Source organism: Choloepus didactylus, chromosome 1 (genome assembly GCF_015220235.1).
Source record: "Choloepus didactylus isolate mChoDid1 chromosome 1, mChoDid1.pri, whole genome shotgun sequence".
In the NCBI taxonomy this organism is placed as follows: domain Eukaryota; kingdom Metazoa; phylum Chordata; class Mammalia; order Pilosa; family Megalonychidae; genus Choloepus; species Choloepus didactylus.
Window position 1 is genome coordinate 219048678 of NC_051307.1, and position 1075839 is coordinate 220124516.

The 1075839-nt window shown below is 39.4% G+C and overlaps 2 protein-coding genes, 1 non-coding gene and 3 pseudogenes across 13 annotated transcripts; 1 reads left to right on the forward strand and 5 right to left on the reverse strand.

The window, feature by feature from the left end:
* Nucleotides 1-136560: 136560 nt before the first annotated feature.
* MAGI1 (membrane associated guanylate kinase, WW and PDZ domain containing 1) lies at nucleotides 136561-849422 on the reverse strand. Of its 11 annotated transcripts, none has more exons than XM_037799914.1 (25): nucleotides 848552-849422; nucleotides 399311-399428; nucleotides 279368-279486; nucleotides 262994-263200; nucleotides 240981-241182; nucleotides 232374-232456; nucleotides 225216-225251; nucleotides 219209-219266; nucleotides 216676-216782; nucleotides 214485-214577; nucleotides 208710-208892; nucleotides 207553-208173; nucleotides 180779-180810; nucleotides 169431-169647; nucleotides 165717-165800; nucleotides 162800-162891; nucleotides 161191-161383; nucleotides 158840-159133; nucleotides 155677-155880; nucleotides 147864-147957; nucleotides 147668-147728; nucleotides 145974-146117; nucleotides 142802-142940; nucleotides 140703-140791; nucleotides 138610-138802 (listed from the first exon to the last, which is right to left on the reverse strand). In XM_037799914.1, the coding sequence occupies exons 1-25, from the start codon at nucleotides 848862-848864 to the stop codon at nucleotides 138746-138748; spliced, it is 3840 nt and encodes a 1279-aa protein (XP_037655842.1). In that variant the 5' UTR covers nucleotides 848865-849422; the 3' UTR covers nucleotides 138610-138745. The 11 variants fall into 11 exon arrangements, with proteins under 11 accessions (XP_037655834.1, XP_037655830.1, XP_037655832.1 ...); XM_037799913.1 differs by having other exon boundaries at nucleotides 225216-225254; XM_037799906.1 differs by lacking the exon at nucleotides 140703-140791 and having other exon boundaries at nucleotides 136561-138802; nucleotides 155677-155844.
* Nucleotides 226744-230670, forward strand: LOC119510267 (serine/threonine-protein kinase Nek5-like). Its single transcript, XM_037804504.1, has 2 exons — nucleotides 226744-226765; nucleotides 228015-230670. Exons 1-2 carry the CDS (start codon nucleotides 226744-226746, stop codon nucleotides 229613-229615), a joined length of 1623 nt encoding a protein of 540 aa, XP_037660432.1. The 3' UTR covers nucleotides 229616-230670.
* Nucleotides 238335-238441, reverse strand: LOC119510844. The gene has a single exon (XR_005212045.1). It is a non-coding gene; the product is annotated as a U6 spliceosomal RNA (small nuclear RNA).
* LOC119506885 lies at nucleotides 590835-591939 on the reverse strand (annotated as a pseudogene).
* LOC119506874 lies at nucleotides 732097-734275 on the reverse strand (annotated as a pseudogene).
* Nucleotides 849423-911383: 61961 nt separating the features above from the next.
* LOC119529049 lies at nucleotides 911384-912155 on the reverse strand (annotated as a pseudogene).
* Nucleotides 912156-1075839: the final 163684 nt, after the last annotated feature.

A 1075839-nucleotide genomic window follows, 5' to 3' on the forward strand; every position in this document is an offset into this window, starting at 1 on the left:
TTACTGCGGATGCAGTCATCCCAGTTTTAAAGGATACCACCTCATGAACCCACTATACACTCCACTACCAACAAGGATGTCCAGTTTATGCCTGAATGAGTTTTTCCCGACCATTTCCACAAATCTTTTGCCAACAAAATGTAGATTTCTATGGAAAATAAGATGCCACAATTTCTATCATCATTTTTTACAAATGGAGATATTTTCTAGATATAAATTCAAAAGGGACCACATCAAAATATGTTAATTCACATAATTATTAGTCAGAACTCTATATTACAAGTGACAGAAACCCAACTCAAACTCGTATTAGCAAAAGGGACTTGTAGGATCATATCAGTGAAGAATCAAAAGGTTAACAGACATCAGGCATAATTTGATTCAGAGTTCAAGCAAAATCAAAGGAACTCATCCCCCCCCCCCCATTTTTTCTAGCTTCCTAAATCTGCTTGATTTAATTTTCAGATAGGTTCTCTCTTCCTCTTCAGAGTGGCAACCAACCAGCAGCAGCCCCACATTCATATCCTACACGTTTAGGTTTCTCAGTAGTAAAAACAAGTGTTTTCTCTTAACATTGGTACAGAAGTCTTGGAAAAGACTCACAGAACTAAAATGGATCAAGTGCATATCTGTAAAGCAATCGCAGTGTCTACAGAGACAAGATAGTCTAACTGGAGTATCTATCACTGCCTAAAATGTTCTCTCATAGAGGGGAAAAAAAGTTTTGTTTCCAGAAGAAACAGGAGGATGTGGTGGCAGGCAAACAAAAGCAGATGTGGTAGATATTGCAGACTGGCTCATGTCTCTCCCTATCCTCCACCCCCTACCTTGTAGCATGCCCCACTGGATACTAGAGATTGGAAAGCTTAAAAAGTATACATCCAAGACTCTCTAATGGCTCAGGCTCTATATATGACACTGTTTCTGTCAGCAGACATATTCTACAAAATTTAGCAGTTTATGTTGTTTATTCTGGCAAGTGCATTTGTGGAAGCAATTGGTGAGATACTTATAGATGGCCCCCAGCTTAAAGGGTAGCAAGAAATAGAATGCAGGGCATCTACTTTGCTGGTGAGGGTTATGGCTGAGACCATGGGATCTTGAAGCCAACACCTGTCTTGGTGGCTTCCTAACCACTGGAGAGGTTGCAGCAACTTTGGCTAACTAGTTCTGCAACATAGGTTTGGAGACACTCCAGGAAAGGCTCCCCTAGGTCCTGTTTCTCAATCCTTTCAATGATTGTCAAAGCCTCTAAGTCCCTTTATATCATCTAATCCCTTTCTGTTTAAATCGAGTAGAGTATTTTCTATTATCTGCAACTGAATCCTAACCAATACAGTTATCCATTATAATTTCTGAGCAATGCTCTACAGATAAAAACTTTGTTCTCTACTTAAATGCTAATAACATGGAAGCGAGCTTAGTGGAATCATTCTGTACCCTCCATGAACTCATCCCATCACCAATGAACCCCAGCAGTTTGAGAGCCATTTTTTATTCTGACATCTTACAGTTCACTAATTCTCTTGTCATCTGTATATAATTTGCTGTTAAACTTACCCATTAAGATCTTAATTTTGATTATTATTGTAGTTTCCAATTCTCAAGTATCTATTTGGTTCTTTAAAAATACATTGCCAGGAGTGACGTCATCAACATGGTGACGTAAACAGCTACTAAAAACTTCTCTCCAGGGATTCAACAAAAAAAGGACAATTCTGAATTGTTTGAAACTCTGGAGGAGGATATAGACTGAAGAAGGACCCTGCAGATGCCAAATTGAAGAAAGGGAAGAAGGTAGGAATCTTCCATCCTGGACCAGCTGGTACTCTCCCCTACCCCTCACTCTTAGTGTGGGAAAGACAAATGGGACCCCTCTCCACCAGGGACACAGTCTATAAAATCCCTCACAGCACTGAGACATACCCCCACCATTTGACCTGGGAGATAGGGGAGGACATTTCAAGGCCCATGTCAGTGAGGGACAAAGAGACTGAGAAAACGTGGACAGAGACTGTGCTTCCAGCCCTGGGTCTGAAAGCCTTTCCCCACCCTTGAGGGAAACAGCAGCCAGTGGCTGTTTCCTTGCCTTGGGGATGGCTCAAATACTGGGTCAGCTGAGGAAGTACTTTGCCACAAGTGGAGCCCCACATCAAGCCAGACTTTGGCTGCCAAAGTGAGGGCACAGGAATCTCACAGCTTCAGCTCACCTGTGTAGACAAAGCCTGTGCTCAGAGGCAAAGCAGGCTCTGAGGATGATTATGTTACTAATCAGTGCCATCTGCTGGACAATTTGGAAGGTGCAAGGGAATTGAAACACTTTTAAAAAGCTGCCCCAGACCCTTTCTTAGGACCACAGAGCTGGTCTGTATGCCCTGTAAGGAAACCCAGCCCCATTTTGACTGAGAAATATGGAAGGCCCAACTGTTAAAGGAGTGCTCTAAAAAAAACCTAGGTCTTTCTGGCTGGTGGAAAACAGAGCACCATTGGAACCCAGCAGATATGTATTACCACACATACAGTGAACTTGCTGGGGTGCCCAGTGCCTACCTCCCTTCTGTGATTTTGGGGGGAAGACTGGGGGGACAAACCCAATCTGACAACTGGCCAGTGAGTGAAACAAAGAAAAGACAGAGATAAAGACAACCAACAAGAAAACCCTGGGCAAAAGAGAGAAAACAAACTCCAGAATAAACTAATCAAGACAATAAGATGCCCAGGCAGCAAAAAATCATGTGCCACACCAGGAAGCATGAAGATACAGCCCAGTCAAAGAACAAACTAACAACTTAATGGAGAGTCAGGAGTTGAAACAACTAATTAAAGATGTTCAAACAAATCTTCTAAATCAAATTGAGTTGAAAGAAAATGTGACAAAAGAGATGAAAGATATAAAGAAGACACTGGGTGCCCATAAGGAAGCATCCTTAAGCTTGAAAAAACAAATGGAAGAAATTATGGGAATGAAAGGCACAACACAAGAGATGAAAAATGCAATGGAGACATGTAACAGCAGACTTGGAGAGGAAGAAAAATGGATTAATGAACTAAAGGACAGAAGAACTGAAATCCTACACACAAAAGAACAGATAGGGAAAACAACAAAAAAATGTGAGCAAAGTCTCAAGGAATTGTATGACAACATGAAGTAAACAAATGTGTGTTAAAGGTGTCCCAGAAGGAGAAGAGAGGGGAAAGGGGGAAGAAAGAATAATAGAGGAAATAATCAAGGAAATTTTTCCAACTCTTATGAAAGACATAAAATTAGAGGTCTGAGAGGTGCAGTGCAGCATATCCCAAACAAAATTGACAAGACACTTACTAATCAGATTGTCAAATGTCAAAGACAAAGAGAGAATTCTGAAAGCAGCAAGAGAAAAGCAATCCATCACATACAAGGGAAGCTCGATAAGGCTAAGTGCAGATCACTCAACAGAAACCATGGAAGCGAGAAGACAGTGGTATGATATATTCAAGAAATTGAAAGAGAAAAACTGCCAATCAAGAATCCTATATTCAGCAAAACTATCCTTCAAAAACGAGGGAAAGATCTAAGATGGCAGCATAGAAAGGAGTGGAAGCTAGTTACTCCCCCTGGAACAACTAATAAACAACCAGGAACAACCAGTAAATAATCTGGAATGACTGCAGGGGGGACAAACGTGACTGTCCACTCATCATACACCAACCTGAATTGGGAGGAATGCCCGACATGACAGCATAAAATCTGTAAGTAAAAACTGTGCATCCAAGCCGGGAGCCCCCTCCCCCAATGCCCGAGCTGCAAAGCCTCATGGTGGCAGAGAGCAGCTCTCTTCAAGCAAGTGAACACAGCTCAACTAAGCTCCAACTGGGGTTTTAATTAACAAACATGGACTGCTCGATACAAGCTACAAATCCCCAACAAGCAGACAGAGGCTTTGGATGATGACTGACCTTGGGGAGCTGGAGGGTGGTTGCGGACTGGCCATGAAGGGGGCTTTCTGTCCCTGTTTCAGTTCAGTGGAGAAGGCCTCAGCCATCTTCAGTTCCCAGTGCTCTGGCCCAGACAAGGGTGGAGATAGCACAGGCAGAGAGAGACCATTGAAATGTCAATGACCTCTCCCTAGGGGGTCTATTTTCCCTAAGAGGAAAGAGGTGGGGCCCAGCTCTACTACCCACCTTCCATTCAGAAACAGATCACAGAGCCTGGGGGAAAACAGCCATGAGCCACATCTCCTTACACCAGTCTGGAGTTACATGCTGACAGGCGCTACCTGCTGGGCAAAAAAGCACAGTGACCTGAGGCCTCACAGGGTGTACCAATTTTCTAAGACACACCCTCAGGGAAACCGGATACTGAATAGTTCTTCCTTCTGGGACCGGAGTCCATCTAGGTCTGGGAAAACCTGATTGGGGTAACCAAGGAAACATGCCTAGACAACAGAAAACTACAACCTACACTAAGAAAAACAAAGTTATGGCCCAGTCAAAGAAACAAACTTACACTTCAACTGAGATACAGGAATTTAAACAACTAATACTAAGTCAATTCAAAAAGTTTAGGGAAGATATGGCAAAATAGATGAACCATATAATAAAAACACTGGGCATACACAAGTTAGAAACTGAAAGTTCAAAAAACCAACTGGCAGAATCTATGGAAATGAAAGGCACAACACAAGAGACGAAAGACACAACGGAAATATACAACAGCAGATCTCAAGGAGCAGAAGAAAACACTCAGGAAGTGGAGAACAAGGCACCTAAAAGCCTACACACAAAAGAACAGATAGACAAAAGAATGGAAAAATATTAGCAATGTCTCTGGGAACTTAAGGACAAAATGAAAATCAGAAATGTACATGTCATGGGTGTCCCAGAAGGAGAAGAGAAGGGAAAAGGGGCAGAAGCAATAACAGAGGAAATGATCAATGAAAATTTCCCATCTCTTATGAAAGACATGATATTACAGATCCAAGAAGTGCAGAGTACCCAAAACAGAATAGATCTGAATAGGCCTATGCCAAGACACTTAATAATCAGATTATCAAATGTCAAAGATAAAGAGAGAATCCTGAAAGCAGCAAGAGAAAAGCAATCCATCACATACAAAGGAAGCTTGATAAGACTATGTGCAGATTTCTGAGTAGAAACCATGGAGGCAAGAAGGAAGTGGGGTGATATACTTAAGATATTGAAAGAAAAAAACCACCAACCAAGAATCCTTTATCCGGCAAAACTATCCTTCAGATAAGAGGGAAAGCTTAAAATATTCTCTGACAGACAGACAATGACAGAGTTTGTGAACAAGATACCTGCTCTACAGGAAACACTAAAGGAAGAACAGCAGACGGAAAGGAAAAGACAGGAGTGAGAGGTTTGGAAAACAATTTTGGGAGACAGTAGCAGAGCAATGTAAGTACACTGAACAAAGATGACTGTGAGTATGACTGAAAGAGGAAGATTGGGACCATGTGGGACACCAGAAGATGAAGGATGAAGACTGGGACTGTGTAACTCAGGGAAACCTAGGGTGATCAATGATTATAATAAAAGGTACAAATCTGTTTTTACATAAGGTAAAACAAATGAATGTCAACATTGCAAGGTATTAAAAATAGGGTGGGATTGGGGGAAAAATAGAATCAATGCAAACTAGAGACTATAATTAATGGAAACATTGTATTACGCTTCCTTTCATATAACAAAGGCAATATACCAAAGCTAAATGCATATGGGGGGTGGGGATAGGGGAAGGGTATGGGACTCCTGGCATTGGTGATGTTGTCTGACTCTTTATTCTTAATTTAGGTTAATGCTATCTTTCCTTTTGTTTCTTTCTACCTGTCATGTTTTTCTTGTTGTTTTTCTCTCTCTCTCTTTTCTTTTTCTTTTGTCTCCCTGCTTTCTTTGACTCTTCCTCTTTCTTTGTGGAAGAAATGGAGATGTCCTTATAGAGATAGTGGCAATGGTGCTGAATACATAAATATGTGCCTATATAGGGAACCAAGGATTATTCACTTAGGACAGAATGTATGGTGTGTGAACAAAATCATAAAAAATGGGTTGATGAAGAAATACTGAGGGCACTATTTTGAGTGAAATAAGACAGACACATAAAGGCAAATATTGCAGGGTCTCACTGATACGAACTAATTATAATATGTAAACTCATAGACATGAAATATAAGTTACCAGGATATACAATGAGGATAAAGAATGGGGAGCGGTTGCTTATTATGAGCAGAATCTTCAACTAGGGTGAACTTAAATGTTTGGAAATGGACAGGGGTGATGCTGGCAGGTTGTTAGAATAACTAACAGTGCTGAAAGGTGTGTGAAGGTGGTGGAAAGGGTAAATTCAGAGTCACATATGTCACCAGAAGGAAAGCTGAAAGTTAAAAGAAGGGAATGTATAAAACAGTGAACTTTGTGGTGGACAATGTCTGTGATTAACTACACAAATATTAGAAATCTCTCTCATGAACTAGAACAAATGTATGACACTAAAACCAGAAGTTAATAATAGAGAGGCATATAGGGAAAAAATATATACCTATTGCAAACTATATACTACAGTTAGTAGTATTTTAACATTCTTTCATCAACAGTAACAAATGTACTATACCAATACTATGAATCAATAATGGAGGGGGGTGTGGTTAGGGGTATGGGAGGATTTGAGTTTCCTTTTTTTGTCTCTATTTCTTCTCTGGAATAATGAAAATGTTCTAAAAATTGAAAAACAAAATTAATTGTGGTGATGGATGCACAGCTGTATGATGGTATCACGGGCAATTGCTTATACACTTTGGATCTTTGGATAGTCATATGGTATGTGAACAATCTCAATACATATATATATATATATATATATATATATATATATATATAAAAAAAAACAAACACACACAAAAAACAACAATGAATGCTAAAAAATAGTAAATAAGTAAATGAACAATGGGGGAGAGGGGAATGGAATGTTTTGGATGTTTTTTTTATTTTAATTTTTATTTTATTTTTGGAGTAATGAAAATGTTCAAAGATTGATTGTGATGAGGAATGCACAACTATATAATGATACTATGAACAACTGACTGTACACTTTGGAGGATTGTATGTTAGGTGAATATTATCTCAATAAAATTGCATTTAAAAAATTAAAAAAAAAATACTTTTTAAAAAAACATTATGATGAGTGAAAGTAACCAGACTACTACAAAGTACTACAAATTCCAAGATTCCATTTATAACAAATGTAAATGTAAATAAATCTATAGAGACAGAAAAAAAAATGAGGGAGAGTTTAAAATATTTACAGATAAACAGACACTGAGAGAGTTCGTCAACAGGAGACCTCCTCTACAAGAAATACTAAAGGGAGTGCTACAGACAGACAGGAAAAGACAAGAGAGAGAGGTTTGGAGAAGAGTATATAAATGAAGATATCAGGGGACAGCAAGAGGGTAGAGATCGGACATTTGATGCTGAAGGAGTACAGAATCTTCAAGAGGACTGATTGTATAGATTCAGAATGGATAGCACAATACTGTGTGATGGTAGCACAATATTGTAAGTACACTGAACAAAGATGACCATAACTACAGTTGAAAGAGGAAGGGTAGGGGTATATATGATGCCAGAAGGAAAGATAGAAGATAAATAAAAGATAGAAGATGGCAAATCAATGTCAACTTTGCAAGGTGTTGAAAATAGGATGGTATTGGGGACAAAATACAATCAATGCAAACAAGAGTCTACAGTTAACAGTAATATTGTAATATGTTTCCATTAATTGTAACAAAGGCAATATAGTAAAACAAAAATGTCTATAAGAAGGGGATATAAAGGGGGGTATGGGATTCTTGGCATTGGTGTTGTCCGACCTTTTTATTGTATTTGATTCCATTTTTTTTCTTTCTTTTTTTTTTTTTTCAGTCATCATTTTTTCTTTTTTCTCCTCTTCCTCTTTCTTTGTGGAAATGTCCTCACATAGATTGTGGTGGTGAATGCATAACTACATGATTATACTGAGAACCACTGATTATTTACTTAGGAGGGGATGTATGGTGTATGAATAATACTGTATAAAAAAATCTAATTGAGGGGTAGGGAAATTGCTTTGTGAAATAATGTTTGAAATATTGCAGAATTTTTAATATAAAGCATAGAAAAGCATAAAGAAAAAAAACAACTAATATGACAAAACCCAGGATAGCTCTGGTTAATATGCTAGTATTTTTCCTCCAGTGTTACTCTACTCAAAAAAAAAAAAAAAAAGAAAGAAAGAAAGAAAGAATACATTGTCATTTTTCCAGTTTCCTGACAAAATTTTTAATTTTCCAAGCACTGTTATTTAAAAGTGTCTTTGATCTTGTCAACACCTGGGTAGGGCCTCGCCCTATCATCTGTGTTCTGTCTGTACTCAAACATGTAGTCTAGTCTTCTTGCCTGCCTGGTTAGCTGTGAATTATGTGGCTACAAATATTTTGTGTTTGTGAAAATAATTTGAGAACTCAAATCATGTTATCATAATTTGAGAACTCAAATCATGTTATCTTCCTCCAAAGAGGGTTTTTCATTTAGTTTCATCAGTGACTAGAGCATAAGGAATCCAGAATCTCTTTATCCAATTTCAGGAACCACCCAGATAACTGAAACATGGGTTGCAGACTCTTAAGAAGGCAGTTTTACTTGTGGCTTACTTGCTTCTCTCATTTTAGGAAGTAACTCCTTGTGGTCCCAATCCAAAGCATAGGGTTTTTACCGGAGTCTCCACCCTTAGAGGGTCCTGAACTCCAATTTTTGTCTCCCTCACCCCATGAGCTTGTCAAAAGCTCTGCTCAGCACTCCAGCTGCCTCTTCCAGAACCAGCAAGTGCAGCCAGAGGAAGATCGGCCAACAATGCTGGGTTCACTTCTCTGGATTCTTTTCTGTCTCCTGCGTCTTGGCTGAAAGATTCCTCATTACCTCGTTAGCTCTCTACTGTACAGATAAAATATTTTGTCCAACTTTTCTAGTTGTCATCAGTGGGAGGACGGTTCCAAACTACAAAGTTGCCATAACCCAGGGGCATTTCACATTCCTAAAATCCATAGACAGCTCAGAAGTAAAGTTTTCAAACCCATTCTAACCCAGATGATTCAAAGACTTAACAGAAAGTTAGGAACTTGTATAGAATGTTCCCACTATTGTACACAAAGTGGTAGAAAACCAGCCTGGATACACTTCAGAGATGAATCAACCATTTTGAGGAACTTAATGACCAAGCACCTTTGTCTTCTCTCCGGTAGCGACTGAAATCTCATGTCAAGAAGCACTCCTTTCATGGTGAAAGAGGCAGTTCTCACACGTAAGGCAGCTGCTAGGAATGACTTCATTACTGACAACTGCTGTGCTTTCTCCTCACTCCTAACAAGCCAAATTCTCCCAGGAAGTTTTTTGTGTCTTATTTCATTTTCATTGGCAGGGGAGAAAAAGACTTGTTTTTGTCAAAAACAATTTCCCCCTCAGTGAATAACAATAAAAGTAAAAGTAAGGAAGTGCCTTGACTCAAATGTGTTTTGCAAAGAATTTAGAATTTTAAAATATCAGAAACTTCATCATCTTTTGTATTTTTTTTGCTTTGGCATTTTGAAAGAAATGTTACTCTAGAGGCACTTACACCTACTTTTAATATTCATTGAAAGTCAGACCTGGTCTAAGCCTGGATCTTTTAATAGTCACTTGAGAGGTTGTTTGCTTCTGTCATGATGCTGAGGGACAACAATCACAGAGCTTAAAGCCATTTGGATGGTGCAAAATCATGAAACAGCACAGAGGGAAGCCCTAGATTTTCTGGGTTTGCTTTATGGGCAAAATTTTTCATTCCATTCTACAAGAAATAGAGTCCCTCAAGGCTGTTACTCTGATAGATTCATTATCGCTGAGAAATCAGAGAGCGTGGTTCCTATGAAATGCTAAGGGCTGCAATGTTGATTGTATTTATTAAGCAACCAAGGATAAAATATTGCTTGTAATATTTCAGAATTCATATAAAATTATCCACGGAAGACAATAACTTTTCACAAGGGCGCAGGATGGGCTAGGGAGAGTGGTGACCAGAACTGCCTAGAAAAAAAAAGGGTTATTATTTGTTGTTAATGAGAGACCTTGCAAATTATTGACAGGGAGGTGTTAAATAGAACAATGAGACATAATCGAAGGACTGGCAAATTAAAAGTCTTATAAAATGAATGTCAAAGAACATTAAAATCTAGGACCTTGTAGTTAATTTTTCCAAATGGTTGTCTGTTACAGAAAAAATTTAATTTTTTTCCCACAAAAGTGGAATAAAGGTGAGTTTTAGACCCAGCTTTCTCCCTCACTAGTCATATGAATTTGGGCACATTTTGCAGTCTTTTAAAACCTGTTTGCTATTCTCTAAAATGGGGTTAATCATGGTCACCATCCTCACAGGACAGCTGCTTATAAAGAGCTCAGCACAGTCCTTGGCAACAATATGGTTATTGTTGCTATTATCAGATTATTATGAAGTTAGTTTGCCAAGAAATCTAAAGTACAAACTTCAAAATGAAGTGGTCCCTGCACAAACTTGTATTAGCGAAGGAGGAAGGGGGTACAATGTTTTAAGATAGGTTTGAAGGCATTATGATAAAACATCTTTACATCAAAATCCACTACTTCAGAACCAGTGATGTTAAGAAAAATGCCTTGCTGACATTTCCCTTTGAACCACTTTTTATAAAAAGTTTCTTTAAGCAAATAAAGGCGTCAAAGCCAGATTACAGAGGCTGAATTTCATCAGCTTCAACAGAATCCAGGATCTATGTACCTGGATTCAGTAGGCCAAGGTGATTCTGCTCTCATACTTGCTTGAGAGTTTAAACTAAATTAAACTACTTGACAGAGAGCTCTTTCTAGAACTCTAGGTTCTCCTCCTGTTTCTCTAACATTTCCACCTTCACATCCTTGGTGAAGTCCTCTGCATTGAATCACCTCTTCACTTTTTTACATAGTGGGACTTCACCTTGATTAGCTTAAGAAGAAAAGCATATTATTGCTTATGTAACTGAAAAAACAAAGGGGTATATGGGCTTCAGCACAGTGGAATCCAGCTGCTCAGATGACATCCATCAGGGATCTTTTTTGCCATGTCCCAACTCTGTTTTCTTAGATGACGGTTAGCTCTCCTCATGGTAGCAAGTTGGCCACCAGACGCCAATCTGCTTAGCAACCTCCACAGAGAGAGAGAGATTTCCTTTTCCCAATACTTCCATCATATCTCCTAGAGCCTAGTTTTATTGAATTGACTTGAGTCTTGTGCCCACCACTGAACCAATCACCATGCACATGGGACAGAGCACACATCTTAGTCATACTTGAAGTACATGCCCATCCCTGATAACAGGAAGTGGAAGCCAGTCACATTCAAACTATCAGTCAGAGAGAAGGGATATGGTACCTCAAAAGAAATGCATTCTGTGGAAAGAAGGGATAGTGTGAAGACAAAATAACAATTATTACATATACCAGGTCTTCCCTAGTTTAACCTCACCTTCTTTTTCCATCCTTCTGGATAATTCCTGCCTGTGAAACCAAATGGATACCCTTCCTCACTTCCACTCCTTCACAAGGGTAATCCCCACTCATCCTTTAAGAATCAGCACAGTTATTACTTTTGCCAAGAAGTCTTCCCTGATTACTCACATCTCGACCAACACAGGGTAGATCAAGAGCCACCAATGATCCTGTGATTTTCTTTGCATCTGTCTGTCACTGCTTTTACAAATTTATGTGACATTTCTGCTCCTGGACTAAACCCCTAGAGCAAAGAGACTACCTAACTAACTTTATATCCCCTGAAACTAGCAGTATCTTGCATATAGTAGGCACTTAGTTAACCATCATTGAGTAAATGAACTGATAAAAGTAATTTCAACATAAGGAGACCCCAAGCCACACAAATATGCACACACACTTGTGATATTCAAAACAGTTAACAACCTGTAAATTCATGGACCTATCAGAACTGATGCTGGCTGCATCATACTAGGGCAGAGACCTGGAGACACCCACCAAGGGCCAAGTGTTGCCACTTCAGCTGGTGGATCATGGGCTGGTGTGCAAGGGGTCCAGGTAACAGCAAGAGGAGCACTCAAGAGCAGCAGCTATTTACCAAAAGCTATAGGAATATTTCAGTAATTCATCAGCTGGTACAGTTGTACTGTTGCTTACTTGGTGATTACCAGCTATATGAATTTGTGTACATTTAAGTTTAACAATGTATTTAATATGCACATAAAAGTATGAAATATAGATTTCCATCAGTTTGTCTTTTACACATTCTCCTATCCAAAACATTCTACCAATATCCAGGCAGACTTCAGAGAAATGTATCTTTGCCTGGAAAGATACAGTAACTCCCTTTCCCATTATTATCTCCAGCAAAGAAGCATCTGCTCTGATTTCAGCTCCCAAAGAAACAGCCTCAATAGATCCCTTGGAGATGACTCAAAGATGATGACAGTCTCAGCGGCGCTTGCTCCTCTTATAAGCAGTCTAGTCATACTCAAAGCTTTCTCCCAAACCAGCATTCATCTCCCAGGAGGGTTCAAAACCCTCCTCTAAAAAGATGGAACAAACATTAGGAGTCTTAAGTTATCTAATGGCAACCAGGGCTGGGGAAACATTCAGAGAAGCTAATTTTGCATTCACGAAGGAGGCAGCAGTGGTCAGGTCCTGCCAGTGGGTGAATTTACAACATTAAATTCTTTCAGAATGAGATATGCAAATTAAATCAATTAAATCCTGGCTGTGCTTGGCCATTCTAATGTGCACACTCACCACCACATTAATTGAAATGGCACTGAAGGAGTCTTAAATTCAGGGTAATAACTTGTGTCTGAGATAATCAACAGGCAATGCATTCATATTAGGGCTGAGTAGGAAGGGCTGATTCTAAATCATTCAAGAATCCAGCTTTGCTGGGAGAGAGGCCAGTCATGTGGTGCTGATAACCAAAAAGGAACTCCGTTCTTCAATTCTATTGACAAGAGGCACAGCTCACTCTAGAGAGGAGCTGTGTCTGTTTTCTTCTTCCTTTTTTTTTTTTTTCTGGACTCCACGCAGGCATGAGGAAGAGCAGTGGCTGAGACTCTGACTTAAGAAGAGCTGAAGGAAATGAAATTGAAGAGCAAAATTGGGCCAATATCTAGAAGACACCCAGAAAATGGCTCTACCACAAACCAGACTAGTATCTGTCATTCTGGATGCCTCTAGCTCTAACAATCCCTCTCCACCAGCTAATCCATAACTAAATCCTTTCTCTGTTTCTTAAATGTGACCTTAATCCATCAGGGTCTCACAGCCTCCACTGGCATCAATACCCTAGTCCAAGCTATTACTGTGTCTACCCTGGACTTGTGCAATTGCCTCCTGACTGGTTTACCTGATTCCAGGTTTGTTGCCCCCCAGTCCATTCTCTTTGTAGAAGCCACAGTGGTAAATTTAAATAGAAATCTGATCATGTCACTCCTTGTCATAAAGCTCCTCTGACTTCCTGTTGCATTTTTAACAAAATTGAAACTTTGTATCACAATCTAGTTGACCAAGCTTAAAGGTCTCCTTCCTGCCTCTCTAACCATGTCTAGGTGCCCACTCTCCCATTCAGCCTACACTCTCCTCCACCACTCACTAATTCTGGCCACACTGGCTCCCTTCAGTTACTCAAAGATACCAAGCTCTCCCTCAGAGTATTTGCAATGTCGTTCCTTCTGCCTGAATCATTCTTCCCTGCTCTCTTCAGCCTCACCCCCATCCCTCTGCTTTATTAGAGAAGTTGTGGGTTTACAGAGCAAGCATGCATAAAACACAGGATTCCCATAGAGCACACAGCTGGCTCCTTCTCATCTTACTGATCTCACCCTAATCATTACCTCTTCAATAAGCCCTTCAATGACCACTCTACCTAAAGAATATTCCTTTCCTACTCAAGTCCAAATTGTCTATACCGCAACACCACCTCCTAACAAAGGAAGCTTGATACCTTCTTCTAGTTTTCCTCAATATCTTCTTTAGCTTTTTTCATGAGATTACAAAACAGAAACCCCAATTTTTACCCTGGCCATCTCAAGCCTACCAATGCTACTGCAGTAGCATGGAGACAGTAAATACTTGGAGATCTGCTCCTGCTGGGATCCATTTCCTCTATTAGCAGGCATACTCCAAAAGGGAAAGCACTTGGATGGCAGGGGACCCACTTGAGCTGATTTGCCTTCAATCCAGTCAACAAGGCGAAGCAATTTAGCCTAATATTTAACACCACTTGCTTTGCTAAGTACATTCTAACGGAGTTTTAATGACCCAACCCAGGGAGCAGTCTACATATAAATTGATTGGTTGAGAACTTTGATTTCTGCACTGGATATCCTACTATTAATGCATGATTTACTGAGCCACTGATCAAAGTTTTCGACACCCCAAATATGCAGTCATTAATATATAAGCTATCCTATCTCTCATCCTTCTGTTACACTTTTTAGAGCTTTTTTTGTGGGCTACTGCCTCTTGGTATCTTTTCCAAGAGTCACCTGCATACCCATCTCATTTCATGTTCTGCACACACTCTTCAGCTTTGACCTCTGGATTATCCAAGGAGGCCTTTATGGAACTTTCACTTTAGTCTTAAATCAACTCTATATTTTTTAATCTGACTTCACTCATGTTAGCTCTGTGAATGTTAATATGCCCAATGGCAGCTTCCCATTTTTCTCAGCTGATTTAGCCTAAACCACTCAATCAGATCCATCTTTTGCAAACACACTCACTTTTGCAAAAATGTTTGAGAATATCCTGCAAAAGAATATGTATAACAAATACTACTACTCTACCAAATATAGTCCATCAATTTACTCATTTTGTGCAGTTGCTTTTAAACGTATTTTAAAAAACAGAATACTAACTTGTTTTTACTCTTAACCTTCTCTGGGGTTAAAAAGTAAAGTCTGGAAGGAAACAATAATCCATTACTACCATTGTCATACCCTATTAAAAAGATACCTTCTTTGTACTAATGCTATTATTAACAAAAAACACTATTCTGGAATTATCTTCCTCTCTTTCCTCTTTCTTTTTTCCCATTTATTCCCTTTATCAGTCAGGGTTCCTGGCTTCAAGAAACTAAAACTAACTCTCAGAATCTAGTGATAGAAGGGAACTTCCCTACTGGAAAGAAAATAGGGAATCAAAATCAACTGGAGATTCAAAAATCAGGACCGGAAAATGTTAAGGGACGACAGGACACTGAGAAGCTGGGTTTCAGGAATATTTTGGCCAGTTACTGCCACAAACCTTAACAGGCAACCACACCTACTGCTGCTGCCACCACCATAAGCGAACACTAATGGCCCCCTCATCATTGTGCCATTTGCTAGTTCGAGGGAAATCAACGAGCTGAGCCTAACTCACGAGCACACATCCTGCCTGCCAGGCAACAGGACCCAGGTATGCTCATTCCCCCAGCCATGGGGGATATTGCCTGTTGCTGTATAGATAGAGACACAGATAGAGAGCCCTCCTCAGGAATTGCCTTCCACTCAGGGGAGGCACCTCTACTGGGGCAGCCTGCGTTCCAGTGCCAGCCCGACACAGAGATGCAAAGTGGCCCCTGGACCTCAATTCAAAACATCTCTGAAGGGCCATCTCAGCCTCAGAGCTCCTTGTGGAATTGGCTAGCATGTCTGTGCAAACATCATCACAGTTCAACGTCTCTCGCTGCCCAATTCTGCTTTCCTCACTCCCTTACAGCTGCTGTTCCCAAGGATACTCCCCCAGTGAACCACCAACAGACAAATGTCTGCCTCAGTCTGTTTCCAAACTACAACAGCCCCTCTCAGTTTCCCAAAAAGAAGGACACATACTAGGAGATTCTGTTGTAATTAAGACAGGGCTTGCCCACTGGACAACCAAATAAAATGGCAAATTCCCATTACATATGCAAACACTTTTCCATATCCAATCAGACATTGCCCTTAACAGGCAAAGAATGTTCAATTTATACTTCTATTAACAAAAAAAAAATCTCCTTCCTATCAAGTCAGATCAATTTCCTTACCTGCAGTCATTCTCTCTCTTATAATGATTGAGAGTAAGAAAGAGATGCCAGAATTGAGTTTACTTCTGTCTTTCATGCTTTTCTCCCTTCTTGTAATTCCTTCTCCTTTACTTTCTCTGCCTGTAATAAATCCTCCCTATTCTTATTTATTAAACCAATCCCACACTTATGAAGAACACTTGAATAGTTCAGAATGCTTTAATATATTTTAACCAATTTGATCTCACAAAATTGCCATGAAGAAAGCAGAGCAGATATTGGCATTCCCATTTTACCGATGGGGAGCTGTCTTGGAAGGTCAGATAAGTCATTCAGATATATTCACATCTCCTCCATTATGTCCTTTGAGAATACTGCAACTTACTTTGACCTTTCTCTAATCTACTGTAGTGGTTACAGTTGGAACACTAAACTTAGTTCCTGGTGTCAGGTATGGTTCTCCTGGTATTTCTTGCATGGATGTGTTTTGTTTCTGTCTAGCAATCCCATCTTCCAAACCACCTCCACCCTGCCCCAAGCTAGCTAAAAGCTTCCTGAGGGTCAGGGCTCCATCTCTACTCCTACCAGGGGGTCTGCAGTAAAAGGTTACAGTGGTTCCAATAGTAACAGTGTAGAGATTCAGGGCCCAGTCCTGGCTTTGACACTTCTTGCTGGTTGACCCTGAACAAGTTATTTAACCTTTCAGAGCCTCAGACCCCTCACACCCTTCATATGCAAAAGGAGGAATACCAACTTTACAAAATCAATGTAAGAATGAAATAGAATGAGGCATTTGGAAAAACACATTATCTGGCACACAGTGGCCACTTAGTAAGGGATCATTTTTCCTTCATTTTTACTTATACAGTGCTAGGCACACCAAGGTCATTTTAATGAATATTTGCTAACTTACTGCTATGAGAAATGATGGAAATGGTCATACTAGGAAGAAGGGATGAAGGGATGGGCGATGGACTTGAAAATAGCTGGTAAAAACGTGTTTAGAATTCACTACACGCAAGCCCAAATATAAATGTCAGTCACATCCTTTCACAAAGCACCAGTTAATCCCTTTGCCTTTCCCCTAACCATGCATACAAAAAATGGCCACTTTGTAGGTCTGTTATTGTTACAGACTGTCACAGTCCATTAATACATATTGCATTGTTCATGGTACTTAAGCACAGTATTTTAAAAACCAAGAGCAACTCTCATTTTAAGGATGTGGTAACTTCAGCCCAGAGAATAACTGATTGTCTAAAGTCACACAGTCAAAAAGTAGCAGCATGAGAGCTAAAATTCAGATTTTCTGAGTTTGGAACACATATCTATTCCTCTAGTCCACAAATGGACCATGTCACACTTCATAACTAGATTACCCCTCACTCAGACCCATGGTGAAAACTCTGGGTTGTGCACTGAAAAAGATGAGATTAATACTAGCTCCATTTTCACAAAGGTTCAAAGTTATTTGGTCGCCAGAAATGGAAACCCCACTCAGCCTGTCTTAAATAAGAGGAAATTTATTTAAATGAATCAGGAATATCTTATGGAATCTCAAGGCTCTTAAGAAACTGAGAAACAGAAAGCTAACTGAAACCAAGGAAGTTATTTTCGGTCTTCTTTTCCATTCTTTGGTATCACACTGTTCCTGGTCTCTCACTTCTGCTTCTCTCCCCGTGTACACATTCTTACGCCTGTCTCAAATCCAGCTTTCTTTGCTTTCTCATTACCATGATCAACACATGGCCATCTGAAAGCCCTTACACTGCTTACAAGTTCCAATAACACCAACTAACTTTCATCTTTGTGTCCCAATTCCAAACACCCAGGTGAGGACATCTGATTGGCTAAATCCAGCCAATGGGATTGGCTCACCTTAGTTAGGGGTCTATCCTAAACCAATCAGCTACAATCATACAGTTATGTAATATTAACATAGCCACAAGATTTCACTTCTTTATGCATGGAGAGGAACAATTTCTCAGAAAAAAGGAAGGTGAAAAGGAGCTAATAGAATGACTTTGGATGTTATAATGACTTCCTTGTCTCAATCATCTTACTTCTCCAAACATCTGAATGACAGTCATCTGCTTTTATGCATTATGACAATCCATCCAGAAAGAAATGTGGATTCATGTGCTGCAGCCTTGGGGCTGTGCAATTCACATCTCCCTTCAAGAGAGACACTGGCACAGGGAATGCAATTAGCTGACAGTCTCCAGCTGCAGATGCCTTCAGGGTCTGCTTAAATTTTTGAGCCAAAGCCACCCAGTTCCCCACAGAGCTCAGCCAATGACAGAGCACAGCAGTGGTACAGGTCTCACTAGCACTGGATGGCTCTACAGGCAGTCTTTGCACAGGAGCTCCCTTTGGCTAGAAGAGACTTTCTCAGAGCTGTACAGGCATACCTCAGGACCACCACAATAAAGTAAATATCACAAAGTGAGTCACACAAGTTTTTTGGTTTCCCAAAAACTTATACTATATTGTAGCTTACTTAGTGTACAACAGCATTATGTCAAAAAAAAAAAAAAGTACATATCTTATTTAGAAAATACTTTATTGCTAAAAAATGCTAATAATCATCTGAGCCTTCAGCAAGTCATAATCTTTTTGCTGGTGGAGGGTCTTGCCTCCATGCTGATGGCTGCTGACTGATCAGGGTGGTGGTTGCTGAAGGTTAGGCTAGCTGTGGCAGTTGTTAAAAACAAGACAAGAATGAAGTTGGCCATATGGATTGCCTCTTCCTTTCATGGAAGATTTCTCATTAGCATGTGATGCTATTAGATAGCATTTTATACACAGTATTACATCTTCCAAAATTGGAGTCAATCCTCTCAAACCCCACCACAGCTTTATTAACTAAGTTTATGTAATATTCTAAGTCTTTTGTTGTCATTTCAACAATGTTCACAGTATCTTCCCAAGGAGTAGATTTCATTTCAAGAAACTACTTTCTTTGTTCATCCGTAAGAATCAACTCCTCATCCACTGAAGTTTTATCTTGAGATTGCAGCAATTCAGTCACATCTTCAGGCTCCACTTCTAATTCTAGGCCCTTGTATTTCCACCACATTGGCAGTTACTTCCTCCACTGAGTCTTGAGCCCCTCAACGTCATCCAAGAGGGCTGGAATAAAATTCCTCCAAACTCCTATAAATGCTGATATTTTGACAATCATGAATATTCTTAATAGCATCTAGAATGGTGAATCCTTTCTAAAAGGTTTTCAATTTGCTTCGCCCAGATCCACTAGAAGGAATTGCTATCTATGGCAGCTATAGCCTTATAAAAAGTATTTCTTAAATAATAAGACTTGAAAGCCAAAATGACTCCTTGAACCATGGGCTGGAGAACGGATGTGTTAGCAGGCATAAAACTACGTTAGTCTCATTGTACATTTCCATCAAAGCTAGTAGGTGACCAGGTGCACTGTCAATAAGCAGTAATATTTTGAAGGAAATCTTTCCTTTTTTTTTTTTCTGAGCAGCAGGTCTCAACAGTGGGCTTCAAATATTCAGTAAACCATTTGTAAGCAGATGTGCTTTCATCCAGCCTTTGCTAATGCTTTATAGAGCACAGGAAGAATCAATTTAGCATAATTCCTAAGGGCCCTAGGATTTTCACAATGGTAAATGAGCACTGCCTTCAACTTAAATTCACCAGCTGCATTATACCCTAACAACAGGGTCAGCCTGTCCTTTGAAGTGTTGAAGCCAGGCATTGACTTCTCCTCTCTAGCTGTGAAAGTCCTAGCTGACATCTTCTTCCAACAGAAGGCTGTGTAGTCTACAATGAAAATCTGTTGTTCAGTGTATCTACTTTCGATTGTCTTAGCTAGATCTTCTGGATAACTTGCTACAGCTTCACCTTGCTGTAGCACTTGCTGCTTCACCTTGCACCATTAAGTTATGGAGATGGTTTCTTCCCTTAAACCTCATGAACCAACCACTGCTAGCTTCACACTTTTCTTCTGCGCCTTCCTCACCTCTCGTAGCCTTCACAGAATTGAAGAAAGTTAGAGCCTTGCTCTGGATTGGTATTTGGCTTTAGGAAATGTTGTGGCTGGCTTGATCTTCTATCCAGACCACTCAAACTTTCTCTGTATCAGCAAAAAGACTGTTTTGCTCTCTTATCATTCACGTGTTCACTGGAAGAGCGCTTTTAATTTCCTTCAAGAACTTTTCCTTTGCAGTCACAACTTGGCTAACTGTTTTGCTCGAGAGCCCTAGCTTTCTGCCTATATTGCCTTTTGACATGCCTTCCTCACCAAGCTTAATCATTTCTAGCTTTTGATTTAAAGTGAGAGATGGGTGGCTTGAGTTCACTTGAATGCTTAAAGGCCACTGTAAGGCCACTGTAAGGTTACCAACTGTCCTAATTTCAATATTGTTGTGTCTCAGGGAATAGAGAGGCCTGAGGAGAAGGAGAGAGACGGGGGAACTGCTGGTCAGCAGAACAGTCAGAACACACACACTTATCAGCTGAGTCCACTGCCTAATATGGGCACAGTTTGTGGCACCTCAAAACAATTACAACAGTAACATCAAGGATCACAGATCACCATAACAGACATAACAATAATGAAAAAGTCTAAAATACTGTGTGAACTACCAAAATGTGATACAGAGCCATGAACTGAGCACATGCTGTTGGAAAAGTGGCGCCAATAGACTTGCTTGACACAGGGTTGTCACAAACGTTCAATTTGTAGAAAACACAGTATCTGCAAAGTACAATAAAATGAGGGATGCCTATAGTGTAATCTGAGGTTCGTCCTCCTTCCTTCCCCCTCTCCTTTCATAATGTCAAACCTACTTTGTGGTCTGAAGGCTTTCCCTGTCTACTCCTGCTCCTTTTCTTCTTTATCATTCATAGGTAATACCCCCAACAAATCTCTTGCACTTCTAACTCCATCTTGGAAGCTGCTTCCCAAGGAACCTAACATAAATAGCCATAATTGTACACAAATGTGTTCCCCCGTAATCCTTGAGAGAAGAGTATACATATGCCAGTATATTCATAGTTAAGTATACTACCTAAATAAGCCCCTCTGAAAGCCCGTCACCCCTAGACAATTTTAGCTTTTCTCTATTTCCACTGCAGCTTTTATGCCTCCATTACAACACTTAGCACATTGTGTCATAGCTGTTTGCAAATCCATGATGCCACTATGAATACGCTCTTTGAAGGCTAAGGGCATTCCCTTATTTATTTCTGTATCCCCAGCACCTCTCAAGATGTCTGGCAGATAGGATATGCTCAGTAAATACTTAAGGAAGAGAAGGAGAAAGGACAGGAGGGAGGGCTAAAGGATAGAAACCATTTTTGGTAAACCTCAGCATCCAGCTGACATTCAAAAAAGCTCATTCACTGACTGCCTGTATACAGTAGTCTGCTCCTTCCTGTAATCCACTGAACACTTAATATATATGGGGGGAGGGAGTGATTACTGTGTGCCAGATGGAGATGTAATATGTGACTTATGCATTTGGTCTCCACCCTGAGCACTGATTCACAAAGGCATTTGATACCATTGTCCTCAGTTGGTCTGCATGTCTTCCTGAGCACTAGCCAGTCAACAAAGCATCCTGTGCACACTGCAGAATTTGACAGATGTGAAGAGGGATGAGGATCATCACTCTGGAAAATGGACATTTATGTCACTGACTGTTCTCCCAAGATGGTACAGGGAAACATCCCACTTAATGACTCATTAGTCATTTTCACATATAGCCTGAGCTTTCTCTTCACTAATTATGTTGACCTTTCTGGAGGCAAAGATTTACACTGTGAATATATTATCTCTTTCAAAAATCATGAAATGGTGCCATGGTGCCTGGGGAGGTTTGCAGAAGTGATGGCACAAGCATTCCTTCCATTTGGAGAATTTTATCACATTTAAGTCATTTGAGTCTTTAAAAACATTTGTCCCAACCATTTCAAAACCTTGGGACCTTTTTCAACAACAAATACTACTATATATAGCCCAATTTTGCCTCAACCTTTCAAATTTGTTTTGCTTACTCATACTTGCTTTGGGCAGATTTTTGAGTTCCAGAGTGAAGTGACCAGTAAGTGATGGAGATTGCTTCAGTTCAGTGTCCCTTAGCAACCGTAATTTCACTTTGCTGTTGCCATAACAACTATAGCATGAACATCAAGGTCATCAAACCCACTGAGCCTCTTGCAGGAAGCTGAGTCTCTCACACATTTTCCAAGCTTCTCTTCTCTGTCTGCTCTCACAGGAGACATTGTATAGGAAATGACATTTGCGTCTCTCTCCTTGCACTCCATCTTACTTTAGAAAGCCATCTATTTAAATAAACAAGATAATCAATAATGAAGTGGATACAGAGACCTTACCGCCTAGATTGATGAAGTCACTGTAATATGGCATTTGAACCATGCTACACCTTTAAATGATTTTGTTCTAAAAGCATGCAGAGAAAGTACAGGAAGGATGTCAAAATTCTGAAAGTGTTGCATTCCAGGAGGACGTCTGTCACAATTCTGATTACTTACCTGGGTCCTCTAGGTTGTAGTTTCTGGAAAAAGAGGGGGAAGCTGAATTTTATACTGTCTAAGGTCCTTTTCAGTTCTCAAATCATGTGAATCTACATTTCAACACAACACATTTTGCAAGGGTTAGCTTTTAAGTGGTAAGCTGAAGCCAGACCCAGAAGAGGGGGGCTTGTCCACCTCTCATAAAACATTCAGCCTTGTAGAACAAAAGCAAAAGGCCCCTCTCAATATGAGGTTTTGTGTTTATTCCTATGTGTACACGGTAGAGTTGGTGCTCCAGAAATGTTGAATCACCATGAATAATTATGCAGCATGGAAACTTTCCCTTCTTTGCGTTCCCTTAAGAATTATAAATAGTCGGCATTAAAAATGGCTCTTTGCAATACTACACTGTCTTAGTCAACCTACCTTTATTGTAAGTCTTAAAATTGCGTCGAGAGCAATACTAGGAGTCAATAGTAGGGGGTGGGGGGGGTTAAAGGGTTTGAGATGTTTGGGGTTTTCTTTTTTCTTTCTATTTTTTTTTGCTGGAATAATGCAAATGTTCTAAAACATTGTGATGAATGTACAACAATGTGATGATACTGTGAACCACTGAATGTATACTTTGGATGGATTATATGGTGTGTGAATATATCTCTTAATAAAGTTATGTTTTAAAAAATGGCTCTTCACCTCAGCTATCATTTCAAGTTCAGGGGAATCAGCTAGACAATATACTTGGAGATAGTATAATTTCATAGTTCTTTTAAGACAGACAAATAAATCTCCTAGTAAAAATGGCTACACTTTTGACTGAGAAAGAAGGGTCTACTTAGGCTACCTACCAGAAAAAGTGATCTTTAGAACATTCCAGATAAACCCCACTTGCCAAGTCTTCCAAGCCATCATTGTTAACTACAACCATCTTCTGAAATTCTGGGTTGCTGATCACATAATGTAGGTTTCAGTATGTATCAAAGAAGACAAATTGATTCTAGGGCATGTGTACTGAGTTCATTTATTGAACATTTACTGAACTAAAGATCTTGCCCCTTTTATTCACTTTTTGATGGCTGTCAAATATGCAATAAAGTTTTAACAAAATATTCCACTAATTAAGAATAGTTGTCTTACAGTACTGTGCTTAAGTGCTATTTTTTTCTATTTGCCTAAGTGCTTATGACATTGTTATATGGTTTAATTTTTTCCTAAAAAGCAGTGGCAGCTGAAGTCAATGTTTGAAATGATCATCTGCCCCCTCACTGGTTCTGCCTGCTCTTATTGATATTAAAATTCTTAATGCTAACTGATCATGGCCTTCTCCCTCAACAACATATACACCTTGAAAGGCTGCCAGGGGGAAATGTGGCACCAAAAAGGCCCCTCACATAGTTGAACATTGCACGAGAGGGAAGGCTGCTTCCTGGTTGCCCCTGTTTCACTCAGTGCCTTCTCAGGAAGACAAATGAGGCAGGACACCTGGAAACTAGTCAACTGTTCCCTCCTGTAGGCAAAGAGATCTGAGTGTTGTATACTGTAGCATTGGAAGAATATGACAGACAGACAGCAGATGATAAATTCCTTATAAAAATGTTAATTAAAAACCAGTGCCTGGCACAAAGTGGGCACTCAATAAATAGAATGAATACATGAATCCCAATGTAAGTAATTAGCATGTGCTGAGTGGAGGTAGAATAAAATTGCAACACTGAAGAATTAAATCAAATTCATCCACTCAGTGATGACCCATATCATTAAATCTCACATTTACAACTTATGGACCATTTTACGCTTCTTAGTGCTCTGCCTCCCTCTCCCACTGGCCTTCTGAGCACAAAATTTTTCTACTCCCATTTTACAAGTGAAGAAACTGAGACAGACATTAACTAACTTATTGAAAATCATATAGCTAAATAGCTGCAGAGCTGGGATTAAAATTCAGGGCTCCTGACTCCCAGACCGGTGGCTTTACCCTACAGTGAAAGTTTTTCTCCAAATGGGGACGAACTTGAAATTAGAATCCCTTACCGACAAAGTACAGTTAAGCAAAATATTTTTTTTAACTGAGTGCATAAGAGAAACCAGCTGTAAACAGCTTATTCGGAAGGACGTATTGGAGGGACATAGAAGGATTATTATCAATGGGCGGTCTGGAAAGGGTAAGACTGCAGGGGTCAATTTGCTGGAAGCAGGAAGCACAGCAACTCTCATTTCAGTCTGGTCAGAGCACTGCCAGTGCCCCACTGTTGTTGCTGCCACTGCCACCAACAATGAAAACTCCCCCATTTTCTCTATGCTTATAGCACTCATTCAAGAATTAAAGACCCAGAAGAGAATGTCTGATTGACTGAGCTCGGGTCACAAGTCCAGCTCCTGGCTCTTCCAGAAGGTGGGTAGGAATATGCCCATCCCATAGCTTCTGGAGCAGGATGCTGTTACATGGAAGCCCATGCTCAGAGGATGAGAAGTAATTCTCCAGAAAAAAAGCTGTTAGCATCAGGAAGATGGATGATTACTGAGCTAATGAAAACCAACAGGTACCTGCTATTCCAAGTTACAGATATAATCTACTGTCCAAGAAAATTTTGCTGGGAGATTAAAGCTTAAAAGTAGAAACTGGGCCACCTACCATCACTGGGATCCTTCTTGGGATCCCTTGGGTAACATGGTGAAAACAGAGGACAGGAGGACACACAGAATCCTAAAATCTGGCTGATCTTATGAGATGCACCCACATTGTGGGAGAAGACTTTTCTTAAGTCCTGCTTAAAGAAATAAGCTTCTACTAAAGTTGATGTGGGTTAAGTCCCACTCCACACTGCATTTTTCATAATGCCCTCCCAGTTCAACCTCCTTCTCTTCACCATAATAAGCCCCAGCTCACAAGTACAGAGGGGTTCTTACTAGGAAAGAAGAGAAGAATACGCCGGCAGTTAATTTTTATCTCAATTTTGGTGTTTGTCATTGTGGGTCTCACCTAGTGAGCCCTTGGATTGCACCAGTAAATTAGCTCTTTTTGCTAAGGGTGTGTCTTCTGCTTGGCTTCAAGGATACTTACCAGACCTAGAGATATTTTGACACCACAGTGGAAAACTTAGCTATGTCTATCCAGCACCCTTTCTTCTTCCTTCTAGAAATGACATCTTGGTTCTAGCAGGGGGGAACACCTCCTCAACTCTGAGACTGTTCTGGTAGGGTCTCCACACCAGCCCTTGATCCTGGGATGGGCATGACCAAAACCTGGACAACTCACAGACTCCTTCCTCCTGGCAACAGGAAAGGGGAATGATGGCCAAGTCAGGTCAAGGACATAAAAGTTTGGACTTCTGATGGAAGAATTAAGAAAAAATAGCTTCTTTTCACCTAGATAACTAAACTATGAGGATGCAAGCCTGCAGCTAGTAGCAGTCTATTCACCACAAGGAAACAGACTGCCTAACAATGAACAGAACAGAGAGAATCAGAGCTGAGAAATACAAAGGCAGATTTTGATCCTCACTGTTTGAGCATTTAGATGCAGTTATTACTGCTTTCATTCCTGAAGTTACACCTGCATTTCCAGGTATCTGAGTTGATAATTCCCTTTTAATGACTGAGCCAATGTGACCTGGATTTCTGTCCATGCTTTTTGCCCCAAATATAAGAAAGATAAATCCATCTGTTCATACAGCAAATATTTACTGAGTACCTATCATGTTCCAGGCAGTCTGATAGATACTGGGGATGCTGAATGGACAAAAACAAACATGGGGATGAAAAGAGACATTAGTTAAGACTAAACAAACACACAAATAAATATGCACTGAAAAACTGGAAAGAGCGCTAAGAAGGAGAAAGAGTGCTATGAAACCATAAAGAAGGTCTGTAAGACTACCCCCTATTCACAAAAGGAGACTATGAACCATCTAAAAATAAAAGAGAGTGTTGATGTTGGAGAACAATATAGGGTCATTTCCAGGAGAGATTAAGGGAGTAAGAGGCAGATCCAACCTGCAAGGTAAAGCAGTTTTACCCCAATTTCATTTGAGTATCCCTTTTTTTTAAGGATACCCCCAATTAGACTGTAGATATGGCTGAGAATAAGATAAAAAAAAAAAATCATTCCTTTAGAGCAGGGGACATGTTCTAAACCTTGCATAAAGAAATTTCAGAGAGAAAATCCCTAATGAGCCCAAACCTGGTCAGTTAGTTTTCAGGGAAGGTGTCTATGAGCTTGTGCACCTGTTGTGTGACCATGGACCGGCACTCGGAGAGGCCCTGAAGGAGGCCAGAGGAGAACCATAACATACTGTAGGCTTTATGATGCTCACAGCACAGAATAAACAATGAGAGATTCAGCTTATCCAAGAGCACAGTGATGTGAAACAGATAAATCATGTTCAAGGACAGTGATTCTCAGCAGAGGGGTAAAGAGATGCAAAATATTTGAAAAAGCATTAAATAGCACAAACAAAAAATAAAGCTTTTTTTGTTAAATAAAATTCTGGCTAGTGCAGATACACATAAGAACAGTGAAAAGTTTTGAGGGAATGGGGGTTTTTAAAAGTTTAGAAATTCTTCATAAAGGGGAGAGGCATAGGAAGATACAGCAGTAATGGAACTTTGCATTTGTTGGCTACTAGGGCTTTGAGGTCAGATAGACCAGTTTTCAAATCCCATCACTGCCACTCACTAGCTGTAAGTGCTGGGACTCTAGGAATGTTGCTTCACTTCTAGGAGCATCAGTAGACAACAGAGATAATAATAATGCCTAATTTAGAGAGTAGCTGTGAGGACAAAATGATATAATAATTGGAAAGAATTTTGTGTGGCCTGGTGCACAGTAAATGCTCAAAACATTTTACCTATTATCAGTATTACAGCTGTCCTGGGCTTTGATGAATGGGGAAGGTAGGGATAGATTTGACTCTCACGTACTAACATTGCTAATAACAATAGTTAATTTGTATAGGGGTAATGATTTGTGGAGCAGGCATTATGCCAACCTCACTCATAACAAAATGCAAAGGTATTATTTTTTACCCCATCTTACAGATAGTGCTGACTTTCAGAGAGGTTGAGTTACTAATCGAAGCTCACAAAGCTGGTAAGTGGTAAAGCAGGGATTAATCCTAGATGTTAGCACTCAAAGTCTCCACACTTTACCACTATGCAAAACTGCTTGAGGTGGGTGCTTCTCAAAGTGGTCATACTCAATCACCTGCAGAGATTTTTTTTTTTTAATATTTTATCTAAGGCCCACTCCCAGAATTTCCCATTCAGTAAGCCTGGGTGGTAGAGTAGGGGGATGGAAATCAATATCTTAAAAGCTCTCCAGGTGATTCTGAAGAGCTAATGGATTTAGAAACCTCAGCCTTAGAGGACTATCTCCCTAGCAGGGAGCTAACTACAGGCCCCATGGCCTTTAGAGTAGACAGTCCCATGTCTTTCACCAATATCAAAGATTGTTTTCCTACAGTCTTAACTCAGTGGGCACAGTAAGTGAGGACTCATTCCAGGAGCCAATTCCCTGTATCAAACTCAAAAAAATCATTATTTGCTCAGACTTAAGGGGCATTAAAATATCAATTTTAGTTCCATTGTAAATCACAAGTTGTAGCTTGTGCCAATGGTCCTTTAAAATCTTTGAGCTTCCTAGACTGATGAAGTCTGTGACCCAGCTCTCTGTTAATTTATCCCACTCCTTCCCAGAATGTTAGGCTAGCCATTAATAACTATCCCTGGTTCCTTGGATCATGGTCGGGTACTGGCTGGTGTTCACCCAGCCTCTCAATCACTGCCAAGTTGATAATGAACATTCTCCAAGTGATTCAGAGGTAAAAGTTCCCTCCTTCATAATGGCTCAGAGCAGTGGATCTAACTGCTTAAGTGGTCTTGTTGAATGCTTGGCACAGACTTACTGCAACAAGTAAAAGCTCTGTTTGATTTTCTGGGAACATTTAGAATGAACTTGGCTCTCAGGAAGCAGTCTACTCAAGACTGGAAGTTGTTACCTATAGTTTGTAAAACCCAGCAGGGCTGAGGGAAGTATACATGTGCTGGCAGTTCACTCCGAATGAAGCTATCACTTTCACCCTAGGATCCCAGCAAGTCATTAAAGATGTGTGGTACTCAAACGCAGAGATTAATAACTCAGGCAAATATATCCAACAGAATCCAGATCTAAATCTGAAGTCAGGAATTTATCTGCATGAACCATTCAGCAGCCAAACTCCTTCTCCTCCTTTTCTACAATGATATCCCAGCAATCACTGCTGCAGCCTATAGCAGCAATAAACCTTGTTTAGAAAAGTATTTGAAACACATTGTTCACACAACGGAAAGAGGGACACTAAGCAAAACTCTGTGCTTTGACTGATGTGTGACACAGCCTAAGATGACATATTGTGGAAAGCCGCCTCCCGAATCGGGCCTAGCGTATGCGCTGCAGCCTGCTCTAGAGTTACCCCCGCCCATCGAGTGAGCCAAGATGGCGCCTGCATCCTGTTTCCGCATAGTGACGCATGTATCCGCCACCCGCTCCTACCAATCGAAATCCTGTATACGCGATACTAGCCTAGAAGCTTATTGGTTGTTAATTGTGTATAAAAGGTCTTACCCGGACGGGGTAGGGTGAGACAGCCCACAAGGAGCCGTGCCTGACGGCCACATCGAGGCTGCTCTCCCACGAGGCGCCGTGCCCCGTGTGGGAACCAGTAACACAGAATGTTCATCTAGCTGTAGTAAAGGGCTTGCTTTCACAACTGCCGTGTGGTTCGAGTCGTGATTCATGACCAGGTTAGTTCGCGCAGTCTGCATCTCTCTCTCTCCTTCCCTGTTTCCCCTCGCCGGCCGGGAACCGGGGACCGAGCGGGGCAGCGCCGGACAAGTGGTGGCCCGTACGGGGAAGCTCCTCCTCCTGCCTCGCTCTCGACGGTCCCTCTGTGAGGAGAGCAGCGCTGCGCGTCGAGCTTACGGCGGACTTCCCGCGCCTGATCAACGCGAGAAGGTGAGTGCGTCTTATTACATGATAGTTAGGGCCCGTGGGTTTTCAGGTGACCCCGGGGGACTCGGAAGAGCTCTCCGAGTGACTGAAGTATAGTGCCGACTGCAATCATGGGGCAGTCCGGAAGTTCACCTCTCTTAGCTCCCTTAAAGAACCTTTTGAAACAACGGGGTATCTCGGTCAGGAAAAGCTCCCTTCAGCGTTTTCTTGATGATGTTGATACTTTTGCCCCTTGGTTTGCCTGCACCGGCAGCCTTAGCCTACCCTCTTGGATGAAGCTCGGTCGCGACATAGACCGAGCGCGCCAGACGGGCGTGTGTATGGACCCGATTCTAGTACCCATATGGGAGACCGTCCGTGCGGTCCTTGAACTAGAATCGGCTACCGGCCTAAGCCCGTCCTTTGTCTTGCAAGAAGCACGGTGCGCGCTCCAAGAAACCCAGTCAGTTTCGTCAGCGGACGGCTCCTGTAAGGGCAAACCGCCGGAGTCCAGTGACTCTGACTCAGAGTCAGATAGCGATACTGACGAGAAGGCGGAAGCATCCCCGCTAATTGAGTGGGAGGAGCCTCCCGCCACACCCGTGCGGCCTTCCGCCCCGCCAATGTCTACCGCTGCACCCCCAGGGACACCCCAGCTCCCAACTGACGCCTTGGGCGGTCCCACCAAAGGACCTCGCCGAGAGCTCCCTCTAGTGGCCATGCCCAGTAAATGTAATTATCCTTTGCTGCCAGACCCGGAAACCCCGATGGGTCGGTCAGGGGAGGGGCAACCTTTGCCGTACCCCCCGCCCGAGTATACAGGCCCTCAGGACCCTTTGCCATTAGGTAGTGGTGGGAGACATTTCTGGAGATGGAACCCTTTCACAACATTTAGACCTTTTGGCATGCTGGGTGGCTACCAGCCACTTGAGCCGCAGCCAGTCTCAGAAATGTACCCGGTTATTATCAATCCCCAAGGTGGCAATCGGCACGAATCATATGATTACAAACTATTGAGGGAATTGAGGCAGGCCGTCCATCAGTATGGCCCCAATGCCCCTTATACCTTGAACATGATCGAGAACCTCTCTGCTCTAAATCATACACCCGCAGATATTTTTCAGCTAGCCCGTGCTTGCTTGCCGTCAGGCCGATTCATAGATTGGAAAGCATGGTTTGAGGAGTTAGCTGAAGAGCAGGCCGCAAGGAATGCGGCGGGGAGACGTGGCGGGTGGAATGCTGACATGCTGTTGGGGAGAGGCGCCCATGCCCAGAACCAAACGGGTTTCCCACAAGAGGTCTATGCCCAGATCTTCCGCTGTTTTGTGGGTGCCTGGAAAAAGCTAACAGGTGAGGGAGAGGCTCAGGCCTCACTCAGCAATATACACCAAGGCCCCACAGAACCATTTGCGGATTTTGTAGCCAGGATGCAAACCGCAGCTGAGAGAATCTTCTCAGATCCAGGAGTAGCAGAGACTGTGGTTAAGCAAATGATTTTTGAGCAGTGCAACAAGGAGTGCAAAGTTATCCTGGCACAAAACAGAGCAAAAAATTTGACAGAGTGGGTCAGGCTCTGTAGAGATGCTGGCAGCCCTTTAACTAATGCAGGTCTAGCTGCCATGCTAGCCAGCTCCCTACAGGTGGCTACAAAAAGCCCGAGAACCTTAGGGGCAAAGTCTAACGGGTGCTATGGCTGTGGCCAATCAGGGCACTTTAAGAGAGATTGTCCCAATAGACGTCAACCCCCTGCCACTCAACGGTTTGGCGAACCAGGTGCAGCAACCAGGCCGTGTGGCCGTTGCCACAAAGGCCCCCACCGCGCAGAAGACTGTAAATCGGTTTTCGATGCGCAGGGTAGACGCCTCTCTGGCCGCCCCGAGCAGATTCCAAAAAACGGGAAGAGGGGGTCCGCCCTTTCGACGGACCCCCTTGCATGCCATTCGACAACACAGGATCCGATCAAATTCGTGCGTCCCCCGGCTCAGCAGGACTGGACCTCTGTGCCACCTCCAGACTCGTACTAACCCCCTCCATGGGTGTCCAGTTAGTAGGGACCTCCTTCAAGGGGCCCTTACCGGCTGGTACTGTAGGGCTCATATTGGGAAGAGCATCCACAGCCCTGAAAGGACTAAGTGTCATACCAGGTGTTGTGGATTCAGATTTCACAGGTTACGTCCAGATTATGGTACAATCTCAGCAAGGTACGCTGGTCATTGCAAAAGGTGACAAGCTGGCACAGCTCTTGCTCCTACCCAGCTTGCATACACTCTTTCAGAGTAGACCCAGACAGAGAGGAGATAAGGGATTTGGGTCTTCAGGGGAAGTTTTTGAGGGCCTCCATATGTCTCTGGAGTCTCGACCCATGCTGACTATCAAGGTACAAGGCAGATCTTTCCTAGGCTTGCTAGATACCGGGGCCGATCGATCAATTATAAGACAACAGGACTGGCCCTCCACCTGGCCGACGTGCAAGGCGGAAGATACCATCAGAGGAATAGGCCAGGTTTCGGCACCCATGCTGAGTGCCGCTGCCCTTCATTGGGCAGACGAAGAAGGACACCAAGGTAGTTTTCAGCCATATGTATTAGCCCTGCCTGTGTCTTTGTGGGGAAGAGACATTCTGACCCAAATGGACGTTACTTTAATTAGCGGCTACTCCCCAACCTCTAAGCGACTGCTAAAAGAAATGGGGTATACCCCCGGCAAGGGTTTAGGAGCTTCACTGCACGGACGTGCGGAGCCTATACAAGCTGCCCCCAAGTCTGACAGACGAGGCTTGGGTTTTTCATAGGGGCCACTGAGGAGAGATTCCCACCCACACCTATAAAACTAAAATGGAAAACCGAGGCTCCGGTGTGGGTGCCTCAGTGGCCCTTGCCACAGGAAAAACTTGCAGCGTTGCACGCCCTAGTATCAGAACAACTAGAAAAGGGCCATATCGCCCCTTCCACGTCACCGTGGAACACCCCTATATTCGTAATAAAAAAGAAATCTGGTAAATGGAGACTGCTACATGATCTAAGAGCTATTAACGATTGCATGGAGCCTTTAGGGCCCGTTCAGATGGGACTGCCCCTCCTCTCGGCATTACCGGAGCACTGGTCGATTTTCATCATAGATCTGAAAGATTGCTTCTTTTCTATTCCGCTCCACCCTGAAGACACCCCTAAGTTTGCCTTTACTGTGCCCTCTAGTAATCAAGAGGAGCCCTGTCAACGCTTTGAATGGACAGTCCTGCCCCAAGGCATGGCTAATAGTCCTACCATGTGCCAGCTGTATGTCGCTGCGAAGCTAGCTAGCACTCGGCAGCAGTTCCCTCAAGTGAAAATCATCCATTATATGGATGACATTCTCTTAGCCCATAGAGACACAGATCTTCTTAAAACAGTTTTGTCACATTTAGTCCTTAGTCTTAGAGAAGCTAACCTAGAGATTGCCCCTGAAAAAATCCAAATGACTGACATTACCACTTTCCTGGGGGCGAAAGTCGCACCCACTCATGTTTCCCCCCAAAAGGTGTCTCTCAGGCTAGACAATATACACACTCTCAATGATCTACAAAAACTCATGGGGGATATCAATTGGATCCGTCCATACCTAAAAATACCCAATGTCAAACTAACACCTTTGTTCGACCTGTTGAAGGGGGATTCTAATATAAACTCACCTCGAAGCTTCACTCCAGAGGCAAGGCGAGCACTATGCCAGGTGGAACAGGCGCTCAGTGGCGCTGCATTGAAGAGAATAGACCCTGATGAGCCTTTTGAAGCCTGCGTGCTGCCGACAGAATTACAGCCCACTGCGGTACTGTGGCAGCGGGGGCCGCTGCTCTGGGTCCACCCTGGAGTTTCCCCCAAAAAAGTCCTAGAGCACTATCCTACAGCGGTTGCAGACTTGGCCCTAGAATGCATTAAAAGGGCTGTGCAGCATTTCGGTCAGCAGCCCAAAAATCTCAGGGTGCCTTATTCTTCCCAGCAGCTTGAGATACCCACCGGATGCATAGATCAATGGGCCATTCTCCGGTGTACATTTCTTGGTCCCATTAACAATCAGTTCCCTAAGGCTCCTCTCTTGCAGTTTGTCACCCGGCACCCAGTGATTTTTCCCAAAGTAACCTCTCCTAGGCCACTAGCAGGCGCCCCCACCGTATACACGGACGGCTCCAGCTCTGGAACAGGGGCGTATTGTGTGGAGGGGGACACTCCTAAAACAGTGCTCTTCCAACCACAAAAGCCTCAATGGGTAGAACTGCAGGTTATCATTGCAGTCCTGGAAAGCCTCTCCGAGCCCTTAAATGTCGTCTCGGATTCTGCTTATGTTGTGAACTCTGTACAAATTTTAGAAACGGTGGGCATTGTTAAACATTCCTCTACAGTAAGGACGTTCTTTGCCAAACTACAGGATGTTATATGGACCAGGCAACACCCTTTTTACATAACCCATATTAGAGCCCACACAGGTTTGCCTGGCCCTATGGCCCAGGGGAACCATAGCGCAGATGTAGCCACTCGACAGCTGCACATCTTTCCGACGCTGGTACCGTATCAACAAGCCCGAGAATTCCATGCCAAGTTTCACATCAATGCAGGTACCCTAGCTAAGCGGTTCAGCATACCACGTGCAGCTGCTCGAGATATTGTCCGAGCCTGCAACAATTGTGCAGAGCAGAGAGCAGTCCCCTCGGTTGGGGTCAACCCTAGGGGTCTCACCCCAGGGGATACTTGGCAGATGGATGTCACTCATCATTCAGAGTATGGTAAGATCAAGTACTTACATGTGTCGGTGGACACATGCTCCCAAGTTTTATTTGCCTCTGCTGAACCAGGAGAAAGAGTCTCCCACGTCATTGCACACTGCCTTGCTGCATGGGCAGCTTGGGGTAAGCCAAAGACGTTAAAGACGGATAATGGGCCTGCCTACACTAGTAAATCCTTCCAAAAATTTTGTGACAACATGGATGTCCAATTAAAACATGGCATCCCCTATAACCCTCAGGGGCAAGGAATCATTGAAAGAGCGCACAGATCTCTCAAAGACTTGCTTAAAAAACAGAAAGAGGGTATAGGCCACGGCCTGTCCCCAAAAGCTCGACTGTCTGTAGCCTTGCTCACATATAATTTTTTAAACGAAAATTCACAAGGAATGACACCTGCCCTGCAACACACCACCCCGAGTCCTCCGCATAGAGGTCTAGTCCGTTGGAAGGATGTCCTGTCGGGGCAGTGGAAAGGCCCTGACCCGGTGCTCAGCTGGGCCAGAGGCTCTGTTTGTGTTTTTCCCCAGGAACCAGGACGTCAACCAGTGTGGGTTCCGGAAAGACTGGTGAGAACCGTGACATCACCTGAAGAAGCCAAGGAACAGCTGTCAGAAACGCCAACGAATATACAACCTGAACCATTAGACCAAGCCTCCGACCCTGCTGATGATGGCGACGACCGACAAGACGATAATAGTAGGACTGACCACCCCGCGGTTGCCCAAAAAGAGGATCGGTAACTCTGTTCTTTGCTCTCCTATAGCAATCCTTCTAATCTGCCTTTTTCTTTTTAGTGGAACTGTGGTAGCGCAGGAGAGTGGTCTTTGGGGCCTGTGGCATCATCCCCCGACCCTGGCCCCATTCTCTGCTGGGTCTCCCGCCTCTCCTGTGTTTTTCACTCGTACCCTGTCTCTAGGTCTCCACCACCTGCCTTCTGACCCTCCACAAGCTTCAACGAGTCCTTCCCCCTCACCAATGACACACTGATCCTCTCTTTTGCTAACCTCTCTGTCAAGGTTGTCAACACCACAGTTGCGGCGAATGCTACTTGTGAAACTGGTAATGGCGAGTTAAGTAAGGGAGTCTTGCTTGAATTTCTTAACGTTACAGGGAAGAGCCGCCAGTCTTGTGAAGGGATCTTGAGTAAAAAGGAGACTCAAAGGTGCCTTTTCCTTCCAGGGCTTGCTCCTACAGTCTGCAACCGTTCCAAAGACCCGGATGCCTCGCTGCCCCGCTATCCTAGTGTATCGCCCAAGTTATGTCTGGCTCCCCGTCAAGGCAACCGACTGGGTTGGCCCTGTTTCTCAAGTTGTTTCACTTAACAATATCCCCTTCTCTAAGTCTAGGCGTCCAAGAGGCATAAAAGAATGGCTATCGAATGCTGCCAGTGTAGCTTCCTCTTTGTTTGTCCCAACGATCGGGCAGGCTGTGCTACAAGCATGGACAGATCGGCAGCTCGCCATAACGATGGAAACGGTAAATGGCTTGGTCAACCTTACCCGAGACGTGCTACGCCGCCACAATCAGATGCTGAACTTAAATTTCCAGGCCATTCAGAAACTCCAAGCGGAGATAGATGAACTTGGACTGGAAACAGATGGACTCTGGAGAGTGCTTCAGCAAACATGTGACACCCGGTGGCTTACGGTTAAACTCTGTGTCACTCCTGTCAGGGCCAACGTGACCGGAAGCATTTCCAGAGTCTCTGATTGGCTGAAAAGGTCATATTTTCCTGAATTTGTTAATCTCTCCCAACAGGTGGAATCTAGTTTAGACACAATTGGGGGGATCAAGTTAAAACCCGTTAAAGTCGATCTCTCCGGGTTAGGCGAGGTTCTACAGAAACTATTGCACAGTGTTTCTTCCTGGTTCTCTTGGCCCAATTTAACTAATTGGATCCTCATTGCAGTGGGATTATTGGTGGGATTAGTCGTTGTTAAATGTTTGCTAGAACGCCTGTTTCAAGCGCAGCAGCAATTGCGTGTTACCACTATGATGGCTATGACTCCCACCTCTGTTACCCCCGATAGTGACCGATTTATTAACCATACCCCTTCCTGGTCGCCTCAGGTGGGGCGCTTTGGAGCAAAATTTGTAGCGAATCGCATGGCTGTTTCTCGGGTGTAAAAGGCGACACCAGTAGTCATAATTTTGTCTCAGGTGGGTCTCTAGGGCAGAGTCCTAGTTGTGGCCAGACTGGACCCTAGCCATTGCACAGAGACACCTAGTGACACCCCCGACTCTGGTTACTGCTGTTCCTGCCCCCGTCGTTGTTCCCCAGTTGCCAGGCAAAGCACTGCAGGGAGAGTCACGTTGCTTCCAGCTTACGGACTCTCCGGTCTCCATATGACGTGAGCATTCTGGTTGGTGCTAGAGGCTCCGCCGCTGGATGGCTGAGGCCTAGTCCAGACTCCCCAAAGCACCAAAGAGGTTGTGAACCATTTGGGTTCACGGGAGCACGCTCATCACTGGAGACACTGGGTCAAAAATAAATAAGAAAGGGGGAGATGTGGAAAGCCGCCTCCCGAATCGGGCCTAGCGTATGCGCTGCAGCCTGCTCTAGAGTTACCCCCGCCCATCGAGTGAGCCAAGATGGCGCCTGCATCCTGTTTCCGCATAGTGACGCATGTATCCGCCACCCGCTCCTACCAATCGAAATCCTGTATACGCGATACTAGCCTAGAAGCTTATTGGTTGTTAATTGTGTATAAAAGGTCTTACCCGGACGGGGTAGGGTGAGACAGCCCACAAGGAGCCGTGCCTGACGGCCACATCGAGGCTGCTCTCCCACGAGGCGCCGTGCCCCGTGTGGGAACCAGTAACACAGAATGTTCATCTAGCTGTAGTAAAGGGCTTGCTTTCACAACTGCCGTGTGGTTCGAGTCGTGATTCATGACCAGGTTAGTTCGCGCAGTCTGCATCTCTCTCTCTCCTTCCCTGTTTCCCCTCGCCGGCCGGGAACCGGGGACCGAGCGGGGCAGCGCCGGACAACATATTATAAAATACTTAGTTTGAAACAATGAACATAGCTGGTATGGTTATGCAAATATAAGCGCTAGCATCATTATAGCCATTTTCTCATTATCTGCTGTTGTCTTTGTTCTGTATTATTGCTTTTGCTCCATCTTTCTTGATAGGGGACTTTTGGGGACTGCTTCCACTGGTTTCCATGTGATTTTAATAAAGATTTTTAACTCTATTCAAGAAGTCTGGGGTAATGCCCTTAGAAATAAAATAAAATTTAAAAAAAAAAATTAGAAAAAGCTCATTTTCTGCCCAAGGGAAGGTCTGAAGAATGAGGTTGATGAAGTAATGCTATTTCAGTGGCAATTCAGTCCAATCTGTGAGACGGTCTCTTTACAGGATGTTTGTGGGCAGCCAGGAATGTAAACTACCTTCCAGCTCCAACAACCACCCCACTGCCCTGGAACAAGTACTTAAGACAAATTCTCAACTTGTCAAATACCATATCTCTGAATCTCAGATGAACAAAAAAACCGTAAAATTAAATGTAAGCAGGTGAACTTGGGGGGATACCTACTCCGAGATTTTGCTATCCATAGTTCTGGTTTCACTCCACGAATGTGGTGAATATAAATATGTGCTATTATTCATGTGTCCAAAAACTTTTATTTTTTTGTGCCACTGGGGAAAGGTATTTTCTTTTAATAAGAGTTATTTCCATTTTTTTTTTTTTTTTTACAATCTATTGCCTATATTTTTCTCGACTAATGGCACACTCAGGATTCTCTTTGCAAGGCCTGTTTAATTCTCAGTGCTGCAGCAGTTAAACATATTCAAGTGACAAACATGTACTGGGCACACCCTTTGTGAAGAAGACATTGCCCTACTTGCAACTTAAAAAAAAAAAAAGAAAAGAAAAAGAGAAAAAGAAAGCCATTTATCTGAGGCATGCATCTGAGTCTTCCCTCAACCTTCCAAAGGATCAGCTCTCCCTTCTTAGAAGTCACCAAGTCACTTCAGTATTTCCGTTTTCCTAGGTGGTGTGCAAACTGTTGGTTTTTGTTGTCACCAGTTAGTTTGGGCTATTTAAAGCCAACAACACTCTCCAAGCTGCAGGCCAAGTTGGCCATAGGCGTTAACCAGAATAACACAGATACAGAAAGGAAAAGAGAATTAGGCAACAATTGTTGCTTGGTGCTTACCTGTGCTTCCTCCCTCTCCTCTCTCAACCGCGGCCATTTGCGTGTGGAAATCCACGTGGGTCTACCACGCCGACTCCAAGCCAAGCGCCAGCAGATGATCATGTGACCTCGGCTGAGCCAATCAGCACATATTCTCCTCCTGCTCACAGTGATTGCTTCAGCAGTAGGTATGTGTATTAGAAATGATACAGGTTTGGCTATGAATGGAACAGAGACCCGAAATTTACAGTGGCTTAAACCAGATCACAGTTTTATTTCACTATCACATAAAGCTCAAGCTAACCATGGCTCTGTTCTGTGGAGTCATCAGGGGGCCCAAGCTCCTTCAATCTTGCTGCACTTCCATTCCTAGAGTGCTGCTATTGTCTGTGTGATCCCAAGACAGCTTGCACCCCAGAGAGCTTCTGTGTCCCCTCTTCACTTTACCAGCAAAAAGCCAAAATTGTACACAATACTTTCACTTACCTCTCAATAGCTAAAACATAGTCAAATGGCAAAATCTAGCAGCAAGAGAAAATGGGACATGTAGCCTTTATTCAGGCATATATGCACCAAACTAAAATTCTACTACTAAGGAAGAAAGGGAGAATAGAGATTAAGGATCAACCAGCACTCTTCCTGTCACATGACCTAAACTATTCCAGAACCTTGTGATTTGGTTTGAAATGCAGGAAAACAGGCACATGTCCTCCCTCTCAATGTCTGGTTTGCCAAAGTGAGAACTTGAGTGACACCAGCCATCTTTGCAACCATAAAGAAACCAAGCTTGGGATAAAACTGAGACATGGAAGGAGGAAAAGCCTAGCAAATTCCAGAGAAAAGATGTCTGATGACATTGTAAACTTCTGGATCAAATCACATCCGATGCTCTATCTATCTCAGAACTTTTCATTTATGGGAGCCAGTAAATTCTCCTTATTTTTGGAGGCAGTTTTAATTGGAATTTTCTTATTTTCAATCAAAACATTCTAACATATGGAGTGAAAAGGGACAGAGAAGGAGACTGTGAGACAAATAGATAAGATGCCAGAGAGCCATTAATCCAAAATCTTAACAAAAATCCCTTAGACACATGAAGGTTGTAAACTAATTTAAAAGAGCAGCTGAATATTAACAAAAGCAAGGACTGACCAAAATATTATCAAAACTTCTTAGAACAAAGAATAGGTAACAAAGAATAGCTGATATTGAGCAGCCAAGAAATATAATGTTTTAAATAATTCTTTCCAACGCTGTTAGTGTGGATTGAATTCTACTGTCACCTCAATCTGTGCCACACTCCTTTCCATAGAAAAGAATTTGTTGAGGCAGATGATGCCCTGAATATAAAAGCATCATTAGATTAGCAATTATTCAAGATCAAAGCCTGGGGTAGATGCCCTTGGCCTTGATTCTTCAGCAAACTCTATTGCATTAGTCAAAGTGAGACCTTCAAAACTAGCTTTGTAATCTTCCCAGTATGTAGTTTAAGGCTCCCTCAACTCTTGGCCCTGAGGAAAAGACCAAGCACTTACGATCCTTTGACCTTTATTTTTCCCTAAGATCTCCATCATGAAGTTATAAGCAAAACTGACAGTATAAATTCAGAAAAAATAAGCACAAATTTCAGCAAACTAGAAAAGGAGTTTTGTTTTCTGTAAAGTAACAAAGTTAAATAAGACAACATGTCTGAGCAAAAAGTAAATGTAAGAGATAAGAAAAAAAATGAGATGGAAAGTATTGTGTTCGTCACAGTCATAAATTAGAGGTAGAGATAGAATTAGAATTCACATATACTTGCCCTAATGGACATCCTACCTAAAATTCCTTCCACTTTATTAATTTCTATAATGAGAAAACATACAGTAGGAGTAGATATTGATAGAAGTATGGCTTAAAATTGGTATTCTCCTACCGCAAAGGATCATTATTGGGTAGTTTTATGTTTCAGACTCTCCAGTATATATTTTGATGCTTGCTGTCTCATGGTTCCAAGATGACTGCTGCAGCTTCTGGCATTATATCCACAATGAAGGAAGGGATTAGGGATAGCACTGCTTTCCAAGATGTCTCAGCAGACTTCTCTTTACATCCCAATGGCTGGAAGTGTGTCAGTGGCTATCCTCATGCAAGGGTAGGTGGCAAAGGCATAGCTTAAACCAACCATGACTCACCCCAGGCCTTGACACATTACTGCCTCAGTAAAATCTGGATTCTATTTTTGGAAGAAAAGGATGTCTGTGTCTTTCATAAGAAATTGATAGATTCTGCATAGGTGGGGGTGGGGTAGGGGGGGTTCTATAGAAAAGCACCCATAAAGCATGTTCCACAACCCTCAGGATAAATCCCTCCCACCTGAAACACTTTCGTGATAACTGATAACCAAGAAGAGTTACCATAATTGACTAGCTTCTGTCTCAAAGATGAAAAAAATTATGAACAATTGTATTAGGGTTCTCTAGGGAAACAGAACCAACAGGAGACATCTGTGAATATTATTAGATTTTATAAAAGTGCCTCACACAACTTGTGGGGGGAGGGGGGTCATGGTGCATAAGTCCAAATTCCGTAAGGCAGGCTGCAAGCTGGCAACTCCAGTGAAGGTTTTCGATGAATTCCCTGGAGAAGATGGCTGGCTGAAGTAGAAATGAAAGTTCTCTCTTTCGACTGCTGTATTCATCACTTCTCCTTTTAAAACCTTCAACTGATTGAATGAATCATTTCTCATTGTTGAAGACACTCTCCTTAATTGATTATAGATGAAATCAGCCATAGAGCAATCAACTTACTGATGATTTAAGTCCATGAAATGTCCTCACAGTACCAGTTAGGTCAGTGCTTGCTTAACCAGACAACTGGGCACCAATACCTTGCCAAATTGACACATGAGCCTAACCGTCACAAGGATCCACTGGGCAAATGCCAAAAGTCTGCCCCTCGAAAGACTCTAACCGTATTTATATCATTTCTCAGAGGCAGATGAGGGAAATCTGGCTTCATCTTGTTGAAGGCTCTTAAGAGACACCAACCAATAAAACAAGTTGGCAATCCAAACAGAGAATACTATCACTGCCCCACACACTTCTAACCTGACTTCATCCACCATAAGATTGCGTGCCCAGTGTTTTCCTCTGCAGTAATTCAGTACCACATGTTCTTATAATTCCGGACTACAGATATCAAGTACATCAAAACAGTATAGAATAACTTTTCTCATTATTTTTTCAAATTTGATGGGGTTTTTTTTTGTTTGTTTTGTTTTGTTTTTTTGGTAACGATTTCCCATTCTTTGTGGGGCCAGAGGGACTTTGGAGATGCATTCTACAGTGACAATTTCAACAGCTAATGAAAGCACAAGAGAGACTTTGAAAATAGTGAAACTTCTTCTCAGGTGATCCAACTGAAAGCACAATGCAGAGGACTTTATAAGTTAATTCAGAGAAAGCAGATGCTTGTTAAAAATCCCCTTACTGCTGAAGTCATGAGGTGATGTGGCATATTAGAAAGAGCAGACAGCATCAGAATTTTTAATTTCTAAGCCTTGTTTGTCCAGCTATAAGCTTTGAGACATGAAGCAATTCATATATTCTGAGGCTGAGATATTTCCTCCCAACACAACAGGTTTAGGTGGTAGGCATGAGGTTGACCAAAAAAACATGATATTTTATGTGGAAAACCTTTCTAAATAGCCATATTTTATTGTGACTAGTATGTTAGTGGTGCTACAATGCACACTTTCACTCATCTCATTTGAGCTCAACCTACTACTGTTGTCACCATTTTACAACTGAGGAAACTGGGGTCAGAGGAGCTAAATTGATTTAGTCTTGCTTATATAAACAGAAAATCATAGAACCAGTATTCAAATTTGGGTCTATATGGCTCTTTCCTCTAACGAGTTACTATTGTGGTTTCATAATGACAACAAAATAGAGAAAGAACAAAAAAGAAAGAATGAAAAGAATACACTCCCTGCATTTATATTCTCCAGTCTTATCCCCTCCCAAAACACCTCACAGTCTTTCAGATGCAACCAAGGTAATATTTTACCCAGCAACTTACCCCGGCACTTCTGTCCCCACCCCCAAATCAGATATTTTAGAAACACACACGTACCCCCCCACATACATACACACATAGACATACAGACACATCTACAAACATACTCCATTTTAGATCTTACAGTGTGTGGTAAAATATCAGAACGCAAATAAAGTGATTGAAACAGACAGAAATTGAAAATAATAAAAGGATTGAAACTGCTGGTGCTACAAAACTTTTAGAAGCCCACAATCATGAGACAAAGAAACTTATTTATATTTTTGGATAGATAGGGGAAATCAAAGAGATGGGAATTGTGAGGAGAAAATTCTGTTGCCTTTTAAAAAAATGAGGAGGTGGGGGGAAGAGCAGCACAAACTAGGGAAATAATTACAGTAGGAAACACTGAGCCTCAGAAAATGTTCTTTGATAGCCAGAAAATACCGCATTTAAAGTTAGAGACTTAATACTCACAAACCTATTACAGAGGATCTTTACCATGCTGGAAATAATTGAAAAACAGAGGCACACAATTGACCACTTTATGGCTGCTTTGATTTCTCCAGGCTGTTTGAAGAGTTGAATCCTGGATAGGATTTGAAAACAGGACACACCAACTATGATCAACTAATTGCCAACAAAGACGCATGAATTACTCTGCAATTATATGCCAGGTAAAAGAGGTCCCAAAGAACAATTCTTAAAAAGCTTGAATGGTGACAGCCCTGACTATTATGATTTTGACCCTGAGTTCAAAAGGAGGACAAGAATAATTTTGTTTGACAATCTTTAGACAAGGTTACCACCCTCTACAAAGTATATGTCAGCTTATTCGGATATGATATTCCACTGCATATATGCTTTCTTCACCCACCCAAAACATTGATATCAGATTTGTCTCACACACTTTTTACCTGGATGTTCCCTTAAGTTCTGCATCCAATTCATTATCTTGGACATTGTAATAGTTAGGTTCAATGTGTCAACTTATCCAGGCAATGGTACCCAGTTGTGTGATCAAGTAAGCACTGGCATAACTGTTACTGCAAGGATATTTTGTGGACTTAAATCATCAGTAAATTGATTGCATTTATGGCTGATTACATCTACAGTCAACTAAGGAGAGTTTCTTCAGCAATGAGAGATATTTCATCCAATCAGTTGAAGGTTTTAAAAGGAGAAGGTTTTAAAAGGAGGATATACAATGAGCTAAAAAATGGGGAGCAGTTGCTTAATATGTGCAGAATTTTTAACTAGATTGAACTTAAAAGTTTCAAAATGGATAGAGGTGACAGTAGCACATTATTGTGAGAATAATTAACATTACTGAATGCTATGTGAATGTGGTAGAAAGGCAAAGTTCAGAGTCATGTATATCTTGGAAGGAAAGCTGGAGATTAAAATATGGGAATGTATAACATGTTGAATCTTGTGCTGGACAATGTCTGATTTACTGTACAAATATACAAAAGTTCTTTCATGAACTAGAACAAATGAATGACACTGTTACAAGGAGTTAATTATAGAGGGGTATATGGGAAAATATTGCAAACTATTTACCATAGTTAACATTAATATTTTAATATTCTTTCATCAACAGTAACACGTGTACCACACCAATACTATGGGTCAATAATGGGGTGGGGGGAATGTATGCATAACTATGTGAGGAAACTGTGAGCCAGTCAGTCACTGTATACTTTGGATGTTTTGTATGGTGTATGAATACATCTCAATAAAACTGTATTTTAAAAAAAGGAGAAGTGATGACTTCAGCAGTCAGAAGAAAGAATTTTCATTTCTACTTCAGCCAGCCAGCTTCTCCTGGGAAATTCATCAAAAACCTTGACTGACATTGCAGGCTTGCAGCCTGTCCTACAGAATTTGGACTTGTGCATCACCACAGTTGCATGAGACACTTTGTAAAATCTCATAAACTTGACAGGTATGTCCTGTTGGTTCCGTTTCCCTAGAGAACCCTGACTAATGTAGCCATTGTCCAGTGACAGATAAATTTATGACAGAGCAGCAGAGGTAGACTCATTTTTCTGGAGTTGTAGGTGACTGGTCACCCCATAGAACTTGTTAATCCCAAAAGCTGATAAAGCTGAAAATTGAGATATACTACAAACAGATTTTGATAGTTCTTGGATGACAGATCATAATGTGTTATTAAGGACAAAAACATCCAAAAAATATCTATTGAGTCTATTAAGGTTGCCAGATGAAATAAAGGAAACTGAATTCAATTTGAATTTCAGATAAATAATAAATAATATTTTTGTATAAGTATGTCCCATACAATATTTGAGACATACTTACACTAAAAAAGGCTTTGCTATTTATATGAAATTAAAATTTAACTGGACATACTGTTTGGTTTGCTTTTGCTAAATCTGGCAACTCTAGTCGCTATTGGTAGAGTCCCATCAGACCTGGGAATTAATTGTTGAGGGGTAAGTTAGGCAAAAACAGCCTGTCTTAAAAATCACCATGGAAAATCTTATATCACTCGAAGTCAAGTCTACTTGATTTAATATCATTGCACCATCTCTCCAAGATTCTAAAATAGACCATTTCCTTTCAGCGTTGAAAGAAGTTCTAAGTTGAACACCAAATGAACTCTTTTGATTGTGTTTAGGAGCCATGTTGTATAAAAATATATTGTATGTCTTTTTAAGATAATTTTTATCAAAATAATGTAGGACATACTTTTAAATGCCAAATAGTACATTTAATATAATGAAACAATTTAAAAATAGCATTCCTCTGCCCAACCTCTGTGCATATTTCAGAACAATTCCCCATAAGCAACAATCCTTAACTCTTCTAATTGTTTTCTCAATATTTACTTCTACATTTATAAATAATATTTCTATACTATACATACTTTACCAATTTTACACATTATCTACAGATTTCATGTTATTTCCTAGTCAATCTGCATGCTATGACCATGCCTTTTTCCTTGGACAATCCTTTATTATTTCTGGAGTCAATCATCTTCACCTTTTTCTTTTAAATTGCCAGGATTTTCTAAGAACAAATTACTAATATTTTCCGAATGCTTCAGTATCTCTGTGTACTGCTTTGAAGCTGTTTTGTGCACCCCAGAAAAGGCCATGTTCTTGTAACTCATTCCTGTGGGTGCAGACCTATTGTGGGTGGGACCCTTAGGTTACTTCAACTGAGATGTGACCCACACGATTCAGGGTGGGTCTTAATCCTTTACTGGAGTCCTTCATGGGAGGATAAAGGACAGAAAAGGCCAAGAGAGGTTACAGAGAGAAAAGCCCTGGAGGTGCTAAGAGAGGACCCACAGAAGCTCAGAGAGGAGGCCACTGGAACCAGGAGCTGAAAGCAATGATATCAGGGAGCAAAGAAGCAACAGATGCTGGCCATGTACCTTGCTATCTGACAGAGGAACCCTGGATGCCAGCATCCTTTCTTCAGAGAAGGTATTGTCCTGTTGCCTTGAGTTGGACTAAGAACTGTAATTTGCAAGTTAACAAATCCCCATTGTAAAAGCCAATCAATTTCTGTTATATTGCATTCCAGCAGCTCTAGCAAACGGAAACACTCAGCCACACACCTATGTATAGTATTTTTCCATTTGCTCAAACACATCAATTTCATTTTTTTCCTTCCCCAAAGACCTCCCTCCCAGAGCTTTCATCCACTTTGCTCCATTCTGGATCTTCCTTTGTAGGCCTGCTGTTCAAGTGACGTTCTGGGTCTTTCCCTTTACAATACTCCTGTGTCAGGGTGCCTGTTCCTGAATTATTTGTTGTTGTCATTATTGTTGTTGTGTACTCCTTGTTTGTTAGAGCATACCCTCCAGAACCTTCCTAGGAAGGGCTGCCCAGAAAGCAAATACTCTGCATCCTTGTAACTATGATAATGCCATTTGTATATTACTGATTGACAGACTGAGTAGAATTCTGAGAATTTTATTGTTCGATTGGTTCTAGCCTCCAGGGTTGCTGATGATGAGAAATCCGATGCCATCCTGACTCTGAGACTCTGCATGTTTTCGCAGTCATTTGCGGACATGCACAGAATGGCAAAAAATTTGAGTCACCCAATACACACATTCCCAGCTGAGGCCGAACAAGGCAACCCTCTGCCTTCTTGTTTCAGTTGCCACACTGTAAACAAATGCCTTTTCATGGTACAGTTAGTGCCACATTTTCACACTTTTGTGCCTTTTGTTGCTGATTTTGCCATTTTAAATGTCTCCCTAGTATAGTGCTGAAGTACTGTCTAGTGTTCCTAAGCACAAAAAGACTGTGCTATGCCTTATGGAGAAAATACTTGTGTCAGATAAACTGCATTCATTCATGAGATCCAGTGCTGTTGGCCATGAGTTCAGTGTTAATGAATCAACAATATATACATTAAAAAATGTCTTTAAACAGAACCATATATAAAGCAAGGTTTTGTAATGTTTGCTTAACGAAACCGTGACCAGAGGCTTGCAAGTACCTAATGCCGTATTTCCCCTAGGAGGGATGGTTTAGTATTCACTCATTCAGTGTTAGTGGTGGCTCTATAGACTGTAACTATAGTGAATAATGAGAAACAACTGTATGTATTTATATATCTTTTTTCCAACCCTTTTCCGTTTCTTCAACCCCTATTCTTCATTTCTATTCTTGGTGGTAATTTAGTAGATGAGTACAGAGTAAGGAAAGACAGCTAATATTTAGTAAAGGCCTAGTGTGTACCAGCTACTTGTAGCTGATTTAGGAAGCTACCATTTCTGACATTCAAGGCTGCTGTTACCCAAGTTCTCCTCAAATGTTGCTTTGTGAATGGATGATAAGAGGGACTCAAAATGCCCTACCTTATATAATGTGAAAAGAAAGAGATAGCTTTCGCTAAAAGTCCATCAAAGCGGTAACAGAGAATTCTAAAACTGGTATGGGGTGAGGATGTAGTAATAAATGGAGTTTAGAAACTCCTAAATGGCTAGGGATGCAACACGAGTTAGGAAATAATATTTATACTGGACTACAGCTCAGGGCAATGGCTGGAGGCCTGGGAGAGGGGAAGGATGGAGACTACTGATGGTTAGGAACATGGGATCGGTGTGTCAGCAATCTGAGTTTGAGTCCCAGCTTACACGTCTTCTCACCATCTCTGGCTTCAACTTCTATGTAATGCTGAGTTCTCCATTGCTGCTCTGAATCTCCCTTTTGCTTGCGTTCTTCCATTCAGGCCACATTGGACACCATCCCAATATCTTCACTTCACAAAGTATCCCAGACAAAAGATAGTATATGGGGGAGTTAAGATGGTGGCATAGAGAGGTGTGGAATCTCGTTAGTCCCCCGGAACATCTAATGAACAACCAGGAACAACTAGTAAATAATCTGGAACAACTGCTGGGGGACAACCGTGACTGTTCACACATCATACACCAACCTGGATTGGGTGGAATGGCTGAGATCGCAGCATAAAATCTTTGAGTAAAAACTGCAGACCTGCGCTGGGAGCCCCTCCCACCACAGGAGGCTGAGCTGCAGGACCTCACTGTGGGAAAAAGCAGCATTCCTGGAGACAGAGATATAGCTCAGCCCAGCTCCAACTGGTGTTTTAATTAACAAATGTGGACTGCTGAACACAAGCTACAAATACAAACATAGACAAGCAGCGAAGTACCCTGAGGTCATGCCCAGTGGAGAGGAAGTGGGGCTGATGAAGAGGAAAGAAATTAATTACAAAGAGAAAAAAAATACAGAGGACTTGCGAATTAGGAGTAGGAGATTTAAACATCGCCATTCTCTTCCTCTGGGGCGCCAGCCTTCCGCGTGTTTGGCTGGACGCCCCATCTTGCAAGATCGTAAATAAATTCTTTTCTCCTCCAGAACCGAGAGAGCGTTTCTTCCCTTACAGGTACCACTTTATTTCCGACAACTTGGGGGCTCGTCCGGGATCCAAAGCTTCGGAGGGGGACCCCCAAGGTGGACAAAGGGAAGGCGCGCCCCGCTGATTGAGCGGTCTCGGACTCCGCCATTGGGGGCCCATCTCCGGCAGCTAAAGGGCCCGAGACCAGACGCTTGGATCTGCCGGTTGTGGATGAGAAAAGGGGGAAAAGAAAAGGCCTGCCTCTGGTTAACCAGGCAACTCCGTGCACGGACCAAGAGCAGCTGGCAGTTACCCAAGAACTATATGAAACAGCGTTTTCGGGGTCTCCAGTAACCAGTCACACATTGGACTCAAGTTTGGAATTGGAGGAAAAGCTGAGATCGCAGCGAACATTTAATATATGTGGTTATTTTCTATCGGAAAGCCCAGGTTGAGGGACTAGGCTGGGCTTGAGAGGAGACAGAGTACCCACAGTGTCTTTGAATTCCATATTCACTACTGAAGGCCTCCAGCTCCATCTTTAATTGGTAACTCAGGCTGACCAAGGAATCTACCTTGAGAGGCCCCAAAGAGGAGAGAGGAGAAGGGAATAGTGTCCCTGAGAGACAACTGGAGGTCTGAGGATTGGGAGAGTGGAGGGAGGCCCAGCTCAACTGGCAGTCCTCCTTCTGGGAATTCAGACCCCAGGGGCTGGAATTCAGATTCCAGCTTCAGTCAGCCAGGCCCCTGACAGGCTCAGAGTCACCAGGAGAACTAAAGGCTCCATACCTCCTTACACTGGTGGGGGAGCTGCGGGCTGGCCAGCGCCACCTGCTGGACAGGAGAGGAAAAGCACCAATTCTAAAGGCCTCATAGGAGGGTCTCATTCTCAGGAAAACTCCATACCCTCCCAATGAGACCTGGGCCTCACTAGACTGGGAAAATCTGACTAGGGTCGACCATATCCAAGGAGACCCACTCACAAAAAGGTTACATAGAGGCAGAGCAAGAAACAGAAAAAAACAAGAGGGGAAAAATTGTGATCAACTAAATAGAACCTAAGTTAGAGGTCTAGAATAAGTTGAACTGAATAACAGAGGCCAGAGAACAAAGCCAACCAACAAGAAAACCACTAGGTAAAAGACAGAAAACAAGCTCCAAAATAAACTAATCAAGAGAATCAGATGCCTAGACAACTTAAGATAACAAGCCATACCAGGAAACACGAAAACATGGACCAGCCAAAGGAACAAACTAATAGCTCAGCTGAGACACAGGAGTGGAGGCAACTAATGCTAAATAAATTTGATGAAATGAAGGAAGATATAGCAAAAGAGCTGAAGGATATAAAGAAGACACTGGCTGACCATAAAGAAGAATTCATAAACTTAAAAAAACAAATGGCAGAACTCATGGGAATGAAGGCCACAATGGAGGAGATGAAAAACACAATGGAGGGACACAACAGTAGATTTGAACAGGCAGAAGAAAGGATCAGTGAACTGGAAGACAGGTCATTCGAATTCATACACACAAAAGAACAGCTGGTGAAAAAAATGGAAAAATATGAGCAGGGTCTTAGGGAGCTGAGTGACAACATGAAACGCACAAATATACGTGTTATGGGTATCCCAGAAGGAGAAGAGAAGGGAAAAGGGGCAGAAAGAGTAATAGAAGATATATTCACTGAAAATTTCCCAACTCTTATAAAAGACAGAAAATTAGAGATTCAAGAAGTACAACGTACCCCAAATAGAATAGATCCCAATAGACCTACTCCAAGACACTTACTGGTCAGATTGTCCAATGTCAAAGACAAAGAGAGGATTCTGAAAGCAGCAAGAGAAAAGCAATCCATCACATACAAGGGAAAGTCAATAAGACTATGTACAGATTTCTCTGCAGAAACCATGGAGGCAAGAAGACAGTGGCATGATATATTTAAGATACTGAAAGAGAAAAACTGCCAACCAAGAATTCTATATCCAGCAAAACTTTCCTTCAAAAATGAGGGAGAGATTAAAACATTTTCAGACAAACAGACACTGACAGAGTTTGTGAATAAGAGACCAGCACTACAAGAAATACTAAAGGGAGTGCTACAGGCTGATAGGAAAAGACAGGAGAGAGAGAGTTGGAGAAGAGTGCAGAAATGAAGATTATCAGGAAAGGTAAAAAGAGAGGAAAAAATAAGATATGACATATAAATTCCAAAAAACAAAATGGTAGTAGAAAGTACTGCCCTTACAGTAATAACACTAAATGTAAATGGATTAAACTCCCCAATAAAAAGACACAGACTGGCAGAATGGATTAAAAAACAGGACCCATCTATATGCTGTCTACAAGAAACTCACTTTAGACACAAGGACAAACATAGACTGAAAGTGAAAGGTTGGAAAAAGATATTTCATGCAAACAACAACCAGAAAAAAGCAGGAGTAGCTATATTAATATCAGACAAATTAGACTTCAAAAGTGAAACAATTAAAAGAGACAAAGAAGGACACTATATATTAATAAAAGGGTCAATTCATCAAGAAAACATAACAGTCATAAATATTTATGCACCAAACCAGAATGCCCCAAAATTCATGAGGCAAACACTGCGATCACTGAAAGGAGAAATAGATACCTCTACAATAATAGTTGGAGACTTCAATACACCACTCTCATCAATGGATAGAACATCTAGACAGAGGATCACTAAAGAAACAGAGATGTTGAATTGTATGATAAATGAACTAGACTTGACAGACATTTATAGAACACTACACCCAACAACAGCAGGATACACTTTTTTCTCAAGTGCTCATGGAACATTCTCTAGGATAGACCACATGTTGGGTCACAAAGCAAGTCTCAACAAATTTAAAAATATTGATATTATACAAAACACTTTCTCAGACCACAATGGAATGAAGTTGGAAATAAATAAAAGGCAGAAGGTCATAAAATTCACAAACATATGGAGGCTAAACAACACCCTCTTAGAAAACCAGTGGGTAAAGGAAGAAATTACAAGAGAAATTAGTAAATACCTCGAGGCAAATGACAATGAAAACACAACTTATCAAAACTTATGGGATGCAGCAAAGGCAGTGCTGAGAGGGAAATTTATTGCCCTAAATGCCTATATTAAAAGAGAAGAGAGAGCAAAAATTGAAGAGTTAACTGCTCACCTGGAGGAATTAGAGAAAGAACAGCAAAGTAACCCCAAAGCAAGCAGAAGGGAAGAAATAACAAAGATTAGAGCAGAAATAAATGCAATTGAGAACAGGAAAACAATAGAGAGAATCAACAAAACCAGAAGTTGGTTCTTTGAGAAAATCAATAAAATCGATGGACCACTGGCTAGGCTAACAAAAAAAAAGAGAGAGCAGATGCAAATAAATGCAATCAGAAATGGTAAAGGAAATATAACTACCGACCCTGCAGAAATTAAGGAGATAATGAGAAGATACTATGAGCAACTATATGCTAATAAACTAGACAACTTAGATGAAATGGACAACTTCCTAGAAAAGCATAAACAACCAACATTAACTCAAGAAGAAATAGATGACCTCAACAAACCAATCACAAGTAAAGAGATTGAGTCAGTCATCAAAAAGCTCCCAAAAAGGAAAAGCCCAGGACCAGATGGTTTCACATGTGAATTCTACCAAGCATTCAAGAACGAATTAGTACCAATCCTGCTCAATCTCTTCAAAAAAACTGAAGAAGAGGGAAAGCTACCTAACTCTTTCTATGAAGCCAACATCACCCTAATACCAAAACCAGGCAAAGACACTACAAAAAAAGAAAATTATAGACCAATTTCTTTAATGAATATAGATGCAAAAATCCTCAACAAAATACTCGCAAATCGAATCCAGCAGCACATTAAAAGAATTATACACCACGACCAGGTGGGATTTATTCCAGGTATGCAAGGCTGGTTCAACACAAGAAAATCAATTAATGTAATACACCACATCAATAAATCAAAGCAGAAGAACCACATGATCATCTTGATTGATGCAGAAAAGGCATTTGACAAAATTCAACATCCTTTCCTGATGAAAACACTTCAAAGGATAGGAATAGAAGGGAACTTTTTCAACATGATAAAGGCAATATATGAAAAACCCACAGCTAACATCACACTCAATGGGGAGAGACTGAAAGCTTTTCCTCTAAGAACAGGAACAAGACAGGGATGCCCACTATCACCATTGCTATTCAACATTGTGCTGGAAGTTCTAGCTAGAGCAATTAGGCAAGAAAAAGAAATAAAAGGCATCCAAATTGGAGAGGAAGAAGTAAAACTTTCACTATTTGCAGATGACATGATTCTATATGTAGGAAATCCGGAAAAATCTACAGCAAAGCTACTACAACTAGTCAATGAATACAGCAAAGTAGCAGGCTACAAGATCAACACACAAAAATCTGTAGTGTTCCTATACACAAGTAATGTGCAACAAGAGGAGGAAATCAAGAAAAAAATCCCATTTACAATAGCAACCAAAAGAATCAAGTATTTAGGAATAAACTTAACCAAGGACACAAAAGACCTTTACATCGAAAACTATAAGAAACTGCTAAAAGAAATTGAACAAGACCTGAAAAAATGGAAGAACATACCATGTTCATGGATTGGAAGACTAAATATAGTTAAGATGGCAATTTTACCTAAACTGATTTACAGATTCAATGCAATACCAATTCAAATCCCAACAACTTACTTTAAAGAAATAGAAAAAACCAATAACTAAATTTATTTGGAAGGGTAAGGTGCCCCGAATAGCCAAAAATGTCTTGAGAAAGAGGAATGAAGTGGGAGGTCTCACACTACCTGACTTTGAAGCATATTACAAAGCTACAGTGCTCAAAACAGCATGGTACTGGCATAAGGACAGATATACTGATCAATGGAATCGAATTGAGTGTTCAGAAGTAGACCCTCACATCTATGGACAACTGATCTTTGATAAGGCAGTGAAGCCAAAGCAACTGGGAAAGAGCAGCCTGTTCAATAAATGGTGTTTGGAGAACTGGATATCCATTTCCAAAAGAATGAAAGAGGATGTCCATCTCACACCTTATTCCAAAATTAACTCAAAGTGGATCAAAGACCTAAACATTAGCACCAAGACCATAAAACTCTTAGAAGAAAATGTAGGACAGTATCTTAGAGATCTTGTGAAAGGAGGTGGTTTCTTAGACCTCACACCCAAGGCACGAGCAACCAAAGAACAAATAGACAAATGGGATCTCCTCAAAATTAAACACTTTTGTACATCAAAGGACTTTGTCAGAAAAGTCAAAAGGCAACCTACACAATGGGAGATGATATTTGGAAACCACATATCAGATAAGGGTTTAATATCCCGAATATATAAAGGAATCCTGCATCTCAATACCAGAAAGACAAACAATCCAATTAAAAAATGGGCAAAAGACATGAACAGACATTTTTCTGAAGAGGAAATACAAATGGCTCAAAAGCATATGAAAAAATGCTCAACTTCACTGGCTATTAAGGAAATGCAAATCAAAACCACAATGAGATATCATCTCACACCTACCAGAATGGCCATTATCCAAAAACAGAAAATGACAAGTGCTGGAGAGGATGTGGAGAAAGAGGCACACTTATTCATTGTTGGTGGGAATGTAGAATGGTGCAACCACTCTGGAAGACAGTATGGAGGTTCCTCAGGAAGCTAAATATAGATTTGCCATATGACCCAGCTATTCCATTGCTGGGTATGTACTCAGAGGAACTGAAACTTAAGACACAAACAGACATTTGTAGACCAATGTTTATTGCAGCATTATTCACAATTGCCAAGAGATGGAAACAGCCCAAATGTCCATCAAAGGACGAGTGGATAAACAAACTGTGGTATATACACATGATGGAATATTATGCAGCTGTAAGACAGAACAAAGACATGGATCATGTAATAATGTGGCTGAACCTTGAGGACATTATGTTGAGTGAAGTTAGCCAGAAACAAAAGGACAGATTCTGTATGGTCTCACTAATATGAACAGATATTAATGAACAAACTTTGGGAGTTAAAAGCTGACAAACAGGCGACCAGGAGATAGAAAGAGGGCAGAGATCAGCCATTTGATGCTGAAGGACTACAGAATGTTTAGGATTGATCGCATAGATCCAGAAATAGATAGCATAATGCTGTGTGATGGTAGCACGGTATTGTAAGTACACTGAACAAAGATGTCTGTGAGTAAAGCTGAAAGAGGTGGGATAGGAGAATGTATGACACCAGAGGTAACGATAGATGATAAAGACTGGGACTGTATAACGTGGCAAAAACTGGAGTGGCCAATGACTGTTACTAAATATACAAATATAAAAATGTTTTTGCATGTGGGAAAGCAAATGAATGTCAACCATGTAGAAATTTGAAAAAGGGATGGTATTCAGGAAAAAACATAATCAAAGCAAACTGGAGTCTATGGTCAACAGTAACATTGTAATATACCTCCATTAAATGTAACAAAGGCAATATGCCATTGCTAAATGTATATGAGAAAGGGATATAGGGGAGTAATATGGGATTCTTGGTAGTGGTGTTATTTGCTGTCCTTAGTAGTATATTGTATTGTATGACATGTTATTTTCTTTTTAACATTTTTTCTTATTGCTAAAAAAAAAAAAAAAAAAAAAAAAAAATTTTTCCTGTAGTAATCAATATGTTCAAATGCTGATTGTAGTGATAAATGTACAACTTTATGATGATACCATGAACAACTGATTGTACACTGTGGATAAATGTATGGTATGTGAATATAAGTCTATAAAATTGTAGGAAAATATATATATAGGAGTAAAAGTGTTGGAGAAAACATGGTGAGAGCAATGATGCCTCACCAATATGGACTAACTACAATGTGTAAACTCAGAATTGAATCTTAGAACATAGCCTAACGTGGACACAATAATTGTAATAGTACCTAGATTGTAAGCTCTTACAGCAGTTAACTCTATCCCTGAATTGTAAGGCCTATCTCTAAACTTTGAGATGCTGATCCCCTAGCGTATGTTGTCACAAACATTGAGACTGGTGGTTTGATGTGCTGAGCCCTTGAGCATGGGACCTTGCCCTTATGAAGCTCATTACCACAAAGGAGAGTCTAAAGTTGTATGTAATGGTGCCTAAGAGTCTCCCCCTGAGTACCTCTTTGTTGCTCAGATGTGGCCCTCTCTCTCTCTAACTGAGCCATCTCGACAGGTGAACTCGCTGCCCTCCCCCCTACATGGGACCCAACTCCCAGGGGTGTAAATCTCCCTGGCAACGCAGAGTATGACTCCCGGGGATGAATGTAGACCCGGCATCGTGGGACTGAGAGTATCTTCTTGACCAAAAGGGGGATGCAAAATGAGACAAAATGGTTTCAGTGGCTGAGAGATTCCAAATGGAGTCGAGAGGTCACTCTGGTGGACATTCTTATGCACTATATAGATAACACCTCTTAGGATTTGATGTATTGGAATAGCTAGAAGTGGATACCTGACACTACCAAACTCCAACCCAGCAGCCTGGACTCCTGAAGACAATTATATAATAATGTAGATTACAAGGGGTGACAGTGTGATTTTGAAGACCTTGTGGATCACACCCCCTTTATCTAGTGTATGGATGAGTGGAGGAATGGGGATAAAAACTAAAGGACAAATGGGGTGGGATGGGGGGATGATTTGGGTGTTTTTTTTTCACTTTTATTTTTTATTCTTGTTCTGGTTCTTTCTGATGTAAGGAAAATGTTCAGAGATAGATTGTGGTGATGAACGCATAACTATGTTATCATACTGTGGACAGTGGATTGCATATCATGGATGATTGTATGATGTGTGAATGTATTTCAATAAAACTGAATTTAAAAAAAAAAAAAAAAAAAAAAAATACAGAGGCTTTTAGAGACTGACCTTAGAGAGACAAAAAAAAACCTGTGCCCTGGGAGGGGGAGCCCAGAAGACCAGGTGCTCTATCTGACCAACAGGCAAAACTGGGGGCCACGGACTGGCTCTGAAATGGGACTTTCTTTCCCTTTTTTTCTCTCTCAACCTGAATGGCTCAGTGGAGGCTCAGCCATTTTCAGTTCACAGTGCTCTGACCTAGACAGGGGTGGACTTGAGAGAGTCAGAGAGACAAAGAAACTATTGAAATGTAGAAGATAGCTCCCTAGGGGGTGTATCTTCCCTAAGAAGAAGGAGGTGGGGCCCATCTCAAGAGCCTGCCCTCCATTCGGTACTCAGACCCTAGGGCCTGGGGGAAAAGTCAAAACAGAAACAAACTAAGTTAAGAACTAAAGGGGTAACACCTCTTTAAACCAGTGGGGATCTACAGGCTGACAGGCACCACCTGCTGGGCCCCTTAGGAAAATCACAGCAGCTGGAGACCTCACAGGAAAGTCTGTCAATTTCTAAGACACACTCTCAGGGAAACTTGAAACTGAATATAACCCCATTCTGAGACCTGAACCCATTCTGGTCTGGGAAAATCTGATTGGGGTAACTGGGGAAGCCAGATGCCTACACAACAGAGGACTAAAACCTACACTGGGAAGGGCAAAGATATGGCCCAGTTAAAGGAACAAACTTACACCTCAATCAAGATACAGTTGAGATATTGTTTCACTTTAATGAAACAGTCAAAGATTTTCAAAGAAATATGCTAAATCAAATCAAAAACCAAATTAATGAGTTCAGGGAAGATATGGCAAAAGAGATGATAACTATAAGGAAAACACTGGGCAAACTTAAAGTATAAATTGAAAGTTTGAAAAAACTACTGGCAAAATCTGTATAAATGAAAGGCACAACACAAGAGATGAAAACACAATGGAGACAGACAACAGCAGAGTCCAAGAGGCAGAAGAAAACACTCAGGAACTGGATAACAAGACAACTGAAATCCTAGACACAAAAGAACAAATAGGGAAAAGAATGGAAAAATATGAGCACAACATCTCAGGGAATTGAATAACAACATGAAGCACATGAATTTATGTGTCATGGGAGTCCCAGAAGGAGAAGAGAAGGGAAAAGGGGCAGAAGCAATAATAGAGGAAATAATCAATGAAAATTTCCCATCTCTTATGAAAGACATAAACTTATGGATCCAAGAAGCACAGTGTACCCCAAACAGAATAAATCTGAATAGGCCTATGCCAAGACACTTAATAATCAGATTATCAAATGTCAAAGACAAAGAGAGAATCCTGAAAGCAGCAAGAGAAAAGCAAGGCCTCACATCCAAGTGAAGCTTGATAAGACTATGTGGATTTCTCAGTAGAAACCATGGAGGCAAGAAGGAAGTGGTATGGTATATTTAAGATACTGAAAGAGAAAAACCGCCAACCAAGGATCCTATATCCAGCAAAACTTTCCTAAATATGTTTAAAATATTCTCTGACAAATAGACAATGACAGAGTTTGTGAACAAGATACCTTGCTCTACAGGAAATACTGAAGGGAGCACTACAGACAGATAGGAAAAGACAGGAGTGAGAGGTTTGGAACAGAATTTTTGGTGATGGTAGCACAGCAATGTAAGTACACTGAACAAAGATGACTGTGAGTATGGTTGAAAGAAGTAGGTTAGGAGAATGTGGGACACCAGAACAAAAGAGGAATGATAAAGACTTGCACTGTATAACTCAGTGAAAGATATAGACTGGGAATGTATAACCCAGTGAAACCTGGAGTGCTCAACAATTGTGATAAAATGTACAAATATGTTTTACATGAGGGAGAACAAATGAATATCAACCTTGCAAGGTGTTAAAAATGGGGTGGTATTGGGGGAAAAATACAATCAATGCAAACTAGAGACTATAGTTAAAAGAGACATTGTACTATGCTTCCTTTAATGTAACAAAGCAATATACCAAAGCTAAATGCCTATAAGAGGGGGATATAAGGGAGGGGTATGGGACTCTTGGCATTGGTGATGTTGTCTAACTCTTTTATTTTACTTTAGCTTAATTCTGTCTTTGCTTTTGTTGCTTTTTAGCTGTCATGTTTTTTTCTTTTTCTTTTTCTTTTTCTTTTTTCTTTTGTCTCTCCACCTTCTTTGACTCTTACCCCTTCTTTGTGGAAGAAATGGAGATGTCCTTATATAAATAGTGGTGATGGTGGTGAATGCATAAATATGTGATTATACAGGGAACCATCGATTGTTTACTTAGAATGGAATCTATGGTGAGTGAAAAAAACCATCTTAAAAAAAAAAACAAAAACAAAAAACAGGATGATGAAGAAAACTTGAGGGTACTATATTGAGTGAAATTTCAGATACAAAACGGCAAATATTGTATGGTCTCACTGATATGAACTAATTATCATATGTAAACAATTAGACATAAAATATAAGTCACCAGGATATAGAATGAGGCCAAAGAATGGGGAGCAGTTGCATATTATGAACAGAATGTTTAACTAGGTTGAACTTAAGTGTTTAGAAATGGACAGAGGTGATGGTAGCATGTTACCATGAGAATAACTAACCGTGCTGAATAGTGTGTGAAGGTGGTGGAAAGGGTGAGTCCAGAGTCACGTATGTCACCAGAAGGAAAGTTGGAGGTTAAAAGATGGGAATGTATAAAACAGTGAATCTTGTGGTGGACAATGTCTGTGACTAACTGTACAAATATTAGAAATCTCTCTCATGAATTAGAACAAATGTACGTCACTATAACTAGAAGTTAATAATACAGGGGTGACCCAAACCTTCATTCCTGAAATTTCTTGGCCATTAGTAGTCCTGCCTGGATTGGGTTGTTGCAGTTTTCCATTGGCTTTAATCACAGGGCATGGTAGTACTAAGAGACACCCTAGGGGATCTCCCGTATTCCAGGAAAACTCTTCTTTACTTTCATTGTGTAAGCCACTGGAAAGCCACTTTGGGCTTCTTATGCCTCTGAATCAACAGGCAAGGAAGGTGATTACTATACTGGCTGGAGTGATTGATCCTGACTATCAAAGTGGCCAGGTGGCGGTCTTAACTTCCAGTTCAATGGATTATTGTTGTGTTTCCTGGTGGAAGCACTCCTCCTTTTGGAACAGAGCTTAAGTTTGCAGGGACAGGAAGCAAAAATTTACCTAGTGGATCACTAAGAGTGATAGTGAGTGGTGCCACTCCTGTTTCCACCCCTTGATTCCTGGACCCATGAATCCTGGCTATGGGAGAAACAGCACCATAGAATGGATGCTGATTCAGAGCATACACAGCCTCCTGGAGAACACTGCCCCAACCCTGCAAGGTATTGCCACCTAGCTGGCACCGTAATTGAGTCTTCAATAGGCCATTCCACCGTTCTATCAACCCAGCTGCCTCTGGATGATGGGGAACATGGTAAGACCAGAGAATTCCAAGAGCATTGGCCCATTCCCTCACTTAATTTGCTATGAAGTGGGTTCCTTGGTCAGAAGCAATGCTGTGTGGAACACCAAGGCAGTGGATAAGGCATTCTGTAAGTCCACAGATGGTAGTCTTGACAGAAGCATTTCGTGCAGGGAAGGCAAACCCATATCCGGAGTATGTGTCTATTCCAGTAAGAACAAATCGCTGCCCCTTCCATGATGGAAGTAGTCCGGGGAATGGCGCCATATCGGGGACTGAGTGTGGGTCTCTGCTGCTGGCAGATTGGACACTCAGCAGTGGCTGTGGCCAGGTCAGCCTTGGTGAGTGGAAGTCCATGTTGCTGAGCCCATGCGTAACCTCCATCCCTACCACCATGACCACTTTGTTCATGAGCCCATTGGGCAATGACAGGAGTTGCTGGGGAAAGGGGCTGATTGGTATCCACCAAATGGGTCATTTTATCCACTTGGTTATTAAAATCTTCTGCTGAAGTCACCCTCTGGTGAGCATTCACATGGGACACAAATATCTTCACGTTTTTTGCCCACTCAGAAAGGTCTATCCACATACCCCTTCCCCAGACTTCTTTGTCACCAGTCTTCCAATCGTGTTCCTTCCAAGTCCCAAACCATTAGCAACAGCCCATGAATCAGTACACAAATGCACCTTTGGCCAGTTCTCCTTCCAAGCAGAGTGAACAACTAGGTGTACTGCTCGAAGTTCTGACCACTGGGAGGATTTCCCCTCACCAGTGTCCTTCAGAGACATCCCAGAAAAGGGCTACAGTGCTGCAGCTATCCACTTTCAGGTGGTGCCTGCATATTGTGCAGAACCATCTGTAAACCAGGCCTGAGTTTTCTCTTCCTCAGTCAACTGGTTGTAAGGAACTCCCCAACATACATAGCTATGGGCTGAGAAAGAGAAGGTAAGGTGGAAGGAGTGGGGGCCATGGGCATTTGGGCCACCTCCTCATGTAACTTACTTGTCTCTTCAGGACCTGCTTGGGCTCTATCTCGTATATACCATTTCCATTTTATGATGGAGTGCTGCTGTGCACGCCCAACTTCATGGCTTGGTGGGTCAGATAACACCCAGCTCATGATAGGTAACTCAGGTCTCATGGTAACTTGGTGGCCAACAGTCAAGCGTTCTGTCTCTACTGAGGCCCAGTAGCAGGCCAACAGCTGTTTCTCAAATGGAGAGTAGTTATCTGCAGAGGATGGTAAAGCTTTATTCCAAAATCCTAAGGGCCTGCATTGTGATTCTCCTATAGAAGCCTGCCAAAGGCTCCAAACAGCATCTCTCTTTGCCACTGACACTTCCAGCACCATTGGGTGAGCTGGATCATATGGTCCAAGCGGCAGAGCAGCTTGTACAGCAGCCTGGACCTGTCACAGAGCCTCATCTTGTTCCAGTCCCCACTAAAAACTAGACGTTTTTCTGGTCACTCGGTAAATGGGCCGGAGTAACACACCCAAATGAGGAATATTTTGTCTCCAAAATCCAAAGAGGCCAACTAAGCGTTGTGCCTCTTTTTTGGTCATAGGAGGGGCCAGATGCAACAGCTTATCCTTCACCTTAGAAGGAATATCTCGACAGGCCCCACACCATTGGACACCTAGAAATTTAACCAAGGTGGAAAGCCCCTGTATTTTTGCTGGATTTATCTCCCATCCTCTGCCACGCAAATACCTTACCAATAAATCTAGACTAGTTGCTACTTCTTGCTCACTAGGTCCAATCAACATGATATCAATATAATGGACCAGTGTGATGTTTTGTGGGAGGGAGAAATGATCAAGATCCCTACGGACAATATTATGACATAGGGTTGGAGAGTTGATATAACCCTGAGGTAGCACAGTGAATGTAAACTGCTGGCCTTGCCAGCTGAATGCAAACTGTTTCTAATAGTCCTTACTAACAGCAATTGAGAAAAAAGCATTTGCCAGATCAATACCTGCATACTGGGAAACAGGCGATGTGTTGATTTGCTCAAGCAATGATACCACATCTGGAACAGTAGTTGCAATTGGAGTCACCACCTGGTTCAGCTTATGATAATCCACTATCATTCTCCAAGACCCATCTGTTTTCTGCACAGGCCAAATAGGAGAGTTGAATGGGGATGTGGTGGGACTCACTACCCCTGCATCCTTCAAGTCCTTAAGAGTGGCATTAATCTCTGCAGTCCTTCCAAGAACACAGTATTGCTTCTGGTTTACTATTTTGCTAGGCAAGGGCAGTTCTAGTGGGTTCCACTTGGCCTTTCACACCATAATAGCCCTCACTCCACGAGTCAGGGAACCAATGTGAGTATTCTGCCAGTTGCTGAGTATGTCTATTCCACATATGCATTCTGGCACTGGGAAAATAACCACAGAATGGATCCGGGGACCCACTGGACCCACTGTGAGATGGACCTGAGTTAAGACTCCATTGATCACTGGACCTCCATAAGCCCCAACTCTGGTGGACCAGAGTGACACTTTGGGTCTCTGGGAATTAATGTCGCTTCTGAACCAGTGTCTAATAATCCACGAAATATCTGATCATTTCCTTTTCCCCAATGCATAGCCACCCTGGTAAAAGGCCGTAGGTCCCCCTGGGGAAGGCTGGGAGGAAGATTAACAGCATAAGTTTTTGGCAGTGTAAGGTCCTTCCCCAAGGGTACCTGGCCTTCCCTTCATTCAAAGGGCTCTGGATCTGTAAACTGTCTCAAGTCTGGGAATTGATTAAGGGGCCGTGACTCTCTGTTTTTGTAATTCAAGGGAGACTTCTGTTCACTTGACCTAGAATACTTCTGCTTATATAGTTGAAACAAGAATTTAGTTGATTGCCCATCTGTTTTACTACTTGGTACTCCATGATCTACTAGCCAACGCCATAAGTCTCTGTGAGTCAGATTATTTTGATTGCTGCTTTGAGCCTGTTTTCCATTATGGTAGCCATGCCCACCTTGTCTGTGGCGATTAACTGCAGCCACTTGGCTTCTGCCAACTCAGGATCCGATTATCCCCATTGTGTTTAAGGATTCCAGCTCAGCGACAGCAGTTCCTACAGTAAGATTTGACCTACAGAGAAGGGCGACTACAGAGCTCTTCAGGGATGACGGAGCTAGTCTCACAAATTTATTCCTCACAGTGCTGGTAAAAGGTGTGTCCTCTGGACATTCCAGGGGAGTGTGAGCAGGTCTTCCATGATAAATCCACTCTAATATTCCAATCTCTCTAAGCCTTTGAATCCCCTCCTCCACATTGTACCAGGGCAGCTCTGGCATTTCAACCTCCGGTAATGCCAGCCACCTTTTGATCCATGTTTCAGCCAACCACCCAAACAAACTGTTAATGCCCTTTCTAACCCCTCGAGCTACAACATTAAATGAAGAATCTCTGCTTAGTGGGCCCAAATCAGTAAATTCAGCCTGATCCAACCTTATATTACTTCCACCATTATCCCACACCCTTAATATCCATTCCCACACATATTTCCCTGGTTTCTGTCTGTATAAGTTGGAAAACTCATACAGTTCTTTTGGAGTATAGAGTACTTCCTCATGGGTCACACTTTGTACCACACCCTTTGGGGCCTGTTGGGACTTTGTCTAGTTATAGGTCTTGAAGCAAAGACTAGTGGTGGGGGTGGGTCATGAAAAGAATTAGAAGTATCCCTCAAGCCATTTACCTCAGGACATTCTGTTGCATTTTCATCTCCTAAAATGGGATTAATCTCTCCAGACAGAAGAGTAAGGGCTGCTTCCTCAGGGGAGGTGATTACAGAATTAACAGGCACTGAAGGGTTAATCTCTTCAGGTGGAGGTTGGATGGTAGGCTCCTTAGGGCAGACTGGAAGTAGGGAAGCTGTTTCCTCAGGACAGCCCTCTACAGGTAAATCTAACAATGACTCAGCAGAATCCAGGGTTCCAATGTCCTCACTGTCATTATTATCAATCCATATGTCCCCATCCCAAGTTTCGGGATCCCATTCTTTTCCAATCAATGCCTTTACTTTAACAGCAGACACCCCGAGAGGTTGAGATTTTAGTTTATGTTGTAAATCTGCACTTGCACAATGAGAGCCTACATATGGTTTTCAGAAATCTCAAGTCTGCAGCCACAGGAAGTAAGATTTTCTTTCAGGGTACACATAGAAACCTTTAAATCTGTCATACAGCATTTAAGTTTTAAATTTGAAGCCTTTAGCTCGTCCCTTTCTCTTATAACTTTATCCAACATATCTAAGAGCAGCCAGCCAACATCATTATACTTCTTAATTCTGCAAAACTCTGTGAAGGTGTCAAAAACACTGTCACCCAGAGCCTTGCTTCATACAAGAGTATGATTAGGGGAATCAAACGGTGCTATTTTGCATATCTCCTTTGCCAACTCATGCCATGGACTGTCAGTGCCCTATTGATTACTGGAAATGGATTCATTTGTGCCTTTGAATCTAATCAAAGTAGAAAACAAATTGTAAAAGCCCATTTTAAGATTCTGTTTCTCAAGAACCACTCCCGGTACCAAGTTGTATTAGTTAAGGTTCTCTAGGGAAACAGAATCAATGAGAGATATCTATGAATACAAGATTTATAAAAGTGTCTCACACAACTGTGGGTATGCATGAGTCCAAATTCCGTAGGGCAGGCAGCAAACTCGCAACTCCAATGAAGATGTTCGATGAACTCTTCAGGAAATGAACTGGCAATTTCGACGAACTCCTCAGGAAACGAACTGGGATCTTCGACGAACGTGTTTGATGAACTCCTCAGGAAATGAACTGGCAACTTTGACGAACTCTCTGGTCAGCCAAAGAAGTAGTGAAGGTCCTCTATCTGTCTCACTTAAAAATCTTCAACTGATTAATCCAGCCAACTGCATTCTCTCATTCTGGAAGATATGCCCTTCACTGAAGTCATCGGTCATAGCTGCAGCCAATTGACTGATGATTTAATAAACCAGCCTGTTGGTTTATTAACCAGCCACAAACATCCTCACAGCAACGGTTAGGCCAGTGCTTGCTTGACCAGACAGCTGGGTACCATCACCTGGCCAAGTTGGCACATGAACCTATCACAGGTATATAGGGAAAAAATATACCTATTGCAAACTGTGTACTACAGATAGTAATATTTTAACATTATTTCATCAACAGTAACAAATGAACTATACCAATACCATGAGTCAATAATAGAGGAGGTGGGGTTAGAGGTAAGGGAGGAATTGAGTTTCCTTTATTGTTTTTATTTCTTTTTTGGAATAATGGATGCACAACTGTATGATGGTACCATAGGCAATTGATTGTGCACATTGGATGATTGTATCGTATGTGAACAATCTCAATAAAATTGAATTTAAAAAAAAAAGACAGTATGTGGACAGTATATTCTCCACTGATGTTAGAAGGGAGTGATGGGGCAACAGAGGGAAAAGGAGCACTTACTGCACTTCATAGACTTAAGGTTGGATTTTGGCCATCCATGTTTTCTTTTAAAATACCTCTGCAACTGCCACTGGCCCTTAGTTTCTTTCTAGCCAATTTGTGGTTAGTTTTCTTTCCTCCAGGGCACCATTTGCCTTCTTTCTACAGCTGCTGATCGCTCTATAATTTTTACTTTATTAACAGCAGAATTTAGCACTGTATTTCAATTTTCTATCTTAAGGACCTGTCAGAGACCTTCATTTTAATGCCCTATTAATGTGTTTTGTTAAACAAAAGTTATCCAATCCAGAAAAAATGCTGCCATCCCTTTAATAAAGAACTTTTTGTTTTTCTCACACCTTCATATAGTGTGTTTGCATTTCCATAAACATTATAGACACACATACATACATACTTACAAGTTAAGAGAAAAAGAGAAGTTTGGAATTTTATTTACCAAAACACTTAATAAAGATTAATATAAGTTATTTCAGTTAAATGGTATTACAGAGAAACTTTAATTTGCCACCTATTTTTAAGGATGTAGCATTCAAATAAGGAGAAAAAAACTATTTTGATTTGGGAAAATAATAAGTAAATTAAGTATGTGTCAGGTGAGTAATAAACATAAAAAGTCTAAATAGAACCACAGGGGATTTTAAAAGAAAGAAAGAAAAAGACATCTATAATAAGAAGTGGGGAATAAGTCATAATCTTTAAAAAAAAAAAAAACCATATTAAAATGGATAATGTATCGCATGCAACATTTCCATAATAACAAAACTGGGATCCTAAGTGCATTCCATGGAGAATGGATTAAAACTAACAAAACAAAGCAAAACCAGCTAATAGTTAATGAAAAGACTGAAGGAAGGAAGTTAACTCTAAAAACCTGCAAAATCTATGCAGTCTGGAATTGCATTCATATTAAGGAAATGGGCAGCTCATACTTTCTTTCCCCATTTCCCTCTCCATGGATATCTCTAGTTTTTCTCCCAGATTAATTCAGCTCAGAGCACTTTTTTTTCTGGAAAAATGTTAAATATATTAAGCAAATTTGCAAACTTGGTGAATTTTGTAGAAAAATGGTGATTATGTATGCAATCCCATATCTGGTATAGACTAGAATAAAGGCCAAAATTTCACTGCAGGAGTTATCATATGCTCACTTCATTTCTCCCAGAACATGCTGAAATTGATGGTGCCATTGGAAAAGCATATAGATCTCAAAAAGTTGGAAATAATCTCAAAAGTTAAACAAACAAACAAAAAAAGACAAACAATAGGATATAAGTCAAATAAAAGCAAAAAACATTCCTGAATTTCTTGGCTTTTTTTCTAACCATGAAAGACAAAAGTTATTAAAGATGGTCCTTTAAAAAAGTTGATGAGGTGACAGTAACAGACCATGTTATTTGAACTAACTCTCCCACTGAAAATAACTAAAACTGCTGCATTAAACATTTTAAATCCTTTTAACAGCATCAAAGAAATCACAGAACACAAAGGAATTACTGAAATAAGTCAGGAAGTGGAAAACTTCAGAATCACATTAGCTCGGAAGACATTTGCCAATCTGGAAGAAACTAAACTTTTTCTGATGGCCTTGTGGAACGGCAGAAACAAAAGTTAAAGTACAGTGCCTATACAATGTCGTATGACTAATAGATCACCCCTCATCTACAAAAAGCTGAGATCTCAAAGGGCTACATACAACATCAGGAAAAGGATAAAGAGTGGTGTATCTAAGACCCCCTCCTTCCCCTCCAGTGGTTGGCTGGGAGAGTTGCCTCGGCACTAAGCAGAGTAGGAGAAATGAAAGAAAGAAAAAGGAAGGATGGAGAAACAAAGAAAAATTGTTCTTTAGAGGATGTAAACCATTGGTGGGCTCTCTAAGATTTAAAGCCCCAAATTTATAGTACCTAAGTAGTCCAAAAAATATAAACTGAGATTTTAATTTTAAATGGTCCTTTAGCTAAATGAGCAATGCACAGAAACAGATAACCAAGTACATAGGAAAATAATATACCATGAGTGACAATGAGCAGAAACAACAGACATCTAAATATTTCAGATATTGCAATGATCAGGAATGGATTATTAAAAATATGGTCCCACATTTAAAGAAATAAAATATATTTGGAAATAAGTGCAGAACTCAGGAAAGTATTTAAAAAGCATAGTAGCAGATTTGAAAAAGAATGCAATTGAACTTCTATAAACAAAATAGACAATAACAAAAATTTCAAACTTAAATTTTGTTGGGCAACAGATCAAGTGAAAATAGAATAAGTTAACTGGAAGAGAGAGAAGAAAAAAATTATCCAAAATTCAGCACAACAAATAACTGGAAAAGACATAGAGGCTCAGAAAAAAGGAGTATAGAATGAGAAAATCTAATACACACTTAATAAAATTTCAAGATGGAGATGTAAAAAAGAATAGGACAGTGGCAACACTTGAAGAATTAATGAAGAGAGAATTTTCCAGATCTGGTTAAAAATATATATATATATTATACCACAGATTCAAGAAGCCAAATAAATTTCAAACAGGACATTATAAAAAAAAATCCTCATGAACACATATTAGAGTGAAACTGCAAGAAACTAAAGTTAATGAGAAAAGCTTAAAAGCAACAGATTTTTTTTTTAAAAAAAGAAAGAAAAGCAGATAGACTGACACCTGACTTCTCAACATATCCTCAATGTATTAAGTGTAAATAACTGTCTACCTAGAATTCTATAGCCCTGCCCCCCAAAAACTTTCAAGAGCAAGGATGAAATAAAGACATTTTTAAACAAACAAAAATCAAAACCCCTCATGGAACAAAATTCTAAAAGACTTCAGGCAAAAGAAAAATGACCCAGATGGAAGACATAAAAGCAAGAAGTAATGGAAAGCCATAGATGTTATAAACAAACAAACAAACAGAAGTGTGATTTCTTAAAAAAAATCACATTTAAGATTCTTGAGATAGATTAAGAACAACAGCAAAACTTTAACTTCAAGTAATAGAGACTTGGGTAACTGATTTGGGGCTTTCGAGCCTGTGTGAAAGATAATTTTTAAGATTGTTTTTTAAAGCTTTATAAAGAAAGAAGGGCAGGATTAAAATATACTTTTTTGAGACTTAGCAAGAAAGACATTGACATTTTCTTTGTGAGTTCTATTTTCTTAAATTTTTTTATCAGGTCTATTTTCCTTTATTTATAATATTAGTCTTCCATTAGACGAGGTTGAATTAATGTTTTAATAAGGATTTCGGTAGGAAAGTAATAAGTAAATAGAGATGCACAAACTGTTTTCTGCAAATTGGTCATGTTTCTTTGAAGTTTGTTTAAATTCCAAGGCTGAACTTTTAAAAACATAAATCAGATCATGTTACTTCCTAGCTCCAAATCCTCTAAAATAAATTGTGTGCTCATAACATGTCCAATAAGGACATGACCTGGCTCTGGCCTGTGTGTACATCTTCATCTCCCAGCCACTCTCCCCAGGCCTCACTCTGCAGATGCACAGCCCTGGTTTCCATTACTTACTCTAAGTGTGGTCCTGCTTGAGACCTTTGCACATGCTTTTGATTCCACCAGGAATGTTCTTCTCTAGGTTCTTGATACGGCTGGCTTTTCCTCACCTTTCAAGTCTCATTTTAATATCTTCTCCTTAAGAGGCCTTCCCTGACAACCTGTCTGAAGCAGCCTCCCTCTGCCCCTCCCATTTTACATTCAGAAAGTACACAAGGAGGGTAATGGGATGTGAACATAATTAAGGGACTTAAGACTACTGATAGAAATCAGGCTACTATGGTCTAAAATGTTAACTAGCCCTCAAAGAACAGCTATAGGAAAAGTCTTGGGAATAGGCAGAGAGACCACCACCAGCTAGCTCCTTCCCCAAGGAATCCTCCCTAATTGCTCCCCAAGGAACTTTGAAATCTCCTGTGCTCAACCCAGCAAATGAGACTGAGCCACAGGTCCTACCACTGGCCCCAAGAGAGAGAATCAGAAACATGTACCTCATCAGCATTACAAAAGCTTGTATGGTGTGAAATTCAAGTCTTTTTGATCATTTTCCGTATAACCTTTTAAATTTGTGTATAATGAGCATGTAAAGCGCAAACTTATTTATACATTAAAAGTGGTTTCATGAGCCCAAAGGAAAGGTCCTCATTTACATATGATGCTTACTCACTCATTCGTTTACTTGTTGGATGAATTACTGAGTGTGTTCAAGTGTCAGGCTCTGGGGACACGGAGCCAGGCACTTTGTAAAGAGGTTTAAGGAGTCAGTGCTGTCCTCTAATAGTTAATAACGTAATAGTAGCACTAATATACATGTAAATACCTTACAGTGCAAAATAGAAGATTTAATTCAAGACAGTCTCTGAAAGTGCAGTATTTATTTCACAGGCAAATTACTTTACCATTGAAATTAATGTTTGCAAGTAAGAGTAATTGGAAATTTGATGAAATCTGTTTCTGAGATCTTGGACAAGTTGCAGAGCCTCTGTGAATCTCATTTTCCTCATTAAAAAATGGGGATAATAATATCTAACATTGCAAGATTCTTTGATGATTAAATAAGACAATACTTGTAAAGCACATTGCACAGTGCCCAAAACGAGTAAATGGAAAATGCTACTAACTGCTTATACAATGTTAACAGTTGCCCAAACAATATTAATCCCACTGGTAAAGTAAAGGGTTTGCATACTACAGGTTTGTTTGAATTTTGCAGGTTTATCTTTCTCCTACCAAAGAATTTGGGTCCCTAAATTGTCCCTGGTGACTCAGTTCCCATCAAGGCAAAATGCTTTATCTAAGTAAATACTAAAGGGACCCAAAGCATAAACAGAAACAAAAATAAGTCATTCTTTAAATATTTTTGCCAGTCATAAAATTAGCTGCATGTGTTTTGTGTTATCAATCATTGGTCTTCTGAAATCCCACAGTCACTGCACCACCTTAAAATGAGCAATTCTCTAATGCTAAAGATAATTTTCTAGGTGCTTCTTTTAATGTGGTCATATTTCTGTTTAATATATTTGTATGCGTGTGTTCATTCATTCATTAATAATATTTATTGAGCACCTATTAAGAGACAGACTGAGTTCAGCCTTACTAAGTACCACCAACATAGACATGGTTCCCAATCCCAGGCAATTTAGTCATGGCTGCTGTTCCATCCAGGTCCAAAATTACTCCCCAGATCTTTTCATATTGTGCATCTTCATAGCCATTGAAAATTTCATTCCTTAAAGATGGACCATAACTTAAGAACCTACTAAACTCCCACCTATATTTATAGACTACAATTCCTCAAGAACCCCTTCTATTCTGTAATCCACCATATCCCAAATTAGTGGGCCCCAAGATGGACAGAAGTACTGATGTTTAATTTTGGTGGTTGGGAAACTGCTTATTGATTGAACAATAAGTCATTCCTCTGACACAAATAAAGTCTTAGTGAAATGTGATGATGACACATGAAAAAGAAGCTTCTCTGTAAATTCTTTAGAGTTTTCATCAACTCAGCAGGTAGGAGAGATTGAATATCTACACAAAGCACATGTTTATCCAGAACTTATGCACTAACAAGTGAGCTATCATTTTTCCAAGCAAGATTTTAAATTCCAAGTACTTTCATGTTACAAGACATTAAAGGCACTGAACAGTCACTACATGAATTATAGCTGTTTACTGCATGGGAAACCAGTGGATAATTCTCTGCACATCAAAAGATGTTGCCACCAAATTTTCGAGCTCTCTCTCAGTGTTAACACTGGCCTTGGCTGATTCCACTTGAAAGACTAGTATAAAGTCTTTTGTATGTAATGTTTTTTTTTCCTTATGTAACATTCAAAGAACCGTTATTCAGAAAAACCTTCACAAATTTCTGGTAAGAGCTCAAAATATGTTTTGTTTTAGATGTTTGCCCTCTCATTCATGAAGAGATGAGATGAACGCACTTTCAAAACTCCTGGAAAGGTGAGGATTCTGGGAGAGAGATCAATTCCTTCCAGCCTAGCACCAAGGAACTGCCTAATATATATCCAGGAAGTAATTTACCCTTTAATTACCCACCAGTCCATTCACAGCCCTACCATAATGATAAAGCTCATCACTGTCACCCCCATTACTCGTCAGCCAGTAAGGGTGTCCCTGGGTGCTCGCTGTTTGGAAATTCTATTCCTCTCACTCCGGCTATCTCTTATATTTGTCTGTGTCCTCAATAATCTGCCAGATTGAATATTTGTCCATCATCTCCATCTCCATCTCCATCTCCATCATCCCCATCTCCATCTCCATCTATCTCCATCTCTATCTCTATTTCCTCCTCCTTCTCTGACTCTCTGTCACTTTGTGGGTCCCTCTGTCTCTGCCTCTCTGTGTCTCTATGTCTGTCTCCTTTTTCTCCCTCTCCCTTCCTCTCTCATGCATACACATGCATGCACAAACAGTCCATGGCATTGCTTTACCTTTGCTGTTAATTCTAACAGAATGTTGCATGTCTCCCTCACTATTTTTTTTTTTTTTCCCTCAAACTTGCGTGAGCCTCGGAGGGCTTTTTATTTTTTTTTTTTATTTTTTTTTTTAATCATCATTTTATTGAGATATATTCACATACCACGCAGTCATACAAAACAAATTGTACTTTCGATTGTTTACAGTACCATTACATAGTTGTACATTCATCACCTAAATCAATCCCTGACACCTTCATTAGCACACACACAAAAATAACAAGAATAATAATTAGAGTGAAAAAGAGCAATTGAAGTAAAAAAGAACACTGGGTACCTTTGTCTGTTTGTTTCCTTCCCCTACTTTTCTACACATCCATCCATAAACTAGACAAAGTGGAGTTTGGTCCTTATGGCTTTCCCAATCCCATTGTCACCCATCATAAGCTACATTTTTATACAACTGTCTTCGAGATTCATGGGTTCTGGGTTGTAGTTTGATAGTTTCAGGTATCCACCACCAGCTACCCCAATTCTTTAGAACCTAAAAAGGGTTGTCTAAAGTGTGCGTAAGAGTGCCCACCAGAATGATCTCTCGGCTCGTTTTGGAATCTCTCTGCCACTGAAGCTTATTTCATTTCCTTTCACATCCCCCTTTTGGTCAAGAAGATGTTCTCCGTCCCACGATGCCGGGTCTACATTCCTCCCCAGGAGTCATATTCCACGTTGCCAGGGAGATTCACTCCCCTGGGTGTCTGATCCCACGTAGTGGGGAGGGCAGTGATTTCACCTTTCAAGTTGGCTTAGCCAGAGAGAGAGGGCCACATCTGAGCAACAAAGAGGCATTCAGGAGGAGACTCTTAGGCACAAATATAGGGAGGCCTAGCCTCTCCTTTGCAGCAACCGTCTTCCCAAGGGTAAAACTTATGGTAGAGGGCTCAACCCATCAAACCACCAGTCCCCTATGTCTGTGGTCATGTTAGCAACCATGGAGGTGGGTTAGGCGAATATCCCTGCATTCTCCACAGGCTCCTCAAGGGGGCACTACATCTTTTTTTTTTTTCCTTGTTTTTCTTTTTCTTTTTTTTTTTTTTTTAACTTTCCCTTCTTTTTTAAATCAACTGTATGAAAAAAAAAGTTAAAAAGAAAACAAACATACAATAAAAGAACATTTCAAAGAGACCATAACAAGGGAATAAGAAAAAGACAACTAACCTAAGATAACTGCTTAACTTCCAACATATTCCTACTTTACCCCAGGAAAGTTACATAATATAGCAACATTTCTGTGAACTTGTTCCTACTATATCCATCAGAAATTAACAGACCATAGTCATTTCTGGGCATCCCCAGAACGTTAAAAAGCTTATCTGTTCTTCTTGGATTATTGTTCCCCCTTCCTTAGTTGCTCTCTACTGCTAGTTCCCCTACATTCTACATTATAAACCATTTGTTTTACATTTTTCAAAGTTCACATTAGTGGTAGCATATAATATTTCTCTTTTTGTGCCTGGCTTATTTCGCTCAGCATTATGTCTTCAAGGTTCATCCATGTTGTCATATGTTTCAATAGATCGTTCCTTCTTACTGCCGCGTAGTATTCCATCGTGTGTATATACCACATTTTATTTATCCACTCATCTGTTGAAGGACATTTGGGTTGTTTCCATCTCTTGGCAATTGTGAATAATGCTGCTATGAACATTGGCGTGCAGATATCTGTTCGTGTCACTGCTTTCCGATCTTCCGGGTATATACCGAGAAGTGCAATCGCTGGATCGAATGGTAGCTCTATATCTAGTTTTCTAAGGAACTGCCAGACTGACTTCCAGAGTGGCTGAACCATTATACAGTCCCACCAACAATGAATAAGAGTTCCAATTTCTCCACATCCCCTCCAGCATTTGTAGTCTCCTGTTTGTTTAATGGCAGCCATTCTAACCGGTGTTAGATGGTATCTCATTGTGGTCTTAATTTGCATCTCTCTAATAGCTAGTGAAGGTGAACATTTTTTCATGTGTTTCTTGGCCATTTGTATTTCCTCTTCAGAGAACTGTCTTTTCATATCTTTTGCCCATTTTATAATTGGGCTGTCTGTACTATTGTCATTGAGTTGTAGGATTTCTTTGTATATGCAAGATATCAGTCTTTTGTCAGATACATGGTTTCCAAAAATTTTTTCCCATTGATTTGGCTGCCTCTTTACCTTTTTGAGAAATTCCTTTGAGGTGCAGAAGCTTCTAAGCTTGAGGAGTTCCCATTTATCTATTTTCTCTTTTGTTGCTTGTGCTTTGGGTGTAAAGTCTAGGAAGTGGCCGCCTAATACAAGGTCTTGAAGATGTTTTCCTACATTATCTTCTAGGAGTTTTATGGTACTTTCTTTTATATTGAGATCTTTGGTCCATTTTGAGTTAATTTTTGTGTAGGGGGTGAGGTAGGGGTCCTCTTTCATTCTTTTGGATATGGATATCCAACTCTCCCAGCCCCATTTGTTGAAAAGACCATTCTGACTCAGTTCAGTGACTTTGGGGGCCTTATCAAAGATCAGTCGGCCATAGATCTGAGGGTCTATCTCCGAATTCTCAATTCGATTCCACTGATCTATATGTCTATCTTTGTGCCAGTACCATGCTGTTTTGGCAACTGTGGCTTTATAATAAGCTTCAAAGTCAGGGAGTGTAAGTCCTCCCACTTCGTTTTTCTTTTTTAGAGTGTCTTTAGCAATTCGAGGCATCTTCCCTTTCCAAATAAATTTGATAACTAGCTTTTCCAAGTCTGCAAAGTAGGTTGTTGGAATTTTGATTGGGATTGCATTGAATCTATAGATGAGTTTGGGTAGGATTGACATCTTAATGACATTTAGCCTTCCTATCCATGAACATGGAATATTTTTCCATCTTTTAAGGTCCCCTTCTATTTCTTTTAGTAGAGTTATGTAGTTTTCTTTGTATAGGTCTTTTACATCTTTGGTTAAGTTTATTTCTAGGTACTTGAATTTTTTAGTTGCTATTGAAAATGGTATCTTTTTCTTGAGTGTCTCTTCAGTTTGTTCATTTCTAGCATATAGAAACATTACTGACTTATGTGCATTAATCTTGTATCCCGCTACTTTGCTAAATTTGTTTATTAGCTCTAGTAGGTGTATCGTTGATTTCCCAGGGTTTTCTAGATATAAGATCATATCATCTGCAAACAATGACAGTTTTACTTCTTCTTTTCCAATTTGGATGCCTTTTATTTCTTTGTCTTGCCGGATTGCCCTGGCTAGCACTTCCAGCACAATGTTGAATAACAGTGGTGACAGCGGGCATCCTTGTCTTGTTCCTGATCTTAGAGGGAAGGCTTTCAGTCTCTCACCATTGAGTACTATGCTGGCTGTGGGTTTTTCATATATGCTCTTTATCATGTTGAGGAAGTTTCCTTCAATTCCTACCTTTTGAAGTGTTTTTATCAAAAACGGATGTTGGATTTTGTCAAATGCTTTTTCAGCATCTATTGAGATGATCAATTGATATTTCCCTTTTGACTTGTTAATGTGTTGTAATACATTGATTGATTTTCTTATGTTGAACCATCCTTGCATGCCTGGAATAAACCCCACTTGGTCATGGTGTATGATTTTTTTAATGTGTCTTTGGATTCGATTTGCAAGTATTTTGTTGAGGATTTTTGCATCTATATTCATTAGGGAGATTGGCCGGTAGTTTTCCTTTTTTGTAGCATCTTTGCCTGGTTTTGGTATTAGATTGATGTTAGCTTCATAAAATGAGTTAGGTAGTGTTCCATTTTCTTCAATGTTTTGAAAGAGTTTGAGTAAGATTGGTGTCAGTTCTTTCTGGAAAGTTTGGTAGAATTCCCCTGTGAAGCCATCTGGCCCTGGGCATTTATTTGTGGGAAGATTTTTGATGACTGATTGGATCTCTTTGCTTGTGATGGGTTGGTTGAGGTCTTCTATTTCTTCTCTGGTCAGTCTAGGTTGTTCATATGTTTCCAGGAAATTGTCCATTTCCTCTACATTATCCAGTTTGTTGCCATACAGTTGTTCATAGTATCCTCTTATAATTTTTTTAATTTCTTCAGGATCTGCAGTTATGTCACCTTTTTCATTCATTATTTTGTTTATATGGGTCTTCTCTCTTTTTGATTTTGTCAGTCTAGCTAGGGGCTTGTCAATCTTGTTGATCTTCTCAAAGAACCAACTTTTGGTGATATTTATCCTCTCTATTGGTTTTTTGTTCTCTATGTCATTTATTTCTGCTTTAATCCTTGTTATTTCTTTTCTTCTACTTGGTTTAGGATTGGTTTGCTGTTCATTTTCTAGCTTCTTCAGTTGATCCATTAGTTCTTTGATTTTGGCTCTTTCTTCCTTTTTAATATATGCGTTTAGTGCTATAAATTTCCCCCTTAGCACTGCTTTTGCTGCATCCCATAGGTTTTGGTATGTTGTGTTCTCATTTTCATTCGTCTCTGTATATTTAGCAATTTCTCTTGCTATTTCTTCTTTAACCCACTGATTGTTTAGGAGTGTGTTGTTTAACCTCCAGGTATTTGTGAATTTTCTAAGTCTCTTATGGTTATTGACTTCTAATTGTATTCCATTGTGGTCAGAGAATGTGCTTTGAATAATTTCAATCTTTTTAAATTTATTGAGGCTTGTTTTATGTCCCAGCATATGATCTATTCTGGAGAAAGTTCCATGAGCACTAGAAAAGTATGTGTATCCTGGTGATTTGGGATGTAATGTCCTGTATATGTCTGTTAAATCTAATTCATTTATCAGATTGTTTAGGTTTTCAATTTCCTTATTGGTCTTCTGTCTGGTTGATCTATCTATAGGAGAGAGTGATGTGTTGAAGTCTCCCACAATTATTGTGGAAACATCAATTGCTTCCTTTAGTTTTGCCAGTGTTTCTCTCATGTATTTTGTGGCACCTTGATTGGGTGCATAGACATTTACGATTGTTATTTCTTCTTGCTGAATTGCCCCTTTTATTAGTATGTAGTGGCCTTCTTTGTCTCTCAAAACATCCCTGCATTTGAAGTCTATTTTATCTGAGATTAATATTGCTACACCTGCTTTCTTTTGGCTGTAGCTTGCATGAAATATTTTTTTCCATCCTTTCACTTTCAGTTTCTTTGTGTCCCTGTGTCTAAGATGAGTCTCTTGTATGCAACATATTGATGGTTCATTTTTTTTGATCCATTCTGCGAATCTATATCTTTTAATTGGGGAGTTTAATCCATTTACATTCAATGTTAAAACCGTGAAGGCATTTCTTGAATCGGCCATCTTATCCTTTGGATTATGTTTGCCATATTTTTCCCTCTCTCTATTAATATACTTTATTGGACCCATACCGAATCTCTTTAGTACTGAACCTTTCTCCAAGTCTCTCTGTCCTGTCTTTGTTTCTCTGTCTGTAGGGCTCCCTTTAGTATCTCCAGTAGGGCAGGTCTCTTGTTAGCAAATTCTCTCAGCATTTCTTTGTCTGTGAAAAATTTAAGCTCTCCCTCAAATTTGAAGGAGAGCTTTGCTGGATAAAGTATTCTTGGCTGGAAATTTTTCTCACTCAGAATTTTAAATATATCGTGCCACTGCCTTCTCGCCTCCATGGTGGCTGCTGAGTAGTCACTACTTAGTCTTATGCTGTTTCCTTTGTATGTGGTAAATTGCTTTTCTCTTGCTGCTTTCAGAACTTTCTCCTTCTCTTCTGTGTTTGACAGTGTGATCAGTATATGTCTCGGAGTGGGTTTATTTGGATTTATTCTATTTGGAGTTCGCTGAGCATTTATGATTTGTGTATTTATGTTGTTTAGAAGATTTGGGAAGTTTTCCCCAACAATTTCTTTGAATACTCTTCCTAGACCTTTACCCTTTTCTTCCCCTTCTGGGACACCAATGAGTCTTATATTTGGACGTTTCATATTATCTAGCATATCCCTGAGGTCCATTTCGATTTTTTCAATTTTTTTCCCCATTCTTTCTTTTATGCTTTCATTTTCCATTCTGTCATCTTCCAGGTCACTGATTCGTTGTTCAACTTCCTCTAGTCTTGTACTATGAGTGTCCAGAATCTTTTTAATTTGGTCAACAGTTTCTTTAATTTCCATAAGATCATCCATTTTTTTATTTAGTCTTGCAATGTCTTCTTTATGCTCTTCTAGAGTCTTCTTGATTTCCTTCATATCCCGTACTATGGTCTCATTGTTCATCTTTAGTTCTTTGAGTAGCTGCTCTAGGTGCTGTGTCTCTTCTGATCTTTTGATTTGGGTGCTTGGGCTTGGGTTATCCATATCGTCTGTTTTTTTCATATGCTTTATAATTTTCTGTTGTTTTTGGCCTCGTGGCATTTGCTGAACTTGATAGGGTTCTTTTAGGGTTTGTAGACCTATTGAAGTCCTTATCTCTAATTTATCAGATCTACAGCTTCGTGTAGTACACTTTCTCTAACTAACCAGCAGGTGGCTGGTTAACCACGAGCCACCTGTTCTCCACAAGCCAGTTCTCCCCTGCTTAGCCTTTTTGGTGAGTGGGGGAGTGGGTCTTGTGGGGCCCAATTGGTGTACCAAGCTTGCGTGTGTAGTTGGTGTTGCCTGCCCTGTATGTGGGGCGTGTGTCTGGGCAGTCGGGGAGGGGGGGTGGCCCTAACAATCAAATCTCCCTGATGATCCTAGAGTTTTAAAGCTGCTGCAATAGTCTAATCCTTCAGTTCAGTCCTGCCACAGTTTGTCTCTGCCACTGACCCACAAGTCCTTGGTATTGGCGTATGGCTCCTGAGACTTGCAAGTGGGCCCCTCTTCCAGGCTGTGCACCCCGGGTCCTCTGTTGAGGGATGACTGTGGTATGTCACAGGTGAGTGCCGTCCCCCCAGGGCAGTTCTGGGCTGCTGGGCTGTGTAGGGAGGCTCCCAGTCTGCTGAAATGATGGCTGAATGGGGCTTTGTTAATTCACACTGCTCTACCTTCCCAACTCTGGGACAATCAGCTGAGGTTGCAGGGAAGGCTATTGTCCATGCCCAGTTTTGTGGTGTGTGCCTGTTAGTTGAAGCCCTTCAGTCACACTAGGTTGTCTGGGGAAGCTCTGGGCTATGGGGCTGGCAATGGGCAGGAGTGTTTCCTGTCCACCAGGATGGTGGCTGTGAGTGGACACCCCCCTTTTCTTGGGAAGTTGTGGTGTTTAGTGAATTTTCTCAGCCACTGGATTATTGCCTTTTGTCTCAGAGCTCTCTTAGTTCTGCTCTTGACTTGACGTGCCCAAATTGCAATTCTTTGAAGCTTTCTGTATTGAGCTTCTTAGAGTACTTGTTTTAGAAAAAGAAAAAAGGATAAAAAAAAAAAAAAAAAAAAAAGGGCCCTCCTCAGAGATCTGATAAGTTATTGAAATGCTAATAGACAAAGCAACCAGGGCCATTAAGGAAAGGTCCACAGGGCAGAGAGATCAGCTTTTCTTCAGGATTTGCATATGCGCCTCAAGGCCTGAGCTCCGCCCTTCCCCTTTCTGTGTTCACCAGAACTCCAAAAATCCTCTGCTTTTATTTTGGAGTTTTTCGTGTTATTTTTTTTTTTTTCTATGCCTGTCTCCTCTCTGCTGGGCTGGCAGCTCTCAGATTCTCTGGTGTCTGGTCTCAGTCTATCTATGGTTGGCGTCTGGATCAGTAGAATGAGTTTCCGATAAGAGCAGCCACTGCAGTTCTCCCTTCTCCTTCCCGGAGCTGGCAGCCCCTCCTCCCACGGGACTGAGCCTGGCAGGGAGGGGCGCGGGTCCCCTGGCCGCAAAAACTTACAGATTTCGCTGATCTCAGCAGTTCGACATTTTCATGAGTGTTGTATGAAGTATGCCCGAAGACAGATTGCTCTGTGGTGTCCAGTCCATGCAGTTCCTGGCTTTTTACCTACTTTCCTGGAGGAGTAACTAAAACTTACAGCTCACCAGTCTGCCATCTTGCCCCGCTCCCTCACTATTACAATGAAACTTCTGTATAACAAAAAAATTTCCATACAGAGAAATTTCAAACATTATCAGACAACAAATTTCAAATACAAGCACAAGGCAGTTTTCAGAATCCTCTGCACTGAGGATTTAACATGTGATGAATGCTGCTTCTCATCACTTAGACCAGTGGTCCAGAGTCCCTAGAGGGATCCTCAAATCCACAGACACATCTATCATTGGGTAGAGACTAAATAAGTTATATATTTGAGATATGAATTACTATTACTTCCAAATATATGTTGGCCAAGGTTTTTTAAGGTAGACTCCATGGATATTGATGGCTTCAGATGCTTCATGAACTCCATGAAATTATCTGTAAAATATTATCTGTGTATGGGTATAAGCATTTTTTTCAGAAGTAAAGTCTCTGGCTTTCATCAAGATTCCCAAAGTAGTCCTTGTCACAAATTTGTTTAAAAATCATTGATGCAGTTGTTATCTTCAAAAAATTATAAATTAATTGCAAAGCATTTACTTTTGGTAATATACACTTTATCAATCAAGAGATGTTAATAGTGGGTAACATCTTCAACATGGCAATGTAAAACATCCCCTGAAAAAACCTCCCCAGAGATTCAACAAATAAAAGTGAATAAAAATCCAACTTGTTTAAAACTCTGGGGGATGGTACAGACAGGAGAAGGATTCCACAAATGCTGAAGTGAAGAAAACGGAAAAGAACAGGAGCTGAGGAGAAAGCTCTGCACAAAAACAAACAGAACAGATCAAGATTCCTAGAAAAGCAGCAAGGAAGGGAATCATTCTCCTGGAGGTGAAACAATTGCACTAAAAGTGCAATCTCAAAAATTGTACTGCATCTCCAGGGCAAGAATCAGATGAAGAAGAGCTAAAAAAAAATTTGATCAGTGAAACAGAATAAGGTGGAATAAGGATCAAAGAAGAGCCTTAATAAAAAGCCAATCAACAATAAAACCCTATGCAAGAGAGAAGCTAACCATCAGAGCAAACTCATCAAGATAATCAGATGCCTAGACATCAGCAAAAAATTACGAGCCATACTACGAAACAGGAAGATATGGCTCCAGTCAAGGGAACAAATTTAAACTTCAGAGGAGACACAAAAACTCCTAGATCAATTCAAGGAGATGAAGGAAAATATGGCTAAAGTTATAAGGATATTACAAAGACAATGTGTGAACATAAGGAAGAATATCTTTAAATAGAAAAATAACAGAAAATATGGGAATGAAAGGCAAAATAGAAGAGATTAAAAAGACACAAGAGGCATTAAAAAGTAGATTTGAACAGGCAGAAGAAAGAATCAAAAAGTGAGAAGACAGGACAATCAATTCATACAGGTAGAAAACAAGATAAAGAAAATAATAGAAAACATTGTGCAGTGTCCCAGAGATTTGAGTGACAGCATGAAGTGCACAAACATATGTATCATGAGTGTCCCAGAAGGAGAAAAGAATGGAAAAGGAGCAGAGACTCTATTTTAGGACATAATGGCCAAAAACTTCCCAACTCTTTTGAAAGATACAAATACACACTTCTAAGAAGTACAGCTTACTCCAAACAGAATAAATCCTAACGGGCCTATCACAAGGCATACTAACCAGAATGTCAAATGCCAAACATAACAAGAGAATTCTGAAAGTAGCAAGAAAAAAATGATTTGTCATATATAAGGGATCCACAGTAAGATTAAGTGTTGATTTGTCATCAGCAACCATGGAGGCAAGAAAACAGTTGTATATGTTTAAGGTGCTGAAAGAGAAAATCTGCCAGCTAAAAATTCTTTATCTGGCAAAAGTATTCTTCAAAAATAAGAGAGAGTTTAAAATATTCACAAACAGAAACTTTAGAGAGTTTGTTAACATGAGATACCTGCCCTACAAGAAATACTAAAGGGATCTGGTAGGTTTGTACAGGTTAGAGTGAAATTCCAATACATTCCAAAGTAATTTGGGCAGAGAATAAAAATATATTTGCAGGGCCCCCCGAGGAACTGGGGAAAAATGTGGAAATGTTGGACTTCCCCACCTGGGTTATTACTGATATTCTCACAAACATTGAGGACAATTTAGTAGGCCAAGCCCTCGATCTTGGGGCTTGCCCTTATGAAGATTGTTACTGCAGAGAGGCTAAGCCTACTTATAATTGTGCCTAAGACTCTGCATCCCCGACAGCACCTGCTCAGATGTGGCCCTCTCTTTCTCCCTAAGCCCACTCAGCAGGTGAACTCACTGCCTTCCCCTACATGGGAAATGACTCCCAGGGGTGTAAATCTCCCTGGCAATGTGGGACATAACTCCTGGGGATAAGCCTGGACCTGGCATCTTCTTGACCAAAAGGAGGATGCAAAATGAAACAAAAATAAAGTTTCAGTGGCTAAGAGATTTCAAACGGAGTCAACAGGTCACTCTGGAGGTTATTCTTATGTGCTATATAGATAATCCCTTTTAGTTTTTAGTGTATTGGAATAGCTAGAAGTAAATACCTGAAACTACCTAACTCCAACCCAGTAGCCTTGACTCTTGAAGACAGTTGTATAGCAATGTAGCTTACAAGCGGTGACAGTGTGAATGTGAAAACCTCGTGGATCACACTCCCTTTATCCAGTGTATAGACAGATGAGTAGAAAAATGGGGACAAAAACTAAATTAAAAATAGGGTGGGATGGGGGACGGAATGCTTTGGGTATTCTTTTTTACTTTTATTTTTATTCTTATTTTTATTCTTTTTGGAGTAAGGAAATTTTTCAAAAATTGATCGGGGTGATGATTGCACAACTATATGATGGTATTATGAACAGTTGATTGTACACTGTGGATGATGTATGGTATGTAAATATATCTAAATGAAACTGAATTTTAAAAAAATACTAAAGACAGTTCTGCAGACATAAAGGAAAAGACAGGAAAGACTGGCTTGCAGTAGGGTGAAGAAAAGAATATTGTCCGTAAGGTTAACTAAAAGGGTAAAAAAGAGACAAAAAATATATATATGACATATAAAAACTGAAGAATAAAATGGCTGAAGTAAGAACTGTCTTCACAGTAATAAAACCAAATGTTAATGAATTAAATTCCCCAATAAAAAGACATAGATAGGCAGAATGGATAAAAAAGCATGATCCAACTATATGTTATTTACAAGAGACTCACCTTAGACACAAAGACACAAATAGGTTTAAAGTGAGAGGCTGGAAAAAGATATACCATAAAAAAGTAACAACAACAAAAAGAGCTGAGATAGCTATACTAATATCAGACAAAACAGACTTTAAAAGCAAGCCTGTTTAAAAAGACACTATCTATATTCACAAAAGGTACAATCTGCCAAGAAGAAATAACAATCTTAAATATCTATGCACCTAGCCACGGCACCCCAAAACACGTGACGCAAACGACAAAACTGAAGGAAGAGATAGATGTCTCCAAAATAATACTTGGAGACTTCAATACACCATTGCCATTGATAGATAGAACATCTAGACACAGGATCAGTAAGGAAACAGAATCTGAATAATATGATAAATGAACTACACTTAACAGACATATACAGTACATTGCACCCCAAAACAGTAAAATAGACATTCTTCTCAAGTGTGCATGAATCATTCTCCAGTTTAAACCAAATGTTGGGTAACAAAACAAGTCCCAATAAATTTTAAAAGACTGAAATTATACAAAGCATTTTCTGTGACCATAATAGAATGAAGGTGGAAATCAATAATAGGAGGACAACTGGAAAATTCACAAATATATGCTAGTTAAATAACACACTCTTAAACAATCAGTGGGTCAAAGAAGAAAATGCAAGGGAAATAAAATACCTCAAGATGAATGAAAACAAGAACATGACATATCAAAACTTATGGGATGCAGTGAAGGCAGTGTTGGGAGGGAAATTTATAGCCCTAAATGCTTACATTAAAAAAAAGAAGAAAGAGCTAAAATCAAAGCCCTAACTGCACACCTGGAGGAACTAGAAAAAGAACAACAAAATAATCCCAAAGCAAGCAGAAGGAAAAAAATTAAAAACATTAAAGCAGAAATAAGTGAAATTGAGAATTAAAAAAAAAAAACAGAATTAACAAAACCAAAAGTTGGTTCTTTGAGAACAATAAAATTGACAAACCAGTAGCTAGACTGACAGGAAAAAAAGAGAGATGATGCAAATAAATAAAATCAGAAATGGGGGGGGGCATTAAATACTGACTCCACAGAAATAAAAAGAATCATAAGAGGATACTATGAACAATTTAATGTCAACCTAGATTAAATGGATAAATTCCTAGAAACACATGAACATGAACAACCTACACTGACTCTAGAAGAAACAGAAGCTCTTAACAGACAAATTACAAGTAAAGAGATTGAATCAGTCATTAAAACCTCCCAACAAAGAGAAGCCCAAGACCTGATGGCTTCACAGTTGAATTCTACCAATCATTCAAAGAAGAATTAATACCAATCCTTCTCAAACTCTTCCAAAAAATTCAAGAGGAGGTAACACTACCTAACTTGTTCTATGGGGCCAGCATCATCCTCATACCGAAGCCAGATAAAGAAACTACAAGAAAAAAAATTTTCAGACCAATTTCTCTAATGAATATAGACGCAAAAATCCTCAACAAAATTCTTGCAAATTGAATCTAACAGCACCTTATAACAATTATATACCATAATCAAGTGGGTGTTATCGCAGGTATGCAAGAGTGGTTCAACATAAGAAAACCAATGTAGTATATCATGTTAACAAAATGAAAGGGGAAAGCCACTTAATCATTTTGACTGATGCAGAAAAGGCATTTGACAAAATTCAGCATCCTTTCTCGACGAAAACACTTCAAAAAATAAGAATAAAGAGAAACTTCCTCAATGTCATAAAGGGCATACATGAAAAACCCACAGCTACACTGTACTCAGTGGTGAAAGATTGAAACTTTTCCTTCTAAGATCTCGATGTAGACAAGGATGCCCACTGTCACCACTGCCATTAAACATTGTGCTGGAAGTTCTACACAAAGCAGTCAGGAAAAAAAATAAATAAAAGGCATCCAAATTGGAAAGGAAGAAGTAATACTTTCACTATTTACAGACGACATGATCCTATATACAGAAAGTGCTGAAAAATCTACCACAGAGCTACCGGAGCTAATAAACAAGTTCGGCAAAGTGGCAGGATACAAGACCAGCGTGCAAAAATCAGTAGTGTTTCTATACACAAGTAACAAGCAATCTGAGGAGGAAATCAAGAAAATAATCCATTTATAACAGCAACTAAAAGAATCAAATATCTAGGAATAAATTTAACCCAGGTTGTAAAGGACTTGAACACAGGGAGAACTACAAAGCATTGCTAAAGGAAACCAAAGAAGACCTCAGTAAATGGAAGGACATTCCATGTTCATAGATTGGAAGACTTAATATCATTAAGTTATCAATTGTACCCTAACTGATTTAGAGATTCAACACAATCCCAATCAAAATCCCAACAGCCTATCTTACAGAAATGGAAAAACTAACTTTCCATTTAAATTATTGAATTTACTTGGAAAGGTAAGGGATCCTGAATAGCCAAAAACATCTTGAAAAAGAATAATGAAGTGGGAGGACTCACACTTCCTGACTGAAAAGCATATTGCAAAGCTACCATGGTCAAAACAGCATGGTTTGTGAAGGACGAAACTAGGCAAATGGACCTTGAGGACAGTATGTTGAGTAAAATAAGCCAGAAGTGAAAAGACAAACATTATAAAGCCTCACTAATATGGACTAACTATAATATGCAAATTTTGAGACCTGAATCTGAGAGCATAAGTTATCTTATTTTAAATTGCATTAAAAAAAAACAGTATGGTACTTGCATAAAAATTGTTGATCAATGGACTCAAATTCAGAGCTCAGAAATAGACCCTCACATCTGTGGCCAATTGATCTTTTATGCAATTTTACTGAGATATATTCACACACGATAAAATCATCCAAAGTGTGCAATCAGTTGTTCACAGCATCATCATATAATTGTGCACTCACCACAATCATTTTTTTGAACATTTTCATTACTCCAAGAAATAAAAATAAAAATAAGAATAAAAATAAAAATTAAAGTGAAAAAGAACACCCCAAACATCTCATACTACTCCCTCTCTCCCATTATTCATTTATTATTTGTCCACCTTTTTCTACTCATCTGTCCATACACCAGATAAAAGGAGTGTGGGCCACAAGATTTTCACAATCAAACAATCATCCCTTATAAGCTATATAGTTATATGATCATCTTTAAGAATCAAGGATACTGGATAGCAGTTCAGGTATTTCCTTCTAGCTATCCTTATACACTAAAAACTAAAAAGGGATATCTACATTATGCATAAGAATAACCTCCAGAATGACCTCTCAACTCCATTTGAAATATCTCAGCCACTGAAACTTTATTTTGTTTCATTCCTCTTCCCCCTTTTGGTCAAGAATGCTTTCTCAATCCCATGATGCCGGGTCCAGGCTTATCCCTGGAAGTCATGTCCCACATTGCCAGGGAGATTTACATCCCTGGGAATCATATCCCAAGTAGTGGGGAGGGCAGTCAGTTTACCTGCAAAGTTGGCTTAGAGAGAGAGGCCACATCTGAGCAATGAAAGAGGTTCTCTGGGGGTGACTCTTAGGCACAATTATAGGTAGGCTTAGCCTCTCCTTTGCAGTAACAAACTTCATAAGGGCAATCCCCAAGATCTTAACTCCACCCTTGCCTGGGTCTGCACTGACAACTGAAAATGCCTAAGGCATTTTCTAATGAGCTACTTAGAATGAGAGAAAAAAAAGGAAAAAAGAAAGAAATCCCCTTTCCAGAGCCAGTCCCCAGCCCCCCACCCCACCCCGTTACCAGTCAAGAACTGAAGTTGGTGCCCAGTTCCATGTGCCCCTTTTCTTGGGACACAGCCCTTTCCCAGTATTCTGGGAGAAATCTTTGAATTCCTTTCCTGCTTGCTCTGGGTTTATCTGTGCTTCTAGCTTGTATTCAGTAGTACAAATTCATTAACTAAAATGCAATTGGAGCTTGGTTGGGCTACCTTCCCTTCCTCTTAGTAGACTTTCTTTTTCCCCCAAGGAGGGCTTCCAACTCTGCCTGCTGTGCCAGTAGGGGAAGGGTGCCAGCCCCACGGTTTGGGGAGCTTTACATACACTTCTTATGCTGCACTCTCAGCCGTTCCACCCATTCCAGATTGGTGTCCAATGTGTGCCCATTCACAGATGTCCCCCAACAGTTGTTCCAGACTATATAGTAGCTGTTGCTGGCTGTATGCTAGTCATTCCAGAGGACTAACTAAACTCCACATATCCCTATGCCACCATCTTGTCAAGTCCTGCCAGTTGGTTTTTGACATGGCTGCCAAGTCAAGTCAAGTGGGAAAGAACAGTGTCTTCAACAAATGGTGTTGGGAGAACTGGATATACATAGGCAAAAGGATGATAGAGGACCCCTATCTCACAACATATACAAAAATTAACTCAAAATGGGTCAAAGACCTAAATATGGGAACTATGACTATGAAAGTTCTAGAAGAAAACATAGGGAAACATCTTCAAGATTTTGTGTTAGGCAATGGTATCCTAGACTTTACACCAAAGCACAAGCAATGAAACAAGAAATAAATAAATGGGACCTCCTCAAAAGTAAAAACTTTGGGTCATCAAAGGACTTTGCCACAAAAGTTAAAACCTACTCAATGGGAGAAAATATTTGGAAACCACGTCTGATGAGGGTTTAATATCCAGAATATATAAAGAAATCTTGCAACTCAACAATAAAAAGACAAACAACCCAATTAAAAAATGGGCAAAAGATTTGAATAGACATTTCTCCAAAGAGGAAATACAACTGGCTAAAAAGCACACGAAAAGATTGTCAACATCACTAGCTATTAGTGAAATGGAAATAGAAACTACAATGAGGTGTCATTTCACATCTACTAGAATGGCCACTATTAAAAACACAGAAAACTACAATTGTTGGAGAAGTTGTGGAGACTAGGAACATTCATTAATTGCTAATAGGAATGGAAAATGGTGCAGCCATTGCAGAAGACAGTTTGACAGTTCCACAGGAAGCTAAGTATAGAATGGCCTTATGATCCAGCAATCATGTTGCCAGGTATATACCCAGAAGAACTGAAAGCAGAGACTCAGACAGACATTTGCACACCGATGTTTATAGCAGCATTATGCACAACTGCCAAAAGAAAGAAGCAATCCAAGTGTCCATCAACTGATGAATAGATAAACAGAATGTGGTAAATACATATGTTGGAATATTATTAAGCCATAAAAAGGAATGAAGTCCTGATGCAGGTGACAACATGGATGAACCATGAGGACATTATGTTGAGTGACATAAGCCAGACAGAAAAGGACAAATATTGTATTATCTCACTGTCATGAACTAATTATAATAAGCAAACTCAGAGAGTTAGAATCTAGAATATAGGTTACCAACAGATAGACTGGGGTTACAGAATGGGGAGTTGATGCTTAATTTGCACAAAATTTCTATTTACGTTGATGGTAAAGGTGTGTAAATGGATGGTCTTGAAGAAAGCACATTATTGCGAGTGTAATCAACAGCATTGAACTACAGAGGTCAATGTGGTTAAGAGGGGAAACTATAGGATGTATATATTACTAGAATAAAAAATTAAAGATAAAACATAGGACTGTACAACACAGTGAACCCTATTTTAGATGATGAACTATAGTTCATAGTACAAGAATGTTCTTTCATGGATTATAACAAATATATGATACTAATACAAGGTATTAATAATAGGGTGGTATATGGGGAAAATACACCTAATGTTATGGATGATAGATAATACTACAATTTTAAAAATCTTTCATCAATTGTAACAAAGGTAACTATTGTTAGAAAAAATAGTACAATTATAAAAAAAGTGCTGTCATCAGTTGCAAATGTTCCACACCAATGCAAGGTGTTGGTGGTGGTGTAGTATATGGGGATCCTGTATTTTATGCATGATTGTTTTATAAATCCATAACTTCTCTAATAAAAAATGTAAAAATTAAAATGAGATGCTAACAGTCACACATTCACCAATTAGAAGTTCACAAAACATTATGACAATTAAAAGTTTTAAAGGCTTACAAATTCTGCCTAAAGGCAACTTTTTTTTTTTGCACTGCTATTATTTTTCCAACTTTTCTATAATAGGACTATTGCTGACATAATCCAAATGAGCTCCATCTCCACGCATTTTCAGCTTCCTGAATATTTCCACAAGAATCTTTTATTGTTCTAATATAGCTTCTTAAACAAATACTCATAGGAAAGAGTAAGGACATGATGCATTTAGCAAGTAGCTCGTTTTACTCTTCACAATTAGTCCCACAGAGGAGTTGTGTTAGAGAAAAGGTTGAAGAGGTTATCTATTGTCTTGCTTCTCAATGCAGGATGAGTTTGTGTGTTTGGATTCAACAACCCCCAAAATAGCTAAACTATAGAAAATGGTCAAGGTTAATTCAAAGTAAATACTTCACTTTAAATGCAATTGCCATTTCATTTCTACTACATTTTGAAAAACAAATGATTGCCTGGAAAATGCATGTCTCAGCAGAGAGTTGAATGCAAGAATGGGTTTGTTAGCAAAAAATGGGTTTTGTTAGCAAAAATGGGTTTGTTGGCTTCAGAAACCAACACAAGGCCATGGATGGAATTGTTCTTAAATTTCCCCAAAGCCAAAAGGGTAAATCTCTCAAAGTACCCTTCAAGGCTCCCCAGAATGTGGCCCCAAACTTTATATCCATCCTTATCTCCAATATTCCTCAACAGCCAGTTTATCTTTTCCCTCTCCCCTAGAACCAAATATTCTAACAACCTTCTAGGCCTTTGCTACTACTATGGCAGACAGACTTAAAAGTGGTTTGCATGACGTGGAATATGACTCCTGGGGAGGAATGTAGACCCAGCATCATGGGATGGAGAACATCTTCTTGACCAAAAGGGGGATGTGAAAGGAAATGAAATAAGCTTCAGTGGCAGAGAGATTCCAAAAGAAGCTGAGAGGTCACTATGGTGGGCACTCTTACGCACAATATAGACAACGCTTTTTAGGTTCTAATGAATTGGAATAGCTAGCACTAAATACTTGAAACTGTCAAACTACAACCCAGAACCCTTGAATCTTGAAGATGATAACGACTGTATAATAATGTAGCTTGTGAGGAGTGACAATGTGATTGGGAAAGCCATATGGACCACACTCCCCTTTGTCCAGTGTATGGATGAATGAGTAGAAAAATGGGGGCAAAAAAAAAAAGGCACCCAGTGTTCAAAAAAAAAAAAGTGGGTTGCATAGTCCCTATCTCCTGATGTTCACATCTTTGTGTAATCTCCTCCCTTTAAGTGTGGGGGGAAACTGTGACTTGCTTCTAACCAATAGAATCCTGTACTCACTCCTGTGATTGTATACTTTATAAGCCTCCATAATGCTAACAGATTCACTCTGGAGTCTCTCTCGCTCTCTTCATAGCTGGCTATGAAGAAGCAGGTTGCCATGAACCCCACAGCTTCAAGGAAATGAATTCTGTTAACCTAAGAGAACTTGGGAGCAGATCATTCCTTGGTCAAACTTTGTGAGTTCTGAGCAGAGAACCCAGTTAAGCCATGCCTGGACTCCTGACCCACAAAACAAGAAGATAAAAAAAAAATATGATGATTTAAGCAGCTAAGTTTATGGTAATTTGTTACACAACAAAGAAAACTAATACAGCCAGGAATGAGTTGTCTTTCTAGAATATACACACTCCTCCTATTGAAAGCCTGTCCTTTTGTCAAGAACCAGATCCCATATCTCCCCTTTGCCTTTTTCTCACCTAACAGCAGATAAATAACCAAGGGTCTCCACAGCAGTTTGTTTTGCAGCACTTCCCAAGGCCCCTTTTCCACATGGGTCGCTCTGGGCCTTGATTTCTCACAGGGATTTTGCTGCATGTTTCCACAGGAATTGCCACAGTGGAAATAAAATAAATGTGCCTCTCCCTCTGGCTCATAAATCCTTCATGACCTTTTTGGTCCTATTTCTCTGGGCCTATCATTCAACTTCCCTCCTCTGTCCATAACAAAGGCAATCTCTAGCATCTCCCTGAACTTTAGTAGGACTCCCACTTTAGACTTGTAGTCTGGTTTCTTCTTGGCTCAGAACCCAGGCTAATTTCCCCAGCTGACCAAACACTCTCTCACAAGCTTGAAAGAAGGTGTGATACCTGATTATGAATCTTCCCATCAGTTAGCAAAGCTCTCTAATCAATTCAAGAAGGCCCTCGTCAGTGGTACCCTGGAACAAACAGCTGTGAAACCAGCCCCTCATAGATACTGGGCCACCTTTTAAACAACTCAGTGCTCAGATGCACAAAAAAATGAGACTTAGTTTGAGTCCATATTCTGACCATAATAGAAAAATGATCACACCTAAAAAGAAGGCTTTCTTGTAAATTCTTTAAAATTTTCATTAACTTGGCAGGCAGAAGGAATATTCAAAGAAACAATGGCAGAAAATTTCCCAAGTTTAACAAAAGTCATGAATATATACATTGAAGAATCCCAACTGTGCTGGTTTGGATATATTATGTACCCCAAAAAGCCATGTTCTTTGGTACAATCTTGTGGGGGCAGATTTATTAGTCTGTTGATTAGGGTGGAAATATTTGATTAAATTATTTCCATGGAGATGTGGACCCTGCCCATTCAGGATGGGTGTTAATTAAATCACTGGAGTCCTGTAAGAAAGCCCACAGACAGAAGGAGCTCAGAGCAGCTGAGGGGGACATTTTGGAGAAAAGCTAAGAGCTGACACTGACGCTGACACTTGGAGATGCTTGGAGACATTTGGACATGCTAGCCCAGAGTTTGCTCTGGAAAAGCCAAGAGAGACAAGCCCGGAGACATTTTGGAGAAAGCCATTTTGAAACATAACCCAGGAGAAAAGGACCAACAGACACCAGGCACGTGCCTTCCCAGCTGACAGAGGTGTTCAGATGCCATCAGCCATTCTTCAGTGAAGGTATCCTCTTGTTGATGCCTTAGTTTGAATACTTTTAGGGCCACAGAACTGTAAATTTCTGACCTAATAAAACCCCTTTATAAAAGCCAATCTGTTTCTGGTATTTTGCATAATGGCAGCTGTAGCAAACTGGAACACCAAAGAAATCCAAACAGGATCAAGTTGAAGAGAACCACTGCCAGACACATGGTAGTTAAACTGTTGAATGCCGAGGACAAGGAAAGATCTCTGAAAGTTTCAAAAGAAAAGCAATGTGTTCTATCAAAGGGAATCTCAACAATGAAGTGCCTATTTCTCATCAGAAATCATGGAGGAAAGAAGGCAGTGGGATGAAATATTTAAAGTGCTAAAAGAAAACAATTGCCAACCAAGAATTTTATATCCAGTGAGACTGTGTTTCAAAAACAAGGGAGAGATTAAAATATTCCCAGATTTAAAAAAAAATAAAAAGCTGAGGGAGTTCATCACCACTAGATCTGCTCCACAAGCAATGCTAAAAGAAGTTCCCCAGACTGAAAGGACATTGGATTGAAGTGGCAAAAAGAAATAGAGATCATTGGTAAAGGCAACCATGTGGTAGTTACAAATGCCAGTACTATTATAATGCAATTTTTGTATATAACTCAACTTTTTTACTTCTTACAAGTTCTAAAATGCAAATGCATAAAAAATAGTAAGTCTATGGTTTGGTACATACAATGTATAAAGATATGGTTTGTAACAAATACAACACAATTTGAAGGGATAAGAGAGATACAGGAACAGTGTTTGTACATGCTTTTGATGTTAAGCTGGGATCGAATCAAATGTGACTGTTATAGATTTAGGGTGTTAAATGAAAGCCCCATGGTAACCACAGATAATATCTGAAAGGTTTTGGATGGAAACCAAAGGTTTTAGATGGAAAGGTTTTGGTAGTAGATGGTGATGTGATGATGGTAGCACAACATTTTGAAAGCATTTAACACCACTAATTGTATTTTTGGATGTGTTTACAAGGGGAAATTTTAGGCTGTATGTATGTTATTAGAATAAAATTTTTTAAAAAGCATAGAACTGTACAAAAGTGAACCCTAATATGAACTATGTACCACAGTTACTAGTATAGTTATAATAATATTCTTTCATCAATTTTAACTAAGTTACCACATTAATGCAAAGTGCTTATATTAGGAAAAACTGCATATGTGAGTGGGGTGTATGGGAACTCTATATTTTCTGCATGCTTTTTCTGTAAACCTACAACTTCTCTAATAAGAACAAGTTAATTAAAAAAAGAACTTTTCTGAGGTGAATTAGTTATCTGTTGCTGTATAACAAATTACCTCAAAACTTAGCAGCTTAAAACAACAACACTTATTACGTCGCGGTTTCTTAGAGCTGGGAGCCTCTGGTTCAGGGCCTCTCACACAGCACAGTCCATGTGTTGGCCAGGGCTAGCGTCATCTCAAGGCTCGATTGGGGAAGGGTCCCCCTCCTAGGTCACTCATGTGGCTGCTGGCAAGACTAACAGCTGTTGGACTGAGGGCCTCGGTTCTTCACTGACTATTAACTGGGGACTGCAGTCAGTTCCTTGCCACATGGTCCTCTCCTTAGGAAAACCCAAAACTTGGCAGCTTGCTCCATCAGAATGAGCAATCAAAAGAGCCAGGTAGAGAGTGAGCAAGACAGAATTCACTGTCTTTTAAAACCTGATTACAGAAATGCCATCCCATCACTTTTGCCATATTTCACTCATTAAAAATGCCACTAGGACCAATTTTCACTCAAGGGTAGGAAATTACACAACTGTGAATATCAGGAAGCAGGGATCTTTAGGAGCCATTTTAGAAGTTGCCCACCGCACGAGGTTTGCACTGCTGCTAAGGGACAGAACAGAGATGCACAACATTTCTAGTATTTCTCCCCTTATACAGAACACCTTTCATCTGCCTGTGTCCATGGCTAATGCTCTCTCCTTTGCCATAGACACTCATTTCACAAACACGTTTTGGTTGCCCACTGTGTGCCAGGCACTGCCCTACAATGAAGGACAGCAGCAAACAAAGTAGACTGGTTGAGGGAAACTGGCAGCAAACAAACCAACAAAGAGAAATTCTGTCAGGTGATAAAAACAGGGTAAGAAAAAAGACGTGGAAGAAGGTCTCTCTGGAAAGAAACATGAAGGATATGAAGGAGCAAGCCACATGCAGATGTATGGGAAGGGAGCTCCAGGCAGAGGGAGCAGCAAATGCCCAAGCAACAAGCAGGCCAGTGAGGCGGGAGGGGAGTGAGCAAGAGCAATACAAGTTCAAGTTGGTTTGCAAGGCCTTGCAGGCCTTCGTAAGGGTTTGCGTTTTTTATTTAAGTGTGATGAGAAACTGTGGGAGGGTTCTTTTCAAACCCCAGACATGTAGTAAAAGTCAAGTATTATGTAAGCCTCTTTCTGACCTTCACGGTTGTCCTGACTCTAACAGCTTTTCTTTTATCTGTTTAAAGGGAAGGAGAACTTGAAAGCACTTGACACACAGCAGGGTTCACCATCATGAACCTAGTCCCCTTGCAACAAAGCTATTGCTCCTTTTCTCTTCTTAGCCAGGATTCATTTATGAAATCAACAGCAAGTTGCTGTTGAATTTTTTTCTTTCTTTTTCTAAGCAAACCCTTGTTTATTTTTCTGAACAAATCCCATCCAGTTTGACTAAGAACACACAAACATTAGCCAAAACGAAGTCCAAAGCCCAGTAAGACAAAAACAAAGATGAAGCCAGTCAAAGCACCTGTGTAAGCAAAACATTTCCACACTGTCGAGGATGCACACACAGGAAGCTCCTTATATTTTAGAGGCAAAGAGTCACTATGTATATGTGGTGGTTTAAAGCTGGATGTACCCCAGAAAAACGTTTTTAGATTTATTCTGTTCCTGAGGATGTAACCCCATTTTAAGTGGGATCTTTTAATGAGGCTACCTCAGTTAAGGTGTGGCCCACCTTACTGAGGATGAGACTTAATCCTACTACTGGAGTACTTTATAAAGAGAATGAATACAGAGAGGGGAAAGGAAGACACAGAAGCAAGAAGCTGAAAGCAATGAAACCCAGGAGATACCACCATGTGCCTTGCCATGTGGCAGAGGAGCCAAGGATCATCAGCAGCCTGTCTTAGGGAAGAAAGCATTGCCTTGATGATGCCTTGATTTGGACATTTTCCAGCCTCAACTTTGAGCAAATAAATTCCCATTTTTAAAAAACCAGGTCCATTTCCTGGTATTTGCCTTAAGCAGCCTAGGAAACAAAAACAGTATGTTTCTAGAACTATACTTTCTACCTCATCCTCTCGTTCAGATTCAAAATAATTACATCCAGAAGTCTGATGCTCTACAGGGTAAGCATAAAGCTGGATTTCTCAGCCACAGGACTATTGACATTTGGGGCTGGATAATTCTTTGTAGTAGTGGCTAGTCCTGTGCATTGTAGGATGCTGAGCAGAACCCTGGCCTCTACTCGCTAGATACCAGTAGACTTCCTGGTTATGATGGTCAAAAATATTTCTAGACATTGTCAAATGTCCCTTGGAGATCAAAACTGTCCCAGTTGAGAACTGCCATAAAGGCTCAGGTATGTGCCTTCGGGGGAGTTAATCCTCTTTGGCTCACAGTTACTTACCTGGAAAGTAGGTATGACATTGCCCTACATGCTGAAGGACAGGAAGCTGAATGATATGATTCTCCAAGATCCCTGTCCAAGATCGATGCTGATGTGAATATGTGATACTAACTGAAACAATTACATTAGATTGAGAGCATCGCTATTAAATTCTGAGCTACCTAAAGGCAAGAAATGAATCTTATTCAGCTCTATGTACCAGTGTCTAGCCCAGTGTGTGAAACATAGCAGGTTCTCAATAAATATTGACTTCATTATAATTAAATACCTATACTATTCTTCTCATGACTGGCCCTACTGGATCTCATGTGCCCAGCACATAGTTGGAACTTAATACTCAGATGTAGTATTCAATATGGTAAGTCACCTTAAAATAAGTTCCTCTGTTAATTCAAAAATGGTCAAATTAACCAACATTTATTGACCATCTACACTGAAGAGATGCATATGAAAGGAACATGGCCCCTGTCCTTCAGAGAATTACACAACAGTGGTACAAGTCAGCCTCACATCATTCCCTGATTCTACCACACAATGAAAAATGTTACAAATAAGCAGGTGGCAGAAGTTTCCAGGGATAACTCTGTATAACTTTGTCAGTCTTCTCTTGGTGTTGATTTCCAGGGTAAAGTACTTCCAAAGAATTGAATCATGTTATTATTGATATAGCAACTTTGTTGTATAGAGAGACACTATGTTGTATAGAGATATAGTTATTCTGGCCACCTTATTTCAAGGTGGGGAAATATGTATGCCATATTTTCCCACCTTTCTAACTGGATTGCATGCATAATTGAATGCACTAATAGCTTCATCTTGAGTGCAAACTTTGATACATATTTATTGTCAAGGGTACTATGGTAAGAAGGATTCTGAGGCCACATTCAAGTCCATGCTCAATTAGTGACATCTGCCATGGACCAGCATGAGGATATTATAGCTTACTTTTAGGTACTGACCATCTTGTACTTAACTTCTTGATACATCAAGATTACATTATAAATATGGTTCACTATCTCAGTAAAAGACAACTCTATCACTCTACTTGCTTGGGCCAGAATCCTGGAATCACCCCCAGACTTCTCTTTTATGCAGCACATCTAAATTCTCAGAAAATGCTAATGTCTCTACTGTCAAAATATATCTCCCTCCAGTGATTCTGCCTCGGTGCAAGTTAGTATCATTTGTTTTCATCTACTACTACTCTCCTTTCCAACTGTACTTACCCATTTACTGTTCCCTGATTCTGCCAGGAACCTTCCCACATTTAAGACTTTTTAACTTATAGTTTCCTCTACTAGCATACTCTTTCAACTTGATCCCTCACCTCCTTCTTTTCAATGAACTAATCATACTTAAAGTGTAAATTCCATACCCCATTTCCTATTCTTTTTCTCTGGCTTGTGTCAATTGACTTGTCATCAACTGACATCTTATATATTTTTATTATCTATTTTGTTTATTGAGACATTCCTCTACTAAAATATAAGCTGCATGAGGGTAAGGGTTTCTATCCATTTTGTTCACTGCTCTATCCCCAACATCTAGAACAGTGCAGATACCAGAGAGTTGCTTAATAAATATTTATCAAATGAAAGAATGGATAAATAAATGAATTATCAGGGCTATACTTCAGTGATACTCAGGGACTGCTGGAGACTTAGCAACCTGTTTATCCCTATATGACCTCTACAGTAAAGTGCTTCAGTCACATCACCATAGCCAATGAGTCTGTCTAGAACTGCACTGTTTAATATAGCAGCCACTAACCACATGTGGCTATTTAGATTTAAATTTAAACTAATTCAAATGAAGTAAAATCAGAAATTCAGTTCCTTAGCCACACTAGCCCATTTCTGGTGCTCAATAGCCACATGCTGCTAGTGGCTACTGTACCGATAGCATGAGTATAGGACATTTCCACCACTGCAGAGAGTTCTGTAGGCCAGCACAGGTCTAGAGTGACTACCCCAAAATAATTACTTTATCTAACATGCTGATTTGACAGATTAACTAAACAAGTGTGTTAAAATTATACACAACAAGAACAAACAGAATAACAATCAAGGCCCAAAGAATTCTCCCATGAGATTTTGTGCCTGGGCTTTCTGGCTTGCTCGGACTTTTCGTTCCTTAGCTTTGGCTTTTCACTGATGTTCTAAGTGTTGAGTTTGTTGGGTGGATGACCTGTAGTTATGTGAAGTGCTACAGCATTGCCTCTACCACATGAAAGTCTCCCCCTCAATTCAGAAACTCTGTTTTGCCATTCTTCAAAAACAAAGGACTTGTGGCGCAATGCTCAAAAGTAGAGATTAGAATAAGATAAGGTTCTCTTTGTGACTGGGGATCAGAAGAAGGGTAAAAAGACAGGAAGTGGGCCAATTATGAAGACAGATGGAAGAACAGAAATACAACTTCAAAGGTAGTTGACATTGATACTGTGGGATTAACAAGTAAGAGGAATATGGTGTACACTTGATACTTTACAGCTTGAGGACTCTTAGCAGCTCAGGAAGAAAAAACACATCAATTTAAATGTCAGTAACCAGTTTTTATTTTAGTATGTTATGGGGCCCATATATATTGTCCCCACTGCCCTTTAAATAATCCAGCAAAGTCACCTGCAGGAATCAGGGTGGCAACCCGCATCCCCCCTCCCCTGGAAAGCAAGTATTTTTCCCCGACTGCCTTCAAATCTGTCCTTTTTAGAACAAACTGATCTGTCACTGCTGAGGGAGTTCACACTCAGCATTTGTAACTGTCACCTTCAGGAACAACCTCAGTCTCTTTCCTTCTCACTCAATTTCAAATGGCTTTCAGATCCATCTAAGAAACTGTAAATATTTCCTGATTGACAACAAGCCTTAAGATGGCTCAAGGCTAACATCAGAGGTTGAGTTTGAATGAGCTACCAGTACAATCTGATCTACTTTTAACCCTGCTAAATAACCGAAGGAAAAAATTAAGCAACTGTCTCAACAAACAAACTCAAGGTGTCTTTTAATTTACAATTACGTTACTATTTATTTTGGAAACATACCATACTTTTCCTGCCCCTTGTTTTTCCAGTCTGAGGAATACTTGTGTTATTTCACAGTCAAAATGTTTCTATTGTTTTCAGATGGCCAAATTTAATATGTTGACTTTTCACTATTTAATGTTTGTTTCTCTAGGAACTTTTATCTCCTAAATTTCATCCCATGATTAATTGGTTCTTCCATTATCTATGCTCCAATTCTATATTTTAGAAGGCTGATCAGTGGATCTTTTAGAGTTGCCAATAAGTCTGGTTCATCTATTTGTTATCCCCCTGGTGCTTCATACAGAATGTGACAGTGAATTGTTGTGCAATTCTTGAGTGCGTAAATGAATGAATAAATGAATATCAGTAACTTGGTGAAGAAAAGCAGTCTTGGCCTGCAAGTCTTAACTTCAAGAACACTCTCAGATCCTGCATTCAGAAGCACATTTATCAACGGGACTTGTTATTGTGCAGAGTAAGCTAACTTGCCTCCGCTTAGGAGTAATTGGCGGCAGATGAAAGATTGGGACTGTGAGAACACTGGGATACAACACAGCTTTCCTATAATAATGGCCCAGATAAATGGCATGTCCCTGAAAAGGTAAAAAAAAGAAAAAAAAAAAGAAGTCTCCTTGGACTTTACCCATTTCTTTCAGGCAAAGACCATTTGCAGTAAATAGAATGTACCAGAGCACAAAGAAACCTGGGGTGCTTCCTTTTGAGCCGCATATTGGCACCTGGATAATTTGACCAAAAATGGCTTTCAGTCACTCCTCTTTGTTGGTTTTTAGATAGCAGAGGGGAATGCAGTCAGAGCTCTATTAGCAGGCCACTGTGCAAACGTAAACGCCAAAGTGGCCAAGTATTGGAGACTCTGGCAAAGCAGACTGGTGACAGGGGTACGAGGATGGTCTCTGAGGCCAGCCTCTGGCTCTGCCATGTACTAGCCACGTGGCTCGGCTAAGTGACCTAACTCCTCCATGCTTCAGTTTTCTCATTTGCAGAATGGTGATAATGTTACCTACCTTGTGGTGTTGAAGGAGTGCACAAGTTGATAATGTAAAGCGCTGAGAATAGTGCCTGGTGCTAAATAAGCCACCAAAAAGTAACTGATATTATGATGATAATGATAATGAAAATGATGATGATGTGGATAAACCATCCCTTTGTTACAGATTCCCATTCTAGAATATGGATGTTTATTGCTCACATTGGATTTTCATAATCCATGTGTCCTATTATGCAATAAAGATCAAGGGGTTCCACTGCATTTCCACATATGTCCCCATGGGTGAGAAGATTCTATATCACAGTTGTTCTGGGTCACTAGCCCAAAAGTGAGAGGCAGAAGAATATAATGCTTATGAATCAGAGTGGTGTGAGCCTTTATCACTCATTATCTATACAGTGTGGACAAATTAGTCAACTTCACTGAATCTGTTTTGTCTTCTACAAAACAGACAGAAAAACAGTGCCTGTTTTCTTAGTGCGGCTATGAAGATGAAATAAAATGCTTTATGTAAACATTTTAGTCTTTGTTGCAGAGGAAGCGTTCAATAGAAGATAAATATCACAATTTATTCTCCTGGTTAAAATGCTGATGGGAACATCAGTCTGTTTCTGTATCCATCAAATGACTTTGATTCAAATAATTATAGACTTTAAGAGCTGGAATGGGCCTCTAGGATCATTTAACCCATGCTTCTTTCTTTACAGATGAGAAAACTGGTAAGTGATTGCCCAATATCACACAGCTGGGTAGAGGGAGAACTGGGATTAGAAATCCATTTTCCTGCTCTGGGGCTCTTTGATCAACACTGGATGGATGCCCTTCTAGAATACAGCCCTCCTCTTTCTCAGACACTTTTCTGCACCATATCCCACTGTAGCAGACAGTATCAGTGCCCTAGCCACTGCCTCTCAGAATTTGCTGCTCAGCTAATGGCTTCTTGCTACAAACTCTTCCGGTGGAGCACCACTGACATATGTTCTACATTGTCTTCCAGGAGTCCCCCCTGCGATTGAGCCCTAGTTGCCCACAGAGGTAGCCTGCTCACTAACATACTTTGTATTGGCATCCTTCTTTTCCCTGTCTCACTTCCTTATTACTTTCCCAGTGTTTCCTGGAACCACCTTCCAAATAAACTCTCTGCACTAGATTGCTTGCTTCATGGTCTGCTTCTGGGGCAATACAACCTGAGACACTCATAAATAGGATGACTGTTCTGGACAGGGAAAAAAATGGGGGAATAAAATAACAGGGAAAAAGTTCATTACAAAATAAAACACTCTGCTAAGAGTATATAGATACAATTTGTGCATCAAAGATAGTTGAATCAGGAAGTGCTAACTGGTTGTTGGGCTAGGTAACTTCATGTTCAAATACTCTCACATGTCTCTGAGTGAGACCTTCAGCCGATGGCAAAGCCACTGTAATCCTCCCATGGAAGTCCGGGAGCATAACACAGCTCCTCTCTTATCAAAAAGTACCCACACATCTGTCATCTCATAAAATATCCTCCCCATTTCCCTTCTCCTCTAAAAATTTCCCTTCCTGCCCTGTTTTCTCCAAATAGAAATTCCTAATCTCAGGAAACTCAGTCTCCATTTGCCTTCCCCAACACACACCAGTGATGAGAGAAATCTGTTAGAGCGACTCAGAGCTCAAGCTTTCAAGTCAGACAGGCAGGTTTCAACTCCAGGAATCAGGGCCACTACTAACGGGAATAAACTATGTTGCCTCTCTTGGCTTCAGTTTTCTCACCTGAAAAATGGGGTAATAATACCTGCCTCAAGTCATGTGATGATTACACAATACAATGTCTTTAATACACATAGTGGCATATGGGAAGAGCTCAACAAGCAGCAGCAATAACAGTTTAACTGTGGACGTGCTGCTGCTGTTGTTACATGACGGCCTCCCTCGATCCATGGCCTCCTACTGCTCCTTGGTTGCAAGCTCTCTCAGGTAAGGACTACAGAAGCAAGCCTTCCTCTCCTTTCATCATGAAAGACTCATTTGGAGTCTTTCTTCCAGCCACTGAAAGAGGAGGGAAATAGAGTCCTCTAAAAATAGAGGCAGCACGCTAACGAACTTTATCGGAAGGGGCCAGAACAGAACCAAGGGTCTCAAGAAAAAAGCCATTGTGACAAAGTTTAAAGCTTCCTTCAAAAAGGATGTATGCTTTTCTGCTTCTCATTTAAGTTTGTCTGAGGTTTGCTGAAGACCTTGAAGAAATGATGTCATTTCTGCTCAGTTATCTTGGTAATCAAGATAAGGCAAACTCAGAAAATACAATAGGGTGATAAACAGCATGATTTCTCTTTCAAAATATGACTGCCATGGAGTCTGAATTCCTCTCTTTTGCATTGGGAGAACAAAGTATTATTTGTAATCTAACAAAAGCCCACCTAAAAGAATGGGCATGGTATAATGGGGGTAGGGAGAGCAGGTGCAAAACCTCTGTCTATGAGGGTAAATTAACTGCCATAACAAATAGACCTTCACATGTATGATCGCGCAAACACATTAGAGGTTTATTTCTTGCTTGTTTAACAGTTCTGGGTGGGTAAACAGGGTGGCAGGGGTTCCTTCCCATGCAGTCATTTGGAAACCCAGGTCGATGGAGGCTCCACCATTTCTTTTTTTTTTTAATCATTTTATTGAGATATATTCACATACCACGCAGTCATACAAAACAAATCGTACTTTCGATTGTTTACAGTACCATTACATAGTTGTACATTCATCACCCAAATCAATCCCTGACACCTTCATTAGCACACACACAAAAATAACAAGAACAATAATTAGAATGAAAAAGAGGAATTGAAGTAAAAAAGAACACTGGGTACCTTTGTCTGTTTGTTTCCTTCCCCTATTTTTCTACTCATCCATCCATAAACTAGACAAAGTGGAGTGTGGTCCTTATGGCTTTCCCAATCCCATTGTCACCCCTCATAAGCTACATTTTTATACATCTGTCTTCGAGATTCATGGGTTCTGGGTTGTAGTTTGATAGTTTCAGGTATCCACCACCAGCTACCCCAATTCTTTAGAACCTAAAAAGGGTTGTCTAAAGTGTGCGTAAGAGTGCCCACCAGAGTGATCTCTCGGCTCGTTTTGGAATCTCTCTGCCACTGAAGCTTATTTCATTTCCTTTCACATCCCCCTTTTGGTCAAGAAGATGTTCTCCGTCCCACGATGCCGGGTCTACATTCCTCCCCGGGAGTCATATTCCACGTTGCCAGGGAGATTCACTCCCCTGGGTGTCTGATCCCACGTAGGGGGGAGGGCAGTGATTTCACCTTTCAAGTTGGCTTAGCCAGAGAGAGAGGGCCACATCTGAGCAACAAAGAGGCATTCAGGAGGAGACTCTTAGGCACAAATATAGGGAGGCCTAGCCTCTCCTTTGCAGCAACCGTCTTCCCAAGGGTAAAACTTATGGTAGAGGGCTCAACTCATCAAACCACCAGTCCCCTATGTCTGTGGTCTTGTTAGCAACCATGGAGGTGGGGTAGGCGAATACCCCTGCATTCTCCACAGGCTCCTCAAGGGGGCACTACATCATTTTTTTTTCCTTGTTTTTCTTTCTTTTTTTTTTTTTTTTTTAACTTTTCCTTCTTTTTTAAATCAACTGTATGAAAAAAAAAGTTAAAAAGAAAACAAACATACAATAAAAGAACATTTCAAAGAGACCATAACAAGGGAGTAAGAAAAAGACAACTAACCTAAGATAACTGCTTAACTTCCAACATATTCCTACTTTACCCCAAGAAAGTTACATAATATAGCAACCTTTCTGTGAACTTGTTCCTACTATATCCATCAGAAATTAACAGACCATAGTCATTTCTGGGCATCCCCAGAACGTTAAAAAGCTTATCTGTTCTTCTTGGATTATTGTTCCCCCTTCCTTAGTTGCTCTCTACTGCTAGTTCCCCTACATTCTACATTATAAACCATTTGTTTTACATTTTTGAAAGTTCACATTAGTGGTAGCATATAATATTTCTCTTTTTGTGCCTGGCTTATTTCACTCAGCATTATGTTTTCAAGGTTCATCCATGTTGTCATATGTTTCACAAGATCATTCCTTCTTACTGACGCGTAGTATTCCATCGTGTGTATATACCACATTTTATTTATCCACTCATCTGTTGAAGGACATTTGGGTTGTTTCCATCTCTTGGCAATTGTGAATAATGCTGCTATGAACATTGGCGTGCAGATATCTGCTCGTGTCACTGCTTTCCGATCTTCCGGATATATACTGAGAAGTGCAATCGCCGGATCGGATGGTAGCTCTATATCTAGTTTTCTAAGGAACTGCCAGACTGACTTCCAGAGTGGCTGAACCATTATACAGTCCCACCAACAGTGAATAAGAGTTCCAATTTCTCCACATCCCCTCCAGCATTTGTAGTCTCCTGTTTGTTTAATGGCAGCCATTCTAACCGGTGTTAGATGGTATCTCATTGTGGTCTTAATTTGCATCTCTCTAATAGCTAGTGAAGCTGAACATTTTTTCATGTGTTTCTTGGCCATTTGTATTTCCTCTTCAGAGAACTGTCTTTTCATATCTTTTGCCCATTTTATAATTGGGCTGTCTGTACTATTGTCGTTGAGTTGTAGGATTTCTTTGTATATGCAAGATATCAGTCTTTTGTCAGATACATGGTTTCCAAAATTTTTTTCCCATTGATTTGGCTGCCTCTTTACCTTTTTGAGAAATTCCTTTGAGGTGCAGAAGCTTCTAAGCTTGAGGAGTTCCCATTTATCTATTTTCTCTTTTGTTGCTTGTGCTTTGGGTGTAAAGTCTAGGAAGTGGCCGCCTAATACAAGGTCTTGAAGATGTTTTCCTACATTATCTTCTAGGAGTTTTATGGTACTTTCTTTTATATTGAGATCTTTGGTCCATTTTGAGTTAATTTTTGTGTAGGGGGTGAGGTAGGGGTCCTCTTTCATTCTTTTGGATATGGATATCCAACTCTCCCAGCCCCATTTGTTGAAAAGACCATTATGGCTCAGTTCAGTGACTTTGGGGGCCTTATCAAAGATCAGTCAGCCATAGATCTGAGGGTCTATCTCTGAATTCTCAGTTTGATTCCATTGATCTATATGTCTATCTTTGTGCCAGTACCATGCTGTTTTGGCAACTGTGGCTTCATAATAAGCTTCAAAGTCAGGGAGTGTAAGTCCTCCCACTTTGTTTTTCTTTTTTAGAGTGTCTTTAGCAATTCGAGGCATCTTCCCTTTCCAAATAAATTTGATAACTAGCTTTTCCAAGTCTGCAAAGTAGGTTGTTGGAATTTTGATTGGGATTGCATTGAATCTGTAGATGAGTTTGGGTAGAATTGACATCTTAATGACATTTAGCCTTCCTATCCATGAACATGGAATATTTTTCCATCTTTTAAGGTCCCCTTCTATTTCTTTTAGTAGAGTTATGTAGCTTTCTTTGTATAGGTCTTTTACATCTTTGGTTAAGTTGATTCCTAGGTACTTGATTTTTTTAGTTGCTATTGAAAATGGTATCTTTTTCTTGAGTGTCTCTTCAGTTTGTTCATTTCTAGCATATAGAAACATTACTGACTTATGTGCATTAATCTTGTATCCCGCTACTTTGCTAAATTTGTTTATTAGCTCTAGTAGCTGTATCGTCGATTTCTCAGGGTTTTCTAGATATAAGATAATATCGTCTGCAAACAATGACAGTTTTACTTCTTCTTTTCCAATTTGGATGCCTTTTATTTCTTTGTCTTGCCGGATTGCCCTGGCTAGCACTTCCAGCACAATGTTGAATAACAGTGGTGACAGCGGGCATCCTTGTCTTGTTCCTGATCTTAGAGGGAAGGCTTTCAGTCTCTCACCATTGAGTACTATGCTGGCTGTGGGTTTTTCATATATGCTCTTTATCATGTTGAGGAAGTTTCCTTCAATTCCTACCTTTTGAAGTGTTTTTATCAAAAACGGATGTTGGATTTTGTCAAATGCTTTTTCAGCATCTACTGAGATGATCAATTGATTTTTCCCTTTCGAGTTTTTAATGTGTTGTAATACATTGATTGTTTTTCTTATCTTGAACCATCCTTGCATGCCTGGAATGAACCCCACTTGGTCATGGTGTATGATTTTTTTAATGTGTCTTTGGATTCGAATTGCAAGTATTTTGTTGAGGATTTTTGCATCTATATTCATTAGGGAGATTGGCCGGTAGTTTTCCTTTTTTGTAGCATCTTTGCCTGGTTTTGGTATTAGATTGATGTTAGCTTCATAAAATGAGTTAGGTAGTGTTCCATTTTCTTCAATGTTTTGAAAGAGTTTGAGTAAGATTGGTGTCAGTTCTTTCTGGAAAGTTTGGTAGAATTCCCCTGTGAAGCCATCTGGCCCTGGGCATTTATTTGTGGGAAGATTTTTGATGACTGATTGGATCTCTTTGCTTGTGATGGGTTGGTTGAGGTCTTCTATTTCTTCTCTGGTTAGTCTAGGTTGTTCATATGTTTCCAGGAAATTGTCCATTTCTTCTACATTGTCCAGTTTATTGCCATACAGTTGTTCATAATATCCTCTTATAATTTTTTTAATTTCTTCAGGATCTGCAGTTATGTCACCTTTTTCATTCATTATTTTGTTTATATGGGTCTTCTCTCTTTTTGATTTTGTCATTCTAGCTAGGGGCTTGTCAATCTTGTTGATCTTCTCAAAGAACCAACTTTTGGTGATATTTATCCTCTCTATTGTTTTTTTGTTCTCTATGTCATTTATTTCTGCTTTAATCCTTGTTATTTCTTTTCTTGTACTTGGTTTAGGATTGGTTTGCTGTTCATTTTCTAGCTTCTTCAGTTGATCCATTAGTTCTTTGATTTTGGCTCTTTCTTCTTTTTTAATATATGCGTTTAGTGCTATAAATTTCCCCCTTAGCACTGCTTTTGCTGCATCCCATAGGTTTTGGTATGTTGTGTTCTTCTCATTTTCGTTTGTCTGTATATATTTAGCAATTTCTCTTGCTATTTCTTCTTTAACCCACTGATTGTTTAGGAGTGTGTTGTTTAACCTCCAGGTATTTGTGAATTTTCTAAGTCTCTGATGGTTATTGACTTCTAATTGTATTCCATTGTGGTCAGAGAATGTGCTTTGAATAATTTCAATCTTTTTAAATTTATTGAGGCTTGTTTTATGTCCCAGCATATGATCTATTCTGGAGAAAGTTCCGTGAGCACTAGAAAAGTATGTGTATCCTGGTGATTTGGGATGTAATGTTCTGTATATGTCTGTTAAATCTAATTCATTTATCAGATTGTTTAGGTTTTCAATTTCCTTATTGGTCTTCTGTCTGGTTGATCTATCTATAGGAGAGAGTGATGTGTTGAAGTCTCCCACAATTATTGTGGAAACATCAATTGCTTCCTTTAGTTTTGCCAGTGTTTCTCTCATGTATTTTGTGGCACCTTGATTGGGTGCATAGACATTTACGATTGTTATTTCTTCTTGCTGAATTGCCCCTTTTATTAGTATGTAGTGGCCTTCTTTGTCTCTCAAAACATCCCTGCATTTGAAGTCTATTTTATCTGAGATTAATATTGCTACACCTGCTTTCTTTTGGCTGTAGCTTGCATGAAATATTTTTTTCCATCCTTTCACTTTCAGTTTCTTTGTGTCCCTATGTCTAAGATGAGTCTCTTGTATGCAACATATTGATGGTTCATTTTTTTTGATCCATTCTGCGAATCTATATCTTTTAATTGGGGAGTTTAATCCATTTACATTCAACGTTATAACCGTGAAGGCATTTCTTGAATCAGCCATCTTATCCTTTGGTTTATGTTTGCCATATTTTTCCCCTCTCTCTATTAATATCCTTTATTGTACCCATACCGAATCTCTTTAGTACTGAACCTTTCTCCAAGTCTCTCTGTCCTGTCTTTGTTTCTCTGTCTGTAGGGCTCCCTTTAGTATCTCTAGTAGGGCAGGTCTCTTGTTAGCAAATTCTCTCAGCATTTGTTTGTCTGTGAAAAATTTAAGCTCTCCCTCAAATTTGAAGGAGAGCTTTGCTGGATAAAGTATTCTTGGCTGGAAATTTTTCTCACTCAGAATTTTAAATATATCGTGCCACTGCCTTCTCGCCTCCATGGTGGCTGCTGAGTAGTCACTACTTAGTCTTATGCTGTTTCCTTTGTATGTGGTGAATTGCTTTTCTCTTGCTGCTTTCAGAACTTTCTCCTTCTCTTCTGTGTTTGACAGTGTGATCAGTATATGTCTTGGAGTGGGTTTATTTGGATTTATTCTATTTGGAGTTCGCTGAGCATTTATGATTTGTGTATTTATGTTGTTTAGAAGATTTGGGAAGTTTTCCCCAACAATTTCTTTGAATACTCTTCCTAGACCTTTACCCTTTTCTTCCCCTTCTGGGACACCAATGAGTCTTATATTTGGACGTTTCTTATTATCTATCATATCCCTGAGGTCCATTTCGATTTTTTCAATTTTTTTCCCCATTCTTTCTTTTATGCTTTCATTTTCCATTCTGTCATCTTCCAGGTCACTGATTCGTTGTTCAACTTCCTCTAGTCTTGTACTATGAGTGTCCAGAATCTTTTTAATTTGGTCAACAGTTTCTTTAATTTCCATAAGATCATCCATTTTTTTATTTAGTCTTGCAATGTCTTCTTTATGCTCTTCTAGAGTCTTCTTGATTTCCTTCATATCCCGTACTATGGTCTCATTGTTCATCTTTAGTTCTTTGAGTAGCTGCTCTAGGTGCTGTGTCTCTTCTGGTCTTTTGATTTGGGTGCTAGGGCTTGGGTTATCCATATCGTCTGGTTTTTTCATATGCTTTATAATTTTCTGTTGTTTTTGGCCTCGTGGCATTTGCTGAACTTGATAGGGTTCTTTTAAGGTTTGTAGACCTATTGAAGTCCTTATCTCTAATTTATCAGATCTACAGCTTCGTGGAGTACACTTTCTCTAACTAACCAGCAGGTGGCGTCCATGAGCCACCTGTTCTCCACAAGCCAGTTCTCCCCTGCTTAGCCTTTTTGGTGAGTGGGGGAGTGAGTCTTGTGGGGTCCAATTGGTGTACCAAGCTTGCGTGTGTAGTTGGTGTTGCCTGCCCTGTATGTGGGGCGTGTTTCTGGGCAGTCGGGGAGGGGGGGTGGCCCTAACAATCAAATCTCCCTGGTGATCCTAGAGTTTTAAAGCTGCTGCAATAGTCTAATCCTTCAGTTCAGTCCTGCCACAGTTTGTCTCTGCCACTGACCCACAAGTCCTTGGTATTGGCGTATGGCTCCTGAGACTTGCAAGTGGGCCCCTCTTCCAGGCTGTGCACCCCGGGTCCTCTGTTGAGGGATGACTGTGCTATGTCACAGGTGAGTGCCGTCCCCTCAGGGCAGTTCTGGGCTGCTGGGCTGTGTAGGGAGGCTCCCAGTCTGCTCAAATGATGGCTGAATGGGGCTTTGTTAATTCACACTGCTCCACCTTCCCAACTCTGGGACAATCAGCTGAGGTTGCAGGGAAGGCTAATGTCCACGCCCAGTTTTGTGGTGTGTGCCTGTTAGTTGAAGCCCTTCAGTCACACTGGGTTGTCTGGGGCAGCTCTGGGCTATGGGGCTGGCGATGGGCAGGAGTGTTTCCTGTCCACCAGGATGGTGGCTGTGAGAGGACACCCCCGTTTTCTTGGGAAGTTGTGGTGTTTAGTGAATTTTCTCAGCCATTGAATTATTGCCTTTTGTCTCAGAGCTCTCTTAGTTCTGCTCTTGACTTGATGTGCCCAAATTGAAAGTCTTTGAAGCTTTCTGTATTGGGCTTCTTAGAGTAATTGTTTTAGAAAAAGAAAAAAGGATTAAAAAAAAAAAAAAAAAAAAAAGGGTCCTCCTCAGAGATCTAATGGGTTATTGAAATGCTAAGAGACAAAGCAACCAGGGCCATTAAGGAAAGGTCCACAGGGCAGAGAGATCAGCTTTTCTTCAGGATTTGCATATGCGCCTTAGGGCCTGACCTCAGGCCTGAGCTCCGCCCTTCCCCTTTCTGTGTTCACCAGAACTCTAAAAATCCTCTGCTTTTATTTTGGAGTTTTTCGTGTTGTTTTTTTTTTCTATGCCTGTCTCCTCTCTGCTGGGCTGGCTGCTCACAGATTCTCTGGTGTCTGGTCTCTGTCTATCTATGGTTGGAGTCTGGATCAGTAGAATGAGTTTCTGATAAGAGCAGCCACTGCAGTTCTCCCTTCTCCTTCCCGGAGCTGACAGCCCCTCCTCCCACGGGACTGAGCCTGGCAGGGAGGGGCGCGGGTCCCCTGGCCGCAAAAACTTACAGATTTCGCTGATCTCAGCAGTTCGACATTTTCATGAGTGTTGTATGAAGTATGCCCAAAGACAGATTGCTCTGTGGTGTCCAGTCCACGCAGTTCCTGGCTTTCTACCTACTTTCCTGGAGGAGTAACTAAAACATACAGCTCACCAGTCTTCCATCTTGCCCCGCCTCCCCGGCTCCACCATTTTTAACACATGGCCCCCAAGGTTGCTTGGGAGTTGTTTCCATGTGAGCCACCAGGAAGGGAAGAGAGCCTGGAAGAATATGTGTGGAAGATTTGGGGCCAATACTAAAGTGGTGCACATGGCTTCTGCCCACATTCATTGACCAGAACTTTGCCTCATGGTTTCACATCACTGGAAGGGAAGAAGATGTAAATAGTGTGCAACAGACAGTCTCTTCCACAGAAACCCAGCTTTTGATTTACAAGGCATGACTTCTAGACCTAGCTACCAACTAGCTCTGAAAAACCAACACAACATCTCTGAGTCAAAAAGAGAGGCTTGGACTATTTTTACAATGTTTTTCAACGTGGAGAGGGAACGTATGAAAAGTCTCCTGAGGCAATTTCTCAAACTGCATTGGCCCCTCTGGCCTGACTCACCAAAGGAGCTTCCAGTATGGCTACACAGGCTTGCGATGCTGGCTGAGAATCCCTGGAGTTGGGCTTCTGACCCTGATAGGAGTCTGTGGTGTCAGAGGTGTGCTGAGGTGGAAAGAAGCCAAAAATAGTTGATCTCTGAGGTTGCCTCCATCTCTGACATTCAACTATTAATAGTCATGTATATAAAAACAATGCAGCAGTTGTTTCCCCTAATGAGCTTTTATTTCTGCAGAGGAGAGTGGAAGCTGGAGACTTTGGTTGACCAGCATGCTCTCCCCTCTGTCTTCTGGTCACAGAACACAAAGATCTGAGACGAACACTGAATGCATGTGCAAGAGAGACCCCGATGATGTTATTCAAGATACTGGATTCAATTGTGCCCAAAGGCAGCAAATATCTAGACTCTCAGTATTATAAACCAAAAGATTTTTTTTTACTTGTACTGTCTTAAATTGGATGTCTGTCATTGGCAAACAAGAGCACTAACACAAATTCTTTGGTTACAAGCAAACTTTGACTAATAAAAGCATAACTTGAACATAAAATAAATTTAATGGAAGGGTCTTAGGATAATGTGAAGAAGCAAAGGAAGAATGAAGCAATCAGAGAAACCTGGGAGCAGAAATGTGAGGCACTCACTCTCCTTTCCTCCAGGATATTGTTAAATGATGACTTGGCTCTATCTGCCTTCCCGCTAGGAGTAGCTCTGTTTGAGGCTCCAAATCCCTTGAAGAAAAAAAATGCTGTTGAGTAAGATGTCTTTCTCTTACAGCAGGGTTGCTCAAGCTTGAGACTATTGACATTTCAGGCCAGATACTTCTTTGTTGCAGGGGTCCGCCTTACCCGTCGTAGAATGATTAGCAACATCCCTGGCCTCTATCCACTACATGCCAGTAGTGCCTCCCACCCAGCTGTAACAATCAAAAATGTCACCACACATTGTCAAATGTTCCCTGGTAGGCAAAGTAATTCCTGGTTGAGAGCCATTGTCTTAGACTCATCAGCTTTGCCTGAGGTCAGATAGCGCTACCATGGCAACTGGGAGATGTGGGGTGAAATGGGCAGCCTTAGTAGTTTGTGTCTACTAAAAATAGTTCTCCCTTGAATGTCAAACTCTCACACTCAGATGTCTTCTGAACATCACCATCAGGATATCTTAAAACCACAACAAATGCAATATTTCATCTTAAACCTGCTCCTTCTCTTGTCTGTGCTGTCTTGATGAATAGTATCATCCATGTGCACGTTCTCCCCCAAGCTAAAAGCAGGAGTATTACCTCAGCTTCTTCATCTCCCTCACCCAACTTCCATGTCAATGAATTCTGTCTAGTATGCTCAAAATTATCTTTTCATCCTAATTTTCACAGTCTTAGATCTTGCCCACATCATTTTATGCTAGACTTTGACAACGCTCTCCTAATGGGTTGCTCTACCACCACTCCCCTTTGCTGTTCATCTTCCAGTCAATGGAGTGATCTCCCTAAATCTGAATCTCATCCTAGCCCTTCCCTGCTTAAAACTTTGTTTGTTTCCTATTTCTTTTAGTGGCCAGTCCAAATTCTTAGACTGCTGTATAATGTCATTCCCTGTCTTGTCTCACATTTTTTTCCATTTTATTTTCCTTTCCTTTCCCTTCCCTATTTCTTATGCATCAGCCAACCAACAACAACAACAAAAATTTCCTCCTTGAAATATTCTTGCTTCTCCTCCTAATAAACTCATTCTCATTCTCATGTCCCTTTATGACATTGTCCCTGACAAATCAGGGAGAGTTGTCGTTCCCTTTTCTCTAGGCTCCCACAGTCCTCCTTTGGAACACTTGGTTTATAGAGGTGGAAGGAGCTGCTTTTCTGTCTGCCTTCTCCACCACAGCTTCCTTAGGCACCAGTGACGTCTGGGCACAGTCCAGAGCATCTGGCAGGCAAACAAAAGTTTTGCTGAATGAGTTTGTCCATTGAACATTTAGGCTGTTCACACCTAGGAGCACAAAATCTTTAAGAGCATGATCTATAGAGTCAGAAAGAGCCAAGTTCCAATCCTGGCTTTTAGACATACTTGCTATGTGATATCAGACAAGTCACCCTGCTTCTCTAGGTTTCTTTTCCCATTTATCACACGGGGATAGATATGCCAACTCCCACATCAGATTGCTGTGAAGCTTGTGAAATGAGAGCGAAATAGTCACCTCTTCTAAGCACTACCCCAGTGCCTTTGTAAGCCTTGAATAAATATTAGCTGCTATTATTCTCATCAACATCATCATCATTATACATTCATATTCTGTCAACAGGTATTCAGGTCCTCTGTTGAAAAAACATTACTGACTATAAGTTGTAAGACACACAGATAAAATTACCCAGACTTCAAGGGATGTGGCCTGTGGCGTTGTCCGATAAGGGCTGTGCAGGGGGTGGGGGGCTTTAACAGAGGCTGATTATCAGCAAAATGCTGGACTGTTTTGAGGCTCAAGGATGAGAGGATCCCTCAATCTGCAAAGGAAGACAACCACCCAAACACTGTGGTGGGAAGGGTGGTGGGGTTGGGAAGTCTAGCTTTCATCCCCTAACTGCCCAATCTTGGGCAAATTCTTTCTAGGCCTCAAAGTTTTCTCATCTATAAAGTGGGGACAACATTACCTTATATACCTCCCTGGGCTATGCGGAATTATAAATGATGTATTTTATTGTCATATCACTTTGCAAAGCTTTATAACTCAATTCAACTTTTGCATATCAAAGGACTTTGTCAGGAAATAAAAAGGCAGCCTATACAATGGGAGACAACATTTGGAAACCACGTATCAGATAAGAGTTTAATATTCAGGATATATAAAGAGATCCTACAACTTGACCACAAAAAGACAAACAAGCCAATTAAAACAAATGGGCAAATGACATGGACAGACACTTTCCCAAAGAGGAATAGCTCAAAAACATATGAGATGATGCTCAACTTAACTAGCCTAGGGAAATGCAAATCAATACCACAATGAGATATCATCTCACGCCTACTAGAATGGTCATAATAACAACAACAGAAACAGCAACAAAAAACACACACACACACACAAAAACAGAAACTACAAGTGCTGGAGAGGATGTGGAGAAAGAGGTACAATTATTCACTGTTGGGTGGGAATGTAGAATGTTGTAACCACTCTGGAAGGCAGTTTGGTGGCTCCTCAGTAAGCTAAGTATAGAATTGCCATATGATCCAGCAATCCCATTATCAGGTATATACTCAGAGGAACTGAAGGCTAGGACAGAAATGGACATTTGTACACTGATTTTATAGCTGCATTATTCACGATTGCTAAGAGATGGAAATAGCCTAAATGTCCATCAACAGATAAGTACATAAACAAACTGATATATACATATGACAGAATATTATGCAGCTGTAAGACAGAATAAAGTAATGATGCATGCAACAACTGGATGAACCTTGAGGACATTATGTTGAGTGAAATCAGCCAGAAACAAAAGGACAGATACTGTATGGTCTCACTAATATGAACTAATTATGAGCAAACTGTGAGAGTTAAAAGTTAAGAACACAGGTTATCAAGAGGTAGAAAGAGGGTAGAGATTGAGCATTTGATGCTGAAGGAGTACAAGTCCAGAATGTTCAACAAGGTTGACTGTAAAGATCCAGAAAGGGATAGCATGATACTACGTGATGGTAGCACAATATTGTAAGTATAATGAACAAAGCTGAGTGTAAGTATAGTTGAAAGAGGAAGGCTCGGGGCACGTATGACACCAGAAGGAAAGGTGGAGGATAAATACTGGGACTAAATAACTTAGCTAAACATAGAGCAGTCAATGATGGTAATTAAATGTAGAAATATAAGAGAGTGTTTACAGGAGGGAGAACAAGTGAATGTCAACATTACAAAGTGTTGAAAATGGAATGGTATATGGGAAAAAATACAATCAATGCAAACTAGGGTATATAGTTAACAGTAACATTATTATATTCTTCCATTAATTATAACAAAGGCAATATACCAAAGCTAAATGCCAGTAGAGGAGGATATAAGGGAGGGGTATGATATTCTTGTTGTTGTTTCTCCTTTTTTATTTATTCTTTTTTTTTTTTCTCTTCTTGGGTTTTGTCCTTAGGGAACTTATTCCTGCAAAGGAGAAGCTAAGCCTACTTACATTTATGCATATGAGTCACCTCCAGAGAACCTCTTTTGTTGCTCAGATGTGGCCTCTCTCTTTCACCCAACTCTGCAAATAAACTCACTACCCTCCCCACTGTGTGGGACATGACTCCCAGGGGTGTAAATCTCCCTGGCAGTGTGGGGCATGATGCCCAGGGATGAGCCTGGCCCTGGCATCATGGGATTGACAATGCCTTCTTGACCAAAAGGGGGAAAAGAAATGAAACAAAATAAGGTTTCAGTGACTGAGAGATTTCAAATAGTTGAGGGGTCATTCTGGAGGCTATTCTTATGCATTATATACATATTCCTTTTTAGTTGCTAGTGTATTAAAATAGCTAGAAAGTAATACCTAAATATATTGAACTGTAATCCAGTAGACTTGATTCTTGATGATGACTGTGTAACTACATAGCTTTTATTGTGGGACTTTGTGATTGTGAAAACCTTTTGACTGGTACTTCTTTTACTCAGTGTATAGGCAGATGATATAAAGACAAAAAATATATATAAATGATAGTGGGGTAAGCGGTATGGGATATTTTGGGTGTATTTATTTATTTATTTATTTATGAGTAATGAATAAAAAAACTCAGTTCAAATGTAGGTGCTGTTGGTTTTCAAAGTCTGTTGTAATTGCTCTTCAGCAAGTGCCTGGGAGATTGGGCTGGGCTGATGCAACTCAACCACATGCAGGACCAGAGTACTCACAGAATTAAGCTACAAACTCAATCTATCACCCAAATAATTAACCATCAACAAGGCCAAAATGCTGATGGGATCCATTATCAGTGCACACACTAACAAGACATCTTAGATCTCTCAGAGAGTGGCATTTCAGAGGTCCGGGGAGAGGAAGTGAGGGACCTGAAGTCACACAGGTTAAGTAGTGTCAGAAGCCTAATTAGAACTCACTTGTGAACTGTCTGTATATGGGAACACAGGGCTGGGGTTTTCACAGATAACAAATATTCCATAGCTAGGGTTTTCAGTAAAAATACAAACAGCCCTACTATGTGTCAGTCACTTCATTAGCCACTTTACATTATTTTGTTTAATTAGAGAAATTATAGGTTTATAGAGAAGTCATTCATAAAAAACGTAGGGTTCCCATATATCACCCTAATATTAACACCCTACAGTAGAGTAGTGCATTTGTTCCAATTCATGAAAGAATGTTTTCATAATGGTACTATTAATTATAGTCCATTGTTTACAATAGAGCTCACTGTGTTGGACAAGATACTCTATTCTTATGCCCTCCCCAAACTCTAAAATGGTAGGTAGTATAAATCCCATTTTGTGGGGAAATTGAGGCCCAGAGAGACTCAGTGATTTATCATGGGTCACACAGCTTATGAGCAGCAGAACAGAATTTGAAAGGAAGTCTTACTCTAAAGCTCAGATTCTTTCCACTGTGTGACCTCCTACCTCATGTTCAATATCTACTACCTCCTTGAAACCTTCACTGCCTTAGTTAACTTTCTCCTGGGTTTGGATAATTTAAATTTTGTTCAAATGTGATTCAATGAGCTTCAGGGCTTCTCTCAAGTAGAAGACCTCAGAGGGACTGTGGAGGTGGAACAAATGTAGCTTGTTTCCTAAAAAAAAAGGTAATTTAGACTAGGCGAGGCTGGAGTCAGGCTAGTCTGAAGGCAACTATCTCAGCCAGGGCCCAGGTTAACAGGAAATCCCGAAGGAAAAACTGAAGTGCTCACCTGCATGCCAAGAGGGCTGCCAAAAAAATTAGTTCATTAAGAACCAGGCTTCCACACAGTGAAAACTAAGTGACTTTTGATCAGGGCAGAAAGCCAAGCCATAGCCACCTGTCTGGGAACCTTCTTCCAAGGAGAGGGCAGTCCCCTTTATTTTACAATCTTGGGGGTGTCCACCTGGGGGCTCTCTTTGTTAACCAGCCCTCCTCAGGGAAGGTCATTTTCTTCATAAAAATGACTATTTACTCAGCATGAAAAATGAATAGTCAATGTGTGTGTGTGTGTGTGTGTGTGTGTGTAGCAGGCCTTGGGGAGCAGGGGTGGAACAGAGGGAAATCTATGAAAATGGGCAAAGCTAAATGATGCCCAATGTTAAAATATAAAAATGCCAAGTCTGAAACATAAAATTTGAAGTCATTTTAAGGTTCTGAAAAGTCTAGAAGGGAAAATAAATGACTTTTTTTTGTTTTTTTTTAAGCTCATTGCTTTTGCAAGAACAAAGGACACTCACTATTTTCTGTTCATAAACAAGAGCCAGGAATTCATGCTGTCTTTAAATTAGGATAATCATTTCAAGGCTTCCTCTGTTATTGCCAAGTTGGTGCTGAAGGAGACTGGTAATTTTGTCTGGAAGGGAAAAGCTACAGAGAATAGGAGGTTAAGCAAGCAATTAATCCAATATTGACAGTAGGGTTTGCTGATAGACTGACAGCTCAGGCTGCCTCGCATTTCCATCTCCCTTAAGTTAGCCATTTTGGGCTTAGGAAGAGAAGTCAGAGAGGTATAAGGAATAAGCATTTGTCCAGGGGTCAAAGGATCTGGGTTTTAATGGATCTAGAATTTCTACATAGGAAGGAATCTCAGTGTGTGGGGGCTAGTAGGAGGGGAGTGGAAAATTGGAAGGGGAAAGCCAGGAAAAATGTCTTAGAGCCACGTTTGCATAATCAGCACATAGCTTTTTACTTCCATTATAAGCATTGCTACATGCAGAGGCTGATAGACAAATGGGCAGCTTTGCTTCTTACTAGTCATGTGTGACCTTGGGCAAGTCACTTAACCTCTCCAAACCTCAGGGATCTATCAACTCTTACTGAAGTCCTACTATGTGCCAGGCATTGCTCTAGACACTGAAGAACGAGCTCTTGTCCTCAGGAAGCTTACATTCAAATGGAGAAAACAGACAAAAACATAAATGTATACTCTAATTGCAGGTAGTAGTAAGTTGGATAAGGGAATAAAGAGTGATGGGAGAAGAAAAATGAAAAGGTGGTTTTGGAAAGAGGTGCTCACTGAGAAGAAATTATCTGAGCAGAAAGCTGAGTAGATCCGGGTTTCTCAACCTCGACACTATTAACATTTTGGGCTGGACAGTTCTTCCCTGTGGGGGCTGACCTGGGCACTGCAGGGTGTTTACTAGCATCCCTGGCCTCCACCCACTAGATGCTACCAGGCATGGCCAAATGTCCCCAGGGTCAAAGTCACTGTTGGTTGAGAACCAGTGGAGTAGAGGGAGTAACGTCGTTACTTAAGGAAGGGGTCACCCACGTAGAGGGCAAGCGCAAAGGCACTTAGATTGAAGTAAGTTGGGTCATTCGGAGGAACAGGAAGAAGTCTGGAGTGATGAGGCATCTGAAGGAAGAGAAGAAGAGTGGGGTTGCAGATGTCAAGAAGTAGTAAGGGGCCAGACTGAGTAAGGTCTTCTAGTTGGCGGTAAGAGGCTTGGAATTTATTCTAAGTGGCAAGAGGAGCTATTGGCAGATTTGGGCAGGAAAGGGATTTGACCCAATTTATACCTTCAAAGGTTCACTCTGGCTGCTGTGGGGAGAACTGACCCTGGGAGGTTGCACAGAAGCAGTGAGACCAGTTACAAAGGCATGCACAGGAAGCTAAGCTGGAGATGAATTATACTTCAGATTTGAATAGAAGAATGGACAGAATGTGCTGAGGCATTGTTGGGAGAAATAAGTGGAAGAGAAGCCAAGGAAGTGGCCGGTGTAGAGCGTAAACAACTGAGTGGGGCTGCTGGAATTCCACAGGGCAGGGGAAGATGGGGCAGGCAGGTCTGGGTGGAGGAACCAGTTGTGTTGTCCTGGAGATGCTGACTTTTTGACAGGCTTTTCCAACATTTCGGGGTGGGGGCGGATTTGCACAATGCTCAGCACATGGCAAGGCCTCAGTCAATGGGGGAAGGAAGAAGAGGAGGAAAACCAGATACCCCTGGACAAACAAAGCATAAAAATTATTCACTTTAAAAAGGTCTGCGAAGTGTTCATTTGAATTATGCATTTCACTCATATGTTCCAATTAAGACCAATTTGGGAAGTAAATTTTGTCTATGCCATTCACTCATACCTCTTCTTCCCCAATATTTTCAGGCTAAAATAGGATAGGAGAAAAGAGGAAATGCTCTGAGTATCTGGGATCTACGAGAAATGTGGCTAATCTTCACGGCTCTTTCTCTCTTTATTTATTAGACAGTAATTCAGTGGCAGAGTTAATTGAAACCGATCTCTTTACAATATTTTTGTCTATGATTTCTTACATTCCAAGGATTACAGACTCTGAGCTGTTGACTACAGAGAAAAGTGATTTTCAAGGACTTTAAGGGTGACATTTATATTTAGAAAAAGCTGGGCTCCCTGTTGTTGAGAAGAGGAATTGCTGTTGGTCGTTAATTAAATACATCCCTGCTGGTTCTCTCCCTGCAGCACGCATGTGAAAACCACCTCCATCCCAATCCGTGCCTGCCATTTGGAGCATCTGCCCTTCCAACTTCACTTCTTACTTGAACTCATTTTCTTTGCCCTTGCAGTCTCAATACATATGACAAATCTCTTGCAAGTATTGGAACATGGACTTCTCAGTGAACTTTAGTTTTAGATTCTCTGGAGCAGTGGTTGGCATTCTTTTTTCTGTAACGGGCCATATGGCTTCTCAGGCCATATGATCTCTGTCACAAACAATTACACAACTCTGCCTTTGCAGTGCAAAAGCAGCCATAGATAATACATAAACAAATGAGTATGGCTGAGTTCCAATAAAACTTACTTTTCAAAAACTAGGCGTGAGTGAGATTTGGCCCATAGGCCATAGTTTGCCAACCCCTGCTTTGGAGAGTTAATCTCTTTCAGATGCCACCCATGTCTCTGTAGAGTGACTTTCACATACACAGCACTGCCCATTTTAAGTCAGTCATTAAGGGACTAGTACATAGTCCCCTAACCTGGAAAAAATCTATAATCACATAAGGACAGAACGGTAACACCTTTTCCTTTCATGTTTCATATTAGGAACTTAAGCATTTATAATTCCAATGGAAGAAAGATTTGGTACTGGTATCAACTATATCCACTTATTAGTACAGTGAAATGCCACAGCACATCGCCTCAAGACTGAGGAGCTTAAAACAACAGTCATTTATCATTTCTCCCAAGTCTATGGATTACCCGGATGGTTCTGCTGATCTGGGCCTGGTTTGCCGATCTTGGCTGGACCTGCTCATCTGTCTGGCAATCAGCAGGCAGAGTGGCTGGGAGCTTGCTTGTCTCAGATGGCCTTGACTCTGCTAGCTTGGTCCTGCCCTACATGCTCTCTCATCCCCCAGCACAGCAACCAGGGCTGGTTCTCAAGGCATGCCTGGGGTACAATTGGGTAAGCAAGGCCAGTTGTGCAAGAGAGCAAGAGTGTGTTCAAGACCACTTGAGGTTTGGCTTGCAACTGTCAGGACATCACTTCTGCTGCTTTCTATTGACTAAAGCAAGTCACAAGGCTGGCCCAGAGTCAAAGTGATATGGAACTACAAAATTACAGGATAAAAGGAATGAATACAGGGAGGTTATTAATTGGGATCACCAATGTAGTCAAACACTGTAGCTGCTCCAGTATGAACTCATTACTGGCTCATTTTCTCAGGATTGGAGAAACCTCAAGGTATCATCCAGCTAGAAGGAAAGCGGGGGGGAGAGGGTAGAGAGGTATGGAAGTAAGGGAAGAACTGACTGACTCAGATTCTTTGAAAGTATGTGTTCCAATGTATCAAAGTTTGTAAAGCAGCTGAAAAGCTGGAATTACTTATTTTGTTCTATTTAACTATGTATAAGAGAAGTGCTTTATAATTTCATGGGTGATAGCCATAGGATATATTTTTCCCCAGAAGTCAGGACTTAACATAGACAAGAATTCTTAAGAAGAAAGATGGCCCAAAATACTACAGTTGGATGGACAAAGAGTTTTTGACAATAATTTAGCCTAGAGGAAACAAACAGAGAGAACTGTGCTCCCCACATTCATCCAGACAGCCCCCCATGGGCACATGATGCTTATAGTTTGGCCATCTGAGTGGTGTGGACAAAAGTCTTCCGCCAAAAAAGCACATCAAAGATGTTTCAGTTCCTTTTTAGCAGGCTCCATGGAAACTGTATTCATTAAAGCCCTTTGGTTGCAAGTAACAGAGACGAACTTGAACTAACATTAAACAAAAAAATTATAAGGATATAGGTTGTCTCTTAGAACCTGTGGGCATGGATGCAGCTAAGCTTTAGAAAGGGCAGGAAATCTGCCAGAAATCAAGCCGGTACTCTCTTTCTCTCATCTCTGCCTTCCTTAATTTCACTGTTTGCAGATTAGCTTTTTCTATTACTTTGACCATGTGGTGGGAAATGGCTGCCTCATTGTTTATATGTTTTATTTTTCTCAGCTCAAACCAAACTAGAATATTTACCTCCTAATTCTGTATTCCTGAGAGAGTCTATTTCATTGGTGCAGTCTGGATCAGATGGCCACTCCTGGTCCAATCATCCATAGCCAATGGTACAGAATATCAGTAAGGCTCCCAGGGACCCTTCTCTGTGGGTGAAGAGGGGCTCTTAAGGGGCTGTTCAGAGTTATACAGGCATCCCTCCAAAATGTGTATGATTGAAGTCTCCCCAGTTTTAGGATTGGGTTTAAATAAGAAGAAAAAGAGAAGGTCAATCTTGTGATATGATAAGGTATTCCAAATTCTCTTGATTCTGCACATCCTTCAATTCTGGCTGGTTTCCTATCCATCATGCACAAATGGCTGTTACTGATCTAGCACACTGAGAAAAGTTTGGGGCCCCCAGCAGCAGATTCTGAGCCAAGGATTTGAGGGCAAAAAGCTTATTTGAATTTAACTGCAGTGTAGGATTGAGTAAGTTAAAAGACAGAAGGAGCCCATGAATGATGAGTTAACAAAGCACAACTGTGGGCAACTGAGGCTTAATCCTGTTGGGGAACTCTGAGAAACACTGTAGATCATATCCCCAGAAGGTGCCAAGACTTATCAATCATTGGTTGAGGGCTGCTGGGGTTGGGAGTGTTTAATTCCTGGGCACTGACAGCCTGCTGCTTAGGTGAGAAGGGCAGGCTCTGCCAACCAGAGGAAGTTCATGGGCATTGAAACTCAGGTTCTGGCAGTTGGAAGTCCAGCTAGTGTGCACTGAAACCTGTCTGCAATAATCATCAAAGGGAGTGGGTGTGATGAAGTAGGGAGGGGGCTCATAGGCAGATGACCTGATCTACATTCCAAAAGACTCCCTCCTGGAGGGGGTCAAGCTTAGAAGCAGTGAGACCAATTAGAAAGCAACTGTAGTAGTAGTCCTGGCACAAGATGCTGATGTCTTGAAAGACCATTAGTTGTGGAGATAGGGAAAAGTGGCTGGCTGCTGGAAAGAAACATAAAGAAGAGTCTACAGGAATTACTGAAGGATTAAGCTTGAAAGAAAGAAGGGACAAGGATAGCTCCAGGTGAGTCTGCTCTTGCTTGTTGCTTTGTTTTATTTTGTTTTGTTTTGTCTTGAGGGGGTAAAAATTTGTTAGGAAGGGTAAGATACTCCAGGCCAATGAAACAACAAAAGCCATGGTTTAGTGGAGGGCCATAATAAGCTGTATTGTGAGACAGGATGCCTGGGGTTTGTGGCGATGGGACCTGCCGGAAGGTTAGGTTGGGATCTGATTGGGAGGGGCACACAATGCCTTCTTCTAGCAATGTGTGGCCATCAGAGGCTGTTACATGAAAGAGGACCATGATCAGATCTGTATTTTATAAGGTTATTTTGGCAACTCATGGAAACTGGATTGTCTGAGGCAAGACTATAGAGACCAGGGTGTCCAGTTACAAAGCTAATATAATCCTTCAAGAGTGAGATGATAAGTACTTATCAGGCTTAGGGAAAAGGCATCAGCCAAGGAGTGAGGAGGAGAGTTTTGAGAAGCATTTCAGGATTGCAAACATGGAGTCAATGTAGCCCGTGAATGACTGAATGTGGGATAGAAGGGAAAGAAATGGATCAAAGAAGGCTCTGAGATTTACCACTGGATTGATACAAAGGAAGCTCTTTCCTGAACCAAGAGGCATGGGCAGAGAGGCAATTTGAAGAGTGATCGTCTTCTCTCCAATACGGATGCCAGATAAGATGCAGGAGTCACAGTTACTTTTGGGTTTCAGATAAAGAACGAAAAATTTTTAGTATAAGTATGTCCTATGCAATATTTGGGACATGCTTATACTAAAAAACGATTCATAGTTTATTTGAAATTCAAATGTAACTGGACCTTCTGCATTTTGATTTGCTAAATCCAACAACCCCTCCCTTCTCTTTGGACATGCTGAATGTGAAATCTCTGTGGGACACAGCGAGCAGATAGAGATACAGGCCAGCTATTTGAGGGAAGAGAATCACATGTAGAAGATGATCCACACCACTAGTTCTCATACTTGTTGTCCTTTGGAATCACTTAAGGAGCTTTAAAAAATGCTTATGTCCAGACATTCTGATCTAATTGATCTATGGTGTTGTCTGGGCACTGGGAATTTTAAAAACTCCTCCAGGTGATTCTAAGATACACCAAAATTTAGGAACCACTGATCTAAGCTGTGAAATAGATGAAATCATCAAAGTGGAAAAGAACGCTGAGGTGGCTTCCTGGGGAACTGCTAGGGTTCAAAAGGCAGATGGGGCATGGGAACAACCAAGGGAAGGTGGAAAGGACCTGTCAGAGGGGTCAGAAGGCAATAATAAAGCCAAAAGGAGTCAAGGAGGGAATGGTCACCCGTGCCCAGTGCTGCAGAAAGGAAAAAAAGCAACACTGTATCTGTTAAGTAGGACAGGTAGCGTTTGCAGGATCAGAGGGGGTTCAGTGTAGATGTTCAATTGCAGGGGCTGATGAGCAGAGTGTGAGAGGTGGACAACGGTGAATTCACTAAACTGTCTGTTGGTATCTAGGCAAATCCTTTATATTCTGTCTCCTTTCATATGACAAATGGAGAAAATGTTGCTCTTCCTTCTAGCCTCTTCAGGTGACTAAACACAGGTGGGGGAAAAAAAAATGATGTGAACTTTCTTTTTAGCTTGCGATTCTGGAAAGAATTGACTTTGAAATAGTCCCAGCACCATCACTCCCCAGCTCTGTGACTGTGGTCATGGTAAGTAGCTTTTGTGAGCCTCAGTTACCTCATCTGTCAACTGGAGCTATTTGTACCTATGTCAATAGATGTTGTGAGGATTAGATGTGAATGGAGACCCTGAGGAGACTGCCTGGCACTTAGCAGGTGTCCTTCCTTCCTTCCTCCCTTTCTTCCTTCTTCCTTCCTTTCCTTCTTTCTTTCCTCCTTCCTTCCTTCCCCTCTTTCCTTCCTTTATTTTTTGTGTTAATTCTTTTTCATTTTTTTCCCAAATTACAAAGGGCTGTGCATACAAGTTGGTTAATCACAGTAACAAGGGTGATGGTTAAGAAGGGAGAAGGAAGCAAAACTCCAAAGGCACTAAAAGATACAGTCTACACAGAAAATAAAGATTTCCCTGGTGTTGGCTATGCTTTACTTGAGAGATATTAGTACAGTTCCATAACCATGCTTTCCTCTTTGCAGAAGGGCAAGAGCGAGAGAGAGCATGAATGAAAGAATATACCATTTCTCTAATTTACTATTTTGGGTGTTTCGGAGGTAGTACCTTGAAGCCTTCCATCACTACTGAGGGATTTTTAATTTCCCTTGGGGATGTTTTTCTTCTATCTCACCATTAAAGAGAATCTGAAAATAGCCATTACAAATGAGGCTTGCATTTTTTCCACTGGCCACTATTGTTACATTATGCTTCCTCCTGGTGTACTGCAGACAAGTGAGAAGACAGGAAGGATCAAAGCCACTAGTAATAGCTAAAAAGGACCTAATTTGCCTAATTATAATAGTTAGAACTCAAAGTGGACTTTTTATCTTGAAAGATCCTTACGAAAGTTAAGTAATTAATCCTCATAACACCTTGTGAACCATGCATTACTATTTAACTCATGGTGAAATTTCAGTTGTTGGTTGAAATTTAAATCAAGGCCACTTAATAGTGAGGAGTAACTCAACTGAATATGTAACCAAACTTAGGATGGCTGTAGATGTCACAAGTTGTCCTCCAAGAACCCTGTGTGTTATGACTAAGTAATTTAACAGATTGTTTCAGTAGCCATCAGAAAAAAAAAAAAAAAAAAAAGAAAGGAAATCATCCACTGAGATACCCACTGTTTCAAAGAAACATTCAAATCAGCATTTTTGGAAGGGAATGAAGGCTTATCTAAAAGTACAGCTTCTGCAAAATTAAGGCATCCATATTCTTTGCAATAATTTGCTTAACTGCAAGACCCCAGCAATCTCTGCCATTTGGCTTAGAACAGGGTTTCTCAACCTCTCTACAACTGACATTTTGGGTCAGATAATTCTTTTCTGTAGGAAGCTGTCCTGTGAATTGCAGGATGTTTAGCTACCCCCACTTGATGCCAGTAGCCAACCCACCCTGCCACCCCCAATTGTGATAATCAAAACGTCTCCAGACATTGCTAAATGTTCCCTGGGGAGCAAAATTGCCCGGAGTGAGAACCATTGGCTTAAACAAGAGGTCAAAGTATTTTGCTACAGAATTGCACATATCCAGATGGCGCTTGTAGATTTATCAGGAAAAATCATTTGTTTTGTTGTCTTCCCTGGGTCATTTACTCTTTCATCCAAATGAAAAAAAGTATTCCAGATTTTCCCATGGCATAAAGGGTCTTAGGTGTGTAGGCATACAGAGGGTTCTTTAAAAACGTACAGAATGGTGAACTTTGCATTTTGGTAACTGCATGCAAATCCCCCTGGACAACTCTGTCTGGGTAGTGGCTGCAAACTGAGCTTGTGGCGGTGGGGTGGCGGGGGGTGGGTGGGGGTGGGGGGGGTGGCGCCTGCGGTTGTCTGCCTGTGGCCTGGAACGTTTTTAAATCTCCCCAGATTTCCCACTGGCAATGCTAATTTTCTCTGAAGGCTTGCAGCCCACAGCGGACATTTCTGGCCTTGCCTGCCTCCTCCAACTTTATATCCTCAAATGCCAGATTCTCCCACTTTCTAGCTCAGCAGGGAGAGAAGAAGCTGAAAACTGTGGGCTAGTGAGAATGTGGAATTGGATACCAGCCTTTAAAAAATCAATTTCTCACTCCCCCATCCCTCTCCATTTCCATTCCCTCTAACTTGATATCTTCTCTCCCTACTCCCCTTTCACCTCTGGGGGCCCCAAGAAAAATCATGTTATGGTCTAGAGAAGCTAAAAAAAACAAACAAAAGGAAACGCCTAAAAAACATAATGACAAAGGAAACCAAGAAATGTAAGGAATTTATCCCATGGCAGACAAAGTTAAAGTGTTAAGTGTAGTACATGCATACTGTAGAATACAATTGGGCAGTAAAAAAAAAAAAAATACAGGAGTACTTGTTCCAGTTTGCTATTTCTGCTGTTATGTAAAATACCAGAAATGGATTGGCTTTATAAAGGGGGTTTATTTGGTTACCAAGTGAGAATTCTACAGCCATAAACGTGTCCAAACCAAGGCATAAACATGAGTATACCTTCACTGAAGAAAGGCCATTGGCGTCCAGAAAACTTCTGTCAGCTGGAAAGGAACGTGGATGGCGTCTGCTTGCTCCTAAGTTGCATTCCAAAATGGCGTTCTCCCAGGATGTTTCTCTCTAGGCGTCTGGGGGAATTCTCTTAGTTTCTCCCAGGAAAACTCTGGACTAGCAAAAGTCTACTTTCAACAGCCATCTCCAAAATGTCTCTCTCAGCTACAGCCAACGTCGTGGGTCCGCAACTCCAAGCATCAACGTCAGCAAGCGTCTGGGTCTGTGTGGCTCTTTTTAAAGTAGCCAGGAACCAATCAAAACCCACGCTGAATGGGCGGGGCCACACCTCCATAGAAATAATCCAATATATGTATTACCCACAGTTGGGTGGGTCACATCTCCTTGGAAACAACCTAATCCAAAGATTCCAACCTAAGCAACACTAATACATCTGCCTCCAGACTAAGACGTCCTTGCATTAAGGAACATGGAGCTTTGGGGGACGTAATACATCCAAGCCAGCACACCTGGTTAGAATCTCCAAAGGTGTATTAAGTAACAGAATATAAATAACATTGCCAAACAATAAATACCTTTTTATGCACTTGTCATTTTAGAAGCCCACAGACAAGATGTATGTATTTATGCTTTTATGTATTAGCACATGTAAATGCACATGTGTCTGGGAGAATGAGCCACTGTTGTTCTGGGAGAAGACTTGGTGGGGAAGGGGGAATCAAGAGAAGATTTTGCCTTATACCATTTGAATTTGGTAACAGACCTAATGTAGCATGTATTAATTGCATAAGAAAAACAAATTAATAAAATAAAATAAAAAATAAAAAATAAATTAAAAAAAATAAAATAAAGGTTTTTGTCTCACCTGCTTTTCCCAATCTTCTCAAAGCCTGAATCCTTTTCTCCGGGATATCTATATTGGGCCTCTCCCAAAAAGACATCAAATCATAGAGAATATGCAATTCTTTTTGGTCTAAATTCTATAAAGGACCAGGCCATTTCCTGACATTGAAGGATAACCATCCATGATATAGTGGGAAAAGGGCACAAAAGAGCCACACCTTCCTTAAAATCCAAATCAAAGTTTCATTAATAGGAAGGAAAAATAAAGATGTTTTCATTCTCTGGGCAAGTGCCTTTGGGATTTCTTATTTGATTCTTTTCAGTGGAACCCCTGAAAAGAGAAGAAATCAATTATTAATAAAAAAACGAAGAGTGAAACAAAAAACAGTCCAAACAAAACACACCAAAGTAATAAAAATAAAGCCTCATAAAATAGATTTTAAAAATAAACCCAAAATAGGTTGAGGGAACAGAACACCATAAGCCAGACTGGGTGATTTCATGGGGTTCGAGACATTGCTCAATATTCCTGCCCATCCATCCACAGGAAGTGTTTTCCTGTGTTACAAGTTTTCAGTAAGACTGGTTAAAGGAAAATGACTGACAGCAAATCTACCCCCAGCCTAAGTGTGCTTTCTATAACCCAAGAGTTCTAGAACTTTAGCTCCTTTGTGAAACCAGGCCAATTTTGATATTCCCTTCACTTATTTGTGGTGATTCTAATGGATCTTAGGATTTTGAGGTGTTGAATGCAGGACATTGTCACTGCTTTTTATTGTGGGAGTTACTTTAGCAATGTGGGTCACCCACCCCATGTAAATTCCTTATATCCCCCTTTTCTCCTCTGTACTGGGTTGAATATGCCCCCACCCACCTCCCAGGTTATGTCCCCTGGAACCTGAGAATGTGAATTTATTTGGAAAAAGGGTCTTTACAGATGTGAATAGTTAAGTTCAGATAAGTTCATACTGGAGTAGGTTGGGTCATCATCCAATTTAACTGGTGTCCTTATAAGACAAAGGAAAACTGGAGACGGAGGAGAGCACCCTGTGAAGTCAGACACACCGGGGGAGGCGGCTGTGTAAAGAAGGAGGCGGAGACGGAGGTGTTGCAGCCACAGCTGGGAAACGTGAACGGTTGCCGGCCACCCTGGAAGCCGGGGAGAGAGCTCGTCTGAGGGAGCATGACCCTGCTGACACCTTGATTTCAGATTTCTGGCTTCCAGAAGTGAGGGAATAACTTTCTGTTGTTTGGAGCCACCAAGTGTGTGGTTGTTTTTTATGGCAACCGCAGGAAACGAATACGTCCCCCTGTGGGAATAAGCAGTGGGGTTCTCTCCCTAAGGCTCACAGACCCATTCCAGGTCACGCTTTTCTCTCTCCTTTTTACCTGTGAACACATATACAATGTAAAATTTCCCATCCCGACTACCCCAAGCATACAATTCAGTGGGATTGATCATTGATGTTGTACTACCCTCACCACCATCCAGTACTAGAACCTTCCCTTCACCCCAAACAGAAACCCTGTACCATTATGCATTACTTCCTCCTCCCCCTCCAGCCTGCTCCTAGTAACCTGTACTGCACTTTCTGATTGTGAGTTTACATATTATTATTTCATGTTAAGTATAATCATGAAGTAACTGTCTCTCTGTGTCTGGTTTATTTGAGTCAACATGATGTCTTCAAGGTTCATCCAAGTTGTCATCTGTCAGAACTTTATTCCTTTTTTTGAGGCTGAATAATAGTCCATTGTATGTGTATATCACATTTTGTTTATTCATTCATTGGTTGATAGACATTTGGGTTGTTCCTACCTTTCAGCTTTGGTGAATAATACTGCTATGAACATTGGGGGACAAATATCTGAGTATTTCAAATCTTTTTGGTATATATCTAGAAGTGGGATTGCTGGGTTATAAAATTCCATACTTAACTTTCTGAGGAAATACCAAACTTTTTCACAGCAGCTGCATGATTTTACATTATCACCAACAATGTACTAAGACTCCTATTTCTCTGTATTCTTGTCAGCACTTGTTATTTCATTATTATTTTAAAATAATAGCCATTCTAGTGGGTGTGAAGCAGTATCTCATTGTGATTTTGATTTGCATTTCTCTAATGGCTAATGATGTTGCTCATCTGTTCTACTGCTTATTGGTCATTTGTAGATCTTTGGAAGAATGTCTATTCAAGTCCTTTGTCCATTTTTAAATCGGGTTGTCTCTTTGTTGTTCAGTTGTAGGAATTCTTTATATATTCTGGATACTAAACAGATATTAAGCAGGCATATGGTTTCAAAATACTTTCTCCCATTCTATTGTTGTCTTTTCACTTGAACATGTCTTTTGATGCATGAAATTCTTAAATTTTGATGAAATCCTATTTCTCTATTTTTTCCTGTCATTGCTCATGCTTTTGTTATAAAGTCTAAAAATCCATTTTCTAATGCAATGTTCTGAAGCTATTTCCCTGAAAGTTTTGTAGCTTTAACTCCTGTATTTAGATTGTTGGTCCATTTTGAGTTAATTTTTTTATATGGTATGAGTTAGGGGTCCACTTTCATTCTTTTACATGGATATCCAGTTTTCTCAGCTCCATTTATAGAAGAGACTATTATTTCCCCACTGAGTGGACTTGGTACCCTTTTTAAAAAATCAGTTGGCCATGGATGTATTTGCTTCTCTCTTTTCCTTCCAGGCTATGCGAGATCTTTTGTCCCATGAGCCTTCCCTCCATTCCTGGAATAAGCCACACTCCCTTTGTCATGAGGTCTTTGTCAAGGTTTTTGCTTTCTCCTTGTAAACCCCTTCTTTTTTCTTGCCTTTTTTCTTTGTACCATCCAGGCCAGACCATGTCCCCCTCTTTGAGACACTCATGAGTATCAGTTACATCTCTATAGCTCTTTCCACAAATTAACTCAACTATTTAATGTTTTATCTTTCCTGCCAAACTCTAAACTTCAGGTAGTTGCTTTTATTTGACATTGAGTATCTAGCATGGTACCTGGAAAATAGTAGATTCTCAATACATATTTGCTAATAAACTGCTTGGTACTGAGCTCATTTTCAGGAATAATGGAAAGACTTAAAGTCAATTAATGTATAATTTCTGAGGAATAAATGAAGAACCTGTCTAATAAAATTCCACAATGAAGGGATTGCTATAGGGAAGGCTGTGAAATCAATGGGTTGGAACGACGGATGGAATTTTCACCAGCCTTGCCAAATTCAGCAACCAAAGAAAGAAGGACACCCCTGAGTTTTGGATTTCATGACTATTTCAATAGCATCCTTGAGTTCCCTCTCTGGTCCTGAGTCAGGCGTAGTCATATCAACGGTGGACTCTGCACCACTGGCTGGGATGAATGTCAGCCTCTCATTTTAATACCAGAGCTTCTATGTAAACATTTTAAGGCTTATATGTCATTTTGGTCACAGTAATGTCACACTCCATTTATTTTGCCAGGACCCGCTTACCTTTCTCAGCCCCCAAAGTTGGCTGCTAAAGCAGTTGTGCAAAAAAAAAGTCATAAATACTTTGGAAACTGAGAACATGCTAGAAAACAATCCTTCTTCCTCATTACTGCTAATTGTTAAATATTCAATACTCTTAATATTTCTCTGGTTAAGTTTTAACATACCATATGCTCCATTTAAAAAGTGCATTAACAGATTTTTCCAAACAATTTTAAGTGAAAGTACTCTGGCTAAATCTTGGTTTAAGTAATAGTGCTCTAATCTCTTATTGAGAATGCAGGGGTCTCTCAATTTTCCTTATTAATGAATAGTTCACTGGTGACAGCAATATAAAATAGAATTCACAATTGATACATATAAGCTTGTGTTTATATTTGGCTAATAACTTCCTGGAAGTAGGAAAACTTTTTAGGTGACTTTGGAAAAATAATGTCAAACTATCTTTCCTTTGAGCTGTTGCTAAATTGCAAACTAAAAAAAAAAGCAACAGCAGTCATCCCATGAAGAAGAGAGAAAGGGGCAGAGCAGACTCATTCAATCGCACTCAGGCTGAGTTTAAAGTAGATGAAGCAGGTAATGGCTGACATTTAGAATCATCTGGGACCTTTTCAAAACCCAGGTCACACCCCAGACCAATTACACCAGACTCTCTGGGGGTGGGTCCCCAGCAGCGGCATTTTTTAACCCACCCCACCCCCACCCCCAGGGTGATTCCAGTGTGCAGCCAAGGATATGAACCACTGGCTTAATTGTGACACTGTGCTTGGAAAATTTCATCTGATGGGAAGTAAGTTCTATAGCCTGCAGGCACTTTGCTAAACACAGCTGTCCCCAATGAGGGCTGATTCTCAGTCACATCAGCGTCATCAGAAATAAAAAAGTACCAGGAGTCACAAGTAACACAATTTATCCCTTCAAAAGTATTTAAACCAAACCACTCAACAGCACCAAGTTTTGTGTATAAGGTTGTTGCAGCATGTTTTTTGTAATAGAAACTGTGTTTATAGAGAAATAAATTAATTTAGTTAGGTAAATTGTGGTCACCCTCAGAATGTGCACCTAAGGGCTGCAGAACACGTACGTGTATTGACCATCTACTATGAAATGTTCCTGTTCCGGGGACTTGGAACTCATGAGTTCAGAACAAACACCCCTGCCTTCATGGAGCTTATATTCTATACAAGCCAGCCACATAATTTGCGAGTCTCATGATATCATTGAGAAATGAAAGTGTGGGGCCCCTTGTTCAAAAATTATTAAAATGTTAAGATGATGACAGCAGAGCATTAAGTGTGGGCCCTTCTAAGGGTGGGACCCTGTGTGACCCCAGGCCCCATGCCCTTGAAGCTGGGCTCTGATTCTAGAGGAGGGAGACAGTCTATAAACAACCAAGATAATGAATAGATGAACATGTAAATTACACAGCATGTTAGAGAGTGGCAAGTGCTATGGAGGGGGCAAGTCAGTAGCGCCAGGAAGGAAAACCAGGTTGCATTTTAAATAGGCTGGCCAGGAGAGGTTTCATTGGAAGGGTGAGATTTGGACAAAGACTTGGTTGAAGAGAGGGAGGTGGCCAGGGGAGATCGGGGCTGAGCACATAGGGCCCTACTGCCCGCTGCAAAGACTGTGACCTTTAACTTGGGTTTTTAAAAGGATGGCTCCAGCTGCCGAGAAAACAGTCTGTGGGTGGGTAAGGGTGAAAGCAGGAAGAACACTGAGGAAACCACTGCAGTAATGCAAGAGGGAGGGAGACAGAAGACAGATGGAGACACTGAGAAGAAACAAGGTACATGAGTTGGATACATGTTGCTATATAAATAGATTTCTCCTAACATGAAAAAAATGTCCAGAATATATGAGACAAAGGAACAGTCCATTAAAGTGTATATCCTTACAGCCCACTTATTTTGCATTAAACACCCCCCAAACTATAGTCTATACTTTATACTCGCCTGAAATTCTTGAATATTTTAATTCAAGTATGCTATAATTTTGTAAATTAAAAAAAGAAACTGCTTTTAAAATGGGGTATCATAGGAGTGGTTTCTCTCAACACTCAGAAATGAGGAATTATGACAAAGATGACAATATTTGATTGGGCTTTCTTATTTTGAGAAAGTCCACTTGGTTAACGTCAAAAAAGGTAAATGAAAAGAAGATTGCAAAGTTTGAAACTAGGATTTATAGGGGGGAAAAAGTGAAGGGGGAATTTGTATACCTGGAGGAAACCTCATCTAAACCCCAGAAATGGTGTGACAAGGTGTTCTGCATATATGATAAAAGGTACAGCAAAGAGGAAGTAGAATGATCTGGATTGGAATGAAAATGAATCATTGTGTAAAAGGATGGTGAACATGGGCTTGGGAACTTTTCAACTAGGAGTAATCTTTCTTTACTGAGGAAAATTTTTCATAATAATGGCCGCTGACTAGTCTAGCACTAGTTGCCCAAGTGAACTGGCTCCTACTCTCCTGCAGTCCGCTCCTGTTGCTTTTTCAAGCTTAAATCTGAACTGGTCATAGGTCCCCCAACACACACACACAGCAAACTAGGGGCCTTGTTGAAACTCCTCGGTAGCCTCCTGCTACTGTGAACCCTGAACAAGGCTGGCTTGGCTCCACCTGATGGGACTCCTTCCAATTTGCATCGTGCTCCCACATATCCCGGACTTTGCCTTCGTGGTGGCCCCAGCCCACCTTTATTCTCTCTCTCTCTTCTTTCTGATCTCAGCCTAGTCATGACGTTCATCAACCAGGCTGAATCCCCTAGGAATTACTATTGCAGGGCTCCATGTCCCTGCTTGGCATCTGGGACTTACAGGTATTTGACGCCTCTACCCCACCTCACCAAACTATAAGGTCTTGCATCAGGGAATCTGGCATTTCTAGCCCAGCCATGTACTTAGCACAATGTCAGTCTTCAATAAATAGGCGTTAGGAGAATTAATAAATAAACCAAGTATCAAGCCTTGCCTCATTATACATGTAGGAATTAGCAAATTTCCTGGGCTATTTTTCCTTCAACTCTATGACCCTAAGGGATCAGAGAATTTATTCCCTGAGGGATAAATGTACTTGAAATGACAGAGCTTACCAGTGTTGTTTAGAGTTCCAGGCCGTGTAGACCAAGTCCTTGCTATTTCCTTGAGGGACGGTGATAATGAAGCCTTTTCAGACAGATGGAAAGGTGGTAAATGTTAACACATTTACCTGGTTAATGCTCTGGTTAATACAACCTTGATAAAATCCACTTACTTTTAAAGAAATTTTGTGCTTTGGATCCATAAAACACCTAACACTTGCACTACTGAATTGAAACCACACTACTCCTGCCCCTGACAGGGACTGCAATGCATAAAGACATCGCTCTACCAGACAGCCAATGTGGAGCTGGCCAAAACTTCTTCACAGAAGGCCCACACCTGTTTTAAAAAAAACAAACAAACAAAAAAAAACACCCCAAATACCTGCATTGGAAAGAACTCCATTTTGTCTCCCTTTTTGCAAGCCCGTAACGACAAAGCACTAAGATCCTATTGTAATGGACACCTACAATGGTAGATCAGGAAAATCGCCTGGAAGGACTTGCAAGGGCTCTTTCTTTCCTGGCTAAATGTGGACAAAAGGTGGTCTCAGATCGCCCACCAGCAGGAAAAATCCTGACAGCTATAATTGAGTCTTAGCACATTCTTTTTGGTGGGCTATTTATGGCAGGCAAAGAACTTGTGCGACATCAGGGCTTTATACACAGCTTCAATTGTTGAGCCAGGGACCATTTCTCCATTCCTTCTTTAACAAAAGAGATAATAGGGAAGTGAGCAGTATCCATAATTACCATGCCAGTGACAAAATAAAGCAACATATAGCAAAAGAGGTGGATTGGAGGGAAGCCTCCATTAAACACAATACCCTTTTGAACGTCTGGGAGCCCAGGTTCTGTAGGAAAATCCCAACCACTAAGCCATATTAAAGGAACAACTAAAAAAATTGCTAATGACGTGAAGGAAACCTGAACATCGTTAGAAAGTACATGATCAACATGGACACATACGAACTTGCTAATTGGTTAACCTTTCCATCTGTTGTGACTTAGGAGTATGCCTAACTCCATATACCTATCTAGCTGCAAAAGTTATGCTCTCAGGCTATTTTTTTCTCAACTTTCAAAGCAGAGCATTTTGGTTTCACGTTTTGAAACACTGGCAAGTGGAATTATACTTGTGAGGTAGCATGAACCACATTGTTAATTTTATAATTAAAACAGAAGGTCTTCTTCCTCATTTTAACAGAGTGAGAAAATATTTATTTTCTTCATTTGGACTGCCAAATAAAATTGCCAATAATAATGGTAATTTTACCAGGTCAATAAAAGGAATAGAATGCCCACTGACATGCAGAAAATCCTCTTTCAAACACAATTTTGACTGCCAGAGGTGTGCTAAGCACTTTGCATCAATTTTCATTAACTCTGTAGGGGATGACCCTTTACAGATGAGGAAACGGAGGCTTAAGTAGAGGTCAAGTAATTTGCCCAAGATCACACAGTGAGGAAGTGATGACACTCTTGGTTGGCCAGGATTGTTTTTCAGTACCAGGGTTCTAAACTGTACAACGCTTCTCAAAGTTTCATGTGCATATGAATTACCTGGGGATCTTAATATGTGCACTTTCTGATTCAGGTCTGGGGTGGGGCTTGAGATTCTGCATTTCTAACAGACTCCCTGGTGATGATGAGGCAGCTGGTCCAGTGACCACATTTTGAGTACCCAGGCTCTATACCAGGGCAAAGCCCTTCTCTGTCAACAGAATGGTGTAATATTTCATCCAGTTAGAGTCAGGCACCCTCAAATGATTACTTGACCCTGGTACGCTTGAGACAATATGGAGACAAGAAAGATATAAATCCAGAAGCAACAGTGGTTGTGGAATGCATACATTTCCATGTATTTTTACAGTAAAAATGCATTAAAAAATCTTTCACAAAAGAAACTTAAAAAATACAAGTAGGGTGTTGAGTTCTCCCCCATACCCCCGACATTCTCTCAGGCATCAACTGTGTAATAGGTGGAGGGGAATTCCTAAATGATTTGATTTAATCATACAAAATACTCATCCATCATCTCTCATCAAGACAATTACATGAAGTGGGGGTTAGGGAAAGTAGGCTCACAAGAATCAGTCTCCAATTTAAGGTTACAGTAGTTCAGAGAAAACTATATCTTTCTGCTTAATGCATAGTCCCTGTACAGTACAATAATTGCAAAGCAAATCTGAAGTATGCAATTCAGATGAAATCACCACGCCAAAAGTCTTCAAGGACTGAGAAAAGCCCGGGTGGGTAGCACATAGAATTTTAAATGTCAAACATCATCTCTGACAACAAGTAAAACATTAAGATGTTAACCTCAGGATGTACTCCAAAAATCCACCTTGATTTCATTTATATAAAAATCTGGACCACAATTAGAGCATAAATCATTTAACATCACAGATTTTGCAAGAAATAGACAAATCCTAGCAGTGGAGCTTTCAGAATAAAATCTCCAAGTTGGCTTGCAGGAAACTGAACATTGTTCAATTGTATTCTTCCTCAACCTTACTGCTACAGCTCAATGTATGCTTTGTATGGAAAACTTTTATTTGATAATAAAAATCACATTCACAGACTTTTTCCCTCCTTTTTAGCTATAGAATGTACATTGTGTCTGTTCCAGGAAAGGAACTTGTTTTGTGAATGTCCACATGGCTACAGCTACTCATTCTAATGTGATGTATAAAACCATAAGTCAAATAAAGCTATGAACAATGTAATATTTATATGTGCATAGTGTCTTATAAAAAAATTGGCCCACATACTGCTTTTCATCAACACAGAAACAGCATTAAGTCCTTAGCACACTGTAAGATATAATGAGTGAAAAACAGAGAATGCAAACAATTGCTTAATAATTCACAAGCAAGCTCACCCTGGAGGGAATGATGATATTCAAACCAACTAAAGCTTTAGATAATTACTTATATAGTCACCCATTTTAAAACAGCTTTACATACCTGATTTAGATTACATTAAAATATATTCCCATGAATCAATTTGCTCCATATTCAGAAATATAAACACATCACATTCCTCACACCTAAATTTTTGTCATAAATTCTCTTTTATACAAGAAGAAAAGGCAAGATATTTTTTTTCAACAGGCTCTATTAATTACAATTTTAAACTGTACACACAATTGGCTGGTTTTCTCTGTCCTTTTTTTTTTTTTTTTCATTTTTTACAGTACCATGGGAACAACAGTGATTGACTCGTGAAGCTTTGTGTCTGTACGGAAAATGCCAAACAGTACTATGGAAATACAAAATGCACTGTAAGCAGCAGTTTGCTGTAGTGGTCCAACAGGTACAAGCAAACATTTTGGCTCAGCTAGGCAGTAATCCATTTAAACCACACCCCAGGGCTACAGCAGACCCAACCACACCTCCTGCGGATAGCAAAAGAATGGGTCCTTTTAAAAAGAAAACTCCTTATGTTTTTGTTCTGCTGTCCAAAGACAGGGTCATGAGGGCGCGGGTTTCCCAACCAGATCTAGAACTTTTGAGACCCATTGCCTTTCTTCCCCGTCAATCATGCTGGAGACTTTTATTTTTGTTCAAAGTGAAATTAGTATGTTTAAGAATGAGCACCCCTGTGATCGTCACTTCTTTAAATACCAACAGAAAGGTTCCTCCCACCAAGGCTCATTCTCTCAGCCCCAGTTTGGTAAAGGCCAACCACTGGCTTGTGCTAAACAGAAGGAATGTACGTTCTGTATTGGAGATTTTTATGCCCTGAAACTGGGCAATGGTGACCCCCGTTTCCTCTACTATTCGGCATCAGATCAGACAAGGCAACAAAGAAGGCGCTTTTTGTCCATTTCTTCTTTAGGTGAGCTGTGGGGGACTGCTTTCATCAGATCTTACTAGATGTTGGTGATGCTAACGGACCTGACCATTTGTGCTTGGGCTAGGTTTGGGTAATGGCGGCCAACCTTGGCTCTGTGCCTTTCTAGGGCGAGGCTGAGTACAAACTGTTTTCTGAGCCAACTAAAAAAATCGAGAACATAGGATTTCTTTGTGCTGTGTGGTTTTGCTATAAATATCCTTCATTTGCAATAGCAGTGTCTTCAAACAGCTTGCTTAACTTTAGGGTCATCGGCAATCCTAATGCATCTCAAAGGGACCTCAGCTGTTACTGATATAACTTTGCCTTTTTGTTCTTTTAAGAAAAGTTCCTAACTACAGTATAGCACTAACTCACTACATAACAGTCTTATTGAATTAATTAAACTTAATCAATAATTTCCCTTACTTAAGAGAACATTAACGACAGCCCCATTTAACCAGGAGAGAAAAAGACTGCCCAAAAAAGGGAACAATTCTTGACAACTCTACAGTTCATGTAGAAACAAAATTTATATCCCTTTGGGCCAGCATTTGGCAAATAATTTGCAAAATAATATGCATTTAAAAATACTTTCTTTAATATTATACATCAGGCACAACACTTTCATATATATTTTTTTCTTATAAGATTTCAAATGCATAAAATGTTTGTTGCTATTCATAGGATCATTAGGTGTCAGATGCTTCATTGAGTAAGAAAACTAAATTATTTCAGGTTTGTGACCTTCCTCTTAGAACCTTTGACACGGTAAAGGTTGGAATGTGGTTCCGAGTCTCAGATACTGAGGTCGGTGCTACATTCTTTGTAAGGTCGCCTCCTCTGTTCCGGGGGAAGTCTGGGACTTCGGCCGGCACCCTGTTTCAGACTCTCTTCCCTTTCGCGGTGGCTGACTTTGTCCTCTCTGTTCCTTTTCTCAAGTGACCGCTCTCTCCTTCTCTCAGGGGACCTTGTCCGCCTCCGGTCTGTCGATTTCGCTCTCCTTTCAGGCGAGTTCCCTCTCCTTTGCTCTGGAGATCTTCTCTGATCCAAGAGTCTTTCGAGAGACCTCCTCCGCCGGCTGGGGGAGCCGTCTCTTCTGCGGGTAGGTGACCGTTCTCGTCTCCTCTCAGGAGAAACCTCTCTTCTCTTCTCATGCTTCTCTCGCCTTTCCAAAGTATTGTCAGCGCTCCGGGTGCCTTCCTTCCGCTTCTCTGGAGATCTCCTCTTGGGCCCGTTGGTGACCATCTGCTCAGGTTGTGTTTCTCTTCGTCCTTCTGGGGCCCGGTCCTTGGGCCGACATGTTGCACTGTCGGGTTTTTTAGAAGTTCCATTCCATGTGTGGTGTTCATTGGGTTGTCTGCTGTGCTCTCTGCTGCCTTTTGGGTCTTTCACGTGTGCCCGCTTTTCCCCATGCTGTGATGATTTGTGAAGATCGGGTGGGTAACTGGACTCCAATGATGAATGCTGTCGGCGGTCGGCCTGCCCGGCTCTCATTTCCGGAACACCTTGTGGACCGGTGGAGGGGCCGTTCCGGTCGCCGCTGGGGTCTGCAAGGAAAACGAACGAGAACAACAGTTTGGTACAAAGGGATTTTGGCTCCTGTCACCGTACCCACACTTGAGATCCCATTAGTCACAATAAACAAAGAGCTGTTAAAGCAGTCAGAATTGAAGCCAACTGAATCTTGGTTAATTTAAGTGTAACTGCAACTAGTTAGGGTTACCAACTAGTATAAACTAGGCTTTCAGCATTGAGCCTATTCTCCACACTCAAGGCATAGATCATTAAAGAACTTAAAAAATCAATCATAATTTTAGTCTTTAAAGGCATAACCCAAATAGCCTGTCTAGAAGTATCAAGACCTCCCCACCTTAACTACTGTTGTTCTTTCTCTACCCACCAACCTCCTCCCCCGCTCACTCCTCCCCCACCCAATGAAAGAAAACAGTCTTTCCAGAACATCTGTCTTGATTTACCTAAAGGTAATCTGGGGTACTGATCTGGAGGGACTTAAAGGAACTTTCTGGAGGTATGGAAATAGACTGTCTTGATCTGGGTGGTGATTAAATGAATGTACATAGAGGTAAAAATTCATTGTGTTGCACACTCAGGATTTATGCATTTCACTGTATGCAAAGTATACGTCAATTAAGAAATCTACCCAGGGTGGCAAGGAAAGGGAACTAGAGAGGCAAAATGTTGGCCAGATGTCGGTGCCTGGCAAATGTGAGTGCAATGTACATGACGATCCATTAAACCACTCTACTTTTGTGTATGTTACTGAATTATTTTCTCTACTTCTGTGTAAGTTTAAAAATATGGAACTGTTTCTTAAAATGTGGAGTCTTCTGATAGCTAAAACAGAGAGGAAGAGAGGGTGTTGGGCACACATGTTCACATCTTTAAGTTTAGAGGCACTTTTCTTCATGATATGCAAAGCAGCCATAATTGCATTTACAAGCTATAGAGCCACTTAACAGCATCTAATAACAGCAAGATGCCTGTACAATTAAAAACAGGGCAGCCCATGAGGGTTCTCATTTATTGCTATCAAGCTATTTGAAATGACACTGCAAATATTACAGGTGGCACCTGAATCTATGAGGGCTCTGTTCAAAGCAGGAATGGATTGTTGCACCTACACCCAAGTCGTACACATCATTCCATTCATTCCATTCCAGGGAAGGTACCCAGAAATGATATGCTGCAAGTGTGGAGGGCTGGCCAGTGTGAAGTCACAGGGACGAGGGAATTGTGGGTGTCCTTTAAGGATCTTTCATGAGGCAACAAGGTCAACATTAAACAATTAACATGTTTCATGAATGTTCTCCCAACACCTAGGGTGGGCTTAACAAAACTTGGAATATACTCTAGAGCAGGGGTTGGCAAACTTTTTCTGTAAAGGGCCAGATAGAAAATATTTTTGTCCTTGTGGGCCATGGGGTCTCTGTCACAGCTATTCAACTCTGCTGTTGTGTGAAACCAGCTGTGGACAATACTTGAAAGACATGAGTGTGGCTGAGTGCCAATAAAACTTTATTTACAAAACCAATCTGGGACAGGATTTGTCCCATGGGCTGCAGTTTGCTGACAGATAAATCATCATCCAGGAAACCTCATCATCCTGTCTAGCAAAGGCTTATTAACCTTAGTGGATAAGAGCTCTGTGATGTAAGGTTCTTTCTACATGTTGAGTGGGCTCCTAGAATTAAAGCCATTTTAAGATTTGGGTGCGGGAAGGTCCTTCAACCTAACCTTGGAGTTTCTTACCCCTACTTTTAAGACAAGGGAGAGCAAGACTTTGACAGGGTCAGCGGTGTACTTACAATTCAAAGAACGCAGGGTGCTCAGAATGAATTGCCAAACATATCAAAATAGAGCTAAGCAGAAACAATGAGGAAATTAGGCCACAGCACAGAAACACCTAGTATTGATTGAGCTACAAACCGTAGTTTGATTATGGCCCATAAGGTAGAAGCAAGCCTCCCCGAGCTTTTCATTTCTCATACATGCAGCGATATTAGGAGGGATCATCGCTGTGGAAGGGAGGGCCCAGCACCAAGAACAGTCAGAGAGAAAGAGAAAGAGAGAAAGAGAAAAAGTTGAACATTTAGATTCCCTATAACAAAGAGGAAAGAAAAAATAATCTGCATTTGTTAACATAGGGCAAAGAAAGTTTATTTGTCCAGTCAGACAGTCTAAGGCAACACTCAAATAAGGCTGCAGAGACTGCAGTCAGAACAGTGACGTTTAGACAGCCATAAAGTGACTCGAGAACCCAGACAATGGATGCATCCTCTTTTTTTTTCAAACACCTGGAACAATGACAGGCTGGCGTAAGAGAGCATTAACAGTAAACAACAAAAGAACAAAGTTCCCTCCCTCCCCAAAGACCGCGGCAGTTAAATTAAGTACAAAAACTCATTACAAAAATAGCCTCACAGAGAAGCAGGTTCCAATTAAGTCAGAAAAATATTGGAACTTAACATATTATAACCCATATGTAACTCTAATCAACAGAATTAGAGAGATTTAGTCCAAATGATACATGGGAACTTTACAGCAGCACAACCCTGGCATGTTCAACCCTTCTTGGACAACCATGCATTTAAATGATCTTTATTTTTTAGCCCAAAGAACATTTGTTTAGTGTTGGATTTTCATCCTCGGTGCAACAGACATAGGTTTTTGAGAAGGTACACAGGTTACTGACGATGACTCGCAAATGAAATATTACATCCAACAGAAGCATAGGAAAGACAAAAAAAGGGAGACAATGTTACACAGTTTCAGTGGCATCTATACACCTACTGGTCAGAAATTTAGTACAGTGCAAAGTCAGTGCATCTTATTGTTGACAAAATACTTCCAGCGTGGTTGGCCATGTGTAAAGGGGCCTCACTTGATCCCAGCCCCTCACCTTAGATGCCCTGCATTTTGCACCTGTATGCATGTCCAACACCTGGGAAAGCTGCCCTTCAAAGGAGCTCAACAACTCCTTGAGTTGCTTCTGAATGAAGCATCTCATCAAGTCCAAAAATGCAACTGGGAATTATGCAGTCACTTTCAGAGAACAGGGTGATAACAGATAAATCCCTAATAAAGGGGACCAACGTATATGGGGACCATTCAATCACAGTTTCTATAGAAACTTTTGTAGACCTTTGGTTGGGGAAAAAAAGCCCTACATCTAGGGCATAGCTTTTTTTTTTCTCCTTAATTTTAAACAAGAATCTCAAATAAATAGGACATAATTCTTATAATATACAATATTTTTCCACCAGAACACTAAGCTATGTAAAGATCATTGCCATCTATTCAAATCATGTCTACAGATATGACAAAGGAACTCTATGTATAACCTGGCTTTCCTCAAAGGAAAGGTATAGAAGCATGTTTCCCTCATGATGAGCACTGGGAATCTATTTCACCCTTTATCATTTAAAAACATATGGCTAATATATCAACAGTTTTTTTTTATCCATAGTAGAGGGCTCATGTGGTCTGATCTGGGGTAAAGGGACCAGTCGGAGGGGACAGAGAAGAGCTGTACACAGAACATAAAGGAGGTAAGCAAAGCCACAAAATCATGTCAAGATTTCATGCCTCTTAAATAAAGACATCAAGTAACCAAAAAGGAAAAAAAAAAAATTGTGCCTCAATATATCACTCAGGAAACCTGCTTTCCTGCTTCTTAAAAAGGAGTATAGTCATTTTGTGCTAACAATTGTATCTGAGAAACAGTTTGGCACAGTTCAAACAAACATTCCTTCGCTCTTGGTCGGACTAGACAAAATGTTCTCTCTGATTATCAGAAAGGGGGCTATAAAGATCTTGTCTTAGGCCATGCCCCAGTCCACGTAAGCAAGCAAAAGGATGAAATGTGTAGCGATTTCAGAACAAGCGAGGCAAATAATCACATGGTGGGAAGGCTGGTAAGACACTGGTGAACAGGGGAAACAAAAAGAATTTCCTGTTGCAGTTCTGGAGACAAATTCATGGAGTCATGCCAGGGAAGGAAGGAATGTTTTCATAGTTTGACCCACCATATTCTGGTACGGAGCCGTCTCCTCGCTTCAGAAACAGACGCACTCTGCGACCACCATTTTTAATCAGCTCTATAGCCCGAGAATGCTTCATGTTTTTGGTGGTCTCGCCATTGATTTCTAAAATTTCATCGCCAATCTACCGAAGCAAGAAAAAACAAAGTGAGCAGGTCACGAAGGGTTTCCAGCAGTTATTGAAGTCCTTTACAATTTAAAATTCTTTCATTTATTGATGTGCCAAATGTTTATTGAGCATCTGTTATACTGCAGAAATTCTTCTATTGCTAAGGACAGGGAAGGGGAAAAAAATCCTTGCCATTGTGGAGATTACATATTAATGGGGAAAGACAATAAACAAAATAAGAAAAATACATGTATGTTAGATAGTGATAAATGCTAAGGAGAAAAATTAAAGCAGTAAAAGGGAATATTAACTGTTGAGGGAATGAAGATGTGGTAGGAAACTTCTAAGATGACCTCCAATGATCCCCACTTTCTTGTATTCATGCTCTTGTGCAGTCCCCTCACTTTGAATGTGGGCTGAACCTGTGACCAGCTTCTAACAAAAAGAATACGGAAAACATGATGGGATGTCAGTCAAGAGGTCAGGTTACAAACGATACTGGTTTCTGTCTTGCTTAGCCTCTTCTCTCTCATTGTTTGTTCTGACGGAATCCAGATGCTATGCTGTGAGCTGCCCTCTGGAGGCCCATGGTAAGGAGTGAAGTGTAACCTCCAGCCAATACTCAGGGAGGAACTGAAGACCTCAGCCCAACAGCCAAAAGAAACTGAATCCTAAAACAACCATGTGAGTAAGCTTTGAAGACACCTTCCAGGGTTGAGACCTCAGATGAGCCTGTGGCCCCAGCCGACACACTGACTGCAATATTTACTGTGTATCAGCCACCATTCTAGGCACTGGAGATAAAGCATTAAACAGGGCCAGATCCCTGCTCCCATGAAGCTTATATTCTAAAAGGTAAAAAAGGAAAGGCACGGGCACTGGCATATAAAGCCTTGAATCTGACTCCTATCACTCGTCAGCCAAGTGATCTTGCTTAAGTCCCTTGACCTCTTGGTGTGTACCTCCTCATCTGAATAAAGGGATGATAACACTTGCATCTACCAACTTGTGGGGATCAAATCACATAATACAAGTCAATATGTCTTGGAAACTATATAGCATTATACAAAATATTATGATAATAATATTTCATCCCATCAAGAATGCAAGGGATTGCAAGGCAAAGCAAAAGGAAGCATATCTCATGTTTGAAATTTAAGCAAAAGGAATGTATGCTTGAATATATCTTCACTTGTATATACACAAATTATTTGAGGAAGGGTATATAAGAAACCAGTACACTACACTGTCTGAACCTGGAAACTATATTTTTATTATATTTCACTTTTTACTGTTTATTTTTTTAAAAACTATATTCATAGTCTGTTTTCTCAATTAAAACAATCTAGTTACAAAATTCATTCTGAAGAAACTTAAAAGATCATGATTGCACCTTAAGCACAAGAGCTTTAGTTCCCCACCCTGTTGGTTACTTTTTCTTTCTTTATTCTCAGGCCCAATTTCTTTCCCTTTTTCCTTTCCCAATCTGACTGCCTTGATTTCTTTTAATTATTTGCAAACTATTGCTTCTGTCTCAATTTATGTGACCTGTCTATTATGAGTAGATGATTTCCCCCCCTTAATCATCTAATTTTCCCAGGAGAGAGAAACATTCATACACAGTAACAGATATCAGATATCTGAACTTGGCAGTAGAGTGGACTTTTGGTATTTGTGCATTTACATTTTTCAGCATTGACTACTATAGAGCAATCTTGGCTATTCATGCTCCATATATGACTCTGCTGAGGCACAGTCACTATCTTTGGGGTAAGGGTAAGAGAGCTGGTGACTGGCCAGAGAAGGAATGGAGCTCCCCACCCAGCATCTACAGGGCCATGTGGCTTTCTGGCTTTCTGAGCATACTGGGGAACACAGGAATTCCTGTGAAGTGATGTGCTTCCTCATGGGAGTCAACAGAAAAACCAGGGAAAATGGGATTCAGAATACATCCATGTTAAGTTTGTAAGTGTTTTTAATCCTTTATTGAACCTCAAAGTATTGGAAGAGCTCACCCAACTGTAGCAGCTACAACTAAATTATGTGAGGACAGGAGTCATGCATTTAAACTATCTGGAAAGATGTAGAAAATGTAATTCTTGTCAACATGAAGACTCTAACCATACATATTAAGAAGTCACTGCAAACTCAACAACAAAAAGACAACTCCATTAAAAGCAGGCAAAGGATTTAGACATTTCTCCAAAAAACATATACTAATGGCCAGTAAGTATATGAAAAGATGCTCAACATCATCAGGGGAATGCAAATCAAAATCACAATGAGCTACCACCTCATTTGTATTAGGATGGCTATAATTAAAAAAAAAAACAAACAGAAAATAATAAATAATAAGGGCTGGTGAGGATGTGGAGAAACTGGAACCTTCATGTACTGCTGGTGGGAATGTAAAATGGTGCCACCACTGTGGAAAAGAGTGCTGTGGTTCCTCCAAAAGTTAAACATAGAATTACCTAGCAATTCTACTTCTATATATCCAAAATAATTGAAAACAGAGACTCAAACAGATACTGGTATCCAATGTTCATAGCAGCATTATTCACAATTGCCAAAAGATGGAAACAACCCAAGTGTCCACCAACTGATGAATGGATAAACAAAATGTGGTATAAACATACAGTAGAATATTATTCAGCCATAAAAAGAAACAAAGTATGATACATACTATAATCTGGATGAGTCTAGAAATCATTATGCTGAGAGAAATAAGCCAGACATCAAAGAATAAATATTGTAGGATACCACTTAATACGAAACAACTACAATATTCAAATTCATAGAGACAGAAAGTAGGTTAGAGGCTACCAGGACCAGGTGGAGGGAGGAATGGGGAGTTACTGCTTAATGGGTACAGAGCGTATGTTTGAGGTCATGAAAAATTCTTGGTAATGGAATTAAGCTGAAAATGCACATTTTTAAAAAAATGGTTAAAATGGCACATTTTGCATTATATGTTACCACTATCAAAACCAAAAAGTCACTGCAGATGATTTATTTACCCTACTCCAGATGCCTCTTTCTACTTACCCTCATCTTTCCACACCTTTCTGCAGGACCGTCCTCTGCTAAGCGCAGAACATAGAGGTCCATGTTGTACTCTCGGCCCCCTCGAAGACTAAAGCCAAATCCCTTGGCTCCTCTTTCCAGTTCCACAGTGTAAAAATCTTGCTCCTATTGAAAGAAATTACATGCAGTCATTCTGGGAGAAATTATTTCCCCCCACATTTCTCTCCATTTCCTCCAAACGTTCCCTGCTATGCTGATTTGGCAAAATGGCAGTCCCTACCCGCCTCTTGGTGATTCTCAATGGCTTCTCAGTAGAGAGGCAATTGACATTTGAGGCAGGAAAATTCTTCACTTTGTGCTACTGTCCCACGCACTGCTGGATGCTCAGCCCCCATGCCTCATGCCTGATAAATGTCAGTGTGGTGTCCATTATCATGACACCAACAAACCTCCTCCACACAGCAGGGAGCAGTTCCCCTCCAGAATCACTAAGGGACCTTAAAAGCTTTGAGAAGGCAGTAAAAAGTAACCTACTTATACTTTGCATCACCCAATGTTTCCCAAATTTGTTTCACCTGTTTTTCTTGAATATTCTCCACTGCAAACGACTGCAATCCTGAGAGATATGCATTTAGATCTATGGGTCTCACCTGAAATTCACAAGTCTGAGCCTTTCCTTATCAAAAAGACATTTTCTTGGCATGCAAAAGTTTACGAACACTATGAGTAAATACTAGCTGCTTTGCTCTTTCTCCGATAGCTAATCCTTGTGACAACTACAGCTTTTTCTTTTGCTTTCCCCCTTGCCTCCACATCCCCTCCACCCCCCTACCCCGGAAAAAGGTATTTAGGAATACTTTCCTAGACAACCAAATGTAAGCAACCAAATGTGAGTACATATTTGGTAAATTACCTTTCAAAGGGTATTTATTTTAATCAAGGGCATCTTTCCAAAAATATCTTCTTACTTAAATTCTTCAGAGTGCTCCTATGCCAGCTAAGTCCCCAAACCCAGAAGCAACAGCCTCTTCAAGAATATCAAGTAGATGTGTCCCCTTTGCTCAAAAAGTTGACACCCCTTTTCAACATGAACAGGTTAGGGTGGTCACTGCTTATATATCCCTGAAGATCGGGAAAGTGATTAAACTAGAGGAGGGGATAGCAACAGAGAGGATGGAATTTAACAAAGGATTATAAATACTGAATATATATAATTTTCTTTTTCTTAGTTGCTAGGGTATTAGAACAGTTGGAAGGAATAGAAATGGTGGAACTGTAACCCATAGCAGCCTTTGAAATTTGTTCTACAGCTACTTGCTAAATTGTAATTTGAAAGCTATAGCTTTTTGTATATATGTTAGATTTCACAGTAAGGAAATAACTGAAACTATGGTACTATAACTCATAATTACTTTGGAAATTTCCTATATATCTACTTGTTAAATTATACTTTGAAAGATATTACTTTTGTATATATGTTATATTTCATAATAAGGAAATAACTGAAACGTGGAACTGTAGCCTATAATATTATTTGAAATTTGCTAATTTGTTAGATTGCACTCAGAAAGTTATCACTTCTATGTATACATGTTATATTCTACAATAACAAATAAGATTAAAAAAATAAAGAAAAAAATCTTCTAAAAACAACTTTAGAAACTTGGAATGAAATGTGCAAAGTACACAGAGAAAAAAAGAGAAGCAGCCCTCACCTGTGTGGCCTGGGGTGCTCTGAACTCAAACTGCGATTCCTGCTTTGGTTTGGTGGTATTCCTGCCAAAGTGAGAGAAAGAAACGTAAAGAGCAATCCATGGAGAAATGGAGAAGGAATCAAGGATGGGCTTTGTCATACCAGGAGGAACTTATCTCCCCTTTAAACTAACAAAAGAAACCCCAGTCTTGTCTGACCTTGTCTCCTGGGCCCCTTGCTGAGTGGGGGCGTGCGTAGTGGTGATGGTGGCGATCTTCTCGGCATTCGTTAGCAAGGTAGCATTTGAGGACTCTGCAGAGTGAGACAGAGCACAAAGAAATGAAGGCCCTGGAGAGCACACTGTCAAAACTGAATGACAGATGTGGCACCTCCATAAGTATTTCAAGCTGTTCTGACTCGAATTTCTAGCAATTAGGAATTGAAAGAACCATTCTAAGATCTTCTCTGATGTGGGCCACAGATACCTCCATTATCCTCCTCCCAACCAGACATCCCTGCAAATGAAATGATGAGTTTGTGAAAGAAAATGCTACAAGACAGGTGTCTCTCATGTCTCCCCTGCCACTTCAAAATGGCAGTCCCGTCAAAACACTGCACCCCACCAGAATTATTTTCCAGAATTTTACAAGATGATAAAAAATGTCACTGCGAACATTTCCTGTAATTTATGAGAAAACTTAGTGAGTCTACTTGATTTCCCCATGGGAATATTACAATACGAAGTGTGCTAACATCTTGTTAAACACACACACAATATCCACTTTCTTCCCCATCACTATTAACGAAGCACAACTGAAAATGTGAAATTCTTGACAGATCTCATCTAGTGTTGCTCATGAAAGATTAATTTTATAACTTGCATTAGCTAGAACCAGAGTTTGTAAATATAAGTTCAATAAATCATGAAGCCACCCTAATGTAATGAATATGATTATATTCTTATGTAAATTGAGTTTCTTCTCCACTAACCACATTCATAAGCAACTTCATTAATCTCCAGAAATTTGGAGATCCAGAATCTGAAAACACTCATGTGTGTGCCTATAAACTGCACACCAAGATGCATATATTAAAATTTAATCACATATATAGAACTGTTATGTGTTCTTTTATTAATTATCTCTATATTAAGATTAAGGCAGGTGGCAACAAACTATGCGCAAGTAGCACTTTGAATATTTTTGGACTTGATATAAATTTTCTAATCGAGAAAATGCTAAATGTGATGATTAGGTTCTCAGAGTAGCCTGTAAATGCCCATTTAATTCAGAGCATACCATGAAGTCTTGAAGTTTCCGGGAGTCTTATGGCTCAAATCAGGCCCCTCAAAATTTGTTGAATACCTTTATCTACTCATCATGTATAACAAGGTTCCAATGGGAAAATGAACATTCAGTGTTCTGAACTGGGATGCCTGGAATACATCTCTCCCCACTGGAGTCCTGGGACAAAAGACGGGCCTCAAATCCAACTATTTGTGGCCTATCTTACATTTTAATTTCCTAAGGACATTATTCAGCTTGGGTGTGGCTTCCTGCTATCTTATTTTCATTACACATAGTAGTTAAACACCTGACCTGGAGATTCAAACCCAGGTTCAAAATCCCCCTCTCCCCACTTATAACTGTGTACATTATATTCCTGATTTGATAAAAAGGGATGATGATGATAATTCCCCTCTCATAGGTAAGTGTACATGAAATGTTTAGTACAGTGCCTGACAAAAAGTGAGCACCCAATACAGATTTACTGTTACTACAACCTTGCTACTTATGCTTTTTATTTATTACTGTGGGAACTTGTATAAGTTATTTAAACTCTCTGCAAAATGAGAAGGTTGAAATATGACTTAAGATTTTATATTACAGCCATAAAAACCCAGAGTGTTAATACGACAATATGTCCTGAGACCCTCCAAATGGAGGACACAGTGTTTCTCAAGCTTTTTGAAAAACAGTTTAGCTTAATGGTCAGATTCTGGAGTCTGGCTATCTGGCCATCTAGCTTTAGATCTGAGGCTCTGAGAGTTTCTGGCAGAGAATTAAGCAAAGTTAAACTTTCTGGGCTTCAGTTTCTTCATCTGCACACTGCTGATAACAGAAGTATCTAAGAGAATGGGTACAAAAATTTCCTGAGAAGAAAATATTTGGGATAGTGCCCAGCACATAAAAATGGCTCAAAAAATGATTAGCATATTTTTATTGGTTGCATAAATTTATTAGTTATTGCAATATTAAAAGCATATTATTAGTGCGTTTTTTATGATTGCCATTATAATGTTGAAACAACAAAATCGTTTTTTCAGAGCCTTTGGACAGACACTAACTCCTTCATATCCCTCCCATTCAAGGGCAGTTAACTGCAAAATCAAGGTAATAAATACAAATGGTATTTCATAAAATGCGCTCCATTATAAAAATAGGCTGCACAGCCTGTCAATATGGTTTGCCAAAACTTTCACAAACACATATATGGGTCCTTTAATGAACTTCATATTGTTTGTTATAATTAATTTTATGGAGACTCTCTAGGAAATCACAAGATTGTTTGGGCCATGGGGAAATCATAATCCAGATACCAGAAAGAACATTCCCTTGTAATTAAAAGTGATTATAATTATTGAATTGTATAGAAGTTTCCCTTTAGAGTTCCTGGGCACTGTTGGTAGCCAGAGTTTTCTAGGCAGATGAGATGCCTATTCTTTAACAATTTTTATATTTCTGCTGCTTACATGATTTGATGAGATATACTCAATACATGTAGAAATATAATTCCTTTATTAATTTTCCTTTATTTGTTATTTTTTCCACTTAGATTTCTATGCAAATCTTTTTTTTGGGTTGAAGCTTAACTTCAAGAATTTATTAACATTTAATATGTACATGTCTACTTGAGCTCTCTGAATTTTTCTCCTTCATTGTCTTCCACAGTTTATGAACCACCACCACTTTTGATCACTCATAATATGCCAAACACTCTGCTAAGTGCATGACCACATGTTCTTCACATAATTCTTACAACTTAATGAAATAGGTGCAATTATTATCCCCATTTTACAGATTGGAACACTGAGGCTTAGAAAAGGTAAGTAATATGACCAAGGTTGCCCAGAGAACAGGTAGAGGAACAGGGAATTAAACCCAGAGCCAGACTTCATAGCCTCCACAATTAACTTTTAGTCTTATTCTGTTTACAGGAGAATTATGTGTCAGAATCTAACTGGTATATAAAAGTAAGCAATGTTTTATCATACTGTATAAAAGTATCAACTTCATTAAGCACAGTATCATAGATTAATTAAAATGCAAAATACCCTGCTCGACTTCTAGATTTCCTGGGTCATTTTCAGAGCAGCAAAATAATTTTTAGCACATCCTAGATTTTCAGGAGGCTTTTATATTAGCAATAAAGTTATACTTATTTTAATGAACTTTTTGGTCTTCACTTGGAATAAACCAAGATTGTATCTGCTGCAATGCTCTCTAGCCTTTCAAAACGTAGAGATGAAGCCCATTATCACAAATTTACAGCTCTATCCTGAAGCAAAATTTGCCCCATATAATAGAAAAACTACAAAAGGAGGGCCTGAAATGAAACAAGAGTACAAGTGCCCTGGCCTTCCAGCAGCAATATTAAAAGGGGTTTCAATGTACTTGACTTTTAAAACCCCAAGAAAAATGGATACATTAGATATTTTTACTGTAATTACAGAAACTACCATACACACTTTTCTAAAAAGTGTTTAGACCTATTTTAGCTCTCTCAGAGAATCAAAATGGTTATTACTACACCTTCCATAGCAATCATGTATGAAGAAGATCATATCCTAGCTCTCAAGACAGGATCATGGTCCTGTTCTAAATCAGGAGTGATTATCCTGGTTTCAATATAGTTCCGTGACAAGCAATTACAATTTTCTAAACTTGTTCTCATCTTAACATCCTTAGCCTCCCTTGTAGAATCCATAGTACAAAGCCAAGCAAATCAGCAAAAGATACAATCATTCCTTTCATAAATGTTTTAGTGTAAATACATATGTAAGAAATATTTGAAGGAAGGAATATGTGAAAAATTTTGGGAGCCTTTTAAAACATGTCTGGTTGTAACCCTGTTCCTCGTGTCCGAGTGTAAGCTAGCTATTGTAGCCACCGTGCCTCCTACTAATGGATTTAAACTTACACTATTCTAGGCCTTTGCTGTGGAAATAACAATATCTGTATTGCCAAGCCTTCTCTCCTATATAAGCAAATACTTTAAATCGGAATGCTCTGAAGTACAAATTTAAGGTCATAATTTAAGTAATATATTTTTAAGCTCATAAATATTTTCGTTATCTTAATTTGATTCTACTTGATGCTTCCATGTTAGCCTGGCTTGGTCAGGGTCTACTCTGTCTGATGAAAGTCTCACCCTCAACCAGACTTCATAGGGCTTTCAACAACAGCAGGTGCAGGAGGCCTGCGTGGTTTGACTTGTCAAATTTCAAGCGCATATTCAGGATATTCACCTGCTGTCTGGGCCTTTCTAGGCTGCCATTACATATGTAGTAACGCTTGTCCATGTCTCAAAGGAGAGAAGGTTTTGCTTCCCCCTCCCCCTTGTCCCAAAGATGGTGAAAACAGAGAAGGTCAGGATGGTCCTGATCTTGGCCTGCCCAGGATCTGAAGGCAGGTCTTCTAACAACACACTAATGCCAAATAAAAGTGAGTCCTGTTTTGGAGTGTTTGCTGGAGGGGGATGGCAGAGATAGAGGTGAGAGAAGAATGGGGGAAATGGAGGAAGGGAAACTATAGGCTGTGTGAAGTGAAGTTGGAAAAAGAATGAGGTGATGTGCAACAAGGAAAAAGAATTAGGCAGCATGAGCTAGAGGAAGACGTGAAATCAGAGCAGGTTCTGAGCACAACCCAAACAAGTGTGCATCTTCCTAACGCATCTCCCAGGGTTTCTGAGAACAGTACCCTGGACAAGACGGACTTCTAAGAGCTCAGAAACCCCTCTGAGTTCAGCCTCTTCATTAGCATCACGAAACAAAGTGTGTTTTGAGATAGTTGGTGAGTTAAGTATTAGAGTGAAAGATGTGAAGGAGACCAAAGGTCTTTTAACAAGGGCAGAGCACTCACAACCAACATTGCCTTTCACCAAGAGAAAGTGGATCCAGCATGATTTTCACTGTCACACTACAAAGGCCACTCCCTATTTGGACTGCTTCAACATATCTTTGGAAATCTGTCACCTCTTCCACAATGCTAATTTCCAAGATGGCAATTTTTGGCCCCTTTTAAAAGATGAACATCACATCTTCATCCTTTGCTAGACCTGATTCCCTTTCCTGGGCCTCTGAGTCTTACAAGTAACTGGTGATGAGTTTTATTATCATAGCCTAACATCTCCTGAAATATCCTGGGATGAAAGCACATCCTCAGCAGAACAAATATGCTGCCTTTAAAAACTATCAATAGCTAAGCTATTGAGGGTAATCTCAATGTTATGGGAATGCTCAGGAATGATTACGGTTTGCAAACTTTTGTGGGTATGGTGGGATCATGTTGAAAGCAATGTAGTTATTTTAGGTTATTAGTTTTTCTTATTCCTTTGTTTTGTTTTTTTTTAAATTTTTTGATAAAGTGAAAAAAGCTATTGCATTAAAAAATTAGCTTCAATGTAGTCATTTTAGGTTATTTGGTTTTTCTTATGCCTTTGATTATGGTTTGCTAATTTTTGGGGGGTATGTTAGGAACATGTTGGAAGCAATGCAGTTATTTTAGATTTTTTTTTTCTTATTTCTTTGTTTTGATATGGTTTATTAATTTTCTTGGGGTATGGTAGGAACATGTTGGAAGCAATGCAGTTATTTTAGATTATTTGTTTTTCTTAATCCTTTGTTTTGTATGAAATGTTGTGGTTTTTTGTTGCTGTTGTCGTTGTTGGTTTGTTTGTTTTAATTTTTCAGTAAATAAAAGTTACAAAAAAAACCAATCCTTAACCGTTTTCTTTTGACCAAGCTAAAACACGACTTGTCTATCTGAATTGTATTTTTTTTAAAAAAGTGAAGTTTTAAAAAATGCCCCCCCCCTCCTTTTTTTCCAACTGTTCTGGATAACACCTTGCATTATATTCCTTGGTGTTCAGGTTATCCAAAGATTGTTTTGATTGTACTTTATTAAATTAAATGAAAATCTATGTGCACTAGACTGTAAATTGCTCCTTTGTATTTACATCTTACTTGATTTCAAACCCATTCTCTAAGCTCTTCCCATAAGGAATGCTTTCTTTCCTTCCTTCCTTTTGTTTTGGATATTCTCATTCATGCATTAAGACTGACCAAACCCAGCAAATGAATCCCTATGCCCAGTTGTTTTGGATTAGTCTTTTGCAATCTCCCCATGGCATGTAGATAAATGTGTCTAAATTTACAAACTACGTTTGGCTCTCTCAACTATTTCTCACTTTACTTCTCTGGCTTCCTTTATCCTTTCCATTAGGAACCGAAGTTCTATCATCTTGTGGTCACTCTTCTAAATTGTAATAGCATTTCAGAGAAGTGAATTGGTGGAATGGACTCCAGCCCAGATGGTAAATTACTAAGCATGCATTTGAAGCAGAGTGAAGTAGACCATCATTCAAGGAGCTATTTTTTCCTCCACATTTGGTATGGGGTATTTTTGGTTCAGAGAAAGTTCTCCATACTTAGAACCAACAATTTGCAAATATTTATTGTTCAGTTTTGGATTTATTTGTTCAGAAGGATGTGAACTATATCACACAAATTTTCAACAATTATTTCTAACAATAAATATATTTTAAAAATATATTAGGTGTATTACTTTTAGGTAAAATCTCTGATTTTCTTATTCTACAGATCTACAGCATAGAATTCTTTTCACATTATCTCCATAAACCATCCTCTTCCCCTGAGAAATACTCATTGACTTTCAGAAGATATATTTTATTTTATAATATTATGGCAAGAATTTTTTAAAAAGGCACTAAAACATTTTGGAACAAGTATCACTTTCTTTCTAACAGCAAAGTCTACTTAGTCAATATTCAGGACTAACTTTTCTGAAGAATCAACCCTTTTTGATATTAGTGTATCAACTTAATTTTTATTAAATATAAATAAAATGAATGTTGATATTTTGTGCCAGGTAATTTTGTGTGGCAGGGGACTGTCATGTGGACTGTAGGATGTTTAGAAGTGTCCCTAGCCTCTACCCCTAGACCGCAATAGCACCCATTTCCAAATATTGCCAAAAATCCCCAGTGGGACAGAATCAGACCCCCAGTTGAGAGGAACTGTTATAAAGGAACTAAAGATTTGACCTCAACCAACCAACCAAACAAGCAAGCAACCAAGCAATAGAATAGACTTAGCTTAATGTAAATATAGTCTATAAAAAATATGGAGATTTAATTCTTTCTTCATCTACATCCAAAAATTAGGGACAAATCAATTAGGCACGAACCCTAAGACTCTCCCATTAAATTGAAAACTTTAGACACATTTACTTATTCTGAAACAAACACAGCATTGGCTTTGCCTTGTCATTATGTAGGTTTTGTAAATATCACCATATTATAGTTAAATTTCAGTGACTGTTCTAAAAAAATCAGGAATGAGTTACAGATAGAACATCAGGGAATCTTTACTGCCTGTATTAAAACTATTATATGATTTTAAAGACAAAGTTTCAGAAACAAAAAAAATTGAGGAAAGTTGAAGATTTTATGAAACTTTATACCTGCAGCAAGACAGGGTCACACAGAGGATTAAGTAAAAGGGTGAGGTGTGGTTTAGTAACAACTGCTCATGTTTGATGGGTTCCTTCAGTTAGGGATGGATAAGCCTACCTCTAAATCAGCAATATTCAATTATACGAATACTAACGAGAGAGAGAGAGAGAGAGAGAGAGAGAGAGAGAGAGAGAGAGAGAGAGAGAGAGAGATGGATGATAGATAGATAGATAGATAGATAGATAGATAGATAGATAGATAATAGGTATACTTTACCATCCCCAGGAATGATGCGGAGGGTAACTGTGTTTCCTGCTTCCTTGATTAGGTTGACAATGTCTGAATGGGATTTGTTGGTGATGGAACATCCATTTACTGCCAAGATCCGGTCTCCTACTTTCAGCTTGCCACAGCGGTCAGCAGGGCTCCCCTCAATAATCCGACCTATTTTGTGAGGCATAGCCACACATGCATTGCCTGCTTTGGTAGTGAGTTTAAATTTTTTTTAAGTTACGTGGGAATATAGTGCAGGGAGGAGAAAAAGGGTTGAAAAGGGAAAGAGAAGGTTAAGTGTTAATTAATTAAAGCATTAAGCAAATGTTATTAAAGGAAAGCTCTGCACCAAGGGTCAAAACATTGGCAATATTCAGGGTGTCTGTGTAAGAAGGTATGGCCCTGAAATTAAGGTTCACTACTGCAGTCCTTTCCTAATTCAAAATTAGGGGAAAACCCTAGCTTCCCTCCTTAAATCAGTTAGAAAATTCAGAATATTCAGAAACTTCAGACTCAAGAGTCCAAAAATAACTTGCTATTGGCTTATTTTGGGACTGCAAATGTGAAACTAAGAGCCCAGACAGATGCTCTTACTAATTCTCTGCTCATGTCACTTCATTTTTGCCAGCTGTTGTTCAAGTTTCTGCCAATGTTTTGTTCTTTCTCCATTTAGACAAATAATCACTGGGCGTCTGGTGAGGCACAAAAGTTTGCTAGCATCAAAAATTCTATCTGAAAACACCTAATGGACACTTAGGCTTTCTGCTTTCCCTCCAGAATGATGAAAGTTTTAGAAAAGAAGGTGTAATTATAAGAGATGAGCCAAGAAAGCACCCAACCATCATATCTCTGTTTCCTTTTATAACCTTTGCTCAATCAGCCTCTCTCATGTGCTTTCAGGGTAGGGCCCAACTGGTTCATTAGTTCTGAAAGCATCCTTTTTCCTCACAAAAATCCCCTGAAAGGAATATGAAAAGCTTAGTACACTGATCAAAAGCTAGGTTCAAATTATTCCTTAACCCTTTTCCTTCCTTATTCTCAGTTACTACACATCTACAATATTAAAAACCAGGAAAAGTCCAGTTGAAGAGCATGGTTTATCATGCACTTTGAGATGCTCCACGTCAGACCCAAGAGCATTGCTTACTTCTAGAGAGGAGGGAAACTGGTTCTAAAGCCTGACATGGGGTTTCTAGCTAATTTGTATATTGAGTTTCAGGTTTCTTATGCACGTTCACCTATTTTTGAGAAGTCTTTCTGGAGACTCTGAAGACAGTTATGCAGTTGAGTCACCTTTTGGAAAGGATGACAACATTGATGTGGGAGACATTGAAACTAATTGTGTGGGCTCTTCTATTATAATTTGGACCATGAGGCTAAAATCTGTGGGAAAATGCACTATAATTCCGTTGAATTTCAGCAAGTTTGTCTAAAAGTTGGTGTCTTGCATAAAATGTCAAGGTCAAAGAAGAAAAAAAGGACATAAACAGTCTATTGGAATCCAACAGGTAGGTGCAGTGAACAGCTTCCATACTCAAATTCAAGGTCTTGATTAAGTTTAGCCCGTCTCCAATGACATGTCATGTTACATGAGAAAGGTATAAAACAGCAGGTATGAAGCTCTGCATAGCTCAGAACAGAAGTCTCATGCAAAGCATTAGGAAAAGTTTAATTTGTTCATTATAAGAGCCAAAGGAAAGAAAAACCAAAGACCAAATTATGAGTGAAGACATTCAATATCCATTATACAACTCATAGTCTGCCACTTGACATAGCAGCTACTTCTTCCTAGAAAGTGAAACTGAGAATTCTGAAATCCTGAGAGTTTCAGAGGATTCATGGGACCTGTTAAATTATAGATCTGAAAAAGGTAACTTGGGATTTCTTTTTCCCCACACTTTCTTTTTGTTTTTAAATTAAGCAGAAAAGTCTGACAAATTAATTTACATCCCTTGCCTTGATGTCAGGTCATCCATCCATGACATGCTTTGATAACTTTATTAATGTAGCTCACAAAGCACTGTTAGTAATGGGCATTTGTTACTGCAGCCATACATGCATAGACCTGACTGTCTTCTAATCAACAAACCTCAGGGGTAAACAGCTTTAGCAGGAAGCAACATATGGGGACTAAATAGAGGTTAAGTGAGTTCTACTGGATCAGAATGCTAAAGGGGTGCAGGGCGTCACTGACCCTAGCTTTTCAACCTGGTCCACTCACTGGTCATCAGACTCCATGTGGATAAGTAATTTGGGGTAGAGCTGAGGTAAATTTCAAAGTCTGTGCAGCCCTTCCTCTCTCCATCATATTCCACATTAACTAACAGAAGTACTTGGGAGATAAATGACTTTTTACCTAATTGGGAAGGTGGATCATTTTTGGGGTACCCATCTATAATCCATTCTAATGGGAAATAAATTCATAGATTGCTAGTTCCTGGAATCACCTGGGTTCTTATTTGTCTTCTTCTTAGTTAACCTTCTGAGTGGGTGATAATTGTGCTTCCCTATTATCTGTTGAAAGACCAGCACTTGGATGAGAAAGGAAAATCACCCTTACTAGAAATCAAGGGCAGCAAGAAATGGTTCTTAACTCGGATTTTAACTAGATTCTTAATCAGGCAACAGTTAAAAACATTATTTAAAATGGAAGGGGGGGGCAACCTCAGCAGGGGATAAAATAGAGAAATGATACAGATGAGGTGGGAAGGGCATTTCATGTAATATTTTTACTCCTTACACCTCCACTTTTCCTAGACATTTTTACAACCATCTGCTCCTTTAAAAAACTCTTCAACCTTATGAGGCAACTGCTATCAATGACACCCTACTCAGCACTTTCAAAAGTCATTCTCTGGCAAAAATTTCTGACACTTTTCACTGTCAAGGGGTTACTGTGCAAATTTCACACAAATTCCATGTATGCATGAAGTTGTGTGTGTGTAAACATATTCAGAATGGAAGCTAAAGGGTTAAAAAACCCCCACAAAAACCCTTCAAGAGGGAAAAAATACTACCAGATAAACTCCATCCCCAATTAAGATTTTAATTATGAAGCAAAAAGCATTAAAGCATTTCTGTTAATAAGATTTTGGCCATCTTTCACTTGCAATGGAACACTCCCCTGGTATGTGCAACACTGGGGAAAATAATTCCCAGCCCTTACCAAAAGTCGTGCCCGCCTCGGGCCTGCTCACTGAAGACACGATGACGAAGCCAAAGCCCTCGTTCTCCCCGCGCCGGATCTCCACGTCGGAGGGCTGCAGCACGGCGCTCACCACGCCGCTGCCCCCGCCCCCGCCGCTGCCAATGCCGCTGGTGCTGCCGCTGCCCGAGCTCACGGTGTTCAAAGAGTTTTGGCTGCCCTGCGGCGTGCGTTTCTCTTCAGTCAGGGAAGCTGGCTGGGTGCTACTGTGATGAGATGAGGCTGGCGAGGGCACCTCATTCTCTGTTTTGGGGACTGTAACAGAGGGATTCATGTCTAAGTTACCTGACTTCACATACACACAAAAAACGTGCCCTTCCACCCCTTCTTCCTTCCTTCACCTCCTGAACATACAAGAAATCAAAAGATGAACTGACATGACAGGGCATCTGGCCCCACACAACTGGGTACAGGCATCTCAAACCACTTTATTTGGTAAGTATCTACTATTCAATATCCACTGACATGGATCCAATGTAATCATAAAAAGGACTCTCAAATCATGTATCATTTACAGCATACTGTCAATATCCACCCTTGGATTCCAAGTTGCCACTGAATCAGCCCACTCTGAAGTACTTCCTATTTGCACAAATCAAAGAGAAGCTTTAAGTGAGGTGTGGGCTACAACAAAGGCGACCGTTCCTTTGCTTGGACAGTCATAGTCTCATTACCCTCCTGTCACATTTTTGCTTGGATTTCCAAACAGCTTTGCTTTTGCTTTTTCCATCAAGGAAAATGCTTTAAGTGGCTTGTACTACACAGGCTGCAGTATTATAGGATTCATTACACTACCACTGGTCAGAGGTTTACTTGGTTTCTCTTCCTAACTCCCAGATGTCAATTTCTACTCTGATCACACACCTGCATACATAAGCCTTCTTCAGAATTTAGTCATCGTTCCAGTTTTATTGTCTTGTTAGGTGACAGTGAGCACTCCCAAATAATCACAATAACAGGTGGAATTAACTTATGGTTTCATGTCAAAAGCAAAATGTGTGCCCGGGTTTTTAGTAAGATTGTATTTATTCCTGAGAGCTTCTTCCTTCATAGATTTAACATGCCTTTGACACACAGCCAAGAACCCAAAATATTTAAGATTTTAAAAATAAATATGAGACAAACAAAAATCGCATTGCCCTACTATTTTCATTAGGGCTAGGGAAGTCAAATAGCTTTTTTTTTTTTTCCTCAAAAGTCAATTCAAATTAATTATTTTTGGCTACTATGTTAAGAAGGATTCTGTGGCCAAAAATGAGCTCTACAGACATAATCCATGGTGATGAACGTTCTGTATTAGTGCAAAAGGGAGGACTCTTACACTCAATCTGATATTGTAATTCTGAAATTAATTAATATGATTCAGAGTTATACTAGTTTTTTTTTTTGACAAGGTTGCCAATTAATTTTATCTAAGTATTTAATTAACATTAATGCTATAGAGAATTCATAATATTTCATGCCATACTTCTTTACTAATTCAAATGATACAGCATTTAATGTCTATTCTGCATTTCCTAGGCTCTGGCTTGGATGCTTTGAGATGGAGGCTGCAAACAAAGATGAACAATCAAGGTGTGTGCTTTCAAGAAGTTGGTAAGTCAATGGAAGGAGCAGACACACAATTAGCTGTCTCAAAATGGCAGATTCTGATACACAAGTAAGCCATGAGCCATAAGACAGGCAAAGAGGGAATGCTAAAGTCTGAGGGTGGTAGGAGAAAGGAGGGAATTTCAGAGGTTTCTCAGAAATTATTTTGAGCTGGGCCTTAAAGGATATGTGTAGTATTTTGAGAGCTAGAGAACTCTATGGATTGCAGGGAGGAGGAAGGAATCAAAGATAACCTAAATCTGGCCAGCTCTACAACTTTCTTGAAGAGAAAAGAAAATCTCATTTAAACACAAAGGACAGTCAAAACAGAGTAAGAAATCACAGCATGAACATGAATATTCTTGTAATTTGAGGCTATAGCTCTTGTGACTTTGTGAACTCTTTTGTTGAGAATTATTATCAAACCAGAGGATGACTAAGTTCTGGTTGGCATGAGGGTTGGGAGTGGTAATATACGTTCAACTAGCCTTCTTCTAGAGGCCTTTGCTGAACACGCACGAGTGACACCTTAAAGTTCTTATTCATTGAATGACAGGAATTTTTCAGGGTTTGAGAGAAGCAAACCATCTGGAAATTCTGAGCTTGATCACATTTGCAAACATTTGCTAAAACAGATGCTTGAGGAGGAAGACAGAGGAAGAGGGCCTTGTCTGTGCATAAAGTGACAAAGCGCTATCTGAAGGAATGAATGAAAAACATACCTGCAAACACCGCTTTACGCCGCACTGTGAGATTGACGTGGCCTTGTTTGGCGGCTTGCTGCATAAGCTGGACCACAAGCTGGTGTGATTTTCCAATTACTGGTGTCCCATCCACACAGATTAATTCATCTCCAGACCTCAGGCGGCCATCCGTATCAGCAGCACCCAGTGGTACTATGTGACCGATATAAATCTGTTGAGTAATTGGACAATGGATAAAACATTGCCCTTTTGGTTTACTATTACACGATGGCCTTCCCATCTCTGAGAACAGTTCAATTTATTTATTAATGCCTGCATGCATGCCATAAACATCTACTGAGCGCCGACTGTGTGTGAGATATTATGCTAGTGGCACAACAGCTCTTAAATTGTGGAAAGAATAACTACTTCTTGGTTCCTTAAAATGTATCTGTGGTCTGCTGGATGGCTTACTTTCTTTTGCCCCTTTGCAAAAAATCACTTTACCACCCTCATTTGCAAAACACTTTTTCCTTGCCTATTTGTGTAAGAATTCTCCTTTCATAAAACTCTACTAACTATAATAGAAACATTACTTTTCTTTAAGGTCTAGCACTGTGCCTAGCAATACGGAATGCACAATAAATGCTGTTGAATGAATGAATGAATGAATGAACTAAGGAAAGTCTGGTTTGATTTCCCCATTTTGTAGTCTATAAGCATGCAGGGCCGATTTTAGTGTTTTGCTGTTATACTCACTGTTCATTGACTTTTGGCTAAAATATTTGTGCCTTCCTTGCCTTCCCCATAGACAATAATGATCCAGCCACTTTTACATGACACTTATAGTTTAGAAAAACCTTCAACAAAATAGTGGTAAAGAACATGGACTCTGTAGTCATACAGCTTTCCAGACGCTCCATTTACTAGGTCTGTGATCCTGGGCAAGTAAATTAGCCTTTTGGGTCTTTATTTTCTCATTTGAAAAATGGAGATAAATTCATGCAATTAGTGGCATCTAGCACATAGTAAGCACTAATAAATAACAGCTATTATTTTTGTGAGGGTATTAAGCGATACTTATCTTCAGTTCTCTTTTTTCCTTTGAAAAGAACCCTGTGACGTTATACTATGTTATTCTACAGCTGAGGAAATGAGGTGCAGGGAGGTTAAATGTCTGGGATGAAAATGCCTGTCTCCACCCTTGTTCAGGATTCTTTCTTTGTTTTCATAAAGATAGTGATCCTACTTTCTCCAATCTCTCACAATGTCTAATAGTGCTCTCTAGTACTAGCTACTCAATATACAAAGCCACCTGATGGATGGCAGCTTTGAGAGAACTGGCCAGAAGGACTAGACCATTGTTTTATTAGTTGATGCCTATTCCTACTTTGTTTCCATAATGGGAGCTGCAGCTGTTGAAGCTGCTGCTTTTCACAAACACTAATACAAACTTTGGAGAAAGGACTTTGTCCTTTCTTCCTCAGGACAAAATGAGCTCCACAGACTACAATAACCCACACTGCCTGAGATGAAAGAGTCAGTGTTGCACCTAGCTGGACTCAAATCTTGGTGATTTGTCACTGCTGCCAATTTGCTTTGAAGGCTTAGAAAACAGCACTGGGAGAAAGGTAGACAAAAGACTCACAGGTTCCCCTGGTTCATTGCCACCCAGAATCCTAAATCCAAATCCAGTCTCTTTTCTCCATAGGAAGATGTCCTGTTCTTGATAATCTGGAACTGCAGAGAGGGGGAAAGGAAGAGAGAGATTATTTCTCTGCTAAAAGGAATCATACCCAGAAAATTAACACAATGACAGGACCAATATGGTGGTGCCTGGGCAGATCCAAGCTTCCCAACACAGGCAAGAAAATAAAATAATATGGAGGGGTGAAATAATGGAGGGCAACAGGTGAGAAAGGAAGCAGTGGGAACAGTCACTGAGCACTAATTTTTTTCAAAGGACTAATCACTGTTTGATAATCAAGCCCAAGTCATTTCCTCTGACTTAACTAGAAGTCAGTTTTGACTGCTCTCCACAGTAATCTTAACTCAATTAAAAGTATTACCTTGTCCAAGAAGAGAGCTCATGCTAAGTCAGAGTAACCTCTAACGCAAAGGCTAGTACTGAAGATTTAGAATTCCTGTCAAATTATCTAATGCTTTATCAACTAGAGGAGGAAAGAAATCAGTTTGGGTTAAAAAGAATGTCAAATTATTTTTTTTAAGTCATTTAAAGTAATCAAGGCCAGTAATGCTACTAATCTGATATGTTAGATTGTTTTTGCCAATAAAATTATTCTCTAATATCCTAATATTTTCAAATTTACAAAGTTTAGTATAATTTCAGCACTATTACCAAAAAGTAGCCTTCCTTTTTTTAAGACCAACAGTGACAAAAAAGTTCTATAATAATAAACCTTATCTCATCTTAAAATGACTAACTGCTTCACTCCAGAATTTACCTACAACTTTTCAACATTCCAAGTATTTATTTATTACCCAACACCTTGATATCTCACTTTTAAATCTCAAGCAATGGACCAGGGGTTTTAAAAATGACTATTGCATTGCTAAAAAGAAAAGTAATTTCCATAGGAAAATGCTTAATGCACACAAAATTGTTCTATATACCATTACATTAATTAATTAAGGTAATAAGAAAGGCTTATTTCTATTTAATTATTATTTCAGTCTTTTCATGTGTACACGCTGTGTTTTGTGGCCTATGAAAAGGCATATCTTTTATTTAAAGAGGAAAAAAAAATAAAATTTAGTTGCAGTGAATTCTAAAGGAGATTTTTAGATAGTTTCCTGCACACTTTCTGGTTTATTAAATTAATTGGATTTTGGACTGAAGGAGTGTGTAGGCCCAAGAATTTCATTCTCATCTTCTCCAGTTTTGTACAGTGGAATAAGGAAGAAGGCGGTTGCTTAGACTTCAAGTTGCTGAGAGATGTCCCTTTTCAGTGACTCACCCTCAGGCTTAAATTGTATAGCGAATGAATATGACTGGAGAGAAGAATCTAAATGAGCAGGTAACTAAAAGTCAGAGGTGCTTGAATCTGATATTTTTGCTTGAGCTATCTTCATACCATGGCTTTAAACGGGTTCATTTTATCTAATGCTTTCTTATTATAATTGCTGAGGCTAAACTGCATAGCTCCATGCAACATGGAGCTAAGCTACATCATTGAGGTCCCATAAATACAATTGGAGGATAATATTTTCTTGTGCACACTAAGGTAACTATTTTCTTTCTGTTCGAGTAGCTAGCTAAAGGGTATTTGCTGTAATAGCCTCACTGGAACAACAAATTAAATCAAGTTAGGCCTCCGTCTTTGGTTCACTCAAGCAGGAGGATTATTGCCAAAATAGACCACTGTGCCTTCCAAACATCACTAGGCTCCTGGCAATATCTTCCCTAAGTCTTCAGAATGTGAGGCCTTTCTGTGAACAAAGAAGTAGCCTCTGCAGAGACTTCCAGCTCAGACACATTTTCCCAAGCATCATTTAACACAGGAACATTTGCCCATCCTACAGTGGCGCCAAATGTAGCAAGTTCCTGCCTTATGTTGCTCATTTTGGGGCAAACCATCATGGTATGGGAGGTTGTGGGCAGACTTATTTTGGCTTATCACACAGTTTATTTAGTCCATAGGAAAAAAAAAAAAAAAAAAAAAAGACTTGTTTCTATTTGAGAATCAATGGGAAAATGGCAACTTTTTTAAAGAGCTCTCTGTAGAAAAGGAAGCTGCCTAATGACATGAAGGATAGTGAAGACACCAGCGACAAGTCAGGATACACAGACACAAACACAACATGCCCACACACAGACATTACCAAGAAAGTCTTTTGGCAACTTAACTTTGGCATATGAACAATTATGCTCTTCCACTAACTAAATGCCATTTACCCAAATAAATAATTTTGGTGATAAATCAATACTAAAACAGATTTTGGGATTATAGAATTTCTCTTTTCTGTTTTCTCTGGTGCCCCCTTTTCACAGAGCTACTGAGGTTTCTTAACTACCTCCCTCAAACTTGACTTTATTTTAGGCAGATTTTATTAGAATTAAGTTTTGAGGAGGCAGCAGGTTAGAGCTATCTTTCTGATATTAATATTACTTTTTTCTTGAGTGAGGTTCAATCAAACAGAGCTAAGAAAGTCTTGCCCAATTTTCTATATTTTTAATCCCTTGTATAGGAAAAAGTGTGAGCAGTTAATCTCCTTTTGGTAATGCCAGCGACAGTTCAATAAAGCAATCAAAAGACTTCCTTTGATAATTGGAAGGAATGGAATTCCTAGGTTTGAAGAGAAACTTTCTGCTGACTCCATTTCTACAGATGAACAACAAATTTCCAAACTTGGCAAAGACACGCATGTGTCTTTTAATTTCATCTTGTCTTTGGTCTACATTTGGTCAACAAAAGGACCAAAGCACCTTCCTTTGTGGCATTTATCTTTCTTCTCTCCTTTTCTGAGCTTCTCCTCAGCCCCCAGTGGAACATTTAACAGGATGAATAATAATGGAGAAATAAAAGTTTGCAGTGGATTCTTACTCTGACATTCTCCAAAATTCGTGGAATTGATTTCTCTCTCTCTTTCACCCTTGCTCAATCCTGATGCAGGCGAAGGTGACATAGCTGGAATATTAATTTCACAATTTGCAAAGCTTAATGTATGTGCTTTCTCTTAGTTCATTTTAATTTAGTTTTGATTGATAAGGAATGTATAGTTCAGCTTCCACAGTAAAGGTCATGGCTGCTAAGACTATGGTTTGATTGTTCTTTTTTTTCTTTCTTTTATCATGGTGTTTTTTGTGTCAAAAAGCTAAAATTTATAATTGTACCAATGAGAATTTCCTAAAACTACCATCTTAGACTTCATATTTCCTCATATCCCAAAGAACACATTCTAGTATTACCTTGTTTTAATCACATCATAAACTTTAGGAGGTTAGTCTAAACTCTTATTTCCTCGTAAAAGATTTAAAATATACTCACGTAACCACTATACTATACCATTTATTTAAGAGTATCAAGTTCTTGATGGAATTTATACTTATACTACTACCATTCAGGTGAATTCTAGGTAGTCCAAAGCAGAATAATCTTATATTTAGAGATAAAAATCATCAGATCTGTCCAAAGTCTGAACACACACACAAACAGGAACTGTCATAAAAGCTCTTAAAATCTGGATGCACACCCAAGCTATGTAAACTCAATCTAATGAAGAAGCCCATTCACCACTTCCAAACTTGTAAGCCTGTCTCTCCCAAGTATGACAGGTTTATAATATTGGTTTATAAAAGAGCTTTGAGTTTTTCTTTCTAAACTATTTTGTGAACAGGTAAAGTTTCAACTGCAAGCTTTATAGTTGTTTTGAAGTAAACATTATTGGATACTAGCTCTTTTTTCCGAACATTCACTAATAAGAATTTATCAGTGTCATTTTTAAAGACATGTACAATTGTTACGATATCTAGAGAAAACAGAAAATAAGCAATATGGCTTTTAAAGGTCTTCAATGCTTGCCTTTGTTTTTAATTAAACATTTAAACCTTCCAAAGGGATTCATTAACACAATCTTCAATTCAGATTGATTCATTTTATCACTGCTGTTTTAACAGATGGCCATAACAAGACTATGGTATTCTGCAACACATTTAGACCTCGTGAAGGAATTTGATCAGAGATTGTATTATTCTTCACAGTGCCTTTAACAATACAATAAAATACAAGGAAAATATATTTTCAACCAAAAGGGGATAATATGGTACAGTGAATGTGCTATTGCTGACTTCAATTTTCCTTTTTTCCCTAGAATACTTTACTCAATTGAATATATCTCTTAAGGGAGGGGGGCGTAGACTGAAACCTAACAAGGAAGGGTAGACATGCTAATTTTTTTTTCTTGAAAGACAAGATGTAAAACAACCTATGGGAATGGCAGAAACTGATCTGTGTATAGAACAAAATAGAGATTAAAAAACAAGATTAAAGTAAGTTCATTTGTAGGTACTGAGTAAAGAAGAAAATCTGACAGATACAGAATAATTACCATGGGGGAAAAGTCTTATCATTATCCTCATTTATAGTGAGGAAGAAATCTATGTGAATCTTAATGTCAATTAGGTTGCTACTATCACTCAATTACAGAGCCTCCAAACACTGAAAAAGAAATTGATTCTTATTCCTATGCCTTAGATGGTAAAGAAAGTGAAGGAACAAAACTGGCACCATTCCAAGTATTTAGTGTGGCCACCATCTCAGCAATTTCAATGCTTAAAGCAGCTGGCTGTGGCAAGATCACTCATACACACACATACACGAAAACTTTTTGTCAAAACTGGATTAAATCCCCACTTCTTAAGCAATTTTCTTCCATCAGGATGAAAATGGCATTTGAGCTGGAGCCTCCTATTGAGCAGGTACGTTAGAACTGTCAGTCAGTCCACTTTGCTCCCGCCTGCACTTCAGAACATGATATATTTTATCACAAAAAGATTCATACATGGAAAACTCAGCCACAGATGTGTACTCTATTGAGAGAAGCAGGGGCACAGTCAATAAATCAATAGCTCAACATCAACTGAAGTTGGGCCATTGACTGGAGGCGCTGCACAATTAGAGAAAAACGTGAAGTGAATGTGGAAATGTTCCTCTTTGGACAACACTTCTTCAGTGGTTTTCGTCAATGAAATTGCTACAATTAGTGAGGGGATCAAGTGGGGACAGATGCCAGGTTCACATTAGCATCTACTGCTTACGAGAGATGTTCCAAGTGGAACTTTATTTCCCTCGGTCAGACCTCAGGGTTACACTAGACGTGCCCTACCAATCCAGGGACTACATAATTCTTTCTCATGTCATCTGGCTTTGGTCAGCATAGTGAACCCTTAACAGTCTATTTAATTCCACGCACTGTAATAGAAAGAAGGCAATGGTGTTTCTTCCCTCAGAGAAAAGGGTAGTGGGACCTCTGACAGACTTTTAATTATTGGTAATCAGCAAAGAGGCTTGCTTTGTGGCCCCTGACTGCTGAGTGTGACCTAGTAGTGTGGCCAGCTTTCCTTCTCAGTCAGGGATGTTGACCTCATTCCCTGTGTGGTTTGGATACCAGAGGAGTTGAAGCCTCCTTCCAACACATGCTGCAGCCAGTAAAGGAAATGTCAAGCCCAAGTGGGTGGGTGAGAGGCTGAAGCCCCCGCACAACCTGTGAGCTGCAGCTCTCCAAGGAGGCTCTGCCTGGAAGTACCCACTGCAATGACTACGAGCAGCACCTGTGCTGAGGGGAGGCCGGGGACAAAGAGGACGGGCTAAACGATTCGTGTCTCTCAGACCCTTCGCCACACCTGGCCTCCTCCCTCATTCTACATTCCCTCCTACCCCAGGCCAAAAAGGGAAAATGAGGTGTGTGTGCTTCCTAGTCACTTTTTCCTGATCAAATGTGTACTCACAGAAAAACGCCAGTAACCGCAAAAGCCAAAAGAGGTCAATTGGCATCACCTAAAATTCAAGCATTTGGGGAACTTTCGTTGGTGAGATAAATGAATACTTTTTAAATTGACTATCTTTTGGAATCCTTTCATAGCAAAAAGTAGGAAATTAAATATGGGAAAATACTGTGTTTATAAAAGCCAAGACATTATACAATATGCTTTCACTACTTCATATTTATGGAAAAGGTAAAGCCAGAAAAACATACTTCACAACTGTGTAAATAATAAAGCACAAAACTTTTACTGTTTTTTTCTTTTCTTTTCAGAGAGACTGTTAAGAAAGACTGATAATAGTAAAAAAAATTACCAGTATTTCTAAAAAATCAAGACACCACTAAGAAAGCATTTAATTTCTTCTCATTGCCCCTGCAATCCAAACCAATCATATTTATGTTCTATTGTATATCAGAGCTCTTTCACAAAGCATGAGCTCAGAGCATGCCACAATCTCCCTTCAGGGAATAATTAATGAAACAGCACCTCTTAACTGCCAATTCTTTAAAGGGAAGGAAAAAATAAATCCATTTTTATCCAGGTCATTTATTTGATGACCTTCCATCTCTACCTCCACTCCAAACTGAAGACATAATGGTGTCTCCATGCGTATCCAGTAGATTCTACTCACTGCTCTAAGGAGTTTCTGCCTCTTACTCTAATATACATATGTCCAGTTTACAAACTGAAAATCTTGTATTTTCAGTAAGCTGCAAGAGAAAGTTGGAACCCTGGGGAGGGGTCTGGGGACGACATTAGTCAGAGTGCTACTCACGTCGGTTTTCATACATGCTCCTGGACTGGGCCCAGATTTTAAAAGGATCTGGTTTTTTCTGCCCAGAACTGTCGGTCTGATCTGGAGCCGAGCCCTCTGCAGGTGGGTACTCGGGAAGCACCTGCGTGCTGTGGCTTGGGGATGCCGTATGTAGGCTTCGGTGGCTGGAAACACTGTGCTGAGAACTATTCTGGCTGTCCTTCCTTTCCAGTGGTTGCTGAAAGTAAGCAAGTGAAAGGGGCAAGAAGAAAAGATTGTTATTGGTTCTCTGAGTGGGTGTTTTCCATCAGCTTGTCTTTATTCAGCACTTCTGAAGTCACAAACGTAAATATATCAACAACATTTTGGCTTCCACCTTCTTCCAGCTAATGCTGAATGCAGATAAATCCCCAGGTGATTGGCACACAGACAGATGGGTGGGCCAGATGGAAAGACATAATCACAAACCACACTGCTCTCTAGGCTGGGGCAGGAAACAAATCCAATTTTCATCATAGGTTGTTGGCTAAGACACTAGGCTCATTTATTACAAGATGCATCCATTCTAACACCGTCATTTGCTTGACAGAAATATCTGACACAAAATACCATGAGTGGTTTAAACGTAAGGCAATAATATCCAGACAGAATACAATCAGAGCTCAAAACGCTCCTTTGGCCTCCACATCTTGAATCTTTTAAAAATAAAACATCCAACTCCTCTTTATGGGTTTGCTATCAGGTTTTCTAGACTATAAGAAACTCAAGGATAGGGATCAGATCTTTAAAAAAATCATGCCTAGCATTCTAGGTTGACTGGTACTTAAAATATAAATAGCTATTATGTGGATAGCATTCATACTTCTTAATCAATCTTGCAGGCATAAAATTTCGCCTCTTCAACTCTTGATGCTACTTTTGGTTGAAACTCAAGATCAAACGTCATATATGGGTTGACCTTAGGAATCAACCTTCTGACACACACATCTCGTCCAAAGTCCAAGTAGTATTCAAATGGAAAGAGTTTCATTTAAAGTTCAATAGAGAAAGCAAGTTTATGTTCATTAAAACCTGCTTATCAAAGACCCCTTCCATTTTATGTAATGCTCTTTGTGTGACTGGGGATTAAATGGGAAGCAAACCCTAGAGGGATGTAAAAAACTGGCAGGCAATAAAAATCACCTTAGTTCTCATTTTCCCCAATAAAAGACCATGCAATCCCAGGTGTTTGGTTTCTCCCATTCAAAAAAAAGAGGGGAGGGGGACATGTTACTCAATCCTGGAATCCATCTCCCACATAAGAGACACCATGTTACTATACTGGCCTGTAACATCTTTAACCTCGAGCTTCCATTTCCCTATAGTTTTTTTTGTTGTTGTTGTTTTTTTTTTTTTTTAATTCAGTTTTATTGAAATATATTCACAAACCATACAGTCATCCGTGGTATACAATCAACTGTTCACAGTATGATCATATAGTTATGCATTCATCACCACAATCTATTTCTGAACATTTTCCTTACATCAGAAAGAATCAGAATAAGAATAAAAAATAAAAGTGAAAAGAGAATACCCAAACCATCCCCCCATCTCACCCTATTTGTCATTTAGTTTTTACTCCCATTTTTCTACTGATTTTTTTTCAATTTTTTAACTTTGTTTATCAAAAAATTAAAAACAAACTGGCAAACAACAACCAAAAAAACCCCACAACATTTCAAACAAAGCAATGGATTAAGGAAAACAAATAACCTAAAATAACTACTTTGCTTCCAATATGTTCCTACCATACCCCAAGAAAATTAATAAACCATGTCCAAACAGAGGAGTAAGAAAAACAAATAATCTAAAATAACTACATTGCTTCCAACATGTTCCTACCATACCCCAAGAAAATTAACAACCCCTAAGAAAACAAAGGAATAAGAGAAAAAAGAAACCTAAAATAACTCTATTGCTTCCAACATGATCTTACTATATCCAAGAAAGTTTACAAACCATACTCATTCCTGAGCATTCCCATAACATTGAGATTACCCTCCATAGTTTATCTGTTCTTATTAGATTATCATTCCCCCTCCACTAATTGGTATCTCTAGGTCCCCTACATTCTACAGTATAAAACATTGTACATTTTTCACAGAATTCACATTAGTGGTAACATACAATATCTCTCTTTTTGTGCCTGGCTTATTTTGCTCAGCATTATGTCTTTTTTTTTTTTTTTTTTTAATCTTCATTTTATTGAGATATATTCATATACCACGCAGTCATACAAAACAAATCGTACTTTCGATTGTTCACAGTACCATTACATAGTTGTATATTCATCACCTAAATCAATCCCTGACACCTTCATTAGCACACACACAAAAATAATAAGAATAATAATTAGAGTGAAAAAGAGCAATTGAAGTAAAAAAGAACACTGGGTACCTTTGTCTGTTTGTTTCCTTCCCCTATTTTTCTACTCATCCATCCATAAACTAGACAAAGTGGAGTGTGGTCCTTATGGCTTTCCCAATCCCATTGTCACCCCTCATAAGCTACATTTTTATACAACTGTCTTCGAGATTCATGGGTTCTGGGTTGTAGTTTGATAGTTTCAGGTATCCACCACCAGCTACCCCAATTCTTTAGAACCTAAAAAGGGTTGTCTAAAGTGTGCGTAAGAGTGCCCACCAGAGTGACCTCTCGGCTCCTTTTGGATTCTCTCTGCCACTGAAGCTTATTTCATTTCCTTTCACATCCCCCTTTTGGTCAAGAAGATGTTCTCCGTCCCACAATGCCAGGTCTACATTCCTCCCCGGGAGTCATATTCCACGTTGCCAGGGAGATTCACTCCCCTGGGTGTCTGATCCCACGTAGGGGGGAGGGCAGTGATTTCACCTTTCAAGTTGGCTTAGCTAGAGAGACAGGGCCACATCTGAGCAACAAAGAGGCATTCGGGAGGAGGCTCTTAGGCACAACCATAGGGAGGCCTAGCCTCTCCTTTGCAGCAACCGTCTTCCCAAGGGTAAAACCTGTGGTAGAGGGCTCCCTATAGTTTTTTATAGTATCAAAATCTTTCACCAGATCCTACAATCAAGCCTATCTAGACAAGTCTTCCTCACTTTCTCCCCAGGTATCCTCCATCTTTCTTTCTCCATCTTGCTAGAAATTTCCCTTTCTCCCCTTGCAGTCTTTGCTCTTAAACAAGTATTTGAAGAAAGTCCAAGGAGGACAAAAACTTCACTTGCCCTTGAGCATTACAGATTACAAATGTGAATATAGGTTTTGGCAAGGACTTGAAGTTGAGAAAAATTTGGCAAGTGCTTAGGTGATGGTAGATCATTTGAAATTATACTTTGTGTGCCAGTGGAGGTAACTGGAGACCAGCAATTGGAGACCACAGAAGTTAGCATAGAAGTTGTGGTAAAACTGCATGAGAGGTTTAAAGTCACTCAGATTCAAAGAGTCAACACACTCTGGTGAAGATGCAGGAAAACACTTTGATGTTTGAGTAGGGCACAAATAACATCCATAACCCCAGGTCCCCATTGTTTTGGGATAATTGTCTTTTAAGGATAAAGCGCTCAGCATAGACCTGGATGGATTAGCACTCCAAATTGGGACAGAACCTGGCTCTGCCAACTTCCAACGTCTTCCCCACAGGACCTGGGTTCAGCTCTCAGGGCAAGATGTACCATTACTGTCCCCAGAAGGGCAACATCTGCCTTCTTGCTTCCCCTGGAGACATGCTGAAGATTTTCAGAGTCAAAAAATGTTAATGATAGACACAATCCTTATTCTCTTTTGTTTGTGCATGGGAATTTTTCTCTTCAATATGGTCTTTAAAAGGATCTCAGTTATAAAAGAGTAGGTATAGCAGCAGCCTATTTTTGGTGTGCACACAAATATAAACAGAGAAAAGTGGGATATGGAAGTTTTTTTTTTTAAAAAAACCCTATTTTTATACCTTCCTGTTTTGCCTATATTTTTATAATACACATAGAATGCTTTCTATAATCATGACAAAATTTAAAGCTGTTTTCATTTTGAAATGACTCTTGGTTAAGAGAACTGGAGACTGTGGCTTTCCATTTTTTACATTTTAGTAGTGTTTTATTTTTGTTCAACTCTCAGGGGGTAAAACACAAGTTAATGTAAAAGCAAATAACCCACTAAATAAAGGACCTCAGAGTTTATCCTTAAAAGCTGCAGGCCTTCCTTCAAATGCCCATACTCTCCTGGTTCCTCAAATAGTAGCAGATGCCAGATTGTGGGGTCGGTCTGTCAGCACTGAATTCATTTCCTACTTAGAGTAAAGTCTAACCAAGTCCCCTTTGTGCTGACACTACAGTTCATGGAGACTCACTGGGGAATGCAGAGCGAGCGGGCTGCAGGGGCACAGAAGGAACATTCCCACTCTTCTCCCTTTTGTGGGGTGATTTAGCAGTTCTTGTCTCACTGTCCCCAGAGTGGGGAAGGAGTATGCATATACCTCTTCTTGGACTATTGCCCCTTGAAGCCTAACTTGAACCTTTTTCACTGAATCTCTCTTCCTGAACTGGAGAAAAAAAATACTTTTCTGGCAAACCTCCCCACTGAGAAAATCTGATAAAAGTGCTGGACCTTTTTCCTGCAGAAAATGCACATGTGCTTTTGTGCATACACATGCACACGGATTCTGCATGTTACATCATGGGTTTCTAAGACCTCTGTATGTCAGTCCCAGTGTAACAAACTCTGACGTGGAAGATCTGGATTCCTTAAGTTTAACCTAAGAGAAGGCTCTGCCATAGACAGAGTGTGCAAACGAAGTCTACTAGAAATACTTGGGGCATTTTTCAAATTATAACACCCTTTCTCACCTCTCCAACAAATGACTCATTTAGGTCCAATTTACCACAAAGTGACAGATACATTCTGGAATGAGCTTGAAAAAACTGTCTCATTCAAAATGTACCTCTGTGTCCCCCTTTAAATGCAATCTAAATTTTGTCCATGAATTGTGAAAAATAAAAGTAAACAGCATACTGAGAATGTGCTCTCAAAACTGCACTACCATTAAAGTATCACTAAGTGGCATATTCAAACCCCTGCTAATGGGCTAAATACACAATACTCTAGAAGCTTGTTGAATGTTCCCCCTAATAATAGTTAACCTCACTTTATGTTTCTTCTCCAAGTTAATGATGAAAACTACTTAATTTGAATTTGCATTCTATGTCTAATATCTTATTGACATGCTGGGTTTTTTGAAGCTATGCTGTGTCTAGAATAAAGTTCAAAATATGCCTTTTATTTTCCATAAGCATGCTAATTAGCTATGATGTTGTCCTTTATCTGGTTGGAGCCCAGAATTGTCCAGGAAAAAGGCTGTGTTTACATATCTCTCAAATTAAAGTCAATTTGTTTGCCTCTTCATCAGTTTGGATTACTTCCCAGAAGACTTGGGTATGGGAATAGATTAACTTTTCACCTCGTTACAGCACAGGATCAGATTTGTATTTAATGTGATTTTCTTTCACCTCATTTTTCTAGGTAAGAAAATGGCCCAAAGACAAGTATCTGTAGGAGAAGATACACATTGAAGTGTGTTAAAGTAACCCTATGCATACCAAGAACACAAATAGGTGGTGAAGCACCTAATACACCTCTGACAGAACATACAGACTAGGTCCTCCTGACTGAATACCTGCACTAAACTTGATCACTCATCCAATAAATACATATTGATCACCTACTTTGTGCCACATGCTGAGGAATACAATGGGTGAGTGAGAAAGGTGTGTCATCTAAACTCTAGGAATTTATACTTAAGTGTCTATCTAGGTGTTTGTGTGTGTGTGTGTGTGTGTGTGTGTGTGTGGATGGATATTAATCATATAGTCACTATGGATTGGTAACATACTGCAATGTCCTTTAGGTCAGGGTAAGGAAAGACCTCTGGAAAAATAATATTCTGTTGATGGAAATAGCATGTGCAAAGTCCCCAAGGTCAAAATGAGCTTAGAAGGTTTGAAGAACAAAAAAGGTTAGTGTGTTACAGCAAGGGAGAGGGGTAGCTTGAAATGAACCTGGAGACCAGATAATGCAGGGGCCTTGTGGGCCCCTGCAAGGAGTTTGGGTTTCATTCTGAGTTCAAGGCGGAATCCATTAGTGGATTTAAAGTAAAGATGAGCCATGATACAACTTACTGCTAGAAAGTTCGATTTGGCTACTGGGTTGCGAATGGATGGAGAGGATAGGAGTGAAAGCAGGGAGGCCAGATGGGAGGCTACTGCTGAAGTCTAGGAGAGAGACATGAGGTGCTTTATACTAGGGGAATAATATTGACTTTGGAGAGGAAGAAGTAAAATCAAAATACATTTTGATATCAATTCACTGGGCCCTGCTGATGGACTGAATGGGGGAGAGGGAAGAGGATAAGGACATCTTAGAAAAAAGGATATCCACCTCCCAGGTCTCCACCTTCAGCAACTGGATGTATAGGAGTGCCATATACTGAAATGAATATTTCCAGTGCTAACTGTTGTCACTACACTGATATTTTTGGAGCAAGAGAGTTATTTCTGAATCTCAAATCAGGGCCAACCAGGAAGAAATAAATGGGCTCAATTTGAAAACCCCATAAAGGTCCTTGGTCACACGCTAGCCATGAATGTGTGTCACAAGATCTCTTTAAAATAAAAAAGGTACGAACCTCCCTAGAATGAACGATTCCCTTACTACAGTCAGACCAGGGAATAGGGAAGATACAATGGTATCTATAAATGAAAATGGGGGGAAAAATCAACTCATCAGTATTTCACAGAATGATTTCACAATGGAGAGATACTTATAAAGTGAACTGAAAATATTTGCTCAGAAGAGCAAATGAATACAAGCAGCACTTAGGAGCTTAAATGATGAAAATAATTCATGTGGCTTAAAAATGACAAATCGATCCATTTTAAAGCAAAATTATTTACAGTTCACTTATCTGCCAAGACCGAAGGCCAGTGCAGCGATTTGCATGGACAACAGGAAAAATTCCAAGCTCTGATGAGGTATTGGGCCAATGTCATTAAAGGCTGTATGAAAATCAGAGACTAAAATCCAAGCCAAAGCAGAGGATGGTCCTTTTTGTCTCTGTCTTTCATCATTTATGGGTCTAAGTCAAGTGATTTCTTCCCAAAAGGCATGCAAGAGGGGTTATTGGAGAAGAAAACAAAGCATTGATTGGATAGGAAAATAAATTTTAGTTCACACTAAATGTTTTAGAGAAATCTCATACAATGGCAAAATCTACTTTCTACAGCTCCAAAGGTTGAGAATATCAGTTGCTGTGGGAGGCAAGAGGCAAGGAGACTTGCTTAAGTAACCCGAATCCTCTCCCATCTACTTTCTCACCGCTTCTCCTTGTAGCCTATAGGAGCTTTGATTGGTTCTATTATTATCCTGGTTGTCAAATAGGCAGCACTGGGAAAAGAAGGAAGAGGGTTGTGGAGACAACCTGTTAAGTGTGAGAGAGAGGCAGGGTACATAAAACTGAGTGATTCAAGCCAGGCTCACTCACTGTGCACATTACCCAGGTGTTTATATGTTTCCTCCACAGCTCTTGATTAGTTTTAGGCAATCTCCCTAGCATCTTTCAGGAGTGAGAGAGACAGAGGACAATGGAATGGAAACTGCCACTATTGCTACCTTTTGGCTTGCTGCATTTGCCACAAAGAGGCTGTTGAAGAGATTGCCTTGCACACCAATGTCCCTACATGAAAACTCCATGTGAGAAGATTTTTAGTAAATGGGGAAATTTTGTCTCCTTAGTGAAAACGGCATGCTTTTTTTTGATCTGGCAACGATACTAAGTAAATAATGTGCTTTCCTATATTGCCCAGACTGTTGGGAGAACTCTCAAGGAATTCAATAGCTCAGTCGCAGCATCTAACTCAATCTTGGGTCTTTTTTATGAAGCCTTGTGATTACTTAACTTAGGTTATTGTAATTAAGAGCTGAATGATTTTCATTATGTCTGCACTTGGTTCTATATTATATTTCTGCTTTATTAACTCTTAAAAGCATATGTTTATTGGATTTTAAGCCCTATGAGGTAGGAACTGCATATTTTGTCTATTTATTTGGTTTCAGTTTGTCCCTCTCATGAGGGCAGGAATGTTTTCTGTTTTAGTTCCTGTTGTACACTGACACTGGGTCTGACACACAGAAGGCACTCGAAAAATACTTGCTGATGTAATGAATGCAAAAAATAATTTTGGTGATTTGTGACAATGAACATTTTTTTCGAAAGGAGCAATTAACAAACTGTTCGTAAGCTCCAAGAAAAAAGGCACCAAGACCATCTTATTAGAATACTGCCAGCACCAAACACGACGCTTATTAGGTTTTGTATACTATTTGCTGAATTGATTGATGAACTGATGGATGGATGAATAAATGGATGGATGGACAGTTGATCAGATAGAAGGGCAGACAGATGAATAGATGGATAGATGGACAGATAAAGGAAGGGAAAAAGGGAAAGAAGACGTGGGAAATGAACTAGTGCGGAAAAAAAAAGAGTAGGAAGATGATGACTTAAAACTAAAGGTTTGGTGTGATATTTAGAGTTTAAAATTCTCACACACAATATCCTTATGTGTGATTTAGACTGTGAGTCTCAGTTAAATAAGTTTCCAGGCAGGATAATTAAGTCATGCCAAGGAAATCTGTTTCCCAAAGAGGTCTAAAATCTGACAGCAAATATGTCTTACTTTTGTCTCTGCCATTTGGCAGAAAAAATCCCTGATGTTATGGAAGTCCAAGTATTAAATTAATAAAATTTTATTAAGATACTGCCATTGTCCACAATGAGTATATAAACCATAAATTCAATATTTAAACTACATCTAGTAGGTGAAATTGCTTATTAAGAGAAGCTCTAGGGACTATCAGAAGGGAAAATCAGATAAAAAAGACAAGTCCTTCTGTTCTAATAAAGACCCAACTACTTAATTATTGAAAACATTAAAAAAAAAAAAAAGGTGGGGGAGGTGGCAAAAGGAAATTGTCAGTCATGTGAGCAAGTCAACATTGTCAGGAGCCTCTAAGAAAAAAAGGAGCATGGTTTCTGGGTTAGGATAATATATTTACAGAAATATCAGTAAATCTAAGTGTACCACAACCCAGGCACAATCTGAGTGCATTTAATTACACAGTGTGTGTAACTGACCCCGGCTGTCATTACATGAATGGCTTTTTGGAACCAGGACATCCAGCTTCTCCATGGATTCTCTCTGACTCCACAAGAAAAATCCCATAATCATCTGTCTCTCTAGCAGGACATCACCACAATTCAAACTGGGAAAAGGAAACAGCTTTCAACCTACCTGTAAAGAACTACCACTGATCACAGATGTTAGGGATGCTTTACTGGCAATAGCAGGCTTTGGCTAATAGCCCCCAAATTTTGTACAGCGGCTGCCAAGGTGTGCAGCAATACTGAGAAAACCATCACCCCTGTCCTGGCACAGAAAACAGGGGAGGACAAGCCCCAAGCTGGGGGCTCATACTTTCCTAACCGAGCAATACACCACTCTTTTAGCTTGTGGTAATTAAGAGCCAGCAGACTGTAGACAAAGCAGTCAAGAGCTTTTTTCCTAGGAATGCAGCCCAAATAATTGGCTTGTTGCTTACTAATGACACAGCTTCTGCAAAAATAAACTGTCATAGGGAATTCTCTTAAATGACTTGGTGAATGCAGGCTCTATCCCTGTTTGATACACTTTGAGTTCAGCAGGTAATTCTGAAACACTTTTAGGCAAGAAGAGATGTGAATGATCTACAAATATCCTTTTGCATAGTAAGTTTAAATAGGAAGCAAAACAAAAAGCACCTTGCTACCTAATGTCATGTTACCATGTAAACTCCTATTTCTCCCTCAATATGCTATCTGTCTAGACTCCAATCCATTTGGGATGTGTAAAATAAATCCATGCAACCACAGAGCATGCTTGGGGGTGGGAAAAAAAGGGAGGGCTCATGTTAATTCAAACTTATGAGACACATCTTCCAGATTTGCTTCTACTTTTCTGAAGGCTGAATGGGCTTCTGACTATGACCCAGTGATAGACACACACACACCATCCTGGCATCTCTGTGATCCCAATGTGGGCACCAACCAGCACTTTTCTGCTTGTACATTAACACAACCTGACAACAGAGGCAGCCCTGAAATAACATGTTCCAATCACCACAGTGATATGCCACTGGAATCACATCAATTATTGCAGGTTTTTTTCTTGGGAGAATTTAGGAGCCCGGCTTAAGAATGCAGGCAGCTCCCTCTCTCATCTCCTTAATAAACTTCTGTCTCTTGCTGTCAGGCTTGGAGACAGGTGGAAGGAAAGCAGCTGCAGCACCGTAAGCTGCAAAGTTTTATAGGTTTCTATTTCCCAGATGGCAGAAAGCTGTAATTTTTTCCTCCCCCAAATTTAAGCCACATGGAATCACCCTTTTTTATCCTAATGATAATAAATTGGGAAGTTCCTTCCATGCAGATCAATTTCATGGGCATCTGAGTTCCAGTTTTCCAGTTTTTAAGTAGCATTTCAATTTGCTGTCAGTGCCCCAGGAGCAGAAACCCACACCACCAAGTAAAAGCCCTATAGCCTCTAAGCTATTAGCTAACATGTCAACTAGGTAATGCATCTTCAGGGAAACCAGATTACAGAGGACAGCAAAACATTGATTTTTTTTTTTTTTTTAAAGAATCCTATACCTGCAGCATAATGCTGCTAAAGCTGGCAAAACAACAAAGGACATTTCTACGGTAAGGAATTGTTTCATTCTCAGTGCTTGGGCAGTGAACATTGTTGCATCTGAGAATGTATATATACATTAGCAAGAGAAATTCTTTCTTAAACCCACTGGCTTTTTATTTTGTAAATACTTTGTTATTCCGTGCATAAGAAAAAGCTCAGGGAGAGAATTTACCCATGTGAATGGCTGGGAACACCAGTTGAGAGCAACGCTACCCAAGAAGAAGGTGGAGCTTTTTTTTTTCCCTTCTCCCAAAGGACACAATAGCATTTGTATCAAGTTAAAACACCTAAAACTCTCCATTAGAAAGAGAGCAGTATTACATTTACACAGAGATTTCAAATAAGCATTCTTTATCCTGGCTCCTGCAGCCTGCCCACAAATCACTCTACAGTTAAAGACAAGCCCAAATACCTTCTATACCAAATAGATCCCCAGAACTTAACAACATGAGCCTTAGCTCCTGTCTCCCCATTTACACTAAAACACATTTAGTGAAGTCAAGCTAGACAGCATCCCCTCCCACTCCAACCCCCCAAACCCCAACCCCCAAAACAAGCACCAAGTAACTGACAAGTCCTTACCGACTTTGGGCTCTTCTTTGGAACTGGCAGCCCTGGAAAAAATGCAACAAGGAGGGGAGGGAGGGGGGAAGAAATCATTAGCATATAAATGTTACCTTTTCCTTAAAGAACAATCCCCAGGTGTTTCATGGCAACCTAGCCATCTGCAGAGTTATGTCAGATTTCTCCCCAGCATCGGAGTTACCAGGCTGTTCATATCGAATCAAAGCAGAGGGAGGAGGAGAGCGAGAGGCAGGAGATCTATCTGCATTAGCTATGCTGACTTGTACTGCAGCAGCCTGGAGGCTGGGAAAAGAAATTCACAGACCTCAGCGGCCTGGGAAATTGAACACTTGGACAGAATCTCAAATGTTCTTCTGGATTAAGAGAGACTTAACTTACAATTGAATCCAGGATATTCTCCTTTCCACAGGATCCACTTGTCAATTGAAGCGGACCAATTAGGACAGTGGAAGGGGTATATATTTAGTTTCAAAGGAGTACATGGTTAAAATTAATTTTTTACCTTCCTTTTCTTGCCTTTTTTTTTTTAAATTTGCCTTTCACGAGAAGAAATGTCTTCTTTATTTGGATGAGCTGAACACCAAAATAAAGAGGATGCTCTCTTGCCAGCACCAAAGGATAAAATATGAGCACAAATCCAAGTTGGTCTTAGACACCCCCTGGATCACTGGTGCACCTCCCCATGCCTGTCAGTCAGCCAAACAATCTCTATTCAGCCTGTTGGAAAGGACTGGAGCTTGGACTAGCCCCTCAAGGGGAAAGCACGTACTTTGGGAGTGAAGAAGAGAAATATCACGGCACTGAAAAGAACAGATAATAATGGAGAAAGAGAAAGGTAGAAGAAACAAAGGTGGTCCCAGAACCTAGCAGGCTCTTCACAAAGCCTGAACTGGGCAGGAGGACTCGATCTGGAAGGGACCCTTGACCCCTCACTTCTGGGAGACTCAGCAGCTATTAGGAGCAGACTTAAGGGAACTCTTCCACAAGGGGAGTGTAGGAGAGGGAGGCTAGAAAGGAAAATAAAACACAAACTGGATCGGTATTTCAAAAGTTTCTGCCAGCTGCCCTACCCTCTTTTTTTTTTTTTGGTACGAGCAGGGGTTAGAATGCAAAATGCAGAGTCCATCTGTATAAAGTGCAAAAGATGTAGTTCAGATCTGATTATTTTGCAATGGAAATTTCAACCTTTTATAGAAGATGATTCCTATGTAGCGTGATGACTTCAACTCTTTTGGAAATGACTTGTCAAACCACGAGCCCTGCTAAGTTCAGCTAAGTAATACAAGGCAGCGGAAGTGGGTGAGTAAGGAGGGAGGTGCCCAAATGAGCCCGGCTAATGCGCCCACTGCAAATGAGGCATGACAAGAAGGACTCGTCCTGAAAGGCATTTGGGGATACTCTTCTGCCACTGCTCATCACATCACCAGAATGTCCCCAGAGCGGAATACCTCTCTCACTTCTCTGGCAAAGGAACATGGTAAAATGCAGAATCCCAGGCTTGACCCTCAGTGGCCCAGGAATCTGCAGTATTAACAAATATTCCAGGAGATTCTGATGCAGGGCTTTGAGGATCACAATTAGCGAAACTCAGAGTACAAAGAGCAGTCCTCTTTTTTTCGAGTCGGGCAAACTCAGGCAACTATTAGCAATCCATGTGAGAGCCCTCTATGCCTCAGTTCCTCCATTTATGAAATGGAGATTATAAGACTCACTTCACAAGATTTAATGATAATTAAATGAGACAAAATGTTTGAAAGCCTTGTACCTGGCACAGAGTAGGCACTCAAAATGTCCACCCCTTTCACTTTCCTTTGGTAATGTAAATCATTCAGAAAAGATGCAGTTATGGTTACCTTGAACTAAACTAATTTACCATGTATATTAAAATATATTAAAAAAAGATTCTTGGGGAAATATTTTACCTATGAATAAGTGTCTTGAGCAATCTGGATATTTCATAATTCGTGGAAATAATTATTAGGTGGTTTTATTTGTTTATTAATACAATTCCCTTAAGGCATTTTATCAAATTATGTTATTGTGGGTCACTATACACTTGAAAATGATATACTACATTTTTAAATTCGGATTTTTTTCTAATTGAGATTGACCTTCTTAGTTAACTGTAATAAGCAAGGTTTAACTCCATTTAGCATTTAGTTTTTACTGGAGTTGACTCTGCCCGGGATCCCAATGACCTCTACAAAAACTTGCAAAGAATGTTCAACCAGGTGGGAGGCAGGGAAAATGGTGCCAATTCACATTTTGCTACTAATCATTTATACGACTCTAGGCCAGTCTTACATTCCCTGTCGTTAGAATTGTCATATATAAAATAAAGGGCACTTTTCAGTCTCTGTCAAAGGGAAATACTCACACATACATTCAAAGGTGCATGTACAAGGATGGTCACTGCAGCGTTGTCTGTATAAAGGAAAACTGGAAAGCACTAGAAGTTCTAAATCAACTGTGGGACAGAAAACCTACAGAGCAGTCTGCAGAGGTTAAAAGGAATGAGCTATCCTTTATGGTCCCCGAAACGTAATGTTGCGTGTAAACAGCATACTACAAAATGGCAGGCATAACAGACATAGGCGTTAAACACACTCAAACACCCAGGTTTTTCCTTCCTGTGGTACATATATATACTCAACTGATAGTTATTTTGAGGGGGTGAGGTGGGAATGCTGGGGAGGGGCAGGGATTGGAGTGGCTAGTTTAAGGAGACTTTACCCTTATCTAGAATTCTTTTTAAAGAAGACCATATTCACATTTTACTGAGGTAATAAAATATTAATTTAGAAACAAGCATTAATTAATGACTCTTCTACTATTAAATGCACAAAACCAACCAGTCAGAAGGATATATAGGTAACCAATTAAAGTCTGTTTCTTCTGAGGGAGTCCATGGAACATTCCCAAAGGTCCCAGCTCAATTGCCACAGTAAGTTGTATTTACAGCAAAGAAGAAAATATTTTTTTAAAGCAAAGAGGGATTTATTCATCTTTGTTAGCTAGTTAAAGAAAACCATACTTTCAAAAAGCCATACCTTTAACAGGAGCCAAAAAATGGGTTATGACCACAAATTAATTTTTAAATAGTCAAAATCAAGAGACTCCACTTGATTGCTTTTTAAAAAAGAAATCAAAGGTTTGCTTTAGGTCCATGTGGTCATTAAATCTTAAAATCGAATAAATATGAATGCTAGAACAAACCTCCTTATTGAAATTTATAATTTATTTTAGCCAAAACCACTCAGATGGATTGAAAACAGCTGGGAGACCTAAGGGAAAACATTCAAAAGGTCACTGGTTGGCAGAATCCTCCAAGATGTAGAAATCCTGGGATATAACTACTGTCCAGCTAGAGTTAACTATAGGCCATTCCATCCTTGATGTGTTATAAGAATCAGCACTATCCCACAGTTCAAGGCATGTCACTGGCTTTCCATATGACAAGCGTATGTTTTGTGTAGCCTGTGGCAGCAGGAAGTTTGTGTTGTATAAACTGCAGTACCTCTTACCTACGAGGCATATGGACAGAAATAGCACCTGTCCTATGGGCTCCTCTCAAGCAAGGAAGGGGAGTTTTCAGAAGAAGCAAGAGAGTTCAGAGATGGCACCATCTGCTCTCAAAGGCTAGAAGGCAGCAAATGCCACTTCAAAGAGATCACAGAAAACTTTTGCTCGGAAGTGTATGTTGGAGGAGTCAACCTAAGCGCGATCTACAGGGGTGAGAAAAAGTTTGGAAACAGAATCTCTCAAGTTCCCTATGAATAAGGTATCCCCTTGGAAAAAACAAATGGCAACTTCTCTGCTAGTAACTGGGACCTGGCCATTAACATGAGGGAGAAGAATCTTTTTCCCTTTAATATCAAGGCCATAAACTATCCTAAGGAACATGTTCTCACAGAACTAAATGGTAGGATGTTATTCTTGGTGAAATTTTCTAGCAGTTGTACACAAATAATTTATATGGGAAAAGTAAAAATAGAACACACATGCGTTTGGAAAGGGAGCCTAGAAGGTTATACACCAAAACAGTGTTTTCTTTAGTGAGATCTTGGGTGATTTAATTACCTATTTTGGTATATTCTACAACAAGAAAAGCTTTATTTATTACACACAGATAATACAAAACAAAACCTATACTGCCTTTTAAAGTAAGATGAATGTAGCAAATTTCACTTTTAAATCTCCAGTGCCCTCAGCAACTTCTACATCTTCCAAGAGTAGCTTATTTTTTCCCAGATTGAATATATACATAGAGTTCTTCTAAGCACCCTGTTAAAATTAAGACTGTGCTTGTCCTACAGAGTGAATGGGAATAGGAAGAAATAGGAGAGCTCAGATGGGCTATCAGAAGAAGCCAAACAGAAGCAAAGTGCTGTTATTTTAGCACTGAGATTAACAAAACCTGAGTTGCTAAGAAAGCAACTGGACTTCTCTGGACCTTATTTCCTCCAGGTTTAAGAGAAGTAATAACCCAACCAACCCCACTGAAAGAATGAGGAAAAATTGTGCAAAGAACATGGAAAAAGTGAATCCTAAAGTCTCTGTCATATTTATAAATAAGAAAGTGTGATCTCTCTCCTCCCAATCCCCTCTCTCCCATTACATATTGATGCTCCTTTGCACTTGGTCTCTAGATTTGAGCATTTTAATCGGAACATTTGAGTTTCCTCCTTAGCATCCTACCAAATGCTAAGTCACCAATCCACATGTCAAATCAAGGAACACATGAGATTCTTCAGAGTTTTGCAAAGCAAAATGTGGCATTAAAAACAATACCAAGCAGGATTAGGTAATATGATTTGAGAGGAGGACGGATGGATGGATGGATGGCGGTCGGGAATGTTTTCTTCACAGAGACCACTGAAAGGAGAAAAACTTGGTGAGGGGTTAAGTCTTAGATACCAAAGACGATACGACTACTCTATTACTACCCTAAAATTACAGCTAACTTTGACTTGGTAATCTCATCATTACAAGTTTGTACTAAGGAAATAATCAGAGACTCTTACAAAGATTTATATAAAAAGATGTTCAGCACAGCATTATTTAAAGAGGCTAAAAATGGGAAACAAAATAAACTTCCAAAAAGAGGACTGAGCAAATAATTATATGAATAAGATGAAAAATTATGAAGCTATTAAAAATGAGTATACTGAAGAATATTTAGTGATGTGGGAAAGTGGTAATGTTATAATACATGAACAGCAGGGTGAAAACTGCACATAGAATATAAACTCGTTAAAAAAACAATACACACACAGACAGACAGACAGACACAAAACACATTATACAACCAAACGCTAGAAGGAAAGGTATTAAAATATTGTTTGAGATTTTGATTCATATTCTTATATTCAGTATTTTTCAAGTTGCCTGGATTTACATATAATGCAGTTATAATCATAAATAGCTGAGCATTACTAAATATCGCAACCAATATTTACTTACTGGCCTTAGTGTGCTGTTGTATCAAAGAACAACTAGAGTTTGCTCTAGCTATTTCTTGGCTCAGTGACTGCCAGTACTACTCCAGCGTCTGTGCCACTAAATTACTGGGTCATGGCTTTGATTGAAAATGGGGTAAAAAGCTGTTATGGCCTCTCTCTAATAGCAGAAGCACACAGTTTTGCATATAATTTCAGGGAGTCTCTGGACACTTGAAAAGAGACTTGGAGCAGCCCATTCTACTGGGGCCTTTTGTCCTTAGGTTAAGTTATCCTTATCTGAGCATACTGCTATGGTGTTAGAGGAATTCCTCATATGACATTCACTTCAGCTAAATTTTTATCACCATAAGAGCAGCATATAAAATACTGTCTGCCAATACAGAGGGGTCAATAAGAAGAATCAAGCAGAAGATCAGAAAAGGAAAAGGTTCATTGCTTGCTTCTCTCTCTTCTTTGTTGAAAAGAGCTAAAGCACACATGCAAAAAAAAAAAAAAATTATGGGGAGAGAAACAGTATTAAGGAATACACTAGCACACTGATATGTATCAGCAAAAATGCTGCTGCATGAAAAAATAACAGTACTAATAGGTAATGTTTTTTATTTTTTATTTTTGTTAAGTGGAGCAGTATGATGCTGAAACAAAACAGTTTGAGATCAGTGAGACAGAGATGTGGAGAACTGTAGGAAAGAAGAAATGATTCTAATCTGTGATTTCCCCAGCCAGGCAGAAGTGATAGGCTAGCTTTGACACACCAATGGCTCTAAACAATTAATATTCATGGCTAGTAACCCTTCTGGGAAAAAAAAAAGCCATCTGCATCATTGCTTGTGAAGTAGATTTTTGTTTGTTTTGTTTAATACATAATATATAAACCATGAAATAAATTTATATTGCCCTCTTCCTACCAATAAAATGCTAAGAACAGTCCAAAGAACAGAAAAAAAGAAAGTACAGCTGCCCTAACTTGTTCTGCTGAGGGCAGGAAGGAAAAGGGGGGAAAATTCACTACCTCATTAAACCACACTGTGCTGAGGATCCATGACAGGCTGGGAGCTGGCATGCAACAAAGCAATGCCTGCTTTCATTGTGCCTACATTGTCTTTGGTGAAACAGATAATAAACAACAACAACAGAAAAACAATTTCAGAGAATGATAACTTTTGTGACAAAAACAAAGCAGGATAATGGAACTGGCTGGTCCTGGGACACACAGTTACTTTATACAGGTAGTCAAGAAAGTATTTCTTGAGGAGAAGGTATTTGAGCTGAGACCTAAAACATGAGAAGGTCGTGTGGCTATTCATTCATGCAAGATTCACTAAGCTCTGCCTTATGTCTAGCAAAGCATTACTGAAGAGATAAGGGTAAATAAGACATGGACCCTGTTCTGGAGGAGTTCATAGTCTGTCTTAAAAGAGAAAGAAGCAAATCAACAGTTATAATTCAGTGTGGTCAGTGTTAAGAGCCACAAGAGAAGGAAGCACTACTGATCTTAGGAGTAGGAAGTAAAGAAATCTAATGCAACATAAAGAAGAGGGCAGAGGGTTCAGTTGAACACTGAAGGACATCCAACATTTAATCATGAGGATGGGGATCTGGAAACAATATGTGATGACTGATGCTTGATTAAATAGTGATGATGATTTTTTTAAGGCTTTTTTTTTTTTTTTTTAAGCTAAATCAGTGTGCTACCATAAACTCAAGGCCAAGTTTAAATCAGAGTACATTTTCACTGAAGGACCTTACAAACACTATCTATCACAAATTTGAATCCATAAAACAAGGTGAAAAATGGTTCTACTTTGGACATATTTGATTTTTTTTCTCCTTCCTCTGGCCAAATACTATCACCAACTCTGCATTGTCATCTTTCAATGCAAATATAATACTAGCTGCCAAGAGCAGGAGCATCAGACTCAATATTTCCACAAAGACGAAGGCACTCTTTCCTTAGGGGACCTAATAATGGTCATTGTGAAATATTGTGGCCATTGTAATTTAGAGGGATGCTTGGACTTCATATGCCTTGGAATAAGTAGCTCCCAATGCTATATCTGCTGGCATTTTGTTAAGAAGATTAAGAATATAATTGTACAGGTTTTACAGATGGAGAAGTTTGCTTCAATTACACAGTACAGATAACCTAATAAATATGTCCTGAGCAGGAATAGATGGCTTACAAGGCTGGAGATTGCTAATGGTTTACAGAACCTTTCACCTCAAAGTCACAAGCCTTGAATTGGCACAGTCCTGGGTAAGAAGGATGGATTGTCTTCATCCAACTCCCAAAAGATAAATGTTCACTTCAGAAAAGGTGTCACTGAAATGACATGGACAGTCCTATTTTTACTGACTTTCAAAAACATGTAGGTAGAGTACACCTTCCAGGGTGGAAGACTTGGCTTCCCTTCTCATTTCTAAAACAAAACAAAACAGAACAAAACTACAACAAAACAATGGTCTTCAAAAGTAAGGACTGAACTTGGGAAGACTGTTGCTGCAAAGGAGAGGCTAGGCCTCCCTATAATTGTGCCTAAGTGTCTCTTCCTGAATGCCTCTTTGTTGCTCAGATGTGGCCCTCTCTCTCTACCTAAGCCAACTTGGCAGGTGAAATCACTGCCCTTTCCCCTACGTGGGATCTGACACCCAGGGGAGTGAATCTCCCTATCAACGTGGAATATGACTCCCAGGGAGGAATCTAGACCCGGCATCGTGGGATGGAGAACATCTTCTTGACCAAAAGGGGGATGTGAAAGGAAATGAAATAAGCTTCAGTGGCTGAGATATTCCAAAAGGAGCCAAAAGGTCACTCTGATGGGCACTCTTATGGACAATGATTTAGGTACTGTGACTTGGAGTAAAATATCAGGGACATGTTAAGAAATTGACTATGGATATTTCCCATCCTATCCATGGAAAGGAAACTTTTCCTAAAATTACATCTCAATTATGGGTCTAAGAAGCCTGGTCCAATTCTAATGAATTGGAATAGCTAGCAGTAAATACCTGAAACTATCAAACTACAACCCAGAACCCTTGAATCTTGAAGACAATTGTATAAAAATGTAGCTTATGAGGGGTGACAATGGGATTGGGAAAGCCACATGGACCACACTCCCCTTTGTCCAGTGTATGGATGGATGAGTAGAAAAACAGAGGGCAAAAAAAAAAAAAAAAAGGCACCCAGTGTTCGTTTTTACTTTAATTGTTCTTTTTCACTTTAATTTTTCTTATTATTTTTGTGTGTGTGGTAATGAAACGTTCAAAAAATAATTTTGGTGATGAATGCACAACTATCTAATGGTACTATGAACAACTGATTGTATGCTTTGTATGACTGCATGGTATGTGAATATATCTCAATAAAATTGAATTAAAAAAAGTAACGGCTAAAAGCAAAAATAACAAATAGTAGGAGCTTGCCATTGATACATATTTATTTCTCATAACTGTTCTCCAACTTAAGTACTAATATCATCCATATTTTACAGATGACAAAACTGAGGCACTTGGTGGTTGAATACTATGACCAAAGTCACACAGTCAGGCGAGCAGCTGAGACGGGGCTTGATTGGAAGCCAAAACTGTGCTTCTAAACAATAAACTGTACATTTTCACTCTAAGGTATGTAATCAGTTTTGGATCATGGCCCACTATGAAGTAATGAAAACTTCAATGGTTTTTACATAGAAAATGCAGTCAGAAGAATGTGCATACAGCTGCAGGGAGGACACAGGTCCACCATCAAATACGAAAAGGCCAGTGGGACCAGGCTTCTTAGACCCATAATTGAGATGTAATTTTAGGAAAAGTTTCCTTTCCATGGATAGGATGGGAAATATCCATAGTCAATTTCTTAACATGTCCCTGATATTTTACTCCAAGTCACAGTACCTAAATCATTATCCAATCAAGGCTACACATGCTAGAAACATAAGAATAGTCTCTGATTTGTATTTATTTGAAATAAATCCTTAAAGCTACACAACTAACAGGTCGGCTGGCTACCAAGCCCCATGAAGCAGAGTCTCAGAAAGTGGGCAGGAGCCTTTGCTAAGTTGCAAACGTATTCTGATACTACCTGATAAGGTTTTTTTTTTTTTTTTAATTGGAGGTAGGGAAAAGATGGAGCGAGTCAGAGGAGAGTTAGTTCCAGTGTCTCCTCTCCAGAGTGTGTGTGAGAGAAGGTTTGCTGGGGGAAGAAAATGTCAACTTAAAAAAGACCATCAATTTGTCATGATATACCAGGAGACCAGGGAGTATTCCAACCAAGATCTAATTTTTAAGGGTGGAGTTAAGCCGGTTTCTTACAAGGGTCCCTGCATGTGGGTTGAAACACTTGCAGTTTTGGTGTGTAGGCGCAGGGTCCTGTTTCAGTCTATAAATGCCTCTACCTCCGAGGAAGATGCCTTCACTGCCAGCCTTAACAGCTTGACTCTTCTACCACCTGTATTTCAAGTCTGAATTGCTTTCTGTGCAAATGCTTAAGGGTTGGCCCTGTCACCCACTCCTTTTAACCAACTTTCACCAAGATTCCCCTGGAATAGGAGAGACTCCTTGTGGCCTGGAACTTCCAGAGTTTCAAGTTCGACTTCTAATTGCATAGAATGTACTGTTGTGTGTGCGTGCATAAGTGAAACAATAACTTGCAAGGGGGAAAAAAAAACTGATAAGGATTCCTCTTTTGGATTTGAAAAATAGGATGTGTGGACCCTTCCAACCCCACTCCTTACTTTAAGGTCACTAGTCCCAAAGGGAAACCTATCCCTATCCCTGTAATCGGTGCCAAGAAGCTTCCAGGTTAAAAAATGCATGCCAGGACCCTTTCCTTCAGGATTGCTGATTTTTAGATCAATTTTTATTCTGGCTGCCTTTTTTTTTTTTTTTTTTTAAAGCAATGGAAGTTAGGCACAGGACCAACAAACAGAACCAGAGGAATATCATGAATTTGATCCTTATAGGGCAGGACATCAAACCCCTGCAACCTAGGGCCTTTCTTGAGGCTTCTTTATCTCTCCCACCACATATATCTCAAAATTGTATCCTGAATCCATCCACATCTGCCCATCTCCAAAGCCACTATAGTCTCTTGTCTAGATGACTGCAAGAAACTAAAAACTGGTCTCCCTGCTTTACTCTCCATCCATTGTTCACAGAGAAGCCAGAGACATATTTCTATTGCACAAATCAGATTATATCATTTCCTGACTAAATGCCCCTGTGGCTTCCCAACACAGTTACAATGAAACCCAAACTCTTTCGCGTCTCACAAGGCCCTCCTTGATCTGACCCTGCGTAACTCTTTACTCTCAGCTCCCAATACTTTTCCCCTGGTCCATACGCTCTGGCCAGGCTGGCTTTCTTCAGTTCCAGACCACTTCTTGTCCTCCTTCTGGGCATTTTCATTGGCTATCTCCTCTGTCTGAATACTGCAACTGTGCATCTCTGAGTGACTGGCTGCTTCTTGTCCCTCAAAAACACTCCTCAAAAGTCACCTTTTCAGGGATGCCATCCTTGACCAGCAGATCTGAAGAGACCCTTTTTAGTCACACTTTATTCACATTGCCCCGTTTCTCTGTTTTCATGGCCCCCTGCATTCTCCAAAATTACCTTATTTGTTTAGTTGTTTGTTGTCTCTATTTCAGACACTATTCTATCTACTAGTCTATCCCCAGCTCCAGAATAGTATCTGGTCCCTGGTTTAAGAAATATGTTCTGAATGAATGCATGAATGTGCAGAGCCTCCGAAGTGAGTTTGTATCTTTAGAGTGCAGGAAGAGCTGATGAGGCAAAGGGGAAGGGCTGCTTGGCCTTTCTTTTTATCACCATCATCTTTGCAGGGATTATTTAACAGCTCTTGATCCTGGGTCTGCTCCTTGATTTATTGGTGAGCTGCCGGCTCAACGCCCAGCTCCCTCCCTCAGCGCTGAGAACAAGGTTCTGCTATGCCACCTTGTGTCTCTGCTTCCCATCACAAGGGCTGGGCTCAAAAGGAAGCCGAAAACCCTCAGCCATAGCAAATGGATATGTTCTCAGGGACTACTGGAGAGTACAAATCACACTTCAGTTAAGGATACCTTCATGTCTTACCTTATAAAAGTGACTTTGTTACAATATCAAATAAAATGGCTCCAAATACCTCACCCTTCCCCACAAAAAGCAAACAAACCCTGATGAAAAGGAGTATTTCTGGTAATTTTCTTCAGGCAAATTCATGAATCTTTTGAGCAGTCTTAACAGCCTCACTGGTGTGACAAATACTTTCCTGTCACAATGTACTTTTTCAAAATAGGAGTGGAAATTTCCAGCTTGCTCTGTAAGGGCAATTATCATTTGGCCATTTCAATTAACTTTATTACTGAACTGCTTAATTGCAACTGAGGCCACCCCTGGCACCATATCAAACTTTACCCCAGTAGCTTAAATTTTGGAAATCATATTAGCTTTAAGAAGCACAGGTCATGGTTGACTATGGCAAGGCAACCCTACTTCTGACCCCTGCAGCACTGCATTATTCAGAGTGTCTAGAAGTCAGACCTAAAGAGCCATTTACAGAAGGGTCAGGTTTTTCCAAAGAGCAAAGGACATATGATGAACAGCCGCATTTATCTCCCATGGAGATATTAAATGTCTTCAAAATCCTCTTGCTGAAACAATATCTGAGCTGGTCTAAGTGATTATGTGAATTAGAGAGGAAAGAAAGCTGTTTCCTTGACTTTGTTGATTTCTAATGAATTGCTGCTCCAGATAGCGATGGGACACAGGTGAAACTTATGCTTTGCTCAACTATTAGATTTCAGGTTTCAGTGAGTCAATACTCATTTTGACAACTGGATTTTCTTAAAGGGAGTACAGGATTCAGTTCCCACCCCTCCCCTGTCTCTGACACATATGCTATCTCACTTGGGACAAATCTCCATGAGAAATAACTTATAGGTCAAGTACATTTAAGGTGCAGAGAAAATCCAAGGACTGTGCAACCACGTAATGAAACATTTTAGCTGGGAACAAGATGTATGACAGGATGCTCACTGCCTTGAAGGAGGTACACTGCTATTATGGCAAGGGAGAGGGAGTAGCAGAAATTCACATTGGAAATGAAACACATGCTGACCCAGTAAGCATTTAATGTGAAGAAGACACTCAACCAGCTTCTCACTGTAGAGATCAAGTGCCAGGATCCTTTTTGCTTCCTCTGCTGTCTGACTGTGGCTGTTTCCAAAACTTTAATCAGACTTAGAGTTAAAGCAGATAGACATCCTAATGCAAGCAAGCAATTTTTTAAATTTAATTGAAAATGAATTTTTTAAGCTGTCATAAAGTTTCTGAAACTGCTTTTAATATCTAAGGAATCAGTCATGGATATTTTGGGGTGCCCTTTGCCCAGTGAATGTCAGAGTTCACCCAGTTTTTCTCTTGTTTTTGGGTTTAATATTCTCCAGGTTACCCCAATAAGTTATACAGAACAAAAGAATTTCATGAAGGGGTCTGACCAATAAATGCTAAGCATTTGCAGAAGCAACAACTAAGAAGAAACGGGAAATTCTCACATTCAATTTCTTCCATCCAAATTCAACAGAAAAGAATCCATATTCTGATTTCATTTATGCATTAAAAAAAATAGAACAAAGCATTTCCAGTAAGTAAAAATAAGATGAGTGTCAAACGGTTGAAAGCAGTGGTTATCAATCAGGGTTGATTTTTGCTCTGCAGTGGACATTTGGCATTGTCTGAAGGTGTCCGAATTGTTACAGCTTCTGGGGGAGGGAGGGTGGCTATGGACAAGGGCAGAGAGAACACAGGGACGCCAATGCAAAGCCCAGGACAGCTCCCCATCCCCACCCCACCCCAAGCAAAGAACTATCCGGCCTATAATATCGGTATTGCCAAGGCTGAGAAACTCTGAGTTTAAAAGCAAACTTCCTTTCCGCCTCCAATGGCCAGTCAAGTGAAAGTTGCTGAGTTGGCTTCACAGGGGGACATAAACTACATAACCACAGAATCCCATGAATTCATGGTCAGCAGTGCTCGTATTTTTTAAATGCACTCATTTGCCACTTTGGTGAGTGGTATATATGACAAAGGGAAGAAGAGATAACAGAAGTCATTTTTATATTTAGAAACAATGAAAATATCTAATAGAGCATAGACATAATTCCATCTCCAGATGATTAAAAAAGACCAACTCATATTTATGCAACTGCAGAAAAACTTTTTCAAGTATACTTTTTTATACAAGTTCATTATGCTAGGGCCCCTGAACATAGAAAATGCCAAAATACAAACCTAATAAAAACTCAGGTTGCTGAATAAGGGGAGGTGATAGCCCACACCAGGGAAAAAAAGGGATTCCCTCAATTATACGGTCTTTTAACTGGCCTGGCATTGCAGCTTCCTAGCTGTCATGATTGCTACTGTATGATACAGAGCAAAAGGATCTTTTGAACAACTTTGCGTCAAATATTAAAATCATGAAAATGGTATATTAGAACTTTTCATGGCAAAAAATAATATACCAGAAGAGATTTCTAGAAAAGATTTAAGCACAGGAAAATGGGGAAGATGTGATCCATTGTATTTTAGATGTTTACTTGCATGTCACTCATCTTTCACGCAACATTAGCAAAGGGCTGAAGTTCTCTAAATCAAAGAAAGAATGAACAAGATTTACTACTACATACAGCAAAAAAAAAAAAAAATTTTAAGGTTGAGAACATCAGAAACACAAAAAGGAGCACTACCAAGGAGTGTGAGATGAACTCGTGACAACCGGCACGAAAAGGTATATTCCATGTTGCCAATAGAAGCACAATATTCTGAAAGACCCAATGCTATATTCAAAGACAGTAAGATTCTACCAACAACATTTCTGAACCAACAAGGATTACATTCACAGATAGGAGGCATGATTAATATATGAGCAGAATTACAAACAGATGAAACAACAGACAAGGTATAAATTGAGGAACATTTTAAAATCTGCAGGTGACAATGCAAAGACAGACTCACTAAACATCATGGGAAATTACTTAACTCCAGATGGTGGTAAAGAATGTGTGATTTAACTGGAAGGGAATGCAAGAAGGTGGAAAAATAATAGACAGGGTCAATACTCTGCCTCAGATAACAGTTTTGAAAATGTTCACAACTGAAAAATGCTTAGACTAGAGGGTAGGAAGTTACCTCTAGCAATAAATAGAAACTCAGTGGAGTAAGATCTCAAAGTGAATGCAGGAGAAGGGAGAATCTATGGTGATTACATTCTTCACTGCAGAAACCTTTGACATGGGAGACACCATTCAAAGGAGCTGATAACTAGTAAATTAATTTTCATATGGAACCAAAGGACAATAAATTCCAGAGAAAGACAATGTCTGAAGACATCTTTATGCTTTTGCAAAAAGTGTGTGTTCTATCCACATCAATGTATTCTATTGCAATCTCTTAAGTGCCTTCACATATACAGTTTTGAGCTCTCAAACTCAGCTGCCTGTGGGACAATGGTAGGTAATGTACAACAGTGCACAGGGCCAGAGGTGAGATATAAGGAAATGGCAGGCCTCGGCAAATTGGAATGGCTGACTCGAGCTAAATTCATTCCAATTTTAAAATAATTTTTAAAGAGACTACTAAAAAAAAGACATGAGCTGGCCATGCCAGATACTGCCCCTATGGACCACCAATTTGCAACTCTGAATCATTACTATACTTCAAAGTCTAGCTCTAGGCCTGTGGTTCTTAACTGGGGCAATTTTGCCCCACCCCACCCAGCCAGGGGACACTGGGCAATGACTGGAGACTTCTGTGGATTTCACAGCTGGTGGTGAGTTGCTACTGGAATGTGGGCAGAGGGCAGAGATGCTGCTAAACATCCTACAACGTACTGGCCCAAATGTCAGTCACATCTCCTATCATTCAAAAAAGGCTCCCATGCCACCACTCCTCCTCCCTCATTCACCTCTTGCCCAAATCTGTATTGCACAGATTCAGACATTTTAAACAGACATTTTTCAAATGCAAAAACAAAAAACAAAAAACAAAAAACCCCACTATGGTATAACCTTCAATTGATTCAACTGACTAGAAACCTCAAATATACAGAAATTTCAGAAGTTTAGTTTTAGGAGAAAAAAGAATGATCAAATCCAGTCCCACTTTCTGTACATTTTACCTATACTGCCTCCTCTCTTATGTTGGATCCCATCTCCTCTCGCCTTCTTTAAGACCTCAACACATAATGATGCCTCTGTCTCCTGTGCATCACCACTTTCTCCCTCTCTTCTCAGTCATTCCCATCAGCACACAAGAATGCCGCAGCGTCTCCCAATTTAAACTCAAAACCTAAACCAAAACTTCTTTAACTCCACATGGCTCTCCAGCTAGTCCCATTCACAGGTCTGAACAACTTGTACAAATCCGTGTCCCACCTCATCACTGTCCACTCCAGGCAGACGGCATTCTCAGCAGCTGGTGCACCTGTTGTCCTGGGGGTGCCACACGCAGCGTTTCTATCCTCCTGTGACTCCACCTCTTGGCAGCAGCAGTCCAGCTACGACCTCCTTGAAACCTTCTCTTCTTTTAGATTCCATGATAACACGTCTTCCAGTTCTTTCCCCTATTCACACTAGCTGTTCCCTCTCGGTCTGAGCCCTGAATGGTGATGTACCCTCAGGTTCTATCTTGACCCCTTCTTTTCTCTTTTCTGCTCTTCCACTACGCGATCTCACTCAGCCCTGTGGCTCTAACTACCATCTTCCTCTGTGTTTTACAGACTTCTGTGAATATGGTCCACAGTAAAACAATGTTTTATAATACATGTATACACACATACCTACATAAATGTATATACGTATGGAATGGATATATACACATACACACAAGAAAATGTTTCAAGAAAAAATGCTTATAAAGCAGACACAAAAGAGCAGATATTATATAACTTCACACATGAAATAACTAGAATTTGCAAACTCCTAGAGACAGAAAGTATATTACAGGTTACCAGGGTCAGGGGTGGGGAATGGGGTATTAATACTTAACGGGTATACCTTCTGTTTGGGGCGATGGAAAAGTTTTGGTCATGGATGGTGGTGATGGTAGCACAACATTGTGAACATAATTAACACCACTGAGTTGTATACTTGAAAGTGACTGAAATGGGAAATTTTAAGTTGTATATATATTACCACAATAAAACAATTTTTTAAAGTACCTGTCTTCACAGGATGTTATGTACTCTGAAATTTTCTATTCTATTTCACTTTCAAGAAGAATACATGATATATCCCAATACGTTGATTTCACACCCTAGTAATGGGTCATAGCCCACAGTTTCGGAACCAATGATTGATATGATAATGACTCATAAATACGTATCTAATGCCCTAACCTCATTACCGAACACCAGACTCCAGACATCTGCCTGCATTTCTGCTCCACTTGCATGTGAAATGGGTGTTTCACCTTGAACACGTCTGAGAAGGAACCCTCACTTCACAGCCCAAGCCCCATCCACTCCTACCCCGGTTCTCAAATCTTAGCAAATGGCCCCTGTGTCTACCCAACTGCCTAGGCCAAAATCCCAGGTATCAGCTTTGGTTCTTACCTTTTCCTTTCCTTCTTTAGCAGGGGGTCAGCAAATTACAGGCCAAGGGCCAAATAAAGATTTCTTGCATATGACCATACCTATTTGCATGCATATTGTCTGCTACAAGGGCAGATGGAATAGTGATGACAGAAACTGCATGGCTTACACAGCCTAAAATATTTACTACCTGGCCCTTTACAGAAAAAGTTTGCTGAGCCCTGATCTCCAGTCACCCTATCAAGTTCTGCTGACGCTTCTAAACACATCGCAAATCCATCACTATTCTCATCTCCACTGCTATCACCCTGGTCCAAACTGCCAACATCCTCAATAGAACCACTGCGAGTTCCTAATAGGTCTGTTCCTTCTATACCTGCTCCCCTAAAATATATTCTTTACATATATGCCAGAGGGATTGTCTAAAAATATTACTGAGACCTTGTCCCTTCACTGCTTGAAGGTGGACGTCATGCTCGAAATGAAATCCCAAGCCCTGATCCTGGTCCCCTGTCTCTGAACTCCGCCACCACTCACACTTTTCATAATTCTTCAGTCAGCAGGGTCTCCCTTCTGTTTCTTTCTTGGGGCCTTTGTACAAACTGTTCCCTCATCATGGAATACAGCTGCCTTCACACTGCAGTCCCCTTCCCTGCCATCACTCAAGTCTCATCATCTAACTAAGGCAGCCCTCTCCCCTCCTCCCCATCATGCCCCCGCACATCGCCCATTTTATTTTCTCCCTGGTGCTTTTCTCTGGTTGATATTTTTGTGTTCTTCTGTTTATTTCTGCCCTTTCTACCTTTCCCTTAGAATAAAAGCTTCATGAGATCAGGATCCTGCTCTGTTTTGTTTACAAAGTTTTCTGCTCTGTTTTCAGTGCCTGGACAATGCCAGGCACACGTAGTTAATGAATGAATTTGTTACCAGAAAAGGGAAAACAAAGCACTTCTTTGCATTTAAGTTCAGCCCCGTGGAAGCACAAGGTGATAATTCTGCAGCCTGCTAGGCATGCCCAGAATTCTAATTTGAAAGACCTATACTCTTCCAGAAAAATGGAGGGGATATCACTACTTCTTAATGAGACTTATAAATCACACACACATTTATAATAAATAATACAGAAAAGCAAGTGACTTGGTGCATTAAGTCTACCTTCAAGGAGGATGAGACATTATTCTACAGAAATAAAGTAGAAGTTTTAGGTATGAGGACCACTTTGCATTATGAATTAAACTTAGGAATAAAACTCAAGTCCTCCAATCAAGTCTAAACTGCATATAAACATTAGAACATATAAGTGAAGCCTGCTTAGGCTTAAACATTATAGGACCAAAATCCTTAAAAAGACCAGAGTTTCTAAAGATGATGAAAGTAAGGGATAATTTATATGCATTACATAATGAAAGACAGAACCAAAATAGAGAGACATTTTTATAGTTTTCACATCTCTTGCTGTAAGTTATCTCAAATATAAATGTGACCTAACTTTCTATAAAGAATTTTCAAAAAAAAAAAAAAAAAAAAAAATCCTTGGTAACTTCAAACCATGGCAATAAACCAAAATAGCAACTTAAAACTGATTAGTAATAAAGACCAGAAGGCTCTTTAATAGCAAATGCAAACACCATCCTATTTAGCATCATGGAAATGCTAAGCAATTTGCTAATTTTAACTTGAACAACCTTCAACAGCTAGGAAGATACTGGGCAACACGATGGATCTGGAGAGAAGGCTCAACTTCCAAAACGATTAGGAAAACTAAGCACCATAGCGCTGAGGTGGATCAGTCTGAGATAGATAAAGGCATCAAGGAGACTTCAACATCTTCCCTGTTAAAGAGCGTTCTGACAAACTGTAAACTGCTAATAGTGCGAGTAGCAGATTACACACACTTTGTATAAGAATTTAAGTTGAGCTTTCCTCATGTTTTAAAGTTTCTTTCCATCTTTGGGTTCAAAGTATATTACACCAATAAAATAATTTACATTAAGTTCCCTAAACAACATCAGTCCAGTGTAAAGGACGAGCTGCTTCCTGGTTGGATGGGGCCCTGTAATCCCCTCTAACTCTTTGAGACCATCCCAGGATACGAGTGCAGACCAACGGGAGGGTTTTGTACTTCACAAGTCTTTTAAACTCTCTGACTCTCAATTCTTTGTGACCCCTTAACATCTAGTTAACACATGTAAAGGGCTTAGAACAGTGCTTACACATGGAAATAATTTAATAAACAGGACCTTTAATTAACTGTATAAAAAGAAATCAATTAACCCTGAAGTTGCCTTCAATTCTGTATTTTTCTTCCATTCAAAAGTAAAAAGATAAAAGGTAAAATAAAGGATATTTAGTGTCTCATTTCTGAGGGGAAAATAATCTAAGTCTCTACAGCAGCACTGTCCAAAAGCACTTCCTGTGACGACAGAAATGTTCTATTACTGCACCATCCAGTATGGTGGCCATTTGCCATGTGCGGCTTCTATGCCCTTGAAATGTGCTCAATGGGACTAAGGAACTGAATTTTACATTTTATTTAATTTGAGTTAATTTAAATTTAAAGAGCCACCCTAGGCCAGTGGCTACTGGACTGGACATTGGAGAACACACTAGATTCACTGATTCTCCTGTATCTTGGCCAAGTGACATTCGTCAGCACTCGTGCTTATTTAGAGAATTCTGGGTTGGAATATCAGGCTCTGCCACTTTTTAGCTATGTGACGTTGGAGCAATCTCCCACTCCCTGTGCTTTCTCAGCAACAGTGTTAATGCTCACCTCAGAAAGTGTCCTGTAGGGTTAGCACTTATGAAAACAATGGGTCTGCTATTAGCTAATTCTTTCATTCAACATCTAGGAGAGCTGAACACCTACCAGGTACTGGGCACTGTTTTAGGTGAAGGGGATAAGTAGTGAATGAGACCAAGTCTCTGCTCACATGTAGATCGTAAGCAAGTAGAGGTATTCCATGAGGAAGAGCAGTGGAGGAGAAAGTTGGGGATACAATCACATTTCGTATGGCATGGTCAGGGCAGGCTTCTCCAATGAAGGGACATTCTAGCAGAGGCCTGAAGGGAGGGAGAGCACCATGGAGCTATCTGGGGGAAGAAAAATGCAGACACAGAGAAAAGCTCATACTAGAGGCAACGCAGGGCTAAGAGTTTACTCTGAATGATGGAAGCCATTTTGAAGTGAAGAGTGGCTGGATCCAACTTACTTTAAATCATTCCAGCTACCCAGTGGAGAATGGACTGTAGGAGGCAGCGAGACCTGCTGTGTGGCCATTGCATACCTAGGGGCCAGATGCTGAATGACAGAGGCCATGGATGTAGTCTGATTCTACCTGTACTTTGAAGGTAGCGTTGACAGTATTTGCTGATATAAATGTAGATGATGTCATTGCTATTAGGCTATCACTGCAAGCCACCTGAATTCCTCTGTTGGAGTCCCTGCAGCTCAATTTGGGACATTCTGACAGTCAAACACTTAAGTGGTGCAATTTGCAACTCATTCTCCAGTCCAAGACCAGAGGGCAAAGAGAAGAGAGGTGCCTGATCATTCACGTTTAAGTCTCCGGTGCACAGCTCACTGTGGTTCTAATTATAATGGTTTTGAATCATTTCAGAAGGAAACACACATACACACACACGAGGAGCTAACACTAATTACATGCTTAGATGATGAGATTAGATATTGCTCTTCTTCTCTGGATCAATGACTATATAATGAACTAAATATCATCAGTAAATTTTGATGAGAATTAAGTGGCATCAATTTGCCCACGTACTTAAGACTTAATTCATTCCTTTATGTATAAGATATACTCCTCAACAGTTATGAGGTTGGAGCAGTTTCTTGTCTACCATCTAAGAGGCTGTGTAGGATAGTGGTTAAGAGTAATCTCAGGAGCCAGAATACCTAGATTCAAATCCTAGCTTTGCCACTAACCAGCTGTGTGATTTTGGTTAAATCACTGAACCTCTCTGTGCCCTAGCTTCTTCTTCCCCAAAATTGAGCTAATAAAAAGTACCTGACTTGGAGGGTCAACAATTCATTCTAATTCTTAAGAATTATATATGTAAAACATTTAGAACCATGCCTGACTCATTATGCAAGTGTTAGTTGGTTTTATTACTGGTGGTTTAAGCAAGGAGAAGTTTTATATACATGCTCTCCTAAACAAACCAGAAATATTCCTTTTACTTCGTACTAACCAAATTTAACTACGGAGTTTCAACAACAAAACATGAACAATTCCTCCACTTTTTTTTTTTCCCTAGCAAAGGAGTCAACAATCACTGCCTGCATTTCAGAGGATCCAACTTGGAATCACATTGCAAACTGATGGCATTTCCAATGAGACCACTACAGTGGGGTGTTGTGAGGTTTTATTTATCCATGTATGTGCAAATGTGTGCATGTGCACACATGCGCGTGTGTCTGTGTATATTGCTTGGTGTCATAGTAACATGTTGACACCTAAATAATTACTCAGTATATGACATTAGTAACATAACATTATCGTTAACATCATCACCATCACCACCCTTTTCATATCTCATTTTTTACCTCTTTATCATCTTTCCAGTTATGAATGTGATTATAAAGCTATATGATTCATTTCTATTGTGACTTATGGCTCGTGTTTTACTTATTCAGCTAGTATGTATGAGGGCTTATGACATGCCGGGCAGCTTGTGAGGTGCCAGGGATGCAGGAGTGAAAGGTGGGCACAGTGCTGCCTCCAGGAACACTAACGGTTCATTACTTTATAATGAGACCCTGAGATTACCTGGCGACACATCCTAAGCACTGTGTATACAGTGTATGCCAACTGGAAAGCAAAACAGCACTTCTCATTCTGTTGATGCGACCTGCAAAAGCCACTGGGAGACTGTGCAATGAGCACCTCCAAAATCCAGTCCTCCCTTCTATCCTCTTCCTCTGAGGGAGAAAAATATAAAATAGAGGAGCTAAAATGGACCTTAGTGAAACTGAAAAATTTGTGGCTTATACAGTGGACTTTACAAAGAAGAACATTATTCTCAACTGAAAGTGATTTTTAGTTTCATAAACCTACTTTTCCCCAATTTATAAATCACAGCATCAACACTAGAAGGACCGTGGGGCAGGAGCCTAAAAATGGTTACAACTTTGGTTCCACAGTGGAGTTCCTGTAGAAAATACAGATGCCTGGACACTATTCACTGAGAATAAGATTTTGTAGGTCTGGGGTAGAGCCCTGCATGTTCTTTTTTTGTTTTTAAATAAAAAGCCTTCCCCGCCCAGTTGTTGCTGATGTTTGGCAGGCTTAAAAGGCCCTGATTTATTGTAAGACTACTTCTATGTAAGGAATTAGCATACTGCTACTTATTTAATTGTCATTTACATACATGCACATGCAAGGGAGCATTATTATTTCCATTGCTTTCGAAGGGTAAACTAAGCTCAGAGAAGGTAAAAGTGACTTGCCCAGGGTCACATATGAGTAAAGAAGCCAGGATTCAAACTTGCTTCAGTTTGGCTCCAAATCTTGTGATCTTTCTTCTACACAACAGTGAGGTTATTTTTGCATAAAAGGGGCCCTATAGATTATCTAATTCAAAACATCCATAATTTTGATAAAGAAATCAGCCTCAAAGCTGGAGTAGGAATAACAAGCTCCAAGTTACACATCAGTTGAAGGCAGATTTTGAATTATAGGCCAGCTACTGACACCTACAGATTCAGCTTTCTTTTTGTTACAAAATTAAAACACATGTTCTCCACTTTCATAGTGGTACCAAACCTCTTGAAACAGAGTATTCTGATTAAACACAAACTCACATCTTAAAGAGGGTCACATCTACTCATAGGTGTAAATATTCACAATATTTTCTATAGATGGTGCAGATGATCATATTAGAAATAACAAAATCCCTTCTTTGAAAAGTAAAAAGAAAACCCTCCATGTGACACATTATGTATCTTTTGCATATTGAAAAAAACTGTTTATTAAATAATCACTTTGTAGAGTGATGTTTTTCAAACACTTCAAAGAAGTCTCCAGACTTCCATCGGCATCAAGTGAAAAGCTTTCTGAATGCAAATGCCATCTAAAAATAAAAAAATAAAAAGCACTCTCCCGACTGGACAGTAGAGGGAGAAGGAGGAAAGAATACACAGTTGAAATACACGGTGGATGCACTGCAAGCCAGGCACAGGAAGAAGGCTGCCTTTTAGGAACTAGGAGTGATGGCAGAGAGACGTGTACATAGGGCAGGCTTGTAAACCAATCGGTGAAGCCGGTCACAGCTGCCTGGCTACAGACACTCCCAGCAACTTCCGAGCCTGACCCAAGAACGGTTCTGTCCCCAGAAAGGTACAAAGGCTATTTCAACTTCTGCTTGATTTCCAGAAATGAGAGACCAACTAAAAGTACTTAAGATGAAATGTACCAGACCTTGATAAGAACAAATGTCAAAAATGAGTTTGGCACTGCCCTCCCCACTATGTGGGACCTGACTCCCAGGGATGGAAATCTCCCTGAAAACGCTGAACAGGACTTCCGGGGATGAGCCTGGACCTGGCACTGTGGGAATGAGAAAGCCTTCCTGACCAAAGTAGGGAAGAGAAATTAAATAAAATAAAGTTTCAGTGACTAAGAGATTTCAAATGTTGTTATATAGATATCCCTTTTTAGTCTTTAGTGTATTGGAATAGCTAGAAGAAAGTACCTGAAACTGTTGAACTACAACCTGGTAGCCTTGATTCTTGAAGACGACTGTATAACTATGTAGCTTACATGGTGTGACTGTGTGATTGTGAAAACCCAGTGGATCGCACTCCCTTCATCCAGTGTATGGAAAGATGAGTAGAAAAATGGGGACAAAAACTAAATGAATAATAGGGTGGGATGGGGGGGAGGGATGGAATGATTTGGGGGTTCTTTTTACTGTTATTTGTATTCTTATTTTCATTCTTTTTGGAATAAGGAAAATGTTCAAAAATTGATTGTGGTGATGAACAGTTGATTGTACACTGTGGATGACTGTATGGTATGTGAATATATCTCAATAAAACTGAATTTAAAAAACAATGAGTTTAGGATAGTAAGAATTAAAATACATGCTACACACCTAGACAGTTCTGCCCCAATTAAAAAAGTCCTGTTGTTTAAAACATAGCAAACCTCATCCTAGAGATCTGAATTACTGAGACTCATGGATGGTATAGATTTAATGAGTTTCTCAATTTGCTTACTAGGAGTTATGACAGCAGTGAGATTCATTAAAAAGAACCATGGGAGTAGCATTTGCTTTCTCATTTAACCTAGCTGCTATCTTTGTCCTTCATCAGACCTTCTCATTGTACCACCACCACTAGGAAGGATAAATTAAATGTCAGCCCCAATTCAAATAACTAATATATGGCAGAAACAAATATATTTATATGCTTTCATGAAAGATTAATAGTAGCTGGTGCTAGCTTGCGAAGTGCAGATATACAAATCTTCTACCCTATACATAAATCAAACACAAGACATATGGTGTATTTTAAAGACTGCTGACGTTAGAGTGATTTTAAATTACTTGGGTTCTGGAATAAACTATGCAGATGTTGACTAATGTGGCGATATATTTTGGATCTTTCCATTCGAATTTAATGTTATAAAACGTAATGACATTAACAATAAGAAAGTCTTAGGAATTAAGAAAAGAGAATGCAAACATTTAAAACCATGGAATATGTGTCTATAATCAGTTGCTTGTTACTCTGGTTCCAGTAAATGCTGTAAGTAAGAATGTAACAAGACTTTAATTTTTGGTCCCCTTAAAACTGATTTTAATGGAACAGAAAAACTCAACATGTTGGTAACAGAAATCAAGGAGCAACAAAATGAGCTAGGAAGGCAGAGTGGCTTGTGACTGTCAAATGAGCAGTGGATGAATCAGAGATGCACTTGTTATATCAAGAACTATTTAAACGTTACCAAGCTGTCGGCCATAGATATTGGCAATTTTACAAAACTCATGGTTACTCAGAGTTAAGTAGGGCAGGGCACCAGAAAAAGTGAACTTTTCAGTCTTATTGTGGGCTGGGGCCTTCCTACCTTAATGGGAGGTGGTAAAGATCAGACAGGAGGTGTGTGCAGTTGTGAAGTGCTTTGAACATGGCTGACTTGTGTGTAAGTGCCAGGTATCACCATCTGTGCTGGTTTGGATGTATTATGTCCCCCAAAATGCCATTATCTTTGATGCAGTCTTGTGTAGGCAGACATATTAGTGTTGATCAGATTGTAAATCTTTGAGCGAAATTTCCATGGAGATTCGACCCACCCAACTGTAGATGATAGCTCTGATTAGATAATTTCCATGAAGGTGTGGTCCTGCCCATTCAGCGTGGGCCTTGATTAGTTTACTAAAGCACCATATAAGCTCAGACAGAAGGGGCAAGCCTGCTACAGGCTCAAAGAGGAACACTGAAGAAAGCACAGGAGCTGAGAGAGAAGCTGCAGCTTACACGGACATTTTGGAGACAGCCTTTGAAAGCAGACTTTTGCTCTGGAGAAGCTAAGAAAGGACAAACGCCCAAAGAGCAACTAAAAGTGATATTTTTGAGGAACTGCAGCCTAGAGAGGAACGTCCTGGGAGAAAGCCATTTTGAACCCAGAACTCTGGAGCAGACGCCAGCCACATGCCTTCCCAGCTAACGGAGGTTTTCGGGACACCACTGGCCATCCTTCAGTGAAGGTACCCTTTGTTGATGGACACTTTATGGCCTTAAGACCATAACTGTATAACCAAATAAACCTCCTTTATAAAAGCCAATCCATTCCTGGTGCTTTGAATTCCAGCAGCATTAGCAAACCAGAACACCATCATCCTCATTTTTATGCTCAGTTCACTTCCTACTGCATCTCAGTCCCTATTCAACAAATATTATCTGTATAGTCAAGTGACTACGTATAAGCGACTTCAAGATTTAACTGGTGGAAATAACATTTTAAAGACATAAAATCTGTATAATGACTTTTATAACTAACTCTCTCAGGAAGGGTTGAGGAGAGAGGGATAAAGATATAAGCATACAAAATAATGACTTGTGATGATAACGACCGTGATAAGGGCTATGAAGAAATGGGGGGATGTGGGAGAGAGTAAATGGAGATGTTGGGGGCTGACCTTAGATAAAGCGATCAGAGCAGCCCCTCTCAGGGGAGAAATGAATGGAACTGAGCCAGCTGAGATAAGAACTGGGGAAAGAGCTTTCCAGGCAGAAGGACCAGGAAATACAAAGGCCCTGAGACAGGAAAGGCCTTGGAGCACTGAAGGGACAGAGGACAGGCCAGTGTGGCTAGAGCACAATAAGGAGGGGAAGAGGCTCGTGAGATGAGGCTGGAGAAATGGCTGAGCCATGTTTTACAGGCTATGCAGTCCAGGTTCAGGAGACTTAAAAGTTAAAGATCATAAAACCTTAAAAATTTCTAAAAGGCACAGTCTGACTTACATTCTAAAATATCACTCTGGCTGCATATGTGCAACATAATGTGTAACCCGCATCCTTTATTCTCAAGAGGCTAGCATTTAGAGAAATCAGAAGACATCCTGAATGTGTTTCCAGATGTTTACATAAAACTGTATCAAAGAAGTAGACATAAGTAAAGCCCCGAATTGCAATCTGAAGACCAGGAAGGTAGGCAATGGATTCTGGGTTAAAAAACAAAGAACAAAACAAACCTACTTACCTCCTCGCTGCACCAACAGTGTGACCTCACTTCCCTTGGGACATTCGATCAGCATATCCACTACTTGGTTGTGAGTTAGAGCTTGCACATTCTTTTTATTAACTTCCACTATAAGATCCCCTTCTTTCAGGCCTCGGCACCTTGGACTGTCAACAATCTGTTTCACTCTTTGGCCACCACCACCAGGACTGTCTGCAATGGTAAAACCAAAGCCCATGGGCCCTTTGACGATATGAACAGTTATGAGTTCTGGCTGAGTGGCTATGGAGGAAGCCAATGAGACCGTGTCATTGGGGTAACCATGGGAACCATTTGAAGCCGCATTGGCAGGGCTGCTGGGCCTGGCATCCTTCATGCTGTTGACTTTGCCTGTTTTACTACTGTGGCTGGCTGGCGAATCGTAAGTCTCTTGCCCATTCACAATGATCGGTTCTTTATCCAAAATGGCCACCGAGGTCACCAAACTAGTATTGGGATCATCTGGGTCAAAAGGCAATGGATAACCTCGGCAGAGTTCAAGGTCCACGCTGGCACCAATGGGAATGGACTGGAAGATTTTCACAACTTGAGCATGTGTGTGTCCCAAAACACAGGTGTCATTCACACTGACGATAACATCCCCTGCAAAAGGTAAGAGTTTGGTGTTAAAACTTGCATGTAGAAATATTACATCAATATTATGATATAAAGTTCTACCCATTTGAATCCGAACAGAAACTAGATTTGGAGGTTGGACAGTAGGACGCAAAGGCTGCTCTAATAAAAAGCTAATAAGGCATTCTTTGAGCATTTAGTGTTTTCTATGATAATGAGATTTAATAATCATTGAGAGAACACTAGGCTTTCTTCTAAAAAATAATTCTTACTGCAGAAATCCAAGTTTAGAATTCATTTATTCAAATATATCTATATTTTTAGTAAATTACTACTTTACTGTACCTAATGTCACCTGATGGGTCTCCCACAATTAAAATAACTTCAGAGGTTTTACTCTACAGCTAGAGATAAATTTATGTAATGGAGGAATCTGGCTCATTCTCAAGAGTTTTCATGGATATTCACAAACCCGTGAAATGATGATGCTGTTTGGTCTTGTTTGGGTGCTGGGGGTAAGTCTCACCACCCAGGACAAGCCTGGGCCTGTGTGGTTGCTCTACCTGTTTCCATCTTGCCATCCAATGCAGCGGGCCCATCTAGGACCAAGCTCTTGATCTGGAGAAACTCATCAGGTTCGTCCCCTCCAACGACTGTGAAACCAAAGCCACGACTGCTTTTCCGCAGTTTTGTGTGAATGAACTTGCCTTTCAACTCAGAAGGGTTTCGTGTAAAAAAGGGTTTGCCTGGATTAAACAAACAAACAAAAAAACACAAGGAATGACAGAGTGAAAAAGTGAATTAAAAAAGAAATAGTATGTAACACAGATAACTCTCCAAGCTCACGTGCTGGGGCACTGGTGCACACATTTCTTGAGCAACTCTTCTCTCGAGTCAGTAATGAGGTGTTCCCAGGCCCCGTTACTGAAGGAGAGGGATACTGTACATATAGCATGTTGGCTTGAAGGACCAATAGAAGACTCAACACAAGGATGACAGAGGTAGCAAATGTCTGACAAACTTCCTTGGTTTCAGTTCACGTAGCTTGACAACAATTAAGCTGCCAAGGATTCTTTCCAGGAAATGGAGTGGTTTTCTGGGTTTGTTTTGTTATATATTTCACAAGATGGCTTCTGATGTGTTGCCTCAGACTCGACTACCATTTGTGAAACCAATCGGAGCAAAAACTTTATTTTTTAATCAAACAGAAAACTCATTCTGAAGATGCAGAGATAAAAGCAGGAAACATATTATGGTCTCAAAGAATAATCTGATAAAAATGTAGAATCTCTACTTTCAAAATTGAAATGTAACTTTACTTTGAATTGAATTCCAGATTCAACTGATTTTACTGTTAATTTGCTCCTTTTAACAATTTATGAAATAGTCCAGGTATGTCCATTGCTAAAACTCACTGTTTAAAAAAAGCTTAGGACCTGTGGCTTAGGATATTTAAAAAAACAAGCAACTAAATAAACTAATTAGTTACTGGCAAGAGTCAACAGTTTCAAATTCAGCTGTGTTATTTAAAATAAATTAACAGATTGCTAACTAACTTCCAAACCATCCAACCTGAGGTTTTATTTAGTTTTTTGGATATATTTACAAATAACTTTTTGGATACAAACCAGAAAGTTTTATTTTGGGTTTTATTAGTTGGACATGTCTCTGTAATTAAGAAACTCAATGGAATTTCTGATTATCACAAATAGCAGACATAATTTCATAGTCAGACTCGAAGTTTCATCTCCCCTAATATCATTTCCTAGCTCCTGCCTGTGCCACAGCTTCCCCATTTGCCCAGTTTCCTTCTTATCAAAAATGTTAAAAAGAAGAAAAAAACAAAAAAAGGAGAAAAAGTCCCCACACACCCTGCACTATGAGCCTGGCACCCAGGAAGGAGAGTTATTTTTGGTTAGCTCTATCTAAAAGGCCTTAAAAGGTCTCTGGGCACACATACAAGCTTTAATTGCATATTTTAAAAATTTCTGGCTTTTAAAAAGGCTCTTTTAAATTGCCTATAGTCATAGGTCCGCTCACTAACCTCCTCTCTAGAGCAGACCCGAGGCTGGTTGGAAACCTGACAAACTGCAGCCCTGTCAGGGTGGCTGAAGAAAGGCAAGACTGAGAAGGAGTCACCGTGGAAGGTCATCAGTCAAGGCACCAGAGAGGTGATACCAACTGCAGTGGGGGCTTGAGGGGAGGTAGTAGCCAAGGCAATTGTCACATGGAAAATTGAGGACTCCAAATTTTACTTTGGGGGTGGGTGGGGCATGATTAGCCTACACTCTTGATGCAGAGGCAGCTATGCAGTTCACAGAGCTTGAAGGGAAATACCTTTCAGTTATTGAGAGACAAAATAACTGGCTGTCACTGTCTCAGTGAGATCTTCCCTCATTATCTTTTCGCAGTGAGTTCTTCTCTGACCTTATTAAAAACTGCAATACTTCCGCCAACATTCCCAGTACCCATTTCCTGCTTTACTTTTCTCCTGAGCTTTTATCACTACGGAACACAGTCTATAGAGCTTACTCCTTGGTTAGTTTTGTCTGCCTGTCCCCCCGCCCCCAGGCCTGAGGGGCATGCACCTGCACACACCTACACACCTCAGGAATGAAAGCTCCATGAGGCCAGGGAATTTCGTTTGTATCTCTAGGTCCTAGAATATTGCCAGGTACATTTTATGTGTGCTAACAAAATTTTTGTTGAATGAGTAAATGAATGAATGCACAAAGAAATGAAATTTAACATGTCTTTGAGATGGCTGAAAATAAATGATTGAATGTTTAAGCTTTTTATCCTTACTAGAAGCAAAGTCAGAAAATGATAAAATGTTCCTGGCAATTTATCGGAATGATTTTTTGAAGCCTTAGCATATTTTGGGCTTAATAGAGACATGAGCAGAGCTCTGAAATCCTACCAGTTTTCCTTTTCCAGTGCTTAACTAAGGAGGGAAGATCGGAGACTTTCACATTTATGCACATTTTATTATTTTTCATGTATGGGTGGGTCATTAGTCCATATAGTTTTTGGAAAGAAATGTTTTGTCTCCCTCAAAGCAGAATTTGGAGTTCTCTGCTGCAACCCAGTGGTATGTGATATTTTTAAAGAGATCCTAACCTCTGTTGAGTAGTCACCAGTTTTAAGATCTGGTTGATTATGAAAATCACCTGAGTAGCTTTTAAAAATGTACTCATTTTGAGGGTTTACCTTAGATTTACTGAATCAGGATCTTCTGGGTCATGGCCCAAAAGTCTGCACTTAACCTACAAGGCCAGGACCATCTTGACACTAGTATTTGAATACTCTAAGCCAGTGCTGCCCAATAGCACTTACTGTGATGATGGTTTGGCAATGCTTTATCTCTGTGCTACCCAAGATGGCAGCCCCTACTTGCAGATGGCTGTAGAGCCCTTGAAATGGAGCTAGTAAGACTGAAGAGATGAATTTTTAATTTAATTTAATTTAATTTTCATTTTCATTGCCACAGATAGCCAATGGCTTCCAAATTAAACATCACAGACTATACCAAGAGGTATCAAAAGAAATAAGAAGGAATAAGAAGGAAAAAAGGAAAGATGGAAATAAGGAAAGAAAGAAAGAAAAAGAAAAGACAGACAGATAAAACAAAACAAAACAAAAAACCATAAAGCAGTTTTAGCCAAAGTTGAACTATTCCTAATGACAAGTGGAGTTCAAATCTGTGTTCTATTACTTCCTAACTGTGGCCTTTGGCAAGTCACTGAACATCACTAACGCTGTGCGTAAAACAGAGGTAATGAGGATACCAACCTCACACTACCGTTGTGAGGCATAATCATGACAGCTAATATAGGTAAAGTGCTTAGAGAGGTGTCTGGCACGTAATAAGAGCTCAGTAAATGTATTAACATTACTTTCACGATGGTGGTGGTAGAAGAGATGCTGCGGAACACTGGCTGCAAAAATCTCTCTCCAAGCATAAGCTTGAAGCTGGAGAGTTTTCATACATGCACATCTCTTTAAAAGCACACCTCTTTAAAAACTATCATTGCTGGAATTAGTGTGCTCTTGATCAGAGGAGAGTTTGGTTAAAGCTGTGAATTTAGCAGAATTAATACCAAGAATCTACCCAAGTTAGCTCTATAGCTCTTTTTCTTGACAGTACTATTAAGAATCTAGAACAAGACACACATCCAGCAGGCAAATAACCATGAGTTGTCACCAATGAGACTCAAGTTCAAGGTGATATTAACAATAGTAACTTAGAGTCAAAGGGTGTAGACATTAACTGACTATTTGAGTGCAAATTACATTCCAAAGATTATGTTTGAAAGATGAGAATCAACATGGAAACTGCACAGCAGAGGGGTTGTGAGAATAAGTGAGAAGAATCAGGGAGAGTTCAGTAAGCCTGAATTTTCCCACACTGCCATCATTTCCAAGAGGGGTAAAACACACACACACACACAAAATGGAAAACAAAAGTACAAAACAAGACCTAGGAGAAAGAAAAGTAAGAATCAAGAGGTGAAGTTCCTAATACAGATAGATATCATATGAAGCCTCAACTCACCTGTGCACTAAGCATTTGGCACCTGGAGCATGACCCTTTAAAGCTTTAATTAATTTAATCTCTAAGCAAACTCTTCAAGGAAGCTTGGCTGGCTATCATGTATGCATGCATACATACACGTATATATCTCATTCTACTAACAATTATTTTAGCAGAAAATAGATATCAAAGGATTATGCCTGGTTTGAGGTGTCCACAGTGAAAAGTACATAGTTTCCTGCCTCTAACGAATATAAAGTCTGATGAGGAAATTGTAGTTAAATGAATGCATTAAAAAAACACTAATTATAAATTGTGTTAAATTTCTATAAACAAGAAGTGTAGGATTTTAGGAGTTAATGATAGGGGAATCTAGGAAAGACTGGGGGATAAGGAGAAAGCACTCTGATATTTACGCTGAGACCCAAGAAGAGTAGGAGTTAGCAGATTAAGGAGTGAAGGGAAAAGACAGCTGAAGACAGAGGGAACAGCGCATATAAAGGTGATGTGGTCCACGCTTTGCTGGTTCAAGAAACTGAAAAAGCTGGTATAATTAACTTATGCTGAGTGAGGGGGAAGTAAGGTGAGAGGAGGCTGCAGAGGGAATTACATATGTAAAGAATCTTGAGGAGGCCACAATCATGTTGATAATAATTAGGACATAATTATCTACTATTTTCTATCTCTATTCAACCATTATCACCATAAAAAGCTACATGAAGCCAGAGGAAATTATTTTATATAAATCAGTATCAATACTCATGACAATAACAGCTAGCAGTGACAAATTTTTTTTTCTTATGAAAGTTATATTGGAGAAATCAAAAACTGAAAAGAATTATTCTACTTATCTTTTTATGTCTAACACAATTGTATACCTTAAAAAAATGTAGAACAAAAGAAAAAAAAAAAAAGAAGAGCAAAAGGAGACAAATTTTACAGTGTTTTTCAATGGTCCTGTATCTCAAACATTTCCTGACTCTTACTAAACAGGATGCTAGCTCTACACTTATTTAAAAGAAAAAATAAAAACAAAACAAAACAAAAACAAAAAACCTTTCTTATCGTTTAAGAGTAATGAGACCTGAAAGTAGCAAGATTCTGGAGCTTCCCATTTTCAAAAATGAGCCTCTCCATAGGACTATTTGTAAATGCAAATGAGTGAGACCCACCGAAACATCTTAAAACATGCATGAAGGCCAAAACTGTGGCATAGAGAATAGAGGATGAGAACTTAAAATATAATATCAAATAATTTACATTCACAGGAAAATCTAGTCAAAAGCAATTATGTTGACTGGAATCTTGAAATACCTAATGCTGAGTTTTAAATTGATCTTATATAACGTAATATTCAATATTTTCAGTCTCCAAATGAGTGATTCTCACCCGGGATGATTTTGACTCCCAGGGGACATTTGACAATGTCTGGAGACATTTTTGGTTGTCATAATTGGGGGTGGGAGGGTAGAGGCCGGGGAAGCTGCTACACAGCCCCCCACAATAAAGAATTATCCTACCTAAAATATCAACAGTCCCATGGTTGAGAAACATTGGTTTGAATAATTTCCGCTAAGCAGTCATTATTTTTAGAAAGTTCCAGATCGTTGAGAAAATGTATTCAGAAAAGTTGCTCTTTTTTTGGACAAGCATGATTAACAATATACTTGGAATTTTTTCATTATTTATGGTCTTCACCAACAAAGGAATGATTTATGAGTTATATGATTCCACTTTTTAAAGTACCTTTAAAAATTTCAGATGTTTGAGCTAAGACCATGATGCAATTATGAAAACACTTTACCCTGAAGTGGAGCCTCTCTGGCCGGCTCCGGGTTGCTTGGGGGGTGGTTTGGAATAACAGGAGGTACAAGGGATGAGTGATCTTCTGTCCATTCTATAAGGGAGAAGAAACAGTTTCAAGTTTTCCTTCAAATGGCTGGTCGACTTACTCACAACCACCTATTTCCTAATAATAAAACCACCCAAACCAATAAAACTAGGGGCAAATAGGTTAGATTAAAAGGAAACTGGAATCTGATCTATTCTGTGTTAAGGATATCAAGATCTCTCTCCTTTTTCTGGTCCAAGACCTTTGGGGAAAGAAATATTGTTACAAAGACAATGAAAACTGCAGTTCTCTCTGGCTGGAGACTCCAATGTGAAACCACGTAAGAAATATCAGGAAAGGTATGAAGTCAACTAAGGCCAGCCCTATAGGGGAGAAACTTCTCTGATCCAACTGGGAGATGGACTGAGCTGCTGGTGCCTACTTGCCTTGGGGAGTGAAAGTGGGTATCAGTAGCTTTGCTAAGTGCTGTCTTCTATCATCTCAAGTTAAATTCATATGCACCATTATCAATACCCTAGGTCCTAAGTGTAGCCTTATTCATCTTGGAGACCCAGAAATCACTCACAGAGTGACCCTTGAGTTTACTAGAGTCAGTTTCCATCCCAGCTAACTATATTCAATTTTACATTCCCATTCCTCAAACTGTATTTCCTGATATAACCAAGTTCCACCAGTTCAGGAAAAATATAAAATAATTTTTTTAAGCAGAAACATTTAAGTAGAGAGGAAAACTTTTCAAACTATTGGGCAAAGACACACACACTTGCATGCACAAACATTCTAAAATATAGTCTATGGTGGTGGTTGGTGAACTATGGCCTATGAGCCAAACCTACCCCACAGCCTGTTTTTATATAGTCCGGGAGCCAAGAATGGCTTTTACATTTTTTTAAATGGTGGAAATAAATAAAAAAAATGAATAACATTTTGTGGCACATGAAAATTAAGTAAAATTCAAATTTAAGTCTCCAAAAAAGAATAACATTTTGTGGCACAAGAAAATTAAATGAAATTCAAATTTAAGTCTCCATAAAAAGTTTTATTGGCACATGGTCATGTCCATTCATTTTACATAAATATTATTTCTGGCTGCTTTCATATTAAGATGCTAAGTTGAGTAGTTGTGACAGAGACCCCATAGTCTGACAAGCCTAAAATATTCACAATCTGGCCCTTTACAGAAAAAAGTTTAACAACCCTGGTCTAAGGTCTTTATTTAATAATACAACACTATAATAAGGAGTAGTGTTTCATTTGATATTCATATATTAAATCTGCTTATTTTGGTAATAAGCCGGTATTTTAAAAGCTTACTATGAAAAACTGGGATGAATCTAAGCATCCATTAATAAATGGTCAAATAAAGTGAGACATGCATAAAACAGAATATTATGCAGCCATTAAAAATTATAAGGTAAATCTATATTAATCAACATTGAAAATGTGCATGAAATAAATTCAAGAAAAGGTTACAAAACTAATATATATTAGTATGATAAGTATATAGAGATCATGATACATATAGAGAGTATGATATATATATCACATGATCTAATTTTTATTGAAATGTGCTATTTGTATAACCTTAGAAAATTTCTTTACAGTGTTTATCATTGAGAAGGGGATTGAAGTGAGCAGGGGAAAATTTAACATTTTACATTGCTGAATTTTTTATGAAGAGCTTGAATGAATTCATTTGTAATTTTTAAAAAGCTCTTGAAAGTAATGTTTCTAAATTTAAATATATATTTCATGCACAGTAATTCTGCTTAATATAAAAGTACTAAAGGTGGTTTGGAGTTAGATACCAGTTGCCGGGCAAATGCTGCTGGGACAAAAAGATTCTTTCACCTTGAGAACGTTTCTCCAATCTAATGACAGGGACCAACACTCCTTTCTAATTAAAGTGGAGATGTGGGGGCCTTGGACTTGGGATCCCCCGTGTGAGCTGCTCTGGGTTTCCCGAGAGCCCTCGCAGAAGCTCTGCATTCCTCCGCACAGGACACCAACTGGACTCCCAGGCTTGCAGCATGCCGGGAGATCCCCTTGATCATCGAGGCAGGTTCTGACCACATGGGGGTGTCAGCGCCCACACTTTGCCCTGCTCCTCTGTCTCAAGAGAAAGCCAGGCAGGGAAGCTAACCTTCTGGCGGCGGCTGCTGCTGCTGCGGTGGCTGCTGCTGCTCGACCTGCTTCTTCCGCTTGGCTTCCAGAACTGGGTTCTCATATTGTGTCTTCCTGTTGATGTGGCTGGGGAGGAAGGCAAATAGAATTCAGTTGGGAAACATTCATCCCACAAGCAAAATGCCAGCCACGCCAAGTCCCTTAATTAGAACTAAACAAAGCAAGTGTTCTGAGATGGTTGCAGTCTTGTGTCAGAACCCAGAGTTAGGGAGAGGAAATAAAAAGTAAGTTACTTTAATACTGACTGCTTCTCTGTCCCAGGTACCGCATTACCTGTGCTGCATGCACGATACCTTAAAATCTTCAATAAATGCCATGATATAGGTTCTATTGTTATTTATATGTCACGGGTAAGGAAAGTACATTTCTAAACAATAAAGTAAGTAACTCACATAACGTAACATAGCTAGTAAGTGGTAAAACAGGCAAGCTCAAGTCTGTATGCTTTCAAATCCCTGGATTTTAATACTGAATCTCCTCCAATGTCCAAAATATCACCTGACAGTGGAAGTTGCTTTAATTAACAAGTAGACTAAGGGATAGTTGAAAAAAATGAGAGTAAAGCTGAGCAGTGACACTGTCTGTACCAAACAATACCAGAACATAACTTTCCTACAATCTGTTTCACAGAGGCATAAGCTTTCACCCAAACAATTAAGTTAAAAGAAGAACTCCACTAAAATCTGTCAGCTATTCTGATCAATAGACACAGAGGCAGAATTAAAAGTATAGGCCTTAGGCAAAAGACCCCAAATAAAGCTAACCTAAGCAGATGTGATAGGTATAAAGTGACAAAAAGCCAGACACAGTTTCAAATGTCCCCAAAACTAAGGTCATGGCAAAAAATACATAAACTCACCCCTCCATATGAATACATACACAACATATTTTTACCATGCCCTTATTTGGTGAGAGTCTGTATGTGTTTACATATGTATATATGCATATGCTTATATATACAAACATTTTGCAAAACACATGTTTTAAAACAAAAAAATATATCTTTTAAAACAAAAAGTATACTTGCTTAGCAGTTTGGGGACATATCAATTATGCAATTATTTACAACTATATTTTTAAAGCCACATGAAAGGATTAAAGCAGGCTTGTATAATAGGTGGATTGACTTATTATCATAGCCCCACTTTTTTATTTCCAATTTTCTTGTGTGTAATTTAATTCTAAGAAGCAGTCTAACATGTGGATCTGAAAAGACACAGGAGGGAGAACAGTTTGGTAAGAACAACTTGCCCTTTATTTGTCTCCACACATCAACACTTTCATCACCTATTCCTTTTCTCTCTCAGTGCACAAACTAGTTTGAGGGAGAACTCAAACTGAGCCCCAATTGGGCAACCACCACTGCACACACTTTGAGAAAGCTGATCTGCAGGGCATATACGGAAATTGTTTTATGAGAGTCAGAGAAACAACTGAGCTTGCCTCCCTGATGCCCCAAATCATCAATCCCTCTTGTTAGGTAAAGAGGAGGCAATGTTGGTATTGGCCAAGAACCCATGCTATACTGAACTCATAATTTTTTACAATAAGATGCCGAGCATTTTATGGATGACCATTTTCACATCATATGTTCACATCACCAGGTTATTTCACAAATGACTTTTCCTTGCCAGCAGCATGAGGGAGAGAAAGCAGGCCAGTTAATTCATTGTGGCAGATATGATTATGATTCTAGAACATTTATACAGCATTTCTTTCTTTCAAAGGGCCTTTTATTAGTTATTTCCCATCTTTATCAGAGGTAATGATATAAAGCATATTTTCATGTTTTATCTGTTGGATTTCTTTTATATATCCTATCAATAGACAGTTTTGATGAGACAACAAAATGCATGCCCTATTCTAGAACAAGGCACACAGCAACGATGTGATAATGAGGATGTGAGACTTTAAAAAATAGAAAACAGAAAACGGAAATTATGTTCCTCAGTCAAGGGAGAGACAAGGGGACACAAAAGGTCTTGCAACTTAGGCCAGTTCACAAATTCCTTCTTAATCTTGGCAACATTTCAGAAATTACTAAGACTTGTCTAACTCCTTTAGAAGGTCTCAATGAATAAATAAGTACTCATTTAAAAGTTCAGAAGTGGGAAGAGCAAAAATTAGGCAAAACAGGTCCTCCTCCAGGCAAACTCCCCCGTTTACCTGGTCTATTGAATTCCCGCTTCTCTCATTCATTCATTTAACTAGCACTTATTAAGTATCTGCCATATGCCAGGAATATGCTGAGCCTTGGGAAACAAAACAGACATGGATCTTGCCCTTATGAATTTTAAAGTATAATTTACCAACTTCAGATTTGCTGAATATTCTCTTATGCATTGAAATATACATACATATTTTCATTATAAAATTAATATTATGTTCTTATTTGCTGTTCTTGCCTTATGAGGATGGCAGATTGCTTGGCATAAATGTACACAATCACAGAGGGGTACAAACTGAACTGTGGATTGTTAATAGGCACTTACTCTACATAGTAGATACCATAGACAGGGTCTTCAATCTTTTCCCAACCGGCAGGCAGTTCTGAAAAATATAAGAACACTTAGAGCAAGAAGAGCATATTGTTGAAGGGTCTGTTTACTTTCAACAACTGAATCACACATAAAGAGAAAGAATCTTTAAAAAAGCCTTAAATACAATTAAAAACATGTATCCTAACTTCCAAAAGTGTGCATTTTTATTTTATCAGTGTCTTTTTCTACATGAAGAACAATTCTTTATCGACAAATGTTTACACAAGAAAATAAAAATAAATGGCAGTCCCAGATGCCTTCATTCTAAATCACCTATTAAGTTAGGTTTTAATGAAAATATAATTAAAACTTGCCTTGAATGCCTACTTCCTTTTAAATATTTAGTTTCTTCTTTTGTTTCTTGACTACCTTGCCAAGCAAGCAAAAACGGGTGAAAATTAATATTTCTTTTTCATTTTCAATACAGCTGTGCTGTTTTGCTCTCCCTGGAATAAAATTAAATTTACATCTACTTTGCTCCTTGTTCCTAGTAAATAAAAATGCCCACAGAGAGGCAGATTTTTGAATTGCACGTTATCTATCACTCAGTCCATATTTGGACAAATTCTACTCCAGTTCTTTAAGAATAAGAGCAATAATACAGGCCCTTCTCTCCGAGAACTCACCACATGATGGGGAAGATTTTAGTCCTTTAAATGTGATGGTAAGGTTGGCATTGGGGCATGTGTGCGCCTTTCTGAAAACTCAACTGTGCTCTATTAGACTTCGTAAAGTTTCATATCACAGATTGTACCTTTATAACACAATAACAGTAAGTTCTGTTACAACAAGAATCTATTATGGGAAAGTCCACTGCACTAGATTATTTTACTTGGTGAAAGAAACAAATAGGCTGTGTTTTGTGTCATTAAGCAATCCTTTCAGGAATAGAAGCAATTACTCAACTAAATTTCAAAGCCACCCTGGCAAATATGTAGTTAAGCCAAACTTATAGAATTCCACTCTCCAAAACGAATCGTTATTCCTAGAAGTAGCTATTAAGACCAATTTGACCAGAATACCAAAAACACTTAAGATACCACTTATTTTGAAACACTAGGTATTTTAAAATTCAAATTGTAACATTTCATCAGGGCATTGGACTTACATGTGCCACAGACAGTTCCAGACTGAAATGGAGGCATGTGTGTGTACACAAACACACGCAGACTAATTACTCAGTTTATGCTTTGTTCAGATTTGGCTGCATGTCAAGAGACATTAATTTCATGGGTTTTGCTCCACATGTTACTTGTTTGCAAACAAAGAGACAGGTTTTCCCCCTTTTCTTCCAAATTAAAAAAAAAAAAAAAAAAAAAAACACTTAGAAGGTTTTAAAGAACTCGGAATTCTGGGAGACATAAGAATTCTGCAGACAGGTCCAATCTGCAGATGTTGATACAACTTGGCATTTTTATATGCTGAGTCTTGGGGACTGATGCAAATGGGACGTCGGGGAAATGATTTCCCCTTAGAAAGCTGGAAATTACCATTTAAATGAAAATGAACCAGGAAAATATTTCCAAAGAGTTCAGAAACAGAAGATTAAAAAGTGCAAACTGGTGCAGAGTCATACATTTGTTCTGGTATGGGGCAGAAGCACGGGTGACCGTGAGTGGACAACATCACGTAGAATTGAACCAAACCTCTTTTCAAAATCTGCAACCTAAATATTTGGCCTGATTATCATTAGATAACATAGGGAAAATACTAAGAACTCAATTCATGCAATTATTATTTTGACATACATTTATTGAGTGCCTATTGTTTGCCTGAGGTTGTGTGAGGCATTGGACTACATAAAGATAACTAAAAGTGCAGTCTAGCTGACACTTTAAACAGTGCATGGCAAGAGTTTTGATAGAGGTGTGAGGGTACAAGAAAAGAAGCCACCCCTAACTGTTGTCCTGTTCCTGCCTCAAGCATCTTAGGCTTCTGGAACTGAGAAATGGGGTCAGTCAGCTTGTATTTCTGAAGACATTTGTAAATTTAAACACATCTTCTGAAAGAGATTAGTACTCCCGTTTTTCAAGTTAAAACATTTTAAATTGAAAAGATGGATTTCTCACTTCCAATGTGGTGATTATCTTAATAATAGGAATTAGTCTCCTAATGCTTAAAATCGAAAGGGGTCATCAATTTTAAAAAGAAAGACGTTTGTCCTAGAATTTGCCATTGGATTCTAAAAAAACTGATAATGGCAGAAAATACTTAAGCCCAGAAAAGGATTATGTTAAATTTTTTTTTTAACAAACACTCTGAAGTTTAACAAAGAGTCATCCCCTATGTCCAAAGACTGTCAGGTAGGAGATGAAACTGGACCACCTGTCAGAGACTGGAGGCAGCTAGGATGCTTTTGGGGGTTGCCCATATCTGATTCAGCCATAATTCTACCTCCTTATCTCTGTGGCCCTGGGCAAGTTACTTAACATTTCTGAACCATATCTTTCTCCTGGATTTACTTCAAAGGCTGGCTGGGATGAAATGAGGATGCTTATAAAACACTTAGCACAGTCTCAGGCACATACGAAGTGCTCAATGATGACTGTTCTAGAAAGAGGCAAGGGAACAGAACGGGTCTGCATGGCCTGCATACTTGCTATTCCTGCCTCTGAAAATCGTAAGCTGCATTATGTTGTCACCAAGGGGGCAAATATTGAGCAGTCCAGTGTTATAAGTTCTTTTCAAAACCATTTGTCAGCACACAGATTGAAAGGCATGTTCAAAATCAGAGACCAATTTCCAGACCGCTTGGTTGGGAGGTTTGGCTTGGTTGTCTCTACGTCTCCTAGTTGGTTTTACTACATAAACATCATATAATTCCAAAAGAAGGTTCTGCAAGTGCTTTTTCATTCTGGGGAGATGTCTGAAGACAACATGATAAATTCTGCAAACCAGAAGTGCATAATGGAGCTATTGACCCAGCTCAAACAACAGAATTCAGAAACGATGACTCCATAATCAAATGATCTGTGTCCAACACCCAAGCCAACCACCCAAGCCTCTCAGAGGCAGATTATAGAGAGGGTTTCATTGTCACATCTGGAATCGCATTGTTCATGAAAAACCTGACAGCTGCTATTGTGTGAAATTAGGACCCGCTTGTTAAGAAAATTGGCCGTGAGCTTGTCAATAGTATCTGGAGTGAATGCAACAGAAAATGGCGAGTTTATCTGTGGGAGCCACTCTTTACAAAATGGATATGTGTAGGCAAAAATCAAGGGTCATATTTATACCCTACCTACAAGGACATTTGGGCCATTTCTATAGTGTAGAGCACATTCTTCCCTTAACCCATAATAAAGGAAAAAAGGAAGCATTGAGAAGTCCAAAAAAAAGGGAATTAATAAATCATAAAACTGGTAATAGCAACAATATGTGCTGATCACAGGGACAAATTTTAAGACACACTCTCATTAAATCTCCTCATAAGGACCATGTGATCTACTCTTTGGGCCTCTCTTTACAGATAATAAAAGGGAAGTTAAAAGAAGTTGAATAACCTGCCCAAGTTCACATAGTTAGTAAACTGGGGAGCTGGGTGGGAAGCCAAGCAGACTGATCTGGCTCAGAGACAGCTCCACCCTTGCACCAAACTGTCTCCTAGGATTACAGCTACAGCCATGAGATAGGAAACCATGCAGATATTAAAATTCATTTTCTGTTGCTTAATGGGTACAGAATTTCTGTTTGGAGTGATGAAAAAGTTTTGGTAATGAATGGTGGTAACAGTAGCAAAACCTTGTAAATGTAATTAATGACAGTGAACTGTACAAATAAAAATTATTAATATGCCAAATTGCATGTTACCACAATAAAATTTAAATAAATATATCTATGTATATATATGTGTGCAGACACACACACAGAGGCACACGTCCATAAAAAGACTTGTAAAAGGAGGTTCCTAATAGTTTTATTTATATTTGCCCCAAACTGGAAATAGTCCAGGTGCCCATCGACAGTAGAATAAACAAACTATGATGCATTTATACCATACTGGAATCATAAGGAATGACCACCGATACACACAACAAAATGGATAAAGCTCAAAAACATCATATTGTGTGACCAAAGGTCAGAAACAAAGAGTATATACTGATTCATTTATATGAAAATCTAGGACAGGCAAAACTTATAAGGTGGAAAAACTTTTTGGGAGATGGGGAGGGGGTCAATTTGAGGACAGGGATTGACAAAGAAGAGGCATGAAGGAACTTTGGAGTGACAGTAAAACTGTATATAGTCATGGGGATTTGGGCTACACAAGTATATAAATTTGTCAAAACTCATCAAATAGTATACTTAAGATTTGTACATTTAACTATATGTAAACCTTACTTAATAAATAATATACGAATATTCAACTCTTTTAAAAAAACTGATTTTTTAAGAGTCTTTAACAGCATAGGAAAGTTCCCACAATGTAACAGTTAAATGGGAAAAAAAAGAAGCTTCTTTCCTTAAATTCTCCACATTCAGCTTCCACAGACATGAACAGGGCTGTGCTCCCAAGCAAAGCTGTCATCTGCACTGGCCGCCTACCAACCACACAGGGTGCCCACCCATACTATTCCATTGCAGACGTGGTTTAACTTGCTTCAATAAATGATTAAGGCACACATTTTGAGTCTGGGAAACCCGGATCTGTCTTTTTCCATTACTTTACCTAATATCACTGGATTAATACATTCTTTTTAAAAAAACTAGTTCAAACGGTTCTATTACATAGCATTTACCTCAAGTCATTCCTACCACAACAGCCACAAGGACAACTTATTAAATATCTTTAAAAATAGAGCAATCAATAGTTACCCCTCATTATGCTGGTACAGCCATCAATACAAAAGCATATGCTTTGAGCATTGAGAAAAACAGGGCTAAATTCTATTATATCATAACTCCAATCAACCATGATTAATTATCTTTATCTATATAACAGAAAATAAATAAAGCTGAATAAAAGCAGTAATCAGTATTAAATATATTTTTAGTTCTTAAAGCAATCTCAAAAATGCTGTGCAGATTCAATCATCTTAGGACAGTTTTACTCATATTGATGTTAAGCAATCTTCTATTTAAAAAGAAATACTAAGGTCAATTTTCAATTAGCCAGGTTTTCGTCTCCAGTTCAGCTGGAATTTGTGTTTCCTCATTTAACCCTTTGTGAATGCAGCAGATGGAATACAAACTAATTTTAAGATTGTTCAAAGGTGAACATAAAATATTTAACTTAGCAGGGAACATAATTCAATACAGTCCAACAGGAAAGATAAAAGAGTTTAGCATTATCTGCTGATATAAATGATTTCTAATCTACAGTAGCTAAAGTAGTTAAAATTTGATTTATTTTGATATGTACACTCTAAGAAAATGGTACACACTAACACAGCATCTGAGGCTCCCACCATTCACAAAAGCAACAAGGTCAACATGTGACCTGTGACTTAACAATAAAACAATACTAACAATTATCAATTATTCAATTAATCAGTGGAATTATTTTAATCCTGCTACTCCTCCAACAATCCTTAATTTAGTCTTGTGGGGTTTTTGTTTGTTTTCCTTTGCTTTTCTCTATCAACCATGTCTATAGCCATCTACACTAAACAAATAAATGAGGCTCAGTCATGTTCCATGAAAGTTCAAGGGGCACTGCAAACATTTCAGCTATCATCCAATCCTCAATTTACAAGAGTACCTGTTACTGATTTGCTAACTTTCATTCTAGCCTCAAAGCACACAGACTTTTTTCTTTGTAGATGCAATTTATTATATACAACTCTGTGTGATGCCTGCAGTCAGACACATGGCTTGTAAGAGTGACCTTTCATGGATAAGCTGCAATGAAAATCAAAACTGGAGAAGTACAAACTAAAGGATGAAGGGATAAGCAATTTACTGGAGTGAAGCCATGCAGGGAAAGTCATGCAGCAGCAGCAGGCCAGGGAAAGTTTACCTAGTTCACTGTCCAGCTCCTCGGTGTGTACCCCTTCTTCTCCAAAGGAAGAGCAGGAAGGAGACAGAAAAGAAAGAAAAATTCAGACACCAGCACCAAGAAAGAGACTCCCCACCATAAAATAGCAGCAAACACATCACTTTATATTGTCCTTACCTGTGTTCTGGCTTATTTCATTGGCTTGGCTAATAAACTCTCGACCTCAGTGTAAATCACCAAATGGTAAGAGCTTATATTGGCAAGACAATTATATGGTTCATTTCCTTGCATGTCAAAATAGGGTTTGACAGGCTGTAAAAGTTGGCAAACACTTTGGTGGTTTCAATTTTCATAAATGGGAAGTCACTTATTTCAGACCTTATTTCTAACAAAGAAAGCTGTTAGGTCTTTCAATATTAGTCCTCCTAATCCTTCAATAATCTTCTAATCAGTGAGGCAATTACACTCACAATTAAAGCATCATTTATTTTATAAATAATACTGCTGCCTGTATAACGAAAGGTAAGGTCAAATTGAGAATGCAGATTGTAAAATGAGTTGCAATTCAATGTCTTTCCAAAGGAGCTAGAAAGATGAATTATGTCATGATGATGTATTTTAAAGAAGTAAATGAAACTCACTAAAGGCTGCCCTGAAGGAGAACTGGGAGGCAATGTTTATAGATTTTGTTCTAGTGTATAAGAATTCTAAGCTCAACAGCTCAGAAATACTAGAATAAAAAATGTTCTAAAATATTTTGGTGAACAAAACAATACAAGACCCTTTCCATTTGTGACGTCCTCTCGTTGTCAGTAAAACATTTTAGTATTAGAAGAGAACAAAGGACAGAACACAATAGTCTCCCCAGCTACAGAGCAGGTGGTTGTCACATCCACAGTAAGCTCCACAAACACAAAGATCAAGCCTGTTTTCACAACTGCAGTATACCCAGTGACCAGTGCAGCTTCTGGTACATGGTAGGTACTCACCAAATTTTTCTCAAATGAAGGAATGAGTAAAACAATCAAATGTTGACCTCAGTAACCAACATGTCCCTACACACCCTGTAAATTCTTGATTTTATGTGCAACAATAAGCACAAACAATAAGATTTAAAACTGGTGCTGTTACTTAAAAAGGTAATCAGATTCACATAAAATCTTTCATGAAAATGTCCGCTTGAATATTATCTAATATCTTTGGGACATTCACTCATTTCCTCAATATTTATTTACTGAGACCTACTAGTACCTTGAAGACACTTGGCATACAGAAGTCCTTCAGTAACTACTTGTGAAATGTAAGATGTTCTAGGAAGAGGGAATGGCACATCTGACAGTCATGAAGTATAAACTCAATGAGGACCAGTGGGGTTGAAGAGCAGAGAGGAGGAGGAAAAAGAATAAGAGAAAGAGCTTGGAGACGCACTTTAAGGACTTGAAACTCAGTCCAAGCAGGGGGAAAGCCACTGAATAGGATTCAAGGGGCTGGCTGGTGACAACATAATAATGTTCACATTTTAAAAGACTGTTCTGGCTGCAATGTAATAATGAAAGTGGGCAAGAGTCCAGGTAGGAGGTGAGTGTGACCTGGACTAGGATGGTAATTGTGGTGAGGAAATGAGTGAATAGAATCTAGAGATACATAGGAGGTAAAGTGAACTCTGTTTTTAGGTTCGAAAGGGGTGCAAAGAAAATTGACAGATCAAGGAGTCTCTTAGTATGTATGATTTATAATCCTTAACTCAGTGAATACTTGAAGAGGATTGGACTCTTTTTGTTGGGGGTGGGGGATAGGGGGATAGGGGGGCATTAGTTTGCTTCCAATCAGACTGAGTTTGAAGTGCCTTGAGACAACTAGTTGGCATTATCAACCAGGCAGATTAAAATATTGGTCTGGAGCTCAAAGGTGAGGTGAAAGACTTCTAATCAATCTAGACACGGGCAATGACAAAAGGAGCTATGAACTGAAGATCAAAGACCCAAACTATTTCCTTACTTTTTTGAGACAGGATATAGAAAATATAAAATCTTTATAATATTTAAGTATGGTGGTTTTATTAAATTACATGTGCATATGACCTACAGCAAACAGACAGAAATACAAGAACAATATTGTGGCTGATAATGCTCTTCTGCTTTGGGTCATGACATAAAAAAAAAACAAACACAAGACAGCTTCATATTAACTGGCAAAAGGAAATGCAGGCATACAAACTGATTACATATTTACCTTGTTTGTATATAGAGACACATACATATAATTTCAACTAGAACTAGAATATATAAATTGTAATATTGAAGTTATATTTACTAAACAAACTGCATTTGGTGTGAATATATACTTGCTCCAAAGTAATATTAACGCAAATGACAATTCTAAGAATTAAAAATTACTACATTTGGTAACAAAGGCATTCAATAATTCTATTCAAATATTTTCACTCCATTAACAGTTTTTCTCAATGAAAGCTATTGTTGTCTTCTATCACCTATAAAATTATATTAATGGGCATTTTCAAACATTCCCAGTAAAATTACAATGGTTAATTGACACTGAAGGCCCTATGGTAATGAGTGCCTAAACTGTCTTAAAATTCACCAGGCATTAAATAAACATTAAATTTTGTTCTGTGAAGCTTTAAGAAGTTTTTTGAGGAGACAGCCCACAAGGAGCCGTGCCTGACGGCCACATCGAGGCTGCTCTCCCACGAGGCGCCGTGCCCCGTGTGGGAACCAGTAACACAGAATGTTCATCTAGCTGTAGTAAAGGGCTTGCTTTCACAACTGCCGTGTGGTTCGAGTCGTGATTCATGACCAGATTCTAAAGTCCATAAAGTGAGATTCCAGGGAAAGAATGCACCGAGATCGAGGATATCAGTGCCAATTAAAAGGAAGGATATATCACACAGAAATGAAGAGAAGCCCCCAGCTGGAGACCGAAAGCCTGTATCTATAAAAATGGTGGAAATGCCCAAACTTGCTGCAGTGTGTGGACATTATGATTATTATTATGCTCGACTTGACTTGTTGAGGAAGCGGGCCCATGAGTCACATTATCATTGCGCTCCTCAAAAAAACACCGGAGTTGAGGAGAATTGTAATGATGAAGAAAGCCACAGTCCACCACTACCCCAATGGGCTGCTGAGTACCTTCAGAGGAGATTTGAAGCTCAACAATATAAACTGAAAGTGGAAAAGCAATTGGGTCTTCGTCCATCTTCTGTTGAGCCAAATTGTAACCAAGGACAAGAGCTGAGAAATAAGGGAAAAGAACCTAAACTTCAGGAGCTTCAGATTCGGAGAAACTTAATGAAGGAACAGGAATATTGGAGGCAGTTAGAGGAAATTCGCCAGCAGTACCACGATGACATGAAGGAAATTAGGAAGAAGATGGGGAGAGAACTGGAGGAGGACTCAAAGATAGGTCACAAAACCTATTTGGTGAAGAAGAGTGTCCTGCCCATCCACCGAGATGCACCTGAGGAAGAGCCACCTGTGCAGGATATTGAAAGAAATTTGAAAGAAATTAGGCTTCAGAACCTGAAGGAAAGTAAAATTCCAGAACAGAAATATAAAGCTAAGAGAGGGGTAAAGTTTGAAATTAATTTAGACAAATGTATTTTCGATGAAAACACCCCTCAAGAGGAACAGGTGCTAAATGAAACTTTGACCTTTGAGGACAGCACGAAGTTTCAGGAACACAGATTTGTGAAGGAGCACGAAGACTACACCGACAGAGCATTTGAGAAGCTCTCTTGCCTGGAAGCAGAGCCATTAACCCAGGAGGCTGCTGCTACAGGAAATAGGAGGCAGTGGGAGGCCAGGGCTCCCCAGACCCTGCTGCGAAAGATGGCGGCAGCTGAACTCACCTCCACCTGCTCTACAGTGCCCGATGATGGCCAAGCTATTGTGATTGAAAGCGTCCCAGAAAGTAGGAAACGGTGGCAGCAGGAAGCACCAGGGACCCTATTGAGGTGCTTGGCAGCAGCACAGCTCACAGGAAGCTCATTCTCTGCAAATGAAGGAGAATTAGTGGGAACATTGAAACAATGGCCTCCTAAAGAAGACAATGAGGGGAAGGTGGAAGGGGTTTCTGATATTGATATGGAAGAGGAGCAACTAGAACCTAGATCAGATGATGATGACACAAATTTTGAAGAATCTGGAGATGAGTTGAGAGATGAAGTAATAGAATCCCTAGAAAAACTCACTACATCCAGTGATGAAGAAAAAAGAGAAGAGGTTTCATGTTCCTCTAAGGATGCTGATAAGTCGGGAGAAGGAGAAGGGACAAGCACTCAGAAATCTGATGACTTAAATGATGATTTGGGGAACAACTCTGTTCCATCTAATGACAAAATTTGTGATGTTGAAGAAGACCAAGGAGCATCAACAATCAGTCAAAATATACAAGTGTGACTATTGTATTTTTTCTTAAATAATACAATAAGTTAGTGTCTTTTAACTATACTGTAAGTTTTGGTTATAATTCATGGAAGAACACTCTTGTATGATAAGTATTCATTTTATTGCAAGGGTTTTCCAGTAATCTCAAGGACTTCTTAAATTTTCTTTCAATTTATAGTACTGAGCCCAGATATTAATATATATTTTAATGAAACAATATTTTTATAGTCCATAGTTGACATTACAATACAAATTAATATTTTTACTCTAAAATTTCTTTTAGGGAATCTTTCAGGTAATATATGTTGTAGACAGATAATATAATGATAATAATGTCCCAATCTCTGGAACATGGAAATATTTATGTTATACAGCAAAGGGGAATTAAAGATACAAATGGAATTGAAGTTGCCAACCAGCTAGATTACCCAGATGGGCCTGATGTAATCACAAGAGTCCTTAGTGGAAGAGGTTGGTAGAAAAGAGAGAACTAGCAAGAGAGCAGCAAGAGAAGGACTTGGCCTGATGTTGCTGGCTTTGCAGGTGGAGGAAGGGGACACAAGCCAAGGAACGCAGGCGGCTCCTAGAAGGCGAGGAATCAGATTTTCCCACAGACCCTCTGGAAAGGGACACAGCCCTGCCAGCACCTTGGTTTTAGCCTACTGAGGTCCATTTCAGACTTCTGACCTCCAGAACTGTAAGATAATAAACTTGCTTTATTTTGATCCACTAAGTGTGTGACAGTTTGTAATGACAGCAATTCCACTGAGTGTGTTAATTTGTTATGACAGCAATAGAAAATTATACAATTTCATAAACCTGTGATTTTGAAATTTTAAGTTATATTGAAAATAGTTTTGTTGAAGCTGATGTTGAGACAAGAATAAGGCAATTGAGCAAGGAGAGGAATCAGGCATGCCATGTTCGTTATACACTAAATAAACATTTTATCGTGTTTATCGAATTATTTTCTATATATTTTCTGTAAGTTCTTAGTTTCATCTGGTCTTTGTGTCTTTGGTGGTCTTTTTTATATATATAGTAGTTAGCTCTGTGCCAGAAATGTTTCTTGTATGAATAAATGAATGCTCACCCAAAAAAAAAAAAAAAAAAAAAAAAAAAAAAAAAAAGAAGTTTTTTGAATGTATTTTAGCATGTTCTGATCATTTAAAAAATTGGTCACCTAAGTATTACATATGAAATAGAATATTTCAATAATCAGGTCAGTCTATTATCCCCTAAGTATGCAAAATAATCAAGTTGACCATACCTATTCCACCCTTCTTCAGGAATAGGTCCGATCAATCAAAATAAAATGAGCTTCTCAGTCATGCCTCCTAACTCAGCAGGATTTGTATTTCCACTTGAAGTCACTCAGATAAATATGAACAAGCAATTCTATGTTCATTTAATATAATCTGCAAACCATGTATAATGGAAGGATCTTGGAGTACAAAGTTTCAATAATATTATACTTTAAAGTATTATGTTAAATTACACTTTCAAATATATTATATTATACTTTAAAATAAAATAGTGACTTGTTATTTTCAAACAAATATCAAACTTATATATACAACAATTCTGCTCCATAGGACAAATTAATAGCTTTATCTTGCCATAAAATATGTATTCAATAATTATACTACTAATTCAAATGCCAGAATTGAATAATGAGCAGCAAAGCAAACCATTTCTTTTTTAATTCGTCCATGTCAAAAAGTAATTTCTGTAGAATTTGGAGTAGACTTCAGTGTGTTGAGAAGAAACACACTTGTTCTGTCTTCAGTTTTTTCATTTGGGAGAAATAATTAGAAATCCCAAAGCCTTGAAATAAACCTTTGCAACAGTGACTCTTACAGCCAATTAATTCTTTTCTGAAATTAACTAGGCAAGCAGGGCTGTGGGCAGCACCTCAACCTCTTTCTTGGAACAATACACTTTTCAGGTATTTAGCATGCATTCTAAGTTTACAGTCATTCCCAAACAAGTAAAGATCTGCTTTCCCTACACGCACACTGGGGAAATAATAGTTACAAAACATGTAGAGTTCCAGAAATGCTCCTGATTTTTTTCTTAAAACTTTCATAACATAGGGTTAGGGTATAGTAGGTGTACGTGACCAGAGCATCTTTGGTTTCTATATTCTTAGGCACTTTCTAAAGTCATCTTCAAATTCCAAATTCCTGAAGGCCGAGGTTGTGTCTTCATTTGTACAGTTTTTGACTGTGCTAAAGGTTATGTTTCTAATAGAGATACATTTACGCTTATATGCATCTGCCTTTATGTATAAACAAACTGTTCTTTTAAGACAATTCTACTGACTTTCCTTTTTTTTCTTTCACTTTTTTTTAATTAAATTCAGTTTTATTGAAATACATTCACACACTATACAATCATCCATGATATACAATCCACTGTCCACAGTATGATAACATAGTTATGCGTTCACCACCACAATCTATCTCTGAACATTTTCCTTACATCAGAAAGAACCAGAACAAGAATAAAAAATAAAAGTGAAAAAAGAACACCCAAATCATCCCCCCATCCTACCCCATTTGTCCTTTAGTTTTTATCCCCATTCCTCCACTCATCCATACCTGACTTTCCTCTTGCTTTTGTAAGCCACACTGTATTTATTAGAAATTGGATTGCATTAAAAAAAAATCAGTGCTAAAACCTGGTTAACCTTGACACAAATGTCTTAAAACATGCACATGTGAACAGGCCCCAATTTATTAAACCCAGGACACGCCTAGTCCCTTACCATCATCTTCACACTCTTCCAGAGGTTTCTGCTGCTTGTTCAGGCACCGAGGGTCTAACCAAGATGTTGTTTTAGTGTTATGGCTGCAAACCAGGAAAAAAAAAAAAAAAAGAAATTTGTTTGAAAAGGAAAAAGTTTAATGACAGAAGGATTACATACTGATCCACATTTGTTCAACCAAAGCAAACACACTTTCCAACAGTAAACCCAAAGCAGAAGATAGCTTGAGTTCAGAATAATAAAACGACTTGGGGAGGACCTTAGGTATGCTTTTTAACTACCTAAGATATAGTCATTTAATTAACAAAAGTACCAATACCAGTTTTGTTTTTGTACAATGAATTCCAGATGATAACCTTGCCCATACTGTGGAAAATAAGGGTCTTCACATTTGCCAGAGACTGAACTCTAATTTATTTTAAATTTGTCTATGACTTAAATCCTGGATGCTGGAATTCACAAAGAAGGCAGCTATTTCACTCACTATATACGTAAGAATTCACATGACTGGGCTGTCCCTAGATTTTGGTTTTTGCAAATAAATCTGCTGTAAACATTTATGTACAGCTTCTTCTGTGATCACAAGGGTTCATTTCTCTGGGATAAATGACCAAATGTGAAAATGCTAGATCATATGGTAGTTGCATGTTTAGTTCTTCAGGAAACTGTCAAATTGTTTGCGACAGTGGGTGGCCTATTTTACATTCTCACCAGCAATGTATGAATGATCCAGTTTGTTCACACCCTCACCATCAGTTGGTGTTCTAACAACTTTTTATTTAAGACATTCTGATATCTACATAGTGAGTTCTCTGATGTGGATTAAATTTGCACTTCCCTAAAGGCTAATGATGTTGAGCAAATTTTGATGTGCTTATTTGCCATCTGTATAATCTCTTCAGTAAAATGTCTATTCATGTCTTTGGCTCATTTTCTACTTGGATGGTTTAGGTTTTTCCTGCTGAGTTTTGAGATTTCTTTATATACTGTACATACAGGTCCTTTGTCAGACATATGGTTTGCAAATATTTTCTCCCACCTGTAGCTTGTCTTTTCAATCTCTTACCAGGGTCCTTCCAGAGCAAAAGTTTTACCATATTATGTCAATGAATTTATCAATTTTCCCTTTTATCGATCATGTTTTAGATGTTAAGTCTAAGAACTCTTTGCCTAGCTCCAGATCCCCCAAATTTTCTTTTATTCTAAAGATTTTATAGCTCCATGTTTTACATTTAACTCCATAGCCCATTTTGCGTTATTTTTTATGAAAGATGAGAGGTTTGTTATGGTTCATTTTCTTTTTGCCTCTGGCTCTGACATTATTTATTAAAAAGGCTTTCCTCCTCCATTGAATTGCTTCTGCACCTTTGTCAAAAATCAGATGGCACATTTGTGCTTTTATTTCTAGGTTCTCTATTCTTTTCTGTTGATCTATGTGTCTATTCTTGCACCAGTATCACAATCTCGATTACTGTGACTATATAATAAATCTTAATATCAGGTAGACTTATTACTCCAAATGTAATCTTTTTCAAAATTGTTTTAGCTATACTAGTTCCTTTGCTTCCTATATAAATTTTACAGGAATTTACAGGAATTCCTATATAAATTTTATAGGAATTTACAGGCAAATTTATAGAAATTTGCCTATACCTACAAAAAACAAAAACAAAAACAAAAACTCTCTGAGATTTTCACAGGAATTGTGAAAATCTCACAATTGCTTCCTATATAAATTTTATAGGAATTTACAGGAATTCTTATATAAAATTTATAGGAATTTACAGGCAAATTTATAGTAATTTGCCTGCATCTACAAAAAACAAAAACAACAACTCACTGAGATTTTCACAGGAATTGCATTAAGCTGCTTATCAATTTGGGAAGAATCAGCATCCTTACCATGTTGAATCTTCCAATGGTATGTTGCTTCACTTATTTATATCTTCTTTAAATTTGTAATTTTCATCACAATCCTGTACTTGATTTTTTAGACTTAGGCTTAAGTATTTCTTTTTCTTTATTAACTGTAAATTGTATTTTATTTTTAATTTCAGTGTCCATATGTTTATTGCTAGTATATAGATAAATAGTTGATATTTTAAGTTTATCTTTTATCCTGCAACTTTGCTGAACTCACTTATTAGTTCTAAGAGTTTTGGGTTTTTTGTGTGTAGATTCCTTGGGATTTTCTAATAGATAATCATGTAATCCATAAATAGGGATAGTTTTACTTTTTCCTTTCTAATCTGCATAGCTTTTATTTCCTTTTCTGGCTGTATTAGCCTGGCTAGAACTTCTAGCACTGAACTGTTAAGTAAGAGTCGTGAGAGTAGCCATCCTTACATTGTTCCCAGTCTATGAGGGGAAAACAATCAGTTTTTCATCATTAAGTACCTGTATAATGTTAATGGCAGGGTTTTTAAAGATACTCTTTATCAAGTGGAGGAAATTTCCCTCTATTCTGATTTTTCTGACATTTTAATCATAAATTAGTGCTGCATTTTGTCAAATTTTTTTTTTTGTTCTTTTTGCATGAAACTGATATATATGATTGTAAGACTTCTCTTCTGTAGCCTGTTAGTATGGTGGACTACACTGATTGATTTTTTTGGATACTGAACCAGACTTATATCTCTGGAATAAACCCCACTTGGCCATGGTGGGGAATTCCTTTTTTTATATTGCTGAATTCTCTTTGCTGGTATTTTGTTAAGGATTTTTACAACTATATTTATGAGAGATATTGGCTTATAGTTTTTGTTTTTGAATGGCCTTTGCCTGGTTTTGGTGTTAGGATAATACCAGATTTATAAAATGAATTGGGAAATGTTCCTTCCTCTTCTATTTTCTAGAAGAGATTATGTAGAAAAGCAGTTGGCAGAATTCTCCAGTAAAACCATCTGGATCCAGGGATTTCTTTTCCAGGAGGTTTTTGAGTTACAAATTCAATTTTCTTAATGATGTTAGGGCCATTTAAATTATCTATTTCATATGTGGTGGTTTGTGCTTCTTGAAGAATTGGTCCATTTCATCTAAGTTGCAAAATTTATGTGTGTAGAGTTGTTTGTAGCATTCTCTTATTATCCTTTTGATGTCTTCAGTAGCTGTAGTGAAGTCCTGGTTTAATTCCTGCCTTTAGCAATTTGTATCCGTTTTTAGTTTGTCAGCCTTGCTTGAGGTTTTTCAATTTTATTGATTATTTTGAAGAACGAGCTTTTTATTTTATTGCCTTTCTCCATTTTCTTTTCAATTTAACTGATTTTTGTTATTTTATTATTTCCTTCCTTCTGCTTTTTGTAGCTTAACATGTTCTTTTATAAGGGTCTTGAGTTAGGAGTTAAAATTATTGATTTGAGATTATTCCTCTTTTCTAAGGTATTTTCTGTGTGTGTGTGTGTGTGTGTGTGTCTGTGCTATAATTTTATCTCTCATCATGGCTTTGGCTGTGTCCCATATTATTTTGATATGCTGTATTTTTATTTTCATTCCGTTCAATGTATTTTTTCATTGCCCTTGAGACTTCCTCTTTACGCTATAGGTTATTTAGAAGTATGTTGTTTAGTTAGTAAGTTTCGACAGTTTCTTACCTTATATGATATTGTTATAGTCACTCAATTTCTTTTGACTAACGCTGGCAAGATATATTTTTTCCATTCTCTTACTTTCAACTTACCTATGTTGTTATATTTGAAGTTTTTGTAGACACAATATAATACAGTCATGTTTTTCAATTCTCTATCTTTTAACTGCTATATTTAGATCATTTAATGTAATTTAATGATGACATGTTAGAGCTTAAGTTTTCTGATTTTCTTGTTTTCTGTTTGTTCTGTCTGTTTTTGCCCTCTGGCTTCTTTTTCCTGCCACTGTGGGTTTCCTGAACATTTTTTTTACAATTGTATTTTGATTTTTCTTTTGTTCTTTTGAGTGTATTTCTATGTATAGCTTTTTGGGTAGCTGTTTTAGGTATTATATTAAATTCATATAAATAACTTATCACAATCTACTGGTGTCATCATTTTACCAGTTTGAGTGAAGTAAAGAACAATTATCTCCTTTTACACTCATCATCCCCCATTTATAATATAAATGTCTTAAATATCTTCTCTACATGCATTTAGAAACACTTAAGCTTTCTGATTTTTGCTTTAACTATTAAGCCTAATTTAGAAAACTCAAGAGAATTAAAATGTATTTTATTTACCCATATTTTTACTGTTTTCATTTTTCTTTCTTCCTTCCTGATAGTCCAGGATTTCTTCTTTTATAATTTTCTTTTGGTTTACAGAACATCCCTTAGTCATTCTTGTAGGATAGGGATACTGATGACAAATTCTCTTGGTTTTCTTTCATCTGAGGCTGTCTTGACTTCTTCATTCCCAAAGGATATTAACGTTGAATACAGAATCTTGGGTTGATACTTTACTTGCAGCACCTGGGAAATGCTGTGCCTCTTCCTTTTGGCTTCTATGGTTTTTGATGAGAAACCTACTGTCTTTTGAATTATTTCCCAAGGCATCATTTTGGCTCCCCACTAGGCCTCTGTTGGTATCACAGGGGTGCTGCTCCCCACGGTCTCCACTGACCCCACTGGTGGGGGTGGATGTCCTATTCTCCAGCAGTCGTCCTCTGACACCACCCCAATGTGGAGGTGCAGGGGTGCTTCCTTACAGACAGTTTGGGGTGGAACCTCAGGAGAGGGTTGGGGTGGTGGGAGTTGCCTGTTAAAGCCTGATGGCAATGAAAGCCCAAGCTCCCTATGGGCCTTTTCTGATACCATCCCAGTAAGGGAAGGGGTGGAGTTAGCTATAGTGAGGAGAGGGTAAAGGTCTAGGCTCACCTCTTGACCTCTGCTGGCATGGAAAGGGGTCGATGGCCACTGTTTTTACTGTGCTGCTTAGTGGAAGTAGAGTGATTATTGTCTAAACCTTTTCTATCTTCTTGGCTTCTTCTCACCTAGTCTTGTAGTTAGAGAGAGCAGATTTTTGTTAGGGCTTTTTCTTTTCTTCCCCATCCGTGCCTGTTGTTTCCGGGTTGCTGGCTTCTTCACAGCCAAGTCTGGGACATATGAGGTAAAAAGAAAACTCAGCAAATTCAGCAAAAGGTCATTCCTTTGATCCCAAGGTCCCTAGCCAGTTTGCTTTCTTCTCTCCTCCTTTCAGGATCTTCTTATGCTTGTGTTTTGGTTTGCTAAAGCTGCCATTATGCCAAATACCAGAAATGGACTGGCTTTTATAAAGGGGATTTATTGGGTTACAAATTCACAGTTCTAAGGCCATAAACATGTCCTAACTAAGGCATCAGCAGAGGATACCTTCACCATAGAAGGGTCAATGGCATCTGGAACACCTGTCAGCTGGGAAGGCACATGGTTGGCATCTGCTGGTCCTTTGCTCTTGGGTTGTATTTCAAAATGGCTTTCTCCAAAATGTCTCTGGGCTCTGTCTCTCTTAGCTTCTCTCAGCTCTCTGCCTGGTTCTCCTGGGGTGTTTTTCTCTAAGCATCAAGGTGTCCTCTCTTAGCTTCCCTGGGGCAAACTCTGGGCTTCAGCTCTTAGCTTAGCATCTCCAAACATCCTTCTGTCTGCATCTCCAAGAGTCATTGTCTTTGTAGGCTCTTGGGCTCTCTTAAGTACTCCAGACCTACCCTGAATGGGTGGGGTCCACACCTCCATGGAAATAATTTAATCAAAGGTCTGACCCACAGTTTGGTGGGTCAGATCTCCGTGGAAACACTCAATCAAAAGGTCCCTCCCAACAAGACTGGATTAAAAGATCATGGCTCTTCTGGTGTCCATAACAGCTTCAAACCAGCACAGCTTATTTTCTAGACAACATCTAGGTTTGTAATTTTACTTAGTGGGAGGAATAGAGAAAGGTATGTTTCCTCAAGATCCTTGGTAGTGGCAGTCCATGCTTGGTTTTTCAAATGACTTTTTATTTTTCTTCTTTTTTTAAAAAAAATATGTAACACTTCACAAATTTGCATGTCATCCTTGCGCAGGAACCATGCTAATCTTCTCTGTATAGTTCCAATTTTAGCATATGTGCCATTGAAGCAAGCACTCAAATGACTTTTTAAATGTTATTTTTCTTTTCCAGTTTTTCCTAGATTTTCCACAAATGGTAAAACTGAATTTTATATGTGTGTATGTGTGTGTGAGAGAGAAAGAGACAGAGCATGTGTGTGTGCATTGTATATACATATATACATACATATATATATATATAAAACAAATTATCATCCTGTAGATCTGGTCTGCTGAAACTTAATTTGCTATTCAATGTAAGATGTTCTGAGACAAAGTTTTTGGAATGAAGGGCATCTGAAAACTCATTAACCAGTATACATAATTTAGGCTAAAATATAAATGGGGTGTATCTAATCACTTAATGTCTATGGAATTGAATAGTTGCAGACCAAATCCCATAGCTGTCAAAATCAGCCACATTTTATATAATTTTCTTTCAAACATTATGCCAATGAAATATTTCCTCCCATCAGCCAAAAGCTAACTTAAGTTATGAAAGCTGGGCAAATCACTGCACCCTCCTGTAAACCAGTCATCATTTTGGGGCTTAGTGTTTCACTGACCATCAAAACATCCAACTTTATCTTTTCAAATTCATCAAGTCAGTCTTGAGCAAAATTACTGTTACATTCTTTTCCACATTCTGGAGTTTCAAACATTATTCTGTATCAGGAAGGGCTCTGTTACACCTTCCTTTTCTCGACTTGATTCTTTCTTATTAATTAACATAATTTCAAAGGCAATTTACGGTAAAAGGTAAGGACAACATCCTGAGCTTGTAAGTGACATCCATTTTTACAACAATAAACTCCTCTGCAATAAGCCAAAGATTATGAAGATGATAATGATAATGACAGTGATCACTAATTAGTACTAGCACAAGTGCTTTATATCCATTATCTAATCTGATTCTCATGACAATCTGACAAGATAGGTACCTTTCATAATATTCACGTCTGCATTTTATAGATAGGGAACATGAGAGGCAAAGAGTTAAACTCAAGTTCCTAAGGTCACACAACTACTAAGGAGTGGAAACAACATGACTCTAGAGGTGAGCTCTTAGCCATTATCTGTCTCCACTCACCATGAAAAGAAGACACCTTCCATTCCTGTCCTTAATAAACATTTGTCATCAACACGAAGACAGAAACATGGAGAAAAACAGGGAGGATCTAGTTCATTTATCCTATTCTTCCTAAGGTTCTTGAAGGTGTTTCAAGACCCAAGTCTTTTCTCTCTCTCTCCATGTCTTTAGGAAAATTATACTTTCTTATCTTCACTGTCTTTTCTACTAACAAAATATAAGCTCAGTGTAAAGAATTCAAATGCAACAGAAATGTAGAATGTAGTTAGAAAATAAATTTCTTGTTTAACTCAAACCCAACTAAATTCCTTACTGAACTCAAATCTACCTGTTAAGATACACATCTATATTTTTATATATATTTAACTATATCTACATATTCACAGAAACAAATGCACACATATAATACACATACCACATGTGTCTATATCCATATATTTTACAAAAATGATATAGTAAATGTATTCTTCTACAGTGCCCCGCCTTTTTTATTGTTCACTTAGTGCATCTTCAACTTCAATTTATGTCAGTATAACAGATTACCTATGATTTTAATTGGCCATTTTATTTTTCTATTTCAGTGGTACATAAAATAATGGTTAATCTAAATGATGAGATAACAGTATTAAAGAACAGAATTTTAAAAATTGAGTATTCTTGGTTAGAAAACTCACACATTATAGATTTTCCAGAATGGTTTCAATTATATATCTATACCATTTCAGTAAAGGTTATTCTTTAAATGTTTAATTATATGGCATTTAATTTTTGAAAGGCTTTTCACATTTATATATTCTCACACTTTAACCTGCACACCTTGCACCATTACAAAAAGTAAATTAAAATGGACCAAGACCTAAAGATAGATTGCAAAACTATAAAACTTCTAAAAAAAAAAAAAAAAAAAAAAAAAAGCAGAAAATCTTTATGACCTTGGGTTAGGTGGTTTTCTCAGCTACTACACCAAAGGTCTAAGTGATAAACTAGACTTCATCAAAATTAAGAACTTTTGCTCTTTGAAACACACAGTTAAAACAATGACAAGAAGAGCCAGACTTGGAGAAAATGCTTGCAAATCACAAATCTGATGAAGGAATAATCTGTGACCAGAATATACGAAGAACTGTTAAATGTCAACAATAAGAAACTGCGACTCAATTTAAAAAAAATAAAATAGCAAAGGATTTACTTATTTTTAATGACTCAATACATTCTCTACATATCATACCATAAATTATATATACCATAAGTTAATTGTCTAATCTTTTATAGAAATTATTAACTTTATCTTAAGCTCTTCAGAATCAACAATTAGGATGATGTGGCTAATTACCATTTTTGTGCAAATCTTGTTAAACCATGTAAGAGAATATCATCAGGATGCCATCAATCCTTTCAGATTTAATTGACATCAGTAGCCACTGGAGGGAGGGAGGGAAGGGGAAAGAGAAGGAAAGAATCATGTAGAAATAATATTATACTTTACTCTATAAAATAGACTTCTCCATTTTCGGTATAGGCCATCTCCCAGTTTTCAGGTAGAGGACCTAGATTATCCTCTGCAGAAAGAGGTAGGTACTGAGGGAACTTCTGAGAAGGGTCCGTGATGGGAGCAGCAGGGATGCTAGCACTTGCAGGCGGCAGTGTTGGCTCTTGGAGAGGGCGCTCGTCTTGGTCACCAGAATCGGCTATTTAATCATATAGGAGAGAGAAAGAGAGAGAAAAACTATTCATCAACCACACCCCAAAGCTGGGGAAGTACAGTCATGTGCCCATATTCTCAAAAGCCCTTATTATTTTCTAATTGCTGGCCACTGACTATGACTTTTGTTTTATTTACATGGATGTTCCTTTGACAGAAAGCATCACAAAGATCCACCAAATTTACTTTACCTGCAACGAAAGAGGAGAAAAACATAATGCATTGCTCAAAAACTCATGACTCAAACCCTAAAGTTTCAAACTCAGCAGGTCCTCAAAACACACATATGAATTGCACTCTCATTCCAAAGGCATCATTTTGTTTCATCATTCAGAAGACTTTCGGGGGTAAGAATAAAGTATATGCCAAAAACTCAGATAAAGTGGCGTCTTTGTCTAATTTTATATAAGTTATTTAAAACATTTTTGGCAGACACTGGCAAAGATCAAAGACTAACAAATCTGGAAAGTACACACAAGGTTAGATCAGAAGACAGCTACACCAGTGAGTCAGATTTGAGCCTCTTTTGGATAAGTGAATATCAAGACAGCCCCAGAACAGTGTCATGTGGGTGGACCAATATGACTTGAGTGTCAATGAGAAGGTCTTCAAGTTGCCTTCTTAGCAACTAGAAACTAGAAGTGACGTCATCAAAGTATCCACAAATGGCATTGCTGACATTCTGGTTGAGTTTTTATAGATGCCAATGATATTAAATGTCAGTCTCTATGGGGCTTTAAGACAATAATCTGGGATGTAGTTATTTTCTATCTCCCAGAGTAATTCCGTTGTAGATATTTCTGACTTATTCAAAGCAGACTGAAAAATAATAAAAGGCTGTTTTCAATTCTTTCTCTGATAAGTAGCTACAGACGAGAGACACATAAAACCAAAGGTAATCCAAAAGTTATTGGAGGATATGCAGAGCCTACTAAATAAACTTCACCAAAAACCCACCATCTTTGAAGAGGATACCTGTGGCCTTCTCTGCCCCATATCCATTCTCTCTTCTTCTGGTACCACCACTCAGATCTCCTTTGGGGAATGACTCCCTTCACCCCAGGTCCACATGACCGAGGTGGGAACTGGCTCAAACCCAGCTCTACCTCCTGGGGTGGGCCCATGCTATACTCCTTGCCAATGAGGAGTCACTCTATCACTAGCCTTTGTGACTGTCCAGAAATAGGCAGCTGCATCAAGGCAAGTCAGTGAACGTCAATGATGAAAGTTTTGCTATTACCAGCAAGCAAGATGGGTTATTAAATGGAGACTGCTGGTGGCCATCTTGACACAACTTGGCAAGACCTACCTGGGAATTAGCACGCACACAGGAAAGCAGAGCCAAAAGACAGAGAAAGTTGCTTAACATCCCTGACTGAGCCTCTGATTTCTTCCCTGAACTCAAGTTTACTCCTGGTCTGTTCAGATGCTGGATCCCCCAAATCCCCTTTCCTGCTTAAACCAATTTCAGTTAGTTTTACAGCTTGCATCCAGATGTCCCGATTAATTAAAAAAAACAAAACAAAACAAAAAAATTACAGGTTTGAAGGAAACAAAAGGTAAGTAAGCCAACATAGAGGAGAGGAACATTTTGACATCACTAATCAATAACAAAGTACATTTAAAACTCAGCAAGATCAAAAGATTGACCCTGCATTCTCTAGAAGTCAATATATATTCATTTTTTGCATACCTTTGGAAGGTATACTTTTCATACATAAGTGTATGTAAGAATCACCTGGAGAGCTTATTAAAATGAAGATTTCTGGCTCTCTATTTCAGAGATTAGGCTTGGGATAAGATTCCAAAAGCTTTTAAAGCATCCAGGTGATGGAGATTAAAAAAGTCCTAGTTTGAGTTGGGGCTTACTGCCTTCTGGGTTTGAACCTGCTGTGTTCCAGACTTTTAGAGGTTCTGCCTTGTGGCCAGTGGGCCAGTGTGGTGTTGCCTCAGGGTACAAACTCTTGTGTCCACCTGCCCTAGGCCAAATGAGCAGTGTCTGGTTGGAGCACTGGAGAGTGAGCACCAGCCTGAAGGAAGCAGGGTCCTCAATACCAGACAAGTTGTGTCCTGGAAAACAGTGGACTCAGGGCTGCCAGATTTCTGACTTTTTTCAAAAGAAGGTGGAAATCTGAATATTTATATAACATTTCCCAATTTTTCTATCATACTTCTTTTTAAATATAACACAGACTGGCACAAGCAAACAATGAAAGGTAGTGATGACAAGCACTGACTCTGGGGTCAGACTGTCCGAGTTCAAATGTCGGCCCAACCATTTCCTAACTTGACAACTTACTTAACCTCTACATGCCTTAATTTCCTCAACTGTAAAATAAGGGTAATAACAGTATCTACCACATAGGGTTTTTTTTTTTTTTTTTTTTTTTTTTTTAGTAAATACTTTATTGAATATATATACATAAATAAGCATGTATATTCAAATACTTCATGTGGTTTTATAAAAATATATATACATATATATACACACATGTACACAAACAAATGGAAAATTCAGAGGTAGAGATAAAAAGATTTGAAAACTACATATGAATCATTTTTAGCTATATCAGAGCTGCTTAAATACACCTTGTAAAAATCTTTTATAACTCAGTGCAGAATGCTAAATTCAGAAACCTTGCAGTATAAAGTTTTCAGTCTAGTTCTTAGAAAATTAAATTTCCCTGCATCGGATCAAGGAAATACAAACTTGTTTCCCTACCACAAATACAGATTTCTTCAAAGCTTATATTCAAACTTGTTACCACCATCTCTTCATTAACCACTCTGACTTGAAAACACGTCTCACAATCTCCTTTGTAATAAAATCTGTAGCTATTATGACAAAGAAAGTTACCGACTCAAGTACTGCACATTCATAAGTTCTTTCTAAATTATACCTTTTCAATAGCTCATGGATTTTTTTTTTTTTTTTTTTTTTCCTCATCAATAATTTTTATTTTGGATATGTGTTGTAATGATAATAATTTGGATATTTTGGGTTAAATTAAATATTATTAAAATTAATTTCACCTGTTTCTTTTTTTTTTTTTTTTTTTAATCATCATTTTATTGAGATTTATTCACATACCACGCAGTCATACAAAACAAATTGTACTTTCGATTGTTTACAGTACCATTACATAGTTGTACATTCATCACCTAAATCAATCCCTGACACCTTCATTAGCATACACACAAAAATAACAAGAATAATAATTAGAGTGAAAAAGAGCAATTGAAGTAAAAAAGAACACTAGGTACCTTTGTCTGTTTGTTTGCTTCCCCTACTTTTCTACACATCCATCCATAAACTAGACAAAGTGGAGTTTGGTCCTTATGGCATTCCCAATCCCACTGTCACCCCTCATAAGCTACATTTTTATACAACTGTCTTCGAGATTCATGGGTTCTGGGTTGTAGTTTTTTTTTTTTTTTTTTTTTTTTTTTAATCATCATTTTATTGAGATATATTCACATACCACGCAGTCATACAAAACAAATTGTACTTTCGATTGTTTACAGTACCATTACATAGTTGTACATTCATCACCTAAATCAATCCCTGACACCTTCATTAGCACACACACAAAAATAACAAGAATAATAATTAGAGTGAAAAAGAGCAATTGAAGTAAAAAAGAACACTGGGTACCTTTGTCTGTTTGTTTCCTTCCCCTACTTTTCTACACATCCATCCCTAAACTAGACAAAGTGGTGTTTGGTCCTTATGGCTTTCCCAATCCCATTGTCACCCCTCATAAGCTACATTTTTATACAACTGTCTTCGAGATTCATGGGTTCTGGGTTGTAGTTTGATAGTTTCAGGTATCCACCACCAGCTACCCCAATTCTTTAGAACCTAAAAAGGGTTGTCTAAAGTGTGCATAAGAGTGCCCACCAGAGTGACCTCTCGGCTCCTTTTGGAATCTCTCTGCCACTGAAGCTTATTTCATTTCCTTTCACATCCCCCTTTTGGTCAAGAAGATGTTCTCCATCCCACGATGCCGGGTCTACATTCCTCCCCGGGAGTCATATTCCACGTTGCCAGGGAGATTCACTTCCCTGGGTGTCTGATCCCACGTAGGGGGGAGGGCAGTGATTTCACCTTTCAAGTTGGCTTAGCCAGAGAGAGAGGGCCACATCTGAGCAACAAAGAGGCATTCAGGAGGAGACTCTTAGGCACAAATACAGGGAGGCCTAGCCTCTCCTTTGCAGCAACCGTCTTCCCAAGGGTAAAACTTATGGTAGAGGGCTCAACCCATCAAACCACCAGTCCCCTATGTCTGTGGTCATGTTAGCAACCATGGAGGTGGGGTAGGCGAATACCCCTGCATTCTCCACAGGCTCCTCAAGGGGGCACTACATCTTTTTTTTTTTTTTAACTTGTTTGTCTTTTTTCTTTTTTTTAACTTTCCCTTCTTTTTTCAAATCAACTGTATGAAAAAAAAAGTTAAAAAGAAAACAAACATACAATAAAAGAACATTTCAAAGAGACCATAGCAAGGGAGTAAGAAAAAGACAACTAACCTAAGATAACTGCTTAACTTCCAACATGTTCCTACTTTACTCCAAGAAAGTTACATAATATAGCAACATTTCAGTGAACTTGTTCCTACTACATCCATCAGAAATTAACAGACCATAGTCATTTCTGGGCATCCCCAGAACGTTAAATAGCTTATCTGTTCTTCTTGGATTATTGTTCCCCCTTCCTTAATTGCTCTCTACTGCTAGTTCCCCTACATTCTACATTATAAACCATTTGTTTTACATTTTTCAAAGTTCACATTAGTGGTAGCATATAATATTTCTCTTTTTGTGCCTGGCTTATTTCGCTCAGCATTATGTCTTCAAGGTTCATCCATGTTGTCATATGTTTCACCAGATCGTTCCTTCTTACTGCCGCGTAGTATTCCATCGTGTGTATATACCACATTTTATTTATCCACTCATCTGTTGAAGGACATTTGGGTTGTTTCCATCTCTTGGCAATTGTGAATAATGCTGCTATGAACATTGGCGTGCAGATATCTGTTCGTGTCACTGCTTTCCGATCTTCCGGGTATATACCGAGGAGTGCAATCGCTGGATCGAATGGTAGCTCTATATCTAGTTTTCTAAGGAACTGCCAGACTGACTTCCAGAGTGGCTGAACCATTATACAGTCCCACCAACAATGAATAAGAGTTCCAATTTCTCCACATCCCCTCCAGCATTTGTAGTTTCCTGTTTGTTTAATGGCAGCCATTCTAACCGGTGTTAGATGGTATCTCATTGTGGTCTTAATTTGCATCTCTCTAATAGCTAGTGAAGCTGAACATTTTTTCATGTGTTTCTTGGCCATTTGTATTTCCTCTTCAGAGAACTGTCTTTTCATATCTTTTGCCCATTTTATAATTGGGCTGTCTGTACTATTGTCATTGAGTTGTAGGATTTCTTTGTATATGCAAGATATCAGTCTTTTGTCAGATACATGGTTTCCAAAAATTTTTTCCCATTGAGTTGGCTGCCTCTTTACCTTTTTGAGAAATTCCTTTGAGGTGCAGAAACTTCTAAGCTTGAGGAGTTCCCATTTATCTATTTTCTCTTTTGTTGCTTGTGCTTTGGGTGTAAAGTCTAGGAAGTGGCCTCCTAATACAAGGTCTTGAAGATGTTTTCCTACATTATCTTCTAGGAGTTTTATGGTACTTTCTTTTATATTGAGATCTTTGGTCCATTTTGAGTTAATTTTTGTGTAGGGGGTGAGGTAGGGGTCCTCTTTCATTCTTTTGGATATGGATATCCAACTCTCCCAGCCCCATTTGTTGAAAAGACCATTATGGCTCAGTTCGGTGACTTTGGGGGCCTTATCAAAGATCAGTCGGCCATAGATCTGAGGGTCTATCTCGGAATTCTCAATTCGATTCCATTGATCTATATGTCTATCTTTGTGCCAGTACCATGCTGTTTTGGCAACTGTGGCTTTATAATAAGCTTCAAAGTCAGGGAGTGTAAGTCCTCCCACTTCGTTTTTCTTTTTTAGAGTGTCTTTAGCAATTCGAGGCATCTTCCCTTTCCAAATAAATTTGATAACTAGCTTTTCCAAGTCTGCAAAGTAGGTTGTTGGAATTTTGATTGGGATTGCATTGAATCTGTAGATGAGTTTGGGTAGAATTGACATCTTAATGACATTTAGCCTTCCTATCCATGAACATGGAATATTTTTCCATCTTTTAAGGTCCCCTTCTATTTCTTTTAGTAGAGTTATGTAGTTTTCTTTGTATAGGTCTTTTACATCTTTGGTTAAGTTTATTCCTAGGTACTTGATTTTTTTAGTTGCTATTGAAAATGGTATCTTTTTCTTGAGTGTCTCTTCAGTTTGTTCATTTCTAGCATATAGAAACATTACTGACTTATGTGCATTAATCTTGTATCCCGCTACTTTGCTAAATTTGTTTATTAGCTCTAGTAGGTGTATCGTTGATTTCTCAGGGTTTTCTAGATATAAGATCATATCATCTGCAAACAATGACAGTTTTACTTCTTCTTTTCCAATTTGGATGCCTTTTATTTCTTTGTCTTGCCGGATTGCCCTGGCTAGCACTTCCAGCACAATGTTGAATAACAGTGGTGACAGCGGGCATCCTTGTCTTGTTCCTGATCTTAGAGGGAAGGCTTTCAGTCTCTCACCATTGAGTACTATGCTGGCTGTGGGTTTTTCATATATGCTCTTTATCATGTTGAGGAAGTTTCCTTCAATTCCTACCTTTTGAAGTGTTTTTATCAAAAAGGGATGTTGGATTTTGTCAAATGCTTTTTCAGCATCTATTGAGATGATCAATTGATTTTTCCCTTTCGAGTTTTTAATGTGTTGTAATACATTGATTGTTTTTCTTATGTTGAACCATCCTTGCATGCCTGGAATGAACCCCACTTGGTCATGGTGTATGATTTTTTTAATGTGTCTTTGGATTCGATTTGCAAGTATTTTGTTGAGGATTTTTGCATCTATATTCATTAGGGAGATTGGCCGGTAGTTTTCCTTTTTTGTAGCATCTTTGCCTGGTTTTGGTATTAGATTGATGTTAGCTTCATAAAATGAGTTAGGTAGTGTTCCATTTTTTTCAATGTTTTGAAAGAGTTTGAGTAAGATTGGTGTCAGTTCTTTCTGGAAAGTTTGGTAGAATTCCCCTGTGAAGCCATCTGGCCCTGGGCATTTATTTGTGGGAAGATTTTTGATGACTGATTGGATCTCTTTGCTTGTGATGGGTTGGTTGAGGTCTTCTATTTCTTCTCTGGTCAGTCTAGGTTGTTCATATGTTTCCAGGAAATTGTCCATTTCTTCTACATTATCCAGTTTGTTGCCATACAGTTGTTCATAATATCCTCTTATAATTTTTTTAATTTCTTCAGGATCTGCAGTTATGTCCCCTTTTTCATTCATTATTTTGTTTATATGGGTCTTCTCTCTTTTTGATTTTGTCAGTCTAGCTAGGGGCTTGTCAATCTTGTTGATCTTCTCAAAGAACCAACTTTTGGTGATATTTATCCTTTCTATTGTTTTTTTGTTCTCTATGTCATTTATTTCTGCTTTAATCCTTGTTATTTCTTTTCTTGTACTTGGTTTAGGATTGGTTTGCTGTTCATTTTCTAGCTTCTTCAGTTGATCCATTAGTTCTTTGATTTTGGCTCTTTCTTCCTTTTTAATATATGCGTTTAGTGCTATAAATTTCCCCCTTAGTACTGCTTTTGCTGCATCCCATAGGTTTTGGTATGTTGTGTTCTCATTTTCATTCGTCTCTATATATTTAGCAATTTCTCTTGCTATTTCTTCTTTAACCCACTGATTGTTTAGGAGTGTGTTGTTTAACCTCCAGGTATTTGTGAATTTTCTAAGTCTCTGATGGTTATTGACTTCTAATTGTATTCCATTGTGGTCAGAGAATGTGCTTTGAATGATTTCAATCTTTTTAAATTTATTGAGGCTTGTTTTATGTCCCAGCATATGATCTATTCTGGAGAAAGTTCCGTGAGCACTAGAAAAGTATGTGTATCCTGGTGATTTGGGATGTAATGTCCTGTAGATGTCTGTTAAATCTAATTCATTTATCAGATTGTTTAGGTTTTCAATTTCCTTATTGGTCTTCTGTCTGGTTGATCTATCTATAGGAGAGAGTGATGTGTTGAAGTCTCCCACAATTATTGTGGAAACATCAATTGCTTCCTTTAGTTTTGCCAATGTTTCTCTCATGTATTTTGTGGCACCTTGATTGGGTGCATAGACATTTACGATTGTTATTTCTTCTTGCTGAATTGCCCCTTTTATTAGTATGTAGTGGCCTTCTTTGTCTCTCAAAACATCCCTGCATTTGAAGTCTATTTTATCTGAGATTAATATTGCTACACCTGCTTTCTTTTGGCTGTAGCTTGCATGAAGTATTTTTTTCCATCCTTTCACTTTCAGTTTCTTTGTGTCCCTGTGTCTAAGATGAGTCTCTTGTATGCAACATATTGATGGTTCATTTTTTTTGATCCATTCTGCGAATCTATATCTTTTAATTGGGGAGTTTAATCCATTTACATTCAACGTTAAAACCGTGAAGGCATTTCTTGAATCGGCCATCTTATCCTTTGGATTATGTTTGCCATATTTTTCCCTATCTCTATTAATATCCTTTATTGTACCCATACCGAATCTCTTTAGTACTGAACCTTTCTCCAAGTCTCTCTGTCCTGTCTTTCTTTCTCTGTCTGTAGAGCTCCCTTTAGTATCTCCAGTAGGGCAGGTCTCTTGTTAGCAAATTCTCTCAGCATTTCTTTGTCTGTGAAAAATTTAAGCTCTCCCTCAAATTTGAAGGAGAGCTTTGCTGGATAAAGTATTCTTGGCTGGAAATTCCTCTCACTCAGAATTTTAAATATATCGTGCCACTGCCTTCTCGCCTCCATGGTGGCTGCTGAGTAGTCACTACTTAGTCTTATGCTGTTTCCTTTGTATGTGGTGAATTGCTTTTCTCTTGCTGCTTTCAGAACTTGCTCCTTCTCTTCTATGTTTGACAGTGTGATCAGTATATGTCTCGGAGTGGGTTTTTTTGGATTTATTCTATTTGGAGTTCGCTGAGCATTTATGATTTGTGTATTTATGTTGTTTAGAAGATTTGGGAAGTTTTCCCCAACAATTTCTTTGAATACTCTTCCTAGACCTTTACCCTTTTCTTCCCCTTCTGGGACACCAATGAGTCTTATATTCGGACGTTTCATATTATCTATCATATCCCTGAGGTCCATTTCGAGTTTTTCAATTTTTTTCCCCATTCTTTCTTTATTTTTTTTTTTTTTTTAAATCATCATTTTATTGAGATATATTCACATACCACGCAGTCATACAAAACAAATTGTACTTTCGATTGTTTACAGTACCATTACATAGTTGTACATTCATCACCTAAATCAATCCCTGACACCTTCATTAGCACACACACAAAAATAACAAGAATAATAATTAGAGTGAAAAAGAGCAATTGAAGTAAAAAAGAACACTGGGTACCTTTGTCTGTCTGTTTCCCTCCCCTACTTTTCTACACATCCATCCATAAACTAGACAAAGTGGTGTTTGGTCCTTATGGCTTTCCCAATCCCATTGTCACCCCTCATAAGCTACATTTTTATACAACTGTCTTCGAGATTCATGGGTTCTGGGTTGTAGTTTGATAGTTTCAGGTATCCACCACCAGCTACCCCAATTCTTTAGAACCTAAAAAGGGTTGTCTAAAGTGTGCATAAGAGTGCCCACCAGAGTGACCTCTCGGCTCCTTTTGGAATCTCTCTGCCACTGAAGCTTATTTCATTTCCTTTCACATCCCCCTTTTGGTCAAGAAGATGTTCTCCGTCCCACGGTGCCAGGTCTACATTCCTCCCTGGGAGTCATATTCCACGTTGCCAGGGAGATTCACTTCCCTGGGTGTCTGATCCCACGTAGGGGGGAGGGCAGTGATTTCACCTTTCAAGTTGGCTTAGCCAGAGAGAGAGGGCCACATCTGAGCAACAAAGAGGCATTCAGGAGGAGACTCTTAGGCACAAATACAGGGAGGCCTAGCCTCTCCTTTGCAGCAACCGTCTTCCCAAGGGTAAAACTTATGGTAGAGGGCTCAACCCATCAAACCACCAGTCCCCTATGTCTGTGGTCATGTTAGCAACCATGGAGGTGGGGTAGGCGAATACCCCTGCATTCTCCACAGGCTCCTCAAGGGGGCACTACATCTTTTTTTTTTTTTTTTAACTTGTTTGTCTTTTTTCTTTTTTTTAACTTTCCCTTCTTTTTTCAAATCAACTGTATGAAAAAAAAAGTTAAAAAGAAAACAAACATACAATAAAAGAACATTTCAAAGAGACCATAGCAAGGGAGTAAGAAAAAGACAACTAACCTAAGATAACTGCTTAACTTCCAACATGTTCCTACTTTACCCCAAGAAAGTTACATAATATAGCAACATTTCAGTGAACTTGTTCCTACTACATCCATCAGAAATTAACAGACCATAGTCATTTCTGGGCATCCCCAGAACGTTAAATAGCTTATCTGTTCTTCTTGGATTATTGTTCCCCCTTCCTTAATTGCTCTCTACTGCTAGTTCCCCTACATTCTACATTATAAACCATTTGTTTTACATTTTTCAAAGTTCACATTAGTGGTAGCATATAATATTTCTCTTTTTGTGCCTGGCTTATTTCGCTCAGCATTATGTCTTCAAGGTTCATCCATGTTGTCATATGTTTCACCAGATCGTTCCTTCTTACTGCCGCGTAGTATTCCATCGTGTGTATATACCACATTTTATTTATCCACTCATCTGTTGAAGGACATTTGGGTTGTTTCCATCTCTTGGCAATTGTGAATAATGCTGCTATGAACATTGGCGTGCAGATATCTGTTCGTGTCACTGCTTTCCGATCTTCCGGGTATATACCGAGGAGTGCAATCGCTGGATCGAATGGTAGCTCTATATCTAGTTTTCTAAGGAACTGCCAGACTGACTTCCAGAGTGGCTGAACCATTATACAGTCCCACCAACAATGAATAAGAGTTCCAATTTCTCCACATCCCCTCCAGCATTTGTAGTTTCCTGTTTGTTTAATGGCAGCCATTCTAACCGGTGTTAGATGGTATCTCATTGTGGTCTTAATTTGCATCTCTCTAATAGCTAGTGAAGCTGAACATTTTTTCATGTGTTTCTTGGTCATTTGTATTTCCTCTTCAGAGAACTGTCTTTTCATATCTTTTGCCCATTTTATAATTGGGCTGTCTGTACTATTGTCATTGAGTTGTAGGATTTCTTTGTATATGCAAGATATCAGTCTTTTGTCAGATACATGGTTTCCAAAAATTTTTTCCCATTGAGTTGGCTGCCTCTTTACCTTTTTGAGAAATTCCTTTGAGGTGCAGAAACTTCTAAGCTTGAGGAGTTCCCATTTATCTATTTTCTCTTTTGTTGCTTGTGCTTTGGGTGTAAAGTCTAGGAAGTGGCCTCCTAATACAAGGTCTTGAAGATGTTTTCCTACATTATCTTCTAGGAGTTTTATGGTACTTTCTTTTATATTGAGATCTTTGGTCCATTTTGAGTTAATTTTTGTGTAGGGGGTGAGGTAGGGGTCCTCTTTCATTCTTTTGGATATGGATATCCAACTCTCCCAGCCCCATTTGTTGAAAAGACCATTATGGCTCAGTTCGGTGACTTTGGGGGCCTTATCAAAGATCAGTCGGCCATAGATCTGAGGGTCTATCTCTGAATTCTCAATTCGATTCCATTGATCTATATGTCTATCTTTGTGCCAGTACCATGCTGTCTTGGCAACTGTGGCTTTATAATAAGCTTCAAAGTCAGGGAGTGTAAGTCCTCCCACTTCGTTTTTCTTTTTTAGAGTGTCTTTAGCAATTCGAGGCATCTTCCCTTTCCAAATAAATTTGATAACTAGCTTTTCCAAGTCTGCAAAGTAGGTTGTTGGAATTTTGATTGGGATTGCATTGAATCTGTAGATGAGTTTGGGTAGAATTGACATCTTAATGACATTTAGCCTTCCTATCCATGAACATGGAATATTTTTCCATCTTTTAAGGTCCCCTTCTATTTCTTTTAGTAGAGTTATGTAGTTTTCTTTGTATAGGTCTTTTACATCTTTGGTTAAGTTTATTCCTAGGTACTTGATTTTTTTAGTTGCTATTGAAAATGGTATCTTTTTCTTGAGCGTCTCTTCAGTTTGTTCATTTCTAGCATATAGAAACATTACTGACTTATGTGCATTAATCTTGTATCCCGCTACTTTGCTAAATTTGTTTATTAGCTCTAGTAGGTGTATCGTTGATTTCTCAGGGTTTTCTAGATATAAGATCATATCATCTGCAAACAATGACAGTTTTACTTCTTCTTTTCCAATTTGGATGCCTTTTATTTCTTTGTCTTGCCGGATTGCCCTGGCTAGCACTTCCAGCACAATGTTGAATAACAGTGGTGACAGCGGGCATCCTTGTCTTGTTCCTGATCTTAGAGGGAAGGCTTTCAGTCTCTCACCATTGAGTACTATGCTGGCTGTGGGTTTTTCATATATGCTCTTTATCATGTTGAGGAAGTTTCCTTCAATTCCTACCTTTTGAAGTGTTTTTATCAAAAAGGGATGTTGGATTTTGTCAAATGCTTTTTCAGCATCTATTGAGATGATCAATTGATTTTTCCCTTTCGAGTTTTTAATGTGTTGTAATACATTGATTGTTTTTCTTATGTTGAACCATCCTTGCATGCCTGGAATGAACCCCACTTGGTCATGGTGTATGATTTTTTTAATGTGTCTTTGGATTCGATTTGCAAGTATTTTGTTGAGGATTTTTGCATCTATATTCATTAGGGAGATTGGCCGGTAGTTTTCCTTTTTTGTAGCATCTTTGCCTGGTTTTGGTATTAGATTGATGTTAGCTTCATAAAATGAGTTAGGTAGTGTTCCATTTTTTTCAATGTTTTGAAAGAGTTTGAGTAAGATTGGTGTCAGTTCTTTCTGGAAAGTTTGGTAGAATTCCCCTGTGAAGCCATCTGGCCCTGGGCATTTATTTGTGGGAAGATTTTTGATGACTGATTGGATCTCTTTGCTTGTGATGGGTTGGTTGAGGTCTTCTATTTCTTCTCTGGTCAGTCTAGGTTGTTCATATGTTTCCAGGAAATTGTCCATTTCTTCTACATTATCCAGTTTGTTGCCATACAGTTGTTCATAATATCCTCTTATAATTTTTTTAATTTCTTCAGGATCTGCAGTTATGTCACCTTTTTCATTCATTATTTTGTTTATATGGGTCTTCTCTCTTTTTGATTTTGTCAGTCTAGCTAGGGGCTTGTCAATCTTGTTGATCTTCTCAAAGAACCAACTTTTGGTGATATTTATCCTTTCTATTGTTTTTTTGTTCTCTATGTCATTTATTTCTGCTTTAATCCTTGTTATTTCTTTTCTTCTACTTGGTTTAGGATTGGTTTGCTGTTCATTTTCTAGCTTCTTCAGTTGATCCATTAGTTCTTTGATTTTGGCTCTTTCTTCCTTTTTAATATATGCGTTTAGTGCTATAAATTTCCCCCTTAGCACTGCTTTTGCTGCATCCCATAGGTTTTGGTATGTTGTGTTCTCATTTTCATTCGTCTCTATATATTTAGCAATTTCTCTTGCTATTTCTTCTTTAACCCACTGATTGTTTAGGAGTGTGTTGTTTAACCTCCAGGTATTTGTGAATTTTCTAAGTCTCTGATGGTTATTGACTTCTAATTGTATTCCATTGTGGTCAGAGAATGTGCTTTGAATGATTTCAATCTTTTTAAATTTATTGAGGCTTGTTTTATGTCCCAGCATATGATCTATTCTGGAGAAAGTTCCGTGAGCACTAGAAAAGTATGTGTATCCTGGTGATTTGGGATGTAATGTCCTGTAGATGTCTGTTAAATCTAATTCATTTATCAGATTGTTTAGGTTTTCAATTTCCTTATTGGTCTTCTGTCTGGTTGATCTATCTATAGGAGAGAGTGATGTGTTGAAGTCTCCCACAATTATTGTGGAAACATCAATTGCTTCCTTTAGTTTTGCCAATGTTTCTCTCATGTATTTTGTGGCACCTTGATTGGGTGCATAGACATTTACGATTGTTATTTCTTCTTGCTGAATTGCCCCTTTTATTAGTATGTAGTGGCCTTCTTTGTCTCTCAAAACATCCCTGCATTTGAAGTCTATTTTATCTGAGATTAATATTGCTACACCTGCTTTCTTTTGGCTGTAGCTTGCATGAAATATTTTTTTCCATCCTTTCACTTTCAATTTCTTTGTGTCCCTGTGTCTAAGATGAGTCTCTTGTATGCAACATATTGATGGTTCATTTTTTTCGATCCATTCTGTGAATCTATATCTTTTAATTGGGGAGTTTAATCCATTTACATTCAACGTTAAAACCGTGAAGGCATTTCTTGAATCGGCCATCTTATCCTTTGGATTATGTTTGCCATATTTTTCCCTATCTCTATTAATATCCTTTATTGTACCCATACCGAATCTCTTTAGTACTGAACCTTTCTCCAAGTCTCTCTGTCCTGTCTTTGTTTCTCTGTCTGTAGGGCTCCCTTTAGTATCTCCAGTAGGGCAGGTCTCTTGTTAGCAAATTCTCTCAGCATTTCTTTGTCTGTGAAAAATTTAAGCTCTCCCTCAAATTTGAAGGAGAGCTTTGCTGGATAAAGTATTCTTGGCTGGAAATTCCTCTCTCTCAGAATTTTAAATATATCGTGCCATTGCCTTCTCGCCTCCATGGTGGCTGCTGAGTAGTCACTACTTAGTCTTATGCTGTTTCCTTTGTATGTGGTGAATTGCTTTTCTCTTGCTGCTTTCAGAACTTGCTCCTTCTCTTCTATGTTTGACAGTGTGATCAGTATATGTCTCGGAGTGGGTTTTTTTGGATTTATTCTATTTGGAGTTCGCTGAGCATTTATGATTTGTGTATTTATGTTGTTTAGAAGATTTGGGAAGTTTTCCCCAACAATTTCTTTGAATACTCTTCCTAGACCTTTACCCTTTTCTTCCCCTTCTGGGACACCAATGAGTCTTATATTCGGACGCTTCATATTATCTATCATATCCCTGAGGTCCATTTCGAGTTTTTCAATTTTTTTCCCCATTCTTTCTTTTATGCTTTCATTTTCCATTCTGTCATCTTCCAGGTCAGTGATTCGTTGTTCAACTTCCTCTAGTCTTGTACTATGAGTGTCCAGAATCTTTTTAATTTGGTCAACAGTTTCTTTAATTTCCATAAGTTCATCCATTTTTTTATTTAGTCTTGCAATGTCTTCTTTATGCTCTTCTAGGGTCTTCTTGATTTCCTTCATATCCCGTACTATGGTCTCATTGTTCATCTTTAGTTCTTTGAGTAGCTGCTCTAGGTGTGTCTCTTCTGGTCTTTTGATTTGGGTGCTTGGGCTTGGGTTATCCATATCGTCTGGTTTTTTCATATGCTTTATAATTTTCTGTTGTTTTTGGCCTTGTGGCATTTGCTGTCCTTGATAGGGTTCTTTTAGGGTTTGTAGACCAGTTGAAGTCCTTATCTCTAATTTATCAGATCTACAGCTTCGTGGAGTACACTTTCTCTAACTAACCAGCAGGTGGCGTCCACGAGCCACCTGTTCTCCACAAGCCAGATCTCCCCTGCTTAGCCTTTTTGGTGAGTGGGGGAGTGAGTCTTGTGGGGCCCAATTGGTGTACCAAGCTTGCGTGTGTAGTTGGTGTTGCCTGCCCTGTATGTGGGGCGTGTTTCTGGGCAGTCGGGGAGGGGGGGTGGCCCTAACAATCAAATCTCCCTGATGATCCTAGAGTTTTAAAGCTACTGCAATAGTCTAATCCTTCAGTTCAGTCCTGCCACAGTTTGTCTCTGCCACTGACCCACAAGTCTTTGGTATTGGCGTATGGCTGCTGAGACTTGCAAGTGGGCCCCTCTTCCAGGCTGTGCACCCCGGGCCCTCTGTTGAGGGATGACTGTGCTATGTCACAGGTGAGTGCCGTCCCCCCAGGGCAGTTCTGGGCTGCTGGGCTGTGTTGGGAGGCTCCCAGTCTGCTCAAATGATGGCTGAATGGGGCTCTGTTAATTCACACTGCTCCCCCTTCCCAGCTCTGGGACATTCAGCTGAGGTTGCAGGGAAGGCTAATGTCCACGCCCAGTTTTGTGGTGTGTGCCTGTTATTTGAAGCACTTCCGTCACACTGGGTTGTCTGGGGCAGCTCTGGGCTATGGGGCTGGCGATGGGCAGGAGTGTTTCCTGTCCACCAGGATGGTGGCTGTGAGCGAACACCCCCCTTTTCTTGGGAAGTTGTGTTGTTTAGTGAATTTTCTCAGCCACTGGATTATTGCCTTTTGTCTCAGAGCTCTCTTAGTTCTGCTCTTGACTTGACGTGCCCAAATTTCAATTCTTTGAAGCTTTCTGTATTGAGCTTCTTAGAGTAATTGTTTTAGAAAAAGCAAAAAGGATTTAAAAAAAAAAAAAAAAAAAAAACAAAAAACGGCCCTCCTCAGAGATCTAATGGGTTATTGAAATGCTAATAGACAAAGCAACCAGGGCCATTAAGGAAAGGTGCACAGGGCAGAGAGATCAGCCTTGCTTCGGGATTTGCATATGCGCCTCAAGGCCTGATCTCCGCCCTTCCCCTTTCTGTGTTCACCAGAACTCCAAAAATCCTCTGCTTTTATTTTGGAGTTTTTCGTGTTGTTTTTTTTCTATGCCTGTCTCCTCTCTGCTGGGCTGGCTGCTCTCAGAGTCTCTGGTGTCTGGTCTCAGTCTATCTATGGTTGGAGTTTGAATCAGTAGAATGAGTTTCCGATAAGAGCAGCCACTGCAATTCTCCCTTCTCCTTCCCGGAGCTGACAGCCCCTCCTCCCCTGGGACTGAGCCTGGCAGGGAAGGGCGCGGGTCCCCTGGCCGCAAAAACTTACAGATTTCGCTGATCTCAGCAGTTCCACGTTTTCATGAGTGTTGTATGAAGTATGCCCAAAGATAGATTGCTCTGTAGTGTCCAGTCCACGCAGTTCCTGGCTTTTTACCTACTTTCCTGGAGGAGTAACTAAAACATACAGCTCACCAGTCTGCCATCTTGCCCCGCCCACCACATAGGGTTTTGGGGAGGATTAAATTAGGTAATTTATATAAAGCAGTCATAAGTGTTCAGCACACAATAAGCACTATTTAAGTGTTAGTCATCAACATGATCCTCATCAAAATTATTATGATTGTTGATTGTATATTATTGATTATAAATAAGCAGAAAAGTATAGGCTCTGACATCAGACCACAGACTGAGTCATAGTTTTGCCTCTTTTTAACTATGTGACTTGAAGGGACTTCACCTTTCTGAACACTGGCAGGACATTTTTCCTCATCTGGAAAATGAGCACAATAAGCACATCATGGGAACTGAAGGAGACGGTACATGCAAAGTGCTTGGAAAAGTTTCTGGTACCCAGTCTGTGCTCAATGAGTGCTTGGTACCTACACCTGCTATTGGAATACAAACGTCCAAAGTCACTGATCATCTTTTACATGACCCTTAGGGCCAGCAAAGTGTCAAGACAATAGCAGATAGCCAATAACCTTATTTCTTAATTTTAATTAATCAATTTTAATAGAAACTACATTAATAGGAAAAGGGTAATGTCAATGGGTGGGCCATTACATATGAAATGAGAAATGACTACAGTTTAACATTAGGCATGTACAATTCATGATTGGAAAAAAAAATGTGCTGTCAGTGTTCAGAAAATTCAACTACATGGAAGGCATATTAGTTCTATGGGAAGGTTTCCAAGTAGTTTTAATTTCCTGGGGGAAAATAAAAAATCCCTCCAGCAAATGGAACTTATTTTAAATTATACAAATATTTGTTTTTATTTTAAGTGCCTTCAGTGTCCTCTTTCCAGTTCAACAGAATTTTAATCAATCCCATTCTCTGAAAGAAAACAGAAAGTCTGAAAATGAGAGATTGGAGCAGACAAGGGCAGACTCAAGAATTCACAGCCCCAATCATGGCTTTGACTCTGACATATGCTCTTGATTTTAATAAATCTTCTGTTTATTTAATTAATAAGTACTGCTGCTCCCCTATTATTAAAGGGTGCCCATGAATCCAAACAGGATAGGTAGCTTGGTATATTGGAAAGCAGACTGGAAGGGGAGACAGAAAGCCTGGTTTTGCCATTGTCTGTGATGTAACATGCATTGTGCCCTTTTAACTTCCCCGTTGCTCAGTGTTCTCATCTGAAAAATGGGAAAGCTAATACCTGGCTTGCTTATCTTTCAAGATTACTAGGAAGTTTACTGGATGCATGTGAAAATGGTTTGTAAAACATAAATGAACACGAACACATTTTTATTCAGAGTAAATCAGAACCTTCAAAGCATTTACACACACACACACATACACACAAACACACACACACAGACTTGGAGACTTGATGGTGACCTTGAAAACTTAAGCTCCAATCAGAAAACATTTCTGGAGATAATTTCAACTTATAAAAATGTGTTTAGATTATGTGCATCCTTCACTGGTGCACAACAAAATTCTTTGAGGCTTCATAGAGCCGGAACTTGATTTACAACACAAATATCACAGTGTACGAGCATATAGTTTCTGGAGTCTGACTTTGTGGGTTGAAATCACAGCTTTGACATTCAGTGGCTTTGTGATATCATATATTTCTAGTATATGCATAGAAGAACTTAGCAAAGTACCTGCCACATAGTAAGCCCCGAGAGACATTAGCTCCATAATAATTATCATCAGTTGACATTCTAAAGCAATGCTAATTTATCATTGCCTGCCACTGCAAGGAATCATCAGCAACCAATGTTCAACAATGAGGGGAGAGAGGATGCTGTTTGAAAAAAAGTCTAGAAACACATTTAAATAATATTTTGACATTTCTTAGAGGAGGTTAATGGATGAACCAGCTGCTTTTAAGTTTGGTGACTTGCAATATATTTTCCAAGTAGTGTATAATGAGCAAAATGTTTTTGCAAAATATTTTCTTATTTGTTTGTTTAAATAACTGTGTGCTTTAAGTGTTCTCTCTCAAGGGTTGCTTTTAGGTCCCAATCTGAGCCTAAAATTTGTCACAATTTGGCCACAGGAGACTGTCCTACTGTCTTGTGTTCAACAGTCATTGCTCAGCTTCTGCTTCGAGCATTGGTTGCAGGAAAGAGTGTGGGCATCTCCCCAGGAGGCTCTGGCCATTAGGCTCCCCCCCTTTTTTTTGTCAGCTGACATTCCCAATGTAATCATGTTATTTAAGCACCCTGTGCCTTCTTCAAAAGACCCTAGCACAAGAGAGTTAAGAAAGTACTAACTACATGTCATTAAAAATATTCTAGTAAATATCATTTTCAATGGCTCCATAGTATTTCTACAGTTGGTATGTGCATGCCTATATATAGATGGCCAACCCTGAGCCAAGATCTCATTATGCTACTTTCACTCTATACTTGAGGTGAATGGTAGGCAGATTGCTCCTTAAAATGGTTCAGAGTGCAAAATGCTTTGACAAAGACAGTATCATACACATATCACAGACTGGATGGGACTGATTATTTGAAAGAATTAGTATAAGTTAGTGTATGGTGGATTGCCAGCTATCATGAATGTAGCTTTGCAAGGGAGGGGACATTTATTCAGCCTACTCCTTACACACTGAGAATGTCCTATCCCATGTACATCTCAAGGGCAGTTCCCTCAGTGTATCCTATTGGCCTTCTTGGTTTTTAGATAGGAACCTGAAGGAGACCAGCAGGAGCCACATGCCTTTATTTGGTGGAGATACTGAAGATCACACTGATTTTAGCAGTGATGACCCAGGCCCAGAAAGTGTTTCCTGGAGGCCAAAAATTTTAAATAGGGATTTTATGGGGTCAGATTTTATAAGGCACAGCTGCTAGAGATGGAGATTTGTAGCCATTACCAACAGGAAGTATATCAAGCCCTACCTCTACTTTGTTCTTTCTTTCTACCAAGAAATTTACTTTAAAAATAGGGGACAAATAAAGGCACATGTGCTTCTTGGGGACAGTATGGTCTGTTTGGAAGAGCTGTCTCACTGCATGTTACCCCCGAGGCCTTCTGTTTCTGTGCCCTCATCAGTTTTGGGTTTTATAATGAACATCATGAATTGCTATTCTTATTATTTGAAACATCAAGATTAAAATATTACCTGTTTTTAAAAGAAATACTAATATTGTTTCCTAATCTGCTTTAATTTGGGTGAGGACTACTTACTATAAATGGATGAACTATTCCTAAATGGATGAAATCAGCTCATTTCAATAAACACACAAGGAAAATATGGTAAATTTCATTTAAATATTGCAACTATAGATCAGCCACTGGTCTAACCCATTAAGAAAATGAAAATTTTCATGGAATCAAATTTTCAGAGTTAGAAAGGGGAACTTAGAAATAATCTAATCCCAACCAGTCATTTTATAGGTGAGTGAGGTTAGATATTAAGTCCATAATAAGGCAGCTGACAAGAGCCAACCCAGGATAACAAATCAGGTTTCTTCCTTCTTTACCCAATGCTTCTTGCAGAAGGGTTGGGATACTGTTACAACAATAAAGCCATCAAAAACTTTTTTATTATCAACTTGAAGAATGTTAGGTTCTGAGATTAATGAGTGAGAAAATCTCAGAGAAGCCCAAGTTGGTTGTAGTCAGCATCCAACCAACACAAGCTTTTCCCCAAATGCTCTATTCAATTTTATAGGAAACGTGGAAAAATACAGATTCCCCCCTTTATTGGGGCCCAGGCTAATCAAGGAATGGCTTTAGTGTGGTGATATGAGAGAAGACCACTATGATGGAGAAAGTGTCCATCTGGTGAAAATGGAGAAATTGTACATAGCTGTAATACTGGAATAGTAAAGGAAATATGCAAGTATGGGACAACTAGAAGAAACAGGACGCTCTTCTAAGTCATCACATTATAGATTGCAGTTAATCATCTCATATGCAGTTGTTACATTCTGAGTACATAAAGTCAAACGTTCCTATAGAGAAAATTTTTCTTGATTGGTGTTGATTCACTGCACTAACCCAGGAACACACATCACGGCTCCTGTGAATGTACCCCCAGCAGCTGTACAACACCCAACTGGTGTGGTCTTACCTAAGAGCCTTGTTCTCGAAGATCCCTTCATAAAATACAGCATACTTGAGTTAGGGGGCTAGATAGCCCTTAAAGTACATATAATATGTAATACTTTTGGTAATAAATGCTATCCAATATAGAATGCATATACAAGATCTAATCTTAAGAGTATTTATTATTTTTCCATCTTTTCTCCATTTAGGGCATATAGTAAAATTTGCATAAGTTAACTGGACATATGATATATTTCTACTGTACCTCCATTTACAAAGGTATGAGATGAAAGGATCCTGCTAACCCTATCCATATAGCATCAACTGATATCAAGCTGTTAAATCTTCATACCTCTCTTTATAACAAATCAACCACAATTATGGAGATATTTCAGGGTTAAACAAAACAAAATGAATAAAATGCAAATAACTTTATATAAGTATATCATTTTGAAAAGAAAGAAACGACGATGATTACTCTTGACCTCCTTCTGTGGACATGTCTCCTCACTAGGCTCCATTAAGATATTTGGGTGAAGTTAAAATACTCTTATGAAGAAGCATGAAAAATAGACCAGGGAAAGGACCACCTTTTCCAGGTCTGTTAAGGGGGACACATGGTCTGGCCTTTACCTGTAAAGCTACTGTTCATTTCAGGAACGTCATCGTCCTCCTCATTCTCCGCATGGACTATGCCAGCATTTTGCATATCATTGTAGGACTTGGTTCGCTTCGGGGTTGACTGCTTGGAGCCAGACTGAAGGCTTTGCAAGGCATCCGTCGTGATCACTTTCCCACTGACTGGCTGGCTAGGAGGTTTGGGTGTCCCATAATAGTTTCCTAGGTGATGGAGAGACACATTTGCATGTTTCAAAAAGAATACTTTTTTTTTTTTTACCCCAAGTCTTCACAACCAAATCTCTCAGCACATTAAAAAAAAAAAAAATGTAAACTGGAAAACCAGAAAAAACTGTATTTCATTTCTGGAGTGCATTAGAAAAGAGGTTTCCTATCCAGCTAGACAGTGAATTAAGAGGAAGAGGGGAAAGCTGCATTGTTTTGTTAAAGAAGCCTACTAGAGCTAAAAACAAAAGCAGCAGTCTGAACAGCAAAACTACATCCTCATTACATTTGAATTTCAATCGGTCACCTTTTTACATATATGCACTAGCATAATGCTGAATCCAATTTAGAGGGAGTCACACAGAAAATAAAAAATTCATTACTGCCAGCACACTTGCAGCCTAAAAAGTTGAGGTCACCTTCCCTTAATAAGGGGACTCTTCAAGAGGGAACCAGGGCAGTATTTAAAAAGGAGGACAGTGAACACCACGTGGCACCTTTTTAACTGAATGGCAGGCTTGACTCCCAGGGTCATGTGGGGTAGGACCAAACCCTTGCCAAATTTTAACAGAAAACTCTATGTCAATGGTGGCACTCCTTATGGGTCACTATTATAGGAATCTTTTGCTTTCAACTACTTTTTCCCAAAGACTGGGTGGGGTCCCACTGGAGGTTCTGGGTCCCACTCTGGTACATGGATTTTTGCATTTTAATTTTTTGTTGTAATACAGTCACATATTTTTCATTGCACTAGAAAACCCTAACTAGCAAATTATGATAGCAATATAAGGTTTCTTTTTAAAAACTAAGTTAAAGAGCAGCACTGATTTTTTTCTTAATTGAGATTGTTCACATGCCATACAATTATCCAAAGATCCAAAGTGTACAATCAATTGCCCATGGTACCATCAAACAGCTGTGAATCCATCACAATTAATTTCTTTTTCAATTCTTAGAACATTTTCATTACTCCAGAAAAGAAATAAAGACAAAAAAAAGGAAACTCAAATCCTCCCATACCCCTAAACATCCCCCCTCCATTATTGATTCATAGTATTGGTATAGTACATTTGTTACTGTTGATGAAAGAATATTAAAATACTACTAACTGTATTATATAGTTTGCAATAGGTATATATTTTTTCCTATATGCCCCTCTATTATTAACTTCTATTTATAGTGTCATACATTTGTTCTAGTTCATGAGAGAGATTTCTAATATTTGTACAGTTAATCATGGACATTGTATACAAGATTCACTGTTTTATACATTCCCATCTTTTAACCTCCTTAACCTCCAACTTTCCTTCTGGTGACATATGTGACTCTGAGCTTACCCTTTCCACCACATTCACAGACCATTTAGCACTGTTATTCTCACAATGTGGTACCATCACTTCTGTCCATTTCCATACGTTTAAGTTCACCCTAGTTGAACATTCTGCTCATAATAAGCAACAGCTCCCCTTCTTTAGCCTCATTCTATATCCTGGTAACTTACATTTCATATCTATGAGTTTACATATTACAATTAGTTCATAAGTGAGACCCTGCAATATTTGTCCTTATGTGTCTGTCTGATTTCACTCAATATAGTGCCCTCAAGGTTTCTTCATCAATCCATTTTTTTTAAGACGGTTTTGTTCACACACCATACATTCCGTCCTAAGTAAACAATCATCGGTTCCCTGTATAGTCATGTATTTATGTATTCACCACCATCACCACTATCTATATCTACATCTCCATTTCTTCCACAAAGGAAGAGGAAGAGTCAAAGAAGATAGACAAAAGAAAAAGAAAAAAGAAAGATACAACATTACCAATGCCAAGAGTCCCATTCCTCTCCTCTATGACCTACTCCCATCCCCCGCCCATATGAATTTAGCTCTGGTATATTGCCTTTGGTACATTAAAGGAAGCATAATACAATGTTTCCATAAACTGTAGTCTCTAGTTTGCATTGATTGAATTTTCTCCCCAATCCCACCCGATTTTTAACACCTTGCAATGTTGACATTCATTTGCTCTACCTCATGTAAAAACATATTTGTACCTTTTATCACAATCGTTGAGCACCCTAGGTTTCACTGAGTTATACAGTCCCAGTCTTTATCTTTCCTCTTCCCTTCTGGTGTCCCACATGCTCCTAACCTTCCTCTTTCAACCATACTCACAGTCATCTTTGTTCAGTGTACTTACATTGTTGTGCTACCTTAACCCAAAATTGTGTTCTAAACAGCTCACTCCTGTCTTTTTCTATCTGTCTGTAGTGCTCCCTTTAGTATTTCCTGTAGAGCAGTTATCTTGTTTACAAACTCTCTCATTGTCTATTTGTCAGAGACTATTTTAAGCTCTCCCTAATATTTGAAGGACAGTTTTGCCGGATATAGGATTCTTGGTTGGTGGTTTTTCTCTTTCAGTATCTTAAGTATATCACCCCACTTCCTTCTTGCTTCCATGGTTTCTATTGAGAAATCCACATATAGTTTTATCAAGCTTCCTTTGTATGTGATGGATCGCTTTTCTCTTGCTGCTTTCAGGTTTCTCTCTTTATCTTTGATGTTTGATAATCTGATTATTAAATGTCTTGGTGTAGGCCTATTCAGATCAATTGTTTGGGGTATGCTGTGCTTCATGGATCTATAATTTTATGTCTTCCATAAGACATGGGAAATTTTTGTTGATTATCTCCTCTATTATTGCTTCTACCCCTTTTCCCTTCTCTTCTCCTTCTGGGACACCAATGATACATACATTCCTGTGTTTCATGTTATCATTCAATTCCTGGAGACATTGCTCATATTTTTCTATTCTTTTCTTTATCTGTTCTTTTGTGTATAGTCTTTCAGGTGTCTTGTTCTCCAGCTCCTGAGTGTTTTCTTCTGCCTCTTGAGATCTGTTGTTATATGTTTCCATTGTGTCCTTCATCTCTTGTGTTGTGCCTTTCATTTCCATAGATTCTGCCAGTTATTTTTTCAAACGTTCGATTTCTTCCTTATGTACGCCCAGTGTTTTAATTATACACTTCTTATCTTTTGCCATATCTTCCCTAAACTTTTTGAATTGATTTATTATTTGCTGTTTAAATTCCTGTATCTCACTTAAAGTGTACATTTGTTCCTCTGACTGGGCCATAACTTTGTTTTTCTTGTAGGTTATAGTTTTCAGTTGTCTAGGCATCTGGTTTCCTTGGTTACCCCAATCAGGTTTTCCCAGAACAGAATGGGCTCAGGTCTCAGAAGGAGGCAATAGTATCAAGTCTTAGAAGATTGATACACCCTGTGAGGTCTCAAGCCACTGTGATTTTCTGCTCAGCAGGTGGCGCCTGTCAGCCTGTTACTCTAGACTGGTATAAGGAGGTATGGCCTATGGCTGTTTTACCCCAGGCTCTGGGGTATGGTTCTGAATGGAAGGTGGGTAATAGAGCTTGGCACCACCTCTTTCCTCTTAGGGAAGATACACCCCCTAGGGAGACATCATTTGCATTTGAATAGTCTCTCTGACTCTGCTATCTCCACCCTTGTCTGGGTCAGAGCGCTGGGAACTGACAATGGCTGAGGCTTTCTCCACTGAGCCAAAAAAGGGACAGAAAGCCCCGCCTCAGGGCCAGTCTGCGGCCACCCTCAGTTTCACCTGTCGGCCAGAGACAGCACCTGGTCCTCTGGGCTCCCCCTCCTTCCCAGAGAGGTCTTTTGGCTCTCCAAGGTCAGTCGTCACCAAAAGCCTCTGTCTCCTTGTTGGGGATTCACAGCTTGTACTGAGCAGTCAACATTTGTTAATTAAAACCTGTTGGAGCTGGGCTGAAGTATATTTGCTTGTTCACAGAGTGCTGCTCTCTAGCAACCCAAGGCTTTGCAGTTCAGGTTGCCATGGGGGAGGGGCTCTTGGCATGGGTCTGCAGTTTTTACTTACAGATTTTATGCTGTGATCTCGGGCATTCCTCCCAATCCAGGTTGGCGTATGATGTGTGTGGACAGTCACATTTTTCCCCCAGCAGTTATTCCAGATTATTCCAGGAACTAGTATTGTTCCTGGTTGTTTATTAGTTGTTCCAGGGGGACTAACTAGCTTCCATTCCTCTCTATGCCATCATCTTCTTGCAACACTGATTTTTAATTTAAATGTTTAAAAAGGAGGCTTTTTATCAGTAAGAAGTTAATCAATTGAAAAAATGTTAGCGATGATAGTGCAACAGTTTCTTTTTGAAAACTTAAGTTAAAAAGTAAGTAAAGAAAACACTAAGTGAATAATAGACATTTTGTTCAGATATGGACAAAATCATGAAGGTGATTCATGAATGACCAAAGTTTGAAAACCACACTTTATAATCAGTAACAGTCAGTGACTACATGATAAAAAACATCATCAGGCTTTCTCCACTGAGATTCACTCACCATTTTGTGTGAACCAGTCACCATTTTGTGTCTTTGTGTTTAGAGAAAGGCCAGAAACATAAGAAATTATACTGAATCCTTCAATAAACCCTAAGCAATGTTTCTAAATCTATGATTACTAAAGCAGAATTTTAAAATTATAATAAACCCTGTATATACTGTTTCTTCCCAAGGATCCCACCCCCTTGATAATAATACATTATTGGTCTGTATCAAACCCATATAGGTGGTGAATTATTTGCTTTCATTCAGCTTTAGCTTTACAATTAAATTTTTTTTAAAAGAGAATAGGCCTTTATACTATTCCCTTAAAACATTTTAAAATTAATTGCCAAATTTATGAATATATACAGTTACTTTCTTTGACATTCCTTTAATGGTCTATGTCACCAGGGAAACTCGCAACACATAAATTAAAAAACAACAGATTAAAGGGTTTGAATTTGAAAGCTATCAGGTAGAAATCTGATATGCCCATTCTAATGGCTTACACTCAACTCTATCATTGCAGTTCATCAAGAAAGAGCAAGAAAGCATTAGCACACACGACAAGATTCATCGTGCATCTCTACAGAGGCTGCATCAAAAGATGTGCCATGCTTCACTGAAGTTGTAACTAGACAAAAGTGTTGACTTTTTATTAAGTGAAGATTATCTGTGACATATGAGAATATAAAATGGTTAACTATTTAAAAACAATCTCTACAGTGAACACAAAAATATAGACAAAGCTCCACTGAATTTAATTTTAGTTTCTTCCAATCACTATTATCTCAAAACATTATGTATGTTATAGTGATCAAATTAAAGCCAATAAAATTGTTCTACTGAAAGTTGCGGCTAAAAGGATGGGACCCTTTACTTATAAAGTTAGCTTTATAATTTTATAATCATATTACTCATTTTCAGTGCTATTAAACTAGAGTCACATTCATAGAACTATTGTTATTTTAAAATGAATTAAAACTTAAGACAGTCTCAGTTTATGACAGAAATGAATACCCAGAAAATAAAAGTTATACCTAATTTGACAAATACGTGTAGATTTCCTAGTAGGGGTCTGCTGAGGATGGAATTATATACCCCATAAAAGACATGTTCAAATCTTAACCCCAAGTTCCTGTGGAGATGAACCCATTTGTAAATAGGACCTTTGAAGATATTATTAAAGATGTGGCCAAACTGAATCAGGATGGGTCTTAATCCTCATGACTGGAGGTCTTATAAGGAGAAGAAATTTGGATATAATCAGTCAGAGAAAGGCACAGGCAGAAGTTGGAAGGAGAGAGCAGAAGCCAGGAATAGAAGCCCAAAGTCAGAAGAAGCCAGAGAGGCGAGAGACGGCTGTGTGAAGGAGGAGCGTCATTACCACAACGCTGCTGCCCTCGTGAGGAGGCCTCCAGCCTGGGAGCCAAGAAATTCTCGTCGTTCAGGCCAACCCAGTGCGTGGTTTTTGTCACTGCTGCCCTGGCAAACTAAGACAGGATCTACCCTCAGTTTTCAAGTTCAGGGTCTTTCTTGAGTTAATAAATGATTAGCAGATTTCTCAATGGCTCATAAAAATCCATTTTTCCCCCATAGTTTTTTCCTGTTTCTGGAAATTAGTTTAAGATTGACTGGAGATAGATCATGTACATACTACATTAAACCATGCGAAACTGCTGATATTTGATAATTTGTACCCTCTACAATAGCAATTTCATGTGGTTCAACCTAATGTGCTGGCATGAACGGTACTGGGAGCCACAGCACACCAGAGTGGTAAAGTGCTAGGAAGAGAAAGCCAGGGGTTCAAATCCCAGTTTCACCACTAACTAGCCATGGGATACTAGTCAAGTAATTAGACCATTAAAAAAAAAAAAGTCTTTGTCCTCATCTGTAAAATTGGGATTCGAAGAGTTCGGCATTTACACCGTTGTTATGAGGATAAAATGAGACAGTCCATTTAAAGCTTTTATTCCATGCTAGATTCTGGCACTTGAGCAAGCCTTGATACATGCTGTGAAATACAGATATGATAAAATTCTAACCTTTAAAATTAGGCTAATCCCAAATAGTCATGAGGATTAATGAAATAATATGCCTAAAGTTCCTGGCACATGGTAAATGAGTGTTAGTCCTTTACTAATGCAAAAGAATAAGCAAGCAAACCTGCCAAATGACCAAATAGCCTCGGGCCTGCCTACTGAGTCCCCATAGTAATTCCCTGTGAGACAGGAATGGTAGCACCAGTCCATGCCACCCTACAGGATTATGATGAAGATTAAACAACGCAACTTTTCTGAAGACAGTCTATAAACTATAAGGTATTATTATTCATTTTATATTTTCCTTATTGTAACCAACAAGCTTTCCAGAAAAGCCTAGCTATCTAGTGGTTTTCTAACCACAGAGGATGCAAACTTTCCTTCACAGATATGTGTTTTTTTCCCCACATATCATTTAAAAATAATTTGGATTACTGACCAACATTTAAACATTAAATGTTTCAGACCTGTCACTTGAGAAACTGTAAGATCTGGTTCCCCATCCCTTGTAGGCAATATTGATGGGCAAGTATGCATCTAAAGTCAATTTGCCCATAACACAGTCACTGAATTCAGGATTTTTGCAGCTAAGTTTTAGTTTTGTTCCTACCCTTGATTCTGCCCCAGCCCCTGTCCTTGTCAGACAAACATCGTGGACTTGATCTGGAAACAGTGCCGTAAGGCTGTTGCAACCCAAGAGCCCTGTTCAGATGCTGGGGCATGGACAGAGGCAAGTGGAGGGATGCAGAAAAACCAAATACTTAAAAAAATTCTCAATAATTTACAAATTGGTCTTTAAGTGAATTGATTTTTGGTGAATTTGTTTTTGGTCTCTGTGCTTTTGGCCAACAGAACCATGCCGTGAACGGATTTTACCATGCAACAATGCACAACATGAGCCCTGTGCTCTCCCATTTGCCACTATCACCACCACTCTCCATGGCACCCCCCCCAGAACTTTTCACCCTCTTACACTACCTGCCTAGCCCCTCAGGCATCTGTGCTCATGACTCCCACATTCCAGAAAACTCTCCACCTTATCAATAGTTTCCACTACCATCACAATCAAGCCAAGTCTAGCCATGCCAGAAACACAGATTGGTCCCTACAGATTTCATGCGCAAAATGTATCTATCACCTAATAGTATTAACTAAAATTCATCTGCAGAATTACAAATGATTGAAAATTTAATTTGGACCATCCCTTGGCAGGCTGCACAGTTTCTAGGAGATGCAAGCCTGACTGCCCCACAATCTCCATGTTACCCTCCACACACTTCCTGAGGTGGCTGGGCTCTCTCCCAAGTGGTAATGTATGTGTGCGTCTCTGCTGCTATTTTCAGAACTGGTTCTACAATAAAACTCAACAGGGATGGCGGCAAGGGAGGGAAGGGGAGGGCAGGGGAAGACGTAAGAGGAAGCCACTGCTGGTCTTAATTAACAGGCACAATCTTCAGCCATGACCAAGCCAAAGAAAATATTTTCTGACATGCATTTAAAAATTAATGGGGACTGCAAATCAATTTTTAGAGCTTTATAAACTATTTAAGGAGGACCGTAAGCCCGACTTTTAAGCCAGAATGAATCAAATCTGTATGGTCTCTCAACTGGTACAATGTCAGTGTTCATTCATTTATTTCTTTACAGAGAGCCTTCTTCATGAGAGGTATTATGTTAGGCACTAGGAATAAAATTTAAAAATGGGAATTAAACATGATCTTTACAATGACTCTGAATGGTATATATTAGTGTTTCCCAAACTTTAATGTGCAAACAATTAAACTATATCAAAAGCAGATTTTGATTCAGTAGGTCAGGGTAGGGCCTGAGATTCTGATTTTCTAATGAGTGTCTACATGATGCTGAAGCTGCTGGGCTAAGGACCACCTTTTGGATAACAAAGGGCTACAGGGGACCACCAAGAAAGCTTTCCTGAGGGTCATATGACTGATCCATGGTAAAGAGTGCCCAGGCCTCTTTTCTCCCAGTCCTGTGTTTCTTTCATAATTTTGCATGGGACGTGGGACAGGCTTACCTGCCTTCTTCCTACAGAGCAAGCTTTTGAAAATCAGCAGAACAGGATGGTAGTGACCATCAAGAGAATATGGCTGGGAATCTAGTATACACATTTAAACAAAGACTGTTAACCCCCATAGGGCAAATATTGAGGTTTTTTGGGGGGGGAGGGGAAGGAAGAGTGAAAAACCATACTCTGTTTAAATGTATAAAGCACAGACATACATACAACACATAAAGGCATGAACATATATCCAGCATATCTGTTGTTGCCCTGGCCTCAAGGCCAGGCATAATCTGACCTTTGCTGGCTCTTCAAGCACATCGCAAAGCTGCCCTCCCCTTGCTCTTTCTGCTCTAACTGGGTCTGCTTTCAGCCCCCACATGCAAACAGTGCTCCCCTTCGATGCACAGCTTTTGCACATGTGTTTCCTACTGCTCTCTGCCTCACTACTACCTGCTCATCTTCAGGGACAGATTCTCTGTCTCCACAGGCTAGATCAAAGCTGCCTTTATGTGTTTTCACAGAACCATCCCTCTCTCCTCCAGTGCCCCTTGCTGTATTTGTGAGATTGTTTCATTAATCAATATCTGCCTTTGCCCCTAGACTATAAACTCCATGGGGACAGGAACCACAGCTGTTTCTGTGCACTACACAACCCCAAGGCCTAATAGGGTGCCCGGCAGATACTGCTGCTTGGTAATTCTTTGCAGAGTGAGTGAATGGACACCTGGGGACAGTGCACATAAATTCAAGCCTGGGATCCTCCTAAGCATCTGTGTTGTGGGTCTGGTTTTTAATAGCGTGACTCATAGCAGTTTCTTTCCAGTCCATCAATTATATCTGAATTACCTGCATCACTTCACTTTGCCATTTGGTTGCTCAACATATGATGCTATCATTCATAAAACTCCCATCACTTTCTATTCACCCTTCTTTTTCCTACCTGCCCCACCCCACTAAAACATGATTTGTATGCACCTAAAGACAATAAACCAATATCCTACAATTAGGTGTTTGTCCTTGCTAGTGTTATTTGGCTTCAAACATAAGGCCATCAAGGGTAACACAAGTTGATATGATCCTGAGCAAAAAAGGGGACCTCTATTTCCAGCCTCAGTTCCCATAGAATAAAGTAAAGATAATAATAGTACATATCTGTTTTAGTTCCCTAGCTTCCAAAACAAATATCATGCAATGTGTTGACTTGAACAATGGGAATTCATTTGCTCACGGTTTTGAGGCTAGGAGAAGTCCAAAATCAAGGCGGCATCAAGGAGATGCTTTCTCCCAAAAGACTGTGGTATTCTGGGGCTGCCTGCAGGGAATCCTTGGTCCTTGGCTTTTCTGTCACATGGCAATGCACATGGCGGCCTCTGCTGGCTTCTCCCTTCTCTTCCAGCTTCTGTTGACTCTCAGCTTCTGGCTGCTCCCTCTGGCTTTCTCTCTTTGGTCTTCCCCATAAGGCCTTCAGTAATAGGATTAAGACCCATCCTGATTGAGCTGGGCCACACCTTCACTGAAGGGATCTCATCAAAAGGTTCCATTTACAAGCGTTCACTCCCACAGGAATGGATTAAGTCTAAGAACATGTTTTTCTGGGGTACATAACTCCAAGCCACCACAACACCAAGCAGGATTTTTATGAAGATTAAATTAGATAGTGTTTGTAAAGTTCTTAGCAGTGTACTTGAACATAATGTTATCATATAATAAATACTAGCAACCTTAAACTGTGCCCGATGTTGTGGGTAGATAGTAGCTCTAAAATGCAGAAAAGTATATTGTTATCAAAAGGTATATTCAAAGAATATCATTGACAATAATTTACCTTTATTGTACACTTACTGTATGTTAAGACCCTTACATTCACATGTACTCCAATCTTTACAACAATCCTAGAGAAGAAGGCATCAGTATTCCCATTTTCAGATGAAGAAACAGAAATTCACTAAATTAATAAGTGATGACTGATATTTGAATGCATATTTGTGTGCACAACTTCTCTGGCCGGAGCCTCTCGCTCAGGTATGCAGAGGAATAGCCAATTACAGCAAAGATTCCACTTGGTTACTTTCATTATCAACAGAGAACATTCCATGGCAGGGTTTGCCAAGAAAGCTTATCACAACAGACGGCTTCCAGGGCCTGCCAAGGATGGGACTCCAGACGGGGACTCATTTTCCTCAATGACAAACAAGAACCCTCTTCACCCCTGCTTTATCTCTGTGTCCCCAAAACGTACACCCTTGGCAGCTGTTTTTCCAGACCTTTTAGGAAGTAAAACAGTAACATTATTGAATGTTGACACTCCTCTTCCTAATTAACATGCAGAAATATGCAACCCATAACTCCAATTTGAAATGTCACACTGGCACTGCACTTCCATGCTGAGGGAAAACCTTTGCAATGCTCAAAGTGTATAATCAGCCTCTTCTATGCAGAGGCATTTGTAAAATGGGCATGTTTGGAGCCAACCCCACTGAATAGTTCATCCCTTGTAAACTCTCTCCTAGAGAACTTCCAAGGGCTGGCTGAGGCAGCAACCTGTCTTGCTGTGTGAAAATGTCAACAGAAAAAAAACAAAACAAAACAAAACAAAACAAAACAAAAAAACAGAAAAGCAAGGCAAAAGGGAGACGGTTGGTTAATTTATTTCAAGCACCATATCAAATAAATCAGCTCAGTGCCACAATGAGCGAGTTGGGCGAAGGAGGGAAGACATGCTTATTCCTTGCCTTTGTCTTGCCTTGCATTGATGTTGATTCTGCACAGTGATAAAGTGAGGAGTTAGTTCAAATTGCAAAGCAGTGATCAATTACAAGCTCCACTACTAACAACTCCAGTGCCTTGACCAGGAATGGCCTCTTCTCTGTTGGAGCAGAGCACAACTATCAGTGTTCTAGTTGGAGGATGGGAAGTTTCACAATGGAATCTCTGGTCCTCCACCACCATGTGGTTCTGCTCCCGTGTTTCTTACCTTAGCTAATGGTTCACCGTCTATCCAGTTATGGAAGAAAGAAACTAAGAGTCATTCCAGGAGGATTAGCATCACCTGCTGCGTCTAGCCCCTTCTCACCACAGCCAATACATCATCTAGTCTAGTTTTTAAATCATGTTTATAATTCTAGAGTGAGGTGACTTCTCTTCATTACCACCACCATCATTATAGTCCAAAGCTAACTCTAACTAGGACTGCCAGATAAAACACAGGACTGGGAGTTCTGAATTTTGATTCATAAATCTGGCAACCCTAACTACGACTCACCTATTAGATCTCACCTCAATTAACACTTCTACAGGGATGCTTTTCCCAACCTCCATAGAAATCATATCTCCCCATCCTATGGTCTCCTTTATAGAACTTCACACACTTAAAATTGTGTATTTATCTGTGAGTATTTGAGCAATGTGTCTCGTCCACTAGACTCTAAGACCTGTAAGAACAGGGACTGTATCTGTTTCTACCATCATTTTATCTTTACTGAATAAATGAATGAATAAACAAACTAGTGATCAAGTCTACAAAAGAAATGTCAGTTTTCCAAGCAGCAGATAAGGGAAGGACTGACATCCACAGTGTGGCCAGGTCACAGGGTCCCAGCCCTGACTGTAACATGACCTGGGTGAGAAGCATTTGGCTAGGCTTTTTCCCTCCCTCTCTTTAGTGTTTTAGACCTGTCTCGTTCTCTGGATTTCCATTCATTAACTAAAGAGAAAAGCTTGGTTGCATTTCCAAGTTTAAAATCCTACAGTCCTGCAGTTATTCTGAATCTCAACTCTTGGGCCTGAAAGAAAATTCTGAAGGTTACTGGGTCTCAAAGTTAAGTTATATGGGCTAACTACCCTTGAGCACCATATCACAAGGCAACCAAATGTACCCACAAAAGAAGATCACTATCCTTCCGCAGTAACACCTTCTTTGGGAGGAATTGAAACTAAGCAATTTAAAAGAACTTGACTCAAAGATGTGCTTAGCTTTCTGAAGTCTGCTGGGTGAGAAGGGAAGGAACTTCTTGAATAGGCCCTCACCCTTCCTTTCTGAAACTTTTACTCTAGAACTGCACCATAAAATATGGCAGCCACCAGCCACATGAGACTATTCATGCTGAAATTAGTTTAAACTGAGTTTACTTTAAATTCCGTTTCTCAGTCTCAATAGCTACACGTGGACAGGGGTTTCCCTGGCCACATGCTCCCTGAACATTTCCATCACTGCAGAAAGTTCTACCAGATGGCACGGTTCTCAGGTAGAACACCTGCCATGAGCAAGCTTCAGTTCAAATGTCACCTCTTCAAGGAGGCCTCCTCTGGTGCTAGATTATAGGCGGCACCCTTGCTATATGTGTCCAGAGCATCCTGTAGTACCCCTTTCAGAACACTCATTGCTTTTCTTGAAATTATTTAAATTTAATTTGTCTCACAAGACTGAGGAGTTATAGAGTAGAGACCTAGAGCCAGACAGCCTGGGCTTGAATCCCAGCTCTATCTCTGGGCCAAATGAACTCTGGGCCTCTTCTTTACAATGAGGATAACAGTACTCACCTCATAGGGTTGTTAAGAAGGTTAAATGAGAGTTAATGCATGTAAGGGCACCCAGCAAACAGTATGCACTGCACAGTGTTAACAAAAATAAATAACTAAAAAGCATAAGCTCCTTCAAGAGGCAGAGCCTTTGATCTTCTGCCCCATACACCATACACTATGCCTCAGAACAATGTCTAATCCAAAGTAGATGCTCAATAAATGCTTGTGGAAATGAACTGAATATGCTTAGAATAGCTTACTTTAAAATTTGCACTGCTAGAAATACACCTACTTTACTTGTAACAGTCATGGAGATATTTGTACAAGGATGCTCATTGCAGCACTGCTTCTAACACCATCACCAAAAGAGGGTGGGGAATGGCATGAGGACATCCAAAATGCCCATGAATAAGAAACTGGTTAAATAAAGTATGCCTATCCATAAACAGGGTTACTGCGCAGCCTTTATAAAGAATGAGGAAGAACCATATGGGGCGATGCGGAAAGACCTCCAAGATATATTAAATGAGAAGAGCAAGAACAGAGTGAAAGAAACAAGAATACAGATGTACATACTGTTTATGTACAAGTTTTCTTAACGTATACACTAGATTCTTCAACAACAGTTACCATTAGGGAGGAGGGAAGGCAACTTTCCCTTAGTCTTAAATATTATTCAATTCTTTACCATAGGAATTATGCCACCATTTACATGTATTGCTTTTATTTAAAAAATTTTTTAAGTTTGTGTTCTTGTGGCAGACTTTTCCTCTCTGGGTCCACGACAGGCAGAGAGAAAGAAATTCAAGGTAGGGAAAAAGATGGTGAGTAGGGAAGTAAATGAAGATATTTTACTGGTAAATCTCCTGGTTTACTGACTAGTAGAAGGGAAAGGAAATCCACTGGGGTGGCAATTTCAGACCAGTCATGTGTGTAAATGTAAGAGCTAATGCTGATGGAGAGCTTACATGTGCTAAGCCCTTTCCAATTGTTGTCTCATTTAATCCTACCTATGTAGAAGGCACTATAGTTATCCTCATTTTACCAAACGGAAAGTGGAGACATAGAGCAGTAACCAACTTGCCCGAGGGCACACTGCTCAGCAAGTGCAGGGGCTGGCATTTAAACTCAAGCAGTGCCACCACATAGCCCACACCCTTGTCAGTGTCCACAAAAAAATCCAGGAGCTGCCAAGATGAGGCTTGCCCAGGGGAGTCAAAGACAGAAGCAGCTCTCTGAAGATCTCTCCAGCCCCATTTCTATGCCAGCACCTGGCATTTAATAAAAATTCCATTTTGCTTTCAGCTTATAAGAGTCAACATAATATACTCTTGTTGGTTCCAACAAATTATGAGCAGTCTCATACGGTACGGAAATTATACTGCTAAAAGGTCAAAGGCTGAAAAACACTGTATAGTCAAATGGTTAAAAAAAAAAAAAAAAAAAAAAAAAAAAAAAAAAAGGAATGGATTATTCCCAGGCACAAGAACATTTCAAGTCCAAAATAACCAAGCGACATTTACAGAAATAGTTTTAAATAAGACAATCAGACATTTTCTGAAAATCTTTCCCTATGGCAACACACCAGGAAATTAGGTTCAACTACTAATGGGTAATTTTCCACAACTTTTTAGTTATATCCAGGATATTCTTCTCGGGGTGTTCAGAGAAGTGTGTGGGATTTGAAAGTCAAATGGAGATGGGTTTGGTTCCCAGTTCCAGCATTCCATAACAAGCTGTGCAGCCTGGTAAAAGTTACTTAATGCCCCTTGGTCTCAGCATCTCCATCTAACAACTGGGAGATAATTATAGCTGCCCTCTGTTACAATGATGGCATTAAATTACAAAACTAAGTGACTCTACCTATCCTATCACTTATCACATAAACATTTCAATAAAATGAGTTTATTTTCCTTTCCTTTTTCTTAGACAACTGTTGTCTATGTCACAGGCTTTTCCTGTTTAACCTGATATTCTTTTCCTTTGCATAACCACTCCTACCCCAAACTCCTTCAAAAATGCAAATAGATGATTTGTATTTTAGGGAACTCAAGCTCCCCAGATGGGCATAATGAATGATTTTAAACAAGAACAATTCACTTTCTGCTAACCAAAGAGAATACACACTTGCTCTAAAAAGATTTACATCTACAAGACAACATGTTGAAGGAGCTCCTGGTACATCGTCACCTCATTCCTAGACCTTAATGTGTCACTCTCTCTGGATATTCTCAGATCCCTCCTGGCCCACCACCCCCTCAGTCACATACTAACTATCTATTTGGGGGATCTCATCCTATAAATATATTTTCATCTGCATGAGATAGTATTTGTTCACGTTATTCAAAGCAGCAGTATTTTGAAATATCAAGAATTAAAATAACTAATGTTTATCCAACAGGAAGTAGTTAAATAAATTATGCTCTGCTATTACAAAGGAATTCTACAAATAAAAGAAAACAAGAATTGCACTATTATTGAGGTGCAAAGACCTATAGTACATTTGCTAAATAAAAAGAGCAAGGTATCAAATAGTATGCATATATACCTTTTGTGTAAAACAGGGAAGAAATAAGAGCATATACACATATGTGTAACACACACAAAATTACTTGTTTGTCTTTATATAAAGAAATTTCAGAAGAGTATGTAAGAAACTAATAACATTGGCTGTAGTATTGGGGAAAGGAGAATTAGGAACTGGGCAGGTGGGAGACACATGTACAATGGCATTTACTGAATATCTTTGAAATATTTTGCTTTAGGACCATGTCCAGTATTGTCTACTCAAAAAAAGTACATTGAAAGCCCATAACGGCATAAATTATTTCTTCAAGATTAAAACAAACGCTACCTATAAAGTTATGTTTTGTGATTAACTATGATTCTTCCTTTCTCTTCTTTCTGTTACCACACATGCAGGTATAAACACACACACACACACATACATTTAAAACACAACAAATTCAAGGGAAAAAACTTCTGGAGGGAAAAAAAGAACATACAAAATTATTTTTAAAGAGCTCCACAAAGCCTTATTCCACTATTTTACTATTATTAATCAGATTAAGGTAAACTGCAATCTCCTGTTTTTCATGCCTCCTAATCCACAGAATGTTTGCTTTGCACTCTTTGGAACCCTGAAGTGCCCAGGACACAGGCATCACTGCAGCTATACAAGTAAGCATAAGCTCACCTTCATAGGTGCCCACTTCCAAAAGAGTTCCGCTCTGCTCGAGGTCCAAGAACTCCTTTACAGTCAGGAAGTTATAGTCCACGCCAGGCACTTCTCCTTCTCGCGGAGATCGGGTGGTGGCCTGCAGCAGAAAGACAAGGGCACAAGACACTGTCAGTCAACCAAAACAGGAAGTTCCAAATCCAGGTGTAATTAAAATAACCTGTTCAGTAAGCTAAACACCCAAGACTCTGCCTACGTCTCTGGCCAGACAGGGACCTGGTAAAGGTAACTTCTCCTTTCTAACACCACAGCATCCCAAAACTTGGGACCCCCAAATAGGAGAAGGAGAAAACCAGTTCAGCTAGGTAATCCAGGGAAAGCTTTACCATTTGTTAAAACGCACTGAATGAAAAGGTGAACTGGATTTTATACAACAGCATTCACAACCAGCAGCTTTCAAGACTCCAGTAAATAATAGAAAGTTATCTGCCTTAAGTTCATAGACTAAGGGGGTTATATTTTCATCATAGGTCTTGAAATTCTTGTGTTTATCAATACATCTGGCAAGTTCCAGCATAAAAAGCCCTTTGCAGAACATGACACACACAGCACAAACACAACACTAAAGAAATATGATCATCCAAGATCTGTGGTTGGACATCTCCCAGGATTAACATGCTGCTGTTCTCCACGTAATTAGCGTATTTGGTAAAATGGAGGCCACCCGTAAGCTCTGACTAGAGAGAAAGGACAGTGCATTTGCTACATAACTCTCCCCCTGATTTAATCTGGCCATTTTCTCAATGGCTAATATATAGAACAATTGCTCTTATGAAATAATATAGAATATTTAACTCACCCAGCTCAGGTGCTGGGCTCGGGACCTATCATTTTAGCCAAACCTCAGCCAAAAGTTGTGGAAGCAAAGAACAGGATGTGGTTTACACATAAACCAAGAAAATAAAATAAACCAAGAAGCAATTATGTAGTGCATACCAGGAGCTTATGTTAAGTGTTACAGGGTGTTGGCAGTGAAAACACAACATGATTTCTCCTCTTACATGTAAGTTAGGGGACAGGATCGACATGGTTCAATTTGTAAGGCACTGTTACCTCTGTGCTTTAAGATCAATATTTTCCTATCTAATAAGTAGGGATTTCCCCCCTTCTTAAGATCTCTTCATTGAACTCTAAATGAACTAAATAACCAGCATGTACCTTGTGGCTGTAATGTTCCTAGTCCTTCGCAGTCTCTGACTGCTTGCCGATGTCAATGACCATGTCCATACATCCACATTGGAAGTGAAAAAACACTTGCTGCATAATTTACTCAAGCTTAGTCAAATTTCAAATCAGCCCTATTTTCTACTATTTGAAACAGAAGTGTTAAAAGAGCTGCAAGCTGTCCACGGAGCAGTTGTGTTACAAGTGTTTACTCATCATTGCATAGCAGGTCTTTCTGGTTAAAAGAGCCTTCTTATATACTGTTGATAAGTGTACTCTTGAACTGTTTTCTATTTGTTCTCATTTCTCTTCCCCCTAGCAGACAATGATGAATTCCTTGCACAGTTTTATAACATTAAATTTACCTTCTCAAGTATCAGGCACATAGTAGATACTCAAGAAACAAAGACATTGTATATTAGTGTTGACAAACAGCGGGTCTGGATTAGGTATGATGGGTTAGTGCTGTTCGTTTCCTCCCATTGTGTTTTGGATATGTTCCTGGATTCGTTATTTTTTAGTTTCCTCATCTATAAAACAGGGATAACAATGGTACCTCAGGATGTTGTAGGTACTGAATGGGTAATCCCTTTTAGAGGTTTATCTTAATAATCGTTAGTAGATTTACAATTTGTGCTATGGGTAGAATTAATTGCATTGATAGACTCTTACAGTTAAACTCCACTACAACTAAGAAATCTCTGGTATTGATATATGTATATGTGATCATATAAACATTATTACATTTTTTTTAATTCAATAAATATTTACTAAGGCAGCAATACATGGCAGACACCAATAGAGGCACTGGGGAAACAGTGAGCAAGACAAAGCTCATAGCCTAATAGAACTTATATTTTACTACACTACAGGAGACAAGAAAAGAAATATGTATATGAATAAATATAGCATATAATTGCAAGTAGAGGTAATTCTGTACCAAAACATAGGTTAAAGGGTTAAAAAGAATGTCAGGGCAAAACAGCTTAACAGGTGTCCTGGAGTAAGGGAGCAAGGTAGGGAGTGAATACAGGTGATCAGGAAAAGCCTGGCTAAGGAGATGCCATTTACAATGATGAGAAAAGCATCCCAGGCAGAGGGAAAAGCCAAAGGCTTTGATGTGGGAATGGGCTGGTCAAGTTAAGGGAAAGGCAAAAAGGCCCGTGTAATTGCAGCAGACTGATGAGGAGGAGGATGCAAGCAAGCAAGGGGCCAGATTATCATCCCTGGAATAAGCTCTGAAGTGTTATCACAGATAACACTTCAGAGCTTATTCCAGGGATGATGTGAAGCCAGTAGGGAGTTTTGAACAGGTTGTTGTCGTTATTTGCTTTTAATTTTTAAAAAAAACATTCCATGACACAGAGAACAGGTTCTGGACAGAGTGAGGGTAGGGTAGGAAGGCAAGAGCAGAAGCAGGAAAACAGGTGGCTATTACTGGGTCCAGGTGAGAGGTGATCAGAGTGTGGACTAGAAGAGCAGGATGGAGTTGGTAGAAGCAGTCAGATTTCTATTATGAAATGTGAATATTTTAAATAACTGCAATATTGTCCATAGGACAGATGTAGTGTACGTCGATTTATCACACCATGCCAGGTCTATATTTCAAAGATAGAACTAACAAGACTTGCTGATGGACTGGATGAGGGGTGTAAGAAAGAGAGAAGAAAAAAGCCTGGCTTCCTATTTGTTTAGCCTGGGCAAATGGGTTAGCATCATTTACAGACATCAAGACATCTGGGGGAAATGATTATGGGAGGAAAAGAATCAAGAGTCCACTTGTGGACATGTCAGGTTTGAGACGCCTACTAGACACCCAGGAGCTGAGTACTGGTAACTATTAGCTATAAGGTCAGGGTGGAGGTTGGAACATAAACTTAGGAGTGATCAGACAACCACTGGCATTTGAAGAGGAGAGACAGAAAGAGCTCACCTAGGGGGGAGCGTGCAGAAAAAACAAGCAAAGAGGTTTGGGTTGAACACTAAGACCTTCTAGTTTAGAACTATAAAAGGAGGAAGATCCTCAGAGGAGACCAGGAAGGGGCAGCCAGCAAGACAGGAGCAGAGGAGGAGGGTGTGATGTCCTGGAGCCAAGTGAAAAGGAGGTTCAGCTGGCTACTTGTGAGACACAAACAGTCATCATATGGCATCTCATCATACTGAGAAATCCCAGTGCAGTACAAGAAGAGAATCTCCTTAAAGCTTGCTGTGAAAGAATTTGTCCTAAATATGTTCTATATGGCATCTCTCATACTCAGCCACTACACCAAAATTCCATTAATGTAATCTACATCCCCCCCCCAAAAAAGATGAGGATAAAACAAACAAAAGATTTGTTGGTTTTTTAAAGTATTCCGAAACCAGACAAGGTTGTTTGTGTTTGTTTTTTGTTTTTGTTTTGTTTTCTTGCTCCTTCTGTAGGCAACTTAACTTTGCCATTTCTTTCAACCATGTTTTCAGACCCAATTTGTCAGATATACCTTAAAGACAAAAATCACCCCGGGTCTTAATTGCCTGCGAGGATTCTATAAGAATCAAGAACTTCAAAAATGCAACATTTTAGAGGAAAAATGAAACCAGCAGATAACATTCTCCCAAGTAAATAAATATGCTTAGAATGGCCTTGGAGCCAGGGGAAGGGGGAGGGTGGGCGGGGAAGTCTCCACCCACAAAACCTTCGGGGTTTATTACCCAGCCAAAACCTTTCCAAGATGCTGGCTAGCAGGAGGGTGACTCCCAATTTTCTCCTGAGCAACCTGCCCTGGGTCTGGAGCAATAAGATCAGACCCCATTCAGCAACACTAGGGAGAAAAGGGCTGGGGGAGGGCACCCCGCCTCCTCTTTTCTTGTAGCAGAATGACGGGCTGCCGGCTGGACACACGCCTGGCAGATGGCATTTCAAAGGGTTCTCAGGAGCCATCTGGGTGGGTACAATTATTACAAACCACGCTGCTAACAAAGCCAGAAGGGTTACTTCCTGACAGAAGAGGAGGAAAACAAATTCTATCATGTTTCCCAGAGACAGCATATTAAAAAGAAAAAAAATCTCCAGGCTGACGAACCGGAGTTTTCTTTAGCCTGTAACACTGCCTTCTGCTTGTCTAGCTAGAAATCGGCCCAGCAATTCCTTGCAGCTTTAAGCTAATAAACATATTGCACCCCCTCAAAAAAAAAAAAAAAAAAAAAAAAAAAGATCAAACACTAGAGAAAGAACAAGAGCCTCCATTTTTTGGACACAATGCCAGGCAAGGTGTTAAGACTTTATCAATACTATTGTATTCACTCATCACTAGAAACTTGGAAGAAAGGATTATTATACTCATGGAAGCTGAAACCCAGAGAGATAAAATAAAGCTGCCGATGGCCACAGAACAGGTAAGTTGAGCAGAGCTATGATTCGAACCCAGACAGTCTGACCTTTCTGCACCCCTCATTCCAAACCCAACAACTCTGTGATGATGAACATTTTCCACCTCTGTGCTCCCTAACATGGTGGCCACAAGCTATACATGGCTAATGAGTACCATCTGAAAAGTGGCTAGAAGGACTTAATTTAAAATTTTATTTAATTTTAATTACTTTAAGTTGAAATAGCCACAGGTGGCTGGTGGCTACCACATTAGACAGCAAAGCTCTACACTGTTGGGTTATTTCCGAAGCCTGTGCTGCCCAACTCTGGCAAAGGCCCCAAAGCACTTCTAGCTCTCAAGATAATAACAAGTAACCTACTTTTATCAAACAGCAACATTTTACTCATACAAGAAAACCTTCCTTTTAAAAACTCATATATGTTTTGACAAAGGATCTAGTCAAACTGTTTTGTCCTAGAAATTTCGTTGGGTTCTCATAGGCTCTGGTCCCTTAGAAAAATTCCCTTAGAAGTTTGTGGCAGCAGGTTTGTAGGGAAAAACAAAACAAGACCCGGACCAAAGCAACTCTGCAAAATAACAAAAACAAGAAAAAAGGAGTGCCTGTGACTATGGGAATGACTGAATGAAATATAGTAGATTTACTCAGGAAAATTCTATGGCCATGTAAAGAGCGCTTAGATCTACATGCAATTACCAGAAGACATGTATGTGACATACAGGTAAGTGATACAACCAAGTTCAGAATAATGTACGGAATATCATGACATTTTCTTAGAAAATAGAAAAGGAAGCCCTATATATATGCTGCATATTTTAAGTGTGTATATTCACATAGTAAAATAGTCAAATGCATGAGAAAATACTAAACCAGCAACAGCGGTAGTTCAGGAGGGTGGGTTCAGAAATGGGAAAAGATGAAATGATTATCTCTATCTTTAAATACCTCTCATACTCTGAATTGTACCAAAGAGCATGTGGTTGTTTTGGCACTTTATAAAATGAATAAATTGAGAATCCTTGAAAGACTTGATTCTTCAATATTCGAATATTTGAATATTTCAATACTCAGTCCTCCCAAAAGTGTTCAAAAGAATTATAGGCTCCAGCTGGACCATACAAACATGTTCCAAGGTTCCCCATCTCATAGGAAGCCAGCATCAACATCAACACTTCCCTTTAGCTATTATTTGGAATACACAACAAATAAAGTTGAGCAGCTGGTCCTGTTTTTCCACCTAATTTTGTGTTTAAAACGTCACTCTTCAAACACTTAGAGTCCTTTTTAAGCTTTAAAGAACGTATCAGATTTGCACCAAATTAATGAAGACTATCAACCCTTCTGCCACCAGATCATAACTTAACTAATTAATTTGATCTTTGACCTTCTGAATGTCTCAATATGACTTAGCACTGCCCCCTAAAGTCTGTCCAGTAAAGGCTGAGCGGCCACTTGCTTCTTATGTACATTTCATGGTTCATAAACTTTTAGTTTACCTGGATTGAATGACCCTTGCTGAAGAAATACAAAAGTGACCTTCCTTATCATCAACTCCCTAAGCCATGGCTACAGAAAGGAAACTGGTCTCACCGCTTATTTGCCTACCCTTCTTATTACAGAAATTTCTCCTGAAATGTCAGTTAACATAGTAAAAACATCCTAGTGGCGAGGCATGGATGGGCCACTTCCCCACTGCTGGGTGTTCCCCAACTCCCTCAGGTTTCTGGACAAGCCGTCTGCATTGAGATCTCAACCAGCAACAACCCAACTGATTCCAAGGCCAGATTGTTAACAGGGGAATCATTATTCCACTAGGCCGTTAAAATTAAGTTATTAATACCCAATGATATCACCTGCTGTTAAATTAATCTGATCTGGCTTATCGTACTCTAAGAAGAGGACTTCAAAAAATGATAGCCACCTCAACTCCTCTGTGTTAAGAAAAGACAATCATCTTCTATAATAAAACAATTGCTTACACTGCTTGAAATTGGTTACATTCCAGGCCAACCTCAGGCTGCTCACTCTTTAGATGATGGAGATGTAGCATGGTAGCACGTGTTGCTCCCCCAAATTCACTCAGTTACCTACTGCTGTCATCAATTTTTGCTGTCTTAGAACCAGCAGTACTTTTTATACAATATTGTCTTTTGAAATAAACCTCCTTTTCAAAAACAAAGATATTCATGTAAAAAGGAAACATTTAACTACTAGAAACTTAATGCAATGTGTTTTTTTTTTTTTTAATCTTACAATACCAAATTCTGGCAAAAATGTGGAGCAACTGGAACTCTCATACATTGCTGGTAAGAATGCAAAATTGTACAGAAACTTGGGGAAAGTCTGTTAGTTAAAAAGCTAAACATACACCTACCATTTGACCCAACATTTCCACTCCTAGCTATTTATCTTGGAAAAATGAAAACCTAGGTTCACAAATATTTATAGCAGCTTTATGCATAATTGCCCCAAATTGGAAAACAATTCAAGAGTCCTTCAACTGGAGAATGGTCAACTGTGGTACCTTATATAGTACTTGGCAGTTACAGACACAACAAAAAGAAGAGATCTCAAATACATTATGCTAAGTGAAAGATAAGTCAGACTCAAAAGGCTCCATACTATATGATTCCATTTATATGACATTATTCTATAAAAAGCAAAACTATAGAGATAAAGAATAAGGCCATGGTTGCCAGGTGTGGGGGTAGGAGTTGACTACAAAGGGAACTACATGGGAATTTGGGGGGGTGACAGAACTGTTCTGTATCCTGACTGTGGTGGCGGATAAATAATGCCAAGCATTGGTAAAACCCAGGGAAACAATATAGCACAAAGAAGTGAATTTTATGCATATAAGTTTTGTTAAAAGGAAATATTCAGCCTTACCTTAAATGGAGAATCAGTTTCACTTGCAGAAATACAAAGCGCCTTGAAGAATAAACGCAACAAAAATAGAATAATGCCATTTCCTTTTATCTGAAACCTAAGGTTCTGATTCTGAGGTCTGCATTTTTTTATTACAAAGGGAGATCAATAAGAAATTGGAAAGATGTTTTCAGACCTCTGAGCACCAAAGTGAGACTTTCTCTTTCACATAATTATAAGGATGAAAGGAAACTATAAAGAAAATCAATAGCTCATTATTGGATCAGATGTTCAAGCAGCATTTAAAACACCTCCTAAAATCATCTCACATCTTCCTAAAATCATCTTGAGAACTACTAAATCCAGGGCCCTAACATTTGGGAAAGCATCAGCACAGGGGTTAGGAGCTTCAGTTTCAACACTGAAAAACCAAGTTTCAAAGTCCAACTCCACAACCTTACTCTCTGAAGAATTTAGGTTGCTAAATGTCCCTAGGTCTCAGTTTCCTCACTTCTAAAATGGAAATAATAAAAATATCTCCATCGCTGGGTTCTGTGTGAACAGCCAATGAGACGATACCAATGAAGTCCTCATCACAGCATCTAGCATAGGGCAAGCACCCAAAACAAACACGGAGCTGATATCTAGGTGACTCTGACTTGACTCATCTGGAAATTGATAAGCGAATTTCAACAACACTCTAGAGACATGCACAAGGAGAAAAATCTCTATGCTTATGATTTGGGCATGTTACTCATCATCTTGCATTCATGAAAAATATCACTGAAATCAACCCTCCATCCTTCTTTGGATTTCATCCTTCAGTTAATACAAACTTCTCTACTCTGGCTAGAAGTCTACGTGTTTCCTATTTCAATCCTCTCTGTTCAAAATGATAAAGAAGGGAATGTACATTCTAAAGCTAAGCAACCTTTAGGTTCTTAGCCAGTAGGAAAAAGTTCAGACTCCTTGGTTCTGATTCTTGAAGAGCTTTCCTTCTATTCGCCAACCCCAAAATACAAATCTCAAAGTAAAGGCAATTGCAAACATTTTTCTTTGGGTAGCTGCCTTTTTCTTAAGGAGCCTGACCATTCACAAAGAAGGACGTCAATCTCTTTATTCTCAAAATTGCAATCCGGAAACAATATACCAGCAAATACTGATCATAGCCTTATGTATTTTCCAGATTCAAAACACTATTCATGGTGCCATAACCCTGAGAGCAGGCACCCAAGGTGGAGCCCACCAGAATATATACTGCATGCTTATTGTTCTGTTTTTTAAATTTTTAATGAAAAGCCTCACTTTTATCAAAGCTTTACTATCACTGCTACTCCTCGTGACCATTCGGTGTCCATGTAAAACTAAGGTCAGAAGACCAAAATTCCTTTTATTGTAAGCAAATCTACATAAGTCCATTGGGCTTACTTGTGTCCTTTCAAATTTACACTCCTTGAGAAGAAGAATTCAGGCATAGCTTCTATCATCTTAAGGCATAATAACAGAACAAACTAGGCATTAAAGGGAAGAGAAAGAAGAACTAGAGACAGAGGGAGCACAGGGCTAGGCCATCATACATGATAGTTTCAAGTAATAAGTAATAGAGAACCATAAAATTACTAATAGCTACTATTTAGTGAACACTTACTATGTGCCCGAGAATCACTAAGTGCTCCCCACATCACAGTTTCCTGTTGCCTGGCTAAGAGTAAAGGTCTTTAGATTTACCATTCTAGCTAGCGCTTTCTATTGCGTGCTTGAACTCCTTCATTCTTCCCAGTTGTTCCCTATATGTATGTGCCAAACCCTGTATAAGGTGACGGGGGTGAACAAGACAGATACAACTCTCCCATCAGAAAGTTTACAGTTTGTGGGGGAAGATAAAAACAAATGAATCACAATAGTGAACAATACGTGCTATGAAGGAGAAACTAGAGAAGGCTTATGAAGTGCTCATATCAAGAGACCTGAACGTGAGAAGACTTGAGAGAGGGAAGGATGGTTTAAAGAAGCAGAAGAAGAACCCCCAGTGTGGTAGGAGGAGACCTCGGGCGAGGTGGTCATGGTGCCATGGAAGGGGGTGAAAGAAATTCTGTGGCTCATACTGCTTGGTGAGGGGGCTGGAAAAAAAGAAACAGTGGAGAGAGGGTGTGAAAACCCACCATCCCGATGATTCCAGATGTGAAAGCCCTGAGGACTTAGAAGGGGCCTCAAACTGTCAGTGTCACTGAGCATTAAAAAGAAACACAGACCAGCTGTGCTGTGCCTCCCACAGAACAAAGCTGAGAAGGTGAGGTCCTTGTCTTCAGAGAGCTTGGAATCAACTGGGCCCGCATCCAATCTGAACTGATGCCTCATTATAAAGGGAGAGAAAGTAAAGAGACCTGACTGATACCATCTCTACAGAACATCACAAAATAAACAGGAATGAAAAAGGAAACCTAATCCTAGGAGGACAGAACCCAAGTTTTGAAGTTGCTGATGAGCTATTTAATGCTCCATACATGGTTATCTACAAATTACCACCCTCTCATTCACTTCATAAGGAAGCCCTAAGAGGGAGGACGGTCACGCAGGGCAACATAAATTGATCCTTTAAAGAAGCACCATTTTGACTAATTGGGCATTCCCTCTCTCCAAACCTCCCAACCATGACACCAAAGGTCAGAAACAGTACCCTCATCTTTCTATCCCAGTTCCTAAGACAGAATACTCAGTAATTATATCCTGAGTGATATATATATCCAGAGTAATTATATACTGTCGAGCTGCCAGACAGCAGGTGTGTGAAGACGATTATTTCATCCCAGGGACTTCTCGTATGCTGGGATCAGAAGACCCTTTCAGGTTCCATCTTGCACGTATGAACTTTGTGTGATGGAGACTCAGGAATCTCATTAATAGATCACACCTAAAATACTTGACATAAATAAGGGCTTGGCACTTGTTCCATTTTGCTGATGATTCAGAAAAGCGGTCTACATACCAGAGACGGGAAGCATCCAATCTGATTTTCATGATCTGATTTCTAGCTCTTCTCTCTACTACTGTGACTTGAGATGAGGGGAAGGTTTGAGTGTCAGATTAAAGTGTTAAGGTATTTTGCCAACCTACCTTTTTCCTGGAGGCCAGTGTACCTTAGCTACTAGAAGTGCAAACATGTTACTGTGGGGCAAGAGAAAGTGTGGACCCGGCAGACTGCTGAGTGAATTGCATTATGATACAAAAAGAGGGTATGTCTGCCTGTGGAAGGCTTTAGCAAGAAAACGGCTTCCAATAATAAGTAAAAGAAGCAGCTCAAACTGGAAGGAGGTAGTATAAGAAGACAAGGTTCTAGTATAGAACTCTGCCACTAAATTAATTACGTGACTGGCTTTGAACAATTCCTTTTTATGCACTCAATGCCCTTATCTGTATAACAGGAAGGATAACTGCTACCTTGAATGATTATATCACAGAATGATTAGGAGATACAAATTCACGTGCAACGATATAAAGTCCTTGGAAAATTTAAAGCATTTTACAAATGCTGCTCATAATGCAAATCTGTACCTGGGAAAACATTTATACTTTATATGTATTATCCCATTTAATCCTTGTAACAACCCTGTAAAGTAGGTACTATCATTGTTGCCACTTCACAGATGACAAAATAAGAACAGAGAGATTCTGTGACTTGCCCAAGTTTACACAGCTGGTAAGTAGCAATGCCAGGATTTGAACCCAGGATTTTATTGTTACAGAGCAGTGAATGACAATGGGAGACACCTGGGGGCGGGGGGGGCCTGGAGTGGTGGAAGCTGAGTTTTCACAGCCCTTTACCTAAGGTTAAAATATCAACCGTCCTCAGCAAAGGTAAGGTGACCTGAGGGAGTGGGGGGAGGGAAGAAGGGTGATAAAGCCCCCCTCCCCAACTTCCTTGATCCCAAACCAAAGCTCTTAGAACTATGTCTTACTGCCTCTTAACCAGAATAATGAGGCAAATACAGGTAGAATCTATTCAGTGTAGGAAAGTCAAGTAGTAACTTGAGCCTGAATTCTAACCATTCTTCCTCTTTTCTGGGGTGGGAGGGAACTTTGGCACATATAACTCATAGAAACCCTGCATTCCGTAAAAGCTGCAAAGTGAAAATAGTCATTGATTCATTTCAAACAGTATTAAAAAGCATTCAGGAAATAAAGGATAAGAGTCTTCAACACTAAATAAACGCTTATCAAAGAACAATTATTGAGGATCATTCTGAGGCATTTATGCTCAGGGAGAAATGCACAAAATCAGTAATGCCACATCATGGCACAAAGTTTGTCTACGATAAAAAGGGATTAGATCAGACAGATTTTCTCCATTATGACAGGTAATACTTTTACTTTCTCTGAATTAATTACAGAAATTATTTGTATAAAATGCAATGAGCTTATTCCAACAGTATCAACCAGATCATTTCAAAACCATGCAAAAGAAAATGATTAGTTTGATCAAAAGCTGTGATTAATAAGAATATCAAGTTTCACCAAATAAGGTGACTTTGCAAGTCCAATGTTGAATGCTTCTGATATTTGGCAGCTTTTTTCCTTAGTTTAAAAGAAAAAAATCAGGAGCAACTAATGGGTATGTGGTTTCTTTGGGGGATAAAGAAAATGTTCTAAAATTAGATACTCCTGATAGATGCACAATTCTGTGAATATCCTAAAAACTCCTGAATTGTATACTTTAAAAGGGTGAGTTTATGATAGGCAAATTATATATCAAGAGCTGTCAAAAATCACATTACACTACACGAGGTGCAGAGGTAAACAAAAAAACTTTCTGTCCTCAAGTATACTGCAATTTAGTGTAGAGACTGTTAGGTTTCTATTAATAACAATACAAAGTATAATTCATTCTTCAACAATTTAACAACTGTTTCCATTAGCCCTCCCAATATAGGAATTCAGAGCATATGTAAAATCAGAAATCACTGACCATGTTTGGTTAATTTCCCAAAAGTTGCAGGGGTCTGGAGGTCTCCCAGATTGGCCTATCCTGTGGCCTAAGAGCGCAGCTCTGGTATTCACAAACTATGGATGGAACTGCAGCCAAGTTAAACTTTTTGGACCCTGGTTTCTGCACCTCCCAAATGGGAACGATAATAATATCTGTGTCCCAGGAGTGTGTGAGGATGACAGAAGACAATGTATGTATGATAATGCGTAGCTTGGTCATAATACGCATTCCATCAACATTAGCCATAATAGCATCATCACCATCACCGCAATGCAATACTCTGCTTTTTCAAGGGGAAGAAGGGAAAGAATATAGCTTCTGAACCTTTATATATTGCTAACACTGAGCACAGGCTTTCCATACATGGAATCTGGTTTAAATCGCCCAAGAAGGGATTTTCCCTACCTTCAAATAATATGCCATTGCCTTATTCTTTCATCCTTAACAGCCAGTAAAACCACTTTTCAAAACCTCTCACACAAATGTACACCTTACTCAACTCAACTCTTTGGCTTATCTATTGATAAGAAATCACAAAGTCAACATATTCTGTTAATACTAAAAGTTTCATTAATTTTTTGTCATTAGAGGCTAGCATCTATCTTTAAGAAAATGACTTTTAACCGGAATACAATATCTGAACTTGAAGACCCTGGTTTGCCTAATTCCGTGTCACCGTATTATTTGTCACATGATCAACTCCTTCTAATTGAATGAATTCAATATGTGTGGAGCAAGTAAGATGTGATTGGATATAAAGAGAAAAATCAATTTATGCCCAGCACCAAGACAGGACCATTGTAAGAGCAAATTAGGATGGATAAAAGCAAAAAGGAATTTCTATTGATCAGTGGTCTCAGCTGACCTGAGACAAGATAGTTCTTGAAGCCTCCACCAGTGTACTGCCAAATATTCATCAACAAGTACATTTTATTTTAGCTCCCATCAAGTATGCACACTGCTATGTCAAAAAAATCAAAAGGGAATATTTTGTAGTGTGGGATAAAACATGCTTAAAGAATTATGAGAAAGTGGGTACAACATTAAGCCCACACCAAAGAAAGATGTACTACTGTACTACTTGTATTTTTTTCTTACTACCTTTAGAGCATAAATGCGAACATGGTGGGAATAGTAAAATTTCTACCAAATGGCAGCACAGTGCTGAAGGGTCACCAACAGAACAGCACAAACTCTCAAAGTTCGTTTAATTTCTTAACGCATGCTGTTTCCCTTTTTTTAAATACTGGTATTCACCTTGAATTTTAAGTTTGGCACCCAAAACATTCAAAAAGTATCTTATGAGTAAAAGACTGAGAACCAGGAGCTTCTGAACGTCACTTAAGGGTGAGTTCCCAGGCAGCTGAATTCACTCCTGGGGCTCTGCCTCTTAAATTTTCCCCCATAAACGATGATATCAGCAGCTTCCCAGAAAACGGAATTACAGCCTTGACCCCCTTCTATCCCATACTATCCATCACCATATTAAACACTTGCCAATTATCTTTGTAACTATAAGTCACAATCCCCCAAAAATATGGACTTGGAGCAACTACAAAATGATCCAGATCCAGCTGATTAACTGTTATTACTCTCATTTTGATTACTTCATTTCTCAATGAGCAATTATATTCTCACATTACTTAGTGCTTCTCTGGCCTCAAGTACAGCCCATTTATGTTATAGACTACACTTTCTACATAGATGAGTCATATTAACCATTATTTTTTTCCTCTGTCAAGCCAAATTGAGCTTTTAGAGATGAAATGAAGACCAAAAAAAACCCACAACAAAAATCCTATTATTAATATTTCTAAACATTTATTTGCTTGGAACATGTAGACAGTGAGGAGCAGAAGCTTGTGCTGATGTGACAAACCAAAACTTAGTTTTTTTAAAAAAAAACTTTCAAGAAATTATTTCATAAAAATACTGAATGAGGTATTAAAGATATTATTAGAAAATTAGTGGCTAGTTTAAAAAAACTCAAGTAGAATCTTTATTATAGTTTACTTTGAATAATTATTACATAAAGACAATACATTTTTCTATACCTTCTAACAGACATCGGTCCTTTTCAAACAGATCTTATTTCAGAGACGCCAGGTGAGTGCTTTGCCTTCTAAGGCGGCTACATTATTTTTAACCTACAGGATTCCCATTAACCCAAGAATGCAAATTATGCCCTCCTCACCTGTACAAATTGAACCTAATGTGAGTCCAGACAAGAGACAAATCAATGAATCTTTCTTAGAGACAGAAATTTTAAAATGGATTGAGTAAATGTAATGATGTCTTAGTTGTGACATAAGAATAATCTGTTCTTACAAGAAAAAAACCGAGGTATTTTGTTTGTTTTTGCTTTGTTTTACATCTATTAGCTGTCACGTCACACACTCCTTACTGGTTCTCACCCTTGGTTTTCATTTAATTCGTCATCCCTGTCAACAGGACCTGCTGATCAAGGGCAAAGACAGAGAAGAGGCAATCCTTTTTCCCACCATTTGGCAGTGGGGTATGACTGCCATTAGCTTCCTGTCAGCGGGTGAAGATCTGGCATTGTGACAGATGGTCCTGGGACTTTTACAAGGAGTTTTCACTAGATACCTGCCTTTTAACCAATTAACCTAACAGTTACTCTGTCATCTTCTGAGAAACCCACATTTTTGCCCAAAGGGGAGCAAAGAGTCAAAATCTTTAATAAATCCAGAAGCTATTGCTACAGCCTTAACAAAGTTTCTGGGAGACAGCAGAATGAATTGATGCACAACTCAAAAATTAGCTCCCTCCACATGAGGTGAAGGGATCAGAATAGCAGAATTTATCAAAAACCACTTCTTGCCCTAGGTTTCAAACCCTGGCTTGTTAAGTAGGTATAATAATAATTAGCAATAATAGCAGCAGGTATTGAATTCATAATAGTGCTCTACTATTATCACTGCCACCAAACATTTATTAAGCACTCACTATATGCCAGGCACTGTGCAAGTACTTTCTATCTTGTTTCCCCCCTGAAACCTCATGACGATAGTAATAGTATCCCCCACTTCTCAAATGAGGAAACTAAGGATTGGAAAAGTCATATTACTTGTCCAAGGCCAATGCACAACTAAAGAACGAACTCAACTGGGATTAAAAGTCAGATTTTTCTGACCCTGAAGTCCAAGTCCTAAAGTTTTATACCACATGCTTCATGCTTCACTCACTCTACATTAGACACGTTGGCCTCCTTGTCCCTAGAACACCCCAGGCAGCCCTGCCTCAGGGCCTTTGCATTTGCTATTACCCATACCTGCCCTACTCTTCCCCTGGATGGCCACTTTCACTAGACAGCCTATGGTAGCTCCCAAACTTCCTCCAAGTCTTTGCTCAAATGTCACCTTCTGGGTCAGGAGTCTCCTAACCCCTTAGATTCAGCCCTCTTCTTCTACCTCCCCCAAGCCCTGTATTACCTATCCTGCTTTCTCTTTCTCCATAGCACATATCACCATCTGTGCAGATTATGAGAATAGTCTCTCAGCCCCAACTTGACCCTTCTGTACCTTGCTCTGTGATGCTGGTGGTTGGAGTCTACAAACTATATTTCTCAGGATTCTTGCCCAATAGCAATTGAATTGAGGGCGAAGAGACTTGCTTGTTGGTGCTTTTTATCAGCTCCTGTAAGTGTGCCCCCAGCAGAGGCCCCTCACCCTGGTAGTAGCAGTTGGTTATAGTGCACGGTTCCCCAGGACCAGCATCACCACATCGAGAAGTACTAGCTTCTGTGGGGCAGCTCCTCCTCTTCACAGACCTGAGGTCTCAGCAATACCCAGTCCCTCCTCTGAGCTTCCAGAGTATAATATCAGCAACTTCTTAGTTGTGATCTTCCCATCCTAAGAGTGGAAGCTGCTTTCTGACGTTTTTTATTTTGTGTGTGTGTGTGTGTATAACCTCTGTGTTCCCCTTTTACTTTTTCTGATCTCCACATGCAATTTCCTATAATAGATTCCTTCTGTTGAAATACCTAGCATGATTTTTGTTTCCTTGACTGGACCCTGAGAGAGATATCTGATAAATATATTATCACTTTACATATAAACAAAGTTCAAAAATATCTTCCCACACTAGAAGATATGAGACCATGAGAACATGAGCTTTTGTCTGTCTTGCTACTGTTGAATCAGCAGCACCTGGAACAGTATCTGGCACATGATAGGGGCTGAATAAATATTAGTTGAATGCACATCTCTGTCTCTAGTTAGCAGGTTAAAATTAACCAGGAGCCATTGTCCAGGTCTCAGCCTATGACCACCTTGTACCCGAATTCTGACCCTATCTAAAGTGGGTGCCCCCCAATTCTCCTTTGCAGACCACTGAATATTTCTTTCATAGCACTGTTCACAGTCTATAATTATTTATGTATCTGTATACTTGTTATCTTTCTCTCTTTCACCATGCTATTAAGACTGGGGTCCTGCCTATCCCAGTAAAAGCTCAGTGATTGGCAGAGGCTGGGCACACAGTAGTTACAATTAGTTGTTGAAAGAAAGGTACATAGGGACTTAGATAACTTCACTACAAAATAAGCCCTCTGACTGTTTTATAACTCTTCCAAAAAAGAACAGGTAAGGAAAGGAGGAGATGGGAATTAGCAGTGATTGCTGTGAAATACTGCACTCTAACTTGAAATCCCAAATGGCTGATTGTTAAGCCAGGTTTGACGGGATAGCATTACAAGCCTATAGTCATTGCAAACTATTTAGGAAACCTCCCTACCATGTAAAATTAAAACCTGTGTTAACATCAAGTTGCTCCATGCATTCAACAAATATTTACTAAATAACTACTACTTGCTAGGTACTGTACAAGGTGCTGGGATCAAGCAAAAAATAAACCCAAGTCCCTGTCCTCATGGAGCTTATAGTCTAGTGGGTAGAGATGGTCAATAAATAAAACAATAAATCATGCAGTATGTCAGCTAGTGCTAGGGAGGAAAATAAAACAGCATAAGAGTGATAGGGAATTCTGGGTATTAGAAGTGGAATTACAATTTTATATAGATGGTCTGAGAAGGTCTCACTGAGAACTGAACCTATATGCAGAGTTCTAAAGGAAGTAAGGGCGGGACCATATAGACAGCTGGGCGAGTGTTCTAGACACAGGGTGCTAGAGGAGGGAATGTGAATCACGGCAAGGAGAGAGGGTAGGTTAAGAGCAAGATTTTAAATCAGAGAGATCACAGAGGCCAGATAACACAGACAATTGTAGGCTCCAGTAAGGACTTTGATTCTTACTCTGAGTGAGATGGGAAGTCATCAGAGGGTTTTCAGCTGAGGAGTATCAAGACATGACTGAGATTTTAAACAGACTATCTACTGGGTTGAGAATAAACTCCACAGTGGGCTAGAGTATAAAGATGGAGAACAGATAGGAGTAAACTATATTAAATAGAGTAACCTACTCTGACAGGTTAAAAGAACCACAAATTCCTCCCATTAAGACGTGGAGACCAAGTCTCCTCCCCTTCAGTCAGAATCTATGATGGCCTTAATGAATTGCTTGACCAATAAAATATGGCAGAAGTGATACTATGTTACCCCCAAGGCTGTCAGAAGACTTCCTGCAGATTCTGCTTTGGTCTCTTGGAACACTTGCTCTTAGAACATACATGCCATGCAGGAGGAAGCGGGAGACACCATGAGGAGAGGAACTGATCACCTGACGGTCCCAGCTGAGCTCCCAGCCAGCAGCCAGCACCAACTCTGCAACCACCTGAGTCAGCCACCTTAGATGCGGACCCTCTAGCTTCATACTCCATATGGAAGATATATGAGCATTCCTCCCTGAGTCCAAGCCAAATTGCAGATTCATGAACAAAACAAATGATTGTTACTGTCTTAAGCCATGAAGTTTTGGTGGCTTGGACCACTCATAAAGGAAAAGATAAGTTCCTAAGTACTTAATTGGGAGACACATTAACATAGTAAAGAATTTGGGCTTAGAGGTTAGAAAGATCTATAGTTGAACCCAGTTAAGCAATTTAACAGTATTTCTCTGAACCTGGGTTCCCTTATCTGTAAATGGGAATAATAATAGGGACCAGTCCCTTGAGATAGTGTAAGTTTACATTACAAATGTAACACATGAGACAACATACGTAAAATGCTTTGCCTGGTGCCTGACATATACTGGGCACTCTAAAGAAAAGTGGGCCATTAATAGGAATGAATTTTCATTTTTTGAAATGGGATGATACTAGTGAACATTATAAAAATGGACATTTATGTGGCAAGACTCCCTGATTTCCATTATTTTAAGAGCCCAGATACATAAAGAGTCAGTCCCAAGAGAATCAAGAACCATAGTTGACTAGCTATCTTCTAAGCATCAAAGTGTTCATTAAGATGCCATAAGATTAACTGCCAAACTGCCTCTCAGAATCCTCTTCTGACTGGTGAAGCGTGGTGATAATACAAAAGCTCTAAATACCTTTCAAAAAATTCAAGACCATCTCTTCTATTTTGGCAAAGATTTTAGCCAACTTAGTGGAGACCAAACAATTATGACATCAATTTATGAGATTTTGTAAATTCACAAAGGAAAGAGTATGATTTTATCACTCCACCCAAAATCTTGATAATTTGTGCAAGCCACATTATCAAACCCTATATGTTAGATGTAATATCTACCACAGAGAACAGAAGAGACTTCAAACAGAAGGACCACTTTATCACTTTATTAACCTGTGCTTGATGACAGATCACTGTTTGAGATACTCACATCCCATTTCCACTTTATTACACAGATTATACTGAATGGAAAGCTGATTTTCACAGCAAAAGTCTTTGTGGCTTTTAGCCAGAAGCAATAAAATTCTGACCTAACAGTTACAGCAAAACAGAGAAATCTACTAGCATATATCTCTATATTAAACAACCAGCTTTCAAGATACATTGATGGAAAGGAGTTGAAAGGAATGTTGCGTAAAAGATATCAATAGCGCATGATTTGGAAGCAAGTACGACAGATGTTTAGAATTGATTTAATAAATATTTAAATATGTATGCCAACATGCCATTAGTGTGTAAAATATAGATTTCAGAAAATATTGACTTGAGGACTGTATTTACTTACTGAGTAAACACAATACAGTAACTATTCATGAACAATGAAAACTCACTATCTCAATGTAAATATGCATACCTCAGCCCATGAATGATTTAGCTTCCTATTTGGAGATTGTTAGATTATGATAATAGCTGTATACCCCTCACCATACATTAATGAGTGATTTAAGGCACAAGAGAACTGCGAAGTGTAAAGTTTTCATTTTAAACTACAAAATGAGGAAATGCATTGGAAAGCCATAAGAAACAGTAGGAAAACTCATTTTGCAAAGAAGCCACCATTTATTCACTGAAGCATAAACCGAACCTTTCTTTTCTTCCCTTTTTAAACTAGTAATGGCTTTATACTTATTCCTTATTTCAAAAGAACTTAATGTATCTGAGATATGTTCCTCTGCCATTTCTATCCATTATTATTCTTTATAGCTATATAAGCTTAAGGTAGCAATGGGTTGCCAAACCCCTCTTTATTGTTGCAGAGAGGTAGCAATGAAGAGAACATATTGTCACAGAGGAAGGAAAAACCCAAATAGAATCTCATCTCTCTTTCACTCCCACAATGGCCTTCACCCAAAGCATGTTTTCCAGATCATGGTCTGCAAAATGTTAAGTTTTCAGCAATAAAGGGATCTGGGTCAAATAATTTTGGAAAACACAAGCTTCAACACTCTTAAACAGAATTATTTACTGCAAGACTTCTCAAAGTCTTTAATATGCTGACACTCATTGGAGCTTCCAAAAAGGATAATTTTATGCTGCATTTAACAAACGCCTTCACTGAGCATCTCAGCAGACTAGTGTTCCCTGGCAGACACTTTGAGCAGCACTAACACTGGCTGATGAAGTTTGAGTACCACTTTCCCTAAAAGGTAGCTTACATGCCCTAAAAGGTAGCTTACTCATTTATGAGATAGAGGAAACCTTCTAGATCTAGGGGAAAAACCAAAAAATACAAGTCTAATTCCATCAGTCACTTCTTTAAAGCCCTCCAATGGCTTCCCAAAGCCTACAAGATAAAACCCAAATTCTGCAGAGATTTTGAAAGATTTTCCATGACCTCCAGCTTTCCTCCCCAGTCATATCCGTCAGCACCAAGGACCCCAGTTTGAGCACTGCAGGCTCCCTGCCCATCTCCCCAAGTAAATGCCCCCAAGGCAGAGAATTCTTGGCTAAATCCCGAGTGTGGCATGTGCTAAGACTGTCTACATCTGGAACCCTTTTACCTGTCATTCCTCTACCAGAACACTTTTCTGCCACTAATTCCTGCTGGGGTAGGATGGGAGAACTATATGTTCTTTTGACTTTAGGTGCAGCTTCAATATCTTCCTCCAGAATACCTTGCCTGATACACAAAGGCTGCGTTGGATGTCAGGACTATGGATTTTTATAGTATCCGCTCTTTTATAGCATCCGCTCTTTTATCACCCCATGGCACTTACTACTCTCCATCAAAATGATGTGTTTACTTGTCTCCTCAAACAGCATGTATACCCCCCAGGGCAAAGGATGGTGCCTGGGCAACATGTCATGTCTACCAAAGGATCTTTTATATCACAGTCAATCAATAATAAAATATAGTCATGCAATACGTATGACAGTCCATAATAATCACATAACAAATTGTTGCTGAACAAATACATACTTGCCATTTTATCTCAATAGTAGCATACTCTACCACAGAGGCTAGGAATGATTAATAAGACAATGCTCTATTCTGTGGTGCAGCGAAATCCAAGAGAGGGTCAGAGTGGAGTCACTATAAACACCATTTAATGTGGCCAAACTTAACAATATGAGCTAGATCAAAAAGGAGAGGAAGGGAGGGGGGTGGAGAAAAAAAACCCCAAACAACCAAACACGAGAGAAAAAAGCAAGATAAAGAAAAAAGCAAGATGCTATTGCATCTCCATTTAAAGGATCTTCTGTCGGTGGGTAGCCACGACATGGGAGGCACAACTAGGTGCTCTCCCACTGGTCCCAGCTCCACGTGCATCTCAAAGTGAGCATCTTGCCCCATGGAATGTTGATAAGAGAATTTCAAGGGAAATATTGACCTTAAGCAACCATTTTCCTACATGCTTGCAACCATATGTAAGATAGAATGACTGTATAGCTGAGTCCTAAGAAAGAATTCTTATGGTGCTGGCAAGAACTGGAAATAATGGCTCTAACTGAAATACAACACAAATTAGCCAAAGGGTTTAATACATACCTTCCATAATTTTCTATCATTCAAGACGACAAGCATAAGTATTTCTAGAGTACAAGCCCTGGGCAATCACACTGTGTAAGAGTTTATGATACTCTATTTCTCCTGATAACAACAGAAAATCATATTCAAAGATCATATAAAACACAGACCTCAAGTTACTACATGGTCAGTTACAAAGTCAATGAAACTTTAAGAAAGGGAGGAGAGAAATGACAAAAGGAGAGATGGCAAGGGGGAAGGAAGAAAGGAAAGAGGGAGGCAGGGAAAGAAAAGGTAAAAAGGAAAGAATGGTGGAAGGAAGGAAAGAAGGAAAGTTGGTTCTGATCTTTGGAAAAGTTTTGTTATTCACAGCAACTTTCCATAGCAAAAATTTTCATCTATACCCTTAAACCAGAAGCTTAGTCTATAACGGAAATAGATAATACAACCCAGTGGAAAATACAGGATGTGTTCTACTGGAATCAATGGAGTCTCCTATAGATTCCATAAGAAAAAAATTACCACACATAAAACACAAGTGTTCATTTCTATTCAGAAGCTTGTAATGAATAGAAAGTTTCTCTTCTACAGTGTCTGGCACTTCAACTGGATTAAGACATGGTAGCCCGTGATTCTATTACTCTGTTTTTGCTGCTAGAAAACAGATAGGCAAATTCCCAAAGAAAACGCTGAGGCATCACTCAGTTCCACACTTGCTAGAATTGAACAGGACCAGGCAAAACAAGGAAGTATAAAAACTCAACAAATGCAGTCCACTCCAGGAGGTGTCAACCTGTCAAAAGCTCTTGCCCTAGTGTGTGTGTGTGTGTGTGTGTGTGTGGAAACAATACGTAATATCTAAGTGTTCACATTCTTTACTGCAGAACCAAGAAAATGAGCTGAACTAGAGTGTGTGAAATGTGTATATCCAATAAATTTGGCCATGTGTAATTCCTTGTTGCTCACATTCTAATTCCTGGCTCCATGAAGCTGTCTCTGGAGGTCAGAGCTCATCCACGACACTTTGGCTGTAATCCAGGAAAATGTAATAGGAAAACTGGCAAAACTCCCATCCCAGACCATTAATAATCTACAAACTGTGCCTTTCAGATCAGGCACTCGGGATCACAAGTCTTGATGGTGCAGCCTTACATATGTCTTCCAGAATGATGACTTTAAAATAGAGGTCCCTTTGTGGTGTTTGCTAGAAATGGTTTCTCACCAATTTGGAGCTGCATCCCTAGACTCAAAATTTAAACATTCTCATCTCCCTATAATGAGTCTCTGGTCTCTTTCTAGCTCACTGCCATCCATTAGTAACCTCCCCAGATGCTGACATCCTTCACCCTGAAGTTAAAGCTGCCTCACATGCAAATTACCTTCCTAGGAGAATTCTGAACCACCTCTCATGGATGGTCATGCACTAAAAACAGGCCTTCCTCAAATTTGCAGATCCAGTTGATACTATCCTCACAGACTCCATCGACCCTCTGCAGATTTTTTTCCTCTTCTCCCTTAGAGTATATTTTTGATCGGGTATATTATCAACTTTATTGCGATCATTGCAGAGAAACAACTGACTAACATTTTGTACACTCTAATAATGTGTAAAACTAAGATAAGCATGTGATACACAAAGACTTCAGTTTCACCAAAGGATCAGCAGTAATCTGAGAAATGTAAATGCTGTGCTTAGAACATTGACTTTTCAAGTCCATTAAAGTATCTTCTAGAAGGTAAAATATATTAACTTTTGGTGTGTACCGCTCTGTGGAACAAGCCTGTGTGTTGCCTTCCTTTATCTTTTGAGATTACAGCTATAGACAATCATTGTGTCACTAATATAGTAGTAGAATATGCCTCATTCTTAACATCCTCAGGTTCAATGGTAAAAATCCACTAATTCACTATAGAAATATTTACTGAACACCAATCCCTGGCCTTCGTGAGGGATGCAAACAGACATAGTCCCCTGCCCTCCCCATGCTTACTTTCAGTGAAATCAGCAACTTCACTGAATTACAGGTTTTAGAAAATGTGCATTTAGAAAAAGGCTTCCTAATCTTTGTAAAACAACAAAGAATCTTATACATAGTTTTTAAAAGAATCAATCTCTTATTCTCCATTTTCATCATAATTTACATTACCCTAATTAATTAGACCTGCAAGTGAGCTTTTCCTTCCAATAACAAAGTAGGATGTTTGATCGTTTCTTTCTTTCTTTCTTTTTTTTTTTTTCCTGCCCTCCTTGCAGTTCAGTTCACTGTGAAGGTGTTGCTGACATCTTTGCCTTTTTTTTTTTTTTTTGCCAAAATAGCTGTTTGAATTAAGGTAAGTTGGGAAGTTATAGCCTGTAAAACAAATGGGGCATCACTGAAATGGCTATTTCTTGCTTGTATATCATTTGAAATTTAACAAAGTCAGGGAGATGGGTTCCCAGGGCATAGCTCTAGTAAAAGCTCCAGCTCTTACTAGCAAAGTATGTTATGCAGTAATGCCACCAAGCTGTCCAGAATTCCTTATCTGCATGCAAATTAGTTCATATGTGCTACAGCTGCAATTATGACACTACAAAAACAAAAATTTGATAATGACACCATCCTCTTTATGGAAACACAGTTCAATTACTCTAATAACACACTGCACATACCTGCAATTGTTCACCACCTGAAAAGCCAAATTCTCTCCTCATATGCCTGGACTCTGCACTTTATCCATGGTCTCTTTAAACAAATATTAAGAATAATCAAGAGTGGATTTCTAGACTACGTTTACAGAACCCAACTCTTTCAGTGCTGTGATGGAAGTTCTCCCTCAAATGACAGTATGGGTAATTGGGTGATTAAATATTTCCACAATTCTCTAAAGGTTAAAAAATTAAATCGCCATCTAACACACAGCTGTTCGTTCCTCACTTTGCTGTCAATCGTTAACATTATGTCCCACCAGCAGGCAAGGGTGAGAAAGGAAAAAAGGACTTTCAATTCCTTAATTCTAGGCCTAAAATATGTCCATAAAGCCAAGAATGATCATTATATTTCAGGAAGGCTCATATTCACACATATTCTCCTATTCCCTGTTGATTTTGTAGACCTTTCAAACAGCCGTCCTAAGCTTTTAGGCTGAAATTAAAGAGGAAAAGCCATACCTATTTTCTCCTACCACAGGCCCCCTTTCAGCCACCTTTCCAAGTGTTTCCATCACATGCTGAGCTTGGGATGTTACCACAGGGCCACTGAGCCCATCTCACATCTAGGTATTTGTAATATTGTTTTCAAAGTTAATCATGTTTTAGGGAGATTCTAAATACCAACTGGTAACTTTAAAAAAGTGGGGAGTACTAATCTTTACACAAAATATTTTTAACAAACCGCTCTTTTTTTGGTCAGCTGAACAAAAAGATACAAAGATTTTAAGAGGACCATAAGTGAAAGTTCATTCAGAACTTCTTAGTGATTGATTCCTCTTTCCCACCTGTATCATGTGCATCAAGGAAGAACTGAAACACCTTGGAAAAAATGGCCTGAAACTTAGACTGACAGTAAGACTCACCGAAATGCACTTTCACTTTACTTTCTTGCTCTTTACTCCACGTCAGTTGATATACATTCATCTAAGCCTAAAATTCATCTAATTGATCCTTAGAGCCGATTTTCTTGTGCAGTGCAATAAATGCCTATGCTACCTTACATAGCTGAAGTCCATTCACTGTTCAGGTTCAATATATACACAGGTGCCAGGTCCTAAGGTCACTGATAACAAGGAAATGTGGTACCCGTCCCAGGCAGAGGAAGATCTTGAACCTGGCACTTGCAGAGACTGCCCCTCTCTCTCTGTGAGACACTGGCAGGTCACTGAGTCACCCTGCACCTCCAATTCCTGAATCGGTAACATGAAGAAAATGCTCCCCACCACAAAGGGCTATTGGGATCATTTGAATCTGATAATCTAGTAAAGAACTTCTGCACAGTGCCTCAGCAAATGTCAATTCCCATTTCTTTCCCTTCTTCCCAAGAAAAAAATTCACCACTATGCCAATACATCACTTTTATCTAGTCAAAATATTGCCATTTATTAATATCTATCTAATTAGGAGGGATTCACTTCTAAAAACAAACAAAAAAATGGAATGAAATCCTGGAATTTCTGCTCCCATTTTAAAAGAAAACGGTTCTGGATGTCTTTTTTGATTGTAGTAAAATACACATAAAATGAAATTCACCAACTGAACCATTTTAATGGGTCTAACTCTGTGGCATTTAGTAAATTCACAATGTCCTGGAACCAGATCCATCACCACTCTGTAGTTCCAGAACATTTTTACCACCCCCACATCAAACCCCATACCTATCAAGTAGTCAATCCCCATCCCCTCTCTCCCCAACTTTAGGCCACCACTAATCTGCTTCCTCTCTCTATGGATTAGTCTATTCTGATATTTCATATAAATAAAGTCACACATTATGTGGATTTTTGTGTCTGGTTTCTTCCATTTAGGATGTTTTGAGTTTCATCCACCTTGGAGCATGTATCAGCACTTCATCACTACATTTTCTTTTCATGGCTGAATACTATTCCATTGTATGGGTATACCGTATTTCGTTTATCCATAGATCAGCTGATGTGCATTTGGATTGTTCCCATTTTGGAAATAGTGCTGCTATGAACATTCATGTATAAGTTTTTATTCAAATGTTTTTTCAGTTCTTTTGGATATATACATAGGAGTGGAATAGGTTTCAAATATGTTTAAACATATGTTCACAAATAGATAATTTATAAGTAGATGCATATATAAAACACAAATATGTACACAGGCTTAATACACACACACATATATAATAATAGATACACTAGAGACACACAGACACACACACACAGCAGCTAATTTCCACAGCAGTAAGCCTTTACTACTTGTTTGGTTAAGGCCTTTCCCAAACCTCCTTTCTCCATCATTAGCTGAATCATTGAATCTTGACCCCTCTCCCACTTTCACATTTGTAATCTTCTAAATGACTTGATGTGCTCTCTGTATCTCACCTGCTTATATATAATCCATATATATATCAGAGTGCCTAGCTCATATTAAGTGTTCAGTAAATGTTTTGATGAGTGAATGAGTGAATTGATGAGGCTGTACCTTGCATACAGGAAAGATACAGTGGGTTTGTGGCAAAAATCAGCTCCATAATCATATCTGTTGTTAAAACAGAGAAAGTCACCTTTAGTGTCACTTACTGAATACCTATCACCAGCGTTAAACTGGGCAATTGCTAGGATTGACCCTGATTTCTCTCTTCCATCACAAAACTCCTCCAGAATGGAATAGCATAGTGGTTAAAAATATGGGCTTGGAGACAGCCCAGTTTTGGAATCTCCACTGACCATGTTACTCTTTGCAGTTTCCTAAGTTTCTATTTCCCCCTCTGAAAAATAAAGGCAATAATATCTGCCCCCTCCAAGTTGCTGTAAGAATTGAAAGACATAATTCATGTGAAGTATCTGACACATAGATAATGTTCAATCAATGGTAGCTCTTATTGTTAAACAGGTTCCAAGCATGAACTAAATCTCCCTCTTCTTTCATTTAAATTCTCTCAGAGGACACAAAAAGTCTCTGGGAAAATCATCTCTGACTGATGCAATTCAAACCCATGACTTTACATGTATATACGGATGCATTTCAAATTTATATCTCCAGCTAGGGTTGTAATCTGAGATACAGACATGCCCACTATCCAACCGTAAATCTCCACTTAGATCTCCAAGAGACATCTTAGAATAAACATGGCGCATACGTAAGACAACATTGGGGGAAGCTGGGTGAAGGAACTCTCTTTTATTTTCACAAAGTCACGTAAGTAGAATTATTTCACAATAAAAAGTTATTATTAATAATTTTTAAAAACTAACATGATCCAAACAGAATAACTATAGGTTTCTTGTCCAGCTCCAAGTTCCTTCCCCATCTCAATAAATGGCACCATCATCCAGCCAACTGCTCAGGTGAAACCTTTAAGGATCATCCTCAAGTGATGCAAAGCAGAGGTAGAGCATATGCCCTAGGGCCAGACTGTCTGGGTTTGAATAATGGCACCTCCAATTTCCAGGCAAGTGACTTGGGTAAGTTACTTGACCTTTCAGTACTTCAGTTTCCTCATCTATAAAATAAGAATAATAAATAGCAACTACAACATATTCATTATAAGGATTAAGTGAGTAAAACAATAAAGTGTTCCAAATGGTGTCCAGTCCACTGTGAGTGCTCAGTAACTATTAGCTATTATTATTAATTCCCTCTGCCTTAGACACAATTCCAACACGTATCCCAAACTTGACCACTTCTTACTGTCTCAACTGCCAACAACTCTAGTAAACACACCATCATCTCTTCCCATAAATCTGCACATCCTATCATAACTGTTCCCACTTTTCCCTCTACAGCTCTTTTTCCACAGTAGCCAGAGTGAGCTTTCTAAAATCTAAATCAAATCACCTCATTTTCTACTCCAATGGTTTCCATTCAATGCTCCAATGGTTTTCCACTGAGAGCAAAATTAATTTTTCAGAAATTCTAACAATGGCCTCAGATGCCCTGTATGATCTTGTTTCTGCTTTCTTCTCTGACCTCACCTCACTAAACTCTTGGATTTTCACTAATTTCCAGCCACAATGGCCTTGAACAAATCAGGCTCTTCATGAAAAGGGCTGCTACCTGACCTCCAATATGTGCTCTCTCATTTTTCCCTAATAATAAAAATTCTGATTTTTCATAGCCACATGGTGTCCTTCAGCCTACACTGCAGGTGACTAAGTTCCAGCCAATGTGATCTAAGTAGACGTATTGGCAGGAAAAGACCTTAAGCAGAGAAGGCTCATCTCTACTCAGTAATTCCTTGGTCAGATGGGACACAACGCAAATTTGGTGGCTCAGGCTATTTTGGAGCAAGAGGTTGGAAAAAATGCAAAGCAACAAGCTGGAAGCAGCCAAAGCTATGCAGGGCAAAGCAGCAACATAGAAGGAGTCTGGAACCAGATGACCATCAAGCTGCACTATCAGTTCTGGATTACTTAGCTCTGGATTGCTAGTGTGAGAGAAAACACATAATTCACTTTTATCTTGTTTAGCTATTTTAATTTGACATTTCTCCCTGTTTCTCTGCAGAACAGTTTTCCCCACAAATCCCTGCATGGCTTTCTCTTTCTCATAGTCAAGTTTCCCTGCCAGTGGCACCACCTCAGGCACATTCCTGGACCACCCTGGTCTGCAGGACCCTTTCTTTTCAACCCAGTCTCTTGGTCACAGATTTATGCTTTCTTCTTTGTAGCACATGCAAGTATAAGACATTACCATATTTATTTGCTTTTTTAGTTTCTGTCTGCCACCACCTAATGGTAAGCTTTTGGGGAGTTTTCTGTACCTCCTAGCACTAAGAGAACAGCTCCTGGCTTGCAAAAGAAATGTAATACATAATTTTTGACTGACTGATTCATGATATTTGTGAATGGCTTGGTTTTGTGTTTCCTCCAAATACTGGGTGGTTTTTCTCTCTCATCATATTAGCAGATTTAGTACAGTTTAACATTCTTGAGCACCTTCTGGGTGGAGATACAAAGATAAATGAAGTTACTCTCACGGCTCTACAGTGTGACAATACAGCATGACACATTTCTCAACACAGCATCAAATCTTCAAGGGGAAAATACTAAGATATGTTAACTTTTGCTATGTCTATACTTAGAAAGAAGCCAAGATTTTACCCATTATTTTCATGTTTGGACTCAGTTTTGAAACACATTGCAATCATTACTTTAGTGTTTTGACTATCACAAAATATGAACATCTTCCAAAAACAGTTTCAAAATGTCATTAAACACTCAATTGTTGAAAAATTCTGTCATTGCACAATCCTCCCCTTAAAGTCAATTTCCAGAACTCAAACACTTTGCCCCCTTAGAAGAGTGAGGAACAGTATTCTACCATTATCACACAGAAAGCAAAACACATCTTTTCAACCAGACCAAATATTCCCACAAGAGGCAGCTCCTGAAAGATCTCCATCAAAACATTCTCTGTGCAAATATTAAGGAATTGTCCATAAAGTTAAGGCCATTCCTTGGGTTTAGGCCTTAAAAACTAAACCCACCAAGCCTCATGAAACCATGATAAATATCACATCCATCCAATCCAAAAGTATCCACTACTTTCTAACAGCACCTGTGAAAGCTTGTATCACTTGTGTAAATTCTAGACTTGGGATCTCTTTTAAAAAAGCATGCTCACTAGTATTCCTATTTCCAAATTATTGTTCTGGCATGGAATACAGAATACATTTTTAAAACAGAATTTAATATTCACTTTAGATAGTATTTCAGAGTTGGAAGGCACTGTTGATTAAGAAAGGAGGATGTGAAAAGAAAAAGGCCAAAGTCTGAAATGGGCTTGAGCCTTGTGACCTAGGACAAGTGTGTTGCTAACCATCCCAAGCCACAGTTCCCTAATAGCTGATGTGTCAAATAAATGAGGTCAGGAAATGAAGTCACAGAACCGGGTATACAGTAAGCACTCAACAAGTGCATGTGGTGTCAGTGAGAACAATGGAGCGGAGGACAAGAAAGAGCAAGGATTTGAACCAAGATCTGGCTGCTTTCAAAACTCATACTCACTTCACTGTCTCTTGCTCAGTTTTTTCTTTCCTGGTCACCAATCTCGAGCATCTAGAGGAGGCTTCAGCTCTCCTTTTCAAGGCACAGAAGCTGCAAGCCTCTGGGGAGTGAGTCTGCTCAGCCCCATCACCATGGCAGGTAATTTGTGCAGCAGAAAGAACAGACACTGAATGGAGGGGAAGTGCCAACTCTCCGAGTGGGGGACAAGGCAACATATGGCCCTGCAATTAGGGAGGAAGAAGACTGCCAAGGGCAAAAATAACCCTGGCAAAATCCAATACAGCTGATAAAGAAGTCAGCCTAGGTCAGCGTCTTCTCTGTGTTGTTCCAGTTCCCCAAGACACTGTACTGCCACTCCTTACCACGAATTTGAAAAGGATTTGGAAGATCAAAAGAAAGTCTGATGATAACGGAAATTTCTAATACCAGGTCATTAAAACAATTTTTCCCCTTTCCTAAAAGCCTGGTACTTTACCAACTCTTCAAAGGGAAGATCTGCTTCAAGAGATGATCATCGTTAACGTGGAGGAAACTTAACAACCTCACTCTCTTCTATAGAAGTAAAGCAGCTGAACTAAACGAGATGCCTTGTCTCTTCCAGCTCTGAAATTTGAGGATTCAAAAATTGTACGCTTCTAAACTACAGCCAAGGAGCCCAGAGATAGCAATGGGAGAGGGGGAAGGAAGCCAGTTAGATTCAACTCCACCTGTCCCTATGAGCAGTTTGTGCTCAAGAAAAAGAGAGCAAGGAACAAGGGAATATCATTTATAAGGATGTAAGGAAACCTCAACTGAATTTCTATAAGTATAAAGGTATGCTTCAGACCAGGCAAAGAACAAACATGGTAGTCTTTTAAATCCAGAAGGCAATGCCAATGTTTGATTTCGTTCTCTTTTAATGGAATGAAACTATCAATGACATTGACATAAAATCATTCATTCAGGTGAAATCTATTTTTATGCATTTGACTAAGGCGGATGATTCAAAGAAAAAAAGCCAAGGCTTGTCTTTGACAAAATGAAAATTCATATTTCTTTAAATAGAGATCAGTTAGGAAATCTCTATCTTAATTATGACTCCTCAGTATTTTTTTGACAGCTTATAGTCAAAATCACCCCCAACTGCCACTGGTTTGGTTAAGCAGCAGCTGAAGAACCTGTTGAATTAAAAAAAAATACTGATCGGTAAGCACTGGAATCCACAAGGCTTCATGGGATTCTCATACCACAAGGGGCATAAGAGAACTGACAACAAATGGAAAAAGCCAATTTATGCCTCTCAATTTCTGCTCATTCTAGGACCTTTACCCACTGTGTGGAAAGGAAGGTGGCATGGACTACATTATTTACATGTTTTTCCCTGACCTTCAAGTCAGTACATATTGTTGCTTTTGTGCACTTTATATGCATATATATTGACATTTCAGTATTATTCCTTTTTGTCCTAATATTTTCTCTCCTACCAAGCTATAAAATCATGTTGGCAGGATTCATCTTTGTATGAGAAATAGCTCCTAGCACATAGTACTTTCCTAGTTTCTAGCATTTTCCATTTAAGAGATTCTCAAGAAACCTGTATGGGACAATACAAGTGAAATTTTAAAAAGTCATCAGTTGACAGAATTTTTTTTAATATAAAAAGCCCTGAAAATACTGCTACAGCTTACCCTTCCTGGGGGATTCTACAAAAAGATGATGAACCTTCTGGCTGGCCCCTTTGCGATAGTTATAGAGGTAAAATGAATCAAAAAGGATTTCAGAATCTTTCTGGAGCAGTCAATCTTTTTAATAGTGTGGGGCTGAATTTTTATTGGAAATGGATTATTTTTAAAATCTAATCTCCATTCCCCATTTTCCTGCAGCCAGCTCCCCTTTCCAGGGTTCAGCAGGTGATCCTGATCTGGCCATTCTCTGGCCAAAGTGATTATTTCAGGGGTAGTCATATCACCAGGTTAATCCAATTACACTCAATCTCAGGACTTTGGTTGGAACCACTGAGAACAATAAATTCACTTTCCACAGAGGTTGCTAAGCTGCAAGGATGGAAACCTGTCCCTATAGGAGATGAAACTGAGAATGACACTAACACAGCAGAGGGCAGAGATGAGATACAGAGACAGATTCCTGAAAACACACTTTAAGTATCAAAATCCAGCCATGCCTGAAGCCAAATATACCTTAGGAGATTTTCATTAGGTAAGGCAATCAATTCTCTCTTCTGCTTGAGCCAGTTTGAGCTCAGATTCTGGCCCTAGCAATGGAAGGCATTCTAAGTGAAACACAGGTATTATTGAGGAAAGAACAGGTTTGCAAGCCTTCACAATATAGTCCAACCGACTTCTCTAACCTCATTTGCAAACATCCCCTACCCATCCCATGCATTTTATGTTCCAGGTGCACTCTACTATTTATGATCTATGAATAAAACATACACATTTATGCCAACGTGCCTTCGCTCATGCTAGTACCTTTCCCAAGGAGATTCTTCCTCCTTTCTCATCCAGGCAAACTCCTATTGACACTACAAAGTCCATTTTCCTGTGGAAGCCATCCCCAAAACCCACAAACAGAAGCAATCCTTTCTAGGGACTCCCATTTTGCCCATGATTCTCTTATGGCATTTGCCACACTGGGTTATTGTTATTTATTCATGTCTCTTTCTCCCAGATAGATAGTCCCTACTCAAAAACTATCTTATTCACCTTATTCAGCTTAATGTTCAATAAGCATTTGTGAGGAGAAAGGGATGAAAGGAAGACAAGGAAAAAGGATGGATCCTGAACACGAGTCTCCAAGATATGTAGACACCTTGTTGAAAAGTGAAAATCAGGAGTTCAGTATGAGTCAAATTTTCCAAAAGAACCTTCCAATCTTTTGCCTTACACCAGAGAATCACAAAATGATTAAAAGAATACGAAGTGGCCAATCACTGTTAAACTAATAGTTGAATTAGGGTTCTATACTGTCCTCAAAACTCTTGAAAAGTGCAAACTGAAAGAGACTGAGAATGAAGTTAATGATCTTTTAAATGCAATCACAATTGTTTCTCCCCCTCTTGACTTTTCCCTAAACCTACACATTGGAGCTGGATGAAACCGGAAGGAGCTTTACTGGGAAGCAGGAATGCAATGACCTCAAGAGCTCTAAATTCTCAATATAGCTAACAACATACCACAGCTGAGAAAGAATAATGCTTTAAGTGGGACACACTCAGAAATTCCTTGGCCAAACTGAAAGGTACACATGACGCTTTCAGCCTAGTGTAGTGATGAAATACTAGTCTCTTTTTCATCCAAAAATATTTTCCTTGTGTATTACACATTTCCAGAAAGAAATACATATCCAGAAGTCTCCTGCAGGTAGAATCATGCCACGTTACTCTGGGCTTGTTTGTTACATTGCCAAAGCTCTCAGAAATCTAGAAAATAAAATCTTAGGGCTATCAAAAGTGGCATGCAATTGAATTGAGAAATTAATTGCAGCCTCAATGTCATTCTCCTCAATGGGTAAGATCTTCCAAGCCCTGAGCTATCATCTAACCTCGCATGGAGCAACATTCATGTCAGAGCTAGATGGACATGAGGGCAGCAGTCAGACCCAAAGCAGCCACCTGCTCTTCATTTGGATCTGCAAGTTTTTCTTTTATGAAACAAGACACACATACCAACTACCATCAAACAGAAAACTCTCTTTGCCACAATATTGCCAAGGATTACCCATTCTGGGAAACAGCAAGAACAACATAAATCTGACTATGTCCTTTTAACCCGGATCCACATGTGTGATCGTGGGCCAAGGTGCATGTGCCTGATGATGGAGGTGTAAGGAAACATACTAAACAACTTGTTACAGCTCAACTCAGAACAAAAGCAGAGCAAGCCCTTCCTTGTTATTTCTAAAGGCAGGAGAACTGGCTTCCTTTGAGCTCTGGCCGACTGTGTACAACTCGTCCAGATATGAAGAGAGGCTCATACTTGTACCCACTTTCTGGAAACAAAACTGTTTTGTCATCAATATAAATATAGTTTACATGCCAGTGGTTTCTAACTAACCTTACACCAGCAGTTTTGACCATAAGTGCCTTTTCCTTCTTAGCCTCAGGAACCTAGGGAAAGACCTCATCAATGTTAAATTTTAAGGGGCACTGTGGTAAATAGAGGGAGTGGAGTGGGGTGGGCTGGGGTGGGGGAGTGTTGAGAGGCTTCTGAACAAAATCTGGGTTTCAGTAAAAGCTCTCGCACTTACGCGTTATGTGAACTTAGGCAAGCAACGTAGCCTCTCTCGTTTCCCCCACCTCCAAAAAACGACCATAACAGCTACCTCATAAGAACTATGGAATATTAAATAATATTTAGAAAGTGCTTATCACAGAGATGAGCTCATACAGGAACAATGTGTATTAGATGTGTAATAGCACGTAAGCCATAATATTCTAGAGCAACCTAACACAACCAATAGGAGAGACTTCTTCATACTTATTTGTCTTTCCTTACCAGTTTATCTAAAATAGCAACAAACCCCTGTACTCTCTATCCACTCGCTCTGCATTATTTTATATCCCAGCATGTATCAATCCCTAGCATTTCACATTTATTTGGGGTTTATTTTCTGTCACCACTTTACATCATATAAGGTTTTGCTGAACTCACTGCTACGCCCTCAGTGCCTTAAAATATTGCCTGGAAAAAAGCAGGACCTCAGTAAATATTTGCTGGATGTCAGAATGAGTATGTGTCAAAAAATATATATATAGGGGTTTAGAAATTTTTATATTATTTGCTTTTTATGGGGTGATGTATTTTATTAAATGGATTTTTTAAATTGCAGGTTTGCTTCAAGTCTAAATAACAATTATTATCTACTTATTCAACAAATATTTACAGGACAGCACATTTTATAAAGCTGTCTGCTAGCAGCTGAGCAAGAGGTAATGATTAATCAGAGTCTGTCTTTAAAGAGGTCTCAAGATAATACAGCTGGTGTGCATCGGGTTGTATCCTCAACTCATGATAATTCCCCCTTCTCTGGCAACTGCCCCTTTCCCTCCTTCCACAGGGTGACAGCAGAAGCAGCCATGTTGGAAGAATGTAATAACCAGTCTGCTGTGAGAGGGAAGGACGAAGCAGATGTGCAGGGACAGCAGTGAGGCAGAGCAAGGACTTCAGAGCCCCTACGGTGGGCTGAGCAGTCTCTAATTACCAACTGTTACTCAATCTCTGGACATAAAACAAAGAAAAAAACATTAAAAAAATAATAATTAGGCAAAATATATCAAAAACTTTTTATAAAGTATATACTTTTTAGGGAAATCAAAAGGAAATAAATCTGAACATGCATTAAAACATGAAGATGGTTATCATGGTTATTTAAGAGAAAAATTCATCATTTATCTACAAGATAATTAATGAACAACTTTCTATTTCTCATACAAGATACTGTGTAATAAATTTATTTGAGAAAAAATGGATTACATAAGGAAAATTCATGTTTAAAAAAGCAGGAAACAAAACTCTATATATAGAGTAATCCCAATTATCTGTCTTGTGGTGTGTGTGTGTGTGTGTGCGTGTGTGTGGTTGTGTGTGTATGAAAGAGAGAGGTAGAAGTAGATACAGATATTGATATATATATGTGCATAGAAAATAACTAGAAGGAAATATATCAGAAAGTTTACATGGTTATTCCTAGATTATGGAATTATAAGACTTTTTCTTTCATTCTTGGTACCTTTCTGTATTTTCCAGATTTTATTACTATTCTATTACTAATCAGAACAATTACTATTTGATACATAAAATGTTGTATTTTAGTTTAAAATGTTAACCAAAGAATTCTGGAAAGTTCTTCTGTTTGTGGACAACTAAATAGCAAGTGCTTCAAAGATGACCAGGGACATATGTGTAGTTAAACAAGTCAGGTTTATTCTTCATTACAATGAGGGAGAAAGCACCCCATGGGAACTGAAGAGTGTCTCAGTAAGACGGCATTAGAAAGAACTTTTATAAGATTTGGCTTGTGTTAGGTGATTTTAGGTGATTTGAGGAAGCAGGGCTCTGTTCTGGCTGGATGCTACTAAGGAGAGGCAATTCACTGATTAGGAATCCTAATAAATCTTATTTAGAATAAGGGAGAAATGAAGCAAAGTTTACATCTATAACTGGCAAAGAAGCAGCAGTCACTCATGCGGGTGACTGAGCTTGTACCTCGGCTTGCCAGGCCTGGGCCAGGGGACCTGATCACCCCCTGGGGAGGGTAGTAGGTACGGGCGTGAGTGCCCTCTGCAGCCCCCCCGAGCCTGGGGAGCGAGGTCAAGGCAGCTCCCTTTTCCTCACCCAAAATGCCACTGGCAGGAGAGGCTTGCCGGAGGAAACCGCCTTTCTCCCAACTGCCCTTTCCCCACTTCCTTATCTTACCCACTCACTCCCTGGTGCCAAGGCCACTCCTGCCACCGCCAGCGCGCATGCACCGTGGCCAGAACAACCCCCGCCCCGCTGCAACGGCTCCTGCGTCCTCTCAGAACCAATCCTAGCCCCTATCCCTTCAGTATTGCCATTTAAGGCTACTTCACCTCTTTTCCAGCCCTGCCCTTCTTACCAGCCTATATAACCTGTAATCACCCCTAAATAAACGCTCTCTTTTGGCGCATACTCCTACTGGATGAAGAGTGTCTTGTCCTTATCGCCGCCCTCCTCACCTTGCACGCCTCCCGCCGAGGACCCGGCCAAGTCCTCCGCCTCGCCCTCGCCTCCGGGAAAGAGCCCCCGCCGCCGGTACCCTTTAAGCAGCCCCAAGAGCTGAGGGCTCAGCTACCGGCCGCCCCTCCCCCTAGAAGCAGTAACCGCGACCGCACACTCATATTAGCCGGATGAAGGGATGCTTGATCATTTTTTGTGGTCTAGACAATTTTCATTGTTTTGTCTGTGTTAAGACATTATGGCAAATAAGTCATTATTGCCATATGCCAATGTCTTATTGTCTTAAGACATTAAGACAAATAAGTCTTCTATTTATCCTGATCCATCACCAAGATACTAGCAAAACCAAGGCTTACCTGATAGTATCAGTCTAGCTCCTGAATGTTCAAGTATATAGACACACACACACACATATGAAGCCCATGACAGGCTGTCAGAAATATTCAGAAAAAAATACCGTGATCAGCATGATCTCTAACAACAAATATAATGCAACCCAAATGGGATTATTTTGCAGATTAAGTAATACATGTGAACGTGACTTATAGGTTATAAACTGCTATCTACATATTAACATGTTGCTATCATCTTCAGCATTATTATCATTTATACCAATCCCTTCTAGTACAGAAAGATCCGTGTCTTTCAGGGGCTGCAAAAGAAATATGTTCTTTAGTTTCAGTTTATTAGATGGTCAAGGATGATGGAAATTAAGACCCAAATCTTAGAAATGAACACATACTGAAAATTCAGACACAACCTTTAAAACATACATCCCTTCCTAACTCTAAGGTGTTGCTCTTCACAAATCATAAGAAAGAAAAACTTTAACACCTAATCCCAGATAGGTAACTTAAACAGACATAAGAATTGAAAGAAAAAATGGGCAAAGGTAAAATGGCATAATATTGGTAACTTACTTTTAATGGCTTAGCCAAAACAAAACAAAAAAGGTAGAGAGAGAAAGCAAGTAAGGCATATTTACATTTGGATTATATATGATAATAAAAAGATGACATGTAAAAAATGTACATGCATGGAACTTCTGGTAGTTTCTTCTATTCTGATGGGTTTTGCACTTTGGAGAATGCCACCTTAATGGACCTAATTGCAAAAGGTCCACATTTTGGAAGTATATGTAAGATGCTTCTCAAAGATCATCTTGAAGCAAAAATTGCTTACTTTGGGACTTGCATTTATTGCTATAACATTATAAACTCTTAGGTGACTCAGCCATCCATTCATGCCAAAATATCTCTGTAGCTCCTGAGAAGGACCAAACACTGTGCAAGGTGTCAGAGGTCCATGAAGATTACTCCAGTGAACTAAAATAGAGTCTCCCCCAAAACATGTGATGAGCAAGATCCTCAAATAGGATGATGCACCATTTACTAAACAGTGTATTCCATCTAGCAGACCTCCTCCCAAAACACACACACATTCACACATACACCCTTTTAAAAACCATGCTTATCATTCCATCAAAGGGTTGCAGTACTTTACCAAGGCAAAGATATTAAATAGCTGGTAGTAAAGGGGTCATGGGAAGAGTGAAATAACTCCAACTCAGGGGAACCAGATGCTCTGAACATTTTTGTTTTTAGTTAGTGCAGGCATATGGTGTAGAATGGCACAAAAACAAACAAAACCCCCAAATTTCCCTTCCATTTTGTCCTCCATGCACCCACAAGCACATAAAACCCTTTAAAAAACATAAACAGCAATGATTTATCGATGCTATTCAATACCTTGCTTTGTTTCACTTAATATACCTTAGGAATTCACTCATTCATGCAATTATTTATTGAACAACTACTATTTAGCAAGCACTGTTTTAGGAGCTGCTAAAGAGGTGATCAAAACACACAAAAGTCTTCCCCTTGTGGAGCTGATATCCGAAGTTTCCTTACATTCCAACACATTAACAATGACCTCATTCTTTCAAAAGCTGCACATTATCTGCTCCACTCTAAGTATATGCCACGATTTATTTAACTAGTTCCCTGTTGATGGGCATTGAGGTCATTTTCGAGTTAACACACTCTTTTTTATAAACATTGGTCTTATAGCATCCTCTTCATTTATAAACAAATATTTTAGCCAAACCCAGAATAGTTGTTTAAAGACCTGCCAATCTGAGTAACACTGTATTTGGAATGTTTTATTCAATGACTTACCTTCACTTACTAACATCTAGAAAACTACATCAGAGAAGAGAGCAAAATTGTTTAACTACATTAAGATTCCAGTTGATGATTTGTAACAGTTTAGCAGACTATGTTACAGTTTTTAAGAGCTATGAAAAAAGCAAATGTCATAGTCAATCCAGTTTTTTTCCCTTGCACATGCAACTGTTAGGTGTGGTGCTAACTCTTCCAGCTGGTTTTCAGACAGCTTTAAAATTAACTTTGAAGTTTTCCTAACCATTAAAAGTCAGAGTGATTGCTTTGCCAAGAGAAACAGCTCTTACTGAACAAGTCAGAATTTACGAAGTCTTTATAATTTCACATGTAGACATTGTGGACTCTGCTGTGTGCACACATAAATGTAGGTGTACAAGTATACACACAAATGCTTTAAGCTAATATTTATAGATGGTCTACAACAGACTGCATGCAATCCAAGAAGTAAAACTAAATCATCATTACACCAATCACAAATTCTGTAAATGTTGGCTCCAAGAGTCAATCCACATCTATGTGACTCCATGGTTAGGTACCTTGAAGCAGCTCAAGTTTACTGCCATCTTCTGCAGAGAGGCAGAGTTGAGTGCATGAGTTCTGGAGTAATACTGCCTGGATTCAAATCCCAGCATGGCCATGTGGTGGCTGTGGACATTGGACAAATTATTTTGTCTGTGCTGTGCTTCTGTTTATCTCTTAACTGGGAGTAATAATATCAGATGGCAATAAGTATTAAAAGCAGACAATACAAGTAAAGAGCCAAGAACAATGTCTGGCTGTTGCTTAGGCACCCCATAAAGCTACCTGTTAACCATTACACTGTCCATATAATTCCAAAATAGAACTATAATTAAGCATGTTTCTAGCCCACACACAAACCACCACAGGAAGATGGCAGTGCTGAGCCTGGGGTTGAAATACACCATGTGATGTAGAAATGGCCAGATATGAAGTTTATTATTAGGAGAAAATTAAGGACAGGGTTCAACTGAGCAGTAACTTTAATAACTGAGGTATTCCAAAACTCCTATCCAATAAGTCTTCAAGTAAAGATCTCTAATAATGTCACAGCCCAGGCTAGAACACACTGGCATGGATCCAATTTGGTCAACATTTCCTGTTGTATTTCCCATGAGTGGGCAGTGAAGCCATAGAAACTAGAGCCACAGGGAATCTGGGGGCATCTCAGGTGAAAGGGAGCCTTCACAGCTTCACAGCAACCTTCTGCCCACAGACCAAGAATCCCCATGGGGAGATGGAGGGCAGCTGGCAGACAGCTGGCCAAGAAGGTCTGGCGTGCCCTCCTATCCCTCTTCCTGTGTTGGGGACCCCCAGAGGCTGGGGGCAAATGGGGGAGAAAGATGCTTCTACAATAGGGCTCTGCACAAAAGGGCCTCCCCTTTTCATTCCCTCTCCATTTTATCCAGCTGAAGCCAGCTTTATGCAAACAACACTCTTAACGAGGCTTAAAATACAGGCTACTGGCGGGGTGGGGAGTGGAGTGGAGGGGGCGAGCCAACATTTCCGTAAGTGGCAGCAGGCCAGTGAAGTGGGGACAGCGGGAAGGGGAGGCAGCCAGGGGGAAGGGACCCTGGCTCTCACCCACCGGAGCCAAAGTCAACCGTCCTCCGATGGACCCCCGCCCCTAAGCAGAGGGTGCCTGGAGAAGGCTCGCCGCTCCCGTCTCCTTCCACCTGTCCCCACGCGGCCGCCAAGGCTGCCCGGCGTGCGGGCCCTGCCGCTCAGCTGCGCGGGCCGAGATGCTCGCCCGGAAAATATGGCTGGCTGGAGCATCCGCGGGAGGAGCGCGGCGCGCGGCAGCGTTTCGGGTAGGGATGCAGCCCGCGCCCGCCGGCTGGGGGAGGTCGGAGGCGGGGAACCTGAACGCCTGGGCTGGAGGCAAGTGCAGCGCGGTCCAGCCGCTCCGAGACAGGGCTCCTTCCTTCCTCCTCCCTTCCCTCCCTGTTCCTTCCTTCTTCCTTTTCCTCCTTCTTTCCTGTTTCCCCTTTCCTCATCCCTTCCCCGCCTTCCTCCTTTCCCCCTGACCTCCTCCCTTCCTGTCACTTGCAAGCCCAAGGACAAAACCCGCCCGCCCGCGCCCGCCGGAGGTTACCTGCGGGCCCAGAGCGGCCGCGAGGTCCGCCTCGGTCAACGCCGGAGCCCGGGCGCGCCCTCCGCCGCCCGCCTCATCCCCGCGCGTCTGGGCGGCCCCGGCGGCAGCTGCTCCTTTTATGGGGCCCGCAGGCAGGCGGCACAGCCCGGGCGTCCCCGGCCCGCTCCGGCGGCAGTGGCGTCAAAGAGCGCTATTCACACTCGGGGCCGGTGCCAGGGCCCCCGGAGCGCGCGGCCTCCCGCCCGCCCACATCCACTTGGCCTTGGGCGAGGGCTGGGGCTGGGGGTGGGGGCCGAAACACGGCTTTCAGGGTACCCGCTGGGGAGGGGGGGTCACGTGGCCCCAGCCCAGGGTGGCCAGGGAAATGCGGGCCCATTATGAGTTGCTACAATATTGGAAATGGACGCGCCATCCAGAGTTAGATGTGCAAAAGGGGGTCAAATGGGAGAGTCGGGCTTATTTTTAAAAAGGGCTGGAAAAGAGTCTTCTCAGCAGTAGCAGGAAAAAACTTGACACTTCCAACATCAGCATCTTTAACAGCATTATTTTATTTATAACAATTAATAAATAGCAACTATCATTTTATTAAGTAATTACTACGAGGCAAAAAATATACTCTTCCACGGCATTTGGAAAACACTGTGCTATTCCAGTCCACCACTCCCAGTTTCTTTAATACAATCTGATCATATTTTCACTCTATTACTTGGAAACCTGTTGGCCCTCATTGCATAGGATAAAGTCTAACCACCTCAGCTTCGCATGCAAGGTCCATAAAAACTATCTCATCTTACTCTCCAGCCTCAACTTTGATTTATGTCACCCTCATGCAGCCCTAGAAAGGGATAACCATTTGTCTTCCACTGTGAATATGAGGAAGATGAGGCTCAGGGAAGTTGAGTAACTACTCAAGGTCACTCAGTTGAGAGGTTCCGGAACTATGTCCCAGATCAGTTCAAGTCTAAGTCCTGGATTTTGGCCTCCATGTGCCTTTTGTAAACTTTTAAGGCCAAGAGTGCATGCCCTGTTGAATATTGGAAGATATGTCACCTCTTCATTGGCAAGGATAAAACCAGAAAAAAATTGGACTCACGAGGCCAAGGGAAAATATCCCAGAAAGCCCCCTTTGACTCTGTCACCTTGGGCCAGCTTTTCCTTTTGAGTCATATACAATTTTAGTTACAATTTCAGGCTGACTGTGGCAATAGTGAGTGGGGCATTCATGGGAAATAATTTCACTAAATTGTGACTGGCCCCCAGCATGCTCAATCACTGCATGTGACAGCAAATCATCACCCAAAGAGCAAAACAGAAAGCAATTATTTGATACACTTTATGTAATATTAAAATAATTTTTCCATGTGACTTATAGAAGCAGATGACAATAAAATCCACACTAAGTGTCTGATGCAGTCCTCCCCGCAAGGGTATGGAAATATATTAGCCAAGAAAGCAAGTAACAACAAATTTACTAGTGCTTCTTTTTTTTTAAACAGCCATGAGGACATGAGGTTTTCCCCAAAGCAAACCTGGTACAGTTTCCCCATGTGGAGCTCATCAGAGGACTAGACTATCCTGATTCTGATAAGATGGCAGAAAATAAATATCTAAGTTGGTAACTCCAAGAGGGGGAAGGGAAAGAGAAGGGATGAGATATTCCAGTTGGCATGAAAGTGATTTTCAGTTTTGAATGATCATATTGGGTCATTCAGTATGTCGAGGGGAGTGTCTGTAGTAGATGGTGTTCCTGCAGACAGGGTGCTCAGAGGGTGACAGGAGGGAGGAAGCCTGTAATTAGATGCCTGGGAGCACCCACCTTCTGGTAAAGAAGACTGGAGTGCAGACTGCCCAGGTGACAGGGCTCTGTGTGTGTGTGTGTGTGTGTGTGTGTGTGTGTGTGTGTGCATGCGCGTGCATGACAGAGAAAGAAAGGGAGGAGAGGGAGACAGAGAGAGAAGGAGAGGGAGTGTGCGTGTGTGTAAAGAGAGGGAGAATATGTGATGGGGAGTAGTGGCGGGTGTTCACTTGCAGTCCTATCTTCCAGCATTACCATCTAACTTTTTTCTCATCAACTATGCCAAGTTGTGCTAAACTTCAAGGGATGGGAAAAGGAGAAGTAAAAGCCAAAGAAAACAAAAAAGCCACTTAACAGGACTTTAAAATATGTGATTTAGAGAAAGAGATGTTTGAATCCACATCCAAAAGAAGCTTGTGCATTTCACAGGGAGTGGAGAGGGGCTTTTCCTTTGAAGAAGCCAGCAAAATTCCAAACCATTCTGATTCTGAGCCACACAACTTTTTCCTTTCATTTGCACTTGTGGCTGATTTTCTTAAGACAGTCTTCTCAATTCTGTGGGTAAATGCCACTGGGAGCAAGAAAAGGTCTCGGTGGTGATGTCACCATTCTTTTGTCTATCTCCACTCATATATATTAAAATGGGCTTCCTCTGAGCAAAGCTAGCTTTTCTTGGGCCCTGATCCTCTGAAATACTTTGGGAGAAGTCTGTGAAAAATGAAATTTGCATGTGCTTGAAGGGGTTAGTTTGGCAAATCTAATATAATCCTGTAGTCACTTGGCTTCTTGAAACATATGAAACTTCTGACATATGTCAACGACACAGATGCATGTGTTATGCCTTGGGAAGTACTGTGAGAAGAATTCATAGATATATGAATTCTGACCACCTTGTGTTTCCTGTTCACAGATGGTAAACATAAAATCTCCTTGGGAAAAGGAACTACATACTCATCCAACTGGGGTTTTTGGTGATCTGCGCAGTGCAGTAATTCATCTAAGGTAGGTTTAAAAAGTCCCTGCCTCAAAGATAAATAGCTGCTCTTGATGCTTAGTTAAAAAAAAAAAAAAGGGAAGGAAGGAAGGAAGTATTGAAAGAACAAACGAAAAAGATGCACATTTCTATCTCAGCCAAACCACTAGGTTGTGTGTGTGTGGTTTTTTTTTTTTTAAGTCTCTGAAGATGGATGGAAACATTAAGTATGATATAATCTCTCAATCAGCTATGCATGGCATAACAATATTAAGTCATAGGTTTAGAGTTTGAATAGCTAGAGGCAGTTCCTACATCAAACTCAACTGGCCACCCAGAAATTATTGTCGCTGTGGCGGGTATGACTCTTGTTTTACATTTTGGTGGTTGATATTTATTTTTTTAAGTGCAAATATTATGGCCCTAACAGCAAACAGGTTTGGCTTTGAAGTTTTTTCTTAAATATAACATCGTTTTCCTTTTATTCATTCAAAACATTAGTTTTGAGCGCTGCCTATGGGCTGCATTATTCTGGGTACTGGGGATACAACAGGGAGCAGCTCAAGACCCTCTCTTCGTGGTAATTAATACCTGTGCCTGACTGGGATCCTGACATCAATACTGCAAACATATAGAGTGATCCACAATTATTAGCCTTAATAATGGGTGGTATAACAGGAAATTCAAATGAAGGAATAGCTTTTAGGATATGCTGTATATTTTTTAATTGAATTTCTAATTGATTTTTAATATGAATAGAGTTACACACTGTTGGGGTGAACACGGTTTAAATTTTAGACTTTGGAATCTGGCTGTCCTGTATGGAAATCAATGGTATACATGAACTTGCTGACCCTTCGGCAAGTTACTGAATTTCACAAATTTTCAGTTTCTTCATTTGTAATTTTTAATGGGGATAATAAGAATACCTCCCTCAAAGTATTATTGTAAAATTAGATGAGATAAAGGCAAATCCTTTAGCGTAGTGCTTTTTTCATTTCCCAACCCCCCAGGGGCCTTTGTAGATATTTTTTTCCTAATCAACACCCCCTACCCCTTGAAATTTTAATACCAAAAACACACTACATTGTTTGTCTATTTAAGTATTATATGTCTATCTGTGCTTTATACATAAAAAAGGAAGATAGCATTTGAGAGTCTAAAGAGGACCAACAAAAAAAGTCTCAAGGGATGACATCATTCCCCACTGAGAATGCATGGCCTAAAGTCTTGCATGTAGTGCTTGCCAAATCATAGCACATATAAAAGTAATAATAAGGGAACTAAAATAAATATGTTGAGAAATAGTGCATTAGGCCAAAGGATTTGCCTATATATCATTTAATTTTACAATAATACTTTGAGGGAAATATTCTGAGTATCACCATTAAATAAAAGACCCTGTGTCCTCAGACTACAGGACAGCAGGGTAAAATCTGGTAAAAAGATGACAAAGAACACAAAGAACACATCAGCTCTGACACCCAGGAAGCCAAAGCCAGAATCCAGCAGCACAGCAGACAGCATATGGAAGTCAGGGACGAGCCCAGAGCAAGAAGACCTTGTTGTCCAAAGCAGGAGGGCAGTGGGGCAGGGGTGACCACAGCTCATAACCAGTCAGCTCAGGCTACCTGCACCGACCCTGCAAAGAGGAACCAAGCCGGGAATGATGCCAAAATGCTCCGGGAGAGATACTTTAGGGCACTGTAGGCAAGTTTATCTTCCATAAAATAATCTTCTCTCTGCCCTTCTCTCCATCCAAGCCTCCCTCCTTTAAGCCCATCAGAAGTGCCACTTCCTTCATGAAGTCTTTTCTGGCACAAAGAATGCTCAGAAATAGATCAAACTCAAATTGAGGGACATTCTACAAAATAAATGACGAGTGCTCTTCAAAAACTCTTAGAACCTGGAAGAGCAGGAAATACTAAGGAACTGTCATGGATTGGAAGAGACATGACAGCTAAACACAACATGGGATCCTGAATTGAAACAGAAAAAGGACTTTAATGGAAAAAAGGTGACATCCAGATAAAGCCCTTGGTTTAATTAATTAGTGCTATGCCAGCGATAACCATTGTACCATGCTTATACAAGATTTTAACATGAGTGGAGACTGTATGGGAACTTTTCATATTATTTTTGCAACGTTTCTTAAAGTAAAAAATGATTTCAAAGTAAAAAGTGGAGGAAAAAAAAAAGGAGTCATGAGTTGCTCATTCATTCCTTCAAGTATGTCCTGAGAGCCTATCCCATGCTAGGCCCTTCCAGAGGTCTAGGAATCAGCAGTGAACATTTGATTCAAATCCCTAAAGACAAAAATCCCTAAAATCATGGATATCACTATATTCTAGGGATTTCTCCCCTTTTCAGAACAGCTATGGAGCAATACCTTATGTGGCCTTATTGTACTATTGCCATGCCACACTCATACGCTTTTATCATGTCCCAGCATGAATGTTGCTCATGGATGGGGTACAGCTCTTGTTCTCTGCCTTTCACTCTGGGGAGAGGATGGGGGAAGAGAGCTCTTAAGTCCATTGCTTGGTACATAGTAGATCTTTGATAGGTAAGAGGAGATGCCAGTTAAGAAATATGAATGCCCTTGACACAGAGCTTAGCACACAGTAGGTATTCAATTAACATGTTGCTTGCCTAGAATACAAGAATGATCAGCTGTTGGTCCTCTTAGACTCTCAAATGCTATCATTTTATGACAGGTCATACTTAATTCTTTGACAAGTAAGAGTGTGTGTGTGAGAGAGAGAGTTTGTTGATTAGTCTTAGGGGTAGTGGGTGGAGGAATAGAGACCTCAACTAATATATCCCAAAGGACCATAACACATCAAAAATAAATTAAGCTGGGATTTAAAAGATTTCATCAGCTTGCTTTAAAAGACAAGAATGATAATCAAAAGAGAAACACCGAGAATTCCCTTTCATACCTCACCAGGCTTTAGCTACTTACACATAAATTAAAACAAAAAACAAAACATGTCATATGGTTCTAAAAACGCAGGGTCCTTTTGCAAATCAGAGAGGAATTACATTTTTCCTGGCAAAGGTCTGCCTACTACTGCCGGTGTCTGAGACACCTGTTCCACTCAGGGCCTGCAATGATCTTTCTAATTTCAGAGTCATTTCTGTAATGGATTCCATAAGTCTGGTTCTCTTTCAGGGACCTCTACATCAGTGAACATCACCTCCATCTATCCCATTCTGGAAGCCAGAACCTTAGAAGTCATCGTGGACAATTCCTTTACTCCATCTCTAAGTTCTGACCCATTTTTCTCCTAAATATATTTCAGGTCCATAAACTATCATCTCCATTGCCAGTGCCCTTTCCACCGTGATCTTTTGTCTGGACTACTATAATAGCTTCCAAGCTGGCACCCTACCTGTAATCCACTCTGCTCACAGCAGGCAGAGAGACCTTTAAAATGAGAGAGGGAGAGAATTCCTTAATTTGACCTAAAATGATATGTACAGTCTGGTCCCCGTCAACCTTTTCAGCATCGTTTCTTAGTACATGATTCCATACACCTTCTGTTCTACCCACACTCCTGACCACCCAGGAAAGCCTCCCTACCCACATCACCCTTCACTCTTCCTACTCATCCTTCGTATCTCAGCCTCAACTGTCCCTTCTCAGAAAAGCCCTCCACCAATACCCCAGACTTGGTGAGGTGGTAACCTCCTGGGTACCCTTTAATGATCCCTTCTTCCTGGTATTCAGATTCTCATTCAGTCCCCACCCACAGAGCATCAGGGGAGGTATGTGTGACCTATAGGATAAGGCAGAAGTGATGGCATGTCGCTTCTGAGATTAGGTTATGAGACACTCACTTCCAGCTTGGTCATGTGCAAACTTTCTCTCTCCCTTTTGGCCTGTTTGCTCTGGGTGAGCCAGTGGCCATGCTGTGAACAGCCCCACAGGGAGGCACAGACCGTGAGGACCAAGCCTCCCGCCCACAGCCACGTCAGGGAGCCTGGAAGGAGGTCCTTCGGCCCCAGTCAAGCCTTCAAGTGGCTGCAGCCCCAGCCGACAGCTTGAGCCATGAGCAACCACCTACACAGTTGCAGGATTCCCAATCCTTAGAAACTTGTGAGAGAATAAATATTTGTTGTTTTAAGTTGCTAAGTATTAGAGTCATTTTTTACACCCTTGGTTAAATGCTTCTCTTATGCTGTCTCCTTTCTTGCACATATCTCAGTTAGTAATTTTACATTTATTGACATTAACTGATGAATATCTGTCTCCTCATACATTTTGTCTCACCATCTCACCATGACACTCCTGGAATTTTGCACTAGGCACAAAGAGGGCCCTCGAAAACATTAGGTGATTGAATTAACTGTCATAGTCCTCTACCTGGGTGACTTCCCTCCAATAACTTAGTTACGATGCTAAATTTCCTTTTGGTAGCGAGTCACCATAGGTAATGTGAGCTCTAAAATTAGTCAGTAATTAATATGAGACGTCCATGTAGAGGAGTCCCCTCAACCGCAGCCTTATCTGCCGTCAATTTCACTCTGCAGCATGACTGCAGTAGGAAACACCTAGTGCCAAACTGCCTTCCACTAGACAGCCAATTGATAACAATAAAATAGTATTTGATCTAGGTCTAGGCAGATTGAAGACTCGCTGCTGTCGCTGACTTGCAGATCTATGGAAATTCAGGGCACTAATAGGCTTTCTCACACTTGAAGGATAATTATCATTTTTCTCCATATTAAGTACAGTATCTTCCTAAGAATTAGAGGTTGAAGCTACCAACACCTAACCAGGGGACCAAGTGTCCCTATCTAGGTCTAAAAGTTTTTATTTTTATTCCTCGTGGATGATGGTTACTTGTTGGCCTCCCCTCTGTAATGTTACAGTGGTTGGCCAGTAGTAACACAACACAGAATACTTAAACAGTAAACAGATTTTATTTTCTCCTTGCACCATTACTGCCTAGCCACCTCCCCCAATTCAAGCCTTGTGGTTAGAGAGAAAGCCCAGCTTCACTCCCCCAAAACAAGGGCTTAGCTAACCTTTCCAATAGGTTGACTGTATAGGGTAGTGTTTCCCAGTTTTACATGAATATAGGTTTTGAATTGGGGTGATTGTTTTAAAAAAATGCAAATTTAGAAGCACTTTCCAGACCTACTGAGTCAAAATTTCCATAGTAGGAGCTTAGGTACCTATATTTTTCACACATATCTCAAGAAACGGACTATATTACAAGGCAAAGGAAATCATTTGTGGAAGTTCTGGTACATGCTACAATATATTGAACCTAGAAAACATTATGGTGGGTGAAATAAGTCAGACACAAAAGGACAAATACTATACCATTCCACTTACGTGAAATATCCAGAATAAGCAAATCACAGAAACAGAAAATGGATTTATAGGTTACCAGGGGGTGGGGGTGAGGGGATGAGAATTTACTGCTTAATGGGAACAGAGTTTGCATGGGGTGACAAAAAAGTTTTAGCAATGGATGGTGGTGATGGTAGCACAACATTTTGAATGTAATCAATACCATTAAGTTGTACATTTAAAAATTGTTAAAATAGAAAATTTCATGTTATATATATGTTGCCACTATAAAAATTGAAAGAAAAAAAAAAAAAAGAAGAGCTAAGGAAAGAACTTTTTCAATTTAAAAGATGTGCTACTGGGATGAAAAAGATAATGAGGGAAATACACTAGAGAATTAAGAACTACATCCCTTCCCCCCAAAAGTCATATATGACCTAAAATCACTATGTAATGGGCTATGATCTCACAAATGCAAATATTTAATACACATGACAGAAAACTGAGGACAATAAAGAACCTTCTAAAGTATAAAACTTCAGGGACTTCATTCTGAAGTACAAATACTCTGCTAGATTAGGCTACTCACAAAGGAACTGGAAAGGCCAAAATAAATACAATACACACAAGACAGGTCAAGTCTTTTCATAATAGGTGGGGGTGAAAAATGCTCCACAATAATGAAAATAACAATATTCCACTTTGAGTTCACTTTCCTTAGGTGACTCACAAATAAGGAACTGACTTTATCTCCCAGCACCTTAAAAAGGTGAACCTTCCAGTAAATTACCAGAACAGATAACTGAAAAGGATTTTTTTTTTTAAATGTTACTTATCATTATATAAAAGAAACAGAGCAGAGGACTATAATCCTTATGCTTTTCTCAGCCACTTTTATCATATCATGGGTCATGGAGAAGAAGCTGTTCTGACTCCAACTTCCAACCTACCTTTGCATAAACCTAACTTAAAATTTGAGGTACCTTTCCATGTGATTGGTTAATTCTGCAGTGCTTGCAGTTTCCAAAATGCCAATTATATACATGAAAATATTCATCTCCACAATACTCAATATTTTTTTACTTTGCTGTCAGTTGAAACATATTTATCTCTAACATTTCTGTGGTGCTTTGTATTTGCTGAGCGCTGCATTATGTGATTTAACCCACTGTTTCTTTTAATCTGCCCCAAACCCCCTTGAAGTATGGATTATTATTCCCTTTTTATAGATCAGAAAATGGAGGTACCAAGAGATTATGAAACTTGTCTAAGTCAATAGTTCATGGATGATGAACCAGGATTTAAAACAGATCTGGCTTTAATGTTTGTTTTATTAGCTAAATTCCTAACTCCATGAATACAGAATAAAATAATTAGTATCTTTCCATAGTACATTAAAAATATTGTTTTAAGACAAATACACAGCAGATACCTGACATATATCGATGTTGATTGCCCATCACTTCAGCGAAAGTGACACATCATTGCCACTAAATCAGTTTCTTCTAAATTACAAGTATCCATTGTGATGGTGCAATGAAAAATGTACTCATTGCTTATTCTATCCTTTAATAAGAAGAGACTATGACTGCTAGAGCAAATTCTGAAGACACTTTTGGAATCTTAAAGAGCCAGCCACCTGCAATTAATTTAGTAGGATTAGAGGAAATGTGAACTGTTTCCTATAGCCTAGTTACCAGATTTGAGAGATGGACATGATCAAAGAAAAGGCACTGTGGAGGAAAAAAGAAAAGCCTTCAAGAGAAACCCATCAAAGCCACAATGATGAGGCTCGCCCAAGTCCTCCGCTTGTGGGAAGATTTTCTGCCATGGTACCATTAAAATCACTGAGAGACATGAAGCAAAATCTCCAAAAACCAGGGAAACTGGGGATGAAGACTGCTTGGTGATTGGTCCTGGTGAGAACTGCTAAATTAGCTAGCTTGTCTGTCACAGAAAATGATCCATAGAGATAAGTTTTTGCATCAGTATACATGAAGTCTATCTTTGGAAAATGTACATGCCTATACATCCTTCCTTCTGAAATTGTTATCAATATTAACACAACCAGTATGGCAGATGATGTAGAGAAAAGATGAAACAAGCTCTTCAAGACATTTACGTGCTAGACCTGGTGCTTTCTCCATTTCTTTAATGGATTATATGCCTGAGGTTTTTTATCGAGCCTTTGTATCTCCAGGTAGAAGAGGCTTGTATAAATCTTCAAACACTACAAGGAAAACTCAGAAAGTATAACAATGTTTTTTTCTACCAACAACTCTTTACTATTTGGCAGAGTTTTGAGTAATAGAGAAGAGATGACTTTAATAAAACATTTTGAAAGGTTATTTTTCCCTCTCCATACTTGTATTCTCTTCCTTAACCTCAGTACCTTGGACCTGGCACCCAGTTCGATCTATGTCTGGGACAAATGGAAGTAAGGACTCTGGTCTTGCTAAGGAGGATAGCAGCAAAAGTTTGAGCCTTAAGGAACAATCCCAAAATTCAGAGGAATTGAAAAAGTTTTACTTAATTATATATTTTTACAAAGAAAAACTACCACATAAAAACATCAAAACCCAAGAAGAAAAATTCAATGAAGTGCTTTTTAACCTGGGGTCAAAGGACCCCAACATGTTGAGGAACAAGTTCCAAGAGACCCATGAACCCCCTGAGCCCCCTGAAATCACAGACCCAATTTTGGGATATGCCCTCCTGGGCACAGTTTTGGGTAGAGGAATGAGGGCATTCAACTTGTTATAAAAGACATCTGAGAACCCCTAAATTTTAAGAATTAAGCTCTGGTTTCCTCAAAAAAAGACCGAGAATGTTCAAACTCAAAAGGATGAGAAATATTCTAGGTCAATTCTCTCAAATTACACATGAGAAAACTGAGAGATAACAGATGTGATGTTTACTACCTTCACTTAAAGAAAATCAAATTCAAGTTTCTCGCATTTGAAATAAAACCACTGTTTTTTGTAAAACTTTATTAACAAATTTAGATGGATTCAGTCAAAGCATAGCACGGCAGAGACACTTACCTCAACTCTAACAAACCAGCAATTCACATATATTTATCATATTTCCTACAAAATAAAATCATAAAATATACCATATTTCATTAAATCTAAGGCAGTAATTATAATTTATGAAGCATTAAGACAGGAAAATCCTGCTAATTAAATTATGACCTGCAATTTCAATTCCCAAAATGTTAAAATGTGGGAAAATTATGCATCTTAGAATTGATAAAATGTGGTACTTGGAAAAAAATATTATGCCTTGATTTATAAGACTCTTCAAAGAACAAAACTTGGTAAAATTTTCTTTTGTAATAATACTTAACAAAGATCATTTGGAATTTCTCATACACTAAAAACTCCCTTTCCAATACATTTGGGACCAGCATATGTGAGTTAATCCAAAAAGTTGCACAAAGTAAGAAATCATAAAAAAAATTCACAAATACTTAAAACATTTTATTTTAACAAACTTACACACACACAGTGTTCATTTTGTCGTCAATCTTTTAAAGTATAGTGAGAACATTTTTGAATGTAAGTTTCCTGTTTGAAGCTCTATAAGGTCTTTCTTGATATAAACTACATTTCATATTCAGTCTATGATTTCCCAAATTTTGTTTCTTGGAAATGGAGTGATAATGTAAAGAGACCTGCAAAGCAATTTAAGCGCATTAGATTGTTTTGATTTCCCCTCTATATTTTACAGTCCTTACTGATACCTAATGTAAGACCATTTTTAAGGGACCAGGCTTTATCAAAGTGTTCCTAAAGCAATCAAATAAGTTTTCAAAGAAACTGCAGCTCTTTTCTTCCCCCACTTATATTTGATTGATTTACATAATATTAAATGAAATTATTTTATTACAGTAATGATACAAAAGGTATAAAGAGGTTTGAGAATAAACAACAGAATGTTGGAAGGCATGCAACGCACAGTGGGAACAGAAGTATACAGGTATACACTGGATACTTAATGGTAAGTATTCAAATTTCTGCGTAGTCCCCTCCCACACAGAACAGGGCTGACTTGTGGAAATAGTGACATGTGATTTCCGGGGCTAAATCATAAAAGATACTATGACTTCCTGTTTGTTCTCTCTTTGGTCTCTGTGATGGTTGGGTTCATGTGTCAAACTGGCCAGGTGATGGTGCCCAGTTGTCTGGTCAGGCAAACACTGGCCTAATCATTCCTGCAAGGAAATTTTGTGGCTGGTTAATAAACCAGAAGGCTGGTTTATTAAATCATCAGTCAACTGATTGATGTAATCATCTGTGGCTGATTACATCTATGATCAACTAAGGGAGTATCTTCTGCAATGAGAGAATACAATCATTTGGATTGAATCCAATCAGCTGAAGACTTCTAAGGGAGGAGAGACAACTTTAATTTCCTCTTTAGCCAGCCAGCCTCTCCTGGGGAGTTCATCGAAGATCTTCATCGGAGTTGCTAGCTCATGGCCTGCCCTACAGAATTTGGACTCATGCATCCCCACAGTTACACGAGACACTTTTGTAAATCTCATATTTATAGATAACTCCTGTTGGTTCTGTTTCCCTAGAGAACCCTGACTAATACAGTCTCTTACTCTTGGAAAGTCAGCTTCCATGTTGTGAGGTCACTCCAACAGCCCTACATGGAGACGTCCACATGGCCTCCTACCAACAACCAGCATTAACTTGCCACATGTGAGTGAGGCCCCTTGAAAGGGACATCCAGCACATCAAGACTTTAGAAGACTGCAGCAACCCAAGCTGACATTTTGACTGCAATCTCATGAGACCCAGGCTCAGAACCACCTAGATAAGCCACTCTCAGAGATGAAACGTTTATTGTTTGAAACCACTAGAGTTGTGGAAAATCTGTCACAGAGAATAGATAACTAATACAACAGTCCACTAGCCGGCATGGGCACTGAGCAGGCTGTGGGCACCTTTCAGAATGAAAAGCATGTTGGTTAAATGGTGGTTCATTAAGAGAGATCCTCTGGATTTATTACTAGAGGCTATCGAATATCCCTCTAAATGTGAGGCTCCTTCCTCTTCTAATTCCCAGTCAGGTATTGAACCAAAGATGGGTAAGAAGTTAAGGGTCCATGATATCTGTATCAGTAAGGAGCAGGGTCCAGTTGAAAATGAGTGAGTCTTGTAGACAAATGGAATTTGGGAGGAAAGGTTGATGTGGGAAAACCAAACCAACTCTTGTACTTGAGTCTTCAGGATGACCAACCAGTGCTCACAGCCAACATTCCACTTCAGCCTCCTAAGCTTTCCTCTCTGCCTGTACCATATCATATCTTCAAAGGTCTACTCCAGGAAGTGGTCAGCCCTTGGAAAAGTCAAGCTTGAAAGAGAGGGTCTCTGAAGCCCATGTAGAAATCTGTTTCCAAACAGAACAAAATAGGAGCAGAAGAAACATGGAAAGAGTAATCAAGAAAATGGCTACATTTTAAAATATCCAATCCAGTCCATCTTTGTATGTCAAAAAAATCAATTAGCAGAAGCTATTGCGAATGCTATTCAAATCCTGTGGTCAAGGTTTAGCTTAGTAAATCCATTTTGTGAAATGCAAAACTAGGCTACAGAATTACATGAGCATGTGTTAGGGGGAACAGGCTTTTAGATCCTTAAAAGTCACAAAGAAGGCTAGGTGAGACAGGGCAAAAAAACACCTCCATGAAAAATACTAGATAAAAACCAGAAAGTGACCCAGAACACCAGTTTCAGCGATGCACCAGCAGGACAAGGTCTGCTAAAACCACAGGGACCGTGTACTTGGTGAAACTGGGAGTCTGCGTTCTGAAACGAGTGAGTAAGCTGGCTGAAAGCCCCGCGGCCATGCTGCGGTGTGGGGAAACCGGGGGTTGGTGTTTGGAGATGGACTAGTTCTTTTTTTAAAACAACAACAACAACAAAAAAAAACCAGGAGTGGCTGCAGTTACCATGGTGAGAACTGTGCAGGGAAGCATGGCAGGAGTGGGCTGTGCCAACCTCTCAGTGTTTGGCATGGAGGATAGACCACTGCTGATTCCCTCAGGGCCAGGTGGGCAGAAGGGAGAGCCAAAAAGAGAAAGAAACCGCACTGCTCACAGCCAGCTCCCCGGCGGGCTGGAGACACTCCTGCCCAGGCTGTACCTACAGTCCAGAGCCACAGAGCTGGGAAGGCGGAGCTGTGCGAAAGGGGGGGGGGGGTTGAGACCCCCCCCATTCAGCCATCTTTGCATCAGGCTGGGAGTGCCCCTGCATGGTCCGGTGACCCAGGGCTTCCCTTGAGGGACAATGTGAACTAGTGACGTAGCATAGCCTTCCCTCAGCAGAGGTCCTGGAAGATCACAGGTGAGAAAGGGGGCCTGCTTGGAAAACCCAGGGATGCTACATCAATGCTGGCGACTTGTGGGTCAGCGGCAGAGAAAATCTGGGGCAAAACTAAAATGAAAGCTTAGACTTGCAACAGCCTTGAATCTCCGGAAACACCTGGAAGGTTTGATTATTAAAGCTGCCCTGCCTCTCTAACCACCCAGACACACGCCCACAAGTTGTATTTTTTACAACTTGAAAGAACCCTATCAAGCAAAGCAAATGCCAAGAGGCCAAAATCAACAGAAAATCTTAAAACATATGATAAAACCAGATGATATGGAGAACCCAATCCCAAACACCCAAATCAAAATATCAGAAGAGACACAGCACTTGGCACAATTAATCAAAGAACTACAATCAAAGAATGAGAGCAAGGCACAGGATATAAGGGACATGAAGAAGAACACGGCACAGGATATAAAGAAGAACCTAGAAGAGCATAAAGAAATTACAAGAGTAAATAAAAAAATAGAAGATCTTATGGAAATTAAAGAAACTGTTGGCCAAATTAAAAAGACTCTGGATACTCATAATACAAGATTAGAGGAAGTTGAACAATGACTCAGTGTCCTAGAGGACCACAGAACACAGAATGAAAAAAACAAAAGAAAGAATGGAGAAAAAACTCGAAAAAATCGAAATGGATCTCAGGGATACAACAGATAAAATACAACATCCAAATTTAAGATTCACTGGTGTCCCAGAAGGAAAAGAGAAGGATAAGGATCTAGAAAGAGTATTCAAAGAAATTGTTGGGGAAAACTTCCCAAACCTTCTACACAATATAAATACACAAAGTATAAGTGCCCAGCGAACTCCAATAGAATAAATCCAAATAAACCCACTCCAAGACATATTCTGATCAGACTGTCAAATACTGAAGAGAAGGAGCAAGTTCTGAAAGCAGCAAGAGAAAAACAATTCACCACATACAAAGTAAACAACATAAGACTAAGTAGTGACTACTCAGTGGCCACCATGGAGGTGATAGGCAGTGGCATGACATATTTAAAACTCTGAGAGAGAAAAATTTCCAACCAAGAATACTTTATCAGCAAATTCTCCTTCACATTTGAGGAAGAGCTTAAATTTTTCACAGACAAACAAATGCTGAGAGAGTTTGCCAATAAAAGACCTGCCCTACTTCAGATACTAAAGGGAGCCCTACTGACAGAGAAACAAAGAAAGGAGAGAGAGATATAGAGAATTTTAAGAGACATATATAGAACCTTACATCCCAAATCACCAGGACACACGTTTTTCTCTAGTGATCATGGATCTTTCTCCGGAATAGACCATATGCTGGGACAGAAAAACAAGCCTCAATAAATTAAAAAAAAAAATAGTAATAATTGAATATATTCAAAGCACATTCTCTGACCACAATGCAATACAAAGAGAAGTCAATAATTTTTGATTTGTAACTCCACTATTTACTTCCTACATGATATAAAATACACAAACTCTAATGACAAATCAGTGGTTTTGGACTCAATGTAAAATATTTAATTTTTGACAAGAACTATATAAAGGTGGGGGAATGGAGGAGTATAGGAACATAGTTTATGTGTCCTATTGAAGTTAAGTTGGTATCAAAGGAAAACAAGATTGTTATGAATTTAAGAGGTTAAATTTAAGCCCCACAGTAAACACAAAGAAATTATCAGAGAATATGACCATAGATATGAAAAGTAGAGTATGGGTTATAAGAAGTGGGGGAAGGGGCAATGGGGAGTTAAGAAATGAGTGTAGGGTTGCTGTTTGAGGTGAAGGGAAATTTCTGGTAATGGAAGGTGGAAAGGTGATACATTACAACATATTACAACATTCTAAATGTGATTAATCCCACTAATGGAATGCTAGGGAAGGGGTGGAATGGGAAGATTTAGGCTGTATATATGTTTCCATAATTGGAAAAAAAAAAAAAGTCTAAACAGGAGGCTCAAAGGGACACAGTTGAGACGTAAGTTTAAAAAAAAAAAAAAGGAAATACAGAATGTAAGCTTTGTATCAATGCTGAATTTCTTGAACTTCTTAGCTGCGCTTAATGGGATTGCATAAAAGAATGTTCTTGTTCATGGGAATTGTATATGTGAATTATAGTGTTTGTTCAAGGATGTGTGCAGCTTGCTCTCGTATGTTCAGAAGACAGAGCAATAGAAGATGGATGATAGATAGGGAGGGAGGGAGGGAGGGAAAGAAAGAAATGGTGGTGTGACAGGATGTTAAAGTTGGTGGTTCGGGGTATCAGGGGAGGGGGGCCAGGGTATGCTGGAGTTCTGTGTATGGGGTTTGTATTGTTTTTGCAGCTATTCCTACAACTTTGAATTTATTTAAAAATAAAATTTTAAAAAAAGTCACAAAGAGCAAGGATGGGTTTTGAGTGGTAATAACAGATATTGATGCCATGGTTCTGATGTGTCAGCTAAAAAATGTATTTCTTACAATTACCCTGTAAAGGCAATATTATTATCCCAATTTTACAGATAAGGAAACAGAAGTCAGAAACATTAAGATCTAACTCCAAATCACACAATCAGTCTGATTTCAGAGCACCCTTTTTTCTGCTATACCCTACAAAGGAGTCCTTCTCTTTGCACTGTCTGGAGCAGGAGCATTCAGGCTTCTCACTCCCTGGAATACTGGTGGTTTTCCTCTAACGAGCTGCCAACTCCTCTGAGGCCAGAAGGGCAGAGAGAGAGGATTTCAGGCAAAACTGAAGAGGAAATCTGAGCTGAACAGCAGCTCAAAATCAGGAGCCTAATTTTGATAAAAATGCACATAACTGACCCTTCACTTCCTTGGCCTATAGGACTAAAAGCACTAAGGCAGCACAGAAGGTAGAATGAAGAACTGAATTTAATACTCAACCCCATCTCTGGTAAGCCATGTGACCTTACTGAGTCAGCAACATCCACATCATGGGGTTGTCATAAAAGTAAATGAGCAATCTATAAAGTGGTTGCAAACAGCAAGCACGCATTACACAAATGGCACCAATCACTATTATCATCAGTGCTTATAAGCATAAGTTTTGTACTCAGACTGACTTGGGTTTGAATCCAGACTCAGCACTTACCAGCTGGGTGTACCCTTGGGCAAAGTACTCCACTTCCTTAAGCCTCCATGATCTCAGCAGTAAAATGGGGTTGACGATTGTGCTGTCTCATTGGGTTATTATGAGGAATTATTACAAATTCAATATAAATATTGCTAACAACTAATACAGTGCATGCTTACTTGTATCAGACCACTATGTCAAGTCTTTACATTCATATTCATTATCATGGTGATAAGCCTTCATAGTCATTATCTTCTCACCTGCTAAGGTTGGTATTAGTGCTTGGAACTTGGGAAATAATAAATACAGCTTGCAGCAATAGCAGCACATGGTAACAACAAGTAAGCACGCTGCAGCTGGAGGCTGGGCTCTTGGGGAAGAAGACCCCATTCTGGGCCCCACTGGCCCAATGGACCACCCAAGCCCTGAGCTCCTGCATATGCTCCCATTCCTGCATTCCCATCAAAGCCACCCACCTGAAGAGGTGAGGAAAAATAATTTGGAACGGAGTTTAGGGTTGGCAAGTGACTTCAGGAATCCTGGACCAGCTCCCCTGCTTTAGAGAGGCTACAAAAATAGATAGCAAATCTTTTAAGAAAAAAAAAAAAACAGCAGAACAAATCTATTTTAAAGATTCTTTCCTTCCTTTTACATTCACAATGTACTATAAAAGTGCGCTGATTTCGATATTTCCACTGCCATCTTCTGCCCCTGTTTTTGGCCTCCTTCCACTTCTAATTCTGATTTTTCTTGCTCACTGAATAGATCTAGCCCAGGCAAAGAGACAATTAGATGGCATAAGAATGAATGAGATTTAAAAAAAATAAGATAGCTTATAAATAACTCCGTGCAGAAATCTTGAAATAACTGTGGACAGGAATCGTCATACAATTTACAATACTGACATTGTGAACAACACACTCACACACACACACACACACACACACACACACACACACACACACAAATAAATAAATAAAATTAAATTAATTAAATAATGGGCCATACAGTGACTATTTCTGAATCCCTTGGGAAATTAAAAATTGGTATTACTTCTCTTTATGTTCAATAGCAACTTAAAGATTTATTTGCTTAACATTTTGATGGCCTACAGTAGTCTAACCTGCAGTCAGGTTCTCTACCAGAGGGACGACTTGTCAAAAAGGATTTTAAATGGCATCACTAATATTTATTGTCATTAAGTGCCCATGAGAGAATAAATTACTGGCCCCTCACTGCCAACCAACTCACCAACAGCAAAAACACAATGTATTTCTAACGGCTTTAGACCAAGTGAGATGCCTACTTAAAAATATAGAAGAGCCAGCAATTAAATATCCAGAATACTAGTTCCACAAAGAATCATAAAAGCAGCAGACCTTCAGTCAAGTCCACTGGAGCTGCTGAGATAATTTAGAGATCATCTACTTCTTCCTAAACCTGGGTGCTCACCAGCTGGCACCAACCCAAGCCCACATGCACATGCAATTCGTTAAAGGGTCAAAATACCTCTAGTGCAAAAATGCAAACGAAAAAAATGAGGACAATTTAAGACACTTTTTCCCATTCCTTTTTCCTCATTATCTGATGCTGTGGCCTGTATTATTGGGCGAACACTCTCCAATACGAAATGTTTTTATTAAGTGCCTATCATAGTACTTGTTATTAATCCACAATGTGCAGCCAAATCTAGCACATCAATTACTAATTAGAAAGTTTTTAGGAACATTCAAAGCCAATGTTTAAAAGTTTTCACAAAGATATCATTATGAACGCCTTAAAAAAAAGTGTAGTAGCCATTTCATTCATGGTTGTTAGGTCAAGGTGTTTTGGTTAATTTAAAGCCTCAGATCCTGACCTTCTCCAGCCTGACAGCACGGTTCAGTTTGGGTAATACCAATCTCATTAAGAAACATTGTTTGCAACAATCTACAAATGGGGCTTGTGGCAGGTACGTGAAAACACTGGACTTGGAAGAGCCCAGACCAATTATGTGGCAGTTACAAAGACTGGCAGAGAAGAATGTCTCAATATTTTAAGTAGAAAAAAGGGAGAAAAAGCAAGTTTTATTAATATATGAGCACTCATTACATTATCTATCTATCTATCTATCTATCTATCTATCTATCTATTAAATCATCTATATACCCACATAAAAAAAGATGGAAAGAACCCAATTAAAAAATGGTCACAGGTCTTGGATAGACATTTCTCCAAAGAAGATATAAAAAATGGCCAATAAGCACATAAAAAGATACTGAGCATTATTAGCCATTAGGGAAATGCAAATCAAGTGAGATACAACCTTATACCCATAAGATGGCTATTATTTTCAAAAAAGGAAAATAACTGCTGGTGAGGATGCAGAGAAATAGGGCTCTTGTACTTTGCTGGTGGGGATATAAAATGGTGCAGCCTCTGTGGAAAACAGTTTGGTGGTTCCTCAAAAAGCTAAAAAGAACAACCACATGGCCCAGCAATTCCACTTTTAGGCATATACCTGTAGTAGGTTGAATTACGTGCCCCAGAAAACAACATCTTCTTAATCTTAATCCATTCCTGTGGGTGCAAACCCATTGTAAATAGGACCTTTTGTTGTTCTTATTTTTAGTTACGGTGTGGCCAATTGAGTTATTTTGGGCTTTTATCTGGATTACTGGAGTCCTTATTAAACAGAATGGCATTGAGACAGGGAGAGAGAAAGCCACAGGAGGAAGCTGAAAGTCAGTGTTACCAAGAACAGAGAGGAGAGGATGCTGCCATGTGTGCTGCTATGTGATGGACAGCCAAGGCCCAGAGATCCCTGGGAGCCTGCTCCAGAGCACCACAGTCATCAGGGAGAAAGCACTGTTTTGCTATCACTAGATTTTAGACTTCTTTTAGCTGCAAAACAATATGCCAATACATTCCCATTGTTTACACCAACTCATTTCGTGGTATTTGTGTCGGCAGCCGGGAAACTAAGACAGTACCGAAAAGAATTGAAAACAGGGGCTCAGATATTTTTACACCAATGTTCATAGCAGCATTATCCAAATAGGCAAAAGGTGGAAGCAACCCAAGTGTCTATCAGCAAATAAATAGATTTTTTTAAATGTGGCATATACACACAATGGAATATTAGCCATAAAACAGAAAGAAGTTCTGATACATGCTACAAATGGATGAACCTCAAAGACACCATGTTGAATGAAAAAAGCCAGACACAAAATGCCAAGTATTGTATGGTTTCACATATATGAAATATCTACCATAAGCAAATTCATAGAGACAAAGAATAGATTATAAGTTACCAGGGACTGACGGTGGGGGGAGACAGTGCATGGAGGTATGGAGGGATGAGGAGTTATTGCTTAATGGATATAGAGTTTTAGTAATGGATGGTGGTGATGATAGCACAATATTGTGAGTGCAATTAATGTCACTGAATTGTACACCTGAAAGTAGTTAAAATGGGACATTTTGTGTTGTATATACATTACCACAATAAAAAAATTTTTTTTTTAATTTCCTGGTAATGTGCAGTATGACAATTAGTCAATCAATTCACTACGACACTTAAAGATATTTTAAATTTTATAACTGATTTGAATTTGGCTTTAAGATATACACAGATAGTCATGGGATTTAGCCTATACCTAAAATTAGATGTTTCCAAAATGATGCACACTGGACTTTTCTTTAAAAATTGAATCATAGCATAAAACAGAATTGTTTCTAAATAAAGTACAAGAACGATGACCAGCAAAGAAAAAAAAAATGAGGGGAAGGATATTAATATCAATAGAAGGATTTGAGGTGACTTTTATAGCCACCATTTTGCTTATCTGTATTTTCTTTTCATAATTAACACAAATGTTCTTGATGGCAATTGCATCAAGTACAAATATTAGGAAAGGCAAAGGACACATTTCAGAATAATAAATAACCTGGAAGATTTGTTTCCAAAGTTACTTATGGCTTTGGCTAAAGTGACATATTAACACAGAGATCAGTTTTCCCAAGGCCATGTTATACTGCCTGGTTGTTTGGTTGTTTTGATATGTGGACCACATGCTTGTGCTCAAAAGTTGAAGCACTTAGCAAAAAGCAGCCAAAGTACCATATAGCTGTTTTTAATTCGTGGTGCTTCTCTAAAAACACTCAAGGTTGGCAGAAGAGGCCCAGGACACGTAACGATTTTTGAGGCCTCTGGTGCGAAATGTCCAAAAAAATTATTAAAAATTTTGGTATAATTTAGATACATTAACAGAAATTGCGTGACTGTATCCATGTGGTGTAGGTATATGCTACTCATCACTTGGAGATAGCATCAGAAGTCTAAATTTGAGGCCACTCGTGCTCTATACTCCTTCAACATGCAGCCTTGCCCTACTGCAGGCCCTTAGAGTATGAGGGAGAAACCCATCTCCACCTCACAAAAAGCAGGAGGCAATGCTGGTACATAAAGAGTAGCAAATGCCTTTGCAGAAGGATAGCTACTAAAATTACAGGGAAGAAAGAAAGAAAGAAAGAAAGAAAGAGAGGGAGGGAGGGAGAGAGAGAGAGAGAGAGAGAGAGAGAGAGAGAGAGAGAGAGAGAGAGAGAGGGAGAGAGAGAGAAAGAAAGAAGGAAAGAAGGAAGGAAGGAAGGAAAGAAAGAAAGAAAGAAAGAAAGAAAGAAAGAAAGAAAGAAAGAAAGAAAGAAAGAAAGTCCTACTACTAAAAGCATTAACAGAAACCCTATAACTGTGTCCCTAACCATTTCATTGACTTTCACTGATTAAAGGAGTGGAAGAAGGACAAGAAGGAAGAGGAGGAGCAGGGGAAGCAGCAAGCAATTTTCATACATTGCTGTAACACACATCCCTCGTGCATGTTGTTTTTACGTTTAATTTAGACTGAACATGACTCTAGAAAATCTCTTTAGCAGCCAAATTCTTCCTTCAAAGGGATGCCAGGATATAAATCCTGGTATCAGCATTGGTGGCAACACCAACCTGGACACCATCGAAAGCATCGTCCTGAAGGAACCCATTGACCAGAGGGGCAGTTTAAGTGAAAACACTATTGAAGAAAGGGCCAAACATCCACCCTAAGACCACTCTACATTAATTGTTTAAATTTCTGGGTAAGTAGCAGGTAGTGTACTTGTTGGCAGCAAAGCAGGAACTGTTTCCCCATCACATTCCCCTTCACCTCTCCACTTCATATCCCAAGCTTTGCAGCAATGAAAATAAAATAATTTTGACTGGAAAAACCAGTTTTTTTTCTTCTTTTAGTTGTTCACAGGAGATTAGAGAGGCCTTATTATATGCATCTGGGCAAGCTAGGTGATTCTTTGTTGTGGTCTCTCAGGTAAATCCTTAACCATAAACACATCTGGCACATAATGAAATCATCGTGGTGAAACACCAAGTCAAGAAGTCACTGCACATGAACAGGGAACTCTAACTATACTACACCATGCTCTGCTCAGGTTGGCTGATCCGCCAATGGATTTAATTTCTACGGCAGTGTACCGGATAATAAGGACTGCACAACTCAAGTCTAAAATGTATTCATTCATTCATTCTGCACCTGCTTGTGTGTCCTGTGTAAGATGCTATGTGTAGGTGCCCCAAAGGCGGAGGCTCACCCCCAAGCCTGCTTTAGGGTTTTAGCCATGTCGACTATTAAGTATAAGTGCAGGGTGTCATGAAAAGTCTCCATGAATATCGCTTAGAGAATTAGTTGAGTCTTTAACTAGAAGGAGGCCTGTTCCATTAGTGTGATTTCCAAGGTTACTTTATCCTCTGCATTTCCAAGGTTTCCATGACCTATAGCACTGATTTAATAATAATGTCCATGTATATTTTTATTATCCATATGGGGCAGGTGACAAGTGCTAAGTTCAGCCAACCTAGAAACATTTGGTTTGCCGTGCATAGTGCTTTAATTTCTTGTTTAAAATTAGTTGCCAATATTTAAAAATTGGGGTAAGTTACTGAAAAGAAAAATTCAAATGTGCAGCTTATCTTAAAAAACTGGAAATGTCTGGCAACATTGGACCTGCCTTGCTGCCTGGCAATGGTTGGCTGGAGAGAGGACTGATGTCCCCTTTATGTTTGTGCTCCAGTTCTCCAAAGTCCCTACCATCCCCTATAGTCTATCCACACAGCAAGTTTCATTCTTTACATCTGGAGTTCCTAGCAGGGGGTGTGGAGATTTCTTGTGTGCATAAACAATACTGTTAGGTCCTTGTTTAAGCCAGAGCATTTTATCAGTACCTATAAGAGCTGCATGCACTCAGGGAAGGACACATCTTATCAGGCTCAGTAGGTTAGGAGTGCCTGATGTATGGATGCATGACGCCTAGAACTAGAGCCAGGAGGTATAATAATTATAACTAAGACCAGCATATTGGGATTCATTTATATGAGAAGCCCCAAGTTTTCACAGTTCAAAAAGGCTTACTCTCACTGCAGGTGTGAATGAAGCCCTCTGCTTTCCTCTAATGCTGAATGTCCAGCTTTTGAGCAGATGTTCTGGACCTCTCTCTGTTCAAGCCCTCAAACCAGAGCCAATCCACAGGGATGGCCTCAGTGAACACTGACAAAACAAAGATCCTCCTCCAAGGCAATTAATGGACCTTCCCAGACACCTGCCTAGAGGTGATATCCTGTAGTGTTCTTTCTACACCAAGGAATGCGTGTGTGGCATGTATTAATAGGAAGATTTAGTTAATGTAGATTATATTTATGTTGGATAATCTTTCATTGTATTGAATAATAAACAGAACTTCTGGTCAGTTTCTTTATTATTTTATGTCCAATTCAGGGGAAAGAATGGAAAGTAGCTCATGGCAGGTCTCACATTCCATAGATTATGATGGGGAAGAACTTAGAAAATGTGTGATATGATTTTCGTGGTCACAAGATGGAGGGTGGATGCTGTTGGCATTTAACTTGTAGGGTCAGGGATGTTAAATGATCTTCAGTATTTGAGATGGTGTCACACAATGAAGAAACGCCCCATCCAAATGTCAATAAGGCCCTCAATTGAAAGGGGGGGAGAAAAAACCCAACAACACTGATTTATGTTAACTAACTGGCACCTGTAGCTTGTAACCCCAGATGCAGAACTTGCCCATCAATGTCGGAGTACTAGATCTGGAATCTTAAGGCCTAGCTGCAAATATTAACACTTTGTGTTCACTTGAAACCCTATAACCTGAGTCTCAGTTTCCACATTTGTAAAATGATGTCAGTCACTCCTGACCACCTTCAAAGTTTTCTGAAGGTTCACATAAAGCATGGAGATCAAAGTGTTTTTTAAACTATAAAGCAAAGAACACCCTTAAAGGGTTACTTACAAAAATAACCTTCCCTATTTTCAAAAAAATGAATATATGTTCATTGTAAAAATCAGAAAAAACATCTAAAAGAAAATATAAATCCTTTTGCAATTCAGGAATAACTACATTCATTACTTTGGTTTATATCCTCCCAGAATTAAAAAAAAATTCTTTAAGATTAAAAATGTTCAAGAAAACATGGCCTGGTGAATGTTAGCTCTGACACTGCTTTTACTGAAATACACTGTTGGGGGCAAGGAAAGGAGGCACTCACGGCATTAGAAGGAAGGTCACAGGCAACACTCCCTCTCAATGCCTAGGTGAGATAATTTCATTTCTACTAAACTTCTTAGAGAATACATGTTAATCAGCTCTGATTAAAAATATAACAATGAAAGAAAATATTTTAAATTGGGTAGAAATGAAAAGGTGGTCTAAGAATAAAAAAGAATATCAAACATTAGGAAATGACCTTTATCTTTTAGCTGATAAACCAGACTGAATATACTGAAATATTTATGAATGAAATTACATGATGTCCAGGATTTGCTTCAAAATAGTCAGTGGCAGGGGGAGGGAACTGGAGTGGAGGTATAGGTAAAAAAAGACTGGCAAAGAGTTGATAATTGTTGGAGCTGGGTGATGGGTGTATATATATAGATTCAGCATACCAGCTTTCTACTTTTGCAGGGGGAGAAAACATATATCAAGTTAAATATAGAAAGCAGAATATGCAATGAATAGAAACTAGACAACTAATTTTACCACTACCCCACTCCATTTTGAGCTGTCTGGTTGTTTGGGGTTTCTTTTAAATCCAGTGGTTCAAAGAATGATTAGAAAAAAGCAAGGAAACCAAATTGTCAACAACTGAATGACATATCCAATTTTGCCAACTGTAGCTATAGATAGGTGGGTATAATTTTTAAAACCCTCAAAAATCAGATGCATTTACTAATTTTGTTACCTCCAAGAGAGAAGATAGTAAAGTCATTTCTTCTTCCAGAAACCTATAAACCAGTTTGCTTTTGATTGCTTTTTCATTACAATTTTAAATATGAAATATGTTCCAGCAAATGAAAAACCCAAATGTACCCGCTCACATTAGGGGTTAATTGCATGGGAAATTCCATTTTAAAAATAGCAATGGTTGAAACTAGATGCATTTTTTCCCCCTTCATTCAACTGGCTGAAATTTATTTTGCATAACTTTCTATCCAGGCAATACAAATACATAACATGAATTTTTCAACTTTTGTATTTTGGAAAATGTAGAAGAAAATAAATATCCTGTGAAAGGTTTTTAAAATCATTAATGCATCTATTGAAGGCATAATCACTAAACGGAAATGGAATAAAGCTACTTATTAGAATATCCAGACGATTTTGAGTTAAATCCCTGGCCAAAACTTGAGAAGGATTATTAAACAGAGACTTCTATTTAGTAAATTTATTAAATGAACTCTTCAAAAGCAAATGATGACTACTAGGATATATTATGGGCTTACCAGTTAAAGAAAGTAGCAAAGAGAATGCAGATTTCAGAAAGGGATTTTTTGGGCAGAGATTACAAATGTATTAGCAAAGCCCCCTTGAGGGATCCCCACCTGGGGAATTACTGATATTCTCACAAGCAGTGGGGACCACCAGTTTAGAAGGCCAAGCTCTCGATCTTGGGACTTGCCCTTGTGAAGCTTGTTATTGCAAAAGAGAGCTAAGCCTACTTATAATTGTGCTTAAGAGTCACCTCCACAGAACCTCTTTTGTTGCTCAGATGTGGCCCTCTCTCTAAACCAACATGGCAGGTAAACTCACTGACCTCCCCCCTACATGGGATGTGACTCCCTGGCAATGTGAGTCATGACTCCTGGGGATGAGCTTGGCCTTGGCATTGTGGGATTGAGAAAGGCTTCTTGACCAAAAGTAGGAAGAGAAATGAAACAAACTAAAGTTTCAGTGGCTGAGAGATTTCAAATAGAGTTGCGAGCTCATTCTGGAGGTAATTCTTATGAATTATACAAATATCCCTTTTTAGTTTTTAGTGTACTGAAATAGCTAGAAGGGAATACCTGAAACTGTTGAACTGCAACCCAGTAGCCTTGATTTTTAAAGACAACTGTACAAATATACAGCTTATGCAGTGTGACTGTGTGATCATGAAAACCCTGTGGCTCACACTCCCTTTATCCAGTGTATGGACAGATGAGTAGAAAAATGGGGACAAAAATTAAATGAATAATGGGGGGGATAGGGAGGAATGGGATGTTTTTGGTGTTCTTTTTTACTTTTATTTTTATTCTTACTTTTATTTTTTTTGGAGTAATGAAAATGTTCAAAAATTGATTGTGGTGATGAATGCACAACTTTATGATGGTCATGTCAACAACTGATTGGACACTTTGAATGACTGTATGGTATGTGAATATATCTCAATAAAATGGATTTTTTTTTTTAAAAAAGGCGTTTGGTATGGTTTCCTTTGATATCCTTACCAGGGATGAGTCATGGTGACTGGACAATCACACCCAAAGGGTACTTATGGATGGATTGGTTTTGAGAGATCTCACAAGTTCCCATATTTAACTTTGTACCATTCAATGACTTTGCATATCTTAAATAAAAACACAAATGGCATGCTTATCAAAAATTGTTCTAAGATAATACCGATCATTTGATGTATAAAAGAAGTATTTAAAATCATTTTCTCAGTTTGGATAAAAATATCCAACCTCATAAGAAAAGACTTTTTAAAAAGTCCTATTCTTTGGATGGGAATAAAGAAAAATACAGTGCATATATACAAATGAAAAAAAAAATTGGAAGAGAGTGACAGTAAGGGATTAACCTTTAACAGAGAAGTAATGTAAGAAACAAGGATGGTACTAATTTAACTTTGAGTAACTATGAATAAGGCAAATCAGACTAGTTTATAATTTATTGAGCATTTACTATATGCTTGGCACCAAAACTCAATACTTTACCAGGAGGGCAGTATTACGGCTCCCATTTTTATGGATAAGAAAACTGAGAAACTCAGGTCACATGACTTTAAGTTGACTAGAGCTAGTTTTGAGTCCCAGGTGGAGAGAGCAGTTAATGCAAACAGCAGCTGAGAACAGGCTAAGGGGGTTGGAGGGATGGAAAGAAAGTCAATGTTGCTAGATACAGTGTGTGGTACAAAATGAGGGGAAGCAGGATGACTACTGGGGAGTTGGTGCTGTTCACTCCAGTGGAAGAAAGAAATTTCTGTCCAACAAAGACTGCATCACAAGGTCATGAACATCTGTCCTTCAAAGCAGTTAAGCAGAGGCTTAACATAAGACAGGATTCAAGTAGTGAATGTAAAATTGAACTATGGACCTTGAATTTCTTTAATCCTGTAAGTAGCAGGAGCAGCAGTAGTGGTGGTAGTAGAAATTAACATTTATCGAAAATGCACTATATGCTAATTTCCTAAAATATTACCTTTTATCCTTATAACAATCTTACCCTATAGGTCTCAATATGCCTGTTTTAAATGGAAGGAAACTAATGTCCCACAACAAGTCAGTTATAGGACCAGGATTCAAGGTGACGTCTGTCTAGTTGCAGAAATCCATGCCCACTATACCACATTCCCTCCCAAAAGAGCAATCATGGGAACATTTGATTTGCTGAATAGTTTTAGTTATGATTGAACACTGGTCAAAAAAAAATAGATTGTTTTTCTCCAACTTACAGTTCTCAGAGGTTTAACCTGGCCAAGAATTTCAATTTAGAGTTCTGTATTTCTCATATTAAAAAAAAAAATTACAGATATAAGAAGCCAAACTTAACCATCCTATCTCCATGCCCCCATCACATGACTGAAAGAGCCAATATTGATTTTATTTTCACAACTTTCATATGAAAATATATAAACATATACACACATATATAGGGGGTTTGTTTCTTTGCATCAAAATAGAATCAAACTGTACCTATTACTCAACAACTAATTTTGTAGTACAATTTTAGATTGAAAGAAAAACTGAGCAGACAGCACCAACAGCATCATACACACACCCCATGCCCAGCAGTTTCCTCTATTACTATCATGTATTAGTGTAGTACACTTAATATAATTCATGAATCAACGCTGATACATTTTATTAACTAAACATTAAGTTTTCACTCTGTGTGTGATACGGTTCTATGGGTTTTGATAAATAAATAATGACATTCAACAACTTATTTTTTTCACTTATTGTAGACATCTTTAAAAGTCCTGTAGAACAAGAAAAAGCAGCTCAATATCTTTCATAGATATTCAGATGCAAAAATTCTAAAGAATATTTTAGCAAATTGAATCCAACAATAAATAAAAAAGATAATTAATTATCATCAAGTATGGTTCATCCTAGGAAAGCATGATTGTTTAACATCAGGAATCTATCAACATCATTTACCAGAGTCATAAGCTAAAAAAGAAGAAAAAAAATATGGTCAAATCTAAATAGACACAAAAAAAGCATTTGACAAAGTCCAACATCCCTTCCTGATAAAATTCTCAGCAGTAGGTAGAAAGAAACTTCCTCAATCTGATAAAGAGGAGCTATGAGAGCTATGAGAAAACTACTGATAACACCATACTTAATGGTGAAAAGGTGAAAGCTTTTCCCCTAAGATTAGGAACAAGACAAGAGTATCTCCTCTCACTCTATCTATTCAATATTGTGTTGAAGTTCTAGCCAGTGCAATATGGCAAGACAAAAGAAATAAAAGACATCTAGATTGGAAAAGCAGTAAAGATAACTTTAATTTTCCCCAGACGACATGATTATTTATGTCAGAAGTCAGCTAATTACAACCTGTGGACTGGTAGGTCATTGTTTTAAATAAAGTTTCATTGGGACACAGCCATGCCAATTCATTTATGGCTGCATGGCTGCTTTCACCCTTCAGTGAGGAGGTGAGTAGATATGACAGAGACCATATGGCCCACAAGCCTAAAATATTTATTATCTAGTCTCTCTAGAAAGAGTTTGCCAATCAAACTACCAGAACTAATAAGTGAATCTAGCATCATTGCAGAATACAAGAACAACAAACAAAATCAATTATATTTCTATTTACTTGCAATGAGCAATCAGAAATTTTAAAATACCATCTATAATAACAATGGGGATAAATCTGACAAGAGATGTGAATGACCTATATAAAAGCTACAAAAAATTGCTGAGAGAAATTAGAAACTCCAATAGAGATACATAACCTGTTCATGGATCGATATTTTTTTTTACAATGCCAATTCTCCTCAAATTCATCTATTTATTCAATGCAATCCCAAACAAAATCCAAACACAGTTTTTTTCTTTTTTTTGTAGAAATGGAAAAACTGATTCTAAAGTTCAAATGGAATATCAAAGAACCTAGAATAACCAAAACAAGTTTGAAAATGAAGAGCAAAGTTGGAGGGCTAGTACTACCTGATTTTAAAACTTACTATAAAGCTCCAATAATTAAGAGAATGTTGTACTAATGTAAAGATACACAAATAAATCAATGGAAGAAAGAGCAGAAATAAACCCACACATACTTGGACAACTAACTACTGACAAAGATGCAAAGGCAATCTAGTGGGGAAAGGATTGTCTCTTCATCAAATGGTGCTAGAACAATTGGATTTTCATATTTAAAAGGGGAACTTCAAGTCAAAATTTATCATAAAGATAAAAGTAAAACCTAAAACTATAAAATTCATAAAAGGAAACATAGGAGAAAACCTTTTGACCCTCAGGTTAGGTGGAAATTTCATAGATACAATATCAAAAATCATGATCCATAAAAGAAAAAAGTGATCATTTGGATTGCATCAAAATTAAAACTTCCAATCTTCAAAAGACATTAAGAGAATGAAAATATTTGCAAATAATATATCTAATAAAGGACTTGTATCCAGAATATAAAGAATTCTTAAAAATAAGACAAAATACCTGATAAAAAAGGAGCAAAAAAATTTGAATAAGCACTTCACCAAAGAAGGCACCTAATTGGTACAGAAGTACATAAAAAGACTCCACCCACTATTAGTCATTATAAAAATGCAAACTAAAATCACAATGAGATACCTCTATGTACTATTAGAAAGGCTAAAAATACAAGTATGATCAGAGCAAATGCTGGTGAAAATGTGGAAGAACTGGAGTGCTTATATACCTTAGTGGGAATGTAAAATGATACAACCACTCTGGAAAAGTCCGTAGATTTCTTTAAAATTTGGAATGACCATATGAACCAGTTGTGCCGGTTTGAATGTATTATGTCCCCCAGAAAAAGCCATATTCTTTGATGCAATCTTGTGGGGCAGACAGAATAGTGGGGATTAAGTTGGAACTTTTGAATTAGGTTGTTTGCATCGAGATGCGCCTCACCCAACTGTAGATGATAACTGATGGGATATTTCCATGGAGGTGTGGCCCCGCCCATTCGGGGTGGGCCTTGATCAGTGGAGCCATATAAATGAGCTGGCTCAAGGAGAGGAAACTGAGTGCAGCTGTGAGTGACGTTTTGAAGAGGAGCAAGCTTGCTAGAGAGGAGCGTCCTGGGAGAAAGCCATTTTGAAACCAGAACTTTGGAGCAGACGCCAGCCACGTGCCTTCCCAGCTAACAGAGGTTTTCCGGACGCCATTGGCCATCCTCCGGTGAAGGTACCCGATTACTGATGTGTTATCTTGGACACTTTATGGCCTTAAGACTGTAACTGTGTAGCCAAATAAACCCCCTTTTCATAAAAGCCAATCCATCTCTGGTGTTTTGCATTCTGCAGCATTAGCAAACTAGAACACCAGTCATTCCATTCCCAGGTATTTATCCAAGAAAAATAGAAGAATATGCCCATACAAAGACTTACATACAAAACAGCTTTATCTGTAACAGCCTCAAACGAGAACCAACCCAAATGTGCATTGAAAGGTGAATAAACAAACTGTGGTATATCTATAAAATGAGATACTACTCAGCAGTATAAAGTAAGGAATTATCACTATATGCTACAACATAAACTAATCTAAAAAATTATGCTAGTGAAGGAAGCCAGACCCCTGTGCCCCAAAAGAGTATATACTGTATTATTCAATTCATAGTATTCATAGTGACAGAAAATATATCATTGGTTATGAAGGGGTGGGAGGTACAGGAAGTGTGGGAGGGAGGGACAACAAAGAGGCACAAGGAAACTTTGGGGATAATGGATATGTTCATTTTGATTATGGTGATGGGTTCATGAGTGAATACATATGTCAAAACATTGACTTATACACATTACCATTTACTGTAAGTTTACTATACATCAATAAAGATATATTGAAAAAGTCATTGATGGAAAATTAATTATATTTGTTTTTCTAATTACACATACATACTCATATACTGACGATTTTATGAAACTGTATTTATAGCACAAATGCTCAACATTTTTGGCAAAGTCTTTTGTTTTATGCTTACTTCTCCCTCCCAACTCTCCCATCTATCAAGTAATAAATAAGAATAACGCAGGCAAAATAATTTTTAAGCATCTTAACTTTAGCCCTCTGGAAATTCGGCTAAAGACACGAGGGCAATTAACACAGTGAGACACAGATGTCATGATCTGTGCCAAACTAGCATGAAATTAGTGAGGATCCATGGCCACTCCCTGGCAGACAGTGCTAATCAATCCCTGATCTCTTTTTCTCTGAGAGTAGTAGGAGCTTTTAGATAAAGGATGTTAGTCCTAATAGCTAGGAATATCAAAGATAAACCCTCCTTGTCATTTCAGAGTACTGGAGAATTGTGCTGATTAAAGTGGATATATACTTTTCTATCTACATCTTTTTGACTGGCTTTCTCTAAACAATTTTATCACTTCACTAAAATCAAGGAAAATGGGTTTTGTGTCGCTGCTTACATTTATTCTTGCATTTTAGTATGTTTATATAATGGTTTCCTTTAACAATCAATTCAGGACTCATATATTCCAGGTAGCCAGTCCTATTAACCAAGCCCAGTTTAGTATAAGCTTCACTTTCTCTAAACCCTTTTAGCACTAGATTGTGTGCTAGATAATGCTACTCAGTTACGTGCTACTAGGATTATTCTCTGGGTCTCACTTTTCTAATCTGTTAAATGGTGGCACTGATACCTATATTGCAGAGTTGTTATGATGAGAGATGATATATGGCTACCAGTGGGAAATAAGCTCCATGAATACAGGGCTTTTGTCTATTTTGTGCATCACTGTATATAACTCTAACACCTAGAAGAGTGCTAGGCACGCAATAGGTGTTCAATAAAAAGCTATCAAATAAATATGTAATAGCCTTTCACATATTCAATTCATGCATGTAGTTACTATTCAACAAGGAGTGAGCCCCCTGAAGACAGGCACCATGGATGCTAATCATGTTTTACTCAGGGTCTCTAAAATTAAAGTCAAGACAAAGATCATGAGCAGGGCCAGGACTAAGTGAGTGAGGCACAATCCTGGGATGCAAAATTTAAGGGACAACCAAAAAAAACCTCAGTAATTAAGAGAAACAACACTTTCACACAATATTTTTAAAGACCAAAATTAATGCAAAAAAAAATTCATGGCGAACAAAATATCAAAGTTTTAAATAAAGACAGGATCAGTAATGGCGTGACGCTGAACCATACCTGAGCCCAAGGCAAAAGCAAAAGTCAGTAACACTGATCCTGTCTTTATTCAAAATTAATTTTGATTTTTTTAAAATTGCATTAAAGTATTATTTATCTTGAGTACTGACCTTTTCTTGCACCCCCTTAAATTTTGTGCCTGAGGTTAGTTCATCACTCACTTTACCCTAATCCTAGCCCTGTATGACAGACAAAATTGCCCTTGAAAAATCCCTTGAGCTGCTCACAAAATAAATAAAGTCAACACACGCAGTTTGTTGCCAGTGTTGGAAGAGATCACCATTTGTCCCGGTGAACCCTGGGTGAAGACGTTGGCTTACACTGAAGGAGCCACGTTGCATACAAAATATGTGTCTATAAACACCAGAGTCGCACTCGGCTCCAAGAGATGCTGATACTCTGGGAGGCTCCAGGAAGCTGACACCAGCATCAGGCCTCCTGTTTCAGCCTAGTCCTGGGCACAACCTCCCAGGCAGGAGGATGCAGCTACACTATGTAATTTCCATGTGCGTTCTTGTTAGTGTTCTCTCTCGCTCCCATTCCTCCACACCCCCTTTCCACAGACACACGAAACATTTGCATTGTGTAATTTGAATGCATAACAAATATGACTCTCCTGGAAACACATTACTGCCCTGCCCAACCCTTGGCTATATGTACCCAGCACACCGGCCTGTGGACTGACTGCTTCTGACTCAGTCCTCAGGAGACTGGGCACCAACAAATTGCTCGCGATTTTCTCCAGCCGCCAAGACAAAGGTGCCTCTGGCAGCCAGGCTATGTATTCCTTTTGCTTTCACTAAGTACCCATACCATGTTGCTGCCCACAAATTCACAGTTTTAGCCTGAGATGAAATCGCACCATTTCTGCCAGGAATCATATGCAGAAACATGGTTCTGTTTTGTTTCTGGACATACTGTATTTGATAAAATTAGAAGGAAGACACCATACCAACATTTTCACAGAAGAAAGAAAAGAAAAAGAGAATAAAATCAACTCACTATGAAATTCCAGTATAGAGAAGATACAAGAAAGCTTTTTTTGCTGGTTCCAAATCTTGAGGCATAAAATATCCTCTCCTGTTTCTCTTTGTGCCTGCATGTGGCATCTAGCCAATTACCCACTAATATGAAAGTTGAATGCCAATTCCATTAAACATATTTATACCTGCATGGAGAGATGGTCATGGGGAAGAATGAAATCTCCCTGGTTCAAGTCTCTCAGGGAACTTGAATGGATAGTCCCTGCAAGCTCTTTCTTCTAAATCAGTTTCATTTGGGGGGTCACCGATACAAAATATGGCCTTGGCACTGAGCCTCCCACAGCAGAAGGGAGGTTGAATAATTATATTCACGTAAATATCCATGAGAGGAACATTCTTCTACCAGTTCAGATTCCACCAGTTCATCCCAGGTATTTTCCAGATGAGGAACAGGGACTAAGAAAGACCAGGTGACTCATCTTGGGTCATACTGACAACAGGTGACACCCTGAATAAAACCCCACCCAAGACTTTTCTGCTGCCCTGTGGTGTGAGTCCAAGGCTGGCAACTCCCCCGAGTGATGAGCAGAGTGGCAGCCCACTACCCATTACCGTAAGAAATGCTGTATTATACAAGTAGCTGTACAAATGAAGCCAGCAAGCACACAGTCACCAAAGCCCCCTCCCAGGACCTCTCCTAATATATAGGAAGGACACGAATGGACAGTCATTCATAAAGAGCTCACTCAGTACTGGCACACAAAATTAGTCAAGTTTACTTACATTCTTTTTTTTACTAATGTATCTTTTTACTGATAATAAAACTATAATGATCTCACAAGACTATTAGTTCCCTGAGGGCAAAGCTTTTTTCTATCTTGTTCAATGGTCCATCCTTAGTCCAGGTCTGAATCTAATGTTGAACAAACATTTTCTGAATAAACAGAAATAAAGAAGGATAAATCGATTCGTTGAGAAAATCTTGAAAATATGGGAAAAAATTCAAATGAAGCAAAATTGGCCCAACATTTCACAAAGAGGTAGAAATTGTTACCATTTTTTAAATTCCTTCTAGACTGTATTCTGTGTATGTACATACATTTTTTTCAATATAGTTTGAGATTAGGCCATATAGAGAATTATATACCCTCCTCATAGCTTGCTTTTAACTTTAATCTGTCCTTCAGCGTTTCTTCTTTAACTCAACTGCAGAAATAGAGGTACCAGAAATGAGTAAATTGATACAAAACGACCCAAAGTCAAACACCAAAAGTGCCTCCTGAAGTTAAATACTTTGATAGAATAAAAAGGATCTTTCCAAAACAGTTCTTCCTTACTCCTAACACAGGTCATTTTTTCAAAGAACAGTTCAAGAAAACGCCACATCCGTTATAGTCATATAGACCTTTGTGGTATTCTCTGCACAGAAAAGAAAAGCTTTCTGTCCACCAAAGAAAAGATAGAGAAATGAACTTAAGGATCATGAAGACGTGGCAGACAACAATCTTGGAGATCAGATCACTTAAGCACCTCTGAATCCTGATGGCGGACAAATGGCTTCTGTAAGATGCAGCGATTTTGTTTCAAACTATTTCTCTCGCAACGCATGCATACGATTTCTGTACGCTAATGCATGTATAAACAATTCAGCAGACTTCCCTGTTCACATCTCTACTTGAATAATAGACAATTCCTCCCACTGATTTAGACAATATGTCCAAAGTCCAACATTAATTACCCCCCTTCAAACCTGCTCCACCTGTAACCTGTCCCTTTCTCAGTAAATGATGACTCCATCCTTCCTTTTGGCTCAGGGCAAAAAACAGAAAGTCTTCTTCTTCTCTCCACTCACACTTCCACCATCAAGCTTCTTCCTTCAGAATAGAACCAGAATTGGACCACTTCTTACCCATTCTGAGCAAGCTCACCTTAATAATTGCAGGGACCTACTAATTAGTTTTCCTGTATCCAATATAGGCTCCCTACTCCCTAATCCCACAGAGTATCCAGAATCATCCTTTAAAAATGTTAAGTCAACCAGGGGCAGCATGAGGGAGTTTTTTTGAGCAATAGGATGACTCTGTATCTTGAGTGTGGGCATACAACTATGCACATTTATCCATTTATCAAACTAAAAGAACCAAACACCAAAAAAGAGGGAATTTTACTGTATGTAAAAAATAAAAACCAAAAACCTATGTTTAAAAGATCAGACTACAGAACTTCTCTGTTCAAACACCTGTACATGATCCGACTGCATATTACCTCTTTCATGTCATCTCCTTGGCTCACTTCAGCCCAGCCACTCTGGCCCCCTTGCTGCTCCTCAGACAAGTTAGGCATGCTCCTGTCTTAGTGACTGTGCACTGGCTGCTCCTCTACTGGTAATGTGTCCTCCTCTCCCCCCACCGCCCCGCCAATATTTGCAAGGTAATAACCCTCCTGTCCAACTTTGCTCAAATGTCATCTTCCCAACGAGGCCCTATTTAAAACAGCCACTCAACTCCAATAAGCACTCCCAATACTTCTTACCTCACTCCACTTTTCCTTTTCTTTTCACAGTATTTATCAACTACAGACATACCATATAACATATTTTGTGGTCACTGTCTGACTTCCTCTTGCCCAATCCTAACTGAAATCTAGCTCCTTAAGAACAGCCATCTTTCTTCTATGCATCGATATATATCCCCAGCACTTACAAAAGTGCCTGGAACAGTGCAGATGTTTAATAAATATCTGTTTGATAAATGAACATACACACATTAGGTGCTTATATATGTGAGACATTGCACAAGCCCCTATAGTAGATTCAAACTGTAAAATGATACTTATTATTGTTGAATAAAGGGGTTGGGTTACATAATCCCCAAGTGCCCCTCTAGCTCAGAAATTCATTCCAAGTGATTTTTTAAACTGTATTATAGGTTCCACTAGAACGTAAGCTCCATTAAGGGAGAATTTTTGTCTACTTTGCAAACTGCTGCATTCCTGCTCTTGAACAGTCAGTGTACAGCACACAGTGGCTCTCCACATTTAGTGAATGAGCAAGCTCCCTGTGGACAAGGAATAAAACCCGATTCTACCTAGCATAGTGCAGGCATGCAGGAGAGGCTCAGCCATGGTGGAGCACTGCTGAATCTCCTCAAGGACAGTTAGAAAAGCACAGGTGGCATCAGTACTCACAGGCCTCCCTCCATATTCTTGGGAATATTAGTGAAAGGGATGATTTTTAAACGCTAAATAAAGCTCTTAACTTCAGGTGGTAGCCCTTTGGAATTACAGTTAGGTGCATCACATCAAAGAGAGTCTCACTGATGTTGACATGCAGGTGCATACTGAGCAGGAAAATTAGGTCAAAGATGACTTTTGTAGAAAGCAAACTTCTCCAGAGAAATTACTGGGATTTTCCTTTGCATCCTGACCTTGTTCCCTCATTTCTCTGCCTTGAATTCACACCAAAGGCTGACATAAGCCCAAATCGCCACAGAAGGAACCTCAACCATCATCAACCCCAAGCCCCGCAAAACTGTCATGACTCTCAAAGGCTTTTCTACGAATGTGGGTTTTCCAGTTGGTAGGCTAGTCAGGAAATGAACACCAGCATGAGATAAGTCTTCAACTTCTATAAACTTTGGAATTATGAATGCCATTGTCACACTCAATCTTTTGGCACTGCCCAATAAAGACATAATACAAACCACATACACAATTTTTTTCATTTTTATTGAGATATATTCACACATCACAGAAACCATCCAAAGTTTACATTCATTGGCTTACAGTATCATCACATAGCTGTGCATATATCCCCATGATCAATTCCAGAACATTTTCATGCAATTTTAAAATTACATGTTATATTAAAAGAAGTAAAAAGAAACAAATTAACTTCATATTGCATTCTACTTAACTCAACTTATCCAAACTACTATCATTTCAACCTGAAAATTAATTAATATAAATATTAGTGATGAGGTAGTTTACCTTCTTCTTCCCATGCCAAGTCTTCAAAATCTGGTATGTATTTTACACTGACAGCACACCTCAATTCAGACTCACCACATCTGAAATGCTCAAACTGTCACCGGTGGCTAGTGATTACCGTCCTGGACAGCCCAGGTGTAGACGTTAAACGCCATTCATTGGTGTTGCTATTGTTGCTCTCAGATTCATACTATTTAAAGTTCTTAAAACTGATTTTAAAACATTCTCTAATCTATAAGATATCTCTTTCATTATTCTCAGCTCTGAAATATGCTTCTTGCAAGGCAGCTAAGGCAACGATACAGTAGGGAAGGGCTGCTAAGGAAGCCTGTCTCTGTTATTTGCAAATAATATGTGTGTTTCTCTGACCTTTAACGGGAACCCATTTCAATGAATTCTAATGATTTCTTTAAGTTTCTTATAGTGGTGTTTCTTATTGATGACTGCAAAGTTCTTTGAAATAGCAAAGCCGATGGAAAAAAGATAAACTAGAATAACAACAGAAAGGAGGTTGGGAGCAGTAGAAAAAGTTCAGGTGCATTTACCCTCTCATTATACTTGCACCCCTGTGGGACAGATCTTAGTGTTCTAATAGGCACAACAAAGATGAAGCTTAAGAAGAACAAGGCTCTTTAAGGACTCAAAGGAATGTTCTAACGGAGTTTTTAATGAAAAGGAACTAAGAATACATTCAGGTTAGGTGGTAATTCACCAGGTGAGAGTTGCTTTGAAAATCTGTACCAAGAAAAGCTCTATCATTTTGTCCTTGAAGGTGAGATTATTGCTCCTACTAGCCTCCCAAAGGTGAAATGGATCACCAGAACATGAAAGGCAGTTCAATTTGGAGAACTTTCCACAGCAACAGTGGTGTGAAGTTTGTAGCTGGAGGGAACATAAAATAACTAACACATCACAGAGCATTCAGATGTTGACATTCTCTACACCTTTTTCCGTCACTCATGGCCTCATAAAGCTATTTTTGAAAAAGAAAGCAAACTGGCTTAAAGTTAACTTTCTCTCTTGCAGTGGAAGTCCAGTTTCAAGTATTGCTCAGTCTTCAGAATGAGGAATCTGGCCTAGTTTTAACAGCTGACTCAGGAGAGACCAGCTGAAACAACAGTTTCCAGGAGGCCAATGTTACAATTATTGAGGTTCTGAAAGTAGCCTGGCCAAAGTCAGTGATTTTTTAAATATGGGGTCAGGTTATATGAACCCAGATGCTACATCTACTGGCTCTGCTTCCTGGAGAAAGGAAAGACACACCCAAGACCCTAGAACCAGTCAAGAAACAATTGGCACCAACCTTGATTGAACTGAGTGAGAAGTTCAAGGGACACCATGGATTTACTCTGCAATTGCTTACAGATACCACATTTGTCCAGAAGAATGATTCACAAGTCATGGCCCTTTTGGTATTTGAAAAAGCAGAGGGAAGATGAAGAAGAACACATCACATCCCTAAAAATAAATTTCAAGTGTGTGGATAAAAAAGGTCTAAATGATCACATCACTAAAATAAATGGAAAACATAACAAACACCCAACAAACACTCCTAGATTCAAGACAGTGCTTAACAAAACTATGTTTGTCATATTCTTGGTGAGTAAAGCATAAACAGTTTTCATTCATTCATTCATTCAATTATTCATTCAACCAATTTATTCAAGCCCTTCATTCACTGGATAACTACGCTAGACATCAATGCTACAATGGTAAACTAAGCCCGACGAGGACCTGCCTTCATGAACCTTCCAGAGCCATTGGGAGGAGGCAGACACGGCTAAATAAATTCACCAAAGTCAATGATACTGATAATATTTGTAATAAGAACTATTATTTAGTGAGTTCCTACTATGTGTCAGGCTCTGTGCAAGGGACTCATTTAATCCTTCCCACCATCAGCAATTAGATGTTAAGACCATTTTAAAGATGAGATAACCTAATCTTACACAGGTCAAAGGAATTGCTAAAATATTCCAGAAAGTCAATGACAGAGCTGGGATGTAAGCCTAAATCTATCCAAATTGATGATAAATTTAATGCTTGAAAACAAGAGATCATTTTGGTATTTTTAAAAATCAGCAGGTAAACCAAGATTTAGCAGGATTGCTTGAGAGTTTGTGCATTCAATTAAAGTTTGATTGTAAACGATCCAATTAAAAAAAAAAATGGGTAACAGTAGACTTGACTCTTGAAGATGATTTATAGCAATCCAGTTTACGAGGGGTGACAGTATGATTGTGAAAGCCTTGTGGATTGCAGTCCTTTTATCCAGGGTATGGATGGATGAGTAGAAAAATGGAGACAAAAAAACTAAATGAAAAATAGTTGGGGGTGGGGGATGATTTGGGTGTTCTTTTTTACTTCTATTTTTTATTCTCATTTTCACTTTTTCTGGTACAAGGAAAATGTTAAAAAAAATAGACTGGGGTGATGAATGCAACTATATGATGATACTGTGAACAACTGATTGTACACCTTGGATGATTGTATGGTATGTGAAAATATCTCAATAAAATTGAATAAAAAAATGGGTAAAAGATTTGAACAGACACTTCACCAAAGAAGATACGCTGATGGCAAATAAGCACATGAAGAGACATTTAACATCTTTAATCATTAAAGAAATGCCAATTAAAATCAAAATGTGATACCACTACAGTAATAGAAAGGCTAAAATTTTTTTATTGTTTTAAAATTAACAATACCAAATGCTGTTAAAGAGGTGGAGTAACTGGAACTCTTTTATATTGCTCGTAGGAACAGTAGAAAAATGGTACAAACCCAGTAATCTCACTTGTAAGTATTTACCAAGTGAAATGAAAACCTGTATTCAAACAAACATGATTTGATTCTTTCCCTAAGGCTCTGAGCCTATTCCTTGCTTTCTTTGGAGGGTCCTTTAGTGCCTTTATTAAAAATTGCTAAAAACTGGAAATAATTCAGCTGCCCTTCAACCAGTAAGTGGATAAACATATTGTTGTGGAATCATATAATGGAATAATACGTAACAATATAAAGGAGCAAACTACAGGCACGTGCAAAAAAATGATGGATCTTAAATCCATTTTACTAAGTGAAAGAGGCTAAACACAAAAGTGTCATACTGTATGATTCCATTCATAAGACATTTGGGAAAAGGCAAAATTATTAGGAACAGAAAAGAGATCAGTTGTTGCCTGGGGATGGGGAAGGGATTTACTACAAAGGGTCAGCAGGAAAGAATTACTGGGGGTAATGGAAGTGATCTGTTATCTTGCTTGAAGTGGTGGTTACAAGACTCAGGCATGTGTCAAAACTCAAAGGACTGTATACCAAAAAGAGTGAATTTTATTGTAAGTAAATTTTAAATGTGAATAAAATATTGACTCAAAAACTTGTGTGTTTAACATTAAAAATGAAATACCTCTCAAAGATTCATTAAAAGTACTTTTAAAACTCACCTAGATTAGAGCCATCCCAAATCACAAGAAGTTTTCTTAATGCCAAAATTTGTTAGAATATACATATTTTCAAACTGGCAAGAAACAGATTTTCTTTCTTTTTTTTTTTTAACACCTCACTGGTTGGCAAGCAGCACCATTCGCCCCAACACCTTCATTCCACATGCTGGGAAACGCAAACAGGGTGCAGGGAGCCTCTGGGATGGGGCGGGAGTGGGGGTTAGTGATGTTTCTCCTCCACCTACAATAAGCCACAAAAGCTGCTCTAGATAATGTGTGTCTCTACAGAGAGGAAACTGCCATGAAGCTGCAATTTTCCAAAGGCATGCTGGTTTCCCAAGAAGGAATACACACTGTAAGAATATCCTGGTCGACTGCCCCTGGGAGTTTCCATCCTAATCTACTGCTGTGTAAGTGCTTTGCTCTCAAAATTGTGGTCTGACATGTCTTTTGACATATCCCAATAAGATATTACTGGGTCCCAGAGTCTCTCCTTGTCTTGCTACTTTTTTTTTTTTTTTTATTGTCATTGGCATATTAACTATGTCCTCCCTCCACTTTTTTGCATTAGATTTTATAATACAAAGAAACTAAACAGAAGCACCCCACCAGCTAGTAATTTTACAAAGCATCTGGCAAGCCTGGGAGAAGCTCACCTTAGCAGTGCTGGGGGAGCAATGTATCTGGATTTCAAATGTTGAGCATACATTGTGTTTCGTTCCCCAGGGCTCTGAGCCTGTTCTTTCACTCTCCTTAGCGGCTCCTTTCCTGCAAAGTCCAAAAGCTTTGGCTCATCTGCCTACCAAAGACTTGCTAAAAACCCACATTACAAGCAATTCAAAGCATGAAATGAAAATTGATGCTTTCAACTCCCGTAACGATAAAAAAGGAGACTCTGTGTTCCTTCATCTTCCGTGTCAGTTTTCAAGAATACAGATACCAACGTGTTATACCAGATAAGAATGTGGACTGGGGGGTAGCATTCCTCCCTAAACCTGACCTCATTAAGGCAAAGCTTTTACAGTAAAAGACAAGTCTGCTAGGGTTGTATTAATAACAAAAAGGAAAAGTACAACCTTCAGAACCAACAGTCACCAGAGTAGAGATGACAAACAACATCCCTATGTAAAAGGCAAATTAAAACAATGAATTCATTTGAATCAAACCACACTGTTTGATCTGGACAACAGAGATGAAAGCCTTACCACTATATGGGAGAGACATGCAGTTCAGGTTCTATCTCTATGCAGATATAAATGAGATAGTTGAGCAAGAATAATTACCGCATTCTCTTGGAAGTAGAAAAATAAAGGAGGTAATGTATTATCTGTCTTCCTCTACTAAAATATAAGTTCCATCAGAGAAACCTTTGGTACCCAGCAAAGTGCTTGGCATATACAATGTGCTCAATACATTTTTGTTGAAAGAATGAATTTTGAATAAGTGACAGTAGAGGACAGGATAAATTTGCTTTGCTTCATCTCCTGATTATCAGGTTTTGTAATTTAAGAATAATTATGTTTATACCTACAATGTATTTTCATGGTAGACTTGGAAGGCACACATAAAAACATATGGAGCACTGAACTTCTCTTTGAAATTATATTCTAGATAGGGAAATCAGAAATGTTTGCCTTAAAAGAGAACCATTAAGACAGTAAAGAGTTTCCAGTGATGCTACTTAAGAGTTCAGAGAAGGGATAGATCAGTGTGCAGACTGCAGTGTGCAGGGAAGCCTTCCTGAAGAGTGTGGACGTGAAACAGAGCCTTGAATGGTCAAAGACTAAAATTGGTGGAAATGAGGATTCACTTCTAGAATAGGCTAATAGGATGGGCAGTGGGATAAGGTGGCCCTGGACTTGCAACAACATGATACTATGGAAATAGGTCCATACTTAAACTTTCCATTTGAATACTCCTATCCTATACCCAGGCACAAATATCTCACACTATTATATCTCCATTTTATTGCCTCCTGTGACCTTCTAGTCCACCTGTTCACCCTTCTCCAGGAATGTGGGTGTTATCCTGGTCTCCTGGCTCCCCCTTACATCTCCAGTCCCTCAGTAAGGCCTTTATGTTTTCTCTCCCGAGTACCTCTTGGAACATCCCCCATTCTCCTCTGCTTTAAGGAGCCTTTCGCTTTGGCTATTGCCTGCACATTGGCCTCCTTGCCTTAATTTCGTTCCTCATATCAAGGGCTGAAAACTGTTTTCTGTAAAGGGTCAGAGAGTAAATAGTTTTAACTTTGGAGGCCACATGCTCACCGTCACAACTACTCAATATTGCCATTGTAGTGCAAATGCAGTCATAAATAATACAGAAACAAATGAGTGCACTGGGTTCCAATAAAACTTTATTTACAAAAACAGACAATGGGCCAGATTCATCCCGAGTACTATAGTTGGCCAACCCCTCCCTACCTTAGATTGTTGCCAGAATGATTTTCGAGAAATACAAATAGGACAATGTTATTCTCTGGCCTATAATCTTCCAAGGCTCCACTGACCTCAGGAAATTCCAGACTCCTTGGCAGGGAAGCCATGTGAGGCCTCCGTGTCTCTCCCTTTCACTGTACCTCACAATCTTTTGGCTGCATATTTCACAACGAATGACTGGCTGCTTCACAGAAACACTGGACTCTCATGCCTCGATTTGAACTTGCTCGGCTTCCCTTCCTTGAATGACTCCACTTGTCCATCTGCCAAACTCCCATCTGTACCTCAGATCCAGCCACCAGTGGCTCCTCTCCATAAAACCTTCTCTTCCAGAATTCTAAACAAAGTCAGGCCAAGTTCTCTGTTCCCCAGACACCTTTGTGTATTTCTTTTATAGTTCATGTGACACTGGACTGTTACTGGTCATATATGGCCACACGTTGGCCACTACCAACTTCACTGGACCCTCTATGAGGGAGAAGGATGTGTCTTGTACATTTTTGTATCCTCAGGACTTAGCACTATATCTGGCACACAGCTAGGGAATAACTACTATTTGTTTGATTAATTGGTAAAAAAAAAATCATAAAAATGCAAACTTGGCACTCATTCAACTTTGTATAACTTTAAAGAAGTCTGAATTCACTCAATACCCTAACTACCTTGGTTGTGCCAACTATTTTAATTGAACATTTGCTATTAAAAGTTGTCCAAATGTCAGAATGAGCTGTTCTTTCTGAGGATGATATAATTCAAATTTTCCCCTTATAAAAGGAGATGTACTTTAAAACTGCTGCTTAGCCATCTCCCCATTAGTCTTTAATTAGCTGCTCGAACAATGATGAATACATTACATCCTCTTGCAGAAAGCTAAGTCCTCAAGCAATTGGTTTGTCCTACCAAATATGACCTGCCTCACCACTGTGCCCACAGTGGTCAACCTTCAAAGAGCAGGGCAAATTCCTACATCTTTCAGCAGCTGGACAGAGCTTCTGAGGCCAGAGGACAGGAGCTCATAGTATAAGACTGCACAAAGTGTAAAAAGTACAAGTGGGTAGAAGAAATGGCTTTTCACCTCTCAGATTGGCAAAAATCTCAGACTGATGATATTCAATTTGGGTAAAGATAAAGGGAAACAAGTTCTCTTGTACAGATCTATTGATTCAGCTCCTTCAGAAGGGTAATTTGAAAGTACTTTCTAATCTTAAAACGTATACAACTTTTAACCCAGGAATGCCACTTTCAGGAGTTTAACCTACAGAAAGATTTACAGATGGGTACAAAGCTGTGCAAGGATGCTCCCTCCAACATTGTTTCCAACAAACAAAAATTAGAGACCACCCAGAAGCCATGAATGGAGGAATGGTGACCTAAATCATGGTCCACTGATGTTCTCCACAAAGTCCACACTCTCATGCCCACTGCCGTCCTGACAGCCCACTTGCATGTCTGATAACTATCTCGAATACCTATGTCTAAATCAAATTTCTGGTCTTACACTAAAACACGATCCACCCCAGCTTTCCCCATTCAGCAAATAGCAACTCCATTCTTCTGGTTGTTCAGGTAAAAGAACACCTTGGAGTCACCCTTGACTCCTCTCTTTAACCTATGCCCTTCATCTCATCAGGAAATCCTGTTGGGTCTCTTTCAAAATATATCCAATCACTTCTTACCACTCCCACTCTGGTCTGGCCACCACCATTTCACAGCAGGATTATGACCACACTTTCCCAACTGTTCTTTCAGCTTCCATGCCTTCATACATCCTCAACACATTACTTAAGATGAGCCTTTTCAAATGCTAATTGAAAGCATGCCATGACTCTGCTCAAAACCCTATAATAGCTTCCCATTTCACTCTGAGTAAAGCCAAATGACTAATATGGCTGCAAATGTCTGGCATGATCTGTCTGCTCTACCTTGTACTCTGACTTCTCCTCCCACATTTCTTCCCCTTACTCTCTCTATTCCAGCCTCTGTAGCCTCCCAGTTGTTATTCAGACAACACAAGTACAATTTCTGCCTCAGAGCCTTTGCACTAGATGAGTCTTCACCCAGATATATATATGGTTTCCTTCCCTAAGTGTCTTCAAGTTTTGCTCAAATGTTATTTTCCCAGTGGGGTCTACCCTGACAACCCTATTTAAAGTTGCAAAAAGCCCCATCTCAACACTTTTGACCCCCTTGATCTGCTCTGCCTTTTCCTCCCATATCACTACCACCTTCTAAGATACTAAATAATTTATTTATGCATTATATGTACTGTTTATTTTCTGTCTCTCCTGACTAGAACCTAAATCTCATGAGGGATCTTTATCTGTTTTGGTCAGTGATATATCCCAAACAAGCAGAACAGTTCCTAGCACATAAATATATCTTAGGGGTCATTGGGGGACTAAATGAGCCATCCTAGAACAATGCCTGACATACAGCAATCTAATAAACATAGGTTCTCAGTTGATATTAGAAAGAATGAAGCAGGCACACATGCATTGATCTGGAAAGGTGCCCAGATATAAAGGTGTTAAGAAAAAGTAAGCTGAAAAAACTAGTGTGCGAAGTCAGCTATTGCAGCACTGGTGATGATAATGAAAAAATAGAACAGCCTAAAATCTCATAATTAGGAAAATGTTTACATAGGTAAACCACACCTATCCCCATATTTTGGAACACAGGGTTTTGTAACAAGAATTAGGTAGGAATATTTGTATTATCATATTAAGATATCCATCACAGGTGGGAAAAAAAATAGCTTACTGATTGAGAAGGATAAAGAATATGATACCATTTTCTTTGAAAGAAAAAAAAAGAAAAGTTGTGTGTGTGTGTGTATATATAAATGTAGAAAGATTTGGAGTGAAACATCAAACTATATATTTAATAGTTATTTTTGAGGAGTGGACTGAAGGGAGAGTGAGGACCAGCATGTAATTTTACACTGCATTGTTCCATTGTGTTTGACTCTTTGCAAGCAATCAAGCCAACTTCAGTTTCACCAACGACAGTAATTTTTGGGAACATCTCACAGCTGAAAGATTTCATTTTAAGTAGTCATTTCAACCTTATTCCATATTCTCTGATCTTATTCGAACTAACATAACTAAACTAATATGGGTTCTAATTTAAGCTCCAAGAAGGCAGGGAGATTTTGTTTTGTGCACTGCTCTATCCCTTATGCCTAAAAAATGCCTGGCACATAGTAGGCACTCAAATATTTATAGAATAAGTTAGTTCTTAAAATAGATGATCTCTTGGTAAAAGTATAAGTAATGAGTTAAATGGTCCAAAAAGCTAGGAAGAGAATAGCAAGGCCTCTACAAACTGGAGTGTTTGAGCTTCATAAAAAGCAGTTGAATATTCTATTCTTTTCTGCTTCCCCTTCAGGTCTTTAGCTGCAATCATTACATATATTTTTAAAGCAACTCTCTTTGGCATTGCTCCATAACTTAATTGGAAAATTATGGCACTAACTGTCTTATAGGCAAGAAATTTCATATGGTTGTTCTCAAATTTGTAGATCCCCAGTGATCTAATCTTTATTGTAACAAAGAAATATACCCAGTGCAATAATTCAGATCCAAGACCTATTAGCCTGTGAAAGGTAGTGGGAAAAGGAGGTTCTTAAATCAGGAGAGTGGCGGCAACTTTTAAGATCAATTAAACACTGAGCAGAGGTTTAAATGCTTTTTTATTTTCAAAAGAAGTAAAGGATAAATTATCTGGCTTGTGGAAACGGGTGTGTATGATTAAATAAAGGGAAAACTGTGTTTCTTTTAGTATTTTTAAAAAGATTTTTCATGGATTGGTACTTTTTGCTCTATTTTGGTAATGGTAACGTCACTCTAGGAAGTAGCTCAAAGATTTTCACAATGACTGGTTGAAGTTCTTGACTCGCTGATTCATTCATTTATTGGTCACATACACTGTGCTAGGTATTGTACTTAGAACCGGGTACGCAGAAAGAGAAACAGCAAATCTCATTCACGTATTAGGAGTGTTAAGCTGCCCAAAATGTAGTTAACCCCACCACAGTTTTTTGTTTGTTTGTTTGTTTGTTTTTGCTACCCTTTCAGTTCTTTACCTACAAACAGTAAAACTTTACAAATCTTTACTCTCATGACTGTTCAGCCTAGAGATTCATTTTCAAGCCCAATACCTCTCCTCATGTTTAAAATACTTTCAAATGTTTTTTAAACATCTTTTTAAAAATTAGGTAACATTTTCCTCCTTCCATTTTTTTCTTCAATCTGACAGACTATTGAAACTTTAAGGATATTAACCTCAATGGAGGGAGGGATAAACATCAGCAATAGCAGCTCAAGGACTATATTAGAAAAAAATCCAGATATTTAGCTGGCATTCAGTTATCAACTATCCAGAATATTTCGGAGCAAAAGGATTTAGTGTTATTTTTATCAACATGGGACCAGAAGTCAAACAGGTTTACTAACTAAAACGGCACATCACACAAATCAGGGGCACAGCCCGTGGGCTGTGAGCATCCCGAATTAATCATGCAGACGTGCTGAAGGCTGGCAATGGGCAGAAACTTGTCAATGGGACTCGGTAAGCAAGGGAAGGCAGGAGCTTTGCATTTATTATTGATGATACTTAAAAAGCATAAAAGTCATGGAGAACTGATCTGCTGTCAATCAAACATGGTGATCAAGAGAATTACTGAATTAATGGGTAATTAATGGTGGCTCTGTTGCCTTTTCTTCCTATTGGTCTTTTCCAAAAATGCTATGACAGTTTTTCTGGTGCCAGTGGGTGTCAATATCATTACAAAGGATAGGCTTACATTCAAATATGTGAGGTCTGGTTATCAACATAAAAAAGAAACATTTAAAAAGAAGAAGAAACAAATATGCTGAGAAAATGGTGATTACCAAATTATGTGATATTGCCCTGAAAAATACAGTTGGTAAAGAAAAAATTATTTGAGATCTTTTGCTTTTTTTAAAGTTAGATTTTTCTAGTACTATGATCTCTACTTTTATTTTTAACTAGAAATCTTTTTACCTTTAGTTAGGGACATCTCCCTAATCCTTTTCCCTATGGCAACTCTAATAAGCCAACATCATAAAAACATAAGTAATGCATACTTATTGTAATTATTAAATAGGCAATCTTAGTTTGTGTCACATCATCTGCTTTACATGACATAGCATAGGGTCATACAAAAAGTTCAATTCAATTTTTCAATACATGGTGTCCATCACTGTACGTGGCTGCTTTGCAAATATGATAACATTCTCTCTCTCTCCTCTTTTTCCTTTCCTCTCCCCCAACCCGCATATCAATAGTGAATGGAAAACTAGGCAGACAAGGGAGATCCTTTCTGCTAATGAAACCCATGTGAAACTGTTATTGGCAATATTTTCAATAACCTGGGTTCAATGGATTCACAGCTCCACCAGACACACCTTGGGCCACATCACAAATTGCCTCTTGTGACCACGGTTAACTTAAGGGGCAGTGAGACTCTAGTCTCTCCCGGAGGAGGTCCCATAATAAACACAACCGCCCATGCCTTTGCTCATCAAGGAGCAGCAGGAAAGCCTCAAGTCAGACGGATTCAAGAGCCATAATTAGGTGAAAAGAACAGACGGCTCCCTATCTCTCTACTACTAACCCAACAAATCCCAACACCAAAACCCAACATTTAAAAAAAAATGCTGCCACAGAAATATAACTTGAAATATGCCACCTAAGAATCAAACTTCATAGAGATACATACAGGGAACCTTAGGTATTTAACTAGGTGGGTTAGGGTAGGAGGGTTTAGAGACGAGGGTCCTCAGCAGGAATCCTTTCCCTCTACACCACCCCCCTTCCCACAGCCAAAAGAGGAAAGGCACAGGGAGGTGGGGCAGGCTGCTTCTGCTTGCTCAGTTGAGAAATGGAGGAATCAAGTCTCTGTTGATACCATTAATCTGCTAAAGCTTTCAACAGCACTAAAATTCACTGGCGAGAGATGAGCTGCTTCTTGTTACAGTGCAAGTTAAATCATGAAAAGAATCCAAGTGCACATCCAATCAATGCAGACTTCCAAAGTTATCACAAAACACCGATTTTCAGAAGGCATGAGCCTTACAGATGATAAAAGACGAGCTTTATTCAACTAAGAAACACATTTTCCCAGAACCAGAAAGACAGCAGGTTTTTCTGTGGATTACCATGTGCATATACATTTAATGCTTTTAATATTAAAACTCACAATGATCTCATGCAAAAGTTTCCAGTTATTTGAACCCCCAACAAATATGTCTGAACCTTTTGAAAGCACTGAGCACTTGTTCAAGAGGAGCAGTAAAACACAAACAAACAACAACAGCAAACAGAAAGGGTTATTGGACTCCTACACACTCAGAAGCAGTCTCCTAAATGATTCTCAGTGGATACTGCCTGGAGAATAGCAAACTCTAGGAAAGAGAAAAGGGCACTACATCTCCAGTTCCTATAAATAGCCTACACATACCCTCAAATAATTTGGCTCAGGCAAAAATCCACTCTTGTGTGTGTGAGGAAAAGTCTGTACCAACACAGTGGACAAAACAGCTTCCTTGCATACTCCACTGCCCCCTGGCACCAAGGTCAGCTAGGCTTAGGACTAGGAAGGAGGAAAGGAAGGATAGCCTTCCTGCCTCTTTAAAAATCCTCCACCCTTCTAGGCTTGGTCCATTCACTTACAGGAACCACCAGCTATTCAACTCCCAAGCACTCGGCAAACCAGACTCTAGATTTTTCTCTATTTTGGGGGGTGCCCACAGACATGCATATCTTACCTAGATAAGACAGTGTTCTGATACATACATGTTAATTTCCAGAAAGCAAACTTAAAAAGCCTTATTTACATTCTTCCTGTAAAACGTGGAGGAAAGAGGGACGGAGGGAATTCTCAGTCCCGTCCTCCTTTACTTCCCCGGGAGCTTGCAAAGCCCTCCAAAGTGCAAAGGCATTTGCCTACGACGCCCGGGGGAAGCAGATCTCCCTTTCCCGCGCCTTCCCCAGCCTGGGTGAAGGAACAATGCTGCAACATACATTTGCCAACACCTGCTGGAGCCTATTAATATGCACGGGGACGTATTGATTTTTTTCTCCCCCTCCCTTCCCTTGCTCTCCACACTGAGCAGGCTTTCATCTCCTCTTTTACCATCCATCAGGAACTCATTTCACCGCCCCCCTCCCCCTCCCACCCCCAGTCCCCATTCAGCTGAGCCCTTCACTCCAAAACCCCAGGCTGACGAGCACACTTTGGAATGCACTTCATTAAGATTTAGCTGCCCGATTCCAACCTGCAATGCGGAGGAGGCAATACAAAGCGCGCGCCACACTTCCTCCAGCATCCCCTTCAAAAGCTCCATTGTTCGCCAGGCATCTGCTCCCGAGCCTGGCCTCTCCCTACCCACTGACCCCAGATTTTTTTTCTCCCCCTTCCTCCCTCTTCTACCCCGCACGGCCAAACGGGCCTGCCCGGTGAATTAAAACACAGCCCCAGCCATCTGGTCCTCCCAAGCTGGCCCCGTTTCTCCCTGCCCCTCCTCCCTGTACACACACCACACACTGCATCTTCACCTCCATGCATGCTCCTACAACCCAAGCGCAAACCTCCAGCGGCAGAGCGCCTCTGTCGCCGCCTGCCTGACCTCAGGCTTCCTCCAGCGGCAGAGCGCTCGAATCCAGAAGTGGCCAGGGGGCTGCGGGGGGTGGGGAGGAGTAGACCAGGAACCACTTATACTTGCCTGAAAACCCCAGCCCAATCGCCAAGATTAATCCTTCCCTTTGTGCGCCTGAAAGAGCCTCCCACAACGCTGGTCCTCGGCTCTGCAGCGCCTGTAAAAAGAGGCGGGGGTGGGGTGGGGCGGGGTGGGAGCCGAACCCCTTCCTTGGCGAACTGGGGGCGCCTCCGCCACCTGACCACAGAGCGGTTTTGCGAGGGAAGAAGGCGCGGGCAGGAGCAGCAGCTGACTGCGAGAAGGGAGAGAAGATGCCCAAGCTTGCGCCTTTTATATTACTGGCGACATTTCTAACACATGACAACAATTTCCATCTGTATTTAAGCCGGGAGTGTGAAAAAAAAAGAGCATTACATCACAGAGCCCGGGTTCCTAGAGGCTGCTGGATGGATATCTAGGCCAGAGGGATTAGGGCCGCACCTGCGGAGGGGGCGGGAGGAGAGCGAGGCCGGCACTGCCTCTCCCCACTGGGGCTGTCATGTCCCCATCACCCGCGTGGACCTGGGGCGGGAGGGGGGAGCCCCTGTCCAAGGAAAGGCGGGAAATGGGACTGCACCGTGTGGCAGATACTGAGGTGGCATGGATGAGTGCCTGGGGTAGATGCTGGCAGGAGGGAGGGGGATCCTCTTTCTCGGTTAGGAATGTAACGTTGACTTCCCAAAATCAAAGAGCAGGTTTCCAATATCCTTCTGGTGGGGCCGACTTTTACCTCTTCCCCATATCTGGAGGGAATTTCAAAGATATTAACTCGGATGCTTGCAATAATTGTTTTTCTTGGAGTTAAAATAAAGGTGGATGGAAAGGCTTAGAAAATGAATTTGAAGAAACCACTCTCAAGGAATTGATGCTTCAAGACTTAAGGGTAGAATGAGGTTTGGAATCAAATCGTTTCTTCACTGATTATTTGGATGTCATTCAAACTCACTCTTACAAAAAGAATCGATAAAAGCCCATTGGTATCATCTCTATTCTGTTTCTTATGAGGCATCCCCTGACCCTCCCATTAGTAAGAAAACTATTGAGAGACTTCTGGCTTTGGAAAGGTAAGTGAACCCTACTGCTGAATGGTCTGTCATGGGCAATTACTGAAGACACTCCTTGCAGTAAGATAGAGAATGTCAGGGTGAGTCTGCCTTTCGGTAACTCAAGCAATCCACAGTCAAGTGCAAGCATCCTTTACTACTTTATTTCTACAATTTGAGCAGGAAGAGATAAAGAGGCTAGAAGATGCTCTGACAGAAACAGTAATAAGGAAATAGGGAAAGGGGGGAAAAAGGAAGCAAGTTTTTTTTCCCCCCTCTTGAGGTGGAGGGAGAAGAGGAGCAATGTAGAGCCTACCTAGATTCAAAATGGATGGAGGGCCAGATTTCAAGTGATGTAAAACAGTCTTACAGATAAGGGGGAAAGGTGAGAGGGCAGCAGAGGCATTCAGATAACAAGGAAACATGGAACTTTCTGTCGAACGCAGTATCAGATGGGTAGCACTGCATGTGTCCATGTTCTCAGAAAATCCAGGGGTGTGGCAGGATATATTCCTAATCTTCCCTGTCCTTTGGTCACTCAAAGTGATTAAAAGACTCAGTTCTAGATTCGAACCCTATCGTTCCTCTTTCCAGCTGTACTTGCTGCAGGTAAGTTACTGGCCAGGTGTGGCCCTGTTTACCCATATGAAAAACAAGGGGAAAAAAACTCTCTACTTGTTGTAAGGATAATACCTACAAGATGCCTTGCTCGGTTCATAATACATAAAAGGTGCTTACTAGATGTCATCTAGTATCATTAACATTATTATTAGGACTTTATTTCCATGTAAAGTGTCTTAACAAAGTGAGAGCACCCATCTTCTACTTCTGAGGGTGCCTGCAAACTAGAGCAGCTCCAAAGGCTTCAGTTCGCAAAATGTATATACCAGGGCCCTGAACACAGGAAAAGTGAGCAAGATGCCTGGGAGAACACCCCACCTCCACCAGCCTTTTAAGAGGTGTCTGCATTTAAAACAGATTCATTTACGTCATTCTTATTTTACATCTACTTTTAGGAATGTCAAAAGGCGTTAAGAGCTGAATGCGAATTATTAGTTTACATTTTTGTTTTATGAGAAACAATACATTTAAGGAATGGTTTCTTTATCAACCAGGTACATATATATCCATGTGGACATTTACATCATTTCCCCTCTCAGTCATCATCAAAAAAAAAAAAAAAAGAAAGAAAGAAAGGAAAAAGGAAAAGCAGATTCTACATAAAACTTTCAAAATCCTTTAGTGACAACCCAATGCTAAAAAATGGAATTTATATTTTATTAGATTTCCACAAGAAAATGATTGTGAAGAATAAATTAAATTGCTCTTTCACAAGGAAGCTGCGAAGAGACCACACCTAAGGGAACAAAAATACAAAAGCTATCCTCTTTATTAAAGAAAGAAGAGAACTTTTATTCAATAAGTATTCAAGGATGTAGCTTTCCAATCTTCAATTGGGGAAGAAAAATAGCCTTCATTTGGTTTGGAAATATGCCTAACAATAACAAATTATTTTCAATCTGAGCTCCAAAGGCCAGATTTCTCTAGGTACAAAGAAAGCACAAGGAAGACATTCCATGTAAATCTACTCCATTTTTATCAGCGTATACACACTCAGTCTCAACATCCAAAGTTTTGAGGACTTGTGTGGTCTCCAGCAAACTTGAAGTCCCTTTTATGGTATATAAAAAACTAAAATCTATAGGGCCTGAGTTAGCCTCCCTGAGTGACTGGTTTCTAGAGCTCAATGTCAAGGGCACAAAGTTCAGAGCAGCAATTAAGGGTAGACCTTCTTTACCAGCAATTTTTCACAAAATGTGAGAAAAAGACCAAGACATTCCCTCACCAAACAAGCCCCAAGCCAATTAGAGAAATAATTTAGAAAACAGACCATTTAAATTTTGAGGAAAAAATAGCCACTTGGAAGTCAGTAGAGCACAGTGGTTATAAGAGTGAAATCTGGGACAAGCAAGTGGGGTTCAAAACCCACCTCTAGCTCTTACTTGGTGTGGTAAGAGACTTTACCTTGTGATGCCTCTGTTTTCTCATTTGTAAAATGGGAACAAGTGAGTAAATACAAGGCAAGGCACTTAGATGAGTCCCTGGCACAGAGAAAATACTTAGCATGTGTTGGTTATTACTGCCATGTCAATCACTACTGATACTTAGTTGTGGGTTTCCTCTAAAAGCTTGCTCTGTTTATGTCTTCTTATAAATACTTATTCAGCACATACCTAGCATATAGCACTGTGGGACATAATAAATAAGTATAATACATCTACAGTGTCGGAAAGAGTGCTTTAGTTTTTTTGGTTGGTTTTAATAGAAACATCCTTTTGATCAAGTTACATTGAACTGATAAAATTCAGGCAACATTCACTCACTAAAATGTAATTATAATAGCAGTCAAACTAAAAAAGAGAAAGCAATATCTGTAGAATGTATCCAAAACCCTACACAGAACAATAGGCTTAAATGCATTTATTACAAAATAAGAAATGGAGGAAATAAATGAATTATGCTTTCCACTCATGAAACTACAGAAATAAAAATGATACAAAAACTTAAAAGAAAGCAGAAAGTTCAGCAACCAGTGCTGGGACAACTGGGTATCTACATGCAAAAGAATGAATTAGACTACTACCTCATATCACATGCAAAAATTAACTCAAAATAGATCATTGACCAATGTGAGATATAGTACTATAAAACTTTTAGAAGAAAACATAGCAGTAAATAATCATGGATTTGAGTTAGGAAATAGTTTCTTTAGATATAACACCAAATAAGCTACAAAAGAAACATAAATTGACATAAATCAAAATTTAAAACTTCTATGCTGTAAAATATACCACCAAGAAAGTGAAAAGACAACTTCCATAATAGGAGAGAATATTTGCAAACCATATAACGCACTTGTATCCAGAATATGTAAGGAACATCTACATTTCAATAATAAAAAGAAAAATAATGCAATTAAGAAATGAATATAGGATTACAATGGACATTTCTCCAAAGAAAGTATACCAGTGGATAATGAGCATATGAGAAGATGCTCAGTATCATTAGCTATCAGGGAAATGCAGATCTCACCTGCATTGAGATACCACCACAAACACACTAGGATGGCTAAAATAAAAGACAAATATTGGTGAGGATATGGAGAAATTGAAACCCATAAATGGGAATGTACAAGGGTACAGACATTTTGGAGGACAGTTCATCAGTTCCTCAAAAAATAAACACAGTTATCAAATCACCCAGCAATTCTACTCCTAAGAATGTACCCAAAAGAAATGAAAACATATGACCACCCCAAAAATTGTACACAGATATTCACAGCATTATTTGAAACAGCCAAAAATATATGGCTAGAGATCCATATTTCTATCAAAAAGATGAACAAATAAATAAAGATGGTATTAACCATACACTGGAATATTATCCAGCCATAAAAAGGACCAATGATACAACATTGGTAAACCTTGAAAGCATTATGCTAAGTGGAAGAAGGACACAAAAGGACACATATCGTATGATTTCATTTATATGAAATGTCCACAATTAGGCAAAATTCTAAAGACAAGAGTATAGATCAGGAGGATGGGGGGATTGGAGGATGATAGCTAATGGATATGGGATTTCTTTTAGGGGTGATAAAAATATTCTAAAGTTAGATTGTGATGATAATTGCACAACTCTGTGAATATACTAAAAAACACTGAATTGTACCCTTTAAAGGGGTGAATTATATGGTATATGAATTATATCTGAATAAACATATTTTTAAAAAATGTACAAGGAATAATGAAAATAAGGTAGAAATACTGGTAGTATACAATAAAGAAAAAAATCACAAGAATAAGCTATTTGTATGAAAGAGCTAACAAAATAGAAAAATCTTTCTCAAAAAGGGGGAAAAGGAAAATAAAAAATAATCAAAATTAGGAACAAAAAAGGAGGAATTAAAAATATAGAAGAGATTTATTGTTGGATATAACAGAATACCATGTGCAATTTTACACCAATTAATTAGGAAAACCTAGAAAGTAGATAATTTTCTAGAATAATAAATTAATGAAATTATCTCAAGGAGCAGTAGAAAACTGTGTAGAGCAAAGACTATAACTAAAATGAAATTGAAGTTAAAGAACTATCCTCTTCCTACCCTTCCCAGTTCTTGCAAGTTAAAAAACATGCAGCAGGCCAGGGTGTTTTATGGACAGATTCGATCAACCCTTCAAAGAAGAGTGTGATACACCCTTTATGAAAACCTGAACACACACGCCCTCTCTACTATTTATTATATATTTTCTGTGGGTTCATACATACCTATAAATGATTGGAAAAAGACCTCAAAGGAAAATTTTAAATGATGGCCTATGATTACCTCCAGGGAAGATGGAAGAATCCAGTATGGGAGTGGGATGGTCAAAGGGGTCACTGAACTTCACTGTGATGTTTCTGTTTTTTGCATATGAAATTTAAATGTATTGCTTGTATAATAAAAAGTTAATTTGACAACTGTTTGGATTGGAAAAAATTAACATATTAATTGGCAACTTGTATTAAAATTTCTTTCAGGTTGATTGAAACATGGAAGATGGACAAGGAGGCACTGCCACCACCTAATGGCAACTTATTCTAATTGTAGGCAAAATCCTTAAAGACTAAAGCCTCATAAACGCTGGACTGGCAGCCTAAAGTCAAAGCACAAGTAATTAAAACAAATAGCATTGTAATGTTGTAATACCAAGCTTTCCTTAGTTCTGAGATGTTATTATTATATCTTTGAATTAACAGCTTTTTGGGGGGTGGGGTGGAAACTACCACATTAAATATATATCAATTTTAAGATGCATCTTATGTTCAAACATGTTCAAATGCAGGGGGAGAAAAGTGCATTTAATGGTGATTATGACAAAGGGGGCCATTGGTAAAAATGAAAAATAAACACTCTCAAACAATAACATTTTAGGCTGTGTTCTTTGGGATTCCACAGCAAACCTGTGCCTGGATAATGATATTTAGTTAGATATTGACAATAATTTATAATGGTTCTTTAAGGAATACAAATATTATTAGAAGGAGGGGAAGAAAACAAAATGTCTCAATATACCTAAGGCTTTAAATTGATCAACTGGCCGGAACATAAAATTAGCATAAACAGAAAAGTGATACTGGAGTTGGTGTTAATGTTTTGCCCTGGGTCACAGAATATGATGACTTTCCTACGGTATCAAAGACAAATGATAAACCACTTCACAGTGGTTTATACCCATAGAGATGGGTATCTTCCTTATGATAATTTTGATTTCCACTATGAAAGAAAAAAAAAAAAAGACCAGCTTGAGATGCTATTTTCCAGATGGATTCTGATTTGAATTGCCACAAAGGTGTGATAAAGAGCTCCCCAAATAACTCCATTGATGACTCTCTGCCTTTTGTCAGTCAACTGGGAAATCAAAGTAAATGGAGAATAAACAGAATTCCTATGAATATAAATTTCAACAAGAACTGGAATAGAAGTGCCTGCGTCACTGCTCCAACAGTACTTCCCTCCAGGATGCTAAAGATGACCATCTTCTTGGCTGGTACTTGAATAAGCGTCTTACAGGTTTTCCAAGTAAACACATAAGAAGCAAGCCTCCAGTTGTTATGCCAGAAAATGGTTCACGAAATATGCAACTTAAGATAGTTAATGAGAGAAGGATCATTCTGCAATCAGTCTATCAAAAATCAAAGTTCCAGGAACTTCAAACTCTTATTTTACAAGGGATGTGGTGAAGACTGATACTTTAAATTTGTATGACTAGACCTCATCACAACTTCCTTTTTTTACAAGATCACATCTCTTCATCCTTAAAACTGTGCAACCTATATTGAACCTACAGAATCATCCTTTTTCCCTTGAGGCTGTAACTCGGTGGCTTCAGAACGCAAATTAGGACTCCCAACTGTAAAATCACCAAGTATATGTTAGAACTTTCCACCTGTGGAACTTGACATTGCATTCACACACTAGCCAAATGAGCTTCTGAATAAATCTGCTACAATGAATAAAGGGTGCACAGAATGCAGGTTTGACATTTGCCACTGTGAAAGGCAGTTGTGCCACTCAGGGGCCAGGCACCTCTGTGAGTCATGCTCATCTTCCTGAAAATATATAAAGACTCAGTGAAGTGCCCAAGTGTTGGCCATAAAAGAAAAAACAGCCCTTGTAGGCCAACCAAACCATTCCAGAGGTGTGTGTCCCATCTTTAGAGTGTGCTGAAGGGCTTTCAGCAGATCAGAGTTAATGAGCGGGAGAGAACAGATAGATCCACAATATTAAACTTACCATTTTAATGCTCCCATCAGAATGCCTTATGTTAGTAAATTATAAACTGTCCAATTTGGGCTTGGCAGTGGTTTAGTTATACAACAGACTTACCTCAATAGAATTGCTCTCATAAGCATCAAGCACTTTGGCAGCAGAATTACAGAGACCAAACCGAATTAAAGCTCAGTTTTTCCTCACAACACAGGTGAGGTCTAGCAAATCTTACTGCGCGGCAGGTGAAGTTATATTTAAAAGACCCCTTTCTCCTCCTCTACACGCTTCACTCTGCCCATTAAATAGTTATCGTTAAAAACCGACACAGACTATGCATTCCTACTGATTAGATGCACTGATGTACTTCCGCACTTTGAGCATGTACTATGTGCCCAGCCCTCTGATGGTGCTACCCATGTCTTATGTCTCTTACCACACACCACCATCTTACATGGATCATATTATAGTCCTGATTTTATAAAACAGAAAACCTCAAGGAGGTAACTTACCCAAGGTCTCAGAGCCAGAGAATGAAGAGACCAGGAGTCTAAACCCAGTCAGATCCACCCACACCCAAAGCTTGTGTTTACCCAACACCAGCACACTGTGGTGCGTGCCCTGAGACCTGAAGGAGGCTGCTCTCCTGACAGGTTCCCTTGAAACACATGTTCTGGTCAACACTGATTTAAGTGCTTCAGTCCAGAGATCAATAGCTGCCTGAGCCACTATGACGTGTTTTCCATTCTGACTTTCTCCCCTATGTTTGGGGAATTTATCTATCAATCACAGGAACATAATCCATTCTAGCTGGTTTGGGATGCCCAGGTCGGCCCCGACCACACATGAACCCAGTGCGCAAATGGACATCTGGGAACAGGACCTCAGTCTCACAGTCTGGCACCTACACTCATTCCACCCAGCACAGAGTTTCTGTTCTCCTTTCCTGCTGCAGATTGCACTACTCCAAGAAACTGCTATTGCCTCTGGCCCTGAACCAACTCTCTGTTAAGAGAAGTGGCGTCTCCAGCACCTTCAGCATCATCGCCACCTTCACCATCACTGCCACCACCATCACTAACTCCACGATCGTCACTCAGCAAGCAGCCACCGTATCTGACACGCTCACAGGAGGTCAGCCATGGCCTAGGCCTCACGGCCACCCCGCAAGGGAGGCACTGTTATCCCCATTTTACAAATGAGAAAACTGAGTCTCCAAGAAGCCAACTGACAAGGGAGGAAGAGGGAAAAAGGGTAAACCCAGTTACTATTACTGCACACTCCCCACCATGAACCAGGGTGGGTAGATTTCTTTTATGTGATTCTCTCCACAGAATCTCACATATGATTATCATTTGTCTCAATTGTAAGGATAAAATTCTTAGAAGAATTGATATGACCTCTAGAGTTTCTTTGTAGCAAATTAGTTACGTTGACCTAGTGTGAGTGCAAAGAACTACTAGTATTATGTCTTTCCTTTTGTATTATAGATATAAAAAGAGAAAGACGATATAGGAAAAGAGAAGGAAGAACAAAAATGTTAAGAGTATCTTAGTGGTTTGTTTATCTAAGAACGGATTAAAAAATATTTATATATTCATCCATGCCTTCCTTATGCTTGAAACCATGCTTAAAGATTTACATTTCCTCATGTAATTCTCACCATAACCTACAAATCAGGTAATCCTACACCCAATCTATAGATGAAGCTCAAAAAGATTAGGCAACCTGCCTAAACACAGCTAATAAAGAACAAAAACAAAACAAAACACACACACAAAAAAACAGTTCTTTCTACAAATCAGTAAGAAAGAAACAACACAACTTTTTTTTAAAAATGAGCAAAAAACTAGAACAGGGACTTCAAAAAGAGGATATCTAAACAGACAATAAGCCTTTGAAAAAGTACTCAATTGTACAAAATCACAAGATACCACTACATATCACCAGGATGATGGAAAGTCTATGACTGACAATACTGACTATCGGTGAGAGTGATGAGGGACTGCAGCTCACAGGGTAGGTGGGAATGCAAACGGGGACAACCACTTCAGATATCTACACTACATATGACTCCATTGCAATGCAACCATTTTCCTCCTAGGTGAGAACTGACTACATATGTTAACTTATAGAAAAATCTTCACAGCAGTAGCCAAAAAAATGGAGTTAATTAAAATGTACAGAAGAATGTATAAACAGACTGTGGCTGAGACATACAATGAAATATTACCCAGCAATACAAAAATTGAACCTCTGCTACATGCAAATAATATGGATGGAGTTCACAGAGGTAATGTTAGTAAAAAAAAAAAGTCAGAGAAAGGGAAATACTGAATGATTCTATTTATATGAAATTCACAAACTGGCAAAATTAATCTAGGGTGATGGCAGAATCATGCTTACCTCTGGGTGAGAGGGGAAGTATTCAATGGGAGGAAATATGAGGGAAACCACTGGAATACTGAAAGTGTTCTTTATATTGAGCTGGGTAATAGTCACACAGATGTATATATATGAGTAAAAATTCATTGAATTATATACACTAAAGATTTATATAATTTACAATACATATTTTATATGATTTTTTTTAAATGTGTGCATTAGAACCCAAGTGTACTTAGCTTCAATAACTGTCCATACCACCACACTGTACTGCAACAGTCTGGAAAAAAGAAAAAACGGACAATTTGTGGTAGAAGAAGAGAAAGAAGGAGGGAGGGGGAAAGAGAGAGAACAAGGGAAGAAGAGGAGGAGGGAGTGAAAAGGTTGATGAGCTATGCTAAAACAGGCTTCTAAAGCATACAATATGAATTCAGATCAAAACAGCAAGTATTATTTTAACAAGCTAGTTTGTTCAATTACTCCATGTTCCTTAGAGATGCCGTATTTTTTGTTATCTCTGACAGTTTGTTTCTCAATTTGTAAATTATCAACATCTACAGCAAACTGAGAAGGTACGAAACTCCTCTACTGGATCCCAATCTGCAGATCTGCATGGTGACTAATTCTGAAGTGATGCTGAGTGCTCACCTTTCAAGGGGTTGCTTTTGGGAGTGCTAGATTTGAGTAATGAACATGACACCCAATCAAGCCTTTATTAGCCACAACCTTTTATCTACTGGGTCAAATACATCTAGACGCCCAGAGTTAGCTAAACTTCTGGCAGAATTTGATTCAGTCTGATGATTTCATATAGAGTATTATTTTCAAGTCATATCATATATTTAAAACATGTTTCATCTACGCCTCGGGTAATGTTTTTTTCTTAACATTCCAGTAAAACAGATGCGGTTTCCCTCTAAATCATTAAGTGAAGTTTGAGACCATACAAAACCATTTAAAGATGGAAACAGGGAATGTGTAACCCTCAAATCAACTGATGATGTGTTGAACTAAGAATATAGGAATTTCAACTCCAACAAATCCTGTAAGATCTGTTTGTAATGATCTCATGAGATGGGAAAAGAGAAAAATGTCAGATTCATTTATGTTTAAATAGCAACTACAATTAGAAAGACAATGCAATGAATATTTTACAGGTCAGTGGCTTGCTGACCTTGAAAACGATTCCATTTCTACTATAACCAAATTTTGTTTCACTTTTCAAAGCAAAGCACTTAAGATGATAGTAGCACATTCCCCCCACCTAATGGACCGCTCATGAGAGTAGATGCGCCCCAACAGTTCAAACCTCACATGAAATGGTCCAAGGAATAAAGAGCTTTCCTTCTGATGAGAGCAAAGGAAAATACACTGAGTAGGCAAGCCCTGTAGGACTGGGGTTCTGGCAGGGCCCATCTTGCTTGCTTAAATAGTCCTTGGAAATCTCTTTTAACCCCTTAGGCTTCTTCCCTTAACAACCAACAGAAACTGCATTCAGAAGCAGCCAGGCCTTGGGTGCAAAGGAGTTGTACAAAGCATCCCATACTTACCAAGAGTTGGCAAGGAAGGGCAGGGGCAAGGAGTTCATTTGCCTCAGCCCTCCTATTCATGAATGGCCTCCAATTTAGACTTTTGTTTTTCTCTTAAAATAAAATTATATCCATGGTTACAAAGACAAACTAAAATGAAAGAAAGACAGTTAAACCTGTGGCCTCTTACCAGTCTATACTGCCTTCCGTGAACTTTGAGTTAATGTTTTATACATCCTACCATTAGTGAATAGCACAACTATCCTGCATTGCTGTGTATATGTTAAAAGCATAAAAACAAATGTTAAAACCATGCACTAACTTTTGTTGTAGCTTTGTATTGTTTTGTTTTAATATTTTGGGAACTCAAAAATCAAAGTAGTCTCTCAATCCTCACCCTTAAGGGAGGAAGCACTGGCCATAGGACTAGATTGTCATGGGAATGGGCCTGGGATATGAGGATGCTTAAATGTGTCTACTATACCCTAGTACATAGATTCCTTTTTAAAGAATAGTCCTGGAAATGTTAAGGGGAGTCACTTCCTCACGTGGCACAAATAGATGTTTCCTGATTCTCCCTGGGAAAGAGATTTTGCTGATTTTTCTTTCTTTTCAACCTTCCTCTTTTGACCATACTCACACTCGTCTCTGTTCAGAGTACTTTAAATATTGTGCAACCATCACACAGTAATGTGCTGTCCATTTCTGGATCTATACAATCGATCCGATTGAACTTTCTGTACTCCTTCATTATCAAATGCCAGGCCTCTAACCTCTTATATCTCCTGATATCCTGTGTTATAAACTTCAACTCTCTAAGTTTCCTCATCAATGTTAGTTCATATTAATGAGATCATACAGTATTTGTCTTTTTGTTACTGGCTAATTTCACTCAAAATAATGTCTACTGTACCATTTTCTCTTTTGGATTTTATATTTTACTTTTCTTTTCCTCTCTCTCTCTTTTTACCCTTACTGATGGTCTTCATTTCTACATTCTTCCCCAAACCTCTCTCTCCTTGTTTTTCCTATTTGCATGTAGTGCTCCCTTTAGTATTTCTTGTGGAGCAGGACTCTTGTTCACAAACTCTGTCAGTGTCTGTTTGTCTGAAAATATTTTAAACTCTCCCTCATTTTTTGAAGGCCAGTTTTGACAGATATAGAATTCTTGGTTGGCAGTTTTTTTCTTTCAGTATCTTAACTATATCATACCATTGCCTTCTCACCTCCATGGTTTGTACTGAGATATCCACATATACCCCTATTGAGCTTCTTTGTACGTGATGGATCGCTTTTCTCTTCCTGGTTTCAGAATTCTCTTTGTCTTTGACATTTGATAATTTGAGTATCAAGTGTCTTAAAGTCGGTCTACTCAGATCTATTCTGATTGGAGTAAGCTGCACCTATTGGATCTGCAATTTTATGTCTTTTATAGCAGATGGGAAATTTTCAGTGATTATTTCCTCCATTATTCTTTCTGCCCCTTTTCCCTTCTCTTCTCCATCTGGGACACCAATGACATGTAGATTCATGCACTTCATGTTGTCCTTCAATTTCCTGAGACCCTGCTCATATTTTTCCATTCTTTTCCCTATCTGTTCTTTTGTGTGTTGGATTTCTGATGTCCTTCCTCTAGTTCATGAACCCTTTTTTCTGCCTCTTCAAATATGCTGTTGTATGTCTCCATTATGTTTTTCATCTCTTCTATTTTGCCTTTCATTCCCATAAGTTCTGCCATTTGTTTTCTCAAGCTTACAAATTATTCTTTCTGGTCATCCAGTGTCTTTATTATATCCTTCATCTCTTTTGCCACATTTTCTTTCAGCTCATTGATTTGATTTAGAAGATTTGTTTGAACATCTTTAATTAATTGTTTCAACTCTTGAATCTAACTTGAAGTGTAAGTCTTTTCCTTTGACTGGGCTGTATCTTCATTTTTCCTTGTGTGAATTATAATTTTTTGTTGTCTAGGCATTTGGTTTCCTTCATCACCCCAATCAGATTTACCCAGACCAGATGGGCCCAGGACTCAAGAGGGGGGTATAATCAGTATTAAGTTTCCCTGAGGGTGAGACCCAGGAGATTATAAGACTTTCCTGTGAGGCCTCTAAACCTTGTGCTTTTCCTATCCTGCCCAGCAGGTGGTGCTTGTCCGCATGCAGCTCCCCACTGGCATAAAGATGTGTGATGCCTTTAATTTTCAGCAGATCCTGTCCCTGCCAGGGGCCAAGGGTGAATCAGAAGCCAAGCTTAAGCAGTTTTTTCTTTTTCCCCAAGGCCTGGGGTCCAGTTCTCTGAGGGAGGGCAGCCACTTGAGCTGCCCCCCCACCCCCTTTTCTTAGGAAAGATAAGTCCTTTAGGGAATTATCTCCACTTGTGTTCTTCCTTTGTCTCTATAACTATCTTAACTCCACCCTTGCCTGGGTCAGAGCTCACAATTGTAAAAGCTTGAGGCTTTCTCTAATGAGCTACCTAGAATAAGAGAGAAAAGAAAAAGAAAAAAAGAAAGAAATCCCCTTTATAGAGCCAGTCCCCAGCCTCTAAGTTTCGCCGGTCGACCGGAGTTGGTATCTGGTTCTATGTGCCCCTTTTCTTAGGACACAGCCTTTTTCCAGTATTCTGAGCTCAGCTGACTCTGTTTTAATTTATTTATTTTCCATCAGCCCTGCATCCTCTCTGTCATGAGAGACCTCAGGATTCCTTTCCTCCTTGCTTCGGGTTTATCTGTGCTAGTAGCTTGTATTCAGTATTCCAAATTTGTTAATTAAAACTGTGATTGGAGCTTGGTTGAGCTCCCTTCCCTTGCCCTCAGCAGATATCACCTTTTTTTCCCCACAGGAAAGTCTTCCAGCTCAGCCTGTCATGCTGGTGGTGGAGGGGTGTCAGCTCTGCAGTTTAGGGAGCTTTACTTACAGTTCTATGCTGCAATCTCAGTTGTTCCACCCATTCCAGACTGGTGTGCGATGTGTGTCCGGTCATAGATGTTCCCCAAACAGTAGTTCCAGACTATTTTCTAGTTATTCCTAGCTATTTACTAGTTGCTCTAGGGGACTAACTAAATTCCACACCTCCCTATGTTGCCATCTTGCCCTGACTCCTAATCACTGCTTATTCTTTTGACTCTCCTTTGGTATTTATTTCACTTCCTACGTTTCACTACCCAGCTGGCCCCAAGGCTGAGTTTAGAACCCCCTCCTTGTATGTCCTGGAGCACTGAGTTTACCCCATCCTGGTGTCTACCGTACTGTATTGTAACTGCCTTGTTTGTCTTCCCACCACACTATGAGCTCCCTGAAAGCAGGAAATGGAGCCAGCATACTAGCATACTCCTAAATACTAAGCACCTAATGTGTGACTGGCTCATGCATTACATGTTTGTTGAACAGTAGGATGCTTGGTTGAGTAGATGGATCAACTGATTGATGGAAGCATAAAAGAAAAAAAACAGTCACCACCTAATAAGACCATTCTAAAACAATCTCCATCCTTTAATTAGCTGCATTAAGAATGCAGAGATCTTATAATTGGACTGGATTTGGCTTCTGGTAATCAAGTATCCACTTGGATATTACCCACAAAGGAATATGGCACTATCTCAACATATTTGGAAAGCATGATATGAGACGTACCTCCAAAATAAATGGTAATTTGATCCTCATTCATTTTTCAGGCTTTATATCTAGCTGAGAGTATCTGCTATTGCAGGAGAACATGCAGTCCAGTAGATGCCCAGAATTGAGGGTACCATTCATACCATTACAAAATGAACGTGCCCCCTGGAGTTGTATAATATAGTGGCTTTGATGGATTTAAGAAGAAGAAGTAATTATATTAGAATAACAAAAGAGCAAAAGGGTACACCTCAAGGGAACATGTGTAATTACTGATACCTTCCTCCTTTTTGCATTTTCATATTCTCTAGAGCTGTAAATAATAGGCATTATGAGCCATTGGTTAAAAGTGAAAGTTCTAGAACAAAACTGTATGGTCCAAATCCCAGTTCTACAACTTGTGAGTTGTGTGACCTTTAGCAAGTTATTTAATCTTTCTCTCTCTGTTCCCAAATCTCCCTGAATGTAGAATAATAGCATCTACATCACAGGACCATTGTGAGGACTGAATGAGTTACATGTTATTACACAACAAAACTTAGCACGTGGCAAGTGCTCAATATAGGTTAATAATAACATATTCCTAGAATCCCATTAGCAGATCCTTAGGAAACATTTAAAATATATTTTCCCCACTTATTTTATAAATATAATTATGTATGTGTATATGTATCTGTACCTGTAGATGTAGAGGAACACGTATGTAGTCTGAGCAGAGAAAATGTGGTGGTCACTAGTGGGTGTTCCAGTATCTGACTGCCTGGGTCCCAGTCCTTCTCTGCAATTGTTAGGCAAGTCATTGAACCTTACTAAACCTCAGTTTCCTTATCTGTAAAATGAAGATAATGGTATTTATTTCATAGGATTTCCACAAGGATTAAATTAAAAAACTGTAATTAAAGCACTTAGCATATACTTAGTATTTCGTGATAGATTTTTGTTTAAACATATGTTCAAACTCTTCCAGACTAGTCTCTCAATATTTTAATTAGGCACAATTTATCAAAATACTAAAAATTTTCAATTCTAGACCTAAAAACACTGATATTAATAAGGGGCAAAACAAAAACATAAACCTCACATATAATTCTCTTTCCCTAAAAATGAGATAGGTTAATTTTTTTTAAAATGGGTTGCTTTAACTTATTTTTTAACTCTTTATTTGGAAATATTTTCAAACTTACAGAAAGTTGCAAGAATAAGAATATTATAAGAATACCGGTATATCCTTTACCCAGATTTATCTATTATTAATATTTTAGCTTATTGGTTTGTCATTTGTCCATTCTCCTTCAGAACCCCTGTCGCACCCCTTTCCATAAACACATACAATTTATTTTTAACCATCTTTATTTTTTTAAGCTATTTGAGGGTAGGTTACATTTACCTAAAAATAGGGATATGTAATTGGTTAATTTTATATGCAATAGGAAAACATGTTATTGGTTGGTTAATAAGTCCACTTCATTCTATTTATGACTGAAACAACACAAATGATATTTTCTTGCTGTTTACATTTAAGGTAACTATTTTTGGGCAGCTCATTCCACACAGACTTCAGATAAGACAGTCAGAACAGAACCGATTAAGTATCCTCACTTGGACCTTAACATAAAAGCAGACAGTCCATTACAGAAGCCAGAAAACTTATTTGTACTTATTGAACACATGTAATACAAGGAGATTTCTTTAAAAATATATTGTACTACATTATTCAGAGTTAACTGACTTGGGGCGGGGAGAGGGGGCAAAATATGGTTGATACTTCTCTTAAAATAAAGAATATATGGTAAAAATACTGTGAAAAGTTCCATGTACCTTCATAAAAACGCTGTGGAAATTGCTTTATAATTGCAACAAATCTTGATGAGAAATGTCTGGTAAAATTATAAAGCAATTAAATAAATTAACATGACTGCCAAACAGATATATTAGTATCCTACACTGAGCCAAGGGCCAATCCATATGTTAAGGGAAGAATCTTTTTGAAATCAGTATGTTAATTTTTTTTTTAAATGTACTTTAAGGTGACTATGCCCAGAGAAATAAAGAAAGAGTTTTGGCTCTGGAAGCATACAGATCTCGGTCTGAATCTGGGTTCCATCACTTACAAGCCGTGCATCCTAACCTTTCCACATCTCAACTGCCACGCTCATAATAAAGGTGTGATAACATTACTCCTGTCAGAGTTTGGAGGGGGTTAAAATAGACAGAGCTTGAAAATCAATTAGCACAGTGTCTGATACACAGAGTAGGCACTCAATTAATGAGTTAACAACGCTATTATTAAGTGGTGAGGCCTGATCTAACATGTTTTTATAAGATTATAAATTACATCAACTCTAATTAAACAATGTAAATTCCTATGGCTCTCCCTCTTTCTACGACCCCTGAGAACTTTAGAATAAGGGACGCCAGCCAAGCCATGTTTATTTGAATCTATTAACAGCCAAATATAAATCAAGTCCAGGGTTATGAGCTTTTAAGTTTACAATTATTCCTTTTCTTCTCCAATAGGACTCCATCCACTAAGCAAATATACAATGGCAATTAGGGTTAGCAGCATATAATAAGAACTACAAAGAAAAAGAACATTGGGGAATAAGCTGATGCTGGGAATATGCAGAGAATGTGCTGTTTTAAGCATGCCTATTATTGGCTAAATCATCCAATTATTAATCTTCACTATGTTCTTGCCTAGCATCTCACATTGGGTTGACACTCAACAAATTTTGAAAGACCTTTCTTTTTCCACACTGAGCTTGTTTAAAAAAAAAAAAAAAAAAAAAGACGAAGGAAAAAAAGAATAATCATCATATAAATAAGGACCAAAGCCTAAAGATAACTTAAAAGAGAAAAGCAAGAGTGCTGACCTTCAGAAAACATGTCGGAAAGGGAAGGGAAAGGGAATATGGAAGCAAGAGAACTGATCCCAAAAGAGCATCTATAAAGTGAGACACTCACTGTTGGGAGATTAAGTACTTCTCATAAACTTCAAATAAAGGTAATGAGAAAATCAAGTCTCAGAAAACCTGTGTAACAAGCTCAAGTCAACAAAGAAAGTGGTAGAGCCTGCCAGCCTCTCAAGTTCAGCATACCTGAAAGCCCCAGCACACCTGCACGTTTGAGACTCACCTTATACCTATCAAGCACCTATGATACAGACAAAGCGCAAGGGAGTCCAAGTTTACTCTGCTCCTCAGTGTGGCATGGGGGTATTTTAACAATCTTTCTGGGGTACTTTTTGTTGTTCCAAATGCCATTTTCCTTAAGTAAACAAGTAGTGGTAATCTGCAGTGGTTAAAAGGAAGAGATGTTTATTTGGTGCAAAATCTATATTTTCTGTAGGACACTCTATAATTTAACTTGTATGGTCAGTTTATTCAAACACATAATTACATGGAACTTGAATAGGGAGTGAGATCTGGTTGGTGTGCACAGGTTAGTGTGATACATCCCAGAGTAATTTGGGCAGAGAATAAAAATGTATTTGCAAAGCCCCTTTGAGGGACTGGGGGAAAATGTGGAAATATTAAACTTTCCCACCTAGTGAATTAGTGATATTCTCACAAGCATTGGGGACTATCGATTCAGAAGGCCAAGCCCTCAATCTTGGGGCTTACCATTATGAAGTTTGTTACTGCAAAGGAGAGGCTAAACCTACTTAAAATTGTGCCTAAGGGTCACCCCCAGAGAACCTCTTTTGTTGCTCAGATGTGGCCTCTCTCTTTAAGCCAACTCTGCAGATAAACTCACTGCCCTCCCCCCTAGGTGGGACATGACTCCCTGGCACTGGGGGATTGAAAAATCCTTCTTGACCAAAATGGGAAAGAGATATGAAACAAAATAAAGTTTCAGTGGCTGAGAGATTTCAAACAGAGTCGAGAGGTCATTCTGGAGGTTATTCATATGCATTACATAGATATCCCTTTGTAGTTTTTGGTGTGCTGGAGTAGCCAAAAGGAAATAGCTGAAACTGTTGAACTGCAGCCCAGTATTGTTGATTCTTGAAGATGACTGTATAACCATATCACTTACACGGTGTGACTGCGTGATTGTGAAAACCCTGTGGCTCCCACTCCCTATAACCAGTGTATGGACAGACGAGTAGAAAAACAGGGACAAAAGTTAAATGAATAATGGAGGGGGATTAGATGTTTTGGGTGTTTGTTTTTATTTTTATTCATATTTTTATTTTTATTTTTTGGAGTAATGACAATTTTCAAAAATTGTGGTGATAAATGTACAACCACATGATGACAATGTGAACAACTGATTGTATACTTTGGATGAATGTATGCTATATGAATGTATCTCAATCAAATTGAATTTAAAAATGCAATGGTTTAAGATAAAGACTTTGGAATCTATCAGATTGGATTCAAATTCTACTCCATAACCAGGCATATGACCTTGAGCCTCTTAAGTCTCACTTTCTTCATCTGGAAAAAGGATATAATAAGAATTTACACTAAAAAGATTGCTGAGGGGATTAAAGGAAGAAATGTAAGTAAAGTGCCTAGTAGAGTTCTTGACACACTGAGGATACTCAACAAACATTACTTGTTGCTCTTCTTCTTATTATTTTTTAATCACAAAGCATGATGTCAGGTGAGTTACAAGGCCTCTCTGTTCCTCCTTTACCTCCTATATAAAAGAGGTGACGGTGATGCCTGCCACCAGCCCTGCTGGGAGAACTAACAAAATGATGCTTGTAAAATATTTAGGCTCTCGAATGGCACAGAGTGAGCATTTATAAAATGGCAGTTGCCTGTCTAGCATAGAATTTAGTATTCCTGATTAAAGCTTGCCGCTTAAAAAGAAAAATCAGTCTAGATAACCTCGAAGGAGAAGGAAAGTTAAAATACATACTATGATGGGAAGACGAAATAAAAAGGAAAATAAGATAGCAGTGTGTCAACAGAAGTTGCTGACATGGACTAGAATACACAAGACTTTGAAACCAATTACATGATATTCCCCCAATCAAAATGTCAATTTTATTATAGATAACAGCTACAATGGAGGACATGGCTTTAGACGTCTGGTAAAAATGGAGTTATTCCCCCAAATTAAATTTGCCCACCAATTCTCAGGCAGAGTTGAAAACCACAGGTCTTCCCTCTGGGTCTTGACCAAATAAAGCCTATGGCAGGGAGGAACAGGGCATGCCTCCCTCAGAGCAGGCAGAGCTCCAAGGAGAAGAATTATATGATTCAGGAACATCCAGGCCCATCTCATAAACTCACTGATGGGATAACTCTTCTCTCCTGGCAAGGAGAAGTATAGATTCCATGGTCAGGGTTTTCCATACTCCCTCGGGGGCACTTTGGAAATGTGAGATGGTGTTTTATTTTGAGTTGTCACAAACATGTCATGTGCTCTTGGCATTTATAAGGTGGTGCCAGGGATGCAGAAAGTTCTTCAGTGAGTAGGAGAGTCCAGAATAATAGAAAACCATCCTGTTTCCCTCACCACCTTTCAAGGCCCCAGCAGACATCACGTGAATGAATATTTGTTAATAATTATTTGAGTCTATACTCTAACTCCAAATTATATCTAAACAAAAACTATTTTTTCCTAATCTCATGATTTTTAGTTTTGGTCCCAAATGCCACACAAGACTATTAGGTTACTTTGTGAAAAACAAACTGGATCTCACATTATACATGGTGGAATAGGAAACTATACATAAGTGGTAAAGCAGACAGAGAGGAAACCCCTTTGATACAAGAAATCTTGGGTTTATCAAGTGTTTCCTATGTCTATAGCACTGGCCTAAGCACTATAAGTACAAAAACAAGCAAAAGCATAAGAAACAGTCCCTACCCATGGATCTGCTTTGTTGCCAGAAGATCCCAATATATAGGGTATCCCTAGCAGCACCACATTTAAAGTCACCTGTTAAAATACACAAATTACGTTGGACAGGGAACCCTATAACTCATTATAAATCATTCACACCTTTGTTCAAACTCCTGGCAGAACAAGTAAGTTCTGATGAAGAAGGAAAGTGTCGGCAGTAAGGGGGTATGCAAGAGTGGAGAAAGGAGCTCCAGACCACAGAGGCCCCAGAGCACAGAGGTTCTCACTGGTCAGTTGTATATGGGACAACATAGTAGTGATGGATAGAAGGGAAGGGGAGATAAAGAGTTGAGAACTATCTGTCTGTCTGTCTGTCTATCTATCTATCTATCTTGTCTGTCTGTCTGTCTGTAAGGATCACAACAGAGTACCTGGCAAACAGTTAAGAGCCTCCAAGTTGGAGATTATCATTGTTACTCATTATAGTTTTGTCATGAACCAACTACACCTTGTGAAACCTAAAGCAATCCTTTAATTTTAGAGAATACTTACATCTGGTTATAGAACAAGGGCAATAGCAATAGTGAAAAAGTTCCCAGTGTCCTTTATCTGATCAGTCCTGCGGAAGCCTGTAGAACTGTTTCACATATGAATTATGACCTGAAGCATTTCACTAGTGTCAAACACAACCTGAGCACACGGAAGCACAGTCCAGGAGAGAATTTATTTTCCAACAGCCAGTTCTTTATCCTGGCCTCTTGCTGATAAACAGGTCTAATTCATGTCATCAACACTAAATGTTAAGATCACAGCAGAATGCATTGATCCAGTGACCAGTACCAGAAACAACTGCACTGCAGAGAAACTAATAGGTTCAAAGAGTCCCAAGGATAACATATCATCCCTAATAGCACAGTTGCATTCAAAATAATGAACAGTGCCAACCATCAGCAGATGCTAAAATACCTGCTTGACTATGGCACCTCAACAAATACAGTCTTCAGGATCAGCTGTGTTTACCGCATCAAATTTACATTGTCTTGTGGCTCATACATGTTTAATCCCTTTGTAAACCCCTTTAAGTCAATGAGCAATACCTTGCATACTTGTTACAATGATGACAGAATCAGGGAGGCCCTTGATCAACAAAGGGTTAAGCTACTGAACAAAACTGACGTATCCTTTCCTCTTTCAGATGACCTTTGCTTGAAAAGAAAGATGAGTTCCTTAGACTTAAGCCCAGAGAAATAAGGCGGAGTGGGAGGGGCGTTGTTGAGTATTCTGGAGAACCTGTAGGACTGGATGAGTTGTATCTCGTTTTGACAGCAGCAGTATAGTAAATGGCAAGCCTGTCAGGTAATGCATTTATCTTCACAGGAAAAGAGGCCATCCCAAAGCAGGAATTTCAGATGTCACATCAACTAGGACAAGTCATAAAACAGGAAGGCTACAGTGATACCCACACTGCAATCAGGAAGAGCTGTGAATGGGCACTAGAGCTCCAAACTCACTGGAGCCTTGACCTTTTTCCTCTGGGCATGGGTCACTGGGCCAGGAATCAGTGAAGTCCTTATCATTACTCTGAGCTGCCTTTTTATTCTGAAAGCCTTATGGCAAAAGCTTTTCTGCCATTTCTCCCCAAAGCTAAGTAACCAAGAAAAAAATAAAAACAAGGAAAATGCAAAGCATCCTGTTTCCTTTCTTCATTTGTTGTTCATTCATTTAACAAATACATATCCTATGTTTCTATGTTCTAGGCACTAAGCTAGGTGTGGGCTGATAACTGAGGTAGATATAGTCCCTGATCTCAGGACACTCCGATTCTAGGAGTGGAGACAGCCAAGCAGCAGGAATTAAGTCAGGGGTGGTAAGTGCTGGAGGGGTGACATGGAGAGTGGCTCTTGGAGCAATGGGGAGGGCAAAAGGCCCAGGCCACGGGGGCCCTGGAAGGTTTCACAGAGGATGTGGCATCTAGGGTAAAACTTAAAAGAAGACTGAGAACTGGCTGGGTGAAAGGTAGTGAAATAAGAGGAAGAAATATGTTCCCAGCTACAAGAAGACACATGGTATGTCTGGGGAATGGAATGGAGTTTGTATGGCTGAATCCCTGGGGTGGTGTGTGTGTGGTGGGGGGTGAACAGCGTTTGAGGTGATGGAGACAAGGATGTTATCCAGATGGTTCTGAGGAATGAAAGAAAGGAACAACACCGATGTTGTTTACATGCATTTCAAATCCGTTTATTTAAAGGGGGGATTTTCATAGGTTCACCAAGAAGTCTGATGAAAAATAAGATAAACTTAGATATCAAAGGAGAGACATGCAATGAATTTTAAAAAGCTGAATAATCATTAAGCACTTATTAAGAGTGTATTATTTGTACCTGTGAACTACTTGTAAATCAGAAGGAAGATAGTTATTTTTAAGGTACTACATTTTACTTTGCCCTCACTCCCAAAGATACAAAACACCATGATTTTAAATAGCTAAAAACTATAAATTCAAAAGAAATTGTTTCTCATTTTTCTTTCACTCTCAATGGTCTTTTTCTATGTTACTCTATGACCATTTCTATAATACTATGCTATTGATAATTACATCCGACTGGTTTAACCTCAGTGGTACTATTTGCTAGCTGTGTAGCCCCAGGCAAGCTATTTAACTTCTCTGAGACTCTCTTTTACTCTTATGACACCCACCTCACAGGGTTACTGAGAGTATTTGGTGAGACAATGCCTGAGGTAGGTGATTACTATTTCCATTTTGCTGAAGAGTAAACAGACAGAGAAAGGTTAAGTGATTTGCCCCAGGCCATACATCTAGCAGACCCGAGTTCAGACTTTAAACTAGGGCTTCTGACTCTTCCTGCATCTAGTTCTCTTTTCTGTCATCAATTATTTTTGGTGGTGATTTTCAATGATAAATATAATTAATGAAAATAACGTAAGTTGTTGAATAATTGAAAAAATAAAAGGGGAGTTGAGAATAGTAATAACTATAGCAGAAATAGCTCCGGATGGACACCTTAAATGGGTGAATTATACGGCATGCGTATGTGAATTATCTCGATAGAGCTGTTAAAAGATAAAAAATAAAATAAAAATAGCACTGGATGAGTGAATAATGTGGCATTCAGAAGAGGTATGATTTTGAGGAAGTTAAATTTGTTGCTTTATTTTCTTACCTGGAAAATAAGGCTGCTACTGTCTGAACTTTCTCAGAGAATGAAGATAAAGCTGAATCCTAAATAGTAAAGTCCATTATGATTCACATAAGGCTTTACTACATTATGACGACATTAAGAGCTTGAGAATAGAGGGGCTTTGTTTCTTCATTTCTAATGTCAAGAGCCTCTTAAAATGTATAGGAAAAGAAGTCAACCCCTGCTCACAAGCACCTGTTCATGAAGTCATCCTTCTCAAAATAGTGAAGTCACTGACATAGCAGCAGCAGGAAGTTCTGGAATATACAGATTACATGAGTTTATTTCCCTGCGGCACAGTTACAACACAATCAGGAGGATCCATTCTCCAGATCCTAGGCTTCCTAATCCATTAGCACAACAAGTAGGTCCAGAGCTCTCCTTTACAAGTCACGTGGGTCAAAATATACCCAAAGGTGGCAGAATCCCAAGGTCTCCTGCTCTAATTCATCTTAAAAGACATTGGACTCAGAAACAGACATCTTCTGAATTTCCTTCACATTTCAAGAAGGAAATATAAAACGAAATGGTACCTATTTCTCTTTCAGCAGTGAGACTATTTCCTCCATCCAAATTCCTGATTTACTCATTTTATAGAAATGCAACATCAATACCGAGGGCTTTAAACAAACAAAGACAAAACATGATTTTTCACTGTTTTTAAATGACTTAGGTCCTTTTTGCCCTACTTCCTATATAGTGGTAAGCTTAAAATCAGCCATTTAGCTCACAGTCAGGTCCAATAAATCAGTGGAAAAAATAAATGAGAAAGCATTCCGAAATGTATCCATGGTAACACCACAGATGCGTCAAGAAATGGTGTGCTCATTTGCTTCATACCCCATTTCTTAAATTGGAATCTAAGTAGGGGAAAAATTACACAGAACAATCATGATTCTGCAATTACTGAATTCCACAAAATTGCATTCAACCTGCTGTACTGTAACTTCAGAGGCAGCTATGGAAATGGTTCTAGATGGCTTAAGAGTCAAAAGGACTGGGATCTGCCACTTGTCAGTTACTTGATCTTCCTGAGACTCTGTTTCCTCATCTGTAAGATGGATGTTAAAATCCCAGCATCAAAGGGTTACTATAAGACTAGAAACGACAGCATGCCGAGGCAGGAAGAGGACTCAAGACCTGAAGCCACCGTCATCTCTAGCCTTGTTTTTACTGGCTTCCCTTAGTGCCTTGGTTTCTTGATCTATAAAAACAGAATGTAATTCTTGCCCCATCCAAGTGATAAAAATTAGGAATTATTACTAACCCAAATGTAAGAAATTATTATGATTATAATTTTCAACTCCAATGCTGAATGACTAAAAGAGCTGAGGAGCACAAATTCAGCCATGGAGAGGAAAGACGTAGTCTTTGGCTCTATTCTAAGTTACTTGCAGTAAACCTCTTCTCCTCTCTGAGCCTCAGTTTTATCAGTAACATGAGGGGCAAATGGCTCTTCTAGAATCTGATCTCCAAAGGCCCCACCCTGTATTTACAGTTTAAGTCCCTGTAAATCTGTGGTATGCCTTAGGTTAGAGTTCCTTTGCAGTAGTTGTCAGGAAGCACTGGCACTCTAGCACATCACTTGTGAAAAAAAAATTTTTTTTAAGAAAATAGCAATAAACAAGGTAACTTGTTCTTTAAAATATTCCTTCTTTCTTTTACTGGTTAAAAAAATACTACTAAAGAAATATTTCAAATGTTGATAGACTAGGTAATGCAGAGGAGAAAAGAAAATGTCTAATAAAATCATAATCACTCTCTCTTCTTATTTTGAATCAAATTAAATAACTTAATGTCACCCCAGGATTCAACCTCATGATTAGCTGTATAGGAATGTAGTTTAATAGAGCATGGTAATATTTCACTGCAATTTACACACTAATTAATCTACCTGTAGCCTTTCCCTGGGATCCACGCTCTTAAGGGAATAAAGGAAGAGACACCAGAAGACGGCAGATAAGAAGAGCAGGATTCATGACTAAACTCCCTCCGTCCGTCCTTCCCTCCCTTCAACACAACAACTCTGCTCTCAGAGTTTCTGGGAATTCTATGTCTTGCCTTCTCAGATTTGGTCCAATCTAATGGTTTTGTGTTTTGTGTTTTTTAACCTGTGGAAACATTTCTTCAAACAAAATTATACTTGCTGATATATGAACCTGATAAAAATCACCTGAATAGAAGAGGGGCAGGAGGAGAAAGGTCAAGTTTGTGCAGCCATTTCCTCTGCTGGTGTCCAGAGAAGACACTCTGACAGCCTCTCCTCTCACCTCCTCATTATAACAATGATGGTTAACTTGTATGGTGCTAGTACTTCACAAAACACCTGTGTCTCATCTCATTTACTCCATATACAGGTCTATGAATTCTTATTATTACAATGTCCTTTATGCTGATGTGAAAATTGAGTCTTATAAAGGATAAATGATTTGCCCAGCACTGACAGAGCTGGGACTGAGACCCATGCAAATTCAAGAGCCCATGTAATTCACCATGAAGTTGGGCTCTTTGTCTTGTTGTCAATTATGATTCTCTTGATTTATCAAATCACTACCTTTTTCCCCTTGGTTTCTTGCACATACCCACGCGTAGTGAGATGCCCAAGACAGGCTACTTACAAGGCACAGCATGGCGGTAAAGGTTATCCCTTATGGTCTGCTGGAGCTCATGATCAGGAGACCCTTTCTGGAACCGCTGATTGAGAAAATGTCTCAGGTCCTTGTTCAGCCTGCCTCCTGCAGGAGATATAAAACAGAGCCCGTCAACAATAGGACTTCCTAGATACAGATCAGCCTGAGACCACTGTGCGCGTAAGCCATGCAAAGCAAATCTAGTCAACTACCCTCAGTCATCAGGAGGACTTACTTTAGGTTTTCCTCTGCAGGGGAAAAGGCAGTCAAGAATGTAATAAAGATAAAACAGCATTGAAACAGCATTAATTTGGGGGTCCCATCTCACATAACACTAGACAGCTAAAATAGCAAAGAATTTAAATGAGACTATTACATTAAAAATATGTGCCATAGATGCTTGCAGACGCTATTAGTGGGAGAGTAAATGGCTGAAACCTTAAAGAGGACAATCTAGCAATTGCTATCAAATTATAAAATATTCTTTGTCCAGGGATTCAATTGGGAGGAATTTACCCTATGGATATACTTGCAAACACCTGCCAAGATCTCCAGTCTTGTTTATTGTAGCACTTTTAAAACAGCAAATAAGCAAAAATAAAAACAAAAAAACTAGAAACAGCCAAAGGGATCAATTAAGTAAAGCACAGTTCATCCATATAACCACTATGTGCAAAGGAGATTTTTATGTGCTAATATTGTAGAAAATATATGCAATACTGCAAACTGCCTGATCCCTTTTGTGTAAAAGAAAAAAAAAAAAAAGGAGAGCATGTATTAATGGAAAGAATCATAAGAAATTTTTAACAGTGATATCCTTTAGGGGGAAGGAGTTGGGCTGGGAAACTAAAGGAGTCTTCACTATACTGACAGATAAACAGACATAGGTATATATAGATCTTTCTATTCTGTATTGTTTTCAAACACTAGACACATACTGCTTTTTTTAAAATACATTTTTTATTGTGAAATTTAACACATATACATAACAATAACTTTTTAAGTATGATTTAACAAGTAGAGAGCAAATTTCAAAGAATATTATGGGGTTACAGACCCACAATTTCAGTTATTTCTTTATTGTGAAATACATATACACAAAGGTGATAATTTTCAAAGTACAATTTAACAAGTAGTTATATAGGTAATTTCAAAGAAAGTTACACGTTACAGTTCCATCGTTACAGTTCTTTCCTTATTGTGAAATATAAGATATATACAGAAAGGTGATAAGTTTCAAAGTACAATTTAACAAGTATAGGCTAACTTTTTTTTAAATGCAATTTTATTGAGATATATTCATATACCATGCAATCATCCAAAACGTACAATCAGTTGTTCATAGTGTCATCATATAGTTGTGTATTCATCACCACAATCAACTTTTTGAAAACTTTCATTACTACAAGAAATAAAAATGAAAATAAGAATAAAAATAAAAGTACAAAAGAACACCCAAAACATCTCTTAATCATTTTCCCCTCTTATCATTCATTTACTTTTTGTCCCCCTCTTTTTCTACTCATCCGTCCATACACTGGATAAAGAGAGTGTGAGCAACAAGGTTTTCACAATCACACAGTCACACCATATAAGTTATATACTTATACAATCATCTTCAAGAATCAAGGATACAGGATTGCAGTTCAACAGTTTTGGGGATTTCCTTCTAGCTATTCTAATACACAATAACTAAAAAGAGATATCTATAAAATGCATAAGAATAACCTCCAGAGTGACCTCTTAACTCCCTTTGAAATCTCTCAGCCACTGAAACTTTATTTTGTTTCATTTCTCTTCCCCCTTTTGGTCAAGAAGGCTTTCTCAATTCCATGATGCTGAGTCCAGGCACATCCCTGGGAGTCATGTCCCACTTTGCCAGGGAGATTTACACCCCTGGGAGTCATATCCCACATCAGGGGGAGGGCAGTGAGTTCACCTGCAGCATTGGCTTAGAGAGAGGGGCCATATCTGAGCAACAGGTTCTCTGGGGATGACTATCAGGCAAATTATAAGTAGGCTTAGCCTCTCCTTTGCAGTAACAAACTTCTAAGGGCAAGCCCCCAAGATGAGGGGATTGCTTACTACAATGGTAGTCCTCCAAGGCTTGAGAGAATATGAGGAATTCCCCAGGTGGGGAAGTTTAATATTTCTAATTTTTCCCCAGTCCCTCAAGGGGGCTATGCAAATACATTTTTATTCGCTGACAAAATTACTCTGGGATGTATCAGGGCTTCATGCTAACCTGTATAAACCAACCAGCTCTCACCCCCTATTTAAGGTTCCATGTAATTATGGTATTTGAATAAACTGACCATGCAAGTAAAATTATACAGTGTGCTACAGAAAATAGATTTTCCACTAAATAAACATCTCTTCTTTTGATCCCACATAGAAGATGAAGTTTCAAAACACGGTCAATATCATCCTTTTCCCTTGAGTATGATTTACCTTAGTCCTAACCAAGTCCACTTTGTTCATATCTCTAATTAAACTCTAGTCTCTTTTTCAGCTTCTTTAACATTTGCTGTATGGAGTAATGCTGACATGCATAGCTGCCAAACTCTGGTTGTGAGTCTCAGGTGTCACACAGATACCCAAAGTTCCAGGGACTGACCAGATTATACACAAACAGCTCAGCATCTCAGAATTTAGAAATAATCGTTACAACTCATGAATACATGTGACTGCTATAAGAGCTTACAATCTAGGAAACTTTACCATAAGCCTTCCCCTGATAACCTGTGCTCTCAGACTCAATTCTCAGAGTTTGCACATTATAGTTAGTCCATATTAGTGAGACATTATAATGTTTATCTTTTTGATTCTGGCTTATTTCACTCAACACACTGTCCTCAAGGTCCATTCACCTAGTTGCATACCTCACAACTTTATGTCTTCTGGCCACTGCTCAATATTCCATTAAATGTATACACTACAGTTCATCATTCCGTTTATCGGTCGATGTACCCTTATGTCACCTCCATCCCTTGGGAATCATGAATACTGCCACCATAAACACCAGCGTGCAATGTCCATTCATGTCCCTGCTCTTAGTTCTTCCAAATATATACCCTTTAACAGGGCTGCAGGACAATGTGGCAACCCATAGTTAGCTTCCTGTGGAACCACCACACTGCCCTCCAGAGGGGCTGCCCCATTCTACTTCCCTACCAAAGTGAATGGGTACATCCCTCTCTGCACATTTTCTCCAGCACTTGTGTCCCTCTGTTTGTTTTTTTTAAAACAGTTTTATTCACACACCATACAATCCATTCTAAGTAAACAATCAATGATTCCCAGTATAATCACATAATTTTACATTCACCACCACAACCTGTATGAGGACATTTCCAATTCTTCCACAAAGAAAGAGGAAAAGGAGGGGAAAAAATGAAGAATAAAAATATAAAAGAGAGATGAAAAATAAAAATAAAGCAAAATACAATGAAAAGGTCAGACACCACCACCACCACGAATCCCTATCACTCCCTTATAACCCCCTTTTATAGACATTTACCTTTGATATATTGCCTTTGTTACAATTAATGGCAGCATCTTACAATGTTACCATTTAACTGTAGATTCTAGTTTGCATTGATTGTTTTTTTTCCCTTGTGCCATCCAATTTTCAACACCTTGCAGTGCTGACATTTGTTTACCCTCTTTTAAAAACATTCTTGTATTTGTACATTTAATCACCATCATTGACCACTCTAGGTTTCAATAAGTTATGTAATCCCAGTCTTTATCTTTTGTCTTTTCTTCTGGTGTCATACATGCCCCTGGCCTTCCTCTTTCAACTACAGCTATGTCAGATGTTACCACTGGAAGAAATTGAGTAATGGGTACACATGACCTATCTGTACTATTTTTATAACTCCCTATGAGCCTAGAATAATTTCAAAATAAAATGGTTTTTAAATGGGAGGATAGGACACTAGGAAGCTTCTCAAAGGAGATTTTAATATAAAGTTTCTTTTCTGGTGGGAGTAATAACATGGATTTGTACATTTGTGGACACTTATGGTACTGTATACCTAAAATGGGTATTTCACTGTTTTAAAATTATACTGGAATAAATTTTATTTCACAAGTTTAAAATATATATAACTATTGAGTGCCAACTATGTGCCAGGCACTATTTTAGAAGCTTAGTTCTTAATTTCCTGCCAGAGAGTTGAACTGAAAGAAAAAAAAAATAAATCTTGGTAGTTAAAGACAAATCTAGGCTTGAATCTTGACTCCATTGTTTATTAAGTGGTGATCCTGAATATAACGCTTATTCTTTGAACCTCAACTTTTCTCATCTGTAAAAAGAGAAACTGATGATCATAGTAGCTCTATCACAGACTGTTGTGAGGGTTAAATGAGATGATACATGTGACATGCATGGGACACTGCTGGCAAAGACAAAGAACTCAATGAAAGATGGACATAATCATAAATATCATCAGGTAGAATAGACAATTGTTGAGGTTAGTGGAGAAAAAACTGACATCTGTCTTGACACAGATTGTTATTCTTTTTGGAAATGCAACTTTTGGAGAACCGTAAACATACCGTCTATTCTATCGGCTTAGAAATAGCCAGAAACAAAATGCAGGCTTAAGGAAAAATTTGGATTAAAGGATACTTCTAGAGTTTCTGAAAGGGAATAAAAGTCTACTCGTGCTAATATGGTGTGAACATATGTAAATTAGTTAAACATTTAGTGCGTGCCTAATACATTCCAGGCACTGTGCTGGAACTGAAGTCCAGGAAATGAAAGCACCGGCACAACACTGAGATTTGATAGACTTGCTTTCTCTACCTCTAGTGTTCTAGTTTGCTAATGCTGCCGGAATGCAAAACACCAGAGATGGACTGGCTTTTATAAAAGGGGGTTTATTTGGCTACACAGTGTGCCAGTTTGAATATACTGTGTCCCCTAAACACCATTATCTTTGATGTAATCTTGTGTGGGCAGACGTTATCAGTGTTAATTAGACTGTAATTCTTTGAGTGTTTCTTTGGAATGCACCCCACCCAGCTGTGGGTGATGACGCTGATTGGATAATTTCCATGGAGGTGTTGCTCCGCCCATTCAGGGTGGGTCTAAGTTGAGTCACTGGAGCCATATAAATGAGTTGACAGACAGAGGGAACTCAGTGCAGCTGTGAGTGATGTTTTGAAGAGGAGCTACAGCCAAGAGGGACACTTTGAAGAAAGCACAGGAGCTGCAGATGAGAGACAGTTTGAAGACAGCCGTTGAAAGCAGACTCTTGCTCCGGAGAAGCTAAGAGAGGAAAAATACCCCAAGTGCAACAAAGAGTGACATTTTTGAGGAACTGCAGCCTAGAGAGGAACATCCTGGGAGAAAGCTGTTTTGAAACCAGAACTTTGGAACAGACACCAGCCACGTGCTTTCCCAGCTAACAGAGGTTTTCTGGACACCATTGGCCATCCTCCAATGAAGGAACCCAATTGCTGATGTGTTACCTTGGACACTTTATGGCCTTAAGACTGTAACTGTGTAATGAAATAAACCCCCTTTTATAAAAGACAATCCATTTCTGGTGTTTTGCATTCTGGCAGCATTAGCAAACTAGAACACACAGTTACAGTCATAAGGCCATAAAGTGTCCAAGGTACATATCAGCAATTGGGTACCTTCACTGGAGGATAGCCAATGGTGTCTGGAAAACTTCCCTAGCTTGGAAGGCACATGGCTGGCATCTGCTCCAAACTTCTGGTTTCAAAATGGTTTTCTCCCAGGACATTCCCCTCTAGGCTGCAGTTCCTCAAAAATGTCACTCTTAGTTGCACTTGGGGTATTTGTCCTCTCTTAGCTTCTCCGGAGCAAGAGTCTGCTTTCAACAGCCATCTTCAAACTGTCTCTCATCTGCAGCTCCTGTGCTTTCTTCAAAGTGTCCCTCTTGGCTGTAGCCACTTGCTCCTTCTGTCTGATCTTATATAGTGCTCCAGTAGTTTAATTCAGACCCACCTTGAATGGGTGGCCCAACACCTCCATGGAAATTATCCAATCAGAGTCATCACCCACAGCTGGGTGGGACACATCTCCATAGAAACACTCTAATAATTACAATCTAATCAACACTGATAACATCTGCCCACACAAGATTATATCAAAGATAATGGCATTTCGGGGGACATAATACATTTAAACTGGCACATCTAGGTATAAGGTATTCTGGAATTTGACTGAAAGAATTATAATGTTGACCAACGGAACGCCCAAGGTCTAGAACTCTAGGGTTATATTCCTCTTAGAAGACCACAGTTCTAGACATTAAAAAGACACTGACAGCTATTGCTTGAGCCATGAATAGCAAAGATGCTTGTGGTATCCACAGACAACCAGATACACTGCCTGAGCCAAAAGCAAAAAAATCCAAAGAAGATGCAGTATCACTTTATCCCATACATACCACAGGTTCACACATCCTTATGGATCATGTGAAGTAACTATCAAGATAAAATGGGGCATATAAATTAGAGAGCATTCTTGAAATAGCCACTTTTGGTTTATACTTGAGATTTACATTAAAACTAGCCAAACTAAAAAATTAAAAGAATTAAAAAAAGACTAGCCAAGCAACTAGAGTTTACGATCCTCAGACTAAAACTTCTCTCTGCTGCGTATGCGCAAAAGGGCAGGGTTAACTATGCTGCTGGTTAACATTTACTCTGTGCTCCGTGACATTTGTAAGAGAAAAGCCTAACCTTCACATTCATTAAGAGTACTGTAATTTTTGGCATCTAATCTCAAATTAATTGCCAATTATTCATGGGACATGTCTATAAATCTCCTAATTGTCAAGGGCAGTGAGCCAATGAATAAATTGCAAGAAGGAGAGTCTGTCATATTATCTTCACTTTCTTTGAAATTCAAGATTTGTTTTGTAAATGGAAAAGAGAATACAGGTCAGGAATATGTAGAACTTTTTCCAAGAAAATGGTTCAGGGATTATTTTAAGACAATTTTATAATTTAAATGGGAAAAATGTGACTCAGACTTGTCCTGGATATGCCATCATTTTATATTTTTATATCTTATCTGTATTTCTGGACTCTCTTTTAAATTTCAAAGAATATATCCTGGGCTTTTTGCATTCCTATTATTTTATAAAAATTTAATCATGTCGATCAATGTAATTTTTGTTAGTTTTTGTAAAATGTTATATAATATTCCTTTTGAAAAACATAACTTACTTTATTTCTCTTTCACAGAAAATTAGACTCTTTCCGATTTTTTTGCAGTTACAAAAAGTGCTGCTATAAAACCTGTCTTAAATTTAAAAAAATAAATGTGTGAAGTTTTTTTTCCTCTGTACAATCTAAACCTGGAAAAGGGCGTGCATATCTTCAACTTCTCTGGCTATTGCTAAATTCTTCTCCCAAACGGTGGTACCAATTTACCCTTCCACCAGCAGCTCTGGAGTTCCTGTTTCTGCACACCCCGGCCAACTTTTGCTATTGTCTGTCCCCAAGACCACCTCCAGATTCAGTGGTTCACTAGGAGGACTCATGCCTCTGATTTATTACAGCAAAAGGATTCAAAGCAAAATCAGCAAAGGGAAAGACACATGGGACAATGTCCGGAGGAAACGAGGCACAGGCTTCAAGACTCCTCTCCCCGTGGAGTCCGATGGGATGGGCTTAAGACCTCCAGAATGAGATGTAACAACACGTGTGAAAAGTTGACAACCAGGGAAACTTTGAGCCTACACACCCAAGGCTTTTTGGGGGGTGCTGGTCACACAGACAGCCCTGTACCAAAACTTCAGACTCCCAGAAGAAAAGCAGGTGTACAGCAGAAACCACCTTGCTTGTACAGTTTAGGCACAGTGAGGAACTCTTATCGGTTCTGGGAATGATGGGGACCCTCCAGACACCCATGTTTTCAGATATCCAAAGGCTGTCCTTGTAGGCAGCCCTTTCAAAGGACAGAAGCCCCTCCTGCACAGTCCTTCTTTTAAAATTATTCCCAATACAGTAAAGGTAAAATGGTACCTTGGTGTGATATTAATTTACACTTACTGGTTACTACTAAGTTGTAATTGTCTTTTGTGTTTCCTCTTCTGTGACTTGCCCATTCATATTCTTTGTGTATTTTCCTACTGGGCCATATTGTTACTTAATTCTTATCTTTGCTTTTACTTCTTATTAGAGTAGGTAGAGGTTTATAGAAAAATCATGCTTAAAGTAGTACCAGTTTCCCATACATCCCCCACCCGTTACAGAGACAAGTGTTTTGATAAGAAGACCTTCTTTACACATTCTGGATTTGAATCCTTTATTAATTATTTATACTGCAAAATTTGCTTATCATTATTTAAACATGAAGTTAACCCCCAACATATCTGACTTGTGTAGTTTTTCCAACTTGTCCTCTCATATGCTAGAAAATTTTCTTCCAAATTAACTGGAAGCATCATTTTCAAGGTGGTGGGTTATCAGCAGAGTTTAATGCTGTGATTCAATATCCTAGGATACAGACCTTAAGGGACAATGCTATCAGTAGATATCATTTACATGACCATTTCCTGAGAGTACTCTTAACTCACCCATTTCGAAATGAGGTGGCAAAACACAACTCCCTCCCTGACTCATACATGTGTCAGAACATCCACATCCAAAAGGCCAAGGAATCGTGTTTCATTACAATTAGAATCCATGCTTCAGTACATTTCAAGCTGTCAATGATGAAGAAAACTTGCATAAGTATCTTTAATCACATTTCCATGTGGTTCTGCTTTTGTACACAGTTTCTTCAAGGAATGATTACAGCTGTAGGAAAGGTACATTTATTAAGACAATACAAATGATTTATATTGCAGTGGCACTATCACGGAAAAAAAAACTGTGTAGGTCAGCATTTTAGATTTACAAATAGAGATGGTTTTTTTAAACACAAAATTATATGCTGAAATGCAAATTAATTTTATAGTCACTCAAACTTAAAATCCAAAATACATTTAAATAAACTTCATCTAAAAAAGAGGCTTGCTATTTGTTTCCAAACAGGAGGGAGGGGAAAGACGGTGGCATAGAGAGGAGTGGAACGTAGTTAGTCCTCTGGAGCAACTAATAATCAACCAGGAACAACTAGTAAATAATCTGGAAAAACTGCTGGGGGGCAACTGTGACTGTCTACACATTGTACAGCGGCTTGGATTGGGTGGAATGGATGAGATCACAGCATATCTATGAGTAAAAATCACGGAACCATGCTGGGACCCCCTCCCCCCATGGCAGGCTAAGCTACAAGACCTTGCTGTAGGAGAAAGCAGGAGTCCCGGAGCAAGTGAATATAGCTCAGGCCAGCTCCAACTGGGGTTTTAATTAACAAATGTGGACTGCTGAATACAAGCTGCAAACATAGACAAACCCCTAACAAGTAGACAGAGGCTTTTAGTGATGAATGACCTTAAAGAGCCAGAAAACACCTTTGCTCTGAGTTCAGGGAAGATATGGCAAAAGAGATGAAGGCTATAAAGAAAACACTGGGTGAACATAAGGTAGAAATCAAAAGTTTGAAAAAACAACTAGCAGAATCTATGGAAATGAAAGGCACAACACAAGAGATGAAAAACACAATGGAGACATACAACAGCAGATTGCAAGAAACAGAATAAAACACTCAGGAACTGGAGAACAAGGCACCCGAAAGCCAACACACAAAAGAACAGACAGGGAAAAGAATGGAAAAATATGAGCAACATCTCCGGGAACTAATAAGGACAAAATGAAATGCAGGAATGTGCATGTCATGGGTGTCCTAGAAGGAGAAGAGAAGGGAAAAGGGGCAGAAGCAATAATAGAGGAAATAATCAATGAAAATTTCCCATGTCTTATGAAGGAGATAAAATTACAGATCCAAGAAGCACAGCATACCCCAAACAGAATAGATCTGAATAGGCCTACACCAAAACACTTAATATTCAGATTATCGAATGTCAAAGATAAAGAGAGAATCCTGCAAGCAGCAAGTAAAAAACGATCCATCACATACAAAGGAAGCTTGATAGGACTATGTGTGGATTTCTTAGTAGAAATCATGGAGGCAAAAAGAAAGTGGGGTGATATATTTAAAATACTGAAAGAGAAGAACTGCCAACCAAGAATCCTATATCCGGCAAAACTATCCTTCAAATACGTGGGGAGTTTAAAATATTCTCTGACGAACAGACAATGAGAGAGTTTGTGAACAAGATACCTGCTCTACAGGAAACACTAAAGGGAGCACGACAGACAGATAGGAGAAGACAGGAGTGAGAGGTTTGGAACACAATTTTGGGTGATGGTAGCACAACAATGTAAGTACACTGAACAAAGATGCCTGTGAGAATGATTGAAGGAGGAAGGTTAGGAACATGTGGGTCACCAGAAGGTAAGAGGAAAAATAAGGACTAGGAACGTATAACTCAGCGAAACCTAGAGTGCTCAACAATTGTGATAAAATGAACAAATATGTTTTTACATAAGGGAGAAGCAGTGAATGTCAACCTTGCAAGCTGTTAAAAATGGTGTGGTACTGGGGAAAAAAATACCATCAATGCAAACTAGAAACTATAGTTAACAGAAGCATTGTATCATGCTTCTTTTAATGTAACAAAGGCAATATACGAAAGCTAAATGCCTATAAGAGGGGGACATAATGGAGGGGTATGGGAGTCTTGAGATTGGTGATGTTGTCTGACTCTTTTATTCTACTTTAGTTTAATTCTGTCTTTCCTTTTGTTGCCTTTTAACTGTCATGTTTTTTTCTTTCTTTTTCTTTTGTCTCTCTAACTTCTTTGACTCTTCCCCCTTTGTGGAAAAAATGGAGATGTCCTTATATAGATAGTGGTGATCTTGGTGAATGCATAAATATGTGATTATACAGGGAACCACTCATTGTTTACTTAGGACGGAATGAATGGTGGGTGAACAAAACTGTCTTAAAAAAACAAAAACGGGTCGATGAAGAAAACTTGAGGGCACTACATTGAGTGAAATAAGTCAGACAGAAGGACAAATATTGCAGAGTCTCACTGATATGAACTAATTATAGTATGTAAACTCATAGACGTGAAATATAAGTTACCAGGATATAGAACGAAGCTAAAGAATGGGAAATTGTTGCTTATTATAAGCAGAATGTTTAACTAGGTTGAACTTAAGTGTTTGGAAATGGACAGAGGTGATGGCTAGTTGTGAGAATAACTAACAGTGCTGAATGGTGTGTGAATGTGATGGAAAGGGAAAGCTTAGAGTCATGTATGTCACCAGAAAGAAAGTTGGAGATTAAAAGATGGGAATGTATAAAACAGTGAATCTTGTCGTGGACAATGTCTGTGATTAACCGTACAACTATTAGAAATCTCTTTCATGAACTAGAACAAATGTATGACACTATAACTAGAAGTAAATAATAGAGGGGCATATAGGGAGAAAATATACCTATTGCAAGTTATGTACTACAATTAGTAGTATTTTAACATTCTTTCATCAACAGTAACAAATATACTATCCCAATATTATGAGTCAATAATGGAAGGGGGGTGGTTAGGGGTATAGGAGGGTTTGAGTTTTCTTTTTTTGTCTTTATTTCTTTTCTGGAGTAATGAAAGTGTTCTAAAAAGTGAAAAAAAATTGTGGTGATGGATGCACAGCTGTATGATGGTACTGTGGGCAACTGATTGTGCACTATGCATCTTTGTATGACTGTATGGTATGTGAACAATTTCAATAAAATTAAATTTTAAAAAAGTAATATAAATAGAATATGATTTGAAAAATACACAAAAGTACAATAAAGAAAATTTAAATGACCTCTAACTTCATTTGCAGTACACTTTGATACTATTTATCCTGTGTATATACATAAATATAAAGAAATATATACATATCTAATCACTCATACAAGCTGCTCATCCAACAAATATTAAGTGTTTACAGGCAGATACTCTGTGAACCCTGAGGCTGTAACAGTGACAATCCAGAGTTCCTGAGCAGGGAGTGCTATACCTGTTTTAGGAAGGATGGACAGGGATGGCCTCTGGGAAGAGGCAGTTGTGATGATGAGAACTAGTTAGCTATGCAGAGAGTGGGGACAAGAGCATTCCAGGCAGAGGAAACAGCATGTGTAACGATTCTGAAGTAGAAACGAGGTTGGTGTGTTAGAGAAACAGCATGAAGTTCAGACAAGGATGGTGCAGACTGATGTTGAAAAGAAGCAGGGGCCAGATAATTTGTGCCTCTCAGGGCATGACAAAGAGTTTGCATTTTATTACGTGCAGTAGGAATCAATGAAAGGGATTTTACTCATGGGGTTTTAAGATCTGGTCTAAATTATGAGATTACTTTCGCAGCTGCATGGAGAACAGTTTACAGTGACTCAAGTGTAGAGGTGGGGAGGCAGAGAGAGTGCTGGTGATCACAGGAGACCTGAAGAGGTCCGGCCTAAGGAAATGGCGGGAAGAGGGGCAGGAGCGGATGGATAGGAAACAGAATTTAGAGTTGGAACTGGTAGAGATTGCTGATGCAAGAGAGGAACAAAAAATGACTCAATATTTGGGCTTAACTGGTGATGAATGGGTGTAAGCAGAACAGAGTTCATTAAATAGGAGATCAAAAAAAAAAAAAAAAAAAGAGAGTTCCTATTAAATACCAGATATATGGGATCATGCCATATATATGGATTCATATCTGAAGCATCAGTAATTTATTTGTGTTCAAAAATATAGTTTTAGTTACTAAATGGTATTTTATCTTATCAATTCATCACAACCTATTTAACTATTCCTAATTATTAAGCATATAAATTGTTTCCACTATAATTATCATCCTTGTACAAAACTTATCTATAGTTCTGATTATTTCCTCAGGATCCTTGAAGTGGAAATATTGGGGCATAAAAATATTTAAGGTTCTTGATACAAATTCCCTCCAAATACATTGTATCATAAACCTATAACTCCTCTAATAAAAAAATAAAAAAACTTAAATGTCAAAATATCAGTTCCCTTGATCCAGCATGATTTTAAATGACTCCAGAATACCTATGTGGATTCATCAAAATATTAACAGTTTCATGTTAAGGACATTTAGATTATTTCCCTTTTAAAAAAACTTATTGTTATAAACAATACTGTAATGAAGAGCCTTAAACATAATTATTTGATGAAATTTCCTAGAAGTAGAATTACTGTAATAATGAGCATGAACATTAAACATTCTTGCAACATACTGACAAATTGTTTTCCCGAAAGGTTACGCTACTTTCTACCAAATATTCGAAGAAGTTCAACATCACTCATCGGACAATTACAGTGTCAAAATGAAAATGATTTTTCTCCTCATAATTACGTGATTTTATTTCCCACCAACATTTCACAAATGCCAATGATGTATTAGAGATGAAAGCAGAATAGGTGGTAAAACTATGTTTCTTTTCATTTTGAAAAAACTGCTGGTTTGAGCAAGAAAATGAATCTGGGAAACTGCCTGTTGAGAAATAATGGTTTCCGTTATCATATCTATTTAAATTTAAAATAAAACAACCCACAAATCTAATAAACACACAGACTGGGAACCCTCAGTATGCTGGTTACGTATAGAATTACTTCAATTCCTCCCTACCCCCAACATGACATGTAAGCATTGGTCTAGATCAACTATTTCTACAAAGGGCCAAGGGTCAGATAGTACAAATTTTCAGCTATTGCAGCACATACAGTCTCTGTCCAACTAACACAGTGCCTTTGTAGTGTGAAAACAGCCACAGACAATAGTAAACAATGTGTGTTCCAATCAAACTTTACAAAACAGGCAGTGGGTGTGGCCCATGGGCCATAGTTTGCCAACCACTGGTCTAGATGTTGACCCTGCATCTCCAGGTGAGCAATTCTCCTAAAGCAGTTCTGGGGGTAGAGCTGGAGGTTAATCTAGGTCAGTGTTTCTCAAAGTGTGGTCCCCAGATCAGCAGCAACAGCATTACCAGGGAAACTTGACTGAAATGAAAATTCTCAGGCTCTACCTCAGACCTTATGAATTAGAAACTCTGAGGGTGGGGCCCAGCAATCCATGTTTCAACAAGCCCACCTTATGTTTTAACACAATGATCCTAGTACATGTTCAAGTTTGAGAACCACTGGTCCAAGCCACACCCTTGTCCCCTAACAAAATGTTGGAGGGTTGGGTACTGAAAGTGAGACTATTTACCTGTTTCTCATGAACATTCCCCATCTCTCACAAACCCCATGTACTGCCACTCTACCCTGCCACTGGTCTAGAGACAACACCTTATGATAATGGGCCACGCATGGCAGTACCTAGGCAGGGGGCTCCTCGTCAGATATGCAGCGATGAATCCATGCCCCTAGTGATACAAAGTCAGTAAAACTGAAGTAAAAGCAAGAAAGGGGGATAGGAGTGGACACAGGCAGGGGGAAGGAGGGAGGGAGGGAGAGAGATAAGGAGAGAAAAGTGTGGGGAGTCTGTGATGTGCAACAGAGGCTGCAGGACTGATTTATGCATGCTGATGAGGCTCTAGAAACCACTTATTTACATTAACTCCCCATAAGGACAAGCATGAAATATTTTGCTAGTACTTCAGGAAATCCACTTTTTATTATTATTTTCTATCTGACTTCACTAGTCTTTTCCTCCTGGTGACTCTTTTCAAACAAAATTTCATCCTACAGTGAGAAGAAACTTGAATTAAGCATGGGAAGAAAAGCAAGCTTAGGCTTAACTTCCATTATCTCTATTTTTTCACTATTTACAGCCTTTTTTTATTTAAAATTAAATTCAGTTTTATTGAAATATATTCACATACCATACAATCATCCATGGAGTACAATCAGCTGTTCACAGTATCATCATACAGTTGTGCATTTATCACCCCAATCTATTTTTGAACATTTTCCTTACAGCAGAAAGAATCAGAATATGAATAAAAAATGAAAGTAAAAATGAACACCCAAATCATCCCCCCCATCCTATCCTATTTTTCATTTATTTTTTTGTACCCATTTTTCTACTCATCCATCCATACACTGGATAAAGGGAGTGTGATCCACAAGGTTTTCACAATCACACAAGTTCACCCCTTATAAGTTACATTGTTATACAATCATCTTCAAGAGTCCAGGTTACTGGGTTGGAGTTAGATAGTTTCAGGTATTTTACTTCTAGCTATTCCAATACATTAAAAGCTAAAAAGTGTTATCTATATAGTGAGTAAGAATGTCCACCAGAGTGACCTCTAGACTCCATTTGAAATTTCTCAGCCACTGAAACTTTATTTCATTTCATTTTGCATCCCCCTTTTGGTCAAGAAGATGTTCTCATTCCCACGATGCCAGGTCCAGATTCATCCCAGGAGTCACATCCTGCGTTGCCAAGGAGATTTACACCCCTGGGAGTCAGGTCCCACGTAGGGGAGAGGGCAGCGAGTTCACCTGTCGAGATGGCTCAGTTAGAGAGAGAGAGGGCCACATCTGAGCAACAAAGAGGTACTCAGGGGAAGACTCTTAGGCACAATTATATGCAAGTTCAGCCTCTCCTTTGCAGTAAAGAGCTTTGTAAGTGCAAGTCCCATGATAGAGGGCTCGGCACATCTACCACCAGTCCTCAATGTTTGTGTGAACATCAGCAATAATCCAGGTGAGGAAGCCCGACACTTCCACATCCTCCCCCAGCTACTCGGGGGGCCCCAAATATACATTTTTATTCTCCACCCAAATTACTTTGGGATGTATTTACAGCCTTTTTTGTTTCTTAGATTTATTCCAGTTAAACTAGGATAGTGGAATAGCATCTGTTTAGAAAAAAACTGTAAAGGCTTTAGAGCAAGAAAGCAGAAAGACAATGGTCCCTTATCGGCAGTGTAATATAGCTGATGTGAGCTTAGTTAGGTCCAGCCCTCATTAACGGCATGGCCTCACCAAAAGCAGAAATCAGAAGTCTCTACACTCAGACCCTAGAGTGGCAGTGGATGATGTGCATCCCTGTGCCCTTCAAGAAGACACTAAATTCTTGAAAAGCTACTTCATTGCCATCTAAGGGAACTCTGCTCAGCTCACTTGCTGGACTTTAGTCATGATGATGAGCATGTACCCAGGCACCGGGCCAACTCATCCCTTGACGGGCATGACTTCCTTGAAGCTTCTCTCCAACTCAATTAGGTCGAGTCTATTTCCAGTCACATTTTTAAAGAAGAATAAACTGAGGATCAGAAATTGCACCATCCCCCAGCTAGCAAGTGGCAGAGGATGGTCTCACACCCAGGTTGCTATGATGGCTGGTGTTCTTAACTAGGGTGGTACCCTAGGAGGAGTTCCTGATAGATATGATAAGGACCAACTTGGAAGCACCAACTTAGAAAATAAAGGCAAAGAAAGCAACATAAATTCTTCCTATATCTGAGTTCTTGCACTTGCAAAGGTTTTTAAAAGTCTCTGCCTTTGGGAAGTATTCCAAAAGTGTAAGGGGCATTTGGGGAGCTTGTTAATATAATAAACACCCCCACAGGGTGCCCTTCTCTTAATAGTATGTGGTTAAAAGCAAAGGGTCGCAAGCCGGATTTGATTAGCTGAGATTCAGGAGGGGCATTTGCCAGCTGTGTGGACTTGGGCAAGTTGCTGAGCTTCCCTGAGGCTCAATTCCCTAATGTATCACTGTAAGGATAACAATAGTATCAGCCCAAAATAGTTGCTGCGAGGCCCAATGAGGTCATGCGTGTAAAGCACCTGACACAGTGTCTGGCACACAGTCAACATATGTAATCCATATGTTAACATATGCCTTTGGAAGGTCTTCCAAAAGACTACCGTAGAAAATGGTCATTCCCTTAGTAAGGACCATCATGGAGTCAAATCCATGGGATGAAAGTTTGTGGGGGAAGAGGATATTTTCATATTCTCAAGTACCATTCCACGGGTATCTTATAAATTACGAAGGGGTAAACATGCATCACCTATGAAATGTTCTTGAAACATTTGCCTGAATTCTTCAAAGGATTCAGTGTCATCAAGAACAGAGGGAGGTGGAGGGATGGGGACTATTTTAGACTGGAGATAAATGGAATGTGCAAGCTTGACTGGATCCTGAATTTAAAAAAATAAAAAACAACACCACAAAAGACATTTTTGGCTCAGTAGGGAAATGTGAGTATGAAACGAAAAATTTGGTGATGTTATAGGGCGAGCTCTGACGTGTGGTGTCATGGTGTGTAGGAGTGCCCTTGTTTTGGGGGAAATGCTTGCTAATTTAGGGATGAAGTGCCATGATATCTACAGCCTGCTTTCAGATAATTTGGCAAAAGAGAAACATCTGCAAATGAGTTATAGAGAGATGGAGTAGCCATGGTAAGAAGTTAATAGTTGGTGAAACTTAGTGATGATATTTTATGGTGCTCTATCAACTTTACCAGGGGTTTAAAAATTTTCAAAATAAAATAAAATAAAATTAGTTTCTATCTTTCTAAAACAGTTACACTCCTAATGCTATTAGAAAATATCCATGACTCCCCATATAAAAACAAAGACTGACTTTCCACCTAAACTGCCACATTGTAAAGTTGTCCCCTATCCACCCAATGCCTATTGTAGGAAGAAACCAAGAAAGTGGAATCCGAATGCACTGGCTTCCACAGAACACTCAGCCAGGGAGTATAAGCTAGGTTCCTTCCCAGAAACCAGTCCCCAGGATTGAAGCCTGTATACCCTTCGGTTTTAGAACTCCACTGACGAGTGAGATTTTTAGAATGTTTTATGCAAATGCAAACTGGGACCCCATTGGCATTCCATAGCCTTGAACATCCCTAGTAATTAATACAGCTGTTCCTCTACCCTCCCAGCCCCACTCCAATGTATTCTCTCAGATGGACACGGATAATCTAGGTCACAAACCGCACTCTAATATGTTCTGATAAAATTCACGCAACAGGGGACTGGGGCCAGAGTCCCAAGCACTCTGACCTACACTGGGAGATCTTGTACCAACAGGGATTCAGCAGACCAGGCCGTGTCAATTTCTGCTGGGTGGTGAGAACAGAGACCACTGGAGATACCCACGTGGTTTGGCGGATTTGAAACTGATGAGACCCGTTCCCCATGAGCAGAGCGTCCCTATGAGTCTATTCTTCACACAGCACTGTCTTAAATACATTTCAATGCCAGAGACAAAAAAAAGTCACAAGTTAACTGCCATATTCACAGACAAGGTGGGATGGAAAGAAAGACATCTCAGGCATGAGTGAGATTCCAGAGCAGAGACCAGCAAACTTTTTCTATAAAGGACAGATACTAAGTATTTTAGGCCTTGTAGGCCATAAGGGCTCTGTCACTCTGTCACAGCTATTCAGCTCTGCTTTTTAAGCAAAGAAAGCACCCCTGGCAATATGTAAATGAATGTATATGACTGAGTTCCAATAAAACTAGCAGCCAGCTGGATTTGGACTGTGGGCCATAGTTTGCCGAACCTTTTTCTGGAAGACTGTGTTTCTCTCAAACATTTGCTGCAATTTCCTGAAATTGCCAAGGGTGGGCATGTTTGTGCATGAGGGTGGGTATGAGTGGTCCTCGGTGTTTGAACCATTCCATTAGACAAGGAAGGCAAGCAGTGGGTCTGCTCTGAAGTTGTTTAAAAAAAAAAAACAACCAACAAGCTAAAAAAAAAACCATCCCCAATTCCCGTAGAAAGCAAAATAGTAAAATAACATCATACATTAAAAGACCTAGATAACCATTTAGAGAAATGTATTAAATGCTCCCTAGAATAAAATCTATCAGAGGTATCAATCTTCAGTTTATACAAATAAGCAGAACAGAAAAACTTGTAAAATTATAAATATACATAATGATTATAACTCTGATGTTTTATCATAGATCACTTTTATGAAGATTATGTCATTCAATCATTCCAAAAATCAGTGACAGAGGTAGCATTATCCCCACATTAAAACAGATGAAGAAACTGAAACTCCCAACACTGAGTTGATCCAGGGTTAGAATCCAGATTCTCTAACTCTTAAGCTTCCCTGTTTTCCCCAGTGCACCTTTGTACTTCTAAAGAAGGTATCTGTCCTGCAGCAGAGTAAAACTTTGTTTTGCTTTCTTTAAATACATTTTTTATTGTGAAATTTAACATATAAACATAACAGTGATAACTTTCAAAGTAAAATTTAACAAGTAGTTAGCAAATTTCAAAGAATGTTATGGGTTACACACCATTGCAGTTATTTCCTGCTAGCTATTCTAATACCCTAGCATCTAAAAAAAAATTTATATAAAGATTCAGTGTTTGTAATCCTTTGTTAAATCCTGCCATGTCTGTTGCTACCCCTTCCTCTTGTTTCATCACTTTCTCCATCTTCAGGGGTGTCTAGGCAGTGACCACCCTAACTTGTTCATATTGAAAAGGGGTGTCAACATTAGGGGGAAGGGGGCTGCAACTGACTGTTGTTCTTCAAGAGGCTGTTGCCTCTGGGTTTTAGGACTTGTCTGGCATAGGAACACTCTGGTACATTTAAGTTTCTGACAGACAAACTGAGTGAGAGAAACTTTTATAGAATCACAGCTAGGGACCTAGGTATTTCTGGACTGCTGTTGGTTAGGGCTTGGCAAACTGTGGCATACTTTGTTTTCTTAAAATCTTATACTGATATTCTTTAAAACTGTCAAGGTCATGGAAACAAGAAAGACTAAGAATCTTCTCCAGCCAGAGAAGACTAAGGAGGCATGACAACTAAATGCAGTGTAGAACTACTCTGCCCTGGATCCAGGAACAGGAAAAGGACATTAGTAAAAAACTGGTGAAATCCAAATTCTGGAGTTTAGTTAATTTTAATGTGCCAATGTTAACTTCTTACTTTGACAAATATACCATGGTTACCCAAGATGTTAATTTAACATTAAGAAAAACTGGGTGAAGGATATGTGGGCACCCTCTGTACTATCTTTGCAACTTTTTTGCAAATCTAAAGCATTCAAAGTAACAGTTTATGACATATGCAGTAAGCATCTACTCTGTGAACCTGGCAGAGTTCTTGAGTTATTTTATATGTTGCAAACCTATTAATTTAAGGATTCTTACAGAGGTTCATTTCTTGGGATTGAACATAGCTGTCAATTTTAGAGTGCGGTGCACAGAGTACATGGATAAAAAACACTGGGGAGAGGCAGTTCTTATTTCAGAGGCTGATCATCAGATATTTCTAATTCCTATGACTCCATAAGCAGTTATAATTGTCATACTCTACTATTTTCATTCCGTCTCACTGTAGCCTTCCAGCTGCTATTCAAAAGTGATTATAAATAATGGGGCTATAAAAGCCATTCAATAATTAGGACACTTGCTGGCCATATGCCAACCCCAACAATGAAAGGTGATTTATGTAAGATAACCCTGTCACATCTGCCAGCCTGGTTTCCCCTCTGATGGGCTCTCAGACCACTGATTAATATTGCTCTTAACAGCTTTTTATTCCTCCTGACTAGAGAGTAGACTGACAACCAAAAGTGCTACAGCATTTTAAACTTTACATACAAAAAAACAAACCCCCCAAACTATTTTCTGCTTTACCATTTCACATAGCCAGACAACAGGAGGAAAAAGTACAGAATGTAACAGACTGGATCAGGTCAAAGACCTGCCCTTTATCATAGAAGGGGAAAGACCCAAATAAATCCAAAGACAAAAGGACTTAGAGGAGCCTACAAAATTTCATCCCCTCAACACAAGACACTTCAGTATACACATCTTGGACCCACTGCATGTTTCAGCAAGTGTTTCTCAAAGGCAGCACTGTTGGCATTGGGGCAGGACAATTCTTGTTGCTACGGGCTCGTCCCACGATATTCAGGATCCCGTTCTTGGAAGCTCCCAACTAAATGTGTCAAGTGCTCCTAGACATTATGACAACTCCAGTGGGGCAGTTCCACTCCGGTTGATAGGTAAAAATACCAAGCAATCAGAGACAATCGTTGCTTAATTGCCCATTAACATACATATTGGATTTTTTTCTCTTAGATTTTAAAGCATATTAAAAAAGAATATTGCAAAAGTACACGTTGAGGATGGTTCCATAATTGCTAAGTCTATGCTTAATGTGCCTATGTTTAAATATACACATATGTCTTCTATTATGGGGTATACATAGCTGCTGGGATCATAGATTTGAGATAATATTAACATTGGCTCAATTGAGGACCTCTCTGCTGGCAAGTCTTTCTAAAAAAGACCCTTCCATCAATGTCTATCATGTTGTTCTGATTTACTATGTTCATAGCATTTACCATTCTTTGAAATTAACTTGTTTACTTTCCTTTTCCTTGCTTATTATCTGTCATTCCCCAACAGAGTTTCCCACGAGAGCTGCAATCTTCTTGGCTTATCCCCAGCTGTATTTCCAAGTCTCGAGAAGAAATTGGCATACTCTTAGTGACTGACAGAATGGGTTAACGAAGGATGGCAGTACTCATTGGAACATCACCAGTAGGAGCTAAACCAGAATCAGATAGACCTGTGCTCCCATCCTGACTTTGCCATTTGCTACCTCTGTGTTCTTGGGTAAATTCCTTCATCTCTCTGGGTCTCAGTTTCCTCACTGGTGCCTATCTTACAGGGCTGAGTAAATGAGAACTGGCAATGGGATGCTCAATGTTAGCTACCTTCCCTTTCATTATCTGATTTGAAAGTACTATATTTCAAAGAAATCTTTAACAGAATTCTGTTTGTTCCCCAAAGAAACAGGAGGGATTTTTTTTTTTCTTAAGATTCATGACTATGACTTACTGTGTAAAACAAACAAGGTAAGCAAGCCAGCCTTTCCATATCACTGCAAACTAATTAAGACCTATGTGTTATAACCAAATTGCTTTCGCATTGCACAACTTCTGCTTGTAGTGTTCCGTATGGTGGAAGGTGTATAAGCAAAGAGACAGGATTCCAGGTTTCTGTGAACTGTGATGCTGCTGTCCTCTCTTTAGAAGGCAGAAGATCTGGCACTCATTTTTTATTTCACAAGTTACTTATATGTTCTTTATGTATTCTATTGCTTATTCATTATTTTAATTTGCATTCCCTTGATGACTAATAATTTGAGCACCTTGTCATGTGCCCATTCTTTTGTGAAGTTTTTAAAATTAGGTTGTCTTTCTAATACTGACTTCTAAGAGTTCCTTATACATCCTGGATATCTGTTCATTGCCAGAAATATATTTTGCAAATTTTGTCTCCTGGTCTCTAGCTTGCCTATTCATTTTCTTAATGATGCCTTTTCGGTGAGAAAAAGTTTTTAGTTTTGATGAAGTCTAATTTACCAAGTTTCATAGTTATTCTTTTCCATATGATTCATTAACTACAGATGAGAGAACAGCACAATGAAGTAGGTAGAAGAACTCTGGGCAGAGGTCAGGAGACCCGGATTTCAGACCTAATTCTGTGTAGCATCTGCATTTGGAGAAGTCATCTTGCTCTTCTCGCTAGAACACAGCCCTGCCATTCTACTCAGTATTTAATGAATGTTGCTGGAAGGTCTAATACATTTGCTGCATTTCACTTATCTGTAAGTGAACAGGCTGGATGACAATCGCAGCAGCCTCTCCCATTCTAAAAATTTCTGTTACTTACTTATCTTGGTCTCACATTTCCCATCCAACAATGCCTTCTCAGGCATCCCGTACCAAAATTAATCCTGCTGTGCCTCTCAGCCTCCCAGAAATAGCCACAAAGAACCCTTCTTGCTAATCAACCCGGCAGTAATTCTAGCAGGCCCCTGCGATATATAAGCATGCTGTGGCTTGTCGCCCCACTCTTTTCTAAAGCAGTGCTAAAGAGTTCAAACAGCATGTTATTTCAGTGTTTACTCACAACAGGCCTGCAGCAGCAGCAAAGCTTTCCCAGCTTCTCTTCTAAATTCAGTTCCCACAGTATATTGCTTATATACAAACATACTATCCCACTGCTAAAATAACATTTTTGAAATTGCAACAAAAATACCAAATGAACCAACAAACCCAATTAATGCATGCCAACATTAGGCAAGTTAGTCCCTGACACTCCAGAGTTACCAAAACACAGAGAGGGATCAAACATTTGTCCAAGGAACAAACTGAAACATGTCAGCCACCGCAGCCTCTGGCAACATGTGACACCATCCTTTTCTTTGCTTGATTTCAGGTCAGTCCCTATGAGAGGGATAATTATCTTTAGAAATTAAAGTGACTTTAAATAAATTTTGCACTGCCTTTTGAGACCAGCTCATACCCTATGGAGGTGCTAAGCCGCAACTGAGAGTTCCTTCTTTATAACAAGCCTTTGTTTAAAAAAAAAAACAAAACAAAAAAATTAGGTGATGGCAATGGAGAGCTACATTGAGAACCTGAATCTGAGGGGAATTCAATTCACTAGGATTCCCCCTACACGTCTTGAAGAGGGAGGGCAGCATGCTGCTCTCCTTATATCCCAGAATGTTCTATTAACAAGGCTTATGTAGAATTTAATTGGTAATAGGACATTCCCTCTAAGACAGTGGTCTGAACCTTGCTGAACATTAAATCACCTGGGGCACCTGGGTTTAAAATAATACCAATGCCCGGGCCTTTACTTCAGACCTATTAAATAAGGATTTAGGTGGTAACACAAGGCATCAGTATTTTCCTAAATCTCCCCTCATGATTCTAATATGTACTCAGGGTTCTCAGCTTAGCTTACTTCTCAGATCCTGAATTTCCAGTGGATGCGCTAATTGTCAGATTACTTTCACAGAACCTTCTGTTTATAGAGCATCCTGCAGAACCTACTAAGATGAATGCTCTTAGCTTCAAAGAAGAAGTCTAAGAGACTGAACCACGTGCAGAGTGGGATGGCAGGGAAGAACACCAAGGAAAAAAAGGAAGTAAAAAAATTCCAAGACCCTCTGGAGTCACAGCCCTGGGAACTTAAATTGGGTTTCTGCCTGCCCTGAGGAGAGAAGAAAACTCAAATTAGCTGGGTAGAAAATTCACCACAAAAGATCAGGGGATTTTAGTGACCTGTGTTTTGATGTCTCTCACTGTGGCTCAGACACACTTTCCACTTTCATGACGGTTCCTGAAAAAGTCATAAGTTACTTACATTTAATTTGAAGAACACACATAACATATAAGGGGTAGGATAGCAGTTAGAGGGACCAATGTTTCCACCTGGCTGTAAGCTATGAGAAAAAGCAAGGTGAGAAAGGGCATGCTGCGAGCACAAATGCAGGGCTTTCCCACACTGAAACAATAATAATGGTGCCTTCTGTGGGCTGACTTCTGAAGTGAAGACAACACCAATACATTTATGAAGAGCTAGGGAAGACGAAAGCACAAAGTAACAACAGGCTCCCCAAAGTCAAACAGAGAACAAATGTGATTGCTGTGGATTCGGTAATTATTCCACTGGTGGATTCTACACTGAGGCTAATACAGGACCACGTGCCACCCCAAATGTACCAGCTTCCCGTGAGCACAACACCAAGTAATGCTCACGGCCGTTCTCATATCCTGATCAAGGCCTGGGAAAATCGATTTCCTTTAATGAGATATTATTCAACCACTGGTCAAAGATACAGGTCATATGGCAATCATGCCCTTCCTCCAAAAGACTCCCAGCAAATGGACAGGCTTCAAACAATTTTCCACCAGCAAGCTAAAAATATTTAAGCTTAGCAGAAAATTGCTTTCTTCATCCAGATACCAACATTCTGCATGAAGTGTTTTTATACTGGCTTACCGAGAAGTCTATATTATCTCTAACCTTGCTATATGTTGGCTCTATACATACTGAAGTCATGCTCATACCATAAAAGTTCATGCAAAATCAAATTATGAAAATAAACTGGCAATACTTCCATTCCTTTTTCTTGATAAAAGAAGTCCAGCTTAGCATTTGCTTTTCTCCCCATAATTAAAAAGATTCTGAAAAAGAAAATGTAGCAAACCAGTCTTGAGCAGAAAATACCTGGAGAAGATGTCTCATATATGTAAAAAAAATAACAGTTACAAAAATAAAAGCTACATCTCTCGTTTGATAGGTATTACCTATCTCTAGAGAAGGCCACTGTTTCAAAATGCGGGACTAATGTTTGAGTTGTGCAAGCCAAATCATCTTGAAGAAACAGAAGGCGCTGCTAAGCTTTAGCAGAATAAGCCCTAACATAATATGCCAAGGAACACATTTGACAAAACAGAAGTAGAGAAATATTTTCAAAATCAGTTCTTGGCTTAAATATAGCATTTGGCACCTCAAGTAAATACAAGGAAGAAGAAATAACTTGGTGGTGTCAGGGGACTTGCTGAACTGCAGCAGCTCAGATGGTGGGGTTTGCACTGATTTCTCAGCTCCTCCCCTTCTTTGCCTTTTCATTAGTGACTCCCCAGTACAGGGTCCCATAGAAGGGCTGGAAAGAAAAGAACTGCATAAACATATATAACCAGTTTTCTTAATCATTATTACCTCCTGTAAAACCATTCTATTAACAAATACCTCATGCCAACTGGACAGCTCTCCTTAGACGTGTTCTGGATTATACAGCCAACTCAGTATCTAGCTTGCTGTCCATAAAAAGTAAAGGGGCAGGACTGCCTTTTCCAGGAAGATGGGTTAAACATATATTTCCCTATTCCCCCCGATAGGTAGTACTAAAGATCCTGGATACAATATATAAAACAAACAATAAGACCCTGAAACGTGGAGAGAAGGTGGCAGACCAGCTAGGATCCTCAGGATGGACCTTGATAAGGAAGTGGGTATATAAATGCCAATGGGTGTAGGAAAAACAAGACCCAACAAAAACCTGTTCTCAAGAAAGTCAAAGGACAAGAAAAGGGGCAATGTAGCAAGACAAAAAATTTTTAGACATACCCTCTACTCCAGCCAAATACTTTTCCTGTAGGAAGAAACAACAACTATGGTCTCACTACCACGCAAACCAACAGACAAGTGGAGAGCCTATACTTTCAGCCTTCCTAGGCTGTAACAGGGTTCTCTCCAATCCTCCCAGCCCCTGCTTGATAGTGTCAGAGGAGGATGAGGAGGGATCCAGAACTTGGATTCCTACCGGGCTTAATGAATCCCCTTCCCCGCCCACTCTCTCCTCCCCCCAAAAGTACAACCCCACCCCCCTACCCCAAGAAGCCAGGATTCCCATCCACCCAGCAGTGATAAGGAGTCACTCCCTCCATAGAGTGCCAATGGAGGAAAAATGGGGAACCTGGACTTCTACATCCACCTGCCAGTAATGAGGTGCGCTCCACTTCTGCTGCCAGAGTAGGGTCAGACAAAATCAGCTAAAACAGAAGTTATGTTTTAAATTCAGTTTTACTGAGATATATTCACATATCATACAATCATCCATGGTGTACAATCAACTGTTCACAGTACCATCATATAGTTGTACATTCATCACCCCAATCTATTTTTTGAACATTTTCCTTGTACCAGGAAAAGTAAAAGTAAGAGTAAAAAAATAAAAGTAAAAAAGAACACACAAACCATCCCCCCCACCCTAGTATTCATTTAGTTTTTGTCCCCATTTTTCTGCTCATCCATCCATACACTGGATAAAGGGAGCGTGATCCATAAAGCTTTCACAATCACACTGTCACCCCTTATAAGCTACGTTGCTATACAATTGTCTTCAAGAGTCAAGGCTACTGGGTTGGAGTTTGATAGTTTCAGGTATTTACTTCTAGCTATTCCAATGCATTAAAACCTAAAAAGGGTTATTTGTATAGTGCATAAGAATGCCCACCAGAGTGACCTCTCGACTCCATTTGGAATCTCTCAGCCACTGAAACTTTATTTTGTTTCATTTCACATCCCCCTTTTGGTCAAGAAGATGCTCTCAATCCCATGATGTTGGGTCAAGATTCATCTCTAGGAGTCATATCCTGCATTGCCAGGGAGATTTACACCCCTGGTACACATGGGGGGAGGGCAGTGAGTTCACCTGCCAAGTTGGCTTAGCTAGAGAGAGAGGGCCACATCTGAGCAACAAAGAGGCACTCAGGGGGAAACTCTTAGGCACAATTATAAGCAGGTTTAGCCTCTCCTTTGCAGTGACAAGCTTCATAAGGGCAAGCCCCATGATAGAGGGCTCGGCACATCAAACCACCAGTCCTCAATGATTGTGAGAACATCAGCAACAATGCAGGTGGGGAAGCCCAACACCTCGGCATTTTCCCCCAGCTCCTCAGGGGAACCCTGCATATATATTTTCATTCTCTGCCCAAATTATTTTGGGATGTGTCACTATTTCACACTAACCTATGCAAAACTACCAGGTCTCACTTCCTATTCAAAGTTCCATGTAATTATGGTATTTGAAAAAACAGACGGTTTTAGTAAGATCCAGAGTATCATAACATAGTACCCAAAATGTCCAGATTTTAATAGAAAATCATTTGTCAAAGAACCAGAAAAATCTCAATCTGAATGAAAAAAGATAATCAATAGAGACTAACATCAATGACAGAGTTGTTAAATTTATCTGACAAGAGTTTCAAAGTATTCCTTATAAAATATTTTAATAAGCAATTACAAGCACACATGAAATAAATGAAAAAAAAAGTCTCAATAAAGAAACAGAAGATATAAATGGGGAAACAAATAGAAATTTTATAAATGCAAAATATAATTAATGATATAAAAAAACTGAGTGAATGGGTTCAATAGCAGAATGGAGGGGACAAAGGAAAGAATGAGTGATCCTGAAGATAGAACATGAGAAATGACCCAATCTGAAAAACATAAGGAAAATAGACCAGAGGAAGAAAATAAGCCAAAAAGTGGAAATAACCAAAATGTCCATCAACAGATGAACGAATAAACAAATTGTGGTATATACCTACAATGGAATATTATGCAATCATAAAATAGATGAAGTATTGATTCATACTGCAACATGGATGAACTTAAAAAGAATGTTAAGTGAAAGAAGCCAGAAACCAAAAGTCATATATGGCATGGTTCCATTTTTAAGAAAAGTCCAGAATAGGTAAATCCATAGGAACAAAGTATATTAGTGGTTGCCAAGGGCTGGGGGGAGGAGAGAATGGATAGTAACTGCTTAAGGGGCAGAGGGTTTTACTTGGGAGTCTTGAAAATGTTCTGGAGCTAGAGAGAAGTGGTAGCTGCATGAAAGTGTCATGGAACTAAATGCCATTGAATCATTTACTTTAAATGGTTAATTTCATGATATGTGAATTTCAACTTAATAGAAAAATAAATAGAGCCTCAACAACTTGTGGGACTATACCAAGAGACCTAACATTTGTGTCACTGGATTCCTGAAGGAAAGCAGAAAGAGGACAGAGCTGAAAACTACTCAAAGAAATAATGACCAAAAACTTCCAAAATTTGACAAAAGTAATAAACCTATAGATTCAAGGAGGTGAATAAATTCAGACAGGATAAGTTTTTAAAAATCCACACCAAAACCTATCACAGTCAAATTTATAAAATTAAAAGTAAGAGAAAAAAGTTGAAAGCAGTGAGAGAAATGATACCTTATATAAGGGAAAAATAATTTAAATTACTGAGTTTTTCAACAGAATCCATGGACTCCAACAAGAAAGGGGCACAACATTTTTCAAGTGCTGAAAGAAATGTCAACCCAGAATTGTATATTGAGTGAAAACACCCTTCAGGAATTAAGGGAAAATCAAGACATTCTCAGATGAAGGAAAATTAAAAGAATTTGTGAACAGCAGACCTACCCTATAAGAATGGTTAAAGAAGTTCTCTAAACAGAAAATAAATGTGAAAGTAGGAATTTTTGAACATCAAGAAGGAAGGAAAATCAATGGCAAAAATAAAAATATGGGCAAATACAATATACTTTCCATCTCCTTTGGAGTTTCCTAAATTAGGTTTGACAGTTAAAAAAAAAAAAAAAGACCTAGAACACTGTCTGATATGGTTCCAAAATTACATGGAGGAAATATTTAAGACAATTATATTAAAACAAGGAAGGGCAAAGGGAAGTAAAGGGAGGTTAAGATTTTATGATTCACTTAAACTGGTAAGATGACAATACCAGTTCATTGATAAGTTAGGTATATATAACATACAAGGCAACCATTTTAAAAATCTATATAAAGAGATAAACTAACAAAAAAAGGAGATAGAGATAAAACAAAATACAATGCTAAATATACTCAAGTAACCCACAGTAAGGCAGACTACAGAAAAGAAATGAAAAGAGAACAAACAAACAGAAAATAAAAAATAAAACAGTAAACTTAAGCACTAACAGGTAATAATTACATCAAATGCAAATGATTCATACTGCAACATGAAGTATGTTGGCATAATGGATTAAACAACATAACCCAAATCTAAGCTGTCTACAAGAAACTCACTTCAAACACAACATTGTAGGCAGGTCATGAATAAAAGGATGGAAAAAGATATATTAAGCAAACATCAATCAAGAGAAAGCCACAGGTTAGTTACCAGGGGCTGCGGGGAGGGAGAATGGAGAGTTATTACTTAATGGGTAGAGTTTGTTTCTGATGACAGTTTCGGTAACAGTGAAACTCCCTGCTCAGTGCAGGGCAGGCCCACACTCCCAGTTTCAGAGGAAGCACGGAAACCCTTGTGCACATACTGGGAACAAGTATGTCTGGCCCTAACCTCTGGTGATGGCCTAAGGAACTGCTGATGCAGAACTTGCCCTGTGTGTAGAATGCAGCTCACAGAGCTCTGGGAGAGCAGTTAAATGGCTGCCTGGGGCAAGGGATTGCTGGCTGTGGGACACACAGTGCAGTACCCAGGACCATGAGAAAACTGTTTTCTAGGGAAGAGGGGACATTTGTACCCATATAAACAAAGGAATTCCTAGTGGCACAGGCACATGCCCCAGACAAGACACATGAAATTGGATGGATCTAACAATGGAGGAGAAAAGGCTCAAAGGATATTATTAGGGTATAAGAAAAAATTGGAATATAGACAGTAAGCTTTATATCAATGTTAGATTTTTTAAACTTGATAACTGCACTTAAGGTCAAACTAACTTAATAAAATGGTCCTAAATATGCTCAAAGAGCTGAAGGAAAACATAGATAAAGACCAAAACAAAATCAGGAAAATGCTGGATGAACATATAGATAAAATCAACAGGGAGGGCAGACTGGTGAGCTGTATGTTTTAGTTACTCCTCCAGGAAAGTAGGTAGAAAGCCAGGAACTGCGTGGACTGGACACCACAGAGCAATCTGTCTTTGGGCATACTTCATACAACACTCATGAAAATGTCGAACTGCTGAGATCAGCGAAATCTGTAAGTTTTTGCCGCCAGGGGACCCGCGCCCCTCCCTGCCAGGCTCAGTCCCGTGGGAGGAGGGGCTGTCAGCTCCGGGAAGGAGAAGGGAGAACCGCAGTGGCAGCCCTTATTGGAAACTCATTCTACTGATCCAAACTCCAACCATAGATAGACTGAGACCAGACACCAGAGAATCTGAGAGCAGCCAGCCCAGCAGAGAGGAGACAGGCATAGAAAAAAAAAAACAACACGAAAAACTCCAAAATAAAAGCAGAGGATTTTTGGAGTTCTGGTGAACACAGAAAGGGGAAGGGCGGAGCTCAGGCCTTGAGGCGCATATGCAAATCCCGAAGAAAAGCTGATCTCTCTGCTCTGTGGACCTTTCCTTAATGGCCCTGGTTGCTTTGTCTATTAGCATTTCAATAACCCATTAGATCTCTGAGGAGGGCCATTTTTTTTTTTTTTTAAATCCTTTTTTCTTTTTCTAAAACAATTACTCTAAGAAGCCAAATACAGAAAGCTTCAAAGAATTGCAATTTGGGCACGTCAAGTCAAGAGCAGAACTAAGAGAGATCTGAGACAAAAGGCAATAATCCAGTGGCTGAGAAAATTCACTAAACACCACAACTTCCCAAGAAAAAGGGGGTGTCCGCTCACAGCCACCATCCTGGTGGACAGGAAACACTCCTGCCCATCGCCAGCACCATAGCCCAGAGCTGCCCCAGACAACCCAGTGTGACAGAAGCGCTTCAAATAACAGGCACACACCACAAAACTGGGTGTGGACATTAGCCTTCCCTGCAACCTCAGCTGATTGTCCCAGAGTTGGGAAGGTGGAGAAGTGTGAATTAACAAAGCCCCATTCAGCCATCATTTGAGCAGACTGGGAGCCTCCCTACACAGCCCAGCAGCCCCGAACTGCCCTGGGGGGACGGCACTCACCTGTGACATAGCACAGTCATCCCTCAACAGAGGACCCGGGGTGCACGGCCTGGAAGAGGGGCCCACTTGCAAGTCTCAGGAGCCATACGCCAATAACAAGGACTTGTGGGTCAGTGGCAGAGACAAACTGTGGCAGGACTGAACTGAAGGATTAGACTATTGCAGCAGCTTTAAAACTCTAGGATCACCAGGGAGATTTGATTGTTAGGGCCACCCCCCCTCCCCGACTGCCCAGAAACACGCCCCACATACAGGGCAGGCAACACCAACTACACACGCAAGCTTGGTACACCAATTGGGCCCCTCAAGACTCACTCCCCACTCACCAAAAAGGCTAAGCAGGGGAGAACTGGCTTGTGGAGAACAGGTGGCTCGTGGACGCCACCTGCTGGTTAGTTAGAGAAAGTGTACTCCATGAAGCTGTAGATCTGATAAATTAGAGAAAAGGACTTCAATAGGTCTACAAACCCTAAAAGAACCCTATCAAGTTCAGCAAATGCCACGAGGCCAAAAACAACAGAAAATTATAAAGCATATGAAAAAACCAGACGATATGGATAACCCAAGCCCAAGCACCCAAATCAAAAGACCAGAAGAGACACAGCACCTAGAGCAGCTACTCAAAGAACTAAAGATGAACAATGAGACCACAGTACGGGATATAAAGGAAATCAAGAAGACTCTAGAAGAGCATAAAGAAGACATTGCAAGACTAAATAAAAAAATGGATGATCTTATGGAAATTAAAGAAACTGTTGACCAAATTAAAAAGATTCTGGACACTCATAGTACAAGACTAGAGGAAGTTGAACAACGAATCAGTGACCTGGAAGATGACAGAATGGAAAATGAAAGCATAAAAGAAAGAATGGGGAAAAAAATTGAAAAAAACGAAATGGACCTCAGGGATATGATAGATAATATGAAACGTCCAAATATAAGACTCATTGGTGTCCCAGAAGGGGAAGAAAAGGGTAAAGGTCTAGGAAGAGTATTCAAAGAAATTGTTGGGGAAAACTTCCCAAATCTTCTAAACAACATAAATACACAAATCATAAATGCTCAGTGAACTCCAAATAGAATAAATCCAAATAAACCCACTCTGAGACATATACTGATCACACTGTCAAACACAGAAGAGAAGGAGCAAGTTCTGAAAGCAGCAAGAGAAAAGCAATTCACCACATACAAAGGAAACAGCATAAGACTAAGTAGTGACTACTCAGCAGCCACCATGGAGGCAAGAAGGCAGTGGCACGATATATTTAAAATTCTGAGTGAGAAAAATTTCCAGCCAAGAATACTTTATCCAGCAAAGCTCTCCTTCAAATTTGAGGGAGAGCTTAAATTTTTCACAGACAAACAAATGCTGAGAGAATTTGCTAACAAGAGACCTGCCCTACTGGAGATACTAAAGGGAGCCCTACAGACAGAGAAACAAAGACAGGACAGAGAGACTTGGAGAAAGGTTCAGTACTAAAGAGATTCGGTATGGGTACAATAAAGGATATTAATAGAGAGAGGGAAAAATATGGCAAACATAAACCAAAGGATAAGATGGCTGATTCAAGAAATGCCTTCACGGTTATAACGTTGAATGTAAATGCATTAAACTCCCCAATTAAAAGATATAGATTCACAGAATGGATCAAAAAAAATGAACCATCAATATGTTGCATACAAGAGACTCATCTTAGACACAGGGACACAAAGAAACTGAAAGAGAAAGGATGGAAAAAAATATTTCACGCAAGCTACAGCCAAAAGAAAGCAGGTGTAGCAATATTAATCTCAGATAAAATAGACTTCAAATGCAGGGATGTTTTGAGAGACAAAGAAGGCCACTACATACTAATAAAAGGGGCAATTCAGCAAGAAGAAATAACAATCGTAAATGTCTATGCACCCAATCAAGGTGCCACAAAATACATGAGAGAAACACTGGCAAAACTAAAGGAAGCAATTGATGTTTCCACAATAATTGTGGGAGACTTCAACACATCACTCTCTCCTATAGATAGATCAACCAGACAGAAGACCAATAAGGAAATTGAAAACCTAAACAATCTGATAAATGAATTAGATTTAACAGACATCTACAGGACATTACATCCCAAATCACCAGGATACACATACTTTTCTAGTGCTCACGGAACTTTCTCCAGAATAGATCATATGCTGGGACATAAAACAAGCCTCAATAAATTTAAAAAGATTGAAATTATTCAAAGCACATTCTCTGACCACAATGGAATACAATTAGAAGTCAATAACCATCAGAGACTTAGAAAATTCACAAATACCTGGAGGTTAAACAACACACTCCTAAACAATCAGTGGGTTAAAGAAGAAATAGCAAGAGAAATTGCTAAATATATAGAGACGAATGAAAATGAGAACACAACATACCAAAACCTATGGGATGCAGCAAAAGCAGTGCTAAGGGGGAAATTTATAGCACTAACTGCATATATTAAAAAGGAAGAAAGAGCCAAAATCAAAGAACTAATGGATCAACTGAAGAAGCTAGAAAATGAACAGCAAACCAATCCTAAACCAAGTAGAAGAAAAGAAATAACAAGGATTAAAGCCGAAATAAATGACATAGAGAACAAAAAAAAATAGAGAGGATAAATATCACCAAAAGTTGGTTCTTTGAGAAGATCAACAAGATTGACAAGCCCCTAGCTAGACTGACAAAATAAAAAAGAGAGAAGACCCATATAAACAAAATAATGAATGAAAAAGGTGACATAACTGCAGATCCTGAAGAAATTAAAAAAATTATAAGAGGATATTATGAACAACTGTACGGCAACAAACTGGATAATGTAGAAGAAATGGACAATTTCCTGGAAACATATGAACAACCTAGACTGACCAGAGAAGAAATAGAAGACCTCAACCAACCCATCACAAGCAAAGAGATCCAATCAGTCATCAAAAATCTTCCCACAAATAAATGCCCAGGGCCAGATGGCTTCACAGGGGAATTCTACCAAACTTTCCAGAAAGAACTGACACCAATCTTACTCAAACTCTTTCAAAACATTGAAGAAAATGGAACACTACCAAATTCATTTTATGAAGCTAACATCAATCTAATACCAAAACCAGGCAAAGATGCTACAAAAAAGGAAAACTACCGGCCAATCTCCCTAATGAATATAGATGCAAAAATCCTCAACAAAATACTTGCAAATCGAATCCAAAGACACATTAAAAAAAACATACACCATGACCAAATGGGGTTCATTCCAGGCATGCAAGGATGGTTCAACATACGAAAATCAATCAATGTATTACAACACATTAACAAGTCAAAAGGGAAAAATCAATTGATCATCTCAATAGATGCTGAAAAAGCATTTGACAAAATCCAACATCCCTTTTTGATAAAAACACTTCAAAAGGTAGGAATTGAAGGAAACTTCCTCAACATGATAAAGAGCATATATGAAAAACCCACAGCCAGCATAGTACTCAATGGTGAGAGACTGAAAGCCTTCCCTCTAAGATCAGGAACAAAACAAGGATGCCCGCTGTCACCACTGTTATTCAACATTGTGCTGGAAGTGCTAGCCAGGGCAATCCGGCAAGACAAAGAAATAAAAGGCATCCAAATTGGAAAAGAAGAAGTAAAACTGTCATTGTTTGCAGATGATATGATCTTATATCTGGAAAACCCTGAGAAATCGACGATACAGCTACTAGAGCTAATAAACAAATTTAGCAAAGTAGCAGGATACAAGATTAATGCACATAAGTCAGTAATGTTTCTATATGCTAGAAATGAACAAACTGAAGAGACACTCAAGAAAAAGATACCATTTTCAATAGCAACTAAAATAATCAAGTACCTAGGAATAAACTTAACCAAAGATGTAAAAGACCTATACAAAGAAAACTACATAACTCTACTAAAAGAAATAGAATGGGACCTTAAAAGATGGAAAAATATTCCATGTTCATGGATAGGAAGGCTAAATGTCATTAAGATGTCAATTCTACCCAAACTCATCTACAGATTCAATGCAATCCCAATAAAAATTCCAACAACCTACTTTGCAGACTTGGAAAAGTTAGTTATCAAATTTATTTGGAAAGGGAAGATGCCTCGAATTGCTAAAGACACTCTAAAAAAGAAAAACGAAGTGGGAGGACTTACACTCCCTGACTTTGAAGCTTATTATAAAGCCACAGTTGCCAAAACAGCATGGTACTGGCACAAAGATAGACATATAGATCAATGGAATCGAATTGAGAATTCAGAGATAGACCCTCAGATCTATGGCTGACTGATCTTTGATAAGGCCCCCAAAGTCACTGAACTGAGTCATAATGGTCTTTTCAACAAATGGGGCTGGGAGAGTTGGATATCCACATCCAAACAATGAAAGAGGACCCCTACCTCACCCCCTACACAAAAATTAACTCAAAATGGACCAAAGATCTCAATATAAAAGAAAGTACCATCAAACTCCTAGAAGATAATATAGGAAAACATCTTCAAGACCTTGTATTAGGCGGCCACTTCCTAGACTTTACACCCAAAGCACAAGCAACAAAAGAGAAAATAGATAAATGGGAACTCCTCAAGCTTAGAAGTTTCTGCACCTCAAAGGAATTTCTCAAAAAGGTAAAGAGGCAGCCAACTCAATGGGAAAAAATTTTTGGAAACCATGTATCTGACAAAAGACTGATATCTTGCACATACAAAGAAATCCTACAACTCAAAGACAATAGTACAGACAGCCCAATTATAAAATGGGCAAAAGATATGAAAAGACAGTTCTCTGAAGAGGAAATACAAATGGCCAAGAAACACATGAAAAAATGTTCAGCTTCACTAGCTATTAGAGAGATGCAAATTAAGACCACAATGAGATACCATCTAACACCGGTTAGAATGGCTGCCATTAAACAAACAGGAAACTACAAATGCTGGAGGGGATGTGGAGAAATTGGAACTCTTATTCATTGTTGGTGGGACTGTATAATGGTTCAGCCACTCTGGAAGTCAGTCTGGCAGTTCCTTAGAAAACTAGATATAGAGCTACCATTTGATCCAGCGATTGCACTTCTCGGTATATACCCGGAAGATCGGAAAGCAGTGACACGAACAGATATCTGCACGCCAATGTTCATAGCAGCATTATTCACAATTGCCAAGAGATAGAAACAACCCAAATGTCCTTCAACAGATGAGTGGATAAAGAAAATGTGGTATATACACACGATAGAATACTACGCGGCAGTAAGAAGGAACGATCTCGTGAAACATATGACAACATGGATGAACCTTGAAGACATAATGCTGAGTGAAATAAGCCAGGCACAAAAAGAGAAATATTATATGCTACCACTAATGTGAACTTTGAAAAATGTAAAACAAATGGTTTATAATGTAGAATGTAGGGGAACTAGCAGTAGAGAGCAATTAAGGAAGGGGGAACAATAATCCAAGAAGAACAGATAAGCTATTTAACGTTCTGGGGATGCCCAGGAATGACTATGGTCTGTTAATTTCTGATGGATATAGTAGGAGCAAGTTCACAGAAATGTTGCTATATTAGGTAACTTTCTTGGGGTAAAGTAGGAACATGTTGGAAGTTAAGCAGTTATCTTAGGTTAGTTGTCTTTTTCTTACTCCCTTGTTATGGTCTCTTTGAAATGTTCTTTTATTGTATGTTTGTTTTCTTTTTAACTTTTTTTTTCATACAGTTGATTTAAAAAAGAAGGGAAAGTTAAAAAAAAAAAAAAGAAAGAAAGAAAAGCAAGGAAAAAAAAAAGATGTAGTGCCCCCTTGAGGAGCCTGTGGAGAATGCAGGGGTATTCACCTACCCCACCTCCATGGTTGCTAACATGACCACAGACATAGGGGACTGGTGGTTTGATGGGTTGAGCCCTCTACCATAAGTTTTACCCTTGGGAAGATGGTTGCTGCAAAGGAGAGGCTAGGCCTCCCTATATTTGTGCCTAAGAGTCTCCTCCTGAATGCCTCTTTGTTGCTCAGATGTGGCCCTCTCTCTCTGGCTAAGCCAATTTGAAAGGTGAAATCACTGCCCTCCCCCCTACGTGGGATCAGACACCCAGGGGAGTGAATCTCCCTGGTAACGTAGAATATGACTCCCAGGGAGGAATGTAGACCCGGCATCGTGGGACGGAGAACATCTTCTTGACCAAAAGGGGGATGTGAAAGGAAATGAAATAAGCTTCAGTGGCAGAGAGATTCCAAAACGAGCCGAGAGTTCACTCTGGTGGGCACTCTTACGCACACTTTAGACAACCTTTTTTAGGTTCTAAAGAATTGGGCTAGCTGGTGGTGGATACCTGAAACTATCAAACTACAACCCAGAACCCATGAATCTCGAAGACAGTTGTATAAAAATGTAGCTTATGAGGGGTGACAATGGGATTGGGAAAGCCATAAGGACCACACTTCACTTTGTCTAGTTTATGGATGGATGAGTAGAAAAATAGGGGAAGGAAACAAACAGACAAAGGTACCCAGTGTTCTTTTTTTACTTCAATTGCTCTTTTTCACTCTAATTATTATTCTTGTTATTTTTGTGTGTGTGCTAATGAAGGTGTCAGGGATTGATTTAGGTGATGAATGTACAACTATGTAATGGTACTGTAAACAATCGAAAGTACGATTTGTTTTGTATGACTGCGTGGTATGTGAATATAGCTCAATAAAATGATGATAAAAAAAAATCAACAGGGAAATGGAAATTATGAAAAGGAATCAAACAGAGCTGAAGGCCACGGTAACAAAAAGTAAAAATTTCCTAGAGGGATTCAACAGCAGATTGGAGCTGGCAGAAGAAAGAATCAGAGAATGCGAAGATAGGACAATTGAAACAATCCAGTCTGAGGAGCAGAAAGAGGAGAGAATGAAGAAAAGTGAACAGAGCCTGAGAAACCTCTGGGACACCATCAAGCATACCAATACCCACATTGTGGGAGTCCCAGAAGAAGAAGAAAGACAGAAAGAGGTAGAGAAAATATTCAAAGAAACAATGGCTGAAAACATCCCAAATTTAATGAAAGACATGAATATATACATCCAAGATGCAGAACAAACTCCGAAGAGGATAAACCCAAATAGACCCACGCTGTGCCATGTTATAATCAAACTGTTAAATGCCAGAGATGGAGAATTCTGAAAGCTGCAAGAGAAAAGCAACATGTCACATACAAGGGAGCCTCAATAAGATTAAGTGCTGATTTCTCATCAGAAACAACAGAGGCAAGAATGCAATGGGAACACATATTTAAAAGCAAAAAACTGCCAACCAAGAATTATATATCTGGCAAAACTGTCTTTCAACAATGAGGGAAGGATTAAGACATTCCCAGATTTTAAAAAGCTGAGGACCGTCATCACCACTAGCCCAGCCTACAAAAAATGCTAGAGAGTTCTGCAGGTTCAAAGAAAAGGACACCAGACAAATGACTGAAGCCACATGAAGAAAGAAAGATCTCTGGTAAAGATAATGACATAGGTAAATATAAATGCTAGTGTATTTTTGATTTGTAACTCCCCTTTTTACTTCCTACAGGATTTAAAAGGCAAATACACAAAACTTAATGATAAATAAGTGGTTTTGGACTCATAATGTAGAAATGTGTAATCTGTGACAAGAACAATATAAAGGTAGAGGAACAGAGGGGTATAAGAACATGGCTTATGTATGCTATTGAAGTTAAATTGGTATCAAGGCAGAGGAGACTGTTACAGGTTTAGGATGTCAAATTTAAGCCTCATGGTAATATGAAATATCAGAGAATGTGAAAACTCATAGAGACAGGAAGGTTACCAAAGGTGGGAGGCAGGGGCAATGGGGAGTTAATACAAAATGACTGCAGGGTTTCTGCTTGGGGTGGAGGGAAAATTCTAGTCATGGATGGTAATGAGGGTACTGCATTGTGAATGTGATTAATCCCACTAATTGTATGTTTGGGAGGGATTGGGATGGGAAGGGATATGATATATATGTTTCCCAATTTAAAAAGTAAAGATAAAGAAATAATGGCAATTAAATGCAACACATGCAACTTGATAGATCTAACAATGGAGGAGAAAAGGCTCAAAGGACATAATTAAGGCATAAGAAAAAACTGGAATATAGACTATAAGCTTTATGTCAATGTTAGATTTCTTGAACTTGATAATCACACTTCAGGTGATTACACAAGTGAATATGCTTGTACTTAGGAAATGCACATGGAAGTATTATGTGTTCAAAGATATGATGTGTGCAGACTACTCTTAAATGTTCAAAAAATAGATCCATACATACATACATACATATGGATGGGTGAGTGGGTGGATGGGTGGATGGATGGATGGGTAGAAAGAAGGAAGGAAGGAAGGAAGGACAAAGATAGCAAAATGTTAAAATTGGTTGATCTTGGTATCTGTTGGAGGTGGGGAGTGGAGGAATATTGGAGTTCTCTGTATGGAGTTTATTATTTTTCCAAGTGTCCTATAAATGTGAAATTATTTCAAAATAAAAAGTTAAAAAATGGTTAAAATGGCAAGTAAAAAAAGGAAGCAAGCACAAATGCTATATTAATATCAGATAAAGTATATTTCACCAAAAAAACAGAACTGCAAGATACTTTAAGCACAATCAGATACAACTGAAAGGAGAAATAAATGAAACTACGATTATAGTTTGAGACTACAATACTCATATTGAGTACTGAAGCATTAACACCAATTCTAAGTAATCTCTTCTAGAAAATAGAACAGGAGGGAATACTTCTCAATTCATTTTACGAAGCTAGTGTTACCCTGAAAAATCAGCAAGATGTAAAAACAAAAACAAAAACACCCCAACACCATTAAGCAACAGACTCTAAGTGACATCTATAGAGCACCCCACCAAACAACAGAATATACATTATTTTCAAGTGCCCCAGGAACATATACCAAGAGAGAGCAAATCCTGGGTGATAAAACAAATCTCAACAAATTTAAAAGAATTGAAATCACAGAGTGTGTTTCCAATCACAATGTACTCAAACTAGAAACCAATAAAAGAAAAACAAGGAGAAAATCTCCAAACACTTGGAAACTGAACAATACACTTTCAAAAACAAACAAACAAATAAACAAACAAACAAACAAAACCCCATAGTTCAAAGAGAAAACCTCAAGGGAAATTAAAAAAAAATACATTGAACTTTATGAAAATGAAAATACAACATGCAAAGTGTGTGGGGTCACAACTAAAGCAGTGCTGAGATGGAGACTTATAATTTACTAAATGATTACAATACAAAAGAGAAAAGATTTCAAATCAGTAATCTCAGTTACCACCTCTAGAACAACAGAAAGAAGGCGACATAAACTCAATGCTAAAAGGAAGGACAGAATGAAGAGAAGAAAGCGATGAAATAAAGAACAAAAACAGAGAATAGTCAATAAAACAAAGGGCTGGTTTTCAAAAGACTGATTGACAAACCTCTAGCAAGACTGACAAAGAAAGAGAAAAAACACAATTACCATATCAGAAATTAAGCATGGGATAAACACTAAAGGCCTTGCATACATCAAAAGGATAAGGAAATATTATGAACAACTCTACAAACATGTATTTGATGACTTAGATGAAACGGACCAATACCTTGAGAAACAAACTACCGTAACTCAACCAATATGAAACATATCATTTGAATAGCCCTATAATTATTATAGAAATTGAATTTGCAATTTAAAATCTCCCCAAAATGAAATCTCCTGGTCCACATGGTGTCATTACAGAATTCTATGAAATGTTTAAAGAAGAATTAACACCAATTCTAAGTAATCTCTTTTAGAAAACAGAACAGGAGGGAATACTTCTCAATTCCTTTTATGAAGCTAGTGTTACTCTGATGTTAAAAGCATACAAAGACAGTCAAAAACTAAAAAAATTACAGACCCATACCTCTCAGGAACTTAGAAGTAAAAATCCTCAAAAAAAAAAATATTAGCAAACTGAGTCCAGCAACATCCAACAAGAGGAGGAGATGCAGCTAGGAGGAAGTGTGTATGGCTATGACAGGACTGCAAGAGGGATCTCTGTGATGATGGAAATGCTCCGTGTCATGCCAATATCCTGTCAATGTCAATATCCTGGTCATGATATTGTACCACAGTTTTTGCAAGATGTCACCATTGGGTGACACTTGGGAAAGGGTACACCGGATCTCTGTATTATTTCTTACAACTCCATGTGAATCAACAATGATTTCAAAATAAAAAGTTTTTTATAAAAGTCAGTCATTGTGTGGGACTTGAGCCCTTGCAAGTGAAATGGTCTCTGTGAAGCTATTTAGTGATGTTCATATGACCACGGCCTCTGGAGCCAATTTATCAGGGCTCAAGTCCCTGCTCCACCTTGAGTGACCTTGGGCCAGTTACTTAACTCCTTGGGCTTCCTCTGTTCATCTCCAATGCAAATATAGTACTTCACAGAGTGTTGTGAACAGCGTCTGGCACATGACATTATCTATGTACTAGTTGGCATCATAGTTATTACTGTAGCATTCCAGACATTACTAATCATGACTGTGTTTCGTTTTGCTCCTGTCTCCAGTTCCCTGGCTTTCCAACAGGGGAAGGCAAACCAACTACTGCTCATGAACCAAATCACCTGCAGCCAGTTTTTGTTATTGGAATACAGCAACGGCCATTCATATCTGGACTACGTAACACTCATAAAATATAACCCAAAATAAACATTTTTAAATAATTTGATTTAAAAATTAACAGAAATAGAAATTCTAGTATTTTTCTTTCCACATCCTAATAGATGAAACTGACTCTGGAAACCAATGCCCTAAACCCTTACTATTCAAAATGTGACCCATGGATTGGCCATATCAGCATCCCCCAGGGACATACTGTTGGGAATACAGGCACAGACACTCGGGTACTGACTCAGATGTAGTGAATCACAATCAGCACTTAAACAATGTCCCCAGGTGAAGAGAACGCTGTCAGAATTTGAGAAACTCTGATATAAACCACTACACAGCTCTAAAACCTTATCATAGCGATGACTTTACAACCAACATGGAAAACATTTATGATATTAAGGTATGTGAAATAAGTAGGATTCAGATTTGAACATCATTTCTTTTTGTCTGCATATGCTCAAAGCCAGGATGGAAATAAGCAAAACATAAATCAGAGCGGCTTCTGGTTCTCAATACTACTTTCAGTTCTGCTAATTTGTTTTATGATAATTTCCTAAGGCCCGTATAGGCTTACAGGGGTATCATCATTTGCCTTTTTTGTTCACTGCTCTCTAGGATCATAAGTGACTTGGTGAAATGAAATCCCACATGAAGGGCTTATCCAGGCTCATTAACTGGCCTACAGGAGCCTCCTCGGTTTTAGCCAATTTAACCACCAGCAAGAAGCACAAAACAAAACAATGGTCCAGGGGACATTTTTTTTAAATTTTTTTACATTCATTTTTATTGAGATATATTCACATACCATACAGTCATACAAAGCATACAATCAATTGTTCACAGTACCATTATATAGTTGTGCGTTCATCCCCAAAATTAATTTTTAACATTTTCATTACCACACACACAAAAATAATAAGAATAAAAATTAAAGTGAAAAAGAGCAATTAAAGTAAAAAAGAACACTGGGTGCCTTTGTCTGTTTGTTTGTTTGTTTCCTTCCCCTATTTTTCTACTCATCCATCCATAAACTAGACAAAGGGGAGTGTGGTCCTTATAGCTTTCCCAATCCCATTGTCACCCCTCATAAGCTACATTTTTATACAATTGTCTTCGAGATTCATGGGTTCTGGGTTGTAGTTTGATAGTTTCAGGTATCCACCACCAGCTACCCCAATTCATTAGAACCTAAGAAGGGTTGTCTAAATTGTGCGTAAGAGTGCCCACCAGAGTGACCTCTCGGCTCCTTTTGGAATCTCTCTGCCACTGAAGTTTATTTCATTTCCTTTCACATCCCCCTTTTGGTCAAGAAGATGTTCTCCATCCAGGGGACTGTCTTTTGAAGGAAAACCCAAAGCAGCAAACACTCCCTGGACATAAGTTCCAAGTAGTAAGTTTAGCCATACTTCATGTATGTCTAAAGTCAGTGCTACATACATTTGCTTGAGGATGCAGATCTGGCGGTTGGAGCTTCATACAATTTCTAGCACCCTGACTGTAATGATGGATACCTGTTCACCCTGAGAGCTTCTCCTGACACAGCAGCATGTTATGTGTACAGTAAGCCCATTTTCCCAGCCACCAAGAATCAGCATCCCTCAGACAATGAAACAAATTGCTCATTAGTGAGTCAATTGCTAAATTGTTTGCTTCCTTCTTTTTCTCACTGCAGGCAGACATCCCAGGCATGCCATTCTTGGAAATGGCAGGAAGAAAACACCACCAGAGTTTTAGAGGATCTAGAAGTCATCTTTTTCACATGTTTGGAAGAAATAATATGCTTCATTCAATCACAAAGCTCATTCTTCAAATGATTTGTACTAACTAAAAGCCAACTCTTCCCCTACCCCTCATCTAAAGTGACAACATTTTAGATTAACTTTTCAGCTCATCTTTAGACAATGTGGTGCTCCAGTTTAAACATGTTCTGGGGATATTTATATGTAAACATTGGAAAACCTACCTTAATATTAAACTGAGAAAAAAAAAAACTTTAAAAGGATGCTAAGTTGGGTAAACAAAACAAAATTCACTTCCAAATTTCAACAATTATTTATTTATGTTATCCAAAATGAAATTAAATGAGAAGTGGTTAAAATGAGTTTTATCATCTTTTCAATACTAGTCATATCCATGCTATGAAGTCATTATTTAAATATTTCTTAACTCTGCACATCAAGGGATGGATAAATAATTCAATAATCTTCTAAGAAAATCTGTTTTCAATACTAAATTATTTTGTCACTTGCCTTTGTTTAAAGATTCAAGAAGAAAGTAGGATTCATAGTCATTCAAAATAAGTAATGGGGGGGGATAATACTGAAAAAACCTGGAAGAAATAAAATATTACTTTCATTCAGAGTTCCTAATCTTTGGCAATATAACATTGGGGCCAGATAATTTTCTGCTATAGGGAGTTCTCCTGTGCATTATAGGATGTTTAGCAGCATCCATGGCCTCTACCAACTAGATATTCCTCCCTCACCAGTGGGGAAAACTAAAAGTATCATCCTCTGTTGAGAACCACTGTTTTTTATTTAAGGACAAGGGCAGTGTAGTTGAATCCTGAGATGTAACTGAGCTCTCCGTGGCCCTCCATGGGTTTACTGGTTTGCCAACTCAGTAGAATGACTGTCACCCATTAAGCTTCCTGTGGATTTTAGGAATCGTCCAAGTATTAGTAGATAACATGCATTGCAAGGCCATGAAGAGGCCCAAGGACTTGGCTGTACAGAAACTGAAATAATGATGGTGTTAACTGGCTGTTGCTCTTCCAGAGACTGAAGGTATAATTCTGAAGGCTAAAATCAATGACCCGAGTTACTCTGGGGCATGATGCTCAAAACGGTGGGCGAGCAGACTGCAGAACTGGCCTACGTTACCATAAAATTTATAAGAACCTCTTCACCTACCCATACCCTGCTTAGCCTCAACTGCTGGAGTCCAGGAAATCTGAATAGTCAGAAGTCCACCAGGATAGCTGACTCATCAGGCAAGCATCCAGAAGTCATCTATGATTTCAGAATAACCTCACCGGGGTGAGCAACCTCACACGTATTCTTTATTTCATTCCAATGGAAATCTGCATTAAACTTACAACTTTGAAAAGGAGGAAAGAACATCCTCTTGTACCTGAAAGTCATTCTTAACCCCATCCATCTTCCACATACATCATATCAAGTTCTACCAATTCCACTTCCTGTGTCTCTTTTGAATGGGCCCACTTCTTTCCATCACACCTATCATTGCTAAACTACTACAGAAACCTCCTAAGCAGTCACCTTGCTTCCAGCTTAGGTCTCTTCCACCTGACCTCAAAAGCACAAATTCACCTTTCCCCAGCTCTTATTTCTTCATGGCCTTCCCAGTGCCCTTAGAATGAGGTTCCACTCATTATACAGGGCTGGTAGTAAAGCAGTTTAAGAAGCCAGTGTCATTGATAATCTAAATGACATCTCAACCCCTCCTAAATTGCCAGCACCTGGACTTTTGGAAGAAAAGCCAAGAGCCAACCTTTCTATTTTTGCTTTGCATTTCAGTTGTGGCCTTCTTTTTCCCGAAACTGTGAGAGGGAGCTAGGCTAAGGTTAGCTTAAATCTAGAAGGTGTGAGAAATGGGCAAGGAACAGGCATAATTAAAGAGATTACACTTTCTCTTTCTTTTCATAACATATTTTCTTACATTGGTGGAGTCAAAACATACTTACGATGTGACACCTGTATATAAAACACAGCTCCAAACATGTTCAAAAAATGTATACACACATGCACTAAATTTCTGTCGGGGGAGGAAGTGAGAGGGGTGTTACTAGAAATTACTACAAATGAATAGAGAGAAATACAGCAACATGTTAAGAGGAAAATTTCTGAATCTCAACATTTTCATGTATTTTCCACCATCAATAATGGAAAAAGAGAAAAAAAATCTCTAAAATGTTTTTTTTTAAGTCTTTAAATATCAACCTAGGTATAGAACAGATGGCAAAGGTAACACCCAACTGTTTTGGAATGGAAAGATGTATCTCCTAAGCTGCAGATCTTTTTGCCCAGGTAACTGAGCAGGGAATGGAAACTGTTCTCATTTGATGCTTTTTACAAGTTACCCCCCAAATCAATCACCCTTTGGTTTTTAACATACACACAGACAAACACAATAGAGGGCAAAGAAATTTCCAGTAAAATTATTAATGGTTACAGTAGAGTGTTAACAACATGGAGAAAAGTAAAGAGGACTGAGGAATACTTACCTCTCTTGAATGCAAACACAGGGAGAAGTACAGTTTGATGTATGGCAGCCTTATAAAAATCAGCGAAAAGGTCTCCCTGCCAGCACTTTCAAATCAAAGGTTCCACTAATAATAAAAACTTCAAATATGCATCTTCATTCAATAAATACTATTGAGTCCCTTTCTGTGTGCTAGTGACATTGAAGAATGTCTTTTTTTTTTTTCATGGTTGAATATATACCCATTGTTCCAGTTTGCTAATGCTGCCATTAAGCAAAATACCAGAAATTGATTGGCTTTTATAAAGGGGGTTTATTTGGTTACACAGTTACAGTCTTAAGGCCATAAAGTGTCCAAGGTAATGCATCAACAATCAGGTATCTTCACTGAAGGATGGCCATTGGCATCTGGAAAACCTGTTAGCTCAGAAGGCACATGGCTGGCATTCACTTGCTCGCAGGTTGTTTCAAATGGCATTCTCCAAAATGTTGCTCTTGGGGCGTTTTGTCTTCTCTTAGTTGCAGCTCCTCTTCAAAATGTCACTCTCCGTTGCTCTCCAAAATGTCACTCTAGGCTGCTCTCCTCTCTTAGCTCCTGTGCATTCTTCAAAGTGTCCCTCTTAGCTATAGCAAGCTTGCTCTTTCTGTCTGAGCTTATACAGTGCTCCAGTAAACTAATCAAGGGCCATGCTAAATGGGTGGGGCCACACCTCCACAAACATTATCTAATCAGAATTATCACCTACAGTTGGGTGGGTCACATCTCCATGGAAACACTCAAAGAATTACACTAATCAACACTAATACGTCTGCCCACACAAGATTGCATCAAAGATAATGGTATTTTGGTGGACATACTACATTCAAAGTGGCACACTCATTTACTAAAGTTTGCATACTCTGTTCTCTAGGTATCCAGTACGAATCTTGGTTAGGGCTGGAAACGTACATTTATACAGGGATCACTGTTCTTTCTCTTTCGTCCCATTGCATTTCTTTTCCTAAATTTCAGAGTGCTGTGCCTCAAGTGTAAGAATACAAGCTACATTGACTTCAATGCCAAGTTGTTTTAGAAATGCAAATTTTTAAGCATAAATTGCATATGGGGTGATAATATGTATTTCGCAATTGTCAAATAATGGAAATTTAAACGTGAAAATGCCTCTTGTCATTACTCTATTTCTTTCATATCAATTTCAAAAAGTGGAAATTGTCTTCTGCATTGGAACAGCAAGCACAGTTGTAATCATTCCAGGAGGCTTTATGAGCTAAATTGTCTTCTGCGTTGAAACAGCAAGGACAGTTGTAACCATTCCAGGACACTTTATAAGCTCCCTTTATTGTACACAGTGCATATTTTAACAGTGTGAAGACCAGTGGGGGTGGGGGGTCTCATTCTACAGTTCAGCTCCCTGGCAATTAACAGTATGTTGGCTAGGAATACAGACACAAGAGTGAAGAGGGGAAAAGAAAGGCATCTCACCACCTGTAGTCCCAGATGGCATGGGAAGACACTTCACTGTAACCCATAAAGGCTTAAATAACATATAAAAACAAATGCACCGATTAAAAGAAAAAAAGGTCTACATCCAGCTACACAGTTACGTAATAGATTATTACACCATAGCCAACTGCAAATTCTGAAATACAACTGAGTCAAAGTAAAACACAGATGAGAAGGAAGGAAGTTCCTTTGTCCCTTACAATGGAATTCATACAGATTGATTAATTCAAAGTTTACCCATTTTGTTCACTTTGACATGTAGAGAAGAACTCTTGAGTTATCATCCCTCACCATGATGGCTACAATTTATGGTGGGACTGTGCTAAATGCTTACATCCAGTATTTAATTCAATCTGCACCACTCTTTGAAGTGGTGACTGTCATTATCTCTGTTTTAGAGATGAGAAACTGAAGCAAAGACATGTTGAAAAAGTTACTCAAATTCACACAACTTACTAAGAGTTAGATATTGGATTTGAACTTGGGCATTGGATTCCAGTATCCAGACTTTTTCTTTTTTTTCTTTTTTGGAGTGGAATTTTATTTTTAAGAAAAGTTGCAAATTAGAAGAAAGAAAGAATGGGGGTTCCAATGGACAGTGCATGCTTCATTCATTCAAGAAACATTTATTCAGCAGCTCCTCTTTGAGAAGCTCTCTGCCATGCCTTGTTGGGGATAAAGGATGATTGGACATGGCCGCTGATTGCAAGATACTTACAGTCTGGCAGCAGAGATGAGGCAGGTACGTAAATGAGTATTTTACAGGGCAGGAGAGGATCAATCTGCTGAGGCAGAGAAAGGAGGTGAATTCCTTTAGGGAGTTGCAGAAAGATTTGTGGCGATGTCATTTTGAGCTAGGCTTTGAAGAATGGGTAGGAGTTCCACAGATGGAAATAGGCAAGTCTGGAAGGGCATTCCAAATGAACTATTATCTTCATTTTACATTTGAGGAGACTGAGGCGCAAGGAGGTTAAGTCACCCATGGCCTCAGCTAATAGTAAGTGTTAGATCCGGAATTTGAACCCTGACCTATCTGATTCCAAAAGCAAGTCTTTTTCCAGTATATGCAAACCTCATTTAATGCTCAAGACAATTCACGAGATAGCCATTCTTCTATTCCCAGGCCAGGATTGTTTGGTGTTAAAGATGAGACACCACACAAACAGTTGAAATGAAAGCCTTCTTTTTGTTTTGGTTTTGCTTGTTTGTCTGTTTTGTTTTTGCTACTATCCTATTTTTATTTTTCTCTTTTCTTTCCTATTTCTTTTTTTTCCCTCATAAGGTTTTCACAATTACATAGTCACACTGTAAAAGCTATATAGTTAAACAAAAATCTTCAAGAAGAGTAAGGCTACTGGATTATAGTTCAACAGTTTCAGATATTTCCTTTTAGCTATTCCAATACACTAGCAACTAAAAAGGGATATCTATATAATGCATAAGAATAACCTCCAGAATGACCTTTAGACTCTATTTGAAATCTCTCAAATGCTGAAACTTTATTGTGTGTGTGTGTGTGTGTGTGCATGTGTTTTGAGCCTTCAGAAACTATTTATTGTATTGCCCGCCCCAACTCCTACTTTACAAAAGAAATCTTGACACCCAACCAGCCCTCGGTACAGAGGGCCCCCCACCCCCCACTCATCTCACTGTACACAGCCGCCTGGCTCCTTCCCGTCCCTGCTTCAGAACAGGCTGGGCCTGCAGCCAGCTGACCTGGGAGTGGGCCTGAGCCCTGAGCTTGCTTGGTGCTGGGCACCAGCGGCCCTGTCCTCTCCCTTTGTCCTCTCCTCGGCCCTTTCTCTTCCCCCTTTTGGTCCAAGAAGGCTTTCTCAATCCCATGATGCCAGGGCCAGGCTCATATATAGTATCCAGAATCTTAATATCAGTGCTATTAAATACAGCTTTTCATTCTGTGTGAAAAGTTATGTTATTTAACAAAGAAATAATCATCCTAGTTTAGTTTTGAGTCTCTTCTCAAGCCTGGCTACATCTTGAGTTCACTGACAACCCAGAAAGCTCTTGTGCTAAAGTTGTTAGTTCTGTCTATCCATAAATGTTTGGGTCTCCTCACTAACTATTCCAGGTTTCAGTTTTATAATAAAAAATATAAACTTCTAATGCCACCAAGTCTGCACTAGAGAAAGAGAAATGGAGTCTCTGAAGACCCAAATTTTTAAAAAAAAGTTTTCATCACTGTGGCCAAGGAAATTCTGGATCATATATTGAGAAAATTTATTCTTAATCAAACATTGGAAAACTTGCATCCATCTCAAAGTTCCTTTGCCTCTGATACAATTTACTGTTTCTTAAATTATATATGACACTGATAATACAGACAGATGTTCTATCTGTGTTATCCATTTGACCTTCAGGAAAGTTTAATACTGGAAATGAGATGAAATCTGGTTTGGTTTTCAAAGCGTATCTCAGATTCAAAGGATTCCAACTTATACTCCAAATCATCATTAAACCTACAACATACATTTTTAAGTATTTTTCAATTCAAAATTAGATGTGTATGAAATGCTATGGAATGTAAAAAAGACTGAAGGAATTAAGGTAATTATCAAAGGAAAAAGGACATTTGAATCTTTTAGGACAAACCTCTTATTCTGGAGGTGGGTTGGAGGGGGGAATAATGGATAATGGTATCAACAACTGATGTCTACAGAGTGCCTACTATGTGCCAAGTATTGGGCCAAGAACTTTACATCCATCCCTACCTTGGATCCCCACATTATACCTAGGAGGTAAGTACTACTGCTATTCCCAATTTAAAGATAAGGAAACAGAAGCAGAAGCCAGTTAAGTATCCTGCCCAAGGTGACACTGCGCAAGATGGCACAGTAAGTGGTGGAGCTCTGATTCAAACTCCAGTGTGTGTTTGACACCGCCTTCCAGGAAAATATGTCTTAGAATTAGGAGGGGGCAAAGGGCACCCCATTTTGTATACACATGAGCAGGCAACATGGAAAGCCAAACATGGCAACTTAATTAGGGAGCCAATTGTGCTTATTTTCCAAATGAACACATCTGTTAAATAGGAAGTAAGTTGGACCTCTGAGCAATCAGGGGATGACAGTGCAGTGAAACCCACTTCGCTTCATCAGCCTGGCTGAACCTTAGCTTCTACTAAAGTCTCTACTTTGCCACATCCTAATTAACCTGATCTTTGTGCAGCCAAAGTCTTGGTAGCAAGGAAACTTACTCCCAAGTCTGGAGCAAAGCCTAATAAAATCAAACCACTTTGCATAATTATCCCCAATGGAACTGGTAGAAAACAGACCTTGGTTTAAATTTTGAGTCTACCACTGAATAGCTATGTGATGCTAGGAAGGTTGCTTATATTCTATGACTGTAAGTTCCTCATCTGTCAAACTAGCATAATAATACCTTCCACTGTTAAATGAAATAATGCATGTGAAATGCTTAGCAAGTGTCTGATACTTTTATCAATGAATCATTAAGTATGCACATGAAAAATAATTTGGGATTTAACATTAATTCAGTAACCTAGGACTTTAAAACAATGTGGAAGGCACACCAAGGAAAATCATTGACTTAATCACTTATTCCCTGAAGAAAGAGTTTTAATGCTGAAAAATGCTCTTGAGTTAAGGGGGTTGTTCCAGTTTCCTAATGCTATTGTTTTGCAAAACACCAGAAATGGATCAGCATTTATAAAGGGGGTTTATTTGGTTACAAAGTTATAGTCTTAAGGCCGTTAAGTGTCCAAGGTAAGGCATCGACAATAGGGTACCTTCACTGATGGATGGCCATTGGTGTCCAGAAAACCTCTGTTAGCTCAAAAGGCACGTGGCTGGCATCCGTTTGTTCCTAGGTTGCATCTCAAAATGGTGTTCTCCAAAATGTTGCTCTTGGGGCGTTTTGTCCTTTCTTAGCTGCAGCTTCTCTTCAGAATTTCATTCTCAGTTGCTCCCCCTTGGCTGAAGCTCCCAGCTCCTGTCTGAGCATTATATAGGGACCTAGTAAAATAATCAACGCCCATACTGAATGGGTGGAGCCACGCCTCCATGGAAATAATCTAATCAGAGTTACCACCTACAGTTGGGTGGGTCATATCTCCATGGAAACAACCTAATCCAAAGGCTCCAACTTAATCAACACTAATATGTCTGCCCCTACAAGACTGCATCAAAGAATATGGCTTTTTCTGGGGGACATAATATATACAAACTGGCACAGGGGTAAAGCAAGGGTGATGGCTGGTTAAGAAGACCTGATTCCTTTTTTTTGGTTTTTTTTTTGGTTCAAATTCACTTAAAAACCTTTCTGTTGGCCTCTAGAGAACTGTACAGTTCTCTTTATAAATATCATTGTTGACGTCTTTTAATAAGGACATGATGAACTAAATATCAATATGTCAGTGCAGGACCAAAAGATCCAGTTTGCTATTCAGTTAAAACCCAGTGATCCAGTAAAATGCTGCTATTTTAACAAGGAAGGCTAATTTTTAAAAGATTTTTAGCTTCTCTGTCCTCTAACAGCTTATAAGCACCAAGATTCCTGCTAGCTAGTAAGCAACCTAAGATACTGAACAAACAATTCTGTAGGTTAGAGCTTCTCAAATATAAATGTGAATCCCAAACAGGTGGAGACCTGGTGACAATGCTGACTCTGATTCAGTAGGTGTGGGATGGGGTCTAAGCCCGCATTTCTAACAAGCTCCTAGGTGATGTGACTGCTGCTGGCCCATGCATCACACTTTGAGCAGCAAGGCTGTGGGATACACCTCATTTCTCCTTTGGAAAAAATTCAGCTTTGACTTTTTCATCAACTCAGAAGTCTACTTTTTGCCCTTCTCCCTCAGAAGAAATTTCTGTGCAATGCCAAAACCAAAACAAAATGACTGCAAAGCACAAAACTTTTCCAGGTCTAAATCTGAGGGTGTTCTTGCCCTGTACTTCAATATCCCCACACCACAATGAAGTAAGACACAGTAAATAGTAGAAATGAACAATAACTGGTATTCACACTTCCTTTCCTTAGGGGTTAATGATAGTTGCTCACTTTTGACATGCTACATGCCAGTCCTTCCCATACATGATCTCATTTAATCCCTGAACTGCCAGGTAGATTCTGCTTTATCCCTATTTCACAGATGAGGAAAGGAGGCTTACCCAGATTCAGTAACGTGCCTACATTTACCTTCATAGGGAGTACAGACTCTGTCAATTCCCAAACCCATGCTCTTAACCACCATGTTATAATGTACAATCATCCTACAACTTCCAAGTCCACCTCTGGAGAAAAGGAGTCCAACACCACTTCCTGTATCAGCCCCAGGTTCTACATTATTCATCCCCCAAATCCTAGAATGAACTGATGGTTAAGCGAGCAGGTTCCCAGATTTTGGCTGAGATCTTTATATGTGCTGGATCAAGCCCATGGCTTATACTCTTCCCACAACAATACTGAAAATACATGACTTCTAAATTGGCCACACAGAAATCACTCAACTTTTCAATTTAACTGGTGTGCCAGTTTGGATGTATTATGTCCCTCAAAATGCCATGTTCTTTGATGCAATCTTGTGGGGGCAGATGTATTAGTGTTGATAACGTTGGAATCCTTTGATTGAGTGTTTCCATGGAGACGTGACTCAATCAACTGTGGGCGAGACTTTTGATTGGATAATTTCCATAGAGGTGTTACCTCACCCATTCAGGGTGGGTCTTAATTGAATTACTGGAGTCCTATAAAAGTGTTCACAGACAGAAGGACATGCTGCAGCCAAGACAGACACTTAGAAGAATGCACAGGAGCTGCAAGTGGAGCTGGAACACAATCTGGGATCAGCAGATGCCAGCCACATGCCTTCCCAGCTAACAGAGATTTTCCGGATGCCAATGGCCTTCCTTCAGCTAAGACACCCTATTACTGATGCCTTAGATTGGACACTTTTATGGCCTTAAGACTGTAACTTTGTAACCAAATAAACCCCCTTTCTAAAAGCCAATCTATTTCTGGTATTTTGCATAACAGCAGCATAAGCAAACACAGAACAACTGGTATTTACAAAATGACTCCTCTATGCCAATTGTTACACATTGTGGGGCAAATACAAGACAGCGAAGGCATAGTTTCAGCTTCCAGGAGAAACAAATATTTTTGGTGAGATAAAACTTCATTCATTCATTCAGCAATTCATTCATTCCACTAATATTCACTGAGTGACTGCCTCATGTCACACACTCTATAGGACACTAGGGACATGGAGATAAAGATATCAGACATGGACTTCATCCTCCCTTAGCTTATAGTCAAGCAGTGCAGATAGCCATGAAATGAATAATTACACAAATAACTGCAATTGTGGTGAACGCTACAAGGGTCAAGTACAACATACTCTGTGGAACTTTGCCTTATGAAGGGCATGGACAGTATATCCTAGAAAACTCAGATGAGATTGAGACAAACATTCAAACAACCATATTTATTAATCTCGTGGATTTTTTTTTCTAGTTACACATTAAAAGTAACTGTCCCCTGACAACTTTGAAGTCAATGCATTCACTAGGAACAAAGAATATTATTGTCTTTTGAAAAAGGTTTCCGATCTTAGAAGAGAAGAGGTGTGCCAGTTTGTATATATTATGTCCCCCAGAAAAAGCCATATTCTTTAATGTAAACTTGTGGCGGCAGATTGATTAATCTTTTTGATTAGGGTATGACCTCTTGATTGAATGTTTCCATGGAGATTTGACCCCGCCCATTCAGGGTAGGTCTTGATTAGCTTACTGGAGTCCTTTAAAAGGACCAGACCCAGATGCTTGCTGACACTTTGAGATGCAGCCCAGGGTTTGCTCTGGAGAAGGTAAGAGAGGACAAAATGCCCCAAGGAAAGCTGAGAAAGACTTTTGGAGAGATGCTTGGGAGCTGACACTTAGAGATGCTTGGAGACATTTGGAGATGCTAGCCCACAGTTTGCTCTAGGGAAACTAAGAGAGACAAGCCCAGAGACATTTTGGAGAAAGCCATTTTGAAACCAGAACCTAGGAGCAAGGGAAAGCAGATGCCAGCCATGTGCCTTTCCAGCTGACAGAGGTGTTCAGGACGACATCAGCTGTTCTTCAGTGAAGGTATCCTCTTGTTTATGCCTTAGTTTGGACACTTTTATGGCCACAGAACTGTAAGTTTGTAACCTAATAAATCCTCTTTATAAAAGCCAATCTATTTCTGGCATTTTGCATAATGGCAGCATTAGCAAACCGGAACAACAGGCCAGATATCTATCCTTATCATTTTATTCCTTCAAACCTGGTTGAAATCATAGAAAGCTGGAGTGTCAGAGACTTTTCTGACATCTGTCTTCTAATGATTCTTTTCACTTTCAGATTAAACAGTTTGCTATAATGAAACAAGATGAGCAGGGAACATCATCTCCATGGGAGGCACCAGTGTCTAGTCTTCCTTAATAAGCTATTGCAACATATTAGAATCATCTGTACAATGTCAAAGGACCAATTATTACTAGAATCTTAATTCTGGGAGTAAGATTGGTAAGGAGGAAAGCATCAAGTTCAAACAAATATACACTCATCAAACTGGCACCTCATAGGCCCATCAAACAAAACACTAAACTACACCCTAGGATTCCAACATGGATACTCATTTTCTGAAGTAAATTAGGCACCCTTCAGGACACAGAACCTTATTTCCTGACATTAATTTAGAGCTCATGAAAATAAAAAACAAATGGAGAAGCCCAAATGCCTATTCTTAGGCACACTTGCCCACTGAATGGTTTGCAACTAGATTAATTGTGGTTATTCATCTCCCCAGGGGAAAGAACTAGCCTTTTTGGTTCCCCAGACTAGAATCTGAAATGACCAGGGAGAAAAGCAAATGTCAAGTGATACCTCTATTAGCATATGTAAATCACAGAATAAATGATTTCCTGTCAACAAAATGAATTCTGTGTGTTGTTATGGAAGTGGCATCTTATTAAACACACAAGTCATATTCATGATTAAACAAAGACAAATTCAGAGAGAAAAAGCCAATTAAAATGACATCTGGTTTTCAGAAAAAAGCCTGAAAATTAGTATTCAAACATGTATGTTCAAGATAAACCACAGCAAAACATCGATAATCAACATGCTCTATGATGAATTGGTTAAAACTCGGCGTTCAGACACCTGAGCTGGAATCCTGGTTCCACCCCTTCCAAGCTGGGAGATCCTGGGCAAGCTACTTCTCATTCCTGAGCCTCAGTTTCCTCACCTGAAAAATGGGGATGACAGACCAGCTATGAGGTGAGCCATTTAAATTCACAGCATGGTACCTCACTCCAGTAAGTATCATCTGTATTACTATTTGATACCTTTCTTAGGATACCATCTTTGTATTTCTTTAATATTGCCACTGAGAAGGCAGGGGCACTGCCACTCTAAAACAAAAGCAATTACCAAGAACTTACTAACAAATTCTGGAGAGAGAATGAATAGAAACAATACAAAAGTTGCATAAAAGGAAAAGAAAAATCAGAAGTTTGGGCACCACCTCGCCCCCTTTAACAAGTGGTACCTATTCAGTCCATTGAGAAGCCAATTTGTTTACATCTGACATGCAAACCTACAGCCTGGCCAGGTTTTACATGAAAAGATCCTCATATAAATTAGGGTTCAGAAAACTTTTTCTGCACGTGGCCAGGTAGAAATCACTTTAGGCTTTGTAGACCATACGGTCTCTACAGCCGCTACACAATTCTGCCCTTTAGTGTGAACTTGGCCATAGACAATAAGAAATCAAACGGGCATGCTGTGTTCCAGTAAATTTTACTGAAACTTCTAAGCACCTAAATAGAAGTTTGAGAAGTCAGTATGGTGGGTGTTTGTGTCATTGTTGTTTTCTAGCCATTGGTTCCATCCTCTTTCTGATATTCTGGGTTAGCTGCAGGGCAGAAAGGTAGGGTGTTGGGTATAACACTGAAGGCTCTATTCCAAAGGTGGAACATATGCCTGTGCCAAGCACATAATGAGAGCTCCTAAATATGCCCATAATATTTTTTTATTAGGGAAGTTGTAGGTTTACAGAGAAATCATGCATAAAGTTCCCATATACCTCCCTCACACATACAGCTTTCCTTATTATTAACACTTTGCATTATTTTGGTATCTTTTTTACAATTGATGAAGCAATATTATTATAATTATACTCTTAACTGTACTCCATAGTTTATGTTAGGATTCACTCTTTGTTTTTTACAGTTCTATGATTTTTTTAAATTTGGTATCATATATACAACCTAAATTTTCCCCTTTTAACCACATTCGAATACATAATTCAGTGGTATTAATTCTCAGTTAATGTTGTGCTACCATTACCACCATCCATTACCAAAACTTTTCTATCACCCCAATCAGAAATTCAGAATCAATTAAGCACTGACTCCCCATTCCCTACCCCCATCTCAGTCCTATAGTTTCTGACTCTATGAATTTGCTTATGCTAATTATTTCATATCAGTGACACCAAACAATATTTATCCTTTGGGTTTGGCTTATTTCACTCAAATGATGTCTTCGAGGTTCACCCATGTTGTTGTACGTATCATTCCTTTTTACAGCTGAACAATATTCTATTGTAAATATATACAACATTTTGTTTATCCATTCATCTGTCTAATGGGCTCTTGGGTTTCTGCCATCTTTGACTTTTGTGAATAATACCACCATGAACATTGGTGTGCAAATATCTGTTCGAGGACCTCAATTTTTTTTTGGTATCTACACAGAAGAGGGATTCCTTAATAAGTATACTCCTTAGTAGGTCTATACTTAACTTCCTGAGGAAATACCAAACTCTTTCCCACAATGATTGCACCATTTTACATTCCCACCAACAATGCATGAGTGTTTCTATTTCCCCACTTCCTCTCCAACACTTATTTTCCTTTTTTTTTTTTAATAGTAAACATTCTAGTGAGTGCAAAATGGTATCTCATTGTGGTTTTGATTTGCATTTCCCTAATGGCTAATGACATGGAACATCTTTTCTTGTGTATATTGGCCTTTTATAAATCCTCTTTGGGGAAATGTCTATACAAATCATTTTCCCGTATTTCAACTGGGTTGTCTTTTTTTGTTGTTGTATTGTTGGAGTTCATTTATATAATCTAGATATCAAACCCTTATCATATATGTGGTTTTCCAAATATTTTCTCCCATTCTATAAGCAATCTTTTTTTACTTTCATGATAAAGTCCTTTGATGCACAAAAGTTTTTAATTTTGATGATGTCCCATTTACCTAGTTTTTCTTTTGTTGCTTGTGCTTTGGGTGTAAAGTCTAAGAAACCATTGCCTAACACAGTCCTGAAGATGTTTCCCTATGTTTTCTCCTAGGAGTTTTATAGTTTGGATTCTTATATTTACGTCTTTGATTCATTCCGAGTTAATTTTTCTATATAGTATGAAGCAAGGATTCACCTTCATACTTTTGCATATGGCTATCCAGCACTCCCAGCACCATGGGTTGAAGAGGCTATTCTTTCCATATTGAGTGCACTTGATGCCCCTGTCAGAAATCATTTGGCCATAGATGTGAGGGTTTATTTCTGAACTCTCAATTTGATTCCTTTGATCTGCATGTTTTTCCTTGTGCCAGTGCCATGCTGTTTTCTGTTTGTTTGTTTTTATTTGCTTTTTATTAGAGAAGTTATGTGGTTATAGAACAGTCATGCATAAAATACAGAATTCCCATGTAACACACCCTATTATTAATACCTTGTATTGGAGTGGTACATTTATTACAACTGAAAATTTTTTCCACATTTTTATAAATGTACTATTAATTATACTCCACAGTTTAACATAGGGTTCACTAAAAGGAATGAAATTCTTATGCAGGCAACAACTAAATAAACCTTGAAGTCATCACATTGAGTGAAATAAGCCAGACACACACTAATAAGCCATGGTCTCACTGACATGACATAATTAGAGTAAACAAACTTGTAGTTTGTTTAATCTAGAATATGTTTTACCAGGCAATGGCGTAGGGAGAGGGATTAGGGAATTAAGACTTAACACGTACAGAGTTCCTATTTAGAACAATGGAAATGTTTTGGTAACGGATGGTGGTGATGATAGTACAACATTGTGAACATAATTAACAGTACTGAAATATACATATCTAAATGTGGTAAAAGGGGAAATGTTAGGTTGTATAGTGATATTAGTACCGTGCTATTTTGATTACTGTGGCTCTGTAATAAGTTTTAAAATAGGGAAGTAGGAGTCCTGTCCTGGGCTTCTGCTCCTGCCCTTAGGAATTTCTCCATTTATAGGAATCCAAATGTCCCCTCTACTCCCTATGAAATATTCTCCCCCTCTCCTGGGTGCTCTGTTGAATGTCTTAAAGCAGTTGTTCTTCACCACAGGCTACTTTAACTTAACTCTTCTTATGCTGCTTTAGCTGTTCACAAGCTGCTTCTGCCTGCAGGGCAAGTTCTGGGAAAGTGAGCCAGAGAGGAGTTTTCTGGTTCAGTCTTTCAGGCTGCCACTCATGATTCTGGTACCAACATACAGATACCCCAGTATGCACATAGGACTTGCTCCACTCCTATGGAACAGGACCAGGGACCCCCAATGAGAGAACATGCTGGTTCCACACAGAACTGGGGAGGGGGTTCGGTAGGGACCAGCAAGTGAGCCACGAGCTTCTCCTACCACTTTTGAAGTTCCATTTTCTTGACTGTACTCATCCAAATACTGCTGCCCTTTAACTGTTTGCTCGAGTTTGGGGGGAGATGGCTCTGCCAGTTTTTGCTAGTTTATGTAGGGGAAAAGAACTCTGGAGTATCTTATGCTGCCATCTTGATCAACCCTGATGATAACATTATATATATTTTAAAAAGGGCAAGAAGGTGACAGAGTGATATTGAGTTGGAGTTACAAATATATAAAGGTAACATAGCAAAATGTCAACATCTGTAAAACAAGAAGCGGTAGTCTGGGTGTGTTTATCTGCGCTTTTCAAACTACCTAATGTAAAAGACCAGTGTTTTCAATTTCCCTATTGCTGCAGACCTATACTTTGGTATATACAACAGAAATATCACAGCATTGGCAATCGGCTATGAAAATGTCTAAACTCTAACTCTCACTTTCTGTTGTGACTTGCTTGCATACCAGCACAAGTCCACAGACCACAATTTGAGCACTGGCTGCTATTATTTCCTATTTATTCCTTCTGTTTGAAATATAGCACAATTAAAATTTTAAAAACAACAAAATCAGAAGTGAAGACATAAGTCAACAACTGAATCTCAAAAAATTGGAGGTCATGAAGCAAATCCACGGAGATGCCAAACCAAAGGGCTAAGAGTGTCTTATGTGTTCCTTCATTTAACACGTATCTATTGAGGGCCCACCGGGTAAGTTTCTGTGTCAGGGTTCAGGAGTGTGCAAGTCATAGTGCCTGCCCTCAGTGAGCTTTCAGCATAATTCAGTGTTCCTCAGCCCCAGCATTTTTGAAATTTTGGGCCAGATACTTCTTTTTGGTGGGTGCTGCCCTATGTACTACAGGATGTTTAGCACATTCCTGGCCTTCACCTGTTAGATGCCAGCAGCAGCCCCCCATCCCCAAGTTGTGACAACCAAAAATGTCTCCAAATATTGCAAAATGTTCCCGAGGGCCAAAAACCACCCTAGTTGAGAACAACTAGACTACAGCAAAGGACTAATAATTACGATTACCAAAACCACAATGTGCTAAGTGCTTTGGAAGGAGATTCACCCTAAAATGTCAAATCCTCATGGGAAAATAATGTCCATCATGAAGTGTATACCCTACTATGTGATAGTTATGATCACTAGGGAATAGGTAGACTACATTCCTATACTCCACAAGATGCTGAACTTAAGACACTGCAGCTGCTGCCAATGTATCAGGCTTCAGCATTGACCAAGTTCAATCCTCCTCTGTTATGTCATGGAATGCTTACAACATCCCTGCCAAATAATTATTAAGCTATGCATTTCATGGAAGAGTAAACAGATATCCAGAGAAAAAAACATTGTATGCATAATGTAGTCCAGGCAAACATTGTACCTAGGTTTCCTGTCCCCAAGTCTAACATCTTACCACTACTAATGACAATAAAGGACACATTTATTGAGTGTATATATGTGTCAGTTATTGTTCTAAGATTTATCTCATTTAATGCTCATTATGACCCTATGAGGGAGTATCTGTTATCATCCCATTTTACAGATGAAAAAACTGAGGTGCGGAGAAATTAATTTCTCCGAAGTCACCCCCACTACTTAGTAGGGGATCTGAACTCTACCATACCAGTAGGTCCCAGTCTGGCTTCACATGGAAAAATATCTGGATTGCTCTTATAAAATGCACATTTCTGGGCTTTACCCCAGAGCTTCTGAACTAAAATTTTCACCAGTGTAGTCCAGAAATCTGAATGTTTCCAAAGCTCCTTATCCACAGACCTATGTTTACAAACCACTGTGATATATTATGCTCCCTAACAAAACCTAACTATTTATCCTAGCTTCCAACATCATCCTGAATTTGCTTTGTGTACCCTCCAGTTATGCAGGGCTCAGGTTGTGAATCAGCCCATCTCTTTGCTTCCAAGCAACATGTTTCCTAAATCTTAAGGAAAAAAATCAAACACCATCCATATGGTCATTCAAAAGGAAACCCATCTGGAATTCCAGCTAAAGCCCACCTGCAGAGGTAGAAGTCTTTCCGTTCAACTGAAGTACAGCAACCCTGGTGTGGATCGGTACACAGCAGGTCAACTCCCTGTCACTCTCAGCAAATTTAAATTTCCCCTCTCTTTAAAACTTTCCATTTGTTCATGTGTCTATCATGTACTGTTATGCTCATTACCAGATAAATTTAAACACAAACAGCATTAAAAGATAATCAGACACCGATGTGACTACAGCGATGTGGAAATATGCTTTCTTAAGAGAACAGTGACTTCCTTCTGCTCAGGGAACCATCCCAATTGTCCAATAATTTTTATCTCTCATGTAGAATTCCTGAGAGGAATTCCTGAGAGGGTGTTCTGCTGAACACAAGTCACATAAAATATTTTGAAAAGAAAGAATTCTGGGGCAAGTAAGTTTAATTTTATAAAAATCTAGGATTATTATAAAGCCAAGTGGTTTTATAATATTAGCACATAAAAGCTCTAAGATGTCCTAAGGGGAAGATAGGAATGAAATCTGTCTAAACTAACGTTAAAATGGGTAGTTCCCAAACTTATTTGACCATGAATTTCTTTTAAACACCTATAAATTCCAGGGAACAAGGTTAAGAAATGTTGTTTTAATATCTTGGTGGCAGAGGCCGCAGTGCAAGTTGAAAAAATTACCCACTCATAGCCCCTTCAGCGCTCTGCTGCTGACCCTGGTCCTCTATTACTCCACGCCCCTGGTACTTCAATGTAAGACCCCATCACGGATCAATCACACATACAACTCTGGACCCCTTCAGAAATTCAACAGCTGCACCATCTGTTGCATGACCACAGTGCAATGCATTAGGAGCTGAGGACAGGCTTCACAACCCTTTTCTTCCTGACAATAACCATCCCAAACTAGATGACACGATGCAGGGTAAACCTTTTAGAATTACCTACAATTATCCCATTGTGAAAGAAGAGCATTGAGAAAAGAATGTTCTCACATTAAAAAAATGGCAGTGTCCTGTCTGTTAACGGTGAGTGAAGATGGCATTCCTTCTGCCTAGGGCGACAGAGGAGAAAGATCTTCAAATTAAGGCATTGTCATGTTCTGAATGCCTTTATCGGAATCATTTGGTGACATCAGGAGGACTTCCGTGAAGAAAAGATCAATGGGCTGCATCTTGATGGACAATTCAAATAGGGATAAGTGGCACTAGAGTATGTGGGTATACATGGTAGGCAGGGTAGGGTGGGAAGGTAAGGCTTCAAAGTGGTTTAAATAGAATGAACGAGTGTAATGCTGAATTCCACGGTGGCAAACTCCTTTGAGAAAAGCAGCCAGAAGAGGTAAAACTTAATTACGCTTTCCAAGGCCATTAGAGATATTCATGGGAGGAGGGTGATGAGCTCTTGGCACAGGCTGGGGAAGGAAAGATTGCATGGGTGGGAGAAAAGAGAGAGAGCCAGGAAGAATACTTCTGGACTATCAAAGAAAGAACTAAAGATTTTTTTTAACTCCCCCACTTGCCACTGGCATGTGCATGAGATAATGCAAGAGATTTTAACTAGACTTGGCCGTGTACTAAGAATATGTATTCTTGTGTGACTTTTTTACAACTTAGGAAAAATTTAAATTAGCAACATCAGAATTGTCTAAGAGAGAACAGTATAACATTGAGGTTGAAGAACATGAACTCCGAACCCAGGCTGCCTGGGTCCCCATATGGGGTGAACTGAATTGTGGTGCACAATTTGGACTTCTAGCTTCAAAACTGTGAGCCAATAAATTTCCTTGTTTAAGACAGCCCATTGCACGGTATTGCAGCTGAGAAACTAAAACACCATCCCAACTCTTCTGCTTACCAGCTAGTTGCCTACATTGTGAGCCTCAGTTTCCTCATCTGTGAAATGGAGATAGCACATCTACCTCAAAATGATTGATACGTGGTTTAAATGAGCTAGCACGCCTAAAGCACTTAGCACAGCGCCTGGCACACAAGGGCTATTAAATGGTGGTGTACTGGAGCTAGCATGATTTGTGAGAATCAAATACAATCATCTCTTCCCACCTTCATGTTCAGTGACATCTGGCCCCACTCTCCAGAGACGGGGTCAGTTGTCAAACATTGACCAGCATACCTCTTTACATGTGTTTCTTGTTGTCACTATTCTTATCATTAGCATTATTAAGGTTTTTTAATGTGACACAAGCAGAGTCTGCATCATGGGAATTCTTTCCTTATACAGATAATATAAAGATCTAGAGATTGCCGCAAAAGCCATCAAACCCACAACAAATATTTATGAAGCGGCACCAATGTGTCTAGCACAGACCTAGCCATTATGGGCTGTGAAAGAACATAACAAAGTCCTTGCACACAGGAGTTCACATTCTAGCCAGGATTTTTTACAAGCTTAGTGCCAGAGTAAGAACTAAATTCACCACACCTCCCTGATCCCACCACCACTTAACTCACCTTTCATGGGATTAAAGGAAGAACAAAGTGATGGAATCTGGCAGCAAGTAGCCAGTAAGCATTGCTTTCTCTGATACCATTTTTAGCACCACTGAATTTTATCTATTTTTACTCCTTCACTCAGGATCTCAGCTATCTACACAGTTAATGTGAATAAATATGGCAATTGCCCTAAGGGTGCCTATATTTGTCACATATCACTCCTAACAGATACACACACACACACACACAAAAGTACTGTGGATAGGTACAGCACAACACATGCAATCACATTCACATTCGCAGTTTTCAATTCAATAAAAATCAACAAGTATGTATTAAGCTCCTAGAATGTGCCAAAGTACTTGTTATAACTTTCTATCTTTGGAGGCTATTCATTCACTATTTTTAGCTATGTCTCATGATGTTGTTTCACTACTAAAAGCCATGTGGTATAATGCTGGCTAATTATAACATCAAATGTTTATTGGAAATTTAGTATAAGCCACACATTCTTCTAAATACTTTACATGTCTTACCTTAATTATTCCTGATCATGACCCTGTGAAGTATCCTGTTAATATCCCCATTTTACAGAAGGGAGAATTGAGTTTTGAGAGATTAAGTATCCTTTCCAAGATCACAGTGCTGCGAAATGGTGGAGCTAAAATTCAATCCCAGGTCTGGCAGACTACAACCTTTGCTATTAATCACTGTAAATCAGGCGTTTCTCAACCTCAGCACTACTGGCACTGTGGCAGGAGAGTTTTCTGCTGTGCACTGCTATGTATTGCAAGATGTTTAAGCAGCATCCCTGGCCTCTGCTGACTAGATGCCAGTAGCAACCCCCATTTGCGACTATTAAAAATGTCTCCAAACATTGCCAAATATCCCCTGGGGACCCAAATCACCCTCAGCTGAGAACTAATGCTGTAAACAGAAGAGAGAAATTCCTTAACCTGGTTATATAATAGAAATGCCCAATGGAGGTTTTCAAAAATAAGATTAAAATTGCAGATACCTGGCCCTAATGCTGACCCAGAGACTCAGAATCTCTAGGGGTACAGTAGGAAAAACTATTAGAGTAGATGACTGCCACCAATTAGTGATCTCATCTTGGGAAAGTTATTTGCCCTCTCTGTCACTCAATTCCCTCATCTACATATTGAGTAGATAGAGTTAAACTCTGTGAGATGTTTCTACAACCAACAAGCCATTCTGTGAAATCACCCAGGTATCTATCACTTCGTCCCTTGACAGCTTTCCACTCTACATTGCACACAGTGGTTCAAAGTCCCAGAGGAAAAAAGTTCACACAACTCCACTCTTAATATAACTATGAGGAAATCTGACCAAGGACAGACTCCCGGAAATACAATCTATTTATTATAGACACAAAACTCGGGCAGACCTCTCCCCTACATGGGACCTGACTCCCAGGGGTGTAAATTTCCCTGGTAACACAGGATATGACTCCCAGGGATGAATCTAGATCCGGCATCGTGGGATTGAGAACATCTTCTTGACCAAAAGGAGGATGCGAAATGAAACGAAATAAAGTTTCAGTGGCTGAGAGATTTCAAATGGAGTTGAGAGGTCACTCTGGTGGACATTCTTATGCATTATATAGATAACACTTTTTAGGTTTTAATATATTGGAATAGCTAGAAGTAAATACCTGAAACTACACAACTCCAACCCAGTAGCCTTGACTCTTGAAGACGATTGTATGACAATGTAGCTTACAAGGAGTGACAGTGTGATTGTGAAAACCTTGTGGATCGCACCCCCTTTATCCAGTGTATGGATGGATGAGTAGAAGAATGGGGACAAAACCTAAATGAAAAACAGGGTGGGATGGGGGTGTGTGATTTGTGTGTTGTTTTTTTATTTTAATTTTTTACTCTTATTCTGATTCTTTCTGATGTAAGGAAGATGTTCAAAAATAGATTGGGAAAAAGCTCCGGAGAGGCGGGGCAAGATGGCAGACTGGTGAGCTATATGTTTTAGTTACTCCTCCAGGAAAGTAGGTAAAAAGCCAGGAACTGCGTGGACTGGACACCACAGAGCAATCTGTCTTTGGGCATACTTCATACAACACTCATGAAAACGTGGAACTGCTGAGATAAGCGAAATCTGTAAGTTTTTGCGGCCAGGGGACCCGCGCCCCTCCCTGCCAGGCTCAGTCCCGGGGGAGGAGGGGCTGTCAGCTCCAGGAAGGAGAAGGGAGAATTGCAGTGGCTGCTCTCATCGGAAACTCATTCTACTGATTCAAACTCCAACCATAGATAGACTGAGGCCAGACACCAGAGACTCTGAGAGCAGCCAGCCCAGCAGAGAGGAGACGGGCATAGAAGGAAAACAACACGAGAAGCTCCAAAGTAAAAGCAGAGGATTTTTGGAGTTCTGGTGAACACAGAAAGGGGAAGGGCGGAGATCAGGCCTTGAGGCGCATATGCAAATCCCGAAGCAAGGCTGATCTCTCTGCCCAGGGCACCTTTCCTTAATGGCCCTGGTTGCTTTGTCTATTAGCATTTCAATAACCCATTAGATCTCTGAGGAGGGCCGTTTTTTTTTTTTTTTTAAATCCTTTTTGCTTTTTCTAAAACAATTACTCTAAGAAGCTCAATACAGAAAGCTTCAAAGAATTGAAATTTGGGCACGTCAAGTCAAGAGCAGAACTAAGAGAGCTCTGAGACAAAAGGCAATAATCCAGTGGCTGAGAAAATTCACTAAACAACACAACTTCCCAAGAAAAGGGGGGTGTCCGCTCACAGCCACCATCCTGGTGGACAGGAAACACTCCTGCCCATCGCCAGCCCCATAGCCCAGAGCTGCCCCAGACAACCCAGTGTGACGGAAGTGCTTCAAATAACAGGCACACACCACAAAACTGGGCGTGGACATTAGCCTTCCCTGCAACCTCAGCTGAATGTCCCAGAGCTGGGAAGGGGGAGCAGTGTGAATTAACAGAGCCCCATTCAGCCATCATTTGAGCAGACTGGGAGCCTCCCAACACAGCCCAGCAGCCCAGAACTGCCCTGGGGGGACGGCACTCACCTGTGACATAGCACAGTCATCCCTCAACAGAGGACCCGGGGTGCACAGCCTGGAAGAGGGGCCCACTTGCAAGTCTCAGGAGCCATACGCCAATACCAAAGACTTGTGGGTCAGTGGCAGAGACAAACTGTGGCAGGACTGAACTGAAGGATTAGACTATTGCAGTAGCTTTAAAACTCTAGGATCATCAGGGAGATTTGATTGTTAGGGCCACCCCCCCTCCCCGACTGCCCAGAAACACGCCCCACATACAGGGCAGGCAACACCAACTACACACGCAAGCTTGGGACACCAATTGGGCCCCACAAGACTCACTCCCCCACTCACCAAAAAGGCTAAGCAGGGGAGATCTGGCTTGTGGAGAACAGGTGGCTCGTGGACGCCACCTGCTGGTTAGTTAGAGAAAGTGTACTCCACGAAGCTGTAGATCTGATAAATTAGAGATAAGGACTTCAACTGGTCTACAAACCCTAAAAGACCCCTATCAAGGACAGCAAATGCCACGAGGCCAAAAACAACAGAAAATTATAAAGCATATGAAAAAACCAGACGATATGGATAACCCAAGCCCAAGCACCCAAATCAAAAGACCAGAAGAGACACACCTAGAGCAGCTACTCAAAGAACTAAAGATGAACAATGAGACCCTAGTACGGGATATGAAGGAAATCAAGAAGACCCTAGAAGAGCATAAAGAAGACATTGCAAGACTAAATAAAAAAATGGGTGATCTTATGGAAATTAAAGAAACTGTTGACCAAATTAAAAAGATTCTGGACACTCATAGTACAAGACTAGAGGAAGTTGAACAACGAATCAGTGACCTGGAAGATGACAGAATGGAAAATGAAAGCATAAAAGAAAGAATGGGGAAAAAAATTGAAAAACTCGAAATGGACCTCAGGGATATGATAGGTAATATGAAACGTCCGAATATAAGACTCATTGGTGTCCCAGAAGGGGAAGAAAAGGGTAAAGGTCTAGGAAGAGTATTCAAAGAAATTGTTGGGGAAAACTTCCCAAATCTTCTAAACAACATAAATACACAAATCATAAATGCTCAGCGAACTCCAAATAGAATAAATCCAAAAAAACCCACTCCGAGACATATACTGATCACACTGTCAAACATAGAAGAGAAGGAGCAAGTTCTGAAAGCAGCAAGAGAAAAGCAATTCACCACATACAAAGGAAACAGCATAAGACTAAGTAGTGACTACTCAGCAGCCACCATGGAGGCGAGAAGGCAATGGCACGATATATTTAAAATTCTGAGAGAGAGGAATTTCCAACCAAGAATACTTTATCCAGCAAAGCTCTCCTTCAAATTTGAGGGAGAGCTTAAATTTTTCACAGACAAAGAAATGCTGAGAGAATTTGCTAATAAGAGACCTGCCCTACTGGAGATACTAAAGGGAGCCCTACAGACAGAGAAACAAAGACAGGACAGAGAGACTTGGAGAAAGGTTCAGTACTAAAGAGATTCGGTATGGGTACAATAAAGGATATTAATAGAGAGAGGGAAAAATATGGCAAACATAATCCAAAGGATAAGATGGCCGATTCAAGAAATGCCTTCACGGTTTTAACGTTGAATGTAAATGGATTAAACTCCCCAATTAAAAGATATAGATTCGCAGAATGGATCAAAAAAAATGAACCATCAATATGTTGCATACAAGAGACTCATCTTAGACACAGGGACACAAAGAAATTGAAAGTGAAAGGATGGAAAAAAATATTTCATGCAAGCTACAGCCAAAAGAAAGCAGGTGTAGCAATATTAATCTCAGATAAAATAGACTTCAAATGCAGGGATGTTTTGAGAGACAAAGAAGGCCACTACATACTAATAAAAGGGGCAATTCAGCAAGAAGAATTAACAATCGTAAATGTCTATGCACCCAATCAAGGTGCCACAAAATACATGAGAGAAACATTGGCAAAACTAAAGGAAGCAATTGATGTTTCCACAATAATTGTGGGAGACTTCAACACATCACTCTCTCCTATAGATAGATCAACCAGACAGAAGACCAATAAGGAAATTGAAAACCTAAACAATCTGATAAATGAATTAGATTTAACAGACATCTACAGGACATTACATCCCAAATCACCAGGATACACATACTTTTCTAGTGCTCACGGAACTTTCTCCAGAATAGATCATATGCTGGGACATAAAACAAGCCTCAATAAATTTAAAAAGATTGAAATTATTCAAAGCACCTTTTCTGACCACAATGGAATACAATTAGAAGTCAATAACCATCAGAGACTTAGAAAATTCACAAATACCTGGAGGTTAAACAACACACTCCTAAACAATCAGTGGGTTAAAGAAGAAATAGCAAGAGAAATTGCTAAATATATAGAGACGAATGAAAATGAGAACACAACATACCAAAACCTATGGGATGCAGCAAAAGCAGTGCTAAGGGGGAAATTTATAGCACTAAACGCATATATTAAAAGGAAGAAAGAGCCAAAATCAAAGAACTAATGGATCAACTGAAGAAGCTAGAAAATGAACAGCAAACCAATCCTAAACCAAGTAGAAGGAAAGAAATAACAAGGATTAAAGCAGAAATAAATGACATAGAGAACAAAAAAACAATAGAAAGGATAAATATCACCAAAAGTTGGTTCTTTGAGAAGATCAACAAGATTGACAAGCCCCTAGCTAGACTGACAAAATCAAAAAGAGAGAAGACCCATATAAACAAAATAATGAATGAAAAAGGTGACATAACTGCAGATCCTGAAGAAATTAAAAAAATTATAAGAGGATATTATGAACAACTGTATGGCAACAAACTGGATAATGTAGAAGAAATGGACAATTTCCTGGAAACATATGAACAACCTAGACTGACCAGAGAAGAAATAGAAGACCTCAACCAACCCATCACAAGCAAAGAGATCCAATCAGTCATCAAAATCTTCCCACAAATAAATGCCCAGGGCCAGATGGCTTCACAGGGGAATTCTACCAAACTTTCCAGAAAGAACTGACACCAATCTTACTCAAACTCTTTCAAAACATTGAAAAAAATGGAACACTACCTAACTCATTTTATGAAGCTAACATCAATCTAATACCAAAACCAGGCAAAGATGCTACAAAAAAGGAAAACTACCGGCCAATCTCCCTAATGAATATAGATGCAAAAATCCTCAACAAAATACTTGCAATCGAATCCAAAGACACATTAAAAAAATCATACACCATGACCAAGTGGGGTTCATTCCAGGCATGCAAGGATGGTTCAACATCAGAAAAACAATCAATGTATTACAACACATTAAAAACTCGAAAGGGAAAAATCAATTGATCATCTCAATAGATGCTGAAAAAGCATTTGACAAAATCCAACATCCCTTTTTGATAAAAACACTTCAAAAGGTAGGAATTGAAGGAAACTTCCTCAACATGATAAAGAGCATATATGAAAAACCCACAGCCAGCATAGTACTCAATGGTGAGAGACTGAAAGCCTTCCCTCTAAGATCAGGAACAAGACAAGGATGCCCGCTGTCACCACTGTTATTCAACATTGTGCTGGAAGTGCTAGCCAGGGCAATCCGGCAAGACAAAGAAATAAAAGGCATCCAAATTGGAAAAGAAGAAGTAAAACTGTCATTGTTTGCAGATGATATGATCTTATATCTAGAAAACCCTGAGAAATCAACGATACACCTACTAGAGCTAATAAACAAATTTAGCAAAGTAGCGGGATACAAGATTAATGCACATAAGTCAGTAATGTTTCTATATGCTAGAAATGAACAAACTGAAGAGACACTCAAGAAAAAGATACCATTTTCAATAGCAACTAAAAAAATCAAGTACCTAGGAATCAACTTAACCAAAGATGTAAAAGACCTATACAAAGAAAACTACATAACTCTACTAAAAGAAATAGAAGGGGACCTTAAAAGATGGAAAAATATTCCATGTTCATGGATAGGAAGGCTAAATGTCATTAAGATGTCAATTCTACCCAAACTCATCTACAGATTCAATGCAATCCCAATCAAAATTCCAACAACCTACTTTGCAGACTTGGAAAAGCTAGTTATCAAATTTATTTGGAAAGGGAAGATGCCTCGAATTGCTAAAGACACTCTAAAAAAGAAAAACGAAGTGGGAGGACTTACACTCCCTGACTTTGAAGCTTATTATAAAGCCACAGTTGCCAAGACAGCATGGTACTGGCACAAAGATAGACATATAGATCAATGGAATCGAATTGAGAATTCAGAGATAGACCCTCAGATCTATGGCCGACTGATCTTTGATAAGGCCCCCAAAGTCACCGAACTGAGCCATAATGGTCTTTTCAACAAATGGGGCTGGGAGAGTTGGATATCCATATCCAAAAGAATGAAAGAGGACCCCTACCTCACCCCCTACACAAAAATTAACTCAAAATGGACCAAAGATCTCAATATAAAAGAAAGTACCATAAAACTCCTAGAAGATAATGTAGGAAAACATCTTCAAGACCTTGTATTAGGAGGCCTCTTCCTAGACTTTACACCCAAAGCACAAGCAACAAAAGAGAAAATAGATAAATGGGAACTCCTCAAGCTTAGAAGTTTCTGCACCTCAAAGGAATTTCTCAAAAAGGTAAAGAGGCAGCCAACTCAATGGGAAAAAATTTTTGGAAACCATGTATCTGACAAAAGACTGATATCTTGCATATACAAAGAAATCCTACAACTCAATGACAATAGTACAGACAGCCCAATTATAAAATGGGCAAAAGATATGAAAAGACAGTTCTCTGAAGAGGAAATACAAATGACCAAGAAACACATGAACAAATGTTCAGCTTCACTAGCTATTAGAGAGATGCAAATTAAGACCACAATGAGATACCATCTAACACCGGTTAGAATGGCTGCCATTAAACAAACAGGAAACTACAAATGCTGGAGGGGATGTGGAGAAATTGGAACTCTTATTCATTGTTGGTGGGACTGTATAATGGTTCAGCCACTCTGGAAGTCAGTCTGGCAGTTCCTTAGAAAACTAGATATAGAGCTACCATTCGATCCAGCGATTGCACTCCTCGGTATATACCCGGAAGATCGGAAAGCAGTGACACGAACAGATATCTGCACGCCAATGTTCATAGCAGCATTATTCACAATTGCCAAGAGATGGAAACAACCCAAATGTCCTTCAACAGATGAGTGGATAAATAAAATGTGGTATATACACACGATGGAATACTACGCGGCAGTAAGAAGGAACGATCTGGTGAAACATATGACAACATGGATGAACCTTGAAGACATAATGCTGAGCGAAATAAGCCAGGCACAAAAAGAGAAATATTATATGCTACCACTAATGTGAACTTTGAAAAATGTAAAACAAATGGTTTATAATGTAGAATGTAGGGGAACTAGCAGTAGAGAGCAATTAAGGAAGGGGGAACAATAATCCAGGAAGAACAGATAAGCTATTTAACGTTCTGGGGATGCCCAGAAATGACTATGGTCTGTTAATTTCTGATGGTTGTAGTAGGAACAAGTTCACTGAAATGTTGCTATATTATGTAACTTTCTTGGGGTAAAGTAGGAACATGTTGGAAGTTAAGCAGTTATCTTAGGTTAGTTGTCTTTTTCTTACTCCCTTGCTATGGTCTCTTTGAAATGCTCTTTTATTGTATGTTTGTTTTCTTTTTAACTTTTTTTTTCATACAGGTGATTTGAAAAAGAAGGGAAAGTTAAAAAAAAAAAAAAAAAAAAAAAAAAAGATGTAGTGCCCCCTTGAGGAGCCTGTGGAGAATGCAGGGGTATTCGCCTACCCCACCTCCATGGTTGCTAACATGACCACAGACATAGGGGACTGGTGGTTTGATGGGTTGAGCCCTCTACCATAAGTTTTACCCTTGGGAAGACGGTTGCTGCAAAGGAGAGGCTAGGCCTCCCTATATTTGTGCCTAAGAGTCTCCTCCTGAATGCCTCTTTGTTGCTCAGATGTGGCCCTCTCTCTCTGGCTAAGCCAACTTGAAAGGTGAAATCACTGCCCTCCCCCCTACGTGGGATTAGACACCCAGGGAAGTGAATCTCCCTGGCAACGTGGAATATGACTCCCAGGGAGGAATGTAGACCTGGCACCGTGGGACGGAGAACATCTTCTTGACCAAAAGGGGGATGTGAAAGGAAATGAAATAAGCTTCAGTGGCAGAGAGATTCCAAAAGGAGCCGAGAGGTCACTCTGGTGGGCACTCTTATGCACACTTTAGACAACCCTTATTAGGTTCTAAAGAATTGGGGTAGCTGGTGGTGGATACCTGAAACTATCAAACTACAACCCAGAACCCATGAATCTCGAAGACAGTTGTATAAAAATGTAGCTTATGAGGGGGTGACAATGGGATTGGGAAAGCCATAAGGACCAAACACCACTTTGTCTAGTTTATGGATGGATGTGTAGAAAAGTAGGGGAAGGAAACAAACAGACAAAGGTACCCAGTGTTCTTTTTTACTTCAATTGCTCTTTTTCACTCTAATTATTATTCTTGTTATTTTTGTGTGTGTGCTAATGAAGGTGTCAGGGATTGATTTAGGTGATGAATGTACAACTATGTAATGGTACTGTAAACAATCGAAAGTACAATTTGTTTTGTATGACTGCGTGGTATGTGAATATATCTCAATAAAATGATGATTAAAAAAAAAAAATAGATTGGGGTGATGAAGGCATAACTATATGATGGTGCTGTGAACTGTTCATTGTGCACCATGGATGACTGTATGATATGTGAATATATCTCAATAAAACTGATGTAAAAAAAAAAAAACTGGGGCAGAATCATTGTCAGAAAAATGGTTTCCATTTCACATCTGAGGGAGTTAAAAATTTAATCTCAAATTAGATACGTATTTTTCCATTATACAAAGTGTCTCCTGCATACCTGGGGGAGGGGAGGGACCCCCCATACCAGAATTGCCCTAACTGGTTTCACTAGAAATCTTCACTTGAAGTGACAGTGGAGAATTTGCTCATGCTTACGGATTCACATGCTTTCATGTCATTTATGTAGTAAAAAGCAAAAGAAAAAGAGGGGATTATCCACACTATAGATGCTTAGTCTTTAGTCTGAAAATCCTTGATCTTATCTCAACCCCACAAAATTCATTCCATGGCAAGAAAGTACTTTAGAGACTCAAACAGTCATCAGTATTTCTGTGTGTACTAGTTAAGCCCAAAATGAGAAAACTGCGGATGCACCAAAAGCTTAAAAATAAGCCATTTTTCTTTGTTTTTACCAATTTGTGGATAATCTGCAGGTTTTGTCAGTGTAGGTCATTTACCCATTATAGGCCAATATGTAAAAATGGGGTGAAAATGGTTACATTTGAAAGTGTCTGGGATTGTTAAAATAAAAATGAGAAAAACTATTCTTCAACTTGGACAGGGAAAATATCCCTACAATAATGTCGACTAGAAGGATGTTTATAAGGCATGGAGGGGAAGACGCAAATTTCCTGGATTATGAGACCATAACACAGTCCTCTTCTGCCCAGAAATTGCATATTGTCAGTTTATCAAGAGGCATCAAATACTGCTATGTCAATTTACTAAAAATTGAAACAAATTTGTAGTCATAATTTGAATCTATTCCTTTAAAATGTATTCTATGAGGATACTTCATCAAGGGCATGCCCTTCTCAGTATTAAAGTATCAAAGATATTCTTCCAATTTTCTTGTGGTGAGTATGGAATTACAGAAGAAGGAATCAATTCGTCTCAGGTGATACACCAGCAGGCCATAGTGAAGGATGATAAATTGTTCTCTTCTATCCCAGTTCCTTAAATTACTTCTTGGAAAGATTCCGAACAGACAAACCAAAAGGGCACCACATAAATGAACGCTACCACCATCTGTTGGTGATATGCAGAGTTGCTGCACTTTTGCCCGGCATGCATATTTCTTTCTTCACCTGTGTCCAAGTTCCCTAATAGAAGTTTTACACGTGGAAGAGCATCTTCATACTATTCTGAACAGGATAGTGCAGAAGTTCTAATAAACACTTCTCCTAATACACCCCTTTACATCCTCATAGAGTGAATAATTTCCTCTAGTGATCTAGGGGTGAAGCCTAAAGTAACTGCCTCAAATTTCCTGATGTCTCATATTTTATCTTAAAATTTCATATGAATTTTGTGTTGCACACCAGAGTAATCCATGTCTGGCTTTAGGTTAAAATATTTTAAAGTACTTAGAATTTAACTGCCTAACTTCTGTCTCCAAATATTCCAGTTAAATTGATGACTCATTTGGGTGTCCCACATGTAGCCCCTGCTTTCTTGTAAACCTGGACACCTACAACTTCCAGAAATACTCCCACTCATTTTGACATGCACAAGTAAGAACTTGAGCCCAGCTCTGCCGTAGCCTGCCACGTGCCCACCCTGAGCCTCAGTGTCCCCATTTGTAAGGGGAGGATTCTGGACAGGATCTCTAAGGATACTTCCTGCTCTGTGAGTTGCTGAAACAATGGTCTTTCAGGTCTCCAGACACAAACTTCGCTTCTCAGTCTCTACTGGCGACTCACAGAGCTTAGGTACACATTCTTATGAAATGTGAGCAAAGTAAAAGGTAACAAGTCTACTCTTTTACACAATATATAGCTAAATTTAAAAATATTGAGAATAGAATCTCCTATTTCATCTATATTCCTAAAAGTTTGTGTCCAAATTTGCAAACCAAACTCCTCCCCTCCTCCCGGTTTTCTCATTAGCAAAATGGGATATGTCTTACAGGTAGGTCACCTCATATTTAGGCATACATAGTAACTCAGGAAGGTTAGAGTTCAAGCAATGACCAGATCAAATTCAAAGAGTCAGAAGCTAGAATATAGGTTACCAGGGACTGGAGCTGGGGTAGAGAATGGGGAGTTAATGCTTAAATTGTATGGAACTTCTATTTGGGATAATGGAAAAGTTTTGGTGATGGTAGCACAACATTGTGAATGTAATTAACAGCACTGAATTATATATTTGAATGTGCTTAAAAGGGGAAATTTTCAGGTTGAATGTACATGACTAGAATTAAAAAAAAAAATAGGACTGTACAACACAGTGAACCCTAATGTAAACCATGGGGTATATTTAATAGTACACTTAAAATAATATTCTTTCATCAGTTGTAATAACTGTACCATACTAATGCAAGGTGTTAGTAATAAGGGGAGTCTATGGGGACTCTGTATTTTCTGCATGATTTTTCTGTAAACCTACAACTATTCTAACAAAAAAAAAGAGGCCTCAACATGATGTTAACTGGTTCATATTTCCCCGCTTGGTGGCCTATGGATTTTGCTCACTCTGACAAGCCCAACAAGTTCTGTCCACATTAGTGCGGAGAAGCCGATTACATCCCAATCAGCATAAGGCCTTCACTTTCTTGCAAACACTGAAGAATCTAAACCCTCACATGTATTTTCCATAATAAAACCAGTCGTATCTACAAAAACAGTCATCTTTCTCTGTGCTATCACCAACTTCCCAATGCTGTGAGCTGCCTATGCAACTCTACACATGGGAATTATTTTTAAAAGAGGCCAAGGTATCAGAGGCTGTGCATCACAAGAACCACCCCTTCTTTCTTCTTTTTCTGACATAATTAAGCTTTCTTTAGTTTCTAGCAGCAGCTATTTCCAAGGTTTTACTTTCTCAGACATGCTTCAACATTGTTTTGCCTCTGAAGTCACAACCACTACCAAAAATAAAATAAAATTTCCAGTGCACCCCTCACCTTCTCAGCATTCATTCCCACTCCAGCCTGGTTCCAGATGTTCTGTGGTTTGAAGGTTGCCCACTATACAACCTGCTCTATAATTCAGAGCCTGGTAGATTTTCCAGTCACATCAGTAGTCTAAATTTGTACTACAGTGTAAGCTTTAAGCAATTAATCAGTCTCAAAAATCAAATATTAAAAATGAGGATTAATCTCATCACTGCAGCCAGTCAGATGTGTTTAGTGTTAATAAACAAACTTCACACTTCCTGCAGACACTGTAAAGTGCACTCCCAGTTTGCCTGTGTTCCTGGTTCATGGAGAGGAGGAGGAAAGCTCCATTGATATTCGAGAGCCGTACTCCCCAAGTATTCAAGCAGCCACTCTGCTATGTCTCCTAAGATAAAAGAATCAGAAATTACAGGGGGGAAACATTCTGACTTGATACTCTCTGATCTCCCTAACAAACCTTCAACCACACCTGTCAGTTCAACCACAATGTGTGGGCACAGAGATTCATGGGACCAAATAAAAATAAAATTACAATATTCATTTATGTGTGTGATGGAAGGGTGGATGAAAAGCTCCATATGTTTGGAGTTTTAAGTATAATTTAAAACAGCAATATATCGGCCTTAAAAAGGGAATCCCCATGGCCTTTAAATTTCAAGGAAAGCAGAAGATGCTTGCTTAGAATAAATCAATTTGGAAAGCTGCCATCATCAATCTCAAAATAATTTCTGCCAAACTATAAATGGCAATTTAAAAACAGTAAAAGAAAAAGTGCCAGAAAAATACTACTTAAGAGTTTCCTTAATTGCACATTATAGAACACATGTAAAAGTTACTTATTAGGGAACTCGTGAAAAACATACAAAGACAAACTCATAATGAGCTCCTACACAAAATGGTGACACATTACTTTCAACAGGATATTAAAAATAAAAACAACCAAACCCTGATGGACCAAACCCACCATGCAAAAACTCAAGGAAAGTACAATAGAAAAATCTTTTAGTGTAGTTTATTACAAAGGTAAAACATCATATACAACTAAAATTTACATATTTCAACTGCATAAGCTGAACTAAAGACAAAATAAAACAATGGTAATAAAACTGTGAACATGTGTCTTTCATAAAAGATGGTTCCGTATCAATGAACTTACCATTCACACAGGTTCAACCAAAGAAACAAGGATCTGTTCCAAAACTGGGGAAAATTTTGGCTGAGGTGATATTACTGAGAAATTCAGGAATTTCTAGAGCAGGGATGGGGATGATTTAACAGCTTTTCAAAGGTAATTATAGCAGTATTCAATTTTCACTTTGAAGACAGTAAACATTAATGATCTCTGCATATCAATAGTATAGAGGAGAAAAACTCCATGGCTATCTCAACAAATAGTGTAAAGGCATAGGATAAAATTGAGCACATGTACTTGACAAGCTTTTATTAAAGCATAATGATGACTGTAGTCCTATTTCTAAGAGTAAAATTTTGAAAACAATCCAAATGTACATCTAGATGAGAAGAATTACAAAACTATGGGGCATCCTTACAGAGAAATTCTACACAGCCATTAAAAAAAGAATGAGGCTTAAGTTCTCATGCACAAAAATGTCAATGAAAGATATGAACTAAAGAATGGAAACTATAGTCACATTTTTATGAAACCCAGGACATGTACATATATATGTTTCCATATTGAAGTAAAAAGTATGAAAGACTTACATCAAATCATTAACAGTAGTTAGCTTTGAGGAAAGAAATAGGAACAGGGGCTTTCACTTTTCACTTTATAAATTTCTGAAATCTTGGATTTTTTTATACAAACATATATTACTTTTGCAATCAAACATTAAAAAGAAATTTGGAACCAAAAAAAACAGCAACAGCAAACTTGAATTAAAAGTAAAGAATTGAAACCAGTCCAGAGAGATCACGTAGAAAGAGATATGTTCACCAACACCATCAAAGAAGACATTCCTTTTTTTAAAACTCCAGGGAAGGCAACAATAAGGAATAATCCAGTCGATTGTTACACAACCTGAACAGTGAAAATTTATTCTTTTTATCTACCCCCTTCCCCTCATTCTCAGCTCAGAACTCAGTCCTTTTGTTCTTTCCTCAGGAGCTATAGAAAACAGATGGTCACACCATCCTTTGAATTTGTCAGTGAATCACACAAAACCAACTGTTTTTCTGAAGGGACAATGTTACTTACGACACGACAGAATGACATATCCCAGTATGCTCCTCACACCCAAACACACAGGCCTTCATTACGAGATATTCAGAGGGATTTTACCAGATGACTTTACTTTAATTCAGCAAGTATTTATTGACTGTTTCCCATATGCTTGGTATTTTATCATGAGCTGCTGAGGGCCCTTAAGAAACTTAAAATTTTATGGGGGTTGGGGGGAAGTACAGGATAAGAAAGAGATAAATGATTCAGGACAGCTTAAGATTAACTAGCAGAATGTACTCATATATTGTTATTATAAAAGCACTGACAAGAACTTTTTAGAATTCAGACAATGGATAAAAGAGGTAAAAAGAAAGTAGTTCTTTGACATTTATTGGGCGCTTACTGTATGCCAACAAGGTCACAAGGTCGTATGAGCTCTGGAAAGAGCACTGAGGTTCACTCCAGGAGCATCAAGGAGAGGCAGGAAGACCTTAAGAAAGAAGCTTCCATGACTGCCAAGACGTTCAGTGGTGACAGTTAGGGGAGTTCTACAGATATACTGAGTTAAGTCCTGACCATTTTTGATGACAGACAGGCAAGGTTTGGGAGCCAATGATTAAAGGGGATGTAAGTGTAAATGACAGAAACAGTGAAAAAAATGTGTTAAATGTGAACATGGAAAGCAGAAGGCAGACAATTTAAAAAGTCTAAACCGGACCCAGATTTATCAATTTATCAAAGGAATCACTACTTTTTGTTTCGAATCTTTTTTTTAAAGACTTTCTATATCATAGAGTTTTCAGCAGTTAGCATGAAAGTGTGGTAGCAACTTCTCCACTTTCTCTTATTCCTTGGTATCCATATCAAAGGTAAAACTCTTCATGTACCAAGTGACCCACCTCTGCCTAATCCAAATCCGAAAAGGAATGACAGATCAGGTCACATATCGACTATGAGGACAAAAGTTCGACACTACATTATTCTTGGAGAGATTGCATGTATTTCTTCCTACTAAAAAGTTAGTTACACAGCAAAGTGATATAATTTTTGCTTTTCTCATAAGCATCCAATTTGCAGATCAAAAAAATAATTTAAACTTTCTTGCTAACAAAATATAAGTGTTGCTTGAGGTCAAGTAAAAACATAATAGATATAAGGGAAACTTTTGGTCCTAAATAGAGGAACATCCGGGAATAGATAATTGATACTTCCTTATGTCCACTCTATGTTCTCCAGCTTTACGAAGATTTTGGGAAGCACACCCATATTTGATTACACTGACACTTACCCACAGTTTATCTTACTAAATGCAGGAAGCTCAAAGACATCTTTCTGCTCCTTTTGCTCATCAGTGGCATTTAAAATTTTTGTTATCCTGTTATGCTCACACTCCTTGAACAAGAAAATTGTCTACTGGTGTTAACATCTCTCCTAACCTGAAATTCAACAGGCATCTGAAAATCTGAAAAACTCCACACATTCTTAGTCTGTGGACTTGAGAATCTCTTAATAATTTCCCTTTATCCATTTTACTTCTAAGATAGATATTTTCTAGCCCCAACACCCAAATGAATAATTAAAACCCATCCAATCTTCCAACTTGTATAATGGGCCTAAATAGTGACAAAATGCCTGTTTATTTCTGTGTTCCACTTCTTCAGCTTTTCCTCCTCAATCATGTTGTTCAATTTCTCGTCAGCTAAGCATATCTTCAGACCAACAAAGCAATTTTCCTCTAGAATGGCATTTCTGCAAAGAAGATTTTCCGTTTACCTGCCTACATTCTTCAGCACCAAAACATGGTTATGCTATACTCAAATTTCACAAATAACTTGTACTTTCAGTAAGTGCCATACATGATGCCCAAATCACATGGAGTGGGGCAGGTCTTAAAATCCAGCACTTATTCATTACATCATCTTAGGACCCACCCTTTTACAGGTGTCCATGGTGAAAAGTACAGTAGCTAACATTTCCCGGAGATTCTTTGATGAATCATCATTTCCTTAACAGCCTTCCCATGGCCTAATGAAAGCCTCCCTTAGGCTTATCAGAGAGCCCATCAAGAAGAAAGAGTAAGTCCAAAGCAGGGGAACCATACAGAAGGAGGGTCCCTCAGAAGGCTTTGCATGTTACCCCTACTAATGGCTATGGCACGAAGCCTAAAATTAAGGCTCAGTGTCATATGCTGCTTTGACAGCTGGTGAAACCAGGAGGGCCCCATCCAACCTAATGCCCAGTTCCCCTCCCCACTCTGCCTCTGAGGATAAGGTTCCCTACCCACACAACCCTCCTCATCAAGGGGACCAGCTTTTCCCTGTGAAGTGGGTTTCAGTTTCTTGCCAGCCTGCAGAATTATTCAAACAAGCCACGAGAACCAGGAGCCGCCTCATCCTTTTGATGGTACAAGGCATCCCACAGCCCCTGGTTGTTCACCCTGTTCCCGAATGCAACCCCACATGGCCCTGCGTGGTGAAGCTGTCCTCCTCCCAGGGCTCTGGGGACAGCATCTCATCTATGCAGTGTTGCTGGTGTGTGTTTAGCCATTTCCATAGCCCTAATGTAGGAATCCCTCCCTCATCAGTGGGATGAATAGGAGGCAATTAAAATGGTGACTCAAAGCCCACAGCTGAGTTAATATCTCCATTCTGGGTGAGCATTGTCAGAATGTTATAAGAAATTACTAATAATCGAGTGGTCAGGCTTATAAATTGTTTCTACTTTTTTTATAATCTAGAATGTATTTAGGGCATGTTTATTTAAAAAAAGAAAGCTAATTTCAGTGACTTTCCTTCTAATATGCCTCCTTGAGTAAATGAGAAATGTATACATTTATAAATAGAATTTCAAATATCATGCATAGCCCTTATCTGTCCTGGAAACAATAATAACAAATACTTCCTAACAGAATTTTTAAAAACTCATTCGATTATTTAATTTTCCTCTAAAATGCCATTTGGGGGGTAAATTGCTGGTATCATTACTTATGTATTGAAAGTATTGCTAAAAATTTCACACCAGCTATGATGCTGCCCTAATCTTATTTTGTCTTTAGGAATCATGACATGCACCATCAGGCCATGCGTTCCTTACAGGCAGAAGAAGGACCACATCTCCAGGGCTATTCACCAGGAGGAGAAGGTAGGTGTGGCTTTTAAGAAAACTCTTCATTTCTCCCACCCTTCCTACCCTCCAGGAAGAAGGTGTTTTCTTTTGCTAAAGCTGATGCAATGCAATATAGCAGAAATGGGTTGGCTTTTACAATGGGGATTTATTAACTTATAAGCTTATAGTTCTGAGGCTGTGAAAATTTCCAAATCTGCTGGTTTCTCCATACTCTCCGGGGTTTCACTGCTTCCAGCTCCTGGCTCCACGAGCTTCCTCTCTCAACCTCTCTGGGGACTTTTCTTCTTTGTCTTCTCTCTGTCTTTTATTTTCTTATAAAGGACCCCAGTAAGAGGATTAACACCTGCCCTGGGGCACTCCTCGCCTGAAATAACTTAATCAAAAGGTCCAACCCACATAGGTCTACACCCACAGGAATGGATTTGGGGGTCTATAAAAGCTTCAAACCATCACAGTTGGCCAGAGTAAAGGACATTTTAACTGTCTCCATGAATGTGTGTTAGAGGGTGAATGGATGGGGATACTGTATCTTCCAGAACTCTCTATTTCCATGAGGATGGCTTGGGTGGTGGCAAGGTCTAAGGCTGCTCCAAGATGACTGTGTGCCCAGACGACCTTCATCCTCTGGCCTTCTTTCCTCCTCTTGATGAAGTGGGAAGAAGGCAGACAGAACACTTACCTGGAAGGCAGACTGGCTGGTTCTCCCTAATGATCACCCAGCTTTCTCCCTTCTGAGTATTGAGGTAAGTAGGCTGGAATGGCATCTGTTCCATGAGGAAAACAGAGCCTGAAGTTTCTCCTCTTCTTCCCGCATGCTTGAGGTGGGGGCCTGAAACACTGGGCCCCTGATGAGCTAGAACACTATCAAGGCATGCCTCGTTAAAGTATGTGTGGACGTGAGAATGCAGCTGGGGAACTGTTTTTCTGTTATTGTCCTTGAGAATAAGATAAGACCCATTTTGCAGACAGATGTCAACAACCTTGAGAAAATGTCTACGTGCACAGTAAAGCATTTCTCTACCCTAAAAGCATAATAAATAAGGGTCTTGGGAATGGGACAGACACACTCGCCTGACAGGCGGTGTGTCCCCTGCTCCCAGTCTCCAGGAGATATTTTTGTCTCTAATCTTAATTTCTGCGTCGCCCCCAGCAACAGTTCCGGTTTGCTAGTGCTGCTGTTACGCAAAATACCAGAAATGGATTGGCTTATGTAAAGGGGATTTATTCAGTTACAAATTTACAGTTCTAAGGTCACAAAAGTGCCCAAACTAAGGCATCAACAAGAAGACACCTTCACTGAAGAATGGCCGACAGTGTCTGGAACACCTCTGTCAGCTGGGAAGGCACGTGGCTGGCGTCTGCTGGTCTGGGGCTGTGCTTCAGCTCCTCTCTCAGCTGCTCTTGGGGCGTTTTGCCCTCTCTTTGCTTCTCCAGAGCAGACTCTGGGCCAGCATCTCAAAGCATCAGCAAACATCTCTCCAAAAGTCTCTCTCAGCTGCTCTGAGCGCCTTCTGTTTGTGAGCTCTTTTATAGGACTCCAGTGATTTAATTAAAAACCACCCCCAAAATGAAAATAATTTAATCAAAATGTTTCACCTACAGTGGGGTGAGTCACATCTCCATGAAAACAACCTAATCCAAGTATCCCACAAGACTGGATTAAAACATGGCTTTTAGGGGATATAGTATATCTAAACTGACACAGCATCCTTTAGGATAAGGTCTTACATCTCACACTTTGTTCTTTTTTATACTTTTTCTATTCTTCCAGGAAACTAGGTGGAGTAGGTCTACAGGCCTCTCCCCTGAATGCTCAGGCCCTGCCCACTCCTCACTTCAGCCAAGATATGCCCGTGAACAGCAAGTCCGGGAAAGTTCTTCTCCAGGCATTCAGACACAGTGCTTGCTCCCATGCCTTCCTTCCTGCCTTCTGACTTGTCTCTGTTTGGCTGTGCTAAAGCCAAGGTGACCACTGAATTTATCATTCAACCAGGGACAATGTTGAGAGTGAAACGGGACAATTTTCATAACTGTACTGGGACAACCAGGCATAAACTGGAATTGCCCCAGTCAAACTGGGATAAATAGTATGATTTTTTTTTTCCCCTCATAATGGAGTGGAAAGACAAGATATTCAAATCTGGGCTTTGGGAAGGATGGAGGCTTAGTTTGGCCTACTTTAGCTTTTGTGCAATTAAAGCTGAAGGGGCTCAGGAAAGGAGTTCTCCACAGGCACATATATGCCTACTCAAAATCTTCAGTGAAGCTTAGGGACAAAGCATACACCTTCTCGTACTATACTTCATTCTTGCTTCATCATCTGTATATATGTGACTCAAGGACTTTGATGACAGGATTTAGGTACTCCTTGGTCTACTGGCTAAAACATAATCATAGACACTTAAGAGTACCCTTTCCATTATTTACCACGAGAAGAATAATTCTAAAGCCTTTCTCCCTCAGTTTATACCCTATTTTAGCTTCCCAACTGTTAAAACAAATACCATATAATGGGTTGGCATAACAACAGGAATTTATTAGCTCATGGTCTCAGGGGTTAGAAGGCTTGCTTTCTCCCAGGGTTGGTATCGTCTGGCCGGCTGGCAATCTTTGGGTTTCCTTGACCTTTCCATTACATGGCAATCAATGCACATGGCAGCATCTTCATCCTTCTCTTCCAGGGTCCACTGAAACAGCTTCTGGCTACTCCCTGTGGCTTCTCTTCTGTGTCCAACTTCCTTTGCTGATGAGGTCTTCAGCCATATTGGATTAAGACCCACATCATTCGGTTTGGGGCAGCTTAACTAATAACATCTTCAAAGGTCTACTTACAAATGGGTTCACATCCATGGGACTAGGGGTTGGGACCTGCACATGCCTTTTGTGGGGACAGGATTCAGTTACCTCTCTCTCCCAAAGGCTGGGGTCACATTCATAGACCACAATCTAGAAACATCAGCTCCAAATAAGCTATTCTTTCAATTCCATTTATAATTATTTTATCTTGACCTTATTTTACAATATGTGTTCCATTGGTTTTTTTTTTGCCCTAAATGAACAACTCAAACACTTTTAAGAAAGCGAGTCTCCATATGTCTATATATCCATCTGGGAGAGACATTTCAGTTTATGTGATCACATGGCTCTCACATTGTTTGGAAACATTTTCCAAAGAAGATAACCCCAACAAACTTTCTGTTTAAATAAATACTGGCAGACCCTTTGCCCTTATATTTATGCTCATGTTCACTGCAAACTCAATGCAAAGCCATCTTGCATTTGAACAGAACACTGTTAGATGGCAATGAGTAACTGCCATTTTTTCATCCTTGTTCTCAATCCCAAAGATAAACATGAACAAAATGAAAAGAACATAAGAACAAGATGTTCATGTGAGTAGACAAAAAAAAAAAACAAAAAACAACAACAACAAAAAACAGAACAAGTCCATGGCAAAGTATTTAAATTAGGTGTATTTAGGTGAGCAAAAATGAAATCATTCACATCCACAATTTTAATATTTAGGGCACTGAAAGAAAAGAGAAAAAAAGATATACAGGATTCCCTGGGAAAGAGAAAATGTCACTTCAGGAAAACAAAATACCCTGGGAATGCGTGGGGGGGGGGGGGTGCTGATTTGAAAAACAAAACTGGATTAAAAAAGAGCATGACAGGTGGGCATGCAGGGCTGGAAGTGGGGACCCAGGCACAGCAAACAGCCCAGCACTAGAATAGCTAAACCAATGTTGACAAAGAATAAAGTGGGAGACATCACTCTACCCAATGTTATAGCTTACCGTGATCAAGATAGTGTGGCATTAGCAGGGAGAAAGGCATATAAATCAAGGAAACAGAGCAGAGAACCCAGACAGAAGCCCTCAAAATATGCCCAAATGATATTTAATGATGGTGTAAAACCAATTCAATTGATAAGACAGAGCTTTTTCAACAAATGTTTCTAAGCAACTAGACATGGAAGGAAAGGAAGCAAGAGAAGGATCTTAATCTAAACCTCATATCTTATGCAAAAATTTACTTGAATGGATTATGGATTTAAATGTTAAACAGAAAACCATAACAGTTTTAGAAAAAAAATAAAGGAAAAATATTCAGGAACTAGGATTACAGAGAGAGTTCTTAGGCTTGACACCAAAACCATGATCCATAAAAGGAAAAATTGATAAACTGGACTTTGTCAAAATTAAAACTTTGCTCAATGAAAGCCCATGTGAAGAGAATGAAGTCAAGCTATATACTTTGAGAAAATATGTGCAAACCATTCCAACAAAGGACTAATTTCTAAAATACATGAAGATTTCTCAAAACTCAACAGTTAAAAAAGATTCACTTAGAAAATGGGGCAAAAGACTTGAACAGATATATCAGCAAAGAGGATACACAGATGACAAAGCAGCAGATGAAAACATGTCCAATATCATTAGCCCTCAGGAAAATGCAAATTAAAACCACAAGAACACTACACACCTATCGGAATAACTAAAATAAAAATAATAGTGACCACATCAAATGGTAACGAGAATGTGAATAAAACCGGAATTTCTAGTGGGAATATAAACTGGTGCAGCCATTCTGGAAAACAGATTGACAGTTTCTTATAAAGCTAAACATGCAATCACCACGCAACCTAAATTGCACTTTTGTGCATTTAGCCCAGAGAAATAAAAACTTATGTTTAAAAACAAACAAACAAAAAACAAAAACAAGCTGTACACAAATGTTCATAGCAGCTTATTTGTAAGGGACAAAAACTGGAATCACCCCAGATGTCCTTTAACAGGTGAGTGATTGCCGAGGCCTAACCCTCAGCAACGGGCAGGGTCCTGATGGGGGGCTGGAGTCGGCGAAGAAACGAGACAGACACCTTGTTGTGTCTGGGTATGAAGATGAAATCTCCGACCAAGCAGAGCATCAGAGCTTTGTTTTTATAATTTTCTGTAACATACACACTAGCATTTAGGCATGCAATACTAGAATAGTTTGGCTAAATTTCAGACATTATTTATTCTTACACAATGATCAATGGGCTAGCAGGGACAGACTCCCTGAAGCGTAGCAAGACAGTCTTTGGGCAAAGGTATAGCAGTTCCTATTCTTTAGCACCAAGCAATCTATAACTATTTTTTGTGTTCATGTTTTTGAATTTGTTAATCATTACCTTTTTGTTTCTTCTAGCTAACTCTTTCAAAGCTTGGGAAGGGGGATTTCTGCCTAGTTGACAGACGGCCAGTGGGAGTGAGCAGAAAGGGTGACCTAATTGTCTTCTAAGAAAGGAGCAGGCATTTTCACTTACGCTGAAGCTAATGCAGGGTAAGCCGCTGGCTTATTAATGTAGCTAGGTGTGGGAGCATTCCACCACCACAGAGCCCAAATGAGAAAAAGAGGCAGTATGAATATGAGAAACATATAAGAAACAGCATAAGAAACATAAGAAACAGCAGCAAGAAACAAATTCCTTTTAGGCAGGAGTCATAGGTGCCACTCGATGCTCCGCCTTGGGGAACAGCCACCACGACATGTACTGAAGGCCCAGGGACCGTGCCACTAGGCCGACTGCCGGGTGCTGAATTGGCTGCCCACAAGTGATTAAACAAACTGTGGTACACACATATCATGATACACTACCCAACAGGAAAAAGGAACAGACTATTGATATTTGCCACAACTTGGATGAATCTCCAGAGAATTATGTTAGGTAAAGAAAAGCCAGTCCCAAAAGGTTACACATGTATTATTTCAAATGTAACATTTTTGAAATGACAAAATTTTAAGAAGTGAGGACAGATTAGTGGTTTCCAGGGGTTAGGTGAAGGAGGGGGGAAGGTAAGAGGTGGGAAAGGGGCAAAAGGAAGAATTCTTTAGGTGATGGAACTGTTCAGTATCTCGACTATGGTGGTAGATACACACACCTACACAGGTGATACAATTGCAAAAAACTAAATACACACATACACATAAATGAGTATAATTGGAGAAATCTGAATAGATTGTATCAATATCAATATTGACATTATACCACAATGTAAGAAAATGAGGAAAACCGGCAAAGGGGTTGGCGAGCTCAGTGCATTATTTCTTACAACTGCAAGTGGATCTACAATTATCTTAAAATTTTCAATTAATAAAAAATAGTACAAAAAGTAAGCATCATTAAGATATATATCTTATGATATTAAGTGAAAACAGAGGCATACAAAACTAACAGATCTATTCTAGTTCTGTGAAAATGTGTGTGCATTTTCACAGAACTAGAATAAAAAATAAAAAACCAGGAGGGACAGCGTGCCTGACAGTCCATGGGTGTCTCTCTTGCTTCAACAGTGTTTGGATGAAACAAACCAGGGGACTATGTCCCACCTTCTGCTTCAGACCCTCCTCCAACTTCCTCTCCATCTGCAACATTTGGGACCATTTTCCAGGTGCTTCCAGGTTTTTGTGCGTGTGATTAGCTCTTCACTGTAGACCAATCATGAGCTTCCAGGTCTGTCAGAATTATTCTGCTGACGTGGAGCCCTCGGTAAGTGTGCTGGTTTGGATGTATTATGTCCCCCAAAGCACCATTATCTTTAATGGTACTGTGAACAATTGAACGTACACTTTGTATGACTGCATGGTATGTGAATATATCTCAATAAAAATGAATTAAAAAAAAAAAAACTCCATTATCCTTGATGCAATCTTGTGTGGCCAGGAAACGTACTGGTATTGATTGGACTGCAGACCTTCAATTGGATGTTTCCATGGAAATGTGATCACTGAACTGTGGGTGAGATTTCATTGGATAATTTCCATGGAGATGTGGCCCTGCCCATTCAGCATCAGCCTTGATTAGTTCACTGGAACACTATATAAGCTCAGACAGAAGAAGCAAGCTTTGCTGCAGCCAAGAGGGACACTTTGAGGAATGCACAGAAGCTGAGAGAGTAGCTGCAGATGAGAGACAGTTTGAGGGAGCTGTTGAAAGCAGATGCTTGCTCCGGAGAAGCTGAGAGAGGACAAAGGCCCCAAGAGCAACTAAGAGTGACATTTTTGAGGAACTGCAGCCTAGAGAGGAACGTCCTCGGAGAAAGCCACTTTGAGGCCAGAGCTTTGGAGAAGATGCCAGTCACATGCCTTCCCAGCTAACGGAGGTTTTCCGGACACCATTGGCCATCCTCCAGTGAGGGTGCCTGATTGCTGGTGTGTTGTCCTGGACACTTCGTGGCCTTGAGACTGTGGCTGTGTTGCCAAATAAACCCCCTTTTATAAAAGCCAATCCATCTGTGGTGTTTTGCATTCCGGCAGCATTAGCAAACTAGAACAGTCAGTCACCTGGCTGACCTGCATCTGTGGGCCTCCTAAGCCCACCTCTCTCAAGGCTCCTATTTCAACTAGGGGGATGTGGCCCTGAAGGGTGTGGACCACTTCTACTGAGAGTGGGTGAAGGAGAAAAGAGGCAAAACCTGCACAACAGTTGCACTCTCTCCCAGAACGAGCAGAAGCCATCCCTTGATGAGCAGGGTAAAACCCTGGATGCCGTGGGAGCTGCCATGGCCCTGGAGAAGAACCTGAACCAAACCCTTTTGGATCGGCATGTCCTGGGTTCTGCCAACACAGACCCACATCTCTGTGACTTCCCTGAGAGGCATTTCCTAGATGGGGTGGTGAAACCCCTCAAGAAGATGGAAAACCAGCTGAATAATCTCTGCAGGCTGGCCGGGCTGTAGGCCAGGCTGGGTGGGTGTCCCTTCAAAAGGCTCACCCTCAAACATGACTAGTAGCTGCTGGGGTCCAAAGCCTTTGGGGGGCCCTTCTGCATTCCCCTGGTATCCAGACTTCTGCTTGAGCCTCTCCTTCCAGCCAAGACACAATTTTTTTTTTAAGTTTTCTAGTTCTATTTTTTTTAATTCATTTTATTGAGATATATTCACATACCATGCAATCATACAAAACAAAGCATACATTCGATTGTTCACAGTACCATTACATAGTTGTGCATTCATCATCAAAATCAATCCCTGACACCTTCATTACCACACACATAAAAATAACCAGAATAATAATTAAAGTGAAAAAGAGTAATTAAAGTAAAAAAGAACACTGGGTGCCTTTGTTTGTTTGTTTGTTTTCCTTCCCCCATTTTTCAACTCATCCATCCATAAACTAGACAAAGGGGAGTGTGGTCCATATGGCTTTCCCAATCCCATTGTCACCCCTCATAAGCTACATTTTTATACAATTGTCTTCGAGATTCATGGGTTCTGGGTTGTAGGTTGATAGTTTCAGGTATTTACTGCTAGCTATTCCAGTTCATTAGAACCTAAAAAGGGTTGTCTATATTGTGTGTAAGAGCACTCACCAGAGTGACCTCTCAGCTCCTTTTGGAATCTCTCTGCCACTGTAGCTTATTTCATTTCCTTTCACATCCCCCTTTTGGTCAAGAAGATGTTCTCCACCCCATGATGCCAGCTCTACATTCCTCCCCGGGAGTCATATTCTACATTGCCAGGGAGATTCACTTCCCTGGGAAGACACATCTTTTTAACCAAGCTCCTGTCAGTCCACTAACAAGTTGTGATCCAAGTGTAAAGAAAACTTTTTGCAACAAAAGCAAACAAAATGTTAGGAGGAGATACTTGTCAGCGGCGGTCATTTTTGGGTGGTAGGATTATATATATTCTTATTTGCTTTTTTATTTCTCAATTTTTAATGTTTTTCAAACATTCTATAATGAACGTATGGCTTCTATATTAGAGTATTATTTAAAATGCGGGATATCAAAAGGTGAAAAAAAACATCCATATCATATATATCTCATGTCAAGTACAATGTCAAAGAACATAGCTTATCTGAAGGTTAAAATATTGTTTAAGTTGGATGGTGGTGATGGTAGCACAACATTGTGGCCATAATTAACAGCACTGAACTACATATTTAAATGTGGTTAAAAGGGGAAATTTTAGGTTATATATATGGTACTAGAATTAAAATTAAAAAAAAAATCTATGGACTGTACAACACAAACAGTGAACCTGAAGTTAACATGGACTACAATTAAAAGTACAATTATAAAAATTCACTTTCACCAATTGTAACACATCTTCCACACCAATGCAAGGTGTTACTAATAAGATGGTATATGGGAATCCTGTATTTTATGCATGATTGTTCTGTAAACCCACAACTTCTCCAATTAAAAAAAAATAGAATTATACTAGTTCGATCAATTAGATACTAAGCTCCTACTATGTGAGACTCTATTAAAGAAATCAAATAGTCCCACTAACTGCAGGGTATTCTGCCCAGACCTACAAGAAGTACAAAATTCTAGACCAACCTCTGCCTTAAAGATGAGTGCTGTAATCCCACACCCACACTTTACCACTCCTATGCTTTCCTTACATCTACCTTCTTGTTTTGATCATTATTAAAAATTTGAGGTAAGCATATAAGTAAAATTCTCAAATGTTAACATATTTTATGTATATATGGGAGATATATTTTTAAATTCACCTAATAATGTGCTTACCACTCAGATATTTTTGAGTGGTTATTTTTCAGGATTCCAGGGGTCCTATGAATTGGTTAATTACTTTTTAAGTGACCCAATCATACCATTTGTCAAAAAGAATCCCATGATACAAGATACATACACTACTTAAGAAAATATTTGAGACAGCAGTGTTACATTTAGATGTCATAACCTGTTGAATATATCTTTAGTGACACTACTAATAAAACCTGCTCTATATATTCCTGTTTAAAATTCAGTTAATCCCACGTTTGTAATTTCACAAATGGCAGAGTTTTCAGTACAAGTATCATGCAAATGTAGAACTTCAGAGGATTGTGTGCCTGTGAATAATTGCTCTCTTGCCTTTCTAGTGTTGGGAGAATGACACTAGAAATACAGAGGTAGTGGGAGTGGTGGAAACTAAGCTGGAAAAACACAGTTCAGTCTGTGGTTGCTAAGAAGTTACACTCACTTATTTTTCTTTCCCCAAATGATCTCCATTTGTTTCAGATACTTCACGGCCTCCATTTAACACCCTGTAGCAACACTGGGCAAAACAAATCTGTCGGCTGCAAATGTGGCCATAGCAACTTTTCCCCCAATTACCAGTATAGCAAAGTGAACAGCAGAGTAAACACCTCCAAAAAGAACGTGCAGCTCTGCTGTCATGTGCTGTGCAATGAGTGTGACTCTTGTTGATCGAACCTCATTTCTTTCAGACCAACTATTTTCTTTGGGGCCCAGCTTGTGGGACAATGTGCCTAAACTGACTGGGCAGCGACATCACACCTATGAACCTCTCGGTGGCCCTTCCCCAGTTATTGGCCTTTGGGTTCAGAGGTTCTCAACAGATGGCATTGTCTCTTTTGGGGCACTAGAAATCTGTGGGGGTGGTACGTGCATGCAGAGGGGAACAGGGTTGTCACAGCAATTGGGAGACAAAACTGGGAGTTGGTGAGCAGTCTCGCTCAAAGAATTAATGCTCTGGTGTTTATAAATTACAACTATCCCAGTGGACAGAAAACGAAACGCCTGGTGTCTGAGTCTTAAACCTTCTTTCATTTTACATATAAACACAAAGTATTTTTTCACAGTTTTAATATATATCACCAGCAAATATTGTGCAAATTGAGAGGAAATTATGTTGTTTTGTTTGGAACTTTACCAAGGGTTGTTTACCATTAAAGAAAATCACATCACCAACAGCAACACTGCTTCTGGTGTTCAATAGGCAATTCAACGTGTTGAACTGGTTTTACAGCTGTCGCATGGCACGGTGATTCTATCTACAGGTGCGAGCATCTGACTATTCAATTATTTCCTCTAGAGCCTTGCTATACTAAGTGTGGTCCATGGGCATCAACTGGGACCTTCTCAGAAATACAGAATCACAGGCCCCACCCCAAACCTGATTCAGAATCTGCATTTTTAACAAGGTCCAGGAGAAGCACTGCTCTGGCGAACTTGTGCCAAAGCATATACATACAGACATATGCATCATTTATTATACATTGCTTTATTTTTATTTTCTATTATTTAGTCATTATATATTTTTTAAATTAGTTATATTAATAAGATATAGTAGCTATTAACTTCATTTTAGGATAACAAAGAGAACACTAAAAATATTTATTTTAAAACAGGGAAGTACCAGGTCTGATGGGGTTGAGAATTTCTGAGTAACAAACTATTGACAACACTGCCCACTCTGTTTGTATTTATATTTTTTCTACACTATCTCTAACTGGAAAAATGGCTGAACTGCAGATGACTGGTACAGAAACAAACAGGAAGTTTTCTTTACTATGTTTTCTTTGTGCCCTAAATTGTCCTCAATGAGGCCATGTGATGTTATGTCACTAATATGTGGCATCTAATGCAATTTGCTACCCACAAACAGAAAGATTTGGAAACACGAGACCTCTGAGAACCAGATATCAGTGTCTTCAAGAGAAAACAAATGTTCTACAAACATTTCCCTTGAATAGTCTTTCACTTGATAAAGCTTTCCACCTACTGTTTTTCATGAGGAAATATGCCTTCATTTTAATTAAAGAACGTTTTCTTCTGAAAAAGAAGGTAAGGATGAATTTTCCCAGTTTACAATAAAATGGACCAGAGTTCCAAGTTCCCAACTGCCAAAATTTCCCATCAGCAGCTCAAAATGCCTTTCAGGTTCAATTTCACAGTCAGCATTTTATCTCCTAAATCTGATCTTTTCCCTCTGCTCTCTTCATTCAGTTACAACCTCCCCACAAATGCCCACCTCAATCTCCTATTTCTACAACAATAAAAAAATTATTGAGAACTAACTATGTGCCAAATCATGGAAAAAACAAGGTGAAAGAGACATAATCCCTGATCGAGAAGCTCACAGACAAGGAAACTCTAGAGTTTGGTTATATAGTTTGAAAGATTTAAACTCATGCTCAAATCTCTCCTCTCCCTTGCTTCCCACATCTAACCAATTGTGAGGACCTGCTGTTTTATATTCATGACATCTCTTCTATTTATTTACTCCTACAGCACCTGACAAACTTAATTAGCTGCGGCTTAACTAACTAGAAACTCAATTAACTGAAATCTCCTTTAGTTCGACTTACAGGAAAAGGTTTTCACAAGCCAACAAGCTAAAGGCCACAGTACAGCTGTGTTTTTCTGGAGATCTATATCCTATGCCTCCTTGGTGAGTGCATCTGGTTCAAATGAGGGATGGTACACCCCCAGCTGCGCCTGTCACAGGGATAGACGAGATGGGGGGAGAGGCAGTGTCACATGACACAAACCAGGTCACTGAGATTTAAATTGGGAAATTGGAAGAATGGAAAAATTCAATTTCCACTGCAGATGCTAAGTGAGTAGACCTGCTAGAGGCCATTTGCTTACCAGAGGCAACCCCCACCCCCCATGAGAATCAAAGCAATACAGAGAAAAGGAAAATCTAGACACAGACAGGGGCTGAGTCTTCCTGACATGCTCTTAGGCAATAAATCCCTCCCCCTACATCTTCACAATATTTTTTTTTGTTAAAGCCAGCTGGAGTTGGCTCCCTGACATTTGCAATAAAAGTGTTAAAACAGAGGCTCATTTATTTTTTTTGCTGAAGTGAGCAAAAACTTTCAGCCTTATGTACAAAACTTTGATCACTATAATGGTCTATGTTTAAAACTGATATTTGGAATGATGTCTGTGAAATACCATGATATAATACTAAATGGTAGTATGAATGGTGGAAGATGATATTCTGATAAATATACCCTCTTAGCAAAACCAGCAAAATGTATGACCTCATTTCAGACTGTCTAGAGAGACAGTTCTCAAAAAGTGTTTCTCAGGACACTAGCCCTTTAAGAAACAAGAATTTTAGAGGCAAGTGTGTGTGAAAAAGCCTGCAATCCAGATTCCTAATTCTTAATTCCATATTCATAATGCACATTAAAATATTAAGGGCTCTGAGAAATCCTGCATTTATGAAACTTGTTTTACAGTCCCCTTTGACCACATTACTTTCTTTTGTAATTATAATTTTTATTTTTACTTTGTAATACCTAGTAACACCCAGAGAACGTGTTGGGGAGAACACTAGACTCAAGGCCCGGCCAGTTCTGTCTAACCACTTCCCTGTGGTTGTTCTTCCCAGTCTGTGGCTGCGTGGATTAAAACATAAGAACCTTAATTTTCAAAATCTATTTATATCCTGCAAACCCAGCATATCGCAACATAATATACTTCCAGAAGTTATATGTCAGCATCGTGTTATGTTTCTCAATTTTGTATTTGCTACCAATGTTTATAAGCGAGCAAAAAGAAAAAAGGCATGCATAACTTGACTGAAATCATCCCTGAAAATAGGTGTTTTAACCAATTCCAAGCTAATTAGCTTCTCTGGAAAACCACACTCTACATGACCAAATAGCAATTATTAAATCAGAGTCCAAGCCCCACATTTCAGAAAAGAATAAATTCCAAGTTGTAGCTACTCGTTCCACAGTCAAAATTTAAACATTCCTCATTTGTGACATAACTGCATGACTCTTACACTACTTGAGCTCAATCAAGTAGACCTAAGTATAGGGATATGAGATTTTTTTTTTTAAGTGTGATATGGGCATTCCTAGATCAGATGCACTGAGGTACAGTAAAAAAGTGAAACAGAAGGAATAGGCAACCTCTGAGAACCTTGTAAAGTCAGAACATGTGGTACAAATACATGATTTCCACGTTTCAGTAGTCAACAAAGTATGGTATAATACAGTCATTCACTCATGCTTGCATGCATCAGTTGACTCAATGAAGGGATATTTATCAATGGCCTACTCTGGAATAAGTGCTATGCTAGGTGTTGGGGACAGAGTGGTGAGCAAAAACCTCATAAAACTTAAAGTCTATCTGGAGAGACAGACTTTGATCAAAAAATCACAAATAAATACAGTCCTCTAGCTTTCACTCAGTGCTCTGAGATCCAACAAGAGGGGCTGTAAAGGAGGAGGGTGACCTGGTGGAGAAGATCCAGAAAGAAAGTTTTCCCAGGGAGAGTGGTGCTTGAATTAAGGTGGGAAAGAGAGGTGTTAACAAGGTGAGAAGGGATGGGAACCCCAGGTGGAGGAGGCAGCATGAACACAGGCCCTGTGGAGGAGAATATCAGGACCCAAGCGTTCTAAGTGGGGCTCTGGAGAGCAGACCAAGGGGGTCGTGGTAAGAGATTGTGGCTGGCTAGACAGTCAGATTCCAGGCCACAGAGTTTGGGACAAGGAAAGGGTTATGAACCTGGAGTTAATATCACATTCCAAGGATCTGAAAACTTAGATGGAAAACAAATACATTATTATTTTCACTAACCTTTAAAATTAACAATTTCCTCCAACTATGAATGCAGGTAACAAGCCACAATAGTAGTAGCAATATCTGCAACTTTTCCACCAATTGAATTTAAAGATATTTTCATATCCCATTAAGGGTTTGGCAGATAACTTGAAATTCATTTGTTCTCATTGTTATTTTGAAAGTATGATAGTTCTAGGTCTATTATTGAACATACTAAAAGAGGCTCATATAATACTTCTGTGATCCATATCACTATTTTTTTCAAAATAGTTTAACAACTGTATTCAAATACAACTGGTTTCCTTTGTAACACTATATATTTTATTTTATGCATTTAAAAATATTTTTCTGAGACAGTTTCCACAGGCTTCACCAGATGGCCACAGGGGTCCTAGCACAAAAAGTTTAGGAATTCTTAAGCAGCCTGTTTTGTCTTTATTCCAAGATTACCAGTTGTGTCACTGGGCAAGTTTTTTAACCTCTCTGAGCCTCAGCTTCCTCGTCTATAAATTGGGAAGTTATAACATTCTCTACACAACAGATAGAGGTTCAAGTGAGTTCATGCACATAAAATGCTTAGAACGATGCTAGGACATAGTGAGGTTCATTAAACAATAGCTATTATTATTATTAAGAGTCTGTTGCAGTTTTAAGTAGCGAGTGAAGTGGTCAGGTTTATACTTTGACAGATCATCTGGCTCCAATGTGGAGAATCGGAGATTACGACAGCAGCACCTCATTCGAAAAATATTCTAGTTGAATATTAAACTTTTTAGTAGACGAAGCCATTCTTCAATTAGATTTTATGCAGATGCCAGGTAAAAGGAGCCCCTGTGACCGAAGCTGGATGTGGGAACCCATGCCACACCAGCTCAGCATTCTCCTTCTCTCAGGCAAGTCAATTCTGACTCATTTATAAGAAACTCTCAAATCTACGAGGACCATAGTTTGAAAACTGTTCATAGTTAACTACTGAGAGGACAATGCTGTCTAATTGAAAAAAAAAAAAGAAAAAAGCGTTAAATAAAAAGATCCTTATAAATTGTAGGGTCCTCCATTTCTTAATTAGTCCACAATTTAAGTTTCAACAGATATTCATTCATTTACTAAAAAAATACTTATTGAATGCCTATTTTTTGCCAGGCATTGTTCTAGACACTGGGGATATAGCTGTACTTACAGCAATAAGTGAAAAATCTGGTAGGAAAAAGACAGACAATACATAAAAAATAAAGAAAAATGAATATAGAGATAATCATGATATACATTGACACCTATATGGCTATAACAGTGCAACTGGTGACATCATACCTTACTTATTGACACCACAATCTAATGTTGATGATAGTTTATGCGAGCTTTCTGAATTTCTTGCACCTAATGTTCCTGTCTCTATTATCACAACATTTACTGCATTTATTGCCTCAAACAAAATACATCCCTTTGCTCACACCATCTTTACTTTAAATGCCCTCTGACTGTGATATCTGGTCTCTATTTCTTCTATTTTCCCTCTTCTGGTAATATTTTTTGTGTGCTTGTCATTCTTCTTACAATATTCCTCCTCTCTTGGACCTCCTAGCCTCCAAGCTAGGCAACCAGCCCAGTACCTCCCACGGAAATGCCATGACAGTATTTTCTCACTCCTCAATCTAGCTTCACTGTTCTCTTTGGAAAACCCATCAAATCGGCCATCCTTTCCCCAAACTCCGATCCCCTGCCTGCAAGATACAAATCTTACTTAAATTACTAGGCACAAGGTGACAGAGTGGGAAACAAAGTAAGCTCTAGTAAAGCAGGGGATGCACCTGTTTTGCTCCCTGTTGTATCCCAGAACTCAAAAAAGCAACTGCAAAAATGGTACTCAAGGTTGAGGGGATGGATGGATAGATGGATGGATGGATGGATGGACTGTTGGAAGGACAGAAAAACCATTAGACAGAAGGAGGGAAAGAATAGAAGAAGAAAGCAGGAAGGAGAAAAACACATAGAAAGTAAAACTTATTATTGGAGAGGAGGAATAAAGTGGCCTTGACTTAGCCAACATAATTTTATATAACCCATATAACCCTGTGAGGTGGGTAGTATCATCGGCATCGGCATCCCATCATCCTCACCATCCCCATTTTGAAGATATAGGGGCTGAAATGTTAAAGGTTAAGAGATTTTCTTAAGATCACACAGCCTTTAAATACGGAGCCAAGACACAGACACTTGACACTGCCTCATACAACCAGGTTCCAAGGCACCAGGAGCCAAAAAATAGCACATTAATTAGTCGTGCTTTCCAGAGGGTCAAGTGAGATTCTGAAGACACTGAGACTTGAAGAAGCGCAGGGATTGCCCACAATCATAATCTCCTGGCACCTCTTAATGACTTACTTGAACTGTCCACCCTCGAAAGAGGAATCTTTCTGCAAGCACCAAAGAAGGCCGGATCTAAGAGGATCAGATTTTTGCTTCGACAAGACATCCACAGTCCAAGCACTTAACAAGAATGCACTTACAAAAAAATGGGTAAAAAAAAACTAAGTTGTTGTTTTTTTGAATCAGAAGACAATAAAGACAAAAATTAGGACTGTGAATTGAAGCCAGATGATTAAAGGATCAGAGAATAAAAGGCAGTAAGAATGTGACCTTCTACATTCTGTACTATATTCTATTAAAAAAAGATAAATCTAATTGGCAGCAGCAGCAGCTTCCTCCGTGTAAACACACATGTGCCAGGCATCGTGCAAAGCAGCGTGTACTTGGGCAAACCACTTAACTGTTCCATGTCATGGCTTCTTCATCAATAACGTGGGAAACCAGCGTCTCCTGCCTTAGGCTGTAGTGAGGATTCACTGAAAGTGTCAATGGAAAGTGCTTTGGAAGATGCCTGGCATTTCAACAACGCAAACTGCTCTCATCACCACCAGCCTGGGCTCATCCTCACGGCAAACCCATGAGGCAGTTTTGATCAACTCTGTTTTAGTAAACCAAAGCTGGTAGAGCCATCCTCAGAGGTAGAGAGGAAAGAAGACTCCCTGTGGTCACTTAATCAAGCCAGATGCTGCAACACTGACAAATGGTTGTGACAGAGCCCTCTGCTCCTCCCCAGCCACCCTGGAAACCCTTAGCCTGCGAACAGCAGGTGCCCTGATACCTCCCTACCTGGTTCTCCTGTGACGAACCCTGAGCGGTGCTTCTCAAAGCAACGCCTTCTACTGAGTAATAAAACAAACATGCTAAAAAGAAGAAATCTATTATTACAACCAAGACTTTGATGATTAAATACATCAATTACTACTCAATACTCTGGCTGGATGTCTCTCTGTCTCTGCAAATAAGTTGAAATAATTTGTTTCCTTTATATTTAATTTTTCCTGCTGAATGACTTCCTTGTGTCTGTAAGTTTTAGGAACTACTACATTACATGTAGAAAATGAGATATTTCTTTTATATATAAGATTGTTCAGGTGCAAGGGAAGATTTACTAAACTGGATTGGCATTTATTACAAAAAATAATTACAGAGGGAAGGGGGGGAGGAGAAGATCCCCTAACTAATAATTTTAATAATACACAAATGAAGTAATGTTCAACGTGAAGCCCATTCTCCTACATTTCTCTGGACAATCCTCTCCCATACAGGCAACTGGTGAGATGAAAAAAAGGCAGCTAAGAGTCCCTTTTTGAGAGAACTGTATCAGAGGAAGAAAGACAAAATGGTAATGACAGTGAGAGAAGAGAAGCATTTCTGGTGGGAGAGCATTAAAAGAAAGCTCAGACCTGATTCAAGCGTCAGCCCATCAAATGACGTGGAGACATGCAAATCCAGCCTCAGGAAGAGAGCAGATGTTGACTGTAAGAATGTAATTGAATGAAAGGAAAACAGGAGAAGTGCCCCAGGCATCTCCCTCTGCAATCCATCTTGCCTCAGGAGCCATGTACTTGCCATTTCACCTGCTTGGAATGCCCTTCACCTGTTATTTAAATGGTAGACTCCTCATTTTTCAAATCTCAATTACATCATTTTTCTTCACATGACTTATGACCTGCAATTATCAAGTGCATTTATTTATGGACTTTTTTTGTTGTTGTCTTCTCCCCTGACTAGGATAGATCAGTGTGTGCTCACAATACTCAGTAAATATCTGTTGTAGATGAACTAACCTAGGGCAGATGCTTAGACCTCTTCTAGGGATAAAGAAGGAACTGGAAAGGCATTTCATATATGAACTGTTGGGACAGATATACAGACATTTGGTTTCATGAGCAGACTCCAGCTGATCAGTTCTGGCTGCATGCTGTACTGGGAAGTCATCTCAGTCAACATCCAGGCCACTGGGAAAGGGCTCCGGGATTGATTCATGATGTCTGCCATGAATGGGGCAACAAGCGTATGGGTGTTCTACTCACCCAGTGTAGGAGTAAGATGCTTTCCTCGTTTTTATTCTCTACAAGCAGCCAGACTGATCCTTCCAAAAGATAAGTCATATCCTATCACTACACTTCCAAAACTCTCCAGTGGAGCCCCTTCTCACTCAAAGTAAAATCCAATGGCCATTCATCACCCTCCACTCTCACCCAGTGGGTTGTCTCAGAAGTATTTTCCTCCTTCAGAAACATCCCCCTCCCCCATAGTATCCATGTGCAGTTCCCTTACTTTCTGCAGGTAGCTGTTTCTTTCAATACTTGCTTTATCAAGGAGGCCTACCTACTCACCCTATAGAAAACAACCTTCCCTCACCATCACTTTCTATCATTTCATCCTGCTTCATTCTTCTTTATAACACTTTCTGCCTGACATGTAGTTATTATCAGTTCCTCCCTCCAACAGTCCCTCTCAACATCTAACCCCCATTAGGGAAGGAACTGTATCCTTTTATTCATAAAGCATCCCCAGCAATTAGAACAGTGCTTGGTACATAGAAGTCCCCAGTAAATAATTGTTGAACGAATGAATAAATGAATGAGTGTCCACTGATAGGTGAAACAATTAAGGCCTATTCTCACCTAAAAAAATCTTATCCATCCATTAAAATAGGCCCATGAGCATCATATCTTGTTATCTTCCTGCCAGATACCGTAAACCAAATTTCCCAATTTGAAACAATTGTAACAAAAAGCCAAACTGAAATACACATTTGGATTGCCAACAAAAAGCCATGTATCTCCCCATGAAACATACCTAATAAAGATACAAGAGGAGGAGAAATGTTCTGCGACATAACACCTTACTAATTTTCTCTAAAGCAATGGTTCCCAAAATGTAGTCTCTGAACTCAGCATCAAAATCCCCTGTGCACATGTTAGAAATGCAGATTCTCAGGTCCCGGCCCTGACCTCCTGAATGAGAAACTCCAAAAGTGGAATCCTAGACATCTGTTTTCACAAACCCTACAGGGGACCCTGATGCACACTCAAATTTGAGAATTTCTGCCCTACAGAAAGATAAGAGATTATAGAAATTTATTTTATTTTAAACTAGGAAAAATTTTTCTCTTTCGGTTCATAATTTCAAAACATGATTCTTCATAAGATGGGTGAACTGGGCCTTAAATAATAAGCAGTGAATTATATACTATTATTTTAATGGAACTGTCACTTTGGTTAGCAATTGTACACAGAGGTATCCAATATTTTAAAAACTTTTTTAAAATCAAGCTTCACATTCCATGGCTGCCATGGATCTACTTATAAATAAAAGTGAACAACCACATCTAATCTCAGCCTAATGTTGTGATTCTTTTGGGTAGCAGTTCTGATAATTAACAGGAATCAACAAATTAAAAAATGACTGTAAAACACTGTATAAGAAACCCTCTAAGGATAGAAAATGTGAATGTCTAACAGCCCCACGTCCAGAAATTTCACAAAATGTCTTTACCTGAAGCTGTTTCTTTAATTGCTTCTAATGAAGTCAGTGCATGTGTTAATTAAATATTAAGTGCAAATGTGAGTACTTACAAAAAGCGGCACAGCTCTCCAGATCTCCAATGTGCTCTAGTCAACCCTAGAGAACATGGAGGGCTAGCAACCCCAAACCCCTCAACCAACAGAGTGAACCACCATCAAGGGGCTCATTATCAACTTGGGGAGACAAATATTACGACCACAATATGGCTTAAAGACTGTGTATAAACAGGTTACCAATATTACTTGCTACTACTTTACTAAGTAGTAGTATTTAATTTTCACAATAGACCTTTGAGATTTATAGTTATCTCCAATTTACAAATGAAACTGAGGTCCAGACAGATAAAGTAACCTATCTAAAATTGCAGAATTCATGAGAATAAAGTCAGAATTAGAATCCAAGTAGTTTTCTATGCAAGGTTCACTTTTTTTTTCTTATCACACGTAGGGCTCTCTGGAGCTTCCACGACAGGCCCCAAATAAAGACACTTCGCTATAGGATTGAAAATGATATGGCTAGGAAGGGCTTAAATGAAAACTTCATTTGCCAAATAATGGTCTCTTGTGGACCCAGACTTTTCCCTCTTTTCTTCAATGAGGTACATTTCTAACAAAAGAGAGGTGAATCACAGACAATGTGAGCAAAAGAATAAAACAGAGGGGAAAATTTTTAAGAAATGGCTGCACTGAGGATAAAATGTTAATTTGAACTTTGCTGAGAGCAGATTTCAGCTTACCAAGTGCTATGCGAATCATATGCAAATTCCACATAATGCCTGTGTATAACCCCTCCCCCACCCCGGATGTGGCTCTTGGGAAAATCCATGTAAGAACAATGGAGCTCTGATAGCCTTCTTGGCTCCGGTTCAGGATGGAACATTTGCAGTAGTGGAGATGACAAATCTGTCGGATGTTTCTGATCAGTATTCGGGACATAGGTTTAAGAGCAAGACCACTGGTTGCCTACAATGACTGCATTAAATACAAATGTCAAGAAGAATTTATATAAGTATATATTTTAAGTGTTCCCTTAAAAGGCCTCAGTCTAGTTGCAGGCAGACTTTTGCTCCTTTAAAAATCAACATACCAAAAAAACAAAACAAACAAAAAAAAAAACAACCAAAACTCAACATATAAACACAACAAGCCATCACTTGGACATACTCATTAGGCAGAAAGGGTTTTAATAGTTGAACCCAGTACCTTTAAAATAAGGACTATAATGGAAGGAAAGTCCAATGCTATGGTAGCCTTTTTTATTTTGTGTAACAGATACACCACTCAAAATTTCACATTTCTTCAAATGCGCAATTCAGTGATATTAATTATATTCATGACATTGTGCTACCATCACCACAAAGAGAAATCAATAAGCATTAAGCAATAACTCCCCATCCTTCCCCACTCTCTCCCCCCAGCCCCCTGGTAACCTGCAATCTATTTTCTGTCCCCGTGATTTTGCTTATTCTAGGCATTTCATATAAGGGGAATCATACAATATTTGTTCTTTTGTTTCTGGCTTACTTCACTCAACATGGTGTCTTCAAGGTTCATCCACGTTGTGGCATGTATCAGAATTTCATTCCTTTTTATGGCTGAACACAACATCCGTGTTGTAGCATGTATCAGAATTTCATTCCTTTTTATGGCTAAACACAACATTCATGTTGTAGCATGTAACAGAATTTCATTCCTTTCTATGGCTTTTTATTCCATTGTAGGTATATACCACATTTTGTCTATCCATTCTTCTGTTATTGGACACTTGGCATGATAGCTGTGCCAGTTTGAATGTACTGTGTCCCCCAAAGGCCATTATCTTTGATGTAATCTTGTGTGGGCAGACATTATCAGTTTTGATTAGATTTCTTTCAGTGTTTCTTTGGAGATGCACCCCACCCAGCTGTAGGTGATAACTGATTAGATATTTCCAGTGAGGCATGGCCCCACCCATTGAGGGTGGGCCTTGATCAGTGGAGCCATATAAATGAGCTGACAGGCAGAGGGAACTCAGTGCAGCTGTGAGTGACATTTTGAAGAAGAGCTACAGCCAAGAGGGACACTTTGAAGAAAGCACAGGAGCTGCAGATGAGAGACAGTTTGAAGACGGCGTTGAAAACAGACTCTTGCTCCAGAGAAGCTAAGAGAGGACAAACGCCCCAAGAGCAACTAAGAGTGACATTTTTGAGGAACTGCAGCCTAGAGAGGAACATCCTGGGAGAAAGCTATTTTGAAATCAGAACTTTGGAGCAGACACCAGCCACGTGCCTTCCCAGCTAACAGTGGTTTTCCAGATGCCATTGGCCATCCTCCAGTGAAGGTACCTGATTGCTGATGTGTTACCTTGGACACTTTATGGCCTTAAGACTATAATTGTGTAACCAAATAAACTCCCTTTTATAAAAGCCAGTCCATCTCTGGTGTTTTGCATTCTGGCAGCATTAGCAAACTAGAACAATAGCCTTTGGGGTTACTGGTCTAACTTGTCAGAGGGCAACTTGTAGGCTGCACCAGGAGATATCTCTCACACGAAACATATAAGACACACGACAGTAAGGTGTAATTAAAATATACATGCAAAATTCAGGACAGAAGCTGTAAGCAGTTTCACTAACCTCTCCTCACTTCACAGACTCACCAAGCCCACTCCTGTCTATCACAGTATTTCTACCACTGGTAATTATTTCATTTATTTACCTCTTCCAGAATCTAAACTCCTTGAAAGCAGGGACTTTGTCTTGGCAACTATGGAATCTCTAAAGCCTAAACATGCTTGGTACTTAATGAATACTTGTTAAATAAATGAATAAACAATTAGTTCATTTCTTTCCCTCAGTCTTACAACTTGGGTCCAGTATAAGGTGGTGAGAAACTTCTTTAGATCTCTGAGATCCCTGGCTAAGAAAGATGGAGGGTACCTGCCTTCATGGAATACTTTTAAGTAGAATCTGAGGCAAAGACACAGAGAGGACTGGTCTGGGAGAGGCAGCCCACCTCTAGGTTCAGAGGCTCCACCCTGCACTTGACAATCTGCCTCCTTGGGGTTTTCCAGGCATGTGGTGTTTTGGCAGGGGGCAGCCAGTGCTCATTGTCTGCTGCTATACAAGCTGCTCAATTACTGAACCAGAAGATGAGTAAAACTGATAACTGCTCCAACACTGAGTGAATCTAAGGAGAGTAACACGCACCGCCATGGCACTCTTGACTCAGGCAGGGGTACAAGTGAGGACCCACGACAAGTGAGTAAATTATCTATTCCGGTGCCAGCAAGACCACCCTGGACAACTTTCCTCACTGATTTGAATAAAGACCCAATCAGCAATAGCCTAAGAAAATTTAAATATATCCCTGGTGCCCTCTCTCATTTCATTAGAGGCACTGCCTTAAGGAGATTCTATCCAAGCCCAAGGCTTCAATTATGGTCTCTATGCACCTACGATATATCCAACTGCCTCTTTGGACATTGTCACTTAGATATCTCGCAGGCATCTGCAAACTCAAAATGTGCAAAACTTGCCCAAGGTCACAGAGCTAGAAAGTAGCAGATTAATTTCAGCTTTAGATGGCACCAAAGAATATGCAGTCTTTGCAGTGTACCAGGTTGCTGCCCCCTCCTCATTGATAGGGATTCCTGTATGGGGGTGTGTGTTTCTGTATCCAGTTGCTTGAGTAAACAAAAATGGCAGTGAAGACGGTCAATAAAATGCTACTCCACATCCCATTAACCCTGGGAATTCTTAACTTTCAGTGTAAGTTGAGGATTTCTTTGACATTGATAGGCTTAAAGTTATTCCAAGAAATCCACTTACCTAGAATTCAGTGGTATTTTGGGGGAAGCTAGTACAATCTGAAAAGCCTTTCATTGCTTGCTTTGCTTTTTACGAGTCTCAATTAATGAAGTGTCTTCCAGCTTAGGGGCTGAGAAAAAGAAAGAGGGTCACCGATTCACTGTTCCCTTTTGATTAACCTCATAAGAAAACACCATTTCTTGAGCAACCTTCTACAAGTCCAGCTGGCTATCTGTTCTGCCTCATTTCTTTTATGTTTTAGTTCACCAACATGAATAGGCTTAGTTATCCCCATCCCTGAATAGAGCTCTGTTGTCCTTAGGAGACATTGCATTTGCAATTTGTTTCCAAGCTTCAACTCTTTCCAATTTTCTCACACACAATTGTGAACAAATGAATACCAGCCCCAGGTATCAACTCGGCCGACTTGCCCAGGGATGACCATTCACCCTTCCCAGTATGAAGCTCAAATGAGACTGTCTGTCCTAATTTTCATGTTTCCCTGGGAATTTTTTGGACACTACCACTTGCCAGGTTTCTCCTGCCCTTGATTTTCTCTGTTTCTGATCACGTCTGTCCAGACAGCCTACTTTGAATTGATTTTTTTTTCCTCATCTGACCTGGCACCAAGAACTTGTACATCTGACAAAAGGGTCAACAGGACTTAGGAGGTTTTGAATTTAGGAATGCTATTGTAGGTCACTTCAATTTTCTTTTCAACACTCATTTTAATCAGTTTCTGAGAATTTCTGTGCATCTAGTACATGACCACATAGAAATTAATTTTTTTTTAAATGGCACAAGTAGCATTACGGCATTGACGCTTTATAGAAACGCACCATGTGGTGAGCTTATTATTCCTTCTCCTTTTTGGTCATCACTAGTCCCACTCTCGGCCCATTTTGCAATTGATGTACACTGTGCACTCTTTCTCATATTTACTTACCCTTCCCAATAATTCCTATTTTCCTTCCAGGCTTTTGATTGCTACACAAACTCTTCAGGGCTTTCCCAAATCCCCAATCAATTAAAAATGGATCAGCCCTGGCTGAATTTTGGAGCCATTTGCTGAGGTTAAGGATCAGTCACGATTCATTTTATATTACCTTCACACAAAGAGTAGATAGGACTGACTCAGAGAATTTCAGATTTTGTAAAAACTTTCATTCTCATGGTTTTAAGTCTAGCTGTGTTCTTATTTGAACTCTTATTTGAAGAAAAAATGATTTCTAAGTTTACATATGGTTAAAGTATTGTTTAAAGTAAGTTAGTATTTTTAGAGTGTGTTAGGTTAACTATTGTCTCTCTGCCTTATTAAATTTCACAAAGTGATTAGCATTCATTGGCATATGGAGGCCAGCTATGAGGTGTTTTGGTATTTGCCAAAAGTCTAACTAAAGAGAAAGTGAGAGAGAGGGTCTTGGTAAACCCCTAAGAGGAGCAGTATTTGAGAAAAATTTATAACAACAATATACATAATCCCTTTAAAAGCAACTGCATGATATATAAAGTCAATCTAAACAACTTTCAACTATCTTCTTCATGTGCATACGGATCAGCCTTATGACTATCATATTCAATTGCAGAATCTACATTTTAGGGCCTTGAATAATTCCCCAAAGCTAAATCATAATAGATCTTGGACATGTTCACCTCCCTGCCAAATGATGAGATCTAAACTCATCACATTCCAAAGACTACTTGGGTCTGGTAAGTGAATTTCAAAAACAAATGAAGACTGAACTTTTAGCTCACTGAAGTGGGGCAAAACTTGTTTAGACACGACTGATGTATAGGTTTGGAACTGTCTTCTCAGTAGAAAAATCTAAAGGGATATTGATTTTCTAATGATATTCTTATTAATAAAGGAAAATTCTTATCGTGGAGAGCGAGTTCCTTTTCTGCATCAGATTTCTGTGGATGAAATACAATTTTAGTATGAACCCCTATCCTGAATCTACAAGTAACAAATCCTTCTCTGCAAGCTCATGGTCTTACTAACTCTGATTGTGTTTGTAAGGACATGCCCTTTTAGCAATTTCTAGCAACTAACTTCTCCAATTATTGTTTTTTTTTTTTTCTAATCAATCTAATGAAAATATTATTACTTTTGTTGGGAAAAAAAAATCTACTAACCTACTTGGTATTGGGAAAATCATTAGTAGATGGGACACAGGCAAGTTTGAATTTCACCTTTCTTGGTAGATGGGATTTAAACAAAACAATCTTACTTTATCTAATCAATGCCTCTGTCTGAAAGGATCAAAATTTGTGTTTTCAAAAAAAAAAAAAAAAGCTTTGAAATAGCAAACCGTGGCAACTGTTGACATCAATGAGCAATATCCGCACAGAACTTTTAAAAGCTCCACTGGAATATTTAACAACTGTTCCAGAAACACTAAGGAGCCATGCAAAAAGCCTCTGTCTTCCCCGAAATCATCCAGGTTCCATTCACTGAGTCAGTAAATGTGCACTGAGCACGTCATAGGTGCCAGGCACACACTATAGATAGGAATACCATCAAAAATAAAACAAGGTCCTGTCTCAATGAGCTCAAGGTCTGGAGGGGGAAACAGACAGGATCACAACACAATCTGCCAAGAGATAAAGATAGAGGGAAGCTTGGTGTGTTAGAAGCAACCTGGAATAGCCTGGGGGTGGAGTGAAAGATGAGGAAGATCCATCCAAGGAGCAGAAGGAAAAGAGATTCAGAAAGGGGAAAATGCACATGCAAAGTCCTGAGACAAAGTGAGCCTAGTATGTGTTGTGGACTCCCTGTAACATACGGGCTGTGTCGTGTAACTGTAGTTGTTGGAACAAACCAAAAGCAATTGAAATTGAAAGTAAATTCAGCATTTGAAAGCAGACTGCATATGACTACACTTTGACTGCTCAATGCAATTTATTTACTCACTTAATTGCAGCTTCCAGTATGACCAATGCACCATAAGTCTTTCAAGTTCCTCATCTTAGAGTCGCTGGACTACAGGTGACTCGGGAAGCAGGTCCAATGTGGCGTTGTTGGAGGCCCGACGGCAGAAGTCCTGGTCTGGCTGCAGGATGTCAGCGAGAACAGTCACAAATCCTGCCTGCATGGGCACTGCAGTCCAGGGTCAGAGTGACTGGGCGTCTGTCTGCCTGCATAACACAACACTCCCCGAAGCAGCATCTTCACTGGGTTTTTAAAAGATGCACCCACCTGGCTGACATTAACCCAGTTTGGTTCACATCACCTCATCACACAAATGCCTGATTATCACTTATAAAACCACACTTTTTTCTCAATTTGTTTACATTCTATTTGTGGTCAACATGTTTATAATATTTTGGTGGTTTTCTTTTTTTTCAATTGGTTTAAATTCTATTTTGCAGTCAACATGTTTTCAATTTGTTGATGTTTTCTCAAGTTGTTTACAACCTAATTGTAGACAACATGTTTACAAGTGTTTAGGATTCAAGATCATTAATATCATTTCAATATACAATTAGGGGGTGGGAGGAAGTAACATGGGATGGAACTGAAAAAGCAAGCAGAGGCCAGATATCATAGGCCCTACATTTTAATTGCATAGGAAGACACTGAAGGCCTTTGTTTAGGATGCTCAGTTTGCTTAAATTACAGTCCTATAATCCCATCTTCACACAGCATAAACAAATTTCCACACCCAAACGGCCTGTGGGTTTCATTTATCACTTCAAATGAAGCATGATGTCAACATGGCAGTAGGATAAACCAAAGACTTGGCAAAGGATTTGGGGGAAAAGACAGCTCATTGATCAAACATGAATGTACTCACTCTAGTTACAGTGGATGGTAAAGGAACTTTTATCCCCAACATCTAACCCAACCTTAGAAGTAGACAATTTCTTCCGTGCTGATTGGCAGAGCTCCTAAGGTGAAACTTGCAAACAAAACCTGCCATTTCATACTTCCCAAACTAAATAGTTCATTATTCATATGCATCAGGGTTGATGCTATGCCACATGGAAGCACTCTGTAAATAATCAAAACATGCAATCAAGATGGCAAAGGCATCCCAGGAGAAGAGAGTTATTAAACCCACAAAGATAAAAGACATTTCACCAGCCATGGATTTCAAACTTCTCTCTCAAGTTTCTTTCTCAGTAGAGCCTTTAAACTACATCGATAGCTGAAGCAGAGGAAAGCAAGTCAATAAAATATTGACAATCAGGGGGCCTTTAAAAATCCCAAAGTCATGGCTACGCCATTCCAACCTGGAGCTTGTAGTTATGTGAAGAATATAAAACCGAAAAGGTACCGAAGAATTAAGCATCATTTGAAGGCACATCAATGTAGACATATAAAAAAATTTTGTTATCAAGGAGGATGAAATTGGAAAAAGTTCTTCATATGTTCACTTTAACAAAATAATCAGCCCTATATATGTAACCCACTTTCTGTAAATTGAAAAATAATCTTTCAAGTCAGTATGACAAAACCAATGCATCTCCCACAACTAAATTTTCTCCTACCTTAGGTACACGAATGTTCCAAAGACTTACAGAAGAGATCTAACGCGGCTTCACCACCATCAACACCACCTTTAAAAATTTGATCCCATTTAAATGTGGAAATGGTTTAAAAAAAAAAAAAAAGTCAGTGAAGAGAAGACAGTGAGGGCCAGGAGAGGAGGAAGACCAGCTTTCTGTGGGTTAAGTATCCTCTGCCCACTTGCAATTAAAGCGAGGAGTCTGTCCCTGTGGCAAGACGGATGAGGCGCTCAGCTGAGCAGCCACACTCACTGTGCAAGTGAGGGCACTCACAGATGGAGAAGAAGAGTCTGACTGGAAGATATCATTTTCCCATTAATCCATGAAAGCTTTAACTTCTAAAAATTGAATTTTGTGATGAAAGGCTCAATCAATTGTATCTTCTAACTAGGCCTTAGGAAAACAGTGAGGTGGCCCAGTGGGTTATTGGTAGCCAGAAGCACAGGGAAGGGGAGAAAAAAAGAAGGAAGATAAAGTGAAAAAAGAGGAAGTGAGGGAAGAAGAAAGGATGGCAAAAAATGAAAGAAGAGAAAAAGGCCAGAAAGAGGGAAGAAACAGGACAGAATGGAAAGGAGTTAACGCTCCACTTCTTTTGGGCAGTGTGCTGGTTTGGATGTATTATGTCCCCCAAAATGGCATGTTCTTTGATACAATCTTGTGGGGGAAGATGTTATTAGTGTTGATTAGATTGTAAGTCTTTGAGTATTTCCATGGAGATGTAACCCACCCAACTGTAGGTGATAACTCTGATTAGATAATTTCCATGGAAGCCTGGCCCTGCCCATTCACCATGGGCCTTGATTAGTTTACTAGAGCACTATATAAGCTCAGACAGAAGGATTGAGCTTGCTACAGCCAAGAGAGACACTTTGAAAAATGCACAGGAGGTGAGAGAGGAGGTTCAGCTTAGAGACATTTTGGAGACAGCCTTTGAAAGCAGAGTTTTGCTCCGGAGAAGCTAAGAGTGGACAAATGCCCCAAGAGCAACTAATAGCAACATTTTTGAGAAGCTGAAGCCTAGGGAGGAACGCCCTCGGAGAAAGCCACTTTGAAACCAAAACTCCGGAGCAGACGCCAGCCATGTGCCTTCCCAGCTAACAGAGGTCTTCCGGACACCACTGGCCATCCTCCAGTGAAAGTACCCGATTGCTGATGTGTTACCTTGGACACTTTATGGCCTTAAGACTGTAACTGTGTAACCAAATAAACCCTCTTTATAAAAGCCAATCCATCTCTGGTATTTTGCATCCCAGCAGCATTAGCAAACTAGAACAGACAGCTTCCAAAGAGACTTTGTCATTCTCAATTAGCCTTTCCCTTATTTTCAAGCAAGGAAGAATAATTTCCAACCCTATCTCCCAGGTCCCTAATGCTCTACCAGTTCTGTGGCCTTAGAGGAGGAAATCAGAGGTTTTAGAAAGATTAACAAATTGTTATAGTTTAACTAGACACAGAAGATGGACAGAGACACATACCACAAATCTGGATGACAGAAATTAAGCTTAAAACTAGTCAGTCATTTTCAAACAAAGATAAATATATATAAATATATATATCTCGGTTACCTTTTGGGTGACAGAAAGGTGTTCTCTATAAATATCACTATCTCTCAGTTATTTTCAAGTTTGAAAAGGGCCAGGGGAAAAAAATGTACAGCCAACATATTTCTTAAACCAATCTCTGAAGTGAGACAGTTAGCAACAGACCAGAAATGAAAGTTCTCTATCTCTTTGTTCCAGTCCAATGCTCAACACATTGGATTAAAAAGCCCTCAAAAGTTTTAAGAAAACTTATCTTGGAAACCATGTCTTTTGCCATGTCTGTCTGAAAATGAGTTGATTCCCCAACTTCTATTAATACTTTCGAATTCTGTCTTCATTATTAAGAGCCTCTGAAAGAACCAGATTGAAGGATGAAATATTTAAACCTCTTTTAGAAATACCATAGATGAGTTTGGGAAAACAAAGATGCAAAATTGGAGACAAAGGAAAAACATCAGCTGTCTTATGCCATGTCTTTGCCAGCAATAGCTTTTAGCAGTATCTGCCTTTCTGTGTCTTACCCATTAGAGATGTTTAAGCACACTGAAGCCCAACTTTGCCATTTCACTTTTTCCATTTGAAAGGTTAAAAACTCAAGATGAACGTTTGTCAGGCAATTTAAAAATATTTAGAAGATTCTTGATTTTGAGTATTGTGCCATTGCCTTTTGCTGGTACAATGAAATAGTAGTTGAGATTTTTTCCTTTACCCTTCAAGGGCACGTAATGGTTTCTAGATTTTTCTCAACATTATTATCTCTTCTGAAGCTCCTACACTGTATGAAGTATGCAAGGCAGATACATACAATTACTTCAACTCACATATAGAGAAACTGATTTTCAGAAACACTAATTTGCCCACAGTTACACCACTAATCAACAGTAGAAGCAAATTTTGAACCAATGTCTTTTAACTTCCAATGTAGTGTTTTTCAACCATGCATTGCTTGACTAACAGCTCCACCTTGAAAATATTCTGCCAACATGCCCATTAACACAAATTTTCTTGAAGCCCCAAAAACTCTGCCATCTCTTTAACTATTCTTTTTATCTTTGTTTACTCTTTTTGCTCTATCCCTTAAATATGGACATTTTGCCCTATTCTTTTTATATTCATCTCATTTGATGTTCCCATCAATTTTCATGCCTTCTATGTAGATGACTCACAAATCTCTTGATTCCAATCTACATCATGAACTCTAGCACGTGTTCATTCAACTGATACTCACCAAATGCCCATGACATTCTGCATACAGTTCCAGGTTTCAGGGATGAAGCTAAGAATGAGAGAATAAAAGCTCCTGCTCTCATGGAGCCTGAAGTCTACCAGGAAAGACAATTATAGTTAGAAACAATTAGTACAGAGGAAGTAACTGCAAGTAACACTGGAAGTAACACATGGTTTATGAGTGTATCACCAGGAGCAGATAATGATTTCCAAAGGAAATCGGGTTAAAGTTAAACTTCTTTGAGTACACTTTTATTTGGAAGATTTACCACTGGAACCATGTAAACAGTTTTTTTAAACATAAAACAAAACTAAATTAAACAGCAATCCCTAATGGATTAAAAGATCTAGGCAATGATCCTCAATAGCTCCAAACAATATAAATATGAAGTAGTCCCATCAAAAGCAAACAAACAAAAAGGACAAATATGATTGAGCATTTAGATTTCACCACCTACTAACAGGAAATAGAGGGGAAAGAAGAGCATTTTAAATGACACACAGGGATGGAATCTTGAACATGTGAAATTCTATAGATATAAACTGCTTTCTTTCAACAAAAGACTCCCTGGAATGAGAGATGAAAGGTAGAGTTATAGATTAAAAGACACAGGAGCTAACAAGCAATCACAATGTATGGATCTTATTTGAATCCCAACTCAAACAAATAATCCCTTAAAAGAATAACAAAATCAGGGAATGTGAAGATTTTAAGGGATTATTTTAAATTGTACAGTAATGGTATTGTTTTACATAAACAATAAAACATAAAGAGTCAGTTTTAGTCCATTGCCATCTGCAGCAGACCCTACTGCTTGTGGTCATAAAGGATTCTGGGTTCTTCAATGATGATGCAACATTGCTCTGTCTTCTGCTTCCTCTCCCTGCTGCACCAGCTCTATCAAAGCTGCAGCCATCACCATGGAAACTAGCCCGTGAAGAAACCCAACATTCTTGGTCAAATCATCTGTCACCCACAGGGAGCTCTGGAAAGAGCTCCTTGTAGTATAGTAAAATGGTTATTTCAGATTCTGAGAGACAGCCACTATTTTTTCCCTATCAACCTGCAGAGAGTTTAAAAAAAATAAACATAAATGAAACTTTTTCATGTCTGTATTTCAAAATAATGTAATGCATGTCTATCTTATGGGAACTATTGAAACAAGTCAACAGAATGCCAAGCATCAAAGATTTCTGAGCATTGGGCTGATTCTACCAATAACTGGGAAGAACAGAGATTAATAATAGTTAAGTATGAGGCTTAAGAGTCAGACAGACCCCAGTTTAAGTCCCGGCTCCATCACTTTGTACCTGGGAAGTTCATTTATTTATTTATTTATTCATTCATTCATTCAACAAATATTATTTGTGTACCTACTGGGTCATAGGCACTTGTTAAGCACCAAGAAAACCCTGGGCACAAAACAGACACAGTCCCAAAGTACTCTCTCAATACCTACCACCATATACTACCAGATTCTAATCTAGTGGCTAGGAAATAAAGTTGAACAAAATGAAGTCCTTGACTTTAAATAACTTTCATTCTAGTGGTGGAAACAGAGAAAAACAAATTAAAATATCATTATAAGAACCATGAAAGAAACACACAAAGGGCTGAAAGAGAAAGAATCACACTTAAAAAGAGTGATCAGAGGAGAAAACAGTGTTTAAACTCTTTCAATTTCAGTTTTCCTATCTGTAAAACAGGCGTACTACTACATTAGGTTGTTGTAAGGATTAAAAATAGCAACATGTAAAGCATGTCCACAGTGCTTAGCATGCAGTGCTATTCAATAAATGGCAGCTATGATTATTATTACTATACATATGTGCCTTGGGTGACTATTGGGAGAGGCAATCCACCATGGGCTCTGAGCCCACACTTTGCTAAGCATGCAAAGAAGGCTAGGCCCTGACTGCTCTTTGCTCAGGACTGTGTTTGCAGCGAGCAATCCTGAGGGATGAGGCAAGGTCTCCTTAGAGGGCAAGGAACAGGCTTGTCACAAAAGATGCAGATTCTCCAAGCTCAGGGTTCCTCAACTGTGATGCAAATCCATTGGGCACACAGCATCCATCTGGGAAGTTTTCACATCATCCCCTTGGGACTTCGGGGTCATGGGGAACCAACACAAAATGATGCTTATGCTGCTTGCTGTGTTGTGAATGATACAGTCCTCTGTCTCTGACCCAAGCGTCTCATGGTTTCTGCCAGCACCCACCAAACAGTAATAGGCTAATTTATTAGCTTGTAAGTAGGGCGAAATCCAAATCCCAGATCCTGGCAGTATCCCTCAAGAATCACCAGTGAGTCTTAACTTAGTTTTCTATATAAGTCTAATACGTCAGGTCCTCACTCACTTCCTCCCCCAACATAGCAGTCTCTTTTAACAGTGTTTTGTTTGCCCAGAAAGGGGAAGCCATCACCAACTCAGCTTTAGAATCACCACAAGCATGGTAACAAAGAACTGAGATGACAAAGAAAAGGGATGGTGTCAAAGAATTTTAAAAACAAAACAAAATTTGCAAATATGTTTGGTATACAAATTTGCTTTCAAAATAGAGGCCTACCTAGGAAGAAAGAGGATCTCAGACATAATTTTTAGCCAGCAATGCTTTGCAAGGGGGTATTTTGCCAAGTTATATCAATTTTATCAAATGGTAAAAATGCTGTGTAGCAATCTTCTGTATCCCAAGTAAAAGGAAAAAGGACACAGACAGGAGGTATAATTTTTTGCAGGTTATAAAGCTTTTCTTGGTCCCCTCGGAACATTTTCTTCCTTCTCTCTGGGCCAACTGTTCTAGTTTGCTAATGCTATAGAATGCAAAACACCAGAGATGGATTGGCTTTTATAAAAAGGGGGTTTATTTGGCTACACAGTTACAGTCTTAAGGCCATAAAGTGTCCAAGGTAACACATCAGTAATTGGGTACCTTCACTGGAGGATGGCCAATGGTGTCCGGAAAACCTTTGTTAGCTGGGAAGGCACTTGGCTGGCGTCTGCTCCAAAGTTTTGGTTTCAAAATGGCTTTCTCCCAGGACGTTCCTCTCTAGCAAGCTTGCACCTCTTCAAAACGTCACTCACAGCTGCACTGAGTTCCTTCTGTTGTGTCAGCTCATTTATATGGCTCCACTGATCAACTTAGACCCACCCTGGATGGGTGGAGCAACACCTCCATGGAAATTATCCAGTCAGAGTCATCACCCACAGCTGGGTGGGGTGCATTCCAAAGAGACACCCAAAGAATTGCAATCTGATCAACCCTGATAACGTCTGCCCACACAAGATTACATCAAAGATAATGGCGTTTGGGGGACATAATACATCCAAACTGGCACACCAACCTTTTTTTTTTTTTAAATATAAAGAGCAAAGGTGAAGTTGAATGTGCTGACTCTTGCTATATATGCCAACAATCTCACAATTTGAAATACATTTTTAATTAAGTATACTGTCAGGACAATCGGGAATTCCAATTGGACCAGCTTTTGTCTATTTCATCTTGACTGCAAAAAACAACACTGCTTTCCTCCTTCGTCAGCACTTACTCCTAGGGGTCACATGCATACTGAAGGAATGAAATGGCAAGTACAGACCGACACATACACACCCGTTCAGACACACATTTTGTTTGTTTAAAAAAGAAATCACTTGGGGAAAGAAAGTAGATTTTTCTCTTCTCCCAGGCACTAGTCATGCTGTGGAATTATTTCACATCAAAGATAATTGCATCAGTGCAATATTTATGTACACTCATTATAGGAAAACACTCCGTTTTCGAACCAAAATTTTGTGCTGCTTAGGAAAGCAGGAAAGAGAGTTGAGGTTGTAGAATTCATTCTCTTTTGGATCTGTGAATTTCCTAAACTACAGCAGGGGCAGCTGCCAATCCCTGTGAGATGCCCCTTGCAGCTCCCCAAGGTGCTGGAAGCAGATTTGTTAGAGCAGGGCTTTCAAAAAGTTCTGTGTCACAATGGAAGGTATATCTGAATCAGGTCTTGCTCTTCTCTAATGCCTTTGAAAACAAAAACTTGGATTCCAAGAGAGCATTTACTGAAGGAAAACATTCAGCCTTGGATGGTTTTAAATTGAAGGCTTCCTCTTGCCTTCAAGGCTGATAGTTCAGATATCATCCATTTAGGTGTGAGGCACTACATCAGATGCACAACTGTAGCCCTGAGAATCTGGGGTGGTTTCTGAGGAGACAGAAGGCATTGTAGGGACAGCTGGATATGCTACAGGCCAGTGAACTGTAAATCCCAAAGAGACTGGTGTAATTCCCCTGTTAGAAAACCCACAGAGCCCAGAACATACTAGGCTGAGGACATACACATATTTCATCTTGAGAAACTGCTGTGAGAAGGAAAATAAGAATACTAAATTCCTTTCCACCCAGGATTGATTTATCAGTCACTTATCTCCATGTGCAGTGCATGAAAACATGAAGGGAAAGGGAATTCAGCAATTAGGCCATCACAAAACAGACTATCTTATTTCACAGAATGGTAGGAACAGTGGGGAACTGCAATTCATTCTTTGCTACCTGACTCTGAAATCCCCAGCTATTTGAAATCACTTAATTGCATGTCTTTGCAGGGAATGTTTACTTCCTCTCTCTGCATTCTCTCTCCCAGAGCCCTGACTAACAATTTATGTGGCCAAGTTTCCAACAATTCTTGTTCTTCATGACACCCAAGATAAATGGAACTCTGCATTTAGTGAGTACACATCACAGGCCTGCTGTGTACCAGGGATTTAAAAAAAAATTTGGTTCTATGGACTACAGCATGATTTAGAAAGAGGTTTCTCACACTACGTCTCTAACATTTTATAGTTAACTCTTGGTTGCAGTAACTGAAAATCAAGTTAAACTAGCTCAAGTGAAAAAAGGAATTTATTGGTGCATGTGGTAGGCAGAATAATGACCCCTGGAAGATGTCCACATTCTAATTTTCCAAACTTGTAAATATGTTTCCTTATGTGACAAAATGGACTGTACAGTTGTGATTAAGAACCTTGAGATAGAAGATTTTACTGGATTATCTGGATGGGCCTAATCTAATCACATGGATCCATAAAAGAGGAGAATCTCCCGGCTTTAGTCAGAGAAAGGCTTGTGATAACAGAAGCAGGGACATATTGATGGCCACAATAGAAAACTAATGCAGTACAAGCAACTAAAAGTCTAAGAGGTGTCTTCAAGTATGTACTGAAGTATCACTTCGACCAGGGATTCTCAACTGGGGGCAATTTTGTCCCTCAGGGGACATTTGGCATGTCTGGAGACATTTTTTGGTTATCATAACTGGAGCTGTGCTATTGACATCAAATGGACAGAGGTCAAGGATGCTTTTAAACATCCTACAAGGCACGCCAAAGCCCCTCACAACAGAGACTTATCTGACCCAAAATGTCAGCACTGCTCTATCTTAAGCAATATAACCAGGAGACCTCTCTCCGTATACAGTAATGGCTTTGCTTGCCTTTATTCTCAGACTGATCTCTCCAGCCTGAGCTTCAAGCTCACAACTTTCAATCCCCCCCAAAATTCTTTCTTGCTGGGTCTAGCAAAAGTCCTTAGGTCAATTCTGATTGGTCTATATTGGAGTACTCTTCAAACCTAGATGATGGGAGTATTACCCTGATTCAGCCTCCCCTCGGGCCGAAAGGACAGAGACTGCTCCAGCTCCACACAAACCATAAGGCAATAGAGGAGGGTGGTCCCCAAAAGGAAATGATGTAAGAAAGATTTTTTCTTTTTTCTTTTTTTTTTTTTTTTTTTTTGTCTTTAAGCATCTGCCAGGCTAGTATATTCTGTTTAAACAATGGGACAAAGCATTTAGGGGGTGGTGGGGCGCTGGTTATGAACATTGTATAACAGTCTCTACACCTCCACTCAGGATTTTGGATGGATTGGTCTGTGACTCTAAATCTTGGTCAAGTTATTTTTCAAGAGATCAAAATGACACGATTCAGAGGCTGTACTGTCTGTGGTTAATGCGAGAGCACAGTGACCACACTGACCAAGGCAGAGTCTTCTTAAGAAAGCCAGCGACCAGGCACTCTCACAGGGAAGCAAGCATTACAGCACTGCCAGAAGCCTTCTGGCTGGATCTAAGGGATCTCCTCCAAGATAATGAAAAGTGGATTCCTGTGAGAACTCCATGCAATTCTCATCACAGTACATATTTCTCCAACAAGCTGGAGATGAACCAATATGTGATCAGTCATATCAAAAGACAGGAGAAACAAATGTAATCTTGGTGCCCAGGTCCAAACTCTGCTTTCTTGACCTTTCCAAATCCACTTCTCCTTTATTACTTCTTTTCGCTACAAAGAACAGGTAGTTCACTTTACTTAATTAAGCAGTAGTAACACACTTTGCCTTAAAATTCCTTCATGTTTTCGTAACTCTGGCACAAATGATTAAAATGGTCTGTGATGCTTAGGTTTCTGAACACATACTGAGGTCATGTTATAGGAATCACATACAAATGTGGTAAATGAACCTAGAAACTGATATAATACTGAAGAGGTCAACATAAAACATGAGATGAATAAAATCCTTTCTTTTTTTTTTTCATTTAAATCTCCTAGAAATGATGTATGGATATAGGTCTCTCAAGTCAGACATCACTAGGTCATCCTTTACAGATTTCCATCTGTTCTTTCAAACTGGGCCTCGGTATTTTCCTCTCCTTTGTTTGTTTCACTTTCCTGTCTTCTTTCCTTGCTACCTCCTTCCTTTCCTTCTTTTTAGAAAGCACTAAGCGGCACTGTCAACTCCTTCCCCCTGCCCTCTCCCTGCTCCTCAGCCCATCCTACATGTTATCTTTCGGAACTTCAGCCCAGTGGCACACAGCCCTACAGACAAAAGGACATAAAACAAATGCCCCAAATTGTTGGATATTAGAATTAATAGGAAATGTGAAAAATAACTTAAACCAAAACATGTATATTCATAATAGAAACATTGAGAAACACAGATAAAATACAAAGATCCAAAAAGAACAGTTCATCTATATAAAACTAACCAATATAAACACATTACCATAGATTTGTTCAAACTTGCATTATATGTGTAATTCACATAATATATACATACATACATATCTGGGCTTAATAAACGTATAATTCTATTTTTGCAAAATATAGATATTATACCGTACTTAATGTATATATACATATTTCATTAAAAGTGTAATGCTACTTGCTATTTTATAACCTATATAATTTATACTACACATTGTGAACCATGTACAATATCAATTAATATGCATCTAGGACATCATTGTTAATATATAGTTTTTTATTAAAGGTGCACCATGATTCACTTACTCAATCCCTTGTATTTGTATATTTATGTTTTTGCTGATTTTATGATTGCAATGGAAAAGCAAGTTACTCTTCAGATGGGAAAACTAAAATGCAACTTCTTAATTTTCTGTAGTCTTATCAATCTGAGCCCTGCGTCTTCCTTTATCAACTCAATCCTACCTTAACTCTTTCAAGATCTGATGGATCATCTGAGTCTGGGTCCCATCCTCCATCGATCCCCTGACTTAGCCTACCTCGCCTGCATTGCCCCAGGGTGTCAGCTCACCTGCATCAGGCCTCCTCTCTGGCAAGCTCACAGGTTCTCTCCTCAGGACCTTACACAACCCCCCAGGGGACATGTCCAAACATCCCTTTCGTGCTAGGAAGGATCTGGGGAAGGTCAGGACTGACACCTCAGGTCTTCTCTGCCTAGACCTGCCATGCTGCTATTCTTTTTTGTTGTCACTGCCAACCTGCCTTGACATGGAACTACTGTGCACTGTAGCCTTCCTAGAGTTCCAAGGGTAGTGAGGCCAAGACCCACTATCGGCTAGTGCGTGCACATGCACATGCACATACACACATACACACACACACACTAATTCTAACTCTGGGGAATAGAACAGCAAACATACACATAAGGACTTCCCTATCCTTCCATCTTCCTTCTCCTTATCACACTCCACTGGGCCCAACTGGGCCCTTCTCACCTAAGTTCCTCCATGGGAAGAACTTCCCTTACAATATAATGTATCACCTAAACCAGGACACTTTTGAGAGTAAAAGGGATACTACTGGCAATGAGTCCAGGATAGCATGCATAAACTGGGGCTGTCCCGGCCAAGCTGGTACATGTGGTCACCCTAGTTATATTAAATTTGACATTCAAGTCCATTGGGCCTGGTTCTTGATATGCTAATGGAGGCTCAAGGGATTTAGGAAGTCTTATTTTAGTAGACAAAAGCTGAACACTGATTCTTCCTTTGCCTTCCAGCTTTAAGAATTCTAATCCCTTCAGGCAAATGGATGCCTCTGGGTGATCAGGAAGAGAGTCACATACCCAGAAATGCAGAAGAGAAAAGCATTTAATATACCCAAAACTATTACCCCTCTCACTTACGCTATTCTAAACAATGGAGCAATGAACTGTCATGGAATTAAAACCACTGCACACTACCTCAGTTACTTTCTTTTTTTTTTTTTTTTTAATCATCATTTTATTGAGATATATTCACATACCACGCAGTCATACAAAACAAATCGTACTTTCGATTGTTTACAGTACCATTACATAGTTGTACATTCATCACCTAAATCAATCCCTGACACCTTCATTAGCACACACACAAAAATAACAAGAATAATAATTAGAGTGAAAAAGAGCAATTGAAGTAAAAAAGAACACTGGGTACCTTTGTCTGTTTGTTTCCTTCCCCTATTTTTCTACTCATCCATCCATAAACTAGACAAAGTGGAGTGTGGTCCTTATGGCTTTCCCAATCCCATTGTCACCCCTCATAAGCTACATTTTTATACAACTGTCTTCGAGATTCATGGGTTCTGGGTTGTAGTTTGATAGTTTCAGGTATCCACCACCAGCTACCCCAATTCTTTAGAACCTAAAAAGGGTTGTCTAAAGTGTGCGTAAGAGTGCCCACCAGAGTGACCTCTCGGCTCCTTTTGGAATCTCTCTGCTACTGAAGCTTATTTCATTTCCTTTCACATCCCCCTTTTGGTCAAGAAGATGTTCTCCGTCCCACGATGCCGGGTCTACATTCCTCCCCGGGAGTCATATTCTACGTTGCCAGGGAGATTCACTCCCCTGGGTGTCTGATCCCACGTAGGGGGGAGGGCAGTGATTTCACCTTTCAAGTTGGCTTAGCCAGAGAGAGAGGGCCACATCTACCTCAGTTACTTTCTTGTACCTTTTTTTTTTTTTAAAGAAATTGATATATAAAGGCTTGAAAATTACCAAGGAAGCATCTTTCTTGTTTTCTAACAAAGCTTGAAGTTAAAAAAAAAAATGCTGGAGGTCTAATTCCCTCCTTCCCATGATCTGTTTTCAACTCTGGTCTTTTGCCCATGTTTTTTCTTCTTCCTGGAATGGCCTGCCTTCTCACTCTTCCCTTAAAACTGTGGCCCTTCTCACCAGCTTCATCCCATATCCAATCTCCTACTCACGGTCACTGGCTCCTGCTATGGTACTCCCAAATATTACTACATAGTGAGAGCACATTGCTACAAAACACAGAGTACTTTCCATGGGTGAGGAAACAAGTCAATCAATTTGTGCAAAGATCTTCTGAGGTAGGTAAAGTCTCCTCACTTTGCAAACAAGGAAATTGAACTCTGTAAGTCATGATACAGGTATTCTAACCAAGATTTAATCATCATTGTCTACCACACATAGGTTTTTTTTTTCCTTTAGTATTAAATGAGCTAGTGAATGTGAAAGCTCTTTGAAACAGTTGAGGAGCTAGACAAATATAAGGAATTACTTTGAGTTTATCTTCTTTCCTCCTGGATGTAAAATTTTTTGGTAATAAAGACTAGATTTTATCTATATTCCAAAACCTTAGCAAGACATGTAAGCCTCAAGAAATTCTTAACACATGTTCCAGAAGTCTTCACATGAATTCAGCCCTCCATATGCCCATATTTTTGGAAAGAAACAATATAAGTTTCTAGCCCCTTCTATTCTTATAAGTGGATACTTAAGGGTAAAAACAAACAAAGAAACAAAACATGTGAATAGCATATTTTATTTTTATAGATGTGAGAAGTAGATACTCACTGTTCCGGAGGAAGATTGTACAGACGACTCTGCAGCTCAAAGATCACTGAGAAGGAACAGTGAAATTAAAACAGCCTTGACAGAGTGACACTGGCTTGACTGTGGTCATAAGTCAGAAAAGATGTCAGCTGCCTTCAAGGGGAAACTCACCTTGCAGTCTGGACCAGTGACCAGAGCTCAACAAAATCCAGATGAATTGAGAGAAGGACAGTTCAGGATACAGCAAGTAGATGGTACTGAAAACCCTTATGAAACTGTGGACATGTCATTGGGAAGAAATGGCTGCATGTGTTTGTGTGTGTAAAATAAAGAGCTAAGTCACCAAAAAAAACTTTAATACTAGAACTTTCATGTAGGAAGTCCAGTATCTAGAAGGGGTTGAGGGTTCTCCCACCTCAAGGCGGCTCCACAAGAAAGCCGAGAGACTCCAGGTGGCAGAAAAACAGCAGAGAGCACAGCTCAGACCCCAAGCATCCAGTAGTGGCTGTCGCATCTACTTGAACAGCAGTTCTCAAAGTTTCAGGGCCTCCTGATACTCTTCAAAATTACTATTTCAAGCTATTTTCCCTGTTCACAATGTTTCTCATGAAGAGGACTGGATTCTACAACTTCAACCAGCATAAAAACAGATAATAAACTGGGACTGGTGACACTTCTACACACATCCTCCTCTTTCAACTGTACTTTCTCATTAATGTTAGGAATTTAAAAACAACAACAATAAAGATGATGAAAGCAGTAATTCTGACATGTAAAACACACATCATAATCACAGTTTTGGTGAAGAACTTGTGTTAAAGTGAGATAATGAAATCTTAATCACAAAGGGGGCCCTCATTAGAGCCTCGAGTATTTAATGTTTAGTAAGACACCGTGTGAGTGCCAGAAAAGACTGTGTGAAAATTAGTGTGTTTTTGGATTAGAAAAAGTGAGAATGTGCTAGGTGTTCCTGTGAACATATATATTTTTAAACTCACATCACTTTTACACACACCAACATTTCAAACAAAGCAATCTGATACTTCAAGCAGTGCCTTGACTTTTATAAGCCCTGCACAGATTTAATTAGCTTGCACAGTAAGTATCTTAAATAAGAAAATATCTCTATTAGAGTTTCTCCTACCCCAACCAGGCTTTATAAAAGCACATGTATGTACACAAACTCACACACAATGCCCTCTCAAAATGACAATGCAGTGGTGGAGAGGGATGCTAAGAGAAGTGGTTGCCATAGCAACAAAAACCACCACCAGACTGAAGCTGTCTGAGTGATTGTCTCATCTCTCAAGTTCTTGCCAGAATGACTTGACCAAGTCATCCTTCAGACGTCCAGAGGAAAGTCCTTTAGGCACAGGTTTCTGATTGCTCTAAATCACCTGGGTATAGCTGTGCCTACAGTCTGTGAGCTAGAAATTTTACTGCATACCTGGTTTAAAAGATCAATCAGTACTGTCCACTAGAATGCAAGCAACCCTGAGAAGAGAGATTTTTTTTCTGTTTTGTTCATTACTAGGAATGAATTAGCTAGGAAAATGCCTGGCATATAATCATTGCTCAATAAATATTTGTTGAATGAATGAATGACATGAAAAACAAAGCACTAACGAAAACGGCAGATCAAATTTCCACATTCTCTTTTAAAATTGCAAGGGCCAGGATTTGGGTCAAAATAATTCAACTTTCCAATCTGCTTATTAAAAAAGAACACCAAATAAGATTTCTATGTCACTTAGTTTGAATCTTTATTCCTCCCAATTATTATTTAGTCATTTAACTGAGACAGGGTGGCATAATGGTGAAGTATATGGACTCTGGGACCATAACACTTGGGATCAAATACTGGTTCTACTACTGCACCACCTTGGAGAGGTTACTTATCTTCTCTGTGCCCCAAATTCTCCACTTGAAAAAGAAGAATGATGATAGACCCTGCCTCAAATGTTAACTATTATCACTGCACACACACCATAGATAAAAAGATGAATAAAGGCAAGGGCAAGTTCTTTTTACAGTACCACCCATATGGCATTACATGTCTTGTCATATGTCTAACTCTTCCCACCAGATAGTGAAAGAACCTTCCTCAGATCCCTTATCTCAACTATGCCAAATGCTGCTGGAGGGGTTAGGGCTGGGCATAGGAAAACCCTGCTGTTCAGAAACTAAGACTGGAGAACACACGTGTGGGCTAGCCTTTTGATCCGCTCTCCCATAGCATGGAAAAGAAAAAAGTAAAAAATAAAATAAAGTACAAGGGATTTAAGGGAGACTAAGCTAAAGGTGCTGACAGGTAGGCACAAGCAAATCTTCTCCTTTACTCCCTGCCCAGATCCCAGAACGAATGGCAGTACCCTTCATTCCAGGCAACAAGAAAACGGAAGAAGCACAGCCTCAGTCAAAGATCACAGTTTCCAAAAGACTTGGAGGTTAGGATTCTGAAACTTTCCAAGCTGATTGCTCCAATTTTAGAAAAGTCTGTGAATTAACAAGCAACCTTTCAAAAAACCTGATTCTGGGCTATTTATTACTAATAAATATAAAAGAAAGAAAAAGGAAAAGAGAAACTATTGTTTGAAGGGTTAATTTGCTTCCCAAATGTTTTCTGAAGCCAGCTTAGCAGGGGAAAAGAGAAAAATTATATGAACTTATTCTTGGAGAAAACAATATAGTAGAGAAACATAAAATTATGCAAACACTCATTGAGATTAGATGAACTACTGCTGCATATGAATTGATCTTTTTAAAAGAAGCTATATGGTATCAAATAGACAGTCTTGTAGTTGATTAGATTTACACTTCTATCTTATTTAAATTGGAGAATAAGATAATTCAATGTTTGTTATATAAAACACCTTGGCTTAATATTTCACAATGAGAAATGTTGCTTTTGAATTAAATTATGACAACAGGGGAGTCTAGGAGAATAGAATTAAGTGTGTAGTGTACTATCCATTCAATTTGTCTCTGACGGTGGATAACCAATGCTATGTACATTTTCCTATAATTAGGAAGTAAGTTTAGAAACTCTACCAAATCTTTGAAGATCATATCACAAGGCAAGCATATAGTGCCCCACTTTGTTAGGGTACCAAGTTTCTGCAGCATTCACACAGCCCAGAAATCCCTTCGTCATTCCATCCTCCTCAGTTCGCAGATGATATGTTAAAAATAGCTAAATGGCCAAAGAGAGAATTATGGTCTTCTACATACACAGATCTGAAAGAAAGCCATTAATTCTCTAGACCACCAGCACAGCTTCTCAGCCAGGGTTCCTAAAAATATGGAGGCCCTCAGTGTTGATAGCATGGGGTGTGGGGGGCCCCAGGATGGGCTCCTTACCCTGTGATCACCTTGTCATGGTTTCAGATCTCCTCCAGAGGGTCATGCAAACATCATCACAGTCTCTGACAGTCACAACATGCAAAAGGCAGGAGCAGGATGTAGAAGATATGGTCTCACACAGTGTCAAGAGGTGTTGGGAAGAAAGCAAAAATGCAGGGGATGGAAGAGATTCTGTGGCCAAATATAGTTAACAGTAAGACAAATAATGGAGATTTCATCACTGCAGGACTTAAAATTCTTTAATATGCTAATGTGTTTTGTGCTTGTTTAAGAAGGAATATGATAATGCTGCATTTCACCACCTTATTTGTCAGCACTCTCATTTTAACGGAGTTTCATCAGGACTAAGAAGGCAGAGCACATCATTTGGGAACTTTAAGCACTGAATTTATGTTATCTGATGAAGGATCTTCAATAAACACTTGAGCAATATGTGAATTATTAAAAATTAAAGAGTGGTAATATTTCAAATGCAGCTCACAATGCTGTAGAAGCAAAGGTTTTATGATGAAAAGGACACAATGTGGGAAAAGTAATATATTTTGAGGCCTAAATTAATTCTGCTATATTCCTTCTAAAATATTCCAGGTATATACACATATTGTTTGTTTTCATTCCTTTCTTTTCATTCAAGGAACATTTATTGCATGTTCTAAGCATTGGAAAATCGTGTTATGTAACTATATATTTATAACTAGATAAGATGGATAAAAGAAGGAAAGCAAGATGGAACATTCTTCTAAGGGAGAAAGGCAACGGAAACACAAATATATAAAATAAATTCAGAAGTGAAATTATGTTGCTAAGCGTCACACATCAACCAGGGTGAGATGTGATGGCGAATGGCTGGGGTTGGGGAGGGGTGCGAGGGCTCCTTTAGACTGGCTGGATCTGGAAGCTTCTCTAAGGAACCGACACAGAGGCTGAGGAGGGGACTAGGAAAAGGAGCCACCAAGTGAAGATGTGGGAGAAGAGATTTCCACACCACGCAAGCAACGGGTACAAATGCTCTGAAATAGAAATGAGATGGGGGAAATGAGGAACAGAGGATTGCAGCTGGAGCTCCAGGAGAAGAGAAGGTGGTATAAGATGAGGTTGGACATCCTAGGACAAGATGGATCACAACGGGCCTTAGAGCCTATGGGAAGGAATCTGTATCTTCACATAAAGAAAGCTCCTCAGCAGTTAAAGCAGGGTAATGCCATGACATGATCTCTGCTGTTAAAAACTGATGTTAAAACAGCAGGAGGAAAGGCTAAAGAAAGGAAGAGGAGTAATTCACACCTACAGATGGTAGGTTACCTCCTCAAACTCTAGAATCTAAAACTTCAAATCCAGGAGGAAGGTGTCAAACTTGATATTCACCAGTTAAACAACCAACAGATGTGGTGTCACACAGCTGATCTTTTACCCTTCAAACTGTACTGTCAGAAGAGATACAATCATCCCAAAGAAATGACGCAAAGGAAAAAGAGATTTGCTTTAATACATTTTATCAAGGATGCTATTACTCTTAACCTCCTTTTAAATTTTAACTTAAAGAAAAAAAAATTAGAGGATAAAACTTTTGTACTGCATAAGCACTACCCCTCCAGTAGAACTCAAGTGTATTGAAACAATTATTTTTTAAAATAGAAGGCTTTACCCTGAACCTGAATCAATACCCATATGTCACCACTTCACAAAATGACACCTTACTATGTTTAATAACTCTGGGAATAAAAAAGAAACGACATACATAAAAATTGATTAATTCTGACCTTATTAAGTCAGATTTTGTAAAAGTTTAGGCCTGGAATAATCTAATTTGTATTCTGCTTTATCCAGAATTTTAAAAAATTCTGTTCCACAAATTAGCAATTAATAAAGAATGGGGTGGGAAGCAATGTTCACTCTGAAGACAGCAAGCTATATAGAAATGTATTCATACAGAACCAACATGCTGATTACAAACTGCTTATTTATTCATTATAGCAGGCCACCTAAGGTTCTCTATTACCTTATGTTAGCTTACTATGACATTGCTTGCACCTATGTATTAGTAAACAAACTATTTATTTAAAAATATTTCCTAATTGAAATTTTTCAATGATTCTAGCCCTCCTTACAATCGACTTAGTAGAAAAGTTTGAGATTGACTCATATCACATGAAATGAGTGTCTAACAACATTCTGGCCACGACGCTGTGCACAGTGAAAAAAAAAAGAGAGAGAGAGAGACCTATTTAGTACAATTGCTTGTAAATTTAGTTGAATCTGACTTTACAACTGTATTAGCCTCCAGTCAAAGGTTTAGGAACAATGCTGAATCTAACTCAGAGGACAGCAAGTGATTGCTAATCTTGCTTTATCTAGACACTACAGCCACAGCCCAGCAAGGCCAAATTTCTGCAGCAAACCTGTGCTTGCCCTCTCTGGAATCTATCTCTGGGCGTCCCCATCACTAACAAAATTGATCTCTCCCTCCTGACTTTTTCAGCTGCTCTGGGAACCCAGCCATAACCAGAGCCTCTGCAGAGAACATGCAGATCAGTCCACTGTATATGCAGTATTGCAGCCTAAGCAGCAGACCAGACAAGATTTTAAAACAAGTGGTTAGCAACAAAGACAGCAATACTAAAATTGCCATATAGTGCAATCTTGCTACCTCTGATCTTTGGCTCTACAGTAGTACAGAATGATTTAATAAAACAAGAAATGCCAGCTTACTTTCCTTCTGTTGCCAAGCTCTTTTGGACGTTGTGTTCCATTAAAAATTTACATTGATCACATACACCAGGAGTCTAATTACATTCCTAACTTCTTTCTTTCCAGCTCTACCCCTCCCTCCCAAATATTTACAGAATAGCAGATTGAGACAAAGTATACTGCTGTCTTTTCATCTAGTTGAACTGGTGCACATCTCCATTCCACAATTTGCCTTTTAGGTGGGATATCTGTTAGGAATACTTTTGGATGCATATAAGAGAATCCCTGAACAACAGTGGCTTAAATAATTAGCGATTTGTTTTCCTCTCAGAAATCTGGGGAGAGGCGGTTTTTGGGATTGATTTAGCTATTCAACAATGCTGTCAAGGAAACAGCTTTATCCTCAGCATGTTAGCGTTCTTCAAGCTTGTCACCTCATAATTACAAGATGGCTGCTGTCTTCCAAGCAGCATATCCTCATTCAAAACAGCAAGCAGGACCTCCCCCTACATGGGATCTGACTCCCAGGGGTGTAAATCTCCCTGGCAACGTTGGGGAATGACTCCCAGGGATGAGCCGGGACACAGGATTGTGGGATTGAGAAAATCTTCGTGACCAAAAAGGGGAAGAGAAATGAAACAAAGTAAAGTTTCAGTGGCTGAGAGATTTCAAATGAGTAGAAAGGTCATTCTGGAGGTTATTCTTATACATTATATAGATATCCTTTTGTAGTTTTTAGTGTATTGGGATAGCTAGAAGGAAACATCTGAAACTGTTCAACTGCAACCCACTAGCCTTGATTCCTGAAGATGGCTGCATAGCTGTGTAGCTTACGTGGTGTGACTGTGTGACTGTGAAAGCCTGGTGGCTCACACTCCTTTTATCCAGTGTATGGACAGATGAGTAGAAAAATGGGGAGAAAAACTGAATGTAAAATCAAGTGGGATGGGGGGATGGAATGATTTGGGTGCTCTTATTTACTTTTATTTTTTTATTCTTATTTTTATCCTTTTTGGAGTAAGCAAAATGTTCAAAAATTGATTGGGGTGATGAATGCACAACTATATGATGGTACTGTGAACAGGTGATTGTACACCATGGATGATTCTACGGTATGTGAATATATCTCAATAAAACTGAATTAAGAGAAAACAAAAAACAAAACAGCAAGCAGGAGACAGAGGCAAAAGGATTTATCCGCCAAGTAGCTGTCATTTTTATCCAGGAAAGGAATACTTCCCAAGTATTTCCCTTATGTCTCATAGGCCAGAACTCAGTCACATGTCAGCCACTAGACCAATCACTATTGAAGCAGAATGGCCTGGCCATGACTGGCTTAGACCAATCAGGATTTCTCACGGGAGACAGGCCTGCTTTGTCTGAGATGAAGGAATCTTTAATGCAATCTTGTGGGGGCAGACATATTAGTATTGATTAGGTTGGAATCCTTTGCTTAAATGTTTCCATGGAGATGTGACTCCATCAACTGTGAGTGAAACATTTGATTGGATAATTTCCATGGAGATGTGGACACTGCCCATTCAGGGTGGGTCTTGCTTTAATCACTGGAGTCCTACAAAAGAGCTCACAAATAGAAGAACCTCAGAGCAGCTGAGAGTGACATTTTGAAGAACAGTCGAGACATTCTGGAGACAGGTGCTGAAAACAGACTTTTGCTGACACTTTGGAGATGCTAGCCCAGAGTTTGCTCCAGGGAAGCTAAGAGAGGACAAAACGATCCAAGAGTAACATTTTGAAGAATGCAGGAGCAGAGAGAGGAGCTGAGAGAGGAGCTGGAACACAACCCGGGATCAGCAGATGCGAGCCAAGTGCCTTCCCAGCTAACAGAATTTTTCCAGACAACAATGGCCTTTCTCCAGTGAAGCATTAGCAAACCAGAGCAGTAGGTTTACTCTTTCCTCTAAAGCCTTAATATGGTAAGAGGTCAGAGCTCTGGAACAGAATAACTTATTGTCTCACCCCCCTCCTTGGATTGTTTGTTTAGTAAGAGAAATGGTTACTCCCTGGCAAGCTTTACTGTATTCACTTCAAAGAAGCAGGAATAATAAAGTCACCTCTGGAAATACTTTCCAGCCTTAAAATTCAGTGATTGGATAATTCAAACGGTAGTCACAGTGCTAGAGTTTATTTTTTCCCAATTTTTCTGGAGGGTGATTTAAATGTTCATTTTAAACTCACAAACCATACTCCAGAGTTGTAATGTGCAGTATAAAGAAAAAGGAGACTCACAAATATTCTCAGGAAGGAGCCCTTGTCCTCACAGAGTGTTATAATTCCAGAGCAACTATAGCATGTTTATTAGCCAATTCCAACGACACGCAAGTAATTTCCACGTTACGGCTAAAAACACCATTGCACAGCCAGTCTTAACATTTGGCTACAGTCAGACTAAAATCAAATTCCAGCAGCAAATAAAGCAATTTACATCATCATGCATAAACTGGCAACTTGGCAACTTTTAGTGCATTAAATAACAAATGTTGCTTCTAAAATTTAGTCAATAAGCAAACTGCGAGTATTTATCCAATTTCAAGGACAGATACTAAGATGAACATTAAACGTAGATAGTAGCCACAATAGGAATGTATGGTATAATATCCAGTCTTGTTAAGTTTACAAAAACAAGGCAAAATGAGCCTCTAAATTTTAGAAACTGCCAAAAGCAATGTTGGTGACAATTATTTGGGGTTCACACATAATATTAAGATGATAAAATGTCACAATCAAACAATTCTATGTCTTGAGAAAAATTTTCCCCTTTAAATTACATTGCTTTTAATCATGTTGTTTCCTGGTAAAAAAAAAAATACCTGTTTATAGCAATTAAGAAAATTAGCTCTTGCTAACCTGCTCAACAATAAAATGAATTCGTTCTTGGTCAAAGGATGGAAAGGTCACAAGGCTACGGGAGGCAAAAGATTGTAGGGAGGAAAACTCCTGCCTGTCCTTTCGGTGTCTCTATGCTAGGGTTACAGTCCAGGGGTCTGGCACTTAGCAGCCAAACAAAATGCACATGCAGGCTGATTTGGCTAGTTTGCAACCTCTGATTCAAAAGACATAAACTTGCGAATACTTTGTACAGAGACACTTCTCACTGATTGTTTCTGGGGGATAAACAGAGGCAATACCTCAGAGAGAGTACAACTTTCATCCTTTCCCCGACATTTCCCGAGAATGCTATGTACTCTGGAGATTTGCTATGCAAGGAAGACAGAGAAAAGAAGGGGTTTCTGAATTGTTATGAACCAGCATCCCTGCCTCATAACCTCTAACATCAAGCTGCTCTCTATAGCCCTCTACAGGATATCAATATTTCAACAGGAAACGAAATCACACTATCAAAGCCTTCACACATCTTATAATTATTATTCACTTATTTTCAATGACTTAGAAAACAAGAACGTGAAATTGATTTAAAAAAAAGATTTCTTAAATATAGCATATAGAATTATTTTGAGACTTATGCTTTTACATTTCTACCACCATAAGGAAGACATGTAAAAACCTTGCACAGATTGTATATCACAATTAAGTATAATTAATTCATATTTTCCCCTCCCACCAGGTCTGACCCTCTTCCTGGAGTTTAAACATCCATTAAACTGAAGATGATAAGCTATAAGCTCTCTAAGAAGTGTCTTTCCATTCTAAAAATCTGTGAATGATTCTTTTTTTTTTTTTTTTTTTTTTTTTGGCTTTTATAAAAAGGGGGTTTATCTGGTTACACAGTTACAGTCTTAAGGCCACAAAGTGTCCAAGATAACATAGCAGCAATCAGGCACCTTCACTGGAGGATGGCCAATGGTGCCTGGAAAACCTCTGTTAGCTGGGAAGGCATATGGCCGGCATCTGCTCCAAAGTTCTGGCTTCAAAATGGCTTTCTCCCAGGACGTTCCTCTCTAGGCGGCAGCTCCTCAAAAATGTCACTCTTAGCTGCACCTGGGATATTTGTCCTCTCTCAGCCTCTCTGGAGCAAGAGTCCGCTTTCAACGGCCGTCTGCAAACTGTCTCTCATTTGCAGTTCCAGTGCTTTCTTCAAAGTGTCCCTCTTAGCTGTAGCTCCTCTTCAAAACATCACTCACAGCTGCACTGAGTTCCTTCTGTTATGTCAGCTCATTTATATGGCTCCACTGATCAACTTAGACCCACCCCGAATGGGCGGAGCAACACCTCCATGGCAATTATCCAATCAGAGTCATCACCCACAGCTGGGTGGGGCACATTCCAAAGAAACACTCAAAGAATTACAATCTAATCAACACTGATAATGTCTGCCCACACAAGATTACATCAAAGATAATGGCATTTGGGGGACACAATACATTCAAACTTCTTGGCTTTGGAGCTAACTTTTTTTTTTTTTTTTTTTTCATTTTTATTGAGATTGTTCAGATACCATACAATTATCCAAAGATCCAAAGTGTACAATCACTTGCCCCCAGGTACCCTCATACAGCTGTGCATCCATCACACTTAATTTTTGTTCAATTTTTAGAAACTTTTCATTACTCCAGACAAGAAATAAAGTGAAAGATGAAAAAAGAAAAAAAGAAAAGGAAACTCTAAACCTCCCCTATCCCTAACCAACCCCCCTCAATTGTTGACTCCTAGTATTGATATAGTACGTTTGTTACTGTTTATGAAAAAATGTTGAAATACTACTAACTGTAGTATATAGTTTGTAATAGGTATATAGTTCTTCCCTATATGCCCCTCTATTATTAACTTCTAATTGTATTGTCATACATTTGTTCTGGTTCATGAAGTGATTTCTAGTATTTGTACAGTTGATGATGGACATTGCCCACCATAGGATTCAGTTTTATACATTTCCATCTTTTGACCTCCAACTTTCCTTCTGGTGACATATATGACTCTGAGCTTCCCCTTTCCACCTTATTCACACACCATTCGGCACTGTTAGTTATTGTCACATCTTGCTACCAACACCCCTGTTCATTTCCAAACATTTAAGTTCATCCTAATTGAACATTCTGCTCATACTAAGCAAGAGCATCTACATTTCTTCCACAAGGCAGGAGGGAGAGTCAAAGAAGGTAGAGAGGCGAAAGAAAGAGGAAACAAAAAAATGACAGCTAGGAAGCAGCAAAAGGAAAAATAACCTTAAATCAAAGTAGAATAAAGAATCAGACAATACCACCAATGTCAAGTGTCTAACATGCCTCCCCTATCCCCCCCTTTATCTGCATTCACCTTGGTATATCACCTTTGTTACATTAAAGGAAGCATAATACAATGATTCTATTAGTTACAGTCTCTAGTTTATGCTGATTGCATCCCTCCCCCAATGCCTCCCCATTTTTAACACCTTGCAAAGTTGACATTTGCTTGCTCTCCCTTGTAAAAGAACATATTTGTACATTTTACCACAATTGTTGAATACTCTAGATTTCACCAAGTTACACAGTCCCAGTCGTTATCTTTCCTCCTTTCTTGTGGTGTCTCACATGCTCCCCACCTTCCTCTCTCAACCGTATTCATAGTTACCTTTGTTCGGTGTACTTACATTGTTGTGCTACCGTCTCCCAAAATTGTGTTCCAAACCACACACTCCTGTCTTCTAGCACCCTGTAGTGCTCCCTTTAGTATTTCCTGTAGGGCAGGTGTCTTGTTCACAAAGTCTCTCATTGTCTGTTTGTCAGAAAATATTTTGAGCTCTCCCTCATATTTGAAGGACAGCTTTGCTGGATACAGGATTCTTGGTTGGTGGTTTTTCTCTTTCAGTATCTTAAATATATCACACCACTTCCTTCTTGCCTCCATGGTTTCTGCTGAGAGATCTGCACATAGTCTTCTTAAGCTTCCTTTGTATGTAATGGATTGCTTTTCTCTTGCTGCTTTCAGGATTCTCTCTTTGTCTTTGACATTTGATAATCTGATTATTAAGTGTCTTGGCGTAGGCCTATTCATATCTCTTCTGTTTGGAGTACGCTGCGCTTCTTGGATCTGAAATTTTATGTCTTTCATAAGAGATGGGAAATTTTCATTGATTATTTCCTCTATTATTGCTTCTGCCCCCTTTCCCTTCTCTTCTCCTTCTGGGACACCAATGATACGTACATTATTGTACTTTGTTTCATCCTTGAGTTCCCGGAGACGTTGCTCATATTTTTTCATTCTTTTCTCCATCTGCTCCTTTGCGTGTAGGCTTTCAGGTGTTTTGTTCTCCAGTTCCTGAGTGTTTTCTTCTGCCTCTTGAGATCTGCTGTTGTATGTTTCCATTGTGTCTTTCATCTCTTGTGTTGTGCCTTTCATTTCCATAAGTTCACTAGTAGGTTTTTTGAACTTTTGATTTCTGCCATATACATGTCCAGTGCTTCCTTTACAGCCTCTATCTCTTTTGCAATATCTTCTCTAAACTTTTTGAATTGATTTAGCATTAGTTGTTTAAATTCCTGTATCTCAGTTGAAGTGTACGTTTGTTCCTTTGACTGGGCCATAACTTTGTTTTTCTTAGTGTAGGTTGTAATTTTCTGTTGTCTAGGCATGGTTTCCTTGGTTATCCAAATCAGGTTTTCCCAGACCAGAACAGGCTCAGGTCCCAGAGGGAAGAAATATTCAGTATCTGGTTTCCCTGCGGGTGTGTCTTAGAAAATTGCTCCACCCTTTGATGCCTCGGGTCACTGTGCTTTTCTGCCCAGCAGGTGACACCCGTCAGCCTATAATTCTTGACTGGTGTGAGGAGGTATGGCCGTGTTCCCCCAGGCTCTGGGGTCTGGTTCTGAATGGAAAGGGCCCCACCCCTTTCCTCCTAGAGAAGACAGAACCCCCAGGTGGAGGTCATTAGCATTTCAGTGGTCTCTCTCTCTCTGCTTGTGCTGTCTCCGCCCTTCCCCGAGTCACAGCCCTGGAAACTGAAAATGACTGGGGCTTTCTCCACTGAGCCAAAAAAGAAACAGATAGTCCCCTTCAGACCCAGTCAAGGCGACCCTCCGGCTCTCCCAGGTCAGTCGTCACCCAAAGCCTCTGTCTGTTTTTTGGGGCTGCGTACTTGTAGTGAGCACTTCACACTCACTACTTAAAACCCCAGTTGGAGCTCAGCTGAGCTGTATTTGCTTGCTAGGAGAGAGCTTCTCTCTGGCACCACGCGGCTCCGCAGCTCGGGCTATGGGGGAGGGGGTCTCCCGACCTGGTTCCGCAGGTTTTACTTACAGATTTTATGCTGTGTTCTCAGGCATTCCTCCGAATTCAGGTTGGTGTATGATGAGTGGATGGTCTCGTTTGTCCCCCTGCAGTTATTCTGGATTATTTACTGGTTGTTTCTGGTTTTTTGTAGTTGTTCCAGGGGGACTGCTTAGCTTCCACTCCTCTCTATGCCGCCATCTTGCCCCTCTCTGTGAATGATTCTTGAATTCAATGATCAGAAACAGAAATGACAGCCAGGTACTAGGGTGTGGTATGGACTGCGGCAAACTTCAGCTCTCAGCCCTATTAAAGAGGGGAGGATGTACGTAGTTCTTACTGATTATGTAGGCCTGGGGTTGCATGACCACCTGATTTTTTTTTCTTTAAGAAAAGCTGGAAAGTTGACCATGGTGGCCTGGAGCTATGTACCCCAGAAAAACATGGTCTTAAACTTAATCCATTTCTGTTGGCTTGGACCCACTGGAAATAAGATCTCTTCAGGATGTTACTTCACTTGAGCCATGGCCCAAATGAATCAGGTTGGGCTTTACTCTGGATTGCCGGAGTTCTTTATAAGCAGAATCAAAGTCAGACAGAAGCTGAAAGTCAACAGAACCCAGAAGAGAAGGGAAAAGCCAGGAGAGCCACCATGTACACTGCCATGTTACAGAAAAACCAAGGACCAAGGATCACCAGCAGCCAGCTACAGAAAGCCACAGTCTTCTGGGAGCAAGCACTGCCTTGAAGATGCCTTGATTTTGGACTTCTCCTAGCCTCACAACTATGAGCCAATAAATTCCCATTGTTTAAGCCAATCCATTGATGGTAATTGCTTAGGCAGCCAGGAAAGTAAAACAATGATTTTATGTAACATCTCCCTACTTTAGATGTTTATATTGCTTCAAAATTTTGGACTCTTGAAAAGAAAACAAGCCAGTAGATTGGATTTAGCCCACCTGAAAAGACATCTTTGTGATAAGATCATCTTAGGATAGCTACAAACCAAGAGAATAGCCAGAAGAAGAAAACTCATCCATCTCTCCTACAACGAGATTCAACCCATCAAAAAACCATCTGGTTAATAGGGACAGATGTAGCAGATGTGGTTGTTTAAAGACTGCTTAAATCTTCAGCCAGTCCCTTCCTTGGGTGTTTCATCTTAATTTTGAAACAAAGTGGCTTTATATAGCATATTAAAGCATAAATAAATCACTCCAACAGTATGGGCTATTTGTTCTCTGCCTGCTCGGTCCAGAAGCTCCGAAGACAGATAGTCAGACGAACACCCCCAAGGTGGCAATGGACGCAATGGACCTGCCTTTGTGCACTTGCAGGAGGTCACGTCTCTACTACTGTCATCAATCGTCTTCCAGGAAAGGACAATGCATGTTTGCCGTTTAGCACAGAAGTTATAGCCTTAATTCTGAGTTACTTTTTCTCCATCTTGGGCATGATTTAAACTCCAATCTACTTTTCCTATCAGCATAAAGACCCTTGCCTGGATCCATTTATCTTTTTAAAAAATAAGTACATACTTTCAGTCCACTTTCTCTATGGCCATCAGAAAAAAGATGGAGAATAGACTTAGCAAATGAGGATGAGCTGGCCCGATGCCATCTCATTTTCATATGCAGGTTAAATATATTGCCGTATCTATATAACCTTTTCTATCATTAGTCACACCTGTTTCATCAACATTGAAAACTCAGTGACAGTACCCAACTCAAATATAAGACCTTAGAAGATGATTGAAAGAAGCAGAGTTCCTAAAACCTAATAAAAGGACCCAATAGTCTTGAATATATATATATATATACATAATAAATTCTGAATTCCCAGGGGAGTTCAATGCAGCAACATATATGGATTAACAGTTCTGGAAAAAGACAGAAAACAAATACTAAAATTACCCTAGTGATAAATGCAATTGACAGGAAGTTTATATATATATATATATTTAAAAATGTATGTATCTATGCATATAAATAAGTTACGTTATAATCTGACAAAAATCTTATCAATTACTCAGTAACTAAGTATTCTTTACATATAGCTTTTTATCACTTTCAAAATCAATTAATGTCATTTAACTTCCAAGTATTTCTTAAAATCCCCTATTGGATTTGTGCTACATTTCTAGCAATTAATTTTCCCCTTGAGAATGAATGAATGGGAGCCATGCAGACAGCTTTGTTTAAAATGTCACTTTATTGACTGCTGTCTTTAAGTGTTCTAATGGATTCCATGGACTTGAAGTATCCTATAGACAGCATAAATCATAGTAATTAGTAATGTTGTTAAAGGGTCAGCAGCAATCTAAAGACCCCACTGAGGGTAAGACAGCCCTGACTTCAGTATCTACAACTCAAGCTAGGGATCATTCCAGCCCAGCAGCAGCTCCCTGGTGGCGAAATGCAACCCCCAAGCCCTGAAGCAACAAATCAATGTCACCATTATTTAAAAACATTATCAAAACAGCTTCCTAAAGACAAAAGAAAACAACCCTGACTGACCAATGAGGCTCCAAAATTAAAGATCTCTTCTCTTTAATTCTTGTTTACACCAAAAATAAATTAGAAATTTCAAAACAAATATTTTAACCATGATAACGATCAACATTCATTAAATGTTCAAAAGATGCCAGGCACCATGCCAATTAATCCTCATGAGATTTTTGGTGAGGCTGCTGTTCTCATCCCCATGAGATGTTATGGAGGCCCATGGAGATGAGATGAACTGATCCAAGTCACACGGGCAGTGAGTGCCCAGCTTCAAATGGAATCCACATGTTTATCTCCAAAGCGGCTACTCTTAGCTAAGACGCTCCAGCAACTGAAAACTCCCAGCACAGAATTTTCAGGAATAACAATGCGAATTTTTAAAGTGAATTCAGAAAAGAAATGGTTGGGCATCCATCCCCCATTCTTTGTTCTCACCACTCTACTCTCCTGTAGAGAGTAAAACATACTCACCATATTTTAGTTTCCTAGGCTGTTCAAGCTAATACCATGAAATGGGTTGGGTTAAAACATGGGAATGTATTTGCTTACAGTTTTTAGGCTAAAGAAAAAAGTCCAAATCAAGGCATCATCAAGGCAATGCTTTCTCCCCAAAGACTATGGCATCCTGGGGCTGGTTGCCAGCCTCCTTGATCCTCAGTTTATTACATGGCAAGGCCCATGGCAGCATTGGTTTCGGCCTCTGGGTGTTTTCTCTGTAGCTTTCTCTCTCTGTTGTTTGAATTTCTCTCCACTTACAAAGGACTCCAGTAATAGAACTAAGACCCATCCCGATTTAGGTGGACCACACCTTCCCATCAAACTGAAGTAACCTACTTACAACGGTTTCACATGCACAAGAATGGGTTAAATATAAAAACATGTTTTTCTGGGGTATATCGAGCTTCAAACCACTACACACGGCAAGAGGACTTCGCGTCTTTCATTCTATCTCAAAATCATAAGAAACATTCCCAGCAACTACAACAGCCTCACCTATCTGGGATGTGCCAGCACAGTTTTTAGGTCAGTGGAGCTCCAGATGACAAGAACAGAGCACCAATTGAAGAGAATACTATTAATTTCAAAGACAACTTCATTCTCCAAATGTTACGAACACCTGTCTACCCACCCTCCAGAACTGATGATTGTTACCACTGTCACACATGCTGCAAACCTTTTGAAATGGGAACACATGAATGAATAAATAAATAAATAAATGATCATCTGAATAAATGAATACATACATAAATCCACCCACCAAAAAAAATTAATAAAAGCTATTTCTTCAAGTAAGGAACAAATCAGTCTTTGGAACTAATTCATATATTTGCCAACTATGCCTCTGAACCCAGCAATGTGCTAGGGAACAACTGTGTAATAATTACTCCGATATGGATAAGCAGAAAGTGAAAGGGAGTGCCATAACCCACCGAGGGCACCTTCCTTCACAGAAGACAATGTCAAATGACTACAGGGCCAGGCAGGTCACAGGAATGAGCCAAAGGACCTGAATGTCTGGTCTAAGTACTTAGGTCACTGCGCAGACCCAGCCATTTTAGTGCCACCAGTTGACACATCTTCCAACTCTCCTGACAGGCAGAAATGAAGATTTTATATGGGTAGAGCCTGTGTCAAATCACAAAGACCCTGGTAAGTCATGTCAAATTAAAACCAATGAAAAGTTCCATATAAGGAAATGAGATAACCAGATTCTACTTCATCAACATCACCCTGGCTACATGTGGCAAAATGGGTTGGAAGGGAGGCGGGGCAAGATGGCAGACTGGTGAGCTGTATGTTTTAGTTACTCCTCCAGGAAAGTAGGTAAAAAGCCAGGAACTGCGTGGACTGGACACCACAGAGCAATCTGTCTTTGGGCATACTTCATACAACACTCATGAAAACGTGGAACTGCTGAGATCAGCGAAATCTGTAAGTTTTTGCGGCCAGGGGACCCGCGCCCCTCCCTGCCAGGCTCAGTCCCGGGGGAGGAGGGGCTGTCAGCTCCAGGAAGGAGAAGGGAGAATTGCAGTGGCTGCTCTTACCGGAAACTCATTCTACTGATTCAAACTCCAACCATAGATAGACTGAGGCCAGACACCAGAGACTCTGAGAGCAGCCAGCCCAGCAGAGAGGAGACAGGCATAGAAAAAAAACAACACGAAAAACTCCAAAATAAAAGCAGAGGATTTTTGGAGTTCTGGTGAACACAGAAAGGGGAAGGGCGGAGATCAGGCCTTGAGGCGCATATGCAAATCCCGAAGCAAGGCTGATCTCTCTCCCCTGGGCACCTTTCCTTAATGGCCCTGGTTGCTTTGTCTATTAGCATTTCAATAACCCATTAGATCTCTGAGGAGGGCCGTTTTTTTTTTTTTTTTTTTTTTTTTTTTTTTTTTTTTTTTAAATCCTTTTTGCTTTTTCTAAAACAATTACTCTAAGAAGCTCAATACAGAAAGCTTCAAAGAATTGAAATTTGGGCACGTCAAGTCAAGAGCAGAACTAAGAGAGCTCTGAGACAAAAGGCAATAATCCAGTGGCTGAGAAAATTCACTAAACAACACAACTTCCCAAGAAAAGGGGGGTGTCCGCTCACAGCCACCATCCTGGTGGACAGGAAACACTCCTGCCCATCGCCAGCCCCATAGCCCAGAGCTGCCCCAGACAACCCAGTGTGACGGAAGTGCTTCAAATAACAGGCACACACCACAAAACTGGGCGTGGACATTAGCCTTCCCTGCAACCTCAGCTGAATGTCCCAGAGCTGGGAAGGGGGAGCAGTGTGAATTAACAGAGCCCCATTCAGCCATCATTTGAGCAGACTGGGAGTCTCCCAACACAGCCCAGCAGCCCAGAACTGCCCTGGGGGGACGGCACTCACCTGCGACATAGCACAGTCATCCCTCAACAGAGGACCCGGGGTGCACAGCCTGGAAGAGGGGCCCACTTGCAAGTCTCAGGAGCCATACGCCAATACCAAAGACTTGTGGGTCAGTGGCAGAGACAAACTGTGGCAGGACTGAACTGAAGGATTAGACTATTGCAGTAGCTTTAAAACTCTAGGATCATCAGGGAGATTTGATTGTTAGGGCCACCCCCCCTCCCCGACTGCCCAGAAACACGCCCCACATACAGGGCAGGCAACACCAACTACACACGCAAGCTTGGGACACCAATTGGGCCCCACAAGACTCACTCCCCCACTCACCAAAAAGGCTAAGCAGGGGAGATCTGGCTTGTGGAGAACAGGTGGCTCGTGGACGCCACCTGCTGGTTAGTTAGAGAAAGTGTACTCCACGAAGCTGTAGATCTGATAAATTAGAGATAAGGACTTCAACTGGTCTACAAACCCTAAAAGAACCCTATCAAGGTCAGCAAATGCCACGAGGCCAAAAACAACAGAAAATTATAAAGCATATGAAAAAACCAGACGATATGGATAACCCAAGCCCAAGCACCCAAATCAAAAGACCAGAAGAGACACACCTAGAGCAGCTACTCAAAGAACTAAAGATGAACAATGAGACCCTAGTACGGGATATGAAGGAAATCAAGAAGACCCTAGAAGAGCATAAAGAAGACATTGCAAGACTAAATAAAAAAATGGATGATCTTATGGAAATTAAAGAAACTGTTGACCAAATTAAAAAGATTCTGGACACTCATAGTACAAGACTAGAGGAAGTTGAACAACGAATCAGTGACCTGGAAGATGACAGAATGGAAAATGAAAACATAAAAGAAAGAATGGGGAAAAAAATTGAAAAACTCGAAATGGACCTCAGGGATATGATAGATAATATGAAACGTCCGAATATAAGACTCATTGGTGTCCCAGAAGGGGAAGAAAAGGGTAAAGGTCTAGGAAGAGTATTCAAAGAAATTGTTGGGGAAAACTTCCCAAATCTTCTAAACAACATAAATACACAAATCATAAATGCTCAGCGAACTCCAAATAGAATAAATCCAAAAAAACCCACTCCGAGACATATACTGATCACACTGTCAAACATAGAAGAGAAGGAGCAAGTTCTGAAAGCAGCAAGAGAAAAGCAATTCACCACATACAAAGGAAACAGCATAAGACTAAGTAGTGACTACTCAGCAGCCACCATGGAGGCGAGAAGGCAGTGGCACGATATATTTAAAATTCTGAGTGAGAGGAATTTCCAGCCAAGAATACTTTATCCAGCAAAGCTCTCCTTCAAATTTGAGGGAGAGCTTAAATTTTTCACAGACAAAGAAATGCTGAGAGAATTTGCTAACAAGAGACCTGCCCTACTGGAGATACTAAAGGGAGCCCTACAGACAGAGAAACAAAGACAGGACAGAGAGACTTGGAGAAAGGTTCAGTACTAAAGAGATTCGGTATGGGTACAATAAAGGATATTAATAGAGAGAGGGAAAAATATGGCAAACATAATCCAAAGGATAAGATGGCCGATTCAAGAAATGCCTTCACGGTTTTAACGTTGAATGTAAATGGATTAAACTCCCCAATTAAAAGATATAGATTCGCAGAATGGATCAAAAAAAATGAACCATCAATATGTTGCATACAAGAGACTCATCTTAGACACAGGGACACAAAGAAACTGAAAGTGAAAGGATGGAAAAAAATATTTCATGCAAGCTACAGCCAAAAGAAAGCAGGTGTAGCAATTTTAATCTCAGATAAAATAGACTTCAAATGCAGGGATGTTTTGAGAGACAAAGAAGGCCACTACATACTAATAAAAGGGGCAATTCAGCAACAAGAAATAACAATCGTAAATGTCTATGCACCCAATCAAGGTGCCACAAAATACATGAGAGAAACATTGGCAAAACTAAAGGAAGCAATTGATGTTTCCACAATAATTGTGGGAGACTTCAACACATCACTCTCTCCTATAGATAGATCAACCAGACAGAAGACCAATAAGGAAATTGAAAACCTAAACAATCTGATAAATGAATTAGATTTAACAGACATCTACAGGACATTACATCCCAAATCAACAGGATACACATACTTTTCTAGTGCTCACGGAACTTTCTCCAGAATAGATCATATGCTGGGACATAAAACAAGCCTCAATAAATTTAAAAAAATTGAAATTATTCAAAGCACATTCTCTGACCACAATGGAATACAATTAGAAGTCAATAACCATCAGAGACTTAGAAAATTCACAAATACCTGGAGGTTAAACAACACACTCCTAAACAATCAGTGGGTTAAAGAAGAAATAGCAAGAGAAATTGCTAAATATATAGAGACGAATGAAAATGAGAACACAACATACCAAAACCTATGGGATGCAGCAAAAGCAGTGCTAAGGGGGAAATTTATAGCACTAAACGCATATATTAAAAAGGAAGAAAGAGCCAAAATCAAAGAACTAATGGATCAACTGAAGAAGCTAGAAAATGAACAGCAAACCAATCCTAAACCAAGTACAAGAAAAGAAATAACAAGGATTAAAGCAGAAATAAATGACATAGAGAACAAAAAAACAATAGAAAGGATAAATATCACCAAAAGTTGGTTCTTTGAGAAGATCAACAAGATTGACAAGCCCCTAGCTAGACTGACAAAATCAAAAAGAGAGAAGACCCATATAAACAAAATAATGAATGAAAAAGGTGACATAACTGCAGATCCTGAAGAAATTAAAAAAATTATAAGAGGATATTATGAACAACTGTATGGCAACAAACTGGATAATGTAGAAGAAATGGACAATTTCCTGGAAACATATGAACAACCTAGACTGACCAGAGAAGAAATAGAAGACCTCAACCAACCCATCACAAGCAAAGAGATCCAATCAGTCATCAAAAATCTTCCCACAAATAAATGCCCAGGGCCAGATGGCTTCACAGGGGAATTCTACCAAACTTTCCAGAAAGAACTGACACCAATCTTACTCAAACTCTTTCAAAACATTGAAAAAAATGGAACACTACCTAACTCATTTTATGAAGCTAACATCAATCTAATACCAAAACCAGGCAAAGATGCTACAAAAAAGGAAAACTACCGGCCAATCTCCCTAATGAATATAGATGCAAAAATCCTCAACAAAATACTTGCAAATCGAATCCAAAGACACATTAAAAAAATCATACACCATGACCAAGTGGGGTTCATTCCAGGCATGCAAGGATGGTTCAACATCAGAAAAACAATCAATGTATTACAACACATTAAAAACTCAAAAGGGAAAAATCAATTGATCATCTCAATAGATGCTGAAAAAGCATTTGACAAAATCCAACATCCCTTTTTGATAAAAACACTTCAAAAGGTAGGAATTGAAGGAAACTTCCTCAACATGATAAAGAGCATATATGAAAAACCCACAGCCAGCATAGTACTCAATGGTGAGAGACTGAAAGCCTTCCCTCTAAGATCAGGAACAAGACAAGGATGCCCGCTGTCACCACTGTTATTCAACATTGTGCTGGAAGTGCTAGCCAGGGCAATCCGGCAAGACAAAGAAATAAAAGGCATCCAAATTGGAAAAGAAGAAGTAAAACTGTCATTGTTTGCAGATGATATGATCTTATATCTAGAAAACCCTGAGAAATCAACGATACACCTACTAGAGCTAATAAACAAATTTAGCAAAGTAGCGGGATACAAGATTAATGCACATAAGTCAGTAATGTTTCTATATGCTAGAAATGAACAAACTGAAGAGACACTCAAGAAAAAGATACCATTTTCAATAGCAACTAAAAAAATCAAGTACCTAGGAATCAACTTAACCAAAGATGTAAAAGACCTATACAAAGAAAACTACATAACTCTACTAAAAGAAATAGAAGGGGACCTTAAAAGATGGAAAAATATTCCATGTTCATGGATAGGAAGGCTAAATGTCATTAAGATGTCAATTCTACCCAAACTCATCTACAGATTCAATGCAATCCCAATCAAAATTCCAACAACCTACTTTGCAGACTTGGAAAAGCTAGTTATCAAATTTATTTGGAAAGGGAAGATGCCTCGAATTGCTAAAGACACTTTAAAAAAGAAAAACGAAGTGGGAGGACTTACACTCCCTGACTTTGAAGCTTATTATAAAGCCACAGTTGCCAAAACAGCATGGTACTGGCACAAAGATAGACATATAGATCAATGGAATCGAATTGAGAATTCAGAGATAGACCCTCAGATCTATGGCCGACTGATCTTTGATAAGGCCCCCAAAGTCACCGAACTGAGCCATAATGGTCTTTTCAACAAATGGGGCTGGGAGAGTTGGATATCCATATCCAAAAGAATGAAAGAGGACCCCTACCTCACCCCCTACACAAAAATTAACTCAAAATGGACCAAAGATCTCAATATAAAAGAAAGTACCATTAAACTCCTAGAAGATAATGTAGGAAAACATCTTCAAGACCTTGTATTAGGAGGCCACTTCCTAGACTTTACACCCAAAGCACAAGCAACAAAAGAGAAAATAGATAAATGGGAACTCCTCAAGCTTAGAAGTTTCTGCACCTCAAAGGAATTTCTCAAAAAGGTAAAGAGGCAGCCAACTCAATGGGAAAAAATTTTTGGAAACCATGTATCTGACAAAAGACTGATATCTTGCATATACAAAGAAATCCTACAACTCAATGACAATAGTACAGACAGCCCAATTATAAAATGGGCAAAAGATATGAAAAGACAGTTCTCTGAAGAGGAAATACAAATGGCCAAGAAACACATGAAAAAATGTTCAGCTTCACTAGCTATTAGAGAGATGCAAATTAAGACCACAATGAGATACCATCTAACACCGGTTAGAATGGCTGCCATTAAACAAACAGGAAACTACAAATGCTGGAGGGGATGTGGAGAAATTGGAACTCTTATTCATTGTTGGTGGGACTGTATAATGGTTCAGCCACTCTGGAAGTCAGTCTGGCAGTTCCTTAGAAAACTAGAGATAGAGCTACCATTCGATCCAGCGATTGCACTTCTCGGGATATACCCGGAAGATCGGAAAGCAGTGACACGAACAGATATCTGCACGCCAATGTTCATAGCAGCATTATTCACAATTGCCAAGAGATGGAAACAACCCAAATGTCCATCAACAGATGAGTGGATAAATAAAATGTGGTATATACACACGATGGAATACTACGCGGCAGTAAGAAGGAACGATCTGGTGAAACATATGACAACATGGATGAACCTTGAAGACATAATGCTGAGCGAAATAAGCCAGGCACAAAAAGAGAAATATTATATGCTACCACTAATGTGAACTTTGAAAAATGTAAAACAAATGGTTTATAATGTAGAATGTAGGGGAACTAGCAGTAGAGAGCAATTAAGGAAGGGGGAACAATAATCCAAGAAGAACAGAAAAGCTACTTAACGTTCTGGGGATGCCCAGAAATGACTATGGTCTGTTAATTTCTGATGGATGTAGTAGGAACAAGTTCACTGAAATGTTGCTATAGTATGTAACTTTCTTGGGGTAAAGTAGGAACATGTTGGAAGTTAAGCAGTTATCTTAGGTTAGTTGTCTTTTTCTTACTCCCTTGCTATGGTCTCTTTGAAATGTTCTTTTATTGTATGTTTGTTTTCTTTTTAACTTTTTTTTCATACAGTTGATTTGAAAAAAGAAGGGAAAGTTAAAAAAAAAAAAAAGAAAAAAGACAAACAAGGAAAAAAAAAAAAAAAAAAAAAAAAACGATGTAGTGCCCCCTTGAGGAGCCTGTGGAGAATGCAGGGGTATTCGCCTACCCCACCTCCATGGTTGCTAGCATGGCCGCGGACATGGGGGACTGGTGGTTTGATGGGTTGAGCCCTCTACCATGGGTTTTACCCTTGGGAAGACAGTTGCTGCAGGGGAGAGGCTAGGCCTCCCTGTATTTGTGCCTAAGAGTCTCCTCCAGAATGCCTCTTTGTTGCTCAGATGTGGCCCTCTCTCTCTGGCTAAGCCAACTTGAAAGGTGAAATCACTGCCCTCCCCCCTACGTGGGATCAGACACCCAGGGAAGTGAATCTCCCTGGCAACGTGGAATATGACTCCCGGGGAGGAATGTAGACCCGGCATCGTGGGATGGAGAACATCTTCTTGAACAAAAGGGGGATGTGAAAGGAAATGAAATAAGCTTCAGTGGCAGAGAGATTCCAAAACGAGCCGAGAGATCACTCTGGTGGGCACTCTTACGCACACTTTAGACAACCTTTTTTAGGTTCTAAAGAATTGGGGTAGCTGGTGGTGGATACCTGAAACTATTAAACTACAACCCAGAACCCATGAATCTCGAAGACAGTTGTATAAAAATGTAGCTTATGAGGGGTGACAGTGGGATTGGGAATGCCATAAGGACCAAACTCCACTTTGTCTAGTTTATGGATCGATGTGTAGAAAAGTAGGGGAAGCAAACAAACAGACAAAGGTACCTAGTGTTCTTTTTTACTTCAATTGCTCTTTTTCACTCTAATTATTATTCTTGTTATTTTTGTGTGTGTGCTAATGAAGGTGTCAGGGATTGATTTAGGTGATGAATGTACAACTATGTAATGGTACTGTAAACAATCGAAAGTACAATTTGTTTTGTATGACTGTGTGGTATGTGAATATATCTCAATAAAATGATGATAAAAAAAAAAAAAAAAAAAAAATGGGTTGGAAGGAGGTGAAGGCAGAAGTCTGAAGTTTCACTTAAGCAATTATTGAAAACACACACACACACTCTCCGGTTTTCTTTCCTCTTTGGGCTGATGGCTTTAGGCCGTACCTTCTCACTACAGTACCTAAGTGTTTATGCCACAAATATGTATGAAACTAGCTCTCATTCCATCAACATCGTCGCATAAGACTTATAAGAGTGTTCATGTTCTAGTTTATGTGAAGCATCTGATAAGGATGTACAATCAGGATTCATGGTTACTTCCAGGTGTGCACACTCAACAACACACACACACAGAAAACCAGCAACTTGTTTTGTTGTTCTGCCAGGAAAAAAACATGGATGAGCTTCAACCGGGAGGGTGCCTTGTAGGTAATAACGAAAATCACCTGGGCTGCTGATAATACTTTCTGAGTGCTAGACATTATGCAAGGTACATTGTATACATTACACTATTTAATTTGCCCTTGCATAACTCCTAGGAGGTTAGTGTAATAGTGATCCCAATTTTAAAGATGCAGAGACAATGCTTAGAGCTGGGATCTGAACCTGGGGTGCCTGAATCCAAACCCTGTGTTCCTAATGCCATGCCCACTGCCTCTTCCATGGCAGGAGTGATGGACAGGGAAAGGCAGACATGAAGGAATTCAGCTAGTTATAGGACCACACATTCTTTTCCTATTTACTGTTACCATAACAACATATTTTCAGGGTCTCAGGAGGGTCTTGGATGTAGTGGGGAGAAGGTGCAGAAAATGTAATTACTGTTACTTAGCAGCAATTAAGAAACAAGCTGCTCTTAACAATTACCAATAGTCTGAAACCTTCAGTAAACTTGTGCTTCTGTAAAACCACTGCTTTGATCCACTAAAAGTCAGGCTGTGAAAGAATCTTTATTAGCATGGGAAAATTTTAGGAATATATTGCTAAGTAAAGAAAAATCCAATCACAAAGTATGTGATCCCCTTTTTGCATGCATACATCCACATAAACTAGAAGAATACACAAAAAAGTGTTCAGAATACTTTTCTCCCCTGCCTTATGCTTTAGTATCTTTTCTGATTGTTCTAGATTCACTGTATTCATAACGTGGGAAATCTGTTTTAATGTCAGCTTTGGGGGCATATTGAAGACTGATGCCATTTAAGCTGTTCTGAAATGCACCTTTGAAGCTCCTTGTGTAATGATGCAAACAAAATCAAAGACTGTGATTACAATTACAACTGGTTAACTTTGGCACTCATGTTTCTACTAAGTAAAAGAAGTCACTACCTTTGCTTCATTTATTAAGTATGAAATTTGAGAAGCTGAAGTAAAAAGCACTTAGCCTCATCAGTTGGCATGCCAATAGTTAAAATGGACAAAATAACTTAAAAATCTTCTGGGAAGTAATTCTATCTTCCTTGCACCTGCACTTTAAGAAGTTTTAAAGAAGACATTGGGAAGACTCTTTCGACAGCATCTCTGAAAGGAGACAAAGTTGGTGGTTTTATTATTGAAGAACACCCTCTAGAATCATTCCATTTCACAGAAATCAAAGGACACGTTTCATCTGTGAATCAGTATTTATTACACATGGGCAGAAAGCTTTACATCAAGAAGATCCACACTCCAGAAAATCTAGAGAGATGGAAATCCTATCCCGGTTGCAGACAGTTAACACCCATGACCTACTTCAACCACCCATTTACTCAAAAATCTTTACTAAGTGCCAAGCCCTCGACTAGGTACTGAGCAATGGCTACAGCCTGGGGGAGGTTCCATACTGACAGACGGAGACTTCATAATCTATTGGAATAAAGTCTAGGAAATGGATAACAAGACCACATTACGTGATTTCCAATACACTTGCTTATTCATACATCATGAAGCCCTGAAGTTGTGTCATTTAAATATATACATTGAATATTTAATGTATGAAGTACAAGAAGAAAAAAAGTAACTTCAGTTGGTGAGTACTGAGAAGAAAAACAATAGCAGCATCAAACATCACTTAGGATAGGCAAGGGTCCCATGTCAAATATTTTATTTGTATCATTATCTTATGTAATTTTAAGAGATGATTCTCAGAATTCTGGTGCTCATGTTTGGAAATACCGCATGAATTTTTTCCTTTTATAAAAGTCCAGTAATCACTGTTTTTGGGAGCTGTATGCCCACATTCCAAATCCTTCTACAGAGAGCAACTGAGGGCCTTGGGGCCTGACATATCAGGGTATGACTTGGAGCTCCACCACGACTGTGTCATGTGGACTTGGGCAAGTGTCATGTCTCTGAGCCTCTCTGTTCTTACCCATGAAATGAAGATTCCAGATGCTTTTCATAGACTCTTTCAGAGGCTTAAATTAAGATGCCGTGTGTGTGTGTGTGCGTGTGTGTGTGTGTGTGTGTGTGTGTGGACTGCCCAGCACCATAATGCCTACAACAGTCAACCGTTCTCTATTCAACACTAGACCTACAACCACAAGATTTCATATGCTTTCACACTTTTACAGGATTCCATTTTTAAAAGAATTGTCCTAATATTGATTTCCACTGGATTCTGCTGAGTTGGTATAGTTCTCTATCCTAGCATCTAAGAAAACCAATAGCATTTGTCATTTAGTCAATCAGAATGTAGAAAGCAAGCCTAAGAAGCTGCAGTTCATTGAAGATTAGCTGCAGTACTAATCCATAATATGTCTGAGAAATGTTTGTAAATAAACTCTGAAACATCTGCCCACATAGAAGTCTGAAAACAGATAGGAAAATTAGCTCTTATAGACAGGGATGGGAAAGTTGGATAAAATAAGCCCCATTTAATCAATGAAAAAAAAATTCTATATGCTTTCTTTACTCAATGTATCTGCACATACACCTGGACATGAGACACACGGGCATTCAAACATTATGATCCATACCATCTCATTATGGACTCTCCATTTTTCTTAAGATCACATGCTAAAATAAATGAACACACACACACACACACACCTCTATCCCTATGGTAATAATATTCGTATCCTAGCTTTAAAAATACTAGCCTTTGAAAACCCATCCATTCATTTGGCTACATTTCAAGCTATGTGCCTGGTATTGTACAATGAGGGGACAGTCTAGAAAATTCTAAAATTTGTCCATCCAGTTCTTCATGTTCTACCAACCTCCTATGAAATCACACAAGAAAAATGTCTCTGAAGCATGCCCAGTCTTTGCCAGTCTTAAAAAAAAAAAAATTAAAACACATTTCTATTGGTCTCATTAATGCTTTCGTTAAAATAAGTATTTTTTTACATAATATATTTTTCTCTTATTTTACAATTAATATATATTCTTTTTCCTGTGTTAGTTCTCAAATCTTGAATGGGATGCATTTTAATATAAGAAAAGAAAGTCTGGGGAGAAATAATTCACACATAAGGAAGACACATATTCACCAAGAAGCCGTCATTGTGCGTGGGCTTTGTCCTCCTACTTCTTACCAAAAAATGTGACTTCACACTCCATCAGAATTCAGTTAAGGGGATGCACTTGGATTTTCCTCTTTAAATGGATCTTTTGTTCAAATGGTTCATTATATTACAAATCCATTATTAGGAGAGGCAGAAAGCATCAAGGGTATCCACTGACAGAGAGAAGAACAACTGGCTTTGAAAAATGCTTCCAGAAGGTAGTTCATAGCCAGGATACTTTCAGATAGTTTTCAGATATCAGAACTAGAAGCCCTGTATCAGAGAATTTTAGGCCCAGAAGGAACAGTATAGAATCGATAGATCTTCTAATTTAGTGTCTCTGAAAATACACACCATATAAGTAGTTTACTATGTCTCATTACTGGCTCCCACCTCACTTACAGGCACAAAAGAGTGACTGGCACATGGTAAGTGCTCAAAAAATACGTACTGAATGAATGAAATGAAGAAATCAGCATAAACAGTAATAGGCTGAGAAAGACCACGGTGGCACTTGGTCTTTCTGAATGAATCTGATTAGAATGAAATCTTTATGCAACTGACAGTGTCCACACAAAGGTTCCAATGGTATGGAAAAGCGCTTATGAAAGATTGCCAAGTTAAAGAAAGTAAGAAGTAGATCTGAACTTCGATCATAAACAAGATGGTCAGGAAATATGTAAAAACTTTTTGAAAAATAAGGAAAATGTGGCAAAGTAGACGCATGTTTTGCTTTTGCTTTTAAATATTTTTGTACATTTGCTAATTTTCTTACAATGGAAATGTTATATGTAGGAAATCAGAAGGCTTTGTGTTTTAAACAGTGGGTAAGACAGAGTTAAGCAGAAGAGAAAAGAGAAAGCATTCCAAGCAGGCGGCCCAGGCAGTGTGGAAGTCAGACTCTGCGCAGCGCCTCCGGAAAGGGGTGAGTGGTGGGTGGTGGTGCTAACAACCAGTGGGCAGTAACTCAGACTGCTACTCGGAAACATGCTGAGCAGAGAACATGTTTGATACCACACAGATCACCCTGCACATCTCTTACCTCAAAATCCACTCCGCTGACAAAAGCATAGATTGCATTACTTACAATCGGAAGCCCTAATTTTGCAGGCGAGCCTATTTTGCATGATTTGGCAGGTTGCAAATGAACACAAGAAGACAGCATCTGTCAAGTCCCCTAGGAAACCAGGCAGAACCAAATGTAATTCCTTACCTGCAAAACATAAACACATAACACATATTAAAATTCAATCGGCATAATTTTATGTCTTTCTTAGTAATCTGAGCCACATGTTTAATCAATTATTTCTTCTCACAGCAAGTTGGCAATGGCAGGTGAATATGGAATTTCTAATTCAAGGCACATTTTTCCCTGGTTCAAGACCATTTTTTTGATGTAAACATTCCTACTTAGGGCATATATTTAACAAATGCACCTAATGCAAATGTATGAAATTAGTGTATCAAATATAACTCAGAGTTGACAGCAATTATTAACAGTGTAATTAATCATTTCCAGAATGCTACAATCACATAATAAAATGGACACTCAACTCTCACTCTAAATCCCATCCAGCCACTGAAGCAATGATGACTTGTTGAATATCTATCCGTCCACTCAGCCCGACATCTGAGCACACGCTATGTTGATGATTCCAGCTATCAAGCAGAATTTAATGCAGAAATAAATGACCTTCCAACTTCTTCCCTCTTTACTAGCCTGTCCCTGGAAACAGTTACATTAGCTTCCACTTCTGCTTAGTCAACCATTAATTTAATAAATACTTTCAGAGCACTTCTCTATGCTAGGAATATGTGACACAGCCATGAACACAGCCCTAATCCCTGCCCTCGTGGGACTTAGACTCTAACAGCAAATAAAGATAATCCAGGGCAAACATGTGCAATGGGTGGGTACGACATAGAGCACTAATCTAGTCTGGGATCAGAGAAGCCTTCTTGATGAGACAATCTAAACTGACACCTAAAGGATCAACAGGAGTTAAAGGAAGTGTGTTAGGTGTACGGAAGTGGTGACCAAAGCGTGGTCAAGAAAGCCCTGAGGATGTCCTAGCACCCTTTCAGGGGATCCACAAGGACAAAACTATGTTCATCATAATACTAAGCTGCTATGTGCCCTTTTCATTCTCATTTTCTCATGAGTATACAGTGGCATTTTTCTGACACTGTGTGACTAGTGACATCACAATAGATTAACGCAGAAGCAGTTATGAGAGAGACGCCATCTGACTTAAGACAGACCTTAAAGGAACTGGCAAAACTGTAAAGCAATGCCACTCTTCTCATCAAATATTTTTTTGGAAAGTATTTCATAAAAAAAAGTTACTCCTATTATTTATGTAATTATTTTTAAATGAACATATATTTCAATTTCCAAGCTTTACTTTCTAAAAACTAAATAAACGGAAACAAAAGCTCTTTGGGGTCCTCAAGAATGTTTGAGAATAAAGGAGATCTGAGACCAAATTGTTTGAGAACCACTGACCAATTGAAAAGCAGACCTGAAGCTAGGGGTGAGGTGGGGTATTGGGGCAGAGAAACCAGCGAGTGAAGTGTTGACTAACAGAGTGAGAGGGGGTGGTAATCAGGCGTAGACTGCAGCCACGGGGGCAAAGAGAGTTTTTAAAAAGATAATGGAGTATCAACAATTGTGATAAAATGTACAAATATGTTCTTTTACGAGGGAGAACAAGCAAATGTCAACCTTGCAAGGTGTTGAAAATGGGGAGGCATTGGGGGAGGGATGCAATCAGCATAAACTAGAGACTGTAACTAATAGAATTGTATTATGCTTCCTTTAATGTAACAAAGGTGATATACCAAGGTGAATGCAGATAAGAGGGGGGGGATAGGGGAGGCATGTTAGACACTTGACATTGGTGGTATTGTCTGATTCTTTATTCTACTTTGATTTAAGGTTATTTTTCCTTTTGCTACTTCCTAGCTGTCATTTTTTTTTTCCTCTTTCTTTTGCCTCTCTACCTTCTTTGACTCTCCCTCCTGCCTTGTGGAAGAAATGTAGATGCTCTTATATAGATAGTGGTGAAGGTGGTGAACACATAAATGTATGGCCATGCAGAAAACCATCGATTATTTACTTGGGATGGAATGTATGGTGAGTGAACAAAACCATATTAAAAAAAAAAAAAAAAAAATGGGTTGATGACAAAACCTCGAGGGCAATATACTGAGTGAAATAAGCCAGACACATTAGGACAATTATTGCAGGGTCTCACTGATAGGAACTAATTATAATATGTAAACTCATAGACATGAAATATAAGGTACCAAGATATAGGACGAGGCTTAAGAATGGGGAGTGGTTGCTTAGTATGAGCAGAATGTTCAATTACGATGAACTTAAATGTTTGGAAATGAACAGGGGTGTCGGTAGCAAGATGTGAGAATAACTAACAGCACTGAATGATGTGTGAATGAGGTGGAAAGGGGATCAGAGTCATGTATGTCACCAGAAGGAAAGTTGGAGGTCAAAAGATGGGAATGCATAAAACTGAATCCTATGGTGGGCAATGTCCATGATCAACTGTACAAATACTAGAAATCGCTTCCACGAACCAGAACAAATGTATGCAATACAATTAGAAGTTAATAATAGAGGGGCATATAGGGAAGAAATATATACCTATTGCAAACTATATACTACAGTTAGTAGTATTTCAACATTTTTTCATAAACAGTAACAAATGTACTATATCAATACTACAAGTCAACAATTGAGGGGGGTTGGTTAGGAATAGGGGAGGATTAGAGTTTCCTTTTCTTTTTTTCTTTTTTCATCTTTCACTTTATTTCTTGTCTGGAGTAATGAAAAGTTTCTAAACATTGAACAAAAATTAAGTGTGGTGATGGATGCACAACTGTATGAGGGTACCCAGGGGCAAGTGATTGTACACTTTGGATCTTTCGATAATTGGTATCTGAACAATCTCAATAAAAATGGAAAAATAAAAAAAATAAAAAAATAAAAAGATAATGGTTCACAACATTGCTGCCAGCACAGGCTCCTTTCTCCTAAAATAATGACAGTTATGAGGGACAAAGACAACATAAAAGTCTCAGAGACATAAGCTACAAGCAGGGACCACATGCATCTTAATAGTGGCATTGAGAAATTAAGACTTGGGTTTGCTGTTATCAAGATGAGGAGAACAATGGTGGTGTTGTTGCTAGGTGTATACAGATAACTTGAAAACTGTCCTCAGAGTAACAGAGCAAAGGCACAGGCCCAGCCCCATGTCCACTACAATTACTTTGTCCTATGTCAAGGCAAAGACAGAAACTAAAACTTTGAACACAAAGGTATTCCCATGCTCAAATCTTTTGGGATGATTTATGCAAAGCCCAGATCAGGGTATGAGCTCTCAGATCTTCCCACTCTCTTCTGGGTTAAGATTTTTAATCACAGAGCAGTAACTTACCTCCAGGGAGACCAGTATGCAGGGGAAATGAAACTATGTATCTTTTCAAACACAGGATAATATGAGTTTGTAGCTGCTGCTTTGTACTGTTACACTGTGCAGGGCAGACTGGATTCAGCTGACCATTCCATCTTTCTGAACACCTACTATGTGCCAGACCAGACATTAAAGACCTTGTCATCAAGTGAGGAGAACTGACAACCAAACAGACCACAAATATAGAATTTGATACATGGTATGTGAGAGTAAAAGAAAAGGATGCTACCATATGACTCAGCAATTCTACTTGTAGATATATGCCAAAATGAACTGAAAACAGGGACTCAAACAGATATTTGTACACCAATGTTCATAGCAGAATTATTCACAGTAGTCAAAAGGTAGAAGCAACTCAAGTGTCCGTCAACAAAGGAATGGATATACAAAATGTGATATATACATACAATGCAATACTATTCGGCTATAAAGAGGAAGAAGGTCCTGATCCACGCTACAACATGGATGAACCCTGAAGACAAAATGTTGAGTGATATAAGCCAGATACAAAAGGGCAAATATTGTATGATTCCACTTACGTGAAATACTTAGATTAAGCAAATTTATATAAAGAGAAAATAGGTTACAGGTAACCAGGGCCCAGGGTGGGGAGGCTCAGAATGGGGAGTTACTGCTTAATGGGTACAGAGTTTCTGTTTGGAGTGATGAAAAAGTTTTTGTAATGGTAGTACAATATTTAGAATGTAATTAATATCACTGGATTGTACACATGAATAGAAAATTTGTGGGTTATATATATTACCACAATAAAATAGGCAATTTTGTGCTGTGTTTATGTGTTTGTGCATGTGTACATGTTAAGACTAAATCTGGCATTAACAGTCAAATTAACAACTTAGATGAATTAGAAAATATTATCAAGTCTAGCAAATACCTCACAACATAGTTCTTCTAAATTGTGAGTTGATTTATTTAAAAACACTGGTTCATACACATTTTAGAAATGCACAGTAGGAATCAAAATTAGCTCAAAATTGCTGTATAGACCAGAATTTCTCCAAATCTGATTGATGGTCAACTTGCATCTCCCTCCCTTGAGGTATGTGTGAAAAATGCATGTTCTAGAGCCCAATCCCAGACCTACTACATTAGAATCTTAGGGTTTCCAGCATTTCTATCTTTTACCAGTTCCCCCAAACAATTTTACATACACTGAAATTTGAAAACCACCAGGGAAAACAAGTAGGCTTTGTAGGAAGGGCCTTATGTATTCAACTGCTCTCAATTAACACAAAAATTACTTAGTGTTTTTAATAGCAAGAGAGAAAAATCTGCAACTACAGGTATCAGTAGACATCAAAATGAGTTACTAAAGAAGCTTATAACAATCTCTAAACCTTCTTTATATAATATGCAGTGGCAAGTGACTTGACCTGAGCCTCAGTTTCCTGATCTTTAAAATGGGAATTAAAAATAGTTTATAAATTTGCTATGAAGATTAATGCAGCTAATACATTTTCTAATACATTACAAATTTACTAAAGTGCTGACGGGTATTTGGATAAAATAACTGATTATAATGATATAACTAGTCCTGCCTTGGAAAGAGAAGAGTGTCAAGGTCTTTTCTTGCCCTTAAATTTCATTATTCTAGCTCAGAGTCTCTGAAGTAAATAAAAAGATCCTTCAGCAGGTGGCTTTTCATGAAGCAAGAAACAAACTATCCTGCCCCCTGCTGGGCAATGGAGCATTAACAGAGAGAAGAATGAGAAACGGTGGTGGCATCAGGGCCAGGCTGAAGTATTCACATTCTGTGGCAGGGTCAGCTTCAGAGAGCAAATAGTGTTTGACTTTGTCTACTCTGATGTCTCTTTTCAATCTAACATGATGATGTTGCACTGACCTTGGGAGAAAAGGGCACTGTTCTACATGGTTCTGATAAGCTGCTTTCTGAAAAGCACTTCACAGACGCAAACAGTATTTCTTACCAAGAGGACAAGATGATGACCATGTAATTTTAGTAGGGGTCTTAGGAGAGAGAGATGACATAAGCAGTTTCCAAAGGTCGCTGAAAAAAGGCCTTTGCAGGCATCACTGAGTCAACTATGGCTGGCATGTGTGTGAGTATGTATACGTGCGTATATTTGCATATGTGTGCACATATTTTATATATTGTTTTCTTTTCCTAATTCACATACATAAAGATTCTACACTCAAGTTCATGTAACAATCTTACAGTTTAGAAAAAAATCTGTACTATTTGGAACCCAAAGACATGGTTTTAAACAGATTCTTTTTTATTTCCTTCTTTATTCTGTTCAGTCTTTTACAAACACAGAATTCTTATGGAAGAGTTTTAAAAAGTGTATCTTTAAGACCTGGGTTCAAAACTCAAGTTATGTATTTTGCTTTAGTACAATCTTAGACAAGTCTCTTAACCTCCTTCTATAAGATCTGGAAAATGCCTACCTCAGTTTTTTGGGAGCAGTAAATGAATATTAGATGGGAAAGTTCTTTATAAATGATAACTGAACACAGAAATACACAGCCAAAATGAATAGCATAATCAAAATGCTCTCTCAGAGGTGCTGTAACTTAGAAATTATGATTTAACAAACGACTGTGACTACCGACTATTATATAGTATTTCGTCTCAGTGTCTACTGTTTTAGAATGGCCAGAAGGAAATAGCTGAAGTTGTTGAACTACAATCCCACAGCCCTGATCTTTGATAATGATTGTATAACTACATAGCAAAAAAAAAAAAAAAAAAAAAAAAAGTCAGTTGCCTGTGTTTGTATGGATCTACTTCTGGATGTGTTATTCTGTTCCCACTGAACTATATATCTATTCTCTGACAATACTACACTGTCTTAATTAACCTACCTCTATTGTAAGTCTTAAAATTGGGTAGTGGTCAAAAAGGGGAGAGGGAGTATAAGGAAAGAGTATGGGATGCGTGGGGTTTTCTTCTTTTTATCTCCTTTTCTGGGGTAATGCAAATGTTCTAAAAATGATCATGGTGATGAATGCACAACTATGTGGTGATACTGTGAACCACTGAATGTATACTTTGGATGGTTTGTATGGTGTGTGAATATATCTCAATAAAATTACATTAAAAAAAAGAAGTTAAAAAAGCAGAAGATTGCTCTCCATGAAATTTTAGAAACACTCTTGCAAAGTTGTAACTGAAACCCAAAGGTTCAATTCCCAAGCATAGACCAAGGGGATGGGTTCAAGCAGCATCTAGTTTGGCTTGAGAACAACGCCTTGACGTGTGCATGTATGTAACAAAAACTGGAAAAGAAAGCGCAAGCTTGTACTTAGCAGAAATTGATAAAAGAAAACCAGCAAAAGGCATATATCCTGATTTGAAATCAAGAGCCTGGGATCTACAGAGAAGAGTTTGCAAACACAAAGACTCAGGTGAGTTTGTGAGGGTTAAGTTGAACCACCTGTGCAAACTCACAGCTGATCAGAATATGTGACATCACAGTCACACTGCCATCATTATCTGATGAGAAAAAACAAGGGCAGATACTACTATGAAATACTTTTACATGTATTATCTCCCTGAATCTTCGCAAGAAGTGTATGAATTGGTTATGATCATTATACCCATTTTATTTGTGTAGTAACTAATAATTAGAAAAGTAAAGTAAATTGCACAAAGTTATACAGCTAGCAAGTGGCAAACCCCAGAATGGAGCACAGAAAGGTTGACTCAAAAGCTCATTCTTTAAATCGTATCCAGTAGTAAAGAGAAAAAGTAAAATTTGATTTAGGAAAAGCAGAGGGGTCCAGGACATGAGAACCACATAACCCCAGCCTTGCAGGCATGGGAACAAATAGATCTCATGGAATGCAGGCACTGGATGAAGATAATTTTTGAGTGCGCACAACATATAAATAAATTTGCCCACCATATCAGTATTAACCACATGAAATCTTCCTCATCAAACTCAGGAATATTTCTTACAAAGAACGTTCTTTACCACCCCACCCCATTGACTATTGCTATAATACAGAAGTTTTAACGAATTATTTTAAAGCATAAAAGCAAAACCCACAATTCCTACCTATTGTTAAGAGACAGAATTTTGATCACCACCACAGAGTGAGTCAACCAAATATGCCAGGATCTGATGTAAAAACAATGGCACATTTAAAATTAATTTCCACCCCTGTTGAAGTGGCAGGTGCAGAGGGAAACAAATAAAGAGCTAATTAGTGCCTAAGTGAAAAAAAATTAACTATTTAAAATATCAAGGGACGGTTGCTGCAAAGGAGAGGCTAGGCCTCCCTATATTTGTGCCTAAGAGTCTCCTCCTGAATGCCTCTTTGTTGCTCAGATGTGGCCCTCTCTCTCTGGCTAAGCCAACTTGAAAGGTGAAATCACTGCCCTCCCCCCTACGTGGGACCAGACACCCAGGGGAGTGAATCTCCCTGGCAACGTGGAATATGACTCCCGGAGAGGAATGTAGACCCGGCATCGTGGGATGGAGAACATCTTCTTGACCAAAAGGGGGATGTGAAAGGAAATGAAATAAGCTTCAGTGGCAGAGAGATTCCAAAACGAGCCGAGAGATCACTCTGGTGGGCACTCTTACGCACACTTTAGACAACCTTTTTTAGGTTCTAAAGAATTGGGGTAGCTGGTGGTGGATACCTGAAACTATCAAACAACAACCCAGAACCCATGAATCTCGAAGACAGTTGTATAAAAATGTAGCTTATGAGGGGTGACAATGGGATTGGGAATGCCATAAGGACCAAACTCCACTTTGTCTAGTTTATGGATGGATGTGTAGAAAAGTAGGGGAAGGAAACAAACAGACAAAGGTACCCAGTGTTCTTTTTTACTTCAATTGCTCTTTTTCACTCTAATTATTATTCTTGTTATTTTTGTGTGTGTGCTAATGAAGGTGTCAGGAATTGATTTAGGTGATGAATGTACAACTATGTAATGGTACTGTAAACAATCGAAAGTACAATTTGTTTTGTATGAGTGCGTGGTATGTGAATATATCTCAATAAAATGATGATTAAAAAAAAATATCAAGGACTTATTAATATTCAGGATACATGAAAACACATAAACCCAACTTTATACTCATTCACTTGTTTTTGTTCCAAAATTGTTTAAACTTAATTACCATTTTTAAGAGCATGACAGCTATTTCACAAGCTTCAGAAATGAGTATTTTATTAGGTGCATTTAATGATGCCATTTTTTATGTTTTCAGCCTGCCTTTTAATCAGTGCCATTTTGAAAGGCAATGTCTTAAGGAGAAGAATTTTGTATATATGGTTTTTACTCTTCCCCAAAAGCAGTGTTAGTTCCAGGCAGCTGAAAGAAGTAAAATTAGTATATGCATATATAGTATATAGTATATAGTATATAGAAAACAGTATATAGAATAAATACTATATTCTATTTCAAACTAAATATACCAAGTTAAAGATACATATATTGCAAGTTCTAGTCAACCAATTTGGACAGTGAGTTAACTCTGGGGCTAGACACATTTGGAGCACACACATCAGCTGACGGCTCTTTTCCATGTTTAAAAGGGATAATCTTCCATATAAAGAGGAAGGAAAGGGGAGCTGCTAGTGAAACACTTATTACACCCCAAGAAGTTTATTTACATTAATATATTACATTAATACGGAAACATTTCAACCAAGTAAGCAATTACCTCCTTTTTACAATTTAAAAACAAAATGAAACAAAAAAACAGACCTTAAAAAAAGTTGAGGAACTTGGTTGGGTTCATGTTCATGTTCTCCAGGTCCGGGCCATTGTCTTTGTCTATGGAACCTGTGGGTTCCAATTTTGACACATTCACCCAAGCCTGGAGAGCTTACATGAAATAAAAATCACCATTTTGTGTAGAGTGGTGCAGAGGGCTGGGAAAGAGTGTAGGTGGTATTAGAATTAGCTTCTTCCAGACAGTCTGTGATGGGATTCAGCTTGAGGTGGTAAGAATTTACATACAAGCATATAAAATGAATGAGTCTTCTAAGAAAATGTAAATGAGGACCCAAGGATACAATTATATATATTTATGGCCTACAGGAAGGTTAACATAATGCTTTAATATTTTCTCACATGAATAATGAAATTAACTTACCTACAGTCAAGAACTAAAAAAATATTAAGGCAAGAATCATTTGCAAACTTACCATAATTGTTAAAATAAAATCCCATTAGTGCTGTGCCAACTTATTTCAAATAGTAACAATCTAAAAAAAGTATTCCCCCTAAGGCAACTCGATGCATTGTTACACTGTAACTGAAACACTAAACGAACGATCTGAACCTGGCCAATGCAAAATTTGTTACTTCTTATCTCTTAAATTTCAAATTCATATATATTTTTTTTTTTACCATGATCACTTTTCAGCTACACATGTGAATAAGCTCTCCTTTAAGTCTTTAAAATAATTTCAACGTTCACAATGAAAGGCTCCAAAGCTATTCTAAACATGGGAACAACTACATAATATTCATGAAGTGGAAACAGTTGAAGTGTGGGTCTTTCTCTCTTCCAAATTAGTTTCTTCTCTGTAAAGAAAAAGGACAATCCGATGTGACTTTCCATTAATGGAAGCTTGAGGAAAAAGAGCTCAAATGGAGGCTGCACTCCACTGGGAAATATGACCCATTGGGAAGAAACTGTGCAAATTTTTGTGCAGCATAGGTAAGGAATTAAATGGTGGGAACTGATGGTATGAATGAGAGATCAAAGTCTTCAAATATTGAGGAGCTAAAGAAAAGAGAAGAAAGATGATTTCTGAAAGAATTATAATGCAGTCAACATATTGGGAACCCCTTAAATATCTCATTAAAAAATTAGTAAAGATCAAAATTCTTGTTGGGACCATGCTTCTGGTAATGCATCACTATTCTAGGGCTAGACAATGGGAGCATAGCTTTATAAGCATTGCACACTCATCCCAGTCCCCAACTCCTGGTATCAGCAGGGGGCTGAAAGACAGGTTTTCATAAGCATCTCTGTATATCCTGAGATATGTCCTTTGCCCACCGTACATGCTGCAATGTGAATCATGGTGGCACAGTCTCTTCATGAAAACTACATTTATAAAAAATTATGGTCATATTTCCAAGTGACACATTCTGAGTTCATGAGTAGATATTCTTATCTTCAATACACAGTGTTCACAGAAAAGAGCTAAAATGAAAGCTGTAGAAGACACAGTGCCCACACCTTAGTCTTATCTAAAATAAAATAACCCTCACACACACAGACACACAAGGAGGATAATGTTACCCACCCTTCATGGAAAATTTAATTCCTTTAGTAATGAAGAATTTATAATCTAAACCCATATATGGAACTTCAAATTTTATAACATTTCAGTTCAAAAAAATAAATTCTAAAACAACATAGAAATAATTCTCTGAGACACTTAAGATATACTTCAGAATCACATATGGTATTATAGCTTCAAGTTGTTACCTTCCTGAATGCAAAGTATACAAAATCATTTCAGAGTCCTTCTCAAATCATGTGTCTTCCCATTTACCACTTTTTAACAGTATTGTGGAGAGAAAAACATATTTGATTATGTTCCTTTTTTAATCTTCACGGAGATTGAGTCACAACAAGCATTGATTTATAACCGTTACAGAGGTCCAAAGCTAGGGGCAGGGAAAGGGGTTTTATGGAACAGAGATTTCCTGAAATTTGATAACAGGGACTCCACTGTAGCTATGTAACCAGTAGACATGTTTCTTGAAAAAATACAGCATAAATTAAATTTCTATAAATAAAACATATCCTCCTATTGACTAACACCATCTTCCCAGAAGTTTTTCACATATGCAGGGGTAACTAACTGCTTTAAGTTTTAGGTTTCTCTGCCAATTTTTCTGCCACCTGTTCTTTAAAAGAAAAAAAAAAAAAAAAAAAAAAAAAACCTAAAATGAATTTGTTCAGAAATTAAAAGAGAGAAAAAAAGAATCACTCATTTCTGCTTTCTCTGGTTTAAAACAGGAGATTTTCACATTTTGATATAGAAAGCAAGGTACATTTGAATCTTAACTAAATGAAGCACCTAATTTCCCTTGAAAAATCAAAATAGATGCCCTGCTCCAGGAGGGACTTCAGAGCAGTTCTTCTCTTGCCAGCTATTTCTCCCAGAGTCAGTCACTTGAGTGTCCCATCCCGTGATGGTTGAATACTTACACACACACAGTTCTAAGGCACCTGAAATCTTACAGCCCAATTAAGTGGGTTCTAATGGGGAAAAAGCTACACTTGCTGACTTCAAGAGTTTATAGACTCGTGAGGAGATAAATCTCCCAGTCGTAGCTGAGTCTTCTCAGAGAGACACAGAAAGGACCGCCTATGAGAGAACTGCTGAATCAATCACCTTCCCATGAAGGTGGGGGGTTGGGGGGGGGAGGGGAAGTGGGCAGAGCATCTGTGAGAAAAATGAAACTAGACAGGGGAAGGGAGAGAGAGAGAACTTATTAGTCCTTTTAAAAGATGTTTACTGGTATTGATTTTATTCTATTCAAAACTTTCCAAATAATAGACATCAAGTCTATCTCACTGCTTTTCCTTTGATCACCTGGAGCTCACATTTGAGAATGGAACTATTGAAAACACCAAAAATATCTCCCATCTACAGTGGGTTACACTTTACAAACTGTCCACATGGGCTCATTACCACATTTTACACAGCCTGCAGTATTTTTTTTTCTTAGTATATTTATTTTTAAGTGATTTAATTGCCAGTATATAGTCTCAGATCAGTAGTTCTCAACTGGGAGTGATATTGCCCCCTAGTGGACATCTGGCAATATCTGGAGGCATTTTGGGTTGTCACAACTGGGGCGAGGGGTTGCTACAGGCATTGAATGGTACAGGCCAAGGATGCTGCTTAACATTCCACTTAACATACTACAACAAGAAGTATTCGGTCCAAACTGCCTATTGTGCCGTGGTTAAGAAACCCTGCTCTGGAGAAATAAAATATAATGTTTTTATTGTCTTCAATCATCAAGAGCAGAGTTTCTCACATTTTCTGACAAACTCTATATTGGATCCTACACACACAAAGAAATCTGAACTCTAAGAACTCTGAACAGGTAAACATTTACTTATTTCCTCCATTTAAAAATAAGACACTCAATGAACTCATATGCTTATGAATGCTTGTAGAATACAAACTTTAAAACCATCTAACATTTGAAAGTTTTCCCATACATTACCTCTTTGATATTTTACCACAGCCCCACAAAGGAAAACTGTCATGTCCATTGTGCAAAAAAGGAAACAGCTTCAGAGAAGAGAAGTGACTTGTCTGCATTCACCTGATTGGTATACAAGATAGCAGGGATCTGAACTGTGTCTCTAACTTTGGTGTACTTCCTCTTACTAACTGATGCTCCCCTCCTGGATAGGTTTATAAATATGGAAGAGAGCTACAAAAAGGATGATCATCCGCATTAAAACTAAACATTCATAGAAGTTACTTAAGCTGTCCAAGTCTGTTTCTTAACCTGTAAAAGGGGGATTTGTTTTGAGGAGTAAATGAGAGGATGCTTCTAGAGTCCTTGGGTCTGTGTTTGGCATAAAATAAGCTTCGACAAGAGTAAGTTGATATTCTTATTATGGAGTCTCCAAGCCAATGCATGTAACTATAACAGGATAAAATTTGAGCAAGCTATCAAAAAGTTGGGATGGGAAACCCAACATGAGAAGCATCTATTACAAAATACTATCAGAGTAAGCAGCAGAAGGGAATAAGTGGATGAGGCTGTTTTTAGGTTGTATGGTACATAAGGTCAAGCAAAGGGAAGTTTTGAGCATTTTCCTTTAGTTCCTTTTCTGCTACTAAATTAACAAAAAAGTAGAAAGGTCTTTGTTTCAGAGTCAGAGGTCAAATGAATGCACAACTATATGATTATAATGTGAACAACTGTTTTACACTTTTGTAAATTGTATGGTATGTGAATATATTTCAATAGAAATAAATTTTTAAAAAAGTCAGAGGTCAAAGCTACAGCTAATTGACAGAGTTATAGAGATCTTTATGCCAATAAAACTGATCTCAAGACTACATTTTCTTATTTAAAGTGATCCCGAATAGGTGAAATAGCCTCAAAATGGAGCTCACTTTTATATAAATGATATGGCATAGAAATTAAAATAAGGCTCTACAATTAGACAGCCTGGGTTCAAATCCTGGCTCCACCACTTACTAGATCTGACCAGTGGAAAGTTACACAACCTTTCTAACCTTCAGTTTCCTGGGCAAAAGCGGAGATTACAACAGTACCTCCTTCATAGAATTCTTCTGAGAATCAAATGAGAGAGAATTCATATCAAACTCTTAACTCGGCTGTCTGGCATACTGAACATATAGAGTAAATGTTAACCATGGCTATTATTATGGCTGTAATCATCAACATCATCACTTGTAGATAACCGACTCTATGCCTAGCTCACAGTAGGTCCACAGTAACTGTTGATTAATAATGACTGAAAACGTTTAATAATTGGTTACTACTTGCCAGGCATTGTTCTATAAGGTAGTTACCTATTATTAACCCTTTTTCATAAAGAAAGAAAACCAGAGCCCAAAATGTTTAAGAAACTTGACCAAGGTCACACAGCTGGAGCTGAAATTTGAGCCCAAGCTGTCTTGCCACAGAACACAGACCCTTAGCTACTACACACGCTGACAGATAAAGGAACAATAAGTGAGAGGGAGGTTGAGAAATTTTTCAGAAACATCAAAATCTCAACATGTAAGATCCACCTCAAAATGAAGGAAAGAAACCTCATGCTTCTGTCAGACAGAAGATTCTTGAAAACTTCTTTGAAACAAGGGATAGAGGTATACAGGAAACTGCCTTTGAGTGCACTGAGCTTGTTTGCCACATTAAACATATTTAGTGTGTAGAGACAGTTGACCTGAAAACAAAATCAGGGATCCTAACCATTGAAACCAGCAGATATTCAAGGATGAAAAGTCAGAGCTTTTCCCCATGAAATATGCAGGGACTTAATGGAAATAAACTATGTGATTTGAAACCATCAACTCATCTTAACTCTCTCTGCGCAAGTCCAATTCTCAGAGCATCCCCAAAAATTATATACTTTTTTTTTTAAAACAGCTTTTAGACATCACAACTTCACAGCCATACAACATCACCATTTGATCGCAAACTAAATTACAAAGGGAAAATTATTGGCTACAAGATTGAAATAGAAGAGTCCTATACAGCTTGAGAAGGCAGATGGAGTCAAATTAGGACACAGACATTTTCATTAAAAATAAATCATATTTCCAATAGACCCAGGAGTGGTCTTGTCAAGTAAGGACCCTTCAGAACTCCAGCAAAATACCAAATTCCAATGCTGTTAAGCCATTTCCTATAGTAATTACCCAAGGTTTCATTACTAACCTCTCAAAATGCTCTCAGGTCTGTCTCCTTTCTAGTGGCAAAGCCAGGAAGGTTAAGAGGAATGAGCCATTTTGTTCAAATAAGACACACACTGAATACACAACGCTGCAAAGGAAGTCTTTATTCCCTCAGCCAGCCTGCTCCTCATTAACCAACCTAAAATGAGCCTGGAATGCACAATTTAGTGGTAATCACGGAAAACAGATGCCCATGATGGCTGCAGGTAAAACTGACTGTTTTTGCCTTCCAGTATCACTTGGTAGGGAATGTGATCTGTTTCATCTCCACTGCTTCCTTTAAGGATTGCTAGCCTCCCAAGTGATTGTGAAAACAAGTCAGGGGAGTGGATGGTGCTGCAAGAAATGAAAGATGCGCTTGATGTGATAAACAGCTGCATTTTCCATCTTGTTACTAAATGGGCCTAGACAGACACAAAATCAGGACCCTGCCTCGGTAGAGCAGATGGCCCCAGAGAGCCAGAAAGTTTCCAGGATATCAACAGGGCATTTGTGGGAAACTGCTCCCTCTTTTCTTTACAGTAACTCACTGTCATTTATCCAGTGCTCACAATACTCTGAAAATGACTGCATTTCAACAGGTAAAAGCCACTTCAAATACCCAGGTCCTTTGAGGCCGGCAATCCATGAACAATCAGAGCTCAAGTGGCTTCTTTTCCCTCTCCAACAAGAATCATGAATGTAGCCTGGGAGGGAGCTTCCAGTAGCAGCTCCTTGAGCATCCATTTCCCCCTCTCAGAATTTGAAATTCTGAGCAGCTATTCATTCTCCAAAAACTAGCCTCTCTTAAGAATTCTCATTACTGTAATGCACAGGTGAAGTATGGGGCTGGGGCAGGTGGGGGGACCCAGGAGCAAAGATGCACAGCTCTCAAGGGATGCCATCAATATTTGATTTATAATGATCCCAGGAAAGAGTAAACCCCTCAGTGTTCATTCATTCAATGGGGACTCATGAGCAGGGCTCTGGGGAAGCAGGAATGTTAGTAATAACAATTACTTTGTTTCTATTTGTTTCTTCAGTTACATCATGTTCAATGTAGTTCACGTGCCAGGCATGGCACTTGTGCTTTACCTACTTTTCTCATTTAATCTTTACAACCACCACCTGAAGCAGGTACTGTTATTTCCCCCACTTCACAGATGAGGAAACTGAGGCCCAGGGAGATTAAATATCTCACCCTAGTTCACAGAGCTGGAAAGTGACTGGGGTGGGTTGAAAAGTCTAGTCTGCAGTTAGAAAAATAGAGTGGCACTCCCCACAGGATAATTAATATATGCATCATTCTACCACCTCCAGACTGCAGCCCAAGTGCAGGTCTAACTGTATGTACACAGGTATTCACTGTGCCCTATTTGGAACAACACCACCACCACTCACACTCCAAAACAGAAACATCTAGAAACATCTATTCCCCCTGTGATGGTTTCAGGCTGTATGTACCCCAGAGAAGATCATGTTCTTTTAGTCCATTCCTGTGGGAACAGACTATTGTGGGTGGGACCTTTTGATAAGGTTGTTTCAGTTGACATGTGACCTGCCTCATTCAGGGTGGGTGTTAATCCTTTTACCGGAGTCCTTTATAAGAGGATAAAAGACACAGAAGCTGAGAGAAAAGGACACACAGGGACACTCAGAGAGTAAGCCACTGAAGCCAGAAGCTGAAAGCAACGAAAGCAGGGAGAGAAGGGAGAGACCAACAGATATCACCATGCGCCTGGCCATGCGATGGGAGCTGAAGCTGGCCAGTAGCGGGTCTTCAGGGAGAAGGTATCATCTTGTAGATGCCTTGATTTGGATGTTTTCACAGTCTCAGAACTAAAAGCTTATGAGCTAATAAGGCCCCACATTAAAAGTCAGTCCATTTCTCATACATTGCATTTTGTCAGCTTTAGCAAACTAAAAATCCCCCAAATAGGGATGGTTCGATCAATGGTGGTACAAGCCATCCAATAGAATCGAGGCAGCCGTTTCAAACGAAAGCACTGTGCTAAGGGAGGTGGTAACAACAGGAACAGTGGCGTTTATATAGCACTTACTACTTTCCAGGCATTTTTCATGTATTAGTTCATTTAAGCCTAGCAACAATTCCAGAAATCTGAGGCACAGAGAGGCACAGTCTTGCAGCTGGTAAGTGCAAGACTTGGGATTCCGAGCCAGGCCGTGTGGGTCTACGCTCTTACACATTACCCAAATGGCAACAAAACTGCACAACCTCCTTGATGTGAGTGTGCACATATTCATATTATACACTTTCTTTTAAAAAGCCTGGTAGAAAAATCAACACAGTGTTGACAGGGGTTATAGTTGGGTATAAAGATGGTCTTTCTTTCCTCATGATAACCATGAAATACTTTTTTAAGAAAATACAGTTAGCTGAATTTCTAGGGTCCCTCCCCACCATAAAAAAGAGAATATAGATGTGAAAATGACATGATATTGAATTCCTAAGAAATTCTCAGATAAAAGTTTACTGCAAACCAGTCCAGCATTACTTACTGTTAAGGGTCTCTCTCTGTGGTCTCTCTCTGCAGTCTCTCTCTCATTCTTTCAAAAAGGAAAGAAAAGTCTTAAAGTCTAGCTCTGACAGCCCAAGGATTGTTGGTGTTCCATTTTACTACATTTACTATGTTTCCAAAACAAGCAACATTTTAAAAAATGAAAGGGAATGTTATTCTTATTTAATTTGGTTGTTCACTTTTACTCTAAGTCAAAATTCCACCTTTCTTAAAATTATAAAGACCTGACAATTGTGTATTTCAGAAAGATGACCTAACTAGACAGAATGGTTAAGGAAAAAATTCATCAAAAGCCCTTCATTTTACAGACGGTAGACATCTACAATAACTCATACTTTTTAAAGCACCTTCTTTAAGATTTGGTGAAAAAATGTCATTTAACAGGACTTTATGGAAAGGAATTTCAGAAATTAATTTAAGTTTCTGGAAGAAGCATATAGTGTTTCAGTATATGCCTTAAGCCTGCTGATTTCTTCCAGTCATAAAACAGCACTTCTAGTTTTGTCCATATTCACACCTTTTTCACTTGGCTCACAGAGTGACATGGCAACAGACTTGGGATTTTGGTACTGAGCCAAGAATATGGGGGGAAAAAAGGCACTTAGTCATCAAAGAAATTAAATGAACTAGTTAAGTCAACCAGGCAACAAACACAGTTTTAATAAAGAGACTGTGTCCTTAGGTAATCCATGTACACTTCCCCTAAAGGAGATCAATGGACAGCCCACAATGCGAGTGCCCTCAGCGTATTTAGTGACTAACAGTATCTGACTTAAATGTTCCCCTTTAAGTATAGTATATACAACCCACTTCGGTAGAATGAAAACCCTTGACAAATAAAATGAATCCCATTTCTAGGTCTGGTGTTAGGAAATGAACCTAAATGAAATGCAACACATCACCTAACAGTCTTGCTATTAGCAGAATTTGATTTTTTTTACTTGGAATAGAGCCAAACAATTGGTAGTGGTGAGGTGGGACAAGTATAAATATAACCAAATTTTTAGCACTTGCTAAGTGCCATATTCTAATGAGTTCTTTTAACCTTAGAAGTATATATTACTAACTCTAATTCATATAACAATATAAAGAAAGTTGAGTTAAAAATTTTAAGTAATTTACCCACAGTCATTCAGCTGGAGAATGGAAGAGTCAGGATCCAAATCCAGGACAGCCTAATACTAAATCCGTTAAGTGCGTACTGCCTTTCTTCCTACCTCAAGTTGCCTTGAAAAGTTTTTAGCTCATGGTCTTGAGGAATATTCAACCAAAGGAAGTATATCAACCCTTTTGGAATTAATTTTGTAGAGAGAATTTAAGCACTGGCTGCTGGGGAATGCTAGTGGTTCTTTCCCTATGAAATCAATTCACTTTTTTCATTATGCAAGTCAATGGACAACCCTCAACATGGGTTGACAGACCTTTCTGTTATTCTCAACCTTGTTTCAAAGCAAGGCAATGATTCTTCCAAAACAATGCTCATATTTCTGTAATATCTGCCAAAATTGATAATATATATGAGAATCTTGCCAACAGAATGAAAATATTTGGTGCCCTTAACAAAAACATTTGCTTTCACCATTCCAATTCTCCGTCCCAGGTGGGACTTCAGTTCTCTGGGACATCTCTATTAAATTGAGATGAAAGGAAGGAGTGTACTATGCCTAACATTTTCCTGCTTGTTTAATTAACAGCTATGGATATTTGCAATTGCCTTTCTAACATATTTAGTACTAATTAAACCTCACAAATTTAGCACAGCTTTTTCTGGAAGGCATAGCACAACTTAACAAATTAATCATTGGAAAACTTCATTTGGGCAAGTAGAGGATACCTGCTTCAACTCAGGAAGAGGGATTTGGGTTGCATTCCATGTGGCTTATTGTCCTGCTCTGCTGGGCAGTAGTTAGAGTACACTCAAGCTATTGTGGTCTATCTTGGATACCTTTTTTTAAGAGGGACACAAACTGGAGTGTGTCCAAAGGATATGTGGATGAAAGAGATCTGAAACTAGGTTTAAAGAGATTCTATATCTTCCTCAAGGAACTAACTTCAAGTAGTTGCATGTTCAGTAACTATCTAAAGGAGTGCTCCCTGAATTAGCCCAAAATGAGTGTAATGGGATGCAACTAAAAACAATGTGTGTGGAGGGGGGTCCTATAGTCAAACAATTTTGAAAGGATATGTTACACATTGTATCTTCCTCTTGCAGTTTAAAAATACACTTGTGTTTCTAATGAATATTTTCATGGAACAGATACTAAAGTTTTTTACCTGGCCTAGACGTCTATGGCCTAATTCCAATTATACCCAAGTTGGAAACTACTAATCACAGGCAAAAACTTCAAGACATCAGAAAATGACAAACAGGAGGTCTCTTGATAGCATGGAAAGGGTGGAGAATGTGATCTACAGAAGTGAACAAAAGATCTCCATCACAGACATTACTGTGCTGGAGCGACAGAAAACATACTAGCAGACGCAGCAGGCTGGCAACTTTATAGCCCTCTGAGCTTCAATTTCTTGCCCTCTTTCTCGTCTATCAGCACTTGGTCTAGATTATCTAACAGGGAATGCAGAATCATGGCATGCAAAGTCAATCTGCAATCTGCAGACATGGTCTGTTTTTGCCAGGATGAACTCCCCAGATCACCAGAGATTGTCTCTCTATATGCTCAAACAATGTCACATTTAACTTGCCTGCTGAACCCCAGAAAGTATGTAATCCCTGAATTTCTAAATAATTCTTCCAGATCCAAAATGTGTGTGTGTACATATATATATATACTTTCTCTTCCTGACTCATACATAGTGGATTTTTTTTAAATAGGATTTTACTTAAAGCATTTTCAAAATTCTCATCATCCTGAATTGTGGAATATTTTTAAAGCATTAAGGAAGCACAAGAACCACCCACTCTTTCAATCAAGGAAAGAATTCTCCAAAATAAAGCTCTAAGAACAGAATTGGTAAACATCCTCTTCCTCCAGAAAACCCTTTAAACAAGTTACAGAAAAAAATATTGTTTAAAGACACTGGTTCTGCCATATCAAATTCAAAAATGAAAACAAAGGTCACTTACCTGAATCAAGTTTTTTAATCATGTTTTGCTTTCCTAGCGCACCAAAGAAACTACTGAAATCATACAGCAGAGTGCTAGAATGCTTTCGGAAAAACTAATCACTCCTGCAGGGCTCACATAATATAGCCAGGAATGGGATAGAATGACTTTATTCACATCTATTAAATAAATGACAAAGATGAAACGTTTCATTTTTCCAGGTAAGGAATGTGGTTTTGTACCCTCCTGGAGTTTAATTTTTCATATCTCTACTTTAAACAATACTACAGTGACATCACTTTAAAAAAAAAAAAAAAACAAAACATTATTTTTTGGACAATCTGAGAGAGGAACCCGTTTGAAAATACAAAAATTCCTCCATACAGAGAATAATCGTTTTCTCCCTTTAAACCAAAGACATGGCAAATTTTCCAGTGTCAGTTCCCTATAGCTCACTGGGATTTTGACAAAGCATACGTATCCAAACTTGATGCTAAGAACACCTTGAAACTTAAAACAAAAAACAACCACTTGATAACTTAAACAGATGGATTTCAGGTTTAAAGCCAACCACTCCTTAACAATAAAAAGTGCCTTGGGGAAAAAAATCTCAAAACTCAAACTCAGTGTTTGAGTTATCACCAAAGAAAAGGAATAGGGAAATACTCAAAACTGTCTATCATTTTACTTGATGGCAAGCAAGGCCAAATGAGCACTTAGGTCTATAATCCTAATATGTATGTATATACAGGGTTTTGTTTTTAGTTTTTGGTCTTTGTACAAAAATGGGCTCTCCTTTTTCATGCACTTTGTCCTTCAAAGTGGGGTGATTTTATTATAAATACACAATCTCAGGCCCCACCCCAGCTACAAACTGAATTTTAACAAGATTCCCAGGTAATTCACATACAAATGAAAGTATAAAAAGCCTTTGTCTCTAAATCATATTATAACCTGCCATTCCTTATTCTACTTGGCAGGAAGATTCAGATCCAGCTGTTGATTACATACATATCTGGACACCAAGGGAATAAGCATCTGCCTCATTTTAGATATGTGGTTACTGTCTCTATGTAACGGTGCCTTTGAAAAATCAACATTTTACACATTTTTCAAAGCACATCCACAGATGATAACGTCTTACTTACCTCTGCGTTGTTATGAAAATAAAAGCAACTTAAAAAGATTGAGTGCCAAAGCAGTGTAAGTGATTCTAATTGTCCACCTCATTTGATCTTCTGCAATGAGTACCATTTCTCTGTTTGACTTGAGGATATTGAAGGTTAAAAGGCCCCTTCGAGTTCAGATTTTGGTGGTGGAGGGTGGTAGGGAGGAGCTTCCCCATCTTGCCTCACTTTTCCAATAAAGCACATAGCTTTATCGTCACTAACTAAAGTCACGGTACCCAACAGGGACCTTGGGTAAAGACGTTCATTTCCAAATGAAAGTTTCAACCTGCAGATTTATGCAGCCACCTGGAGACTGCTATCCTGGGCTGTTAAACACTGTTATAGCACTCAAGCACCTTATTACTGAGGACACAGAGAAGGTGAGGTGGCAGAAGAAAATACATCCAGTGAGACCACTCTCTCGGCTTACCATGGTTTTTTTCTAAACTTCTGCCTGCACAAGTGTAACCACTGGGACCAGATGTTTTTGGTCGCTTAAGTTTTCCCAGTGACTCTATACTATCCTCCAATTCCAAAAGAAGATGGCCTGCTGGAAACACTGAAATCAGAATTTCCGAATTTTATGACAAAATTAGTCAAACACCCTTTACTCTACAAAATGCTTTTGTGTATTGATCTCTGTCCTTTTGGTTACCCAGAGAACCAACACTGGGTAAACTGAATCTCAGAACCATCTTGCCAGGTACAGATAGAAAGCTTGTTGGTCAGGCCTTGTTCTTTCTGATCACACCTGGCAACACTTAACAAAGACAAGTTACTCCACGTGCCCCAGTTTGCTTTTCTGTAAATGATGTCTGTTTGCCCTGAGTGTTTCTCAAAAATGTGGGCAGTGAGGAGGAGGGTATGAGAGACGATTTTAAGAGCTACATTGACAATTGTTTAAAGGTTTACGTAATTATTTTAATGAGCATTAGAAAACTACTGGTTTTTTCATTTATCGATGAGTGTTATTGTTTAGTAAATTCTTTTACTTTTAAGGAAGCCAATGTAAAGAATATTAAGCAAATACTAGTTCCGATATGTGAATGCAGGGCGGGGTGGGGCGGGGAGGGGGGATCCTGAAGGTGTTCTCAATTTTTTCAGGTGGTTGAGCATCTCTTTCAAAACATGGAGAAATACTGGTATATTTCATTTCACAATAATTATAAGGAATAATTCTGCAACTATGCAATATAAAATCACAACTATCAGTTTGCATTTCTACAAAAACTTTTTAACCCTTGCTTTCAAAATAAGATATGACTAGCCTTCTTCAAATGTGTTGGATAATACTTATTTGCCATTTGCTCATATTGTTTTATTTCTGCTAGCATTCAAAAGCAAGCTATATATAGTAAGCAATAAAAATTCTGAGAAACTTATAAGAGAAAAAGTTGAATGGATTTAACTTTTTACTCAGTAAGACTGTCATTACTTTACTCTACTTTAGTCTAAGTCATGAATCCCCAGCACTGTCTGGATCACACTATGAGAACCAGGGCATCAGATGGTGTCTGAAGTCCACTTATATCTATGGTTGTAAATATTTTAATAGAACGTAACATACCTGGCCTGAGCCTTTCCCTGTAGGGGTGAATTTCCTCTTCCCTTATCAAAATAAAGACTTCCGTCATTCTACTTTATGATTCTACACTCAAGAGTCTGCCCTTAGCGACATCAGCCTGTGGGGAAAAGCCAGCCCTTCCTTGTCTCAAGAGGAGCCATCCCTCACAGGGCCGTGAGCCAGGCTGGCCGATCAGCCGACACAGTCATGTGACCCCACAGCGCCAACTGAGTTCTACTCGAGGATGATGATGATGGCAGAAGGTAGGGGCAGTGCCTTCCTTGGAATCACTAGCTGTGACAATGCAGTAAGCCAGGAGCTGCTACATGGACGAGACCTTCCTGAAACTGAAGCAAACCCAGAGAAAATGCACAAGGAGCAGAGAGAGAAGAGAAGAGAGGCAGAATGCCGAGTCCTGGGTAAAGCCTCACAATCCAGAAGCCAGCAAACTGCAGGCAAACTAGGGGTAGTGTTTATCAAGGAGTCTGTTTGGGACAAGACATCAGCCAGGGACCTTCTTTTGTGACCCAGTTCCCGATTTCTAAACATGTTAGTAAGGATTTCTTGCCTTCACAGGTGAAAGAAAAAAAATGCACAGAAAGCAGTTACTAACATAACAATTTAAGGAGGTTACAAAATGTGACAGGGAGAAATGGAATATTAGAGCAACAGAGTAAAGGACAGAAGGAATGGAATGTGCAGAAGTGGGTGAAGATCCAGACTGATAACCAGCTGCTGCCTCCTTAGTTTGAAAAAGTTATTTGAACTCTCAGGGCTCAATTTTCTCAAATGTTAAATGGAGACATCTCCTGGCAGGCTTGTTGTGAGACATAAAAAAAATCGTGTGTCTATTAAGAAAATTACCTGACACCGTGTAGTTCTCAATAAATGTGAGCTATTACTTTCCCCCCCATAAAATGGAAAATTAAAAACAAAAAATGAACATCCAACTTTCCACCAACCAAGTCGCTATGACCAAAGAATAATATACTAAAACAACAACCAACATCCCCCAAAGACTAATGACTGAGGGGGGGTGGGAGGAACCATTACACAATAAACCAGGTCTATGAACATCATTCCCACTGTATAAAGAAGGACACTGGCTTGGAATGCTCTGCAGAATGTGATGGTGATAGGCCTTGGAATTGTAAGTTACAATCACCTTTGAACTTGCTATATGATTTAGATGTTCACAAAACTGCCTTCTAGAGAACATGGTGAATTCAGAAGGAAAATACAACTATGCTTTCATTTGCATTTCTCAGGTCTAAGACTACCTCAACTAGGCTGATTATGCCTTAATTATACTTAAGTCATTAATTTTAATGACTTTTTTGTAATTAGATACAAAGATTAGAATGTTTATATCTCATTGTACTTTCCTTTTAATGTGAATTACTTGTGGTTGCTAAATGAATTACAAATTAGAATAATTTCCTCCAAAGAACAAATACGAAGAATTCACAGTAAGAGAAAATTCCAAAGGATAAATAACATCTGTTGCAGACATTAAACACTAAATATCCCCATAATCCTAACCAACCTAATAATTAAGTGGCCCATGGACATTTGTTTTCCTAGTCCCAGATTCTCTAGCTAATATAGTAAAAAGTGAATTAATAAATTAGTATGTAATGAACTCTTGCTCCATTTCTGACAAATAATTCCATCTGGGCCAAAATGTGGTTTTAGACTAGCATGGGAGTCCTAGGCGGGTGACATGGTTGTTATCATCTTTGATGTTGAACTCCAAGGCATGGAAGATATATATTACATCACTGGTAAGCTCTGTTAGCTCCCTGTGAGTGTTTCAACCGTGAGTTTATTGAAAACATGTTTGAAATGAGCACAATTTTTGGCCTGCAATATCTCTGGAGTAATAAGTTTCTAAAAATTTGTCCTGCATTTAAAATCTTCGTGGAGCAAAGGGTTCCCTCTTACTTTGGATACCCAGGTCTGGGTGAAAAAGGACCTGAAAGAGGTGTTGGACTTCCTCACCTAGATGTTGCTGATGTTCTCACAAACACTGGGGACTGACGGCTTGACATGCTGAGCCCTCTGTCTTGGGGCTGGCGCCTATGAAGCTTGTTACTGCAAAGGAGAGGCTAAACCTGCTTATAATTGTACCTCAGAGTCTCCCCCTGAGTGCCTCTTTGTTGCTCAGATGTGGCCCCTCTCTCTCTAACTAAGTCACCTTGGCAGGTGATCTCACTGCCCTCCCCTCTACATAGGATCTGACTCCCAGGGGCATATATCTTCCTGGCAACGCAGGATATGACTCCCACAGATGAATCTGGACCCGGTATCATGGGATTGAGAACACCTTCTTGACCAAAAGGGGATGTGAAATGAAATGAAATGAAGCTTCAGTGGTTGAGAGATTTCACACGGAGTCGAGAGGTCACTCTGGTGGACATTCTTACGCACTATATAGATAACACTTTTTAGGTTTTATTGTATTGGAATAGCTAGAAGTAAATATCTGAAACTACCAAACCCCAACCCAGTAGCTTTGACTCTTGAAGACGACTGTATAACAATGTAGATTATAAGGGGTGACAGTGTGATCGTGAAAAACTTGTGATTTGCACTCCCTTTATCCAGTGTATGGATGGATGAGTAGATACATGGGGACAAAAACTAAATGAAAAATAGGATGGGATGAGGGGATGATTCGGGTGTTCTTTTTTATTTTTATTTTTCATTCTTATTCTGATTCTTTCTGGTATAAGGAAAATGTTCAAAAATAGATTGGGGTGGCAAGATGGCGGACTAGTGAGCTGTGTGTTTTAGTTACTCCTCCAGGAAAGTAGGTAGAAAGCAAGGAACTGTGTGGACTGGACACCACAGAGCAATCTGACTTTGGGCATACTTCATACAACACTCATGAACACGTCGAACTGCTGAGATCAGCGAAATCTGTAAGTTTTTGTGGCCAGGGGACCTGCACCCCTCCCTGTCAGGCGCAGTCCCGTGGGAGGAGGGGCTGCCAGCTCCGGGAAGGAGAAGGGAGAACTGTAGTGGCAGCCCTTATCGGAAACTCATTCTACTGATCCAAACTCCAAACATAGATAGACTGAGACCAGACACCAGAGAATCTGAGAGCAGCCAGCCCAGCAGAGAGGAGACAGGCATAGAAAAAAACAGCACCAAAAACTCCAAAATAAAAGCAGAGGATTTTTAGAGTTCTGGTGGACATAGAAAGGGGAAGGGCAGAACTCAAGCCCTGAGGCTCATATGCAAATCCTGAAGAAAAGCTGATCTCTCTGCCCTGTGGACCTTTCCTTAAAGGCCCTAATTGCTTTGTCTCTTAGCATTTCAATAACCCATTAGATCTGTGAGGAGGGCCCTGTTTTTTTTTTTTAATCCTTTTTTCTTTTTCTAAAATAATTACTCTAAGAAGCTCAATACAGAAAGCTTCAAAGACTTGCAACTTGGACAGGTCAGGACAAGAGCAGAACTAAGAGAGCTCTGAGACAAAAGGCAATAATCCAGTGGCTGAGAAAATTCACTAAACACAACTTCCCAAGAAAAGGGGGTGTCCGCTCACAGCCATCATCCTGGTGGACAGGAAACACTCCTGCCCATTGCCAGCCCCATAGCCCAGAGCTGCCCCAGACAACCCAGTGTGATGGAAGTGCTTCAAATAACAGGCACACACCACAAAACTGGGCGTGGACATTAGCCTTCCCTGCAACCTCAGCTGATTGTCCCAGAGTTGGGAAGGTGGAGCAGTGTGAACTAACAAAGCCCCTTTCAGCCAACATTTCAGCAAACTGGGAGCCTCCCTACACAGCCCAGCAGCCCAGAAACACCCTGGGGGGACGCCACTCACCTGTGACATAGCACAGTCATCTCTCAACAGAGGACCAGGGGGTGCACGGCCTAGAAGAGGGACCCACTTGCAAGTCTCAGGAGCCATACGCCAATACCAAGGACTTGTGGGTCAGTGGCAGAGACAAACTGTGGCAGGACTGAACTGAAGGATTAGACTATTGCAGCAGCTTTAAAACTCCAGGATCACCAGGGAGATTTGATTGTTAGAGCCACCCCCACTCCCTGACTCCCCAGAAACACACCCCATATACAGGGCGGGCAACACCAACGACACACGCAAGCTTGGTACACCAATTGGACCCCACAAGACTCACTCCCACACTCACCACAAAGGCAAAGCAGGGGAGAACTGGCTTGTGGAGAACAGGTGGCTCGTGGACACCACCTGCTGGTTAGTTAGAGAAAGTGTACTCCACGAAGCTGTAGATTTGATAAATTAGAAATAAGGACTTCAATTGGTCTACAAATCCTAAAAGAACCCTATCAAGTTCAGCAAATGCCAAGAGGCCAAAAACAACAGAAAATTATAAAGCATATGAAAAAACCAGATGATATGGATAACCCAAGCCCAAGCACCCAAATCAAAAGATCAGAAGAGACACAGCACCTAGAGCAGCTACTCAAAGAACTAAAGATGAACAATGAGACCATAGTACGGGATACAAAGGAAATCAAGAAGACTCTAGAAGGGCATAAAGACGACATTGCAAGACTCAATAAAAAAACAGATGATCTTATGGAAATTAAAGAAACTGTTGACCAAATTAAAAAGATTCTGGACACTCATAGTACAAGACTAGAGGAAGTTGAACAACGAATCAGTGACCTAGAAGATGACAGAATGGAAAATGAAACTATAAAAGAAAGAATGGGGAAAAAAATTGAAAAAATTGAAACGGACCTCAGGGATATGATAGACAATATAAAACGTCCGAATATAAGACTCATTGGTGTTCCAGAAGGGGAAGAAAAGGGTAAAGGTCTAGGAAGAGTATTCAAAGAAATTGTTGGGGAAAACTTCCCAAATCTTCTAAACAACATAAATACACAAATCATAAATGCTCAGCGAACTCCAAATAGAATAAATCCAAATAAACCCACTCCGAGACATATTCTGATCACACTGTCAAACACAGAAGAGAAGGAGCAAGTTCTGAAACCAGCAAGAGAAAAAGCAATTCACCACATACAAAGGAAACAGCATAAGACTAAGTAGTGACTACTCAGCAGCCACCATGGAGGCGAGAAGGTAGTGGCACGATACATTTACCTATCAGCCTGAGCACTCCCTTTAGTATTTCTTGTAGTGCCGATCTCTTATTCACAAACTTTCTCAGTGTCTGTTTGTCTGAAAATGTTTTAATCTCTCCCTCATTTTTGAAGGAAAGTTTTGCTGGATATAGAATTCTTGGTTGGCAGTTTTTCTCTTTCAGTATCTTAAATATATCATGCCACTGTCTTCTTGCCTCCATGGTTTCTGCAGAGAAATCTGTACATAGTCTTATTGACTTGCCCTGTATGTGATGGATTGCTTTTCTCTTGCTGCTTTCAGAATCCTCTCTTCGTCTTCGACATTGGACAATCTGACCAGTAAGTGTCTTGGAGTAGGTCTATTGGGATCTATTCTATTTGGGGTACATTGTACTTCTTGAATCTCTAATTTTCTGTCTTTTATAAGAGTTGGGAAATTTTCAGTGAATATGTCTTCTATTACTCTTTCTGCCCCTTTTCCCCTCTCTTCTCCTTCTGGGATACCCATAACACGTACATTTGTGCGTTTCATGTTGTCACTCAGCTCCCTAAGACCCTGCTCATATTTTTCCATTTTTTTCACCATCTGTTCTTTTGTGTGTATGAATTCCAATGACCTGTCTTCCAGTTCACTGATCCTTTCTTCTGCCTGTTCAAATCTACTGTTGTGTCCCTCCATTGTGTTTTTCATCTCCTCCACTGTGGCCTTCATTCCCATGAGTTCTGCCATTTGTTTTTTTAAGTTTATGAATTCTTCTTTATGGTCAGCCAGTGTCTTCTTTATATCCTTCAGCTCTTTTGCTATATCTTCCTTCATTTCATCAAATTTATTTAGCATTAGTTGCGTCCACTCTTCTGTCTCAGCTGAGCTATTAGTTTGTTCCTTTGGCTGGTCCATGTTTTCGTGTTTCCTGGTATGGCTTGGTATCTTAAGTTGTCTAGGCATCTGATTCTCTTGATTAGTTTATTTTGGAGCTTGTTTTCTGTCTTTTACCTAGTGGTTTTCTTGTTGGTTGGCTTTGTTCTCTGGCCTCTGTTATTCAGTTCAACTTATTCTAGACCTCTAACTTAGGTTCTATTTAGTTGATCAGAATTTCTCCCCTCTTGTTTTTTCTGTTTCTTGCTCTGCCTCTATGTAACCTTTTTGTGAGTGAGTCTCCTCAAATACGGTCGACCCTAGTCAGATTTTCCCAGTCTAGTGAGGCCCAGGTCTCATTGGGAGGGTATGGAGTTTTCCTGAGAATGAGACCCTCCTATGAGGCCTTTAGAATTGGTGCTTTTCCTCTCCTGTCCAGCAGGTGGCGCTGGCCAGGACGCAGCTCCCCCACCAGTGTAAGGAGGTATGTAGACTTTAGTTCTCCTGGTGACTCTAATCCTGTCAGGGGCATAGCTGACTGAAGCCGGAATCTGAATTCCAGCCCCTGGGGTCTGAATTCCCAGCAGGAGGACTGCCAGTTGAGCTGGACCTCCCTCCACTCTCCCAATCCTCAGAACTCAAGTTGTGTCTCAGGGGAACTATTCCCTTCTCCCCTCTCCTCTTTGGGGCCTCTCCAGGTAGATTCCTTAGTCAGCCTGAGTTGCCAATTAAAGACGGGGGTGGAGGCCTTCAGTAGTGAATACGGAATTCAAAGACACTGTGGGTACTCTGTCTCCCCCAAGCCCAGCCTAGTCCCTCAACCTGGGCTTTCCGATAGAAAATAACCACATATATTACTTTTAGATTTAAAAAAAAAAAAAAGGAGAAAAGAAATCAAGAAAAAGAAAAAAGGAAAAAGAAAAAAAAAAAAGAGTCTCTTTTAAAAGTCTTTCCCCAGCCTGGAAGTTTTGTCAGTGTCAGAATAGAGCATTTAAAGATATGCTTTGGGCTATTGTCTGATAATTACTCTCCAACCACTTCAGTTCCACCCCTGCTGGGGGCTATTGAAATACAAAAAGATAAGGGATCAGTGAGAAGCCAGAAGGGACAAAATGTAGGGGGAAAAAAAATGGTTTTTTTGGAGTCTGGGAATGGGTGCCCGCTTTTACGTGCCCCCACTTCTCGGATCCCAGCCCTTCTTTAGCACCCCAGCTCCCAAAGTTAGTTAATTAATTTGTTAATTAATTCTGCAGTTGAGGCTGGGTTGAGCCTCCCTTCTTGCCTTCAGCAGATTGCTGTTTTTTGGTCCCCCCCCACCTTTCAGGGAGCCGGCAGCAAGACAGTCTGTGAGGTCTGGGTGGGGAGGGGCGCCAGACCCGTGGTCCGGGGAACTTACAATGTTCGCTGCGATCTCAGCTTTTCCTCCAATTCCAAACATGTGTCGAATGTGTGACTCGTTACTGGAGACCCCGAAAACAATGTTTCATATAGTTCTTGGGTAATTGCCAGCTGCTCTAGGGGAGAGACGAAATTCTGCTCCTCACCACTCCGCCATCTTGCCCCGCCTCCCCAGCATGATATATTTAAAATTCTGAGTGAGAAAAATTTCCAACCAAGAATACTTTATCCAGCAAAGCTCTCCTTCAAATCTGAGAGAGAGCTTAAATTTTTCACAGACAAACAAATGCTGAGAGAATTTGCTAACAAGAGACCTGCCCTACTGGAGATACTAAAGGGAGCCCTACAGACAGAGAAACAAAGAAAGGACAGAGAGACTTGGAGAAAGGTTCAGTACTAAAGAGATTCAGTATGGGTACAATAAAGGATATTAATAGAGAGAGGGGAAAAATATATATGACAAACATAAACCAAAGGATAAGATGGCTGATTCAAGAAATGCCTTCACGGTTATAACGTTGAATATAAATGGATTAAACTCCCCAATTAAAAGATATAGATTGGCAGAAAGGATCAAAAAAATTGAACCATCAATATGTTGCATACAAGAGACTCACCTTAGACACAGGGACACAAAGAAATTGAAAGTGAAAGGATGGAAAAAAATATTTCATGCAAGCTACAGCCAAAAGAAAGTAGGTGTAGCAATATTAATCTCAGATAAAATAGACTTTAAATGCAGGGATGTTTTGAGAGACAAAGAAGGCCACTACATACTAATAAAAGGGGCAATTCAACAAGAAGAAATAACAATCGTAAATGTCTATGCACCCAATCAAGGTGCCACAAAATACATGAGACAAACACTGGCCAAACTAAAGGAAGCAATTGATGTTTCCACAATAATTGTGGGAGACTTCAACACATTACTCTCTCCTATAGATAGATCAACCAGACAGAAGACCAATAAGGAAATTGAAAACCTAAACATAAAATGATAAATGAATTAGATTTAACAGGCATATACAGAACATTACATCTCAAATCACCAGGACACACATACTTTTCTAGTGCTCATGGAACTTTCTCCAGAATAGATCATATGCTGGGACATAAAACAAGCCTCAATAAATTTAAAAAGATTGAAATTATTCAAAGCACATTCTCTGACCACAATGGAATACAATTAGAAGTCACTAACTATCAGAGACTTAGAAAATTCACAAATACCTGGAGGTTAAACAACACACTCCTAAACAATCAGTGGGTTAAAGAAGAAATAGCAAGAGAAATTGCTAAATATATGGAGACGAATGAAAATGAGAACACAACATACCAAAACCTATGGGATGCAGCAAAAGCAGTGCTGAGGGGGAAATTTATAGCATTAAACGCATATATTAAAAAGGAAGAAAGAGCGAAAATCAAAGAACTAATGGATCAGCTGAAGAAGCTAGAAAATGAACAGCAAACCAATACTAAACCAAGTAGAAGAAAAGAAATAACAAGGATTAAAGCAGAAATAAATGACATAGAGAACAAAAAAAAATAGAGAGGATAAATATCACCAAAAGTTGGTTCTTTGAGAAGATCAACAAGATTGACAAGCCCCTAGCTAGACTGACAAAATCAAAATGAGAGAAGACCCATATAAACAAAATAATGAATGAAAAAGGTGACATAACTGCAGATCCTGAAGAAATTAAAAAAATTATAAGAGGATATTATGAACAACTGTATGTCAACAAACAAGATAATGCAGAGGAAATGGACAATTTCCTGGAAACATATGAATAACCTAGACTGACCAGAGAAGAAATAGAAGACATCAATCAACCCATAAGAAGGAAAGAGATCCAATCAGTCATTAAAAATCTTCCCACAAATAAATGCCCAGGGCCAGGTGGCTTCACAGGGGAATTCTACCAAACTTTCCAGAAAGAACTGACACCAATTTTACACAAACTCTTTCAAAACATTGAAGAAAACGGAACACTAACTAACTCATTTTATGAAGCTAACATCAATCTAATACCAAAACCAGGCAAAGATGCTACAAAAAAGGAAAACTACCGGCCAATCTCCCTAATGAATATAGATGCAAAAATCCTCAACAAAATACTTGCAAATCGAATCCAAAGACACATTAAAAAAATCATATACCATGACCAAGTGGGGTTCATTCCAGGCATGCAAGGATGGTTCAACATAAGAAAATCAATCAATGTATTACAACACATTAAAAATTCGAAAGAGAAAAATCAAATGATCATCTCAATAGATGCTGAAAAAGCATTTGACAAAATCCAACATCCGTTTGTGATAAAAACACTTCAAAAGGTAGGAACTGAAGGAAACTTCCTCAATATGATAAAGAGCATATATGAAAAACCCACAGCCAGCATAGTACTCAATGGTGAGAGACTGAAAGCCTTCCCTGTAAGATCAGGATCAAGACAAGAATGCCCACTGTCACCACTGTTATTCAACATTGTGCTGGAAGTGCTAGCCAGGGCAATCTGGCAAGACAAAGAAATAAAAGGCATCCAAATTGGAAAAGAAGAAGTAAAACTGTCATTGTTTGCAGATGATATGATCTTATATCTGGAAAACCCTGAGAAATCGACGATACAGCTACTAGAGCTAATCAACAAATTTAGCAAAGTAGCGGGATACAAGGTTAATGCACATAAGTCAGTAATGTTTCTATATGCTAGAAATGAACAAATGGAAGAGACACTCAAGAAAAAGATACCATTTTCAATAGCAACTAAAAAAATCAAGTACCTAGGAATAAACTTAACCAAAGATGTAAAAGACCTATACAAAGAAAACTACATAACTCTACTAAAAGAAATAGAAGGGGACCTTAAAAGATGGAAAAATATTCCATGTTCATGGATAGGAAGGCTAAATGTCATTAAGATGTCAATTCTACCCAAACTCATCTACAGATTCAATGCAATCCCAATCGAAATTCCAACAACCTACTTTGCAGACTTGGAAAAGCTAGTTATCAAATTTATTTGGAAAGGGAAGATGCCTCGAATTGCTAAAGACACTCTAAAAAAGAAAAACAAAGTGGGAGGACTTACACTCCCTGACTTTGAAGCTTATTTATTATAAAGCCACAGTTGTCAAAACAGCATGGTATTGGCATAAAGATAGACATATAGATCAATGGAATCGAATTGAGAATTCGGGGATAGACCCTCAGATCTATGGCTGACTGATCTTTGATAAGGCCCCCAAAGTCACTGAACTGAGTCATAATGGTCTTTTCAACAAATGGGGCTGGGAGAGTTGGATATCCACATCCAAAAGAATGAAAGAGGACCCTTACCTCACACCCTACACAAAAATTAACTCAAAATGGACGAAAGATCTCAATATAAAAGAAAATACCATAAAACTCCTAGAAGATAATGTAGGAAAACATCTTCAAGACCTTGTATTAGGTGGCCACTTCCTAGACTTTACACCCAAAGCACAAGCAACAAAAGAGAAAATAGATAAATGGGAAACTCCTCAAGCTTAGAAGTTTCTGCACCTCAAAGGAATTTCTCAAAAAAGGTAAAGAGGCAGCCAATTCAATGGGAAAAAATTTTTGGAAACCATGTATCTGACAAAAGACTGATATCTTGCATATATAAAGAAATCCTACAACTCAATGACAATAGTACAGACAGCCCAATTACAAAATGGGCAAAAGATATGAAAAGACAGTTCTCTCAAGAGGAAATACAAATGGCCAAGAAACACATGAACAAATGTTCAGCTTCACTAGCTATTAGAGAGATGCAGCTTAAGACCACAATGAGATACCATCTAACACCGATTAGAGTGGCTGCCATTAAACAAACAGGAAACTACAAATGCTGGAGGGGATGTGGAGAAATTGGAACTCTTACTCATTGTTGGTGGGACTGTATAATGGTCCAGTCACTCTGGAAGTCAGTCTGGCAGTTCCTTAGAAAACTAGATATAGAGTTACCATTCGATCCAGCGATTGCACTTCTCGGTATATACCCGGAAGATCGGAAAGCAGTGACATGAACAGATATCTGCACGCCAATGTTCATAGCGGCATTATTCACAATTGCCAAGAGATGGAAACAACCCAAATGTCCTTCAACAGATGAGTGGATAAATAAAATGTGGTATATACACACGATGGAATACTACGCGGCAGTAAGAAGGAACGATCTCATGAAACATATGACAACATGGATGAACCTTGAAGACATAGTGCTGAGCGAAATAAACCAGGCACTAAAAGAGAAATATTATATGCTACCACTAATGTGAACTTTGAAAAATGTAAAACAAATGGTTTATAATGTAGAATGTAGGGGAACTAGCAATAGAGAGCAATTAAGGAAGGGGGAACAATAATCCAAGAAGAACAGATAAGCTATTTAACGTTCTGGGGATGCCCAGGAATGACTATGGTCTGTTAATTTCTGATGGATGTAGTAGGAGCAAGTTCACAGAAATGTTGCTATATTAGGTAACTTTCTTGGGGTAAAGTAGGAACAGGTCGGAAGTAAAGCAGGTATCTTAGGTTAGTTGTCTTTTTCTTACTCCCTTGTTATGGTCTCTTTGAAATGTTCTTTTATTGTTTTTTTTTTTTTTTTTTGAATTTGTTTTTCATATAGTTGATTTAAAAAAGAAAAAAAAGTTAAAAAAAAAAAAAAACAAGGAAAAAAATATGTAGCGCCCCCTTGAGGAGCCTGTGGAGAATGCAGGGGTATTCGCCTACCCCACCTCCATGGTTGCTAACATGACCACAGACATAGGGGACTGGTGGTTTGATGGGTTGAGCCCTCTACCATAGGTTTTACCCTTGGGAAGACGGTTGCTGTAAAGGAGAGGCTAGGCCTCCCTATAATTATGCCTAAGAGCCTCCTCCTGAATGCCTCTTTGTTGCTCAGATGTGGCCCTCTCTAGCTAAGTCAACTCGAAAGGTGAAATCACTGCCCTCCCCTCTATGTGGGATCAGACACCCAGGGGAGTGAATCTCCCTGGCAACGTGGAATATGACTCCCGGGGAGGAATGTAGACCTGGCATCGTGGGATGGAGAACATCTTCTTGACCAAAAGGGGGATGTGAAAGGAAATGAAATAAGCTTCAGTGGCAGAGAGATTCCAAAAGGAGCCGAGAGGTCACTCTGGTGGGCACTCTTATGCACAATTTAGACAACCCTTTTTAGGTTCTAAAGAATTGGGGTAGCTGGTGGTAGATACCTGAAACTATCACACTACAACCCAGAACCCATGAATCTTGTAGACAATTGTATAAAAATGTGGCTTATGAGGGGGGACAGTGGGATTGGGAGGGCTATGGGGATCACACTCCCCTTTATCTAGTTTGTGGATGGATGAGTGGAAAGGTAGGGGAAGGAAACAAACAAACAAACAGACAAGGGCGCCCAGTGTTCTTTTTTACTTTAGTTGCCCTTTTTCACTTTAATTATTATTCTGATTATTTTTGTGTGTGTGGTAATGAGGGTGTCAGGGATTGATTTAGGTGATGAATGTACAACTATGTAATGGTACTGTGAACAATCGAATGTACGATTTGTTTTGTATGACTGCGTGGTATGTGAATATATCTCAATAAAATGAAGATTAAAAAAATAGATTGGGGTGATGAATGCATAGCTATAAGATGGTACTGTGAACAGCTGATTGTACACCATGGGTGATTGAATGGTATATGAACATATCTCAATAAAATTGAATTAAAAAAAAAAAAAGGATCTGAAAAAGGATCTGAAAGTACTACTGACATTCATCTCCTAAAACTTTACTGTGTGTCAAGCTTTTGTTCACATAGTCTAAGATGCATGCAGATCCGCCCCCTACTGTTTTTATTATGGATGCACTCTGGGGCCCATTTGCTACTACATCAGATAGCATGCTCACAGTACTTTCCCATTCAACGATGGCCATTTAGATAGAATATAAAAATCACAAGTGACTTTAAATAAGAGACGGCAAAAACAATCAATCGAAGTGCCAGCTGGTTCTGCAGGTATATCCTGGGCCTTTCATGGGACACAGAGATAAACTTGGGCAGAGGGACACATTGTTAGGAACTGTGTCTGGGAGATAAATTGGCCTGGGTTTCAATTTTGGCTGAAATATTTTATTAGCTTTATGAGCCAATTATTTAGCCTTCCTAAGTTCCAGTTTTTTAATCTATAAAAAAAGATGAAAACATTATCAATGTCACAAGATAGTAGTGGAAATTGAATTAGATAATGTATGAGGTTCCTAGTGCTTCATACGTAATAAAGGGCTCAATAGACATTAGCTGAAATTTTCAGTTATCACTCCAACAGTCACAGAGATACAACGTGTAGACACTGACCTGAAATGCATTTTTCCTTCTAAATTTTATGAAATCATTATGTTTCTTCTGATCTATGAATGCATTTGATACAATAATGTGCCTCCCCCCCAAAAAAAAGCTGCTGTTTACTCAAGTGAATAATGATATACATTATAATAGATGGGGTCTTAAATAAAGAAAACATGTAATACATGTGAATGGCTAGGCATAGAGAAAATCTGTAATTATATACAACAAAGAGTTAATTGTGATTATAAGTAGTAGGAGTATGGGTTTTTTTTAAAGAGCACATTATAATTTTCTATGATAAACATACATTACATATAAATAAATTAAACAAAATTGACTTCCCTGGGGGAAAAAAACCCACATAAAACCTCAACTTACAGTGTACTGAAAATCTAGTCAAGAAAATTACATGAATGTAGTCTTTTAGTTATCCCCCTGTCTGCTCCATGGGTGGTACAGAGAGAAAAAAAGAAATCAGTGCAGCATCTTTTGCTACTTGCTGCATGAAATACCACTGAGTTAGACAGCTGGATTTTTTATGGTTTCTGAATGTTTTAACTTCCATTAATTAAAATCTCACTTTCATTTTTTTTTTAAAAAAAGCCACAAAAACATTAATGTCAAAAAAGCAATGAGGTGAGAGAGCAATGGAAGACGTATTTCCAAAAATTTTTTCATAGTCTCTTAGTCCCAAGAAACACATTTTTTCAAATGGTAAACCTTCTTTAAAAAAAAAAAAATTAAAGATCTCCTTGTTAAACACATTACATTATAAATGGACCTCGGGTGTGTAAAGGCTGATTTCTAAACTATAATAGAACACATCTGGGGCAATTTTCTGACTCTCCTCTAATATTTGGTTTTCTTGGCAGCTGCAGGAAACCTCTGGGCAGACACACTGCTACAATAATTAATGCCAGCTTTCAAGCATCATCATGAAAAAAAAAATCATGACAGCAACAAAAAAAGGTGCCCCCCCAAAATAACCAAAGATTTAATGTAAAACATGCATTCATGGGGCCTCCAGCCTGGAGCAGCTGAAAGACATTTGTGTGACTCATGAACAAAAAGTCATTCAATCTCTTCCATCAGGCTTTTCTGCACTGCAGCCGCTTTTGCTTCTACCCATGCTAGGTCTGCTTCATTCTTACCCGGGTTTTGTCTGCACTGCACAGTTCTCATGATTTGTACAAGATCAATAAGGCCTTGTAGCTTCTCCTTATTTATTTATTTTTTTTTAGAAAACTATTTTAAATTTCTTTAATTGCTGAATGCCTCTTTGGGTAGTATCTTGGGGATCATTTAGTCCTACAACCAATGCATTTTCACCTTTTCATCATTTTGTTTGCAAACCACACTAAAAACGTCTTACTTCCTCTGTTGAACATTGTTCTCTTTGACACATTACCAAATTGGTCCCTATGCCGCAATCACAAAGAAAAATGTTGGCAAGTATGAATATCTAAATAATTTTTTTAAAGTTATTAATCTCCTTCTGTTTTCAAATTATTTTTAACAGTTTCTAAATACATGGTCACAGCCGCCTGAAGCATGTCTTCTTCGCTCATCACATCACCTGGATCACTCCCAAGTACTCCTGAACTTGTGGCTGGCCTTTCACATGGATGTGAAACCTGTCCTGGCAGATTCACCTGCTGCTGCTGCTGTTGCTGCTGCTTCTGCTGCTTTTCAAAGTAGGCTTCTCTTCTTTCGTAGCTCTTCTGAAGTAAGATTTGTACCTGATGTCTGTGGAGTATCTTTCTAGAACTACCTTGCATAATGAGCTGAATAGCCCTGCGGATATCTGCTTCTTCATCTTCCATGTCAATTTCTTGGCGACTTAGTGCCAAAGCCCTCTGCAAATCCTCCTCATCTTCATCTAAGATTCCCGATCCATCATTTGCTTCTAAGACTCATTCCAGGTCTGTTTTCTGGACTCTCTGATCTTTTAGTTGAACTAATTTCTCTCCAATAAGTTTTGGTCGCTGCATCTGTTGGACCCTGATGATCTACAGGAGTTGGTCAGCTTCACAATCTGGTAGATCACCCTTAACAACAAATATAGAGTAACCTTCCTGTTGTAATTGAGCCAAGAAAAGTGCAAGGTATGTATCTGATATTAATTCTGGACCCGTCAATAGAGAATTCAAGTTAAACCACTGTTTTCCTAATTTTCTAACTGTAAACCAGTGTCCTTTATAATTGCATATAAATGATCTTTCATTTATAGGATCCATCATGAGCCTCTGATACTCTGGGCTGTTGAACAGGATTAGTTCTAAACCCCAAACTTTCAAGGCATTGCTTATAACCTGAATAGAGAAAAAACCACTGTCATCCATATTTCCAGAAGGCTGCTGTAAAAATGTGCGGTAGTCTTCAGTAGTAACTCCTCCTTCTGCCATTCTCATCCTCTCTTCTTCATCTAGCTGATGTGCAATTGAGGATAATTCCACAGGGCTAAAATATTCCCCTTGCAATAGATTATTCAGGCAATGTTGAGCGCAAAGTGAGCCTTCTTGTTTCTCGTGGAAGATGGACTCCATGTTTATTTGTCTGGAGCCAACGGCCCCCGCACCGAACCAGCCCCCTCCAGCCCCGCCCCCGGCCCCACTCCCAGCTTCTCCTTATTTTTAATCTACCTACAGTCCCTGAAGGGCATCCAGGGCATAGTATCATGTCAGGAACATAGGAGATACTCAACAAAAGGCTGTGGGGAGATGGTGGGAGGGTGGAACAGTGTGTGAATGGATAAAGAATGTATGAGTAAAAGGCAAACACAGAAACCAAAAACTTGCCTGATTCCAAAATAACCTCATTTGTAAATGCAAATATTCTATTTTTTACATACATATATAGCAACGATATACATGTGATCTGCAAATCCACCGACTCCCTAAAACTTATTTGTAACCAAATCAACGCTCCAGCCAATCTCATGGTCATTGGTGGAAATGTGCAGAACGGCAAAAAAATTTGAGTTGCCTGACATGCACGTTTCCAGCTGACGTTGAACAAGGTAGCACTCTGCTACCTTTCATACTGTAAACAAGTGTCCTTTTTGCAGTATATTTAGAGCCATGTTTTTCACATTTTTGTCCTTTGGGTTGGTGATTTCACTGTTTAAAATGGCTGCAATGATGGAGCACTATCTAGTGTTCCTAAGAGGAAGGAGGCTGGGATGTGCCTTACACAGAAAGTATGTGTGTCAGATAAGCTCCATTCAGGCATGAGTTACAGTGCTGTTGGCTGTGAGTATAAGGTTACCCAATCAACAGTACATATTAAATAAGGTGCCTTTAAATAAAACAAGGTTAAGTACTGATGAGTTAATTCAAATATTGTGACCAGAGGCTTGCAGGAACCTAACTCTGTATTTTCCCTAGGAGCAGTGGTTCAGTATTCACTAATACAGTGTTCACACTGACATTTATAGACATAACTACTGTAAATAATGAGAACTGACTGTAAGTTATATGCTCACTAACTGTGTGACCTTAGGAAACAACTTTAGACTTTCTGTGTCTCAGTTTCCTCATCTGTAAAACTGCAATACTAATAGTACCTGCCTCAGGAGATTGTTCTAAGAGTTTAATTAGTTACCGTTTGTAGAGTACTTAAAAGAGTTACTGACACCAAATAAATGCTACATGGCAAGAAAAAATTAAATAAAGGAAAATAAACTTTAAGTTCACTATCACTAGTTTATTAAAACACAGGGACCATACAGGGGGTAAATACCAAATGGACTTGAAAAACATGTTCAGTCTCCTAAAGGACTGGGCACAAATGTACACAGCTGGCATCAAATCCCTTGTTTGATTGAGATTTGTGTAGCCTCTGGGCCTCTGTGTAATGTTTTTTAATGGAGATAATAATAATAGTTCCCATCTCAGGGGATTTTGGTGAAGAATGAGGTTAAAAAAAATATATAAAGAACTTCACAAAATGCCTGACAAATAGTAAACAATCAGTACATTTTAGCTAACACTGGTATAGTGTTATTTGAGAATTTGGTAATACCATGATTAAAGAGGTGGGCACAATAATTTATATGATGAGATCATTTATTCATGCATCGAATACTTATTGAGCACTTACAACAAATTAGGCAATTTTAAATACAATATTCTTTAAAGCCTCAAAATAGCCACGTGAGACACACTGTATAGCACTAACTTTATAAAGAAGTCATCAATTTAAAAAGAAAAATGTTTTGAGAAATGTAGAAAGGGATAAAAGAAAACACCATGTTGAATACCCATCACCTTCCAGGCTCCATATGGGGCACTTTGCATATTCAATCTCACGAAATCCTCACTATAAACCTAGATGATTGTTAACATTATCTCAATTTTACAAATAAGGAAACACAAACATTAACTTGCCCAAGGGCACTCAAGTCCTGGAGCTAGAACTCAAACTCAGATCTATGTGATTTTATGACTTTTGGATTTGTGGCCATTGCCATAAACGTTTTTTTAACAGAAAATTACCAAGATGAATAAAGCCAATAGGTTGAAATTTATTTTCACTTTTAGTAACTTCTGAAAAGATGAACAATTCTCATCTCAGCTAAAGTTCCTATTAACAAGGTCTCAAAGACTCCAATGTATTCCAGTGGTTCTCAACTCCCAGGAGACATTTGTCAACATCTGGAGACATTTTTGACTGTCACATCTAAGAAGGTACTTCTGGCATACAGTGGGTAGAGGCCAGAGATGCTGCTAAACATCCTACAAGGCAACAGGACACCCACAAAAAAGAATTACCTAGTCCAAAACGTCAATGGTGCCAAGGTTGAGAAACCTTGTATTAACCTGTATTAACCAATGAAATGAAAATTTCTTGACTTTCTAAAAAGTTGTACTGTGCTGAGTCATGTTCTAGAATTACAGAGGATAACCACTTAACTGCTTTCATTTTTCCTCCACTATTAAGTTTATGCTTCAGCACACATTACTGCTGATATGACCTCTTCCATCATATTCTGGGTTTGGCCAGCATTAAGGTCGATGGCCTCTTCTCCATGTAAATGTGAACAAATGGACTGATGCTGGTTTGAAGTTGACACAAGAAGTCCCAACTAACTTCTAGAACGGCTCAGGCAAGGAAGGTAAGGAGGGGGGCACTTTCTGATTGCATACATTGAATCAGTCAACATTGTTCCAGAACACATCCTTAATCTAGCAATGTGGTGTTTTTTTACCTTTATTTTCTGGCATAAGTAACTGTGAGATGATTTAAAATGAAACCTTGGAAAGGTAAAGTTGAGTCTGCTTTCTAACAGCAGGAACTGCAGTCAGTTGATAGATTTTTCCCTAATTAGACAGCCTCTGCCCCTTCCCAGAAAAATTCCACTTAAGATTTATAGGTCTACTTAAATGAACAGTTCTCCTGTGGGAACACAAGCCTGTTTTTTTTTAAGTCACAGTCTAATGAACTTTATTCACACCACAGAGGAAAAATTCTTGATTCCTTAAGGTGTCCAAAATAGATCTATCTTTTGAAAGTGACAAGTATGTTCCTAAGCCAAAGCAGACACAGGTAACTCTAATCTTTTTCTTACAAGTTAGATCTGTTATTGATTACATGTAAAGGGAGCATGAATTACCAAGCAAACCACAGAATTAAGAAGCTAAGAAGGTGTTGGGATTGAACATATCCCCCCACAAAAGACACATTCAAACTTTAAACCTGTGCGTGTAGACCCATTTGGAAAGAGGACCTTTGAAACTGTTCTTATTAGTTAAGGTATGGCCAAACTGAATGAAGGCGGGATTTAATTCAGTAGGACTGAAGACCATTTTTTTTTTTAAATCTTCATTTTATTGAGATATATTCACATACCACACAGTCATACAAAACAACTTGTACATTCGATTGTTCACAGTACCATTACATAGTTGTACATTCATCACCTAAATCAATCCCTGACACCTTCATTAGCACACACACAAAAATAACAAGAATAATAATTAAAGTGAAAAAGAGCAATTGAAGTAAAAAAGAACACTGGGTACCTTTGTCTGTTTGTTTGTTTGTTTCCTTCCCCTATTTTTCTACTCATCCATCCATAAACTAGACAAAGGGGAGTGTGGTCCTTATGGCTTTCCCAATCCCATTGTCACCCCTCATAAGCTATATTTTTATACAACTGTCTTCGAGATTCATGGGTTCTGGGCTGTAGCTTGATAGTTTCAGGTATCCACCACCAGCTACCCCAATTCTTTAAAACCTAAAAAGGGTTGACTAAATTGTGCATAAGAGTGCCCACCAGAGTGACCTCTCGGCTCCTTTTGGAATCTCTCTGCCACTGAAGCTTATTTCATTTCCTTTCACATCCCCCTTTTGGTCAAGAAGATGTTCTCCATCCCACGATGCCGGGTCTACATTCCTCCCTGGGAGTCATATTCCACGTTGCCAGGGAGATTCACTCCCCTGGGTGTCTGATCCCACGTAGGGGGGAGGGCAGTGATTTCACCTTTCAAGTTGGTGAAGCCCTTTTAAGCAAAGGAAATTGGACATAGAAATAGAATACAGAAACCAAAAGGCGGTGGAGAATGAGGCAGATTCCCTGTGATGGAGGCAGAAATACATGCCAAGGAACCCCAAGGACTGCTAGCAAGTTACCACAAGAGCACTACAGACTTAGGAAAATGCATAGTCCTGCCGACACCATGAATTTGATCTTCTAGCCTCCAAAACTGTGAGCCAACTGATTCCCATTGCTTAAGCCAGTCTGTATGTGGTATCTGTTATAACAGCCTGGAAAATTAAGACAGTTTTGGTTCTGTAAAGTGGGGTGCTGCTGTAACAACTATATAAAAATGGGGGAGTGGCTGTGGACTGCGTAATGGTTGGAGACTGAAAGAATTTTGAGGTGCTTGATTGAAAACAAAACAAAACAAAACAAAACAAAAACCTGGATTGCTGTGAGGAGAGCTGTAGAGAAAGTTTCTATATCTTAGAGAAAACATATATATCATCACGAACAGAGTGTTGGTAAAAATATGGATGTTACAGGGGCTTCCACTGGGCCCTCAGAAGGAAATGATGTATGTGTTGCTAGAAACTGGAGGAAAGCCAATCCTTGTAATCAAGTGCAGAGAACTTGTGAAATTGTGTTCAGATGTCAAAGAGAAGCTAGAATCGTCAAGTGATGAACTTGGATATTTAGCTGAGATTTCTAAGCAAAGGGTGAAAGGCACAGCCTGGTTTCTCCTTGCTGCTTTTGGTAAAATGCAAGAGGAAAGAGACAAATTAAGGACTGAACTCTTAAGCACAAAGAAATTGACAACTGATGATTTGGGAGATTCTCAGCCTATCCATGTAGAGTACTCTGGCGCTAGGGCCAGAAGTGGTTGTATCAGGGCCCTCCCTGAGTTCCAGAAAGTTGAATTCCCAGAGAACAGGACTTTAGACAAGGGTAAGGCTGAGGATATGGCTAAGGATATTAAGCATATAACTTGTGGATCCAATCAACCATCTCAGAGGAAGTCAGGATTAACTTGCAATTACCCAGGAAGGATTTCTGCAAGATCCTTTTGTCAGATGGCTTGGACATCCTTGGATTGGGAAAGCTGGCATGGTTTTTGAGAATTCTGTATGAGCAGAAATACTGCCAACCTGAATTGAAAGAGAAAGAGATGAAATGAAATAAAAGAAAATGATATCAAGGATAGAAACCTGGAAGCAGAGGTCTGGGCATAAGAGATTTCCATGGAGCAAGAGAGAGGGGCTTTCACCTCAGCCTTGGATAGGGTGAGTTTCTGCCCCAACATTTGGTGGGGTTTCTGCCCAGGCATTTAGAGGGAGTAGGCCTTCCACTGTGGTGACTGGAGGCAGACCTTCCACTCCATATTTGGCAGAGTCAGGGCTTCCTCCCTAGCATTTCTGGAGAGTGTGGCCACTGTCCCAGCTCTTGGAAAGGTGAGATGACCACTGCAACAGGCCCAGAGGACAAAGCTTCAATCCACAGATGACTCTCAGAACTTGGAATCTAATGGAATTTGCACTGCTGGTTTCCAGGGCTTTGGACTCATGACCCTTTTACTCCTTCCAATTTCTCCCTTCTGGGACAGGAATACCTGTCCCATCGTTGTATTTTGGAAGCAGATAACTTGTTCTCTAGGTTTCACAGGTCTACAGATGGAGAGGAATTTTGCCACAGGACAGACCACATCAATAACTGATTTTGATGAGACTTTGAACTTAGAGTTGTCACTGAAATGACTTAGTATTGGAATGTTGCGATGGTGAATGTATTTTGCTGGTGGGAAGAACATATCCTTTTGGGTCCAGAGGGCAGGCTGCTGGGGGTTGAATCATGACCCCACAAAAGACATGTGTAAATCTGTATTTATTCCTTTGCATGTGTACCCATGGTGTCTGTAAATAGGACCTTTGACAATATTATTATTAGTTAAGATGAATGAGGACAGCCCTTAATCCAATATGGTTGAAGTCCTTATAAACAAAAGAATTGGGACTTGGAAAGAGAAGCCAGAAACTAGAAAATGTCAGAGAATGAGGCAGATTGCCACGTGATGGAGGCAGAGATGCAAGCCAAGGAACTCCAAGGATTGCCAGGAAGATACCACTAGAATGCAATAGACTTTGGGAGAAAGCAAGCCCTGTCTACACACTGATATTGCACTTCTAGCGTCTAAAATGGTGAGCCAATAGTTTCCTGTTGTTTAAGCCAACACGCTGTGTGATATCTGTCATGACAGCTATGGCAAACTAAGAGAGAAGGGGAAAATTGGCAGCTGTAACTCAGTCCTTGGTTTCCTAACACATTTGACAAATTTGAAAAAGGGTTGGCACTAGTGTTTGAGAATATATTGTCATCTTAATGTGTAATAAGAAGAGGCAGGAAGAAGGAAAGGCTGTTTATTCAGGGCTACATCCACCAAATACATAATCGCGGAGACAAAAATATTTCCCCTGTCAAACATATACTGATTAATTTAAATTAAATCAAATAAAAAACAGAAAACAGAAAGTAATGGCGAGGATGTGGAGAAAGCAGAACCCCCTGAAATTAATGGTGAGAATGTAAAATGGTGCAGCTGTGGTGGAAAACAATTTGGCGGTCTGCAAACTTTAAACACAGAATTACCATTCAAGCCAGCAATTCCATTTCTGAGGAATGTTCCCAAAAGAAATGAAAACAGGGACTCAGATAGGTGACTACCAATAACCAATGTAAGTAACAGCACCACTCACAATAGATAAAAGATGGAAACTATCCAAGTGTCCATCAACAGATTAATGGTGAAACAAAATGTGGTATATACATAAAAGAAGAATTTTATTCAGCCATAAAAGTTCTCAAACATGCTACAACATGAATGAACCTTGAAAACATTAGGCTGAGTGAAATAAACCAAACACAAAGGACAAATATTGTATGATTCCATTCATATGAAATATCTAAACTAGGTAAATCCATAGAAATGGAAAGGAGAGTAGCAGTTACCAGGCACTGGTGAGAAGAGAGAATAACTTCTCAATGGCTGTGTGGTTTTATTTTGAAATGATGAGATATTTTGGAAGTAGACAGAGGTAGCAGTTGCAAAACATTGTAATTTTACAAAATATCACTGAACTATTCATTTTTAAATGTTTAGTTTTTAGGCTATGCAACTCCCACCTCATAACATGATCATTACTTTGATCAACTGGATGAATAAGCCCACTTTCCACATGCAGACGTCTTTGTAAAGGCTTAGAAAAATTGAAGAAGGATGGATGCCAAATTATTAACAGTGTTTCTTAAAAGGGCACAAGTGAGAGGAGAAGAGAAAAATCTAGCTCAGCTGGGGCAGAGGAGGGATTTATACTGCTTATTTTATTTATATCTTTTTTTAATGGGTGTTTTACTTTTGCAACTTTTATGTGTTGGTACTTTTTTTCTTTTTCTTTTTCTTTTTCTTTTTCTTTTTTTTTTTTTTTTTTGTGTTATTTGGAAGGAAAACAGCAGCAGTCACTGCAAGTAGCATCCTCAAAATGAGGCATTGGTATATCATGACACATTTCTGATTATGCACTGACTACTTCTATATTCCAGGCTCTACGTTAGGGACTTCATTTGATCATCTGAGCATCTGATCACTTCACCTTCACAACTACCTTATCTACCCTGATCAGGGAATAGAATGGATGTTTTGTTATAACAAGTTTGTTGCCCAGACATAAGTATATTAAAATCATTATTATACAAATAATGTAGCAATCAGTACTTTCCAAAGACCAAAGATATAATGAAATTTACTCAACATTAAACTCATACTAAAGATAATTCTGTCTTCATGTCATGACTGAGGAGCTCTTACAGGACGGTAAGCAGCTTCGGGGCTGATATCGGCAACATCATAATAATAACAACTACCACAAAAGGGACTTGCTAAAGATTAGAGCTTAATTCTCTCCTTATCCCCATCACCCTACCACTAGGAGGATACAAAAGCACAGGGAGTTTGGGTAGCTTTGAACTCAAAGAGTCAGGGGGAGGTTGACCCATTTGAATGGAGGCAAGACTGTCCTGTAAAAGCAAGAACATGGATGAGCAGAAGGTTCTGCTGGTCGGGCTGGAAGATTTCACTGTCTTATAGAGTTTGGGGGCGGGACGCATTTCAGGTCAGTTCATCACATTCCCCAAGTCAAGAAATACTTTTAAATCATAGCTGGCAGAATTAAGATTAGGAAGTATGGTAGGCAGAATGATGGCTTCCTCATAGATGCCCACATTCTAATCCTTGGAATTTGTGGATGTGTTGCATGGCAAAGGGGAATTATGGTTATAGATGGAAATATGGCTGCGAGTTAGGTGACCTGAAAATAGAGGAAATATTAGGATTATTCAGATGGGCCCAATGTAATCATAAGGGTCCTTAAAAATGTAAGAGAGGCAGAAGGAAGAGTCAGAGGGGAAAAAGGTGCAAAAAGATTCAACGTTGCTCACTTTGAAGATGAAGGAAAGTGGAAGCTGGAGAATTCTAGAAGCTGGAAGGGTCAACAGATTCTGCTGCAGAACCTCCAGAAAGGAAGGCAGCCCACCAACACCTTGATTTTAGTCCAAGGAGACCCCCGTCAGAATAATATCCCACAGAACTGTAAGATACGAAATTTACGTTCTTCTAAACCACTAAGGTTGTGGTAATTTCTTACAGCAGCAAATGGGAGACTAATACAGAAAACAGCTACTAAGGTTTTCTCTAAGTATTTGGGAATGAGGGAATGATAAATCATTTTTAAAAGAAGTATATGGAATTTCTTTTTTGTTAAAAAAAAAAAAGTTAGATGAAGGGGTCACTCTATTAGGACTTTTCCTCAAAACTATTCCTCAAAATACTATTATTGCTAGGCCAATGGCAAATAGTAACTTAATGGTTCATAGATCTAACTGCAAGAGCCAAAACCATAAAACTCTTAAAAGAAAACACAGGGGAAAATCTTCATAACCTTGGATCAGGAAATGATTTCTTAGATACAATACAAAAAGCACAAGCACCTGAAGAAAACAGATAAACTGGACTACATCAAAATTAAAAAACATTTGTGTTGCTAAGAAACTAAAAAGACAACCCACAGAATGAGAGAAAATATTTGCACATCTGTTAAGGGCCTATTATGCAATGTATATAAAGAACTCCTACAACTCAATAAGAAGGCAAATAACCTAATTTAAAAATGGGCAAAAGATTTGAATAGACATTTCTTCAAAGAAGATATACAAGTGGCCAGAAAACACATAAGAAGATGTTCCTCATCATTAGTCATTAGGGAAATGCACATAAAAAACACACACACACTAGGATAGCTAAAATTAAAAAGACAGACAATTCTAAGCGTTGGTTAGGATGTGGAGAAACTGGACACCTCAAATAATGCTGGTGGGAATGTAAAACAATCCAAATGTCCATCATCCGATGAATAGATAAACAAATTCTGATATATAGATACAATGGAATATTATTCAGCCTTAATAAGGAATGAAATTCTGATACATGCTACAATCTGGATGAACCTTGAAAACGTTGTAAGTGAAAGAAGCCAGTCACAAAAGACCATATACTGTATGATACCATTTATTTGAAATGTTCAGAATAAGCATTACTTTAAGACAGAAAGTAGATATGTGGTTGCCTAGGATTGGGGCAGTAGGAAGTGACTTCCAATGGGTACAAGTTCCCCCCTCCCCCAAGGGGACAAAATCTTCTAAAATTAGATTGTGGTGATAGTTGCACAACTTGTGAATCTATTAAAAAACATCGGATTGTACACTTTAAATGGGTGAATTGTATGGGATGTCAACTAGATATAAATGAATCTGTTTAAAATGTGATTTAACTTCTGTATCCATATGTATTTTTTATTAATTGCTATGTAATTTTTATTTAGGAAGCAGATAGTTTGAAACGATTGTAAGACAACCAAAGTCAACCACAAGAGGGAGCTTTCTTCTTACCTACAGAAAGAGAAGCTTCTACACAACCTGGGTAATATTTATCAATCTAATTTCATTCCTTTTTTTTTGGTATTAGTGTGTTTGCATCCAATACATCCTAGTGTCCTAGGTGTGACCAGAGTTGGTGACAGGTAGAGAAAATTATGACTCAAACAAGATATAAAGGAAATGTTTACACCAAACCTCAATAATAGATGGAGAAACCATGAATAACACTGCCTTACATTCATTTTCTTCCCTTCTAAAGTTATACAACAGATTATTCAAAATCATTTATTTAGCATAAAAATCACTGAGAAAATGTAAATCAATGAAACACTTTATAAATATTAGGTCTCTGGCTCTCTGCTTTATTCACAGCACCTGAACAATGCCTAGCATAACTGCACTTGATAAATATTTATTGAATAATAAGATAAATGAATGAAGGAGTGAAATCCACATTTTTTTAATTTTAGAGAAATTTTGAACCACTATGCCTTGGAAACCAGATCAAAATATCTCCCTTCGTCCATGTCACAAATGAAAAAAAAACATCAGAGTCATTTCACTGAAGAAATATCTCTCAAATAAGTTTGCAGAGACAGTCCATGATACTGAATATAATTCCTTTCACTAAAGAATCCTTTAATATTGACCAACATCTTCTCGTTCAATGCCATAACTTTGGTGCTCTTTCTACTTTAGGTTCTTCACTGTGCCTCTTGATAAATCACAACCACAGAAAGTTTCATTAGATGAAACCAGCTTCCTGTCTGCCCACCTCATATTTCAAAGGGTCACTCATAAGAATTGTATCTGGAACAACAATGATATTGGCCCCATCTCTTCCCCAGACGCCACGTTCACATGCAAAAGTGCTAAATCACACTCTAAGCTCAGTCACAATAAAATCTCTTCATGGACAAGAAATCTCGGACAGATGTTTCATTTGGGATGGAACATATGGGTAAAGAATGAGACATATTTGGGATGAGATGCAGCAGGCACAGGCCCCAGACATCCTGAAGGCGCCTTGAGTTTATCAACCATGGAGCATTTTCACAGCAACACGCTCTACGAGAAACTGGATCACTCAATGATAAACTCAACTTGAAAGGTTTTCCTCTACTATTTTTTAAGCAACAGTCTACTGTCAAAACAAAGATGTCATGTTTAGCTGGTTCTAGGCAGCCAAGAAATTTTAAATTGAATGACAAAACACAATGTACTGGAGCAACAAGGGAACTAACTCTTGCACATCATTCGTTTATATATCTAAAAAAAATATTCCACATAACTAAGCCCTAAATGAAGTGCTGGAGATATGACAGCAAACGAGGTATATTCTCTGCTCTTAGGAGCGCATAGGCTGGTAGACAAGATGGACAAAAGAACATATAGCACTACAGGAATGAATGCAGGCACAGAACACCCAACTTGGCCAAGGGGGTGGTTAACAATAACTGTATAAGGATGTGATAATAGAGCTGAAAGTTATGAGCAGGAGTAAGCCATGGAAATATGGGCAGAAACAGCACTCAAAGAATAGCTTGTGCACAGACTTGGAAGCAGTACAGCTTAGCAAAGTCAGGAAATAAGAGGGAGCTCAGTATGGTTACAACAGTGTGGAGCAGAGACTAATGGAGGTTAAGGAGGTAAGCACAAGGCAGGCATGACCTACCTTTTATGACATGAGTACAAGTTCAGGCTTGATCCTTAGGGAACCAACCCTGCAAAGGCTCACGAGTCTGGAGGTTACATTTTTTCATTTCCCCACATTTTTTAGACCCTTCTAAATTTCCTTGAGGTCAAAACAGAAACCTTAAAAAATAATTAACACACATTGTAACTCAACTGGGACCCAAATAAGTTCTCAGGAAACAATCAAGGAAAATTCTCTAAAATCTCGTTTGGGTCAGACTAACTGGTCATGTATATATAAAAAGTGCTTTAAGGTTTAACAATTGAGTTTTAACACTTTATCCTGGGAATTACACAGCAGTCCCATGAGGTAGGTGTTCTCATCCCCATCTTACAATAATATTACTGAGGTTCAACGGAAAAAGGACTAACTAGCACAAGGTTATAACCTCCATAACAGGACTTGGACACCAATCCCTGTCTGCCTTATTTCAAATATCATTTATTTGCCACTGAAACAGCCACTTTCTTCTGGAAGCAAGTTGCTAATATGTATATGTATTATAAGCACTTTTCCCTATGAATTTTAGATGATTCACTTAAAGCTATTTTAGAAAGTCACTATTTCAGTTTGTTCCACCTAAGTTCACCTCCGATAGGCCCATCACCAATTACATCACAGAGGTTTATGGATTGCTAAGACAGACAGATTTCCAACTGTGGTTGCACACAATAAAAAATAAAAAATGAAATGAAATGAAATGAAACTGCTGCAATAAAATCAATTCTACAATAGCTTTTTCTAAATTACTTTCAGTTTGCATTTTCCTTGTATTTCTAAGCACACCAAACTGAGGGGTCTCAGAAAGCAAATCATGTACAGAGAGATAGGAAGTCCTCAAAGAAAAATGACACTAGCCCAAGAATGGCTTTTACAGATAATTATGTGGGAATTGTTTGGGGAGAATAAAAGGGATTTTACAAAAGTTTATTTACCCCCAAGGTAACAAACTCATACAACAAAAATAAATAAATGAAAATAAACAAACAAAACAACAACCAAAACTGTCCTGTCAGTAGGGGAGAAAACAACTAACCAAACCAGTGAAGCTGTGCCCAGAACTGGATATTCTTTCTTCCCTCCACTCTCTAAAGATGCTTAACCTTACAGAGTCAAGAGCTCCTGCAGGCTGCAACAGAGCCCTTGAAAGTCAGGTCGGGGTGGCCAAGAGACTGGCACAGATGCTGAAATTCCCTTCTGTGATCTAAAGTCACCTAACATTTTGCTTGCCCAGAGGCTCCACAATTCTGCAACTTAATATCATTTAATCCCTCAGCCAACCCTGTGCAGTTTAAGGACTTCCCACTTTACAATTGAAGCAGATGATTATTGGAGAGGTTACGTAACTTGTCTATCAGCTACCCTAATGAAAATTCAAAACTGAAACCCAAGTCTCTTAGTTCAAATTTACCAAGCCACTTCCACCATACTGAATAATGCATACCTCTTCTCTTACCTCTCTCAGGCGACTACAGAAAACTTTTTATCTTACATGACCCAAGAAATCACCCTCTGGGCCCATTAGAGAAAAAACGATGGAGGCACTTTTCAAGAGGCTCATTTGGCACTTTTCAAGAGGCTCATTTGGGCAGGGCCTCCCTCTCCCAGGGTTCTACTGCTGGAGATAGGAACTCAAAATTGGTGAGAGCTATGTGGGATTTATGGAGTACTTTCCCAATGATGCCCCTCTCCACCACCCAAATACAAAGTTCATTTTAAAAAGTCCTCAAACAATGTTCAACATCAATAATTTAAAAGACGTTTCCTATTTTTGTCCCACTTCCCCCAAGGAAGCATTCTGCATGCAAACAAAAATCTTCAAGTCCTTGAGACGATATTCATACCCAGAACACTGTAAACAAATAAACTACTATAAGCATAATCACATGTAACTGTTATTAATATAATAAACATATCACAAGCCTTTCATTTAAAAACTGGCAGCCCAAAAGCATGACCAAAAAACAGAAAGATTATTCTTCTTAAAAAGGAAACAAGTATTTGGAACAAAAACTAATTCTGTATCTTCTCAAGAGCCGAAGCAAGCTTTTCCTTACCCCAATTTCACCTCACAACCCCAACATTTAACAACAAAGATGCAATATTCAAGACTACTGGGCCACAGTTTAAAAAAAAAAAAATGTTTCTTTTGACCTTTTGATCTTAGTGCCTTCTAAATTTCAGCAGTCCACGTAATCGGGGAGAAAATAAGGGAAAGGACAAGAAAGATCATTTAAGGCTCCTTGCAAAAATGTTTTCACAACATAGCTCTGCCTAAATTGGTCTTTAGTAACGGTTCTTTTGACTAAAAGCCAAACTGGGGGACTAGCTTAAAGGCTAATGGCCCTGACCAGCTAGGCAAAGGCATGGAGGTCAGACAAAAACACTGCCTATTTTTCCCACAACAGATAGAGTTAGATCTTGATACAACAGCATTTAATTAGTCCAATTAAATCGGCAATAGGGTTAAAAACATTAAGCTTAAGCTAGGAAAGTGGGATAATGGTAGTTAGGACTCAAGGCATCATGACATTTAAACCTAATACCCTCAGCTCCTGAGGGAACATGGTGGCCTTTCAGTTCCACAGTGGGGAGAGACTGATGCAATAAAGAATGTTCAAATCAACATGCTTTAGATACAGGCTCTCCTTCTGCAATGGGCACCCCTCAAAGTGCTTGTCATCCATGCTTCCCTACTGTCAGCATCTCACTCCTAGCCCTGCTGATTGACAATGACCAAGCTTCCATGTGAGGAACTCAAAATATCCTCCCCACAAAGCAACTGACCAAAGCTGGGTCCATCAGAGTCTCTCTTCCAATATTGAGAATGGAGACACGGATTCCAGGTATTTTGCTGTGTTCCTGTGGCTGAAACATCCCATAAAGTCAGACTGATGCAATGGCCATTTGTCCACCATGTATATGTAAAAACAGAAAAAAGTGGTTTGCAGGGAGGGGAAAATGAACTAGATACAAAGAGATATGGAAGAAAATAAGAAAACCAAGGGGAGAAAGTGGGACTGGTTAATGAATTTCAACCAACCAGCTCAAGTTCCCTGTGAGGGTCAGCTCTATTTCTTGCTCTCAGGTTCTAAAAGATGGCCTCGTACCCTTCCATAAATTTCCTTTTGGGCTTCTGTTAATTTGAATAGATTTATTTTCTTATTAAGGCACCCTTTAGCCAGATACTTCCACCTCATCACAGAATTCCAATCTGAGGTAGAATTTTCTAAAGAAAATGGCTGAATAAACATGTGAGTACATATATACACAAGTTTGTTTGCTGGGATATCACAATAACAAAAAGGTGGGAAAGAAAGAAATCCTAAATTACAAACTACACAGGATTGATTAAATAAATTATGACTCCCACATTCTGATATTAGTCAGCAAATATTTATTTACCATCTCTTATGGGCACTGTTGCAGGCACCGGGCTCAACTGCAAACAATATAAGGTCCCTGTCTTCATGGATCCTCCCTTCCTCTGATATAATGATAAAGAGCAATCAGAATCACATTCCTTAATATCAGAACATATTTAAGGAATATTAATTAGAAGTTTACAAAACAATTTCTAAGAATTACATCAGTGGATATAAAATACCTTAAATACATAAGAGGAAAGTGGGGAGAGAAAAATTGACAACAAGGTAAATACTCCTATTGGGAATTATGGGTAGTGTTAACTCTCTTCTGTGTACTTTTCTGTTTGCCAAGTTGTCTACATGGCTATAGTACTTTCATAGTAGGAAAGACAATTTAAAAAAAAACATATTTTGATTTTTGTTTAAGGCCTTTATCAATACAACAGCTTCAGCTGAGACCACATCACAAAATTGCTCATGGGTGCCTTTTCAAAACAGAGTTCTCAGCCCCACTCCAAACCTATTAAATGGGAACCTCTGAGAGTCAGAGGCTTTTGAATTTGCATTCTAAGTTTCTCTGAGTGATTAACAAAGCAGTCTGAACCAAAGATGGAGAGTTTGCATTTGAGTTTGAATAATTGGTTAATTGTAAGGCTAAATTCTGACCCTAATGATTTGTTTAGGTAACCAGCTAAGTTGAATAGGCTTCTTTTCTTGCTAGGAAGCCTTTTGAAGACTGTCTGTAGGGGAATGAAGTTTAGGACAACAGGGACTTTGAAAGGCAGAACCAGGGACACAAGGTGGCAATTGCTCCCAGGGCTTTAATCACTTTCAATTGGAGATATACTAGTTAGGTGCTCAGTGGGGTTAGTTGAGAGGAAGAAGCCAGTTTAACTAGGATAGATGGAATATGGGATGAATCCATCTATGGCCACCTTTAAAAATGTAATAATTCAAGCCCTGGTATGGGATCAAATGATTGATACATAAATTGGTTAATTATAGACAATGGTAGCTAGTGAAAAACGTTTCACCAACAGAGCTTGGGCAATTAAACCAAATGCCTTCCATGGCAAATCCCAGAATTCAGAAAGCTAGCGATAGAAGGGGTCTGAGAAATTATCCAAGCCACTACCTTTGACAGACAAGAAAAGCAACACCCCAGAGGCATGGGTCCGTGAGCTCTATTTTTTGGAAGCATTTATCAGCAGTGAAAATAGACTGTGGATAAAATAGAGAAAAAGAATGACCACTCAGCTAACCTCAGGGTTTAGCCTAAGAATACGGGGTGGTACCTGGAAGGGACAATGAAGAAACAACTGGTGAACTAACTACAGACTTTTATCTTTCTGGGAGAGTTCCCATTTCTAGAGGATTCTGTCTCTGGTACGTCCCCTCAGTTCACCCCTCTCTAAACTCTGAAGAAGAATCCAGGAGTTACAGAAAAGGCAAATATATTATTACATGGATATATTTTTGCACAGATACCATGTAAACAACAACTCCATTTTCTGCCCCTCAAAGCTGTCCCCTGTAAACACAGATGTTGCATAATATTTCCATTGGCTGGGAAGGTATCCAACCTTCTCAGATTTGATGAACCTGCTGACACCCTCAATTCAAACCCATTCTCTTCCTTTCTCCATGGAGCAAAATGGCCTCAGTATCTGGAAGTGACCGCACACCGCACTTCCACAATGCAAAACATGAGTTGGTACCGAAGTCCCTCCCTGCTGAATGATACCATAAGCCTGGAAGACAGCAATAACAGTAAAATGATGAGATAAGAGTCATGGCCAGAAGATCTGGGATGTCTTCCTCTCCTTCTCAACCCTTCTAATAAAAATACTCAGCCTTCTCAAATTTCCAATGATCCTGAGCTACAGTCACTTAGAATAAAGACATCAGACCAATTTAAAAGTGGACAGACTTCGAGTGACCATCTAGTCTGACTTCTTCCTTTTATAGAAGAAAGATATTCCTCACTTACAGCTAGTTCATTGGGTGAGTGTGTCCCCATCCCTTCTGCTCTACGATTAGGGTTAAATTTATTTTGCTCACAATGAAGGGCTTTTTGTGTGTTTCTCTGCGATGTTTCTCTCCTTACTTTTTCAAGCTGATCTTTAGTGTCAGCTTGTAAACAGGTGTAAATGTTAGAAATCTCTTATGAAAACCAGAACTCCCTGGGATGGAGGTATCCTCAGATCTACACTATGCAGGAGGTCCACACCAGGGAAGTGAACCATCAACTTGATTCATGTCTAACAAATAATTCACTTTGTGAATGAAAGGGAAAAGGTAATTCATTTGGAGCATGCTATTGAAAATCTAAATTGATGCTGTATTTTTTTGTTTTGTCTTGTTTTTTGTTTAGAAATGACGATCAACGTACCAGTATTTATCTCACTTCAACAACTCAACACATGATTATTCAAGTCCATCTCAAAAAAATAACAAATGGGGCAGGTGTTTCATCTATACCCAAAGAAGCAGGAATATTCAGACTTCAAAAGTAACAGGCAATCCTGTTTTGGAAGACTATATACTGTTAACAGGTCTTTCATCTCTGTTTTGTAAGCAGCCCTCTACAACTATACGTTGAAGGATCAGGCAGTTTTCCCCAGAACAGAAACATGTATACCTATAACAAACTGACTTCTGCTTTCAGAACTAAATGTACTTTTCCCTACTCCTCAAGCTAAGTAAAACTAAAAACTCAGGACGTTACATATAAAACAAAAATAAAAAGACTAGAGAAACAAAAATAAAAAGACTCGAGAAAGTGGACAGAAGGCAGACTGCTTGGGGCCAGAGGACCCAAGGAACAACATCAGTGAGTTGCTTGAGCTTTCCTTTGCCTCATATGTAACAGACTTGGAGTTGAAGAAGCCAGTATCCTGGAAACACCAACAGGCACAGGCTACAAAGTCCCAACAACAGCCTGCTCTCTCTAGACAAAGGACAAGGAAAGGGGCAGCCCAGCAAGACAGACAACTTTCAGACAACAACCACTTTAGTGCAGAAAACACTGGGGCTGCACCCCAAACCAAGCTGACAAAGGCCAAGTGGGGTCCTAGACTTCCACTCTCCACGTCAGCTCAACCACCAAAACCAAGTGGTGCCAACAGAAGGCTGAATAGAAGCTGTGACTTTCATCCTAGCCAGATGGCAACAGATCCATCCTCCCCCTCCACAAAGTCAGTGGCAACCACGAGGGGAGCAGTAAGAAAGCTCTTCTACCCCTGCTTGCCTGGGAATTATCAGTGGAGGCCTCATGGAGCAGGAACTCCACAATCCGCCCTTTCTCTCAACACCTGTATATGTCAACAAAGTGGGGAAACTAAATATCTACCCACACCTGGCAGTAATGAGAAAATCTTGGTGATCTAGGACTAGCCCAAGAGTTCTAAGCCTTGACCTTGAGAGCAGCATCCATAAAAGGAAAAACTGATAAACTGCAGCTAATCAAAATTAAAAACTTTTGCTCTGTGAGAGCCCACATGAAGAGGATAAAAAGACAAGATCTTACCTGGGAGAAGATACGTGCAAAGCATTTATCCAACAAAGGACTGGCAACTGGAATATATAAGGAACTCTCAAAACCCAACAGTAAAACAAACAATCCAATTAGAAAATGGGCAAAAAACACGAATAGACGTTTCACCTATGAGGATACACAGATGGCAAATAACCACATGAAGAGATGTTCAACATCACTAGCCATCAGGGAAATGCAAATTTAAACCATGAGATATCACTACACAACAAACAGAAGGGCTAAAATAAAAATGCCATGTACTGGCAAGGATACAGAAACTGGGTCAGTCATACATTACTCGTGGGAATGTAAAATGGCACAGCCATTCTGGAAAGCAGTTTGGCAGTTCCTTATGAAACTAAACATGCAATGAACGTGTGACCCAGCACCTGCACCCTAGTGCTTTTATTCCAGAAAAAAAAAAATTATATTCACCACAACCACCAAAAAACAAAAACAAACAAACAAAAAAACCTCAACATTAATGCCCATAGCAGTTTATTTGTACCAGGTCAAAACTGGAATCCCCCTGGATGTACTGTAACAGGTGAGTGGCTGAACAAACCGTGGTACATTCATCACTGAATTCCACTCAGCAGTAAAAAGGACTGAGAACTATTGATACATGCAACAATCTGGATGAATCTATGGAGAATTATGCTTTGTCAAAAATAAATAACCAATCCCAAAGCCTACATAACACACTTGAAGTAACAAGATGAAAGAAATGGAGAACAGATTCATGGTAGCCAGCGGTTAAGGAGGGGCTGGAGGCAGGAAGGAAACGGGCAGCATGAGGGATCCTTGAAGCTGATGCAAATGTTCTGTATCTCTACTGCATCAATGTCAATATCCTGGTGGTGATATTGTACCACAGTTTTGCAAGCTGTTATCACTAGAGACAAGTATACAGAGGCTATATGAGATCTCTCTGCATTATTTCTTACAACTACATATGGATCTTTCTTCTCAAAATTAAAAGTTTAAAAATAAAGCTACTGTTTCATCCCTTTTCCTTTGAGCTTTTAACTCACAAAATGGAGACCCTAGAGGGGCACATGGCTTAAACAGAGGTGGGGTTGGTCTCTGACCTCACTGATATCTATGTAGGGCAAGTCAGCTATTAGTATGTTAGGCTTTACCAAGAAATGGAATTGAGAGTATTTTTTTCCATTTAGTTTAAATCTTTTAGAATGCATAAACAGTCTGAATAATCCTTATAACTGATTCCAGGACTCTAAACAAGGGAACTACATGTTTTATCTTTAAAGAGCCAGGTAGTAAATACTTTAAGGTATTGCAGGCAGTCTCTGCCCCAATTACTCAACCTTGTCATTGTAGTAGAAAAACAGCCTTCGAATTTACAAAAACAAAAGGGTGTGGCTGTGTTCCAATAAGTTACTATTTACAAAAACAGGCTGTGAGCCAGATTTGGCCTGCAGGTAGTAGTTTGAAGACTTTTACTCTAGCTGAAGTCAACAAATGCTTCAAGAATTTTTCATTCTTCCTTAAACTTTCATGGTTAGGATCTCCGAGTAAAGCCAATCATCTGTGTGTGCCATCCACCCACCCCCCTTTTTTTTAAATAGCACTTGCTATTTATCCAGAAAACCTTGGCTATGCCCTGTGAGTTGTGATTATATATTATGCACTGAGGCTGAAATAATTATTTGCTGCTAATTTTTGAACTTCAGAGGGAAAAAAAATTTCAAGCATCAGTCTTGAAGATACAAACCAAGCTTAATTAGTGTGGACAATACAGCCCATTACCCAACTTCAATGGCCTCTTAAGTTTTCAAAAGAGAGAGTGGAGACAGATAAACTCTACAACACAGTGAATACTAAGGAGACTCCCTGGCAAGCTTTAATAGGGACAAGGTGCCTTTAGAGAGTCTATGACTAACTGCAATATTCTGGAAAAGCTATTTAATTACTGTGATATATGTATGGCACCTGCTGCTTCTGATTAAACAGTCTTAAAATGAAAAATAAAGAAAACAGAAACCCAGTTTCTGTAGATATTAACATTTTAATCAATTTTAACCAATATAAACACTTAGCAACTATGAAGAGCCTGGTGCAGAGACAGGGAAAATAACACTGGTTTCTACTGGAAACTATTCAGCATGTTGGGAAATTTTTCAGCACTGCAGTGCTATAGCCCGGTGTATTCCTGAATCTGACTAAGCTATAGAGTTTGTAGGCAGGACAGTTATTAAAGTTACGCTCTTGAAAAGATTATAGGATGCCTCAATTTGTAGGACACATCTTCAGTTCTCTACCACCACCATTCCTCCATGCCCTTCTTCCACGTGGGAAACATAAGCCAACAGAACCCATGGAGCAGATAATCATTCTGAAATGACACCAAAGACACCACTCTGAACTTCCGAAGACTTCAGTGGTAGAACACATGTCAAGAAGGGTGTGGAGTGACTGCAGTCCTTGCCTCTTTAACTTGGCTTCGGAAGGATGCTTCTGGTTTCTGTAAACTCCACAGACTCTACAGCTGTTCTAAAACGGTGGTTGACAAGTCAGTTGGCTGTACTTTTAAATGCATATGAACACACACACACACTCATATACATATATATATATAAGTTTTATATATTCTTTTGAGCACTGTTTGCAGAATTTTTTTTCCAGATTACAATTGTAACCAACATTTTAAATTTAAAGGATCTTCAGCTGAAAAGATGCCTGGAGTTGAAGAAAATCTATGAGCATATTATTTGAACATACAACTAAAATAATACTTAAAAATAATTTTATGTTATGTTCCCCCACTTTTCAGATACCCTGAAGATTCAGACTGCCTAATTCCAGATCTACCACATAGCTGATGATCTTGGGTATGTTACCTGATCTCCCAGTGCCTCAGTTTCCTCATCCGTAAATGGTGATAATAATCATACCTACTACCTGATACTAATCATACTAATCATACAGGGTTCTAGTGAAGAATAGATGAGTTAATGCATATAAAGCACTTAGAATAATGCCTGTCACATGGAAAACCATCAATAAGTGCTAATCAGTAGCAGCAGCGGCAGCCTCAATTTGTGGTCCTCACATTTAAAGGTTTCATAGCAATTCACGTATGAGTAGGTAAAACTTGGGGGGGGTGGAGAGTTAAGTATTAATACAATAAACCCTTCATTACCCCAGAGTATCTTATTTAAACTGCAGAATATCCTTCAGTAATTTTGAATTGCTTCTTTATCCCCAGAAAAAGCTAAAAGGAAACCTGGGAAGTAAAACAGAATGAAAGCATGACAGATTGTACAAAAGGAAAGACATCAGATGTCAGCTGGTCCAGTTCACTACTTAGAAGCACAGTCTCCTTCATACAACCCAGTGATATGTCCAGTGAACAGGAGTCCAGCTGGGCAAATCATAAACGGGTTCAAATCATTAGAAATGCATCCATTAGGATAAGAACATCCACCATGGCAAATATAAGTGTGTGTGTGTGTGTGTGTGTGTGTGTATTTAATTAGGAAAAAAAAAAATCATTCCTATACACGAAACTGGCAAAAGGGCTGCTTCTGGGAAGGGGAAATGGGTACCTGAAATAAAAAAGGGAAAAAGAGACAATTTTTAACTCTGTTCCCACTATCTAGTATATTTTGAATTTTGTACAATTTCCTTCTGAAAACAAATTTCAAAAATCATTTTTTAAAACTTGCAGTTCATTTGGTTAGGTAGGAAAGGTCTCTAGATTTTATTTATTCTTACAGAACTATTCAGGGGATGGGATGTCATCAATTCTAATTTTCATTAACTTCTAATTTCTAATAAAAATATTTCAGAAAAAAATTAGTGAAGCAAATATGGCAAAACATCAATGAATGTTAACAAGTATATGGGTGTCTATTATACTATTTTTCTAGTTTTCCATGTATTTGAAATTTTTCATAATAAAAACTATTAATAATAATTATAACCACCACCATTCCTCTGGTTTCCAAGTATTTCAATGTCCTATAAAGGACTTCCTGGTGTTTTACTCATATATTTACCTCCTTTTTTCTCAGAATTAATCACTTAGTTACACAGTTTTTGTATTTTCTTGGATGCAAATGTTGGAAAGATCAGGTGAGTATAGGCATAATCTCTCTGGAATATCTTATTTTGGTCTTCTCCGCAGTCACCTTTGCATTTATTTTCAAACTGCCAAGCTCCATTGATTTATATTTTAGATGTTTATGAAAATGAGAGAAAAAGAACAGCTCTAGGTAGAGCTTCTCAGCCAACATCATGGACCTCATGTTTCCCAAGGAATATTCATTTTTTAAATGGCAAAGAATAACCACAGAAAGTCAGAAAAAAAAATTTCAAAAAACGCAGGTGTTTAACTTCCAGTTAAACAAAAACATTCACGCAGACATTATCATGACTTGAGTCCTTCTGGAACTAATATAGTACATTCAGAAGTCTGAGTGAAAGAAACAGACAAACAAACAAAACATCTGAAGCTTTGTACTGGTAAAAGTGCCTGGGTCTTGAGATCAGATGCAAAGATACAAAATTCTAGAAGAACTACCAAGTCACTTAGATCTTTGACAGATTCCAAGAGGATAACCATCAAACGTGAATAAAATTTTTGCTGATTCACTCAGCTGAAACAGTGTCCTAGGAAAACTTAGCTGGAGAAAGCAGGAATACCGGTACAAATCTGGGTATTCATTCAGGTGGAGCCTGCCTCCCGTTCCAACAACTCCCCCATCCACAACTTGTCCTACACTCCAGTAACAGCGGCTCACAATTTTTAAAATTATGGAGGTAAGTTTTAAATTTCAGTGGCACCCAACATGACAGTCATTATATTTTACTACCAACTGGTTAAGAAAATACATACAAATAAAAACTTTCAAGAAATTCTATTAGAGTTCCTATTTTATTGAGCTCAATAGCATCCATATTTACTTTAATAAGAGAGTCATTCAATTAACATTTATTTAAGTCCATGCTACATACCAGACATCATTCTCAGCACTTACGATACAAATTCTGCCCTGGAGAACTAACTTCTCCCTCTCCTTTCCCTTCACTCTCCCTTCCTCCCTAGTCTCCCTCAAAAGAGGTCTAAACACACAATACTTACCTCAGGTAGGGAATTCTAAATTCTATTTGATTGGGGGAAGACTGAGGAAGAAAGGGAGATCAAGGAAATTTTCCATTTGTCCTTATGGTTTTGACTATGTGAACATATTTATGAATTACTCATGTAATTAAAAACAAAGAGGAGGGTCGTAAAACATTTGTTTGAGAGATGTCTATAACAATGAAAAATACTTTGCCATTACTTTAAGGTTCCCTAAGAATCTGCCACCGCCCACCTCCATGCTGTTTCTTGGGTTTAAAAACCAGCCTTCTAACTGTTCATATCAACGTGAATTAAATAACATGGTGGCAGCTCAGGTTGAGCATCTTTCTTTTGTTCAACCTTCAGCACTTACACTATGACTGGAACATAACAGAAACTCGCTTAGTTAATTACTGAACGGCTGATTCAATAATTGAATGACTGAATGACTGACGAAACCTTCCTCTCATACCTCCAGTATTGAATGCCCTGGCAGGTTTTCTTCCTTGGTGACTCAGGTCACCTCCAAGACAAGTCACTCCTCCAAGACTCAAAGAGCTTCCTCCTCTGTGTGTGTGTGTGTGTCTTTTCTGTTGAACTTGAATTTACCCACAGGGAAGACACAAATGTCAAGTGTACAGCTCACTGTCTTCTGCTGATGTATGCACTCGTACTACCACCATGCAGGTCAAGACATGGAGACAGCATTTCCAGTATCCCAGAAGAGTCCCTCAATATCACCTCCTTTTATACCTTTAATAAAATCCCTGCCAATTTTGTTTTGTTTTCTACTATTTGCAAACTTAGAGAGGTTTTTGAATAAGACAATGATTAAATAGGGTGATTTTTCTTTTTTTAATCAGAGAGCACAAATATCTCTAATCTAGTGAAGTGATCCACCCTAAAAATAGTATGATGAATCTAGCAGTATTCTGTTCTATTCTAATACTCTGGGGACTAAAATTACATGATGAAATATATCGCAACGGGCATTATGCGTATGAAAATATATTAAAGGTTTCCAATTTTTATACATTCTCTTTCAGTATGCACAGTGCTTAAATAAGTTATCTTTACATATTTATTGATTCTAAATAAGATACACTAAGGGAATGTTCACATGTGACATTATGTGCCTTCTCAAAATTATCATCCTAAAATTATTCCCTTTATGAAATTTTGCTCAGTCCATCACTTGAAAACTTCAAGAGGCAAAAGGGGTTGCTAAAAGGATTTTGCAAAAGAATTTTGCAAACACCTCACACCTTCTCTTACAGAAGAATAACAGCATGAATGCTTCGGCAAAATTTTTAAGGTCCAAAAAATCTACTTAAATTTTTAATATAATAATGATGAATAAACAAAAACCAAGCAGGAACTGTTTGAGGCATTCATAAGTCTACTCTCCTTCCCTAAAGTCCACTCTCCATCTCTCTCTGGGGGAATCACAGGAACACTGAAGTCCCATTCATCACATTCAAGAAGTTTGGGAAACAAATATTTGTCTTATTGACGTAGAAGCCACATCCATAAGAAGCCATCAACTGAGGCTAGCACTGACTCGGCTTAGCACAGGACACAAAAAAGAAAAGCAGAATGTTAGGGGTCACCGGGGATAACTGGCATGGGTTAAATACCCTTGGGTTCCATTCTGTGGAGAGCCAGGCCTTTATAAGACCAACAGAATTTCAGCCTTCTCACAAGTTGGAGATAATTCTGGTCTCCTGTCACTCAACGTGAAATGCTCTGGACTCACTTCGGTCCTGTATGGGTCTCTGTTTTTCACATCTCATTTTAAGTAGAACCAGATTTTTCTTTTTGCAAGTGCACACTCCCCTTAGGAGAACATTAATAACTGCACAGCTGAAGCTCAGCTGGGACATGTGAGGTACAGCAGTGATATGTCTCATGGATAATCCAAAAGGGAAAGAAAAGAAACAAAGGGAGATTTATGCCAGGAAAATGAGAGCAATACCCAGGGTGGGTATAATCTAAAATACAGATATTTAATCTGAGAGAAATATTTGAATATTGGGAATTCCAAAGGAGATCTGAGCCCCCGATTATGGCCAGGAAGGCTCATGAGCAGGTGATTAAGACATGCATTTACACTGAAATACTACACTCCATACACAAATACACACAGCAGAGCAGTAGAAATATTGTTTGAGGTTTCACACAGCACTCTCATCACAGACAGTGATGATATGCTCTAATAGCTGGGATAATTGACCGCACTGGGACCCTAAGTCTGTTTCCGGACACTTCAGCAGCTCAAACGTAAAAGATAAATTTAAGGCAATTAGGGTACAGTAAGAATTGTCACCACTTCCAAGGGAAGGTTGAATAGCTAGGTGAAAGAGTTTTATGGAAACCTTTATCAGGATTACACAAATTCAGTTCTGAGAATTCATTTTAAGTTCTCTCACAAAATGGAAATAATAGCTTATGTAAGTCAGATGAATGGCGGCAATGAAGGTGACAGAGAAAGATATCATGGGGTAAGAAAGAACCACTGATGTTATTGGTCTTCCAGAATCACTTTGCACTGAGTTTCTCCTCAGTCCCACCATCCTATACAAATCCTGACTAATCCGGACCCTTTTAGCTGTGATGGAAAACCCAACTCACATGGAGTGGGGGATGCTATCATTTTCCGGTCTAATCACATGCCCAGCTCTGGAGTGAAGGAAAAGGCTACAGAAGAGGAACAGAACTAGTTGTCCAAAGGAACTGTGCCCAGTTACCAAAGTAAGGGGCAATGGATGCTACACAGGCAAAAACATATACCGGAAATTCAGCTCATTCCTGTCATGTGCATAGAATGGTGAACACTGTACAAGTCCTTCTTTCTAGAAGAGCTCAGAGTCAGTCTTCAAAACTCAACTGGGCTCCTTTTCTCTTTATCATTTTCCTTCATTTCAGGATCTCCTCTTTTCCTATGTTTCTTATCTAGGCAGAAACACAAGACTGTACACAAATTCATTCATCAAAAGGTGCTGACAACATCATCCACATTTGTAATTTCACATTTTAGGTAAAGATATTTTAACCCAAATGATTTCAAATACTGTGGTACTTTGGGGGAGAACAAGGGGATGTTTCTTCCCAATGTCCTTCAAACTAGTCCACAAAAATAAACTGCCTTTGGAGTCTAGCCAGCAGGTCTCTCGCTTTTATAAAATCCCCTTCTCCTCATGCACCTAAAAAGTAGTGTGGTAGTAATCCCTCTACCCAGAGAATACTTCCAAAAGGTTATTTCAAGATGGACTGTTAAATGAAACATGAGTAATTCCATTACAGTGTTGATTAGTAACATAAGTCAGAAACTGCTCCAGACAAGAAACTAGTAACCACCACAACAAAAGGAAATTGCCTTCCCAGAGAAAAATCAAATGAACTGATGGGTATTTTCCTTCTCTAATTTCAGAAGATTCAGCAAAGGTTCCACCTCTGTGGTGGCTGGGAGTTACTCTCTGGGGAAGATGCAGGCAGCCCTGTGTTGGAACTGCTGCATTTCTGCAATGAGCCAAGGGGGGAAACCCCACCTCAACATACAGCAAGGAGTGGATTCTCTGCTTCCAGAAAAAACAGGCAATACAAGTTCAAATCCCATCACTCTGCTGCTTACAAATACGTAAATAAACCTACACATACAATAACACATAATTACGTGGTTAATTAACTGCAGAATAACTTAAACATAACCCTATCACTGGCAGGACATAGTTGCCTTCTTAGTAATTTCACTAACTATTCATTAAATATATATTCTTAGGTCATACAGATTCAAGGAAACAAGTGTCTACCCTGGATTCTGCCCTGCAGTTGCAATGGTATTCGTTGTGCAGGGATCTTCTCAAACTATGCCTCCAAAAGTACTGGCAAGACACCACTACTGATATGCTTTAGTGGAATTCAAACCCTGGCTTCAAGAACTCAAAACACTCAAAATACTCATCAACCAGCTGAGCACCATCAGAATTCTTCCCTGCTTTGTTTTCCTCCCTCCAGAGAAAGTTCGATGCTGCTGTCTCTGTGATCCCGCAAGCCCATGTGGGCAACACTACTGTATTGCTCATATCCAGATCTATTTACTTGTTGCCGTATCTGTCTTGTATTCCACAATAGAGCATGAACCACATGGATTTTGGAAAAACAAAAACAAAAACAAAGAACAACAAACACACAAACTCATCATCCACCAGACCTTCATAACACAGGCTCATTCCAGTCCAGTATGCCTTGCTCATCATAACCCAACAATGTAACTGCCCTTCTCTCTACCTGGCAAGTTCTTTGCCCTTTTCTTTCCATCTTTCCAGTCTTACTCCCAAGTGTCACCTCCTGAGACAAGCCTTTTTCATGACGATACTGAAAATAGTCCTATACTCTCCCCTGGTCCACTGACTCTGAACTTTAGCACCCAATTTATATCCTTCATGGTGCTCAACTATCTTATAATTTGTGTTTCTCCTCTCTCTCCTTCCCCGTCAACCAGACCATATGTTGTAGGAGGGCTGCAGGCGATAACCTCATAACCTTGCAAGTACCTGGCATATAGTAGACACTTTACATTTGAAGAAAAAAACATAATCTACTGGTTTTAAACAAAGGAATGATGAATAATTGAATGAATGGCTACATGGGGAAAAAGGAATGAAATACTTTCTTCTCAATGGCTAATTGATTTTTAGCTTCTGGAAACGAACCATAAAGAATGTTCAACAACACCAAAGTATGGATACAGGAAAGCAAAAATTACTCTACATACTTCATTATTATTCTCCATGCAATTTCATAAGACTACATTTACTAACATTTCCTGGCAAGAGGCTAGGAGATTAGTATCTAAAGCTGGTATGCCAGTTTGAATGTATTATGTCCCCCCAAACACCATTATCTTTGATGTAATCTTGTGTGAGCAGACCTATCAGTGTTAATTAGACTGTGATTCTTCGAGCGTTTCCATGGAGATGAGCCCCACCCAACTGTGGGTGATGACTCTGATTGGATAATTTCCAAGGAGGTGTTGGCCCACCCATTGGGTGGGTCTGAATTAAATTACTGGAGCACTATATAAGATCACACAGAAGGAGCAAGCTGCTACAGCCAAGAGGGACACTTTGAAGAAAGCACAGGAGCTGCAGATGAGAGGCAGTTTGAAGACAGCCGTTGAAAGCAGACTCTTGCTCTGGAGAAGCTAAGAGATGACAAATACCCCAAGAGCAACTAAGAGTGACATTTTTGAGGAACTGCAACCTAGAGAGGAATGTCCTGGGAGAAAGCCATTTTGAAATCAGAACTTTGGAGCAGATGCCAGCCACGTGCCTTCCCAGCTAACAGAGGTTTTCTGGACACCATGGGCCATCCTCCAGTGAAGGTACCCGATTGCTGATGTGTTACCTTAGACACTTTATGGCCTTAAGACTGTAACTGCGTAACCAAATAAACCCCCTTTTATAAAAGCCAATCCATCTCTGGTGTTTTACATTCTGGCAACATTAGCAAACTAAAACACTGGGATGCTTTTTTTCTTATTGTATTGAACATCTTTTGGATTGTCTGCCAAGCCCAGAAGCCAACCCTCTTCTTGGGAAGCTTTCTTCAAATCCCCATGGGGAGACTTAGCAGCCATGTTTGGACTGAGACGCTAAGCCTCACTGATTGGCCAAGGGCAGTCAGCTGACCCAAGCTTGGCAAAGCAGATTCACTTTCCAGGCAATGTGAATTTGTGAATGAGAACAAGCCAGTCAGTTTCAGTGGGTGGCTAGAACTGTAGCAGCTAAGAGTTACTTATGGTTTCTTCCACATGAAAGTTGTGGGGCAAAAAAAGAGAGAATGTAGCACAAACAAAAAAGTAGAGATGAGAGGGAAAGATTAAGAGCTGATGGCTGTCTAGGTCCTGATCCCAGTCCATTCTCAAGTCCCAGCCCACTCCTGACCTTGAGTGCCATAGACACCCCCACATCCTTATAATAAAGACACCTCTTTTATCTCCTGCTTAAGCTAGCTTCAGATAGGTTCTGTTGCATGTAACCTAATAGGTTTATTTTAATTTCCTGAGAATATGTATGTCTTCTGAATATTTACACACATACAAACATACACCCCAGAATAAAAATAAAACTATTTCTTTTTGTGTACACTCTCAAAGAAACTCTGAGGAAGAGAAGTAATCTCATGACCTCTGAATTAATCTAGCCTGTAACTGATCTGTGCATCTCTGTAACTTACAGCACGCTATCAAGCTTTCAGGAAACATTTTATCTAAACATTATACAAGCCATAAATATTTTTTTTTAACTAGAGAGGGAAAACAATAAGGCATCACCAAGCCAGCCTATTTCATCACGTTTCTGTCTCAAGGTGGTGCAATATAAAGTCTGGCACCTGGCAATGTGCTCTATAACAGTGAGTTGCTGTTATTGTTGCTATTATTATTGTCATCAATCATCTGTTCCTGACCTAATGCATATGTTGCTGTGGCCCTAAGTTCTTAAGAGCCAGCATGAGATAAAATTACAGAATAAGTATAAGAACTTTTAATGACACTTGGCTTTCTACATTCCAAAGGATCACATAAAATTTTTAAGATCACATAAAATTAATGACACTAACTGCTTAAAATTGATTTGTATTTTTAAAAAGAAAAAATCATAAATTTATATAAATGTAAAAAAAAAATACATAGTCATAATGGAGTTCACAGAGACAAAAGTATCTTCATTCTCCCGAAAGAATTCAGAAGTAGTGAGGGGTCAGTATGGCATCTGTCCATAACCCAGACTGCTTCCCAAGCTGTCCGCTCTCTCACAATCCTCCTAGTCCCAGCTCTATCATGAATCTAGCACTGGGCTGGGTGAGACCTGGAATAGCTGAGGGCCCTTTTATTGCTCACTATCTACATAACTGCTCCAACAAATCCTACAGTAAGACAAGACCACACTCTAGCACTTTGGGAAAGGCAATATGGGATAAAAGGGAAAAAGAGGAAATAAAAAGATGGCCATATATATGAAAACATGATCACCTTGACTAACAATCAAACAAATGAAACGGTAACAATGAGATTCTATTTGGGGCCTAACATATTGGCAGCAATTTGAAATATATATATATATTTATTTACATAGTGATGGTGGGGATGTAGAAAAAAGCACTTTTGGAGTTGACCGGTGGGAGGGTAACTTGCTTCAACCCTTCTGGAAAGAGTTTTGGTAATGTGCATGTCTTTACAGTATGCATCTTTATTGATCTGACCATTCTGCTTCTAGAAATTTATCCTACAGAAAACACCAGAGAGATGCAGACTGCATAGGATACAGAGGTGTACAGAACCATGACAACCATAATAGGGAGAAAAATGGGAACAATCTAAGGGATCTGCAACAGAGGAATGGTTACTTGAAATATACCACTTTTAATTCCTGGGTTCTTTAAACTTTGTTCTGAAAAGCTCAAGTTGTTGTTCTGATGGAAGTGGTGACCGAATTTCAGTGGGTGGTTCTCTGTCCCCTTCAGGACAACTTACCCAGACTGACCACACTACATATTAGACATCCTCCTAGAATTACATTGAATGAAATGGTTCTTCTGTTTAACAAACAAACAGAAATGTTTGGAGACCAAGGAATTCTATGCAGCTGTTATATTTTAAGTTACAGAAAAAGGTAAACCAATAATAAATAATGGCTAGCTCCCAAGTGAATAGTAGCCACCAGTTGAGGGCAGTCACTAGTTAATGACGTAGATCTTCCTGCCAGATACCAGGGTTTTCCCATCCATGAAAAGTCTTAATAATGGTGTTACCTTCTTTTAATTTCATCAGTGTAAGGCAATAATGTTAACATGTGCCTCTTAGGATGGTGATGAAAATTAATGGAAAAAATGGATGTAAAATTATTTACCCCAATATTCCATAATGAAAGATCTTTTTATATATATCAACCTTAAGGCTTAGAATTGCACAGTTAGCCACTATTTAGAAAACCTCTCAGTCAACAAACACTTGAAACAATCATCAGCGGAGACCTCCTGGAAGGTATCCATGAAACCACATTTTTTATATGGTCAAAAATTACTTTTCAAGCCCAACTCTGCTATGTAGGGTTTTCTTAAAGCAAAGTATACTTGCTTTATTAAAAAAAAATAATAAAAAATTAAAAACCTTATAAAGGACTCTCATCTTTGAATTGCACAGCTTTTCTGCAACTAAGCACTTCATTCCTTAGGCAACTGCATAACCTGACTAACAACCCCATCAGGGCAGTTTTCCCCAAACAACAGGACTAGTCAAAGAAAATTCGGAGCATTACAGAATGTTTTAGAAACCTTTTATGGAAGAAAATATGGCTGTTGTGTTTTTATGTCTTTGAGAAATGACAAGAATACAGGTTACATTTCTACAATAATTTGATTTGGTAATTTTAAAATACAGACATAAACTGGTTCGTTTACACAACCAATTGCTAAGAGTCTTGACGTTTTAATAGGTGGCTTATAAAACATACCTTTTGAAAGAAAAGACTAGTGTCTACAAAGATGAAAAGGATGGATGTAGCTCATAAACTTAACTGCATTTTAGTTTTGATTTCGGAAAGCTACAAAATCATCCACCTGGGAAACTCAATCCATAGATCCACTTATATATTTCTACATCCTATCTGGTTCAGTTCCCAGACAGTAGGAGCCATGAAAGCCCCTTCTTTGATGGGTTCCAGGAGCCAGCAGCTAATACCAGAGTTTATATCTGTCTCACCATCACAATCTCTTCCCAAACTTGTGGAAATTTCAAGAATTCAAAGAACTGGTAAGCAGTATAAATGCCTTAAAAAATCTGACAATGCTGGGCCTGGTGATCTGGGAAGGAGACGGTTTGCTCTAATCCAGGCACATGGTTTACATCTGGCTGTTGATTTCTCTACAGAATAATGGTACAACCAACCCTAGTCTGCAAAATTTCCAAAGAAAGAATACCTGCCAAATAAGACCATTCATATTCATGCCTGCTTAAGATGTCAACCAAGAAAGCAGAGCAAGCAACTTTTGGTAGACATACCAGATTCTATAGAGGCCTTCCTGCTCCAAAATATCTCTCCACTCGTCTTACAAGGGTGCCTAAAATTCCCACATTAATTTGCCACTGAACACATTCCGTAAAATATTTAAAAGCTCCCTGACGGGGAGAAAAATCCATGAAGTCAAATTATGTAGTATAATTGTAACAAGAATTTTTTAAACTAACATTTATTAAGCACTTATGCACCAAGGACTGTCATGTTTTGTGTACCTTATCTTAATTAATCTCCTCAACCCTTTAAAGTAGGTACTATTATTATCTGCATCTCATGGATGAAATAACTAAAGCTTAGACTGGTTAACTGACATAAAGTCACTCAACCAGTATGGGAAAAACAGAGGTTCACCTGACTTCCAAAGCTGAGCTCTACAATTATACTCTACTGCCTCTCTCACTTAGCAGCTTCTAAAATAGGCTGGACAAAAATAAAAGAGCACCAAGTTCAGAGGACACTGATTTGGTTATCATCCAGAACAGCGATTCTAAATGTTGACTGCTCACTGGAATAACTGGGGGAGTTTTTAAACCACTGATGCCTGGGCCCCAGCTCCCCCAAATTCTGCTTCTAATTGGCCCAAATGCTGGAATTTTTAAACACTCCCCAGGTGACATTAATGTAGACTCTAGGTTAGTAACCATCATCCAGAAGGATTTGGGGTACAAGTTAAATGTAGATAGAAGACGCTAAGTTTCCAGATGAGGTTTGGGAAATCTCAAGGGCAGTGCTTTCCCAAAAATAAGTCCTGCGATGATGGAAATGTCCTATAATCTTTGCTGTTCATATGGTGGCTATTAGCTACAAGGGCTTCTGTGACTGAGGAAGAGAATCTGTAATTTTATTTAATTTCAATTAATTTCAATATAAATGCCCACATGCTGATGGATCATGGCTACTGTATTAGTACAGCTCAAAGCGCCTCAGCTCTACTGGTTCCGAATGGGTTAACAGAGATGTTGACAGTAAGCAAAAGGGCAAAGTTGATGAGCTCTTAGTGTTCCTATCAGTTATTTGACATAACTTGGAGCCTTGTCAACAATGCTGATGCTCCAAATAGCTAGTAGTAGGGGGACTGAGAATATGTCAAAAGTGTTCAGCCAAATATGCTCTGAAGATACACAACTCTTCAGGGCCATTCTTAACTTGCTTTATAAAACGCAAGTATCAATTGCTGGCTGTGGGCTTCATAAATACCATTTCATAACAATAATGAAAAGAAATGAAGAGAATTTAACTATGGAGACATTCGCACATACAGTTAACTAAGTATAATTACTGCAAAGCACTTCTTAATTAAATTAAATGTGCCAGGTTTTACTTTTTATTATGTGTCAGAACAGTGTTTTATTTCATCTTCATTTACTTAGCACTTCAGTGTTTTAAATATATATTCACTGGAATAATTAATAATTTATAATTAATGATACAGCAACATATTCTGAAAATATTTATCCAATAGGTTGAATACTTTAATCATACCTAAGAAATATAAGGGCCAGAAGATATGTTACAATCTACAAAACAATTCATCTCACTTTTGTTTCAGTAAGAATTCTTAATTAATTCTTAGATATGTACCAAGACTGCCTGCCAAGCTATTAAACATTTCTTAATTTCAACTATAAGACTACAAGACTACAAGTCAGTGGTCTAATTCCAGTGATGTGCACATTCCCTTAAATTTATGCCATAAAATGATAATTACGCTTTTTAAAAAAACATGGATTATTTGAATTTTGCATATCAGATGATGACATATTTTATATCTGAATTTAATTAAGAAGCGCTTTGCAGTAATTATACTTAGTTAACTGTATGTGCGAATGTCTCCATAGTTAAAAATGATATATTCTGAATGGGGTTTGCAAAAAAGAAGCATCATCTATGGCTGTACATTTACCTTTTCAGTGCGGCAAACTGAGCAAGGTACCAAGCTAAAAGAAAATAAGGCCTTCGTCTCGTAGAAGAAATTCTCTGGAGGTAAAACCAAAACAATTCATTGAAATACTTCTTACCAACACAATAATATACTTGCACTTCCTCCCATTTTTGAAAATGAAGGCAGGTTAACAAATGACTAGCTAGTTAGAAGACAGACAGAGCGAGCGCAACGGCACGGGAAATGCCTCAAGCATATCCAGTGCACCAGTCTCTGTGAGGACACAACTCTTCTGGATGGCTCCTGTTCTGCTCCGTATCATCTAACAACTACTGCCCATGGCCTTGGTAAACACCACTTTCATGACAACAATGAAGAGGAAGAGTTTGCCTGTGTTTTTAAGTTAACAACAAAGCAAATGTAATAGAACAAGATACAATGGTCCAATAAAAAAGAAAAGCAAATCTTAAAAGAAATTTGGTCTACGATAATGGACTAAAACAGTCAATTCCAATGGAAGAGGTCATATCTCCTAATTGTTCCTTTCTAGTTACATAGTGAAAGCCAAAAGATGTAACACAATAACTGCAGTTAGAGAATAACTAAGTGAAATTTTGAGTCTATTTTTTTCTTGCCCTTATAAAATAGAATAGTAAAAAACCTGCACCATTCTATTTTTTAAAAAGAAAACACCATATTCTAAATTATTCAAACACTTCCAGTGTTTAGAAAACATTGGTCCATTAGTCCTTAGTGGATTGCCTTATACATTTTTTTTTTCTTGCCAAAGCATTTCATTGCACTATTTTGGGTATTCTGAACAACTATCTCAATTTCATTCAACTGATATTTACTGAGGCTCCATTTGGCAAGCACCAACCAGGTGCTGGAGATTCAATAATGAACATGATATATAAGATAATATTCCTGGTCTGGTGTAACAAAATCTAGACTTATGGTTGAATAATGTTGCAGTCAGAGACTACAGAAGGGGGACCGAGCCAAGGCAAGGGGATGAGGAAAGGTATCCCAGAGGATATTACCTGAAGAGTGAATCCAAATTAGCCAACAGAAGCAGTAGAGGAACGGAGGAGAAAGAATGCTACGAGTATTGCTGGCCCTAGAAATGGGACAACAGCTCAGTGGTGGGCAAAAAAACTGTAGGAGACCAATGCTCAGTGCAGAGGTGAATAAATTCAAGGGGAGGGAGACAGGGATTCAATATGAGGCCAGAATGAGCAGAGGGCAATCATTAAAGGACCTGTATATCTTGTTAAGTTTCGACTTTTGTCCTGACAACACTGTGGATTTGACTTTTATAGACAAAAGTTCTGCAGCCTCGGAAAGAAGAGGTCAGTATGTGGAAGTAGCTAAAATGCAGAAGACTCCTGAAAGACTACGTCGCAGAACGGAGTTTAAAATGGTTCAGCATAAAATCAATAATGTTGATGGACCTTAATTCTTGCTGGAAAAGACATCCATTTACCTGTCCACTCAGAAAAATTAATATTTTTAACATGCTTTATTGACAATACATATGTTCTCCCAACAACAGAATATAGGATTTGAGCTGTTTTATAGTTACTGAATTAGCTTCTCCTTAATTTCATGAGCACCCCCCACCACACACACACACACACACACACACACACACACACAATACTGGTCAATTTGCATAGTGGCAGGTCACAGTTAGGGACATAGGGTTCCTCCCCTGTACCAAGTTAACTGATGTTCCACAATTGATTCCATCAACTTAAATATGATGAGTCCACCTCAGCATTAAGACAATAAAAAGCAAAATTGAGGAATAAAGTTGTTTAGGTTGACGGTTTTTCAATTCAAAAATATTTCAGCAATATTATGTATATGTACATTAAGCAAATGTATTACATTCACACAGTATGTATCTCAAGAAGCATCCCATTGCAGAGACTGGGCAATCGATGCTCAAGGAGTACAGAATGATTAATACGGTTGATAGTAATGGTTCGGAAATGGATAGCACAATACTGTGTGCTGGTGACACAATTCTGTAGGTGTAAGAAACAAAGCTCAGAATTTACATGGGTGAAAAAGGAAGGCTAGTTTCATGTATGTTACCAGAAGAAAAGCTAGAGGATATAAACTGGGATTGTAAAACTTAGTAAAAACTAGAGTGGATGATGATGGTGGTTAATTGTACAAATATAAGAAAGTTCTTACATGAACTAAAACAAACATCCAGTCACTATCACAAGGAGTTAATAATAGGATGGTATATGAGAAAAATACAATTAATGCAAACTAAGGTCTATAGTTAACAGTAACACTGTAATATTCTTTCATTAATTGTAACAAAGGCACTATACCAATGCTAAATGTCAATAATAGCAGGATATAAGGAATATGGAAATTTTTTTCCAATAGAAAAAAGAATATTTTCATTTCACTGTGATGGTGAATGCATAACTATGTGATTATACCAAAAGCCACTGACTGTACACTTAGAATGGATTGTATAGTATGTGAGTAAAACTATTTAGAAAATAAAAGACGATGACGACAAAGAAGCATCCTGGACTACTCTGGGTAATGTCCAGTAATTTACTAATTAGTTGATTGACCTTTAACAGACTTACTAGAATATCCAACAAACAGCATCCAAATAGAAACAAATCTTTATTGATGCACAAGCAAGTATTTCAAAGTGAGGAAAAAAAAAAAAAAACTACCACACTTGAAGGTAGTGTTATTTACTGCAGCAACTTTTTTTCTGCTTTATAGCTTGCACTGCATAAAATTACCATTTTCTGGGAGATCCTCAGAGATAAGCCTGTGGTGCTTCCAGCACAAAAGGGAATAGTTTTAGAAGCCTGTTCATTATTATTTTGAATTTATCCAGGTTATTCCTGCTATTTACAGGCAATCTGTGGTGATTGTATCGTGTCTGTGGTAAAGTCAGCAGCAGTTATTCTCCATATTAGGGGTCCTATGTATAGAACTGCTAGCTGTTGGAGACACAAATAATTATCTCTTCTATTCAAGTCAAGGAGTGCTGTTTCCACTCTAATTTAGAAACATCTATACCAGGGGCCTTTAACCTTTTGTGATCACAAGCTTCTTGAAGAATTTGTTTTAAAAATAACTATTAAGTGCCTCCCTAGAGTCACAAATCTTGAATGCAATTTTTAAACTCTATTCATGGATCCCCAATGCAGCCAAATGACTTGGGAATCTTTGGGTAGCATGAAACCAGAAATCCACCTCAAACCAACTCAAGGTGCCTCATGCCCCATGGATTTTATCGTCTTATAATAACAGCATGATTTCAGGCACAGTTTGAACCAGGAGGTAACTTTGCCTCATCAAGACTGTCTTTCGCCTCTGTTGGCTTCATTCTTAGGATCTATGAGGTAGTAAGATGGCACTAGCCATTCCAGGCCAGGCTCAAGTCCAAAGGAAAGGAGAGGGTACCCTTTTCCCTCCTGCATCAGCAAAACTCCCAGGATAGCTCCACTTGTTTCTGACTGGGTCACATGCCAATCCCGAGTCAATCACTGTAGCCAAAGGGAATTGATTCCCTAGCCATCTTGTCACGTGCCCACCACAGGAGCTGGGAATCAAATCTGCTAAGAAAGGGATAGGGCTGGTTCAAAGTTGGGGGGTGCTCTTGCTGGGAGACAGGGAAATGCAGGCTCAGCAAACAAAACAGGAAAAGCCCATGATGGGGCTGCTGGGTTACAAACTCCTGATCTGCACATTAAATTTTAAATAGACTAAGTCTTTGCATTAGAATCTTGGAGTCACTGGAATCTCTCTCAGAGCTCATGCAAATGAACATAGTGTTCTTGCCCACAAGTTCTCCAAGTATGGTCTGGGCACTATATGTGGGGGCGGGCTGAGATCCTTTCAGGGGGTCTGCAAGCTAAAACACTATTTTTGTAATAATACTAAGATGTTCTTTGCCTTTTTTTTTTCAAGTTCACCGACATGATTTCTAATTTCATACTGCAACTATCTTAAGAAAATACCTACTGCTTGTCAAATTTTGAGGTAGTATCAAAGAAAAATCTCTAAAATTACCCGAAGCACTATTAAAATAGTCCTTCCTTTTTCCAAAGACATATCTGTATGAAGCCAGACATTCTTCATATACTTCAAAAAACATAACAAAATAGCCTGAACACAGAAATGACAATCTCACGTGTAAAACAGGTATAATGAGATTAAGGTTTTAGTGAGGATCAAATGGGATAACAGATGAGAAAATGCTCTGTAAACAAAAAAAGTGTTAATAAATTATCAGTGCGGATGATATTGATGATGGAAGTGGTGGTGGCGGATAAAGAGCCGAGTCCACAGATATTCATCCCGGCCACGATGGACTCAGAAAACCACTGGTGAAAATGACCTTGGTACCAAGACATAGGACGAGGCTTAAGAATGGGGAGTGGTTGCTTAGTATGAGCAGAATGTTCAATTACGATGAACTTAAATGTTTGGAAATGAACAGGGGTGTTGGTAGCAAGATGTGAGAATAACTAACAGCACCGAATGGTGTGTGAATGAGGTGGAAAGGGGAAGCTCAGAGTCATATATGTCACCAGAAGGAAAGTTGGAGGTCAAAAGATGGGAATGTATAAAACTGAATCCTATGGTGGGCAATGTCCATGATCAACTGTACAAATACTAGAAATCACTTCATGAACCAGAACAAATGTATGACAATACAATTAGAAGTTAATAATAGAGGGGCATATAGGGAAGAAATATGTACATATTGCAAACTATATACTACAGTTAGCAGTATTTCAACATTTTTTCATAAATAGTAACAAATGTACTATACCAATACTAGGAGTCAACAATTGAGGGGGGTTGGTTAGGGATAGGGGAGGATTAGAATTTCCTTTTCTTTTTTTCTTTTTTCATCTTTCACTTTATTTCTTGTCTGGAGTAATGAAAAGTTGCTAAAAATTGAACAAAAATTAAGTGTGATGGATGCACAGCTGTATGAGGGTACCCAGGGGCAAGTGATTGTACACTTTGGATCTTTGGATAATTGTATGGTATCTGAACAATCTCAATAAAAATGAAAAAAAAAAATGACCTTGGGACAGGGTGGGTGCTCTGAGACCACTGATCTGGTCTCCCTGCCTGCAGATTTAAAAATCAAATCTGATTATAAACCTCCCCTGCCTAAAAGCTCCCAGTATATTCCACTGCACTTAAAAGTCCAGCTCTTTGCCTTAGACCAAAAGCTGGTCTGACCCTGGGCTAGCAGTTCTGCCTCAGTTCACTCCACACTCCCCTGCCCCCCCCCCCCCACTGGGATCACTGCACAGGCTGGGACCCCGGCTGGAAGGCTCCACCCCCATGCACTCCCTTTACACATTTTGGACTTCTAATGATCCCTGTGGTCTCAGCTAAAATATCACTTCCGGGCCAGGGGGCTTCTCTCGACTCCCCAGAACTGGGTCACCGAGTCACCCCCCTGCACTCTTTCAGGCACTGAGGGCTCCTGTACATGGCCACAGTAATGTATGTTTACGTGACCGGTGACCCCAAGCTCCGACTGCCAGCTCCATGGGGGCAACGCTACGTCTGTACCACTCCCCACCATTTGCCCAGTGCATGCCACACTTCCTGGTAGTCAATGAAGATTTCTTAAAGGAGAAGTTGAAATGAATTGCAACATAATTATAACACCTTAATATTTCATTGAATCTCTATTCACAAATGCTCTTTCTCATCAAGTAAACTACTAAGGATTTTCTCCATCCAATATTCTCAGTCAGAGGCCTGATACTTATCTACCAGCATGGAGTTCAAACAGCTGGCACTACAATGAATGGAGATCATCAACAACCTATAAGATGCCATGCCAAAAGAAGCAAAATAATCACATTAGGGTACATCGTTAATTTACTCAGGCAAAGGACTTTTACTATGCCCCTGTGACTTACCGTATTCAGTTGGGGGCAACATCTAAGCTAGTCTCAAGAGGCCATAAAAAGATGGTATGTAATGGTAAGAAAACTCAAACCCTGACAAAGCATCCCCCAGGGGAAGGATGACTTAGATAAGCTAATAAATCCAGAGACACACATTCTTTTTTAGAATTTTTTTTCTATGTTTCTAGGTGACCAACTCAAAACAACCAAATCACCCCATTTTTAATTTGCACAAAAGAAGATATCAAGTCTCTACATCAACTATCAACTTAAAGGAAATAAAGGAAGCAGAAAAACATGTAAACTAACACCACAGAGACGGCATCAGTCAATCCAGTCTGTGGGAAGCTACATGACAAATCACTCAGTTTCTTCAAAAATAAATTTCAAGGAAAGACAGAGTAACAAGAGAGAAAGCAAGAGAGGAAAAGAGAAAGACAGAGAAGGAATTTACAGATAAAACATAAAGAATACCAATCAACCAATTGCAATATGTGAACCTTATTTAGATTCTTTTTCAAGTACAGAGGAAAAAAATATTTTATGACACTGAACAATTAGTAATTTTAACAAGGACTGGACATTGATGTCTAAAGAATGACTGTTAGTTTTGTAACTTTAGTAATGGTGTTATACTACAGTTTAAAACTTTCTCTAAGAAGCACATACTAAAATAAAAATGAAATTATATGATATCTAGAAATTGTTTCAAAATAATATAGGAAGGGGGAAGTGGATGGGGTGGGAGAGGATTGAGGAAAGTTCTAGAAGACGGGTAATGGCACACAGAGGCTTATTATCCTAACTTTTTCTATGTTCCATTTTGTTTTCTGGGGAAATGAAGGAAAATAAGACACCATGATAGCAAGGACCATAGCCACCTTGTTCTCCATTACATTCTCAAAGTGAAGCATAATTCCTCATACATAGTAATGGCTAAACAAATATTTGTTAAGTGAAGGAGAGGACATTTCTTATTCATTCCACTGGTCCAAGGCTAGTGGCTGTAATGTGGAGTGAAGTACAGCTAAAGAAAACTCTGCTCAGCCTGCTATTGTCAGTAGCATCTGTTCATGTACCTCATAATTCTCTTCATAAGCTCTATTTTTATGGGAGAATGCAATAAAAGGGAGAAGAACCCTACCCATCACCTTTGGGTGGGGATGGGGTGTGTGGGCATTGGTTATTTATTGAGTCTCTACTATGTGGCAGAACAGCTCTAGGCACTGAGGATGCTTCATGAAGCTTTCGTTTTTATAGAGGGACACACATGCCCAGCATGCCTCTTCCACAATTTCAACAAGTGAGAGGTAATAGTGGACACTGGGCTCTGGAAGTTAAGAGAATAGATACGAACCTTGGTTTTGTAACTTACCAGCTGGTGGGAGATTGAAAGAATTATCTAAACTCTCTTGACCTCAGTGTCCTCATTGGTAATATGGAGAAAATTTTAAAGTCTACTTCTCTAACGTTGTTAGAATTAAACATGACGTACTTAGCACAATGCCCAGCACATAACAAGCAATGAAGTTGTGCATTATTATAGCATACTAATTATTTTCCCCAGGAAAATTTTAAGATCTTTTTTTTTTTTAATTAAAAGAGGATTATTTGGTCAAGCCACCCACGCTGGCCCACCAATATCCACTGTCTCTGCACATTTGGAACCTTGCCATAATTTCTGGAATTCCTACCCTGCTTTTTCCCTAAGCCCTTCTGGGTTTTTGGAGGACAGATGTAACTGCCTGCTAGAGATGCAGATGTGCAAAAAGTGGGACTTGTTTGCACATCACATCTGTTCTGCTTTCCAACTCCTTGTGGCCTTCAAAGTTCCAAAGCAATGCATTTTATCTGTGCTTTTGCTGCATGTAGTAAATGAGTGAACTTCACTACGTGGATGTAAAAAAACAAGTGGCCTGACCAATCCAGGGACCCGAGGTTAATTCCCAAACTTCAGCTGTAAAACAAAAACAAAAACACAAAAAACCCCACACAAACATGAAAGTTGCTGGAGACCTTAAGAAAGCAGCATGTACACGCTGAATAGGTTGTAGAAAGAGTTTTGCACAAAGTTCCTTATCTTCTAAAGTAGATCTGTCTTCTAGTCTCAGCAGACCCAATTTTAATGGATTCAAGAATAAAGAAACAGAAAGAACAGCCTTCAGTTTCCTTATAAAAATGGCTGCCTAAATCCTTTTCTTGGCTAATGTAGCATACAAAGCTTGGGATTTTTATTCAGGAAGATAATGTTACAAAAAGCCATGGCTTTTTCTCTTGCTTATCAATAATTTAACCTCTTAGTAAGTTATAAGAAAATATCTCCTTACTGAGAAATGCCATGTTTCTTTACATTTTGTCTTTCTTGGCTCCCAGACACCAAAGCACCATGGGAGCATTCAAAGGCATTTTAAGATTAAATGCATACTAAATATTTAAAGATGCTCTTCCAGAGAAGCTTGATCTGCACTTCCTGCCCCTAATCACCAAATATGCACGCAAAAATGGTTTAAGGTAAGATATCCACAAAGCAGAGGGGAAAGTAACTTGTCTTCAAAAGCACTAAGCATAAAAGACATAGATAATATGTTAACCACTTTTAAAGAGCATATTCATATAAGATGTTTTAAAAGTTTATCTGTGAAAATGTAAGCCTGAGGTTACTTTTGGGAAAACTGAGAATAGTGAAATGAAATGAGCCTAGACCTTATCCATTGAACATTCTGGCTAATGGCAAGTTCTTTATTCTCCCTAGCTGAGAGGGTCTCTTATCACCTTAGAATCTGTCTAGCATTTAAACATTTCTTCCCTTATAGAACTATCCTTCAAATTTGTTAGCTAAAAACTTTAACCTCAGCAGTGGTATGCCGAAGCTCGCGCAGATCTCTTCCCATCTCTGCATACAGTGACTTCATATCGATAACCTGAAATAAGCCACAGAGGGAATATTCCCAACAGAGAAACTGACAAATGTTACAAATCACAGCACTTGATCTCTCCAAAAGCCCACTGTTGAACACTTACTAGCACACCACTTACCTGGAATTAGGCCAGACCCCACAGTTAAGGGCAGCCCTCTCCCAGATTATCCTTCAGGCACCAGCTGCAAGTTCAAGGGCCACTTCCACTTCTGACCAACTGGCTGCAAATTGGGCAATTCCCACCATTCCCTCAGGTTCAATAATTCTCTAGAACAACTCCCTGAAATTGCTATACTTACAAATTATAGTCTTATTACAGTAAAAGGATGCAAATAAGAAGAGTTACATAGGGCAAAGTCTGAGAAGATCTCAAATACAAGCTTCTGTGTCTTCTCCATCTGGAGTCAGAAGGCATCACCGACTTCAGGAACAGCATTAATGAATTTTCACAAACAAAGAAATTCACCCTGGAAGGCCCCAAGTTTATAGGGGTCTCATTATGTAGTCAGGATTAATAGAATCAATGCCCAAGGGGTTGCGCTCCATCTGTAGCCTCTTTGCTCTCCTTCAGGTTGGGGAGGTGGGCAGATATGACAGGGGTCAAAGCCCCAACCCCCTAATCATAGGGTTGGTCTCTCAGCCTACAGGTATGGTTGGCCCCTCCCTCCATCTCATTAGCATATAAACTATCAGGCGTGGTCCTGGATCCAACAAGAAGAACAAAGTCTCTCTTATCACAGGAAATTCCAAAAATGGTGACATGCTTCCCTGGGAATTAAGGACAAAGCCCAGTCAAGTTTTTGTAATACTATATCACTCAATGTAGATGTCCATCAAAAGGGGACTACTTAAATAAATTATGCCACAAAAATACCATGGGCTTCCAAGAAGCCTTGAAAGGTAACACAGAACTTTATATTTATCCATGAGGAAAGATGACCACAATATTTTTAAGTTAAAATTATATATAATTTTAAAATTTGTGTGTGGCTATGCAATTTATACACACACAAACACACACACGTTCCCACTTTTGTAAAATGGGACACGTATAGAAAAAAATCCAGAAAAATACACACCAAATTGATAAAACACATTATCAGTGGTGGTATTATTATGAGCAGGTTCTAATTTCTTCATTTCACTTTTCTCAATTTTCCAAAGTTTGGAAATGAGCAGGAATTATTTTAAAATGGATAAATAGATCAAAATAAGATTTAAATAAAAAGAAAGTAATATCACTACAGTAACATTAGCATTGATTTTCAATGCTAGCATTAAACTATAAAGAGCTACTTACATATGATTACGATTGTGGTAAGTAGGGGGAGTAGTATTGTTAAAACTTAGACTGAAATGGATAAGATATTAGAGCTCTGCCTAAATTCTCACCAGTTGTTTTTGCCTAAGTGAGCCTTCATCTGCTCCTTGGCTAATTAAGTATGGCTACTTAGGCTGATGAAACTTTGAAGAAAAATTAATATATAATTGAGAAGAATATTTTTCTTAGTGACCTTTTCTATTATTACATGCACTGGTCTACATCATTCAATACTTGGTACATTTTGTGCCCAATTCAAAGGAGCAGACCAACCTGACATTTATCAGCTTTGGTCTTTAAAATTCTCTCTCTCTCTCTAATTATATTAAGGGTAATGTACTGAGACGTCAACATTTTTGCAATTAGGATAGTCTAATGATCTCAGATCCTCCAGAAGGCCTTTGCAGAAGGTTTTGAAGACAGAAAGCATGACCCAACTTGAAATTTCAAATGAGTTCTCCTTCCAACTACTTTGAAAAATATTATCAATAATAACAATAATTAAAGGAATGAGAACACCTTCAAAAATTAATGAGGAAATTAATCCATTTTACTAGCATTGTCCTTCCCAACATTCTACAATTTCCACAAATTCTACAATTACCTGCTGATTTGATCTAATATGAATTTGTGTCAGTGTCCCTGTTATCCAGTCCTAAGAAACGCCAGTGGCTGGTTATAAACATAAATCTTTGCCACTAACTTTGTGGGTAACTCTCCTTTTTTTCCTTTCTATATTCCATTATTCTCCCCAATACACAAACTAAAAGCAATATCCAAGACGAAGAGCCTAAGAGATCTGTCAAACTTTAGAAAGTTAATGCAGAATTCCAAGAGAGCAAGGGGAGAAGACAGAGGACAAGAAAACAACCACTTCCACTTACTGGTGACCTTACAATATGCCAGGCACAGTGCAAACAACTTATATATTTTTAAAAAGTCTTTCAATCTTAAGACATCTGGAACTTAATGTGCAAAATGAGATAACACCAAAGTCACACACAGCTAGTTAACAGCAAAGCCAAATAGCCCTTGCTCCAAACCCCTGTTAAGTACTAGATTCCCCCACCACCAAGCAGCTGGGTCTAACCCTTAAAACGCATTTGACCTAGGATGGCTGAGTCAAGAGAATCAAGTACAGAGGCATCGGGCTCACCTTGGCTTCAACCCCTACTCATCTCCATCCCCTCCGCCACACACTAGCTTTCTAATTCCCACGCTATGAGCTCTTGACATGGAAGAATTTATATAAGATTGCTGAGATGATTATTATGGAGAGGGATGAGTTTTCTCCTGTCTCAATACTCAGAATTAGAGTTTTACTCGCACTTATGTAACATTTAAATTATTTTCCCATCAAATCTTTCTAATTGCTTGCAGTACAATTAAGAAAAAAGTTATTTGTAAAAATAAACAGCATCTTTATGTCTACCATGACAATTGTGAGTCTTAAATCCATCCAAAAAATTCCCTGAACACTTCCTTCCAGATAAACCAATAACTACTCACTCACACAAAGGACATGTTAAACTAGAGTCAGTTACATAATATATTAATTAACAAAGCTTCATTCTTCAGTGACAAGAGACCATCTGCTTTCTTGGCACCAGAGAAGAAATGGATTTCGAGTCAGTTTAAGGGGGATTTGAGCCTGCACATTAAACTGACAGTTCTTATCCAATTCTACTTTTGACTTGTAACTCAGACATCTTAGCAGACTTCTTCAATCAACCCAAGAAGGTCCATTTATTCAAATACTGTTCCAAGCCTAGTTACCTTCAAATGACAGAATAATGGGCTAAAATGGGAGCTTAATTTCCACTGCAGGAAGGAGAAGGTCCATCCTACAATGACAGGATTTTTTACCACCCAACCAAAAGTAAACATTTCTCTACAGCCAACCTAAGTCTCTGTATTGCTGTGGTTCTTCGGGGTGGTACAATCTCAGTGCTATGCTGGATTAGCATTAATGGCTTAGTTAGCACTAAGATGGGGGCAGTGGGGGGAAAAATGGGAAGCAAGCACTCTTGATGTTGCTATATGGCTAATGCTTAATTCTGTGCTCTCCAAATCTCAAGGGCAGAAAGCTAAGCAAAATAACATGGTTTCAAATTCTATAGTCAAGTAAGGAGTAGGCTGTGGTATGCAGGGTAAGTGTCTTCCAAAGATGTCCGTGACCTAATCCCTAAAACCAGTGAAAATGCCACTATGCATGGCAAAAGGAACTCTACAGATGTCATCAAGGCTATGGACCTTAAGGGATGAGATTATACTGGATTATCTGAGTAGGACCCATCTAATACTATGAGCCCTTAAAAGCAGAGAACCTTTCCCAGCAGAGTCACAGAGATGAGATGGAAGAAGGAGAGACTTCAAGGGTGAGAGAGACTCAACCCACTGATGCTGGCTTTGAAGATGCAGGAAGGAAGCCAAAGGCCAAGGAATGGGGGTGGTCTCTAGAAGCTGGGAATGTTCCTCAGCTGACACATGGCAGGAAAAAGGGTCAGGGTGCTCTGTTTACACAAGGAACTGAATTCTGCCAACCCAAAGGGCAAGGAAATAGATCTTCCCCTTCAGCCTCCAGAAAGGAACAGAGCTCTATAGATCCCTTGATAATAGCCCAGCAAGACCCACGTGGGACTTCTGACCTCAGAACAGTCAAGTAATAAATTTGGGTTGTTTTAAGCCACAAAATTTGTGGTAATTTGTTCCAACAGTAACAGAAAACTAATATGTAGGCTCAGGCAAACTGAACCGCATTTCTGAACATCTTAGGCTCTCAGCCTTTACAGTGAAAAAGAACCAGTTAAAGAGTATATTGTTTACTAACACTCTTAATAAGTGTTAGAGTTGCCATGGGACCATGCTTGCAATGCCAGAGACAGCTGTTGGTGTTGGGCAAAGTCTTTGGGAGATTACCACCCTCAGAGATATTAAATCGTTCCAGACCATTCTGAGAAGCAAAGATAATTTACTTTGATTGGTAATTCCAAGCTCTTTCATGTATGAGGCCCTTTTACAGTAGGGGGAAAAAAAAGGCCACCTACATGAACAGTTGTGCTTCCAGTATGTGTCGACTGATAACATGCATAACCCCTTTCAATCTACACTGAATTCATGAATGCACGTAAATGAAATGATGCTTTATTAATCACAGTAGTATCTATACAAATGTGAAAAATTCTATGCCAAACATATGTGAGAGCATTTATGCAGACAAAGCCTTGTAAACATATGGGCATATGGTTCTGACCACCACCATGCCCAGATCCCTAAGACGGAAACCAGTGTCATGGATTGCACAACTCTGAGATGGCTTTGGTACATTCTGTGTCAAAGGGTACCTCTGTTGACAGTATTATGGTTTCTCTAATTTCCACTTTAAGGATGAGTCTGATTTTTGATAATACAAATCCTCCCAAAGCTATTTGTGTACTGCTAAAGCCACACCTGGAAATGACCCTAACTTAAAAGAAAAAACGTTCACTTCCACATAAAGACCCAGAGTAGCTGTGGTTGTCATGGTTCAGTCTATCACTGACCCATGACTGGCTCAACCATGGCTCCAACGAAATCTCTCATGGAAAATGTAAGACAGGTTTTAAAAACCGAAATGGACTCAATTATTTTTCTGAATATTAAGCCACAGATAACAAATACTTAGCAAATGGGCTGCTACAATACATCTTCCCTCAGGAAACATTACTTTCCCATTAGACTCTCATACCCAGATGTTCTTGGCAGCCACCACCAAATGTGTAAACAAGGCTTACTTATATTTGCAATTTTCAATATGGTTTATGAAACTAGGCACTCTATTAAAAATAATAAGACGTGCCCATGTGATTGAACACTAGAACACTTGCCCAAAGCTTATCAGGGTTGCCATACTCTCAGTTCATTTCAATGGGTTAATAAAATATAAAGAGATGAATCCTCCATTGAGTATCAGAATCTCACATATGATTTCTGATGATATAAATTATACAGTATTATATTAAAATAAACAAGCATGCATAATGAGGAAGGGGGTGGCACTGGAGGGCTTTACAAAGGTTACATAGTATCTGTTGAAAATAAACACTAGTATGGCATTTAGACTCTGTCAATAATCAGCTGTGCACCTCTGGGCAAGTAACTGGACCTCTCTGATCTTAAGGGATTTTTTTTCCCCCCTCATTTGTGAAACTAGAGGATTGTACTGCATTTGATCCTTCACTCTACATTTATGAAGGCTGTGGAGCCTAGCAGCGCCCCTAAGGTTCCTGATGATGCCCCTTCATGGGGAACACTGAGCTAGACAGCCTAGTCATCTTTACTCAGTGGATAACCTCTAGTGTCACTGCCCCCAGAAGCCTCAGCTTCACCTTTGCTAAGTTTCTCCATCTAATTATGAGGAGGAAGAAGAGGGCTACGAGGGAAGAACATTTTTGACCCCTCCAAAAGGAAATTTCTAAATAAGTCAAGTCACATTGCTATTTATAAAAACTGAAACACGTGTGGACTAAAATCCAATGCTAGTGAGTTCTACTTCCTCCAAGCTTTTAAGAATGGGGGTGTGAAGGGGTGACGTGTACAGATAAAGCACCTTACTGTAAGCAAATACACTGTTGGACTAGACCATTCTTCTTCCAAAGTACACAAGATGGAACCCTTAATCCATAAACTAGATTTGAAGATTGGCCTCTGACCCAACACAGTTGGCATGCAACCACAATAAGGAGTGCCAAGTTTTGAACAAAAAAAAAAGCAAAGAACTACATGGCTCCTGGTCCTAAGTTTTGTGCAGGAAGCACATGAAGTATTAAAAAAAAAAAAAAAAAAAAAAAATTCCACAAAGCTTTTTGGCAAGGGAAGATTCTAAAAACACCTAATGGGTTCTCACAAACATTGAGGACTGGCAGTTTGGTATACCAAGCCCTCTGTCTTGGCACTTGCCCTTATGGAATTTGTTACTGCAAAGGAGAGGTTAAAACTGCTTATAATTGTGCCTAAGAGTCTCCTCCTGAATCCCTCTGCGTTGCTCAGATGTGGCCCTCTCTCTCCAGCCAACCCAACTCCGCAGGTGAACTCACTGCCCTCCCCCCTACGTGGGACCTGACTCCCAGGGGTGTAAATCTCCCTGGCAACACAGAATATGACTCCCGGGGATGAATCTCGACCCAACATCACGGGATTGAGAACATCTCTTGACCAAAAGGGGGGTGCGAAACGAAACGAAATAAAGCTTCAGTGGCTGAGAGATTCCAAATGGAGTCAAGAGGTTACTCAGGTGGACACTCTTATGCACTATACAGAGGACCCTTTTTAGGTTTTAGTATATTGGAATAGCTAGAAGTAAATACCTGAAACTACCAAACTCCAACCCAGTAGTCTGGACTCCTGAAGATGATTATATAATAATGTATATTACAAGGGGTGATAGTGTGATTGTGAAAAACTTGTGGATCACACCCCCTTTATCCAGTGTATGGATGGACGAGTAGAAAAATGGGACAAAAACTAAATGAAAAATAGGGTGATGGTGGTGGTGGCGGGGTGATTTGAGTGTTCTTTTTTACTTTTATTTTTCATTCTTATTTGTACTTTCTCTGGTATAAGGAAAATGTTCAAAAAATAGATTGGGGTGATGAATGCACACCTATATAATGGTACTGTGAACAGCTGATTGTACACCACAGATGATTGTATGATATGTGAATATATCTCAATAAAACTGAATTCAAATTAAAAAAATACACCTAATGGAAAAAACGTATTCATGAATGGGAGTTTTAGATGAAATGCTTATTTTAAACTACACTGACTTAAACAAACAAACAAACAACAAGGCAGGTATTCAAAGTTTTTCCTGCAGTTTCAAAAAAGGCAAATGTAACCTGCCACCACATATGTGAGACCCAAAGTTACAGTGAGAACACCATCAGAGTTGCAATTCATGCACTTCACCCACTCCTGGACCTAGTGAAGCTGAGTAATAATTGTGGGTGCTTGCTTTTAATATTGTGCCAATACCAACCAGTGAGACCTCGTGTTGTCATTCATCATAGGTCTTTAATGTTTTGTTGTCATCATTCCAGAGTGCCTTTTTGTCTCTGATTTATGCAACCATCCCTCTTTTTAAGAATACCTCTCTCGTTTCCCCAGAGACAAATGTTTAATCGAGGTTGGAAACGGAGCAGCAGCACAGCCATCAGCATAAATCACACTGCAAACCCACTAACCAGTAAATTTAATTGGTATGATTGATGTCTCCCAAATCAGTGCCTGCAAATGCAGCTGGTTTGTGTGGTCCTTGTGCCTTATAATTTGGTTACGCCCTTTAAAAATTATGCCAAAGCAGGAGCTGAGAGAGATTCTTCTAAACAATAGTGAAAGATCTTTGGTGTACTTTTAGCACATATGATTTTAAAAACCTTCAAAAAGACAGGAACTAAACACATTGAAAATAAAATTCCTAATAGGAAATTAATACGCAATAAACTCAGAGGCAAGTCTTTGTAACCAAACTGCTTACACTTCTCTGAAAGAAAAGTGCTCTTCACACCCTTCCATGCCTGTCATCTTTGCAAGTATTCTACACCTAGAACTCCTCCACTCTCACCAGGTGAACATTCATCACGCATCCTTCAAGTCTCCTGGGTAACAGCAGGTGCTCCCATCTCTCTGCTTCAAAAGTACCCAGCCCAACCAAAGACTTGTGGGTCAGTGGCAGAGACAAACTGTGGCAGGACTGAACTGAAGGATTAGACTATTGCAGTAGCTTTAAAACTCTAGGATCATCAGGGAGATTTGATTGTTAGGGCCACCCCCCCTCCCCGACTGCCCAGAAACACGCCCCACATACAGGGCAGGCAACACCAACTACACACGCAAGCTTGGGACACCAATTGGGCCCCACAAGACTCACTCCCCCACTCACCAAAAAGGCTAAGCAGGGGAGATCTGGCTTGTGGAGAACAGGTGGCTCGTGGACGCCACCTGCTGGTTAGTTAGAGAAAGTGTACTCCACGAAGCTGTAGATCTGATAAATTAGAGATAAGGACTTCAACTGGTCTACAAACCCTAAAAGAACCCTATCAAGGACAGCAAATGCCACGAGGCCAAAAACAACAGAAAATTATAAAGCATATGAAAAAACCAGACGATATGGATAACCCAAGCCCAAGCACCCAAATCAAAAGACCAGAAGAGACACACCTAGAGCAGCTACTCAAAGAACTAAAGATGAACAATGAGACCCTAGTACGGGATATGAAGGAAATCAAGAAGACCCTAGAAGAGCATAAAGAAGACATTGCAAGACTAAATAAAAAAATGGATGATCTTATGGAAATTAAAGAAACTGTTGACCAAATTAAAAAGATTCTGGACACTCATAGTACAAGACTAGAGGAAGTTGAACAACGAATCAGTGACCTGGAAGATGACAGAATGGAAAATGAAAGCATAAAAAAAAAATGGGGAAAAAAATTGAAAAACTCGAAATGGACCTCAGGGATATGATAGATAATATGAAACGTCCGAATATAAGACTCATTGGTGTCCCAGAAGGGGAAGAAAAGGGTAAAGGTCTAGGAAGAGTATTCAAAGAAATTGTTGGGGAAAACTTCCCAAATCTTCTAAACAACATAAATACACAAATCATAAATGCTCAGCGAACTCCAAATAGAATAAATCCAAAAAAACCCACTCCGAGACATATACTGATCACACTGTCAAACATAGAAGAGAAGGAGCAAGTTCTGAAAGCAGCAAGAGAAAAGCAATTCACCACATACAAAGGAAACAGCATAAGACTAAGTAGTGACTACTCAGCAGCCACCATGGAGGCGAGAAGGCAATGGCACGATATATTTAAAATTCTGAGAGAGAGGAATTTCCAGCCAAGAATACTTTATCCAGCAAAGCTCTCCTTCAAATTTGAGGGAGAGCTTAAATTTTTCACAGACAAAGAAATGCTGAGAGAATTTGCTAACAAGAGACCTGCCCTACTGGAGATACTAAAGGGAGCTCTACAGACAGAGAAACAAAGACAGGACAGAGAGACTTGGAGAAAGGTTCAGTACTAAAGAGATTCGGTATGGGTACAATAAAGGATATTAATAGAGAGAGGGAAAAATATGGCAAACATAATCCAAAGGATAAGATGGCCGATTCAAGAAATGCCTTCACGGTTTTAACGTTGAATGTAAATGGATTAAACTCCCCAATTAAAAGATATAGATTCGCAGAATGGATCAAAAAAAATGAACCATCAATATGTTGCATACAAGAGACTCATCTTAGACACAGGGACACAAAGAAATTGAAAGTGAAAGGATGGAAAAAAATATTTCATGCAAGCTACAGCCAAAAGAAAGCAGGTGTAGCAATATTAATCTCAGATAAAATAGACTTCAAATGCAGGGATGTTTTGAGAGACAAAGAAGGCCACTACATACTAATAAAAGGGGCAATTCAGCAAGAAGAAATAACAATCGTAAATGTCTATGCACCCAATCAAGGTGCCACAAAATACATGAGAGAAACATTGGCAAAACTAAAGGAAGCAATTGATGTTTCCACAATAATTGTGGGAGACTTCAACACATCACTCTCTCCTATAGATAGATCAACCAGACAGAAGACCAATAAGGAAATTGAAAACCTAAACAATCTGATAAATGAATTAGATTTAACAGACATCTACAGGACATTACATCCCAAATCACCAGGATACACATACTTTTCTAGTGCTCACGGAACTTTCTCCAGAATAGATCATATGCTGGGACATAAAACAAGCCTCAATAAATTTAAAAAGATTGAAATCATTCAAAGCACATTCTCTGACCACAATGGAATACAATTAGAAGTCAATAACCATCAGAGACTTAGAAAATTCACAAATACCTGGAGGTTAAACAACACACTCCTAAACAATCGGTGGGTTAAAGAAGAAATAGCAAGAGAAATTGCTAAATATATAGAGACGAATGAAAATGAGAACACAACATACCAAAACCTATGGGATGCAGCAAAAGCAGTGCTAAGGGGGAAATTTATAGCACTAAACGCATATATTAAAAAGGAAGAAAGAGCCAAAATCAAAGAACTAATGGATCAACTGAAGAAGCTAGAAAATGAACAGCAAACCAATCCTAAACCAAGTAGAAGAAAAGAAATAACAAGGATTAAAGCAGAAATAAATGACATAGAGAACAAAAAAACAATAGAAAGGATAAATATCACCAAAAGTTGGTTCTTTGAGAAGATCAACAAGATTGACAAGCCCCTAGCTAGACTGACAAAATCAAAAAGAGAGAAGACCCATATAAACAAAATAATGAATGAAAAAGGTGACATAACTGCAGATCCTGAAGAAATTAAAAAAATTATAAGAGGATATTATGAACAACTGTATGGCAACAAACTGGATAATGTAGAAGAAATGGACAATTTCCTGGAAACATATGAACAACCTAGACTGACCAGAGAAGAAATAGAAGACCTCAACCAACCCATCACAAGCAAAGAGATCCAATCAGTCATCAAAAATCTTCCCACAAATAAATGCCCAGGGCCAGATGGCTTCACAGGGGAATTCTACCAAACTTTCCAGAAAGAACTGACACCAATCTTACTCAAACTCTTTCAAAACATTGAAAAAAATGGAACACTACCTAACTCATTTTATGAAGCTAACATCAATCTAATACCAAAACCAGGCAAAGATGCTACAAAAAAGGAAAACTACCGGCCAATCTCCCTAATGAATATAGATGCAAAAATCCTCAACAAAATACTTGCAAATCGAATCCAAAGACACATTAAAAAAATCATACACCATGACCAAGTGGGGTTCATTCCAGGCATGCAAGGATGGTTCAACATCAGAAAAACAATCAATGTATTACAACACATTAAAAACTCGAAAGGGAAAAATCAATTGATCATCTCAATAGATGCTGAAAAAGCATTTGACAAAATCCAACATCCCTTTTTGATAAAAACACTTCAAAAGGTAGGAATTGAAGGAAACTTCCTCAACATGATAAAGAGCATATATGAAAAACCCACAGCCAGCATAGTACTCAATGGTGAGAGACTGAAAGCCTTCCCTCTAAGATCAGGAACAAGACAAGGATGCCCGCTGTCACCACTGTTATTCAACATTGTGCTGGAAGTGCTAGCCAGGGCAATCCGGCAAGACAAAGAAATAAAAGGCATCCAAATTGGAAAAGAAGAAGTAAAACTGTCATTGTTTGCAGATGATATGATCTTATATCTAGAAAACCCTGAGAAATCAACGATACACCTACTAGAGCTAATAAACAAATTTAGCAAAGTAGCGGGATACAAGATTAATGCACATAAGTCAGTAATGTTTCTATATGCTAGAAATGAACAAACTGAAGAGACACTCAAGAAAAAGATACCATTTTCAATAGCAACTAAAAAAATCAAGTACCTAGGAATCAACTTAACCAAAGATGTAAAAGACCTATACAAAGAAAACTACATAACTCTACTAAAAGAAATAGAAGGGGACCTTAAAAGATGGAAAAATATTCCATGTTCATGGATAGGAAGGCTAAATGTCATTAAGATGTCAATTCTACCCAAACTCATCTACAGATTCAATGCAATCCCAATCAAAATTCCAACAACCTACTTTGCAGACTTGGAAAAGCTAGTGATCAAATTTATTTGGAAAGGGAAGATGCCTCGAATTGCTAAGACACTCTAAAAAAGAAAAACGAAGTGGGAGGACTTACACTCCCTGACTTTGAAGCTTATTATAAAGCCACAGTTGCCAAGACAGCATGGTACTGGCACAAAGATAGACATATAGATCAATGGAATCGAATTGAGAATTCAGAGATAGACCCTCAGATCTATGGCCGACTGATCTTTGATAAGGCCCCCAAAGTCACCGAACTGAGCCATAATGGTCTTTTCAACAAATGGGGCTGGGAGAGTTGGATATCCATATCCAAAAGAATGAAAGAGGACCCCTACCTCACCCCCTACACAAAAATTAACTCAAAATGGACCAAAGATCTCAATATAAAAGAAAGTACCATAAAACTCCTAGAAGATAATGTAGGAAAACATCTTCAAGACCTTGTATTAGGAGGCCACTTCCTAGACTTTACACCCAAAGCACAAGCAACAAAAGAGAAAATAGATAAATGGGAACTCCTCAAGCTTAGAAGTTTCTGCACCTCAAAGGAATTTCTCAAAAAGGTAAAGAGGCAGCCAACTCAATGGGAAAAAATTTTTGGAAACCATGTATCTGACAAAAGACTGATATCTTGCATATACAAAGAAATCCTACAACTCAATGACAATAGTACAGACAGCCCAATTATAAAATGGGCAAAAGATATGAAAAGACAGTTCTCTGAAGAGGAAATACAAATGACCAAGAAACACATGAAAAAATGTTCAGCTTCACTAGCTATTAGAGAGATGCAAATTAAGACCACAATGAGATACCATCTAACACCGGTTAGAATGGCTGCCATTAAACAAACAGGAAACTACAAATGCTGGAGGGGATGTGGAGAAATTGGAACTCTTATTCATTGTTGGTGGGACTGTATAATGGTTCAGCCACTCTGGAAGTCAGTCTGGCAGTTCCTTAGAAAACTAGATATAGAGCTACCATTCGATCCAGCGATTGCACTCCTCGGTATATACCCGGAAGATCGGAAAGCAGTGACACGAACAGATATCTGCACGCCAATGTTCATAGCAGCATTATTCACAATTGCCAAGAGATGGAAACAACCCAAATGTCCTTCAACAGATGAGTGGATAAATAAAATGTGGTATATACACACGATGGAATACTACGCGGCAGTAAGAAGGAACGATCTGGTGAAACATATGACAACATGGATGAACCTTGAAGACATAATGCTGAGCGAAATAAGCCAGGCACAAAAGAGAAATATTATATGCTACCACTAATGTGAACTTTGAAAAATGTAAAACAAATGGTTTATAATGTAGAATGTAGGGGAACTAGCAGTAGAGAGCAATTAAGGAAGGGGGAACAATAATCCAGGAAGAACAGATAAGCTATTTAACGTTCTGGGGATGCCCAGAATGACTATGGTCTGTTAATTTCTGATGGTTGTAGTAGGAACAAGTTCACTGAAATGTTGCTATATTATGTAACTTTCTTGGGGTAAAGTAGGAACATGTTGGAAGTTAAGCAGTTATCTTAGGTTAGTTGTCTTTTTCTTACTCCCTTGCTATGGTCTCTTTGAAATGCTCTTTTATTGTATGTTTGTTTTCTTTTTAACTTTTTTTTTCATACAGGTGATTTGAAAAAAGAAGGGAAAGTTGAAAAAAAAAAAAAAAAAAAAAAAAAGACAAACAAGGGGAAAAAAAAAAAAAAAAAGATTTAGTGCCCCCTTGAGGAGCCTGTGGAGAATGCAGGGGTATTCGCCTACCCAACCACCATGGTTGCTAACATGACCACAGACATAGGGGACTGGTGGTTTGATGGGTTGAGCCCTCTACCATAAGTTTTACCCTTGGGAAGACGGTTGCTGCAAAGGAGAGGCTAGGCCTCCCTGTATTTGTGCCTAAGAGTCTCCTCCTGAATGCCTCTTTGTTGCTCAGATGTGGCCCTCTCTCTCTGGCTAAGCCAACTTGAAAGGTGAAATCACTGCCCTCCCCCCTACGTGGGATCAGACACCCAGGGAAGTGAATCTCCCTGGCAACGTGGAATATGACTCCCAGGGAGGAATGTAGACCTGGCACCGTGGGACGGAGAACATCTTCTTGACCAAAAGGGGGATGTGAAAGGAAATGAAATAAGCTTCAGTGGCAGAGAGATTCCAAAAGGAGCCGAGAGGTCACTCTGGTGGGCACTCTTATGCACACTTTAGACAACCCTTTTTAGGTTCTAAAGAATTGGGGTAGCTGGTGGTGGATACCTGAAACTATCAAACTACAACCCAGAACCCATGAATCTCGAAGACAGTTGTATAAAAAATGTAGCTTATGAGGGGTGACAATGGGATTGGGAAAGCCATAAGGACCAAACACCACTTTGTCTAGTTTATGGATGGATGTGTAGAAAAGTAGGGGAAGGAAACAAACAGACAAAGGTACCCAGTGTTCTTTTTTACTTCAATTGCTCTTTTTCACTCTAATTATTATTCTTGTTATTTTTGTGTGTGTGCTAATGAAGGTGTCAGGGATTGATTTAGGTGATGAATGTACAACTATGTAATGGTACTGTAAACAATCGAAAGTACAATTTGTTTTGTATGACTGCGTGGTATGTGAATATATCTCAATAAAATGATGATAAAAAAAAAAAAAAAAAAAAAAACTAAAGGAAGCAATTGATGTTTCCACAATAATTGTGGGAGACTTCAACACATCACTCTCTCCTATAGATAGATCAACCAGACAGAAGACCAATAAGGAAATTGAAAACCTAAACAATCTGATAAATGAATTAGATTTAACAGACATCTACAGGACATTACATCCCAAATCACCAGGTTACACATACTTTTCTAGTGCTCACGGAACTTTCTCCAGAATAGATCATATGCTGGGACATAAAACAAGCCTCAATAAATTTAAAAAGATTGAAATCATTCAAAGCACATTCTCTGACCACAATGGAATACAATTAGAAGTCAATAACCATCAGAGACTTAGAAAATTCACAAATACCTGGAGGTTAAACAACACACTCCTAAACAATCAGTGGGTTAAAGAAGAAATAGCAAGAGAAATTGCTAAATATATAGAGACGAATGAAAATGAGAACACAACATACCAAAACCTATGGGATGCAGCAAAAGCAGTGCTAAGGGGGAAATTTATAGCACTAAACGCATATATTAAAAAGGAAGAAAGAGCCAAAATCAAAGAACTAATGGATCAACTGAAGAAGCTAGAAAATGAACAGCAAACCAATCCTAAACCAAGTACAAGAAAAGAAATAACAAGGATTAAAGCAGAAATAAATGACATAGAGAACAAAAAAACAATAGAAAGGATAAATATCACCAAAAGTTGGTTCTTTGAGAAGATCAACAAGATTGACAAGCCCCTAGCTAGACTGACAAAATCAAAAAGAGAGAAGACCCATATAAACAAAATAATGAATGAAAAAGGTGACATAACTGCAGATCCTGAAGAAATTAAAAAATTATAAGAGGATATTATGAACAACTGTATGGCAACAAACTGGATAATGTAGAAGAAATGGACAATTTCCTGGAAACATATGAACAACCTAGACTGACCAGAGAAGAAATAGAAGACCTCAACCAACCCATCACAAGCAAAGAGATCCAATCAGTCATCAAAAATCTTCCCACAAATAAATGCCCAGGGCCAGATGGCTTCACAGGGGAATTCTACCAAACTTTCCAGAAAGAACTGACACCAATCTTACTCAAACTCTTTCAAAACATTGAAAAAAATGGAACACTACCTAACTCATTTTATGAAGCTAACATCAATCTAATACCAAAACCAGGCAAAGATGCTACAAAAAAGGAAAACTACCGGCCAATCTCCCTAATGAATATAGATGCAAAAATCCTCAACAAAATACTTGCAAATCGAATCCAAAGACACATTAAAAAAATCATACACCATGACCAAGTGGGGTTCATTCCAGGCATGCAAGGATGGTTCAACATCAGAAAAACAATCAATGTATTACAACACATTAAAAACTCGAAAGGGAAAAATCAATTGATCATCTCAATAGATGCTGAAAAAGCATTTGACAAAATCCAACATCCCTTTTTGATAAAAACACTTCAAAAGGTAGGAATTGAAGGAAACTTCCTCAACATGATAAAGAGCATATATGAAAAACCCACAGCCAGCATAGTACTCAATGGTGAGAGACTGAAAGCCTTCCCTCTAAGATCAGGAACAAGACAAGGATGCCCGCTGTCACCACTGTTATTCAACATTGTGCTGGAAGTGCTAGCCAGGGCAATCCGGCAAGACAAAGAAATAAAAGGCATCCAAATTGGAAAAGAAGAAGTAAAACTGTCATTGTTTGCAGTTGATATGATCTTATATCTAGAAAACCCTGAGAAATCAACGATACACCTACTAGAGCTAATAAACAAATTTAGCAAAGTAGCGGGATACAAGATTAATGCACATAAGTCAGTAATGTTTCTATATGCTAGAAATGAACAAACTGAAGAGACACTCAAGAAAAAGATACCATTTTCAATAGCAACTAAAAAAATCAAGTACCTAGGAATCAACTTAACCAAAGATGTAAAAGACCTATACAAAGAAAACTACATAACTCTACTAAAAGAAATAGAAGGGGACCTTAAAAGATGGAAAAATATTCCATGTTCATGGATAGGAAGGCTAAATGTCATTAAGATGTCAATTCTACCCAAACTCATCTACAGATTCAATGCAATCCCAATCAAAATTCCAACAACCTACTTTGCAGACTTGGAAAAGCTAGTTATCAAATTTATTTGGAAAGGGAAGATGCCTCGAATTGCTAAAGACACTCTAAAAAGAAAAACGAAGTGGGAGGACTTACACTCCCTGACTTTGAAGCTTATTATAAAGCCACAGTTGCCAAGACAGCATGGTACTGGCACAAAGATAGACATATAGATCAATGGAATCGAATTGAGAATTCAGAGATAGACCCTCAGATCTATGGCCGACTGATCTTTGATAAGGCCCCCAAAGTCACCGAACTGAGCCATAATGGTCTTTTCAACAAATGGGGCTGGGAGAGTTGGATATCCATATCCAAAAGAATGAAAGAGGACCCCTACCTCACCCCCTACACAAAAATTAACTCAAAATGGACCAAAGATCTCAATATAAAAGAAAGTACCATAAAACTCCTAGAAGATAATGTAGGAAAACATCTTCAAGACCTTGTATTAGGAGGCCACTTCCTAGACTTTACACCCAAAGCACAAGCAACAAAAGAGAAAATAGATAAATGGGAACTCCTCAAGCTTAGAAGTTTCTGCACCTCAAAGGAATTTCTCAAAAAGGTAAAGAGGCAGCCAACTCAATGGGAAAAAATTTTTGGAAACCATGTATCTGACAAAAGACTGATATCTTGCATATACAAAGAAATCCTACAACTCAATGACAATAGTACAGACAGCCCAATTATAAAATGGGCAAAAGATATGAAAAGACAGTTCTCTGAAGAGGAAATACAAATGACCAAGAAACACATGAAAAAATGTTCAGCTTCACTAGCTATTAGAGAGATGCAAATTAAGACCACAATGAGATACCATCTAACACCGGTTAGAATGGCTACCATTAAACAAACAGGAAACTACAAATGCTGGAGGGGATGTGGAGAAATTGGAACTCTTATTCATTGTTGGTGGGACTGTATAATGGTTCAGCCACTCTGGAAGTCAGTCTGGCAGTTCCTTAGAAAACTAGATATAGAGCTACCATTCGATCCAGCGATTGCACTCCTCGGTATATACCCGGAAGATCGGAAAGCAGTGACACGAACAGATATCTGCACGCCAATGTTCATAGCAGCATTATTCACAATTGCCAAGAGATGGAAACAACCCAAATGTCCTTCAACAGATGAGTGGATAAATAAAATGTGGTATATACACACGATGGAATACTACGCGGCAGTAAGAAGGAACGATCTGGTGAAACATATGACAACATGGATGAACCTTGAAGACATAATGCTGAGCGAAATAAGCCAGGCACAAAAAGAGAAATATTATATGCTACCACTAATGTGAACTTTGAAAAATGTAAAACAAATGGTTTATAATGTAGAATGTAGGGGAACTAGCAGTAGAGAGCAATTAAGGAAGGGGGAACAATAATCCAGGAAGAACAGATAAGCTATTTAACGTTCTGGGGATGCCCAGAAATGACTATGGTCTGTTAATTTCTGATGGTTGTAGTAGGAACAAGTTCACTGAAATGTTGCTATATTATGTAACTTTCTTGGGGTAAAGCAGGAACATGTTGGAAGTTAAGCAGTTATCTTAGGTTAGTTGTCTTTTTCTTACTCCCTTGCTATGGTCTCTTTGAAATGCTCTTTTATTGTATGTTTGTTTTCTTTTTAACTTTTTTTTTCATACAGGTGATTTGAAAAAAGAAGGGAAAGTTAAAAAAAAAAAAAAAAAAGAAAAAAGACAAACAAGGGGAAAAAAAAAAAAAAAAAGATGTAGTGCCCCCTTGAGGAGCCTGTGGAGAATGCAGGGGTGTTCGCCTACCCCACCTCCATGGTTGCTAACATGACCACAGACATAGGGGACTGGTGGTTTGATGGGTTGAGCCCTCTACCATAAGTTTTACCCTTGGGAAGACGGTTGCTGCAAAGGAGAGGCTAGGCCTCCCTGTATTTGTGCCTAAGAGTCTCCTCCTGAATGCCTCTTTGTTGCTCAGATGTGGCCCTCTCTCTCTGGCTAAGCCAACTTGAAAGGTGAAATCACTGCCCTCCCCCCTACGTGGGATCAGACACCCAGGGAAGTGAATCTCCCTGGCAACGTGGAATATGACTCCCAGGGAGGAATGTAGACCTGGCACCGTGGGACGGAGAACATCTTCTTGACCAAAAGGGGGATGTGAAAGGAAATGAAATAAGCTTCAGTGGCAGAGAGATTCCAAAAGGAGCCGAGAGGTCACTCTGGTGGGCACTCTTATGCACACTTTAGACAACCCTTTTTAGGTTCTAAAGAATTGGGGTAGCTGGTGGTGGATACCTGAAACTATCAAACTACAACCCAGAACCCATGAATCTCGAAGACAGTTGTATAAAAATGTAGCTTATGAGGGGTGACAATGGGATTGGGAAAGCCATAAGGACCAAACACCACTTTGTCTAGTTTATGGATGGATGTGTAGAAAAGTAGGGGAGGGAAACAGACAGACAAAGGTACCCAGTGTTCCTTTTTACTTCAATTGCTCTTTTTCACTCTAATTATTATTCTTGTTATTTTTGTGTGTGTGCTAATGAAGGTGTCAGGGATTGATTTAGGTGATGAATGTACAACTATGTAATGGTACTGTAAACAATCGAAAGTACAATTTGTTTTGTATGACTGCGTGGTATGTGAATATATCTCAATAAAATGATGATTTAAAAAAAAAAAAAAAAAAAAAAAAAATACCCAGCCCAAAGCTCTGTTCCAGGAATTAACCATGTAGTTTTACAGCTTTGCATTGTTTGACCATCTGCTCAGAAGTCCTCAGTGCCTTCTTCATTTCTAGACCTCCACAGTCCAGCCCAGCCCCAGACATACAAGAGACACTTGATATACTTTTACTGAAATGACTAGCAATCTGGCAAAGCATCAGCCTTAAATTGTAAGCACCTTGCAAAGGAGAGGCTAGGCCTCCCTATGGTTGTGCCTAAGAGCCTCCTCCCGAATGCCTCTTTGTTGCTCAGATGTGGCCCTGTCTCTCTAGCTAAGCCAACTTGAAAGGTGAAATCACTGCCCTCCCCCCTACGTGGGATCAGACACCCATGGGAGTGAATCTCCCTGGCAACGTGGAATACGACTCCCGGGGAGGAATGTAGACCTGGCATCGTGGGACGGAGAACATCTTCTTGACCAAAAGGGGGATGTGAAAGGAAATGAAATAAGCTTCAGTGGCAGAGAGAATCCAAAAGGAGCCGAGAGGTCACTCTGGTGGGCACTCTTACGCACACTTTAGACAACCCTTTTTAGGTTCTAAAGAATTGGGGTAGCTGGTGGTGGATACCTGAAACTATCAAACTACAACCCAGAACCCATGAATCTCGAGGACGGTTGTATAAAGATGTAGCTTATGAGGGGTGACAAGGGGATTGGGAAAGCCATAAGGACCACACTCCACTTTGTCTAGTTTATGGATGGATGAGTAGAAAAATAGGGGAAGGAAACAAACAGACAAAGGTACCCAGTGTTCTTTTTTACTTCAATTGCTCTTTTTCACTCTAATTATTATTCTTGTTATTCTTGTGTGTGTGCTAATGAAGGTGTCAGGGATTGATTTGGGTGATGAATGTACGGCTATGTGATGGTACTGTGAACAATCGAAAGTACGATTTGTTTTGTATGACTGCGTGGTATATGAATATATCTCAATAAAATGAAGATTAAAAAGAAAAAAGAAAAAAAAATTGTAAGCACCTGTCTCTACCCATGTTGATGAAAACAGCACACCTTTATGGATACTGTTGGCTTTCAAGTCCGATTATTGTTTTGAAGTTACTTCAACCAGAACATGATTATGTTAAGGGCAACAGATTGAATATGCAATTTTTCCTCCTTAAAATCCTCACAGAAACTCTACATTGTTGTTATTATCACACCCAAAAGACTACAACTTGGAAGGGTAAATGGCTTTTGTAACATTTCGCAACAAGTACATGAGTGATAAAGTCAAGATTGGAATCTAGAACAACCAAATTTCCAACAATCATGTTCTTAATCACCATGCTCTGCAATCTCTCCAACTTACTCAACAGTTATATACAACCCCAACTGAAAACAGAAAGAATAAAAAAAACTTGAGGACGACCTTTTATTGAATGTGCATGTGTATGTTCAAATATCTATTTAAAAGGATTACTGTTGTTCACTTACCTATTTGCAAGCCTTTGCTGTGCTTTAGAAAAAAAGAGAAAATTCATTGTAAAATTCCAGGTTTCAAGAGATTTTTATTTCATTATAACAAGAGACTAAAGGAAACTACTAGCTTTTCATCCACAGGTTAGGTTGGCAGGCTTCTGAAAAACCCATTCCAATCTGTGCTCCCGTAAGAGTTTCCTTAATTGGGTAAACAAATATATGAAACCAAGGGTTAGCTGAAAAGACAGGCTAGTTCACTTTGTTTCATTTGCATGCCAGAGTTTGTGTTTTCAACTTTCACTAGATCCCTAGGGACCTTCTGTGGCAGTGAGAATATCTTTGGCTCATTAGTACACCTGCCTAGCTAGGCAGTAGGAATCTACAGGCCAGTCAACAAATTCTTACTCAGCACCAACCGCCCTAGAGGCTGAGGATGCTGCAGTGAATGAAGCCGATGTAATTTCTGTTTTTCTAAAGCAAAACATTCTTATGAGTATCACCCCCTGATAAACAAGTTCATAAGCAATAAAGGTAGTTTCAGATATAAGTGCTAAGAAGAAAATAACAAGGGGATACTATAGTTAAAGAGGGGAGGAGATGGGAATACAGTAGTGTGATGGTTAGGTTCATGTGTCAACTTGGCCAGGTGATGGTACCCAGCTGTCTGGTCAAGCAAGCACTGGCCTAACCATTACTGCGAGGACTTCTGTGGCTGGTAAATAAACCAACAGGCTGGTTTATTAAATCATCAGCCAATTGGCTGCAGCTGTGACTACTGACATCAACAAAGGGCATGTCTTCCACAATGCGAAAATGCAGCTGGATTTAATCCAATCAATCAGTTGAAGACTTTTAAGCAAGACAGATAGAGGAACTTCACTTCTTCAGCTGACCAGCGAAGCGTTTCCTGAGGAGTTCGTCGAAGTTGCCAGTTCGTTTCCTGAAGTTGCCAGTTCATTGCCTGAAGTTGTCAGTCCATTGCCTGAGGTTGACAGCTCGTTGCCTGAAGTTGACAGTTCGCTGCCTCAGGAGTTCATCGAACATCTTCATTGGAGTTGCCAGTTTGCTGCCTGCCCTACGGAATTGAACTCATGCATACCCACAGTTGCGTGAGACACTTTTATAAATCTTATATTCCTAGATACCTCTCATTGATTCTGTTTCCCTAGAGAACCCTAACTAATACAGGGGATATTCAGAGATTACTCTAGATAGGGTAATTACAGAAGTTTCTGAGATGGTGTTGAATTTACAGCTCAGAGGAAAAAGAAAAAAAGTCATGAATAACCTGGGGAAGAGCTTTCCAGACAGAACCTCAACTAGTGGGAATGTGCAAGAAAAATACAAAGGAAGTCCAAGTAGCTGGAGCTATCCTTCTCTGATTTCTAGTTTGAGTCCACAGGGGACAAAGAACACACTCTATGTGGTTTCCATTCTTCTAAACTGGTAAGGTTTGTGTTATGGCACAGGTTATGGTCTGTCTTGGTATATGTTCTGTGAGTGCTTTGTAAGAATGTGCATTCTGCTGTTGTTGGCTGAAATGTCCTATAAATGCCAATGAGATCCTCTTGGTTGATAGTGTGTTGCTGATTGCTTCCATATCTGTGCAGAGTTTCTCTCTAATTCTTCTGTCAATCGAAGTCCCCAACTATAATTATGGATTTCTCTATTTCTCCTTTCAGTTCTACCAGTTTCTGTTTCACACAGTTTGCATCTATGTTATTTGGTGCTCACACATTTAGAATTGCTATGTCTTTAGGTGGAATGACCCTTTGATCGTATATTATCCCTCTTTGTGTCCAGTAGTTTTCTTTGCTCTGAAGCCTATATTATTTGATATTAATATAGTCAATCCTGCTTTCTTTTACATTAATTTTTTTCCATCCTTTCACTTTCAAAGTGCCTATACCATTACGTTTGAAGTGTGTTTCCTGAAGACAGCAAACAGTTGAGTCATATTTCTAAGACTCTGCTAATCTCTTTTAACTGATAGACCATTTGCATTTAATGTACTTATTGATGTGTTAGAGCTTGCTTAAATCTACCATTTTATTTTTATTTTTGTTTTCCATTCGCTGTTTTCCTTTTCTCTTTTTTTTCCTGCCTTCCTATAGGTTACCTGAACATTTTTTAGAATTCCATTTTGATTCATCCATAGTACTATTTAGTGTATCTCATTGTAACAATATTTATTATACTATATTATTTTATTTGGTGACCTATTATGTACTAGATATTATGCAACTACTTTATTCACATCGAGGAAGAGAATATAATTACATCAAGATGATATTAAAAAATTCATTGTCTGGCAAGAAGAGAAAACCACTTCAGAAGATCTTCTTAGCAGCAATGACAAATGTATCAGCAAGTTAATTCATATCAAATAATTGGAAAAAAAAGATTTGCATTCAGCCCAAGGCCAGTGCATTTTCTACTTCCATGAATCTGCATTTCCTGGTTTTCTGATTCTTACAACTTTAACAAATAGAACTCATAAGTATGATAAAAGCCATTCATGGTAAGCTGATATTTGAAAATAGATGACTGTATACCAGAAATTAATAACTCTGTCTGCTGTATTTACTTTCATTGCCAAATAATATTCACATTAATATTACATTTTTATAGTAAAATCTATGAAATCTAAACTATTTAAATGTAAATGAGTACCTTCTCATATTACACTAAGTATTTATAGATTATTTGGCAGATTTAAGAATTTATATTTACAATTTTAGCACCCACTGCACCATATATAGACTCTCCCACCCTTGTGCTTGAAACCAGAATGTAGCCCTTCTGTTCAACTGCCTTGTTTCTCCCCCAAAGATTACATTAAGCTTCTGGTTTATTCCTGCTTTAATTATAAAACTGAGAACATAGAGAATAGATGAGAGCAGAAGTGAAGTCTACATCCCTGCAGGCAGCTGCCAGGATCAGGGCACGAGTTTGGCAGCTTTTGCCATATCATCCACATTAACCTGGGAACAAAGTGCTGTGGCACCATCTACCAGCCTCATTCTGCACTAGGCAGGTGTGGGCCCAGGACACGTGTAAGGCACAACTAGTCTCAGTGTAGCCCTAACATCACAAAGCCAAAAAAGACGGTGCTTTCGTTGGAAAATCTGAAGTTTGCTCCATGAATACACAGAGACTGCAGCCAGGAGAATAAATGGCTCTACTCAGCAATAGGCTGGATGGTAACAAAGTAATCTAATTCTACAGACACTGTTGTGCTCCCTCAGTTTCTCTAATTTCTTAAAGGATCCCTATAACACAAAGAGGATCATTGGCTTAGTGATGGCGATGGTGAAAAAGGGACAAAGGAAATTCAAAACCAAGAATCAAGATAGTTATCAAGAGGTAAACGGGAGAAGATGACGGATGACGGCTGTCTGGGGATGGGGAAAGAGTCGTTCGTTCCAAGGAATCATCACTTTTTCTAAATGTCACTTGCCACAAACACCACACCCTGCTTCTACCTCCTGTCAGCTTGCTCTCTTTGAAACTATTTAACTGCTCTATGGGTAGAGGTGTTACAATAACAAAATAATGCCACCTCGCCACCTCAGTGTGCACACTTGTCACGTTTGATACCAGATGGGACCTTTTGGGAAAAGTTCCTAGGTACCTATACCATAATGAAGGAAAAGTACAGCTTCCTTCAATTAAAAAAATAAATAAAAATCAGAGGGTCTGGTTCCTCATGCATGGTTTTCCTCAAGTAGCATTGTATCTCAGCTCCAAGGAGACGCGTGTGGGATCTGGGAGCCACCTCCTGCTAGAAATAATCCCAGACACAAGGCAGTTTCCAAGGTAGCGTGAGCCTGCCTGGCCCTGCCCACCTCCATCCGGAGCCCTGCCTGCCATGTCCGCAGCAGCCGGACCAGCCACCCCACGAATCAGCATCGCGGTAGTTGTAGCACCTCTCAAACAATGACTGCTACACCAAGAGGGCACAATATTAAAACCAGGTGAGGCTAAAAACCAAAACAACCTACCAGAAGTTGGACAGGCAGCTTGGAGTTCTGTCAGCCACATTCTCCAAATTCCACCTGGAAAGTCAGACCACATCACACCGCTCCAGCTCACCAGTAGGGGAAAGACACCCCAGCTAGTAGATGCTCTCATCCTTTGCCTGTATAAAATATGCTGCCACTGAAATCAGCTGTTTATCCAAGATACCAACCTCCTGCTGCTTGGTAAGAGTGAACCTCTTAACTATGGTATCAAAACCATGGATGATGAATTTAAAACACACATGAGCTCAAGTTTATGTTCTTAATTGTTAGTATTTTCTTTCTGTTTGCGTCTCTTTTTCTAGTGTCTTGAGGTGGGACCTTAGATTATTGGTTTAAGATCTCATCTTCTCTAATGTAAACATTTAGAGCTATCAATTTTCCTCTACCAGCTTTGTTGAACCAACATAAAGGTTGGCTCGACCATCCCTATAGCCCCTAACTGTATACCCACATCCCTTGGCACCAGGTCCCCAAATATGGGGAACAAAAGACCAGGTTACATCTGGCCCGAAATGAGCCAATTCAAAAGGCCTGAGGGTCATCTGGGCTTCCCTTCAAAAACAGGATCATTATCTGGTTTGAAAATACAGACACAAAGGAAGTCAACCCAGTTCAGCAATATTTAAGCAATTAAATATTTAAATATCAGGGTGAACATTTTTATCATTCCACCTTTCCATTCCTGCTCCAGACCTCCCCCATACAAAGGGTTTTGCTTCAGTCAAAATTTTATAGCTATTTCTCTAACATCAAAACAGATGTCACAACCCTCAGTTATGGAACTATTTCCTAGAGAGCCGGAAGCAGTTGATTTTCCCTCCTGGGTATGTTAAAAGATGGCAAGTAAACAACACCACCTTTTTGTGACACTACAATTTACACTCTAGTGAGGGAGGAGGGATAAAAAAAATAAGTTAACAAATTCATACTGTGTTCTCCTCAGTTTTTTTTTTTTTTTAGTTCTGTCTCATTAAATTTTATAAATGCATAGTTTTAACTTAAATTGTTTCCTGCTGGAAGAAATATTTGGACCACAGCAAACTGTTTCTCTGTAATTCTTTCCTTCCTTCTAGAAAGCATCGGAGCCCACAGGCTTTGCGGGGACAAAGTCATGGTGACCAACTGTTCATTATTGGGTTCCACACGTACCTTGCTTTTCTCTGCTTACTCGGATACTTTGAAATATTAAGCTCACAACTGGAAATGGAAGTCTTTTTGGAAAGACCAGGAAACCTCTTTCCCCCTTTACCCGTCTGTGGCAGGCATCCATAAGAGGCCCTTAAAGCCCCCCTCCTGATATTCACGCCCATGCCAAACCCCCTCCTTGACAGTACCAGCTGTGTTTAGTGACTTGCTTCTAACAAAGCGAATTGGACAGGCATGAGGAGATGTCACGTCCAAGATTAGGTTATAAAAAAGATTCTGTCTTAGTTGCACTCCCTCACTATCTCCTGGATCCTTCACTCTGGGAGAAGCCAGATGCTATGACATAAGGCAGCCTGCAGAGAGGCCTACATGGTGAGGGATGAAGGCCTGCCAGGCATGCGAGTGACTTTGGTAGGAGAATTCTCACCAACACCCCAGTCAGGACTTTGGATGAGGCCACAGCCCCACATGCCAGTTTGACTACAACTTCATGAGAAACCCTGAAACGGAGGTATCCAGTAAAAGTACATCCAGACTGCAGAACCAAAGAAACTGTGATATACTGAATGTTTGTCGTTTTAAACTGGTAAGTTTGAGGATAACTTGTTATACAGAGTGATGGTTAATTTCAGTTGTCAACTTGGCTAGATTATGGTATCCAGTTGTTTGGTCAACCACTGCCCTGCTTGTTATTTGAGGACTATTTTGTACATGGGATTTGCACCTATTACCAGTTTGTTGCATCCACCATCAGCTGTTTGCATCTACAGCGAACAAAGGTGATTGCTCTCAGCAATACTAGTAGTCCTATCATCCAATCTGTTAGAAGTCTCAAAAACCAGAACTGACACTTTCAGAAATCAGAGGAAGAGTTTCTGCCTCAACTTCAGCATTGGCTCTTGCCAATTTCCAGCTAGGCAGCATCCTCTGTGGAATTCAAAATAAGGACTTCAACATAACTTTTATCAAAGTTTCCAGCTTGCAGCCTATACTACAGAGTTCAGACTTGCCAGTATTCATGATCATGTGAGCCAATTCCTCATTATAAATCTCCTTTATAAATATCCTGTTGGCTCTGTTTCTCTGGAGACTCCTAATAGTGAGTTGAAACAAGCCCATTGATAACTAATATACCTTCCCAGGTAGAGGCCTCAATACCAAAGGTTACCTTTCATTTAGCTCACCCATTTCCAGACACCCCTTTGGATCCATCTCCCCTCATTAGTTAGGTTCCTGGTATAGGGAAGTAAGTCATCACCATGATATTACACTTGTGGATTTTTTTTTTTTTTTTTTTTTTTACTTTGAAGCAATCAAATTAGAGTAGAAACAAGGTAAAGTGAGGTTCAATCTTATACTCTTTTCAATACTTGTCTCAGAGGAGCTCCAAGAAAAGGGATTTCATGGTCAAAAATATTTGGAGAACACTGAGAGCTACATCCTCTTCTTAGAGAACCCAAAGGTTTCTTAGCAGATTGAAGGCTCTGAGAAGTCCTGCAAAAGGAACTCAACTACACCCTCCATACACACAGGTACCTCTTAAGAGCCCTCTGAACTAGCATCCTGAATAATGTACTTTGGGGAGTAGGGATCCAGAGCAGAGGTTCTCAAAGTGCAGTTTGAAAAATAACTCACACAAATGTTTGAGACTTGTTTTAGAATGTGCTTTTTAATGCAAATCAGATCCCATTCTAAAAGCATAAAAATTAAATTATGAATGAAATTAGACTATTATTTAACAGTCCTCTTCTAAAGGACAGGTTGGGGATGGTCATGACTCCACCCTCACTTAGATTTAAAGGTTAAATAAACACCAGCACTCTCTGCGGCCATTCATAAATTTGCTCAACCCATGCTTTCTTTCATGTAAGTATTTCTTCTGTCATTTGAATTCCTTGGAAGCATGTAGTGTAGGGGGTCAGATGATGGGCCTGGAATTACTTTAAAATTGATTTCTGGCTATAACACTTACTAGAATGTCAATTAGCCTTGTTAAACATCACCATCTTCATCTGTAAAATGTGGATTACAATAATACCTACCTTATTGGATTAAGTAGGCACCCACTAAATAACTTCTGGATTGAAGTAGGCACCCAATAAATGCTGCCCCCATTACTATTGTTATCAATACATTAGATCTTAAATTAACCAATTTGAGTTTCTAACAGAGTCCCAGTATCTCAACATGTTCCAATAACCTCATTCACAATGGCACAGATTTTGTGTCCTTGCTGTCTTCGTGTTGCCAGGCTGAAGAATCTGATGTTTTAAGTTCACTCTCATGGGACAGCTTTTAACTCTTCACCGGTTTGTATATATTATGTCCCCCAGAAAAAGCCATGTTCTTTCATGCAATCTTGTGGGGGCAGACATATTAGTGGGGATTAAGTTGGAACATTTGGATTAGGTTGTTTCCATGGAAATGTGCCCCACCCAACTGTGGGTGATAACTCTGATTGGATAATTTCCATGGATGTGTAGCCTGCCCATTCAGCATGGGCCTTGATTAGTTCACTGGAGCTCTATAAAAGCTCAGACAGAAGAAGCAATCTTGCTACAGGCAAGAGGGACACTTTGAAGAATGCACAGAAGCTGAAAGAGGAGCTGCAGATGAGAGACAGTTTGAAGACAGCCGTTGAAAGCAGACTCTTGCTCTGGAAAATCTAAGAGAGGACAAACACCCCAAGAGCAACTAAGAGTGTCATTTTTGAGGAACTGCAGCCTAGCGAGGAACGTCCTGGGAGAAAGCCATTTTGAAATCAGAACTTTGGAGCAGACGCCAGCTGTGTGCCTTCCCAGCTAACAGAGGTTTTATGGACACCACTGGCCATCCTCCAGTGAAGGTACCTGATTGCTGATGTGTTATCTTGGACACTTTATGGCCTTAAGACTCTAACTGTGTAACCAAATAAACCCCTTTTATAAAAGCCAGTCCATCTGTGGTGTTTTGCATTCTGGCAGCATTAGCAAACTAGTACAACCCCTTCTGTTCTAGCTACACCTACCCCAAAGTATGTTATTCAGGATACTAGTTCAGACAGCTCTTAGTTGTTACCTTCTCTAGTACCAACAGCATACAGTGCCATAAACACAACCTCAATTTTAGAACTTTCACGGGCTTTTACAAAAGATGAACTTTGCTGTTTTACTTCTAAATATCCTTCATGATGCCACCAAATATTTTATTGGCCTTGTGCTCCAGCAGACAGATTAACTTGCAAACCCTATCAGATCCTTTCCCCTGCTTAGCTGTTGGAAGACCAAAAGAACGTAGACAGCCAGGCTAAAAAGAAAAGCTTAAATGTTACTATCTTAAAATTTGGGAATCAGAAAAAAAAAAACAGTAGTAGCACTGCCACATTCAGCGCCTTGGATTTGTCTGTTGGCAAGTTGAGAGCCTTTGGAAACTGACTTGTGTACAGGGTCACACACCCAGAGCAAAGGAATGGGGGACTTGCCAGTTATAGTATCTGCCAGCCTCATCCTCACACTAAGAGAAGGCAGCAGTAATGTAAAGTTTTATTTACAAGATGCCCACCAGAATCTGTGAAGAAGGCTCCTAAAGTTGACTAGGGTATGCCTGAACACTAGTCTTATTCTGGGATGTAAGCCCTGATGTAATGTGGTTTCAAGTGAATAACAGTCACAACGGGAAATCTAGGGCAGCATTGTAAGGCTGGATGCAGCTTGGCCTTTGGGTAATCTCATTAGTTACTTAACCACTTTATGCAATACTTTCCTCAACTGTAAAATGGAGGTCATGGTCTACATCTTCTAGGTTGTTGAGTTAAAGAAGATTAAAAGGATATGGTACAATGATTAAATTAACGGCCCAATTCTTCACCATTACCACCCCCACAGACTACCTATCAGTGCTCTTTGCCATGCAGCTTTGTAGTACTCACCCACTCTGGACTCAGCCATACGATTTGCTTTATCCAATAGGGATGTTAGCATATGTGATCATTAAATGGATGCTTGAAAAGGTGCCTGCATATTTCTGCTCTGAATCTTTGCACCTCACCACTGCCATAACAACATGTCCAGCATAGAGTGCTGGAAAATGAGCCTTCAAGAGTCCCAAGCTAAGGGCAATCAGCTGCCCCCAGACAAGTGAGCAAGCTTAGCCATGTATACCAGAGCACATAGCCAACCACCTCAGGTTATGTGACTGCCTTAGTCTCTAGGCTGCAGTGACAAATACTACACAATGGGTTGGTACAAACAACAGGAATTTACTGTCTCACCATAGTAATGTTCTAGCTGGCCAGCAATCCTTGGAGTTCCTTGGCTTTCCCATCACATGGCAATGTTCTCTCCTTTCTCCTCCAGGTTTCCCCAGACTTTCTGCTTCCAGTTCCTCCCTGAGGCTTTTTTCTATAAAACCTCTGTTAATAGGATTAAGACCCATCCTGACTCAGTTGGCTACACCTTAACTAAACATAACATCTTCCAAAGGTCCTATTTACAATGTGTTGAGACCCACAGGGACGGACTAAGATTAAGAAATTTTTTTTTCTAGGGTATATAACTCAACCTGCCACACCTGCCACAGTGAACAATAAATGCTTATTGTTATATGCAATCAAGGTCTGGTGGTTATTTATTACACAGTGTTATTGAGGCAATGGACACTGATACAGAAAGTAAAGTGTCTCATTATAGATAATTTGTTATGGATGAGCTTTCCAACAATGACCACCTTGTTTACAACTGCAAAAACCAGCCCCACCACTGTATAATGTCCAATCCCCCTTATCTGCTCAAGTTTTTCCAAAGTACAAACCACTTACAACATACTATCTAAGCTACTTAATTATTATGATTATAGTTTATCATCTATTTCCCTCATTCACTGTGCTGGTTTGGATACACTATGTTCCCCAGAAAAAGGCATGTTCTTTAATGCAATCTTGTGGAGGCAGACTGATTAGGGTTGAAACATTTGATTAAATTATTTCCATGGAGATGTGGACCCTGCACTACCATTTGTAACCATGTTTTTGTGAGGAAATGGTTTATGTTCCACATTGGATTGCAGGAAGAAACTCAAGGTTGGCGTTACAGGCTCACCCTTGTTCCTTTCCCCGACATCCCTGCTGGCACCAGCGGAGGAAAGTGCTTCCTGTTCCTGGCCCTGGCAGGGATGTCTGCTCTGGAGGCAGGAAAACAGAGATGGGGACAGTCTTTGGGGAATGAGGAAACCATGAGCTACAGCGAGAGCCCCTGGGCAGCAAGGACAGACCTTTCCGCCTCCCATTTCTTCCCATCCTCTCCCCCTTTCTTCTCCTCCATGACACTGCAGGGGTGGGGTTTGGGCCATCCACATGGTCCTTTCACCAGGGAACGCACAGGAAGATTTACTGCATAGAGCTCTGGGCGACTGTGGGTATTAGGAAGACATTCTCAGCATTGGGCACTGTCCGGAAGATTCAGAACCTCTTAGATTCTATCCTCAACCTCCAAGCTGCCTTGAGAAAGTACTAGTCTGTATTTTTATTAAGCCTTAAACCTTTTTTTTAGTGCATTTGGTGCCAACATTTTTCTAGAGCTGTAACAAAACCAAAAAACCTGTACTCACATATCAGTGTAATTTTGATAGGAACATTTTGTTATTTTTACAAGGCAGAATTGGCTATAACAGTTGAATTAAACTTAGCAATCAAGTACTCAAAAAAAAAAAAAAATCACTGGAGTCCTATAAGAGAGCTCACAGACAGAAAGAGCTCAGAGCTGCTGAAGAGACTTTTGGAGAGATGCTCGGGTGCTGACAGAGATGCTCAAAGAAGTTTGAGTTGCAGACAGAAGGACGTTTGGAGATACTAAGCTAAGGATGCACAGGAGCTGAGAGAGGAACTGAAACATAACTTGGGACCAGCAGATGCCAGCCATTTATAAAAGCCAATCCATTCCTGGTATTTTGCATAACAGCAGCATTGGCAAACCAGGGCACTCACCATCCCACTAGAATGTAAACTCTAAGAAGGTAGGAATTTTCCACTGCTCTGTTGATTCACATATACCCCACAACAGAGCCTGGAAGAGTTCCAGGCACAAAGAAGAGGCTTAGTTATTAGTTGACCAGACAAATAAATGAATGAATGAACAAATGACTCCTGATACAGTATGTAGGGCACAGGATCTGCTCAATAAATATTAACTATGATTTTCATTATCTCAAATTCCACTGGACCTTCTTATGAAATATTTAATAAGAGGCTTCCATGTGCTTGTGCTACCAAATCCTGACTCTACTACTCACTAGCTGTGTAATCTGGAGTTAGCTGCTTGACTTCTCTGTGCTTCACTGTCCTCATCTGTAAACTGGGGATAATAAGAATACCTACCTCCTAGGGTTGCTTTGAGAATGAAATGGGATAATCTATGTGAAGTGCTTAAAACAGTACCTGGCACTTAGAAATGGAATGAGAAATTTCAACAAATATCATTACATTTCATCCAATGTTTTCCTCACCCTGGTTTGGTTAGTGCAACACACAAGTGAGTTAAAGGTCATTCAGAGTACGTCCACTAAGATACAGACTAAGACGTTTCAACCAAACACTACAGACAAACTGCAAACTATAGACTATGACCTGAAAACCAAACTCTCTCTTATAAGGGATATCAGAGCTCGTCCTACAAGTAGACAAACCAGTCTAAGTGTGTGTTCTGCCACTGATGGCACAGGAGATCAATCCTGTGTAACTGGGTTGGAGCCTCGGATTCTCTGAGGATCCATATATGAAACCTTAGTAGCAACTGGCTCAAAGGATCAACATTCATAATCACTAATAAATTTAGAGCATTTACTCTGTAAAAATGTTTTTCATATTTTTAGTCTCATTAACAACCCCAAAGTAGGTTCTGTTATTATCCCTGTTACAAATGAGATAACCGTAGTCCTGACAGGTTAATAACTAACTTATTTAACGTAGCTAGGAAATGGAAGAGCTAGAATACAAATCCAAGCAGTCTGACTCCAGGGTCTAAGCTCTTAGCCATTATACTACATTGCCTCCCTGAGGAAGCATTTAACACAGATCTGAATGGATGATAGACAAATAAAATTGTCCGGTGTTTTCATCTTCTGAATTTGTGTGTGTGTGTATTTTTGGTTTTTTCAAAGGGGGCAAACATTGATTTATTCTCCTTGCAGATTACAAAGAGTAGCAGTATCTTACCAAACATGACACAATTTTGTTTATACAGATTTTAAGACAATTATTTCCTGGACCAAATTTTTCCCATCCTAAGGGTGCATACTTATTTAAACACTGTTACATAATGACTTTCAAAAAGCAAAAGTGGATCACTACAGATAATTCTTTTTTTCTTTGTAAATACAAAAATCCACTCAGCTAAAAGAGTGCAGCATGAGAAATCACAAATCAGAGACAAGAGTCTCCTACATGAAGATTTAAAGCTCAAGAAGCTCAATGTTCTTGATAACATTAAATCTGAGACAGACGGCTGAATACCTTAAGAAATCCCAAATTGTTAAGACTATCCCAGATGGAAATTTCTTAGCTGTTTGCATTTCTTCTCTGTGAATCAGAAAATGGCTGGCACCACCGGTGGTTCTCTTTCGTCTAAAATCAAAGTCCGTCCATGTGAGCCATAAAACGAAGATATGTGCAGCATTCTTACCGTCAGAGTTACCCATTTAAGAAAGCAGGTCATCTTTAATTTACCTTTGATTCATATAATTCTAAATGAAGTGTTTAACAAATTAGGTTTCTATCCATATGTAGAAATTTTCTTCTCTAGAACATTCTCTTAAATATAGAGGTTATACTCACTGCCCTCCCCCCAGACGTGGGACATGACTCCCAGGGGTGTAAATCTCCCTGTCAACCTGGGACGTGACTCCCGGGCATGAGCCTGAACCTGGCATCATGGGATTGAGAAAGCCTTCTTTACCAGAAGGGGGAAGAGAAATGAAAACAAAGTTTCAGTGGCTGACCAATTTCAAATGGAGTCAAGAAGTCATTCGGGAGATCATTCTTACGCAATATATAGATATCCTTTTTTAGTTTTTAGTGTATTGGAATAGCTATAAGGAAGTACCTGAAACTGTTGAACTGCAACCCAGTAGCCTTGATTCTTGAGATGACTGTATAACTATATAGCTTACACTGTGTGACTGTGTGATCGTGAAAACCTTGTGGCTCACACTCCCTCTATTCAGTGTATGGACAGACAAGTAGAAAAATGGGAATAAAAGTTAAACGAACAATAGAGGAGATAAGGGGGATAGGATGTTTTGGGTATTCTTGTATTTTATTCCTATTTTTGTTTTTGTTTTTTGGAGTAATGAAAATGTTCAAAAATTGATTTTGGTGATGAATACACAACTATATGACGGTACTGTGAACAACTGATTGTACACTGTGGATGATTGTAGGGTATGTGAATATATCTCAATAAAACTGAATTAAAAAAAAATAGGTTATGTTCAAAATTCCTAAGACTCACACACAGACAGTGTGAGTACTCCTGAACTTACATAGCTTGGGGAACCACCCATATCATTTAACTGACAATCATTCATTCATTCATGCTGAGAAGATGATTTTGTGTAAGTTAAAGATGCTTCTGATAATGTAACTCCACTGGATACTGGATTCTCTACTGTTTTACGAATGAGGACAGTGAGTCTCAGACAAATGTGCCTGATTCAGGTACTTGTCCCAGGTCACCAAACTAGCAAATAGCAGAGCTAGGATGCAATTTTGCCTGATCCTACTGCCCTCACTGCTATCCTCTTACCTGCTTCACCATGAGGACCAAGATGGTGAGCAATCCTAACAGAAGTTCTAAATCCTATAAACTAACTGCAGTTGTGCTGAAATTTTCCTTCACTGACAATTCCAATAAGTCATGTTGGAGTTGGACTGGGTATATTGAAGCTCAAACATTTGCTGATTAGTCAAAAGTTCAGTTGATGTTGGGTAGCTCAAAAGGACTAAATATCCTCCTCACAGAAGCACAAAAGAGATAACCAGAAGATAAGAATTAGTCAAATGACAGGAATTACATTCTTAAAATTTCTAACCAGCATCAAGAAAGGGAAACAAGTACAAGAAATCTACTTCTTCAGATCATATGTTTCTGTTTGGGTTGCTGGAAATATAGTGAACATGGGAACTGAATGTTAGCCTGAATGAAATTTCAAATAAAAGAAAATGGAATGGAAAACATATGGGTGAGTTAAATAGGTGGGATAAGCACAGCAAAGTGAGCTAGAATGTTTCATACCCCATGTAGGTTCTGGAAAGTCTTAATAAGATGCTCAGATTGACCTCCTATGGACTGGGAATCCACTTCAGCACTTAAGTACATTTACTCCTCACCCCATGGACCCATTAATGCTCAGCTGATGATAATGCAACACTTCCAGAAAGCTGACAGTCTTTAATTAAAATGAATTGCAAATAACTTGAGGCATGGTGTGCACAAAGAAAATGAGTTTCTTAGTAAAGTTACCCAACTAAAGTTGTGTCTGATTTTTTTATAGTTCCCTTCTAAGCTGAGAGCTTTCACTGAGGGGAAAGAAATTGAACTTAAAATTTATTAAGAGATAAAAAACCTGGAGACAGTAAGTTTCAATGGTGTAGCTCAGTGGTTAAAACCCAGATATAGTCCTGAGTTTGAGACCAGCCACCTGCAAGCTGAATGCTCTTGGGGACATTACATAAATACTCTTATTAAGGACTCAGGGTCCTCATCTTTAAATGGAGAAGACTTCCTGCTGCGGCAGCTATAAGAGCAGCTTTCTGACTGAGGGGGGCATGGAAGGGTTATATACACGGCCTCCATGTTAGTGCTGGATGGACAGGGCCATGTGATTCATTCTGGTTGATGAGATGTCTGCAGAAGTGAGATGTGTTGATTCTAGGCCAAACTGTAGATAAAAAAAATCCAGAACCTTCTTTTCAATTTTACATAGCCACTGGCAATGTCAAAATGGTGGGTCCCTAAGAGACTAGGATGAGCAAAGAGCTAGCCTCTCTCCCCCACCAGCTTGCCCACTGATGGACTTGTATCCTGACCTAGAGACAAACCCTCGTATATATTTTTTTACAACACTGGGATTTAGGGGTTGTCTGTTACTGTCTTCATAAAGTGACTTTGAGTACTAAATGAAGTAATGTCTGTTAAGATGACTCTAACTGGTAAATAAATGGCTTAAAAAAATAAAGGAACAAGCATTTTTTCTGAACAGGTACAAATGATTATACTTTCAATATTTTTTCACACCTAATGGGGAAAGAACTGAAGTAAACTGAAATGTAAGTCAATGAATATTTTCTTGTTTCCTTCTCTCAAGTTTCCATGAACGATTTAATGTTGGCGTTTGGGAACCTGTGGAAAAACCTCAAAGAAACCACCTCTCCCGCTACAAAATCAGTCTCAAACTAGAGAATTTCTCTGCAATGTAGTTAAATAAGTTACTTTATAAGTTTGGTATGAAGCATGATAGTTTGCCTTATAATAATTTATTATAAATTTATAATTTATCAATTATCAGGCATATGTATGGTTTGGGCCACGTCATATTTTTCTTCTGAATAATTGCTATTAAAAGTAAAATAAACTTTTATCAAAGTAATTTGGATACTCAGTTTCTTTACACAAATAATACTAACTTAAATGTACCCCACTTGGGGAATATTCTAAGATTGCGGACCAGTGTGTTTGTGTCATGCAAATTATGATGACAACCAATCTCAATTTGCCTGGACTGTCCCAGATTCAAAACAGAAAGTCCAGCATCCCAGGGACCCCCTCAGTCCCAAGTAAACTGGGATGGTTGGTCACCCTAACACAAAGACATCCTCCAAGCATCAGGATAAGCAAGACACATCTTGCTGAAGGTTAAAGATATAAGGGAGGGATATTACATCATCTAAAGAAGTTTTACATTAAAATAGACGAAGATAGGTAATAAAATGTTATATAAACTCTGAGTGAACTTTCTGGATAAAACTCAAACCGTCAAAGTAATGCTGAGCTTTTTGTCCTGTTTTTATATGGGTACGTTGGAGAAAAGAATGATAAGCAGTGAACTGTAAAAGAAAAGCCACTAACAGAAACACCCTGCAATGTTCACTTCCTCCCTTATTTGCAACATGAGCTTAGACCAATTATCTAACCTCTCTGGGCCTCAATCATGTTTCCCTTATTAAAACACACTCCTTAATAGAAGGTAGGGAATTTGTTTCGTTCACTACTGTATCCCTGACACCCGGAACTATGCCTGCAACATAGTACAGGTTCATTACACAGTGTTTGAGTAAAGAGTGCTTGAAAGCCTAAGTCAGGGATAATATTAATATCCATGTTAGGATCATTGAAACTATCAAAGATCATATATGTGAAAGTGCTTTGCATAGTAACAAGGGCTGTAATAAAAAATTATTTCTATTATTTTCATAAATCTCTTTATTACCTTATTTTCTCTCATTCAGCATGGATATTATGTTGTTGCCTTACTTGAATATTAATGGGGGTAGTGATGACTGGGTGTAAGTTTGTTGCATTAAACTGGGAAAAATCTGTTAGGTTAAGTAATACATGTATTTACATATTGCCATATATATTTGGGAATATTTTCTTAAATATACTTGTATTAGTTGGGGTTCTCTAGCGAAACACAATCAACAAGAGATATCCATAAATATAAGGTTTATAGAAGTGTCTCATGCAACTGTGGGTATGCCCGAGTCCAAATTCCTTGGGCAGGCAGCAAACTGGCAACTCCAATGAAGATGTTCAATGAACTCCTCAGGAAACAAACTGGCAACTTGGACGAACTCCTCAGGAAACACTTTGCTGGTCAGCCGAAGAAGTCAAGGTCCTCTATCTGTCTCATTTAAAAGTCTTCAACTGATTGGATTAAATCCAGCTGACTGCATTTTCTCATTGCAGAAGACATGCCCTCTTCGTTGACATCATCAGTCACAGCTGTAGCCAACTGACTGATGATTTAATATACCAGCCTTCTAGTTTAGCAAGCAGCCACAACGTCCTTGCAGCAATGGATGGCCAGTGCTTGCTTGACCAGACCTGGGTACCATCACCTGGCCAAGTTGACACATGAACCTAACCATCACAATACTCTATTGACAGAAATAGACGGTGTATATTTAGCAATATTAAACAAAGTTCAGATTTAAAAATGCTGAAGACATATTCATGATAAAGAGGGGGAAGCTGCAGTTTTGGTAGCCTTGTATTCTATGAGAGAAGGAAGAATCAGAGAAGAACTCGAGAGGAATGTGGATGAAGGCCAAAAGCTGAGATCATATGGGGAAGATCTGAAGTGAGGACACATAGAATGCTTTGAAGAGTCCGGGGCCTGGGGCGGGGAGGGGGGCAGGCAGACGGAACTCAAGAGCATCTTGAGTCCAAGGCAATGTCCTTTTCTCACCTAGTGGGATTATGACCAGCCTAAATAGCAAGTGTCCATGTGGGCCAGTGTTACCTACACCTTCCCTCTTGTTTGGCTGGATGACAAGGAAGGAACCCCAGGCAAGCTTTTTACTCTGGTGTTCTCATGCGGTGGCCCTGGCAGCTAAGCAGGCGAGCAGCATTCAGTCTGGGGTGGGCTCCCTGTCCCTGACCTGCCCAGAAAAGGGGAGAGAAGAGTGGGCAAGCATATTTTACTTTTTTCCAAATGCCCTAAAAGTGTGTTTAGGATGGTGGATCAAAATGCAAAACTCTACCTAACAGGTAAAAACAAATAATAAACAAACCCTAAATATATGTATATACACACAACACCATTACCACAAAAAAAAAAAAAAAAAAAAAAGTTAGAAGAAATACCTGAGACTGAAATTTTAGCCGATTGGCAAAGTATTAGAAAATATTTTTGGTTGCTACTCTTAGAGATGCTACCAGGATCCTGTGTTGGTTCAAAACCCAAGATTTAAAAAGAAGTCTTTTGATATTTATGACAATCTCTAGATAGCCCAACCCAGTGCAGAACTAGTAAACAGCTCAGTGGAAACTGAAAACATGACTTTGCTTGTGAGATATGACTAACTATAAAAGCTCATGTTTAATGCATTAATAAGTAAATTCCCAGCAGGGGCAAAATCTTAGCATATCCTGTGCTAATAAAAATTTTAGCACAAATTCCATCCCTCAAAGACTTCAATATCAAAGGTCTAAAATACCCATCTCGCTTTCTCAGCAGCTGGAAAACTTCCAATGTATCCAATCCTTATTCATTTCTCTTCTCTGGCCACACTGTCCTCACCATCAACTTAAGAGAAACATGCAATGAATTTCTGGATCAATAAATAAACCTTAAGATGTGTCCAAAAATGGTACTTGGATAACAGGGAAACAAAAGCATTCTTTATCTACCTAAGACTAAATTTTACTAAATTGTTTTAAAAGGCTTCCCTGTGCCTGATATTATCACAAAAAGCATAAACCTTCCTGGGAGAAAAAGGTTCTTCTGAATCAAGAACCCTTAGAAATGTCTTTCACAAAATACGGTGGTTGTTTGAAAATTCTGACTCTTTATTTTTTAAAAAAAACCTTAAAAAAAAAAAAAGATGAAACAAGGAAATGTAAATTAATACAACACACATTTCCCCTTTCACACAAGGATTTTGCCATCTGAGCAACTTAGTGCTTTGTACATGAAAGACACTGGATCTTTGAATGAATTAATGAGTAAGTGAGCAAATGAGGTAATGGTATCACCATCATTTCCACGTGACTCAAATAAACAGACCATCAGATAAATAAAATGGGTTCCAAAGGCCAGACTTAGAAGAATCACCCTTTTTGCAAAACAGGTAACTTCCATACTCACAGAGAAGCTCAAACCTGGCCTTGCAAACACCATGAATAAGGGTTGTTGGGAGAAATTTGCATAAAAAGTCCTACCAGAGGGTGCTCAGCCAGTGAGTTTTGCAAATGAGGCACTCACCTAAAAATAAAGCTACTCTCTGCCAACTATTTAGTTGGGTTGCTGGGTTGCCTGGCTTGTGTGGTCCAGCCACAACCCACAGTCACCCCACACCTCCCAGGGTGCCAAGCCATGACAGATGGTAATACTGAAAAGGGAAATGCCTTTCAATTCCTCACAATGAAAGGGAGATGAGAACAGCATCCTCTAATCAGGGACTGCAAACTCAAATGCCTTCAGGGGCCAGGAGGTAACACAAATAAGTACAACATCTGCGGGGTATTGTACAAGAGGGGATGGTACCAACTATGGCTGTAGAGGGGATGCTAGACCAGAAGGCTAAAAATAAACATATAAAACCCTGGGCTGATCAACAAAAGCTGTCTAAAGTTTTGATCCATGGGGTGTGTATTCACAACCCCTAAAATGGAAATACAAATCAGCTTGTGACAAACAAGTTGCCTACCCAATATTAATTCTCCTCTTTTCTTTGTTGATAGAACCCTGATTTCACAGGGAAGCAGTATGCCCAGCTAAAAGCCTGAATGTTCTAGCCTCCCTTGCAGCCAGAAGTGCCAGTGAGGTACCAGCAGAAGTCACTCGGTGGGATTCCCAGAGGAGTTCCTTAAAAGAGGACTGATGGCTCACACTTGCCCTTATATCCCACTTCTTCTCCTTCTTCCTTCTTCCTGCCATGAATTCAACCCAGGGGCACTGTCTTTTCTGGTTGCCCATTAGCCACATGTGTCTATTGAGCAACTGAGGGACTGAATTTTTTTTTTTTATTGTATTTCATTTTAACTAGTATATGTGTAAATTTAGATAGTCACATGTGGCTAATGACTACCGTATTGGGTAGTTCAGGTCTAGGTGGCGTGCCCAGGATGTAGCAATTGGGTTGGGGAGAAGAGAAAGAAAAAGCAAGGGCAAGAATGCAGATTTACCTGAACAACTTCCCAAATACTCAAAACTTCAAGACCAATGAAATATCTCATGTGTTCAGCTTTTCTATTCCTACCTCCCCCGACTCCTGTACCATGCCCTCCTGGATGGCTGAAATTAAAAACGAATGGCAGACGGTGACAAACACTCAAGGTCCCGTTCAATAAAGTAATTACCAGAGCACTGAGTCGGTGAACTCAGGTGCCCTACCCAATTTAGTCCCAAGTACAAGCTGTCTGGTGCTGTTTCCTTCCCACACCTTTCTGCACCGAGAAAGACAAGGTCACCTTGATGTTAGGTGACAGAGATGCTGCAATACTGTAGAAAACAAGAATTCTGAGACACACCAGGCTTTGCTCCCCTCCATTCTGACATATCTCAGATGAGCAAGTGTGGACATCATATGCTCTACCTCAATGCCAACAGCACTTTCCAAGAGCTTGCAAGGAAACTTGAATTTGAGAGTGAAGTCCATTTACTTAAAGGTCAACTTGTCCCCACTATACTGATGCTAGAACAGAGAAGTTGGGAGCTGATGGTCTCAACCCCTCCACAAAGCACGGGTGGTTCTCGGCCCCAGCCAGCAGCACAGGGGAAGAGTACCTTCCCTTTCCATGGGATAGTGTGTGTGTGCTCAAGTTTATGGGATGTGTAACTGAAGGGGAACTCCGATGGCCCATGGAGCCAGACTTCCTTTTCTCTTAACCCAGTGATGTATTAAAAATGGTTAACCAAAAACCCAGGAAGCATATGAAAACCAATAAAACCCTCTTCCCCGACAGCCCAAACAGAGGTAATGGGGCGTAATGGGACTCAGCACAGGCTCCACCTGGCAGAAACACAGCCGTTATTTCTCAGAGTTGGCCTTTCCTCACAGGGTCAGTGGGTAGAGACGTGGTCAGCAGCATTCAAAATAGGAAACACAATAGTACTGTATAAAATGTACATGTTTTAAATGTTATGAACCATCAAATACCAAAATGCTGCCAACTAATCTACGATTTCAGATATGTCCTATTTTGTACACTTGAACAACTTAAAAATTGATAAAATTCAGTAATTATCACCTTGTGGTTGTTTGCAAATCAGCACACTTCCAAGGCTATTCTCTAATTTACACCTCTTTATCCTCACATAAATATGACAATAGCAGATATTACGGTCCCCAATCCACACAGGAGAAAACAAGAGCAGAGGGGTCTGCTCAGGGCCACACAGTTGAGAGCCAAATGGCACTGGCTGGCCTAGTAGAGATTTTTGCTGCATCATATTTGAGGGGGTTGGTAAGTCTGGGATTTCTAGCTCTTTCCCCCAGTATTTCTGTCAAGGAATACTTTAAAAAGGCGTAAACCTAAGACGCTGCCTTTGGTGAAATCCTGAAAACGACTATGCACTGTCGATTCTGTTAGGTTGTGCTACGGTCTGCCACCCAGAGAGATTAAACAGTTACTCGTAGGTCCTGTTTTACCTTGATTTTAATTTTTTCAGGGGTACACATTGAAAACATCTCCTAGGAATTCAAAAGGAGGTAGGCAGAGGAGGAAGGGAACAAACTGGTCTAAGTATACAATATTTGGGTTATTGGTAGAGATTTATAAACAGTGTTTTCAATAGTATTAATTCTAAAACGGTGGTAAGAAGTACATTAATTTAATAATGGCTTAAGCATAAATGTGGTCATTACCATCAAACAAAAATTCATGACAAACAGAAGCTTCCAAATGACTTCAGAAAGAGCTCTTTGCTTCATACTGACATAAAAGGAAGTGATGCTATAATTTATAGAGCTAAACAGAGTGATTAGGAAAAAGCATCATGCCTCACAGCCACAACACAAGCCGGTTGTTATGGAGACAGTATATCAATGGGTCTCTGCTGCTGTCAACTAATTTTTAATCTTGTAGATTTGTGACGCGGCTTGGCTGGGTAATGCTATTAATAAATTTGAACAGATGAGAACCAAGGTTTTCAAACTTCTAATAAGGGATAACTAAATCAGTGCCTTCTTCCCAGCAGGAATTAAAAACCCCTTTACATTTATCTCTGCTGCCCCCTTTAACACTTCATGGGACATAATTGTGAATATGTCTGCCTTTTGGGAAGAGGAAAGGGAGGGGGCATAACATTATGACCCTAAACCTTTGTTTTTTGAACAACCAAGGACCCAGTCTTATCTCTGTGAGAAACCCTCATCTGTGATGTTATGGAGTGAAACAAACCTGCAATCTTCAAGAATTATTTTATGCAAATATATATGCTTTAATGATGTATAAATTAAAAGAGTAATAAATCAAATCCTATTTTCTCATTGGCTTGTATTATTATTTAGAGTTAATACATCTTCATTTCTGTTAGCATCCACCATAAATACAAGCACCAAATCACAGCACCCAGGGGTTGGAAAGGAGTTTCTGAACTGATGCTTCTGCACACCTTCCATATGAAGTGTCAACTGGTTATTCTGAGAAGCAAGGTTCTTCATGATCAGACAACTTCCTACCCTCCAGCTTTATCTTCTACTCCTCACATCACAAATCCTCCTTTGTCCTCCTGAGGTCCTCTAAAATGTATCACAGCATTTCCGGCCACTGGAAGGCCTCTTTGCTCACTTCTTACTCTCTGCACCCTGAGCGCTCATCAGTGGGTTAACGGTTACTAGATTGTGAACTTTCTGAAATCAGGGGCTGAGATCTTTCCTCTTCGAAGTCCTCAGCACTGTGCACAGTCACAGGATATAGTTCATAAACACACAGAAGTTTGTTGGACCCAGATGTATCCCCATCTGTATTTGAGGATATAAAAACTCCAAACATTGTTGTATCAAATGAGTTAAGTAGGCTACAAGGCTTTGCAAACTGTAAAGAGACTTATGGAGACATTATGGCTCTGTGTGCTCTTGGGTTCTTTCAAAATGAGGCACACAGGTACAATTAGACAAACACATACAATTTCTATGTACTTGCAAATCTCCATGGCCAGTGAGAAAAATATTCATCAGTGACAAGAACAATTGGAGCATTCACTCTTACAGAGCAAGAAATTCTTACTATGGGCAGGAAAGGATAAGAAAAAGAGATCGATTATAGGTTGAATGCCTGCTATCAGTGGCTTGTCTGCAACCCATGGCATTATTTGGTTTGAGGCATAACTCAGTCTCTGCCTCTATCACACGGTTGTCTTCTCTGTCTGTCCATGTCCAAAGTTCCTCTCCTTATAAGGACACCGGTCATACTGGTCATACTGGATTAGAGCTCATTCTAGTCCAGTTTGGCCTCATTGTAACAGATAACATTTTTAAAGATCCTATTTCCAGTGTGCTTTAAATACATGACTCTATTTGATCCTACTATCAGAACTGTAGACTAGTGTATTGATAGAGCCATCTTTACTGATGAAGACACTGAGGTTCAGAGTGGATCAGGGAATTGTCAGATGTCTCAGAGCTGATCAGTGTGAGTGCCTGTGTATCTGACTTCATAGTCCATACGCTTCCCCTCTCCAGCTAACTCTAAAAAGGGAGAAGTCCTTGGGGTAGGCTGCAGGGATTCTGGGTACACAGCTAACAGGAGCTGTGGGGACTTACCATGGTGATGGCATCCTCAGCTAGGTGCCATGGGGAAGGTCCCCCTAGGATTGCATTGTGAGTCTGTCATCCCTAAGGTCCCTAGCACCATTAAATGGAATCCTTGGGGAAGTAAAGCAGGATGTGTGGTAGGTTTACAGCGAGTAATTCTCCCTCTTCTTCCATTTCTGTCAGCTCCTTGGAGAACGGTGGCTGTCCTTGGATTTAAACTTGTTTTGACTTTACAGATAAATTCGTTGAGCCATTTCAATGTGTCTTAGTTTCCTAGGGCTGCCATAACAAAGTACCACAAACTGAATGGCTTAAAGCAACAGAAATGTACTGTGTCACAGTTCTGGAGGCTAGATGTCAAAGTCAAGGTGTCAGTGGCTTGTCTGCAACCCATGGCGTTCTTTGGTTTGTGGCATAACTCAATCTCTGCCTCTATCACACGGTTGTCTTCTCTGTCTGTCCATGTCCAAAGTTCCTCTCCTTATAAGGACACCAGTCATACTGGTCATACTGGATTACAGCTCATTCTAGTCCAGTTTGGCCTCATTGTAACAGATAACATTTTTAAAGATCCTATTTCCAAATAGGTTCACATTCCTGAGACCGGAGGTCAGGACTTGATCTTATCTTTTGGGGGACACCAGTCCATCCATAAAACAAAGTAACAAACAATAATCATTAATTTCCCTTCAATCCCTTCTAGAATGATGTACAACGTTCAAATAAGAGAGGTGTTGGTTGCCCTTCAACAAAGGTCTGTGTTTCAGCAGATTTCAGTGGACAAGGAGTATCAACCAAAGCACGTCTGGAGACCACGGGCCGGGGTACCCTCAGAGTTAAGAGTGACAGAAAGCAAGGTCTCCACACGCTCGTTTCCAGCTGGGTGAGGCAGGCAACCTGGCTCTACACTCTATGCTTCCCCTGCTTTGCAAGTTTTCTCCAATGAGTTGTATTCCTTCACAAAGGTCACAATGCGGAAACCTGGGGGCTTAACAGGGCCACTGTGAGGATTTTGTTGGTGAACACAATGTTTTTATTACTATTATTATTATTATTATTACTGAGTATGCAGTAGTTAGACTCTCTACCCGGCCACTGCCCACCAGTTCTGTCTCAGCCAGGCCACTGTCACTCTTATGCCACCTCTCTGGCCCCTGAAGACTTTGCTTTTCCATCCCCGGTTTAATATATACAGGACAAAAACGACAAAACACCTTTTCCTTAAAAAAATTGTGCCACACCCCCCTCCCTACAATGCTAACCCCTCTAGTGTATAAACCTCTGAAACTGGGAAATATTAATACCCTGATAAAGGAAACGGACCCAGGAAAAGATGATTATAAATACAGAGCATATGAGCAGAGAAAAGGGCCATGTACCTCCACCCAAGAAAGTTATGGGAGGTTTGTCTTGAAGGTGACTGGGAGGGGAGAGGAGGGGCAGCAGGGAAGAAGGGAGGGGCACCCAGAGCCAAAGACCTTCTTACAACGAAGAGCACAACGGCTGAGTCACAGGCACTGTGCCTCCACTGTCCCATCTAAAATGTTGGTCTAGCTGTCCTTTGACGACAAATTCAAAGCAACCAAGAAAACCTTCTACAAGACTTGTGCAGTCCACAATATAAATCAGGCCAGGCATTGTGAGATGGCAGATCTTGCACAAAAAAAATCATACAAAACATGCCCTGTCCCTCTAATTGGCACCACCAGGCTCTCAAGCTTGACATTTTGTTCATTTTCAACTCCTCTTTTCCCCTTAAGTCTAATGAGGCACTGTCCACCACATCTCAGACATAGTTCTTTTGTCCTTCTCTTCCCTCCTGCACTTCCAGAGAGACAACCTGCCATAGCAAGAAGAAGTCAGTATGTGGTTCAGAGCTCAGGAGCTAGACTAAGGCCTAACTCTGAATCCTAGTTCATCCACTTCCTAGCAGGTTACCTCCTAGGTTCAGTTATTCCTTCTGTAAAATTAGGAAACAGCAGTGCTATCTCCAAGGGTCAACCTTTATGGAGTGCTTAATCTGTTACAGCAGCTAGCATCACCCTAACATAACCAACCTGATGAAATTACTCTCTCTATTCTTAAGCTTTAGATATATTCCCACTACCTGCAAAATGAAACCTGACCCCCTAGCATGACAGTCAGGGTCTCTCCCTATCCAGCCCCAACTACTCTCCAAGCCCATTTCCCTTCATGACGTCACGAAGCCATGAAGTTGATTAATATACAAGGTACTTTCCATAAGCACCAGGCACCACCAAACCTCCTCAATCCCTGAAGTGTTTGCTCTTAGAGGTACTTCCATCAGCGGGCTCCAAATACCCTTTAAAGCCTGGCAAAGTTCAGTTCAGCCTTCAGTTCAAATACCACCACCTCCAACCATGTGGAGTTGGTCACCATGTCCTCTAGCTCCCACATCACTAAGCTTACTCCTTTGCTACAGTAGTACTACTTAGGATATTAAATAAACTAATTGGCTCTGCTTTTACGCACTTACCAGGAGCTCCTGGAGGATGGAGGTGAACAGCCTTTGATTTCACATTCTCAGCCATAAACATACTAGCTGGCAATAAGTAGGGACTCAGTAAGTGTTCCTTGAGCAAATTAATAAATGCATAAAGGAATAAGGGCATACTCCAGATCCATCAGGCAGTATGCTCAGGTGTGACTGCCTGGCCTCAACACCCTCACAGCAAGGCCATTTTCTTAGTGCAATTCCTTTGCAGGTCAATTATCTTTGTCTACAGCCTAATGAGAGACTTGCAAAATGGGATCACTGGACAAAAGGGGGCCAGATGAGAATGTCAAATTCTGGTAAATTTACTCCACTGCTAAACCAAGAGCTCAAAGCCTCTAATCCACCCATCAAAGTACTGAGATGAAAAATCTGCAAAAATCTAAATGCCCACTAAATTACTCGTTACACAAAGTATGCCATCACCACAAATAGATTATTATACAGTTATGAAAATAAGATCCCTTTCACTGCCCCAACTCCTCCTCCACTTCTTAGTCTTCATGTTGCAGCTGAAGTGTCATTTCCTTAGGGGTTGAAACCCCTCTGTACACACTCTTAGAATAACTTTCCTTCAGAGTTTTTTCACATTCATTTGTACCATTACCTGACTACTGTCTGGTTGTTCCACTACCAAAACTGAATGACAGTGGAAAGAAAGCCTTTGTTTTTTGCTTTTGAAATAGTTGAATGAATGAATATTCAGGAGAATATTTAATAATATGTGTGATGGTTTGAAGCTGTATGTACCCCTAGAAAAGCATGTTCTTAAACTAATACATTCCTGTGGATGTGGACCCATTGTAAGTAGGACCTTTTGGTGAGTAGGATCTTAACTTAAATTGAGATGTGACCCACTTCATTCAGGGTGGGTCTTAATCCTCTTACTGGAGTCCTTTATAAGAGTATAAAAGACAGAGAGAAGAAGAGATAAAGCCCCCAAAGAAGCTGAGAGACAAGGACACACACACAGAAGCTCAGACACGAGGCCACTGAAGCCAGAAATTGGAAGCAACAAAACCGAGGAGAGAAGGGAGAGTCCAGTGGATGTCGCCATGTGCCTGGCCATGTGACAGGGGAGCTGAGGATCACTGTAGCTGGTCTTCGAGGAGAAAGCATCACCTGCTGATGCCTTGATTTGGACATTTTCACAAACTCAGAACTATAAGTTTGTAAGTTAGTAAATCCCCATTGTGAAAGCCAACCCGTTTCTGGTATATTGCATTTCGGCCGCTTTAGCGAACTAAAACAACTTGGAAAAATAACACACTTATAAATGAAAAATAGGCTACATAATAGCATATGCAGCGTAAACCTATTTTGTGATGGAAACCAATGATACCCACCTAATAACTAAATACACACACACACAGAGGAATCTGGAAAGTCCTTCACCAAAGTGTTAGCAATGGATTTTTCTAGGCAAGATTAAAAGAATTTGTGTGGGGTTTTCTCTCTGGTACAGACCAGGGTAGTTTCCTCCTGAGTGATGGATGGGACAGACAACTTCCGTGAGCAGGTGGAGGAGGTGGCCTGGTTCCCTGCTTTGCTCGCCAACTACGAACACAGCAGCTGTGATGGGAGAGTGTGGACTGTTAGCACCATCCATTAAGGGCTGCCACTAAGTCGGCCACAGCGAGATAGCAGCATCCGCAGCAACTGTGGGGTGGCAGGAGCAACCACATCCAGCAACGCACAGCTGCATATCAGAATTGAGGAAAATGGTATTTTTCATTCCAGTTTCCCAGCTTGAGCCAGTTCCCTACAGGGTGGAAGAGATGAAGACTGGAAGGATCACAAATACAAAAAGCACTGTGTGTTCTTACCCTGCCATTTGTTTCCCAGTTGTTTGTAGGGGAAACTGCTGGCTTTTCATGGCTATTCACTAGAAATACTGGACCAACGTGAAAGTCCTGTCTACTCACCCTGCACTTCTTTCAGTATTTTGGTATGTACATCTGTACTTTTCCATACACATGCACATACACACACACACACCCAGACGGCATATATTATGCACAGTAATGTTTATAAAAATCAGAAGCAGGGGAAACTGAGCCAGTATAAGCTTGTGTTCTTTGCCCTTTGATGGTATGATTTCCTCCTGGAAGTTTACAAGGAAATAAATTAGTATGTATGCCAATGTGAAAATCTGGAAACATCCTAAATGGCAACTTGCTAAAAAAATTATGGTATATACCAATAACAAAAAACATAAAAACAACCCAGAACACTTAAATTTCAAAACCACAAATGCAGCTGCTGATATGGAATAATACCCACGACATAATGTTGAGGAAAAAAAAAAGGATATAAAACACTATGCACTATTTGATTCAATACATATTAGAGTATATATATAAAGAAAACATATAAAATATATATTATATAGATCCCCCTCACAGCCTGTCCTGTCTTGGTAATATGAAACACACTTCCCAACCCCTCTTCACTCATGCCAACACTGGCCTCCCCGACCCATGAGACACGCAAGGAGGAGCACGAGGTAGTCATGCTGGGGGTCCCCCTAGCTCTGCCCCAGTCACTTCCACCAGGATCAACACCCACAGCACGAGCTCCAACCTGAACATGTCATCTGGTCCCTGTTCAACACACCCTTCATGAACGGGAGCTGCTTGGCATTCATGACCCTCGCCTACTCTGAGGTCCAGGGACCAGAAGATGGTGGGCCCAGAGCTACGCTTCTACCACCAAGTGCCTGAACATCTGTGTCCTGGTCTTCGGCCTCCTTCTGACCACTTTCATCGTTCTTTTCATCACTGACTCAGTGATAAGCTTCCAAGCCATTTCCCAGCAGATACGGCACCATGGAGGCTACTAAAAGCTGCCCTTGCCTTTGTCCCATGCCCTCCACCATCCGCTACTTGCATCTGGGCTGTTGATGCTGCCCCCCTCCACCCCATTTTACCCCAATTTATAACACACACATATCTGTCCAGTATTGAAATTAATAAAGTACACATGTATGAAATATATATAAAATATATATGACATACGTAAAATAGATTACAGAGAGAAAGAGTGGCTATGGGAGACAGGGATTGTTGTGACTTGCTGCCTTCCACTTTTATCCCATATTTCCTATTTTTTTCTATAAAAACAATATATGTCTTTTTTTAATCATTATTTTTAAAAGGAGGGAGTAAGGAACCTATACTCTAAAGGGAAAGAGAATTTTTGGCTGGGATTTAGAAGAGGAGCCCGTTGAGTCTAAGAGCTCAACAGGAGACATTGACCAGCTGTTCACAGTCCTCCCACACAAGACCAAGTAATGGCAGAATGACATGGCTAAGCGCTGTCTTTGGCATAAAATAACTCAAGAGATGCAGAGTCTTTCTGAAATGTGTACAGGGCCAAAATACTATTTCCACCCTAGGCACTGCCCACTAAACCTTTCCTGCATTCCCTCTCCCTCCCCTCCCCAGGGGTCTGAACTTGAGGAGCATTTGATGCTTTCTACGGTTGACTGTTTTCCAAGACTGGAGTACTGCCAGGTTTGTCGGATAAACTAGAAGAACAACAAAACTGCTCACAGAAGGCAAAGTTGCAAGTGGCCAGGCAGTCAACACAAACAGAGAAAATGGCTAGACATTAGGGGACAGTCAGTGGTGGGGATTATGGCCAACCAGCACCTGTGGATCAACAGCTGCAAGATATCACCAGACAAAATGGTAGGACAGCAGTGTCATTTCCATCTTCAGATATTTTTAAAGAGAACCTGAAAACCCAGTTGTCATGGGAAATCTCCCAATTTTTTAAGTGTTAATTACTATATGAATGTGCCATTGAGTGGGTTACTTAACCATTCTCTGCCTTAGTTTCCACATCTATAAATCAGGGATAACAACAATACCTATCCCACAGGGTTGCTGTGAGAGTTTAAATGCATTAATCCATAGAAGGGGCTTAGAAAGTTACCTGGGCCACAGGAAGATCTCGGTGCTCATCATCGTCATCCAACCAACACCACCCCCGACCCCCAGGCCTTCCAACCTGAAGACTAGAAGTTCTCTGAGGGCAGGGACTGTACCTCAGCTCCCTTTATACTCCCAACACCTAGCACAGTATCTGGCACACTGCTGGCAGCAGTGTTTTCTGAATACATGAATGAATCATGGAAGAGTTCCTAAAGAGCTAAGCCCTTCCTGCATCACCAGCTCAGACCCCCATGTAGCCTCAAAGGGAGTGAGTGAATGAGGTGTCCAGCAAGCAACCTGCCTTGTAAAGCAGGATCCCAAAGACCTCTGCCATTTATTTGTGTCTTCTGGATTCCTCTGTCATGCAGACTTGGGACAGTCAGGTCTGGGGATGATGGGAACAGATGGTAGTCCCACAAGTGACAACTTGGAGTGAAAACCTGTGACTGCTGATCTATCAGGTATGCACAAGCCACTCCTCCCTGCCCTGTCATTTGCTTGCATGTCCACCTGCTGAGAGAAATCGCTGTGAGTTCTTTTGGTCCATATGCTGTTCTGGAAAGTTGGCCCTGTGTTGGGAGGAGGAAATAGGAAGCACCAGCACCAGCAGCTCCCAACCAACCCAGGCCCGGCACCAGATACCTTTGAGAGAATGATTGTGTTCAGTCATCTTGCCGGCAAGTTCTTTCTTAAGGTAAAACCTCAAACGATCCTGTAGACCATGGATGGCTGTTCTGTAGTGAATCCTCAACATGTGTCAGATCCTGGACTAAATGCACTACTATATAAATAATGTGCATTATTGCATCAATCCTGACAATAAGCCTTTGAGGTAAGTATTACTACTCCCATTTTTGAGAGGAGTAAAGTAAATCCTAGAGAGGTGAAGTACCATATAACCGTGGAATGGAAAGAGCCCCGATTCAAAGGAAGGCCTGCTGGACCCTGAAGACGGGCTGCGAAGACTTCACCTCTCAACCTTCCAGAGAGGTTCTGAGCTGCCAGAGAAACATCTGAGTATCTCTCTGTGTCAGTCACAGGGCCCTACACATAATGTGCTCAGCACACATCTCTGGAGGAATGACTATTGACAGGCAGCCTTTCCTTCACTGAATACTCTAGAAATCTGTCAGCCCTACTCCCTTGAGCACCTAATTATTTCGTGGGGGCTAACTAATCACCCACAAAAAACTATGAGCCATTAGAAGGCAAGGGTGACAGGGAGAACTCCTTTCACCCTCCTGCATTACCTAACTCAACAAAGACTTGTTTGGTGAGTTTGTAAGCCCTTTCAGCTAGTTTATAGGGCAGAGTAGGCTTTTTGAATATTCTGCATAATTTACTGAATTCTCAGCTCTATGAAGCCCAGCCTGGTGAATACTACAATTAGCTGCCACCCTGGGCATTTTCATTCCCCTGATCCTGCTCTACTTCTTCTTTGATTCATACCCTTTATCATCTTCCAATATACTTCATAATTTGCTAATTTATTATATAGTTTGTTACCTATCCTAGCCTACCTGCCTGCACCCACTAGAATGTACAGTCCCCCAAAACAAGGCTCTTTATTAACTGATGTATCCCAAGTGCCTACAACACACCTGACACATAGTAGGTGCTCAATAAATATTGCTAATTGAACTGAACTGAAGGTCCTCAAGGATTCCAGGCATCTCTGTGGTTCACGGTTTTTTGTCTTCAATTAAGTGGTTCTAGTGCTGCCTACTTCATAGGTGGTCATGAGGATGAGAATAAGAGGGTAAGAGACACATGTGAAGCACCTAGTATAATGCCTGGCACATAGTAAGAGTTCAGTATGCCTCCCTAGTCTTCACTCAGAAACTGAAATCTGCATTGTATTCTGTACCTGGCATCATGCCTTGAACCATTGATTGTCACCCTGGAAATGGATGAAGTTAGTTCTGAAGCTGGGAAAGTCATCCTTCATTAAATGCAATACCTCTTAGAAAGAGCTATTTATTCTACCAAGGATACTGAGCACTTATTTCTACTGTGGACAGAAGCCTATAATGTTGACAAATGTCTGTAATGATCAGTAAACAAACATGGGAAAGGTAAGGACTGTACTAAACTTAGAAGGCTGCCTAAGTACTGGGATACATTTTTTTTTTTTTTTTTTTGAAATAAATCCCCAGGACCCAAGGTGAATTCAATGTTATAGTATAGCAGGCCTGGGACTCCTAAGACCCTTCCCTCAGTTTCATTCTAAGTAAATGAGGAGGACTCTCCAAACAACAGGGAAAAACTTTGCAGCACATTCTGATCTCACCCTATAGGACCTTCATCTCTCTCCTAGGGGACAAGGGCAACATCTTACACATTCTTTATTACACCCTAGCACAATAACTGGACCAAGATAGGAACTCAATGAAATGAGAAACCCAGGGAAAAGGAGGAAAGGAAAAAGGGACAGAGGGAAAAATAGGACTATGCATGATGTGACTTTACCATTTTAGTAAAAAAAAAACTAAATAAAAAAGACTAAGAAAGGAAGACTATGATCCTTATGCTTTTATATGTTTCTAAAAGTGTGAAAGGCTATTCATCAAACTGATAACACTAGATATTTCAGGGTAGGAAGTGGGGCTGGGCTGAGAGCAGAGGGAGGAAAGGAGAATCTGTTCACTTTTTCTTCAAGCAGTTCTGGAATGTTTGACTTGCTCCAAGACTGGCAGTGCAGAGTGGATTCGTGTATCGCGTGACTACAGCAGAGCCAGCACTGAGAGAAGAGGACTTGGGAACTGCCGAGGGGAAGGAGGAGGAAAATGGCTGTGGGATTCTGGGTACTTCCCAGGAGGCAAATACTAGGTCTTAAGGGGCAGAAGCATTCTGCTGTACAACAGGAAACATGTCAAGTGGAGTGAGGTGGAGAGAAAGGAACAAGGAAGCCATTTTTATCTAGGATGAGACCCAGGGACAAGCGTTCAGAAACAGGAAGATGGAGGACTTAAGGCAAAAGTAGTGGTAAGGGAAGATACAGAATAGTCAGCATCATCTTTACGCAAAGTTCTCTAGTGAATGCTAGGAAAGAAACTCAAAACCTTGGTCTGGAGATGAGGTTAAATATTACAGAAATAGATCTGCCAACTTTCCCTTCTCTTTCACCACAAAAAATCACTGTTCCTTCTTAGATGACTCCAGGTATTTTATCCTGTCCTGAACGGCCAGTTCTCCAGTTGTTCACGTCTACAAGCAAGGACATTCTCTTTCATGTCTGTCTGCCTCTCACAGTCTCCTACAATCAATGCATCAGTGCCAGCCTATTAAAAAGACTTCTCGCTTTAACTAACTTAACAGTTGTATGACCTCGGACATACTACTCAAGTTCTCTGATCTTTAGCTTCCTAATTGGGAAAATTGGGAAATAACATTATGTACCTCATAGTGATTATGAAGACTAAACTAGACAATTACATTAGAACTGTGACTTGTACATAGAAAGCCCCAATACATCTTAGCTGACACTTTTAGGGAATACTTTGTATACTGTTCAATCATCTTACGATATGAGGGCTTATTTTTTTTTTTTTTTTCATTTTTATTGAGATTGTTCAGATACCATACAATTATCCAAAGATCCAAAGTGTGCAATCACTTGCCCCTGGGTACCCTCATACAGCTGTGCATCCATCACACTTAATTTTTGTTCAATTTTTAGAAACTTTTCATTACTCCAGACAAGAAATAAAGTGAAAGATGAAAAAAGAAAAGGAAACTCTAAACCTCCCCTATCCCTAACCAACCCCCCTCTATTGCTAACTCCTAATATTGATATAGTACATTTGTTACTGTTTATGAAAAAATGTTGAAATACTACTAACTGTAGTATATAGTTTGTAATAGGTATATAGTTCTTCCCTATATGCCCCTCTATTATTAACTTCTAATTGTATTGTCATACATTTGTTCTGGTTCATGAAGTGATTTCTAGTATTTGTACAGTTGATCATGGACATTGCCCACCATAGGATTCAGTTTTATACATTTCCATCTTTTGACCTCCAACTTTCCTTCTGGTGACATATATGACTCTGAGCTTCCCCTTTCCACCTCATTCACACACCATTCGGCGCTGTTAGTTATTCTCACATCTTGCTACCAACAGCCCTGTTCATTTCCAAACATTTAAGTTCATCCTAATTGAACATTCTGCTCATACTAAGCAAGAGCATCTACATTTCTTCCACAAGGCAGAAGGGAGAGTCAAAGAAGGTAGAGAGGCAAAAGAAAGAGGAAACAAAAAAATGACAGCTAGGAAGCAGCAAAAGGAAAAATAACCTTAAATCAAAGTAGAATAAAGAATCAGACAATACCACCAATGTCAAGTGTCTAACATGCCTCCCCTATCTCCCCCTCTTATCTGCATTCACCTTGGTATATCACCTTTGTTACATTAAAGGAAGCATAATACAATGATTCTATTAGTTACCGTCTCTAGTTTATGCTGATTGCATCCCTCCCCCAATGCCTCCCCATTTTTAACGCCTTGCAAAGTTGACATTTGCTTGTTCTCCCTCGTAAAAGAACATATTTGTACATTTTATCACAATTGTCGAATACTCTAGATTTCACCAAGTTACACAGTCCCAGTCGTTATCTTTCCTTCTTTCTTGTGGTGTCTCACATGCTCCCCATCTTCCTCTCTCAACCGTATTCATAGTTACCTTTGTTCAGTGTACTTACATTGTTGTGCTACCATCTCCCAGAATTGTGTTCCAAACCACACACTCCTGTCTTCTAGCACCCTGTAGTGCTCCCTTTAGTATTTCCTGTAGGGCAGGTGTCTTGTTCACAGAGTCTCTCATTGTCTGTTTGTCAGAAAATATTTTGAGCTCTCCCTCATATTTGAAGGACAGCTTTGCTGGATACAGGATTCTTGGTTGGTGGTTTTTCTCTTTTCAGTATCTTAAATATATCACACCACTTCCTTCTTGCCTCCATGGTTTCTGCTGAGAGATCCACACATAGTCTTATTAAGCTTCCTTTGTATGTAATGGATTGCTTTTCTCTTGCTGCTTTCAGGATTCTCTCTTTGTCTTTGACATTTGATAATCTGATTATCAAGTGTCTTGGCGTAGGCCTATTCATATCTCTTCTGTTTGGAGTACGCTGAGCTTCTTGGATCTGTAATTTTATGTCTTTCATAAGAGATGAGAAATTTTCATTAATTATTTCCTCTATTATTGCTTCTGCCCCCTTTCCCTTCTCTTCTCCTTCTGGGACCCCAATGATACGTACATTATTGTACTTTGTTTCATCCTTGAGTTCCTGGAGACATTGCTCATATTTTTTCATTCTTTTCTCCATGTGCTCCTTTGCGTGTAGGCTTTCAGGTGTTTTGTTCTCCAGTTCCTGAGTGTTTTCTTCTGCCTCTTGAGATCTGCTGTTGTATGTTTCCATTGTGTCTTTCATCTCTTGTGTTGTGCCTTTCATTTCCATAGATTCTACTAGTAGGTTTTTTGAACTTTTGATTTCTGCCGTATACATGTCCAGTTCTTCCTTTACAGCCTCTATCTCTTTTGCAATATCTTCTCTAAACTTTTTGAATTGATTTAGCATTACTTATTTAAATTCCTGTATCTCAGGTTGAAGTGTACGTTTGTTCCTTTGTCTGGGCCATAACTTTGTTTTTCTTAGTGTAGGTTGTAATTTTCTGTTGTCTAGGCATGGTTTCCTTGGTTATCCAAATCAGGTTTCCCCAGACCAGAACAGGCTCAGGTCCCAGAGGGAAGAAATATTCAGTATCTGGTTTCCCTGTGGGTGTGTCTTAGAAAATTGCTCCACCTTTTGATGCCTGGGTCACTGTGCTTTTCTGCCCAGCAGGTGACGCCTGTTAGCCTATAATTCTTGACTGGTGTGAGGAGGTATGGCCCTGTTCCCCCAGGCTCTGGGGTCTGGTTCTGAATGGAAAGGGCCCCACCCCTTTCCTCCTAGAGAAGACAGACCCTTCAGGTGGAGGTCATTAGCATTTCAATGGTCTTTCTCTCTGCTTGTGCTGTCTCCACCCTTCTCTGAGTCACAGCCCTGGAAACTGAAAATGACTGGGGCTTTCTCCACTGAGCCAAAAAAGAAACAGATAGTCCCCTTCAGACCCAGTCCAAGGCGACCCTCCGGCTCTCCCAGGTCAGTCGTCACCCAAAGCCTCTGTCTGTTTTTTTGGGGTTGCGTACCTGTAGTGAGCAGTTCACACTTGCTACTTAAAACCCCAGTTGGAGCTCAGCTGAGCTGTATTTGCTTGCTGGGAGAGAGCTTCTCTGTGGCACCACGTGGCTCTGCAGCTCGGGCTATGGGGGAGGGGGTCTCCCGACCTGGTTCCGCAGGTTTTACTTACAGGTTTTATGCTGTGTTCTCGGGCATTCCTCCCAATTCAGGTTGGTGTATGATGAATGGATGGTCTCATTTGTCCCCCCGCAGTTATTCTGGATTATTTACTAGTTGTTTCTGTTTTTTTGTAGTTGTTCCAGGGGGACTACTTAGCTTCCACTCCTCTCTATGCCGCCATCTTGCCCCTCAATCGAGGGCTTATTTTTAACCCCATTTTATAAGTGAGGAAAATGTGTCTCAGAGATGAAGTAAGTTTCCCAAAGTTAAATAGCTGGTAAACATCAGAGCTAGAATTTGAATACAGATTGACAGCATGTACTCCTAACTAACTACAATAATTACACTATCTTCAACTCTTTCTCTCCTCTTTCTTCCCCATCTTTCTTTAATTCACATTACCCCCCACTCTGCCTTCATCAATTTCTCTTCCACTTTCCTGCCCCTAAACTACACATATCTGAGGCCAAGAACATGTAGTATGAGCCACAGAGCTCAGAGAGAGCCATAAGAAAAAAACAAAATCAAAACTCAGAACCCATTTGTCTTATAAAGCCAAACATACACCTACAATAAGGTGTAGCTCTTCCACACTTATGTAAACACACAAAAGAAACAAGTGCTTATGTCCACTAAAAAAAAAAAAAAAAAGGCTTAGAACAAATAGAATAGTTTTATTGATAATAACTCCACACTACAAACTACCCAGATGCCTATAAATAGAGGGTTGGATAAACACATTATGGTATGTTTATACAATAGAATATTACACAAGCAAAAAAAAAAAAAAAAAAAAAACTACTTATACCAGCACAAAATGGGTGTAGCTCATAAACATTATATTGAACAAATTCAGTCAGACATAAAAGAGTACATATTACAGATATCATTTATTTGAAATACAAAAGCAAGCAAAACAAATGGATGGCAATAGAAGCCGGAATACCAATGACCTCTTTTTTTTTTTTTTTTTTTAAATGCAATAGCTTTTTTTTTACTTTATCAAAACAAAACAAACAAAAAACAACAAAAATTCAAACAAAACAAAGGAATAAGAAAAACAAATAACATAAAATAACTGCATTGCTTCCAACATGTCCCTAAAATACCCCAAGAAAATTAGCAAACCCTAACAAAACAAAGGAATAAGAAAAACAAATAATCTAAAATAACTACACTGCTTCCAACGTGTTCCTACCATAAAGGACCTCTTAGGGAAAGTAGTACTGAGTGGGAAAGGGTCTAAAAGAAATCTTCAGGGAGCTGTGCAAGTGTTCCAAATCCAGTCTGGGTGGATAGATAGATCAAAAGCTTATTTAAGATTAGTACACTTTATGTGCTTTATGTATCATATACATCAATAAAAAAGAACAAACAGAACTTAAATACCAGAACCTCCTTCACTGCAGAGGTCTGCAGGGTTCTGGGGCAGCATCCAAGATGGTGGGCTATGGTGCTGTCCACAAGTAAAGTGCTGACTGATCTCTTGGCAGAGACCTGAGACAACCCTGTGTGTGGGAATGGGAAGGGAGCAGATGAGGACACGACCAATGGAGTCCTGGCCATGTGCCTCTGCTGCACTCCGCATGTTCTGGCCCCATAGCAAGCCCTCAGGCCAGCAGAGGTCTGCAGCTAAAACTGAAGTACAGCTCGTCCATGGCTGGGCTGTTTGTGCTTATTCTACATGCTGTTCTTCTGTTAACAAATTCAATTCCTACTGCATATTTTCTGGCACATTTGATGTTTTCTGATGTTGATACATTATGATACTTTGGTACTCTATTTTCCCCTTATCCAATCTTCTTGAATGTATCCCCTCAGGATGTTTATTTCTTCCAGTCTCAAAAGTTTCAGACAAAGGGGATTGTTGGACCCCATACCCTTTATTATCAGCTATATCACGTTACTTGCACTTTGTGGGAAAGAAGGAAACATGCTGATACTGGACAATGACAGTGTGCCAACATGCCTGCAGGTCTGCTTTTTGATAAGAGTGCTAAGACAATTCATTAGGAAAAAAATAATCTTTTCGACAAATGGCGCTAGGACTACTCGATATTCACATGCAAGCAAAAGAATGAAGTTGGACCCCTTCCTCACACCATACACAAAAATTAACTCAAAATGGACTACAGACCTAAAAGTAAGAGCTAAAACTATTAAATTCTTAAAAGAAAATAAAGGAGTAAATTTTTGCCACCTTGGGTTAGACAAAACCTTCTTATATATGAACCAAAACCACAAACAACAAAAGAAAAAAGATAGATTGGACTTCATCATAATTTAAAACTTTTTTTGCTATAAAGAAATACTATCAAGAAAGTGAAAAGACAACCTACATAATGGGAAAAAATATTTGCAAACCATACAAATAAGAGACTTGTATCCATAATATATATAAAAATGCTTTTAATGCAATAATAAAGACAACACAATTTCAAAATGAGCAAAGGATCTGAATAGATATTTTCCCAACAAAATATACAAATGTCCAATAAGCACATGAAAAAATGTTCAACATCTTTAGTCATCAATGAAATGCCAATCAAAACCACAACATACCACTTCACCCACCCTAGGACAGCTATAATAATTTTTAAAATACAGATACTACAAGTGTTGACAAGGATGTAGAGAAAATGGATCCCTCATACACTGTTGGTGGGAATGTTAAATTGTGCAGTTGCTTTGGAAGACAGTCTGGCAGTTCCTCAAAAGGTTAAACATCAAATTTCCTTATAACCCAGCAATTACACTCATAAGTACATACCCAAAAGAAATGAACACATCTGTACATACAAACACTTGTATATAAATGTTCTTAGCAGCATTATCATGATGGCCAAAAAATGAAAACAATCCAAATGTTCACTAACTGATGAATGGATAAATAAAATGTGATGTATCCATAAAATGGAGTATTTTTCAACCACAAAAAGGAATGAAGTACTAATACAAGCTACAACATAGATGAACCTTGAAAACACCAAGCTAACATAGCCAGTCACAAAAGACCTCATATTGTATGACTGCATTTATATAAAATGTCCAGAGTAGGAAAATCTATAGAAATAGGAAGTAGATTAGTAGCCGCTTGGGGCAGGAAGGAGGTGGCAACGGAAGGTGACTGCTAAGGGGTATAGGCTGTCTTTTTGTGCTGATAGAAATGTTCTAAAACTGATTGTGGCGACAATTGCACTATTCTGTGAATACACTAAAGACCACTAAACTGTAAACTTTAAATCAGTAAATTATATTATTTTAATTACATCTTAAAACATTTTTTTTTTAATTAGGGAAAATGAATTTTTTTTTTTTAGTTTTTAAAAACATCCTGCAGGCAACCAAGGTTGCATGAAAGGACACATGACTATTAATAAAGTTAAAGGTGCAGGGATCTAGTTCTGGCTCTGCCTCTCTTTACTGACTAGACACATGATCTTGGTAAAGGCATGTATCTCTTGTGGGCCCTGCTGTAAAATGAAGGACTAGAAAAAATGATGTCTTAGTTCTCTTCTAGCTCTGATAGCTCTTGATTCTTAAAGGTGCATTACAGAATAGCAACAAGGGTATAAAGTAATAAGAAAGAGGAGAAAGATGAGGAGAATCAACAAAACAACACTAACAGTGATTGAGCTCTTACTACATGCCAGGTATTAGCCCATTAAATTCTCATACTCACTCCTTGAGATAGACAACATTATTCCTACCACACAGATGAAGCTAAGAGGGGGAAAGGATGTTTTGAAGGGAAATTCCAGGACCAAGGCTCTAGTAAGGGCAGAAAACATGAGGGAACTCCAAGAATGTTTTAAAAATAATAAAAACCGATGCATTCTTTGATTGCCTTGGCTGTGCCCAGACGGATTTTTCAGTTTGCTGAGGAGGTTAAAGAAAAATAGTAGATGGGCACACAAACAAAAATAAATAAAAACAAGCAAAAGAAAACAAAGCAATTATTAAGGTCATTTTAAAAGCAATATAATTACAATACACTATATGGCTTGGCCATGGATATTTTAAAAAAATGTTGGTGGAGTGATACAATAATTAAGAACATAGAGGAAGAAATGTGTGGATTTTAGAGTGTGTGAGAAAAGTAAATCCTCAACTTCCCTACTAGCAAGTCAAGGGATAACACTTAAAATTCAAACTGCAAAAAAACAGAAACACTGCAATAAATTCAGAGAAATACCCACAAGAAACAACTTACAGAGTTCAAGGCGTTACCCCCTGAAAAGTTGCATTGATGGATGGGGAGGGAAGGCATTGGGGACTAATACTTTTTTTTTGTAATAAATCTTAAAATAAATTTCTGAGTTTCTTAAAATTATTTACATGTATTTCTTTGTTTTTTGTTTTAATAGAAATTAAATTAAAACAAAACCAAAAACCTTATCCAAATTTAAGCTGGGACTAAAATGCAGGTCTTAATGCAAAATCCATGTCGTGATCAATTCACTCTCCGACCTCACCAATGGGACATTTGCCCAATGTGGGATTTATATAAAATGCTCTTGGAGGTGTCTTAGAAAACATCTTCATAAAATTAAGTATTTTTTGGCGTAATCACTGATATGAGTCAATTCATTCCACAGAGGAGATGACAGCCTTCAAGGCACACCTTCTCCACTATCAGTCAACTGGAGTAACACTGGTAACTAAAGCCACGGCCATAAATGCTGGCAGCTCTCAAATGCCTGCAGGTATTTTAATGTGTTTTTCTCCACTTCCACACATGGGAACAAGGTCCCCAGAGATGCCCTCAGTTTAAATCCAGCTGCAAGAGCAGGTCTTATCCCTGGAGAAAGTGTCTAAGCGCTCAGATGCAGGATCACTAAGGTGAAGAAAATGTAGTGAAAATACTTTCCCACCAACACAGTAACCTGGATTTTAAGTTAACTAATACTCAAAAGCTTTCTGATCATCAGAAAAGAATCTCATCTCCTTTAAGAGAACACGCATAACAAAACAAGAAAATGTGCATCACACAACTGCTCTGATGAAATTCTTTTTGTTGAAATCCTTACTTAAGGGTGTTCAAGCTTCAAGTCAGAAGTTTGCATGTAAGAATGTAGGTCCATTCTTTATTTCCCCAAACAAAGAAAAAAGAAATTGTCATTTTCTCCACTGCTTAAATAAGTGTTTATGATACCACGAGATTAGAAATAGAAGACAAAGCACACCAGAGACAAAATGGATAGGTTTCCCACCATGATTCCATATTACTTTTGTGACAGTTTAAAAATTGCACTTTGCTTCAATGCTGTCAGCTTGTTTACAAATTGCTCTGAGTGCCACTCCTGATCACAGCCCAAAGGATGGCTGCCTGGACTGATTTAATACCCAGGTCGGACCAGAAACTGCCTCCAATTTATTACTGAAAGGGATGGGGGTGCGGGGGGCTGGAAGTGAGGCCTGCTTTGCCTTCTCTGAGATCTAGGACCATGCACCCAGTCCCATTTCCTTTCCCCTTCCCCAGGTCCCTGCTCACGGAGGCCAGAGCTCCAGCTGCAGTCATCAATTCCATGCTATCACTCCACCTTTAGAATAAGAATAAAACTCCTCAGTAAACAAAAGTATCCCCACCAGGCAGGCCCACAGCCTAATTGGAGGTGAGTCAGCGTATCAATGCACGGGAGACTTTGGCTGAAACACTGGAGAACATTTCTCAACTTGTTAATGCAATGCTAGGATTTAAGGTGGAAGCTAAGAGCAAACAAGAATCCCAGACATGACAGGTATCCCACTCCACCCAAGAAAAGCAAACATCCTGCATTTACCTTAAGGGGGGGGGGGGGGAACCAGGCCTACCTCCCCCAACAAAAGGGAGAATTTCAAGGGGGAATAAAAGCTCCCTGCAGAGAGAAATCAGGGCTACCTCCTCAAGGCAAGAAGCAGGTCTCTTTTATTTTTAATGCCTACTTTGTGATAATGGTATTACGCTTTAAATAAATGACCTGTACTAAGTGAAATCACATCCAAAGTTTCACACTTTATAACAGTGTTGGGCCATCTGACAGCTGAGTCACAATCCAGCTCCTACAAGTTGGCTTTGTGTTCCCAGGCAAAGTCCTTAACTTCGCTGTGCTCAGAATCATCTGTAAACTGAGCATGATGATTTCTACAACTATGGGGGTGACATAAGATTTGGAGTAGATAGTCTAGGTAAAATTCCTGGTGCACTGATAAATCAGATACCAAGCTTAGAAAGGATGTTAATCCTATCTAAAGTCACAGAGCCAATAAGTGTCAGACTTGAGTCTCAGAACTCCAAAGCTCACATTCATTACCACCTCTCCTCTCCCATATACTTCTCCTCTTAGCCTCTCTAATGAATACATGGCATCAAAACACACTAAGTACTCAGCAACTAAAGAAGCTTGGAGGAAAATTCCCACTGAGAAATAATAATAGTAGTAGTAGTTGTCATCACAGCAATAGCAGTAGTTACTGCCCCTTCGTGTGCTACTGTGGGTCGGGTGAATACATCTCATCCCCTGTCAGGAGAGATGCCATGCCTCACAATTCAGCTAAAACTTCTGGGACTTGGAAGTGGTGGCAGAGAAGGAAAACTATGTGTTGGCAGAACAATTATGAACAGAGTATATTGCTGAACTATCACAAAACAAATATCTGTAGGACAGATGGGATGAGTGGATAAGCATATCAAATTCTTTTTTTTATTTTCCATTCTTTTTTTTATTTCCCCCTAGGGAATGGTCAATCCATTTTTTTGGATCTTCCTCAATACTAAGCAAACCTTAAAAACAAATTGATGAATACACAAAGAAAAAGGATAAGCAAGGTGAACCCTTGCCCCTAGCCATTTCACAAACTGGTCCCTGCTATTATAAATGAAGACTTAATTTTACCAAAAACACACACACACAGACACAGACGTACTCTGCAGTTTACTGCACATATACTGAACATTTTCTGCCCAGAGAAGATGGAAACCACAGAGCAGAAAAGGTGATTAACCAAAAGACACTATTCTTTTCTTAACCAGGAAGGTTATTACTATTGATTCTTCTCTTTCAACCAGAAACAAACCCCTTAAGGGCAGAAACTGAAGAAGACTGTTACTTCCACTTGGCCCCACAGAGAGAGATGAAGCATAAGGATCAGATACAGATTTTAAAATTTATTGCAAACTCCTTTTGAGGGGAAGGGTAATGGTGTTTTTGTTGTTCTTGTTAATTTTTTATTTACAAGCACTCTAGACCCAAGAAGCAGAAACTCTCTTCCCCAGCCCCTGGTAACCTCTCATCTACTTTCCGTCTCTCAGAATTTGCTAATTCTAAATATCTCATATACGTGACATCATAAAATCTTTCTCCTTCTGTGCCTTGCTTACTTCACTAAGCATAATTTTTCCAGGTTCATCCATGTTGCAGCTTGTCTCAGAGCTTCATTCCCTCCTTTGGAAAAATAATATTTGGTTTGTACATATGCACCACATTTTGTTTATCTATTTATTTGTTGATGGAGGGATAATCACATTTTCACAAAAAAGAGATGCTTCCCCAACCCCAATTTTTTCTGTTAACTATCTATCCACACTTCTACCTTCATTAAAAAATTCAAAGCATTTTATAATTAAAAGAGACAGCAAAGATTATCTACTGAACAAACCCCACATTTTACTGATGGAGAAAGAAACGTGGCAATTTCATGAGAAAACCAAAATATTCTTCAGGACATTAATTTTTCTTAATATAGAATATAAGCAATAAAAACTAACTTTAATTCTGTAAATGCCACTAATACCATTGTGAATTTTTGCAGTTTTGTCCGAATTTCTGCTTTCCCACTTTCTTCATACCCCAACTTCTGATTTTCCTTATAATGTAACATCTCTCCTAGAAACACATGTACAAGAAAGTCTTTCAGTACCTGGTGTCCAGACAAGAAGAGGAAATGTGGACACAGACAGACTCGAAAGGAAGAACACCGTGTGAAGACGGAGGCAGAGGCTGAAGTGCTGCCTCTGCAACCCCAGGACATCAAGACTGCCAGCTACAGCAGAAGCCGGGAGGAGAACAGGAAGGACTCTGCCATGCAAGTTTCAGAGGGGATGTGGCCCTGCCGACTCCTCCACGCAGACTTCTAGCCTCCAGAATTGAGATGATAAATTTCGGTTTTAAGCCACCACGTTTGTGGTACTTTGTGGCAGCAGTGTTAGGACACTAAGACTAGTTACTAAATTACTGGGTAAGTCATTTACCAGCAGGAACAACTAGTCAAGCCCAGGCAGTGGCATTCAGAGCCTGTCCTCTTGCCAGCCATGCTCTACTGCCCCTCTACAGAGATAGGGAGCACTTAATATTCTTGAGCATGGGAATACTATGATCAGGGTAATTTCTTAGGAAGATTATTCTGACAGTACTGACAAAGTGAATTGAAAGGAGACACCTAACAGTAGGGAGTAGGAAAGCCCCTTAGAGTAATCCAGAGGAAACAGATGGCAAGAGCAAGGAAAATAAATATTAGTTGTACCAACTTTCCTAAGACTCAACCACATGATACAAACCTTCCAGGGAAATCAAGTCTGACTATCTTTCGGGAAAGCTGGGTCCTTTGACCAACCTCTAGTGTAAGAGATCTATCATCAGGTTCCTCCTCTTGGGGGGAAGAAATCAGGTATGGTGGGGAGAATAAGATTGTTCCTCTAGGTCAATGCCTAAGAACAGTATTTTAGGTGTGAACATCAGATTGTCTCTAATGTGTAATAAGGAATTCCTGCATTCCCAAAGCCCAATCCACATGATCTAGAAATGATTCTAGAAAGAAAGGAGCTGCATGTATGCGTAAAAGCTTGTTTTAGTTTCCTTGGCTGCTCAAGCAAATACCGTGCAATGGATTAGCTTAAATAATGGGAACTGATTCGCTCACAGCTTTGCGACTGGGAAAGACGGGTCTTCAAGGTGATGCTTTCTTCCTGAAGACCATAGTATTCTGGGGCTGTCCTGGGGTTGTCCGCTGGCAATCTTTGGTCCTTAGTGTGTCACATGACAAGGCACATGGTGGTGTCTCCTGGTCTCTTCCTTCTCTTTCAGGTTCTGTTGATGTTCAACTTCTGGCTGCTCCTTCTGTGGCTTTCTCTCTCCATCGGTTTGAATTTATGTTCTCTTATAAAGGACTCCAGCAACAGTACTGAGACCCATCATGACTTAGGTGGGTCACACCTTAACTGAAACAGCCTCATCAAAAGTCCAACTTTCAATGGGTTCTCACCCACAGGAATGGGTTAGATTCAAGAACATGTTTTCTGAGGTTACATACAACTTCAAGCCACCACAAAGCTCATTACACATTTGTAGTAAGTTCATAAAATGATGTGCACTTTAGCCCTATGGAAGTCTAGGATTTAGAAGACTTCAAGGTGGAGGGCCTCAGCTCCTAGCATCTTCCTGAGTTCGTCAAAGTACCAACAAGTGGGCTGGTGGGAGAAGAGGCCCAAAATTCTTTTTCCTCACCTATATTGCACGTGGTCAAAAAGGCATGAAAGCCTCTGGAAATCTAACACAGGAAAAGACCAGAAGTTGGCAGTGTACAACCTAGCACCGTGAAGATGAGATCAGATTTCTATCCTGGATCATACAACCAACTCATACTCTTCACCAAGCAACATGGTGCAAGTGTATTAAAATGCTAACATAAGCATTCTATCCTGACAGTTGATTTTCTCTATAAATACATATATGATCATTCTGATTTGTTTACCATTTCCTGTGAGGTGGGTTACTGTGAGTTCGTTCTTGGCCACTGGATAAATATCCCTGTGTAAGGAATCCCTGGACGGTGCTGCTCCTGAATCATTCTGACATACAACATATCAAACAAGCTTTCCTAGTTGTAAGCTTAGTTGTACCTTAAGAGAAAAATGGATGAATTAAAGTTCATCATGGCCATAAAATAAAGATAAAGATGACAAAACAGACTTGGGAGCAACAGGAACCAAAATAAATCTAAGAATTTAGGTAGCAGTAGCTAGCAATCTCCTCTGGTCCCCTCTGAGTCAATAGCTTTGCCATCCTTCAGTTCCATTTCAAATTCAGGAAGAGTATGTCTCATTGGCTTAGCTTAAGTCACAGGGAACCTTGACTGGCCCATCAAGACTGTCAAACAGAGAAGGATATTCCCTAATGGAGAGAGAAAGGAGTAAAATGGCAGGGAAGGAAACACAATAGAAAATGTCCACTGAAACCCTCCATGCAGGAAATGGACAGGTTCTTACAGCACTTACCCATTTGTTTATCTTTCTGATTTCTTTAACATCCCAGATATCTGACGATCCAAGCTACACTAAAGAGCTTCAAGCCACAGGTCTGCAAATACAATGGCTAATCATTAGAAGAGCACAGCTAAGAGACACACATTTAAAATGGGACATTTTGGGTATTTCATTACACAACAAAGGTATTGGAGTTAGATTTTGTGTTACTTAAACAGATTGGTAATAATGTTTCAGAAAATCTACCCATGCAGAATTCATTAGCAATTTCTAGTGTTTAAGAGAAGTAAAATTTAAAAATTCTGAACTGTAACCCTCAAGAATGAATGAAAGTATCCATTTTACAAGTCTGGTGGGTCACAGTAGGTAGGAATTTAATACTTGTTAAATAAACAAGTACTTGCAAATATTTACCAAATATTTATTTCTCAAATTCCACTGAAATTCTGGCAATTTGCTATAAAACTCTACTACAGGAAGACCACCCACTTTAAATGGAATGTGTCAATTACTGGATTACTAATAATCAGAGATTTCAAAAAATGTTTTTGAAAGAGGTTTGTTGCTTTAAACACTGGGATCAGAATGTCTAGTTGTAAGACAAATGAGACATTCCTGAATTGTCACTGGGTCTCCCACTATTCTAACCCTCTCTGCAGTCTTTCTTTTCCCAACCTCAGACAGAAGGGAAAAAGAAGGCTGCAGCAATAACAACTCTTTATCTAGGTTTTTATATATACAAGAATTGCCTATGGGCACTTGGTAAAATGTAATTCCTCAAAAACACTACTCTGGCCAGGACATTTCCTGATCATCAGGAAGAAATAAGTTTTCAGTCTTCATTCCCTAGGCTACCAAAAAGTAGAGAAAGGAATTCTTTTCCAGAATTGTTCCCTAAACAGGCAAAAAATTACAAATTACAAATTGGAAATAAATAAATCAGAAACAAAGAAAAAGAGATTCTAATAGAAAAGCAAGATAAAATGTACCCATCTTGGATGGAAAAATAAAAAAAACAAGAATGAAGACAGGAGAGAGAGAGAGTAGAAGCTAACCAAATGTTATATTAAGAGGATCAAAAAGTAATGGTCAGCTAATTAGATTCTTGAATTTACAATAAAAGAGAAAGAAACATATGCTAGAATAAAGCCTACCAAGTCCTTATCCCACCCCTGCTGCCAGTGGCCACCTCTCCTTAAATGTAACAGGAAGCTAATGACAGTACATGCAGAGCGAGAGGTATCTAAGTGCAGACTCATGAGGAGTGGACTGCCAATATGAAAAGAAAAACTGCAAAATGGATCAAAAGAATGAAGGAAGACTTTGACAAAGATATATTCTAGAACTATACAAAAAGGGTGAAAATGGACAAAAAGTAATTCCCTCAAATACAAAAGAAAAGTTTCAAAATGCCAGATAAAATTAAGGAAGAGAAAACTTAAGACAACTTGGATTAATTTCCCTACTATTCAAATACTGAACCACCAAACAATTGCTTTAGCTATCAGATTCAAAGATTCAAGAGGATGATAAAAAACCAGGTTGGGGGGAGTGAGGTCATCAAGATTGTGGCATAAGACATCTCTGGGAATGTTTCTACTTAGAGACAGCTAAACAAAAGGGCAGGTACAACTCACTTGAAACTCTGGAGAACAAAAGAGACTGGAGAAAATCTCCGCAAATGCTTAACTGAAGGGAAAAGAAAACTCACAAGCACTCAAAAAAAAAGGGGGGGGGGGGCAGGAGATGGGGGTGAGGGTGGGGGTGGTGTTGTTCAGGCTGGCTAGTCTGGACCCTCCTGCTTGCTCGATCCTACATGGCTTAAAAGTCATAAAGCAAAAGCACTCCTGCACAGGCAACTCCTCCCATGAACATTGACCACAGAGCTACCTACAGCAGCAACTTAGAATCCCATGCATATTCAGGTATGTGGATCCAAGGCTGCATAGTGCCAAGGTGGGGTCCTAATATTCACCATGGGCAAGAATACAAATAGGTCCCCTGGAAATCCACAAGGGAAATTTTGGCAAGTTGTGTACACTCCCACTGCAGTCCCTAATTGTTGGTGCACCTAAACAAAAAATCGGGTGATTTTGAACACTGACCACATCTAGATCCATGGGTCAGGATCCCACCATTGCAGAAGTTACCAGAAGCAGAAAAGAAGTGGAAAAGGAAAGGAGAAACTGAAATACTGTGAGGCAGAGCAGACCCAGTGCTGAAAGCTGCAGTGAAAAGCCCACCCAGAGCACAGGAGAGGATATGAGCAAAACATAGCTACTGGGAGGAAAATTTGTACAAAAACAAAGGGAATGATCCACGACTGTCAGAGGAGAAGAAAGGAAGTCCTCTCATGGAGGGGAAAGTTACACATAAAAGGCTATTCTTAATAGTTACTGCACATGCCAAGGACAAGAGACAGGCGTAAAAAGACCAGAGGAAATCTGAACAGTTAAATAAAGGTTATTCTAAAGCTTCAGTATAAAGTGGACTAGGCAATGAAGAAGAATCTTAACACACAGCTAATCTATGCTAAGTCCCTAGGCAAAACACAGAAACTGACTTCCAGACTTAGCACATCAAAACAATCAAATGCCCAGACATCAACAAAAGATCACAAGCCATGCAAAGAAACAAGAAGAGATGGCTCAGTCAAGGAAACAGATTTAAATTTCAGAGGAAACACAGACAATGGAACAACTAATCAAAGATACTCAGAGAAATCCACTAAATCGATTAAAGGAGCTAAAGGAAAATATGGAGAGAAATAAACTAAATTTGGATATAGAACTAAAGGATATATGGAAAACGATGTGTGAGAAAAAAAGAATTCAAAAGTTTAAAAAGGAACATAAAAGAATTTATGGAGATGAAAACACAATAATGGATATTAAAAATATATTATCGCGACTCAACAGCAGATTTCAAAAGACAGAAGAGGGAATCAGCAAACTAAAAGGCAGGAAAATTGAAATCATATGGGCAGAAGAGCAGATCGAGAAAAGAATAGAAAAAAAGTGAGCTGAGCCTGAGGGGCCTGAAGCATATCCACCTACACATTATGGGAGTCCCAGAAGAAGAGGAAAAGGAAAAGGGACAGAATGAATACACGAGGAAATAACAGCCCAAAATTTCCCAACTCTTACAAAAGATATAATTATTGCAACAAATTCCAAACAGGATAAACCCTAATACAGCCACCCCAAAACACATACTAGTCAAAATGTCAAATGTCAAAGATAAAGAGAAAATTTTGAAAGCAGCAAGAGAAAAGCAATTTGTCACCTACAAGGCATCCTCAATATAACTAAATGCAGATTTCTCATCAGAACCCACGGAGAAAAGACAACAGTAGTTTGACATTTTAAGGTACTGAAAGAGAAAAACTGTCAGCCAAAAATTATTTATCCAGCAAAACTGTGCTTCAGAAATGAAGAAAAGTTTAAGGCATTCAAGGATAGACAAAATTGTGAGTTCATCACAAGAGACCTGCTCTATAAGAAAAGCTAAGGGAAATTCTTTAGGTTGAAAGGAAATGACAGGAGATAGTAGCTTACAGTAATATAAAGAAGTGAAAATCTCCAGTAAAGGTAAACACATGGGTAAATTCAAACCAAATAGTATGGCATCCTCACTATGTAACTCTACTCTTTATTTTGTAAAAGATTTAGAATACAAGCGAATAAGAAATAATCATATTTCCATGTTGTGGACATGCAAAATATAAAGAGGTAATGTGTGACAAAACAACATAGAGGAGATACAGAGGGCTACAGGAGCAGAGACTGTGTATGCTATTGAAGTTTCACTGGCGTCTTTTCAAAGTAGTATGTTATACACACAGGTCATTTAATACAAACCCCAGGATAACCAAAAAGAAAGTATTTAAATTATATACACAAATGGAAATGAGAAAGCGGTCAACCAGTTACATCACAAAAGATAAACTGTACAGATAAAAAGGCTGCAATAAAGGATAAGAAGAACAGAAAAACATATGACCTATGAGAAACAAGGGATAAAATGGCTGAAATAAGGCATTCCTTGGCAGTAATTACACTGAATGTAAATGGATTAAACACCCCAATAAAAAGACACAGATTGACAGAATGGCTAATAAACCATGATCCAACTATTTGTTGTTTACAAGAGACCGACATTTGACATGAAAATACAAACAGACTGAAAATGAAAGTATGGGGAAAAATATTCCAAGTATATAGTAACCAAAAGAAAACTGGGGTAACTATACTAATATCAGAAAAGGCAGACTTTAAGTCAAGAACTGATACGAGGGATAAGGAAGGACAGCTACATTAATAAAAGAGACAATTCACCAAGAAGAAATAACAATCACAAATATTGATGCACCTAACCACAGTGCCCCAAAATACATGAGGCAACCATTGAAAAAACTGAAGGAAGAAATAGACATCTCCATGGTAATTGGAAGCTTCAATAAACCACTGTCATCAATAGATTATCAATAAGGAAATGGAGAACTTGAACAACACTAAAATGAACTAGAATGAACAAACCTAGACCCTAACAGAGGACTGCACCCCAAAACAGCAAAAGACACATTCTTCTCCAGTACATATGGGTCATTCTCCTATGTTAGGGTCACAAGACAAGTCTCAATAAATTTTTAAAAACTGAAATTATACAAAACATTTTCTCTGACCATAATGGAATAAGGATAAAAATCATTAACAGAGGGAGAACAGGAAACCCAGAAACACAGGGAAACTATACATTACACTTCTAATCAATGGGTCAAAGAATAAATCACAAGGGAAATCAGGATATACCTTGAGACAAATGAAAAAGAAAACCCAACATGTCAAAACTCACAGAATACAGTGAAGGCAAGGCTGGCAGGGCAATTTGTATCTCTAAATGTTCACACTTAAAAATGAATAAGTAACTAAAAGAACTTGAGAAAGAAGAGCAAACTAAATGCATAGTGAGAAGAAGGAAAAAAATAACAAGGACTAGAGATAAATGAAACATAGAATAAAAACAACAGAGAATCAAAAGTTGGTTCTTTAAAATGATGAATCATGCTCAAATGCTTCAAAAAAATTGAAAAGGAGGGAATATTTCCCAGCTGATTCTATGACGGCCAGCATCACTTAATACCAAAGCCAGATAAAGACATCACCAGAAAAGAAAATTGGAGACCAATATCCCTCATGAATACAGATGCAAAAAACCAAGATAAAATGCGAGCAAACCAAATCCAACAACACATTAAAAGAATAATACGCCATGATGAAGTGGGGATTATCCAGGCATGCAAGTATGGTTCTATTAGTGTAATGTGCCACATTAATAGAACAAAGGGGAAAAAATGAACATCTCAATTGATGCAGAAAAGGCATCTGACAAAATTCAGCACCCCTTCCTGGTTTGAAAAAAAAAAAATAACTCAGAAAATGAGGACTAGAGGGAAACAATTCTAATATAATAAAGGGCATATATGAAAAACCTAACATCATACTCAGTGGTGAAAGAGTGAAAGCTTTCCTCCTAAGATCAGGAACAGGACAAGGATGCCCACTGTCATCACTGTTATACAATATTGTACTTCATGTTTTAACCAGAGCAATTAGGCATCCAAACAGGACAGGATAACATAAAACTCTCCCTATTTGCAGATGACATGCTCTTCTACACAGAGAATCCTGAAAACTCTATATTACAGCTAACAAGTTCAGCAAAGTGCCAGGGTATAAGATCAACATGCAAAAATCAGCAGAGTTCCTACACTCTAGTAATGAGCAACCTAAAAGGAATTTAAGAAAAAAATTCCATTTGTAATAGCAACTAAAATAATCAAATATCTAGGAATAAATCTAACCAAGGATGTAAAGGATTTGTACACAGAAAACTACAAATTACTGCTGAAAGAAGTTAATAAATGGAAGGATATTCCATGTCCATGGATTGGATGACTAAATACTGTTAAGACATAAATTCTCCCCAAAGTGATGTACAGGATTCAAGGCAATTCCAATAAAAATTCCAACAGGCTTCTTTTAGAAATGGGAAAGCCAATCATCAAATTCAGATGAAAGGGTAAGATGTCCCAAATAGCCAAAACCATCTTGAAAAAGAACAGAATTGGAGGATTTACACTTCCTGATTTTAAAACTTGTTACAAAGGTATAGTAACCAAAACTGCCTGGTACTGGCACAAGGACAGACAAACAGACCAATGGAATCAATTTGAAAGGTCAGAAATAAACCCTCACACCTTTGACCAACTGATCTTTGACAAGGATGCCAAGTACACAAAGTAGGGAAAGAACAGTCTCTTCAATACACATGGGGCTGGGAAAACTGGTTATGGATATAAAAAGAATGAAGGCAGACCTCTGCCTCACACGATATACAAAAATAAACTCAAAATGTATCAAAGACCTAAATATAAGAAATAAAACTATAAAACTCTTATAAGAAAACATAGGGAAACATCTTCACAACCTTTTGTTAGGCAATGGTTTCTTAGACTTTACATGAAAAGCAAAAGTAACAAAAGGAAAAAAAGAGATAAATGGAACATCATCAAAATTCAAAACTTTTGTACATCATAGGACTTTATCAACCTACAGAATGGGCAAAAAATATTTGGAAACCATATCCAATAAGGTTTAGTATCCAAAAAATATAAAGAACTCCTATAACGCCACAAAAGACAAACTCAAATAATGGGAAAAGACTTGAATAGACATTTTCCAAAGATGCTCAATGTCATTAGCCATCAGAGAAATGCAAATCAAAACCACCATGAGATACCATTTCTCACCCAGTAGAATGGCTACTATTAAAAAAAATGGAAGGTAAGTGTTGGAAAGGATGTAAAGTAATATGTACTCTCATACATTATTGGTGAGAATGTAAAATGGTGTACCGCTGTGGAAGACAGTGTAGCGATTTCTTTAAAAGTTAAGTATGGAATTATCATATGACCAGGCAATTCTACTTCTAGGTATATGGTGAGAAGAACTAAAAGCAGGGACTCATACAGATATTTAGACACTGATGCTCATAGTGGCATTGTTCAGAATTGCCAGAAGGTGAAAGCAATGCAAATACCCATCAAGAGATGAATGGATAAACAAAATGTGATACACACACACACACACACACACACACACACACACACACAGACACAGAAAGAGAGAATATTATGGGGCCATAATAGAAAGGAATGAAGTTTTGATGCATATTACAACAAGGATAAATCATGAAGAGATCATGTTGAGTGAAATAAGCCTGACACAATAGGAAAAATACAGTATGACATCACTTATACAAAATAAGCAGAATATGCAAATTCATAAGTCAGAACCTAGAATACAGGCTAACAGGAACTGAGTAGGGGTGGGGAATGGAGAGTTAATGCTTCATTTGTACAGATTTTCTGTTTGGGGATGGAAAAGGGTTTGATGGAAAAGGGTTGGCAATCGGTGACAGCGATTGAAGTACAACTCTGTGGATGTAATTGACACCTCTGAATTGTATATTTGAAAGAGGATACAAAGGGAAATTTTAGGTTACGTATGTTACCCCACCCCTAAAATCCCATAAAAGTGTACAACAAAAAGGGAGAATCCTAATTACAATATTATATCATCAATTGTAACAAATGTACTACACTAATGCAGACAAAATATTAATGTTAGGGGAAAGGGTGTGTGCAAGAAGGCAGTAGATGGGAACTCTTTATCTTCTGCCTGCTTTTTCTGTAAACTTACAAAAGATCTAAAATAAAAAACAAAAACACCAGGATTGCACAGAGAACAAGAAAATCTGTACCAGGAGAATGTGTCAAAAACCTTAAAAGGTGTAATCCTGTCAGCAGGCAATTCTGCATATAGCATTTGTCTCAAGGAAATATTCAGACAAATATATACGACTTTATGTATAAAGATGTTGATCACAGCATTATTTATAACTGCAGAAGTTAGGAAACAACTGCAACGTTCATCAATAGAACACAGATTAGATAAATTAAGAAACATCCGTAACGTGGATGCCTAGATAGTCGAGAAAAATGGTATTTTACATATATTGTGAACATCATTCCCTCTCAAACATATATGTCAGAAAAAACTCAGGCTCTGACACAGTTAAAATCTATGAAACAAATTTTCACATATTTGTAGGTAATATATGTATGTTTGCACACACAAACACATATATATACACATATAGTGCTATTTTTAAAAATAAATTGTTGTAAGGTGGTTATCTTTTAGTGGAGATATTGTAGTTTTATTTATATTTTCTAACTATAATGGACAAATTTACAAACATAAATTAAAACAAAATTAATTTTACAAGGAAATGATATTCTATACTTAACTAAAGGTTTGAATCACTATGGGGCAACTTCTCATTATATTGAAAATAGATTATTATATTCCAAATCTCCCTATATTACATATTTTTATCTAATAAAATCTTGCTTCACACCTATTCTCCAGAGAATATTCACATGTAAAGTTCCTATTATTAGTAAAATTATACATAATACTTTTGACAAACTACATAAAGGGATGAGTCCACGGCCAAAAATGTAAATTGCAAATCAGTTTTTTCAACTTTACACTTGGTACATAGGTGGGATTTTTCGGTTAGTCTCAAGTGTTTGTGTCTCAAGATTCACTTTAAACAAAATGACAAGGCCACAGTCCTTAGCAAAGCCTATCAGTGGCCTCCCAAAATGCATTCTGTCCTTGCTCCAAATTGTAAATTGAGCATATGGCTGCTCAGATTAAAGGCTTCCCTTGCATCAGGTTATGGCCATATGAGGAAGGTCATGGTTAATGAGATGTGAGCAGAAGTGAAGTGCGTAAGTTCCAAGTCATGCCTGTTAAGAGACCTGCCCTCCCCTTGCTCCTTTCCCCTTTCCCACTGGCTGGAATGCAGACTACGACAATATGCTTGTGACAGCAGAGCTATAAATGAGATGGAACATAGGCCGCCATCCCTGTGGAACCACCTCTCTACCTGGACTATTACATGTCTGGACAGCTACAAGAAGCAGAAATAAACTCCTATCATGCTGAAGTCACTGTGATTTGGGGTGTCTATTAAAGAAACCAGCCTGTATCTTGGCTGATGTACAAAAACCTGCAACACAAAGGAAATAGCAAGCTATTTAATTTTTCAACCTGATCCCTGTACATCACTTCTTCAAAAAACATTTCAATTTATATATATTTTACCACAATAATTTTTTAAAATTCAGAATAAGTATACATACCAAGTATCACTTTGTAACCATTTAAGAAAACAGACTACCTAATGTCAAAAGGCTTCTGTATAAACACGTAAATACAAGTGCAGTTACAATAAAACATTAATTAAGAATAGTCTAACTTGAAAGACTTGAGTAAAACAAATATATATGCTACCTAAATAAAAGACTCAAAAGATCACATGCATGTTTTCATATATGCAGAATAAAAAGCAGAAAAAAATTTGTTTCCTCTGGAGAAGTGGAACTTTGGGCTGAAGACAGAGGGAGGCAACAGGGAAAATTTAATTTTCTACTATATAAACTTTGTTTTGTTTGCATGTTAATAATAAACATGTCTTACTTTAATGATAAACAACAACAAAAATAAAGCAAATATTACAACTCTACAAGGAACACTGCCCAAAAAAGGGAAGGGGCAGGAAAGGCAAGGAAATTTCCATCTATAAATAAAATCATAGCCTTCCCAATTCAATGAAGTAAGTTCACAAACCTGTAATGTCTACTGTACATAAAAAACTATAACATACCATAATATTTTAATCTATTTGTTTAACTTCCTTGCCTTTAATGGATACGATAATTTGTCTCAGACAAAGACAGTAGACAGAAAAAGAAAATTTAAAGGGAGAGAAAAATAAACATTCTATGTTTGGTTAAGACATTAATAAACTCACAAAACAGGATGTCACTGTCTACTAAGACATGGTGTTTTCAATTCAGTATTAAAGTTAGGTCATCGTTGACCCTCAAACAATGACTCAAGGCTATCAAGACCTTATGGAGGTGGGGTAGGGTGGCTGCCCATCCTCAAACTTATGCACTGATGTAATATTCAAAGCAATGTGCTCTTCCCCACATATGAGAAGCACAGACACACTACACCAAATGATAAACACAGTGACATCATATACATTGAATTGTTAGCAACTATTAGAACTTCTATAACACAGTATCAATAACCAACTCTATCACTCAGGCTGCCGTTCACTCTATATGCTATACTGTATTTCAGGAAGAACCTATCACCAAATTAACATTTCCTCACATCTGCAAGACCCAAATCCCTATTAAAATGCTCCTATTTGTGAGCTGGATTCCACTCTCCTTGCTGAAAAAACAGTTCCCACTACTGAACCTTATGGTTAGAGAGCAGCCACATAATTGTATATAAAGATCAAAAACTTTTAACACTCCTAGAAGGGATTGCTCCTGAACTTTAAGAGATTTGCAATATAAGGAGCCATTTTAAGAACCTTGTGGCTCCCACTCCCTTTATACAGTGTATGGACAGTTGAGTAGAAAAATGAGGACAAAAAGTAAGTAAGTAATAGGGAGGGATGGGGGTATGGGATGTTTTGGGTATTCTTTTTTACTTTAATTTTTATTCTTATTCTTTTTTGTGTGGTAATGAAAATGTTCAAAAATTGATTATGTTGATGAATGCACAACTATATGATGGTGCTATGAACAATTGATTGTATACTGTGGATAACAGTATGGTTTGTGAATATATCTCAGTAAAACTGAATTAAAAAAAAAAAGAATCTAGAAACCATTTCAATAACTTAACAAAAACACTAGGATATTCAAAGAGAGGTTGAAAAAAAGAACTGTATCTTTCATTTCTAGGACCAGAATGAAATTAAGTGTTCAATGTATACAGGGACTTATGGTGGTAACCAAGCCCACATAGTCCAAAGGATCATCATAGCCTCAGTATCCAAACGAACTCTTACGAGGCTAAGGTGAGAAGGAAAAAAAAAAAGAAAGAAAAAAGAAATTGCAGTACACTGCAAGCTACCACTGGCAGAGGTTAAACAAACAAACAAAAAAAGTATTCAAGTAGTAAATGGGATAAAATTTCCAATATCAATGAAAGCAGGTTTAGAATCTATCAAAACTGGAAACTTGATTCCCTATAGACCTAAACACACACACAGACATACACACAGAGTTGGATGGGAAGCACAACCCTGTGCACTGAAGTTAAACAATTTCATTTTACAAAACTAAACACGTTATTCTTGCTTTTCTTATCTTGTGTCCTGAACAAGGCCCAGCACTGATACAAGGACCAATATTTGAGAACCAACTTCCGAAATGATTTTCAAGAACAATCTAAACTTAACACTACATACAACACTAAAACTATTTTGAAAAGGACAAGTAGAATCACATAGCCAAAACTGAAGAGTCGAAAGAATCATGATAAATTGCCCATCAATTTATGGATGTATAAAACAAGGAGCATGATGGTTTAAGGACCTTGCCCAAGGCCAGCCGAAACTAATACCAGAACTCAATTTTAGAACTCTCCCAATAAACTTCACCAATTGAACTCCTCCCACTATACTTAATAGGCATTTGGAACAGCATGAAAACTTAACTAGAAAAGAAAATAGAATGAAACTGACCACTCATTTGCTTAGACAACAAAACCTATTATAATGTGTTTCCAACTTAGACAATGACTTGTTTAAAGGATGAGGCAGATAATGAAAATGGCAACAAATAATTTACTGAACTCCTATTGTAAATCTGGAAATACTAAAGGCCCTAGCAACCACCATTGAACAAGGCCTTGGTTAAGCACAATTAATAACGCTATTATAGCAAATTTTTAAACCATACAAATGAGATAAAGTAAACAAGGTAAGCCTAGGGTACTAGAGCATGAAGAACCAGTAAATTAAAAAGCTGGGTTAAGAGGGAGAAGTATTCATTTGTTCACAAGTTAACTAAATAATATGAGTTGCGATTCTGTATTAAGCAGCAGGAGACATGTGATACACAATGTAACTGAGGACAAAAGCGACCATACTTCAAAGTATTCAAACACCACCTCATGCACAGCAGCCCTGTAAGGTTGGAAGGTTTCCATACAAATCCATGCTGCTCCAATTCAAATGTGTGACAAGTAATCATCTATCATAGAATCATGCTGGACAGCGAGATCCACAAACACACACAAGTTGTTCTAAATCGGTATTTTAGCATCATTGTATAGAAAACAGTCTTTAATTAGAATTACCAACATAGTTATTCTTAATCCCTAATTATCATGTAATACACAACAGGAAGACTTTCAGTTATAACCAGATGGGAAGCCAGTGGGAAAACTCCCTCCAGGTTCAGTGGCCCTAACTGTGAAGCTAATGTTTCTTTAATTACGTTATAGAAAATCGTGTCTCAACTCACGGTCCTCCTTATGCCTCAAGAAGCTTGGTAGGTTGGGCGGAAACTCATTAACTTGGTTATGATAGTTACCTTACCAGCAAGGAAAGAGAAAAGCTAACAGCATACATAACTTTTTGATGAATGTAAAATAACAGCAGAAATAGATTCTATCTAACTGGTTTACCAAATTTGTAGGCACTCACTGATTTATTTTCCAAGAAATTGTCAAGAACCATAGGAGTAAATTAAAAGAACATAGTAACTTAAAAGAACTTATCTAACATAGTAAATTATGATAAGTACAATTACAATAGCAGCTAACATTTAAGTCTTAACAAATGGGCTTGACATGTCTTTTCTTACTATCTCATAATTACAAGCCTGGGGCACTTCATTAAAAAACACAGAATCCCTGGAGTTTCTGATTCAGTAGCTCTGGGATGGGTCTCAGTATTTTAACAAATGCTTTAGGGTGCTTCTCATGATGAAGCAAGGTTGGGAAGCAGTATGTTATCTCATGGAATCAGCCTAACAACCTTAGAAAGTGAAATCTCACTGTCTGACCCATTTTGACAGCAGAGGAAACCAAGGCTTAGACACGTCTCAAAGCTACTCAAGGGTAGAGGCAGAAACAAACCCAGATGTGTAAACTCAGACCAGTATCTTTTTAGCCTGAAGACTAAATTCCTCTTTCCCCATGGAGCAGAGAAGGACACCAACAAACTCAATTTCATGGACAAAAGATTTCATAGCAAGCCATTCTTTTCCTATTACCTGCCTCAGAGTATCTAAAAAGTCTACACTGGTAAAAGCTGGTAACCCAGTCTGGTACATAATATATGAAAAATAAGATTTCATTCCCAGACATATATATCCTTAACAAAATATGTAAAATAGACGTTTGGAGGCTATAAGTAACAGATTGATAATTAATTTTTTTTTCAGGAGCCCAGTGTTCCTTGCCAAGAGAAAGGCACGTCAACAAAATTTGTATAACTGCTTTAAAAGTCATAATACAATTAACATGGCTCTCTCCACGCATTCTAAAATTCCAATAATACATTTCAAAGGAAAATAATGATACAAATATTTATTGAGCATCTCACACATATTAAATCATTAATTCTCATAATAAATCTAGAGGCAGTTAAGTTACAGTTAAGGAAACAAACATAAAGGAGTTAAATACCTTGCCCAAGGTCACACAGGTAATAAGTGGTAGAAACAATATTCAAACTTAAAAACCAGCCTTTGTCATCTGAATCTCACAGTATAGTTGTTCAGGTTTATCTACTGCTGCATAACAAACCATCCCAAAACATAAAACACAATGGCCTAAAACAACAATAATTCTATTCTCTCTCAGGAGCCAGGAATTCGCAGAGAGCATGGTAGGGGAGGGGGGTTGTCTCTGCTGATGTCTGGAGCTTCCACTGGGGAAGAAGGATTAAAATTACCTGGCACTTAGCTGGGGCTGTCCAGTGGCACGCCTAGATGAGGCCTCTCCATGTGGCTGCTTGAGCTTCCTCATGGCCTGCTGTCCAAGAGAATCAGGTGGAAGCCATATCACCTTTTTGACTTGTCTCAGAAGTCTCAGAGGACCACTTTGGCCACAGTCACAAGCCCACCCTGATTCAAGGAAAAGGAACACAGACACCACCCCACCTCCCCATTGCAGGAGTGTCAAAGTCACATTGTGAAAAAGAGCATGTGGAATGGGAGAGATTAATGCAGCCAATTCCTGACATAATCCCTAAAGAATGTTATTATTCCTAGTGAGAAAACTGAATTTCAGAAAGGCTATATGACTTGACCAAGGTAACACAATTAATAAATGATGACACTAAGATGCTAGCACAGGCCTGCGACTCCAGATGTTCTGCAGTTTCCATTACACCATACCTGTAAAACTTCCCATTAAACCTGTGTTGTTCATTGGCTGCTTCAGAGATCACAATGTAGAACTTGTTTAAGTTAAAAACAAAATTAAAGAAGAGAAGAAACCATTCCACCAAAGGTATGCTAAAAAGATATCTAAATATGAATTATCAGATTTTGGAAGGGGAGCAATTGGAAATCAAACTTTAAATTGTTCTTAGCCTTATCAATGATGTCGAATGCTAGTATCTTTATTTGCTGAATTATGGTAAATGCAAGTTTTTTGTGTTTGTTTGGTTGTTATTGTTGTGGTTGTTTGAGGATTAGTGTAAGAAAAGAGAAATGAAATACTAAGAGTACTCTACAAGGAGAGTCCTTAGAAGAATCGGAACGACCTAGGACAGTGGTGCAAACAATTCAATTAAGCCTAAATAGGACAAACCCAGGCAACATAAAGAACCCAATGAGCCACTAACTCTATCTAATGCCAAGTCCAAAAGGAGAGTCCTCATTCATCACTGTCAACAGCCTTGAAAGTGCCAATCCCAGCTATGAGTGTCTCTTCTGGCATGAGAAATTTCACAACACATCTTTATTGCAGGCTGAGGCTGCTTGCATCATCCAGATTTATTGCCTTATGAAAACCTGCAATATGAATGTTTACTGTTGTCATGGAACATTCACATCAGGTCAGAATAACACACGCCCACCATTGTGGCATTTCCAATTAGGACTGAACAATAACAGGGAAATGGAGGAGCTAAATAATGTTATTTATTAAAACAAAACAAGACTTCTCTTTTTTAGGTTTCTGTCTTTTTCATTGGGGATTTAGTAATATGTACATGGTCTTGCACAACTTAACTATAAATCCATCAGTCAACCACTGAGTTGAGTAAAATGCCAGGCATAAAAGTGACTCTATCTCTTTAATAAATGTGCCTTAATTGTAAGTGGGCAGCATCAGCACTTTCTCCCTAGATGGATCCATAACAAGTACAATAGGCAGAATGACCCCCCAAAATTCAGTACCTCTTTTTCAGTCCCCTTTCTCTCCAATGTTGCGACCATGGACATTAAAGAATACAATATGTGAAATACACAGGTCATTTGCTGGCCTGAGTTAGTGACCCGTTGAGGTTTCAAAATGAAAAATCAGAGTCCAGATTCTCAAAATTGCTCTAATTCTTTCAAGAAGGCAAGGCACAGCAGACACCACCTTTGTCTTCCAACACTAATCAACTTCTTTCTTTCCAAATACCTACAAAAACTCTTGATATGACTGATGACCATCTGTCCTGCAGCTTTCTTTATCAAAGTGAATAAGTTAACCTAAATTCATTATAGTTTTAAGTGCCAAGTACCTAGTTAATAGCTAAATTCAGAGCAAAGTCATTTAGATGGTGAAACCTCATCCAAACTAATGCCTACTGTAAAACAATGCTTATCTATGCTAGCTAAACACTTTACTCCTCTGAAATGGTTCACCAATAATCAAATTATAATTTGCATTAAGCCCAAAAGAATGTCCAACCATAGACATTAATAATATTAATTATTCAGCAATTCCTCTGCTGCTTAGAAACCCATAGATACTTGGTTTTTCTGTGTTGGAAACATTCTCTGGCGCTTCCTCAGCATGGACCCACTAGCATTCCATCCCAGCAACACCCAAAAACAGATGCTCAAAGAGGACTAGACCAACAACGCCCAACATTCTGGCTGATGTGGGCAAGCACCACACAGATCCTATCTCTATCAGTTGTATTTTTCACCCCAAAGGCAGGGGCGAAGAACAAATGTTGCAACTGACCTCTAATTCAGGCACAGGTAACAGACTTGGGCAGAGAAGAAAACTGATGTCCCAGTAAAGACTGAAACTACCAGAATATTAAATAATAGCAATAATAATTATTTCTACTTATTATTATTCTGGCTAATAACTATAGTTGCAACAATAATTGGACAACCATGCCCAGTGTTGACAGGAGGGTTATCAATAGAGTACAATCTGATGATATGATATTTATATATAAAAAAAAGAAAGAAATGAAAAGAAAAAGACCTAGAAACTATAAAACCTTGAGTTCAGCAATTCCACACAGGGAAAACTTCCAAGGAAATTATTAATCACATGGAAAAAGATTCAGCTACAAAGATGTGAAAACCTAGGTACCCAACAATCAGAAATAGTTATTTATACTATACTATAATATGTCCATACAGTGGAATCCTCTAAGCAAACCTTTAAAATGATAGTGTAAAATCATGTTTTAGGTTTGTTTATTTTGACATGGCACCATATTCAGGATTTACAAGGAAGTGAAAATGCAAGTAAAAAATAAATAATACATTTAATATAAATTATAATTTTATACACACATACACATTATCTTTATCTGAACATATCCCTAAAGGATAACACTGGTATGTTTGATTGGTGGGCATATGGGTGATTTTTTTTTTTTTTTGTCTGTTCTTTCTAATATCTCTGTAATTAACATATACCACTTTTTTGTATTAAAAAAATCAGTGGAAAATATTTAAGCATTTCTGCAAAGGAGAGGCTAGGCCTCCCTGTATTTGTGCCTAAGAGTCTCCTCCTGAATGCCTCTTTGTTGCTCAGATGTGGCCCTCTCTCTCTGGCTAAGCCAACTTGAAAGGTGAAATCACTGCCCTCCCCCCTACGTGGGATCAGACACCCAGGGAAGTGAATCTCCCTGGCAACGTGGAATATGACTCCCAGGGAGGAATGTAGACCTGGCACCGTGGGACGGAGAACATCTTCTTGACCAAAAGGGGGATGTGAAAGGAAATGAAATAAGCTTCAGTGGCAGAGAGATTCCAAAAGGAGCCGAGAGGTCACTCTGGTGGGCACTCTTATGCACACTTTAGACAACCCTTTTTAGGTTCTAAAGAATTGGGGTAGCTGGTGGTGGATACCTGAAACTATCAAACTACAACCCAGAACCCATGAATCTCGAAGACAGTTGTATGAAAATGTAGCTTATGAGGGGTGACAATAGGATTGGGAAAGCCATAAGGACCAAACACCACTTTGTCTAGTTTATGGATGGATGTGTAGAAAAGTAGGGGAAGGAAACAAACAGACAAAGGTACCCAGTGTTCTTTTTTACTTCAATTGCTCTTTTTCACTCTAATTATTATTCTTGTTATTTTTGTGTGTGTGCTAATGAAGGTGTCAGGGATTGATTTAGGTGATGAATGTACAACTATGTAATGGTACTGTAAACAATCGAAAGTACAATTTGTTTTGTATGACTGCGTGGTATGTGAATATATCTCAATAAAATGATGATTAAAAAAAAAAAAAAAAAAATATTTAAGCATTTCACCAACATTCTACTACATATGCTACTTTTAAAGGCATATGCTTTTCAAAGAACACAGATATTTGCTCCCTAAAACAAACTTAAATTTCCCAAACCCAAATATTTAATTCAAGTTATAGCCAAAAAGAAGCTCTTTTTGCAGAATACTTAAGAATAAACGCTTGAGATAAGTAAGGCTGATCATAAACCAGAGTTTGATATGCCAGCCAGTTCAATGATGTTTTTTCTATAGAATCCCTTTTCAAAAGGACTCTTCTCAATTTACTTATTTCTGCCAGACGTTTTGCCCAGGAAATCCAAACGTAAATACGACTTTATTCCCTTAAATAGTCCCTTGAAAACTTTAAAAAAGGAGGGGAGTGAAGGATGAAACACAATTTTACGGCATCCTAGGAAAAGCAATAATATAGAAAATTTAGTGTTACCATCATGTAAAGTAAGCATTATTTGTACAAATTCAATATATATATATGCTTGCATTGTATCTATACATGTGTGCATGCAGATTTATACATACATATGCACAGATACAACAAAACAGAGGAGAACCTCAAATTTGCATTGTTGGTAAACAGGAGTAAATTGATGGCTCATTCATTTGTATGATTCATTTCAGCAAAAGTTCCAATCATTATTTTGAAAAGCTTGCTATAAAGTCCTTCAAAATATACTGACATAAAACAACAAAGAAAACCAACAGCAACCAATGACAAAGGAATACATTTTAAATGATTTCTTTCAGAAAGAGAAAATGCGTTTACACTGTAAAACATAAACCATGAAGATTCAACTCCATGAAAACAGTCTTCAGAAGCAGGAAGTTCACAATTACTCAGGTAATTGTTTCTCTCTCTAATTCTTACTAATAACATGCACCTTTATAATCATCTGTCTGAAGAAATCAGGCTTATCACGAAATGAAAACAGATGACAGAAAGGCAGGGGAGGAATGTCAACCTCTGGAAAAAACGAGATGCTTTCAAAAGCGCTGACAGACAGTGGAAATGTCACCCATGCCAAAACACTCCTCCTCTTTGATATGACTGGGTTAAAATCCTGTATGGGCAACAATACTAAAGGAATAAATAGAGAGGGCTGGAAACAGAAAGAACAATTATGAGTTGTCTCCATTTTTTAATGCTGGAAAATTAATTTATCCAAGGACCTTGGCATCAATGTTAATTCTTCATACATATGCCAAAGTCCCCACAGAGATTTCTAATACAGTTTCTAATACACTGTCAGCTAACTTGCTTATGTTTTGAATTAGACTTGCAAAAAGGGATTAAAGTTAAAAGTAGATTAGGGAGCACAAATTACAACAAACCCTCCCTAACGCATTAATTTTCCAAATACCATAGAATTCTTCATCAAGTCCAAAGTGAGAGCATTAAAATGGGCTTAAACCACAGAAATCCACATCTTGCATCCAAAGAAGTGGGGAAAGGAGTGTTTTCCACACATCTTAGAGCTAAATCACTTGTGTGCTCAGATCAAAGAGAATAAGTAAAGTTCCAAAAGAATTTCAGATCAGCTTCCACGTTCTCATGAGTCCCATGAATGAGTATTCTATCCTACTGGGAAAAATGCTTCTTTGTATGTCTTTGAGGACAGGTGATGGGCAATATATACACAACTGTCACACTGGACATTACTGCAAGGAAACAATCAATTACATTTCGTATCTTTCTTATGTCATGCCTCCTTGATTCATTACCTTTTTAAAATCCCAGCCACCACCTAGGACACGAAAGGTATTCAGGAATAAATCACATAATTAACCAAACTTCAAACTTACTACAATGAACATGATGGGTGTGAGGTGGACAGAAAACATAGGGTTATAATTGGGAGGAGGTTATAAAAGTGTGGGTGAGGTTAAATGTGTCATGTGTTAGTTGTCTAGTACTAGGCTTGAAACAGGGCTTAGCATACAGCAGACATGCAATAAATGCTCACTGAGTAATAATATAATAGCACCAAATTATTTTGTCATATTTGTTCAACTCCTTGCATATACATACTCAGCACCATTTGACTAGATTTTGATGAACATGAAATCGTGGTTAAACAAACAAGCATAAAAAACAAACTGTGGTGAACACTACTGGGTTGTCAGCCAACACTGCATCCTCAATTTTCTAGCGACTGTCCTATCCCTATCCACTGTTTGCAATAGACACGCTTCCAGTCACGATGTTTGTATCTAACTCCATTGCACCAGTCGGTTTATTAGTCCATGGGAAGATGCCTGACCTATTATGGACCAATCAGAGTTCCTCTCCCTAGAATTTGCAATAAGGACTACTGAGTTCTTGACAGGAAGAAATACCTGGGAGCTGTGGGCAGCCAGGCTCTGCTCTGTGAAGTAGAACAGTCCATTGTGAGAGAAGAAGAGAAGAATGAAGAAAGAGTACATTAAGGGGGAAATAACAAATACTTACAGAAAAACCTGATAGTGTTCAAAATCTTCAGTCCCAATGTTTCTAAGTCGTGACTACATCCCTTACCCACTTTTATTTTTACTCAAGAGCGTTCCACCACCTGCAACTCAGGGTCCTATACCCTCTAACCAAAATAATCAACAGTCAAAAAAGAAAACATGAGGCCACAGGAAGGGAAACACAAAAGGCCCAATGTGACCCTTGAAAAGATGAGAAGTCCACCACAAAAGCCCAGAACAAGGATATGGGCGCCCAGAGACAGTGTATGAACTACATTTCTGTTCACCCTCTGTAGAATGGTGAGAGTAACACGGGGACTAAATCGGCTGGAGAGACCGGCGCTGTTTTTACAGTGCTTTCAGTATCTGTTAATACCACATTCTTTTCCTTTCTTGTACAGTCTTGTTTGAAACTCTGACAAAATGCTGTACAGAGGAAGCAGCTGAAGGTTTGGCTGAGATGAGGTTCTGCGACTTCAATTAAAAACATTCTCTCACTTGTTGCTTGCTACTGCTGTGGAAGATAAAGAACTGCAAGAGCAAGTTTTTCTTTCTTATTGAAAAATATATGTTGAGTTTCAGAATGGTAAAAATGGTTTATCTACATACACAAATAACTTCTGTTCAAGTTATACCAGGGCTCTGGTCCAATCCCCAGTTTCTGAGAATACAGCAAATTATGTAGAGACTATTTCTACTGTTCTGATTTCCTAAGTAACTTCCACGAATTTGCACTTTTACAGCCCAGAAAGTCTAAAACTCTCACAAGTGCCTGCCAGCCCACAGGGTTCCAATAATCACCACTTCTACTAGTATACGCTCATTCTGCTTCAGATACTACTCAGCAGGTTTTAAAATTTCATTATTTTATTAAAAAGCACCATTTTCTTTATTCGATCAGAACTACCAGGACTGTGATCCCCAAAAGGACAACACATACTTTGTAACTTTCCCCCATGATACTAAATACTAAAGAATGCAAAACCCATAATCGTCCTGATATGGATTCATGACAATTTTTAAAACAGCAATAGCAGGGACTAAATATCTGGATTTGCTCCTGCTTACTGAACAATGATCTTACAGATTGGTATTTTAGTACTTTACAAATAGAGGGGGCAAGCAAAACTAGAGGAGAGAGAACTCTCATGCCTCTCTTAAGTTCTGACTTCCCAGAAAACCATTTTCTGCATTTCTACTCCTACTTCCAGGGTGTCTGACAAGGAGCATAGCCACAGACTGCCACCAGTCTGAACAGACGCCCACTTCAAATAGAATAAAAACAAAAAGAGCCAAGATGGCTCCTTAACAATGAAATTCCAAGTGATACAGGAAGACAAGGACCAACAGACACTGACTTCAGAAGGCAAGGATCACCCCAGCCCCTAGAATAGTAAAAGTAAGGGAACCCCTACAGGGAGTCATTCATTCCTGCAGCAAGCACCCAGGGCGCTCATGGAGCCACAAGCAGAAGGGCTGCGTTAAGAGCTGTGAAGAGACAGACGGAGATCGGGCTCTTACCTGTACCAGCCTGCGACTCCCTCCCCCTTATTCCAATTTTGGATCAGCAGCCAGGGCTCTTTCAGCAACTCAGCAAATGGGGCGGGGCTGCCTAAGTGTCTGCCCTCACCTGAGTGCACAAAATCGAGCTTGCTCCATCAGGGAGCAAACAGAAGGTAAGGACACACGCACTCGGCTCAAGCTAAAGAGTAAGACAGATCTTTCAACATTACTGTTAACCGCAGGAAACGTGAGGGAAATCTAAAACTACAGTGAGGAGACTTATCAAAATCAGATATTAAGAATCAAAAGGGGATAGAGTGAAAGAGGTTATGAGTGGCTGGACTGAGGTCACCAGGACCAATCAGGTAAAAAGGAGCAATGGACCACGTGTATACTCAGCCCGAGCTCCTCAGCTTGAAGCAGCGCATGAGCAGGGGGTAGGAGTTTGGGTTACGGGGCTGCCTTTTCCTAGTCAGCTGTGACCATGGGCAAGTCATTTTTTTACCTTCTAAGGCTCAGTTTCCTCATCTACAAAATGGGAATAAGAGCAGTGCCTTCCTCACAGGGCAATGGTGAGAATTAAGTTTGTAGCACATAGTAATCACTCATAAAATATCATTATCAAGCATAATCAGGAGCGCCTACACACACACACGTACACATACACACACATACACATGCATGTGTGTGGTCCCCAGAGATCAGTTTCCTTATGACAGGGAAGAAGGTACTTCCTAAAAGGTCTTTGTTTTTAATTCTTTACCAGTTTGTTTTAATCAAACTTCCTAAGTGCATTTTATAATTGGCTAAAATTAGGCATAGAAAATAATTTTAAATCCCTTAAAACCATGAAAATCTAGGGAATTAGAAAAGGGCAAGAATACTTAGTTTGGGGGGAAGGTGTCCGGTTGTAAAATAATTTATGATTCAGCTCTCACCTTTCCTAATTTCCCAGACAGTAAAGAACACCGCCACAATGACAGCTGATCTGTCTACCAGACATGCAGCTCGGAGAGCCAGCCACTTCATTTTCTGTTTTGGTCACTTGACCTGAATCACAGAGGCTCAGGATTACAAAGGCCCATGAAATCACCCAATCTCAGGCCCCTTCTCGCCTACCACAGCTCCAAAGGGTCATTCAATCTGGGTGACAGGGAGCTCCTGACCTGTTTAAAACCCTCCAATGGCTTGCCACTGCCCTTTGGAACAAAATCCAAACTCTCCCTCAGCTTTCAGGGCCTTGCAGCCTGATCTCTGCTCCTCTCCCCAATCCAGTCCCCAGTTCCCACCACACTCCCTTGTCTGGGCCTCATTTAGCACGTCCAGCTGCACCCACTTCCAGACCTTTATTCACACCATCCCTCAGTCCAGAATCCCCTTTTCCCACCTGGGTTCTTTCTCCTTCTCCAGGTCTTAGACCACGCTGCCTAATGTAGGTCCCCCACCCGTTCAGTCCACATCACAGCCAAAATATTTAACTAGGCCTCATTTTATTTACAGCCTTAGTTTGCCAGAGCTGCTGTAACAAAATATCACAAACTAGTCAGCTTGAACAACAGAAATTTATTGTCTCATGGTCCTAGAGCCTAGAAGTCCAAAATCAAGGAGTTGGCAGGACCACGCTTCCTCTGAAATCTGTAGGGTTGCGGCAGTAGCCAGCAACCCATCACATTCCTTGGCTTGCTGCACAATTCAGTCTCTACCTCCATCACGTGCCTTCCTTCTCTCTCTGTCCAAATTTCCTCTGCCTATAAGGATGCCACTCATATTGAATTAAGAGCCCACTCTAATCCAGCTTGGCCTTTCTTAACTAATAACATCTTCAAAGATCCTGTTTCTAAATATGTTCACATTCACAAAACCGGGGATGGGGAATTGGGGCAAACAATTCAATCATAACACATTCTATCTCCCTAAGGCCATTTGTCAGGAATCTCCATGAGGGCAGGCCACGAATATGCAAGAACCTGGTACCTAGTAATGGCTGAACAGGTGGGTAAGGTACAGGATACATTCTGAGGCTGCCCATCTCATCCTTGGACACCTTTTTGAGACACAACTTAAGCAAGCAACAGGACAAGAGAAGGGCTCACTCTGAAGACTTTCAATCTTTTATGGAAATCAACCAGCATTCAGGAATATCTCTGCAAAGTGCTTTTTGCTCTACACAGGGGATCTCAATTATGGTGCTCATTGTAATAACAGAAAGGGCTTAAAAATAACACTGATGGCTGGGCCATCCCCCCAAGATTCTGATTTAACTGGTATGCAGTATGTCCCCCAACATTTTTAGAAAGCTCTCCCAGGTAAGTCTACTGGGTAGCTAAGGTTGAGAATCACTGCTTTAAAGTACTGCTTCTCAAACTATTTCTGGGGAAGGACCACTTGTGTCTTGTTCCAAAAGTATAAAAATACAATAAAAATGAATTACAAGAAAAACAAAATGAAAACATACATTAGACTCAAAGATACACAGTTACTCTGGGAAATTGCTATAAAAGCTTCTAAACGCTTACTCTCAATTTCTGCATTTATGCCCCTGTGGACAGATAACAAAAAAAAAAAAAAAAAAAAAAGAGGGTTTGCAGACCAGCATGTTACTTTTAGGGTAGCACTTATCGGAGGTACAGGAAAAGAACAAAATGCAGTTGAGGACCGTATGCCTTTCGAATTATATTACCAGGCAGTAAACAATGACATACCTAAACAAGAAAGCATGCCATCAAAGATAAGGAGTCATCATTTCACAAATTTTTGTGTTACTTCTGGGTGCAACAACAAGTTCTCTGAGTGTTATTCAAATGCCAGAATAATGGAATTTCTGGGCTGGTTTACGCACAATTAACGTATTCCCTTTGTAAAAACATAACCTTGCTTTGGTTCGTTTTTTTTTTTCTTTTATATTTCTGTATTTGAGCATGTGTTTTACATTACCTAATAACATACAAGTGTGTCATTTTTCTCCCTGAAAATATGTTTTTATCCTGAAGGCACTTCTTGAAAATGATAGGATCTAACAATAAAGGGAATATATTACCTGAAGTAGGACTAAACTAGGAAAGGGAGATTCATGGCCTTCAGTGAATTCAGGGATGGGAGAGATCAAGGTGAGCTAGAATAGCCTGTAAAGGCTCCAGGAACAAGGATGCATTAGGGTTTAAAGAGGGCTTAGATAGAAGCAAGAAAATTTTCAGTCCCTTCTTAAGAAGTCTGGCCCAGTCACGGCATAAGGGTTGTACCGCAGCACAGAGAGAGATAGCGGGTAGGTTTCTTTTCCAGAGGGGAACGTTCCCGTAGGCTTCCAAGCAAGTTCCTACCCTCCTAAGCAACTGCAAAAAGTCAACACTTCCATTAAACTCTCAAAGAAAATATCAAAGACAAAGAAAAGTTTAAATATGGTCTAAGCCAAAGCCCATAGTCATCTTAGCAGGTTTAAAAAAGAATTTGATAATGTACTTCTACCTGAGTAGTGGTGAGAAAAATGAGATTTCCCTACTTAATCTAGCATTGATGCACAAATTCATTGAGAAGAGATTTGCCTCTTGTTTACTTAAACAACAACCAATAACAACAAAAACACTGGAATTAGCTCCACCTAAAGCTTAAGGACTTTAAAAAAGAAATGTCTTGATGATAAAAAAATATTAGTTCTACTCTACTGTCTAAAGAGAAACTTTCATAAGTTTTTTCAATTTGCTAAGAATATATCTGTCTCACCCCCTTTGGTTTCAAATATGATATGATATATGCTATTATTAATAATATACACTTCACATTTTATTCTCATCTTTCCAATAAGCTTAGCAGGTAGATATGATCATCTTTTTACAAACCGAGGCCTTCTGAGGTTAAGTCACTAGCCCCAAGTCCTACAGCTTCTCAGTGACAGAACCAAGACTTGAACCCAAGTCTCTGGTGCCAAATTCTTTGAAGGTCATCACCTGCAAAGTGCTTTCACCAATGTCTTCCTGTATCTTCTAACAGCACAAGTCAGTTAACCCCTCACTATTTACATATAAGCACAACTGAAAGCAAAGAGAATACAATAAAACCAAAAGGACATATTTGCTACAAATCTAGGCATTCTCTGCCCTCCAAAACGGCCTACGAAAGGGCTTTAACATTTCTCAGGTTGAAATCTTCAGTAGACCTGGTGTTTCACATTGCTCAACTGTGAAGCCTCTTCTAGAGTTGCCACTAATCCTTCTAGATAACTTTTCTTTAATGCCCTTGGTACCTGTTTGAATCTATTCCTTCCCACCCACCTCAGTGCCTGCAATTACTGTCCTCAAACATTCAGTGGCTTTTCAAGAATTTTTTGTACCTTAGAGCTTTGGAACTTGCCATTCTCGCTGCCAGAAACATTCTCATCCCCAGGTATCCATATCCCTGGCACGGCCCTGTATCAAATGTCACCACCTCCTAAGAGAACTGCCAGGAATACCCTATCACATGCTACTCCCTTTTTATCTTCATCAGATTCTCCTCAGTACTGGGTCAAACAGTGTCCCCCCAAATTTGTGTCCACCTGGAACCTCAGAGTGTGACCTTATTTGGAAATGGGGTCCTTGCAAACGTGATTACGAAGGATGTTGAGAAGAAATTGTCCTGGATTTAGGATGAGCCCTAAATCCAATGACTGGTGCCTTTTTAAGAGAAGGAAGAGGGAGATTTGAACAGCAAGACACAAAGAAGGCAGCCACGTGCAGGTGAAGGCAGAGATCGGAGTTATGCTGCCGCAAGTCCAAGGAAGCCACCAGAAGCGAGGAGACAGACACGGAACAGATTCTCCCGCAGCACTTCCAGAAGGAACCAACCTGCCGGCACCTGGATTTCAGACTTCTGTGAGAGTAAATTTTTGTTGTTTTCTGTGCCCAGTTTGTGGTACTTTAGTATGGCAGCTCTGTTTTACTTTCTCTCTAGTGCTTATCACTAGCTGAAATTCTGGGGCATGCAAAGTCCCCAAGCACAACTTACAAAGAGAGAGAATCAAAGTTAACACAGAATAATAGACCAAATACCACACATCATACACAAACATGCCCTGAAGAAAAAGATATCCTAAATAAATTCAGAATAACAAAAGAGACCAAATATTCAATGTTTTGCTAGCTCACATATAGCACACAATAAGAAACACTCAAAGGTGGTATACACAGAAAACTACTACCACACAGCAAAACACCAACGTCTTCTATCATTTAACATTCTTCTTTCCACTAATACTGCCCACAACAATCCTTAATGTTCCTAAAATGAACAAATTTTAACTAGGACTGCAAATCTATATATCCACCTATATGAAACAGATTAGGATGCAAAAATTAACTGAGAAAAAATTGAAATCTAAGCTGTCCAATTTAAAGTCTATTAGGACTCCCTGGCCAACTTCCCCCTTCCTTGGCTCACTCCAACAGGCTCCTCAGGGCAACTTTCCAATCTGCCTTATCATTAAAGGATTCTCTTGGTCATTAACCATAAGGACAGCTCACAGTCCTCTCTTTTCCTTCCACCACACAGTGGGGCTGAAACCCACAAGTCTGCTTGTTCATAGCATGCTGTGAGGATACAGATCAATTTTTAAGTATAAGTGTTACATTTATGGTTTTAAAATATGGAGGAAGACTTCCAGCTATCATAAAATAGCCCATTTGCCAGGGATGTCCTTTTATAATTCCAACCCCATGCACAGTCGGGAATCATGTTCAGTTGTTAAAAGTCCATTAATTTTTTCCTAAGAAAGGTAAGTGAGGTAGTTTTTACTGTATATACATTTTAAAGAAATTATAATTCTGGTCTGTACAAAGTTCAGTGACTACAAAGATCATATCCCTAGGTGAGCTGCTTAACAAAGGGATCTATTTTTTTTTCCCAGAATGGGGAAAAAAAAATCGACTTATGTATATGTTCTAATATGTTTCCAATCAAAAGAAATAAAAATTCCCAAATAAAAAAGTAAATGAATAGATCTGTGGATTTTCTATATAAACAGAATTTAGTTATTCTAATGAGTGGAAATGTGATGAGAAGTTTCAGTCACTGTTTCCATATACAGAGAGAGAAAGATATAAGGCAGCTTTTTGAAGATTTCCTTCTACGTGTGAGCACAAATTTTGACCATATTATGTCATGAATCTCATACACTACATAAAATAAAATGTTTTCTGCATTTGTGCCTGTTGTTTGAACCACAAAATGGATAAAGGCATTTCTTCAGATTCTCCAAATTCATTATTTAAACTCACATGCCATCAGTTAATGATACACTGAAAACTGATAAAATGCAGTAATAAATATAAAAATTACAGAATGCATGTTTACCATCCAATGGGTTTTTAGGCTAAGGAAATAAAAATTCTCACATAAAACAAACCCAATGAACACATCTTTGAGTTTTCTATGAAAACAAAACAAAATCCTAATGGCCAGAAACATAATTATCTACATGTTGAATATAAGCAGTGTTTATGTAAGCACTAATGCATAATGCAGCACATTAAAGATTTCTTGAATATATGAGCTTAAATTATTGTCACCTGATGTATCAAGATTTGAAACATACATAAAAAGTGTTTTCTACATTTATGAGCAACTTTTTTCTCTGTTGTGTGAATGGCAAGAGAGAGTCATTTGGCCGTAAATCTCATTAAAACTGATCTAAATCCATCAAAATCTCAATCTTTGTATTCCAATCAATCCCAAATACACATCTGGGATAAATGAGAATTCTGTCTCCATTTCTAGCTAACCCTGGAAGGACTATGTCACAGTCCTAGGATGAGGGGCAGAGCTGTCCAATCCACCAGCACATTTTAGACTGGCACTAGATTAGAATCAGCAGTCTGTGTGGTTCTGGCCAACTAAAGGTCTGAAAAATGGTTCCTCAGGATCTCCACAGTGAGACAGTTTCCAATTTAGCCTGATGCTAATTCACAGTACTGGGCCACATCTGTGATAAACAAAAAATCTGCCCTTTCATCATATAAAACCTGTATTTTCCAACATTCTTGGATAAAAGCATTTTTTAAATTGTGGCTATAGAAGTGACTACCTGAAGTCGTGAAATACAGAAAATGATATGTTTGTTCAGAAATGGGAATCTGTGCCTGGCATATGGAAAAACATTCACTGAGCACAGTATGATGAGAAAATAGAGGGTGGATGGCTGCTCACTGCAAAAAAGGTCATGAAAGCTAAGAAAATCCTTTGACAAACTAAGCCTTGCCATGGGAACCTGTGCTTACAAGAGAAGCTTTAAACAAATCAGTGTTCAGTAGTCAATGAAAGAGAAATGCTCATTTGCACCTGGATATGGATAGTGATAATACAGTGCCACACAACCTAAACAATAGCTTTCTTTAAATAGAGGTTCTTTCCCTCCAATTCAGTAGTGAGTTAGAAGCATAAATATTGCATGTGGATTCCTTTGGGAATAAATCTGGACTGTTTTGCTGGGCAAAATTATTGATATTTCTGGCTTCTTACTCAAAGAGCTCAATAGATCTATACAACATAAGTATAAAAACAGTCTGTTTACCTCTTGTGTTTGGCAGCACGGGCTACCTAAAAAAAGTGTTCCTTATCCCCAGGAATAGGACCAAGTTCATTTACGCTGTGAAGTCAAACTATTAGAAATGATGAAAGTTCTAATTCTAGACTGGTCTTTCTTTTGGGAGGATGATATCCTCTTTTCCTTTACTTTACAAGAACCAGCATGGGAAAGCTTCTGTTCTTGTTGACAATGCCAGGAGATGCCAACCACTTTGGTTCAGCAAACATCGAGAAGATTATAGGAACAAACATGTCAAAAGCAATCTTTTTTTGCCCTTACAAATACAGGGTCTTCCTGGAAGATAATGCATGAATGCAGTCATTTTGTGGGTTATTTCAAAAACATGGCTGGGGCGTAATTACCCACTCAGCTTGAGGGTTTACACGATATATACCCAGAATATAAGCATCTGGATCTAAGCAATGCTGCCCTAAAAGAAAGAGAAAATCAGAGGATGCTTTCAACAGACAATGCAATATTTCCTCCAATTTTGTACCACCTTTGGTTCTGGACCTTAATCATTCCGATGAATCATGACTGTTCTCATACTGAAATTTTGCCAGTATGTCTTTGGCTTTGGTTTGACTATTAAGCTGAATGGGCAGGGACACCTTGGAGAGAAATGGGACATACTCACATATGACTCCTTCTGGTACATCAGACATTCTTCTTGAAGAGGGTATTTTGTGTGGTGTCTTTGAGGCCTTGAGGTTTATAGTCTCTCGTTCTATGGTTCTCCTCCTGAGCAGCTTTTGCATACTCGGGAGCTGTGTCTTTAACAACATACTGGCTTCATTCATTCTTCTTACTTGATTGATTAAGAAAGATGGAACCATCCACAGACTCTTCTGGTACTTAAGAATGAGGCAATGTGGGCTGCAGGGTTTGCTAACAGTAATTCTTCAAAACCAGAATGTTTGATTCTGCTGAAGAAATGGTTTGGTACCCGAAGAGTAGAAATGTTCCACATGCACATTTTGGTTTTTGGATTCACGGACAATCACCTTATTGAAGAATGTTGTGAGGGCTCGGGCCGTGTCTCTGCTGGCGTCAGGCAGAGCCATGATCATGAGACATAAAGCTGATACTGCACCTTGATGTGAGGCACTCTTTCCATTAGACTGATGAAGGCAGATATATATTCCATAGGGAAGACAGAAGTGCGTAGTTCTCTGAAAAATGCTTTCAACATTATCACGGCTTCTCTCTGGCACATTTTGTCCCATTTAAATTTATCAGCATTAACCTTGGCATCCAGTTCTTCACGGTATTGCTTGACTTCGGAGTAATCCCTGAAAGTCGAAAAACTCCTTCAGATTCCAGACCCAATTCTTCAACTTACCCCCCAAATTTCTCCAACACAAGGGGAACTTTCCCTCTGGGAACTTTCTTTTGATCACTGTCCACTAGCAATGTAAGTGGAACACCAAAAATGCCATTGTCTCACCCTTTTACTTTCTCCGTTTTGTTTCTTTTCAGTTGAATTCCAAAGGCATCAAAAAACGCAGTCAACTCCATCAGAGAGAGATGGTGGATCTTCTTCAAGTCCCCAATAGACAGATCTCCTGCTTCAGTTTAGCCAAACCTGGGTTTTTGAACAAGAAATTTGGTTAAAGCATAGTCTTCTTTCTTAATATCTGACTTCTTAAATTTATGTCTTTTGGGGGCCTCTGTAACCATTTCAAAATAAGATACTCCAGAGCACAGTTCTGAGCTGGCTTCTGTCCAGGGTCTGGTGATCCACTGGAATAAACTGGTATATCTGGAAGAGTCTCGAGTATGGATACAGAGTGCCCCCTGGGAACTGCAAACCTCCCTTCTTCTTCCTGGGACCCGTCTGAGAGACACACCACCCGGCACGGGGCCACTGGTTCTGATAGCTGTGGCAGCTCTTTCTCTTTCTGGGTGCCTCCAAAGGTGTCTCTGACATCCCTGAGTGTTTATGCTTTTCTCATGGTCTGAGTATAAGTGTTATTTCTCTTTGTTACTGTAGCTCCTTGGGTTCGAATCAACATAGAGAGCAAAGTTTTGCCATCTCCTCGTCATGACCTGAGATCAGAGTTGATAAACCCACATCTTGCAACCACTGTGCTTCAAGTTCTCCTTCATCCAGTGGCTTGGCCTCCATGGGCATGTGCTCTTCCTGACCCCCCATGCTGTCCTCTTTAATACTTTCTATTCCACCCTAGAAACCCTCCTGGGAAGCACCATCTACAGAGGCTTGTGAGTTGGAATGGCTAAATGTGGAAAAATATAAGGACTCATTAGACAGCACTGTGTTAATTCTTTGGCAGTGAGGAATGGATTTTCTGAGGTTTCTGAAAGCTCCCACTATAGAGAACCACCGTTGCATGTGAAGGCAACTTTTTCCAATTGTGGATCAGAATGCCTGCAGATCACTTCAGATGTTCTGAACCCTGCTAAGTTGCAGAGTGTATTAGTTAGGGTTCTCTTGGGAAACGGAATCAATGAGAGATGTCTCTGATTATCAAATTGTAAAAGTGACTCATGCAACTGTGGGTATGCACGAGTCCAAATTCTGCAGAGCCGTCAACAAACTGTCAACTCCAAGGAAGATGTTCGATGAACTCCTCGGGAAACGAACCGACAACTTCGACGAACTCCTCAGGAAACTAACCGGCAACTTCGACGAACTCCTCAGGAAATGAACTGGGATCTTCGACGAACATGCTCGATGAACTCCTTAGGAAACGAACTGGGATCTTCGACGAACATGCTCGATGAACTCCTTAGGAAACGAACCGGTAACTTCGACGAGCTCCCCAGGAAATGCTTCACTGGGCAGCCGAAGAAGTGAAGGTTCGCTAACCGTCCCGCTTATAAGCCTTCAACTGATCACCCGGACCAAATCCAGCCAATTGCATTCTCTCATTGTGAAAGGCACACCCCTTGATGAGTCATCAGTCAGCCGCAGTCAATTGACTGATGAGCCAACAAACCAGCCCATGCTTTATTAACCAGCCTCAAATATCCTCACAGCAATCGTCAGGCCAGTGCCCGCTTGACCAGACAGCTGGGTCACCTAGCCAAGTTGACACATGAACCCAACCATCACACAGAGTTAGGCCAACACTCGGCTTACTGATGAGAAGTGATAATTCTGCTTCCAGGTGGGCTGGCTGTGCTCTGGGGAGCGTGGCATGGCTGTGTCACGGTTCCCAGGCTCTGGGCAGGTGCACGCGGGCAACACGAGTGGAAGGAGTGGCAGACTATCACCACCATGCAGCCAGGGTCCCCGACCTCCATCGTCCTGGGCTCATGTCTACCCTATACCTGGGAACAAAGACATCCACCGGCATCTACCAGCTCATCAACTTAAGGGGACCCAGCCCCGAAGTCAGGCATGGCCCAGCCCCAGCTTGCTGTTCTCCCTGAGGGCTGTCAGCAAAGAGTTCTTACTAAGGAAGGCTTTCTGCTGGCATTACCTCAAGAGACTGCTCTCAAATTGTATTCACATGTATAACATCTCTCTTCCTGCTCTGACAGTATGGGTGAAGTGCTAGTAACAAAATTATTCTCTGTTGCTCAACTCTTCTTAAAGTAGTGAGAATGGAGCTACCACAGTAAGCTGCAAACATCTTTGGTTCTCTGCTACTAGCTTTGTTTGAGGGATTTGGGAATTCTGAGCAAAATAAACAGACCCAGAGAATGTCTATACAATGCTAGTTCATAACCATATGTTTATGTTTGGATGAAATTAAACTGAATGACTGAATACAAAATAACAAATACTTTTTAAGTAGTTTTGGCTGTCAAAGTAGAGACTCAAGTAACACGTTTGTTAAGAGATATCTAGTTGACTGGCTACTGATGGCCAAACCCTTATCTTCTCTCTGTGTACGAGATTTTGCCCATTTCAATATCCCTGAATACAATCATGAAAGCTACTTAGGACTAAATGGAACAAACCATGACTTCAGCTAAACAGAAAAAACAAAGCCTTATCCTCTTTAAAAAAAAAAAAAGTTCTGCTGCCAAATCATACATATTATGTATACAAAATTTGGAGTTTGTGTCTAACCTGTTCTGACCAAGCCAAGGCAGGGGTGGGGGAAACTGAGCTGCACACTAAGAGAAGCTGGGAGGATCTGTGGGGATTAAAGCTACAAGGGGATAATTCACATAGGGATCATTAAGATTTGGGCATAATCTTATTTGGGTTCTCTGTTTTGTCCAAAAAGCAAGCGCCAAAAAGTAAGAAATTCTGACATTTGGTTAAAAAAAAAAAATAGATAAAAAGAAGTCACATTCAAGTCACATACAAAGTAGGGTTCATTTCAGGAATGGAAACCAGTACTTTGAAAACCTAATTCACTTAACTAACACCAGAAGACCCTGGGCAAATGAGTTAACTTCTTAGGACCGATTTCCTGGACCAATTTCCTTGGGAAAATATGTTTAAATATGTTCATATGGGAAAATATGCTCTTTTTGGGTACTTACCTCACAGAATTATTATAAGAATCAAAAAGAAGTATATATGTGGGTATATATGGCACAATATTAACTAATAAGCCCAGATGAGCAGTGTGGAGCCCTCCAGGTCTCCATTTAGAGAAGTTTGTCCAACATGATGTAAATTGTCACACCAGCTACAAGTCACCAAAAAAGATATTGCCAAGCAAAATAAAGATACTGCCAAGCAATCCACCAGATATTGTGAATAATAACAGGCTCATTTAAATGCCATCAAGTCAGGAAGTTCAGTTCTTCCTTAGTTGCTTCATATTTGACAAACTTGCATTTCACAAAATAAAGCCATTTAAAAAGAATTAGGATTATACCTAAATAAATAAATTCAAGACACAGTTCAATGCTTTTAAGTTTTCTACAGTAAGGCAAATCCCAAATATATCCCGTAGAAAGCTAATATGTGCAGGTTGTTGTTTGTTTTGTTTCGTTTCTCAGGGGTGTGAAGAGTGGTGCACAGAAAGGGCAGGTAGAATAGGGGCTATGTGGTCAATTAAGTTTGGAAAATGCTGTACTATGCAAAACAATATATGTTCCTTGAATAAAATACTGCTCAGAGACTTAAACATGTTATGCATTGCAAATCCCTAAGTAGGTGTTGGAATAAAAAGCATTTCCTAAGTTTATTTGCACAGAGCCTCCTGCAGGCAAGTGTTCCATGGGAAAGACACTAGAAAATGTAGCAGAAGGTAGTGAAAAAAGGAAATACATGCAACAGAAACCCCTTCAGAATATATTGCATTTTCAGAAGGTAAGGAATAGGGGAGTAGGGGAAATTGCACCATAGACTGAACATCCCAGGCTTTCTCAGTTCTATTCAAAGGGTATAATGCGCCTGAATATTATTGATTTTTTAGAAGACCCTCATGTGGGGCCAGGAGTAATGTGTCTAAAGCAGGAGAGTTTTGTGTTTTTTTTTTAACTATTTTAAATTAAATAAAATATGTATATTTTTTTAAATAAACAGAGAGAGGGGAAGAGAAGGAGAATCACAGAACTTCCATTCTCTCCTAATGCTTAACAACTATCTTCATGCTTTTTCCATTAGATTTGGCCTTATGATAAAAATCACCTCAGGGCATTTTAGAATCAACCAAACATCAGTTTCAGGAGATGCACCATATGAACATAACCACAGGTCAGCAGACAGATATTCAGCAAACAGAAACCAGGCAGGAAATTCTACCCAAAGAGGTCCTCCTGTGGAAATGTGAAAAGTGAACTGGTAATAAAGTCAACTCATTGTTTTATACTGAGTAATGTAAATACCAGCATGTTTTCTTGGAGCAAAAATTGATTTGCTCATTTTAATACTTTTGCACCCACAAATGAACATATTCTAACTGGGATGCTTTCTGGTTTAATGGTTTTTGTGATCACAAATTCAAATACCATCAGGTATTTGATTCAGGTACGCAAATTACCTTAAAGAGTGAAGCAGACAGGGCCTAAGAATTCAGGGATTTATATTGACTAAGGGGGAATTTAAAAGTTCAAGCCAAGCCTCAAGGATTCATGCTTAATCTAATCAAAACACACCTGCTGACCAAAAAGAACAACAACAACAAGCAAAAAATAGGAAAAAAAAAAAAAGAAAAAGAAAAAAAAAAGGTACAGTCCAAATTTAGCCTGTGGGCTGCCAGTCTGAGATATCTGAGTAGACTACCATCCTTAAGAGGATTTGAACTTAATGGTCAACAAATTCCTATGAGCAGTTAAATTTACAATTTAGGAAGTTAAGAACAGAATGTCAACCCAGAGCTGTTAAATAAATCTGCCTAGTGTTGATGGATATTTGCAGGGTTTATATACAAATAACAGAGGCTTTCAGCACTATACCACTGAATTCAACGCCTTACAGTGACCTTGGACAAGGTATGTCACCTCTGAGCCTCAGTTTCCGCATCTATAAAATGAAGAGAATATCAGCCCTTGGGAGTAGTAGTAAATGTCTTACACATGAGTACATTTGTAAAGCTCTTAGCATATAGTAGGCACTCAATAAATGGCAGTTTATAATTTTTATTACAAAGTATGTTCAGGTTAGTATTATAACCCATGTTTTGAACAATTCACGTGAGGATAGAGAGAATCTCAGAAGCAAACTGCTAAGTAAATGATAAACCAGCCCCTTGGAAGGTGCCGCAGACTGTGTGACCAGTCTCAGACTCTCTCCAGAAGTCATGAAAGGATGCTGGTGCCATCTCATGGAAATGCTCAGAACCTGGGAGATAAAAATAATGGTACTGTTCAAATTTGAACAACGGCTTGCACACATTTAGCATTAATTCTGGTAAATATTTCTTAAACACTCAAGTCAAAAGTGCAAACCCAAACACACACGTAGGATGCTAATACATAGCTCTCTGCCAAACACCTTGTTATGTGCACAGTCATTTACCCTCCATAATTCACATCCATTAATGTTTCCATTCTCACGTAGTCTTCCAGCAGATGATGTGTGTGCTTGCCTTTTTTAAACATTGAGTGTTATCCCCTGCAGAAAATTTAAATTACACTTTTTGTTGTTGTTGTTATCTCTGAAGAGGCTGGAGTGGGAAAAGGAAAAATGATGAATAATACACAGGTGCTTCCTACCTAATTAAAAGAGAAGTTTACAGCTGCACTGGTAGTGAATCATCGCTTTGGTTTTTCACGTGTATCCGTCAAGTGGCACGTAGCTCCGAAACGAGCCATATTGCATACGCTTTCCCAAAAACTGCCTTCCCTTAGCTTGGTAAAACTGATGACTATCAAGTAACTAATGGTATACTCCGCTTCCTGGCTTTCCTGCCTATGGACATCCCAGTTCATTTCTGTTTCCTTAATTCTAAAAATAATTAAATAACCTTGAAGCAAGAGGCTCCGAGCTAAGTAAATGAAGCTTTGACTTACATTGAATCAAAGTGTACTGTCAGGAAAAATAAAAAGCAAGATGCAAAACTACGTATAACGTGCTACCATTCAGGTAGCGCACACACACACAACCTGTGACTGCCTCTAGAAGAGCCAACGGGTTGGGGTTGGCGGGGTGATATAGACAGGATCTAGGAAATGGGATTGTATAACCTTTTGTATCTTTTGAAAACTGCATACCTGATGGATATATTGGTGGTGTTAAAATGTTACCTTTGGCTCTTTTTAGAATTTATCTGGACTTACCAGGTGTTTTCCTACATTTTACATTTATAATGTCAAAAGTGTTTACATTAATCCGTTTTTATTTTTTTAATTATCCACAGACATTTCCATTTTTGCATATAAACAGAAAAATCTACAAAGATATATGCCAGAGCATAAACATTTAGGATGAGGCATTAACTGGGGCTAGAGGTTTTTTATTTTCTTCTACTTATCTGCATTATTTATATCACTTTTGAAATTAAAAATAAAATAAAAAGCTACAAAGAAAAATAAAGCAAGGAGACTGAGTTAATTTTATAGTTAAAAAGAGGACGGCTACATGCTGAGGTAGGATGAGAATCATTACAAATAAAGTCCTATCATTAAGTCTTTTTATTAAATCTCCAGAAGGACACCTGCAAATATGGAAGCTATCTAATTTAAACAAGAGCTTAAATAATTACATCAGATTAATTTTCTGCACTCCTGGCTTACCTTGATTAAAAATCTGGGGTTGAAAATTGTTCATCTGTGCATTGTACTCTATTAAGGCTCTATAAAAGCAGTCTTGCTCCACAACATTCTTAAACTAATCACTTTTGGCAGCAAATCCTATTTTTGCCCTGTTGCTTGCTGCTAAATGCATCAGCTTAAAATTATTGTTTGCTTACGTTCAGAGAATTTAAAATACTCTTCTATCCTTCAAAAGATCTCAACAATGAAGATAGGAGAATGTTTATAAAAAGTTAAGAAGGATTAAATTATATCACAGAGAACACTGTTTTACATAAGGAAGGTTAATAATCCTTATTTTTCAAAAGACGAAACAAAATAAAAAACTAGCTCAAAGGGTATAAAACTTGTGTCCCATATTATTGTGGCAGACAGCAGTGGTGGCAACTGGGACACGGTATAGGAAAAGGGAAAAAATGGTGAACAGTGATTTGAGAAGACTGTCAGTTTTCACGATCCTTACCCAACAAAATTTCATCAGCTTTTCCTTTGGAGAAAAGTGGGTTAATTTCAATGAATTTGTTTGAGGGGTTGTTGTTGTTTTTTCCTGCCAGGAGATGAAATGCTAATTTCTCACTCTGCAATTATAAATATACTTGATTTTCCATTTCTTAAGCCTCAGAGTACTTATACAAGAGGAGGTCTCTGAGGGTAACTTGGATATATTCTTTCCCTCTCTTGTTGCATCAACCTAGGCAATTTTCCCTTATTAGAGACTCTGTTAACAATGAGCATCAAATACTGCTGGAACAATTTTCCTCATATACACTCTTACCTTCTCAGCAATATCAAGCTACTTCTTGGTATAGTGAAACTTATGTTTGGCTCAGATCTTCGATTGCCTTTCCCCTTTTAACTTCTTTAAATCTTATGCCATTGCTCATCACTTGAGGGTGAGCAATGAACCTCAGGAAAGACAGGAATCTAAGTGGCCACCTAGTCCAACTTCTCATCCACGGTTTGACTCTTCTGGACACTCCTGGCTCCGACTGACCCAGACTGGGCATGGAGAGCTCAGATGCCAGTGAACCAATCCCCTTTCCAAGCAGCCAGGTGTCACTTTAGGGAGCTTTGCCTGTCAAGAATTACTCCCATAATCCTAGGCACATACCTCAGGGTCACACAGAGCAAAGCGAACCTCATTTCTATATGTAGCCCTCCACCTATTTAAAGTGTTCATCTCCATCCTCTGCCTGGCCTCTTCTAACATTCCCCATGGTCAACCCCTTAGTTAGCTGGTGATAAAACGGGATTTGAGGGACCCCAATTAAAGACATGATCAGAGAAATACGGTATTAAGGGGGGCTATCCAGAGGAGACGAACAAGCATGGCTTTTGCCTTTTTAATTTTTGTATTTCTACACTGATAGCAGCATCCTTTATGATAGAATTACCGATGGGGGCGTCAGGCACTGTGCTAAGCTTTATCTCATTTAATCCTTTCAACACTCTGTGAGGTAGGGGCTATTAGCCCTATTTTTCAGAAGAGGAAAGTAAGACTCAGGAATGCTGAGTCACTTACACAGAAGGCCCACAGTTAGCAAGTAGCAGACCTCAAATGCAAACCCAACAAAACCAAGCACTCTGGCTTTTAACCACTATGTTCTGCTTTCATTTTCAGTGTCGGCTTCAGCGCTCTCATTCTCAGGAGGACCTTACAGTCTTAAGAATTTGTCTTCAACCTTGTCGACTTAGTAGTAACAGTATTTAAGTCTTCAGTGTTTGAACAAGAACCTAGAAGAGCACTTGTGGTCAAAGGAAGTGAGCCAGTAGAAAAAGAAGGAGCCTGAAGTAGATACCTAGAAGTAAATATGGGACAGTGAGAAGGCAGGAAAAGAGTGCAGGAAAAGAAGGAAGAAAGGGGAACAACATAGTTTCAGCTGCACTGAAACTATGCCTTATTTACTTTAGTCCCATTCCTTGGATTTCTCTTTCAGGTAAGGGTGTTTGAGTATGTTTCAATTCACTGCAGCCAGAGAAGCCCAATATCTGCCCATTGCTCTTTTGTGCCCAAGCTTTGAATGACTTCACCTATGAATAGGGATGCATCAGTTCATAGTAATGCACTAAAATAAACAATGGTAAATGTAAAACAATTTTCAACATGTGACATACCCCCTCAGTCTTTTTAAAATCAAGTTCAACTAAAATGACTTAATTTTTCAAGGCGGGGGGAACAACTCAATTTCTCTGAGACCTCAGTGACAGTCATTAAAGACGGGGATATTCAAGAGCAAATGGTTCTAAAATTGCCAACTTTTTAGTTTTAAGCAGTGCAGAACAAAACATATTGGATCCTCAATGAAATTCTGACAGTCACACACAAACACCATATGAATTTCTAATCCCAAACCATCTCTTTTAAGGTTATAACACATGTGTCACATGAAAACCTAATCACTTTTTAACTTCAATCACCTCAAGGCCTTCCATATTCATAAACTTTATTCTCTCCTGCGACTTAAGAAATATTTTAAAAGCATTAAAGTGTAATTAAATTTATCCGATTTCCCCTCTTTCCAAAGATATTTTTAATAAAATTTAAAGAAAATTTAAAGAAAATGAGAATGAACATTAAAGTGAATTATCCCTCATGATTATTCATACAAGGTTTTAATTTATACTACAACATTTACATTTGTTAAATACAAAATAGAACTGGACTGCAATTTTACAGTCCTAATTGACATCACTGCTAAACTAAGTACCTTTCAGATCATAATTGAACAGAAAACGCAAATTTTGACTTTGATTTTTATTACCATTTCAACCTATTGCAGCATTATTTAACAAGGTTTGCCAAGTTAGTAGAATGCTCCCACACAATATTCGTTTAACTCAAGCCAATAGTGCAATCAGGAAAATTTGATTAAAAAGGCAATTTTCCTAATTCTGCCCAGATTTTAGCATGGACATGAATTTCTTGAACACTTTACCACCATACCAGATTAACCTCTGATCAACACAGGTGCTTACCGTTCAGGTTCAAATAAATACACCCAAAATTCACCTGATACACACACACACACACATACCTAAATACGCACATTTCATAAGAAGCCAATAACTTTGATAAGCACACCCAAATCCTTGATCTTCACACTTTCTAAAAGTATACCACAGTGCGATAGTTTATTAACCTAACAAATATTTGTCAAGCTTCATCAGGAAGCTTGAAGTCAGATAATCCTTGGTTCGAATCTTGGTGCCATTACTCAATAGGGCTGTGACATAAGAATGTTACTTATTCTCTCAATTAATCACTTTCTCATTTAAAAATAGGTATAAGCACAGTAATTATTTTAAATAACTGATTTGAGATGAAATAAAATAATCCATCTTAACACAGTGCCTGGCACACATAGTAAGAGCTCAGCAAATATCACTACTACTACTTAAACAAAAGCAGGATCATGGAATTGCAGCATATAATCCACGGTGTTATAGTAAGCAGTCAACAAAAAGCTAACATAATGTCAAACTTAAACCCAAAGAAATAGATAATTTTCAGCGAATATCAACATATCTATCAAAATACTAAAAACCGCTCTTTTAAGCCATTCCTCCTCCAGGGGTGATCAAATCAAGCAAAGAAGAATCAATCAAAATGATTGGTAATTGGCTGCAATCTACTAATAAAAGTTAAAGGAATACAAAAAACCATCAGAATTCATTTGGGAAAAATTAGGAAAAAAGAAATTTGGAAAATACCTTTATATTCAGGTTAAGCATGAAAGAAAGGAATGGTCATAATGAGAGTATATCAGGTGCTTACCATGTGCTATCTTATCAGTGTCATCTTATCAATCCTAAAAGTCTCCTAAAATATAGTACCTATACTTTTTAGTCCCCTTTTATAGAAACTGAGGCTCTAAGAGGTAAAATGACAAGTTCCTACAAAAGAGCATCAGGGCACAGATGTAAACCCATAGACTGGCTGCCAAGGTAAGAGCTGAAACCTGGTATACTAGGTTGAACAGTGTCCCCCACAAAATTCATTTCCACCCAGATCCCCAGAATGTGACCTCATTTGGAAATAGGGTCTCTGCAGATGTAATTAGTTAAGATGAGATCATACAGGATTAGAGCAGACCCTAAATCCAATCACTAGTGTCTTAGTTTGCCAGGGCTGTTATAACAAAGAACCATAAACGTATTGACTTAAACAGGAATTTATTGTGCCAGTCTGGCAGAAAATGCAAAATTAAAGTGTCAGGCTTTCTTTCTCTGAAGTCTCTATTGTTGTGGTGGTGGCTTGCTGGCAATCCATAATTCAAACTCTGCCTCTATCACATGGACATCTTTTTTTCCATCTGTGTCCTCCTGTGTCCAAATTCCCTGTGGCTAAAAGGTCTCCAATCATATTGGATTAAGGCCCACCCTGATTCAGTTTGGCCTCACCTTAACTGACAGTATCTTCAAAGATCCTATTTACAAATGAGTCCACAACTCCAGGACTGGGGGCTAGGAGTGAAGAGGTCACTGTGGGGGGAACAATTGAATCCATAACAACTGGTACCTTATAAGCAGAGAAGATGGCACACAGAGACCCAGGTGAGAGAAGTCAGCCATACGAAGATAGAGGCAGAAGTTGGAGCTACAAGCCAAGCAACACCAAGGATTGCCAGCAAGGAAGGATTCTTCCCAAGAGCCTTCAGAGTGTCCTGCTGACACACTGATGTAGGACTTCTAGCTTCCAGAACTGTGAGACAACAAATTCGTGTTGTTTTAAGCCAACCAGTCTGTGGTACTCTGTTATAGCATCCCTAGGAAACTAATACACCTAGGAAGAGAATATAATGATTCACTGTAGCCTTGCAAGGCTGGCACACCATCCCAGAAGAAAATCCATGAACAGAAAGAAGATACAACATTTGAAACCAGCCATTCAGAAGATCACCTGGCTACTGTCAAATAACCACCGCTTTGTGATTCTGGCTCTTGCCACAGCCAATGGAAGCCGTAGTTGCTAGATGTCTGTGACAAGTTCTGCACATAACAGGAAAACATAACATTTTTTCTTGATAACTGGATCATCTGGTTATGCTGAACACAAGAGACTCTCAACAGAAGAGATTTGCAAATTATAGCTTCTCTAAGGGAAGTGCTTAGACAAAATTTGATTATTCCATACCAGCCTGCAAATTTTACTCCAAGATCCTGGGGTCATGTGCCCCAGGCAAAAGATTTCTGATTCTTCCATGCTCTATCCATTCCTTATGTATCCATCCACCCACTCATATATGAAAAAATATTTATGGAGAGCCTACTAGGTGCCTGTCATTTTGCTCATTTTGGAGATACAGAGGAAAACATAAGAAATATAGGACCATACCTCAGGAAGTTTACCTTCAAGCAACAATGAGAGACATTCAACAAATAATCTGAAGTATGATAGGAATTACCGACGGACGTGAAGGTTGCTATGAAGAACATGAGATGAGGTTGGCGAGAGTGGTCATGAGCAGCTGAACAGGTCGTACACTGTGCAAGGGCACTTGGCCAAGGAACACATGAGGGCTAAAGTGCAGCCCTTTCCATGTGTACATCCTGCCCAGAGGAACACAGCTTTCTAACTACCACAAAGAAGCCCTTTAGACTAGTATCAGCCCTGAAGCTGCAGAGGACAGGGGCCAGATCTTGCAGGTCATGTCAATAGATTTGGATTTTATATTGAGTAATGGGAAATATTTGAAGTTTTTTGTTTTTAGTTAGTTTCAGCTGACTAGGGGAGAAAAGACAATAACTTACCCTACATTCCTTCCTTACTTGTGTAACACTGAAAATAACTCAAGGAGATGAATAAATAATTGAAGCTAAGACCATCTGTAAAAATGCCATTTTGGCTCTTTACCAACTGATGTGCATTTAAAACCTTGATTTAAAAAATATGCCTTTTTTTCATTCTTTCAACTTCAGGAGGATTTAAATGGTTTATTAATCAAGTGCTCTTTCACTAGACTAAAGTAAGTTTATATATCCTTTTCAAACCTTTTTCCTCTTTCCACATACCAAGCTCTTGCTTTCAAGAGAAACCACTACCATGCCCAACTTAAGAAGGCTTTGTCTGCAGAAATGGGATCAGTTCTCCTCATTCAGTACATTGCAATACTGCAAAGCTGGAAAACTAAACCTGCTACTTTAGGAGAGATGCTCCTGCTTCAGGAATTTCTAGCTTCAAATCAAGAAAGAATATTCTTGGGGACAAATCTATATAATATGGGTATTCAAAAAGAACAGTATTTCCCGGGCAGAAACCAGAATGCTCAGTAATATGAGGCCAAAATGAGGCCAACCCAAACCCAAAATTATCTACATGTTGAGTCAGAGAATGCAGAGCTTTAGAGCAGGGTTCCCAGAATCGTTTGGTGGGCCCCTAATACTGCAAGACTCATCACAAAGCCTGTCTCTGTCCAGAAAATTTTAGAAAACCTCACAAACTATACTGCTTCCCTGCCCTGTGCTTGGGTTTCCTCCTTGCAAATAGTGTTGATGTGAAGATTCAGAAATTAACAATAGAAACTGCTTAGAACCTTACCTGGTACAGAGTAAGTGCTAAATAAACTAATATTATCATTATTATTTTAATTTGGGGGGCATCATGAAGAATTTCCACACATAAGACCCCCTGAAAAACCATGCAAATAAATAAGTCTGATGAGCTTTATGTAATCCAGTCTTTCCCAAACCTATCTGGCCACAGGATCCTTTTATCTCCCCTCAAGGCGCTGCCTATCAGTGGGGGAGTTTCTGTGTATCACTGTAGAGCCTGCTGGGGGAGATACTGCTCCTTGCCTCAGGGTTGTGGCCTCATTTACTTCGTTCGTCATCTGTGAGCCAGAGATTAGATGTATAACTTCACCCATGAGGTGGCAGAAGAAGGAAAACCAGAACCATGGTTAAGAAGCCTTTCAATTTGCAGTTCCTCATCTCTTGAATCAGCCTTGATATTTCCTTTGGAATTGAATTCCAAGGTAATAAAAGGCTTTCAGTCCAGGTGGTGTTTTTGTGTATTATTTTTACATTAAAAATTGGCTGAAAGGTCAAATGGAGTGACAATAAAAGGCATCTTGCCCAGACGCAGTATAAAAATGCACACCCTGATTCCAACAAGGATGACTATAAACAACCCAGGGCCAGTAAGAACTTAATTCCCCAGTGCGGAACTGGAAAAACAACAGGAACTTTGTTCACAAAATTAACACAACTTGGGTTATTTCTTTTTCTATTTACATAACCTAGAACACTAATTTATATCCTGGAACATCTTGGTTTGACTGGCAAAAATGAAGAACCCATCCTCTTAAAAAATAATAATAATTCACACTTATGTAGCCCTAACTATCCTTAATGTACCAACTCATAATCCTCACAACTACCCTTTGAGGTTAGTTGTTTTTCCCTTTTCCTAGAAGAGTAAACTGAGGCAACAAGCATTAAGCAAGTTGCCCAAGATCACACAGCTAGTAAAGGAGGGATGGGATTCTTGTCTCATTTTTAAAATGTTAACTTTCTGACCTAGGCTTTTAAAAAGATTGATGCCTACTTCTGACCCTGCAGCATTATGTAGACAAATATTAACCAAACTTAGGCATTCAAGATCCACCTTCATAATCTGTCACAACTGAAAACCACCTGTTACTGATTTAATATTTTTAAATGAACTCATTTTTTAACCCGAGTAAATTTACTGTGAAAGGAAACATTATTCCATTACTATGAAAGCCAAAAACCAGTATCCTCCAACTTTAAATAAAAGGTAGCCTTGGAGATAAATGTAATGCAAATAAAAGAATGTTATTAATTTCTAGCTCAAAACTGTCATCTACAGAAAGTCCAAAGCTAAAGTCCTTGTTTTTTTTTTTTTTTCCTCTCTCTCTCTCACTCTAAAAGGGAGATCAGCAAGTGTGAAAAGATATTAACTCCACCCTACATGGGACCTGACTCCCAGGGGTGTAAAGCTCCCTGGCAACACAGGATATGACTCCTGGGGATGAATCTGGACCTGGCATCGTGGGATTGAGAACATCTTCTTGACCAAAAGGGGAATGCAAAATGAGATGAAATAGTTTCAGTGCCTAAGAGATTTCAAATGGAGTCGAGAAGTCACTCTGGTGGACATTCTTATGCACTATATAGATAACACCTCTTAGGTTTTAATGTATTGGAATAGCTAGAAGTAAATATCTGAAACTATCAAACTCCAACCCAGTAGTCTGGACTCTTGAAGACGATTGTATAATAATGTAGATTACAAGGGGTGACAGTGTGATTGTGAAAACCTTGTGGATCACACTTCCTTTATCTAGTATATGGATGGATGAGTAGAAAAATGGGGACAAAAACTAAATGAAAAATAGGGTGAGATGGGGAGGATGATTTGGGTGTTCTTTTTTACTTTTACTTTTTATTCTTCTTCTGATTCTTTCTGATGTAAGGAAAATGTTCAGAAATAGATTGTGAAGATGAATGCATAACTATATGATCGTGCTGTGCACGGTTGATTGTATACCATGGATTGTTGTATGGTATGTGAATATATTTTAATAAAACTGAATTTAATTTAAAAAAAAAAAGATATTAAGGACTCACTGACACAAAATGAGATTTTCTCCTCAGCATAATCACATACATTGAAAGAGAACTGCAAAGGAAGCAACTGCCTCACTCTAAGATGCAATGCCATTTACTGCCCTGAGAGTGGATGCCTCCAATCCCCCCACCTATCATGGGTGACTCCACAATCTGAAAAAACACTACTTCAAGGAACATTAGGAACCAGGGATGTTACAAATGCAGATTTATTTCCCAATAAATCAAGTTGCCCCTGGAGGTTTTTTACATAATGAGAAACCACATAGATAAAATGGTAAGTACTGCTTCTAGTTCAATCCATCAGTGATAAAATGATACGATGAGGGAAACCTGGCTTGGCTGGCAGGTATTCTGTGGAAGCAACTTGTGGTTTTAACTAACCCCACCATCAACACTGGCCAAGAGTGGGACACAGGTCCCAGGAGAGAGAAGGGACTGTTAGGATGCATTCCTAACCCATTAGGGGCCAAATCCAGGGAAGAGAAACCTTGTCTCCATAGTAATCCAGGGAACCCACTCTTGACACTCAGGAAACACAACTACTAACACAGCATGTCCTATTCAGGAAAAAAAAAAAAAAAATGCAGGGAAAGTGAAAGGTCTGAATCTCAAGCCATTAGAGGGATATGATCATCCTATTAAAAATTGCAACCTGAGTCCCTGATACTGATCAAAGGCAGGGCTCTCTGCAGAATGTGGATAACACTGGGGTTTCAAAGGACAAAGAGTTTATTGCAAGGCAAAGCAAGGAGATCAGATATGGCCCATAGGCCTAAAATCTGTCTCCCAGAGTCTAAAGAGTTTAGGGTTTTTATGGATTCAAACAAGGGGAGATAGAGTTGTTACCATTACGATAACAAGTATAAACAACTACAATTTACAATGTAAAGGAGCAGAGCTAAGCTAGAACTAAGCTAGAATAACCATTATAGTAACAAGTAACTTCACTGTAGTCAGCTTTTAGCTCTGGGCTGATTCAAGTTCCTTCATTAACATTAGGGGTTGTCTTTGCAATTATAATACCCGAAAACAGGACAAGTGGGTACAAGTGGGGCTAGCCAGGAGGTTTTTGCAATTTATAACTCACTGGGTTTCAGTATTTCAGGTATTTTCTTCTGGCTATTCTACAACATACTAGGAAGTAGGAAAAAAAAAAAAAGGCATCTATATAATGATTCAGTCATCACAGCGTTTTGTTAAAGCTGAATTTTTTGGTACATCCCCTCAGAATACCCAATCCTCCTTACTATGTTTGCATGTTTGCTTTCTCTATAGAATTTTCACCTCCTAATATGCAATGCAAAGTGTTTTTACATTAATTTATTGTAAATTTATTGCCTCCCTCAATGAAGGTAAGTAACTTTTACTGGTTTGTTCACTGATGTATCCCCAGTGGCTAGAACAGTGCCTGACATGTAAGCTGAATGAATTAATCAATTATTTTAAAAGAATTGTGAGATTTACAATTGGAAAAGAGAAAGCTTAGGTGAAATGCAATCAATGATTTTTAAATATTTGACCAATGATTTATATTTTGTAATGATGAGAAGTGCAGGCTCTGGTACTAGAAAGACATAGGTTTGGATCTCAGCTCTGACACTTCTCAGCAACTGCACCCTGAGCAAGGGGCCGGCCTCTCAGCTTTGACAGAGGTAGCTCAACAGAATCCAAGCATTTTGGAATTGAAAGAGACTGCATGAAAATGGGAATAGTAACAGCACTCGTTTCCCTGTGTTATTTTGGTACATAAGTAAGACAATGCATGTAAGAACTTTTAAAAATCCTCACCTATAGTAAGGTCCAAATACACCATTATTCATCTACATAATGGTTATTATATTATCAGTCATGATTATTTGCTGTGTATGGGACGTGGAGGTGGCAGGAGCCAGCTCCTGTTGACACCAGATAACCAATTGGGTGCAACCTTTCAGAACTCGGTGTTCAGTGGCATTATACTGGTCTCTTGAACTTGGCCATGGTGGGAGTATTTACACAATGGAAACTGGCAAACACTACAAATCAGGGCTCCCTCTATAACAGTTGTTAACCATTAACCAGCATTCCACTGATTACACTTGAGAGCAGAAACAGGGACAACAACAATATAATGACTAAATTGCTAGCAAGAGTACTATTCAGGTTTGAACCAGCAGTATTAAGGGTTTAAGTAGAAGCTGGATAACATCATTTGTCAGGAGCACATGAGATGTAATCACCGCACTGCTTTCCCACTGGACTCAAACACTCTGTGCAGGCAGGAATCGGTGTGTCTCCCAACACTGCCAGGGTGCCCGCACGTGGCACAGTGTTGCTGTATTCAGTGGCTTCCTCCCAATCAAAAGAGTCTCAAATTCTATCATACATGTCTAACTACACTAGGTCTAGTTTCTGAGGTTTTAATCCTTAGAGAAAGGGAGCCAGTGTTCTTTTAAATATAAAAGGCATAGTTCCACCTTTTAAAATCTACCTTTTCAAATAAAAATGCAACAATAATGGCTGTGATTGCATAAGGAAAACCACACCATGCAGTGTGCCTATCATTCTAGCCTCATGGCAAAACGATGAAATCTTTTCTGTTCTCCAAGAGGAACCTGAAAAAATGACCGAAATAATTTTAGCTGAACATGCAATTTGCATGACACACCACACGAAGAGTTGACTTAAAAACAAGCATTTACTGGCTCACAGTTTTGAGACTAGAAGTCCAAATCACAGTGTTAGTAAGTCCATGCTCTATGTCAAAGTTTAGCATTCTGCTGGCTCACGCAATCTTGGGGTTCCTTGGCTTGCGACTTGCATCTCACACGGTGATGGCACATGGCGATGTCCTCCCCTTTCTTGCCTCTGTTACTTTCCAGTTCTCTTTATAAGGCGTCCAGGAATCCAGATTTTGGCTTACCTTGCTTCAGTTGACCACACCTTAGCTAAAAGTAACATTTTCAAAAGGTCCTATTTACAGTGGGTTCACACCCACAGGAATGTAGATTAAGAATAAGAATGTGTTTGTTTGGGTACATAATTCAGATACCACCACTGACTAGATTAGAATATATACTCATTGAGAATATTTAAGTAATGCTAAAAATAGTGTTTGGAGTAAAAGAATGAGGAAGAGAATTAATTGCTTATGGTAATACATACTGTGGAGATAATAAATGGGATATAAAACACACTCCTTTTACTTCAAGGAGTTGAATTTAGGTGAGAAGCTGAGACTAGCACATGGAATAATCAGAAAGCAATTAGGGTGACAAACTGACTCTAAGTACAACAGAGGTTCAGAACAGGAAGAAATAACTGCTCATCTTAATTTGCTAAAAGTGTCAATTTTTTTAAAATTGTCATACCTCATTCTCAGCTTCTCTCCCCTCTTTACAACTAAAGACTTAGTTTAAGGTAGCATCTTTAAACACCTATTTTGCTGACTACAGGTAAGACTTTTTCCAAACATTCCACTGAATTTGGCAAGTGATTTAATAGGACAAATGGCCCTGTAAGTCTAAGAAAAAAAGAGTTCCAAACTAATTATAAAACCAAGTCCCTTTTCTATGGAGCTATTCCACTGATGTCAGATTGCTGGACTGAGCAGAAAAGGGTGGGAAAAAAGGGGGGTGGGGGTGGGGGGTGGGGCAAAGGCAAAACATCCAAATCATACTGGAGCAAATACCAACAAATGATCTGAAAAAAATCTGATTGGCATCCCATAAGTATAAAATTTATCACTAGTTATTATAGGCCAGGCACTATGCTGGGTGGAAGGAATACAGAGAGAACAAAACAGATACCATTCCTGCCCTCCTAGTCTTTCAGCATATCAGTAAACACAAAAACTTTAAATTCTAGTAAAAGTATGATGTGTACTATCCTAAGGAATATAAGATCACAAAAGAGGAGCTACATTATCCCCAAATCTAGGATGTTAGGAAAGAAAGGGCACCCTTAGTAAATGGCATCAAAGCTAAAATGTGAAGTACATATAGGAATTGGGTAGAAAACACAGGCAAAAAAGAATACTCAAGGAAGAGATAAAAGCATGTTTTTAGGCCAAAAGTCAGAGAGTGAGGTGACTTTAAGGAACTGAAAGAAAATTACCACTGACTAGAATGTAAAGTGAAATGGGGCAAGTGGAAAGAGTGGAGAGAATGGTGGGGCAGGCTGACTTCTCTGCAGCGACTCCAAACAAGATGCAAAGTCTATGTCCTCACCCTTGGAATTTTGGCTGGTTTTGTGACTTGCTTTGACCAACAGAACATGGCAAAGGTGGCACTGTGAGAGCTCATTCTGGAACCTAGTTGATTACTCTTTCACTCTTTTGGAATGCTGTCCTGAAATCTCCAGGGAAGGAAGCCAATCTAGCCACTGGAGGAGAAGGGAAGAGAACCAAGGTGCCCCAGCACCAAGGGCAGACCTGGGAGGGAGGCCACCTTGGACCTGCCAGCTCAGCCATCCCTCCAGTGGAACACACCCAAATGAGTGAGACCTGGTGAAAACGGCCCTGGAACTATCTGGACACCCTACAGAATCAGGAGAAACAATCATTTAAAAAAAAAAAAAAAAAAAAACACTAAGCTTTGGTGATTTTGTTAGGTAGCGAAGGAAAAGAGGCCACATCACACAGGACCAGGTTAAGGCCTCTGATCTGCATCCTGAAATCAGTGGCGTGCTCAGGAAGGGATTTAATTAGGGGATAACATCATCTATTAGTACCACAAACACAATGCCTACGCCAAAAAGCTTTCCTAGGACCTAAAAACATTACAGAAGTGGTGAGAAGAAGGGAACTGACTACAAAATACAAAATAATATGGAAAAATCAGAATTCATAGAAGTTTCATTTGATGTTAGCAATTTGTAACATCTCAACCACAATTCAATTATGTAGTTACACATATTGATTTGCATTTGAGAAGTGGGTTCATTCTCATGTAGTTGTGTCATGGAATGGGGAACTCTCCAAAGTACCTTGTACCTTGACCAGACAAAGATAGGAGTAGAAGGAAAGGCTCAGAAGTGAGGGCAGCACATGACAGACAAAAAGACTTGCTGCACCAAGGTGCTGACCCATCAGTATGGCTAGGAAGAAACTGTATTTGTCTTGCCAGTAGAAACTAAAATTCAACAAAACTTGAGACCAAAAAAAAAACAACACAAAAAACCTTCACCTAACTTTCTCTACAGAAAGCCTTGATGAACAAGTTTATGCAGCTTACCCAAAGCAAAGCCAGCAGTGTGCCTATACCAGGGAGAGAATCTCATCAGGAAAGTAAATGAGCAAAAGAGAGGGAGGCCTATAACATGGAATCTAAATTCCAACAGTTATTTCTGTTTGGGATGTGAACAAGCTGTCAAAAGAACGACAGCCTGATAACTACCTTGAAAAGGCTTTAAACCTATTTGCAGACCTCAGCCTGCCCCTCCCTGTCACTTCGTGCTTGTCCTTTTCCCTCAGATTTCCAAGGTTTGCTAGCTTCGTCTGTTTTTGAATGGTGGTGCACAGTGTTCAGCTAAGGAAATCCCCTCCTTCCCCAGCTGGCTTACCAGGAAATTGTTTGGAAGTCAGCTTTTTCCTGGAGGTGGCCCAACTGTTCACAGGGAGAATGAGAAGGTTTTCTTGGGGCCAGGAGTAGTCCCCTGGCAGGTCAACTGATGGATGATGATCTGGCCACAAAGACCCAGGAAGCCTGTGCAATGGGGCATCTGAGCACATGTGTGTTTGCTACATGGTTTGCTTTCAATAAGTACAACTCACACTCACTTTCTCTCCTCTGATAAATAAAAATTTTAAGTCACACCTTTTATTTTGTTTAATTCTTTTAACTTCTGACTTAATTGACTTCTGACCAACAGGAGAACCACAGCAAAGGGTGATTCAAAGAAGGGGGAAGAGACAGATAATGAAATTACATCAAAATTAAATAAGAATTTTCCTAGAATATTCTTCTTTTTGAAGATTACTTTAGCCCAGAAAAGCTATAAATAGGTGGGTGACAATTATTTTATTTTAAAATTTAACTTTATTTATTTTTAATGTATTATTTATAAACAAAGCCATTGTCAGGATCAAGAGAATGTGGATAAAATACACTCTAACAAGAAGGAAATGTTCGACTAGATACCTATATTCTATATTATATGTCAATATGATCATCCTTCCTATCAAGTTCAAATAAGTACAAAGAAGACCAACTTCAAGCTACTGAGAACTCCAATTATTCAAGCCACAAATAAAAATAGAGATGCCATGAAAAATAAAGATCTTGATCAGTGGAAACAATTTCTTTCAATTTAAAGTAGTTAACTAAAGTGATATTCAGAGAAAACAAAAATTGAAATGTGCTTTTTTAAGGACCTTAAACAACAGTCCTCTGTTGGGGTGATTCAAGGGCCACACTAAGTAAGACTGGGGCGTTGGAGCACAGATGACCTGAGTGTTCCCTTCCGTCTTACGATGGCATTAAAAACAACCTCCCACTACACACAGGTGGGACTTGATACTCATTTTTTTTTGCATTTAGATAGACCCATGTAAACTGCAAAATAAAATAAAGTATCAAGCATATACCCTTTTGAATGCAGACCTCTTGTAATGAACATACATGGGCCATCCTAATTATCAAAGGCGTCAAGATGTACTTGTTCTTTGGTGTAACAATGACATAAGATTTATTTATAGTTTTCCCAAGGCTCATTAAACATTTCCTGAAATGAGACAACATCACTGAAACCATTTTGTTGTGAAAGGCTGGCAGAGTGCAAGGGAAAACAGTCTTCAAAGACAAAAGAACAAGGTTCTGCCTGCCGTCTTTATAGCATATTTTTTACTGAGGATGCAACCACTGTAGGTAAACAGCAGGAACTCTCTCCTGATGTTATATCCTGTGGTGTTTAACTCATTAATTTAGTACACCCTAAGCTACTCGAGTAAACATTAGCACTAGTCATTCTTTTGTGAATCCCATCCCCCTAACCAAATTTTATTATGACTATATAGCTAAAGAAAAAAAATAAACCAGTCTACTTTTACACAGATCACACATTGAATGGGCTACTCAGAAATACACTCTTTTGAACTTATTGTGTCTCCACAGTTGTACATGAGAGGCTTTTTATTTATTTCCCTTTTTGAATGCCTTTTGCAAATCCTACAAGTTTCTATATTTGTATTACCATGGAGAGGAAAACCAATATAGCAAACTTATAAACTGTTATTATTAAAAAACATATAAAATAACATTTTATCATCAAGATCATAATTTCATAATCTTTCAAGTTTATATTGTAGAGAAAAAAAAAAAAAAAAAAAAAAAATATCCAGACAGAATGGCAATGGTAATTCTGGACAAATTACGAAAGAGTTAAATGTAGACAACCGTAGTTGATCTGAGTTACTCACAGACTGAACAACATAAGAATATCCCAAAAGGTTATTGTCAAATGGTCTGAAAATACGCCAATGGTGAAAGTTAAATTATGAGCCCATCTAAATTATTAACAAGGAGTGACACAGGCTGTATAAAATACCAACTCCTACTTCTCCATTACTCAGACCAGCCCTGGTCTGTGTCATCCCCGTAGGAAGACCCTACAAGAAAGGAAAGGGTATTTGATTTGAGGAATAAAGGATAAACAGTCATGCCATAGTATCAAGTAGTGCAGGTCAAATGACACTTTGGAAACAAAGCTGACATTTCCCATATTCTTTGAACATCAGTAAGTGCACTGTAGCCACTTGACAAATGGTTGTTCATAGTATTACTCAAGTTTCTGAGTTATTTTATGGTCTCTGGAAATAAGAAAAATAAATTGAGAAAGAAGAATCCTTTTTTTTTGTGAACTGTAAACATTTTGTTAATGGAAAACAGAATGCCTTGTTAACAGAAACCTTGTCTTAAAAATGGCAGAACAAGAGCACAATTATTACCAAATTTTAAAAAATGAGTTCACATTGTATGGAGCTACAACATGGTGGTAGGATTTGGTTTTGCTTTTTAAAAGATTCCACGAGTTCATGGTAACTCTGGATAACAGGCTCAGCAGTGCTTCTGTCTCCTGAAAGCACCGAGTGCGTGGGATTTAGTAGCGGTGGGTAAAGTGAGGGTATGGCTGGGGCTGGGATCGGGTGATGGACTCTGCTCCCCTGGTGCTGGCCGGCCAGTCTTCCGCCTTCCAGTCTGCCTCCTGGCACTATGTGGTTCTGGGAATGTCCCCCCTGTGCAAAGCCACCTCACCCCAACATCCCACCCCCAGCACTGGCCCTTGGACCAGACAAGCCTCTCTCACCATCTTGCCACCTGGAGTGTTCCCAGCCAGCTGCGCCTGAAGAAGAATCTTAAGTGACTAAAATGATACATCAAATAAGAAAGCTGAAACAATTGGTGTGGTAGAGGCTGTGAGTTGCGTACCTATTGTCCATCCAGCCCCTTGTTCCTTAGTAATAGAGCCTGTATATCCTTGGCAACCAAGTGCCAGGAGCTGGGCTTAGAGACAATTAAGGCAGGAAAGTGCCAGCCTAACATTCAGGAGGGAACTTTCCAAATCTCATCTCTCCTTATTCCCAGCAATGCAGAGCTCATAAGGAAAGCCACATCAAGAACAGCTAATCAAATAAGCCAGAAACGAATGGACAATTATAAGTCCTCACAAATATAAACTTACTAGAATGAGCAAATACTGAGAACTGAATTCAAGAGCACAGGTACTAGGGGATAGAAGGTGGACAGAGATTGGGCAATCGAGGTAGGAGTGCAGAGTGTTCAATGAGACTTGTAAAAGTTCCTAGATTGTAACCTCTTTCAGCAGTCACATCAATTCCTTAGTTTTGACTGTTATTTAAGAGATGTTCATTTGGTACAAAATTTACATTCTCTGTAGCACGCTTTCTAATATAACTCGTATGGCCAGTGTATTTAAACAACATGGTTGCATGGAGCCTAGAATGGGGAATGAGATCTTATTATTCTGTACAGGTTAACAGGATACCCCAATGCACCCCAGAGTACTTTGGGCAGAAAACTAAAAAGTATTTGCAAAGCCCCCTTGAGGACTGGGGGAAAATGTGGAAATACTAAACTTCCTCACCTGGGGAATTCCTGATATTCTGGCAAGAATTTGGGAATCCCAGTTTAATACGTCAAGACCATGACCTTATGAAACATTCCTGCAAAGATAAAGTTTTGCATAATTATGCCTAAGAGTCACCCCTAGAGGCATCATGGGACTGAGAACATCTTCTGACCAAAAGGGGGAAAAGAAATGAAACAAAATAAAGCTTCAGTGGCTGAGAGATCTCAAATTGAGTCGAAAGGTCAATCTGGAGGTTATTCTTATGCATTATACAGGGTATTCCTTTTTAGTTTCTAGTGTATTAGAATAGCTACAAGGAAATACCTAAATCTATTGAACTATAATCCAGTAGAGTTGATTCTTGATAATCGTATAACTACATAGCTTTTATCGTGTGACCGTGTGATAGTGAAAACCTGGTGACTGACACTCCCTTTAACTAGTGTATGGGTAGATGAGTAATAAAACAGTGACAAATATATATACACACACACACATAAACAATGGGGGGGTAAGGGGCATGGGATGGTTTGGGTGTTCTTTTTTATCTTTTTTATTTTTTTAATATATTTTTTTATTTTGGAGTAATGAAAATGCTCGAAAATGGATTGTGGTGATGAATGCACAACTATATGATGATACTGTGAGCCAATGACTGCAAACTTTGGATAGATTATATGGTGTGTGAGCATATCTCGAAGAATTAGGTAGTTTTGTTACATTATCTCTGAGAGTGTTTACTTTAAAAATGGGTAGCATTTTGAATTTTTTTGGACTATTACAAGGATCAAACAAAATAATATGCAAAGCACTTATTACACTTCCCAGCCCTGTGACAATCCACAGTATATTAACCATGATTTATTTTGTTCATAGTAAGTTTCGGCTTTCAACTCCTCACAACCAGAACCATCTTATTCCAAAGTTCAACAATTATACAAACTCTAAGAAGTGCCATGATTTTCCTGGTAATCATTACCAACTTCAACTCCTTCTCTCCACCACAATCCCCCTCCCCCCCAAAAAAACTAATTGGATATATACAGAATACAGGAATAGAAATGTTTGTGGAATCAACATGCAAAGAATTAGAACACCATTCATTGCTTTAGCAACAACAACCAAGACATTTCACTAAAGCAAAATTGCATCAAATTGTTCCAAAGCACAGTTTTCAATCACAACACTATTGACATTTTGGATAAGATAATTTTTTTTGTTGTGGGGACTGTCCTGTGCATTGCAGGATATTTAGCAGCATCCCTGGCCGCTACCTACTAGATGCCAGTAGCACCATCACAGAGTGACAACAAAACACATGTCTAGACATGGCAAAATGCCCTCATTAGGGTGGGCAACATCACCTTTGCAGAGAACCCCTGTGCTACCCAAACAAGCAAAATGAGAACATGTCTGAAGCTCTATGGGTAGCTTCCCTCAAGTAAATAAATTAATCTCTTCAGGAATAAAAATTACTTCCCAATACAAAGAGTATTAACTTTCAAAAAGAAGCCCACTTTCCCTCCTCACTTATGACCTGGAGCTTATCAGACAGCATGCTGCCACAGACACAGGGCAGTTCGTGACACGTGTTACTTTTACTAACGGCTAATGCCATCTGTAGGAAATGCAGGTACCAAATCAATAAAAGGAGTAATATTGACCCTAATGAAATATTCAGTTAAAAACAAAAAATTCCTTATTGATGGTCACTGACGAAGTTTTGTCCTTGCTCTGGAGAACTGTCATCTTTTAATAGCTCTCAAATAGTTTGTAGTTTTGCAGTTTGAACATAATTTCTTTTGTCCCCTAAACACCATTACTGTGGAGTCAGAAAGAAATGTGGCACGATCCCAACTCTAATGTAATATGGTTGGCTTCTTATTCTGGTTGAGTTTTTAAATATGAGATCAAAGTCATACATCCTGAAGTGATCATCACTGCTACTTTTGAAATTTACAGTTAAATATATAGAATGTTAACAAGTACCTCACTTGCCTCACTACCTGCTAAAAATGAGTCCCATAGTCAAATAAGTGGGAAACACTTCATTTTCCATACCCTAACAACAGTACAAGCCTTAAGTAATTCTGCAAATTAAGAAAACTACTAATTCTATAGAACTCAAAAGGCCCCAAACTTTTCTGTAAACTGAGCACATATTTTTTTCTTTTGCAACAGATTAGCATCACTAGGCTAATTTTTATATTTCTCAAATGAAAAAAAAAAATAATTGGTTTCCAGGGAGAAACATTCTTCTCAACATAGGCTAAAGTGCCTAACCCCATGCCTTACATAAAGTAAGTGCTTATGTATCCTTACTCAACTCCATTGAAGCAGTTTTGCACTTTCTTATTAAAATTAAATGAAAAATGGCTCTGAATTGTTTCTCCCTTTAAAAGGAATATACTGTACTAGTTCAGCAAGTAGAGTAGCAGAGATTGAAAGTGCTATATAAACTAAAAATTTTCAAATGCTTTTTTTAAAAGGACCATGAAGAATTTTTTCCAACTATTAACCAAGGGACAAAAACAAATTCACCATTTCTCAGGATCTGAAGGGAGTATCTCTGCTCTACAAGAAATTTCTAGAAAGAAGTATCTCTGCCAACATCCAACTCACTGAGGAAATAGCTCAAAAAGAAAAGCTATAAGCTTAAATTACTTATCATTTGCGGGAGAATAGTGGAAAATGAAGGGGGTTGTTATATATCTAACAATAGGGAAATGGTCAGGTAATATCAATTTTGTTAGAAAGACATTAAAATGTATACCAACTAAGTAGATATTGGAGATAATCATTATATACTGGGGATATTCATTATATATTGCTGGGTTGGAAATGCAGAGTGCGGTGTAAAGAATGGAAATTAAACTCTACGTGTTACAAATTATATAAAAAGCAACAGGGAAACTGAAAATACTTGGTGTGTTAGGACAGTGGTTCTGAAATTTGAGGGCAAAAACAAATTGGCTGTCAAAGCCTACTTAAAAATGCAGATTCTCTGGCCTCTCTCCCAGACAAATGGCCAAGAATCTGCATTTCTAATGAAGGAGATTCTGAGGTAGTGGTTTGTGGACCATACATTCATTTAGTGACTACTGACGTGGTAGCTAACATGTGCCAAGTTCTGTTCTTGGTGCTGGAGATACAGCAATGAATAAAGCCATGTTGAGGAACACACATTAGGGTGATAATACATTATAATTCTTTAATAAGAATTTAATTAAATACCAAATATTCCCCTGCTCTCTGCCTTATTTTTGTACCAAAGAGGAAAAACACATTAGGCAGCTCCCTGGGTTTGACCCCAAGATTAGCCTACGATGTGGACACCGGAAGGGAGTGGAAATTAACTGGCCAGAGAGGGCTCACAGCCACCTGGGGAGGTCCTACCAGTGAGGCCCCAGCATTCCCTGCTGTTCCTGCCCTCACAGCTCTACCCTCCCAGGGAATTCAGTGGGATGACTGGAAATGAGCAAAGGTGGAATACAAAAACGTGTTACTTCATTTCTCAAGGAGCACAAATTAGGGAATGAGGAACAGGGAGTGAACTTGTAGAATCTATGAGTCATCCTCTGAATCTTGCCAGCTGTCTGAGCTGACCTCTGAACTCTGTGCCAGTTAGACTGTCTTTTCGGCATGTCATCATTTATTTCCTGATTTGGAATATTAGAAATTCCACTACACTCTAGGTTGGTCCTTTTTACTTTGGGTATAAATTTCAGCAAGCTTCTCCAGGTTAGAGAAAGGCAGAGCCAAAGGTGAAACGAATTCAGTGTGGGAGGGAGCAGTCAACCAACAGGACAACTCAACCCTATTTGTCTTGGCTAGGCATTCAGTAAACTGTTGGTTATGTCATCTGCCCACAAGTAGGCAGGCCTCTCTGTTTTGCAGTCATCCATTGCCCAAAATGGTATCATGACTACACACACACAAGCGCACACACACAAACACACACAGACACAGATGAGGCAGTGCACCACCCAGCCCACTCCAACTCCAGAGGCAAAGGAGTAGAAAGGATGCATTCTACAAGTAACAGCACACATAAGAATTTAAATATTAAAATGTGTTTTTCACCCACAGAGTAAAGTAAGAAAGTATAGGAAAAAGTGGAAAGCTGGAGGATTTTACCCAGCTGAAGACTTTATACAACAGCACACTTCTAATGAAATCTAAAATGACAAAATAACGAAAGCAAAGCAGCACCCAAAATTCCACTGCTAGTGTTTCATTTCAGGTACTTTATATGAATTAATTTCAATGTACAGGTAAATGTCAAGGAAAACTGGTTCATTTTCTATACCCTGTTAGGTTTGGGCCCTGAGGCCTTTAGGTTCTGAGTAATTTAAAAATAGATATTTTATCCTTATTGTTATGTAAAATTATTCCCCACCTTGTGCTTCCTACAGGCCATAAAGGAAACAGAATCCTAAGATTGCAAGAGAATTAGATCCATAAGCCATTAACAAAGAGTTCCTAAAAGCAGACCAAAAAAATGCTAAGATAACACACCTCTGTCCTCATATATTTATGGTTTTATCCATAGTAGTTCAAGAATTAGCATTTGTACAACCCCAAACAGAACATGCAAAGTACAAATATCCCCTAAATATAAGTAACAACCTGGAAAATCATATGATCAGCCAAAAACGGGGGAGTAGGAAGAATAAACAAAAGTGTGTCTCTGAATTGGGTAGATAAAAAATCATCAAATGAATAGACAGAGAAAAGTTATAATAAAATAATTAGGCTGAAATTACACTAATTATAAACTGCACGTTTCTGATTAACTGTTGAGGCTTTCAACTGAGCTTTAATCAACATACGAAAGCAGCATCAGAAGAGACCCCTCTTTTTTGTAACCCTTCGGAAAACGGCTAACAGCAAGGGACTGCTCTGCCTTCACGTATTCCAAGATAAGAGCCGCTCCACCCTTCCTCAGTGACTCCATGTTTTATGAAACACCAACTTTTCTCCTCCTTCTTTGAGAGTTGCCTCATTCTGAATAAATCATCTCCTATTTGTCTGATGCTTTTTGTCCTTTCATTATAAGAGTATCAAACGGCCCAGGTCAACCTTATGGTAACTTTCAAAAAGGATTAAAAGTGACTTGGCCAGCCTCACTCAACCAGTTTGCGGCAGGTACAGAAGCCTGAAAGTGCTTGGAAAGTGCAGTGGGACCAATCCAAAAAGCATCCAATATCATGTTTAAAAGTTGGAAATCATTCTTATAAAGATAAGGATCCAATTCAAATTGGCTCTGCTTATTAAGTTTATATATAAAACAGAACAATATGTCATAAGCAGAGGGATCCATCTTTGACACAGAGATTTTTAAAGACTATATGCCTAGAAATAATATTTAAGCAACTGTTAAAATCTGTTTTGATTTTAGCATGATAAAATCTCTTAACAGGCATTTAAAAAACAAATTCCACAGGGCATGAAGTTCATGCTACAGATAAACTATCCATGTATCAGGTAGCTCAATTTTATGTCCCAAAGTGAAATGACTGAACTGCATCACCCAAGGTTTTTAGTCTCCTCCTAATGCTCAGAAACCAGTGCAAGAAAGTGACAAGAAAGAAGGAATGAAGCAGAGAGAAGGTATGCAAGGTATCCTTGAAGTTTTTTCCCATAAAACATTTTACTCTGTGTTCTTCAAAGCATTTAACACTTTCTGAGCAAATTTTCTTTACAGCATTGATGACATGCAGCAATAAATGCTTATTTTCTCAATTTTAAAATGCAAGTGCCTTGGTCCAGAGCATGTGTCCTATCAGATAAATCCCCAGCACTTGCAGAAATAAACCTAAGCAAGCTCTGAGGTCCTTGTGTTCCTTGCTATATCCTAGAAAAGTGCCTGACACATAGTAAGCACCCACTAAACATCTGCAGGATGAATAAACGTTAGCTGCTGTTTCTGTTGTTATTACTACTGCTTGGCTGGAAACGGCTAGGTTTTGGTTAGGTGTAGAGTTAAAAAACAAAACCGAATCCATTGATTCTGTCTCAGTCATCTTTTAGATTTGTCTGAGTTTTCTGTTTCTTTTTACAAAGACTACAACTCCTCATAAGCAAGAAATGAGCCTTTTACTCTCTTTCAGAAGCCCTAGAACAGTATTACCTTCAACCAACAGTTGTACAGTTCAGCTGAGATATGAGACATGCTTTTATGTTTCTAAGACTCCAAAGAGACCAGCGTTCTCCCCCAAAATACCAGGAGTAATGTGTTGCCAGAATCCACTTGTTGGCAGTCTCTGAATTTTCTCTGTATCTTCCTGAACTCCCAAGTTTCTAAACTTTGATATCTAGGAAACAGTAAATTGGACCAGGACTAACAGCATAATTGGGTCATACTTTTGTCATAGTTTGCTGATTTTAAACAAAAGATAAGAAAAAATGACATACAGTACCAAAGTGAAAAATATAAGTTAGCCTCAGGGATGAATCTGGACCCGGCATCATGGGATTGAGAACACCTTCTTGACCAAAAGGGGGATGCAAAATGAAACGAAATAAAGTTTCAGTGGCTGAGAGATTTCAAATGGAGTCGAGAGGTCACTCTGGCGGACATTCTGAAGTGCTATATAGATAACACTTTTTAGGTTTTAAAGTACTGGAATAGCTAGAAGTAAATACCTGAATCTACCAAACTCCAACCCTTGACTCTCGAAGATGACTGTTTAACAGTGTAGCTTACAAGGTGTGACGGTGTGACTGTGAAAACCCTGTGGATCTCACTCCCTTTATCCAGTGTATGGATGGATGAATAGAAAAATGGGGACAAAAACAAAATGGAAAATAGGGTGGAATGGGGGGGATGGTTTGGATGTTCTTTTTTATTTTTATTTTTTATTCTGATTCTGATTCTTTCTGGCTTAAGGAAAATGTTCAAAAATAGATTGAGGTGACGAAGGCACAACTATATGATGGTACTGTGAACAGTTGATTGTACACCATGGATGATTGTATGGTATGTGAATATATCTCAGTAAAACTGAATTAAAATATATATATATATATAAGTTAGCAGATATAAGCAGAGCTAGACCACACAAGTGGATAACTTAGAATTCGCTGAAATTGCCTAGCTTAACTTCAGAGACTTTCAGAAGGGAAAGGCATTTCTTAACAATTTTTGCCTGGAGGCTGGATGGGGTCTCTAAACCTTCATGGTAATAAAGGCCCTCCATCTGGAACAGCAGATCTTTCCAGGCTCCCCAAGACTAAAATACGAGGCTAGCACCTACCCTAGCTATTAAATGACAGACAAAGTAGATTGTGACTCCATGAAGCAAAGACTAAGTGAAAAGATTAAACTGAGTCCTGCTACTCATCTCTTCTACAGGACACTATAGGGAGAGGAAAAAAAAAAAAAGTACCAATAAAGAACTAAAAATCCATATGTAAATTAAACTTTATTATTATGCCAAACAATTGCTCACCGAGAAAGAAAAAAATTAGAATCTTTCCTCTCTCAGAATGTAAATCCCTCTTCAATTGGTTGGAAAGGAATTTACAAAATTTCACCCCCCACTGATCTGCAAAATCCACACTTAAATGGAAGTATCTCCCCCACTGAGTCACACAAAGTTCCAGACTGAGCTCTGCCTGGTTGCTCTGTAATGTGAACACCTACTCAGGGCCAGGCAGACGCTACAGATACCTTAAGGAGAGAACAAAACAAGCACTTAGAAATCAAAGAAACAGGAGCACATGTGCCGCCTCTTAATGCAATCTCCCCCAGTTCCCATTCATCATTATTTTCTCCTCCCAGAGGGTTCTCTGTGAAGTCAGGCTCTAAGCTTGCAGTATCCAGGTGGTAGCCGTGAGCCACAGGAGACCACTGATCCCTTGTAGTGTGGCCAGTGTGCCTGAGAAACTAGTTGAACCGTTTTTGTATTTGATCTTAATTGATTTAAACTTAAATTGGTCATGCAGTTTTTGAAAACTCTTATTTGTGTTTGGGACCGTCTGAATCTACTTTCAAACTCTATTTTGTTAAATGTAAATACAAATACAAATTTCCCATGAGGGTTCGAATTGAGATGTACTCCAAGTGAAAAACACACACGATTTCAAAGACTTTACATGAAAAAAAGACTACAAAATATCTCAGTAACTTTTAATATTGAAATGAAAGTATTTTTTAATATTATTAAAATACATTATTAAAATTAATATCACGTATTTCTTTTTACTGTTTTAAAAGTCGTTACTAGAAAATTTATAATTGCATGTGGTTCACATTTTATTTCTATTGGTCAGTGTTGCTCTAAAGACTGAAATCAGCTTAAAACTTCAGCTTTAAAACTCCCTCAATCTCTTCTGCGACCAGACTTTTCGTAGTCTGGTGAAGCCTATGGGCCCCTTCTCGTAAACTGTTAATAAATATAAAATAAAATGTGCGAGAATACAAAGGAAACCAATTACAGTGAAATATAGTTCAGAAAATGTTTTAAAAATAAAGTTGTAATATAATTATGCATTTTCTTCCTTAAGGCACCAAATAACAAATAAAGGATGGTGAGTCTAATAACTACTGGAATTTCTGAGTCTAATAACTACTGGAATTTCTAAGTAGTGATAAGCATGACCAAAACTGTAAAGTGACAGTAAAATACCTGAGATTTCTATTGATGACAAGGCCATAGGTATTATTTATACCACTGTAGTTTGTTGCCTACATTCATAATCAAAGAAAATGTTCAAGTTCAAATAGAAGTAAAAATATAGATGCAATTTTCATCCCATACAAGTGTATGGAGACTGCCACACCTCACTCTGATTTCTATCCACAGACTTTAGTCATCCACTGATCCCACAGTAAGAATGCTACTTTAATATCAAGTGAATTTGTGCATATCTGTTTTCCAAGAATAATGCCCATCTTTTATCTTGGCTCATTCCTGTTAATGTAGAGTTCCAACTCATAATTCCTGTTTTCTGACACAAACAAACCAGTATTATAAGGAAGCACTTGCACTTGTTTTTTCCCAACACTTTTCCTCTACAAAGGGGAACTGGAAAAGCAGTAAGGCATGTACATTTAAAAGAAAAAAAATCTTAGCTAAATACCAAAAATAAGTCTCTTGATCTAATGATTAATTTTTGTTTGTCAGAATATTCAACAACCAGAAAGACTACATTAATTATCAATGGCACTTCATATAATTATACAAAGTATTTCCCATTGTTTGTTCTTTTACAAACACTTCTATAACACTTATTATGTACCAGGTACTGTTCCAAGGATTACAAATACTAACTCCTTAATCCTTACTGTAACCCTATGAGTTGAGTGCAATTCGTATCACCCCATTTTTAGAGATGAGAAAACCCAGGTTCAGAGAATTTAAGTAATTTGCCCAAGGCCACAGAGCAGCTGAGATTCCAACAGAGACCAACTGCCCATGCTGTTTTCAAGGAGAGGGCAATACTAAGCAGAAGCATAAGAACTCAAGACTTCTCACTGCAAGCGACCAAATGTCACTCCCCTCTCTGCTTCTAAATCACGTTCTGAAAGTTAAAACTTCAGGAAGTGAGGCCACCTTTATACCTCCTGGCCTAATCACAAGGAGGTTTCAAAATTGAACCCGATGCCTTTTTTATCCATGAGGTACAATAAAACTCCTCAGTGTCTAAGGGCAGCTAATTTTCGGCCTGGCAATTTTTCAACTCTTATCTAAACTATGCTCCGGGAGAATCTAGGCCCAGCGATAAAGCCAAGTTTCGACTTCACCACACCAGCCTAACAGAGATGACATGCATACTCAGGACTTAACCGGCAAGAGGACACAGAAACCTCAGGTCTTCAGAGGCCAGTCACTGTTTACACTTCGTTGCCAGGGCCGTGCAAACTTTGCCTGTGTTAAGAACTCAGCAGTGAAGTTTCATCAGCGAAACTGGCCCTCCAGGTGTACTCAGGGAGGCAGGTACAACGCCACATTCTTTCCTCCCATGAACAAACAAGAGGTTTGTCTCACTGCTGTGCTGGCAGGCACCGTTAGCCAGATATGACTCTCAGACAATAAACTCGACACAGAAACATTTTAGCTTGCTGCCACTTTGTAACACGGTAAGCAAAATGGTTTTCCGAACGCCATCCACTAAAAGAAAGAAGCAGACAACGTTACAATAACATTTAACTAGAAAAACAAGGCTTGCTAGGTAAAATTTAACTACAGCAAGAAATTTTAAAGCAGATACAACTCAATAAATGTTTGGAGCTCTGAAAACCTAGTGCTACCTTTTAAAAGGTCTCCTGGACTAAATTAAAAGCTTCGGCTTGGCTGTGTGAACGGGCATCCCCTTTGTGAAATGATAGAGCCCCCCCGGTGGTAGCTATAATATGAAATAAAATGACTTCATTTCCTCCAGAGAAATATTCTTACTTCAACCCCCACACTCCAGCACTCACACACAGGACTCCAATACCAGGGGCCAAAAAGTCAGGCCTAATAGACCTGAATCATTCTCAGATTAACAACCTTGGGGGAATAATCCTATAAGAAAATATTTTCAAGATTTGGGGTAATAACATTTTTGGCCCAGATGAAATTTGTTAGCATTTGCACTTTTGTTTCTAAAAACCTCTGAAGTCATTTGTTTCCCACAGTTTTTCTCAGAAGCTAGTTTGTGGGAAAGAAAGCAAGATCCCAGGCAGCAAGCCAGCTAGAACTGGGCTGCTCCAAAAGACAGCCAGCCCTGGCCAAGGCTGGCTCCACGGCCATCTCTTGGCAAAGGTGGTTAATTTTTTACCTAAGTAGAGCTATATGTACTGACATGGGAAAACGTTCATGAGCAAGCAAGATGCACAATAGGGAGATCCCAGTTTTGTTGTCTGAAATGGCATAGAAAGGGTTAAAACAAACTGTTAAATGGCTCTCTCTAGAGAGAAGAATGAGGGTTGGGGATGTGTTGCAAAGGGGGAGAGTGGGAAAATGCCAGTGTTATGATGAAGAACAAAGATTCTGGAACTAGACTGCCTCGTTCAAATTCTTGGCTCTGCTACTTATTGGCCAAGTAATCTTAGTTAAGTTACTTAAACACTCTTGTCTCAGTTTCCTCCCCTGTAAAATAGAGCATGCAATCCGCAGCACTGCTGGAAGGACTAAATGAACTGACAGATGCCATGTATTTAGAATAGTGCCTTGGCACTGGCTAAGTGTTAGGGAAGTGCAGCTGCCATTATTTTTGTAATTTTCATGTTTACAATATAAAACATTTGTTATTACTAACATAACCCTCATAAAAGGAGTACAATTATTGTCTCCATTGAGAAATGAAAAAATGGTAGGTTAAAGCAATTAAGGAACTGGCCCCAAATCATGCAGCTAATAAATTAGAGTCTACATGGAGAGCTCCATCCTTGATATCTCAATTCAGAGCCCAGCAGTCTTAACCTCTCTTGCCTCATTTAGCCTTTCTGATATTCTCTTAAAAAGAAAAGAAGGAAAACAGAAGTGGAGAAAATTTTTATGTACATAATTTTTTCACACTAATAAAAGTAACCTTAACCTTACCTCATTACAATTTCAACTAGGTCAAACTCTCAGCGGCCAAGTGAAGAGGGGCTTCTGCATTCCTGACTCCCTGTCCTGCTCTGCACCTCAGTTCTAGCAGTGATTTGTCAGGCAGGGTAAATAAACCAGAGTAGGGCAGTGCTCAAGGGAAGGTATCTATCAGATAACCTACCTGAAAGGACACTCTACTATCTTTGAAGAGCAAATTCTAAGGCTCAGGAGTGGTGGCACGATAAATCTGGATGCTTGGGAGAGGAAATGCAAACAGCCCTCATAACTGTTTTCCACCTTCTCCTCAAAATGCCTCACAATTCCCCTCAAAAGAAAAAAAAAAATTTGTGGTTCTTAGTTTGCTTTACATCATTTTTTCATTTCTGGAATCGTTCTACTTCTCTTTCAAATATCAGGCTGACAGCCACCAACCTTTTAAAATGCCACCCTCAGTCACCATGCAAATACAGAAAAGGAAAGAAAACACCAAAACAGGGCTGCCAGTCACAATATTTACTAGTGCAGAAGCGTTTTGTTTGTTTTCAGTGGAGGATGCAGAGAGGTGACAAAGGAAAAACAAAAATCCTCTGTGTCAAGCACAAGCTAAAGATGATTTCCTCCTCTGCTGCCCTTGTGTCAAACACACACAAATCCAGAGCAACTCTGGGCTCCCAGAGTGTTAATGGTTCTGCCAAGCCGTAAACATACCATCCTTCAAAACAGCACAGAGCCACACAGACATCAAACGAGCAAGGTGGTGCCAGAAAGGATATATCGGGTTTTGATGTCTAATGCTCTGGATAAAATGACTTTGTTTCCCCTAAAAATAGATGAACTAAAATAAATATAGGAGTGTTCCAAAGCAATGGAGTCAGTCACTTCTTCCTGTGACTCAGAGAGACTTTTTGATTTTTTTTTTTTTAAAATGACCATACACCACGCACTAAGTGCTTTTTTGAGTTGACTCATAATATTCTTCATACCTACCCTATGAGGTATTTAAAATTATTCCCGTTTTGCAGATGAGGATTCTGGGACACAGAGGTTAAATAATTGTGTAGGTTCACATAGCTTTCTACTGGCATTTGGCCCTGAACTGTCAGATTCTGGAGGCTGGGTCTAAGAACACTGCCCCACATTTAGTTAAGGCCACAAATGGTCACCAGTGGTCCTCAACAAATGGCCCTTCAGCTGCCACAGTTCACCTCAGTAGCATTTTAAGTTTGTTTGTATGCAAAAAACACCTACTTATTATAATTGCTATCAAAGAAAGAAGCATGAAATCCATTGCTGGAAGGGGCTTACACACACAGTGCCCAGGGTTTAGAAGTATAATTCTCTTGCTGCAATGGCAAAATCATTCAGTATTTTGCCAAAAAATACCCTGAACCTGGGTAAAAACTCATTCAAGGGTTCTGGACTCCAAACCTCAGCCTAATTTCTTTTCAACAAAACACCCAGACACCACAATGATGAATTAAAATTTTTTGAAAGTAGGTATGCTTTTAAATGGCTAAAGTTTAAAAATTCCCAATACTAAGTGCTGACAAGGATGTTAAGCAATGGAAATATTCCTATAATGCTGGTGGGAATATAAATTGGCACAATCGCCTAGGAACACAGTTTGGAATTATGTACTGGAGTTAGAGAAACGTATACTCTGGGACCGGCGCATAAAATTACATGCTGGGGTACACCCTAGAGAAATGAAGTTAAACATGTATCAAAAGACATGTATGGCCATATTCATAGTAACATTACTCACAATAACCTCAAACTACAAGCAATGCAAATGTCACCAATAGAACAGATGAGTAAATGTTGCTATACCATGCTATAATACTACAGAGAAACGAAAAAGAATGAGCAGCAGCTATATGTAACAACATGGACAATCTCCACATAATGTTGAGGAAATGAAACCAGACACAAAAGAATATATAGTTCCCTTTGGGGGACGAGGGAGTGAGCTCAAGGTTTCACGTTCTAGCTCTTGGTTCAGCTAGTGTTACCCAAGTGTGCTGACTTTGTGATAACTCACCCAGCAGCATGCTTATGGTTTGTGAGATTCTCTAGCAGGTCACCACCCACTCCTCCCCCAAAAATACAAGAAAGGAAGTTCACAGAGCCTTGAAATCTAAACCAAATTGTTGAGACCTGCACAGGAAAAACAAGCAAAATATAGGACATTATAAACCTATCTTAATATTCTGAACATGTGAAGACAATTCAACGAAAAATCCCTTCAGCCTCCAAAGTTCACCATAGTAGCATTTTAAATTGGTTTGTATTCAAAAAAGACCTGCTTATTGCAGTATCAAAGAAACATACAAGCAACCCATCTCAGGAAGGAGCTTACACACACAGTACCCAGGGTTGCAAGTATAATTCTCTTGCTACAGTGGCAAAATCATTCAGTGTTCTGTTTTGCCACAAAATACCCTGAACCTGGATAAAAGCTGAACGTGCTCTGCAGTGGCTATGAAGAGAAGCAGGGGTTAGCTTCACCTAAATGTCCTCATCACTGAGGGCAGCCTTAACTTCCTATCCTCCTCCAGAAGACTGCTGGGTAATACTGCCCCTATCTCTGAGGTAAAAATCTGATGCCCATGGTCCTCAGGAGTAAATACACACAGTTCATCCCTCAGCCTGTGTGGAAAGAATCCTTGCACTTTCCACAATGACCGAAGCTCACAGAGGCTTCCACCTCTTCAGAAGCCTCTATGGGGCACGGTAGCTCCAAAAGATATGGACCCTGGGACACTGAACTAGCTGAGTGCTCTCCTCGTTCTCCAGGCCCTTCATGTGGGTAACTCAAAAATATTTCAGACTCACCTCCAGCTCACTGCTTTTGGGCTTTGCCTGACCTCTTCCCCTGCAATGAGCCCTTTATCATCTGCTCCCACAGAATGCTATTTCTTTCTTACCAGCCCTTCACTCAAAGGGTCTTTTAACTTTTTCTGCACAATTATTTGACTCAACACAAGACCACAACTTTTTTGCCCATCATTGATTCTCCAGGCAAAGATTAATGACTGCACATAATAAGTGCTTAATAAAGTCTTAATGGACAAATGAATACATTTTCTTTTGATCTCAACAATAACAACAAAGATGAATCGTGCTGTTCTCAAACCAATGACCACAGTCTTGCAGGTTGCAGGAAGGATATCAACTTGCCTCTGATGGGTTTTAGCCAGTCAAGCTACTAATTTTCCTTTGAGCCTGGGTTCCCAATGTGGAAAAACTCCCAGTTAAGACATGCCTAGATAAGGAGAACGTGAGGTCTAGACAATTGTGCTTTAGCCTTCTGCTGGCAAAACCTCCAGTTATTTCACTGAACCTCATATAACCAAGTCATAGTTCACATTTCACAGATTCCTCACCAGGGTTTTGACATCGTTGGAGTAGAAAGCTGGGAGAAGGGTGGGCAGACATCTGTCTTTGGGGTGGTTTCTAACAAACCAATAAGTACAAACAATTCCACAGGGAAATGTAATTCCAAGAAGACTAGGATATCATTAGCCGCTGTGACTGCCCAACAAAAAAAGAGGTCTATCTGTCTATATAGTGAGTCCAAAGTGGTAAAAAAAAAAGTGCCCGATCATTATTTAATTATAATATGTCATGCTAAAATCAGAGAGGAGAAAATCGCCCAGGCCTGAAGTTGAATTATAGTTCTCACACAAACATACACAAGTTTCCCCTTTTGCAAAACTGTCCGGAGAAGTGAGCTCTCCAAACCCTTCACCCAGTTCAGTCCTCCTGCATCTCCCTACAATATCCCCACCTATGCTTCCATATAATTTGCCCATCTTTGCTTCTATGTGGCCACAAGGGAAAATATTCTGAGAAATGAGTGCAAGTGCCCCAGTTGCATACATTCCTTGCTAATCTATTACTGACACATCACTCTTCTGGAGTTTCTGTACCTCCCCTCTAAGCTAGAAACTCGAGGTGGGCAGAGACTTGTGCAATTGGCAGCACACAGCATGGGCCAGCCTGGTAGGACAGGCATACGAACAATGACAGGCTAAATGGATGAGTAAGTGAATGTGGTTCCTTTCCTGCTTTGAAATGACATAAAATCCCAGCACAGCCTTTCAACTTCCATGACACCATGCTTCCAGGGACAACGGAGTCATCCCTGTTTCCACAGGCACATGCCTACATCAGTCTACCTTCCACTTGCTGAAATGCAGCAGAAGTAAAACAGACTGACAGACAGGAACCTAATTCCTCTGTGTCCAGTAAGGAACTATTCAAAAACATATCTATGGAAATAAAAGTCACTTTGAGCTTGGAACTACCAGCTCACCATGCATTTCCCCTTACTGCTCTCCTGCAGGGGCTTGGAATTCATTCAGTTATCTATCCCTTCCACTCAGGGGAGGTAGATGCTATTGTTATTTTAAACTTACGTTCCTTAAGCAACACAAAAGAAGCACAAGTGAACAGGAGAGTTAACAATGAATAGATGTTTGGGATGTTTAAGATTCCTCACATAAGTGAAGAAAAACATGTGAAACTAAAAAATTCCACTGAAAAATACAAGCAGCAGAAATATCATTGTGTACATTGCTATGCTGGATGCCTTGGGACATAATATTAAAATAGAGTTCTTTTGGAGATGCCATTTAGATAAGGAAGGTCTTATGCCTAGATAGTGCCTCACAAAGGCAAACTATGGGGGAACAGGCTGTTACTATTTTCATTTTCAATATAGTCAGGAGCTGAACTGATACCAGAAGTACATACATTCATAAGGTTTCACAAGTTTCGAAAAAACCATGCTTTCCAATAAAGTCGGCCTCCATTCCTCTTACCACTGAGCTTCCTGTCAAGTTTCCCTTAATAAAGTTTCTGCCTGATAACCATCACGAATGCTCCACTGTGCCTGAAAGAAAGATGCTTATCCTAAATTGCTTGGTAGAGCTAAGAGCTGGGACCACCTGAGCAATCAGCTACGTTATTTGGAAAGGTTATTTCTCCAGTTAGGACGATTTCCGTGGTTTGATTTGGCATGATATCCATCAAAAGTTTTTTTCTTCCACCGCCTTTCTCATATTGGTAGTTTCAGGATTAGAAGTAAGCATATTTGCTTGTTTCTTCTCATGGACATTATTCTGAACTGTATTCTTCAAGTGTTTTAGTTCATCTAGGATCCAGGCACATAGACAAGCAGACAGACAGACATGAAACAAATGTACTTTCTGACTTAGTTATTTAGGAAGATGAGCTTTGTTATATCAAAATGCCCATCAGAAAGTCATGATACAGTGGGCAGAAAAGTTAAGTGGAAAATCAGACAAAAAGAGACTGAAAGAGAGAGAGAGAGAAAGAAAGAAAGGAAGGAAGGAAGGAAGATTTAAGAGTTTAAAAAAACTGTATTTAAATAGTGAATTGTTTAAAGAGCTCTCTTGTTAAAAATAATGACAACCCAGTGTAGAATGGGCAGTTCACAATTTTCCAGAATGATTATTTTATAATTTTAAGAAAAGCCCTATGCCAAACCCTTTTACATGCAATATTTTATTTAAACCCTATAACAATCCTAAAAAAAGAAAAAAAAAATTTGCCTACTTTGTTTACCCATTGATCTCAAGATCTGGCACAGTGCCAGGTATACAGTAAGCACTTAATAGAATTTTCTAGCTGAAGGGCACTATTTTTCCATGTTAGACAAATGCAGCTCTCAGAAGTTAGGCAACTTGTTCCAGATCCCAAGGCTTGCAAGCGGTAAGCCAGGCTTTCAATAAAAGGCAGTCGGACCCCTGAGTCCTGGCATGTTACCACTGTGTGAGTCTGGTCCTTCTAATATTATTTTTTCAAGCATCAACACTAATCCTTATTACATCATAACTCTGCACGACAGCTAGGAGACAAATTCCTGCGGAGAGAAAAATAAACCATTTTAACCCTTGAAGCACAGTAACTGCCCTGCCCATGTCTTTCAATATCCTTTCACCATCTCCGGTAATTACCCTAATGTTCGAGACCCTTGGGGGAACATAAAGGGCATCACCACCTGAGAGACACCAAACCACTGACCTGCTGAGGTATGGCAGGACCTAACTGATGAAGGAAGGCACCTCCACCCTGATGTCCAAATCAGACCTTAGAAGCAGGAAGAAAGCAGGAGGAAGGCCCACAAGAATTCACCTGGACTGTTCAAATAGGGCATCACAGCCCTGGGCCAAGGAGCGAATAGGGCCATGAGATCTCTCTCGCAAGGAGCTACAAAGAAAGGAATCTCTCTTATAGACCTGAAAATTTTATCTCAAGCCCAATCTCTCTCAATCCCTCCCTCCCTCCCTCCCTCCCCCCTCTCTCTCCCTCACCTCCCTTATTTGTTCCCAAGACTCCATGAAACAACTGTGAACCAGTGAGTATCTGGTTCCTTTACCAAGGTAAGGGCGACAAGATCTTCCCCACTTTTCGAACTTCAGGTTGTTCAGCAGCAACTAGGCTTAGACGGATTTTCTGAGCAGTTCACAGCTTCACCTTCCTGCAAATCCTCAGGGTTATTCTGGATTCCCTTTCGGTGGGTTCCCTGAGGATGCCCCTTTGTGATGTTCCTCTGCTTTACAAAGCCACCCTGAGTCCAATAGACATATAGAGTCCGTTTCCAGGAAGCTAGAACCACACAAGAAATGGAAAGATTCAACTCGCCTACTTCTGGGTGCTGATGATATCAAGGAACATTTCATGATGAAAAGCCCAAGGGCCAAAGTAACCTTGATGTAAAACCATCCAGAGGTCAGAGCCAACTGCATGTATTTTTCTTAGCTGAGAAACAGATGCAGGCTGTAAACGGTTTCTGCTGAGCATCTCTGAAAAGGATACAACTATCTGGTAAATGCTCCTTCTTACCAGAGCATCTACTGCCCATGGAGACCAGACAAACTCTGAGAAGCACTTAATTCAGTGTTTTTTAAACTTTCATCACTTGCATTCCACACCTCATGACTTCTGCCATATATGAGTACCACTTCTATTCACCTTTTTAAAGACTGGATTGCCTTTTTATATGTATGGAAATTTTATGTCACCTCTATAAGCAGACATACAGAATCATGTGCCACAAAAATAGGGAGACTCCAAAACCAAATAAAATAAAAACAAAATGATGTCATTAAAAACGCTCAGTAGCTTACTGCTGGCTCACTGGAGCCTGCTAAGCCTGTGGCCCGTCAATTAAAAACGGTGATTAGCATATGTTAGGGATTTGTTAAAGGCATATTAGCACCTAAAGGAGACTTCTTTGGTATAATTGCAAGAATTGAGAAAGAATAGGAAAGTGAGAGAGGATCTAATCTGAATTGAAGCGGGAACTCAAGTGACAAGAAAAAAGCTGAGGGGTTCATTTCACTCTCTGCTTTACAGCCCAAGGTATACCTGTGACATCACTTACTGTGAGTATAAGCTAGTATACTCTTCAGATGTAAAAGATGCTACCAAAGCTACAACTTTCACCCTAAAGTGACCAACAGAGTGTGGCTTCTCCTCAAAATGTCCATGTGTAGGACAGAGTTTGCAATCATTTATTTCTTTGCACCAAACATTTAGGACAACACACTAGGAATAATTTTCTAGCATCCAAGATTTTAAATAGCTGAGAAATTATGGCTGTTGCCAAAACAGCTCTAGGTGATTCATATCCAAGCAGATCTGCCAGAGCTCCAGCAGCAAAGAGATTGAATTGGAAATGCCTACTGGAAGGAAAAGTATTTTTACAAGATACAAGAAATAGCCAGGCGTTCTCTCTTCTGCAAGATCTACCTTTCACAGCTTAAAGTCACACCAAAGTAATAATACCTTGGGCACTTCGACCTGTTTTCCAGAATTCAGGTAAAGAGTTTTGTCAACCACAGAAATCTCTGCCAACTTACAGAATCCTGAAATTTCTCCATCTAGTAATTAAAAGAGGAAAGTCACTGTGTTATTGAATAAACATGAAGGGTAGAGGCCTTACCTTCAGATTAATATAGATTTGTGATTAAATCCCATTTCTGCCACTTACTAGGCCTCAGCTTGTTCATCTACAAATGGGGATAACCTGCTTAAGTTTATCTGAAGATCAAATGAGGATGCATACAGAAAATGCCTGGCAGAGTACCAGCCCACAGCTTCTTCTCTCCAAAAAGCACAGAACTCATGATGAAATTAATAAAATTAATTTAGCACTTACAATCTGGCATGTACTAGATGGTTAAGATGTAACAGCCTCTGTTCTACATGCAGTATGTGTGCTGACTCAATGTCACAAAACCCCTATGAAATGGGTACTTTATTATTTCCATTTTACATATGACAACACTGAGTCACAAAGAAGTGTGGTAACTTGTCCAAGGTCACAGGGTTAGTAAGTAGCAGAGATGAGATTCAAATCCAGGCAAGCTGGCTCCTTAGCTCTCAATCATAACCACTTTGGTGTCCCCAGAACTCCAGAGACATGTCACTAAAAGAGCCCAAAATGAGGGCTAGAGGGATGAGTAGATGGATACCTAAGTCATGAAACAAGCAGAGTGAAATGGTAATGGTAGACTCTAAGTAGTAGGCATACAGGGGTTCACTATAAATTCTTTCAACTTCATTGTATTTTTGAAATTTTTCATAATAAAATGTTGGGTGGAAAGAGCCCAGAATGTAGTTTCCTACTCAAAAATGGAAGAGGATTGAAGAGAAGATCTGCCAGTAATGTCAGGGTGAAAAACTTCAAACAAACAAACAAAAAACTGTCCCTGTTAAACTCTGTAGACACAGAATCAAGTTACAGGTCACCCCAGTAAGAGTCGAAGGCTGGAAAAGAGAGGAGCAAATGGACTGGAAAACCGAGTCCTCAGGCAACTTAGCTAGAGAAACCACCTCTCCCACTGAAAGTGTTACTGGAAAAGCCAGGCCAAAACACTCAACAGGAAAGTGTTTCTTGACAGTGTGCATACAAACAGATACTCCTTCTTTTAAAATGGCAAATAATGCAGTGGTCCAACCATGCCTATCTCAAGTACTGGCGAGCATCCAAGACAGATTTCCACTTCTCAGCCACTACAGATAAGTTCCAGCTCATAAAAGCTGCCCAGAGAATGAAAAGAGGAAAGCATCAGAGGGGAAAGAGTGAAGACAAGGATTTTACCAGATGAAGATGAACCAGCAATTAAAGGGGTGAGGAAGTGAGTCTCCAGGGGACTATGAACCCCAGTGGAGGAGGAAAGTCAGGCAGTGCTCCTAAACGGGATGGGTTTGAGTCTTTCCGGAATACTCCTGTGATGGTGTTCTACATACTTGGATGAGATAAACTCTTCAACTGCAGGATTGTCCATTTTGAGACTCTTTCCGGGGGGTAGAAAGAGAAATGGAGACAGAAATGGGAAGGCAAAGGTGGTAAGAAAATAAGGGGATTAAATGTTAGGCATGTTCATATACAGTCAGTAAAAGTGAAAAATGGTGCATCTTTTGGGGATGGCTATTTGGCAATATGTAATTAAAAATATAAAATAGGCCCAACTTTTGAACCTGAAAGTCCACTACTGGGATTTTAGTCTGTAAATAAAATTATACATGCATAAGGATCAAGGTACAAGGATATTACTCATTGCAGCACTTCTTGTAAAAACAAAAGACAGACAAGAAGCTTAAAGCTCATCAGCTTATGAATTATGAAACTTAGATGTGAGGGTGAATTCCAAGTCATTTAAAGGAATGAGTCAATCTTGGTGCTAATGGAAAGAAAGCTCCAAAGCATAGTTGTAAATATTAAGCAGGGAAAAAAAGAGTGGAAAGTGATAGATATAGATATATAGATAACATATTTGTGGACTTTTTAAACAGAAGTGAGGGAGGAAGGGAGGAAAAAACTGTATTTTTAGATATTTATAAAGAATTTCTAGAACAAGAAACCATTAAAAATGGTTCCACTTGGGGATAAATGAAGCCATCAGGGGTTTAGAGAACTTTCACTGTATACTCTGTTTTGCTGTTTGAATTTTTTAATTCCACACATGTATGCTTTTGCATTCCAAATAATTTACATATGGATATTCTAAATCAGACTGTATAAAGTAATATGTGATTCACAGGGAATGTAGTAATTTATTTGGAATTTAGTCATAATATCTCTGTGAAATTGCTGCAATTAAATGCCTTTCGTGTATTAGACATTTTACAGGATTCCTTTAAATGTTAAAGGCAGGGCACATATTTGTACCCCATTTTACACAGTATATAACTAAAGGAAAGAACTGCTAAATAATTTGTTGTATTAGGAACATTTGGATGAAAAAGCTAAAACCAATTCAAAATAATTCAAGTCAAAGACTAATATCATCATACTGAGGTCTCCCACAGAACCAAAGGTAAAAAATGAGGCTGGTCTCAGGACAAGGGAACTGGAAACTTGAACACTATCAGGATTCTCTCTCCATCTCTGTGGCTTCATTCTTCTCTGTCTGCACACCAGCTTTTCCAACATGGCAGAAGACCCGGCTGTCAGCATTTCCCAGCCCTTATCTGCAAACATTTCACCAGGAGCAGGGCTTCTCAAACCTGAAATTTCTGACATTCTGGGCCAGAGAATTATTTGTTATAGGGGTATTCTGTGCATTGTAGGATATTTAGCAGAATCCCACACCTCTATCCGCTAGATGCTAGTAATACTCCACCCCCAAATTGTGACAACCAAAAATGTCTCTAGATATTGCCAAATATTCCCTGAGCAGTAAAAATTGCCCTCCATTAAGAACCACTGCCCTAAGAGACTGAATTGCTTCTCAATTTAACTTCCTAAGTGCAGAGGAAAGATTCTGATTAGCTGGCTTGTTCAAATTTGCACTCACAAGGTGAGTAATTTAGGAGGATGTTTCCAAAAGGACTGAGATGTTGCCCTTACCACTGCTACATGGCTTTCCCTAAACTCTTGATGTAAGCATGTACAATAGAACTTTCTGCCTCAGTGGAAATGTTCTGTATCTGTGCAGTCCAATACAGTAGCTTCTAGCCACATATGGCTAATTAAGCACTTGAGATGTGGCTACAGTGATTGAGGAATTGCATTTTAAATTTTATTTCACTTTAATTAATTAATTCACATCTGAATAGCCACATGTTAACCAGTGGCTGCAGAATGGGACAGCACAGCTCCAAGTACTGAGAAAAGTCAGGCTCCTTTAGAACAGTTGCTGGTTTGTTGAATAAGTGAATAAATGAATGCACAAGGTTGGATCCAGGGTCTGGGGTAGAAAACATCTTAGACAAAGTCAGATGGCTGCAGCCACAGGGAAAAGAGGAACTCAGTGGCAAAGAATCAGGGAAGCCTAATATGGTACTGTAAACCGAATCATTGTTCCTGATTCTTCGTGCCCTCCCAGTACTAAAATTATAGATCTGTGCCCTTTGCCACATAACTTTGCAGTTCTTTCCATTATGGATGGAGTTTACTTCCCTGCCCCATAAATGTTGGGTCTGGCCAAGTGATCTGCTTTGGTCAACGGAATGTCACCAGACATGACACGAGCAAAGCCTTCAACATCTTGTCTGGTTTCCCGTCTTACACTCTGGTTGGAGTCAAGAACGCTGCTGGTGAGAGAAGAAAGAGGAAATAAACGGAGCAGACCCGATCTCAACCCACACTCTGGAGCTAAGACCAGCCAACTCACAGCCTAAAGCAAAGCCACCTCGCAGACCCATGATTGAGAGAAATAAATGCTGAATGTTGGAGGCCATGAGTTTTGAGGGTAGTGTGTTATATAGAAGAACTGTACCAATAAGACTCAATGGTCATGGCTTTGCCACCAAGAAAATAATCAAAGAATAATAAATACCTGCCTGTAGGGCACTTAAGGATCAGCTGCTAGAATTACAGTATAGCAGTTATTTTAAAAATATAAAGCCCTGAACTATGAATTTTTATGGCCTACCAGACCAAAGGGTCTCTAAGAAGGTGACCCAATGTAGAATTGTGCTTCATCCCTTAAGGGCCTGTGGCTTATAGTTTTAGGTGATGTTGAACCTGAGGAAACTAAGTCTTGACATCTCTCATAAACTATTATCATCCCTAGAGACCGTCTGATTTTAAAAGGCCCCAATCTGGAATGCTTGCTGAAGCACTTCAGGCCTCAGCATTCTCTTAAATATTTCTCCTTTCAGCAGTCCCTGGCAGTTACTTCAAGCTGGGAGCCAACATACTCTACTATCTGAGACCCTTTCACCCAGGGAGGAAATAAAATTTAGCACCTGAGTAAGACACATGTTTTTAAGCAATTCAAAGAAACAAAACCCTGAACAAACTGAGGGCTCATGGGAGCCTTGTAATCATCTGCAAAGACAGATGCCTTCCCGCTTCCTGCAGGGAAGAAGTTACCAGCTTCTGCCCTGACGTGATTCCCTGGGCTTTAACAAATTCTACTTCCCTATTCCCACTTCAGTCACCTCTGCACCAAGCGACCAAAGAGAGGGAAAGTTTGGGATTTTTTTCCCCAAGGGACAAACTTCTTTACCCTGCTATGCCCCAAACTCATTATAGTGTTCCCCTTGGGCACACTCAATAATCATGCTGTGCCTCAGCAAGAAGGGCAGAAGGCTGAAAACAGGGACTCGAACAGATATTTGCACACCAGTGTTCACAGTGGCATTATTCACAATTGCCAAAAGGTGGAAGCAACCCACATGTCCATCAACCAATGAATGGATAAACAAAATGTGGTAAATACATACAATGGAACATTATTCACTCATAAAAGGGAATGAAGACACCGTATTGAAAGAAATAAGCCAGAAACAAAAGGATAAATATTGTATGATTTCCTTCATATGAAATAATTAGAATTAAAAAATGCACGGAGTCAGAAACCAGAACACAAGTAACCTGGGGCTGCAGTGGAGGTAGGGAGTTAAGGCGTAATTGGTAACAGAATTTCTGTTTGGATTGATGGAAACGTTTTAGTAATGGACAGTGGCAATGGTAGCACAACATTGTGAGTGTAATTAACACCACTGAAATATATATCTGAATGTGTTTAAAAGGGGAAACCTTAGATTGTATATGTTACTAGAATAAAAGTTAAAAAAACAAAAACAAAAACATAGGATTGTACAACCCCAACAGTGAACTGTAATATAAACTATGGATTATAGTTTATAGTACAATTATAATAAAATTCTCTCAAAAAATTATAACAAAAACTTATACAAAACGTTAATAGTGGAGAATGGGTATATGGGAACTCTATATTCTACATGCTTTTTCTGTAAACTTGTAACTTCTCTAATTTAAAGAAACAAGAAGGGGCAGAAGGCAAAATCCAAAGGCAAATGGGAAAAGATCGTAGCCAGGGGATGAGAGGGATGGCAAACGGGAAAACACTGATTCTAGGGGATAAGAGGAATGGGACTCCATTAAGGCTTTCTCAGGCCCTCCCCATTCAGCCTTTCTTCCTAAGTGGTCCCTCAATCTGCCACTTCACAAGGCAAAGCCATTCTCATCCCTCATCTGGAAAACTGACAGGGACATTAGGCAGAAGTTCACCAAAAGATGAAATTTTCCTGCTTTAACTGATGACATTTTGGCCACTTGAAACATGTTTTGATGCAATAGTGTTTCATTGCCAAAGGCACAGTAGACGCATGACACACACATTTATTTCTTCCTCTATTAAAACTATTAATTAATTACTTAATTAGGTGTTCCTTTTCATGCCTACTTTAACTCTATTATGTAACCTTCTCCTGGACAGTAGGCACCTTCTAATCTTGATTTGGCTGGAACCATTTTGAGGCCTGATTTGTATCTGCAGTTTCTATCCAGCCTGAAATCTCATCAACTGCCACTAAAATCATTATGATCTCTCTGAAGGATTAGCATTGGGGGAGAGAAGCTGCTGATGAGGAGAAAGAAGAAGAAAAAGAAGAAAGAGGGAAAAAATCACCAAGAAAAGCCTTCATATGTTTAACTATTAATGGTCAGCAGTTATTAAGGACATGCATGCATAAACTCATGGAATTCCCAGAACAACAGAAAACTATAGTAGGAGCATTCTTATTTTATAAATGGCTAAAAAGGCTCAACAGAGTTTAGGCAACTTGACCAAGGTCACACATGTGGTCAACAGTGTCAGAAGGGGGTGCTGGGATTCATACCCCAGGCTGGTTGGTTCAAGCCCTGTTACCCGCCCCCCCTGCTCTGGTGGACTGCCTGCAGGGGGGCACCCAACACACCTCGGGGAAGACAAAAAGCAAGGCGACTTGTTCTCCTCCAATCACTCATCTCTCAGTCCCCTCTCTAAACAGTGCTCAAAATGTTGAAGAGAAGTGAAATCAATTTTCATAAGAACCCAAATCTGGTATTTTCTAATCTTTTTCTCATCTTTAGCACCTTTGAAAGGGAAGTATTTTTAAAAAGTCGAGTCACGGGACTCAATAAGATATTCCATTTAAATTCTGACTATTGCAGCCCCAGTGACACTCCGATACCAATTTAGTCAAATCATGCTTTAAGGGCTCCATTAAAACATAGCTAACAGTACAACTGGATGTCTCCTAGCAAAATTATAAACTCCTTAAAACATATAGGGCAGAACATACACACACAAACACACACATCCATACAGCAGAGTAGCTTGAGACCTGGATTCAAAACTTACCTCCAACTAGTACTGACTTTTGGACTCTGGGCTACTTAACTATTGTAATCCTGGTTTATTATTCATAAAATAAGGATAATGATAATAATTTGATAAGGCTGTTGGGAGGATTAATAGAAGAAATATATATAAATTGCTCAGTACAAAATATGGCATAAAGCATTCAATCAATATTAGTTTTTATTATTGTGTATTTATTTGGCTTAAGTCTCACTTTCTGAAACTTGTTAGTATCTTTTCATTTTTGGAACAATTCATACAATCAGGGAAAAAACAAACAATGAAGATTTTAAAAATGCACTTAAAGCATTATGCACCTTATAATTACTGATGTCCTAAAATATATTTTATATTAATTTCATCTAAAATTCATTTTTATAGTGTAAACCAAATGTGGTTTAAATTGAAGTTCATTGTTCTCTGTCCTGAATTAGCATACAGAATATAAAGAAGGAAAGGTACAAAAAAATAAGAACTTTCTTTATATATTTACTTACTTTTAAAATTCAAATTTAATCCTAAGAAAGTGACAAAGTGGAACTCAACTATAGTTTTGTTGGAAAACGTAGGCTGTGGCATTCTTCTTAGCATTCTAATCACCAAGCACAGTTCCTGTAACATAACAGACCCTCAAACATTTGGTGAAAACATCGAAGAAGGATGGATAGATGAAGTAATGGAGGGAGGGATTGATGAATGGATAAATTAACCAATCTTATGTATTAATTATCTATTGCTGTGGAACAAAATACCCCAAATTTAGAGGCTTAAAACCCTTAACTCACAGTGGGGTAGGAATCCAGGAGTGGCTTAGCTGAGTAGTTCTAGCTCAAGATTTCTCACACTTTTGCAATCAACCTGCCAGTGGGACTGTAGCCATCTGCCACCTGACTACGACTGGAGACTATTTTGCCAAGTTCACTCATGGCTATAGGCAGGGGGCTTCAATTCCTCACCATGTGTACCCCTCCATAAGGCTTCTCACAACATGGCTTTCCCCAGAGCAAATAATCCAAGAGATAGAGAATGCCAAAGATGGAAACCATGGTCTTTTACAACATATTGGAGAGTGACTCATGTACCCCACAAGACATGTTCAAATCTTAATCTGCATTCTCATGGGTGTGAACCCATGTGTAAATAGGTCCTTTTGAAGATGTTATTACTAATTAAGGCATGGCAAGGCAGGGGGGTCTTGAGCCGTATGACTGGAAGCCTAATAAAGAGAGGAAATTTGGATGCAGTCAGTCAGAGAAAGCCGCTAGAGGAAGCCAGAAGTCAGAGGAAACCAGGGAGGAGGAAGAGAAACCACCTCACCTCTGGTGAGCACGGCAATCACCAGAACACCACGACTTCAGGGGAAAGCATGGTCTTGCCACCATCTTGATTATGGACTTCTGGCCTTCAAAATCATGATGTAATTAATTCTTGTTGCTTAACCCAGCCCATTGTGTGGCATTTGTCATTGCAGCCTTGGTAAACCACGACATTACCTAATCTTGGAAGTGACATCCATCACCTCTGCCCTCAGTGTTGCTACTGGCCACAGTGAGGCCAACCTTGTTAACCACGGGAGAGGACTGCTCAGGACAGTGACCACCACAACAGGGAGTGGCGGGGGCCATCCTGGAGGCTGGACAGTTAGGAATCGTCAAATCTTCCAAATCCTGAGACCGAGTTCAGACAGTGACAGATTAATGCAGCACCAGAGGCAGGGTTATTTTTGCACAGTTGCAAAAACTTATTCAAATCATTCATATTGTGTTACAAAGATAAAAAGAGAGCTATCTGTAAAAAAGAAAAAGTAACTATCCCTTGAAATGTCTACTTGGATTTTCTTCCTGACCCCAGAATGATGGAAATATGGCTGTTAAACTTTCAATGCATGGCAATAGGAATTTTCATTCTAAAAAGCCAAGACTTGGCTTACCAAGCACATCAAGGGAAACTTCCAAAATCACATCTTTCTCTTTCAGGAGCTATGGCTAGACCAAAATAAAAAAAGTTTAGATGACAAAATGGTATGTCCATTCTAGCCCTCCTATGAGCACATTAGAATGAGAGGGCCTTCCGCAATTTATGTAAGGCATAAAATAGAAGGGAAAAATCCTTCTCTATAATGCCTTATCACCCAAGCCTGAATTGGAAAATGGCTTTTACATCACCAATAGCTTTGCACTGATTTTTCTCTGCTTTTTCATCTGTAATCAAGTGTCACTCAGACTTGGACTAAAATAAGCCATAACTGATGGATATTGCCTCTCCTGAGTTTGAGTTCTCCTCTGATTGCATTGAACCCTTGAATATCCTTATTCAGCATATTCTCCCTCATTTTAAATGGTGTTTCCAGAGGATGGCGGCAGTGGCCAGCATGTATTAATACAAAATACTTCAAATTATATTTTTATTATCAGAATTCAGGAAGAAAAATAAATGCCAGACTGAAATCAGTTTCTAATGACTGATGGAGAGGGTCTCCATCCCAAAGGGTGGTCTTTATTTACAGCTGCTTCTTATATTGGTGCCTTTAAATTTGCCCCTTGCAGGTGTTTTCTCTCTTGCTCTGGGTGCTAGGAAGCCAGAAGCATTTGGTGAATTCACCCGTGTCTCTCTGCCCCTTCAGCTGCTCCTCCCTGGCCAGTCCACCCGTGTGGTCCTGTAGGAACTGCTGAGTCATGAGATAGCAACAAAGACGGCAAGCCCTCACCAATATCTTCAAATGATGGAACTTATTGTACAAAAATATATTTTTTTAAACAGAATGAAGAGGGGTTAAAATATAGGCCATACAAAATTTATTTCAAAGACCTTTCTTACTGATGAGTTTATTGATGACAAGACCATTTTGATCATGTTTTAAATTATTAAAAATCTCTTGCATTTGATTTTGTTACTCTCTTGAACGAAACTCAATTATATACAAGAATCAGTGAAAACACACTTAGCTTAAAGCACAAGTAAACCATGAAGGGACACGGGAAGTTATTCCATGTAATCCTGAATTAGAAGCTTTACTACCTGCCCTAATTCAAAGTAGCTTCCACACTTTTTTGTTCAAATGGCAGAAGGCATCCTCAGATGACATGTCAGTTTCATTCTCTCACAGGTATTTTCAAGCAGAAATCGTTTGAATATACTTCTAGTTAACAAGACACGAAAACCACCCCAGCAGGCAATCTTTCAAATCCTAATTCCAGGAAACCAAAATGTCAATTAAAGCACTTAACCCTGGGCAATATTTAGTGATGCTCAATACCTATTTATGGATGACGATGGCTTTAGAAGGTTTCCTTCTGTTTAATTTGTGCTTAAGGTTGGAAAGGAGACCAGAGGTCATTGAAGAGGCTAACCCTGAGGCCTCCTCCCCACAATTGATACCTGGAGGATTGTCAACGTCAGCATTTCAGTGTCCTCATCACCCTCAGCCTGCCCGCACTTCCGCACTTCGCTTGATTTCACCCCGAGGACACACTCGGGGACAGCTCTCAGAGTGGCCTCACATAACCATATCACTCCTTGGCTTAAAACCCACTGCCCTTGCAATAAAATCCAAACTCATCTGCATGCCCTAGAGGCCCAATGGGATCTGGCCCTTGCCTCACTTCTAGCCGTCTCCCGCTTGCTGCAACTTCAGCCACAGGTCTTCTAGCCCTTCCTCAAGCTCACCAGGTTCTTGTCTGCTTCAGGGCCTTTGCTCTCCCTGCTCCCTTGTCTGGGGATACTTTACCCTCGAGATCATCATGAGGCAAACTCCTGGTCATCATGAGGCAAACTCCTGGTCAGAAGCCAGACCTTGACTCAAGTATCGACTTCTCAGAAAGCTCTTCCCCGACCAGTCTAATATTCCGTCCCCCATTATCTCTTATCACTAGCTGCCATTTTTGTCTGCATTTGTTTATTAGCATACCTATTATCTGCGTACATATAAGGTACGCTCTATAATAATAGCAGTTAATAAAAACTAAGGCTTATATCACATATGACACTTACTAGGTGCCAAGCACAGTTCTAAGTGCTTTAGAAGACAAGCAATACTATTATCATCATCTTACAAATGAGAAAACTAAAACCCAGAGAGTAATTAAGTAATCTGCTCGATACACACAGCTAGTAAGTGGTGAACATAGGATTCAAATTCAGAAGTGTGGCTCTAGAATCCATGCTTTAACCATTAGGGAGGGAGCTAACTCATCTCCTACTCTAAAATGACGCCCTTTCTCGCCTATCATCTCCAAATACTTCCAACTCAGGGATCCTGTCCCCTATTCCCACTATGCACTCAATTTTTCTTCATTGCAAGCATAATTTAAAATCATATCACAGGGGTAACTCATTTCTAAATTTCTTCATTCACAGAACAATGATTTTAAGGGATCCAGAAAGCATCACACGCTTCATTCAATGAGCCCAAATATCCAGTCTCACTCATTTTTTTAATTTAATTCCAGAAAAAGGAGTCAAGTTAGAGAGAACAGCCAGTTTTTACCACAGCTACACACACAGGTATCAAGATCTCTGGAACAATAAATAAGAACTGAACATTAAACCTGGTCCAATTTTCTTACAGCAATTTATCAAATAAAGCTGAACCTCAGTCTACAAGCCCTTCCTGCTACTACAGCTTCAATCTGGGCCATAATATTTTGATCTCCAAGCGATCACATTCCCAGGGCTGGGGAGTAGCCTGATCATAATGCCATCCAACAAAAAACCATTCTAGTGGTTAAATTCGGTTTCCTTCAGGAGCAGTTGGCTAAAAGCTCACTAGGACGTGTGGTTTTGGCTATTCTTACTCTTCAGGGTAGTGCTATTTTTCTCAAAACAACGTAGCCCAGCAACCCCAAGGAAACTTGATTAACTTCATTGGGGATAGGGTTGTGAAACTTACGTCTCCCTTCACTTTAGGGAATTCTAATAGCAGTACCTCTGTTTCACATAATCTTAAACTAGCAGAGAAATGTGAGCAAAAATTGATGCTGCCTACTCTGGAATATTCTTTTTCTTTTCTTTATTTTGTTTTCAGAATGCAGATCAGGATTAGGAATTAGGAACAATGCCTTAGCTCTCCAAAGAATAGCTACGTTAATAAACTTGATGGTTTGGAGTTCAAAGGAGATCTTAACAAGTGAATAGCTTATGTGTTAACAGAACATGCTTCAGTGTCTGAGGCTGCATAGCTCAGATGGTTCTAGCACCAGGCCATGTGGCCAAGAATACAGAACCAGTATCCTTATAAACAGTGAGCTCAGCAATATTGCAGACTTAAGCTGCACCCTTGACCCCAGCCAGAGAGTCATCTTCAAAGTATGTGCTGGTGACTCAAGAGCAACTGGCCCACAAAGTGGGTCAGTACAAACTGATCACCATTCCTGGAAAAGCCCCTGGGATCTTGGCTCTCAGAAAGAGCATCCCTGAGCATCTGCCAGGGCTGAGGTTAGGGTGAAGCAAGTGAGGCATGGCAAGTGCAGGGTTGGGGCCTGTCTTCATTCAAAATGTTGATTTTTTTTCATCATGGGACTTTTCATTAATTTTCATTTTTTTAACATATTGCATTAAAATGTTATCTGCTTCCAGGGGTGTAAATCTCCTTGGCAACACAGGATATGACTCCCAGGGATGAATCTGGACCCAGCATCGTAGGATTGAGAACATCTTCTTGACCAAAAGGGAGATGCGAAATGAAACGAAATAAAGCTTCAGTGGCTGAGAGATTTCAAATGGAATTGAGAGGTCACTCTGGTGGACATTCTTAGGCACTATATAGATAACACTTTTTAGGTTTTAATGTATTGGAATAGCTAGAAGTAAATACCTGAAACTACCAAACTCCAACCCAGTAGCCTTGACTCTTGAAGACGACTGTGTAACAATGTAGCTTACAAGCGGTGACAGTGTGATTGTGAAAACCTTGTGGATCACACTCCCTTTATCCAGTGTATGGATGGATGAGTAGGAAAATGGGGACGAAAAATAAGGAAAATGTTCAAAAATAGATTGGGGTGATGAATGCACAACTATATGATGGTACCGTGAACAGTTGATTGTACATCATGGATGATTGTATGGTATGCGAATACATCTCAATAAAACTGAATTTTTTTTAAAAAAAATGTTATTTAACTTTTTTAGTAATTACTGAAGTTTTGGCACCGCCTTAAAATTTGCACCTGAGGCAAGTGCCCCACCTGCCTCACCCTATAGCCCCTGCCCTGGCATCCCTTTTCCACTGAGTGATTGCTTACATCTCTTAAACTTCAAGTGCCAGGCACTGTGCCAATTGATTTACACATGTCACTTGATTTAATCCTCATAACAGCTCTATGAGGCAAGTACCATTCTACTCAAGATGGCACAGTACAAGGCAGGTTGCATAACATGCCCAATACTGCACAGTTATAACAGCAGGGAGCCCAAACTCTACCCTCACAGTAGCCATAGTGGAATTTGTACCTATACTGGTATCCCTTAAGTAGTAAAGCCTCAAACCCCTTCTCTAATTGCACTACCTGCATTTTAAAAGAAAGTACAGCTAATTAATACAACATAATTCTCGAAGTATCAGCCACCAAAGAACCTGAAAGCAGACTACTAGACTATCTCATGCTAAACGTAAGTAATACAACCTCTATCCTTAAAAGAATATGTAAACAAAAAGCTTCTGAGGTTCCCATCAACATTTCAAATGTGATTAATGCACCACAGGAGAAAACAATCTCAGATTCCCAAACTGAGCCAGACCCAAGCTTGATGAAATCCTGGTAAGGCATGAACACACCTTAGAAAAAGAAATCAAGTGCATCAGGGGTGAAAGGACGAGGGGCACGTGCATTTGCACCTGGGAAACATCAAAGGAAGAGCTAATTTTAGGACTGGCTGGCTTGTTCCAATCCCTTTAACTTAATTACATACTTCTACTTACAGAACTTAGAGACTGGCCTTGATTCAGGTGTAGGAGACAAATTCAGGTGCACATTCTTACCCCATCTATGGATAAAATTAGTATAAATTGTAAATGTATTTATAGAATCTATGTCTTCAACTGAGCTTAAGGAAATCTGCAAATATCAACTTGTCATCCACTAAGATAAGGCAACAAATTTTTTAGAAGTTAAACTATATGGCCTATGAAACAGTTTACATCAGTGGTTACCACAGGTTCAGAAGGTGAGGAGTTAGGGGAATGGGAGGTGAGTGCTTGAGCAATGGGCATTTTTAGGGCTGGGAAACTATTTATATGATGCTATAATGGTGGATAAATGACATTATATACTTGTCAATATTCATAAGACTGTATACACAAAGTGAACCCTAATGTAAATAAAGGACTTTAGTTACTAAAAATGTATCAATATTGGTTCACCAACTGCAACAAATGTAGCATTTTTATATATAATGCAAGAGGTCACTAATAGGGGAAAGAAACTAAGCATGTGCAGGGAGGTATATGGGCACTCTGTACTTACTGTGCAGTTTTTCTGTAAACCTAAAACTGCTCGAAAAATTAAGTTCATTATTTAAAAAAAAGTTAAATCAACATGGGTAAAATCTTGACCACATCAACAGAAAAAGCAGTCTCATATATAAGGAATGACACACAGGTTTCATTTCATGTGCCAATTCCAGTAAGTTGAGAATGACTTTGCAGCCACATCTGTACATGGCGAGAATCGGGTGCCATGATCAACTGTCTCTCCTGTCAGGTACCTGGAGAGAAAATGACCACATACATCTAATCTATTTGCTCCCCCATCCTATACCCTCACCCTCAAATTTATTATCCAAAGGCCAATGAAGAGTAGAGAATCTATCAATAATGATAGAGAGATCTTTACAAGAATTTGCAGCATTTAATATTCTTCTTTACTAACAATTATAAACCAAGCCATTAAGCATGTTCAAAATGAGCAACATTTTTTAATTGCTTAAGTTTTAGTGTTCTCATTTCCATTTCCAATTATCTTGGGTTTTCCACAATGCCACTACCCTTTTCCCCTGAACTGAGAGATGCAAAAAATTTGAAACGGGTTGGGTCAATCCCAACTCACTGAACTCTCCACCCCCACCTTGTCCCGTGCCCTCACCCCACCCCAGCCCTCCATCCTATGACCAGAGCTCCCATTGTTCTAAGACAATGCGACATTTCCTCCAAACAGGTAGCTAGTAAATAAACAATCAAATGCTGAAAATGAAGTTTATTTTAGCCTCTCAAAGGACAGGTGGGGGTGGTGGGGGTGGAGAGACGTACAAGGCACAAGGGAATCCTCTTTAAAAAAGTTCTACTAGTTATTAAGTTAAAACTTGTGCTTCCTTCAGTAATCTTCAATCCCATATAACACTGTGAAATGTGATATCTGAAGGAATTCTCAATGAGACTAGGGCAGCTATACCTTTTCAACTTTTCCCAATCATCTGTTATCTAAATTGCCAACAAGGGGGACTCAGTATGCTAACTAACGCCAAATAGCCATTGAGAATATCCTTCCATGTGACCAAAATGATCAGGCTATCAAGCTGGCCTCTTACTGTGGCTATTCTTTATAAGGAAAAATTAAATTCATGAGCAAGGTTTCAGCTTAAATGTCACCTCCTCTGAGAAGCCTTCCTTGACCTACCACCCCATTCAGGTGATGTTAAGTATAATCCGTCATGCTCTGGAAACACACTGAGTTTCTCCACCCAACGTTCAGCCTGCTTCTAGTTACATGCTCAGAATGACAGAATGTGACTACCTCATTCATCATAAATTCAAGAGGCCAACAGAGCCTCTCAAAAGTCACACATGCTCAACAACTGAGGGAACACTGGGGTTGCCAGGGCCCAGGGCCAGGGGCCTCCCCCACTCTAAGATTACCTCAGGAAAGTACTTCAACTTTCCTCCAAGTTGCTTCATCTGCAAAACAAAAGTAAAATCTCCCCTCTTCTTCATCTCAGAAAATTAATCTGAGAATAAAATGGTATTTTATTTAAAAAAAAAACTATTTAAAAATTGTAAATGAAAAAAATATATAAACATGGAGACAGACCATCACAGTTCCATTAAGCTCTGATATCCAGAATAAACACAATTTAAAAAGAAAAACTCTAAATTACGGTCACCATGAATGCAAAGACACATCCTTCTATTTTAACCACTAGATTCCCTGTACCCAGCACACTGCCTTTGAAGAAGGCATTCAATTAATACTTGAAGAATGAGGGAGCAAGTGGGTAAAAGGATGATGATGATGATGATGGTGGTGGTGATGGTGATGACAACAATAATGACAACATAGAAAACACTTCCTGGGTGCCAGGCATTACTCCAAGCACTTTGTATGCCTAACTCACTTAAACCTCCCACCAACTCTATGAGTTGTACCCTATGGTACTTATTACTGCCATTTCACCCATCCAGAAAGACACACAGAGAGGTTAAGTAATCTGGCAAAGTTCCCCAGCCAGGAAGGGGCTGCTCCCACTATTTCCGCACACTGTAGGAGTGCCAAGTGATTGTGTGAGTGTGTCAATGCATGAGTGAGTGGGTGAGTGTGTGTGTGAGTGAGTGAATAATACTGGGGCAAGGGGGATTGTATAAGGGCTTTTTAAAAGACTGCTCAACAAACTCTTCAATTTGATTTTTTAATACATGATGTTTATCTAAAAAGAAAATGTATTCAGAGAAAAGCATTCAGATCGGGAATCATGTTATCTAAATCCCATTGCCTGCTCAAAGTCTTTTAATCCAAACTATGTAAGCAAATTTTAAAAGACAGAAAAATCTAGTGTTGGAATGATCGCCAGCGGTTGAATATCGTTCCTCAGAGAGAGACTCTCTGAGACCTCATTGTATTCTACATTATTTGTATAAAAGACTTGGCTTGATTTTCACAACTTCAAAGGGGAGCACAAGTAAACAATGACCCATAAATCAGTAACTACTGAAGCAGAAAGCAAGATGAGAGTAATCAATAATATTCCACATAATAAAAAAAGGAGAGGAAAATATTTATGTCGGAAAGCAAACAAGTTTTACTTTATGACTTATCCTGGATTTTTCCTCTTCTCTAAGAAACACCATGCATTAAAATATCCATGCTCCTCAATCCCATCCCTTACCCTCATCACACCCCTGGCATTCTTAAGGCCTATCATGGGGGCTTCTGGGAACTTTTAGACCTGTGGTCTCTCGGTCACAGAGGCCTTCAACTTTAGACTTTGGCGTGGTCTCATTCTGATCTTAGATACACTGTCACTATAATCTACTGATAGGATTGAAATTACGCTACAATCAACTTTAAGCCCAAATCCCATTACCAAACCACACACTCTGAAAGTCATTGATAATTAATATTTTTTATGAATCTGTAATTATCTCATAATAGCAGTCACTCCACACAGCATATTATTTATGCATTAAAGCACTGCACTAATTTAATAGGTATAAATATTTTAGATATAGCATAATTTTTAGAGCCCTGTTTTGGCATTTATACCCTTTTTCGATTTACCATGGAAGTTGCCCTCTTTGCCCTGGACCTCAGCCCATGCCTCAGGATGGATTGTCTCCATGGAGAGTGTAAGAAAGGAATAAGTTTCATTTTCACATAGAGACAGCATGGAATAAGGGAAATGGAGGCAAAACCAGTTTAAACAAGCCCCAGACAAAGAGAAGAGAGAATCTGCCTGATGTAAAGAGACATGAGGTAGTATCAGAGGCGGGAACTCACAGCAAAAAAATAAAAATTTGGGGGGGCATTGGCTAATCAGTTCAAAATCTCAATAATGAGCTAGTTGGCTCTCTGGGATTGGCTGTACAAATTAAAATCTCAAAAGATGATTAGTTAGTGTTCTCGGATAGGCTGTAACCTCTGTAGTACCCAGTCAATGGGGAAACAGGGGAGGGACTTGCGAATTAGGAGTAGGAGATTTAAAGACCGCCATTCTCTTCCTCTGGCGCGCCAGCCTTCCGCGTGTTTGGCTGGACGCCCCATCTTGCAAGATCGTAAATAAATTCTTTTCTCCTCCAGAACCGAGAGAGCGTTTATTCCCTTACAGGTACCACTTTATTTCCGACAGAGAGGAGAAAACGTAACAAGCCAGGGACCTGACATTTTTCCTTAAGCTGCACCTCGAATACGAATACTCAGCACTCTGAGAGAAGGTGTGTGTGGCTTGCCAAAGTTTGGTCCCAGAGATGAGCAGAGAGTGAGCATTAACAGCCCAATCTGGTCTCTTGGAGTTTGCTGAGCCTCCAGCCCACACACTGGAGGCCAGGCTGAAATGGTCACTGAAGCCAAGACCTCTTCCCAAAGCCACTGGGAAAGGGCCAAGAGGTGCAGGCACATGTCTTCAGATTCAGTCCAGCTCCAATCAAAACAGTACTGGGGAAACAAGACCCCTTCACTTTTTAAAGTTACATAATTAAGGTGTCCACCACACAAGTTGGGAGGCAGAGGTGTGCTGCATTGCAGCGGTTTTTAAAGAGGTTCGGCTCTAGAGGCAGGTAGAGACCCCAATTTATAAGTCCTAGAGCAAGTGATAGCTATACATAAAAGACATATATACTGTCTTTGAACACTTAGTACTAAGCACTTTACATATACGTCACATAATACTTCATACAATATTACAAGAAGTCTGTAAGGGAACCCCTATTATCCTGATTTTATAGATGAGAAAACCTAGGCTCAACAGGCTGAGTAGCTTCTCCATGTCAGTCAGCTAATGAGTGGAAAAGTCAGGATTAGAACCCCAAGTCAGCATGACTCCAAGGTTCATGCTCCTCCCTCCAAAACGGGGATCTGGAAGCCAAAGGGTTCACCTACCCACCAGATGAGATACGGTGAAAGCAAGACTAACATCTAGCCACTGGAATCAGACCAGCCTGTCTTTATTGTTTTAGTTGTAATTAGCAGCTGCTGTTCAATTCAAGCATTAAGATGAGCCCAGCTGTCCCATTATGAGGACAATCAACAGTCCAACAGTGAAAATATGGGCTAGGTTCTATAATTCTAATAAGTCATTTTTGAAAACCATCATCACTGATGTGAAATATTTTCTCCTCCAACTGTTCCTGCCCTATTTTTTATCTTCCCCCAGACTTATTAATGATAATTATATGCCAAAGTACCCTCAAGACAGTGGACAGAGCATTTTAAAAGTACGATGTCTCATTTGACGCTATTCAAGATATCCATGGTAAGGATTAGCCTCTCTGTTTGACAGCTGACATAACTAAGGCTCAGAAAGATGTGGTCACTTGCCTGCAATCCCTAATTAATAAGTGGCAGAAATGAACCTAGAGCCTAAGTTTGCTCACTTTCACTCCAATGCTGGATCCCAGAATTATTATACATTTAAAATTTTCCCTATGCTGACACTATGCAGAGCACTTTAATTATCTCTATATAACCAGTAAGTCTCTAAAATGACAGATTTAAGAGGATTAATCTTGAATTAATGTAAAATATGGAATAAAACAGAGACAAGAGATATTAAGGACATTTAAGCATATTCTAGACTCAGTGTTTTCAATTTTGGCTGTACACCTGACTTGCCCAAGGAACTTAACTAGAAAAAAAAAATAAAAACAAACAACTCTCTATACACGGACGCCATTCCCAGAGACTGATTTAATTAGTGAAGCTTGGGCATTGGTACTTTTTTATAGCTTCCACCAAGAATCTAATGTAACGCTATGGTTAAGAACCATTGCTATAAGTCAAAGGGTTGTACAAATACTAAATGGTGGTACATGAAGTGATTTTGTGGTACCAGGTACAATTTTTTTTTTAAATGTTAAGAGTATTATGTTCATTTTAATGAGTATTAAGAAAAAGTTAACAGTCATATAAAACCCATGATTTTACAGATTTTACAGAACTTTAAAAGTGATTTGATTTTGCAATAGGCAGCCAAGTTCTATTTCTTGACCTAGATGGTGGTTACAAGGATATTTGTCTTATAATAATTCACTGTCATACATTTGTATTATATGGTTTCCTGTATCTGTGTTTTATTTTAAAATAAAAAGATGGAAAAATGCCCTCCCCCAAAAAAGAATTATCTGATCAAAAGAAAATGTAAGTTAAAAAAAAAATAGGTCGGTAGTACATAGATATGAAAAAAATGATGGTGGTCCAAAAATAGTGAAGTTGGATAATACTAGCCTAGATATGAGGATGAAAGCTGCAGTGGGTAGAGGGTTGGAAAGGGAGTAAGGGACACATGAGGAAGAACTGGCAGGACTTGAAGATTGACCTAAGGCAGGGGAAAGGCAGAAAGAGTTAACAAGAGTTAACCATGACAAAGTGCAGGAAAATGAAATCAAGTTCTACATCGTGCTCCAAGTACTATAAATACTGGTAGGTTCTCAAAAAGCATTCTACCACTGGCAGAAATGGAAAGGTTAAATATTTAGGAGGCTATTGATGGAAAACCAACATCTAAACTAATGCTCAGGCATGTTCACTTCCCTGCAAGTCCCTTGAGGATGGTGCAACCTACCATGGTTGCCAAATTGTGACCCCATCGTAAGGAGGTTTTCCTTATTTGGCCAAAGCTTCTAAAAACGTAGGAGCATAGCTGTCAGTCCATTCTCAAGCAGCTTCAAGTTTCATTTTTCAAATTTCAGTCCCTGCCATGGTGCTATATTCCTTTGAGCCAGTTTTCTCCTAAGACAGGGTAACTCTGATAAGTATGAACTTAGTGTAATATAATCTCCTGAACCTAAAGCATTATAATGCTGTATAACGCTCAGAGATGGCTCAAGAAAGATAATCCTAGCTATAAAAACTTACTTAACTTCAATGGTTATTTGCCAATGTGTGGAAAAAAAATTTAGGCAGTATACAAACACAGAAATAATGAATTCTATTTTGACAAAATTATTACCTTTCCAATTCTCTATCAACCCTTCTAATTTTTAATCACAGAAAATCTCAAACTAGAGCTTCAGGGAAGTTTTCCACCTCTGTAACAATGGTTAATTGCACTCTTTCATGAAAGGACAAAAGAACTCAAGCTCAGAAGCTTGTATTTATGTGTGCTACATTCAAGGCAAACAGTGCAAGTTTCCTCTTTATGACTGTATATAAGGTTTGCTTTTAAAATACATTTAATTTTTTAAAAAGTGAACCAGTTATAGAAAGGTCAACAGTGCAGTAATAATACATGAATATGGCAAAAATCATGTAGGTAGTTTCCAAGTGACTCCCATTTGAGGACTTCTGGTCCAGACCCTACGTTTTCATGTTCTTCCTCAATGGCATTATAAAAGTGTTTCTCTACTGCTTGAGTTTATTTATGAACTGGAAGCATACATGTTGGACCTGCAGAACTAGACCTCACTTTATCTTGTTCCCAGGAATCTGGGGAAATAGCTTGAGTGAGCCAACCATTACAGGCTATCTCCAGACCTGTTTTGATGCAAAAGAATTCAAATATTTACCAACCATTACCACATTTAAGACTTTCGTCTGACTGACGGAATATGAGTTTCGGTGCAGTCACTTCTCTTACTTAGAGCTGTTTCTAAACAGCATGTTGATATCAGTTTAAAAGATAAATCCCAGTGCCACAAGAAAGAAGTGTGGCAGGATGATGGCATGAGGGGTTTAGGGATAGGAGAGATAGGGAGTCAGATCCTGGGACTGCCACTGCCAAGCACTGTGACCTTGGGTAAGTTAATTAGCCTCAGAGAACCTCAACGTCCTCACAAAGTTGTAGGAGGATTAAGTGAAATAATGCCCAGAACGTGCCTTGTATACTCACATAACAGGCACTTCATAAACGTCAGCTCTTTCCTTTGCTTGAGTAACAGCCAGTTACACATTTAAGGAAACAGTATACTTCATTAATGTCTTGTCAAGAAAGTTCATTCCATAAATAATTTAGTGTTCACTCTCTTTCACCAGTCCTTAAGTACTATCCATCACTCTCTGTAATGAAATAACTTGGATAAGGTACAATTTGCACTGAAGAAAACCTAGAAAAAATAGTAAACAACTTTGCAGCTCTGTCTTGTCTGCCTAAAATAGCACATTTCCTTTACTTCTCATCCCTTTGCCTTGCTTTCAATATCAGGACCACCTAACCAAAACTTGCCAAGCATGCTGTCAAGCACTGGTTTAACATGCCAACAAGTGCAGGATATCATCTAATAGGTCTGGGGTGGGGACTGACAGAGCTGTGACCACATTTTGGGTAGCAAAGCTCTAAGTACCAGATCCAGGGAAGAAAACAAGGGAAGGAGGGGCACAAACATTATTAGGTTTTCACAAATTCCCTTTCCTTTCCAAGAGTCAGGGTATCATTTTACTTTATTTCCAGGTGCTCTAGACAGAGAATGAGATGTCTTACAGAACATTCCATTTAACCAAGAGTCACTTCAACAGGTCTCATGGAGTTGGTTGTAACGACATGTTACTAATTTGCTTACTTCATGTGATTAAAGCAGCAACCCACCTGATGCCATCTTCTCCCAGTCGCTTCAAACTGACAGCTCAGTTATTCCACATTCCACAGGGTGTGGATCTACGTTGGTAGAATAGGAGCCCATTAGCTACAAGGTAGTAAGTGGCTGTAGGAATCCCCAGGTACCTAGAAAAGCCAACAAGTCCTTTTTGAACACCTACTGTGAAAGATTAACTTACATCCAAGTAGATGTCACACATCAGTCATTCAACAAATGTGTGGAACACTAACTGTGTGCCGAGTACTATTCTAGGATCCCTGGAATGACTCCAAAACCTCATTCACCACTGTAGCGTTTAGGCTCTTGGTAGGCACAGTTTTGTTTTGTTTTGTTTTGTGTGTTTATTTTTTAATCAAGTTGAATGAAATGGGATCACAATCCTGTGGGTTAGAAAGTTCAAATATGATCTCACCAGTTACTGTGCTACATCACCTTATATAATTTTGAGAAAACTCCACGAGGTTAGATAAACTTCTCCCAGGTAACACATCTAGGAAATGTCAAATCCCTGGAAATGGAACAAAATCCCACTGGACTATAAGATTCATCCTCTTAGCCACTAGTCTGTGTCTCCTCCTCAGAGGAGAAAAGCAATTCCCTGCCTGCCCTCAAGGAAATTATCACCTAATGAAGGAAAGAAGACAACCACAGCCTGCAGGCAGCTGAACATATAAAACACTAAACAGCACCAAAACCAAGATTCTAACATAAAATGCTCTAGAATTCATAGCACACATTGAGAAACTCACTGCCCTTTTCAAAATACTTTTAACTTGGAAAAACTTATTAAACATCTGTCTTCCTTCCTATACTCTAAGCTCCCTGAGGTAGAGAGAGGGCCCACACTAGGTGCTGACTAAAATAGTTCTTAAGCACATTTCTTCAATAGCTATTATTTTATACCAAATTACCCAAAATTTAATGGCTTAGAACAACCACCATTTTATTATTTCTCAAAATTCTGTCAGTTCGGATTTTGGACAAGGAATAAAAGGATGTCCCAACTCTGCTCCTGATGATGTCTTCCACCAGGGCTGGGGCATCCAAGATGGCCTCCACACTCATGTCTATGGAGCCACAGCTGGAACGGCTCAAACAGCTGGGGAGTCATTTCACTGAAGTCATGCATCTAGGGCCTCATTTTTTTGTTTTATTTTTAAAAAATTTTTTAATTTGTGATAACATATATACAACACAAAATTTCCCATTTTAACCAGTTTTAAGAATATACCCCCTCAGATAGATATTCCAAATGGTCACAGTATGCCAAGCCCAAATCAACAGTAGTCCAGAAAATCCTAAAGAATACCTGGGTCCCTACCTGAGACTGTATAAAAGCTTCAATCACTAAGTTTGTTTTTCAGAAACTTGAAACCTCCAGTATTCCTATGCCAGATAAGTGCCCAAACCCAGAGGCAACAGTCTCTTCAGGAACATCAACCAGCTGCATCCCCCTTTCCCATAATGCTGACACCCTTTTTCAGCATGAACAAGTTAGAGTTGTCAATGCCCAGATATCCCTGAAGATTGAGAAAGTGACCAAATGAGAGGGAGGAGTAGCAAGAGACAAGATAGAATTTAACAAAGGATTATGACTACTGAATCATTATATAGATACCACTAGAAGAATTAGAACAGCTAGAAGAAAACAACTGAAGTTGTGGAACTGTAACCCATAACATACTTTGAAATTCGCTAACTTCTTATTAAACCATAATTTGAAAGGTATCACTTTTCAGTACATATGTTATATTTCACGTTAAAAAATGTGAAGAAAAAAATAGTACACCTCAGCACAATGTTGTGCTACCATTGCCACCTTCCACTACTAAGACTTTTTCATGACTTTTCTATACCTTAAAGCAATAACTCCCTATTACTCCTTAAGCCTAGCTCCTGGTGATGTCTAATCTACTGTTTCTCTCTTTGAATTTGCATATTGTAGGTATAATAGGAACCATGCAATGTTTGTCCTTTTGTGTCTGGTTTATTTCACTCAACATAATGTTTTCAAGGTTCATCTATGCTGTAGCGTATGTTAGAACTTCATTCCTTTTTACATCTGAATAATATTCCATTATATATATAGTTACCTCATTTTATTTATCCATTCATCTATTAATGGAAATTTCGATTGTTTCTACCTTTCAACAATTGTGAATAATGATGTTATGAACACTGAGGTACAAGTATCTGTTTAAGTCCCTGTTTTTAATTCTTTGGGGTATATACCCAGACATGGAATTGCCAGGTCATACAGTAATCCTATGTTTAACTTTTTGAAGAAATGCCAAACTGTTTTCCACAGACGTTACACCATTTTACAACCCCACCAACAGTGTACCCGGGTTCCAATTTCTCCATATCCTGGCCAATTTTTTTAAAAAATAATAGCCATTCTAGTAGGCATGAAATCTCATTTTGTGGTTTTGATTTGCATTTCCCTAATGATTAATGAAGTTGAGCATCTTTTCATGTTCTTATTGGCCATTTATGTATCTTCTTTGGAGAAAAGTCTCTTCAAGCCCTTTGACCATTTTTTAATTGGGTTGTCATTTTGTTGTTCAGTTATAAGAGTTCTTTATATATTTTTGACCATTTTTTAATTGGGTTGTCATTTTGTTGTTCAGTTATAAGAGTTCTTTATATATTCTTGATACTAAACCCTTCTCAGATATATGATTTCCAAATATTTTCTCCCATTCTGTAGGTTGCCTTTTCACTTTCTTGACAATGTCCTTTAAGGCACAATAGTTTTTAATTTTGATGAAGTCCATTTTACCTATTTTTTCTTTGGCTGCTTGTGCAGAGCCTCAGTTCTTGCCATGAGCTGGGTTCCTCAGGATTTTCAGGGCATCGTCTTCTCTATCCTACTTTCCAAGTACGATCACCAGATTCCTAACAGGGCAACTCAGAGTTCCCAAGGGCACAAAAGTGGAAACTTTCAGGCATTCTTGTGGCTTTGGCCCAGAAGTGGTACAGTATCACTCCGGTCCCCTTCTACTGCTTAAAGCAATTTGCAGACTGCTAGAGTTAAAGGGAGAGTACAAGCAAGTGAATACCCAGATGTGGGGTTCACGGGGGGCCACCAACGTAGAGACATACAGTAACCCACACGAATGAAGGAATACACGACCAAATGCACAGACCTCAACTATTTGACCTGTTCATCTTTCCTCTGGCTTCCACAGGATGAATCATTTGCACAGAGAGGAAAGTAACTTGTCATTTCCCTTGTCTGCTTAGGTCACAGGAAAGAAACAAAAGGTTAAATAGCCAGGTGCTAAATGTGAGCGGCAGAGTCCCTCAACAGGAAGCTTCTCCACAATGTAAAAGCTTTTGGGGGTTAGGAACACTGTCTTGTTCCCCATGAAACCCAATCCCAGTATCCCCAGCAAACTGCACCCCTAGACAAACAGGGAAGGAACTGTGATCCTCTGATGAGTCACTTACCCTTGGGTCTCCCTCATGCAGACAGACAACAAGAAACACATTTCCATAAAAGTGCTAAGATAAGCCTCAACACAAATGACAACTGTAATATGGTCTGGGGATGGATTTGCGACCTGAGGGTGCCCAGAGGGGCTCAACAATAGCCAATATTAGTAGGTAAGTCTCTCGCACTGTCCCAAAACTGGGGAGCCCATTAATAATAAGAGAAAGACATATTTGGTTAAATCACTGAAAGCTCAAGTTAAGTAGAAATTTAAAATATTTTTTAAACACTAAATCTGATAGAGACAAGATGACATTTTCTTTTCACTCACTTTCCCTAGGGGGATATGCAGCTCCTTAATGGTATTTTCAAGATATGGGTCAGATCCAACACATATCATCAGATCCCAAACACTGAATTCAAATCCTACTCAAGCAATAGTCAGGGGAGGAGGGGAAATGACGGAACCAGCAAGCACATTCCTGAAGCAGCAAATTTAACAACCTCCATAATCTTTTCCAGCTGAGAGTGCACTGCTCAGCTGGGCCTTGTAGTCCCATTTGTAATTATTCAGGTGCGTTCCTTTCCATAGTACTCAATGCCTACTTAAGTCGCTACTCTGGGAATGCATACTTTCAGACAAAGGTTTGTGTACCAGCTAAAAAGAATCTTTTCCGGCTTTCTGGAAAAACAGCCCACATTCTAAGAAATTGGGCCCCAGAGCATACAGATGTGGATGGGAAGACCCACCACTCACTAGCTAGGTAACCTTGGGCAAACTACTGAACCTCTCTGAGCCTCAGTTTCCCTATTTATAATATGGGAATACTTGATAGCACTTGCCTTATAGAGTGGTTAGGGGGATAAAATAATATCACGTAGGTCAAGTGCTTCGCCTAGGACATGGCAGCCAGTAAGCTCTCAATAAATAATTGGTAGCTACTATTATAACTTCTCTTTTTATACTGCACCTAACCCTAAATTAACAGACACACTATTTCTTTCTTTTTTTTTCCTTTTGGTCTCATAATTCCACCCCATTCAAGTCTAACTGAATTTAAAATATACACCAAAAACTAAAAAAGAGATACAGGCACAGCTGCCAAATGGCAAGTAAAAAGCTGTAATTTTCCATCACTGGAATATATTTAGTGATAACTATAAATGAAAAACTAAGAAAAAAAAAGTCCTCAACTTAAAGTCACCCTCCCAGTCTGACAGTCTGAGAACCAAAAATGAAGATAGACTTCCGCTAGCTTTGCTCCTTTCCACTCCCGTCTGTTAAGGTTGGGTGGAGAACTCCCACATTTCCTGTTCTGAGCCGGGAGCTCTTGGCCAGGTAAAGCAAGAGACACTCCAGCTTGTGTCGGACAGCTGAGACAGTTGGAGAGCTGGGAACTCAAGAAGATTTCTGCCATTCTTTCTCATTTATTTCTGATGATATCAGCACCCTGAACTGTGAGCAGCCCTCAGCCAGCCAGGGTAAAAGGTTAAGTCATTCAACCTGACTTGCATCTTAATGAGTAACCCTTGTTTTGTAACACCATCAGATGACATCATCTCCAACACATACTTTGTTAGGTGTTCTACTCAAAACTTTCTCACATGGCTAAACAACTACCTGCTGGCTCCTCAATTTGCTCGCTAAAGGCAGAAACTTAATTGGGATATATACAGTTCTTGAGATTTTCTTCTGAAGATTATGTTGCAGCCAGCATTTTACACTTCCTAGAGAAGAGTTTCTGTTCTAAGGGGTACTTAAAAATGTGTATTTGTACACACTCTCTGCCTTGATGGGTCATGGTCTGGCAGCAAACTTCTTCCCTTAACAGTAGCACAGTTTAAAATTTTACACAAGATCGAAGCCTCTAAAACCACCACCAACTTGTCCACAGATCAAAGTTCAGATTTGCCAAGATTTAGAAAAACTAGAGCAATGTCATAATAGAAAAGAATCACAGCCCCAAAGAACACAATAAAAATGAGAAAATACATGTGATGAAATTGCACCGGGTCATGTTCTACCCTGTCACCCTGACCACTATCTGAAACTATCTGGTTCAACTATTTGCTTCCGTGTTTCCTGTCTTTTCCCTCCACAGCAAGAAAGTAAATCCATGAGAGCAAGGACTTTATCAGCCTTGTTCACCACTACATCTCCAGGCTCACAACACCTGGCAAATAGCAGGTGTGGTAGATTAGATTGTTTAGGGGCAAAAATTCACTCCCTCCCTCTGCCCGAACCTCCTTGCTTTGGCCAATGGATATGGGCTGAAATGACAGTGCGTCATGTCAGTTCCAAGACTAGACTTATGGGTCTTTGCCTATTTCTGATTGCCCCTCTGGGGACCTTTGACTTCCACAATAAAAAGAATCTGCCCCAGGCAGCCAATGCCCCTCCAGCCTGGGACACAGTTCCAGAGCCAATCTGCAGACCTGTGAGGGTGAGAATAAATATTTAAAGCTAAATGCCAGAGTTTGGGGTGATTTGTTATACAGCATTTTTGTGCCAATAGATAACTGATACAACAGGCTCTCAATAAAAATTTGTTGAATTAACAAATGAAAAAAATTTAATTATAGTTGGTACTTCCAAAAATCCAGTAAATGTGACAATTCTCCAACATATTTCAACCTGGGTTTTCCTTTGGAATATGTTCCTTTATGTAACAAAGAATACCTTATATAGAAACCAAGACTTAAGAAGCCAAGAATGATCTGTTAGGCCTTCCTTATTTAAGGGAAGACAAAAGATAATGACCACTTTCCCATTTGTAGACTCTACTCTGAAGCCATTTGATGTTTTTTGTTTTTTTTTTCCCCCATCCCTCTCCTTTCCTAAAATGCTGGTGAAAGCTTCAAGCTCATAAGATAGCAATTTTTATAGGGTAGTATTCCTTTTATCTAGTGCAAAAAGCCTTGAAGCTCATAAAATTGTGGCTGTAAACTTTTAACACATATAGCTTCATAGGGTTACTGTTGATGTATTTCCATTACTGAAAACATTTAATGGAAGTAGTTTTACAGTTCACTTACATATTGTATTTACCATTACTTCATTTCTTAGCAGAAAATCACATCTAAATGGGGGTAAAACCACATATTACATTTTATAATTACCTCTTCATTCTGGCCTTTACCACCCTGAAGACAATGGCTATAAAAAGATCCCTTCTCAATGAAATCACATTTTTTTTGAGGGAACAGACAGATGGGGTAGGACCAATAAAGCCTGAAACAGGTATATTTCCACATCAATGGTACTGATATGCTTGGTTTGAATGTGCCAAGCATATTTTAAAAAACAAAAGTCCATGTGCAGATGATTCTATTCTCTCAGTGCCTTATTTTCTCCAAAGTGTGAAAAAAAATATGGGAAAAGTACCTAACACAGTGCCCCAGCCGGATGGTGAATACATGGTGAAACAGTGCATAAGACAAGTCTATTTTAATGACCTAAGATTCAGATTAATTTAAAATTCTGCTCAGACCACTTTGAGAAGCCCATTGCTTTTTCTCTATGGCAGAGAGCTCAAATCACTTATTGACACCTGATATTAAAGTTGGTTTATTCCCTTCTTTATCACATTTCTAAGCCACGATAGGACATATCATGTGTGTGTGGTCCACAACCTTTTTGTCATTAAGAACCAGCTGCATCAACTTTCCCAAATATAGCCCAGGTTGTGAGAAGTCTGTGCCCCCTAACTGTACTTACGAACTAATAAGTAACTTATCTGTCCCTGAGATAACCAGTGTAACCAGAGTTAAGATAAAGAAACTTGACATTTTAGTTAACCTAGGTTACAATCTTTAGAAAATGTACTGTTGTCTTTTGGTTTTTGTTCTTTTTTCACAGTGAAAATAGCTTGCGGTCCTTTCCCCAAATGCCTTGTAAAGACTCCCTGGGGCTCAGGAAGCTAAGGTCCAGTTTTAACCCCTATTTCTGCCTCTCTTTCATCCTACCCCAATTAAATTTCTTTTTCTGAAATAAAATAGATTTTTAAAAAATCTAATATAAGACAAAAATAATGCCAATACACATACTCTGAAGCTTCTACCCTATTTATCAAGAGTAAATGATGGCACACAATGGACCTTATGGGGAATAAAACCTAAAACTATCTAAAGGTGCTGGCAAGACAAAAGGTGTTCCAAACTGGAGTATTTCAATATGGAAGCAAGTGGACCAAGGACTCTGCTTAAGCTGATGCCCTCTCTGGTGGGTGGGGCAGGACTCAGCACAAGGGGCTTGGCCCACAGCGGGCACTTAACAAATGTTGATTCTTTGCTCAAGGACAAGGCAATATTCTACATCAGGGGCTAAGCCTTCCATATCAGGCTTTCACATAAGGACAGCAATGACTTCTCACGGTCCACCAACCTTAGTGAGAATCCACTGAATGCCAAGTACTGTCTAAGGTGCTTCACACCCAGTATTTAGTTTAATCTTCAGAATGACCCAGCAAGTGATGAAGAAACTGAGGCTCAAAGAGTTCTGGACAGCATGTATTAAGATATTAAAAAGATGCCTTGTCCTGGTGCTGGAGATAGAGAAACAAAGAAGAAAGTATTCTCCTCTGCAATTGAAGAGAGACGGAAAAGTTTGCAGACAATAATAGAGTGAATAAGGAACTAAAATGCAAGCAAGTACAGGGTACTGGGATTGGGACCCTAAGCTGGCATTCGAAGTTAGAGGTTCCCAAGGTGATGGATGTTTGAGCTCAGTGTTGAAGAACAAGTAGGGATTGGTTTCACTGAGGAACAGGGAGACAGGGGGAGAAAGACATTTCAGGAGGCAAGAAAAACTTAAATGGGCTTTCAAAAGAAAATTTTGAAACAAACTTTGACCATTCCAAAAAAAAAAAAAAAAATTACTGTGTTTATTATGTGCCAGCATTGTCATAAGTGCTTAACAGGCGGGATCTCTCTTAATTGTTGGAGATGGGTCCAACAATTATCCCCATTTTACAGGGGGGTGGAATCTGAGGCTCAGAGAGGTTGAGTAGCATGTCTCAAGCCCAAAAGGCCAGTAATGTCTGCCTCCAGGCTCCATTCCTATACCACACAGACACTTACACCATGGGGCCTTAAAGATTGCTCCTAACTTCCTTTCTATTTTTCTCCCTGCCTGGTTCATCACAATGTGTCTGCCTAATGAAAAACAAATACTCTGAGGAACAATGGAACGCTTCAGACGTCTTGCCAATTTTAATTCAAAAAATTGCCAGCCAACAGGCGAAGCTGTCAAAACCTTCACGAAAACATGGAAACTGCAAGCACACATGTATACAAAATAAAAAGTCACCCCACTGGATGACAGTCAAGGTCCATATCTTCCCCCAGCCTCTGTACTTGTTCCCAACAGCAAGTGGAGGTTTGATAAACCACTTTCCTCCCTGACTCTTAGAAGCGCTAATGCGCTCAGACTCTCTGCAGCTATTTGATAGAGCGTGCTGTCTCTATTTCACAGAAAGAGGCTCATAAACAGAAACAAATGCCCAGCACAGAGATCTCCTCTAGCCAGTAAAGGGAATTGTATTAATTCTCAGACAGAACATTAGCTTCAATATTTAATTTTGAAAACAAAGGGCAGATTGGCAGAAAAGAAAATAAATTATGTGTGGATGGTGGGTAGAGTTCATCTCAGGTGTCTACATCGGTAAACAACAAACAGTAACACAGGATTTAAATTCCAGTCCAATAGGAGGTAAAGGAATATCCTGTGTCTAGTGTACAGCCTCGTACACAGTAGGCCCTCCATAAATATTTCTGGGATGCAGAGATAAACGATTGAATGAATAAAATAATTTTGGCCAATAAGGTATTTTAGGGGCAACTTAATTGCCAAAATAATTTTTATCCATTACTTGTAAAAGCATTTATAGGTCAGAGAAAGTCTGACCACCTGGAATTGCAAAAGAAGCAGAATCACAGAAGATGAGCCTGTTCGCAACTACCTTTAAATATGAGATATATGACTCTAAAGAAAAAACCATTTCATCTAACATCTTGGGGCTATGAAGAAAATCTCCTTATGACATGCTGGCTCTGAAAAGTCACTATAAAAATAAAAATGAAATTTTTCAAGTCCATAAAACATAGCAAATCACTAAAGGAACTTACAGCAGACAGATAATGACAAATAAAAGAGAGGAAATGAAACTCTGGAGACTATGAGGTAAAAACCAAAAAAATTAGAAAAATTAAAACTGTGGCCACTTAAGAGACTCATTTTTTATTAACTTCAGATTTCTTCTTTGCAACTGCTCATATTTGAGAAAAGTCTGGAAGGATACACTCCAAACTGTTTACAACAGGAAATATTTGGGGTAGCTATTACTTTTTTCTTAACACATTTTTGTATTTTTAATATTCTCTGAATATGTGTTCCTTTTGTTAAACATTTTTTTAGACTTTGTATATAAAAAATTCATGTATCTTTTATCATCAGGACTTTCAAGCTTTTAATTTAGAAACTGGCCCACAGCAATTAAACAAATTCCTTGGCATATCCCACAGGGTCTTTCAGGCCAGTAATCATCTTAACGAATGTATTTTTTAAATGCAGGCTGCTCACTTTTTGTTTAAATAGTTTGGGATATGAGTAAATTTAGAAATTTCACTATGTTAAATCTCTCTATAGTAAAGAGTTCTCTAAGCTACCAGTTTTAATTATTTGACATTTTATTTCCTTTTAACACAAATATGTAGAAGACAATCATACAGCCCTAATTTTATTTCTAAGAATATAGCCCTTGGGCAGGAATTAGGGACTATTTTTAAGACATTTTAGAGTTGGGAAGAGAAGCTGTGTCTTTTCCAATATGATGTGGTGCTTCTTAAGAGTCTCCTATCCCACTATTTTCAAAAGTAGTGCATCTGATTCATCGCCCTTCAAAGACGTCCTCCCTGACAATTGGCATGGGAAATGCTATTTGTCCAGGTAGGTAAAATGCTTCTAATGAATGGAACTAATAGGGGACTTTAATTAGTACAAGGTTTAGAATTAACCACCACCACCACCACCACCACCACACACACACACACACACACACACACACACACACACACACACACTCAAAAATCCCCAGGGAGTATAATATCTAAATACACATATTTAGGCAATGCTTCCCCTTGAACTACTTGAACTTGTCTGCCATGAACATATGAAAGAAAATAGTATTTGTTTTTCTGACTCACAGATGGACCTAGACACATTTTTAAAATGTATTTACTTATTTATGTTCTAGGAAAGGAATATAATAGTTCCTATAGTATCTCTTATGAATGCAAAGAATCTTTATGACACCAAGTCCAGCTTTAGGCCAGCTGCCTGAAGGACATATGGTATGCCAGATCACGTGCCAGCCTGAGAACCAGGAGGCCAGAACCCAGTCTTAGCTCAACCACATACTATCTGCAAGACCTTGGGCAAGTCACTGCTTCTCCCTGGGTTTCTGTAATAGACTGATGACCTCCAAGGTCCCTTCTGGCCCAAGACTCTTTACCAGAAAATGTTTTTCTACCTAATAAGCACCAAATTCGGTGTAGAAAAGTCATCATGGATAGTAAGCTATGTAGGCTGTAATAGCTCAAAACCAAGAACACAACAGGTCTTATGGGATGTCAAGAAAGCAAATGCTTTCAACTTCCAAGTTAGGAAGAAGTTGTCTTTTTTTTTTTTAAAGGCTAACTTTGCAACTACTTGCAGCAAATTCTCACTTTTTTGTTTGTTGCTAATAATGGAGCAGTACAAAGAGAAGGTGAGTACATCACAAATAACCTGCACCCACCCCTTTTTTAAGATGCTAGCCAACAATGCTATGTTCTTTATACCTGGGAAACTAGCTAAATCAATCTATAAAATGATGTTTACAAAAAGCAAAAGGAAAAAAAAATCCAATCAGATTTCACTTGAAGGTAAGACCTTCCACCAGTCTCTCACTCCGGTTACTAAATGCTCCAAAACAAAGCACCTTAAAACTCTGTGGCATAAAGCAACCATTCTATTATGCTCATGGGCTCTGTGGTTCGGGAATTCAGACAAAGCACAGTGGAGATGGTTTGACTTGGCACCACTATGTCTGGGGACTCAACCGGGGGTGACTTGACAGCTGGGGGGCTGGAATGTCAGGAGGCATCTTCACTCACATGTCTGGAGGGTGACAATGGCTGTGGGCTGGAATGCCTGCACATGCCTCTCATGTCCTCTCTGTGTAGACTAATTTGGGCTTCCTTACATCATGGTGGCTGGGTTCCAAGAGCAAGCATTCCGAGAGGGCAAGGCAGAAGTGTATGGCATTTTTATGGTAGAGCCTCAAAAGTCATATAGTGTCACATCTGACAGTCTCTGTTAGTCAAAGCAGGCACAAAGATCTGCACCAATTCAAGGAGGTTATAGACCCTCTGGCCACACTGCACACAAAGAGAATCAAGGTCACATTCTAAGATGAGCGTGTGAGATGAGAGATGTTTTTGTAGCCATCTTTGAAAAATTCAATCCTCCAGAGTGACAGATTACTGACAGAAGAATCCAACAAACAAGATAAGTACAAAAACTTTGGGTCATGGGCATCCTTGACCATTGCTCATGTAAAGCAAATACTTTGAGAGGCTAAAGATCAGAGCAGAGAGCCACAGGCCTGGGAATTCTAGCCACAGAATCCCAGCAAGTTGCCTTTGAAGCCATGGTTACAAACACTGCTCCTGGTAACAATTAGAAGGGTTCTCAACACATATTATATACCTCTGCTGTTTTATTGCAGCTTGTTCCTTCTGCATCCATTGACATTTGATTTACATGTATAAGGGTATTAAACATCAGCTGAATTATAAATCCAAAGTTTAGAAGACATTAAAATCAAATCTATGTAATATGAATTCACTATATTAGATGACTTTTTTATCTTAATGGAACACAGAGAACAGCTGTTTATAAAGCAGCCCATATGCAAAGAGGAGGGGTAGGTTTAATTCAGTACTGATGTGACCGACAGATCTTTGGACATATTGCCAATGCAGACCTCAGTATTCAGTAATGCGGAATCTCACAGCCACCCTGCTCTAAGGGGAGATCAAGAGAAGTGGAGAAAAATCAAATACTCCAATTTTCAGCATCCTTTTTCTTTCCTATACCTAAAATCCATACCTCGGCTCTTTCTCTGTTTTAGGATAAAACAGGCCTACCTTTCAAGTTTCTGGTTTCATCAGATATTAGGTTAATGCTCTATAACAACCCTACCCAAAAATATTTAATAACTAGTATTCACAGCCTCTTTGCCTCTCTTTGCCTGCTAAGATAACCTTCCGCATTTCTCACTCAGCCCTAACTCCATACCTAAGTTCCCTACCCTCTCCCCTGGTGCCTTAGTATACATGTAGAACTAATCAATGTGTGTGAGAGGAAGGGAGGGGGAGAGTCAAAGGGAGATAAGAAAATAGTAGCTAAAGCAGAAACAACAGGGGAAGAAGAGAGGAAGTGGGAGGGGGGTGTTAAGGAGAGATTTCATGCAGAATAAAGAACATACACTGAGCAGAACTTCAAAGCATCTACTAAGCACCTAGATTCGGATTGATGACAAATTGGTGGAGAAGGAAAGGGGATCTTAAAAAGTGGAGAAGGTAATCATCTTTCTTTAAATGTTCTTCAAAAAACACAAAACTGGAATTAAGTCTACTGTTGGCTCCTGGACCATTCTTTGAAGGAGACATTGCTCCAAGAAGGTCTCTAGATTTACCTGGGTTACATACAGCTCATAAAAATGGGCTTACAGCTGGATAAACATTTCAGGAAGAGACACCTCAGAGTCTAAATTCCAGCGATAACATATTAAAATATCGAAACGCCCAGATTTCAACAAAAGATTACAAAACATACAAAGAATCAGGGAGTGATGGCCCAGGCAAAGGAGAAAACTAAAGCATTAGAAACCATCAACAAGGAAAGACTTTTTTTTTTTTAACTGTTTATTTTGAAATAATTTCAAACTTACAGGACAGTAGCAAAAATAATACATAACCAATACCCCCTACCCAGAAAACCCAGATTTGCCAACTTTTGACATGTTACCACGTTTGTTATATCTATCTACCTAACTTTGTATCTATTTTCTAAACATTTGAGAATAGGGTACATACAGCATGCTGCTTTAACATGTAATACTTCCAAGCATATTTCCTAAGAATAAGGATATTTCCTTATCAACCTCATTAATAAAGTTATTGAGTTCAAGAAATTTACGTTGTTATAAAGCATACAGTCTCTATTTGTTTTTTTCCAGTTTTCCCAATAATGTCCTTTCGGGGATTTTCTCCTCCATTATTAGATCCAGTCCAGGATCAGGCATTGCATTTAATTGTCATTGTCTCTTTAGTCTTTCCTTTTTTTATTTTTTTAATTGTGGAAACATATACACAACATAAACTTCCCATCTCCGACCCTCCCAAGCATACAAGTCGGTGGGATTAATCACAAATAGTGTTGTGACGCCCTCACCACCATCCATTACCAACACTCTTCCATTACCCCGAACAAAAACCCGCCCCTGTTATGTCTTAACTCCCTGGGGTGGAGAGTGGAGGGTTAAGGGGATCCATGTTACTTCTGTCTAGGGTGGCCACGGTGGGGAGGAGATGTGCATTGGTTGAAGGTGGGGCTCAGACACCCTTAAGTTCCCCTTCCAAGAACAAGGAAAGATTTTTTAAACATCATCCGAAATATGCTCAAAGAGCTAAAGGAAAACATGGAAAAAGAACTAAAGTATATCAAGAAAACAACAGAGAAACACAAACAGAATAGCAATAAAGAGATGGAAATTATGAAAAGGAAATAAGGAGAGCTGAAAACAACAGTAACAAAAATTAAAAATTCCCTTGAGGTGTTCAACAGCAGATTAGAGCTGTCAGAAGAAAGAAAAAAGTGAACGTGAAGATAAGACAATTGAAATCTTCCAGTCTAAGGAAAAGAAGGAAGAAAGAAAGAAAGAAAACGAACAGAGCCTGAGGAAGCTGTGGGACCCTATCAAGCATACCTATACATGCATTGTGAGAGTTTGAGGAAGAGAAAAAAAGAGAAAGAGGCAGAGAGAATATTCAAAGAAATAATGGCTGAAAATGTCCCACATTTAATGTAAGGCATGAATATACACATCCAAGATACTCAACATACTGCAATCAGGATAAACCCAAACAGACTCACACCACACAACGTTATAGTCAAACTGTCAAATGCCAAAGATTAAAAGAGAACTCTGAAAACGGAGAGAGAAGCAAAATGTCACATACAAGGGAACCTCAATAAAATTAAGTGCCAAAATCTCATCAGAAATGATGGAGGCAATAAGGCAGTGGGAAGATATACTTAAAGTGTTGAAAGCAAAAAATTACCAACCAAGACTTGTATATCCGGCAAAGCTGTTTTTCAAATATAAGGGAGAGATTAAGACATTCCCAGATACACAAAGGCTGAGAGGACTTCATCATCACTAGACTAGCCTTACATGAAATGCTAAAGGGAGTTCTACAAGTTGAAAGGAGAAGACACTGGATGATTGACTGAAGCCACATGACAAAATAAAGATGTCCAGTAAAGACGACATGGGTAAATATAAATGCCAATACTATTGTATTTTTAATTTATAACTCCACTTTTTACTTCCTACAGCATCTAAAAGGCAAATGCACGAAACATAATAATAAACCAATGGTTCTGGACTTGTATAAATTTGTAATTTGTAACAAGAACTCATAAAGGTGGGGACAGAAGAGCATAGGAACATAGTTTATGTATGCTGTTGAAGTTAAGTTGGTGTCAAAGCAGACAATAATTGTTATAAATTTAGGATGCAAAATTTAAGCTTTATGGAAACCACAAAAAAAAAAAAAAAATCAGAATATGCAACACAGACAGTAGAGTACAGGTTACCAGGCAAGAGGGGAAAGGTCAATGAGTAGTTAATGCAAAATGAGCAAAAGGTTTCTGTTTGGGGTGAAGGGAAAGTTCTAGAAACCGATGGTGGGGAAGGCACTGCAACATTGAGAATGTGATTTATCCCACTGAATGGTATGCTTGGGAGGGGTTAGGATGGGAAGATCTATGCTGTATATAGGCTCAAATGGACATTATTGGGACATAAGAAAACACTAGAAAATAGACTGTACACTTCATATCAATGTTAAATTTCTTGAACTTAATAACTGCACTTAAGGTGATTACATAAGTGAATACCCTTGTTGACAGGAAATGCACGTGGAAGTATTATGTGTTCAAGGAGTATGAGGTGTGCAGCCTGCTCTCAAATGTTCAGCAGACAATACAGAGACAGAGATAGATAGATAGATACAGAGAGAGAATGATACAGCAAAGGTGGCAAAATGTTAAAATTTGTGGATCTGGTAACTAGGGGGTGGGAGTATGTTGGAGTTCTCTGTATGGTGTTCATATTATTTTTGCAACTGTCCTGTACATTTGAAATTACTTCAAAATGAAGAGTTAAATTGCTTTCAAAAAAAAAAAAAAAAAAAACTGAGACTTACAGGGTCAGTAACTTGTAAAGTGACAACTCAGTTGTGTCTGTCACTAATATTTGTGACTTCTACCACACTACACTGTGCTGCCAGGGAAATGGAAATCTATACAGATGTGTGTAGCCCTTTTCCTAAGCAGCTCATGAAGATTAGCAGCCAGTACTGAACCATTTGTCCTTGCTATACAAATAATCTCCGCAAATGTGAATTAACTTGCAAAAGGCTGAAAAATTATCCCTGTCAGTGGTGGATGGGAACTACAATTAATTCCCACCTCCCAAGGCAGAAAATTGCCAGATTTTACTTCAGGTTTTAAAGTCTTCAAAAACTTTTCATAAAGTCAGACTAATTATTTTTTACTTGTTAATTTTCATTTACTTATATGTATGTTTGTGCGTGCATGCCTAAAATATATCGAATTATTTATTTTCAGCAAATGTGAAACCCTAGGCAATGCCAAAATAAAGACTTCTATTTATTTAGACTCTGAACATCCTATTGTATCAGGACTTTAAGGAAATTTCTAATGATGTCGTCTATTGCTATTTAAAAAGAGTAGGACACAAAAACATCTGAACCCACAGACATATATATTATCACTAGGGAATGGGACTATGAATTTTTAAATTTTGTTGGTCTCAGCAGTCTACTCTTTAAAGAGCAGGTATTTCACAAGCTAAGGGCACAGTGCTCAATTCAGGGTCCCCTGGTGCTCAGGACTTTATCAGCTCACCATGCCATTCCCATTGATACACTTTCACTTTTCCCATCTCATTAATTAACAAGAAAGTATGAAGTTACAAACAATAGAATCAGGAAAACAAGAAGCAGAGAAGCTGGGTGACACACAAAACCTCATCAGTGCCTGAGAAATCAGGAGTTGACCCCAAACCCTTTGACACAGCATGTTACCAACACAGTCCTTTCTCTGGCAGAGAGGAGGAAGGGGGAGAGGAAACCTAATTGCATAAACGGACATAATGAGATAAGGGAAATGATGCAAGTGCTGAAGAGAAATTCCTTAACTGCATCCTAAGCAGCTGCTGTCAGTAAGATCTGTCGTTACTCGGAGGAAACATTTCAGGACCATTTATCAAGGGCCTGGGACAGTAATATGGATGAGCTTGATACAGATGAGAAATTATACTGCAGACAAGAAGGAAACTAAAGAACTCCTAAATGTGACAAGCCAGCCAGAGGGTAGCAATAACCATTTCATTGCATTTGCTACACTTCCCTTAGAGAAAGGAGAGGGAAAAAGCCACAAAATGGGGGCAGAGGAGGGTGTTATCTGTGCCAGCCACACCCGTTCTTTGATCTTATCAGGACTCATACACTCATACTATTCAAAGTGTGGTCCCAGGTCCAGCATCGGTGCCACCAGGGAGATTGTTACAGATGCCCCAAGTGGGACCTATCGTATCAGAATCTGCATTATAACAGATCCCCACATGATTCACATGCATATTAAAGCAGTGGACTTACTATGCTTGGGACTACACAATCTGGCGAACCCAGAATGGTTCATTCTTTACTGCACCTCCTCCTTTATTTATTCTCAAAATGTGAGCACTCATGATGTGCAGGCGCTATACCCAGCAGGTACTGTGGATACAGTGGCGAAGTAACAAAAGTGACACTCCTGGCTTCACACAGCTTAGAGTGGAGCCCTGGGGAGGACAGACATGACTCATACACTTCACAAACATGCATGAACGTAAAACTGAGACATGAGTGCTGCAAAGGAAGACATGTGGTCTTAGAGAGCCCCAAACAAGATCAGACAATGTCAGGGAAGGCCCTGATAACAGAATCGAGACTCAGACTCTGTCAGGGAAGGCAACTGATAATAGAATTGAGATCTGCAAGACATAGCTGTTAACTAGGTGCAGAGGGGAGGGAACAGCAGCTAGGCAGGGAGGAAAGACATATGGGAAGGCCCCATGGCAAGAACGAGCACAGCACATTAAAGGAACTAAAAGAGAGCAGCATGTAACCTAATAAATTTCCATTGAAAAAGCCAAAAAACAAAACATAACAAAAAAAAAAAAACAAAACAGGACAGCATTACAGCATGGCTGGTGTTTAGGGTAAAGGGGGGCAAGTGCAAAATGAGACTAAAGGATGTGGGGACAGACCATGCAGGTGCATGGAGATCCATGAAGAATTTGTGGCCAGAATTCTAAGAACAGAGGGAATCCTGACAGATTATAACAGGTTAGGGTGGAAAAAAAAGGGTAAAGAGAAGTGTGTAGATCCCAGAGATTTTACTGAAGAAGCAAGTCTCATCCCCCAAATAGGACATCCGGCATAATAATTCACTTTCCTTCCCTTTTGACCGCACACTGTACCCTGCCTGCCACCAACCCCAAAAGACAACGTGAGCAGTTTTTTCTACCAAATAGGCAAAAAGCGTCCCAGTACTAAAGCAAAAGAAGAACAAACACACAAGCTAGGGCCTGAGCCTGGGTGGCTGCCCCAGGACATTGGAGGGAGTGCAGTGGAGAGTTCAGACTCTTTGTATTAAGGAATTTTTTAATTCCCAACATAGCTCTACCACTCCCTGGGCTAAGTAACTTCTCATTCCTTTATCTATTAAAAGGACATAATATTGTCTACATCACAACGCTCCTTTGAGGACTGAACTAGGCAGAGTCTACAAAGCCCGAAGGACAGCGTTTAGCACATGGTGGGTATTCAGTCAAAGATGTATTATCTTTACACAGCACTGTGGTTCTCAGTCTGTCTTCATGAGTACATTAACTCCTAAAGCTAAAAGATATTATTTTTTTATTAAAAACTAATAAAGTAGTATGAGTTGACATGTAGCTCAGGTACAATGCTTCAGACTCACTAAATCATCACAATAACTCTATAAAGTGGGCACTACCTGTGCCGGTTTGAATGTATTATGTCCCCCAGAAAAAGCCATATTCTTTGGTGCAATCTTGTGGGGCAGACAGAATAGTGGGGATTAAGTTGGAATGTTTGGATTAGGTTGTTTGCATGGAGATGTGCCCCACCCAGCTGTGGGAGGTGACTCTGGTGGGATACTCCCATGGAGGTGTGGCCCCACCCATTCAGGGTGGGCCTTGATCAGTGGAGCCATATAAATGAGCTGGCTCAAGGAGAGGAAACTGAGTGCAGCTGTGAGTGACGTTTTGAAGAAGAGAAAGCTTGCTAGAGAGGAATATCCTGGGAGAAAGCCATTTTGAAACCAGAACTTTGGAGCAGACACCAGCCACGTGCCTTCCCAGCTAACAGAGGTTTTCCGGACGCCATCGGCCATCCTCCAGTGAAGGTACTTGATTACTGATGTTTTACCTTGGACACTTTATGGCCTTAAGACTGTAACTGTATAGCCAAATAAACCCCCTTTTTATAGAAGCCAGTCCATCTCTGGTGTTTTGCATTCTGCAGCATTAGCAAACTAAAACACTACCATTTTCCCATTTTACAATGAAGTGAAAGAGGACAAGTAGCTTGCTCAGGTGTTAAGAGTGAACCTAGGCTCCAAAGAGCCTTCACCATCCTCAGGACGCCGAATATGCATAACCCTGTGCAGTCATTTGGCAAGTCACAAAGGGCTCCCACTCACCCTTGAGCTGCTTGGACCCTGGGAGGCTCTGAGTCAGCCTGATAGCCAATGATGTCCAACAAGGCCCGGCACCCAGTAGATATTCAAATTCCCACTGCGTGAATGGTTGAATAAAGGAAGCTGACCCCTACAAGGATCAGACCCTTGTAAGGGTAGAGGCAGATGAACAGCCAAACAAGGCTGACAACAGGTGTGTACCTCCTTACCCACTTACACTTTCTAGTTAAGAGAGGCTTTCTCTGGCTTGGCTGGATTTCAGCATCATTAGTAAGCCAGCTACCCGAAAATCCCTAAGGATAAGTTTTGGTAAAATATAACTTTTCAGAATGTTCTGTTTGGGGTATTTGGAGGAGGAGTTACATAATCCCTCTTTTATTTAAACCATGAACTGAGCTGACTTCATTTTCCAGCTTTTTGCACACCACAGCCACTGCCAACTTGGGTGTTTACAAAACACCTTTTTCCCTCAGGATTTCCAGACAGTGATAAAAGCATAGAGCAACTGTTTCATGGCTTGTCCTACTCTAGTGCTGTAGGGGTTGTGCAGAATGCCAGTGAGCTGTAAGCAAAGGACTGGACTTGAAAGATTTTTTGGAGGAAGTGTTACCTGTGGTATTTAAATGCTAAGAGGCCTGTAGAGTCAAGCACCTCCCTAGGGAATTGGAGGGACACCAGTTTGCTCAAAGTCACCCCTGGCTGGGGAAGAGAGGGCTAGAGTTCAGACTTTTATTCCAGCCGATGATTCATTTAGGACAAATGATTTTAACTTTCCTTTCAACCCCCACGACAAAAGCTACCTTGGAGAAAGCCAATCCAGCAAACTTCAAGGGTGTTCCCAAGCTGCAGCAGATGTCAAACCCCTGGGAAAATGAAAGGGACTGCCCTAGACATTCTTTTTTGTAGCAACTTACATTTTAACAGGTGTACAGCAGCAAAAGGATAGGTTTAGGAACTAGTCAAACTAGTGAGCTCAAATCCAAGCTCCCCAGGAAGCAAGTCTTTGGTCAAGTTACCAAATAAAATGGTGCTTATTAAATTAATTCACATATACCACTATGTTACCAGCTCATACCCAGTGAATCCTGTGCTATGTCTGCCTCCCTCACAGGACTTGTCTTGACTAAAGACAGCCACCTTCCCCAAGGTCACATCCCTTCCTGGAAACAGCTGGCATCTGGTATCTGGGTGACATGGAGGAATAAAGGCTTAGCCCCTCATCCCACCTCAGGACAACTGAAGGACCATCTCAACTTCAGAGCTTCCTGGGGGTCAGCTGAGGCCTTCACTGAGACTACCTCACAGCCCAACTTCTCCCCCGGCCCAATTCTTCACCAGGGGCTAATCCCAAAAGCATCTCTTAATGAATATCCCATATGGTGATCTCTGTCTCTGAGCTTGCTTTCCAGGGAGCCAAACGATATACTTCTCACACACACACACACACACACACACACACGAATAATAGTAAATTAAGAACTAGTTAATAGCACCATATAATATGTGGTTTGCTATTTTACCAAACTTAAATAAAATGAGAATAGGGAAAAAACTTAGTAAACTTTTGTAAAGGGCGGATATGATACTCAACAGGGAATAGAAAAATTTCACTTTTCTCTTAGCTCTAACTCTACCTACATCACACAAACTTGTCTACATCCGAAGATTCACTTTTGTTTGTTTTAATTAGAATGAGCAGCAAAGTGGGTATCTTAAATTTCTATCTTTTAAATTAGAAACAATAATATGCTATTGAAACAGTTGGGAATCCATGTCTTCAGCTAACTGAAACACCCAACTTTAAAACACATACAGGCTTTAATCTGTTAAACACTTAAGTAAAACTTTTCTTGGACAAGTAATTAAATAATATCTTGGATATGAGCAGAGGGCAAAGGAAAAACATTATACCATGAACCACCAAATTTGAATAATAAAAACTAAACTTTATCCAGTAAACACATTTCAAGTTTTTCTTATGAATAGAAATATGTGAAGATAGTACTGGAAGTTCTGAATCATCAGCCTTATCTTGAAACACAAAATAAAGATACTAAAGCTCCATAATAAAGAGCTAACTGCAAAAAGTAGAGGTGGGAATAGAAGAGAGAGAAAAGCAGATTGGGAGAGTTTGTTAACACACTAAAAGGGATTCCCCAGGAAAGAACCATTAACTGGCTGAGTAATAGACTTGTATAATCTTTGAGAAGAAATGCAAGGCATAGAGGACAAATACCACTGAGTAATTTCACCAAGTGTGTCTTTAAAAAGCCTCTTGCTATAACGATGAATGAAGTCATATGAAATTGGTAATATGAGCTTCATGGTTACAGCTCATCCCTGATTGATCAGGGCAAAGAGGAACAGAGGATGAGCAAGATTAATAAACTAAATGATGTCTTCTTACTCCAATATTTCCAGCGTCTTCAACATGTTGGCCAGAGCCCCACTGTTAATTTACTGATAGGATTTTTGGCTATTTTTTCCAAGGACCCCAAGTAATCAATAAAAAATAGAAAAAAAGAAATGCAAAAAAGAGTGAAGAAAATTAAACTTGGAGGAGTACACAAACTGCTACATGTAAGGGTCTCTACCATTGCTTGTCTTTACTTAACCTTTGATTTGTCTTGATTCAGTGGTGTTCCCCAATTTTGCTGTAGTGGAGTCATTCTCAACCAGGGATGATTCTTCCCCCAGGGGACTTCTGGCAATACGTGAAGATATTTTTGTTGTTACAACCTGGGGAGGATATACTACTGGTATCTAGTGGGTAGAGGTTAGGGATGTTGCTAAACATACTACAATGCACTGCACTGCCCCATCCCCAAACACACAAAAGAACTGTCTTAGTTAAAATATCAATAGTGCTGAAGTTGAGAAACTAGTATAATGAAATGGGCATTTAAACTCCAAATCAAAAGTGCCCAATTTGAATCCCAAGTACCTTGCACAAGATACTTAACTTTTCTGAGCCTCAGTTTCCACATGTATAAAATGGTAAAGAATACATGTGAAGAGAGATGAGAAAGCACCTAGCACAGTGCCTGGCACATCAAGGGAGCCCCACAATGTCTGGAGAATTGGAAGCACTACTATTTTGGAACTGCAGCTATTTCCCACCCATCCCCATTTCCTCTAGAATTTTATTGGGAAGCAAAGAAAAGAGGAACTCAGCCAACTCTGAAAGCCCACTCTAGGTCAATAGTTTGCATGATGCTCATTTAATAATTTCAACCCCTATTGTGTCTACATTTATGTCTGAGGAACCTGGGGTGGGAAAGGTCACAATTTAACATTTTTTAAAAATGTGTTCTGTTTTTACAAAGGAGAATTTCAGTTCAGTGACCTAGGAGCCAAATGAAAGAAGGAAATGCAAAAATTTCCCCACTCAGTTTTTTTAAAATTTGTTAATAACAAACACTTTTCTCAAACAATCATGAATATCTTCAATGATTTAATTGGAGACCTATTTAAGTAGAAGATGCTTGAATATCTGACAAAAAAAAAAAAAAAAGTTAACAACTCCTTTGCTAATGACCGTACAACAGAGGCTCACAGTGAACCACTACATAATGTATTAGAGCCATAATCCTCAATTCACCTTATAAGAATAATAGTTGCCTGTTGTAAACTACACCAACAAGTCACATGCCTAACAGTCAGTTTCCTATTACTCCTGCCCCAATTCCAATCCTCAGAGGAAGGTAGGGTTTCCTTATAACTCATTGGCCAAACCAGGCTACTAAATTCTACAGTGTCACTGGTATAACTACACCAGGACAACAGGTGTAAACCAGTTACATCCCAAGCAAACTGGACCATCTGGTCAACCTACTCAGAGTAGCCAAGGTTAACAGTTGCACACCATTCTAGACCTTTTTATTTTTAAGGCACACACAAATACATCCACCCACGTAACTGTGAATATGTTATACAACTGGGATCATACTATAGATACTGTTTCTGTCACTTGCTTTATTTCACTGAATATATCATGATGTGTTTACATGTCAGGTCACAGAGATCTGTCTCACTCTTTTTAACTGGCTACAGAATATGCCACTGTAGGGAGTTATAATTTTTTTTTTACCACAACACATATAAGTTGATTTCAAATTTTCATTACAAGCACTGCTATAGAGAACATATATATCTTTTATGAGTTTGAGTATTTACAGAGAATGGGTGAAAATGGTACCATTTTTGTTGGGTTCTTCTCAAATAATCTCCAAAAAGGCTTTATCAAATCATGTTAAGACCAATAGTTAATGAACAATTTTGAATTTCTGCCGGAGTAGAAGAGGGTACATGCTACCTCATTCTATTACTTTCTTTCATGTTCCCTCAACTCCAGACACACTGGGTCTTGGGCACACTCAGAATTTTCCTACCTCTAGGCCTTTGCTCCTGCTACTCTCTCCACTTAGAATAACATTCCACCCCATCTATATGAAATCCTACCAATGAAAACAAAACCTCCTCCATGAGGCCTGTCCTGAGCCTGAAAACTACAAACCAGCTTCACATGATCTTTTTCCCCTAGAACGGCACATAGCACTGTTTCTTTTTTCTTCTTGCCCTTATAATACGAATCAGAGTCCACAGTCAACCTTAAATTATGGGGACTTAGAGACTAGTGGTTACACACATATACAGGCTAGGAATCAAACAGACCCAGATTGGATTCCCAGCTCCACCACTCACCTTGGGTCAAACCACCTGCCCCCAATCCAAGGCTCAGTTTCCTTATCTGTAAATCAGAAATTAGAAATAGTACCTACTCTATAAAGTTTATTCTGATGATCAAATGAGCACTTAACACATAAGACAAGATTAAGAAATGCTAACAATTCAATTCATTGGTTTTTAACAACAGTATTCATTCCCTGAGGACATAAATTGATTCAATTGTGAGTCTCATGGCATCTAGCACATTATCTTGCACATAGAAATTAGACAATACGTGTGCTGTTGAATGGGGCCTTTAATCACTGTTGCTCACTGAATCAAATAATAATAGCAGCTCATATTTACTGAGTGCTTATTACGCCCTAGGCAGTCTGATGAATATTTCCCATGGACTGTCTCCATTTAATCCTCATAACGCAATGAGGTAATATTTTACAGATAAGAAAACTGACGTTTGAAGAGATTACAAATCTCACCCACGGCCAGGGGTGTTTAGGGCATTCAGACCTGGGATTGTGCCCTTAAATGTTACCCTGCCACCCCCCACCCACCCACACACACACACACACACACACACACACTGCTTCAAATATCTCATTAGAGAGAAAGTAAACTAGTCCTAGTCCTACCTGCATGCAAATTCTTTCAAAGAACATATAGATGCTTACGTATCTATGAGGCCTCGACTCTCAGGAGTGGGGGGTGGGGAGATGCTGCTTAGTCCCATCCACCCCCACTGCTCAGTATAATCACTACTTAGCCATCGCTATCCTTCCTCACCAACCCCCTTCAGATCTCAACTCCAATGATAAATGTACAAATATAAAATACAAAAATGTTTTTACACATGGGAGAACAAATGAATGTCAACCATGAAAAGTGTTGAAAAAGGGATGGTATTTGGGGAAAAAAAAACCACAATCAAAACAAACTGGAATCTGTAGTCAACAGTAACACTGTAATATGCTTCCATTAAATGTAACAAAGGGAATATACCTGTTTTAGTTTGCTAATGCTGCTGGAATGCAAAACACCAGAAATGGATCGGCTTTTATAAAAGGGGGGTTATCTGGTTACACAGTTACAAGCTTAAGGCCATAAAGTGTCCAAGGTAAAGCATCAACAATCAGGCACCTTCACTGGAAGATGGCCAATGGTGTCTGGAAAACCTCTGTTAGCTGGGAAGGCACGTGGCTGGTGTCTGCTCCAAGTTCTGGTTTCAAAATGGCTTTCTCCCAGGATGTTCCTCTCTAAGCCACAGCTCCTCTTCAAAATGTCACTCTCAGTTGCTCTTGGGGAGTCTGTCCTCTCTCAGCTTCTCCTAAGCAAAAGTCTGCTTTCAATGGCCATCTTTAAACTGCCTCTCATCTGCAGCTACTCTCTCAGCTTCTGTGCATTTTTCAAAGTATCCCTCCTGGCTGTAGCTCCTCTTCAAAATGTCACTCACAGCTGCACTGAGTTCCTTCTGTTTGTCAGTTCATTCATATGGCTCCAGTGATTTAATTTAGACCCACCCTGAATGGGTGGGGTAATACCTCCATGGAAATTACCCAATCTGAGTCATCACCCACAGTTGGGTGAGGCGCATCTCCATGGAAACACTCAAAGAATTACAATGTAATCAATACTGATACATCTGCCCACACAAGATTACATCAAAGATAATGGTGTTTTGGGGGACATAATACATTCAAACCGGCACAATACCAAAGCTAAATGTGTATGATATAAGGGAGAGATATGGGATTCTTGGTAGTGGTGTTGTTTTCTGTCCTTACTATTATATTGTATTGTATGACATGTTATTTTTCTTTTTATCAACTTTTTTATTATTTGCTGAAACAAACAAACAAACAAAACACTTTTTTTGTAGTAATCAGTATGTTCATGTGCTGATTGTGGTGATAAATGTACAACTTTATAATGATACCGTGAACAAATGACTGCATACTGTGGATAAATGTATGGTATGTGAATATAACTCTTTAAAATTGTAGGAAAAATATAAATAGAAGTAAAGGTGTTGGAAAAATATGGAGAGAGGGGTGTACCTATGTACTGTTGATCAGGAGGCAAAATGGTGTAGCTTTTCTGGAGGTCAGTGTGGTGGTTCCACAAAAAGCTAAGTATGTGGGGGCCATAAGGTCCTGCAATCTCATTATGGGGTAAGTAACTGGAAGATCTGAGAGAAGAGACATGAACGGACATTTGCACACTAGTGTTCATGGACACAGTATTCATGATTTGCAATGGGTGGAGGTGGCCTAAGGGTACACTGACTGAGGAACAGAATGGAATATTGGGCAACTATGAGAAGGAGAGAAGCTGTGAGACATGCAAAGAGGTGAATGGATCCTGTACACAGCATTTTGAGTGAAGTACGCCAGAAACAAAGGCAAACGCTATAATGCCTTATCAACATGGACTAACTACGATGTGTAAACTCAGAATTGAATCTTAGAGCACAGCCTAATAGGGGAATGATTATTGTAACAGTCCCTAGATTGTAAGCTCTTACAGCAGTCAAATCTATTCCTGAATTGTAATGGCTGTCTCCAAACTCTGAGATGTTGATCCCTTAGTGTATAACCTGATTGGTCTCTGGAACATTGGGTATCTGTGTGACACCTGAAACTCAGAGCTAGAGCTTGGCAGATATGACTGTAAGTATTAACACATACAGCAACTGTTAAAAAAAAAAAAAAAAAAAAAAAAAGATGAAAAAGAGCCCAGACTTCAATTAGAAATATGAATGAAGCAGATCTGACTAAGACTAGGGCAAATCAGGCCAAAGGGTGACTGTGGTAAAATTTCAACTTCTATATGAGACCAAGGGAAGAGATGTTTATTTGGTGCAGGATCTACATTTTCTAAATAGTATAACTTCTACAGTCAGTTTGTTCAAACACCACAATTACATGGAACTTTGAATAGGAAGTGAGATATGGTAGGTTTGTATAGGTTAGAGTGAAATAGTGACACATCCCAAAGTAATTTGGTCAGAGAATAAAAATATATATGCAGGGCCTCCCTGAGGAGCTGGGGAAAAATGCGGAGGTGTTGGGCTTCCCCACCTGGATTGTTGCTTTTGTTCTCACAAACATTAAGGACTGGCGGTTTGATGTGCCAAGCCCTCTATCAAGGGACTTGCCCTTATGAAGCTCGTTACTGCAAAGGAGAGGCTAAACCTGCATATAATTGCACCTAAGAGTCTCCCCTTGAGTGCCTCTTTGTTACTCAGATGTGGCCCTCTCTCTCTCTAACTGAGCCACCTCGACAGGTGAACTCACTGCCCTCCCTCCTACATGGGATCTGACTCCCAGGGGTGTAAATCTCCCTGGCAACACAGGATATGACTCCCAGGGATGAATCTGGACCGGCATCGTGGGATGGAGAACATCTTCTTGACCAAAAGGGGGATGCGAAATGAAATGAAATAAAGTTTCAGTGGCTGAGAGATTTCAAATGGAGTTGAGAGGTCACTCTGGTGGACATTCTTACACAGTATATAGATAACACTTTTTAGGTTTTAATATATTGGAATAGCTAGAAGTAAATACCTGAATCTACCAAACTCCAACTCAGTAGCCTTGACTCTTGAAGACGATTGTATAACAATGTAGCTTACAAGGGGTGACAGTGTGATTGTGAAAACCTTGTGGATCACACTCCCTTTATCCAGTGTATGGATGGATGAATAGAAAAATGGGGACAAAACCCAAATGAAAAACAGGGTGGCATGGGGGGGAGGGAATGATTTGGGCGTTCTTTTTTTATTTTTATTTTTTATTCTGATTCTTTCTAGTGTATGAAAAATGTTCAAAAACAGATTGGAGTGATGAATGCATAACTAACTATATGATGGTACTGTGAACAGTTGATTGTACACCATGGATGACTGTATGGTATGTGAATATATTTCAATAAAGCTGAATTGAATTAAAAAAAATAAAAAATAAATAAAATGAGCAAAGAAGGCAGGGATAGGTGATACAATCATGTAGAGGGGATTGTTGTGTCTTCCAGGAAAGACTCAACCCAGGCCCCTTCCAGTCAAGTGGCTTCTGGACCTGAGCCTCGCTGCAACCACCAGCTCCAAGCACGTATTCATACAGCTCTGGTGCAGAGCTCCATTCCTGAAATAGGAAACATGACTGGGCATTGTGACAATGTTTGGAACAACTCAAAGGTGAGCCTTGCACATCACTGCTATGTCAGGAACTTCTAGCCCCCACAGGGAATTACCGAACACTCTCAGCCCACAGGGCCCTCACAGACACAGATTCACCTTTGGGGCAGACTGCAATGTCCTCATTACAGCCGCTTAGATGCAGTAACCACACAATTAATAACCGCTCACTGAATTCCAAAGGTTTGTCTTCACATCTATAAATATGGCACCCTACTCCTTCTATGGACAAAGAAACTGAGCACAGGCATTATCAAGCAGCAGGTCCTGGATCACTTAAACAGCAGAAATAAAATGGAACAGTCAGTGAATACAATTTGTTCTCCACAACAGACATTCTGACCTGTTACACCATTCGCAGGACCTCTGGTAACTGTCCCTGACAAATGTCGATGATCTTTGTAGATTTGGAAAAATGGAAATGGAAATGCAGAATGCAATGTGTATTAACTGATAAGTTAAGGTGCCGTGGTGAGTCAAAAACAGCTCAGGATATGGCATGAAAGACCTGACCCTAGAAAAGACCCTTAAAACCTGCGAGCTTCCATTTCCTCATCAGTAACTGGGACTACAGCCAACCACCTCCCAGAGCTTGTAAGAGCATCCATCATTCCTGCACCAGAGAGAACCAGGTTTGTATCCCAGCTCAGCCATTAACAACTGTGCCAGAAAATATAATAACCACTCTGAGCTTCAATTTCCTCTCCTGTAAAATGGGAGTTATGATTGTACCTACATTTCATAGAGTTGTTTGCTGAATAAGTGAGTTAATACAGACCACTTATAGCAAAGTGCATACAGAATAAGGGTTATGTAAATGTACAGCTATTACTTTCAATAAGGATTTAATGAGATAAAAGTATGCAAAAATTTTTATGAGCTATAAATGTCTCATGGCTTAATTTTGAGCCCATTCACAGCTGGAATAATCCACAGAAATCAAAACTGTTCAAACCAGGCCACTGTCTGAGCATAAAGTTTATTGGAAAATGCCTATATGTACAACCATGGCATACTTGTATCTTTACATCAATCATTCTAGAATACTGAAGATCCAGAATTCATTTAATTGCTCTGTAATCATTTGTAGCTTCCTGCAGAGAGTGGTAACTAAATTCAGACTTCAAGAGATGTAAGGGAAACAACATAAAGATAGTATACTTAGAATATGTTGCTATCAAATCTGCTCCACATAATTTGGTCCAACAAATTTGGCTCCATAAAATCTAAGAGGAGGTGGTAGTGCCAGGAAAGATAAAAACCCAGAGTGTTAAACAGACGTGTTTTGAGTCAATTACACAGTCAATTCAACACCTCCACAAGCCTAAAATCAAAAGTATCAGATTCAAAGGAGGAAAACTGACAAACCTAATATAATAATAACTATCATTTATCCAACGCTGCCTCTGCTCTGGGTTCCATGCGGAGAGCTTCACTGCATCCTTTCATTTAATCCTTGCAATAACCCTACGAGGTGTATGTTCTTATTATCCCCACTTCACAGAAGTAAAATCGCACATCCAAGACCACTTAGCAAGTAAGCAGAGGGCTTGGGTTTGAACATGGACCTTTTGAGATCCAAACTTTGCGTGTAACAGCTGAGCAGATGGCCTCCAACCCGGAAAAGTGAAGGGACTGACCAGGCCAAAGTGGATGGTGGGATTAAACCCCACGAGACCTGGTAATCAACACACATGTCCCTCACAAACTGCTCTAAAGTGCCAAAGACACGACAGAGTAGTGATGCTGGCAACGCTTCAACCTGGCAAGATGTTCCCCCATCGGAGCTAGAGTCACCAAGCACATGATATTCCCAATAGAGCTGGGAAGGCCAGCCAAACCTAGAAGAAAGAAGATGTGCAGAAGAGAGGAGGCCAAACATCAAGAAAATCTAACTGCCCTTATTTCCTGAGGAGGGTGGGAAGACAAAACTCAAAGAGGACACTGCCCCATCCATGACGGGCAAGTTCCACTGCTTGGAACCCTGCCGTGACCCCGCTCTGGCCTACGTGTCTGAGGAGAAAGAGGGTGTTAGTCAGTGCTGGGAGAAGCAGGCACTTGTGTCTGGACATGTGCAGGGCGTGGCCACAGACACACAGAGGCTCTGTGCAGCTGCTGAGCCAGGCTCCCACAAACCCACCTCAGGAGGCACAGACGGTGCCTCCCCTGTGGACGGCACAGGGCCTGAAAGCAAAGGAAGGAGTCCAGCCTTGGGCTTCCTCACACCACACCTCCGGGAGGTTCCCCATCCTGAAATGACAGCAACGGGGTGGTGCATCCTCCCGCTCCATATACTACGAGGCAGCAACGCAGCATCACGGTGAATGCTGGAAGGTTTCCAAGCAGGAAGAAACCCATCACTGTCACTTGATTAGCTGGGTAATCTTGGACAAGTAGCAGCTTCTTGGGCCTCAGTCCCCTGACCTCTAAAATGGGGAGGATGACATACATTCTCACAGCAACTCCTGGGGATTGAGTGGTTATGCTCGTGGGGGCCTCAGAAGGAAGCCTGACCTGACAGGTGCTGAATCCATTCTGCTATTGTCATCAACATGGGTTGTACTCTTGTCTCCTCGGTTTTCACTCTCATACTTTAAGCTGACGGGCAGTCTGATAGGCTGAGGTGGGGAGGTGAGAGCTGGAAGGCTTCCCGATGCTGAAAACAAAGACTGTTAGGCAAACACTGAGAAATGCCCGAGAACCACTATGACAAAAGAAAAAGCAAACTTTAAAAGTCTTCCAAAGTCTTTACTCTTTGGAAGTTAATATCTATAAATTGCTTTATCTTGGATTCATTTATTTCTCCTCCTTTTATCTTGGTAAGAGACAGTGTTCCTAATTGTGGCTGTTCTTTACACACACACACACACACACACACAAGCAGCGCTTGCACAATTTGACAATAGTAACTTTCTGCTATCACCTCCCATGAGACATAAAGCAGACTTTTTTCCTACAAAGACTGTATGCCTGGGTAACAGCATTTGACCATGCTCTCTTCCCCCAAAGAGGACATTCCTTGCCCCATCCTCTGACCAAGGTAATCAGAGCCAGGATTTGAACTCAATCTATTCCAAAACTCTTACTCACAGAGCTGCCTCCAACCAGGCACTGAGTAAGACCTAAAATAAAAGGGAAGAAGTGTCCCTGCCCTCAAAATGCTAACAGAAAACCTCAAACACATAGTAATAACAATGGTAGTAGTTGACACCCTTCCAATAAGCTCCTTACATAGTTAACTTATTTGATCTTCAAAATAACCCAATAAGGTGTCACTATTGTTATCTTTTTACAGAAGAGGAAAGTGATGCACAGAGAGGTTAAGTCAAGTGCCCAGTGGCACACAAGTGGTAAGGAGTGGATCTAAAATTGAAACCGCGGAACTCCTCCTAACCTCTAGGCTTTGTGGCCTGGGTATACCTGCTACTATTCTACTTTTGGTGGCCAATGATGGGGCTGGTGGCCCTCTTTTCATCCCCCCTTGGTTCTGGGTACACAATGTCTTACTCAGCCACCCCAAGCTATCTCTCACCTCACTCAGCATAATACAATTTGGTTCCAGTTACTTATCTCCCTTTCTCCTCTTTCAAATCCTTGCTTGTCTAGCTTTGCCAGCAGCTGAGAACTTGCTGTCTGCTCACCTCTAGTTCTGCCCTTTGGGAATCCACCATGTGTCTCCATAGCTCCCCAGCACTGTTAAAAGTTTCTGATTAATTTTCATCTCTTCTCTGAGCCATTTCCATATCTGAAAGCACCTAGTCACCCACAAGAAGGCAGCCATTTGGGGTGGTTTGTGTGTTCAGTCATTCATTCATTCAACAAACGTTTAAGCTGTGCACCCAACTCTGGTACCAGGCACTGTCTAGCCACAAGGATAGCAGGATAGCTAAACCAGGTTCTAGCTTTCAAGATAATTATATTACAGATGGTGCTAACTGCTAAGAAGAAAATAAAATTGGGTGATGAGATGCTGAGTGACTGGTGGTAGGGGGGTATCCTATGAGAAGATGACATTTGAGTGTCACCCATGACACTAATGATATTCTGGGCTGAATAATTCCATATTGTGGGGGCTGTCCTATGCATTGTAGATGTTTAGCAGCATCCCTGGCCTCTACCCACTAGATGCCAGTAATATCTCCCTAGGTGTCACAACCAAAAATGTCTTCAGACGTTGAAAAATTTCCCCTGAGGTGGTGTGGGGGGCAAAATCACCCCCAGTTGAAAACCACTGGTCTTGAATAATATTTATCAGCACAAGCCCTGGAGTTAGAAGTTGGTTAGAATTGCTCCTTCAACAGCTTTTGAGTTCAGGAAAATTACTATAGCCCTCTAAGACTCAGTTTCTTCACTGGTAAAATGGGTAAAACAATATCTACCTCAAAATGTTGGTACGAAGAAAAATAAGATAATGCCTGTACAGAACTCGACATAGGGCTAGGATAACAAAGGGTTAATAAATGGGAGCTATTATTTATTATTATTATTAAGCAACTGTAGTTTTATAGAAACATGTTGCAGAAAGTAGATTCACATATAACTCCCTCTCATGCACACATACAGCTTTCCCTACTATTATTTTGAATTATCGTGGCACCTTTGTTACAACTGATGAAACAATATTATTTTAATTATGCTATTAAGTCTACTTTTTACATTAGGGTTCACTGTGTTGCAGTTCTATGGGTTTGTATTTATATGCAACGTATATATGACCTAAAATTTCCCTTTTTATCCCTTTCCAAATATACAATTCAGTGGTGGTAATTACATAAATAAAGTTGTACCTTTATCCCCATCATTTATAGCCAAAACTTGTCCATTGGGAGCTGTTGTATTTTTAACCCTTCAAGTACAGCACTCAGAGCCAAGGAATCCTCTCTTGCCTCATCTCTATTCCTTTACAAGTGAATTTCTCATGGCACGTGTCCAATGTGATCCCCTCTAATTTCACCATAATATTGGGGGTAGGAGTGGGAGGTATGCATTGGTTGGTTACTGCATCTCAGCATCTGTCCATTACTTCTCCCTTCTTAACAGCACCTGCATGCACCTTAGGGAATCAAGTTTCATCTCCCCTACTGTGCAACAACTGCCAGATGAGAACTGACCCCACCCCTCTGCAAGGTGGGCACAGATTTGCATAAGCCTCATGACTGGTTTAGGATTGGAGACCTGACACTCAGCACACAGCATTCCTCTGGCTTCCAGGTTTGTGGATAAGGCATGTGAATAAGAAAACTCATTTTGCCATGGCCACCCATCTACAAATGAGAGAAGCCATCCTGAGGCCAAAGCCAGCACAATGAAAAGAGCAGCACAGAGAAATCCAGCTCTTCAGGCCATGCTGGACTATGTCTGCCCAGACAGATATATTCTTCTAGTTTAAACAAAGGCACTATATGGGCTCGTGGCAGCTCAAAAGCAAATTACAGAGAAAGAGGACCCATACCCTAATCCAACACTACCTAAAGCTCCTTCCTTCTACTGAAATTCTTTTGTCATGTACATCAGCCAATCCCTTTGTTGTTTAAGCTATTAAAGTTGAGTTTTTGATTACTTGTAACCAAAAGTGTCGAGGTGATACAATGTTTAACTATGCAATCCCAATGTAACTCTGAGCCTCCAACCCAGCAAAAAATACCCAAGTTGAAATCATTTACTCAACCATTCATTATTGCAGATGCTGGAGACAGAGCATATCTGTTCTGTATAAACTACTTCTTTGGGGAGAATAGCCACACTGCCATATGCAGGCCTTCTTTCTGAAAAGTCATTGGTAAATGCATCGATAAAAAAGGCCAAAAGGACACTAAAACATGACCTATCCCAAGCTTTCACATTTAACAAACATCAACCCAAGGTGTCATTCCAGCTTCTTCTTCATGGTGCAGTTGGATGTGACACCAAAAAATTGCAACAGTCTTCACCCTAAGTGATGGCATTATCTTCCATGCTGTTCAACAGGAGACACACTACCCACATATGGCTACTTAGATTTAATTTTAAATTCATCATATTTAAATAAAATTTCAGTTCCTCAGCCACACTAGCCACATTTCAAATATACAATCACCACCTATGGCTAGTGGATACAATAATGGACAGCGTAGGCAGGAATCATTTCCATTATCACACAAAGTTCTATTGGACAGTATTGTCTTAGAAAATAAAGTTCTTTCCTACAGAGTTACCTTTCTATTTTAACAAGCCAAGCATGGTGCTGTGGAAAGGTTGCTCTAAATTGTGAGACTAATGCTAGGACCCTGAAGAATGAAAATAAGAGAGAAAATGAACTTCCATATAAACATATGCACACACCCAGTATTTGCCCCCAGAAGAGCTAGTAGCTCAAAGAACCAAATTGTTCATTCTTTTCTTGACCCCCTCCTCCCAATCAATGTTCATTTCAGTGTTCAGTGCTGTCTCTTGCCATCATTTATTTGACAACTGTAATTGAAAATGCCAGTATTTTCGAGCTTAGAGTTCCAACTCTGTACTTCCCACTATCAGCCAGAATTTTTAAAAACAAAGTGGATTCTCAGGGTCTGCCCCCTAGGATTCTGATTCTGTAGGTGAAGCCTAGTCATCCCCATATTTTGAGCAAACACCCTGGATGATTCTGAATCAGCAGTTATATTGTGAACCACTCTTTGGAGTTAGGGCATCAGGACTCAGCTGGGCAGGGAGATATGTATCTGAATCATTAATGAAGGAACGCCCAGCACCACACTGGCAACCCAGCTTGAAAATGCTCCCAGGTAATTCTGATGCACTTTCCATTCAGCCAAACCTATTTGTGAGCTGCCATGTCCAAAGCTGATCATATATAAGCTGCTCTGCCTGCAATCTGTCAGCAACCATCAGGTGAAAATAAGTGGCTGGTAACAGGTGCACAGGGCTGCAAATTTTCCCTATAGCCTTTTCAGAAAGACTCTTTTCCCTCAGGAGTTAAGGTAACAGGGTGTTCCAGTTTGCTGAAGCTGCCATTATGCAAAATACCAGAAATGCAATGGCGTTTATAAAGGGGATTTATTAGGTCACAAATTTACAGTTCTAAGGCCATAAAAGTTTCCAAACTAAGGCATCAACAAGAGGGTACCTTCACTGAAGAAAGGCCAATGGTGTCTAGAGAAGGCACATGGGAAGGCACATGGCTGGCATCTGCTGGTCCTTTGCTCCAGGTTCTGATTTCAAAATGGCTTTCTTCAAAATGTCTCTAGGCTTCCGTCTCTCTCAGCTTCTTTCTCTCAGCTCTTGTGCATCCTTGCTTGTTCTCCCAGGCTGTTTCTCTGTAAGCATCTGGGGGTCCTCTCTTAGCTTCTCTGTGGCAAACTCTGGGCTTCATCTCTTAGCTTAGCATCTCTAAACATCTGTCTGTCTGCATCTCCAAGTGTCTCCAAGCTTCAGCATCTGTTGGCTGTTGAGCTCTCTTAAGTACTACAGTGAGCTAATCAAGACCCACCCTGAATGGGAGGGGCCAGGCCTCCATGGAAATAATATAATCAGACTTCTCACCTACTGTTGAGTGGGTCACATCTTCATGGAAACAGCTGATCAAAAGGCTCCACCCCACAAGAGATTGGATTAAATGATCACGGTTCTTCTGGGGTCCATAACAGTTTCAAACTAGCACACGGGGCAACTCATTTATTAAAACCCATAAATAGGCTCCTTCCACCAAAAATGACTCCAATAGTAACAACCAAGTTATTTCCATTAATGCCTTCTTCTCACAATCATCCTTCTTTCAGATCATTTATTCCACATAGAATAGTTCAGCATTACATTTTTAGCCAAAATGTCACAGAAACATCTTGAAGTTGCTTAAGAAAGCCAGGGCTTTTCTTCCTGCAGCAGTATTTTCCCACAGAGTTAGAGAGACATAAATAGGCAATAGCTACATGGATTTCTCCTTTCTTGGGTCTCCTATTTCCCTGACTTTTCTCTTATAAATAATGACATATTAATAATACATTAATATTGAGATAACATTTTGTGCTTTCAGAAGAGTTTTTATATACACCGTGGAGATGCTTAACTGTGGGTTTGCAGTATGGCAAGGCTAGACCCTTCTCTTTAAAAAAGGAAGACCAAAGCGCAGGAATGTTATCAAAGACCACCTACCCTAAAAAACCATGGAATACGTGCCTTTCCTGCGGCACCTCATCCCTGAGTATTTTTAAAGTAGCAAACAGAAGCCAAATTTCATGCCATTTTAGGGGGCTTCTACATATCCCCAAAGTAGTTACCACAATGAAGGAAGTAGATCAGAGCACAGAGCAGTCTAAACTTGAAAACTCTTCTTTGTTTTGCTCAGCTCCAAAGTCCTGGATTACATACAGAATATCCAATCTAAGATTTGAATTCCTAGGCAGCCTATTAGAATGTTTTATTCTAATATATGTACAGAAGGGAGGGAAGGGGATTAAAGAACAAGAGAATAGAAACACAATCCAAATCCAAACCTAGGAAAATTTAAACTCCACAGTGGGCTTCTGCTGCCAACTTAATAGTTTAAATTTTGTAGGGAGCCCTTCCCTGCTTTGATCCTTGATAGAAAAACTGCACTGACTACACATTTCTAATCTGAATTACCTGAGTCCCTTTTCTCAAGCCTAGTGCAGCAAATCTGGTTCTGAACATGAATTACGCAATGCAGAACAATCCATTATGCAACCAGGAAAGCAAGAAGGGCTGCACTGCTTTCCAAAAAACAAAATTCTACCATATAACGTCAGTAATGAGGAATAGATGCCCACCAGTCTTAGAAGTTAATCGGCTTCTGACAGCTTCCACTTCTGGAGGAATGGTCAGGGTCCTGATTTACCTGTAGAATGTCTTAACAACTTGTGTTATTAGGGACTTTCCTGCCATATTTTAAACCTCCCTACGAGTTATACATGAAGTTCATTCATTCTTTTATTTGGAAGGTCACCATGTAGTTTGAAGTTGTATGTACTCCAGAAAACATCACGTTCAGAAAAGATCAGCTAATTCTTCCTCTGAGTGTAGACCTTTTGATTAGGTTATTTCAGTTGAGATGTGACCCACCTCATTCAAGATGGCCCTTAATCCTCTTACTGGATTCCTTTATAAAAGGATAAAGGACACAAAGAAAACCCAGAGAAGCTCATAGAAAAAGGCCCAGAGAAGCTGAGAGACAAGGATACACCCAGAGAAGACAAGAGAGAGGGAAGCTAAAAGACAGAAACAGACAGCCAGAAGCTGGAAGCAACAAAACCTGGGAGACAAGGACCAGCAGACACTGGCCATGTGCCTTGCCATGTGACAGAAGTGTCCAGATTACCAGCAACTTTTCTTCAGGAAGAAAGTATTATCCTGTTGATGCCTTAATCTGGACATTTTCAAGGCCCAAGAGCTGTAAATTGTAAGTTAATAAATCCCCATTGTAAAAGCCAACCTGTTCCTGGTATATTATATTTCATCAGCTTTAGCAAACCAAAGCAGTCACACATGTCACCTTAGACCAGAGAATAAATACTATTCCCAGTACAAATTCACATAAATGCCAATTTCAAGATGCTAGTTTGCACCCAGTTCTAAGACTCAGCAGACCAGTGTTATGAGACAAAATATTCTAGAACATGCTCAGCTGTCAGAATATACCCTCTTCCTACCTCCTCACAACTAGAAGTGGGGAGCTGTCACCAGCTGGGCTCAGACGAACTTATCTAGACTAGTGCGCTGAACTGAACCACTCCAACAAATATTTATTGACCCTGGCTGTGAGTTGGTCACTACCTGGGCCCCGAAAATACAAACATGAGTAAGAAATGTGATTACTCCTCTTGAAAAGACAAAGTATGAAAGAGACAAATAAATAAACAAGAGGTTGCAAGCTGCCCAAGGACCAAATATGGCTCCCAGATGTGTTTTGTTTGGTTCCTCCATGCTTTCAAAAGGACTTTGAACCAACATTTTTTAAATTGGCAAAGTTCTCTGTTTTGCAAATCCAGGCTTCTGGTTTCTCTTGAAAACTTGAAAGATCTGACAACAGTGGGCCAATGTTCCCACATGGCAGTAACAGGCTGAAGCTGAGTGGCAACTGTCCCCTTAGAACAAGGCAAGCCCTTTCAGTTTACCCCAATCCCCACCACCCCGTAATGTTCTTTAAAATGCACACTCAGCATTTGAATTTTGCAATGCTCGCTATAAATAAACAATTCCAGTACTAGGAATTATCTGCTATTAAGTGAAAAACAACAGGACTCTCAGACATAGGCAGCAGAGATAAAAGTTAATATACTCTCTGGAGGGCAATATGAAGGCAGGTATTAAAATCTTAAACATAAAATCCACATGCGCCAAAGTTCCTCTTCTAGAAATCTATCCAAAAAAAATATGTGAAGTTCACTAAAATGTAAGTACAAAGATATTCATCAACATGGAGTTACGAATAACCTGATGAAATAAGGAAAACAACCTATATATTCATCCTCAAAGAATGATTTAATATAGCACAACCAAAAATAGATTCTGCAGCCAATGAAAGTGAAGAAAAAAGTCCATGATATACAGTTAGACACAAAGAAAAATCCCACCAAAACAGCACGTATGGTAGGATCCTGTTTTTATAAGGAAAAGTCCCCTCCCCCTCCCCCCCTAAATCTCCAATTATATATACATGCAGAGAAAAAAATTTGGATAAAAATGCAATGTTAACACATGGATTTCTCTAGGGATGGGATTATGGGCATTGTGGATACATTTTCCTTTTATATTCACATCTTTCTGTATTGTACATATTTTTTTAATGAGAAAAAATTAAATCTCACCGAAAAAAAAAAAAACATAAGGTGTGGAAGTACAGAACAACTATGGATAGTGATTGACATTGATTCAAGGTCACAATAGTAGTTGCTTTTTTTAAAAGGTTAGAAACCAAATTCTAAATGCTGAGTTTAAAAAAAAAAGAAAAACACACACACACACAAACACACACACACACAAACACACATGCACCTAACACCAGAGAAAGTTATTTTTTAACAACTTGATCTGGAGTTCTGAATTCTTAACCAAGTCACATAGACTTAAACAGGCTGATAGTTGGAAGAGGAAATGAACATGCTCTCCCTATCAGATGAAAATTCTAATGCCTGGCCAAGAATCCAGGTGGTAAAACCCTGATTTTATTTAAATCAGGCCAAAGTGGTGCCTTCCATGGCTGCATTTACATAAGCACCAAGCTCAACCACTGCACACGTCTGGTCAGAATAAGGCCCTCAGAGACCTTCAGCACAATTAATTCAACATTTTCTCTGCAGTTCAAAATGCTACAACAACTGGCAGACAACCATCTTAAATCATCACAGAAAAGTCAGACATATGGCTAAGTATATTTAATATGCCTTAAAAATAAGCCACAGATATTCTAGCCAACAGGATCTTAAGCAAGAATTTTTTTTTAATTTAAAAATTATGCCTACTTGTTGCCCCCAAAGGAATTCAATTCAATAGATAGTTCCTGAACACCTGCAAAGGGTAGAGACAACAAAGACAGAGATGCTGCCTTCAAGAAACACATAATCTAGTACAACAGATAGGCAAGTATACAACTACAAGACATTATTGTGACTCTTGATATAATGATGTGCACGCAAAATATAGCCAGACCACAGAGAAGGAAGGGATTAGCAATGTCAGTGAGGGAGACCAAAGAAAACAGAAAAAGGTGAAAAAGCAGAATCACTTGAAAATAGGAAGCCACACTCTGTGATTTGGGGCCCATAAACACTTTGGAATTCCACTTTTTATTTCTAGGACTATCTTCAGTGTGGTTTACCAGGCATGCTATGTTGTCTCTGGCAGCAATGGGTACAGCCTAAAAGAAGTGTGTCCACATAGACGCCCCCACACACAGGAAAAGGAAATGGGGCCCAAGGCTAACAATGCAAGACATCTCTAACGTGGAAACCCAGGTTAGGATCGTGGAGCCAAGGTTTGAATCTCACCTGTGTCAGCTGCCTGGGTGCCAGGGTGAACTATGTAACCTCTCAAACTAATTGTCTCATCAGTAAAATGGGAATAAGATCACCTTAACTATCCAGGCAAAATGTAACCTGGGTCCTGGTGACAGGTAAGAAGAACGATAAATAACAGTTATTATTATTAGTTTGCCATCCCTAATTCTGACTCTCAGTCTCAACTGTAAAGTTATACCTTAGATCAGGGTTTTTCAACCTCAGCACTATAGTGTTGTAGGCTGAATAATTCTGTGCTGAGGGGGTGTCCTGTGCATTGTAGAATGGTGAGTAGCATCCCTGGTCTCTACTCACTAGATGGATGCCAGTAGCACACCTCTCCCCATTTGTGACAACAAAAAATGTTTCCAGACATTGCCAGTGTCCCCTGAGCGGCAGATGACCGCAGACAAGAGGCGCTGCCTTAGAGGAATTCACTGATGTCTCCATTTCTCAATGGAAAATCACCACAGTTACCTTTAAGTAGGTACTTAGGTAAGGGCTACCTATGTGTGCCATGCCTTGTGCTAAGGGTCTCACACACATTTTCCCATTTAATCCTAACAATAACCCTATGAGGTAGGTATCATTATCATTTTCATCTGAGAGAAAGGAGGTTCTGGGAGGTTAACGTGCCCAAGGTCACTCAGCCAGATGGTGGGTAAAGTCCGGACTTGAACCACTCAGTTTGACTTAAACCTTCATAGCCACTGCCACTGCCTCCCCAGGCATTTCTGGTGGGGGAACCCAGACACAGTGCCGGGATGATCAAAGGACCCCAGTGTCAGGTTCTCAAGGACCGTCCTTGCTGGGGCTGCCCTACCCAGGACCCCCGGGAAGTGGGAAGAACTACGCCCCCTGCCTGCCTTACCACAACCTAGGACCTGACAATCAGCATCAGAATCAATTCATCCCCGGTGACGACGCAGAAGTACAGTGTGATCTAGAAGCTTCCTTCCTACTTGTTTGAACAAATCCATTATGGCTTTTTAAACAAGTAGCACTGGCATCATGCAGAAAAATGAGGATTTCTTCTAGACGTGAAAAGCTCTCCACGGAACTGTGTCCCACAATCTCCCTCTCTCAATATGTTCTTTCTCTCCCAAGTGCTTTCAAACAGGGAACATTCAAACAGTACCTGAAGCCAACATTTACTGAGCACTATGTGCCAGGCCACATGCCATGTGGTTTACTTAAATCTCATCAGCTTTTTCCCCTTTCAACCCCATTTTTCAGAGGGAGAAACCCAGGCACAAAGAGGTGAGGTATCGCACCGCAGATCATCCAGCTAGTAAGTAGAAAAGCCTGGCTTCCAACCCAGGCCGGCCTGAATCCAAAGCCTGCAAATCTACAACATATTGATGAGCTGATACTTGTGGATGATTTTATGGGCAGCCTTTCTGCCCTGTTAACACGGTATATAGCAATAATTTTGAAGCATGGCTTATAGTCAAGGCATAATTGCCTTTTAATTGCACCATCAGGCCACTACCCATAAAGAGAACCTCAAGTCTTGTCTCATAATGGGCTAAAGATTTACCTTACTGTGGAAAACAAAACCATGGCCCACTACAGGGGCACACAAATACTTCCATCTGCTATAATCATGCGGTTGATACCTTAGCAGTGAGAATGTGATTCTCTTAAGTAACTCATCGTCACCACACTGGAGAAGGTAACAAAAAAAGTCTCTAGCTCTGCTCACAGGCCTATTTGTGGGTTAGAGAGTCCGCCCAGCTCCCTGACACATTCAGCATCATGCTGCCCTACACCTGTAATATTAAGATCCAATTGAGGCAGGTCAGCAATGCCCACTGTCTTCCAGAATATTCCTGGATCAATCAGCTAAGCTCTATTTAGCCCCTGCCATCAGACTCCAAACTTTAAACTCTGAACAAGTTTAATATGATCCATCATTAATTACCTCCATCTTCAGAGGCAACTGAGCTCCAGAGAGATTTATTCTAACTCTAAATTTGGCAGTGGGCATTTAAGAAATACTTAGGCAACTCCTAAATGCCAAAGGCTGTTCTGGGTACAGGGGATACTGTGAAGAACAAAAAAAATCACTGCCCTCTCCAAGCTTATATGCTAGAGGAGGAAACAAACAAAATAAGTAACTTATTTTGAAGTGCTCTATATACTATGGGGAGAGCGGGATGAAAAAGGGAAAGTGAAAAGGGAAGGGTGTGGTGATGGAGTTATACCTTTAAATAATGTGGTCCAGGGATGGCACACTGAGAAGTAGCATTTGAGAAAGACTTGAAGTCCATGAGGGAGCAAGCCTATGTCTGTGTAGGACTAGGAGGCGGTGGAGAGGCAGAGAAGTGATGTCATAGACAGATCATGGGAGCCTGTAGTCCCTGGAAGGACTCCGGCTTGCACTCTGAGATAGGCACTAAAGAAATGGTTATAAATAATGGATTAAGTCCATTATCTAATTACTTAGCTATAAAAAGAGAAGATTATTATTTAATCATAAAAGACATTTTTCAAATTACATTTTCTAATTTTGGTACATGCCTTCAGAAAAGAAAGGCAAAACAAAGTTGGCATCGAGACACATTGGACCCTCCAGAGGATACTTTACAGCAGAAGTCGATAGGATAGACCTGCCCTTGACATCCATGAGGGTTCAGCTGTGGAAACTTAAAAGGACTTCACAAGAAATACTGTATCAATGCAGACGTCCATAGAGGCGCATTATAGCAAAGCTGCAATGTTTACTGGGGATTTTTCGAGGTTATGGATCGCACATGCGAGCTACGTAAAGACAGGCGGTAATGCAGTAACCTACTTTGTGAGGTTGTGAATATCAACCCTTAACAAATTTGACAGCCTTTATTCTCAGTATATACAAAATCAGTATATCTAGTTACACATATATACAAACTCAAGGAAAGGACCACTAACATCAGAGAATGGTGTTTTGCATTAACTAACTATCGTTTATAAAGCAACATCCTTCATGTAAACCCTTGTGGTAAGGAGATGCCAGAATGTCTTCTCTTATAAACCACTTAATTCCCCTTAGTGGATATCATCAATTCTGCCATCCAAAACTTAACTGGGTAATAAATGCCAGCACATGCAATGAGCCAACTGTATGCCATTGCATCATAAGGTCAAGTTAATCTATTTTAAAATAAAACAGCCAATGGCAAAAGGTGGCCACTGGAAAAAATAGACAAGTTAGGCTATTGCTCATCCTTGAATTTTTTTTTTCTTTTTTTTTTGTAAAAGCTGTTATGTGTTCAACAAACATAATGTAAAAATATCCCTCAGAGAGTGGTCTCTTGGCACCAAGAACTAAAGCATTGACTTATGAAAGTTTAAGTTAAAATCACAAGGCATAATTTAAGAGAAAGGACTGAAATCAGACTGTTTTCTATAGCAAAGATCTGATTCTGCTATCCAGAAAAATTGTTCACAGGGACAGTGTTGTAAGAAATGGAGGTAAAGTGACACTCATGGATACTGACACAGAGCAGGTCCCACACCAGCATAAAACAGAAAAGTCCCTCATCATTCTGCCTGCTGAACTGAACGTCTGAAATTTCACATTTAGAGACTCCCTTCTTAAACTTCAGTTACAGTCAACAGGCAGAAATACTTAAATAATCCATAAAGCCTTGTCAGTCATTTATCCTTCAGTATAAATTATTAGACACAGTGAGTTGCTGATTGGAAGACCTGGTGATGGAAAAGCGAACACATCAGGATCCTAATCAAGACGACATAAAACATGAACAGGAAGAGAGAGGAAAGATGTTGCAGACAGCCTAGACCACACTTAACTGAACAAGAAAGAGCAATGGAAAATAAATAAATAAAATAAATAAGTCTCCAAATTTATTCCCTCATCCAACAAATTTTAGGCAATGGGAGAAAAGGAGTGAACAAGTGACAAGATTCTTGTTTTCATGGAGGGAAGGGAGTCAGATAATAAAGAAGAAATAAAGACATGAAACAGGGCCATGTGACAGTAGATAACTTGGGGAGCTATTCTGGATGGGGTCAGTGGTGTGCTGGGGCCAGCTGATGCTGACTCAAGCCAGGGTCCCACCCACCAAGCTAGTTGTTAAGCATTTAGTAGCACATCATTGGAGCAGGAGATCAATGCCAGCCTCTGAGTCTCTTCTAAGAAGAGCCAACCTTGTGACTGTCTGGGGGGAAAGTGCTGCAGGTAGAGGAAGAAACCCAGAGATCCTCCAAGTGGTAACTTATTGGAAACTAAGAAAGAGAAAGTAACCGTGTTCTAAAATGAGAACAGAATTATTGTTACAGAGCTGTTGTAAAATATTCCAATTGGCCAAAACAAACACACAACATCAAGAGGAAACAAACAAACAAAAAAACCCCACAAAGAACTATATTCACATATATGTAATCAAACAAAATTCCTTCATTACAATAAGGGGAAAGATTTGGTGGTAGTGGCTTGGTGTTTAAATTTTGTCTCCATTCTATCTACAAAAAGTAAAGGGATAGTGTCCATTCCTGGGTAGTTTTCAAAACCACAAAATTCACCTACAAAAATATTTAAGCATGACCTATAATATACCAGTTTGGGAAACCACAATGACACCATTTTAAACCTTTGGATTCTGGGTTACTCATGGAATCACAGCAGTTCAGGAGTGCAAAAGACCTGAAAGCACAAACCCACTTACTTTGGGCATGAAGAAATCAAGGCCCAGAGAGGGTGAATTGCCAGAGATGACAGCACTTGCAGGAGAAGCTTGTTCTGGAACCTGGGTCACCAGGCTCATTTGACGTCACGTTACAATTTCAGAAGTCTGCACTCTAGGGCAAGAGGTTCTCAAAACTAGCATGCATCGGGACAACCTGAAGGATTGAAACCCCCCTTGGGTTCCACTCCCCCCGAGTTTGTGAATGAGTAGGTCTAAAGCAGGCCTGGAATTTGCATTTCTAACAAGTTCCCAGGTGATGCTAATGCCACTGTTCTGGGGCCCACACTTTTGAGACCTACTGTCCTAGGAGTTTGAAGCATGGGCTTTAGAATCCGACGCAGCTGGGTTCCAGCTCTACTTCTGCCACATGCTGTATGACTCTTGGGAAAGTTACTCAAACTCTCTGAACCTCAGTTTCTAGCAGCTGAGGCCTGTTGTGAGATGCACATAAACTGCTTGCTTAGCGAAGGGCCTGGCACATTCTAAGGCTTAATAAATACTAGCTACATCCTACATCTAAGTTTCCTTAATTACATTTTGTTTTCTTTTTCTACATCACACTTACAAGAAGGCTAAAATTCAAAAGACAGACATCAAAAGCTGAAAAAGATGAAAGATGCAGAGCAACTGGAATGTTTTAATAGCCTTATTCATAATGGCCAAAAACTGTAAACAGCCCAATGCCCACCAAGAAGCAAACAAAAAAACAAAGTACATAACTATACAATGGAATACTACTCAATAATACAAAGGAACAAAGGAATGATACACGTGGCATGAAGAAATCTCCAAAACATTCTGTTGAGCAAAAAATGCCTGACAAAAAAGTGCATCTGCATTATTTCATTTATGTGAAGTTCAAAAACAGACAAAACTAAACCTTGGTGAAAGAAATCACAACAGCATTTGCTCTGGAGGGGGTGGAGGAAAATGATTCAAGGGACATCAGGTGATGGAAATGTTTTACATCTTGATGTAATGATAGCATGAGTATATGCATTTATCAAAGCTTACCAACTACATACTTAAGACCTGTGCATTTTACTGTAAGTAAGTTAATTAGACCTCAATAAACTATACAAATATATTTTGGGGGTCTATTTTAGGCACCTTCTAAAAAAAGACTGTCTCCTCCAATTAAAACAAGAGATCCATTTAGCTTGTCTCCTGCAAAGTCCAAACCTGCTTCTAATACCACTTGCTACAGACTATTTTGGTCCATCTTTCCAGAGGGCTCCCATGAGATAGAAACAGCAGAATCTTCTTCAACCAGACCCAACATTTCCAAACAGACAGCCTAGAGAGTGACCCATGCCCCTGGGAGTGGCTAACTTAGGTGCAGACAACACAGAAGTAATATTGTGTTTTGCAATGAACCAAGTATGAGCCTACCTAATATGATGAAGACACAGTAATGAAGACACAAGCAAGAGCGATTCTGTCATGTCATTTAAATTGTATCTTTAGTATGAAAAATGGAATATAAGGCTGATGAAGTGGTTTCCAGTGCCTTCTTTACTGGTAATGAAGACACTAGAAAAGCTAATTGTTACTCCTGTGATTATTACATGAAATAGTAGTTTTCACATCATAATGAATTCCTGGTTATTCAGATTTCCCCATCAACATCTTTATTTTATTCCAATACAAGATTTACATACACACACACCTGCTATGAACATTCGTGTGCACAAAGAATGGTCATGGATAAAGAAAAATAACACTTGGAGACACTATAGTTTCCTTTGAACCCAGACGAGTGCAATTTCAAACCCACTTGATTATCTCAACAATCAATCCTTCCTAAAAACTCCATGATGAGGCAGCCCTGGACAATGTCTCCCAGGTCTCTGATCACTGCAGGAAGGTGGAGGCTCGGCCATGTGTGTTATCTTGCATAGTGCAAACAAGCCCCCGTACAAGACCATTAGACACTACTAGACACCCACTAGATGGGCAGGTACCCCTGCCCATCTATTCTCCAGATTTTTCTTCAAAAGACTCCTGAACTGAGACTGCAGGGTGCACCCATCAAATGTCTTCACACAGTTCTTTCTCTACAACTCTACCAAGCCCTAATAATCCAGGTTCCTCACATAAATTCATAAACCCAGATTCCTGATGTTAAAAGCTAGTCTTAAAAATTAATAAATAATTAAAAACAAACACTTCAAATTAAATTTAAACATAATAATAGCTAATCTTTACTGAGCACTAAGTGCCAAACACTGTTCTGCGCACCTGTATTAGCTTATGTAATAACCACAAGAAAGCCATTTTACAAATGAGGAAACTTTCTCAGTGGTGACAGACCTCAAGCAAAAAGCCTGGGGAGGTATACAATGAATCATGCAGGGTACCAACTGGTACGGGAGCTGAGAGGAGGAACCCAACTAATATTCTGAGGAAGTTAAAAACCACAAGATGCACATTAAGGGAGCCCAGGGAAGGAAGGATTTGTTCATCCTGGTAGGATGCTGGAGGGCTTCTGGAAGAGGAATCCTAGGGGAGATGTGGACATAAATGCATGACAACTAAGTTCCAGCCCCCAGCTCCCAAAGCTCCCAAAAGCCCTGACTATTCCCTCTGCCCCCTCTTCCCTTTCACCCAGAACAAGACTGTTTCTAAGAGAAGACCAGTCCAGCCCTTCTTTCCCTTGACACATTCCTCCAGCTGCGGCCCACCCTGCCAGGCCAACAGGCATGTGTGGGAACTTTTCACCATGCTCAATGTCACCACCTCCTTGGCACTTTCATGGGGAGGATGTGCATCATGCTGCTGATCACACGCAGGTCACTGGGATCCTCGTAAGGTGACTTGAGTCATTTTCTGTGGGGTTAACACATGCTCCAAACCAAACCAAAAAAATTAAGGGACACTCCCCACTCAACAGCTTCTTCCATCCTTTAAGTGGTCTACCCCTCCTCTACGGTCTTCTAAGGAAGAATCTGCATCCTCCCTGTCTAAAGTCAGCCCCTGCAGTCCCTGAGGATCATCCTCCCCGCCCCCACATCCCTTCCTCCTCGGTGCCTGAAGCTCTGCAAAAGGGCTCAAACCCTGGCATTTGGTAGCTTGTGTGACCTTGGGCAAGTCACTTATCCAATGTCAGTTCCCATTTCCTTATCTGTAGTATGAGGTTTATAAGAATAACTCGGTCTTAGAATTGTGGATTAAAGCAAGATCGTGCAAGGAAAGCATTTTACACCGAGCCTTGCACGTAGTAAGTGATGAATGAATGGTAGCTATTGTTTCCATCGTTACTAGTGATGATGGTGGTAGCAGCAGCCTAACCCTAGGCTTATTTGCGCTATGAGCGAAATACTCCCTCCTCCTTCCTCTCCTCGGGCCACCCGGTGGAGACACATGCGTCATCCAGCTGTGGGGTGAATGCAGGATCTTCAGAGACTGACTTAGACATTGCCAGGCAGTCATGCCCAGCCCACCTGGAAGGGTCGCGGGATGAAGCCGATATTCTGATGGAGACCCTCTCTTCCTTCATACCCACCCTCCAGCTCTGGAAACAGACTAAGTGTCAGGAAAACGCCAGCAGCTGTGCCCGCTGCAGTCCTCCCCCAAGGAGCCGGGAGAGCGTCCACTGTTGCCCTTGCCTCAGTTCCCCAACTCTTCTCCAGGCGCAGGGGAGGTTGAGCTGCACTTGGCGGCTGAGATAAGTTAGCAAACTAGGCCTGGGAAATGTCTCCTCTCTTCCCGGCACAAACCCTGCCCCCTCTTCCAAACGCAGGTAGGCAAACAACCCACAACGTCCCAGCAACTTTGAATCTCTCTCCACCACAGAGCGCACTGCCTCAATTTCCCCCTCTTGGCCACGCTGCGAAGAGGGTAGCGGTAAATCGAAGTTAGGGGGTCAGCTCGTAGGCCGCCCCCACTGATGGAGGGCGCCACCCTGAGGTACGCCCCATCTTACCTTGTCTGACGGCTTTGAAGGTGACGGCCTCCTTGCAGCTGTCGATGACTCCGAGCACGTCATAGCGGGGCAAGCCAGACACCCGGATCCCCTGCACCTCCAGAAGCAGCTCCCCTTCGCCCAACCTCGGGCCCTCGCCGCCGCCGGGAAGCCCCGCCGCCTCTCCCGCCGCCACCGCTCCGACATACGGAAACTCCCCGTTTTCAGCGCCCCCCAGCACCTTCACCCCCAGCTCGCCCTGGGGTCCCCGCTTCACGGTGCATTCGTGAACTCTGCTAGTCCAGTGGTTCTTCTTCTGGATCACTTTCGACATGATGAGTTACACCCCTCCTCCACAAAATAAATAAATAAAATGAGAGACAGGTGGCCCCCCAGCGCAAGCCCCCAAGCCTCCACTGGTTCATAGAGGGGAGATCTCTCTCCAAATAACGACCCTCGAGAGAGAAACTTGGCAGCCTCGCTTCTCTGCACACACTCGCGCACTCAAGCCATCATAAAACAAACTTTCTGGGCTTCCCCGAGAGCCCTGCACAGGCGCCCGCGAGCTTTGTTTGCATTCCGGTGCCTCCCGGTTCGCGTTCCGGCGCCCGACCGTGCTCTCCAGGACCAGAGTCCACTCTGCGCCGCTTGGGTTATTTCTTTTCCTTCCTTCCTTTCTTTCTTGCCTTTTAGAAATGCGGTGCCTCCTCTACGCCTCCCGCCTGGCTCGCCTTTCCTCGCTGGTGGTTTGTTCCTGAGGTGGAGGGGAGCCGTTCCAGCCCAGTTGCTTGGAGCCCTGGAGACGCGATTACGGAGCGGGGGTGGGGGGAACAAGGGAGAAGTGCGGGCGGCCCCTTTAAGTAGATACAAAGGCACAGCTTGTTTTGTTACATTTCATTCTATTCCGCCGCGCGGAGCGCAGCGGCCGGCGAGAAGAGACGCGCGCGCATGCGTCCCGCGGCTGCCTGCCGGCCAGCCCGCCCCACCCCTCCTACCCGGAGAGAAAGATTCCAGTGTGCTTCCCGTTGGGTCCTAAAACCGACGTATCAGGAGACGCCAACTTACTCCCTTCTTCACAACGCTTTCTTATTTTTCCTTCTCTTCTTTCTTTGGCCTGAGACTTAGCAAAACCCTTTGGGGGTGAGAGGACACGCAGGTGTTTTACCCAAAGTGTTTGCAACTTTTGAAACACGTTCAATCTGGCTTTGGGAGTTCAAAACCACTTCAAACAGGTGGGGGTTGGGAGGCTCACACACTCACCCTCGCGCTCGCACTCACGCACACACGCAAGCACTCACGCCGGCCCTGATCCTCCTAACCGCCCTCGGCCAGTGACTGGCCAAGCTGTCGGCCACCCGGCCCTCCAAGTCCCGGAGACCCACCCGGAGGCGCGCTCCTGCTCGCGCCTGCTAGGCGCTCGTGCGACCGGGTCCTGGTGGAGGTTCTGCCACTTTCTCTGGGACCCTGGAGAGGAGGGCGGTGGGGTCCTCTGGGCCGCCGAAGTGCCCCTTGAGGGTCACACGCCCCCCTCCTACACACACACCAGTGCCTTTAAACTTTGGGGCTGACTTTTTAGAACTGAAAGAAAAAAGTAGGAGAGGGAGAGAAGCCAAGGGGCGCGTGGAGGGTCGCAACTCTGCAGTGAGAAGGGATCTAGCTTTTGAACTGTCCTTCCAGCAAAGACTTCTGGAGCCAGTCATCTTGCCCCGGGCTCAAGTTCCTGGCGGAGCCGGGAAGCCTTCGGACCCGCCCGTGGGGAAAGGAGATAAGCATCGCCACCAGGTCTGGGAACGGCTCCTGCGCCCTGGCGCCCGCGGGGGCGTGGGCGCGGCCGCCGCGTTTCGGAATTCGCAGCCGCGGGGTCGCTGCTGCCCTCGGCGCCGCCCGGGGGCTGGAGTACCGTGCGCGGCTGTCCCGGCGAGAGCAAGGCAACGAGCTCTGTGGCCTCAAACAGAGAAAATACCCTCCACCCGGAAAGCTGTCCTCCCCAAATACCTCGTGGGCGTAGAGAGTCCCCCAAGCAGTTTCTTTTCTCCCTTAGAGATTTATAACGTGTTTATTCATCTTTGGATTCCGGGTGGTAAATAAGGGAGGTGAGTTGAAGGGACTCAGAAAGGATGAGATGCCGCCGGAGACAGGACTGAGAGCTGCTCTCTGGGGTTCATTTAAGTTTCCAGTGGTCCACTCTCTGTATGACTTAGACGGGCTCTGTGACTTTTCAGAGCCTTCGTTATGGAGAGAATTACATGGGAGAATACTTGTAAGGTACTAAGCTTTAAAGTGAATACTTGCAAAGCGGCAAATCATAAAAGCTGATAATGTTTATTAGTAGTATTATTTGGAAAGAGAATTAGAGCATTTGGGGTTCCAGGTTAGGTGAAAATTCATACCCTACTTTCTAGAACTTGAAAAATATGTAGATATATATTTAAATATTTTTAAGGCACTGTTTCTAAGGTGCTATTCTAAGCTAATAAAAGCAAGGGAAGAATATTGTTGCATCTCTCTTGGGATATCCAGGACTGAAAATCCCAGTTCTCCATAGTGTTTCTGAAAGAAAAGAGGTGGCCAGTTTTCCATGGCCTTTCCTGGTAAGTCTAATTTCATTTCTAGCCTCTTTTCTGGGAAACAACCTGTCTCAAACCTGTCGGTAAAAATCAGCAGGAAGTTTCAAAAGGCAGAATCCCAAGCCCAACCCCAGATTCAACCAATTAAAATCTCAGGGATGGACTCGAGCATCTGGATGTTTAAGGTTCCCCTCAAAGGATTCTAGTACAGAATGTTAAAGAGCACGGTTTTAGTATCATGTTTCCTAAGCATTTTTTGTAGCACTGACCCTTTCTGAGAATATAACTGTGGTCCATCTCCCTCTAGAGTGTAAACTGCAGGAGGACAGGGAACATTTCCTAGAACAGTGCCCAGTACCTGGTAATTGCTCAAGTATTTGTTGAATAAGTCTTCCCTGAAAAATGGACGTTTTGACATAGCATGTTGGAGGGCAGTCATGAATTTTTTCCTACAAATCACCAGTAAGCTTGACCTTGCATGTTTCTCTTCTTCCTCACTCCATATTGTAGTAAAGTCTGATTGCTAGCCAGGAATTCACCCACCTGTCTGGAATCAGTGGTCGACCACCTCCCCACTGCCTATCCATCCCCTCAGTGTCCCTCCACCCCCCACAATGGGATCTAAAGGATGGATGGGACCAGCTGTTGTCTCAGGTATTTCATACTCTTCCCCCTGCAACCACACCATCTTCCCTCTCCAGAATCCTAGGCATCCATGCAGCTGAGAAGGGGAAAGTTCTCCGAATTAGGGCACTTCAGATTTTTCATGTGGAATAACCCCAAGAGAATAAGGGGTACCTGAGAGTACAAAAGGCAGGTTGGAGAGAGGAATAATCCAAGAAAATACAAAGAAATAATTTGAACCCCCAAAGCAGCCAAGGCTGCCTATTTCTAGGCAGTATGTTTGGGATGTTCCCAAACTCTTTTCCCCTACTCTTACCCCTCATGTCTTGTCTTTTAATACTGGTTTAGTTCCTTTGTCCTGGACAGGAAACTCCTTCAGGACAGAAATCATATCTGTCCTATTCAACCTTTGACTCCTCAGCTCCTCAAACCATGCCTCATAGCGAGTCTACTACATGCACACACTGAATGAATGAATGGATGGATGAAATGTGATATTAAACTGTATAATATATGGCCGTTGACCCAAAGTCAATTTAGATTTGGTGGCTAGGGGCAAGATATTTGTAGATTATTTTCTTCAACAAGTTTATGGTTATCTCATTTTGAAGTACTTTTTTCTTGAATAAATGTAAAGTGGAATCCAACTGTCCAAATTTCTCTCACTGATGGTATGACTTTAGCAATACATTTTGATGGGGGAGGGGGGATGCTATTAAGTACCTAACCTCGAGGCTTACCATGTGTGCCAGGATTTTTGCCTGTATTATTTTATGTAATCCTTACAACAACCCCATCAGGTGGGTATTACCATGAATGACCCTGATTTTGCATTTGTGGTAAATAAGCTAGGGACATGAAGGAACTTGCCCAAGGTTAGAGAGCATGACCCAAAGCCCACACTTAGAACCATTGCACCACAGGAGTGTAGAAGGTGGGCATCTTCCCTTTAGCATATTTGGTAACAGCATCTTCCTGCCTCTCAAGTCTGCCACATAGTTTGTGCATAATGATTGTCATGCTCCTCCTCTCCATTGTCTCCATGTCTTCCCTTAATCTAAAGGAATACAGTGTTCTCTCAGGAATCCAATCTCCTGTGGACTCTGCAGATTGAATAATTTACTGGAATGTAAAGAGGATTAATTTGCAAACATTCCTAAAGTGTCTGTAGATTTGTAGGCTGCAGTACAGGTTAAGTGCCAAACATCTTTATATTGTTACTGCATAAGCATTTCAACAAAGAATGCTTAATATAAAACACCATGGATTCAGATGAGAAATAAACTGTGACACCCAATATACTCCCAACAAATTAAGATCTTGTTTTCTTAGGTTCTACTAGAGGGAGGAAAAAACCTATGAATATGAAATGTGCATTTCTCTTCCTTGTCCCAAATGCATTTCTTCCCAAAGTTTTCCAGTTATGATTAAAGAAATTTATAATTGCTGCTTCAAGTGGCATTTCACCTCATTTTTATGAAAAGGTGAGGATGGGAAATAAGTGGTTCAGCTCTGGAGCAAAGTAGGAAACATGAATTTATCTTTCAGTTTCTGAAGAATGCAGCAAGAGGCTACCTTAGAGATATGAATATAAATACTTTGTACTCAGTAAGGTAGCCAACTCCAAGCTGGTGGCGTAGCGCAGAAGATCAACAGGGGAGGCTGAAGTCAGTAGTTCAGGTAGAAAGTGAATGGCAGCAAGGGCCAATTTCCTGGTCATTTCCTGGAGGTGTTTCTATGATTCCCATAACAATTTGTTCTTTCCCTCACCAGGGAGGCAGATGGGTGGTTTCCGCTCTTTAGTTCTTTCAACTAAGCATGAATAAATAAAATATCAATTTTTGTGACCTTTTGAGACATCATATATGAACTATTATTTTAATACCCCAGCGAAGGAACTCCAGGAAAAGGATTTAAATCCTGGCTAATGCTCTGGTTCACTTGCATGGGAAAAATGAATATTGATAACTGGAAGATCTGGAATTAGATATCAAGTCTGAAGGCATTAGACAGGAACCAAGAGAAACCCAAGAATTTATCATGGGAACCACTCCTAAAATTCCCCAAATTGTTCAGCTGTCTAAAATACTGGGTATCCCAAATTAGCATGTCATCTGTCTGATTCCACTGAAAATATACCTGATGGTATTGCTAATTTCTTTGAGAACAGGAAACCTGCAATTTCTTGAGAACAGACATTTGTATCTCTTTTATTCTTCCACCCCAATTCTCTAAAAATATGGTAATTTGAATATGGTAGATGCTTAAATATTTTCTTACTGAAGGTGTTTGCTCTCTGATATTTCTTCCTCTTTCTTATGGTGTTACCTTTATCAGTTTACCACACTCAAAGCAGAACTCAAAGGGAGAAGAGGAAAATACATATTGAAACCAAGGGTGGAGTGCCCAAATTTTTAAAAATACTGGTGTAATATAGATATTATTAGGATGAATAAAATACATTAGAACAAATTTTAAGATAGATAAGTAAAAATTAGCATTAAATTAAGTCATTTAAAATATTATTACAAAGAAATAACTGTTTTTAATATTTGGGTATATCTTCTCCTGAACTTTTGCCAATGCAAGTACACAGACACACACTTTACCCTCTTAAGTTCTTTCTTTTTTTCCCACTTGGGGTTTATAATTATAAATTATAAAATGAAGTAATCCCTTTTCACTCATCAATATATCATCAATTTCCTATTAGCTAACATAGACCTACATGTGTCACTTTCAAGGGCTGAAGAATATTCTATTATTTACCTGTTTTCAAAAGATTTAACCAATGCCCTATTAATAAGCATTCCATGATTTTGAATGGAACTAAAATAATTTGTATCAGGACATTTTTCGTTGCCAGTGACAGAAACCCAGTTCAAGTAGCTTAAGCAAAAAAAAAAAAAGGCAATTACCCCATATAACCCCAGGTGAAACTAATTTACAACATGACTGGATGAACAGGCTCAAGCCTGCTGTCAGGTTTCTCTCCATCTCTTCTTTCTGCTTTCTTCTGTCCGATGCCCTCAGGTTCTCCTCCAACAGATTAGCTTTCTCCGTGCAACCAGGAAAGATACTGATAGCCCACAGAAAAATTTTTCACTAACAGTTGGGGAGAGCAACCAGAGAAACTTCTGTCTATATATATTAAAACAATTGCAGTTGTTGAGAGTAAAAGTAGAGTCTGTCTCCTTTTGGTGGATTTGACAATAAATACAAGTACATCAAAAACATCATCCGTCAGCTGCTTTATCTCACTTGGATGAAGGATGCCTGGACTTGGCTACTCAGGGAAACCTCAGCACCTCTGCAGGCTCTTACCAATGCCTTCTCTGCAATTACCTAAAAGTTCCAAGAATTCAAATGCAAATCAGAACTGCAGTGGTTGCCCCACAGTTTTATAGATATTTGAAGATATTTTGAAGCTGGCAACTGAGCAGGATTGAGCCCTTTGCAAAGAAAGCCAGTCAAGTGCTATACTTTTTTAATACAGATGGTTTGTTAAACCACAGAACATCCACTGCAAATGTTCTAAAATGAGTGTTAAGTTTCTGTGAGGCTAAGCTGAAAGAGAGAATTAAATATTCCAAGATGGCACATGAGAGCTGGTGGATTGTTTTCATTCATTCATTCATTCAACAAATATTGACTGAATACTTAGTTTATCAATCTCCCTTAGGCACTGATGATACAGTACAAAAATTTTATTTATGTATTTATTTATTGCTTGAGGAAGCTTACCTTTTAATTGGATAGTCAGATAAGAAAACAGACCAGTTCGATAATGTTTGACAATTTCAATGAAAGGAAGTCCAGAATGATACTAGAGGACATCTCATCAGGGAGGACTGTAATTTGCAAACATGGCTTCAGAAATTAAAGGTGCTATTGCTAATAGTAATTTTTGCCTCCTCCCCCTCTAATTTATTTTAACAATTATGTTAAGAAGTGAAAGATGAAGTCCAGTTTTATGATCACATTATGGTACCCAAAGTCTTTTTTATGGAGCCATTCATAGAGTTCTCAGGTGGTTAAAGTCCTCTACAGTGTAAATGTGTTTCCATAAAGCATAACTCTGTCTCTTGTCACAGAAGCGATCCAGCAAACACTAGGTCGAGTTTTGGGAAATGACTCAGGATAATGACGGAAAATGGAGTCTCAGCAACCTTGTTCCTTGAACTGTGCCATCTTTGGAAAAATCATTCTCTACCAAGTCTTGAAGAAAGAATGAGAAGCAAAAAAAAAAAAAAAAATCATTATTCACTTTCCAGATTTAGCACGTTCCTAGAATTTTAAACTCCTTTTTATGGACTGTTGCCCAGGTGAGGGGAGGCTTCGCCATACCCAGAATGTTTATGTGCACCATCCCTCAGGGAATCAGTGCCTAAATTTGGAGTCCCTGTATCCTGAACATTCCTGAAGCTCCTGGCTGAGAAATTCAGCATGCCTAGGTTTGGATGCCCGAAGGATTTTAGATAAAGCAGAGAACTGCTGAATTAAGCTAACTGTTGGAAGACACTGCAGTTTCAATTATTAAGTTAGGCCTCTGGTTTAGTGACTGCACAAGCTGGCATATGCTTGGGAATGTTTCTGCTTCTAAACTCTCGGCATCTACATTTTTCAGATGTTTGACCTTGATCTTTGACCCTGCCTCTCAAACTCCAGGAGTGCTGGGAACACTCACAGCTGAGTGATGGGAGCAAAAACTAGACACATAGCAATTCCTTTTTCCTTTTTTTTTTTTTCATGTAAATCCTGGGTTACCCAAATTCCCCTTTAGTTATTAATTTCATTTTAAGTTATAGTGTAGGTATGAATTTACTGTAGTCATCCTTTTGAACTGACACCATTAAAGCCTAAAACTATTAAAGCTGTGCGATCCACTTGCTAAATTAAGGTTGTATTTCCCGATTTCCTGATGCCCCTCTCCAGATGGCTGAGTCCCTTTTCTAAATCAATGTTTTCCAAAATTTTTTGATTGCCATTCACAGTAATACATTTTGTATCACTATCAAGCACACATACATATGCATGTATATATATGGTTGAAATTACAGTTTCATGAAACAATACTTATCCTTACTGTATATTATGCACTATGCCAAGGATGAGCAAACTACAGCCAGTCGGCCAAATCCAGCCCCCTGCCTGTTCCTGTATGACCTATGAGCTAAGAATGGTTTTATATTTTTAAATCATTGAAAAACAAATCAAAAGAAGAATAATATTTATGTTAGTACTTTCAATGTCATACACTATTCTATATCTTCGCATTTATTAGCTTGTGTAATCTTTACAATAATTTGTCTTTGTCTTCATCAAAATCATGCCCATAAATAGCAAAAGAGGACATTTTTTTGAGTGAGTACTCAATGTACCAGGCATTTTGGAAAATGTTTTATATGATGCATTTATGTAATCCCCTCCTCTCTATAAGACAGGGAGTATTAGTACCCCCAATAAACAGAGGCTTAACAAGGTTATGCAGTTTGCCCAGGGTCTCACAGTCAGGAAGTGACACAGTTGGGATTTGAACCTATGTTTCTTTGTTTCCAGAGCCTACGCTCTTGATACTATTCACCTTTGCAGCTCCTTGTCCACAACTTGCCACACAGCATGTGCCCAATGCATATTTTTGGAATGAATGAATACATGTATGGATGCATAAAAGACCCTAAAATAGAATGGTGTCCCATGGATCCTGACCATCTGTGGGAACACAGACAAATTTTTAAGGCTCAGTGACTTAAAAATCAATCAAACAAACAAAAGAAACCACTCATTTACTGAATGCTTACTATATGCCAAATACTGCACTAAGTGTTTTCAAGGCATTTTCTCATTTGATCTTCATAACCCTTGAGACATTTGCTATACCTATTTTTTTAGAAGCTCACGTTGATTAATAATAAAGAAACCATAAAATTATAAGTGGATTAATTCATTCACATATTACTTCATTGAGTAGTTCTGCTTAGTTATACCAAAATAGTTCATTTCTCTTTGTTATGAAACAAGTTATTTGCATCTATAAAAATCTGTCATGCTCCCTTCCTCCTCCTACTACTCTCATAATTCAATTCATTTATTTTATTTTATTTTTTAAATTCAGTTTTATTGAGACATGTTCACATAGCATACAATCATCCATGGTGTACAATCATCTTTTCACAGTACTGTCATATAATTGTGCATTCGTCACCCCAATCTATTTTTTGAACATTTTCCTTATACTAGAAAAAGTAAAAATAAGAATAAAAAAAAAAGTAAAAATGAACACACAAATCATCCCCCCCACCCTATTTTTTATTTAGTTTTTGTCCCCATTTTTCTACTCATCCATCCATACACCGGATGAAGGGAGTGTGATCCTCAAGGCTTTCACAATCACACTGTCACCCCTTGTAAGCTATATTATTATACAGTCGTCTTCAAAAGTCAATTCAAAAGGCCATGGTGTTGCAATTTGATCATTTCAGGTATTTACTTCTAGCTATTCCAATACATTAAAACCTAAAAAGAGTTATCTATATAGTGCATAAGATTGCCCACCAGAGTGAACTCTCGGCTCCATTTGGAATCTCTCAGCCACTGAAACTTTATTTTGTTTCATTTCGCATCCCCCTTTTGGTCAAGAAGATGTTCTCAATCCCACGATGTTGGGTCCAGAGTCATCCTCAGGAGTCATATTCTGCGTTGCCAGCGAGATTTATACCCCTGGGAGTCAGATCCCATGTAGGGGGGAAAGCTGTCAGTTTACCTGCTGAGTTGGGTTTGCTATATCTATTTTACAGATGAAGAGACTGAGGTTCAGAGAGGTTAAGTACCTTGCCTAAGATTACACAATCGATATTCAGACATAGTGTAATTGAGACTAAGGCCATGCTCTTAACCACTGTACTGTGCTTCCCTTTATTAGTTTCTGATGTCAAAGTAATACTATCTATCCTATGGTTTTGTAGGTAAAATAAACAACATAGCAGAGTCTTCCTTAAGAACTCTTTCAAAAGTTCAAAACCCAAGGTAGAAAAAGTAGAGGAGGCATAGATGTTTTCCTGTTGCTGACAGGGCGGCGCAGGAATGAGACACAGACACAAAGTTAAGAATTAAGGGAGCAGGGGGCCCACTGCATCTCGTGCTAAGTGGACAATAATGCACCTTTGCTGCAGTTATTTATTTCAGAAGATCAGGGAGTATATGCTAAATGTCCTCAGGCTTGGGAGAGCCCACCAGATACCTATGTTTACATCCTGTTGCATATCAGAAGGAACAATCTAGGTTTAGGACAATAGTAAACATTGTCGTCATAGTCACAAGACGCATATCTTTACAGGGCAGGCCCGCACAGCGTTCCATGCAGGCCTGTGGCTTAGTGTTCTAAGCCACCACCCTAGATATGCCTCAGGCAACATGGAAGACTCGGTTTCCCACATTTTCCAATACATTTATTATGGTGATTCTATTATTTAACAATTGTTATATAATCTTTGCCAATTGTCTGCAAATCTAAAGCTACTAAAATAAAAATTTATTTTAAAAAATCTGACCCCATTAAAAATTTGTGATATACTAAAATAATATAGAATGTCCTGCATTATGTAATAAAACTTACAAAGAAAAAAGTGTTTAATTGCATGAAATACCACTGTTCAACACAGCCTCTTTAGGGGCCCTTTACAGTATGGGCTTTTTTTGCCAGCAGCCATAGAACCGAGGCCCTACACCTTCAAATAATAGAAGGGTGTCCTTAGGCAAGTTTGTTTATCGTCTGAGCCTGACCACAACCATAAAATTTTTATGATTGCTATTAGTTATGAAGAAATACTTTTTATATATGCAGTCATTTAACCCAACAATGATGATGATGAATATATACTTCCGCATATATACACATTGAGTTGCTAATCTTTCAGCGTTCATTACTTTAAAAGTAAAATGATCTGGTTCTGGAGAGTATTTTAGTTTCCCCACTGTTAAAACAAATACCATACAATGAGTTGGCTTAATAACAGAAATTTAGTGACTCACTGGTTCCGGCTAGGAGTCAGAATCTTCTAGGTGGCCAGCAATCTTTGGTATTCCTTGGCTTTTCCGTCACATGGTGTTTCAGTTTGCTAAAGCTTCGAATGCAATATACCAGAAATGGGTCGGCTTTTTCAATGGGGATTTATTAGTTTACAAATTTAAAGTTCTAAGAATATGAAAATGTCCCAATTAAGGCAGCAACAGGATGATACCCGGACTCTGAAGTTAGGCTGCTGTCACATGGGAAGGTACGTAGCTGGCTCCTGGGTTTCCTCGCTTTCAGCTTTTGGTTCAAGTGGCTTTCTCTCTGGGATCCTGTGGGTTCTGTGGGTCCTCTCTTAGCTTCTCTGGGGACTTTCTCTCTAAGCTATCTGGGTATTTCTCTCTGAGCTCTCTGGTTTTTTTGTGTGTGTGTCCTTTAACCTTTCATAAAGGACCCCAGTAAAGGATTAAGACGCACCTTGAATTGGGTGGGTCACATCTCTATTGCAACAACCTAATCAAAATGTCCCACCCACATAAAGAAAATGTTTAAAAATGGATTGGGGTGATGAAGGCACAACTATATGATGGTACTGTGAACAGTTGATTGCAAACCATGGATGATTGTATGGTATGAGAATATATCTCAATAAAACTGAATTTTAAAGTTCCCACCCACAATAGGTCCACACCCACAAGAATGGATCAAAAGAACGTGGCCTTTTCTGGGATTCATAACAGCTCCAAACCAACACACACAGCAATGCACGTGGTGGCATTTTTTCCTTCCTCTCCCAGTCCAGTTGACCTCCAGCTTCTGGTTGCTCTGTGGCTTCCCTCTCTGTGGCCTTCTCTATAAGGCCTCCAGTGATAGGATTAAGAGCCATCCTGATTCAGTTAAGCCACACTTAAACTGAAGCAACCTCCTTTAAAGGGACTATTTACAATGGGTTTTCATTCTCAGAAATGGGTTAGGAACATGTTTTTCTGGGGTACATAACACCAGGTCTCCACAGGGAGATAACATTTTTGAATGGCTTTGTCTCCATATGCAGCTTCCTAGATGCCAGTAAAAGTATCCTGTTAACAGGTCTTAAAATTAGTTTCCAAAAGAGTAGCAGCCCATTACAACCATTGTGTGGAATTATGTTGAAATTTAGGTTAAATTGCTATTAGTAAAATTCCTAGGCTGATTCCAACCTGTTACCAAGTAAAAACAACCAAGGGATCTAGGAGTTGACTTTATTAAGAAAAGATGCCTATTTCTCCTTCCCTTCCTCTTGAAGATAACTAAGCTGTGACCATGATTATCTAGAACTGCTATTTCTTCTTGTATTTGCATATGGCATCCTCCCAGGTAACTTAGAGCAAATCCTGACACAACTCCAGAAGAAATCATGTAGCTCCTTTACTATCATTAGTAATTGAAAGACAAGACATTTAAAGAGGCAGAAGAAATTTATCTCCCAAATTGTTCAGCATGGGAGCTTCCGCACTAAGCAGTATACATACATTCCCTCCACCCACACAAGTCAGTCATCAGACATAAGAGAATGACACCTTTAGAACCCTCTAATCTCTGCTTCTTTTCCCCTCTGTGTCTCCTGGGAATGCTGGAAAAATGGCTGCAGGATTTGGCTTCCATTTGGTCAACATTGATGCTAATATCTATGGGACATTTTCAATCTTACTTCTTGGTAAAAGACTGCAGAACAACAGCCACCAGCTGAGTGAATATATGTTGAAGTTTAACAATGTTCCCATCCCTGCCCATACATTCTAGTCTTAGCAACAATTGTAAGAAAGCTTGACTGACATTTTATCTATTGTATTAACAAGATCAAAAGGACTGAATCCCTCTTTCTTATTCTAAAACCTTATATGACTCCTTCAGCTAGGATAAATACCCTGTATTTGTCTTAGGAACACTTGTACTTCTTCATTTAAGCATTCAATCATTCCAAAATATTTACAGAGTACAGGCAATTTGCTAAGCACTAGATACTGATTTGTCCTTTCATCCAACAAATATTTACTGAGAGCCTACCATGTGTCAGGCACTGAGGAAGAAGTAGTCGACTAAACAGGCAAAGTCCCTGTTGTCATGGAGTTTTCATTCTAGTGGGGCAATAAATGAATGAATGAATAGAAGACAAGGGCCATACAGGGAAAAAAAAAAAAGGTGGGGATTGCTATTGTATATAAGGTGGTCAGGGAAGTCCTTACTGATAAGTTCATATTTGAACAGAGACCTGAAGGAAGTGAGAGTGGACATGGCCTCTCAGGCAGAGGGCATGGCAAGAGCAAAGGCCTCTAAGTGTACTTGGCATGGCACAGAAATACACAGGTAAAAACAATACCTAGGGCTCTTACCCTCTATAAAGCATAGATTCTGGTTGGGAAGACAGATAGCAACCAGATATCTCCAAAGAGATGTCTAATTCTCAATGGGTTATGTGCCAAGAGGGAAACAGAGATGGGGCTGGAAGATCCTATAAGGACACCTGATTGCATCTGAGGGAAGGATTCTCTTGGGAAATGCAGTTTACGTGGAACTCCAAAGAAGGAGTAGAGGTTAACCTGGTGAAGGACAAAGGGATTGGGGGTGTAGGGAGGGCCTTCCTGTAAAGAGTACGGAGTGTATTCAAAGGAGTGGAAGGGAACAGGGCTAGTTCTAGAAAATAAAAAATCCAGGTGGCTGAATTGCAGAGAAAGAGTGGGGAAAACATTCCCGGTGAGCTGGAAGGCCTCTACATGGGAAAAATCACACAAGGCCTTTGTGGCTTATACATTTTACTGTTTGTCTTCTCCAGCGGACCAAGCTTCAAGAAGGGTGGGACCCTATCTTGTTCACTGCTGTATCCTGAGCACCCATCCAGTGTGTGGCACACAGTGAGGGCACGGTTTGCATTTTTCGATGGGCTGACTGGCTGACAGCCCAACATCTCAAGCAATCTGCCATAACCATCTGAAAGCTTCAATAGTGAAAGTGCAGCTTGCATTTTTTGAATTGTTGGTTCTGTCAGATTCTGGGTGGGAAAAGGTCAGCAGGCTCGGCCATATTCAAAACTGCAATTTCAGTTTCAAACCACTGATAAAAGCTGACCATGACTATAGGGAGCTTCTCCTGCTGAGGAGCAGAATCTAAATGGCCATTTACCTTAGCAATACTTATATGAGGCAACATTCTTATCTCCCTGTGACTTCTTGGACAGGTGCTCACTTGCATTGTATTAAAGGGTAAAGGCCAGTTATAAAAAGAAAACGTATTTTTATTTTTTTATTTTAAGAACACAGACGGAGAAACAATATGTGGTGGTGTTTCCTAAGATACCTGTTGCCCACCTCATAGATTGATTGACATCTTCACTGTGAGAAAAAAAAATGTAACATAGCATGACACTTTGGAACAAAGTGCAGAGATTTAGCCCAAGACCTCATTTTTGGTGAGCCTGAAAATCAACCTCTTGGAAATAATTCCTTATATCTGTTTTCTGAGACTGGCGTAACAGACTGGATGCTTGCTTCCCCAGCTCCACTTTCCTCTTTTCCAACAAGCTTCATTTTCCATTTGAAGATACCTGTGGTCCTCGGGAAGCACATTCTATTCTCCCAAGGCTGAGCAGGCAATGCAGGTAAAGCAATAGGCACGTTGAGTCCACCTGGCCACAGGCACCAATTCAATTGAGGGTATTGAATCCACCTGCTGCAGGCACTGATTGAGGGTTGCATGTGTGACCTCAGGTTGGTCCATTACAGGGACTCACAGGCATTGTGCTTGGAATGCTGGGAGAGATGCACCCTCACTTCTTTTGGACAGCATGGTGAGCAGATACATGGCCATTTTTCCCCCTGAAAGAGGACACCAGCCTGCGGCCAGTGCTAGCTCAAGGTAGGCCAGAGTTGGAGGAATTGAAGGGAAACAAGAGGGTGAACACTGAAGACGTTGTGAACCTTAGAATCAGATCACACCTAAAACACGCCCTGCTTCTCGATGCTTCCATTAGGTAAGTCCCTAATATTTTCTTTATTGTCTACATTGGGACTTCTGTAACCAGTGGCCAAATATCTGGTAAAGGTGATGGAAATCTAGCAACAGTTTTCAGCCTTTTACAGATATAGCAGCATGCACAGGAAATCAGAATGAAAATGGAACTACATAAAGGTCCATCTTCTCTTAAGATTTTTATTTAAATGTGGTATCTTCCAATTTTAAAGGAAGTTAATGCCTTACATATTATAATGAAATTCTGAATATATAACACACATCTGGGTTTTTTTTTAAGTACAAACAGTTCAGAGGTGTATATAGTGATAAGAGGGTCTCCAACCCACTTTTCTCGGTTCTGCTCCCCAAAGGCATCATTTTAACTACCATTACACAATTTCTTGCGTAATCTTCCTGAGAAACTCTGCCTAGACTTCCCTTTTAATTTACACAAATGGTACTATATGTACTGTTAGCAATTTGATTTTTTCACTTAGAAATATATCCTAGAGTTTGTTCCCTATCAAAATATATTTAAATCACTTCTTAAATGTGGAAGCATAGCTAGGAAAATTTCATTCTTCATTTCATTGCTACAAACAATACCTATAACCTGGAGGAAGTAAATTTGTTTATCTAGTCTTCAAAATGTGAGTAACAGCAGCAAACTTTCACAGGCTTCCGAGGAAAGGCATCTAAAATTATTAAACAGATGCAAACTATTATATTTTTTGATTCTGTAATTGTAATTATACAATTTATATTTTTGTAAATTGTATACACTTTACACAAATATAATGAATGTTATTGTGTATGCTACTTTGTTTGAAAGCTGTATTAAATGATCTAAACAACAGCATATGCAAATATAGGCTATTGAATCAAAAGCTTTAAATTTAGAGCCCTGAGTAAAACAATTCAAAAATTGTCTTCTGTTTGTTTCTGACATCTAACGCTCTTTCTTGCTACAAATAGGTGGGTTCCTTTTTTTTTCATTCATTATTTATGGGTCATTCACTATGGGCCAGGGACTATTTTGGATTCTGATCCTTACCTCATGGGTCTAACAATTACCTGTTCATTCATTCAAGGTCCAATAAATGTCCAGTCTTCTGAGGGTTATTTAGACTAATACCCAAGAGCTCTTGGTTGTAAAAGCTCTATTGTTATTTCGGGACAAATCAACTCAATCCTGTACCTGGATCAAAAGGGGTCATTTCTGTCTGAGATCATTCAATCTTGGTGCTTGTCAAGATCACAGTCCCTTTTGAGCAGAGCATACCCCACATACCCCTATGGCAAGGAACAGCTCCAGGCCATTCCTTAAGCATAAATGCCAGGTCTGTTTCCCTTATTCCTGGCCCTCGGGCTGTGGCTGATTGGACTAGGGGTAGGTTGGTGACCCACGGGCAGCTCCTTTATAGGTTAACTGGTGGCCTGTGAGCTGGCCTGGCTCCAGAGTTACCTCCATTAGGAATCATGGTGACATCATGGCATCAAACAGATCCTCTCTTGGGAGGACTTTGAATTGAGATACAGAGAAAACGGAATAAATGGTAACTGAGGAAGCAGAAACCCAAACTAGCTGAGTCACGTAACCGTTGAGGCCCTGGGGTCAGGTTTTCAAACCTAGCGGCTACATAAGGTAAGCGGGTCAGGGGGCTCCTTAATTCTAGGGCAATGGCGCTCAAACTTGATGGAAGGCCACCTGCAAAACACAGGCTGATTCCCACCAGCAGAGTTTCTAATTCAGTAAGTCTAGAGTGAGGCCAAGAATATGCACGTCTGACAGGTTCCCAGGTGATGCTGCTGGTGGTGGACCGGGGACCATGCTTTGAGAACCACTGTTCTAGACGGATCTTCCATCCGTCCAAGTCCTTCTGAAATCCTGTTCTTACCATAGACCTGAGCGTTCCATTTCCTGAGTCCCTGAAAAATCGTGCTCCACAAAGCTGAAATTTTGATAGCCTTATTTTTCTGCATGTCCTTACATCTCCACATTGTTTGAAGTAATCTGAGTCAGTCCTTATTGCAGAATCAACCCAGTAAATAGAAGATAATAAGTATCATTTATTGAGCCCTTACTGTGTACAAGTAGAAAGCATTCAATAAATTATAACTAAATATTAACCCAGAAACCGCAATGAGCCATAAATATTTCATCCCTAAATTCATTACTGCAGACTTGCTTATTTTGTACTTTTCTTTATAAATGTGTTTAATTTCCTCTTGATTTTTACCAGCAAGTACATAAGAACCAATTTTGGCTCAGCATTTGCAGTTTTTTCTATGGTCATAATGTTTCATTTCATCATCTAATATAAGAACCGTTGCTGACAAAATGATGCTGAATTCTTCCTGTGGCCTAGATATATTGTTCCTGACAAATTAGTGTGTTACAAAAATATTTTTACCAGTGAGGAAATTTGTGCTTACCTTCATTACAAACAGAAATGACAAGACCTATTAGAAGTTCATTAATATCAAGCCGATCCTAATAATTTCAGGTTTCATTCTTTCTTTCATGTCTGCTTGTCTGACATTAAAATGAAATATTTATTATGTTCTTATTTATTGTATTTCTCCTCCAGTAGGATGTGAGTTTATGAGATCAGTGACTGGGTCTTTTTGTTCACCAATTGTCTCTCAGTGCCTGACACATCATAGATGCTCAATAAATTTTGATGGACTTGAATTTGGTCATACATTCATTATAAAAATGCACTGAGGCAAGAGTAGTTTGGATTATGAAATTAAACTAAAATAATAGCATTAAAATAATTGAAATAAAGTAAAATAATAAATTCAAAATAAAATATCTTATATAGTAAGCCACTGAAAAGGAAGAAGAAGCATACGACTAGGAATTTATTTATTCTTCCATCAGTTGATTTGACCCCTAACTGTGACCCAGTGCAAGTGAGTTAGATTGTTAAATCTGTGGAATGAGGGAACAGGGATCACCCCCTTTACACACTTGTGAGGAAACAGCTCACTCATTTAAAATGATTGTGCTCTACATACTGTCAAAGAAATGTAACAAGAGCCCGTAATAAAAATCACAGTCTGTCACACCAAAATGACTCCTTTCATGGGGAGACCTTGAAGGATTCTGTAAATAATAATTATCTCTTACATCATCCCCTCTGAGGTAAGAATTATTTTCTCCATTTATAACTGAGCCTACATAAAATTATTTCTCCCAAAGTCCCATGTCACTCACCTCCTGAGACAGGTGTAAGCTGCCATATAAATCACATTGTTAAATAAAAAGAACTCTAGGTCAAGGCAAAATTATGTTTGAGTTATCAAGAAACTAAGCTTATTAGGGTTTTCATATTTCAAGGAAAAATTCCCCAATGATGCATGGAATTGCAAATGGACTGGAGGAATTTCAGGACAAAAATCTGTTCAGTTTTACTTCATATTTCAATGACAAAATATTTGAATGGCCCAAAAGATGAAATGACTTCAAAACACATTCTGAAATTGCAGGTGACTGCAGCCAAAGTAAAGAATATTTGACCAACTATACATTTTCACAAGAATGATAATAAAATCCTGGGCTGAGAGAGTGTTTCATTTTATTGCACATATCCATGGAAATTCACATGGCAGATCAAACTTCTAATATCTGGTCACAACAGGACGTCATTCTTAATGATACCCAGCTGCAGAGTGTGTGTGTTTGGAATCTTCATACCAACCTTTGTGCTATTAAGAATCCCACATTTTAGAGTTTTAAAATTTTGATACTTGTATTTGCAAATAATTACAAGTGTAAAGAAAAATCATAAGAATAGTACAAAAAACTCCCAGATACCCTTTACCCAGATTCATTGATTGGTAACATTTTGCCCCATTGATCTTATCATTTGTCATAGACACATAATTTTTTTCTGAACCATTTGGGATTAAGTTACATTCATCATTCCCCTTTATCCTAAGAACAAGGACGTAACTGCATGACAGTTATCTACTTTGGGTAATTAAACAGTGATCCATTCTCTTAATTAATCTACCATCCATATTACAGTTTCGTCAATTGATCCAATAAGGACATTATGGAATTTTTTTCCTGCAGTACAGGATCCAGATCAGGATCGCACATTACATTTTGTTACGTCTTCTTTAACCTTGATCAGTTCTCAGCTTTTCTTTGTCTTTCACAGCAGTGATATTTTTGAAGAACACAAGCCCTTTTTTAAATAGATTACAAAGAAAATGCTTTGAGAAATGTAGGATTTGTTCTTGTTGTTATTGCTTTTCAGTTAACGATTTTCAATGGTAACTGCAAGAAAGGAAGAGAATTGTATAGCTTCTAATTCAGTGCTGTCAGTGAAGTCCATAATAAATCCACTCATATATAATGTACTAAGCAGTGCTTGGCACATAGTAACTGCTCATTAAATACCCCCAGGGGTACCTTTTCTTTCCAGCCTCAAACTGTATGTTCCGTGTAATGAGGGCCATGTGATGCAGTCACTTTATCCTCCTCATCTAACAATGGCTGGTGTTTAGTAGACCCAGTAGATAGTTTATTGAATGAATGACTGAGGGGGCATGGGGGGTGGGGGGAGAAGGTGGTACTCAGATGGCAGCATCTCCTTTTTTGTTTTTTTAATCACCTTCAAGGTAGTGACATGAAATATTTGAAAATTATATTTTTTGGCTACTGTTGAAGGCCTTCGTGTTCTCAGGAATGCTGATTTTCACAGTAGGTGTCAAGTATACTCCTATAATGAATGTATTTATTTCTCAAATGCCGAAAATCCACTGACTTGGTGAGTGTTCATTCATCTTTTTCCTTAGGCTGTGAAATATAATTTTCTTCCTTCCTTTGTTCATCCTGTCTCTCCACACTTCAGGATAAAAAAGAAAACTCCATTAGATATGGCTAAATTGTAATTTGTAGGGTTTCTGAAAATTTCTCTGTCATTGGAATATGCTCAGCAAATTGTAAGAGTGCCTGTAATAGTTAAATTCATGTGTCAACTTGTCTAGGTGATGGTGTCCCGTTATTTGGTCAAGCAGACTATGGTTTAATTGTTACTGTAAAGGCATTTAGTAGATTTATTTGCATAGATAGTCAGTTGATTGCATCTAGCTGATTGCTTCCACAATCAATAAAGAGGACTGCACTCAGCAGTGAGGGAAGGCTCCTTATCCAATCAGCTGGAGGTCTTAAAGCCAGAACTGAGGATTTCAGAAATCAGACAAGACAGTTTCCATCTCTTCTTCAGCCTGCCAGCTTCTGCTGGGGAGTCCAACATTACCTTCATCGGGGTTTTCAACTTGCCACCTGCCCTATGAATTTTGGATTTGTCAAGCCCCATGGTGCATGAGCCAGCTTCTGTATGTATCGCCTATTAGAACCAGGACTAATACAGTGCCCATTTAGTCTATTTAAGTTAATCAGTAGTGTTTTGTTTAGGCTTCAATTACATACAAGATGGGTTAATATCAAATAGCTGTATAATATTGTATAGTCACCATTTAGGGAATACTACTGTGTTTCTGTTTACTTGCTCTAATTCCTACATAACCATGACTCAATCACCCTGATAACCTAGCCCAAGGTCACCCAGCCAATAAACAGCTCAGGTGAGCTTTGAACCCAGGTCTCTAAGTTTCCCTTTGCTAGACCATCATGTACAGACTAGTTGTATAGGTCCTTACAGTGCTGGATTTCCCAGGAAGCCAGCTAAACGTGTGCTTAGGCACCACCAAAACAAGGTCACCCAAGAAGGATTTTAAGAAACAATTAAATATATGCTATTTCAAGAAAATCAACATGATAGTATTTGGGGAAAAATTAGAACTTTGGCCTCCTTTTCACTTATTGTAAAGTTATTTTGAAATACAAGGTGGGGGATGGGGTGGCCATAATAATCTCTTCAGTCCTGAGAGACTCTTAAAATTGTAACTCCAGCTGTGGGTCCTTTGAAAGTAATAAAACAGCATTTCATTTAAAAAATATTCTTTTCGTTACTTTAGAGAGACCTTTCTTCACATTGAGTTAATGAGGTTTTCCTACAAAATACATTTATGAGAGTCTTTGCTTTTTTTTTTTTTTTTTTTTTTTTTTTTTTTTTTAAATCATCATTTTATTGAGATATATTCACATACCACGCAGTCATACAAAACAAATTGTACTTTCGATTGTTTACAGTACCATTACATAGTTGTACATTCATCACCTAAATCAATCCCTGACACCTTCATTAGCACACACACAAAAATAACAAGAATAATAATTAGAGTGAAAAAGAGCAATTGAAGTAAAAAAGAACACTGGGTACCTTTGTCTGTTTGTTTCCTTCCCCTACTTTTCTACACATCCATCCATAAACTAGACAAAGTGGTGTTTGGTCCTTATGGCTTTCCCAATCCCATTGTCACCCCTCATAAGCTACATTTTTATACAACTGTCTTTGAGATTCATGGGTTCTGGGTTGTAGTTTGATAGTTTCAGGTATCCACCACCAGCTACCCCAATTCTTTAGAACCTAAAAAGGGGTGTCTAAAGTGTGCATAAGAGTGCCCACCAGAGTGACCTCTCGGCTCCTTTTGGAATCTCTCTGCCACTGAAGCTTATTTCATTTCCTTTCACATCCCCCTTTTGGTCAAGAAGATGTTCTCCGTCCCACGGTGCCAGGTCTACATTCCTCCCTGGGAGTCATATTCCACGTTGCCAGGGAGATTCACTTCCCTGGGTGTCTGATCCCATGTAGGGGGGAGGGCAGTGATTTCACCTTTCAAGTTGGGAGAGTCTTTGCTTTTGAATTACTCAACACGGAGTACATTTTGAGCTGTTAGAACAGTTCCTTGACAAAAGGAATCACCTGATAGAAAATACACACGTTCGTTTTTAGGGAGTTATTCCGGAGATTTCAGGAGCAGCATTACTTTCTGACTTTTCACTGTTTCTATTTGGTCAGCTAAAGATTAAATTCTTTCTTCAGATTCTGATAAAGTGCCCTCTGAATGCTTAATTGCCTACTCACAGTTGGTTTTTATTAACTTTTTCTGTTTTTTTTTTTTTTTTGCTGGGGACCATGGAGAGATAAGTTGGGGGAAAAGGCTGGTAGGATAGGAAAGGAATTTTATTATCTTCTATAAAGGGAAGAATCATGAAACTGTCCATCCACCCATATTTTAAATGCTTCTTCTATGTCTGTGATTTAGACTCTTCATAACTGTGACTGGTTGCATTTAAGCTATATGCCTTTTCTTCTAATTGTGTTGGCCTAGAAAATCGTGGGAAAGAAAAGAACGCCTAATCTTCCTTTTGCCCTTCACCTATGTAAACAGATGAGTGAGTGTTGCGTAGTAAACATGTGCATATATCATAGTTGAGGTGAGATTTTGTAACTGGCCGATCAGGTGGTGAAAACAACGGCACCCAACATTTACTGAGCAGTTGCTGTATACTGGGCTCCGTACCTCCAGCCTCGGAGGCAGAAGCTGTTACCCAGTTTTATAGATTATGACACTGAGGTTCGCAGAGTTACATGATGAGCTAAAAACCCCATAGCTACTAATCCCATCGACTCTGATTCCACAGGCCACACTATTTTGAATAGATCTCACTGGCAGTTGTCCAAGGGTGAATTGAAAAGGAAGGAGAATGGATTGTCCAGGGAAGATGTGAACATAATGAGGACTGGATTTTTGAGGGTGGCAATGGAGGAAAGTAGATGGAGATGATCTGGTCCATAGGGGATGTGGGAAACAACAGCGTTGAAGATCAGTCTTGGGTTTTTGCCTTGTATGACAAGGATATCTGGTGGCGACGGAGGAAGCAACTTTGGAAAAAACAATCAATCAAACCTTAGTCGTTCAGATTCTTTGTTAGAGGAAAGCCAGCTGGAATTAGTGGAAGGTCGGAATGATGAAACATTTTAAAGGAAACAGTTTCATCACTTTCAGGAAATAGAACCAGGCTATAAAATTATTCCCTGATCTTCCCCGAGTGGCTTGTTTAATAAAAAGTTAGAAATGGTTTCAATTCACATATCGGTTGGACTGCAAATGGTGCTTCTCAAGTGTTTGAAGGTGATTAAAAGCAGTTTGTTTTTCTAAGCAGTTTAAATATTCCCTCTGCAAATCTTGTTAAAGTATTCATTTGCTTCTCAAACTCTTTCTCTTTAAAAAGAGGAAAAGATAAACTTCAGTGGAGCCCTTGTCTGAATTAACGAGGCTTTACTCAATTAGAAAATATTGAACAGCTGCCTTAGCCTGTGTGTTTCTCTGCTGTCAGTATAGGCACTTTTCACTGGGCCCTGAATCTGCAGTCCATTTAAACCTTACCTGGTGTTAGTGATTATTTTAATGACCGCCCCAGTTGATATTTTATATTTTGCCAAATAGACTGTTAGGGGTGGGGGATAAGGGGAAGAGCCTCCTAACATGCCTTGCCTGGGAGACAAATCCCAGATTGTGGAAATACGTGGTGGCGGAGCTATTTCCTCTGACAATTGTTGAATACTTGCACGTGCCAGGTTTTCACATGTATTCTCTTTAGTCCTCACAATCACCAGACCTGGAATGTTTCACAGTATCCATTTTGCAAATGATAGAACCAAAACGTCAGATGTGCCGATCATCTTGACCTGTAAGATTGGCCAGCAACACAGCCCAAACGTTGTGATTATATGCCTTACCTCCTCCTTTTACTGATATCATCAGCACAACATCCATGCATGATCCGACATCTAGACTCATCCTTTTTTTTTTTTAACTTTTTATTTTAAAATAATTTCAAGCATTTAGGATAGTTGCAAAATAATATGAAACTCATGCAGAGAATCCCCCACCCGGATACCCAGATCCACCAACTTTTTTTAATCAATATTGTTAATTTATTGGAAATATTTCAAAAAATGTAGCAGGGGAAAAGATAGGTTGCAAACTGAGCACTATGATACCATTTATCAAAAAAACATACCACAATATATTAAAATTGGACACATATATCTTCAATGAAAATTAACAAATAAATAGGAAAAATATACATCAACTAGAGGAATCATGGTGTCTCTGATAACACTGAGTCAGAGGAATCCCAGGGGGCACAGACATGACTTATAATATATATTTGAGAGTTCAAATAAATATATAAAAATCACTAGATTTTTTTGGAGTTGAATTTGGGACATGGTGAACATTATATAATACAGTATATGTCTTTTCTTTGCATATGATTTATTGTATAATAAAATATTTTAAATAAAATAACCTATATGTGCTTGGGAAGTAAAGTCAATGCCTTTCTTCCTTTTAATGTGTTAACCCTGAAGACTTCCTGAGCTTCTGGATGAGTCTGGCTTTCTTGCATAAACTGCCTAATTATAAGTGGCTTTCAGATTTTCATCTTATATTAATCCAAATGTTAAACTTTCAGTTTAAAGTAGTACACTAACGCTCTTTTCTTTTTTTTTTTTTGGTGATGAGTTTTTTTTTAATTTTTTTTTCAATTTTCTAAATTCAGTTTTACTGAGATATATTCACATACCCTACCGTCATCTGCAGTGTACAATCAGTTGTTCACAGTAGCATCGTATAGTTGTGTATTCATCACCAAAATCAATTTTTGAACATTTTCATTACTCCAAAATTTTTTTTTAAAAATTAAAAAAACTAAAAAATAAAAACAAGAATAAAAATGCAAATAAAGAACAACACCCAAAACATCCCATCCCCTATGCCCCTTATTATTCATTTACTTTTTGTTCTGATTTTTCTACTCATCTGTCTATACACTGGATAGAGGGAGTGTGAGCCACAAGGTTTCACAATCGCACAGTCACACCCTGTAAACTACATGGTTATACAATCCAAGAATCAAGGCTACTGGGTTGCAGTTCAACAGTTTCAGGTACTTCTTTCTAGTTATTCCAATACGCTAAAAACTAAAAAAGGATATATAGCAAACAAGAATAACCTGCAGAATGACCTCTCAACTCTATTTGAAATCTCTCAGTCACTGAAACTATTTTGTTTCATTTCTCTTCCCCCTTTTGGTCAAGAAGGCTTTCTCCATCCCACAATGTCGGATCCAAGCTTATCCCCAGGAGTCATGACCCGTGTTGCCAGGGAGATTTAATAAAAAGTTAGAAATGGTTTCGACGTAGTGGGGACTCCACCAACTTTCAACATTTTGCTTTATTTGCTATGTCATGCCATCTGTCCATCTGTCTGTATTTCCATCCATCCATTTCCATCTGTCTATGTTCTAAACCTTTGAGAGTAGGTTTTATACAGCATGCTTCTTGATCACTTAATACTTCCATGTACATTTCCTAAGAACAAGCACATTCACTTACGTAACCATCTTAAGAGGAATTACCAAGTTCGAGAAATTTAACATTGATATAAAGGTTACAGTCTATATTACAATTTTTTCATATGTCTCAATAACTTCCTCTATTATTAGATGCAGTCCAGGATCATGTATTTAATTTAATTGTTATTGTCTTTTTAGTTGCTCTTTTTTTTTAAATTGTGGAAACATATATGCAACATAAACTTTGCTATCTCAAACACCCCCAAGTATACAATTTGGTGTGATTAATCACATTCACAATGTTGTGCTATCCTCACTATCATCTGTTACCAGAACTTTCCCTTCCCCCAAACAAAACCCTACATCCACTATACATTAACTCCCCTCTCCCCCTCCCCTCCACCCCATCCTTCTCCTTCCTAGTAACCTGTACTCTACTTTCTGGCTTAATGAATTTGTGTATTCTAGCTATTTCATACAAGTGGAGTCATACAATATCTGTCCCTTTGTGTCTGACTTATTTCACTTAACATGATGTATTCAAGTTTGTTCCAGGTAGTAATATGTATCAGAACTTCATTCCTTTTAAAGGCTGAGTAGTATTCCATTGCATATATATGCCACATTTTGTTTATCCATTCATCTGTTGAGGGACATTTGGGTTGCTTCCACCTTTAGGCTGTTGTAAACAGTATTGCTATGAACACTGGTGTACAAATATCTATTTGAGTCCCTGCTTTCAATTCTTTTGGATATGTATCTAGAAATGGAATTGCTCAATCATATGGTAATTCTATAGTTATCTTTGTGAGTAACCACAAAAACGTTTCCCACAGGGGCTGCAGCATTTTACATCCCCACTAATAATGTACCAAGGTTCCTATTTCTCTGCACCCTAACCAGCACTTTAAAGTCCTTTTTTTTTTTTTTTTTAACTTGTGTAGCATATCAATTGCCGAATCATAATGGTTTCAACCCTATGTATTTCTTTTCTCTTGTTACCCTCTGTATTAGTTTCCAATTGCTGCTGTAACAAATTACCACAAATTAAAATAACACAAGCTTATTATCATCTTACAGTTCAGGAGGCCAGAAGCCTCAAATGAGTCTTGTGGGGCTATAATCAAGGAGTTGGTAGGGCTGATTCCTTCGGAAGGCTCTAGGTAGAATCCTTTTCCTTGCCTTTTCTAGCTCCTAGAGACTTCCCACGTTCCTTGGCTGATGAACTCTTCTTCACATCACACTGTCTTTTCTCCCCCTGCTTCCATCATCACATCACCTTCTTCCTCTTCTGTTGTCATATCTCCTTTCTTTCAAGGACACTTGTCATTACATTTTTGACCCACATAGATAATCTAGGATAATCTCCCCATCTCAAGATCCTTAATTTAATCACATCTGCAACCCCCCTTTTGCCATAGAAGGTAACATCACAGGTTACAGGGTTAGGATGTGGATATCATTGGAGGCCATCATTTCAGTTTTCCATGCCCTCCTTGCCTGGGTCATTCTGTACTCATCTCACCTCCTAGCTGGTCCCCCTACCATTTTACTCCATCTCCCCTCCAGCCACCAGTGACTCAGAGTAGTGGTTTCCAAAAACCAGTCCATACACTGAGCCCCTTGCAAGCTTGTTAAAAACCCAGGTGCCTGGGCTCTAACCCCAGAGATTCTGATTCAGAAAGTCTAGTGGATCTATATTTTATAAATCTACTACCACACTGATTTAAATATATAAGTGAACAAACAGAACTTTCCACCATAATGGCAATTCCAAAATTTCTATGTAGGGGAAACTCAGGATAGGAGTTTGGTTTGGGGAGTGGCTCCCCAGGGGATATACCTTGAAACTGTGTCTACATAGCAAGCACGCAGCTTTTCTGTTGATTTTATGTTACAGATCAATTAAAATGGTTTTCTTAAGATGTTTTTATTCACATCCTACATTATTTCAAAAAACAATTTTTTTAAATAGAGTTTGCTTTAAGAGATTGATGGAGGTTGGAGGTAGGATGATGCTAAAACCTTTCTTCCCCATACACACTTCATTAACCTACTGTTTCTCTGGGTCATTTAGATGCCTAGTGAAGTTTGGGAACCTCTGATTCTGACTGTAAATGTCTTGAGGGATTATGTCTTGTTCTGTACTTAATTCTCAGCACTAGGACACAAAGTTGGCATTCAATTAATAAATACTAAATAAAACATTCAATTAATTAATGAACAAATTAATGGAATAAATGTAGTACAAAGGAGTTTGTTGAGTTGTTTGTAAAAGACAACCAATATCAATGAGCATCTGAAGTGAGGGATTAAAGGATCTGTTGGGAGAAGCCCAAACAAGTGTATTGTTCAGAATACAGTGTGAGCATTTGCTGCTGAAGGGCATAGCAAATGCTGATTGGAGGCCTTGCATGTCTACAGCAGACACCAAACCCTCTAGACAGTGAAGAGCCAAGCAGATGTCTGTTATTTTGTTATGTTTCTGGATGTGGGGTATAGAGACGGTAGCTAGCACCTACTTAGCACTTCTAAGGGTCAGGCACTATTTGAAGCACTATACATGTATTAAATGTGCATGCACTGTCTCACTTAATTTTCACAACAACCTTAAGACCTTATAAAACCCAACTTTCCAATGAAGAAAAAAGGTGCAGCATGATTAAATAACTCATACACTTAGGGAGCAGTGGAGCCTAGGTTCAAACCCAAGCAGCCTGACTACTGGCTTTTTAAACCCCATGCTGCACTGCCCCAGAGACCTGTACTAGGCTGTTGGGCTAGGTGCAAGAAAAATGAAAGAATAGGCCCTGAACACAAGCATGTGCAACATCTTGAGACTAGCGACGAGGAATTTAATAAAAGGAAACTGTCCTCTGAAGTCTTAAGGACTTAAGGTAAGTGAGTGACTTGGACATTTACTAGGTTGGCTAGTAAATGACAGAGCTGGGACTAGAACCAAGATGTGCCAGAGACCAAGTACAAGTACTCTGAAGTAAAAGGAGGTTTCCCAGAGCAGGTGCCAAAGGAAGGCAAAGCAAGGGCATTTTACTTAATCTTGGGGGTTAGGAAATGCCCTCCTCACCTTTTGTGTTGTTGTTGTTTTAGTGTACAGTTCAGTGATTTTTGGTAAATGTCCCAAGTTGTACAACCATCCCCATAATCCAGATTTAGAACATTTTCATCACCCCAATAATATCTCACGTATTCACTTAGAGTTAATCCCTGTTCTATCCCCAGCCTAGGCAATCACTAAGCTCCTTTCTTTCTCTATAGATTTGCCTATTTTGGACATTTCATATAAATGGAATCATTCAATCTGTGGTCCTTTTGTTTGGCTTCTTTCAGTTAGCGCAATGTTTTTGAGGTGCATCCATGTTGTAGCATGTATCAAAACTTCTTTCCTTTTTAATGCTGAATAATATCTCATAGTATGGGTATACCACATTTTGTTAATTCATCCACTGGTTGATAAACATTTGGATCATTTCCACTTTTTGGCTATTATGCGTAAGAGATGCTTATACACCTTCACAGCAAGTCTTTTTATGGACATATGTTTTCATTTTCTTGTGTAGACACCTAGTAATGGAATGGGTCAATTGTTTGATAACTTTGTTGGTTTTGTTTAACTTTTTATGAACCTGAGGCCTGGCATTGAGGATAATATCTGAGGCTGAAAAAGGAAAGAGCTGAGGGAAGGCAAGTAACAAGTGATCTAGGCAGTGAGAAAAACATTAGTTCCTTTCTTTCAAATAGGGTACCTATAAAGTGATAAGTATTGTATTTTGTATATCAAACCCAAGGCAGAATAGGGTTATCAAAGGAAGTTTGTCAAAGGAAATATATCAATTTCTTGTGTGATAAATGTGCCTGTATCACATCAAGATTGCCTTTTTTCAATTTTAATTTAATTATTCTTTAATAAACATCACCTCCCCCTCCAAACAGCAAACTAACTAAAAACAAAACAAAAAACAAAACTCTGGCTCTGATAATTTAGTATGAGAGGGGCATATGACAAGATAAAGGGTCCATGACTACTATTTATTTTGTATTTTTCTGGGTTTCTTGAAGTTAATCACCTCACGTACATAGCAATGATATTTTGCAGTCTGAAAGTCATGGCTCTGTTTGCATTGCTTCCCAGAAGACAAATGGTGTTCAGCAAAATGCAGAAAAGTAATTGTGCCTGTCATCTTTCACCAGTATGCTTTCTTCCTTTTTGTCAGATTTGGTCAAAGTTGTGAGTATGTGTGTGTGTTTTCTCTCTGTATGTACTTTCCAGTGCAAGAAAGAGCAAGTATTCATGACTCCAGTAGTTCAGTCAATCAGCTGAACACACAATACATTGGTTAATACAAGGTGACCTGCTCGTTTAAACTTTGTTTGCAAAAGCAGCTGCAGTACAACCAAGGAGGCCATTACAACATTACAAACCAAGGGCATAAAGTTAGGGAGATGATTTCTAAAAGGCCCAAAGAGGGTTTTTACTTCTTAGCTTATGACTAGAAGTTCATGGCACATTAAGTTTTCCATTTGAAAACTAGGAGAATCCCTTGCCATAGACTCTAACTTCTAAAAGTGATTAGAAAGGGAGAATGTCAGTATTTTTCTTCATGAAAAGTGTTCTCCAAATAAAGTGATAGAGCTTCCAGCTTTCATTTTGTACTTTAAGACTGAGTAGGAGGTAGGGATTGGTGGGGTATCTGGTTAAAGGTTGGTAATGGCCATCTGTTTTTATTGTCTACTCAAAATTCTCATCTCTTACTCTTGGAAATATCCTCTTGATTCTCCTTTGTGGAATAATGGTTTGGTTGGTGTGATGGTTAATTCCAGGTGTCAACATGGCTAGGTTATGGTGCCCAGTTGTTCGGTCAAGCAATAACTGGTCTGATATTACTGTGAGGATATTTCGTAGATGGATTAGCATCTATAGTCAGTTGATTGCATCTAAGGTTGATTGTATCTACAATCAACAAAAGAGATTGCCCTCAGCAATCAGTTGGAGATTTTAAAACCAGAGCTAAGACTTTCAGAAATCAGAAGAAAGAATTTCCATCCCTACTTCAGCCAGCCAACTTCCCCTGAAGAATTCAACATCACCTTCATCAGAGTTTCCAACCTGTGGCCTGCCCTACAGAATTCAGACTTGCCAACCCCATAGTCATGTAGACAATTCCTATAATAAATGTGTGTGTGTGAGTATGTGTGTGTATAGTCAGTTCAGTTTTTCTAGAGAACCCTGACTAATATGGTTGTTCTGGCCCCGTCACTATGCCCCGGGTATAGGCACATGATCCAGACTTAGCCAAATGGGCAATGCCGAGCCCTGGTCACAGTCAGTGATTCAGCATGGGCATGAGACCAGAGCTGGGATAGTGAGCAGCCTGAAGCTTTTGCTGAAATAGTCAAGAAAGAGGTTCCTTCTTTACTGTGGGTTGTTGGATGGTAGAATTTAAGCCCAGAGCTGTTGATGAGCATCATCTTTGGCTGTAAGGAGGAATCCTAAGCGTTTCAGGACAGAAGGAAGCCAATGGAGTGGAAAGTAGAACTCAGAGGCGGATAAAGACAGATTATTATGGCATCATCTCAGCATCTGGAACCAGCTATGCTGAAATTTATACAAACCCTGGACTATTCTGCTGCTTGAACCGATAATTTCCTGTGTGTGTATGCAGATGTGCGTGTGTGTGTGTGTGTGTGTGTGTGTGTGTGTGTCTGTAGAGTTTTGGTACATGCAGCTAAAAAAATTCTGCCTGATTCAGAGCCTCTCAAAGCTGTATTTAATACTGAAAGAAAATCTATTCTTCCTCCTAGGTTAAGTTATTTATGCCAGCAAACACATTCTTAATCTATGTCCCTGTGGTGTGAACCCATTGTAAATTGGACCATTTGAAGATGTTATTTTTAGTTAAGGTGTGGCCAGTGAATCAGTGTGAGATTTAATCCAAATTATTGGAGGTCTTATAAAGAGAAGAAACTGGAAGCCAAAAGTTGGAGAAGGCCACCAGAAGAAGTTGGAAATCAGTGGAACCAGGAAGGACAGACCAAAAGGAGAGGACAGCACCACGTGAAGGAAGGCAGAGCTACAAGCTAAGGAACCGCAAGGATTGCTAGCAGCCAGCACCAGAACACCACAGGAAAAAAAAAAGGCAAGAAAAAAAGCAAGCCTGGCAGATACCTTGACTTTGGACTTTTGCTAGTCTCAAAACCATGAGCCAATAAATTCCTATTTTTAAACCCAAACCAGTTTGTGCTATTTGGCAGCTCTGGCCAACTCAGACACTATCTTTAACCTCCAACTTTGTGATCAACACAAGAATTCCAAAATAGTCTCAGCCCACGAGTTGCTCTCCATATGTTTTTGCTTTATCTGTGCACAGGTGCTGTTCACAGTCTCAGCATCAAAAACCTGGAGTCATCCTGGAAGGTTTGTGTCCTAAAAAAGCCAGGTGACTAGCCCAGGACCATAGGTTGTGGTATCACTGAAGTGTCAGGGTGTTGGAGTCTCCCACTTTCTTTCACTATCTTTTAGTGAAGTGGTTTCAAAATTTAACATCCTACACGTAAGGGTTGTAAAATCAACATTTTGGGTAGTGACCAGCTTTCTTTAAAAATTAAAATAGAACAGATAACATCAAAGCACATCAGTTATAATAAGAGTAAATAATATTTTGTGAAGTTTTATTTCAGTTGTATATAAATGTAAATATGTATGTGTATGTGTATCAATGTAGCAAGTCTAATAGATACTATGTATTTTCTATTGTGGCTCACAGTCAATGTTTGAAAGCCTCTTTAGTGCTTGCTTGGATTTCTTTCATGAGCATGTTTTCATCTGAACCTGTTTAAAAAGGGTATTTTTCATACTGGTAAAAGGTCACCTGGCATCCCAGTCAAGTTAGCCCATTCTGGATGGAATGGGTTCTGACGAAGGTTCTGTGAGTTACAAAAACAAAATTTTCCCTCTTTGCCTTCCACATCACTGAGCTACCAGTAACAAAATCATTCTCTTGGAAAGCTTTTGGGATTCTTTGGGGGATGAAAGTGCTGCATAAAATCAAGTCTGCTCTGTTTATGGAGGTAATTCCCTGTGCCTGGAGATCAGGATGTGCTCTGCGGTCTGAATTACACTGCATCTGATTCTCATTAACTGCCGTGATATCCCCCCCTGGATCCGGTTTCTCTGCCCTTTCTGAGTTACTGTGCGCATGGCTGGCTTCTGCAGATTGCTTAGCCCCAGTCGTCTGCAATTGAGGCCGCTGCTCTGTTATAACCCATGCTGCAATTTGAGTGGACCCATATCAGGAGTGTTTTAGACATAAAAATTCTGTCTAATGATTAAAGAAACTCCCTGAGCTAAATGCTGCTGACTTGAGAGAGTTTATTACCAAACACTACAGGGAAGGGATAGATTTGGTTCCTTAGACCTTAAGAAAGAAAACTGGACAATAAATGTTTATTACCAAAACCTGTACAACAAGCGAGTCAATCTAAATCCCTGTTTAAAAACCAGAAAGTTCCTGCAGCCTTTTTTTTAAACTTAATAAATACTTATGTAGTGCCTACTACATGCCAGGCATGTTCTAAATGCTTAACAATTATTACCTCATGCAATCTTTAAAACAACTCTCAGTCAGGGTGAATTTTATCTGGCAACCCTAAAATGGGTCAGAATTTGAACCCTAGTAGCCAGGCTACAGGGATGAATATTCTCTTCTGTACCATTCCCTTGCTTTTATGACTTCCTTTTTGTTCCTCTGCCAGTGTTAATTTAATATTTGTTCCTTAACCATATGAATCAGGCTGCAGGCAAATTTGAGGACTTCTCTATCAGGAACAAAAAAAAGCATTTTGGAAATTTTTTCACCCTGATGGTTTAATGCAGAGTCCAGGGAGCTGGGGGGCTGGGGGCTGAGGCAGTAGGAGGGAATGAGAGATTCTCTACTGTAGGAATGAATCCATCTATTTTCAGACATGTCTAGTGATCTGTCCACTAATGGTTCTTAGCTAATGGAAGAGGGAAAGTGAGGAAGATAATAAAAATGATAATCTCCAAAACTTTCCTCTGCAAACTTTGAAATGTGGCATATTTGCCTTTTAAATGATGAAGCACTTAGGCTGATAATAAAATCAGTTTGCATTCTGTGACCATGCGATGACTGACGGCATGAGGAGTTGGTTGGCATCAGTGATAGACTTCAGGCACATGGTTATGCAGGTTGGCGGGGAGCAGGAAGCCAGCTTACAAGGTGGGTAATTGATATGCAAATTAAGAATTGGCAAAAATAATACCTGATACGTGTTTAACATTTAATTAATGCTTATTAACTGCCTGACAATGAAACTGGTCTCTAGTGGGAAGTAAACATTTGTTGAATCAATGAATGATTTCTCCCAATAACTCTACAAGGGAAACCCCATCATTTGCCCTATTTTACAGATGGGAAACTGGAAGTCTAGAGAGGCTAAGAGACCATCCCATTAGAATCAGTCCAACTTCTGAAGAGCTTTGGGTCTAGGCAAGAACTTTGATTTACCAATTGTTCCATAAGCAGATTCCCCAGGAAGAGTCCCTTGAATTGACTTTGCCATCTAAGGCCTTGCATCATCGGCCTTATTAGGATTAATGACTAACAAACAATTAGGAAGAATTGGTTAATAGGCTTGAGCCCTGAGAAAAAAGATAACCAAATACCAAAGATTAGCCTGTCCTTGCTGCTTTGAGGTCTGGGTTTCACTTTGTAATCCCCTGAGAAAGGAGACTGAATCTTTAAAGCAAGATAGTTCTTGTGGTTTGATGATCACAGCAACTGGAACTACCTCTCTGTACATCTTTCTGGAAAAGGCACAACATAAGAATTGGCTGTTCTAGAAATAGCCATTATATGCAAATGCACCATGGTATTTTGTTTTAATTTTGCTCCCTTGCTGAGTTTAAAGAAACTACTGTCTCAAAGACACCCTTGCAGACAAATTTCAGAGATCCCTCAGTATCATATTATTTTGTTCGTTGGTGCAGAGACTGGGAAAAGGAAAGTAAACGCGAGTTGAAGCCTTTAGGTGGCTGCTAAACATCAATGTGTTTCTTTGGCTATTTAATGCAATTTTGATAGGCACTAGGAATATATCAATAAATTGGACATGCTCACCTCATGGAGTGTAATAGTGCACTAAAAAATCATACTCAGCATTAATTCATTTCTATTGGGGACACTTTTATTCAGTTATTACTATATCCCAGGTGCTGTCCTATATTCTTTACCATGATTGTATTTTATAACCCTCAGAACAGCGTTATGGACTGCTCTAACACTACTAGTGGACGTACAGCTTGGTGTTAGGCAGTATTTTCCAAGCTGAACAAATGCATAACTATGACCCAGTGATTCCACTCCATGGTCTGTATACTCAGTTGATATGCATACATGTGTTCATCAAAGGACAGGCTCTAAAATGGTCATAGCAGCACTGTTGCTAATAGTGTTGTTTCGTTTTGCTAAAGCTGCCAGAATGCAATATACCAGAAATGGGTTGGCTTTTCAATGGGGGTTTTATTAGGTTACAATGCACAGTTCTAAGGCCATGAAAATGTCCAAATTAAGACAACAGGAGGAAAACACCTTCTCTGAGGAAAGGCTGCAGGCACCCAGGGTTCCTCTGTCACATGGGAAAGCACATGGCAACATCTGCTGGTCCTTCTCTCCTGGTTCTGGTTTCAGAGGCTGTCTCCAAATGTCTCTGGGTGTTTCCCTCTAAGCTCTCCTGCTTTACTTGCTGTTTATCCTCTCATAGACAACTCCAATGAAGGAGTAAGACCCATCTTGAATGGGCTGGGTCACATCTCAGTTGAAATAGCCTAACCAAAAGGTCCCACCCTCAACAGATCTGCCCCCACAAGATGGATTAAAGAACACGGTCTTTTCTGGGGTACATAACAGATAGAAATCAGCACAAGCCCCAGACTAGGAACTACCCAAGTGCTTATCAATCTTAAGATGGATAAATAAATTGTGGTATTGTGATGTATTCACCCAACGGAGCATTATACAGCAATGCAAAAGAACCACCTACAACTACATATGAAAGGAAGGATGACTGTCACAAACATAATACCCAACAAAACAGAAGCCAGACCCAAGAGGGCATACTGTATATTTCCATTTTGTTGTTGTATGCAAGTTTCTCATCTTTTCATAATATAATCATTTAACAGGCTTATTACGAAAAACAGAATCAAAACCAAAAGTAATCAGATTTTTAAAGATGAATAATATAACTACATAGTTGGAGAACTACTCTGATCATAGCTGATGTGACAGAAGCCTGAGGGTTTTAGCCGACTAGAACAAACAGGAAACACCGGTTTGATGTGGCACTACCGGAAATGCCTTTAGGACCTTCCCTTCCCTCCCCCTTTTAGCCCCTGATTTACAGAGGCGCAGGGGATGGTGGCATTCTTTTTTATTTTTTTTTTCATTGCCCAAAATTCTTTAGTCCTTTCTTTTTAAATTGTGGTGATATATGTCATCAAATTTGCCATTTTTTATTACGTTTTTATAAAGTACGAAACAGGCAAAAATATTGTGTTAGGTGTTGGGGAGTGTTACTCTTAGAGGATGATGTCACAGGCAGGATTCTAAGACATGATCTCTGCCCCTTGAGGTAGAATCCCCTCCTCTTGGATACAAGTGGAACCCATGATTTCATAGGATACCACTTCTGTAATTAGGTCCCTAACCACCCCTGCTCTGTCTGTACTGCATCCTGGAGATTATCCTGGTGGGCCTGATCTAATCTGGGTGGGCTTTTAAAAATGAATTATATATTTTTAAAATGGGAAATTTTGTGTGCATATATGTTATCACAATGAATTTTTTTTTTTTTTAAGTGGATTTAGAAGTCAGAAAGAGAAGACATTAGAGAGAGACACTCCTGCTGGCCTGGAAGAAAGCAACAGTTTTGAACTGCCTATGGGAGCCATATAGCAAGGAACAGTGGGCAGCCTCTAGATGCAGCTGAGACCACTCCTCAGCCAATAGTTAGCAAGAAAATGGGGACCGTAGTTACACAGCTGCAAAAAAATGAATTAGCGCAACAACTTGAATGAGCTCAAGCCCTAGATAAGAATCTCAGCAATAGTTTACTACTTGATTGTCGTCTTGTGAGCCCTGATTGGAGGATGTAGCTAAGCTGTGCTGGGAATATGATCCTGGGAATGTGAGATAAAATATTTGCATGGTTTTAAGGCACTAAGTTGTTGGTAATTTGTTATGCAATCATAAAAACTGATAGAGAAAATAGGGGCTGCAAGAGGATACCATGGCACTGATAGTGTTCTGTTTCCTGGTGTAGGTCATGATGGTTATGTGAGTGTATTTAATCTGAGGAGATTTACTATGCTTTACACTTAGGGTGTATGCCCTTTTCTATACGGATACTAGACTCGATACAAAGTTGTTTGAATACGAACTATGATAGATTGTATATTATGATCCCTATTTTATAGTTGAGGATATAGATGCTCAGAGACACCCCAGGCTCCCTATTCAGCCAGGGAGTGGCAGGTTTAATTGCAAACCTAGGTCTGCCTGATTACACTGTGCTGTGCTGTCAGCTGCAGCCCATTGCTCTCCTTGATGACTGGTCCTTGGTAGGGACTATGTTAGGTAAAACACTGCCCCACAAAAAAGAGGAGTTACTCTTTAGAATGTTGAGATTTGCCATTTTGATTATTCAGGGAATCCAGATAATAATTCCTATCATTCTCTAGTGGTGCGGTAAGTGACCTCTGATAAATAGAACCTTTTACTGCTGTCCCACTGGCACTCCTTTTTCCATAGACCAGCAAAAACTGTGGCTAGTGGTGAACCTGACTTTTGACCCTTCTTGTCAACAACTGAGAATGAATGTAGAGATAAGGAAGAAAGGTAGGGGTTCACAGAAAATGAGATTGTTTGGAGAAAGGCATCTAATAGACCAGCAGTTTCTTTCAAAAACAAAACAATTATTACCAATACAATTCACAATAATTTTTTTTTAATTTAGTTTTATTGAGGTTGTTCACATACCATACAATTATCCAAAGATCCAAAGTGTACAATCAATTGTCCCTGGTAGCATCATACAGCTGTGCATCAATCACTACAATTAGTTTTTTTCTATTTTTAGAACATTTTCATTACTCCAGAAAAGAACTAAAGACAAAGGAAATTCAAATCCTCCCATACCTTTAACCACCTCCCCTCCATTATTGATTCATAGTTTTGGTATAGTAAATTTGTTACTGTTGATGAAAGAGGGTTAAAATACTGTTAACTGTAGTACATAGTTTGCAGTAGTTATATATTTTTCCCTATATATTCCTCTATTATTAACTTCTAGTTATAGTGTCATACATTTGTTCTAGTTCATGAAATAGATTTCTAATATTTGAATAGTTAATCATGGACATTGTCCACCACAAATTCACTGTTTTATACATTCCCATCTTTTAACCTCCAACTTTCTTTCTGGTGATTTGTGACTTTAAGCTTCCCCCTTCCACGACATTCACACACCATTCAGCGTTGTTAGTTATTCTCACAATAACAAGCTACCATCACCTCTGTCTACTTCCAAACACTTAGGTTCAACCTAGTTGAACATTCTGCTCATAATAAGCAACTGCTCCCCATTCTTTAGCCTCATTCTATATCCTGTTCACTTATATTTCATGTCTATGTCTTTAAATATTATAATTAGTTCATATCAGTGAGACCATGCAATATTTGTCCATATGTGTCTGACTTATGTCACCCAATGTAGTGCCCTCAAGGTTTCTTCATGAACCCTTTTTTTTTTTAAGGTGGTTTTCTTCACCCACCATACTTTCCATCCTAAGTAAACAATCGATGGTTCCCTGTATAGTCACATATATATGTATTCACCACCATCACCATTATCTATATAAGGACATCTCCGTTTCTTCCACAAAGAAGGAGAAAGAGTCAAAGAAGGTAGAGAGACAAAAGAAAAAGAAAAAGAAAGAAAGAAAAAAAAAACATGACAGCTAAAAAGCAACGAAAGGAAAGATAGAATAAAACGACAGCAGAGTAAAAGAGTCAAACAACATCACTGATGCCAAGAGTCCCGTATACCTCCTGTGATGGTTGGGTCCATGTGTCAACTTGGCTAGGTGACCCAGCTGTCTGGTCAAGCGGGCACTGGCCTGACGATTGCTGTGAGGATATTTGAGGCTGGTTAATAAACCAACGGGCTGGTTTGTTGGATCATCAGTCAATTGACTGCGGCTGACTGATGACTCATCAAGGGGCGTGCCTTCCACAATGAGAGAATGCAATTGGCTGGATTTGGTCCAGGTGATCAGTTGAAGGCTTATAAGCGGGACAGTTAGAGAACCTTCACTTCTTCTTCGGCTGCCCAGTGAAGCATTTCCTGGGGAGCTCGTCGAAGTTGCCGGTTCGTTTCCTGAGGAGTTCATCAGACATCTTCCTTGGAGTTGACAGTTTGTTGACGGCTCTGCAGAATTTGGACTCGTGCATACCCACAGTTGCGTGAGTCACTTTTACAATTTGATAATCAGAGACATCTCTCATTGATACTGTTTCTCAAGAGAACCCTAACTAATACACCTCCCTTATGTCCCCCTCTTATAGGCATTTAGGTTTGGTATATTGCCTTTGTTACATTAAAGGAAGCATAATACAAAGTTTTTGTTAACTATAGTCTCTAGTTTGCATTGATTGTATTTTTTTCCCTAGTACCACACCATTTTTAATACCTTGCAAGGTTGATATTCATTTGTTCTCCCTTATGTAAAAATATATTTGTACATTTTATCACAATTGTTGAGCATTCTAGGTTTCACTGAGTTATACAGTCCCAGTCTTTATCTTTCCTCTTTCCTTCTGGTGTCCCACATGCTCCTAACCTTCCTCTTTCAACCATACTAACAGTCATCTTTGTTCAGTGTACTTACACTGCTGTGCTACCAACTTCCAAAACTGTGTTCCAAACCTCTCACTCCTGTCTTTTCCTTTCTGTCTGGAATGCTCCCTTTAGTATTTCTTGTAGCACACAAACCCTCTCATTGTCTGTTTGTCAGAGAATATTTTAAACTCTCCCTCATATTTGAAGGACAGTTTTGCCAGATATAGGATTCTTGGTTGGCGGTTTTTCTCTCTTAGTATCTTAAATATATCACCCCACTTCCTTCTTGCCTCCATGGTTTCTATTGAGAAATCTGCATATAGTCTTATATGCATAGGCCTATTCAGATCTATTTTGTTTGGGATATGCTGCGCTTCTTGGATCTGTAATTTTATGTCTTTCATAAGAGATGGAAATTTTCAGTGATTATTTCCTCTATTATTGCTTCTGCTCCTTTTCCCTTCTCTTCTCCTTCTGGTACATCCATGACACATACATTTCTGTGCTTCATGTTGTCTTTTAATTCTCTGAGACATTGCACATATTTTTCCATTCTTTTCCTTATCTGTTCTTTTGTGTGTAGGATTTCAGGTGTCTTGTTCTCCAGTTCCTGAGTGTTTTCTTCTGCCTCTTGAAATCTGCTGTTGTATGTTTCCATTGTTTTTCATCTCTTGTGCTGTGCCTTTCATTTCCATAGATACTGCCAGTTTTTTCAAACTTTCGATTTCTACCTTATGTTCCCCCAGTGTTTTCTTTATAGCCTTCATCTCTTTTGTTGTATCTTCTGGGGACTCATTGATTTGGTTTTTTATTTGATTTATCATATTTCTTTGAAAGTCTTTAATAGATTGTTTCATTAAAGTGAAACAGTATCTCAACTGTATCTTGATTGAGGTGTAACTTTGTTCCTTTGGGCAGTATCTTTGTTTTTCCTAGTGTAGATGTATAGATTGTAGTTTTTTGTTGTCTAGGCATCTGATTTCCTTGGTTACCTCAGTTAGATTTTCCCAGACCAGAACAGGTTCAGGTCTCAGAATGGGATTATATTCAGGATGTATCTTAGAGGAATGACAGACTTTTCCTGTGAGGCCTTCAGTTTCTGTTTTGGCTGTTTTCCTCCAGGCTCTGGGGTCTGGTTCTGAAGGGAAAGCTGGGCTCCACCTCCTTACTCTTAGGGAAGATACACTCCCTAGAGAGTTATCATCTGCATTTAAATAGTCTCTCCGACTCTGTTATCTCCACCCTTGTCTGGGTCAGAGCACTATGAACTGAAAATGGCTGTGGCTCTCTCCTCTGAGCCCCTCAGGTTGAGGGAGAGAAAAAGGGACAGAAAGCCCCTTTTAGAGCCAGTACATGGCCCCCCAGTTTCACTCGTCATCCAGAGGTAACACCTGTTTTCTGGGCTCCCCCTCCCAGGACAGATGAGTCTTCTGGTTATTTAAAGTCACTGGTCACTAAAAGCCTCTGTCTGCTTGTTGGGGGATTGTAGCTTGTATTCAGCAGTTAGAGCTCAGCTGAACTATATTCGCTTGCTCCGAGAGTGCTGCTAGTTTCTACCACAGTGAGGTTTTGCTGTTCGGCCTGCCCTGGGGGGAGGGGCACTCAGCACGGTTCCGCAGCTTTTACTTATAGATTCTATGCTGTGATCTCAGACATTCCTCCCAGTCCAGGTTGGTGTATGATGTGTGGACAGTCACGATTATTCCCCAGCAGTTATTCCAAATTATTTACTGGTTGTTCCTGGTTGTTTATTAGTTGTTTCAGGGGACTGACTAAATTCTACTCCTCTCTATGCCGCCATCTTGCCCCTCCTCTTCAATTCACAATAATTTTAACAGACCCAAACCAACTTCAGAAATTAAAAATGTGAAAGTGAACAATTCTCCTCCCTAAAAGTAACCAGTGTTAACTCTTGGGCATGTCTTGTCTTTCCATATTTTTTGTTGTGATCTATCTATCCATCCCTGTTTGAACTAAAATAACTAGTCAAAAGTTACCAAAAAGAAAACAGGATAGACTATCCTGTACTTGTGCAGAATGACAGTGCACATATATCTAAAACTGGGCTGGCTAATACAGTAGCCACTAGTCACGTGTGACTATTGAGCACTTGAAATGTGGCTAGTCTAAATCAAGATGTGCTGTATCAAATACACACTGGATTTCAAAGACTTAGGGGAAAAAAGGATGTAAATATCTCTTAGTATTATATTGGCTACATGTTAAAATAATCTTTTGTATATATTGGGTTAAATAAAATATATTAAAATTACTAGAATATTTAAAATTTCATCTGTGGCTCACATTATATTTGCATTGGACAGGCTAATTAACATATTAAAGGTTCTTCATAAACACATCATCAAACTGAAAAGTATCCATAGAACTCATGTTTTTAATCTAACCACATATTTAAACATCTTTCTATTACAATATATAGAGAATAGATCTCATCGTTTTTAATGATTGCTTGAAATTCCATTTATGATGTGCTGATTTATTTAACCATTCTGTCATTGATAAATATTTGTGTAATGTTTATTTTTTTGGTGTCACAAAGTGCTGCAATGAACATCTTTATATCAGCAATCTTTGTACACTTGTGTTAGAAATAATAATTCACTCATTGAGCATTTGGTATGTGCCAGGCACTATTTTGCAGTTCATATCAATTACTTTATTCAATTTTCTAACTGCATGTGGTAAATTATCTCCATTGTACAGGTTGGAGGGTCAAGTGATGGAGAGGTAGTTCATCAAAAACAAATCAAGACACTATAAAATGGGAACACCTGAGGCACACACAGAACCAGTAGTTGGTTCAATGGGGTAATGATAGTCCCTACTTAAAGGTTTGCTGTGGGCAGCTGGGGGTTAGCACATGAGGAGCCCTCTATATGGGTCTACAATGCAAGGTGCTCACTGAAGGTTTCCGTCACTGTTGCTGCAGTTATTTCCAACTGGGAAGATGAAGATAAGGTTGTGTGTGAATGAAATTTACTAAACTATGAGAAATATGATTACTATTGACCTGGATTTGCCATCTGGGTTCCAGAATCACAGAACTGGGCAGAACTCCTTAACCCAACAAGAAGTTTTGCACTAACTTATGGAACTCATACTCTAAAAGGTGTCACAGGTTAAAAAGATAAATTGGTTTTAAAAATGCTGAAATTTGTGAATGAATGGCCATTAAGTGGATTAAACAGGAATTAAAGAGAATTGTTACACCAATGGCTCCCCTCTGTATGTTCCCATAGCTCTGAATTGATGCTGCCCATACACACTGACAAGGAATGACTGCCTGCCGGCCACCCCACCCCTCACCCCCACCCCAAGTGTGGACGCCTTGAAGGTAGGACCAGGTCTTGGTAGATTACATTATTTGTTCAGCAAAAATTCCTTCTCTCCTAGCAACCCCCCACCTCTATGAGAAGAGTGCATTTCACCAAGCTTGGCTATGGTACTTGTTTTGGCCAGTGAGATGTTAGATGATAAGAACAAAGCATTGGACTTGTTCTCTTGCACTTCTGTCATTGCTAGGAGTACACACCCTTGGCAGTTCACTAGTTTCAGAACAAAAGGAAACACACTAAGCAGAAGTGCTCCAGCTAACCCACTGACTCACAGATTGAAGCAAAACTGCCCTAGCATACATAGGTATATATATATGCAGTAGCCAGAAATAGTGCTTATTATATTATGCTACTGAATGTGTGGGAGTGGTGTTTTGTCAGACAGCATTATTGGTTATGGCTGACTGAAACAAGGTTTTATTTTTCTTTACATACCTGGTATCTATATTAGTATCTATATAAACCATCATTAACTATCTTTTAACTGGAACTGAATTAAATTGCATATGTTGATAATACATTTTGCCTTTATATGTCTACTAGAGAGTCTCATAAGGCCTCCTTCTTGCCCTCTAAGTCTTTGAAATTAAATTTGGTCCATGAAGAGCAAGCTCACAGTCACATCATATCCTGGAGAAGAGGGCAGTAGTCAGTCATTTCGTGACCATCCTTGAAGAATATAGTCCTCTGTTGATCATTGACTTGAATATATATATTTAAAAGGTCTATTGCTCATGTATCTGGAAGGATAGAAGTGCTTAAATAGATACGCTTGAAAAATACCTGCCTATTGTGGTTTTAGATTATTTTAATTTTATAATTTTTTTCTTATCTCCTGTTTTTTTGTCTATAATGATCATGGAATTTGCAAACCACCACCACTACCTTCCAATCAATGGGTTTACTTAAGAGTATAGAGGATTTATAGTAAAGACTTATTCCTTGCCTCAACTTACCAAGAGAAAAACCAGCAGTATGGAATGAGTTATGTCATAGTGATAGATATATAAATAGGTTCATACTGGTATCTCCTACAAAAGAAAAGAACCAGGGCTTTAATTTCATGACATCATTATTCATTTTTTAATACTTTTGAGCACAGAAAAGCATAATTTAGAAGTAGACACACTCCCTTAATTTGAATCTCCCCTACACCCTCATATATTATGAGTTAGTTTTACAAACTGTATGTATAGAGTCACACACAGTCTATTGTACAAAGATTTTTTCACTGAATCTATCATGGACTTCTTTCCTTAGCAATGTACTGAAGCATATTTCATATGATTTTTTTTTTATTTTTATTCAATTTCTTATTGATTTAGGTTGGGATTTTTTTTCTTTAAGAAAACTGTCATTGGAATTAATGACCTCGTACATACATCTTAAGGCACTTGCCCAGTTATTTCCCTAGGATAAATTTTTGAAAATAGCATTCTTGAGTCAAATAGCAGAAATGATAAATTTTAGATTCGGACAGTTTTTTGCTTGTTAGGTTTTTGTTATACTCTTAATTATAAATTCCTAGGTTTAGGGACCATTTCTTTTTGGTATAATTCACCCTACTTGGTTATGGACAGGGACCATCTCTTTTGCCCCCAACCCCCCAACATACGCTCCGTTTTCAGCTCTTTAACAGGTTTAAGCTAAAAGATAATTCAGGTTTTGATTCTTTAGAAAATGAGTTGGGTATCCAACTGAATTCAGATGTGCTTCAGTCCTGCCAATGAACAGCTCTTCAATTCAAAACCCACAAGATTAATGTTCTATATGATACATTTTTTCATGGGGAAAAATGAAAATGTCACATACCAGAAAGCTAATGGTACTTTTATTATTAATTCATGGCAATTTTTAGGGTGTTAATTCTTCAAGAAGTGCCTGGAAATTAATAGGTGCTCGTTTGCTGTGATTAATTGACTTGGAAGAAACATTCAGCATCACTTACCCAGCCATTATGCTGGTAGAATCAGCACGAGTTTTTTAGAAATATAAGAACATTCTATATTCTGGAAACCTGCTTCAGTCCTACAAATATATACCTTTAGGATTTAAAACTCATAAATTAACATTCTGTACCAAGTAGTTCTTCATAAGATAAAAATAATGAAAAAATGTCCCCTACCAGGGCACTATGGAAATCTTCTTAGAAGAGCTTGACTAATTCCTCCTGGAGTTTGGAGGGCCCAGAATTTAGCTTTACATGGAAAAGCCTAAAGGTGAGAGGCTGATGGGGTGAAAGAACATAGAGAAGACTGTGAGCCAAGTGTGTGCCTGCCCCATTGGCCAGAATGGGCACTGTAGGAGGTAGCTTTGTTTAAATCTCTTTTAAAAACCCCACTCTGAAGAAGAGTGCAGCGGAATGAGGCAGTATGGGGCGTACCACAGAGCAGGCCAGGAGGGGGCTCATAAGCAGTCAACCAGTGAGTGAGTGACTAGCAGTGAGTCTGCAAAGAACCCATAAAACTGGCCCAAAAGGAAAGAGCCAATTTTTTTAACTTTATTTTCATATTTTATTTATTTATTTATTTTTATTGGAAAAGTTTTAGGTTTACAGAAAAACCATGCAGAAAATGCAGAGTTCCCATATTACATCCCCCCAACACACACAGTTTTCACTATTATTGATACACTGCATTAGTATGTTATCTTTGTTACAGTTGATGAAACAATATTATTATAATTATACTATTAGCTATAGTCTAGAGTTTACATTGGGGTTCAATGTTTGTGTTGAACAGTTCTCTGGTTTAAAAAGAATTTTTTTTCTAGAAATGTATACAACCTAAAATGTTCCCTTTAAACCACATTCAAATATACAATTCAGAGGTGTTATTCATATTCACAATGTTGTGCCGCCATCACCACCATCCATTACCAAAACTGTTCCATCACTCCAAACAGAAAGTGTACCAATTAAGCAGTAACTCCCCATTCCCTATCCCCACCCTGGCCCCTGGTAACCTGTTTCCTAGTTTCTGAATCTTCAAGGAAGAAGTCAATTTTTGAAATATTATGTCATCAATTCAGTAAGATCATATTATCCCCTTTAAGTAAGCTCTTCTCCCGCTCCTGTCCCAGCACTGTAGAGCCTAGAAGCAGCAGAAAGTTGATGGAAGAGGAGGCAAAACCAGGAGAGAAAGAACAAGTCACTCCTGCTTTCCCAGCTGGAGTTAGTTCTGAGCTACTGGGGAAAAACTTGGAAGTGGATGAGAAACTGAAGTTTTGGTATTATGCTACACTGGACATTTTAATACCTGAAAATGAGAGTGTTAATAATTGAATGTTCCTGGACAAGCCATGGGTTCAGCTCTAGGATCTTAACCTGGACCAAGGAAGGGAAACACAGTAGTATAAACTGAATCTTAATTCCTTAAAACATAAGATAAGTGGATTGACACAGTGATCCTATGTGACCTGTTAGTGATCCAGTGAAGATTCTCTACTAGAACCAGGTGGTTCTCCTGTGATTTAAGAGGATACTGGTCCAGTATCACCTGGCAGCCAATAGAAAGGCAGAATCCCAGGTCCCACCAATAGAACTACAGAATGAGAGGATGCATTTTAACAAGATTGCCAGGTTGTCCACATGTACACAGTAGTTTGAGAAGCACTGACTAGAGAACTCAATGTGTTTTGGATTATCTGCTAGTCAGGGAATTCCTCACCTTGATCTCTGGACTGTGGGATGCTGAAGATGGAGCTCGGAATCATGAGGCCTGGGCCCTAGCTGTGTGACCCCGGGCAAATCATCTCAGGACTCACCCCCCACCTCTTCATAGTTGTTTAATCAGATGAATTATAAGATCCTAGCATTCAGAAATTCTAAAGAATTTCAGTAGAAGTAAAGGAAAAAACAAAACCTAGTCAAATTTTAATAACCAGTGTAGCACATTCATTAAAAAGCCAGTGCAGGCTTTAACATGTCACGGGGCAACCGTGATGGAGCGTACTGTCCAGACATCTGCTTATCGCTGAGTCCTTTGTGTCAGCCCAAATAAAAGGAATTTCCTGTTTAATAGCAATTATCCCTTCTGCATTCAGGAGGAAGCATATTTGATGAGAAAAGAGGATTATTGCTAAAACAAAATGATATTCAGAGTGGCAGACTGCCAGGAGCCTGCAAATCATTTGTAGTGGGATGGTCAGTAAATTCATTTTTGGAAAAACATACATAATTGGGATCATTTTGGAGTGTAAGGACTTTCCATTGAAAAGAAGAATAGTTTGTTTTTGAAAAAAACAAACAAACACAGTCACACACATAAACACACACAAAAAACCTGACCTTCTTAATGCAAGTGTATGTGTTAGTGAGGATAAAGAATGATATTGAGAACTGGAATTTAGGGATTCACATTTCAGGTACATCACTGACTCACTATGTGACATTGACAAAGTCTCCTTCTGGGCTTCAGTTCTGTTTTGTTGCAAGTAACTGGTTGTACTATTTCACCCACATGTTAATTGCAGCTCCTTAGTAAAAACTGTCTGGAATTCTGGATGGAGAAGTACAACAGGGCCTCAAGCAAACTCAATGGGAAAGCATCGATCGATTAGTAATGTCTGTCATGGACGAGGGAATAGCAGGTGGCCATGTAAGTCCCATTTCTTTGTGAATTCCTGGAATAGCAGCTCTCTGAGGACATTTACTATTTTAAAATCACATCCTGAAAACATTTTTTAAAGGGTCTTATAGGATAACACTAAGGAGATAGAGATTGATTTCTAGGTTTTGAAAATTTGCTATTTTGGAGTCTTTTAAAAGTTTGAAATATATGTGTGCATTTCTGTTCTTGATATCAACATGGAGGGCATGCTCTGAGGAAAAGGAAAATGCGCCTGGATTTAAAAGAAAGTCAGCATGAGTTATCTGATAGTGATTATGAAATGAGTCTTCCATTTTGTTAGAACATAGATTATTGTTCCATTCAGGGCATCTTATAAGAAACAGCTGCCCAATCTATAAATCAGGGCACCCTGCAGTAAGGGAGACAGCATTTTTGTATAAATTATTGTAGATCCAGGAGTAAAAGCATGGATTAACAAATTTTTATTGGCTTCTTGGCATATAAAATTTTTCTTATTCATCTGTCTGGAGTGATATCCCCCCCCCCCCATTCCTGTTAGGGGACTGGTTACGAGGAAAGAGTTTCACGTTCTGTCAGTGGCCCAATTCCTTAACCTAACAAGCCCCTTCTCTCCTCAAGTCTAACATGACTAGTGGGAGATACATGAAGCTTTCTCAGCCTTGTTGAGGGAGTGGTAGTGTTGCACTTGGGTTTCTGTTTCAAATGTAAATCCCCAAGAGGAAGCTGGATTCAAGTGCTCTGTAGAGTTCAGAGAAAGAATTCTTTTTTTCTTTTAGGTCAGTGAGCTGGGTTACTGAGCTTTTACTTCAGTACTCGACTCGCTACCTCCTATTTTAAACATGAAAAGTTTGCTGCTTTCATGTCATTCCCTGATTCTTGGAGTTTTGGATAGAGTCATCTAATGGTCATTCTCTCTGCACTTGAAAGCAGCAAGCTCTTTCATTTATTCATTGTTCTAGTACAAAGAATGCATTTATGATGTTTGCAACCTACTCTCAAATGTTTAGAAAATAGATAGATGGACATAAAGAGACAGACAGATGTAACAACAGTGGCAAAATGTTAAAAGTTGGTAAATCTGGATAACTGGGCGGAGATGTGGGTTGGAATTCTATGTATTGTTTCTGCGTTAGTTTTACAACTTTCCTGTAAGCCTGAAATTATTTCAAAATAAAAAGTTGTTTTTTTTTTTTAAAGTATAGATTTAACTCTCTGATTGAGAGTAAGAAACATGGCTGGCCACCCAGGTTACAGTAATGCATAAGACATGCGCTCACTTTTAAGATTTACTATCCAGCAAGAGTCTAGAAATATATTCAGAATGACATATAATCCAAATATATGATTTTTGAAATCCTTAATCATTTTACAAGAAGATGCCAATAATTTTCTTTGTTTTGATTTTATTACTTGAATTGGTAATATTTTCACATGGTTCAAAAATTAAGATGAATCAAAAGAAATCTTGTTCTCACTACTGATCCTATCTACCCATTTCTCCACCCTTAGGCCCCCTAAAGGTAATCATTCTAATTAATTTCTTGTGTAGCCCCTGGTGCTTATTTTTGGGCAGATGTAAGCAAATATATGTATATTCTTATTTTCCCATTTTTTACATAGAAATTAGGATGCTATATATTATTCTACATTTTATCTTTTCAATTAATAGATTTTCTGGAGATGTTTCCCTAAGTCATAGAAAGTTTCTTTTTCTTTTTCACAGCTGCATGATATTGCATAGAAGTACCATGTTTCATCTACCTAGTCTCCTCTAGATGGACACTTTGGTTATTTCCAGTCTCTTGCTCATGCACACAACTCTGCAATGAATAATAGGGTATATCTGTCATTTTACTTCATGCTCATTTACATATAGCTGTAAAACAAATTCCCAGGAGGGAAATTGCTGAGTAAAAGGGTAAATGCATCTGTAATTTTGAAAAAGATTGCCAATTTGCTTCCCAAAGGATTTGCACCATTTTGCACTCCTGCCAGCAGTGTATGAGAATGCCTAATTTCACTCTTTATTGCAGAATATGCTGTAAAATTGTTGGATTGGATTTTGCCAGATTTTATGGATGAAAAATTATTGGCCTGTATAGTTTTGACTTGTATTTTTCTTGCTATAAGTGAGGTTAACATCTTTTCGGATGGTTAAGAGCCATTTATACTTCTTTTTCTGTGACCTATCAATATTTCCTGCTCATATTTCTATTGCTTTGTTGATCTTTCTTTCTTCATGATTTCAAGGAGGAAACTTTACTCTTATTCATGAACATTTTTATTGTAAGGATCTAAGATAAATCATATATGTGCATTGATGTAATCCTTAGGCAAGTCTGAGAGTTGAGTGTTGCTACTCTGACTTAAAGATGAGAAAATTTAGGCACATGGCAGTTAAGTAAATAACTGAAGTCTACCCAGCCAGAAGAGGCAAAACTGATGTTCAGATCCAGGTTTGTCTTTTTCCTAAAGTCTAGTCTCTAAATGACCCAGTCTTTCTGTTTAACTTAGGCAGAAACCAAGGTTAACGGATTCAAACTGGATTTTATTTCCCAAGCGCACAACAGATGACAGAAGAGGGTGTTGCTGAGATCGTGCTGGGTGGCATGTGGAAGCCCAGCTGGGATTAGAAACATGCCATGCATAATCCACCAAGTGAATAATCCCCAGGGAGATTGATTGCGCATGCCCCAGGGAAGCCTGGCGACTGAAGCCAAGAGGAAGCAGAAGTGACAAGTGGCTGAAATGGCACAGGAAAAGGATCACATTGAGCCAGGTGACAGAGTGTGTGTAGCTGCTGTGAAACAAGCACATAAACCAGACTTCACCAAGAGTAGCTTCCCATGAGGAGCCCAGCAGTTTTTAAAGTGTTGCAGCTCCTTGTGCCCCTGTTGCCTTAAAGGATCCTTGAGGGAAACCTGGGAGATGGGTGGTATCTGAAGTCTCGCCAAGGTTTTTCTCAAGCGTGGTCCAGCATCGGAAGCTCGGGAGTTCTTGGGAAGGATAGTTTCCCTTCCCAAGTGTCCTCTCTGTTTAAAGTTGCTCTTACTATGGTTGAAAAATAGAGCTGGCCCCAAAGAGAAAAATAAATAAAATTGTGGTTCATTTGTGGCGTTTGAAAAATCTGCAAGAGTCTAGGCAAGTGCATTATCAATTGATTAAAACCCTGGGTTCCCTCCTCTGGGAGTAAGTGTGTTACATTACATTACTTGCTGAATAATGTAGTCACTGCAGTTTTCCACCAGTTCAAAAATATAGCCGAGATACCCTTTTTCACTCTATTTACCAATTACGTTCTAAAAGCCATCTTCCTTATAGCAAGTTTTTCCATTTTCTTTCACTTTAGTTTATTGTGTCTGAACAAAAAATGAATCCAGTGTATTTAAACTTAATTAAACCTACAGTCATGTTTTCAAGCAAGGTAGTAGGCATGTGCAAGGGAAGTTTAAGGAAGTGGCTCCTGGTTTACATTCTCAGAGGTGGGATGAGACTGATGGCTCACAGGTAGGAGGAAAGTCAGAATGGATTTGGATTTGCTGAATAGGTAATTAAAGTTTTTTTTATGAGACAGAGCCCAGCATTTCCCTAGGATGTAGATGTTCAGCAGTGGAGATAAGTCCTAGAAATGGGTTTTCACAGTTCCTAATGTTTCAGCTTGATGTCATAGGAAAGCTGATGTACAGTGATCAGGAAAGTCTTTTAATTGTAGCCACACCATAGAGTAGGGATGGGCAAACTTTTTCTGTAAAGGGCCAGAGAGCAAATATTTAAGGCTCTGCTGCAATAACTCATATCGGCCCTTGTAGAACAAAAGCAGCCATAGACAGTAAGTAAATGAATGTGTGTGGCTCTGTGCCAATAAAACTTTATTTCCAAAAACAGGATTTGGCCTGAGAGCCATACCTAACTTTGCTGTAGAGCAAAGCTTGTGTGCTTTCTTCCCTAGGTCAGGAAGCTGGCACTCGGGCAGTGTTCTCAGGTTAGCAAGAGATGCTTTCACTTAGAAGTATGGATTGCCTCAGCCACAAAATTAAAGCAGGAGGCTACCATCTTACTGGTAGGCCTTCCTCCAATTCTTTATTTCCATTATTCTTATTTCTCTTGCCTCCTTTCATTCAGTAGCAATTTATTTATTTAAACATTTTTTTTTTTAAATTTAATACTTCCTTTATCCTGGCATGTGCCTCTATCTTTTCATTTTCTTTACTTTTCATTTTCTTAACCTTTCTGCTGACCCTAGAGATAGTACTGGGAAGTGGTCAGCAGTGTGGACTCTACACTAACACAGTCACTTATTTGGCATGGTCACTTATTTAAGAAACGACTTGACTGCTCAGATGTGTTTGCTTATCTTTCAAATGAGGCTTGAGGTAGATAATTCATAAAGCTGCTGTGATGTTTAAATGAGTATGAATGATCCTTTACAAATTAGCATTCGATAAGTAATAATTAAATATACTCACAAAATAAGTAGACATCATTATTAATCTGTAGGCTCTGGCATTCTCTCTACTTTTGTGAATCACATTCTGAGTTTCTTCTTTATTTCGTTATTTGATAAGTTTGGAAGCAGATGTCCCCAGAAGAGAATAAGTAATCATTTTGGTTATTAGGCTTGGCTGTGAATGAAAACACAAAATAACAGTAGCTTGGGCAAGAGAAACTAGTGCCACATGGTGTCGGGCATCCTGGTCCTTTCCACCTTGTGTCTCCCTCTGTGGAGTCTGTGGCTTCCATATTGTGATCCAGTTTGGCTGCTCAGGCTCAGTGGACAGTTGAGCTGTCAGAAAGGCCAGGGCAGAGAGGGGAGGGAGCAGCAGGCTTTCCATGATCAGCCAGTTTGGCATGGCTCCCTCCATTACCCTCTGTCACATAAACCTGCCTTACTTTCTCCACTGACTGAAATCATCTTGTTTCTTTGTTACTCCTTGTCTGTTTTCTCTCAGTGGAATAGAACTTCAGGAGTTTGGGGACTTGTTTCCCCCACACCGGATACAATGGCTGGCACACTGTATATGCACATAAAATACCTTTAGAATGGATTCTAGAGTAGAACGATTTTACGTTGACAAACCGAAAGGGTTAATCTTCTCTACCTCAGACTGTTTTGCACATAGTAGGTCCTCAATAAAAACACTTGGAAATGAACACTTGAACAATGAACAGAATATCAGTGATCTTGGATTAGTGTCAGATAATACAAGTGATTACAGGCCAAGGAATATGCTTCATCTCATGTTCTCTTCTAACAATTAATACTATTCTCATTGAAATGATAGGAAACCTGTGCTTCAGGAAGGTTAAATAACTTGCCCAAGGTCATCCAAGGAAAACGGTAGCGTCAGCACTTGAACCAGGGTTACCAGACTTTAAAGTTGGTGGTCTTAAACCACAGACTGTATTAGCCGCAGGGAGACTACTAAGCTGTGTGCATAGGCTGAGATGATTTCAGGATTCCTGGACTAATTAGAATATGAGATGTTTGAGATAGAATAGAACAGTCTCTAATATGTGTAGCGAAGAGATTCAGATAAGTGTTTTGCCAAGGATTTACTTAGTCATTGTTATTGACTTGACAACGAGTCTGTCTGAACTCATTCTATGATTTTATTATGATTGCTGATAGACTTTCAACTTAAATTTAAGGTAAAGTTAATGAAGTAAAGCCTGAAAGTTAGCAAAAGGGGAGGAAAATCAAGCTGATACTTAAAAGCTAAATGTGAAGATTTTTTTCAACATTTCTTTATAAAGGACTAAGTGTCCAAACTTTTCCTTTATTAGGCAATTATTTTTACTTGGAGTGTAGCCTGTAATCGTGACACTAATAATAGTTTTAACAACTTCAACTGTAAAATGACTAGGATTTCATTTTTTGTAAAATACAAGTCAAAATCTTCTTGTTTGAGATAGTGTGAGGAAGCAGAAAAACCCTGGACTAAAAGGTAGATACAGCAGGTTCAAACTCCAGTTTCTGCTTGGATTTCCCAATGCCTTCTCACTTCTCTGAAATTTGAATTCCTCATGCTAACAAACAAATAAACAAACAAACAAAACTAGAATCTACCTCTGTCACGAAGAATCAGTGAAAGGAAAAATACTTCATATAGTGTTTGTCACATTATAAGCATCCTTTAAATGCTGACTTGGGCCGTGAATTTGGCATCTCATGTTTCCTCTGGGGACTGGCTGCACTCATTGATAGCAATCGTGATACGTAGTACTTTTCTGAACTTTTTAAGGAACCTATGCCAAAGGAAGTCACTGGGCTTATCTTTCAGCCTTACTTGGCCAAAATTTCTTTATGACATTTAAAAATTACTTTTTAAAAATTGAGAAATAACATACATATAGCAAAGTACATAAATCTTAAGTGTACTGCTCAATAAAATTGCATTCATGTATACACACATGTATCCAATAACCTGGACCAAGAAAGAGGATATTTCTAGCATCCCCAGGTTTCCTCATGCCCCTTCCAGTTGGTACACCCTTCCCCAAGGGTAATCGGTATTCTTTTTGTGTTTTATTTTTTTTAATTTTCATTTTGAAATCATTTTAGTTTTACAAAAAGTTGCAAAAATTCACCCACCTTTCCCAAGTGTTAACTTATCTTCTAATCATAGGACAATGATCAAATTTAGTAAATTAATATTGATACAATACTATTAACTCTTCTACCAACCGTCTTCACCTTTCACCAACTATTCTACTAGTGTCCTTTTTTCTGGCCTGGGATCCAAGCCAGGTGCTCATACTGCATCCAACAGCCTTGCCTCCTTGGTCTATTCCCATCTGAGACAGCTCCTCTGTCTTTTCCGTCTTCCACGACACTTTTGAAAAGTACTGGCCAATTATTTTGTACAGTGTCCCTTAATTTGGATTTGAGTGATGTTTCCTCCTAATTAAATTCAGGTTTTGCATTTTGGAGAAGAATATCACAGAAATGATGCTGTGCCCTTCTTGGTGCTTAGTATCAGGAGATACATCAAAAGGTCATGTTATTAGTGATGTTAGCTACAATCACAAGGTCAAAGTGGTGTCTGCCAGATCTCCAAACTGTAAAGTTACTATTTTCCCCCTTTTTAATTAAAAAATATCTGATTGGCAGATACTTTGAGGCCATGCAAATATCTTATTACTCATGGCCTTTTATTCACTAATTTTTTTTTCCAGGATCCAATCAACAACGACAATTTGCATTTTTTTATTAGAGAAGTTGTAGGTTTACAGAAAATCATGCATAAAATACAGAGTTCCCATATACTACCCCATTATTAACACCTTGAATTAATGCGGTATACTTGTTACAATTGAAAGAAAAATTTTATAACTGCACTGTTGACTGTAGTTGATGGTTTACATTAGGGTTCACTGTTCATGTTATACAGTTCCATTGATTTTTTTAAAAAATGTTTTATTCTAATAACATAAACACCTAAAATTTGGCCATGCAACCAGAGGCGAGGCAGGCGTGGGGGTGGGGGCGGCTGGGGAGTGAGGAGGAGGGGGGTAATTTAAAAAATGGAATAATACTAGTAGAACAATTCGGTTCTCAAATAATCCAAAAAGAGTGTTCCTGCAGGGGCGGAGGTGGGGGCAGAGGAGGGCGGCTGCCGGGTCTTTTCCGCCGTTCTGCCCCCGTTACCCCACCAAGGGCAGCCTCGACCCACTCCCTGCCCCACCCCACCCCTCCCGTCCCTCCTCTCTGCTGCTTCTGGCTGGCTGGACTCGCTGTTGCCGCCTCTCTCCTCCCGGATGCAACGAGCACATGTCAGGTGACCCTGAGGCAGCGCCTCTGCTACCCACTGGCCAAAAGAGCAACAGCTGGCAGCTATCTCCAGAGAGGTAAAAGAAAGAGGGGAGCTTGAACAAATGGCTGAATTCAGGACAAGTATTTGACTGGAAGACCTGTGTTGCCAGAAAGTAAGGAAGAACTCAAAATTAGAAGACATGCAGAAAAGACATGAACCAGTCTGAAGGAAACCCCAACGAAGGTCTGACATTTGAAATATATAAAGCATGAGATACACTGGAGAAATAAAGGAACTATAGACTATAACCTAAAGATGTTTATTATCTTATTAAGACAGAGGACATGTGGATTAAAGCCCACCATGATTCAATTTGGCCTCATCTAAATCAGATTTCAAGAATCCTACTTAAAATGAATCCACATCTTAACAAATAATATTTTACAAATGGGTTCACACCCACAGGAACATAGATTAAGACTGGAATATATCTTTAATGGAAACAGGACTCAATCATCAAAAGAACATTTTAAGGGTCTTGAGAGTAATTATCTTTTGCCTGTAGACACACACACACACAAAAATAGTTCAATGTACCATTCTAGAAAAGAAGCTGCTACAAGTTTATCCAAGACATGTTTCCTTCAAATTATAATTTCTCGGGGATTCTGGGAAGATGGCGGCATAGAAAGAAGTGGAAGACTTAGTCTCCCCCAGAACAATTCATAAATGAACAAAAAACCAGTAAATAACCTGGAATGGTAGTGGGGAGACAAACGGGACAGTACATTCAACTTCCACCAACATGAATTGGGAGGGATGCCCGAGATCACAGCATAAAATCTGTAAGTAAAATTGCGGACCCGCGCTGAGAGCCGAGAACCTAGAGCCGAGAGCCCCTCCCTCACGGAAGCCGCGCCGTGCACTTTCTCAGCCCAGCTCCAAGTGAGGTTTTAATAATAACTGCTCAATACAGACAACGAATCCTCACAAGCAGACAGAGGCTTTTGGTGACAACTGACCTTGGGAGAATTGGGGGAAATATTCTGTCTCTCGCTCTCTCTCTGTGGAGAAAACCTCAGCTGCTCTCAGCCCACAAGGCATTGCAGTAGAGACAGCCTCACACATTCTGTATTCTGAAACAAGCTGAGAGCCCCGCAGCACAGCCAGGTGGCCCAGGGCTTCCCTAGAGGGACAGCGCACACTGATGACGTAGCACGGCATCCCCCTCGGCTGAGGGAGGATCGCGGCTGGGGGAGGGGATCCGCTTGAAGAACCCAGGGGCGCTATGCCAAGTCCGGTGGTTTACGGGACACTGAGAGAGAGCTGCCCTTCCTCCCTGGCCACCCATGTGTGTGCCCCAGATTCAGGGCAGGTGACTCCAGCAGCGCTCCCAGGCTGAGCTCTCCAACTGAACACACAAGAATCATTTCCCCTCACTACGTGAGAACTGTCTGGAGGGATATAAGTGGCTCACAGATGCCATCTGCTGGTTATTTAGAGATATCATCAAACTGTGTCTCTGAAAAATTAGATCGATATCCCTTTTTTTGATACAATTTGAAAGAACCCTATCAAGCAAAACAAATGCCAAGAGGCCAAAAACAACAGAAAATCTTAATGCATATGATAAAACCAGATGATATGGAGAATCCAGCTCCAAACACACAAATCAAGATTTCGGAAGAAACGTTATATCTCGCAAATTTAATCAAAGAACTACAATCAAAGAATGAAAACATGGCAAAGGATTTAAAGGACATCAAGAGGACCATGGCCCAGGATATAAGTGCCATAAAAAAGACCCTAGAAGAGCATAAAGAAGACATTGCAAGAGTAAATAAAAAAATAGAAGATCTTATGGAAATAAAAGAAACTGTTGGCCAAATTAAAAACACTCTGGATATTCACAATACAAGACTAGAGGAAGTTGAACAACATTTCAGTGTCCTAGAAATCCACAGAACAGAAAATGAAAGAACAAAAGAAAGAATGGAGAAAAAAATTGAAAAAATTGCAATGGAGCTCAGGGATACGATAGATAAAATAAAACGTCCAAACTTAAGACTTATTGGTGTCCCAGAAGGGGAAGAGAAGGGTAAAGGTCTAGAAAGAGTATTCAAAGAAATTGTTGGGGAAAACTTCCCAAACCTTCTACGCAATATAAACACACAAAGCATAAATGCCCAGCGAACTCCAAACAGAATAAATCCAAATAAACCCACCCCAAGACATATTCTGATCAGACTCTCAAATACTGAAGAGAAGGAGCAAGTTCTGAAAGCAGCAAGAGAAAAGCAATTCACCACATACAAAAGAAACAATATAAGACTAAGTAGTGACTACTCAGTGGCCACTATGGAGGCGAGAAGACAGTGGCATGACGTATTTAAAATTCTGAGAGAGAAAAATTTCCAGCCAAGAATACTTTATCCAGCAAAACTCTCCTTCAAATTTGAGGGAGAGCTTAAATTTTTCACAGACAAACAAATGCTGAGAGACTTTGCCAATAAAAGACCTGCCCTACTTCAGATTCTAAAGGAAGCCCTACCAACAGAGAGACAAAGAAAGGAGAAAGAGATGTAGAGAATTTTAACAGACACATATAGTACCTTACATCCCAAATCACCAGGACACTCATTTTTCTCTAGTGATCACAGATCTTTCTCCAGAAGGGACCATAAGCTGGGACATAAAACAAGCCTCAAGAAATTAAAAAAAAGAAAAAATTGAATATACTCAAAGAACATTCTCCAAACACAATGGAATACAAATAGAAGTCAATAATTTTTGAACTATAACTCCACTACTTACTTCCTACATGATAAAAAATACACAAACTCTAAGGGCAAATCAGTGGTTTTGAACTCAATGTAAAATATGTAATTTTAGACAACTATATAAAGGTGGGGGAATGAAGGAGTATAGGATCATGGTTTATGTGCCCTATTGAAGTGAAGGTGGTATCAAAGAAAAACAAGATTGATAGGGATTTAAGAGGTTAATTTTAAGCCCCACAGTAAATACAAAGAAATTATCAGAGAATATAACCATAGAGATGAAATTAGAGTTTGGGTTAAGAGAAATGGGGGAAGGGGCAATGGGAAGTTAAGAAAGGAGTGTAGGGTTGCTGTTTGAGGTGAAGGGAAATTTCTAGTAATGGATGGTGGGAAAGAGCATAACATCATTCTAAATGTGATTAATCCCACTAAGAAAGGCTAGGGAGGGGGTGGAATGGGAAGATTTAGGCTGTATATATGTTTCCACAATTGAAAAAAGGAGAAAAAAAAAAAGACAGTCTAACTAGACAACAATTGCCTGCTAAGGATGAACTTGGATGGGATTGGAGGGTGGAGGACAGGTGGCTCGAAGGGACACAGTTGAGACATAAGGAAAAGGAAATATAGAATGTAAGCATTATATCATTGTTGAATCTCTTATACTTCTTAGCTGTGCTTAATGGAATTACATAAAACAATGTTCTTGTTCATGGGAAGTACATACGTGCATTATAGTGTATGTTCAAGGATGTGTGCAGCTAACTCATATGTTCAGAAGACAGAGAAATATATGATGCATGATAGGGAGGGAGGGAGGGAAAGAAATAGCGATGTGACAGCATGTTAAAGTTGGTGGATTGAGGTATCGGGGGAGGGGGGTCAGGGTATGATGGAATTCTGTGTATGGGGCTAGTATTGTTTTTGCAGCTATTCATGTAACTTTGAATTTATTTCAAAATAAAATTAAAAAAATTATATTAAAAAAAAAAACCTAAAATTTCCCCTTTTAACATTTAAATATATAACTCAGTGCTGTTAATTGCATTCACAACGTTGTGCTATTATCACCACCAACGATTACCAAAACTTTCCCATCAGCCCAAATAGAAACTCTGTACAATTTAAGCCTTTACTCCCCATTCCCTACCTCAACCCCAGCCCCTGGTAACTTTATTGTAGTTTCTGACTTATTCTAATTGCAAACTCTTGTTGTCATCTCTCTCTGGTGTCCTTTAATCTGGCACAGGGCCCCTGTCTTTTGTTTCTTTCTGTTCAATGACATTTTTTTTAATTAAATTCAGTTTTATTGAAATATATTCACATACCATACAATCATCTATGGTGTACAATCAACTGTTCACAGCACCATCATATAGTTATGCCTTCATCACCCCAATCTATTTTTGAACATTTTCCTTACGTTAGAAAGAATCAGAATAAGAATAAAAAATAAAAATAAAAAAGAACACCCAAACCACCCCCCATCCCACCCTATTTTTCATTTAGTTTTTGTCCCCATTTTTCCACTCATCCATCCATACACTAAAGGGAGTGCGATCCACAAGGTTTTCACAATCACACTGTCACTCCTTGTAAGCTACACTGTTATACAGTCGTCTTCAAGAGTCAAGGCTACTGGGTTGGAGTTTGATAGTTTCAGGTATTTACTTCAAGCTATTCCAATACATTAAAACCTAAAAGTTGTTATCTATATAGTGCATAAGAATGTCCACCAGAGTGACCTCCCGACTCCATCTGAAATCTCTCAGCCACTGAAACTTTATTTCATTTCATTTTGCATCCCCCTTTTGGTCAAGACAATGTTCTCAATCCTATGATGTTGGGTCCAGATTCATCCCTGGGAGTCATATCCCATGTTGCCAGGGAGATTTACATCCCTGGGAGTCAGGTCCCACGTAGTGGGGAGGGCAGTGAGATCACCTGCCAAGGTGACTCAGTTAGAGAGAGCGAGAGGGCCACATCTGAGCAACAAAGAGATACTCAGGGGGAGACCCTTAGGCACAATTATAAGCAGGTTTAGCCTCTCCTTTGCAGTAATGAGCTTCATAAGGGCAAGCCCCAGGATAGAGGGCTCAGCATACCAAACCATTAGTCCTCATCCTCAATGTTTGTACTCACTAATTTTAATATCCCTTATTAATATTTACCAAATGGTATTTTTCTGTTTCCATAATTCCTTCTACATTTATGAATTGGAAATCTACCATAAGGAAGACCTGTCCCTTCTCTCCTATTTGTTTTTCAATTACTTATTTACATCAGTCTGGACTCATGGATACTTATTTTACTCTATGGTTTATAATCCATTACTATTAGTATTTACTTTATTACTCAGATTGTCTCCACTTTGGCCATTGGCAATGCCTTCAGTTTGGTGCCTGTGTTCTTTAAGCATGGCCCACCATTTTTTGAGCAATTCTTTACTTTCTGGAGCCATACAATGTTTGCAAGCTCCTCCTGTACTTTCCCAACCTCAGTCCTGGAATCATCCATTTCTCCAAGAAACTCTTCTTCCTTTTATTGGAGAATGTCACTAGAGACCAAGATCTGGGTGCTATGTGTAGTCATTGATGTTGGGGTGTCATTGCTTTCATGGTTTCTTGGTCTTCTTAACAGAAAGCAGATGGAAATATATCTGTGTATACTAACACACATATACACACATGTGTCTATTTCTTCATCTATCTGTATCTCTGTGTGTGTATGCATGTGTGTGCATACCATGATTACATACTGATAACTCCAATTCCAATCCAATACATAGGTTTTATTCCAGTGTTCCTCCTTTTCTTATTTGTAACTCTTCTCTGACAGTGAGAAACCTGTATTTCGTCCACAATATATTCACTAATTAACTCGTTCTTCAAATACACATAAAATAGTTTCAGAATTGCTAATCCATACCCCTGTGAAAAACAAATTTAACTAGAGTACCATATTTTGTGCAGTTCATTGGTCTTAAAGTTACCGGGGTTAGTTCACCCCACCCCAAAAAACTGTTATTCAATAGTAACACAATAAGTTTCATTTTCTCTTGTTTGTAATATATTTGGGTTCACCCCACATCTTGGTTGCTTTCAGTTATGAATTTGTTTTTGAGACTATAAAGTATTGACATGGTTCTAAAATCTACAACTATACCCCCTTCCATCTCTTCCATCATGTGGTAGATTGAAGCTGTTATGTACCCCAGAAAATACCATGTTCTTTTTTTTTTTTTTTTTTTTTGGAATTCAGATTTTATTGCTTGGTAGTTTTGTCATTCCAAACCATTTTAAGTAAATAGACATTCAGAAAACATACTGGGAGTGTTAAACAGATGATGGCAACATCAACGAGAATGCTTAACTATTTGACATAAGGTAATGGGAGGCAGCACCACCACCATCACTCCCAGAAATTCATACATATCGTATAAAACAGTAAAAATAGTTCATTGGCATTTAACTAGCATTCTTGGTAATCATCTATGAACCACAATAAGCCTGAACAGTTTTAGAATAATCAGAGCAAAACAATGTATTTTTTCTTCCACTAGTAGAGCTAGCTCTTTCAGTTTCTTTAAAACACAAGCAAACAATTAAACACAACAAAACTTACACACCACAACCTGAAAACAAAAGTTGGCCTATTTCAGTGGTCCTGAATTTTAATGTTTCTATCATATTAATTCAAGAAATAAATCATGATTCAACTTTTGAAAATGAGACTAAGCTCTTTCACTTTTAATTACACAGTTTATAATTCAAAAGTTTTAACTGAAGCTAATGTTAACCCAGTAAAAACCAAGCATACAACTCCAGAAACTGCTCTTATTCTAAGGTAACTTCTTTAAAAGTTCATTATTCTTTAAAAACTCAGACCCAAGCTGCACAGCTATAACTTGAGGAACTAACATTTCTACCCTTCGGGGTACCACAGCAGTAGTTCTAAGTGTTCTTATGGGACATATATACAAAATCACTATAAATCACACATAAACATCAATAATTTTTCCTGATAAGGTAAAACTACACCAATATTTTCCTCTATTAATGATTTCTTTTAAAATCAAGCATGTACTACAATTCAGCATTTGAAAGACTTCTATGTCTATTATTGCAAAGATGCTCAGGTTGAGAAATACATTTGTATAGTTGAAGAGATGCTCTGAAAAGCGACAAGACTTGTTTCTCTGTTAAGCCATTCAGAAGACTTCAGTTATCAAACAACTAAAAACACACAATAGCAGATAAATAGGAATTCATTAAAATCATTGTCTCCAACAATAAAAAATTAAATATTAAGGCATCTTTTACTCCATTATGGTATATGTAGCAAAGAGAAATGTTGTAAATAAGAGCCATCATTGCTATTCAAAATACTTTCTAATGTATTCAGATTTTTGTTTTTTATATTATCCTATTTCACAAAGCATTGAAATCTCTCATGATCAAACATCTTGATGCAAACCAAGAGAAAAGTATAAATAGATATCCATTTACTAAAGGGAAGCAGTTCATCCTTGAAAAATAAAAAGGAACTACAAATACCGGGATGTAAATTTCTCTGGAGCAATTTATGCTTAAGTAATTAAGAGAAAGAAGGGACGAAGACTTGATTTAAGATGAGAAGCTAATTAACATGGATCAGGCTGCTGAATAATTGTTTGCTCAGTATTTTGCTCCACTGGGATGAGAGTTTCAAAGGGGTTCATTCTCCTTTAAAAATATATCACATCCACTAGAATAAGATCATATAAATTAACACTGATTATGTATTATCCCCCATATTTGTCCACTTACAAAGCTTGACAGGCTTCATAAAGTATACTAAATAGTAACATTTTTACCTTTTATTAAGGCAAGTTTGTGAAAATAATTTAATACAACCAGATCGTTTAATGAACTTATAGCTTACAACATTTTTCACATAAGAAACATACAAAAAATTGTGTTTTATAAAAAGCCACTTCAATACCAGAAAAGAGTGATGAAAGATTTTGAATCCAGTTTACTTTTGTAAAGGATGCTCTTTTGTTGTCTCAGATTCCAAGTACTATTCGTCATCTTTAGAACCAGTTTTGCTTAACTTAACCACATCAACCCAGTTCCATCCTCGAGGAAGTTCCCCTTTGTGATCTGTTTTATCTGCCAGCTTACGTTTCTGGGCTTTTGAAAGTTGTTCTTTTTTGTCTTTTTTCTTACTTGATGCGGCTGTATTAGGAGTTTCAACACAGATGATATTACTTATGGATGTCGTAGAATTAACAGGAGGTGGTTCTCCATGAATTGTTCTTTATTGTCTTTGGCATATTCAAGCAATGTGTATGTCATAGCAGTTCCAAGATTAACTTCAACTGCTTCCTGTAATTTGGCCAATATATTCTGCTTTACAGCTGATGATATGGTGTTGTTAAAAAAAGCGTTCATAGATATAATTGGAGGTGTTTGGGGATATGTTTGTGTCCAGGAAATCTCTATTAAGAAGGCTTTGGGATCACCATTTTCACCCTATATTGAAATGAAACTGGACTTAATTCCCAGAAACTTTCATCTCCTTCATAAATCGAACGTAATGCTTCTAGTTCCATCTCTTGGTCCTCGTTGGCACTCATCGCGCCAACCGTTGATCGCCTCCCAGGCGGAACGCGTTTGCGAGAACCAAGCAGCAGCTAGGGGCGGTGGTCCTGGGACCCGGGCGACCCCTTCCGAGCCCCCGGCGGCGGCACTCCCTTCGCACCCGCAGTCGGGAGTCAGGGACGCCCGGGGGTCTCAGGTGGCTGGGAGCCGCGGGCAGGGGTCTGCGGGCGGGGATGCGAGGCCGCCGAAGGAGGGGCGCCAGGGCGACTCATGTTCTTTTAATCCATTCCTGTGCGTGCAGACCTGTTATAGGTGGGACCTTTTGATTAGGTTATTTCAACTGAGATGTGACCCACCCCATCCAAGGTGGGTCTTAATCAGTTTACTGGAGTACTTTGTAAGAGGATAAAACGCATAAGAAAAGCAGTGTACAAGATTTGTCACAATACTGTACCTAGGTGCAAGGAAAGCTGGGAAAGCAAGTATCTAATTTTCTTTCTGCGGCAAGGACTCAGAATTTGGGGAGAACAAAAAGAATGGCAAGGGCGAGCTACAGAGCTGGAAATCTACTGGCAGAGTCATGCCATTCTCGTGTTTATTTGTTCTCTTAATGGCTGGGTAGCAAAAGAAGAGTTGAGAGTGAGTAAAGGCAGATGTGGGCCAAGTTTGAGCTGAGAGTTTGCTAAAACATTTAAATCTAGCCTCGTGGTCAAAGGCACTTGAGGAGTGATTCCTTCAGCCCCACTTTTCTCTGTGTACTGACTGAGCAGAACCACGATGTAGGCTCACTGGGCTGCCTGCCCCACTACACACACACACACACACACACACACACACACACACACACACACACACACAACCCGACCTCTCTCTCAAGCCATCTAACTATGAAAAACTACATTACATTCCTTTGGTTTATGTGAACCTGGTCGAAGTTATGTCTGTGACACTTGACCATGGAAAAATTTCTTTTCAGATTTATCTGCCCTCCTAAGTCAGCTAGGACTTTTAATATACTTCCAGTAAGAGTTCTTACCAGAAGAAAGCTGGCAAACCATTGCAGGTAATATTTGATTATTACACATTTATCTTGAGTTTTTAGAAAGTAGAGCCTGAGGCAATGGTTGAGGCTCATAAAATATATATATTTTTAAATATGAAAGTTTATTTCTCTCTTACTTAAAAACCTGGTGATGAAAGGACCAGTACTAGCAATGGTAGCTCAGCCATCAATAATTTGTAGCTTCCAAGATTGTTCTAATTTTTGCTACTTCCCAGCATATGGGGTTTGGGGGTGAGGAGAGAGAAAGAGAAAGAGAGAAAGCGGTGTTTATTCAATTATTTTTAAGGGCTTGATCTATAATTTGCATATTGCCCTTCTCCTCACAACCACACCCAGCTCCAAGATGGTCTCTATCTGTGAAGTCATGAGTAAGGCACTAAAACTGATTTGGGAGGTGCAAACCCAGGTTGGTAATGGTGAGCAAAAAAGAGAACCACTCAAGGAAGTTGTGAAGGAATGTGATGCTTCTCACCATGTGTCAGTAGTGAAGAGACACTTGGCAGGCTATTTGCTTTGCACACAGTACATTTCTGCAAGAGTCACAAGGAGAAACCGTGCCTTCTAGTACTCCAAGGAAGAAGAAAAGCAGGGGATCTTCATCTGCTCTTCTCCCTCCTGCCTTCCATTTCCCATTGGTCAATGTTTACCCTATGCAGAGCTCCTCTCTTCTCAGTGTATAATCCACCCCTTAGCAACTGTTCAGAAAGACAGTTCCCATGTCCTGAAAGTGGAAGAATGACCCTACATGAGTGGGGCTGTGACCAGGAGAGAGGAGAGAGCAGTTAGGAGAATCTGAGAAGGTGCACAAGGTCTGTGTCACAATCCATGACTTCATGTCATTTTGAGTGAAAGAGAAAAGGGCTTTATTGAAAACTTTTCTAATTGATATCTTTTCCTTGGAGTTGTCAACCTGTTGCTCAGTACCTTACAAAATGACCTAATTGAGAAGAAAAGAATCTGGTGGAGAGAAAGGAATCTCCTTTCATCTTTGGCTAAGAATCCCCCCCCCCCCCTCCAAAAAAGAGGAATGTTTTTGTCAGGCTCAGAAACCCTAACACTTTTGATTAGGTTGTTTCCATGGAGATGTGACCCATCCAATTCAAGGTGAGTCTTAATCCATTATTGGAGTCTTTTAAGAGAGCTCAGGGAGAGAGCTTAGAAGGAAAACACCCCAGGGGAAGCAAGAAAGACCCGTAGAAACTGAGAGAGCCATTTTGAAACCAGGGCCCAGGAAAGAAGGAGCAGCAGACGTCACCATGTACTTTCAATGTGACAGCAGCCTTTCCCACAGAAAGTATCTTCTTCTTAATGCCTTAATTTAGTCATTTTCATGGCCTTTGAACTGTAAATTTGTGAACTAATACACCTCCATTGAAAAAGCCAACCCATTTCTGGTATATTGCATTTTGGCAACTTAGGAAACAAAAACACCAACCTAATCAAAAAACATAACCAAAGACCCAAACAAAATGAAAACCAGCCTCAGTTGATTTTGAAGAATCTAAATCTGTTTTCAAAATGTCCTTAAAAGAGAAATCTGGTCATACTGGCACAAAACTTGTTTGGGGGGCAGAATGCTTACTAGTTAAGCTTACTTCCTCTAGAATCAGAAGGCCTTGAATCACATTCCATCTCTTCCTCTAAGTATCTCAGAAAACTTGTGCATGTTACTAAATATTTTGAATTCTTACTGTTTATTTTCTATGTAATGGGGATTATAGTAATATCTATTATTGTAGTAGTACCTACCTCACGGTTACGTTGTAAGGGATAAATGAGATAAAACAGGCAAAGTTCTTGGCACATAATATACACTCAATAAATGGTGGAAGCTATCATTGTCGTATTATTATTATTAATAGACTGCTTACTATAGTTCCATTGAGAATCCCAGAGTAAAGTGTGACTGTGGTCGAGGAATTGATATTTGAGGTTTGTTTGTCATCTTTCATTTCAATAAAGGGATAATGGTCATCATAAGGCATGGGAGGCAGATGAGATGATACTTGCACTGTCACTTCTTCAGTTTTTGGTTTATTAAAGGTGTTACTACCATTGCGTTGAACTTCCTTTAAAGGTTCTCTTAGTTCTCACATTAAAGGGCAAGTATGGTTGCCTAAAGTTTATTTCACCTTGTCTTCTTAGGAAGCCTGTAAATAGTGCTTAGGAATTGTAAACCCTGCTGGGACTCCAGGTCTCACTTACATACTGAAAGATTCCCCATGTCCGCTGAAACTTTCCAGTGCTCCAAAAGGAGCACATTCAATTTACTTCTTCCAACCTTTATCTTACTTAAAAACCAAACCAAAACAAAAAGGTTCCTGTTAATACAGTTTGTTATGGCAATAATCCTGGTGGAATTACTAACTGCCAGCAGGCATCACTAATCAATTTGTTTACACTTAGCCTAGGGAGATTTTGCAGATATAGAGTCTGCTCATTGGTTTCTAAGAAAATAAGAGCTTATACCGTAAATTCTGCAGCTGAGGAACTGAGAACATTAGGGCTCTGCCTTCATTTTTGGGGGCATACCTCACTGCAATGGCTCCCCACCCCTCCACCCCAGGACAGATGAATTACACATGGAGTGTAGGTCCCATAAAGTAAAGCGTTATGTTTTCCTGACTCAGCAATTCTTAGCTGCAAAGACAATGATTCATCTGGTCAATGCCAGCTTCCAAATAACAAGAGAAAAAAAAAAGACCATTAGAAAGACTTTCACCATTTTCTCCTCCAAGTCGTTCTTGATTTTTCACTTGTATAAAATCACTAGATTCCAGAATCAGCAACATTGGGTCTGACCTTTCTAGTTCTTCCCCCTCAAGGAAGATAAAAGTGAAACTAGAATGAGTCCTGTGAAAAGTTCCATGGGGAGGTGAGATTGGAGAAGTAGTCAGCTGTGGACAAATGCACATGCTGGCATCTGACATAGAGTCAGATGATTTGGTTGGCAGTTCCAGCATGTGTGACCTTGGCTTATTCATATATCTTCTTGAGCCTTGTTTCCTTATTGAAAAATGGGAATAATAATACCTACCGCATAGAGTAGCTGTGCAGATTGTTGGAACAATCATCCTGAAAATATTTTTTAACCTCTTACCAATATTACATTAGGGGAAGATAGCAGAGTCACCAGAAGGAGCTTGATGAATGAATGAATGAATGAATGAATGAAATCTCATGATACCAGGAAGGAAGACTTTTATATCTTGAGACAGATAAAATTTAAGATGCTTATCCACCAAAAAAAAAAAAAAAAAAAAAAAATCTAATTCATTACTTTCAGAAGGGATAGTCATGTGGTTTTTAGAGTTGGCCTTCTGGAGTCCTGGAATTTTCCTGGAGGCAACCCTGCAATCTCAGTGTGGTAGAGCGGAAGAGTGAGGAAAGGGGAGGCTTATGCCCCCTCCTCCCTTAATCAAATCAGATCAGCTCCATTCGCATGCTTTCTACGTTGTTTCAGAACCTAATCATTTATTGCTCAATACCCAACTACCCTTCTTACTTCTTTCTAGCTCATCAGAGGATTTGTATGCGCTGGCAATGGGCCCAACCTGAGGCAGTGTAGTACGGTCAAAGTTGTTCATGACAATCTTGTTCCTCAAGCCTCCCTTGCAGCTGTAGATTGCCATGTGATTCCGTTTTGGCCCCTGAAACATGAGGAAAAGTTCACTGCAGCTGAAGTTTTGGGGAAAATTTTTATTTTCTTAATAAAAAAGGACATGTATTGCTCGTAGTGTTTTCTCCCTTCATCTTCCCTTCAGTGCCAACATCCATGTCTGTGACAATCTTGTGACCATGTGCCTGTGACAATGATGGGAATGCCTAGAATCACAGAGAAATCAGCTCTGACCTGAGTGAGCCATTGAACCAAATCCAACAAGCACCTAGCTCCAGACTTCTTGCCATGTGAGAAAGGGAACCCACTCTTGTTTAAGTCAGTTTAGATGAGTTGTCTGCCATTTGCAAAAGTGTTCCTGACAGGTATCTACTGTGCTTCCAGATAAGACTGTTTAGATCAAGAATTCCAAGGCTAAAAAGAATTTAAAATACCATCAACTCTTCCCATCTCTTATTTCAGAGATAAGGAAATAGTTTTGGTTGTCTGTTACTGCATAACAAACTACCTTAAAGCAACAGCCTTTTGGTTATCTCTTACAATTCTGTGGGTGGACTAGCTCAGCTAAGCAGGTCTGCTCCACATGATGATCACTAGGGCTGCAGTCATCTGAGGGCTCAACCCGTCTCACTCACTTCCTTGATGGGAATTCCTTGGCAGGAATGGCTGAAGGCTGGGCTCAGCTGGCCTCTCTTTTCCCCATGTTTTCTCAGGCCTCTCCCTGTCCATGTGGCACCTCCATGCAGCCGCTCCATTTGGTCTCAACTGCAGGGTAACTAATCTCATAGAGCACATCAGGGCTCCCTAAAGCACAAAGGCAGGTTCTCCTAAGGCTTAGGCCCAGATCCAGCATAGTGTCACATTCACCACATTCTGTTAGTTAAAGCAACTCACAGGGCTACTTGGACTGTGGGGGTTATACAAGGGCATCAATACCAGTTGTGCTTCCTTTGGGGGCCAGCTTTACAGATCAGCTACCACAGACATGGAACTCCAGAGTGTGACAGCTAGTTTCATAAGCTAATAGATTAATAACCATTTAAATTAGAACATCACTGAAAAGATGAGAGATACATGCTGGATAAGTGGAGTTTGGAGGAGGAGACAAGGTACTTATCCCTAGTCCAGAGTTTCTTAACACTGTTGACATTTGGGGTTGGATAAGTCTGTTTTGTGGGTGACAATCCTGTGCATTTATATTAGTTTGGGCTCTCTAAGGGAAGCAGAATCAACAAGAGAGATCTGTAAATATAAGATTTTATAAAAGTGTCTCACGCAACTGTGGGGATGCACTAGTCCAAATTCTGTAGGGCAGGGAGCAAACTGGCAACTCCAATGAAGGTGTTTGATGAACTCCTCAGGAAACGCTTCGCTGGCTAGCCGAAGAAGAAGTGAAGGTCCTCTCTCTTCCTTAAATGTCTTCAACTGATTGGATTAAAGCCAGCTGATTGAATTCTCTCATTGTGGAGGACACACCTTTCATTGATGTGATCAGTCACAGGTGCAGTCCATTGACTGATGATTTAATAAACCAGCTTTCTGGTTTATTAACCAGCCACAAATGTCCTTGCAGTAACAGTTAGGAGAGTGCTTGCTTGAGCAGACACCTGGGTACCATCACCTGGCCAAGTGGACACATGAACCTAACCACCACAGCATTGTAGGATTTTAGCAGCATTCCTGGCCTCTACCCTCTATATAACACTAGCATATACACATGCACACACACACACCTAGGAATTGTGACAACCAAAATGCAAAAATGTCTCCAAACATTGCCAGTTACCTCAACTGAAAACCACTGCCCTAGACTTAGAGGTATTTTGAGGTATATCTGCAACTTCTCAGAAACCCAGCTGGGCTGGTGAACCTGATCTTACATGTGGCTTAGTGGAGCACATTTATATTCTTAAGTTCTTCCAGTGGGAAATGTCTCTATATAATAGAAAAAGACGTACTCATCAATCTCACACTCTGAGCTACATATTCTTGTTTGAACCTTTACTTTGGATGAAGGCTTTTTAATTTCTGCTAAATGTTTACCAAGAAGTACTTTTAAGATTGTGCCCATGAGTGGAATCTGACCTGATGTCCTCTTTCACAGCCAGTGCATAGGACTAAGCAATTCTCTTACTATTTTTCCTTTTTTCTGTTACCAAGAGTTGTCTACAAATAAGTAGATGGATTTTAAAAATAGAGTCCCCTTATTTTTAAAAATTACTGTGTTAATATATATGCAACATAAAATTTCCCATTTTAACCACCTTCAAGCATACAGTTTGGTGGCATTGATTACATCCACAATGTTGTGCCACCGTCACCACCATCCATCACCAAAGCTTTTCCATCACCCAAAAGAGGCAGATGGATTTTAAAGTGATTGGACTAAAAATAAATAAATAAATAAATAAACTAATTAATTAAAATAAAGCCAATGGACTAAGTGAGAATAGCTAGAGAAAGAGACAGAAGAAGAAAAAGAACAGATGGCCTAGGACAGGACCCACCCTGAAGTCCTCTGACATTTAGAGGTGGGTGGAGAAGGAGGGCCAGCCATAAATGAGAAAACCAGAAAAATGTGTTATACATATATGTGTGTGTGTTGGAGATCAATTGAATATATGGAGTTAGAAGAAATAAGAATCTAAACTAATTCTGGGTTATACTTGGGTAAGGCAAAGGAATAGATTTAGTCACCGCTGAGTCCGGGCTTGTTACTGTCCTCTCTAGAATATGAGAGCATATTCATGAACTACAAGAAATGTACCTGCCTTGCTTACACCGTGTCCACAGTGCCGGGAAGTTCATGGCATGTAGCTGATGCTTGAGGTATGTTAGTTGAATGAATGAGTGGTGTGTGCTGCAGGGCAAAGAGCTTTTAATATGGAGAACTAGATGATTTAGGTGGTGAGTGCAACTTTGTGTGACCTCATTGCTCTAGATACTGGTGCCCTGCCCAAATCCCCTTTATCTGGACGGTATGTCCATCCTGCAGCTGCTGTGAGCATTGGCTTAATCCAGGTGAGAGATGATGATGAATTGGCCCAGGGAGTTGTCATTAGAGGTATTAGAAGTGGTTGAATGCTGGATATATTTTGATGGAAGTCAACAGCATCTCTTGTTGAATAGGATATGGGATATGAGACACAGAGAGAGGCAAGGATGAATCTCAGGTTTTTGGGCAGAGCAGCTGGAAGGATAGAGTTGCACTTTGCTGGAATATGGAAGACTGCATATGGAACAAGTGACAGTGGGTGGAGGGACAGGAGTGATGCTGTGATCATGTGAATTTCTCCAAGGGGAGAAGTTGAGTAAGTCATTGGAAGATGGAGTCAGGAGTTCAGCAGTGAAATCTGAACTAGAGATAGGATTTGGGCGTTATCGCCATGTGGGTGATGCTTAAAGACATGGGACTTAAAGTGATCCCCAAGGGAGTGAGTGTATTTACAGACAAGCAGGGACCAAGAACCAAGCTCCGGGATTGCCAGACTTTAAAGGTCAGGGTTGGTCCCAATCGTTCTCTAAGTTCTATTTTTATTGTGCTATTCTGTAATCTGCCTGAGGCTCATAGGTTTGTCAGACTTTTCCCCAACCTACAAAACCAATGCATTTCCTTTTTATTGTTCGTCATTTGAATCAAATTGTTACTGTTTCAGTTACCTCTTATTGTGTAATAGCTTCACCAAAACACAGTGACTTAAAACACCAATCATTTTGTTTTATCTCAAGATTTTGGGGGTCAGAAATGTAGACAGGACTGGGATAGGTGATTTTTCTGATTCATTTGGGGTAATCAGAGGTCTGTGGCTGGTATACAGCTGATGGATGAGCTTCTGTATTCATTGAGGATAGCTGGAAACTGAATCTTGTAACCAAGCATGTAAGAACAGGGAGAAGTTACACTATAATGTGCAGGAAGAGAGGATTGGGCATTCGTGGACAGAAGACTTCAGTCTTCTTAGCCTCTAGGGCTATTAAATAAGGGGGTGGTGGTGGTGGGAATAACCAGAAAGTTGGTAAATTGCAGCATAAATAAGAAGAAACATTATAAGTGCACAGAGGGAAGAGAGACCACTGGACTGTGACTTTCCTCTGTGTCATCACTCTTGCCTCATCTAATGAGTGAGCCTTGAACTCGTGAGCTGAAGATTACTGGGCTGGAAGCCACTTTTCCACACTTCTCCGGGAAGACTTTCCAGACTTCTCCAGACTGAGGTAGTTGTTTCTTCTGCTGTGTTGTTGCACACATAGGAAGACCTCATTATTTGAGGAAAACTGTCATTAGATAAAGATGCTTCAAATGAAGAGCAAACTTGAATACATACTCTGGGCAGGTTTAAAGGGATTGACCTCGATATAAAAGAAAAATCATTTTTTCTCATTCAATAAAATTTTAGTTCTGATTATAGCTACGTCCAAGAGACAAAGAATGAATCAAGGGCTGTTTGCTTTGTGTGACATAAAGATCTTTTAAAACTTTATTTTGGAAATACTTTCAAATGCAAAGGACAATTACAAAAATAATACAAACCCCATACAGAGAACTCCAACCTACCCTTATCCCACAAGATACCCAAATCCACAAATTTCAAATGCACAAATATCTCTGTGCATCTGTCTCTTCATCTATCTGTCTATTTATAAATCCATTTTATGAAGACTTGAGTGTTGGTTGTATACATCATGCTTCTTAAACACTTAATACTGCTCATGTGTATCTCCTAAAAACAAGGATATTCACTTGAGTAACAACTTTAAGTGTAGTTATCAAGTTCAAGCAATTTAACATGATATAAAACTTACAGCCTTTATTCCAATTTTTTGTATGTCTCAATTATGCCCCTTTGAGGGTTTTCTCCTCCTTGGCTAGATACAGGAAAATATGTCCAGGATAATATATTGCATTTTAATTGTCATTCTCTCCCCCGTGCCTGCTTGCTTGCTTGCTTTCTTTCTTTCTTTCTTTCTTTCTTTCTAATTTGGGAACATACATGGAACACACAGTTTCCCTTCTCCATCACTCAAAGCACACCATTCAATGGGATTAATCACATTAACAATATTGCAGGGCCCTCACCATCTTCCATTACTAAAACTTTCCCGTCTCCCCAAATAGAAACTCTACACCCATTATGCTTTAATTCCCCAATCTCTCTGCTCCCCACTATGTAGCCCTGGCAACTATACTCTAATTTCTGTCTCTATAATCTGTATATCTCTGATATTTCCTTCATAGTTACCATCAGGCTTAAATGTAGGATTCTAAATCTGTAACAATCTTATTTGCTTTGGTGCCAACTTAACTTCAATATTGAATATATATAGATACACAAACTATATCTTAAACCCCTTTGTCTCCTCCCATTTTGCGCAGTTCTATCACAAATTGCATGTTTATACATTATGAGTATAGAACCACTGATTTCTCATTATATTTTATGCATTTGCCTTTTAGATCCTATAGGAAGTGAAAAGTGGAGTTACAAACCAAAAATATAATAGTACTGGTATTTTTACTTATCGATAATGTTAGCCTCGCTGGATAACTTTATTTGTTCGTGCAGCTTTGCTCTATTGTCTATTGTCCTTTCCTCCCAACCTGCAGAACACTCTTTAGCGTCTCTTGTAGGGCCTGTCTGTGGTGACAAACTGCCCCAGCTTTTGTTTATCTGGGAATGTCTTCATCTCTCCCTCATATTTGAAAGACAATTTTGCTAGATATAGAATTCTTGATTGACAATTTTTTTGCTTTTGGGACATTAAATATGTCATCTCACTAACTTCTTGCCTCCATGGTTTCTGATGAGAAATAGGAACTTAATGTTAATGAGGCTCCCTTGTGTGTGACATGTTGCTTCTTCCTTGAAGCTTTCAGAATTCTCTCTTCATCTCTTCCTTCTAACACTTTGATTTTAATATGCCACAGTGTGGGTCTATTTGGGTTTATCCTGTTTGGAGTTCGTTACACATCTTGGATGTATGTATTCATGCCTTACATTAAATTTGGGAAGTTTTCAAGCATTATTTCTTTGAATATTCTCTCAGCCCCTTTCTCTCTTTCTTCTCCTTCTGGGACTCTCACAATGTGTATATTGGTGTGTTTGATGGTTCCTCAGGCTTTGTTCACTTCTCCTCCTTCTTTCTTCTTCCTGCTCCTCAGAATGAATGATTTAAATTGTCTTATCTTCAAGTTCTCTGGTTCTTCTTTCAGCTCCAATTTTCTGTTGAACTCCTCTAGGGAATTTTTAATTTCTGTTACTATAGCTCTGGTTGGTTCCTTTTCACATTTTCCATCTCTCTATAGATATTGTCTTTGTGTTCATCTATTATTTTCCTATTTCCTTTAGTTCTCTGTCCATATTTTCCTTTAGGTCTTTGAGAATGTTTAGGACCACTTTTTAAAAAGTCTTTGTGTGATATATCCTAGGTCTGATGCTCTTTATGGATGGTTTCTAATGCTTTATTCTTCTCCTTTACTGGGCTACTTTGTATGCTTTGTACCCTTTTGTTGAATCCTCAATATTTTGGTATTTTAATGTGTGATCACAGAAATTTAGACCCTGAGGTGTCTTCCCCTTAAGCTGTATCCAAAGAGGGTTATGTCAGAGATTTACTTGATGGTCAGGAGCTAACAAAAGGGAAAAAAAAAAAAAAAAAAGAAGGGAAAAAACAAAAATACCTTTCCCAGATTTTGCAGATTGACCTGTGCAGGTTCTTTCCTTTAGGGTTTATCCATAAGATGTGTTTAGAGAATAGCTCTAGGTCAAAGCATGAGGCTGCACTGATGCTATCTGCACATGCCTCTTGTCTTAGACATACAGATGTGGCCCTAGAAATTCTCCCTTTACAAGTGTCTGAATGTTCCCCCTTCCCTAGGAAACAGTTTCTTCATAGTCTGTTGCATATCACTGATGTCCAATAGCCATTAATCACTTGCCCCAGGCATCATGACTTGCTGCTCTCCCACAGTGTTCTGTAGGAGAATTCTATGATCTGCCTTCTACACACAGAGAAAGTTCTGGGATGCCTAGACCCTCAGGCCTCTACTTGACAGGTCGGGCTAGACATGGTCCCAGTATGCACAAGAAAGTTACTCTGCTCCCTCTGCAACCAGCCAGGCATCCACACAGAGAGCAAGGCAATGAAATACTATTTCACACCCACTAGAAGGACTACTATTAAAAAAAAAGAAGAAAATAACAAGTGTTGGAGAGAATATGGAGAAATTGTTGTAAATTTCAGTAAAATTAAGCATAGAATTCAGTAAAATTAAGTATAGAATTACCACATGACCTGGTAATTCCACTTCTAGGTAAATACCCAAAGAATTGAAAGCAGGCAATCGAACAGATATTTGCACCCCAACATTCATAGTAGCATTGTTCACAATTGCCAAAAGATGAAAGTGTCCATCAAATAGAGGAATGAATAAACAAAATGTGGTAGATACATAAAATGGAATAATATGCAGCCATAAAAAGGAATGAAGGTCTGATACCTGCGACAAAGTGGGTGAATCTTGTAGATATCATATTAAGTGAAATAAGCCAGACACAAAAGGAAAAATACTGTATGATGTCACTGATATGAAATAATTAGAATAAGAAAATTCATAGAGTCAGAAACCAGAATGCAGTTAACCAGGGGCCAGGATGGGGGTAGGGAATGGGGAATTAATGCTTAATTGGAAAGTTTCTGGTTGGGTTGATGGAACGGTTTTGATAATGGTTTGGGTGATGGTAACACATTGTGAATGTAATTAACACCACAGAATTATATATTTGAATGTGGTTAAAAGGGGTAATTTTAGGTTGTACAATATATTACCAGAATAAAAATAAAAGAAACCATAGTTAACAACACAAGCAGTGAACCCTAATGCAAACTACAGACTAGAGTTAACAGTACAGTATATTTTTTCATCCCTTTTAACAAAGGAGACTAACGTGAATTGTTAATAATGGGGAAAAGTGTGAGTTTAAAAAAAAGTTACCTGAATAATGCTTATTATTAGGGAATTGGAAACACTGAACCAGAGGATTAAAAAAAATTTATGTCATGATGGAGTATATGGTGTGTGAATAAAACTGCTTTGGGAAAAAAAGGAAAAAAAAAAAGAACTTGATTTCGTATTGAGTGAAATAAGCCAAATAAAAAAGGATAAATAGTGTATGATCTTGCTTATATGAAATAAGCAGAATAAGCAAATTAATAAAGTCAAACTAGAATTCAGTTTACCATGGGCTGGGCAGTGCAGGAAAATGGGGAGTTGCTGTTTAATTGGTTTGTAGTTTCTGTTTGGGGTGACACAAAAGTTTTGGCTATGGATAACGGTGGTGGAATCACAACTTTGTGTACATAATTAACGCCACTGAAATGCATCTTTGAAAAGCGATAAAAAGGGAAATTTAGGTTCTATATAAGTTATCCCACACATACACAAAATACAAATAGAACTGTACAACACAGTGAACCCTAATGTAGAGAGTGGGCTAAAGTTAATAGCTTAATTATAATTCTATTGTTTCATCAATTGTAAGAAAAGTACCACACAAACACCAAATGTTAATAATAGAGAAAGCTGTGTTTGGGGGGGTGGGTTACATGGGAACTCTGTACTTTTTGCATGATTTTTCTGTAAACCTACAACAGCTCTAATAAAGAAACTTATCTTTTAATGTCGTGAGAAGTCATCTCTCATTCAAATGTGGCTTTTTCAGCCTAATAAAAAGATCAGTTTTGCATTTATATACACACACATATGCACACACCTATGCATCTATATCTATATTTAACCGAGGGCTTCAGTATTTTAGCCTCTTTTGGATCTATATTATACATACACAAAAGTGCACATCAGCAGTGTACAGCTCAATGAATTTTCACACAATGTTTATAATTGAGCAGTTAACAACAAGCTTGAGAAACAGAACCTTCCCAGCACCCTAGATGTTCCTCTCTCATTCACTTCCAGTCATTATGTGAATTCTCCACCATCAAAATAATGATACTCCTGACTTCTAACAGCATAGATAAGTTTTGCTTGTTCCTGGACTTAATATAAATAGAATTATATTTTATATCTGCCTTCTTTTCCTCAACACTGTGCCTATATGATTTGCATATGTTATTGCTTATAGTTGTTTCTTCATTCTCATTGCTAGGTATTCCATTGTACACACACATGTTTTCCATTCTACCATTGATAGATATTTCGAAAGTTTCCAGTTTTGGGCTCTTAGGAATAGGGCTGCCATGAACATTTTAGTACATGAGTTTTGGTACACATGTCTGTGCATTTCTGTTGGAGCACAGTGTTTTTCTTGATGTGACACTGTTAACTTGGTCATATCTGTTCAAAATTATTGTTTCAACTGCGTTTTGCGCATTGCTGGAAGTATGCATGTTGAGTTTAATTGATGTTTGTTAAACTTTCCAGAAGACTACACAAAGATTCATACTGGAAATGAAAAGTTATTATATCCACAATTTTTGTGGACACAGAAGCAGAGTGGCAAGGTGCAAATGACGTTATTGAAGCAAAGATTTGTCAAAGCAAGAATGACTTCAGTTTCTCTAGATGTTTTGTGGAAGGAGCCTGAGAAAGACAGATACCCTAAAGGAGATGAAACTGCAGATTAAATGTGAGTTCATGCTATCTCCCAGATACGTGCAAAAGTATTGCCTGTTGTACATCCAACCATGTAACTGAAGGCGGAAGTGACCAAATACCTTGGAATAGATGAAAGAAATTCCAAAGCTGTGAGAAGCTGATGCATCTGATTCATGCGATATATAGGACTGTCATGAATGCCTTGTGACATAGTTTAAACAGCAGTGTTTTCATTCTTGTTTAGGAGTAGATAAATAACAATGCATAATGCATCTTACTAACAACATCTTAATTTGGCAAAATATGGCAACTAGAATGGTAATAGTAATGTTATAATTTATTGGGCCAAGCATTGTGCTTCGGGATTTACAAACATTCTCTCATTTAATTTAATTTCACAGCAGTCCTATGTGGTAGATAATATGTTTAGCTCCAGAGAAGTTAGGTTTCCTGCACAAAGCTACAGTGGTAGTAAGTAGGGGAGGCTGGACTTCAACCGGGTATATGTCACTTACTGACTGCTGCCTCGTCCTGTGCAGAGAAGTCTGAGGTTTTCCAGCTGTCCTGCTGGTTGGATAAATTCAAGTGAGGTGAGGTGGGGCAAGAAGATCATTTTGGCATCATATCTAGGCAGTGTAGTTCACTGCAGCTTTCACAGCTATGAAGCTACCACCCTGTTTCAAGCTCTCATCCTCTGTTACCTGCATTATCTTAAATGGTTTCTTTATACGTGACCCTGCTTCCAGCGTTATCCTCCCTACAATCTATTCTCAACACAGCAGCTGGAGCGAACATTAGAAACGTGAGTTAGAACATGTCACTTCTCTACCCTAAACCCTCTAATCTCACTTGATATAAAAGCTGAAGTCTAGAGCATCCCACCACACCTTGCACTATGTGACTGTGTTATTCTCCGATTTCCTCTCTTATTCTCCCTTCCCTCCCTCCACTCCAGCAGTACTGGCCTTCTTCCAGGCCCAATCTCAGGGCCCCTCATAGTTTGTGTTCCCCCAGGTATGGACCTGGAGACAAGGATTTGCATGCAAGCTTTTTATTTGAAAAGTGGAGGAAATAGCAGTCAAGAGACTGGGAAGGGAGAAAGGAAGGGGAAGCTGATAAGCCAGCTCGCACCGTGGGCATCTGAACTAAATCCCACTGGAGGAGTCAGGGAACCATTGTAGGACAGGCATGTCATTGTTACCCATCCCGGGAGGAGAAGGGGCTGGGATATCTACACATAAACTCTCGCCTGGCCCCTGCCAGAGTGAATTCTCGATACTGCCAGCCATCCATGCAAGGGGGCAGAACAGTCTCCGGTGCCTGCAGAAAGCCCTCAGGCCCAAAGGACATATTCGTAGGAAACTTGACCTCAGGCTGGCACTAAAATGGTGAAGCTTGAGGTATATGGACAAGACCCTGAAAGTGTCCTGTGCAGGACGATGTGTTTACTGTCCCCTCTGCCTGGAATCCTCTTTCCTCAGATATTCACACATTGCTCCTTCAGGTCTATGCTCAAGTGGTTCCTTCTCAGGGAGGTTTTTTCTGATCATTTTTTTAAAAGTTGTCCTCGCTCCGACTTCTAGCATACACCCTATCTTGTTTATTGTCTTTTTTCCCCTACTAAAAGGAGGTGCTGCAAGGGCAGGGATTTTGGTCTGTTTTGTTCACTGATTATCCCCAATATATAAGGGGATACATGATAGATGATGTCTGGTACATAGTAGGAGTTCAATAAATATTGAATGAATTAATGAATGCAAGTCATCACAAAAAATCTCTATTTGACTCCTCTATTTGTCAATGGGCTTGGCATCCTGAGAGATGAAGAATACAATTAACTGGCTTCTTCAAACCCCAACATAAATCTATTATTTTATATGTGAATGACTTTAAATGGCCCTCCCTCCCCCTCTTCCACAAATATTGAATGTCTACCATGTGCCAGACACTGTTTGAAGTTCTAGGATTACTGTGGTGTTTCGACTAGGAATGACGTTTGGCAGGAAGTGACAACAATACCAGAAGAAATGGTTTAAACCAAGTCACAGTCTTATTTTTCTCATGTAATTAGAAGTCCAGAGGGAGGAGTTAGTCTGGTGCTTATATGGTGGCTCCAATGGGCCTTCAGGGACCTGCCTGCTTTTGTCTCAGTGTGGTCCCCAGATGGCTGCCCAACTCGGGCAGAGGTGGGGTGGCAACAGGAAATACATGTTCCAGGAGATCCCTCACCAATGATCATGATTGCCCAAGAAGCTCCTCCCAAACCCCTGCACATATCTGCTAGGAGTGCCATTCCACTCTGAGCAGCAAAGGAGCTAAGAAATGTAGCATTTTGTTTGTTTTGTTTATTTGGTGGATTCATTGCCCATGAGAACAAAATTGGGAAGAAGGATCAATAAAATGCATCTTGAGTAGGAACTAGCAATACATAATAGCAGACCAATAAAACTGGGCTCTCTTAAGCTGCCACTTGAGTGCAGGTGAAATGAAAATAAGAAAGCAAACAGCCACTTCTACCCACACACCCACTTGCAGAAATGTCAGATGGGCACAAATGCTATGTAAAAGAGTGACCTGGGTTCTACTTTACACCTGCAAGTCAGGGAAACACGTCTCCAAAGAAGTAACATTGGAGCTGAATTCAGACTGACTTGCCAAGATCAACTGCAATTTTCCTTGTCCTTTTTAAGTTATAATTTAATCTGGACTAGAAAGCAGTATAACCATGTCTGCCTAGTTCTATAAAACCCAATATTATTTTTCATAAACATTCTCTCAAAGCTGTGAGGAAGTCTTTCTTTCCCTTCTGACTTTTCTTTTTCCTCTTCTCTCCTCTCATTCACACGAAAGCCAAAATTGCAGTTGTTCCTTGACAGATAATGCTAAGTTATCATGGGATGGAAGAGTGGGAGGGAGTCTTTGTGTGTGTGTGTGTGTGAGCCTGGCCAAGCCTAATGCCAGAAAAGAAAAATTCAGGGTAAGAAGCCAGGTGAGCAATTTATAAGAGAGGGAGTAATTGTAGAGAAATTCTGTTCAACCCAGGCAGTTGGGGAAATGTGGGTATCATTAAAGAGATGCATTGAGCGAGCTGAATGTTTTGGTTTAATGAGCCTATCTGTGGCATTGGGAGAAACTCTGCCCATACGTTTTAATTTGCACACAGCCTTAGAAAGGGCTTTCAAGAGCTCATGTATTATATGTGAGTGATGTAGAAATGTGCTTTCTACATCTGGAAGGTTTGCTGGTCACAATAAGGTACTCAAATGTTATTGGATTTATTTATTCATGAGACTCAGCTGCCAGGTCTTTTCTCCCAGCATTTGTAGGCTATAATTAGTTATCCTTTATCTAATAGTGTACAGTCATGGAAACACCTTTGTGCAAGTTGGCTACTATAGCTCCTGAAAGTCCTGGCTGTAACAAAATCAGCAGGAGTATTCAAATCTACTTTGAAGAGAATCAATAGGGAGGAGGGCAGGAAAATATCAGTGAGCACTGTGGATATAATGCTACCTGAGGTTAAATTTACCAGGGACTTTTTATGCTTCATATGGAAATGTATAAACACATTTTCCATCGCATTTCATTTTTATTTTGCAGGGTTATACTCCTTTTTTTCCTCTCTTGCTTTAACAACTAGGTACTCTTTTACCCCAGATATTACCCAAATCATACAGATGGTTCAGCACCCATACAAAATTGCCAAATCCAGATGATTGACTGCATTGTCTATTCTTTATCTGGATATTTTGGTATTGTGTAAATGCTTTCTAAAAGGAGAATTTTTCTTATATTGTGAGGAATGTATTATAGTAGGTTCAGACATGTTTTTGCCTTTATTACATATAGCTCTTGTTTGTAAAGATCCCACTATAGGTATTCCTGCTCTTTATCCTATTGTACTTGCAACCACCGATAATAAAATTCTATATTCATAGTTCTGATTTCTATGATGTCTTCATACAATAATTCCACTTTTGGAATAAACAGCTAAGATGAATGATTTTGATAACCAATATTGTTTTAAAATAGTACCTGAATGGTTTAAATAAACTGGTACATGAATGTGAAGGAATTATTCGCAATGATTAGCAGTCATGTTCTTAAAATATTTAATGAGAAAACGGTCATGATATGTCAACTGAGAATAAGGAGGAGATAGAATAATGTAATTACTGGAAGATTACAATTTTGTGAGAGACATAAAAAATCTGGCAAACAATATATGCAAGTAGTAACCACTCTGTGGTGGCAATTTGGGTGATTTTTACTTTCTTAGTTTTCATTATACTAATTAGTTGGAATTATTTTTACAATGAGTGTGAAAAAGCAATTTATAAAAGAATATAAATTTATTTTTCAATGAGGAGGCAATACATGGGGATGAAAGAACATTGGCTTAGGAACTGAATAGATATGGGTTCAAATCTAATTAACCGTTTATTCCATATGTAACCTGAATCTCTCTGAGCTTCAGCATGTTCATCTATAAGCCTGGGGAGAAAGATAGGTAGTTCTCCAATAGCAGCACCTTTTCCAATAAATGTAAAGATGAAGCGTTGCTATGACAATTGTTAAAATCATCACGAAAAGATGTTAGAGGAATCTCTGGGAACACAAGATCATGAGACAAGACTCAAAGTGACGGATGTCAAAGTGGACCCTTGATGAGGTTCACAGTCCCCAACAAACTATCAACACAGGCTTGCCCTCCCTGTTTCCAGACTGCTTCTAGAACCTAGCTATCCCCTTTCTATAGGATGGCAGTGGCAATGCGAACTCCATAGAGGCCATGCGAAGATGCAGGTTCAATACTACAGTGCATGACACATTGTGGATACTCGGTTAAAATTATTATATTGTAATATATTGCTGTCAATCACCCACAATTGGAAAGACAGAGGATTAGAACATTAAAATCACCATACGTGCTGAGATTGCAGCTTTAGATATTTAGAGATCTATTTTAGCAGACTTCCCTCCAGATGGGAAGCAAAACAGGGATAACCAGCTTCACTTTGTCTCTTTATCTCTTTCCATTTAAACACAGATATCCTGTTGTGATAACCTTTGACACTTTATTACAGAGCTCTGGTAAATAACAACTGTCCCATTTTGTAATGTCATTCCTGGTTAAACAGTGCCATTAATTACTGAACATAAAAGTCGAGGGTTTTTGAATAGAAGGAAATGTCATTTGGATTCCTTTGCTTTGTTCGCTTAATTTATTTGAGGGCTTGGATACTGTAAATGGCTAAGAGAGATTCATTGAGTTGTTGGTCTGTCATTAAGAACTGCCCACCAACCAATCTGAGACCAGTTTAGGGCAAAATGCTAGAGACTTACTTCATTGGAAATATGAGTTAGGGTTATCATTAAATTAAGAAATCAACTTTCACACACCCTCAAGCTACCTTAGTTTGCTTAGAAAATAGCCTTTGAGTTGCCTTTGTTAACTGTATAAAATGACACTTTTTGTTATTGAAACTGTTTAAGAACATGAAAAGGAATGAGTTAAAATCATTAAAAATTATTATATAGGTCATTTTGAAAAGTCTTGGAAATTTGTTTACCACAAATTTCTTTATTGCTCATAACAAGTTAGAACTTTTATCACTGTTCACCTTTGAAAGTTGTTATTCTTTGTCGGTTTTTTTAATAAGGAGAAACTTGGCTTTATATAATTCAAATATTACTGAAAATTTGTTTTAATTTTGTTTTTTTCTATTATAGATTTTTTTTTTTGCTTAACTTACATTTTAATTTCATAAACTTTTACCTTTTTTCAGGTTGCTTTTCTATTTGCTTCTAACATTTTTGAAACTTAATATTTAAAAAATTGCAATGTTGCTTGATTATAGAATCCTGTAAATTTAGAATTGGAACAGGCCTTAAAGTTCATGCTCCATCTTTCCCATTAGTTAGATGATTACTATAAAATCATTGATATAGGTATATTTTAAATGCAAACTTTTTTTCTAGTTGATCTGTTTGTATTATAGATTTGCTATTTTCAAAAATTGTGTTAACTTCTACAGATCAGGTCTTGACAGAAATGTAAGGAAAAATTTCAGACTTTGAAATAAAGGAAAGAGATTACTGAATAAACTTAGAATGGAATGGTGAAGCCTCTGGGAATTATCTGATACTATAGGGATATATGCCTTTTTGCTTTTGAGGAGGCTATTTTATGACTTTATAGAGATAAAAGTTAACTTGAAAACTGTTTTACTATAAATTTCTTTATTGATCATAACAATACAAAAATTTATCAGAAAACTGATAGTAATGCAAAATAATTGTTGTCTTTAGACATGCCAAGAAATTCTGCCTGTGGAGATTCAATGGACTTCCCGCTGCCATTGTGGGAGATGGCAGTTTTGTGTTCATATGCAAAATCAGTTCAGCTTTCCCATCTATATGAGACTATATCCTTTGAGTTTTCCTTTGAATGAGTTGTAACATTTCACTGGTTATCTGGTTAATAACGAGTTTAAGTAAAACATTTCGCACGTGTTAATTTTCTATCTGTTTGAGAGCCATGATTTTACTTTGTTTGGGGAAAATTATCCTTTAACCTAAGATATTACACAAATGACCATTGCATAATAGAAAACCACTCCTCTTTCTCTGTAGGCTTATAAATGAAGACTTTGAAATTCACAGAGAGTTAGGGTTCATATGTAATAAATAAGCTGATCTGAATCTATGTCTATTCATTTCCAAATTCATGTTCTTTATCCTTCATTGAACTGCCTCCTCATTGAGAAATTGATTTTTATTCTTAAAAAATTGTTTTTAGTTTCATGTCCCAGTTGATGCTAATATTTCCAGAATAATTACTGTTATGTAAAAAAGTGAGCATTCCCATAAACTTGAGACACATGGTAGTAATGTGTATGTATGTATATATATATATATATATATATATTCTTTGACCTATGCCCTCTCTTTCTTGCTGATATGTTTGGTTTCTCTGTTCTGATTTGGATGGGATATTACTCTTGGTTTTGCATCAATTAGTGCCGCATTCTCAGAGCCTGGGTATGTGTCATTTAAGGTATACATTATAAACTACTTCCCTTTCAGTACAGATCTGATTATGTCAGGAAGAAAGCTTCAGTTAGATGACAGTGTGACTTTAACATCTCTCTAAAAACTTGCTAGTCTTCCTTTTACAATGAAAAGAGAGCTTCAGAGCATTCCCAGGCATAGTATTGTTTTCATTGTGCTTATTAGTCGTTATCTTTATTTATGGAAAAGAATTCTGTTTTGCTTTATGGTAGTAACATAAAGCTTCTTTTAAAAATAAGTTTCAGTTAAAAAATGAGTTGAGATGAAGAAAAGCATTAATTAAATAGCTCAGGTATAGGTAGAGATGGCAAAAATAGTGACTCTTGTAGATGACAAAATTTGGGAAGGAGATGAAGTTTTGGAGATGATAATCCAGATCTATACTGCAGTTAGACATGTAACAGCTGAGTCCTTAACCTACTTGAATCTATCTGTAAAACTGAGGCTACTACCCTCTACTTTATGGAGTCATTGTGATAAGGAAAAAAGATGACATGTGAAAGTCCACCAGACTATATGCTTCCTGAGATCACAAGTATGCCTAACTTAACTTTTTATCTCCCAGCTCCAAATATAGCCCTCACACACAGGACTCATAAGAGCTCATTTTCTACCTTCCTTCTGTGCTACTTAGTATGGGCATTTGTATGGTACAATAAGGCAAAGAGTATTTCATTTGAATATATAAAATATACATATTCATATACAATCTTTCAATTTTTCCCTGTGATGATCAAAACTGTATATATTCAATGTATAAAATTTTCAAAGTATAAAGATATGTAAAAAGCAAGAAAAAATCATCCCCCTAATTCTACCACTCCTCCCCACCCATACACATAACACTCCAGAGGCAACTACTCTTTTTTTTTTTTCATTAGAGGACTTTGGATGTTTACAGAAACAGCATGCAGAAAGTACAGAGTTTCCATAGACCATTAGAGTTACTATTTGTATTCTACAGTTCTATGGCTTCTTTACAGTTTTACTCTGGTAATATATGTATATACAACCAAAATTTCCCAGTTTAACCACTTTCAAATATACAATTTGATGGTATTAATTATGTTCACAATGTTGTGCTACCATCACCACCATCCATCACCAAAACTTTTCAGTGATCCCAAACAAAAATTCTGCACCAATTACACATAACTCCCAATTCCCCACCCCACTCCAAGTAACCTGTTGTCAAATTTCTGACTGTGAGTTTGCATTCCTAATTATTTCAAATAAGTGAGCTCTTTAATATTTGTTATTTATGTCTGGCTTATCTCACTCAGCATGAGGTTTTCAAGGTTCATCCATGTTGTAGCATGTATCAGAATCCTATTCCCTTTTATGGTTGAATAATATTCCTTTGTATGTATATACCACAATTTGTTTATTGCATTCATTGGTTAGTGAACACTTGGATTGCTTCCACCTTTTGGCAATTGTGCATAATGCCACTACAAATATCGGTGTGCAAATACCTATTCAAGGCCATGTTTTAATTCTTTTGGGTATATACCTAGAAGTAGGATTGCCAGGTCATATGATAATTCTACACTTAAGTCTCTGAGGAACCACCAAACTCTTTTCCATTGTAGCTGGACCATTTTATTGTCCTTCCAACAACGATCAAGTGTTCCTATTTCTCCACATCCTCTCCAACATGTAGTTTTCTGTTTTTTGAATAGTAGGGGTTCTAGTGGGTCTGAAATGCTATCTCATTGCGGTTTTGATTTGCATTTCTCTAATAGATAATGATGCTAAGCATTTTTCATGTGCTTCTTGGCCATTTGTATATCTTCTATGGAGAAACGTCTATTGAGTCTTTTTGCCCATGTATAAATTGAGTTGTTCATCTTTTGTTGTTGAGTTGTAGAATTTCCTTATATATTCTGGCTGTTAAAACCTTATCAGATATGTAGTTCCCAAACATTTCTCCCATTCTGTAGGCTGTAATTTTACTTTCATGATAACATCCTATGAAGCACAAAAGCCTTTTAATTTTGATGAAGTCCAGTTTATCTGTTTTTTCTTGTAATTGTTCATGCTTTTGGTATAAAATCTAAGAAACCATTGTCTAATAAGGTCCTAAAGATGCTTTCCTATGTTTTCTTCTAGGAGTTTATAGTTTCGGTGCTTATATTTAGGTATTTGATTTATTTTGAGTTGATTTTTGTTTGTGGTGTGAGGTAAGGGTCCAACTTATTCTTTTGGCATCTGGATATCCAGTTTTTCCCAGTACCATTTGTTGAACAGACTATTCTTATGTCTTATTGACTGGACCTTGCATCCATGGCAAAAGTCATTTCAACCAAAAATGTGAGGGTTTATTTCTGAACTCTTCATTCTATTCCATAGGTCTATGTATCTGTCCTTGTGACAGTACCACTCTGTTTTGATTACTGTAGCTTTATGATACATTTTTAAATAGGGAAGTTGTGAGCCCTCTAACTTTGTTCTTTCCAAGACGGTTTTGGTTATTTAGGGCTCATTACCCATCCATATAAATTGATGACTGGATTTTTCATTTCTGCAGAGAAGGCTGTTACAATTTTCTTTGGGATTGTGTTGACCCTGTAAATTTCTTGGATAGAAATGACATCTTAACAATATTTAGTCTTCTAATCCATGAACACAGAATGTTCATCCATTTATTGAGGACTTTGATGTCGTTTGGCAAAGTTTTGTAGTTTTCCTTAAACAAGTCCTTTACATCCTTGGTTAAATTTCTTCCTAGATCTTTGATTCTTTTAGCTTGCTATATTAAGAGGATTTTTCTCTCTTGATTTCCTCTTCAGATTGTTCATTACTGATGTATAAAATTATTACTGATTTTTGCCTGATGACCTTGTACCCCACCACTTTGCTGAATTCATTTATTAGCTCTAGTAGCTTTGTTGTAGATTCCTCCAGGTTTTCTCTGTATAGGATTATAGCATCTGCAAAGAGGAAAAGTTTTACTTCTTGTTTTTAGTTTCCTAGACTACTCAAAGCAGATATCATGAAATAGGTTGGCTTTAAGCAATGGGAATTTATTACCTTACAGTTCAAGGTCATGTGAATGTCCAAATCAAGGCATCATCAAGGTGATGCTTTCTTCCTGAAGACTGGCTGCTAGTGATCCTTGGCTCCTCTGCCACATGGCAGGGCATCTCTGCTGATTTCTCCCTTCCTTTCTGGTTTTGTTGTTTTCAGTTTCTTGCTACTGTGGCTCTCTCTCTCTCTCTTTCTGTCTTGCTCTCTCTTGCTCTCTCTCTCTCTCTGTCTCTCCCTGTATTTATTTTGTTTATAAAGGACTCCAGTAAAAGGATTAAGACCCATCCTGAATGAAGTGGGTCACATCTTTACTGAAGTAACCTGTCAAAAAGTCCTGTTTACAATAGGTCCACACCCATAGGAATGTATTAAATTTAAGAACATGCCTTTCTTGGGTACGTACAGCTTTGAACCTCTACACCTTCCAACTTGAATTTCTTTTATTTCCACTGGGTATGATGTGAACAACGGATTTTTTCACATATGTTCCTTTATTGTGTTTCTATTTCATCTGGGTTATCTAATTCATTGGTGTACAAATTGTTCATGGTTTCCTAATATAATCCTTTTATTTCTGTGGGGTTCAGTAATAATGTTCCCCACCCCCTTCATTTCTGATTAGAGTTATTTTGTATTCACCCACTTCTTTCTTCGTCAGTCTAGCTATAGGTTTCTCCATTTTATTGATCTTTTTAAAGAATCAAATTTTAGTTTTGTTGATTCTCTCTATTATTTTTCTCTTCTCTATTTCAGTTATCTCTTCTCTACTTTTTGTAGTTTCTTTCCGTCTGCTCATTTGGGTTTTGTTTGTGCTTCTTTTTCTAGTTCCTCCATTTTTGTGGTTAGGTCTGTAATTTGTGTTCTTTCTCCTTATTTTAATGAAAGCATTTAGAGCTATATATTTCCTTCTGTGCACTCTCTTTGCTGCATCCCGTAAGTTTTGGTATATTGTGTTTTTGTTTTCATTTCCCACAAGATATTTCCTAATTTCCTTTGTGATTTCTGCTTTGACCCATTTGCTGTTTAAAGAGTGAGCTGTTTCATTATCATGTATATGGATTTTTTCCCATTTTTTCCCTCTGTTATTGATTTCTAGTTTCATTACATTGTGGTCAGATGTGCTGGTTTGAAACTGTTATGGACCCCAGAAGAGCCATGATCATTTAAACCCAATCTTGTTTCCATGGAGATATGACTCAAACCAACTGTGGGTGACACTTTTGATTGGGTTATTTCCATGGAGATGTAGACCCTCCCCATTCAGGGTGGGTCTTGATTGGTTCACTGGAGTAGTTAAGAGAACCTAAGAGTTGAACCAGATGCTTGCTGACACATGGAGGCACTTGGAGATGCAGACAGAAGGATGTTTGGAAATGCTAAGCTAAGAGATGAAGCCTGGAGAAGCTAAGGGAGGAACCCAGATGCTGAGAGAGAAATGCCATGGGAGAAAGAAGCAAGGATGCACAGGAGATGAGAGAGAAGAGCCCAGAGACATTTTGGAGAATGCCATTTTGAAACACAACTTGGGAGCAAAGAACCAGCAGATGCCAGCCATGTGCATTCCCAGCTGACAGAGGTGTTCTGAACGCTGTCAGACTTCTTCCGTGAAGTCATCGTCTTGTTGATGCCTTAGTTTGGACACTTTTAGGCCTTAGAACTATAAATTTGTAACCCAATAAATCCCTTTTATAAAAGCCAATCCATTTCTGTCTAGTGTCCTTTCCTTTCAATCTGAAGAATTCCATTTAGCATTGCTTATAGAGTTAGTCTAGTGGTGAAGAATTCCTAAGCTTTTCCTTATCTGGGAATGTCTTTATCTCTACCACTCTTTTAAACAACAAACTCATTGGATATAAAATTCTTGATTGGCAATTGTTTCTTTCAGCACTTTAAATATTTCATGCACTGTCTTCTTGACTCTGTGGTTTGTGATAAGAAATCAGCACTTAATCTTATTGGGGTTCCCTTATAATAGCACGTTGTGTTTCTCTTGCAGATTTGTGCATTCTCTTCTTGTGTTTGGCTTTCCACAGTTTCACTACTATGTGTCTGAATATGGTTCTTTTCAAATTTCTTGTGTTTGAGGTTTGCTTGTTTTCTTGAATGTCTATATTCATGTTTTTCATTAAATTTGGGAGGGTTTTCTGCTATTGTTTTTTTGAATATATCTTCTGCCCTTTCACTCTTTTCTTCTCCTTCTGAGAATCCCATTATGTTTTATAGGTATGTTGGATGATGGTTCACTTTCTTATTCATTCTTTTTTCTTTCTGCTCCTCAGCCTGAATCATTTAAATTGTCTTATCTTTGATTTCACTGATTCTTTTTTCTGTCAGCTCCAGTCTGCTTTTGAAACTCTCTAGGGATTATTTTTTAAATTTCAGTTATTGTCATCTTCAACTTGAGTATTTCTATTGGTTCCTTTTTAAAATTTCTATCTTTATTGAGATTCTCATATTGTTCAGTCATTATTTTCCTCATATCTTTTAGTTCTTTCTCTGTTTTCCTTTATATCTCTTGGAAAATTTCTTTAAAGTTTTCGTCTGTTGTGTACAAAGTCTGGTGTTCTTCATTTGTGTTTTCTGAGGTTTATCTCATTCTTTTGCATAGGCCCACACTTACTTTCTGTTTCTTTGTTGTCTTATAATCTTTTGTATACTCTACATTTTAATATTTTCATGTATTATCTCTGGGATTTTGTCTCTGAGCTGTGTGTTTTTTAAGAATGTATTCAGCTAGTGATATGACAAAGATGTCCTTAAGTGCAAGGAGCTAACAAAAACAAAGAAACCAGTGCAAAAACCAGCTTTTGCAGTCTTTGAAAAAAGGCTTTGGATTGACTGGTACTCTCCTTCAGAGCTTAGCCCTCCTCTCAAGAAGATCGGCCAGAGGTGAAAGTGTGGCATCCTGTCTGTCATTTCTTTACCTCCATGTTATAATAGTCTCATGCTAATGGCTTGAAGAATTTCCTTGCTGACAGAATTCCAAATGCCCGTGCTACTCCTTGAGATAGCTGTCTCCACCCATGTCGGGTGCTGTATTCTGTCTTTAAGCCTGTAATCCTGTGCCCAAGGCCATTTCGATTTGACTCTTGCCTTTGCTGCTTTAGCTGTCCACAAACTGCTTCTTCTATCAGGGCAAATTCTGAGAGGTTGAGCCAGAAAACAGTGTCCTGGTTCAGTCTTTCAGGTTGTCCCACGATAGATAGGTTCTGCTATACAGGCACCCAAGTATGTGCCCAGAGTTTACTCTGCATCCTCCAAAACAGGGCCGGGACTCACAATGGGAGTGTAGGTGGGCTCCTCACTATGTTGGGGAGGGGTTGCAGCAGGAGGCGTGCATCAAGGATGCCGTGATCTTCTCTCCTCCAGTTTAAGTTGAGTTTTCTAGATGTGATACTTGCCCAATTACTTCAACCCTTCAACTATTTTCTGGAGTTTTGAGGAGGATGGCTCTGCCAGTTTTTGTAGTTGTTCAAACATTCTGCAGGGGAGTGGAATCCTGGAGCATGTTTCACCAACGTCTTGTTCTACTGGAACTTGGCAACTACTGTCGATTTGACACATTTCTATGATTTCTTTTTCAATCTTTATAGACTTGAGATTCTATTCTATACACAGTGTTGCACCCTGCTATTTCCACCTAACATTAGATCATGTTTCACTTGACATTCAAAATTCTTTCTTCTGCATGAAGAAGAAGTTGGGGCCTTCCTCCCTTATCCATCATGGAATCTGCTAACTGCATGTCCACCTATGAACTCTTTGGTAAAATCATTCACTTTGGATGGGTAGTTGGATGTTAGTATGCAGTTGGGGAATGGTTCGAAAGCAAGATAAGGAAAGAGAAGGAGATGGAGGCAGGCAGGTATGGAAAAAGGTACCAGTTAAAGAAAGTGGCTTCACCTTCACAAATTTGAGAGGGAGATAGTGCATAGCTAGATGGTTGCCATGCTAAGGCTTGGAACCCACCCATTAATATTGGGCTCCCTCTGCTGGCATTTCTGAGTATATTCACTAGATGAATAATGTGAATGTTGACTACAGTGAACTTGAGTGCATTGAAATCGCCTGTGATGGACAGAAAAGAGAAAAGGCGACCAGTTTTGTGATTTGTATAAGATCAAAGTTTGCATCAACATTGGCGGATTTATTGATTGTGTTTATTCAGTTTAAACAAATTAGAGCTCCCCCTGTCCCTTTGCCTCTCCCCTGCCCGCATCATCTTTTTCCTCTGTTGCAGGAGAATGAAATTTTAAAGATCTCAGCTTCTCTTTTCAAGATTATTACTAGTCTCTTGCCAACTCACTGGTGATCTCATTGGTTGTTTCTCTGAACTGTATTTTTCTGAGGCTTTTCTCCCTTCTACATCCTCCATCCCACTTTCATCCCGACCCCTCCTGACTGTGCCATGTGTGAATAAAAAGGTAATGGTAAAACCCTGCCTTTGCTCTGCAAAACAGAGGCTCCATTAACTCTTGTAATTATGCAGCTTCTTGTTTCTCCATTTGTGTCTAATTTAAAACTGTAAAAAGCTTTTCAAAATACGTGTCTGCTCTACTTGACAATTGTGATGAAACAATGCCTCCAATAAAGAGAAAGGAAGATATATTTGCAACTTCCTTTTCCATAATTTATAATGATTTAGCTCCCCCCATCAGAAGATAAGGATTTCTTTGGGAGTAATTTTCTTTTAACAACACCATCTGAAGCAGCAAACATTTCTTTTGCAATCATTAAAGCTCCTAGCCTAGGAATGCTGAAGATTGAATTAGGATTTAGAGGGAGGCTGCCTGCATCACAGAAATAAACAATGAGGGCTCTGACTGTTTCATTGCAGAACTTAAATAAGTAGTACAGATGGTTGGCTGCAGCATTATACATGTATTACCTATTTAAAAGATGTCATTATTGGGTCAGAAGCATTAATATACTCATAGTACCATTCATTTGCTCTACTTGAGTTATTTCTTTTACAAAGCACCAAACCCATGGGTCAGGCAAAATTATTGTAGGCCGTAATGCAGACAGTTGAGAAAATAAGGGCATTATTGAATGATGAGAAGACAAACACTAAATTAGCTTAAGGATTTATGACCCTGTGCTTAACCTAATAAGTATTATTTGCCAATTGATCTTTCTCATTGAGTTGCATGTAATGCACAAAAAAATCAACTCACATTTATTTAAGCACATGCAAAAAGGTAATGTATTATTGGACCATGTATTTGAGAAGTTCGGAGCTTCAGGTATAGTCGGTTCTAGGTGCTCAGGGAGGTTTGTCTGGTTTTTTCTTTCCCACGTTGGCTCCCTTTACAGCATGTTCTCACGTTGATATTCACTGATGTTATTTCTATAGATCAACACTTTCAAGTCCAATGGAAAGAGGTAGTGTTTTGGTTTTTTTCTGTACTAATCATTCTAGCAACACATCAAGGATTACATCTCTGTTGACCAATTTTGAGCATGCATATTTTCTGAAGCAATCATAATGTCAGAAGAATAGAATGTGCTCAATGAGTCATGTGCCCCTCCTGTGAGCCTCGAGTGTGTGTGGGGAGGAGAGGGGTTGATGGAAAGCATCACCAAAATTAGTAGACCAGGAAAGGGGAGAGATGAGTGGCTTCCCAAAGGAAAATCTACATGCTCTTGCCAGAAGATGGGGGAGTGGAGGGCAAGCAGACAAAAGGAGATGCTCAACATTTCAACCAAAGCAATTTGAAAAGGAACATTCACTATGACTTTCAAATGAGTTCAACTAACACACAGGATGAACCCGCTATAAACACTAGAAAATGTCCTCAATGCAGTTCATTCACCTGAGGTGCCATTTCCAGCTTAAACGTATTAGCTAGCTGAACTGGAAGGTGTTCTTCATAAATAAAAACAATCTTATTGGTCCCTTTTTTATGCCAAACTGCTACCACACAGTTTTGGTCAACTTTTAACTTTCCCATTTTCTCAACTAACAGAAGAAAGTCTTAACTGCATCACTTTCCTCCATCTGTTGAATTGAACAAAATTCAAGACAGCCCTTCTAAAAATCACAGTGCTGAAAGGGTCAAGTGAATGTAAAAGCAAGGTTTAACTAACAATTTCCAGGCTCTATGTCTCCTATCACTCCTTTAGAAATGTTTCTTTTAACTTGTGCTTGGGGCTATTTACTTGCGGTTACTCTGCTGGTGCCACAATCTCTCTGGAATTTCTTATTAGTCAACAGACTATAATACTATAAAGGAGTCATTGTTACACTTCAATGTAGAAATAGGACACTCACACAGAAAGGAGTGCATGCAAAGCCAATGAAATCTGAATGAGATGGATGGATTCTATCAATGTCAATGTATGTTTTGCATGATGTTATCACTGGGGAAAACTGAGTGAAAGGTACACAGCAGCTCTCTGTATTATTTTTTACAACTGTGTTCTATATCTCAACATAAAATTTTAAAATCCTAAGATAAACAACAACAAATATAATAGGGTTGGCATTATGATGATAACTGCCCTGTGCCATATTATGGAAGTGTTCTTCTGAGTCATGGTGTGAATGTGTTCTTATTCTTATGCAGACTCAAAAGCTTTTTTTTTTAAGACATTTTATTGAGATAGATTCACATACCATACAATCATCCAAAGTAGGCAATCAGTTGTTCACAGTATCATCACATAGTTGTGCATTCATCACCACAATCAATTTTTTTTACATTTTCATTACTCCAAAAAATAAGAATAAGAATAAAAATAAAGTAAAAGTAAAAAAGAACACCCAAAGCATCTCATACTCCTTTCCCCCCCTATTATTCATTTACTTTTTGTCCCTCTTCTTCTATTCATTTGTCCTTACACTGGATAAAGGGGGTGAGCCACAAGGTTTTCACAATCACACAGTCACACCATATACACTACATAGCTATACAATCATCTTCAAGAACAAAGGATACTGGATTTCAGTTCAACAGTTTCTAAGTATTTCCTTCTAGCTATTCTAGTACACTAAAAACTAAGGGGTTATCTATATAATGGATAAGAATAACCTCCAGAATGCTCTCTTGATGCCACTTGAGATCTCTCAGCCACTGAAACTTTGTTTCATTTCTCTTCCCCCTTTTGGTCAGGAAGTTTTTCTCAATCCCATGATGCTGGCCCAGGCTCACCAGGAGTCATGTCCCATGTAGCGGGGAGGGCAGTGAGTTTACCAGCTGAGTGTGCTTAGAGAGAGAGGCCACGTCTGAGCAACAAAAAGGTTCTCTGGGGTGACTCTAAGGCACCATTGTAAGTAGGCTTAGCCTCTCCTTTGTAGTAACAAGCTTCATAAGGGCAAGACCCAAGATTGAGGGCTTGGCCTACTACAATAATATTCCCAATGCTTGTGAAAATATCAGGAATTCCCCAGGTGGGAGTTTAATGTTTCCACATTTTCCCCCAGCTTCTCAAATACTTTTTATTCTCTGCCCAAATTTCTCTGGGGTGTATCAGGGTTTCACTCTACCCTATACAACCAACCAGATCTCGCCCTCTATTCAAGGTTCCATGTAATTATGATGTTTGAATAAACTGACCATACAAGTTAAATTTTATAGCATACTACAGAAAGTATAGATTATGCACAAATAAACATTTCTTCCTTTGGTCTCACACAGAAGTTGCGGTTTTAGAACACAGTCAATATCATCCTTTTCCCTTTAGTCTGGTTTACTTTAGTTCTAATCAAGTCCATTTTGTTCATATCTCTTATTGAAGTCTGATCTCTTTTTCAGCTTTTTTTAACATTGCTGTATGGGGTAATGCTGACATTTGTAGCCACCAAACTCTGGCTCTGAGTCTCAGGTGTCACATAGTTACCCAAAATTACAGGGACTGATCAGGTTATAAACAAACAGCTCATCATCTCAGAATTTAGAAATAACCATTACAACTCATGAATAGATGTGACTGCTATAAGAGCTTACAATCTAGGAACCTGTACCATAAGCCTTCCCCTGATAACCTATGCTCTCAGATTCAATTCTCAGAGCTTGCACATTATAGTTAGTTCATATTAGTGAGGCATTACAATGTTTGTCTTTTCAATTCTGGCTTATTTCACCCAACATACTGTCCTCAAGGTCGATTCACCTATGTGCATGCCTCACAACTCCATACCACCGGTTGGTATTCCATTGTTTGTATACTCCACAGTTCACCATTCCGTTTATCAGTTGATATACCCTTAGGCCACCTCCATCCATTGCGAATTATGAGTATAGCTGCCATTAACACCAGTGTGCAATGTCCACTCATGTCCCTGCTCACAGTTCTTCCAAGTATACACCCAATAATGGGGTTGCAGGACCACATGGCAACCCCTTAGTTAGCTTCCTGTGGAACCACCACACTGGCCTCCAGCTGGGCTGCTCCATTCTACTTCCCTACAAACAGGGAATAGGTACATCCCTCTGCCCACATTTTCTCCAGCTCTTGTATCCCTCTGTTTGTTTTTTTTAACAGTTTTATTCAAACACCATACAATCCACCCAAAGTAAACAATCAGTGATTCCTAGTATAATTACATAATTATGCATTCACCACCACAATCTAGATGAGGACATTTCCATCTCTTCCCCAAGAAAAGAGGAAAAGGGGGAAAAAATGAAGAATAAAAATACAATAGATGGAAGAAAAATAAAAATAATATACATTGAAAAGGTCAGACAACATCACCACCACCAAGAATCCCATATCACTCCCTTATATCCCCCTGTTACAGACATTTAGCTTTGGTATATTGCCTTCATTACAATTAATGACAGCATCTTACAAAGTTACCATTAACTGTAGACTCTAGTTTGCATTGATTGTATTTTTTCGCCATATAGCATCCAATTTTCAACACCTTGCAATGTTGACATTCGTTTGTTTTCCCTCATTTAAAAACCTTCTTATATTTGTACATTTGATCACCATCATTGACCTGTCTAAGTTTCTTTAAGTTATACGGTCCCAGTCTTTATCTTCTATCTTTCCATCTGGTGTCCTACCTGCCCTTAGTCTTCCTCTTTCAACCATATTCACACTCATCTTTCTTCAGAGTTCTTACAATGTTGTGTTACCATCACACATTATGCTATCCATTCAATTTCTGGATCTATACAATCAATCCTTTTGAATCTTCTGTAATCCTTTGGCATCAAATGCCAATCTCTAACCTCTTTCTAGTTCCTGATAACCTGTGTTATCAACTTTTGCTCATCATTTTTAGTCCGTATTAGTGAGACCATACAGTATCCATACTTTTCTGGCTAATTTCACTCAACTTAATGTCTCCTGTCTACCATTTTGTCTTTTGGATTTTATATGTAATATCTTATTTTATTTTTATTTTTTCCCATGCTCTCTCTTTTTACTCTTACTGATAGTCTTCATTTCTATACTCTTCTCCAAATTTCTCTCTCCTGTCTTTTCCTATCTGCCTTTAGTGCTCCCTTTAGTATTTCTTGTAGAGCAGGTATCTCGTTCACAAACTCTCTCAGTGTCTCTTTGTCTGAAAATATTTTAAACTCTCACTCATTTTTGAAGGACAGTTTTGCCGGATATAGAATTCTTGGTTGGCAGTTTTTCTCTTTCAGTATCTTAAATATGTCATACAATTGTCTTCTCGCCTCTATGGTTTCTACTGAGAAATCTGCTCATAGTCTTATCACTTTATATGTTATGAATTGCTTTTCTTTTGCTGCTTTCAGAATTCTCTCTTTGTCTTTTACATTTGATAATCTTATTATTAAGCATCCTGGAGTCAGTCTACTTGGATTTATTCTGTTTGGGGTACACTGCACTTCTTGGATCTGTAATTTTATGTCTTTCATAAGAGGTGGGAAATTTTCAGTGATTATTTCCTCCATTATTCTTTCTGCCCCTTTTCCCTTCTCTTTTCCTTCTGGGACACCCATGACATGTATATACATGTGTTTCATGTTGTCATTCAGTTCCCTGAGACCCTGCTCATATTTTTACATTTTTTTCCCTATCTGTTCTTTTGTGTGTAGAATTTCAGCTGTCCTGTCTTCCAGTTCCTGAATCCCTTGTTCTTCTTCTTCAAATAGATTGTTGTATGTCTTCCTTATGTTTTTCATCTCTTCTCTTGTGTCTTTCATTTCTATTAGTTATGCCAATTGTTTTTTCAAATTTTCGAGTTCTTATGTTCTCCCAATGTCTTCTTTATATCCTTCATCTCTTTTGCCATATCTTCCCTCAACTCATTGATTTGACTTTTGAATTGATTTAGGAGATTTGTTTGATTAATAATTAGTTGTTTCAATTCCTGTATCTCAGTTAAAGTGTAAGTTTGTTCCTTTGACTGGGCCATATCTTCATTTTTCCCAGTGTGATTTGTTGTCTAAGTATCTGGTTTCCTTGATTACCCCAATCAGATTTTCCCACACCAGAGGGGCCCAGGTCTCAGGAAGAGGATGTATTCAGTATCAGCCTTCCCTGAGGGTGAGACCCAGAAGATTATCAGACTTTCCTGTGAGGCCTCTAGACTCTGTGCTTTTCCTATCCTGCCCAGTAGGTATTGCTTGTCAGCTTGCAGCTCCTCCCCTCCCCCTCCCTGGTGTAAAGAGTTGCAGTGTATTTAATTCTCAGTGAAACTTGTCACTGCCAGGGAGCAAGGGTGTCAGAAGCCAAGCTTAGGCTGTTTCTGTCCACCACCACCTCCAACCCCTGGGGTCTGAGTTCTCTCTGAGGGAGGGTGGCCACTTGAGCTGGGCCCTGCCCCTCACCTATTGGTAGGGAAGATAAGCCCTTTAGGGAATTGTCTCTTACACTCGAGTTTTTCCTTTGACTCTCTGACTATCTTAACTTCACCCTTGCCTGAGTTAGTGCTGGCAATTAAAACTGCCTGAGGCTTTCTCTAATGAGCTACTCAGAATGAGAGAAAAAAAAAGGAAAAAAGCAAGAAGTCCACTTTTTAGAGCCAGTCCCCAGCCCTCCAGTTCACCTGGCAAGAACCGGAGTTGGTACTAGGTTCTGTGTTCTCCTTTTCTTGGAACATAGCCCTTTTCCAGTATTCTGATCTCAGTGGACTCCAAAAACCCCTATTTTTGTTTATGTATTTTTTTTTCTATCAGCCCTGCCTCCTCTCTGCCAGGATAAACCTCTGGGTTCCTTTCCCTCTTGTTCTGGGTTTATCTGTGCTAGTAGCTTGTTTTCAGCAGTCCAAATTTGTTAATTAAGACCACAGTTGGATCTTGTTTGAGCTACATTTCCTTGCTCCTGGCAGGGACTGCCTCTTTTTCCCACAGCAAACTTTCGAAACTCAGCCTGCCATTCTAGTGGGGAAGGGACACCAGCTCCACAGTTTGGGGAGCTTTACTTACAGTTCTATGCTGTGATCTCAGCCACTCCACCCATTACTGACTGGTGTGTAATGTCCAGTCATGGATGTCCCCCCCATCAGTTTTTCCAGACTATTTTTTAGTTTTTCCTGACTATTTACTAGTTGCACTAGGGGACTAACTAAATTTCACACCTCCCTATACCTCCATCTTATCCCACCTCAATAGCATCATTCTTGGCATCACTGGGAGCAAGAATCAGATCTAGGAATTACTGAAGTTTAAATGAAGAACACATTCATGTGGGTGGAATATCTGGGAACATCTCCAGGATGCTGGTGTCTCACCCTAGGTTTCCTCCCTGAGTGGCATTATCTTCATGAATTCACCATGGTCTGATTAGTTTCCAGAGTGGCTTAGAAGTGCCCCTGTTCTTCAAGGACTTCTGTTGTCTTCTCTCAAAACTTTTGAATTCAGTTTTTGAAATACTAGGCTGGGTTAAGAGTACTCTGGATTTAGCAGTGGCAAAGGCTTCTGAAACAAGTTCATAAGCATGCATTAATTCAAGAAGTATTTATTGAGCACTTGTGTTCTAGTTTGCTAATGCTGCCAGAATGCAAAACACTAGAAATGTATTGGCTTTTATAAAGGGGGTTTATTTGGTTACACAGTTACAGTCTTAAGGCCATAAAGTGTCCAAGGTAACACATCAACAATTGTGCCGGTTTGAATGTATCATGTCCCCCAGAAAAAGCCATATTCTTTTTTTTTTTCATTTTTATTGAGATTGTTCAGATACCATACAATTATCCAAAGATCCAAAGTGTACAATCACTTGCCCCTGGGTACCCTCATACAGCTGTGCATCCATCACGCTTAATTTTTGTTCAATTTTTAGAAACTTTTCATTACTCCAGACAAGAAATAAAGTGAAAGATGAAAAAAGAAAAAAAAGAAAAGGAAACTCTAAACCTCCCCTGTCCCTAACCAACCCCCCTCAATTGTTGACTCCTAGTACTGATATAGTACGCTTGTTACTGTTTATGAAAAAATGTTGAAATACTACTAACTGTAGTATATGGTTTGTAATAGGTATATAGTTCTTCCCTATATGCCCCTCTATTATTAACTTCTAATTGTATTGTCATACATTTGTTCTGGTTCATGGAAGCGATTTCTAGTATTTGTACAGTTGATCATGGACATTGCCCACCATAGGATTCAGTTTTACACATTCCCATCTTTTGACCTCCAACTTTCCTTCTGGTGACATATATGACTCTGAGCTTCCCCTTTCCACCTCATTCACACACCATTCGGCGCTACCAACACCCCTGTTCATTTCCAAACATTTAAGTTCATCCTAATTGAACATTCTGCTCATACTAAGCAAGAGCATCTACATTTCTTTCACAAGGCAGGAGGGAGAGTCAAAGAAGGTAGAGAGGCAAAAGAAAGAGGAAACAAAAAAAAAATGACAGCTAGGAAGCAGCAAAAGGAAAAATAACCTTAAATCAAAGTAGAATAAAGAATCAGACAATACCACCAATGTCAAGTGTCTAACATGCCTCCCCTATCCCCCCCTCTTATCTGCATTCACCTTGGTATATCACCTTTGTTACATTAAAGGAAGCATAATACAATGATTCTATTAGTTACAGTCTCTAGTTTATGCTGATTGCATCCCTCCCCCAATGCCTCCCCATTTTTAACACCTTGCAAGGTTGACATTTGCTTGTTCTCCCTCGTAAAAGAACATATTTGTACATTTTATCACAATTGTTGAATACTCTAGATTTCACCAAGTTACACAGTCCCAGTCGTTATCTTTCCTCCTTTCTTGTGGTGTCTCACATGCTTCCCATCTTCCTCTCTCAACCGTATTCATAGTTACCTTTGTTCAGTGTACTTACATTGTTGTGCTACCATCTCCCAAAATTGTGTTCCAAACCACACACTCCTGTCTTCTATCACCCTGTAGTGCTCCCTTTAGTATTTCCTGTAGGGCAGGTGTCTTGTTCACAAAGTCTCTCATTGTCTCATTGTTTGTCAGAAAATATTTTGAGCTCTCCCTCATATTTGAAGGACAGCTTTGCTGGATACAGGATTCTTGGTTGGTGGTTTTTCTCTTTCAGTATCTTAAATATATCACACCACTTCCTTCTTGCCTCCACGGTTTCTGCTGAGAGATCCGCACATAGTCTTATTAAGCTTCCTTTGTATGTAATGGATTGCTTTTCTCTTGCTGCTTTCAGGATTCTCTCTTTGTCTTTGACATTTGATAATCTGATTATTAAGTGTCTTGGCGTAGGCCTATTCAGATCTCTTCTGTTTGGAGTACGCTGCGCTTCTTGGATCTGTAATTTTATGTCTTTCATAAGAGATGGGAAATTTTCATTAATTATTTCCTCTATTATTGCTTCTGCCCCCTTTCCCTTCTCTTCTCCTTCTGGGACACCAATGATACGTACATTACTGTACTTTGTTTCATCTTTGAGTTCCCGGAGACGTTGCTCATATTTTTTCATTCTTTTCTCCATCTGCTCCTTTGCGTGTAGGCTTTCAGGGGTTTTGTTCTCCAGTTCCTGAGTGTTTTCTTCTGCCTCTTGAGATCTGCTGTTGTATGTTTCCACTGTGTCTTTCATCTCTTCTGTTGTGCCTTTCATTTCCATAGATTCTACTAGTAGGTTTTTTGAACTTTTGATTTCTGCCGTACACATGTCTAGTGCTTCCTTTACAGCCTCTATCTCTTTTGCAATATCTTCTCTAAACTTTTTGAATTGATTTAGCATTAGTTGTTTAAATTCCTGTATCTCAGTTGAAGTGTACATTTGTTCCTTTGACTGGGCCATAACTTTGTTTTTCTTAGTGTAGGTTGTAATTTTCTGTTGTCTAGGCATGGTTTCCTTGGTTATCCAAATCAGGTTTTCCCAGACCAGAACAAGCTCAGGTCCCAGAGGGAAGAAATATTCAGTATCTGGTTTCCCTGAGGGTGTGTCTTAGAAAATTGCTCCACCTTTTGATGCCTCAGGTCACTGTGCTTTTCTGCCCAGCAGGTGACGCCTGTTAGCCTATAATTCTTGAGTGGTGTGAGGAGGTATGGCCGTGTTCCCCCAGGCTCTGGGGTCTGGTTCTGAATGGAAAGGGCCCCACCCCTTTCCTCCTAGAGAAGACAGACCCCCCAGGTGGAGGTCATTAGCATTTCAATGGTCTTGCTCTCTGCTTGTGGTGTCTCCACCCTTCCCAGAGTCACAGCCCTGGAAACTGAAAATGACTGGGGCTTTCTCCACTGAGCCAAAAAAGAAACAGATAGTCCCCTTCAGACCCAGTCCAAGGCGACCCTCCGGCTCTCCCAGGTCAGTCGTCACCCAAAGCCTCTGTCTGTTTTTTGGGGCTGCGTACCTGTAGTGAGCAGTTCACACGCGCTACTTAAAACCCCAGTTGGAGCTCAGCTGAGCTGTATTCGCTTGCTGGGAGAGAGCTTCTCTGTGGCACCATGCGGCTCTGCAGCTCAGGCTATGGGGTAGGGGGTCTCCCAACCTGGTTCCACAGGTTTTACTTACAGATTTTATGCTGTGTTCTCGGGCATTCCTCCCAATTCAGGTTGGTATATGATGAACGGATGGTCTCGTTTGTCCCCCCGCAGTTATTCTGGATTATTTACTAGTTGTTTCTGGTTTTTTGTAGTTGTTCCAGGGGGACTACTTAGCTTCCACTCCTCTCTATGCCGCCATCTTGCCCCGCCCCCAAGCCATATTCTTTAATGCAATCTTGTGGGGCAGACAGAATAGTGGGGATTAAGTTGGAACATTTGAATTAGGTTGTTTGCATGGAGATGTGCCCCACCTAGCTGTGGGTGGTGACTCTAGTGGGATACTCCCATGGAGGTGTGGCCCCACCCATTCAGGGTGGGCCTTGATCGGTGGAGCCATATAAATATGCTGACTCAGAGATGGAACTCAGTGCAGCTGTGAGTGACGTTTTGAAGAGGAGCAAGCTTGCTAGAGAGGAACGTCCTGGGAGAAAGCCATTTTGAAACCAGAACTTTGGAGCAGACGCCAGCCACGTGCCTTCCCAGCTAACAGGGGTTTTCCAGACACCATCGGCCATCCTCCAGTGAAGGTACCCGATTTCTGATGTGTTACCTTGGACACTTTATGGCCTTAAGACTGTAACTGTGTAGCCAAATAAACCCCCTTTTTATAAAAGCCTATCCATCTCTGGTGTTTTGCATTCTGCAGCATTAGCAAACTAGAACAGACACCTTCACTGGAGGATGGCCAATGGCATCTGGAAAACCTCTGTTAGCGAGGAAAGCACATGGCTGGCGTCTGCTCCAAGTTCTGGTTTCAAAATGGCTTTCTCCCAGTACGCTCCTCTCTAGGCTGCAGCTCCTCTTCAAAACGTCACTCTCGGTTGCTCTTCGGGCATTTGTCCTCTCTTAGCTTCTCTGGAGCAAGAGTCTGCTTTCAATGGCCATCTTCAAACTGTCTCTCATCTGTAGCTATTCTTTCAGCTCCTGTGCATTCTTCAAAGTGTCCCTCTGGGCTGTAACAAGCTTGCTCCTTCTGTCTGAGTTTATATAGTGTGCCAGTAAACTAATCAAGGCTCATGCTGAATGGGCAGGGCCACACCTCCATGGAAACCATCCAATCAGAGTCATCACCCATAGTTGGGTGGGGTGCATTTCCATGCAAAAAACGTAATCCAAACGTTCCAACTTAATGCCCACTAATATGTCTGCCCCCACAAGATTGCATCAAAGAACATGGCATTTTCTGGGGGACATAATATATACAAACTGGTATAACCTGCAATATCTCCTGTAGTGTTCTAAGTGGTGATAATACAATATTGAACCAAAGAGATAAGATCCCTGCTTTCTTGGGGCTTATAATCTAATAGTGCCAAATGATAATTCAGGGCCCCTTGTTCAAAATCATTAAGAATTTCAAGATGTTGATAGCAGCACATTAAACCAAATATGGAGCCCTCCTAATCTTGGGGTCCAGAGAGATTGCTCATGTTGTACACCCATGAAACTGACCCTGAAAATAAGAAAATTAATATGAGAATTTCAGGACAGTGTTAAGTGCCCACAAGTTAATAAAACAGGGCTACATTTTAGAGAACAACTGGGGGGAGTTTGGTTGGGAAAGTCCTCTCTGAGAAAGTTTTGTTCAAGCTGATACCTGATTGATGAAGAGGAATCAGCTGTAGGAAGACCCAGGGACAGAATTTCCAAGCAGAGGGACAATGACAACAAAGACCCGAGGGTGTGATGTGCTTATTGTCTTTAAGGAACCCAGACAAGGTCACTGTGGCTGGAATCGGGTTATGGTTAGCCTGTGCATAAGTATGATTTCTAGCCCTACATTCCTTGAAGAAGTCACCCAAGTTTTAACCTATGTAATCCATAAAAACTTGAGCCTGCTCTTTGGAGTAAAAACAGTGAAGCTCCGTCTCAATAATATTAAACTCTAGACCAGTGGTTCTCAGTGAATGAGACATGGGAAGCTTGCACTCCCTAAGCATTTCCCAGTGAGCCCCAGATTTTTCTTTGGGTATAAATTTTATTCTGCTTCAACTGAGAATATACAGTACCTGTTGGAATGCTGAGCTGAGGGCTAGAAGGATGTTGTGTGTATGGAGTACAATTCAATGCCAATAAATGATGGAACCACATCATAATGTCAACACAGTGCCAAAGACTATGTACTGGGATGTAAGGAGAATGTAGATCTCTGAGGGCAGAGTCCTGGAAGTAAAGGATTCCAAGAAAATAGAGCGATAATTAGACATATTCTGATAGACACACCAGACATGATTATGCTGGAGTAGATCCTATATTGCAATCATTGTTGACTGGTTTAGTGGTTTTCATCTGTTAAATCATGCCTTCAAAATCTCTAGCAATCATAAAGTTCTGGGAATAGGAAAAATGTGGAGAACACCACTGTAGACAGCATTTGCAAAGAACTGTATAGGTGAAAGAATCAGACTTTCTGGCTGACGTAGCAGTTCTTCTTACATCTGGGGAAGGCCAACCAAAAGAAGTAGGCTTGACACCCAATCCATGACATTTTTGTAGCCATGGTGGCAGTGGTGGCGGAGTCAGAGTGATGATGCAGTCCGGAAGAAATCCTTTGGAAATTACTGTAAAATCAGTGGCTTAGAAGCTGAATTAATGGGTCTAGAGACTATTACCAAGGGAAAAAATCTGTACTTGCCATATCTCCCCCAAGCAGTTTTAGAAACCATGAAAGATGAGTAAAAATATAATCTGAAAGGAGAAAGTAAAAAGAAAGTCAAGTATAATGCATAAATTAGTATGCTTGATGGTGTCCCACAGGTCTCTCAAGATCTCTTTACTTTTCTTCGTTCTTTTTTTCTTTCAGTTCCTTGGCCTGAATAATTTCAATTGTCTTATCTTCAAATTCACTGATTCTTTCTTCTGCCAACTCCAACCTACTGTTGAAAACCTCTAGGGAATTTTTGATTTCTGATATTGTGGTCTTCAGCTCTGTTTGTTTCCTTTCTTATGATTTCTATTTCTTTATTGATATCTCTATTTTTTCATCCTAATTTTCCTGATTTCCTTTAATTCTTTTGTTAGTTTGCTTTCCTTTAGTCTTTGAGTATATTAAGGGCCATATTTTTGAAGTCTTTTCTGATATGTCTAAGGCATAGCCTTCCTCATTGATGGTTTCTGTGCTTTATCCTGCCCCTTTGCATGGACCAACATTTCCTGTTTCTTTGTATGCATTGATATCTTTGTTGAAACATGGATATATTTATATATATATATATATATATATATATTTTTTAAATTCAGTTTTATTGAAATATATTCACATACCATACAATCATCCAAGGTGTAAAATCAACTGTTCACAATACAATCATATAGTTATAAATTCATCACCAAAATCTATTTCTGAACATTTTCCTTATATCAGAAAGAATCAGAATAAGAATAAAAAATAAAAGTAAAAAAAAGAACACCCAAACCATCCCCCCCATCCCACCCTATTTGTCATTTAGTTTTTATCCTCACTTTTCTACCCATCCATCCACACACTAGACAAAGGGAGTGTGATCCACAAGGCCTTCACAATCACACTGTCACCCCTTGTAATCTACATTATTATATAATCATCTTCAGGAGTCCAGACTTCTGGGTTGGACTTTGGTAGTTTCAGGTATTTACTTCTAGCTATTCCAATACATTAAAACCTAAGAGGTGTTATCCATATAGTGCATGAGAATGTCCACCAGAGTGACCTCTCGACTCCACTTGAAATCTCTCAGTCACTGAAAGTATTTTGTCTCATTTTGCATCCCCCTTTTGGTCAAGAAGATATTCTCAGTCCCACGATGCTGGGTCCAGATTCATCCCCGGGAGTCATATCCTGCGTTGCCAGGGAGATTTACACCCCTGGGATTCAGGTCCCACGTAGGAGGGAGGGCAGTGAGTGCACCTGTCGAGGTGGCTCCGTTAGAGAGAGAGAGAGGGCCACATCTGAGCAACAAAGAGGTACTCAGGGGGAGACTCTTAGGCACAATTATATGCAAGTTTAGCCTGTCCTTTCCAGTAACGAGCCCCACAAGGGCAAGTCCCATGATAGAGGTCTCAGCACATCAAACCGCCAGTCCATATGTTTGTGACAACATCAACACCAGTTCAGGTGAGGAAGTCCAACACATCCGCACCTTCCCCCAGCTCCTTGGTGGGGGGGGGGGGGCTGTAAATATATTTTTTATTCTCTGCCCAAATTTCTTTGGGATGTGTCACTATTTCACTCTAACCTATACCAACCCACCGTATCTCACTTTCTATTCAATGCTCCATGCAATCGTGATGTTTGAGCAAACCAACTGTTGATTTATACTGTTTAGAAAATATAGATCCTCAGACACCCAGGGGAGTGAATCTCCCTGGCAACGTGGAATGTGACTCCCAGGGAGGAATGTAGACCCGGCATCGTGGGATGGAGAACATCTTCTTGACCAAAAGGGGGATGTGAAAGGAAATGAAATAAGCTTCAGTGGCAGAGAGATTCCAAAAGGAGCCGAGAGGTCACTCTGGTGGGCAATCTTATGCACAATTTAGACAATGCTTTTTAGGTTCTAAAGAATTGCGGTAGCTGGTGGTAGATACCTGAAACTATCAAACTACAACCCAGAACCCATGAATCTCGAAGACAATTGTATAAAAATGTAGCTTATGAGGGGTGATAATGGGATTGGGAAAGCCATAAGGACCACACTCCCCTTTGTCTAGTTTATGGATGGATGAGTAGAAAAATAGGGGAAGGAAACGAACAAACAAACAGACAAAGGCACCCAGTGTCCTTTTTCACTTTAATTGCTCTTTTTCACTTTAGTTATTATTCTTGTTATTTTTGTGTGTGTGCTAATGAAGGTGTCAGGGATTGATTTAGGTGATGAATGTACAACTATGCAATAGTAGTGTGAACAATCGAATGTACGATTTGTTTTGTATGACTGTGTGGTATGTGAATATATCTCAATAAAATGAAGATTAAAAAAAAAAAAAAGAAAATACAGATCCTGCACCAAATAGACATCTCTTCCCTTGGTCTCACATGGAAGTTGAAGTTTTAAAACACAGTCAGTTTCGACCTTTACCCTTTGGCCCGGTTTGCCCTAGTTTTAACCAGATCTGCTTCATTCATATCACTAATTGAATTCTGGGATCTTTTTCAGCTTTTTTTTTTTAACAGTTGCTGTATGCACCAATACCGACATTCACATCTGCCGAGCTCTAGCTCCGAGTTTCAGGTGTCTCAGAGATAGCCCTTGTTCCAGAGACCAATCAGGTTATACACTAAGGGATCAGCATCTCAAAGTTTAGAGATAGGCATTACAATTCAGGAAGAGAGTTGACTGCTGTAAGAGCTTACAATCTAGGGACCATTACAATAATCAAGTCCACGTTAGGCTATGTTCTAAGATTCAATTCTGAATTTACACATTGTAGTTAGTCCATATTGGCAAGGCATTATAGTGCCTGCTTTTGTTTCTGGCGTACTTCACTCAAATACTGTGTACAGGATCCATTCACCTCATTGTGTGTCTCACAGCTTCACTCCTTCTTGTAGTTGCTCAATATCCCATTGTATGCATACACCAATATACTGATATTTTAATGTATTATCTCTGGAATTTAACTACAGATGTATCTGTTCCTTAAGCTTGTATCCAGCTAGTGTTATGACAGATTTCCTTGAATGTCAGGGACTAACAAAAACCAACCAACCTACAAACCCTTTCCCATTCTTTGATGATAAACCTATGCAAGTTCTCTCCCTAAGAGCTTAGCCTGCCTACCAATGTGTTTAAATAACATCCCAAAGTGAAAGTATAGTGTCCTCCGCAGTCTTTTCGGAGTATGTGCTTTGATCTGAACATGTGTGCATGGCCCTAGGGATTCCCCCAATTACATGTACCTGAATTTTCCTTTTCCCCTAGAAAATCTCTCTCTTCCTTGTCCTGAGTGCTACAGTGTATCCTAAAGCTGGCAATTCATTACCCCAGGGAGCCATAAATTGACAATTCTCCTACAGCATTCTAACTGTCCTGCAAGCCATCTCTATGCAGAGAGCAAGTTCTGAGATGGTGAGTCTGCAGTGAGTGTCCTAATTCAGTTCTTCAGGCTGCCACCGGACAGATTTGCATAGATGGACATGCACCCTGTTATATGTACAAAAGTTATCCTGCTCCTTCTGGACCTGGGACCAGGGACCTGCACTAGGAGCTGGGAAGAGGGTGGGAGAAGTATAGACAAGGGTTTTCCTACTATTTTCAAGTTGTCTTTTCCTTGACTTGACACTCTTCCTGTAGTTACAACTCTATTTTCCGGAGCTCTGAGGAAGATGATTCTGCCAGTTTTTGCTTGTCATTTAAAGCTTCTATGGGGGACAGAAACTTGGAGCATTTCATTCTGCAATCTTGGTGATATGACTGGGAGATGTAATTCTCCTAAACTCATGCATTTAATAAAATACCTATGTAATTTATCATTTGGACAAGGAAATTTTATAATAACACTGGAATGGCAAGTGCAAAACAAAACTGTCCCAGATAAACTGGAGGTCACCTATTTCTTCACCAATCCAATCATGTGAGTAAAGGCTATTATGACCCCCATTTTACTGATGAGGAAACAGATATGCAGACAGGTTCAGTAAGTTATCACAGTCTCATGCTAGCACATGTTACAGCCCCATGGCTAGGGAGGAGAATGATTAGGAAAAGTTATGATCAGCCATAACAGTGTCTTTCCCACAATCAGACATGAAGATTTCCAAGGTTCATAGCCTCCTAATTCACCCATCAGTACAAAAGTTCAGGCTATGACACAGGCTTGTCTCAAAGCCACAAAAGTAGAGGTACTTAAACTATAAAGATAACTTTATAAGAAGTGCAAAGGTAACTAGAATAATAAAAATATAAACTTAAAAATATGTTTAATATGGCACCTAGAAGAGTAGCAGTTAATGGGGTGAATATGAGAATGTGTCTGAAACTCTGAGATACGAAATATGAAGACATATCGTTTTCTCAAACCACTCAAAAAGCCATCTGGATTATTAAGAAATTATTTGGACAATATCTTACAGACCTTCTGTTTTAGACAGCAATAGCCAGTTCGGGGTGGGGGGTGGGGAGCCAGCAGTTTACACTATCTTTCCTTCAGGATCCTGTTTGGTGTGTACACGTCATTTGGTATATTTGTGTGGATTTTTGTGTGTGTGTATATAGGGTGAGGGGACATGTGTCATATTTCTGACTTTGTGCTATGCTCTTTCCATGTATTACCCTACATAGTCACGTCTGTAACACACCCCTAGGAAGCTGGTACTGTTATAATCCTATTTTACAAAGAAACTGAGACTCACTGAGGTTAGGAAACATGTGCTAGGTTGTTCATCCAATAAATATTTATTATGACCTTCCCTGGGCTAGGGTATGTATATGAAGTGCTGAGAGCAGAGTGATAATTTTGTCACATGGAAGCCTGACATTATGGTGCTCATAGCAAAGATGTAAGAAACAGAATTTAACCCAAGTCAGCCTGACCCCACCACACCATTTGGCCTGTCATCTCCAAATAGCAAGTGTGTTGTGAACACACTAAGCTAGGCTGGTTGACTCTGTAGGGTTATGGGGAAAGAGGAGCAAAAGGCCATTGGAGAAGGGTTCATGTTGCATACGGTTCTCAAGCTCTGTACCATGCTAGGAAGTACCATATTTAAAAGGCTTCAGTGACTTTCTGTTAGTTTAGGGGTTAAGGAGCAAAAACCCTTAACGTGAGTTTTAAAGTGTTATGTATCTTGGCCCTTGGCCACCCTCCAACCTCATCACGTACCTCCCTGTCTCCAACCCAACTTTGCACACCAGGCTCCCACACTTGGTGGTTTCTTGAGGTCCTTCTTGCACAGATGGGCTTAGGCAATCGTCCCTTCCTTCTGCTCTGGGTATTCTGTTCATGTGCCCAGCCTTCTCTACTCATCCCATTGATGTCCTTATGGCAGCCTTGCCTGACCACCCCATCAGGTCAAATCTCCCCTATAGCCCCATGTACCTCTCCAAGGTAGCAGTTTTATAAAATTTATAAAGTATAGCAATTTTATAAAATTGTACCTTAATATTTATTCATGTGATTAAGTAATATCTGTCCCCTCAAAAAGACAGGGAGCTCCTTAAGGGTAGAGCCCATTCCCCTCTGTTTTTACTCATTTTTGAATATTTGTTTTAACTTTGTTATATTTATAAATGTAGTCCTAAATATATTATTTGCTGAATGAGTGAAAGAATGAATAAATGGATGAAGGTGAGCTATCACTGAGTATGTAACAGGACATCTAACCAACTTACCAAGTAACCATATCTGGGTTTTGCTCATCATCCTCTCCCTAGCATGAAGTCCAGTGCTTGAGAGATCAGTTGTCTAAGCCAGTGCTTCTAAAATGTGAATACGCATACAGGACACCTGGGGATCTTGTTACAACACAGCTTCTAATCAAGTGGATCTGACGGAGGGGCCTGAGATTCTGCTGATCAGAAAAACCAGCTCCCAGATGATGTTGAGGCCTCTGGTCCGAGGACCACACATTGAATAGCAAGGCTCAAAGCAGTACAATGTAGTTGCAAGAGGATATTGACGTAAGTAGGTACGTTGGTTAGAATGTAATTAAAAAAACAAAACAAAACAAAACAAAAAACAAAAAACAGAAAACCCAGCTCAAACTGACTTGCTTTAAAAACGAAGATGATTTATTTTGTCATGTAACTGAAGAGGCCTGTGACAGGACAGAATTCAGGCACAATTTGATCAGGGCTCCAGCTCCGTTTCTCTGTGATTCTCTAGGCTCTGCCGTCCTCTGGGTATACTTTATATGCTTGGGTTGACTTCTTTGATGGAAGAAAAATAACCTGCAGGTTTTCCAGTTGTCACATCTCCGTATTGCACCATCTAATAGAAAAGAGGTCTTCTGTTCCCCCAGCCTGAAGAAAAGCTCTGTCCTTTATACTGATTTTGTCCCTCAGGGGACATTTAGTAATGTGCAGAGACAATTTTTATTGTCATGCCTGGGGGAGGAGGTGCTCTTGGCATCTAATGGGTGGAGGCCAAAGATGCTGCTAAACATCCTACAGTGCACAGGCCAGCTCCCACAATAAAGAACTACTGGCCCAAAATATCAATAGTGTCAAGGTTGAGAACCACTGACTTAGAGGGAAAAGATGGTAGAACCATTGATTTATTTGCATTCTGTTCTGGCACACTGGTAGGGGAACATATGGTATAGAATAGTGGTATTCAAGCTTTATCACACTTAGGATTAACAAGGGTGTTTGTTGAAAAGAAACGTTTCTGGGTCGCACACCCTGAAATATTGATTCATCCTGTCCGGGTTGGGCCCAGTTATCTGAATGTTTAAGCTGATTCTGATGGAAGCGTGCCACAGACCACACTTTGAGAAATACAGCTACAGAATACACTGACTTGCATTTAGCCTTGTGCTTTCAGCTAAGAACCCAGGCTGAGCTCAGAAATAGCTTCATGAAAACCAACATCCTGAGCCAGGAATGCAAGTCTCCTGGTGGAATTTCAGCCACAAGCAGTGGGTGGAGAGATATTTTGGGCTGCCAAGGCCCTGGCAGCTCCTCTCATTGTTCCTTGTTGGGTTTGGGCTTGTAAATTCAAATGAAAACCCCAGCTAGAGCTAGTTCATGATCCTATCTGAAGACAGGCTTACAGCTTCCGAGGCACTAAGGAGTTCTAGGGGTTTTATTGACATTCATTTTTATAGCTCTGAGGAAGTTATTTCTATCCTTTCTGTTAGTAATGCGAGATAAGTAAGGGGGGAAATGAGATCCCTCAGGAATGCACAGCTTAGCTGAGTCCTTTAACATAACTGTGAACTCTGATGAGCCTGGTTGAACCTGGTCTAAGCCTCTTGGAAGTTCTGTGACCAAGATGTTTATCTTCTCCTCCCTGCATTGCCTGAATAGGAAACCCAGAGACCAGAGCCTGATTGCCTAGGAGATTTAGGTAAGGGCCTACAGGTCTCACAAACTTCAGCCGTCTGTCCTACCTCCCAGGAAGAGGCTCTGGGCCTCTATGGAGGAGACAGCACTGCAAATAGACCCGCTGAGATCCACGTGATCCACGTTGTAGAGGGTTCCAAAGCGAGAGCTGCCTAAATGCTTCTTTCCTGCTTGTAATGTTTTGGCAGCGTTTATCCTAAAAATAGCATAGCAAGTCTGCCTGGATGCCTTCTGCTTCACATTTTTGCAGGGTTGTACAGTGTGTATGGTCCTTCCACACTCACCATCACGGAGAGGCAACATTTTGTAGGAGAAGATACTGGGCTTTGGAGATAGAAAACAGAGTTTACGTTCTGGCTCTGCATCTCACCAGTCATTGTTGATTTAGGGAAGTCACTTAACCCTTGTGAGGCTCCATTTTACAATGTTGCCTATAAAATGGGCATATTCTAAGAGCAATGTCCTTGAGTCAGTTTTTGATTCAAATGAGATGAAATACGTATCAAGTGAAATTTGAAGACATCATGTTGAGTGAAATAAACCAGACACAAAAGAAAAATAATATATGATCTATATGATCTCACTTATTTGAAATCCCTAGGAAAAGCAAACTTCATAGAGACAGAGAGTAGTTTTGGGTTACCAGGGGCTGGAAGGTAGTGGGGATGGAAAAGGGAGTGATAGCTAAATGGGTAAAGAGTTTTTGTTTGAGGTAATAAAAAAGTAGTGGTAATGGATATCTGTGATGATAGCACAATATTGTGAATATAATTACTACTACCGAATTGTATACTTGCATGTGGTTAAAATTTGAGTTGTATATTTGTTACGACAATATGATGTTTAAAAAAAAAAAACAACATGTTTCAGCTCTTTGTGAAGAACCATATGTGTCTTCCCTGTTCTGAGCAGGCTGTGATCTGCTTGGCAGTGATTACAGCTTAGGTAGCTCTGTCTTGCCCAACACCATTCCTGATGTTAAAATCGTTGTTTTTCTTTTTGTATTTATGAATTCCTTTCTCCCCTGCTAGGTTGTGAGGTCCACAAGGGTAGTATCTACTTTTCCATATCTTTGTGCCTCCAGTCTTCTTATTTGTTGAGTAAGTGAGCAAATGAATGATTGAAATACAAGCTCAAGTCCACAAAGATTTGGAGGTTGTGTTCTATGTGCCAGGGTTTGGTAGTCAGAATTATTTGTTTGCAAGAAATAAAAACCTGACCAAAGTAATGTGAATCGAAAGGCACAACCCAAGACTGGAAGAACAGCCAGGTCTCAAGAAGGATGAGGCAGCTCAGCAAATATACTCATTAACCTCCCCCTGACGTGGGACACGACTCCCAGGGCAATGAATCTCCCTGGTGATGTGGGACACAACTGAGCCTGGCCCTGGCAGCGAGAGTTTGAAAATGCCTACTTGACCAAAGGGGGAAAAAAAGAAAGGTTAACAAGCTGAGGTCATAGTGGCTGAGAGATCCGAAATAGAGTTGAGAGGCTACCCTGGATGTTTCTCCTATGCAAGCTCCAGCTAGACATCCCAGTGGCCAGTGCGCCATGCCCTAAACAACAGTAGTCCCCAAATACCTGGATCCCAGAGATTCTATACAAGATTCACTCACTAAAGTTTATCTCTCAGAAATATAATTCCACCAGAGTGTTCCTATGCCAGACAAGTCCTAAAACCCAGAGGCAACAGCCTCTTTAAGAACAACAATCCCCATAATGTTGACACCCCCTTTCAATATGAACAAGTTAGGGTGTTCACTGCCTAGACACCCCTGAAGATGGAGAAAGAGATTAAGTGAGAGGGAGGAAGGGGTAGCAACAAACGAAGATTTAACAAAGGTCTATGAATACTGAAACTTTATATAAATGTATATATATATTTAGATGCTAGGTTATTAGAATAGCTAGAAGGAAATAAATGACATGGTGGGACTGTAACCATAACATTCTTTGAAATTTGCTCTGTAGCTACTCATTGAATTGTGCTTTGAAAGTTTTCACCTTTCTGTATATATCCTATATTTCTCAGTAAGGAAAGAACTGAAACTGTGGAGCTGTAACCATAATATTTTTTGAAATTACCTATATAACCACTTGTTAAGCTGTACTTTGAAAGTCAGCACCTTTCTGTATGTGTGTTATATTTTACAATAATGGAAATAGCTGAAATTGTGGAACTATAACTCACAATATTCTTTGAAATTTTCTCTCCAACCACTTGTTAAATCATACTTTGAAAGTTATCCCTGTTACGTATATATGTTAAAGTTCATAATTTAAAAATGCATTAAATTTTTTTCCCTACCGAAAAAAAAAGAAAGATAAGGTAAAGAACTGAGAAATCAGCAAGCTCTAATCAGCAAGTTCACCAGCCCAGATGCTCTCTTGGTCTCATCTCCTCACTTCCTCTTTGCAGTTAGATTCCTTCTCCACTTTAGCTGCACACTGGCTCCTTTTGCTTTGATCATGCTTGTTACTGGATGTTCTAGTTTGCTAATGCTGCGGAATGCAAAACACCAGAGATGGATTGGCTTTTATAAAAGGGGATTTATTTGGTTACACAGTTACAGTCTTAAGGCCATAAAGTGTCCAAGGTAACACATCAGCAGTTGGGTGCCTTCACTGGAGGATGGCCAGTGGTGTCTGGAAAACCTCTGTTAGCTGGGAAGGCATGTGGCTGGCACCTGCTCCAAAGTTCTGGTTTCAAAATGGCTTTCTCCCAGGATATTTCTCTCTAGGCTGCAGTTCCTCAAAAATGTCACTCTCAGTTGCTCTTGGGGTGTTTGTCCTCTCTTAGCTTCTCTGGAGCAGGAGTCTGCTTTCAATGGCGGTCTTCAAATTTTCTCTCATCTGTAGCTTCTGTGCATTCTTCAAAGTGTCCCTGTTGGCTGTCGCTCCTCTTCAAAATGTCACTCTCAGCTGCACTGAGTTCCTTCTGTTTGTCAGCTCATTTATATGGCTCCAGTGATTTAATTTAGACCCATTCTGAATGGGCGGTGTAACACCTCCATGGAAATTATCCAATCAGAGACATCACCCACAGTTGGGTGGGGCACATCTCCATGGAACCACTCCAGGAATTACAATCTAATCAACACTGATAATGTCTGCCCACACAAGATTACATCAAAGATAATGGCGTTTTGGAGAACATAATACATTCAAACAGGCACACCGGACCACCCCAGTCTCTCCTTTTAAGGACCGACTCTTATTAACCAGTCGCTGAATCCCAAACCCAAATTTCTAAGAAAGAAATTCTGACTGTCTTGGCTTAGGATTGCTGTCCGCTCCAGGCCCATAGGTTCAGCTGTGACGTTCAGGGTGGAGTGGGGAGGGCCATCCCTCCTGCTGTGCATTCTGTGTAGGCAAGGGAAGCAGAGGCTTAGCGGGAGGACGTGGATAGGTTCTCCCACAAGGGGGGATGGAGGCTGGGAAGAGATCATTAGTAGAGGCCAGTCTAGAACAAAGACACTGTGCTGAGGACTGGGGTGAGTACCAGTCATTCATCCCAGAAATATTCACCAGACGCCTACTATGGGCCAGGCACTGCTCCAGGTGCTGGTGATGCAGTAGTGACCACAAAGACAGTCGAGACTGCCCTCGTGCAACCCTCATGCTGAGTTACAGCAAACAAGTACATGAGCATGGTGACTTCAGATAGTGATAATTATGTGGAGAAATTAATTAAATCGGCAACAGAGTAATAGAACACAGGGTGGATTGTCTTCTAAATGGTTTGTGGAACATGTGGTCCATCATATTGACCACAAATACTGAAAATAGTGCCATTGTCTTGTTGCTCTGTTTACAAAGAAGGAGGTGAAGGTAAAATCTGGAATGCTCCTTGCAAATGTCCCTGACCTTGTCTTGACATGGGGTACATTTGGGGCAAAGCATCCAGCTTGGGTCTGGAGAAGGTACAACTAAGCCCTGGAGTCACCCTCTTTATTCTGTTCTGGAACCTCTTAAAGCAGCTCTGACTGGCTCAGGACACACCAATTCCAAGAGCCGCTGTCCTCTGCTTGATTTGGGAGACTGACTGACACAGGCTCCAGGGAAAGTAGAGTGAATGTAGTAGGAGAGGGGAGGTTCGGGCCTCTTGCCTTTCCCCAGCAGTCTGTCATAGACAGGATGCGGCAAAGAGCAGGACCAGTTTCTAGCCATCTTATAAAGATAACAATGCCTGATCCTTACTGAATGCTTACCATATGCCAGGTATTTTAGTTTGCTACAACTGACTAGATGCAGTGTATCAGAAGTGGGTTGGCTTTTACAATGGGGATTTATTAACTTACAAGTTTACAATTATGAGGCTATGAAAATGTCCAAATCAAGGCATCAACAGGCTATGCTTTCTCCCAAAGACTGGCTACAGTGATCCTTAGCTCCTCTGTCGCAGGGCCAGGCAAACGGTGACATCTGCTGGTCTCTTCCTTTTCTCCTGGGTTTCATTGCTTCCAGCTTCTGGCTGCTTCTCTCTTAGCTTCTCTGTGGCTTTTTTATGTGTCTTCCTCTGTCTTTTATCCTCTTATAAAGGACTCCAGTGAGAGGATTAAGACCCACCCTGAATGAGATGGGACTCATCTCAAGTTAAGATCCTACTTATACCATGTCCATACCCACAGGAATGGATTAGCTTAAAGGACATGCTTTTCTGGGGTACATACAGCTTCAAACCATCTGTGCTGGTTTGAATGTATTATGTCCCCCAGAAAAAGACATATTCTTTGATGCACTCTTGTGGGGCAGATGTTTTGGTGCTGATTAGATTTGCATGGAAATGCACCCCACCCAACTGTAGGTGATAACTCTGATGAGATATTTCCATAGAGGCATGGCCCCACCCATTCAGGGTGGGCCTTGATCAGTGGAGCCATATAAATGAGCTGATGGACAGACGGAACTCAGTGCAGCTGTGAGTGATGTTTTGAAGAGGAGCTACAGCCAACAGGGACACTTTGAAGAAACCACAGGAGCTGCAGATGAGAGACAGTTTGAAAACAGCCCTTGAAAGCTGACTCTTGCTCCAGAGAAGCTGAAAGAGGACGAATATCCCAAGTGCAACTAAGAGTGACATTTTTGAGGAACTGCAGCATAGAGAGGAACGTCCTGGGAGAAAGCCGTTTTGAAACCAGAACTCTGGAGCAGATGCCAGCCACATGCCTTCCCAGCTAACAGAGGTTTTCCAGAGCCATTGGCTATCTTCCAGTGAAGGTACCTGAGTTTTGATGCATTACCTTGGACATTTTATGGCCTTAAGACTGTAACTGTGTAACCAAATAAACCCCCTTTTATAAAAGCCAATCCATCTCTGGTGTTTCGCATTCCGGCAGCATTAGCAAACCAGAACACTATCACACAAAGCAGTGTTCTGAAAGTTCTACATATATTAACTCATTTGATTTCTACAATTATCCTTTAAGGTAGATACTATTATTACCCCCATTTCATGGATGAGGAAATCAAGGCACTGAAAGCTTATATAACCTGCTCAGAGTCATGTGGTAGGACTGGACTTCAGTTCTAGGCATTCTAGCTCCCAAATCCATGGTTTTTAGTCTGACTCAGACTCCTGCCTCTGGTATACAGGAGGCTTCTACCAAAGTATTGAACAATTGAATGATTAAATGATGCTTGCTCTTCCCATTGAAATAAGCTCTATATGCGTGTCTAATATCTTTCAAACACAGAAAAGGAGAGTGAAGGAGAGTGAATAAATGGACAGAATTCTGGTCAAATGCAGAATTATTATTATTATATTTTTTTTTTGCAATTGTTTCAGTAAATCATTATAGTCTGACACCATTGAGGGAAAAGATATTGTCATAATTATAGTTGTCTTCATTTAGTGACAAGAATGGTTCCAGAGATTGCCCCATGAATGTGTAAGGTGAGAGCAAAGTATTAAGATACTTACACAGGAATGCAACTCCAACTGTAAAATTTCAAGCATTAGCAAGTAAGTAGGGTGGTATTTGGGGGCAGGGCAGCCCTTAGATGATTCAGACTTTACCACAATCCTTAAGTGTAGTTAAATGTATCAGCTGAGGCCAAACTTGGTTTTACAAGAAGGAATTGAAGAGCTGGTGATTCTTTTTAATAATAATATAACTAATAATAATATAACTCACTGCAATTGCAAGATGGGTGAAAGGGAGATGGAAGAGTGATAGCATTAATGTTTGCATTTTGTAACACCTACATTGGAAAAAATTATTCTTTAAAATATTTTTTCAGAACCTTTTTTATAACCTCAGAAGAATATTTTAGAAAATACCCCTAGAGGAAAAGAAACATTTACTTGAAGTTCAATGATTCCTCTAGTTCTGCTTCATTTGATTTTTTTTTAAATTAGAGCAGTTGTAGGTTTACAGAAAAGTCATGCAGGAAATATGGATTTCCTGTATACCCTGTCACACACACAATTTTCCCTATTATTAATGTTTTGCATTAGTGCAGTACCTTTATTACAATTGAGCATGCTACTTCTTATTTTATAAATAAGGGAAGAATATGAACATATATTGATATGTGTTTCTGCATAAATAAATTCTAGAAATGAATATGAGTGATTGCAGGGAGGGAGCACTGAGTGGATTGGACAGAAAGAAGGGAATGAGAGTGTTCACTGTATACTTTCATATAGGGGATGTACATTCACTATTCAAAAATTAAATTTGAAGGAGATGGGGCAAGTTGGCAGCATAGAGAAGTGTGGAATTTAGTTAGTCCCCTGGAGCAACTAATAAACAACCAGGAACAACTAGTAAATAATCTGAAACAACTGCTGGGGACAACTGTGACTGTTCACACATCATACACCAACCTGGATTGGGTGAAATGGATGAGATAGCATCATAAAATCTGTAAGTAAAAACTGCAGAACCACACCGGGAGCCCCCTCCCCCCATGGCAGGCTGAGGGGCAAGACCTTGCTGTGGTCGAAAGCAGCAGTCCTGGAGCAAGCAAATGTAGCTCAGCCCAGCTCCAATTGGGGTTTTAATTAACAAATTTGGGCTGCTGAATATAAGCTACAAACATAGACAAACCTCTAACAAGCAGCAAAGTACCCTGAGGTCACTCCCAGCAAGCAAAATACCTTGAGGTTGCTCCCAGTAGAGAGGAGGTGGAGCTGATAAAAAAAAATAATTTAAAAAAAGTAGTAAAAATATAGTGGCTTTTAGAGACAACTGACCTTAAAGAGCCAGAAAATGCCTGTCCCCCAAGAAAGGGCCACCAGAAGACCAGTGTTCTCTCTGATCAACAGGCAAAACTGGGGGGCTGTGGACTGGCTCTGAAAAGGGGCTTTCTTTCCCTTTTTCTCTCTCTCAACCTGAGTGGTTCAGTGGAGAGAGCCTCAGCCATTTTCAGTTCACAGCACTCCGACTCAGACAGGGGTGAAGTTAACAGAGTCAGAGAGACAAAGGAGCTATTCAAATGCAGAAGATAATTACCTAGGGATGTATCTTCACTAAGAGGAAGGAGATGGGGCCCAGCTCTAGAGCCAGCCTTCCATTCAGAACTCAGACCCCAGGGCCTGGGGGAAAACAGTCAAAGCAGAAACAACTTAAATGGAGAAGTAAAGGGGCCACACCTTCTTACACCAGTCAGGAGCGACAGGCTGATACATGCCACCAGCTGTGCAGGTTAGGAAAAGCACAGCAGCTAAAGGCCTCACAGGAAAGTCTGTCAATCTTCTAAGATACACCCTTAGGGAAACTTGAAACTGAATATAACCCTATTCTGAGACCTGAACCCATTCTGATCTGAGAAAACTGATTGGGGTAACCAAGGAAACCAGATGCCTAGACAACAGAAAACTACAGATTACCTTAGGAAAAATGAAGATATGGCCCAGTCAAAGGAACAAATTTACACTTCAATTAAAATACAGTTGAAATATTGTTTCACTTTAGTGAAATAATTAAAGATTTTAAAAGAAATATGCTAAATCAATTCAAAAACCAAGTCAATGAGTTCAGGGAAGATATGGCAAAAGAGATGAAGGATATAAAGAAAACACTGGGCAAACATAAGGTAGATATTCAAAGTTTGAACAAACAACTGGCAGAATCTATGGAAATGAAAGGCACAACACAAGAGATGAAAAACACAATGGAGGCATACAAGAGCAGATTTCAAGAGGCAGAAGAAAACACTCAGAAACTTGAGAGCAAGACACCTGAAATCCTACACACAAAAGAACAGATAGGAAAAAGAATGGGAAAATATTAGCAATGTCCCAGGGAAATGAATGACAACATGAAGTGCATGAATGTACGCGTCATAGTCATGGGTGTCCCAGAAGAAGAAAAGGGAAAAGGGGCAGAAGCAATAATAGAGGAAATAATCAATGAAAATTTCCCATCTCTTATGAAAGACATAAAATTACAGATCTAAGAAGTGCAGTGTACCCCAAACAGAGTAGATCTGAATAGACCTATTCCAATACACTTAATAATCAGATTATCAAACATCAAAGACAAAGAGAGAATCCTGAAAGCAGCAAAAGAAAAGTGATCCATCACAAATAAAGGAACCTTGATAAGACAATTTGCAGATTTCTCAGTAGAAGCCATGGAGGCAAGAAGGAAGTGGGGTGATATATTTAAGATACGGAAAGAGAAAAAGCACCAGTCAAGAATCCTATATCTGGCAAAAGTGTCCTTCAGATATGAGGGAGACCTTAAAATATTTTCTGACAAACAGACACTGACAGAGTTTGTGAACAAGATACCTGCTCTACAGGAAATACTAAAGGGAGTACTGCAGACAGAAAGAAAAAGACAGGAGTGAGAGGTTTGGAACACAATTTTGGGAGATAGTAGCACAGCAATGTAAGTACACTGAACAAAGATGACTGTGAGTATGGTTGAAAGAGAAAGTTTAGGAGCATGTGGGACACCAGAAGGAAAGAGGAAAGATAAAGACTGGGACTGTATAACTCAGTGAAACCTAGGGTGCTCAACAATTGTGATAAAATGTACAAATATGTTTTTACATAAGGGAAAACAAATGAATGTGAACCTTGCAAAGTGTTAAAAATGGTGGGGTATTGGGGAAAAAATACAATCAATGCAAACTAGAGACTATAGTTAAGAGAAACTTCGTATTATGCTTCCTTTAATGTAACAAAGGCAATATACCAAAGCTAAATCCCTATGAAAGTGGGACACAAGGGACGGCTATGGGACTCTTGTCATTGGTTATGTTGCCTAACTCTTTTATTGTACTTTAGTTTAATCCCATCTTTCCCTTTGTTGCTTTTAAGCTGTCATTTTTTCTTCCTTTTCCTTTTCCTTTTGTCTCTCTTCCTTCTTGGCTCTTCCTCCTTCTTTGTGGAAGAAATGGAGATTCCACATATAGGTAGTGGTGATGGTAGTGAATGCATAAATACGTGATTATACAGGGAACCACTGATTATTTACTTAGGACAGAATGTATGGTGGGTGAACAAAACTGTCTTAAAAACAAAAGGTTGATGAAGAAATCTTGAAGGCACTATATTGAGTGAAATAAGTCAAACACACAAGGACAAATATTGTATGGTCTCACTGATATGAACTAATTATAATATGTAAACTCATAGACATGAAATATAAGTTACCAGGATATAGAATGAGGCTAAAGAATGGGGAGCAGTTGCTTATTATGAGCAGAATGTTCAACTAGAGTGAACTTAAGTGTTTGGAAATGAACAGAGGTGATGATAGTACATTATTGTGAGAATAACTAACAGTGCTGAATACTGTGTGAAGGTGGTAGAATGGGGAAGCTCAGAGTCACGTATGTCATGAGAAGGAAAGCTGGAGGTTAAACGATGGGAATGTATAAAACAGTGAATCTTGTGGTGGACAATGTCCATGATTAACTGTACAAATATTAGAAATCTATTTCATGAAGTAGAACAAATGTATGACACTATAACTAGAAGTTAATAATAGAGAGGTATATGGGGAAAAATATACCTATTGCAAACTATGTACTACAGTTAGTAGTATTTTAACATTCTTTCATCAACAGTAACAAATATACTATACCAATACTATGAGTCAATAATGGAGGGGGGTGGTTAGGGATATGGGAGGATTTTGGTTCTCTTTTTTGTCTTTATTTCTTTTCTAGACTAATGAAAATGTCCTAAAAATTGAAAAAAAAATGTGGTGATGGATGCACAGCTGTATGATGGTATTATGGGCAATTGATTGTGCACTTTGGATCTTTGGATGAATTTATCAATCTCAGTAAAATTGAATTTGAAAAAAAGTTAAATCTTAAAATATTCGCCTTTATTTCTGGGCACAACTCGTGGGGAGGCTAGGACCTTCCAAAGACCTTCTAACACCTTTTGAAATGCTAATCCACTTTCTCATTAGCTAGGTTGATTCTTTATATCCCCCATTGCTCTCAAAAAAAGAAAAAAAAAAGAAAAAAATCACATATAATTCACATACCACAAAATCAAACCTTTGAAGTGTAAAATTCAGGGGTTTTTAGTATATTCACAGAGTTTTGCTGCTGATACCAATCAAAGTGTGGGTACTGTGCCTGATGCACAATGACCAAACCTGCGACACCAGGTTTCAAAGGGAGAAAATGCTTTATTGCAAAGCACAGAGCAGGGAGAACAGGAGGCTATGGGCCTCAGATCTCTCTCCCTGAACCGCTTTAACTTTTTTTTTTTAATATTCATTTTATTGAGATATATTCACACACCACGCAGTCATACAAAACAAATCGTACATTGATTGTTCACAGTACCATTACATAGTTGTACATTCATCACCTAAATCAATCCCTGACACCTTCATTAGCACACACACAAAAATAACAAGAATAATAATTAAAGTGAAAAAGAGCAATTAAAGTAAAAAAGAACACTGGGTCCCTTTGTCTGTTTGTGCATTAACTTTTGAGAGTTTTACAGTGTTCAAAGACAGGTAGGTTTAGGACAATGGATATAATGGCTTGAGATGACAAAGTTAGAGATGTTCTAATTATTAAGCATGCACAGATTGACTACATGCTTACTCATAGAACATGTCAGAAAATGGCGGCCTTAACATGATGATGGGCATGATTTTTAGGATTATAATGAGGTTCAGGTCACCTATAGGTTAAGGTTTAAGCTATTGAGCATGTCAGATGGGCCAGTTCTGGTTGGAACTAGCTTTGTCCAGTAAGATACCTTAGGAATTGGGCTGGATTAGTTCTGAGCTGATGTTACCAGACCAAGGCAGTGGATTCTTTTGCCTTGATGCGCTCAAATAACCAATTCCTGAAACACCGGGGAAACAGATGGCCTATTGGTCCAAAATCTGTCTCCCTGAACTGCAATAATTTTATAGCATCAAAAGATGGACAGGTTTTTGGATAATGAGTACAATGTCCCCAGATGATGTAATTAGAGGCATTCTAATTGATGAGCATGCGCAGACCAATTACATGCTTAGTCACAAAATGTATGTAAGAAAATGGCGGCACTAATATGATTATGGGTGTGATTTTTAGTATTATAATGTGGTATAGGTGACTTGTAGGTTAAAGTCTAAGCTACTGTGCATGTCAGGTGGGCTCATTTTGGTTAGATCCAGCTTCTGTTTTCAAGATAACTTTGGACTAAGGATGAGTTATTTCTGGGCTGACCCAAGACCCTTCATTAATAAACATTAAGGGCTAACTCTATTAGTGATCATAAGATTTTAAAGTAAAAATACTGGATAAATGGGTACAGGTAAAGGTTAGTCACAAAGTTTTTATAATCACAAGGGCACAAAATAAAGGCTGTGCAATTATCAGAGATCAAGTCAGCTGGATTACAGTTCATGTTTCAGCTATTTCCCTCTGTCTACTCTAATGTACCAGAAAGTACAAAGGAATATCTACATAATGATTCAGTAATTATAATCAGTCCTTAAATCATAACTTCTTGGTTACACTGACTCAAATTCCTTCATTAATATACATTAAGGGACTGTCTATGTGATCACAAGACTTCAAAGTTGTAAAACGAGATAAGGGGTTATGTATAAGCAGGGCCAGTCATGGGTTATCACGTGGATTTACAGTTACAAAGTAAATATTCTATAGTTACACAATAAAGCATCAACGTCAAAGATCAAGACATCTGGGTTACAGTTCAGTGAGTTTCAGTAGTTTCAGGTACTTACTTTGGGCCAAAACAGACCCAGTCGCTTGGAGATGCAGACAAAAGGACATTTGGAGATGCTAAGCTAAGAGATGAAGCCCAGAGTTTGCCCAAAGAAGATAAGAGAGGACCCCCAGACACTTAGAAACACCCTGGGAGAACAATCAAGGATGCACAGGAGCTAAGAGAGATAGAAGCCCAGAGACATTTTAGAGAAAGCCATTTTTAAACCAAAACCTGGGAACAAAGGACCAGCAGACACCATCAGCTTTTCTCCAATGAAGGTGTCCTCTTGTTGATGCCTTAGTTTGGACACTTTTATGGCCTTAGAACTGTAAATTTGTAATGTAATAAAGTCCCTTTTTAAAAGCCAATCCATTTCTGGTACTTTGCATAATGGCAGCTTTAGCAAACCGGAACACTGATCAATTCAGTTAAAATAAAAAAATAATTTTAAGAGTCAGACATTCATGTACAAGGAGAGACATTTATTCTCAATAAACTTGGCCTCTCCTTCCATCCAATATTGCAAAATTAATTACTTTGTGTATAGAATAATCTGTGACAAAATTTGAATTGACTTTTGGGTAAATAGACTTATGAAAATCAACAGTAATTAAGGGGAATACTTAGCTGACAAAGTTGACAGAACTGAGTGCATTCTTGATCTCTTCATTTTCTTTTCCCCCTAATTGCTCCCTCTGGCTGTCATGGCTTTCAATTGTTTGTTATCCAAATATCAAATAAGCTGATCTAGTGTGGCTAATATAGGGTAATTTCAATTACTAAAAGGATTGGTTGGGATTCCTTTTTTTTTTTTTTTTTTTTCATTTTTAGAACTTAACCGATCTTGGTTTTATTCCTTTAAAATCTCTCAATTTGCACTACAATTGGTGTTTACAATAAAAATGGTGACCAACTACTTTCCTATGGAATCAGCATAAATGAATTTGAGCTATAGCAGAAGGAACTGAGGTTAGATATTTGAAAGTCTCCTGATTGTGGATTCCTAAGTATGGAAAGAGAATCTTCTTTCTCTTCTCTCCCATCTTCCCCTCCCACTACCATTGACCCGATTTCTGTGAGAAATATGGTCTAGTAATGTCAAGGCACAGACCCAGGAGAAATACTGGGGAACCCTTATGACTACCAGAAAATTTTCTTTGGCTGCTAATAATTCTAGGACAGGTTTGGGGAACATTTGAGATCTCTGATTACATAGGTCTAGTGAGATGCAGACACTTCTATTAGAAGTTAGTGGATTTAGGTAAACTAACTAGGAAATGCAGCCCTGAATCCCTGCCTTTTCTACAATAAGAGTTTTTGCTTGCCTAAATTATCTGGATAATTGACACAACATTTTTTTTTGTTCCATCCATCCATGGAAAATGTATTGCATGCCTTCTGTATACCAGGTATGCAGGTAGGCATTTATGAGGCAATAACATACAGCCCCTGACCTCAAGGTTTCCTGCCAATTGATACATGCCCACACACTGAGAAGGAGATGGACTGTAAAAAGGAAGCGATTCAGTAAGATAAGTAGTTTGAAAAGAAAACTATAGAATGGCATGGGAGAGTGATAGCCAGTCCTGAAGAATTCATAGAAGGCTGCCCAGGACAAGTGATTTCTTTTTTATTTTTTTATTTTTTTGTTTATTGAGATTGTTCACATACCATACAATTATCCAAAGATCCAAAGTGTACAATCAAACAATCAGTTGCCCCTGGTACCATCATATAGCTGTGCATCCATCACCACAATTAATTTTTTTTTCAATTTTTAGAATATTTTCATTACTCCAGAAAAGAAATACAGGCAAAAAAAAGGAAACTGAAAACTTCCATACCCCTAACTACCCCCCTCCATTGTTGACCCATAGTATTGGTATGGTACATTTGTTACTGTTGATGAAAGAACGTTAAAATACTACTAACTGTAATTAGTTTCCAACAGGTATGTTTTTTCCCTATATGCTCCTCTATTTTTTTTTAAGTTTCAGAATAGTATTTAATTTTCAGATATTTATAGTCATCATATTTGATATCGCAAAATAGTGGCCGTGTTATAAATTTTACAGATGAAGATATTGCTGCACTATTCTCACCATACCTAGGTTGCAGAACAAATCTGAATATAGATCAATACTTCCCCTTCTTCCTCCTTTGTATATTTACAAACATGCCTACACATAACCCTTGCTATTCAAATTATTTTTATCTGAACCAAGGAACTAAATGCATTGAGATAATTTTGTTTTGCTTATAGGAATTCTCACTGTAAACTATACAAGCCTAGGGATCAGAAAGTAAATAGATTTTATTTTTTTTGCCAAACCTTCTATCTGAACTCAGAAGCTAAAATGGTTCAGTATTTTCCATGCAATAAATAGTAAATCTTGAGTCCACAATTAATGTTCTTTTGTTTCAGTGTATGAAATAGAAGTTAGTAATTGCCACTTAAATTTAGTGGTTCAATGACTACAATAATAGATGTCTCTTCATATATAAATAGACATTTTCACCAACACTGCTCCCTATATGCCTTTGCTCTATGTATCTCATGCCTGTCTCCAGACAATGGCATCTAATCTATACCAACCAATAAATCATATTTAAGAATACACATTTTTCAATGGTCTCAAAAAGTATAAGAGTATTCCTTTGGATTTTCAAAAGAAGTCTATACTTTCAGACTTAAATTTAATAGTTTTTAGTTATTCTTAGTCTAATTCCTGTTTTATCAATTAGGAAACTAAGAGTCATCTTACAAGTTAAGTGAATGACCACATTTACAATCAGCAAGTCAGAAAAGCGAGGCAAGTATCTTCATCTTCTGACTTCTAGGGTTTCAGAAAGAATGCCATACCATAAACCTGAGTTATCCATTTGAAATAGAGTGAAAGAAATGGTAGCATGGAATAGGATGTGATACCAAGTATGTTTTCTCCTTCATAATGTCACCATTCTGCAATGTCTGTTTATTCCACTCTGAAATATGGAATTAAAAATAATTTAATATAGGGTTGTGTCTTATGATGACTATGATGACAATAAACCCAAACTTATATTCAGTGGTCACTATATGGCTTAAAAAACACATCTTCATCTAATTTTATGGAACCTTTCTCCATATCTCTCTCTCCTTTGTTTCTCTGTCAGTGGGGCTCCCTTTAGTATCTCAAGTAGGGCAGGTCTTTTATTGGCAAAATCTCTCAGCATTTGTTCTGTGAAAAATTTAAGCTCTCCCTCAAATTTTAAGGAGAGCTTTGCTGGGTAAAGAATTCTTGGTTGGCAATTTTTCTCTCTCAGAATTTTAGATATGTCGTGCCACTTCCTTCTCACCTTCATGGTGGCTGCAAAGTAGTCACTACTTAGTCTTATGCTTTTTCCTTTGTATGTGGTGAATTGCTTTTCTCTTGCTGCTTTCAGAACTTGCTTCTTCTCTTCAGTATTTGATGGTCTGATCAGAATATGGCTTGGAGTGGGTTTATTTGGATTTATTCTATTTGGAGTTTGCTGGGCATTTATGCTTTGTGTGTTTATGTTGTGTAGAAGGTTTGGGAAGTTTTCCCCAATAATTTCTTTGAAAACTCTTTCTAGACCTTCACCCTTCTCTTCCCCTTCTGGGACACCAATGAGTCTTAAATTTGGGTGTTTTGTTTTATCTATCATATCCCTGAGGTCCGTTTTGATTTTTTCAATTATTTTCCCCATTCTTTATTTTGTTCTTTCATTTTCCATTTTGTCTTACTCCAGGTCACTGATTCATTGTTCTGTTTCCTCTAGTCTTGTACTATGAGTATCCAGAATCTTTTCAATTTGGTTGACAGTTTCTTTTATTTCCAAAAGATCATCTATTTTTTTATTTACTCTTACAATTTCTTCTTTATGCTCTTCTAGGCTCTTCTTCATGTCCATTATATCCTGTGCCATGGTCTCATTGTTTGTCTTTAGTTCTTTGATTAATTGCTCCAAGTACTGCGTCTCCTCTGATCTTTTAATTTGGGTGTTTGGGTTTAGGTTATCTGTATCATCTGTTTTTTTCATATGCTTTAAAATTTTCTGTTGTTTTTGGCCTCTTGGTATTTGCTTAACTTAATAGGGTTCTTTTAGGATACATATGCTAATTCAAATACTTCTCTCTAATTTGTCAGATCTACAGCTTGGTGGTGTACACTTTCTCTCAGTAACCAGCAGGTAGTGTCTGTGAGTCATCTATTCCCCTCAAGCCAGTTCTCCCCAATTTTGTCTTTGTGGTGTGTGGGGTCTGATTCTTGTGGGGTCCAATTGGTGCACCAAGTTTGGGTGTGTAGTTGCCGCTGTCTGCCCTGAATGTGGGGTGTGTGTCTGAATGGTTAGGGAGTGAGGATGGCTTTAACATTCCAACCACCAGGTGTTCCTGGAGATTTAAGGCTGTTCCAAGAGTCTAAACCTTTGGTTTGGTCTCCCCACAGACTGTCTCTGCTGCTGATCCACAAGGTCTTGATATTGGCATATATATGGTCCCTGGGATTTCTGAGTGGGTCCCTCTTCCAAGCCATGCCCTTCTAGGGCCTCTGCTGAGGGAAGGCTCTGCTATGTCACAAGTGTGCACCGACCCTCAAGGAAAGTTCTGGGCTGCAGGGCCATGTAGGGGCATTCCCAGCCTGCTGAAAGGATGGCTGTATGGGGCATGTTAATTTCTCCCTTTTTGCACCACTCCGCCTTCCTAGCTCCAGGACAATTAGGTGTGGGTGTGCGAAAGACTATTGTCCATGCCCGATATTGTGGCATTTGCGTGTGATGCTGGAAACACTTCCCATTGCCCTGGGTGTTTTTGGCACAGCTCTGGGCTTTGGCACCAGTGCCAGGCAGGAGCGTTCCCAGCCCATCAGGAAGATGGCTGCAAGGGGCATAGTTTTTTTCCTCTGTTGGCTAACCTCTGCCTTCCTTGCTCCAAGAAAATTAGCAGTGGGTGTGCAAAAGGCTCTCATGCACACCGGATATTGAGGCATGCTCACAGGTAGTGGAGATGCCGTTCCTGCCACACTTCCCTGTGCGGTTCTTGCTGCCGTATCTGCAGTTGCTTTTGGGTTTTTAAAAAAAGAACTAGTCCAACTCCAAATGCCAACCCATGGTTTCCCCACACCGCAGTGCTTACTCACTCATTTCAGAACGCAGACTCCCAGTTTTACCAAGTGCACAGTCCCTGTGGATTTAGCAGACCTTGTCCAGCTGGTGCCTTGCCGGAACTGGTGTTCTGGGTGACTTTCTGGCTTTTATCTAGTATTTTTCATGGAGGTGTTTTTTTTGCCCTGTCTCTCCTAACCACTATCTTGTGAAGGTCTGGATCGACAGTTTTTACTTACAGATTTTATGCTGTGATTCCGGGCATTCCTCCCAGTTCAGGTTGGTGTATGATGAGTGGATGGTCATGTTTGTCACCCTGCAGTTATTCTGGCTTATTTACTAGTTGTTTCTGGTTTTTTTTTTTTGTTTTTTTTTTTTTTTTTTTTCAGTTGTTCCAAGGGGACTACTTGGCTTCCACTCCTCTCTATGCTGCCATCTTAGATCTCCCAACAAGTGATTTCTAATATGAGAAGTGACAGAAGGGTAGGACTTAGGCAGGTCAAGTATTAAGGAAGAGGGAGAACATCCTGTGCAGTAGGCACCCCATGTGTGAAGCCTGGAAGTGAAAGTGGTACATGCAGCAAACTGCATGTACTTTGGGATGGCTGGAGCCTGGAAGTGACATGGGAGGCAACACGATTTGATGCTAGAGCTGAGAGAGGGGCTGGATTGTAGAGACTTGGTTATCCAAGATAAAGATAGGACCATGGGGTACAGGGAAGTATTTGAAGCAAGAGACTGTGGATCAGATTTGCATTAATCCAATATATTAAGACTGCTTAAGAATACATGAATGTGAGGTTTGCATAAGCAGTCATTTGGGTATTTATCTTTCATGGAGGGAAATAAATTGTGGTGGTCACAAGAGTAATAATACTCAATGCTTAAATAGATGCAATTATGAAAGAAAGCTCTTTCACATAGATGTTCTTGTTTAATCCTCACAAATTGACCCCAATTCACAGCTGAGAAAACTAAGGCTCAAAGAGGTTAAGGGACTTGCCTAACTAAGGTGACAAAGACAACAAGTGGCAAGCCTGGGTTGGATCTTTGGGCTTTTACCTCTTAGCCCAGCTCTTTCAAGGAAACAAGCTGAAATAAGCTGCCTTCTGAGTGGTGAGCTACATTCCACTAGCTTCTCTTCCAGTAAGCCCTGAAGCATATATTTCTTTGTGGTCTACTGACATCTTGTTAAAATGCTCACTCTTTTAAGGAGGGAAAAAAAGCTGTCATTTGAGAGGCATTTACTGCCATAATTACAGCCACCATTTGTTGAAATTGAGTGAGAAAACCCCAATGACTTAAAAAACAAACCACATTCCATATGCCACAATCTGTCAGGGGGCAGTATTTGACAGAAAACAGTTTGATGGGAACTTTTCTTTTGTCATTTCAAAAGAGATAGGCACGTTGCAGGGAACCACTCTGATGTATTGTTATAGTTTTCTCATTACTGGGTTGTGTTTTTTCAACCACTTTTATGTGCTATCTTCTAATTTTTTTTTCTCTGTCCTTTATCATAACCTTTCCCCAAAGGGCTGCAAGCTCTCTGGACTTTCTGGATACCATTAGCAAAATCACATTTCTTTTTTTTCATCTTTGTTGTCTGGCCCTTTGTGTTCCTCAGGACTGTTTTGTTTAAGACAGTCCACAAACCCTTTTGCATTATGCTCCAATAATTCCATACATCAAAAGGGACTAGAAGAGGAGATGTTAGTGGTTATCTTTCAGCAAAGCCAGCCAGAGACAGAGCTGAGCTTTCTCCAGTACTTGCTTCCCTCCTCTTCATTTTTCTTTAAAGTTCCATCTCTTATCGTACCCATTGTCTTCAAGGCTTTGACCAAAGTTTGAGTGAACTCCACATTTAATCATAATTTGTATGATAAGTAATTTACCCTAGATATTAATATCCTAATAATCATTCATTTAAACTAGTGGTTCTCACCCACAAGGGGACTGTGCCCATAAGGGACATTTGGCAGTGTCTGGACACATTTTTGTTTTACATGACAGGGGTGGGGTGGGGGTGCTCCTGGCCTCTAGTGGGTAGAGCTCAGTGATGCTGTTATACATCCTACAATGCACAGGACAGCCCTACAGCAAACGATTGTCTGATTCCAAATGTCAATAGTGCTGCCGTGGAGAAACCCTGATTTAGACAACCAGTAATAATGAGTTTATTCTATTCCAGGATTAGGGATTCTGTGATATGCAGGACATTTTTGTTCTAAAAACACACTGTCTAGAGGAAGGAATATATCATTTAGGGTGTTTTCAGTGGCAGGTACCAAAATACCTGAAAAGTATTATCTTAATTCAAAGATACTTTTAATTTTTGTCATGTAACAAAAATCTTGTTTTAGGGCTGATTAATTTAGCAACTCAACAATGTTAGGTAGGTGAGTCAGCTTCTCCAAAGTATTTTTTGTTTTCCCCTCATGGTGACAAAATAGCTGCTGCAGTTCTATTCTCACCAGACAATTCCAAGGCAGGATGAATGAGAGGCATAAGGGATCTCTCTGATGCATTTCTTATAAGGGAGGAAAGTCCTTTCTAGAAGCTCCCCAATGCCCAGAGGTCTTTTTTTCATATCCCACAGGCCTGAACTGGGAAGCTTGCCCATTCCTAAATCCTTCATGAGCTGCACAAAAACAGGTCATGGACTAGATTTGGTTCATGGGCCATAGTTGCTCACCCATGGAAAAACTGCTGCCCAATACCTGAACAAAATTAGTGCTTATTAGCAAGGAGAATGGGGAGGCTGTGGGTAGGTAGAGAGCTAGGTCTGCTGCCAAATGGTGTACAGGTAAACAATATATATAATACAGTATGAGAAGTGCTGTGATAAAGATGTATAAAAGAGGCTTTGTAGGCAGCCTCCAAGCTGGCTCCCAATGATCCATGCTGCCTGGTACGCATGCCCCTAGGAGTCCCCTCCCACATTGATTCAGGTCAGTTTTTCAGACCAGTAAGAATGCCAAATGTGACTTCAGAGACTAGATCATGAAAGACATTGCCACATCTACCTTGGTCTCTTAGATTGCCCTTTCTGGAGGCAGCCAGATGCCATGTTGTGGGGACACTCGGGTAGCATGTGGAAAAGACACATGCTGAGGGACTGAGGCTTCCCACCCAGAAGCAGCACCAACTCACCAGGCACTTGAGGCAGCCAGTTTGGAAGCTGATCCCCCAGCCCCAGGCAAACCTTCAGCTGATACAGCTCTGGCTGATGTCTAACTGTAACCTCATGAAAGACTTTGAGTCAGAACTGCTCAGCTTAGCTGTTTCTGAACTCCCGACCCACAGGAACTGTGAGATAATACAGGTTTATGGTTTTAAGCCTCTAATTGGGTGATTTGTTATGCAGCCTTAGAGAAAATTGATTTGCTTTTTTGGATGGCATAAGCAAATCCTGGAATGAAGAGGGGGAATAATTGTCAGAAAAATGAGAGAATCATCTAAAGTATGTGAAATAACATATATATATAGTGATAAAACTCAATTTTATTTTTTCTGAAGTAGTATGTAACTTACTTTTCTTCTTCATCAGCTCAAAAAGCTCCAGGAGAGGTTGGAGAGGAATACTAGGGTCCAATATCAGAAAATGCAACTGTGCATGGAGGAGAGTTTCAGGACCAAGGACAGTAGCCTATATGTAGCTTCGACTACCCCCTAAAGAAAATTTGGGGCTTGATATGTGTTTTCTGGGCTCCATTCCCTGATATACAAAATTAGTGGTATTGAATGATATGGTATTTAAAACTCACCTTTAACATTCTGTAAATTTATGGTTCCAGGTTATTTAGACAGCTTCTGAACCCTTGTCAAACACCTTCAGTTTCTGCCAATGCAGAAGGTCAATCCTGTCTATCAGACAGACATAGTATTGACAGTGACATACTGAACCCACATCAATTTACCAAGGAAAAGAGGACACACAAAGTCTGCTAATTTATTTCTCTTTATTTGGCTTACATTTACTGTTATCTGCTATCGTTTGCCAAGCCCTGCAGGGGATAGAGGAGGAGGAAGTCACAGATTCTTCCTTCAAAATATTTGCAGTCTAAAGAGAGAATGGCAAGGACTGAAATAACTCTCATTACTGCATTTCTCCATCCTCCTTTAGATAAACCCTGTTCTTGTTCTTTCTTGTCTCTGTTAATAAGACTGCTTCTCAGAGAAGGATCTTATAACAGACATTTTTACTTCTTGATGTGGGTTTAATTCACTGTGTCATCATGCATTTTAAACCTCAAGTATTTTATGGAATGGAAGATTTAATCTGCTATTAAAGAAATTTGAAGCCATAATTATCAGATAATTTTGAATTTGGTAAAGTCCATCACAAAGGTTTTCTCATCTGTAAAATGGAGCTAACTATTGACACTGCATGTTTGTAGCTTTTATCAGCTTAGCAGTCTCCTTTCCATCAATGAACTGGTACACCCAACCCTAACTCCATGTGGGTCTGATTTAAGCATCAATCACCTCTGCTGCCTGGCCACTGGAGTGGCTGCAAGACGGCATGGCCAGTGATGGTAAATCTTCCTATCATTCTACAGATTGGTTCAAGGGATGGGTACAAGCATCACCAAAAGCTGGGCAATTAGAATCTCTCCACATGATTTGATTTCTGCTTCATCTGGAAATGCAAGCCACAAGGATGATGTCAGTTTTAGCTGACTGTAGCCACATGGAGGAAAGCATCTGCAATAGGAGAAAATGACATCACTTAAAAAGAAGAAGAAGCCACCACCACTAATGCCAAGATACAGAGAGGGAAAGAGATAAAAAAAAAAGAGGGAAAAAAAGAAAGAGAGTGAGTGTTTGGCCTCTAGGTCTAAACCATAAATTTCCTTTCATGCCTATGGTAGTTTAAGACATGTTTTTTTTCACCTACAGCCTAAAGAACTCTGACTAATACATTAACTAGAAGAATTATTATGATGACCAATAAAATAAGATATTTGAAGGCCCTTTGTCAAACATTATACAAAAGCTGCAGTCATGTTCTCTGGGAGCTAACCCTTTAATCTCTCCATGTGTCTCTAAGTGCTTAACAAATATTATTCCATTCAATTCTGTCCTGTAGCCTTGATGCCATTATGATGAGGAAAACCTCCCATTTTCCTTCCTTTGCTATTAAGCTAATATGTTCCATCTATTAAATCTCTCAATAAGCTAAATAACAAACTGAAAGATCTCTGTGGTCTTTCAGTATGGGTAAAAAATGCATTGCTACTCAAAGTTAAGTGCAACCAGCTTTTGGCACTACTTTGTAATGGGAACTTTAAGGGAACCACTGCTCTCTGGATGTTTTGCTTAAAATGCAGTGAAATGGCTGCTATTTTGGGTAATGGACTACTTCACCATCCACCGCTCTTCATTTCATCTGCACTAAGATGAATCTATTACAGCAACATTCCTGAAATTTTGAGGCAGGAGAAAAATTTTTGCAGATGTTTTCTTAAATTAATTTCTCTTCTCTTCTTGGGTCTTTAGAAAGCTTTACTTTTCTCAAGTATTTTAAGGAAGTCCTTTTGGAGCCTTGACTTAACAATCATCACTATAATAATCACACTTTTATTTTTCTCCAAACTTGAAATGTGTCCGCTGGAAATATGGGACTTTGCCTTTTCTCCAAAGATAGGCATGTGTCTGAAATGTAATTCAGAGGTGTTGAGGATTTAATGCTTTAAGCGAAAGCAAGAGTTGAGGTTGGCTCTAAAAGTTTGGTGGGTCTGAACTTCAAGCTTATAGAAATGTTCTTGGGCACTCAAGGAACCATCTAGCTCAGCAATTCCTAAAAGTTGAGCTATAGCCCACAGGTCTTCCCTGATAAGGTATTTACTGATTGAAAAGAATGATGGTCCTTTCTTGAATTTTTATAGGGGTTTCTTAGATTTTCATTATTACACTTAACCAAAGGTTATTGCTAATAACCTATTAAGTAGTTACTAAGTGTTTATGTTTACTCAAATTTTGATATCCAGGAACTAAAATCAGTGCACAATTAGAATTACTGAGGTCTCAAAATCAGTATTAATTTACAATGTGCTAGCTACACGGGTCCTGTCTCTAATCCTCAGTGATACCAAATTAATTACACATTTAGGACTCTTGCATTGGCTGTTCCCTCTGCTTGGAATGAAGTCCCCTGCTTTTTCACATATTTGGCTCCAGCTTCCCACTTAGAGATCAGCTCAAATGACTCCACAGGGGGTCCTTCCCTGTCCACCCAGTCTAAAATAGTGGACCCTGGTCACTCTTGGTTACCTTATCCCATTTTATTTTATATATTCCTTTTTGTGTTTATTGTCAGCGTCTCCCCTAGAATGTCAGCTCCATGAGAACAAGGGCCTGGTTTATCCCATTCACATCTGTATTCCCCAGCTTCTAGAACCAATGCCAAATGTATGCTAGGCATTCGATAAATATTTGTTGGACAAAAAAATCTGGATGCCATGCAAATTTACATCCAGATTTACAAATATTAGATTCCTACTGAAAATTGGGAGCAGGTGACATAGACAGTCTATGGTGTCTTTTGCCACACTAAAAAATAATTGCAGATTTAAGAAAAGTTTTAGAGTCACTAATCAAGAAGAAAAGGATCTTCACCTACAATTTATAGATGGATTCTAGAAGGTACCTGAATCTCCTGACATTAACATACCAATTTTGTGTGTGTATATTTTTCTGAGAACAAGGGCAATGATGTCCCCCACATTCCCAATGGGATGGGGGGCTCCAGCTAAGGCCAGCTTGCCACTAATCTAACTCAATTCTGCAAATACCACACACGTGACCACCAGCATTTCTGCCATTTAATTTTGGGTGCTCTCATTCAGGTTCCAAGAAAGCTGCAAATCAACAGTAATATTGATAAAAAAACTACTCAGGTACCTAAGAAGTTTTATAGAAACATGCAAAAATAAAGTAGAAAATATATTTTGAAAACCTTTATCATTTCTTTGTTGTTCAAACTATCCAAGGTTTTATGATAAGGGACAGCTGGGGCACTTCAACAGTTTGTTTTTACTGTCATCTTGGGATGTCAGGCTCTAGAGTCTGTTGGATTTCTCCTTGAATCCAGTCCCAACCACTTGGGTAACCATGTACATGTTTTCACCGGACCTCAGTTTTAGGGTTGTAAAATGGTACAGTAGCCCTACAGGTTTGTGATGAGGATCAAACAATAACAGCAAACACTTACGTGGTACCATATGCCAAGCACTCTTCCAACCACTTCATGTATATTAACTCAATTAGAATAGAATTGAATAGAACAGAACACAATTTTTATGATGACAGTTTAAAAATTGTCATCATAAAAATTCTATGAGATAGATGAAATTATTATTGCCATTTTATAGCTGGGAAAACTGAGGAACAGAGGAATAAAGTAACTTGGCCAAAGTCACAAACCTATAAACTGTACATGCAGAATTCAAACTGCTTCCCCACACATATACAATCCCACAGTGCTTGACACGTAGTGGGCTTATCATATGACCTGTGGGTTGTTGGAATGACTAAATGGGAAGATCCATGTCATATATAGAGCCCAGCACAGAACAAGCACTTAACAGATGATATTATTGGTTCATGTTGGAGTAGTTGACAGCAGAACTATCCCAAATGTTGCCCAATCCCTGAAATCATTATGAACATTTTATTTTTGTGGACCAGAATGCAGTGTGGGTAAACCAGGCATGGACTGCAATGTCTTTGTAAAGAATTTCTCTCTGTTTTCTGTGACAATTATAGATCCATTTCAAACTGTAATGTGCAATATTTAGGGGCAGTAGCAGTGGGCTCCTCACCACTGGTTTTGTGGCATGATTTTGGTTATAGTCCTTGCTGCTTGTTCTAACCAGGTTCACCAGATAGCTCAGCAATTATTTGGTCTATTCACTATCCTGTTAATAAACCACCACCATCTTTTCTTAGACATCTTTTATTGCTTGCAAATAAAAATTCTGAGATTTTAATTTCATTTGTTCATCAAATACTTACAGAGCAGCTCCAGTGTGCCAGGCTCTGAGAACATAGCAGGGAACCACATAAATGAGAGCACATTCTGCTCTCATGGAGCTTACCTGAATGTAGCATTATTCTTCCTTTACCTCCTTTCCAGGAGGTGTCATTTCTGCTGGTTAAATATCCCCAGCTCCTTCAGTCTTTCCTCGATGACACAGTTTTAGTGCTGGCACCCCCTGGCCCCTCTTCTCTGACACTGTATAGGTTGATGGTGTATTTGTGAAGAATCTCATGTAGCAAGTGCTGGAAACTCAGTAAAATTGGATTAAGGAAAAAAAAAAAAAACTGTTTCAGGAAATTGAACATAGTAGGGTGAATGTAGGGACTCCAACAGTGTTATCAAGAATCTTTCTCTCCACCACTTGGTTCTACTCTCTCATCCTCAAGCAGGCTCTCTCTGAATCATGATGAAAGTGGATACCAGCACCCCCACATTTGGGAAGAAGTGCTTTTTGTCCAATTGTTTTAAAAAGTCTCAGAATTGTCTGTGGTTGGCGTGACTTGGATTATGTGCCTATCACCAAACCAAAGAATGGCCACGGGCTGGAGTGTTTAGATTTTCCAGGCCTGGGTCCTATGCTTTCCTCTGGAGCCAGGGTTTATGGAGAGTGGAGGAGGGGTGGGGCCGTAAAGAAATAACAGAGTAGAAGCCAGGCATCAAGTGGACAAGAGCTGACAATACAGTCAGTGACGCTTTCCTGCTGGCTTTGCGTCCTCTGGGTTTGTAAGCCTGGGGTAGACATTTAACCTTCTTAGGCTTCGCTTTTCTTCACTTATTTGGACTTAAAGAATCTCTAAGGTACCTTACAGATGTAAAATTTTATGATTTTCTTGAATAATGTATTTAAACTCCCCTTCCCCTTTGAGTAGCATCTCATTCAAATAACAACAAATTCTATGAATCACACAATCTGTTTTTGTTCAATGGAAGAAGGCAGGGAGTTTTATTGGGTTTTGATCTGTATCCCCTTTGCTTATGTAGTGTCAGTTACCCGGCACTAGACGGTCCTGATAAAAATAACATGAAACCTAACAAAGCCATTGGTAGGGTGGGCCTGCTTAAAATATTAAGTGGTAGAAAACAGATAGGATAACCCTGTTCAATGTTCCATAAAATGAGTCTTATTTAATCCTTCCATGATAGAAAAGTTTCAGCTGATGAACAGAAAATTCAGGGTGTTCCCCAGCTCCTCATCAGAGATAAGCAGCAGCTCAGGAAATTGCACCCAGGCTTACGCAGCTCAGAGCACCCATATCTTCTCACTTTAGTATTTATATGCACGTTTCCATTTTGAACCAAGCTAGAAACTCATTCACTCATGTGACAAGGCTCTCTTAAGAAAAGAGACACTGTGCCTTGAGCAGTTATTAATATTCATTATTTCTAAATGAAAACCAAAATGAGATGATGTTGTCAGGCCTATGAAAATGCATTGGGAAATGTCACAAAATATTGCTATGCAGAGAATGCCACTTAAAATTTTAAAGATGTAGCCTGCATAGCTTGGTCTACCTAGCACCACATTTAATCCAAAAATTGAGTGGAACTGCATGTGGGGTTATATGGTAAAGGAAGCACAATTGATACACTGAGCTAATAGGTGTTTGCAGACTTAGCTTTTGAAATCATGTAGACATGGTTCTAATCCCAGATCCATCCTTTTATTTCGGGGCAAGTAACTTAACTGCTCCAAGCATTAGTTTCCTCCTCTACAAAGTGGAAATAAATATATGTAGTTCATAAGGTTGGTTTGAGGATTAAATAGGGTAACCCATGAAATCATACAGCATAGCACCTGCCATATAGAAAGAACTCAGCAAAATGGCAACCATTGTTAAGTTAAGCAAAACTTTTTCCTTTAATAGTTATGAAACCATAGTGCATTTGATACTTTTACTTAATTGAACCTTTGAAAAAACACAGCTGGATAATTTTTTTTTTAATCTTGGGAGAGGAACCATATCAAATTGTGGAGAGTGTTTCATTGTGTATTTGGTTTGTAGTTTAAATGTAAAGTAATTGTTTTGAAAAGCCATTTTTGCATATATGTGCAGTACAGAGTTATTTAAGAAAAAAAACTGGAGCAAATATTCTGGCATCTTCCATTGAATCTGAGAAAAATGTTGAGATGTTATATAAGCATGAAGCACTAGGAATGATGAACACTTTTACAACCAGAAGAGTGGAAACATGGAGGGAGAGTGTGTGGAAGGTGGCATCCTTTATAACTGACAGTTCTTGGTTCCTGTAATATGCTGCTCTAATATGAATTCAGAGGATGCTGTGGGTGCTAGTAAATAAAAAATACATATGAACCTCATCAATTAAATAAAAAATCAAATCAGCCTTCTCCTGAAGCCTATTTGCAGTTACAAGATATTACCAGAAATTTGAGACTATCGAAGAGAAAACACCAACCAAAGACAGAGTATCAAAGTATAGAAAGTCTCAGACTTTTGTATTTACTTGACTCACGGTTTCAAATTCTAACATCAGTTTGTACCTAACCAATAAAACAAATGGCCTTATTTGTGGACAGAAATCAAAAGGTACCTTCTTTTGTCCTTTCTCCTAAGGGACCCTCATGATTTTGTAGACTGTGATGAGGATTTCATTTTTGGTCGCCTTTACCAGGGAAGGGGATGAAAGATGGTGAGATGGAATGAGGGAGAAGATTTGAGACATCTACCCTCCCTCCCCATAAAGCATGAAAGAGGAGAGGCGTCTGGTCTCTATTTGTACAGATAATTGAGGCTATTATCCTGATGATAAATGATCTTCTCAGGTCTCTTTCTAGCCTATAATTTTGCAGTTCCACGTATAAAGTCTCCCTCAAGCTACTGAGACAATGAAGGTAAGGCTCACTCTTGGGTAAAAGTGTGATTATGGCCTGAATCATGCAGATAATTACTACAATCCTCTGCTCCCCTTTGTTATCGGAAGCCTGACAAGTTTAATCAAAAGAAGGGCTCTCTTGATGAATGAATGGCAGTGAACTGGCTATGCTGAAAGTGAGTACCAAGGTGGATGGTAGCTGATACGATCTCTGCCCTCCAGAATGTTGGAAGTGCTGAGGCAGTTGGACTGGACTCAGTAGACTGTCATAGAGGTCATGGAGGTCACAAGATGGCTCTAACAAGAAGGTCTCAAGAAGAAACCACTGGGAGAAATTGCCTTTTGCACATAAGGAGGATCGTATCAGAACCCCAGCAAAATTGTGAAGCTACAGAAACTTTTCTTCAGCAACAACTCATAACATTGCTGGTTTCAGTCTGTCACCCTTTGAGCTACTGCCCTCTTCCTTGCCAGTTCCTCTTCTACCCTCTGCTTCACATTTAATTTCCATCATTACCTTTTGTCCCTCACAGAACCTGTGCTATGGACCTCTGTATTTTCTTGCAAACTAGAAATAAATTCGTGATAAATATGTGAGCAGGATGCTGTGTAAAACTCTCTCAGGTTATGGACTCAACCCTTGAAGAGTAGCACTAAGTAAAGCTGGCATTTTATTTTTTATTTTTAATTATTTTTTCTTTATTTTAATACCCATCTGCCCATTCACTGGATCCAGGGAGTGTTGGTCACAAGGTTTTCACAATCACAGTCACACGATAAAAGCCGTGTAGTTATATAATCATCGTCAAATATAATTTGTATAACTTGATGTAGTTATACAATCATCAAGGCTACTGTATTACAGTTCAACAGTTTCAGGTATTTCCTTATAGCTGTCCTAATACACTAGAAACTTAAATGAATATCTATATAATGCATAAGAATAACCTCTAGAGTGACCTCTTGACTCTATTTGAAATCTCTTAGCCACTGAGGCCTTATTTTGTTTCATTTCCTTTCCCACTTTTGGTCACAAAGGCTTTCTCAATCCCTCAATGCCAGGGCAAGGCTCATCCCTGGGAGTCACGTCCCACATAGGGGGGAGAGTAGTGAGTTCATCTGCAGAGTTAGCTTAGAGATACAGGCCATATCTGAGCAACAAAAGAGGTTCTCTGGGGGTGACTCTTAGGCATGGTTATAAGTAAGCTTAGCTATACCTTTGGAGAGAAAAGTTTCATAAGGGCAAGCCTCAAGATCAAGGGTTTGGTTTATTAAATTGGGAGCCCCTATTGCTTAAGAGAATATCTGGAATTCCCCAGGTGGGGGAGTTTAATAGTTCCAGATTTTCCCCCAGTCCCTTGAGAGGTTTTGCAAATACTTTTTTTTATTTTTTGCCCAAAATATTCTGTGATGTATTGCAGTATTATATTAGCCTGTACGGAATAGCAAGATCTCATTCCCTATTCTAGATTCCATGTAATTACATTGTTTAAATAAACTGACCAGACAGGTTAAATTAGATAATGTGCAACAGAAAATATTAATTATGTACCATAAACCTCTCTTCCATTAGTCTTGCACAGAAGTTGGAGTTTTAAAATGCAGTCAATATCATCCTTTACTCTGTTCTAGGTTACCTTAGCCCTAACCAAATCCATTTCATCCATATCTCTAATTGTAGTCCGATCTCTTTTTCACCTTCTTTAACAGTTGCTGTATGGGATGATGCTGCCTTTCAGAGCTGCAGAACTCTGGCTCTGAGTCTCAGGCATCACCTAGATACCCAAATTTCCAGGGAACTACCAAGTTATACACAAAGAGCTCAGCATCTCAGAATTTAGAAATAACAGTTAAAGCTCAGGAATAGATGTGACTGCTGTAAAAGCTTACAGTCTAGGAACATTTACAATAAACTATATTGAACATTTTGTATTCTTTAATCATCGATTACCCAATCTCTGCCCCAGTTCTACCCCGGATAACCTATGCTCTCAAATTCAATTCTCAGTGTTTGTTCATTATAGTTAGTTTATATTAGTGAGTATTTACAATATTTGTCCCTTCATTTTTGGCTTATTTCACTCCACATAATGTCCTCAAGATTCATTTAGCTAGTTGCATGCCTCACAAAAAGCTGGCATTTTGGCACAAGGTAGGGTCGACAGTTCTTGATATATTTACTGAGTGTCCACTATGAGTTGGAGTTTTAGAAACAGATGTTGCTCATTCCCTTTAACTGTAGTCTAGTACAGGCCGAGCAAGGAAGATACTGACTTCCTCACACAATTGGGTGGTTTCCCTTTCATTCTACTTATGATAAAGAAGGTGATAAAGTGAGTGGATGAAACAATTGTTTGTTTATGGGCTCTAAGAGATAGATAGCTCTGAAAAAGGTGATTCCTTATTCGGAATTTTCTGACTGAGACGCTCTTTGTGAATTGGAAAACTTTCTTTACCCAGACATTTGCTGAATTTGAGGAAGTAGGGAAAGCCTACTCTGGGTAGTCAAATTGGATTCATTTTTAAAGAAGATAGAGGCCTGTCTTTATCCAAGGTTCAGATGGCCCAACAGTCCTGGGTGAGTTCAGACCCACCTTGGCTGATGGTGCCCCCTGGAAGTGTGTATTTAAACTTCCTTCCTGGTCTGCTCCAGGGCCTTTCCCGATGCCTCTTGGCCCATTGAAGGAGAGCTTCAAAGTGTGGAGAAGCTAACGCCACGAGGACTGTCTTCATCCCACAGATGATTGCTTCATCTTCCCTTCCTTCAGACAGACAATTTTGGGCAGCACTTGGTGTGCTCTTCAAGAGGCCATGGAGGAATTGAGCCCCTGTTACTGCCCAGTGACAGTTTAATAACATATATTGGCTTCCCCACCCCACACTCCCTCATTGCTACTTCCTGGGATTATCCCCAATAAACTACTTGCACCCAAGACCCAAACTAAGAGAATGGCATTCTCTGTTAATATTCTGTGAAGTGTTTGAACTATAGGTGTCTCTCAATTACTTTGACTCATTGAAGTTATGAAATGTTTTATCCTAATTAAAGTAAGAGATGTTAATTGTTGAAAGTTAAATATTTCAAAAGTACCAGCAAGTAACACAGAAGGAAAGCCTTTAAAAAGCATGATGCAGTATGAAATATTGCATTGAAAAACGATATAGTAAGATATGTATGTAACTGTTTAAGAACACACAAAACAAGATCACATGTTCATGGCTACCTATATTTGTGGCCGAAGGATAAATTTCATATTCACAGTGGTGGTTGCCTCTGGGGAGATGCACAGGAAAAAGAGCTTTGCAAGGGATATAGAGAGGGATTGAACTTTATCTGTCATTTTTGGTCATATAATTTTAAGAAAAGGTTTGAAAGAAATATGACAAAATGTTAATGTTTGCTAATTTTGGTTGGAAAGTATACATGCATTTGTTATAATTTTTCTCCAAATTAAATAAAAAGAACTTGAAGCAGTTTTAAATGTTTTCTAATAAAATTAAGTAAATTCAAAGCTTTGGTAAAACAAACAAACAAACAAAAAATCAAGTAAAGATGACCTATAAACTCTGTCCCAAGCAATAACCGGTATTTCCAGTTTGACAGATATTCCTCCAGATGTCTGTTTCTAACTTAATAACTATCTGTTGACTTGAAATGCAACTATTAGTTTTGCTATGTCTTTAGAATCTCAGAACTTCCATTGTAGACTATGGCAACCAGCTAGGAAATCTTGGAGACAGAGAAATCTTTAAAATAGATTTAATTCTTTTCTAGAAAATGTTAAGTTTGGCACTATAAGAGCAAAGTGTGACTTATTTCATGGTCACAAAGACAAGGTTTCCACAGTAAAGGATGTTTTGTTCTTGCCCCAGATTGCTAAACACCCAATCCAGATGTTTTATTGAGAATAAATCAAGTTCAATCATATTTCTATTTTTTCTCTACCATCCATCTATAAAAATGCTAACACAAACGCTTTATTCTATGGTCACAAAGACAAGGTTCCCACAGTAAAGGATGTTTGTTCTTGCCCCAGATTGCTGAACACCCAATCCAGATGTTTTATTGAGAATAAATCAAGTTCAACCATATTTCTATCTTTTCTCTACCATTCATCTATAAAAACACTAACACAAATGCTTCATTCTATCTTCCACAAGAACTTCTGGTTATTGGGCTATTTTTCCCCTTCTCTTTATGATTACAAATAGCCTTCATTAAAGTTGCAAACCAAACCCATATTTTGGAATCTTGTGCATGGCTGCAACTTGGTATTATTTTGTATTATTGTTATTAACATATGTGTTGGAAGACAAGAGAACATTTTGATAAATACTCATGAAATGTGCCAGATCGATGCATATTTAGAGTGTCTATTTGCACAAAGCAATGACATGAACATATGGCTCACAAGTTCTGAAGCCTGATACTGTTAGATTGATGCAGGTAATTTGTCTTGTGCAGCTTAGAGTAGAGAGATGAATTGCAAAACCCTTTAATGATGTCTGGCATCCAGGCAACAAACTTCTCTGGCCTTTCTCTCTTTTCCCTGGGACTCAACAGCATCCCCAAGAAGTAGGATTTAAAGAAGTCAACAGGGTGCTTTTTCTCTAAACTTTTCGGGAACAGACCAGGAGGGCTTGGCTCTGGGCAGACCTAAACAGAAAACAGCTAGAGGGTAAAACTACAGTTTTTTTTTAACTCTGAGGCTTTAAAAAAAAAAAGATTTATAGCTGCAAATCTTTCTTTTTCTCCTTTTCCCTCCACCCTGGCCCCATGGGAACCAAGAACAATAGTTTGTAATAGCCTGGGGGTGGGAGGTGGGGTAGTGAGTGGGAGGAGAGGGAGAAGCAAACTGCAAAGACTTGGAAGTGGTTTTGAAACTGTTGACTCCTTCAGACCAACCAGCGCCAGAAAGCTTTGAATAGGAATGCTTGGGCAGACGGGAGGAAGGGACAGACCTTTTCACTTCTAAACAATGCTCTTGAGCAGGAGGGACAGAACTGGAATGTTTTAAATATTTTGCACAAAAACGGCTTCATTCCTTCACTGCAGAGCTCCTTGGCATTCTGGCAGAGCAAATATTCAGGCAGCGCTCACAGAGCTGAAGAATTTTGCTGCAGTTGATCTGAGGAGCTTTAAAAAACCACAGGAAAAGGTAGATGAACTTATTATTTTTTTGGAGTATTTGTCTATTACATGTTTTTTAACGGGAAGGCAGATTGTGTTTCAAGTGGGCATTATAAAAGGCACTGGAGGTGGCCAAGCAGAGTAGTTAAGAGAATTAGCTGCTGGACTCAGGCAGACCTGGTTCACATCCCACTTGACCATTCACTAGTTGTGTGGCCTCCAGCAAATTCCTTTCCCACTTTATGTTTCTTTATCTGAAAAGGAATAACAGTGGTTTATATGTGCAAAATTATTGTGAGGTTAAATGCTTTAATGAATGTAGAGCATATCATAGTGACTAAAAATAACATTCTAAAAAATGCTAGCAGGACAATGGTGCTGAGTGCCTCCCTTGTTTAGAGGGACTTCAGTTTGCTCAGTACTTCTATAACCATGATTTTGTTTGATTTTTATAGCAATCTTATGAGATTAGTTGGGAAAGAAACATTATACCCACTCGATGGAGGTGGAAACCAAAGTTCAGAGCGGTCAAGAGACTTGCCCAAGCTCACATTTCTAATAAATGTGGAACTAGGCTTCAAATTAAGGTCCCTGACTCCATGTTCTGGGCTTTCCTCACTAAATTTACTGTCTCTTTGAATTCCTTCCTTCCTCCTTCCTTCGCTGCCTTCTTGTCTTTTTTTTTAAGTCAAACAAGTATTGAGTTTCAATCATTTTCCCTTTGTTCCCTCGACCTCTGTATTTTCTTATTTTATTTGTGTTGACCTGGATGTTGTGTGTGAGCACACAGGCGTATGCGTCTGCTGGGGACACGTGCATCCTTGTGCTGTCATTCTCATTGGGGATGATGCCTCTTTCTTATGTCTCTGCTTACAGCCAGATTTTTAGCTTGAAGTCGGACTTGACTTTCAAGGACATATTATAAATAGAGCCTTAAGAGCACACACTTTCCTTATCTGAAAACTGCCACAAACCACAGGCAACCAGGATAAAAAGACAGAAGGAGGTCAGTGGTAGAGCAGGTAATCAATATCTTTAAATGATTTGAAAGCAGAGATTCCCAAAAGGAAGGTGGGAGGAGACCTCAGAAGACAGACTGAGGTCTGGAAGATGGCGGCATAGAGAGGAGTGGAAGCTGGTTAGTCCCTCTGGAACAACTAATAAATAACCAGGAACAACTAGTAAATGATATGGAGTAGCTGCAGGGGGACAAGTGTGGCCGTCCACTCATCATATGCCAACCTGAATTGGGAGGAATGCCCGAGACTGCAGCATAAAATCTATAAGTAAAAACTGCAGACCTGAGCCGAGAGCCCCTCCCCCCCACAGCCTGACCTGCAAAGCCACACATGCTAGAGAGCAGCTCTCATCCAGCAAGCGTTTATAGCTCAGCTGAGCTCCAACTGGGGTTTTAATTAACAAACATAGACTGATCAATACAAGCTATAACTCCCCAATAAGCAGTCAGAGGCTTTTAGTGATGACTGACCTTGCAGAGCCAAAGGACCTCTCTGGAGGGAGGGGAAGCCTGGAGGCCCTGTACTATCTCTGGCCAATGGGTGAGGATGAGGGGGGCTGCAGACTGGCCCTGAAGCGGGGCTATCTGTCCCTTTTTCAACTCAGTGGAGAAAGCCTCAGCCATTTTCAGTTCCCAGCACTCTGACCAGACAAGGGTGGAGATAGCACAGGCAGAGAGACTATTCAAATGCTAATGATCTCTCCCTAGGGCATTATATTCCCTAAGAGGAAGAAGGTGGTACCAAGCTCTACTATCCACCTTCCATTCAGAACCAGACCCCAGAGCCTGGGGGAAACCACCACACTCCTTACACCAGTCTGGAGTGACAGGCTGACAGATGCCACCTGCTGGGTGGAAAAGCACAGTGACTTGAGGCCTCACAGGTGTATCAATCTTCTAAGACTCACCCTCAGGGAGACCTGATACTATTCCCTCCTTCTGAGACCTGAGCCCATTCTGGTCTGGGAAAACCTGATTGGGGTAACCAAGGAAACCAGATGCCTAGATAACAGAAAACTGCAAACTACATTATGAAAAATGAAGTTATGGCCCAGTAAAAGGAAAAATGTACACTTCAACTGAGATACAAGAATCTAAATAACTAATGCTAAATCAATTCAGAAAGTTTAGGGAAGGTATGGCAAAAGAGATGAAGCATATAATGAAAACACTGGGCATACATAAGGTAGAAATTGAAAGTTCGAGAAAACAACTGGCAGCATCTGTGGAAAGAAAGGCACAACACAAGAGATGAAAGACACAATGGAGACCTACAATAGCAGAGCTCAAAAGGCAGATGAAAACACTCAGGAACTGGAGAACAAGGCACCTGAAAGCCTACACACAAAAGAACAGATAAAGAAAAGAATGGAAAAATCTGAGCAACATCTCCAGGAATTGAATGACAAAACAAAATGCAGGAATGTACGTGTCATGGGTGTCCCAGAAGGAGAAGAGAAGGGAAAAGGGGCAGAAGCAGTAATAGAGGAAATAATCAATGAAAATTTCCCACCTCTTATGAAAGACATAAAATTACAGATCCAAGAAGCGCAGCATACCCCAAAAGTTGGAAGGAGTCAGCGCCTGAAGGGTTTGAAAAGGCTATGGTATCCAACTCCCCTGTTTCACAGATGAGGTGACTGAAACCCAGAGAGAAGTCACTGGCCCAAGTCTAACAGTTAGTTGGACTTCCTAGCTTGGTACTGACTTCTCTTTGCAGTTGGAGAAGGGGAAAATGTAGAAAAGACCAAGTATTCTCCAAGAAGTAATTCTCTACTCCTAATATAGGGACCTACAATGTACCTTTAGGGTCTGGGACCAATCCCAGAGCACTGGCTCAGTGGCCCTAAAGGAAGTGGGCCTGAAGGAGGTGACTGGGAAGACTATGGGAACACAAATGCCGATTACACCCTGTTGTTCTGGGTGTCCCTGAGAGTACATGGCTCTTCAGGAAGGTCTTTCCAAGGTTCTAAAGTAGTGTGTTGGAGGATCAGGAAGCAGGCTACTGGCTTTCGGTGTTAATAAGTAATGCCCCTCTAAGGGAGAGGATATGTTTTTGTTATTTATGCTGCACAACAAATGCCTCAAAACTTAGGGACTTAAAACAACAGTGGTTTCTTGTTCCTCACCATTCTATAGGTTGTTAGGGCAGTTTCTCTGAGGTTTTTTTTTTTTTTTTTTTCCATCTGGATTTATGCAGCCTCATTCAGCTGGGCTGGAAGGTCCAAGATGGCCTCACACATGGATGGCTGATGGCTGGGAAGTCTAAATTCTCTGTTGTGTGGCCTCTCTTACTTCAGTAGGTTAGACTGGGCTTCTTCACAGCATGGTGGTTTAGAATTCCAAGAGGACAACAGTGGAAGCTGTAAGGCTTCTTAGTGCCTGTGCTACAGAACTCATATAGCATCACCTCTGCCACATTCTACTGGTCAAAGCAGGTCACAAGGCCAACCAAGAATCAAGGGGCTAGAGAAATAGGCTTTACCTCTTGATTGAAGGATCTGCAAGGTCACACTGTCAAGTGGCAAGGACATTAGGAGGCCTGAGTCATTGGAGGCCTTTATGATCTACTACGGAGTACTGGTATCCATAGAAGAGCCCAGCAGACTCTAAAATGTCTTATAAAAGGGCCTTGGGGTCAGTGACCTTGTTGTTAGGGGGAGCCCAGGGATGAGAAGTGAAGCTGCATTTGCAAAGAAAACACAGAGATTGCCTATTCATTTAGGGCAACTTGGAGATTAAAGGAGGGACTGGATAAAGTGCCTCCAAGCCACCCCTTTCTTGGCACCCTCACCGAAAAAGAGGAAATTTGGACTCGGGATTCTTGAATTGACTACTGACCCCACCATTCCCCAGCCAAGTCATCTTCAGTTGTTACTTGACATCCTTAGTTTTGATGTCTTCACCTACTCTCCAGGGCCTCTGTCCTCCGATAAGAGCACTAATCACACTTACTTGGGAAAATTTGCTCATGCTCCTTAAAGTTACAGGGAGATGGAACCAGCACTTAACTTTTGGGAATTGAAATGGGATATGGTAGATCCCCAATGAGAACTTTTTATTGTGGTAATACAGATAGATAGAAAAAGATAGAGATGTATATTATAAAAGAAAAATTTTCCATTTTAATCATTTTTTTCTCTAAAGTTAATTTTGAAATAATTTCAAACTTGAAGGACAGTTACAAAAAGAATACAAAACCCACACAGAGAACTTCAAGATACTTCCACCTTCCAGATACCCAGATCCACCAATTTTCACACTTTGCCATATTTGCCTGATTATTTTGTCTATTCATCTGTCAACCCACCATCCATTTATCTATCATCTGTCTATTTTCTGAACATTTGAGAGCAGATGGCATACATCATATTCCTTGAGGACATAATACTTCTCTGTACATTTCCTAAGATCAAGGATATTTACTTATGTATTCATCTTCAGTGCTGTTACCAAGTTCAAGAAATCAACATTAACAAAGTGTATATTCTATATTCCAATTTTTTGTAAGTCCCAGTAATGTCATTTTTTAATATAATTTTTTATTGTGAACTTTAACATATATACACAATAGTGATAACTTTCAAAGTATGATTTCACAAGTAGTTAGAGAGCAAATTTCAAAGAATGTCATGGGGTATAGTTCCACAACTTTAGCCATTTCCATTATTGTAAAATATAACATACATACAGAAAGGTGTTAATTCTCAATGTACAGTGCAACAAGAAGTTATATAGATAATTTCACAAGTTGTTATGGATTACAGTTCCACAGCCTCAGGCTCTTCCCTATTGTTCAATAAAAAGTATACACAGAAAAGTGAAGACCTTCAAGGCACAATTCAATGAGCAGCTATACAGAAAATCCCAAAGGATGCTATAGGCTACATTTCCACCATGTCATTTATCTCCTTCCAGCCATTCCAACACCCCAGCATCCAAAAACTATATATAATTATATAAAATTTCAGTATTCATAGGCCTTTGTTAAATCTTATCTTGTTTGTTACTACCCCTTCCTCTCATTAATCTCTTTCTCCAGCTTCAGGGGTGTCTAGGCAGTGAGCACCCTAACTTGTTCATATTGAAAGGGGGTGTTGACAGGATGGGGAAGGGGGCTGCATCTGATTGTTGATCTAAAAGAGGCTATTGCCTCTGGGTTTTAGGACTCGTCTGGTATAGGAACACTCTGGTGGATTTAAGTTTCTGACAGATAAAATTTAGTGAGTGAATCTTTTATAGAATCTCAGGTAAGGACGTACATATTTGGGGACTACTTTTGGTAAGGGCATGGTGTACTGTGGCCATTTGGGATGTCTAGCTGGAGCTTGCATAAGAGAAACCTCCAGGATAGCCTCTCGACTCTATTTGGGATCTCTCAGCCACTGTGACCTCTGTTACCTCCCTTTTTTCCCCCCCTTTTGGTCAAGTAGGCATTTTCAATCCCTTGCTACCATGGCCAGGCTCATTCCTGGGAATCATGTCCCACATCACTAGGGAGATTCATTCCCCTGGGAGTCATGTCCCTCGTGGGGGTGGGGGTTGTGGTAATAATGTCCTTTTGAGCCTTTTCTCTTCCATTCTTAGATCCCATCCAGGATTGTATATTGCATTTAGTTGTCAATATCTCTTTAGTTTTTTTTTCCTTTTTCAGTTGTGGAAACATATAACATAAATCTTCCCATCCCAACCCCTCCCAAGCATTTAATTCAGTGGAATTAATCACATTCAGAATGTTGCAGTACCCTCACCACCATTCATTACTAGAACTTTCCCTTGCCCCAAACAGAAACCATACATCCATATTGCATTTGTTCTTCATTGTCTCTGTTCCCCACCCCTGGTAACCTGCACTCTACTTTCTGACTCTATGATTGCATATTCTTTGGGGCTTCACCATGGGGCTTAAATTTAACATCCTAAATCTATAACAATCTCCTTTAGTTTGATACCAGCTTAACTGCAATAGCACACACAAACAATGTTCCTATATACCCCCTGTTCCTCCAGCTTTATGATGGTCTTGTCACAAATGACATATTCCTACATTATGAGTCCCAAACCATTGATTAATCAATATATTTTAAGCATTTCCTTTAAGATTGTATAGGAAGTAAAAAGTGGAGTTACAAACAACAACAACAACAAAATAGTACTGGCATTTATACTTATCTATGTTATTATCTTTACCAGAGATCTTTATTTCTTCATGTGGCTTCACTCAATTATCTGGTGTCCTTTCCTTTCAATTTGTAGAACTCCCTTTAACATTTCTTATAGGGCTGGTGTTGTTTTGAAAAACTCTCTCAGCTTTTCTTTATCTGGGAATGTTTTCATCTCTCCCTTATTTTTGAAAGACAGTTTTGCCAGATATAGAATTCTTGGCTGATAATTTTTTTCTTTCAGCACCTTACATATGTCATCCCACTGTCTTCTTGCCTCCAGGTTTCTAGTGAGAGATTGGCACTTAACCTTACTGAGAATCCCTTATATGTGATATGTTGCTTTCCTCTAACAGCTTTCAGGATTTCCTCTTTATCTTTGGAACTTGACAACTTAATTATTGTCTATCTCAGTGTTTATATCTTTGAGTTTGGAGTTTGCTGAACTTCTTGGATGTGTATGTTCATGTCTTTCATTAAATTTGGGAAGTTTTCAGCCATTTATTTGAATATTATTTGTGCTTCTTTCTCTATTCTTCTGGGACTCCCACAATACGTATATTGGTATGCTTGATGGTGTCCCACAGGCTCCTCAGGCTCTGTTAGCTTTTCATCATTCTTTCTTCTTTCTGTTCCTTGGATTGTATGATTTCATAGTGATATTCTCTTTGGGTGCCTCTGTTGATTTCCTAATGTCCTTTAGTTCTTTGTCCATGTTTTCCTTTAGCTCTTTTAGCATACTTGGGATCATTTTTGTGTGTGAAATTTTGTAGGTATATTCACACACTATACAAACCATCCAAAGTATACAATCAATGGTTCACAGTATCATCACATAGTTGTGCATACATTCCCATGTCAAATTTGGAACATTTTCATTACTCCAGAAAAGAAACAAGAATAAAAATATAACCTCATACCCTTTATCCTCCTCCATTGTTTGATCCATAGTGTTGGTGTGGTACATTTGTTACTGTTGATGAAAAAATATTAGAATAATACTCTTAACTCTAGTCCATAGTTTATCATAGGTACATTTCCCCCAGATACCTCTCTATTACTAACTTCTTGTAATAGTGCCGTACTTTTGTTCTAGTTCATGAAATAACTTTTTTTTTATTAAATTCAGTTTTATTGAAATACATTCACACATACAATCCACTGTCCACAGTATGATAACATAGTTATGTGTTCATCACCACAATCTATCTCTGAACATTTTCCTTACATCAGAAAGAACCAGAACAAGAATAAAAAAATAAAAGTGAAAAAAGAACACCCAAATCATCCCCCCATCCCACCCCATTTGTCCTTTAGTTTTTATCCCCATTCCTCCACTCATCCATACACTAGATAAAGGGGGTGTGATCCACAAGGTCTTCACAATCACACTGTCACACCTTGTAATCTACATTATTATATAATTGTCTTCAGGAGTCCAGACTGCTGGGTTGGAGTTTGGTAGTTTCATGAAATAACTTTTTAATTTTTTTTATATTTATACATTTAGTCATATTCATAGTCCACCACAAGATTCACTGTGCTATACATTCCCATATTTTAACCTTGTGCCTGTTTGCTAATGCTGCCATTATGCAACATACCAGAAATGGATTGGCTTTTATAAAGGGGGTTTATTTGGTTACAAATTTACTGTCTGAAGGCCATGAAAATGTCTAAATTAAGGCATCAACACAAGTGTACCTTCACTGAAGGAACGCCGATGGCATCTGGAAAACCTCTGTTAGCTGGGAAGGAATGTGGCCAGTGTCTGCTGATCTCAGGTTGTGTTCCAGCTTCTCTCTCAGCTCCTGTGCATTCTCTTATCCTCTCTTAGCTTCTCCGGAGCAAAAGTCTGCTTTCAGTGGCCGTCTCCAAAATGTCTATCGGCTGTAGTACTAAGCTCCTTTTGTCTGAGTTCTTATAGCGCCCCAGTGATTTAATTAAGACCCATGCTGAATAGGCGAGGCCACAACTCCACGGAAATAATCCAATCAGAGTTATCACCTATAGTTGGGTGGGTCACATCTCCATGAAAACAACCCAATCCAAAAGTTCCAACCTGATCAAGACTAAATACTTCTGCCACCCACAGGATTGCATCAAAGAACATAACATGGCATTTTGGGGGACATAATACATTCAAACTGGCACAAACCTCTACATTTCTTTTTGGTGATACACATGACTCTAAACTTCCTCTATCCACCATACTCACTAACCATTCAGTACTATTAAGTATTCTCACAATAATGTGCTACTGTCACCTCTATCCATTTTCAAACAATTAAGTTCAACCTAGTTAAACATTCTGCACATATTAAGCAAATGCTCCCCATTCTTTAGCCTCATTCCATACCCTGGTAACCTCTGTTCTATATTTTATGTCTATGAGTTTACATATTATAATTGGTTTATACCAGTGAGATCATAAAGTAGTTTTCCTTTTGTGTCTGACTTAGTTCACTTAACATAATGTCCTCGAGGTTCATCCATGTTGTTGCATGCTTCATGACTCATTCTTTCTTACTGCTGAATAATATTCCATTGTATGTAAATACCACATTTTGTTTTCCATTCATCTGTTGATGGACACTTGGGTTGTGAATAACGGCTACTATCTTTTGACAATTGTGAATAATGTTGCTCTGAACATCGGTGTGCAAATGTCTGCGTCCCTGCTTTCAAATCTTCTGGGTACAGCCTGAGTAGCAGGATTGCTGGGTCATAAGGCAACTCTATACTTAGCTTCCTGAGGAACCACTAGACTGTCTTCCACAGCGGCTGTACCATTTTACATTCCCACCAGCAGTGAACAAGAGTTCCTATTTCACCACATCTTTTCCAACACTTGCAGTTTCCTGTTTGTTTAATAGCAGCCATCCTAGTAGGCATGAGATGATATCTCATTGTGGTTTTGATTTGCATTTCCCTAATAGCTAGTGAGGCTGAGCATCTTTTCATGTGCTTTTCAGCCATCTGTATTTCCTCTTTGGAAAAATGTCTACTCATGTCTTTTGCCCAATTTTTAAAAATTGGGCTGTTTGTCTTTTTATTGTTGAGTTGTAGGATTTCTTTATAGGTTCTTTATATCAAACCCTTATTAGGACCATTTAAAAAATGTCTTTGTATGGTATGTCCCAGGTCTGGTACTTCTTGTTGATGGTTTCCAATGCTTTAATTTTCTTCTGTATTATGGGTCACTGCCTCCTGTTTCTTTATATGTTTCATAATCTTTTATTGAAACCTGGAATTTTTGATGTTTTAATTTGCAGTTGCTGGAAATTAGACTCTGGGCATCTATTCCTAAAGCATGTATCCAGCTAGTGTTATGACAGAGAATTCCTTAAATGCCAGGAATGTTTTTAAGATGTCTTTTTCTTAATTCAGCACTTGTCCTGTTACTGTGATCCTTTAACTGTTTTCTGCAGCTTTGAGAAAGATGTTTCTGCCAGTTCTTGCTGGTAGTTCAAAGCTTCTGTGGGTGGAGGGAGTCCTGGAATATCTAACTCTGCTATCTTGATTGGGGCCATTCTAACCTTTTTTAAAAATCATTTTTTAATTGTCAAATATAACATACATACATAGAAGTGATAACTTTCCAAGTACAATTTAACAAGTAGTTAGAGAGCAAATTTTAAAAAATGTAGGTTACAGTTCCACAATTTCAGTTATTTCCTTTTTATGAAATATAACATATATATAAAAAGGTAATATCTTTCAAAGTATGATTTAACAATTAGAAATATTGGAAATTTCCAAAGTTGTTATGAGTTATATTACCATGGTTTCAGTTATTTCTTTATGGTGAAATATAACACATATACAAAAAGGTATAGCTTTCAAATTACAATTTAACAAGTAGTTATAGAAAAAATTTCAAACATTTTAACCATTTTAAGTGTACAGTTCATAGCATTAATTAATTTTACAAAGGTTTGCTACCATCGTCACCTTCCGTTACTAAAACCTTTTCACATAACAGAGTATCTTTACTTCTTAAGCAATAACTCCCCATTCCCCTTCTCCCCAGTCCCCAGTAACCTCTACTCTTCTGCCTCTGTAATCTTCTGGCTTCTTTTATTTAGTATAATGCTTTTAGGGTTCACTCATGCTATAGCATGTATCAGAACTTCATTCCTTTTTATGCATGAATAGTTTCCCATTGTGTGGATATACCATATTTTCTTTATCCATTCATTTGCCTACAGACATTTCCGTTGTTTCCACATTTTGGCTATTGTGAATAATGCTGCTATGGACAGTGATGTACAGGTTATCTGTTTGTTTCTCTGTTTTCAATTCTTTGGAGGAAATACCTAAGAGTAGAATTGTCTGGTCATATGGTAGTTGTAGGTTTAACTTTTTGAGGAACTGCTAAACTGTTTTCCATCATGGTGGCACCACTCAATAAGTATTTTTCAGAGGAAGGGAGGTGTTCCAGTTTGCTAATGCTGCTGGGATGCAAAACACCAGAAATGATTTGGCTTTTATAAAGGGGGTTTATTTGGTTACAAAATTAATCTTAAGGCCATAAAGTGTCAAAGATAACACATCAACAAATGGTACCTTCTCTAGAGGATGGCCAATGGCGTCCAGAAAACCTCTGTTAGCTGGGAAGGCACATGGCTGGCGTCTGCTCCAAGTTCGGATTTCAAAATAGCTTTCTCCCAGGATGTTCCTCTCTAGGCCACAGCTCGTCTTCAAAATGTCACTCTCAGTTGCTTTTGGGGCATCTGTCCTCTCTTAGCTTCTCCGGAGCAAGAGTCTGCTTTCAATGCTGTCTTCAACTGTCTCTCATCTGCAGCTCCTCTCTCAGCTCATGTGCATTCTTCAAAGTGTCCCTCTAGGCTGTAGCAAACTCATTCCTTCTGTCTGAGCTTATATAGTGCTCTAGAAACTAATCACAGCCCATACTGAATGGGTGGGGCCATGCCTTGACGGAAACTATCCAATCAGAGTTATCACCCACAGTTGGGTGGGGTGCATTTCCGTGGAAACAACCTAATCCAAACATTCCAACTTAATCCCCACTAATATGTCTGCCCCCATAAGATTACATCAAAGATAATGGCATTTTGGGGGACATAATGCATTCAAAACAGCACAGGAGGGGATAGGAATGAAAGAGTAAATGGAATGGAAGCAATAGTATTTATCCAGCCTATCTCAAAATTACTTTGTGTATGTAATTCTTCATGATATGATAAAGGGCAACATGTGAAAGACTATGCTAATGTCTGACACTTTGCAGTCAAGATCTGCCATTCCTGGCATACCCAGGAGTAAACTCTCCTGATTTTAGGCTCTGATTGTCTAAACTCAGGGTCCCCAGGAAATTTTGCAGCCCTGAATTTAAACCACCAAATGGTTACTCCTTTTTGAGCTGTCCCAGAAGTGTTTTCATTTTAAACTGTGGAGAATGATGGAAGCTATGATTTGGATTCAGAACATTAGTAGAATCTGCTTTTGTGGAAAAAGAATGGATCCTGGAACTAGGATGCAAATCCCAGATCCCTTATTTACTAACAATATGACTTTGTTAAACCATTTAATCTCTCTGAGCCTAAATTTCCCCTTCTGTACAATGGAATAATAATAGTATACAACATTGGTTTATTGTAAGGCTCTAAACTCCTAGTGTACAAAGAGGTGGAAAGGGTGACACAGGAAAAGTTAACAGCACTGTACTCTGTTTCAGTTCATTTATTATTACTCAAAAATATGCCTGTACAAGAGATAAGCACTTCTTAAGCATAAAAACCTTGGCACTTGTGCCAGTTTGATTGTATTGTGTCCCCCAAATGCCATTATCTTTGATGTAGTCTTGTGGGGCAGACGTTTTGGTGTTGATTAGATTTGCTTGGAGATGTGCCCCACCCAGCTGTGGGTGATGACTCTAGCTGGATATTCCATGGAGGCATGGCCCCACCCATTCAGGGTGGGCCTTGATCAGTGGAGCCATATAAATGAGCTGACAGGCAGAGTAAACTCAGTGCAGCTGTGAGTGATGTTTTGAAGAGGAGCAAGCTTGCTAGAGAGGAACATCCTGGGAGGAAGCCATTTTGAAACCAGAACTCTGGAGTAGACGCCAGCCACGTGCCTTCCCAGCTAACAGAGGTTTTCCAGACGCCATTGGCCATCCTCCAGTGAAGGCACCCGATTGCTGATGTGTTACCTTGGATACTTTATGGCCTTAAGACTGTAACTGTGTAGCCAAATTAAACCCCCTTTTTATAAAAGCCAATCCATCTCTGGTGTTTTGCATTCTGCAGCATTAGCAAACTAGAACAGCACTCTTTCAGTGAAAGGCACTCTGTAAACTCTCAGTTGATACTCTTGGGAGTCCATAGTCCATGTTGTACCAGCCACAAAAGGGGAAGAATTCTGTGCAGTCCTGGCCTCCCCTTCACGCTCTCCCTTGGCCTGACTGGCTGACACACTGGCTCTGAAGCTGACACTGCCATCACTCTCACACTGATTTTATCCTTGACCCTTATGCTGAAACTTATGCTAAAGCTGACCATCACCCTGACCGTCCCTGCCGTTAACCATGACACTGTCCCCGACTCTCACCAGGTCCCCGAACCTGACTGTGACAGGGTGACCCTCACACCAACACTGACCCTGATACCCATGTCCTTATGGTCACCATAATCCTTTTGCGACTCTAACCCTGTCCATGACCCTGAGCCCTCACTCTGATCCTGATGGTAACCCTCACTCTTACACCGACTTTAACCTGTACGTCACCCTGACCTTGTCCTGACCCTCAGTCTGAACCTTACTCTTTCTCTGACCTTCACCTCATCCTAACCCTAAACTCGCCACTGACCCTCATGATAAATCTGACCCACCATGTACCCTGAACCTGACATTAATCTTGACCATGACTCATACCAAGACCCAACCCTTACCCAACCCTGATTTTGAAACTTACCCTGACCCTCACTCTCACTCTTATGCTTATGCTGCTCTGTTCTGCAACCATACCTTCACCTTTATCCTGACCCTAATCTGATACTCATCATGAAGCTGACTCTGAAACCAACACTTATCCTCACCCTCAATCTTATCCTGACTCCCACCCTTTCAATTTGAGGAAATTGAACCCAACTCTCATCTTCATTCAGAGACTTATCTGATTCTGAAACTCATGCTAAAGCTTACCATCATCCTGACTGTCCCTGCCCCTAACCATGACACTGTCCCCGACTCTCACCAGGTCCCTGAACCTGACTGTAAACCTGACAGTGACACTGTCTCTAACCCTTACCCTGTTCCTGACCTGACCCTATGATTTCTACCATTGCCCTCATACTCAAACTGACCCTAACCCTGATACTCATTTTTATTTTTAGTTTAAAATTAAACCTGGCTATGACTCTCATATTATCCTGATACTCATTCTGAATTCCACCCTGATCCTCACCTGTCCATAACCTGTCCATAAGCAAGATCCTGATCCTGATTGTAACCCTCACCCTCACTAAGTCCCTGCAATTCTGATTCTGACCTTGAGCCTTGCCATCACCCTGAACTTACCCTTTACTGATGTTCACTCTCAGTAACCCTAATCTAACCCTCATCCTGAAGCTAACCCTGACCTGATCCTTAGCATGACCCTCATCTTCACCCTGACTCCATCACCTTCACCCTGACTCTAAATTTGACTGTGACACTCAAGCTGAAGCTGATCCTCAACCTGAATCTGGCCCTGACCTGAGACTCTGACCCTGATGCTCACCCTCACTTTGACTCTTACCCTGTACTTCACACTGACCATGACATGATCCTCACACCATCTAACTGATGAAACTAAACCTGACTTTGACCGTGATCCTTACCTTTACTCAGATCCTCATCCTCACTCATTCCCACTCATCCTCATCCTAACCTTGATGCTCACTCTGAACCTCAACATGACCTTGATCATTACCCTATTGATTCTGATTCTCATCCTCACCCTAACCCTGACTGTGACCCTCACACTGATCATGACCCTCATCCTCACTCTCGCTCTGACACTAACCACTATTCTGACTCTGACCCCGATCTCTACTCTGTCTGATTCTCACTCTCATGCTGATCTTAAAGCCGACTTTCAACCTGACCCTGGCGTTGCCCATCACTCTGACAGTAACCCTGATCCTCCACTCTGACCTTCAACTTAACCTTCCCTATAACCCCGATCCTCATCCTCACAATATGCTGACCCTCGGGCTGACTCTCACCTTGACCCTGAAACTTACCCTGACTCTGAAACTTCCTCTTAACATGGACCTTCCCTTTCATCCTGACTCTAAACCTGATCTGACCCTCAAGCTGACCCTGATCCTCAGCCTTACTTACTGTCACACAGAACATGACCTTGACCTTGAGGCACAAAATCACGGACTTTGATATTGAACCTGACACTGACCTGGATCTCCCTAACCTTGAACCAGTCCTTCACACTTTCCCTGATTCTGTCCCTTACACTGATGCTCAACTGAGTCCAGTCCTCACCCTATCTAGAGTCTCATCCTTTCTGATCTTTACTTGAGGCTCACTCTGACCCTGATACTCATTCCGATCGTAACCATGACTCTCACTCTCACTCTGCATCTGATGTTAATGCTCATCTTGACTCTGACAGCGATCCTCACTTAGACATTTTTCCTGGTTCTCACCCTGATCCTGTAACTGACCTTCACTCTTCCTTCTTCTTCATCTTCACCTGACCTGGTCTTGACCCTAACGTGACATTTAAATTGATCCTCACCATGCCCCTGATTATTATTCTGACCCACATTCTGCTAAGACAATCATTCTGATGATGACCCTGACCTGACCCTTACCCTGACCTGTATCTTTACCCTGACAGATTCTGACCAAACCTTGAACCTTTCTGTCACAATGACCCTGACCATGACCTGGACAGTTTCCTTGACATTCAACTTGACCCTCACCCTGATTCTCATTATGACTTTTACTTGATACCCATTCTGATCTTGACAAACACACTAACCTTCACTATCACTTTGACTCTCAATCTGACCCTGACCATCATCCTACTCTGACCTTGAAACATACACTCACCCTGACCTTTACCCTCAATCTAACACAGATCACTACAGTGACTCTGACTCTGACTCTCACCTTGAGGCAGACCCCTGAGGCTCATCCTGACTCTGATCCCCACCACCACCTTGACTCTGAAGCTGAACTTCACCCTGACCCTGTCACTTGACCTAGACCCTGGACCTCACTTACCCTCACCCTGATTCTGACTCTGACTTTGACTCTGAACCTTACCTGAAACTGACCTTCGCCCTGCCACTAATGCTGATCCTCAACCAGATTCTTACCCCGAACCTGTGTGTCACTCTGACCTTGACCCTAAACATGACACTGTCCCTCACCTTCTATGATTCTAACCCTGACTTAGACTCTTACCCTCACTTTCATAATGACACTGACCCTGATACTCCCCCATATTTTTACATTCATTCTAACAGTCTCCTGACTCTTATTCTGGTTCTTGACCCATAAGCCTAACCCTTACATACTCTCTCACAATACTCTGACCACAATTACCCTGACCCTGACCCCTATCCTCACACTATAATTACCCTCATGTGACCTTCACTATGGCCATGAATCTGACACTATGAAAACACCTGAACCTGAACCCTACCCTTAGTCTGACCCTGACTCTAACCCTCACCCTCACCATGACCCAGGTTGGGACATACGCCCTGATCCTCAGTCTGATCCTTCCCTAGAGCCTTAGCCTGAACCTAACCCTGATCCTAAATATGACACTTTCCTTGGCCATCCTCACCATGTCCCTGTAAATGACCCTGACCATAACCATTACACCGACCCTGACCATCACACAGACCCTTACATTTACCTTGACCTTCACATAATTCTGGTTCTTATCTTGACCCTGAAACTTACCCTCACCTTGACCCTTAACCTGAGCTTGACATTCACTCTCACCTTCACACTTACCCTGATTGTGATCCATACCCTGAACCTCACATTTACTCTGATCAGACCCCATGGCTGAACCTGAATCTGAGCCTGACCTTTACCCTAATTCTCACTCTAACCTCACACTGCTATCCCCATGACCCACACCCTGTCATTCAGCCTTTATCTTTCCCTGATCTCACCCTCATCCTGAAACTAACTCTGAACCTAACCTTTTACTTCAACCCTAAACCTGACCCAACACATTCATGCTGACACTAAACTGACTCTGACCCTCAAGTTGACCCTAAAACTGAGGCTGAGTTAGATTCTTTCACATAATGCATGACCTGACCATTATCCTGACCCTGACCAAGACTCTGATCTTCACACTCACTCTTACTCTGTCCCTGATTCTCAGATTATACTGACCCTGATCATGAAATAGACCCTGGATCTTTTCTGGCCCTAACCTTCACCCTGACACTGGCACTCAACTTTATCCTTATCTTGACCCTTATACTGAATCTGCTGTCACATCATATTGACCCTGAATCTGACTCAGACCCTCACCATCAAAATCATCTTGACTGTGACCCTCACCAAGACTCCGACATTCACACAGATCCTGTTCCTGATTCTGATCCTGAACCTGACACTGAATAACCTTTACTCTATCCATGACCCTCACCTTCACCTGACACTACCTTCACATTACCATATTACTCTGACCTTGAGCCTGCATTGGACTTTGAACCAGACCCTCATCCTGAATCTGACCCTCATCTTCACCCTTTTTATGACCTGGTGTCAATCTGACTCTGACCCTAATGTTACCCTGACAGTGCCTCTGCCTTCCCCACTGTTGCTGACAGGGCGGCGCAGGAATGAGACACAGACACAAAGTTAAGAATTAAGAGAGCAGGGGGCCCACGGCATCTTGTGCTAAGTGGACAATAATGTACCTTTGCTCCAGTTATTTATTTCAGAAGATCAGGGAGTATATGCTAAATGTCCTCAGGCTCGGGAGAGCCCACCAGATACCTATGTTTACATTCTGTTGCATATCAGAAGGAACAATCTAGGTTTAGGACAATAGTAAACGTTGTCCTCATATTCACAAGACACATATCTTTACAGGGCGGGCCTGCACTCAGGCCTGCAGCTTAGCATTCCAAGCCACCACCCTAGATATGCCTCAGGCAACATGGAAGACTCAGTTTCCCACAAACCACCACTCAAACCTTATCCTGAAATTGACTTTCAACATGACACTGACTTATACCCCAAATTTGATCAATATCCTAACCTTGAACTTGACCCTGAGACTGACCTTCACCCTGACACTGACTCTGACCTCCATCTGATTGTTATCCTGAACCTGACCAACACCTTGACCCTGACCCAAACCATGACACTGTCCCTGATACTGTGTCTCTAAATGTGATTCTAACTCTGATTCTACCTTCACACTGACCCTGACCTGATCCTGATCCTCGCATATACACTTATATTCACACTAACCCTTGACTGACTCTCATGCTGACCTTGATTGTGAACATCAGATTTACCCCAACTCTCACCCACAACTGGAACTTTACCATAGTCTCACCAAAATCCTTAATTTGTCTCACACCCTTACCCTTACTCTGACACTGATCTGATCTCCACCCTAAACTTGACCCACATCCTGACACTCATCCTTAATGACTATGACCCTCACCTTCATCTTAACCCTGGCTGTGAACTTCAATAAGACCCTTGCAGTCATGCTGACTTTCTCTGAACTACACTCATCCTGACTCTGACTTTTACCCTAAACCTTACCTGATCCTGATTCATACCCAAAACTGATCCTAGCCTGCAACCTGATTCTTTTCCTGACCATCACATTGAACCTGACCCTTAATTTTACACTTACCTTGATTTTGACCCTAACAATAACATTGTACCTAAACCTCGCCCTTTACCTGAACCTGGCTCTTGACATGACCATGACCTTCAACTTCACATTGAATCTGACCCTAACCTTCAACAAGGGTCTTACATTTAAAATGATCTTTAACTTTTACCCTCACACCCTGACCCTCACCTTGAAACTCACCTTTTCCCTGATCCTCACCCACATCTTGACTCATACCCTGAATCCCAATCATACACTTACCATGATCTCACCCTCACTCTGAATCTGACTCTGACCCTAACTCTTACCCTGACACTGAACCTAATCTGGCACTTATACTCACGCTAACCTAAAACTTGATTCTGACCATCATGCTGGACATGACCCTCTCCTTGACTCTGTCCATCACCCTGACCTTGATCCTGACCCAGAAACTGATCTGATACTGACCCTAAAACTTACCCTCACCTATTTGACATTGGCCATCACCCTGACACTTACCCTGGAATGGTTATGGAACTTGACCCTCATCTTGACCCTGACCCTCAAACTGACTCTAAACCTGATGTAATCTTGACACTTACTATGACCTCCCCATACCCCAAACCTTTCCCTAATCTTGGCCTTCAACTAGGCTCTTATCATCACCCTTACCCTGATCACCATACCAACATCAACCCTGAAGCTGACCCTGCAACTACTTTCACTTTTGAGCCTGATCCTAACCTTGACCCTGAGGCTGACCTGACTCTGACACATACTTTGTCTCTTATTCTTACCCTGAATCACACCCAGACTCTCAGTCTTACCCTCACCCTCAGCCTGACCCTGAGTTTGAACTGAACCTGACCCACACCTACCATGACCCCGATCCTCACCATGAGTCTAATCCTGATCATATTCTTACCTCAAATCAATGCTGGACCTGACTGGACTCCTCATCCTGACCCAAATCCTCACCTGACATATTGATCCTTACTTGACCCTCATATTGACCCAGACCCTGATATGAATTTGACCGTACACTGAACCTGACAATCACTGTAACACTCACTCTGAAACGTACACTCTCCCTCACTCAGACCCTGTACCAAATTCTCCTTCACCCTCACCCTGACACTCACCCCTTCAACGATCCTGACCCCTAACGTGACGCTGAAATATACCTTGATCCAGACCATGACCCTAACACTGATCCTGACCTTCACCATGACCCATTCTAAAGCTCATCATCATCATGACTTTGACCCTAACCCTCAACCTCATCCTGTCTTCCTGACCTTCACCATGACTCTGACCCTTATCAAGGTCTTAATCCCAACATTGACCTAACCATCACCAAAATGAGTTTGAACATATCTTCTTGTACATATATATGTTCTTTTCATCTAGATTTCTTGTAACTCATAAAAAGAAAGTATTTTTGAGAACTGTGTATAATCCTGGACTTGCTTTCAGTTAGACTGTGTGTTTTCAAATACTCTGCTTTGATTGGTGTTAATAAGGTCTACCTCATAGAAAGAAAATGCAGTTGAGAAGAATGTGTGGTTTTCATTGATTTGCCTCAAATAGAGTATGGGTTCGCCTCCATTAATTCTTACAGTGAACAAGAATTTTCTTTAGAGACTAGTGTCTATTCTAAGCTTGATTTCTTCTTTACTCCTAGACTGTACACATACATATGATTTCCAACTATATTGCTTTGACTTGCAACAATTTACTGCCAAGAACAGAGTGTAAATCTGAGCTCCTTTGCACATACACACCTTAGATTCCTCTTAACTTGGTCCAACTCATAGGAAGAAAGTGCAATTGAGAGGAATGTGTTTGTTTATTGTTCTCATATAACTTATACATATAAACTGGTTTAGGCAAATACTAGTGGTATTAACAATAATCCACATTAGAACAAACAAGCTCAGTCTCAGGCATTCCTCTCAAAAGAAACTCCTTATTCCTTCTTAGAGTAAACCAAGATGAACATAAGCACAGATGAATGTATGTCGTTCATCTCAAAGGCACATCCTTACTGCGAGGTACACCAAATTAGGAAGAATGTAAGTTACTAGTATGGAAAAGAATCTGTGTTAATATGAACAAGCTCAATCTAAGACATGCCTCTCAAAAATAACTCCTTATTGCTTCTTAGAATAAACTGGGATAAATGTAAGATGAGTAACACAAGGGATATAGATTTTTCAAAGTAGAGCAAATCAGAGTAAATCTTAGTAGTATTGAAAAAAATCTGTATCAGTACAATCAAGCATAGTCTCAGACATTCCTCTAAAAATAAATAAATAAATAAATAAAACTATTGCTTCCCAGAGTAAAGCAAGAGAAATGTAAGAACAGTAAAACACATTTCAATGGCACACTTTTTAAAAGAAAGATAAGAAAACATTAAAAATATAGCTTACTAAACATAATTTTAATTGATCCTTATTTCTTAAAATTTCAATAATTTAACAAAATATGCAAATACCTTTGAATGATTATACATATATATTTGTATTTGCCTTCCCAAAGTTTTAATTAATATGAGATAAATGCTCACAAAAAAATTACCTGGACTGTTTTCAACTTTCTGTCCTCTAGGTGTCTCTCAAGTCTAGAGAAAAAGAAAGAAAAGAATGTTTACTTCAATTAAAGATAATAATTAATGTAGATAGTTAATTATACTGGGTACAAGAATTGCAGAGAGGTACAGTTATATATATAGGTTGTGACTTTCTATTTACTTTTAAAAGTTGCATTTCATTCACATATTTTTATTATGAGATATATTGCTCTATTTAATTATTAACATGTTAATTATATTTTAAAGCTCTAGTTAAACACTTTAAATTACTATCTGTTTATATCTTTATCTATCTATGCATGCCTAAATTTATACAAACAGGTATAGACAAGTAATCTTTTACTACAATTTATTTCTTAAATAATGTGCCAGAGGAACTTTCATGTCAAATTACTAGGTTATTTTACCTTCAGATCAATAGAGGTTCCTTTTTGACACCAAAGTATTAACTCTCATGCTTTTTGTATATTCTTCAACCACTCTGTTAGAGATTGCATTGGAAAACCTTGACCTAATTTTATTTGTTCATATTTTAAAATGCTGTCACAGACTTGAATTCACCCTTAAAGCGCAGACAATTTCCAGATATTAAAATCAGTTCAGATGACTAGCATAATTGTCCTCACCTGGGTCTGCCAGCTGGCAAAAAGTAAAAGCAAATATTTATACTCATAGTAAATGTGCTTTTGGGGTAGGTCAAAAATTTAGAATGTTTTAGAAGATAAAAGGTTTCTAATCTTAACAAAAACCTATAAAAATTGGCTAAAAAATTAAAGAACTCTGAGATACTTTACTATTATCTGGGAAAATAGCTATAATAAAAATGAAAAGGTCATTGAAAAGACGAAGACCCAGAATCTCACAGTAATGCTTTGGCAGAGCGCCATGTTAAACAAACACTATTAATCTAGATAAATACTCCTGTAGTCACAAGAGAAGAAAAGCCTGGAGAAATTCAAGGCAGCTATTATTAACTTCAGATATGAGTCCCTAATTCAATTCAGGATGTTCATTACATCTCAGGATGGCTGACTGATGACACAAAAACACTTTGAAAAGGAATTTAGCAAAAATTCTTCGTGACATTGCCCATAAAGCAGAGATGAATTGGCAGCAATATTAAACATACACTGGGGGGGATAATTTTAGATTTAGATGCCAGGGTTGCTTCCAAAACATGTCCTACCTGCCAATGACAATCCTGATAAAACTGTCAAGGGGGTCCTGGGCAGGAACCAAGGCCTTGGGGACCTTTGAAACACCTCGGAATGGATTTTATACAAATGCCTCCTTCAATGAATTACAAATTTGTTCTGGTTATTGTGTATTTATTCTCAGTGTGAACTGAAATGTTTCCTTGCTGAAGAACTATGACTCTACCTGAGGCAAAAAAATAAAATAATTCCTTGGTTTTGTTTTCCTACCAGGGACTTCCCACTTATCTGTCTAATAACAGACACTGATTTTACAAGTACTGTTATTAAGTACTTTCACACAGAAATGTCACTGTCCTTATCATCAACAGTCCTCAAGAAGAATAAAGAAAACTAATGGAATTCTAAAATTAAAATTAACCAAGCTGTCAGAAACCCTTGAACTCCCATGGGCAAAGAATTACCATTAGCTTTAAGAGCTCTGAGATCAACCCTCTCTGGGGCCCACAGGTTATCTCTTTATCCTGCAAGAGGAAAGCTTACATCAAGAAACAGGTGGTTGGACCCTAAGTCTTCTTGTCCATTCCCCTCTTGAGGGAAGGGAGGGAGTTGCAGCAGATTTTTTAATTGCAACCCTATGTCCTTTATCAGTGACTCAGTGAGGGATTGCATTTCAATGTCCCTAGCATCCTTTTGCAACATAATTCTTTTGACATAAATCCACCAAGCTGCCTCCACAGCTCCTTTGCCCACGTGTGCATTTGCCTTGTCAATGCCTGTCAGCCAAAGACCCCCAGGAATATACATGTAATCAATAAGCTGTGCCTACTACTGGACACAGCAAGGAAGAATGCATTCCACTGGAAATCCTAGGGTGTCTTGGTAACAGGGTGTTAGAAAGTGCCTATTATAGAATTTGATGTTGAGGTGGGTAATTTGGGGGCGGGTCTAAGGAAGTGAGGGTCTGCTCTAGATTGGGTGCTAGAAGGTGGGGCCAATTCTATGATTGGCTACTTTGTGGGAACACGATGACCTTCCTTTGTTGTTCTTGGACAAAATTAGAAAGTGGCCTTATTTTATTTTGTTTTATTGTGGTGCCAGAGTAATCTCGTCAGTTTGGTATTCTGTAAGAATGTTTATGTCCAACAGGAGAACAGAATGGCTTGGCTGTGAGCCTCAGACCAGCTTGTAATAATATTGAAGTCTAGCTATAAATGTCGGATCAGTTCCATACATCAGGGGCTGCTTTCTTTTCCTCCTTCAATTTTTTTCTTTTTTCTCTCTTTTTTTCCCTTTTGTCCAAGTGTTTTCAATGATCTGATACATATTTTTAAAGATATCTACTTTCTTAGATAAAAGCAGAGCATCTAAATGCTTTTGTCATCCAATTCTTATAGATTTTTGTCAAGTTTAGAAGCCTCTTTGTTTTGAAAGCATCCCCCAAATGTGTTCTATACCAAAAGCACATTTACTATCAGTATAAATATCAGTATATTTATCAGTACATTTACTATCAGTATAAATATTTGCTTTTCTAACAGCTGTTAATCCCAGGTGAGGGCAATTATGTTAGTCATCTGAGCTGATATAATTTCTGGAAATCGTCTATGTTCTAAGGGTGAATTTAAGTCTGTGATAGTATTTTAAAATATGAAGAAATAAAATTAGATCAGAGCTATCCACGGGAATCTCTAACAGAATGGCAGAAGAGTATGCAAAAAGCATGAGAGTTAACAGATCAATTTGGTGACAAAAAGGGGTCAAAAAGGAACTTCAGTTGATCTGACATAAAATAAATTAGCCTTTTTACATGAAAGATCCAAATTCTAATTTGACTTTTTTGGCACATTATCTATGTAATAAATTGCAAGAGATCTATTAATATTTCTTTGCTTGTATTCACTTAGAATTCATAAATATACTAACATATAAATAAGTGATAAATAGGTAATTTTAAGCTATAGTTCTAAAATATAATTATATTGTCAGTATATTAAATAAAACAATATTATCCTATATTTATTATGTGAAGGAACTGCATCAACTTCTTAAAATTAACAGAGAGAATCACATAGAAAATTTCTGCAATTCTCATACACAGTATACTTAACTATCTACATTAATTATTCTTTAATTGATGTAATTATTCTTTTCTTTCTTTTTCACTAGACATAAGAGACACCTAGAGGACAGAAAGTTAAAAGCTGTCCACGTAATTTTTAACAGCATTTATCTTGTTTAAATTTTCGAGAAGGCAAATACAAACATATGTATTATCATTGAAAGCATTTACATCTTTTGTTGTTCACTGTTATTTTAAGAAATCAGTCAATTAAAATTATGGCTTGTAAGCAGTGTTTTGTATCTTTGTTTTTCCTTTTAGTAAGAATGTGCCTTTGAAATGAATGCGTTTTGCTGTCCATACATTTATCTTGCTTTACTCTGAAAAGCAATAAGGAATTTCTTTTGCAAGGAATGCCTGAGACTGAGCCTGTTTACACTAATACACATTTTTTTCAATAATACTACAATTTGCTTAAACTGAGATGTGTGTAAGTTTTATACGAGATAAAAGACAATTCAGAAACTCACATTCATCTCAACTGCACTTTCTTCCTGTGAGTCAGAACAAGATAAGGGGAATCTAAGGTGTGTATGTACAAAGGAGCTCAGATTTACTTGCAACTTCTTGTTGCAAGTTAAAGCAAGTATAGCTGGAAATCATATGTATGTGTGCAGACTAGCAGTAAAGAAGAAATCAAGCTCAGACTCAGACATAAATCTCTAAAGAAAACTCTTGTTGGCTGTTAGAATTAACCAAGGTGAACCATAATTTGAGGCAAATCAACGAGAACCACATGTCCTTCTCAACCATATTTTCTTTCTTTGAGGTAGGCCATATTAACATGAATCAAAGCAGAGTATTTGAAAACACAGAGTGTAAGTGTAAGCAAGTTCAGAATTATACATAGTTCTCAACAGGACATTCTTATTGTCAGTTACAAGAAATCTAGATGAAACAAGAGTGTATTTACATAAGAAGATACCATGTTCAAACTCGTCTTGGTGATGGCAAAGCTCAGGGCCAGGGCCAGGGTTATAATCAGTGTCAAGGTCAATGTGAGTATACTGTTATCTCCATGTCAGGGTGATACTCAGGGTTAGGTTGAGGATCAAGATTATTGTTAGGGTCATTGTGAGGATCGGAATCAGACTGAGGATCAAGTAATGGTTAAGGTATGGATATAGTTTAGTGTCAATTTCAGGAACAGTGTACATGTTAGGGTCAGGGGCAAGGTGAGAATGAGAGGGTCAAAATCACAGTGAGAGTCCTTGTTTAAAGGAGATTTGGAGCACGGGTCAGAGTCTGGGTCAGGTTCAGTGTCGATGTGAAATAAGAGTCAAGGTATGATGAGGGTCAGCCTCAGAGTCAGTGAAGGTGAGAGTCAGGTTAGGGAGGTAGTGTCAGGGTTGAGGTCAGGTTAAGGGTTAAGATCTAGATATTGGTGAGGTTGAAGGTGATGGTCAGTGTCAGATTTAGGGTCATGTAAGGTATGAGGACTAGGGAGGTTCAGAAACAGTGTCAGGGCAATGTCAGGGTTAGAATCAGATTGAGGTAAGAGTCATAAAAAGGGTGAGGATGAGCATCAGAATCAGGGTGAGTCAGGGTCATTTTGAGTGTAAGCGTCAGTGTTTAAGAGTCAGGGTAAATGTGAGCTTCAGGGTCATAGTCAGGGTGAAGATCAGATCATGATAAGAGCAAGAGTCATGTTGAGGGTCACTTGTCAAGTCAGGTCCAGGGTCAGAGTGATGACCAGGCTTAGGGTGAGGGTGAAGGTATGATTCACAGTCAGGAAGGTGGTCAGAATCAAAATGAATTAGGGTCAGAGTGAAGAGAGGGTCAAGATAAGGGTCTGCATCAAGGTGTGTCGTGGTGAAAGGAGGGATAGTGTTGGTGTCCGGGTGAAGATCAAGTTCAGCTTCAGGGTTAGCAACAGGCAAAAGTGAGGGTCAGGATAAGGACAAGAGTCAGGGTGAAAGTCAAAGTTAGATTCAATGTCAGAGTGATCATCAGAGTCAGAATCAGAAGGAGGTCAGGGTCAAGACAGGGTCAGGAACATGGTGAGGGCCAGAGTAAGGTTAAGGGTCAGTGTTAGGGTCATGGTGAGGGATAGTATCAGGTTGAGGGTGAAGTTCACGGTCAGGTGAGTTTCAAGGTCAAGTACACAGTCCAGGTGAATGATGGTGAAGTTCTAGGTCAGGGGCAAGGTCATGGTAATTGTGAGGGTCACTGTGAGGGTCACTGTGAAGGTCGGGTGCACAGTGACAGAGTCAGATTCAGGGTGAAGATCAGTATCAGGGTCAGCATGGGGGTATGCATCTGGGACCCAGTGAAGGGTAGGGTCAGGGTGAGAGTAGGATGTCAAGACTGAGTCATGGTAAAGTTCAGAGTCAGTTTCAAATTCAGAGACTGGGTCAGCTATAGTATGTGTCAGCATCAAGTCAAGTGTCAGTGTGAGTCAGGTCATTTTGAGTGTAAGCATCAGTGTAAGGGTCAGGGTAAATGTGAGCTTCAGGGTCAAGTCAACATCAAGTTAAGTCAGAGTGGGTGTCAGGGTCATTCTGAGTATAAGGATCATGTCAGGAAAAGTCAGGGTCAACTTCAGAGTCAAGTTGACATCATGTTTTAGGTCAGTATCAAGGTCAGGGGGAAGATCAGGGTGAGGATAAGGGTCAGGTTAAGGATAAGGATGAGGGCTGAAAACAGTGTCAGGGTGAGCAACAGAGGCAAGATCAATGTGAGGGTTAGATTTCAGATTAGGATGAAGTTCAGAGTCAAGTGTAGGGTGAAGGTGAGTGTCTGGGTTAGGGAAAGGTTAAGAGTTAGGGCCAGCGTAAGAGTCAGGATGCAGGTTAATGTCAGGTTCATGGTCAGAGATAAGGTCAGTGTGAGGTTGAATGTCAAGGTCAGGGTCAAGGGCAGGATGAGGTTTTTGTGAAATGAGGGGGAGATTCTAAGTCAGAATAAGGGTCAGGGTAAGCATCAAGATTATAGACATGATGAGTTTGAGAGAGAAGTTCAGGGAAGGGATCAGGGTCAGATTCATGGTGAAGGTCAGGATCAAAGTCATCATAAGGATCAGTGTAAGAGACAAGTCAGATGACAGTCATGGACAGGCTTATGGTCAGAGAAAGCACGGTTGTCAATGTGAGGATAAAAGTGAGTATATATTTCAGAGAAAGTGTCAGCTTGAAAGTTCGAGTCAGAGTCAAGGTGAAAGTCCGGGTAAAGGCTAGGGTCAGATAAGGTTCTGGGCCAAATTCAGGGTCAAAGTTGTTGTGAGGATAGTATATGAGTTGGGTTCAGCTTTGGGATAAGTGTCAACTCAAGGGTGTTTTTAGGATATGGTGGTAATGAGATCAGGTTCTGGGAATCATTAGGGTCAGTATTAGAATCGCTTTCAGATAATGGTAAGTAGGATAGCAGAGTCAGTGTCAGGGTGATGTCAGGGTCAGTTTAGGGAGATGGTCATGAAAAGGGCAAACATGAGGGTCAAGGATAGCAAGTTGGTCAGCTTAAGGGTTAGGGTTAGGATGATGATGAGTGTAAGGGAGAGGGGTGGGTTGAGAGTCAGTTTCAAGTCAGCTTCTGGATGAGGATCAAGGTCAGGGTGAAGGACAAGGTCAAGGAGAAGGTCAGGGTTAGTGTGAGGGTAGGGGTAATGCTCAGAGTCAGCTTTAGGTTGAGGGTCAGTTTAGGTCATTATGTCCGACCTTGATACTAATCCTGACCCTTACTCATGACCTTGATTATTATCCTGACCTTGACTCACCCTGATCTTGCAATGGTCTCAACCTTGAATTTGGTCTTGTAATTGACTTTCAACATGACCATTAAATGAACCCTAATCCTGACCTTCATCTTCCCTTCACAATCATTCTTACCATGTCACACCCTATCTTTGAACCTGAACTTGAAATTGATGTTGACCATTGTGAAAGAAAGGGAGCACACTCCATCTTCATTGTTCATGCAAAAGAAAGTTTTACTCTACTCATTTCTACAGGTCTTTATAGCATACAAGGTAGTTTCCTACATGACTGTTTTCAGGTATTTCAGGGAAGGTACATTTTTTCTAAAGCCATAAGGTGTATTTACATATCTTTAGTCTCAAGGGACAATTTCTTTGGGGGCTAGATGGGAAACAGCAGGGGCGGGAGACAGGAGCACGGAAGGAGCCCAGCAGGAGCTCAGAGACTATTCCCTTATCTAAATCGCAGTCCGCCTTCAGACATGCAAAGCTTTTGGCCTTTTCCTAGCCCAGTGTCCGCCTTCAGACATCTGGAGCTTGGGAAGGCCCTGCTCTATAGTTTGTTAAGCCAGGGGACCTTCCGTGTCTCCACAGACTATGATCCTGAACTTGACCTATATCCTGAACTTGAACCTAACCTTGTACTTGATCTTAAACTGATATTGATTCTGACATACATCATGACCCAACCAGTTGTCTTGAGCATATCTTGTCCTAACTTAAACATAACCTTGATCCTGATTTTGAACCTTTTAAAAAAAATCTAACTATAACCATGATCTTGAGCATTATCCTGATGCTGACCATTGTACTGACAATATCTTACATCAACTTTTATCTTGATATTGAACCTTACCTTGTACTGGACCTAGAACTTGACCTTAAAACAAATATCATTCAGACAATGATTGTTCTGAACTTGATTATCTCTGATCTTAAAGTTCACTTTGACCTTTAACTTGACCTTAAAATTGACATTGAATTTAACCTTAATCCTAAGCTCATCCTAAACCTGATGACTGTCTTAACTATGTCTTTCCCCAATCTTGAAATTGACTTTGACCCTCTCCTTAAATTTAATCTTGATTCTGAACTTGCAATTGATCTTGACTGACACTTGAACTTCATCTTCATCTTGACCCTTACTTGATGTTCACTCAGACCCTGATCCTCATCTCACCCCAAACATGACAATTGATTTTTACCCTCAACCTGATCCTGACCCTGTTCATCACCCTAACTCTGACGCTTACTCTCTAACAGTGATCTTCATCCTGACTCTGATCCTCATGCTGACCCTGACTATGACCTTCACTTTCACCCTGAAACCGTCCACAACACTCACCGCAATTCTGAACTGACCCTCATGTGGACATTCTATCTGATTTGCACTCTGCCTTTGCCCTGCCTATCACCTCACTCTTACCTTCAAATTCACACTCATCCTGCCTCTAACAATAAAGCTAATTCTTACTCTGACACTGAATCAGAACCTCTCTATGACCCTTACCATGTCTCTGATCATGACCTGACTCAGATTTTGACCTTTACCCAAACCAAGACCCACAATTCACCTTGATCCTCAAACTGAACCTGATCTGAAACTTATCTGATCTCGCACTGTATCCTGACCCTGAACCTGACCTCTAAAAATGACATGTTCCTAACTCTGACCCTGAATCTCACTCACATCCTTACCCTAACATTTCCCTTCACTCACACTCACTGACCCTCACAGTTTACATTCCTTTGACTCTCACTTGACTCTGACCCTGACCTTGACCATGACGCTTACCACCATTCTGACACTACAATGAATCTCACCTTGAACTGATCCTCATCCTGAAACCTACAAAAATTCTGACCTTTGCCCCTACCTTGACCCTGCCCTATTCCACACCATGACCCTTATCATACCAACCCTCAAACTACCCTGATGCTGATTTTTACCATGACAACATTTGCATTGACACTAAATTTACATTTACACTGATTCTGAAACTCACCCCAATCATCCCCTGAACCACAACCCTCACTTTCACACTCACCTTGACCATGATCCCCACCCTGACACTGTAACTGACGCTTAACATCATCCTACCCTGACCTTTACATGATGCTCAGTTTGACCCTAACCTTCACACTTATCTTCAACATGACCCTACCCCTAACCTTCAACCTTACCTTACCTTAATTTTGACCTTATCCAACTTTAAATCTGACTTGACTCTCACCCTTTCCCTGGTTCTGATATTACCCTCAACGTACTGTAAATCTACCTTTGACCATCAAGCTTATCCTGTCTCAGTCTAATTTAGACCCCAACATTTACCCTCACACAGAAGGTGACCCTTGACCCTCAATTTACCCTAACCCTGACACTAATCAGGACTCTGACTCTGATGCCAAACTGACACTAACTCTGCTTCTCATTCTCACCCTAACTCTAAACTGGTTCCTCACACTCTTCCTGATCACGCCCATGACCATCACATTGCATCATCCTTACCACGATGCCAACACTAAATCTAACCCTGACCATGACCCTTAACCTGGTGTACAACCTCAGCATACTCTGAATCTTCATCCTGATCTTTATGTTAAGCTCACTCTGACCTTGACACTCATGCTTACCCTTATCATGACTCTAATCTTGACCCTACCCTGAAAATGATAGTCCCCATGACCCTGACCCTTACGTTTATCATTCCTTGTACACTCACCCTGATCCTGTACTGGAAACTGACTTTTACCCTGACCCTGACCCTGAAACTGACACTGAACCTCATTCTCACCCTGCTCCTTACTTGATACTCACCTGACTCTGACTCTTACCCAGGCCCTGACCCTACCCCTGAAGCTCACTCTGACTCTAAGCCTGACCCTCATGTAGGCATGCTATCTGATTCTCAAACTGACTTTGACCTTGACTCTCATCCTGACCCTGCAGCTTACCCTTACCTTCCCCTTCCTCCTGATATTCAACTTTATGTTCATTATGACTCTAACCCTAACACTGAAGCTGACCCTGACACTAAAACTCAATTAGACCACACCTTGACCCTGAATCTCAACCTCACCCTCAACGTCACCATTATCTTAAACCTTACCCAGACCTGATACTCACTCTCACACTTACCCTGACCTTACCATTACACTGCTTTGCCCTGCCCCTGATCCTTACCCTCATGCTACAATGAACCTCAGTCTGACTCTCACCATAACCCTAAATCTGACTGATTCTGAACTTACCCTGAACTTGATACTAACCCTTTCCCTCACCATGACTGAGATCAGAACCCCACTTTAGCCCTCACCCATATACTTATATTCACACTGACCTTGACTCCCATGCTGCCATTGATCCTAATCCTGACCATGATGACCCTAAAACTTTTCCTCACACTCCCCTCAACCTGACCTGGGTACTGAATCTGACTTTGACCCTCACAATGCCTCAAAACCTGACTTTGACAATGACTCTCACCCTTGCCAAGATCTAGCAATTCACATCGACCCTCAACCTAATCCTGACCCTAGTCTTCATTATGAAACTTAGCTCATTTTTTTAATATTAATTTTTATTGAGATTGTTCACATACCATACAATTATCCAAAGATTCAAAGTATACAATCGATTGCCCCCAGTACCCTCATACAGCTGTGCATCCATCACCACAATTAATTTTTGTTCAATTTTTAGAACCTTTTCATTACTCCAGACAAGGAATAAAGAAAAAGAAGTGAAAGGAAAAAAAAAAGAAAAGGAAACTTAAATCCTTCCATATCCCTAACCAGAACCCCTCCATTGTTGACTCGTAGTATTGGTATACTACATTTGTTACTGTTGATGAAAGAATGTTAAAATACTACTAATTGTAGTATATATTTTGCAATAGGTATATATTTTTTCCCTATATGTCCCTCTATTATTAACTTCTAGTTGTATTGTCATATATTTGTTCTGGTTCATGGAAGAGATTTCTAATATTTGTACAGTTAATCACGGACATTACCCACCATAGAATTCAGTTTTATACATTCCCATCTTTTGACCTCCAGCTTTCCTTCTGGTGACATATATGACTCTGAGCTTCCCCTTTCTACCATATTCACTTACCATTCAGCACGGTTAGTTATTCTCACAATGTGCTACCGTCACCTCTGTTTATTTCCAAACGTTTAAGTTCATCCTAGTTGAACATTCTGCTCATACTAAGCAACTGCTCCCCATTCTTTAGCCTCGTTCTATATCTTGGTAACTTATATTTCATGTCTATGAGTTTACATATTATAATTAGTTCCTATCAGTGAGACCCTGCAATATTTGTCCTTATGTGTCTGGCTTATTTCACTCAGTATATTGCCCTCGAGGTTTTGTCATCAACCCATTTTTTTTTTTAATATGGTTTTGCTCACTCACCATACATTCCATCCCAAGTAAATAATCGATGGTTCTCTGCATGGTCATACATTTATGTATTCAACATCTTCACCACTATCTATATAAGGGCATCTACATTTCTTCCACAAGGCAGGAGAGAGAGTCAAAGAAGGTAGAGAGGCAAAAGAAAGAGGGAAAAAAAAATGACAGCTAGGAAGTAGCAAAAGGAAAAATAACCTTAAATCAAAGTAGAATAAAGAATCAGACAATACCACCAATGTCAAGTGTCTAACATGCCTCCCCTATCCCCCCCTCTCATCTGCATTTACCTTGGTATATCACCTTTGTTACATTAAAGGAAGCATGATACAATGATTCTATTAGTTATAGTCTCTAGTTTATGCTGATTGCATCCCTCCCCCAATGCCTCCCCATTTTCAACACCTTGCAAGGTTGACATTTGCTTGTTCTTCCTCGTAAAAGAACATATTTGTACATTTTATCACCATTGTTGAATACTCTATAGTTCACCAAGTTACATAGTCCCAGTCTTTATCTTTCCTCCTTTCTTGTGGTGTCTCACATGCTCCCCATCTTCCTCTCTTATCCATATTCATAGTTATCTTTGTTCAGTGTACTTACATTGCCGTGCTACCATCTCCCAAAACTGTGTTCCAAACCTCTCACTCCTGTCTTCTCCTATCACTCTGTAGTGCTCCCTTTAGTAATTCCTGTAGGGCGGGTGTCTTGTTCACAAAGTCTCTCATTGTCTGTTTGTCGGAAAATATTTTGAGCTCTCCCTCATACGAAGGACAGTTTTGCTGGATATAGGGTTCTTGGTTGGTGGTTTTTCTCTTTCAGTATCTTAAATATATCACACCACTTCCTTCTTGCCTGTGTGGTTTCTGCTGAGAGATCCACACGTAGTCTTATTAAGCTTCCTTTGTATGTGATGGATTGCTTTTCTCTTGCTGCTTTCAGGATTCTTTGTCTTTGACGTTTGATAATCTGATTATTAAGTGTCTTGGCGTAGGCCTATTCAGATCTATTCTGTTTGGAGTACGCTGTACTTCTTGGATCTGTATTATGTCTTTCATATGAGATGGGAAATTCTCATTAATTATTTCCTCTATCATTGCTTCTGCCCCTTTTCCCTTCTCTTCTCCTTCTGGGACACCAATGATACATACGTTCTTATATTTCATTTTGTCCTTAAGTTCTCGGAGACATTGCTCATATTTTTCCATTCTTTCCTCCATCTGCTTCTTTGCGTGTAGGCTTTCAGTTGTCTTGTTCTCCAGTTCCTGAGTGTTTTCTTCTGCCTCTTGAGATCTTCTGTTGTATGTCTCCCTTGTGTCTTTCATATCTTGTGTTGTGCATTTCATTTCCATAGATTCTGCCAGTGGGTTTTTCAAACTTTCAATTTCTACCTTATGTATGCCCAGTGTTTTCATTATATGGTTCAGCTCTTTAGCCGTATCTTCCCTAAACTTTTTGAATTGACTTATTATTAGTTGTTTCAATTCCTGTATCTCAGTTGAAATGTAAGTTTGTTCCTTTGACTGGGCCATAACTTTGTTTTTCTTAGTGTAGGTTGTAGTTTTCTGTTGTCTAGGCATCTGACCTCCTAAACCACCCCAATCAGGTTTTCCCAGAGGAGAACAAGCTCAGGTCACAGAAGGAGGAAATATTCAGTATCCGGTTTCCCTGATGATGTGTCTTAGAGGATTGACACACCCTGTGCTTTTCTGCCCAGCAGGTGGTGCCTGTCAGCCTGTTATGGGCTGGTGTAAGGGGGTGTGGCCCACGGCTCTCCTCCCCCAGGCTCTGGGGTCTGGTTCTGAATGTAAGGCAGGTAGTAGAGCTGGGCCCCTCCTCTTTCCTCTTGGGAAGCTATACCCCCTAGAGAGAGGTCATTTGCATATAAATAGATTCTTTGTTTCTCTGATTCTGCTATCTCCACCCTTGTCTGGGTCAGAGTGCCGCGAGTTTAAAATGACTGAGGCTTTCTCCACTGAGCTGCCCAGGCTGACAGAGACAGAAAGGGACAGAAAGCTTCCAGATTCACCTGTCGGCCAGAGATAGCACACAATCCTCTGGGCTCCCTGTCCTGAGACAGATTGTCCCCTGACTCTCCTAAGGTCAGTCATCACCAAAACCCTCTGTCTGCTTGTTGGGAATTTTCAGTCTGTATTGAGCGGTTAATATTAAAACCCCAGCTGGAGCTGTGCTGAGGTACACTCGCTTGTTCTGGGAGAAACTTAGCTGATTTTGACCTTTATCCTAACACTAAAGCTGACCTTCACACTTACCGTAACAGTGACACTGTCCTTGACCCTCCCAATGTTCCTGATCCTGCCCCTGATAGTGACTCTCACCTTCACCCTTACACTTATCCTTGCTAGATCTGCAGTCTGACCCTCACTGGTACCCTGACCCTCAAGCTAAACCAAAAGCTGACTCTGATCCTCAAACCAAACCTGACATTCAGTCTGACTTCGATCCTGGCTTTCACCATGTCCATGAGCATGACACTGACCATAATAGTGGCCCTCTACCTCACCAAGACCCTGCAACTCATGTTGACCTTCATCTTGACTCTGACCACGACTGTGAACCTTAGACTCATCTTTACCCTGAACTGATCCTCATACTGAAATTGATCCTGACCTACTCTTATCCTGCCCTGATTCTCATATTCATCCCAATTCTGATCCTTAACGTCACCTTGACCCTTAACCTAACTCTTCATCTTACACTCACTACGACCCTCACCGATACCCTGATATTCATGGTGACCCTCACTCACACTGACTCTACCTCACTCTGACACTAACCTTGAATCTGACCCTCATTCACACTTTTCCTGACTTATTACCCTAAACCTCACTTTCATGCTGACCCTTGCTTTCACTCTACAGTGATCCACATGCCAACCTTCACCATGACCCTGACCCTAGAAATGACTCTGATATTTACACTCACACTGATGGTAAACTAGTCTCTGACTCTCAAGCTGACCCTGATACTGAGCCTAAGTTAGACCTCGATCTTCACCCTCCCACAGTACATGACCCTGACGATTACCCTGAAGCTGACACTGGCCATGACTCTGATCCTCACACTCACCTTGACTGTCCCTGATGCTCACACTTACCGTGACTCTGAATCTCACTCTATCACTGACTCTGTTCATGAAATAGACCTCGAAACTTACCCAACTGAACCTTCACCCTGATACTGAAACTTATCCTTATTATGGGCCTTACCCTGAGCCTACACTCATGCTGACCTTCACCTTAGTCATGATACTGACCCTGAAATTCTGTGTCCTAACCCTGACCCTGAATCTGAGCCTCACCTTACCACAATGACCCTGACAATCACCCTCACCAAGACCCTGGCATCTAGACTATGACCTTGAATCTGACTCTGAACTGGATCCTTACCCTTACCATGGTCTTCCTCCGTCTGACAATACCCTCATGGTGACCCTGACTCTGACCAACTCCCAGACCTCAACATGAATCAGTCTCTGAAACTAACACTTATCCTGTTCCTGATCCTCATCTTCACCGTCTACATGACTCTGACCCTCAAACTGACTCTGAGCCAGCTGTCACTCTGACACTGCCTCTCCCCTTCCCACCCATCAAATGTTACCATGAAATTCATCTTAAATCCGACCCTGACATAATCCCTGATCCTGACACCCTGAAGTTGACCTTAACCTTAACACTTTCTTTATCCTGACCCTGAAACCTACCCTATACTGACCTTCACCCTGACCTTAATCCTTCACCTGATTTTTACCCTGAAACTTCAAACTACCCTGACCCACATCAGGATCCTCACCCTTACACTTAACTTGAGCTGACTCCTACCCTGAACATAACTTGAATCTGACAGTCACCCTGACTCTCATCTGCATGTGACCCTGACCTTGACCCCGAACCTGCCAATCATCCTGATCCTCACCCTGAACCAGAACTTTACCCTCACCTTGATTCTGGCACTCACCCTGAAACTGAACTGTACCCAACACTCAACCCTTCGCTAACCTTGATTTGAACTCTACACTATCCTCACACTGACCCTGATCCTGAATTTGGCCCTGAAATTTACCTGACACTAACCTTTACCCTGACCTTCAGCTTGACCCTCTGACCTTGATCCTCAACCTGACACTATCAAACTCACCTTACCCTGACACTGATCATTTTTCTCTGATTCTGACCCCAGCTAACCATCACCTGACCTTGACTGTTACTCTGGCCCTTATGCAGACCCTGACCTTCATCCTGAATGTTATCCTCATCCTTACTTTCACCATATCTGCAGTCTTGATTATTATCTGCCCCCCCCCGCCACAGACCCAGAATGCCCCTTTGATCTCAAAATAACTGTGTATACTGCACTTAACCCTGACCATGACCTTCAGCCTTACCTTATCTCTGATGATGAACCTGATGTTGACTGTCACTCTGACCCCTACTCTCACCCTTACCCTCATTCAGAGCATAACCTTCTCCCTGCCCGATTCTGACCCTGATCCTAGTCAGTACCTCGTCTTCACATTGACCTAACTCTGACTCTGATGCTCACCCTGACAATCATTCTAAGCCCTCACACTTTCCTAAAGCTGACCCTTACCATGTCCCTGAAGCTTATCTAACTTAGACCATCATCCTGACCCTCACCCTGACTTTGATCCTCACCAGGACCTTCACCCAGATTTTTCCTAACTCCAACATTGATGTTCACCTTGATTCTGACCTTGAACCCAATGTTGACCTGACTGTGACACTCACAGAGACACTGACCCTCACTCTGTCCCTCAACTTGGTTTTGACCCTCACACTGAAGTTGACCCTGACTTTGAATCTGAACTTGACCCTGAAATTCATCAGGATCAAACCATGTCACTCACCCTTACCTCACCCTGACCCCATCATTCACCATATTCCCAACACTGACTGATGCTGAACTTTACTCTGAACTGACTCCCATAGTCACCATGCACCTAACCTTTACAGTGACATTCACCATTACCATGACCTTGACCTGACTTAGAATCTTAACTTCAGACATATCCTGACCTAGCACTTGGCCCTGAAACTCACCTGATCTTGAACCTCACCCTCATACTGACCCTGTTCCTAACTGTGACCCTGACACTGACCCTCACCTGTATCTTCAACCTTATTCTGACCCAGACCCTTACTGTCAACTTCACCATGTCCTTGACTCTTCACTTGACCCTTACCCTGAGCATGAATCTCACTCTCTCCCTCACCCTGATCCTGACCCATGTCTCGATTCTGATTCTGATGCTCACCTTGATCCTGATGCTCTCCCTGTCCCTGGCAATCTCTTCATCCTGAATCTGATTCTCACCCTACACCTTCTATGGTTCTCACCATACCCTGACTGTGATCCAGATCATACCTTAACTCTTACCTCACATACTGAATTTGACCTCACCCCCACTCTTCCCTGAACAAGGACCTCTATCCTGAACTTATCTCTCTCACTTTGACCCTGTCCTAATCTCTTATCTTGACCCCAAAGTGACCTTGACTCTTATCCCCACCTTGACTCTTACTCTGACCCTGACCCTTACACTGACCCTCATCATGACCTTGAAAATGACCTTGATCCTTATCCTGACCCTGTCTCTGAAGCTGACCATTACACTGATACTAACTTTGAAATGCCCACTCACCCTCACCCTGACTCTGAGCTTCAAATTTACTCTGACCCTGACCCTGTTCCTGACCCTCCTTTTACCCTCATCCTGATACAAAACCCTTTACTCAACCTGACCCTCACCATGATCTTGACATACACCTGGACCCTGATCCTGACCCTGACAATGATTCTGATCCTGACCCTCACCATGACCCTGACCTTGATCATGACCCTGACCTGAACCTTACCTTCACCCTGAATCTGACTCTCTCATTCTGACGGTGACCCTGACCCACACCAGAGCCTCACACTGATCCTCATCCTGACCTTCACCCACATCCTGACTCTGACACGGACCTAACCATTACTAAATTGAATTTGAACAGAGTATTTTCTTGTAAACACACACACACAACCACACTCTTTCTAGTTTCATCTAGATATCTTGTAACTTGCAATAAGAATGTACTTTTGAGAACTATGTATATTTTTGAGCTTGCTTTTTACTTGTACTGCTTGTTTTTAAATATATACATTGGGCGGGGCAAGATGGCAGACTGGTGAGCTGTATGTTTTAGTTACTCCTCCAGGAAAGTAGGTAAAAAGCCAGGAACTGCGTGGACTGGACACCACAGAGCAATCTGTCTTTGGGCATACTTCATACAACACTCATGAAAACGTGGAACTGCTGAGATCAGCGAAATCTGTAAGTTTTTGCGGCCAGGGGACCCGCGCCCCTCCCTGCCAGGCTCAGTCCCGGGGGAGGAGGGGCTGTCAGCTCCAGGAAGGAGAAGGGAGAATTGCAGTGGCTGCTCTTATCGGAAACTCATTCTACTGATTCAAACTCCAACCATAGATAGACTGAGACCAGACACCAGAGACTCTGAGAGCGGCCAGCCCAGCGGAGAGGAGACAGGCTATGAGAAAAAACAACACGAAAAACTCCAAAATAAAAGCAGAGGATTTTTGGAGTTCTGGTGAACACAGAAAGGGGAAGGGCGGAGATCAGGCCTTGAGGCGCATATGCAAATCCCAAAGCAAGGCTGATCTCTCTGCCCTGTGCACCTTTCCTTAATGGCCCTGGTTGCTTTGTCTATTAGCATTTCAATAACCCATTAGATCTCTGAGGAGGGCCGTTTTTTTTTTTTTGTTTTTTTTTTTAATCCTTTTTGCTTTTTCTAAAACAATTACTCTAAGAAGCTCAATACAGAAAGCTTCAAAGAATTGAAATTTGGGCACGTCAAGTCAAGAGCAGAACTAAGAGAGCTCTGAGACAAAAGGCAGTGGTCCAGTGGCTGAGAAAATTCACTGGACAGCACAACTTCCCAGGAAAGGGGGGGTGTCCGCTCACAGCCACCATCCTGGTGGACAGGAAACACTCCTGCCCATCGCCAGCCCCATAGCCCAGAGCTGCCCCAGACAACCCAGTGTGACGGAAGTGCTTCAAATAACAGGCACACACCACAAAACTGGGCGTGGACATTAGCCTTCCCTGCAACCTCAGCTGAATGTCCCAGAGCTGGGAAGGGGGAGCAGTGTGAATTAACAGAGCCCCATTCAGCCATCATTTGAGCAGACTGGGAGCCTCCCAACACAGCCCAGCAGCCCAGAACTGCCCTGGGGGGACGGCACTCACCTGTGACATAGCACAGTCATCCCTCAACAGAGGACCCGGGGTGCACAGCCTGGAAGAGGGGCCCACTTGCAAGTCTCAGGAGCCATACGCCAATACCAAAGACTTGTGGGTCAGTGGCAGAGACAAACTGTGGCAGGACTGAACTGAAGGATTAGACTATTGCAGTAGCTTTAAAACTCTAGGATCATCAGGGAGATTTGATTGTTAGGGCCACCCCCCCCTCCCCGACTGCCCAGAAACACGCCCCACATACAGGGCAGGCAACACCAACTACACACGCAAGCTTGGTACACCAATTGGGCCCCACAAGACTCACTCCCCCACTCACCAAAAAGGCTAAGCAGGGGAGATCTGGCTTGTGGAGAACAGGTGGCTCGTGGACGCCACCTGCTGGTTAGTTAGAGAAAGTGTACTCCACGAAGCTGTAGATCTGATAAATTAGAGATAAGGACTTCAACTGGTCTGCAAACCCTAAAAGAACCCTATCAAGTTCAGCAAATGCCACGAGGCCAAAAACAACAGAAAATTATAAAGCATATGAAAAAACCAGACGATATGGATAACCCAAGCCCAAGCACCCAAATCAAAAGACCAGAAGAGACACACCTAGAGCAGCTACTCAAAGAACTAAAGATGAACAATGAGACCATAGTACGGGATATGAAGGAAATCAAGAAGACCCTAGAAGAGCATAAAGAAGACATTGCAAGACTAAATAAAAAAATGGATGATCTTATGGAAATTAAAGAAACTGTTGACCAAATTAAAAAGATTCTGGACACTCATAGTACAAGACTAGAGGAAGTTGAACAACGAATCAGTGACCTGGAAGATGACAGAATGGAAAATGAAAGCATAAAAGAAAGAATGGGGAAAAAAATTGAAAAACTCGAAATGGACCTCAGGGATATGATAGATAATATGAAACGTCCGAATATAAGACTCATTGGTGTCCCAGAAGGGGAAGAAAAGGGTAAAGGTCTAGGAAGAGTATTCAAAGAAATTGTTGGGGAAAACTTCCCAAATCTTCTAAACAACATAAATACACAAATCATAAATGCTCAGCGAACTCCAAATAGAATAAATCCAAAAAAACCCACTCCGAGACATATACTGATCACACTGTCAAACATAGAAGAGAAGGAGCAAGTTCTGAAAGCAGCAAGAGAAAAGCAATTCACCACATACAAAGGAAACAGCATAAGACTAAGTAGTGACTACTCAGCAGCCACCATGGAGGCGAGAAGGCAGTGGCACGATATATTTAAAATTCTGAGTGAGAGGAATTTCCAGCCAAGAATACTTTATCCAGCAAAGCTCTCCTTCAAATTTGAGGGAGAGCTTAAATTTTTCACAGACAAAGAAATGCTGAGAGAATTTGCTAACAAGAGACCTGCCCTACTGGAGATACTAAAGGGAGCCCTACAGACAGAGAAACAAAGACAGGACAGAGAGACTTGGAGAAAGGTTCAGTACTAAAGAGATTCGGTATGGGTACAATAAAGGATATTAATAGAGAGAGGGAAAAATATGGCAAACATAATCCAAAGGATAAGATGGCCGATTCAAGAAATGCCTTCACGGTTTTAACGTTGAATGTAAATGGATTAAAATCCCCAATTAAAAGATATAGATTCGCAGAATGGATCAAAAAAAATGAACCATCAATATGTTGCATACAAGAGACTCATCTTAGACACAGGGACACAAAGAAACTGAAAGTGAAAGGATGGAAAAAAATATTTCATGCAAGCTACAGCCAAAAGAAAGCAGGTGTAGCAATATTAATCTCAGATAAAATAGACTTCAAATGCAGGGATGTTTTGAGAGACAAAGAAGGCCACTACATACTAATAAAAGGGGCAATTCAGCAAGAAGAAATAACAATCATAAATGTCTATGCACCCAATCAAGGTGCCACAAAATACATGAGAGAAACATTGGCAAAACTAAAGGAAGCAATTGATGTTTCCACAATAATTGTGGGAGACTTCAACACATCACTCTCTCCTATAGATAGATCAACCAGACAGAAGACCAATAAGGAAATTGAAAACCTAAACAATCTGATAAATGAATTAGATTTAACAGACATCTACAGGACATTACATCCCAAATCACCAGGATACACATACTTTTCTAGTGCTCACGGAACTTTCTCCAGAATAGATCATATGCTGGGACATAAAACAAGCCTCAATAAATTTAAAAAGATTGAAATTATTCAAAGCACATTCTCTGACCACAATGGAATACAATTAGAAGTCAATAACCATCAGAGACTTAGAAAATTCACAAATACCTGGAGGTTAAACAACACACTCCTAAACAATCAGTGGGTTAAAGAAGAAATAGCAAGAGAAATTGCTAAATATGTAGAGACGAATGAAAATGAGAACACAACATACCAAAACCTATGGGATGCAGCAAAAGCAGTGCTAAGGGGGAAATTTATAGCACTAAACGCATATATTAAAAAGGAAGAAAGAGCCAAAATCAAAGAACTAATGGATCAACTGAAGAAGCTAGAAAATGAACAGCAAACCAATACTAAACCAAGTACAAGAAAAGAAATAACAAGGATTAAAGCAGAAATAAATGACATAGAGAACAAAAAAACAATAGAAAGGATAAATATCACCAAAAGTTGGTTCTTAGAGAAGATCAACAAGATTGACAAGCCCCTAGCTAGACTGACAAAATCAAAAAGAGAGAAGACCCATATAAACAAAATAATGAATGAAAAAGGTGACATAACTGCAGATCCTGAAGAAATTAAAAAAATTATAAGAGGATATTATGAACAACTGTATGGCAACAAACTGGATAATGTAGAAGAAATGGACAATTTCCTGGAAACATATGAACAACCTAGACTGACCAGAGAAGAAATAGAAGACCTCAACCAACCCATCACAAGCAAAGAGATCCAATCAGTCATCAAAAATCTTCCCACAAATAAATGCCCAGGGCCAGATGGCTTCACAGGGGAATTCTACCAAACTTTCCAGAAAGAACTGACACCAATCTTACTCAAACTCTTTCAAAACATTGAAAAAAATGGAACACTACCTAACTCATTTTATGAAGCTAACATCAATCTAATACCAAAACCAGGCAAAGATGCTACAAAAAAGGAAAACTACCGGCCAATCTCCCTAATAAATATAGATGCAAAAATCCTCAACAAAATACTTGCAAATCGAATCCAAAGACACATTAAAAAAATCATACACCATGACCAAGTGGGGTTCATTCCAGGCATGCAAGGATGGTTCAACATAAGAAAAACAATCAATGTATTACAACACATTAAAAACTCGAAAGGGAAAAATCAATTGAGCATCTCAATAGATGCTGAAAAAGCATTTGACAAAATACAACATCCCTTTTTGATAAAAACACTTCAAAAGGTAGGAATTGAAGGAAACTTCCTCAACATGATAAAGAGCATATATGAAAAACCCACAGCCAGCATAGTACTCAATGGTGAGAGACTGAAAGCCTTCCCTCTAAGATCAGGAACAAGACAAGGATGCCCGCTGTCACCACTGTTATTCAACATTGTGCTGGAAGTGCTAGCCAGGGCAATCCGGCAAGACAAAGAAATAAAAGGCATCCAAATTGGAAAAGAAGAAGTAAAACTGTCATTGTTTGCAGATGATATGATCTTATATCTAGAAAACCCTGAGAAATCAACGATACACCTACTAGAGCTAATAAACAAATTTAGCAAAGTAGCGGGATACAAGATTAATGCACATAAGTCAGTAATGTTTCTATATGCTAGAAATGAACAAACTGAAGAGACACTCAAGAAAAAGATACCATTTTCAATAGCAACTAAAAAAATCAAGTACCTAGGAATCAACTTAACCAAAGATGTAAAAGACCTATACAAAGAAAACTACATAACTCTACTAAGAGAAATAGAAGGGGACCTTAAAAGATGGAAAAATATTCCATGTTCATGGATAGGAAGGCTAAATGTCATTAAGATGTCAATTCTACCCAAACTCATCTACAGATTCAATGCAATCCCAATCAAAATTCCAACAACCTACTTTGCAGACTTGGAAAAGCTAGTTATCAAATTTATTTGGAAAGGGAAGATGCCTCGAATTGCTAAAGACACTCTAAAAAAGAAAAACGAAGTGGGAGGACTTACACTCCCTGACTTTGAAGCTTATTATAAATCCACAGTTGTCAAAACAGCATGGTACTGGCACAAAGATAGACATATAGATCAATGGAATCGAATTGAGAATTCAGAGATAGACCCTCAGATCTATGGCCGACTGATCTTTGATAAGGCCCCTAAAGTCACCGAACTGAGCCATAATGGTCTTTTCAACAAATGGGGCTGGGAGAGTTGGATATCCATATCCAAAAGAATGAAAGAGGACCCCTACCTCACACCCTACACAAAAATTAACTCAAAATGGACCAAAGATCTCAATATAAAAGAAAGTACCATAAAACTCCTAGAAGATAATGTAGGAAAACATCTTCAAGACCCTGTATTAGGAGGCCACTTCCTAGACTTTACACCCAAAGCACAAGCAACAAAAGAGAAAATAGATAAATGGGAACTCCTCAAGCTTAGAAGTTTCTGCACCTCAAAGGAATTTCTCAAAAAGGTAAAGAGGCAGCCAACTCAATGGGAAAAAATTTTTGGAAACCATGTATCTGACAAAAGACTGATATCTTGCATATACAAAGAAATCCTACAACTCAATGACAATAGTACAGACAGCCCAATTATAAAATGGGCAAAAGATATGAAAAGACAGTTCTCTGAAGAGGAAATACAAATGGCCAAGAAACACATGAAAAAATGTTCAGCTTCACTAGCTATTAGAGAGATGCAAATTAAGACCACAATGAGATACCATCTAACACCGGTTAGAATGGCTGCCATTAAACAAACAGGAAACTACAAATGCTGGAGGGGATGTGGAGAAATTGGAACTCTTATTCATTGTTGGTGGGACTCTATAATGGTTCAGCCACTCTGGAAGTCAGTCTGGCAGTTCCTTAGAAAACTAGATATAGAGCTACCATTCGATCCAGCGATTGCACTTCTCGGTATATACCCGGAAGATCGGAAAGCAGTGACACGAACAGATATCTGCACGCCAATGTTCATAGCAGCATTATTCACAATTGCCAAGAGATGGAAACAACCCAAATGTCCTTCAACAGATGAGTGGATAAATAAAATGTGGTATATACACACGATGGAATACTACGCGGCAGTAAGAAGGAACGATCTGGTGAAACATATGACAACATGGATGAACCTTGAAGACATAATGCTGAGCGAAATAAGCCAGGCACAAAAAGAGAAATATTATATGCTACCACTAATGTGAACTTTGAAAAATGTAAAACAAATGGTTTATAATGTAGAATGTAGGGGAACTAGCAGTAGAGAGCAATTAAGGAAGGGGGAACAATAATCCAAGAAGAACAGATAAGCTATTTAATGTTCTGGGGATGCCCAGAAATGACTATGGTCTGATAATTTCTGATGGATGTAGTAGGAACAAGTTCACTGAAATGTTGCTATATTATGTAACTTTCTTGGGGTAAAGTAGGAACATGTTGGAAGTTAAGCAGTTATCTTAGGTTAGTTGTCTTTTTCTTACTCCCTTGCTATGGTCTCTTTGAAATGTTTTTTTATTGTATGTTTGTTTTCTTTTTAACTTTTTTTTTCATACAGTTGACTTGAAAAAAGAAGGGAAAGTTAAAAAAAAAAAAAAAAAGAAAAAAGACAAACAAGGAAAAAAAAAAAAAAAGATGTAGTGCCCCCTTGAGGAGCCTGTGGAGAATGCAGGGGTATTCGCCTACCCCACCTCCATGGTTGCTAACATGACCACAGACATAGGGGACTGGTGGTTTGATGGGTTGAGCCCTCTACCATAAGTTTTACCCTTGGGAAGACGGTTGCTGCAAAGGAGAGGCTAGGCCTCCCTGTATTTGTGCCTAAGAGTCTCCTCCTGAATGCCTCTTTGTTGCTCAGATGTGGCCCTCTCTCTCTGGCTAAGCCAACTTGAAAGGTGAAATCACTGCCCTCCCCCCTACGTGGGATCAGACACCCAGGGAAGTGAATCTCCCTGGCAACGTGGAATATGACTCCCGAGGAGGAATGTAGACCCGGCATCGTGGGATGGAGAACATCTTCTTGACCAAAGGGGGATGTGAAAGGAAATGAAATAAGCTTCAGTGGCAGAGAGATTCCAAAACGAGCCGAGAGATCACTCTGGTGGGCACTCTTAAGCACACTTTAGACAACCTTTTTTAGGTTCTAAAGAATTGGGGTAGCTGGTGGTGGATACCTGAAACTATTAAACTACAACCCAGAACCCATGAATCTCGAAGACAGTTGTATAAAAATGTAGCTTATGAGGGGTGACAGTGGGATTGGGAATGCCATAAGGACCAAACTCCACTTTGTCTAGTTTATGGATGGATGTGTAGAAAAGTAGGGGAAGCAAACAAACAGACAAAGGTACCTAGTGTTCTTTTTTACTTCAATTGCTCTTTTTCACTCTAATTATTATTCTTGTTATTTTTGTGTGTGTGCTAATGAAGGTGTCAGGGATTGATTTAGGTGATGAATGTACAACTATGTAATGGTACTGTAAACAATCGAAAGTACAATTTGTTTTGTATGACTGCGTGGTATGTGAATATATCTCAATAAAATGATGATTAAAAAAAAATAAATATATACATTGACTCGTTAATATAGTCTAATGATATGAGGTAGAAGAAATGAGCAAATATATGATAGCTGTTACTATTTTTATTTGTTACTATGGTAAATTATCTCAACAGAGGCTCAAGAGTTAGGGGGCTGAAAATGCAAATTTTTCCATGGGACCAAACTAATTCAAACCTGTTAAAAGGGCCTCTGCAGGCTAGGAGACCATTGTCCCTGCTTGGTCCCACCACCACCCATGGTCTTCAGCACCTTTCCCTTGGCAGGTGCTTGGCAGAGTAGATTGGCTGGCAGCACAGGCCTGGAAGCAAGGGAGGGGGAGGGGACACAGGGGACACAGACTGCAATGGCACTTGGTTCTGTGACTTTGGACAACAGCTCGACCTTCAGTTATGGACTCAAGCACCGTAACTACTTCAGTGGTTTCTTTTTTTTTTTTTTCTGATTCATTTTATTGAGATATATTCACATACCATGCAGGCGTACAAAACAAAGCATGCATTCAATTGTTTACAGTACCATTATATAGTTGTGCATTCATCACCAAAATTAATCTTTGACATTTTCACCACCACACACACAAGAACAGTAACAATAAAAATTAAAGTGAAAAAGAACAATTAAAGCAAAAAAGAACACTTGGTGCCCTTTTTTTTGCCCTCATTTTTCTACTCCTCCATCCATAAACTAGACAAAGGGGAGTGTGGTCCACACAGCTTTCCCAATCACATTGTCACCCCTCATAAGCTACATTTTTATACAATCATCTTCAAGATTCATGGGTTCTGGGTTGTAGGTTGATAGTTTCAGGTATTTACTGCTAGCTATTTCAATTCATTAGAACCTAAAAATGGTTGTCTGTATTGTGCCTAAGAGTGCCCACCAGAGTGACCTCTCGGCTCCTTTTGGAATCTCTCTGCCACTGAAGCTTATTTCATTTCCTTTCACATCCCCCTTTGGGTCAAGAAGATGTTCTCCATCCCACGATGCCGGGTCTAGATTCCTCTCCAGGAGTCATATTCAGTTCCTTTTTGAATCTTTTAATTAAAAATAAAAGGAATTACAACAGTTATAAGTGGAAATTACTCTACAAATGCACACCAATAGAGAACAGTAATATGCACATTAGTCTTGCCTAACAAGAGCAAATGAGACCAAGTCAGTGCACTTTCATAGTCTCCCACAGGAAAAAGAAAATGTCCATGCTTATGTTTTCAGAAGCTATTTTTATAGATGCTATTATTTTTAGAAATTAAAAGTTGGCTTTACATTGCCACAGAGCTATAGATCTTATACGATAAAAATCAGAAATTACACTTAGAGGTGGCATGAACCTTGGAGACTTCATGATTTTCCACTGAGAACTTTCTTATAAGAAAATGGCACTGAACTACTTTAGAGCAATTGACAATGTGGGGGGAAAATATCCATAAGACCACAGAGCATTTCCTATGTGACAGACACAGCCCAGGGTGCTGTGGCCACAAAGGGATTAATCTTCATCACTAATGAAAAATGACTGATATTTCTCCTTCTAGACAATAACCCTTCAGTTTACTAGACCAGCCAATGTCTGAGTGGAAGAAAGACAACCAATTGATTGTTCATTGTTATAATTATATTTTCTTGACCATACTCCTTTTTCCTCCTTACCTGAGGAAAATTAGACCAGGAAGAAAACTCAAAGTCAAGAAATTAGGAAAAAGGAGAAGAAATGGCCATGACATTTTTAATGGCACTTTTTCTTGATCGAATAAACCCTGCTTTCAACTTGCCAGGTTAGTTAACAGTTTTTTAAAAAAATTGTGGTAACATATATAATATAAAATTTGCTATTTTCACCACTTTTAAGTGTATAATTCAGTTGCATTACTTCCTTTTACAATGTTGTACTACCATCACCACTTTCCATGACTAATACTTTTTCATCACTCAGTACAGAAACTCTTTAACCTTTAAGCAATAATTCACCATCACTCCTTCCCCAGTCCCTGGTAACCTTGACTCTACTTTCTGTCTCTGAGGATTTGCTTATTCTAGATTGCTCATATTTGAGATCATATAATATTTGTCCTTTTGTGTCTGGCTTATATCACTCAACACGATGTCTTCAAGGTTCATCCATGTTGTCATATGTTATCAGAACTTCATTCCTTTTATGCCTGAATAGTATTCCATGGTATGCATAAAAAACATGTTTATCTGTTCATCTGTTGATGGACAATTGGGTTGTTTCCACCTTTTGGCTATTGTGAATAATGCTGCTATAAAAATTGTTGTACAAGTATCTGTTTGAGTCCCTGCTTGCATATCTTTGGGCTATATAGCAGGAAGTGGGACTGCCAGGTCATAAGTAATTCTCTTCAACTTTTTGAGGAACTACCATACTGTTTTCCATAGGGGCTGTACCATTTTACATTTCGATCTGCAATGTAGGAATGTTCCAATTTCTCTGCGTATTTGTCCATACTTAATAATAACAATCATTCGAGGTGTGAAGTGGTATCTCATTGTGGCTTTTATTTGCATTTTCTTAATGGCTAATGATGTTGAGCATCTTGAGTTAACCGATTTTAATTCTTCACTACAGATACTGAACCTACTCATGGCATATAAGAACTGATCTTGCCATGTCGTATCTGAGTAGATTTTAAGCCCCATCATTAACATTATGAATAAATATTTCTTACATAGCCATAGGCTACATAGCTCTGAATGTACAAGGGATATAACTGGACCATTAAACTACCCAAACCTAGGAAATACAGGCCTGATAGAGAGTGTTTTACACTACAGAGAATGGGAGAGTTAAAGCAGAAGCAAATGATAATTTCTGTCAAGCCGTGGAAACAGGTCAACTTCATATAAAAGTTCACTTAAAAACGAAAAAACTGTATTGGCCAAGTTTATCTCAATAATGATATTCAGGTGCTTCATCATAAGAATCATCTGAGACACTTTAGTTAAGCAGTAAGAACTCCCTTGTAAAGATCTAACTTCGCCTTGGGAAATTGGCAGCACATCAGCAGTCTTAAGAAATAGCATTAAGAAATCTCATTTTAACAGAGAAAAAAATAGTAATGATTTTTCTGTAAACTTGTAACTTCTTTGTTAAATTTTTTTAAAAGGGAAAAACCCAAACCCAAACAAAAGAAGGAATTTTGTTTTACCTGGGTTTTCCATTGTTTGAGTGGCAATCCTGAAGCTTTGACAAGATTCAGAGTTTTTAACAAGTTTGCCATAAAAAAAGTTAGCACAGTGTTTTTCTTTATTCAAGATCAATGTTAAATTAAAATTAAAAATTATATATAAAATTTTTAATAATATATAAAATTGTATTTAAATAACAATTGTCAGTTTAATTTTACAAAATTCTCACAATACTACAATTCACAAAGATTTAATGTTAGCTAAATTGTAATTTCCAGATTCTTAACTAATGTTAAAAACTTAGACCTAAGTTAATTAATAAATCGTCTTCAAACGCATGTACACTTCAGGAGTGTAAGGAAAAAAAAGACTAATAAATTGCTCACTAAACATAATTTTAATTTACCGTGCAACAAAATATGAAAATGGCTTTGGGTAGTAAGGCAAATGTTATATAGGTTTGTCTTTTTTCTTTTTATAATTTTTTAAAATAATAGGAGATAACTGCTCATAAAAAAATTATCTGGATGAGTTTTGACCTTTAATCCTCTGAGCATCTCTTGTATCTAGAGAAAAAAAAAAGATTGATTACCTTAAAGATGGTGGTCTTTAAAGATCTTTTTAAAAGATGGTTGATTATACAGGGATCAAGAATTGTAGAGAGATACACATATATGTATAGTATAATAGATTTGATTATCCATTTGTTTAAGAAATTGTTAGTTCATTCAAATAATGAATTTTATGTGATTTATATTGCTTTATTTAAGGTACTGATAGTTAATTTTATTTTAAAACTTTAAATACTATGTATGTTTCATATGTTCCTAAATGCATACAAACAAAGGTATATTAGTAGATCCTTTATTTGTTAGATAAAGAATGTGCTAAAGGACTGAAATTAGAATTTGGGTCTTTCATGTAAAATGCCCAAGTTTTATACCCAGATCAATAGAGGGTCCTTTTTGTCATTAAATCATTGTTAGCCCTCTTGCTTTTTGCTTACTTTTCAACCATTTTGTTAGCGATTCCTTTGGATAGCCTTGGCCTAATTTTATTTGTTTTTTTTTTTTTAAATACTGTTATAGACTTTAATTCACCCCTAAAATACGGACCACACCCAGAAATTAAATTAGCTCGGATGACTAACACAATTGCCCTTACCCAGGACTGCCAGCTGGCAAAAAGTAAAAGAGCAAATATTTATACTGGTGATAAACGTGCTTCTGGGGTAGTCCATGAATTCAAAATGATTTAGAAACAAAGATATTTCTAACCTTAACAAAATCTATAACAAGTGGATGACAAATTAAAGACTTTTTGGATGCTGTTGCCAAAGAAAATCACTTTGTGTGCAAACACCAAGACCTAGAATGTCATGGCAATGCTTTGGCGGACAGCTATACTAAACAAACAGTATTAACCTTGATAAATACTACTGCAGTCACACAGAGAAGAAAAACATTGCAGAAGTTCAAAGAGGCTGTTTCTAAGACCCTGATTTGGAGAAAAGTTAGGATGCTCATTACATTTCCAGAAGCCTGACTGAGAAAGAGCATTTGACCCAGACCTAGTATATTATGGGCTCAAGTCCCAGCTCATGAAATTTTAGCATCTCCATTTTCTCATCTGTAGAGCGGGTCTAATACTTTAAGAATAGCTAGACATTCAGAAAACTTTTCCAGCTTCACAACAGTGGAAGGAAGTAGGGTAGGAACTTCCAGAATTCTAGTAAAGGTAATAGCTTAATTTTTTTCCCCTCAAAATTTAATAATAAATTAACTGGAGCCCCTCACCCCCACCCCCAAGGTTCACTTTATTTATTTGTTTGTTTGTTTGTTCAAATATTTATTTAAAACTCATTGAGAACTTAAGATAGATGGCCAAACCCAACTGGCATCCAACAGTTTTCAGGAAGAATAGTAATTGATCCCTAGCTCCTAGTTCTTAAAAGTAATTCATTACCTCCAGGTATTTACTCTAAAACTTCTGCATTGAATTGATTACATACTAGGGTCTGTGAAACTGCCACAGAGAGCTCCAGACTTAGGAATCCATGGTATTACTTTGAGTTCACATGTTTATAATTCCACATCCCTCATATTACACTGAGCATTACAATGGCAGAGAATGAAGCTTACTCATCCTTAGATCCCCATTTAGCACATAGTAGGCATGAAGCATCTGGAAAGAAGGAAGGAGGGAAAAGGAATACTCCCTCCGGTTTATTCATTCTCCCCCAATTTCAGAAGTTTTAATTGTAATAAAAAATTTGACCTAATGATGCAATGCTAGGATTATGGACTTTTAGCAGGAAGCTTGCATGAATATAATGGTTATTTGATGAGGTCTACAGCCCCAAATACCTATGTCATCTACATCTGAAGTTTCATTCTTCTGGATTTTCAGAGGTTTCTGTTTTCAGAAACACCTATAAAATACTAGTATCCTAAGAAAATAAAGGACATTGTCCTTCTTATTCACCACTCTATCACGTCATCAAGGACATTTTCTGTTTTTCTCATCACTTTATTTCCAGAGACAGCAGTGACTGGAATATGATAGGAGTTCCATAAAGGTTAGTTGAAGGAATGGCTTTTTTTGTACCAGTTCTGACTGATTGCAAATAACTGCTGGTAGCACTTTGTCGAGAAGGAATGTGATGCTGTTTCAGCAATAGATTAGCAATGTCTGCCACGTGCAATAGGGCAAAGTGAGGCTGTTTATAACAAGTTTGCTGCAAATGTATTAAACCACTCTTCCTGCTTTAGCTATCAGCTAACACTTTAGACAGATAATTGACTGAAAAGAGGAAAACCATTGTACCAGGAAGCAGGGAAGGATATTGACTAGGAGAATGAAAGTGGCTCTGAAATGGAAAACAGATTCAGCTGTTTTTGATGTTTGTCTGATTACACTGGAAGAGGAAAATTTCAAGTTCTTATTTAATAGTTTGTTTGTTTGTTTTAGTTTTTACCAGAAATTAAAAGGCTAGGCTGGGCAATACGATAGCATTTTAACATTTTACTAAATGAATATGGCTACTGATGTGCAACCAAAAGGTTTTCATGTTTATTTACTGAGATTGTACATGTAATGTGTTAATTTCATTCTCCTTGCACATGTATTCCTCCTTGAATTAGAAAAAAGTGTTGTTGAGGCTTAGAGATAAAGGAATGTTTCTAAAAAACAAAGAAATGGATTTAAAATTCCCTGTCCCAAAAGTGTTATATCTTTCTCTGGTTAGGAAGCAGATGCACTCATTGGTATAGCTATTGTTCCAAACTTGTATTATTTCAAAGCTTTGTATCAAAATTGGAATGGAGTTGCTTGTAGGTACTTTATTAAGAGCTTGAAAAAAGTTGAGGGGTGGATGGAGACATTTTACAGCAGAAATAAAAGGTCTTATACCTCCCCCCTCAAAATTACAGTGTAAATTATTTCAACACTGTAAAAATCAGCATTCATTGGTATTTAGAACAGAGCATACTTTACTGCATAAGACGGGAATAGCTGAATTTTCCGTCAGGTAACACATGCAGTTTGAAGTATGAGAACTTACTGCTCTACCATCATTTCTATTTCTTTTTTTTTTTTTTTAACAAAAGTTTATTCTGTGTTCATCATATATTTTTATTAGAGAAGTAAATTTACTAAAAAATCCTGCAGAAAATACAGAATTCCCATGTACCCCCTTCACACACAGTTTTCCCTATTTTTAATATTTGCATTAGTGTGGTAACTTTGTTACAATTGATGAAACAATATTATTAGAATTGTACTATTAAATATAATCCATAGTTTACAGTAGGGTTCACTGTTTGTCTTGCAATGTCTTATGTTTTTAAAAATTTTTATTCTAGTAACATATATACAACCTAAAATTTCCGCTTTTAACCACATTCAAATATATAATTCACTGCTAGTGCTGGTAATTATATTCACAACTTTGTGCTACCATCACCCCCATCCATCACCCAGATTTTTCCATTGCCCCAAACAGAAATGCTGTACCAATTAAGCATTCCTTACCCCCACCCCAGTCCCTGGTAACCTGTATTCTTGTATCTGACTCTGAATTTGCTTATTCCAATATTTCATATCAGTGAGATCATACGTATTTTTTTCTTTTGTGTCTGACTTATTTCACTCACCATGATGTCTTCAGGTTCATCCATGCTGTTGCAGGTATCAGGACTTCATTCCTTATTACAGCTGAATAACAATACTTTAATATATATACAACATTTGGTTTATCCATTCATCTGTTGATGGGCACTTGGGTTGCTTTCATCTTTTGGCACTTGTGAATAATGCCACCACGAATATTGGTGCACAAACATTTTTTCCTGTCTCTGCTTTCAGTTCTTTTGCATATATACCAGGAAGTGGGATTTCAGGGTCTTTTGGTAATTCTGCACTTACCTTTCTGAGGAACCACCAAACTGTCTTCCACAGCAGCTGCACCATTTTAGCTGCACCATTTTACATTCCCACCAGCAATAAATGAGTGTTCCTATTTCTCCACATCCTCTCCAATGCTTGTTATTTTCTGTTTTGTGAACAGTAGCACTCTAGTGGGTGTGAAATGGTATCTAATTGTGGTTTTGATTTGCATATCATGGCTAATGCTATCAAACAGCTTTTCATGTTTTTTTTTTTGCCATTTGTATATCCTTTGGAGAAATGTCTATTCAAGTCCATTTTTAATTGAGTTGTTTGTCTTTTTTTGTTGAGTTGTGGGATTTCTTTATATATTCTGGATATTAAACACTTACTGAATATGTGATTTCCAAATATTTTCTCCCATTTTGTAGATTGTCTTTTTATTTTCATGATGAAGTCCTTTGAGGCATAAAAGTTTTAAATTTTGATGGTCTCATTTATCTATTTTTTCTTTTGTTGCTTGTGCTTTGGGTGTAAAGTCTGAGGAAACATTGCCTAACACAAAATCCTTAAGATGCTTTCCTATGTTTTCTTTTAGAAGTTTCATAGTTTCGGTTCTTATATTTAGGCCTTTAATCCATTTTGAGTCAATTTTTGTATATGGTGTGAAGCAGGGGACCACCTTCATTCTTTTGCATATGGATATTCATTTTTCCCAGCAACATTTGTCAAAGAAACTATTCCTACTCCATGAAGTGGACCTGGCACCATTGTCAAAAATCAGTTGGCCATAGTTGTGAGAGTTTGTTTCTGAACTTTCAGTTCAATTCCATTGGTCTCTACTGGCCCATTGTGCCAGCACCATGCAGTTTTGATTACCAAAGTTTTGTATGTGATGTATTGCTTTTCTCTTGTTGCTTTTAGGATTCTCTCTTTGTCTCTGACATTTGATAATATGATTAAGTGTCTTGGCATAGGCCTATTCAGATCTATTCTGTATGCGGTACGCTGCGCTTCTTGGATCGGTAATTTTATGTCTTTCATAAGAGATGGAAAATTTTTATTGATTATTACTTCTATTATTGCTTCTGCCCCTTTTCCCTTCTCTTCTCCTTCTGGGACACTGATGACATGTACATTCCTTTGTTTTGTGTTGTCATTCAATTCCAGGAGATGTTGCTCATATTTTTCCATTCTTTTCTCCATCTGCTTCTTTGTGTGTAGGATTTCAGGTGTCTTTTTCTCCAGTTCCTGAGTGTTTTCTTCTGCCTCTTGAGATCTGCTGTTGTATGTCTCCCTTGTGTCTTTCATATCTTACATTGTGCGTTTCATTTCCATAGATTCTGCCAGTTGTTTTTTCGAACTTTCAATTTCTACCTTATATATGCCCAGTGTTTTCATTATATGCTTTATCTCTTTTGCCATATCTTCCTTAAACTTTTTGAATTGATTTAGCATTAGTTGTTTCAATTCTTGTATCTCAGTTGAAGTATAAGTCTGTTCCTTTGACTGGGCCATAACTTCGTTTTTCTTAATGTAGGTTATAGTTTTCTGCTGTCTAGGTATCTCGTTTCCTTGGTTACCCCAATCAGGTTTTCCCAGATCAGAACGGGCTCAGGTCTCAGAAGGAGACAACAGTATCATGTCTCCCTGAGGGTAAGTCTTAGAAGATTGATACACCCTGTGAGGCCTCAAGCCACTGTGCTTTTCTGCCCAGCAGGTGACACCTGTCAGCCTGTCACTACAGACTGGTGTGAGGAGGTGTGGCCCATGGCTGTTTTCCCCCCAGGCTCTGAGGTCTAGTTTTGAATGGAAGGCAGGTAGCTTAGCTTGGCACCACCTTCTTCCTCTTAGGGAAGATACACTCTCTAGGGAGATATCATTTGCATTTGAATAGTCTCTCTAACTCTGCTATCTCCACTGTCATCTGGGTGAGAGCGCTGGGAACTAAAAATGGCGGAGGCTTTCTCTAGAGTTGAAAAAGGGACAGAAAGCCCCCCTTCAGGGCCAGTCTGCAGCCACCCTCAGTTTCACCTGTTAGCCAGAGATAGCGCCTGGTCCTCTGGGCTCCCCCTCTCTCCCAGAGAGATCCTTTGGGTTTCCAAGGTCAGTCATCACCAGAAGCCTCTGCTTGTTGGGGATTCATAGCTTGTATTGAGTAGTCAACATTTGTTAATTAAAACCTCAGTTGGAGCTGGGCTTAGGTATATTCGCTTGTTCAGAGAGTGCTGCTCTTTATCACAGCAAGGCTTTGCAGTTTGGGCTGCTGTGGGGGAAGGGGTCTCTGCGTGGGTCTGCAGTTTTTACTTACAGATTTTATGCTGTGATCTCAGGCATTCCTCCAAATTCAGGTTGGTGTATGATGTGTGAACAGTCATGTTTGTCCCCCAGCAGTTATTCCAGATTATTTACTAGTTGTTCCTGGTTGTTTATTAGTTAGTCCAGGGGGACTAACTAGCTTCCATTCCACTCTATGCCACCATCTTCTTCCTTCTCCTTTCCTTCAATTCTTTTTTTATTAAATTCAGTTTTATTGAAATACATTCACACACCATACAATCATCCATGATATACAATCCACTGTCCACAGTATGATAACATAGTTATGTGTTCGTCACCACAATCTATCTCTGAACATTTTCCTTACATCAGAAAGAACCAGAACAAGAATAAAAAATAAAAGTGAAAAAAAACACCCAAATCATCCCCCCATCCCACCCCATTTGTCCTTTAGTTTTTATCCCTATTCCTCCACTCATCCATACACTAGATAAAGGGGGTGTGATCCACAAGGTCTTCACAATCACACTGTCACCCCTTGTAATCTACATTATTGTATAATTGTCTTCAGGAGTCCAGACTGCTAGGTTGGAGTTTGGCAGTTTCAGCTATTTACTTAAAGCTATTCCAATACATTAAAGCCTAAGAGATGTTATCTATATAGTGCATAAGAATGTCCACCAGAGTGACCTCTCGACTCCATTTGGAATCTCTCAACCACTGAAACCATTTCGTCTCATTTTGCATTCCCCTTTTGGTCAAGAAGATACTCTCAGTCCCACGATGCCAGGTCCACATTCATTCCCGGAAGTCATACTCTGCGGTGCCAGGGAGATTTACACCTCTGGGAGTCGGGTCCCACGTAGAGGGGAGGGCAGCGAGTTCACCTGTCGAGATGGCTCAGTTAGAGAGAGAGAGGGCCACATCTGAGCAACAAAGAGGTACTCAGGGGGAGACTCTTAGGCACCATTACATACAAGTTTAGACTCTCCTTTGTGGTAATGAGCTTCATAAGGGCAAGTCCCATGCTCGAGGGCTCAGCACATCAAACCGCCAGTCCCAATGTTTGTGACAACATACGGTAGGGGATCAGCATCTCAAAGTTTAGAGATAGGCCTTACAAGTCAGGGATAGAGTTAACTGCTGTAAGAGCTTACAATCTAGGGACTATTACAATTATTGTGTCCACGTTAGGCTATGTTCTAAGATTCAATTCTGAGTTTATACATTGTAGTTAGTTCATATTGGTGAGGCATCATCCCTCTCACCGTGTTTTCTCCAACACTTTTACTCCTATATATATATTTTCCTACAATTTTATAGAGTTATATTCACATACCATACATTTATCCACAGTGTACAATCAGTTGTTCATGGTATCATCATAAAGTTGTACATTTATCACCACAATCAGCATTTGAACATACTGATTACTACAAGAAAAATTGTTGTTTTTTTTTTTTTTTTCAGCAATAAGAAAAAATGATAAAAAGAAAAATAACACATCATACAATACAATATACTACTAAGGACAGCAAATAACACCACTACCAAGAATCCCATATTACTCCCCTATATCCCCTTCTCATATACATTTAGCGTTGGCGTATTGCCTTTGTTACATTTAATGGAGGTATATTATAATGTTACTGTTGACCATAAACTCCAGTTTGCTTTGATTATGTTTTTTCCTGTATACCATCCCTTTTTCAAATTTCTACATGGTTGACATTCATTTGCTTTCCCACATGCAAAAACATTTTTATATTTGTATATTTAATAACAGTCATTGGCCACTCCAGTTTTTGCCACGTTATACAGTCCCAGTCTTTATCATCTATCTTTAACTCTGGTGTCATACATTCTCCTATCCCACCTCTTTCAGCTTTACTCACAGACATCTTTGTTCAGTGTACTTACAATACCGTGCTATCATCACACAGTATTATGCTATCTATTTCTGGATCTATGCAATCAATCCTAAACATTCTGTACTCCTTCAGCATCAGATGGCTGATCTCTGCCCTCTTTCTATCTCTTGGTCACCTGTGTTGTCAGCTTTTAACTCCCAAAGTTTGTTCATTAATGTCTGTTCATATTAGTGAGACAATACAGAATCTGTCCTTTTGTTTCTGGCTAACTTCACTCAACATAATGTCCTCAAGGTTCATCCACATTATTACATGATCCATGTCTTTGTTCTGTCTTACAGCTGCATAATATTCCATCATGTGTATATACCACAGTTTGTTTATCCACTCGTCCTTTGATGGGCATTTGGGCTGTTTCCATCTCTTGGCAATTGTGAATAATGCTGCAATAAACATTGGTTTACAAATGTCTGTTTGTGTCTTAAGTTTCAGTTCCTCTGAGTATATACCCAGCAATGGAATAGCTGGGTCATATGGCAAATCTATATTTAGCTTCTTGAGGAACCTCCATACTGTCTTCCAGAGTGGCTGTACCAATCTACATTCCCACCAACAATGAATAAGTGTGCCTCTTTCTCCACATCCTCTCCAGCACTTGTCATTTTCTGTTTTTTGGATAATGGCCATTCTGGTAGGTGTGAGATGATATCTCATTGTGGTTTTGATTTGCATTTCCTTAATAGCCAGTGAAGTTGAGCATTTTTTCATATGCTTTTGAGCCATTTGTATTTCCTCTTCAGAAAAATGTCTGTTCATGTCTTTTGCCAATTTTTTAATTGGATTGTTTGTCTTTCTGTTATTGAGATGCAGGATTCCTTTATATATTCGGGATATTAAACCCTTATCTGATATGTGGTTTCCAAATATCATCTCCCATTGTGTAGGTTGCCTTTTGACTTTTCTGACAAAGTCCTTTGATGTACAAAAGTGTTTAATTTTGAGGAGATCCCATTTGTCTATTTGTTCTTTGGTTGCTCGTGCCTTGGGTGTGAGGTCTAAGAAACCACCTCCTTTCACAAGATCTTTAAGATATTGCCCTACATTTTCTTCTAAGAGTTTTATGGTCTTGGTGCTAATGTTTAGGTCTTTGATCCACTTAGAATTAATTTTGGTATAAGGTGTGAGATGGACATCCTCTTTCATTCTTTTGGAAATGGATATCCAGTTCTCCAAACACCATTTATTGAACAGGCTGCTCTTTCCCAGTTGCTTCGGCTTCACTGCCTTATCAAAGATCAGTTGTCCATAGATGTGAGGGTCTACTTCTGAACACTCAATTCGATTCCATTGATCAGTATATCTGTCCTTATTCCAGTACCATGCTGTTTTGAGCACTGTAGCTTTATAATATGCTTCAAAGTCAGGTAGTGTGAGACCTCCCACTTCACTCCTCTTTCTCAAGACATTTTTGGCTATTCGGGGCACCTTACCCTTCCAAATAAATTTAGTTATTGGTTTTTCTATTTCTGTAAAGTAAGTTGTTGGGATTTGAATTGGTATTGCATTGAATCTGTAAATCAGTTTAGGTAAAATTGCCATCTTAACTATATTTAGTCTTCCAATCCATGAACATGGTATGTTCTTCCATTTTTTCAGGTCTTGTTCAATTTCTTTTAGCAGTTTCTTATAGTTTTCTATGTAAAGGTCTTTTGTGTCCTTGGTTAAGTTTATTCCTAAATACTTGATTCTTTTGGTTGCTATTGTAAATGGGATTTTTTTCTTGATTTCTTCCTCTTGTTGCACATTACTTGTGTATAGGAACACTACAGATTTTTGCGTGTTGATCTTGCAGCCTGCTACTTTGCTGTATTCATTGACTAGTTCTAGTAGCTTTGCTGTAGATTTTTCTGGATTTCCTACATATAGAATCATGTCATCTGCAAATAGTGAAAGTTTTACTTCTTCCTCTCCAATTTGGATGCCTTTTATTTCTTTTTCTTGTCTAATTGCTCTAGCTAGAACTTCCAGCACAATGTTGAATAGCAATGGTGATAGTGGGCATCCCTGTCTTGTTCCTGATCTTAGAGGAAAAGCTTTCAGTCTCTCCCCATTGAGTGTGATGTTAGCTGTGGGTTTTTCATATATTGCCTTTATCATATTGAAAAAGTTCCCTTCTATTCCTATCTTTTGAAGTGTTTTCATCAGGAAAGGATGTTGAATTTTGTCAAATGCCTTTGCTGCATCAATCGAGATGATCATGTGGTTCTTCTGCTTTGAATTATTGATGTGGTGTATTACATTAATTGATTTTCTTGTGTTGAACCAGCCTTGCATACCTGGAATAAATCCCACCAGGTCATGGTGTATAATTCTTTTAATGTGCTGCTGGATTCGATTTGCGAGTATTTTGTTGAGGATTTTTGCGTCTATATTCATTAAAGAAATTGGTCTATAATTTTCTTTTTTTGTAGTATCTTTGCCTGGTTTTGGTATTAGGGTGATGATGGCTTCATAGAAAGAGTTAGGTAGCTTTCCCTCTACTTCAGTTTTTTTGAAGAGATTGAGCAGGATTGGTACTAATTCGTTCTTGAATGCTTGGTAGAATTCACATGTGAAACCATCTGGTCCTGGGCTTTTCCTTTTTGGGAGCTTTTTGATGACTGACTCAATCTCTTTACTTGTGATTGGTTTGTTGAGGTCATCTATTTCTTCTTGAATTAATGTTGGTTGTTTATGCTTTTCTAGGAAGTTGTCCATTTCATCTAAGTTGTCTAGTTTATTAGCATATAGTTGCTCATAGTATCTTCTCATTATCTCCTTAATTTCTGCAGGGTCGGTAGTTATATTTCCTTTCCCATTTCTGATTGCATTTATTTGCATCTGCTCTCTCTCTTTTTTTGTTAGCCTAGCCAGTGGTCCATCGATTTTATTGATTTTCTCAAAGAACCAACTTCTGGTTTTGTTGATTCTCTCTATTGTTTTCCTGTTCTCAATTGCATTTATTTCTGCTCTAACCTTTGTTATTTCTTCCCTTCTGCTTGCTTTGGGGTTAGTTTGCTGTTCTTTCTCTAATTCCTCCAGGTGAGCAGTTAACTCTTCAATTTTTGCTCTCTCTTCTCTTTTAATATAGGCATTTAGGGCAATAAATTTCCCTCTCAGCACCACCTTTGCTGCATCCCATAAGTTTTGATAAGTTGTGTTTTCATTGTCATTTGCCTCGAGGTATTTACTAATTTCTCTTGTAATTTCTTCCTTTACCCACTGGTTTTCTAAGAGGGTGTTGTTTAGCCTCCATATGTTTGTGAATTTTATGACCTTCTGCCTTTTATTTATTTCCAACTTCATTCCATTGTGCTCTGAGAAAGTGTTTTGTATAATATCAATATTTTTAAATTTGTTGAGACTTGCTTTGTGACCCAACATGTGGTCTATCCTAGAGAATGTTCCATGAGCACTTGAGAAAAAAGTGTATCCTGCTGTTGTTGGATGTAGTGTTCTATAAATGTCTGTCAAGTCTAGTTCATTTATCATACAATTCAACATCTCTGTTTCGTTAGTGATCCTCTGTCTAGATGTTCTATCCATTGATGAGAGTGGTGTATTGAAGTCTCCAACTATTATTGTAGAGGTATCTATTTCTCCTTTCAGTGATCGCAGTGTTTGCCTCATGAATTTTGGGGCATTCTGGTTTGGTGCATAAATATTTATGACTGTTATGTTTTCTTGATGAATTGACCCTTTTATTAATATATAGTGTCCTTCTTTGTCTCTTTTAATTGTTTTGCTTTTGAAGTCTAACTTGTCTGATATTAATATAGCTACTCCTGCTTTTTTTCTGGTTGTTGTTTGCATGAAATATCTTTTTCTAACCTTTCACTTTCAGTCTATGTTTGTCCTTGTGTCTAAAGTGAGTTTCTTGTAGACAGCATATAGATGGGTCCTGTTTTTTAATCCATTCTGCCAGTCTGTGTCTTTTTATTGGGGAGTTTAATCCATTTGCATTTAGTGTTATTACTGTAAGGACAGTACTTTCTCCTACCATTTTGTTTTTTGGAATTTATATGTCATATCTTATTTTTTCCTTTCCTTTTACCTTTCCTGATAATCTTCATTTGTGCACTCTTCTCCAACTCTCTCTCTCCTGTCTTTTCCTATCAGCCTGTAGCACTCCCTTTAGTATTTCTTGTAGTGCCGGTCTCTTATTCACAAACTCTCTCAGTGTCTGTTTGTCTGAAAATGTTTTAATTTCTCCCTCATTTTTGAAGGAAAGTTTTGCTGGATATAGAATTCTTGGTTGGCAGTTTTTCTCTTTCAGTATCTTAAATATATCATGCCACTGTCTTCTTGCCTCCATGGTTTCTGCAGAGAAATCTGTACATAGTCTTATTGACTTTCCCTTGTATGTGATGGATTGCTTTTCTCTTGCTGCTTTCAGAATCCTCTCTTTGTCTTTGACATTGGACAATCTGACCAGTAAGTGTCTTGGAGTAGGTCTATTGGGATCTATTCTATTTGGGGTACGTTGTACTTCTTGAATCTCTAATTTTCTGTCTTTTATAAGAGTTGGGAAATTTTCAGTGAATATGCCTTCTATTACTCTTTCTGCCCCTTTTCCCCTCTCTTCTCCTTCTGGGATGCCCATAACACGAATATTTGTGCGTTTCATGTTGTCACTCAGCTCCCTAAGACCCTGCTCATATTTTTCCATTTTTTTCACCATCTGTTCTTTTGTGTGTATGAATTCCAATGACCTGTCTTCCAGTTCACTGATCCTTTCTTCTGCCTGTTCAAATCTACTGTTGTGTCCCTCCATTGTGTTTTTCATCTCCTCCATTGTGGCCTTCATTCCCATGAGTTCTGCCATTTGTTTTTTTAAGTTTATGAATTCTTCTTTATGGTCAGCCAGTGTCTTCTTTATATCCTTCAGCTCTTTTGCTATATCTTCCTTCATTTCATCAAATTTATTTAGCATTAGTTGCCTTCACTCCTATGTCTCAGCTGAGCTATTAGTTTGTTCCTTTGGCTGGTCCATGTTTTCGTGTTTCCTGGTATGGCTTGTTATCTTAAGTTGTCTAGGCATCTGATTCTCTTGATTAGTTTATTTTGGAGCTTGTTTTCTGTCTTTTACCTAGTGGTTTTCTTGTTGGTTGGCTTTGTTTCCTGGCCTCTGTTATTCAGTTCAACTTATTCTAGACCTCTAACTTAGGTTCTATTTAGTTGATCAGAATTTTTCCCCTCTTGTTTTTTTCTGTTTCTTGCTCTGCCTCTATGTAACCTTTTTGTGAGTGGGTCTCCTCAGATATGGTCGACCCTAGTCAGATTTTCCCAGTCTAGTGAGGCCCAGGTCTCATTGGGAGGGTATGGAGTTTTCCTGAGAATGAGACCCTCCTATGAGGCCTTTAGAATTGGTGCTTTTCCTCTCCTGTCCAGCAGGTGGTGCTGGCCAGCCCGCAGCTCCCCCACCAGTGTAAGGAGGTATGGAGCCTTTAGTTCTCCTGGTGACTCTGATCCTGTCAGGGGCATGGCTGACTGAAGCCGGAATCTGAATTCCAGCCCCTGGGGTCTGAATTCCCAGAAGGAGGACTGCCAGTTGAGCTGGGCCTCCCTCCACTCTCCCAATCCTCAGAACTCCAGTTGTGTCTCTGGGGCACTATTCCCTTCTCCCCTCTCCTCTTTGAGGCCTCTCGAGGTAGATTCCTTGGTCAGCCTGAGTTGCCAATTAAAGACGGGGGTGGAGGCCTTCAGTAGTGAATACGGAATTCAAAGACACTGTGGGTACTCTGTCTCCTCTCAAGCCCAGCCTAGTCCCTCAACCTGGGCTTTCTGATAGAAAATAACCACATATATTACTTTTAGATTAAAAAAAAAAAAAAAGTAGAAAAGAAATCAAGAAAAAGAAAAAAGGAAAAAAAAAAAAGAAAAAAGAGTCTCTTTTAAACGTCTTTCCCCAGCCTGGAAGTTTTCTCAGTGTCAGAATAGAGCATTTAAAGGTATGCTTTGGACTATTGTCTGATAATTACTCTCCAACCGCTTCAGTTCCACCCCTGCCAGGGGCTATTGAAATGCAAAAAGATATGGGATCAGTGAGAAGCCAGAAGGGAGGAAATGTAAGGGAAAAAAAAAAATGGCTTTTTTGGAGTCTGGGAATGGGTGCCCGCTTTTACGTGCCCCCACTTCTTGGATCCGAGCCCTTCTTTAGCACCCCAGCTCCCAAAGTTAGTCAATTAATTTGTTAACTAATTCTGTAGTTGAGGCTGGGTTGAGCCTCCCTTCTTGCCCTCAGCAGATTGCTGTTTTTTGTTTTTTTTTTTTTCCCCTCCTTTCAGGGAGCCAGCAGCAAGACAGTCTGTGAGGTCTGGGTGGGGAGGGGCGCCAGACCCCTGGTCCGGGGAACTTACAGTGTTCGCTGCGATCTCAGCTTTTCCTCCAATTCCAAACTTGTGTCCAATGTGTGACTGGTTACTGGAGACCCCGAAAACACTGTTTCATATAGTTCTTGTGTAATTGCCAGCTGCTCTAGGGGAGAGACGAAATTCTGCTCTTCACCACTCCACCATCTTGCCCCGCCTCCTTTCCTTCAATTTTGAAAGACGGTCTTGTTGGATATAAAATTCTTGGTCAGCAATTGTTTCCTTTCAGCATTTTAAATATTTGTTCCACTGCCTTCTTTCCTGTATGGTTTCTGAGGAGAAATTGGCTCTTATTCTTATTGGGACTTCCTTATTCACAGCATACTGCTTTTCTCTGTCAGCTTTCAGAATTATCTTCTTATCCTTGGCATCTGACACTTACACTACCATGTGTCTGGGGATGATCCCTTCAAGTTTATCCTGTTTTGAGTTTTATTCATTTTCTTGAATGTGCATATTCAAGTCTTTCATTAAATTTGGGACATTTTGTTCCATTATTCCTTTGAATATTCCTTCTTCCTCTTTTTCTCTTTCTTCTCCTCCTGGGAGTCCCATAATACATATATTGGTATGCTTGATGGTATCCCACAGTTCTCTTAGGCTCTCTTAGCCTTTTAAAAAGTCTTTGTTTTTCCTGCTCCTGAGCTTGAATCATTTTAATTGTCTTATCTTTGGGATCAGTGATTCTTTCTTCTGCCAAGCATAATCTGCTGTTGAAACCCTCTAGGGGATTTTTTATTTCAGTTATTGTCTTCTTCAAGTTGAGTCTGTTTGGTTCCTTTTTAAAATTTCTGTTTACTGAGATTATCATATTGTTACTACATTGTTTTCCTCATATCCTTTAGTTCTTTCTCTGGGTTTTCCTTTAACTCTTTGAGCATACTAAGGATTGTTTTTTTAAAAGTCTTTGTCCAGTTTGTCCCAAATCTGATATTCTTCATTGATAATTTCTGGATTTTTATCTTGTTCCTTGGGATGGGTAATCATTTCCTATATTTTTCTGTCTTGTAATCTTTTGTTGCACATTGTACATTTTAAAGTGTTAACTCTGGGATTTAGGCCCTCAGCTGTGGATTCCTTAAGTTTTTATCCAGCTGCTGACATGACAAATAATTCCTTGAATGCCTGAAGCAAACAAACCAATACAAAAACACCTTTCAAAATTTTTGCAAATTGGTGCTGCGTTGGCTGGTTTACTCCTTCAGGGTTTAGCCCTCTCAGGAAGAGCAGCCTGAGGTGAATGTGAAGTGCAGGGTCCTCTCCAACTTTTCTGAGCCTTCATTTTCTCCTGTGATTGTGCTTGCTTATGACCTGAGGAAAAACCTGTTCATAGGAATTGAAATGCTTCCTCTACTTCCAATGAAATAGATTTTATCCCCCTCCTGGGTGCTCTAATGTATGAGATAAAGTTGGTAATCTTTTGCCACAGGCCACTTTGACTTCAGATTGTTTCTTACGGTGCTTTAGCTGGCCACAAGCTGCTTCTGCCTACAGGGCAAGTTTTGAGAGGTCAAGTCAGAGATGAGTTTCCTGATTTATTTTTTCAGGCTGCTACCTGATAGATCTGTACATACAGGTACCATAGTACGCACACAGGGGTTACTATACTCCATGTGGAACCGGGTCAAGGACCCACAATGGGAGTACAAGCTGGCTCCACACCATGCTGGGGAGGGTTAACAGGAGGAGCTAGCAAAGGAACCACATGCTTCTCCTACCATTTTAAAAGCTGTGTCTTCTTGATTCAGCATTTGGCCAATTGCTGCAACCCTTTAACTGTTTCCAGAGTTTTGAGGAAGACAGCTCTGCCAATTTTTGCTAGTTGTTCAGATTCTTTGGGGTCAGCACCTTAGAACATCTTATGCTACCATGTTGGTTGAGAGAAGCCAACCCTCTCTTCTTACATTCCAATTTCCTGAGCAGTGGAGGCAGGCTTCTGACCCGGTGGAAGAATTAATCATTCATTCAACAAGTATTTAACCATGGATGAGCACTCCAGTCACAGAATCAACTAAGGCCATTTATTCATAAGGATATCTGCCTTAATTTGTGTTTCTTCTCAAATAGATCTTGAGATGAGGACTTGGGTACAGGTAGTTTTGTTTTGTTTTGTTTTGTTTTGGGTGGGGGGAGACAATCCTTGGAAGCAAAAATAAGAAAGTGGGAAAAGTGAGAAAGGAAAGGGAGAGAATATAAATCTGTGTGCATAAAAGAGCTGTGTAGTGCTGTTGGCAACTAGGGCTCGGTCCTCCTGGGAAACTGTCAAGAAACTATGTGTAATGTACATAAAATTTTCTCATCAGAGGAAAGGCTGGGGCATTCATCCACCTGAACACTGTGATTGTGCTTGCAAAGCTACCATGGTGCAGGAGAGAACACTGAGTTATAAAGGACAAGAGTCACTGATTCCTGAGTTGAGAAGTGGTCAATGTGTCGGAGACTGTCTCCATATCTACAGGTGAACTCAGGTAAGCCAAGGAGATATAGAGTAGGGCATCAACACCATCTTCTACAAAATCCTTGCTTTCTATACTCCAAGGAAGGGCCCAGTTTGGAGCTAACAAGCCTAAGACTGAGGTAGACTCAGAGCTGCCATATATGGCTATGTTGTTGTGCACTGTACAACTCCAGGGATTTTGACTTACATAAACTACAGTGCAATTTGTGTTCCCTAGAGCTGTACAATGAAAAAATCCATAAAATACTCACATGGACTACAGTGTAATAGGCATCCCTTGTAGCCATTCAATACACAGTCTGCAGAGCTGTATACACTGTTTCTCCTATAAGTATATCCTCTTAGAAATGGTAGATATTATTTTTGGAATAGCAAATAAATTACTATCAAGGAAAACACAGGGAATATTTCAAAATAAACAGACTTCAGTTAACATATTTGCACCAGCCACTGTTAGTTATAGGTTCTAACTGGCAATCAGACTCATGACCTCAAATAGGCTTTAATTTAAAACTATCTTTTCTTAGCTTTTTAGATGCATGCAGGACCCACCACATGCACAGCATCTTTATCTCATTGAGAGGCCCAACTTCTAGATAAATACCCAGGTTTTTGGCCTTTCTCTTCTACACAGGGCATGTTTAGCTACCACACATACGAGATGTATGTTGTCATTTTAACAGAGAAGCTGCAGCCTCAGTTTCCCACCAGTCCCTTAGACCATTCTAGTCACATAGGCTCAAGGCCTGCATGCCTTTTCATGGTGCTTCCATTCTCAATGTGGTCCCCAAAGTTGGTGGTTTTATAGAAACAAAGTAGATACGACCATCCATATACAGTTTAATCTGTCATTTCCAATGAGAGAGTGTTATGAGAAGACAGACTCCTGATTTCAAAGGCAAGTCTTGGCTCAGCCCAGGCCTGATCTTAACATTTTACTCATAATAGTGTACACGAATCCAAAGGGAATCATAACTCAATGGCTGTAGAATTATGGCCTTATCTCAAAATTCCTGCTCAACCCAGTTGAGAAATGCTATAAAGTTTCATACAAACAAATGCATAATTAAAACCAAGTCCTCTTCTTTAAAAAGAGTCTCATTGCAAATTGCAGAATATTTGGGAAAGAAGATAGGAGTGCAATATATATTTTAAAAACATATTTTCAATTTAATTTTAAATCTTGATGGAAAATTCAGTCCTAATTTCCTTGTGCACTTAAGCTTTCTTTTAGAGGGCTATTTTAGGAGTTGAGGAGAAATAGAAGTGAAAAAGATAGTATAATACATAATCTACTATGGTTACTGATCAATTGTTTAAACAGCTAGTTTCTCAACAAGACAGAATTGGTTCTCTATGGATTAAAAATCCATTATATGCACCTTAAAGTAAGTAGTCTGTGAATGCTGGTGCAAGTACAATACTCTCTGAGTACTTACTAAGGGTAGCTTACATATTACAGGGGAAAGGCTTTATAGTTAAAACACTAAAGGAAAAGGATTTTCTTCCTGAAGGATTAGTCAAAATGGTAGTCTCATTTTTGGAAATGTTTATTTTTAATCATTCTTTCCCAGGATTTTCTGATGTAAAAATCTAGGTTTTTGTCTTTCCCATCTCATTTCTGTGAGCACCCTATAGTCTCATCTGTCATCATAATGACATTTAAAGAGAGATGATTATTTGCTCTTATGAAATTGCCCATCCATTGCCAACTGGGACACAGTAGACCTGATTTCTCATTTCCCTGGTTGTATTCAGCTGTGTCTCTGAGAGACCCAATTTCTTTCTGATCAATGGCAGTAAACCCTGGGAGAGGCAGATTAGGAAAGGGATTGCTACACTGATTCCATGTGCTGTTTTGCCAGGAACACATATTGCAAATTGGAATCCTTTCCAACTGTTAAAACTGTTAAAAATATGGAAGTTTTCTGAGGGATGGGATACCCTCAGTATTTCAATAGTATTATAAATCCTTGCGTATGTGTAGGTTACTAGGAATCTTGGATGCCTTTTGAAGCTTTTCAGTTACCATCAGCTTTGTTAAAGCACTAAAGATGTAACTGTTCCACAGCCTCCTTATTTTTCTTCCTCTCTTCTTTCCTTCATTCCAACTAATGTCTCTGAGCCCATGCTATATGTTAGATGCTGAGTATGCTGTGGTGAACATTATAGACACCATCCCTGACTTCATGGATTTTGCAATTAGGTAATGGAAACATGTTAAACAAATGAGCAGGCAAATATAGAATTGCAAATTGTACTAAGTCCTGGGAGGTGGAGTGTGATGCTACTGGAGAAAACTGGTGGGAATGGGGTGGTCTGAAGGGGAAGGCGGCCTCTTTGAGGAAGCCACATTAAGTTGAGCTCTCAAGTGGAGGTTGAGTAAAAAGAAGTGTGGGAGTAGGTGTCAGGTATGTGCCAAGGCCAGAGACTGGAGGTGTGAATGAACTTGGCTCATCTGAGGGACCAAAAAGTCGAGTGTGGCTTAACCTTTTTCAGTAAAGAAAGGTGACTGGTAGGCTATGAAGTTTAAGCAATAGTCAGGGGCCAGATCACTAAAGCAAAATAATATGGTAAAAATAATAAACTATTGAGAAACAAAATATACCAAGGGAATAAAACTAAACATTAGCAGAAGACCCTACAGATTGTAACATTTTCTCTTGTAATCATTTAGGGGAATGGTGCCCATTTTGTAATATCAGCAATGTGAAAACCTGAGAAAGGATGAAACAAAGGTGTTCACTCAGCTTTTTCAAGGGATTCTTTGAACTCTAAGGGAGTTCACCTGGGGACAGATCAAGATTAATGTTCAGCCTGTAGCATTAAGCACAACTTGTTCATTTAGGACACATGGTGGTAGCTCAGAAGAATAAAAGGTTGTGCCCTTTTGAATGGAGGACTGTTGTTTGCTCGACAGAAGATAATAAATAAAAAGACCACAGTGCCACAGAGCTTATTTGGAAGGCTTGCAACGAAGAAGGTAAAAAATGGCAAACCAAGCCTGAGAGAGGCACAGAATGATGAAGGAACTGGTGAATGGAAATTCAAAGTTATACCTGTCATTGGTTTAAACTTTTTACATGTAGGTTAATTATCTGGGGTCCTGTGGCATATAACGGAGTTCTTTCCTTATTGCATCTCCCTTTCTCCTTCCCTCCAGCTATTCTAACTTCCAACGCAAAATGGCATTGGAAGGGTAAGGGAGAACTTTGATTATTTGTTGATTAAAGAACATTCTGCATCAGCCTTTTTGTGAGACTATCTGAGAAATAGTCCATCTTTGAGATGAAAAATATGAAGGGAAAGAAAAAGCGTCCTTTAAACATTGACCAGAGACATGACATGATCTTTTTCTTCCCTTCCCTTATCTTACTTTTCTTCATCTTCCTCTCTTCCTCTCTTCTTCCTTCATTTCTGTTCTTCCTTATTTACTTCCTTCTTTAGTCCCTTTCTTTCCTTTCTTCCTTTTTTTCCCTTTCTTCCTTCCCTCTCTCCCTCCCTGTATATAAGGATGGAATTTGATTAAAGGATATCATTATTGGGATTCTCAAAGAATAGTACAATGACTTCCCTTTGAGCTTTAATCTTTTCCTGTCAGAAATCAGGAGCCCAGGCTCAACTATAACACCTAAGTCACAGGGTTGCAGTCTGCTTAAGGTGAGAAAGTATGCAGGGAAATGGTCTGTTAACTACCTGGGCTCTGACATAAAGTGGTTGCCATTTCTATTGCTCATGCTGAGGTGTCTAGGGGAAAACAGAAATGGGGATGTGGACTAAGGAAAAGAGTTTTACAGTTTTTTCAATAATTATGATTTTTGAAAGCCTAAACCAAGGTGTTTTGCAGAGGGAAAGGAAGGAAAGGAGTGTTTCTGAATGATTAGGTAATGATTTGGCATTGAGGAAAATAAGAAGTTGGACAAAGGCAGGCTTCCTAATCTAGCAGACTGCAAGAATAGAATGAAGTTGGGAGGGTGAGATGTTTATACAGAAAAAAGCTGTTATGGACACACAATAGGTGCTTAGCACTTTCTGTTGGAATTAATTCATTTGAAGAGTAATAAAAACTCTTATTTGGGCTTAGCCAGAAGATTATGGCTTAATGGTGAGCATTTCTGTGTAAATTTTCTATCATGGGAAGAACACGAACCTCATTTATGTTTTTCCCATTATCTCCTATACTGCAAAGATAAAACAGTTTCATTTGCCTTTGAATATAGGAACACTCAGTAGCTGAGAAAAATCATTTGTTGTTGTCATCTTTGTCAAGTAAGTGTCACAAGGGTGACCTATAATTATCCACTGCCACTTGGACAGAGGGAAACAATTACAGTAAGGGCACTTCTGTGTCACATTTCAGTGTGACAGACTTGCTGATGTGATGGGGAGTAAACGCACAAGGCAGACATGTTAGAATAATTTCTATGTCCAATACAGTGGAGATCATTGTCAGAGAATGTGAAAATTAGCTGGGCAATATTTCATCCTGCTTATTTTTATATATCTGGGAAATCTAGTCAGAGCTTCATCTGGGATCAAATATGTGAACAAAACTCAATTATGAAAATAATTGCTTAAGTCTTTGTAAAGACTAGGCAGGTTTATTTCAATTTGCTCATGGAGAAGGTTAAAAAATTAAGCAGTATCATGTGAATGGCTGCCAGCTAGAGAAGGTTAGTAACAAAAGACTTACATGATGATTGACAGTCACATCAGCAATAACTATTCCTTAGAAAGGTTTAGAAATGCAAAAAGGGAACAGAAAGATCCTTTTTAATATACCCAGACATAACCAATCATCTTATTGATTTTTTTTTTTCATTTTTATTGAGATTGTTCAGATACCATACAATTATCCAAAGATCCAAAGTGTACAATCACTTGCCCCTGGGTACCCTCATACAGCTGTGCATCCATCACACTTAATTTTTGTTTAATTTTTAGAAACTTTTCATTACTCCAGACAAGAAATAAAGTGAAAGATGAAAAAAGAAAAAAAGAAAAGGAAGCTCTAATCCTCCCCTATCCCTAACCAACCCCCCTCAATTGTTGACTCCTAGTATTGATATAGTACGTTTGTTACTGTTTATGAAAAAATGTTGAAATACTACTAACTGTAGTATATAGTTTGTAATAGGTATATAGTTCTTTCCTATATGCCCCTCTATTATTAACTTCTAATTGTATTGTCATACATTTGTTCTGGTTCATGAAGTGATTTCTAGTATTTGTACAGTTGATCATGGACATTACCCACCATAAAGAATCAGACAATACCACCAATGTCAAGTGTCTAACATGCCTCTCCTATCCCCCCCTCTTATCTGCATTTACCTTAGTATATCACCTTTGTTACATTAAAGGAAGCATAATACAATGATTCTATTAGTTACAGTCTCTAGTTTATGCTGATTGCATCCCTCCCCCAATGCCTCCCCATTTTTAACACCTTGCAAGGTTGACATTTGCTTGTTCTCCCTCGTAAAAGAACATATTTGTACAGTTTATCACAATTGTTGAATACTCTAGATTTCACCAAGTTACACAGTCCCAGTCATTATCTTTCCTCCTTTCTTGTGGTGTCTCACGTGCTCCCCATCTTCCTCTCTCAACCGTATTCATAGTTACCTTTGTTCAGTGTACTTACATTGTTGTGCTACCGTCTCCCAAAATTGTGTTCCAAACCACACACTCCTGTCTTCTATCACCCTGTAGTGCTCCCTTTAGTATTTCCTGTAGGGCAGGTATCTTGTTCACAAAGTCTCTCATTGTCTGTTTGTCAGAAAATATTTTGAGCTCTCCCTCATATTTGAAGGACAGCTTTGCTGGATACAGGATTCTTGGTTGGTGGTTTTTCTCTTTCAGTATCTTAAACATATCACACCACTTCCTTCTTGCCTCCATGGTTTCTACTGAGAGATCCGCATATAGTCTTATTAAGCTTCCTTTGTATGTAATGGATTGCTTTTCTCTTGCTGCTTTCAGGATTCTCTCTTTGTCTTTGACATTTGATAATCTGATTATTAAGTGTCTTGGCGTAGGCCTATTCAGATCTCTTCTGTTTGGAGTACGCTGCGCTTCTTGGATCTGTAACTTTATGTCTTTCTTAAGAGATGGGAAATTTTCATGAATTATTTCCTCTATTATTGCTTCTGCCCCCTTTCCCCTCTCTTCTCCTTCTGGGACACCAATGATACGTACATTATTGTACTTTGTTTCATCTTTGAGTTCCCGGAGACGTTGCTCATATTTTTTCATTCTTTTCTCCATCTGCTCCTTTGTGTGTAGGCTTTCAGGTGTTTTTTTCTCCAGTTCCTGAGTGTTTTCTTCTGCCTCTTGAGATCTGTTGTTGTATGTTTCCATTGTGTCTTTCATCTCGTGTTGTGCCTTTCATTTCCATAGATTCTACCAGTAGGTTTTTTGAACTTTTGATTTCTGCCGTATACAGGTCCAGTGCTTCCTTTACAGCCTCTATCTCTTTTGCAATATCTTCTCTAAACTTTTTGAATTGATTTAGCATTAGTTGTTTAAATTCCTGTATCTCAGCTGAAGTGTACGTTTGTTCCTTTGACTGGGCCATAACTTTGTTTTTTCTTAGTGTAGGTTGTAATTTTCTGTTGTCTAGTCATGGTTTCCTTGGTTATCCAAATCAGGTTTTCCCAGACCAGAACAGGCTCAGGTCCCAGAGGGAAGAAATATTCAGTATCTGGTTTCCCTGAGGGTGTGTCTTAGAAAATTGCTCCACCCTTTGATGCCTCGGGTCACTGTGCTTTTCTGCCCAGCAGGTGACGCCTGTTAGCCTATAATTCTTGACTGGTGTGAGGAGGTATGGCTATGTTCCCCCAGGCTCTGAGGTCTGGTTCTGAATGGAAAGGGCCCCACCCCTTTCCTCCTAGAGAAGACAGACCCCCCAGGTGGAGGTCATTAGCATTTCAATGGTCTCGCTCTCTGCTTGTGCTGTCTCCGCCCTTCCCCGAGTCACAGCCCTGGAAACTTAAAATGACTGGGGCTTTCTCCACTGAGCCGAAAAAGAAACAGATAGTCCCCTTCAGACCCAGTCAAGGCGACCCTCCGGCTCTCCCAGGTCAGTCGTCACCCAAAGCCTCTGTCTGTTTTTTGGGGCTGCGTACCTGTAGTGAGCAGTTCACACTCGCTACTTAAAACCCCAGTTGGAGCTCAGCTGAGCTGTATTTGCTTGCTGGGAGAGAGCTTCTCTGTGGCACCACGCGGCTCCGCAGCTCGGGCTATGGGGGAGGGGGTCTCACGACTTGGATCTGCAGGTTTTACTTACAGATTTTATGCTGTGTTCTCGGGCATTCCTCCCAATTCAGGTTGGTGTATGATGAGTGGATGGTCTCGTTCGTCCCCCCGCAGTTATTCTGGATTATTTACTAGTTGTTTCTGGTTTTTTGTAGTTGTTCCAGGGGGACTGCTTAGCTTCCACTCCTCTCTATGCCGCCATCTTGCCTGCCCCTGTCCATCTTATTGATTTTTTTCAATTCATTTCTAAATTCATTATTGCCTTTAAGATGCCACATGATTTCTACTATGCTCTGTGTTATTCCCTTCCCCTGAGTGTTGGCTGAACTTAGTGGCTTGCTTCTAATGAATAGAAGGTGGGGAAGTCATCCCCAAGAATAGGTTACAAAAAACTGGGGCCTCCATCTTGGGTGCTCTCTCTCTCTCTCTCTCTCTCTCATTCTTTCTTGTTTGTTTTCTTGCTCTGAGGGAAGCTAAGTACCATGTTGCAAATATGGCAAGGAACTGAGGGAGGCCTTCAGCCAACAGACAATGAACATTTGAGCTCCTCAGTCCAACATCCTGTGGGGCACTGAATCCAGCCAATAACCATGTGAGTGGGCTTACTGCAATGTCGTGAGGGACTGTGAGCCAGAAATATCCAGCTAAGCTGCATCCAGATTTCAGACCCACAGAACGTTCTTTTCAGTTGCTAAGTTTTGGGGTAGTTTGTTATGCAGCAATAGATGACTAATACATATATGTTTACCGAAACATGGATTATCTTATGTCAGTCAGAATTTTAGCATTACACAGAAGGCACTCAATTGGGATTTTGAAGAAAACTTTAGGCAGAGTTAACATCAATAAGGGATGAAGAGGCAGCCAGGTCTCACATCAGTGGGAAGCCACTATCATCTCTAGACTAAAGGAGAAAGAAAAGGAAAAGGTGTTACCTACAGAGGTGGAGATAGAGAGGGGAGGCTGCCTTACAGGGATCACGGATCTCCTGGGGTGTATGGAGAAAAACCAGCCCATGCATATACTCTTTTGCAATTCTTGTTGTGCTTAACATCTTTTTGCACATTGAAGATTCTCCAACAACATGGTTTTCAATAGTTACCTAATATGGATACTATAAATCATCTTGATTACACACTGACAAACATTTTTGAATGTATAAAATTCTTTTGCTATGATAGACAGTGAAATGAACATACTTATAGTCATATTTCTATGGATTTTCTTGAATAGTTCCTTAAAGTACAATACAAAAAGTAGGACAAAGGACATATTTTAGGATTTTGATGCATCTTGACATATTACTCATCAGAAAGGTTGTTTTGACATCTCTCTAGAAGACATTTTTGCTAATTTGATGAAAAATAAGCTTTATTGTTTTATTTTCATTTTGGTGGTAACTAATGAGTTCAAAATTATTTTTCTCATGTTTCTAGCTACTTGTATTTTTTCATTTTTGACCTTTGCCCATTTAAAAAATGTTATTTTTTTTCCTTATTGATTTATAGGAGCCATTTACACATCAAGGATTCCACATTATCATATATGTTGCAAACTTTTTCCCAGCATTTTTTATTTTGTAAATTGTTATAGTGCTTTTTAATTTAAAGATGCTTAAAATTTTTGTATAGTAAAACCTAAAACTTTATTTTAAGGTTTTTGATTCCATGCATAGAATCTGTTTCTTTACCTCTTGAGTATAGAAATGTTACCTTTTTCTTTTTGTATTTTAATAGTTTAATTATGCCAAGTAAAATTTCTAACTATTTGGAATTGTTTTTGGAGCTAAGTGTAAGATGGAGATCAAATATTATTTATTTAGCTGGCTGTCCCCAAACTATTTATTGAAAGAACCGTTTTTTTTCTTTCACTGATTTGAAATGGAAACATAAAGCCACATGGCAAATACACCCTTGATTCTATTACTTAAAGTAAAATTGGCCTTTAAAACAGATCTTTAAAATTTTTCATTTAACTTCTTTTCATATATATATATAAAATAAACCCTTTGCAAGTGGATTAAAATATTTCCATGAATATTTTTATCGAAAATTACTCTATTATCTTATTTTTCAATAAAGATGAGTTACAGGAGCCTGGAACTTAGGTCTTGTCCTTGTTAAAGATAATGCCTTGTGTTTTTCCTAAGCTAGGCATAATTTGCTCTTTGCCTTATGTCTTTGACCTCTTGCTAATTTTTATAAATATTATTAGGACTTTAGTACTCATTTAAAAGTAAACTTGGCCTACAGTGGTAAACTTAAGTGAGGGAGACAATATTATTATCATAATCTCACATATGTAACGCGAATCAGTGCTTATCTCATTTCTAGTATATTTTTTTAACTTTTTATTTTGAAATAATTTTATATATACAGTACAGTTGCAAAAATAATACAAACCCCATACAGAGAACTCCAACATACTCCCCACCAAGATACCCAGATCCTCAACTTATGTTTTGCATATCTGCATATCAGTCTATCTATCCATCCAACAATCCGTCTTTCTATTTTCTAAAATTTGAGAGTAGGTTGTATACATCATACTTCTTGAACACTTAATACTTCCATGAACATTTCCTAAGAACAAGTTTATTCACTTACATAAACACCTTAGGTACAGTTATCCAATTCAAGATATTTGGCATTGATCTAAAGCTTACAGCTTACGTGATGTGCCAATCATGTTCTTTTGGGCATTTGCTCCTCCATTATTAAATACAGTCTAGGATCATGTATTGTCTCTTTAACTCTCTCTCTCTCTCATTTATTTTATACCACGCAGTCATACAAAACAAATCATTCATTCGATTGTTCACAGTACCATTACATAGTTGTACATTCATTACCAAAATCAATCCCCGACACCCTCATTACCACACAAAAATAACCAGAATAATAATTAAAGTGAAAAAGAGCAACTAAAGTAAAAAAGAACATTGGGCGCCGTTGTCTGTTTGTTTTTTTGTTTCCTTCCCCCACCTTTCCACTCATCCATCCACAAACTAGACAAAGGGGAATGTGATCCCCATGGCCCCCCAATCCCACTGTCCCCCCTCATAAGCCACATTTTTATACAATTGTCTTCAAGATTCATGGGTTCTGGGTTGTAGTTTGATAGTTTCAGGTATCTACCACCAGCTACCCCAATTCATTAGAACCTAAAAAGGGTTGTCTATATTGTGCATAAGAGTGCCCACCAGAGTGACCTCTCGGCTCCTTTTGGAATCTCTCTGCCACTGAAGCTTATTTCATTTCCTTTCACATCCCCCTTTTGGTCAAGAAGATGTTCTCCATCCCACGATGCCGGGTCTACATTCCTCCCCGGGAGTCATATTCCACGTTGCCAGGGAGATTCACTCCCCTGGGTGTCTGATCCCACGTAGTGGGGAGGGCAGTGATTTCACCTTTCAAGTTGGCTTAGCTAGAGAGTCTCTCTCTCTTTTTTTTTTTTTTTTTTATTGAGATATATTCACATACCATGCAGTCATACAAAACAAATCGTACATTCGATTGTTCACAGTACCATTACATAGTTGTACATTCATCACCTAAATCAATCCCTGACACCTTCATTAGCACACACACAAAAATAACAAGAATAATAATTAAAGTGAAAAAGAGCAATTAAAGTAAAAAAGAACACTGGGTACCTTTGTCTGTTTGTTTCCTTCCCCTATTTTTCTACTCATCCATCCATAAACTAGACAAAGTGGAGTGTGGTCCTTATGGCTTTCCCAATCCCATTGTCACCCCTCATAAGCTACATTTTTAGACAACTGTCTTCGAGATTCATGGGTTCTGGGTTGTAGTTTGATAGTTTCAGGTATCCACCACCAGCTACCCCAATTCTTTAGAACCTAAAAAGGGTTGTCTAAAGTGTGCGTAAGAGTGCCCACCAGAGTGACCTCTCGGCTCCTTTTGGAATCTCTCTGCCACTGAAACTTATTTCATTTCCTTTTACATCCCCCTTTTGGTCAAGAAGATGTTCTCCATCCCACGATGCCGGGTCTACATTCCTCCCCGGGAGTCATATTCCACGTTGCCAGGGAGATTCACTCCCCTGGGTGTCTGATCCCACGTAGTGGGGAGGGCAGTGATTTCACCTTTCAAGTTGGCTTAGCTAGAGAGTCTCTCTCTCTTTTAATTGTTCATTTTCCATATCTCTTAAAATGGAAGATTTGGGGAGGTACACTGCCTGCAATGAAATGATAATGATGATGCACTGAAAGACTCCATTTAAAAGACATGTACATGTTCCAAGCTGTATCCTCCTTATTTCCAAGTGTCTTTTAATTAACATAGAGGATAAGTTCCATAAAAATTAACAGTAGTGTCCTGGTCTGGAATCTCTGCAGCAGCATATTATTGTGACTTAAACCACTGAATCGTTTGCATATGTGAAACCAGTTGTTTGAATGTATATTTTCATTTTAAAAAGTGAAAGTTTAATGCTACAGAAAATAATAAAGTTTGTTTTTACCATAAAAAAAAAATAAAAGACATGTACAAGTAGTAAAAAAATTTTCTGCTAGTATTTCATGAAAATGTAGCTCTAGGTCATGTTTGTAATACCTGCATTTCCCAAAAGGCTTCCAGTGGCGATCATGGAATATTGATGAAATTTTACTTTCATACAAGAGGAGACAATATAACATTTCTTCTTGATTCTGACAGATATCACTACCAGAAAAATGGCATAAACACAATTTCTCCATACAAAGTTAAAGAAAATCATTATTTTGAACAGCCAAAGAGTTTTCCCTTAATTTTGGATCAAAGGAAATATTTCAAAAATAAAAAAAAATTGGGTCAAATTTCCCAAGAACATTAGTAACTGGAATTGAAACCTCTTTTTACTTAAGAAAATAAAGTAGTTTGTGTCACAAAGTGCTTATGGACCTTAATAACTTATCAGTCTCTCATTTATAAGATTCAGAATCTATAACTTTTTAGGAAAAGACTGAATAAATTTATATTTTCTACATGCCAGGCACTGGGCTAAGTGCTTTCTATGTATATAGCATTTGGTCTGTACCATTCTGTTTATTGCTGGTTCGTATACTACTTATGAATGTATTACAATTTGTTGACAAGTTGATTAGAATTTGTGTTTCCAGTTTTAAGCAGCAATGGATAAAGTTGCTATGAACAATAATGTAAAAGTCCTTTGTATGGATATATGTTTTCATTTCTCTTGGGTAAATATCTAAGAGGGCCATTGGTTTCCATAGTGGTTATACCATATGAAATTCCCGCCAGCAATGTATGAGGGTTCCAGCTGCTCCTGATCTCACCAACACTTGGTATTTTGGGTGATATTAATTTTAGCTACTGTAGTGTTGGTGTAGCAGATTCTCATTGTGGTTTTCACTGGCATTTCCCTAATGTGGTAGCCAGCCTCCAAAGATGGTACCCAGTGATCCTGACCTCTCTGGTATTCATGCCCTATTGTAGTACACTCCCACAATCAACAGGGATGACCTTTATAACTGATAGTCTATTGCAGAAATGAAAACTGAGTGATTTCTGAGGCCAGGTCATAAAATATATTGTAGTTTCTGTTTTGTACCCTCTTGGACCACTCACTCTGGAGAAAATCACCTGCCCTTCCAGGAGGACACTTAGGCAGTTTTCTGGAGAGATCATGTGACAAGGGACTAAGGCCATCTGCCAACAGCTAGCACTAATTTGCCAGTCATGGAACTGAACCATATTGGAAATGGATCCTCTAATCCCAATCAGGTCTTGAGATATAGTCCCAGTTGACATCTTGACTGCATTCTTATTGGAAACCCTAAGCCTAAACCACCCAGCGAAGTCACCCCTGGATTCTTGACCTACAAAAACTGTGTAAGTTAATGAAAGTTTATTGTTGTTCTAAACTGCTAAGTTTTGGGGTAATTTGTTATTCAGCAATAGATAACCAGTACAGATTTGGCACTTTTTAGCTGTCACAACAAACACCTAAATTGTGGGAGTGTCTTTGGCACCAAACAGTAGGTGAAAGGTGGAAGAACTTTGGGGGGAGTGTTAGTGAAAGCCTATTGAAAGAAGCTCAGTGGGCTTTGAGAATGCTGTTAGTGAGGGGTTATAATAAAGAGTGGTAGGCAGAATTGTAAGGTGGCTCTCAAGATTGCTGTCCCTGATGTACATGCTCTGCATACTCCTCTCTCTTTAAATAGGAGCAGGACCTGTGGATTTGGTGGGATATCACTCCTTTGCTTATATCGTGTCATATGGTAAATGGGATTTTGCGGGTCCCTAATCATTTGACTCTGAGTTAATGGAAAGAGACAATTATCCTGGGTGAGTCTGATCTAATAAGATAAACCTCTAAAGGAGACAAGAAGCAGCAACAGAGATTCTTTTGCTAGTCCTGAGGAAGTGAAGTACCATATTGTGAGAAGGCCTATGAAGGGGCCTTGTGGCGTAGGGAAAGGCATTCTGGGCAGATAGAAAAACATGGGCAAAATAAGGAGTAATGGAAGTATAGTCTGTCTGGCAGTGAGTAGTTCAGCCAGTGGGAAGATGACAGAAGACACCAGCTGAGAGATGTGTACCATGCTAAGGAGCTGGACAGTCTCCCATGGACAGCAGGACATAATAATTTTAAGGCAGGAAGTGACATTACCATTATCTTTAGAGAGCACTTCCTATGAACCGGGAACTGGGCTAATAACTATTATCTCATTTAATCTGTAATAATAACAAATGAAAACAGTACTGTCATTATACCCACTTTACAGGGATGGAAACTCATTTTCAGGGAATTATACCCAAAGTCACAAAGCTAGTAGGTGACAGATCAAAATTTGAATCTCATCTAACCCTAAAGCTATGCATCAGTCCTAGATCATATCAGATAGAAGAGAATATAGATTTTAGTGGTGGTGTGGAAGATGCACTAAAGAAAAGCTAGACAAGGAGACTGATAAGAAGGCTTTTGCAAGGGCTTAGAGAAGTGATGAGGGCACTGAGTAAATTTTTAATCCTGGCCCTGCTTTGTTAGCTGTAGCTTTGATTAAGCTACCTAACTTTTTGAAGGGTCCTCTGTGATGTAGTGGTGCCTATCTCATAGGGTTGATGTGAGGATGAAAGGAAAAAGTGTCTGTCAATCACCTGGCACCACCTCTGAGATACAGTGACCCTTATTATGGAAGCTCAGAAGGTACTGGTTTAAGAAATGTAAAAGCACGTCCATGAACATTATGTACTGAGCTTCGAGGTATGCATACTTGTACAACAGTTAACAAGATGAGCAATAAGTGCAATAACTGCCAGCAAGGAGAAATGGAGGATGCTATTTTTTTTAGCTAGAATAAAGAAACTTTTTAAGTGTTTTACTGTATCTTTATTTAAAATTATTCTAACAATGGGTCTATTTTATAGAAATCCGGTCAAAATTTTTACTGATAATACCA

Bases quoted from the DNA above. Each gene is read 5' to 3' on its own strand.
- LOC119510267 (XM_037804504.1), top strand. From the start codon at position 226,744: ATGAAAGTGGGCAAGAGTCCAG. The intron at 226,766-228,014 runs GTAGGAGGTGAG...ATTCATGACCAG, and splicing joins GAAAGTGGGCAAGAGTCCAG to ATTCTAAAGTCCATAAAGTG.
- MAGI1 (XM_037799899.1), bottom strand. From the start codon at position 848,864: ATGTCGAAAGTGATCCAGAAGAAGAACCACTGGACTAGCAGAGTTCAC. The intron at 399,429-848,551 runs GTAAGATGGGGC...TATCTCCTGCAG, and splicing joins CTTCAAAGCCGTCAGACAAG to GAGGCAGGCTGAACAAGGAC. The intron at 165,801-169,430 runs GTGAGTAGCACT...TTAATATTCCAG, and splicing joins GAGCATGTATGAAAACCGAC to CTATGTCACCTTCGCCTGCA.